Below are 1,153,433 nucleotides of genomic sequence, written 5' to 3' on the forward strand. Positions count from 1 at the left end.
GTCGCGTAGTGGTTAGCATAATGCTTTACAGCGCGAGTGACCCGGGTTCAATTCCTCCTGCTCTCTGTAAGGAGTTTGTACATTCACCCCGTGACCATGTGAGTTTCCTCCGGGCGCTCCAGTTTCCTCCCACATTCCAAAGACGAACCAATTAGTAAGAGGTGGGCATGCTATATTGGCGCCAGAAGCAGGGCGCCACTTGCCGGCTGCCCTCAGGACATATTCGGACTGTGTTGGTCATTGATGCCAGCAACATATTTCACTGTGTGTTTTGATGGACGTGTGACAAATAAAGCTAATCTTTGAATCATGAGTACTGTACTTCTGATTATTATTACCCATTTCTTGAGAACTAATCTTCATGCTTCAACCTAGATCATCTTATTAAACCCAGAATGTATGCTGGCACAGGGTAGTGGTTAGTAGGTGGATGATACTGTCAGTGCAAAAGTATTAAATATTAGTAATTCAAATATCAGTAAATAATTTAAGTTACTTTCATCCCTGCTTGAGAACTAAGCAAAGCAGAAGCCATTGACTAATCAATATTTATTTTATTTTCATCATATCCATGTAGGATGTGATTCATTATTGATTATTAACTGAAAAGTGGCAACATGGACCCAACAGTCTTGCTTCCCTTACTTCAGAAGATGTTCATTCTCAGTTGGTAAGCCAGTTTGATCAAACTTATTTACTTCCAGTGGCACAGCTTTAGGGAAAGACTTGTTTCCATGGTTTCTTAGCTCCTGGCATTCGCCTCATCCAAAGCGTGATATTGATTGGTGGAAAAGAGATTGGAGGGTGGTGCTGACCTACGGAAGAATGTTGTCTTCAGGCCTTTTCTACGTGGGTTTCCACTGGGACCAACACTGCGGGGAGGGTAGTTTGATTCGCCAGTGTAGATCTTGCTCTTTGTAAAGGTTTTGATGTTGGCAACATCTCTTTTGTTTCTCCCTTTAAGATCACGATCTTTTTGTTGCACACCCTGTGATTTATTGCTCTTTGCCAAATTGGGACGCTTGTTACGTAGGTGGTTATGGAATTTCACAGAATATTTCTGCCGCTGCTTTGGCTCATTCAGATTGTTCTCCTCCTGGTCTTTCCCATTGAAACTGGTCTCACATGTAATATCTTTGCATGGTGACATGTGCGGTCTGACATTATCTCTTGCACAACTGTTGCAGATAGGCATCTGACGGGGAGCAATGGTTCTCTCTTTCAACTTGTCCACAATCTTCATTTCTTCATCACAGCTGTGAGAAACAAGTTGGCAAATACTCAGTACAAGCATAGAACTTGTTTCCAAGTCCTCCATTATTGGCTATGCATCAATGAGCAAGTAAAAGAGGAGACAATGCATATTCATCTATACTGATGTCGATAGGTTTGGTAACACATATGAGAGCAGGAAGCTGGAAAGAGATGGCGATAAAGAAAATAGGAATGAAGTGTGGGGTCATCTACCTTGTGGGTAAAAGGGATGGAAGAACACTTTCTGAAAAGGGTCCATGGACAGACACAAAATATCTTCACTATCTCCCTGTATCTCCCCTCAAAGAGCCCCTCAGCCTTCCCAAGTGATCTGGAGTTCATCCAGTTCCCTAACGCGCTCTGTTTAAAAAAGCTGCAGCTGGATACAATTCTTGCATGTGTAGTTGAAGGGAGACTGGAGATCTCCCTGCATTCCCACATCTCATAAGAGGGGTGTTCTACTGTCCTGCCTGGCATTTCCACAGCTTTAAGTGTGAAATAAGAAAGAAAGAAACTTACCCTAGCTAAAATAGTTCTAGCCTGCCCAACCTCTCCCTGTAGTAAATCAGGCCCTCAAGTCCGGGCAACATTCTTGTGAATGTATCGTAAATCTTCTTTGCAATCTTTCCATTTCAATGATGTCTTTCCTATAACAGAGTAACCAAAGCTAGACACAATACCCTAGGTGCAGCCTTGTACAACTGCAACTCTGATTGTCATTGCCCCGATGATAAGGTCATCTTCACCATCCTATCTACCTGTGATGCTACTTTCAAGAAACTAAAAACTTGTGCTCCCAGGTAGCTCTGTACTACAATGTTCCCCAGGGTCCTACTACTCATTGTGAAAGTCCTGAAAAGATACTAAGGTTTTCTCAAATATGATGAAGACAGAATTCTGTGAGATACATTATTTGCTACTTCAAGTGACAATAATGGCAGCATGGTAGCGTAGCGATCAGCATAACATTTTACAGCGCCAGCGACCTTGGTTTAATTTCCGCTGCTGTCTGTCAGTAAGGAGCTTCTACGTTGGTCATAAACTCTCTCTGGTGTGGCAGTCAGTGGCAAAAGGAACCAAAGGGGAATTGGTCGGCATACAGCGAAAGAGAGAAAGGAAAGGGGTCAGATGGGACTGTTCAGCTAGGAGCTAACTCAGACTCAAAAGGGGATGAGTGTTTTTTCTGTGCCAAAGCAAGGTTGCTTTAAGGTCAAAATGAGAACAATTTTACATTTCTAACACTCACTCATCTCCAGTTTCGCTTTTTGGCAACTGGCAGATCTTCAAGATAAAGTAGAGTACCCTCATGAACAGGTTGTTCTTCTTCAACTGTCTCTCCTTCTGAGCCATTTTGATGAAATATTTAAATGGATATGACTTGCAGATCACTTCCAGCGGCAATAACTTCCTCCTCGTGTTTCACCCTCCCCAAAATGACCAAGCCTGTTCCCAGGGTAATGTGCTTCTATTGCATCATGTTGCCATAGAAACATAAGATTTAGATTGTTGGGGGATTTTAAATAAAAGATGGTAACTGTTACCTTTCTAGATTGAATAAAAGCACACAAATATACTTATGTATTAGTGGCTTTGACAAAATTAAATAGCTTTACTGTCATTTATTGTCATTTTGACCATAAACTGCTGGTACAGTACACAGTAAAAATGAAACGACGTTTCTTCAGGACCCTGGTGCTACATGAAACAATACAAAACTACACCAGACAGCACAAAGCTACACTAGACTACTTTAAACCATAAGAAAACTGCACTAGACTACAGACCTGCACAGGGCTACATAAAATGCACAAAACAGTGCAGGGCAGTACAATAGTTATATAAACAAGACAACAGACACAGTAGAGGATAAATTACAATATAATAATAAATGGTGTAGATGTCAGTCTGGTCTCTGAGTATTGAGGAGTCTGATGGCTTGGGGGAAGAAACTGTTGCACAGTTTGGTCGTGAGAGCCCGAATGCTTCGGTGCCTTTTGCCAGATGGCAGGAGAGAGAAGAGTTTGTGTGAGGGGTGCATGGGGTCCTTCACAATGCTGTTAGCTTTGCAGGTGCAGCATGTGGTGTAAATGTCTGTAATAGTGGGAAGAGAGACCCCGATGATCTTCCCAGCTGACCTCATTATCCGCTGCAGGGTCTTGCGATCTGAGACGGTGCTATTTCCGAACCAGGCAGTGATGCAGCTGCTCAGGATGCTCTCGATACAACCCCTGTAGAATGTGGTGAGGATGGGGGGTGGGAGATGGACTTTTCTCAGCCTTTGCAGAAAGTAGAGACGCTGCTGGGTTTTCTTGGCAAAGGATCTGGTATTGAGGGACCAGGTGAGATTGTCCGCCAGGTGAACACCAAGACATTTGGTACTCTTAACGATCTCAACGGACGAGCCGTCAATGTTCAGCGGAGAATGGTCGCTCCATGCTCACCTAAAATCAACAACCATCTCTTTTGTTTTGCTCACATTCAGACTTGGGCTTCCTGTCCTGACTTGGAAAGCTATTCCTTCATTGTTTAGGTTCCAATTCCTGGAATCCGGAGTGGTGCAGATAATTGAGCCATTGCTTCAGAGATCTAGGGACCGTCTTCAATCCGAAACCAAGGTGTTTCCTATGTGGAGTTTGCACATGCTCCTTGTGACTGTGTGGGGTTCCTCTGTGTGCTCTGGGTTCCTCCCACATCCCAAAGTTGTGCAGATTGGTGGGTTAATTGGCCACTGTATAACTTGCCCCTGTAGAACCTGGAGGAAGCTGATGGGAGTATAGGGAAAGTACAAATGGGTTTAGAGTAAGATTGCTTGATGTCTGAATGGGCCAGAGGCCCTGCTTCTGTGCTGTGTGACACCATGGCCTACCTGATAACACTATGGAACTACCAAGTTTATTGTCGTTCAATCATGTTCATGTATACCACCAAATGAAACAATGTTCCTCTGGGCCAAAATGCACAACACAGTACATATAACTCAAACACATACCACATAAAGTTACATTACCACAAATAAATTAAGAAATAATCAGGTGCATTGATGACACCAGTTAAAAGGTATACAGTATAACACTACTGGTGCTTCATCCATGATGAGACCCGTGTGGTGGCAGCGAGTTCAGTAGTCTCCCAGCCTGGGGGAAGAAGCTATTTCCTACCCTTGTCCTAATGCCTCCTGCCTGATGGTAGGGGTTCAAAGTGAGTATTAGACAGATGGGACAGTAGTAAGAGCCCAGCATACACAGCACTCCTGCTGTGGATGGGTGTGACCCTGATGCTCCTCCTAGCAGTCCTCACAATCCTTTCGAGGGTCCTGTAAGAACCATCAGAATGGTGGTAGATGGTTCAAGAAAGCAGCTTATCATAGCGATTGGGAATTGCTAATAAATGAACTTAAAGAAAACTCACATATATCTCTATCCCACTCTTGAAAAGTCCGATTTTCAATTGCCTTTTACTGATGGGCAAGAGGCTGTTCACACACCCAAGTGAACATTTTCCACAGATAATGAAGGGTTTTCACCGGAAAATTGGCAGGAAGGAAAGTAATTCTCCCCCCATCCTGTGCTCACGCAGAAAACCTGGAAATGCAGTTTCCAGCAGGAATGAAGAATAAAGGGATGAGAGGATCCCAGATACAGTATTTCATCTTCCCCCTTACGTACTGCCAACATCAACCAATAGCAATGGATAGAGTAATTGCTCATGTAGCAAAACACACATCCAAAATGTTACAGGAAACCAGCAGCTCAGGCAGCATCTATGGAAAGGAATAAACAGTTGATGTTTTGGGCTGAGACCCTTCATCAGGACTGGGAAGAAGTGACAATAAGAAGGTGGGGGGAAGCTAAGGAGTCCAAGCTAGAAGGCGATTGGTGGATTGGGGGAGGTCTTGCTCATGTCTTGCTGCTACTCGTGAGCACTGCTATACAAAGATTAGCTGCCACTTTTCACACAATACAGTAATGAATTATTTGACTGTTGTGCTGAGGAACATCATAATTGACCATGGTAACTTTGAATTAAGAAAGGGGAAAGACTTAGCCAGAATTCCTTCCAGCACAACTATGCATAAATGCTGTCATGAAGTGCAGAAATGATTGAGCTAAACTGTTTTATAGTGTGATACCAGCTCTACGCTCTTGCAGCACAAAGAGTCATACGGCACAGAAACAGGCCCTTCAGACCACCAGGTCTGTACTGACCACCATACCCATTCATCATAACCCTGTTTACCAACATTTGTTATGTAGCCTTCTATATCCCAGCTTTTCAAGTGCTTATCTGGATACATTTTAAAATGTCTCTGCTTCCACCATGTTCTCAGGAAGTTTGTTCCAATTTTCAGTTCTTCTTTCAATGAAAAGATCCCCCTCATATCCTTTTCGACCCCTTATCCCCCAACCTAAATATTGCCTCTACTTTTGGAGTCCTGCCATGTGCAGAAGTTCGCTGATGACACGGCCATAGTGGGGTGTGTCAGGAATGGACAGGAGGAGGAGTATAGGAAACTGATACAGGAGTTTGTGATATGGTGCAACTCAAACTACCTGCGTCTCAATATCACCAAGACCAAGGAGATGGTGGTGGACTTTAGGAGATCTAGGCCTCATATGGAGCCAGTGATCATTAATGGAGAATGTGTGGAGCAGGTTAAGACCTACAAGTATCTGGGAGTACAGTTAGACGAGAAGCTAGACTGGACTGCCAACACAGATGCCTTGTGCAGGAAGGCACAGAGTCGACTGTACTTCCTAAGAAGGTTGGCGTCATTCAATGTCTGTAGTGAGATGCTGAAGATGTTCTATAGGTCAGTTGTGGAGAGCGCCCTCTTCTTTGTGGTGGCGTGTTGGGGAGGAAGTATTAAGAAGAGGGACGCCTCACGTCTTAATAAGCTGGTAAGGAAGGCGGGCTCTGTCGTGGGCAAAGTACTGGAGAGTTTAACATCGGTAGCTGAGCGAAGGGCGCTGAGTAGGCTACGGTCTAGAGCCTAGTTCTGGAGTCTGAGACCGAGTCAAGACCCAGGTTCTGGGTCCTTGTCCAGACTCTGGCTCGGAGTCCAAACCCAGGCCCCTAGTTCCCAGTTCCTTGTCCTGGTCCCGCTTTCCTAGTCCAAGTCTGTGTCCAGTCCTGGCCCTAACTCTAGTCTAATCCAGTTCCCAGTTCTTCAGTGTCTTGCATGTGGGTACGTTCCCAATGCCCCCCATATGACAGAGGTAGTGTTCAAGGGTTCAATGCCCATTCAGAAATCGGATGGCAGAGGAGAAGCAACTACTCCTGAATCATTGAGTGTGTGCCTTTAGGCTCCTGTACTTTCTCCCTGATGGTAACCATGAAAAGAGTGCATGTCCTGGCTGATGGGGTTTCTTAACGATGGATGCTGCTTGTTTTGAGGCATTGCTCCTTGAAAATGTCCTGGATGCTAGAGGCTGACTGAGTTTTCAACTTTCTGCAGCTTGTTTTGATCCTTATCTGATGGTGATGCAGCCAGTTAGAATGCTCTCCACGGTACATCTGTGGAAATTTGTGAGTGTCTTCGGTGACATGCCAAATCTCTTCAAACTCCTAATGAAATATAGCCACTGTCGTGCCTTCTTTGTAACTGCATCGATATGGAGGGCCCAGGACGGAGCACAGGTACTTGAATTTGCTCACCCTTTTCACTTCCGATCCCTCTACGAGGACTGGTGTGTGTTCCCTTGTCTTACCCTTTCTGAAGTCCACAATCAATTGTTTGGTCTTACTGATGTTGAATGCAAAGTTTTTCTTGCGACACCTCAACTAGCTGATCTATCTCTTATGAAGTTGTACCCTACCTCCTTTGCTATTGGAGCTCACCTTTGATAAAAGGTGCCCTAAATAAATGCTAAGGACATGTGAGCAGGTGGTGTCTTAAATCTAATGTCTTCAAATAAGGAATTGGCCATTCAGGACTGAAGAATGTTTTTCACCCCAAAAATCACAGATCTTTGGTATATTCTAATCAAGCCAGCCAAGGGGCTCAGTCACTGCCTGTGTTCAAGACAGATATTGATTGATATTTGGATATTAAAAGAAGTAAGGTCTACATGATGGTACGGGATAAAAGAGCAGTCATGGTGTAGTCAGTTATAAAACCATAAAGTAATAGAGCATGCAAACAAGCCCTTCATCTCTACTTGTCCATGCCTGCCATGCTAGTCCCATTTGCCCCTTTATACTTTTCCTACCCATGTACTTTCTGTGCCTATAAAATGTATTCACCCACCACCCACCCCTGGAAGTTTTCATGTTTTATTGTTTTACAACATTGAATCACAGTGGATTTAATTTGCCTTTTTTTGACACTGATCAGCAGAAAAAGACTCTCATGTCAAAGTGAAAACAGATCACCACAATGTGATCTAAATTAATTACAAATATAAAGCAGAAAATAATTGATTGCATAGTATTCACCTCCTTCAAGTCAGAATTTAATAGATGCACCTTTGGGAGTAATTACAGCCTTGAGTCTGTGTGGATAGGTCTCTGTCAGCTTTGTAGATCTGGACACTGCAATTTTTCCCCATTCTTCTTTACAAAACTGCTCAAGCTCTGTCAGATTCCACGTGGATCGTGAGTGAACAGCCATTTTCAAGTTCAGCCTCAAATTTTCTATTCCACTGAGGTCTCGACTCTGACTTGGCCACTCCTAGACATTAACTTTGTGGTGTTTAAGCCATCCCTGTGTAGCTTTAACTTTGCGCTTGGGGGCATTGTCTTGCTGGAAAAAAAAGTCTTCTCCCAAGTTGCAGTTCTCTTGCAGACTATGAGTATTTTTCTCCAGGAGTTCCTTGTATTTTGCTGCATTCATTTTACCCTCTACCTTCACAAGCTGTTGTGAAGCATCCCCACAGAATGATGCAGTCACCACCATGCTTCACGGTATGAATGGTGTGATTTTGATGATGTGCAGTTTTTGGCTTACGCCAATCATGTTTAGTTTGATGGCCAAAAAGCTCAATTTTGGTTTCATCAAACCATAGAACCTTTTTCCAGCTGACTTCAGAATCCCCCACATGCCTTCTGGAAAACTCTATCTGTGATTTCATGAGTTTTTTCAACAGTGGCTTTCTCTTTGCCACTCTCCCAGGAAGCTGTGACTGGTGAAGCACCCAGGCAACAGTTGTTGTATGCGTGGTCTCTCCCATCTCAGCCACTGTAGCTTGTAACTCCTCCAGAGTTGTCATAGGTCTCTTGGTGGCCTCCCTCACTAGACCCCTTCTTGCACAGTCTCTCAGTTTTTGATGATAGCCTGCTCTGGGCAGATTTACAGCTGTGCCATATCCTTTCTGTTTCTTGATTATTGAATTAACTGTACTCCAAGGGATATTCAGTGACTTAGAAATGTTCTAGTACCTATTTCCTGACTTGTGCTCTTCAATAACCTTTTCGCAGAGTTGCTTGGAGTGTTCTTTGTCTTAATGGTGTAGTTTATGCCAGGATACCAACTCTCCCACAGTTTGACCTTCCAGTACAGGTGTATTTTAACTACAATCAATTGAAACACCTCGACTGCACACAGGTCTTCAAAACCAGATCTCCATTAACTAATTATGTGACTTCTGAAACCAATTAGCTGCACCAGTGATGATTTGGGGTGTCATATTAAAGGGGACAAATACTTATGCAATCAATTATTTTGTGCTTTATATTTGTAATAATTTTGGATCACTTTCACTTCACTTTGGATCTGTTTTCACTTTGACATGAAAGAGTCTTTGTGTTGATCAGTGTCAAAAAAGCCAAATTAAATCCATTGTGATTCAATGTTGTAAAACAATAAAACATGAAAACTTCCGGCGGGGGAGGTGAATACTTTTTATAGGCACTGTGTCTAAATATCTTTTAATGTTAATGAATGATCATCTCCTTCTTCTGTTTCTTATATTTTTATTTCCTGAAGTTCTAATGAGCATGAATTCAGCATCACCAGACACATCCATTGTGATCCATATGATTTTCTGATCTACTTCAGTAATACTATGCAGCCCTAGGCATGCCAGCTCACCTTTGTCATACTCTGTGTTGTGTGATTCTGTTTCACATTCAGTCACTTTATCCATTTGTTTAGTTTTGTATTTGTAACTTCTCATTGTGTGGTTTTTTCTTTGGTTGTGCTTTTTTTTGTCTCACTTGCCCACTTGCTCTTGTTGTGACCTTATTTGTGACACTTCCTGCAAACTTTTTCTTTGAACCAACACTCATTTGTATCATGGGAGGATGTGCCACATTGATAACTTTTTTTGGCTTTTTGCACCATTCAGGGGTTCAGAGGTCCAATTTAATGACAGGGAAATGTATACAATATACATCCTGAAGTGCTGCAGTGAGCAACAATCCCCCCTCCTCCCATCAGCAAAAAAAAGCAAGCAACGGTACCTCCACCGAGTACTCAGCTTGAGCAAAGCAATAGCAAAGACACAGTCTTGCAGTTACCCCAAAGACTTTGCATTTCATCCGGCATATGACATATCGCACATTCTCTCTCTCTCTCTAATAAGGGAGAAAAAGGTATTTCCGTCTTTCATTAGCGAGCTGGGAGACATAACAACCCACTTGCTGGTTTATGATGTTAAAGGTTTGTTACGTCACTATTTCTGAACTCTGTGCCCAGAGATCGCAAAGATCTCAGGTCTCTGGGCCCACAGCAGATATCCCAACACCCCCGATAATACACGGGTACCCTGCTGTGATACCAACCCTTGATTCACCTGTCTGCAAAGCCCCGAGATCTTAGGCTTTCGAATTCAAGCCAGACTCTCCGCCTGAACCCTTGGCGTGCCGATCAACAGCCAGTCCTGAATCCCCGAGAAAGGGTCCCATTCCCACAAAGAACAGAAGTTAATGTGTAACTCCAGGTCAGGGTCTTCAAAAGAACCATGAAAGGGGAAAATAAAGATATTAAAGATGGAAATAGAGCTGTTTCCAAAGATGCAAGCAAAGGAGTCGCCATTTAGCACCATCTTAACTTCACTCCACCTCTCATTCTAAACACCTTTTCTGTAGTTCTGCTGCATCCTTTGCTGCAGTCTCTAACGATATTGCAATGGTCAATGCCCGTTCTAAGGTAAGGTCTCTTTTGGACAGTAGCCTCTTTTGAGTGCTTTGACTATGCATGCCACATACAAGCGTGTCCCTCAGTGCATCAGAAAGTCCATCTCTAAAGTCACAGTACTGCGAAACTTTGTGCAGTTCTGCAGTGTATTCAGAAATACTTCCATCCTTTGGTTCTTTTTTGCTAAATCTAAATCTTTCAGTTATTACCAGCAGTTCAGGGCTCAAGTGGCTTTGTGAAATTACAACAATTTTGTTGACCGTCTTCCTTACTGACTTTTCAGGAGCTAGCAAGTTGCATAAAAGCCTGTGCGCTTTAGCATCCATTAAACTAAGAAGCCTGAATAGAATCTTTTCTCATCTGCGTTGTTTACATTACAGTACAGTTCAATCCTCTCGATATAGAATTCCCAGTCCTCATTGGCGCTATCAAATTCATCAACATTCCCAACTAAGGTCATCGTCACGTTATTTTCACTTTAACTTTGTTAATTGTGCATCTTTCAATGTGCAATATGCAGTTACTCATGCATCCCTTCGTTAGGATCCATGACTGCCTTCTCTGTAATGTTTATCTCATTCCTCTCGCTGTGTCTTCCTGCAAATCCTGTCCTCTGTAACTGTCAGTGCCATTGCTGATATCTGCTGACTTTCAGGTTAGTATTCGTCAGCAATTTGTTGTGTCTGTGCAACTACATATCTATTTAAATAAAAGCACACACATGGGAGGTGGCTTCAACTGGTGTATTCACATTGCAGTGAGAGAGAGAGAGAGAGAGAGAGAGAGAGAGAGAGAGAGAGAGAGAGAGAGAGAGAGAGAGAGAGCACAGATCAACGTGCATGCATAGACACAGATCAATGTGCATCGGTTAGTTATCAGTCCATACGTAGTGCTTAGGGGAAGCGTTGCTCTAATAGAAAGAGATCCATACATTACAGGGACAGATGCTGTTAAGACCTCAGACAGTAAAAGTCTGATCATGGTGGGACTAATATTCTGAGTTGCATATATTTCAATGCAGGAAGTATTGTAGGAAAGACAGATGAGCTCAGAGAACGGACCAACACGTGGAATTATGACATTGTAGCCATTAATGAGACTTGGTTGCAGGAGGGACAGGAATGGTGCCTCAATATTCCAGGGTTCCATTGTTTTGGACACAACAGAGCAGGAGGGATTAAGGTGCCATTACTAGCCAGGGAAAATGTCACAGCAGTGCTCAGTCAGGACAGACTGGAGAACTCATCGAGTGAGGCGTTATGGGTGGAACTGAGGACATAGGAATGGATGACCATGTTAATGGGGCTATATTATAGTCCGCGGGATTTAGAGGAATAAAGTTGTAGAGAGATTGCAGACTGTTGCAAGAAATGCAAGGTTGTGTTAGTAAGTGATTTTAACTTACCACATATTAATTTGGACTCCCATACTGTAAAAGAACCAGATGGGGTAAAGCTTGTCTAATGTGTTTAGGAAAGTTTCCTGAATCAGTATATAGAATTCCCAAAAGGAGAGTGTACAATACTTGATCTGCTATTTGAGAATGAGACAGGGCAGGTGACAGAAGTTTTGTTGGGGAGCACTTTGCATCCAGTGATCATAATACCATTAGTTTCAAAGTAATTGTGGAAATGGACAGGTCTGGTCCTTAGGTTGAGATTTTGGCAAGTGTGGATTGGGACAGGCTGTTTCCTGGTAAAGGGTACTTGGTGAATGGGAGGCCTTCTAAAGTGAAATTGAGAGTACTAAGCTTGTATGTGCCTGTCAGGATGAAAGACATGGAGGACAGGTTTAAGGAACCTTAGTTTTCGAGAGATATTGAGGCCCTGGTTAAGAGAAAAAAGGAGGTGCATAGTAGGCATAGGCAGGTAGGAACAAATGAGGTGTTTATGGAGTATATGGAAAGCAAGAGCACACATAAGGAAGAAATCAGGAGGGCTAAAAGAAGGCATGAGTTTGTCCTTGCAGACAAGGGACTCTATAGATATGTTAAGAGCAAAATGATTGCAAAGGACAAAATTGGCCCTCTGGAAGGTCAGAGTGGTACTATAGTCTGTGTGTGGAGCAAAACAGGTGGGGAAGATCTTAAATGGATTTTTGCATCTGCATTTACAGGGGAGACAGACACAGAGTATACAGAAGTCAGGCAAAACTGCAGTAAGATCATGAGCCCCATACAGATTACAGAGGAGGAGGTCTTTGCTGCATTGGGCAAATCAGGGTGGACAAATCCCCGGGCCTGAGAAGATGTTCTCTTGGACCCTTGGGTGGCAAGTTCAGCAATGCAGAGGCCCAAGCAGAGATATTTCAGTCATCATTCAAGACAGATGAGGTACCAGAGTATTTGAGTATAGCTTATGTTGTTCCATTGTTTAAGAGAGGCTCAAATAACAAACCAAGAAATTGTAGGCCGGTAGTGGGAAAGGTATTGTTAGAAGTTGGATATATGAGTATTTGGATCGGCAAGGATTGATTAGGGATAGTTAGCACGGCTTTGTGCGTTGTGTTTAACCAATCTTATAGAGTTTTTTGAGGATGTTACCAGGATAGTTGATGAAGGGAAGGCAGTGGGTGTTGAGAACTTTACCAAGGCATTTGACAAGGTCCTGCAGGGGAGGTTGGTGAAGAAGCGATCAGTCACTTGACATTCAGGGTGAAGTAGTAAATTGGATTGGTCATTGGCTTCGTGGGAGAAGCCAGAGAGTGGTAGTAGAGGGTTGCCTCTCTGACTGGAGGCCTGTGACTAGTGGAGTGCTGCAGGGATCGGTGTTGGGTCCATTGTTGTTTGTCATCTATATCAACAATCTGGATGATAATGTGGTTAACTGGATCAGCAAATTTGCAGGTGACACCAAGACTGGGGGTGTAGTGGACAGTGAGGAAGGCTATCAGAGCGCACAGCCGGATCTGGACCAGCTGGTAAAATAAGCTGAAAAATGGCAGATGGAATTTAATGCAAACAAATGCAAAATGTTGCACTTCTGTGGGACCGACCGTGGTCAGTCTTATACGCTGTGAGGTAGGGCCCTGAGGAGTGTGGTAGAACATCTGGAAATACAAGTCCATAAGTAATTGACATTGATGTCACAGGTAGATAGAGTTGTTTAAAAAAAAAGCCCATTGGCCTTTATAGATCAAAGTTTTGAGAATATCAGTTGGGATGTTATGTTGAAGTTGTGTAAGACGTTGGTGAGGCCTAATTTGGAATATTGTGTGCAGTTTTGGTAACCTACCTCGATGAAAGATGTAATTAAGACTGAAAGAGCACTGAGAAAATTTACAAAGATGTTGCTGGGGCTGGAAGACCTGAGTTACAAGGAAAAATTGAACAGTTCAGAACTTTATTCCCTAGAATGTAGAGGATTGAGAGCAGATTTGATAGAGGTATTCAAAATTTAGAGGGCTATAGATAGCTTATATATTGAGGTTTATCACTGAGGTTCTGTGGAACTACAATTATAGGTAATAGGTTAAGGGTGAAAGATGAGAAGTTTCAGGGGATCTTCTTCACTCGGAGGGTGGTGAGAGTGTGGAATGAGCTGCCAGGGCAAGTGATGGATGCGATTTCGATTTCAACTTAAGGAGAAGTTTTGATAGGTACATGGATGTGAAGGGTATGGAGCTCTATGGTCACGATGCAGGTCGATGGGACTAAACAGATTCAATGATTCTGCATGGACTAGATGGGCTGAAGGGCCTGTTTCTGTGCTGTAGTTGTCTATGACTCACCTTAAATGGATGCCCTCTGGTATTAGCTATTGTCACACTGAGGATAAGGGTATTGGCTGTCCACTGTATTTATACTTCTCATAACCTTAAACACATTTATCAAGTTGCCTCTCATAATTCTTTGTTCAAAAGAGAAAAGCCCTAGTTCGCTCAAACTTTCCTCATAAAACATGCTCTCTAATCCAGGCAGCACCCTGATAAATCTCTTCTGCATCCTCTCTAAAGCTTCCAGATCTTTTCTATAATGAGGCGACCAGAACCCAACATAATAATCCAAGAGTCGTCTGACTAGACTTTTATAAAACTGCAATGTTACCTCATGGTCTTCAACTCATGAAGGCCAGCACGCCATATGCCCTCTTAATTCCCCCATCAATTCTCTGTCTAAAATTCTGCAAAGAATACGCCTTGCTTAGTAACAAATAGGTTCCAATTTCACAGACATTCCTATGTCGATTTTGTCCCTAATTTGGAACATACACAAAAATCATCAGTTTGGTAACTGTACCTCCACAGCAATGCAACGAAAGGCACCAAAAGCACATGAGAACAATAAAGAAAGCTAGACAGAGGGAGGAAAATAGTTCTGCTATTTGTAGGAACAAATAGTATCTGTATGTTGGACTTCTGAATTTAAAATGGTAACTTATTCATATCTAGGAATGTTCATAAGCTGGGCATTCAGAACCTGGTGATAGCCTGTAGTTAGTAAATTTAAACCGAGGAGGTGTAGCAAATTCGGCATTAAACAATGTTGCAGCTGCAGAGAGGGCAGCTCACGAGACACAGTGGAGAGGATTGAAAAAGGCTGCCAATGGTTGTAGACTCAGCCAGCTCGATCATGGTCATAACCCTCCCCACCATCAACAACATCTTTAAAAGGTAGTGCTTCAAAAGGCGGCATCCATCATACTTCTGTTCCTATGTCTTATGGTCTGATGTCCATATTCCTATCTCCATTAAGGACCCTCATCATCTGAGAAATGCCCTCTTCTCATTGCTGCCATCAGAGAGGAGGTGCAAGAGCCTGAAGACCACCAGTCAACAATCCAGAAAAAGCTTCTTCCCCTCCACCACCAGATGTCTGAATGGTTCATGAACCCATGAACACTGCTTCTTAAGCTGGACTGTCCAGGTAGGCCTATTGTCTCTGCCTGCTCCTGCCCCACTGAAATACCTCAATTCTATATTATACCCCTTGATTCAGTACCTTCCATCTACATCAGCGACACTTCTCATGCTCCCAATCTCTTCAGTAACTTTCAATCCCCTGGCCCTGACCACCTCATTTTCACCATGGTTGTTCAGTCCTTATACACCTCTATCACCCATCAAGAAGGCCCCAAAGCTCTGTGCTTCTTTCTTGACGAAAGAACTAACCAATTCCCCTCCACCATGACCCTCCTCCGTCTGGCAGAATTGGTCCTCACACTCAACAATAGCCTCACCTCAGCTCCTCCCTCTTACTAGAAACTTGAGGGGTAGCCGTAGGTACCCCAATGGACCCGAGCTATGCCTGCCTCTTTGTTGGTTGTGTAGAATAGTCCATGTTCCAAGTTTTCTCCGGTAATGTTCCACTCCTCTTCCTGTGCTACATTGATGACTGCCTTAGGGCTACCCATTCTGAGCTCGTTAATTTCATCAACTTTGCCTCTAACTTCCACCCTGCCTTTGAATTCACTTGTTCCATCTGACACCTCCCTCCCCTTTCTTGATCTCCCTGTCTCCATTTCTAGAGACAAACTGTTAATTGACATCTTTTATAAACCTACCGATTCCCATGGTTATCTTGACTATATCTCTTCCCACCGTCTTCTGTGAAAATACTATTTCCTTTTCTCAGTTCCTTCGCCTCTGTTCCAGGATAACAGAGCTGAGCTCCTTCTTTAAAGAATGTGGTTTCCCTTCCTCCACCATTGATGCTGCCTTCACCCACATCTCCTCCATTTCCCATTCATCTGCACTCACTCCATCTTCTCGCTGCCTTATCAGTGATAGTTACTCTTGTCTTTACCTACCACCATGAGCCTCCATATCCAACGCATCATCCTTGCAACTTCCGCCATCTCCAAAGGGACCCTACCGTTAAAGATATCTTTACCTTCCCCCACCCCACTGTGCTTTCCACAGGGATCACTCCCTCCGTAATTCCCATGTCCATTCGTCCCTCCCTACCAATCTCCCTCCCGGCAGTTATCCATGCAAGTTGTCAAAGTGCTACACCTGACCATTCACCTGCTCCCTCACCTCCATTCAGACCCCAAATAATCGTCCCAGGTGAGGCAACCTGAATCTGTTTGGGTTATCTATTGTGTCTGGTGCTCCAGGTGCAGCCTCCTCTACACTGGTGAGACCCGTCACTGGGGGAACCGCTGTGTCGAGCTGCTCCGCAGTATCCACCACAAGCCGGACTTCCGGGTGGCCAAACATTTGTATTCCCATCCCCATTCCCACTGTGACATGTCAGTCCATGTCCTCCTCTTGTGCCACGATAAGGACAACCTCAGGGTGAAGGAGCAATACCTTATATTCTGTCTAGGTAGCCTCCAAACTGACGGCATGAACATTGATTTCTGCTTCTGGTAATTTTTTTCCCTCTTCCTTACCTCTTCCTTTATTCAACACTCTGGCCTTTTACCTCTCCTCACCTGCCTATCACTTCTCCCTGGGTCTCCTACTTCCCTTTCTCCCATTCTCTCCACTCTATTAGATTCCTTCCTCTCCAGCCCTTGACCTATCCTACCAACCTGGCTTCACCTGTCATCTTCTAGCTATCCTTCCTCCCCTGCCCCCCCTTTTTATTCTGGCATCTTCCCCCATTCCTTTCCAGTCCTGAAGAGGGGTCTCAGCCGAAAATGTCAACTGTTTATTCATTTCCCTGGGTGCTACCTGACCTGCTGAGTTCCTCGAGGTTTGTTTTGTGTGTTGTTTTGGATTTCCCGTGTCTGTAGAATCTCTCGTCTTTATGACTTGCTACCTGACTATTTCTATTTTGCACTATTTATTTGTTATATTGAACCTTATAGTAATTTTTAATGTATTGCAGTGTACTCCTGCCACAACACATTTTGCAAAATATATCAGTGATAATAAACCTGATTCTGATTCTGACACAGTTCTTAAGGTGTTCTAATTCCAAAGATAACGCAAGGATGGAATTTTAAATTTGAACTTTTGAAGGGCATGGAGCCCAAATAATTTGTGCACAGGAGTGATGGGATTTTGCTATACAGAAAACAATAATATAACTTAATAACCTAAAATTAATTTAATTGGCTGTAAAGTGATGAGGGTCAATATATTTGCTCATGACATCACTGGCAAACGTTAGGAGTTTGGTAATGGGATACCGGATGATCTCATTTTGTCTACATTGGGATGTTGCTCAAGTGAGCCCTGGAGTAGATGCATCTGAAAGCAAGATATGACTGCGATTCAGACTTGCTCATCATCGTATACACCAGGGCGCAATGAAATTTATTGCTCCCGTGAAGGTCGCGTCAGAGTAATGTGGATACATCTGGAGGTTTCAACAATAGATATGGAGGTTTCAAGACAAATGGTGAATGGGAACGTCACAGTGATTCAGGATTGTACACGTGCACAAAGTACAACTAAACAAATCGACATTATGACTGTGTTCTTACTGGTAGCCCCAGCATTTCATTACTTTGCCCTTAGAACGGGTTATTTAAACAATTGAATTATGGAGGACAGCATGTGTATAAATGTCTCTCTCCAGCAGACATCATCATGACTCCAGTATTTCTACTATTCTTTAATAGTTTTTAATTGTACAGATGATTTTTTTTTGTGTTCTATCACTGAGCAGCAGTGAACCATCTGATTGGCCTATCAGAGCTCTCTTTGGGAATTCATTGAGTTGATCAGCATTTCTGATCTGGCTATTGTTCACGATTGCACTTAATCAAAAAACAATGGCAGTATTTCTGTCCAATAATATGGGCTTCATGCGCTATCTAGTGATGAATTTTAGTATTACAGGTGAATAATATTTTTAAAGCTGGAAGGGATATTGATATAAATCCTTCTGCTTTCTCAGTGTTTTTTAAAGCGCTTCTTTTAGAATTGAGAAGAAATTTGACCTAATCTCACTGTTAAATTTAATTTCTCTATGTAAGATAGTTAATTTTTTTGCAAATTGCTTCCAAAATCTATTTTGAGAATCTTGGAATGGGCATGTGTGCAGATAAATTGTGTTATGAACTCTCAGCTGGTGACGTTTTCTACTGCTAGTGTTCTGTACGATAAGGTAATTCCCAACTTCAGAACTTTAGTCAAATTCTATAAACTAACTGATCAAGTGCAATTTGTTACTTTGATATTTGTCTAGGAGTTCCTCAAGTTAGTCCCAACTACATCTTTTACAATTTATCCCTTGACGCAATGTACAATATGGTCGCGTAGTGGTTAGCATAATGCTTTACAGCGCGAGTGACCCGGGTTCAATTCCTCCTGCTCTCTGTAAGGAGTTTGTACATTCACCCCGTGACCATGTGAGTTTCCTCCGGGCGCTCCAGTTTCCTCCCACATTCCAAAGACGAACCAATTAGTAAGAGGTGGGCATGCTATATTGGCGCCAGAAGCAGGGCGCCACTTGCCGGCTGCCCTCAGGACATATTCGGACTGTGTTGGTCATTGATGCCAGCAACATATTTCACTGTGTGTTTTGATGGACGTGTGACAAATAAAGCTAATCTTTGAATCATGAGTACTGTACTTCTGATTATTATTACCCATTTCTTGAGAACTAATCTTCATGCTTCAACCTAGATCATCTTATTAAACCCAGAATGTATGCTGGCACAGGGTAGTGGTTAGTAGGTGGATGATACTGTCAGTGCAAAAGTATTAAATATTAGTAATTCAAATATCAGTAAATAATTTAAGTTACTTTCATCCCTGCTTGAGAACTAAGCAAAGCAGAAGCCATTGACTAATCAATATTTATTTTATTTTCATCATATCCATGTAGGATGTGATTCATTATTGATTATTAACTGAAAAGAGGCAACATGGACCCAACAGTCTTGCTTCCCTTACTTCAGAAGATGTTCATTCTCAGTTGGTAAGCCAGTTTGATCAAACGTATTTACTTCCGGTGGCACAACTTTAGGGAAAGACTTGTTTCCATGGTTTCTTAGCTCCTGGCATTCGCCTCATCCAAAGCGTGATATTGATTGGTGGAAAAGAGATTGGAGGGTGGTGCTGACCTACGGAAGAATGTTGTCTTCAGGCCTTTTCTACGTGGGTTTCCACTGGGACCAACACTGCGGGGAGGGTAGCTTGATTCGCCAGTGTAGATCTTGCTCTTTGTAAAGGTTTTGATGTTGGCAACATCTCTTTTGTTTCTCCCTTTAAGATCACGATCTTTTTGTTGCACACCCTGTGATTTATTGCTCTTTGCCAAATTGGGATGCTTGTTACGTAGGTGGTTATGGAATTTCACAGAATATTTCTGCCGCTGCTTTGGCTGATTCAGATTGTTCTCCTCCTGGTCTTTCCCGTTGAAACTGGTCTCACATGTAATATGTTTGCATGGTGACATGTGCGGTCTGACATTACCTCTTGCACAACTGTTGCAGATAGGCATCTGACTGGGAGCAAAGGTTCTCTCTTTCAACTTGTCCACAATCTTCATTTCTTCATCACAGCTGTGAGAAACAAGTTGGCAAATACTCAGTACAAGCATAGAACTTGTTTCCAAGTCCTCCATTATTGGCTATGCATCAATGAGCAAGTAAAAGAGGAGACAATGCATATTCATCTATACTGATGTCGATAGGTTTGGTAACACATATGAGAGCAGGAAGCTGGAAAGAGATGGCGATAAAGAAAATAGGAATGAAGTGTGGGGTCATCTACCTTGTGGGTAAAAGGGATGGAAGAACACTTTCTGAAAAGGGTCCATGGACAGACACAAAAATCCTCACTATCTCCCTGTATCTCCCCTCAAAGAGCCCCTCAGCCTTCCCAAGTGATCTGGAGTTCATCCAGTTCCCTAACGCGGTCTGTTTAAAAAAGCTGCAGCTGGATACAATTCTTGCATGTGTAGTTGAAGGGAGACTGGAGATCTCCCTGCATTCCCACATCTCATAAGAGGGGTGTTCTACTGTCCTGCCTGGCATTTCCACAGCTTTAAGTGTGAAATAAGAAAGAAAGAAACTTACCCTAGCTAAAATAGTTCTAGCCTGCCCAACCTCTCCCTGTAGTAAATCAGGCCCTCAAGTCCGGGCAACATTCTTGTGAATGTATCGTAAATCTTCTTTGCAATCTTTCCATTTCAATTATGTCTTTCCTATAACAGAGTAACCAAAGCTAGACACAATACCCTAGGTGCAGCCTTGTACAACTGCAACTCTGATTGTCATTGCCCTGATGATAAGGTCATCTTCACCATCCTATCTACCTGTGATGCTACTTTCAAGAAACTAAAAACTTGTGCTCCCAGGTAGCTCTGTACTACAATGTTCCCCAGGGTCCTACTACTCATTGTGAAAGTCCTGAAAAGATACTAAGGTTTTCTCAAATATGATGAAGACAGAATTCTGTGAGATACATTATTTGCTACTTCAAGTGACAATAATGGCAGCATGGTAGCGTAGCGATCAGCATAACATTTTACAGCGCCAGCGACCTTGGTTTAATTTCCGCTGCTGTCCGTCAGTAAGGAGCTTCTACGTTGGTCATAAACTCTCTCTGGTGTGGCAGTCAGTGGCAAAAGGAACCAAAGGGGAATTGGTCGGCATACAGCGAAAGAGAGAAAGGAAAGGGGTCAGATGGGACTGTTCAGCTAGGAGCTAACTCAGACTCAAAAGGGGATGAGTGGTTTTTCTGTGCCAAAGCAAGGTTGCTTTAAGGTCAAAATGAGAACAATTTTACATTTCTAACACTCACTCATCTCCAGTTTCGCTTTTTGGCAACTGGCAGATCTTCAAGATAAAGAAGAGTACCCTCATGAACAGGTTGTTCTTCTTCAACTGACTCTCCTTCTGAGCCATTTTGATGAAATATTTAAATGGATATGACTTGCAGATCACTTCCAGCGGCAATAACTTCCTCCTCGTGTTTCACCCTCCCTAAAATGACCAAGCCTGTTCCCAGGGTAATGTGCTTCTATTGCATCATGTTGCCATAGAAACATAAGATTTGGATTGTTGGGGGATTTTAAATAAAAGATGGTAACTGTTACCTTTCTAGATTGAATAAAAGCACACAAATATACTTATGTATTAGTGGCTTTGACAAAAGTAAATAGCTTTACTGTCATTTATTGTCATTTTGACCATAAACTGCTGGTACAGTACACAGTAAAAATGAAACGACGTTTCTTCAGGACCCTGGTGCTACATGAAACAATACAAAACTACACCAGACAGCACAAAGCTACACTAGACTACTTTAAACCATAAGAAAACTGCACTAGACTACAGACCTGCACAGGGCTACATAAAATGCACAAAACAGTGCAGGGCAGTACAATAGTTATATAAACAAGACAACAGACACAGTAGAGGATAAATTACAATATAATAATAAATGGTGTAGATGTCAGTCTGGTCTCTGAGTATTGAGGAGTCTGATGGCTTGGGGGAAGAAGCTATTTCCTACCCTTGTCCTAATGCCTCCTGCCTGATGGTAGGGGTTCAAAGTGAGTATTAGACAGATGGGACAGTAGTAAGAGCCCAGCATACACAGCACTCCTGCTGTGGATGGGTGTGACCCTGATGCTCCTCCTAGCAGTCCTCACAATCCTTTCGAGGGTCCTGTAAGAACCATTAGAATGGTGGTAGATGGTTCAAGAAAGCAGCTTATCATAGCGATTGGGAATTGCTAATAAATGAACTTAAAGAAAACTCACATATATCTCTATCCCACTCTTGAAAAGTCCGATTTTCAATTGCCTTTTACTGATGGGCAAGAGGCTGTTCACACACCCAAGTGAACATTTTCCACAGATAATGAAGGGTTTTCACCGGAAAATTGGCAGGAAGGAAAGTAATTCTCCCCCCATCCTGTGCTCACGCAGAAAACCTGGAAATGCAGTTTCCAGCAGGAATGAAGAATAAAGGGATGAGAGGATCCCAGATACAGTATTTCATCTTCCCCCTTACGTACTGCCAACATCAACCAATAGCAATGGATAGAGTAATTGCTCATGTAGCAAAACACACATCCAAAATGTTACAGGAATCCAGCAGCTCAGGCAGCATCTATGGAAACAAATAAACAGTTGATGTTTTTGGCGGAGACCCTTCATCAGAACTGTGAAGAAGTGACAATAAGAAGGTGGGGGGAAGCTAAGGAGTCCAAGCTAGAAGGCGATTGGTGGATTGGGGGAGGTCTTGCTCATGTCTTGCTGCTACTCGTGAACACTGCTATACAAAGATTAGCTGCCACTTTTCACACAATACAGTAATGAATTATTTGACTGTTGTGCTGAGGAACATCATAATTGACCATGGTAACTTTGAATTAAGAAAGGGGAAAGACTTAGCCAGAATTCCTTCCAGTACAACTATGCATAAATGCTGTCATGAAGTGCAGAAATGATTGAGCTAAACTATTTTATAGTGTGATACCGGCTCTACGCTCTTGCAGCACAAAGAGTCATACGGCACAGAAACAGGCCCTTCAGACCACCAGGTCTGTACTGACCACCATACCCATTCATCATAACCCTGTTTACCAACATTTGTTATGTAGCCTTCTATATCCCAGCTTTTCAAGTGCTTGTCTGGATACATTTTAAAATGTCTCTGCTTCCACCATGTTCTCAGGCAGTTTGTTCCAATTTTCAGTTCTTCTTTCAATGAAAAGATCCCCCTCATATCCTTTTCAAACCCCTTATCCCCCAACCTAAACAATTCCTCTACTTTTGGACACCTCTGTTGTCGGGGGTGGGGGATGCTTCCAATTTTCCACCTTATCCATGCTTCTTGTTGCACCGCTATCTGGTTTCCCCTCAGCTCCCTCTGTTCCAAGGAAAACAAACCCAATCTCTTCTTCTAACGGAAAAGTTCCACCAGTGGCAACATCCCGACGAATCTCCTTTGTATCCTCTCCAGAGCAATTACATCCTTCCCACCTTCTGGTAATCCAAATTGCACAACAAACTTCAGCTGTGTTTTATCAGAATCAATTTAAAAACAATGTTATGGTAAGTGTGTGTGTGTGTGTGTTAAATTAAACGTAGTGCAAAAAGAGAAAAAAAGTAGTGAGGTTGTTATGGTCCGGTCCGTGAGAGCCGTATTCCGGTTCACGGTCCGGTTCATGGTCCGGTCCGTGATCTCCAGACTCCGGGTCTTCTGGCTGTCCATTGTTTCAGTTGGCTTTAATCACAGACACCTGATGCTCGTCTTTGTGCTGGGAAATAAGTGGCCCTGGGGTCATGTGTGGGTGCTGGTTTGTCTTGTCAATATCCCCTTGGAGCAACCTGCTGGTGGAAGACGAGAGCAGCATTTTGTGATCTCCAGGCCTGGTTGGAGGACCACTGCTTCATGGAGCCCTGTTGCCTCTAGTTGGAGCCGTCATCGGAGTATGGATTTGGCTGTTTCCATAGCCAGCCAAGGATACTGGCCGCCCCGAGATAGATATGGATTCGGCTGTTTCCATAGCCAGCCAAGGATACTGGCCGCCCCGAGATAGATATGGATTTGGCTGTTTCCATAGCCAGCCAAGGATGCTGGACGCCCCGCGACTCGGAGCCACCCCAGATTGAGCTCCCTTCCTGGCCTTGCCTCCGTGGGGTAAGTCAGGCCATCTTTGCCGTTACCCTGAGGCTGGTCTGTTCCCTTCCCCTCTCCCTGACAGTTTCCTCAGTGGTTTATCTCAGCAGTCATCCTGCTCCCGCATCCTAGTAAGCATCCCGGCCCTGTGTCCTAGAAATGGTCCCGGCCCTGCTCTCCACGAAGGAGTACCTCATCCTGCCCAGGAAAGCCTCAAAGAATCCAAGCCTAATCCAGTCCTGTAGCCACGACATGCCTTTGCCTAGTTCTGGAGTCTGAGACCGAGTCAAGACCCAGGTTCTGGGTCCTTGTCCAGACTCTGGCTCGGAGTCCAAACCCAGGCCCCTAGTTCCCAGTTCCTTGTCCTGGTCCCGCTTTCCTAGTCCAAGTCTGTGTCCAGTCCTGGCCCTAACTCTAGTCCAATCCAGTTCCCAGTTCTTCAGTGTCTTGCATGTGGGTACATTCCCAATGCCCCCCATATGACAGAGGTAGTGTTCAAGGGTTCAATGCCCATTCAGAAATCGGATGGCAGAGGAGAAGCAACTACTCCTGAATCATTGAGTGTGTGCCTTTAGGCTCCTGTACCTTCTCCCTGATGGTAACCATGAAAAGAGGGCATGTCCTGGCTGATGGGGTTTCTTAACGATGGATGCTGCTTGGTTTGAGGCATTGCTCCTTGAAAATGTCCTGGATGCTAGAGGCTGACTGAGTTTTCAACTTTCTGCAGCTTGTTTTGATCCTTACCTGATGGTGATGCAGCCAGTTAGAATGCTCTCCACGGTACATCTGTGGAAATTTGTGAGTGTCTTCGGTGACATGCCAAATCTCTTCAAACTCCTAATGAAGTATAGCCACTGTTGTGCCTTCTTTGTAACTGCATCGATATGGAGGGCCCAGGACGGAGCACAGGTACTTGAATTTGCTCACCCTTTTCACTTCCGATCCCTCTACGAGGACTGGTGTGTGTTCCCTTGTCTTACCCTTTCTGAAGTCCACAATCAATTCTTTGGTCTTACTGATGTTGAATGCAAAGTTTTTCTTGCGACACCTCAACTAGCTGATCTATCTCTTATGAAGTTGTACCCTACCTCCTTTGCTATTGGAGCTCACCTTTGATAAAAGGTGCACTAAATAAATGCTAAGGACATGTGAGCAGGTGGTGTCTTAAATCTAATGTCTTCAAATAAGGAATTGGCCATTCAGGACTGAAGAATGTTTTTCACCCCAAAAATCACAGATCTTTGGTATATTCTAATCAAGCCAGCCAAGGGGCTCAGTCACTGCCTGCGTTCAAGACAGATATTGATTGATATTTGGATATTAAGAGAAGTAAGGGCTACATGATGTTACGGGATAAAAGAGCAGTCATGGTGTAGTCAGTTATAAAACCATAAAGTAATAGAGCATGCAAACAAGCCCTTCATCTCTACTTGTCCATGCCTGCCATGCTAGTCCCATTTGCCCCTTTATACTTTTCCTACCCATGTACTTTCTGTGCCTATAAAATGTATTCACCCACCACCCACCCCTGGAAGTTTTCATGTTTTATTGTTTTACAACATTGAATCACAGTGGATTTAATTTGCCTTTTTTTGACACTGATCAGCAGAAAAAGACTCTCATGTCAAAGTGAAAACAGATCACCACAATGTGATCTAAATTAATTACAAATATAAAGCAGAAAATAATTGATTGCATAGTATTCACCTCCTTCAAGTCAGAATTTAATAGATGCACCTTTGTGAGTAATTACAGCCTTGAGTCTGTGTGGATAGGTCTCTATCAGCTTTGTAGATCTGGACACTGCAATTTTTCCCCTTCTTTACAAAACTGCTCAAGCTTTGTCAGATTCCACGTGGATCGTGAGTGAACAGCCGTTTTCAAGTTCAGCCTCAAATTTTCTATTCCACTGAGGTCTCGACTCTGACTTGGCCACTCCTAGACATTAACTTTGTGGTGTTTAAGCCATCCCTGTGTAGCTTTAACTTTGCGCTTGGGGGCATTGTCTTGCTGGAAAAAAAAAGGTCTTCTCCCAAGTTGCAGTTCTCTTGCAGACTATGAGTATTTTTCTCCAGGAGTTCCTTGTATTTTGCTGCATTCATTTTACCCTCTACCTTCACAAGCTGTTGTGAAGCATCCCCACAGAATGATGCAGTCACCCCCATGCTTCACGGTATGAATGGTGTGATTTTGATGATGTGCAGTTTTTGGCTTACGCCAATCATGTTTAGTTTGATGGCCAAAAAGCTCAATTTTGGTTTCATCAAACCATAGAACCTTTTTCCAGCTGACTTCAGAATCCCCCACATGCCTTCTGGAAAACTCTATCTGTGATTTCATGAGTTTTTTCAACAGTGGCTTTCTCTTTGCCGCTCTCCCAGGAAGCTGTGACTGGTGAAGCACCCAGGCAACAGTTGTTGTATGCGTGGTCTCTCCCATCTCAGCCACTGTAGCTTGTAACTCCTCCAGAATTGTCATAGGTCTCTTGGTGGCCTCCCTCACTAGACCCCTCCTTGCACAGTCTCTCAGTTTTTGATGATAGCCTGCTCTGGGCAGATTTACAGCTGTGCCATATCCTTTCTGTTTCTTGATTATTGAATTAACTGTACTCCAAGGGATATTCAGTGACTTAGAAATGTTCTAGTACCTATTTCCTGACTTGTGCTCTTCAATAACCTTTTCGCAGAGTTGCTTGGAGTGTTCTTTGTCTTAATGGTGTAGTTTTTGCCAGGATACCAACTCTCCCACAGTTTGACCTTCCAGTACAGGTGTATTTTAACTACAATCAATTGAAACACCTCGACTGCACACAGGTCTTCAAAACCAGATCTCCATTAACTAATTATGTGACTTCTGAAACCAATTAGCTGCACCAGTGATGATTTGGGGTGTCATATTAAAGGGGACAAATACTTATGCAATCAGTTATTTTGTGCTTTATATTTGTAATAATTTTGGATCACTTTCACTTCACTTTGGATCTGTTTTCACTTTGCATGAAAGAGTCTTTGTGTTGATCAGTGTCAAAAAAGCCAATGATCCATATGATTTTCTGATCTACTTCAGTAATATTATGCAGCCCTAGGCATGCCAGCTCACCTTTGTCATACACTGTGTTGTGTGATTCTGTTTCACATTCAGTCATTTTATCCATTTGTTTAGTTTTGTATTTGTAACTTCTCATTGTGTGGTTTTTTCTTTGGTTGTGCTTTTTCTTGTCCCACTTGCCCACTTGCTCTTGTTGTGACCTTATTTGTGACACTTCCTGCAAACTTTTTCTTTGAACCAACACTCATTTGTATCATGGGAGGATGTGCCACATTGATAACTTTTTTTGGCTTTTTGCACCATTCAGGGGTTCAGAGGTCCAATTTAATGTCAGGGAAATGTATACAATATACATCCTGAAGTGCTGCAGTGAGCAACAATCCCCCCTCCTCCCATCAGCAAAAAAAAGCAAGCATCGGTACCTCCACCGAGCACTCAGCTTGAGCAAAGCAATAGCAAAGACACAGTCTTGCAGTTACTCCAAAGACTTTGCGTTTCATCCGGCATATCACATATCGCACATTCTCTCTCTCTCTCTAATAAGGGAGAAAAAGGTATTTCTGTCTTTCATTAGCGAGCTGGGAGACATAACAACCCACTTGCTGGTTTATGATGTTAAAGGTTTGTTACGTCACTATTTCTGAACTCTGTGCCCAGAGATCGCAAAGATCTCAGGTCTCTGGGCCCACAGCAGATATCCCAACACCCCCGATAATACACGGGTACCCTGCTGTGATACCAACCCTTGATTCACCTGTCTGCAAAGCCCCGAGATCTTAGGCTTTCGAATTCAAGCCAGACTCTCCGCCTGAACCCTTGGCGTGCTGATCAACAGCCAGTCCTGAATCCCCGAGAAAGGGTCCCATTCCCACAAAGAACAGAAGTTAATGTGTAACTCCAGGTCAGGGTCTTCAAAAGAACCATGAAAGGGGAAAATAAAGATATTAAAGATGGAAATAGAGCTGTTTCCGAAGATGCAAGCAAAGGAGTCGCCATTTAGCACCATCTTAACTTCACTCCACCTCCCATTCTAAACACCTTTTCTGTAGTTCTGCTGCATCCTTTGCTGCAGTCTCTAACGATATTGCAATGGTCAATGCCCGTTCTAAGGTAAGGTCTCTTTTGGACAGTAGCCTCTTTTGAGTGCTTTGACTATGCATGCCACATACAAGCGTGTCCCTCAGTGCATCAGAAAGTCCATCTCTAAAGTCACAGTACTGCGAAACTTTGTGCAGTTCTGCAGTGTATTCAGAAATACCTTCATCCTTTGGTTCTTTTTTGCTAAATCTAAATCTTTCAGTTATTACCAGCAGTTCAGGGCTCAAGTGGTTGTGTAAAATTACAACAATTTTGTTGACCGTCTTCCTTACTGACTTTTCAGGAGCTAGCAAGTTGCATAAAAGCCTGTGCGCTTTAGCACCCATTAAACTAAGAAGCCTGAATAGAATCTTTTCTCATCTGCGTTGTTTACATTACAGTACAGTTCAATCCTCTCGATATAGAATTCCCAGTCCTCATTGGCGCTATCAAATTCATCAACATTCCCAACTAAGGTCATCGTCACATTATTTTCACTTTAACTTTGTTAATTGTGCATCTTTCAATGTGCAATATGCAGTTACTCATGCATCCCTTCGTTAGGATCCATGACTGCCTTCTCTGTAATGTTTATCTCATTCCTCTCGCTGTGTCTTCCTCCAAATTCTGTCCTCTGTAACTGTCAGTGCCATTGCTGATATCTGCTGACTTTCAGGTTAGTATTCGTCAGCAATTTGTTGTGTCTGTGCAACTACATATCTATTTAAATAAAAGCGCACACATGGGAGGTGGCTTCAACTGGTGTATTCACGTTGCAGTGAGAGAGAGAGAGAGAGAGAGAGAGAGCACAGATCATTGTGCATCGGTTAGTTATCAGTCCATACGTAGTGCTTAGGGGAAGCGTTGCTCTAATAGAAAGAGATCCATGCATTACAGGGACAGATGCTGTTAAGACCTCAGACAGTAAAAGTCTGATCATGGTGGGACTAATATTCTGAGTTGCATATATTTCAATGCAGGAAGTATTGTAGGAAAGACAGATGAGCTCAGAGAACGGACCAACACGTGGAATTATGACATTGTAGCCATTAATGAGACTTGGTTGCAGGAGGGACAGGAATGGTGCCTCAATATTCCAGGGTTCCATTGTTTTGGACACAACAGAGCAGGAGGGATTAAGGTGCCATTACTAGCCAGGGAAAATGTCACAGCAGCGCTCAGTCAGGACAGACTGGAGAACTCATCGAGTGAGGCGTTATGGGTGGAACTGAGGACATAGGAATGGATGACCATGTTAATGGGGCTATATTATAGTCCGCGGGATTTAGAGGAATAAAGTTGTAGAGAGATTGCAGACTGTTGCAAGAAATGCAAGGTTGTGTTAGTAGGTGATTTTAACTTACCACATATTAATTTGGACTCCCATACTGCAAAAGAACCAGATGGGATAAAGCTTGTCTAATGTGTTTAGGAAAGTTTCCTGAATCAGTATATAGAATTCCCAAAAGGAGAGTGTACAATACTTGATCTGCTATTTGAGAATGAGACAGGGCAGGTGACAGAAGTTTTGTAGGGGAGCACTTTGCATCCAGGGATCATAATACCATTAGTTTCAAAGTAATTGTGGAAATGGACAGGTCTGGTCCTTAGGTTGAGATTTTGGCAAGTGTGGATTGGGACAGGCTGTTTCCTGGTAAAGGGTACTTGGTGAATGGGAGGCCTTCTAAAGTGAAATTGAGAGTACTAAGCTTGTATGTGCCTGTCAGGATAAAAGACATGGAGGACAGGTTTAAGGAACCTTGGTTTTCGAGAGATATTGAGGCCCTGGTTAAGAGAAAAAAGGAGGTGCATAGCAGGCATAGGCAGGTAGGAACAAATGAGGTGTTTATGGAGTATATGGAAAGCAAGAGCACACATAAGGAAGAAATCAGGAGGGCTAAAAGAAGGCATGAGTTTGACCTTGCAGACAAGGGACTCTATAGATATGTTAAGAGCAAAATGATTGCAAAGGACAAAATTGGCCCTCTGGAAGGTCAGAGTGGTACTATAATCTGTGTGTGGAGCAAAACAGGTGGGGAAGATCTTAAATGGATTTTTGCATCTGCATTTACAGGGGAGACAGACACAGAGTATACAGAAGTGAGGCAAAACTGCAGTAAGATCATGAGCCCCATACAGATTACAGAGGAGGAGGTCTTTGCTGCATTGGGACAAATCAGAGTGGACAAATCCCCAGGCCTGAGAAGATGTTCTCTTGGACCCTTTGGGAGGCAAGTTCAGAAATGCAGGGGCCCAAGCAGAGATACTTCAGTCATCATTCAAGACAGATGAGGTACCAGAGTATTTGAGTATAGCTTATGTTGTTCCATTGTTTAAGAGAGGCTCAAATAACAAACCAAGAAATTGTAGGCCGGTAGTGGGAAAGGTATTGTTAGAAGTTGGATATATGAGTATTTGGATCGGCAAGGATTGATTAGGGATAGTTAGCACGGCTTTGTGTGTTGTGTTTAACCAATCTTATAGAGTTTTTTGAGGATGTTACCAGGATAGTTGATGAAGGGAAGGCAGTGGGTGTTGAGAACTTTACCAAGGCATTTGACAAGGTCCTGCAGGGGAGGTTGGTGAAGAAGCGATCAGTCACTTGACATTCAGGGTGAAGTAGTAAATTGGATTGGTCATTGGCTTTGTGGGAGAAGCCAGAGAGTGGTAGTAGAGGGTTGACTCTCTGACTGGAGGCCTGTGACTAGTGGAGTGCTGCAGGGATCGGTGTTGGGTCCATTGTTGTTTGTCATCTATATCAACAATCTGGATGATAATGTGGTTAACTGGATCTGCAAATTTGCAGGTGACACCAAGACTGGGGGTGTAGTGGACAGTGAGGAAGGCTATCAGAGCGCACAGCCGGATCTGGACCGGCTGGTAAAATAAGCTGAAAAATGGCAGATGGAATTTAATGCAAACAAATGCAAAGTGTTGCACTTCTGTGGAACTGACCGTGGTCGGTCTTATATGCTGTGAGGTAGGGCCCTGAGGAGTGTGGTAGAACATCTGGAAATACAGGTCCATAATTAATTGAAATTGATGTCACAGGTAGATAGAGTTGTTTAAAAAAAAGCCCATTGGCCTTTATAGATCAAAGTTTTGAGAATATCAGTTGGGATGTTATGTTGAAGTTGTGTAAGACGTTGGTGAGGCCTAATTTGGAATATTGTGTGCAGTTTTGGTAACCTACCCCGATGAAAGATGTAATTAAGACTGAAAGAGCACTGAGAAAATTTACAAAGATGTTGCTGGGGCTGGAAGACCTGAGTTACAAGGAAAAATTGAACAGTTCAGAACTTTATTCCCTAGAATGTAGAGGATTGAGAGCAGATTTGATAGAGGTATTCAAAAATTAGAGGGCTATAGATAGCTTATATATTGAGGTTTATCACTGAGGTTCTGTGGAACTACAATTATAGGTAATAGGTTAAGGGTGAAAGATGAGAAGTTTCAGGGGATCTTCTTCACTCAGAGGGTGGTGAGAGTGTGGAATGAGCTGCCAGGGCAAGTGATGGATGCGATTTCGATTTCAACTTAAGGAGAAGTTTTGATAGGTACATGGATGTGAAGGGTATGGAGCTCTATGGTCACGATGCAGGTCGATGGGACTAAGCAGATTCAATGATTCTGCATGGACTAGATGGGCTGAAGGGCCTGTTTCTGTGCTGTAGTTGTCTATGACTCACCTTAAATGGATGCCCTCTGGTATTAGCCATTGTCACACTGAGGATAAGGGTATTGGCTGTCCACTGTATTTATACTTCTCATAACCTTAAACACATTTATCAAGTTGCCTCTCATAATTCTTTGCTCAAAAGAGAAAAGCCCTAGTTCGCTCAAACTTTCCTCATAAAACATGCTCTCTAATCCAGGCAGCACCCTGATAAATCTCTTCTGCATCCTCTCTAAAGCTTCCAGATATTTTCTATAATGAGGCGACCAGAACCTAACATAATAATCCAAGGGTCGTCTGACTAGTCTTTTATAAAACTGCAATGTTACCTCGTGGTCTTCAACTCATGAAGGCCAGCACGCCATATGCCCTCTTAATTCCCCCATCAATTCTCTGTCTAAAATTCTGCAAAGAATACGCCTTGCTTAGTAACAAATAGGTTCCAATTTCACAGACATTCCTATGTCGATTTTGTCCCTAATTTGGAACATACACAAAAATCATCAGTTTGGTAACTGCACCTCCACAGCAATGCAATGAAAGGCACCAAAAGCACATGAGAACAATAAAGAAAGCTAGACAGAGGGAGGAAAATAGTTCTGCTATTTGTAGGAACAAATAGTATCTGTATGTTGGACTTTTGAATTTATTAATGGTAACTTGTTCATATCTAGGAATGTTCATAAGCTGGGCATTCAGAACCTGGCGATAGCCTGTAGTTAGTAAATTTAAACCGAGGAGGTGTAGCAAATTCGGCATTAAACAATGTTGCAGCTGCAGAGAGGGCAGCTCACGAGACACAGTGGAGAGGATTGAAAAAGGCTGCCAATGGTTGTAGACTCAGCCAGCTCGATCATGGTCATAACCCTCCCCACCATCAACAACATCTTTAAAAGGTAGTGCTTCAAAAGGCGGCATCCATCATACTTCTGTTCCTATGTCTTATGGTCTGATGTCCATATTCCCATCTCCATTAAGGACCCTCATCATCTGAGGCATGCCCTCTTCTCATTGCTGCCATCAGAGAGGAGGTGCAAGAGCCTGAAGACCACCAGTCAACAATCCAGAAACAGCTTCTTCCCCTCCACCACCAGATGTCTGAATGGTTCATGAACCCATGAACACTACTTCTTAAGCTGGACTGTCCAGGTAGGCCTATTGTCTCTGCCTGCTCCTGCCCCACTGAAATACCTCAATTCTATTTTATACCCCTTGTTTCAGTACCTTCCATCTACATCAGCGACACTTCTCATGCTCCCAATCTCTTCAGTAACTTTCAATCCCCTGGCCCTGACCACCTCATTTTCACCATGGTTGTTCAGTCCTTATACACCTCTATCACCCATCAAGAAGGCCCCAAAGCTCTGTGCTTCTTTCTTGATGAAAGAACTAACCAATTCCCCTCCACCATGACCCTCCTCCGTCTGGCAGAATTGGTCCTCACACTCAACAATAGCCTCACCTCAGCTCCTCCCTCTTACTAGAAACTTGAGGGGTAGCCGTAGGTACCCCAATGGACCCTAGCTATGCCTGCCTCTTTGTTGGTTGTGTAGAATAGTCCATGTTCCAATTTTTCTCCGGTAATGTTCCACTCCTCTTCCTGTGCTACATTGATGACTGCCTTAGGGCTACCCATTCTGAGCTCGTTAATTTCATCAACTTTGCCTCTAACTTCCACCCTGCCTTTGAATTCACTTGTTCCATCTGACACCTCCCTCCCCTTTCTTGATCTTCCTGTCTCCATTTCTAGAGACAAACTGTTAATTGGCATCTTTTATAAACCTAGCGATTCCCATGGTTATCTTGACTATATCTCTTCCCACCGTCTTCTGTGAAAATACTATTTCCTTTTCTCAGTTCCTTTGCCTCTGTTCCAGGGTAACAGAGCTGAGCTCCTTCTTTAAAGAATGTGATTTCCCTTCCTCCACCATTGATGCTGCCTTCACCCACATCTCCTTCATTTCCCATTCATCTGCACTCACTCCATCTTCTCGCTGCCTTATCAGTGATAGTAACTCTTGTCTTTACCTACCACCATGAGCCTCCATATCCAACGCATCATCCTTGCAACTTCCGCCATCTCCAAAGGGACCCTACCGTTAAAGATATCTTTACCTTCCCCCACCCCACTGTGCTTTCCACAGGGATCACTCCCTCCATAATTCCCATGTCCATTCATCCCTCCCTACCAATCTCCCTCCCGGCAGTTATCCATGCAAGTTGTCAAAGTGCTACACTTGACCATTCACCTGCTCCCTCACCTCCATTCAGACCCCAAATAATCGTCCCAGGTGAGGCAACCTGAATCTGTTTGGGTTATCTATTGTGTCTGGTGCTCCAGGTGCAGCCTCCTCTACACTGGTGAGACCCGTCACTGGGGGAACCGCTGTGTCGAGCTGCTCCGCAGTATCCACCACAAGCCGGACTTCCGGGTGGCCAAACATTTGTATTCCCATTCCCACTGTGACATGTCAGTCCATGTCCTCCTCTTGTGCCACGATAAGGACAACCTCAGGGTGAAGGAGCAATACCTTATATTCTGTCTAGGTAGCCTCCAAACTGACGGCATGAACATTGATTTCTGCTTCTGGTAATTTTTTTCCCTCTTCCTTTCCTCTTCCTTTATTCCACACTCTGGCCTTTTACCTCTCCTCACCTGCCTATCACTTCTCCCTGGGTCTCCTACTTCCCTTTCTCCTATTCTCTCCACTCTCCTATTAGATTCCTTCCTCTCCAGCCCTTGACCTATCCTACCCACCTGGATTCACCTGTCATCTTCCAGCTATCCTTCCTCCCCTGCCCCCCCTTTTTATTCTGGCATCTTCCCCCATTCCTTTCCAGTCCTGAAGAGGGGTCTCAGCCAAAAATGTCAACTGTTTATTCATTTCTCTGGGTGCTGCCTGACCTGCTGAGTTCCTCGAGCTTTGTTTTGTGTGTTGTTTTGGATTTCCCGTGTCTGTAGAATCTCTCGTCTTTATGACTTGCTACCTGACTATTTCTATTTTGCACTATTTATTTGTTATATTGAACCTTATAGTAATTTTTAATGTATTGCAGTGTACTCCTGCCACAACACATTTTGCAAAATATATCAGTGATAATAAACCTGATTCTGATTCTGACACAATTCTTAAGGTGTTCTAATTCCAAAGATAACGCAAGGATGGAATTTTAAATTTGAACTTTTGAAGGGCATGAAGCCCAAATAATTTGTGCACAGGAGTGATGGGATTTTGCTATACAGAAAACAATAATATAACTTAATAACCTAAAATTAATTTAATTGGTTGTAAAGTGACGAGGGTCAATATATTTGCTCATGATGTCACTGGCAAATGTTAAGAGTTTGGTAATGGGATACCGGATGATCTCATTTTGTCTACATTGGGATTTTGCTCAAGTGAGCCCTGGAGTAGATGCATCTGAAAGCAAGATATGACTGCGATTCAGACTTGCTCATCATCGTATACACCAGGGCGCAATGAAATTTATTGCTCCCGTGAAGGTCGCGTCAGAGTAATGTGGATACATCTGGAGGTTTCAACAATAGATATGGAGGTTTCAAGACAAATGGTGAATGGGAACGTCACAGTGATTCAGGATTGTACACGTGCACAAAGTACAACTAAACAAATCGACATTATGTCTGTGTTCTTACTGGTAGCCCCAGTATTTCATTACTTTGCCCTTAGAACGGGTTATTTAAACAATTGAATTATGGAGGACAGCATGTGTATAAATGTCTCTCTCCAGCAGACATCATCATGACTCCAGTATTTCTACTATTCTTTGATAGTTTTTAATTGTACAGATGATTTTTTTTTGTGTTCTATCGCTGAGCAGCAGTGAACCATCTGATTGGCCTATCAGAGCTCTCTTTGGGAACTCGTTGACTTGATCAGCATTTCTGATCTGGCTATTGTTCACGATTGCACTTAATGAAAAAACAATGGCGGTATTCCTGTCCAATAACATGGGCTTCATGCGCTATCTAGTGATGAATTTTAGTATTACAGATGAATAATATTTTTAAAGCTGGAAGGGATATTGATATAAATCCTTCTGCTTTCTCAGTGTTTTTTAAAGCGCTTCTTTTAGAATTGAGAAGAAATTTGACCTAATCTCACTGTTAAATTTAATTTGTCTATGTAAGATAGTTAATTTGTTTGCAAATTGCTTCCAAAACGTATTTTGAGAATCTGGGAATGGGCATGTGTGCAGATAAATTGCTGTTATGAACTCTCAGCTGGTGACGTTTTCTACTGCTAGTGTTCTGTACAATAAGGTAATTCCCAACTTCAGAACTTTAGTCAAATTCTATAAACTAACTTATCAATTGCAATTTGTTACTTTGATATTTGTCTAGGAGTTCCTCAAGTCAATCCCAACTACATCTTTTACAATTTATCCCTTGATGCAATGTACAATATGGTTGCGTAGTTGTTAGCATAATGCTTTACAGTGCGAGTGACCTGCGTTCAATTCCTCCTGCTCTCTGTAAGGAGTTTGTACATTCACCCCGTGACCATGTGGGTTTCCTCCGGGCGCTCCAGTTTCCTCCCACATTCCAAAGACGAACCAATTAGTAAGAGGTGGGCATGCTATATTGGCGCCAGAAGCAGGGCGCCACTTGCCGGCTGCCCACAGGACATATTCGGACTGTGTTGGTCATTGATGCCAGCAACATATTTCACTGTGTGTTTTGATGGACGTGTGACAAATAAAGCTAATCTTTGAATCATGAGTACTGTACTTCTGATTATTATTACCCATTCCTTGAGAACTAATCTTCATGCTTCAACCTAGTTCATCTTATTAAACCCAGAATGTATGCTGGCATAGGGTAGCGGTTAGTAGGTGGATGATACTGTCAGTGCAAAAGTATTAAATATTAGTAATTCAAATATCAGTAAATAATTTAAGTTACTTTCATCCCTGCTTGAGAACTAAGCAAAGCAGAAGCCATTGACTAATCAATATTTATTTTATTAACATTACATCCATGTAGGATGTGATTCATTATTGATTATTAACTGAAAAGAGGCAACATGGACCCAACAGTCTTGCTTCCCTTACTTCAGAAGATGTTCATTCTCAGTTGGTAAGCTAGTTTGATCAAACTTATTTACTTCCGGTGGCACAGCTTTAGGGAAAGACTTGTTTCCATGGTTTCTTAGCTCCTGGCATTCGCCTCATCCAAAGCGTGATATTGATTGGTGGAAAAGAGATTGGAGGGTGGTGCTGACCTACGGAAGAATGTTGTCTTCAGGCCTTTTCTATGTGGGTTTCCACTGGGACCAACACTGCGGAGAGGGTAGTTTGATTCGCCAGTGTAGATCTTGCCCTTTGTAAAGGTTTTGATGTTGGCAACATCTCTTTTGTATCTCCCTTTAAAATCACGGTCTTTTTGTTGCACACCCTGTGATTTATTGCTCTTTGCCAAATTGGGACGCTTGTTACGTAGGTGGTTATGGAATTTCACAGAATATTTCTGCCGCTGCTTTGGCTGATTCAGATTGTTCTCCTCCTGGTCTTTCCCGTTGAAACTGGTCTCACATGTAATATGTTTGCATGGTGACATGTGTGGTCTGACATGACCTCTTGCACAACTGTTGCAGATAGGCATCTGACTGGGAGCAAAGGTTCTCTCTTTCAACTTGTCCACAATCTTCATTTCTTCATCACAGCTGTGAGAAACAAGTTGGCAAATACTCAGTACAAGCATAGAACTTCTGATTCTAAGTTTTCCATTATTGGCTATGCATCAATGATCAAATAAAAGAGGAGGCAATGCATATTCATCTATACTGATGTCGCTAGGTTAGGTAACACACATGGGAGCAGCAAGCTGGAAAGAGATGGCGATAAAGAAAATAGGAATGAAGTGTGGGGTCATCTATCTTGTGGGTAAAAGGGATGGAAGAACACTTTCTGAAAAGGGTCCATGGACAGACACAAAATATCCTCACTATCTCCCTGTATCTCCCCTCAAAGAGCCCCTCAGCCTTCCCAAGTGATCTGGAGTTCATCCAGTTCCCTAACGCGGTCTGTTTAAAAAAGCTGCAGCTGGATACAATTCTTGCATGTGTAGTTGAAGGGAGACTGGAGATCTCCCTGCATTCCCACATCTCATAAGAGGGGTGTTCTACTGTCCTGCCTGGCATTTCCACAGCTTTAAGTGTGAAATAAGAAAGAAAGAAACTTACCCTAGCTAAAATAGTTCTAACCTGCCCAACCTCTCCCTGTAGTAAATCAGGCCCTCAAGTCCGGGCAACATTCTTGTGAATGTATCGTAAATCTTCTTTGCAATCTTTCCATTTCAATTATGTCTTTCCTATAACAGAGTAACCAAAGCTAGACACAATACCCTAGGTGCAGCCTTGTACAACTGCAACTCTGATTGTCATTGCCCCGATGATAAGGTCATCTTCACCATCCTATCTACCTGTGATGCTACTTTCAAGAAACTAAAAACTTGTGCTCCCAGGTAGCTCTGTACTACAATGTTCCCCAGGGTCCTACTACTCATTGTGAAAGTCCTGAAAAGATACTAAGGTTTTCTCAAATATGATGAAGACAGAATTCTGTGAGATACATTATTTGCTACTTCAAGTGACAATAATGGCAGCATGGTAGCGTAGCGATCAGCATAACATTTTACAGCGCCAGCGACCTTGGTTTAATTTCCGCTGCTGTCTGTCAGTAAGGAGCTTCTACGTTGGTCATAAACTCTCTCTGGTGTGGCAGTCAGTGGCAAAAGGAACCAAAGGGGAATTGGTCGGCATACAGCGAAAGAGAGAAAGGAAAGGGGTCAGATGGGACTGTTCAGCTAGGAGCTAACTCAGACTCAAAAGGGGATGAGTGGTTTTTCTGTGCCAAAGCAAGGTTGCTTTAGGGTCAAAATGAGAACAATTTTACATTTCTAACACTCACTCATCTCCAGTTTCGCTTTTTGGCAACTGGCAGATCTTCAAGATAAAGAAGAGTACCCTCATGAACAGGTTGTTCTTCTTCAACTGTCTCTCCTTCTGAGCCATTTTGATGAAATATTTAAATGGATATGACTTGCAGATCACTTCCAGCGGCAATAACTTCCTCCTCGTGTTTCACCCTCCCCAAAATGACCAAGCCTGTTCCCAGGGTAATGTCCTTCTATTGCATCATGTTGCCATAGAAACATAAGATTTAGATTGTTGGGGGATTTTAAATAAAAGATGGTAACTGTTACCTTTCTAGATTGAATAAAAGCACACAAATATACTTATGTATTAGTGGCTTTGACAAAAGTAAATAGCTTTACTGTCATTTATTGTCATTTTGACCATAAACTGCTGGTACAGTACACAGTAAAAATGAAACGACGTTTCTTCAGGACCCTGGTGCTACATGAAACAACACAAAACTACACCAGACAGCACAAAGCTACACTAGACTACTTTAAACCATAAGAAAACTGCAGTAGACTACAGACCTGCACAGGGCTACATAAAATGCACAAAACAGTGCAGGGCAGTACAATAGTTATATAAACAAGACAACAGACACAGTAGAGGATAAATTACAATATAATAATAAATGGTGTAGATGTCAGTCTGGTCTCTGAGTATTGAAGAGTCTGATGGCTTGGGGGAAGAAACTATTGCACAGTTTGGTCGTGAGAGCCCGAATGCTTCGGTGCCTTTTGCCAGATGGCAGGAGAGAGAAGAATTTGTGTGAGGGGTGCATGGGGTCCTTCACAATGCTGTTAGCTTTGCAGGTGCAGCATGTGGTGTAAATGTCTGTAATAGCGGGAAGAGAGACCTCGATGATCTTCTCAGCTGACCTCACTATCCGCTGCAGGGTCTTGCGATCTGAGACGGTGCTATTTCCGAACCAGGCAGTGATGCAGCTGCTCAGGATGCTCTTGATACAACCCCTGTAGAATGTGGTGAGGATGGGGGGTGGGAGATGGACTTTTCTCAGCCTTTGCAGAAAGTAGAGACGCTGCTGGGTTTTCTTGGCAAAGGATCTGGTATTGAGGGACCAGGTGAGATTCTCCGCCAGGTGAACACCAAGAAATTTGGTGCTCTTAACGATCTCAATGGACGAGCCGTCAATGTTCAGCGGAGAATGGTCGCTCCATGCTCACCTAAAATCAACAACCATCTCTTTTGTTTTGCTCACATTCAGACTTGGGCTTCCTGTCCTGACTTGGAAAGCTATTCCTTCATTGTTTAGGTTCCAATTCCTGGAATCCGGAGTGGTGCAGATAATTGAGCCATTGCTTCAGAGATCTAGGGACCGTCTTCAATCTGAAACCAAGGTGTTTCCTATGTGGAGTTTGCACATGCTCCTTGTGACTGTGTGGCGTTCCTCTGTGTGCTCTGGGTTCCTCCCACACCCCAAAGTTGTGCAGATTGGTGGGTTAATTTGCCACTGTATAACTTGCCCCTGTAGAACCTGGAGGAAGCTGATGGGAGTATAGGGAAAGTACAAATGGGTTTAGAGTAAGATTGCTTGATGTCTGAATGGGCCAGAGGTCCTGCTTCTGTGCTGTGTGACACCATGGCCTACCCGATAACACTATGGAACTACCAAGTTTATTGTCGTTCAATCATGTTCATGTATACCACCAAATGAAACAATGTTCCTCTGGGCCAAAATGCACAACACAGGACATATAACTCAAACACATACCACATAAAGATACATTACCACAAATAAATTAAGAAATAATCAGGTGCATTGATGACACCAGTTAAAAGGTATACAGTATAACACTACTGGTGCTTCATCCATGATGAGACCCGTGTGGTGGCAGCGAGTTCAGTAGTCTCCCAGCCTGGGGGAAGAAGCTATTTCCTACCCTTGTCCTAATGCCTCCTGCCTGATGGTAGGGGTTCAAAGTGAGTATTAGACAGATGGGACAGTAGTAAGAGCCCAGCATACACAGCACTCCTGCTGTGGATGGGTGTGACCCTGATGCTCCTCCTAGCAGTCCTCACAATCCTTTCGAGGGTCCTGTAAGAACCATCAGAATGGTGGTAGATGGTTCAAGAAAGCAGCTTATCTTAGCGATTGGGAATTGCTAATAAATGAACTTAAAGAAAACTCACATATATCTCTATCCCACTCTTGAAAAGTCCGATTTTCAATTGCCTTTTACTGATGGGCAAGAGGCTGTTCACACACCCAAGTGAACATTTTCCGCAGATAATGAAGGGTTTTCACTGGAAAATTGGCAGGAAGGAAAGTAATTCTCCCCCCATCCTGTGCTCACGCAGAAAACCTGGAAATGCAGTTTCCAGCAGGAATGAAGAATAAAGGGATGAGAGGATCCCAGATACAGTATTTCATCTTCCCCCTTACGTACTGCCAACATCAACCAATAGCAATGGATAGAGTAATTGCTCATGTAGCAAAACACACATCCAAAATGTTACAGGAATCCAGCAGCTCAGGCAGCATCTATGGAAAGGAATAAACAGTTGATGTTTTGGGCCGAGACCCTTCATCAGGACTGGGAAGAAGTGACAATAAGAAGGTGGGGGGAATCTAAGGAGTCCAAGCTAGAAGGCGATTGGGGGAGGTCTTGCTCATGTCTCGCTGCTACTCGTGAGCACTGCTATACAAAGATTAGCTGCCACTTTTCACACAATACAGTAATGAATTATTTGACTGTTGTGCTGAGGAACATCATAATTGACCATGGTGACTTTGAATTAAGAAAGGGGAAAGACTTAGCCAGAATTCCTTCCAGCACAACTATGCATTAATGCTGTCATGAAGTGCAGAAATGATTGAGCTAAACTGTTTTATAGTGTGATACCAGCTCTACGCTCTTGCAGCACAAAGAGTCATACGGCACAGAAACAGGCCCTTCAGACCACCAGGTCTGTACTGACCACCATACCCATTCATCATAACCCTGCTTACCAGCATTTGTTATGTAGCCTTCTATATCCCAGCTTTTCAAGTGCTTGTCTGGATACATTTTAAAATGTCTCTGCTTCCACCATGTTCTCAGGCAGTTTGATCCAATTTTCAGTTCTTCTTTCAATGAAAAAATCCCCCTCATATCCTTTTCAAACCCCTTATCCCCCAACCTAAACAATTCCTCTACATTTGGACACCTCTGTTGTCGGGGGTGGGGGATGCTTCCAATTTTCCACCTTATCCATGCTTCTTGTTGCACCGCTATCTGGTTTCCCCTCAGCTCCCTCTGTTCCAAGGAAAACAAACCCAATCTCTTCTTCTAACGGAAAAGTTCCACCAGTGGCAACATCCCGACGAATCTCCTTTGTATCCTCTCCAGAGCAATTACATCCTTCCCACCTTCTGGTAATCCAAATTGCACAACAAACTTCAGCTGTGTTTTATCAGAATCAATTTAAAAACGATGTTATGGTAAGTGTGTGTGTGTGTGTTAAATTAAACGTAGTGCAAAAAGAGAAAAAAAGTAGTGAGGTTGTTATGGTCCGGTCCGTGAGAGCCGCATTCCAGTTCATGGTCCGGTCCGTGGACTCCAGACTCCGGGTCTTCCGGCTGTCCATTGTTTCAGTTGGCTTTAATCACAGACACCTGATGCTCGTCTTTGTGCTGGGAAATAAGTGGCCCTGGGGTCATGTGTGGGTGCTGGTTTGTCTTGTCAATATCCCCTTGGAGCAACCTGCTGGTGGAAGACGAGAGCAGCATTTTGTGATCTCCAGGCCTGGTTGGAGGACCACTGCTTCATGGAGCCCTGTTGCCTCTAGTTGGAGCCGTCATCGGAGTATGGATTCGGCTGTTTCCATAGCCAGCCAAGGATACTGGCCGCCCCGAGATAGATATGGATTCGGCTGTTTCCATAGCCAGCCAAGGATACTGGCCGCCCCGAGATAGATATGGATTTGGCTGTTTCCATAGCCAGCCAAGGATACTGGCCGCCCCGAGATAGATATGGATTCGGCTGTTTCCATAGCCAGCCAAGGATACTGGCCGCCCCGAGATAGATATGGATTCGGCTGTTTCCATAGCCAGCCAAGGATACTGGCCGCCCCGCGATAGATATGGATTCGGCTGTTTCCATAGCCAGCCAAGGATACTGGCCGCTCCGAGATAGATATGGATTCGGCTGTTTCCATAGCCAGCCAAGGTTGCCTCATCCAGTCCTGTAGCCACGACATGCCTTTGCCTAGTTCTGGAATGCGAGCCAAGGTTGCCACTCCGAGCTAGATATGGAGACTTGTAGCCACCCTGGATTGAGCTCCCTTCCTGGCCTTGCCTCCGTGGGGTAAGTCAGGCCATCTTTGCCGTTACCCTGAGGCTGGTCTGTTCCCTTCCCCTCTCCCTGACAGTTTCCTCAGTGGTTTATCTCAGCAGTCATCCTGCTCCCGCATCCTAGTAAGCATCCCGGCCCTGTGTCCTAGAAATGGTCCCGGCCCTGCTTTCCACGAAGGAGTACCTCATCCTGCCCAGGAAAGCCTCAAAGAATCCAAGCCTAATCCAGTCCTGTAGCCACGACATGCCTTTGCCTAGTTCTGGAGTCTGAACCCGAGTCAAGACCCAGATTCTGGGTCCTTGTCCAGTCTCTGGCTGGGAGTCCAAACCCAGGCTCCTAGTTCCCAGTTCCTTGTCCTGGTCCCGCTTTCCTAGCCCAAGTCTGTGTTCCTGTCCCAGCTCCTAGTCTGTGTCCAGTCCCGGCCCTAACTCTAGTCCAGTCCATTTCCCAGTTCTTCAGTGTCTGTGTCTTGCATGTGGGTATGTTCCCAATGCCCCCCCCCCCCATATGACAGAGGTAGTGTTCAAGGGTTCAATCCCCTTTCAGAAATCGGATGAGAGAGGAGAAGCAACTATCCCTGAATCATTGAGTGTGTGCCTTTAGGCTACTGTACCTTCTCCCTGTTGGTAACCATGAAAAGAGAGCATGTCCTGGCTGATGGGGGGTTCTTAATGATGGATGCTGCCTTTTTGAGGCATCGCTCCTTGAATTGACAACTTTCTGCAGCTTGTTTTGATCCTTACCTGATGGTGATGCAGCCAGTTAGAATGCTCTCCACGGTACATCTGTGGAAATTTGTGAGTGTCTTTGGTGACATGCCAAATCTCTTCAAACTCCTAATGAAATATAGCCACTGTCGTGCCTTCTTTGTAACTGCATCGATATGGAGGGCCCAGGACGGAGCACAGGTACTTGAATTTGCTCACCCTTTTCACTTCTGATCCCTCTACGAGGACTGGTGTGTGTTCCCTTGTCTTACCCTTTCTGAAGTCCACAATCAATTCTTTGGTCTTACTGATGTTGAGTGCAAAGTTTTTCTTGTGACACCTCAACTAGCTGATCTATCTCTTCTGAAGTTGTACCCTTACCTCTCTTGCTATTGGAGCTCAACTTTGATAAAGCTCACCTAAATAAATAATAGTATTCACCTCCTTCAAGTCAGAATTTAATAGATGCACCTTTGGGAGTAATTACAGCCTTGAGTCTGTGTGGATAGGTCTCTATCAGCTTTGTACATCTGGACACTGCAATTTTTCCCCATTCTTCTTTACAAAACTGCTCAAGCTCTGTCAGATTCCACGTGGATCGTGAGTGAACAGCCATTTTCAAGTCCAGCCACAAATTTTCTATTCAATTCAGGTCTGGACTCTGACTTGGCCACTCCTAGACATTAACTTTGTGGTGTTTAAGCCATCCCTGTGTAGCTTTAACTTTGCGTTTGGGGGCATTGTCTTGCTGGAAAAAAAATCTTCTCCCAAGTTGCAGTTCTCTTTCAGACTGTATGAGTATTTTTCTCCAGGAGTTCCTTGTATTTTGCTGCATTCATTTACATGTTTAGGAGCCAGTCAACTGTTTTTGTTTCACCAAGATATCCATCATTTTGTTTCCTTGTTATCTCCCACTTCCTCCCTTTGCAGAGGAACTACTAGTTCCTGGAGCCCTCTTCATCCACCAAGCACATCTTTCCCTTCACCCCACTTCCTGCTTTCTGCAGGGATCGCTCCCGACATGACTGCCTTGTCCACTCATCCCTCCCCACTGATCTCCCTCCTGGTACTTAACATTGCAAGTGGAACAAGTGCCTCTCCTGCCCCTACACCTCCTCCCTCACTACCATTCAGGGCCCCAAACAGTCCTTCCAGGTGAGGTGACACTTCACCTGTGAGTATGTTGGGGTCATCTGTTGTATCCAGTGCTCCTGGTGTGGCCTCCTGTATATCGGTGAGACCTGATGTAGATTGGGAGACTGCTTCACCAACGCCAGAAAAAGCGGGATCTCCCCGTGGCCACTCATTTCAATTCCACTTCCCATTCCCATTCTGACACATCGGGCCATGGCCTCCTCTACTGTCAAGATGAAGCCACACTCAGGTTGGAGGCACAACACCTTGTATTCTGTCTGGGTAGCGTCCAACCTGATGGCATGAACATTGATTTCTCGAAATTCTAGTAATTGCCCCTCCCCCCACCTCCTTACTCTGACTTCTCATCTTTTATCTCCAGTCCTGATGAAAGGTCTCAGCCTGAAACGTCGACTGTTTACTTTCTTTTACAGAAGCAGTCTGGCCTGCAGAGTTCTTTCATCATTTTCCATGTGTTGAGCCCATCGTCTCCCTCCTCAGACCCTGCTTCACCTTTCCTTCTCACCTCTTCCTATTGGCCATCTCTCCTCCGCCCTCTCAGTCTCAACCCTGAGCCTCGACCATTCCTTTGCTTCCACAGATGTTGTACAACCCAGCGAGATCCTCAAGCGGTTGATTTGTTGTTCCAGATTCCAACATCTGCCATCACTTGTGTCTGGCACTGATCAATTCCTTGCTTTTCCCTTAGGTTCTGAAGCACTTCCTTGACTAGTCAATTGAAGTTGGTCAAAGTCCATCATTGGTTGTTTGCCAGTCTTTGTTTGTGTAAAGTTTTTCATCAATTCCATAAAGGGATGCATCTCATGCCAGTCTGATGAGCAGGGATGGATCGCAATGGGTGAGCAGTTCACCTGATGTTATTAGGCTTTTGTTTCCTTGAATGCTCTTTCACATCTTTCTGACCATTTCCACTTTGCTCCTGTCTGCAACAGTGTGTTTAATGGGTGGAGCACTGTCCATGAATGGCCCAGCAAAGTCAATATGCGCTCTTTGCCATGATGAAGACAGCCACACCCCTGGGAGTAACAGTGCCTCTGGGGGTGCATTTTGAGCTTTGTGGCCTCCTGAACAGCTTTTGGGCAATCTGTCTATCTATACCCGGCCACCACATGAAGTTCCAGGCGAGACTCTTCATCTTGACTGTCCCAAGTGTCCATCATGCAGACTTTCTAACACTCTTGTGCACGGTTCAGAGGGAATCACGACACAAGATCCACACATTCAGCATTCTTTGGTATACAGACAGTTGGTCTCGTCTCACTGGGAACTCTGGAAACATAGGATTATTCCTTGTTTCTCTTTGCTTTGTTGTTTGGTATCCTTGAACTCTGTCGTTAGAGTGGGTTCCTAAGAAAAGTGCTCAACATTGTAACCGGGTGCCCAACATTGTGACCAACAGCCCCTTGTGTCTGGGTAGCAGTCATCACTGGGATATCTTTCCTGGGATTGAAAATGAACACAAGGGGCTGTTGATCTGTCACTAGAGTAAACTTTTTTCCATAGAAGTAGTGGTGGAACTTCTTTATTCCCCATAATGGATTAAGGGCCTCTTGGTCGAACTGTGCGTAGTTACATTCTGCATTCGTCAGTGATCTTGAAGCAAATGCAATCGGGCGTTCAGATCCATCTTTCATAATGTGTGTCAAAACGATACCAATTCCATAAAGGGATGCATCTCATGCCAGTCTGATGAGCAGGGATGGATCGCAATGGGTGAGCAGTTCACCTGATGTTATTAGTCTCTTTGTTTCCTTGAATGCTCTTTCACATCTTTCTGACCATTTCCACTTTGCTCCTGTCTGCAACAGTGCATTCAATGGGTGGAGCACTGCAGCAAGATTTGGGAGAAACTGGTGGTAGTAGTTTACCAGGCCCAAGTATGACCTGCGTTGTGACATGTTTTTCAGTTTGGGTACCTGCAGCATTACTTCAATCTTCTCTGGGGACTTATGTAAGCCCTGCTTGTCAATGGCATTCCTGCAATATGAGATTTCATTCTTGAAAAACTCTCGTTTCCCTCTCTTTGCCTGCAGACCTTACTCAGTCAGCCCAGTGAGCAGCTTACCAAGGTTCTGGAGGTGCACTTCATCATTCTTGTCAGTAACATCAAGGTAACATTGTGTTCCTGGGATATCTTGGATCATTTGGTCTGTTGCTCTTTGCCAAATTGCTGGAGCTGATACAACACCAAAGACAAGACGATTGTACTAGAACAGTCCCTTGTGAGTATTGGTTGTGAGGAACTTCTTGCTTAACTCCTCAATCTCCATTTGCAGATAGGCTTGCAACAAGTCAATTTTTGAAAACCTCTCCCCATTTACCAAAGATGTCTTCTATTTGTGGCAAGGGATAGTGCATAGTACGCAGCACACGGTTGGTGCTGACTTTGAAGTTCCCACATACGCAAACAGTTCCAGCCTTCCCTATCTTGATCACCGGGACAATGGGCATGACCCAATCACTCCAGTCAACCGTGGGAAAAAATGCCAGAAGCCTCTGAGCTCTGCAGTTCAGCATCCATTTTAGGATGTAGTGCGTAAGGCACTGGATACACTTTATGGGATCTTGGTGTTGCTGTTTCATGAGGTTTAATTCTGGTCTTCATGCCTTTGAGTTTACCAATCCCCTTCTCAGACACCTTCTCATTAGCATTAGGCAGCTATGCCCGTCTCTAGTTAATACTACCGTTTGGGCTACAGTTGCCTGTTGATGATACATTGAGACCTTTGATTATGTGCCAGTTCAGTTGAATTTTTCTCAATCATTCACATCCAAAGAGAGAAGGCCCTCCACTTTTCAATGCATAAAACTCTTACCTGCTGTGTTTTGCCTGCATACCTCACATTTACTCTCAGTCTGTGTTTGGAGACTCTTTTCACCTATGTACATCTTTAGCACCACTGAGGACTTTTCTAATGGTAGCTCAGCAAAAAATCTGTTGTAGTCAACCTCTGAAATTGTAGACAAAGCTGATCCTGTATCCAGCTCCATTTTCAGTTTTACACCAGACACAACTATTGTGATCCATATGATTTTCTGATCTACTTCAGTAATACTATGCAGCCCTAGGCATGCCAGCTCAACTTTGTCATACTCTGTGTTGTGTGATTCTGTTTCACATTCAGTCACTTTATCCATTTGTTTAGTTTTGTATTTGTAACTTCTCATTGTGTGGTTTTTTTCTTTGGTTGTGCTTTTTTTGTCTCACTTGCCCACTTGCTCTTGTTGTGACCTTATTTGTGACACTTCCTGCAAACTTTTTCTTTGAACCAACAGTCATTTGTATCATGGGAGGATGTGCCAAATTGATAACACTTTTTGGCTTTTTGCACCATTCAGGGAGTTCAAAGGTCCAATTTAATGTCAGGGAAATGTATACAATATACATCCTGAAGTGCTGCAGTGAGCAACAATCCCCCCTCCTCCCATCAGCAAAAAAAAGCAAGCATCGGTACCTCCACCGAGTACTCAGCTTGAGCAAAGCAATAGCAAAGACACAGTCTTGCAGTTACTCCAAAGACTTTGCATTTCATCCGGCAGATGACATATCGCACATTCTCTCTCTCTCTCTAATAAGGGAGAAAAAGGTATTTCCGTCGGCGAGCGGGGAGATATAACAACCCACTTGCTGGTTTATGATGTTAAAGGTTCATTACGTCACTATTTCTGAACTCTGTGCCCAGAGATCGCAAAGATCTCAGGTCTCTGGGCCCACAGCAGATATCCCAACTCCCCCGATAATACACGGGTACCCTGCTGTGATACCGACCCTTGATTCACCCTGAAAGGGGAAAATAAAGATATTAAAGATGGAAATAGAACTATTTCCGAAGATGCAAGCAAAGGAGTCATCTTAACTTTACTCCACCTCCCATTCTAAACACCTTTTCTATAGTTCTGCTGCATCCTTTGCTGCAGTCTCTAACGATATTGCAATGGTCAATGCCCGTTCTAAGGTAAGGTCTCTTTTGGACAGTAGCCTCTTTTGATTGCTTTGACTATGCATGCCACATACAAACGTGTCCCTCAATGCATCAGAAAGTCCATCGCTAAAGTCACAGTACTGCAAAACTTTGTGCAGTTCTGCAGTGTATTCAGAAATACTTTCATCCTTTGGTTCTTTTTTGCTAAATCTAAATCTTTCAGTTATTACCAGCAGTTCAGGGCTCAAGTGGTTGTGTAAAATTACAACAATTTTGTTGACCGTCTTCCTTACTGACTTTTCAGGAGCTAGCAAGTTGCATAAAAGCCTGTGCGCTTTAGCATCCATTAAACTAAGAAGCCTGAATAGAAACTTTTCTCATCTGCGTTGTTTACATTACAGTACAGTTCAATCCTCTCGATATAGAATTCCCAGTCCTCATTGGCGCTATCAAATTCATCAACATTCCCAACTAAGGTCATCGTCACATTATTTTCACTTTAACTTTGTTAATTGTGCATCTTTCAATGTGCAATATGCAGTTACTCATGCATGCCTTCGTTAGGATCCATGACTGCCTTCTCTGTAATGTTTAACTCGTTCCTCTCGCTGTGCCTTCCTCCAAATTCTGTCCTCTGTAACTGTCAGTGCCATTGCTGATATCTGCTGACTTTCAGGTTAGTATTCGTCAGCAATTTGTTGTGTCTGTGCAACTACATATCTATTTAAATAAAAGCACACACATGGGAGGTGGCTTCAACTGGTGTATTCACATTGCAGTGAGAGAGAGAGAGAGAGAGAGAGAGAGAGAGAGAGAGAGAGAGAGAGAGAGAGAGAGAGAGCACAGATCAACGTGCATGCATAGACACAGATCAATGTGCATCGGTTAGTTATCAGTCCATACGTAGTGCTTAGGGGAAGCGTTGCTCTAATAGAAAGAGATCCATACATTACAGGGACAGATGCTGTTAAGACCTCAGACAGTAAAAGTCTGATCATGGTGGAACTAATATTCTGAGTTGCATATATTTCAATGCAGGAAGTATTGTAGGAAAGACAGATGAGCTCAGAGAACGGACCAACACGTGGAATTATGACATTGTAGCCATTAATGAGACTTGGTTGCAGGAGGGACAGGAATGGTGCCTCAATATTCCAGGGTTCCATTGTTTTGGACACAACAGAGCAGGAGGGATTAAGGTGCCATTACTAGCCAGGGAAAATGTCACAGCAGTGCTCAGCCAGGACAGACTGGAGAACTCATCGAGTGAGGCGTTATGGGTGGAACTGAGGACATAGGAATGGATGACCATGTTAATGGGGCTATATTATAGTCCGCGGGATTTAGAGGAATAAAGTTGTAGAGAGATTGCAGACTGTTGCAAGAAATGCAAGGTTGTGTTAGTAGGTGATTTTAACTTACCACATATTAATTTGGACTCCCATACTGCAAAAGAACCAGATGGGATAAAGCTTGTCTAATGTGTTTAGGAAAGTTTCCTGAATCAGTATATAGAATTCCCAAAAGGAGAGTGTACAATACTTGATCTGCTATTTGAGAATGAGACAGGGCAGGTGACAGAAGTTTTGTAGGGGAGCACTTTGCATCCAGTGATCATAATACCATTAGTTTCAAAGTAATTGTGGAAATGGACAGGTCTGGTCCTTAGGTTGAGATTTTGGCAAGTGTGGATTGGGACAGGCTGTTTCCTGGTAAAGGGTACTTGGTGAATGGGAGGCCTTCTAAAGTGAAATTGAGAGTACTAAGCTTGTATGTGCCTGTCAGGATAAAAGACATGGAGGACAGGTTTAAGGAACCTTGGTTTTCGAGAGATATTGAGGCCCTGGTTAAGAGAAAAAAGGAGGTGCATAGCAGGCATAGGCAGGTAGGAACAAATGAGGTGTTTATGGAGTATAAGGAAAGCAAGAGCACACATAAGGAAGAAATCAGGAGGGCTAAAAGAAGGCATGAGTTTGACCTTGCAGACAAGGGACTCTATAGATATGTTAAGAGCAAAATGATTGCAAAGGACAAAATTGGCCCTCTGGAAGGTCAGAGTGGTACTATAATCTGTGTGTGGAGCAAAACAGGTGGGGAAGATCTTAAATGGATTTTTGCATCTGCATTTACAGGGGAGACAGACACAGAGTATACAGAAGTGAGGCAAAACTGCAGTAAGATCATGAGCCCCATACAGATTACAGAGGAGGAGGTCTTTGCTGCATTGGGACAAATCAGAGTGGACAAATCCCCAGGCCTGAGAAGATGTTCTCTTGGACCCTTTGGGAGGCAAGTTCAGAAATGCAGGGGCCCAAGCAGAGATACTTCAGTCATCATTCAAGACAGATGAGGTACCAGAGTATTTGAGGATGTTACAAGGATAGTTGATGAAGGGAAGGCAGTGGGTGTTGAGAACTTTACCAAGGCATTTGACAAGGTCCTGCAGGGGAGGTTGGTGAAGAAGCGATCAGTCACTTGACATTCAGGGTGAAGTAGTAAATTGGATTGGACATTGGCTTCGTGGGAGAAGCCAGAGAGTGGTAGTAGAGGGTTGCCTCTCTGACTGGAGGCCTGTGACTAGTGGAGTGCAGCAGGGATCGGTGCTGTGTCCATTGTTGTTTGTCATCTATATCAACAATCTGGATGATAATGTGGTTAACTGGATCAGCAAATTTGCAGGTGACACCAAGACTGGGGGTGTAGTGGACAGTGAGGAAGGCTATCAGAGCGCACAGCCGGATCTGGACCAGCTGGTAAAATAAGCTGAAAAATGGCAGATGGAATTTAATGCAAACAAATGCAAAGTGTTGCACTTCTGTGGAACTGACCGTGGTCAGTCTTATACGCTGTGAGGTAGGGCCCTGAGGAGTGTGGTAGAACATCTGGAAATACAGGTCCATAATTAATTGAAATTGATGTCGCAGGTAGATAGAGTTGTTTAAAAAAAAAGCCCATTGGCCTTTATAGATCAAAGTTTTGAGAATATCAGTTGGGATGTTATGTTGAAGTTGTGTAAGACGTTGGTGAGGCCTGATTTGGAATATTGTGTGCAGTTTTGGTAACCTACCTCGATGAAAGATGTAATTAAGACTGAAAGAGCACTGAGACAATTTACAAAGATGTTGCTGGGGCTGGAAGACCTGAGTTACAAGGAAAAATTGAACAGTTCAGAACTTTATTCCCTAGAATGTAGAGGATTGCGAGCAGATTTGATAGAGGTATTCAAAATTTAGAGGGCTATAGATAGCTTATATATTGAGGTTTATCACTGAGGTTCTGTGGAACTACAATTATAGGTAATAGGTTAAGGGTGAAAGATGAGAAGTTTCAGGGGATCTTCTTCACTCAGAGGGTGGTGAGAGTGTGGAATGAGCTGCCAGGGCAAGTGATGGATGCGATTTCGATTTCAACTTAAGGAGAAGTTTTGATAGGTACATGGATGTGAAGGGTACGGAGCTCTATGGTCACGATGCAGGTCGATGGGACTAAGCAGATTCAATGATTCTGCATGGACTAGATGGGCTGAAGGGCCTGTTTCTGTGCTGTAGTTGTCTATGACTCACCTTAAATGGATGCCCTCTGGTATTAGCCATTGTCACACTGAGGATAAGGGTATTGGCTGTCCACTGTATTTATACTTCTCATAACCTTAAACACATTTATCAAGTTGCCTCTCATAATTCTTTGTTCAAAAGAGAAAAGCCCTAGTTCGCTCAAACTTTCCTCATAAAACATGCTCTCTAATCCAGGCAGCACCCTGATAAATCTCTTCTGCATCCTCTCTAAAGCTTCCAGATATTTTCTATAATGAGGCGACCAGAACCTAACATAATAATCCAAGAGTCGTCTGACTAGACTTTTATAAAACTGCAATGTTACCTCATGGTCTTCAACTCATGAAGGCCAGCACGCCATATGCCCTCTTAATTCCCCCGTCAATTCTCTGTCTAAAATTCTGCAAAGAATACGCCTTGCTTAGTAACAAATAGGTTCCAATTTCACAGACATTCCTATGTCGATTTTGTCCCTAATTTGGAACATACACAAAAATCATCAGTTTGGTAACTGCACCTCCACAGCAATGCAATGAAAGGCACCAAAAGCACATGAGAACAATAAAGAAAGCTAGACAGAGGGAGGAAAATAGTTCTGCTATTTGTAGGAACAAATAGTATCTGTATGTTGGACTTTTGAATTTATTAATGGTAACTTGTTCATATCTAGGAATGTTCATAAGCTGGGCATTCAGAACCTGGCGATAGCCTGTAGTTAGTAAATTTAAACCGAGGAGGTGTAGCAAATTCGGCATTAAACAATGTTGCAGCTGCAGAGAGGGCAGCTCAAGAGACACAGTGGACAGGATTGAAAAAGGCTGCCAATGGTTGTAGACTCAGCCAGCTCGATCATGGTCATAACCCTCCCCACCATCAACAACATCTTTAAAAAGTAGTGCTTCAAAAGGCGGCATCCATCATAATTCTGTTCCTATGTCTTATGGTCTGATGTCCATATTCCCATCTCCATTAAGGACCCTCATCATCTGAGGCATGCCCTCTTCTCATTGCTGCCATCAGAGAGGAGGTGCAAGAGCCTGAAGACCACCAGTCAACAATCCAGAAACAGCTTCTTCCCCTCCACCACCAGATGTCTGAATGGTTCATGAACCCATGAACACTACTTCTTAAGCTGGACTGTCCAGGTAGGCCTATTGTCTCTGCCTGCTCCTGCCCCACTGAAATACCTCAATTCTATTTTATACCCCTTGTTTCAGTACCTTCCATCTACATCAGCGACACTTCTCATGCTCCCAATCTCTTCAGTAACTTTCAATCCCCTGGCCCTGACCACCTCATTTTCACCATGGTTGTTCAGTCCTTATACACCTCTATCACCCATCAAGAAGGCCCCAAAGCTCTGTGCTTCTTTCTTGATGAAAGAACTAACCAATTCCCCTCCACCATGACCCTCCTCCGTCTGGCAGAATTGGTCCTCACACTCAACAATAGCCTCACCTCAGCTCCTCCCTCTTACTAGAAACTTGAGGGGTAGCCGTAGGTACCCCAATGGACCCTAGCTATGCCTGCCTCTTTGTTGGTTGTGTAGAATAGTCCATGTTCCAATTTTTCTCCGGTAATGTTCCACTCCTCTTCCTGTGCTACATTGATGACTGCCTTAGGGCTACCCATTCTGAGCTCGTTAATTTCATCAACTTTGCCTCTAACTTCCACCCTGCCTTTGAATTCACTTGTTCCATCTGACACCTCCCTCCCCTTTCTTGATCTTCCTGTCTCCATTTCTAGAGACAAACTGTTAATTGGCATCTTTTATAAACCTAGCGATTCCCATGGTTATCTTGACTATATCTCTTCCCACCGTCTTCTGTGAAAATACTATTTCCTTTTCTCAGTTCCTTTGCCTCTGTTCCAGGGTAACAGAGCTGAGCTCCTTCTTTAAAGAATGTGATTTCCCTTCCTCCACCATTGATGCTGCCTTCACCCACATCTCCTTCATTTCCCATTCATCTGCACTCACTCCATCTTCTCGCTGCCTTATCAGTGATAGTAACTCTTGTCTTTACCTACCACCATGAGCCTCCATATCCAACGCATCATCCTTGCAACTTCCGCCATCTCCAAAGGGACCCTACCGTTAAAGATATCTTTACCTTCCCCCACCCCACTGTGCTTTCCACAGGGATCACTCCCTCCATAATTCCCATGTCCATTCATCCCTCCCTACCAATCTCCCTCCCGGCAGTTATCCATGCAAGTTGTCAAAGTGCTACACTTGACCATTCACCTGCTCCCTCACCTCCATTCAGACCCCAAATAATCGTCCCAGGTGAGGCAACCTGAATCTGTTTGGGTTATCTATTGTGTCTGGTGCTCCAGGTGCAGCCTCCTCTACACTGGTGAGACCCGTCACTGGGGGAACCGCTGTGTCGAGCTGCTCCGCAGTATCCACCACAAGCCGGACTTCCGGGTGGCCAAACATTTGTATTCCCATTCCCACTGTGACATGTCAGTCCATGTCCTCCTCTTGTGCCACGATAAGGACAACCTCAGGGTGAAGGAGCAATACCTTATATTCTGTCTAGGTAGCCTCCAAACTGACGGCATGAACATTGATTTCTGCTTCTGGTAATTTTTTTCCCTCTTCCTTTCCTCTTCCTTTATTCCACACTCTGGCCTTTTACCTCTCCTCACCTGCCTATCACTTCTCCCTGGGTCTCCTACTTCCCTTTCTCCCATTCTCTCCACTCTCCTATTAGATTCCTTCCTCTCCAGCCCTTGACCTATCCTACCAACCTGGCTTCACCTGTCATCTTCTAGCTATCCTTCCTCCCCTGCCCCCTCCTTTTTATTCTGGCATTTTCCCCCATTCCTTTCCAGTCCTGAAGAGGGGTCTCAGCCGAAAATGTCAACTGTTTATTCATTTCCCTGGGTGCTACCTGACCTGCTGAGTTCCTCAAGCTTTGTTTTGTGTGTTGTTTTGGATTTCCCGTGTCTGTAGAATCTCTCGTCTTTATGACTTGCTACCTGACTATTTCTATTTTGCACTATTTATTTGTTATATTGAACCTTATAGTAATTTTTAATGTATTGCAGTGTACTCCTGCCACAACACATTTTGCAAAATATATCAGTGATAATAAACCTGATTCTGATTCTGACACAATTCTTAAGGTGTTCTAATTCCAAAGATAACGCAAGGATGGAATTTTAAATTTCAACTTTTGAAGGGCATGAAGCCCAAATAATTTGTGCACAGGAGTGATGGGATTTTGCTATACAGAAAACAATAATATAACTTAATAACCTAAAATTAATTTAATTGGTTGTAAAGTGACGAGGGTCAATATATTTGCTCATGATGTCACTGGCAAATGTTAAGAGTTTGGTAATGGGATACCGGATGATCTCATTTTGTCTACATTGGGATTTTGCTCAAGTGAGCCCTGGAGTAGATGCATCTGAAAGCAAGATATGACTGCGATTCAGACTTGCTCATCATCGTATACACCAGGGCGCAATGAAATTTATTGCTCCCGTGAAGGTCGCGTCAGAGTAATGTGGATACATCTGGAGGTTTCAACAATAGATATGGAGGTTTCAAGACAAATGGTGAATGGGAACGTCACAGTGATTCAGGATTGTACACGTGCACAAAGTACAACTAAACAAATCGACATTATGTCTGTGTTCTTACTGGTAGCCCCAGTATTTCATTACTTTGCCCTTAGAACGGATTATTTAAACAATTGAATTATGGAGGACAGCATGTGTATAAATGTCTCTCTCCAGCAGACATCATCATGACTCCAGTATTTCTACTATTCTTTGATAGTTTTTAATTGTACAGATGATTTTTTTTTGTGTTCTATCGCTGAGCAGCAGTGAACCATCTGATTGGCCTATCAGAGCTCTCTTTGGGAACTCGTTGACTTGATCAGCATTTCTGATCTGGCTATTGTTCACGATTGCACTTAATGAAAAAACAATGGCGGTATTCCTGTCCAATAACATGGGCTTCATGCGCTATCTAGTGATGAATTTTAGTATTACAGATGAATAATATTTTTAAAGCTGGAAGGGATATTGATATAAATCCTTCTGCTTTCTCAGTGTTTTTTAAAGCGCTTCTTTTAGAATTGAGAAGAAATTTGACCTAATCTCACTGTTAAATTTAATTTGTCTATGTAAGATAGTTAATTTGTTTGCAAATTGCTTCCAAAACGTATTTTGAGAATCTGGGAATGGGCATGTGTGCAGATAAATTGCTGTTATGAACTCTCAGCTGGTGACGTTTTCTACTGCTAGTGTTCTGTACAATAAGGTAATTCCCAACTTCAGAACTTTAGTCAAATTCTATAAACTAACTTATCAATTGCAATTTGTTACTTTGATATTTGTCTAGGAGTTCCTCAAGTCAATCCCAACTACATCTTTTACAATTTATCCCTTGATGCAATGTACAATATGGTTGCGTAGTTGTTAGCATAATGCTTTACAGTGCGAGTGACCTGCGTTCAATTCCTCCTGCTCTCTGTAAGGAGTTTGTACATTCACCCCGTGACCATGTGAGTTTCCTCCGGGCGCTCCAGTTTCCTCCCACATTCCAAAGACGAACCAATTAGTAAGAGGTGGGCATGCTATGTTGGCGCCAGAAGCAGGGCGCCACTTGCCGGCTGCCCACAGGACATATTCGGACTGTGTTGGTCATTGATGCCAGCAACATATTTCACTGTGTGTTTTGATGGACGTGTGACAAATAAAGCTAATCTTTGAATCATGAGTACTGTACTTCTGATTATTATTACCCATTCCTTGAGAACTAATCTTCATGCTTCAACCTAGTTCATCTTATTAAACCCAGAATGTATGCTGGCATAGGGTAGCAGTTAGTAGGTGGATGATACTGTCAGTGCAAAAGTATTAAATATTAGTAATTCAAATATCAGTAAATAATTTAAGTTACTTTCATCCCTGCTTGAGAACTAAGCAAAGCAGAAGCCATTGACTAATCAATATTTATTTTATTTTCATCATATCCATGTAGGATGTGATTCATTATTGATTATTAACTGAAAAGAGGCAACATGGACCCAACAGTCTTGCTTCCCTTACTTCAGAAGATGTTCATTCTCAGTTGGTAAGCTAGTTTGATCAAACTTATTTACTTCCGGTGGCACAGCTTTAGGGAAAGACTTGTTTCCATGGTTTCTTAGCTCCTGGCACTCGCCTCATCCAAAGCGTGATATTGATTGGTGGAAAAGAGATTGGAGGGTGGTGCTGACCTACGGAAGAATGTTGTCTTCAGGCCTTTTCTATGTGGGTTTCCACTGGGACCAACACTGCGGAGAGGGTAGTTTGATTCGCCAGTGTAGATCTTGCCCTTTGTAAAGGTTTTGATGTTGGCAACATCTCTTTTGTATCTCCCTTTAAAATCACGGTCTTTTTGTTGCACACCCTGTGATTTATTGCTCTTTGCCAAATTGGAACGCTTGTTACGTAGGTGGTTATGGAATTTCACAGAATATTTCTGCCGCTGCTTTGGCTGATTCAGATTGTTCTCCTCCTGGTCTTTCCCGTTGAAACTGGTCTCACATGTAATATGTTTGCATGGTGACATGTGTGGTCTGACATGACCTCTTGCACAACTGTTGCAGATAGGCATCTGACTGGGAGCAAAGGTTCTCTCTTTCAACTTGTCCACAATCTTCATTTCTTCATCACAGCTGTGAGAAACAAGTTGGCAAATACTCAGTACAAGCATAGAACTTCTGATTCCAAGTTTTCCATTATTGGCTATGCATCAATGATCAAATAAAAGAGGAGGCAATGCATATTCATCTATACTGATGTCGCTAGGTTAGGTAACACACATGGGAGCAGCAAGCTGGAAAGAGATGGCGATAAAGAAAATAGGAATGAAGTGTGGGGTCATCTATCTTGTGGGTAAAAGGGATGGAAGAACACTTTCTGAAAAGGGTCCGTGGACAGACACAAAATATCCTCACTATCTCCCTGTATCTCCCCTCAAAGAGCCCCTCAGCCTTCCCAAGTGATCTGGAGTTCATCCAGTTCCCTAACGCGGTCTGTTTAAAAAAGCTGCAGCTGGATACAATTCTTGCATGTGTAGTTGAAGGGAGACTGGAGATCTCCCTGCATTCCCACATCTCATAAGAGGGGTGTTCTACTGTCCTGCCTGGCATTTCCACAGCTTTAAGTGTGAAATAAGAAAGAAAGAAACTTACCCTAGCTAAAATAGTTCTAACCTGCCCAACCTCTCCCTGTAGTAAATCAGGCCCTCAAGTCCGGGCAACATTCTTGTGAATGTATCGTAAATCTTCTTTGCAATCTTTCCATTTCAATGATGTCTTTCCTATAACAGAGTAACCAAAGCTAGACACAATACCCTAGGTGCAGCCTTGTACAACTGCAACTCTGATTGTCATTGCCCCGATGATAAGGTCATCTTCACCATCCTATCTACCTGTGATGCTACTTTCAAGAAACTAAAAACTTGTGCTCCCAGGTAGCTCTGTACTACAATGTTCCCCAGGGTCCTACTACTCATTGTGAAAGTCCTGAAAAGATACTAAGGTTTTCTCAAATATGATGAAGACAGAATTCTGTGAGATACATTACCGTAGATTCCAGATTTTAAGCCGCTACTTTTTTCCCACATTTTGAACAGCTTTGAACTTTGCGGCCAATAATCCGAAGCGGCTAATGCATGATTTTTTTCATGCCGCCTCGTAAACATTTTGCCTCATAACAGTAGACCAATAAAATTGATGAGTAGTTCACAGAGGTCCAATGAAATTGTACGATAAATCAAGCGCACTTTCACAATTAAATTATTGTAAATCAGTCATTTGTACTCACCCTCATCAACATGGAAAATACTCGAAGCATTGTGCTGCCTACTTAGTTTAAACTATATTTGTTTTCTGTACTACATCGCGGGATGCTATGACGTCACACCCGGTTTCACGGTGTCTTGTGGGAAAATGCCGGTTTGCGATGAAACGGGACGGAGGGAGGGAGCGCATTACGCGAGCGGCTTTGGATCTGAGCGAAAACGCTGCTTTTAAGTTAAAGGTGATCAATAACTTTTCCTGGTAGGCTGCAATATATATATATTTTTACCAGTCGTTAGGAGATATTGGAATGTTGTTCAGTAAAGAAGTATATGCAACGTATATTTAAAAGTAGCCGCGTACGGGCACGGTTCGAAAAAAAGCATTTGCAATATGTATTTGTTTTTGTTACCATATGGATTTAATTAAAAGTTAAAAAAATCCTCACGTGTAATATCTTTCTGTGTAAATATCTCATATTACAACGTGGGACACCTGCGGCCGAAAATCCGGTGCGGCCTAAAATCCGGTGCGGCCTAAAATCCGATGCGGCCTTTACAATTAAAAAATTGATTTTATTTCTAAAATTAGAGCCAGCAGCTTTTAATCAGGTGCGCTCTGTAGTCCGGAATCTACGGTATTTGCTACTTCAAGTGACAATAATGGCAGCATGGTAGCGTAGCGATCAGCATAACATTTTACAGCGCCAGCGACCTTGGTTTAATTTCCGCTGCTGTCTGTCAGTAAGGAGCTTCTACGTTGGTCATAAACTCTCTCTGGTGTGGCAGTCAGTGGCAAAAGGAACCAAAGGGGAATTGGTCGGCATACAACGAAAGAGAGAAAGGAAAGGGGTCAGATGGGACCGTTCAGCTAGGATCTAACTTAGACTCAAAGGGGATGAGTGGTTTTTCTGTGCCAAAGCAAGGTTGCTTTAAGGTCAAAATGAGAACAATTTTACATTTCTAACACTCACTCATCTCCAGTTTCGCTTTTTGGCAACTGGCAGATCTTCAAGATAAAGAAGAGTACCCTCATGAACAGGTTGTTCTTCTTCAACTGTCTCTCCTTCTGAGCCATTTTGATGAAATATTTAAATGGATATGACTTGCAGATCACTTCCAGCGGCAATAACTTCCTCCTCGTGTTTCACCCTCCCCAAAATGACCAAGCCTGTTCCCAGGGTAATGTCCTTCTATTGCATCATGTTGCCATAGAAACATAAGATTTAGATTGTTGGGGGATTTTAAATAAAAGATGGTAACTGTTACCTTTCTAGATTGAATAAAAGCACACAAATATACTTATGTATTAGTGGCTTTGACAAAATTAAATAGCTTTACTGTCATTTATTGTCATTTTGACCATAAACTGCTGGTACAGTACACAGTAAAAATGAAATGACGTTTCTTCAGGACCCTGGTGCTACATGAAACAATACAAAACTACACCAGACAGCACAAAGCTACACTAGACTACTTTAAACCATAAGAAAACTGCACTAGACTACAGACCTGCACAGGGCTACATAAAATGCACAAAACAGTGCAGGGCAGTACAATAGTTATATAAACAAGACAACAGACACAGTAGAGGATAAATTACAATATAATAATAAATGGTGTAGATGTCAGTCTGGTCTCTGAGTATTGAAGAGTCTGATGGCTTGGGGGAAGAAACTATTGCACAGTTTGGTCGTGAGAGCCCGAATGCTTCGGTGCCTTTTGCCAGATGGCAGGAGAGAGAAGAATTTGTGTGAGGGGTGCATGGGGTCCTTCACAATGCTGTTAGCTTTGCAGGTGCAGCATGTGGTGTAAATGTCTGTAATAGCGGGAAGTGAGACCCCAATGATCTTCTCAGCTGACCTCACTATCCGCTGCAGGGTCTTGCGATCTGAGACGGTGCAATTCCCGAACCAGGCAGTGATGCAGCTGCTCAGGATGCTCTCGATACAGCCCCTGTAGAATGTGGTGAGGATGGGGGGGTGGGAGATGGACTTTCTCAGCCTTTGCAGAAAGTAGAGACACTGCTGGGATTTCTTGGAGAAGGATCTGGTATTGAGGGACCAGGTGAGATTCTCCGCCAGGTGAACACCAAGAAATTTGGTGCTCTTAACGATCTCAACGGACGAGCCGTCAATGTTCAGCGGAGAATGGTCGCTCCATGCTCACCTAAAATCAACAACCATCTCTTTTGTTTTGCTCACATTCAGAGACAGATTGTTGGCTCTGCACCAGTCCGTTAGCCGCTGCATCTCCTCTCTGTAAGCTGACTCGTCGTTCTTGCTGATGAGACCCACCACGGTCGTGTCATCAGCGAACGTGATTATGTGATTTGAGCTGTGTATTGCTGCACAGTCGTGGGTCAGCAGAGTGAACAGCAGTGGACTGAGCACACAGCCCTGGGGAGCCCCCGTGCTCAGTGTGATGGTGTTGGAGATGCTGCTCCCGATCCGGACTGACTGAGGTCTCCCAGTCAGGAAGTCTAGGATCCAGTTGCAGAGGAAGGTGTTCAGTCCCAGTAGGTTCAGCTTTCCAATCAGTTTCTGAGGGATGATTGTGTTGAATGCTGAACTGAAGTCTATGAACAACATCCGAACGTATGTGTCTTTTTTGTCCAGCTGGGTTAGGGCCAGGTGGAGGGTGATGTTAATGGCGTCATTTGTCGAGTGGTTGGAATAGTACGCAAACTGCAGGGGTCCAGTGAGGGGAGCAGCAGGGTCTTGATGTGCCTCATGATGAGCCTCTCAAAACACTTCATGATGATGGATGGGAGTGCAACGGGACGGTAGCCATTGAGACAGGACACTGAAGACTTCTTCGGCACGGGGATGATAGTGGCGGCCTTGAAGCACGTTGGAACGGTGGTGATGTCAATGAGAACATCTGCCAGCTGGTCTACACATCCTCTGAGCACTCTACCAGGGATATTGTCTGGACCAGCAGCCTTCCGTGGGTTGACCCTGCACAGAGTTCTTCTCACATCGGCCACGGTGACACAGCACCTGGTCATTGGGAGGAGGAGTGGTCTTCCTCGCCACCACATCTCTTACCTCTTCTCCTCACCTGCCATTCACCTCTCCCTGGTGCCCCTCCTCCTTCCCTTTCTCCCACCCCTATCAGATTCCTTCTTCTCCAGCCCTTTACCTTTTCCACCTGAAACCTCCCAGTTTTTTTCTGCTTATCCCCTCCCCAACCCCCACCCTTTGGTTTCACCCATCAGTTTCTAGCTTCTCTTTCTTCCCCTCCCCCCGCTGTTTTATTCTGGCATCTTCCCCCTTCCTTTCCAGTCCCGATAAAGGGGCTCAGCCCAAAACATCCATAGATGCTGCCTGACCTACTGAATTCTTCCAGCATGTGTTGCTTTGGAATATTGTGTTCATTTTTGATCACCCTGCTATAGGAAAGATGCCATTAAGTTCGAAAGAGCACAGAGGAGATTTTTAAGAATGTTTCTGGAACTTCAAGGCCTGAGTTGTGGAGAGAGGTTGAGCAGGTTTGGACTTTTTCATAGGAAGATAGGAGAATGAGGGATGATTGTATAGAGGCATATAAAATTTTGAATTGAGGGGCTTAGATAGGGTGAATGCATGCAGTCTTACCCGGGGGTTATGAAATCAAGAATTAGAGGGAATAGGGTTAAGGCGAGAGGGCAGAGATTTAATAGGAAGATAAGGGACAACTTTTTTGCAGTGAATGGTCAGTGGACCAGAAAAAGTGGTTGAGCTGGGCAACAACATTTACATAAAAGAGAATTGGACAGGTACGTGGATAGGAAAGGTTTAGAGGGATGCTGGACAAATGGGACAACTTACAGTAGAAGACAATCTTGGTCAGCATGGCCCAGCTGGGCCTGTTTTAATTCTGTATCACTTTATGACACCGTGACTATTTGGAACCTTGAGTCTGTGCATCAGGAACATGCAGAATCCTGGCAGAAAAGACAGAGGAAACGGACCTCCTCGCAAACACAGGCTTTTAAATCTCAAGGAATAGAAGCTAAACTTGTCCCAAGTTAAACCTAATGTCATTCTTGTGAACTTGCACTTCATCCATCCCAAACCAATAAATCCTTCCTGAGGAACTGCCCCTATGCCTGGATTACAAGATACTGAAAGCCAGGTTGTATGAGGGGTCAATGGAGCTGCAGAATGTACTCCCCAGTAAGTGGTACTCTTAACGATCTCAACGGACGAGCCGTCAATGTTCAGCAGAGAATGGTCGCTCCATGCTCACCTAAAATCAAAAACCATCTCTTTTGTTTTGCTCACATTCAGACTTGGGCTTCCTGTCCTGACTTGGAAAGCTATTCCTTCATTGTTTAGGCTCCAATTCCTGGAATCCGGAGTGAGCTATTGCTTCAGAGATCTGGGGACCGTCTTCAATCCGAAACCAAGGTGTTTCCTATGTGGAGTTTGTGCATGCTCCTTGTGACTGTGTGGGGTTCCTCTGTGTGCTCTGGGTTCCTCCCACATCCCAAAGTTGTGCAGATTGGTGGGTTAATTTGCCACTGTATAACTTGCCCCTGTAGAACCTGGAGGAAGCTGATGGGAGTATAGGGAAAGTACAAATGGGTTTAGAGTAAGATTGTTTGATGTCTGAATGGGCCAGAGGCCCTGCTTCTGTGCTGTGTGACACCATGGCCTACCCGATAACACTATGGAACTACCAAGTTTATTGTCGTTCAATCATGTTCATGTATACCACCAAATGAAACAATGTTCCTCTGGGCCAAAATGCACAACACAGTACATATAACTCAAACACATACCACATAAAGTTACATTACCACAAATAAATTAAGAAATAATCAGGTGCATTGATGACACCAGTTAAAAGGTAAACAGTATAACACTACTGGTGCTTCATCCATGATGAGACCCGTGTGGTGACAGGGAGTTCAGTAGTCTCCCAGCCTGGGGGAAGAAGCTATTTCCTACCCTTGTCCTAATGCCTCCTGCCTGATGGTAGGGGTTCAAAGTGAGTATTAGACAGATGGGACAGTAGTAAGAGCCCAGCATACACAGCACTCCTGCTGTGGATGGGTGTGACCCTGATGCTCCTCCTAGCAGTCCTCACATTCCTTTCGAGGGTCCTGTAGGAACCATCAGAATGGTGGTAGAGGGTTCAAGAAAGCAGCCTATCATAGCGATTGGGAATTGCTAATAAATGAACTTAAAGAAAACTCACATATATCTCTATCCCACTCTTGAAAAGTCCGATTTTCAATTGCCTTTTACTGATGGGTAAGAGGCTGTTCACACATCCAAGTGAACATTTTCCACAGATAATGATGGGTGCTCGCTGGAAAATTGGCAGGAAGGAAAGTAGTTCTCCCCCCATCCTGTGCTCACGCAGAAAACCTGGAAATGCAGTTTCCAGCAGGAATGAAGAATAAAGGGATGAGAGGATCCCAGATGCAGTATTTCATCTTCCCCTTACGTACTGCCAACATCAACCAATAGTAATGGATAGAGTAATTGCTCATGTAGCAAAACACACATCCAGAAATGATTGAGCTAAACTATTTTATAGTGTGATACCGGCTCTACGCTCTTGCAGCACAAAGAGTCGTACGGCACAGAAACAGGCCCTTCAGACCACCAGGTCTGTACTGACCACCATACCCATTCATCATAACCCTGTTTACCAACATTTGTTATGTAGCCTTCTATATCCCAGCTTTTCAAGTGCTTGTCTGGATACATTTTAAAATGTCTCTGCTTCCACCATGTTCTCAGGCAGTTTGTTCCAATTTTCAATTACTCTTCAAATGAAAAAATCCCGCTCATATCCTTTTCAAACCCCTTATCCCCCAACCTAAACAATGCCTCTACTTTTGGACACCTCTGTTGTCGGGGGTGGGGGATGCTTCCAATTTTCCACCTTATCCATGCTTCTTGTTGCACCGCTATCTGGTTTCCCCTCAGCTCCCTCTGTTCCAAGGAAAACAAACCCAATCTCTTCTTCTAACGGAAAAGTTCCACCAGTGGCAACTTCCCGACGAATCTCCTTTGTATCCTCTCCAGAGCAATTACATCCTTCCCACCGTCTGGTAATCCAAATTGCACAACAAACTTCAGCTGTGTTTATAACGATGTTATGGTAAGTGTGTGTGTGTGTGTTAAATTAAACGTAGTGCAAAAAGAGAAAAAAAGTAGTGAGGTTGTTATGGTCCGGTCCGTGAGAGCCGCATTCCAGTTCATGGTCCGGTCCGTGGACTCCAGACTCCGGGTCTTCCGGCTGTCCATTGTTTCAGTTGGCTTTAATCACAGACACCTGATGCTCGTCTTTGTGCTGGGAAATAAGTGGCCCTGGGGTCATGTGTGGGTGCTGGTTTGTCTTGTCAATATCCCCTTGGAGCAACCTGCTGGTGGAAGACGAGAGCAGCATTTTGTGATCTCTAGGCCTGGTTGGAGGACCACTGCTTCATGGGGCCCTGTTGCCTCTAGTCGGAGCCGTCATCGGAGTATGGATTCGGCTGTTTCCATAGCCAGCCAAGGATGCTGGACGCCCCGAGACTCGGAGCCACCCCAGATTGAGCTCCTTTCCTGACCTTGCCTCCGTGGGGTAAGTCAGGCCGTCTTTGCCGTTACCCTGAGGCTGGTCTGTTCCCTTCCCCTCTCCCTGACAGTTTCCTCAGTGGTTTATCTCAGCAGTCATCCTGCTCCCGCATCCTAGTAAGCATCCCGGCCCTGTGTCCTAGAAATGGTCCCGGCCCTGCTTTCCACGAAGGAGTACCTCATCCTGCCCAGGAAAGCCTCAAAGAATCCAAGCCTAATCCAGTCCTGTAGCCACGACATGCCTTTGCCTAGTTCTGGAGTCTGAACCCGAGTCAAGACCCAGATTCTGGGTCCTTGTCCAGTCTCTGGCTGGGAGTCCAAACCCAGGCTCCTAGTTCCCAGTTCCTTGTCCTGGTCCCGCTTTCCTAGCCCAAGTCTGTGTTCCTGTCCCAGCTCCTAGTCTGTGTCCAGTCCCGGCCCTAACTCTAGTCCAGTCCATTTCCCAGTTCCACATTGTCTGTGTCTTGCATGTGGGTATGTTCCCAATGCCCCCCCCCCCATATGACAGAGGTGGTGTTCAAGGGTTCAATGCCCATTCAGAAATCTGATGGCAGAGGGGAAGCAACTACTCCTGAATCATTGAGTGTGTGCCTTTCGGCTCCTGTACCTTCTCTCTGATGGTAACCATGAAAAGAGAGCATGTCCTGGCTGATGGGGTTTCTTAACGATGGATGCTGCCTGTTTTGAGGCATTGCTCCTTGAAAATGTCCTGGATGCTAGAGGCTGACTGAGTTTTCAACTTTCTGCAGCTTGTTTTGATCCTTACCTGATGGTGATGCAGCCAGTTAGAATGCTCTCCACGGTACATCTGTGGAAATTTGTGAGTGTCTTTGGTGACATGCCAAATCTCTTCAAACTCCTAATGAAATATAGCCACTGTCGTGCCTTCTTTGTAACTGCATCGATATGGAGGGCCCAGGACCGAGCACAGGTACTTGAATTTGCTCACCCTTTTCACTTCCGATCCCTCTACGAGGACTGGTGTGTGTTCCCTTGTCTTACCCTTTCTGAAGTCCACAATCAATTCTTTGGTCTTACTGATGTTGAGTGCAAAGTTTTTCTTGCGACACCTCAACTAGCTGATCTATCTCTTATGAAGTTGTACCCTACCTCCTTTGCTATTGGAGCTCAACTTTGATAAAGCTCACCTAAATAAATACTAAGGACATGTGAGTAGGTGGTGTCTTAAATCTAACGTCTTCAAATAAGGAATTGGCCATTCAGGACTGAAGAATGTTTTTCACCCCAAAAATCACAGATCTTTGGTATATTCTAATCAAGCCAGCCAAGGGGCTCAGTCACTGCCTGCGTTCAAGACAGATATTGATTGATATTTGGATATTAAAAGAAGTAAGGGCTACATGATGGTACGGGATAAAAGAGCAGTCATGGTGTAGTCAGTTATAAAACCATAAAGTAATAGAGCATGCAAACAAGCCCTTCATCTCTACTTGTCCATGCCTGCCATGCTAGTCCCATTTGCCCCTTTATACTTTTCCTACCCATGTACTTTCAGTGCCTGTAAAAAGTATTCACCAACCTCCCAATTGAAACACCTTGAGTGCACACAGGTCTCCAAAACCAGATCTCCATTAACTAATTATGTGACTTCTGAAACCAAATTGCTGCACCAGTGATGATTTGTTGTGTCATATTAAAGGGGACAAATACTTATGCAATCAGTTATTTTGTGCTTTATATTTGTAATTAATTTGGATCACTTTATAGAGGTCTGTTTTCACTTTGACATGAAAGAGTCTTTTTGTGTTGATCAGTGTCAAAAAAGCCAAATTAAGTCCATTGTGATTCAATGTTGTAAAACAATAAAACATGAAAACTTTCAGGCGGGGGGGGGGGTCTGAATACTTTTTATATGCACTGTATCTAAATATCTTTTAATGTTATGAATGATCATCTCCTTCTTCTGTTTCTTATATTCTTATTTCCTGAAGTTCTAATGAGCATGAATTCAGCATTGACCTACAGCATTTACATGTCTAGGAGCCAGTCTACTGTTTTCGTTTCACCAGCATATCTATCATTTTGTTTCCTTGTTATCTCCCACTTCCTCCCTTTGCAGAGGAACTACTAGTTCCTGGAGCCTTCTTCATCCACCAAGCACATCTTTCCCTTCACCCCACTTCCTGCTTTCTGCAGGGATCGCTCCCGACATGACTGCCTTGTCCACTCATCCCTCCCCACTGATCTCCCTCCTGGTACTTAACATTGCAAGTGGAACAAGTGCCTCTCCTGCCCCTACATCTCCTCCCTCACTACCATTCAGGGCCCCAAACAGTCCTTCCAGGTGAGGTGACACTTCACCTGTGAGTATGTTGGGGTCATCTGTTGTATCCAGTGCTCCTGGTGTGGCCTCCTGTATATCGGTGAGACCTGATGTAGATTGGGAGACTGCTTCACCAACGCCAGAAAAAGCGGGATCTCCCCGTGGCCACTCATTTCAATTCCACTTCCCATTCCCATTCTGACATGTCAGTCCATGGCCTCCTCTACTGTCAAGATGAAGCCACACTCAGGTTGGAGGCACAACACCTTGTATTCCGTCTGGGTAGCGTCCAACCTGATGGCATGAACATTGATTTCTCAAAATTCTAGTACCGGTAATTGCCCCTCCCCCCACCTCCTTACTCTGACTTCTCATCTTTTATCTCCAGTCCTGATGAAAGGTCTCAGCCTGAAACGTCGACTGTTTACTTTCTTTTACAGAAGCAGTCTGGCCTGCAGAGTTCTTTCATCATTTTCCATGTGTTGAGCCCATCGTCTCCCTCCTCAGACCCTGCTTCACCTTTCCTTCTCACCTCTTCCTATTGGCCATCTCTCCTCCGCCCTCTCAGTCTCAACCCTGAGCCTCGACCATTCCTTTGCTTCCACAGATGTTGTACAACCCAGCGAGATCCTCAAGCGGTTGATTTGTTGTTCCAGATTCCAACATCTGCCATCACTTGTGTCTGGCACTGATCAATTCCTTGCTTTTCCCTTAGGTTCTGAAGCACTTCCTTGACTAGTCAATTGAAGTTGGTCAAAGTCCATCATTGGTTGTTTGCCAGTCTTTGTTTGTGTAAAGTTTTTCATCAATTCCATAAAGGGATGCATCTCATGCCAGTCTGATGAGCAGGGATGGATCGCAATGGGTGAGCAGTTCACCTGATGTTATTAGTCTCTTTGTTTCCTTGAATGCTCTTTCACATCTTTCTGACCATTTCCACTTTGCTCCTGTCTGCAACAGTGCGTTCAATGGGTGGAGCACTGCAGCAAGATTTGGGAGAAACTGGTGGTAGTAGTTTACCAGGCCCAAGTATGACCTGCGTCGTGACATGTTCTTCAGTTTGGGTACCTGCAGCACTACTTCAATCTTCTCTGGGGACTTATGTAAGCCCTGCTTGTCAATGGCATTCCTGCAATATGAGATTTCATTCTTGAAAAACTCGCGTTTCCCTCTCTTTGCCTGCAGACCTTACTCAGTCAGCCCAGTGAGCAGCTTACCAAGGTTCTGGAGGTGCACTTCATCATTCTTGATAGTAACATCAAGGTGACATTGTGTTCCTGGGATATCTTGGATCATTTGGTCCATTGCTCTTTGCCAAATTGCTGGAGCTGATGCCACCCTGGATAGAGCTCCTTTCCTGTCCTTGCCTCTGTGGGGTAAGTCAGGCCGCCCTTGCCATTACCCTGTGGTTGGATCTGTCCATTCCTGTCCTTGCCTCCATGGGGTTAATCAGGCCGTTTTAAACCTCAGAGAACCCTGGCCTCGTCATGTCCTCGCCTAGTTGTGGGGTCCGAGCCCGAGTCAAGACCCAGGTTTGGGGTCCAAGCCCAGGCTCCTAGTTCCCAGTTCCTTGTCCTGGTCCCAGTTTCCTAGCCCAAGTCTGTGTTCCTGTCCCATCTCCTAGTCTGTGTCCAGTCCCGGCTCTAACTCTAGTCCAATCCAGTTCCCAGTTCCACAGTGTCTGTGTCTTGCATTTGAGTCTGCCTTCAATGCCCCCCATATGACACAGAAGCCTCTGAGCTCTGCAGTTCAGCATCCATTTTAGGACGTAGTGCGTAAGGCACTGGATACACTTCATGGAATTTTGGTGTTGCTGCTTCATGAGGTTTAATTCTGGTCTTCATGCCTTTGAGTTTACCAATCCCCTTCTCAGACACCTTCTCATTAGCATTAGGCAGCTATGCCCGTCTCTAGTTAATACTACCGTTTGGGCTACAGTTGCCTGTTGATGATACATTGAGACCTTTGATTATGTGCCAGTTCAGTAGAATTTTTCTCAATCATTCACGTCCAAAGAGAGAAGGCCCTCCACTTTTCAATGCATAAAACTCTCACCTGCTGTGTTTTGCCTGCATACATCACATTTACTTTCAGTCTGCATTTGGAGACTCTTTTTCACCTATGTACATCTTTAGCACCACCGAGGACTTTTCTAATGGTAGCTCAGCAAACAACCTGTTGTAGTCAACCTCTGAAATTGTAGACAAAGCTGAACCTGTGTCCAGCTCCATTTTCAGTTTTACACCAGACACATCCATTGTGATCCATATGATTTTCTGATCTACTTCAATAATACTATGCAGCCCTAGGCATGCCAGCTCACCTTTGTCATACTCTGTGTTGTGCGATTCTGTTTCACATTCAGTCATTTTATCCATTTGTTTAGTTTTGTATTTGTAACTTCTCATTGTGTGGTTTTTTCTTTGGTTGTGCTTTTTTTTGTCCTACTTGCCCACTTGCTCTTGTTGTGACCTTATTTGTGACACTTCCTGCAAACTTTTTCTTTGAACCAACAGTCATTTGTATCATGGGAGGATGTGCCACATTGATAACTTTTTTTGGCTTTTTGCACCATTCAGGGGTTCAGAGGTCCAATTTAATGTCAGAGAAATGTATACAATATACATCCTGAAGTGCTGCAGTGAGCAACAATCCCCCCTCCTCCCATCAGCAAAAAAAAGCAAGCATCGGTACCTCCACCGAGCACTCAGCTTGAGCAAAGCAATAGCAAAGACACAGTCTTGCAGTTACTCCAAAGACTTTGCATTTCATCCGGCATATGACATATTGCACATTCTCTCTCTCTCTCTAATAAGGGAGAAAAAGATATTTCCGTCTTTCATTAGCGAGCTGGGAGACATAACAACCCACTTGCTGGTTTATGATGTTAAAGGTTTGTTACGTCACTATTTCTGAACTCTGTGCCCGGAGATCGCAAAGATCTTAGGTCTCTGGGTCCACAGCAGATATCCCAACTCCCCCGATAATACACGGGTACCCTGCTGTGATACCCACCCTTGATTCACCTGTCTGCAAAGCCCCGAGATTTTAGGCTTTCGAATTCAAGCCAAACTCTCCGCCTGAACCCTTGGAGTGCCGATCAACAGCCAGTCCTGAATCCCCGAGAAAGGGTCCCATTCCCACAAAGAACAGAAGTTAATGTGTAACTCCAGGTCAGGGTCTTCAAAAGAACCATGAAAGGGGAAAATAAAGATATTAAAGATGGAAATAGAGCTGTTTCCGAAGATGCAAGCAAAGGAGTCGCCATTTAGCACCATCTTAACTTCACTCCACCTCCCATTCTAAACACCTTTTCTGTAGTTCTGCTGCATCCTTTGCTGCAGTCTCTAACGATATTGCAATGGTCAATGCCCGTTCTAAGGTAAGGTCTCTTTTGGACAGTAGCCTCTTTTGAGTGCTTTGACTATGCATGCCACATACAAGCGTGTCCCTCAGTGCATCAGAAAGTCCATCGCTAAAGTCACAGTACTGCGAAACTTTGTGCAGTTCTGCAGTGTATTCAGAAATACTTCCATCCTTTGGTTCTTTTTTGCTAAATCTAAATCTTTCAGTTATTACCAGCAGTTCAGGGCTCAAGTGGTTGTGTAAAATTACAACAATTTTGTTGACCGTCTTCCTTACTGACTTTTCAGGAGCTAGCAAGTTGCATAAAAGCCTGTGCGCTTTAGCATCCATTAAACTAAGAAGCCTGAATAGAAACTTTTCTCATCCGTGTTGTTTACATTACAGTACAGTTCAATCCTCTCGATATAGAATTCCCAGTCCTCATTGGCGCTATCAAATTCATCAACATTCCCAACTAAGGTCATCGTCACATTATTTTCACTTTAACTTTGTTAATTGTGCATCTTTCAATGTGCAATATGTAGTTACTCATGCATCCCTTCGTTAGGATCCATGACTGCCTTCTCTGTAATGTTTATCTCATTCCTCTCGCTGTGTCTTCCTGCAAATCCTGCCCTCTGTAACTGTCAGTGCCATTGCTGATATCTGCTGACTTTCAGGTTAGTATTCGTCAGCAATTTGTTGTGTCTGTACAACTACATATCTATTTAAATAAAAGCACACACATGGGAGGTGGCTTCAAATGGTGTATTCACATTGCAGTGAGAGAGAGAGAGAGAGAGCACAGATCAATGTGCATCGGTTAGTTATCAGTCCATACGTAGCGCTTAGGGGAAACGTTGCTCTAATAGAAAGAGATCCATACATTACAGGGACAGATGCTGTTAAGACCTCAGACAGTAAAAGTCTGATCATGGTGGGACTAATATTCTGAGTTGCATATATTTCAATGCAGGAAGTATTGTAGGAAAGACAGATGAGCTCAGAGAATGGACCAACACGTGGAATTATGACATTGTAGCCATTAATGAGACTTGGTTGCAGGAGGGACAGGAATGGTGCCTCAATATTCCAGGGTTCCATTGTTTTGGACACAACAGAGCAGGAGGGATTAAGGTGCCATTACTAGCCAGGGAAAATGTCACAGCAGCGCTCAGTCAGGACAGACTGGAGAACTCATCGAGTGAGGCGTTATGGGTGGAACTGAGGACATAGGAATGGATGACCATGTTAATGGGGCTATATTATAGTCCGCGGGATTTAGAGGAATAAAGTTGTAGAGAGATTGCAGACTGTTGCAAGAAACGCAAGGTTGTGTTAGTAAGTGATTTTAACTTACCACATATTAATTTGGACTCCCATACTGTAAAAGGACCAGATGGGATAAAGCTTGTCTAATGTGTTTAGGAAAATTTCCTGAATCAGTATATAGAATTCCCAAAAGGAGAGTGTACAATACTTGATCTGCTATTTGAGAATGAGACAGGGCAGGTGACAGAAGTTTTGTTGGGGAGCACTTTGCATCCAGTGATCATAATACCATTAGTTTCAAAGTAATTGTGGAAATGGACAGGTCTGGTCCTTAGGTTGAGATTTTGGCAAGTGTGGATTGGGACAGGCTGTTTCCTGGTAAAGGGTACTTGGTGAATGGGAGGCCTTCTAAAGTGAAATTGAGAGTACTAAGCTTGTATGTGCCTGTCAGGATAAAAGACAAGGAGGACAGGTTTAAGGAACCTTGGGTTTCGAGAGATATTGAGGCCCTGGTTAAGAGAAAAAAGGAGGTGCATAGTAGGCATAGGCAGGTAGGAACAAATGAGGTGTTTATGGAGTATATGGAAAGCAAGAGCACACATAAGGAAGAAATCAGGAGGGCTAAAAGAAGGCATGAGTTTGACCTTGCAGACAAGGGACTCTATAGATATGTTAAGAGCAAAATGATTGCAAAGGACAAAATTGGTCCTCTGGAAGGTCAGAGTGGTACTATAGTCTGTGTGTGGAGCAAAACAGGTGGGGAAGATCTTAAATGGATTTTTGCATCTGCATTTACTGGGGAGACAGACACAGAGTATACAGAAGTGAGGCAAAACTGCAGTAAGATCATGAGCCCCATACAGATTACAGAGGAGGAGGTCTTTGCTGCATTGGGACAAATCAGGGTGGACAAATCCCCGGGCCTGAGAAGATGTTCTCTTGGACCCTTTGGGGTTGCACTTCTGTAGGCCCGACCGTGGTCAGTCTTATACACTGTGCGGTAGGGCCCTGAAGAGTCGTCCCAGGTGAGGCAACCTGAATCTGTTTGGGTTATCTATTGTGTCTGGTGCTCCAGGTGCAGCCTCCTCTACACTGGTGAGACCCGTCACTGGGGGAACCGCTGTGTCGAGCACCTCCGCAGTATCCACCACAAGCCGGACTTCCGGGTGGCCAAACATTTGCATTCCCATTCCCATTCCCACTGTGACATGTCAGTCCATGTCCTCCTCTTGTGCCACGATAAGGACAACCTCAGGGTGAAGGAGCAATACTTTATATTCTGTCTAGGTAGCCTCCAAACTGACGGCATGAACATTGATTTCATGTTAATTTTTTTCCCTCTTCCTTTCCTCTTCCTTTATTCCACACTCTGGCCTTTTACCTCTCCTCACCTGCCTATCACTTCTCCCTAGGTCTCCTACTTCCCTTTCTCCCATTCTCTCCACTCTCCTATTAGATTCCTTCCTCTCCTGCCCTTGACCTATCCTACCAACCTGGCTTCACCTGTCATCTTCTAGCTATCCTTCCTCCCCTGCCCCCTCCTTTTTATTCTGGCATCTTCCCCCATTCCTTTCCAGTCCTGAAGAGGGGTCTCAGCCGAAAATGTCAACTGTTTATTCATTTCCCTGGGTGCTGCCTGACCTGCTGAGTTCCTCGAGCTTTGTTTTGTGTGTTGTTTTGGATTTCTCGTGTCTGTAGAATCTCTCGTCTTTATGACTTGCTACCTGACTATTTCTATTTTGCACTATTTATTTGTTATATTGAACCTTATAGTAATTTTTAATATATTGCAGTGTACGCCTGCCACAACACATTTTGCAAAATATATCAGTGATAATAAACCTGATTCTGATTCTGACACAGTTCTTAATGTGTTCTAATTCCAAAGGTAACGCAAGGATGGAATTTTAAATTTGAGATTTTGAAGGGCATGGAGCCCAAATAATTTGTGCACAGGAGAGATGGGATTTTGACCTGGGTTCAATTCCTACTGCTTTCTGTAAGGAGTTTGTACATTCACCCCGTGACCATGTGAGTTTCCTCCGGGCGCTCCAGTTTCCTCCCACATTCCAAAGACGAACCAATTAGTAAGAGGTGGGCATGCTATGTTGGCGCCAGAAGCAGGGCGACACTTGCCGGCTGCCCTCAGGACATATTCGGACTGTGTTGGTCATTGATGCCAGCAACATATTTCACTGTGTGTTTTGATGGACGTGTGACAAATAAAGCTAATCTTTGAATCATGAGTACTGTACTTCTGATTATTATTACCCATTCCTTGAGAACTAATCTTCATCCTTCAACCTAGATCATCTTATTAAACCCAGAATGTATGTTGGCACAGGGTAGTGGTTAGTAGGTGGATGATACTGTCAGTGCAAAAGTATTAAATATTAGTAATTCAAATATCAGTAAATAATTTAAGTTACTTTCATCCCTGCTTGAGAACTAAGCAAAGCAGAAGCCATTGACTAATCAATATTTATTTTATTAACGTTACATCCATGTAGGATGTGATTCATTATTGATTATTAACTGAAAAGTGGCAACATGGACCCAACAGTCTTGCTTCCGTTACTTCAGAAGATGTGCATTCTCAGTTGGTAAGCCAGTTTGATCAAACTTATTTACTTCCAGTGGCACAGCTTTAGGGAAAGACTTGTTTCCATGGTTTCACAGCCCCTGGCATTCCAGAGAACCTGTCACCTCATCCAAAATATGATATTGATTGGTGGAAAAGAGATTGAAGGGGTATCTCTTCCAGTGCTTCCTGGAGGGTGGTGCTGACCTATGGAAGAACGTTGTCTTCAGGCCTCTTCTACGTGGGTTTCCACTGGGACCAACACTGCGGGGAGGGTAGTTTGATTCGCCAGTGTAGATCTTGCCCTTTGTAGAGGTTTTGATGTTGTCAAGATCTCTTTTGTTTCTCCCCTTAAAATCACGGTCTTTTTGTTGCAAGCCCTGTGATTTATTGCTCTTTGCCAAATTGGGACACTTGTTACGTAGGTGGTTATGCAATTTCAGAAAATATTTCTGCCGCTGCTTTGGCTCATTCAGATTGTTCTCCTCCTGGTCTTTCCCATTGAAACTGGTCTCACATGTAATATGTTTGCATGGTGACATGTGCGGTCTGACATGACCTCTTGCACAACTGTTGCAGATAGGCATCTGACGGGGAGCAAAGGTTCTCTCTTTCAACTCATCCACAATGTTCATTTCTTCATCAGAGCTGTGAGAAACAAATTGGCAAATACTCAGTACAAGCATAGAACTTGTTTCCAAGTCCTCCATTATTGGCTATGCATCAATGAGCAAGTAAAAGAGGAGACAATGCATATTCATCTATACTGATGTCGATAGGTTTGGTAACACATATGAGAGCAGGAAGCTGGAAAGAGATGGCGATAAAGAAAATAGGAATGAAGTGTGGGGTCATCTACCTTGTGGGTAAAAGGGATGGAAGAACACTTTCTGAAAAGGGTCCATGGACAGACACAAAATATCCTCACTATCTCCCTGTATCTCCCCTCAAAGAGCCCCTCAGCCTTCCCAAGTGATCTGGAGTTCATCCAGTTCCCTAACGCGGTCTGTTTAAAAAAACCTCCAGCTGGATACAATTCTTGCATGTGTAGTTGAAGGGAGACTGGAGATCTCCCTGCATTCCCACATCTCATAAGAGGGGTGTTCTACTGTCCTGCCTGGCATTTCCACAGCTTTAAGTGTGAAATAAGAAAGAAAGAAACTTGCCCTAGCTAAAATAGTTCTAACCTGCCCAACCTCTCCCTGTAGTAAATCAGGCCCTCAAGTCCGGGCAACATTCTTGTGAATGTATCGTAAATCTTCTTTGCAATCTTTCCATTTCAATTATGTCTTTCCTATAACAGAGTAACCAAAGCTAGACACAATACCCTAGGTGCAGCCTTGTACAACTGCAACTCTGATTGTCATTGCCCCGATGATAAGGTCATCTTCACCATCCTATCTACCTGTGATGCTACTTTCAAGAAACTAAAAACTTGTGCTCCCAGGTAGCTCTGTACTACAATGTTCCCCAGGGTCCTACTACTCATTGTGAAAGTCCTGAAAAGATACTAAGGTTTTCTCAAATATGATGAAGACAGAATTCTGTGAGATACATTATTTGCTACTTCAAGTGACAATAATGGCAGCATGGTAGCGTAGCGATCAGCATAACTCTTTACAGCGCCAGCGACCTTGGTTTAATTTCCGCTGCTGTCTGTCAGTAAGGAGCTTCTACGTTGGTCATAAACTCTCTCTGGTGTGGCAGTCAGTGGCAAAAGGAACCAAAGGGGAATTGGTCGGCATACAGCGAAAGAGAAAGGAAAGGGGTCAGATGGGACTGTTCAGCTAGGAGCTAACTCAGACTCAAAAGGGGATGAGTGGTTTTTCTGTGCCAAAGCAAGGTTGCTTTAAGGTCAAAATGAGAACAATTTTACATTTCTAACACTCACTCATCTCCAGTTTCGCTTTTTGGCAACTGGCAGATCTTCAAGATAAAGAAGAGTACCCTCATGAACAGGTTGTTCTTCTTCAACTGTCTCTCCTTCTGAGCCATTTTGATGAAATATTTAAATGGATATGACTTGCAGATCACTTCCAGCGGCAATAACTTCCTCCTCGTGTTTCACCCTCCCCAAAATGACCAAGCCTGTTCCCAGGGTAATGTGCTGCTACTGCATCATGTTGCCATAGAAACATAAGATTTAGATTGTTGGGGGATTTTAAATAAAAGATGGTAACTGTTACCTTTCTAGATTGAATAAAAGCACAGTGGCTTTGACAAAATCAAGTAGCTTTACTTTATTTGATTTTTAAAAAAAATTTTTTAATTAGTTTTTCAAAACATTTTACAAAATTAAAAACCCCAAATCCCAATGAGGAGCATTAATACAGTGCAAGATTAAGCATACAATAACAATATGCTACACAGGAAGAGAATTTAACAAAAAAGCACCTAAATTAAAGACAAGTGAACTTAGTGTCCTCCCCAAGCCCCACAACACAAGAAAAAAAAACAATTCCAGACCAACCACCACACAGTATAAAGAGTATAAGTCCGGACAGTCAAACTCCCAGACTGTGAATACACTTAGCAACAGAGGATAATAATGCCTACTACCAGAAAAAAAAGGGAGCTGAAAGCAAGCTGAAAGAAGAGAAAAAAAAAGAAAAAAAAACCCTAGTCAAGAGGAAGGTTATGAAAGTACTCGATAAAAGGTCCCCAGACCTTATGGAACTTTAGATCCGAATTAAGAACTGAATAATGAATTTTTTCGAGGTCCAAGCAGGCCATAATGTCGTTAAGCCATTGCGCATGAGTGGGCGGGGCAACATCTCTCCATCTAAGGAGGATCAAGCGTCTCGCCAGGAGAGAGGCAAAGGATAGTATTCGGCATTTGGTCGGACCCAGACATAAATCTGTCTCGCCCCAAAAACCGAACAGAGCAATTAAGGGGTTAGGTTCTAGGTGCTGATTCAGTATACCCGATAATGTAGTGAAGACATCTTTCCAGAATTTCTCCAAGCTAGGACAGAGCCAGTACATATGGATGAGAGAGGCCACGCCCCTCTTGCATTTATCACAGAGCGGACTAATGCCAGGGTAGAATCGAGATAGTTTAGATTTAGACATATGGGCTCTATGAACAATCTTAAACTGTAAGAGGCAATGGCGAGCACAAAGGGAGGTTGAGTTAACCGATTTGAGAACTGAGTCCCAGCTCTCCTCGGATAAGGAGATATTTAAATCCTGCTCCCAGGCCATTTTAATTTTATCCACAGGGACCCGTCGTAAGGCTGCTAGTTTATCTCGGATAATTGAAATTAAACCATTAATACCTAGTGGATTAATGGAAAGAAATAGATCCATAGCATTTTTCGCAGGCATTTCAGGAAAGTTAGGAATTAAAGGAGCAGTAAAGTGTCGGATTTGGAGATATCTGAAAAAGTAAGCGTTAGGCAGGTTGAACTTAACAGAGAGCTGTTGAAAAGAAGCGAAGCGGTTATCAATGAAGAGATCTTCAAAATGTCTAATGCCCTTCCTGTACCAAACATGGAATGCTGAATCGTACATAGTAGGTAAAAAAAGGTGATTATGTGCGACAGGGCTAGAAACGGGTTGGCGTCATTCAATGTCTGTAGTGAGATGCTGAAGATGTTCTATAGGTCAGTTGTGGAGAGCGCCCTCTTCTTTGTGGTGGCGTGTTGGGGAGGAAGCATTAAGAAGAGGGACGCCTCACGTCTTAATAAGCTGGTAAGGAAGGCGGGCTCTGTCGTGGGCAAAGTACTGGAGAGTTTAACATCGGTAGCTGAGCGAAGGGCGCTGAGTAGGCTACGGTCAATTATGGAAAACTCTGAACATCCTCTACATAGCACCATCCAGAGACAGAGAAGCAGTTTCAGCGACAGGTTACTATCGATGCAATGCTCCTCAGACAGGATGAAGAGGTCAATACTCCCCAATGCCATTAGGCTTTACAATTCAACCGCCAGGACTTAAGAACTTTTTAAAAGCTATTATTAATGCTTTTTGAGATAGTGATTTAGATGCATATCATATTTTTTACTGTTAAGTATTGTATGTAATTAGTTTTGCTCCAACAAGTGTATGGGACATTGGAAAAAAAGTTGAATTTCCCCATGGGGATGAATAAAGTATCTATCTATCTATCTACCATAGCATTTCCTGAACTGAGCCCATATACGCAAAGTGTGTCTAACCAGAGGATTAGCTATTGATCTGGGCAGACTGCTAGGGAGTGCAGAGCCAAGAAGTGCAGATATAGATAATTCTTTAGTGGAGCTCAACTCCATTGCCACCCAGTTAGGGCACTCGGGTTGACCGTGGAAGAAAGACCAGAAGGCAGCACAACGTATATTAGCTGCCCAGTAATATAAGCGAAAGTTAGGTAAAGCCATGCCATCCTCTTTTTTAGATTTTTGGAGGTGGATTTTATTATTTCTAGAGCGCTTATTCTGCCACAGATATGACAAAATAATAGAGTCTAAGGAATCAAAAAAAGATTTAGGAATAAAAATTGGGATAGATTGAAATAAGTATAAAAATTACTTTATTTGATTTTAATGGACACTTCATTGTTGAGAACTGAGAAGCCAATCTAGTCCCGAACATCCTCAGTTAGTATTCAGTTCTGAGCTCATCACTCCTTTAAAAAGGCCTGGAAGGTGTTAATAAACACTCCATCTTCAAATGTATTAACAGTAATGAAAACAAAGATTTTTTCTTTGATATTGGAAAGAATATTTAATCTTTAATCTTTATTTACATGTACTATTGTAGAAGTTTGTGGCAGTTCCTCAACACTCAGGATGTTCGTTAAGTTTCCTAGGAGATAAGTGGGAGGTCACAGGATATCACAATGTCACAGCTGACCAATCAGCTAATGTAATGAGATCTGAGTTATCATCAGAACTGAGATAGGTACAGGAAAAGCGCCTGCACTTTAAAAGTTAATTTGGCTCCTGATGTTACATGGGAAAATTTGTGTTTGAAATTAGGGAATAAATTTAATTTAACCACTCAAAGTGAAGCAGATGAGATAAATTATTCACCTGCTCTGCTCTTCACAAACATGAGACCTGCTTCACTGGCTGTCAAATTTTTCTCCATATTAAGGCTGTTCGCCTGACAGTCGCCAGTTCATCACCCATTTAAAACCCTTTGTTTAGTGTTCACATTATTCAACCTTATACTGTAAATTGTAATAGTTGACAAAGATTTTGTAAAAGTGCAGGAAGTCTTCTGCCAGCCACTATTTAAGCTTTTCACACCATTCCCAACCACCCCTCACCCCACCTTTCCTTCCCCTCTCACCTGGATTCACCTATGCCATCAAGTGTTCCTGCCCCTTTCCCCCACCCTTTTATTCTGGATTCTGCCCTCGTTCTTTCCAGTCCTGATGAAGGGTCTCAGCTTGAAATGTCGACAGCTCATTCCTCACCGTGCATGTTGCATTCCTCCAGCATTTTGTATGTGTGTTGTTAACAGGCTCACCCCTATTGACATCAATGGATCTGGGGTTGAGACAGTAAACAGCTTTAAGTTCCTTGGCATCCACATCACTGAGGATCTCATGTGGTCTGTACACACCAGCTGTGTGGTGAAAAAGGCACAACAGCGCCTCTTTCGCCTCAGACAGTTGAGGAAGTTTGGCATGGGCCCCCAAATCCTAAGAACTTTCTACAGGGGCACAATTGAGAGCATCCTGACTGGCTGCATCACTGTACCTCCCTTAATCGCAGGACTCTGCAAAGAGTGGTGCGGACAGCCCAGCGCATCTGTAGTTGTGATCTTCCCATGATTCAGGACATTTAGAAGGGCAGGTGTATAAAATGGGCCCGATGGATCATTGGGGACCCGAGTCACCCCAACCACAATCTATTCCAGGTGCCACCATCCGGGAAATGGTACCGCAGCATAAAAGCCAGGACCAACAGGTTCCAGGACAGCTCCTTCCACCAGGCCATCAGACTGATGAACTCACGCTGATTTGAGTGTATTTCTATGTTAAATTGATTGTTCTATTAATTATAAATTACTACGATTGCACATTGCACATTTAGACGGAGACGTAAAGATTTTTACTCTTTGTGTATGTGAACGATGTAAGAAATAAAGTCAATTCAATTCATTTCCTGCATCTGTAGAATCTCTTGCCTCTCCATTAGTCTTGGTGGACTGTTCCCAGGGTTATCGATGAAGTTACAATAATTAGTGCTGTATTTGTCACTCTCCATAATCAGAGATTAGGTTTGTCATCATCATTAATTATAATAGTTGCTCCTGCCTTTGTCCACACACCACTTTATAAAAGGCTTACACTTTGGTTGGTTGCCATATTGTCCACGCATGTCCTTTCATGATCTTTATTTTTCTGTAGCTGGGTTTCATTTGGCAGCTTGTGGTGTCAACATGTTAAATCACACAAATGTGAGAACTGGAGGTGGTCGTTCATCCACTGAAGCCTGCTCTGTCATTCATGAAAGTTATGAATGATCTGTATATTAACTCAGATGATCTTCTCCTTAGTGAAGCAAATCCCCATTCACATGCTCTATTTTGTGATGAAATGTTTCCCAATTCTATGGGCTCTAATTTGCCCATGTTCCTTGTTATGAATTTTGCCTCTCTCCTTTGATGCTCCCTATTGGATTCTTCAGACACTCAAACACTCCAATGAGCTCATCCAACTTGCCCCCATTAGGGATTTCCCAGTCTCCTCTCCAGATCTGAACCCATTGGCACCCCCTGACCCCTCACCATTGACATATCAGGTAGCAATATCAGTCAAGTGGCAGCTTGACCAGAAAGAAGTCAAGGTGTAAGAAAAGGATCCCTGTGTATATGATGAATGAACTCCAGCTGGATACGGGTATGTATTATAACTAACGTTTCGAGGAGAAACTCTGCCAGCGTCTTCAGGGATGATGCCTGGGCATGTCTAGTCTGGTGATATTTATATCCCTATAGTCTATCTCAAAAGCCATTGAAATAAAGCTAGAGGAAAAGAATTTTAACAAAGACAAATGTCTTGCTCTAAGTAAGAACTGGAATTTGAATATGTAAACAGGGCGGGACAGCGGAAATCTGACTGGATGAGGACTAACCAATCAGAAGGGATGGACTACGGGGATATTAATACCACCAGACTAGACATACCCAGGCATCATCCCTGAAAAAAATGGCAGATTTTGTCATAAAAGCATCGGTTATTATTGATACTTGTACCTGTCTGGAAGCCCGAGAAGAGCTTATTCAGTCAAGATGTAGTTAGCTTCCTTTGTTGTCTCCGCATTTACCTTATTGCTGCCAGGGACAAAAGAAGGGTGAGATCTCAACATCTGCATTCTACACATCTTCCAGAGGTACACAGGAGCACAGGGCAGAACAGCACATCTCCAGACCAAAGTCTTCATTGTGATGGACAGATATGAACTGAGTCTTTGTGGGTTTGTAATATTCCTTCTAGATAAGCAGGGCAACACAGAGTGTAGCTAGGTTACAAATGCCAGATATATGAGTTCCCATATTATTAATTACATATGTCCAACATACTGTATATACATACATTTGTTTCTATGAGTGCATAACTAGTATTTTCTCCCCCCCCCCTCCCACTTTTATTAATTGTCCTCCCATTTTAGGGTTGTAAAGAAAGCTTTTTGACACATTGGTCTTCATAAATCAAAGCATTTGAGTACAGGAGATAGGATGTTATATTGAAATTATTAATAATACTTTATTGATCCTGAGTGGGAAGTTCTTTCATTTCGCAGCAACAATTAAAAACACAACTTAGTGTACAGACTTAACTAATGATAAAGTACAGAATAATATAAGCAATAATAATGAACCAATGTGCAATAATGTACTAAATAATAAAGCAGATAATATTGTACTCTGATGTGTGTTCCCCTGTTGCACAGAGATGAACTGTTGGTATATGCTTATTGCATTTGGTACAAAAGATTTCCTGTAACAATCCTCGTAACTGTGGAGCTGAATGAGTCTGTTTGAAAGGTGCTCCACTGCTTATTCAGTAGGTCATGGAGAGGATGTGCTAGATTGTCCATAATGGATAACAGTTTGTATAGTTCTGGGTTGTAGCCAAGGACAGATCCAGCCTTTCTGATAAGTTTATTTAGTCTTTTTGCATCACCAGCACTGATGCTGTTCCCCCAACATAAAGCAACAAAGACTGCACTCACTACAACAGACTGCTAAAAGATCTCCAATGTCTTGCTGCACACATTGAAGGATCTCAGCTTCCTTAGAAAATAGTCTGCTCATCCCCTTCTTGTAAACAGCCATGGTGTTGCTTTAACAGACAAATCTGTTGTCGAGGTGAGCACCCAAGTATTTGTACTCCTCCACCACCGCAACCTCCTCTCCCATAGGACTGAGGACTCATGACAGTCCTCTTCCTCTCAAGCTCAATCACCATCTCCCTGGTTTTGGCCACATTCGGTAGCAGGTGATTCTTTCCGCACCATTCCACAAACTTGTCCACCAGTCCTCTGTACTCCAACTCCTGCCCATCTCTGATACACCCAACCACTGCAGAGCCATCAGAGAACTTTGCAAAGTGACAAGGCTGAAAATCTGAGGTGTACAGTGTGATCAGAAAAGGAGACAGGACAGTCCCTTAAGGGGCTTTATTATAATTAAACAAGGATTCAGGAAATGACCTACATGCAAATTCATCATCATCATCATCATTATGTGCCATGTTGAATGATGTAAGTGATCACGGTCTTTGACCATGATTGTTCTTGGCAAATATTTCTACAGAAATGCTTTGCCATTGCCTTCTTCAGGGCAGTGTCTTGACAAGATGGGTGACCCCAGCCATTATCAATACTTTTCAGAGTTTGTCTGCTTGGCGTCAGTGGTCACATACAAATTAGTGCCAGAAGATGACCATTCAGTTTAACAAAGTACATTATAGATGTGAACAGTATTAAGACAGAACATAGAGACTAGTAATAAACAACTCATTCTTGCATTTGCTGCTGAGAGTTTTTATAAAGCATATTAATGACCTGGACTTCAGAATCAGAATCAGGTTTATTATTACTGACATGTGTCGTGAAATTTGTTAACTTAGCAGCAGCAGTTCAATGCAATACATAATAGAGAAGAAAAATAAGCAAATCAATTACAGTATACGTATATTGAATAGATTAAAAATCGTGCAAAAACAAATAATATATATTTAAAAAAGTGAGGTAATGTTCACAGGTTTAATTTCCACTTAGAAATCAGATAGCAATGCCATTTGCACAGACTAGGTAGATGAGTTTGCACATCCTCGGTGTTTCCACGTCTCAAAACATGTTGATTGGTAGGTTAAATATTTATGGTCATTTGCTCTGGGTGATATAAGAACCATGAGAGGGAATGTTGCTAGTGAAACAGGTACCCTCTGTTATTATTTCCACCCTTCCCTCCTTCATCTGTCAATCACCTTTTCTCACCTGGATCCACCTATCACCCGCCAACTTGTGTGCCACCCCTTCTCCTCACCTCTTTGAACGGGTTTTCTCCCCTCCATCCTTCAGTTCAGATGAAGAGTCTCAACACATACGATGACTGCCTGTTTCCTTCCACAGGTGCTGCCTAACCAACTGAGTTCCTCCAGCAGTTTGGTTTTTGAATTAGCACATGGCTCAGCTTCACTTTGTGTGTTAAGGTATTAATAGGTGAAGCAACGGCGAAAAGTACTGCTTTTTTTGCTCTAATTGTATCTTTCTTATATATATTTTTAAAAATTATGCTCAATGTATATTTTCCTTGTGGATGCTGTTTATATGATGTTATCTGCCTGTGATGCTGCTCCAAGTTTTGAATTGCCCCTGTGCAATATGCAATATTGCAATAAACTTAACTTTGACTTTGACGGAAGAAAACGAGAAATGCAAAAGTTTTCAGTTGTCTGTTTCAGCGGAAGGCACATAATGGCTTCATGGTGCAATTTGATTTAATTACATTATTATAGAAATCTAACCATTCTTGAAGTTAACATTCTAATTGAATTTCCTGACGACTATATTCATTATTCCTATTTATTCATTTTGTAATTTATAGTAACTTTATGTCTTTTCACTGCACTGCTGCTGCAAAGCAATACTTTTCACATCATATAAATAAACTTGATTCTGATTTCCAATTGGATTTATTTCTTTGAATCCTTGTTTTCGATTTCATGCAGAAATATTGGGGGTGGGCAGTTAGTATTTTGTCAGTAGCACAACACTGGTGCAAATATGTGCCCTAACCCAACACCCATTCTATTGTTTTTCTATTCATCTCTCAACATCAATTTATACCAAGGTTCAATAGAATCATGCAGTCGCATGATCTGCCTATATTTCTCATTCAACCACTTTCCAGTAGGTGGCGGTCTAAGCACATAGATTGCTCTCAAACTGTGATACAAGAGATCCTGCAGGGTAATGCACATAAAACGTTGGCGGAATGCCGACTGTCTATTCATTTCCATAGACGCTGCCTGACCTGCTGAGTTCCTGCACCATTTTGTGTCTGTTTATTATAGAGCCTTGTGAATAGGAATTGTTGGAATAGCTGACTATTCTTTGCTTCATATATTAATAATATTGTATTTTTTGTTGAAGTGCATGTTCTTTTTTTTATTTCTCACAGCTTTTTTTCATGCTGTTGACAGCATATTTTCTTTCATGATGATTCCATTTATATTGAATTAACAAACACTAGTTTGATTCCATATACTGTATACCTCATCAGGCCAATTTCCCTCATTGGGCTTCTCTGTTCATAAGAAGCTACCAAGCTAGTTGGATAAAATTTGTTGGCTTTGTCATGCTTATCCAAGTATCTCCCTGATTATTGTTTCTGGAATGTCCCTATCACTAGTTTGTATTTACTGGATTGACCTTGTACTCCTTTTTTGATTCCAGCTTACCCAGACCATATCTGTTTGCATCCCATTGAAAATGTCTCCTCTTCTATTATAATCACTTTGGAGTGTTTTACATCCCTTTCTAAATCTTAAGATATTATGATTAGTGTCTCATAGCTGTTCCACTTGGGCTTATGTCACCTTCTATGTAGGGTCAGAAATATACTAATTCAGAAAGTTCTTCAAAACACACTTTACAATGTTCTCATTGCTGCCTATATTATTGCTACCTCAGTCTATTTTTTGAATAGTTGAAATCCCCCATTATTAGTAAACTGCATTTTTTGACATCTCTGGAAATTTCAGAGGTTTCAAAGGTACATTTAATGTCAGGGAAATGTATACAATACACATCCTGAAATGTTTTTTCTTCACAACCATCCACGAAAACAGAGGAGTGCCCCCAAAGAATGAACTACAGTTAAATGTTAGAACCCCAAAGTCTCCCTCCACCTCCCCTCCCTCCTGCATGTAAGCGGCAGCAAGCAATGATTCCCCCCCTCCCCCCACTGGCAAAAAAAAATCGGCACCCGCCTCCGAGCACTCAAGCGTGCAGTAAAGCAACAGCAAAGACACAGACTTGCAGTACCCCAAAGACTTCACATTTCACCCGGCATTCGACATACCACAGGCTCTCTCTCTCTTTCTCCCTAATAAAGGAGAAAGAGGTGTCTCCGTTTCACAGCAAGAGGGGAGACATAACAAACAACTCGCTGGTTTACGATGCTAAAAGTCCGTTGCGTCACTTTTTCTGAGTTCTGTGCCCAAAGATCTCAGGTCTCTGCGCACACAGCCAAAGATATTTTGACTCCCACAACACACCAATCTCCTGCGAGACACCGACCTCCGATCCACCTGTCTCCAGAGGCAGGAGATCGTGGGCCTCTAAAGGTGAGCTGAGCTCTTAGGCTGCATCCTTGGCATGTCGAACAACGGCCAGTCGTGAAACCCTGAGGTTCCTGAAAAATAGAGATATTAAAGGTGGAGATAGAACTGTTTCCGAAAATTCCCAGAGAATTCTCTCATCATCCTTCTGCCCAGTTATTGGTTGATGGAATTGGTTCAAGTTCAATGTATTCTCATTCAACTATATACCTGTATACCTCCAGACCAAGGTGTACAACACAGTATATATAACTCACACACACCACACATAGAGTAATATTAACCACAAATAAATTAACCCCAGAATAGTCCCAGTAGTGATATCACACCCCTGTTTTACCTTAACTCTTGACACATCCCATCCATGATCATTCCAGGCCATTCTCTCTCTCCGACCCTGCCATCGTCTCAGAGTGGTCTCTCTTCCTCCTTTCTTCTTTGTCTCATGAAACATATATTTTGATATGTTGAAAGTTTCTGCTGTAGGCAGTCAGATTTAGTATGAGTCTCCTCTGGTACTCCAGCGCACTTTGTAATGAAATGCTTGCCACTTTACTTCTCACTCTTCTCCTCTAGAGATTAGTGCTCAGTGGTTGAAAAAGAAAAAGATTAATGAAGTCAAATGTGAGCTCATGGAATTTGCTAAAAGGAATCAAAAAGCAGATTATAATCTAAATGTGGATCAAATGTGTGAAGTCCAGAGGGATCAAGGTGCCCTAGTGTATAAATCACAAAAAAACTTTGGAATAAGTCCAACACATAGTTTAGAAGGCCCATGGCAGTTTAGCCCATTTTGCAGTGGGGTTGGACTTCAAGAGTAAGGTAGTTTTACGACAGTTGTACAGTCTCGGTGGGACCATATCGGGAATGCTGTGCACAGTTTTGGTCTGGTTACCTATTAAGGATATAGTAGCGTTAGAGGCAATTGAAAGGAGGTTCACTAGGCGAATTCCTGGGATGAGAAGGTTGTCCTATCAAAAGTGTCTGGACAGGTTAGGTGCGTAGTTCTTAAATTTTATAAAATCCTAAGGGGGCTTCATGAGGGAATATGGTTACAAGATAAGGCAGTGGTCATTTAGATAGTGCATAAAATGTCCACTCTCGGAGGGTAGTGAACTTCTGGAATTCTCTGCCTTGAGGGTGGTAGAGAATAGACCAGTATCAACCAATAGACCAATATTTTAGGTAAATTGGAAATGCAAAGTTCAGGGAACTAGGGGTATGGGAAACTAGCACAGAAGGCAAGCTGAGGCTAGCATTGATGAACCATGATCATAATGAGTGGTGGAGCAGGCTTGAGAGGCCTGGTGGCCTACTTCTGCTCCCTATAGTCTTGTGATATATGACGATTAAATAGTTCCCTAGAGGGATAAGCTTGACTGGACCTCACAATCTAAAACATTGACAAATTTCTATTGCTGTGTAGTGAAAAGTTTATTGACTAATTACATTACGGCCTGGTATGGAAGCACCAAAGCCTTTGATCAGAAAATCCTACAAAAGGTAGTGAATTCGGTCCAGTACATCACAGGTAAAGCCCTCCCCACCTTTCAGCACGTCTACATGAAACACCGTTGTCAGAAAATAGTATCCATCATCAATGATCTCCATCACCCAGGCCATGCTCCTTTCTCACTGCTGCCATCAGATAGAAGGTACAGGAGCCTCAGGACTCGCACCACCAGGTTCAAGGACAGATACTACCCCTCAACCATCAGGGTCTCGAACACAAGGGAATAACTACACTCACTTGTCCATCCATTGAAATGTTCCCCCAACAAATGATCTCACTTTAAGAACTCTTTACCTTGCTTTCTCATGTTCTCATTATTTATTGCTATTTATTTATATTTGCATTTGCACAGTTTGTTGTTTTCTGCACTCTGGTTGATCCTGTTATAGTTACTATTCTATAGATTTGCTGAGTATGCCCACAGGACAATGAATCTCAGGGCTGTGGAGACTATATGTACTTTGATAATAAAAAATTACTTTGAACTTTACTTTGATCAATCTACTTCGTTATGTCCTACACCTCATGGTTTACCAGCATTGAACTTTCTGTAGCTGTTATATTGTATTATTGTTACTAACTTACCTTTTTCAACTTCAATAAGCAGTATTGTGGAAATAATAAATTTCTTTCAATTCCAGTTCCAGCGCTCAGTGAGGGGTCAATGCTGAATGTGGAGGGTGAGTACTCTTTGAGAGAGGGTGACTGGTCACCGGGCCAAAGATTTGTGGTGTGCTGTAACCCACATATCAGTTAGTTAATAAATATATTGCTATTTGATGAAAAATTTACAATTTGATCAATATTTTGCGCAAGATTTCTCCTGCCAACTGGTCTCCATTTCACTGGTGTGTACTTTGGCAACAAATTATTCTACATCTAAGAGTTGTTGAAAACAATCCCACTTCAATCCTTTCAGTCACTTCTGCAGTCCGACCATTCCGTGGATATTTTTAACGATCTTCATGCCACACCCATACTGCAAGAAGCTGGACTTAGCTCTCTATCTATTGTCCTATCCACAACCCTTTGCTAAATCCAGAGCAATCCAGAGCAATCCAGAGCCCGATTCTCATTCTGTCCACTCAGAAAAGTCATCCATTTCTATGATATTTATATCTGCATGTGTCCTCAGAGTCCACCTGCAGTTTTGTTGTTCTTACCCTGCCCGGGGTGATCTTTTGATAACTCTGTCCTCTTGATGAATAGAACCATATTTTGCCCGTGTGTCTTTTGGATTTTGGACCAGCTCCCTCTATAACAAACTATTCTGAATGCCTAAGGCTCCACATAATGTATTATATGCCCCAGGCACCTTTATTCTTGTCAGATTCACCAATCTCAAACTCAGGAAACTTCTTCCTAATGTTGAGGTTAAGCACTTTCCTTATTGTTTTCTGTTATCATGTTCTGTCATTTTGTGTTCGCCTGGGATTAATTTGTCCTGTGTGTTCTTTTCTTTTAGCTTAAGTGAATCTTACTGTTTTCTCTAGGGTTGTTTCCTATTTTGCCTTACGGCACATACTGACAGTAGAATGCACACCTTGGAACATGACAATGTAGAAATAAAGTGAATTAAATTGAATGAAAATAATTTGCATATTATAATGATGGGCAACGGACAAGAAGCACAGTGAATTTTAAATTTATTTGCTAGTTTTCCAGGCTTCAGGCACATTGGTTTGCAATCTAGGAAGGCTCTTTCTGAGTACTGACTGATATTGTCTACTGCAGCCAACTGAAATCAATCTGCTTTATGACCTTGGCATAAATGCTACAACATAAGATCCTTAAACATGAACACTTGTGTTTAAATGTTTTTGTAATCTGTCTTATTTTTGGTGGCTCTGCATTTCACATCCAACAGGTTAGTGACTTGGAACCTCTGAAGAGAAGAGACTCACTGCCATACCGATTGTACTCTGACTGACTGTAGGCCCCACCCTATGACACCTCATCACTACGCTGCTTATTGCTGCTCCCTCTCGGGTGGCGTACTCTGATTCCTATCGATTTATATTCATTTTTGAGTCATTATCATGAGTGGAGGCAGAGGGTACTAAACCCTTACTTCCGCTATGTCGATATTCAGTTTGTTCATTATGTGCTGAGTCGTATGATAGAGGCGATCATGGTCTTTCCATGACCATGATTGTTCTTGGCAAATGTTTCTACAGATGTGGTTTGCCATTGCCTTCTTCAGGGCTGCGTCTTTGCAAGCCGGGTGACCCCCCCCTCCCAGCCATTATCAATACTCTTCAGAGACTGTTTGCTTGGCGTCAGTGGTCGCATAACCAGGACTTGTGATATGCACCAGCTGCTCGTACGACTGTCCACCACCTGTTCCCATGGCTTCACGTGATCCTGATTGGTGGAGGGGGGGACTAAGTTGGTACTACACCTTGCCCAAGGGTGACCAGCAGGCTAGCGGAGGGAAGGAGCACCTTACACCTCCTTTGGTAGAGACGTATCTCTGCCCAACTACATTCAGTACCTCCAAAGAAAACGACTCACCTGAGCTAGACTTAGGGGGGAAAAAAATCAAAGCTAGTTAATTACGGATGAGTTACCAATTGGAATTTCCCGAAGTACTTCATTGATACTGGAATGCGGAGGCTTTGGAGAGGATGCAAAAGTAGTTTAACAGGATTAGAGGGCATGTGTTTCAAGAACAGGCTGAATGAACTTGAATTGGAGGGTATGTGCTGCAAGGAGATGTTGGATAAACTTAAGTTGTTTTTCCTGGAGCAAAGGAGGCTGAGGGGAGATTTGATAGAAGTTTATCAGACTGCGGAGACATAGAAAGGGTAGACAGTTGGTATCTTTCTCCCGGGGTTGAAATATCTAATATTAGAGGAGACTCATTTAAATGAGAGAGGGTATGTTCAAAGGAGATGTGTGGGGTAGGTTTTTCCACACAGAGAGTTGTGGGTGCTCTATTGGGCTGCCAGGGGTGGTAGTGGAGGGAAATACAAAAGAATTGATTAAGAGACTCTTAGACATGTACACAAATGTACAAGGAATGAAGGGATATGACCTTTGTGGAGGGATTAGTTTAGTTAGGAGTTTAATTAGTTCAGCACATTATCATGCGCTGAAGGGCCATTTCCTGTGCTGTATTGGTCTACATTCTGTGGCACTCTCCCATCACTTTGCCTGGGCAGTGTTGTAAAAAATCTGGAGCCTCCTCCTGATAACAAATAAATTGGCCAGGGATATCCTATTGCTCTATCACAGTGTCAATGATTCGTGCAACAGAGAAACAAACGAGTCAGTTCATGTCATCTTTGCTAACACATTACAAGTCTTAGAGTAATTTCCATTCCTCTGTCTTACTCACATAATTTCTTAAGACCAGAAGATATAGGAATGGAATTAGGCCATTTGGCCCCTCGAGTCTGCTCTGCCATTTGAAAATGGCTGAAGCATTTGCCTCTCAACCCCATTCTCCTGTCTTCTCCCTGTAACTTTTCACGCCCTGACTTATCAAGAATCTATCAACCTTCGCTTAAACACACCCAATGACATGGCCTCCACACAGGCTTCTGGCAACAAATTCCACAGATTCACCACCCTCTGGTTTAAGAAATTCCTCCTCATCTCCGTTCTAAATGGACGTCCCTCTATTCTGAAGTTGTTCCCTCTGGTCCAAGGCTTCCCCACTTTAGGAAACATCCTCTCCACATCCATTCTATCTAGGCCTTTCAACATTCAATAGGTTTCAATGAGATCCCCCCTCATTCATCTAAATTCCAGTGAGTACAGGCCCAGAGTCATCAAATACTCCCATTATGATAAGCCTTTCATTCCTGGAATCATTCTTGTGAACCTCCTTTGAATCCTCTTCAACGTCAGCACATTCTTTCTTAGATCAAGTTGTTTACAAATACTCCAAGAGAGGCCTCACCAGTGCCTTACAAAGCCTCAGCATTACATCCTTGCTTTTATATTCTGGTCCTCTCGAAATGAATGCTAACATTGCATTTGCCTTCCTCACCGCCAACTCAACTTGCCAATTAATCTTTAGGGAATCCTGCATGAGGACTCCCAATCCCTTTGCACCTCGGATTTTGGAATTTTCTCCCCATTTAGAAAATAGCCCATTTTTTATTATTTCTACCAAAGTGCATGACCATATACTTCCTGACACTGTATTCCATCTGTCATTTCTTTGCCTATTTTCCTAACCTAAGTCCTTCTGCAGTTTCCCTGCTTCCTCAACACTATCTGCCCTCTACGTATCTTTGTATTGTCTGTAAGCTTGGCCACAAGCCACCAAATCTGTAATCCAAATTATTGATGTACAGTGCCTATAAAAAGTATTCACCCCCCCCCAAGAGTTATCATGTTTTATTGTTTTACAGCATTGAATCACAGTGGATTTAATTTGTTTTATTTTGACACTGATCAACAGAAAAAGACTCTTGTGTCAAAGTGAAAATGGATCTCAACACAGTGATCTAAATTAATTACAATTATTAAACACTAAATAATTCATTGCATAATTATTCACCCCCTTTAATATGACACACCAAATCATCACTGGTGTGGCCAATTGGTTTCAGAAGTCACATAATTAGTTAAATGGAGATCTGTTTTTGGAGACCTGTGTGCAGTCAAGGTGTTTAATCCGATTGTAGTAAAAATCTGCTCACCAGACCTGGAATATCTAGCAGTAAAGTGCCGTTCTTTTTACCTGCCATGGGAGTTCTCTGGGGTCAATTTGGTAGTAGTATACACTCCACCTGAGGTCAATGTCAAGCAGGCTTTAGATGATCTGAGTAATGGGATCAACATGCACGAAACAGCGCACCCTAACGCCTTCACCATTGTTTTGGGAGATTTTAACCAGGCCACTCTGAAAAAATCACTAAGCAACTATCATCAACAGATCATTTGCAATACCAGAGGAAATAACACACTGGGCCATTGCTACACCACCATCAAGAATGCCTACCGTGCTATTCCACGCCCTCACTTCGGGAAGTCTGATCACCTAGTTGTACTTCTACTCCCTGAGTATAGGCAGAAACTGAAGACTGCAGCACCAGTAGTGAGGACCAAGAAGGTATGGACAAGGGAAGCACAGGAGCACTTACAGGAGTGCTTTGAATTGGTGGACTGGACTGTATTCAGGGAGTCATCCTCAAACCTGGATGAGTATGCTGCAGTTGTTACCGACTTCATTAAAACCTGTGTGGATGAGTGTGTGCCTACAAAGACTTGCTGTACATTCCCAAACCAAAATCTGTGGATGAACCAGGAGGTACGTCATCTGCTGAAAGCTAGATCTGTGGCATTCAAGTCTGGTAACCCAGGTCTGTACCAGTAAGCCAGGTATGATTTGCGGAGGGCTATTTCAAGGGAGAAGAGACAATTTTGCACAAGGTTGGAGGCGACATTAGATGCACGGCAACTCTGGCAGGGTCTGCAAGACATTACTTCCTACAAAGTGAAACCCAATAGCATGAATGGCAGCAATGCTTCACTGCAAGGTGAACTCAACGGCTTCTATGCACACATTGAAAGGGAGAACACAACTACAGCTGTGAAGATCCCTGCTACCACACCTGATGACCCTGTGATCTCTGTCTCAGAGGCCGATGTTAGACTGCCTTTAAAGAGAGTGAACCCTCGCAAGGCGGAAGGTCCAGATGGAGTACCTGGTAAGGCTCTGAAAACCTGTGCCAGCCAACTAGTGGGAGTATTCATGGATATTTTCAACTTCTCACTGCTACGGGCAGAAGTTCCCACTTGCTTCAAAAAGGCAACAATTATACCAGTGCCTAAGAAGAATAATGTGGGCTGCCTTAACGACTATCGCCTGGGAGCACTCACATCGACAGTGATGAAATGCTTTGAGAGGTTGGTCATGACTAGACTGAACTCCTGCCTCAGCAAGGACCTGGACCCATTGCAATTTGCCCATCACCACAATAGGTCAAAGGTAAATGCAATCTCAATGGCTCTTCACACAGCTTTCGACCACCTGGACAACACAAACACCTACGTCAGGATGCTGTTCATCGACTATAGCTCAGCATTTAATACCATCATTCCCACAATCCTGATTGAGAAGTTGCAGAACCTGGGCCTCTGTAGCTCCGTCTGGAATTAGATCCTCGACTTCCTAACCAGAAGACCACAATGTGTGTGGATTGGTGATAACACATCCTCCTCACTGGCACACCTCAGGGTGTGTGCTTAGCCCACTGCTCTACTCTCTATATACACATGACTGTGTGGCTAGGCATAGCTCAAATACCATCTATAAATTTGCTGATGATACAACCATTGTTGGTAGAATCTCAGGTGGTGACGAGAGGGCGTACAGGAGTGAGATATGCCAACTAGTGGAATGGTGCCGCAGCAACAACCTGGCACTCAACGTCAGTAAGACGAAAGAGCTGATTGTGGACTTCAGGAAGGGTGAGACAAAGGAACACATACCAATCCTCATAGAGGGATCAGAAGTGGAGAGAGTGAGCAGCTTCAAGTTCCTGGGTGTCAAAATCTCTGAGGATCTAACCTGGTCCCAACATATCGATGTAGTTATAAAGAAGGCAAGACAGCGGCTATGCTTCATTAGGAGTTTGAAGCGATTTGGTATGTCAACAACTACACTCAAAAACTTCCATAGTTGTACCATGGAGAGCATTCTGACAGGCTGCATCACTGTCTGGTATGGAGGGGCTACTGCATAGGACCGAAAGAAGCTGCAGAAGGTTGTAAATCTAGTCAGCTCCATCTTGGGCACTAGCCTACAGCGTACCCAGGATGAATGGGGAAAACGTGCAGTGTCCAGATGTGCAAAGCTGATAGAGACCTATCCACACAGATTTAAGACTGTAATTGCTGCCAAAGGTGCATCTACTAAATACTTACTTGAAGGGGGGGGGGGGGGGTGAATAATTATGCAATCAATTATTTTCTATTTTATATTTGTAATTAATTTAGGTCACTTTTAGAGATCTGTTTTCACTTTGACATGAAAGAGTCTTTTTCTGTTGATCAGTGTCAAAAAAGCCAAATTAAATCCACTGTGATTCAATGTTGTAAAACAATAAAACGTGAAAACTTCCAAGGGAGTGAATACTTTTTATAGGCACCTAATGTGAAAATAAGCAGTCCCAAAACTGACCCCCTGCAGAACACCACTACGGTAGTTACCGACACCAGTCAGAAAAGGCTCCCTTTATTCCCAATCAGCTGAAGCTCTATCCATGCTAAAATCTTTCCTGTAATGCCATCGAGTCTTACCTTGTTTAGCAGCCTCATGTGCGGCACCTTGTCGAATGCCTTCTGAAAACCTAAGGACACAACATCAACCGATTCTCTTTTGTTGATCTACTTGTAATTTCCTTAAAGAATTCCAATAAATTTGTCAGACAAGATTTTCCATTAAAGATACCAAACTGACTTTGTACTATTTTATCAAGTGCCTCCAAGTACCCTGAAGCCTCATCTTTAATAATCAATTCCAACATCTTCCCAATTACTGGGTTCAGGACAACTGGCCTATAGTTTTCTTTCTTCTGCTGCTTACTTTCTTGAAGAGTGAGGTGACATTTGCAAGTTTCCATTCCATGTCAGCATCTAGTGATTATTGAAAGATCATCGCTGATGCATCCACAATCTCTTCAGCTGCATCTTTCTGAACCCTGGTGTGCCGTCTATCTGGTCCAGGTGACTTATCTATCTTTTGACCTTGCAGCTTCCCAAGCATCTTCTCCTTAGTAATAGCAATTACACTTACTTCTGCCCCCTGACACTCTCGAATTTCTGGCACACTGCTAGTCTCTTCCACGGTGAAGACTGACGCAAAATACTTATTCAGTTCATCTGTCATTTCCCTGTCCCCCATTACTACCTCTCCAGCATCATTTTCCAGTGCTCTAATATCCACTCTCATCTCTCTTTTACTCTTTATATATCTGAAAAATCTTTTTGATATTATTGGCTAGCTTACCTTCATCTTTTCCATCTTTATGGCTTTTTTGGTTGCCTCTGTTGGTTTTTAAATTCTTTTTTTTGTATGTTCTCTTGGATCTATTTCCTATGACCCCGTTTCCTTCTATTAAGTTCCACATTACACAGCATTAAAATCGGATGGCAGAGTGGTGCAGCTGGAAGGACCATTACCTCTTTGCATCAACGACCCTGGTTCAATCCTGAGCTCTGGCGCTTGTCTGTGTGGAATCTGTACTTTCTCCTTGTGACTGTGTAGCCTTCTGCCAGGTGCTGCAGTTTCCTCCCATATCCCAGACATCAATTTGGTAGGATATTTGGCTCAAGTTCAAGTTTATTGTCATTGAACACATGTATACCATCAAACAAAACAACATTTCTCTGGACCAAGGTACACAACACTACATATAACTCTTGCATACAATGCATAAAGTAATTTTGCCGCAATTAAATTAACAAATAATAAGGTGCATTTATGACACAAGTTAAACATAAACCGTATAATGCTACTGGTGCTTCATACATGATGAGACCTGAGACCTGAGTGGCAGCAGGGAGTTCAGTAGTCTCGTGGTTTGGCAGAAGAAGCAGTTTCCCATCATAACAGTCCTTGTCCCAGTGGTGTGGTACCCCCTGCCTGATCGTAGGGGGCTCAGAGAGATTGTTGGACGGATGGGAGGGAACGTTCACATTGCTATGGGCCAGTGTATGCAGGCTCTGGATAAATATCTCCAATGGGTGGAAGAGAGACCCTGATGATCCTCTCAGCAGTCCTCACAATCCTTTGCAGGGTCTTGCAATCAGATGCCTTGCAATTCGGGTACCAGACAGTAATGTAGCTGGTCAGGACACTCTTGATGATGCTTCTGTAAAAATTGATTAGAATGAGATTAGAATCGATTTGAGTGTGTAGTGATAGGGGGAGGTAGATGAGAGAATAACGTGGTATTGTGCAGGATTAGTGTAAATGGTTGGTGCAGCCTTGGTGGGTGAATGGTCTATTTCCATTGTCATATTTCTCTGGGAACACTCATTCTTTTCACCACTGCCACTGACTTCTTCCCCGACACTCCCAATGACACTCGCTTCCTTTACCAACTACATTTAGCGGCCATTTTATTAGGCACCTCCTGGCCACTGTGTGCATGCTTGTGGCCTTCTGCTACTGTAGCCCATCCACTTCAAGGTTCAGAGATGCTCATCTGCCCATCACTGTTGTAACGTGTGCTTATTTGAGTTACTGTTGCCTTTCTGTCAGCTTGAACCAGTCTGGCCATTCTCCTCTGACCTCGTCATTAACAAGGTGTTTTTGCTCACAGAACTGTTATGCTGATAAGTGTGAGGTGCTACACCTTGGTAGGAATAATCCAAATAGGACATACACGGTAAATGGTAGGGCATTGAGGAATGCAGTAGAACAGAGTGATCTAGGAATAATGGTGCATAATTCCCTGAAGGTGGAATCTCATGTGGATAGGGTGGTGAAGAAAGCTTTTGGTATGCTAGCCTTTATAAATCAGAGTATTGAGGATAGGAGTTGGCATGTACTGTTAAAATTGTACAAGGCATTGGTGATGCCAAACTTGGAGTATTGTGTACAGTTCTGGTCACTGAACTGTAGGAAAGATGTCAACAAAATAGAGAGAGTACAGAGGAGATTTACTAGAATGTTACCTGGGTTTCAGCACCTAAGTTACAGAGAAAGGTTGAACAAATTAGGTCTTTATTTTTTGGAGCGTAGAAGGTTGAGGGGCGATTTGATAGAGGTATTTAAAATTATGAGGGGGATAGATAGAGTTGACGTGGATAGGCTTTTTCCATTGAGAGTAGGGGAGATTCAAACAAGAGGACATGAGTTGAGAGTTAAGGGGCAAAAGTTTAGGGGTAACATGAGAGGGAACTTCTTTACTCAGAGAGTGGTAGCTGTGTGGAACGAGCTTCCAGGAGAAGTGGTAAAGGCAGGTTCGGTTTTGTCATTTAAAAAAAATTGGATAGGTATATGGACAGGAAAGGAGTGGAGGGTTATGGGCTGAGTGCAGGTCGGTGGGACTAGGCGAGTGTAAGCGTTCGGCATGGACTAGAAGGGCCGAGATGGCCTGTTTCCGTGCTGTTATTGTTATAACTGCCACTCACTGGATGTTTCTTGTTTGCTTTGTGCACCATTCGCTGTAACCTCTAGAGACTGAAAATCACAGGAGATCCCCATAGTCAAACCACCCTGTCTGGTACCAGCAATCATTCCACAGTCAAAGTCACTTAGATCACATTTCTTCCCCAGTTCTGATGTTTGGTCTGAACAACAACTGAACCTCTTGACCATGCCTGCATGCTTTTATGCATCAAGTTGCTGCCATGTGATTGGCTGATTATTAAAGAGCAGGTGTACAGGTGTAACTAATAAAGTGGCCACTGAGTATATTTCACTTGTGGTTAATTTACTTTTATTTTATTTTTATTAATTTATTTTACTGGTTAGTAATTTGAGTGTGGATGAACACATTTTATCTTCATTTTATCAAAACACTCTCAGAATTATGACCAACATGCAATGTGCTGAAGGAATGCAATGGGTCATGTAGCATCTGTGGGAGGAAAGAAATTGTCAATGGTTTGGGTCAAAACCCTTCATTGTTGGAACTCTCTGACATGCTGATAGTTTCTTTCCTTGCAAAGATGCTCTCTGCCACATTGAGTTCCTTGTTTGTTGCTCCATTCCCAGCATCTGCAGTCTCTTGTGCCTCCGGAATTTTGACCATTTCAATTTAATTTTCTCTACTCTATGACCAACAGTCCCATTTTAGTCTCTCATCCCATCTAGTAATCCTCTGCTGTGCTATTTGCTTGCTACTCTTTCTAAAGAGCTGCATAAGAATCGAACACAATCCCTTTAATGGTATTTGCAATGATTTGGAAACACATAGCACAACTTCTATGTGAGTATTTTTGTGACAGGTTCTTCATCTTGTCCGACCAGTGTATGTATAACCTGTGAATTTCCAGGCCCCACCCTCCCACCAGCAACATGGTGCCTTTTACCCCTTTGTAGATTGTGAAGCTGACACTGACATTGTGCTGCTTAAATGCTGTCATTGATGAAGGCAATGGGCAACCAGACCAGACAACGGAATTCACAGCGCTGAACTTGAAAATGCATAGGCTGCAGCAGAGTCAGAGCGTAGAACTCAGTTCTGCACATACTACCATAGAGGGGATCTTTCAGAAAATTCACTAAATGTACCAGGAAATAGGAAGTTAAAATTGCCATGAAGGAGTTGAAGAATTTTATTTATTTATTAAGATACAGAGTGGAATTGGCCCTGCTGGCCCTTTGAGCCATGTCATCCAGAAATCCTTGGATTTAATCCTAGTCTAATCACGGGACAATTTATAGTGACCAATTATTCTACCAACCGTAATATTTTTGGACTGTGGGAGGAAATGAGCACCTGCAGGAAACCCACATGGTCGTGAGGAGAATGTATAAACTCCTTACAGGCAGTGATGAGAAGGTCCTTCATTAGGGTGGAGAGGATTAAGAGAGAATCCGATAGAGACTTGTAGGATTCTAAAATGTTCCTAAAATTCAAAAGTGACAGAGTATGCCTGCCGCTTGCTGAATTGTTATGAACGGGGCATGGAAGACAGACTGACACAGGGAACTCAGAGCCTTGTGAGAATAATGCTGGAGCAGATTCAGCTGTAATAATGCAGGATTCTAGAACTTACACCCAGATGGAAGAGCACTGAAGAAACCCAAGAGGACCACATACTCCATAGTTACTTTGTTAGTCTTTTATGCATATTCATGGACCACTCCTGTGGACCATGCTGGTGTTCTGTGCTCGGTGTCAGATGTGGAAAGTCCTGGAGACTCCCAGCCTCCCGGATGGCCACATCTGCACCAGGTGCGTCGAGCTGCAGCTCCTTCGGGACCGCGTTAAGGAACTGGAGATGCAGCTCGATGACCTTCGTCTGGTCAGGGAGAGTGAGGAGCTGATAGAGAGGAGCTATAGGCAGGTAGTCACACCGGGGCCTGGGGAGACAGATAAGTGGGTAACAGTCAGGAGAGGGAAGGGCAGGATTCAGAGGCTAGAGAGCACTCCTGCGGCTGTACCCCTTGACAATCAGTACTCCTGCTTATCAATTGGAATGTCCATAGCGCGAGGGGTTTAGATAGGGTGGAGTTCATTAGGTGTGTTCAAGAAGGTTTTTTGATACAATATATAGATAAGCCAACAAGAGGAGAGACTGTACTTGATCTGGTATTAGGAAATGAACCTGGTCAGGTGTCAGATCTCTCAATGGGTGAGCATTTTGGAGATAATGATCTCAATTCTATCTCCTTTACCATAGCATTGGAGAGGGATAGGAACAGGCAAGTTTGGAAAGTGTTTAATTGGAGTAAGGGGAAATATGAGGCTTTCAGGCAGGAACTTGGAAGCAAAAATTGGAAACAGATGTTCTCAGGGAAATGTGCGGAAGAAATGTGGCAAATGTTCAGGGGATATTTGCGTGGAGTTCTGCACAGGTACGTTCCAATGAGACAGGGAAAGGATGGTAGGGTACAGGAACCGTGGTGTACAAAGGCTGTTGTAAATCCAGTCAAGAAGAGTTTACGAAAGGTTCAAAAAACTACGTAATGATAGAGATCTAGAAGATTATAAGGTTAGCTGGAAGGAGCTTAAGAAATAAATCAGGAGAGCCAGAAGGGGTCATGAGAAGGCCTTGGTGGACAGGATTAAGGAAAACCCCCAAGGCATTCCACAAGTACGTGAAGAGCAAGAGGATAAGATGTGAGTGAATAGGACCAATCAAGTGCGACAGTGGAAAAGTGTTTATGGAGCTGGAGGAAAGAGCAGAGGTACTTAATGAGTACTTTGCTTCAGTATTCACTACAGAAAAGGATCTTGGCGATTGTAGGGATGACTTGCAGTGGACTGACAAGCTTGAGCATGTAGATATTAAGAAAGAGGATGTACTGGAGCTTTTGGAGAGCATCAAGTTGGATAAGTCACCAGGAGCGGACGAGATATACCCCAGGCTACTGTGGGAGGTGAGGGAGGAGATTTCTGAGCCTTTGGCGATGATCTTTGCATCATCAGTGGGGACGGGAGAGGTTCCGGAGGATTGGACGGTTGCGGATGTTGTTCCCTTATTCAAGACAGGGAGTAGGGATAGCCCAGGAAATTATAGACCAGTGAGTCTTACTTCAGTGGTTGGTAAGTTGATGGAGAAGATCCTGAGAGGCAGGATTTATGAAGATTTGGAGAGGCATAATATGATTACGAATATTCAGCATGGCTTTGTCAAAAAAAGGTCGTGCATTACGAGCCTGACTGAATTTCTTGAGGATGTGACTAAACACATTGATGAAGGTAGAGCAGTAGATGTAGTGTATATGGATTTCAGCCAGGCATCCCATGCAAGGCTTATTGAGAAAGTAAGGAAGCATGGGATCCAAGGGGATATTGCAATGTGGATCCAGAATTGTCTTGCCCACAGAAGGCAAAGAGTGGTTATAGATGGTTCATATTCTGCATGGAGGTCAGTGATCAGTGGTGTGCCTCAGGGATCTATTCTGGGCCCCCTACTCCGTGATTTTTATAAATGACCTGGATGAGGAAGTGGAGGGATGTGTTAGTAAATTTGCTGATGACACAAAGGTTGGGTGTGTTGTAGATAGTGTGGAGGGCTGCCAGAGGTTACAGCGGGACATTGATAGGATGCAAAACTGGGCTGAGAAGTGGCAGATGGAGTTCAACCCAGATAAGAGTGAAGTGGTTCATTTGGTAGGTCAAATATGATGGCAGAATATAGTATTAATGGTAGATTCTTGGCAGTGTGGAGGATCAGAGGGATCTTGGGGTCCGTGTCCAAAGGACACTCAAAGCTGCTGCGCAGGTTGACTCTCTGGTTAAGAAAGCATATGGTGCATTGGTCTTCATCAACCATGGGATTGAGTTTAACTGCTGAGAGGTAATGTTGCAGCTACATAGGACCCTGGTCAGACCCCACTTGGAGTACTGTGCTCATTTCTGGTCGCCTCACTATAGGAAGGATGTGGAAACCATAGAAAGGGTGCAGAGGAGATTTACAAGGATGTTGCCTGGATTTGGGAGTATGCCTTATGAGTATAGGTTAAGTGAACTCAGCCTTTTTTCCTTGGAGCGACGGAGGATGAGAGATGACCTGATAGAGGTGTACAAGATGAAGAGAGGCATTGATTGTGTGGATAGTCAGAGGCTTTTTCCCAGGGCTGAAATGGCTAGCACGAGAGGACACAGGTTTAAGGTGCTTGGAAGTAGGTACAGAGGAGATGTCAGCGGTAAGTTTTTTTTACGCAGAGAGTGGTGAGTGCATGGAATGGGCTGCCGGCAACGGTGGTGGTGGCGGATACGATAGGGTCTTTAATAGACTCCTGGACAGGTACATGGAGCTCAGAAAAATAAAGGGCTATGGGTAACCCTAGGTAGTTCTAAGGTAGGGACATGTTCAGCACAGCTTTGTGGGCCGAAGGGCCTGTATTGTGCTGTAGGTTTTCTATGTTTGTATTCCTGTCTCCATTTCCTTTCTCTGTTTCTCATTTCAGAAAGATCAGATTTTAAAATTAGTTCCAGACAGTTGCAATTAATGGGAGGGAACTCCATTTGGTTGGATTTTCAGTGGAATATTTACCTCTGGTGGATTTTGTGTTTCCTTGTTATCATGGGGAGTGCCCCCCCATAATGCTTTTCTTCCGTACAGGACTTATTGCCCCCATTGCTTGGTGTAGGCCAGTCATGGAAGTTCTATTGATGTCAAGATTTGTCAGACTGTTAACCAGCTCATGAATACACATTGAATTCACATTGTCATTGTTAGGCATAAATATGCAAAATGAAAACAGCATCATTGCTATAACCTCAGACTGTTAATCACCCTGGGAGCATTCCTGCTACTTCGGGAGGCTGAGGATACATCTATCACCACTGAAGAGAACAGGCTTATTTCAATGGAGAATAAGATTGAAGTACTCTGGTTTTAGCAATGCAAGTTGGCACAAAACTCGGGAATTTTGCAAGGGTTAGGCCTGAATCAATGAGCAGGATCAAGATGGAAAGTATGACTCCTGGACGGAAAGGCTGCAGGATCTGAACGAAAAATTCTGTATCATTTGTGCAAATATGTCTCACAGCCCCCACAGCCCAGTTGCCCTGCACCCATTCCTTCCTGAGAGGTTTCTGCAGAAACATTAGCTCATAGCGTTCCTTAATCCGTGATAAATGTTGGGAAAAGTCCCTGTACGTGTGGTGAAAGGACAACCAGTTTGGGTAAAAAGGACTTAATGAGTCAGAGCCAATCCCATTAGTTCCGGGCTGTGTGCCTGCATAGGAACGTAACCAGGTTTTAAAAGAGCAATTTGAATGACAGGCCTTGGAAGCAGGCAGGGAGCTGGGCTCTCACAGCTGGACCATGTAACTCCACCATTTTTACTTGTTTCCTCCTGCAAAATTTGAAGAAAGAAAGATCCCCTTGAATCTGCCCTCCCCATCTCGCCTCCTCCTCATCTCCTCACTGCACTTTTCTGCGGGAGGGTTCTCTCTATTCTACTCCCCCTTTCTTTGCAGACTGAAATTTCTGCTGTTTTACCTCAGAGGCTACTTATGATCTTATTACCACAACTGTGGATAGCTGGCTGAAAATCATGACCCAGGATTGAATTAAATTCCAATTTAGAAGTCCAGCTGAGGATGACACTGGGATTGGATTTTCAAAACCTTGCACAGAGGCAAGGTCACCAAGGCAGGGGAAACAGTCCGATGAGGTGACTGCCCGTGAACCTGTGGCGCGGGTCTGGAGGGGCTACTTGGTGTTACCGCCGCTGATTAAGGAAAGTAGAAGGAGCCTCACCAGGAATGCATTCTGACGGGCTAATTCAGGCATGCCAAGTTGGGCAAGGTATCTTATGTCTTCCTTTCACCTGACCTGCTGAGTATTCTCCGCGATTTCTGAGCTTATTCCAGATTTCAACCATTTGCAGCTATTCTTTAACTGATTTTCACAACCTTGTGTTCTTTCCTCTACTCTCAGTATACATCAGATGAGTCCTAGTAAAGGTATGTTGAGTGATGCTGCGGGAATGAGAGTGGACCACGGGGCTACATTAAATTCCTCACCTTCTAGTCCCTCTACTCAAATGTTTCTTGGAATTCTATACCAATGATTACCTGATTTTAAATAGCCTACAGGCCCTAACATGAGGCCTGCATGTTTCACATACAACTGCTGAAAAGGGTGAATATCGGTGTAGTGTTGCTTATGGTCGGAATACTCATGCTTCTAGTGGAGGTATGGAGGGGAAAAGGCCCACAGCTTCTCAGTAGCACCACTGAAAGCCCTGCCGAAAGAGGAATATTCCCTATCGAGTGTGAAAGGAAGTTACAGGAAGAGCTTGGGTGCTGGATATGGGAAGAGATCAACGAGGAGGTCACTGAGTATGGAACTACCCATTTGGTTGTCATATTCTTGGCTGTTAATTCTCCATTCCATATATGCAGTTCCATTAAGGAGGTCCTGTCCATTACTAATATGGCATCTGCTAAAAGACCTTAACCTGGTGGGATCTCCTTTTCCCCCACTGAGCTTTGAGGATATTGCATGCTAACCATTGACTGATTGCACCATGGTGAAACATGTTCTACAAGACATGGATGATGCAGTTTCCTCCAGGTATAAGGAAGGCTCTGCTACAAGGTGACCAATCCGTCCACTGTACCACCAGAGGCAGCTGGGACCTCAGTGTGGCACTTGTCGGTGATGTATCACACATCCAAGCCATAGGCAGAGGAAACCAGCTGGAAATGTGTACATGTCTCTGGGAACACAAACCAATTTCAAAATGGCTCAGATGGTGTGACCCTCCCTTCACTCTAGTGTTACACTGACTGTCATAGCTGATATCCTCCTCAGCTTTGTGATAGATACAGCACAAAAATAGGCCCTTCAGCACAACTAGTCTGTGCCAAGTATGATTCTCATCTAATTTAGTTCCATTTGTCCGAGTTTGGCCCATGTTCTTCTGAACTCTTCTCATTCACTTACCTGTCTAAGTACCTTGTAAATGCAATGAATCCACCGCAACCATTTCCTCTGGCAGGTCATCCCATCTGGGTGAAAAAAAATCCCTCATTCCTATTAAATCTCTCAACTCTCACTCTAAACCTACGTCCTAGTTCTTTCTTCCCCAACCCTGGCAAAAGGACTGTGCACATTCACCCTATCTCTGCCCCTCATGATGTTATACATCTCTATTCTCTCCACTCATTCTCCTACAGTCCAATGAATAAACCTCCTCAAGCTATCTCCATGATTCAGTCCCTCAGGTCCGAGCAATGCCCTCATAAATCTCGGCACTCTTTCCAGCTTTATGGTGCTTTCCAAGAGCAGGGTGATCAAACTGAACATGATACTCCAAGACTGGCCTCACCATCATATTTGGAATATATTGTTACACTGTTGGGAATGTAATTGGTGGAAACACAATTGAGTTGGTTTAAGAGGCTGGTCAGACATGATGATGTATTACACGAAGTTCTGTTACCGTGCTTTTTGTGTTCAGTGTTTGGAGTACAATAAATGAGTTGTTATGGTTTTTCTTATACATAAAATGCCTCATGCCATTTTATTTGTGAAAACCTACATTGGTGACCCCGATGCTCTCGGATAATTCCAGAGTTATTGAACTTGTCGGCCAACGCAGTCGCTTCGAAACTGCCGGTGTTTAGGGAGCAAAATGACGTTGCTTGGTTTGTACAAGCCAAGGCCCAGTTTGCTCTGTGAGAAATCTCTGCTGCCAACACCAAATATTTCTATGTGGTAGTGTCGCTCAGCAACTCCACAGCTGTGAGAGTGGTGAGTCTACTAGAACAATCAACTGAACATGATAAATACCGATTGCTGAAAACTCACCTTTTACAGACTTTTGGACTATCAGAGTCAGAGCACGCCAAACAGTTGCTCTCCTTGCCTGGCCTCGGCGATGTTAGGCCTTTGTAGCTAACGGACCACATGCTGTCTCTGCTGCGAAATCACTATCCTTGTTTTATTTTTAAAGAACTCTTCATGCAGAAAATGCCTGATCAAGTTCGCAAAGCCCTCACTAATGCACCTGAGAAGGACTATAGGGAGCTTGCTAAGATGGCTGACAGTCTACACTCAGCCAGGCAGTTCCAAAAGAGGACCTGCTGTCATCCATGGCAGAATTGGTATACGGGCAGCTGTTACGAGTGCCAGGTGATTTTATTCCCCGACCACTTGCTCCGCCTCTTATCAGTGTTCCACCCTCCTCAGTAAATTCAATTCCTTTTCGCCTATTCCTACCTCCCAACATGGCGTACAGGACTCTTGGGTTCCTGTTGACATTCATTCTGCCTCGTTTGTTTTTCATCTGCCATGATGCACACCGACATCCCCTTAGGCTCATTTACAATGGTTTGGAATGGAGAGAAAAGACTCACATCATAGATATGGGGGGTAAACCTGAATGTGTTTTGGTTGATCGCCTGAAACTGGCCCACCAAGCTTTGGAGGTTTCTGCTACCATGCCCCTGCCGTCACGACATGACATTGAGTGTGTCAACGCACCTCTGGATGAGCCAGAGGCACCTGCTGTTCCTCCACCCATGGAGCACAGGTCCCGAGCTGGGCGGCTCGTCTGAGCTCCACAAAGGCTCCCAATGCTGGCTTTAGTGAATTCAGGTGGGGGGGAGGCAGCGCGCTGTGTGGGGTAACGTAATTGGCAGCAACCTACATAATTCACAATCCAACATTGAATTGGGGTTCACTTTAAGAGGCTCGTTGGGGCGTGATGACGTAATTACATGAAATTCCGTTACCGCACTTTTTGAGGTCAGTGTTTGGAGTACTATAAATGAGTTGTTTCAGTTTTTCTTAAGCAGGAAAAATGCCTCACACTGTTTTATTTGTGAAAACCTACAACGCAATATATGAGAGCCAACAGGACCATCACAGAGGCTGCTGAGCGAGCCTCCAGATGGATGAAGAGATGTGACCCATGGACCAATTCTGCTGGGACACAAGCCAGGGCCTAATCCACCCTGGCTGGGTTGCCTGGGTGAGAGACCTGATATTGAAAGACCTGAACATCCAATGATCCCGGGTTGCATTACTCATGATGTCTCTCAGCACATCCTAGGATGCAGCTCAGCATCATGCAATGACCCTCCCCTCAGTCAGATATACTGTGACCCTCTTCAGTGACCTTAACCTACAGCCATATATTATGTGACCCTGCTCACTCACCACAACCCCTCCCACAGTTAGTGACCCTCCCCACTGTTGTTTCCTCGAGTATCCCATCCGCCCTCCACTCCAGTCATCCAGGTCAATTATGCTGATATTCTTTTACAGTTTCCCACATCAAACTAAATCTCATGTCGTTCTTCTTTTGTCCGGATTGTTGCTGAAACAAACCATGATGAGTTCTTGCCAGTTGTGTTTGCAGCAGAGAGGGGAGCTGATGGAATGGGGCTCCTGCTCCACAGCCTTGTCTTCCTGAGACACACAGTCACAGCCTTAAGGTGGTTACAGACGCCCTTCGCTCGCTGTGATAGATGTGTAGGGTACTTGGGAACATAAATCTGTTAAAACTTTCACAAAAGATCCGAAGGTAATCAGTTCTACACTAAATAAAGGGAGAAACTCACCATAACAAAATGTTAGCATGACATAGCATCACAGCTAAAGCTCCCGTCCATAAAAAAGAGCTTTCAGAAGAGGACAATGGTGCTAACCATCAACTCAATTTCATTTTGCACGGGTCTTAATTATCTTGACGAGCTAAAGCGTCAATGTCTCATTAATCGGAGCAGATCGAGTTTACAGAATGAAAAGCCTGTTCACGTTACAGAAGTTTTGAACTGACACCCTGGGGTTCAACAGAAGATTTCGGTTCTTGAGGCAGCAAAATGCTATCAACGTGGACAAGAGTGCTCAGCAGGAGAATCCTAGTGAGCCTCACTGGGAGGTAGGGAGCTCAGAGCCCACTCTGCCATAAGCTTGCTTAAAAGGTTTCACCGAGTAACACATTAAATGGATATGTGCAAAATTTCAAAGGAAAAATAATCAATTGAGCATCATTAGTGGCCTGTTGCCATGGCAACACTGTGCTTATAATCTCAATGTTTTCCCTAATATCTACACCTCTCTGTGGAGTTCATTCCCTGGGGTTTAGAAAGAAGCTTCAGGTTAGAAAGTAGAAAATATTGGCCACTGAATCCCAGCATCCCTCCAGTATCTCTCTACTTAAGCTAAGTTAGTCAATCAGATCATAGGTTCGATTTCTTAAATGTTCTTATGATCTTGTTGAAGAAAGGAGTACATGAACACAGAGGCAGAAGAAAATAGGAGTAGTAGCAGGCCATGGAGTCCCTCAAGTCAGCCTTGCCATCCAAAATGACTAAGACTGGCCTAATCTAGGCCTCAACTCCTTCTCTGTGCCAGATCCCTATAGCCTTCAATTCCCCAATCTTTCAGTGGGCACGATGGGCTGAATGGAGGACTTGCTGTGCCTATTCTTATGTTCTTATGTTTGTATGGGAGGTAGTCTTATGGTGCCCTAAATCCCCAGTTGCTTCCTCCTCCCCTGGCCCAATCTAGGAGAGAACTTTCTGCTTGGTTTTAGATGCTGGATGGGAATGCGAAAGGGAACTGGGAATGTGATCCGCTGTGATGGCTTCTGTTTGCAAATGTCTTGTTGACACCAACAGGATTGGAAATTGAGGTCAAGATAAGGCTAGCTGGAAAACTCAACCCACTATTCAAACTCTTCTGGCATGCCTCGGAGGCTACATGAGGCTAAGGTGAGATGAATGAAGAACAGCTCCTAGAGTCTGAAGGTTAAGAGCCCAGACAGTCAATTCAGGAAGTGTTGTACTGCTTGATATGTTTTGTAACTCCAAAACATAAAACTAATTGAAAGGAAACACGGAGCCAGGAATACATGTCTTAGTTTTGTGTTTGCTTTAAGTGAGGCGAGCATGTAAGATGTATGCCATTCATGTACTTTTACACATAACCTATAATGTATTACTTAAATAAACAATCAAATGAAATATTTACAATATTACTGAAATAGTAAATACACAATACTCCTTGCTGCTTAGCTATAAACTCCAACCCCTTGGGCAAAGGCGTAATTTCTACTATTCGTGTTAAATTTATGACTCTCAGACGAGCTCCTTGTGATAAAATTAAAACTGCTTGGGAGCATGACTTAGGTTTTTCTTTGTCTGACAAGGTTTGGGATTCAATTCTTAAATCTGTCAGTTCAATCTCTTTATGTGCTCGTCATTGTCTCCTGCAGTTTAAAGTCGTCCACAGGGCTCATATGTCCAAAACCAAATTGGTGAAGTTCTATCCTGATATTAGTCCCTGGTGTGACAAATGCAAAGGAGGTGAGGCCTCCCTTTTCCATTTGTATTGGGCCTGTCCTACTCTGGAAAAATTTTGGAAAGTTTTTTTTAACTTTATCTTCTATATTAAATTGTCATTTGGAACCTGATCCTTTGTTCGCTCTTTTTGGTATTCTTTGAGACCCTGACAAGCATTTGACCCCGGCTAAACAACGAACATTGTCTTTTGCTGCTCTTCTAGCCAGACGAGCAGTACTCCTTAAATGGAGAGATGTAGTTCCCCCTACCCATGCTCAGTGGCTTAGGGGTATTATGTCTTGTTTAGATCTCGAAAAGATTCACTACTCACTTTCTAAGTCGGACATAAAATTCCATAGGGTGTGGGGATCTTTTCTCGAATATTTTCATAACTCTCACCTAGATTGACAGGTGTTTGGTCTTTTGTCCCTTGATAATCAGACCCTACATTTCCAGCTTTTTTTTAACTTTTGTTTTTTTCTGATCGGGTAGCAGGCTGCCCCCCCTTTTTTTTATTACAATATGTGGTTCTGGGGTAATAAAAGAGTTTCTCATATAATGGTTGGCTTGGAGTTGGATAGGTGATGGATTGGGTGCTTTTCTTTCTTTTTCTCTTTTTTTTCCTTTTTTACTATGGGTGACTTGCTCATTTGTTAAGACATGTATTATTGTTATTTTTGTTTATATGGCAATGATCCTTCTATATAATTGATTTTCTTTTCTTCGTTGTAGTTTGTAGAAAATTATAAATAAAATATATTTTTTAAAATAAACTCCAACTCAATATAGAATGCATCTCAACATATATATATATATATATATATATATTGAGATACATATTTAATTTCATGACATATGTAAGTTAATGATAAACCTGTTTCTGATATGGGTCTCTGTTGTGGACTGAGAGTGGGAAGGGGGCAAGGAGAGGGGAATCATGGTTGGGAAAAGGGGAAGGGAGTGGGAAACACCAGAGAGACATTCTGTAATGATCAATAAACCATTTGTTTGGACTTAACTGGCTTTGCCTGGTGTCTCACGAGTGTGTCTGCAACCAGTTTCATCTTTTAAATAAGCTGTCAACCCATGGCATTCACTGCCCTCATAGATGGATGTTAAAAGACCCATAAATAAAATAGGAAGAGAACGTTTTTCCTGATGCCCTGACTGGTATTAATCTTTAAACTGACACTGGCAGGTGGATTATCTGATCACATTATGTTGCTGTGGGACTTGCACAAGATGGCCACCGCTCTTCCGACATAGCACAACAGTGACTGCACCTCATAAAAATACACGTGAAAGCTGCTATAAAAAGGCCATTCCTTTTTAAATGCGTCAGCAATAGTCATTTGGGTGAGGTATTGAGTTTGCTAAGATTTAGGGAGCTGTATCTCTATATGAAAAGATAGGTCTTCAGAGAAAGAAGGAGGAAAATATTCTTAAATGTTCCCTATCCCCCCCCTTCCCCAATCTATGGGAACAAACTTATAATAATGATTAAAATACTGTTAACATTACATTCACAGCATTTCATTCTGCACAAAATGTTTTAAGTTGAACAGACAACTTGTGTCTTCGCTCCCGCACTCTATTTAGTAAAACTGATCGCAGTCTTGTGCCCCAGGAGTCATGGGGGCTAAGTGCGATGGTTGAAGAACAGGGTTCAAATAGGAGTGGAAAGATGAAGCAAGATGTGGGGGAGTGAGTCTCAGAGAATGGAGGAGACTGAAGGCTGTGGGGGTGGGGTGGAGTGTAACAGTGAAGGAGGGGGAGGTTGGTAGTGTAACAAAGGCAGCCATTGAAGCTGTTCATTGGGGCTGGAGAAGGGTGTTGGGACAGGAAGAGTTGAGGCTGTAGAGGGATTTACAATCCAGGCTGGGGATTTTGAATTTAATGCATTGTGGGAATAGGGAACCATTATTTATACCTTTCACATTTTAATGAATGGAACCATGTCTCTTTACAATCTTTTCTCTCCATTGAAAACAAAGTTGTTTCAAAGAGTTTTGATAATTTGGAGTTGTAAATCCTAGAATTTTCTTGTCATTTAGATGAACCCTTCTCTTGTGTGCTGACATTCCTTTCAGTGTATAATATCCCACATTATTGCAATGTGGAGCCATTAAACACATTCCTATTGCCTCACTGAACTCATACTACATGTACCTGAGCATTATGGACAGGGTTTGGTCCAGTGAGAGTGTGCATGTGTGTGTCTGTCTGAGTGAATTTGTGAGTGTGATTTTGTGCATGCACGTGTGTGTGTGTGTGTGTGTGTGTGTGTGTGTGTGTGTGTGTGAATGCACAGTAGAGTCTTGTTAGTATTACTGGACAAAAAATCCAGCGGACTAGATTAGAAATCCAGGGTGGACAAGCTCAAACTTCATTACAATCATTTCAGCATTTGAATTATAGGTAGTCACTAGAAGCCTCAAAATACTAATCCCCTTGAGCAGCCTACCATCCGTTTTGTGTCACAAACTGCGCCATGATACCAGTATGGAAGCTTTCAGTAACCAGTGAATAAATGTGAGCTAATTTCTCCTCGTTTCCCCAGGAGGGTTATGCAGGTTGTGTATGTTGAGGATCATTTACATGTAATATGAAGGTGTTTACATATTAACATATGTGAGGTAGAGCATGAGCTGATGTAAAAGGTCATCCATGGTCTGGTTGACAATGGGCCGAATGGTCTGTTCACATGCTCTCCTTCAGAGGACTCCCTTCGGGTTGGGACTGTCTGAGTTCCACTCCAAAATTCTAGAGAATTGAAGATGCTGCGTGGTGCCTTTTAAAACTGGCAGCTGCAAGGATTTCACAGCGAGGTCGCAGTTTGCTGGCAATGGCTTCCAAATGACTGGAAAATCTGCTGTGGCCACAGGGTACTCTTGAACACACACTCACTCTCATACACACGCGCACGGACACACACTCACACATACTGTATACACACATTCACACACACAGTTAGAGGTACTCACACACACAAAGATTGACAGGCACAAAAACACTTCCATGTGCACTCACACACACAGATAGAGTCTCAGATACTCAAAAGCACACGTTCACACACCTATACTGACATTTACACACACAAGCACACAAATACTGAGAAAGAGGATGAGATGAGCACAAGTGTCACACACACACACACACACACACACACACACACACACACACACACACACACACACACACACACACACACACACACACACACACACACACACACACACACACACACACACATTCTTTAACCATAAGCAGATGCACTCCAACAACAGGCAAAGCACTCACACTTGTGCCCATCTCATCCTTTTTCTCCGTTCCCTTCTCTCAACCCTCTGTCCTATTCCTACCGTCCAGTCTCACCTTTCGCTAATCTCCCATCCCTCAACTCCCTCCCATAACATGTCTGCCAACCTCCCTCAGTCCCACCGTCTTCTCAATCACATTTGCCCTTCAGACCTCCCTTTACCATTAATAGATATTTTGCAAGTTCAGTGTTAACCTTTGAGGAATTGTGGTCTGTCTTATCTTTTGGATGTTCTCTGAGGATGGTGTTGGGAACATCCCACTTTATCTGGCCTTTAATATACAAATGAGTGAAGAAATCCACCCTAGATCTATCATGTCTTAGTGTGGCATCCCGTCAGTCACTCCTGCACACCTTTGCTAAGTGCTGCATTTCCGTGACACACACACGACCAGTCATCAAATTTGACAAATATTCTGAGAGCAAATTCAACAAGAGACTTGTAGTTTTGAGAATTCTTGCACCTTACCATATGTCTCAAAAGGATCCAGTGCCTTTGCAAACATTGTGTTCAGTTGTTGATATATGGTTGATGTGTATTTTAACAAGACATTGTGTTTAGTTTCATGTCCTGCCTCTAACACAATAGAGTTCAATCTGGCTTTAAATGTGTAAATCAGTTTTGTGGAATCGAAGATTCTTCTTGTGGATATCACACAGAGTACTGTTTACAGTAAACACTATGAGGGATTTGTAAACAGGCGGTTGGTGATGACAATGCGCCTTCAGAGCGCTGTCACTTGCTGTGATAGGTCACTTGTTCTGCAATGTCATTGATACTCAGAGACTGAACACATTGGCACGCTATTTCGACAATGCCCGTGCCTCACACTACAGCAGACACTTTCTGAATTGGCAGCAAGACAAAGTCCAGCTTTGTAGTGGCCAATTATTAAATTAAATGAAACATTAAACAACTGGCAGCTAAGTAGCCAAGCTAGCCATTATTCATTTCAAGTAAGATTTATAAGATTTGGGTGAATTTCTTCACTTAAAAAAAAGGCTTTATTAAGCTATGTTACGAGGCCTCCAGTGGACAAGGTCGAGCATGGATGTTGCATCCTATCTCAGAACGCAAGCCAGGGCAGTACGATATGAAGAGCAGGCTGTTGCCCGTGTAGCAGGCTCCCCCTCTCCGTGCAGCTGAAAGTCTGGCTGAGCCACCCTCACTCAATGTCAAGACCAAGGAACTGATGATAGACTTCAGGAGAGGGAAACCAGAGGACCATGAGCCAGTTCTCGTTAGAGGATCAGAGACAGAGAGGGTTAGCAGCTTTAAATTCCTGAGTGTTACTATTTCAGAGGACCTGTCCTGGACCCAGCAAGTAAGTGCAATTGTGAAGAAAACAAGGTAGTGCCTCTACTTCCTCAGGAGTTTGCAGAGATTCGGCATGACATCTAAAACTTTGACGAACTTCTGTAAGTGTGTAGTGGAGAGTATAATGACTGGCTGCATCACAGTCTGGTATGGAAACTTTGATCGGAAAATCCTACAAAAAGTCATGGATTCGGCCCAGTTCATCCTGGGTAAAGCCCTCCCAACCATTGAGCAAATTTACATGAAATGCTGTCATAGGAAATCAGCATCTATAATCAGAGATCCCCATCACACAGGTCATACTCTCTTCTCACTGCTGCCATCAGGTAGAAGGTACAAGAGCTTCCGGACTCGCACCACCAACTTCAAGAACAGTTACTACCCCTCGACCATCAGGCTCTTGAATAAAAGGGGATAACTACACTCAACTTCACTTGCCCCATCATTGAAATGTTCCCACAACCATTGATCTCACTTTGAGGACTCTTTATCTAATGTTCTCATTACTTATTGCTATTTATTTATAATTACATTTGCACAGTTTGTTGTCTTCTGCACGCTGGTTAATCTTTCATTGACCCTGTTATAGTTGCTATTCCATAGATTTGCTGAGTATGCAGGGTTTTATATGGTGACATATATGTACTTTGATAATAAAATTTACTTTGAACTTTGAACTTTCCAACCTGCAAGAGACTGGCTGGAGTTTCTGGGAGCAATTCAGAAGGTGCAGGACAGAAGAAGAATTATTCTTAAAGGCAGGAAGATTCAATCGTGGCTGACAAGGGAAGTCATAAGCAACACAAAGCAGAAGAGAGGGCGTATAATAGAGCAAAAGTTAATTGGAAATTACAGGATTTGAAAGTTTTAAAAAATGAACAGAAGGCAAATAAAAAAAACCATAAGGATGGAAAATATGAAATATGAAGATAAGCCAGCCAATATTATTGAAGAGGATACTAAAGGTTTTTTTTGAGAATTATAAAGAGTAAAAGAGAGATGAGAGTAGATATTGGACAGCTGTAAAATGATGCTGGAAAGGTAGTAATGAGGACAAGGAAATGGCAGACAAACTAAATAAGTATTTTGCATCCACCTTCACTGTGGAAGACATTAGCAATATGCCAGAAGTTCAAGAGTGTCAGGGCAGAGGTGAGTGCAATTGCTATTACTAGGGAAAGGGTGCTTGGGAAGCTGAAAGGTCGAAAGATAGATAAGTCACCTAGAACAGATGGACTACACACCGTTGTTCTGAAAGACGTGGCCGGGGAGATTGTGGAGGCTTTAGTAATGATCTTCCAATAAATCACCAAATTCTGGCATAGTTCTGGAGGACTGGAAAATTGCAAATGTCACTCGAGAAGGGAGAGAGGCAGAAAAGGAAACTATAGGCCAGTTAGTCAGTAGCTGGGAAGATGTTGGAGCTGATTGTTAAGGATGTTAAGAAAAAAACCAGAGGACATGGGTTAAGGGTGAAGGGGGAAAAGTTTAAAGGGAACATTAGGGGGGACTTCTTCACACAGAGTGGTGGGAGTGTGGAATGAGCTGCCAGATAAAGTGGTAAATGTGGGCTCACTTTTATTACAAAGGGAATTGAGTACAAGAGCAAGGAAATCCTCTTGCATTTGTACAGAGCCCTGGTGAGACCACACCTGGAGTATTGTGTACAGTTTTGGTCTCCAGGGTTAAGGAAGGACATCCTGGCTGTAGAGGAAGTGCAGCGTAGATTCACGAGGTTAATTCCTGGGATGTCTGGACTGTCTTACGCAGAGAGGTTAGAGAGACTGGGCTTGTACACGCTGGAATTAAGGAGATTGAGAGGGGATCTGATTGAAACATATAAGATTATTAAGGGATTGGACAAGATAGAGGCAGGAAATATGTTCCAGATGCTGGGAGAGTCCAGTACCAGAGGGCATGGTTTGAGAATAAGGGGTAGGTCATTTAGGACAGAGTTAAGGAAAAACTTCTTCTCCCAGAGAGTTGTGGGGGTCTGGAATGCACTGCCTTGGAAGGTAGTGGAGGCCAATTCTCTGGATGCTTTCAAGAAGGAGCTAGATAGGTATCTTATGGATAGGGAAATCAAGGGATATGGGGACAAGGCAGGAACCGGGTATTGATAGGAATTGATCAGCCATGATCTCAAAATGGCGGTGCAGGCTCGAAGGGCCGAATGGTCTACTTCTGCACCTATTGTCTATTGTCTATTAAAAACTTGGACAGGTACATGGCTGAGAGGTGTATGGAGGGATATGGGCTGTGTGCAGGTCAGTGGGACTAGGCAGAAAAATGGTTTGGCACAGCCAAGAAGGGCCAAAAGGCCTGTTTCTGTGCTGTAATGTCCTATGGTTCTATGTGGTCTCAGGGTACTTGGAGGCACATGATAAAATAGGGCAAAGTCAGCATGGTTTCCTCAAGGGAAAATCTTGCCTGACAGCTCTGGTGGAATTCTCGGGAGAAATAACAAACAGGATAGCCAAAGGAGAATCAGTGGATATTATGTACTTGGATTTTCAGAAGGCCTTTGACAGGATGCCACACATGAAGCTGCTTGACAAGATAAAAACCCATGGTGTTACAGGAAAGATACCAGCATGAACAGAAGATTAGCTGATTGGCAGGAGGCAAAGAGTGGGAAAAGGGAGCATTTTCTGTTTGGTTGCTAGTGACTAGTGGTTTTCTGCAGGGATTGGCATTGGAAATGCTTCTTTTTACCTTATATGTCAATGAATTGGATGACAGAATTGATGGCTTTGTGGCCAAGTTTGTGGACAATACGAAGATAGGTGCAGTAGCTGGTAGTGCTGAGGAAGCAGGGAAGCTGCAGAATGGTTTAAATAGATGAGGAGAATGGACGAAGAAGAGGCTGATGGAATACAGTTGTCAGGAAGTGTATTGTCATGCACCTTGGTAGAAGGGACAAAAGCATAGACTATTTTCTGAACGGGCAGAAAATTCAAAAATATGAGGTGCAAAGGGACTTGGGAGTCCTCGTGCAGGATTCCCTAAAGGTTGTGTCGGTGGTGAGGAAGGCAAATGCAATGTTTGAGAGGACTAGAATATAAAAACAAGGATGTGATGTTGAAGCTTTATAAGGCACTGCTGAGGCCTCACTTGGAGTATTGTGAACAGTTTTGGGCCCCTTGTTGAAGAAAGGATGTGCTGACATTGGAGAATGTTCGAGGGAGATTCACGAGAATGACTCTGAGGAAAGTTTGATGGCTCTGGGCCTGTACTTGCTGGAATTTAGAAGAATTGAATTGACTTTATTTCTAATATCCTTCACATACATGAGGAGTAAAAATCTTTATGTTGCCTCTCTATCTGAATGTGCAATGTGCAAATTATGGTAATATGTAATAAATAGTATGTACAGTAAGGTATATAACACAACAGTCAATATAGCATAGAAATACAATTGTGTCAGCATGAACTGATCAGTCTGATGGCCTGGTGGAAGAAGCTGTCCCAGAGCCTGTTGGTCCTGACTTTAATGCTGCAGTTCTGTTTCCCAGATGGTAGCAGTTGGAACAGTTTGTGGATGGGGGTGACTCAGGTCCCCAGTGATCCTTCAGGCCCTTTTCACACAGCTGTCTTTGTAAATGTCCTGAATAGTGGGAAGTTCACATCTACAGATGCACTGGGCTCTCTGTGCCACTCTCTGCAGAGTCCTGCGATTGAGGGAAGTACAGTTCCCATATCAGGCAGTGATGCAGCCAGTCAGGATGCTCTCAGTTGTGCCCCTGTAGAAAGTCCTTGGGATTTGGGGACCCATACCAAACTTCTTCAACCGCCTGAGGTGAAAGAGGCGCTGTTGTGCTTTTTTCACCAGACCACGTGAGGTCCTTGGTGATGTGTACAGTATATCAAGGAACTTGAAGCTGTCAATAGGGGTGAACCTGTCTCCATTCCTGCTGTAGTCCACAACCAGCTCCTTTGTTTTTGCGACATTGAGGGAGAGGTTGTTTTCTTAACACCACTGTGTCAGGGTGACGACTTCTTCTCTGTAGGCTGCCTCGTTATTATTTGAGATAAGGCCAATCAGTGTAGTGTCATCTGCAAATTTAATTAGTAGATTGGAGCTGTGGGTGGCGACACAATCATGGGTATACAGGGAGTAAAGGAGGGGGCTTAGGACACAGCCCTGAGGGGCTCCTGTGTTGAGTGTCAGAGGGGCAGAGGCGAGGGAGCCCACTCTTACAACCTGCCGGTGATCTGACAGGAAGTCCAGTATCCAGCTGCACAAGGCAGAGTGAAGGCCGAGGTCTTTGAGCTTCTTGTCGAGCCTGGAGGGAATTATGGTATTGAATGCTGAACTGTAGTCCAAGAACAGCATTCTAACATATGCATCCCTCCTCTCCAGTGTGTAAGGACTGTGTGTAGACCTGTGGCTGTTGCATCATCTGTCAATCAGTTGTGTCGGTAGATGAATTGTAGGGGGTCCAGTGTGGGTGGTAGCATGCTGCAGATATAGTCCTTGACCAGCCTCTCAAAGCATTTGCTTATTATTGAGGTGAGTGTGACAGGATGCCAGTCATTCAGACATGTTACGTTGGTCTTTTTAGGTACAGGGACAATGGTGGATGTTTTGAAGCAAGAGGGAACTCTACACTGGGAGAGGGAGAGATTACAAATGCCTGCAAACACACCAGCCAGTTGTGCCGCACACACTCTGAGTATCTGCCCTGGGATGTTGTCCGGTCCTGCAGCCTTGCGTACATATGCGTATTTCAGCCTCAGTGATGATTAAGGTGCAGGTCTCTTCAGCGGCTCTCCTCGGGGGCTCAGTATTGGCAACATAGAACCAAGAGTAAAAAACATTTAGCTCATCTGGGAGAGAGGCAGCGATGTTGGCAGCACCACTGGGCTTAGCTTTGAAGTCTACGATGATGTGCAGACCTTGCCATAAACTGCGTGTGTTGTTGGTGGAGAGTTGTGTCTGGATCTTGCCCCTGTACGTCGTTTCGCTGTCCAGATGACTTTGCATAGATTGCAGCTGCATTTCTTGCGTTCCTGGTGGTTACCGGCGGTGAAAGCTCCGTCTTGCGTGGTGAAGGGGGGATCGCATTGAAACTTCTTGAATGTTGAAATACCTCAGTAGAGTGGATGTGGAGAGCATGTTTCCTATAGTGGTGAGTCTAGGACCAGAGGGTACAGCCTCAGAATAGAGGGACATACATTTAGAATGGAGATGAAGAGGAATTTCTTCAGCTAGAGGATGTTGAATCTGTGGAATTTGTTGCCACAGGCCACTATGGAGGCCAGGTTACTGGATGTATTTAAGGCAGATGTTAATAGTTTTTTTAATTAGTCAGGGCATGAAAGGCTATGGGGAGAAGGTAGGAGGATGGTGTTGTGAGGGAAAATGGATCCACCATGATCAACTGGTGGAGCAGAGTCAATGGACTGAATAGATTAAGTCTGATCCTATATTTGATGGTCTTACTCTGAGAAGACTTGGAATGGAGTTCTGAACTTAAACTCAGAGCATAGATTTAAAGTGAGAAGGGAGAAATTTAATAGTAACTTGAGGGCAACTTTATTTTACAGAGATGGGAGAGATACGGAATCAGCTGCCAGAGGAAGTGGTTGAGGCAGGTACAATAATGACAGTCAGATGCATACATGGATAGAAAAGTTTAGAAGATTATCAGCGAAATGCAGGCAAATCAGACAGGCTTGAGTGGGCATCTTGGTTGGCATGTACCAGTTGGGCAGAAGGGCATGTTTCTATTCTATACGATTCTATAATACAGAATTGTGCCATCATTGCACACCCTCTGGGTCAAAGATTTTGCCATATGCAACAGCTTGGAATTTTTATGCATTCCAACTGCCGACAGAGCAAATCGAGGAATAAGATTTACAGAGTGAGAAAGAAACAGAGCAACAATAAAGGGGAGAGCAGCGTATACTGGAGTGAGTCAGACATATAGAAAAATAATTTTAAAAGGGCAACAAATTTTCAGGAGAAATAAAAGAGACAGAGAGCAAAAGTAAGAAGAGAAATTTAAAACTTTTTTTTTTAAACTTTTTTTATTGTTTTCAAATAGTTACAGAATAAAAGTGTATAAGAAAAAAAATGTTACCCAGCCCCCCTCCCCTTAACCCCTCCCCCCTAACATCCCTAAAAAAAAGAGAAAGAGAAAAAAAAAGGGAATGCCTGGATATTGGAAGATCCCCACACGCTCCACGGAGTTCGTAATAACTTTAGTGTATGCATTTATTTCTTTCCCCAAGTAACCAATTATTTCATCTTCGGAGCACCTATATATTTAATCCTGTCTTTTGTAAATAAGGGCGCCAAATTTTCAAAAATGTTTCATATTTATCTCTTAAATTGGAGAAATTTAAAACTTATGCCTAGAAACGGGATCCCACCTGTTTCTGGAGTTTGGTGTGTGTGGCCTGAAAGCAAAATTGGGTACACTGCCAAACTGATCACAAAAAAAAGTTAAAAATGATGTGTAGCAGTGGTGGTTCCCACCACATAAGGTCATGGTGGGAGAAGCAACACAGTAATGAAATTGAGCACCAGTCCTTGAAAGTACAATCTCCTGGGGCTGTCAGGAAGTTGTAGATCAGTTTTCTGGGGACAGCGCCTTTGCACTTCTGCCTTTTTGTGCCCAATCCCAAATTTGGCTATCCACCTGGAGTTAGCTTCCACATCCTGCCTTGCACTTTATTACCCCAAATCAGCAGGGCACTGAAGAAGTCCATCCTGATTGGCAAATCTCAATCTACTCCATTCATGCACGCGAAATGTCTGAATCTTAGCCTCTTCTCATTTCTTTGATGGATTTGCATATTAATTGCTTGTTATGCTTTCTGCGGGAAGTTTGGTGATTAGTGGCGTAAGTACTGTTTTAATGACATGATAATTGTTAATATAATTGCAGTCGAGCTCTTCAGTCTGGAATTGGAATTGTTGTAGCTGTGAATTAAATTTCTTCATCTGAGGACTTATTCCCAGAGTTCTACAAAAAAAATCCTAATGCCTAGAAGCTGGATGCTCACGATTGATCCAAGTATTCTTTCTTCATAAGTTGTGTTGTCCAAAATGATCAGTTTAAGCATATAGAAAGATATAAAATTGTCAAACGTCTTGACAGACTAGACTCAGGAAGATGTTTCTTCTGGTTGATCGATCTAGGACCAGGGAGGCCAGCTTAAGAATGAGGGCTAAGCTATTTATGATTAAAATGAGGAGCAAATTCTCTACTCCAGAGGGCTGAAGAGGCTAACTTGTGAGTTCACCTAGAATAGAGAGTGATAGAGCTCTGAGTATTAAGGGAATTAAGTTACACAGGATAGTGCTAGGAATTGGCACTGAGGGTAAAAAAATCGGATGTGAGCTCCGGCTTCTGTTTCTTATGTTCTTTTGAACACTTTTGAATGTCTGTGCTGCCACTGTTCACTGAGTTTTTCAAAGACAGCAGAGATGTTGCTTTACATTTTAAGTAAGTACATTCGTTTGTTGAGTATGTGCTGTGTCATATGAGGTAAGTGATCATGGTCTTTCTAAGCCCATGATTGTTTCTTGGCAAATATTTCTACAGAAATGGTTTGCCATTGCCTTCTTTTGGGCAGTGTCTTTGCAAGCCGGGTGACCCCCAGCCGTTACCAATACTCTTCAGAGATTGTCAGCGGTCGCATAACCAGGACTTGTGATATGCACCAGCTACTCGTACGACCGTCCACCACCTGTTCCCATGGCCTTACGTGACCCTGATCAGGGAGCTAAGCAGGTGCTACCTCACCCTAGGGTGATCTGCAGGCTAGTGGAGCGAAGGAGCGCCTTACACCTCCTTTGGTCAAGACGTATCTCCACCCCACCACCCAACCAAGTACATAGTCAAGAGTATTCCAGGTTGTTCACTGAGTGGAGTGTGGCTGGAACTTACTAAATCCACAGCTGAAACCAGGAGATACACCTGACATCAGTCTTGCTGGCACAAATCATGGTCTGAGGTGCTTTGTCCTACTTTGCAGTTGGCACAATCTCATAGTCATAAGCATACATCACAAGAACGAGTCTTGTGGCCCACCAAGTCCTCCCTGACCATTTTTACTAATCCTATTTTAGCACTTGGCCTTCTGTGTCTAAAGGATTCAAGTGCTCATCTAAATTTTTAAATGCCGTAAGAGTGGTTGCATTCACCGCCCTTTCAACAGGGCGTTCAGGATTCCAATTACCATCGGTCTTAAAAATTTCTTCCGTAGATTCTCTCTAAATCCCCTACCCCTTACTGTAAATTTATGCCGATTGGTCTTATGCACCTCTGCTGTGGCTAAAACATTCTTAGAGTGGGACAAGCAGTCCATGAGCAATGTGTATGGGATACTTCTCGATGTTTCCAGCACCTTTCTGTATACGTATCCTTGATGACAGGTAGGCTGGCGCTGGTGATGCATTTGGCAATTTTAACCACCCGTTGTAGAGCCTTCCCGTCGGCCACAGCACAGCCTCCATACTGAGCAGTGATGCAGCTTGTCAGGATGCTCTCTAGATAGATAGATAGATACTTTATTCATCCCCATGGGGAAATTCAACTTTTTTCCAATGTCCCATACACTTGTTGTAGCAAAACTAATTACATACAATACTTAACTCAGTAAAAAATATGATATGCATCTAAATCACTATCTCAATAAGCATTAATAATAGCTTTTAAAAAGTTCTTAAGTCCTGGCGGTAGAATTGTAAAGCCTAATGGCATTGGGGAGTATTGACCTCTTCATCCTGTCTGAGGAGCATTGCATCGATAGTAACCTGTCGCTGAAACTGCTTCTCTGTCTCTGGGTGGTGCTATGTACTGCGCACCTATAGAATGACGTGAGTATAGTTGTGCAAAGTCCAGCTCTCTTCAGCCTCCTCAGAAAGCAGAGGTGTTGGTGAGTTTTCTTGACTGTGTGGGATGTGTTCTGAGACCATGAGAGGCTGTGTGTGATGTGCACTCCCAGGAGTTTGACACTGCTCACAGTTTCCACTGCTGTGCCACTGATGTAAAGGAGGGTGTGAGTGCTGTGAGCTCTCCAGAAGTTGATAACCATCTTCTTGTGTGTAACCATCACACACTGGTTTTTAAAAATCACCTATATTTTTTACTTCAATTCAGAATTCAAATCAATTAAAACATTGCCCACAATGTAAAGTGAAAGGTTTTCTATCTTGCCCGGAGGTGTCCAGGCATGCTTAGTCAGGGTGGATGCTGCATGGCAGGACAGGTTTTAGTAAGGCTATTAAAGCATCATGCATTGCGTTTACATGTATATCGGTTTGCAACCGTGTTGATACACATGCTCTTTGCACATAGCATATTGCATGTACTCATGATAATAAAGTAATTGTATTTTCAGGAGTGTTTGTGACAGCAAAATGTCTTAGCAATGTTGCAACAGCTGTGATACTTCCTGTTATATTTGTGGAGAGTATACACCTAAATCTCAATGACGGAGCATGACACCTCTTATTAAGAAGCCTATGAGCTCTACTTTGGGTGTAAAATTGGCGACCAAGACGAAGCCAGCACTCCTCACATTTGTTACGCAATATGCGCAGCCGATCTTAGAACTTGGCTCAGAGGTTCTCGTAAGTCAATGCCGTTTGCTGTCCAGATGATATGGTGAGAGCAGAAGGATCATGTGACAGACTGCTATTTCTATCTGACAGTGTGTCTGGTTTCTCTGCTAAAAACAGGAAATCCATGGAATACCCCAATCTCCCTTCAGCCATAAGACCTGTGTCACATGATGATGGTCTTCCAGTACTGAGCCACGCAGAGACATGGAGCCTAGAGGAGGCCAATGAAGATGCCATGATGCACGAGTCAGGAATGGAAAACAACACCGATACTGATACAGATTTTGAACTCTTTATGTTGAGTGAGCCTCATCTGATAACTCAATCTGAGTTAAATGACCTGGTCAGAGATTTGGGTTTGTCAAAGGCAAAAGCAGAATTACTGGGTTCAAGACTGCAAGGATGGAATCTGCTGTCATCAGGCTCAAAGATTTCTTTGAAGGATTTTGATATTTGAGACAGATGTTTCCCCAGAATGACTGACGCCAAAATCGCACGGAAGAGTTTAAGGATATTGCTGAAAATTTTCTTGGCAACTACAGAGCACCGAACTATGTGCAACATGTTGCTAAAAATTAATTTTCTGCATTCCTATTTAGACTTCTTTCCTGCAAATCTTGGCGCTGTCAGTGACAAGCATGGTGAAAGGTTTCACCAGGACATTGCGGTCATGGAGAAACGGTATCAGGGCAACTGGAATCCATCAGTGCTGGCTGATTATTGTTGGACACTTAAGCGAGAAGCCTCAGACACTGAGTACAAACAAAAATCAGCAACATAACATTTTTAACTTAGTTGAACTATTACAAAGTGTCAGCAAATAAACACATTATATTCAATAAAATTTAATTTCTTGTTTCTCCACAGTCCTATGTGATACAAGTAGTCTGATGTTATATTTGTGTTCAGCTTGAAATGGTCTATCATAACCACCAAAATTACTAGGGAAGCATCGCATTCAAAAAAAATTTGTTGTCCAGTGTTATTTGCTGACCATGCTTCAAGTTCTTCCAACTCCTCTCTGTAGGCCGTCTCATCATTGTTGGTGATGAGCCCCACCAACGGGTGTTTCCTTTTTCTCCACCACATCTATTCCCTCCTTATTCTAAGAAAGGGGTTTCCTCCACCATTGATGCTGTCCTAAACCGTATCTCCTCCATTTCCCGGATGTCCATGCTCACCCCATCTTCCTGCCACCTTAACGGGGATAGAGTTCCTCTTGTCCTCACTTACCACCCCATGAACCTACACGTCCAACATATCATTCTCTGCAATTTCCACAATCTTCAACGGGACCCTATCACCAAACACATATTTACCTCCCCACCACTCTCCACCTTTGTCTACATTGGTGAGACCCAACGCAGATTGGGGGACCGCTTTGTCAAGCACTTCAGTCCATCCACAAAAAGCGGAACGCAATTGGCTTCCGAACCCAATCCGGCACCTCCGGTGGCCCAATGGTTGAACTGGAATCCCTCAGACTGACAGCCCGGCCCAACTCACCTTCTTTGAACCGCCGGCTGGCTCTTATGACACCCTGGCCAGCTACTCACGTCAGTCCATGGCCTCCTCTTCTGCCACCATGAGGCCACTCTCAGGTTGGAGGAGCAAAAACTCATATTCCATCTGGGTAGCCTCCAACCTGATGGCATGAACATTGATTTCTTCAATTTCTGGTAATTATTCCCCTCCCACTTCACTCTTCTTCATTGACCCACTCTGGCCCCTTACCTCTTCTCCTCACCTGCTGTTACCTCCCCCTGGTGCCCTTCCTCCTCCCCTTTCTTCCATTATTCAATCTCTTCTCCTATCAGATTCCTTCTTCTCTAGCCCTTTGCCTTTTTCACCTATCACCTCTCAGTTTCTTCCTTCATCCCCCCCTTCCCCAACACACCTGGCTTCACCTATCACCTTCTAGCTTGTCCTCCTCCCTCTCCCCCCACCTTCTTATTCTGGCTTCTTCCCTCTTCCTTTTTAGTCCTGATGAAGGGTCTCCACCTGATTCATCGACTGTATATTCATTTTTATAGATGCTGCCTGATCTGCTGATTTCCTCCAGCATTTTTTGTGTGTTGCCCTGGTTTCCAGCATCTGCAGAATCTCTTCTGTTTACTATCCAGTGTCTCCTCAGAACTGAAATACTCCATCCCAGGCAACATCCTGCTGAATTTCTGTTGAACCTTCTCTGGTGAAGTCATATTTGTTTCACGCTCAAATGATTAACATTTGCTCTTGGTGAAAACAAGTTTGGATCACAAAAGAACTACACAATCCAATTTCTCTGCTGTGTTTTTTTCATAGATCTTAGGAAGCAGTCTTCAACTGAACATATTTAATTCCATAATTCTGGATTTTCAGCATCTGCAGAATGCCTTATGTTTAATTCCACAGTTACAACCATTTCAATTCCAAACTGAAGAGATTGACTGCAATTGTATTAACAATTATCATGTCATTAAAAAGGTACTTGCTCTGCTAATTACCAAATTTAACTTCCTGCAGGAAGTATAACAAGCGATTAATATGCAAATCCATCAGACTTCTTAGAAATAGAAAAAGAGGCTAAAGTTCAGATATTTTATGCGCAAAGTAAACGATGGAAGGGCATGAATGGAATAAATTCTGATTTGCCAATCAGTGTCTCCTTCTTCAATGTCTAACCCTGCTAAGTGATTTGCACATTAATAGCAGCAAGTGTTGTCAGCAAGCTGTTATTTTCCCAGCCAGATCTCCCCCAACAGCAGTAAAACCCCAAGACCAATTGTTAATTACACGTACACAGTCTTTCCGTGGGTAGCTGTTATGGAAATTACAGCATAGCACCCTCTACTGGGCATCTGTAATCTTTTTAACAACCTTAAACAGTCAGATTCAATGTCCTGTATTGAAATGTGTAGAGCACAAAATTGGGTTTAATGATGCTTGTTGGATGTTAAAAATGCAATTTGGTGTCCACAGTGGCACAGCTAGTAGATGGACTGCCTCACATCCCCTTTCACCGCCCAACTTCTCAACCTCATCCCAATACCCACCCACGAACCTCCCCCCTCACCTGGTCTCACCTATCACCTACCAGCTTGTCCACCTCCTCTTCCCTTACCTTCTTACTCTCGCTTCTGCCATCTCCAGTCCTGAGAAAGGGTCCCGGCCCAAAATATCAACTGTTTATTTCCCTCCTTGCATATTCAGACGGAGGCATCACGTAAAGATTTTTACTCCTCATGTATGTGAAGGATGTAAGAAATAAAGTCAAATCAACTCAATTCAATTTTGTGTGTGTTATTGAGACCTTACCTCTGGTGCTGTCTACGCGGAGTTTGCAAGTTCTCCTCTTGACTAATTGGGCTTCTGTCAGTACATTCTGTACATTTTCACATCCTGAAGACGTGCAGGTTGGGAGGTTAATCAGTCGCAGTATATTTCCCTGAGTTTGTAAATGAATGGTGGTGGTGGGGGGGCGCGGGACGCAACAGTGACTTGGCATGGACTTCATGGGCTCAAATAACCTCCTGTTAAATGTGTTGGATGCATCACAGAGAAGGCATCTACACCAATTCTGCCAGAAATTGCCACATAAATCCTGCATCTAATATCTGCCAGGAGCACACAGAGCAGATGGATCCTGGCATAACAACACCATTTTCGAGCTTCATTGTCTTAAAGTTGCAACTGAGCCATTTGCTAAACAGCAGCAAGGGAGCCCCAAGCGTTCTTTAAAGCAATCAACAACTTTGTGTAAGTTAGCTTCTGGCTGGCAATGAAAAAACTGGAAATACTGGAAATCTGAAATAAGAACAGAATATTCAAAAAATATTCAGCAGGTTAGGAAACATCTGTGAAAAGTAATAGAATTAACGTGTCTCATTAATGATGTCTTATTAAAACTGGGAAGCAGACTAAACAAGTTAATTTTAAGTTGTGGAGAAAGTGATGTGGTGGGGTGCATCGAACAAAGGAAGTATTTCTGAAAAGGTGAAGTCAAGGTTGCTGTAGAGGTAAGTTGTAGAGGTCATCTGATCAATGGGGCAGTTCAAGGGTGACAATATGAATAAAGGAGCACCAAGTCTTGAAAAGCAAGGATCTAAGACTCTCAAGTACACCAGCTTGTGCTAATGGAGAAAATAAACCTAAGCCAGTATCGATACATGACTTACAGTAGAAATAGCCAATTCTGACAGAGAAAGGGATGAAGTTGGAGAATTCAGTATTGGGTCTGAAAGGCTGCAATGTGCCCGGATGGAAAATCAACTTTGCTCTCAAGCTTATGTTAATCTTATTTATAACAATGAAGGAGGTCATGGACAGATAGGTCAACGTCGGAGCAGGTAGCTCAAGTTCACCCCAATGGACTGAACCATTTTGCTGCACCAAGCAATCTGGTTTGTCTGATGTACAGGAAACCACATTGTGAACACCAAATGAAGTGTACCAAATTGAATTTTGTACGACTAAACCACGCATGAGCCTCTGCTGAAATGAAAAGGTGAAAGGACAGCTTTGCATGGAAAAGAGGAAGAGTGGTTGGTGGGAATGGAAGAGAACACCAAGGAGTTACAAAGCAATCTCCGGTGTCGATTTAGCTAACCAAGCTGAACACCCAGGTGAAACTCTTGTGATCAGCAGGAGAACATGCAAACTCCATGCAGAGAGTATGGCAGGTCACGATTGGAAACTTGTTGCTGGAGATGTGAGGCAGCAGACTTACAAGTACCACCTTAGTGGGGCCAAACTTTCACACCTCCATGGAAGCTGTGTGATGGTCTACTTTTGGCCATCAGACCATAAGACCATAAAACATAAGAGCAGAATTAGGCCATTCAGCCCATTGAGTCTGCTCCACCGTTCCATCATGGTTGATATATTACCCCTCTCAACCACTTTCTCCTGATTTCAACCCATAACCTTTAATGCCCTATCTGATCAAAAACCTATCAACATCTATTTTAAATATCCCCAACGACTTGGCCTCCACACCCTCTGTGGCAATGAATACCACAGATTCATCACCCTCTGACTACTCTCTTTGTTCGATGCACTCCACCACATCACCTTCTCTACAACTTAAAATTAATTTTTTTAGTCTGGTTCCCAGTTTTAAAAAGACATCATTAATGAGATGTGTTAGTTCTATTAGCAACACACACAAAATGCTGGTGGAACACAGCAGGCCAGGCAGCGTCTACAGGGAGAAGCGTTGTCGACATTTCGGGCCTGACTCGGCCCGAAACGTCGACAACGCTTCTCCCTGTAGATGCTGCCTGGCCTGCTGTGTTCCACCAGCATTTTGTGTGTGTCGTTGTTTGAATTTCCAGCATCTGCAGATTTCCTCGTGTTTGTTAGTTCTATTAATCTTTTCATCTTTGTTCTAGAGGGACATACCTCTATTCTAAGGCCATGCCCTCAGGTCTTAGACTCCCCCACTATAAGAAACATCCTCTCCACATTCATTCTATCTAGGCCTTTCATTATCCAATGAAATCCCCACTCATTTTTCTAAACTCCAGCGAGCATAGAACTAAGGCATTCAATCCTGCATGAGAACTCCTAAGTCCCTATGCACCTCTGATTTTCGAATTTTCTCCCCATTTAGAAAATGGTCTACACCTTTGTTCCTTCTACCAAAGTATCTGATAAAACAATTCCTGACATTGTATTCCATCAGCCACTACTTTGCCCATTCTCCTAATCTGTCGAAGTCTTTCTGCAGCCTCTCTGCTTCGTCAACACTACCCACCCCTTCACCTATTTTCATATCATCCATAAACTTGGCAACAAGGCAATCAATTCCATCGTCCAAATCATTGACATATAACGTGGAAAGAAACAGTCCCAACACTGGCCCCCGCAGAACACCGGCAGCCAACCAGAAAAGGCCCCCTTTATTCCCACTCTTTGCCTTCAGCCAATCAGCCAATCTTCTAGCCATGTTAGTATCTTTTCTGTAATACTTCCAGGTGACCTGTTAGTAATCCCACCTGCTGCATGATGGAAAATCCATATTAGGCTGTGCAGTCTTTCTTGGCTACTTCAGCAAACTCCACCCTTCATAATTCTTTGGAACATCTCAGCCAGCTTCAATCTTGTTGTATGTCAACAGCACTTGACATGCTAGAATTGACAAGAGTGATGGCTCACATGTTGTTCAAAAATCATGCTGAAGTGCTGCTTGTTGCTCTTGCATCAACATCTTGGTCTTAACACATCTAAGAGGTGATCGTTTCCCAGAACTGACCATTCTGGTACATGGTGTTCCCCCAGCACCCTGCATCTGACCCTAACTCTGTCTCAGCAAATTTCAGCTCAGCCATTTTGATCTCCACTTCTTTGAACACTGTTTGTCGAAATGATTTTCCAATCCACATGATACGCACAGTTCTTGTCAAACGCAATGCACTTCATTTTCACCTGCTGATGTCTCCTTCCAAGGTGTTTGCATCATTTAGGCTACCTTGACTGTACTTTCCTTGTCCTGCGTTTTGACTTGTGCTTCACTGCTTGAGCTTGTTTCTGCCAGGTGTCTGATATCCTGGTTTCGAATGTCTGCATTCAGTTTTCCAGGACTAACTTTGTTTAACGGAGGAACCACTTCCGAGAGTGGTCGTAGATTTGACAGGCCATCGGACATCTGAAAAATATGTCCTTCAAATCTGCAAAACAGCAGTTATCTGTTCAAGGTCATAACTTGAGTAAATTGTTTTAATGTGAGTGAAGAGCTCGTAATGTTCAACTGTCTCAATTCTGTGTGCTTGTCATTCAGCGAATGCATTCGCCAGGGTTTCATTTGAACGCCTTATGCTCTTGTGGGTCTGCTTGCATTTTCTCTGGTTTACCTTGCACATTGTGTTCAACGAATAGTGTAACTTGTTTTTTTCACTGTCTTCGTTCTTCTCTGGATCTGGTGTCTTTATTTGGTGCAGTATCTCGCAGCTTGCTGTCTCTCGATGAATGTCCCATCAACTATCTTAATCAGCATGCGATCCACATAGAACATACACTCAGTGGCCATGTTATTAGGTTCACCAGCACACCTACTCATTAATGCAAATATCTAATCAGCCAATCATGTGGCAGCAACTCAATACATAAAAGCATGTAGACATGGTCAAGAGATTCAGTTGTTGTTCAGGCCAAACATCAGAATGGGGAGGAAATGTGATCTAAGTGACTTTGACTGTGGAATGATTGTTGGTGCCAGATGGGGTGGCTTGAGTATCTCAGAAGCTGCTGATCTCCTGGGATTTTCAAGCACAACTATCTCTAGAGTTTAAAAGCATCCAGAGAGTGACAGCTCTGTGGCTGAAAATGCCTTTAATGGGAGAGGTCAGAGGAGAATGGCCAGACTGGTTCAAGCTGACAGGAAGGCAACAGTAACTCGGATAACCATGCATTACAACAGTGGTGTGCAGAAGAGCATCTCTGAATGCACAACATGTCAAATCTTGAAGAGGATGGGCTACAGAAGCAGAAAACCACAAACATACACTCAGTGGCCACTTTATTAGTTACAAGAGGAACATAGAGCGGCACGGTATAGGAAAAGGAACTTCAGCCCAAGGAACTGCAGCAAACATGATACTGAATTAAACTTCAGCATGCATATTCATGCATCTAACAGCGTTTAAATGCCACTGCGGTTTAGAAACATAGAAAATAGGTGCAGGAGTAGGCCATTCGGCCCTTTGAGCCTGCACCGCCATTCAATATGATCATGGATGATCATCCAACTCAGAACCCTGTACCTGCTTTCTCTCCATACCCCCGATCCCTTTCGCAAGGTAACTTCCACCAACACTCCTGAGAGCTAGTTCCCAGCATCCACTACTCACTCTTACCCCACACAACTCCTTTAAAGTTTTCCCCTCTCACCTTAAGCGCATAGCATGTACTTGACATTCTGACTATCCACTTCTGTCTCAATACTGTATTATAAAATTCTCTCATAAGACTATAAGACATAGGAGTAGAATTAGGCTATTCAACCCAGCGAGTCTGCTCCGCCATTTCATCATGGCTGATCCCTGATGTCTCCTCTCATCTACTGCTGGTCCAGGGAAACATTTCATAATTTATTTAACAAGCACTTCTGACACCATTCTCTCAAAAATGCTGGATACTGAAATACCAGAGTACACAAATACAAAGTGCTTATGAAACCAAAGAGATTTTGTCTTCTCTCTGTGCTTACCCACAGGTGAGCAACTGAGGGCTTGAGCCACTTAAATGCTACCAGCTAGGTGTACAAAAACAATGGTACAGTTCCTAAAGGGGTATGAATCCTACAGCACGGAAACAACTAAGGGTACATTGGGAACCTGTAAGAAGAAGGAAGAAAGAGCAAGACAGAAAGAGACAGAGTAGACAGACACAGAGAGGGTGAGAGACAGCCAGACAGACAGTTAGACAGAGGGGGAGAGAGAGAGAGAGAGAGAGACACACACACACACACACACACACACACACACACACACACACACACACACATAGTGACAGAGAAAGAGAGAGAGAGACATGCACACACACACACACACACAGATACAGAGAGAGACAGAGGAGGAGACAGAGAAAGTCGCACACACACAGAGACAGAGAGAGAGAGACACACACAAACACACAGACAGACAGAGCGGTACAGAGAGACAGAAACCGAGAAAGACAGAAAGGAGTCAGAAAGACAGAGATGGAAAAAGAGGCAGGGAGACAGAGACAGCGACAGAGAGAAACACAGAGAGAGACAGACAGAGAGAGAGAGAGAGAGAGGTAAAGAGGGACAGGGACGGGGAGAGAGAGAGAAAGAGAGTGACAGAGAGACAAAAAGAGATAGAGAGAGACAGAAAAAGAGAGACAGAGAGACAGAGGGAGAGAGAGACAAAGAGAGATGCAGAGAAAGAGAGACAGAGTGAGACTTAGAGAGAGAGACAAAGAAAGAGAAAGATACAGAGAAAAAGAGACAGAAACAGATGGACAGAGATACAGTGAGAGACACAGAGACAGAGAGAGAGATGGAGAGACAGACAGGCAGACAGAGTGACACACACACAGACAGAGAGATACAGAGAGACAAAGACAGAGAGAGTGAGGCAAAGAGAGACAGAAGGAGAGGGAGATAGACAGAGGTAGAGGTAGAGATAGAGAGAAAAAGGGACACAGAAAAAGAGACAGAAGCTTAGAGAGAGACAGAGATATACAGTGAAAGAGAGACAGACAGAAAGAGAGAGACAGAGACAAAGAAAATGGGAGACAGAGAGACAGAGTAAGAAGTTGTAAGATAGTGTATAAAATGTGACAAAATGAAATGCAGAAAACAGCAGTAAACAAACTTGTTTTACAATGACTGTGTTTCTCTCTTATTTGGTTACATGCATTGAAGCTCTTGATAAGGTACCTTTAATTTTGAAATATTTCACATTTATGTTGCTAAACACTGAGCTAATTATGTTGTTTGATTGATCTATCAGCTCTTCCAATATGTAAAGGATGATGTGGCTTATTTGGATGACCTACTCTGAATTGTTAATTAGAACAAGGCCACTCAAGTTCAATTTCAACTTTATTGTCATTCAACTGAACACATATATACAGCTAAATGAAAGGAACGTTCCTCTGGGATCAAGGTTCAAAACACAGTACATATATTCAATGCAGAACATACAACAGCAGTAACACAATAATATTGACATATAACAGAAAAATATTTTGTAGATGTCCCCTTCTTCTTCTTGGCCTCCGTTGGTCAGTGTTGACCATGGATATTGTGTCCTAGCTGTCTAGATACACAAGCTAGGGCAGTACAATATGGAGAGCAAGCTGTTGCCCAAGTAGCAAGTTTCCCCTCTCCTCCTTCTGATGAACTCAAAGGAATGGCCTGCTGAAGGGTCTCGACCCAAAATGTCGACTGTACTCTTTTCCATAGATGCTGCCTGGCCTGTTGAGTTCTTCCAGTACTTTGTGTGTGTTGTTTGGCAGAGACCGATGCAGTTTGGTACGAGAAGCATCACAGGAGTTGCCAGTCAACATTGAACTCAACGTAAGACTGCCTTACAGACTCCAGCTCTGGATTTTTCCCTCAGGGTTTACTCCCAACGCCTTCCCCATGAGTGGGTATAGCCGTAAGGCAGCGGAGGTTTGAGATCAGAGTTTTCCTTCTCCTAGTTGAACCGCCAACCACGGCTGATGAGCCCCATCTGCCCGAAGCGACTAGTTTTAAGGCAGCAGTAATGGGCCTTTGTCTCTTCTCCTGTCAGTAGAAATGGTTCCATTGGGCTTAGTAGCTAAGACACACGGGAAGGCCAGGAGCTGGTCTTGGTTGTCAGAGGCTATTTGAAGCGCAAGCCATTGGAAGCACTTAATAGGTAGTGGGAGCTTATCCTCATTTCCATCCCCAGTTATAACAACCTTCAGGAACCTCTGTAGATGTACACGTTGACATAAAGTGTAATAATGCTATTGGCGCGGTCATCAACAATTCTACTGTGTGGTAGCAGGGTGCTTAGGTGTCTCAATGCCTGGGGAAGAAGCTGTTACCTAGCCTAAGAGCCCTGATCTTATACTGCGGTACCTTCTGCCTGACAGGTGACTCTACCACCCAATTAGAGTCATACAGCCCTACAAGTTCATAGTGCCCACAAAGCTCTCATTTGCTTTAAACAGATGCTCATCCCATTTTATTCTCCTGACATGTTGTCAACGTCACCTAGATTCTACCAATCACCAGGGCAACTTACTTGGCCAAATAATCCACTGATCCTCATGTTTTCAGAAGTGGAAGGAAAATGGAGCAGTCAAGGAAAGCCCTGAAGGTAAATATACAAACTCCACACTGACAGCGTCAAAGGTCAGGATCGAACGGTGAGACGTTGGCCCTACTAGCTGTGCCACGGTACATTCAGCCACGGCTCGTCTATTTCCGTTGGCCTGTGATGTTTCCGAACCTCTAATGTCCTCAGCCAAATGAAAATCTCCCCATCTCACTTTCAAAGTTTTCAGCTGAACCCTAGCCTCATGAGGTTTTTGTGAGAAGCTTTTAATTTCCTCTGACTCTTCTGTGGAAAATACCAGTCACTACTTACACAACCAAATCTATTCATGAAACTAACTGTGGTCATTATCATTACGCACAATTTATTATTTGCTGTTTACTATATTAGAAGTTATTTTAGTGGGCTGAAAATAAGATATTGCTTGTGATTTTTCTATTTGCTATTTACCATAATAAAAGTTATTTTAGTGGACTGAAAATAAGATTTTGCTTCTGATTTTACTATGAGAGATTGCAGTGTAATTGTGAATTATATTATATCACGAATCCAGGCTGCTAAATATTTTGAGCTGAATTTGTAGCTGAAGTCTCTTTAGAGAGTAGATTGGCAGGGGAGAAGGTTGTTTCATTTTGGTCGGGTTCAGTTGCAATAATATTTCATTAAGGATTTGTTTAAGTGGCATTGACTTGTGCTAATTTGGTGAAATCATTCCTGCGTTCAAGCATGAATGGGAGGCTGTCCATCAGCACAGACTGTCTGTGTTGAAACTATCGTAGCTGGCACATGCCCAGAATCCACAACACATAAACTATCCCCCAACCAACACCCCACCCCCTGACAATAACCACTTTTTTTCTTCACACATCACACGCTTCTGAGTGATCCTGGCTAATCAAGGCCTCTCTTCCCTCTGAGCAGCTACTTTCTCCCATAGTGGGAAAATAATTGAAACAAAGCCACATTTCAATGGCATGTCATTTCACATCGAGAGCCGCCTCTTTGTTGACAACCAGCTGGACCCGGTCTGGATGGAGAGAGCAGCCCTTGGCTGGGGCCACCTCCATTGAGCTCCAGTCAAGCAGAAGTCCATCATTGCCCTGCAGCTCTTTGTCCGAGCACAAAAAACACTTTCAGGCCCTCACATTTCCAATGTGCCTCCTTTTCTCTGCGGCCCGTCGGAGTAGGATGTACTTTGAAATTAACTAACTCGCAGAGACATCCAGGGACTCCATTTTCGATTCAGCTGCAAAAGCAGAGCAATCTGGGGGTAAGACACCGGCACCTTGGAATTCGGAGGGGAGGTCGTGTGTGGTCTGGAGCTCAGATTGCTCACCTGCCGAGAGGCAGCACAAAGGTTCGCTTCTGGGGCCTCTGCCTCACTCCATTTCACGCAGTGTCTGAGCGCAGCCTGTCAGGCTCTGTGTTGGATTGGTGGAGTCCCGTGGCTCGGGAAAATGGCATCCTATAAGCAGGGGGGATTGCAGAGTGCTGTTCCCCTACAGGGATGATTAGGGTCCAATTTAAAGGTCAAATTGGGAGAAAATGAGCCCCTGCAGCTTAGATCAGCTCCTGCACTACCTGACAGAAAGAACAGAGTGTGACAATACTTCCCCTGCAGCGTTTAAGCCTGCAGGTGAAGGATCACACCAACCTAGGGAGAGCCTCCATAGTTCAAAGTTTCAATGTTTAAAGTAAATTTATTATCAAACTACATGCTGTATATGTCACCATATACTACCAAGAGATTAATTTTCTTTCAGGGATTCACAGTAACTAGAAAGAAGCACAACGGAGTCGATGAAAGGCTGCACACAACAAAAATGGACAAACAACCAATGTGCAAAAGATAGCAAACTGTGCAAATACAAAAAAAGAAGAAAACAAAAACAATAATAAATAAATAAGCAAGAAATATTAAGAATGTGAGCTGCAGAGTCCTTGGAAGTGAATCCATAAATTGTGAAAACATTTCATTGTTGGGGTGAGCGAAGTTATCCCCTCTGGTTCAAGAGCCTGATGGTTGAGGGGTAATAACTGTCCCTGAACCTGGTCACGTAGGTCCTGAGGCTCTCATACCTTTTTTCCTGATGGCAGAAGTGAGAAGAGCGCATGGCCTGATTGGTGGGCATCCTTGATAATGGATGCTGCTTTCCTGCAACAGCGCTCCGTGTACAGTAGATGTGCTCAGTGGTGGGGAGGGCTTAACCCGTGATGGACCACTACTTTTTGTAGGCTTTTCCATTTAAGGGCATTGGAGTGCTTCCATACCAGGCTATGGCTTTAGGTGGCATTTCCATTGGGTCAACTGGATAGCTGAGTGATCTCCACTGGGACCCAGTGGAGACTAGCAGGCAGCGCAACAGCTAACCGGTCAGAACAATGAGTCGGACCAAAGTAAACACGAGCACTCGGCCGAAACAACGCTGATGACGTCACCTCGACCGGCGTTGAAACATTTGCAACCGCACCTCCAGGCTCGGCAAAGAACCCTACAAACAACTTTGTAGGTGTGTTAATAAGTTGTGGAACCATTTCAGTATTTCTTCTGTAAAAAACTTACCCCACATATCTCCTTGAAATTTCTCCCCCTAACCCCCCCCCCCCCCGCCCCCCATGCACACACCTCAAATCTATGCCCTCTGTTATTTGCCATTTCTACCCTGGAAAAAAGATGCTGCCTCTCATAAGTTTATGAACTTATGATCCTCTATCAGGTCTACAATCTGGCTTTACTGTGTAACCGTAAATCATTCACTATTGCTGAGATAACAGCTCTTCCAGAGGAGACTGAGGTCCTTTAACATCTGCCGGACGATGCTGAGGATGTTCTACGAGTCTGTGGTGGCCAGTGCTATCATGTTTGCTGTTGTGTGCTGGGGCAGCAGGCTGAGGGTAGCAGACACCAACAGAATCAACAAACTCATTCGTAAGGCCAGTGATGTTGTGGGGGTGGAACTGGACTCTCTGACGGTGGTATCTGAAAAGAGGATGCTGTCCAAGTTGCATGCCATCTTGGACAATGACTCCCATCCACTCCATAATGTACTGGTTAGGCACAGGAGTACATTCAGCCAGAGACTCATTCCACCGAGATGTAACACTGAGCATCATAGGAAGTAATTCCTGCCTGTGGCCATCAAACTTTACAACTCCTCCCTCGGAGTGTCAGACCCTGAGCCAATAGGCTGGTCCTGGACTTATTTCCACTTGGAACAATTTACTTATTATTATTTAATTATTTATGGTTTTATATTGCTATATTCTACACTATTCTTGGTTGGTGCAGCTGTAACGAAACCCAATTTCCCTCGGGATCAATAAAGTATGTCTGTCTGTCTGTTCCTGAAGAATTTACATCCACTTTATTTATTTGGGGAGATATATTTCATCATGGAGTAAGAGAGCACAGCGACAGACCCAGCTTTGGCCCATCATCTCCATGCCAACCATTAAGCACCCATTTATATTAACCCTCTTTACCAGCAGTTGGTCTCCATACATTGGCAATTGAAGTGCTTGTCCAGACACATAGTAAATATTGTGAGGGTCCCTGCTTTCACCACACCCCTGGCATTTGTGATCCAAATTCCATCTACTGTTGGGGTGAAAAGATGCATCCTCAGAACACCCACTGTTCTGAGGCATCCTGTTTCTTACCTTAAACTTTGGATTGAGACACTTCTGTGATGGGGAACGATTTCCTGTTATTTATCCTAATTCCCTGTCTGTAAGATGATACGCTCAGTTCTTTCTGACGTGTAAATCTATTGGATATATATCAAAGTACATACAGTACACTATATGTCACCATATACTACCTTGAGATTCATTATCTTGCAGCCATTTGCAGTAGAAGAAAGAAATACATTAGAAACAATGAAAAACTGCACATGAAGACTGACAACCAATGTGCAAATAAAATAATAAATAAATAAGTAAATAAACACTGAGATAGTACTGAGAACATGAATTGTAGAATCCTTGAAAGTGAGTCCTTAGGTTGTAGAATCAATTCAATATTGCGGTGAGTGAGAGATGCTTCTTTCTTGTGGCATGCTCAAAATAATTATATTTATATAAGGGTTCTGCATGGCCTCAGAGAGTGGCAAATTACTTTGCAACTAATGAAATGATTATTTGAAATTCAGTCAATGTTACGATGCAAAGACTGTGTTAGCCGCATAGCAAGAGCTCACAAATAGTAATGCCATCATGACCAGATTTTATGGTTAAGAGTTTAGCCAGGACAACGGGGGAGCCTCCCCCCGCTGCTCTTTGTGATGTTGCTGCAGCATTTTTCACATCCATTCTACCCAGCGAACAGAACCTCAGTTTAATATTTCATTTAATTCAGCACCTGCCGTGCTCCCCCTGTGTGGTCTGGATTGATGTAGATGACCTTGGAATTACAGGACATAAATCCTCCTATCTTCTGTGTGCAATCAAACGCAGAAGCAACGCCTGAATTTTCTCCTGGGTTACTGGACACAATTTTCCACAAGAGATAGGACCGGAGAGTTTGTTGCCTGTATGGTTCAGTATTAAGTAACATATTCACTGATGGTGGCTGTCCAATGAACAGACTCTGATACTTCTTTGCCCATTCTCCAAATCTGTCTGTTGAAGTACAGGTTCTTCTTGTATAGACAATTTAGGAGGAGGATTCTGGAGAAAATGCCATTACTGTTGGATTAATATTCAGCAGTGTCTGTGCTCCAAGCTCATATGGAGCTCTGTTAGATATAATCATAAATTACCATGAACTGCCAGCCTTAGAACCCATACCCCAGGGTTTGTACTTTAAAGGGACCAACCTTTTAAAAAATATATTCTGGAGGTGGGGAGTTGTGTGCTTTGTTGGCAAGGCCAGACTAATTCTTCTAGTCAAGATGGTGCTGAGCTGTGCTCTCCATTGAGGTTTTAGTTGTTTTTTTATGTTGGTAGAGATGGTCTGGGGACAGTGAGGGCAGTTAGAGGTCAGGTTAGGGTTCAGGGAGAGGGATGATGAGGAGCTAGAAGTCAGAATGGAGCCCAGGCCACTGCTCCATGCTCTGCTGCCGAAGACCAGCAACGTGGACGGTATGATAAAGGTCATTCGGAGCTTAGCCCTCAACTCCATGCTTGAAGGTCAGCAATAGGAACATGGAACAAAGGACATCCGGAGTCTAACCCCTATTCCGCACTCGGAAGCCAGTGACATAGACATGTGACAAAGGACGTCTGTGGATGTAGAGCTGCCAATCATTGTGGATGAGGATGGGCGAGGATGAGGGCTGGTGGTCAACCAAAAGTTGATCAGAAGTCCAGAAGTCGAAGCTGGAGCCTTGGGCCTATGAGTCAGAAGTCCACTGGGGAAGCAGGAGGCCCATTGTCCACAAGTCTACTGAAGGCTTGATGGCCTGTCCTAGGGTTGGAGGTCTGTGTGGATGGGTGGGTGGGTGGGGGGAGTATAGGACCTCAATTTGCTCTTGTTGGTTTGTTGCTTGTTGTGTTCTGTATTGTTCTGCTAAACATCTTGGGTGTGCAATGTTGGTGCCAAAATGAGTGGTGACTCTTTCAGGCTGCCCCCTGAACTTCCTTAGGTTGTGCTGGTTGTTAACACAAACAACACATTTCACTTTATATTTCAACGTACATCTAATAAATAAAGGAATCTGAATCTGAAAGTGAAATTTTTCCTTGTCTTTTGGAAGGTAATGATGAGTGTTGTCTTGGATTACTACAGTTGCTGTGGTGTAACTATTGTTCGATAGAGAGGGCCATGAATTGTCCCAGTTCCGTTGACACATGCGTAGGTGAACATGCCTTGTGTATCATAATCATAGAATCATAGACCAGTGCAGCACAGATACAGGCCCTATGGCCTAACGAGTCCATGCTAACCACATTTCTCACCCATGCAGTACAAATTCCTGTGTTCGGCCCATGTCACTCTAAGCCCTGCCCTTCCTGCCCAAGAGCTTCTGAAACGATACTATAGTGCTTGCCTCATCTACTTCTTCTAGCAGCTCGTTCCATATACTCATCATCCTCTGTGTAAAAGTTGGCACTCAGGTCCCTTTTAAATCTTTCCCTCTCATCCTACATCTCTGTCCCTTAGTTTTGATCTCCCTGATCCTGGGGAAACTGTACCCGAAGGAAGTGGCGTTCTTGAGCTTCTTCTGCCCTCCTTCAAAGATTGTGCATGAAATGGATGGCTGAGGTGGTGGGTAAACTGTCAATCAGGTGAATCCGTTTGCCTTGGGCAGTGTTGAGGACGAATGCCGCTGTTGTATTTCATCACACACCTTATTGTATCCTGTATGTGGGGCAGAGGCTCTCGTCAGTCAATTGGGAGGTGAGGCATCAGAAAAGCCACCTTCTCTAAAGCATTTTAGCAACTGGTCTGAGTTGAGTTGATGGTGATCTGTCACTATGGTAATACCAGGGTTATATGGATTCTCTTTTGCTGGAGAAAGTCATTGTTTGACATTTGCGTAATGTACCGGCTTGGCTATTTGCCAACTCGTGAAATCCACCATATGGAACTATAACACATTGAAAGAGACAGGCTTCTCATACATATCAGCATGACTGCTTCTCTGTACAGCCTGAAGTACCTTTTGAGATTACTGTTGATCTTGAAAACTGTTAAGGGAATAACTGTGGAACACTGAGAACAAAAGCTCCTTATCTCGTACTTACTACCCTTGTTCTACAAGCTTTAATATAAAACCATAAGACCATAAGAGATAGGAACAGAGTTATGCCATTCAGCTCATTCCTTCATGACTGATTCATTTTCCCTCTCAACCCCATTCTCCTGTCTTCTCCCTGTAACTTTTCACGCCCTGACTTATCAAGAACCTATTAACCTCTGCCTGAAACGCACCCAATGATTTGGCCTCCACAGCCACCTGTGGCAATGAATTCCACAGATTCACCACTCTCTGGCTGAAGAAATTCATCCTCATCTCCGTTCTAAATGGGCGTCCCTCTATTCTGAATTTGTGCCCTCTGGTCCCAGACTCCCCCACTATAGGAAGCATTCTATCCACATCCACTCTAACTAGGCTTTTCAACGTTTCCAGGAGAAAATCTGCAAATGCTGGAAATCCAAGCAACAAATACAAAATGCTGGAGGAACTCAGCAGGTCAGGCATCATCAATGGAAAAGAGTAAACAGCTGATGTTTCAGGCTGAGACCCTTACTCAGGACTGAAAAATAAAAGATAGGTTCTTGATTAGTCAGATAGGTTACAGGGAGAAGACAGGAGAATGGGGTTGAGAGGGAAATGGATCAGCCATGATGAAATGGGAGAGCAGGCTCGATGGGACAAATGGCCTAATTCCTTCTCTCCAGTCCTGATGAAGGGTCTCAGCCCGAAAGGTAGACTGTTTACTTTTTTCCATAGATGCTGCCTGGCCTGCTGAGTTCCTAGGGCCTTTGGTGTGTGCACTTTCAACATTTGATAGGTTTCAATGAGATGCCCACCTTCCCTCATCCTTCTGAATTCCAGCGAGTACAGGCCCGGGAGCCATTAAACACTCCTCATATAATAAGCCTTTCATTCTTGGAGTCACTCTTGTGAACATCCTCTGGACTATCTCCAACGTCAGCACATTCTTTCTTAGATAAGAGACCCAGATCTGCTCACAGTACCCCAAGTGAGGCCTCACTAGTGCCTTAAAAAGTCTCATCATTACATCCTTGCTTTTATATTCTAGTCCTCTTGAAATGAATGCTAACATTAGCATCCACTTGAAGTTTCGACATGTTGTGAGTTCAGAGATGCTCTTCTGCACACCACTGTTGCAACACGTGGTTACTTGAGTCACTGTTGCCTTCCTGTCAGCTTGAACCAGTATACGGCCATTCTCCTCTGATCTCTCTCATTAACAAGGCATTTTTGCCCACAAAACTTTTGCTCACTGGATGTTTTTTTTTTGAGTTTTGCACCATTCTCTGTAAATTCTGGAGGCTGTTGTGCATGAAAGTCCCAGGAGATCAGCAGTTTCTGAGATACTCAAACCACCCCATCTGGCACCAACAGTCATTCCACAGTCAAAATTACTTAGCTCACATTTCTTCCCCATTCTGAACAACAACTGAACCTCTTGACCATGTCTGCATTCTTTGATGCATTGAGTTGCTGCCACGTGATTGGCTGATTGGATATTTGCTTTAGCAAGCAGGTGTACAGCTATACCTAATAAAGTGGCCTCTGAGTGTTTTTTGAATAGCTTTTAAGTAACTGGAGATAAGTTTGTAACTGCTGATTGTTTGGAGCTAATTCAGAATGAAAGAAGGACGACTGCCAATCACTGAGCTGACAGTGCTTATGTGCTGACCAAAGCAAATATTGATAACTGGGGACTTTATTCTACAAGCATTGAGAGAGAGGAACTGTAGGCATGTGAGAAGTAATTGACAGCTTTATGCTAAACTGTAGGAAGGAAAGAGAGGCATCAATAAAGGAAGTGCAGGCACCAAGTTTTGAGACATTGATGGAATGAGCAGAACACTATTGAATACTTATCTCCAAAATAAAATCGTCAGATAGGGGAAAGGGACGTGAATAGAGGTATGGGTGGATAGAGAGACTGAATGTGCGGAAGACATTCAAGAACGGAAGATGGACAGAAGGCACAAAATGAAAGGCAGGGGAATGAGACAGAGTAGGGAAAGCAGGTTGGCAGAGAAACAAAGATAAGGAGGGGCGGCAGGTAAATCAGTACGGTGTGGGACAAGTTTTTTTACACAAGGAGTAGTAGGTGTCTGGAACAGGTGGCTAGGGGTAAAGATGGAGGCAGATATAGTAGTGATACTTAAGAGGCTTTTTAGATAAGCGGATGAATATGCAGGGGAGGGTGAGACATGGATCACGTGCAGGCAGGAGAGATTTAATTTAATTTGGCATTGTGTTTGGTGCAGGCAAAATGGGCCGACGGGTCTGTTTCCGTCTAGTACAGAACTGTGTTCCATGTTCTGTAGAATCCTAGAGCACTCCCCTGTCCTTGGAAACACTACAGGGTCAGTAGACTGGACCATGTTGAAGGACTCATCAGAGGACCTGAATGAAAACGCCATGGTTGTCACAGACTTTATAAAGATGCCCCTAGACAAGTGTGTTCCCACAAAATCATTCAGCATCTTCTCTTAACTAAGAGATCCATAATCTGCTGAGGACTAGATCAATGGCTTTTAGGGCTGGCAACGCAGGAAAATACAAGGGTTCCAGGTATGACCTTTGGAAAGCCATCTCATGCGCAAAGTTCCAATTCTGGATCCATCTTGAAACAGAAGAATGCTCGGCAGCTGAGGCAGATCTTGAATGTTATCACCTCCTGCAAAGCAAAGCCAAGCAACGTAAATGACAGCAAGGTTTCACTCCCAGATGAGCTCAATGCTTTCTATGCTCACTTTGACTGACAGAACATGGAGGCATCTTCATAAACTCCCACAGTCCCTGACGACCCTGTGATTTCAGTCTCTGAAGCTGACAAGAGAGCATCCTTCAGGAGGGTGAACCCACTGAAAGTATCTTGCCTAAATGGTGTACTAAAGACCTGTGCTACTCAGCTAGCTGGAGTGTTGCAGTCAGCTTCAACCTCTCAAGTCGGCACTCTCAGGTACCCACCTGCTTCAAGCAGGCTTCAATCATACTGGTGCCCAAGAAGAGTGTGGTGATCTGCTTCAATACTATCATTCAGTAGCAATTACATCCACAGTGATGAAGTGTTTTGAAAGGTTCATTATGAAGCATAACAAACCCCTGACTAAAGAGTGGCATGGGTCTGCTCCAATTTGACTACCATCACAGCAGGTCCACATCAGATGCCATCTCATCGGCTCTTCACTCAGCTCTGGAACATCTGGACAGTGAGGATGCTCTTCACTGACTGCAGCTCAGCATTCCATACCATCATCCCCTCAAATTTAATCAACAAGCCTGTTGATCAAGCCCCAAGACCTAGGCCTCACTTTCTTCACTTCTAGACCCCGGACAGTTCGAGACCTTGAGGTGAAGTGTACTTGAAAGTGAGTTCATAGCTTGTGAGAACAATTCAGTGATGGGAACAAGAGGCAACAACATCTCCTCCACAATCACCATCAGCACAGGTGAACCACAGGTGCTCTACTTGCTTTACACTTATGACCGTGTGGCTAAGTACAGCCCCAATGACATCTTTAAGTTTCCTGACAACACCACTGCCATAGGCTGAATGACAAATCAGCTTATAGGAGGGAGATTGAAAATCTGGCTGAGTGGTGCCACAACAACAACCTCTCACTCAATGTCAGCAAGACCAAGAAGCTGATTGTTGATTTTAGGAGAGGCAAAGTGGAGGTCCATGAGCCAGTCCTCATTGGAGGATCAGAGGTGGAGAGAGTCAGCAACTTTAAATTCCTCGGTGTAATTATTTCAGAAGACCTGCCCTGAGCCCAGCACATAAGCGCAATTTCAAAGAAAGCACGGCAGCACCTCTACATCCTTAGAAGTTTTGCGAAGGTTTGACATAACATCTATAACTTTAACAAACTTCTATAGATGTGTGGTGGAGAGTATATTGATTGGCTGCATCACAGCCTGGTATGGAAACACCAATGTTCTTGAATGGAAAATCCTATAAAAAGTAGTGCATATGGCCCAGTTCATCACGGGTAAAACCCACCTCACCACATCTACATGGAGCATTGTCTAAGGAAAGCAGCATCCATCATCAGGAACCCCCACCACCCAGGTCTGTTCTCGCTGTTGCCATCAGAAAGAAGATACAAAAGCCTCTGGACTCACACCGCCAGGTAGAGGAACAGTTACAGTTATTACCCCTCAACCATCAGGCTCTTGAACCAGAGGGGATAACTTCACTCAACTTCACTTGCCCCATCACTGAACTGTTCCCACAACCTATGAACTCACTTTCAAGGACTCTTCATCCCATATTCTTGATATCTATTGCTTATTGATTAATTATTTTTTTCTCACTCTTTTTGTATTTGCACAGTTTGTTGTCTTTTGTACACTGGTACCCTGTTGGTGTGGTCTTTCATTGATTCTATTATGATTATTGCACTCACTGAGTATACCTGAAAGAAAATGAATCTTAGGATTGTATATAGTGACATATATGCACTTTGATAATAAATGCAAGCAGGCTTTTTCCACTGAGGTTAGGGGAGAAAAAAAAACAGAGGACATGGGTTAAGGGTGAAGGGGGAAAAGTTTAAAGGGAACATTGGAGGGGACTTCTTCACACAGGGAGTGGTGGGAGTGTGGAATGAGCTAACAGATGAAGTGGTAAATGTGGGCTCACTTTTAACATTTAAGAAAAACTTGGACAGGTACATGGATGAGAGGTGTATGGAGGGATATGGGCCAGGTGCAGGTCAGTGGGACTAGGCAGAAAAATGGTTCGGCACAGCCAAAAAGGGCCGAAAAGCCTGTTTCTGTGCTGTAATGTTCTATGGTTCTAAATTTACTTTGCACTTTGAACTTTGGAATGACCTGGTATAGACACCAATGCCCAAGAATTGAAAAGCCTGCAAAAAAGTGGTGAATACAGCCCGGTCCATCACAGGCAAAGCCCTCCCTTCTTTGAACACATTTACAAAGAATGCTGCCACAAGAAAGCAGCATCCATCATCAAGGACCCCCACCATCCAGGCCATGCTCTCTTCTTGCCACTGCCATCGGAACGGAGCTACCCATACCACCAGGTTCAGGAACAGTTATTCCCCTATAACCATCTGGCACCTGAACTTCACCTCAATACTGACCTGATTCCAGAACCTATGGACTCACTTTCAAGGACTTTACAACTTATGGGCTCAGCATTATTTACTTATTGATTTTAATTTGCATAGCTTGTTTTCTTTTGCACATTGGTTACTTGTGAGTCTTTGTGTGTAGCTTTCATTTACTCTGTAGTATTTCTTTGTTTTCCTGTGAATGCCTGCAAGGAAATGAATCTCAAGGTAGTATATGGTGATGTACAGTAGACACAATTTGCTAACAAATTACTTTGAACTTTGATTATGCGAGGGGATAGTTTGCGGGAAATAAATGGGGTGATGGATTTGACGGTATTGCTCCAAGAGACGGCATTCAGTCAGGCACATGAGCATGCAGGGCATGGGCAGATATGGATCATGTGCAGACAAGTGAGAGTTAGCTTCATTTGACAATAGGAAGGGTCAGTTCCTGTGCTTTACTGTTCTCTGTTCTATTGATTTGTTGGACTGAATAACATTCTATGTCATATGCTGAAATGGGCTTGCTACTTAGTGTCCAGATGCTGTCAGCGGTGAGAAATTCAACCAGTAAATCCCACCATTCCTGAAAAAGTGGTGTTATATGAGGGAGAAAGACACCAACACCCCAGTTTTTTTTTCATCCAGAGCCATTTTGTGACATTGTAAGATCATTTAAAAGTGCATCAAGGATGTTTTAGAGTGATTTTAATGGCCCAGATAGGATATAGATAATTGTTGATGTCACCTTGGTATAACAATGGTCACTGGTGCAAGATTACCGGAGTTAACAGTGATTGGAAGTAAATGGGAGTGCTACAGAGAAACTTGCATTTAATAAAACTGCAAAAATAATTTGAATGCACAATATATTTTTACCAGCAAATCTGTAACCTTGTCTCATACTAGATTGCTAATTTAATAACTTTGCTCTCAGTAGCACCTGGATGCAGAGGTGAGCATCAGTTTGGTCAGAATACGCCAGCATCCCCTTTGGGGCAGGGTTTTGCTTAACGGTGAATGTGACAGGCACCATTCCTGCAGCACAGGTTTGTTAGGATTGGCTTTACATTGCAGCCACCGAAGCTAATAATCAGTAAAGGGCAAACCAATGTTCAGAATGCAGATTCCGATTCTGATTAGCTTATTGCCATATACTGTATATAAGGGATCAATGAAATTCTTTGCTGGTGTGGAGTAAACAGTTTAGATGACAATAATAAATGCGTGCAAAAACAGAATGGTGCAAAGTAGCGCCAACGTGTTGAAGTGACAATAATGGAAGAGGTAGATTAAAGGGTCCAAGGACTCGACAGCACTGCTGGAAGTCTGACAGAAATGGGGTAGAAGCTGTTCTCAAGTCTGGTCATTTGGGCTGCCAAGCTCCTGTATCTTCTCCCAGAGGTAGAAGACGGGAAAGGGAATGGCCAGGCAGTTTATTCCTTTCCATAGACGCCGCCTGGCTGCTGAGCTCCTCCAGCAATTCTGTGAGTGTTGCAGCGTTTACCGCTCCCGGCACTTCCATGCTGCACAGCAGAGCAGTTGCCACACCTGGCTGTCAGGATACTTTCTACAGCGTACCTGTTGAAGTTCAGGAGAACCGTTATGGACAAGCGGACTCCTAAGAACACGGATGTGATCGTAAACCATGCTAATGTACATATCTCAGCAGCACAAGTAAATGGAGAATACAACATTTACAATTGGAGATAGGATTCTTGTCACATTTTGACTCTCTCACGCCCCAGAATGGAAGAGCTCAGTTGTATGATGTAGCAGGGGCGTGAAATTCGTCCTAGGCGGCATCACAGGCTCGTTACATGCCCCAGTCTCTATCCCTTTCGTTGACCTCAGTGACGTCAACAGCATTGAATAGCAAGTGAAGCCACCGCTTCCTCACCGAAGGTCAACTGAAACTAGTCAGGACTAATTTGTATTCCATTTAAATCCGAATGCAAACTGGCTTACTCCCAGAGCTAAAACAAGGGAATGCTAAGCACATTTCGAACCATAATTGGGGGCAGCTTAATTGGGCACGGTTAGCGCTGTGCATCGGAACAAAGCTACAAATCTCATTGAAAAGCAAACATTGGTTCGGAGTTCTAAGTGATTTTTATGAATGGTGAAATACCTAATAATATATATTAGAAAAAATGTGTTTTATCTGAATTTGGAACTGCAATTTGTTTGGTTAGTTGAGGAACCATTGTCTATTGCTACTGTTTTAGAATCCCTTTGCAAACTGTTGCTCTTGCTTCCCAACACTCCGAACTGAACAGAAACCTCACAAAAGCAGCGCAGACAGGCGGTGAAATCTATCACAGGATAGTCAATACTGTTTGAAAACAGAATTTCTAAAGGGCTGACATCCTTTATGTGACAATCTTTCAAGGATGGCAAACGTATACCTCCCTGATCCTGAGAGGGAGAAACCAACTCATCTGGGCAGAAATCTGTATCTTTTTGCTGATATATTACAGAATTAATAAAAAAACAAGATGCAGAGCATGGCCTTGTGTTTGGGAAGTTTCTTTCTGACAGTGTAGTTTTGAGTTAGTTAAAAAGGGATCTTGTTTTCTCTTCTTCCCCCTCTCTGGATTCCACAGATGTTGCAGTCAGCCCCGATCCCCGGCTCAGCCCTCGTCTCAGCATGGTGCCATCAAGCTTTTGTTCAACAACTTAGAAAAAGAAGGGGAAAAACACAAAAGCAGTTGCAAACATGCATGATAACAAATTCCAATAATTTACGAAGGGGCTTGAATCAGACAGGCATCAGACTAAGTCGGTGCTGCTGATGTTGGCGGGGTTACTAGCCAGGGGAGCAACTCTCCCCAGCCCATTTCCCATATGATGCCTTCCTTTGCTTCGCTTCTGCTTTATCTTTCCCTTTTTGCGGGGGCAGAGAGCTCCAAATTGTGCCGGTGTCAATGTACCTGTCCGCCGGACAGGCCTCTGAGAGGAACAAGACATCTACACTCCTTCAAGCCCAGCTACAGATCTCGAAGTAAGTACCAAAACTTCTTCACACAGACCCTCTATAATTACGTTTCTTCGACAATCAAGATTGGTATAAGAAGACTCTCCAAGCATCTTTCTTTCTCTCTCATTCTGTCCTCAAATAAACACTTTTTGCTTCGATACAATAGGGCTGATTACAAATTTTAATGACCTTTTTGATATGCAATTCCGCCTTTTCTCTCTTGACTCGAGTTAACTGCGCCTCTTTTTCTCCTAAAGAAATATGTAAAACTAGTTAAGTGTCTCTTTGTTGAGTCACTGGAGCATCCTGTATAGAGATAACACTCGGGCGAGTCTCTTTATATCAATTTACCATTGAAATGTGGGCACGGGTCAAAACTCGGAAGGAAAACAAACAGAATTTTAATTAGCTTTATCTGAACGGCAGTAACTTTTTTATACAGTGGAAATTATTACTTGCAAATTTAACCGAAACAGAATAGGAAGTGAGGGAAAATATGATAATTTCTTTAAAAATGCTTTAGCTTAAAATTTGCGTTGTGCTTTTGATCAATAACAAACGTTTAAAACAAGACAACTTTCTTTTAAAAAAAACCCTGCAAATGTTCCCAGCAACATTGCCAATCACCGAAATATTCTGTCATTCATGCCTAACTGATTAAATTATAGTTCCCGTAGATTTTCGTAAAACTAGTTCAATTTCCCTCCAATAATATCACAGACCGTCAAACCATATAAAATAAACCAAAGATTTTAGATTTTAGCAACTACAAAGTGGCTGAACGACAAAAGCTCCTTTATTAAGAGCTTGGAGCTAAGAGAAATAAACTTATGAACATTAACAACAGCGGGAGCGAACAGGAATTTATTCATACCGAGTATAACATTGGGCAGTTTTATCAATCCAGCCTAAGGTCGCAGAGGGTTTATACTGCCTGTTTGTAGATACTTGATGCTTCCTTAAAAGTTAGTGTCTATATGATTATATTTAATTTTCCTCTAAAAATATATTTGAAGCATTAAAGGCTGAATGAATAAAGGCAATCTCAGGAATCAAATGTTATTTTCTTGTAGGCAATAATAGTCATAGGTGATTTCAGCATCAAATCGATTAGTTGGACAACAGAAATAAGTCCTGCCTTTAACCACGCACATAATTACCAAAATATATCAATGACCCACTGGGGGAAGCCTTCTTCCAGAAACTCTCTCCAAATAGGTGCTGATTGATGTTCCTCCCCTAATTATGTTTCACCTCAAGAAAAATATACAAATTTGCTTTCTCTTCAATGAATTTTAGCTCAATTACCAGGTCTTTAGTTCAAAGTCTATTTTTTAAAATAAGAACACTGAGTCAGACCACTGAATATAGTATCTGCAGGTTAGTAAATAGTTAATGAAGATCCAAATACTCAGTAAAGGAAACAGAATAAGTTCTCTGTAAAATCAATTGTTTTGAGGAGTTGGATAGCTGCATCAGCAGAACTTGCTTTTCAATGTTAATTTTGTCAATATCTGAAATAGTTTTGCCACGAATAATGACCTGTTCATGCAAATTTCTTTGGATTGTGACTATTTTGTATTAAATTCCCAGTTGAATTGACCATGTCCCTTTCATGGTATTCCCACTGGATAACAGGTCTTTCACATCAAATTTCACTGGATTGTTTTGTGTGAAAACTCCATTGCACACACCTTGAATTGGATTCTATCTATTCTATGATTGTTTCTCTGACAAAGCATTGCTTTCCTTGCGTTGCCTGGCCTATACATGACTTCATTCTCTAACTCACTCTGAACTGTCCTCCGAAGTGGTCTGGTCAGCAACACAATTACAGCAAACAGGGCTGGGACTACACAATAAATGCTGATTTTGCCAACAATACCCACCTCCTGAGATTATCCTTTTTAAAACTTGCTTTGTTAGTACATTGGTTTGTGCATCCTTTTACAGTTATAAGATATTTTACCACAGTTGCCGATACTGTTTAAAAATTGTGTTGAAATATTGTGTGAAGGAATCACTAAAAGCAAAGAACTTCAATTACTTTTTCAAACTTTTCCTGAGTAAAAGTCTAAATGCACCAATGCTGAAACCAGTAGATTTGATAATTTTATTTAATAATATATTGCAGTCTTGGTATTGTATGACTGTCTGGAAACAATGTAACTGATACTATTGGCTCATGAATCAATTCATTCTGCTTAATACAACTACTCATAGCACCCATAATTCAAAGTTGATTAATTTAACTTATTGCATTATTCATAAATTCTGCTGTGATTGAAAATAATTTTGAATTTCAGAAGTAAATTCTTTAGAAATTTGAACAAAAGCATCTATTGGAATTTATTTCTGCTGTTGCTCATTGATATAAGAAATGACAAAGAAAAAATTGACTTTAGATTTTTAAAAATCAAAATTGAAAATATACCTAATCCTCGAAAACCTCCATTAGAAAAAGTGTACTGCTTCATTACCAAGGTCTACTATTACACAGCCATTGCTGGATTCACAAAAGGAATGCACTCAGAGAAAACATTTGTGAAGCAAAGTTTCATGAAGGAGATTTTGGTAAAACCTGCTTGTGTGAATGGAGAATGGTGTTGCTTTGATTGCAGTAAAAGTGGATATTTAATTTGAAGACGTCTATCACAAAAAGCCAATAGCGACATTTTAAAAATCCATAAATCAAACATTCATAAATCAAAGAATACCTGCATTTACGTTAATGCAGTTCATCTAAGAAGACAAATCAGAGAACAAATAAATTCCCTGCAAAGATCCCGAGTGTTGATTTAGTACCTTCTTTGGACCTGTGAAATCAAACTCAAAATGAAGGGACTTCAGAGAACTTTGAAGATCAGAACCCTGTGCTCCCTACACGCTTATGACTTTGTGGCAGAACTATGACTTTCAACCTGTCTATTAAATTAGAATTGGAGTAACTACCACTGAATTTATGCCAGACAAACAAAACCCCCACTACCTGAAATTTAACAAAAATTTGAAATTGCAGATGTTGAAATTGTTGTGTAAGTCTGAATTTCTACAGTTGCTGAAAATAATTTTGAATTTAAGAAGTACCCTTAGATATATGAAAAAATATCAACTGATTTTTTTTTTGTTGTCAGTTGATATAAGTAGGATTTTGATTTTAGATGTTCTTTATCAAAAACAGAAACATGTGTCTAATCCTAGAAGTGGTTCACTCCCTCATTGCCACATTCACTTTTGTACAGCCATTGCCCGATTTACAGAGGGAATGCATTCATATTGAGAGGACTGGGTGAAATACACTATGGCAATTCTGACACAATGTGTTCTTGTGCATAAACAGTGTTGCAAAATAAAAAGACACTGAATTGCACTGAGAGTCAATAGTGACATATTAAGAAAAAATATAAAGAGGAAATGATGCAAACACTTAACAGCCTCTGTAGAAATAGGGGAAAAAAGAGTTAATGTTTCAGCTGGGAGCCCCTTCATCAGAACTGAGGTGGAAAAAAAGAATAACAAGTGAGAAATTGGTCATCTTGTATTAAAGTTAAAGTGTATATAACCTGTATGAGAGTGGATGTGCTCAAAATGAATTTAGATCCACATCTAGCAAATATTCATGCCTGGGGTGTGACGAGCTGAGCATAAACCATAGGGATGAAAGGTGAGATAATCAGTATGAGGGGCAGGTTTCTCTCCCACAATGATTATGATCCAGTGTTGGAAGGCTGGGGGCAAACTTATCCTTCCTGGCCACACAGAATAAGAAAAATGAATGAATGTAAAATGAAGCGAAGAATACCATTTGCCCATAATTCCTTAATATTTCCAAAAAAGATAAATGGTGACTTGGGCGTTGAAACGGATGCTTTAATTCCTTTGAATTACAACCAATAAGTTTCTCATTTCTCTTAATTGGCTAATTAGCCAGTCAATTAATTCAAAATTAATCAAATTCATTTTTCTGTAATGTAAAAAAATTGTTCTGCTTGACAAAACTTGCTTGGAATGGGTTGTTTGTGGCAGTGTGCAGTATTGAGACATAGAGAGGCACATGCTGAATGGTTTTAGCAGTGGCTCTGTATCAGCCCAGTTCTAATGTCAATGAATTTGAAACCCAGTATCAGGGACTTGAGAACATAATTCACCTGACATGCCAGTGCCATACTGAAGGAATGCAACACTGAAAAAGGTGCTGTCCTTCGCCAAGGCTCTGTTTGTCCTACTGGGTGAATCTAATGGTTGCTATGGAAATACTTCAAAGAAAATTGGCCCTGATCAATATTGAGCAGATTTTCTGCCCTACCACTAGTGCTATTGTTGGAACCTGTCCGTGCATCCCTGCAGAAATCCCACAGTATTGTAATGACATTGGTCTAATTTGGAAGGACTATTTTTCAGCTTGATGACTATGCTGCCGTTTGCCCCTGTGCTGCTCTGACTGACACTGCTGCGGTCCAGAACTTCCACATAGTTTCCAGTTGGCCAGCTGGGAATCTTGTCCCTGAACCTGCCTGCTTTAAAGTTAGGAAACCATGCCAGTTCCCGTTAAAATGACAGAGGAGACCCTGTGTCCCAGGAGAAAAGAAAGCATTTTAAATAATTAAATTAACTTCAATATTAACTTTAATGTACATTTAAATTAATTTTAATGATTATAATCATTTCTTTAGCTCTACTAGTGTGCTTTCTAAACGTAAAAAATGAATATTTTCTGAATGTTGGTGTATGTGGAAGTCAATGGCCCTGACAACACCGATAGGTACGGCTACCTGCGAGCCAGGGAATGGGGCCTTCCCAGCTGCCAAATATATTCTGTGAAGACAGCACACTGCCTGCAGTGAGATATCCCCTGTCCTGTTGAAGGGCAGGGAGCAAGACTTCCCCTGGGAGGTTGGAACAGGCAGTGTGGAACATAGGCACCAGTGTTTTCTGTGCAAGGGAAGATCTCCATTAATTTCTCAGCAACTACCACTAAATAGGTTACAGTTAAACTCTGATAAACTGGCATGCTGGACTGGCAGATATTCCAGACTACTACTCATATTATTAATAAATTCAACACACCTTTAGTTTTCTTTTAGTTGTAACACAGAGTTAGAATAAATTTTGCAGTGAACCAGGAAAGTTTATAAGGTACAAAAACAAACAGCTGAAGGAACTCAAAAGGTCAGGGATCAGTGGATCCAGATGAAAAATTCCCCAATGCTGCCTGACCCACTGCATTATTCCAGCTGTTACTTTTTTTGCTGCAGCTTCCAGTATCTGCTCTTCGTGGTGTTTCAAGTTGATAAGGAGTGTGGGCATGGGGCCTGAGTTTAGGAGTTCGGGAACGGGTGTTGGTCAATTTAAAAGGAATGTGAAAATGATGGCCCTGGTGAGATTAAAGAGATCAATAGAAAAGTGTGTATGGAACTGGAGGAGATAACAGAGGTACTTAATGAATACTTTGCCTCAGTGCTACAGAAAAAGGATCTTGGCGATTGTAGGGATGACTTACAGTGGACTGAAAAGCTTGAGCATGCAGATATTAAGAAAGAAGATGTACTGGAGCTTTTGGAAAGCATCAAGTTGGATAAGTCACTGGGACCGGACGAGATGTACCCCAGGATACTGTGCAAGGGAGGAGATTGCTGAGCCTCTGGCGATGATCTTTGCATCCTCAATGGGGACGGGAGAGGTTTCAGAGGATTGGAGGGTTGCGGATGTTGTTCCCTTATTCAAGAAAGGGAGTAGAGATAGCCCAGGAAATTATAGTCCAGTGAGTCTTACTTCAGTGGTTGGTAAGTTGATGGAGAAGATCCTGAGAGGCAGGATTTATGTACATTTGGAGAGGCATAATATGATTAGGAATAGTCAGCAGGACTTTGTCAAAGGCAGGTCGTGCCTTACGAGCCTGATTGAATTTTTTGTGAATGTGACTAAAAACATTGATGAAGGTAGAGCAGTAAATATAGTGTGTATGGATTTCAGCAAGGCATCTGACAAGGTACACTATGCAAGGCTTATTGATATAGTAAGGAGGCATGGGATCCAAGGGGACATTGCTTTGTGGATCCAGAACTGGCTTACCCACAGAAGGCAAAGAGTGGGTGCAGACGGGTCATTTTCTGCATGGAGGCCGGTGACCAGTGGTGTACCTCAGGGATCTGTTCTGGGACCCCTACTCTTTGTGATTTTTATAAATGACCTGGATGAGGAAGTGGAGGGATGGGTTAGTAAATTTGCCGATGACAACAGGTTGGGGGTGTTGCAGATAGTGTGGAGGGCTGTTGGAGGTTACAGCGGGACATTGATAGGTTGCAAAATTAGGCTGAGAAGCGGCAGATGGAGTTCAACCCAGATAAGTGTGAAGTGGTTCATTTTGGTAGGTCAAATATGATGGCAGAATTTAGTATTAATGGTAAGACTCTTGGCAGTGTGGAGGATCAGAGGGATCTTGGGGTCCGAGTCCATAGGACACTCAAAGCTGCTGCGCAGGTTGACTCTGTGGTTAAGAAAGCATACAGTGCATTGGCCTTTATCAATCATGGGATTGACTTTAGGAGTGCGTGGAATTGGCTGCCAGCAACAGTGGTGGAAGCCAAAATGATAGGGTCTTTTAAGAGACTCCTGGACAGGTACATGGTACTTAGAAAAATAGAGGGCTATGGGTAACCATAGGTAATTTCTAAGGTAAGGACAAGTTCAGCACAACTTCGTGGGCCGAAGAGCCTGTATTGTGCTGTAGGTTTTCTATGTTTCTATGTTGGGAATGCAGCCCTGGTGAGTTTAAAGAGAGTGTGTAAAGCTGAACCAGGTGAACCAGATGCCAAACCACTGGTATTTCTGAATGGATAGAGGATTATCAGTGTCTTCTGTGGCATTGTTTTACTGTCTGTGAAGATTTGTTGTCCTTATGTTGGCTCTCATGATTCTTCCATTTCAGTAATGCACCTTGAGATATCATAGGTCAGCACCCACAGATGCTTAAATATTACAAATCATGCTGTAAGCGGTAACAGTGTATTATATAGCCCAAATGAAGATGATTAGAGTATTCCCCTGAAATCCATTTCTCATCATTCCTAACTCTAACATCTAACAGCCCAATTTTAACAGTTAACAATCCGAACATCTTAAAATATTTTAAACGCACTATGGGAAGAAGATTTGGGTCATATTGTCATGTCCTAGTAGATTTTTAAAATTACCACAGACTGAAGTTATAAACAGCTTAATGCCTGTTACATACAGTCCAATCCCAAAGGTGTGTCCTTTTTACTTTCTCTTGCTTTTGAAGCTTCTTTGAGTTAATTCCACCAACGTTACTGTGGTAATTCTTCAGAGCATGATAGTCAGCCGATATTGAACTGCCTATCTGAATGGAAGCTGATCCCTGTCTCCACATGTGCACTTCCAGTTTGGGATCACTGGATGTCAGTCAGAATATTTGAAGTAACGCAGTCAACTGTTAGGTTTCATCTCTTCCCTGTTGCAGTTCATTAAAGCCTGCAACCTTTGTGTTTCCCATGATCCTTGCATCGTTTAGCCATTACATAATCGGCAAAGCCCCAAATCAACAAAGTTCCAACAGTACACATTAGTGTTAAATATTTACTGCCTGGGATTTGATGGGCTGAAGGGCCTGTGCCCATGCTGTGCATGTGACTATGATTCCATATGGAGAAGAGTTTTTCTTGGAGCAGATTCATGCACAGAGTGGGACAGTGAGGACTCAAACAGCAAAGACAAAGAGTCCTCAACAAACATCTGCCTCTACATACATTACAAAATCTCAATAGATTCCTAGGTCATGAATTTAGAAAGGTGGTGGTGGCATCAATCGGTCTCGAGAGACCATGGATCTGTGTCTGGAGTTTCCAGGGCGCAGGCCTGGGCGGGGTTGTATGGGAGACCGGCAGTTGCCCAAGCTGCAAGCCTTCCCCTCTCCACGCCACCGATGTTGTCCAAGGGAAGGGCACTAGGACCCATGCAGCTTGGCACCGGTGACGTCGCAGAGCAATGTGTTGTTAAGTGCCTTGCTCAAGGACACAAACACGCTGAGGCTCGAACCAGTGACCTTCAGGTTACTAGTCTGATGCCTTGCCCACTAGGCCACAGAAAGGTACATTGTGTAGTTCACTAGAGATATCTTATATAGGATATATCCTATATCCTCTTTGGAGAGAAGGAGGATGAGAGGAGACATGATAGAGGTGTACAAGATATTAAGCGGAATAGATAGAGTGGACAGCCAGCGACTCTTCCCCAGGGCATCTCTGCTCAATATGAGAGGTTATAGCTTTAAGGTAAGGGGTGGGAAGTTCAAGGGGGATATTAGAGGAAAGTTTTTTACTGAGAGAGTGGTTGGTGTGTGGAATGCACTGTCTGAGTCAGTGGTGGAGGCAGTTACACTAGTGAAGTTTAAGAGACTACTAGACAGGCATATGGAGGAATTTAAGGTGTGGGGCTATATAGGAGGCAGGGTTTAAGGGTTGACACAACACTTTGGGCCGAAGGGCCTGTACTGTGCTGTACTATTCTATGTTCAATATGTTCTATAACCCTGTCCTTCTAATATTGGGTTAACAATCCAGAGATATGAGTTTTATTTCTACCATGGCAGTTGTGGAATATGAATTCAGTTAGTAATATGGAATTTAAAATATGTTAATCATTTCAAATGTACTGGGTTTTTACAAGAACCCATTTGGTTCTATGATGTTCTTCAGGGGAATTAAACTACCACTCTTACCCAGTTTGGCTCATCCATGACTCCAGACTGCTGATTATCTCGTGAGTCATTCAGGAGCCTCATAACCAGTATGTTACAATGGAGAAAGAGTAAAACAGTGCAACTGCCTGGAGTTCTCCTAGTCATGAACTCAGACAGAAGGCTGAGGAAAGTCCATCTCCCACCCCACATCTCATCACATTCTACAGGGGTTGTATTGAGAGTGTCCTGAGCAGCTGCATCACTGCCTGGTTCAGAAATTGCACCGTCTCGGATCGCAAGACCCTGCAGCGGATAGTGAGGTCAGCTGAGAAGATCATCGGGGTCTCTCTTCCCGCCATCACGGACATTTACACTACACGCTGCATCCGCAAAGGAAACAGCATTATGAAGGATCCCATGCACCCGTCATACAATCTCTTCTCCCTCCTGCCGTCTGGGAAAAGGCTCCGAAGCATTCGGGCTCTCAGGACCAGACTATATAACAGTTTCTTCCCCCAAGCCATCAGACTCCTCAATACCCAGAGACTGGATTGACACCTTGCCCTACTGTCCTGTTTATTATTTATTGTAATGCCGGTACTGTTCTTGTGCACTTTATGCAGTCCAGTGTAGGTCTGCAGTCTAGTATAGCTTTCCCTGTGTTTTTTTTTATTATGTAGTTCAGTCAAGTTTTTGTACTGTGTCATGTAACACCATGGTCCTGAAAAACGTTGTCTCATTTTTACTATGCACTGTACCAGCAGTTATGGTCGAAATGACAATAAAAGTTGACTTGACTTGACTTGAGAGATGGCAAAGTTGCTCCTAGCCCAGTCAACCTTGTTTAAGTTCAAGTTTGAGTTTATTGTCATCGGCATACATACCCAGGGTATAAATTGCATGAAGACTAACTTTCAGCAGCAGCACAGTACTTTACAAACTTGACAAAGATAAACTTTAATTAACATAACTTATACAGTATATAACATACATGATAAACTGAATAAAATAAACATAACAACATAAGTGCAAGTTGAGAGTGAGAAAAAAGAAATATAGTTGTGCACAATTAGTCTGTTGTGATGAAGGCAGAATGGCACATAGATAGATCACTGACCTCTGGTTTTGACCAGCATTAAAGGATTTGTTGCATTGACTCAGTGCGGGACATGCAGCCTCAGATTGTTCAGAAATCTTAATTCAAATTGTTTAATGTCTTTCCCAGTGCGCAAGTGTAAAGGAGAGCGAAATAATTGTCACTCCCGATCCAATGCAGCACAAAAAGGCACAATCAATTAAGAAACACAATAAAAATGTAAAAAACACAATAAATATAAATACATAAGAGGCTGGGAAACAGAAAAAGAGTACTTAGCTTTGGATTAGCTCAGTAGTAGTAAGTGTTATTTGATAACTGGAAGACATAATATACAGTACTGTGCAAAAGTCATAGGCACCCTTGCTATATATATATGTGCCTAAGACTTTTACACCGTAATGTATAGTCTGAGGTAGTTTTAGGAAAACTTCCTCACAAACATCTAGGGTGTGTTCCATGAACAAGCATAGTCATTCTCTCAAAGCACTGGATTCCTTCATTACACTCCTACCTGTGGACACAGGAGACCACCAGAGTGAGTGCCTCAGTGGTCTACAGCCGGGAAACACTACTGGTGGTATATAGGTGGGAGTCCTCAACAATTACTCTACACCCCATGAACTTCTATGATAATAGATCGCCCAACCTCCATCCCTCCTCCCTCAGCTGATGAAGAAGTTTTCCTATGTGTTAAAAGGAATTTGGAAGCAGCATGGAGACTGGCAAGAGCCCAGATTGTTCTCTGGATGGTGGGGGGGGGGGGGGGGGTCTTCAAGAGTGACTTGACAGGATCACTGTTTGAGCTAGCCAAGTCCTGAAAGACAAAGTTGTCAGATTTGGTCTGCAGCAAGTTGTAAGTGAACCAACAGGTGTACCTGGTCCTGTCTCTACCATTTTGCTAATGGAAATGTCCTCTGTATTGTGCTTGAGAAGACATTTCAATTTAAGCAGCGGTTATGTGACAAAATGTTGGGCAAGACTCTCAAACAGCAACCTCTGATCTACCGCTGCCACCTGAAACTCTTGCAAAGGATTGCACTTATGAAATATTAAGATCCGATCAGCTTTATTTGTCACATGTACATCAAAACATTGTAATATACAGTGAAGTGCTTGGGTTTTGCATTATCGTTTGCAATGTGCTGGGGGATGTCTGTAAGTGTCGCCATGCTGCCAGCACCACCATAGCATGCCCACAACTCACTAACCCTAATCCATACATCTTTCTGGAATGTGGGAAAAAATGGAACACCCAGTGGAAACCCACCCAGTCACAGGAAGAATATACAAACTTTGTACAGACAGTGACGGGAATTGAACCCTGATCTTCCAGACGCTGGTGCTGTAAAGCGTTATACCAGCAGCTACACTACCATTCCTTCAATTCTCTTGAACAGGCCTTGAATTCATTATCATCTGAATAAGAGTCCCAGCTTCCACCAGTGAACTGAGGTGAGAACTACCCACTAGCAGAGCGTTGTGGAATGTAAAAGAGGGAAACCATATTGCATTTATAAAAACCTTCAATGATATAAAACATCCAAATGTATCACACAGGGCCTGGCAGGCAAATTGTACAACACAACCACAGGATGAGAAATCTAAAATTTATGACTAAGTATTCAGTGAAAGTTGTAAGCTTTATGGAGAACCATAAGAGAGCAAAGAGAGAGTTTCTAGGGGGAATTCCAAAACTTAGCTTCAACAAGAGGACCTGGCCCAGTAATTCCTTCACACAATTTAAAGCATACAATATCTGTGGAGGGTAAAGGACAGTCAATATTTCAGGTCAAGACCCTTCATCTCGTCCAGATGAAGCATCTCAACTTGGAACATCATCTCCCTTGGTACATACTGTATGTCAGGATATTCCCTTTGTTGATTTCAGTACTGCCTTCAAAACCATCACTGCTGAGCTTCTGCAAGCGAAACTCTCCAAACTTAATTTGCCAGTCTGCATCTGCAGGTGGATCACAAACTTGCCCTCTGACAGGATGCACAGTATGTAAGACAAGGCATGTCTCCACTTAGTGAGCACTTGTGCACCAAAAGGGTGACTTTTTTCCCCTCTCCTATTCACTCTGTACACCGATGACTGTGTCTCCAGTTACTCATCTGTTAAACTGATAAAGTTTGTGGATGATGGCACTGTCATTGGATTAATCAGCAGAGATGACAAATCCAGGTACGGCCAAGAAGCAAACAAGCCAGTGTCCTGGTGCAATCACTACAGCTTGGACCTGAATGCCCTCAAAATTGTGGAGATGCATATTGACTTCAGGAGAAATATGTCTCCTCATCATTAACAACTCTACAGTTAGCACTGGTTCAACACTTCTTGCAACAGTTAGTAAAATTCCATCTTCCCCAAAACATACTGGTGCAATTCTACCATCATAGAGAGCATCTTCATATCAACCACTCCTGTCTGGTTTGCTGTAGAATCCATACAACCATAAGGCAGGAGCAGGATTAGGCCATTCAGCCCATCAAATCTACTCTGTCATTTCATCATTGCTGATCCCTCTCAACCTCATTCTCCTGCCTTCTCTGCATAACCTTTGACAGCCTTACGATTTAGTAACCTATCAACCTCCACTTTAAATATACTCAATGATTTGGCCTCTACGGCCATCTGTGGCAATGAACTTGCAGATTCACCACTCTCTGGCTAAAGAAATTTTTCCTCATCTCTGTTCTAAAGGGACATCCTTCTATTCTGAAGCTTTGCCCTCGGGTCCTAGACACCCCCACCATAGGAAGCATCCTCTCCACGTCCACTTTATCTAGGCCTTTCTATATTCAATAGATTTCATTGAGATCCCCCCCCCCCCCTCCCCATTCTTCTAAACTGTAGGGAATACCAGAGTCATCAAAGCTTCCTCATGTATTATCCTTGTAAGTCTTTGGAACATTCTTGTGAACTTCCTCTGGACCCTCTCCAATGCCAGCACCTCTTTTCTTAGATGAGGGGTCCAAAACTGCTCATAATATTCCAAATGTAGTCTGAACAATACCTTATAAAGCCTCAGCATTACTGAAAATCCTTGCTCTTGTAGTCTAGTCCTCTCAAAATGAATGCAAATATTGCATTTTCCTTCCTTAACACTAACTCAACCTACAAGTTAGCATTTAGGGAATCATGGTCAAGGATTCCCAAATCCCTTTGCACCTCTGTTTTATGACTTTTCTCCACATTTATAAAATAGTCTGTCTTTATTCTTGCTACTAAAGTGCATGACCATACACTTCCCGACACTGTATCTATTCCATCTGCCACTTCTTTGCTCTTTCTCCTAAGCTGATAAATCCTTCTGCAAGCTCCTTGCTCCCTCAACACTACCTGCCCCTCCACCTATCTTTGCATCATCTGCAAACCTGGCCACAAAACCATCAATTCTGCCATCCTCTCATAATATACAAAAACTATAGTGAACTGTCAGGTCAGCAGAAAAGGTCATTGGCTACCATCATTGCAGGACTTGTACATGTCCAGGCAGGAAAAATCATTGTGGTCGGTACCAACCCCGCAAACTGCTTTTTCTGAAACCTCCTTTTAGGGCTACTACAACAAAAAAAAACTTCATACCATGTTAAAATTTTGCTTCCCCAGGCAGTTAATCTGATCAACCATTCTAGTGTGCCGATGCCCCCTCTATCTATTACTCCCATCACTTCACCGCGTTGTAAATACTTTAAGCCACTTTTAAAATGCTGTTGACATTGTAAATACATACTAGTATTTATGTATTTATGCATTTTCTGTACTTTAACCTCCAACTTTATTTTTATATAAATCTTGATTATTCTATATAATTGTTGGATGTTGTTTTTTTATTGCATGTCACACCAACACATCACAGCAAATTCCTTATACACATAAATGCATATGATGAATAAAGTTGGTCCTTGGTTTATTTTCCTCCACAGATGCTGACTGTGTTAATCTAGCAGTTTATTTTGCCTCCAGACTCCAGTATCCGCAGTCTCCTGTGTCCCTAATATACAGAGCTGTGCAGTTGAAAAAAGGCCTTGCACTGATTTCCCTGTGCCCTAGTATCCATTGGCAAAGTTTTGGTAAGATTTTCATTTGCCCTATTATCTTTTTTCTGGCATGATACTCTTGCAAACGATACCAGCAGATACGAGGCCTAAAATTCATCTCCAGCTTTTGCTCTCTTTCAGCATGAATTAGTCTCCAATGGTCTAAATAATGACAGTGCGGATTTACCTCAAGGACAGTCACATTTTGTTAAACCCTTTTCCCACTTAAACCATGCTATTTAAACTTCAGTCTTTATCCCTGCTACAGCCTAATATCCTTGGCTATGCAGGTCAGATCCATGGTCTTTCCAGCTTTTCCTAATCTCATGATTATTCCGCTTGCTGCCTCTGATCTCTGCCATATTCTCATTTTGCTGTCATTCATGCACTAGGAAAGTCTCCCAAGCTCCATATTCATTTACTTTCCGTTCAGTGTGCAGGAGCAGGCACTGAGGACATGGCCATTTGTCTGTGCAACAGCCTTCCCCTAGGTCCAAGGGTGAACCGTTGGAGTATTACACCTTACAGAAACATCTCAGGGTCCTCCTGCCTGGTTCACACAGCTGTGGCCCTGCAAGATCTCCATGCCTCACAAACACAGAGGAGATTGCTCGTGTGGACACCATGCTTCATTGCAAATCTTTGACCAGCAGGGAGCAGTCTCCCAACCCTTCCCATCAATGCAGCATCCATTTATTCACTCGTAACTGTACTCTCCATCTCTTGGATTCTGGAGTGTAAGAGTTGACTGCCATGAACACTACTGCAAGACTAACTGACAGCAGCTGTGAGAATTCACTATAAACCAAAAATTACTGTGTACTTACATTGACAATGGTAGTGTTATACAAGGATACTTGTGTATGTTGTGAGCTTTCGAGCTGATGACCTTAACCTGCATGGGACTTTCACAGTGTAAGGCTGACCCACAATGTTGTTTAATAGCACTAAAAGTCTATTGCAGCTATGTAGGACCCTGGCCAGACTCCACTTGAGTACTGTGCTCAATTCTGGTCAATTCACTACAGGAAGGACATGGAAACCATAGAAAGGGTGCGAAGGAGATTTACAAGGACGTTGCCTGGATTGGGGAGCATGCTTTATGAGAACAGGTTGAGTGAACTCGGCCTTTTCTCCTTAGAGAGACGGAGGATGAGAGGTGACCTGATAGAGGTGTATAAGATGATGAGAGGCACTCATTGTGTGGATAGTCAGAGGCTTTTTCCCCAGGGCTGAAATGGCTAGCACAAGAGGACATATTTTTAAGGTGCTTGGAAGTAGGTACAGAGGAGATGTCAGGGGTAAGTTTTTACAGAGAGAGTTGTGATTGTATGGAATGGGCTGGTGGTGGTGGAGGTGGAAATGATAGGGTCTTTTAAGAGACTCCTGGATGGATACACGGAGCTTAGAAAAATAGAGGGTTATGAGTAAGCCTAGGTAGTTCTAAGGTAAGGACATATTCGGCACAGCTTTGTGGGCCGAGGGCCTGTATTGTGCTTCAGGTTTTCTATGTTTCTATGTTTCTAAAAGTTATTAAAGCAGTTTCTAGGTCTCCAGCAATGAATGACTAATATTAGAGATGCTCAAGAGGCCAAAGTTGGAGCCATTACCTCAATGTGCTTGAGGAAATTACAGTGATAGAATAGGATGAGGTGATGGGGTGATTTAAAAACATGTATGAACATTTCAGAGCAGGGGTTCACAACCTTTGTCATGCTAAGGACCCATACCATTAAGCAGAGGTCCACGGTCCCCAGGTTGGGAACCCCTGTTCTAGAGTTAAAGTTGTACATGAGCAAGTGGTGATTGGGACTCTACAGGTTTGCCTTGGATACCAAGTTTTGGATGCCTTTAAGTTAACAGTGGTTGGAACTTGAGAGGTTGGTATAAATGTATTGGAATAATTATGTTACCGAGGAAAGGATCAGGGTTTCAGCAGCAGGTGAGGTGAAGAAGGGGAGGGGTCAGATGAGTTACAGAGAAGGGAGTTGGTGAGACTCATCTTGTGTCAATCATAACACCAAGATGCAAAACAAAGGCTTGATCTCCTTGAAGCTTAGATGGAGAAAACTCTCCTCAGGAAGCATGACAAATCATACAGTCAGAGGAAGGTGGTCATGAGAGTGTCCTATATATCTTCAGCTAGCAGATGGAACCCAATATTCTGGCTCAGAAGGATTGATCGTGGGCTTCTTCATTGGTAACAATGTGAGCGGAAAGATAAGACATTATGGATGTTTTCCCAACTGTAAGTGGACAGATTTTAACGGAAGGCTGGATTATAGCTGCCTTAATGTAGTGAATTCAAATGAAGGTGCTCCAGATTGAAGGTGCAAATCCAATATCTACCTGATAGAATCATCACTCTCTGAACTTACAACATTGTTTGTTTCAATATATCAGCCCTTCCATATTCACAGTGCCATTGACTGAGCACTGCCTTTGGTGTTCACATTGAAGTGCTTTAACATGCTGAAGCTGGCATGCCTATTTCCTTGGGACTAAATATTGCAACCAATATTAGTGAACCATGTTTTTAGTTCTTGCAGCATACTTCTTGGGAATGTGAGTGTCCCCTTTAAGAACTTTCATGAGCATAGCTCCTCTTAGTTGTCTCACAGTGCCTCAAAGCTAATAAATTATCTTGAAAGAACTTTGCAGGCAAGCATAGCAGCTGATTTGCAATAGCAAGATCCAATGCACAGATGATTATTAGCTAATCTATTTTTGTGATGTATGGTATGTTGAGAGAAATGTTGAGCAATGCACAGAACCTACAGTGTTTTTGGAAGACCATAAGGTTCTTTTACCTTAAGCCCTCTAATTGATTCCAGTTCATTGCAGAACACCCAAACCAGTATAGCTAATCTCCTCGTGGACTTAACCACGAGATCTCAAAAGCCATCTTGTCAGCATTCTGGAAATTCTCCTTCTTGGGATCCAGCACCAACCTGATTTTCTCAATCCACCCGCGTATTGAAATCCCCCATAACTATCATAACGTTGTCCTTTTGACATGCATTTCCTGTCTCCCATTGCAATTTGTAGACCACTTCTTTACCACGGTTTGGGCATCTGTATATAACAACTATCAGGGTCTTTTTACCCTTGCGGTTTCTTAGCTCTACTCATAACAATTCAACATCTTCCGATCCTATGTCACCTCCTTCTAATGATTCGGTTTCATTTTCACCAGTAGCGCCACTCCACCACCTCTGCCTATCTGCCTGTCCTTTCGATACAACGTGTATCCTTGGATGTTAAGCTCCCAGCTATAATCTTCTTTCAGCCACAATTCAGTGATGCCCACAATATCATACTTGCCAATCTGTAACTGTGCTGCAAGTTCATCTACTTTATTCTGTATACTGTGCGTATTCAAGTATAACACCTTCAGTCCTATATTCACCCTTTTCGATTATGTCCACCTTTTACATTGCAACTCATCCTGTTGACTGCATTTTTGCCCTATCATCATCCTCTCCTTGTTAGGAGTCTCACTACACATTGCCTCTGTTTGTAAACCAACTACCTCATCTTCAGCACTATTTCTCTGGCTCTCATTCCCCTGCCAAATTAGTTTAAACCCTCACGAACAGCAAGAGCAAACCTGTCTACAAGGATATTGGTCCCTCTTGGGTTCAGGTCTAAACTGTCGTACTTTCCCCAGAAGATATCCTAACGACCCATAAATCTGAACCCCTGCCCCCTGCACCAGTTCCTCAGCCATGCATTCATCTGTCAAATCATCCTATTCTTACCCTCACTGCACGTGGCAAGGGCAACAATCCAGAGATTACTACTCTGGAGGTCCTGTTTCTCAGCTTTCTACATAGTTCCCTAAAATCTCTCTTCAGGACCTCCTCACCTTTCCTACCTGTGTCATTGTTGCCAATATGTACCAAGACTTCTGGCTGCTCACCCTCTCCCAAGGTGCCCATGGTTCTTAAGGCTCACCCACACCTGCCAGTACAGTCTCCTTTCAAACCCTCATTTATACTCCAAACTCCTAACAATATAGCACTCCTGTTGTAATCCACTTCACACTGGCCTTGATTATTTGCCCAGTTCTGGAGTCTGCTATTTTTCATTGAAGAGCTTAATCAATGTTCTCTTTAGCCTGAATGGAAGAAGATGTATTAATTTTGAGTATCCCACCTCATTATAAAGTTATACCACACAGAAACAGGCCTTTAGACCCAAGTCATCCATGCCAGCCAAGGTATCTTCTTGAGCTGGTCCCAATTTGCCTGCATTTGGCTCATCTCCTTCTAAACCTTTCCTATCCATGTGCATGTAAGTTCCATTCATTCTCCACCCCGCTCCCACTCTGACATACTGTATCTATCAGAGGTCTCCTGCACATTATTATAATAAAGTCTGGAGCAAGCTTTAGGAACTTCACCTCACATTCTATTTCTGAGCATTGCCAGTTTTTCCACCCTGTGGTAACTCGCTTTCACTGTCTGTTTCAGAGCTGGCCTTGTCTGCTGTGAGCAACCCATCTATAACATTGACCCAGTTTTCCTCTCTTTATTAGCACAGCCTGACCTTCTAGGCACATCCCACAGATAGTTATTAGTAATACATTGATCTTTCTTGTCTTCTCTATAATTGCCCCTATTAATCTGTTTCAACTGGAGGATACTTACATCTCACCCTTACACAGATCTTCCTTTCACTCCTACCTTCTATGCAACTTATGATTGCATTTTTAAAATTCTCTTCTCAGTTCTGTTGAAGGATTTATTTATTTTAAAATTTATTTAAAGATACAGCATGGAACAGACCCTTCTGGCCCAGTGAGCCTCACTGCCCAGCAACCCACTAGTCCAATCACAGGACAATTTATAATGACCAATTAATCTACTAACTGGTCTGTCATTGGACTGTGGGAGGAAACCAGAGTACCTGGAGGAAACCCACGTGTTTACAGGGCAACGTACAAACTCATTACAGATGGCACAAAATTGAACTCTGAGCTCCGGAACACCCCGAGCTGTAATAACAATGCACCAATCACTATGCCATGGTGGCACCCATCTTGAACCTTAAGTGTTAATCCTTGTTTTTCTTTCCACAGATGCCACCTTTCCTGCTGGGCATTGCCAGCACTTTCCATTTTTATTTTAGATTTGAGCATCTGCATTTTATTGACAGAGTTTGATTATTTCACATCCTTTTTGGTTCTCACAAATTGTTATACTATCTCTAAAATACCTGCAATACTTCTGCCTGTCATCCTCTGCACTGAGTGATTCCTCAGCTTCCACCTCATTTTGACATGCTCTCACTCTTCTGCGATTATTATTCCCAATTCCCTTCATTCCTTCTCCATTTAAATCCCCAACATTATCACTGCTACTCATTTTTTTTTCCCCCTTTTGGCTCTCACAAGTTGTGAGAAATCCAGCAGCAGATGTTGGTCACATTGCTGACTCACAACTGCATTGTCAGATCCAGCTCAACCTACGTCATCAGGTTCATTGAAGATACAACAGTGGTTGTCCTCATCAGCAACGATGATGAGTTGCCATACAGAGAGGAGGTAGAGAGTTTGGCAAACAGTGTGAGAACAACCTGAGTCTCAATGTGAACACAATAAAAGAGATGACTGTAGACTTCAGGAAGGCACAGATTGACCATTCTTCATTGCACATCAAAGGCTCTGCCGTGGAGAGAGTGAAGAGTACAAGGTTTCTTGGTGTGCACGTAACAGATGATCTAACCTGAACCCACAACACCTCCTCATTAGTCAGGAAGGCCCAGCGGGATCTCCACTTCCTGAGCAGATTGAGGCATGCAGGTCTGCCTGCCCCCAATCTAAAAAATTTCTACAGGAGCACCATTGAGAGTGTTCTGTCTGGCTGCATCATTGTGCTTCAAGGCATTGGACCGCAAGATCCTACAGAGGATAATGAATCACTGGGGTCTCCCTCCTCACTATTTGTGACATTTACTGAGAGTGCTGTATACGAAGGGCCTGAAGATTTGCTGATGATCCCTACTACCCATCCCACAATCTCTTTGACCCACAACCATCAGGAAGGAGACACAGGAGCATCAGGACGAGGACTGCCAGACTGTGTCACAGCTTCTTCCCTCAGGCTGTGAGACTAATGAATACCCTGCCACCAGTGAGGTCTCATCACCAGGACAGCGAGCTGTTTATTGTTATACTGCATTGTTTATTATTTACCTTGCTGCACACTACATTCATTTTGAATGATATATTTTAACCTTTTTGTGGTAATATTTAGTTTTATGTTCTGGGTATGATATACATTTTGTGGGTCTGCAGAAATGCTGATATATATTGAGGCAATCAGAAATGAACACAATATTCAACGTTTGGTCTAATCGGGGTTTTATGGTTGTATATACGTACAGTCAGATGGCAATAAACTTGAACTTGATGTGGATAATGTTATGGTGGTGAAAAGAGGCATGTCGTCCTATGGTGTCATTCCACAAATCATCTCAGTCACATGAAGGAGCAGATTTCAGGAGGCTTGTATCACTCATCTCCTCCATGTTATTTAGTTCTTTTTCTGCTCCTAGAGATTGCTCTCTGACAATCTGCTACAATCTTATCCACCCATTCATTTATTCTCCAAGACATTTCTGTATCCATCTCTTCAATATACCTTTGTCCGTTATTCTTACCATAATCCCCACTGAGACATTTGCTCACACACAGTGGTCACTTCTGCTGATAGAACCTTTTTGCTCTGCTGAATCCAAATGATACAGATTGGCAGAGATGAAAATTAAGAATACACAAGAGGCTGAAACTTTATTTTCTAACTATTGGTCCCATCCATCTGCCAAATAATTGTCTAAAGCTACTTGACATTTGCAAATAGGGTGTCCTATTTGACGCCAAGATGTGTCCTTGATCATTTACCCAGGCCCTGGTTGAAACTGCCTTTTTTTCCCACCATCATAACATTATCTACCTTCAGCTGTGGTTCAGATCTGTTTCTGGAATTCTCATAAGAAGATAAGAAGTAGAAACAGGCCACAACTGGTGTTTTACTAGAGTATTGCATACAGTCTGGTCGGCCCACTATCTGAAGGATGCTGAAGCTTTGGAGAGAGTGCAGAAGAGGTTTACCAGTATACTGCCTGGTTTAGAGGGTATGTGCTATCACGAGCGGCAGGACAAACTTGGGTTGTTTCCTTGGGGGTGCCAGAGGCTGTTGGGAGATCTGTTAGAGGTTTCTAAGATTATGAGAAGCATTGATTGAGTAGACAGACAGTATCTGTTTCTCAGGGTAGAAATGTCCAATACCAGAGGGTCTAATACATCCATTGAAGATGAGAGGGAGTAGGTTCAAAGGGGCATGTGAGGGGTAAGTTTTTACTCAGAGAGTGGTGGATGCCTGGAATTCGTTGCCTGGTATGGTGGTAGAGGCAAATACATTGGAGGCTTTTAAGAGACATTTGGATAGGCACGTGGATGTGAGGAAGATGGAGGGGATATGGAAATTGTGTAGGTAGGAGAGATTAGTTTTTGGGGATTTTTGATTTACTTTTTAGCTGGTTCGGCATAACATTGTGGGCCAAAAGCCCTGTTCCTGTGCTGTACTGTTTGATGTTCTATGCTAACACTTTGCTGCACTAACCCTATATGCTTTTAAAAATGAGTAAGTGGGAGGGTGGGTTAATAAGTTTTGCAGATGACCGATGAAGGCTGGTGACGTTGTGGATAGTGTAGAAGGCTGTCGTAGATTGCAACAGGACATTGATAGGACGCAGAGCTAGGCTGAGAAATGACAGATGGAATTTAACCTGGAAAAGTGAGAAGGTTGAACTTGAAGGCGAAGTACAGGGTTAATGTCGGGATTTTTAGCAGTGTGGAGGAACAGAGGGATCTTGGGGGCCACGTCTATAGATCTCTCAAAGTTGCCACACAAGTTGATAGGGTAGTTAAGAAAGTGTGTTGGCCTTCACCATTTGGGGGATTGAGTTTAAGAGCCATGAGGTAGTGTTGCAGCTCTATAAAACCCTGATTAGACCAAGCATTGAATATTGTGTTCATTTCTGATCACCTCATTATAGGAAGGATGTGAGAGCTTCAGAAGAAATTTACCAGGATAATGCTTGGATTAGAAAGCATGTCTTCTGAGGATAGACTGAGTGAAGTAGGGGTTTTCACTTTGGAATGAAGGAGGATGAGAAGTGACTTGATGGAAGTGTACAAGGTGATAGGAGTCATAGATAGAGTAGACAGTCAGAGATTCCCCCCACCCTCCCAGGATGGCTAATACAAGGGGATTAACTTTTTCGTATTTAGGGCAAAGTATGAGGGGGATGTTAGAGGTAGGATTTTTACAGAGAGGGTTCTGGGTGAGTGGAATGCCCTGTCAGGGGTGGTGGTAGAGGCTGATCCATCAGGCACATTTAAGAGACTCCTATCTAGGCACACGGATGAAAGAAAAGTGGAGGACTATGTGTGAGGGAAGGGTTATATTGATCTTGAAGGGTTGGCACAACTTTATGGGCTGAAGGGCTTGTACTTGGCTGTACTGTTCAGTGTTATATGTTCTTGAATATACTCAGCAAGCAAGTTTAGTCACCTCTCCTGGGTAGAGAATTCTAAAGATTTTCTATCCTCTGGATGAAGGGATTTCTCCTCATTTCATTTCAGAATTTCTGACTACTTAATTGGAGACTGGGACTGGTTGTATGACTGTCGAGGGGAAAACCATCACTGCAGATACCCTTTCAAGTCCCATATCAATACTGTCTCCTTGAATGAGATCACCTCTCACTCTTCTAGCTCTTGAGTATGGGCTCATCTGTTTAATCTCTCCTCAGAGTACAAACCAGCATGCCAGGGATCATAAACACGAGAAGGTCTGCAGATGCTGGAAATCCAAAGCAACACACACAAAATGGTGGGGGAACTCAGTAAGCCAGGCAGAATTTATGGAAATTAATAGCTAGTCGACGTTTTGGGCCAAGACACTTCTTTAGGATGGAGAAGGAAGGAAGAAGACACCAGAATAAAAAAGGTGGGGGGAGGGGAAGGAGGCTAGCTGGAAGGTGATAGGTGAAGCCAGCTGGGTGGGGAAGTTCAAGGGCTGGAGAAAAAGGAATCTATTAGGAGAGGAGAGAGGACCATGAGAGAAAGGAAAGAAGGAGGGACACAAGGGGAAGGTGATGGGCAGGAGAGAAGAGATAAAAGCTCAGATGGGGAACCTCTTTGCACTCAAACATATTCTCTGTTCTTATTTATCAAAATAAGATCTGAATTTCTTCTACATACCCTTGTCGGTTAATTTTACAACTGCAGAATGAACCCACCTGATCCTTTTCCTTATATAAATGCTACCCCCTCAGGTGGCGGGGTGGAGATTCATCTTTACCAAAGGAGGTGTAAGGCGATCCTTCCCTCCGCTTGCCTGCAGGTCACTCTTGGGCAGGGGTGTAACACCTGCTTCAGGGTCACGTGAAGCCACGGGAGCGGGTGCTGGATGCTAGAATGAGAAGCTGATGCATATCACGTCCTGGTTATGTGGCCACTGACACCAGGCAGACAATCTCTGAAGCGTATTGCTAATGGCTGGGGTCACCCATCTAGTAAAGGCACCGCCCAGAAGAAGGCACTGGCAAACCACTTCTGTAGAAAAATTTGCCAACAATCATGGTCAAAGGCCGTGATCACCCACATCATATGAAACGGTACATAGTGGTGATCCCCTCAGAGATACTGTTTGGAAATATAACATCAGGGTCAGTATTTGCCAATGTTGTTCACATCTCTCTGAGTGTCACATCCCTGGATTACTTCCCTGCTCTGACACCAATATTGTCTGGACAATGGGTAAGGCAGAATCCATTGTCTTGGATCCTGCCACAATCTGAGCTCCTGGGGCACCATTCCCTACCCAGGACATTCTCTGTGCCAGGCTGAGCCTGAGTTGAGCAGCTTGTTCCTGTGCTGCTACAGAGCTGAACCATATACCGGCTTCATCACTAGGACTACATTCCCCTTGGTGACATTGCTGGCTGCAGGCCGTGAGCCTCCACCACTCCTGAAGCACTTATTAGTCTTCAACTCAATGTTCACTCACCCAAAATTCTACAGTCCATACTTACATTGCTCTAACTCATTACTGACTAACCTACACTGATTTTCCATCAGTTTAGAAACTTTCAGACTTTTCCTTCTTAACCCTGACTCTAACCTAACCCACTCTGTCCTATATCTACAATCTTTTCCAAGCCAGCAAATCTAAATCTTCACATTCCTCCAGTGTCATGCCCCTGTGCCCTGTTGGCTTTAGTCATGGACTACTGTGAGCTGCCTTGACCCCAAGTCACACACAAAATGTCTGAGCAAATGGGACAGGATCTGTGGAGGGAGACACACTGTTGATGTTTCAGGTTCAGCGATCTTTCAAGCAAACTAGATTTTTATGAAGCATCAACTGTGTTTCTCTCTTCGTGGAGGCTGCTTGACACCACGAGTATTTTGGACATTTTTCTGGTTTTATTCCCAGAGGCTATAAGCTCTTGTTTCCTCAACCATAGCCTTTAAGGAGTTAAATTACAGGGCGGGGCTTGGTGCCGGGAGAGCAGTGTGCTGGAAGATTGTGGATGTGGTTTCCAACATTTACATCCACGCCGTAAGGAAATATATCTAACTGTCGGGAAGAACAAGGGAGATGTAGGTAGATCTGTGGTGTAAGAGACATCAAATAAACCACAGCAAAGCAGTGGAGGGAATAAGCAGACTTGCCGAAGAAGAAAAGATTAGCAGAGGCGTGAGAGCAGAGCAGCACTGGGGGTTTAACATTTAAAACAGTTGCGAAAGTTTTCCGGGAGTTTTTAAACTGGAGGAAGCGGGGTTGCGGTCTCCGATGCTCAGCGCAGATGAAAGCCGAGGCAAAGCTACTGCTCCGGCTCCTGCTACTTTGGGAGTTCTCCACTTCTTTGCAAGGTGAGTGGAAAGGTGATTTTAACACGGGCACTGCAAGTGGTTCCCAATCCTTTTTATGTCATGGGCCAGTTCCATTAAGCAAGGGGTCGGTGGAACTCAGGTTGGGAACACTTGAATTATAGAAATCCCTATATTGTAATTTTGTTGCGCAGGAGAATTTAGATCAGGTTGTACAACATTTTGAGGCCTCACTTTCAAGTTCGGCAAAGAGTCGGACTAAATGGAGCTAATGACCTAAAAACAAAACGATAAAAAGGTCATCGAGCTGAGTCGCACAGATTCTGTCTGACCAGCATTTTCTGCATTTCCCATTACTGTACTGTTGATAATTTAGGACCAAACATCTCGCTGACCGTCAGATAACTTTCCCCTTCCTTCACCATCAACCGAAAATTCCCAGCCATGCGGTGAACGGGAAAATGATTACTGAAGGATCTGCCCTTGAAATAATCTGCTGGAGCCGCACTGTTAATTTGCATGTATTTTAAAAAAAATAATTCGTTCCGGTGACGAGTTCAGAACAATGGAAGTTAACTGTAAACTAACCTCGGGTACCAGAAATATTGCATTGAAGCTGCGAAAATAAATATATGCTTTTGGAATGGAGAGTAGAATAATTTATTACAGGTACACTGTGCGGCTTTGACTAAATACATTAGCGTCTTGTTACATAATTTCAATGAGCGACAGGCGAGATTAACAGATGCATTTGAAAACGACCCTTTTAAGGTGCACATCTAGACACAACGATGTTCATCTCCACAGAATTGCAGGCATTAACAGGTCTGTGAGCAAAACAGTAATTAAATGAATTTACATTTTAAAAAAAGCATCAATTTAATTTGATTTCCTTTGTACTTTTGTAAACGCTACATATTTAGTTAGAATTTAATTACAATGCCTCCTGCTCCACATAAGGGTGATTCCTTGCCGAGAATGTATACCGACACATTGTACAGGGACTGGGTCTGCTTTATTGTTTCGTGTTCCTTTGATTTAGCTTCTCCTAATACTGTAAACACACAAAAAGGACTTGGTTTCCCTGGACAGCTTGTACTGATATCAATCAGTCTTGATGGGCAGTGGACCACTATCACTGATCTCTACATGGCTGAAAGAAGAGAAATCACCCTTGTTTGCCCAGTCCTGTTGTTAAATCTCTCAGTGAGTAACAGCTTGTGTTTATATAAAAACCTCCTGAAATGCTCCCATTAGGTTTAATAAAACCAAATGATATCAAGCCACACAAGAAGATAATGGAACAAGCAGGCAAAACCATGATCAAAGAGAATGTATGAAAGAAGTGAAGAGGTGGGGTGCAGTTAGGAAGGAATTCCTAACTTCGGACTGTACAGTGAATAGGATGGTCCAAGAAAGTTGTGCGTTCCCAAATTGGCAATAATCTTCTAACATGGCAATTTTGAGCAGAGATTATCACTGATTAATGAATTAGTATTAAAAAAATATGGAATCCTGTGAAAACTTTACTGCTCTCGTGTTGTGCAAAATAATTTGCTGCTTCACTTGGAAGTGAAGCTAATCATTATGCATCTTTTTAAAGAACGGAGGGGTTTTTGAAGGTTGAAAGGACGGCATAACATGCTGCATGCCAGCAGAACTTTTGCACGTGCCATATTGGGCACACGTTCCATAGATTCATCATCCCCTGGCCAAAGAGATCAGAACTGGAGGAGCACAAAGCTCTCCAGGAATTAGACCTGCCACTTATTTCAATGGGGAAATGGCTCATTGCCTACAAGCAATCGTGACAGGACTACATCATTAGAAATATTTCCATGATATCTGTCCTTACATTACTCAATTTATTTCTAGAGATTTATTTTGTATGGGCAAGTAATGATCTGCAATATACAGCCCATAATGGTGGTTAAAATCAGACTAAATAGAAACATCAGTAGGGAATTGGAAAAAAGAGGTGGCGATGGAGACATTGGGTAACCTTTCAAAGAGCCATTCTGGTCTCTGTCTGTTCTGGATGGCCTCCATGGCTCCACAGTAAAGAGTCAAAATGGCTTTTCTTGTCCAAAAGCCCTCCCCACCATTGAGCACATCCACAAGGAGCGCTGCCACAAGAAAGCGGCATCCAACATCAGGGAACCCCACCATCCAGGCCGTGCCTTCTCACTGCTGCTGTCGGGGAGGAGGTATAGGAGCCTTGGGTCCTATAACACCAAGTTCAGGAATAGTTATTCTTTACCACCAGGCTCCTGACCAGCATGGTCACTCACTCACCTCAACACTGAACACAACCGATAGACTCACTTTCAAGGGCTCCACAACTCATGAGCTCAGTATTTTATTTACTTATTTATTATTATTATTATTATTATTATTATTATTATTATTTGTACTTGCACAGTTTGTTTCCTTTTGCACATTGGTTGCTTGTTAGTCTTTGCTGTTTTTCATTAATTCTATTGTGTTTCGTTGTTCTATTGTGAATGCTTGCAAGTAAGTGAATCTCAGGGTAGTATATGGTGACATACAGTATACGTGCTTTGATAATGAATTTACTTTGAGCTTTGAAATCGATGTAATCCAAGTCATCATGTTCTTTATCCTTATTAATACTTGCTTTAAAAGTAAATGGAAAAGCTACTTTTTGTGAAGAAGATGATATGAAAGCGCACAGTCTGCTGGGTGAGCAAATAATTTTGGAAGAACTTGATACTTCTCCTTACTCTGCAGCATGGTAACTTTAACACCCATTGGTAAGAAGGATTTTAGTTAAATATTCTGAGTGTCATAGAGTCGTACAGCCAAAATGGGCCTTTCAGCCCATTGTGTCCATTGCCATCTTTTTGTCTAACCACACTGATCTCATTTGCCCGCTCCAGCACGGAATCCATCTGTGTCTTGTTTCTATCTAGATGCCTCTTAAATGGAGCAGCTGTATTCAATTCAACCACATCCTGTGGCCAGAGACCAACCAGTCTGTGTAAAAGTTTGGCACCCCAGATATTGTCCCTTAAGAATGAAAAATTCTGAATTATGATCAGCAGGTTTAGGATAATTCAAGTGATTGGTTTATGCTGCTACTGAGGAGGCAATGTCGTCTGAAGCTTGTTGATCTTGTTCGCCATGAATAATTCGTATGATACTATGTGCTGGCAAGGGCCATGTGGGTAACACCATTCTGTCACAAGTTAAAAATGACAAAATCATTCAGGGCCAGCCATGACTTGTCTCATTTCAAGCATTTTGTTTTTAAAAGTCTAACCTGCATAATTCCACAACACAAACTCGACAAATATGCTGCATTAAATATTATGTTTAAAGGCACAGCAAGGATTAGCGTGGTGCCAGAGAGAGATGGCAATGATAGAGGCTGCAAGGTTCTTGAGGGTTGAAAATAAATACAGCCATCAGAAGGTGGGTGGTATACGGGAAGAGCGGTATCAGATGTTGTCTCGGCAGCAATGCTGCAGGACTCTCCCATATTTGCTCTGTGGACATCCCTGGCTAATAACAAGGTTCCATTTTTTTTACACAGAAGTTGCTTTTTTCCATAAGTTGGAAAATTCATAAAAATCACTTGATGTGGTCACCACTGCTCCACAGTATTGTAACGAATGTCATAAAAAGTACGCAAGGCTGTATTGAATGAACCACAAAAGTAGAGACAGGAAATTATTCTGTCTCTTGTCAGGATGAACCTACGTGCATATATTGGATATTTGAATTTAATAATATCGTGGGAGTTTGATCCAGGGGGGTCCATAAATTGGCAGTTTGTAACCTGTAATGCCCGGCACTCTGATGCCCTTCAGAAAGGACAGGAAGGTGTCACAACTAAGTGCGTTCTCAGCTGCAGAGAGGAGTGTTTGTGCACATGGAAAATATGGAAGGGAGATGGTGGACACCACGTGGGGTAGCGAAGGGCAGGAGCTTGAGGAGGTTGTAGTCTCAGTTCAGTTCTGACGTCCTCTGTAAGCCCACCATCCTCCATACTGACCTTGCAATAATGAAAAGGTTGTGTCATTTTAATTAAGAAAGCTGCCGAACAGTGATGCTAACACAGCTCGGCGTTTTGGAATTCAATTCTGGTGTCCTCTGTGAGGAGTTCATATATCCTCCCACAGTCCAAAGACGTACCAGTTAATAGGTTAATTGGACATTATTAATTGCCTTGTGATTGGTTTAGGGTTAAATATATGGGTTGCTGGGCAGTGTGGCTCATTCGGCCAGAAGGGCCTGCTGCGTGTTGTATATCTCAATGATACATAAACAAATAATCCAAACACATAGCAAGCCAGTTGGGCATGGCACTCAGATCAAACCAGTATACCCAAAACAACAATTTTTTTGTTTGTATGTTAAAGGGATCTAACATCTGTTTCAAGCACTTCTTTACAGCCGCAGACTGATATGGCATCCGATGTTTTGTATATGTAATTGTCACCTTCTTAATTAAACTCTTTATAACTATTCTTCCCCTTTGAGGTAAAATTTTAACCTTGAGTTCTAGAATTACAAGCACTTATTGTAATTATGTCTTCCTTAGTTCTTTAGTAATTTCTATTTTAATACTGTCTTGTCATTTTCTTCCGCTTTGGAGTACAGTAATCATGCACACACCTGGTGAAGAACCTGTCTCCTGTTCTGGTAAACAGCTATTACACTGGTAGCCAGGGGAATGACCAAATGGAGGTTAAAATGCAATCCTTGAAAGTTAGGTATGTAATTAATGCATCACATGTACTGTGATACAGGTAAGGACAATCCCAGTTTCAGTCCCTGGGCTGTGTTGAATAGTTTCAGCATTAGTAGCAGGGTGCCCGTACCTGATTATATTTGGGTGATGTTGTTATGACTATTTACCCAGTCACACACCCTCGCTGGCAATCGTTGCCTGAGCTTGGCTATTGCAAATGAATTGAAAGGTGCTAGGAGGAGTATTCTGACTCTTAAGAATAGTGGGATTAACTATGCTCACTTGAGAGGACAGACTGAGGCTCCCTCAGTACTGCATTAAACTTTTGCTTATAAGGCTTTCCTCAAGATTCCAGATGGAGGCTCAGACACAGCTTTCTGAATCTTGCTACTGAGCCACAGATGCACTAGTGGAGGCGAATTATTATAATGTGGAACTGTTCTGAAAATTGTGATTTCTGTTCAGTGTCATTTTCTGGTATATTTTGTTTTGGAAAGCCACATATTAAACACGAGTGAACACTTTCCCACGCAAGGAGCCAGACTGGATATGGGTGGGATTAAGATTTGGTCCTTGTATTAAAACCCAATCTCTGACCAGTCTCTCTTTCCCAGTGAGGCTGGACTTTAATGTATGCTATTGATGTTGCTACTGGATTTTGTTAAAACATCGTCAGTTGCTTCAGGGATTTCACATTTCAGGGCATTTCAGCTGTCTGTTAGGAAGAATAGACTGTCTTCCTTGTTCTGGATGCAGTGCGCAGACTACTTGTATAGAAATCATTTGTTTTCTTAATCCTCTGGGCTGAAATAAGGCCAACTTCACATGGAATGCGAAATTAGTACAGTTTACTGATTTTACTTTCTAATGAATAGGGAGGATGACCTTGCAGTGGCAGCTGCCTTGACATCATAGAATTTGGGATCATTCTGTGCAAGCAGCTTTAAGCATTACTCAGCTGTAATACAGTAACTATGGTCTGAAGACATTTTGTACCATTTTCCAGTAGGGAATGCAGATTGGGGAATTATCTGTGATTTAGGAGATAAATTGAGTGTAGTTATCCTCACATCTTTGGGATGATATTCCTGAAATAGTCACCAAAAGTTAACGTTAAAGAGTTGGAGCAGGTGGTCTCAGGAAAGGGATGAAGTACTTGGAAGCCTATCTTGGGATCAACCAGGATACGGAGCACTTTGGCAAGCTTTCAGAAGGCATTCACTGAAATGGATAGCCTGGATTAACAGTGCTTGTAAAGTTGACATGCAATTTATATAAAAAAAAGTGTCACACTGATTTCTTCTCTCCACCCTATTGGTTTCTTCTTGATTGGGTCAAACTTTTCTTTAGGCCTTCTATGAGCTTGCATCTTCAAACATAAATATAGTACCTCCAGAGCTCCATCTCATTTCTGCTGAGGTCCAGAAGATTATTGATATAAGGCAGGTGAAGCCCTGTTCAGTTCAAAGGCAATCTTGCCTTGAATGACCTGCTTTGGCCATGGGGGCCACTATATGTAAATAAAATTTTTTAAAAAAGCAATGCCAAGTGTAATTTCTGTTTGAAAACACACTGAACAGTGATTGTTCATGACTTCACTTGAAAAAAGCAATTCCATTATTCATATTATGAAACTAAAGCTGAAAAGAGCTGTTTGACTTTAGCCAGGATAGTTGTAGTCATGAATTTCTGCTCCTGATTGTTTCCTGATCATCCAAGTTCCTGATCGATATCTGATGAGACAATTAATTCACTTCTGCTAATGCAAATCCAGTGTTTGCACTGGTAAGCCAATTGAATGGCCGTGTGGTATTGGCCAGTTGAGAGCACAGGAGTTCTAATCCCATGGTATTGGGTTGCGTAATTAAATTCAGCGGTAATTTTTGGAGAGAGTGGGAAAGGCAATAACAATTATGTGGAAGCCCAATTGGTCTTCAAGACAGAGAATCTATCACCCCTGCCTGTCCTGACTTGCTTATGGTTTATAATGCTTGTCTCGAGTTTTAGAACTGGATTGAAACTATTGTTGGAGTAGAAAGAGGGTGCTATGTATTCCTGAAGGCCTGATTAGGTGCTACCAAAAAAATATGTTTCTTCAGTTCTGCTGAAGGGTCTCGGCCCAAAATGTCGACTGTACTCTTTTTTTCATAGATGCTACCTGGCCTGCTGAGTTCCTCCAAGATTTTGTGTGTGTTGCAAGCAATGTTTGGATCACTTTAAGAGCTAGCTGTTGTAATTTTTTCCTATTTACGAACAATACAACTTGGGGTGCCACAGTAGCATAGCGGTTAGCGCAACACGATTACAGCTCAGAGCATCAGAGTTCGGAGTTCAATCTGATGTCATCTGTAAGGAGTCTGTACGTCCTCCCCGTGGAATGCATGGGTTTCCTCCGGGTGCTCTGTTTTCCTCCCACAGTCCAAGACATTCTGGTTGGCAGGTTAATCGATTATTTTAAATTGTCCATGGAAAATTGGGAGTTGCTGGGCGATGCAGCTCGAAGGGCCGGAGTGGCCTATTCTGAGCTGTATCTCAATAATAATAATAATAATAATAACAATAATAAACTGCATTTGTCAACCTCATCAGTCTCGTTATCCACCTATCACCTCCCAGCTTTTACTTGATTTCCCCTCCCCCACCCACCTGACTTCACCTATCACCTTCCAGCTTGTACTCCTTCCCCTCCTCCCACCTTCTTATTCTGGCTTCTTCCCCCTTCCTTTCCAGTCCTGATGAAGGGTCTCGGCCCTAAACGTTGACTGTTTATTCCCATCCATAGATGCTGCCTCAGCTGCTGAGTTCCTCCAGCATTTTGTGTGTGTTACTTTGTGTTTATCATTTGTCTGCTGCTGACTCTGAAGTCGATCAACGCAGTTTAAAAAGAACAGTCTGTGGCTCTTTGTGTGCCTGAGGTGGGGAAGTGAGGGAAGACGTGGAAATTGGGAGAAGAGTTAAGCAGCACAGTGATGTCTGAATGAAGCACCTCTTCTCCCACATTTCACCCCCACCCCCCACACTCCATTTTGTTCCGGTCCTAGTAGGGTTTGCTAGGCTAATGAATGGCAGTAACTTGCCCAATGCAGTGAAACATCTATGTACCTCTCCCGGTGCTGCTGTGCAGAAGGACTGCTGGTGGAAATCAATGTGGGACACTGCCTAATGATAAAATCAATATCCCATTGTGTTCTCAAATTGCTGTATGATTTACCAGCTTTCCAGCTGTGAGTGAAAAGCCAATAATAAGATCACAGGTGCAAAATTCCACGGGTTAGTGATATCTGAGCTCAGGTGAATAATGACAGAAAATGCTTGGTTTAGTCTCCCAAATGGGAGGATTTGTGCTGGAAATGGCCGAAACACTTCAAAACATGCCTGGAATGCTTGGCATACACACTTAATCAAAATAGGGATAAATATTTTTTCTAATACAACTTCTAGTTTTAGTTCCTTTGCAGGAATTAGTGAAGGACAATATACCTTCCCAATTGATGTTGTTGCTGATGATTGAATATCTTTTTGTCCAGTGCTGCTGGTGAGCGTGGCACCCACACAGTCTGCTTTAAGAAGCTCAGCAGGGCTGACCAGGCAGCATCTATGGAAGGGAGTAAAGAGTTGGCATTGTGAAACGAGATCTTTCATCAGGACTTGAAAATCGGTCTCAGTTCCAAATGTTGGCTCTTTATTCCTTACCATAGTTCATCCAGTTTTCTCTGGATTTCCAGCATCTGCAGAAATCTCTTGTATTTAAAGCAGACTAAATGGCTCTTGTGGCTCTTGTAGCCTCACATACAAAGGCACCAACAACAACTCTTTATCACAAACACAACTGTTCAGAAGAAAAGGCGGACATCCTGACGTCAAGGCTCGGTTGCTGATGTTCGTAATGCTTGTTTCTAAAGTCAGGCACTGACTCCTTGCTTGTATGTTTCAGCTTCCTGTCTGTAGTAGAAATAGCCCAGTTTTGACAATGACCTGCTTCCTTTGCTTTTCATAGCAGTTACTGAAGATTGAAAAAGCTTTCATGTCAGAGACCTTGATAAGAAGGGAAGTGGTTCCTGGGATCTGTGCAGGATATGAGGCTGCGTTAGTTGTAGGAAATTCCAATGAGTTGACACCTGATAAATGGAGGGAATGGAAACTTTTTTTACCTGTATGCTAATTAACTGGATTCTGCAGAATCTTTAACTTTTATGGGAGAAACGTATGGGAGATCATTCTTACTGCTCAGGATAACTTAGCCTAGAAATCTGGCAACATCTTGCTTTGTATGTTCTATGTTTAATGGGTTTCCAAAACTTACATCATATAGGGCAGGAAGCACTTGCTGTCATTACAGGTGGGTAAGTTATAAAGTATTAAAGCATGGAAACAGGCTATTGAGTCAATGTGACCATCACACACACACTCACTTACACTTAACCCTATTTTATTTTATTTACCCCACATTAGACCAACTCCTCCACATTCTATTGCTCGGATATACACTATGGCAAATTCACAGTGACCAATTAATCTATTTAAAGCAAAATGGGGGGCTTCATTTTCCTTCAGATGTGGAAAGAAACTGCAGTGTCCATTGGATATTTATGGGGTGATTGTGCAAAATCCACAAAGACAGCATCAAACGTCAGGCTTGAATTGGTGAATTGGTTTATTATCAGATGTGACAAGGTTCAGTGGAAAAACTTGTTTTGCAAACCATTCGTACAGATTAACTCACTGTGAAAGTACTCTGAGATCGTACAAGGTAAAACAATGACAGAATGTAGAATAAAGTGTTATAGTACAGAAAGGGGGTGCAGGTAGACAGCAAGGTGCAAGGTCATCGTGAGGTAGATTATGAGGTCAAGAGTCTATCTTATTGTTCTAGGTAACCATTCAATAGTGTTAAAACGGTGGGGTAGAAGCTGTCCTTGGGTCTGGTGATAAGTGCTCTCGTGCTTTTGTATCTTCTATTCAACGGGAGAGGGAAGAAGAGAGAATGTTTATGGTGAGTGGGATTTTTGATTTTGCTCTCTGCTTTAACGAGGCAGTGAGAAGTGTAGACAGAGTCCACGGAGGGGAGGTGGGCTTTCATGATGTGCTAAACTGAGCCTGTAACTCTTTGCAGTTTCTTGCAGTCATGGGCACATCTGTTGCTGTACCAAGCTGTGATGTATCTAGACTGGATGCTTTCTATGGTGACAAAAATTATTGAGAGTCAAAGGGGGCATACCCAATCTCTTTAACCTCCTGAGGAAGTAAAGGTGCTGATGAGCTTTCTTGGCTGCGGTGTCAATCTAGTTAGGCCAGGACAGATTACTTCAGGAACTTGAAGTTCTCAGCCCTCTTGACCATTGCCATTGACGTAAACAAGAGTGTGACACCATGCAACACTCCCCCTCCTTGTCAGTGACCTGCTCTTTTTGCTATGACACCACTGCACTAGGCTATCTCCCTCCTGTACTCTGATTTATCAGTATATGAGATAAGGCCCATGATGGTGGTATTACCTGCAAACTTGTAAATGAAGCTGGAGCAGGATCTAGTTATGACTGCGTAGCGAACAGCATAGGGGACTGGGGACGCAGTCTTGTGGGGCATCAGTATTGAGACTGATCATAGTGCAGGTGTCCTAACTAATTGTGGTCCATTGGTGAGGAACTCAAGGATTAAACTGTAAAGGGAGGTGGTTGAGTCCCAGGTCTAGGAGTTTGGAGATGAGCTTGTTTAGAATTATGGCATTGAATGCAGAGTTGTAGTCAATAAACAATAGTCTGACATAGCTGTCTTTACTGTAGACCTCTTTCAGGGGTAGGTCAATTGCAGTGGGCTCACGTTGTTTGGGAGGCTGGAGTTAATACGGGCCATGACCAGCCTCTTTAAACGCTTCATGATGGTGGATCCTAAAGGCACTGGGCTGCAATCATTAATGCATGTTACTTAGTTTTTCTAGAGTTCCAGGATGATAGTGGTCTTAAGGCAGTTTGGAACCTCAGCTTGAGGCAGGGAGAGATAGAAGATGTTTGAAAATACACCCAACAGCTGATCTGTGCAGCATAGGCACATGGCTAGGGACACCATCCGTGTCAGATGCTTTTAAAGGTTCACCCTCCAGAAGACTGATCTTGCGGCCACAGTGGTGATTGTCGGTTCAGGTGCATGGAGGTTGTAGGGGTGGGTGGTGACGTTCCAAACCCCTTCTGTCCAAAACGTGCAGAGAATGTACACTTCAGTGGCCACTTTCTTAGGCACCTCCTGTATAATGAAGTGTGTATGTTTGTGGTCTTCTGCTGTTGTAACCCCATCCACTTCAAGGTTCAACGTGTTGTGCATTCAGAGATGCTCTTCTGCACACCACTGTTGTAACGCGTGGTTATTTGAGTTACAGTCGCCCTTCTGTCAGCTTGAACCAGTATACGGCCATTCTCCTCTGATCTCTCTCATTAACAAGCCATTTTCACTCACAGAACTGCCGCTTACTGGATGCTTTTGTTTTGCACACCATTCTCTGTGAACTCTAGAGACTGTCGTGCGTGAAAAGCCCAGGAGATCAGCAGTTTCTGAGATACTCAAACCACTCCATCTGGCACCAACAGTCATTCCACAGTCAAGGTCACTTAGATCACATTTCTTCCCCATTCTGATATTTGGTCTGAACTACAACTGAACCTCTTGACCATGTCTGCATGCTTTTATGCATTGGGTTGCTGCCATATGATTTGGTTGATTAAATATTTGCATTAATAAGCAGGTGTACAGGTGTACTTAATAAAGTGGCCACTGAGTGAATTAAGCTCACCTGGAAGGGATGTGTTGGTCAGTGATACTGCCTGAGCAGGAGCTTTTGGAAGGGTATTTCTGATCTCAAGGCCATGCATTGGGAGCACGGAAACCCTGTATAAGTGGTGGAGGTGCACACCACTCACATCAACCTGTCAGCCACAACCTGCCCCATTGACAGGAGAAGTCTGTAGTTCCCACGTTAACATTATTAGCCACCTCAGAATGTAGAAAGCTGAAGTGAAACTAGGACATCCTCATTCCTGAGGTTATAATAATGGGAGAATATAGACATCAAGAATGATGTTTAGCATGTAAAGGGGTGAAAACTTGTGTAAAGTTAAGGTGAATGCTGTTGGGTGACAGATTGGCTGCATTGAGTAAAGTCAGAACTTCAGACTCCCTAACTAACAGCCATGTTAAAACCAAATGTGAATGAATTTAGCTCTGTGTCCTATCTGCTTTCACAACTACTACTTTGATGAAACAGAAATTACCCCCCCATCTATCAGGAAGACCAAAATCCATATCTTTAGAATCCCACCGCTGGTTTTGTTCCCTAGTTTAACTTCAGCGACTTGAAAACATGACCCAAGGCACTGAGAACGTCTGTTTGGTCAGAAGAAACAAGAAATGGAGTTCCTGTCTCCTCTCTTGGTTGGATGGTAATGATTTCACAACATTATCTTGAATAAGCATAACATCTTGACTTTATTTCCCAGGATTATCCTATTACCTTTCTTGAACAGCAGAATAACATTTGCCATCCTCCAGTCCTCTGGTACTATTCCTGTGGCCAGAAAGGATGCATTAATGCTCCAGCAATCTTTCTGCTCGCTTTTCGTAGTAACTTGGGGTATATCCTGTCTGGCCCTGGCAAATTATGTAACTTAATATTTCTCAGAAGTTCCAACACCCTCTTTCATAGCTTTGACATGCTCCAGAATTGATGGTAAAGTGTGAGTTATTTGCAGTGTCTCTAAGTTAACACAGTTATTACACACACATTTCATTGATCTAAAATTTTCTCTGAGGTAAACGATGAATTTCAAATTAACTTTCTTGAATTTTGCTTTTTATCTCACGAGAATGTTTCTCTCTTACCTAGCCTTATGTGGGAATTAGAATCATAAATTCGTAGAGAGAGATAGCATGGAAAAGGTCTCTTCAACCCACTAAGTCCAAGCTGACCATCAGCCTCTCGTTTATACGAATCCCACATTACTCTCAATTTTTATTCTTTCCACTTTCTCATCAACTCCACTTATTCTACCATTCGCCCACACAGTGGATATGATCTACCAGGGCCAACTTGGGCATCTCTGGAATACGGGAGGAGACCAGAACATCCTGAGGAAACCCACGCAGTCAAGGAGAATGTGCAAACTCCACACGTACCTATGGTTAGGTGCTGTGAGGCAGTGGCACTGCTATGCTTCCCTAAATTGTAGATCTCCAAAATATGACAACACTTCCTGCAAATGGATGATCTAAAATGTGCTATGACCATTTTACTGAGCTGCAGGTTAAAGGGATTCACAGCCTACTTGCTGACAATATACTGCAGGTCACCTCTTTGGGAGTCGGCATACAAGTTGAAAATTCTTTCTCGTTAGTTATTTAGTGAGTAATGTCTAATACACTTATCAAATGACAAATTTTCAGTCAAATAGTGCATTTAGATACTTCTAAATTCTAATTTTTCCTGCTTGCTGCTGTGGAAGAATTCTGTTGATTCAAGAAGTCTGATAGATCCCATGGCTGCATACATTCCAATGAGTCATGCAGGAACTCGGACGGTTCAACGTGATGGCTCAGGTCAGAGGCTATTGGAACAATAAGACCTCCGTGTGTGCTGGCTATTATTTAAAAAAGTTTCCTGTTTTGATAGCTGAGTTGGAGGAAGTACTGTGGGTATTTCTGTTGTTTGTATTTAAGCAAAGACTTGTACAGGAAAATTATTGTGTGGCAAAATAAGCTCTGCGCTCTCATGTGTACTCGGCACATTGTAAAAGAACAACCTCATAATTGGCCAGGCTGTATAGAGGCAAATGGGAAATCTGGAGAATGAGTGAAATTTGGTGAGACAGTTGAATTTATTTTGACAGATAAGTAAGGTAAATGACATGGGTACAATTTTTCCTGGATGCTTTACTAATCCTAATGTAACTTTGGGCCAAGGGGTTTCTGAGGGAATTTAGTGTCCATCTGAGCTAGGGATGTTGTTCTGTTAAGTGTCATACTTTCTGCTTCTAACAGCTAGTCTCTTTCAGTAGTGCTCCCATATTTTAAAAAAAGTCCGTTTTTTCACCAAGTACCCAGAATGACCGAGATGCAAAACTGCAGTTTAAACCACTGTTGGATTGGATTAGTAGCAGCTGCAATAGAATTTTGGTTCATTGCCTCAGAATGGAGAAGGGCATATTGATTAGGATTACCTGTTGGAAGGTAATCTGTATGTGAACAGAATCCTTGACTACTGTTGTGGCCTCCAACAGAGTCAACAGTCCTTGCTGTGGAGGGCAAGAAATAAAGAACAACTACTTTATGTGAAAGTCTGCAGGGATGGTGTCTCCAAAGCCATAAGCCAATGCAAGTCAGCATCTATTTAATGAGTGGGAATTTGAGTGTTGCTAGCAAGTCTGATATTTGACACCCATCTCTGAACTGGTTGGAGGAAGGCTGTTGTGGTTCAACATATTAGTGTAAGACCAGAGATTTATGGTGGCTAACTGTCATTTCAATAAATATCTATTTGCAATAACTTGAAAATCAAAACGTATGCAGATGCTGAAAATCTAGAGTAGAAACTGACAATGCCTTTAGGAGAGTAAACTAGAGTCATAGAAAACTACAGCATGGAAACAGGCCTTTCATTCCTACTCCAATGAACCTGCACCTGGACCATAGCCCTCCATATTCCTTCCATCCATGTTTCTCTCCAAATTTCTCTTAAGCATTGAAATCAAAATCACATCCATCACTTGCACTGGCAGCTTGTTCCACACACTTGTGACCCTCTGAGTGAAGGTGTTTCCCCTTAAGTTCCCCTTAAAAATTTCATTTTTCACCCTTAACCCATGAACTCTAGTTGTAGTCTCACCCAATCTCAGTAGAAGAAGCCTGCTTGCATTTACCCTATTTATACCCCTCATTATTTTACATACCTTTATTAAATCTCCCCTCAATCTTCTATATTCTACGGAATAAAGTTCTAACCTATTCAATCGTTCCTTATAACTCAGGTCTGCTAGTCCCTGATTTTCTCTGCACTCTTTCAATCTTACTTGCATCTTACCTGCAGGTAAGGAATAAAGAACAACTACTTTATGTGCTTTATGTACTTTATGTGCGGTTGGGAGACTGTAGGTCTGACACGGTGGTCAGCAGCACAGGAGCGCCGCAGGGAACCGTACTCTCTCCGGTCCTGTTCACCCTGTACACATCAGACTTCCAATATAACTCGGAGTCCTGCCATGTGCAGAAGTTCGCTGATGACACGGCCATAGTGGGGTGTGTCAGGAATGGACAGGAGGAGGAGTATAGGAAACTGATACAGGACTTTGTGATATGGTGCAACTCAAACTACCTGCGTCTCAATATCACCAAGACCAAGGAGATGGTGGTGGACTTTAGGAGATCTAGGCCTCATATGGAGCCAGTGATCATTAATGGAGAATGTGTGGAGCAGGTTAAGACCTACAAGTATCTGGGAGTACAGTTAGACGAGAAGCTAGACTGGACTGCCAACACAGATGCCTTGTGCAGGAAGGCACAGAGTCGACTGTACTTCCTAAGAAGGTTGGCGTCATTCAATGTCTGTAGTGAGATGCTGAAGATGTTCTATAGGTCAGTTGTGGAGAGCGCCCTCTTCTTTGTGGTGGCGTATTGGGGAGGAAGCATTAAGAAGAGGGACGCCTCACGTCTTAATAAGCTGGTAAGGAAGGCGGGCTCTGTCGTGGGCAAAGTACTGGAGAGTTTAACATCGGTAGCTGAGCGAAGGGCGCTGAGTAGGCTACGGTCAATTATGGATAACTCTGAACATCCTCTACATAGCACCATCCAGAGACAGAGAAGCAGTTTCAGCGACAGGTTGCTATCGATGCAATGCTCCTCAGACAGGATGAAGAGGTCAATACTCCCCAATGCCATTAGGCTTTACAAATCTACCGCCAGGACTTAAGAACTTTTTAAAAGCTATTATTAATGCTTTTTGAGATAGTGATTTAGATGCATATCATATTTTTTACTGAGTTAAGTATTGTATGTAATTAGTTTTGCTACAACAAGTGTATGGGACATTGGAAAAAAGTTGAATTTCCCCATGGGGATGAATAAAGTATCTATCTATCTATCTATCTATCTATCTATCTAATGACTGAAACCGCACACAATACTCCAAAATAGGCTTCCTCAATGTCAATAGACAATAGGTGCAGAAGTAGACCATTCGGCCCTTCGAGCCTGCACCGCCATTTTGAGATCATGGCTGATCAATTACTATCAATACCCGGTTCCTGCCTTGTCCCCATATCCCTTGATTCCCCTATCCATAAGATACCTATCTAGCTCCTTCTTGAAAGCATCCAGAGAATTGGCCTCCACTACCTTCCAAGGCAGTGCATTCCAGACCCCCACAACTCTCTGGGAGAAGTTTTTCCTTAACTCTGTCCTAAATGACTTACCCCTTATTCTCAAACCATGCCCTCTGGTACTGGACTCTCCCAGCATCTGGAACATATTTCCTGCCTCTATCTTGTCCAATCCCTTAATAATCTTATATGTTTCAATCAGATCCCCTCTCAATCTCCTTAATTCCAGCGTGTACAAGCCCAGTCTCTCTAACCTCTCTGCATAAGACAGTCCAGACATCCCAGGAATTAACCTCGTGAATCTACGCTGCACTTCCTCTACAGCCAGGATGTCCTTCCTTAACCCTGGAGACCAAAACTGTACACAGTACTCCAGGTGTGGTCTCACCAGGGCCCTGTACGAATGCAAGAGGATGTCCTTCCGAATGTCAATCTGTTTCATTTCCTCTGTTACCCTATGTCCTTGGCCCATCCATACATCTGGGAGATTGCTTGTGTCTTCCTTAGTGAAAACAGATCTAAAGTACTCATTAAATTCTTCTGCCATTTCTCTGTTTCCCATAACAATTTCGCCCAATTCATTCTTCAAGGGCCCAACATTGTTCTTAACTATCTTCTTTCTCTTCACATACCTAAAAAAGCTTTTGCTATCTTCCTTTATATTCCCGGCTAGCTTGCGTTCGTACCTCATTTTTTCTCCCCGTATTGTCTTTTTAGTTAAGTTCTGTTGTTCCTTAAAAACTTCCCAATCATCTGTCCTCCCACTCACCTTAGCTCTGTCATACTTCCTTTTTTTTAATGCTATGCAATCTCTGACTTCCTTTGTCAACCACTGTGGCCCCTTTCCCCCCTTTGAATCCTTCCTTCTCTGGGGGATGAACTGATTTTGCACCTTGTGCATTATTCCCAAGAATACCTGCCATTGCTGTTCCACTGTCTTTTCTGCTAGGCTATCCGTCCAGTCAACTTTGGCCAGCTCCTCCCTCATGGCTCCATAGTTTCCCCTGTTCATCTGCAACACTGACACCTCCAAGCTGCCCTTATCCTTCTCAAATTGCAGATAAAAGCTTATCATATTATGATCACTACCTCCTATTGGCTCCTTTACTGCAAGATCGCTTATCAAATCCTGTTCATTACATAACACTAAATCCAGAATAGTCTTGTCCCTGGTCGGCTCTCGTACAAGCTGTTCCAAGAATGCATCCCGTAGGCACTCTCCAAACTCCCTATCCTGTGGTCCAGCACCAACCTGATTCTCCCAGTTCACCTGCATGTTGAAATCCCCCATAACTACTGCGACATTACCTTTGCCACATGCCAATGTTAACTCCCTATTCAACTTGCACCCAATATCCATGCTACTGTTTGGTGGCCTGTAGACAACACCCATTTGGGTCCTTTTGCCCTTACAGTTCCTCAGTTCTATCCACACAGACTCTACTTCTCCTGACCCTATGTCCCCCCTTGCAAAGGACTGAATCTCATTTCTCACCAACAGGGCCACCCCACCCCCTCTGCCCATATTTCTGTCCCTACGATAGCATGTATACCCTTGTACATTCATTTCCCAGGTCTTATCTCCCTGCAGCCATGTCTCCGTTATCCCAACAACATCATAGTTACTCATTTGCAACTGAGCCTCAAGCTCATCCGCCTTATTTCTGACACTTCGTGCATTCAGATATAGAATTTTTAGCCCATTTCTCCTCTCGCTGTTTGAATCGCTGCCTATTGTGCTTAACCCAGCTCCTCGAACTCCCATCGGGCTATACGCCCCTAGAATTTTGTTGTCCTTCCTAAATTTACTTATTCTTTCAACACATTTAACTCCATGTTCCGTCAGACCATCCCTCTGTACATGTGTCCTCCTTATCACTTGTTCCGCCTCACCTTTCTGTACTACACACTTAATATTCCAGAACCGTGTAGTCCCCACCTGTCCTTTATTCTTCCTCTCGCTATCCTGTCTCACATTCTGGATCCCTGCCCCCTGCAAATTTAGTTTAAACCCCCACCCAAGAAGCACTAGCAAACTTCCCTGCAAGAATGTTAGTACCGCTCCAGTTCAGGTGTAAACCGTCCCTTCGGAACAGATCCCACCTTCCCTGGAACAAAGCCCAATTATCTACAAACCAGAAGCCCTCCCTCCTGCACCATCCTCTCAGCCATGTATTAATCTTTATAATCCTTCTGTTCCTTGCCTCACTTCCTTGTCTTGTACAACTTCAACATAACATCCCAGCTCTTGTACTCATTACTTTGATCTATGAAAGCCAATGTGCCAAAGGCTTTCTTTGTGACTCTATCCACTTGTGACATGTTTCAGATCCAAGATTCTTCATCAGACCTGATGATGGCTTCTAGACCTGAACCGTTAACTCTGTTTCTCTTTCCACAGAAAGCATTTTACACAAACTGATTTGGTTTAGGACTCTGTTTAACAGTCATTCTCATTCCTGTCAGCTGTTTCAAAAAAAACTGAAAGAATTATTGCATATCGATATACCAGATTTGAACATTTCATTTCTGGATGACTTACTGCAACCACTGAACTATATTTATTGAGGCTGAGTTTCTTCGAGGTGTTGTGTTGCTGATAAGTGATTTTCTTTTGTATTTCAGATTCCAGATTACGTCTGGATGAATCTCCCCCTGAGATAGTTGAACATCCGACTGACCTTGCCGTGTTCCGGGGTGAGCCGGCTACCCTGAATTGCCGGGCAGAGGGCAGGCCCCAGCCAGTCATCGAGTGGTACAGGAATGGCGAGCGAGTGGAGACCAGTAAGGACGACCCTCAATCCCAACGGACTCTCCTGCCTCACGGCTCCCTCTTCTTCTATCATCTGAACCAGGGGCGTAAAGGAAAGTCCGATGAGGGCATATATACTTGCGTGGCAAGAAACCATCTGGGATATGCCTTGAGTAAGAATGCATCACTCTACGTGGCATGTGAGTAATCAGCTCAATTGTTTAACATTTTGCACCTGACTCATTTGGGTGTTCTCAGCAAGACTTTTTTAAAAAATCTTTTATTCATGCCCTCCGAATGCCACAAAGTAGGAGATTCACAGCTCCAGAGATCCAGGTTCACTTTTGAGTTCTAAAAGCTCTATCATCTGACTTCAGTGCAAAATTAAAGAGGCACGAGAGGCTGCAGACACTGGAATATGGTGCAACCCAAAAAATGTGGGTCAGGCAGCATCTGTGGAGGGAAGTGGATGGGTAATTCTTTGGATCAAGACCCTTTACCTGGACTTAGTTTTTAATGTTGGTTTCAAAGTTCCATCTTGCTGTGGAAGGCTATCCTTAATCAATGTTCTGGTGGGAATAGAAAGAAAATGGTGGCTCAAACACGAAGATGCTCCTTGTGGAGCAAACCAGTTGGTACCTAATCCTGATGTAACATCTTTGACTAAAAATATTAAGTCTGCTTCTCCTTCCACCTATGTTGCCTGATCTGCTGCGTGTTTCTAGCCTTTTCCATTTTTGGTTCATTTCTCCTAATTTTTCCTCATTGCCAGGAAAATAACTTTTCCCCTCAAGCACCCATCCAGTTATGTTTTGGAGCTATGATTGACTGCTTCCACCATCCTTGCAGATAGTGACTCAAGGAACATGAATATGATGATGATGATGTCAACTCAGGCCTGAGAGGCCAGCATTGGGCATTTACATGTGGAACGAAAGACCATGTGGTGCACAGTCACACAGACATGAATAATATGAACATAAAATCATCTGCTCACAGAATGCTATGATATCATCATATGAATATAGGTTAAAGGACTCTGTATATTGGTGTGTCTTATAATTGGACTGGAATAGAGTAACTCCAGTAATACAATATTGAGGAGAAAAACTGAGGTTTGTAAGTTGTCTCATCCAGTTTGGAGCTGTTTTTCACGGGAAGCAATATTTCTTCCAAAGGAGCAAAAGAAGCAATTTGCTCAAAGAAATTTATTTTCATGTGTATTTATCAATCACTAAATTAGTAATTCCACAGAAAGCTAAAGACATGCAGTTTGTAGAAGTTGTTCAGAAGTTACATTGACAGATAAAAGGCTTGTTTCATGGAGATCGCAGCCACAAGTGCCGGATTGTTCTGTTCTTTGCCAGTCATGAATATAATGGCAGATCACAGTCAAAGGACAAACCCTTAAAGGTTTGATCAAAACAGGATCAAGTGACTGGAAGACTGTTCTAGCAATCAGTCCTGTTGTGGTAGGACCCTGGGGAGTGTTGTCAAACAGAAGGACCAATAAGTACAAGTATTTGGTTCCCTGAAAGTGGTGTTGCAGATAAGTAGAGTGGTGAAGAAACTTTTGGCATTCTGGTCTTCATCATTCAGTGCACTGAGTGCAGAAGCTGGGATGTTATGTTGCAGTTGTATAAGACATTGGTGAGTGTGCGTTTGGAATATTCAGCTCAGTTTTTGTCACCTTGCTATAGGAAAGGTGGCATTAAGCTGGAAAGAGTGCAGTGGATGTTTACAATGATGTTGCCAGGACTTGAGGGACTGAGTTATGGAGAGAGGTTGAGGAGGTTGGGACTTTTTATTGGAGCATTGGAGAATGAGTGATGATTTTGTCGAGGTGTATAAAAATATAAGGGGCATAGATAGGGTGAATGTGCACAGTCCTTTTTTGCAGTATGTGGAAAGAACTATAGGGCATAGGTTTAACGTGAGAGGGGAAGATTTAATAGGAACCTGAGGGGCAACTTTTTCACTCAGAGAAAGGTCAATATATTGAATGGGCTGCCAGAAAAAGTGGCAATAACAACATTTAAAAGGTACTCGGACAGGTACATGAATACAAAATGTTTAGAGGGCTGAGTCAAACACAGGCAAATGGGACTAGCCCAGAGAGGAATCTTGGCCATCATGGACCATTTGGGCTGAAGGGTTTGTATCCGTGTTGTATGACTCTATAATTCTAATTGTAATTAGTACCACTCATACAGGAAACAAGAGCACATTACAGCAGTTTATAAATTGCAACTCAAGGAAATGGGTAAGAAAAAAAACAAAACACAAAAAAAAACAAAAGAAAAAAAAACAAAATTTAAAAAATAGACAAAATTGAAAAACATCTCTCCAGAATTTCTGCAAGCTAGGACAAGCCCAATACATATGAATAAGAGAGGCCTTTATCTCACATACTTAATTGCTATTTGGAACCTAGCCCTCTGATTGCTCTTTTCGGTACTTCGGGAGAAGCTGATATGCATTTAACTCCGACTAAGCATTGTACATTGTCTTTCGCCTCTCTTTTGGCCAGGTGTGCAGTCCTTCTTAGGTGGAGAGATGCTGCCCCACCCACTCATGCTCAATGGCTTAGAGATATCATGTCCTGCTTAGACCTTGAAAAGATTCATTATTCACTTCTTAATTCAGATATAAAGTTCCAAAAGGTGTGGGGACTTTTTCTTGAATATTTTCATAATTCCCATTTAGATTAAGGGTGCATCCCTCCTTTTTTCTTTTGCACTTAAATCCCTTACTTATAGATTAGGTAGAAGGCAATATACCTTTTTATAAATACAGCTCTGTGGTGATATAGTTCTGATTAACTTTTTTACATATTGTTAGGTTGGCTTGGAGTTGGGCAGTGGAAGGGTGGGGTCGTAACTAATTTTATTTGATTCCACTATGGGTGCTTTGCTTAATATGAATTGTACTTTGATATGTTTGTTTTACAGGTGTAAACCTCTTTTTAAATTTTTTTTTGTTTTGTTGCATTGTAAAATCTCATAAAAACTTAATAAAAAAAAACTGTTTCTAATGCAACACCAGCATCAAAGGCATCACAAAGCTGAAGGTACACAATATTATACTAGCTGCAAATACACAGAATTCACTTTGTTCCGCATTTATACTTTACTCAAGTGTAATGCGAAGCAAGAAAACTTTAAGATCCTATTCCTGATTGGTAACATCATTAGTGATGCATATTGACATCGGTGCAGATAGTTCCATTATTAGGGAGGATATCTATGATAAGCAGTTCATAGACTTAGAAAGGAATACGACCATTCTCAAGCTTTATTAAAGGTTGATTGGTTAACTAAATTACCCTAGTGTACAGGTGAATGTAGAGCCTGGAAGGAGTTGAGGAGAATAAAGTGTTATGCCAGTTGAACTAGTTGACTTGATCAGCATTTCTGATCTGGCTTTTGTTCACAATTGCACTTAATAAAAAAATGCTTGTAGGATGGGGACAGATGGCTGCTGAATGGTCAATGTGGACTTGCTGAACTGAGTTATGTGTCTCCATGCCGTATGACTCGTGAGAAATTTTGAAGATTTTAAATGTATGACATTTCACATCAGACTATATGTCAGGATGTGGTGGACTCAATGAATATTAAAATGTGAGAAAATATTCATTTGCGAAGTTGAAACTCAATTGGAAGGTCATTTAGATTTTGCTCAGATCCATCAACGTTATATCTGGGGTTGCTTTGATCTAAATATGATAACATCTTCAATGATTCCTATGCAGGAATCATAAAATATGGAACATATTCACAAGTTAAACCTAGTGTCCAACCAGTCTACTGCAAACCAATGCCAGTTCTTAATTTCTTGAAGGGGCAAGTGGAAGAACTATCACGTATTTGCTGCACAAATCACTCTCTCACCTAGATGGGGTCAGTTGTGCTGTGAGGATTACATTCCTTGACTTCTCTAGTGCCTTTAACACCATCCAGCCCAAGATCTTAAAGCACAAACTAACGGAGATGGGAGTAGACTCTCACATGGTGGATTGGATAGTGGACTACTTGACAGATAGACCTCAGTATGTGCGGTTGGGAGACTGTAGGTCTGACACAGTGGTCAGCAGCACAGGAGCGCCACAGGGAACCGTACTCTCTCCGGTCCTGTTCACCCTGTACACATCTGACTTCCAATATAACTCGGAGTCCTGCCATGTGCAGAAGTTCGCTGATGACACGGCCATAGTGGGGTGTGTCAGGAATGGACAGGAGGAGGAGTATAGGAAACTGATACAGGACTTTGTGATATGGTGCAACTCAAACTACCTGCGTCTCAATGTCACCAAGACCAAGGAGATGGTGGTGGACTTTAGGAGATCTAGGCCTCATATGGAGCCAGTGATCATTAATGGAGAATGTGTGGAGCAGGTTAAGACCTACAAGTATCTGGGAGTACAGTTGGACGAGAAGCTAGACTGGACTGCCAACACAGATGCCTTGTGCAGGAAGGCACAGAGTCGACTGTACTTCCTTAGAAGGTTGGCGTCATTCAATGTCTGCAGTGAGATGCTGATGATGTTCTATAGGTCAGTTGTTGAAAGCGCCCTCTTCTTTGTGGTGGCGTGTTGGGGAGGAAGCATTAAGAAGAAGGACGCCTCGCGTCTTAATAAGCTGATAAGGAAGGCGGGCTCTGTCGTGGGCAAAGTACTGGAGAGTTTAACATCGGTAGCTGAGCGAAGGGCGCTGAGTAGGCTACGGTCAATTATGGAAAACCCTGAACATCCTCTACATAGCACTATCCAGAGACAGAGAAGCAGTTTCAGCGACAGGTTACTGTCGATGCAATGCTCCTCAGACAGGATGAAGAGGTCAATACTCCCCAATGCCATTAGGCTTTACAATTCAACTGCCAGGACTTAAGAACTTTTTTTTTTAAAGCTATTATTAATGCTTTTTGAGTTAGTGATTTAGATGCATATCATATTATTACTGAGTTAAGTATTGTATGTAATGAGTTTTTGCTACAACAAGTGTATGGGACATTGGAAAAAATGTTGAATTTCCCCATGGGGATGAATAAAGTATCTATCTATCTATCTATCTATCTATCTATCAAAGACTCTTCCAGTGATGGAATGATTCCTATAACAGCTGTATCTAATGCATAAGTAGTAATGTCATTTTGCAGTGACTAGAAGATAATATTAGGTTAGATAGTCAATCATGAACAGCATCTTTTAGCAACTTCTCAGGTCCCATGTGTGGAGTTGGTGGGATCCCAGCTTTCCTTTCACAAAATGTGATTTGCTGCAATTTGTGGAAGATTGGATGTGACGAGCACCATCACAAGCCATACATAAACAATTGTACTCTTAAACTATGTTGTCATATGAAGTCAGATCCTTCACTGCTAAAGTTTTGCAGGGCTATGGTAATTGTCTCTTCAGTTAAAATGGTTTAGTGAAGAAGATCATTTGGATATTTGAGAGGAAATATTGAGGGACTTCATTGTAACAACATGCTACTGCAATAGTCCAAGTATATCTTTGTATAACTAGAGGTATTGTAAACTTGTGGACTGAAGCCTGTTAAGGTTGATTTTAATATGAATGGCAATCATACCTAGAAGTAGTTGATCTTCATTCCAGGAACGATTCGATGTTAAAGTATTCCAGAATATTGCTTGATTTTTTGGTGATGCTAACACTATTGTACCATGTCTTTATGAAAATAAGAAATGGAATTGGACTGATGTGAATCAGGAAGATTTTCTCAATGTAAGTGCAGATTTGAGAAGCAAATCTCTACTGGTTCACCATGATTGGGCAGAAGCCCCAATGCATTAATGCATTTAATGCTGCATTTACAGTACAGCCGTTGTCTTTAGCCTTGTTGGGGATGATGGGCAGGAACAGACAGTATTCGTATTGCATTCTCTCAACAAAGGCAAACATAACCATGTGTAAAGTGAGAAGGAAGTGTTATCTTTGCTCTGAACAAATTCCACCTAGTCCCACTGGAAAAAGTTTTTGCTGCTGTTACAGATCACAAATGGTTTTTGGCAACTTTGTGTGTAAAAGTAGCAATTCCTGCCATAAACACAAGAGATTCTGCAGGGGACAGTTTTGCTTTAACAGTGTAATTGGCCAAAGCAGTGTAATAATCAGTGTCCTTTTCAAAACATTGCATGAATCAGCTGTTATTGATAGAGACAGTTCAATTTTTCACTCTTGAACTTGTTGGACAAGGATTTTCCATTTACAAACAATGAGATGGTCTTGTGAACTTGGCAAGATGTATGACCAAAACAAATCTATGAATGCAGACTGAGAGGTCGGAGCATCTTGGACAAGAGCTCAGTGAAATTAACTCCTATTCTATCATATTTATCATTGAAAGACCAACAAATGAGTGGACATTCCAAGCCTTCTCAGAAATCACACCAAGTTTGTATTTGTTGGCACTTGTAAGAGAGCAGAGTGTACCGCTGAAGGCAGGTCTTTGCTGATAATGATGCGGCTGAGTCCACAACCCTCCGAAGCCTCTTATGATCCTGTGCATTGGCTCCTCCATACCAGAGCGATGCAGCCGGTCAAAATGCTCTCTACCGTACTTCTGTAGTGAGTTAAGAGTGCAAATACTTCAGTTCAAGGAAATGGTCAAATGTTAGAGACAGAAACGCAGTTACTGGATTGAATTGCCTAAGGAAACTAGTCAATAGACAAAATCAGTGATGAATGTGTGGAGATGTAGATGTCAAGGTTGTATAATTTATACATTCGTTGATAATAGATGCACTTTGAATCTTTGATCAAGCTGCACTGCTTAGCAACCCCCCTATTTAACACTAGTCTAGTCACAGGACAATTTTCAATGACCAATTAACCTATTAGCTGGTATGTCTTTGGACTGTGGAAGGAATATGGAACATCCAGAAGAAACTCATGTGTTCACGTGGAGAATGAACAAACTCCTTAAAGACAGTTGCACTCTGGAAAACCCTGCGCTGTAATAATGTCGCACTAACCACTACACTACCGTAGTGTTAACACTGACACAGAGACCCTAACCCTCCTTCCTGAAAAACAGTTGTTTTTATGACCTCTGCTTTCCATTCCTCAATCTTTTTCCTCATGGAGTAGAGGATAAGTGATGATTGGATCAAGTAATCGGTAACCGTTTGGTCCTTAGCAAGCATTGCCACTCTAGGGGGTCCAGAGCCATGTTTCCCCAGCAGCTGGTTTTAGATGTCATCTCTGTGTTGTGACCTGTTGATCGGCAGCTTTCATAGTTGATACTAGACCAGGTGTGGGTGGACCAGACCCAACCAAAGCGCTTCCAGCAGCTCTTGGGCATTGGAGCACTCCTCAAGTATTAATGTGGCCGGCAAGACTGCCATTTATTATTTCTGCCAGATTGTCATTGGATAGAAAAACAGAAGTTCAGATTAATATTTAAATGGTGAAAGGTGTAGAGGGACTTGAGAGTGCTTGTGCATGAATTGCAAAAGGTTGGTTTGCAAGGTGCTATGAAAAAGGTAAATGCAGTATTGGCCTTCATTGGTAGAGGGCCTGAACTTGAGAGCAGGCAGGTTATGCTGCAACTATACAGGGTACAAGTGAGGCCACACTTGGAGTACTGTGTGTAGTTCTTGCTCCTTACTTGAGGAAGGAGGTGCATGTATGGCTTCAGAGGTGATGCAGAGGAGATTCACCAGGTTGGTGCTGGAGATGAGGGGATTAGGCTATGAAGAAAGATGGAGTCATTAGGGACTATACTCACAGAAGTTCAGAGGAATGAAGGGATGTTATAGAAACATATGAAATTATGAAAGGATAGATATGTTTGAGGCAAGGAAATCATCTCCATTGGTAGGTGAGACTAGAACAAAGGAACATACCTCAAGATTCAGGGGAATAAACTTAGGATGGAGATGAAGAGGAATGGCTTTTCCAAAGAGTATTGAAGACACAGTTATATTTTTGCATAGTTGGGAAATTGAGGGTTGTGGGGGAAAAGGCAGGTAGATGGAATTGAGTCCACAGCCAGATCAGCCATGATTTTATTGAATGGTGGAGCAGGCTCAACAGGACAGTTGACTTACTCCTACCCTTATTTCCTTACAGTAGATTCTGGTTAATTTGGACACATTGGTATTAGCACATTTTGGTCCAATTAAGTAGCAGCCCCAATTAGGCAAAGTTACATGGAAATAGTTAAAAAGGTGTAAAGAAGACGAACTACCATTTAACCGAGTAACAACTTATGCATTTAAATGAAAAATAGAACAAATTAGAACACCTTCAGTACTACTAAAATGCTATAAAACTCTATTAGTTCCTAATAGTTATCAGTGGAGGAATTAATCCAGTGTATGCTGCCGTGTTCTTTTGATTGTCTGTAAATGAACAAAACCAGTACTGACACCTACTGCCTTCACACAGTGCCTTCCATGATTGCATCCTCCAAGTTTTCATTTTTATTGTAACATTCAAGATGATTGTCGATACCTTCAAATTCTTTGTAGCTCCTAACTTGTTGAAGTAGTGAAATTGTTTCATTTTCACTCCCGGCCATTTCTGGCATTTCCAAGCCTGAATACTTGTAACCACAGTGACAAAACAGTTCTGAATTGTCTTCCTGCTTATTTTTTGCCAAGTGTCTGTGAGAAAAATCATTGCTTTTTGAATGCAAATACATACAAATGATGCTATTTAAAAGCTGTTTGCTCTAAGCACGGTGCAGCGTCTAATGGCGAGACAAATGTACATCTCTGATGTTAGTTAGAAATTATTTGGCAACAGTCATCTGTCCTAATTAAGCAGCATAGTGTCCCAAATAAACAAAGGGAATTTTGGCTATTTTCTCAATTAGTTTTTGTTCCTTAAGAGTTGTTCTAAATAATTTGCTGCCCTGATTGACCAATGGCCCAAATAACTGGAATTCACTATATTCTTCTGTTCTTAGTTCAAAGTTATGAAACTACTTCTTTAAAAACTACAGGACATGAGATAAGGGTAGGATAGGCATAGTGTATTGGGTTTTGTTGTATTGTGATATTACACAAGGCACTTACACTAAGAAGGTAGAGAATGTTTGTTTGATGTGACAGACCTTAACCAAAGCTGTAAACACAACACAATAATATGGAATGATCAATTATGTGACATCGTACTTAGGGTGGTAGTGACCCAATGACCTTAAAGTAACAAGTGCAGTTAATATCACAATCCAATACACCTCAGTTGAGAGTGCCAGGACTTTGACCCAGTGATAATGAAGGAAAGATAACTGTGAGGAGAGCTTGAAGCTATTAGAACATAGCACATGGATCAGTACACCACAGGAACACACATTTCAATCCATCATGTTTGTATCAACCACAATGCTAAATTAAATCTGCAATTGGGATTGAAATTGGTTTATTGTTGTTACATGTACTGAGATACAATAAAAATTTGTCTTGTATACTGTTCATACAGAATATTGGTATAGTACAAGATAAAAAAATAACATATAGAATTAAGTGTAACACCTATAGAGAAAGTATAGTGCAGGTAAACAGTGATGTACAAGATCATAACGAGGTAGACTGTGAGGTCAAGAATCTAATTTATTGTACTGGGGAACTATTTAAGAGCCATAACAAAAGGATAGAAGCTGTCCTTGAGTCTGATGGTACGTGCTTTCAGACTTTTGTAACTTCTGTTTGATGGAAGAGGGGAGAAGAGAGAATGCGCGGTGTGGGTGGGTTCTTTGATTATGCTGGCTGCTTTTCTGATGTAGTGAGAAGTATGGACAGTGTCCATGGAGGGGAGGCTGGTTTCTGTGATGTGCTGAACTGTGTCCACTACTCTCTGCAGTTTCTTGTGGTCATATGCAGAGCACTTGCCATAACATGCCATTACGGATCCAGATTGGATGCTTTCTATGGTACAGAGTGAAAAATTGGTAAAGGTAGACAGGGTCATGTTAATTTTTTTTTAGCCTCCTGAGGAATTAGAGGTGTCGGTGAGCTATCTTGACCATGACATCTACTCGGCAGGACCAGATATTGGAGATGTTCTCTCCAAGGAACTTAAAGCTCTCAAATCTTTCAATCTCAGCACCGTTGAATTAGACGTCTTTCCCCACCCTGCATGTTAACGTCAAAAGCCTCTTAAAGACCACTCAAGTACTTGTTTGTACTACCCCTGGATGCCAGGTCCAGGCACCTACCACTCTATGTGTAAAACAGAAACTTGTCCCACACATCTCCTTTACACTTTCCTCCTCTCACTGTAGATAAATGTCCTCTAGTATTTGACCTTTCTACCCTGGCATAAGGTTCTGGCTCTCTGCCCTTTCTATGCCCCTCATAATTTTATATACCTCTATCAGCTCTCCCCTTAGCCTCTGATGCTCCAAGGAAAAACAACTCAAGTTTATCCAAACTCCTTATAGCTCATATCCTCAAATCCAGGAACTTGGTAAACAGCTTCTGCACTCTTTTCCAAAGCCTCCACAACCCACTTGTAATGGGAACTGCATACATTACTTCAAATGTGAAGTAACTGAAGTTTTATATAGCTGCAGCATAATCTCTTTACTCTTGTACTCGGTGCCCTGACCAATGAAAGCAAGCATGCAATGCACCTTTACCACCATATTTACTGTTGCGGCCATTTTCATAGAGCTATGGACTTGGAGCTCAAGATTCCTCTGCATTTGGATGCTGTTGAGCGTCCTGCCATTAACTGTATCCTTTCCCTTGACCTCCCAAAGTGTAGCACCTCACACTTGTATTAAGTTCCATCTGAAGCTTCTCCACCCACATTTGTAACTGATGTGTATCCCTGCTCCATCCTTTCATAATCCTCAACATTGTCCACAGCTCCACCAATCTTTGTGTCATCTGCAAACTTACTAACCCACTCACCTACACTTTCATTCAAGTCATTGATATACGTCACAAACAACAGAGTAACCCAGCACTGGTCCTTGCAAGAGCCACAGGTCAGGGATCTCCAGCCATAATAACATCCTTCCACCACTACCCCCTGGCTTCTGTGGGCAAGCCAATTCTGAATCCAGGCTACCAAGTAATTGTGGATCCCACACATCTTAATTTTTTGGATAATAATGTACAATAGTGTTGGCGCGTGGCCTAGTGGATAAGGCATTGGTCTGGTGATCTGAAAGTCACTGGTTTGAGCCTCAGCTGAGGCAGCGCGTTGTGTCCTTGAGCAAGGCACTTAACAACACATTGCTCTGTGATGACACAGGTGCCAAGCTGCTTGGGTCCTAGTGCCCTTCCCCTGGACAAACATCGGTGGTGTGGAGAGGGGAAGGCTTGCAGCTTGGGCAACTGCTGGTCTCCCATACAACCCTGCCCTGGCCTGCACCCTGGAAACCTTCCAAGGCGCAAATCCATGGTCTCACGAGACTAACAGATGCCTATAAAAATGTACAATACCAATATATCTGCTGGACTTGTTCTTGCTGGCTTTTCGTGACTTGCTACCTTGAACTGTATAGATGTTCAAACCAATGGACGGGGTGCAAAGCCAATAGGTCGCTTTCTGCCTGGTAACATTGAGCGTCATGAGTGTTGTTACCTATCAAGAGAACTTGAGATGTTTTCAAAATAAAGAGCTAACCACATGATGCCAAAAACCCTTCCACTGACTTGCTCTGGCAGTTTCGCATTTCATTGGTGGGTCCAGCTTGAGTTTTCGGTCAATGGTGGTCCTTCTGGGCGTCAATGGTGGGGCTAGAAATGGCAATGCCTTAGCATGTTAAGAAAGTCCTCTCAATTCTGAATAATAGTCTGTCAATGTGATGTTGCAACTTAATTGCAGTTTTAAAACTTCCAGCCCTTTGAACTCAAAATCAAAATTGAATCCATTCAAGGGGTTGGTCATGCTCAAGGCAAGATCTGTCATTTTAATGAAGCAAATAAATAGTGAAAGCACCTGGCACGTGAAGCAAGATTTTAGCATTTTTCATTTCAAAACACTGTCATAAGGTAACTGCTTTGAGATCACTTTCAAGCAAATACTCTGATTGAAAGTTGGAAGCAGCAGTGCATGTACTAACTGCCAGAAGGCAGCTGTTTTATCAGCTGGTATATTGTGTTGGGGCCCATCTGTGGTGCTAAAGGAGATATTCTGTAGAATCAGCAGGCAAGTTGAACTAAGGTGAGCTCTGCAAGGGAGGAATTAGTTGAGGAGACCTTTAATCAGTAAAGATTCTGGCTTGGATAAAGCAGTGGCTGATTGACAGGAGACAAAGTGGGAATAAAGAGAGCCTTTTCTGTCTGTCTGCTGGTGACTAGTGGCGTTCCACAGGGGTCTGTGTTGGGACCGATTCTTTTTACGTTATATGTCAATGATTTGGATGATGGGATTGATGGCTTTGTTGCAAAGTTTGCAGATGATACAAAGATGGGTGGAGGGACAAGTAGTTTTGAGGAAGTAGAGAGGCTACAGAAGGAGTTGGACAGATTAGGAGAATGGGCAAAGAAGTGGCAGATGGAATACAGTGTTGGGAAGTGTGTGGTCATGCACTTTGGTAGAAGAAATGAAAGGGTTGACTATTTTCTAAATAGAGAGAAAATACAAAAATCAGAGGTACAATGGGACATGGGAGTCCTTGTGCAGGATTCCCTAAAGGTTAATTTGCAGGTTGAGTCTGTGGTGAGGAAGGCAAATGCGATATTAACATTAATTTCAAGAGGGCTAGAATATAAAAACGAGGATGTGATGTTGAGACATTATGAAGCACTGGTGAGGTCTCACTTGGAGTATTATGAGCAGTTTTGGACCCCTTATCTACAAAAGAATATGCTGAAACTGCAGAGGGTTCAACGGAAGTTCATGAAGATGATTCCAGGATTAAACAGCTTGCCATATGAAGAGTGTTTGATGGCTCTGGGTCTGTATTCACTAGAATTCAGAAGTATGAGTGGTAACCTCATTGAAACCTATTGAATGGTGAAAGGCCTTGATAGAGTGGATGTGGAGAGGATGTTTCCTAAGAAGGAAGAGTCAAAGACCAGAAGACACAGCCTCAGAATAGAGGGGTGTCCTTTTAGAATGTAGATGAGGAAGAATTTCTTTAGCCAGAGCGTGGTGAATCTGTAGAATTCATCACCACAGGCAGCCTTGGTGTACATATATTTAAGGCAGAGATTGATAGATTCTTGAAAGGTCAGGGCATGAAGGGATATGGGGGGTAGGCAGGAGATTGGGGGCTGAGAGGAAAACTGGATCAGCCATGATGAAATGGCTGAGCAGGTTTGATGAGCCTAATTCTGCTCCTGTATCTTATGGCCTTAATGTGAATTGAAAGTTTAGTGTGAACCTCCCTTATCAGTCTCTTCTGTATTGGATGCCCAATGGTATTGGCAAGGGAGGACTTTGAGATGTGCACATTATAACCAAATGCCTTAATGCTCTTCCCAACAGGTGAGACCAGGTGATTCTTCTCTCAAGCCAATTGGCAGACTGCCATTAGGAATCAGTAACTTCCGAGAAGCTCGAGTCCCGGTCCAAGCCTGGTTTGATCTCTTGGGTTTTGAGCTGGTTAGGGAACACTATAGTACACTATGGATTATTGCACCCCACCACAAATTTGTGGACCTTTCATTGTGCAGTTAGCTAAAGCAGAGGCCTTATACACCCAAATCTTCAACCCTCTACCGAGATAAATAAAATGTATAAAATACAGTAGATTGGAATTATTCTGACTTGGTCAAGGTTGAGTTTATTGTCATATGCACAAATACATACACATTTCTGTACTTGTAAACTGAGGATCTGGTAAATGATCTCATCTGCCTTTAACTCACCAATTCAAGAATTAGTAGTTCAGGCAGGAATTTGGACTAACATGAGTACAAAACTAATGATATATCTTGTTCTTTGAAAGAAAATCAAAATACGAGGTACGGTTCAAATCCATGTAAAGAATAATAGAGGCTGTCAGGAAATCTGATCAGCAGCAGCTTGAAGCAGTTAATAGCCTGCTTGATCTGTCTTGGTTTTTGCAATGGCTGGCTATCAGAGCAACTCATGCTAAACTTCATTAATCACATCAGAAGACTTCTTTTCCTGTCAGCTTTGATTCTAATCTTTTTCATGTCCCATTGTCTTGCACTGCTCCATAAAGTAAGCCCTTGTCCTCTAAATGAGTACCCAGGTGCTGCTCGTAAATCCCTGTCACACAACCGCTGGTGTGTGGAGGTCGTGCAGACTGATTGAATCCCACAATCCTTTGCACTTGGCAACCATACTAACATGCTCTCGAATGAACTTTACCCTTTCTTGACCTTCATCTGCGGCCCTTTTGTCTTTTTTTCAGCTGCTCAATACAATATGGGCATACAGTATATGTTAAGATGATGCATCAAGAGGGCAATTTTGTTGCTGACTGCACTGCATCCCTGTCCAAGAACTGCAGAGGACTGGTCATTGTTAGGCTTGGGGCCTATGTTAACTGTGATCCTTCAGATTTTCCCTCATTTTAGTCAGGCAGGCAATGTTACGTCTAAATAAACACTGCTGTTGGCTGTTTTTATAAATCTCCAGATCTTCTGTCAAATGATAAAACAAACTTGAGAGGTTTTGGATGAGGAGGCTATCAAGTATCATAAATCAGCAACAAGTGTTACATATCTCAATGTTTTGGAGTTGTCAGGAAAGCAAATGTACATAACTGGGCTACATTTTTAGCATTTGTTTGCAAGTAGAGAAAATTAAATTTCAAGTCTTTACTTAGGCAGTGATAACTGGTATTATGGGACCATAAACTGAATCCACTATATGTCTGTATTATCTCTCCTAAAATGGGATTTTAGCTTTAAACTAATCTACTGAACAATCCACATTAATAGAATTCCAATATAAAGGAAATATACTCGCACATTGCTTACCCTGTGATTGTAGAAGCAGATTGATAGCTGCCGATGTTCAGGGTCTTCGTTGAGTGCAGAATAAATTATTTTTGTAGTTTGTACCAATGTTTGCCAATTAAATCACTGTAGAAAATTGTCAAGTTAAGATTACTGGTGGGTTTAGGAGTCAGGCCTACTACTCTGTACCCCATCAGTCATCCTTGCTAATTTGGTCACATAAACAACATTATTATAATGTCTAATGAAACTGCTTGAATTAGAAGGTCAATAACAGGAGGTAAATTCAGTTTTCATTATGGGGCGGGGTGAATTTCTGAATTGGGATGTGCAGGAGGAACCCTACAGAAATTCGCCTCTGTATACTGAAACAGCGCAAGAGATCATCTGGAACAGAGTGGTGCCCATGAGCCCATTTCCACATCATTCAGAAAAGATCAGATCACCTTCCCAATGGACTGGCTTTGGCCACACCTCTTTGACATTTTGTGGGATGGACCAGGTACTGCACCTCGCTTGTGACCAGGATTCTCTTTCTCTTCGCATGATGGTTTGGGGAGGGTGTCATTCAGAAGAATTTTTTTTCCCCTCTGATCAGTGGATGGATCATTAACAACAACCGCTGTTGGCACAGGAGGAAAAGTATTGGGGGAAAGATGTGAACTGTTAATTCTTGGTGGCTGTCTTGCATCGGTCCTTACACCGAGAGAGGTCAGTAGATGAAATGAGCTGCCAGAGGAAGTGGTTGATGCAGGCACAATAACAACATTTAAAAGTCACTTGGTCAGTAAATGGTAAGAAGGGTTTACTACAGGGGTTCCCAACCTGGGGTTCATGAACCCCTTGCTTAGTGGTATTGGTCCTTGGCATAGAAAAGGTTGGAAACCCCTGGTTTAGAGGGATATAGACCAAATATGGGAAAATAGGACTAGCTTAGATGAGCATCTTGGGCAGCATGAACTGGTTTAAAAGATTAGCTTTATTTGTCATACAGTTGGCCCTCCTTCTCCGCGGGGGATCGGTTCCGGGACCCCCCGCGGGTACCAAAAAATGCAGATGCTGAAGTCCCTTATTTAACATGTCTCGGTGCCATGGTCTTTAGGACCCAGCGGAACCCCGGACCTTATTTAACCTGTTTCAGTGTGGTGGTCATTAGGACCAGAATTTATGTTCATGAAAATAATGATGATCATGATTGAAAATAAAGTGGAAGTAGTAAAGCGATTAGAAAGAGGTGAAATTATCGGTCATTGGAAAAACGTTAGGCTACAGTCAGTCAACGATCGGAAAAATTTTAATGGAGCATGTGGAAGGGCCTGCCCCGATGAAAACTACAATTATTACTAAGCAACACAGTGGTTTAATTATTGAAATACATGTTTCTTAAGTGTTTTATATACATAGAAAGGTAAAATGTATACTATATACTAAGACAAACGTTTGACTAACTCATGCTAAATAATACCGGATGTACCTATTCCAATTTCAAATCCGACTTAAAGATGGACTCAGGAACGGTACTCGTTCATAACCCGGGGACTGCTTGTACTTTAAAGTCATCTCTAGATTACTTATAATACGTAATACAATGTAAATGCTATGTAAATAGTTGTTATACTGTATTGTTCAGGGAATAATGACAAGAAAAAATAGTCTGTACATGCTCAAACAACAGGTGCTGGAGAGAGAACTTCCGGGTTTTCCCGGTCCACAGTTGGTTGAATCCGTGCATGCGGAATCCGCGGATAAGGAGGGCTGACTGTATATACATCGAAATATACAGTGAAATGGGTCGTCTTGGTCAGGGAGGTGCTGGAGACAGCCCGCAAGTGTTGCTGTACCACCGTCACCAAAAATGCACGGCCACAACTCACTAACTCTAACTCGTACGGTACACCTTTGAAACGTGTGAGAAAACTGGAGCACCCAGGAACCCACATAATCACGGGGAGGACGTGTGAACTTCTTACGGACAGCGTCGGGAATTAAATCCCGCTCTTACAGCTAGTGCTACAAAGCGCGATGCTAACTGCTACACGACCGTGCTGCCCGCTGAAGTTGGGCTAGAGGGTCTGTTTTGTGCTGTACTATGCAACTCAGTCTCTCCTGCAAGGTTAAAACATTAATACTATAATTGTAAGTGAGTTTGAAGGCATGTTCCTCTTAATAACTTGTGAGCTAGTAATGAGTGATGAATTACCAAGAGCTGCAGTCCGTAAAAGGGAGAGACTTGCTTAGCAGCTCTAATTTAGCTTAACGCTCAAAGTTTACTGCTCAAGCACTATTGTCCTTTCACCCTCTACAGAACACTCTGCGCTTGCATTTTCTTTTCCCTGAGGTACACGGTGAGAGAGTGCCTGTGCCAACAGAGCTCATTTAGAAAAATAATTCACACTTAATTTGTGCCGCAATTAAACAGCATCCGACATACATGAGTAGACCTTCTAATGAACAATATGTTAGTGATCGAGGATCTGACGAGGCTACAAGGCCCTCATTAACATTATAGCCTCCCAAAGGACTTGTTAGGCATTTACTGTGTCAGCCACATTATCCAGATGAATTGTGGGACAAGGAGAGACCTTGTCTGTAAACTGAGGCAGCAAACTGTAACATGGTGACATTTGCCAGAGCAGTACAGGAGGATTGGAAGGGGCAATCATCAACCAGGACTTTAATTGAATAAAGAAACAGCTGCCATTCCACTGAAAGGAGCAGTGGGTGAGAATCACAATTGTCCCATTGAGCATTGTGGCAGATTATAGACCATCCTTACTCAATGGTGCTGCATTGTTTTTGGAGAAGCAGTGGAGTGTTTACCTGTAATCTTCACAATTACTGGAAAAATTGAACAGGCTAAATGTCTTTTCAGAATTATAAAGGATAGCTGTAGAGAACATACTTCTACAGATGCTGGAATCTAAAATTTGGTGCCTTAAAATTGAGGTAATCAGTAATAAATACAAAAAGGACTTCAGAAGAAAATTCATCTTTTGAAGAACCCAGCATCAGAAAGATTCTTGGGGGAAAACAAAGAGAAACTACATATGTTCATGGAATAAAAGGGAATATTATTGAGTGCAATGATGTAAATAGATGAGTTGTGTATGGAGTGTGTCCACTGAGTGGCCAGTCTGTCTACTAAAATTTCCATGTAGGTGTGTGGAAATTCTTCCAGCAGATACAGAAGGAGTAGGATAAATAGCCAGCAGAGATGGGTTCTGATGTGCAGAAAGCTTTGATTTCAATTACATTCGTGTTTCTGTGATTCTTATAGACTGTCCGGTCACTCATTTGGTTCCATGAGATTCTCTGGATTCCAGTGAGTGGAGGTTGGATTGAATGAAGTGCACACCCATAAGGTTGTAAAAGTACTTCAGAGTATTGGTTTATTATTATTGTTACCTGTACTGAGGTACAGTGAAAAGCTTTCCTTGCATACTGTCCATACAGATCAAATCATGATGCAGTGTGCTGAGGTTGTACAAGCTCAAACCATAACAGATGCAGAATAAAGTGCACTAACTGCAGAGAGCATGTAGTGCAGGTAACCAATAAGGTGCAAGATTATAATGAGATAGACTGTGATAGGTAACCTGCCATGCTAACTGTTCGTGTGTTAACAAATTATCTCCAACTCTTTGACTTACAGTCGGCCCTCCTTATCCGCGAGTTCTGCTTGCGCGAATTCAACCAACTGCGAATCGAGAAAACCCGGAAGTGCTCTTCCAGCACATGTTGTTTGAGCATGTACAGACTTTTTTTCTTGTCATTATTCCCTAAACAATGCAGTATAACAACTATTTTACATAGCATTTACATTGTATTAGGTATTATAAGTAATCTAGAGATGATTTAAAGTATACGGGAAGATGTGCGTAGGTTACTGTGGATTGGGATCGAAAAAAAATCAGAAGTTCTCTTACTATGTAAGTCAAAACAGGTACATCCGGTATTATTTAGCGTCAGTTAGTCAAACGTTTGTCTTAGTATACAGTATATATTTTACCTTTCTATGCATATAAAACACTTAAGAATGTATGTTTCAGCGCCGGGCTCGGGAAGTTCCTGAGTTCAATCCAGTGACAGACCACTTCCGAGCGCGCTCTCCTTCCATGCCTGGTTGATGTGAAGGATCAAAAACCCCAAACGCCAAAACTCAATAATTAAACCACTGCATTGCTTAGTAATAATTGTAGCTTTCATCGGGGCAGGGCCTTTCTCACTTTATCCTTTAAAATTGTTACAATCGTTGACCGACCGGCTTTTCCAATGACCGATGGTGATTCACCTCTTTCCGATCACTTTATTATTTCCACTTTATTTTCAATCATGATCGTGATTATTTTCGTGAACAGAAACACTGCGGATTCAGAGCTCGACCGCCGGGTCCTAATGTCCACCGGACTGAGACAGGCTTAATAAGAGACTTGAGCATCTGCATTTTTTGGTATCCGCAAGGGGTCCCGGAACCAATCCCTCACGGATAAGGAGGGCCAACTGTATTTGTTTCCAGTCACACTGCCTTTCCATGGTCTATAGATTCACCTTTACTTTTTCTCTCCTATTCATTTTTCTTACTTTCTTTATCTCTCACACTTTTGCTTCTTTCTCTCTTTCTTCCACCCTTTCAGGAATATCTTCAATTCAATTCAAGCATATATGAATATCTAGGAATACAGCCAAACGAAACAGTGTTACTTTGCGGCCAAGGTGCAAACTACAGTGCCGACAGTCATGCACAGCAAAGAGCACACATAGCACACACAAGATAGTAAGCACATAAAGATGACAGTAGGATCCAGCCATACAAAAAAAAAGTTGTCCGCACCCGAGCCATGAATGCCGCAGAAATCTTCAGCCCACCACTGTCTTCTGGCGAGCAAACACTGGGGAGCAGCACCGACTCCAGCCTGGATGCTGCGCCACACTGCCCCCAGTGGAGCACATGGGCTTTGACGTCTCTCTCCTGGCAGGCAACATCACTTACACTTCCTTGTAAATGGTTTGTAAAACACGGCGGGACACAAATTGCATTTTCCTGACACAGTTGTGTTGGGTCGTGAGTTCCAGGATTTAGACCTAGTGATGGTGAAGGGCCGATGATGTATTTCCAAGTCATGATGGTGTGAGTTGTGGAAGGGGACCCGTAGGTGCTAGTGTTCCCTTTTTCTCATGTAGCGGATTTAGTTATCAAGTCATATTGCATAGAAATGGACCCTTCTGCCCACTATGTCCTTACTAAACTTTATTACCATCTATAAGACTATAATTCTATAAGCAGAATTAGGACATTTGGTCTATTTAGACTGTTCCACCATTCAATCATGACTGATTTATTTTCCATCTCAACCCCATTCTTCTGCCTTTTCATTGTTAACATTTGATGCTCTTACTAAATCAAGAACCTATCAACCTCAGCTTGAAATACACCCAATGGCCTGGCCCTTCATAGCCATCTGTGGCAATGAATCCCACATCAATCTTATTTGCCAGCTACAGGACTGTATCCTTCCATACCTTGTCTATTCAAATACTTGTGAATTGTCTCTGAACTGCAATAATTGTACCTGGTTCCACCACTTTCTCTGGCAGCGTGTTCCAGATAGCAACTGCCATTTGCTTTGAAAAAAAAGTACCCATCGGGACTCCTTCCTCTATCCTTAAACCGATGCCCTCTTGATTTTTGACACCCTTGTTCTAACTGGCTGTGTTTTCTGAAGTTGCTATTTCCCGTGGCAGCTGGTTGCTGCAGGACACCTTGGGGCTGAGGTGGGCTAAACCTGATAAGTGAAACCTGATGTGGGTCTGCTCCAGGATACACACCTCCCATGTGTGTTTGGTTACAGACTGACTTGGATTTTTTTTTTAATTATTTCGTTAGAGCTACAATGTGGAATAGGCCCTTCCGACCCTTCAAGCTGCACCACCCAACAACCCCTGACAACCCCGATTTAACCCTAACCTCATTACAAATCAATTTGCAATATCTAATTAACCTACCTGGTACATGCATAATAATCTCTCCTCGGGCTTAAAGCCGGGTAGAGGTATCTGAAGGGATACCTGAGGGATGATGCCCTGAAGAAAATGGCAGAGGTTGTCATCGAAACGTCGGTTATAATTGATACCTGGACCTGACTTGAAGCCCGAGAAAAGTTTACTTGGCATATGCGCTGGGAAAGCACCAGATCCTTTTTCTACACAGTACATGTTTGGACTGTGGGAGTAAACCGGAGGACTCAGAGAAAACCTACACATTCCACGGGGAGGACGTACAGAGAATGCCAAGATTGAACTCTGAACTCTGCTGCCCCGAGCTGTAATAGCATTGTGCTAACTGCTATGCTACCATCGTGCTCTATGTTGTCCTGGGAGCTGGGACAATGTCCATTCCAGCATAACCCAGTTACTGCTTCACTGTGGAGACTGATTAGCATGGTGGAAGTCATAATATCTCTCATAATTTCAGTGAAACTAATGACCCCCTTTAACTAATCACCTAAGCAGTTGAAGGAGTGGTAGGACTTGAAGGTGTAACATCTCCAGGTGCGAGGTGTGGTGATACCTCTGAGTAATGGGTGTACATAAAAATGTCCAAAAATCAATCGTGCAAAAAAGAGATTTCCCAACTAAACACTTGCTGAATGCTGGAAGGTCATTGAACCCTCAATGTGCATCTAGATGCAGGAATATTGGCAACTACTTCTTGTCATTTCCTGTGATCGATATGGGAGTGAGACGTTATCCAGATGAAAAGAACCTGACCTCACCTCTCCTTTAGACAATCAGGGGAACTGGTGGTGAGACATTCTCCATAACACAAATTATTAATGGTGGACTTGCAGGCTTTTGGATGTCTTAAAGCACTGTTGAGTGCAGATGAGACATTAAAGCAGGTCCCTACCAAAAACTGCCATGGTAGCAGTTTGAAGAGTGCAAGAATTCTCTGGTGCCTTGCCAACCCTTCCTCCCTTCGACAACCAACACAGTCAGAAGTTACTTCTGCCATGTATTTCATGGATGAATGGAGGATGATACTGGTGCTGGATGGCATAATTGCACCCAGTACACATCAAATAATAATTATTTTATGGAGACACAAGAGACTGCAGATGGTGGAAAACTGGAGCAACATCAGATCTGGAACCAGTCCACATGAAGAGTCTTGAGCCAAAAACATGGACTATTCATTTCTCTCCGTAGATACTGCCTGACCCACTGAGTTCTTCTAGCTTTTTATAAGTTACCGTACATTAATTTTATGGAGAACTTTTACAATGTTTAGGTCCAATGTGGCCAAATTTTACCATAAATATCAAGTGATGCAGGTGACAAAGTCAATTCAGGCTTCTAACATGGTTTCACTGCACGTAATCTGACCAGTTTTTTTTTGTGTTACAAAGGCAAACCATATTGAGTACACCAGCCAATGAGGTTGGTAGGAGAACAACCGTTATTGGAATGCAATAATTCAATTATAGTGTCACTTAATGTGAATTTGAAATTATACCCCACCCCACATTATTAAATGAGTTTACATATACAAAATGCTGGAGAAACTCAGCAGGTCAAGCAACATCTATGGAGGGGAATGAATAGTTGATGTTTCAGGCTGAGACCCTACATTAGGACTAGAAAGGAAGAGGGAAGAATCCAGAATAAGAAGGTGGGGTGGAGGGGTGGAAAGGAAGTACAAGCTAGAAGGTGATAGGTGAAGACAGGTGAGGGGGGAAGTGGGATGAAGAGAGAAGCTGGAAGGTGATAAAAAGATAAAGGGCTGAAGAGGAAGGAAACTGATAGGAGAGGAGAGTGGACCATGGGTGAAAGAGAAGGAGGAGGGGCAGCAGAGGGAAGGTGATGCTTCCTTCCTTCCTTTATTGGTGTTGGCATTGGTTTAGTATAGTCAAATGTTCCAAGATACAGTGAAAAATATTTGACTGCATACCATCCAGGCAGATCATGCCATGCATAATTATACTGAGATAGCTGAAAGTAAAATAGAATGAATGCAGCATATAGTGTTTATAAAACAAGGAGAAACAAGTAATTTGCTTTGATTCCGTGTTTCTTGGTATTCCCCAGTGAAAGGACTTGCCCCATCTCTATTTCTTCCAGCATAATAAAATGTTGTAGGCAAGCTAGCCAAAACAACATCTGCTGTTGCACTAGAGCAGCTATTTGCACCTTGTTTCCAATCTCCAAATCTGCCCTTCGGTATAAACATTGGAAACAAGATCACATTGGAGAATTACTTACAGCTTGAAATGATGAATGGGATACAAATTCCAGTCTGTTGGTATTTAATGAGCTGCTGGGGGTATTCTTGAGAAGGGATTGATTGACATTCTGGTTCTTTGAGCCTCAGGAACTGTGTCTCTTATTCTTTGTACTGAGAATCCCTCTGCTGGCTTCCAGAGATCACTACACTACTGAAACAAAAATGGAAGTGGATTTTTGGGTCACGCACAATATTCTCTGAGATGGAAAATGTATTCTGCTGTATTTACATATAACAGTAACAGTTGCCGATTCCTTGGTGTCTGGATTGAGTTTCATAGTAACTAGTGGTTAGATTTTGTAATGGCAAAAGTTCTTGTTTTTCCAAATTTGTCTGTGAATCTGTCAGCAACTTTACAGATTTCTGATGGGTGAAGCGTTTTTCTTGGAATCTTGACGTTGTTCTCAGTCATCTCCACCACAGGCTGTCCTGTTTTGCAGCCTTTAGTTGAACCAAATGACATTAATGATCAGGTGAGAAGTGTCAGGATTCTGATTTTCTCCAAGACACCAAGAAAAGTAAGTTTGGTCCATCAAGTATTTGCAGGCTCACGGACCCATCCTATTCTGGACTGACTTCACCTGAAGTCTCATCTCCCTACATTGCTATCAGCCACTATTGTGAGTGGGAATAACAAAAAGATTAATGTCGAATTAATGCCCTTGAATGAAAAAAAGTAGTGGATACAGTCCAAATCATCACGGGTAAAGCCCTCCCCTCCACTGAGCACATCTACATGGAATGTTGTTGCAGGAAAGCAGCATCCATGATCCGAGACCCCCCACTCTTCTCACTGCTGCCATCAGAAAGAAGGTACAGGAGGCTCAGGACTCACAGTGCAAAGTTCAGGACCAGTTATTATCCCTCAACCATCAGGATCTTGAACCAGTGGTGATAATTTCATTCAACTTCACTTGTCCCATCACTGAACTGTTCCCCCAAACCTATGGACTCACTTTTAAGGACCATTCATCTCATGTTCTCGCTATTTATTGCTTATTTATTTGTCGTCATCATCATTATTATTATTTTTCCTTTTGTATTTGCAGAGTTGGTTGTTCGTCTGTCCTGTTGTGTGCAGTCTTTCATTGATTGTATTACGGTCTTGGGTTTACTGAGTATGCCCGCAAGAAAATGAATCTCTGGGTTGTGTATGGTGCATGTATGCACTTTGACAATAAATTTACTTTGAATTTTGAATTAATGAAAATTGGTGACGCTTGGCATGGGAATTGTGCCTGAAAGGCCCGATTCTGCTGTGTATCTTTCTTGAACTATGACCCCCCCCCCACACACTAGGAACAATGTACAATGGCAAGGTAATCTACAAACCTATCGTTGTGGGGTGCAAGGAATCCAGAGCACCCAGGAGAACTGAAGCGATCAGCAAGAGAATGTATGAACTCCACCGAGACAGGAACGGAGGTTATTGAATCCTGGAACTGCAAGATGGCAACTCTACAAGCTGCATTATTATCCTGATTATTTACAAGCCATTTTCTTTTAAAATATCTTAAACATCTACTTTTGCATAATATATGAGTAAGTTTAATGATGCCATGGGACTTAATAACAAATCCCTGGTGCTCAGCAATGTATGTAGATTGTAATTCCTACAGACGTTATAAAATATGATTGATTTATTGAAATCCTTGTTTCAGTTTCTACTTTTATCCTATGTATATTCAAATTTTCAAGCTTTGAAACGATTAAAATTTTAATTGAAGTTATATTTTGTTCATTGAATATGAATGGCTGCTTATCTAATTTGACAATATCACTGCAGAACAATAAGCACTCAGTGGCCACTTGATTAGTTGCTCCTGTACCTGCTCATTAATGCAAATATCTAATCAGCCAATCATGTGGCAGCAACTCAATGCATGAAAGCATGCAGACATGGTCAAGAGATTCAGTTGTTGTTCAGACCAAACATCAGAATGGGGAAGAAATGTGATCTAAGTGACTTTGTGGAATGATTATTGGTGTCAGATGCGGTGGTGGCTCATATGGCAAGATGCTGTTCATTGACGTCAGGTTGGCGTTTAATGCAATCATTCCTCAGAAGCTGGTGGATAAACTATCTCTTCCATTTCATGCATGTCTCGTTTAGTGGTTTACATGTGTATGGTTGAACGATGATAAACCTGAACTTGAGAACCTCAGGATCTGCTGATTCCCTGGGATTTTCACACACAACAGTCTCTATGGTTTACAGAGAATGGAGCGAAAAATTTAAAAAAAAGATCCAGTGAGCAGCAGATCTGTGGGTGAAAACACCTTGTTAATGAGAGAGGTCAGAGGAGAATGATCAGATTGCTTCAGGCTGACAGGAAGGTGACAGTAACTCAAATTACCATGAGTTACAACAGTGGTGTGCAGCAGAGCATCTCTGAACACACAACACGTCGGAACTCGAAGTGGATGGGCTACAGCGGAAGACCAGCATTCAGTGACCCCTTTTATTAGGTGCCTCTGATACCTAATAGATCACCACTGAATGTAGATCCATTTGAGTTTATGTGCAATAGTAGCTGATGTTGAGGTAAAAAGGGGAAGTTCATACCCAGAGGTGGCTGTAATCTTTTGGGTTAGCCTCAAGTTATGACTGCAGGCTCCTTATTAGTGTTAGGTCATTACAAAGTAATGAATATGGAATCAATTTTATTGATAATATGGGCTTCATCATCAGGAAGTCTGAAATTATTTCACAAGCAGTTAATTTCTTTTTGAAGTGTAGTCAATCTCTATATGAAACAAGCGGAGACTTGATGGGCCGAATGACCTAATTCTGCTCCTGTGCTTTTTCGTCTTAAGATTCTATGGTGAATCTTAAGACCATAAAACATATTATATGAATTATATGACTTAATCTCTTTGCCGATGACCAAGTGCGAGTTTGGCCAGGACCCTCAGTTTCATTTGACAGATAACTTCAATTTATTTGACAACATGCTGTGTAAAAGCATCCAGTAATATTTATCACAATAAGGTAATTTTTGAAAGTAATTATACAGCCAAACACTGTTCTCCAGAAAGAATTCTCAAATGGGAATGAGGTCGGTGACTAGTTTAGCCATCTTAGTGGTGTGGGCTAAAATAATGAGAAACTTTTATTTCCACGGCATTTTTCATAACCTTAACTTCACAGGATATTTGTACTGTAGAAACATAAGTAGTTTTCTTACATCAGTGGCACAATTATGTTTATTGCAAGCTTTAGGGTAGGGTCTGGTGTCAGCTTTTGCTTTGGCTGTCCCCATTTAAAATGACCTTTGCTTTATAATTATGTAATTAGTTGACATTTCATATTCAACTAGGGTGTAAGAAATGGAAGCAAGAGGAGGCAATTTGCTACCTCCTGTCTGCTCCACCATTTAATAAAATCGTGGCTAACCATTTACCTCAGCACTACTTTCATGTACTGTACCCATCATACCCTTAATAATAGTCAGCAAATGAAATTCCAAGCAACACACACAAACTGCTGGAGGAACTCAGCAGGCCAGACAGCATCTATGGAAAATAGTAAACAGTTGACGTTTCGGGCCGAGATCCCTCGTCAGGATTGAAATTCCATGACAATTTCAGGGAGAGAATTCCAAAGATTCAATGCCTACTGTGTAAAGAAATTTCTTTACATCTCTCCTGAATTTTGAGACTGTGACCCCCGAATTCTAGATGCCCGAGCCAGGGGAAGTCACCTCACTGCATTTATTTGATCAAATCTCATAAGAAATCTCCTCTGCCTTCTTTGAATTAGAGAAACAACAAGCCTAAAGTCTGCTCAATGTCTTCTAATGGGACAAAACCTTCACTCTGAAAAGTTGGAATCTTTAGGATCAGTTTTGGATTTGTGCTGCCATTTTGGATTGCTGACCTAATCGGGCAAGTTGGGGTTGAGAAACCATTAACTGGTTAGGAAGGCAGCGAGCATCCATTGTGTCATCCTGAACTCTTTGTAGAAATCCTCTCGTGGAAGATTTTCAGCTTGAGTGAGGATTTCTAAGTGATAGGTAAGTACCTGATAGAATTGAAGCATCTGTAATTATAATTTAATATTTGTTGTCATGACTGAGGAACACATTCCTAAGTTAGAGACGCAAGAGTCTGCCAATGCTGAAATCTGAAGTAACACACAATCTGCTTGAGGAACTCAGTCGAGCAACATCTGTGGGAGGAAAGGAATTCTTTTCCTTCTATAGATGCTGCTCGACCTGCAAGTTCCTGCGGCAGATTGTTTGTTACATTCAATAGTTAGTCTAGGTTTCCTGTCATTGTCTGCAGTGTAGTTACTGAAGGTCATTGTTCAATGCTAGGTATTTTCTTAAACCTTTTTCATTGTTTCTTTCTCCCAAATATGAGGTGATTGTTCAGCTGAGCTGCTGATGTTGTTCCATTACAGCCCTACGGGATGAGTTCCGCCTACAGCCCAGAAATGTAGTGGTGGCGTTAGGTGAGCAGGCCGATATGGAATGTCTCCCACCCCGAGGTCACCCAGAGCCAATTGTCACATGGAAGAAAGATGGGGTACCTCTCAATGAAACAGACGGCCATTACAGAGTGAGTCCATTTCTTGTTTTCCTCCTCTGCTCAAACTTCAGGGGTCCTGGAATTACCTGGGATGTGGAAAACCATTTCTAAACTTGGGATTCTCCAATGAAACTACAGAGGAATTCAGAAGGGAATTTGCTTTAGCTGATTATCAGAAGACTTTCCTATAAAAAGCATTTTATTTCCCTAAAACAGACAAATTTATGTAGTTTGTCAATGTGGTGAACTACATATACCTGTCTGGACACCCCCCCCCCCCCCCCCCCCCCGCTGACTGCTCCTGTGGCTCCTCCCACAGACCCCGGTATAAAGGCGATTAGGGCCTGAGCCCTGCCCTCAGTCTCCAGGATGTAGCATGGTGGTCAATTGCTGCTTGTTCTTTCTTCCAGTCAATAAAAGCCTATATCTCGCCTCACGTCTCAGAGAGTTATTGATGGTGCATCAGTCAATAACCAAAGCTCAGGTATATCATGGTCGTGTGGTCATTGCTATTGGTAAACTTCCCATTGTTTGTCTGTTTAAGGGTGGCTATGCTTTAGGGCAGTGGGTTACAGAATTATGGAATCATGGGAAAAGTCTCACTAGTGACAGGCTTCCCATTCCAGCTTCCATCATTGGTCAACAATGAGGACATCACCACAAGATCCCTGGCCTGCCTTGTCTCAGATTCCACGTGTCATCCAAAGCTTCAATTACTGATCACCCAGTGAAAATGATTCCACCTGCATCCATCCCCTCCCCTCTCCCCTCCATCTCTTCCCCCTTTCTTTGAAATTTGTTGGATGCATTTTCTCTATTCATGATTGAAATATGAGTGAGTCACACTGCAACTGAGATTTGGGAGATATTGTCCTGATTTGTTCCTTGTTTTAGAAATCCACCGCCAGGATACTTGTACTATATGAATTTCAGTCACTCTAACAGTGTGAAAACCTTTTTCTTTTAAAGAAAAAAAATGTGATTTTTTTTTTTGTCTTTTCTTCAAAGATATGTGAAAACAATGAGGAAGTTTATAATTTAAAATGCGGGTTAAATATCTCTTCTGTTGTTCTCCACTTAGCAAGAGAGTGAAGCAGAAAAGGCCTTTGCTATATGTGGGATTTTGTTTCAGTTTCATGGTTTGTCTTTTCCTGCAGGTCAGTGTTGGCAAACTCACCATTTTGTACACACTCAAGAGTGATTCGGGAGTGTACGTGTGTGTAGCAACAAACAAAGTGGGGCAGCGGGAGAGCAGGCCAGCCCGAATGTCTGTTTTAGGTGAGTAACACTTGGCAATTCTCATCAGAGATCAGTTTGACTAGAAGTTGATTTATGAGCTGGTTATAAAAATGGTTACTGCGTGAAAGACTCAGTTACCCCTGGTTTTGATGGTGTTGATGGCCAGAAAACTGGGAGAACTTCCTCTCAATTTTTGGAATAATAAACATTGACCAGCTAGTTTTTTTTGTTTTTAAGATAACAATATTATTTGCAAAACTGGAGAAAAAATTGCTTCTTTCACATGATCAGAACTAATTATTTTCAAAATACCAAGAAAAAAGTTAGTTCCACTGCATTAGATAACAGTCCAATTTGATGAAATTGCTCACAAAGTTCAGAGTTCATAGATACCCTCCTGCCAATCCTCCCCTATTTTGTCACTGGATCCATCTGCCATTCACCTCTCCCCTATTGGTTCCCATCCTCACCTCCTCTACTTACCAGAGTCCAGCACTGGTAACCCTTTGTATTTCTGCTTATCGTCCTCCAGTAGCTGTCCCTAGTGTTCACATTATCCTCCACCTCCCTGCCCCCCATCTTGCTCCATCTGCCTCTCCATATATTTTTTCTCCTCTGATACTCTGTCTTTTCCATGTATTACCCACCTGCCACTGTCTCCCATCTCCATCACCACTCCCTTCCCCTACCTGGCACAACTTTTTCTTTAAAACCAGTCATCTTGCACTGGGTGGAGATACGTCTTTACCAAAGGAGGGGTAAGGTGCTCCTTCTGTCTGCTAGTCAGCAGGTTGTCCTTGGGGTAAAGTGCAGCACTTGCTTAGTTCCCCCCCCTCCCAGTCAGCCACTTGTTAAGTAGGTGGTGGATAGTTGTATGAGCAGCCGGTGAATATCACAGTTCCTGGTTATGTGACCTCCAGGCAGACAATCTCTGAGGAGTATTGATAATGGCTGGAGTCACCCGGCTTGCAAAGTCGCTGCCCTGAAGAAGGCAATGGTAAACCACTTCTGCAGAAATATTCGCCAAGAATAATCGTGGTCATGGAAAGACCGTGGTCACCTCTGTCATATGACATGCATATAATGAACGAACAAACAACTTACACCCCTTCTCTGCCCACCAATCACCTCAGACTCCTATCTCATCACTCCCCTTCTTCTCTTTACACTGGCCATCTGACCCCTCTACTCTCACTCATGATATACACATTTCACCTGAAACATCCCACTAAATACTCTGACCCCTGAGTTCCTCCAGCAGATTGTTTGTTGCTCCGGATTCCAGTATCTGCAGTCTCGTGTGCCTTCTTTGAAGGAATTCCTGTCTTTGGTGACTTCTCTGCAGCAATGTTGGTGCAAGTTCAGTTAATGATGGTTCCTGTAGACTCTGCGTGAGTGGAAGCCTTGACCTTGCTTCTTTGAGGGAGACCTGTACAGTCACTGGTGATCCATTTCGAAGGGCACCAAATACTTGGTTGCAGAATTCTTGTTGAAAACAAGACAAAGGCTGGAGGAGAGTTTGTATCCATCATCCTCTAGGTCCTGGGCCAGCTCATTTCTATTGCACCATTAGCATTAATAACAACATTTGGATAAAAACATAGAATAGAGGTGTTTAGAGTGTCCATGCTATATTACCCAATCACTCTATGACACTCGTACAGTGTTCCTTCATGATTTTGGAGTGCTAGACTGAATTACAAGGGGACATACATGGGGTCTACTTTTGGAACTGTACATTATCTCACTCCTCTGATGGATGGCTTTGCTATCACCACATCTACCCAGATTTTTGGATCTTAAATTATTCTCTGTCAGCAACTTTTATTCATTCTTGGCTTCCAGTGAGCACTCGCATTTCATGTGATAATAACTTTCTCATCCCCTTTTTTTCCAGAAAAGCCAACCTTCATTGAAAGGCCAAGTGATGAAACAGTGACAGCTGGAAATAGCGTCCAGTTTACGTGCAAAGCTCGAGGTGATCCGATGCCTCAAGTGCGTTGGAAGAAGGAAAATGGAGAGCTTCCCGTTGGGAGGTCAGTGAAGTGACTTTAAAGGTTAGCTGACTAGTCTGCACAGTAAATTTGGCACCCAAACAGTGTTCCTGGAATTGATATACAGTACTGTGCAAAAGTGTGAGGCACATATGTATAGCCAGGATGCATAAGACCTTTGCATTTGTCAATGTGGAATGGAGAGCAAGCTTGTAAATCTGGCAGGAACAAAGAATGTTGGTTATGATGAGGGTGGAGTGCCATGGTGAGGGTGTGGGACAGGTGGCAGAGAAGGAGTGCCAGGGGCAGGGGGTGGCACAGGTGCAGACACACCCAGCCCTGAGACACCAGGCAAGGTCATTTGATTCCAAACAATTGGTTTAGTGATCATTACAGAATGTCTCTCTGGTGCTTCCCACTCCCTTCTCTATCCCTTCCCCTTTTCCCAACCATGATTTTCCCCCCTCTCTCTGCTCCCTTCCCACTCTTAGTCCACAATGGAGACCCATATCAGGATCAGATTTAGCATCACTCACATATATAATGAAACTTGTTATTTTCTGGCAGCAGAACAGTGCAACACATAAAATTACTACAGTTCTGTGCAAAAGTCTTAGATATCATAGCAATATGTATATATGCCTAAGATTTTTGCATAGTACTGTATGGATTTAGAGTTGTTTCGTCTAGTTGTTTGGGTGAAAAATAATTTACATTCAGCTTCCTTTACAGTCTTAGAACATGAACAGCACAGTTCCAGTGATCCGGGCTCAACCCCGACCTTCGGTGCTGTCTGTGTGGAGTTTGCACGTTCTCTCTGTGAGAACTTGGGTTTCATCCAAATGTTCCCAATTTCTCCCTCATCTCAGGATGTTCTGGTTTGGCAGATGAATAGTCTGCTTTAAGTTTCCCCTTGTGTGGAAGGGAGTGGCAGAACCTGGGGGTGAGGGGGATTTGGGACGAGGTGTTGTTGGAGATGTGGGGAAAGATTGGAGTAGGATTAATGTAAAAAATGTGTGTTTGATGGTCAGCATCAACGCAGTTAGCTGAAGGGACAGATTATGACCTGTAATTCTCTTTGACTCTGTGTTACAGGGCTTAGCAATCAATGAAACATTAGTCATTGCTGCAATGCAGGAAGTATAGCTGTCAGCTTACCAAGGGATAAGTATTAGTTGGGACTCCTATGCTTTTATTCCAAATCAATGGTTTAATTGGTTTATTTCCATTGTCATACAGTATGTATAACATACATACATACATACATATGTCATACATAGTGAAAAGCCCTTCAGACAGATTCCATACCCAAGTACGTTCAGGTAGTACAAAAGGAAAAAACTATAGCATAATTGCAGTGCAGGTAGACAAAAAATGGTGTAAGGGCCATAACAAGGTAGACTGGGAAATCAAGAGTTCATCTTTATTGCACAAGAGAACTGTTCAAGAGTCTTGTAGCAGCAGGATAGAAGCTCCCCTTGAAGCTATTCCACGCAAGGTTTGATATACTCTTGAGTGCATTTTATTAAAGCCTTAATCTGACAGAGCAGCCTAGCCTCCCCCCCCCCCCCCACCCCGTAAAGCAGTGAGGTAAGGTGTCCTGCTCTGTATTCTCATCTCAGCTTTATTACGCTAGCTGGTGGTGAACAGATCCGAGGTGTGACTTCACAGCAAGGTCACAGTCGGGAGAGAGATGAAAGCTTGATTCCCCTTGTGATCAAATTACTGCTTTGACTCGACAGGTACGAGGTGAACTCTGATAACACAATAAGGATTCATTACACTGCTTTTAGCGATGCTGGCCTCTACACCTGCCTGGCTGAGAATTCAGTGGGTTCATCTGCTGCCTCTGTCTCCCTTGTTGTACAAGGTATGTGTGAGCTTGCAACGTTTGACTGAAGACAGTGAGTGAGTTTCTGGGAAAGCGTAATGGTGGAGTGAACTGAATCCGCGCACAGAAAGTGTAGACAAAAGAAATCTTTTTGCATGAAGTACTGTGTAATAGTCCAAATTATGTGGTTAAAAGTGAGTGTTTTATGATAGAATGTTAAATTGGTGAAAAGACAGTGTTGTATTGGCAGCAGTAGGTTGTTCATTTACCTGTATGCCAATTTAAACCCAAATCTTTTAAACTGGAATTAGCTGACTGATGTGAAAGGGGCCTTTGGCCCAGGATAACGTTGAGTTTTAATAAGGACAATATAGTGTACCTACTTGTTTTTCTAGACAGTCTGGACATGCTATCCAAGCAATAGCTTAGGCCAATATTATGAATTTAATTTTTGAAAAGGATCGTGTATTATTAAAGGGATTGAAATGAAATTTAATTTATTAAGAAGGGTCATTTATTAAGGGAATTGCAATAAAGGAAAGCTAAACAAAACTAACCAAAATAACCCCAAGGGGATCTTTAAAGCTGGTATGGCAGAATAGATGATGTCTTATTTTAACAATCAGAAATCATCCCTTCCCACAGAGTCAGGCACTCTCAGTGTTGGACTCGGTATTGTCCTTGTCCTTGAAATAAGACGACGACCTGCAACCATCCATCTTAGAAGTGCAGCTGCTACAATTGAATCAGGGTTCTAAATCAATTTTGAGGATCTCAACAGCGAGTGCCTTATTTGAACTTGTTGCATGGAGTTTAGAAAAGTTGGTGATGTCACCATCATCGTTTCATTTATGAGGGGGTTGAGAGGCACCTGAATGCCGGTAGCCTGATTGTCATTGAGTTAGAAAATCCTTTAATGTGATGCCATAGATTAATTATTCAAAATTCAAGACTGCAGACAAATGTTAGGTTGGATAAAGAATTAATTACATTATCATAGCCAAAGTTTGTAGATGAATCAAAGTTTTGGGACTTCAGAGAGGAAAAATGTAGATAATAACTAGATTTTAATGTTAAAAAGGTAAAGACTCACGTCTGATATTAGCATCATGGTTATTGCAGAGCCAACAGTCACCACATGTACATTATGCACACTGAAAACTGAAAATACTGTGTGGGAGAAAGAGCCAAGTGTTTTAGCAACATTTCCGTTCATAACTAGCACAGACATTATTATAATTGAACTAGATACTGTGGTCCTTTACCAGTTTGATTAAGACTGTAAGGCCGTAAGACAAGAAGCCGTGGGAGCAGCAAGTACGTATCACAAGTCCTGTTTATGCGACCACTGATGCCAGGCAGTCAGTCTCTGAAGAGTATTGACAGCGGGTGGGGTTGCCCATCTGTTCTGAAGAAGGCACCTGTAGAATGGGCCAGGGACAATCACGGTCATGAGACCATGATCACCCATGTCATATGAAATGGCACATACTGGTGTTGATGATGTATATTGAAACATTAAAATAAAGCAGTATTATACAGGAACAGATCCTTCGACCTATAATGTTGTGCCAAAGTAATTGATGTTATAATGCCTTCCTCATGTCCATAAGACCATAAGATATAGCAGCAGTATTAGGCCATTTGGCCCATGGAGTCTGTTCTGTCATTCAATCATGGCAGGTCCTTTTTTCCCCTCCTCAGCCCCACTCCCTGGCCTTCTCCCCATAACCTTTGATGCAGTGTCCAATCAAGAACCTATCAAACTCTCCCTTAAATACACCCAATGACCTGGCCTCCCCAGCTGCCTATGGTAATAAATACCACAAATTCAAATGGCAAAAAAAAATTCTTCTCTGCATTTCTGTTTCCAATGGATGCCCCTCTATCCTGAAGCTGTGCCCTCTTGTCCTAGACTCCCCTACCATGGGAAACATCCTTTCCACATCTACTCAATCTAGGCCTTTCAGTTTCAATGATATCCCCCCTCATCCTTCTAAATTCCAGCAATTACAGACCCAGAGCTATCAAACATTCCTCGTATGATAACCCTTTCATTCCTGGAATCATCCTTGAGAACCTCCTCTGAACCCTCTCCAATGGCAGCACATCTTTTCTTAGATGAGGAGCCCAAAAATGTTCACAGTACTCAAGGTGAGATCTCATCAGTGCCTTATAAATCCTCAGCATCACATCCCTGCTCTTGTACTCTAGACCTCTTGAAATGAATGCTAACATTGCATTTGCCTTCCTCACCACCGACTCTACCTGCAAGTTAATCTGTAGGATGTTGTGCACTAGGATTCCCAAGTCCCTTTGCATCTCAGGTTTTTGGATTTTCTCTGGTTAGAAAATCATTTGCACATTTGTTTCTACTGCCAAAGTGCATGACCATGCATTTTCCAACATTGTATTTCATTTGTCGCTTTCTCGCCCATTCTCCTAATCTGTCTAAGTCCTTCTGCATCCTACCTGTTTCCACACATTCCCTGCCTCTCCACCAACATTCATATCACCTGAAAACTTGGCAACAAAGCCATCTATTATATAATCTAAATTGTTGATATACAGCATAAAAAGAAGCAGTCCCAACACCAACCCCTGCAGAACATCACTAGTCACGGACAGCCAACCAGAAAAGGATCTTTTTATTCCCACTCACTAACTCCTATCAATCAGCCATTGCTGTAACCATGCCAGTAACTTTCCTGTAATGCCATGGGCTCTTAACTTGATAAGCAGCCTCATGTGTGGCACCTTGTCAAAGGCCTTCCAAAAGTCCAACATCCCTTTATCTATCCTATGTGTAATCTCCTCAAAGAACTGAAAAAAGTTTGTCAGGCAAGATTTTCCCTTAAGGAAACCATGCTGACATCATCCTATCCTGTCCTGTGTCACCAAATACTCATTAACCTCATCCTTGACTCCAACATCTTCCCAACCACTGAGGTCAGGCTAACTGGTCTATAATTTCCTTTCTGCTGCCTTCCCCCTTTCTTAAAGAGTGGAGTGACATTTGTGGTTTTCCAGCCTTCTGGCACCATGCCAGAGTCCAGTGATTTTTTTTGAAAGATCATTACTAATGCCACCACAGTCTCTACCACTACCTCTTTCAGAACCCTAGGATGGAGTTCATCTGGCCCAGGTGACTTATGTACCCTTAGATCTTTCAGCTTTTCGAACACCTTCTCCCTTGTGATAGTAACTACACTCACTTCTCTTCCCTCACACCCTTCAACATCTGGCACACTGCTAGTGTCTTCCATAGTGAAGACTGATGCAAAATACTCATTTAGTTCATCTGCCATCTCCTTGTCCCCCATTATTATTTCTCCAGCCTCATTTTCTAGTGGTCCAATATCCATTCTCATCTCTTTTTTTGCAGACTTGAAAAAGCTTTTACTACCCACCTTTAGTTGCTCTCTGTAGGGTTTTAAAAACTGCCCAATCCTCTGTCTTCCCACTAATTTTTGCCTTGTTCTATGCCTTCCCTTTTGCTTTTACATTAGCTTTGACTTCTTATTAAATATGGCAATGTTTTTGAAACTCATGAAACTTTACATAGTTCTCATTCAGTATTACTGTGATTTACTTGAGGCCTTTTTGAATTGGAGTAAAGGTTAGGCTTGTTCCATGTTCAGACTGTTTGCATGCGTGCATCAATAGATCAGGAATGACTGAGGAATGTACGAAATACTGAAGCTTTGACCTTGGTTAGATGTCAGGTTTCTCAATGGACCTGTTAACTTTGAAACCAAGTTACTAGCTTGTACACAAAGATCCACTTTACTATAAGCTTTGAATAGAGAGCGGGAGGGTTCCCTGACTGTGATAATTTATCCATTGACAGAGTTTGGGTGGAATAATAGAGTAGGTCACCCTGAGTCCCAGTGATGGTGACTGTGATCTCCTGGGGTGTATTTAATAGCTATCAGGTTTTAATGAAAAAGGCCTTCTATTCTTGCCATAAATTATAGATTTCCAAACATTTTGGGGTATTTCTTTTTCTTTTAATCTCCCCCAGGAGTTGGCCTGGTTGATTAGTGGTGGTAAATTTAAAGTGTAGAAAATTGATGGTGAGGCTCAATCCCACCTTTGGCTCTGCTGCACCATCAACATGATCATTGTTGATCATCTACTTAGATGCCCTATTCCTGCTTTCTCCCGTATCCCTTGATCTTTCAGCATTAAGAAATATATACTCAGTGGCCACTTCATTAGGTACCTCCTATACTTAATAAAGTGGCCACTGAATCTACGTTCATGGTCTTTTGCTGTTGTAGTCCAGCCAATTCAAGGTTCCACATGTTCAGAGATGCTGTTCTGCACACCACTGTTGTAATGCACTGTTATCTGAGTTACTGTTGTCTTCCTGTCAGCTTGAACCAGCCTGGCCATTCTCCTCTGATCTCGCTCATTAACAAGGCGTTTTTGCCCACAGAACTGCTGCTCTCTGGATGTTGTTGTTTTTTATTTATTTATTTATTTATTTATTTTTACACCATTCTCTGTAAACTCTGGAGACTGTTGTGCGTGAACGCTCCAGGTGGTCAGCGGTTTCTGAGATACTCAAACCACCACATCTGGCACCAGCAATCATTGCATGGCCAAAGTCACTTAGATCACATTTCTTCCCCATTCTGATGTTTGTTCTGAGCAAAATCTGAACCTCTTGACCATGTCTGCATATTCTTATACATATTAATCAGCCATCACATAATTGGCTGTTTAGATACTTGCATTAACGCGCGTATGTACAGGCATACCTAATAAAGTAGCTATTGAGTACACCTACCTCCTTCTTGAATATATTCATTGATTTACCCTTCACTGCATTCTGTAGGAGTGAAATTCATAGGCTCACAACTCTGAGTGAAGAACTACCTCCCAATCTTGGCTCTAAAATAGCACCGTGAAGCTATGACCAGCCATCTGCACTTCCCAACCATCAGGAACATCATCCATGCATCCAGTCAATCTAGTCCTTACTGAGCAACAAGGATGAACTTTTTATCTGTCCCCTATTCTTGTAGGCTCAAATATTCTGGTCCTACATTCTGAAGAATAAATAAGGTAGAAATGATCAATGATGACTGGAGCGATTAGAGAGCATTAAAAACGAAAGATCAATAATTGTGTGTGTACTAGATATGACCGCTGTTACTGGCTCATGTTTTTATCACCTTCAGATGCTCCTGATGCTGCTCAGAGGGAGAGAAGGAAGGTTATCCATCAAGAGTTGCTGGAGGTCCATGTATACCTACACAACATTACCATTCTTCCATCATCTTCGCATGTCCGTCTCCACTGGAAGGTGGGCCTCTGATCTTCCCTAGCGTTCAAGTGGTTACCACTTTATTTTAGATAATATTGTCATGAGCCTCCACGTAGGCATAGAACGATGCTCAACAGATATTCTTGTGCTGCCTCCATTTATTGGAAAGTTTTGGAAGGTGTTCTAAGTTCTATTTGCTTTTAACCAAGGATACAGTAGCGGTGTCACTGAATTACCAGAGTAGAGACTTAGACCAGTGATCCAGAGACATAAATTCCATACAAGAAGCTTGGGAATTTAATATCACTTAACAATTAAATTGCTAATAAAAAGCTAGTCTTGACAGTATTGGCACAATTGGATTATTGTAAAAATGTTTTTGATTATTTGATGACCTTTAGAAAAAGAGTCAGCATTCCTATCTGATCTACCTAATCTACTTGATGTTGCAGAATCAGGTTTATTATCACTGATATATATTGTGACATTTGTAAAATTTGTGATAGCAGTACTGTGCAATACATGAGATATACAATACTACAAGTTACATCTATAAGTAGTGAGGTAGTGTTCATAGGTTCATTGTTCCATACAGAACTCTGATGATGGAGAGGAAGCTCTTATATTTCCTCTCTGGTGGCTGTAATGAGAAGAGGGCATGTCCTGGGTAGTGGGAGTCCTTAATAATGGATGATGCCTTTTTGAGGCATTGGATTTTGAAGATTTCCTTGATGGCGGGGAGGCTAGTGTCCATGATGGCATTGGCTAAATTTACAACCCTTTCCATCTGTTTCCTATCCTGTACAGTGGCCCCTCCACACTAGACGGTGATGTAGCCAGTTAGAATGCTCTCCATGTACATCTGTGAAAATTTGTGAGTGTCTTTGGTGACACACCAATTCTTAATAATGTACATCTTCCCAAGCACTGAAGTTAGGCAAAGCTCTATTATTTCCTGTCTTTTGCCTCCCTTGCTTCTTTGCAACTTTTCTAGTCCTCCAGAACCATTCCAGAATTCTTGAAAAATCATGACTAAATCCTCCACAGTCTCTTCAGTTATCACTTTCAGAACCATGGGACATATTCAATTTGGTCCAGGTGACTAACCCTTCAGACCTTTCAGGTTCTCAAACACCATTTCTTTAGTAATAGTGACTGTATTCACTTCTGCTCCCTGACACTCTTGAATTTCTGGCATATTGCTGGCATCTTCTACAGTGAAGACTGATGCAAAATACTTACTGAGTTTGTCCGCCATTTGCCCCATTATTACCTCTTCAGTGTCATTTCCAGTGGATCTGGTATCCACTCTGGACTCGTTTATTCTTTATATATCTGAAAAAAACTTTTGGTATCCTCTTTTATATTATTGGCTGGCTTATCTTCATATTTTATCTTTTCTCTCATTGCTTTTTTTTAAGTTGCCTTCTGTTGGTTTTTAAAAGTTTCCCACTAATTTTTGCAAGATTGCATGCCTCTTTTTGGTGTTTATACTGTCTTTGCCTTCCCTTGTCAGCCATGTTTGTCTCATCCACCCTTTAGAATGCTGCTTCTTCTTTGGGATGAACAGATCTGCGCCTTTTGAATTACTCCTAGAAACTACAGCTATTGGTGCTCTGCCATCATCCCTGCTAGTGCCCCCTTCCAATAAACTTCGGCCAGCTCCTCCTTCATGCCTCCGTAGTTTCTTTTACTTTACTGTAATACTGATACATTTGGTTTCAGCTTCTCCCTCTCAAACTGCACTGTTTCCTTGGGGTTCCTTTACCTTAAGTTCTTCAATCAAAACCGGTTCATTATACAACACTCAGTCCAGAATTGCCTTTCCCCTAGTGGGCTCAAACACAAACTGTTCTAAAAAAGTCATCTCATAGGCATTCTACAAATTTATTCTCTTGAGATCCAGAACCAACCTGATTTTCCCAATCTTCCTACAGATTGAAATCCCCCATGATGATCATAACATTGCCTTTTTCACATGCTTTTGTCATCTGCCATTGTAATTTATATCCCACATCCTGGCTACTGTTCAGAGGCCTTGATATAACTCCCATCAGGGTCTTTATACCTTTGCATTTTATTAGCTCTACCCACAAGGATTCTAAACCTTCTGATCCTATGTCACTTCTTTCTAATGATTTGATTTCATTTTTTTAATGAATAGAGCCACCTCAACCCCTCTGTGCACCTGCCTGTCCTTTCGATACCATTTTTATCCTTGAATGTTAAGCTCCCAATTGTGCACTTCTTCCAGCCAAGATTAAGTTTGTTTATTGTCATTGGACTGTACATGTATGCAACCAAGCAAAACAACATTCCTCTAGACCACGGTGCACCCACAAAAAAAATCTCACACAGCACATAAAACAAAATATTACCATAAATAAGTGCTTTGGGCTCTTCGTCTACAGTGCTCCCAGTAAATCTCATAAACAGGGAAGGGAGACCCCGGTGATCCTCTAGGTGGTTTTTACTATCCTGCAGCCAGATGCTTTGCAGCTTCCGTACCACACAATGATGCAGCCAGACAGCACACTCGATGGTAGAAAGTTGTGACAATGGAGTGGGGAGCGTCGCACACCTCAATCCCCTCAGAAAGTGTAGGCACTGCTGTGCCTTCTTGACTGGTGAGGAGGTGTTGGGGGTCCAGGTTAGATTGTCCATTATGTGCACACTAAGGAACTTCGTGCTCTCCTAAGTCCAAGACTCGGTGACATCCACGGCATCATACCTGCTTAAGTTTAAGCAGTGAACAGGACTCGGTGGTGATAGAAGTTCAAAAATCTTTCTGTGCGTTTAGAGAAAACAAGAATCCTTCTGGCTGGTTTTCTGATGGAAGTATAGCTTGAGCCCATCCCTTTCCGATCTCTGAGTTCCCACTTGAATGTAAATATGTGGAAATGCTTTGGTGGTGATGGAACTTCTTGCAAGTACTGGTTTGAATGATTAATGACATATGAAATGAAAGGGCCTCCCTTCCTTAGATTCTTACACTTCTTACAAGGAAGGGAGGCTCCTAAGTGACCACGTTAATGACTTGTGTTACAGTTCAATAGGATCTTATCCCAGTATTTATATCATGTTGTAGATACGTTGGGATTGCATAAAATGGACGCAAATCCATACGAATCTCATGTTCAGCATAGACAGTAATACATCTACCCCTGATAGGCTATCTCATGTTAGGTGCTGGAAATAGAGGAGGTATGTATTCGCAAGAGCACAGTCTGTGGTAGGATACCTCCAACGCCAGCAGTGAAATACTGTTCTATTTTCCAACAGTTGTGGCTACCACCATGGTAATACTGGAAATAAAAGGCCTTAATTTCACCCACGTTTTTTTATGGCTGTCATACTTCCAGGTACTTTAGCCCCGAATCTAAAACCCTTGTTTAAGCTGGTCATTGTGGGACATCCAATTCCACTTCACTGATTGGATTTTAAAACTAGCATTAGATAGTGTCTGCTCAAGAATGGTTTCAAGTTGGAATTACAGGGCAGGGATCAGAAATGGGGAGTTGAGAGATACTGGTGACAGTGTTATTACCTATGCTGCTGCCCTGAGCAAAAATGACTCAGTCTGACTAATCCCCGTAATTCCACTTGATTTTCCCTTTTGATGCCTCGTATTAAAGCTAATGCCCACAGGGGGCTAGATGTGAGTTTGATTATCCGCTTACAGGTCACCTGGTTTCTGTTTCTGCAGGTTATTTCACCGTCTCAGTACATTGAGGGATTTAATGTTTTGTTTCGTTCTCTGATGCCCCCGAGCTCGGACTGGATGCTGCAACAGGTTGCCAACCCAGCGGAAGAGAATGCAGTGCTGACCACTCTCAAGAGGGGCTACAAGTATGAGTTCAAGGTTCAAGCATACAACAGAAAGTTTTGCAGTCCAGACAGTAACACAAGGCACGGAAGCATTCCAGAGGAAGGTGAGACACGGGCACAATAGATTGGTATCTGCTGGCAGTCTACGATCTCTTGTTAGAACAGCAAAGGGCAGGAGATTGTTCTATAGGACATTGGTGAGGCTGAATTTAGAATGTGTGTGGTTCTGGTCACCTACTTTCAGGAAAGATACCAAGGAAGAATGCAGAGAAAATTTACAAGGATGTTACCAGGACTCGGTAACTTGGTCCCTGTTTTATAGGGTAAGGCTTTATTCCCTAGAGTGCAAAAAGAATGAGGGGGGATTTGATAGAGGTACACAAAATTGAGGGGTGTAGATAGGGTGAATGCATGCAGACTTTTTCTCCTCAGGTTTATTGAGATTAGAATCAGAGGTGTTGTGTTCAGAATGAAAGCTGAAACATTTACCAGGAAACTTCTTCACAGCATGTGGAATAAGCTGCCTGTGGAAATGGTAGAAGCAGATTCAATTATAACATTTAAGAGAGAAGTTTGGACAAGTACATGGATGGGATTAGTTTGGAGGGCTATAAGCTGGGTGCAAATAGATGTGACTAGGCAGAAGAGTAGATGGGCTGAGGGGCATGTTTCTATGCTGTGACTCCATAGTGCTATGAGTTCATGGAATTAAGTAAGGAGACCATTCAGCCCATCGTATCTGTGCCAGTCACAGAACAGCTGCTGAGGCCAATCCCACATTCCAGTACTGAATCTGTTTCTTTGCAGGTCTCAGCATCCAGGTACAGTTTAATTTTGATTGGGCAGATTCTTAACCAATTTTTGAGACTCTTAACCAACCTCAGGTTGATCCAATTGATTCCATTTTGGCCCTTCATACTCTTATACACCACAAAGCAGTCTCCCTTCAGTCTCCTCTACTCTGAAGAAAATACTCCTAGTTGAGCCAATTTTTCCTCTGGAGTTAAAAGCAGCAAAATAATCTTGAGTTCATTTCTAGTCACCACATCATAGTAAATAAAGCAATTAGAGAACATTCAGAGAAGATTTGAGAATGGATGCTGAGATTTGTGTGTTCCCTTTGAGTGCTGTGGTTTTCTCCTACGTCCCAAACATATACAGATTAAGAAGTTGATTGGCCTCATGAATTGTCCCTAGAATATGTTACTGTGCAAATGCTTTGGGCCATAAAGTTAGGATGCCTTAGACTTTTGCATAGCACTGTGTTTGTAAACGTGGAGTGGAGGGTGAATTTGTAAATCTAATGGGATGTTGTGAGGGTGGATCACCATTGAAGGGGTGTGGGACAGGCAGCTGAGAAGGAGTGCCAGGAGCGGGTGGGTGGTGAGGGTGCAGACACTCTCAGCCCTGAGACACCCCAGGCAAGGTCATTTGATTCCAAACAATTGATTTATTGATCATTACAGAATGTCGCTCCGGTGCCTTGTGCTCCCTCCCCTCTCTCTTCCCCTTTTCCCAACCATGATTCCCCTCTCCCTGCCCCCTTCCCACTCTCAGTCCACAACAGAGACCCATATCAGAATCAGGTTTAACATCACTCACGTATGTCATGAAATCTGTTTTTCTCTTGCAGTAGCAATTCAGTGCAATACATAAAATTACTGCAGTACTGTGCAAAAGTCTCAGGCACCCTCGCTAAATATAAATGTGGCTGCAGATGTTTGCACAGTACTATAGATGGAGTGGTAGAATTGGTGGGAGAGGGGGCTCGTGAGTGAATTGATGGAATTATGGAACGAATGAAATGGAATTAGCGTAAGTGCATGCTGGGTGTTCAGTGTGGGCACAGAGAGCCAATGGACCCATTTCCTTGTTGTCTGACTCTATAACTCTAAGAAGCATTACAGTTACAATGTTAGATTAGAGAACCTAGGACTGTTTTCTTTGGAACACAGAATGGTACTACTCTGGAATAGGCCCTGCAGTTCATGATATTGTGCTGAGTTTGTTAAATTAGCAATTAAATGCCTAACTAAAGTAGTTCCTTCCTCCTACACAATTATCCACCATTCTCTACGATATTATTGTATTTGCCTTCACTAGCACCTGTGCCACTGCATTCTAGGCACCCATCACTGTCAGAATGGAAAACAAAACTTGCCCTGCACATCTCTGAAGAAGGGAATGTTAAATTAATGATCAATTTCAAGATTCAGTCTTGAATGATTGGTATCGGGGACAGAGTGGAGAGTGGGAGACGGTTGCCTTTGACGTAATGGCCTGGAGGTGACAAGTACAAAAGAAAAGGAAGGAGAATTAAGAGGGAAATGAGGAAAGATGTGCTTACGCAAGGTGTGTTTGGAATCTGCAGTGCATTGCCTCTGGAGGAGGTGAAGGCAGGTTTCGTAGTGACCTTTGATATGAATCTGAATAAGTAGGTGGTGGAGGAAAAAAATTTGCAAGGCTACGGAGGAGGATTGCTCTGGTAGAGATCTGGATGGACGTGATAGATTTAACAACTTTCTTCTGAATTGTAACCATTCTATAATTTTCATTTTCTTGCACTCTGTTAAGGAAGTTGGGTATCACAGAATCCAGTTAGTGCCAACTAACTCTGTAAAATCAATTACTTTTACAGAAATATTCCTGCACAAAAGCTCTCTCACATCTTGCAGTGTTCCTTTAAACTATCCCAATATTTTATGGCTGAAGTGGTTGGTGGAATCACTAAAGGCGCAGCTTCGATGGGGGTGCTTGACATTTAATCTGCCATCTCTTGTGTTTTGCGTGCAGTACCTGATGCTCCACCTCACAGTGTTATCATCGCGACTACAGAGAGCAGGAATGACAGCATTGTGGTCAGCTGGAAACCGCCTCCCCCCGAGTCCCACAACGGCATCATCAAAGGTTACAAGGTACAAATGTATATGGGTAACCGTGGAAGGCGTGAAGTTTATTATCCCGGAAGCCTGTAAATAGAAGAGAAGTTGTGAAGAAAACGTCTTGTGGTTGGTTGAATACATTGAAATTCCCGTGAAAATTCAACTTTAAGGTCTAAAATTGAATGCAATCTATTTGGGCCCATTAAGCAGGGGAAGAGTGCATGGTGAACCAGTGGAAAATTTACTGTGGGGTTTTCTGCAGTAAGGTACAAGATGGTGGGCACACCAGAGGAGCCGATGTCTTTCATATGGAACACACAAAGGAAATAATGCTTCAGAGTGAGAGAGACCTGGGCAATTGGGCAAGGAACAAGCTTCTAAGGTCAGTCCTGATGAAGGGGCTTGTTCTGAAATGTCGACTGTTCATTTTCCCCCACAGATGCTGCCTGACTCACTGAGCTCTACCAGCACTTTGTGGGTGTGTGTTGCTATAGGTGTAAACAGTGCTTCAAAACATTCTTGGAGAGGGTGGTAAATATGTGGAGCTCTCCATCCCGGAATGTCATATAGAGAGATACAACATGGAAACAGGCCCTTTATCCCTTTGAATCTTCACTGAACATCAAGCACCAACTTTTGCATCATTCATACCCGAACCCATTTTATTCTACTCACATTCCCATCAACACCCCACTCCCTAATTCTACTTCTCCTTTACACCTGAGGAGGAATTTACAGCGGCCTGTTAAACCAGCAAGTTGTATAATATTGGGATGTGGGAGGAACTTGGAACATCTGAAGGAAACCCTTTGCAGTCACAGGGAAAACATGCAAACTCCACACAGATAAGACTGGAGGTCAGGGTTGAACCTGGAGGCTAGTACTGTGAGGCAGTAGCTCTACTTTTGCTGCATCACCACAGAAGGAGTCTAGATCAGGGAGTGTTGATTAGTTTTTGAAAGATTTGCATATTGAAGCTAATGAGGAACTGGCACAGAAGAGGTTGGGGCCTGATCATATTGAATGGAAGGGCGTGCATGATGAGCCAGGTGGCCGACTCCTGCTTCCTCCTTGTGTAATTGGTGTAATATGTTTGTTTTTTTCCTCTCTGCTGGGTGCTAGGTTTGGTGTTTGGGGAATGACTCACAGCATCACAGAAATTGGACAGTGAACAGCAGTACACACCAGCTGGAGATCCCCACAATGAATTCTGGGATTGAGTACCGTGTGCAGATCGCAGCGATCAACAGCGCTGGAGTGGGAGTTCACACCGAACCACAATACGTCTACCTAGGTCAGTACACGGGAAAGGCCACAGATACAGTACTGCCAGCTTTGCTTCCCATTCCCTCTGGTAATACACAAGAGCCTCTAGTATTGTAACTTGTTTAAATGAATTTGAGGTACATCTTTATCTGTAAGGGTGTTGTAGACCCACAGAACCCCATAGCCCACTGTATTTCTACTGTTAATTTACTCAACATTGTGAGGATCATTAACCCCACTCCCCATCTCATGGCATTACTGACTGTATCTTTGCTGATGTTAAATGATCCACCCTGCTCTGTGAGGCACAGAATTCCTGCTAGCCTGCTTGTTCAAAGATTCAAAGTATGTGTACAGAACTCTTGAGATTTCTCCTCCTGCAGGCAGCCACAAAACAAAGAAACACCATGGAGCAGGTTCAAGAAAACATCAAACACTCAGCACGCGATAAAAGAGAACAAGTCGCGCAAATGGCAAAAAAAGGAACCAAATTGCGCAAACGGCAAAAAGAGAAGAAATTGCGCAAATGGCAAAAAGCAAGCGAGCAACGCATAGGACTAGCGGTATTTAGTTTAGTTCAGTTCAGCGCCACGCCGCTAGCCATTGCAGGCCATGGGACCGTTCTTCGTAAAAGCACCCCAGTCCGCATCGATCACCCCGATCAAAGCACTCAAAAAAAACAAGCAAATGAAAGAGTAACCAGAATCCAGGAACATGAACCTCAAAGTCCCCCAAAGTGAGTCCACAGCCTCGCCAATCAATCCTTACAACGTGGATCCCACGGCTCCTGCACGTTCCACCGACAGCAGCTAGCGGGAGGAGTAACGGTCAATTCAGGCAGACGTTGCCGAGCGCCCGCCCGACCTCCGTTCTCATCCTCGTTGACTTCAACCTGCTTGGCACCTCAGTCAGAGAGAAGCAATGGAATCGATTATGGGCTCGTGCTCCATACTCTGAGGCAAACCTCATCGGACTCCCTCGGAGACAGCAAAGCATTCGATCGCTCAATTAGCCCCAAAAGCACACCACCAAAATGTAAATCACAGTTCCAGTCGCACACAGTTTAGCAGTAGAATCACATTTGAAAGAAGAAGTAGTAAAATAAGTCGTTTGTGAACTGTCAGCAGTTGATGTCATTGTTTGCTGGTTCCATCTTGTACAGAATAGGCTGTCCTCCAATCACTTTAAAACTATGCCCTCTTGTATTAGTCATTTACACCCTGGGGAGAAAGGCTGTGGCTGTCCACTTTTTCTCTGCCTCTTTATAATCGTACACACCTCTACCTAGTCGCCTATCACCCTCCTTCACTCCATAGAGAAAAGCTCGAGTCACTCAGACTTTGCTCTTAAGACATGCTCCCTAATAGATAAAGGGGAACCAGTGGATGTGTTGTGTTCGGATATTCAACAGGCCTTTAAGTTTCCCTACAAGAGATTATTAAGCAAAGTTAAAGTGAGTAGGATTGAGATGATACACTGGTCTTGATGGAAGCTCAGAGAGAAGAGAGAGGAAGAATGAGAATTGGAGGCTGAGGTGAGATCTGATAGAGATGCGTATATCAAATTATGGTGGCTATGCATAGTCAGTCTTTTCTCCAGAGTAGAGCTGTTAAGTGCGAGAGGGTAAGTATTTTACAGAGAGTGCTTGGAGTGATGTGGAAGCAGGCATGATAGTAGCCACATGATCATGCAGGGATATCATGGTCAGCATAAATATTATGGGCCAAAGGGCCCTTCATGCCTTCACTGTTGTGTTCTAGATGGGCCATTCTCAGGTTGCAGGGCTGAGTTGTTGGGTGCTGTTGGTGCTGCAGCAGTTGACAGACTAACATGATGTAGATAAAGGGACTAGGTGGAATATTCCCAGGTTTGCTGACAATACAGTAGGTGTCGGTATGAGTAGTGAGGAGGCTGCGCGGAGCCCTCAGGAGGATATAGACAAGGTAAATGAATGAATAAAGATATAGTCAGTGGCATGTAATGAAGAGGAGATGTAAAGTAATCTGGTGGAGAAAAAGAAAGATGGAGTATCTTTCTGAATGGGTGGGCTTGAATGGTGTTGGTGTTAGAGACACAAAGCACTAAAAAGTCAATGTGTGGGTGCACTATTAATATCAGCTGCGCCACAGTTGAGGTGCACGGGAGGGATTTTGCTGAATGAGCGAAAGAGGAGCAAGCATCTGCCAACTCTCTATAGCCCTAGAGTTCAACCCTACTGAGTAGGAGACTGCTTCCTCAACCAGGAGCCCTTTCCTCTGATCAGCAACGTTCCTCCCCTTCTTCATCCTCCCCCTGTAGTAACTCCACCCATCCACTCAGCAAGCCATCTTAAAGTCGTTCCTTCTCCCTCCACGCACCCATCTCTTTTGGCAAGCAACAGCAAACGCTCATTCGTGACTCTCGTGATGTTCCCGTACAAAGATTAAAAACCACCATCTTTTGTGTGACCGGGTGACCATGTGGTAACAGTTAATTGTTTGGGAAGTACCTCAATGTTGTTGTGTGATGTTCTGTGCACAAATACGAGACTTTTGTCTGATATTTTCGGCTCCTTCAGCTGGATATTAAATGCTGCTTGCATGATATACGTGTTTGAAGCTTCCTGGGCAATTCTAATCTCACAGGGGATAGATTAGAGCCTGCACAAGTCATGAAAAGGTTGTATTATGTGATTATTAAATGCAGCAATCTCATCTTTTTTTAAATAATGAAAAATCTATTCATTTATTCATTGTTGATTCTCTCCGTGCTGTTCTGTGGCTTTATAATGAGCTGAGCAGAAAACAACCATTTATCATTCATTTTACAGTGTAGGATTGAGACAAGAGTTATTTCACATCATGTTGGATACTCGATTGAAAATAGGGAAACAGGAATTGTATGCATTACATGGTCAGCTCCCTCATTTATCTCCATCAGTCTCCCAGGATATGAAGTCAGTAGTCCCAAACCCATTTTACATGAGCAGCCCTGTTAAAACTACGATACAATAAAACTAACAAACGCAAGCACTGAATGATATCAGAGGGGAGAATTTTCCGAATCAGAATCAGGTTTATTATCACTGACGTGTGCTGGGAAATCTGTTTTTTTTTTTGCAGCAGTAGAGTAAATTACATAAAAATACTGTAAGTTACAACAAGAGAAAAAAATAGTGAGCAAGAGAGCCAAGTAGTGAGGTAGCGTTCTTGGGTTCATGGCCCATTCAGAAATCTGACAGTGGAGGGGAAGAAACTACTCCTAAAATGTTGAGTGCACATCTTCAGACTCCTATATCTCCACCCTCCTGGTAGTAATGAGAAGAGTGTATGTCCTGGATGCGGAGGGTCCTTCAAGATAGATGCCAAATAGCAAACAATATGACAGATCTAAAACAGTAAAATCATTATATCTTGTCAAGAAAAATAGAAGGAGAATTGGAAATACTGCTTCAGGTTGAAGCCCCTTCATCAGAACAAATTAACTTTAAATTGTGGGTGTTGAGTTATAGTTAGGACCAACAAAATATGTTTGATAGGGTCAGAGATCTCCCCATTGTTCTTTCTTGCCTCCTTCTTCCTTAAGACTTGTTTTCATCACTTTCTTGACTTTGGTAAAATATTGACTTTGATGGAGACGTAAAGTTTTTTTTTACTCCTTATATATGTGAAGGATGTAAGAAATAAAGTCAATTCAAATTACCTCTTTTTTTTCCATGGATGTTGAATAACATGCTGAGTGTTTCCAACATTTTCACTTTTTATCTCTGATTTCTGGCATCTGCATTTCTGTTTTGATTTTCATTCACTAACCAGGGAAAAAAAATGTTTGCCAGCTCAGGAAGACTATATTTAGCACCTTTCATGACCCAACGATGTTCTACAGCATTTTAATTACTATCTAGGAAATGCAACAGCCAATTTGTTCATCGCAGAATCTGATGTTTTCCCATTTGCTGTTGGGCTAGGCACCAGGAACCACTTCAGTATACTTTTTTGAATAATGTAATGAGAGATTCTACATGCATTTTTGAGAGTAGATGGGATCTAAATTTGATAATCAGAAACAAGAGGAAATCTGCAGATGCTGGAAATCAAAGTAATGCACACAAAATGCTGCAGGAACTCAGCGGACCAGGCAGCATCGATGGAAAAGAGTAAGCAGTAGACGCTTTAGGCCAAGACCCTTTATCAGGGCTGGAACAAAGAGATGAGAAGTCAGAATAAGAGGGTGGAGGGAGGGGAGGAAGAAGTACAAGGTAGTAGGTGATAGGTGAAACAGAGAGAGGGGAGGGTTGAAGTAAAGAGCTGGGAGGTTGATTGGTAAACGAGATAAAAGGCTGGAGAAGGGGGGAATCTAATAGGAGAGGACAGAAGACCATGGAAGAAAGAGAAGGGGGAGGAGCATAGAGGGAGGTGATGGGCAGGTAAGGAGATAAGGTGAGAGATGAGAATAGGGGAATGGTGAGGGGGGGGGCAATTTTGATATCTCACTTGAAAGTACAGTCTACCCTCTGCCCCGATGTAGCCATTGCACCATTCTAGACATTTGTATTCAGATCTTTGGAATGGAACTTGCACATAGAAACCTTGGTCTCTGCACCATGGCTGAAACCGCGGTGGAAGAGTTTGTGCCTGCAGTGATCATTGTGATCATGAACAACCCACTCACCCTCTGATCAAAGGTTTGGCATTAGGTTTTCTCTTCCACTTCTGAGTTATCGTAGGATTTGAGATGACAGGGACACAAGAAGAGATGGAGAACCCTTTAGCACAGAGTTTGAAGAAGTCCAAACCGAGGTCTTGAAACCCCACTGAACCTCTGTCAATTGAACATTTTGATACTGTGCCTTCATTTTTAAGATTAGAGGAACGACTTAGTAATTTCTCTTTTGTGCATAGGTCTATTCCACTAGCATTTCTAGTTACTTATCAGGTTGGGATACCTGGTTAAATATTAGCTCTTATTGTTATCACTGTTACTTTGTCCCACAAAAGAATCACAGCCTCTTAAATTTCCTTTTGTCTTTTACACCCACCCTATCTCTCCTGACACTTCTCGCTACAATCCAGCACCATCACTACATCACTCGACCACAAGCACGTTCCCAATAACAGCCCAATTTTGCCTGAAAATCCATAGAAGCTCTTTGAATTCAGTATACCCATGGTCCAGTTATTTCTGATTGTTCAAGAAACGACAACACCAGGAAACTTGCCCCACTGAGGCCAGCTGAAACTTCTGTGGTTTAACATTTAACGCTTGCCTGGTTACTGGCTCTAGAGAGTGGTATTTGTATTTGTAATTCATGAATCTCTGTGGTGGTTGTATGGTTTTGTTGGATATGGTGGGAAGAGCTTATTTTGTTATGCACAATTATGAGTGAGCTGAGAATGTTCTCAAGATTCAAGTTTATTTATGACGTGTACATCAACAAATACAGTGAGGTGTATTAACAACTAACCCACTGGAAGGTGTTCTCTGGGCAAGCTGTTAAGTGCCACCACACATTCCAGCAGGAACAAATTATGTCCACAGTGCTCAGCAGAATAAAACACAACAAGCAACAAAACAACAGCAAAAACCAGCCCCACCTCCCACCCATGCACATGCACAGTCCTCTAACCCTAATCCAGGCTGTCGTCTTTGGCCTCCAACCTCGAGAGTATTCGGATTTAGACTTGGACATGCAGACATTGGGCCTTCGGCTACTCCAGCGGACTCACAGAGATTCATAGACGTGGGGCTCCGTCCAACAGGCCCTGACTTGCAGAGTTCCATTTTATCCCTTGGGCCTTGATCCTCGGCATCAACCCTAGGACCCGCTGATCACCGAACACCAGGCCTCGAACTCCGTCCTCATCAATGACAGGACCCCGAATGCTAGGCCTCGAAGTTAGTTTTGCTAAGCTTTATTTTTGGACGTTCAAATGATGTGCCTGTAAAACACACTGAATATCCCCTCTAGATGTAAGAAGTCTCAGTTTAACAACAGCCATTTGCTGTGAATCTTTAACTCATTATCTTTAAATCTTAGACCCCTCAGGTCAGGAGACATCATCGGAGTCTTCGATCTTTAGTCAGGTGCTGGAGTTCGTGAGGCGGCCGGTTTTCATTGCAAGTGCTGGGAGTGTGATCTGGGTCATCCTGATGGTGCTCAGTGTGTACTTGTACTGTCGCCGTACCAGACGGGGTCACATCCAGGAGAAACACAAGCTGAGCAAAAGTAAGAGAGACTTGATGCCGTATATCATCAGCATCACTGTACACTTTAAAGCTAGAGACTTGGGGAAGGATAAACGTTGAGATGAGAACAATCAGGTTGATGTAACCCAACTATACTGAGGGTTAGACTCTTGTATATTTTGAGATCGGTCATCTTTTAAGTTCAATTGACTATTTTTGCCTGGTGAAGATAATTTTGAAGCAAATGCAAGACATATTATTCCCTTTATCTCTTTTTTCTTTACTCTTCAGTTTATTTTCTGTCTCTCTGCACCCCCATGTTCCACCTTTAAATACCATCCATCTCTTTTTTCTTTACTCTTCACTTTATTTTCTGTCTCTGCACCCCCATGTTCCACCTTTAAATACCATCCATCTTTTCCTTTCCGTGAGCATTAATTTCTCTAACTTCCAGTGTTCACTCTCCTTTGTCCCTTCTCCTTATCTTTTCTTCTTCCACTGGCCCCATCACCTCTTCTCTTTCCCTTTCACTGCCCTCTCATCACCCACACATTCTTCTCTCTGGTAACCCTGCTTACCTCCTTCCCTTTTTTCCAGAATCGTCTGACCTGTCGTATCTGATACCACCTTTCACCTCGCAGCTTCTGACATCATTCCTATTCCCCCTCCCCCTCCTGGATTTACCCCCTCCCTCCTACCCTATTATCCTGGCTATCTCCCCTCTTTCCAATTAGGGTCTCAACCCAAAATGTAAAATGTCCATTTCTTTCAATAGATGCTGCCTGACCCACTGTGTTCTGCCAGCTTTCAGGGTCGTTTTCCTTTCCTCTTACCTTCCATCTCTAAACATTGTACTCTCTCTTTCCCTCATAACCTCTGATTTCTCCATCACGTTTCCCACTCGTGCACATCAATATCTCTCTATGCTCTCAACCATTTCTCAGACTACACTATGAAGCAAACGCTCCATAACTAACCACTAGGTGGAGCACAAGCAACAGACTGCAGCCCGGGCAGTTTGAGAACCAGCCACTGCTCTTTATATCTCTGCTGATAATGTGTCTCAGACACAACATCCCTTTCAAGTTCGAGTTTAGTTGTCATTCAATCATGCATGAATACAGCCAAACGAAGCAGCGCTACTCCGGGGCCGAGGTGCAAAACACAGTACCAACAGTCACACACAGCACAAGGCACATATAAGATAGCAAGCGCATATAAGATATTAGTAAAATACAGTCACACAAAAAGTATATAGTCCAAGACTCCGAGTCCATGAATGTTGCAGCAGTTTGCAGTTGAACTAATACAGCTTGTCTTCTGTTGAGTGAACACTGGGGGGCAGCACCGACTCCTGCTTGGATGCTACACCACACCGCCTTCCTTTTAAAATAAAGACTCAGTGCAGATACCAAACATTGAGACATGAGTGCTTATTCTCTAAGCTGAAAGTGACAGAAGAAAAGATGAAGGCGGCTGTAAAATGGAACCATAACAGGTTCTAAACTAAGGCCTTGAAGGTATTGAGGTGTGTGTTATATTTCAAACTGGACCTATGTCACTTGTCCAAACCAGGCATGTGTCTAATTGCTTGTAACAGAGTTAATTATCACAGTATTAATTGCAAGATATAGAATAATACACTTCTAATGCAGAGAAATGGGATTGATGTAAAGGGGCAATAAAGGTCTGCCTGGACATAATGGGCTGTAGTGCCCATTTCTGTGTTGTATGACTCTATAACTTGGTTAGAAGACTGTTTAACACATCAGTTATTGATTTGATTTGACGATCTGTGGATGTAGTAGCCAAATTCACTCATGGATGAAGTGATGCTTTTCAGTTTCATGTGCATTTTAGATAGGAAATTTAATAATTGCTTAACAACAACAAAATGGTAACAAAACAAAATATCAGTCTTCCTGCTTCTGCTACTGAACCTAGAGTGCGTCACTGTTGCATTTTATCCACATTCTAGTTGGAATCTGTTGACCGGACATTGCAGTGTAACAAGAGCCAGGGCAGTGCGAACTATTGGATTGTTCTTGCAAAACTCAGCACTGAGCAGTGCTATCTTGATTTTATAAGTACAAACTGAGGAAAGTGCACCCGGCACAAAACGTGGCCAGACTATCCTAGAAGACCCGCGTGGAGAAGGGCCATTTCTGTCTAACTAATTCATGTTTATTTGTGCACTGCAGGCATGTTCCGGCTGGCTAATGAAGACATTATCATCAAACACAGGTAAGCCAGACCAGGATGGGGTGAGTGTGTAGATCATAAGGCACAAGAGCAGAATTAGGCCATTCTGCCCATCGAGTCTGCTCCGCCATTGTAGACACAGCTCAGCACCATGGAAACCAGTTTTCCCTCTACGAACCCTGTCTATACTTCTCACCGCCTCAATAAAACACTCAGCATAATCCAAGACCTCTCCCACACTGGACATTCTCTCTTCTTCCCTGTCCCATCCTGCAGAAGATACAAAAGCCTGAACGAGGAGCAAGGGCAGCTCTGTCCTGCTTTTATCAGACTCTTGAGTGGACCTCTTGGATGATGAGATGGACTCTTGACCTCACAAACTATCTCATTCCGATCTTCCACTTTATTGCCTACCTGTCTTGCACTTCTCCCTGTAGCTGTTTATTCTTCAATGTTATCGTTTTACCTCGTTCTGCCTCGGTACTCTGATCTGTGTGAACAGAATGTAGGACGTGCTTGCTACAAGTGGCAATAAAAATAAACCAGCCCGGCAGCCACAAAGCAACTGACCTGACAACCTTTTTGCTTTAATCCAGGATGAACCTCATTGATTCGCCTTGGCTGTCAAACTCTTGGAAATCAAACAGCTGCTCCAAGAACCTCAGCGCCAGCAGTACCCGTCCTCTCTGGCTGCACAGCTGGGAGAATCAGACGTACCGAGAAATGAGTAAGAGTGATCTGCAAAGCGTATTACAGCAAAGCCACATTTGTTCTTCAAGCCTGCTGAGCCCAAAAATACACCAGCTTTCTCTCACTCTCTTACTGCTGAGATTGCTAAGTGGAGGTTGAAGAGAACATCCAAAGTTATGATGGACCTTTCTCGCTCGTGATTGTGTATTAATAACTTGGATGTGGGAGGCCTGGTTAGTTTGCACATGGCACAAAAACTGATGGTGGCGCAGATAGCACGAGAGGTTGTCTATGGCTACAGTAGGATATAGATGAAATAGAAGGTTGGGGAGAAAGTTGGCTGATGGAATTTAATGCTCAACAGTATGAGGTGACATATTTTTGGGAATTTAAATAGGGGCAAGGCATGTAAGTGGTACGGCACTAATGAATGTTAAATGGACCTTGGGGTTCAAGTACGTAGCTCCCTGAAAGTAGTACCAACGGTAGATACAGTGGTGAAGAAGTCATTGGGATGCTTGCCTACATAAGTCAGGGCATATAATATAAACCTTGGGAGGTTATATAGCAATTATATAAACCAATAATTAGACTGCTCTTGGAAAATTGTGTGCAGTCCTTGCTGCCACACTATCAGAAAGATGTGGCTATGCTGGAGAGAACGTTGAGATGGTTCACCAGAATATCACCTGGATTGGAGGACTTCAGTTATGGATGGAGATTGGATAGGCTGGGCTAGCTTTTCCTGGTGTAAGTGAGACTGAAGGATGACCTGATAAATATATTTAAAATTACAAGAGACACAAACATCATTTTATCCCATGAGAGGGGAGGAGGATTTTTTTTTCCCCACACAGTGTGCTTAAGGTCTGAAATACGCTGCTGGAGGAGTGGTGGAATAAGATACAGTCACTGAGTTTCAGGCACAGAGAGGCAAGGCAGAGAAGGATACAGACCTGACCCAGGCAAATGGGGCTAGCGTAGCTGGGCACAAAATCAGCACAGACTTCTTACTGTGTTGAACAACTCTATGACTCTTAGTGATTGGGGAAATGTTAGCCAGTGCTGACAGGTTTAAGATGAATGGCAAAAGGGGATTAAAGAGGATTTTTTTTCTTTCTCGCAGTGAAGTGTTTTGATGCGGAATACAGCATGAAATGGTTTTATATGCAGATTCAGTGGTGTAAACTGTGCACGCTTAGTGGGTGGATGGGATTTGGAGCTCAGACACAATGCGTATAGCTTATTCAAAGGCTCTTTATAGGCTGTTTCTGGAACATTCTACATGCATTGTTGCTGCCCAGAGAGCAGATAGTCAAAACATTCGATCCTTAAAGGGATGACAGCCTTAAGACAAGTATTTTTCACCAATAATCATGCATATACTCATAAGTGGCAACTTTCAAATGGGAACTGGATATTACTGGAAAGGGAGAATAATAGGAGGAAGGAGCTGGCGAATGAGACTTTTAAATAGAGCAGTACAGAATGTAAGGGTCTCTTCAGTCTATCGACTTGCATTCACCAAAAGGGGTTGTTTCAAGCACCATAGTCTGAATAGCCATTTTGTGATGTGTGAGTGTACGAATCTCTAGAAACCATGTGCTCATGGTGTCCAGTGCAGTAATAGCATGAAGAGGTTTAGACCATAAGACATAGGAGCAGGATTAGGCCATTCGACCCATTGAGCCTGCTCCACCATTCCATCATGGCTGATTTATTTTCCACCTCAACCCTATTCTTCTGCCTGCTCCCCTTAACCTTTGACACCTTTACTAATCAGGAACCTATCAACCTCTGCTTTAAATATACCCAGTGACCTGGCCTCCACAGCCGTCTGTGACAATGAATTTCACAAATTCACCAGCCTCTGGTGAAAGAAACTCCTCATCTCTGTTCTAAAGGGACATTCTTCTATTCTGAGGCTCTACTATTGGAAACAACTTCTGCACACCCAATCGATCCACTGTAGGTCTTTCAATATTCAGTAGGCTTCAATGAGATCCTCTTGCACATTTTTAAACTCCAGCAATTACAGGCCCAGAGCCATTAAATGCTCCTCGTAAGTTAACTCTTTCATTCCCAGGATCATTCTCATAAACTGTCTCTGGACCCCCCCTCCAACAGCATCACATCCTTTCTTAGATATGGGTCTCTAAGAGCTGATTTGGCTTTAGTCACACACTGGTCTCTCCCATTCTCTCAGTGCAAAATCGGTTTTTAACTCTACTTGCTATCAGTTGTGCTTGTGAATTGAATAGCTTAACCCAGTGGATGTGAGGTTGACTATTGCAGGAAATGGGAATAAGTGTTCCAGCCCAGCATCTTGAGCTTGGGTGCTTACACAAACTTGAGGCTTTGCTGTGGGTTTCACTTGTCATGAATTTGGAGTAGTTAGATAGAATCAAGGTGTTTCAAGTTGTCCATCCTCCAGCATTAACGCTTTGGTGGACACAAATATTTGCTATACCTGTGTTTGGAACTAAATCACTAACACATGATGCTTCTTAATGGATGCTCAGCTGGGGATGTTTGATGAGACTGACAATTTGTTATAGAGGATAGAACAATAAGGGACACAGTAGTGCATTTGGTACAGCTGCTCCTCACGGCTCCAGAAGCACAAGTTCAGTCCTAACCTCTGATGTTGTATGTTGAGTTTGCATTTTCTCTCTGTGACTGCATGTGTTTCCTTTGGGTCCTCTCACATCCCAAAGCTATTCAGGTTGGTCGGTTAATTCAGACACTGTAAATTGCCAGTAAGTGTATGGTAGTATCTGCAGGGAACTTATTAGAACGTGGGAAGGATAAAATGAGAGAGATAAGTGGCTGCAGATGCTGGAGGAATTCAGAGGTCAGGCAGCATCTATGGAGGCAAATGAACAGCTGATGTTTCAGGCCGAGACCCATCGTCTGCACTTGATGTGCCCAGATGAAGAGTCTTGATCCGACACGTGACTGTTTCCCTCCATAGATACTGCCCGACCTGCTGAGTATAAAATGAGGTTAGAGTGGAATTAGTGTAAATGGGTGCTTGATTGTCTGCATGGATTTGGTGGGCCAAAGGGCCTAGTTTCCATAACTCCCTATGACCTAATTGATGTTGTACCTTTGCATTATCTCTGTTTGGCATAGTTCCTCCTTGGTTAGTGGTAAACATTATTGAAGTGGCTATAGGTCAGGTTCTCGCTCAAGAAGTTTCCTACTTTTTCTCCCAAAAGTAACACTCAACCATTGTCATTGGATGTTTTGGTAGAAACCAAATAGGACAGTGGCCTCCAAAAGTTAGTGGCAGAATATTGGCTCAAACTGGTCATTACACTGCTCTGCTGTGGGAATTGGTAGTGGATTGAGAAGCTTTGGGCTGTTCATTGATGAACCTGCCTCTTTCCCTTGTAGGTTCTTCATTTGAGAAGACTCCAGTTTTGAGGGTCCAAGGCCCCACTCTGTTGTCTGACAACAGCCTGAATGGGACATTCAGCACCGATACTAAAGGGAAAGATTTGAAAACATTCAGCACGCTGCAGCACTCCAACTGCAGTGTCCAGATGACTCCAGACCAGAGCCCTTTGCCATTGCTGAAGAACAACATAAACAGAAACAACATCAACAGCTTTGGTCAGGATGTTACAAAGTTACCGCAGAAAATGCTACCCTACCTGCATCCATATGAAGAGTTCTGGGATAAAAACTGTAATAAAGGTGAGCACTTGAATCCTGTGGCTTGGGAAATGTCTGGTGCAAAAGGAATTTTCTTGGTGCTTCTTCCTTCTCTGCGCAGTGTCAAGGTGTTGGGAGCCCCACTGGATATGATTCCTTGCCGGCTTTCATTGTCTGATGTTTGACTTTATTAGGTACACTTATACACCTGCTCATTAATGCAAATACCTAATCAGCCAATCATGTGGCAGCAATATAATGCATAAAAGCATGCAGACATGGTTAAAAGGTTCAGTTCAAACATCAGAATGGGGAAGAAAAGGTGATCTTTGACTGCAGATTGATTGTTGGTGCCAGGCGGGGTGCTTTGAGTATCTCAGAAGCTGCAGAGACTGGTGCGATAAATAAAAGACTAACATCTAGTGAGTGGCAGTTCTGTGGGCAAAACTGCCTTAATCAATGAGAGAGGAGAATGGCCAGATTGGTTCAAGCTGACAGGAAGGCGACAGTAACTCAAATAACCACGCGTTACAGTAGTACGCAGAACAGCATGTTGAACTTAGGAGTAGGTGGCCCACAGCAGTAAAAGACCATGAACATTGTTCATAGTTCAGAGTTCAAGTTGAATTATCATTCAACCATACATGAATACCCATGAATACAGCCAAATGAAACAGTGTAATTCTGGGGCCAAGGTGCAAAACACAGTACCAACAGTCATACATAGGACAAGACACCTATAGCCAATATAATATAGCAAGCACATATGTAAAATACAGTCACTCAAAAATATAGTCCATTACCATTAAATACAGGAGGTGCCTAATAAAGTGGCCATTGAATGTAGTATTTCCAGCACTGTAAAACTCTGATAGTTTGCTATCTGACCATTTGGAAATGCTGAATGATTGGCATCTGGCTCACCAAGTTATGTTGGCTACACTCTCATTGTCTTGCCAGGGCTCCTGTTCCCGTCTTCCTTCCACTCACCAGTGCCTCGACTCCTGCATGCAATCCAGCTCGCAGGAGCTCCAGTTCTTGTGGTCCTTTCCAGCTCGCTTGGCCTCGGTTCCTGTGCCTTCTTCCACAGTGCTTTCTGCAGTCCCTTTAAGCTTATCTGAGAAATACATACTGTATATTATGATACTGTGTAACATTTTATAAAGAGAAATAAAACTGTGTATAAATATGATTAAATTCCAATAATAGAACATAGAATGTAGAAATCTACCTCACCTTACAGGCCCTTTGGCCCACAATGTTGTACCGACCATGTAACCTACTCTAGAAACTGCCTAGAATTTCCCTAGTGCATAGCCCTCTATTTTTCTAAGCTCCATGTACCTATCTAAAAGGCTCTTAAAAGACCCTATTGTATCCACTTCTACCACCGCCACCAGTAGTGCATTCCATGCCCCCACCACTCTCTGTGTGAGAAACTTAACCCTGGCATCCCCTCTGTTCCTATTTCCAAGCACCTTAAAACTATGCCCCCTCATGTTAGCCATTTCAGCCCTGGGAAAAAGCCTCTGGCTATCCACACAATCAATGCCTCTCATCATCTTATACATCTCTATCAGGTCATCTCTCATCCTCTGTCACTCCAAGGAGAAAAGGCTAAGTACACTCAACCTATTCTCATAAGGTACACCCTCAAATCCAGACAACATCCGTGTAAATCTCCTCTGCACCCTTTCTATGGTTTCCACATCCTTCCTGTAGTGAGGCGACCAGAACTGAGCACAGTACTCCAAGTGGGGTCTGACCAAGGTCTTTTTTAGCTCACGGCTCTTGAACTCAATCCCATTGTTGATGAATGCCAACACACCATACACCTTTTTAATAACATTGTCAACCTGCACAGCAGCTTTGAGTGTCCTATGGACACGGACCCCAAGATCCCTCAGATCCTCTGCACTTCCATTAATATTATACTCTGTCTTCAAATTTGACCTACCAAAATGAACCACTTCACACTTATCTCGGTTGAAGTCCATCTGTCACTTCTCAGCCCAGTTCTGCATCCTATCGATATCCCACTGTAACCTCTGACAACCCTCCACACTATCCACAACACCCTCAACCTTTGTGTCATCAGCAAACTAAACACAGAACACTACAGCACAGTACGGGCTCTTTGGCCTGTGATGTTGTACTGACCTTTTAACCAACTCCAAGATCAATCTAACGCTTCCCTCTCATTTTTCTTTCATCCGTGTACCTATCTAAGAGTCTCTTAAATGATCCAGATGTATCTGCCTCTACCACCTTGCCTGGCAGTGCATATCACTCTCTATGTAAATAAAAAGGAATATATACAGTTGAGTGGATAGCCAGATACTTTTCCTGAGGGAAAAGGTCTCTGGCTGTCCACTCTATCTATACCTCTTTATCATCTTGTACACCTCTATCAAGTTGCTTTTCATTCTCCATCGCTCCAAAGAGGATCTGAATCATCTGATTATCTGCATACCCAAAGGCAGGTTATCGTAGGATTGCAGTTCTTCTCTTAGTCCGGTGATTGCAAGCAGCCCGTTCTACTAAGGGAGTCAACTCCAACTTGCCTGATCATTTGCTCCCAGTGTTTACAAATAGCCCCACCCATGAGTGTTCATGGGCTATTCAGAAATTTGATGGCAGAGGAGAAGAATCTGTTCCTTCAGAAGAGTGCGTCAACTGAAGGTAGCTGGTATCATTCTAGGAAGAGGATGCTGGAAGATAAGGAAATAATGCAAGTGGGGGGAAAAAAACTATCTTGCAGTTATGATATGTGTTGCCTGCCATTTACAGACCATTTGAAAAGAAAGAACATAAGGAAATAGGACAATGTTAGGCCACTCAGCTCGTCAAGCCTGCCTTGCAATTCCACGATTATGACTGACCTGCTGAAGGCCTCATTTTCTGCAGTTCCGGATTTTGCTCAAGATTCAGCATGAACACATTGGTGTTGGTGATAGGCTGGAGCCAAATGGATAAAACTAGATTTTCTTCCCTATAAGACTTGATTTTTGCAGTTTTTATTTAAACAACAATCTATAGCTTTGCAAAAGGTGCTTTTCCCCCTGCGCCAATGTTTAATTTCTTGATTTTAATAAACAAATTCCAACCCTCACATTGCCAGGTTGAAATTAGAACCCATGCCCACAGGCGCAGGGCTCACTATTAGCAGTCCTGAGGCGTCACCATTCTGCTATAATACCACGGTGCAGAGCTAGAAATTAGGTCGCAGTTTAAAATCAGAATGCATGCTTACTGTTTTCAAAGGCTGATCCTTGGCAAGTTCTGAGCAGCTGGCAGAAGCATACAGTGGCTCCAAAGTAGTTCATTAGACATGGTGCCTAGCAACTGACTTGCTTTTCCTACAGAATCTGCCACTTGGAATTGTGCAGGCAGTTTCCTTGTTGTTATCCCATACACATGACTTCACAGGATAATCCAAAGCTTGGCTTCAGTGTGCTTCCCAGCTGAAACTGCAAGAAAACAAGGGAGATAACTGCCACACGCAGAGTTACTGAGCTCTGCAGACAAGGGAAGCTCAAAGTTTGATAATTGGTCTGTCCCAAGGTGGCTCCATTGTTCCCACTGGGGCTTTAAGTAGACTCTCACTATCCCAGTGAAGTACATAATGATTTGGCTTGTCTTTGTGTTTCTGATCATCAATGAAGCAATTCTTGCTCAGCTGCACATGTGCTGATCATGGGTGAGGGCATGACTGTGATGGTTGAGAAGTCTATCCAGGCTTACCATCGCATGCAACATTTATCTCTCTCACTTCCCCCTCTCTCTTCCCCCTCTCCCTCTCTTCCCCCTCTCCCTCTCTTCCCCCTCTCCCTCTCTTCCCCCTCTCCCTCTCTTCCCCTCTCCCTCTCTTCCCCCTCCCTCTCTTCCCCCTCCCTCTCTTCCCCCTCCCTCTCTTCCCCCTCCCTCTCTCTTCCCCCTCCCTCTCTCTTCCCCCTCCCTCTCTTCCCCCTCCCTCTCTCTTCCCCCTCTCCCTCTCTCTTCCCCCTCTCGCTCTCTCTTCCCCCTCTCGCTCTCTCTTCCCCCCCCTCCCCCCCATACATCTTCCCTATACTTTCCTCTGGCTGTTAATCCTGAGTGTTTATGTACCTAGTTCACCCTTCTGTGAAACAGGAATAGGCCACTCAAACCCAACCATATTATTTAAGAAGATCATGGTTTTGATCTGAAAAATCTAGTACCCACACTCTAGGTGTACATAGACGATTGAAATTGGGAGATCAAGTTCAATGTAAATTTGTTATCAAAGTACATATACTGTAGGTCACCGTATACAACCCTGAGATTGTTTTCATGTAGTATGCACAGTAAATCCAAGAAACACAATAGAATCAACAAAAAACCACACCCAACAAGACAGACAAACAACAAACTGTGCAAATAAAAAGAAAAATACAGGCAGTCCCCGAGTTACGAACGTCCGACTTACGGACAACTCGTACTTATGAACCGAGGAAGGAGAATGCCGTCCGCCATTTTAAGTCGTTGCCATTGTCACTGTGTTGAGTGTTTAACTTTGTATTTGGCTTAAATTTTTCTTAGTAAGATTCACCCTGACCCCGCCCCCCTGTTCCGGTCGGCTGGTGGCGCAGTCAGATCAGCACCGGGCTAGAGAACGGAGGTTCCCGAGTCTGATTTAGTGACAGACCGCTCCCGTGCTGGGTTGATGTCGATCCTGTGACTCCCGTACCATTCGTGCCGGGTTGATGTCGAGCTCGCAACTCGACCTCGTAAAAAAAAATTTGCCACCTCCAGTTTAAATTCCCACATGGAATATTGTGGAGGATCAAATACCCAAACCCAGCACAGCCCCCACTTGTCCCATTTAACCTGTCTCAGTGCAGTACAGTTTAGCACCCGGGGTATCAGTGCTGTGGTTCTTAGGACCCAGCGGACCTCAGGAGCCAGCGCAGGTCGGGACCCGTCGCCCGCAGTGTTTCTGTTCCATTGACGGGAAGTGATCGTGATTGAAAATAAAAGTGGAAATAATAAAGCGTTTGGAAAGAGGTGAAACGCCACTGGTCATTGGAAAAGCATTAGGCTACAGTCAGTCAACGATCGGAACAATTTTAAAGGATAATGGATAAAGTGAGAATAAAAATGGAGCATGTGAAACGCCCTGCCCCGATGAAAGCTACAATTATTACTAAGCAATGCAGTGGTTTAATTATTGGAATACATACATTTCTTAAGTGTTTTATATGCATAGAAAGGTAAAATATATACTAAGACAAACGTTTCACTAACTGACGCTAAATAATACTGGATGTACTTGTTCTGACTTGCGTACAAATCCGACTTAAAGACGGACTCAGGAACGGAACTCGGACGTAACCCGGGGACTGCCTGTATAAGCAATAAACATTGAGAGCATGAGATGAAGAGTCCTTGAATGCGAGTCTATAGGTTGTGGGAACAGTTCAGTGATGGGGTGAGTGAAGTTGAGTGAAGTTATCTCCTCTGGTTCAAGAGCCTGATGGCTGAGAGGTTGTAGCTGTTCCTGAATCTGGTGGTGTGAGTCCTGAGACTCCTGTGCCACCTTTCTGATGGCAGCAGCAAGAAGAGAGCATGGCCTTTATAATGGAAGATGATGCTGCTTTCCTGCAACAGCATTCCATGTAGATGTGCTCAGTGGTGGACAGGATTTTACCCATGATGGACTGGGCCATACCCACTACTTTTTATAGGACTTTCTGTTAAAGGGCATCTGTGTTTTCATACCAGGCTGCGATGCAGCAAGTCAATATACTCTCCACCACACACCTATAGAAGCTTGTCAAAGTTTCAGATGTCATGTCAAATCTTCACAAAACTCTGAGGGAACAGCGGTGTTGCTGAGCTTTCTTCGTGCTGGATCCAGGACTGATCCACTGAAGTGACAACACCGAGGAATTTAAAGTTTCTATTCTCTCCACCTCCGATGAGGACTGGCTCACGGACCTTTGGTTTCCTGCTCCTGAAGTTAATAATCAGCTCCTTGGTCTTGCTGACGTTGAGTGAGAGGTTGTTGTTGTGGCACCACTCAGCCAGATTTTCAATCTCCCTCCTATGTGTTGATTCATCTCCACCTTTGATTCGGCCTACGACAGTGGTGGCATCAGCAAACTTAAGTATGGCAATGGAGCCGTGGTTAGCGTCACAGTCGTAAGTGTAAAGTGAGCAGAGCAGGGAGCCAAGCACACAGCTTTGTGGTGCATCTGTGCTGATGGAGATTGTGGAGGAGATGGTGTTGCTAATCTGAACTGACTGGGGTGTGCAGGTGAGGAAATCAAGGATCCAATTGCACAAGGAGGTATTGAGGCCAAGGTCTTGAAACTTATTGATTAGTTTTGAGGAGATGATAGTATTGAATGCCGAACTGTAGTATATGAAGAGCATTGTGATGTATACACCTTTGTTGTCCAGATACTCCAAGGTTGAGTGAAGAGCCAATGAAATGGCATCTGCTGTGGACCTGTTGTGAATAGCAGGCAAATTGGAGCTGATTGAAGTCACTCCTCAGGCAGGAGTTAATATATCTCATCACCAATCTCTCAAAGCACTTCATTACCGTGGATGTAAATGCTACTGGACAAGTCATTGAGACAGGTTATCGCTTTCTTCTTTGGCACGTGTATAATTGAAGCCTGCTTAAAGCAGGTGTGTACCTCAGATTGCTGAAATGGGAGGTTAAAGATATTGGTGGACACACCAGCCGGTTGATCAGCACAGGTCGTTAGTACTCGGCCAGGTACCCCATCTGGGCTGGATGCTTCAGTGGTTCAAGTTTGGTCTGGAATTGCATCTTTGCACATGAGATGGCTTTCCAGAGATCGTACTTGGACCTCTTGTTCCTTATTTGGTTGCTAGACCTGAATGCCACTGATCTGGTCCTCAGCAGATTTTGGATCTCATGGTTCATCCAGGGCTTCTGGTTGGGGAAGACGCTGAATGATTTTGTGGGAATGCGCTCATCCACGACTATTTTTATGAAGTCCATGACAACCGTGGTGTATTCAATCAGATTCTCTGTGTCCTGAACATGTCCCAGTCTACTGACTGGAAGCAATCCCATTGCTGCTCCCTTGCCTCCCGCAATCACCTCTTTGTTGTCCTTATCCCTGGGGCCTTGCTCTTTAGCCTCTACCTGTATGGAGGTAGGAGAAGGACAGCCAAATGATCAGATTTGCCAAAATGCGGGCTAGGCATGGAACAGTAACCATTCCTAATTGGAGTGCAGCAGTGGTCAAACATGTTGGGACCCCTTGTGTTGAAGGTTATACGTTGATGATAATTGGGCAGAAATTTCTTCAAACAAGTCTGATTGAAGTCCCTGACAATGATTTGAAAGGTGTCGGGGTAGGTTGTTTCTTGTTTGCTGATGGCAGTATTGACTATCACAAGTGCCTAATTAACATTGGCTTTTGGCAGTATGTAAGCTGTGGGCAGGATCACAGAAGAGAATTCTCTTAGCAAGTAGAACAGTCGGCACTTAACTGTTAAATGTTCCAGGTCGGGGGAACAAGAACGTGACAAGACTGCTGCGTCCGAGCACCACAAAAAGTTTATCATGAAACACAGCCCCCCACCTTTCACCTTCTCTGAATCAGCAGTCTGGTCCATCTGTTTATCGAGAAGCCCTCAGGTCTTACTGATATATCTGGCATGTCTAGAGTGAGCCATGTCTCCATGAAACACAGAACCCAGCAATTCCTCATTTCCCTCCGTTACGACAATCTTCCTCTTGGGCCCTCAACCTTGTTTTCCAGCGACTATACATTTGCTAACAAGATGTTGGATAGAAGAAATTTCTTTTTCTGTTGTTTTAGTCTGGCTTGGGGTCCTCCCCTGCTCCCTCTCTTTCAGCTGTGGCGATGTACCTTTGTCTGCTTGCTTGAGAATTAGTTTACCAAGTTCTTTGGAAGATTGTGAAATCGCTAGTTTGTTTAGATGGTTCAAAAGTACATTACTTAAGGGGAAACAAGAGAAGATCTGCAGAGATGGAAATCCGAGCAACACACACAAAATGCTGGAGGAACCTAGCAGGCCAGGCAGCATCTGTGGAAAACGGGCCGAAACGTCAACTGTACTTTTTTTTTCCATAGACGCTGCCTGGTCTGCTGGGTTCCTCCAGCATTTTGTGTGTGTTACTTAAAGGGAAATTACAGGCTGCAGGTTGCAGTGGGAGTAGTTCAGTAGCAATATATTTAGAAGTTTTGTAAGCTGCCCGTAAAATGTTGCTGCGGGTCACCGTTGCCATCTCAGCTACTGATCAAAGTGGCATTGAGCAGTGAGGTTGATGACCTCAGGGGCTGAAAAGAACCAAAGGGGTGAATGCTCCACTGCCAGCAAACTGACACCATAACACTAATCTGTGCCAGAACAGTGACAATTGATCTGTCCGGCCCAGTTTGATGACGCCTTGAGGAAAAAAATCTGCCTGTGCTATTAATCTGAAATAAGAGCAGAACATGCTGAGGATAGTCAGCAGGTCAGGCAGTATCTAGAGAGAGTAACAGATGATGCTTCAGGTCCATTAACCCTCTTCACCAAGGATTGAAAACTTTAATGTAATTTCTTGCACTTTTTAATTTGGCCATTGGGTAGGCTATTCAGAATCAGGTTTATTATCACCAACATATGTCACGGAATGTTTTGTGGCTGTGGCACAGTGCAATGCATAAAAATTACTCTGTTACAATAAGAATATATAACAAAAAGAGAGCAAAATAATAAGGTAGGCTTCATGGACTGTTCAGAAGTCTGATGGCAGGGAGGTAAGAAGTGGTTCCTAAAACATTGAGTGTGCGTGTTATAGCTCCTCTCTAATGAGATGAGGGCATGTCCCGGATGATGAGGGTCCTTCATGCTGGATGCCACCTTCCTGAGGTACCACAGTTTGAAGATGGCCACAAAGGTGGGGAGGGTTGTAACCATGATAGAGCAGCCGGAGTCCACAACCTTCTAAAGCCTCTTTCGATCCCGTGCCTTGGAGCCTCCATGCCAGGCAGTGAAGCAACCAGTGAGAGTGCTCTCCACAGTACATCTGTAGGAATTTGCTAGTCTTTGGTAACACGCCAAATCTCCTCAAACTCCGAATGAAGTAGAACTGCTGTTGTGCCTTCTTTGTAATTGCATCAATATGTTGGGCCCAGGATGGATCTTCAGAGATGTTGACACCCAGGAGCTTGAAACTGCTCACCCTTTCCACTGCTGATCCCTCGATAAGGACTGGTGTGTGTTCCTCCCCCCCCACCACCTTCCTGAAGTCCATAATCAATTTCTTGGTCTCACTGACAAGGCTGTTGTTGCGACTCTACTCAACTAACTGATCTATCTCACTCCTGTATAGGCCTCCTTGTCACCATCTGAGATTCTCCAAACAATAGTTGTGCCTTCGGCAAACTTATAGAGGGCATTTGAGCTGTGACTGGCCCCACAATCTTGACAGAGTAGTGCATGGGTGAAGCAGTGCATGGGTTGATTGTCAGGTGGAGGTGTTATTTTCGATCCACCCAGACTGTTGTCTCCCAGTGAGGAAGTCAAGGATCCAGTTGCAGAGGGAGGTACAGAGGCCCAGCTTTTGAAGCTTGGTGATTAGTACTGAGGGATGGTATTGAACCCCGAACTCTAATCAATCAACTGCAGGCTGACATAGGCTGCTATTGTCCGGTGAACCAAGGCCGAGTGAAATTGCATCCGCTGTCGACCTATTGTGGCGATAGGCAAATTGCAGCGGGTCCAGGTCCTTGCTGGGGCAGGAGTTAACACTAGCCTTGACCAACCTCTCAAAGCACTTCATCACAGTAGATGTGAGTGCTGTTGTCAATAGTCATCGAAGTAGCTCACTCTACTCTTCTTGGGCACTGGTACGATTGTCGCCCCTTTGAAGTGGGTGGGAATCTCCGACTACAGCAGTGAGGGTTTGCAGATGTCCGTCAATGCACCCGCCAGTTGGTTGGCACAGGTTTTCAGTGCCCTGCTAGATACATCACTAGGGCCTGAAGCCTTGTGAGGGCTCACCTTCTTGAAAGATATTCTGCCTTTGAGACAGATGTCACAGGGTCATCGGATGCTGTAGGGATTCTCACAGGTATAGTTTTATTTCAGATACATTATTTTATAAGGTATTTAATTCATTCTCTCTGGTGGTGTGTTTCTTTTTTAAAAAAAGGGTATGTTTTTTTAAAAAAACAGCATTGAGAGGAGATTGTTGGAATAAGATATGGACAAATTGAGAGAGATGGGGAATAACGAAGTTACTCTTTATGCGCTCTTTTGTTTTGTCCCACAGCATAGGCGCAAGGGGACGGGGACCACCGATCTGTGCCTCCTCAAACCTCTGGAGGCTAGAGGTCACAGTTGATCAAGTTGCTGCCTCCATTTTAAATATCTCTCCCTCCCAAAAGCCCATAATTTGTTTCCCTGTGTTTCCATAGTAACTACTGCTAATTATGCTGAACTACGAAGGCATGATTATTCATAGAGACAGCTGGGTTCATGCTGTAATGTCAGATGTATTTAAAGTGTTTACCTGCAAGTTAACATATATTAATCAATTGTTAAAGCTGTTTATTATAACTATTTTAAGCCATCCATTTTACACATTCATCTCAGCTGAACTTTCTTGTTTATTTTAACTTCAATTAAATTATTTTGACCTCTTTATTTGAAACGGTTTATTTTGTTTACCTTAACCTATATAGTTTATCTGCTTGGTTTCATCTGTCCTTTTCAACTGCTCTCATCTGCTTTTAGGTTATTTTAAATGCATCCAAAAGACTTAATGAACATGGAAAAACAGCTGAAAGCCTTCAAGCTTTGTAAAGCCTTCACAATACTTTATAAATGTGACATCTCAGTGTTGGTTGGCTGTGGGAATGAATGCTGTTGATGCAGAGTTTGTATGTCTGATATATTATTCTATAAATTACAGGCATATGAATTAAGACAGCTTGGCCACTCAAACCTATTATTCAATAAGACCATGGATAATCTGATTGTAAACTCATCTCTACTTCCCTTGCTAACTTTTCAGCCCTTGCTTACACCTATCCTCTCTGCCTTTAAAATATTCAAAAACTCTACTTCCCACTGCCCTTTGAAGATCATTTCAAAGGCTCACAACTCCATGAGAGAAAACAAAAAATCATGTCATCTGCCTTAAATTGATGATGCCTTATTTATAAACTGGCCCATAGCTCCAGATTTTTGCACAACAGGAAGCAATGTCTCCACATTTAAGGACCACACTTGAACTTATTTTTGCTGAGGTAAATTCTTTAATGGATTTATTTGAACTGATGCTCGTTTATGATTTAAAGCCTCACAATGAATTTTCTTCAACACTTTCCAGGAAATATTGGGCCTGTAATAGCTATTTGCCGCAATCCAGCCACAAAGAATATGCCAGGTGCCATCTCCAGCCCAGAAAACACTCGTAAAGGTAAAACCACCTGCATTTTCTATGTAATGACTGAATTTGATTTTATTTTTGGGACACTGACTCAAAAGGACAGGAATACAGTTAGGAAAAGTATAAATTAATACCTTAAACTAGAGGTGGCAACATCTGGATAATAATTCAGGTACCTTTGAATAGCTTGGGAGATGGGTTCAATTTTAATTGGAATTGGGCTAGCTATTATTGAAGATAGAGGGCTGGCAATGGGAAGACGAGCTGCTTGGGATGTCCAAGTCACTGGTCAGAATGACACCAACAAAGAATGTATGTTTTAATGAATGGGTTAGCCACAGAATTGGGAATTTGTTCGTTTGTTATACGATGTGTCATATGACATGGGCAAACGTAGTCTTTCCATCACCATGATTGTTCTGGGCAAATTTTTCTACAGAAGTGGTTTGCCATTGCCTTGTTCTGGGCAGTGTCTTCACAAGACGAGAGACCCCAGCCGTTATCGATACTCTTCAGAGATTGTCTGCCTGGCGTCAGTGGTCACATAATCAGGACTGGTGATGTTCACCAGCTGCTCAAATGACCATCCATCACCTGCTGCTATGGCTTCACGTGACCCTGATCAGGGGGACTAAGCAGGTGCTCTACTTTGCCCAAGGCTGGCCTGCAGGCTAGCGGAAGGAGCGCCTTACACCTCCTTTGGTAGAGATGTACCTCCACCCCACCACACAATTGGGAGTATAAATATTAAAAATGTTAAAACTAACAGCAGTTAATTCAAATCACATCCATTCCTGCCAAAGGGTCTGGGCCAGAAACGTCGACTGTACCTTTTTCAATAGATGTTGCCTGCTGAGTTCCTCCTGCATTGTGTGTGTTGCGAGTAGTTGAGTCAAAAAGATGACCACAAACGGACTGCAGTGTTTACCACATGTAGCTCATATAGCCAGTGAATTGAATATGAACATTGGGATACTAATGTGGAATGAACTAAGTCTAAACTAGCATTTTTTTGAGTATTGAGTAGACATTATGGATAGAAGTTTATTCTGTAACCTACCTGTACTTTAACAAATGTGTGAGTGCTCAAAAAATTGCTGCACTATGCTCTTCACTTGGGGAAGAACCAAGAAATACTTACCATCTTCTGTCATTGGAACTCTTGCCTAACCTGCCAAAGATGAACTTTGAAAGCTCCATCATTCTATTCTTCTCAGAGTAACATGGCACCAGCATCCCACGTGTTTTGTCACTTCCAAGTTGTCTCCTGTTTTTCCTTTTCCTAAAGGTATGGATGCGGTCAGCATAGTTAGTCTTCAAGGGTGAGTCTGAGATTCACCCAGTCATGTTCCCGCCTCACCTCTGCCTTCATTGGAGAGCCGAACGTTTCTTCAGTCAGCCTGACTTTTCCTTGACTTGCCCCAGATCATCTTTCTGGAGGGATTGGGCAGATCCAAGCACTGTGTTAAATGAACAGTCACTAACCAGAAATAAACGGTTGGCCAAGGTGGGCTAAATCATTCTTGTGGTTCGGAGGGACCAGTGCTGTCTCACAAATTACAGTGACTCTGCTGTGGTTTGACTTTGTGCATCAACAAAGGCTTTTTCTCCAGGTGCAGTAAATGCATTTTTGCCTCCTGGTGTTGCACCTGCAGTTCAGCCTCAGTCTCATTGTTCAGAACCTGTGACTCTCACGATGCAGCAACTAAATCAAAGTTGGTGGGCTCAAAGTCCCATGAGCCTCATTCCTAATGGTTGTCTGGTGACGGTCTCTACTCATGTTGTCCAGCGCTGATCCTGCCAGGGCTGTCAGCCTCTCATTTTTGTGTTTTTTTATCAAGTTTATTTCTTATTTAGAGATACGGAATGATAACAGGCCCTTCTGGCCCAATTACGCCCATGTGATCAATTAACCTGCTAACCCGCTGTGGGAAGAAACAGAACACCTGGAGGAAACCCATGTGGTCACAGGGGGGAACGTACAAACTCCTTACAGACAGCAGCAGTATTGAGTCCAGGTCGCTAGGGCTGTAATAGCATTATGCTAAACACCACACCACCATGTGGCCTGGCTGCCTTTAACATAATCAATCACTCAGAGTGAGAGGGAGGAAGGGAATGCTGAATCTGGAGGTGATATGATCCAGAAGCTTCTTCAAAAGTCAAGACAGAGGTGTAAATCTTGTTACAGCTGTTCTACTAGGGTGTTCCTCACAAAGAACTAGCACTAACCTAAGAAAGAGAGAAAGCTATGGAAGAGAACAAAGGGAAATGAGAAAGGCAAAGAAGTTTCTGTCATATTATACTAAAAACTAGCTTAAACTAGACATGGAAGATAAATTCCATTGATAAGAGGCAGCCTATGAAACAGTCAGGTTCAATGGTTTTGCACATGCTGAAGAACTACAGAAAAAATACAGAACTAGGTATACTGCAATTACTGAAAATTCACTGAACAATTACAAACAGGTAACTTATATAAGCATATATGCAAGCATAAGGATGGTAAAATACAAGAAAAAACTAGCAATTTAGACTCTAATCTAACAGGAGCAATGCCAGGTTAATATGTCCCTAACACCATCGGTAGATTTCGCATGTGGAGCTGGGGCCTTCCACTCACTTGAGGGGAGGGCAGCATAGCACCGTAATAGAGCTGCTGCAGAGACCCGGCTTCGATCCCGACCTCTGGTGCTGACCGTGTGGAGCTTATACAGTACAGTACACTCTTTCTGTGACCATGTGGGCCTCTGGGTGCTCTGGTTTCTTCTGACATCCGAAAGACATGCGGGTTCATAGATTAATTACATGGATTAATTAATCGGTCATGCGCTTTGGTAGAAGAAATAAACGGGCAGACTATTATTTAAATGGGGAGAGAATTCAAAGTTCTGAGATGCAACGGGACTTGGGAGTCCTCGTGCAGGATACCCTTAAGGTTAACCTCCAGGTTGAGTCGGTGGTGAAGAAGGCGAATGTAATGTTGGCATTCAATTCTAGAGGAATAGAGTATAGCAGCAGGGATGTGATGTTGAGGCTCTATAAGGCACTGGTAAGACCTCACTTGGAATACTGTGTGCAGTTTTGTGCTCCTTATTTAAGAAAGGATGTGCTGACATTGGAGAGGGTTCAGAGAAGATTCACTAGAATGATTCCAGGAATGAGAGGGTTAACATATGAGGAACGTTTGACCGCTCTTGGACTGTACTCCTTGGAGTTTAGAAGAATGGGGGGGACCTCATAGAAGCATTTCGGATGTTGAAAGGCATGGACAGAGTGGATGTGGCAAAGTTGTTTCTCATGGTGGGGGAGTCTGGTACGAGAGGACATGACTTGAGGATTGCAGGGCGCCCATTCAGAACAGAGATGCAAAAAATTTTTTTTAGCCAGAGAGTGGTGAATCTATGGAATTTGTTGCCATGGGCGGCAGTGGAGGCTAAGTCATTGGGTGTATTTAAGGCAGAGATAGATAGGTATCTGAGTAGTCAGGGCATCAAAGGTTATGGTGAGAAGGCGGGGGAATGGGACTAAAGGGGAGATTGGATCAGCTCATGATGAAATGGCGGAGCAGACTCGATGGGCCGAATGGCCGACTTCTGCTCCTTTGTCTTATGGTTTTATGGTCTAACTAGCCTCTCTAACTTGTCCCTAGTATGTAGGTGAGTGGTACAGTTTAGGAGAAATTGACAGGAATGTGGGGAAAGTAAAATGGGAATAATGTAGGATGAGGATAAGTGAATAGTAGATGGTTATGTAGTCTTAGTGTCTTTCAATGCAGAAACAATGGGCTGTTCCTCTATGACACTCGGCAGACCAGCGAGTTGACATCAGACCCAAGCCCTCACCAGAAAGCAAGTGCAGAATGGCACATTGATATTGCCACTGACGCGTCTGCAATACTCGCCATGCTTTCTTTCTAAAATGGCTCTTCGTTCTTCTGAATCATCACGGGTGATGGGTTCAAAGCCTGTTCCAGGAGGTAAGAGTGGAATGCAGGCCACCCATTGAACTTTGAATGAGGCATGAAACTAAGCCATTCAACGCGCAAGGATCTATCATCTGTTAACAACACCCAGAAACATATTGTGGTTTTATAGAGTATTTCTGATATACAGTATGAATGTGCCAGTTTTTCTGAATTCTGTCATTGCTGTTTATTGCCTCTAGAGAGCAGCACTAACTCACAGATGCTCTGATATCCTAGTTCTTTACGTCCCTTTTCTGTTCTGCTGCCAGTGTAACAGGACTATAGTTTCACGTGTTCTAGCAACTCTCCAGGATAGCATACAGTTAGACAGAGTGTTATAGCATGCTATTTGACCGGGGGGGGGGGGGGGGGCAGGGGGGTGGTCAGATCCTAATTTCAACCAGCTTTGTGTCTGTACCACTGATAAATGAGCAGGAGTTTAATCCTGAGGCAAAAAAAATGTGCAACCTGCTGGGGGGACTGCAGAGTGTCAACCTGAAGTGACAACAATTCCTCCCTCTGTGAACGTGCTGCTCTGCTCACTAGGCTCTGCCAGCACTTTGCATTTTGCTCGGATTCTGTCATCTACACAATCTCTTGCCTCTCCATTTCATCCTGGGCTCTTCCCTCTTCTCAGCTCAGTTCTACCACCGATCATTCATTCTTGTTACAGTGTTTAATATATTTTGTTCATTATGCTTATCCTAGAAGTAACCTTTAGTTATATAGGCAACAATTAAAAGAAGTTGAAAAATTTTCAGGAAGTATAAATATATTCCATGGCGTAGCAAATATAGCACAAATTCAGTGGGCAAAGGGTTCACTCCTGTGCCCTGTCCCTCTACTGCTCCAACAGGTAGCGCAAACTACCTGTACTTCAGGGAGCGCGAAGTGCAGAATCAAATATCGCTGTGATGATTGTACGCTCTAGTATCAATTGTTTGGTGACAATAAAGTAAAGGTATGTTTTCCAGCTGCCTGATATTACACTAATATTTCCCAAAGAGATGCAGGTTCTGTAGTGCATAGGTTTAAGGTGAGAGGGGAGAGACTTAGAAGGAACCTGATGGTGACTTTTTCACCAGAGGATGGTCAGGATATGGAATGAGCTGCCAATAGTTCAGAGGAAGTGCTCGAGGCTCATGTGAAAAGTAATTGAACAGGTACATGGATAGAAAAGGTTTAGTGCAATGTGGGCCAAACATAGGCAAATGGGACGACTTGCATGGATCAATTGGGCCAAAGGACCTACTGCCATGCTGTGTGTGTTTATATCAGATAGCATTTAGTAGTTTAGTGTGCTGTACAGAAAAGTCTGCATAGTCCTATAGAAGTGTAGTTGCATAATTATATATAAGGCACAGTAATATAGTATATCTAATACTTGACATGTTATTATTGGTGCAATATATACAACAGTAGGTAGAATATGTAACATGGGTTCAAGCATTAAACTGTAATTAAATCGAACAAGAAGTATGGAACAAGTGATTTAGTCTGTATACAAATGAGAGTAACGTGTCCCAGGTAGCTGGCTGAACTATTAACTCATCTGGTACTATTCCCATTCTAAAGCTGTCTGTGCACCATTCCATTCTGGTCAGTTGTGTGGCTCTCTCTGGTGATGTTCAAGTTCTTGAACTAACCATAACCCTACCTCAATAATGGAACACTATGACCCACAATTTGCATTTCCATGGAATTGTTTGTGATTTTATTTTTCCACAAATGTTTTGCAGTCTTTTGTTCTCTTTCATCATTGTCTTGTATAATTTAATATCACTTGTGTTCCGTGCTTTATTTTGTCTAAATCCACATGTTTGTGATTCTGCCACAGGCAAGTTGTAATTGTCCCTGTACATCACAGTGCTTGTGCCCATGACAACGTACCCAAATTGACGATGTACTCAACGTACTCAAACTCTTGAGGTTTTCTCCCCATAGACAACTCTGTGCCATTTAAAAACGGTCATTGGAGCTGCAGAGAGGTAGCACACAAAAACAGACCATTTGGCCCATTGAATTTGTGCTGACCATTAAGCACTAATTTTTACACAAGTGCTGCACTGATCCTGATTTTATTCTCCCTACCTTCCCATGAATTTTCCTCAGCTTCCACCTCTCACCTACACTGAGGAAAATTCACAGTGGTGTCTTTATGATGTAGGAGGCAGCACCGGAGATCAGGATTGAACCCAGGATTGAAGCTGGGGCTGTGAAGCATAGATTTGATGGTTGAATGGCCTTCTATCTTGTAAGATAATACAAGTGGTCCCTGGATAATGAACACAGATGTCCATAAGTTGGAAAGTACTTGATATGGTAACCGTGCCTCCAAAGAATTGTAATTATTGGTATTAAAAGCAAATATGATTTGTAAGAAAGAATTCACTGTTTGGTTAAGGTGGTGCAAGGTTTAAAAAGAGCTGAGGGCCTTCTGGTACTTTTCAACAGGTGCTACGTCTGTTCGTATGTTGGATTTTTGAATTTAATAATATGTGAGCCATAATATTATGGGGGTATGTAGGCTATCCACAAGTCAGGCAACATGGAGAGGGCCTTTAATGTAAATAACATTTCATTTCATAATCATCTTTAATTGGTTCTACTCGACAATACAGTTAAAATGTACTTAGAGAAGAAGGGAGACTAAGTCCTTTGTCATCACTCCTCGTACAAAGATCTGCGAAGATTCATCCTTAGCCCAGTGTCAGCATGTGCGGCCAAGGCCGTAGACAAATCTCAAACAAGCAATTGGCCACAATGCTTAGTCTGACCCCCCCCCCCCCCCCCAAAGTCAAAAACCAAAGCCCCGTCTTCCTCCTTGTGTGGGCAAAAGATCATCTTAAAAAATAGCAATGGGATTCTCCTTGTTCCTTGACCCTTAACTATCCCTTAACTAACATTAGCAAAACTAATCCCCCTGGTCTTTTACCATCTTACTGGTTCTGCGAATTGTTTTCCATTTTATCTCTGTGCAATTAGAAATAACTTTACTGCTCAAGCCTAGGATTTGCCAGATGATCATAGAGTCTCGTTAGTTGGTTGCTGTGATAATTGGTTCAACTTGAGAAATTCAATTGGGCACAAGGCTTCACCAAGTCAGCTTTGTATCATGCCAGTGGAAGCTATACGAATGTTGTGGGGTGGGTAGTGGAAAGAGGAAGAGGATAATGCGTGCAGGGAGGGTGAGGAGAAGTTCAGAGATCTGTTGGTGGAAGTGGTTCAAAGCTTAAAGTAAGCTTATTATCAAATGTCACCATATACAACCCTGAGATTAATTTTCTTGTGGGCATTCACAGTGACTACAAAGAAACAACATAGAATCAATGAAAAACTGCACACAGCAAGCCAAACAACCAATGAGCAAAAGACCAGAAACAGTGCAAATATTAAATAAATTAACAAATAAATAAGGAATAAGTATCAAGCACCTGAGAGGATGAGTCCTTAAAAGTGAGTGTATAGGTTGTGGGAACAGTTCAGAGTTGGGGCGAGTGAAGTTAACCCCTCTGGGTCAGGAGTCTGATGGGGGGGTAGTAACTGTTCTTGAACCTGGTGGTGTGAGTCCTGATTGATGACTGCAGTGAGAAGAGAACATGGCCTTGGATGGTGGGGGTCCTTGATGATGGATGCTGCTTTCCTGCATCCGTGTAGATTTCCTTAATGGTGGGGAGGGCATACCCGTGATGGAATAGGCTACATCCAGTAATTTTTGTAGGCTTTTCTGTTCAAGAGCATTGGTGTTTCCATACCAGGTCATGATGCAACCAGTCAGTATACCCCCCACTGCATATCTGTAGATGTTTGTCGAAGTTATCGATGATGGATCATTGCAAACTTCTAAGGAAGTAGAGGTGCTGCCGTGCTTTCTTTGTAATAGCACTTGCGTGCTGGGCCCAGGACAGATCCTCTGAAATGATAACGCCGAGGTATTTAAAGTTGCTGACCCTTTCACCTCTGATTCACCAATGAAGACTGGCTCATGGATCTCTGATTTCCTCCTCCTGAAGTCAATAATCAGCTTCTTGGTCTTGCTGACATTGAGTGAGAGGTTGTTGTTGTGGCACCACTCAGCCAGATTCTCAATCTCCCTCCGACATGCTGACTAGTTATCACCTTTGATTTGGCCAACAGTAGTGATGTCATCAGCAAACTTAAATATGGCATTGGAGCTGTACTTAGCCTCACAGTCATAAATATAAAGTGAGTAGATTAGGGGGCTAAGCACACAGCCTTGTGGTGCACCTGTGCTGATGGCGATTGTGGAGGAGATGTTGTTGACAATTCAAACTGATTGGAGTCTGCAAGTGAAGAAATCGAGGATCCAGTTGCACAAGGTGGTTTTGAGGCCTAGGTCTTGGAGCTTATTGATTAGTTTTGAGGGGGTGATAGTGTTGAATGCAGAGCTGTAGTCAATGAAGAGCATCCTGATGTATGCATCTTCACTGTCTAGATGTTCCAGGGTTGACCGAAGAGCCAATGAGATGGTATCTGCTGTTGACCTGTTGAGACAGTAGGCAAATTGGAGCAGATCCAAGTTGCTCCTCAGGCAGGAGTTGATATGCAGTCAGGAGTTTAAGTGGGTGGTCTGGGAGTGTAGGGGTTGTTGCTTTATATTGGCAAACAGCGCTGTAGACAAGCACTAGAGGATAGGGTTTCACTCACATATATGGTGGAAAATGGGGGCAGTGATCAGGGCAGCAAGAGGTAAGTGCCCACATCCAGCTTGGGAACTTTTGTCCAGAGCTCTCTTTTGTACACTCACCATTGCAAAGTACGTGGAGTAAAGTCCTTCACCAAGCAAGGTCAACTCGGGTGAATATAGGGTCATAGTCTTGCAGCACAAAAACCGAACCTTCAGCTCACCGTGTCCACGACAGCTCTCGGTCACCCATCTCCTTGACTTCAAGTGCACTGGCGCTCTAGGGGTGAGAACACGGTGAAGAAGTTTAGCATGGTTGTGTGTCAATTAAACCTCAACAAGACACCAAACAATTGATAGGATGTAGCTTATAAAGCCATCTCATTTTGAAACGGCTCAAAGAAGTGCGAGCCAGTTTGAGTAAGTGCACTGCATTGTGGAGAATGCAAGAGCTAAATTGTGTAATCTCCTAGAAACAGCAACAGAATAAATGCCCAAGTTATTGGCTTTTCCGATACTACCTGAGGAATAACTACGGGTCAATGGACAGGAAGAATGCCATTGCTCTCTTCCAGACTGGCTTCACCTGTGCTATGGAAACCTGCTTTTGTGCAGGTTGGAAATCATGCTGGTGTTATTGAGCTGCATGTAGCAGTCCATTCAGCCCCACTGTGCTAGCCCAGGCTGATTTGGATACACAATGGATGTAGAAGAAAAATGGCAGCATTTGTAATTCATATGCTGATTCCTCAGTCATCAATATAAAGAAGTGAGGGTGTGGTGTAGTCTCATTTCTTGGTGTTTGTCATTAATATTGACATTCACATTCTGCACAATAAGTGACAACATTGCCAGGGAAGTGATGTCACGTCATCCGAGTCTGTACATTACGATAAGACCATGGAGTTATGGCTGAATTGAGTTTCCAAGTGCTGGCCTGTGCCCCTAACCTTGATGTCTCTTTGGCAGGTGATGGGAAGCCAGTGTTGAAGACTTTCTGTTCCCCAAAGGCCCAGCATCATGGTTTCGGCCTACAACTTGTCGATGCACTTCCTCCTCCTCCCCCTCGCCCTGTAGAGGAATCTGGAGAGGTCCAGGGCACAGAGGAAAGGTAAGGGTCATTTTATATTTCTGAGCATAGTGGAGAGGAGAAAGGCGGAGAATTTATCCGTAACTTTGAAAGAAAGTGGGAGAACCACACTACTGACAGCCCTATTCTGGTATTGCACATGAGGTGGGAAGTTGTAAATGGTGCTATAAATTGCTCCATTATCCTTGAGATAAGGAGACAAAGTTGATGTTTCTCCAAACTGAGATGTTAGATGAGAGTAGGAATGGACCTGGTTGCAGTAGTACTCACCCCCCCCCCCCCCCCACTACTCAGTTTGGTGATCAGAATCAGGCGTGTTACCCATCTTCTGGAACAAGGATTTATCATGAAGTTCGGCCTGTGCCACTGAGGGGTGAAATCAGGGAGCACTTCTACACCCATAGGTGGTGGAAATTTATTATATGTCCTTCATAAGGCTATGGAAATGATCACTTCAATTTAGAAGAGGGGAAAGGAGCAGAGTTAAGAAAAAAAATGGTTATTTTTAAAAAAGGGATATAGAACAGAGGCAGAGGTTGAGTTACCGAGCAGTTATGATCTGGATGCATGATAGGAAAATAGTGCTGTAACAGGACCAGCAATGCAGAATCCTAGACTTGTGGCTTCAAAACTCCATGTAGCGAAGGAGCTCAAGTTCACGAGTAAATACATCTGGAATATAAACTGCAAGCTTTGACAATGACTGTGTAGCAATTGAATTGTTTAAGCAAAACAATGTATCTTAGCAAATAAGCTATTCTTACAATGTCCAGCTATCTCACTCCAGAGCCACTGACTCTTGTAGACTCTGCAGTTTAAGGGTTAATTTAAACATAAAACTGAATGAAGCAAAGGATTCTGGGCCTGAACACCAACAAACAGTTTACATCTCAAGCTACTAACATTGAAAAATAACCTACAGAATATCACAGGGCTGTAAACAAATAAATTTTTAATCCAAACAATACAAGAGGCTTAAAGGCACATGGTAAAATGTTGTGTTTTAAGAATTGCTTCACGTGGGAGAGGTGCACAAAGTTGTGGGTTGACTTGTGCTTCTTCTAATCTTCTTTAGTACCCATTCCTCAACACAAGGACATCCAGTAAGGGAAACTTCAAGGAAAAGGCTCACTGGTACTGGTCTTTGTTTCAGGCAAAGCAAATCTGCAAAGATTTCTGAATCAAAAAGGGTCTCACCAAGAAGAACGAGGAAGGAATGCTGCTCTTCTTCAGGAGACAAGTTGTCAACTCACACCACGTGTTACAGCCATCAATCCACTGCCACCCTCCCCCTGTCTACGAACAACACTGAAAAGCATCTCCGTCCAGAGCAAGTAGCTCATTATCTGGAGCTGACAGGCGAGAGCAACCAAAGGTTTGAGGAGGGACCTTCAGCTTTTCTAAATTTCCTGCCACTGCACTTGAGAATTTCTGGATGAGATAAATTCTTAGCGATGCAGTTAGTAGATCTGCTGCCTCACAGTGCCAGAAACCTGGGTTCAATCCTGACTTTGGGTGCTGACCTTGTGGAGCTTGCGTGTTCTCCCTATAACCATGTGGATTTTCTGCATGCATTCTGGTTTCCTCCAACATTCCAAAAACATTGGTTAATAGATTAAGAGGTTACTGTAAATGTAGGTGAGTTCCAGAATCTGGTGGGGGGGGGGGGGCATGTTGATGAGAACTAATAGTAGTAATAGGCATCCGTTAGTCTCGTGAGACCATGGATTTGCGCCTTGGAAGGTTTCCAGGGCGCAGGCCTGGGCAGGGTTGTATGGGAGACTGGCAGTTGCCCAAGCTGCAGGCCTTCCCCTCTCCACGCCATCGATGTTGTCCAAGGGAAGGGCACTGGGACCCATGCAGCTTGGCACCGGTGATGTCGCAGAGCAAGGTGTTGTTAAGTGTCTTGCTCAAGGACACAAACACGCTGCCTCAGCTGAGGCTCGAACCAGTGACCTTCAGATCACTAGACCGATGCCTTATCCGCTAGGCCATGCGCCAACACTGATGAGATGTTGAGAACTGTAGGGAGAATAAAAAAGGATTAATAAAGGATTAATATTAGTATAAATGGGTATTTGATGGCCAGTGTAGACTGGATGGGCCCAAGGGTGTGTTTCTGTTCTGTGTGTCTCTATTATTTTGAGAAGTTTGAAGTGTGACTCAACAGAGGCCCTTTAAATAGACTCCCTCAACAGTAGGATCTAATATGTTAGCACTTGATAGCGTACATGGAGAAAACATGTTCCTCAGGCTAGGATTGTGAACGTAACATTTTCATGTAGCACTTCCAGAGTGAATTGAGAAGAAATCTGCTTACCCATAGACTGGTAACAATATAAAGTATGCCCTCAAAAAGGATAGTTGAGATGAAGAGCAGAGAACATAGATAATGGGATAAAAGGAGGGGAGGAGGGTCTCTGCTGTGTGGGTATAAGCACAAACACAGCACATGGTCTAGTTTTCGTGGGCCATTCTATATCATGTCACCGATGATGTGATGATAACCATTATCTAGGGTCTTGGTTTGAAACGTCGACTGCTGAGTTCCTCCAGCATTTTGTGTGTGTTGCTTTGGATTTTCTGTCATCTGAAGAACTTCTTGTGTTTGATTTGCCCCTCTAGTGTGTTGCTATTTACAGTCAAACTAAAAAAAGAATCAAGCTGAGGCAATATGTTTGTGGCGTTCCTTTCATGATCTTCTTGCAGGGTTACCTAGCACACATTCTGAAATGAGGATTTACAGCAATTAGCTTGTATGTTGGAAGCTTCTAAACAGAGTAATGTTCTCATGACTAGTTTATCCAGGTTAGTAAAGTCAACGGAGGGGCTAAGTATTGTCCATAACATGGGGCGTAACTTTTAAAACCCATTATTTTTTTTTTGAATTTGGTAGCAAGGAAATTGGGTCAGCCAATGGCTATCTTTCCCAGCATGCTTTTGCCACCACTTTGCAAATCTCATACTTTAATCTCATTCTCATTTTGAGAGTTGTTTTGGTGATTTTTTTTAGTGAATGAATTCTGCTTGAACAGGTTTGAGAGGCACAGTAGCCTACTCTCGCTCCTACTATGTGCATTTGATTGTTCCATCCTCCTTAGCAGCCTCTGTCTAATATTGTGGGTAACCTCTGTGGTTTGTTTGACCCTTGAGTAACTGTGATCAACCCTTCTGGTCATATAGAAACCCTTGGTTTTTTCCATCCTGTTGGTCTTGAGTTGCCAATATCTTTAGCTGTAGAATTCCCTCCAAAAGTTAGTTCTGTGATTTCCCACTTTTTCTTTGTTGCAGATGCTCCTTAAAGTTTAGCGCTGCTGTCGAGTATTTTAAAATGTTTTAATGCTTTTGAACAGTTATAGAGACACTTGCAAGTTAAGCTGCTGGTGATGGGAATTGATGAAACTTTTTTTCTCTTACTTACAGGCACTTTACAGACAATGTGTCCACTTTTGAAAGACCTTTCTCACCTCCCCACACATACGGGTACATCTGCGGGCCACAGCTCTCTGACCTGGAAACAGACACTGCGGACTACGACGACGAAGATGATGACCTGGACATGGAGGTTGCCCGTGTGAACTTGCGTCGATATTTTCACAGGTCCTGCCATAGCCCGACTTCCAGCCTCAGCGAGTGCGAGAGTTCCCTGGCGGGGTCTTTGGCCAACGGCTGGGGCTCAGTGTCTGAGGACAATTTCACCAGTGCCCGTTGCAGTATGGTCAGTTCATCCGATGGCTCCTTTCTCATGGATGCCAACTTTGCTCAGGCACTGGCCGTGGCAGTAGACAGCTTCTGCTTTGGGCTGGCACAGCCGGAGAAGGAAACTCCTTACGCAGGTACGTCCCACTGTGGCACTTCAACAGAGCTAGCGTTTATGCTGAGTATCACATTGGGATCACTAAGTCGATCCAGGACAGGCCATACACTATATCTCAGCTGGTCCAGATGCCTGATGGTGGCACCCTGGCCTTTGTGTCAGGAGCCTGTAGTTTCAATTCCCATTCCAGTACAGAATTATAAGGTGTGAGGAGGCTCTTTGGCCCTTTGTCCTTCAGCTAGCTCTTTTGACGAGCCATTGTCCTTGGTTTTTTTTAAAGCTGGAAATTTTCTCCATTTTCTTTTCAAAAATTGAATCTGTGTCATCTTTTTCCCCAAGTAGTGAGTCCCAGATTATAGTCAGCTGTGTTTCAAAAAAGGCCTTATTTACCTGCCTGATTCTTTTGGACCCAGTTTCCTTTGACTGGATGCCTGTAGAAACAGAATTAGTGTGCTGGATATAGGTAGAAGTTCAGTGGTTAAAGATGTGATATCAGAACCCGTTCACTGTGGTTACCAGTTCAACATTATGGTTCTTGCTTCCAGCCCTCCAGTCACTTCACCCATTCCCGGGATTTAGTTTGAATCCTACAGCGCTGAGTTTAGTGAACATTTTCTTCTCTGGTGACAGGTGAAAGGTCTTGAGCCAAACTATCGACTGCCCATTTTCTTCTACCGTTGATGCTGCCTGACCTGCTGAGTTCCTTTGGCAGATAGTTTTTCCATTTTCTCACGTGGAACTTTGAAAAAGGCCTTTTTGGAAGTAAGCTGCATCTTTTCGTTAAAGGTCCTATAGTCAGTCCCCTTCCATCCCACTTCGCCAAAGGAGTGGCACAGTTGCTCAGCTAGTAGAGTTGCTGCCTCACAGTATCAGAGACTCGAGTTCAATCCTGACCTACGTTCTTGACTGTGTGGAATTTGCACATACTCCTGGTGACCGCGTGAGTTTTCTCTGGGTTCTCTGCTGTAGACATGGGGTTTGTTGGTTAAGTGACCACTCCAAACTACCCCCAGTGTGTGGGGTGAGTGGTGGAACGTGGGGAAGAGTTGCTGAGAATGTGTGGAGAATAAACACAATGGGATTAATGAAGGATTGGTGTAAATGGGTCATTGCACATTCAGTGGGCTGAAGGGTCTTTTTCCATCGCTCATATCTCTGTCTCTAAGAGTTAATAATGATACAACATGATTCCATAACTTCCCAATGCAGATTTATGCAGTGTAGACACTTCACTCCAGTGTGTGTATGCCTGCCTACTACTGAGTGAGGAGCCATTTAATTCCCGATGCTTATTCCCGAAAGTTTTCTTTGAGAATCTGTCTCATTTCCCTTTGAAGGCTGCTGTCGCCTTATGTTGACCCGTGGGAGATGCTAGTCTGCATATTTTTTGGTTTGCTGCATTGCCCATCTTCCTCACTTGTCAGTTTAATGTGTTTCATGGCCAGGGAGTAATTGGAATTGGTTTATTATTGTCAGATGTACCGAGATGCAGAGAAGTGCTTGTCTTGCATACTGTTCCTACAGATCAGATCATTACTTAGTACGATGAGGTAGAACAAGGTAAAGCAATAACAATGTGTAACAAGCTACAGCGAGTAGCAATCATTGACAGGCAGAACCTTGGAAATAAAACTTGTGGGAACAGACAACTCACACAGCTGGATAAGGCTCTTATTTTCTCAGCCACTTCCCTGGCCGTATAATGTTCTCAGCACAGAGGCATTACATTGGCTGTCTGGCCAACTGCTGGGTTCTGGGACTGCATCACAACCTAGGGCAGATTTCCATCTCCCCCAACTGGTATTTGTCACACGCACTGAGGAACAGGGGAAGAAGTTTGTTTTGCAAGCCATCTAAATGGCTCATTTCGTTGAGGTCGTACAAGGCATAGCAACAAGAGAATGCAGGAACAAAGGTGTTGAGCAACAGAGAGGTGCAGTGCAGGCAGACAGCAAGGTGCAAGGCTATGATAAGGTAAGATTTATCCCGAAGGAAATTATTGTTGCAAGGTTGCTCAGTCAGAAATACATACTTGAAAATACAAAATGTAAGCATTGAGGTAGGAAAAAGAATACAAAATGTCCATTTAAAAAGTAATAGTGCAAAATACAAATGTGCAATGAAGCCATATACTTATGCACTTAAGGAAGAAGAGTTGCAGAGTCTGTAGAGTTGTAGGTTATGAGGTCAAGGGTCTATCTAATTGTTCTATGGGACTGTTCAATAGTCTTGTAACAGCAGGATAGATGTTTTTGCGCCATAAGACTATATGACCACAAAACATAGGAGCAGAAATAGGCCACTCAGCCCATTGAGTCTGCTCTGCCATTCCATCATGGCAGAATTAGTATTCCTTGCAACCACATTCTCCTGCCTTCTCCCGGTAACCTTTGATAGCCTTATCAACCTCCACTTTAAATATACTCAATGATTTGCCTCCACAGCCATCCAAGGCAATGAATTCCACAGATTCACCACCCTCTGGCTGCAGAAATCCTGCCTCATCTGTTCTCAAGGGACATTCTTGTATTCTGAGGCTGTGCCTTCTGGTCGAAAACTCCCCCGCTATAGAAAACATCTATTCTGTCTAGGCCTTTCAATATCAGATAGGTTTCAATGAGATCCTTCCCCCCCCCCCCCCCCCACCACACTCTTCTAAATTCCAGCAAGTACTGGCCCAGAGCCACCACACGCTCCTCATACGTAAACCCTTTAATTCCCGGGATCATTCTCATGAACCTCCTGGACTCTCTCCAATGCCAGCGCATCCTTTCTTAGATAAGGGGCCCAAAATTGCTCATGATACACCAAGTGCGATCTGACCAAGGCCTTATAAAGGCTCTGCATTGCATCTTTGCTTTTTTTATTCAAGTCCTAGCATTGCATTTGCCTTCCTCATCATCAACTCAACCTTTAGAGAAGCTGGCGCGAGGACTCCCAAATACCTTTGCCCCTCTGATTTTTGAATTTGCTCCTTGTTTAGAAAGTAGTCTACACTTTGCATGACCATGTTCTTCTCTACATTGTTTGACCCCGTCTTTGCCCATTCTCCTAATCTGTCTGACCCCTTCCCTGTTCCACAACACCACCTGCCCCTCCACCTATCTTTGTATCATCCGCAAACTTGGCCACAAAGCCATCAATTCTGACGTCAAAGCACATATTACCTAGTGGTTCATGCTTTTGAATATTCTGCTCGATGGGAGAGAACGTCCGCATTGACATTCTCTCCGAGCTGACTCATCCTTCTACCATTTACTATGGATTGGCCCCGCACCACCACCAACTCCTCTTTGAGTTATTGCACAGTCAGCAGACGGATGCTCCACACAAGGTAATTACCCAGGCATATTTCAGTATGATTTATGACTGGATGGATTTTTGCATTAAGTGCAGTGTTCTGGCCAACACGTCCTGTACAGTCAGACCACTGAACCAGGAAGCTGAGATTATAACAGCAAAACATGCAATCAGCATTATTTCAGAGGAAGTGTGTTTGAAGTCAACTACACTGTGCGATAAGTCTATTTATGGTAAGGCTGTAAATAGGATGTCAAAGCATTTTGCCGAGGTTGCTATTCTTATTTTCCCACATTGTAACCTCGGCTAGCAAATGTTTGAATAATCTAAGCATTTCAGTTGCTATAAATATCCTAAAGAAGCTTCCAATCAGCATACAATCTCCGGTCTGTTTTAATATCCTACATTGGCGCCGTTTGATAAACCAGTACCTGACCAAGCATTAAAAGCCAAATCCTTGTAAATGCAATTATGTGTGGGGGGAGAAAGAGACAAGTTACATCAAACATTCGATTGCACACCTCTGACCTTGTTGCAACATCTTTAGAATCTTCTGTACTTGATGTTCCAAAGGATGCAGAGAAGTGTAAAATAACTTGCATTTGCATAGCACCTTTCAGTAATATCCAGATATGTGGTAAGGTGCCTTACACCCAATTAATCTTCTCTTCTTGCAGCTGCTACTTGATGTGCTGAGTATTTTCAGCATTTTCTGCTTTTATTGTAGATTTTCAGTACCGGTGTTTTATAAAAAGTTATTACGTTACTGTTATACACTAAGAAATGTATCGGTCACATCTGCATAAGACAGACTTCGCAAACACGTTAGGCAGATGACCAGGTAGGTAATTTGTGGATTTGATTCAGGAATAAACATTGACCAGGGTTCCAGGAGAACTCTGTGCTATTCTTCAAACAAAACAACAAGTTATTTTCTCCTGAAGAAAGCTTTCAGTCCAAAGCACCGACTGTTCACTCTTTTCTATAAATGCTGCCTGACCCGCAGAGTTCCTCCAGGATTTTGTGTGCGTTGCAAGCTATTCTGTATCCCTTTCTAATGTTTTACCTTCCTTAGTATTGCTTAGTTGTGCCAGCCCACATTATATCCTTGGATGTTTGGAGTGAGATTTGAACTCAGAACCTAGAGGGTCTTTTGAAACGTGGACAACTAGAACTGTTTCTAGTCTGTGAATTTAATTGGTTGTCCAATGGATGTGTGGGCAGAAACCTAGTGGAATTTCAGGGTGAATTATTGATGGGAAGAATCCTCCATAGAGCAGCACGGTCTTTACTCTGGCACACTGGTTCTCCTCCCCCCACCCCGCAAACCCCCACACCATTTTTATTGAACCATTCAAAGCTGCTTTGAAGGTCTTTGCAAATGGACTGCATGGTGCACATGTCACGATGATAAACACCTATTCTTCTGACCTTTGCATCCGGCCTGCTTTCCTGCTGCTGCACTACAAGGATTAAATGAAACGTAAAAGTCCTATTTTATTGGATTGCTTGTCTTCCCATTTACTAGGGAATTGTAAAATGCATTTAAATTGAGGTCAGGGTTTATTGGTCTTTTTGTGTCTCTCAGGCTGTGATATTTACGGCAGCATTAAGTTTTGATCTGAGGACGGTGCAATGGAAATGCTGATTGAAGCACTGTCTGTTGCTCAATTAATTAATTTGTTCTCTGTGTCCTAAATCTGCCCTGGCCTCATTCAGCTTTATAGTTGAGCGAAGTGATGATACAATCCTCACAGGATTTGTGTGTGTTTCAAGCTGCCTTGCCTAGTTTACAGGCATTGTTTTACGATTAGCATGGCATTGATTGATTGAAGAGAGCGTTCCTCAGTCCCTCAATGGCTTACTGGGAAATGGTTCTTTCCGAAGGGATACTCGCCCATTGTGTCAGCAGTTTAGATATGGTGATTGGTGATCAATTTAGGTGCTAAATTTCTAATCCTGATAAATACCAAAAATCCCTATTCACCTTAAAATGTCCAACAAAGTTCCAGTTATCATTGTTAAGTGGAACCAGCTTGATCACTGTTGGAACACTACCCTCATAAAAATGCTTTGGTGAACCTTTGAAGAATAATTCAAGTTTACTTGCTATGTTTCCATTGAAACATACAGTAAAATACGTCATTTGCATTAACAACCAACACACCCAAGGCTGTGCTGGGGGCAGCCTGCAAGTGTTGCTACACATTCAAATGCCAAAACAGCATGCCCAGAACATGCAAGTTTGAGCTTATTGTCAGTCAACCATATTCATGTATACCACCAATCAAAACAATGCTCCTGTGGGCTAAGGTGTACAGCACAGTACGTATAACTCATACACACAACACATAAAGTAATATGACCAGAAATAAATTAACAAATAGTAAGGTGTATTTGCAATAAAAGTTAAAAGGTAATCCGTATATAGCTGCTGACACTTCATATGTGGTGAGACGTGGGTGGTGACAAGGGGTTCAGTAGTCTCTCTACCTGCGGGAAGAAGCTGTTTCCCCATTCTAACAGGCCATGTCCTAATACTGTGGTACCTCCTGCCTGATGGTAGGGCGTCAAAGAGATTGTTGGAAGGATTATTGATAATGCTAAGGGCACTGCATATTCAGTGCTCCTGATAAATATCTTGGATGGATGGAAGAGAGACCCTGATGGTCCTCTCAGCACTCCTCACAATCCTTTGCAGGGTCTTGCAGTCAGATGCCTTGCAACTCCCGTACCAGACAGTGATGTAGCTGGTCCGGATGTTCGCGATAGTGCTCCTGTAAAAATTGGTTAGAATGGAGGGAGAGCCTCACTCACCTCAATCTCCTTAGGAAATGGAGACACTGCTGGGCTTTCTTGACTAAAGAGGTGGTGTTGAGGGACTAGGTGCACTCCATGAAACTTGGTGCTCCTAACTCTCTCCACGGAGGAGCTGTTTATGTGCAGTGAGGAGTGGTCAGCCTGCACCTTCCTAAAGTCCATAATTATCTCTCTAGTCTTGTCCACTTTGAGAATCAACAGCAAAAACAAGCTCTATTTTTCCCTCTCATCCATGCACATACACAGTCCTTTGACTGCAGGACAGGCCTCCAGCAGACATGGGCTCAGGCCTTCAGACACCAGACTTCAACCTCCCCAGCAGGCGCACAAAGATACACAGACTTGGCTCCGGCTAACAAGCCTCAACTATTGGACTTCTGATTCGACTCTTAGGCCTAGATCCCAGGATATGCCGATCACTAAACATCAGGCCTTGAAATACAGAATTGCCAGTGGTGGGAATCCAAGCACTAGGTGTCAAAATCCAGATTCACCGATTTGTGAACACCGGGTCATCAAAACTCATTCCTCCTTCCTGCACAGAACTCCACGACTTTGGAATCTGCTGTCATCTCGCTGACTTTAGGGTGGGGGCAGGGGTGCTGTCCCCATCCACTTTCTGCTGGTCCGACATCTGACATCCAACCATGGATGTCCCACATCCACGTCGTTGGTCTTTGATCGCAGAGTGGAGACTTAGCCGGCAGCCTGACCTCTAATTTCCTCCTCATCCTAAAGAAATGATTCTGGAGATCTAAGCAAAAGGACAATTGACCCTGATGTACAAAGAAGAGGAGTCAGAGGGAGAATAATTGGGAAGGAAAACAAAAGTGGGATGCTTGTGTTTATCATTATGAAATGCAGTGAGATTACTGGATTGAATCATTAAATAGATACAGTAGTGAGGCAAATTGTACTAAAGAGGTCTTCAAATATATGCTCTCTGGCTCAGTACCTACATGTGAAGTCCCTCCATGTGTCTGCCCGTAATAATCCACATCTACAACGTCCTCTGTGTTACCTCCATATCAGCAATTCGACCTACTCATTCACATACACACTTCTTTCTTTCTCCACCAACCTATTAATTTGTTCCATTCCCTTCTGTGTTTACCATCAGTTTCTCCTGCGTTCCATCCTTCCTGACAATCCTTTCTACTACATTCCTCTCTGCATGCTCTTCCATTTCTGTCTTCCTTCCCTTGCCACATTTCTTCTCCTTATGTTCCTATCCACCCTCACGTTTATTAACTTGTATCGTTCCTCATGTTCATTCAGTACATATTCATCTCCCTTCTGTATTTTATGCCTATGCCGTCCACCTGCCCGACCCATGTTCCTGTTCCCTGTGTTCCACGAAGTTTCTCAACTATCCTGCATTCCTTCCTCTGAGTTTCTTCTCTTTTCACCATTGTTGCCCATGTTCTGTCCCCCATTTTTATCTCCATGTTCCTCTCCATGCCCTGAGTTCATCACCCTCCATTTCTTCCTCACTATGTCCCTGCTTCCAGCTTTGTTCCTACTTCCAACATTACTGCCCCCATGTTCCTTCTTAACTTCCTTTGCACTGTGTTCCTCCCCATATTCCTGTCACCCAATCTTATTCTCTTCCCACCAATGTATTCTTTCTTGATATTCCTTTCCCCGTATTTCCTCTCCCCGTTTTGTTCCTTCACCCACCTGGTTCTTTTCCATATAATTCTTTTCCAGCATTTTCATCCCTCCAATTTATTTCCCTTCTCAATTTATTCCTCCTTCATATTTGTTCTAGAATCCCATGTTCATCCGCCCCACTATTGTGAGTAAAATTCAAAGTGAAGTACGTATGTTTCACCTGTAGGCCTCCGTTAGGATCGATAGACCATGGATTTGCACCTTGGAAAGTTTCCAGGGCGCAAGCCTGGGGAAAGTTTTTTTTTATGGAAGACCGGCAGTTGCCCAAGCTGCAAGTCTCCCCTCTCCATGCCACCAATGTTGTCCAAGGGAAGGGCATTAGGACCCATACAGCTTGGCACCGGTGTCATCGCAGAGCAATGTGTGGTTAAGTGTTCAAGGACACACACACAAACCTCAGCCAAGGCTCGAACTAGTGACCTTCAGATAACTAGACGAACACATTAACCACTTGGCCACGCACCACGTGTCACCATATACTACCCAGAAATTCATTTACTTGCAAGTTTTCATAGTAGAACAAAGAAATGCAATAGAATCAATTAAAAACACACAAAGATTGACAAAAAACCAATGTGCAAAAGAAGACAAACAGTGCAAATAAATATATAAATAATGCCGATAACATGAGTTGCAGAGTCCTTAAAACTGAGGCCATAGATTGTGGAATCAGTTCAGAATTGAGGTGAGTGAAGTTATACGTTGCTTCAGGAGCCTGATGATTGAAGGGTAATAACAGTTTCTGAACCTGGTGGTGTAGAACCTAAGGGTCCAGTACCTCCTGTCCGATGGTAGTAGTGAGAAAAGAGCGTGGCCTTGATGGTGGGGGTCCTTGATGGATGCTGCTTTCTTGTGGAATCTCCTTGTAGATGTGTTCAATGATGGGGAGGGCTTTTCCTGTGATGGTCGACTGGACCACTTTTTGGCAGCTTTTCCATTCTTGGGAACTGGTGTTTCCATATCAGGCTGTGATGCAACCAGTTGGGATACTTTCCACTATGCATCTATAGAAGTTTGTCAGAATTATAGATGACGTGCCCAGACAGTTGCTCTGATATGATAATGGAAAGGAATTTAAAGTTACGGCCCCCTCCAACTCAAATCCCCTGATGAGGACTGTCTCGTGGACCTCTGGCTTCTTTCTCCTGTAGTCAGTCATCAGCTCTTTGGTCTAGCTGACATTGAGTGAGATGCTGTTGTGGCAACATTCAACCAGAATAAGGACACATGCTTAGCCCACTGACCTGCTGTCTCTACGCTCATGACTGCGCGGCTAGGCACAGCTCAAACACCATCTAAACATTCACCGATGCCACAACTGCTGTTGCTAGAATCTCAGATGGTAAAGAGGTGGTGTGCGGGAGAGAGATAGATCTGCTCGTTGAGTGGTGTCAAAACAACCTTGCACTAAGTGTCAGTAAGACTTAGAAATTGATTGTGGACTTCGGAAGTGGAAGTCGAGGGAACATGCATCAGTCCTCATTAAAGGATCGGCACTGGAAAGGGTGAGCAATTTCAAGTTCCTTGGCGTCAAAATCTCAGAGAATCTATCCTGGGCCCAACATATTGATGCAATCATGGAACATTCGTTAGGAGTTTGAGGAGATTGGGTATGTCACCAAAGGCCAGTAGATTTCTACAGATTTAATGTGGAGAACATTCTGACTGGTTGTCTCACCATTTGCTATTGAGAGGCTATTGCACAGAATCAGAAAAAGTTGCACTGGATTGGAACCTCAGCCCGCACCATCATGGGTGCTAGCCTCCGCAGCATCGAGGACGTCTTCAAAAGCTGATGTCTCAAGAAGGCAGTATTAAGGAACCTCACCATTCAATACACGCCATCTTCTCATTAGGGAGGAGGTACAGGAGACTGAGGACCCAGAGCAGCTTTTTTTTCCTCTCTGCTATCGGATTTCTGAACAGTCCATGGAACATGAACATTGTCTCACTATTTTGGTCTCTCTTCGCACTATTTATTTTTATATGTTATTATAACACAGTATTTTAACCACAAAACAACTAATTTCATGACATGTCAGTATAATAAACCTGCTTCTGATTCCTACCATTCCTCACCTACCATCTCCCGTTTCTCTCTGTCTGCCTCAGCTTTTTGCCCATCTCTCACTCTGTCTCTCCCTCTTTCTCCTTATTTCCATCCTCACGGTCTGTAAGTTGTTTAAATGAACCTACACACAAGTTCTGGGAGCATGTGTTTCATAGGTTCCAGAGAGCAGCCAGAATCCTTGATAAATTCTTGTCCCCTGGGTAACATCTCTAATGTCATTTATACGGTCAGTCTTTGGCCTTTGTGCTTTCATCCTCACCTAGCTCTTGAATTTTAATATGTTCCTGTTATTTGAATTCTTTGATCTGCCTCTTGGTCTGTATTAGTTTAGTTCATTGCATCTTATGTTTTAGTTTCCTCAGTATAAGATGATTCTGTTTCATTTGAATCCATTTGTTTCTTTAATTCTAGCACTCTCTTCATCCTCCTTCCTGCCGACTACTTTCCCTGATGCTGTCTCCCACAATCCAACAGAAGGATCAGAGGTCATGAGTGTGTGCCCGGAATCTGACCCTGCTCACGTTTGGGACTGGAATCTGTCTTGGGCAGATGAACTAGAAGGCAAAATCTCACAGAAGGGTGAAATTAAAAGGAGGAACCAGATGGCTCTCGGAAAAGACCTCAACAAACCCTTCAGGAATCTCTCAGACGAACAGCAGCAGGACAAGTACATCACTGGTACAAAGACAGAGCTACATTAAGTCCTGATTTATTCACTGAGTGCAGCCATTGACTGAGCCCAACTTGTAGAGCTCTCATCTGGGGGTGGGTCAGGGCCTACATAGCTTATAGAAACAGCCACAAGTCTGAAAGAGGAACAGAGGGAGCAATTTAGGAGAATTACAATCCCTAAGGGTGGTGGTACTGAGCAAGTTCTGGGTGTAAAATTCTGTGTGTTTTGATTGGACCATCCGAGGGTCTTAAAATAAGTGTCTAATGAGATGTGTTCGTTTTGAATTTTACAATCTCACCTGGCTTTGGGGTAGGTCCCATTATATTGAAAATGTCACAAGTGTACATTCTTTATTCAAAAAGAGAGGAAGTCAAAAAATGGGGAAACAACAGGTCTCTTGGCTGAATATATGTGATATAAAATATAAATCATTATTGAGGATGCAATAGTGGGGCACTTTGGGGGAAACAAATCTAAGTAATTAGGCAGTCAAAATGGCTTTGTGAAAGGGAAATCAAGTTTAACTATTTCATTGATGTTCTTTTGATGAAGTGATATGTGCTGTGGATAAAGAGGATCCGGCTCATGTACTTAGACTTCCAGAAGGCACTTGATAAGGTGCCACATCAAAGCTTATTGTAGAAAATTAATGTTCATGGTTTAGGAGGTTACATTTGTTGGGTCTGTTTTAGGAATACTTAAAATCCAGATAATCTCTGAAGATAGAGAAAGTTTCAACCCATTCAAGGGAAAATCAGTTACTTGGTTGTCAGCCCATGAATATGGTCTCCTTGACATAGAACTACTAATAAACTCAGCATAGGATCAGTGTTGGAGAAGCCTTTTCTTCATTGCACCATACTCCATCAAAAGTCACTTTCTGTCAGCAGGGAGGCAAGTTGAGACCAAAGACAGACCCACCCCCTCGTTATTAGCAACTAGTGTTATGGTTATGTCAGGTGTTATAGGGGTTGTTAATGTGGTGCAGTAGAAACCTTCCACCTTCATTTCAGTCTTTATCCTCACTTTACCCTGCTATTAATACACTACCCAGCTGTTGTAAGTTTGATGCATCTTGGAAAAGATCTGATATGACAAGTTAGACATTGTTACACATTTAAGCTAGCTGAACTGGCTGTTGAGGCAGATAACTGCGTAGAATGCTTACTCAATTTCTACAATGGTATAATGTTTTTTTTTAAACGAGCCAAAATCACAAGTTGATGAAATCATAATATAGACAGGCTACTGTGCTTGGAACTTTGTTTCACCCCAGTTATGAAGGGTTCATTACCCCTTGCCGTTTTTGTAGCAGAGCTTGATTCAGGTAACTCATCCTAAGTAGTGTTTATTGATTTCTGATTTGAAAAGAGGACATTTCACGAGCTCTAAATGGGCTATGAGGAGAGTAAAAGATTATAGCAAATGTGATATTGATTTTTGCTTTAGAGATCCAGTATATGCACCTGGAGTGAGTTATACGGGCCTTTATTAGGAGTGTAATAATCAACGAGCAAGAAATAAATTGCATTTAAATCGCAACTTTCATGACTACAAGATATTCCAAAATCCATCACAACCAGCATAATACTTTTGAGTGCAGTCAACTGAATCATCTAACTTGAGGCTATGCTATAATGTCTCATTTAGAAGACAATGTAAAGAACACTTAGCTTGTTTGCACACAATTTTGAGAATTACACTGGGATAAGGTAATGGGGAAATTATGACAATCTATGAGCTTCAAATCCAACAAAAGTTAGAACTTTCAGACAAAGAAGGGAGAAATGGAAGTGCATAAGGGTCTTCCAGTGCTGTGACTTTCTCTTGGAGAATCCATTTTAGTTGTGGTTGAAAGAGTTATTCACCATTGAAATTAACGTCAGCTTAATTTTTGATTTGTAGATGTGTACAGCTCTGGATTGGAGATGCAGGTGAACCCTACCCTCAGTGCGGTACACGTATCCTTTGCAACGGTTGGAGCCCCGGTACACAAGAGTTTTGCAGTTAGGAGGAAGGTGGACAAAGTTGGACTGATGAACATTCCAGTGGATGCCAATGGTATCAGCATGGTGAAAGCCTAAGGAGATGCACAACTGAATATCCTATGGATGTGGCCCATCCCTGTACATACAGAAATCTAAGGAGCCAGATCCATGAGGAAGTGAAGGATGTTTATGGGGTGCAGACACTACACTGGTGATTGGTGTCCTGCATGCTCTACCAAGTCATCTGCATTCAGTTTGGTCAAAGCTACACATGTCCAATGTGTAGTGCATGTAGCTTTGATAGGAAGCTCATTAGTTTGGATTCATGAAGTGTTGGGAAGGTTTGTCTAAGTTTCCCATTTCCTTGACATCTAGAGCAGAAAAACAAACCAGACAACATGCTTACAGCCTGATGTTAGCAATCAGTGACTGAAAAATGGGTGGATATTGGCTTGTAGATTGTATAGATAAGCACCTGGGGCTGAATGGGGGAAAATGGGGTTTAACTCTAAAGCCAGGCTGTTGGTCCTGGGGCATTGGAGTATGTGTACATTGAAACCCACAAGTATACACCAGCTTTTAATTTATCTCTTTACTAATTAATCTAACAGATGTATTTAAATAAAATTGATTCTGAAAGCTGATATCGAGTGGCGATCAAAACAACGTACATCATGGAGGCCTGAAACATTGGTGACCAAGTTAAGACAACTCGCCCATGTCTGTTGCCCATTACTGGAGCGACATAGAAAGAGATCAAAACATATGTATTGATTGTCCTGAGAATTTTCACTTGGTTTATTTAAAGGGCCATTCTCTCGAAAATCCTAGTATTGACAATATGTTACTTCATTCTGATATAACTCTAACTGTACTTATCACTTTCAATATGAACAAAACAGCATTAAAAGAAGTAAAAAGAAACTGTGTGTGGAAAATTGCATACTATGTAGGATGCTTATTGCATCAATGGTTGATTTCAATTTGAATTTACAGGGACTGCAAGTAAACTAGACAAACACAAGAATGTAAAGAATAACTCAGCACAAACATTATATCTTTCACTTTTTTGTTACAGCTCACAGTAGTAACATTAAAGATCTATTAAAATGAGATATGGTGTAAAGGTGAGGCAATCTTCGCTGCTTGTATTGGGGCTGTGGCATTTACACAGTTTGCCTATCCGATACAGTTGATGGCAAAAAACGTCAAATCATTGTGTAAAACTTTGGCTCTGATACTTATTAAGAGGGAGAGAGAGAGAGAGAGAGAGAGAGAAGTATATAGTATAATTTTTTTCAAAGCACTATTCAATCTAATTTTGATCTCAGATTAAATTGAGCTGGCAATCATTTCTTTATGCTGCAATACCAATTGCAAAATTGTACTAGGTACTTGGCCTGATAATTTTCTAGCATCTGATGGGCACTTCACTTGTTGTGTAAGTTTCAACCTTTACCAATACTGTATAGACTCCACACAATAACATCATGGAATTTAGCTAGGTAGAACAAGGAGCACAGCCTGCCATTTTCTTATTTCACTTATTATTAAAAGGATTATTTTGCTGACACCAGAAGCCCAGAGTGGTTTGTGTCACTTCTGCTTGCAAGTACCTTCCAAGTCCTAGTGCTCAGTCTAGGAGTGCTTGTGATGGCATCCAGCTGCATGGTCACTTCACATTCATCATTTTGCTGGAGAAATTTGAAGGAGCTATTGCAGGCCACAGGGAGGGTCAGGGACTTTAAGGCAAAGCCATGGTCTTCAAGAATCAAATTTATTTGCCATATACATTTACATGTATTAGGAATTTGCTGTGGTGTGTTGGGCAGTGTGTGATATACCAGAAAAACCCAGCAACATTCAACAATCATATAAAAATAGAGCTTAAAGTACATATATGGAATAGACAAAGAAGAAAGCCCTTAACTCCGAGTGGAGTTATCGGGACGCCGTTGTTGTGACGTTTTTTTAGTAGGCCAAGTTACTAGCTCGACGCTCAACCCAGCACGGATGGAAAGCATGCAAGGGAGCTGGCTGGATTCGAACTCAAGAGCCTTCGCTCCGAAGTCCAGCGCTGATGCCACTATGCCACCAGCCGCCTATATATATGGAATAAAATGTACATAAATACCAGCATATATTTACAAGAGCTGTGAGGAGCCCCAGGTGCAGAATGTCTTCAAAGATGCCACGTTGTACCTGGACTGATTCAATGCAAATACCATTGTTTGGTTAGGTATTCAAAGCCTGTAATCACCGAGACGTGTAACATTCTTCCACCGTGCTCTTTTACTGTGGAGGCTAGAGTCACAATGACTCTCAGCTTCTGGTTCACTGAGTCATTCCAGGTGACTGAAACATCTTATCTCTCAATCTACAGACATAGAGTTCATCAGGCCTTTGATCACGAAGGAATGGTTATTATTTTGATTTCTTTAAAGAGAAAAGTCCCACCTCAGGCACAGAGATTTCCAGTGTGTTGGCTTCCCACAACTGCAGGCAGCAGTTGACTGCCCTCATGCCCCCATTAGAGCTCCCATTTTATCATCTTCAAGGGTTTGCACACCCCAAATGCTTGCCTGGCTGTGGATCATGAGAAAACTTATCTGATGGTGAATGCCACACTATCACACTATCTGGTAACCTTCGTTATTGCTCATCTGCCTAGCTGGCAATCGTCAGGCATCGCAAATTCCCAAATTCAGCTTCAGGATCTGTGCTGGAATTTAAAAGTCTCCGCCTTCAGAGGGGCATGGACACGTACAAGTTGTATGCTTTTAATGTGCTAATCTGCCGTCTGGAACAGTGTAGGAGAAATTGGATGTGCTTCATTTTCCTGGGTTCCCTCCCTGCCCATACACGTTCTTGCATTCAGTTTAACAAATTTGCAGAAGCGATATTGATTAATCCTCTTAATGGACCTGAAAGTGCAGTCATAGCATCGGCAGCACTGAAGCAAGTGGTGTTTATTTAGCAGCTTAGCTCATCATTGGAATGCATCAGAATACTTCATTACCCGTGATAAGTTTGTTAATGTTCTGTAATGACAACCCCACCAATAGCAATTGGGACCATTTGTTAGTCTGCTCTTAGTAGCTGCTGCTGACTGAGGGAAGGACACTGAACACCACTGATGCATGGTGAGAGCAGTGTGTACCATCTACAGGATGCCCTGCACCAACTCACCAAGACTCCAGACAGCACCTTCCAAACCCATGCCTTCAACCAGCTCGAAGGACAAGGGCAGTAAAAACCATTACCCATAAGTTATCCTCTGAGCCACACAGCATCCTGACTTGGAAATATGTCACTGGCACTGGGTCAAGGTCTGGACCTCCCTCCCCAACAATATCGTTGTTATACGCACACCTCAAGGACTGCAGAAAGCAGCTCACTACCATCTTCTCAAGGACAATTGGGAATGGGCAATCAAGTCTTGGCTCAGCCTGTGAAATCCACACCCCTTGAATAAACTAATAATCGTTGTAGGAGAACAGCAGATTCTCCATCAGCTGAAGAGCCTTGGTGTAATTTCTTTTGTAGGGCTTCACACCGATATTGCGGCACCAGTTATATTGCCATCTCTGTCAGGTTATTCCTGAAGACCATAAGACATAGAAACAGAATCTGGCTATTTGGCCCATTGAGACTGCCCCACCATTTGATTATGACTCATTTATTTTTCCTCCCAAACTCATTCTCCTGCCTTCTTCCTATAACTTTTGATGTCCTTATTAATCAAGAACCTATCAACCTCCACTTTAAATATACCCATTAACTTGGCCTCCACAGCCATCTATGGCAATGAACTCCACAGATTCTCCACTCTCTGGATAAAGAAATCCCTGGGATATTTCATTCCTTGGATCGTTCTTATAAACCTGCTCTGGACCCTCTCCAATATCAGCATTTCCTTTTATTTATGAAGCCGATAAATATTCACAATACTCCAAATGTTGTCTGAGCAATGCCTTATAAAGTCTCAGTGTTACATCCTTAAGCTTAAAATATAATCTGCATTTCTTCAATCATGTATCAGAAGGCAACAAGCTTATAGTTTTTTAAATGTATTTCAATGTACTGCTGCAGCAAAACAACAAATTTCATGACATATACCATAAGAGCAAAATTAGGCCACTTGGCCCATCGAGTCTGCTCCATCATTCCATCATGGCTGAATTATTATCCCTCTCAACCCCATTCTCCTACTGGTTTTACTCTTTATATCCGAAAAACATTTTGGTATCCTCTTTGATATTATTGGCTAGCTTACCTTCATGTTTCATCTTTGCTCCCCTTAAGGTTTTTTTTAGTTGCTGTCTGTTGGTTTTTAAAGGCTCCCACTAATATCTAATATCCCACTAATTTTTGTTATACTATTTGCCCTCTTTTTTGCTTTTATGCAGGCTTGGTCTTGGCAGTGTTCAGGGCTTCCTTCATCGTGCCAGTAGCTTCCCCTCAGTTTTCCCTACTGTTAGCAATGCAAGTCCTGGATGAAGATTCTCAAATACTGTCGAACACAGATGTAGAAAAGACTCTTCAGTGTTGTTTCCGTAACTGTTCTGTTTGACCAGTCAGGGATGTTAGCCCTGAGCTGAACCCCTGAACCTGAAGGATCAATAGACCACTATTAGTCTGGTAACTACCCTTTGACCTGTTTGGCATAGGTGACCCTACCAATAGCCAAAGCATAAGGCCCTGACTCAAGCCAGCATAGATCTCCAGGTTATTGAAGCACGCAAGTTTCCAAACCATGACAAGGTTGTGGTCCTCTGGGAGGTGCTATATTATATGACCTCTCTTTTCCTTTTTAAGCTGTCTTTGACTTCCCTTGTCAGCCATGGTTGTCTCATCATCCCTTTAGAATGCTTCATCTTTCATATGTATCTATCCTGCACATTCTGAGTTGCCCCCAGAAACTCCAGCCATTGCTGTTCTGCCATCATCCCTGCTAGTGTCCCTTTCCAATCAACTATGGCCAGCTTCTCTCTCATGCCTCTGTGATTCCCTTTTCTCCACTGTAATATGAATACAGTTGACTTCATCTTCTCCCTTTGAAACTGCAGGGTGAATTATATCATATTGTGATCACTGTCTCCTCTGGGTTCCTTTACCTAAAGTTCGCTAATCAAAGCTAGTTCATTATACAATACCCAGTTCAGAATTGCCTTTCCCATAGAGGGACATGTCAGTGATATTAAACCCTATTCTGATTCTGATTCTGCTTCTGTTAGAGAGAACTCATCTCACTGCTAGCCATATAAGGTATTGGTTTTTGTTTGCAGGTTTTGGCAATCAAGTATTCTGGCTTCGCGAAACTTTCCGACAGGATGATGGAAGACATGTAGGATGGCCTATGCTGACCACAGCATAAAGAACTTTTCTAGGAAGGACAGATAATGTGACAAATTAATGGAACAGACCATGGCAACAAAACTATCACAAAACAGAGAAGCTCAGCACGTCATGGCACTTTGTATATTTGCAAATCATCATAAGATACACCGTAGGAGCAGAATACTGAAGACAGTCAAGTCTGCAGAATCTAGAAATCCAATGCAACACTCATAAAATGCTACAGGAACTCAGCAGGTCAGGCAGAATCTATGGAAATAAATAAACAGTAAATGTTTTGGGCCGAGGCCTTTCTTCAGGACTGGAAAGGAAAGGGGAAGATGTCAAACCAAAAAGGTGGGGCGAGGGGAAGCAGCATAGCTGGAAGGTGATAGGAGAAGACAGGTAAATGGGAAAGGTAAAGGGCTGGAGAAGCAGGAATGTGATAGGACAGGAGAGTGGGCCATAGCAGAAAGGGAAGGAGGGGCAACAGGGGAGGTGATTAGCAGGTGACAGGAGGTAAAAAGCCCAGAGTGAGGAATAAAAGATGACGGGGAAAGGAATTTTTTTTACCAGAAGGAGAAATAAATATTCATAACATCAGGTTGAAGGCTACCCAGACGGAATATAAGGTGTTGCTCCTCCATCCTGAGGGTGGCCTCATCATGGCACAAGTGGACAGACATGTCAGAATGAGAATGGGAATCGGAATTAAAAGGTTGAGCCACCATGAAGTTCTGCTTTTGGCGGATGGAGTGGAGGTGCTCAGCAAAGCAGTTCCCCATTTTACAACAGGTCTCACCAATGCAGAGGAGGCTGGAAGAACTGTTTGGGGCCCTGAATGGAGGTGAGGGAGGAGGTGAATGGGCAGGTTTAGCACTTTGGCTACTTGCAGGGATAAGTGCCAGGAGAGAGATTAGTGGGGAGGGATGAATGGACAAGGGAATCATAGAGGGAGTGATCTCTGCAGAAAGCAGAGAATGGGGGAGGCATAAAGATGTGTTTGGTGGTAGGATCCCTTTGGAGATGGTGGAAGTTGTGGAGAATTACGTGGTGGATGCAGAGGCTCATGGGGTGGTAGGTAAGGACAAGCGGAATTCTATCACTGTCAAGGCAGAGGGAAGATTGGGTGAGTATGATGTCTGGAGAATGGATGCATGTGAGGGCACCATCAATGGTGGATGAAGGGAAACCCCATTTTTTGCAGAAGAAGGACATCTCTGATCTCCTGAAAAAGAAAGCCTCATTATCAGAACAGATACAGCAGAGATGAAGGAACTGTGAAAAGGGAATAGGATTTTTACAGGAGAGGGGTGAGGAAGAGGTATCATTAAGATAGCCATGCGAATTGGTAGGTTTAAAAAGATGTCAGTTGACAGTTTATGTTTCGAGCCTTTCTTAAATAGTGAAACAACATTGGCTAATCTTCAGTCCTCTGGTACTTCACTTCTCACTGAGCATGAATTAAGTATCTCTGTTAGGGTCCTTGCAATGTCTGCATTTGCCTCCCACGGAGTCTGAGGGAACACTTTGTCAAGCCCTGGGGATTTATCCACCCTGATTTGCCTCAGGGTGGCAAACACCTCCTCCTCTGTAATCTGTACAGAGTCCATGAAGTTGATGCTGTTTTACCTCACTTCTATAGACTCTGTGTCCATTTCCCGAGTAAATACAGATGCAAAGAATTCATTTAAGATCTTCCCCACATGTTTTGATTCCACACATGGATTACCATTCTGGTCTTCCAAAGGATCAATTTCGTCCCTAACAATCCTTTTGTTATTAACATATCTGTAACGTCCCTTAGGATTCTCCTTCACCTTGTCTGCTGTTGCAACTTCAGGCCTTCTTTTACCCTTCCTGATTTATTTCTTAAGTGTTCGCTTGCATTTCTTATACTCCACAAGTATCTCATTTGTTGCTACCTGCCTATACCTGCTACGCACCTCCTTTTTTCTCTTAACCAGGTCCTCAATATTTCTTGAAAGCCAGGTTTCCCTACACTTATTATCAAAATTTGTACTCTCAAAATTTCCATTTCTGAAGGCCTCCCACTGACCAAGTACACCTTTGCCAGAAAGCAACCTGCCCAATCCACACATGCCAGATCATTTCTGATGCCATCAAAATTGGCCTTTCTCCAGTTTAGAATCTCAACTCATGGACCAGACCATGGACTCTTTCTGTATATTTACTTTGAAACTACTGGCACTGTGGTCACTGGATGCAAAGTGTTCCCCTACACAAACCTCTGTCACATTCCCATATAGCAGATTCAGTATCGCATGATCTCTCCTTGGGACTTACAGTATAGGTACTGATGAAGGGTTCCAAGGTTGTCAAGCTGAGGAGTGGTAGTGGGGACAAGCTCCCACTAATGAAAAGTGCTCCTCACAGCATGCGCCTCAAATAGCCTCTGACAACCAAGTCCAACTCCTGGCCTTCTCATGTGGCTTAGTCTCTAAGCCTGTTGGAACTGTTTCTACTGACAGGAGAAGGGGCGAAGGCGGGTCCTGGTGCCTTAAAACCAGTGTTTCAGGTAGATGGAACTTGTCAGCCTGGGAAGGCAGTCCATCTAAGAGAGGGAAAACTCTGATTTCAAACCTCTGCTGCCTTGCGGCCATACCCACGCATGGGAAAGGCTTTGGGAATAAACCCCGAGGACAAATCCGGAGCTGGAGTCCCTAAGGCAGTCCGACGTTGCCTTCAACCTTGCTCTGGCAACTCCTGCGAAGTGCCAAGCTGTATCGGCCCTTGCCCTTCCTTTGAACAACATCGGTGGCGTGGAGAGGGGAGACTAGCTGCTTGGGCAACTGTTGGTCTCCCATACAACCTTGCCCAGGCCTACGTCCTGGAGAGGGCACAGATCCATGGTCTCACGAGACTAACGGATGCCACACACTGATGAAGGTAACTTTCCTGAACACATTTGACAAACTCTGCCCCATCTAGTCCTTTGACAGAATGGGATTCCCACTCTATATGTGGAAAATTAAAATCACCTAGTATGACAACCTTTTGTTTCTTACAACAGTGTGATTTCTTAATAAATTTGTTGCTTAGGACTGTTGGCTGGTCTGTAATAGAGCCTATTTTAATATGGTCATACCTTTCTTATTTCTCAGTTCCACCCATAACACCTCAATTGTTGAGTTCTCCAGTCTTTCCTGATGTAGCACTACCATAACATTTTCCTTGATTAGCAATGCCACCCTTCCTCTTTTAATCCCTCCCACTCTGTCACATATAAAACAACGGAACCCCAGAATATTGAACTGCCAGTCCTGCCCATCCTGCAACCAAGTCTCACTAATAGCTCCAACATCATAATTCTAGCTGCTGATCCAGGCCCTGAACTCATCCACCTTTCCTATGATACTTCTTGCACTGAGATATCGGCAGCTCAGGACACCAGTCACACCATGCTCAACCTTTTGATTCCTGACTTTGTCTGAGGTCTTACCAACATCTACCTCCACAGCCTCGCCACTAACTGTTCTGGCGCTCTGGTTCCCATCGCACTGCAACTCTAGTTTAAGCCCCACCATGCAGCATTAACAAACTTTCCTACTAGGATATTAGTCCCCTCCATTTCAGGTGCAAACCGTCCCATCTGTACAGGCCTCACCTTCTCTGGAAAAGAGCCCAATGATTCAAAAACCTTATGCCCTCCCTCCTACATCAACTCCTTAGCCATATATTAGACTGTATAATCTTTCTGGTTCTGGCCTCATTGACACATGGCATGGGTAGCAATCCTGAGATCACAACCCTGGAGATCCTGCCATTTAATTTAGCACCTAACTCCCTAAACTCCCTATGGAGAACCTTGTCACTCATCTTACCCATGTCATTGGTACCTACATGGTTCACGACCCCTGGCTGTTCACCCTCCCACTTAAGAATGCTGAGAACTTGATCCGAGATATCCCAGACCCTGGCACCCGGGAGGCAACATACCATCCGGGAATCTCCTTGTCGTCCCCAGAACCTCCTGTCTGTTCCCCTAACTAATGGATCCCCTCTCACCACAGCATGCCTCTTCTCCCCCTGTCCCTTCTGAGTCCCAGAGACAGACTCAGTGCCAGAGGCCTGACCACTGTGACTTTCCTCTGTTAGGTCAACTCCCCTGACAGTATACAAAGCGATATACCTGTTGTTGAGGGGGGTTGGCCACAGCGGTACTCTGCACTGGCTGTTTAAGCCCTTTCCCCTTCCTAACTGTCACCTGGTTTCTTGTGTCCTGTACCTTGGGTGTAAGTCTCCCTGTATATTCGATCTGTCACCCCCTTAGCCTTCAGAATGATGTGGAGTTCATCCAGTTCCAGCTTCAACTCCATAATGCAAATTTTTGGAAGCTGCATCTGGATGCACTTCTCACAGTTGTAGTCGTCAGGGACACTCAAGGTCTCCCTGCCTTCCCACATCCCGCACCAGGAGCATTCAACTATCCTGCCCGGCACCTCTACTGTCCTAACTGAGCAGATGTAAAAAAAAACTTTACCTAGAGCTTTTCTTTTTTGCCTTCTCTGACCGAAGCCTCTCTTCGCGATAGTTCAAAGGGATCTGGGACTACAGGTCCATAATTAATTGAAAGCGGCATCACAGATAGATATGGTTGTAAAGAAAGCTTTTGGCATATTGGCCTTTACAGATCAATGTATTGAGTACGAGAGTTGGAATGTTATGTTAAAATCGTATAAGATATTGGTGAGGCCTAATTTGGAGTACTGTGTACACTTTAGGTCACCTACCTACAGGAAAGCTGTAAATAAGACTGAAATAGTACAGAGAAAATTTACAAGGAGGACCTGAGGTATAAGGGAAGATTGAATAGGTTAGAATTTTATTCTGCAATTTATCCTTGGGCAAGGTGTAACACCTGCTTAGCCCCCCAGTCAGGGTCACGTGAAGCCACAGGAGCAGGTGGTGGATGGTTGTATGAGCAGCTGGTGCATGTCACAAGTCTTGGTTATGCGACCACTGACGCCCGGCAGAAATCTCTGAAGAGTGTTGATAGTGGCTGGGGTCACCCATCTTGGAAAGAGACTGCCCAGAAGAAGGCAACGGCAAACCACTTCTGTAGAAACATTTGCCAAAAACAAACATGGTTATAAACCACGTCATACGATATGGCACATAATGCTGATGATGATAGATAGGGTAAATGCAAGAAAGCTTTTTACACTGTGGATGGGTGAGACTAGAACTGGAGGTCATGGGTTAAGAGTGAAAGGTGAAATGTTTATGGGGAGCATGAGGGGAAACTTCTTCACTCAGTGAGTGGTGACAGTGTGGTGGATGCAATTTTGATTTCAATGTTTAAGTGAAGTTTAGATAGGTATATGAATAGGAGGGGTTGGAGAGCCATGGTCAGCATGCAATTTGATGGGACTATGCAGTTTAAATGGTTTGGCATGGAGTAGATGGGCTGTAGGGATTGTTTTTGTGCTATGGGCTTCTATGACTATAACTGCTACCCTCTTCCCCTGCTTATCTCTGTGTTCAAACTTCTCCAGAGAGCAACCATATTTTCCAATATCTGCAAAGCAGATCACCTTGTTCGTATCTGAGAAGGGGACGAGTGGAAGACAGCTCTCAATGCTTCCTGCCAGCAAGAATACCAACGCCGATGTTCTCTCCTGGCAGTTCAATATGTCCAAGGACAACACCAATCCAGAGTCCATTGTTCCTCCAGAACAGAGGGCCACCCAACAGTCGGATCCAGGCTTGGTTGAGGGACCTCCCAAACGGCTGTGTGCGCCTTAGAGTGTTGGAATGGGGTCACTCCTCCCATCTGGCTGGCCACCCAGCAATTCAAAGGACCGAGGAGTTTATCCAGAGATGACTTAAGTGGCCATCTATGTCCCAGGATGCCTGCGACCATCTCTGATTGTCCCACCTGTGCCCAGAAGAAGACATCATGCTAGTGCTCTGCGTGCCTAGTATGTCCGCTGCCTATGCCTCATCACCCTTAGTCCCACCTCTCAGTGGAATTCATCATGGGTCCACCCCGTCTGATGGAAACATTGCCATTCTAGTAGTTGTGGATCAATTTTCCAAGACTGTCCACTTAATTACTCCTGTCGGCTCATGAGACTGCTACCTTCATGGTTCAGGATGTTTGCAGGCTGCGTGGCTTCTCTCAGGACATAGTATATGACCGATCACACCCTGTATTTGGAAGGTCTTCTGTTCTCTTGGGGAAGCCACAATCAGCCTCTCATCTAGTTTCCAGCCTTAATCTAACAGTCAGAGTGAGAGAGTGAATCAGCAGCTGGAGACAACCCTGCACTGCCTTGCCTCTTCCAAACCCAAGTCCTGGAGCTCCCAAATGGTTTGGGCAGAGATTGCCCACAATAACTTCCACTGGGATGGCCCCTTTGAATGCCAGATGGACATCCAGCCATTGCTTTCTCTGACCAGGAGACTGACACGGGAGTTCCTGCTGCCGAACATTGGCCCAGTGCTGTAAGTGCACGTAGAGACGGGCCAGGGCTTCTCTGCTGCATGCTCAAAAATAACATGCCCAGCAAGCTGATCGGCTCTGTCGACAGCTGAAGCCACTGACGACACAGGAGAAAGTCTGGCTGGCATCTAGGGGCCTTGCCCTGAAAGTCGAGAGGCGCAAGTTGTCCCCGCGCTATGTGGAGAAAGCTATCAGCAAGGTCTCATCCAGATTGCGCCAACCATCATCAATGAAGATCCACACGGTGTTCCATGTTTCCCAGCTCAAGCCAGTGACCTCCCCCCAGCTCCAGTCAGCCCCCTTTTCCCCTCCTCCCTGCTTGATGGATAGTTCCCTGGTCTATTCTGTGCAGTGCCTCCTGGCATCTCATGGGGTATGGGGCAGGGTCCAGTATCTCGAGGATAGGGAAGGGTATGACCCTGAGGAACATCCTTGGGATTCTGGCCCATGACATTATGGACAAGTCTCTCATCTGGGAATTCCAGTGAGCACAGGTCTCTGGCTCCTCAGGAGCTGCACTTCAAGAGGGGGGTCCTGTCACAACCACGAACTCCGTTGCAGGGTCTGCACGCCCTTGCAGGCAAGCTCCGGAACGGGCTTGGCGATCACACTCGTGAATATGCACGTTCCAGCCAATTAGTGTTTCATTGTGGTGGTATTTAACTCCTTCCCTCTCGTTCTAGTCTTGTCAAGCAACATCTATGCTCCCTGTATATCATTGTCCTGGTTCCAGGAAAGAAGGTTAACATTTAGATTGACACTGTTAAGGAGCGATATTTATTTAGTATTTAGTTACTGCTTCCTAGCTGTAGTTTTGGTGTTAGCTTTTAGTTTGATAGTTCTAGTTAATGACCCGGTTGGCCTAAAGTTTATTGTTTTTTTCTTATTTTCTGCACAGAAACCATTAAAGTCAGTGAGACTTCAGTCTCTTACTCTCCACATTTAGGCCATAACTGCACATCCTGTCCTTTAATGCAATTGTTGGCTTCTGTAACACCATGGCATTTATATAAATTGCTTCCAAATAAGGAAGTGACAAATTACAGAGAACAAATTGTTTGTGCAATTGTACGTCACATGTGAATAAGAATGAGATAAAATATGTTTGTTCAGTTGACAGCACACAATAGCAGCAGGAAGTGCAGCCTTCTTTCAGGAAGCAACCTGACAGGGCAGCGCAGCAACCATTGAGCAATGTGCTTTTCATTGCTGCATTCTTTCCAATTTTAGCTGAAGTTGTTTGTCACCAATTTGCCCAGTTGGATTAAAAAGCGGTGCCAGAAAACATCCTGTTCTAATCAAAGGGCCAAACACAATAGGACTGACCCATTTTATGTATTGTTCATCTCTGTCTTGCCTCCTAGGCTTGGCTAAGCTTGCTCTCGAACTTCAGCACCACATTCTTTCTGAAGATGACCTGCCTCTGTGGGAAAGCTTGTAGATTTCAGAGCTTTCTGTGAAAGCTCCTGTTCTTGTGAAATGATCCTGCTCTTGTCTCCATCCCTTATCACTTCCTCCCACATCAACAGTTTTGCTAATGCTGTAACATTTGTCCAGGGTCCAGTCACGAGAAGACATTCCAGAGGCTCTGCTTGGTTAGGAATTTGAGGAAATTTGGGATGTCACCAGAGACTGTTGCAAATTTATATCGAAGTATGGGGAAGAGCATTGTGGCTGGTTGCTTCACAGCCTGGTATAGAGGCTCCAATGCAAAGGATTGCAAGAGGCTGCAGAGGCACAACCCTCCCCACCTTTGAGGACATTTTCAGGAGGCACCATCCATCACTAAGGACCCTCACAATACTCTCTTCTCATTACTACAATCAGAGAGGAAGTACAGGAGCCTGAAGACTCACATTCTTCCCCTTCATCATCAGATTTCTGAGCGATCCATGAAACCATGAACACTACCTCATTTTTCCTTTTTTTTTGCACTATTTATTTATTTTGAAATTTATTGTAATTTTATGTCTTTGCGCAGTACTGCTGCCACAAAACAGCAAATTTCATGTCATATAGGACAGTGAAGATAAACCTGATTCTGATTCTTCGGTGACTATGCTTTCCCTTTCATCTGTCCATCATCTTCACATCCGTTTCTTTGCTTTTATCATTTTGCGTTCCGATTTCTGTCTGCTGATTTCCACAACCACCCACAGACCTCGACAGTTGCTTTCGATAATGTTTGGCCCAATCCCATTCCACAAATAACATTTATTGCAGACATTAGACAATGCAGATGCTGGAATCAGGAGCAAAAATCAAGCTGCCGAAAGAACTCAGTGGTTCAGGCATCATCTGGAGAGCGAAATGGATAATCAGGTTTTAAGTTGATCTGAGACATTGACAGTTCATTTCCCTCCACAGATATTGCCTGACTCAGTGAGTTCCTTCATCAGCTCATTTTTTCTACTCATTTGTACATGTTCTTTAAATCAATCTTATCAACCTTGATCCAGGAACTAAAAATCTAAAATGCTGTGTTTTCTCAGCTAAGGATTATCCATTTCAGTGACTGAAGGAGGTCTTGATTATGGTAATACTTTTTCGTTCACAGCCTTCCCTTATTTCATAATGTTTGAACTTATGATTGTCTGCTCCACTTACCTCATTGAAAAATCTTTTCTATCATTTTTACGATCTACAGCCTCTTTTTATTCTCTGCACTCCCCTTTCTTCAATCAATAGGTGTTAATTTTCCTCTTTGTCAATATGCACAATTCAGGAATATCCATATACTGCTTCAGTCAAATTTGCTCTTTTCCTTGGCAATGGGAAAATCAAACAGGGATTGGAAAGCAAAAAAAAACTGCAGATGCAGTGTGTTAAAAATGAAAGAAAAATCAAATATTCAACAGGCCAAGCAGTATCTGTGGAGAGAGAAATAGTACTAATGTTTCAGTTTAATGATGCTTCATCATCAGAATGACAATAAATTGATTATGCAGAGAAAAGTGTGCCGTGGAAAGAGCAAAGGGGAACGACTGTGATAGGGAGAGAGTGAGCAATATTTTCTGGTGGAGGAGTGTGGTGAAGGGTTGTCAATTGCAGCTGATTAGTCTAGAAGAGAGTCCCCAACCTGGAGTCCACTGACCCCTTGGTTAATGGTAGGCGTCCATGGCATAAAAAAGGCTGGTAACCCCTGGTCTAGAGGAAGTATACATGGAAGGAGATGAATGAAGACAGAGGAGAGGGGAGAGAAAACAAAACAGTGATTATCTTGTGTCTGGACTTTGAAGAAAGGAAATGTAGGGAGTATGACAGTCTGCATAAATGAACACAAGTATTGTGATGCATAATTAACCTAAAATGGTAAGTTGCATTGCAAGCAACATGTTGATTTTGGTGATCTCAGCACCAAGCAGTAACTAGTTAAATGCATTAAATTACCGTGCCAGCAGTACAAGCGGACAACTCCGGTTTAAAGTTATTTTTCTCTTCTTCAAAGGGTAGTGTGTATAGTTGTACTCGACATCTCATTTCCATCATTTCCGCATCTATCCCACATAAACATGTCCAATCTCTAGCTCAACTCTCTGAAAGTGGAGGAACTTGGCTCCAACATTCGTATTTTCTGAGGACCACACATTCATGTAAGTTTATTTATCACTTGATGTGCTGCCATGGAATGTACTGTCCTGCTTTGGAATGGTAATCCTTTTTCTTAATCTAGTCATTATTTGAGGTCTGGGTAAAATGAACATTTATTCACCACTCCTAAGTGCCCTTAAGAAGATAGATGTGAGCGACCTTCTTGAACCACTGCAGTCCTTCTGGTGAAGATGCTTCCACAGGGCTGGTTCAAAGGTTCCAGGATTTGACCAGTCAACAATGTAGAAATAAGGATATAGTTCCACATAGGGATATTGGAGGGTGAAAAGCAGGCAGAGATGTTCCCATGTACCTAACCTCCTTGTTCCTTCGTAGTAGAGGTTATGGGGCTGGGAGGAGCTATCAAGGTATCTGAGAGCCATAATTGTAGCACATTTTGTAAATGTTAACACTGTAGGGAAGGCAATGGCATATCACTTCTATAGAAAAATTTGCCAAGAACAATCACGGTCATAGAAAGGCTAAAATCGCCCATGTCATATGACATGGCACATAATGAACGACCATTATGGTAATGAGAACAAATGATTAGGGTATTATATAGGATTCCATTCAAATGGAACTTTGATTTGCATTGTTCTAGCTATCTGAGTGCTGGAGTGACACTCATCCAAGCACATGGAGAGTACTCCATTTTATTCCTGACTTGTGCCTTGTAGATGGAGGGAAGATTTTCAGATGTCTGAATGTGAACTTTGAACATTGAACATTCATGAATCTTTCCCTGTAATTATAGGATTAATTGAATTTCTGCCCAGCCTCCTCCCCTGCCTCAGGATGCGAATGGTGAGGGGCTCAGTGATATTAATGCTGTTGAATATCACAGATTGTGGTTGAACTCTCTTTTGTTGGAAATAGTTATTTCTGGCACAAACACAGAAATGCTGCAGATGCTGGAAATCTTGAGCAACATGCACAAAGTGCTGGAAGGGCTCAGCAAGTCAGGCAGCATTGATGGAAGAAACAGTCGATGTATTAGACTGAGGCCTATCATTGGGACTAAAAGGGAAGTGGGAAGAAGCCAGAATAAGAAAGTAGGGGAGGAGAAGGAATACAAGCTAGCAAATGGTAGGTGAGACCAGGTGAGAGGGAAGGTAGGTGGGTGGGAGGGGTTGTGGATGAAGTAAGAAGCTGGGACGTGATAGGTGGAAGAGGTAAAGGGCTGAAGAAGGAATCTGATAGGAAAGGTCAGTGGACCATGGGAGAAAGGGAAGAAGGAGGGGCACCAGAGGGAGGTGATGTGCTGATGAGGAGAAGAGAAAAGGCAAGAGGTGATCTAGAATGAAAAATGGAAAAATTGAGGAAGGACAGCTGGAGAAATTGCTGGAAGTTAGAGAAACTGGTGATCATGCTGTCATTTTGGAAGCTACCCAGACTGAGTATGAGGTGCTGTTCCTCTAACCCAAGTGAAAAAAGGAAAGCCATTGACAAAGTAAACTATATTTGGGTCCAGGGCACAAACACGGGACACTGATGATATGAAGATAGGTGGCGGGACTAGTAGTGTTGAGGAAGCAAGATGTCTGCAGAAGGACTTGGACAGATTAGAGAATGGGCAAAGAAGTGGCAGATAGAATACAATGCAGGGAAGTGTAGGGTCCTTGGGTTGGGGTGATTGCAACCATCTTTCTTTGGGCACAGCATGATTCTTAACCTTGCGTATTTTCCCCTTGACTTTATGAGGAATCTGCACTGGTGATGAGCTGTCTTGTTGGACCTCTGCAGCCCATGTTCTGGATGGAATTTATTAAGATATTTCAGGATTTTGCTCTGTGACAATGGGTATAAATGACCCAAGCCAAGATGGAGTGTGAATTGGTGATTGTCCTGGAAGTGATAATGTTCCCATTTACCAACCAGCATGTTTTAGTAGCATCTACAGGAACTGTTGCTTCAAGGATCCCCATCATCAGGGCCATAAGCTTTTCTCACTGCTACCACTGGGGTGAAGATGCAGAAGCCTGAGGTTACCACAGCTCCAGGTTCAGTGACGGCAACTTTCCTACAGTCATCAGGTTCCTGAATCGTTCTGCACAATCCTAATCCTACCTCAGCAATGAGCACTATGGACCTTTTGTACCAACATGAAGTTGTCTCTGATTGTGCCTTCCTTTTGCTGTAAGGTCTTCTATATGTCTCACTCTTCACTGTCTTTTATAACTTCAGTCTAATTTATGTTTGATTTATGGTTTCTGAGTTTGAATCTACATGCCCGTGATGCTGCTCCAAGCAAGATTTTCATTGTATCCACACCTCACCTTACCTGAACACTTTACAATAAACTCGACTTGACTTGCCCTGATGGTAATTGTAGAACTAGGTGTTACTGCAGAAGAAGTCTTCAGGCATTGTAACCTGACAGCAATAGACATTGCAAACACTGAAGAAAAGAATTCTAATATGCCAAAATAGCCACTGATAGTAACCCTAATCGAACACATTGTGAAAAATCACTAGAGTCACAGCAATAGTGTAAAGAAACTTAGTCATTTAGGATGGCTCCTTCTTCAAGCTGTGGCTATATTTCATAGATATTCCTAGGGCTACTCCTGGCAACTGTTCCATCAGTTTGGTGTATAACTAATAGCCTGTATGTGCCTGGATTTGTTCTGACATCTTTCATGAAAATGGACACCACATTCATCTGTTTATAAATGCTTGATCTAGGACATAATCAGTTTGCAAATCTCATTTCTCTTCTCTCTTAGTACTTGGGGATAAATATCATGTATCTCTGGAGATTTGCTTGTTTCCAACCATTTTAATCTGTTTGATTTCCATTTCTTTGATGATTTCTTTGCTATTCATTTGACTGGGATTATCATGATTTATGGAGAACATTTCATTCATCTTTAGTGAATGGTTGAAGTATTATTTAGTATATTAACAGATTATGCTCTTTCATTCCTCTTAGCCTGATGAATACCTTTTTAAGCTGTTTCTACGTGTTCTTCAGTTCAGCAAACCTCTTCAGCATTCTGCCTTAGATTTATTTCTTACTTCTTATTCAATTTCTGATTAATTTGTTAATCCTTTTGGGTTGCACATTAGGACTTTGATCCACAGCACTTTATCAAACTCATTCTCAAAATATTTATGACACATACCTGCAATTTTAAACCCTTCTCATATTTCCTAGAAATTAGCCTTTATAAAATGGTATATCTGATTTTTGATTTGCATTTTTGTGATTTTCATATTGTGACATTACTTGACCATTCAGTAATCTTTCTTACCCTAAGTGCCCACAGCTCACGCTTCCTGTACATTATCAACGCTACTTAAAATGATCGAATTAAGCAGTGCAGTACCTCCTGTTTTGAAAACATGGCCACTTGCTAACAGCCTTTAAAAATTACAGTTCCAAATGTATTAAATTTTACCCTGTAAACTAAACTAGCAACACACACAAAATGCTGGTTGAACACAGCAGGCCAGGCAGCATCTATAGGGAGAAGCACTGTTGACGTTTCGGGCCGAGACTCTTCGTCAGGAACTAAATTAGCAGTTCCTTTCGCACTTGTTTTATAACAGATTTTAAAGATTAAAGATTAACTTTATTTGTCACATTTACATCGAAATATACAGTGCAAGGTGTTGTTTGCATCAAATCAAATCAGCAGTGATTGTGCCGGGGACCCTGCGACCGTCGCCATGCCAACATAGCGTGCTCACAACTTACCCTGACCTGTAAGTCTTTGGAACGTGGGAGGGTACCAGATCACATGGAGGAAACCGATGTGGTCATGAGGAGAGCTTACAACTATCCATATACGCCGGGAAAGCATTAGATCCATATTGTTAATGTACAGTGTCCTTACAGGCAGGTTTTTATCTATAAGTTTCTTTTTAATCTTACAGGCAGCTTTTGAAAAATTAAATATTGCATCTTCAGCTTTCAGTTTCCTTAGTCACAAAAAATAATGCACGTACTTTGGAGCGTAGAAGGTTAAGGGGGAAGTTGATAGAGGTATTTAAAATTATGAGGAGGATAGATAGAGTTGATGTGATTAGGCTTTTTCCATTGAGAGTAGGGGAGATTCAAACAAGAGGACATGAGTTGAGAGCTAGGGGGCAAATGTTTAGGGGGAACACGAGGGGGAACTCCTTTACTCAGAGAGTGGTAGCTGTGTGGAACGAGCTTCCAGTAGAAGTGGTAGAGGCAGGTTCGATATTGTCATTTAAAGTAAAATTGGATAGGTATATGGACAGGAAAGGAATGGAGGGTTATGGGCTGAGTGCAGGTCGGTGGGACTAGGTGAGAGTAAGCGTTTGGCATGGACTAGAAGGGCCGACATGGCCTGTTTCCGTGCTGTAATTGTTCTATGGTTATATGGTACTGCATTGAAGGTTAGGAGACTTTTGCCCTGGTGTCTTTGTAGCCCTCCCCTGACCTGGATGTTCAAGATGACAAACAATTGCAGGCGAATCTTGATTAGCAATGAGTGTTATGACTGCATCTCAGTCTCTAAGCACTCAAGGGTAAGCTGTTATCACACCAGTCATGCACATGAATCCCCCGTCAAGACTAAAACTAATGGGAATGGGCAGCTTTTCTCATTCGGTTCCATTAATATAGACCCGTTATTGAATGATCTCAGTCACAGAGTCACACAGCATCATTGTTGCACTGACCTCATTTTATTCTCCCCAGGTTCGACCGCTCACCTACACAGCTGGGGCGTGGGCTGCTACAGCTGCACAGTGGTTAGCGGGACGCCATTACAGCTCAGGGCATTCTGGAGTTCAGAGTTCAATTCCGGCGCCGCTCTGTAAGGAGTCTCCGTACGTCCTCCTGGTGGAATGTGTGGGTTTCCTTCCGCAGTCCAAAGACGTACCAGGTAGGTTAATTGGTCATTGTAAGTTGTCCCATGATTAGGTTAGGGTTAATTGGGGTTATGGGGGTGCCGGGGCAGCTTGAAGGGATGGAAGGGCCTATTTCATGCTCTATCGCTAAATAAGAATAAATATATAAAACAGTTAATTTGGGGTAATTTACTTTGGCCAATTATCTTTGGGATGATGGAGGGAACTGGGGAAAATGTTGTAGTGTGTGAAGGAAGAGAAGTGGGTGCAGTTACTGTTACAAGAGAGAAGGTCCTCAAAAAGCTAAAAGACCTAAATGTACATCAGTCACCCGGATTAGAAAGGATCCCGCATTAGAAAAGATCCTTCGAAAATCATTGGACTCTGGCATGGTGCCAGAGGGCTGGAAAATTGAAAATGCTACTCCACTATTTAAGAAAGGAGGAAGGCAGCAGAAAGGAATTTATAGACCAGTTAGCCTGACCTCAGTGGCTGGGAAGATGTTAGAGTCAATCGTTAAGGATGAGGTGATGGAGTACTTGGTGACACAGGACAAGATAGTACAAAGTCAGCATGGTTTCCTTCAGGGAAAATCCTGCCTGACAAACCTGTTGGAATTCTTTGAGGAGATTACAAGTAGGATAGATAAAGGGGTGTAGTGGATGTTGCATGTTTGGACTTTCAGAAGGCCTTTGACAAGGTGCCACACATGAGGCTGCTTACCAGGTTAAGATCCCATGGTATTACAGGAAAGTTACTAACGTAGTTAGAGCATTGGCTGATTGGTAGGAGGCAGCGAGTGGGAATAAAAGGATCCCTTTCTGGTTGGCTGCCAGTGCCTAGTGGTGTTCTGTAGGGGTCAGTGTTGGGTCCATTTCTTTTTATGCTGTATATTAATGGTTTAGATGATTTGTTGATGGTTTAGATGGATTTGTTGCCAAGTTTGCAGATGTTACGAAGATTGGTGGAGTGGCAGGTAGTGTTGAGGGAACAGGTAGGATGCAGAAGGACTTAGACAGAGTAGGAGAATGGGCAAGAAAGTGGCAAATGAAATACAATGTTGGAAAATGCACTTTGGTAGTAGAAATAAATGTGTAACCTATTTTTCTAAACGGGGAGAAAATACAGGAATCTGAGATGCAGAGGGACGTGGGAGTCCTTGTGCAGAACACCCTGAAGGTTAACTTGCAAGTTGAGTCCGTGGTGAGGAAGGCAAATGCCATGTTAGCATTCATTTCAAAACATCTAGAATACAAGAGCAGGGATGTGATGCTGAGGGTTTATAAGGCACTGGTGAGGCCTCACCTTGAGTATTGTGAACAGTTTTGGGCCCCTCATCTTAGAAAAGATGTGCTGGCATTGGAGAGGGTCCAGGGGAGATTCACAAAGATGATTTCAGGAATGAAAGGGTTGTCATACGAGGACCATTTGATGGCTCTGGGTCTGTACTCGCTGGAATTCAGAAGGATTTGGGGGAATCTCAGTGAAACCTTTTGAATGTTGAAAGGCCTAGACAGAGTAGATGTGGAAAGGATGTTTCCTATGGTGGGAGAGTTGAGGATAAGTGGGCACAGCCTCAGGATAGAGGGGCGTCCTTTCAAAACAGAGATGCAGAGAAATTTCTTTAGCTAAAGCGTGGTTAATTTGTGGAATTTGTTGCCCTGTGCAGCTGTGGAGACCAGGTCATTGGGGGTATTTAAGGCAGTGATTGATAGGTTCTTGATTGGACGTGCCATCAAAGGTTACGGGGAGAAGACTGGGAACTGGGGTTGAGGAGGAGATTTTTTTTAAAAAAAGGATCAGCCATGACTGAATGGTGGAGCAGACTCGATGGGCCAGATGGCCTAATTCTGCTCCTATGTCTTATGGTCTTGTGGAAATCCATGCAGTCGCAGAGAGAGCACGTGAGACAACTTGAACCTGAGCTGCTGTGCTGGGAGGAAGTGGCTCTGCAATGGGAGAGTGGAAACCCCATGAATTTCCAGACAATATGGCAGTTGGGGGTGAGCTTATGTTGACTTTGACATAGGCAGAAACAACAATAAAAATTGCATTTATTTAGCCTCTTAACAGCATAATAATAGAGTGAAGACAGAAATGCTGGAAGAACTCAGCAGGTCAGGCAGCATCAGCAGAGAAAGTAGTAAAGTTTTGATGAAAGGTCTTCCAGTTGAAACATAACTCCAAGTTTCAAATTGCATTTCATCAGAACACAGCTCCTCTCTCCACAGATGCTGCCTGACATGCTCAGTGTTTCCAGCACCTTCTATTCTTATTTCAGATTTCAGCATGTGCACTTTTTTGATTTTCAAAACAAAGGTCTACATCACAGAAGCACTAGCAACAACATTTGGCTGAAATTAAAAATGACCCATTTAAAATTTCAAGCTATCGCTTCCAATTTTTAAAATCTTCTGCAAGTGAGCTTGAATTAAAATAAAATTAAGTAGTTCAGTGTTTATAAAAGATAACCTTGAGCATCAAGCCTAAGAATTAGGTTCCTAACTGCTTGCAACAGGTTTGAAATGTCATCTCTAAATTCATGCAATGACACTTGGACACAGACACTCACGAAGCTGTCCTTGCAGCCACTATTTTGTGAATTGTTTGAATTAATTCTTGCTCCAGTATAAATTAATCAGGACAGTTAAACAGGGACACAAGGACTTTCTGCTAATGATCTGCCCGAGACCATTCTCAGATTAGAAGCTGTTTCTTATGTGAAATGGCAGGTCTGCAGAAGGAACAGCCTGAGATCTGGTTGTCCGGGCCCAGTGTTTGAGTGACCTGGTTAGACTGGTTTGAATCAGTCTGAGTTGGGAAAAACAAAGGAAATCACTTCAGGCATGAGGCTAGAGGAAAGGCCATAAAGCAATACTGCTTGTAGCCCTGAGCCACATGCAATGGGAACTGACACAGTTCAGTCAGATAATCTCGAGCAGACAAAATTGAAACAACATAGATTGATCTGATAAGGAAAAGAATAAGAATGGAGCATTTTGGGAGCACAAGCAGCAACAAAACTCCAGAGAACAATCTTTGTGGATATGGAGGACCCCACGTCGGACATGTGGAGATTACTTCAGGACCATGAGGAAAGCCTGGTCAGTATAGACTCTAATTCCCGGGTATTCCCTTTTCCTTTTCTTTGACTGTTTGGAGGGTGCACAAAGGTATCCAGTTTTGTAAATTCACGTGATTGTGATTTGAACCAATCAAGATATTTGTCAGTAAATCCAGGTTCTCTCTGAGCCTAAGTGGTCATTATTATTAAGGGGTATTACTTGTAACATGAACATTACATTTTTTGTGTGGGTAAAGAGAATAAGATAAATGGAGGACTAAAATGGATGATCATTCAAAGCACGAACTGGGGTTACTCAAGGAAGGAAGTTCTTGCTGCAGGCTCATTGCATGGCTTCGGTGAGGAGCCAATAGAAATTGTGCTGTTGATTATCCTAGTCTTTCACTGAGAAGGGCAGCAGGGTGGAGATACTGTACGTCTCTACCAAAGGAAGTGTAAGACACTCCTTCCCTCTGCTAGCCTGTAGGTCACCCTTGGGCAAGGCTTAGCTCCCTGATTAGGATCACGCGTAACCATGGGAGCGGGTGGTGGATAGTCATATGAGCAGCTGGTGCATATCACAAGTCCTGGTTACGCGACAACTGACACCAGGTAGACAATCTCTGCAGAGTATTGATAATGGCTGGGGTCACCTGTCTTGTAAAGGCACTGCCCAGAAGAAGGAAATGGTAAACCAGTAATATAGATATATTTACTGAGAACAATCAAGGTCTTAGGGACCATGATCGCTCATGTCATACGACACGGCGCATAATGATGAAGACGATCATTGACCGGCTTAATGTTGTGAGCAGTTAGCAACATGTTATGGTTTCATCTATATTTTAACCCTGGCGGGTTGCTGTTAAGCTCCCCAGTGTGCTACGTACTGAATGTAATGTGAGAGGGTGTTCTGGGCAGATGAGTTGTAAGCAAAATAAACAGCTGCATGTTTGTTCCTCACCTCTCCGTCTCTCGAGGGTGTGTTAATCACGGCCACTCGGCTTCCCACAACCACAAACATCATAACTGGTGACGAGGTGACAAGTCCCCACGTGGTATTTATTGTTTTGTTCCCTACGCCAAGAAAAGCCCATGTGCAACGCTGACATTGTACCACCTGTGTGATGTGGGCGAGGGAAAAGATGCCGCAGCATGCCAGGGGAAAATGGCCACAGGAAGAGTCGTCAGTGAGGAATCCAAGGGAAGAGAAAGAGAACATGACAGTAAATAAAATAAATATGAGAGGGAGAGGGAGATGGATAAGGCCAGTTAACTTCTTTGGAACGTGATTGTGTTTGAGAATGATGACAATGTTTGGAAGTATGGGGCCAAACGTATAATGAAATGACAGAGCAACGGAGTTAATATACTGTAAGATTTGAATATTTTGCACTGGAAAATCAAATTTCGGATGATATTTGTGTTCCAACTTTTCAGACTGTGATGGGTGCAAACACATTGAATTTATTACACAGTCTACTGCAACTCACTAAACCTGGTGATAAGCCTTATGAGGACATAGTTAAAGTCTTAAAGGGCCACAATTCATCTAAACCGATTATTGCTGAAAGGCTTAGATTTCATAAAAGGAATCAAGAGGAAGGTGAGTCTTTTTCACAGTTTGCAGTGGTGCTGAAGCAATTGTCTGAACACTGTGATCTTGTACAGTCACTGAATGATATGTTACGTGATAGACTCGGATGTGGTCTGCATAGTGAGGCAATTTGGAAATGTTTGCTTACTGAAGATAGATTAGCCTTACAAAAGGCAATTTAGTACATCTCTGGAGATAGCAACTAAAGAAGCAGAGCTATTATACATATCCTCCCAAGTTCATAAAGTGTCTACTGACTTTAAGAATAAGACACCTATTGGCAATCAATGTCACCATTGTGGAAAAAATGGGCAATCAGTAAAAGAATGGTGGTATAAGGATTTGGATTGCTACGCTGTGGCAGAAGGGACATATTGAATATGCCTGTAAAAGTGAAAAGACACTGTCAACCAGCATCACTGTAATAAAGGAAAATAACTTCTGGAAAAACAAAAAAGAACAAGATGGAGCATACTGAGGATGGACTGAGAGACTCGCACTGCGTTTGAAGAAACTTTGCATGTTTTGTCTGTTTCAGGACACAAAGGCGGTTGGATGCAGGTGGGCATGAGTGCTGTAGTATCACTGGAGTCAGAGAGTTTACGAGGAGAAAGTGCAACATCTCACCCCAGAAGGGACAAGGTTGTCTTTAAAGACGTACTCTGGTGAGGTTGTTCCAGTGAGGGGAGTAGTACATATTACAGTGGAGATTAGCGAGCAGAGAGAGAAACTTCCACTGTACATTGTTACCAAAACAGCTTTGTCACAATTTGAAGCACTCACACATTTCAACATGTCATTGCCCATACAATTGGCTTGCAAAGCATTACCCTATGATGTGGGGGCAGTTATCTCACATGTCATTGCGTCAGGTGAAGAGCGTCCAATCGCTTTCTCATCAAGGACAATGAGCAAGGCAGAAAGCCACAAAGCCCAGGTTGAGCAGGAAACACTCTCAATTGTCTTTGGAGTTAAGAAATTCCATCTATTCCTCTTTGGTTGACAATTTACACTACTGACAGATCATTGACCCTTTATGTCAATTTTTGGTCCACATGCGGGCATTCTTTCTCTGGCTGCTAGTCGAATGCAATGTTGGGCTCTGTTACCATCTGCACATCAGTATGATATAAAGTACAGGAAGTCCAAGCACCATTCGAATCCTGATGGACTATCCAGACGTCCCTTAGCTGTTTCAAATCCAGAGCCATTCCTGAAGTACCTACAGCTCCAATAACAGCAGTGCAAGTCTGGAAGCACACATGTACTGACCCTAAATTGGTGGACATGGTAACTCAGGAATGGAAAGGAGAGCCAACCATAAAACTGAAACCTTACCAGGCTCAATGGAAGGAGCTGACAATCCAAGCAGGATGTTTACTATGGGTCTACTATGTTATCATTCCTCCACCATTCAGAAAGCAAGTGTTTGATGAGCTACATGCAGGACAGTGTGGTATAGTGCCTATGAAAGGAATCACGGGCAGCTACTTCTGGTGACCAGGCCTGTATTTAACCATTGTAGAGAAGGCCAAAGCATGCCCATATTATCAGCGAGCGAGAAATACTCCTCAGCTTGCTCCTTTGCATCCATGGGAACAGCATGAAGAACCATGATAGAGGGTTCACATAGATTTTGCAGGACCTGGAGAAGGCCACGTGTTCTTGGCCGCTGTGGATGCACACAGCAAATGGCCTGAGGTTGTCATCATGAAGGGTACTACATCTGAAAAATGCTTTGAGGAGCTATATTCCATGTTTAGCTGTTGTAGGCTTCCTCAACGGCTTCTAAGTGACAATGACTCACAACTCCTGTCTGAGGAGTTCAAGGCATTTATGGAAGCAAATGGTATTCAGCACATCAAGTCAGTATCATATCACCCAGCCACTAATGGCCTTGCTGAACGCTTCACACAAACAATGAAACAAGCCCCCAAGACCCCAATGGGAAGAGGAGCCCTTAACCAGCATCTTTGCACTTTGTTGCGGATACACCTTATGTCACCACAAAAATGGCTCCAGCCACTGCACTGATGAAAAGATAGCTTCACACCTGGCTTGACTTGCTTAGACTCCCAAACAGATTACAGATTGTGCTAAATGAACAGAAAACCCAAGCGGAGAGACATGCCAAAGCGAAATACAGAAGTTTCACGGTAGGAGAAAGAGTACTTGCCCAGAACTACATCTCTGGAACAAAGTGGATATCTCCAATAGTGGTGGAACGAACTATCCTGTGTCATACACAGTGCCACCTACTGGCAATGCAATACCCAAGCCAAGATCTATACATGCACTACCAAGAGATAAAATGACATCATCTCCAGGTTGTTGGTAACCTCAGAGGAAAAGGCAGCCTCCAGACAGACTGAATCTCTAGTTTAGTGACTAACCCTCAGCACTTGGGGCAGATAGACCCCAGGTATATGTCTGGGAATAGGGGCAATCTACCCTCCTTCCCTAGTTCAGAAAAAAATGTTTTTTTGTTGTTGATTGAATTTGTGATTACTCCACTGAGTGTCAATTTCAGCTGCTGTGTGTACAGGAAGGGGGAGAAACCTTTAAAGTAAGGGATGAGGGATATATTATGTATTCACCTTGACCCTTAGAGTTTGCTGATAAGCTTCCCTGGGTGTTACATACAAAATGTAATGTAAGAGGCTGTTCTGGGCAGATGAGTTTTTAAGCAAAATAAACAGCTGCACATTTGTTCCTCACCTCTCCATCTTTCGAGTGTGTTAATCACAACCATCCGCCTTCACGCTACCACAAACATAACACACCAACTGAAGCCTGCAACTCTCAAAAGAGAAGAGCATTGAAGTCACAACAGGTGATTGATGTCATCGTGGAGACCTTTGGCGAAGGAGGAAAATATGGGAGGGTGCAAAACTCATAAATTTCAAGAGTAACATCGGCTGACTCAGGTCATGACTGGGTAGCAATGGTGTCCTCATTCCATTAATTCTCCAGGACAAAAAAAATAACAGGTGGAGGAACTTAGTGAACTAGGCAGCACCAGTGGAGGGAAATTAGTAGTCATTGTTTTGGGTTGTGACCAAAAGCCAAACAGTGTAAGTTTAATGTGATGGGGGAATGATTTAAAAGGGAGCAACTTTCCACATGTGCCTATGGAATGAGCTGCCAGAGGCAGGTATAATAATGACTTTTAAAAGACATTGGTATGATATATGGATAGGAAAGGTTTGGAGGAATAAGAGCAAGTGTTACTGGCTTAGCTGGGCACCTTTGTTGGCATGGATGGGTTGTGCTGAAGGGTCTGATTCTGTGCTGTATTACTCTAAGAGCTGGCAAGTGACAGGTGGACCCTAGCGAGGTGTGGTTGACAGAAGGAGTGGAATGGAGAAGGGAAGTGTGGAAACAGAAACAGAGATTGAGAGGAGATGGGCAAAGGCAACAAAGGAGTCTGCAGATGATGGAATCTGATTGGCATAGAAACAAATAGGGAAGATTGGGCCCATCAGGGGGAGGGGACCTAGTGGGAGGAACGTGTGTGTGATGAGCAGATGGAGTAGTGTAGGAGGAACTGAGTAGACCAGGAGAGAGAAAGGGACAGAAGACGAGCAAGTTACCTGCAATAGGAGAATTTAATTTGGTTGGAGACTTCACCTACTCCATCTGCCCATCACACACACATTCCTCCCACTAGGTCTCCTCTTCCTATTTAAGGTACCAATGGTCTGCAACTCAAATAGCCTCTGACAACTAAGTCCAGCTTTTGGCCAAAGAGGTCCTTCTGCAGTTGTACAGGGCCCTGGTGAGACCACACCTGGAGTATTGTGCTCAGTTTTGGTCTCCAAATTTGAGGAAGGACATTATTGCTATTGAGGGAGTGCAGCGTAGGTTCACGAGGTTAATTCCCAGGATGGTGGGACTGTCATATGTTGAAAGATTGGAGCAACTGGGCTTGTATACACTGGAATTTAGAAGGATGAGAGGGGATCTGATTGAAACATATAAGATTATTAAGGGATTGGACACATTAGAGGCAGGAAACATGTTCCCGATGTTGGGGGAGTCCAGAACCAGAGGCCACAGTTTAAGAATAAGGGTAGGCCGGAGTTGAGGAAAAACTTTTTCACCCAGAGAGTTGTGGATCTATGGAATGCTCTGCCTCAGAAGGCAGTGGAGGCCAATTCTCTGGATGTTTTCAAGAAAGAGTTAGATAGAGCTCTTAAAGATAGTGGGGTCAAGGGATATGGGGAGAAGGCAGGAACGGGGTACTGATTGTGGATGATCAGCCATGATCACATTGAATGGTGGTGCTGGCTCGAAGGGCCAAATGGCCTGCTCCTGCACCTATTGTCTATTGTCTATTAACATGTGACTTAGCTACTAAGCTCAGCAGAACAGGAGGAGAAGGGGCAAAAGTAGGCCATTGGCACCTTAAAACCAGTCTTTTCGGGCAGATGGGGCTCATCAGCCGTGGCTGGCAGCTCATCTAGGAGAAGGAAAACTCTGATCTCAAACCTCCGTTGCCTTGTTGCTATACCCACTCATGGGGAAGGCTTTGGGAGTAAACTCCAAGGGAAAATTCCAGAGCTGGAGTCTCTAAGGCAGTCCTACGTTGAGTTCAACACTGACTGGCAACTCCTGCGATGCTGCTGGTGCCAAACTGTATCGGTCTCTGCCGTTCCTTTGGCTCCATCAGTTATGTGGAGAAGGAGTGCTTGTGCTTGCTACATGGACAATAGCTTGCTCCCCAAATTGTACTGTCTAGGCTTGCGTATGTAGATAGCTAGGACGCAACACACATGGTCGACCCTGACCAAAGGAGGCCTCATATCGACTACCCAGAACTATTTAGTAAATGCAAAGAGCTGTCACAAAACCTTCAATGACTCTATCAGTTAGTTAAGTCCATCCTTTCTGTGCTCCTTCAGCCTCTATTCTGCTCAATGCACCTCTTCCTTTCAGTTCCCCACTACAATCACAATCGGTCAGAAGCACAGTGTCCCACATTTCCCTTAATATCCTCACTACCTTGTGCCACAGAACCGTGTTCTGCAGCTTGCACGGCCTGCCAGTAAGTCAGCCATAATCAAAACTTCCAGCTGAACATATTCTGTGTCACTCACTGACACATTTTCCTCTCTCTGATGGTGGGATGGCACACAAATGATGCCATTTGGAAACAGATATGGATACTTGCCTTATCCCAGGGGTAGACAGGAAACAGGGAATAGACTGGAGTGACCCTCACAGATCTAGTTGGAAAAAGACTATTGAAACAGTATATTAGTCATAATAATTACTTTCTTCACCGACCGTTATAATTTATGTTCAGTGTTGTGTCTTTACCTACCCGCCTGCAATGCTGCTGCAAGCATGTTTTTCAATAGGTTTCAACAGGTACATTTAGTGTCAGAGAAATGTATACAATATACATCCTGAAATTCTTTTTCTTCACAAACATCCATGAAAACAGGAGTTCCCCAAAGAACAAATGACAGTTAAATGTTAGAACCCCAAAGCCACCCCAACTCCCCCCTCCCACGCACAAGCAGCAGCAAGGCCAAAAATCCCCCCCACCAGCAAAAAAGCATCAGCACCCTCCACCCAGCACTCAATCATGCAGCAAAGCATCAATAAAGACACAGACTTGCAGTACCCCAAAGACTACTTGTTCACCCGGTAATTCGACATACCACAGGCTCTCTGTCTCCCCCTAATAAGGGAAAAAAGAGGTGTCCCTGTTTCACAGTGAGAGGGGAGACATAACAAAATAACTCGCTGATTTATGGTGTTAAAGCTCTGTTGCGTCGCTTTCTCCGAGCTCTGTGCCCAAAGAAGTCAGGTCCTTGGGCTCACAGTCAGCAGCCAGCTCGCTGCTTTCGATCTTCCGTGTACTTCCACGATGCATCAGGTGGCGGCACCAGCCTTGAATCAGCCCATCTCCAGAGCCACGAAAATCCAGCACCCTAAAGGCATGCCAGTCTTCCAGGCCGCGTCCTTGGGGTATCAAAAAGCGGCCGGTCGTGAGGCCCTGAGAGCGGGTCCTGTTTCCGCAAAGAACCAAAGTCAGCATGTAACTCCAGGTCAGGGTCTTCAAAAGAGATATCAAAGCTAGAAATAAAGCGTGGGAGGGGGGAGCTGTGGGGGTGGTCTTTGGGGGTCTAACATTTAACTGTCATTCATTCTTTGGGGCGCTCCTCTGTTTTTGTGGATGTTTGCAAAGAAAAAGAATTTCAGGATGTATATTGTCTACATTTCTCTGACATTAACTGTACCTACGGAAACAGCCAAATAACTGGTGGTCTGCAGCCTAGTCACACAGCCTGAATAAGTGACATTCAGGCCAGTAATGGTATAACTGAATAGGAAAACAGGCTTGATGAACAGAACATCCTACACTAGTCTCTGTACCCATCAAACCATATTCTTGGCTGGTGCCAAAAGCTTCTGAACAGAGCTCGCACTGTCAAGAGTTTGAACAGAGAACTGGGGCAAATACACTCAGTGGCCACTTTATTAGATACACCGGTACACATGCTCACTAATGCAAACATCTAATTGGTCAATCACGTGGCACCAACTCAATGCATAAAAGCATGCAGATATGGTCAAGAGCTGTTGCTCAGACCAACACCAAAATAGAGAAGAAATGTAATCTAAGTGACTTTGAGTGTGGAATGATTGTTGGCGCCAGATGGAGTGGCTTGAGTATCTCAGAAACTGCTGATCTCCTGGGGTTTTCACGCTCGGCAGTCTCTTGAGTTTACAGAGAATGGTGTAAAAAACAAAAATAAACATTCAGTGAGTCGCAGTTCTGTGGACTAAAGCATCTTGGTAATGAGAAAGGTCAGACGAGAATGGCCAAACTGGTTCAAGCTCACAGCAAGGTGACAATAACTCAAATAACCACGTGTTACAACAGTGATGTGCAGAAGGGCATCTCTGAATGCACAACACATCAAACCTTGAAGTGGAGGGGCTACAGCAGCAGAAGATCGCATCAGGTTTCACTCCTGGACCTTATAAATTGGCCACTGGGTACCTAAAAGCATACAGGCATGGTCATTTATAGGCTAGCCACTGTATTTCTTGTTTTCAGAAGTATATTATATTTATGAGTCATTAGTGGAAGGATATCCACTACAAAATATTCTCAGTACATGTCCCTCGATGCACTACTGTGATACGTGAATATGTTGAAGCACTGATTTTGCAGTTTTCAGAAGGCAAGCTACTAATCTCACTGCGGTTGTCGGACTAAGTATAACATCACAGTGAATTATGAAACCAACTCAGCAATAACATTGGTGGAGGGTATGGTATACATTTCTGATGGATCCCTCCAGGTTTATAGATTATGGTGCCTTTCAACAGTCTGTGTGACTGTCAATTACCGGGTATATAATCCTGAATACTATTCTCCTCTAGGGCAATTTAGGAATTTTTCCCATCCCCACTCCATTCTGAATTGCTCACACTCCTTTATATGCCTGGGGGTGAGCTTGTATAATTTCCACATTTGTACAAATCAGGTTGATATGCAGTACATCATATATAGACAGATTAATATGTTTTTATTAGAAAGGCCATCATTATATTGAGTCAATATAATGATGGTCTTTTTAATAAGAACATATTAGTGATCACTATAATCAAGTGATCCTGGGTGTTAAGATCTCTGAGGATCTAACCTGGTCCCAACATATCGATGTAGTCATAAAGAAGGCAAGACAGTGACTATACTTCATTAGGAGTTTGAAGAGATTTGGTATGTCAACTTTTATAGATGTACAGTGGAGAGCATTCTGACAGGCTGCATCACTGTCTGGTATGGAGGGGTGGTGGCTACTGCAGAGGGTTGTAAATCTAGTCAGCTCCATCTTGGGTACTAGCCTACAAAGTACCCAGGACATCTTTAGGGAGCGGTGTCTCAGAAAGGCAGTGTCCATTATTAAGGACCTCCAGCACCCAGCCCTTTTCTCACTGTTACCATCAGGTAGGAGGTACAGAAGCCAAAGACACACACTCAGCGATTCAGGAACAGCTTCTTCCCCTCTGCCATCCGATTCCTAAATGGACATTGAACCCTTGGACACTACCTCATTCTTTTTAATACACAGTATTTCTGTTTTTTGCACATATAAAAAAAATCTATTTGATATATGTATACTGTAATTGATTTACTTATTTATTTATTTTTATTTTTTTTCCTCTTCTATATTATATATTGCATTCAACTGCTGCTGCTAAGTTAACAAATTTCACATCACATGCCAGTGATAATAAATCTGATTCTGATTTTCAAAATGATGTACTTCAAAAATAAACTATTTCCTGTCAAGATCCTTGAGGCATCTTGAAGATGCCAAATACACAAAATAAATTGTTATTGGGGAAACAGAGTAGATTTTTCTACTTTTTACATGCTGAACTGATTGAAGGCTTGCGATTGCCAAGCATTAGGCTGCAGTTCGGACTGCCACTGTAGGTGAGGGAGATATCTGAGCTCCTCATAAGAATCCAGCGTGTCAGTGTGGATTTGCCCAAGTTTTCCAGCAGCATTGCAGATGAAATCAATGAGAGGACAGCTGCCTGGAGCGCAGAACATAGACATTTCTATCTGGAGCATCAAGCAGTCTGCTGGAGGAGCTCAGTGGGCTGAACCACATCTGTGTGTGGGGGAGGTGTTATGGTAAGGGATTGTTAATGTTTTTACCCATGAAGGGGTTTGACCTGAAACATTGGCTGCTCCTTCCCCACCCCCCACCCAAATCCCCCTTCCTCCTCAGAAGTTGCTCTGGTTTGAGTTCCTCCAGTAGTTTGTTAGCCCAGATTCCAACATTTTGTGTTAACATTTCTATCTGATTCAAGTCAGGTAATTTAAATGCATTTACGTAATTGGCTGTAAGTGGGTATGCATGTTTTCAATATAGCACTCATTCCAAAATACCTAATAATTTTAATTTGTGAAATATTGTTGTAACCTTCAAAGCTCCTGAGTGTTTATCAATGCAATTGACACTTGCGAACGCTTCGGCAGTCAGTAAGCCTGATTGTACAGGTTGTCAGAGACACCCTGACTGCAGAGGTGCCTATTTGCATTTGGAAACATCTGATTCTAATTAGGTTTCTGCCCATCATCTGGGATCCAGCCTGCACTGTCCGAGAATGTAAAGCTGCTTGCATCACTTGCTGGTTGGGCCAGTGTTCTATTGCTTTCAAAGTCAAAGTCAAGTTTATTGTCATATGCACAAGTACATGTATGCATAAGTGCAATGAAGAACTTACTTGCAGTAGCATCACGGGCATATAGCCATCAGATGTGTAACATTCACAGAAAACATAAATTAAAAATATAAACAATTTTTAAAAGAAAGAACACAATTATAAGAAAAAGAGTCCATTGTAGTGCAAAGTGATCATAGTTTTGTGATACTGAGGTAGTGATTAGGGTTTAAGAAACGAATGGTTGAAGGGAAGTAGCTGTTCTTGAACCTGGAGGTGACGTGGAACTTCAGGCTTCTGTACTCTGCCTGATGGTGGCTATAAGAAAATAGTATGGCCAAGATATTATTTGTATTATTTTGTGACCGCATCACCATGCAATGCCATTTGCATTAATGACATTGTGGTTAGCACGGCTGCTTCACAGCTCCGGTGTCCTGGGTTCGATTCTGATCTCTGGAGATTGCATGTCCTTGCTGTGACCATTTGGGTTTCTTGGACATATTCCAGTTTCTACATGTGTGAACTGGTAGGTTAAATGATTGTGGTAATTTTACCTCTTGTCCAATGGTAGATGCGAGAAGATGGCATGGCCTGAATAGTGGGGATCTTTTGCCTTCCTGAGGCAGCACCTTACATTGATTCTATCGATAGTGAGGAGGGTCCACCACTCTTTACAGCTTTTTACATTCCTTCATTTGAATTCCAGCACCAGACCATGATGCAACCAGTCAGGACACTTACAACAATATATTTGCAAAAGTTAATTAGCCATGCTAAACCTCTTTAAAGACTTCAGTATCATTCCATTGTTTTTATGCTCATCACTAGACAGTATTTATCGTTTTGTTTATTAATACCATATTCAATTTCAAGTTCAAGTTTAATTGTGATTCAATCATACAGGAATACCTATGCATACAGCCAAATGAAACAGTGTCACTCCAGGGCTAAGGTGCAAAACACAGTACTAGCAGTCATACACTATGAGCTTCACATAAGCAAGGAATTTCACCACACCCTGGCACATATGACAATAAACTAATCTGAATCTGAATTTGCTCTGAATCTGAATTGATTTAATCTGAGAGGCTCTTATTAATTTCCATTTATTTCCAAACGGAATAGACAGGAAGAGTTGTCATTTAGATAGATTCCATTAAAGGATGCTTCAAGATTAAGTATCTGTAGTTGATGATTGGAACGATCCATTATCTCATTAATAATTATACCTAAAAGGGTAAACTATGTAAATTGGAACTAATAATTGCACTTATGTCTAATGGTTTGGTAGCTCAGATAACCCATGCTAATTCCCAGCTTCATTATTATTAGAGCCAATTTTGTAACCTTGGGAGCAGCACAGCTTCAGTTCTCTAATCCAAAGTGCAGAAACATTAAACATAAAAGCACTTAAAATGCAAAAGTGGTTTTAGTACCTCCTGTAGACTGTGGCACTCTCACCTCTGTGTAACAGCTTGTGGGATGAAAGCAAGGTCCAGAACATAATGCAATAATCCAGTGCAGTGAAGCTCTCCAACTGCTCTGTCAAAGGAACTACATTCCAGATGAATTGTCAGCCCAAAGGTCCTTTTGTGATTCCTTCTGAAAGTGCAAACCTTCTGAGAACCCAGTGACAACATATAAAATGACACCCAAGGCGAGCTCCTGGCCTTCATGTGTGGCTTAGTTACTAAATCCGGCAGAACTACTTCTACTGATAGGAGAAGAGGCAAAGACAGATTACTGGTGACTTGAAGCCAATCACTTCGGGCAGATGGGGCTCATCAGCTGTAGTTGGCAGCTCATCTAGGAGAAGGAAAACTCTGATCTCAAACCTCCACTGCCTTACGGCTACACCCACTCATGGATAAGGCTTCAGGAGTAAGCCCTCAGGAAGAATCTGGAGCTGGAGTACCTAAGGCAGTCCTGCGTTGAGCTCAGCACTGAATGGCAACTCCGATGATGCCATTGGTGCCAAAGTGTATCAGTTGCTGTATCCCTAAGGACTCCTCAGCTGTGTGGAGATGGGGAGCCTGTTGCATGGGCAACAGCCTGCTCTCCATAGCATCATGCCCTGGTGTGTGTACTGGCTTGCATGTAGATATAGACAGCTGTGAAACAACATCCATGGCTGACGTTGAAAAACTGAGGGCCTCCAAATGAATATGGTTTCTACTCTTGTATTCTGTACTCCTGTTTGTAAACACTTTGACCACTTCCTTTGCCTTTGACCACTTCCTGGATTTGTCTACGTGAACTCACATTTTCAGAGAATCAGATGCAGTGTATCTACTTCCACATAACACTCTCTGCTTGAATGTGCATTTCATTCATTTTCCATCCTCTCAAAATACATTACCTGACACTGAGGTACATTGCATCTGACACTTCCCTCTTCATTCCAATGAACTCAATTTTGGTTTGGAATGCTGTTGTTGTTTGCTTCAATTGTTTGCTTGATTTTTATTTATTTTTCTTTCTCTTGTGCCTCTTATTTTTATTCTTCTTTTTCTTTAATTGGGTTATTTCGGGTGTCTTATTTGTGGCTACCTGTGAGCAAGCAAGTCTCAAGGTTGTAAAATTTATACAATAACAAATGAATCTTGAATCTTGAACTATACCTTTTCAAACAAAAGATTTTCACTGCATCCTTTTATGCAACCTGGTCACATATATTTTACGTTTGCATTAGCATTGGTTTTTTATTGTTGCATGGACTGAGATCCAGTGAAAAGCTTTTGTTTGTGTGCCATCCAGACAGGCTATACTATACATAACTACACTCAGTGGCAACTTTATTAGGTACCTCCTGTACGTAATCAAGTGGCCGCTGAGTGTATGTTCGCGGTCTTTTGCTGCTGTAGCCCATCCACTTCAAGGTTCGATACGTTGTGTGTTCAGAGATGCTCTTCTGCACACCACTGTTGTAACGTGTGATTATTTGATGTACTGTCACCTTCCTGACAGCTTGAACCAGTCAGACAAATTGAACTGAATTGACTTTATTTCTTATATCCTTCACATACATGAGTAAAAATATTTACATTACATCTCCATCTAAATGTGCAATGTGCAATTTAGAGTAATTTGTGACAAATAGTATGTACAACAGGACACTCAATACAGCTTAGAAATACAATTGTATCAGCGTGAATTAATCAGTCTGATGGCCTGGTGGAAGAAGCTGTCCGGGAGCCTGTTGGTCCTGCAGTACCGTTTCCCAGATAGTAGCAGCTGGAACAGTTTGTGGTTGGAGTGACTCAGATCCCCAATGACCCTTCATGCCCTTTTTACGCACGTCTCTGTAAGTGTCCTGAATAGTGGGAAGTTCACATCTACAGATGCAGAATCCTGCGATTGAGGGAAGTACAGTTACCATACCAGGCAGTGAAGCAGCCAGTCAGAATGCTCTCAATTGTGTCCCTGTAGAAAGTCCTTAGGGTTTGGGGACTTACACCAAACTTCTTCAACCGTCTGAGGTGAAAGAGACGCTGTTGTGCTTTTTCACCACACAGCCAATATGTACAGACCACTGAGATCCTCGGTGATGTGTATACCGAGGAAATTAAAGCTGTTCACCCTCGCAACCCCAGATCCATTGATGTCAATAGGGGTTGGTCTGTCTCCATTCCTCCTGTAGTCCACAATCAGCTCCTCTGACCTCACTCAATAACAAGGCATTTTTGTCGACAGAACTGATGCTCATTGGATGTTTTTTGTTTTTTGCACCATTCTTTGTGAACTCTAGAGACTGTCGTGTGTGAAAATTGCAGGAGGTTAGCAGTTACTGAAATACTCAAACCACCCCATCTGGCACCAACAATCATTCCACAGTCAAAGTCACTTAGATCACATTTCTTCCCCTTTTTGATGTTTGCTCAGAACAACAGCTGAACTTCTTGATGATGTCCGCATGCTTTTATGCATTGAGTTACTGCCACATGATGGGCTGATGAGATATTTGCATTAAAGAGGTGTACAGGTGTGCCTAATAAAGTGACCATTGAGTGCATATCAATGTAGTAAAAAGGAAAATAGAATATGTTGTAATTCCAGTGGAAGTGTGGAGTAGGTTGAAAATTAAAGTGCAAAGGCCATCACTAGATAGTTTAGGAGATCAAAAGTTCATCATTTAGTGCATGAGAGGTCTGTTCAAGTGGCTTATAACAGCGGGATTGAAGCTGTTCTTGAGTCTAGTGGTTTTATAATTTCATCTGATTAGATCATGCAAACTTCTACACAAGAGCTTCTACAGTTCTTTCCACTCACTATAGGGATCGGTTGCTCTTTTGTTGCAGTTTCTGTCATCCTTTGCCCCCTTCCCTACTGAAATGGACCCTCCTGGTTCTTATTCCATTCTCTCCCCCTCCACTCTACTTCCAACAGACCCAAAATATCTGACTCTTTCCCCTCCTCTCTAAACTCAGTATTCAAAAGACAAACTTTAGTCTGTTGGGTGCTAGTTCCCCCTTCTGCCACCCCCACTTCCATTGGCATTTTCCTGTGCAAGAGCAATGCCCCTCATTAATGTCCAAGTGCATCATCAGAATCAGAATCAGATTTAATATCAGTGGCATACGTCATGAAATTTATTGGTTTGCAGCAGCAGTACAGTGCCATACATAAAAATAAAGAACTATAAATTATAATAAGACCACCCTCTCTCTCTCTCTCCCTCTCTCTCTTTCCAAGCAGAGAACAACAAAAAAAAGAAAAGAAAATACTGAGATAATGTTTATGGGTTCAACGTCCAATCAGAAATCTGATGGCGGAGGGGAAGAAGCTTTTGCTAAAGCATTCAGTACGTGTTTTCAGGCTCCTGAACTTCCTCTGTGATGGTAGCCAATGAGAAGAGGGCATATCCTAGGCGATGGGGTTCTTTAAAGATGGAGGCCACCTTTAACCATGATTCCTTAACCAGGGTTCTAGGCATTCCTTCTGAGTGAGGCAACAGTTTGCACGCATTGGCCAATTCCTCACCTATCAGTGGAAAACTTACAATAGGGAAAGAAACAAATTATAGAAGAAGCTGCAACTAAAAAATAAAGTGGCAGGTTCTTTTGGTAAGCATAAAAAACTACTATAGCTCTAACGATAAGGTGATCTAATCAAATCAGGTGAAGTTTAAAAAACAAGGTATCTTTGACTAGTTGCATGGGAAAGATACAGTTCAGAGGACTGAGGAGAAAGATAGCAGATGCATTAAATGTGCCTTACTGTGAGGTAGTGTATTTTGAGAGGAAGAAAATGGTTCCCACTTTGATCCTTAGTCACCTTAGAACCCTTAACACCAGTGTGGAAACATGTCAGCCTCACTCCTCAGAGACTGCCTAAGGAGACGAGGGTGTTCATGTCAAACAGCTGCTTCAAATGTAATCTTGTATATTTCTTAAGGGAGCATTGCTGTTTTTACAGTAAGTGTTAATGTCCTGACATGCAAGTGAGACTTTTATAGACTTATTCTCTGCTAATAAATCAATAGCAAACTGGTAACATTGCAATGAACAGGCCATTCGTCCAAGAATTGCTATAATGTGTATCAAATGCAAAATATTGTCAAGACTGAAAACTTCAAATAAAAGAAGAAATTGCTAAAAATAATCAGCAGGTCAGGGAGGATCTGTGGTGAGAGTAACAGAGCAAATATTTCAGTTTGGGTGACCTTAGTCCAGTTCTGAAATTAAGATTGTTTACTTGAGACATTAATTCTGATTCTCTCTCTGTAGATCTTCAGTCTGAGAGACACCATATGGAAGTTGGCCCATTGACTTTGCAACAACCATTGATTGTCTGGACGTATCCTAGCCCATTATTGTCTGCACATTCCCATCAAACCATTTCACCAGATTTGACCAATCTGTGTTTTTTGGGGACATAGGAAGAAAGAGGAAAATGTAGAGGAAGCCCCTGTGATCGCAGGGAGAACGTGCAAACTCCACATGCACAGCACTGCAGATCGGGATTGATTCCGGGTCACTGGACTATGAGGCAGCTGCTCCATTATCTGCACCCCGTGCTTGACTAATTTCCAGTGTTTTCTGTTTTCTTGGTTGCAATCTACTTGATTTCCTTCAAAAAAATATGTTGTTGAATTGTCTTTTCATTTGCTGGTCGTGCTGAGAGCATCATCCACCAGAATCTCTGTTAGTTACACAGCACAGCTGGAGTACAAAGTTTCTTTTGCAAGAGCTGAGAAAGGATGACCAGATACATTAGAGCAAGGTGAACATTCCTCCTCTGTTACTCCTCACAGGTAGGGTCCAAATCAAACTAGACATTGCACAAGATTCCTCTTAGCTATGGTTCTGCAAAAGTTAGATGCTATTATTTCCTTCCATGTTACTCAAAACAAGCTCCTTTTAATCCAACACCCCAGGGTCTGAGGATAAACAAGGCCATCTCTCATTCCTACTGCATTCCTGCGGTGACTTTTAAACAGATTATCAATTCAGAATAAAGTGCAATTCTGATAATCCAGCATCTTGAGGCTATAGTGGTGCCTGACTGGGAGGTCAGACACACAATGTGCGTATAATACTGAGGCATGTTTCAGAGTGCATTGCAGAACATTTAAAAAATCTATTTAGAGATACAGTGTGGGACAGGCCCTTCCGCCCAACCAGCTGCACCACCCAGCGACCTCAGATTTAACCCTAGCCTAATCACAGGACAATTTACAATGACCAGTTAACGACTAACGGGTACGCCTTTGGACTGTGCGAGGAAACCCATGCACTCACTGGAAGAATGTACAGCCTTTCTTACAGAGGGTGCTGGAATTGAAGTCTGAACTCTGACGCCCCTAAGCTGTAATAGCATCACGCTAACTGCCACACTACTGTGGCGCCCTATTTTCCTCTGCATTTCTGACTTGAATTCTAGCCATGGTTTTGCTCTTTCCAGACTGTGACATTTTCACTTTCACCATTCATAACCTAAGTCATTGAGCCTGAACTTGTATCAGCCAATGTTTCCACTACCCCAGGTTCACTGAAATACCTGCCTCCTCCCCATCCATGTTTCAATGCTTTAAGCCTCTCATCCTTGCCCATGACCCCACTCCTCGCCATCAAAGTGGCCCCCAACTCGAGTTCCATCAGCTTAAATCTCCTGCCCTGCCCCCACTTCCTTTGCTACATTGGTGATCATGTCTTCTGCTATACAAGGCTGGAGTTTTGAAATTCAAGTTTAAGTTTACTGATATAGGCATAAACACATAGGATACAAGTGCCATGAAAATCAGCTTTTTTTTGCAGCAGCACAGTACATTACAAACATGCCAAACATAAGCTAACATGAACTTAACTTATTATAAGTTATACATAACTTACACAACAAAATAAACTTGATGACATTAGCACAAGTTGAGAGAGAGAAAAATAAATATACTTGAGGCAGCGTTAGGGTCTTTTTAGGTCGGTTCAACAGCATGATGCTCGTGGAGAAGAAGCTGCTGTTGAAACTTGAGCGTGAGAGATCAAGCTCCCGATGGCAGCATTAAGACAGATGATTCAGGTCAGATGTCACCTTCCGAAGACATTGACTGTAGTTGACGTCCTCGGCGGTGGGGAAAGTTGTACCTTTGATGGAGCCTCTCGTGCTCTTTACACTGGGGTTTTCAGACCAGGCTGTAAAGCAACCACTCAGAATGTTTTCCAGAGTCTTCGATGCCATGCTGAATCTCCTTAAACTTCTAAGAAAAAGGAGATGCTGGTGTGCCTTTATCATAGTTGCAACTATTTGCTGGACCTACAAAAGTCCTCTGTGATTCATGACCCTAAACTCAGTTCCCTATCTACAAGGGTCCTTCTTGAAATCCATCCCCTGTAGTACAATATCTTTACTTGGCTTAACATTAAATACTGTTTGATAATACACCTGCGAAGCATGTAAAGTCATTTCAGTACATTAAGTGTGCTATATTGTTCATCCATTCACCTGTTTGCCCCATAAATCAAACTGCTACCACATCTTCCTCAGCTAATAAACCATTTCTTACTCATAAGTCTACTTGCTCTGATGGTTCCTCCAGTAAAAGTGTTAGTCACCTATTGGGTTCCTGAGTAAGATGCCAGGAAAATAATAGCAAGTCTGGGGACATAAGAGACTGCAGATGCTGGAATCCGGACTGATGAACAAGATGCTGGAGGAACTCAGTGGTTTAAGCAGCATCTGTGGAGGGAAACAGTCGATGTTTCATAACAAGAGCCTTCATTTGGGAGTGAAAGATAAAGGGGAGATCACCAATATAGAAGGATAAAGGGAAGGGCTGAGCAAGAACTAGCAAGCAATAGGTAAATCCTGGTGAGGAGGGCTGTTAGTGTTATGTTTAAACTTAAAACTAATTGAAAGAAAAACTAGGGAGACAGTGAGATGCATGTAAACTGCGTTTTTACTTTAAGTGAGGCACGCATATATGACATGGTGGCATAATGACATATGCCATTCACACACTTTATATATAATCTGTAATGAATGATTTAAATGAACAAAGAACGCTTAATCCAACAATACACAGTATATATATATATATACAACTCAAATATTATTGAAATATTGAAATATTGAATACATAACAATATTCAATGGTAAGCTCTGAATTCCAATTCAATATAGAAAGCATCTCAGCTATATACAATACACAGTACAGTATACTATATAATACAACTAGTACATACAGACATCCACAGCATAGCAAATTTAGATTTAATCACTGTGGAGCATTTCTTACTCTTGTGGGGCAACATCTTTCCTGACAAGGGGGTGTTCACTCGGCTTGGCAGGTGAGACTTGTGACTGTGAAACAATCTCAGGTTCTTGGGCCTCCTCCATGGTGGTTGTAGGAGTTGACTCTGATACTGCAAGAAGTGGTCCTGACAGCTCTTTCAGACCTCTGACAGACCTTTCTTCTCTAGCAATTGCCTCTGCTCTCCTCAACTGATTGATGTGTCATCTCCAGATGATATCAGATGCAATCTCCACTGTGTAAGAGAGAGGTCCAGTTTTGTCCTTCATCTTTCCAAGTACCCATTTTTGAACACCTCTCTAGCTCCTGGCCAGGACTGCTTGTCCAGGAGTGAAACATTGAACCTCCTTGTTTGAGGAGCCTTCAATTTGTCTCAGCTCTTTGTCCTGCATACTCCTTCTGTGAGTGGATTTGAGGAGATCCAAGGGGGAACACAAGGAGGACCCAAGCACAGCATAGCTGATGAGTTGTGGAGGGTGGAGTGTGCTGCATTGCGATAAGCAGGGAGAAAATTGGTGAGTGTCTGTGTACCGTGTTGTGCTGACATTCCTTGCAGTGTGTTCTTTAGACTCTGGACAAACCGTTCTGCCAAGCCATTTATAGCTGGGTGGTATGGTGCAGATGTAATATGTCTTATTCCATTCATTTTCAGGAATGACTGAAACTTTTCCGCAACAAACTGTCGTCCATTGTCACTGACTAAGTGTTCTGGAACAACAGCCCTTGAGAAGAGGCTTCTCAACACATCAACTGTGTGTGAGGCTATTGGGAACACTTCTGGCCACTTAGTAAGCTGCATCCATTGCTATCAAGAACTTTGTGCCCATGAAAGGTCTGGAAAAATCCACACGAATCTTCTGCCAGGGCAACGTAGGCCATTCTCAAGGATGGAGAGGCGCTGTTCTTGGCATCTTCTGGATGTGTTGGCATCTCTAACAGTGCATGGCAAGCTGCTTGATCTGCTGATCTATCCCAGACCACTGGACAAAGCTCTGAGCCAACTCTTTCATCCTCACCACCCCTAGATGACAAGTATGTAGATCCTCCAACCCTTAGCTCTCAGCTTGGATGGTACATCAACTCTCATCCCAACGTAAGGCAACCACCATCAAGGGCAAGTTCATCCTGGCTCTGGTAAAAATGAGAGAAGTGGGATTCCTGTTGCACATTCCAGCCATTTGTGTGGCTGTGTAGATCTCAGACAATTTACGGTCTTTTCTGGTTTCCGTTTTGATCACCTCTGTCGTAATAGGGAGACTTTCAATTTGCATTAGAGAGAACACATCATGAGGAGTGGCTTTTCCAGTAATTTTTTCCCATAATTCCTTTTCCAAAGGTAAATAGGACAATCCATCAGCATTTCCATGATTGGATGACCACTAGAATTCAATCTTGTAATTGTGTCCTCTAAGAAACAGGCTGCTGCTGTTAGTGGAACACCCTTCTGTGGATTGAAAATGGACAGTAGTGGTTTACGATCAGTAACGAGGGTAAACTCTCTCCTATACAAGTAATGGCTGAAATGTTTTACACCCCAAACCAGACTCAAGGCCTCTCTATCAATCTGTGCAGAATATTCCTCTGCAGCAGTAAGGGAATGTGATACAAAGGCTTTTCACTTCCATCACTCATAACATGTGACATGGCTGCACCCATACCATAAGACGAGGTATCACAGGCAAGCTTCACTGGATGATGTGGATCGTAATGTGTTAGTACGGTGTCTGACATCACCATTTCCTTTATCTTATTGAAAGCCATCTCACACTGCTTTGTCCATTGCCATTTCATATCAATCTGTAGTAATGAGTTCAAGGGTAGAGTATAGTGTTATGAATGTACCACAGCTCTGAGGGGCCGAGGGGTGCGGGACCAGCCCCCTCCTTCCGGAGAATCGCAAGATCGCTATTAATTTGGGTCTTGGACCCAGGAAATGAGAGACAATGCAACGGATTTGACCATTGTTCTTAGAGACACCTGTGTGAATTGCAACTCTATAGTACGTGCCAGCTATCAGGGACATGGACACCCTCGGGCAATGTGGGGTGGGGATTGTATCACCCTACCTTGATTGACATTTACAAATCTGCCAGTCATGATAAAAAGGAGACTGCAGGAGGCAGTACCCCAGCGACGCACCAGAAGGAGAGACCATCGCTCATCGCTCCCGTGAGGATGGGAAGCTGTTCGGGAGCCATGTGTGATTCGGTTCCCCTAGCTTGGGGAAAGAGTGGCTGATAACCCCGAAAAAGACTTCGAAATGACAACGGGGAACCCACGTTCCCGATTCAACGAGTTGAGTCCAAAAGGCTGGCAAGTTTATTTTCTCTCTCCAACACGTGAGACCCCAGCGGTCCCTGAAAGGCTAAAAGCCTGTATGAACTTCCAAGACTTTGATATTTCCATCGGACAATAGTTTTACCCCTAGACAAACGATAGAGCTACTTCTTATTGTTGATTATTACTATACCCGCGCTTTAGATTGAGTATTGACGACGTATATTATCTGAATGTTTGTATTAACCTTACTTTTGTGCCCCTTTATAAATAAAAACGTTTAAAAATAGTACCATCAGATTTCAGTGGACCTCTCTATCTTTGCTGGTAAGTGACCCAGTTACGGGGTTCGTAACAATAGTAACCAGGTTTGGCAGGAACCTGTTATAGTAATTGACAAATCTTGAAAAGGACCACAACTGTGACACATCCTTTGGCCTTGGGGTATCCACCACTGCTCGAATTTTCTCAGCATTCTTGTGTAATTCTTGTGCATCAATAGTGTGTCCACAGTAGGTGATGCTTGGTTTGAAGAATTCACACTTCTTGCATCATGCTCTGAGCCCATAATCTTCTAATCTTTTTAACACTGTCCTGACACTTTGGAGATGTTCCTTGTCACAAGTAACACTGAGTGCCTGGGCAGCCTTGCAGCACCTGGTCCACAGCTTTCCGCCAGAGAGCAGGTGCTGATGCCACTCTAAAAATAAACCCTTTGTAGTGATAAAGCCCTTTGTGAGTGTTTATGGTGAGAAATACTTTGGACTCTTTATCTATCTCAATTTGAAGGTAGGCCTCAGCTAAGTGCACTTTGCTGAAGTGTCTTCCTCTAGAAAGGTTTGCAAAGATATCTTCTATCCTGGGCAGAGGGTATTGATCTACTTATTGTACTAAGTTGATGGTGACCTTAAAATCACCACAGATCCTGACAGACCCAGTCTTCTTGGCTACTAGGACCACTGACATTGCCCATAGGCTCTACTCAACTTTGGAAAGAATTTCTTCAGCCTCCACGCGATCTAGCTCACTGGCCACTTTATCACCGGATGGTATAAGGAACCAAACGAGCTTTGTAAAACTTGGGTGCAGCATTTCATTTAACACTATTTTACCCTTGATACGTTTGAGTTTTCCAGTGCCATCCTTGAACACTGCTGTGGCATCATCCAGTACCTTTCTTAATTCGCTTTCAGTTGACTCTATTGCAGGGGATGGATCTCCAATCAAGTTGTAGTTGTCTCAGCCATTCACGGCCCTGCAACGCTGGTCCTTCTGTTTTTACCACATACAAGCCCAATGTGACTTGCTGGTTGTTGTATTTCAGAGTCACAAATTTCATTCCCACAGGAGTTATCTTTCCTCTAGTATGAGTTCTTAGTTGGATCGCTGAAAGCTTCGGTTTAGTATCCTTGAAATGCTGTTCAAACTTACCTTGTGGAGTGACTGAAACAGCCGAATTATTGTTTAATTCCTTCTTAATTAATTTGACATTCACTTCTGGTGTAAATCAGATTGCTTGTCTCTTGTTAGTTTTCACATTGTAAATCCCAGGGCTACCTAGTCCTGTATCACTGTCATCATTATCTGATTTTTCATCAACAGCATGCAGATTAGTTCTCTTTTTGAAACTGCAACTTGACTTCGTATCTTTTTCTCTTCTCTCTGCAGTCCATTTATTTTTGACTGCCCAACATGCTCTTTGTATGCGTCCTACTTTGTTGCATTTTCTGCAAGTGTCACCCTTAAATCTGCATTGTATGTGAGCCCCTGCCACAATGGTAACACGATTTGTTCAGCTGGGTATGTTTCTGTTTAGACATTGCAATTTTATTCACCCTCACTTTCGTTCCTGATTGCAACTCAATTGCATCTGGCTGTGGTTTTCATTGATACCACAATTTCAACAGCTCTTTTAAATGTGAATTGCGCTTCAGGAACCGTTTTTGAATGCTTTCTTGCAAGATCCCACAAACTGAACTATCTCTCAGTGCATCATTAAGCCCATCACGGCTCTGATAATGCTCAGACAATCTCTTTAGTTCAGCCACATATGCCAAAATGGACTCCCCTTCCTTTTGGTTCCACTTATGAAACCTAAAGCATTCTGCAATCAACAATAGCTTTGGCTCTAAATGTTCCTGCATTACTTTCACGATATCATCAAAACTGATTTTGGTTGGTTTGGTTGGAGCAGCCAAACTTCTAAGCAAGCTGTATGCTCTTCCCCCTAGTACACTTCGCAAAACTGGCACTCACTTCTTATTGGCTATTCCATTTTCTTTAAACTATTGATCAATTTGCTCAGTATGCAATATCCAGTTAGCTCCTGTGCTATTGGATGCATCTGTCTTTCCAATGTAGCCAGCCATTTCTGCTATTTTTAATTTTATGATTTTTATCAGCTGGCACTCACTGCTTATGAACACATGAATTCGCCTGTTTACTGCCTGTTTTTGAACTCGGCTGTCTCTGTCCCTTCCCGATGAAGCACGAACTGTGCTGTTTTTTAACTCAACTGTTCCTCGCTTGAATGTTTCTCTGTGCTTTTTTAAACTCAAACATCTCACTGTGCTTCAACAGGTAGATAGTTGTCTTGGGTTTGTTTAAAACTCCCTCATTGCCACTGTTATGTTTTGTAACTCCAAAACATAAAACTAACTGAACGAAAAGTGAGGGAGTTGAGAGATGTGTGTAAACTTCATTTTTACTTTAAGTGAGGTGCGTACATATGATGTGGTAGTGTAATGACGTATGCCATTCATGTAGTTTTAAATATACCCATAATGAATTATTTAAAAAAATGAAGAATGCTTTATCATACAATATATACAAATGTCACTGAATTATTGAATACACAACAGTAAGCACATGGAAGGGTGGGGTAGTGGAAATTGGTACTGAAAAGGGAGGTGATCAGTGGAGACAAGAAAAGGATGCAGATGATGGAATCTGACTGGAGAGGAAGGTGAAGAATGGAGCCAAGTAAAGGAGGTGAAGAACTAAGTATAGGAACAGTGGTGGGGAGGGGACCCAGTGGAAGGTGATGGGAAGATGGAGGGCAAAGAAACAGGATGACAGGGGCTGTGGTGGGCATAGCAGGAACTAGATAGATCAGGAGGAGAAAGAAAAGGGGCAAATGGGTACTTGAAAGTGGGAGAAAACACAAATCTCATCACTTCCAATAGAAGAAGCAACATAGGAAAGTATAGTGCTCTGCAAAAATTCCAACCATAGCAGCTTCAGGGAAAAGACAATTACAATTGACAACATAATAATCTGCTCCAATAAGGCCTGGATCCTGGAATGATACCCTAAGACAAATGCTTGATGTATATAAAGTTCTTCTATATTTATTCATTTATTTCTATACTTTAACTCAGACACTAATCAGGATAAAGTAAATGGACAAGAACATTCAGTTTATGCAGCTGAGAAGAATGGGGCAGAGAAATAAATAATGTGAAGGTTATTGATACTTCCCTGGAACTGATCTGATTTTTGTTTAGGCTTCTTGACTGTGTGTTGCACTGCGAAAAGTTATACTACATTGACTAGCTGCCACTGAGAGAATATAACATTACCAGCATAGGAAATAAACTATATCCTTCCTGGCCAGTCCCTCAGGGTTGTAGATAACTTGCTTCCACTTCTGTGGGTTCTGTGGTGACAGATGAGGCCAATGCAGGAACCGCAGACTCTGTCATGGTCACTTAACTGGAGCAGGCAGGAGTTAGTGTGTGTAAATTGGTGCTTTCTCACTGGGATTCTGTGTGCTCCCATTGGAGAACCTCAACATTCTCAGGGCCACTTTAAATGCTGCCCCCCCTCCATTTTGATTGGTCGTGGGCCAGTGACTGTGACACACTGGTGAGGATCTTACATATTTTCAAGAAGACTTTGGGAATAGCCCTTGTAGTGATTCCCCTGTCCTTCTAATCATCTCTTGCTGTGGCATAACTCAGAGTGGAGTACCTCCTTTATACAAGTCTGGAATCAGGCCTGGGAATGACAAGTCCTGCCCAGCTAAGCTGGATGAATTTAATTAGAGTCCCATTTCTGGAAGAGGAGACTGGTGTTGGATTGTTATACAATCCAGTGAATTTGGAGAATTTCTAACAGGTGCTGTTGGCAGTAGCTCATCAGTACCTGCTGTATGAAGTCCATCTCACTGAAGCTAACAGGAGAACAGGAACTTCCTGCTCCTACGTAGACTGAAAGTATTGTTCAGAACTGAGGTCTTGATTTTTGAACTTTTTTTTCTTCAGACGACCAAACAGTGTGCCGGAGACAGTGAGGTCTTTTCTAAACTAGGGAAAGATGGCAATAGAGGCATTCAAAAAGTTTCCCAGGATGTGGTTGTCTGGGTGGTGTTTTGTGGGTTCAGATGTATACATTTGTTTTACAAGTGTCTAGCGTAAGTCCCAAGTTCCCAGACACTCTGATGACCTGGAACTTGGCTTCCGAATGCTGACATTATCTGCATACTGTGACTGGACATCTGATGCTGGAGTCTCCTTCATTCTGGAGTGAAAGAGACAGAGGTTGAACAGTTTCCCAGTCATCCTACAGATGACTCTTCTCTAGCAGTAAACTATTTGGATCCAAGGTGCCATAGTGTGGTGAGAAAGACACAAATAAAAATTTAAATGACCTCACTTGACCCCAGTCTGTGGTAAACCCACTGTGGAGGAGTTTTTTTTTTCTCAATATGAGCAAAGATCAGTATGGATTGATTACTTCAAGTTTGCAATTGATTGATGAACTGTTAACAGCACTTTGGAAACAATGGGAGGCAGTCTCACTCACATTGCCAAGGGCCCCAATAGAAAGCCTTTGGGGCCAGATTGAGAGAGATTTGCTTTGGATTTAACCCTCATGCATGGAAAAATTCTGTTTTGGTAGCAGGGTAGGTTAAGAAGTTTATTAACAAGGGATATTGTATTTGAGAATTGATAAATGAAGTCTTGGGGTACAAAAATAGGAAATTTAAGTGCATAGCTGGACTGTTGTGTGTAGTACTAGGCACAACACTTCTCGAAAGATGTCAAGCCTTGAAGGTGGCGCAGAAGACATTTGCAAGAATGGTGCCAGGACGCAGTACTTCTGGTACTTAGAGATTGAAGAAGCTACAATTACTCTCCAGGGAACAGAGAGATTTCAAGGTTTAGATGAAAAAGGAGAATCCATCCTTGTCTGTAATTAAACATATTTAAATAACTCCCAAAAGGACCATTAGTGACATGCCAAAGAGGAAATTAGGACACAAAATTCTGATCTTGGAGCATATTGCATGGAAGAATGGAGACGCTGATTAATTAGTAACTCTTGTACCGAAATTTGATGAATAATTTTACATGAAAATTTTCAGGGCTGAGAGAAAGTTCTGGGAAGTGGCATTAAATAAATATCCCCTAAAGAGACAGTATGCTCATGGCTGGAAGATTCAATGGTTCAATAACTTCCCAGTGCATGCTTTCCTGACCTTCACATGTAATGGACGCTATGTGATGAAGTCATGAGATTTGGAGATGATGCAGTTAATCAGTTTGTAATAGCCCTGCCTGGGATGTTGAATATCAGCATTTTGAGGTTTCAGGAGGTGAGTCATTTATTGCAGAATACCTGGACTCTAAGTCTTTTACATACTTGGTCCAGTTGGATTTCTGACCAAAGTGGACCACCTCATTGTTAATAATGCCTATGAAATAACAAGAGGCAGTAATTAGACTCTCTTAGAACCTTCGAATGGAACTGAATAGCAAGCAACATCTGGCTATATCTTTTCTTCTGAATTTACTTTGAAAGGAAAATTGCAAGTGATTTGGCCTCTAATACCGCTCCAGGTTTTGATAAAGGTGACCAACCTGTTTAGATAATAAATTACTAAGCTATGACCTTTGGTGCGTCTGCCCTGCTGGTACGACAATAACAGTAAGAGAGGAACCGAGAGGAAGATAATGTGGTGCTTTAAAGATGGCAAAGTCTGTGGTACTCCGGGCCACAAGTATTAGTGAGGATAACAGGTCTAACCAGATTAGACCACACGTGCTTTTATCATGCCCAGTGCCAGCTTGATACTGAGTGGTTAATTTGTTTTTATCGTTATTGCATTAAGGCATAAAGATTTACTCTTGAATGACAAGTTCAGTGGTAGGATGTGTGTGTCAACCTCTTTAGATTTGCTTTTGAATTAAACGTACAGAGACAGTAGGCAGTTAATGGCAGGACCCATAACAAGTTGATAGGGTGGTAAAGAAGGCATATGACATGCTTGCCTTTATTAGTTGTGCACAGAAGTTCAAGGGTCCAGAAGTTACGTTGTTGCTTTAAAAACTCTGGATATGCTGCATTGGGAATATTGGATTTAATTCTGGTCACCCCAAATATAGGAGAAATGTGAAGTTTTGGAGAGGATGCAGAAAAGGATTATTAGGATGCTGCCTGGAATAGAAGCTATGAGCTATGCAGAGAGGTTGGGCAACGTTGGGTTTCTCTGGAGTGCTGGAAGCTGATGAGAAATCAGATATACATTTTTTAAGATTATGATGGGCATAGACAGGCAGCCAGTTTCTTTTTCCTAGGGTTGAGGAAAAGATACTGGAAGGCATGTATTCCAGGTGGAAGAGGGTAACTTCAAAGAAAATGTGTGGGGCATGATTTTTTACAGCGAGTGCTAAGTGTTTTGAATTTTCTGGCAGGGGAGTCAGTGGAAGCAAATATGATCGAGGCTTTTAAGCAACTCGTAGATGGGCACTTGAATGTGCAGAGAATGGAGAGATATGGACATTGTGTAGGTAGAAGTGAGTAGTTTACCAGGCTTTTAATTATTAGTTTAATTACAGTACTGTGCAAAAGTTTTAGGCACACAGAGATATATATATATATACAGAACTATAGTAATTTTATGTATCGCACAGTACTGCTGCCACAAAAAAAACAACTTCATGACATATGTGAGTAATGATAAACCTGACTCTGATATGAAATGAATTGACTTTATTTCTTACATCCTTCACATACATGAGGAGTAAAAGTCTTTACATTACGTCTCCATCTAAATGTGCAATGTGCAATCAGGGTAATTTATAATAAATAGTACAGTCAATGTAGCATAGAAATACACTAAAATCAGCGTGAGTTCATCAGTCTGATGGCCTGGTGGAAGCAGCTGTCCCAGAGCCTGTTGGCCCTGGCTTTTATACTACGGTACCATTTCCCGGATGGTGGCACCTGGAATAGATTGTGGTTGGGGTGACTCGGGTCCCCAATGATCCTTCGGGCCCTTTTTACACACCTGTCCCTATAAATGTCCTGAATCCTGGGAAGTTCAAAACTACAGATGTGCTGGGCTGTCCGCACCACTCTCTGCAGAGTCCTGCGATTAAGAGAGGTACGGTTCCTGTACCAGGCAGTGATGCAGCCAGTCAGGATGCTCTCAATTGTGCCCCTGTAGAAAGTTCTTAGGATTTGGGGGCCCATACCAAACTTCCTCAACCGTCTGAGGTGAAAGAGGCGCTGTTGTGCTTTTTTTCACCACACAGCTGGTATGTATGGACCACGTGAGGTCCTCGGTGATGTGTATGCTGAGGAACTCGAAGCTGTTTACCCTCTCAACCCCAGATCCATTGATGTCAGTAGGGACTGGCCTGTCTCCATTCCTCCTGTAATCCACAACCAGCTCCTTTGTCTTTGTGACATTGACGGAGAGGTTGATTTTTTGGGACAATGGTGGATAATTTGAAGGAGGAGGGCACTCTACACACTGGGAGGGGGGAGATTAAAAATGTCTGTAAACACACCTGCCAATTGTGCTGCGCACATCCTGAGTACTCGCCCTGGGATGCCGTCCGGTCCCACAGCCTTGCGACTGTCCACCCATTGGAACCATCTGCGTGCCTCAGAGATGACCAGGTTGCAGGCTGTAGCCTCAGAATTAGCGACATCAAACTGAGCGTAAAAGCGATTGAGCTCGTCTGGGAGAGAGGCCGCGATGTTGGCAGCACTAGTACGTTTGGCTTTGAAGTCTGCGATGGTATGCAGTCCTTGCCACAAGTCACGTGTGCTATTCGTTGTGAATCTTGACTCAATCTTGTCCCTGTATTGTTGTTTCGCAGCCTTGATAGCTTTGCGCAGATCATAGCTGCATTTCTTGAGCTCTAGCTGATTGCCGGCTCTACGTCGCGCTGTAAGTGCTGCTCACGTGGAACTATTCCGTTCGAAAAGACACTGGCCGACTTCTGGAGGACAACAACATCGATGCACTTCTAGAAGAAGCACGTGACTCCATCAGTGACCTTGGAGACATCCTCATCATGGAAGACATTCCAGTTGATGTCATTGAAGTAGTCCTGCAGCATGGAAGCCGATTGGTTGGACCAAAAGTGGACAGGTTTAACTATGGCCACCTCTTGTTTCATCTTCTGCCTGTATGTTGGGAGAAGCATGATTGAAGAGTGGTCAGATTTGCCAAAAGCTGGGCGAAGGAGAGCTTTGTAAGCGTTGCGGAAGGGAGTGTAACAGTGGTCATGTGTCTTTTCTTCCCAAGCGCTCACCTGGATGTGCTGACAAAACCGGAGAGACTTTTGTCAGCGATGCTCGATTGAAGGTACTGGCGACGATGAAGGCAGCCTCTGGGTGTGCAGTCTCCAGCGTGTTGATGGTCTTGTACAGTTCCTTGAGAGCCAGGTTGGTATCAGCCTGCGGGGGAACGTACACCGCTGTGATGATAACAGCCGTGAACTCCCTGGGCAGCCAATAAGGTCTGCACAGCAGCACCAGGTATTCTGGGTCTGGGGATCAAAAGGATTTGAGTGCATGCGCATTCTGGGGGTCGCCCCAAGCATTGTTGACCATGAAGCGTAGCCCTCCTCTTTTACCCTTCCCAGAGAGGTTTCTCGACCTGTCCGCCTGGAACAGGGAGAACACAGAGGGTTCGATAGCGTGATCCGCCGTCAGCCAGGTCTCTCCTTTGTTTCCCGCTGATAGGAGATTCTGGCTCTCAGTTCACAAAGCTGGTATGCCCGGGAGTGGCAGCCTATTTCCATGCCATCTCAGCCTCACCAGCCCTTCTTCCTCGCCTCTGCCGCTTCTTCCAAGGTAGTAGCGGTGTAAGAGATGAGTCTCCCATAGATTGCACAAGCAGGGTTTCCCAGTGTAGGAAAGGCGGCACATAGTGGGTAAATGCCATCTTTCGGATGTTCAGAAGGGTCAGTCTATTGTATCTGATGTGACTATCAGCTACTTGAACAGGAAATACTTAAGAAAATTGTTGAAATTACTAGTATACTGTAGATTTGGAACAGAGCTCACAACATGGCTCCCATACACGGCGCCATCTTGATATGGGTCTCTATTGTGGACGGACAGTAGAAAGGGGGCAGGGAGAGGGGAATCATGGTTGGGAAAAGGGGAAGGGAGAGGGGAGGAAGCAGGAAGCATCAGAGAGACATTCTGTAATGGTCAATAAACCAATTGTTTGGAATCAAATGACCTTGCCTGGGTGTGTCTGTGCACCCCCTCCCCCCCCGGCACTCCTTCTCTGCCACCTGTCCCATACCCCTCCACCCTCACCATTCCCACCAGATTTAGAAACTGGCTACTGCTCCATGTTGACAAATACAGTACTGTGCAAAAGTCTTACGCACCCTTGCTAAATATACATGCCTAAGACTTTTGCACAGTACTGCAGGCAGGCACAATATCCCGTTCCTGTACTCTTCTATGTTCTATATTCTATGGATCCTTGTCAGAAAAGTGGGGCAACCTTGTAGTAATATGACGTGAAACAAATAAAATCCCTGCTGAAGTGATCGGAAGTTAGGTCAAAAATTAGAACTGATTTTTATAAGGCTGTTTTCAAAACTTCCAAACCTGCTTTCAAAAATAATTAACAAGAAAGCCTGTTTCAATTCCCCAACAGATCCTGATTATGTCAGAATCTGGCCACTAGAGGGGGTGACCACTGGTGGTATGACCATGAGTCACATGCACCAGTAAAGATCTTATCTGGCTGAGGGCGAAGGGTTAATGACCTGTTGAATAAGCCAGTCAATCAAGTGGCCCGAATAGCACCTGCAGAAACAGGTTCAGATTCAGTACCACAGCAATACACATCAGTGTGAAAAATTGACCCTTGTTCTCTGCTTACATCCCCTGGAGGTCACAAGAAGCTGAATGAAATAATGAAAACTAGGACCTGTTAGAATGTTTGTCACAGGTGTAGTGGAGGCTTAAGAAAGCCCTTTTAAACTCTGGATTTTCATTAATTTTTCTTTCCCTTTTTGACCCTCTGCTACTATAACTAGCTTGTAGCTTAAGACTTCATTAGCTGGTTGGGACATGACCCTGATGCTCACTGCTGGTACTTCGGCACAAACATTGCTAGTAATTGTATGCCTACCTTCCACCCGAATCTCTTTAAAATGTGCATGCAGCATGACTGACTGTGAAAGATTAAAAATTCCTGTCGTTTTCCTTCAGCATTTCCTTCTCATCTCCAATATTTTATTTATCAGTTTCTTTATGCTCATCATGGTGGAGGGTATCAGTGCCAGCATCAAAATCTCCCAGAGTAGGTCTAGCTTGATGCAAATGAGCTGCAGGCTTCTGTGCACTGCCTCAATGTGACAACTTTTCCCAACTTTACCATATCATCCACTGTTACAATATTTCTATTTTGTATTTTGCCTTTCCAAACCTTGTCTCTGTAAACGTGTAAAGGTGTTAAATTTTATCCCTTGAAATTGCAGCTGTTCTTGATGAAAAAGAATGGAATGTTAAGTAATTTAAATTTGTATGCAGCCATTCTAATGAAGGATAGAATATTCAAAGCAGCCAGAATTCATCCAACCCACATACTAGCAGAAATCTTTCTCAAACCTAGGTACAGCAGCAAGTCACTGAAATTGTACTTTGGGATTTTGAAGGGACTTGACAGGTTCGCTCCCGTTTGTCTTTATTCCAATTTGTTAGTTTGACTCATTTAGTCTCATTCCCAGCTTTGAGGCAGAAGTTTCCAAATAATGGTGTTCCTTATGTTTTGAGCGCTCAATGATGAAAGGTTCTTGAACCTTTAACTCTTTTTCTCCTTCCACAGACGTGGCTGGATCAGCTAAGCGTTTCCATTATTTTCTGTTTTGTTTGCAGCAGGGCATTTAACCAACCTCCAGGAAACCCTGCAATGCCAAAGTCACCATTAGAGGAAAAACAAAGGATGACAATATTCATCCCTTTAATAACACCCACATTTATCCTGTTTGCTTGTTATGGACCACTGGCTGAAAACTTGTGATTTTCTCTATACATAACAATGACTAATTCGAATGAACTTCTTAGATTGAGTTTTGTCATGGAACATCTTGAGAATAGGAGTAATATAAAATACGCGGTAATAAATCTGATTTGTTGAACCTTTTGATAAATGTTATAAATGAAGTACATCATCCAAACCATCACCACTGGGACAAATCCCTCAAAGTGTGCTTCATCTTATACTGTGCTTTGGCTTTATCCACATTCCATTTAACATTTCTTCTTTTTAAATATTAATTTACCTTCGACTTTAAAAGACATTATGAATTCAGCCTCATACTCTTCTCAAGGAATATTCTACCACAATCTCCTTCAATAATCTCACTTGATTTTAACAAAAAGAACTGTTCTCTAGTTTTGTAATAATGGGCATCATTCATATCTTAAAGAATCATTTCTCTACTTTCCCCATGGTCTTCCAGTATAGGATTCCCATAACTCTATGCAATACTCAAACTTCAGTCTAATCAATATTTAGTAAAAAAAAAGCAACCCTTTGACTTTGAAAGGCAGACTACTATTTCCAAACCTAGGATTCCAAATGATGGTTTATAGATTTTATCAATTTTTAAAAATCTCTATTTTTAAGAAGTTTATTTTCCCCTTTCAAAATTGTGGACAAATGAATTTCATACATCTGCATTCTGCTTTTGCACTTTAATATTTCATGTCATATATCAAAGCATTGTGTCAAGAGTGAATGATAATAGACGTTAAAACTGTGAAACACCATCTTATCTTTCCTGCTAGACCACAAGTCATCAAATGAATATTCACCATTTTACCTTCAAGCTATAACCTGTCCTTCCTCATATAGTCTGAAAAATAGACGTCTGAGAGACAAAAACAACACCCTTTGAAGATAAATTGTAAATGCAAATGGATTCAACATCTGCCATTTTGCCTTTGAAATTTTAACTACTCAAAGGACGCCACTCCTGCCATGACCAACTGTTCCCATAGTGCACACGCACATTCATAGACATGCACACACACACACACTTGAGTACTCACACTTGCACACACATATAGAAATACACATAAACATGATACAAACAAATATGCATATGCATGTAAACACAGACACAGAAAAACAAACACATAAAACACACATAAACACACAAACACACACGCGCGCGCGCACACACACACACACACACACACACACACACACACACACACACGATAACAATAATTAATGGAATTTAGAAGTCGACTGTGGTAAAATGTCAGAGGTACTGACAGTTCATAATGATTGTATTGTTAAATCATCAGGTGTTTGTGTGACTGACTGCCAATGATGACCTGAAGGCTGGCTGTAATTACTTTATCCAAATTCTGTTTAATCTCCAGGGATTCTTGACCAAGGAGAGCTCAGGGCTTTTTGCCCGTGTGAGCTACTTCACTCCTGGATTGAAGCACAGTTTGGTCAGCTCATTTACATAGAAGGCACTGCCAAAATCACGGAGAATTTCATACACATTATTCCTGCCCTCATGTGCACCTCTTAGTCATAGACTGCAAAAAGCAGCCAATCCAACATACTGCAGGACTATCTCCAATTCTTAAATTAATTGTTATGATAAATGAAGGAACTTTAGTGTCCTCTCCCAGGCCACCATCCCCAGAACTGAGGCATTAAACACATTTTAACCTAACTTTAACTAAATTAACTTAAACCCTCAGCTGGTTCTGATGGGCAGGTCAGGTCATTTGCATATTCCTAACCAGATTCCCTAAACAGGAATCTTATTCTGAGCTCCATCATGAGGGATTAGAGCTGGACAAAAGATACTGTCAAAAATATTTAACATCCCCCAAGATTTTTGGGGAATCCTTCACCAAAGACTACTCAAAAAAGGAGAAGGAGCATTCAGGAACCTTGAGTTCATTCTTCATGGACACATAGAAGTTCAGTGTGAATGGGAAACAACCTAGCTCATCAAGTATCTCCCACGCCACCAACTTCAGAGTCAAGCAGCCCATGAATCCATAGAAACAAGGATGTCTTAGGAAAGAAAAGATAGTCCTAATGGCACTTTGACTGTGGTAGCAGTTTTTATATCTAATGAACCAAATGAGTTCTCTTGACACAGTATAAATCACAGTTCTGACCCATTGTAATACAAATGGGATATTCCAAACCTACTGCCACATTTCATTCCTAAAAATATAATTCTATTCTTATTAGATTCCACAACTTTTCTGTAATATTCTAATCCAAACGTCATATTTCAATTTTAGTTGCAAATTCCAACTGTAATGCCACTTTCCACAATGTCATATTCCATTCAAATGGAGCATCCTACTGAAGTCTGTGTACTCAAAGACATACTGTGATATTCTAATCCTGATGGAAATTCCCAATTCTGGCTGCTTATTTCTCTCCAGATAACACATTCCAATGCAAGTGAAATTTACCCTTACAAATTTCAGTTTGATCCAAAGACATTGTTCAAATTAAATTACGTATTCCATCTGACTTGTATATTCAAATTGAAAGCACAGGATCTTATCATAATGTTGTATACCAATCCTAATGGAAACTGCCAATACAAAAATGCACACCCAGTCTTAATGAACGTCTAATTCAAATGACATCTTCGAATCTCACTGGTACAATCCAATCCAGTCTTAGTAGTCATCAAGATCTCTGACACATTTTAATCCTAATAGTATATTCCAGATACGATAGTTCCTCTATTTCTCTAAGTACATGTGATATAATGGAAAGCACCAACACATTTATGCATTCTAATAACTTTGGCTCATTTCAATTTTAATAAATTTGTATTGGACTTTGTCAATGGCAACACAAAAATAAAAAGGATTTTAAAGATTATGCAAAATGCATCACATTTGGTATGTAAACACCAATGCCTTTGAATGAAAAACCCTACAAAAAGTAGTAGAAATGGCCCAGTGCATCATGGGTAAAGCATTCCCCACCATTGAGCACAAATACACGGAGCACTGGTGCAGGAATGCAGCATCCACCATGAGGGATTCATCTTCATCTTCAGGCTTAAAATGGCACTCATGAAGCACAGTGACTCCTTGCCTGTAGCAAACAAAACAAAGAAAACTACTAAGTTATTTATTAATCACACTTTCCCTCAGAAACAATCACTGCAATCAATAGCCTGGAACTTCCTTTTCAGAGTTGAGCTTTTCAATAGCCTGAATGACCTGGCTTTTGCAGTGTGAAGTCTCGAAGGTGCGGGAGGGGTTTTGCAGTGTGCCATATACAAGCTGAATGGAGGTGGCGGGACCTGGGCATGAGATTGGGGAATGAGCCAATGTTTGCCTGCTGGAGCAAGCTTGGAGGAGATTCGAAGTGGCAGAACCGAGGTGAGGTAGAGTCGAGGTGGTGGGGCCTGGGGCCTTTGAGGAAAGTCCTGAGGTCTGATTGATTTAAGCACTGGGCCGAAATGGAAAAGTTGGATATGGGCCGAATCGAGGTGGCTGGGCTCGGGCCAGAGTGTGTAATGAAGCAGTGGGGCTCGGATCTGAGAGCGAAGAATCACCCGAGATTTGGCCGATTTAAGTACTGGGCCAGATTGAAAAGGTCACGGTGTAGGGACCAGAAGCAAGTGATTGGCTGATGTTCACAAAGTTTACTTGTCTCTACGCTGAACTGAGGCTGTGGCCTTCACCTAAACGGTCTCCTGAATCGGCTGCAGTGATGACTGGCTTTATGGCTGTGGACTCACTTTTGTGAACTTCACTTATTTGCTTACTTTTATTGTTTACATGATTTGCTTTTTTCTGCGCATTGGCTGTTTGGTGGTCTTCCTTTTTTTAAGGGTTCTATTGGGTTTCTTTGTTTTGTGGCTGCCTGTAAGGAGATGCATCTCAGAGATGTAGAATGTATAGATACTTAGATAATAAATGTACATTGACTTTGACCACCCAGGCCATGCTGTCTTCTCTCTGTTGCCATCAGGAAGGAAGTGCCGGAGCCTTAGGACCCAAACCACCAGGTTCAGGAACAACTAAAACCCCTCAGCCATCAGGCTCCTGAACCAGAGGGGATAACTTCACTTTCCCCATCACTAAACTGTTCCACAACCTGTGGACTCACTTTCAAGGACTCTTCATCTCATGTTCTCAATATTTATTGCTTATTTATTTATAATTATTATTATTTTTCTGTTGCATTTGCACAGTTTGTTGTCTTTTGCACACTGGTTGATCGTCCTGTTTGGTGCAGTCTTTCATTAATTCTATTATGTTTCTTGGATTCACTGTATATGCCTGCAAGAAAATGAGTAGCAGGCTTGCATATGGTATAAGGCAGCATGTGGCGACATGTATGTACTTTGATAATAAATTTACTTTGAAGGTTATGCCCAATGGGAGAGGGTAATCAAACTGGGTCCTCTTTCATAAGAGGAATAGTAACCTAATAAAAAATCTTTGATAGTGTCACCAAGAAATAAAGCAGAGACTTCTGAAAAAGGCCTCAACAAAGAAACTGCAAGTCATTTGGATGAATAACGTTGACGTATTTAGGGGGATAAGGGAGAACGTCATGCTGATTAATTTAAATGTGGATCTTTGGGAGAAAGCTAGAGCAGGGAATAAGTGCTGCTCATAGGTTGTGTGAGATACTGTTCCCGCATTGCATGTTCAACACATTTCTATATAACGCAAATTAAACTTGTACAGACCACTCAAAATGACACTGTGTAATTTTAAAGATTCATCTGAAATCGCAATTTGGATGCACTTTTACTGATCTTAACATCTATTTGATACTTTGGTCATAGAGTCATGAAATTATATAGCATGAAAACTGGTTTAACATGTTCATGCCAACCAAGATGATTTCCCTAAGTTAGTTCCATTTGCTTGCATTTGGCCGATTTCCCTCTCTAAACCTTTCTTATCGATGTCCCTATCTAAACACCTTTTGAAAGCTGCAGTTGTAGCCACCTCTACCACTTCCTCTATCAGCTCATATGCATGTAAAACTAATTTTACAAAGAATTGCCATCAAATGGCAAATAAGTAATGGAATAAAATTAGATAAAAGCAAAGATGTGATGCTGAGACTTTCCATACAATTGGTCAGACCACAGTTGCAGTATTGTGAGCGGTTTTGGGCTCCATATCTAAGAAAGGATGGGCTGGCATTGGAGAGGGTCCAGAGGAAGCTTATGAGAATCATCCCAAGAATGAAAGGGTTAATGCATGAGTAGCATATGGTGGCTCTTGTCCTGAAGTTGGTGGAATTTTGAAGAATAAGGTGGAGGGGATCTCATTGAAACCTATCAAATACTGAAAGTCCAAGATAGAGTGGAGATGGAGAGGATGTTTCCTGTAGTGAGAGAGCCTAGGACTAAAGGGCACAGTCTCAGAATAGAAGGAGGTCCCTTTGGAGCAGAGATGAGGAAAAATTTCTTTAGTCAGAGGGTAGTGAATTTCTGGAATTCATTGTCACAGACGATTATGGACGCCAAGTCACTGGGTATATTTAAAGTGGAAATTGATAGGTTCTTGACTAGTAAGAGTGACAAAGGTTAGGGGAAGAAGGCAGGAAAATGGGATTGAGAGGGAAAGTAAATCAGCCATGATCAAATGGTGGAGCAGGCTCAATGGACTGAATGGCCCAATTCTGCTTCTAAGCCTTCTGATTTTATGCTCTAAATGTGTTGAGATCACATCCCTTCGTGATCACCTGTAGGTGATAGATTTTGTGATCAAGGTGTGAGAGTGCTCAACAAATAAGAAAGCAAGTTGAAGGGTGAAGAGCTACAGAACAGGACACCAACAATATTGCAAACAATCAGAAAGGGATACGATAGGGTGTCTTCTACCTAGAACATACTAGTGAACCTCAACTTCCCTCTGTAAATGATAGGAATAGAAATTTAGGAAGAACATGGACTTGAACTGGATGAGGACCTGTTAGAAGGCAGGTGATCATGAAAATAATATCCAACAAGCACACTAGGTCATCTCAATGTTTAGGTGACATTCAATATATTAATGGAACTCTGCTGAAGCAACTTGTATAACCATTTACAAAGAGGTCTATTCCCATCCTTTCAAAGAAATTATGTTAAGATTCATATGGCAATGTCATAAAAACAGTTCTGTTCATATTTCTACATTTACTTTGAAATTTATTGGCTTAAATTTCTCTGTGTACCAACTTTACTTCTCTGTTAACATATCTTCCATTTCTTCTGTCAATGCTGTTTAATCCTTTTCTAAATGCATTCTTCTACTTTTGCAAGCATTATAACCAGTGTGTTAAAAACATCACTGAGTAGGGCTTGTAAATGTACCTTTATGGAATGCTGGTTTATGGCTTTATTCAGGAACTCAAATTCTGAAATCAAATACTTAAGGAATGTACTTCATCTAGTTTAGTGCAAACATCCTGCTCTGGAAAGATAGAGCCCACCCAGAACAAACACCGGATTGAAATCAAGGGACCAGGTCCATCCAGGAGTAACACGCACGACACGCTGGAGGAACTCAGCAGGTCGGGCAGCATCCGTGGAAACGAACAGTCAACATCTTGGGCCGAGACCCTTCGTCAGGTCTGTTCCTTGAACTAAAAGAATACCAAGGAGTATGGGACTAGTTCTTACAGGTTAATGGAGACACAAGAGTCAGCAGTTTCTAGAATCTGGAATAACAATAAAATAGGCTGGAGGAAGCAGATGGGGTCTGTCTATTTGAGCTACAGTAATTAGCGATAAGGCCTGTTACAAGAGAAGTGCTGATAACGTAGATGTAGTAAGCCCCTTTGGTAATGAAGAACTGATAGCACACAGATGTTGTATGCAAAGAGGAAACCTGAGCCCTCAAGGCTACATGACTAATGACTTGATTCCTTATAATCAATGGGGAGGAACCATTGACCTTCAAGACGATGTGATTAATGGCTTAGTTTCTTCTAATTAATGGGGAACTGATAGTGTATATGGGGACCCTATGTCTAATTTTGTGTAAGATATGGAAGCATCCTGAACCTGGTCACTAAGGTGCAAGCAGGAATTCTTGACCCCTGAGAACTGCTGAACTGCATGTACTTTAAGGTGCTCGCTTTAGCAGAGTCTCTGAGAGGGCTCTCCGCGATCACGTAATAAAGTAATTAAGCCAAGTAACCGGGGTCTGTGTCTTGGTTTAAGTCTAATTGGCAATAGTAATTTTCTCTGACAATTGACTACAGCTCAGCATTCAATACTATCATCCCCTCAAAACTAATCATTAAGCTCCAAAACCTCGGCCTCAATACCTCCTTGTGCAACTGGATCCTCAATTTTCTCACTTGCAAACACAAATCAGTACAGATTGGCAAAAAAGTCTCCTCCACAATCACCATTAGCACAAGTACACCTCAAGGCTGTATGTTTAACCCTCTGCTCTACTCACTTTATAATTATGACTGTGTGAATAGGCATAGCTCCAATGCCATATATAAATTTGCTGATGACACCACTGTTGTAGGTCAAATCAATGGTGGTGATATATCAGCATATAGGAGAGAGATTGAAAATGTGGTTGAGTAGTGCTACAAAAACAACCTCTTCCTCAACATCAGCAAAGCCAGAGAGCTGGTTATTGACGACAGGAGGAAGAAAATGGGGTCCATGAGCCAATGTTCATTAGAGGATCAAGGGTAGAGAGGGTCAGTAGCTTTAAATTCCTTGGTATTTTCATATGAAAGGGTCTGTCCTGGGACCAGCACACACATGCCATTTCAAGGAAAGAGCAGCAGTGCGTCCACTTTCTTCGAAGTTTGTGCAGATTCTGCATGTCAGCTAAATCTTTGTCAAACTTCTATAAATGCACAGTGGAGAGCGTCCTGACTGGTTGCATCACAGCCTGTTATGGAAGCATCAGTACCCAAGAATGGAAAAGCTTCCAAAAGGTGGATACAGCCGAGTTCATCGCGGGAAAAAGCTGCTGAGCAAATCTATAAAGAGTGCTGCCACAAGAAATCAATATCTATCACACACAAAATGCTGGAGGAACTCAGCAGGCCAGGCAGCATCTATGGAAAAGAGTACAGTCGACATTTTGGGCCGAGACCCTTCAGCAGTTCAGAGTTAAAAGGTGGGGGAGGGGAGGGAGAAACACCAGGTGATAGATGAAACTGGGGGGAGGAGGGGTAAAGTGAAGAACTGGGAAGTTGATTGGTGAAAGAGATACAGGGCTGGAGCAGGGGGAGTCTGATAGGAGAGGATAGAAGGCTATGGAAGAAAGGAAAGGGGGAGCAGCACCAGAGGGAGGCGATAGGCAGGCAAGGAGATAAGGTAAGAGAAGGGCACTCCTCTCTCCAATTCCAACCTCACTCATCCTGAACGCTCTGCTCTCCACTCCCTCCGTAACAATCCTAACCTCACCATCAAACCCACAGATAAGGGGGGTGATGTAGTAGCCTGGCGGTTTGACCTGTACCTTGCTAAGGCCCAGCAACAACTCTCAGACACCTCCTCTTACTTACTCCTTTGAACAGGACCCTACTAAGGAGCATCAGGCCATTTTCTTCCACACCACCACCAACCTTGTTAACTCTGGGGATCTCCCATCCACTGCCACCAGCCTCATAGTTCCCGCACCCTGCACCTCCCGTTTCTACCTCTTACCCCAGATCCACAAACTCGCTTGTCCAGGTAGAGCCATTGTTTCAGCTTGTTCCTGCCCCACTGAACTCATATCTGCATACCTTGACTTTGTTTTATCCACCCCCCCCCCCACCAAGTTCATTCCCTTCCTACCTACATCCCCAAACAATCCTTCCAGTTGAGGTAACACTTCACCTGTGAGTCTGTTGAGGTCAAACACTGTGTCTAGTGCTCCCAGTATAGCCTCCTGTATATAGGTGAAACCCAACGTAGATCGGGAGACTGCTTCGCTGAGCACCTACATGGCCAGAAAATGTGGGATCTCCCAGTGGCCAGCCATTTTAATGCCATTTCCCTCTCTCATTCTGATATGTCTATCCATGGCCTCCTCCACTGTCATGATGAGGCCACACTCAGGTTGGAGGAATAACACCTTGTATTCCGTCTGGGTAGCCTCCAACCTGATGGCATGAACATCCATTTCTCAAACTTCTGGTAATACCGCCCCCCACCCCCCTTGCCATTCCCCATTCCCCTTTTCCCTTGCTCACCTTGCCTGCCCTTGCCCCCCTCTGGTGCTCCTTCCCCCTTTCATTCTCCCATGGCCTTCTGTCCTCTCCTATTAGATTCCCCCTTCTCCAGCCCTGTATCTCTTTCACCAATCAACTTCCCAGCTCTTTACTTCACCCCTCCCCATCCTGGTTTCGCCTTTCATCTTGTGTTTCTCCCTCCCCTCCCCCCACCTGTTAACTCAACTTCTCATATTTTTTTTCCAGTCCTGCTGAAGGGTCTCGGCCTGAAACTTCGACTGTACTATTTTCCATAGATACTGCCTGAGATCCCCTAGCATTTTGTGTGTATTGCTTGGATTTCCAGCATCTGCAGATTTTCTATTGTTTGAAATCACCATCCATGCAGTGGATTTGCTGACTGTGAAGTTCTAAACTCAAATGAAGACCTTAAGCCATATCGGATGTAAACGGCTATGCGTACTGTCACTAAAGGGAGATTCTACTGTAACTATCCAATCTTCAAAGACTAGTTTACTGTCCTGTTTATTCTACATGGCAAGTTTAGCTGCCATACCCACTATTCGGATGGTGGGTCCCCTCTCCCTATTAAGGAAAAGATACTTACAGCTGACAAAGTAGTTTAAAACAATGTTCGTTTATTTTTGGTGATACACGCTTAAATCCAAACAACATTCTTAAAACACATTTAATACTCAAAGAGGATTTTTATCTTAAACATTTCCAAATTACAAACCATTTCTAAAACACAAAGCGTTCAGGGTTTCCAAAACACACGTACAAATCCTAGAAATGTAAAAGACGTATCATCAAGTTGCAAACGAACAAGTCATCTGTCACAGAAATTGAAACCAGAGAAATGGATTCTATTTCACTCCGTATTTCTTTCAGGTTTCTTGATGTTCCTTATGCCATGCCTAATAATCTTGAACTGTTCTCTACATTTATGCAGTTTCTCTCCCACTGAGTGACTTCACATGCATGTGGTATTTCCTCAGATATCCTTTAACACAAAAGGTCTAAAGCATCTTGGAGACATTGATTTCAGCAAGCTACATTTAATGTTGTAAAGCTAACTCCTCTGAGTACATGAAACTCCCAACATTAATAGATCAGCTATTTGATATTATGAATGATATTATTCATCTGTTCTGTAAGCTTTCTTGAACTAAGCAACTTACAGTCTGCTTGTCTGTTTTGAAACAACCCATTGTCTTTGAGCAGCAATAAAGCAGGAGTAATAAGCTTCTACAGACAGAGGATCTGTGGTATAAACACAAGCTTGTTAGCAAAGCTGTATTTTGAACTTCAGGCTCATTTCTGCATGCTATTTACATTTTAGGAACTGAAGACTGACTCTTATTTTATGACCAGAGGTTAAACAATACATACATTTGGAAGTTTACTTAACAATTGTTTGTGATCTTGCAAGTGGCAGCTGCTGAGTTTAGAAAGCCAAGATTAGTAAACATGAGACATGAATATCCATCCCGCAATGATCAAGGACTTCCATCGTCCAGGTCATGCTCTCTTTTCACTGTTCCCATCAGGCAGGAGGTACAGGAGCCTCAGGTCTCAGAACACCAGGTTCAAGAACAGTTTTTACTCTTCAGCCACCAGGCTCTTAAACCAGCATGGACATCTTCACTCACCACAACACTGAAATGATCATCAAACACAACCTATGGACTTACTTTCAAGGACTCTACAACTCATGTTCTCAGTATTATTCTTTCTTTCTTTCTTTCTTTCTGTTTTGTGTTTCACAGTTTGTCATCTTTTGCACACTGGTTGCTTGTCAGTCTTTTGTGTGTAGTTTTTCATTGATTCTACTGCACTTCTTTGTTGTACTGTGAATGCCTGCAAGAAAATAAATCGTAGGGTAGTATTTGGTGACATATATGTACTTTATTAATAAATTTACTTTGAACTTTGGAATCTTCTGTAATTCCTGCCCAATGGTGGTAGTGAGAAGAGGGCATGGGCTGAAAGGTAATGGTCTTTGATGATAGATGTTTCTTTTTGTGGTAGCGCTCCAGTTAAGTGTGCTCGGTGATGGTTTCAGGTTGAAATCCTGAATCACAACCTTGGTTCCAACATAGTAGATTATTGTATTCTATAGCTACTGAAGTCATTTTGAAAATGTAGTATCTATTGGATTATATGAATTTGCAGAGACCAGTTTGCAGCAGGTGATTATACTGAAGTCTTGTTGATAATTGAAGATACTTATTAGTAAAGGATGACTCTTTATCAAAGTAAGAAAGGCAGAAGCTTTTACTTCAGCAAGAGAAGGAGAATGATAGTTCCTCTTATAACAATACAGCCCCAGTTATGCATTGACCCGTCAAGCTAGATTTCAAGTCTCCAGAGTAAGATTTGAGCCCACAAGCAGCTGAGCCAGAAATAAGAGCACTACCAACTGCTCATCTTCCTAGCAGGGTACACCAAACATGTTGCCTTAACACTCTGTCTCATGCTAATCGTAACAAACCACAGTCACAGTGTGCTTCCTGCTTAGAACATATTGTTTAAAATAACAACCGTTCACACATTTGGCCCAAGGGATCTATGCTGCCCTATAGTCTGCACAGAAATCTCTTTCTATCCCTCTTATTCCTTTTTGGTTTGCATTCTCTTTGGCTTTGTAGCTTCTGCTGAACTGCATCTACCCATTGCCCTGTTTTCCACATCTATGCGGTCCTTTATTCAAAGAATTTAGTCCAAATTTTTCAATTAGTGTTATTGGTAGTTTGTCGTATATTAATTGCCTCTTTAACATTGGGCGTATCACTATATCTCCCCTATCAAACTTGTACATCATTTTAAGAGTTGTCTTTTAGGTCACCTCACATGATAGCACTCCTTCTACAACTATTGCTCTACCAAAATACTACATTAAATAAGAATTTGACAGCTAAATAATAATGGTAAAAATGAATTTTGGAATTAAGGTTGTTACAGTAACAATGGAGTTTAAAGATGTTCAATAACATTGGGGTTCAGTCTGTCATGGGGAGCAACCGTTTAGATGTAGACAATCTGTTTAAAATCAGTGCAAGTATTTATGCAAAACTACTAATTCCAAATCCCCCTCATCCAAAAGAAGAGGATAGGAACAGAATGAGGTGGCGGATGAATGCGTGGCTGAAGAACTGAAGCAGGGGACAGCAATTCAGATTTCTAGATCATTGGGACCTCTTCTGGGGCAGGTGTGACCTGTACAAAAAGGATCGGTTGCAATTGAATCCAAGAGGGTCCAATATCCTGGCGGGCAGGTTTACTAGAGCTGTTGGGAGTGGTTTAAACTAATATGGCAAGGGGATGGGAACCAGTATGATAGAGCTGAGGATGAGCCAGCAGGTTAACAAGTAGATGATGGGTGTAATGTGAATGTAAGGAAGGACAAGCCAATGATTGGGCACAAATGCAGACAGAGCAAAGAGTTAAATTGTACCACAGAGGCAAAATTCAACAGGGTGAAGAATGCAGGACTGAAGGTGCTGTATTTAAATGCGTGAAGCATTCGGAATAAGGTGGACAAACTTGTGGCACAGTTACAGATTGACATTGTGGGCATCACTGAGTTACTGGATTTTCAGAAGGCATTTGATAAGGTGCCACACATGAGGCTGCTTAACAAGGTGAAATCCTATGGCGTTACAGGAAATATACTGGCATGGATAGAGGAATGGCTGACACACTGGAGGTAGTGAGTGGGAATAAAAGGGGCCTTTTCTGGTTGGCTGCCAGTAACTAGTGGTGTTCCTCAGGGGTCAGTATTGGGACCGCTACTTTTCACATTGGTTGTCAGTGATTTGGATGATGGAATTGATGGCTTTGAAGCAAAGTTTGTGAATGATACAAAGATAGGTGGAGGGGCAGGTAATACTGAGAAAGAAATGTGATTGCAGCAGGACTTAGACAAACTGGAAGAATGGACAAAAAAGTGGCAAATGGAATACAGTGTTGGGAAATGTATGATAATGCATTTTGGTAAAAGGAACAATAGTGCGGACTAGTATCTCAATGGGGAGAAGGTTCAAACATCAGAGGTGCAGAGGGACTTAGGAGTCCTCGTGCAAGACACTTAGAAGGTTAATTTACAGGTTGAGTCTGTGGTAAAGAAGGCAAATACAATATTTGCATTCATTTCAAAGGGAATAGAATATAAAAACAAGGAGATAATGCTGAAGTTTTATAAGACACTACTCAGGCCGCACTTGGAGTGTTGTCAACAGATTTGGGCCCCATTTCTCAGAAAGGATGCGTTGTCATTGGAGAGAGTCCAGAGGAGGTTCATGAGGATGATTCTGGGAATGAAGGGGTTAACATATGAGGAGCATTTTGCAGCTTTGGGCCTGCACTCACTGGAATTTAGAATGTGGAAAGAACTAGATAAGGTGGATGTGGAGAGGATGTTTCCTATGGTGGGGGCTGTCCAGAATGAGAGGAGAGAGCCCATAAATTGAGGGGCATCCTTTTAGAACAGAGGTAAGGAGGAACTTTTTTAGCCAGAGAGTAGTGAATCTGTTCAATGCTCTGCCACAGACAGCTGTGGAGGCTAAGACCGTGGGTGTACTTAAAGTTAAAATTGATAGCGTCCTGATCGGTCAGGGCATCAAAGGATGTGGTGAGAAGGCAGGTGTATGGGGTTGAGTGGGATCCGGGATCAGCCATCAGACTTGACAGGCTGAATGGCCTAATTCTGCTCCTACGTCTTCTGGTCTTATGGTCTAAGACAAACCGGGGTGCTTCAAGGGCTTGTAAAGCAGCCTTATATTATCTACTATAAACTTAGTTCCATCTTTATATTATCCCTAATGATCTCCTGATCCCATTCCAGTGCAGATAGGTAGACAGTGATTTCAAGTGTCATATTTAGCAATAGACACTAGTGAAACTATGGTTTAACTGATCATGACATTGCCTATTACTCCAATATTGCATCGAAATTAGAGTTCATTGTAAAATGACAATAGGGACCATGGCTAATCTTTCCCTTCCCACCTATCCCAAACACATGGTGGTTAGTTGATAGCTGACCGATTCGAAGTCAGTGTATCGCCTTGCTCCCAGTGTGCTCATCAAATCATCAGTAGACTAAACTCACAGATTTACCTGCCCTGAGGATTTGCATTTTTGTTGTTAGCAGCCTCATCTGGAACTACTGCATTGCACTTAATGTTATGAAGCTTGACATTGACTGGAGTCAGTCCTAGCGTTAAATCACCAAATGCCAAATTGACTAGAGAATTATATAATAGGAATCAGAGATAAATGAACGTTAATGGAGTTAAAGTAACCTTGCCAAAGTCTGCAACATATCCAATCATGAAACTTAGTCTGAACCAAATCCAAAATGAAATACTAAAAATATACAGAGCTCTCAAAAACTTACACGGAGCTTTGGGCTAAGACATTTATTTCCTCTTGTGAGCCCAGTACTGACTCAGTCATGAAAATAAATTGTTCAATTGATTGTCATGAGCTCATAAGCGAAGTATAACACCTTCACACATGGGTTTTGGCCCAAAATATCAAAAATTCCTTTCCTCCCACAAATCCTGCTAGACTCGCTGAGTTCTTCCAGAAAATTGTTTGTTGCTCCATATCCCAGCAGCTGCAGTCTCCTGTCTCTTCTTTACTGAAGAAATACCTCACTGTTATATATATCTGCGAAGTATTGTGAGATATCTGCAGTTAAGAGGAGATACACAGAATAAAAGCAAGTCTCAATGTATTTGCGTGATTTCATTTACTTCAATATAGCTTATCAAAAGTTTGTGATTTAACTCATTAGAAATGGTTATGTATTCACTCAATCCATCACTATTTCAAAGGAATAGCTAGCCCAGTGATTAATCTCACCATTATAAACAATTTTCCAAGTTCAATTTCATATGCTAATAACATAAAATTATTTCCAAGTTCATATTTCTCACATTCTACTTTACAATGTAAAAGTTTCATTTCCCGTGTGTACAGTTTTCAACACATCTGTTAACACATTTCCATTATAGTTCATTTGGTCCCACTTTAAACCACTTCTTAAACCAATCTGTTTAAGCAAACACCTTAACACTTAGAACGCAACCTTTGAAGTGCTAATTCATGAAATATTAGCTTTGGTAATTTTATTGATGAAATGAAACCCTGAAAGATAACTCCTGAGGAGTATTTTTCCTCATTTAGTGTAATGTAAAACAATTAAATTGAAAACCATATGATTTAGTTCTCATGGGACAATAGATTTTATCAATGGTGTCAGAGGCTCTATTTTGATAGAAACCATGTGAATTTCTATGATGACTAGTTATTTCTCAGTATGGTGTAACATTTTTTTTCTGCTGTAGAAGTGCTTTTAGTAATCTCACCCAGAAAAGAAAAAATCAACCATGGTTGATCTATGGATATTAATATTCAATATTTCATTGGTGTTTGCACTCAACTAAATGCAGGCTTGCTTCAGTTTTTGTGTGTGATCTTGGGGCTGTTATTGATCAAGTTTCAGCTACAGCCATTTATAGTTTTGTTGGAGAACTAGCTAAGCACTGAGTTTCAATATTGAGTGGCAAGCACAGGATATTTCACAGCAGGGAGAGGGCTTATGGAAGCTCATGCTGGTTATGTTATACATTTGATGACTTATTATTAAATGACCATGGAATGTAGTACTGTGACTGCACACAGCTGCACATGAGCAAAACTCCTATCATCAGAACTAATTAACACCATTACTATAAAATCCTCAAATGTTTTTTTCCCTTCTGAAGATGGTGATACATGCTTGAAGGGTATTTCATGGAGCCTCTTTACCCACCAGACATTTCGGTGCTTGTGTGAAAAAAGGGTTCATTAATAATCTTGTGGATAAAGGGCCTTGGGAAAGAGTAATCATGATGTGATAGAAGTTTATATTATGACAAAAAGTTATTTATATCAAACCAAAGCTCAGTATGATGGTAAGCAAACAATGGCTAACGAGGTGTTTGAAAAGCCACATCCACAAATGGGGATTGGGAGTTACAGTAAATATGGTTGAGGATCAAGTCAAGGGTAGAAAACAGAAAATACGAAATAAGGGGAATTTTATAGGTTGGGAAGTTGTGACAAGCGTGTTGCTACAGGGATTGACAGCTGGACCCATGGATAGGTGGCCAAGTATAACATATTTCAGTTAACAAATGAAACAAGGTTAGGTGAGTGGGAGTTGTGAGGTGGACGCTGAAAGGCTTCAATGGGACTAATGCAGGGCCAGTGAATGGGCCATCAGAACTTAAGTGCAGATGTGAAATTACCCAGTTTGATTAAGAAAATAGAAATAAAGCCTATTTTAAAATGGTGTTTAGACAGACATGGCTATTCATGTTTAAGAATTATTATGTTACTTGCGGGCACAGCAAGCAAATAGTTTATACTGGAAGTGTATAAGAGTAAGGACATTTTACAGAAATTAATTTGGGTCCTGATGTGACTGTACCTAAAATATGATGCTGAAAGTTGGTCATTCTATTTATGGAAGAAGATATTTGTAATGGAGGAGTCAATGAAGTTTCACCAGATTCACATTTACTGCATACAGAGGAGAGATTGTCAGAATGGGCCTATGATCTTGAGAGTTTAGAAGGATTAGAGATGATCAAATTGAAACATACAAAATTCTTAAAGGATTTATCGGGGTAGATGCAGGGGCAATGTTTCCTCTAGTTGGGGGTGTCTAAAACCAGAAGTCATGCTCTCAGGGGTTTAGGCTTTAACTAGCATCTGTCATTATTTGGTTTCTTTCATTGTCATTCAGGTGTAACCTTTCTGTTGTGAAATTTCTGAAAGAGTAAGGATAGAAGGAGGGAATTGGAGCAGCTGAATATGGAAGGGAATTGTGTACAACCTCAATGAAGCGCAATGAGGTTTGAGAAAAATAGCATGGGTGAATACTAGATTAGATTAGATTAGATTCAACTTTATTGTCGTTGTGCCGAGTACAGATACAAAGCCAATGAAACGCAATTAGCATCAAACCAGAAGTGCAAAAGTATAGTGTTGATTACAAAATAACTGCGAATGAAAAGTAAGTGCTACAGCATGCAATTATAAAAGTACTGAGACAGTACAATATGGGTGCAATACTGCTTAGCGCTGTGAAGTGAGGTTCAGCAGGGTCACATCGGTTAGAGAAACCAAAACAAAGAAAGGAAAATGAAACTTGGATTAAAAAAGAGACAAAAATGAGAAAGAAAAAGTTTGAATGTTAATTTAATACTCTATCTTATTAAAAACTCTGTCAGTTAAAACTTGGAGGAAGTTTCATTGTGTCAAATACGGATGTTCTATTCATAGGTTTAATGTCCACAGGGATCCCCTTTGAACCTTTGTGCAAATTGCAATAAATACGACAAAAGTAGCACTGTTTTACATTACCTCACAGGTTACCAATACTGTTGGGTGCTGATTGAGAAGCACACAGGAGTTTTAACACTTTTGGATGAATCATGAAGAAGATGAATAGATCTGAAAGAGCTCCCCTTGAGGTCTGACTGTGTATGGAGGTGAAGAAAACCTCCTGGGTGTTGGGTGCACCTCAGTGCTTTGTGTGCTTGTACACACCTTCATGCAACAGTCCATCCTAATCAAGACTTATCCCACAAGTGGCCCCACACTGTCCTGAGTTGTCAGCTGATCGAGGGGCAGTAATGGCAGCATGAAGTTCAGATGTGCTTTGTACCAAGACTGAATAGATGAACACACCCTTACATCAACATACTTCCTCTATAAGTGGAACTACTATGAACAAACGCACTGGGTGGCCATGGGTTGCCCTTGTCGCTGGCTATTACTGATTTCTACATTTTGAGGACTTTGAGAAGAGGGCACTGAGCTCATCTCCCTTACACCCCAAATGCTTCTTCAGACACCTTTGTAGTGTGGCCTCCTGGACTCCAACAGTTCCACGGCCATCTGGACAGCATACATCCAAATATTCAATTTACGATGGAGCTGGAATGGTTGCCTTCCATTCCTGGACATTCTAATAGAATGGAAATGGGACGGGACGATAGCCTTGGACATGGTGTCTATTGGAGACCCACTCATAACAGCCACCATCACAGCTCCCTATGTAGAGTGGTTCTTTCTACTTAGATTAACTGTGCGAAAACTATTTCGGACCCAGAGAGTCTCCACGAGGAGATAAGATGATTATGCACCACATGGCCACAGAATGGCTACAAGGTGAAGGAAATTAACTGGGCCCTTAAAAGGGCCACATGGAAAACCCAGAAACCTAACAACTGGAAGGAACCTGTCATTACTTCCTGCCTTCCCTATATTTCCAGTTGCTGGAAGGATTGCCAGGATCCTGAAGAAATACCAGATTAATACAATCCACAAACATGCAAGGAAGCTCAAATCCCAGCTTATGTGGGACAAAGATGACCTGGGACTCAGTTCGGCTGGTGTTTACAGGATTCCCTGTGATTGTGGAGAAGCGTATGTCAACCAGATGGGACGCACAGTGGAAACCCACATCAAGGAGCACAGGAGGTGTACCCATTTGGTTTACCCAAAGAAATCGGTGGTAGCAGAACTTTGCATTCTCAATGACCACAGGATTGAATTTTTCTGCACAAAACTACTACACCACGTCAAAGAAACCATTAAAACAAGAGTAGAGAATGAGAATTTCAACAAAGTCAAAGATCTCGCTCTGAGTAAGAACTGGAAAACGATTTTAAACAAGGTGGAACAGTAGAAACCTGATAGGTTGAGGACTAGCCAATTAAGAGGGACAGACAACAAGAGCTGAGTACAAATACCACCAGACTAGACATGCCTAGGCATCATCCCTGACGAAGATGGTGGAGTTCATCATCGAAATGTTGGTTAGAATTGACACCTGGAGTCGAGTGGAAGCCTGAGAAGAGTTATGCATCATATATGCCATGAAAGCACTAGATCCTTTTTCAGCTACATAATATGCTCCTAGTTTTCCAGTGAGTGTCATAGGTCGCACTCAAGTGCTTATATTGGTGAGGCGGAACATGTGTTGCGGGCAACTTGTTATGTCATTAGTAAAGACACTTGGAAATGCCCAACCACTGACAGAAGTGCACAAATCAATTTCCAATGAGTTCGATTATACTTGTGGGCAAAATTTAACCCATGCAGCATCACTTTCATACACTATTTATGGATGGGAATGGTACACAAGAGGATTTAAATTCAAAGTACAGAATCAAAAAAGGCTGCAGAAGTGTGTAGCTCAGCCAGCTCCATCAGGGAACCAAGCTTCCTTACCATCGAGGACATCTTCAAAAGGTGGTGCCTCAAGAAGGTGGCATTCATCATTAAGGACCCTCACCACTCGAGGCATACCCTCTTCTCATCACTATCACCAGATTGAGATACAAGAGCCTGAAGACACACATCAGTGCTGAGGTTGAAAGGGTTAAGAGTTTCAGTTTCCTTGGTGGAATGACTCCCACCATCATTATGTGCCGTGTCGATGACATAGACAATCATCGTCTCATGGCCATGACTGTTCTTGGCAAATTTTTCTACATTGCCTTCTTCTGGGCAGTGTTTTTACAAAACAGGGAACCACAGCCATTATGAATACTCTTCAGAGATTGCCTGCCTGGAGTCAGTGGTCACATAACCAGGATTTGTGATGTACAAGAGCTGCTCATGCAACTATCCACCACCTCCACCATGGCTTCACGTGACCCTGATCGGGGGGGGGGAAACTAAGCAGGTGCTACACCTTACCCAAGGGTGATCTGCAGGCTAGCGGAGGAAAGGAGCACCTTACACCTCCCTTGGTAGAGACGTATCACTCTCAATTATATCCACATGACCAATTAACCTAATAACGAGTATGATTTTGGAATATGGGAGGAAACCCATGTGATTACAGGGAGAACGTACAAACTCCTTACAGACAGCAGCCGGAATTGAACTCGGGTCGTTGGTGCTGTAAGAGCATTACACTAATGGCTATGTTACTGTACCACCCCATTCAAAACACCCTGTTTCTGTCCCACTGTTAACAGACTCTTGAATGGACCTCTTGTATGACAAGATGGACTCTTAGCCTCACAATCTACCTCATTATGATCTTGCACTTGATTGCTGAGCTGGATTGCACTTCTTCTGCAGTTGCTCCACCTTATTCTACGTTGTTATTGTTTTACCTTATTTTAGCTTAGTGCACTGTGCAATGATTTGATCTCTATAGACAGCATGCAAGACAAGCTTTTGATTATAGCTCGGTACATGTGACAATAATAAGTCAATACCAACACGCCTTACTGCAGTGAACATGATCAGAACGTTAATGGTGGAAAGACTGATCCGGGTGAGGACACTGTATTGTTTTGCCTATCCTGCCAATGGATAGGGAGGATAGGTGACCGCGGCTGACAAGGGAAGTCAAAGACAGCATAAAAGCCAAGAGAGGGCATATAATATAGTAATAATTAGTAGGCAGGTAGACGGTTGGGAAGTCTTTAAAAACCCAACAGAAGGCAAGTAAACAGTGCATAAAGAGAGAAAAGATGAAACACGAAGGTAAGCTAGCTAATAATATAAAAGAAGGTACAAAAAGCTTTTTCAAATATATGTACATAGAGTAAAAGAGAGATGAGAGTGGATATCGGACCACTGGAAAATGAAACTGGAGAGATGGTAATGGGGGACAAAGGAATGGCAGACAAACTTAATAAGTACTTTGCTTCGGTCTTCACTCTGGAAGATACTAGTAGAATGACTGAAATGCGAGTCTCAGGGGGCAGACTTGAGTGTATTGCTATCACGAAGGAGAAGGTGTGTGGGAAGTTGAGAAGTCTGAAGGTAGATAAGTCAACTGGAACAGATGGACTACACTCCTGGGTTCTGAAGGAGGTGCCTGAAGAGATAGTGGAAGCACTAGTGGGCCAAATGGCCTAATTCTGCTCCTATGTATTATAGTCTTATGGTGTTCATAGGTCCATGGATCATTCAGAAATTTGATGGCAAAGGGAAAGAAGCTGTTCCTAATATGATGAGTGTGGATTTTCAGGCTCCTAAGAAGAAGGCATGTCTTAGATGGTGAGAGCCCTTAATGATGGGTGCCTTCTTCTTCCAGGCCAAGTCAAGTCACTTTTATTGTCATTTCGGCCATAACTGCTGGTACAGTGCATAGTGAAAATGAGACAACGTTTTTTCAGGACCATGGTGTTACATGACACAGTACAAAAACTAGACTGAACTACTTAAAAAACAACACAGGAAAAAACTACACTAGACTACAGACCTACCCAGGACTGCATAAAGTGCACAAAACAGTGCAGGCATTACAATAAATAATAAACAGGACAATAGGGCAGTAAGGTGTCAGTCCAGGCTCTGGGTATTGAGGAGTCTGATAGCTTGGGGGAAGAAACTGTTACATAGTCTAGTCGTGAGAGCCTGGATGCTTTGGTACCTTTTCCTAGACAGCAGGAGGGAGAAGAGTTTGTATGAGGGGTGCGTGGGGTCCTTCATAATGCTGTTTACTTTGCAGATGTAGCGTGTAGTGTAAATGTCCGTGATGGCGGGAAGAGAGACCCCGATGATCTACTCAGCTGACCTCACTATCCGCTGCAGGGTCTTGCAATCTGAGATGGTGTAATTTCCGAACCAGGCAGTGATGCAGCTGCTCAGGCAGTGGCTCCTCTCTCTGCTTCCATCAAAAGCGGTTAGCGCAATACAATTACAGCTCGGGGCATCGCCGTTTAGAGTGCAATTCCGATACCATTTTCCCGTGAGCACGTGGGTCTCCTCTGCGTGCCCCATTTTCCTCCCACATTCCAAAGATGTACTGGTTAGTAGGTTGATTGTTCAATGGCGAGGGTTAAATCGGTGGTTTGCTGAGCCGTGCAGCTTGTCGGCCTGGAAGGTCCTGTTCTGTGCTGTATCTCAAAACATACAAACAAACAAACAAACAAATAAATAGAAAGATGTTTAAATGTATGTGGATGCAGCATCCAGTACTTTAAACCTTGCCTACTGATCTATAAAATGCTATTCATAGGTGACTGAACCACATTGTCATTGGTTGTATACTTCTCTCTAGGTGTTAAGCTTATGAGTAGCGGAGACCTGTGGACACAGCCAGGTCCATCATCAGGTCCACTGACATCATCTACAAGAGGCACTGCCTCATTTATGCAGCACATGGCAACACTACTCTCCACCATTCGGGTCATGGGCTCCTCCCACTGCTACGGTCAGGCAGAAGGTACAGAAATCTGAATTCCACAGCACCAGGTTCGAGAACAGCTACTTCCCTTCACCCATCAGGGTTCCTGAACTGACCAGCACAATCTAATCCTACAGTCCTGTGCAAAAGTCTTAGGCACATATAAATAGCGAGGGTGCCTGAGACTTCTGAACAGTACTGTATATTGTGTCTTTCCAGTAGTAACCAAATAGCACTTCATATTACTGAGCTAATACAAAGCTAAGTACTCTTATTTCTATTTCTCAACCACTTTCCTATCTTAATCAATATACAGTGCTGTGCAAAAGTCTTCGGCACCTTAGCTGTGTGTACCTCAGCAATGGAACACAATAGACCACCTCTTGCACTGCCATGGACTTGTTCCTAACTGTATTTTATTTTGCCTAGTCTCTTATTTTCTCCTCTCTTATGTAATTTGTGTGTTTTCTGAGCCTGTGTGCCTGGGGTACCATTGCTTGCTTCTCACTGTACTTGTGCCCATAGCAATAAACTTAACCCTGACTTGGAGAGACGTGAGGACATGATCACACCTCGCCGTGGTGAAGAGGGAGCGCTGAACTGTCAGCGATGTCATCATTTCGATGAAAGATAAAGCTAGTCACATCCACCATATCTGGACGTCATTAGAGTTCCCAGAGCAACTTACAGGGCAGGTTGTTAGTTTTTTCTGCAGCTGATGAAACCATTTTGCAACATGCAGACCAAGTTTAAAAATATTTTTTTGTAATCTTAGTCTGTGAGATCTTGCTCCAGGGGCCATATACAAGTGTTCATTGATGAGGACCCATCCTGAATGCCCTCTAGGTGTGATAGATGTTACACGTGTAGGTTCTTTCCCACAGTTTAGCGGCATGAAAGCTTTTCTTGAGCTCATTCTCAGCTGTGTATCTGTGGCGGGACTTCCACTGTGAAGATTAGTCACAGCCCAGAGAACAAAGAAGCAGCAGAGAGAAATGGGAGGGAGCCTTTGCTGTTTTTATTGCCCAGAGGGAAGACCCTGTCAGTCCAGAAGCACTTCTTGTGAAATCATTCTCTGACCTCACTAACAGAAACGACTTCCTTGCAATCAGCCATGTCCAAATGAGAGGAAGCTGAGCAAATTCCTGCTCGGTCTCTGGATCTCTTCCTGTGCGGACAGGAAATGACATGTAGTCATAACTTTCCCCCAGTAGCCACTCCCCGCCTGCATCCTGCAACTTCCTTTAATTATGGAATCTGACACCCTTGCTATTTACAGGGAGGATGTTTAATCTCAATCAGCTGTGGCCACACTCATTTCGAATGGCACAGCAAAAGCAACAGGTAGTTCTGCTGCTTTGCAGTCCAAGTTCTATCCTGACGTCAGGTCTGAGTGTGAATTACCCCAAGTGTATGTGGGTGAGAGGAGAACCGGGGGAGATAATGGTCATGTGTGAGAGAATAAGTGGGGAATGGAATTGTTTTGAGAGCTGGCATAGATTCAATGGGCTGAATGGCTGAATACAGCAAGATTTCACTGACAATTTGAAAATGGCCAGAAAGTTGGTGTGATTCCTTGTTGCCTGTTGGATTCACATTTCACCATGGTCATAGGGAGCATCTCAGATCCTCCTTGAATTGCACTAATTATCGATGGTCAAATTTGTCCTGAATCATTTTAGCATCCCTGACACAGAAAGAGTCTGGATGTTTCAACGGGGACATTCAAAAAATGGACAGTTGACATTTTCAGTCCAGATGACGGGTCTCAACATAAAGCATTGGCTGTCCATTTCACTCCACAGATGCTGCCCAATCCACTGACTTCCTCTAGCATTTCCATTTTGGTTTCAGATTCCAGCATCTGCAGTTTTATTTGTTTTCTGTGCACTCAACTTTCTCTGGCTAAACCAAGGCTCTTTACAACATTTCTCAGTTACTTTTCATTTTTTAAAAATTCAGTATTGGGAAGTGATTTTAAAAAAAATTTTGGATGGATCCTTATTTCCCTTCCTGGGATCATTGTGTGAACTTCCTCTGGGATGGTCATATCACAGCCATGGCTTCAGTCACGTCCATGTACGTGCCCGATAATCACTTCAAACTTCCTTTTAGGTACTCATGGTTGGGCTTAGATTGGATAGTTGGCTCAGCCACCACCTTGCACCTGCTCCTGGCTAGACTAATCTGTGGTAGTACTTCTGGTGAGCTTTATACACTGAAACCTCAAGTGGTGTTACCCCGTACAGCATTGACTCCTTTAGCTCTTATGGTCTTGAGTACGCAAAGCAACATACCCCCCATCAGAGAATCTATCCTAGGCCCAACATATTGATGCAATTATGAGGAGGGCATGCCAGAGCATATACTTCATTAGGGGCCTGAGGACATTCGGTATGTAACCGATGATTCTAGCAAATTTACAGGTGGAGAACATTCGGATTGGTTTCATCACTGCCTGGCATGGAGGCTCCAATGCACAGGACTGAAAGAGGCTGCAGAGGGTTGTAGACTCAGCCAGCTCCATTATGGGCATCTTCAAAAGGCCGTGCCTCAAGGACGTCATTAAGGACCCTTACCACTTGGACATGCCCTCTTCTCGTTCCTAATATTAGGGAGGAGCCTGAAACACTCAATGTTTTAGGAACAGCTTTTTCCCCTCTACCATCAGATTTCCAAACCCGTGAATGCTACCTCACTATTTCTCCTTTACATGATTTATTTTATTTTTTATTGTAGCTTATAGTAATTTTATGTATTTAATTTACAAAATTTCAATTTTTAAATCAATTTAACGATTCAGCACAGTAACAGGCCCTTCCAGCCCAATGAGCCTGTGCTGCCCAATTACACCCATGTGACCAATTAACCTATTGCCTCGTACTTCTTTGGACTGTGGAAGGAAACCAGAGCACCTGGAGTAAACCCACGTGGGCACAAGGAGAATGTACAAACTGCTTACAGACAGCAGCGGGAATTGAAGGCGGGTCACTGGCCCTCTGAAGCGATGTCCTAACTACTACACCACCCAATTGCTGCCACAGAAACAACAGATTTCATGGCATATGTCAGCGATAATAAAACTGATTCTGATTCTGATTACTCTGGACTTTACAAACGGTGACAGCTCTTACTGCATGCTGCTCTGCTGGGACTTGATGGCAACAAAATGGCCATTTCCTCACCACATGGGTCAGTGTGGAGGGAAATGCAAAGGCAACGTGCAGAGGCTGCTTCTGAGGCCTGGTGAGTCAGGCTGAGTGGTGAGATGTGGTGTTCAGGCCTGTTCCTGGCCTCTGTGGTGATTTCTAGGCACTGATTGCTCCTGGTTGGTGTGTTGACATATTGCTCAGATCCTGCAGTCTCCCTTACGCTGAATGAGAAGTAAGTTGCTGCCTCCCCAGCCAGCTGTACCAACTCAAAGGACAATGACAGCAGCAGAGCTTGGCACCATCCGGGCTAGCCCAGCCAATCGGAGAAGACGAAGCAGCAGCTCCCGTCACATCCAATGGGTGATGATGAGAGAGGCCATAAAACATGGAGCAGGCTGCCTGTCACCAGAAGCTTCCCATGCCCACTGTGCTGGTGAGGGCACGGTGCTGCCCTCTACATTTCAGTGCTGAGTGGCTACATTGCTCAGGCCAGGCTGGCCACCACCATCCTCACAGGCAGTTATTGTACATCACCTCAGTGACTCACTCGGCAACAGGTCACATGGTGATGAGATCAGTTTCATAGTTTGGGAAATACAGTGGACACTCAGCCAGATCTTTTCGGCACAGCAGCAATGTCAGCAACACATTCTCCAGATATATTGACAGAATGACTCATCTTAGCACACACTTCACTAGTGTTTTGATCCTAAGCACTGTGAACCTGTATCCCCCAGATCTCTTTACTGATCTTTATACGCAGTCTTGTTTTCCAAGCCCCAAGTGGCCTCTTACTTTTCTGGCCATCATATATCACCTCACACTTATCCACACTGAAATTCATTTGTTAATTATGTCCGCGCACTACCGGCTTGTTGAATTCCTCTAACTTTGAGACTCTGCTTCTGATCCTGAGTTGCAGAGTACCACTTCCCAGAAACCATTGCTGATGCTTGAGAGAGCAGAAACCAACAATCACAGGGGCTAAACCCCGCACCGGCCCCTGGCTTGTCAGTTGGACAGCATCCAGTCTCATCCTGTGCTGGGAACGGGAATTGAAAATGGCAACTTGTCAAACTACTGTGAAGCCACCTGAAGGGAATTCTGCTCCATGCCAAACCCTCTGGTCCCTCCTCCTGGGAAGCACTGGTAACCCCGAGCAACAGAATGGTGCCCCGTGAGTAGATGTTTCTAAGGACACAAGTCAGAGAATAGTCCCTGCTGTATTGATGCTGTGGGCGTGAAGACTTGCTTCTGCATGCTCTCAGATTCCTGTTTCTCATAGTCAGGAGCTATCAAGCTTCATCAGTTTTTCTGCTCATTTAAACAGCCAGATGTGAAACAGCTCTATAGCTCTGAAGCAGTTCTATAGCTTCCAGGCTTACGGGTGTCTGGAGCTTTCACAAAGATGCAGGAAATCTGTTCCCACTCAGACCTGGACAAATTTATTTTTGTGTGAAAAAGAAACATATCCTGCAACCAAAAGCTGTGAATTTACCACAATAGCATGACAGCTTCGCTCAGCCTGTCATGTCAGGTATGTTCTCCAGGTGTAGATGGAGCACCTTTACAGAAGGTGCATTTCAGAATTAATGATACTGCTGGGGTTTAAACCATCTGTATTATGGTGCCTGTATCAAAAGGATTAGATAGATAGAGAAATGCAGCATGGAGACAGGTCATTGATCATTTACCCATTTGCACTAATTCCACAGTAATCCCATTGTAAACACGAGAGATTCTGCAGCATCGATGGAAATTAATAACTTTCCATATGTAACGCACTGTAAGGTTTCACTGCTAATGTAATGGCCTCTCTGTGATGTTTCACTGCTAAGGTAATGGTTTCTCTGTAGCAGCAATGTTTGGGTTATGACTAGAGATAACGGGGGCTTTGGAATGTATGCTAGCCAATGAGAGGCATGTTGCTCTTTCTTGTGGGTCTGGCAGCAGGGATTTCACGGTCTTTTGTCGGCGAGAGATGAAGCGAGAAGACGCGAATGGAAAGAGTTGGTAGACCGGTGGACGGAGTGGACTCAGAGCGAGGGTCCGACGGTCAGCGACGCTCGGAGGTGGTCAATGGGGGACGAATGGACAAATCCGTGAGCTCCAACGTGCACATTAGACCGTTTCATTAAAATGGGCCCTTTTACTTTTTATTTTCTTTACTAACCCTATAGTCAGATTCAGACTTGTAAAGTTCAATCGTTAAGTTGCATATGGTGTCCTGTCTGATATCTTGTGGTTTGGATTTGTCTCTGGGCAACACATCACGCAGCATCCACACAAACGAGATTTCTCAGTTTGGCTGGGCCAGAGGCTGCCTTCCCCTAGACAAACTCATGCTGGCCAAACCCGAGGATTACACATAAAGGAATTATTCCTTTTCCTAAATGTCGCCTGAGCTGCTGAGTTCCTCCAGCATTGTGTGTGGCTTATTCCCTTTGTCCTTACATTTTAGTAATTCCCACAGATCCTACCACTCAGCTGACCACTTGGGGTGGTTTATAGTGATCAATTAACCAACAACTATACATCTTTGGGAAGTGGGGGGAAGCTAGAGTACCCAGAGGAAAACGGCACAGTCACAGAGAGAACGCACAAACAGTGATCAAGGTCAGGAATGAACCGACAGTAAGTCTCTGGCAGTGGCTTTACTACCTGTGCTACTGAGCCACAACAATACCCACAGCTGAAACTGAAGCTGGAGCAGCAGAATGGGTTTCTGTGTCTGTATGATAAGTATAAACATGCCAACCTTAAAGCCAATTTGTTATTTGGCCACTTCTGCATCAGCGTGCGGAACTGCATGTTAAATGAACTTTTTGCCTCTTCTTTTTGTCAAAGTGTGGTTGAATCCTGCTTTAAAGTCATCAGTTTGGACATCCTGATGGTTAGGAGATTTTTTTTAAGCGGGTGGGTAATTACAACACTGCAAGTAATTAGCTGAGCTCATTTTTATCTAGAACTAAATATACGTCAAAAAAAGCAATATTCCTTGTGCATGGATATTTCGTAAGGTGAACTAACAGTACATGTCTTCTGTGCTGGATGGGTGATTGTGTGTTGTTAGTTAACATATCTGAGAAAAGTGAATAACTTGGTCAATTAAAGCATAGTAACTTAGAAACTGGATGATGTGATTATATGCTACATGATCTAAACTCAGTTTTACCCATAACAATCATTTAAGTGAACTGAAGCCTATTGTGTAACTTGACTAGTGCCTCTGACCTTTTCTGGCATTAGGTGTCTACTTATTAATGTCACTAGTCTTGTAGAGCTTGACTCTGCCCATATCAACATAAACTATCACTCCAAGCTTCAGGCAACAACACTCAAGAAACCATCAAAAGAGCCCAACCCTCACTTTTGCTTGTCCTGATGGTTAAAGGACTCTTCTGACATCAGGTCAATTTCAGTTCTAACTGTCGGCTGTTCAGATACCTTCCACAGTTTATAGAGGATGCTACAACTAACAAAGAGTGTTCATTGTCCACCAGTGAGACAGTGAGCTGCATTATCAATGACCTGCTCAGTGGCGAGACCTCTGACAACACCTCCATTACTGAAGGACTCAAGATAGGTGTGACCGGCAATTGGGGAGGACTCGAGCCAAGAGGCAAGACGTGCCCATCTGCAAATAACCAGTTCCTACAGAGTTTTCAGGAACACCATATTCTACCTGGATCTGTTAGAAAAATATTTATATTCACAGACACAGGTAATAATATGGATATATAAAACTGCAGAATGATATTTCACCACATCCATTTTCCTGATGTGTTCATCCATTGAGATTCTAGCCATTCTAAACTTTTGGGCAACTGGACCAGAGAACAGCAGTAGCAGATTGCCCAATTTATCACTCACTGTAGCATCAAAGACTTAACTGAAGCACAATTCACATGAGGGAAGGATTCCATTGTTTTTTGAGAGATGCACTTCAGGACTGGGATTTACCTGTATTGCTGTTAACCTCTGTGAGGGTGCATCCATGGGCTGCACTCATGTCTACAGAAGAACTCTGAATAATAACCCAGATCTTCATCAACAGAAGAGTTTCCACTCCCCAAAAGTACAATGTGAAGAATTTCTTGATGGTGAATATTATTTATTCCAGCTGCTGCTGTGACCTGCTCTTCCTGGAGATGATCACTGACAGAAATGTGTCCTATGAGACAAGAGCTACCCTTTAGAGTCATAGAATACTACAGCACAGAAACAGGCCCTTCAGCCCATCTTGTCTGTGTTGAACTATTAATCTGCCCAGTCCTATCAACTTACACCAAGACCATAGCCCTCCGTAACCCTACCATCCATGTACATATCCAAAATTCTCTTAAGTGTTGAAATCAAACCTGAATCCATTGCTTCCGCTGGCAGCTCTTTCCACAGTCTCACCACCATCTGAATGAAGAGGTTCCCCCCTCGTGTTCTCCTTAAATATTTCACCTTTCACCCTCAACCTGTGACTTCCAGTTCTAGTCTCACCAAATCTCAGTGGAAAAAGCCTGCTTACATTTACCCTATCTTACCCCTCATAATTTTGTATTCCTCTATCAAATCTCCCCTCATTCTCTTGTGCTCCAGGGAAGAAAGCCCTAACCTATTCAACCATTGGGCACATCTCCATGAAATGCTGTTGTCAGAAAGCATCATCAATCATCAGAGATCCCCAGAACCCAGGCCATGTTCTTTTCTCTCTGCCGTCATCAGGTAGAAGTTACAAGAGCCTCAAAACTCATACCACCAGGTTCAAGAACAGTCACTACCCCTCAACTATCAAGCTCTTGAACAAAAGGGGATAACTACACTCGCCCCAACGATAATAAATCAGCCATAATGAAATGGTGGAGTAGACTTGATGGGCCAAATAACCTAATTCTACTCCGATGTCTTATGCTCTTCTTGTCAAACAATTTCCAGAAGGACAAGAGAAATGTTTAGCAGCTTGAAGCTTCCTTGAAATTCATTTTCTGGGAATCTGCATCTCGAGGCTACTCAGACTGAAGGACGAGAAAATGGAAAAGCAGAGAGTACTTTGTCTCCTGTGTTGGATACAAGTGAAGACCAAGTAAAGAATGCTCATAACCCAGTCAACCCATCCAACAGCATGCTGCATATAACATATCAATCAACTCATGAGGTCCACAGAACTGTAGTCAGGATGTGATGTCCTGGAGTGATGAACAGTATCTGATGAGTAGCTTCTGTCCAGGAAATGTTAGAGGCAGTGATCTTGCCAATCCAGGTAATGGGAATATTTGCAGGTTGGAACGGCAATGATATTACACGTCACTAACTTGTTCAGTGGATATGAGATAACTTGATCACTAGAGTGTTTGGAAAGAATCTACTGGCACAAAGAGCTGTAGGGAGGACATTTGCTGCAGAGTGTAAGACTGCAAATTCTGGCAAAGAGTGCTTGGTTTTTTGTTTCCTTTGTCCTCAATAAGATGTTGACCAGAACTTGGTTCTACAGTCAGGTCATTAATTAACCAGGTTGCTCCCTTAACATGGTCTCTCCTGGGAAACCCTGACCTCATCCAATCCATTTGCTCTATTCATCCTTCCCTTAGTCTTTCTGCAATCCAAAACTAACTTGTTAATTCACTTCCACACTTCTCTTGTAGGCTCTTCAGTCTGACCAATTAACTCTGTTTCAACTTCCACAGATGCTGCCTGACCTGCTAAGCATTTCCAGCATTTTGTGTTTTTGTTGCTGGAGTGAACTAATATCCACTGTGTTCATGGTTACCGACTGTTCTGAATGAGCTGAGATGGATGACTTGAGAGGAAGACTTGTTGCAATGTGGAGGCAATTGGCCCATGAGTAATGTTACAGATACCCCCTGAATACATGACAGCTGAAGTGCACCAAAAGGGCCAGAAAACGGTTTGGCTGAGACATGAGCATTGGAGACAATCAAAGAGGTTCTAATGTTCTGACCTTGAAAGAGACAGCAGGAAGAGAAAGCCTTCAATGTCCATGAGAAGCTGATGTGAGAGACATATTGTAAGACACAGTGTGTGCAGGATAGGAGTCACAAGAAGGATTCAAATTATTACTGAGGTTATGGGGCTCAGAATCAGAATCAGGTTTGTCATCACTGCGTTATATGACGTGAAATTTGTTGTTTTGTGGCAGACATGCAGTGCAAAGACATAAAATAGTAAAAATTACAAATGGCATAAATAATGCAAAGGAAAAGAAACCATGTGGTGGTATTCATGGGTCCATAGAAAGTTCAGAAACTTGATGATGGAGAGGATGAGATTGTTCCTGATTCATTGAGTCTTTGAGGCCTTGAGGTCATTGAGGCCTTCAAGGTCCTGTACCTTCTCCCAGATGATAGTAACAAGAAGAGGGCATGTCCCATATGGTGAGGGTCCCTATTGATGGATGCCACCTTCTTGAGGCACCACTTCTTTAAGACGTCTTTGATAGCAGGGAGTGTTGTGCCTGTGATAGAGCTGGCTGAGTTGACAATCTTCTGCAGCTTGTGATCCTGAGCAATGGAGACTCCATGCCAGGCTGTGATGCCACTCGTCAGAATATTCTCCACTATGCATCTGTAGAAATGTGCACGAGTCTTTGGTGAAAGTCTTAATGAAGTAGAGCCATTGGCATGACTTCTTTGTGATTGCATCAAAGTGTTATCCCAGGACAGACCTGCCAAGATATTTAAGCTGTGCTTAGTCATACAGTCATGCATATCGAGAGAGCTGAGCAGTCGGCTAAGCATGCATCCTTGAGGTGTCTGTGTTGATTGTCAATGAGGAGGAAATCACCAAACTGTACTTACTGTGGTCTCCTGATGAGGAAGTTGAGGAGCCAGTCACAAAGGGAGGTACATGGGGCCAGGTTTAAAAGCTTGGGGATTAATACTGATGGATAATGGTATTAAACACTGAGTTGGGTAATTCACAGTCGGGGTGCATAAAAAGAGCTACTTTTTAATCAGGTTGGAAATTGGAGATTTTGAAGGCAGAGTTTTGCGCCAGTTTTTCTGACTTGAGGAGCAGCCAATTAGCAAGAGGCAATGCGTTAAAAGAGCTGTATTTCAGTCAGCTCTGTGTTCAAGTTTTAATAAGCAGAGCTTCGAGACAGTTTTCTCTGAGTTGGACAATCCACTCCAGGGGCGCAAATAAAAAGAGCTACTTTGTAATCAGGGCGACGATTGAGGTTTTGAAGGCAGAGCATCGCAGCAGTTTTTTTAAAGTTCAGGAGCAACAAATCAGGAAGAGGGATTAATTAGAAAGGGCCAATAAGGAGAATTCAAATGGAAGCAGAGCAGCTGTTCATTGAGTGGCCATTGTTTTGGAGGGTGCCAGTCTTTAGAGTGGATTTGGCTCATCAGGCTTAGGCAAGGTCAGGCTTGTGTGAGGTAGGTTGTCTTGCAAGATACTCTCTTTTCTTATTTGTTCATTCCTCATCTATCAGTGCATAGAATAGTATATAGCTCCACGGGCAGTATTTCGTACTCTGTGTGGGATGTGGGAAGTCTGGGAGGCCTCCAGTCTCCCAGATAAACACATCAGCTCCAGGTGTACTGAGCTACAGCTCCTGAGAGAGTGTATTAAGGAACTGGAGCTGCAGCTCGATGACCTTCAGCTCAAATGGGAGAATGAGGGGGTGATAGACAGGAGCTACGGGGAGGTAGTTACCCCCTAGCTTGCAGGAGATAGGTAACTGGGTGACTGGCAGGAAAAAGAGGGGAAATGCACAGCCAGTGTAGAGTACATCTGTGGCCATCCCCCTCAATAATAAGTATATAAATTTAGATACTATTGAGGGGATGCCCAACCAGGAGGGAGCCACAGTGACCGGGTCTCTGGCACTGAGTCTGGTGCTGTGGCTCAGAAGAGCAGAGAGGTGAAGATGACTGCAGTGTTGATAGGAGATTCCCTAGTCAGAGGAACAGAGATGAAGTTCTGTGGGTGTGATAGAGATGCCCAGATGGTATGCTGTCTCCCTGGTGCTAGGATCAGGGATGTCTTGGATCATGTCTATGAGGGCGAGAAGCCAGAAGTCTTGGTATGTATTGGCATCAATGACGTAGGTAGACAAGGCAAGGAGGTCCTGAAGAGAGATTTTAGGGAGCTAGGTAGAAAGCTGAGAAACAGAACCTCCAGCGTAGTAATCTCTGGATTGCTGCCTGTGCCACGTGCCAGCGAGAAGAAGAACAGGATAATTTGGCCGGTGAATGAGTGGCTGAGGAACTGGGGCAGGGGTCAGATTTATTGGTCACTGAGATCTCTTCTGGGAAGGCATCACCTGTACAAAAGGGATGTGTTACACCTGAACCCGAGGGGGTCCAATATCCTTACAAGCTTACAAGCAGGTTGGCTAGAGTTGTTCAGGTGGGTTTAAACTAATTTGGCAGGGGGATGGGAACCAGAGTGATAGTGTTAAGGATGAGGTAGTTGGTTTACAAACAGAGGTAGTGTGTAGTGAGACTCCTAACAAGGAGAGGCTGACAACAGGGCAAAATTGGAGTCAACAGGATGAGCTGCAACATAAAAGGCAGACAAAATCAAAAAGTGTGAATATAGGACTGAAAGTACTATTTTCGCAGTATACGGAATAAGGGTAATAAATTTGCAGCACAGTTACTTATTGGCAAGTATAATATTGTGGGCATCACTGAATTATGGTTGAAAGATGATTATAACTGGGAGCTTAATGTTCAAGGATACGCATTGTATTGAAAGGATAGGCAGGAAGGTGTGGCGTGGCTCTGCTGGTTTAAACAAAATGAAATTAAATCATTAGAAAGAGGTTACATTGCGTTGGAAGGTGCTGAATCATTGAAGATAGAACTAAAGAACTGCAAGAGTAAGAAGACCCTGATGGGAGTTATATGCAGACCAGTAGATTGTGAAAATCAGGTTGGTGTGGGATTCCAAGAAGGGGAATCCTATGAGATGGCTTTTTAGAAGAGCTCATAGTTGAACTGACTGGGGGATCAGCTATTCTGGATTGGGTGTTGTACAATTAACCAGAATTAATTAGACAGCTTAAGGTAAAAAAAACTGTTAGGGGAAAGTGATCATAATATTGAATTCACCCTGAAATTTGTGAAAGAGAAGCTAAAGTCAGGTGTATCAGTATTACAGTAGAGTAAAGGGAATTACAGAGGTGTGAGAGAGGAGCTGGTCAGAAATAATTGGAAAAGAACACTGGCAGGGATGATGGCAGAGCAGCAGTGGCTGGAATTTCTGGAAACAATTTGGAAGGCATGTGATATATACATCTGAAAGAGGAGGAAATATTCTAATGGCAAGATGATGCAACCATGGCTAACAAGGGAAATCAAAGCTAACATAAAAGCCAAAGAGGGGGCATATAATAGAACAAGAATTAGTGCGAATATAGAGGATTGGGAAGCTTTTAAATACCAAAAGAAGGCAACTGAAAAGTCATTAAGAAATTAAAGATGGAATACAAAAGTATGCTAGCCAATAATATTAAAGAGAATAACAAAAGTTTCTTCAGATACATAAAGTGTAAAAGAGCGGCATGAGTGGATATTGGGCCACTAGAAAATTATGCCAGAGAGGTAGTAATGGGGGCAATGAAATGGTGGACAAACTGAATAAGAATTTTGCATTAGTCTTCACTGTAGAATATACTGGCAGTATGGTGTAAGTTCCAGGCACCAGAGGTCATGATGTGTGTGAAGCTGCCATTACTAGAGGAGAAGGTGCTTGGGAAACTGAAAGGTCCTAAAGTCACCTGGACCAGATGGTGTTCTGAATGTGGTGGCTGAAGAGATTGTGGCTGTATTAATAGTGATCTTTCAAGAATCACTGGATTCTGGAATGGTTCCAGAAGAATGGAAAATTGCAAATGTCACTCCAGTCTTCAAGAAGGGAGAGAGACAGAAGACAGGAAATTATTGGCCAGTAGATCTGACCTCAATGGTTGGGAAGATTTTGGAGTCGATTGTTAAGGATGTGGTTTCGGAGTACTTGGAGGCACATGATAAAATAGGCTGTGGTCAGCATGGTTTCCTCAAGGGAAAATCTTGTCTGACAAATCTATTAGAGTCCTTTGAAGAAATAACAAGCAGGGTAGACAAAGGAGAATTGGTTAATGTTGTGTACTTGGATTTTCAGAAGGCCTTTGACAAAGTGCCGCACATGAGGCCGCTTAACAAGATACAAGTCCATGGTATTACATGAAAGATTCTAGCATGGGTAAAGCAGTGGCTGATTGGTAGGAGGCAAAGAGGGGAAATAAATGGAGCCTTTCCTGGTTGGCTGCCAGTGACTAGTGGTGTTCCACAGGGGGCTGTGTTGGAATGGATTCTTATTATGTTATATGTCAATGATTTGGATGATGGAATTGATGGCTTTGTTGCAAATTTTGCAGATGATATGAAGATAGGTGGAAGGACAGGTAGTTTTGAGGAAATAGAGAGGCTACAGAATGACAGACAGATTAGGAGAAAGGGCAAAGAATTGGCAGATGCAATACAATGTTGGGAAGTGTATGCTCCTGCACTTCGGTAGAAGAAATGAAAGGGTTGACTATTTTTTAAATGGAGAGAAAAACAAAAATCTGAAGTGCAAAGGGATTTGGGAATCCTTGTGCAGGATTCCCTGAAGGTTAATTTGCAGGTTGAGTCCTGTGGTGAGGAAGGCAAATGTGATGTTAGTATGTTAGTATTCACTTCAAGAGGACTAGTATATAAAAGCAAGGATGTAATTTTGAGACTTTATAAAGCACTGGTGAGGCCTCATTTGGAGTTTTGTGAGCAGTTTTGGGTCCTTATTTTAGAAAGGTCTGCGGAGAGGTGGAGTGAAGTCAAGATGGCGCTAAATGGCGACTCCTTTGCTTGCATCTTTAGAAACAGCTCTATTTCTATCTTTGATATCTCTTTGTTAAAGTTCTTTTGAAGACCCTGATCTGGAGTTTCACTTCTTTACGGGGATGGGACCCGCTCTCAGGGCCTCACGACCGGCCGCTTTTTGATACCCCAAGGACGCGGCCTGGAAGGCGAGCGCGCCTTCGGGGTTCCGGATTTTCGTGGTTCCGGAGACGGGCTGATTCCAGGCCGGTGCCCCCGACTGAAGCGTCGCGGGAGAATACGGAACATCGGGAGCAGTGGGTTAGCTGCCGGGGGTTGTGTGTCCAGAGGGCTGGGCCTTTATGGTGCCGACTCTCTGGGCGCAGAGCTCGGAAAAAACAATGCAACAGACTTTTAACGTTGTAAATCAGTGAGTTGTTTGTTATGTCTCCCCTCTCACTGTGAAACGGGGACACCTCTTTTTCCCTTATTAGGGGGAGAGAGAGAGCCTGGGGTATGTCTTTACCGGGTGAACGAGTAGTCTTTGGGGTACTGCAAGTCTGTGTCTTTATTGATGCTTTGCTGCAAGCTCGAGTGCTCGGCGGGGGGGGGGGGGGGAGCACCAATAATGTTTTGCTGGTGGGGTGGGGGGTGTTGTTGCCTTTGCTGCTGCTTGTGCGTGGGAGGGGGGAGCTGGCGGGGGCTTTGGGGTTCTAATGTTTCAACTGTCATTCGTTCTTTGGGGCACTTCTCTGTTTTTGTGGATGTTTGCGAAGAAAAAGAATTTCAGGATGTATATTATATACACTTCTCCGACATTAAATGAACCTATTGAAACCTGGAGAGGTTTTAAGAGGTTCACAATAATGATTCCAGGATTAAATGGATTGTCGTATGAAGAATGTTTGATGGCTCTCGGCCTCTATTCACTAGAATTCAGAAGAATGAGTGGTGAAACCTGGAGAATGGTGAAAGGCCTTGATGGGGTGGATGTGGAGAGAATGTTTCCTATGGTGGGAGAATCTAAGACCAGAGGACACAGCCTCAATATAGAGGGGCATCCTTTTAGAATGGAGATGAAGAGGAATTTCTTTGGCAGAAAGTGGTGAGTCTGTGGAATTCCTTGCCACGGGCAGCTGTGGAGGCCAAGTCTTTATGTGTATTTATGTTGATAGATTCTCAATTGGGTAGGGCATGAAGGGAATCGGGGTGTGGGGGGGAGGCAGGAGATTGGGCTGAGAGGAAAAATGGATCAGCCATGATGAAATGGCAGAGCAGATTCGATGCGCCAAATGGCCTAATTCTGCTCCTGTATCTCATGGTCTTATGGTCCTCTGGTAATCGATAAACAGCAGTCTGAAGTATGTTTTGATGTTTTACTTGACAGCTTGCTGGGAATAATGTACAATTTTAATTATTGCAGGTTGTTGGGGGTGTTGGTCATTATTAGGGTTAAGATAAGAATTGATATGGTTCATATTCTGCATGGAGGTCGGTGATCAGTAGTATTCCGCAGGGATCGGTCCTGGGGCCTCTCCTCTTTGTGATTTTTATAAATGACCTGGATGAAGAAGTAGAAGGGTGGGTTAGTAAGTTTTCTGATGACACAGAGTTTGCTGGTGTTGTGGATAGTCTGGAGGGTTGTTAGAGGTGACAGCGGGACATCTATAGGATGCAAAACTGTGCTGAGAAGTGGCAGATAGAGTTCAACCCAGATAAGGTGAAGTAGTTCATTTTGGTAGGTCAAATTTGAGGACAGAATATAATATAAATGGCAAGACTCTAGGCAGTGTAGAGGATCTGAGAGATCTTTGGGTCCATGTCGATAGGACACTCAAAGCTGCTGCGCAGGTTGACAGTGTTGCTAAGAAGGCGTATGGTGTGTTGGCATTCATCAGCCATGGGATTGAGTTCAAGAGCCATGAGGTAATGTTACAGCTACTGTATATAAGACCTTGGTCAGTCCCCACTTGGAATACTGTGTTTAGATCTGGTCACCTCACTACAGGAGGGATGTGGATACTATAGAGAGAGTGCAGAGGAGATTTACAAGGATGTTGCCTGGATTAGAGGATACCTCATGAGAATAGGTTGAGTGAACTTGGCCTTTTCTCCTTGGAGCGACGGAGGATGAGAGGTGACCTGTAGAGGTGTATAAGATGATGAGGGGCATTGATCGTGTGGATAGCTAGAAGCTTTTTCCCAGGGCTGAAATGGCTAAAATGAGGGGGCATAATTTTAAGGTGCTTGGAAATAGGTACTGAGGGGATGTCAGGTGTAAGTAGTGGGTGTGTGAAATGCACTGCCGGTGGCGATGGTAGAAGCGGATACAATAGGGTCTTTTGAGAGCCTCTTAGATAGGTACATGGAGCTTAGAAAAATAGAGGGCTATCCGGTAGGGAAATTCTAGGCACAACATTGTGGGCTGAAGGGCCTGTAATGTGCTGTAAATTTCATATTCTGTTCTATGGTATTTAGAAATATACATAACTTAATGTACTTTAATGACATGTAGTCAACAGCTTTAGTATGGAATGGGCAGTTATATGTGAAGCCTTTTGATGAGGTAATCTATTGTGATTATCAGTATTGAGAGGAAACACTTTGGAGATAGTTTATTGTGTTCAGCTTATAATTGGAAGGATTGATATTTAGTTAAATCTAAGAATCACATTATATGCATTTACATCACTTTATAAATAATTAGTTACTTGTGTGTTTCCAAGTTTGTAACTGGTTAATTGAATAATTAAATATAACATAACGTCATCACTACCTCCTCCCATAGATGCTGTCTGGCCTGCTGAGTTCTGCCAGCGTTTTGTGTTTTTTAAATATAACTAGATAGTTGTTTTTATGATTTTAATTTTTTTAAATGCCTTTAATGCAGTCATCATTATCTGAAAGATTTGCTGAGTACGTCCACGAGGAAATGGATCTCGGGGTTGTGTATAGTGAAATATACTGCATGTACCTTGATAATAAAATTTGCTTATGTGCTGTATCGTATGACGTAGGTGATCAGAGTCCACTGACCGTTAATGTTCTTGGCAAATTTTTCTACATAAATGGTTTGCCATTGCCTTTTTCTGGGTAATGTATTTTCAAGGTGGGTGACCCCAGCTTGTGAAATACACCAGCTGCTCAAATGACCACCCACCACATCTCTATCACCACCATGGCTTCATGTGACCCTGATCTGGGGGCTAATCAGGTACTACACCTTGCCCAAGGGTGACCTGCAGGCTAGCGGAGGGAAGGAGCACTTTAGTATATGTAGAGACATATCTCCATCCCATCACCCTTTTTTTTTTAAACAGCATAGGAAAAAAAGGCATTTGGCCCACCTGATCTATGGTGACCCCCGACCATTATGCCTGTCTATACTAATCACACTTGGCTGCATTAATTCCCTATTGCTTTATACCTTGCTCAATTCAGGTTAACTGTCAAGGTGCCTCTTAAATGTTGTTAATTTTCCTGTCCTCGCCATCTCATTTCAGATACCAGCTACGCTTTGTGTGGAAAAATTTACCTCACAGATCCCCTTTAAACCTCTTTTATCTCACCTTAAATCTAAGTCCTTTAGTTTTAGACATGCTTACCCCTGTGTCACATTGTTGCTTCAGTCACTGCTGTTTGAGGGATAACTGCCTTCACAAACATTATCCCTTCAGTAAATCAAACCTTGAAACTTCTCCCATCAAAATAATAAGAGCCAACTAAGACATTACATGTTGTTAATATCTGGCTGCATCGGGATTGCACTTTTAAGATCAGTCCTTCTTTTCTTCAAGCCAAATAGCAGCAACCACACTGAATTAAATGAGATCCAATTGAGAACTGCTCAGGCTCCGTATCAACACTTCTTTCTCAGTGTAAAACACACTGCCACTGTTGAGAACTTGTTTTTTGACCCACTTTTTGATATTTTAAAGGGGATTGATTTCTGCTGGCACCAGTCACAAAGATCTTTCAACGTGGCAAAATTAGGTGCAATCCAACTTTTAGACTAGTATAATTAATGCATTAACTGTAATTGCCAGTGAGCATAAGGGAATCAGAGCAGAGTAATTCAGTGTCAGTCATAGTAAATCCAATACAAGTAACTTGTTAGCAGTATTTAAGTTTTAATAACAGAATAAACAAAATAAGTCACCAATAACTATGTCAATAATATACAAAATTCATCTAAGTGTTAGTAACTTTTGCACAATAAATTCAACATAAACATGACTAATACAGAAATTTAAATAATGCAATGTGAATTCTACTGCCCTCACAGCAATGCACTGAGCTAAAACTTTCTCAAAAATGATCCAAGATGGAAGCTTTTTCAGGGTTTTTAAATGAGATCTCTTTTTGTTTTAAACTCCAGAGAGTGAAGTAAAATACTTATGGAATTCAATAAAGAATCATTGTGTATATGAATATACTAATACTGTTTATTATTCTCATGACAGGTGTTAATCACGGTCGTACACCTATGTAACACTCCATAACTATACAGTGTAAACAAGAGTCAGGAAAGATAAACGTAATACTTTCTTCAAAATACATTGACTAAATGTTTATCAATATTACCAAACTTATAGATATTCAAAGGCAAATAAAGAGTGGATGGAGATGAATGTCTTTTCACCATATGCTTCAAATCAGAATTTAAAAATCGTAAAGAAAGTGGTATTAAAAAAAGTGACGTTCATACAAAATGAACTGCGCCTCTAGAGGCCCGAACACTCCCCGCATGGCATCCATGTGAAATCAAACTTAATAACTGATACTACAAGTCAAGTGATTACTTCACTAAGTACTTGGTAAGAGAAGGATAATCTCAGAGGCTAGTCTTGGAAACATTCTTACTACATCATCTTTAACCATTCTCACTTCAAAAACGTCAGCCTTGACATTCTTGCGCAAGGGACTGTCTAATGATATGGTGCTTACCCAGAATGATGATTAGGTGAGATACATTTGAAGTGAATTGTGCCTTCTTTATATGTCCTCCTACTCACAGTAGCCCCTTAAGAGTCAAGAAAGGGACAGAGTTTACTAAGGGTACTTTGTTTTGGGAGAGGCTCCTGCTTTGTGATTCACTGCACTTCCTCTGCATAAACCTGTCTTTGAACAGCAAGGAGGATTCCAAACTTTGCCCCATTCAATTATTCTGCACTGAGAAGTAGGTTACAAATGTGCCAACCACCACAAAGCCGGTCTTTGGCTCCTCCAAAGGAACGAGCAATATATGAGGGCCAGGTAATGGATCTGGTAAGTGACTTCCAGCTTGAAAACTGCTCACGGTGTGCACTGCCATGTCAGAGTAGTGATAAGTGAATGATGTTGGTCAACACTAATGAATACACCATAGTTGTCATGGGATTTATAAAAACAGTTGTCGACAAATGTGTCCCCACAAAAATCATTCTGTCTTCTCCAACCAGAAGCCCTGGAAGAACCGAGAGATTTGCAAGCTGCTGAGGGACAGATCAGAGACATTCAAGTCTGGTGACCAAAAATATTACAAAAGGTCCAGGTACAATCCCCAGAAAGCCATTTCACAGACAAAGTGGCAATTCCGGACTGAACTTGAATCAAGGAAGGATGCCCCACAGTTGTGTCAGGACTTGAATACGATCAGCTCTTATAGAGTAAAATCAAGTGGCATTGGTGACTTCACTTTAGATGAGCTCAATGCCTTCTAATGCTTGCTTTGAACATCAAAACATGGAGAAACCATCACAAACTCCCACAGCTCCTGATAATCCTGTGATTTTAGTCTCTGATGCTGACGTGAATCTTTAAATCTTCAGTCGCGTTCTGCGACCGAGATGAGTTCTGCTCAACTGCATGGGTTCCACTGCACCCAGCGAGTAGGTCGGAGAAAGACCTGTAGGTGGAAGTGGTAAGTGTAGTGGAGGGTGGGGGCAGGTAGGGCAGAAGCTGGGAAGCTGCTGACGGCGCTCTGACAGACGGATGTCCATATCGATTAGCCCATTAAGATCTGGTACAGGATCGCGAGCTGCCATTTCATCTTTAAGATTGTTGTTGAGCCCTTTGCAGTACATGGCCACCAGAGCTTCGCCGTTCCATCCACTCTCGAGAGCCACAGGTCTGAATTCGATTGAATAGTTCGGCACCTCCTCGATCCGTCTTATGCTAGAATTCTCTCAGCCGCCTGCTGCCCACGGATGGGGTGTTTAAACACTCTTTGGAGTGCCGATAAATGGACCAACAAAGGAGCATTCGGGTCCTCTCTCTCTCTCTCTCCCACTTCGCACTTACTCATTCCAGAGTTTTACCGGAGAGGAGGGAAATATTATAAGCTACTTTGCTCTGTTCGGGAGAAAACTCGTGCGGCATTAGTGCGAACACCAGAGTTATAAACTCGGGACTCCCGTCGAAGCGCTCCAGAGTCGGCAGAGTTAGGGAGCAATTGACTCTCTCTCCCCAAGATCATGGATTTAAGAGTTTCCTGGGCTTCAGAGTTTTCTCGATGGCAGAGAGAGCCGTGACCATTTCCTGTAGCTGCTGCTCGTCCCTACTGACCGCGGCACTCTGCTTTGCCAGGTCAGATCGCTGATTGAATCCTGCTGAGTTCATTTTTCTGCTTGGGTCGTTCTGTGAGGATCATTAGCGCACTCAAGTGCAGGACTCACAGAAACTTCGGCAATTAAAATAAAACTAAAAATTTATTACAGAAATTAACAAGAGAAAACGAGCAAGGTCTGTACAGAATCTTGACGAACTGAAATCACTCATGATGCCCAGAACTCGGTCCGAGTTTGGAACCACAATGACCCCCTGGAGCTCGCAGGAATCCCGAACGTTGAGATTACCATGCTAATTAAATTATCCCAACTTGAATAAAAGTGATAGATACAAAGAGTTTAACAAACCCCATGATCCCAAATGAGACACACCTGCAAAACAAAATGAAAAACCAGAGCCAGCGCAAAGACAAGCAATTAGACATAAAAGGCAAACAATCCAAGGATACCCACAATGTGACACCCAGTAAAAGGGAAAATACAGTCCACATACTAACTGACATAAAAAAATTATTTTTAAAAACGACCCCTGGATGTGACACCGTACTTCAGTCCCGAATTCCGCCTCTCCCTCAATAGCTGTCCTCTTAAGGCCATAGCTTGACACAGCTGGTGAGGGATAGTTAACTAATACATGAACTCTCATGCGGTACTCCAGAATCTCGCTGAAACCACAAGAATCTGAGGTTATCTCGATGATTCTCTCTCACTAGGAAGCCGTGGAACATCTGTTCGATGTCTGCAGTAACTGCGATAGACTGTTCTGAAGAGTACGAGGATCCCGAGCAGACTGCTTGCTATGGAAGCCTGGACCCCACAAGAGCACGTTGTTCAATGACATGCCTTTGAACTGTGGAGTTCAATCAAAGACAGTTTATGTTTGTACAGGTTTCCGGATGTGGAAGACTCAAAAGTTGGGCAAATGCCAGTTTTCTTTGTTGGGATCTGATTGTGGCGCTAGCTTAGCGTGATTGTTCCTGAAGAGTCTCTCCAAGACCTCGAGTAATAATATTTTTTCTGGTTTCCTTCTCAATGTGCAACTGAGGGACATGAGTCGACTGAAAGCCTACTCTTTGTTGTTTGGTAGGAGTCATGAAGGGGAGTTAAACAACTGTTTGACTTGACTTTGCTAAACTCTTTGGTCATGATTCAAAGGAAGAACTCATCTTTGATGGAAGGTGCCGGACTAAAATCATCTTCCGAGTGACAGAAGATCAGCTTGCCTAAATCTGGTTGAGCAGAGGTAAGGGTAAGCATCTCGGGGTGCTTGGTTTACTTATTTACAATCCTCCTTTTGAAACAGATTCTTCTCTCACAGGTTGTAAAATGACAGGGGTACCTGTCCTCCAGTCCATTAGCCTTAAATGTGCTGATAGTGGGCTAATGTGCACCATCACGGCAGATTTCAACCACCAAGACCCAACCAAGATCCAGTCATTGTGCTGACCATTGCTCTGTTCATGTACCTTTTGTGCACAGATGGTGTCTCTGCCAAGCTACAGGAGAATCTCAGCAGAAGAGTCATGTTGGGGGGATCTTGTCATCTATGGCCTTAAGATGTGAATGTCCATGTGCAGCTTCAGAATTTAGGATTTCATTCCTGTTGTTGGGAACATGGTCAGTTGGCCAGAAAGAACTATAGTCTACAGATTAGTGAATTTGAATGGAACCAGTTGTCTTTGTTCTTGCCGTGTGCTTGAAGGAATGGAGGCTGCCATTTTGCGAAGCTGCTCTGTAATGTCCATCTTGTGAACTGTTTGAGAACTGATTCTTGCTCTGGAATTATCTAATTGGAGTAAGTGAATGTGGATCCAAGGAGTTTCTGCTATTGACCTGCTAAACCTGAGATAATTCTCAGAAAAGCTGTGTATTGTGTACAATGGCTGGTTTGCAGATGTAATCTCATTATCTTCACCCATTTTCTGAGTGACCTGGTTTGACTGCTTTGAACCAGAGTTGAAGGGAACAAAAGAAGTCACCTAAGGCATGAAGTTGTGTAGCCCTTGGACTAAATCCAATGGGAATCTGTTATACACCAGTCAGATGACCCATAGCCAATGACACTGAAATGCAACATTTGAAATGGTAGGGAAAGAATATAAAAGCAGAGGCTTTGAATGCAAAGCATCAACAACTTCGGAAAATAATAATTGCAATTACAAGCATGAGTGACCCTATGTGGAACATGTTGAGCATGGATTGGGACTTCAAGGAACGTCTAGCCAGTGTAAATTCCTTTGCCTGGGTATTACCTTTTCTATTTTTGACGATTCAGGAGAGTCAGAGAAACCTAGCGGGTGTGCCCACGGGTACATTGTGTATGAACTCACATGCTTGTTAGTTTAGAGAATAAAGGTACTTGTCAGCATCTGCAGATTTTCTCTTACTTGTCAGCAAATACAGATTCTCTCTGTGCCTCTCTGATCATTATTACTAAGGAGTAATCCTTGCAACAGATCACACTCAATGAGGGTTGCCTCTCCTATTAACTCCACGACAAATCCACTGTCTCTTCTGACAATATCTGATATCCCAGAACATGTCTTTAGAGCCTCTAAACATAACTTCAAATATTGAATATATCAGGTTTCTCTGATCATCTAATGTCACATGCGCCTTAATTTCTTTGCTCAGGATTTCATTTCAGGTAGATGATGGCTAGACATATTTTAGAGCAGGATTTACCTTGGAAGCTTTTCCTGCATAGCTCTGTGCATGAGGAAGTAGCTACATCTGATGGATGCTTAGCGCTGTGTTCTGCTGCAGCAGTGCAAGAACCAGTAGTAGCCCAAGTTGTTGGCACTGAATGAAGTGCTGATGTGTGCTAATTACTGCATACTGAACTTATCAGTGTATGATAGCTTCAGTCCTTGATGTGCTGTTGAACACTTGCAACATATTGAACGCTCTTTTAGAAAGAGTCTTTGGTCTGCGAGTGGTTTTTCTCTGAATCCTCTGCTTTTCCTTAAGGTGTTAGGTTTATTAAGGTCTGGGCATTTTCTGTTGGGGTCCATTTTAGAATTTTCTACTTCTAAAATGGACTGTGATAGGAATTTTGTTCTTCCATGCTTATGCTGGAGACCTAATTTTGAATGACGTGTTATCGGAAGTTGAGAGCAGACAGCTAGGGTTATTTTGCATTTCTTCATGGTGGCAGATGAATTCCACAAGCAAAAAGTGGTGGATAGGGGGCATGATGTTTTCTTTTGTTCCTGAATTCTCCAGTTATCCACAGTTCTTGGATATTACTCAGTAGTTTCCCCACTATAAGATTTATTCCTCTTGCTGTGTCCAAGGAACTCAGTCTAGTAGGCAACCCTTGTTTTTGTAGCTTGCAGTTCTGACAACAGATCAGCAAGCTCTTGTAACTCCTGTGGTTCTTTGTGTGAGAGTTTTGGAAAATTATCAAGTCTACTGAAGAGGGATTCTTCGATTGCCTCTGGAGAGCCATGGCATTTGTCCAGCCTCTGCCACAGCATTTGTAACCCTGCAGTTAGATTATTGATGTGCATGTTGCAGTGACTTCCCACCAAGTCACTTACAGAGAAGGTCTAGGTTCAAGACATAGTCCTTCCACAGCATTATGAAAGTTTGGCTTTCAATACAGGTAGTTGGCAGACTGGTTGTTGAACACTTTTAGTCTTGTTAGGACTAGATCTTGGTGAGCCACATACCAAGCCAAGTCTAATGCACCTGCAACTCCTGAATGAGACTGGTTTTCCAAATGTGTGTCCTGGGATGGATGGAAGTTCAATCTGTCCATCTCTGTGCAGTTGGGAGTAGAATCATAGTAGATCTTGACTAAGGTCTTTGCTGTGGTGGAACGGAGTGTTGTGGGTCTTTACTGTAGTAGACCTTGACTGTTGGTACCTAGCCTATGTGAATAATGTTGACTGAGTGGTGTGTTGAGCTTCTCCTTGTAGAGCTGAACCACTGTCCTTTTTATAGCCCAAATGTGTTTGGACATATTCTTTATTAAGATGCATTGGCTGTTATGACAAGTCATGACTGGTTCAGGTTATAAACTCACAACTATCTAAGTCAGCTGCTGCTTCATATACTTTTGCCTCTGCGGAGGCAGCCTCAGCTTCACACTCTTCCTCGAGTGCACTTAATATATACACGATTTCTCCATGACTATATGTGCTTCCTCCACTTGCATCTCAGTTTCACGCCTAGCATACGCTGCTCTCATCCTTGCCACTTTAGCTTTGGTGTGAGCTCGTGCTGCAACTAAGCGAGTCATGGGTTCGTTTTGGGCATCGAGAATACGTGTTAGGTGAGCTGCATTCTGACCTGACCTCCAGGTCTTGGCAACCGACGCTGCTCGGGTCGGAAGCTGACATTATCATCGACAGCGGCAGGCGCGTCTCCAGTCTGGGGCGATGCCTTTGAAGATGAGTTATCTTTTAACTCTACTGCTCTCACTGTGCGTGTGGACACAGCTATGCAGTAAGCTAAACAACTTCTCAAAAATCACCCAAGATGGAAGCTTTCTTTCAGGTTTTTAATGCTATTTCTTTTCTTTGAAAATATATTGTTTCAAGCACAAATATAGAGTGGATGGAGATGAATGTCTTTCCATCATGTGCTTCAAATCAGAATTTTAAAAATGTGAAGGAAGTGGTATAAAAAAAAAAGCAACTTGTGTATAGGAAGTGATGTTCATACAAAATGAACTATGCTTCTATAGGCCAGAACAAACTGCTATTGGCTCAGTAACACTACCTCACGCAATTTAACCTAGTTCCCTCTGTGAGTGGCCAACATTATCCCTTCAGCAACGTCACTAAAAGTGGAAGGAAATGAACTGCTCTACAGTAGAATTTAAATTGATAGTAATGACTCAGCAGCTTTTTACATATCATCTGATTATTTCTTCAATTTAAAAAAATATCAGCTTAGTGGAGAAGCCAATTTATTTACTATTGCCCAGGTTGCTCTGTTGCTGGCCCTGTTCCTTATTGCTATTTGCAGGTGTCTTGTTCCCTGCATTGGAACAACAGCTACTGTTCTAAAGTGCCTCTTTGTACAAGGAGCATTTTGGGAGCTTGTGAGATTGTGCAAATTTAATATAAGTGAAGGAGGATAAGTGTTACTGCATCAATTATTAAATAAATATAAGTCACTATAAGCACATCAAAGGCAGGGAAATTCAGTGTGAATTGTTGACATGGAGATGACTCAATAGCAGCATGTAGTATTTAATTTTTAAAGCCTGTATATCTAGTGTTTAAAGATCATGTTGGTGCTTAATACTCTGCATAAACAATGTGACAGTGGTTGCCCAGTAAATTTGGAACTGATCGCAAGTTAATTTTAGTTACATTTACAAATTTTCCCAGCATATTGGTGTACAATTCCACGTGAACTTACATGCATATACTTCTCTCATACTGACACCCTTACAGACATTAGCACTAACAACATACACACACTCACAGTAAACCAATGTGCACTATCTTGCTAGCATATAAAAACGGTGCTTTAGTACTTAAGTAAGGCCCTCATGATAGGTTGATTCTGAAGATAAAGATGTATGGGATCCAAGGTGAATTGCATATTTGAATTCAAAAATGACTTGCCTATAGAAGACAGAGAGTAGGGGTGGAAGAGTTGTTCTGCCTGGAGATCTGTGATCAGAGGAGTTTCAGAAGGATCAGTGCTGGGGTCTCTGTTGTTTGTGATATATACAGTATCAATGATTTGGATGAAAATATAAATGGGCAGATTAGTAAGATTGTCGAAGGCAAGATGGGTGGAGTTATGGACAGTATAATGGTGGACTATCAAAGAATGCAGCAGGACATAGATCGGTTCCAGATACGGGCAGAGAAGTGAAGATGGAGTTTAATCCAAAAAAGTGTGAGGTGTTACACTTCCGGAGATCAAATGAAAGGAGAAAGTATATAATTAATGGTAGAGCTATTAATAGTATTGACGTACAGAGAAATCTTGGGGTCCAGGTTCATAGTTCATTGAAACTGGCGGTGCAAGTGGTAAAGAAGGCATATAGCATGCTTGGCTTCATTAGTAGGGGCATTAAGTATAAGATTAAGGAAGTCATATTACAATTGTATAACATTTATGGTAAGTCAGACCATGCTTGGAATATAGCAAGCAGCTCTGGTTACCCCATTTGTAGAAAGGATGTGGAAACTGTGGGGTGGGTGCAGAAGACATTTACCAGGATGCTGCCTAGATTAGAGGGTATGAACTATAAGGAAAGTTTGGACACACTTGGGTTATTCTCATAAGAGCATCTAAGGCTGATGTCAAAGCATGGATGTAACACTGAGGCTTTATAAGGAACTGTTCAGGCCACACTTGGAGTACTGTAAGCAGTTTTGGGCCCCTCATCTTGGAAAGCATATGCTGTTATTGGAGAGGTGGTTCACAAGAACGATCCTGTGAATGAAAGGGTTAACATATGAGGAGGAGCATTTGATTACTCTGGGCCTGTAATTGCTGGAGTTTAGAAGAATGAGGGGGATCTCACTGAAAAATATCAAATAGCAAAAGGCCGAGATAAAAAGGATGTGGAGAAGGTCTTTTCTGTAGTGGTGGAGTCCAGGACCAGAGGGCATGATCTCCGTATAGAAGGGCATCCCTTTAGAACAGAGATGAGGAGGAATTTCTTTTGCCAAAGTGTGGTGAATCTATGGAATTTATTGCCATAGATAGCTGTGAAGGCCAGGTCATTGGATATATTTTAAGATGAGATTGATAGGTTCTTGATTAGTCAGGTTGTTAAAGCATATAGGAAGTGAGCATCAGCCATGATGGAACAGCGGAGCAGACTTAGTGGGCTGAATGGCCTAATTCTGCTCCCATCTCTTATGGTCTTAAGAGAGGCTTTTAAGATTCTGAGAGGCATATTGCTACTTCAGGTGACATCTTCCAGATAGTCCATGAAACTGTTTCTTTCACTACTTTTCCATCTTCATTTTCTTTTAAACGTGGTTCTGGTACTGTTGGAGCCTGGTATCTACAGTTTTATGTTGTGTTTTCAGGCTGATTGAGCGATCTGGTGCTTTACTGTGTCCAAAAATGTTCCAGAAGGCGAGTGACTTCGAGGCCAAGAAGCTTGGAGATGGGGTGCCATTTCTTGCCGGTCAAAGCGTCGAGGAAGATTGAAACATCGAGGTGAGTGTTCAGCATCATCTACCAGCTTCTTGCTCACTGTTGCCGTTGGAAAGTGTCTGTGTGACAGTCTCTCTCTCTCTCCCTCTTGCTTGCTGCTTGCAAGGGAAGGCCCCTGCGTTAAAATGGTCTCACTTGCCCTCAGTGCTGTCGGAGGATGGAACCGAAGTTCAGGGTCTGCGTTTTATGGATTGGACTCTTTCAGCTTTGTGTTTGCTCTCATTCTTTCTTGTTGCTATTTGCATGATTTTTTTTTCTGCGCATGAGGAGGTTGATGTTCTTGTTGCTGTTTGTGAGATTTGTTTTTATTGCGCATGAGGAGGTTGATGTTCTTGTTGCAGTTTGCGCAATTTGTTTTTTTATGCATGGGGGCTTGATGTTTTTTGTCATTTGTGTGATTTTTTGCGTGGGGGTGTTGATGTTCTTGTTGCTGTTTGCATGATTTGGTTTTTTTTGCGCATGGGGGTGTTTGTTCTTTTAATGGCTTCCATAGTTTTCTTTGTTTCATGGCTGTCTGGAGAAGACAAATCTCAGAGTTGTATACTGCATACATATTTTGATAATAAATGTACTTTGAACTTTGAATAGTGTAGACAGCTAGAATTATTTCCCCAAGGGAGATACATCAAACACCCAGAAGACATACTTTTAAGTTTGGTGGGGGGGGATTTAAATGCAACATGAGGGGCAAGTTCTTTATGGGCAAGAATAGTTGGTGGCTGGAGTAGGTTATCAAGGTTAGTTTGAATTTGGGCAGTTTGGCGGAGTTTAAGAGGTTACAAGACAGGTGAATATGAAGGGAGTAGAGAGATATTGATGATATGCAGGAGGTGGACATTTAGTATACATTGGCATCAATCAGCACAGCATCATGGGCCGAATGGCCTGCCTAATGATGTATTGTTCTATGTTCTAAATATGAAGATATATTAATTTGAACCAATACACAGACATATCACACACTCTATTAATATGCACTGAATGTCAAAGCAGATTTTATAAGTTCCCAGCCACAGCAACATAATCACGCTCATGCATTGATTCTCATTGGCACAAACATTTCCACATTGAAGCACAAACCGAACTGATACATACTGATGGTCATGCAGCGTCAGAGGAGTTGGTGTGTGAAGGAGATGTGCATTCTAACAGTGAATGATCGTCTGAGTCACTTTTCATGTATATCACAAGACCCCGTTGTACGTTACTAACGTGGAATGGCGCAAGCCCGTTCACTGGCAGATAACCGGTGCGGAGAGCAGGGGGCAGCTGCGTAGCCTTGGTCCTAGCGAGGATAAGGCCTCACGTCGCGGTGTCGCCTGTTTACAGGCGTCGGAGTCGGCATGCTCCAACAGAACGCTGGTGTGGCACGGCGTCCAAACTGGAATCGGTGCTGCCCCCTAAGTGTTCACTTGGCAGCTGACACGCCATCTTGTGTTCAACTGCACATTGCTGCAACATTCATGGGTTCAGGTCTCGGACATATTTTATTTTTTTTGTGTGACTATTTTACTGATACCTTGTATGTGCCTTGTGCGATCAGTGTGTGACTGTTGGTACTGTGTTTCACACCTTGGCCCCCATTTCGTTCGGCTGTGTTTGTGCATGATTGAATAACAATTGAACTTGAACTTAACACATTCATACTAATGAGACAAAATCCAGAACCCTCACACTGACATACAGTTCTGTACATACTCACTCTGACAACTGGCATAAGCACATGTCTATACTGATGTGTGCAAATAGTAACAGGAATAGAGACAAATGATACAGCCCAATAAGGACATTTAAGGATCAGTACAAAGTCTCTCATGGTAACATTCAGACTCAACCACATACTTGGAGACATACACATAGGATGAACCCTTCATACTGATTCACATATAGACACACCCATAGCTTGAGACATATCAGAAACACCAAAAAGAAAAATAAAGGCATTCTGTTTGGCTTCCTTAAAATGTTTAATTCTTTAAAAAAATTATAGTCTTCGGGTTAGAGAAAACCAGAATATTTTTGGTCAGGTCTAACAATAACAGTATTTTTGGTACAATTTGACTTTACACTGTGAATGAGAAACAGAATAAAAACGAGAACACTTTCAGTTATTTCAGAGGAACATCTGCTGTTGACTCTACATTTGCTTAACTAATTAATGAGTGTGGTCCAATCTTATCATTGGATTTATGGGTCTTCTTGTTGATGGCACATAATGTACAGGATGTCTTGTCAGGGCCTATTTGTTTGTTTAACCTCTATAAAACAGCTGGCGTGCAGCCTACTGACCATTAGGAACATTTAACCAGCATTCAAGCCATCCACACAATGTGTTTGCTCAGACTTTTGAGCTCTATTCCATCTGCCTTAAACATGACTGGAATATTGCCATGGTAGGCTAACAGTGCAACCCTGTCCCTGCAGAAATCTCAGCCTCTTTATATTATACATAGCAACAGCCGCGCTTTGGAGCCCTTGAAGTGTATGCAGGCATAGCGATAATCCTGCAGTACACAGGGTCACATACACACTGGAATTCTCACTACCTTCCCTCATGAATACAAGCAAGAAATACAACTATCAAAGGTCCACCCAAAAATTCTTGACAGGGCTGAAGGCGTTCTACTTATATTCTTGCTCACTGTATCAGGGGACTTTCCGTGGGATTATATGGAAGGCTGAATGATTTGGAAATCCTGCAGTTCCATTAGCAGTATTATCCAGAGAATGGACTGCAACATTGTGGACCCTCATGGAGAACTGGGATGGCCGAGGGTATCTTTGCAATCTCTTTGTCTATGACTGAAGATACAGGTGACTTTGTAATATTTTGCAGCTGTCACTAGATTCAGGAGTCCATCTTGGAATGTCCCTGTCCATCAAACTTTCTTCCTTGCCTTAAGTTTTGGGTAGTCTTCCAACACAACCAGAGGGGAGGGGAGATTACAATGGTAAGCCAAATCCAACTCAACCCATTGCAATCTTGCCTTCACCTGACACTTAAGTAAACCACCAGCAAGTGGAATGGCAGACTTAAATCCAATTTAACATCACAGTGTTAGGGTCAACTGTCAAAGCCTCACTGGCTGCATGTAACCTATTCTGGAAATACTACTAATCAGTTGAGACATGAGTAAAAGTTTGGTTATGTTTGCATTTACCTAGAGTTATAATCATCCTCCTCAAATGTACTCTCACATTAATTCATACAGTGCTAGCCATTTTTACCAAATAGTCAATCAGAGAACCAGAACTAGACCTGACAGAGGCCAGGTACCAATCCAGAGGCGTGAAAAATCTTAGTTGATTTGTCAGATGCAGGGAGGCAAAATTACTCAAAACCAACTCATTTTACAAAAAAAACAACCCATTTTACACTCAACATAGAAACCCAAACACCAAAAGAACTGATTAGAATATCAGGCATGACAGCTACAGCACCCAGCCAGGTATTTGTATAGTAATGTGCTGAAGATTGGGTTGGCCTCTAAATGGTGGCCTGTCCTTTGATGTTTGAATTAATGATCCCAAAGTGAGGCTCACTAGTGGGAGTACTAAACTGTCAACTCTACCTCTATGACTTAGCTTTGCCAGATATATGCAAAACAAGAGAAAATCTCATTTAGAAAGGAGAAACCTCCAGCTGAGATGCATGCCCTATTTTTATTATCAGTCACTGGTCAATTTCTTTCTTTGAGCATCAGACATTGTGTTTCTATATACCTCTAGATAAATAACCACTCTTAGTTTATCTACTGAACATTTTTACGAAATGTTTTTTAATACAACAAAATATCAGGCTACATTCAATCTTATTAAAACTTTATACCAGCAGCCAATACCCTCCCACCTCCAACAGACTCATCTTCAAATCGAATGGTTCTCACCCAGCAAGCATAAGCTAACGGCTTTTTCCAACGCATATTCACTTCAGTATCGTGGTCCGCTAAAAAGCATCATCTTGGAACACAGATGGGGATATCCACAGCCAGTGTCTAATCCATCCAATCTTATGTTTCCCAAATAGGCTGTTCTATGGCCAACAGGATCGTTTGGGGGATCCAGAATGCGTTGTGTGTGTGTGTGTGTGTGTGTGTGTATGTTACAGAGTGCAAATATATTTTTTTCATTTAGTCTGTTAGACACATACTTGCTATTGAAAAAGATTGGCACATTCAGACAAATACCTTATAATATCCAACATTATCTTTTTTTTTCATTTATAAATACGTTCACCAGAAGGCCAGGAAATGCTTAATAACAAACAAACAAAAAAATCCCAGCTATTTACATTTACAAAGTTAACATGAATTTTCCTGATGTCATAAATTAAACATAAAAGTGTTTTTTTCTTGAAATTTCAAACTTTGATTTTTTTTTTCATACAAGGCAAATTATTTTTTTTTCCAGGGTTGGGAATAAGAGCATGGGAGGTGCCTTTGTTGGAGACCTCACCTACAGCCTGGTTCTTTTGCCCATTCCTGTCTTCTGTTCATCTTTTGTCCTGTAAATAACCAAAATCAAAATATGAGTAACATTGGTCAATGCAAAATAATACTGGGGTTGAAATATGAAAGTGTGTTGCATAGACAAGGTCTTAGCTCCTTGCGTATAGAAGAGTAAACCTATATTGAGCTGTTCAAGATGATTAAACAGTCCAATAGAGTAGATGGACAGAATGAAGTCCATTGTAAAAATGAAGTCCAGAACAAGGGTCAGTATAGGTAAGGTGGGCTGAAGGGTTTGCTTCTGTGCTGTACCTCTATGCAGGAAATACAAGCTAATAAAACAACATTCAGATGTGATCAAGAAACACTTCCTACTGATGGAAGTGGAGTTCTCCCACAAAAGAAGTTTTTGAGGCGGGAGTTAATTGAACATATCAAATCTAATATTATTACATCTTTGTTAAAGATGAGAGGAATATTGAACCAAGGTGGATAAATTGAGATACTGGAACCAAATGACAGCACAGGTTCAGGGTCTGGAGCAATAAACATTCTGTTGGAAGAGTGCAGCGGGCTGAGTAACAGAGAGGAAAGGAACTGTGTCAGGAGTCAGTGTAGGGTTGTGTCCTGATGTAGTGCTTCGACCTGAGATGTTGACAGTTCCTTTCCTCCCACAGTTGTTACTCGACCTGCTGAGTTCCTCTAGCAAACTGTTGCTCCAGATTCCAGCATCTGCAGTCTCTCTTGTGTCTTTAAGCTTAGAGTCTGAATGGCCACCCTACAACCGATGCAGGAGAGATTACATGTTAATAGTTCAAAGTAAACTTATTATCAAAGTATGTACAGTGTATGTCACCATATACTACCTTCAGAATTATTTTATTGCAGGCATTCACAGTAGATCAAAATACAATCCATACAATGAAAAACTGCACACAAAGACTGACAAATAACTAATGTGCAAAAGAAGACAAACTGTGCAAATAAAAAAGTAAGTACACCCTATCCTTGTTATATGCGTATTCAGACAATGTGGATTCACAGTTATGCGTCAAACCTAATTCTACCAACTTCTCCTTATATGCGTCCAAAACTCAGTTATGCGAGGCTGCTGGGACGAGAAACATCGCTTTCCCGCCAATACAAGTCACATGCACACGCCTCACAGTCTCACATTGGTAGTGGCAGCGTGTGGATATGCCATCTTGCGCTCTTAAACTTTTGTTGTTATTACCTACAGTGCGCTAATTTTGTGCTTGAAATATTTAACTATGCCTCCTAAGCATCCTATGTCAAGTCCTGGGCCATCAGCCAAGCGGCAGAGAACCACTTTAACACTTGAAAAAAAGTTATAAATAGGGCCGCGTCAGGTGAAGGTAACACAGCCTTGGGATGCTACTTTGGCCTGGGTGAGTCCACGATCAGAAACATAAAGAAAAATGCTGAGAAAATTAAGAAGTGCAGTGATTGATTCATCACAAGTGTCTTCAAAGATTGTTACCAAAGTGTGTAACCTGATTATGACAAAAATGGAGAAGATGTTGAGTTTGTACATTGAGCATGAAACAAAGAAAAAAACCAACACTCAGTTCCGATCATCTTCGTGTGAAAGCTTTGGAAATTTATGGTCACCTTTGTTCAGAGGCTAGTGAGGAAGTGGCAAGGATTATTGTTAGCTTTAATTCAAATAGGGGATGGTTTTCTAAGTTTGTTAATCGTCACAAGCTTCACAACTTAGCTGTGTGTGGTGAGCAAGCTAGTGCTGACCACGAAGCTGCTGAACGCCACCCTGTGCAGTTGCGGGCCATGATAGCTGAGTTAGGCCAACAAAATGTTGCCAAGCTGCCGGTTCTTCAAACCGGTGTCATCTCGTGCTGCCGGGAGTTCTGAGAGTTCTGCGCGTCTTCCTTCACCCCTTGCTGTCCTTGATGATCCTGACGACCCACAACCATCCACCTCATCCACGTAAAGCTGCCCGACACTACTGCACAACCACTCATCTCCCGGAGCCAACACACCAGTCACTGTTGGTGAGTACTGTACACCCTAGTATGTTAACTTTCTATGACTTATTACGTTGAATATTACCTTAAATTGATTAAATAGAATATGGATGTTGCCTTGTGGTACGCTTTTGTGTCATATTGGTATGAAAATGTGAATAAATTACAGATAAAACATATTTAGGAAGACCTCCAGAACGCATCTCTATTTTCTCTATTTAAATAATTATTCACATTATGCATTTTCCATACTATGCGACGACTGCAAGGAACGTATCCCCGGCATATAACGAGGATAGGGTGCAAATAAATCATACTGAGAACATGAGCTGTAGAGTCTTTGGAAGTTTATCCATAGATTTTAGAATCAGTTCAGAATTGAGATGAGTGAAGTTTCCCATAACTGGTTCACTTGTTGTATGTAGATTGGTCACTATATCAAGCATCAGTGATTTCATAAACACAATTTCTACTGCTCAACTATGTCCCCTGCCCCTCTTCCTTGATCTAGTGTATTTGCTGTTCTCAAGCCATGACCTTCCACTGTTTCTAACTCAAATTTGTGGAAAACAATTTTCTCATATTTCGCTTGTACAATTGCAGACTGCGATGGCCCCTGAGTTAACACAGTGGAGTGGCGAGATGGGTGTACACAAGAAGCCTGTTGTACGTGGAACTTGGGAAGAGCAAGACTGGGTGGGTCAAAGATAACTGACCAATTTAGGGAGAAAGAGTTGAGGAGAGGCAGCAACAATGAGAGAAGCTATACAGTAGGTGGCAATTTTTATCAACGTGTCATTGTTTATTCAATTTAAAATGTTCCCCCAGCCTTCCCCTCCGTGCTCAGCGGGAGAGGCTTTGTTGTACTGATCTACGAGGTAGAGATGAAGGGTTTGATATTAGAGAACTTTCTTATTTGAAGTGTAGCAGTTGGTTGAACATTTGTCTGGCTGTGGAAAAAAATGAACTTCAACTTCTGAACTTCTGAGTCAATCAATTTTGTGGCTGTCAGTCCCCGACTGAACGTTTATTAGTCTGAGTAAAAGAGAACACCAATTCGTCAAGGATATTTTCAGTCGCGTTCGCTTAAACTTGTAATGCAGTTCCCTTCTCTGTGGCCCCTTCAGTACCCCACCCCTCAAACATACAAGAAATGACAGGCAGACTCTGGGAGGTGACTCTCCATGGCACCTGCTTGCAGACCAAGAAAGTTACTTCTCACTGGGAGGGTTGTGGGGGTGGTAAGGGGAAGCGTGGGGGAAATGTGATTACAGGCTTAAATAAATCCTTTAAAGATGTCTGTTATGCATTGCAGAAGTAAGAATTTGTTAAAGCAGCATTTTCCCATGAGAGACCCAAAAAAAAAACAGGAACAGGTTTCTCTCGGCTCATTAGGTGATCAAGTTGCACTATCTCTGATACTTGATTCCATTTCACATTTTTCTAATATTCTGACCGTAGGCAGCAAAGAAAAAAATACTGCCACATCACACACTTTGAAGTCTATCCTTATGTATGTAATTCATATATTAAAAGCATGTTCACTTCATTAGACTTCAAGATTGCTCAATACTCTTCCCCTTTAGGGTACAATCTGTCTTTAAAGAAATGGGAGACATTTATCAAACATACACGCTTTAGGGCACAGACTGAACTGAACAGGCTAGACATTGGTACAGAAATTGAATAATTTAATATAAAATAATTCCTCAAATAATTATGATTGAATGTTCGGTTTGGCAAGTTTTTAACTGTATTTTGACAGATTAAGTTCTGCCATTTATAACTAAAATCTGGAAGGCCACAGCCCTGATGGTGATGAAAATCACTGACATTAGAGCAGATGTGAAATAAACTGAGTTTCCTACTGAACAATGTGCATTAAATTTACCTGAATGTACAGGTCCCTATCTGCACATGCCCTCGCATTAGTTCTGATACTGCAAGGCCACCCTATCTGATATAATCCATTATAAAAACACTAACAGAATTGGCCTGCTTTCTGCAGGATTTTAGATTCCTGGAAAATCTATTTTCTGTTGGCATCAAATTTCCTGCACAAAGAAGCCCCTAATGATGTGATGTCTTTAGAAAGCTTGTGAGAACATTCTAATAGATGGACAAACAGCAGGATTAGGGTTAGTTACTTTGCCCAGGGGAAAAATGGACTGAACTTGTTGCTTTTGATCTGGTTAACAATCCTCGTACTTTCTGCAAGATACAAGGTAGACGGTCTGCAGTGAGAGAGGATGTGAGCGATCCTGGGACAAGTGCATTTTTATTGCACTGCAGTGTGGTGTTGGGTGTAGTACTGATTTGCTGCAGTTGGCACGGTTACCTTATCGCTCCTTGGACCAGGGTTCAATTCTTACCTTAAGAATTGACTGTGCGTGTTCTCTCTACAACTGTGTGAGTTTCCCTCAGGTTTTCTGGTTTCCTCCCACATCCCAAAAAATCACTAGTAGATTAACTGACTGCTGTAACTTAGCCTTTAGCATAGGCCAGTGATGAAAAAAAACAATGAGGGGAATTGATGGGCATGTGAGGGAGGCGATGTTGTAGGTCAATAGCGAAATAAGAAGGAAGTAGCTGGAAAATGGGACTGAGGTAGCTCTGCTAGGAGCTGGCATGGACCTGATGGGCCAAATAGCCTCGGTCTGCGCAAAGAAACATACAATGAAACAGCACAGGAGCAGGCCCTCCAATCCGTGATGTCTGTGCCAATCATGATACCAATGTACATCATCTGCAAACCTCTATTCTATACCTGTTCATGTGCCTTACTAGGTTGGTATCATATCTGTTTCCATCATTTCCCTATGCAGTGCATTCCAGTTGATTCTAACCTAAACTTTATATTGCTGCAGCATGACTTCCTGACTTCTCTACTCGAAGCCCTGACCAATAAAGGCAAGAGTACCAAACACTTCTGGTGGCACTCTTAGAGAACTATGGATTTGCACTTTCTGTACATTAATGATCCTCTTACATATAAATGACTTGCCATTTACTGCATACTTTAATCTTGCATTTGACCTCTCAAAATGCAACACCTCACGCTTGGCTGGCCTTAACTTCATCTGCCATTGCTCTGTGCAAGTTTCCAAATAACTTACATCTTGTTGCATCCTTTGGCACCCTTCCTCACCAGTTTTCATGTCATTAGTGAGTAGGTGAGCAAGACCTTGTTCTTAAGGAGAACAAAATGAAGGATTTCAGGGTACTAAGGAGAAAGCAATTGGGACTGGTGCATTTACTCTGCTGGGAAATAGTATGGATCTCTTCTGTGCCAGGAATGCATCCAACATGGTGAATATGGGAGTGAAGGTTTGTAGTGTAGAGACTACAAGAAGGAGATGTTGTCATACAAGGTGAGCTGCTTCAGTATACCATGAACAGTTGAGACTCCTTCATCCAGGAGGTGTGAAGATGAAGTGAATCTGTTGAATTCATTGCCACAGGCAGCTGTGGAGGCCAAGTCTTTGTGTATATTTAAGACAGAGGTTGATAGATTTTTGATTGGTCAGGGCATGAAGGGATACGGGGAGAAGGCAGAAGATTGGGAGTGGGAGGAAAATGGATCAGCCGTGATGAAATGGCAGAGCAGATTCGATGGGCCAAGTGGCCTAATTCTGCTCCTATGTCTAATGGTCTCCAAGCAGCTCAAGTTCAGAGTGTTAGGCCAGGGGTTTAAGCATTTAATAACCCTACAGATGCATTAACATCTGGAAATCCCATTGTATTTGAAAACAGGTACTCAGGCTGCAAACTGCAAAGACCACTCCAGGTGATGTGATTCCAAGCAGCACCTTGGCTTGGTGAATGGCCCACAATACAGTGTGAGGAGGGCAGCTTTTCACTAGCTCCACTCATTTATGTACAGGAACCGTATCAATGGGCTGTTCTGGTTGCATGAGATCCAGACAAAGAAACCATGTTCTCAGAAAATTTAGTGGAGGCCCCAACTCTGGAAAAGACTGAGAGGTGTGAGATCCTGCAGAACTAAACCCTTCCAGAGAGAAAGAGGGTTGCTTGGCAGGACAGATCCAAACCTGGCCTTGAATGTTGTCTGTGGCTGTAGATGCTCCAGTTTCCTTTGCTAAACGGGTGCTGGTGGTTAAGTTAATTGATGTTGTAAATTGCCTCTAGAATGGGCAGATGGGAGTGCTGGGGAGCTGAGGGAATGTGAGAGAGAACAGATCACCCAGTAATGTAGGGCCATGGATATGATGGGATTGCTCTGACAGCCAGCATGGACTTGATGGGTTGAACAGCCTCCTATGATGTGCAGAATGATAATGAAGGAAACTTAGTACTGACAGGAAAAGTCTAAGAGAAGGTCAATACCAGGAGAAGATGGCTGTAATGTGACAAAAAAATTATGACTAGAGCAGAGTTGTCTATTCTTCTCAGTCCCCTGCCATCTTCAATCTGGTTTCTCAAACACTACCCTGTCCTGCATTTAGCAGATTCAGATTTCAGTGCCCCTCCCCCTCCACCCTCGCATTCCTTAAGCAGAGCTGACCTATTGAACAATGACAGACAGATTCTCCAAACACCTCTTTATACTGTCACTCCTTTCTTGGAGAAGGTTGTATACATGAGACAGAACGGGTGACTGGAGGAGGCCAAGGCTGAACTGGCTAACCTAATCCCATATAAGAGGATGTGCTGGGCATTACAGGCAGTGGGGACAGTGAGGCCTCTTGTGTGGCAACTATTGCTTCACAAATAAATCTTTTCCTTTTCTACCACGAGCTCACCATGCACCCTTGCAAACCACAGGATGAGGCAGCTGCTCTGCCCACTGACCTGGGATTGATGAGCACAGGCCATCCAAGGATGCAGGGAGAGGGGAATTGATTTAACACCTGGAAGGTAACTCTGATAATGCAGCTCTACTTTGGTGCTGACCAGGATTATGGGCTCAGGTCCTAGGGTTCACCATTATGTGACACAGTGGCACTGGCTGAGCTGAGCTGACAAACTCGGTCCAGTGTGACGGACTGCACCTTGAATCAATAGGAAACATGCAATAGATAGCACCAATACGTGGTGACTCTCTATGTGCAGCTCCAATGGGAATCGTCAAATATCCCCATTTAGGACTACGACAGTTGAAATTCAGTCACAGACATGGGTATCCAGTAAGCAACGATGCTTTACGGTGTTTAAAAAATCTTTCGATCCTCAAAATCAATGGACCCTGGATGACAGACTCAGGTCATGAGTGCAATACCCCTATAAGAAAATGGAAGCAGGGAAGGCATGTTGGGCTACAGGTACAATTGAAATAGAGAGACCTTAGGCACTCACTCCCGACTATCCCACTGGCAAATGTACAGCGTCTGGAAAATAGAACTGAACACATCTAAACAAGATTGCAGTTCCAGAGGGACATCAGGGACTGCAGTGTACTTCACGGAAACATGAAGTGGAGAGAGAGAGACTGAAGCAGGTCAATAGTTCACAGGCTTTAATGCGAACAGTGTTAAAGGGAAAAGAAAACAATAAACGCTCGGCCAAATAGGGCCGTTAACGAAAACTCCCAAATGGAAAACGAAGCCTACACTGCGTTGAAAGAGAACAACTGAGAATAAAATGAATACCGCTAATCTTCAGAGTTAGTTGACTCAACAGTCCAATTTCTCGGGCAAGGTGGAATGCAAGCAGGCAACAAAGCATTGCTGTGTCCGAATCTCGACAAATACTACGACGGAATGAGTGGAGTTAAATACTATCACAATGAAATAATAATTAACTGACGCGTGCATATTCACGAGCGCAATTGCCATATCTGCTGTGCTGCCGAATCTGTGGGTGTGACAGCTGCAGCCTGGTGGCTCACCATTCCCTGCAAAGGCAGGTCAGTTGAGTCAGTTAAAGGTAGAGGAAGGGGAGTATGCTTCATGGTTAACTCATTGTGGTGCACAGACATGGTGGTTCTGTCTCAGTTCTGCTCAGCCGACCTGGACTATCCATTGGTGAGATGTTGTCCATTTTATCTGATGAGGGAGTTTTCCATCGTCATCCTGGTAGTGGTGTACATTCCACCCCGGCCAACATCAGGCAGGCATTGGAGGAACCGAGCACCATGATCGGCAGGCACGGAACGGCACACCTATCATTGCGGGAGATTTCAACCAGGCCAGCTTGAAGAAGTTTCCAAAAAATTACCACCAACATGCTACCTGTGGAACCAGAGGACAACTTGACCACGGTTATACCACCATCAACAACAATTACTGTGCCGACCCATACCCACACTTTGGAAAGTACAGTCACGAACGTGCAGATCGGAAATAACATCTCCTCCTCACTGACAATCAACACTGGCACAGCTCAAGGATGTGCGCTTCACCCATGCTTTGTTCTTTCTACACCCATGACTGTGTAGCTAGGCACAGCTCAAACACCTTTGATAAATTCACCGATGATACAACTATTGTTGACAGAATTGCAGATGGTAACGAGGAAGGGTACAAGTGTGAGATAAATCAGCTGGTTGAGTGGTGTCACAACAACAGCATTGCACTCAATGTCAATAAAACCAAGGGTTGTGGACTTCAGGAAGGTGAGGTCCTCATTGAGGAATCATCAGTGGAAAGGGTAGCAGGTTAACGTCCATGGGTGTCAACATCTGTGAAGATCTATCCTGGGCCCAACATAGTGATGCAATTACAAAGAAGGCATGACTGTGACTATATTTCATTAGGAGCTCAAGGAGGCTTGGCATATCACCAACGCCACTCTTAAACTTCTACAGATGTACCACGGAGAGCATTCTAACTGGTTGCACTGCAGAGGAACAGAAAAATCTGCAGAATGTTGCAAACTCAGCCAGCTCTATCATGGGCACTAGCCTCCTGAGCATCAAGGTCATGCCCTCCTCTCACTGTTACTATCAAGGAGGAGGTACAAGAGCCTGAAAACCCACACTCAACATTTTAGGAACAGCTTCTTCCCTCTGTCATCAGATTTCTGAATGGACAATGAACCCATGAACACTGCCTCTCTATTATTTTTTTTGTGCACTCTATTTGCACTACTTATTCAATTTAATTATTATATATATTTCTTATTGTAATTTATAGTTAAAAAAATTATTGCACTGTACTGCTGCTGCAAAACAACATGCAGTATGCCAGCGCTATTAAACCTGATCCTGATCATAGGCAACAAGCCTCCTTCCTCCGATGGTAAGCAAAATCATTTCGAACCTCAGAGATTTACAAAAAACTTCATTACTTCTCTTCCAATATGCATGGGTTTTTATTTGGTCAAGCTGAGAGGACACAGCTTCACCTGAGACTAAAAATTGCAGCAGTGTCTCAGTACTGCATTGAAATGTCAGCCAAGGTGACATGGACCAGTTTATGGTGTCAAGTGTGGAAACGCAACCAGCTAATTCGGAAGTGACCGTTGATCCAAGAATGATGTTTTAGCAGCTTCTTGTTTGTCATGCCCTAAATTGTTTAACAAGTCATTTGTAACTCACTGGGTGGCACAGATGCGCAGCTGTTAGAGCCACTAGCTCAGAGACTAAGGTTCAATCCTGATCTCTGGTGCTCTCTACGTGGAGTTTGCAATGTGATGGCGTGGCTTTTGCTGGGTGCTCTAGTTTCCTCCCACATTCCAAATATTTGCAGGTTTCCAGGTTAACTGGGCACTGTGAATTGCTTTTAATGTGTAATTAAGTGGTAGAATCTGGGGGAAATTAACATTGGATTAGTGTAAAATGGGTAGTTGATATTCAGTGGGCTTAAGGATGTATTTATGTGCTTTACCTCTATGACAGTGAAATTGGTGGAAAAAGGCATGCAGTGTACAAAAAGTTTCTGAAAGGGAGAGAGGTTGATTTAAAAATGGGATTAATGTAGGATTAACACACACAAAATTGCTGGAGGAACTCAGCAGGCCAGGCAGCTTCTATGGAAAAGAGTACAGTCGACGTTTCGGGCTGAGACCCTTCATCGGGACTGGCAAAAACAAGATGAGGAGTCAGAGTTAGAAGGTGGGGGTGGGGGGGGGGTTGCATTTCCAGAAGTTCAAGAGATCGATGTTCATGCCGTTCTGCTCAGACGGAATATAAGGTGTTGCTCCTCCAACCTGAGTGTGGCCTCATTGCAGCAGTAGATGGACTGGCATGTCAGAATGGGAATGGGAACTGGCCACTGGGAGATCCTGCTTTTGCTGGCGGATGGAGCGTAGGTGCTCGGCGAAGCGGTCTCCCAATGTAGGATTGGTACAAATGGGTGGTTGGATTCTGTGGACAAGGAGCTTGTTTCCATGCTGTGTCTTTCTATGACTGTGACTGATTATGTCCTGGCTACAAAATACAATTTAACAATGAGGTATGGGTCCGTTTGATGACCTTGCAAACGGTATAATGTCTCTGAGCAGGTTCTAATGATGAATGGCATCATTCAACAAGCAATAGCTCAGATCTGATCGAGGCAGGGCCAAGAAAGTCTTTTTCCTTTATTTTCATCAAACCAGCTTGTGGAAGCAGTTTGGAGGGTTCCGATTTGAACGAAGTGCAGCTCCACCACATCTCAACCGTCAGCATTCCTGTGACAGATCTACCAATGGAATCTGCAGCCAGGATGAAAGAGCCTTTGTAGAGAAGCAAAAAGACACAACAAAAGAAAAAAAAAGACTGAAAGGAATTGAGGCTGAAGGTGGCCCTTTGCTCTAGGTAAGGCCTGACAGGTCTGCGCAGGCCTCAGAGCAAAGAGTCATCTCACAAGCTGTTCTTTTCATTCCAGTAGCAGTTACATTAAGGGAGTATCAGGTATATAAGGTGCAGGGGGTTCAATGGATGTTAATACAGCGATTAGCTTTGTAATCTAAACCGCATAATAGAGCTCTAAAGGACTCCTGACATAGTTATCTATAAATCCTTGCCCTCAAGCGGGGAGCACACCGATCTCTCTAGAGAGAATTTTCATCGCCTCTGCAACAAATGATAATTTAACTCTTAAAAGTACAATGGCTTGTAAAGCAAAGTTTCATCACCTCCTTCAGAGTTACCCTATTCCATTAGAATGGTAGATTTGTGAACCTAATGGCCAAGTTTCCATCTTGCAATATTCTTCTGCAACCTAATATAGAATTTCAAACAATTAATGTTACTAATATCAATGACTCTTCTCCTGACTGAACATATCAATTTCAGTAGCTGTGGTACTGACTAAAATTTGGACAAATACAGTTAGTGCTCTATCAATCCAGTGTACATATACACAATAGTAACTGTACTGACCCAGACTTGTAATTGGTATCAACTCCACAGCAACAATCATTGCACTGATTCAGATTACAATCTGACTGTTGTAGTGACTGAAACATGCAGAATGCAAAGGTGAATTAGGTGTTATACCAAGCTATTTCTCTACAAATGCAGATACTTATCCCAATCATCTACAACTTACCTGCAAGCAGCTATTTGTAGCATTATTAGCCCGAATCTTTGGATAGCATTCCTCTACATTTAACTGGAGAAACGCCAATTGCCACTTCACTGTGGTAGCTAAAATTCATCTGCTGGTTTTACAAGCTATATCATTGTAAAAGACGTGTGCTGATAGTTGAAATACATAAGCTTTCAAAATCATAGGGCAATTAAATCATAAATATAAAAACTGTTACCTATAAATATAGAAGAAATTCAGATGAAAGCTCAGAGTGTGGTTAGGATTATGAATACGGGTTGAAGTGAATAGATACTTTTAAGGGTTAATCAAACAATCAGTACCACAGGAAAGAGGGCTCTGCTGATAGAATCGGTACAGTGCATTATGTAACTGGACTAGCAAACCAGATGGCTGGGCTAATGAACCTGCAACATGAGTTCAAATCCCACGTCAGCCGGGGGATTTGAACCCTGTTAATCAAATCAATCTGAAATAAAATCCAGCGTCAGTAATGATGATCATCAAACTCTTGTCATGAAAACAGTTACTCGATGGACACTAGTTTGCTGTCCTTACCTAGTTTGCACAGTATTTGACTCAGGACACACTCCAGTGTCGACAGCTCTTAACTGTGTTCTGAAATGGCTGAAAAATCATTGGATTCCAGGAAAATTAGGCCTGAGAAACATATGCTGGCCTTGCCCTCAATGAATAAAATGAGTTAGGTGGATAGATGCAGGGTGAATGGCCCTGTACAGTGTAAACTAGGTGGGTTGGATGATACAAATTCCTTAAGTGTGGCAATACTCATTTCTCAGTCATTTGCAGCAATTACAGGGAACCATAAGATCCCCATGGAGTTTCAGAACCAAGCCTTTACAGAAATAATAAAATTAGGAAGAATTCTGCAGCACAGACTTTGTGTTTATATAAATCAGAAATAAAATGTACGGGGATGCAATGCAAATTGCTAACAAAGAATATCGAACAGTACAGCACACGAACAGACCCTTTGATCCACAATATTGTGCCAAACCAATTAAATTAGTAATCAAAAACCAACTAAACTAATCCCTTATGCCTACACTTCCATATCCTTCCATATAGGCACATGAATGTGAGGAATCTAAAAGTCTCTTAAAAGCCCCTAATGTTTCTGCCTCTACCACCACCCCAGGCAGCGTGTTCCAAACAAACACCACTCTGTGTGTTTTAAAAAAAAAACTTGCCCCTCACATCTCCTTTGAAGTTACCCCCCTCACCTCAAATGCATGCCCTCTGGTATCAAACATGTCAACACTGTGGAAAAATATATTGTCTGTCTGTTCTGTCTATGCTTCTCATAATCCTATAAACCTCTATCAGATCTTCTCTCAGCCTTCAGAAACTCAGAAAATCAGGCAGCATCTGTGGAAATGAACTAACAGTCAATGTTTTGGGCCGAGACCCTTCATCAGGACTGTAAAGGAAGGGGATAAAGCCAGAATAAGTCACCTGCAAACTTACTAATCCACCCATCTGCATTTTCATCCAGGTTATTTATATACATCGCAACAGCAGAGGTCCCAGTACAGATCCTTGCGGAACACCATTAATCACAGACCTACAGCCAGAACAAGTCTATTCAAACACTACCCTTGTCTACTATGGCCCAGCCAGTTCTGAATCCAAAACAGAAAATCACCATGGATCCCATGTATCTTAATCTACTGGATGGGCCTCCCATGAGCGACCTTGTCAAATGCCTTATAAAAATTCATGAAGACAACATCCACAGCTCTACCTTCATCAATCACCCTCATCACCTCATCAAAAAAACTCAACTAGTAAGACACAACTAACCCTGTATAGAGCAAAGCTGGCTCTCCCTAATTAGGCCATGGTTTTCCAAATGCTTATAAATCCCATCCCTGAGAAATTCTGTCCTTAAAAAAAATCCCATCCCTAAGCTGATTCTGAAAACATTATAAGGCTATCTTCCACATGTCATGGGGTCTTTGTTAGAGTTACTGGAAACCCCTGTACATTGCATGTTAGATGGAACAAGAGTAAGTGGGTTATCTGCCTAGATTGACATATGGTGAATGGTGATAGCATTCGCAAGACAAAAATACATTAATGCTGGGAATTGTGTGGATGGACAATCATCTGTAACTACATTCCTTTTGGACAGGAGATCAATAAGGTACCAGATCTCCAGGATGTTGTACTATGGAAGTTGGCTCCGTAGCCTCCTACCTCACTGCGGTCTACTCCAGCTCCTTTGCTTCGCCCTGCTACGTGACCCCGTGACCCGGTTGAACCTCTGGATGATGAACTTCCTGTTGTGGAGCAATTGCTTGACATCTGACCCCGTTGCAGGAAGTTGGGTTTACTGTACGGTATTAAGTCATCTTCTGCAAGAGCAATTCAAAGAAAATGAAAAGTTATTCTAGCAGCCTAAAACCATTAACAGAATCACTCTGATTTGTTCTGTATCTCTCACACCTCTAAAGAGTGTAAAACCTATGAAAATCTGCAATATTTAGTAATTATGGTACTGGATTATCAGTTCCAAGATTATGTGTTCAAATCCCACTATAGCAGCATATTGAAAGTGGCGTCATAGGTAGGCAGGGTCATTGAAAGTGGTGTCGTAGATCAATAGGTTTGTAAAGAGAACTTTTGGCACACTGACCTTCATAAATCAAAGTGTTGAGTACTAGAGTTGGAATGTTATGTTGAAGTTGTATAAGACATTGGTGAGGCCTAATTTAAAGTGCTGTGCTTTGTATAGTCTTCTACCTACAGGAAATATATCAATAAGCTTGAAAGAGTGCAGATAAAATTTACAAGCATGTTGCCAACACGAGGACCTGACTTATAGCAAAAGGTTGAATAGGTTAGGATTTTATTTCCTAGGGCATAGGAGAATGAGAGAAGATTTGATAGAGGTGTACAAAATTATGAGGGGTATAGGTAGTGTAAATGCAAGCAGCTTTTTTTCCCACTGAGATTGAGTGAAATTAGAATGAGAGGTCATGGTTTAAGGGTGAAAGGTGAAATGCTTAAGGGAAACATGAGGGGAGTTTCTTCAACCAGAGGGTGGGAAGAGTATGGAATGAGCTGCTAGTGGAATTGGTGGATGCAAGTTTGATTTCACCATTTAAGAGATATTCAGATAGGTAAATGGATGAGAGGGGTATGGAGGGCTATGGTTCAGGTGCTGGTTGATGGGACCTAGCAGATTAATAGTTTGGCATGAACTAGATAGGCCGAAGGGTCTGTTCTGTGCTGCAGTACTCTATAGTAAGTCTTGAAATGGATTATTATTTAAATGGAGAAAGACTGCTAGGAGCTTGGAGACTTTTGTACATGGAGCACAAAAAGATGCCACACAAGCACAGCAGGTAATTGGGCCAGTGGGATGTTGGTTTTCACTTCAGAAGTTTGGAGAATAAAAATAGGGAATTCTCACTACAACCGTACAAGTTGTGAGTGAATATAAGTCCAGAAAACTATCAACAGTTCTGGTCCCCTTACATATGGAAATATTATAGTCCACTTATATATTGTCATTGGAGGTAGATAAGAGAAGGTTCGCCAGATAAGGAGAGGTTGTCATGGGGAATCAGATTCAGCTTTATTATTACTGACATACGTCATGAAATCTGTTGTTTTGTGGCAGCAGTACAGTGCAAGATATAAAATTACTGTAAGTTACAAATAAATAAAACAAATAGTGCATAAGAAGAACAGTGAGGTAATAGTGCAAAAAGTTAAACTGCTTGAGTCTGTACTCATTAGAGTTTGGAAGAATGAGAGGCAATCTTATTGAAATACAACAGATTCTAAGAGATCTTGATAGGATAAATGCCAGGAGGATGTTTCATTGCTGGGAGACTCTTGGACCTGAGGGCATAGTCTCAGGATAAAGCAAAACCCACTGCAGACTTGATGATGAAGATTTTTTTTTCACTTGAACTGTATGAATTTGTTGCTCCAAAAAGGTACAGAGGCAGAATGCTTGAATATATTCAAGGCTGAAGTGGTTTAATATTTAATCAGTCAGGGAAATGATGCTACTGGGGAGAGGGTGGGACTAGAGGAAGTTGGATCGGCTATATCTTATTGAATAGCAAAGCAGACACAAGGGGCTCATGTCTTACTTCCATTCCCATTTCTTATGGAATTATTGTCTCAAGGAATTTTAAAACATCTGCTTATGGATTATTAACTCTAGAAGATATGGCCATGGAGGCTGCTGATCTGTTGTAAAAGTCAAAACAAGTTGATTAATGGCCTTCAGAGAGAGAAAATAGACAGGCATATACATGGATCTGACTCCAAATTATGAAATTGACTTCTGAATACCTCAGGGTGCTTAGGGGGAGCATTTATTTGAAGTTACGTGAATATCAAAATCAAATACTTTAATGTGCACTCATTTCATGTAGCATTCATGCTGTTCAAGTCAAGAGATCACAATTACCAAATGGATTACCAATCTCATTTGTTCTTGGCTGTGATAGCTGAAGGAAGAATTTATGATCTTCAGATGATATCATGGGATATCATAGGAAGCAGTCAATCTCTGGCTTTAATGCAACATCTTTAGTAGTGGAGCACTTCCCTGGTAAAAAGCTAAAGTTCAGGCCAGGTTCAATGGGTGGTTTTTGGAGTTGTCCTTCAACACACAATCTTTTGACTCAAAGAAAAAGTTCAATCAGCTGATGCAAGTTCAAGTTTCAAAGACTCTACTAAGTTATCTTCAACTCTGACCCACCTTGAAATCAGGTAAATTCCAGAATGAGTTTAGTGTTGTAAATCCCTTATAGTGAAGTAGTTTCCAAGATTCAGTTCTTGCGCATAAGGATGGACTATTTGGATATAACATTAGTTGCCCAAACAGAAGCTTAACCATCTTGCATCCAACATACAGACAAATCACCTTGTCCTCCTATTGGGAAGTAGCTGATATTGTAGAAGTACGTGAACAAGAAGTCGGGGAATGAGACAGCAGACTAATAGCTGGAGTTGAGCAAATTGCAGCACTTAAGGTTGATCAATACTGGCATTAAAATACTGCAGGCTCAGTTTCTAATTTAGACTTCAAGAATTCAGAGGTTGTTATTTGATTTTCACTACCAATGTTAATCCATTTCTTCCCTCTGTGCACCTTATTAAGTTTTCCCAGCTAGCATCATGTGTCACTGTACACTGTACCTCTATTGATGCAATCCAGCTTCCTTGCACTGTAGGGCTTGCACCTGTAACTCAGTCCAGACAGCTGTCTATCTCACTAACAATGCTGATCTTAGTAATTCTCCCTAGTAAGCACTAAGGAAGTCGACAATATCACCACTGATTTTAATGACAACCTCCCACACAGCAAGCTTTAGGAAAAGTACTGACAACATAGTTGACAATGCTAACTACTAAACCCCCTGAGTTAAAAGAAATGGCACATTGTACTGGAAAGGCCAGTGAAATAGTAGATATCCAATCGGCAACACAGAACCATTAGATGTGGAGTGGGTTTTAGGCTGCACTTACTTATCTCAAATCCATCAACAAGGCAGCCATTACAATTTCAGATTTGTATCTCCCTAATATTCCACTGCCTTGGTCTGTAAATGTTTGTAATAACCTACAGAGTTTTCATTTAAATAAAACACTTCCATACCCTTCATCACAGGGAATGGAGTTAATGGAATCAATTAGTTCTAACTCCAAAGTAATATGACACTATGGTAACTACCCTTCCTACCTTGCAGCTAATTTAAGGCTTCCTTTGAAATTTAGTGCTGACCCAGTCCATTTGCTGTAAATATCTCAGACCCGCTCTGCCAAGTATTGGGAAATTATTGCAAAGCATCTCATTGAGCCACAACCTTGTTAAAAGAATTTTGTTTGAGTGAGATTTACATTTTCATCAAGGACAAAAGATTATGAATTTTTCAACATTATAACAAAAGCCACCATAAATAATTTTAATGGGTTTAGCCTCCCCTTGATAGTACGATTGAAATCAGCAACTCCAAAGACGCCAGTGGAGGAAGAGAGGCCCAATTAGTTGGGATAAGCCTCAATTATCTGGCAATAAATGAAACTCTGGGCTTATCACAAGGGCCATAATCAGCAAAATTTCATACAACAGAATAAGATATCCTTTGGGGGGAAGGGAAACTAATGTATGGAATATGGGAATGCAGAAACAGGAGTAGGTTTGCTCCAATGTTCAGCAATATAGTTGGTTGGAAGTAGCAGTTCTGAAACCCATTTTAAGATTTATCAGTTCTGGACTGTAAAGTTCTGACTGATCCAACATCACAGCTTTATATGAGAGAGGACTTCAGATTTCTTCCTGCCTCTGAGTGAAAAGAAATGCTTCTTATTTTCTTCCAAAGTGGTTCAATTTGAATTTTGAGATTATCTGATAATCCAGTACAATTGGAACTGGACTGGATAATTTTCTGGACTTCTAGAAGTTAGTTGCATTCAATCCATTTCTTTTAACTGTTATCTGTCATGCATTTTCCAGTAAGCCAGGTAACTTTTTATGGACCACGGGAATTGGGGCCTTGGTGAGTTGAAAAGGTGCATGGGAACACTGGAAGGGGAGCACCAGGAAACAATGCCCAGTGAGTAAGAAACGAGTGCACACTCAACAAAATTATTGTCAATGTTCCAGCATCATTTGAAGATCAAGACATTCCATCTAACGTGATGGTGTTCAGACATTGAGGTTGAAGGTGTTAGAGTGCAGTTGGCCAGCACTGAACAGTGGAGGAAGTGAATAATATGTTGTTCATCAGATGGACAATGCATGTTAAATGACAAAGACAGCAAGTAATGGACAGAATCTTGCTTTCTCCTAGGCAACAGATCAGATTGAACCTCTAGTTAAGCAACCCACACAAAATGCTGGAAGAACTCAGCAAGTCAGGCAGTATCTAGGGAAGGAAATAAACGGTCAACATTTTGGGCTGAGTCCTGATGAAAGGTCTTGACCCGAATCACCAACCATTTATTCTCCTGCATGGAATCTGCCTGACATCCCGAGTTCCTCCAGCATTTTAGGCAATAAGACATAGGAGCAGAATTAGGACATCTGGCCTGGCGAGTCTGCTCTGCCATTTCATCATGACTGATTTATTATCCCTCTCAACCCCAGTATCCTCCCTTCTCCCTGTAACCTTTAACAACCTGACTGACCAAGAACTTCTCAACATCTACTTTAAATATACTCAATAACTTGGCTTCCACAGCCACTCATGGCAATGAATTCCACAGAATCACCCCACTCTGGCTGAAGAAATTCCTTCTCATCTCTGTTCTAAATGGATGTCCCTCTATTCTAAGGCTGTGCCCTCTGGTCCTAGACTCACTCACTATGGGAAGCATCCTCTCCATATCCACTCTTATCCAGGCCTCTCAACATTCAATAGGATTCAATGAGATCCACTCTCATTCTTCTAAACTCCAGCAAGTACAGGCCCAGGCACATTAAACACTCCTCATACATTAACCCTTTCGCTCCTGTGGACACTCCAAGGCCAGTACATATTTTCTTAGATAAGGGGCCCTAACTGCTCCCAATACTCCAAGTGCAGTTTGACCAATGCCTTATAAAACCTCAGCATCACATCCTTGCTCTTATATTCTAGTCCTTGTGAAATGAATGCTAACATTGCATTTACCTACCTTACCACCAACTCAACCTGCAAGTTAACCTTCAGGGGAACCTAAACAAGGACTCCTAAGTTCCTTTGCACCTCTGAATTTTAGATTTTCTCCATGTTTAGAAAACAGTCTATGCCTGTATTCCTTCTACCAAAGTACATGACTGTACCCTTTCCTACATTATATTCCACCTGTGGACTGTGCCTATCCTCCTAGTCTGTCCAAGTCCTTCTGCAAACTTCCTGCTTTCTCAACACTACCTGCCCCTCCACATATCTTTGTATCATCTGCAAACTTGGCCACAAAACCTTCAATTCCATCATCCAAATTGTTCATATATAATGAGAATAGAAGCAGTCCTAATACTGAAAACTGTAGAACACCACATCTCATTGGCAGCTAACCTGAATAGGCCCCCTTTATTCCCAGTCTTTGCCTCCTGCCAGTCCAATCCATGTTAGGATCTTTCCTGTAATATCTTGTTAAGCTGCTTTATGTGTGGCACCTTGACAAAGGCCTTCTAAAAATCCAACTAACCACACCCACTGATTCTCCTTTGTCTATACTGCTTGTCGTTTCTTCAAAGAATTGTAACAGATTTGTCAGGCAAGATTTCCCCTTAAGGAAACCATGCTGACTTTGGCCTACTTTATCAGGCACCTCCAAGTACCCTAAAGCCTCATCCTTAATAATGAATTCCAATATCTTTCCAACCAGTGAAGTCAGGCTAACTGGCCTGTAATTTCTTTTCTTCTGCTTTTCTCCCTTCTCGAAGAGTGGGGTGGTATTTGCAATTTTCCAGTCCTCAACGACCATTCCAGAATCTAGTGATTCTTGAAAGGTCATTGCTAATGCCTCCACAATCTCTCAGCTACCACTTTCAGAACCCTAGGATGTAGTTCATCTGGTCCAGGTGATGTATCTACCTTCAGACCTTTTAGCTTCCCAAGAACTTTCTTCTCAGTTATAGCAACTACACTCAGTTCTGCCCCTGACACTCTCAAATTTCTGGCATATTGCTAGTGTCTTCCACAGTAATGCAAAATACTTATTAAGTTCATCTGCCATTTCTTTGTCCCATTACTACCTCTCCAGGGTCATTTTCCAGTGGTCTGATATTCCCTCTCGCCACTCTTTTATTCTTTATAAACTGTATCTGAAAAAACTTCTGGTATCAACTTTGGTATTCTTGGCTAGCTTACCTTCATATTTCACTCTTTCTCTCCTCTGGCTTTTTTTTTTAAGATGCCTTCTTTTGGTTTTTGAAACCTCCCAGGAACTTCAATTAAATCTGGTTATTAACACAACATCCAATCCAGAATAGCCTTTTCCCTAGTGGGCTCAATCACAAGCTGCTCTAAAAAGCCATCTCATAGGCACTCTACAAATTTCCTCTCTTAGGATCCAGCAACAACCCGATTTTCCAAATCCACATGCATTTTGAAATCCCTCATGACTATCGTACCACTGCTCTTTCGACATGCATTTTCAATTTCCCATTGTAATTTGTAGACCACATCTTTACTACTGCTCTGTGGCCTGTATATTACTTGCACGAGGATATATTTACCCTTGCAGTTTCTTAGCTCTATCCACAACAATTCTACATCTTCTGATGCTATAACACCTCTTTCCAATGATTTGATTTCATTTTTTATTTACCAACAGAGCCACCCCACCCCTCTGCCTCCCTGCCTGTCTTTTCAACACAATTTGTTTCCTGGATTTTGAGCTCCCAACTATGATCTTCTTTCAGCCATGACTCAGTGATGCCCATAACATCATAACTGCCAATCTCTAACTGTGCTACAAGATCACCTATCTTATTCATTGTACAGTGTGCATTCAAATACAACACCTTCAGTCCTGTATTCATCATCCTTTTCAATTTTGCCCCCATGTTACACTTCAACTGATCCAACAAACTGCAATTTTGGCTTATCATCTGCCTGTCCTTCCTCACAGTCTCACTATACACTGTAGTGTGTACATACTTGTATACCAACTGCCCCATCCTCAGCCTTATCACTAGGGCTCCCACACCCCCCCCCCCGCCAAATTAGTTTAAACCCTCCCCAACAGCTCTACCAAACCTCTGGCTGCTCAACCTCCTTCTTGAGAATCTTCTGCAGCCACTCTGAGACATCCTGGACTTTAGCAGCTGGGAGGCAAAACACTAGACTTTTTTTTGGTCCATGTTGCTCAGGGTTTCCAGCATCTGCAGAATTGCTAGTGTCTATAAGCTCTAGTTGAGGATGGTGATGGAAACTTAAAAAGTTAACAGGAGAAGAAGTTACTAAATCTTCCTCCTCCTCGGGGGGGGGGGGCAGGGGCCAATAGATGGGTACCAATGCAAAGGCAGAAAGGAAGAAATATTTGCTAACACTTTCAGGGAGAAGTGCTGAATGGATGCTCCACCTTGGCCTCCTGCTGGGATCCCAACATCACAGAAGCCAGTCTACACCCTATCTGATTCACTCCACATGCTTTCAAAAGGCAATTGGTCAGCAATGACCTGTTCACAACACAGATGAACAAATCCAATTTGGTTAATTACTACTCTCAATCATTGGCAACATGATGGAACAAGCTGCCACCAATAACTGGTTTTAGATACTGATGCCCGGTTTCAGTTGCACAAGGACTACCAGATCTCATCACAGATCTGGTCCAAGGGAACTAAATTGTATAGAGAGATAAAATAGCTGTTACTGAAATTATGGTAGCATCAGGATGCCCTGGTAAATCTGAAATCAGTGGGAATCACAGATGATACAATGACTTTACAAATGGACGATGGTTGTTGTTGTTGGACATCAACCATCACAACCCAAGGACCTTACTGTGGATGTTTCTTCTAGCATTGTCCTAAGTCTAGTCATCATCAGTTGCTTCATTATCAATTCTGCAATGTTTAGTCACATTCATGTACCACAGCAAACAGAGCAGACTATACCCATATGCAGCAAAACCCAAACAATATTCAGGCATGATCTGATAAATGGCAAGAAATATTTGTGCCAGGCAGTACCCATTCCAAAAAGAGATTGTTGAACCACCTACCCTCAATGTTCAATGGCAGTACCATGATTGAGTTTCCCACCATCAGTACCATGGAGAACACCGTGGACCAGAAACTCAATTGAACCAGCCAAGCCAGTAGCATGGCTGCAAGAACAAATTAGAATCTGGGTATTCTATGGTGAGTGACTCACTCAGTAATGCCCCACCATCCACAAGGTGAGATCAGGAATGTGACAGATTTCTCTTCACTTGAATGCAGGAGTGCACTAAGATCTCCCAACAAGCTCAAAAACATCCAAGTAAAAGCAAACCAGTTAATTGGCATCTCATCAAACACCCTAAAAATTCATTCAAAACAAGCTCACAGTGACCACGGTGCACACCATCAACAAAGTGCACGGTACTTACTCATCCAGACCAAGAGTACCTACCAAACCAGCAACCACAACCACCGAGAGGGTCAAGAACAGCAAAGAACATGAGAACACCACTATCCTGACTTGAAAATATGTTGCTGGTCCTTCATCATAACTGCTTTGAAATCCTTGGAATTCCCTGCTGAGTGGAACCATAGAAATTCCTTCACTGGCAGTTCAAGGTGACAGTTCATCATCACCTTCACAAGGGAAATTAGTGCTGGGAAATAAATGCTAGCCTTGCCAGCAACAATCTGATACTGAAAATAAATATAAATGAACTTAGCCCGTGGGCTCAGCAGATCGTTAATGGAACAATCTTTCTCCAGAAACGTTATTGGTAAGGTAGAGTACACGAGAGGTCAGGTAAAGCAGATTCTGTGGAGGGAATAGTTCTGAACATATTTACGCTTTGTTCCATGTACAATCATTCCATTGGGATATACTCCTAGTGGATTCTCTATCCATGTCTGCTCCAGTACAGTTTATGTCTCCAAGGAACTAATCTTGGATTCCTCGTATATCTCATCTACAGGCTAGTCCTTGCAATGTAATTTAAAACGTATCATCAGTTACCACATCTATGCTGCTGACACTTACCCTGACTTGCTATTGCCACTCCAAGTCTCTAAGTTGTAAGGTATTTTGTTGGATAAGAATTAACTTCCCCTGTTCAGTCCATGCCACAAGATCCTCAACCATTGACTTCATCCCTTTGTTTGGCAACTTGGTGTCATATTTGACCCTGTGCTGAGTTTCTGACTTTGTATCTCAGATCACCTATTTCCATCTTTGTAAGGCTGGTTAATTCAGCTCATCTGCTGACCTGATCCATGTCTTTCATATGAAACATGGAAACTAAGAAAATAGGAGCTGGAATTGGCCATTTGACCTTTCAAACTTGTTCTGCCCTCCAATACAATCTATCTCAATAACATATTTCATCTCTCTCTCTCTAGATGTTTTTTGTGTTGAGAATTTATCTAACGGTTTTAAAAAATATATTCAGTTGTGGTTGCAAATTCCAGAGATTTGCTTTTCTTTAAGTGAAATAATATCTCATCATTTCAGTCATAAATCTCTTGCCTTGTAACCTGAAGCTGAGAACTTGTCTGGTTTCTCCCCAGTCTGTCTAGTCCAGTCAGAATATTGTAGTTAGTCTTCTTATTCTTCAAAAGCCCTAGTGTGTACAAAACTAGTTGACTTAAGTTCTCATCATACATGTGTCCTGCTATCCCAATAATCAGTCTGGTGAATGTTCTCTTTCTTAAGAATGTTCTTTTTTGAGGTCAGATAACTCTAACTACACACAATGCTGTTTCAGGCATGGCATCACCAAGGCTCTATATAACTGAGGCAAGGCATCGTTGCTCCCGTACTTAAACTGCTTTGTTCTGAAAGCCAACATACCATTTGCCTTGTCACCTGATGTTCATCCATCCATCCACCCACCCCCCACCTTTTTTATTCTGGCGTCTTCCCCCTTCCTTTCCAGTCCTGAAGAAAGGTCTTGGCCCAAAACGTTGACTGCTTGTTCATTTCCATGGATGCTGCCTGACCTGCTGAGTTCCTCCAGCATTTTGTGTGTGTGTGTGTGTGTGTTGCTTTAGATTTCCAGCATCTGCAGAATTTTTTTGTGTTTATCTCTGTTATTGCTAGGATTGGCCACCCTTTAAGTGGGTATCCCTGTGAATGTGTGCACTAGATGGCAAATAAGAGGATACAATTGAGCCTGATCCTATCTCAAAGATGCACCTCTTCTAGCCAAGATCATTGGATAGTCATTGACATCTGGAAGTGCTTGCTTTCTGAGCCCAAAGGTACTGCAACTAGTTTGAGAACTTGGTGCTCCAGTTCAGAACTACAAACTCCAAGCAGATTAAGGTTCAAGGCAAACTGATCAAAATGTTTGACAGCTGAAGCCTACAGGAGATTATTTTTTAAAGAGCAATCTTCATTGGAATGACGAGCTGGAGAGAGATCCCACAGGTTAGTACGATTAGTTGCTCAGCAGAGTTGGTACCATAAGACAGTGACTAATCAAATGGCTCCTAAAGCTGAGGGTTAAACCAGTTTCTTGCTATGTGGAGGCAGCAACTAAAACAGTTCATGGTCTTTGTGGTCTTCTGGACCAGGCTGGATCACTTAAAGGAACTAAGATTTTTTTCTGCCTTAATTGGTTTGGGTATTTAGAATCTGTATCTCATCTCAAGAAAAAACTTGAGATCCAAGAAATTGGGGAACAACACAACTTGATGGGAGAGGTTAAGTAAATACTGCTTTTTTTTTCAGTTCAACACTTCTGAGGCAAAGCAAACTTCAGCTCCAGAGAGAATCCTAAATTAGTAAAGCTTTGTTACATATAAGGTCAAATCACTGCTGTCCACTGCCGAGGTCTGTCTTCTGCTCACCATTTTTGTGTCGTGAAGATGCAGCTCTGTTGTGAGGGTGTGCACTGTCTGTTCGTTGATCAGCTGATGGTCTCCTCTCGGTGGATGAAGCATTTCCATCATGGTCAAGCGAGGTCCCCCCGGTCTCCATTCTATTGGGCTGTAAGTAAGGAGTCTCCACAACTCCATCAGCTGGGGGAGGCTCAGGCGGTGGTGGAAGATCTGTCCAAGGCAGAGATAGAGTGAGTCAACAAAAGCTGGCCAAGTCAGCGTTCCAGCTTAACGAATGTTCTGTTCCTGATTGTGAGTCTTGTTGGAACATTGCGCATAGGGGAACATCAAAGTAAGAGTCAAGGTGAGAGACCTCATTTGGCCAATCAACGTCCAAGTCATTAGCATGGTATCTAAGCTGAGTGTGGACCCTGATCACATCTGACACCATTTTATCAGTGAACAGCTTGCTAAGTCATTGTTCAGGGCCACAAGTGACAAATATCGGAGCTTGAGCCTAAGAATTCTTCAGGCCTGTTTTGGGATCTGAAGTAGGTGTCATTCCCCAGCTGGGAGCACTGACACCTGCCAAAAAGTGAGTGGCCTCTACAAGTCTCATAGCTCCTCATATGTGGAAAACTAGCTATTGAGTCAATTGCCTCAGAGATAAAATTGGGGGTCAGCACATGATTGTTGGGGTAGTCACAAGGAAGAGATTAGCATTGCTATGGAAATGCATCCACTTTTTTTGACGTAACATATTAATCTAGTTTTTGGGAAAAATGCCTTTTTGGAGGTTACTGCTTAAGCCACACAGTCATGCCCATTAACCTCCTCACATCCCCTCTAAACTTCCTAAGCCTTACCTATCACCTTCTAGTTTGAGATACCTCTCTATCAATCTATGCACCTCATAATTTTGTATACCTTTTTCAGTTCACGAATCCCTCAACCTCCTCTACTCCAAGGAAAACAAACCCAGACTCTCCAATTACTAAAGGTCTCCATCCCAGACAACATCTGGTGAATTTTATCTGTATCGTCTCCAATGCAATCACAAATGTGATGACCAGAATTGCACATGATTTTGTATTGTGGTTGAATCAATGATTTATGAAACTATACCATGACTGTCCTGCTCTTATATTCTCCACCTAGGAAAATGAAGACAGGCATCCCATGTCCACCTTCACCCTCTTATCTACCCAAAATCCCATTGTTCTTCAACAATTCCCCAGGCCCTGCCATTCATTATGCATGCCTTAACCTGTGAATAGTGCAAGCTTTCTTTGTAAACAAGTTTTATGGTAGTTACACACTTCCTCCAATGCAGCCTTGTATTTCTCAGCCCATCAGAGAATGACGTAGGGATGTATAGCATGGAAACAAGCCATTCACCCTGTGCTGACTATCAACATCCCACTTACACCATTCCAACATTAATTCCACCCATATCTGTACAAACTCCTCCTCCTCACAACACTCTATTAATCACCTACACATTAGAGGCACTCACGTTGGCCAAATAACCTTCCAACAAACAAGTCTTTGGGATGTGGACGGAAACTGGAGCACCCAGAGGAAACCTTCATGGTCACGGGGAGGAAGTATGAATTTCATATGGACAGCACCCGAGGTCGGGATTGAACCAGGGTCTCTGGTTGTGTGGGACATTGGATCCTCCAGCTTTGCCACTGTGTAGGAAGGAAAGTAAAATGTTTCCAACACAGTTGTCCTCCCAAAAGCAAAGATGCTAAGCAGCCCTAGCAAAGTTCAAAATAAACTTATCATCAAAGTATGTATATGTCACCATATACAACTCTAAGATTCATTTCTTGCGGGCATTCTGTTTGGAGTTCAATCCTGATGTTCTCTGTAAGGAATCTGTACGTTCTTCCTGTAGAATGCATGGGTCTCCCCTGGGTGCTCCAGTTTCCTCCCACAGTTCAAAGATTTACCGCTTAGTAGGGTTAATTGGTCATTGTAAATTGTCCTGTGATTAGGCTAGGGTTAAATCGGTGGAAGCTGGGCGGTGCAGCTTGAAGGGCTGGAATAACCTGTTCTGCGCTGTAGCTCAATAAATAAATAAATAGAAGAAACACAATAGAATCAATAAAAGACCACCCCAACCAATGTGGAAAAGGAAACAAACTGTGCAAATATAAAAAGAAAGAAAAAGGAAAAATAATATTCATAAAAGAATAATTAATAAGTATTGAGGACATGAGATAAAGAGTACTTGAAAGTGAATCCATAGGTTGTGGGAGCAGTTTAATGATGGGGCGAGTGAAGTTGCCCCCTTTTGTTCAAGAGCTGGATGGTTGAAGGATAATAACTATTCCTAAACCTGGTGGATTAGGTCCTGAGACTCCTGTACCTCCTTCCTGATGGCAGTAGCGAGAAGAGAGCATAGCCCGGATAGTGTGCATTCCTGACGATGGATGCTGCTTTCCTGCGACAACGCTCTGTGTAGATGTGCTCAGCGGTAAAGAGGGCATAAAGCATAGAACTAAGAAGATCTTTCTAACACAAGCATGTGGACAGGATGAAAGATACATCCACCCTGAAGGGTATAACATTTGAGGAGGTGGTCTGAGTTACTAGATGAGTAGGAAGTCCAAAGCTTCATATTAAGTTTGGTAGTAAAAGAAAGACAACAGCTTTCAAGAATTATAAGTGAGAACATGTAACTGATGATGGAAGCAAACATTGACATTAGCAGTTGAGGTAATGATCTGTAGTTTGGGTAACTCCTTTGTTAGCATGGTATCACCACAGATCACCCAACATCAAGGGCCAATAACTCTTTCAGTTATCGTATTTGTGCCCGCTTTCCAGAATGAGCTTGTGTAGTTACCAGAGAAAAATGAAGGGTGTGAAGCAGGCTCACTAAATTTTGAAAGCTGCATAACAAGCATCTTACAGATGGAAAGACGCCAACTGTTCTGGACTGCAGAGACACTCCTACATTCCAATATTTACACTCTTTCTCTTCCCAGATTCATTCTTTAAGCAATATCAGGGTCAAAGCACCAGTAAGGAAGGAGCAGCGAGAGAATAGTGGTTAATGGAAACTGATTAGGCCAGGCAACCAGTGAAAAGTCCTGTTCCTCAAGAATCAATGCTAGGACCTAGTGCTATTCACTATTTAAACAACAGAGGTGCCAAATTTGGAGTTATAATCAATAACGACTTGAATACTACACAACATTAAACTGCAGAATGTAAATAGTGAGGTTTCCCTGCTGTATGATTCTATGACTCCGTAATAAGTTACACGAGCTGTAACAATTTGCTAGGACGAATAAGGAGGCCATATGGCGCCTGGAAAACAACTCTATATGGACCAGAATAGTTAGAGATTCCAGATACTTAATTGACAAAAAGCAGTATCACAGGTTGGTAAGCCCATAAAAGACAATAAAAAATCACTTTTGCTCATTTTAGGAGTTTAGAAGAGGAAAGCATAGAACCTTTGTTAGACCCCACTGGGAAAACTGTACTCAGTTTTGGGATCCCATATCATTTCAAGGCAAAGTGAGGATTAAAAATGATTTGCTAGAATAATGCCAAAATTGGAGGCAGTTTCATACTAAGCAATGTATGAACAGACTTATGCTCTTCTCTCTAAAGAACTGAAAACCAAAGAGTGGCCTTTAAAATTATAGAGGTGTTGGCAAAGAGAAAGCATTATTACACCATGGCAGTCAGAGACTTAGGTCCAGAAGTACAACACCAACACATATAGATCAAAAAGTGAATTCATGAGATGTGCGTTAACTGGAAAATACTTAGAATGTGTAAATGCTCTCTGATGAAGTGTCTTGGACCTGAAATATTAACTATTTTTCTTTCCACAGATGCTGCCTTAACTATTGAGAGCTTCTAGCAATTTCATTTTTAATTCAGCAGCAGATTTTTTTAAATCATTTTCATGTTCAACTTCTTCAAAGGATTGTTGATGCAGCACACGTTTCTTTTTAATAGACAGAAATAAGCAGATTGGAATAGAAGATCACAGATTTGTTCAAAAAGGAAGGAAACTTACAAAGTGAAACCGTAATAAGTGAATGCCCTCAAGACTTTGGTGGTGCCAGAAATAACAGACTTTCCAGACTACTAGATATTATCCATATTAAAAATTCAGCACATTTCCAACTCACTTGATTTTTTTAGATGTTATACCGGATAATAAACAATTTCTCAGTTACCCAGCTAAATTTAAAAGGAGCGCACTGTGGTCAGTTGAAAGGGAGTGGGGGAGCTGGAGAATTAGAGGAAGCATGAAAATCTGGGTTCTGGTGAGTCAGAACATACTGTGGCAAACATAACCTTGAGACCCAGATGACAAGCCATTGAAATTTCCAGATGTCCAGAGAGCAGATTATTGGTGTTTTACTAAGACTGAGCTTTAAAACCAACGTAAACCAGTTGGGCCAATTAACCTGTTTCCATATTGTAAATTTCCTGCAAAAAAATATACGGACAGAATATACAGGGAAAGCATTCAGTTCTTTTAAGTATAATTTGACTGATGACAGCTCAGTTTTCCACAATAAACCCCCTCCAAAAAGTAGTAGTTTGTCAAGGTGCATAGATAGTTGGCTCCCTGCACCGTTACTCAATATATTCTCCGATAAAATAGTTTTATTTAAATGTGGAATCTTCATTACATCTTAAATCTTTGTTCAATTGACTGCCAACCACTCTTCGTCGGAATACCAACTAGCTTTCGACTTCCTTGTGTAACATGATGGGAGACCAAATGTATTTCAAAATGTTAAGTTGACTTATTTTGTGAGTAACAAATTTAGTTTCCAGTGAATTTCCAAATTCCTCATTAGCAAAAGTGATGTGTGGAGGATAATATTTTTTTGGACTGTGGAAGGAAAATAATTCATAGCCTGGACAGAATATGAAGTTCTCATTAGTCAAAACTTGGCTGGAACTCACCCCCTTGGGAGAGGTCACGACGATACTGATTCTGCTTAGCTTTCTTCTTTGCTCGGGCTTTCTGGCTGGGTGGGGTGTTTACGTTACCACTCCCCATCACTGGTGTGTACCTTGTCTTCCCTGGAAATACAATAAACAGAATAATTAAGGACAGAAATGTCGGAGAGGAAATTGAATGGAGAGTAAGATTTTACAAGTTAAATTCCACAACTGATTAACTTCCCAAAATGAATGCCTCATTGTACAATCACAAATGTCCCCACTGTTAGATGACACTTTCCCCTCCCAATGACTGACTCTTGCTGGATTATTTTCTAATGTGCCTCAGTTCAGTGGTGGCTCAATCAGTCAGTCTCCACAAGACCAACACATGCTTCTGAAGTAAGAACCCTGTCAGATGTATTCCTTACACAGTGGAAGAATTTTAAATTTTATAGCATTCCATTTTATAGTGTGACTATTCGCCATCTCACAAATAGCAACATATCTTTTATCAATGTGACAGGTATTGTATGTAGCATTCCAGTTACAGTAGCGTAGCAGTTAGTGCAACACTGTTACAGCTTGGGGCGTTGGAGTTTGGAATTCAGTCCCTGTGTTCTCTGCAAGTAGTTTGTATGTCCTCCCTGTGGAAAGCGTGGGTTTCCTCTGGGTGCTCCAGTTTCCTTCCACAGTCCAAAGACATGCTGGTGAGAATGTCCTTGTAAATTGTCCCACAGTTAGGCTCGGGTTAAATTGGTGGGTTGCTGGCTTCACAGCTTGAAGGGCCAGAAGGTCTGGAAGGCTGTATCTCAATAAATAAATAAAGCATTCACATGGAGTATGTGAAGTGCCTGCACTGGCATAGCACTGAAATAATTTACTTATTGATAAAATAATGAAGAGTGTATCAATGAGTCATGGAGCAGTTTCCAATTAATAATCATGCTGCTTTTCATATATTCAGAGTTAATTTTTTTTGAAGGGGGGTGTGTGATAGCAAAATATTTTAAATGTCCAGAAAGAAGTGCACATGGCAATCTGATTGCAATGCTGGATGACAAGCATAGCGGATCAAGTAGTGGTTTGCTACCTGCAAATTGTTACAATACAAGATGTACCGTACATTGATCTTAATGACTGTTTTACCATCCAGATCTACTTCAAAAAAGAGTGGGCGCTAATTCTGTAAACAATTTTCAAAGGTTGTTGGACCAAAAGCTGAGGATGGGAGGCTCCCAACCTCTGTACAAAGTGTGGATATGGTGGATAAAAGTGACAAAGGGCCAAAGAGCCTCCTTTGGTGCCACTTCTATGACTCAATGAACCGGATTCCCAGAATCCAGTCATGTACCACAGAGGTAATGCAAGTTCAACACAATCCCACTACAAGTGCTTAAGGCTTCAGTTTGCCTTTAAATCACTTTGATTCAGTTTTTATAGAAACCTCATGAATACACAGACAAATAGAGCAGAGCAGTAACATCATTCTTATGTGCTTCAGTTAGATTCAGTCAGTCCTGTTGTAAAGAGTTGGAAAAATATCAAACAATATGTTAACCTTTGTGTAGAAGCGTGGACATCATGTAAGGAAAGGATCTGACTCAACTCTGATGGATTTATTACAGACTAGGTTGCCAGCTTTCAATCTCCAGGTACACACATGAAGAACCACTAGAGACAAGTTATGGAGTTATGCTTTGACAATGAGCTCCATCCTCTGGGATGAGGCACATTAGCATCAGGAGAAGATGGGAAGAGAAACCGAAACTAGGAAGAAGATATACTTTAACTTTGTCCATAAAGTCTAAACCTTACCAAGTTGAAACTGACAAAACACAAGAGCACAGTAAATGAGCATGTAGGCGATTCAGTCCTCAAGACTGCCCTGCCTGATCTGACTCAGGCCTCAACTTCTCTTCTGTCCGAGACCCTCATAGTCCTGAATTGCTCAACTTGCCAAAAATTCAGCCACATTTTCTTTAAATACACTCTCTTTGATCTAGCCTTGATAAGCTCTGGGATACAGAGTTCCAGAGATTTATTACCCTCTATGAAAAGAAACTCCTCCACACTTCAGTTTTAAATGACTGCATAAGTCAAGACATCCCCTGTCAGAAGGAGATCCTCACTCTTGTCAACGTTATGCAGCTTTATTGATCTGTGGTTACATTGGAACACCACTGCTAAAGTTTGAATCTAAAATTGGTTTAATTTGTTTCCCAAGAGTACCTCCCCATCCGAGCAGCACCACTTAATACAAATCACAATCAGTTTTAAACATGTTAAAAGGGCATGTGCTGCAAAACTGTCAACCGTCTTCTGAGGTAAGATTAGCGTAGACTTGTAGAGTCATACAGCATGGCTGAGCCTGCACCAAACATCAACTACTCATTGACACCACGTCTTCACTAATCACATTAAAAAAATGTCCCCATCTTCAAGGAGCTATACTTCAAAAAGACAGCATCCATCATTAAGGATCCCCATTATCCAGGCCATGCCTTGTTGTCATTGCTACTCTAAGGAGTTGCAGAAGCCTGAAGGGATACAGGTTCAACAATTCAGGAACAGCTTCTTTCCCTTTGCCTTCCAATTTCTAAATGGACACTGAACCCATAAACACTGTGTGGCGCATGGCCAAGTGGTTAAGGCATTTGACTAGCGATCTGAAGGTTGTGAGTTTGAGCCCCAGCCGAGGCAGCGTGTTGTGTCCTTGAGCGAGGCACTGAACCACACATTGCTCCAGTCCACCCAGCTGAAATTGGGTACCAGCAAAATGCTGGGGGTTAACCTCGCGATAGATTGGTGCCCTATCCGGGGGGGGGGGGGGGGATCTATACTCTCAGTCGCTTCACGCCACGGAAACCGGCATAAGCACCAGCCTGTTGAGCCTATAAGGCTCAGGACAGACTTTAACTAACTAACCATAAACACTACCTCACTGTTCTTAATTTTTTATTTTTGCATGACATACTTAATTTAACTATTGTATATATGCAATTACTGTAATTTATATATTTTTATCTTTTACTATGTATTGCATTGTACTGCTGCCACAAAGACCACAAATTTGATAATAAATCTGATTCTCCTCAAATAACTCCAAGATTCTACTAATCACTGGCTTACAAGGGGTGACTTACAGTGGCCAAATAACCTACCGACCTTCATGTCTTTGGGAGGAAACAAGAGCACCTGGAGAAAACCTACACAGTCACTGGGAGAATGTGGATACTCAACATAAACAGGACCTTGTCTCTTGTCTCTGGTGCCGTGAGCTGGTGGCCTTACCAGCAATGCCACTGTGCTGCCCCAACTGTGGCTTATGCCCACCTGTGTTTTCTCTTGCTGGGATAAAGACCTTCCCTTTCCTCATCCATGAATGGGCATCATATCTTACCTGCTCCAGGTATGCTGACATTCTCACTGCTATTGGCCATGGTCTGGCTCAGGTTGCGTTTGTGGCCATGCCGGTGTGGGCCTGCGGATTCTGTGACAGCATCCTCATTCTCATTCACGTTGGAGTGGCTCTGCGATGGTGGAGGTGTTGGAGGTCTGGGCAGAGGGACTGGTCCCACTGGGAGTCTCCTGAAAAAGGAGTAGAGAGTACCAATATACGGCAGACACGAGAGATGTCAGATATTGAGTGAACTCGGCCTTTTCTCCTTGGAGCGACAGAAGATGAGAGGTGACCTGATAGAGGTGTATAAGGTGATGAGAGGCATTGATTGTGTGGATAGTCAGAGGCTTCTTCCCAGGGCTGAAATGGCTAGCATGAGAGCGCATATTTTTAAGGTGCTTGGAAGTAGGTACAGAGGAGATGTCAGGGGTAATTTTTTACTCAGAAAGTGGTGAGTGCGTGGAATGCACTGCTGGCAGCAATGGTGGTGGAGGTGGATACGACAGGGTCTTTTAAGAGACTCCTGGATAGGTACATGGAGCTTAGAAAAATAGAGGACTATGGGTAACCCTAGGTAGTTCTAAGGTAAGGACATGTTTGGCACAGCTTTGTGGGCTGAAGGGCCTGTATTGTGCTGTAGGTTTTATATGTATGAAATGTGGAATAATGGCTGGAGGAACTTGGCAGGTTGAGTAATTTTCGTGGAGGAAAGAGATAGATGATGTTTTGGGTCAGGAGCCCCATCATGTCCACCATACCTCTGCCTCCGCTGATGCTCCTTGACCTGCTGCTTGCATTTTTTACACTAATGCATGGCAATCCACCAAACCCTGCAGTTCAAGGCAGAGTGGCTAAATAGATAAAAGCACTACTCACGTAAACAGGTCCTGTCAGCTTGTGATAGATTTCCAGAGGAACAATGGAAAGAGACACCTTACAGCTACCCATCCACTGACCACCCTCCCCCATTCCAATGTATACCTCCCCTGCCGAAAACTACTGGCTGAGCTTTCACCTGTAATAATCACTATAGAGCTATAAACATCATGAGACACTGAAAGAATTCATTCCCCCATCATGGCTACATCATCTTTGACAATGCTACCCAATTAGCTCCCATCACTCTGTACTTTCCCCAGAAACACTTCCCCTTTAAATATTTGCCCCACTTCCTTTTGAATTTATTGTATTGGATACTGCCTCCAGCAACCTTTCAGGCAGTATGTTCTTATCACAACTTTAAACAAAATTGATCCTAATTCCCCTGTCTAGTTCTGTGGCCAATTATATCTTAAACCTGCCATCGTAGATTACTCACTTTTCCACCTGTAAAAATAGTTTCCCATCTTTTGCTCTATCAATGTCCTCATTAGTTTCAACATCCTCATTATGTATGTCCTCTGTTCCAGTTGCGCAGAATTTGTTCAAATAAAATCATTTTATTGATTCAGGATTCTGCGCAGTATTCCAAGGAGACTGCAACTTCTGAAGTAGGAAATGTTGGAAAGACCTGCATCTTTTCTTAAGAGTACCGGTCATTCATTTAGTTTTAGTCATAGTGCACTGCCGCACAGAAACAGGCCCTTCTGCCCATCCAGTCCATGTTGACATGGTTTTCTACCTAGTTCGATCTGCCTGCACCCGGACCACATCCACCCATACCCTTCTCATCCAAACTTCCCTTAAAAGTTGCAACTGAACTCACATCCACTGGCAGCTCATTCCTCACTCTCTGAGTGAATGTCCCTCCTCAGAATAGACAACAGACAATAGGTGCAGAAGTAGACCATTCGGCCCTTCGAGCCTGCACCGCCATTTTGAGATCATGGCTGATCATCTACTATCAATACCCGGTTCCTGCCTTGTCCCCATATCCTTTGATTCCTCTATCCTTAAGATACCTATCTAGCTCCTTCTTGAAAGCATCCAGAGAATTGGCCTCCACTACCTTCCGAGGCAGTGCATTCCACATCCCCACAACTCTCTGGGAGAAGAAGTTTTTCCTTAACTCTGTCCTAAATGACCTACCCCTTATTCTCAAACCATGCCCTCTGGTACTGGACTCTCCCAGCATCTGGAACATATTTCCTGCCTCTATCTTGTCCAATCCCTTAATAATCTTATATGTTTCAATCAGATCCCCTCTCAATCTCCTTAATTCCAGCGTATACAAGCCCAGTCTCTCTAACCTGTCTGCGTAGACAGTCCAGACATCCCAGGAATTAACCTCGTGAATCTACGCTGCACTTCCTCTACAGCCAGGATGTCCTTCCTTAACCCTGGAGACCAAAACTATACACAATACTCCAGGTGTGGTCTCACCAGGGCTCTGTACAAATGCAAGAGGATTTCCTTGCTCTTGTACTCAATTCCCTTTATAATAAAGGCCAACATTCCATTAGCCTTCTTCACTGCCTGCTGCACTTGCTCATTCACCTTCAGTGACTGATGAACAAGGACTCCTAGATCTCTTTGTATTTCTCCCTTACCTAACTCTACACCGTTCAGATAATAATCTGCCTTCCTGTTCTTACTCCCAAAGTGGATAACCTCACACTTATTCACATTAAATGTCATCTGCCAAGTATCTGCCCACTCACCCAGCCTATCCAAGTCACCCTGAATTCTCCTAACATCCTCATCACATGTCACACTGCCACCCAGCTTAGTATCATCAGCAAATTTGCTGATGTTATTCTCAATGCCTTCATTGAGTAAGTTCCCCCTCAGATACCCCTTTATTCCCTCCCTCCCACTCCCTTTCTGCAATTTTCCATCCTTCCCCTAATATTTTCATTGCTCTGACATTGCAGTTTGTAAATATAATGACCAGTGTGTAAGCTTGCTCACCGGTGTAAATGTGGAATCTCAAACTGATGAAGCCTTGGAATATCTTCCGTTGCTCCATGTCCTGTCGACCGCGCTTCTTCTCGAGGTGATGGTGTCAGCGTGGCTGTCGATTGTTGCCCATATGAAGTGGCAGGGGATGATGCGTCGCCTCGTGGTGGTGGAGGGGGTCCTTCATCCTCGCTAGCACCTTCCGCCAAGTAGGTTCTTTCAGGGAGTGGGGGGCACCAGTCATCAGCACCAGGGCTTCAAAGAGCAAATGGAGATACAACTTACTGCCAAGGTAAAGGGGCTGTTTGTTACATTCTTCCAATATTTTTTCACAACTTGAGCCCTTTTGAGCAGTAGCTATAGAATTAAGATTTCCAGAGAGTTATACAGACCACCAAGGACATGGCTTTACCTTTGAAACTTCAGATAAAAATAAATCAGCCATGGGCTGATCAACAGGCAGAAGCAGTGCCACTGTGATGCCTGTCAGAGCTGGGGAACCTAGTCCACGGAAACTTAGCCTTCAAAGAATGAGCGGAGGGTTTCATTGAAACTTGTCAGATACTGAAAGGTGTGGATAGAGTAGACCTAGAGAGGAGATTCCCATTACTAGGACAGTCTAGGACCTGAGGGTACAGCCTCAGAATAAGGAAATGTCCTTAAAGCCGAGATGAGGAAGTATTTCTTTTGCTAGAGGGCGGTAGATCTGTGGAATTTGTTACCACGGGGACTGTGGAGGCCAAGTCATTGGGTGTTTTTAAGGCAGAGGTTGATGGGTTGTTGATTGATAAAGGAGATTAATGGTTACAGGAACAAGGCAAAGAATGCAGTTGAAAAAAAAATGGCCTTTATCGAATGGCGGAGGGAACTCGATGGGCTAAATGGCCTAATTCTGCACTTATAGGGAAGAAGATACACATACCATCAGACTCAAGGACAGTTTCTACAATAAGATGGACACTTAACCTCACAATCTTTCTTGCTGATCTTATATCTTATTGTTTACCTGCGCTACACTTCCTCTGTAGCTGTTACCCTTATTCCGCATTGTTATTGTTTTACTTTGCTTTATCTCAATGCACAGTGTAATGATCTGATCTGTATGAACAGTTTGCAAGGCAAGCTTTTTACTGTATCTTGGTGCAAATGACAATAATAAACCAATTTCAATTCCAATTCGATGTCTTATGATCTGTGTTTCTTTTCTGCTTCTGCTTTTAGCACTCTACATGGCTTCCGTCAAAATGTCATTCCAATGTCACAAAAATTTGCATCGAGTCACAAAGACATAAACAATGGAAACAAGTCCTTTGCCCACTGAGTCTACATTCACCATCAAATATCTATTCACACGAAGCCTGAACTAATCCCGTTTTATTCTCCCCAGAGCCTTCAACTTGCCTGCATACTACAGTAGGTGGAAATTACAGTGACCAGGTAGCCTAGCAACCCGTGGAAAGGAAGCTGGACAAATGCATACAGTCACAGGAAGGACACATGACCTCCACACAGACCAGGACTGAACCTAGGTCTGTGTAGTTGTGAGGCAGCAGCTCGACTAGCTGCACCAGTGTGCTGCCTAATTGGATGGTGCTTTAGATCCATATCGGTGGGAAGGGTGGATGAGCTGCCACCAGAATCTCATGGGATTCTCAGACTCAGTGGTAAGGGGACCCAACATTGTTAGGTTCATGTCTGTCGCTTCAGTAGGTTTACAATGGCTGCTCATATATGGTGTCACGTACCCATACTCCAACTCCTCTTCGTCATCATAGGAATCAACATCTACGCTGGGTGGCGGTGGTGGCAGTAGATCTGTCCAGTTCAGAGGGGCAGCCTTCACTGACTTGGCATTCAGTTTCTGCTTCCCGGTTTTCCCACCTGTGGGAATATGAATGGAGATTGGCATATCCAGGCTGTATCTTCCAGTATTCAGTGCCCAATATTGTCAGATTTGTCAGATTACCAAGTGTCACCAGACTGGACATTCACACCCATTAGGTGAGACAATAAAATATCAAAGGACACGCGTTCAGGATTTTAAAGAATCTTGATTCCAGTGCTGTGAGGGTGAGTGTATCCTTCTGAATAACCAGCATTCTTCAGCCAAATCTAATGATTAACCAGTCATCTCATTACTGTTTGTGGGAACTTATTGGTCAAGAATGATCGCTCTGTTTCCTAGATAACTCATTCACTGCAATAAATCAGCACGTTGATCCTTGCAAGGGTCAATCTAAATGGAAGTAAGATTATTCAGTAAAACTCATAATCTTATACATCTTAGGTGTCAGTTAATTTTCTCCACTCCCCCCCATTGATGCGGACATGTATTGATGGATTGATCACCTTACCCAAGTGGTAACAGATCATTTAACTACTGAGGGGCTAATTCATCAGTGTGTTTGGATATTGGTTCTCATCAGTGTCTGTACTAATACACATGTAATACACACTCTACACAATCACAATACAGTAACAGTTGCCTTATTAAATTAATAAGTACAAAATAAAGACCTGGTTATCACTCCCCTCCCCACACACACCAACAAATAAGCAAATGTACATAGATAAATTGGATGTTTGGTGTTTTATTTTGGTGCTATGCACCTGAAGAATGTGTCTTTACAGATTGCAGCACGATTGCAACCACTTCAGGATCAAATTGCAGCAATCATAAATTCAAGTAGGCACTTTTGGTTGTGAATTACCCTTGAACATCAGATGAGAGTTCTGTATCTGTCACACACAGGACGATACTCTTGTGCAATGCACCCAGGAAGTCGAGTTCCATTAGTCTGAGAAGCATCTAACATTGAACGCTTATGGGACATTCAGATCTTCAGAGTAGTGGCCTCTGAGAACCCAGCCTTGGTTAACTCTACCTCTTCATCTTTGTGACTCCCACTGCCTCTTATCCACAAACCCAAACCTAGCAGATCCCAACCATAATAAACTCTTCACAACCCTTGGTCTTGAGTGTCTGCTCCTTGTCTCCGCTGATTTCTCAGATCTGGTTCTACCACGTCCTTATTTACTCAACCCCACATAAATGACTAAAAATAGACTGGATTAGTACACACATAATAAAATATAACTAAAAATTTAATATTGTCTCCCACAAATCCCACACCACTCCAAGGAAAACATCGAGTTTTACTTTAATCACTATTTAATTGCCACAATTTTCTAACATTTATTTTGAATAACTTTGGAAACTAGCAGAAAGAAAAATGGAATAAAAGTTTTGAATTTGAGATCCTGTGGTTTTCCAGATTGCCAACAGAATGAAATATGGGGAAATGGTAAGCCACAAAGTTAATGGCAGAATAATGAGTTGAATGGCTCGGTCTGCTTTCCTGCTGCTACACCTGACCATGAAGCTGCCTTGGCCGTGGGCAGCAGTAGGATCTTCTTATGCATTTGGGTTGGGAAGGGCCAAAGGAGGAAGAAAAATGGGTTGAGGGAAACCAAACGGTAAAACCTACTAACTAGGATTCTCATTTCATCCTTGCTGGGCCCTGCCCTCCACCAAAATCAGCAAAATCATGACTGAGCCGAGGTTGACAAGGAAATCACCGAATCTCAAACTCAAAACATTTATCCCTTTTAACACATACAAAATGCCGGAAGAACTTGGGTCAGGCAGCATCTATGGAGAAGAATAAAGGGCTGATGTGCCAGACTGAGGCTCATTCAGCTGGTTTCCAACATATGTGAAAATAAACCTGACAAAATTATACAAATTTTCAAACATCTCACCGGCGTCCTGTCTTCCACGCTCTGGCTGGGTATACTGGGTGCTGGAAGGTCCGGGCTGGGCACCCCAGTGCCCATTGACAGGGTCCGTAGTGTACTGGTTCTGGGCTCCAAGGGGCACCACAGGAGTGCTTGCATACAGTGTGGTCTGCTGATTTGGGAAAGCCCCATTGAACGTACGCATCTCATCACTGGCAGAGTCGATGGTGCTATAAATAGGCCCATCAGAAATCATTGTTCCAAACTTTTCCGTCTGAGCAATGTAGTTGGAAATGCCGGCTTCTGGATTGGAGCACAGAAGGGAAAAAAACAAATAATGTTCTTTGTCATTGCAGCCTGTAAGAAGTGCAATTAACAAAGCAGAAATAATCAATCTATTCACTTGGGTATTTTTCACATAAATAACCTAACACTCTGAAGCTGGGACCCTCTAGACCAGTGAGCTCGGTATGCCATGTTAGTTAAAAGGGGGTTCAAGCAGTGGTAATTTCTTGGGACCAGGCCTGACAAGATACTTTTTGGACAACTGTTGGCCTCATAGTGGACCTAAAGCTGGGAACTTAAGAATGAGCTGGGGTAAGTGGGAATATCAAAGGCGAACATTGTGCCGTGGTGACATGTTAATAACTTGCTAATGGCCCTAACACTGAAGTCACATCCCACTGGCCACCATTCCCTGATCACTGTGATAGGCAACGAAAGATCACTGAGGGATTAATTAGTTCCCCTTCTAAACAGGTGTTGGATGAGAACATGGAAATTTTATTGTAATGAGGCTCGATGCAATGGTTTAACATCAAGCCTGCTCTTCACATCCCTAAACTAAGACTTGCGTCTCTAGCGTTCTGTTGGCACTGAACACTGAAAGGAGCTCTGAGCCCACGCGGAGGATATTGTGGGTGAAGAAACTGTTAAAGGAATTCAGGGTGAATGTTCAGCTTGAGTGGTGCAGGAAAGCCAGAACAAGGCCAGAACAACGGGCAAGTGAAAAGTTCAAGAACACACCCAACCTATAGAAAATGCACAAGAATCCAATATACCTGACTCCCACTGCTGCAAAAAAAAACTTCAGCAAAAAAGGTACCAATAAATTTCAACCTGTGCTGCTGGCATCTCGTTGTGCAAGTGCATCATCTATGTATCCATGGAACCATACTGTTGATCTCAGTAAGGTTGAGGTTAGATAGAGACAACAGGTCACACTTCTGCTTATGAGTCCTAGCTGAAATATGCCCATGCATTTTGAAATTGGAGTTGAATGAGTCTCCTGACCATCTCTTCCACGTGATCTGTCAGACATGATGACTAACTGGAGGACGATATCAACAGGAACGTTTAGAAATGGGTCTGTATATTCAAAATTGAGCAGATGAGCAGCAGTGACATAGCATTTCCTTGTGGCCCCTCAACAATTTACAGGGAAACTTTATTTGATAAAATGGAGGAAGAGGTTTGAAGTTTGCTATATAGGAAGGAGTGCATGAAAGGACAAGATGCAGGAAGGGCAGAAGCTGTGCTCAATGAGGGAATTGGAAGAAAATAGCTTTAAGGAACTGATTACATACTACTGGTTGTAGTGTTAATGTATCAAGAGTCAAGCACCCTTAATCTTTCTCAATCTCGCAACTGGTGGATGTTGATAGACAAGACGGTCACCTTATCTCATTCATCAGTATTATGTCCTCAGTCCATTGTATAGACAAGTTGATACAGAAATCTATATGGAATGTGCAGCACAAGATTAATTGGTCTTTCCTGGTAATTAAAACAGAAATGAACAATTTCCTGCCAGCATACCTATAGTATATTTTTCCTGCATGTGATTTTCTAATTTACCTCCACATTTATTTATCTGTGGGAATGAGCAAAACTACTCCATATGGTAGTAAATTCCACATTCCACCCACTCTCAGCAATATGTTATCTAATATGATGATACATCCAAGACTTTTTATAGGAACTTTAACAAACAAACTTTGATATAAGCTACATATTAGGACAGATGGTTAAGGGGGAGGATTTAAGAGATTATTTTAGAGATTAATCAACCAGATTAGAGAGGTTTCAGGAGTGAATTCCAGTGTTTAGGGCCTAAGCAGCTGAAAACAATGGTCATCACACTAGAGGAAGGATGTAGTAGCAGAAGAGTTTATATGAGATTCACCAGGATGTTGCCTGGAATGGAGGGTTGTAGTTATAAGGAGAGATTTTCTCTAGAAGTGGGTTTATTCTCACTAGAAGGTAGGAGGTTGAGGGGTGCCCTGAATATATAAACCTGTATTAAATAATGAAGGGTATAGATAGGGCAGATAGATTATTTTCCTGAGGCAGGGGAGTCACAAAACTCGAGGCAACAGGTTTCAGACGAGCATGGACAACTTTAAAAGAGATCTGAGGAGTAAGCTTTGCACCAAGAGGGTAGTAAATATGTGGAAAGATCTGCCAGAGGAGGTGGCAGAGTTAGATATAGTTACGATATTTAAAGAGGTGTTTGGACTGAGGTAGAAAAGAAGCAGATGGAAATGGGCCTAATGCAGGCAAACGGAATTAGCACAGATAGGAATCGTGGATGGCATGGACAAGATGGGTCAAATGTGCCTATTTCTGTCCTGTTTGATTCCAAGATTGTATAATATTGGACATGCATAACTGAATGGAAAAGTGCAGAGATTGCGAGGATTCTGGGGGTTACTGAGATAAGAAGGCATAGAAGGACTTCAACAGGATGAAAAATAAAAGTGGATGTACTGTTGGTCAGAAAGCCAATGAATGCAATGGGGGAAGGGGATGAGTGTGCAGGGCATTGTGAGGGGGGCGGATGTGTTGCTCTGTGTGAGGGATGATGTGAGGGATGGTATGAGGGTGATGAGTGTGTGAGATGGTGAACAGACGATGGGTGCATGGGGCAGTGTGACAGTGATGAATATGTGGGACAGTGTGAGGGTGATAGATATGTGGGACAATGTGAGCGTGGTGGATGCATGAGAGTGTAAAGATGTGTGGGGCAGTGTGAAATACGATATGGGCTAGAGAGTATTAACGCATTTAACTTAGTGCACATGAATAGAATAACTGGGCAGTTGGCTAGGAGACTTAAGGTTTGTCTGAAAAGTAAGAAGAGTTTGAATGAGGGCAGTTGGACAGAGGGTCAGAGTACAATAGCATTATGTATCCAGAGAGGCCAGTCTTAATGATGGAGTCATTTTGTAGTAGTCATCTCTCAACATTACATTGGAAGCCAAAGTTGTAATCTGATTTTAGCCTCAGACAGTTGTGCAGGTGGAGGAAAGAGTTTGGAACCAAAATATAGAATTTGAAGATAACGGTCATTCTGATATTTAGTTGGTGAAAATTTTTCTCCTTTTGCAATGGATGTCATAAAGCAGGTGACAAATCTTACAGGGTACTGAGGCAGCATTCCAATGAGAAACACGAGGATTGCAGTATTCTGCAGATGAGGGTGTGAGCATGGGATAGAATGATTCTCTGTCTGTGAGAGATTAAGAATGGACTGGGTGAGGACAGTACCACTGAAGCAGAGGAGTATTCAAAGACAGAAAATATCACACAAAATAAGAAGGAACAGCCGCCATGATTATAAATCCAGCTTGTTGACTGCAAGAGTGACAAAGGACATTTTTGTGCTCTGATGTAGATAGAAACTTGAGTAAAGTAGCTTCTCCTCAATATGCCACAGAATCTATGGTTTCCTGTCTTATGTTAATAGAAGCCAGATTTTCATTTTCCTCTATTGGAAAGTATTTCTCTATGTCTGGTGCCTTAAGCATAATATTAGATAATTCTTACAGATAATCTTCATTTCTCTGGAGAAAAGAGTTCCATCCAGTCATATATTCCTGGTGTTCTAATCTTAGTTCTGACATCAGCCCTTGCAAGTCCATACAACTTCTCCAATGAACTTCTTCTCCATTTTGCGCGCCACAGTTTCCACAATTTGCGCACCACACTTCCCGAGGAGACATTGGATTGCGCATAATTAGGTACTTGGCAAGGTCCAATAAAAAGTAGGCAGGTTTAAGCAGAACAGCCATTGTGTGAGTGAGCCAGATAGTGAGGAGTTGAGGCTTTGGCTCATCAAGGCTTCAACGAGGAGAGGCGTAGGATGTAGGTAGAATTTTTCTTTTCTTTATTCATTCTTTCTTATTGCACATTTAGAGCAGTGGTGTTTGGCAGGGACAATAGTTGAACGCTCCTCTTGTGGGATGTGGGAAGGCAGGGAGTCGTCCAGTGTCCCCGATGACTACACCTGCAAGAAGTGCATCCAGCTGCAGCTTCGAACAGATGGTGTTAAGGAGTTGAAGCTGGAACTAGATGAGCTCTGGATCATTCAGGAGGCTGAGAGGTTGATGGACAGGACACACAGGAGATAGTTACACCCAAGGTGCAGGACACATGTAACTGGCTGACTGTCAGGAGGGGGAACGGGGATAGGCAGCCAGTGCAGAGTACCCCTGTGGCCATTCCCTCAACAACAAATATACTGCTTTGGATACTGTGGTCTCGTGGTGTGGGGGGGGAGGGGGAGGTGGGAATGACTTAGCAGAGGAAAACTACAGCAATCATGTCTCTGGGACTGAGTCTGGCTCTGTGGCTCTAGAGAGAAGGGGGGGGGAGAGGCAAGCTGTAGAGATAGGGGATTCATTGGTCAGGGGAACAGAGAGTGAGCAGCTCGAGGTTGTGAACCCAGTTGGCACCAATAACATGGTTCGAGGGATGATGAGGTCCAGCAAAGTGAGTTCTGGGAGTTAGGTGCTAAGTTGAAGGACAAGACCTCCAGAGTTGTGATCTCAGGATTGCTAGCTGTGCTACGTGCTAGTGAGACCAGAAATAGGAAGATCATACAGTTTAACACGTCAACAGGCAGGGCACTGTTGAATCAATCTGGTTAGCGGCACTGTTGAATCAATCTGGTTAGCAGCACTGTTGATCATATCCCGCCCTTCCCCATAACTTTGCTACTGACTGATGGAGAAGGAATTAGACTTGTATTTTTCTTTGGACATGACAAAACCGTGAAGTTTCTTGCTGTTATCATTGCCACTGTACTGAGTGGACTGGAATTGCTTTTCTGGAAGGACATCTAGTTCAGGAGCACAAGTCTAAAGCACAGCTGCAGACATGTCCAGCACCCATCAAATTCACCTAGTCCAGCTCACAGTCACTCCTTGATGTCAGGTAATGGAATATTTTGGTCTTTCTATCACACTCTGGACTCTGCCATGCTCAGAATGATGATGTTCATGCATCTGACAGCTCTTTCATTATACAGCCTCACTGATGACGCCGGGCAGCAGGGTTTTGTTCCAGTCCTGTAGCTGTCGGATCACCAAGCTCTGACCCAGACACAGTGTTTCTACACATCCTCACCAGGCTGGCAGTTTTTATTTTTAGGAATTCTCTGTGTTGCTCCTGAAGTTCTCTTCTACACTTCCCTTTGAATAATGTTGGTCTTGGGCTTGAGAGTAAAGGCAAAGTGAGAAGTAGGTAGTTCATTAAATGCAAAGTAAAGACATTCCTTTCTCATGGCTGCCCAGTTTAGAATTATCGACTTAGCACAGTGGTGGTGCCACAACGCAATAGAGAGTGTCCTCATTTTTAAGGCAGAACTTTATGCCCACAGTGACTGCACAGTTGTCAGTCATATCATTTATTATCAGGGATAGATTGACCTGTGATTGGCAGATTACTAAGAATGGCACCACATAGGTTTTCCTCTCTCATACGGCCACTGGTCCAGTCATAGTTATGTCCTTTGGATCTTGGTCGGGATGTCAGTACTGGACTACTGAGTAGATGAAGTCTCCCACCCAGATCAAAACGGAGAAAGACGGACTGATCATTCATGAGTGGGCAGGTGATGGTTATCTCATGGTTATTCTGATGCCATGGTGTTGACAACTGATTACACAAATGACTTGAATAAGTACCTTAAAGCCACCTTTCCAAGCAGCTGCACTCCTATTGGGAACCATGGCCATAAATCAAAAAGCTGTGACCACTGGAACAGCCGATAGTCTCTATGAATATTGCTCTTTCTACTCTCCATCTGAGATCGCTCACACCTCCCCACAAGATGCTGAACACTGCATACGGGACATCATATTTAAAACCTACACACATCTATTGACAGTTGCCTTGGCTGCTGCTACGGACACCCTGTGCAAACCCATCACCTCACTCACCATTGTAGAACCGCTCAGTAGTTTCATGTTTTGCTATGCAAGAGCCAGCAGAACTTTCCTTTCCATTGCTGTTCCGCATCAGGTTGGAGGCTGGCCAGGAGTCCGCCAGCCAGGGGTAGTTGGTGACATTTGCGCTCAGGATTCCTGGTCTGGGAGGATATTTCAGTAGGTGAATACCACAGTTTGGTGCCACTACTTAAAAGCTACGGCTAGGACATCTTTTTAAAATGAGTTGATTGTAATTTACCTGCTACTGGTGATGCCTGAACCCTCAGCGTGTGGAAAAGCTACTGCATGAAAGCAAATATCAGTTAAATCTTTACAGCAAGCTTATAGGATAGTGAACACAAAAACATAAGAGTGAATTAGACCTGCAAGTATACAAAGGTCGACCTACTCCAGTGCAGAATGCAACCTCATACTGATGTCACTGTCCCCGAGGGCAGCTTCTGGGTGAGGCAAAGCAAGAGAGATGATATAAATCTACTCCAATTTAGGAAAATCTCTAGGAATCTTCTAAGTGACGTCTTATCCCTATCAAGAAAAATTGGGGACATTTTCTTTCCTCGTGTGGCTTTGTGATAATAATAAGTGCTGAATTCTTATAACAGGACTGATAGTTCATCTTTTAACAGTGAGGCTCTGCACTCAAAGTGTAAACTGGTATTTCAGTGCAATACTGCAGGAGTAGGCACTGTTGGATGAGATGTTGAAGAAAGCCCTTTTGCCCTCCCAAAGGTTCTATGAAAAATTATTTTGCTCTAGTTAAATGAGCAGAGATTTCCTCCTAATACCTTAGGCATTCCCTATACCTTAGCTAACATTAATTTTTTTGGTTTTCATTTATTCTCTCAGAAATATGAAATATGATCTTGGAGGGCAGTGAATCTCTGCCTCCCATGATCTGAACACCTTATCATTAAATATAAATAAGTTAAGATAAATATTTGTAAGATCAAAGAATTGAGGGTTATAGGAAACTGGTGCAGAAGAGACCAGCGTAGATCAACATGATCGTACAGAATGATGGGCAGACTTGAGGGGCCAAAAGTCCTTCTCTTGCTCCAATTCTCTTGTGTTCTAAGACTGATTGTCACAGTGCGGTCATTTACCACTTGACTGTAAAATGCATTGGGAAGCCCTGAGGTTGTAAAAGCACTTTCAAAGTGCAGCTCTAAATGTTCTGTAAAACATTTCTGTGGTAAGGAGGTTACTTATTGCCCGTTCTGTCAAATCATATCCTGTATTTCTCCATCTCAGGCACTATCACCAGTGGGTTGTGGGTTACAACAGGTTTGCTGTTTTGGAAAGTGAAGTCGAAAAGACCACAAACTCCAACGTTCTACTGCTAGAAGGCTGTGATGCACATGCTAGGGTGTTAGTCATTTGAGATCAGCCAATGTGCTGACAGAGAAACAATTCAGTTAGCAACCTGAGTCTTGTGTGCATCCAATTTTCTGGTGCACGTAGCTGCTGGGTGTGGCAGCTAATCGGAGCAAAAGGTTGAATGTTCTGACCTCAGGAAACAGTTCTCCTTTTGCCTGCGCTCATTACCAACAGTAAGTGGCACACTAGCCTTTGCAACAGCAAAGGAATATGTACTGAAAACCTTCTCTGAGAATACATGAAGGGCACAGACATGATGTTGCACTCCACAAACCTGGCATTTGAGAGGCTTATTGCCCAACACATGAATAATTTCTACCACAGGACAAGACAACATCAAATAAATATTGTCAAAAAGTTTGCTGTGGAGGTTGAATTGCTGGAGCTTAGTAACTGGAACTGGTCCATAATGTTAAATCATCTGTCTTTTTGAAAGATTATTTTATGCAATAAAAATCACTACATTTTTATTTTTTTGATGTTCAGATCCAGCCTGATTGATCTATGTTAATTCATTTCTCCGCTTTTTTTTTGCTTGCAGCAGTTCTTTGAAAGGAAAATCCATTTTATTGACCTGTTTTCTGCTCAGTGCTGACAGACGACCATTTTGTCATCAGGTTTCCAAATAGCTCAACTCTCCCAGCATGCACTTAACGCAACATCACAAGGGTTCACAATACACTGAATAAAATTGATTGAAGAGCTACCTTGCAGAGAAATCATTTAATTTAAAATGACAGCCAAGAATTAGATTGCAGCTCTTTTATAGGAATGCATTGAACTTCTATGGTTGAGGTAATGTCTTTGTGTTTGTTGAAAAAAAGCACATGTTGTTGTGTCAAAGGTGGAATGCAATTATTACTCTTGGGGAATGCTATGACATTTGGAGCTTTGTTGATTGGCTTCAAAATTGCAAACTTTGTACCAAAGACTGCAAGGAAACAGTTCAAGCTATGAGTGAACATAAAATGACTGCATAACATACCTGCTGGTGTGTACGCAAAAGAAGCTGTAAAGAGAAGAAGAGAGAAAGAGGATGGTCAGTGGAAGCAGTCGACACTGCTGTAGTCTCTGTGTTACTAAGCTCACGCTGTTAATTGGCTATATTCACAAAGGGATATTGGTCCATCTTCAAATATACCCTCTGTAGTAACAAGAAAATGCCCTAATGTTATAGACTGAAAGAAAACAATGGAATTCCAATGATTTTTATAGAAATTGATTTTATCTTGTCTGATCAAAGTGGGACTCGGTAATCACAAAAGCATAATCACTAACACCCAATATTGTTTTGGCTAAGCTTTAAGTTCAACATGGAATCACAGCTCCAGCTGTCCCCTACACAGTGTGGCAGATGACCTGTGCATGGCTGAGCCTTGCATGCAAGTTCAGCTGTACTCTGAGAGGGATCCTGCAGAGGAAAGGCGCTTCCATTCCAGGAAGGTCCAGTTAGCAGGTACCTTCTGTCAGGACCAATGTCTGGCCGTCTCTAGGTTGGTGAATGGAGGCTGAGGAGTAACAACTACTTTAAAAAAACTTACGGCTGTAGGTTAATTAGCAGGGATAGTGAGTGCACAGAAGTGTCATGGCCAGTGTTACTTCGTGACCTGGAGGAAATCACTGCAGTGCTTTGGTATGTTGGAGCAATAATCAGCTGAACAGTCTACAGACAGTGCCTTAAGGACAGGTTCTCTTACCTGGAAAGTGATGAGTTTGGTTAGTGCTGTAATAAACAGTAAGAACAGATACTGTGCAAGCATTATTATTGTTGGGCAAGAACATCTGGGGAGGTTGGAAGGGGTCCCAGGTGGTATCAAACTCCTAATATCAACTACAGAACTAGAGTGGCAGTACCTCAAATGCAGAATAAATTCAGTGGGATGGGCGTGGGTCACCACCAGCCTCACTTATAAATGTCACAGCGGGTACATGCGCCACACTGCCGATTAAATTATAGGACCAAAGCAAACAGATTTTCAGCTCCAACTCACTGAAGGCCCAGATCTTGGTCACTGTCCAGCTCCAGTTACAAAAATTCTAGGACAGGCTTCAGCAGCAGCCTATTCAACTTCACATGACACTGAGCCACACTCATCAGGAAGATCTCAGGAGTGATCCTTGGTCCTTGCTTCTATAATAGGAGGGCCTGTCAGTGAGTTCAGCCCAACAAGGCCCTCTTAGGCCCAACTCTACTCCTGCTCAGCTGCCATACACTTGCTGCTGCTTCTTGGCCTGGCATGGTGGCAGGTTGACCACTTTGTTGCTGCAGATAGGGCTGAAGGGGGTATCACACCCAGTATCAACGGTCAGGAGAAAGAGAAACAAGAATCTGCCAGCAGTGAGGGGGGCAACAAACCACATTTCTAACAGGGGCCAACAGAGGGCTTCACCTGTTTTCAGTGGCAGAAGAGGGTTAGTGGCTAAACCTACTCTCCAAAGCATGTTGAAGAGACCACTGTGGTATGGGCAAGCTTTGACCTTTGACCTACTCCGGCTCCCAGGCTATCAATACCCCAGCTTTACATCAATGTTCACAGATCCTCTTTGGCGTCATTTCAATTTACCTGCGACCACCTTCAGTACTTCAAAACTGAGGATCTTCCACTCAACTATTTCCAGTTAGGAGACCTGATGTTAACCTGTCCACTATGCTAACTGTGTCTTCAGCCACAGAAATGTAATTCTTTCCTGATATCTCTCTGTCCCTCAGATATCTGTCCCAATAACTCATATGGTTCAACATCAAGTACTCCAATGAAGAACTGAGGGTGCTACACAAATGCAAGCTGTTGGAGTATCATCTCTCCTCACCAGTGTAGTGACTGAGTTCCTTCCTTTTCTTCCTCCGGCAGTACAGCCACACACTGAAACCCATCAGTATCACCCAACAGGCGCCACCAATGCCAGCGATGAATGCCGGTTGCTTCACCACATCAGTTATCTGCTCTGCCAGGCTGACATTTTCATTGTCCTCCACGAGAACCGACTCCTGGTCCGAGGATGGATCTGGGGGCAGAAGAAAAGGTTAGAAGAGCTTCCAAAGTGCCCAAATTTTAAAACATTGGAAGTAAACAAAATGTGGGGCAGAAATTTGACTTGGGTGAACAATTTCAAGTTGCTGGGCGTCAACATCTCAGAAGATCTACCCTGGGCCCAACATATTGATACAATTACAAAGAAGTCATGACACTGGCTATATTTCATGAGGAGTTTGAGAAGATTTGATACGTCACGAAAGACTCTAGCAAACTTCTACAGATGTACTGTAGAGAGTATTCAACTGGTTGCTTCACAATCTGGTATGGAGAGGCCACTCCACTTGGATTGGAAAACGCTGCAGAGGCTTGTAAACTCAGCCGGCTCAAAAGGCGATGTCTCAAAAAGGTGGCATCCATCATTAATGACCGCCATCACCCAGGACATGCCCTCTTCTCATTACTACCATCAGAGAGGAAGTACAGGAACCTGAAGACACACACTCAATGTTTTATGAAAAGCTTCTTCTCCTCCGCCATCAGATTTCTGAATGGACAATGAACCCATGAACATTACCTCAGTACTTTTTGCTCTCTTTGTGCATGACTTAGTTATCTTTTTATTATATAGCATATATCTTTTATAATTTATAGTATATTTTATAGATTGCACTGTACTGTGGCCACAAAAATAAATTTCACAACATATGTCAGTAATATAAAGTTGACTCCAATTCTATATATTCCAGCACAGGATGGTTTGTACCTTGTGACTCCCAGCTCCTCAGTGACACATTCAAAAGCTGTTTAAGTGTGGCAAGGGTTTATACCTCTACCATCCTTTCAGTTAGTGAGCTTCTGACCCACAACCTCCCCTCCCCTCAGGTTCTTCTATAATCCTGCTACCAATCACATCTCAACTTGGCATGACAACTGCTCTGCCCATGACCATAAGACTCTGTCTACAATACTCACTGCCTCAGTAAAGCAGCCAGCATCATCAAAAACTCCTCCCACCCTGGACGTTCTCTCTTCTCTCCTCTCCCACTGGGCAGAAGATACAGAAGCCTGAAGGCAAACACCACCAGGCTCAAGGATAACTTCTATTCCACTGCTGTAAGACTACGGAACAGACCTCTTGTATGATAAGATGGACTCTTGACCTCACAATCTACCTTGGCATGCCCTTGCACCGTATTGTCTGTGTGCACTGCATCTTCTCTGTAACTTTGTTCTGTATTCTCTTGTTGCTTTTCCTTTGGATAACTTCAATGCATTGATGTGATGAAATGTCCATAATGATGGCATGCAAAATAATGTTTTTCACTGTACTTTGGTACATGTGAAAATAATTAAACAATTTATCAATTACACATCCAAATACTAAGTGTGGTAATAATTTTTACCACAACTATCCTTTCATTTTGTGAACTCCTGACCAACAGCCTCACCTCCCCTCATTTATTTCTCTAATCCTTCCACCAATCACTTTAAGTTTGCGCCCATTTGGTTTTGAGGTGCACTCTAATAGAACTAGATTTGTTTTCCACTCATCTATTGAGGAGTTTCTTAATTTTATACACCTCAACTGAATCTTCCCACAGCCTCCTGTGTTCCAAGGGAAAGAACTGGAGTTTGAGAGGAGATGGCACAATGGAGCAGCAAATGAACCTGCTGCCTCACAGTTCCAGAGGTCCTGCTTTAGTCCATATCTAGAATGCTGTCTTTGTGGAGTTTGCATGTTCTCCCGGTGATCACATAGGTTTCCCCTGGGTGCTCCATACCCTCTCACATCACAAAGGCAGGCAGATTAGATGGTTAATGGAACATTGTAAATTGCCCCTATTGTGTTGGTGAGTGGTAGAATGAGGCAGAGTTGGAATGTGAGAGAATAAATAGAGGATAATTTGTGTAAATTAGGCGCTTGAAGGTTGGTGCAGGTTTGGTGGGTTGACGGGCTGGCTTCTGGACTATATATCAGGCCACGGGGCTGACAGGTCAGCACGCAGAAGAACCCCTTTCCTCTACAAGACAGATTAGTGCATTTCCATGAATTTTCATTCAGTGTGAATGGAATCCATCCTTTTGTCCAATAATATGGAAGGTTTTGTCCTTTGTGTGATCCCACCATATCTTAAAGGATTGGTGTAATACCCCTGAACCCTGTGGAATTCACAGTCACCCATTACTCGGATCTTACAGGTGGCAGTGGGCAGGTGTAGAAGCACGAGTATGAGAAGCCAAAATCCTCATAGGAAGGGGAAGAACATCTAAAACAGATATGCTTGCAGAGCTAAACATTTGTTATGTAATTCCACCTCCCACTCCCAATCCCTCCAGCCTTCAGCATCTGCAGCAGCACAGTCTTTAAATGATTAAAGTATGAGGAACGTTCGCTTAAACTTGGGTTGGACTTGCTTCAGTGAGGTGTGGTATAGTTAAGGTTCTTGAGTTGAGATGTGGTGTAATTAAGGTTCTAGAGTTGAGATATGGTTAATTAAGGTTCGACTGAGATGCAGTATAATTAAGGTTCTAGAGTTGAGGTGTGGTGGAAGTGAGGTTCGAGGGTTGAGATGTGGTGTAATTAAGGTTCTTGAGTTGAGATATGGTGTAATTAAGGTTCTAGAGTTGAAGTGTGATATAAGTGAGGTTCAAGGGTTGAGATGTGGTGTCATGAATGTTCTTGAGTTGAGATGTGGTGTAACTAAGGTGTTAAGGAATGTGTAATTAGTGTTCTTGAAGATGGTGGAAAGGAGTAAATGGATAAAATCCAGAGATGTGTTTTCTCCAGTGGTGAAGGCCAGATGAAAGTGGAACAATGTTCCATTAAATTGAGATATTTATCATAGGTATATCAAAACATACAGTGAAATGCATAATTTGCATTAACAACCAACAGAAACAGTAGTCTGCAAGTGAACCCACACATTCCAGCACTAGCACTGCATGCCCACAATGTTCAGCAGAATAACAGCAACAAAACAACAACAGCAAAACAAGCCCCTTTCCTCCCTGAAACACACCCGCACACCTATTCACGTACACACAGTCTCCCAATCCTGGGCCAGGGCCACCTGCAGGCTTCTGAGTTCCCCAGTAGACTTGCAGACCCAGGGCTTCTGCCAGTGGGCCTCGACTTCTGATCAACCTTCAGGTTAGGTCTTCAATGTCAACTACAGGTCTCTCTGATGACAGGACCCTGAACTCCAAGCCTCAAACTCTGGAATTGCTGACGTGCGTACCTAGGGTGTCACTGGCCCTCGTGCCTTCATCCCACACAGATCTCTGATCCTGTTGATTCTGGGGGGGGGGGGGTGGTTTGGGGCACTTGTCTTCGTCCACAGTGCTTGATGGCCTGACATCTGTCCACTAATGTCTCTTGTCCACATCATCATTGGCCTTCAGAATGTGGGCCTATAACTCCCCAAATCCCCTGTCGCTAAACCTTAATCTGACCCCTAACTCGCTGTCGGTCCCCAAAATAATCCCTATGAACCCACAAAATAAATAAGTCTGAGCAGAGATTTCTGGGGACCCCAGCCTGGCACCATCTTGGCTGGAAGATCAGAACTGGGCCCCTCACCACATTACACCCAAACAAATTCACTTCAACAAAATACTGTAATAACTTGATCATGTATTTTAATGACTGATTTAGATTTTTAGTTTATTAAAGGCCATAGGGGTTACAGAGTAAAATCAGTATAATGGGTTTGAGAATCTACCCAAATGAGGGAAGAGAACAATGCTCATTTTGAATGGTCTACCTCTGCTGCTGCCTATAATGTGTTTGAGTTATCCATGTCTCATTACACCAGGCATGGCGGTGTCTGAGATATGACCCCAGAGTGTGATTTACTAGAGTGACTATCCAACATGTTTCCATTTGAGCAGAAATCTTGCCCGGGTCTCTTTCTGCTGCATGCAGACATTCCAGTTCCCAAGTTTCAAGTGAACAGAAGCAAGTTCCTTCAGTAAAGACTTGAAGTTCCTCTGAGTGCAGGCAATCATTGATAATTGAAGATGAAAAAAATAAACATGTTCTCTTCCATTAAGATAATTAAAACCTACTGTACCCCTTTCAAAACCTGTCTTAATAGCTCATATACTTACAAGTTAAGTGTTACTGAATGCAAGTGTAACGATGACCTCGGGCTAGTGAATCTCGGCAATGGAGTAACTGAAGGCTCAAGTATAAATGTGAACTTATTCGCAGAAGAATCAACAAAGGTAGGTCACTGAACGAATGTCGCTATGGGAGGCTAGTTCAAGGTTGAACGATGAGTGCTCAGCGCACGTAACTTAAGAAGTACAAGGCCGCACGAGAAACCCGCAGTTACCAATAAACAGCACACAAAAACTTCAGGGAGCAATTAGCAGGTAAAACAAGCCACAGTTTGGTAAATTAACAATATTTAGGTGAAGTAGAGTGCCGAAATCTGGAACCCTCGGGGGCCTTCCGCTGATCCAAAGGGTTCATGACAGCAAGTTGTTGCAGTCGTTTTGCTCCTCACTAGTGTGGTGACGGAATTCCTTTCTTTTCTTTTTTTTTGGCAATACAGCTGCAGCAGAAACCCTCCAGGATTACCCCCCCAGCCCATTCTTCAAAGGCCGACTACTGTTCATAAATAAACATGTCCCACAAGGGGCCATTAGATTTCCTATTTTCGGCTCGGTAAGAAGCCATTTTTTTAAAACTGTGTTTTTGCACTTGCCTAACCTTTCCCATCACACACAATTTCCGCTTCCAAACATAACCAAAACCAATTTCTCTGCTGCTCTGATCCACCTTGAGCAGCTGTGTAATGAAACCCTTGTGAAGGTCCTGCTGCTTTGTCAAAGCCATGGATATGGTCAAAGAACTAAGTTAGACCGAGCAGAGCTACCTCCTCTGCCGGGGGAGCTTGCAAAAGAGAAGCCTAACTTTATCATGGAGGAAACTGGATTAAAAATCCTCCATTTACGTGGAGAGTAATGGAATTGTGGAACATAAATCTGGAACATTTCAAAACTGAGACTGATGGATTCTTTTTCAGTGCAGAGATTATGGGAAGTAATGTGGGAAGATGGAGATGAGTTACAGATTTAAAGGAATGGCGACAGCAGAGGCTTCAGGGCTGGATTGTCAGCTCTTCCCAGCCCAGTGAAGAAACATTGGATCACTACTCACTGTTTCCTGTAGGGATTCTGCTCTATACCAGGATGATGCAGTGAAATGCAAACATGTGGCCAATGCTTAATGCACTGCAGCACGGCTAAATGATAGGAAATTATTGTTTAATTTATCTTCAAAGAATAATTATTTGTAAAGGGATGCATCAAGCTGGGCTGTACACAGCCTCCAGCTGAACACTGACTCACTTTGCATCATATTTTTAAAATAATTTACTAATCATTAAAAATACAGTACATTTCATTATTTAATGGTGTTTGATGTTACTACAGCTTCAATAATCTCTAAGTACCCTTGGGCTTCAACAGAGCTCATAATTTCTGGATCAATTAAAATCGAACCAATTGTTTGAATCATGGGAACTCATAGTCTTTAAAGACTGACAAACAAAACAACCTTTTTTTTCAATTATGGAAGCTTAAAACACGGAGGGCTATCAGCTATTGTGTCTGAACCAGCTCCTTGTGAGAGCTGGTCACACTGCCTTGCTCTTTCCTTAGACCTCTGTGAAATATTTAGGTGGCTCTTCTGAAAGTTATTACTGACACTGTTTCCAACATCCTTTCAATCAGCAAATTACAGAGTAAGAGAAGAGGCCACACCAGTAGGTTCAAGAACTGCTACTTCCCTTCAACCATTCTAGTTCTTGAACCAACCTGCACAACTCCAATCACTACATCAGTACAGCAACACCATGACAACTTTCCACTACAATGGACCTTTTCATGGAATAATTTAATATAATTTATGTAGCTAGTTTGTTTTTCTTGTGAACGTTGTGTGCCTATGTTGCTGCTGCAAGTATGCTTTTCATTACACCTGTGCATACATGTACTTGTGCATATGACAATAAACTTGATTTTGAGGCTGCTTAAGAAATTCTCATTGCTTCCTACTGATTATTTTGTTAACTATTTTCAATGTGTCTCTACCTATCTCTACGGGTGATGTTTAAAATGGTGCTGGGGAAGCACAAGTGACAACTTGCTGGTAGCTAACAAAACTATAAACTACTGTATTAATCACACTTTATCTTGGATATGATCACTGCAATCAATAGCCATTTCGGAGTTGAACCTTTGAACCTCCTGTTTGACCTGGCATTTTTGTGCAGTGAACTGAAGTCTCACAGGTACAGGATAGTTGTGGCATGGTGAGTACAGGCTGAATCAAGGTGGTGTGGCCCAGGCCCGAGAATGAGCCAATGTTTGACCATTGCTGGAGCAGACTTGGAGGCGATTCACTGCAACAGAATGGAAGCAAGGCGATCGGAGGTGAGACACAGTCGAGGCGGCGGGGCCCGGGTTGAGAGTGAGGAACTACCTGAGGTTTGGTCAGTTGAAAAGGTCAGGATATCGGGGCTGGAGGCGAGTGAAGGGCCAGTGTTCAGCTCGCTGCTCCGCGAGGTTTACTCGTCTCAGCACTGAAGTGAAGCTCTGGCCTGCCACTAATGGGCTCCTAAAGAGGCTGCAGTGATGAATGCCTTCGTGGCTGTGAACTTCAGCTCTCAATGTTATTTGCTTCCTTTTATTGCTTTGCACACTTTGTTTTTTTCTGCACATTGGGTGCTTGATGGATTTCTTCTTTTTAATGGCTTTTAATGGTTTCTTTTTATTGGCTTTCTTTGTTTTCTGGCTGCCCATAAGGAGACAAATCTCAAGATTTTAAATAATATAAGTAATTTGATAATAAATGTACTTTGAACATTGGTTATAGACCATCCTGCTAGTGGAAGCAAGATTGCTCTTTCCACTTTCACAAGACCCTTCATAATTTTAACCATGCTATCGGAATCTCCCAAAAACCCAGTATCATATGCTCTGAACTTTACAGTTTCCTTCAAGAATAACATGGCGGTTGACTCCGGCATTAGATTACTCAATGACCCATAACCTTTTACATGCTAAACTGGCAGATGAATGTGTCCAAATTGAATTGTTCAGGCAGAAATTATTCAATCTTCCTTTCCAACAGGGAGAAGTGAATTAGAGCCAGGAAATATAGGCAATTGGCCTGAGTAGGAACTTAAATAGGAGCTTGGGAGATGGAACAGCTAAATCCTCTGATATAAATGTTTTCCAGTAGCTTGATCCATGCCAACAGACCTCTCAGATGTTGCTCACCATTTGTCAGATGGGATGTTATTCTAAATGTACAGCAGCAACTTTTTTCTCATTCATCCACTTATTTGGGATAATGATGCCATAAGCAAGGCCAGGGGTTTTTGCTTAGAGAAAGTGATGGTAGGGCATGTTCTTGAACTGCTGCATCCGTTGGTCAAAATCATCCTTACAGTGCTCTTGGTTGGGTGGTTCCTGGATCTAGACCTATAGGCAATGAAGGACCACCAGTAGACAGTATTTCCATGCAAGGATGGTGCATGACTAAGAGGGGAACCTGCAGGTGGTAGTGTTCCCACAAACTACTTATTATATCATAAAATGCAGAGGGATTAGTTTAGTTGACCACTTGAGTACTTATGTAATTAGTTCAGCACAACGTTATAGGCAAGAGGTCCTGTTCCTGTGCTGTATTGTTCTTTACTTCCCCACCACTCTCCGCTTACCGTGGGGATCACTCCCTTCGTGATTTCCTTGTCCATTTGTCCCTTCCCACTAATCTCCCTCCTGGCACATATCCCTGCAAAGAACAGAAATGCTACACCTGCCTATTCACCTTCTACCTCATCTCCAATCAGGGCCCCAAGCAGTCCTTCCAGGTGAGGCAGGCTGAATCTGCTTGGGTTATCTATTGTGTCTGGTGCTCCGATGCAGCCTCCTCTACATTGGTGAGACCCGGTATAAACTGCGGAACCGCCTTATCGAGCGCCTCCGCTCTATCCCCCAAAAATTGAATCTTCCAGTGGCCAACCATTTTGATTCCTATCCTCATTCCCATTCCGTCTAGGTACCCTCCAACCTGATGACATGAACATTGATTTCTCTTTCCTTCAAATTTTTTCCCTCCCCCTTCCCTCTTCTTCTATTCGCCATTCTGGCTTCTTACCTCTTCTCCTCACCTGTCTATCACCTCCCCTGGCACCCCTCCTTCTTCCCTTGCTCCCACGGTCCACCCTTCTCTCCTGTCAGATTCCTTCTTACAAGCTTGAGCATACAACTTCTGTTGATGCTTCAGAATTTCATTGAGGAAGAGTTGCATTATCGAAGGTGCCATGACTTTGATGAGACGTCAAAGCAAGCACCCATCAGCTACTCCCTGAGGTTGTAAAAGATTCCATTGGACTACTTGAAGAACAGCAGGGAAATTTTACCCACAGTGTCTTAGACAACATTTCTCCCTCAAACAGCAAACCTGATTATTTTGTTATCTTTGCTGCTTGTGGGACCTCTCCATGCACAAACTAACTGCTGCATTACTTGTACTGACTACATTCCAAAAAATCTATTTCATTGCCCATAAAATAACATGGAATATCTTTGTTTATGACAGATGTGCACTAAATCCAGGCCGTTCTTCAGGTGTATTCAATTGCAGTAAGGAGCACATATTAGAGCAGGGGCTCGCAACTTTTGTTATGCCATGAACCCCTACCATTAATCAAGGGGTCTGTGGACCCTAGCTTGGGAACCCCTGTCTTACAGTTATCTAGAGAACTATCATTATTCCACTTCGCTATCTGCAATGTGTGAAAATGTGCAGTCTTCCACAGCAACAGAAATGTAAAGAATGAAGTGTTATAGAAATATGTTATAGGAAATAAATGTCTTATTTGATGCAGAGTCTTTAAATATTATAGGTATGCTTCTAGGTTCTTTCTCACTTACTTATGAGGATAGTTGCAGGCTGGCTCCGGACCCCAACTCCAGCGCTGGTAGCTGCTGCCACTTCCACACGGTACAGCATGCCAGCTATCAGTCCGCGGACAACCGTTGAATGGACAGTTCCATCAATTGACTTGTTAACATGGAAACGGGAATCATTTCCCAAGCACCAGATCTACAAGAAGAAACGCCCGTGAATTCAAATCAATTTCACTTGCATGCACAGATGAGTATTACATTACGCTCTGCGAGTCTGGGGCCACGGCCTGTCCTGGGGTTGAAGCCCATCTGTATGGGAAAGGGGCTTGTTTTACTGTTGTTACCTGTTGTATGTTGGCCACGCGCTGTTCTGCGGAGCATTGTGGGAATGCTATGTTGGCACCAGAATGCGTGGCGACTCTTGTGGGCCGCCCCCCCCAGCACATATTCAGATTGTGTTGATTATTAACAGAAATGACATATTTCAATGTCCATGTATTCTTATCCTTACTCTGAAAGCTTCTTGCAAACAAGGAATTTCTTTCTACCCTGGATATAAAACAACAAATTTAAATCTAAATTATCTCTCAGTTCATACAACAGTGAAGTACAGCAACAGGCCTTTCAGCCCATCATGTCTGCGCTGACCATGACACCAATTTAAGCTGATTCCTTCTGCTTGTGCACGTTCTATATTTCTCTACTCACTGCCTATTCGTGTACCTGTCCAAATGCCCCCTTAGTCCTACTTCGTCTGCCTCCCCACGCAGTGTATTAGTCGTCTACCACTTTCTAAAATATCTTGCCTTGCAAAACTTCTTTAAACATCAGCCCCTCATGCATTAAACCTATGCCCCCTAGTATTTGACATTTTCACCCTGGGGAAAAGACTCGATCTAACCCATCTGTGCCTCTGATAATTTTATGTACTTTGATCAGGTTGCCTCTCAGTCTCCAGATAACACTATGGCCAAACCAAATCTTTTTATAGATACAGCGTGACTTGCCAGCTGCCATACTCATTGGCCTGTCCAATAAGCCACTTGCCATACGCCTTCTCTCACAGCCTTTTTACTTGTGTTGTTACTTTCAGTAATCTATAGATTTGAGCCCCAAAATCTTTCCGTGCATCTTTGTTCCTGAGGGTCCTGCCATTTACTGTACACTGATTTCCAAAGTGCAACACCTGACTGTTAATAAAACCAGTTCAGCAACATATGCCTCTGTTTTTGATTCTAATACCGTCAATGGGATAAAGTTTGGGCTGGTAATAACAGATAACTGAAGAACAGCGACGACTTTTCATTCAGCCTCCAACCACATAGGCAGCTACGTGGCTGAGGGCAGTGATCTGAGACAAGGCTTTGTGTGATAATGCCTATTTTTAAGTCTTAGGAATAACAATTTAATTATAAAGGTATTAATGTGGGATTAGGTGATTAGACAGTGAATGACTATCTGTGCTAACCGAGAGATCGCTAGAGCTTTGAGTGCAATGTAATCAATATGTTATTCATTTGTATTGAACATGAAAACATCGTGATATGAAAGATATTTGTGCAAGTCAATTTAAACAGCATACACAACTATATCAATACTTATAATTACAGTGATTTAAGGAAACTGAAATAACATTTTGCCGGTTACTTTTCCCTTGCTGGCTAAATACCTGAAGATTAGGATGTATTAGGGAGCCCTGACCTAAATCATCTTAAACTTACGGATGATTTTGATTTTGATTACGATTTGGCTAGACGGATGAGTATTCAATATTCCATCATGATGCTTTTAAGGACATAAGGACAATTAAAAGAAGAAAACATTTTCACGTTGGAATTTGCCCTTCTAATACTCAAATTCAAGTAGCCAATGTTCCTCTCTAAGCCCCTCCAGGAGTTTTTGACAACACTCTTCACTCTCTGTGCCAACATTAGGGGAGCACTCTTAACTGTGCATTCAATCAATCCTGGGTAGCTTTTAGCTTTCCCTCAATTTAATGATTTGTGGGGAGAATGCGATTGCAATTATTGATGTCAAACTTCTGGCCTTCTAATATGAATTTTGGGCATTTTAGATTTATTGGTATTGATTTAGTATTATCATGTGTCACTTGGTCTTGTGTATCATTCATAAAGATCAATTAATTACAGCAGTGCTTTGACGTAATACAAGCTAAAACAATAACTGAGTGCAGAATAAAGTGTTACAGTTGCAGAGAAAGTGCAGTTCAGGTAAACAATAAAGTGTCAGATCAAAACAAGTGCAGGATCATAATGAGATTGGCATTTTATTACATCTTCCCCACTTGTCTCCTTGAAGAACTTAACCAATGATCCACAAGCCACCATGCACATTGAGGTTAGCTGTTTGCCAGTCAGAGGTCTGAGCATCACACATCCTCTGGCCTGACATGAGGCGCTATGCCTCTGAACTGCACCCGATCATGGGCATTTATTGATGATACGTATCTCCTGTTCATTTGATTTCCCAGTGACTGCAAATATATGCAACTAAGATGGCACCAAATAGCTGCTTCCTCAAGCTCATCTGTGGAAACAGTTTAAATTCCTCTCTTTAATGTCTCTTTTTTTCACTTTTCAAGGTGGCTGGGGTTCTGTCTAAGTCCGTGATCTGCGGATGCACTCATACTGAGTTTTTTCCTGGCAGATGAGTTCCCTTCTTCCTGTTTTTTGACATATCCAGGAGTGGCTTGAATGCTGCGTGCCTCCAGGGTGCGGCCCTGTGAATGACTGATTCCATGCCAGTGTCGCTGACTGAGGAACGTTAGAATTTCACAGTGGTGGATGCAGCTGACAGAGGTCTCTGTACTCAAAGGATTGCTCCCTCTCTCTCCTTCCCTCGATGCCGATTCTCGACTCGGAGAATCTTGGAATAAAAAGTGACGCGGCAGACTGTAACACCGCAACAGTGACTTTCTTAGTCTCCCCTTTCGCCGAGAAATTGGTGACGCCCCTCTGTCCCTTGTTAGTGAGAGAGAGAGAGCGAGCCTGTGGCATGTCAAAGTGTTGGGTAAGGTTTATGTTGACTGCAGATCATGGTCTCTCTTTGGGGGCTTTGCTTGGTGGGTGGTGGGTGCTGATGCTTTCTGCTGAATGCGGGGGGATTGGGAGGTTGATGTTTTGTTGCTGCTTGTGTGTGGGAAGAGGGAGAGGGCGCTCTAGGGTTCTAACATCTTTCTGTTGTAAATTCTTTGGGGTTCTCTTTTGATTTTGTGGATGTCTGTGAAACGTAAGAATTTCAGGTTGTATACTGTATACATTCTCTGATATTAAATGGAACCATTTGAAATATACCAAAGTTACTTGTCTTCAATGCTTGACCATTACAAGTACTGTGGACAGACTCCATCCTGGCTTGGCCGTAAATGCTGAAGAAGCAATTGCCAAGGAGTATTTGTCTGCAGTAATCCTACCTTGATTCATTCGGGAAGCTGTGAATTAGTGTCATTGCAGGGTACACCAAATGGTAGATTGATATGACCGTTGTTACTGACCAAATTTAAAATCAACCCAGTGTATTTTGCTTTTGGGGTTTAGTGGCCTCACCAGGATAATTCTGAACAAAGACAAAGGCATCACTTGAAATACTGAATATCTTTGCAGACACAAGAATGTAACAGAGAAATTGGGTGATGTGTAATGTAAGACCCAATGACAAAGGAGAATTCAAGGGAAGTGGGTTAACCATATTAGTCACAAGAGAGAGGGCAGATGCTGGATGTCTGGATCAACACACCCTACTCAGCAGGTCAGGCAGCATCTATGGAGGAAAGTGAACAGTCCACGTTTCAGGTCAAGGAAGGTTTAGTGAATGATGGTGTTTGGGAGCTGGATTAATACCAGTTCTGATAGTCAGGAACAAGAAGATACATCTATGTTTGCACTAGTTTTGTGGTAATCTGGCAGGGCTTGGGGAGAAAGAAGGGCACAACTGCCTGATTATTGTTTTTTAAGATCTATGAAATGAAAACCTGACAGTTACCGTTAGTCTGTTTCTAGCAGTCATTCGTGATGAATATTCACCCAGTGGTTGTGTGCAAATACATTTTACTGGCTCCGACTGTGAGGGTTTGAACTGAAATTAGCAGATGCAAATGGCTGCTCGACCAGTCAAGGTGCTTAGACTGAATGATAAATCTCCATTCTCTTCGCGAGCCGAGCAGTTGCCAGCGGAACCAAGCGGCTGTTTTTGTTGTGCAGAATACCGTTAGAGATTGCTTCGCTCTGCTAGTTCTCTCTTTGCAAAGTTGAGCGCAGGTTTTGTTCCTTACTATACGTGCTGCAGATGGCTGAGCAAAGGCTCAGCACTCAGAGTTACAAGCTGGCTGCCCAGTGAGTGCAACCTGCATTATCATAAACGTGCTCTGGTCACTTTCCTACCATGCATCCTAATGAAAATGCAGGCTGAAAGCGACAAACTCGATGCCAGCCTACCACTTGTGAGTACTCAGCTCTAGAGAGAAAAAAGTACTTCAACAAAATGCTTCAGCCATAAAGTGCAAAACACAGCCCTTAATCCTCAACTGTTTTAGCTTTTACGTTGAGCATGCATGACCAGTCCTCCCTTAAAACAGGCCAGCTGCATGGGGAATAAAGATCAATTAAAGTAATGAACATATGGTAAACAGTAACCTTATCACCATTAAAGGCTCATTGTAAAAATGCCAAGCCTCCATGGATTTACGAGGCTTCTTTTGTTTTCATTCTTCACCTCAGAACAATTATGATTAAATTCTTTAATTAACATGTCCCAACTGTTGAGAAATTAGGCTAATATATTTTCAAACCTCAGTCATTAGCTTCCCCTGTCCCACTGTTCATTTGATTTATCCCTCCGGTGTCCCGGCTTACCCTGTACTCCTGGATGATTCCATTCTGCTCCTCAATGGGAGGTGGCTCCCAGGACACGCTGATACTGGTGCTGTTGCTCAAGCCAATTGTTGCCACGGTAACAGCTTGTGGCGCAGCAGCAGGAGCTGTTTTTGTTTAGTGGAAAAGAAGAAAAGAATGTTTAAGTGAAGAGAAAGCAGGCTGCGGGACTCTGAGGCAGCTCCTGCTGTGGTCTGTGCCTCAACATATTTGAGATAAAGTGAGTTCAAGGACGTGCGATGGTCCTGCTGAGCCAGGTTAAGCTGGGTTAGAGATGGCAAAGGGAGAGTGACTCTGGCAGCAGATTTCAACAATGTACCATCTTCTTGAGTTTTAAAAACAACACATTTTTTAAAAATAGGTTAAATTACTTATTAATTGAAGGCACTGTGGAACTTTCAAGCCCATTTTAGATCAGGCCATTAACTGATTTGTCCATTTGAAAGGTTTCTGTATTGAGAGATATTCCCACAGGGGATGACCAAGTTGTACGATCAGAGCATATTCTCCAAAATAACACTAGCAATGAAAAGTGTTTATGATAATCCCCTGGGTGAAATATTACACATTTCCTATCTGTTCTTGTCAGAGCCAAGCTATTGCTTGGCACTGCCCAACACACATGGGCAGTTGGTAAACTCAGTGAGATGTCAAGCAAATTTCTTCCTCCAACGTTTGTTTCCACTAATCCCTCAAGGAAAGACTCGGCCCCCACATATTACTGATAAATGATCAGTCTATCAATCTATAACCTTTGGTCAACCTTTGCTACAAGTACTAAATGATGACAATCTGCCAACTGTTTAACAGCCCTCTACAGTGCAGCCTAAAGGCAAGCCACACTTTTCTGAGGCAGAAGCTGGGAGACACAGCTGGGAGGCAGGAAGGCAGTTTTCCACCAAACCCTCTACAAACACTGATCTGTAAACAGATGTGAGGAGATCTGAAGAGGGAGATGTGGAGGAATGAAAAATAATGGGAGATTGATTGGTAGATTATTACCAGTTGTGCTGTGATCATTGTGTTATGAGCTTCAGCTGCTGTGGAGAATCATCTCCTCCCACTATCCTGATCTTGGGTCATTGAAGTGAAAAAATGTGACTATAAAAGGAAATTTTCAAAGAAAATAGATCTTACTTTAAGAAATCTGCTTTCACTCCACTATTTGATCAACCTTTCACTCCTGCAGGAAGATTAGAAGACAATCTAATGCACCATAGCCTAAAGATTGTTGTGGAAGAACATTGCTGCAGGCTTACTGTAGACAGCAGCAAACAAGACTTTGACCTGAATCCTACTCAGCAGGGTCCATGCCCCAAATACACCTGGTGTCATTCCCGTCAGACTGTGTGTTCTCCAATGGCCCCCATGCCTCATTGCTTTGACCATTCAGTGCAGCAAAGTGGTCCATGAGCAGGGACTAGGCCTCAGTAAAAGTTTACAAACCCTTTGTCACAGATGGATGATTAAATACATTTAAAAGATGAGCTCAACTGATTAAAAAGACAAAATATTCAAAAATAAATAAATTGAAATAGTCACAGCTTCATACTGCAGAGAATTGGCCCTTTGTCCCACGAGTCTATGCTGACTATCAAGTACCCCTTTACACTAAATCCCAATTTATCCCATTTTACTCTCTCCACATTGTCGTAAACTTGCCTAGATTCTACCACTGTGGTGAACTACATATACCTGCCTGGACACGCCCCCCCCCCCCCCCCGCTGACTGCTCCTGTGGCTCCTCCCACAGACCGTGGCTCCTCCCATGGACCCCGGTATAAAGGCGATTGGAGACACAGCCCTGGCCTCAGTCTCCAGGATGTAGTGTGGCGGTCATTTGCTGCTTGTTCTTTCTTCCAGCCAACAAAAGCTGATATCTCGCCTCACGTCTCCGAGAGTTATTGATGGTGCATCAACCACGTACCAACATATCAGGGGCAATCTAAAGTAGCCACGTTATCTACCAACCTGCATAGCTTTGGGATGTATGAGGAAATGGAAGCATCTAGGGGGAAACCAATTCTGCTTAAAATGATAAACAAAGACAGTCATTTGTTCAATCAGGCTCATGCATGCTCTCAGAGGAAGAACCTACTAGTCCCATTATCCTTTTCCCTGTTTTACCTGCATTACTGCAACATATTTTCATATATACCCACCAATTCCACTTTCTAATTTGCACCATTAATAACCAAGCATTCATTTACCACAGCCAATTTAATCCAGCAGGATGTTTTTGTGATATGAGAGAAAACCGGAGAAAAAGCGGGAAATGCACTTGCACACGGAGAAAACATACAAACTCCACATAGATGATACCTGAGATCAGCATCGAACCTGTGATCCTGGAGAACTAACTGTTGCACCACTACGCTAACTGTTTAAGTTAGAGGGGTGAAGCTGGTTTGTGCTAGTAATGCAAAAGAAACTCTCTGCAAATTGACAGCCCACAGAAAATCAAGCACAGTTTGAAATGGTCTGGCAATTCACAGTAGCCTCACATTGGTGCAGATCACGCAAGCCCCAAAGCATCTGTAAGGTCAAACTTGTGCTGTTAGGTTGCATCAGAACCTTACCTTCCTCTGGCGTCCGCACAGTGACAGATTCACTGTCCATTCCTTGGAACTCATCAAAATACGGGCGGATCTTAATCTCGTACTCTGTTCCCTTCTTCAAGTCCACAAGAATGGTAGTGCGCTCAGCTGGGGATTTCACATCTTGAACCAGCCAGGTACTTGTTTTGGTTCGGTACATCACCCGGTAACCCTGAATGAATTGGGCTTGCCGATCAACCTGCAACAAACACACCAGGGCAGAAAGACACGTGGTAATTAATGGCTTAGATCACACAATGGAGTATTATATGCCCATTTTTTTTTGCCAATGACAGTGATTATTGGCACGGAAAATAGAATGGATAAAATCATAAAATTACAAAGCGATAACAACTGACATTAGTGACTGTGCAGTAAAATACTAGTCAGCTTGAGACCATTCAAAGAAAGCAGAGTTTTGTATGTTTTTAAATGGTGAAGAGTTTGGTCTCAGAACACTTGGGGTTTAAAGAGATTTAGAGATCCTTGGGTGGCGTGGTGGAGGTACGTCTCTACCAAAGGAGGTGTAAGGCACTCCTTCCCTCTGTTAGCCTGCAGGTCACTCTTGGGCAAGGTGCAACACCTGTTGCGCCCCCTGATCAGGTGGTGCATATCCAGGTGGTAGACGGTCGTACGAGCAGCTGGCGCATATCGCAAGTCCTGGTTATGTGGCCACGGACATCAGGCAAACAAGCTCTGAAGAGCATTGATAATGGCTGGGGTCACCCGTTTTGGAAAGACAATGCCCAGAAGAAGGCAATGGCAAAGTACTTCTGTAGAAAAATTTGCCAAGAACAATCATAGTCAAAGATCATAATCATCCACATCATATGACACGGCACATAACAGAAAGAGATCCTTGTATAGAGCTCACTAAAATCCAGTGGTCAGGAATCCAAATAATCAGAAAAAGAGTTTATGCATTTCTTGGCAATGTAGGTGGTCATTTTAGTCACGGAGTTCTTGTTGGTCAAGAACAGTCTCGTTCCCCCACTAATTTTCCTCAAAACCTATTCTTGCCACATTTCCCTGAACTCATTCCAGGTTTCACCTCTCACTTGTACACTTGGGGCACCTTACAGTGGTTAATTAACTTTCCAGCCCATCTTTGGGATTAGGAAGCTAACCAGGGCACCTGAACAAGGGTTAAGTTGGGGGGAGGGGTGATTGCTGTACGGCATGGCTCAAAGGGCCAGAAGGGCCTATTATACACTATATCTCAATAAGATAAACAAACTACTCATGTAGTCACAGTGAGAACTTGCACAAAGTCTACATAGATAGAATCAGAATTTAGGATTGAACCTGTTAAGTGGAGCTGTGAGACAGCAGCTCTACCAGCTGCACCATGTGGAATGTTAGCTTTTATATCTCAACGACGACAATATAAAGGGGAGAATGTTTTGCTACAGTTACAGAAATCTGAGGAGAGATTACATCTAGACTTCTTTGTCTAGTTCTAAATATTGCATTGTTGGAAATATGGACAGTGCAGAATCACCAGAGTATTATCTGGTATGGTTTAAGGCAAGATAACAAACTAGGCAATACTTACTGAAATATATAAATAAATGGTTTTTTTAAAGTTTTGTAAAGTACTGGAAGAACAGAGAAACTTTTTCCAGTTGTTGGAGAAATTCAGGACAAGGGGATATAATTTTAAAATCGGTGTGAAGGCACTCAAGTAAAAGTTTGTAAATACTTCTTCACAGAGAGAAAACCACATGGAACTTTTCGCCAGAAGATGTTAACTCCCATTTTAAATTTAGCACTGAAGGATACAAGAGTCAAGGCAAATGGATGAGCAGTACACAGATCAGTTGTGATCTCACTGAGTAGGTAGTGGCTGAGCAGTGGCCTCTTATTTCTGTGTCACTCCATTTCTGGAAATATTCCCGAAGAATGCCAGCCAATGCTATTCTAGCACCATAGATGCAGAGACTGAGGGACCATTTCATCTGATGGCATGAAGATATATCATTGCGTACTGTGCCTAAGGATAGAGCCTATCACTGCACTAGCCTTAGCGGACTACACCTACAATGGACTGCATTCTTTCATGTTCTTGGCACTCACTGCCTGTGACACCAGCATGCCTGAAAGCATCACATTCCGCACCCTTCTTCTCCTTTTATTTCAGCTTAATTAGGTAGAAGACGCTGCTTCCTCTAGCATGCTCACACAGCCTTTCCATGTTCTCAGCAGGTCTCCCTGCCATTGGAATTGTGCTTTCTAATTAGGGTAAAGAATAAATAAATATTTACTGCCTAATCCATTCTCCGCTCCTGCCTCCAAGTTCTGAGCCAGGATGACGAGTGCTGCTGTTTAGTGTAGGTAGTGTTCGATGGTTTCTGAAGAACAAGTGCCATCAATCAATGCTAATCCCCATTCCCCTTCTCTTTATGCTCACATTTGCACACTTCACAGTAACCCAAACTTCAATAGGTTTGTGTTCAGATCCCCTCTCGACTGCTAAGCAGTCTTGTTAGGAAGTCTAATTTATAGCTGTATTGATTTGATGCCAGTTCCCAGCAGGGTTATCCTAACACCACAGGTACAGAAGAGTGTGGGACAATTCCATGCAAAGGGATAAAGACATTGCATTATTAAAGGTCAAGCCTGTCCTTGCATCAGCCCGAAACTTACATGAAGAAATAACACGTAAGAAGAACAGTATCAAGCTGGCAGTGCAAAATACCTGAGGACCTGGATTATAGGGAAAGGTTGATAGGTTAGGACTTTACTCCCTGGAGAGTAGGAGAATGAGACCAGATCTTATAGAAATATATACATTTCTGAGAGGTAAATATATGCAGGTTATTCCCACTGAGGTTGGGGGAGACGGTCAGAATTCGAATCAGGTTTCATATCACTGGCATGCGGCGTGAAATACTAGAACTAGAGGGCATAAGATTAGGGTTAAAGGCAGAACTTCTTCACTCAGAGGATGGTGCAAGGGAGGAATGACCTGCCAGCAGAAGTGGTGGATGTGGGTTCAATTTCAACATCAGGTGAAGTTTTTAAATAGGTGCTTGGATGGGAGGGGTATGGAGGGCTATGGTCCGGGTGCAGATAAATGGGACTAGGCGGCAAATCAGATCAGTAGACTAGATGGGCCGAAGGGCCTGTTTCTGTGTTGATGATTCTCTAAGTATGAGTTGATAGTTTAAATATAAAAGAAATAGACAGTGATGATGAAAGAAGTCATCTATCCATACGAAATACCTGTGGTAGTGCATCCAATGATGGCAGAGAAGCTTTTCACCTGTCTTTCTTCCCCTTACCATGCTCTTCCTCAGCTTTATATGGCAGGAGTGCTGGGGGGTCGGTGGTGTGGGGAAGAGTGGGCAACTGCAGAGGGTCTGAGGGGCAGCCGCTGCTGCATTCATTACTTACTGTCCAGGTGACCTGGATGGTTGTAGATGTCAAGGTGACAGGAGGCTGTAGCTGGACCACCATCTCCCCGAGCTCACGTTGTACTTGCCGATGGTCCACACCTTGCCCGGTGGGGCTCACATCTGTATGTGATAAGAGAAATTCCTGCAATAAACTTGTGCAAACATCCTGGGATCTGCTAACAGTTATGTTAATTGTTTTACAGCCCATTATAGAGATAATTAATCAATAGGAACAGAGATAGCAATAGAAACCCTGTCTAGAAATTCGATTAATGGCACATGCATTAGTCAAATGTTGCACAACAACACAAATAGCTGTAAAAATCCATCAACATTTTCAACATCACTTATTTTTACAATATGCAAAAGAAACATTACAAATGAACTAATGGCATTAACTGGTCCAATGTGGAAAAAAACACCAGGGACAATCTTGAGCTGGTTTCCCTGGTGCTCCAAGTTAACCATATCCCAGATTTTACTGATCTGAATCGAGGTTTACTGACTATTTCTTGCCAGTTTGCTGCACTGAAAAGGATTTCTGTGCTGGCAGTCTTCGTGCAGACCATTAGAGTGAAAGTTTGGTGTTTTAGGAGATGGAAAATCTCAGAGAAATTAAGCACAATGTCAGGCCATTAATCTGAAACTGAAAATTTTGATTCCAATCACAGAGAATAACTGGAATAGAGCTCAGCTCCATAGTTTGTACTGAAACAGGGATGTTATCATTTACCCAAAAGGGCTCTCTCTCTCACTGTCATTAACTGTGTTTGAGTCACTGTAAGTGACTCTTACATTCCCTCTTTAAATAGCAAATCTATGAATGGAATAGCCAAAAATGAATTGGTAAGCAAACCCCAAGGGGTTGGGAGGAACTTTGTCACAATATCAGGATTGATGGAAAGAAAGAGTTCAGAGAATGAATAGAACAGGTTTAGAGGGAAAAGGGCCAAACTCGGGCAAATTGGTCTACCTCAGAGAGACATCTTGATTGGCATGAAAGAGTTGGGTCCAAGAGCCTATTTCTATACAGTAACACTCTATGGCTATGACTGAAATAAGCCTACCTTGTGTACGGACGGGTTCAGAGATGGGGCTGGGATCTCCCAGGCCGTACTTGTTGACAGCACGAACGATAAACAGATAGATGGTGTTAAAGTTCAGACCAGTCACTGTATGCTTTTCCACTTTTACATACTCAGCCACTGTTTGCCACGTGCTTCCTGCAGATTGGCTGAAGAGGAAAAAGGTGGATGGTGACCAAGTGTGGGCAACACGATGGAATTCTACACCATGTCTTCTTTTCCAAGTGGGAGCTGGTGTATATCAATCAATTAAATAAGGCAAACTGTTGTACAGCTTATTTACCAAGAGATTTTCACACATTAAACTCATATCACTGGAAGCCATTCACCTCAACAGTCTCACTGCTCCCTCCTATTTCGCTGAACCGCTGCAACTTATTCGCTCACACACATACTCATTAATTCCCCTTTGATGTTTTTTTTCCCATTAACCTATGCTAGGGGTAATTTACAGTGACCAACAGCACTTTAGGGTGTGGGCAAAAACCAGCGAACCCAGCAGAAACCCACGCTATTACAGAAAGAACATACACACTCCACATGGGCCACAGCAGAGGTCAAGATTAAGCACAGGTCCCTGGAGTTATGAGTTTTATACCATCAACACGTGGGAAATTTGTAGACTGATCTATGAAAGTAAATTAGAACAAAATATAAAAACAGATAGCAAAAGTTTTTATAAACATATAAACGGAAGTGGGTGGCTAAAGTCAACGTAGGTTCCTTGGAAGATGAGAAGGGAAAATTGATATTGGGTGATAAGGAAATGACTGAGGCATTGAATGACAATTTTGTGTCAGTCTTCACGGTGGAGGACACGTCTAATATGCCAAAGAATGATGTTATGGATAAAATGGGAGGTGAGGACCTCGATAAAATCACTGTCACTAAAGAGATGTTGATGAGCAAATTAGAGGTCCTGAAGGTAGATAAGTCCCCTGGTCCTGATGGGATGCATCCCAGGGTGCTGAGAGAATTGGCGGAGGTTATAGTAGACACATTGGTAATCATTTACCAAAATTCTCTAGACTCTGGGCAGGTCCTGGCGGATTGGAAGACAGCAAATGTCATGCCACTTTTTTAAAAAAGATGTGGGCAAAAGACGGGCAACTATAGGCCAGTTAGCTTAACATCTGTAGTCAGGAAGATGCTTGAAGCTGTCATTAAGGAAGAAATAGGGAAACATTTCCAAAGGAGTGGTTCCATTCGACAGACGCAGCATGGATTCAGAAAGAGCAGGTGTTGTTTGACAAACTTACTGGAGTTATTTGAGGACATAATGAGTGCAGTGGATAGAGGGGAACAGGTGGATGTCGTGTATTTGGATTTCCAGAAGGCGTTCGATAAGGTGCCACACAAGAGACTTAGAAATAAGATACGGATGCATGGAGTTGGAGGAAGTGTATTGGCATGGATAGTGGATTGGGTAACCAATAGAAGGCAGAGAGATGGTATAAGTGGGTGTTTCTCCGGTTGGCAGTCGGTGGTGAGTGGGGTGCCGCAGGGATCGGTGCTGGGCCTGCAGCTGTTTACCATTTACATTGATGATTTGGATGCGGGGACTGAGTGTAGTGTAGCAAAATTTGCTGATGATACTAAACTGAGTGGAAAAACAAATTGTACAGAGGATGTGGAGAGTCTGCGGAGGGATATAAATAGGTTAAGTGAGTGGGCTAAGGTCTGGCAGATGGAATGCAATGTTGGTAAATGCGAGATCATCCACTTTGGAAGGAGTAATAGAAGAGCAGATTATTATTTAAATGGTGAAAGATTGCAGCATGCTGTTGTGCAGAGGGACTTGGGAGTGCTTGTTCATGAATTGCTAAAAGTTGGCTTGCAGGTAGAACAGGTTATTAAGAAGGCAAATGGAATGTTGGCCTTCATTGCTAGAGGGATTGAATTCAGGAGCAGGGAGGTCATGCTGCAACTATACAGGGTACTGGTGAGGCTGCACCTGGAGTACTGTGTGCAGTTCTGGTCTCCATTCTTGAGGAAGGATATACTGGCTTTGGAGGCAGTGCAAAGGTGGTTCACCTGGTTGATTCCAGAGATGAAGGGGTTAAATGATGAGGAGAGATTGAGTCACCTGGGACTATACTCTTTGGAATTTAGAAGAATGAGAAGGGATCTTATAGAAACATACAGAATTTTGAAAGGGATAGATAAGATAGAAGTAGGAAAGTTGTTTCCATTGGTAGGTGAGACTAGAACTAGGAGACATTGTCTCAAGATTCAGGGGAGATTTAGGATGGTGAATCTGTGGAATCTGTGGAATTTAGGCTTCCTTACTAAATATATTTAAGATACAGTTAAATAGATTTTTACATAGTAAGGGAATTAAGGGTTATAGGGAAAAGGCAGGCAGATGGAGCTGAGTTTACTGACAGATCAGCCATGATCTTATTGAATGGCAGGGCAGGCTCGATGGGCCGGATGGCCTACTCCTGCTCCTATTCTCTCACACACACACCCCACCTCACCCCCGAAGGAAGTCAGCAGTCCAGGCGCATCTATGGAAGGAGATAAACAATCAATATTTTGAGCCTAGATCCTTCACCAGTACTGGAAAGGAAGAGAGTAGAGGTGTGGTGAGGGGAAGGAGTACAAGCTAGCAGGTGACAGGTGAGACCAGGTAACTGCTTACTTCCCTCCGTAGGTGATCCGTGACCTGCTGAGTTTCTGTGTATAATTTGTGACCTTTCAAGTTACGTGGCATTAAAAGTGTCCATCTAAATAACTGCAATGTATAATTCTGCCTTCGTCGCCTTGGTGGGTAGTAAGTTTCATACTTCCATCATCCTCTGGATGAAAAATACATCCTCAAACTCCTTTGTCAAGAATCTGAAATCCATAACAATTGTCACTGCCCTGCCTGTTATGGGAAACTGTCTCTCCTTCCATTCAATCAAGACTTCTCATAATTTTACATATATATAATTCAATGAATTTGTTACACATTTAAAACCATTATTTTTCAAACAACTGTTAAAATACCTCTTATGCCTAATAAAGTGGCCACTGTGTGTATGTTCGTGGTCTTCTGCTGCTGTAGCCCATCCATTTCAAGGTTCAAGGTTCAATGTGTGTCTGTTCAGAGATGCTCTTCTGCACATCACTGTTGTAACACGTGGTGATTTGAATTACCATCTTCTTCCCATCAGCTTCAACCAGTCTGGCCATTCTTCTCTGACGCAGTCAAAGTTACTTAGATCACATTTCTTCCCCTAATGCTTGTTCAGGTCAACAACTGAACCTCTTGACCATGTCTGCATACTTTGATGCATTGAGTTGCTGCCACGTGATTGGCTGATTAGGTACTTGCATTAACAATGAAGTGTATAGGAGTACTTGATAAAGTGGCCTCTGAGTGTATAACAGCATGGTCTGAAGAGACTTTTTTGCTGAATATCATCACCTCTGGCAGCCAGTTATGTAGCCAAATAAAAGCTTTGTTGTTATGATGTGAACATCGGATGCATTTTAAAGTGTCATGCCAGAAGGACTGTCCAAATTTTTGAATTATTTGGAATGCAAAATTGTATTTTAATTGGAAATAAGTGAATGGTATCTCCATCCAGTAGTCTTCTAGCTAGTCAGAACATAAGCCACATAATCTATCACACGGTCTCTTCAGCAGTTGAAAGTGACGGATGTTCCTCAGTCACTTGATCATCCCATGATCAAGACGCAGGTGCTCTGATGTGTTTGTACAGAAAATGAGAGTCTCCTGTGCGTCAAGACTCTGCATTTACTTTGGGGCTGTAATGTTGTGCAAAGTCGCTTCTTTGTAATTCCAAACTCAGTTGATAATGAGGCTGAGTTAGGCTACATCCGCACCAGACCGGATAATTTTGAAAACGCCGGTTTCACATAAAAGCGATTGGCGTCCACACTATGTGTTTTTGAAAATATCTCTATCCACACTGAAACAGAGATTTCGGCGAATCTCCTCCTCCTGCGCATGCGCAGGGCACATCTACCGAAAACAAGCGACATGTTTGGTGTCGAATCTCGCTGTAAAAGTGCACGTTTGTGTAGTTACAGACTAGAAAAACTTAAAACGACGGACAGCTGTTGGCTTTCGCGCAGGAGAACTTAAAACAAAAAAAAACAAATACTGGAGCGTATGGAGGCAACCGACAGGGAGTTCACGGACAGATTGAACTGGCTGACGACGAATACTGAAAAACTGACTAACTCTGTTGCATTAATAAAGCCCATTGTTAAATGTATAAAACATGTCTGCATTAGTGTTATCTTGCATTTCCATGCAATGTTACATTAGGCTGTTACACATCTATTGTCAGAGAAGTACTTGCATAAACAGGTAAACCACCTTCATACGATCAAGGACAGAAAACGGCAAAGTGAGTACAGTATACTTATTTATTCAGTAAGTTATTGGTCAAATTATTTGGAGAGTACATTTCTAACTCTTCTGGCTTCAGTCTCGTTGCCGCCTGTTCTGAAATTGTTAGATTGTGTTCAAGAAACCAATGAAATGGCGCGCTGCTGTCTGACAGCGTTTTCAGATTTCTCCGGTTACCCCGTCCACACTGATCTGCCCGAGCAGTGTTTTCAAAAATATCCAGCCTGGAAAGCGTTTCTGAAAAGCTCCGGTTTCGGGGGATGAAAATGCCATTTTAGTGTGGACGGAGGGTAAAAACAAAGAGAAAAAGCTTCGGTTACGGATTTATCCGGCGTAGTGTGGATGTAGCCTTAGACTCACTATAGACTTTAAACTTGGGTGGGAATTGAAACGTATTTGAAAAGACAACTAATCAGATACTGAGAAACTGGATTTGTTTTTCCGCTCATTATCCACAGATGGACAGCTGAGGAGCCTTTTCAATGTCCCAATGAAAGTTCAACTTCTATTTGCCTGACTCCCATAATGCCTTTGTGTCATTGGGGTTTTTGTTCACTTCACACAAATACAAGTAACACAATATCTGAAGTTGAGAGAGCAAACCTCTGGCCATTTAACAGGCCACTTTAAAAGGACAGAACAGCCTAGTTGAGGAATCCGCAGATTTTCAATCTGTTCTCATCAAGGCAATATTACTCACTTCCTATGACACTGAAGGCCATTGTTCCAGTCTCCCCTCCTTATTTTGGTGTAGACCTGCAACTAACTCTCTCTCACATCCTCATAAATTCCCATTTGACTCTATTTTCACTGATCTGCACTTAAGTATCACTGCGGCCAGTTAACATATCTTTGAGGAAACCATACAGCTGGCAAAAACACACAAGTTTATCAGGAGAAACTCCACACGTATGCACACCTGGGTCCCTGGAACTGTGAGGCAGCATCATGTTCAGGAGTTTTAGAGTCCCTATTTCTTGTGCTCTCTTGGACCCAAAAGCAAAAATTCTATTCTGCCCTTCCCTAGTTCATGCTGGGACTGTACCATCTATAATTACATTCCAATGCTCCACCATTCATTGACATGTATAAGTGGAACATGGCAAAATAGAAATAAAGGATTTCCTGATAAGCTCAAGGGAACATGAGCAAAATAAAATATTTACCACATGCAACTTGTTGGTACAGTAGAAAAAGCCTACTTCTCCTCTAAACTCATCTCCTCTGCTTAACTTTCCTATTTCTCAAACATAGAACATGACCATGGTTGACCTACCTCACCTATTCGATCATCAATTATAATTCAAATAAAGCACATCTGTCCTCTGGATTAAGACTACAGAGGGATTAGGTTCAAGCAGTTCATTCTTTGTTATAACCCTTGCTCTCATGGATTTGGCTCTCCATTTAATCTACCTCATTTCTCTTATCTATTGTCTACGTGGTTGAACTCAAACATATTTTCGAAGAGTGCAAGCCTGGATTTCACCTCTCTATGGTTTACTGCTGTTTATTTTTTGTCCTCTGCCTATAAGATATTGATAAGTCAATGATGCAGAAAATTTGAGCTGATATCCCTCTGCAATCAGTGGTACATCACCAATTTCCAGTGTCAAAAGGGTTGTTTACCTGACTTCAGTAAACACATTCACTCCAACTGATGGAGACCATGTGATTCGTTTCCAGTCCAGGCGTGCCCGGAATGTATATTCCTTGTCATTGACACTTCTAGCCTTTAATGGACAGACTCCCATTTCACATCCTACAGAAACAAACTGCCATTTTCCACACATTTCTCTGGAATTCATTGACTATAACCTTGGCTCAAGGCCCGCTTACATCTTAATGTTGAAATTCCAATATGTGCTCAGGTTTGTTCAGAGCAAACCATTCCATATCTCTGAAGTTTCCTCTGCTCCATAACTAAAACTTTATTTCTCTAACAGTATACCTATTCTCTTTATAGTACTATTACTATTGGTGCTTTGATGAGAATGCACTCTCTTCAGCTCCCTCTACCACTTATCTTCATATTCTTGCTTCTTCCCCCTTTCTTTCCATTTCTGATGAAGAGTGTTGGCCAAAAACATCGACTGTTTATTCCTTTCCATAGATGCTGCCTGACCTGCTGAGTTCCTCCAGCATTTTGTGTGTCTTGCTCTGGATTTCCAGCATCTGCAGAATATCTTGTGTTTATCACTTAGGCATGATTTCTAGTGAGGGTTACTAGATCCTCTCTCACTTTCAGACACTGACTGCCTTCTTTTTCATTTCCTCCCATTTCATAGTCATTGAAAGATAAAGCATGTAGATAAATCTTTTGTCCACATTGACCATCAACCATCCATTTACACTCATCCTAACCCCATTTTTCATTCTCCCCATATTTTCATCATCTCCCCTCAGACTCAACCACTTAGTGACACAATACAGGTAATTTGCAGTGGCCAATTAAGTTACCGATATCTTTGGGATTTGGGAGGAAACTCACATGATTGCAAGGAAAGCATGCAAGTTCCACAAAGACAGCACCAGCAGCATCTCTACTTTCTGCAAAGACTGAGGAAAGTCCATCCCCCACCCCCCATCCTCATCACATTCCACAGGGGTTGTATTGAGAGTATCCTGAGCAGCTGCATCACTGCCTGGTTTGGAAATTACACCATCTCGGATCGCAAGACCCTGCAGCGGATAGTGAGGTCAGCTGAGAAAATCATCAGGGTCTCTCTTCCCGGCATTATGGACATTTACACTACACGCTGCATCCGCAAAGCAAACAGCATTATGAAGGACCCCACGCACCCCTCATACAAACTCTTCTCCCTCCTGCCGTCTGGGAAAAGGCACCAAAGCATTCGGGCTCTCACGATCAGCCTACTTAACAGTTTCTTCCCCCAAGCTATCAGACTCCTCAATACCCAGAGCCTGGACTGGCTCCTTACTGCCCTATTGTCTTGTTTATTATTTATTGTAATCCCTGCACTGTTTTGTGCACTTTATGCAGTCTTGGGTAGGTCTGTAGTCTAGTGTAGTTTTTTCTGTGTTATTTTTTACGTAGTTCAGTCTAGTTTTTGTACTGTGTCATGTAACACCATGCTCCTGAAAAAACGTAGTCTCGTTTTTACTATGTACTGTACCAGCAGTTATGGTCGAAATAATAATAAAAGTGACTTGACTTGACCAGAACTCAGGATTAAACCTGGGTTTCTGGCACTGTGAAGCATTATTGGCTCTGTTGGGCTCTTCCTAGGACACTGAAGGAGCAGAAGTTCTGCTGCTTGGCAGAATTCAAGATGCTCTCAATTGAGGGGAAAAACAAGGCTTTAATCTCCCTCATAGAGAGAAAAAAAAAACAGACATGTTGCAAATCTGAAAATAATGAAGAAACCAAATCTGCTGGTGATACTCAATAGGTCAGGTAGCATCTGTGGAGAGATTAATACTAAATAATAGCTCTTTTTCTCTTCATAGATGCTGCATGACTTGCAGTTTCCACCACTGTTTTTATTTTATATTTTTTTCAACTATGATTTTTTTTTCTGATGGGAAGGATAATCTATTGCCTGTACTCAATCTAAAGTAGGGGGGAAAAAATCACATCAACTCCCATTGATCAATATCTATTGATCGCTCAACATTCACTGAGCACATCACTGCTGAACTGTGATAATCCCCACTGTCTGGTACTCTACTACAATTCATTGCTCCAGCTTCTACACCGACGATCACTGTTTTGGTGAGATATTGGAACCCAGAATGTTCAAGGCCAATACTCCCATAGGAGTACACACCTGTGGGATGGATGAAAAGGCTAATATATAAAAACTGAACAAGAGCAGAGGTTCTTAGCATTTCTGGGGCTCCTGTGAAATTAATACCTCAAGCCATAAAGCAGAGGCTGGCTGTTTTATTCCGCAATGTTGATGATGGATTTCAAGGGTCTTTTAATGCAGTCATCAATTGTTTCCCAGGGAAGCAATGTTGGTTCTGCCTCATAGCCTTTCCCTGTTAGTGCAGCACATGTCTGACAGTAATTCAAGGCTATTCCTGTCATGTCTGTGACAGGCAAATCTCTCTCTGTGAACAAACACATTCCCCACCTGAGTGAGCCTCATAAATCTGTGCGCGATTGGCACTGAGAGCTGTCGCTTGCTAAATAACACCCTGGCGCTGTCCAAGGGACATGAAGCCTCCGTGCAATATTAATTCCTGCTCTTCCCAGCTGCTTTCTTTCTTCTCCTTACCTAAATGCCTCGATGATGTATGATGTGACTGCCGAGCCTCCGATGTGCTGGCTTGGCTGCCATGTCAAGGTGACACTATTACGAGTGACGTCGGTGATCAGTGGCTTCGAGGGAGGGCCCGGCAGGAGGTCAGGTTCAGCGGAGAGGATACGAGTTGGGCTCCCATTTTCTGAAGAAAATCAAGACACATTTTCACTTGTCATTGTTTTTATTTTAAAATCACAGACAGGTATCACAACCCAGAATATGTCAGCAGGGATGATACACCGGAAGCAAAAGCACGGAGAATGCAAAACCTCAGATCAAAGGGTAGGAGCTGACCATTGATTGCAACATGGGAAGCTTACTAATGAATGGGACTTCAACGAGCCCACCAATTGATTGGAATGTGAGAAGTCCACTCATAAGTAGAACATCAGGAGTCCACCATTCAATGGAACGAAAAAAACTCACCATAGAATGAAGCATAAAGCAGTAAGAAGCCAGAAATCACTGGACTTATGTGATTTGGAGGGATAGAAAACATAGGAACAAGAATAAGCCATTAGCCTGTTGATTATGTTGAAACATTCAGTAACATGGACCATTGATTAATCAAGATGCTGTGGAGAGTGACTTCAGGAATCATTCCTATTCATGGACCCAGTCAGCCTAAGCTTTAGTCTGTAACAAGGTAACTTTACTGAAATGCATCCTGTGATCAATCAGCCATGCATTTTGAACCTTGTCTTTGAGGGTGACGATGATGAGCTAACTGAGGGCAACCTACCCATCTGTTCTGTGCCCTGTATATGTTCATATTTTCATAGAAACAAAAGGAAAAGAGGGAAGTTAATACACCAATGAGAAAGTCAAGATAGTCTCAGAGATCTCGGAGTCCTCCAGTTCTGGACTCATAGTCATCAGTGAGAGTGGAGAACCTGCTATATGCCTGGAGAGTGTTGCCCAGGCTTTCTATGTTTTGGATGTGGACTTGGACTGTAGACTTTTTTTTCCAGAATTTATTGGTTTTTATATTCTGTGTTTTTCACACGATCTTCCTTGCTTTTTTTGTGCAGGAGGAGGGATTTGGGGGTTTATGTGCCTGTTCTGTTTTTGCCTGCTTTTTTGTGTGGGGAGAGGGGATTTGGGGTTTGATGATCGTGCTGCTTTTCATTTCTTTCTTAGTTTTGTGGCTGTCTGGAGAAGAAGAATTTCAGAGTTGTATACTCTGATAATAAATGAACCTTTGAACCTCAATGGTTGCCTTCCTTCAGCTGACCACATCCCGTGCTGTGGAAACCCTCCTAAGCCCCTCACGCTGATGAACCCTTTTCATTCAAATTCCAAAATTCACTTCTTTGACTACACATTCATTTATTCATCCATTCACCCATTTATTTATTTATCTTTCTATCTATTTGTTTATTGGTTGATTGGTTCATTACAGCGAGGCATCAGCCCCATCTGGCCCAACTGCTCTAATATCTCCTCTGTAGCCTTGTAAAAATCTGAGTCAAATAATAAAAGGTCTATTAAACATTGATCATCCTGAATGGTGCCACATAAATGCAAAGAATCCTGCTCTCTTGTATTTGTAAACCTGAAGCATAGGCATGTCCATCAGCTGTATTCTGTGAGATCCCCTGTATCTCTCCTTATACAACCACAGAAAGTCTGGATGTCACAATCAAATATAGTCACTGTCCCTTGGATCCAATTGTATTTTGTTTACACTGCCACTCAAGGTCAAATGGTGCAGAAATGGCCATTTTAGATAACAGCAACAAGAGCTACAGGCTAATAAAGAAACACAAATACAAATAGGAACAGAAATCTGTGAGGGAATTCAGCAAACTCTGCCCTCCCTGCAGCTGACAGCCTAAAGCTAAAGGTTGATCTGCTGCCCTGTGCATCCACTAAGCGTTGAATTTGTACTCTGAAGTCCTTCCGCAGATGATTCGGCTTGAATGTTTATTTCTTCGAGACTGCTGCGTTACCTTGGGACTGCTGGGACGCATGTTCAAACTGCACCCATGAACAGAGGCTCAAAGGCAGTAGCTGCCGTCTGCAAGCATCACTGTCTTTGCTAACAAGCTCCACTCTGCAGCAAGTGTAGTCAGCTACCCGTTAAATCTCCACATGCACAATCCCCTTCACTTATTACTTACAGTCCATTATTTTCTCCAATGCAATCAAAGATGTTTGTTTAAACACTGCACTTCCCTCATTCTAGGTCAAGCTGTGACACAGAGAATCGAGCAGACAGTAATCTATCGGAATGCGAGTTCATTTGCAAGCAATTATAAGGAAAGCCTAGATATTTATCGAGAATTTTATTAATAGTTTAGCTGAAGGTGATTCTGAGTTGGCATTGTCAAACTGGGCTCTCCTCCTTTGTATCGGCCGATAATCATCCTTTCCCCCAATCCTCTGCCATCCTCCACATCCGAACTCCTCCTCTCCACTGCTTAAGATCCACCTTCCCTTTTAGTCAGGGATTTTTAGCTCAACCCTTAAGACCATGGGACATTTTTAAATATGCTTAGGATGTGGGAATCAATGTCAAGGATGCCATTAATCAGCAGTACTTTTGAGCTTCCTCATAATTTGACAGAATCCAAGCAGCATGTTGAACGGATAGAGGGTGTTTTAAACTGAGTCCCGATGAAGGGTCTCGGTCCAAAATGTCAACTCTTTATTCCTCTCCATAGATGACCTGCTGAGGACCTCCAGCAATTTTGTGTGTGTTACTCTGGACTTCCAGCATCTGCAGGAACTTGTGCTTTAAACTCAGCCATGTTGCTGTGGGGCTGAAGTCACATATGGGCCAGACCAAGTTCCCCACCTCCATGAATATCTAGGGAATCATTTGGACTTCTAAAGTCTTACAGGTGCAAGATCATTTGCACCGATAATGGCTTCCAAATTTTCTAAATGAATTCAGATTTCCATTCTATCGCATTAGGATGTGAACTCTCATTCTGAGATTATTAATTCAGGTTTGTAACTGTATATTATTAGACCTTAGTTTAAAATTGCTCATGTGGAATCTCAATATCCCACTGCTGAAGGAACCTGGGGAAATGAACCTGTATTAATGCTTTTATTTGAATTGCAAATTTTCTTCATTGTTGTCGGTCTCATTCAGCAACCATCATCAAGAATATAAGATAAATAAACTTGTATTTCCATGTTACCTTTTAATTCTAATTAATTAACAAAGACCAGTGACTTGCCCTTGCTTTTGTTTGCTTCCTAGTTGATGTGATGTGACTTAATGGCATCTTACCTTGCACCTCAAGGTAGCCACTCCAGGTAGTCTCCCCACTTGATCCTGTGGCAACACAGATGTACATACCAGTGTCGCTAACCTGGCAACAGAAGCAGAGTCAATTTGGAAAGCATTTTAGTTTTCCTCTTCTGAATATAGATTATACAGTGGCTACCATCAACGTGTGCTATAAACTGGTAATATTTTGTTGAGAAGATTTTACCTCTTCTACATATGCAAATCAAAACTTCAACCAGTGAGGTGTAACAACAATATATACATCCAGCAATTTAGGCAGCATTAGTGGAGAGGGGTACAGCCCAAGATGAGTCAAGGGAGCCAGGATCAATTTGAACAGTAGAACTTGCTCAGTGGATGTACTCATGGATTATGCTTTTACATTAATGACTTCTTGATAGAATTGGAAAATGCTTGGATCTAAGGAACTTTTAGTGTTTCATGCCAGTGAACCAAGGTAGGAATTGGAAGGAAGGATTATAGCCAGATTAGCAAGGTTGAACGGGAAAGATGGGGGCAAGAAATAATGAGACAAGGATAGCAGGTTGAAAGAATATCCACTTGAAATGTCAGCTCTTTTTACAGACGCTGCTTGATCTGCCTACAAAAGAAGCTGGATGAGAGATGGTGTAAATAGCTACAGTGGAACAGAAGCATGGGAAATCTCTCACTTAAAACTTTATGGACAAGATATGGAAAGATCACACATTGCTGTCCTAAGAGAGAATGAGACGCCTAATGTCATTAATCTCACTGTTAAATCTGGCAGTAGCAGTGTGCTCCAGAAAATTAGGAAATGCTGTGCCTTAAAGCTGTGTTGGTACACCAATGAAACTATTGACATATATGTGAATCTTGGGTGGATATAAGTTATCTTCCAAGCACTGTTCAGTGTCCATAACACAAACCGAGTTTAATTTTCAAAATATCACAAAATTGGGAACATTGTTCACTTCTTTCCCCTTCAGTCCTCTGTTATAGTCCTCTGCCTTCTCCTCTCCCTTTGATTGGTTGACTGCAGCTTAATTGTTCATAGTGGAGAGTGGGATTTGCACTGAGTCTCAGGAAGCTATAGGGGAATTCACAGCCAAGCCCGTTCCTGCCCTCGACACACCTTCTTTCAGTAGATGAATCGAACTCTCGATGTGAGGTGTGGGGACAGGGAGATTAGGAGTTCAGTTTCGTCTGTCATCCAGCCTGAGACTGAACGTGGGGCCACCTGGTCTGAGAGGTTCAGCTACTCATGAACTAAACAGTTTCTAGGGAGTAACAGTAGTATGGCACAGAAGGAAATCATTTGGCTCCAGCTGTTTAAAAAATAGATGACACCAGACTGGTGCCAAGAGAGGCAACATTTTGCTGGCAGCTAACAGGAATATAATTATGTACTCAGGATCTAATCCAGTTAATCTCACTCACTGTTTTTTCTCAATTTTCCTACCTACTTAGTCAGAGAGAGACACAACATGGAGACAAGCCCTTCAGCCCACAGTAACTGCACTGACCACCATCAACTCATTTATACGAATCCCACATCGGTTTCATTCTCAGCAACTTCACTCAGACTCTGCCACCACCTACGCACTGGGAACAATTTACAGTGGGGCAATGAATGTACCAACCTGCTCATCCTTGGGACGTGGGTGGAAAGTGGCGCCCAGCGGTTGTGTCCAAAATAATACAGAACACGTTCAGTTCCACACAGATAGAAGTGAACCCTGATCTTTGTCTCTGAGAGCCAACGGCACTATTACTGCTCCACTGCATCACAGTTTTATTAAATTCTGTTTCTTGGCTAATGGACTGCTGGTGCGCTTTATAAACATTACAAGCTAGTATGATGATTTAGCTGTGTGCTGAATTTTGAATCAATTGAACACTGAAATTCAGAAACAGTATATGATAGACAGGTTCTATGATACTGGATCCTTGGAGCTACTGGTCCAAGGATGAATTTTTGTCATCCTTAGGTCATGAAATATAAGTCATTTAAAGTTTTATAAATAATTGGATATGGAGAGTAATTAAATGGCTCTTTCAAAATGTCAGCACAAGCATATGGGGCTGAAAAACCTCCATCTGGGCATCATAAGTATATTAAAAAATCCCGTTAATTTAACAATTGGTGGTCTGAATTACATACTTTCTCAATTTTACTTACAATGAGGAAGATAAAACATGCTGACGTTTCATTATCACCATCTCACTGTGAGATTGTAGTCAAAAATACTCTTGCGATCCTTACCAACACTGTGCCACACCATCAACCCTAAAACCGCAATATTAATTGAAATGGTGAATAATGCTCAAGTCAATGGTAATTTGCTGAACTAATTAGAGAGCTGGGAAGGATCGAGCACTGATCTAGCAGAGCATGCACCATAAAGGAAAATAGAAATATATCAGGGACCATGGTAAATTCATTGAAACATCATCAAAAGGACATACTGGGGTGACCACTGTTGATTAGTGTAAGCAAGGTCCATTCTGCAAACAACAAAATGGTACCAACGCTCATAGGACACGTGGCGATCAGTTTATGTTTCTTGTGCCATACAGTCAGAGTCAGACAGCACAGAAACAGGCCATTTCACCCAATTTATCCATGTTGAAGAAGAACTATATCTGAGCTTTGAAAGTTTTCCTTTTTCAAACTAAATCAGTATCCTTCAGTTTTCAACTCTCCAACCCCAGGGAAAACCACCATATCTACTCACCTCATGATTTTCAAAAACCTTTATAATGTCACCCCTCAACCCCTGAAAAATGTCCCAGCCTATCTTGCCTCTCCTTATAACTTAAAATGCTCCAGTTCCATTCGCATCGCTGTGAATCTTTTTTGCGCCATTTCCAGCTGAATTGTATCCTTCTGATAACTGGGTGACAAGAACTGTGCATAATACTAGCATGGATATAGCAGTGGCTGGTTGGCAGGAAGCACAGAGTGTGAATAAAGGGGGCCTTTCTTGGTTGGCTGCTGGTGACTAGCGGAGTTCCGCAGGGGTCTGTGTTCGGACCGCTTCTTTTTATGTTATATGTCAATGACTTCGATGATGGAATTGATGGCTTTGTGGCAAAGTTTACAGACAATACCAAGATAGCCAGGCAGTTTTGAGGAAGCAGAAAGGTTACAGAAGGACTTAGACAGATTAGGGGAATAGGCAAAGAAGTGGCAGATGGAATACAGTGTTCAGACGTGTATAGTCATACACTTTGTTTTTTTTTTCCTCTCTCTGCTAGTTTATGTATTCCATTGAACAACTGCTGCTGCTGCTAAGTGAACCAATTTCATGTCACATGCCGGTGACAATAAACCTGATTCTGATTCTGAAATAAAAGGATAGACTATTTTCTAATGGGGAGAAAATTCAAAAATTTGAAGTGCAAAGGGACTTGGGAGTCCTTGTGCAGGGTTCCCTAAAGGTTAATTTGAAGATTAAGTCAGTGGTGAGGAAGGTTCAAAGGTTCTATTTAATGTCAGAGAAATGTATACAATATGCATCCTATTTCTTATGTTTTTATGTTCTAACTTGGAGTATTGTGAGCAGTTTTGGGCTCCATATCTATGAAAGGATGTACTGACCTTGAAGGGGGTTCAAAAGTGGTTCACAAAAATGATTCCAGGATTGAAAGGCTTATCACATGAGGAACATTTGATGGTTCTGGGCTTGTACTCAGAAGAATGAGGGGTGACCTAATTGAAACCTATCGCATGTTGAAAGGATGTGGAGAGGATGTTTCCTATGGTGGGGGAGTCTAAGAACTGAAGACACAGCCTCAGAATAGAGGGGCATTCTTTTAGAATGGAGATGAGGAGGAATTTCTTTAGCCGGAGAGTGGTGAATCTGTGGAATTTGTTGCCACAGGTGGCTGCGCAGGCCAGGTCAATGGGTATATTTAAGGCAGAGGTTCATGAATTCTTGATTAATCAGGGCATGAAGGAATATGGGGAAAAGGCATTAGATTGGGGCTGAGGGGGAAAATGGATCAGCCATGATGAAATGATGGAGCTGACTCAATGGGACACATGGTCTAATTCTGCTCCCATATCTTATGGCCTTATGATATTCCATGTGTGGTCTCACCAATGACTTGTGCAGTTGCAACATAATGTTTCAATGCCTGTACATAATGCCCTGGCTGATGAAGGAAAGCATGCCAAACATTTTCTTCACCACCCTGCCTATGCCCCGAGGCCTTTCTGTTTTACTACACTCTCCAGGATCATATTAACTATGCAAATCGGGAGCTGGTTTAACTGCCAAAAATGCAGCTCACAAAACACGCAAAAGCTGGAGGAACTCTGCAGGTCAGGCAGCATCCATGGAGGGAAATAACTAGTCGACATAACAGGCCGAGGCCCTTTCTGAGTCCAGATGAAGGTTCTTGATCCAAAACATTGACTGTTTTTTAGCTTCCAGAGATGTTGCATGACCTGCTGAGTTCCTTCAGCTTTTGTGTGTATTGGTCAAGGTTTTCAGCATCTGAAGAATCCCTTGTGTCCATAAAATATAACTTGCACTTGTCCAAGTTAAAATCCACCTGCTCTTTATTGGCTCACTTCCCCAGTCCATCTAGATCCCGTTTTAAGAGGACACAGGTTTAAGGTGCTGGGGAGTAGGTACAGAGGAGATGTCAGGGGTAAGGTTTTTACTCAGAGAGTGGTGAATGTGTGGAATGGGCTGCCGGCAAAGGTGGTGGAGGCAGATATGATAGGGTCTTTTAAGAGGCTTTTAGATAGGTACATGGAGCTTAGTAAAATAGAGGGCTATAGGTAAGCCTAGTAATTACTAATGTAGGGACATGTTTGGCACAACTTTGTGGGCTGAAGGGCCTGTATTGTGCTGTAGGTTTTCTATGTTTCTATGTAATCTTAGATAGCCTTCCTCTCTGTTCATTACACTATAATTTTGGTGTATCCACAAACCTACTAACCATGTTAACAACATTTTCATTCCAACTCAGAAGGCACTGCATTGATCGTTGTGGTATGCTGCTGGTCACAGGCCTCCAATTTGAAAAAAAGCTTTCCATTACCACCACCTGTCTCCATCCACCAAGCCAGCTTTATATCCAGTTGGTTAGCTCACCTTAGAACCTATGTGTTTTAACCTTTCAGACTAGTGTACCATGTGAGACCTAATGAAAAACTTTTAAATCCATGTAGACAACATTTTAAAACATGGCCTTATCAATTACCTTCATTACCTCTTCAAAAAACTCAATCAATTTTTGAGGCATAAACTTCCACACAAAAGTGATGCTGACTTTCCCTTATCACTCCTTGTCTACCCAAATGCTGGCAAATCTGTGGAATTTGTTGTCACAGGCAGCTGTGGAGGCCAAGTCTTTATGTATATTTAAGGCAGAGATTCTTGATTGATCAGGGCATGAGGAGATACAGGGAGAAGGCAGGAGATTGGGGCTGAGAGGAAAATTGGATCAGCCATGATGAAATGGTGAGCCAAATGGCTTAATTCCGCTCCTATAACTTATGGTCTTATTTCCTTCGTCTCCTGTGGCTTCACATGTAGATTACCACAATGATCCTCAAAATAACCTATTCTTTCCCTAGTTACTGTCTTGCTCTTCATATACTTGTAGAATCTCTTGGGATTCTCATCATTCTATCAAAGCTATCTCATGTATTCTTCTTGTCCTCCCAATTTCCCTCTTGTACACTCCTACATCTCTTTTCAAAAGGGAAAGAGATGTAGGAGTGTACTTAAAAGGGAGGAAATCTTAAGTATTTAGATTTTCCTCTTAAGGGAGATCTTAAGAGGCAAACTAAATTTGAATGTGAAGGAATTTGTTTGATCCCATCTATGTATATGTGGCATATGCTTCCTTTTTTCCTTGGCCAAGACTCAATATGAATTGAATTGACTTGACTTTATTACTTACATTCTTCATATTCACGAGGAGTAAAAATCTTTACGTCTCCGTCTAAATGTGCAATGTGCAATTTATAGTAATTTATAATAAATAGTATGTACAACAGGACAGTCAATATAGCATAGAAATACAGTTGTGTCAGCATGAATTAATCAGTCTGACGGCCTGGTGGAAGAAGCTGTCCCAGAGCCTATTGGTCCTGGCTTTTATGCTGTGGTACCATTTCCCAGATGGAAGCACTGGAACAGTATGTGGTTGGGGTGCCTCGGGTCCCCAATGATCCTTTGGGCCCTTTTTGCACACCTGTCTTTGTAAATGTCCTGAATAGTGGGAAGTTCACATCTACAGATGTGCTGGGCTGTCTGCACCACTCTCTGCAGAGTCCTGCGATTGAGGGAAGTACAGTTCCCATATCAGGCAGTGATGCAGCCAGTCAGGATGCTCTCAATTGTGCCCCTGTCGAAAGTTCTTTGGATTTGGGGGCCCATACCAAACTTGTTCAACCATTTGAGGTGAAAGTGGTGCTGTAGTGCCTTTTTCACCACAGAGCCAGTATGTACAGACCACGTGAGATTCTCGGTGATGTTTATGCCAAGGAACTTAAAGCTGTTCACCCTCTCAACCCCAGACCCATATGCCTCATTAACCAAGATCCCCAATCATGCCAGCTTTACACTACATTCAAGAGGGGATATTTCCCCACCTCACTTTTGAAAGCCTCCCACTTTCCGGACATCCCTTTGCCTGTAAACAGCCTGTCTGTCTGTCTAAGGAAGGGATCTCCAACTTTTTTTTAATGCCATGGAACCTTACCTTAACTAAGGGGGCCGTGGACCCCAGGTTGGAAACCTCTAGTCTAACGTTTTCAAAATTTGCCTTGCTCCAATTCAGGAATTCAATTTGTGATCCAGTCCTATCTTTTCCCAGCACTACTTAAAATCTAACAGAATTATGGTCACTGATTCCATAAGTGCTCTCCCAGTGACACTTCAGTCACTTGCCCAGCCTCATTCCCCAACTGGAGGTCAAGTGTTGACCCCTCTCTAGCAAGGCAATCTACATACTGTTTAAGAAAACCTTCCTGGGCATGTTTAACAAATTCTGCCCCATCCAAGCCTTTTGCACCATGGCAGACCCAGTCAATATTAGGGAAGTAGAATCACCTTCTGTTACAATGCAATTATTCTTATAATTATATTTCCCTACATTGGTTCCTCTGATTCCCCTCCTAAGTACTGCCATGATGTTCTCCCTAATCCAATGCACAACCCCCTCCACCCCTATCAAGCACGTGGCACCTATTCCCTGGAACATTGAGCTACTAGTCCTTCCCTTCCCTTAACCATGTTTCTGTTATGGCTCTAATACCCCAGTCCCAAGTACAAGTCCATGCCCCAAGGTCATCTGCCTCACCTGACAGGTTTAAAATTAATGCAGTTTGCTCTTGTGGTGTAGGTCAAGAGATGATATAGGACACACAACCAGAATGAGTCAGCGCACTTCTTCTATTAACACCAGGATATCTTTATAGTCAACCTCAGCTAAGAAACAACCAAAGAGCAGCAGCTCATCCTACACCTACAAAGGGCAATATCTTTGACAATGAGGCATTTGCTCACAAGTGTATTAAAATGTAGCCCCAGGTCAGTGCAAAAGGCCTGTAGTTTAAATGCACATCCTCCAGAATCACAGGCAAGACTATAGCTGCCAAATGAGGCAAGCAGACATGTTCTGGTTCAATCAGTAAATCAAGTGGTATTCCTCCAGTTGCACACTTCATTACATATCCCATTACACACCCCATTACACACTTTGCCCATAATATTCTATACCAGTCATTACACCCCACCTGGGTTTCATTTCCATCACAGGCTTTGGGAAAAAAAACATTGCAAAAAAGGGTTTCATCTCATTATTGTAATCTGTACTTACATCTTGTTAACACATTACACCTTTGTTTCCTTTCCCTAATTCTTACTGTACTGTGCTTAGTGTCTCCTATGTAAAAAAAAACTGGTTCAGGGAGGAACAACTAATCCAAACGTAATAAACATGAAATCATATCTCACATAAATTGAATGCAAGTTCCTTAGCAATAACTGGTTGTCAATGACTTTAGCAAGCTGGTATTCAGAAGTGCATTATTAATTCTTGAGGATTTGGCCCGTATGCCCTGATAGGGTACTTTGTTCCGTCAGGACATCATCTAAGTTCAAGATTGGCAAAAGTCACAGAAACTCTTGGAGAGGTTAATGGATGATGGAAAAAAAAATTGGAGGGCTATGTAGGAGGGAAGAGTAAGATTTATCTTAGAGTAGATTAAAAGATTGGCACAACATTGTGCACGGAAGGGCCTGTACTGTGCTATGCTATGTTCTATATTCTATGTTATCTAGTTGACAATATGCAATAGGTGGTATACGCAAAAAAAATGGTGTTGCGGCCTCAGCTATTTATAACTTATGTTACGAACACATCAGTGATACATTTACTAAATTTACTAATGACACAATGAGGGAAAGCAATTTATGAAGAGGATATAGAAAGGCTACAAAGGGACATGGAGAGGTGTGGGCAAAGATCTAGAAAGTGGAGCGTATTGTGGGAAAATGTGCATTTTGGCAGGAAAAGTGGACAAGAAGTGGTGACTGAATGCAGATCTGAGATGGTGTAGAACCTGGGTATCCTAGTGCATTGTTTACAAAAGGCTAGTATACTAATTATGCGCCAGAAATAGGAGCATGGCCCTCACAGATAACAAAAAGTTGCAAATACTTCTATGGCTGCTGTCAATGACCACTAGCTATTATGTCCAACAGTGGTCAAGTCATAAGACTTCCATGATGGTTACATCTTGTTAAAAGACTCCATTTTTCAGCTTCACCCACTGATCTATCCACATTCCAGACTCCAACTGTTTCTGATTCTCCCTGTGGCTCGGGGCTTCCTGGTCACACATATTCCATACCCCAGTCAAGCCACACCCTTCCAGTCCCAGCATTCCCGACCCTAACACCAGCTGCACACTGCTGAAATCTCAACGGTTGCCAGCACAAGATGCGATCCATTTCGTGGCGAACAAGATTCAGCAGACAATGTAAGAGAGGGCTCTGGAGAAATGCAACGTATTTACCAATTCTCCCAGTAATACACAGCCGACCTCATGAGTATGTTAATCTATGGATGGTAACGCAGTGGATAATGAAGATAGAGTACATGCATGTGCAGCTAATAACTGAGAAAGCTAACATTATGTTATTGTTTATTGGCAGGGGGAATGGAATCTAAAAGTAGGAAGGTTTTGTTTCAGTTATGTAGGGGATTTATAAGACCACATCTGGAATACTGTATACATTTCAGGAAGGATGTTAAATACATTGGAACCTGTTCAGAAAAGTTGTACCAGACTGATGCCCTGAAAGCTCGAGTTATCTTATGAGGAAAGATTGCACAGACTACACGTACACCCACTGGTATTGAAAACAGAGGGAGAGGGTGATTTAAACATATAAGATTCCTGGGGGTTCTTCATGAGTATTAGATGAGGAGGAGATGTTTCCTTTTGTGTGAATGTCCAGAATTAGTAGCTCTTTAATTGCAGAGAGTCATATGTCTTTGGAGCTTAGCTGTATAAACAGTGTCCTTTCAAGGCAGAAATACTTTGGATAAATTTTTGATTAGGTAGGTGGGAATACAGAGCTGAGACTATGGTCAAATCAGCCAGGATCTTATTAAACAGTTCACGGACTCGAGTGACCCACTTCTGCTACTAATCTGTACATTTTTATGTGCATTTATATATAAGAGTGATTATACATCAGAAAGAAATCACCGCAAAGTGCTTTTGTATTTCTGCATTTGAGAAAGGCAGCATATAAATGGCAGTTTTCTTTCTAATAATTTGATTAGATTTGGTATACTTTAATGAATTATATCACAGAAACGTATAAACAAAATATATATTAAATTATGCATCAAGACTGAGACAGGCCAGGAATTGTTCATATTTCTGCACCAGAATCCTGGACTGTCACTCCTTTGTTATTTAGTCTGAGGGGTCAACAAATAGGCTCTCTTCTGGCCCCCATTACAAATTAACATCTGTCATAAGAAAATGTCATTCGCTACACTGTCTGATTAAAAGTCGAAGATGGTGGCATCGTTCTGCCATCTCATAATGCTGGAAAAGGTCAAAGTTTGTGCAAACATTCTCTCTAAGGAGAGTAAATTGAATCATTTTATTAAGACTAACTATGTTAAGTCCAAACAGTGATTGATTCAAAATGTGGAGTTTTCGTATTCTGCACCACAATTTACTCACACACACAATTGCACCCACAGAACAACCCTTTCATCTCTTTGAATAGACTTCAAATCATATGCGCATTCTCTAATTATTTGGATAATTCTTATTTGGATAGCTGTAAATAGAGATTCAGATGATCTCATGGTACAAATATAGCAAGAAAAAACTAAAAAATGGATTAAGATTAAGCGAACATCATGAATTTAAAGAAATCCTCCACTATCTAGCCAACAGGAGTTAAAGCTTCATAAGCCAGAAATGAAGGACAAATTAAGGGCACAATTATTTGCTATGTCTAATGTGTTTTTTCACTCTTCCTTTGTGTTTCTCCACTACCATTTCATAACCAGTTGCCGGAGTGGAGTATTACACACAGCCTGCTTGATTTATCCTTCCCTTAATGTGGCGCCTACCATTTTGTCATGTGAGTTCAGCAATTTCTACATTTCTGATCCATTATGTCACTTTATCATGGGAATAATCTGAGGAGGTCTCAACCCGGAAGTGTTGATGGGTCACTATAGAGTGATTTTAATGTTTATTCAACTTGCGCTCAAATTCATTGCAAATCAAAACTATTGTTAACACTGGAAATTTGAAAACAAAACAGATATTGTTAAAAAAAACCTCATCATTCAGGGGGAAGGAGAAATATTTCAGGTCGAACACTGGAAAAGAGCAAAAACTATTTAGCTACTCAGAGGGTGGAGTGGCGGTTGGATGAGGGTGAAGCAATCTACTGTATAGATTAATGAGTTCAATTTAAAAGAAAAAATGAGGGAGAATGAGAGATAATTGACAAAGCAACACGTGAAAGCTGAGAAACACAAGTCAAAGCTGCTGCTGACCAAACAGAGAATAAAAACTGAAAATATTGTAAACACTCGTGTGTTTACAATATTATGGCTAACGTGAAAGGGCACAGTTTTAAGGTGCTTGAAAGTAGGTACAGAGGAGATATTAGGGGCGAGTTTTTTACATAGAGGGTGGTGAGGGCGTGGAATGGGCTGCTGGCAATGGTGGTGAAGAGTCTTTTAAGAGACTCCTGGATAGGTACATGGAGCTTAGAAAAATAGAGGACTATGGGTAATCCTAGGTAATTTCTAAAATAAGTGCATGTTCGGCACAGCATCGTGGGCCAAAGGGCCTGTATTGTGATGTAGGTTTTCTATGTTTCTACCCTCAGTCGGTCAGGCAGCATCCATGGAAAGCAAAGCAGCACAAATGCCTCAACTCAAAGACCTTCCATCTGAATTGGGGGAAAAGAAGACCTCATGATTCTGACTTAGTGCAGAGAAACACATACACCTCTTCTTCTGAGGCAATCCTTTCGGATCAAGAATGATGTGCTTCCACTCTGATATTGTAGGCTGTAAGCTGAGCAGAGGCCAGTGCTGGTGGATAGGTGGACAGTTTATGAGATAGTGCACTCCTTCCACTGTTGTTTTCAGAAGGTCTATGCTCATCTGGCAAATGACCTTGAGGTTCTAAGTGCCAACCTGAATGCTCATTCTCCACTCAGACTGGTCCTATGCCGGAGGTCCCTACAGCACAGTTGGGGATATTGAATATTTTATCAGGAAAAAAAGGGAAACGCAGCAGGTACAGTTTAAGCAACTGGGATTGAGGTGGTTACTTGAGGAACATAGAGGGTGTAGGAAAGAACCTAAGAACAAAAAAACTAGGAAGGCAAAAAGGGGTTGTGAAATATCCTTGGCAAATAGGGCTAACAAAGATCTCAAGACATTCTATGAGTGTATTGGAAGCAAGAGAGTAGCTAGGGAAAGAATGGGTCCATTCAGGGAACAAAGGCGTAATCCAAGTGTGGAGTCTAGGGATGTGGAGGAAGTCCTAAATTAGTACTTTTCATCTGTATTCACCAAAAAGGATATGGAAGCTAAACGATTTCAGGAAGAGAGGGGTAGATGGAATCTGGAATAGGCTGAGATGTGAGATGTTATGGGGTGCAGAAGGGTTGATAAATCCAGAAGCAGATGGCTACTGGTTGCTAATGGAAGCAAGGGAGAGGATAGCTGATGCCCAGACGGAGATATCTTCGTTAGCCACAATAGAAGACTGAAGGATCGTTAATGTTGTTCCTCAGTAGTAACATTACTTCCTACTGCCTCTACTTCCTCAGGAGCTTGCGGAGATTCAGCATGTCATCTAAAACTTTGACGAACTTCTACAGGTGTGTAGTGGAGAGTATATTGACTGGCTGCATCACAGCCTGCTGTGGAAACACCAATGCCTTTGAATGGAATATTCTACAAAAAGTAGTGGATTTGGCCCAGTACATCACTGGTAAAGCCCTTCCAACCATTGAGCACATCTACGTGAAATGCTGTCACAGGAAAGCAGCATCTATCATCAGAGATCCCCATCACCCAGGTCAGGCTCTCTTCTCACTGCTGCCATCAGGTAGGAGGTACAAGAGCCCCAGGACTCACACCACCAGCTTCAAGAACAATTACTACCCCTCAACCATCAGACTCTTGAACACAAGGGGATAATTACACTCAACTTCACTTGCCCCGTCATTGAAATATTCCCACAACCAACTAACTCACTTTGAGAACTCTTTATCTCATTATCTCATGTTATCGTTATTTTTTGCTATTTATTTCTAATAACATTTGCGCAGTTTGTTGTCTTCTGCGCTCTAATTACTATTCTATAGATTTGCTGAGTATGCCCACAAGAAGATGAATCTCAGGGTTTTATACAGTGAAATATATGTACTTTGATAATAAAATTTACTTTGAGCTTTGAACTTCACTGAAGAAGAGGAGTAGGGAGATAAAAGGTAACTACAGGCCAGTGAGCTTTCCATCAATGGTAGGGAAATTAGGTTGTAGATAGAGAGAAAGATGGTCAAAGTCTACAGCACGATAAAGTTGGGTAGAACTTACTTGGACAAAACTTAATCCCAACCAGTATTGGGTAATACAAGAAAGGACATTTACAGTTAAAGGTAGGGCACTAATGAATCCACAGTTCTCTCAAGGCGGCAAAACATGTTGATAAGGTGTTGACGAGGGGATAATGCACCATTGGTTGGAGCAGAGCTGGGATATGCTGTTTAGACCATACTTGGGGAGTATTGCACATTGGATGGATGTTGTTGCACTGAAGAGAATGCAGAGGAGATTCTCTAGGATGTTGCCTGGATAAGAGACAGAGAAGATAGCCAGAATTAATTTCCGATGGCTGATTAGCCAAAACAAGAGGGCATGGGTTAAGGTGAAAGGAGGAATTTTAAAGGAGACTTGAGCGTATGTTCTTTTTTAATATGGAGAGTGGTTGATACCAGGAACTTATTGGGTGGTATGTCTCTACCAAAGGAGGTGCAAGGCATTTCTTCCCTGTAGGTCACCCTTGGGCAAGATGTGGTACCTGCTTAGCTGCCTGATCAGGGTCACGTGAAGCCAAGGGAGCAGGTCGCATGAGCAGCTGGTGCATATCACAAGTTCTGGTATTGCAACCACCGACACCAGGCTGACAATCTCTGAAGAGTATTGATCACCTGTCTTGTAAAGACACTGCCCAGAAGGAGGCAATGGGAAACCACTTCTGTAGAAAAGTTTGCCAAGAACAATCATGATCACGGAAAGACCGTGATCGCCTACATCACATAACAATCAAATTGCTAGAGAAGTGGTGGAATTAGAATCAATCACAGTTTTTAACAACCATTTAAACAGGTAAATTAGAGGAGAATAGTGTGGGTAAATGGGATTGGTGTGTGTAAGCAAGATAGTCAGCATCAATATGTGGGTCGAAGGGCCCATTTTTGTGCTGTACAACTCTGGGCTGCTTTGATAGCAATTTGAACAGCTAAATGATAGCTGGCAGCTCCCAAGGAGCCAAATACCAGCATCTATTTCCAAACTTAGTAAAGGAATTGGAGAAATCTGAAAGGTAGAGGATGAAGGATGGATGTTTAAAGCTTTTCACTAATTACTATAACACAGGCAACTGTAGCACACGGAAAGTTCCCGCAAACAGCAATGAAATAAATAGCCAGATAGTGTGCGTATGATTTGTCTTTGGCTGGTAATTGTCAGATCAGATATCGGCAGAGTTCCATGGTCTTCTCTAAAATCTCTACCCAATACCTTTGATAATGCAGCCATGGCTCAGCACCTAGCTAAAGGAGAAGGAAAGCTCTCCTTGGATTTCATTAATGCAAATTCTATGACAGCAGTGAGTTTCTATGAATATACTGTATGCCATTTCTATATAAGAGGATATTGATTGTTTCAGTGTGAATATATGGTGCCTCTATATCAGTCTGACACTGATATTAGTTGCTTGGTGCAAATTTATATCATCTCTATATCAATGGAGCGTGCCAATGTCAATCAGTATGAATATAAGCCAGCACCTCCTGGTGAGAAAACCTCCACAATTTCTACATTTGGTAACGTAAATCTACAATAAATGTGAAAATAAAATTCCTTTAGGCCTAAACCCTTGCTGTTTAAGTACTTGCTTGTTTTCCTGTTTCAATCAATTTGTTAATAATGTTTGGTTTCTTGAAATAAAATAGGAAGTATTAAGAAAATAATGTCAGATATGGGTTGGTCTACGTAATGAAACAGATCAAGAGTCTCTGGACATCACCTTTATTGAGAGTGATATTAATGAACATACATAATTACACAGGCACTTTTTATAGATGCTGAGGCAAAATGAGCTCCAGCTACTCTGTGACTCTGTATTTCTAATTTCAAATGCGCTTCAGTGGCAGATTGTCTCTTTCTCCGAACTCAGTCACATGACCTCCACTAGAACCCCCTGAATCACTCTGACCTGATGAGGCTGTCTCCCAGAGGACCATTAATTCATAGTCATCTCAGAAACTGCCTGACAGCTCTAATTTTTTCTGGGCAAACAGCCACAGCAGCAATAAAATGATGCTATTACCCGCACAGGGACAAGGAGGATGCATTAACCCCATGACTCCAGGACAATGAAAGCAGAAAAACATTAAATATTTCACTCCCAACAGATTTCAGCATCAATTTTTAAATAAATGTTCAGTATGACCACAAGCTTTTATAACTAATGTATGCTTGGCCTCTGGTTTACCTCTGCAGCGAATGCAACTCTATTGCATGAATGTTGGCTTGGCTTTGCAGCTGATGTACTGAAGGACAGCCATTTTGTACACCAGTGTAGTGAAAGATTCAACACAAGACAGTGTCTTATTTTAGCTCTATGAAACACTGATAAAAGGATTTCACCATATGCTGAATATCAAATCCCCTGTTTACCAAACAACATCCCTCTTGAGGCTCTCTATGGCTTTTTGTAGAAAAATATAAAATAACTGTCCTGTGTTAATGCAACCTTGTGATCTTGATGATCAGTCCTTGCGGCTTAACTCAATTTAAACTAATCTGAAGCTGAATTGAATTCAATAAAGGGGAGGGGTTTGCAGAAGACATGAGAGCAATGTCAAGAGAATTTCATTCTCAGAAATCTTAGCTCAGAGCTAAAGGTGATCCCATTAGCGTATATAATAGAAAAAATAAGACTTTACTTCATTTTCACTAAAAAAAACTATGCCTGAAGTGACTTTTGTTCTACTTTTCAACATTGAAACTATTCAGTAAAAATGTAAATGAAATTGTTAGGTAAGGTTTCAGGCTCAAAATGAGGATTTACAAATCTTGTAGATTTATTTGGAATATAACCATAAGGACTGAAATAAGAAATAGTAGCAGGAGTTGGCCATTTGGCCCCTCATGTGTGTCCTGCCACTCATTAAGATTGTGGCTGAGCTCTTACCTTAGTGTCACTTCCCTGCACTAATTCCATATCCTTTCATTTCCTTACTACCAAAATATCTACCAATCTCTTGAATATACTGACTGTCTGAGCCTTAACAGCTCCCTAGGGTAGAGAATAATAAATATTCAACACCCTTTCATTCCTATCCTGAATGGCTGATTTCTAATTTGAGTTTGTGATCTCCGGGGGAAACACAAACTCTGCGTCTATTCTGTAAAACTCCGAAGAATTATATATGTTTTTTTTTTCTGAGATTACCTGCCATCCTGCTATAGATTTAAGAGGATTTATGAGCCCCAGAATTTCTCATCATAAAACCAACCCAACAACACAAGAGCCAATCTGGTGATCTCTGCTGTGCTCCTTCCATCTTCTTGCAGTAGGGAGACCAAATCTGGGAGGTTAATTGGCCACTGTAAATTTCCCCCACTGTGACAGTGGTAGAATTTCGTGGGAATTAACAGGAACATGGGTGGAATAAAAGAAAAGAATTAGTATAGAATATACTAATAGGATTAGTATAGATGGGTACTTAATGGTTGGTGTAGGCTCAATCGGCTGAAGGCCTCATTCTATACTGTATGACCCCATGGCCCTCTGATATTCCAGATGCACTTGATCTGGGGCAGCCATTCATAGAGCGAGGCAACTCTGCTCTTGGACTCAAACTCCCTTACAACAGTGCTCAAACTTTTAGTGACATTTTTTCACATTATATTCCATCTATCAGTGCCTTGCTCATTCCGTTAGCCTGTCAATATCTTCCTGAAGATGCACTGCATTCTCTTCACAGTCAACACCGTTACTGGCAGCAGACTTGGACATGTTACATATAATCCCCTCACATCAAACTCTGATAAACTTCTGTAAATTGGTTTATTATTGAGGAAAATGTTACAATGTACCAGGGTACAGTGATAAACTTGTTTTGCACACTGTCCATGACAACAGTGCATGAGTTAGTACAAGTTAAAACAATAACAGAGTTCAGAGTGAAGTGTTATAAGTGCAGTGCCAGTGGTCAGTAACCTGCAAAATCACAAGAGTCCATCTTATCATGCAAGGTTTTATAGCTGCCCTATGAACAATTGAGGTCCATCAATAATCCTTGGGGACTCCATTAGTCATAGCTTCTGAATCCAAAAATGACCCATAGATTCCTCTTCTGTTTTACAACTTTTAACTAATCCTCACCAATATATTACCTCTAATACCATATGCACTTATTTTGTTAATAATATCTTGTATGGCACCTTCTTGAATTAATATGCTAAGTCTACATAGACAGTACGAGAGGCTGGGATTGAACCCAGATCGCTAAATCTGTGAGGCAACAACTTTACTAGTGACATCACTGTGCCACCCTTCAGCCCAATGTGTCTAATCTGACTATCATGCACCCATTTATACTAATTCTACAGAGATTCCTGTCCATCCGATGATGGATTTTAGCAAATTGCTTAACAAGGTTCCAAGTGGTAGACTGACCCAAAATGCTAAATCCTGTGTGACCCAGGGGAAAGTAGGATCTAAATTTGTCTTAGTCACTGGGGATTTCAATGGGGTTCCACAGGATTCAGTGCTGGCTCCTTGTTAGTCATGATTTATTTTAGTAGCTTGACATTAAACATTGGAGCCACACTTTATCTAGGATTATTTTATTCAGGTTTCATGAATAAAATAAAATTTATGAGGGGATTATGTGTAACGTAGCCAAGTCTGATGGTGCGGAGAATGCAGATCAGCTCATACAAAATAGCTGTGTGGTTGAGATTAAACTGGAAAACTTCAGATTACAGGGAGATATCAATAGATTAATCAGGTGTTAAAAAGTGACAGATAAAATTCAATTTAGAGATGAGTAGGGCAATGTACTCAGAGGGGGAAACAAGGCTAGGGAACATCGTAAATTGGAAGTGTAAAGGAACAGAGAAATCTTGGAGTATATCCCCCAAACTTTTAGAGATGGTAGGGCAGGTAGATAACATGTTTCAAAAGGCAATGTGATATTGTCTTTCTCCATGATAAAGCTTATAAGACCAGGAGGGATCAAGCTAGAATTGTATACAATATCTTCATTAGTCAACAGCCAGCCACCATATTAGAGGGAAGATATGACTTCTCTAGAGAGGAAGCAAAAAAGATTGAGTTGGATGTCATGCTTTCATGTGATGGAGTGGCCAAGTTGAGGCTATTCAGAAGCAGAGGCCACTTAGCAAATTTTTATTTGTATAAAATTAGGGGAAACCTGAAAAGACTGAATAGGAAGAACTTATTTATTTATAACTTAAGGGCTGTAGATTTAGTTTATGTTTTATAAGGCTTACAGAGGTGTTGATGAGGAAAAAATCCACCCAGATGATAATGCAGATCTGGAGTTGAATGATTGAAAGGGAGTCCGAGGCAGAAAGAAACTTCTACTTTTCAGCAGATATTAACACATTTGACTGAAAGGTCTCTTTCCATGTGGTACCTGTTTTCTGATTCAGAGCAGAAATCTGCCCTCCGCCATTTCAATTAAATCATGACCAATCAATATTTTAATTCTTGGTCCCACACTCGATATATAACCGTTCAATACCCCTACCGATTAAAAATTTATTAATTTCAATTGTAGAAAGTTCAAGTGACTAAGATATGGAGTATTTGTATATATAAGTAAGTCATGTGGTAATTAGAGAATATTATAATCCAAAGTGAAATAAATGATGTAAATAGAAATATATGATGTAAGCACCATGTATAGCAAATTCTTTTTTTGGATTGGAATAATGTAAATGCCCTTGCACATATTTCATGTGTGCATCAAAAACTATTGCTGTAATTAAAATACACTGGACCTCCAGCAGTATTCAGGGTCCATCCCAATTGACATTATAATAGGTAAAGTTAAAACAAAAACAAAACAGGAGAAATAAAATTGGGAAAATAAATCAATGTGGTGCCTTAAGAGCAAATAGATACATATGATATGGACCCTGGGGAAACTTCACGGCTGCAAGGAACAGGCAAAAATAAAATAGAAATAAAACAAGCCTGTAGGTTCAATGTTCCTGCCTCGGGCCAAGTCCATTTTTGCATGGGTCCCATGAGCTCAGATCAAAGGCGAGCTCCAGGTAGTTACTTTTGACTGTGAAGAAATGGCAGTGGTGGTTGGAGCCTATTTCTTGAAGCAAAGTATGATGTAAGAAAGACAAATAAGGTAAATAGTGGAACAAGCTGAGAGTGTAAATGAACTCACACAGGACTGAGTGCTACAGTGCTGCTGCTGTGGGAAAACAGACAAAATGGTGGTTCAGGCACATGTTCACATGTTAGTTTCATTGTCTGCCTTGGAAGGAGTGTCAATAGTTAACATCCCAAGATGGAGAGATTTATTTATTTATTTATTGAGCGCGGAGTAGGCCATTCCAGCCCTTCGCGCCGCGCCGCCCAGCCATCTCCCGATTTAATCCGAGTCTAAATGGGACAATTTACAATGATCAAATAATCCACCGACTGGTACGTCTGGTTTTAAGGCCGATGACATTGTTAAACAAGAAGGAAGGTGCTGAAATGTGTGGTGAAGGAAAGGGAGAAGGTGTTAATGGCAATCGAGTCTGAAGTGGATACATATCACTAGAATATGTATTCATGTATATGTAATATCCACAGTGGACTCTGGGCCATTGGTTAATTGGGGCAGCTGCTTATTTGGGACAACTTTTAAAGAACAAAAACTAATCGAGAAAATAGCTGGGATTCCCTTTGTTTATTTGGGACTATGCCACTTAATTGTGACAGGAGACTATGGCTGGATAGTTTCTAACTTACATCAAGCATGTGAACTTGTGTGGCCGTTAGAAACTACATTGTGCTTAGAGCGAACAGTTTTTAAATAGCATCAGTTGCATGTTTGTGTTCAAAGGGCAGCATTATTGTCACTGATAGTTGGCGAAAATTAAGCCGTAAGACAATTTTGAATTGTTTTGTTCACTGCGGTTTCGAGCATTCAAGCTTAGAGATGCCAGAAATGGCCGGGAGTGAAAATGAAACAACTTCACTACTTCAACAAGTTATCAACTACAAAGAATTTGAAGGCAGCGACAATCAACTTGAATGTGACAATGAAAATGAAGATCTGGAAGATGTAATCAATGAAAGTACTGTATAAAGGCAGTGCATTATCTGCACTAGGTGTCTGCATTAATTTTGTTCATTTAGAGTCAACCAAAATAACATGGCAGCATGGTGGTTATCCGTTGTATCAGACGATGACGGCGAAACCTGAGCAGGAGAGTTTTTAAAGTGGAAAAGCCATTGCACTGGGACAGTCCCACTCTCTCATCCTCAGAGGTCTGGATGCAGAGGTACATGTAGTCATCACAAGCTGGAATCTCCCCTTGTTTCACTGGATGTGACCATGACTTCTTCTGTGCCTTATGAAACTCTTTGCTCTCCATGAAGCACTGCAGAACCACCTCCTTAGCCGTTGGATCTCACTGTTGATCACTTCCGCCCAGTCCGCCGGAGCACACATCACAGGCACGTCCCCACATGTCAAAGCAGTGTACCGGGGTGCGGCCGCTGTCACATGCAAACAGCTACTAGGAGCCACAGGTGAGAGCTGAGTGTCTCGTGGGGGTCAAAGGTGAGTGAGCCGCCCCAAAATGGACATGACAAGCCCCTTCATCGCCCCACACACCCTCCATCGATAACTATTAGGAACTAATAAACAGTTTTATAGTGTTGTAGTAGCATTGGTAGTGTTCTAATTTGTTCTGTATTTAATTTAAATAAAAAGTCATTTGTTACTCATTTAAATGGTAGTTTGTCTTTTTTACAACTTTTTAACTATTTGCATGAAACTTCAGCTAATTGGGGCAGCTGCGTAATTGGGCCAAAATGCACTGGTCCCAATGTGTCCCAATTATCCAGAGTCCACTGTACCCACTTTTGGAGTGGATATGTATGGCTCCAGATTTCACCATCTGCAGTTCCTGATGGCCAGATGAAGGGTCTTGACCTGGAATGTCTATCGTCCATTTCCCTTCATATATGCTCCCTGACCCGCTAAGTTCCTCCAGTGCTTTTTGTGTTGTCACAGATTCTAGTGAGTATGCATCCACACGTATCAACTTCAAACTCTATTCCTCCTATTCCCTCATTGCAACTTTCAATACCTGCATGAACAGGTGCACTTGAGTGGTGTCACAGCAACAACCTTGCACTCAATGTCAGTAAGTCCAAAGAGCTGATTGTGGACTTCAGAAAGGGTAAGACAAGGGAAAACAAACCAATCTTCATAGAGAGATCAGAAGCTTAGAGAGTGAGCAACTTCAAGTTCCTGGGTGTCAAGATCTCTGAGGATATAACGTGGTCCCAAAATATCGATGCAGCTATAAAGAAGGCAAGACAGCTATATTTCATTAGGAGTTTGAAGAGATTTGATTGGTCAACACTCAGAAACGTCTACAGATGTACCGTGGAGAGCATTCTGACAGGCTGCATCACTGTCTGGTACGGGGGGTGGGAGTGGCTACTGCAAAGGGCCGAAAGAAGCTAGAGAAAGTATTAAAATTAGTCAGCTCCATCTTGGGTACTAGCTCCTGTGGTACTCAAAACGTTTTCAAGGAGTAGTGCCTCAGAAAGGTGACGTCCATTACTAAGGACCCCATCACCCAGGACATGCCCTCTTCTCAATGTTACCATCAGGAAGCAGGTACAGAAGCCTAAAGGCTCAATGATTCAGGAGCAGCTCCTTCCCCTCTGCCATATGATTCCTAAATGGACATTGAAGCCATGAACACTACCCCACTTTCATTTTAATATTATTTCTGTTTTGCACGATTCTTAATCTATTCAACATATATATATATATATATATATATATATATATATATATACACTGTAATTAATTGATTAATTGAACTGATCTTCTTTCTAAATTACCATGTATTGCATTGAACTGCTACTGCTAAGTTAACAAATTTCACGGCACATGTTGGTGATAATAAACCTGATTCTGATTCAGCACCTTCCTCCTAGTTGAACCATGTTATTGGCATTAAAAATTATCTCCATTTTCTCTGTCTCGGGATGTCAACAATTAACATTCCGTTATATGCCTTTAAGACAGACCACGGCACCTGTTTGTGTTTCAATCACATATTCACTACTGGTAGCTACAGAGTAACCATATGTCCCACTTTTATTGGGGCAATTGCATACTTAAGGTACGTGCATCATAGGTAGTGTGCCGGGGTGGAGATACGTCTCTACCAAAGGAGGTATAAGGCGCTCCTTTCCTCCATAGACTGCAGGCCACTCTTGGACAAGGTGTAACAACTGCTTAGCCCCTTGATCAGGGTCACTTGAAGCCATGAGAGCAGCTGGTGCATGTCACAAGTCCTTGGTTACGCAACCACTGACGTCAGGCAGACAATCTCTGAAGAGTATTGATAATGGCTGGGGTCACGCGTCTTGTAAAGACGCTGCCCAGAAGGAGGCAATGGCAAACCACTTTTGTAGAAAAATTTACCAAGAGCAATTATGGTCGTAGAAAGATCATGATCGTCCACGTCAAACAACATGGCACATAACGAAAGAACAATATCATAGATGCCCCAATTTTTCTTCAGATGAAGCAAATGTTTTTGTAATAGACCATATTTCCAAAAGTTTGTAAGACAAAGCCTATGGTATAAGAGGGTGAGTAGGAAGACCTCAATGCAATTGCAACAGCAGCAGTCAGTTTTATAACCAGTGAGAGGACTCAGCAAATCACTTTGTGCTTGAACACAGTTCAAGATTGCTTCAGCAAACAAGTCCTGTACTTCTGTTTCTGTCACAGCCATCTGCCCTCACTGAGCGGTTGGGAGCTTAAACTTTTGGTAATAAGAACTTGGCAGGAGTGAGGCCACTTATCCAGATGGGACAGGACCCAGGATAGGAATGGGTGTGCAGAGAAAACATGGCCAGGAAAACAGCATCAACTACATCATAGGAAAAGGCCTCTCCCACCATTGAGCACATCTACAAGGAGCGCTGCCGCAAGAAAGCAGCATCCATTGTCAAAGACGCCCACCATCCAGGCCACGCTCTCTTCTTGCCATCAGGAAGGGGGGTACAGGAGCATTCGGTCCCACACCACCAGGTTAACCAACAGTTACGACCCTTCAACCAGCAGGCTGCTGAACCAATGTGGATAACTTCACTCACCTCAACACTGAAGTGAATCCACAAACTATGGCCTCACTTTCAAGAACTCTACAACTCGTGTTCTCAGTATCTTATTTACTTCTCATTGTCTTACTTATTATTATTTGTATTTGAACACTTGCTTTTCCTTTTTACATCAGTTGTTTGTCAGTCTTTGTTCTTCATTGATTCTATTGTATTCCTTTGTTCTACTATGAAAGCCCTCCAGAAAATGAATCTCAGGGTGGTAAATGGTGACATACACCCAGAGGCCACTTTATTTGGTACATCTGTACACCTGCTCGTTAATGCAAATTTCTGATCAGCCAATCACGTGGCGGCAACTCAATGCATAAAAGCATGCAGACGTGGTCAAGTTGTTGTTCAGACCAAACATCAGAATGGAGGGGAAGTGTGATCTTAGTGACTTTGACTGTGGAATGATTGTTGGTGCCAGGCGGGGAGGTTTGAGTATCTCAAGAGCAGCTAATCTCCTGGGATTTTCACGCACATCAGTCTCCAGAGTTTACAGGGAATGGTGTGAAAAACAACATCCAGTGAGTGGCAGTTCTGTGGGCAAAAATGCCTTTTTAATGAGAGCCAACACAGGAGAACGGCCAGACTGGTTCAAACTGACAGGAAGGTGACAGTAACTCAAATAACCACATACAACAACACTGGTTTGTAAAAGAGCATCTCTGAATGTACAACATGGCAAAACCTTGAAGTGGATGCTTCAGGTGCAGCAGAAGCCCACACCTGGCTCCACACTTGTACGTAATGAAGTGACCAATGAGTGTACGTGTACTTTGATAATAAATTTACTTTGAACTTTGTGTTTGATATAGTGATAGAAGCGTGGACAGAGCACACTGGGAAGGGCTAACGATGAAACAGAGCCAGGAGGATTAAACGTCTACTGTTGTTTACCTGTTGATGCAGGTAAGTGGCTAGTGAATTAGAAAGAGTCAATGTGCTTGTGAGAGGAAACAAGTTGTAGGGAATTACAAAGGAGGGGAGTGGATCTAATGATATTACTCATTATTTTGGGTATCTGTTGACCCATTCTGCTTCAAACCTTGTGTCTCCATTTTGATGACATTGCTCTTTTGGGAAACAGCAGGGTGCTGATGGGGTGCAGGGGAATGATTAGAAAATGGTGTGTGTGTGTGTGTGTGTGTGTGTGTGTGTGTGTGTGTGTGTGTGTGTGTGTGTGTGTGTGTGTGTGTGTGTGTGTGTGTGTGTGTGTGTGTGTGTGTGTGTGTGTGTGTGTGTGTGTGTGTGTGTGAGAGTGAGTGCGTGAGTGCGTGAGTGCGAGAGAGAGAGACGCTGGGGAAGGCCAGAGAGTGATAAACTGCTACTATGCTGCACTGTTACACATGACTCTGTATGATGATCAGCACTCACACAGAAGAACCTGGATCTTCCCGCTATTGGATGAGGACTTTGCTCTGTCATGTTCGTGTGGTATCCAATGGTCACGATATGTTAAAAGAAGCCACACACAGGGAGCATCCACTCTGTTATACTGAGCACAGGGTTTGCAGCCTTTGTTAACAATGCACAATGACACAAAAGTGTATCTGTTCTTTTAACAAGGACATTTAGGACAAAATGTTGAAAGAATACAGACATGTTATTGCTGACACCATCACTGTAATTTATCAAATGTGTGGAGGAAACAAGCAGAGGAATGCAATGTGAGCAGAGGGAGAATGTGGAAACTAGACAGTTGTAAAGGTCAGGATTGATCCAGGGTGGCGGTACCTCTCCTCATCACATCACTGTGCTCACAAATGTTCACAACTGCTCACAAACACCAGCTTATTGCTTTCCAATTGAGAGCTCACTGTGAAAAGCATCGCAGTTTATCTGTCTTTGTTATTTATAGCTTTTAGAGTCGTACAGTCATTGAAAGTACAGCACAGGAACAGGCACTTCGGGCCACGCCGAACCATTTAAACAGCCTGGTCCCATCAACCTGCACTCAAACCATAGCTCTCATGCCCCTGCCGTCCATACCTATCCGGGGTTCTCTTAAACATTGAAATTGATGAGCTCACATGCACCACTTGTGCTGGCAGCTCATTCCACACTCCCACAGCCCTCTGAGTGAGGACGTTTCCCCCCATATTTCCTTTAAACTGTTCACCTTTCACCCTTAAACCATGACCACTAGTTGTAATCCCACCCAACCTCAGGAGAAAGAGCCTGCTTGCATTTACCCTATCTATACCCCTCATAATGTTGCATACCTCTACAAATCTTCTCTCAATCTTCTATATTCTATGTAATAAAGTCCTGACCTATTCAATAAATTCCACTGCATTTCTTTATTTTCCTCTAAATGCCTGCAAGAAAACAAATCTCAAGGTAGTATAGGGTGACATGTATGTATGTACTCTGATAATGAATTTATGTTGAACTTTGAACTTTGGATAGAAATGTTTATACTTGTGGATTTGTGTAGAATAATTAAAAGATTTCTGCTGATTTGCGAGCCTCAAAAATTCTAAATTGCTAAAACACAGCAGCACATGATTCATGTCTCTTGGACAAGCAAAAGACTGAAGTTTGTTTATGTTTGAGGGACTGAAGCCATATTTGCTATTGCAAGAGAAGTGCACGACATTACTGAATGACCCTTAGACCAAACTGTGGTCTGCTTCTGCTTGTAAACAAACAACCATCCTTCAGAAGTCACTGAAGGCAATTGAGAAAAATAAATCACTGGAGACTGAAGTTTCACTGCAAGTCTGCTCTTCTGTGTGCAATGACAGAGGAGCGCAGTGGATCATTCCTCACATCAAACACATAAACATTCCTGCAATGTTTGGTTCAGGGTGGGCATTCTACAAAGCTGGCGAGATTGTGTGGCATACTGCCTTTTGGTGCCTGAGGCCTGGGTTCAATCCTGACCTTCAGTGTTCCCTGTGTGGAGTTTGCCTGTTCTCTCTGTGGCCTCGTGTGTTTCCACTGAGAACTCCAGTTTTTTCCCTATCTCAAAGGCAAGTTGGTTAATTGCCTTAGTGTGTGAGTGAGTGGTAGAATCTATGGGGAATTGATGAGAAAGTGCGGAGAACAAAGAAAATGGGATTGCTACGGAAGTTGTGTAAACAGTGGCTCTGGTTGGTGTGGTCCCAGTGGGCCGAAGGACTATTTCTGTGCTATATGACTCTTAACTATTCTCTATAACTGTGAGTTTATGAAAGGCAGCCTTTGAGTACACAGAACAGCTCAAACGAGTCTTGCAGAAGAATGCGCCATTAACAGAGTGATGTACAAAACAACTTTACCTCTTGCCATACATGACCTGCCACCTTAAGGTCAATAGGGGATACTTCCAGCATCTGCAGAATCTCTTGTGTCTCTGAATAGAGATGCATCGCCTTTTTCATGACAAAAGGCGCCCTGGCTCCAATGCTCTCTTGAAACGCACTGGAGCTCCACTAGGCCTGCGTCCTTGAAACTTAATGGGTTCACTGAAAAGTGCTTCGTCCTTCTCAAAAAATGTGGACTAAAAGCGTGTCCAGGTGTTACTGGGAATAATATCCAATAGTCAGGAATGTCCGCCAGCTCGGCACAGCAAAAGTCCTGAGTGTGCTGGATTAACAGAGTTTATTTCTGTAGTGTAATGGGACTATTCCTGGGAATTAGCATGAACCTGATGGCTGAGTAAACATTTCTGTGTCTTTATACCGTATACACTCTCTTCACTGGAAAAGTCACTGCTCAGTTTATCTACAGTGAAGGTTATTTTGTTCTGTGTGGATAAGTTTTGACTTTGATTGCAGTCTTCTATGATAAACTGCTGAAAGACAAACAGACCTCACAAAAGAGGGCTTCAAAAGAAAGCACTGCCCCACAGACAGATCAGTAAGAGGACAGGCCTCTCAAAAGATCAATAGCTTCTTTATTGTAAATACTGCCCGATTTTATTTTGTTAGTAATATTATAATAATTAGCAGAGTCTTTTCTTTTTCAAGGTGGATGGAAGGTTTGTGCTTCACTCTCGTACATGTTTTTTAGCCGCTTCACAATGCCATCACTGGGTGGGTGTGTGTTTGGTTATTCAGACCTTCTCTGTTTTAAAAGTCAGTGCCCCATATAAAGTCAATAGAAAAGTGATCACTTGGCAAAAATATCTCATTTGCAGAGGTAGTTCGGAGGTTGGAAGAACACTTTAACTCACAGCTGTTTGACATAGCCGACAGCTATAAACAGGGCAGAAGCAACAGTAAATAGTTTTACTCTGTCTACGTGCAGAGGCACCTGGAGAAATGCTACACAATCCACAACTCTGCCTTTCAGGTGAAAAGATGAGCTGGCTTGATCTATTCCTGAGGTAAATGAATCGATACATCTATTGAAAGCAAACCTTGAGGACATGACAGTTTTCTCTCTAAAGAATGCTACAACACTTCACCTGGTTGTCTGACACACGGCATCTTGTGGAATCTTGCTATGCTTAAACCGCAGATGTAATAAGAACAAAAGAACGTAAGAGTATGAGTAGGCCACTTGGCCCCTCATGCATGTCCCATGATTCAACACAACCATGACTGATTTGTCCCAGGCCTCATTGCCTTGCCTCACCAATTCCTTATAACCCTTATTTCCCAGATCTTTCAAAAACAAATCCATCCTTTCTTTAAATACCCCCAATGATTTAACCTCTACAGCTCTCCAGTGTGGAAAAATCCAGGGATTCACTACCTTCTTTAAGACGATGTTCTTATATACCTGTTTTAAATAACTGCTCCATAATCATGTAACTACAATGCTCCCAAGTTCAAGATTCTCGCAGTAATGAAAACATCTTGACATATACCCTGACATGCTCCCCAGAGACCTTATGTGTTTTAGATCATTCTTTATTTGTCTAAATTCGAGTCAATCTTTGTTGGTCTGCCTCTAGTGCTGGTAAAATAAAGGAATCAGAATTGTGCTTGGTATTCCAACTTCAACCTTTCAACAGCAACTGAACTTTATAAATATTTTATTAGCTCTGATGCACAGGAAAGGTACTAAATGAATGAAGTTCCCTCTTTTAAACTCTAACTATTGCTGATAAATAAAGTGGTTCAGAAAGCGATTCTGTTTGATTTGTAAACATTCAAGATGTGATAATGGATCATAGATTTGATTGTTAATATTCACAGACATCCGAATCCAATGGTTCCATGTATCATTTTGATGGGCGGTACATGAGTAGGAATCTGAATTGTGGTTTTTTTTTCCCTGGGATCCCAATGAGTCACTTTTCAGATTATAGCCAACAGAGAATTTTTTTGTTTCTTAAGACTTCCGAACACTTGCGTGTTTGGTCTCTCGAGGCCTAGTCCCAGGCAAATAAACTCTTCCTCAGTGTCAACAAGACAAAGGAGATGGTTATTGACTTCAGAAGAACCCGTACCACTCACATCCCTCTTTAAATTGGCAGCACAGGAGTGGAAACTGTGAGCAGTTTCAAACCCCTGGGAGTGTACATCACACACAACCTCTCATGGGCCCAGAGCACATCCTACAGAGTCAAGAAAGCTCACCAATGGCTCTTCTTTCTGAGGAGGCTGAAGAGAGCTAGACTATGCACACCCATACTCAGGACCTTTTACAGCTATGCAGTGGAAAGCATCCTAACATATTGCATCACTGTACAGTACAGAAACTGTACCCTGGTGGACAGGAGTGGACAGTTCTACAATGGGCATTCTAAACTGCCCAATGCATCACTGGCACCAGCCTATCCACCATCAAGGACATAGATACAAAAAGGTGCTAGGAATAGGCCAGCAATATCATGAAGGATCCCACCCATCCTGCTCATGGACTGTTTGACCCACTCCTATCAGGGAGGAGGCTATGCAGTATCCATGTGTGGACCACTAGACTCAAAACAGTTCCTTCTCCCAAGCCATCAGGGTGTTCAACACTTCCACCCATTAATCCACCCCACCACCACATACAATAGACAATAGGTGCAGAAGTAGACCATTCGGCCCTTCAAGCCTGCACTGCCATTCTGAGATCATGGCTGATCATTTCTTGTCACTTTATGTATATACAATCAGTCTATGCATATAACAGTTACTTGTACATCGTGTTTTATGGGACTGCTTTCATATTTGTTATGTGTTTTGTGTGATATTTATGCTTATTGTGTTTTCCTACACTATATCAGATCTGGAATAACATTAATTTCATTCTCCTTTACACTTGTGCACTGAAGAATGACAATAAACTATCTCAAATCATAAATTTTGAGTTACACTCAAGAAGCTGAATATAGAAATGGAACACGGATCAGCATAGCACAGCAGCAGGCCCTTTGGCCCATGATAGTCTGCCAAACTAATTGATTTAGTATCTAAATGTAACCAGGTGATCGCTGAATATAATTTTTTATTGTTAAAGTGCACTTAAGTATTCACCTTGGTAATGCTAAAATACCAAGCTTGTCGTTTAATTGCATTTGTGTCATTAATAGCCAGAAGATCCATTTTACTTAAATGGAAAGATTCCAATCCCCCTACCACACCTCAATGGTTTTCCCAAACGAAAGCATGTTTAAATTTGGAAAAAATTAGGAGTGGTACTATGGACCCTTCGGTAAAATTTGAAGAAACTTGGAGGCCATTTATTCAATATTTTCATATGATGTAAGTTGACCCTTTCTGAATCCTTTTTTTAGTAATTTTTTTATTCATGTATAGAGGAGCGAAGTTAACGACAAATTATAATTTTAACCGATGAAACATGGCAGCCCAGTCTTTCTTTGTTTTTTTTTAGTTTAGTTTTTCTTAGTTCAGGGTTTTTTTTCCTCTTTTATAAATATCTTTTTCATGATTAATTACTAAGAGATTGGGAGGCTAAACTCTATTTGTTACTTGAAATATGTGTTTTTATATGTTGACCGTTATTAATGTAATTCCGATCTCTGTGTACCATTATCAATACTGATATGTTTATTAATTTGAAATTGGAAAAGAAAGGTAATGCTAAAATAGCTGCCCGTGCCTTTACGAGAAAACGGTGATGTCATTTTGTATAGGTGGAGTAGAATAAAGTTGCCATCTTCCAGAAAGGACGACGTTCGAATGCTTTTCCCAGGTTTGGTGAGGAAAGGAGAATAATATTTGATATTATCCATGTAAATTTGTTAATACTTGTTTGTAAATCTAGAATATCATTTGTTTGACGTGTTTTACATGTGGATGCTTTAGATTCTTGCGAGTAAATTGATCAGCGCTGGATAGCCTGATTGTGAAATTCCTTAAATGGCCTACTAGGTTAGTCTTTTTTAGTAATTCAACTACAAGCAATATATTGTAGAAGTTTATTTGTCTTTCTCTATTGTTTCATGACCGAATGTGAATGTAACAGAGTAATGTGAATGTGTTAATCTCTGTTCACATAGCGTGAGTGAGGAGAACTCGTTTCAAGGTCTAGCCTAGGTGTTTGGAAGTTAAGCCCATGTGTGCCAAATGTGAGTACATCTCTCAGTTAAGATGAGATGTATTTATTCCTATTTTCAATCTTCTGTATAAAGTACTGTGTTGGTGGCATTCTAAAGCTGTCTATATTGCTTTTTCAGAATTGCCACTACCGTATTGGTTTTGTATATTTTGCTTTAGTTATTTTCATACTGCATATGTAACAAGGGTGTAGTCCGAAGTTAAACTGAGATTGTGATAGCGGGAACTGTTTTTTTAAACTTATTTTGTCGTTTTTATTTTGATACCCTCTTTCTGCAATAAAACATCTAAAACAGATAAAGGAATTTAAGATCTGAGAAAGTATTTGTTGTCCTGCGTGTGTATTTTTCCCCAGGCTGCATAAAAGTGCAAATTAAGACCTTCTTCCCACACAGTGTCCATATCCCTCCATTCTCTGCACATTCATGTACCTAACTAAGTGGCTCCTAAGCTCCTCTATTGTTTTTGCCTCCACTGGTCAACACATTCCTCTGAGTAAAAAACACTTGCCCTCCATAGCTCCTTTCAACTTTCCCTCTTTTCACCTTAAATTAATGTCCTCTGGTATTAGAAACTTCAACCCCGGGAAAAAAAGATACTAGCTGTCTACTCTTTCTATGTTTCTCATATTCATATAAACTTCTATCTTCAAATAACTTGCAGGATCAGTGCCTCCTCCTATGACTAGGTAACCAGCAGCCTGTTAGGCTGCCATTTAGGGGGGCCCCCCATGGTACCCTATTTTACTATTTCTCATTTGCCTTGGACACTCATCCTTTTTGTCATTCAATCTCCCATGAAGTCATTCAAAAGACCTGGTAGAACAGGCCAACATTTGAGACACATTTCCTGGAATAATGAAAAGTCCACCATGCTGTGCTCCCTACATTCCAAAAACAACTACATTAAAAAGGAATAGCTTTTATTCAATCGTAAAACACTTATTCAGATACAAGCTTTGGCCAACGGTGGCAAAACAAGCAATTATTGGACATCTCTGGGAAAGAGAAAGGTGCTACTTAAATGCAAGTTTTTCTGTTTTAGATCATTCACCTGCACTGGTTAAATGCTCTCTTCCCAGATGGACCATCAACAATGCATTCTGGGTAAGGGAAATAGTGTCAAAACATTTTAAATGATTGGCACCTCCTTGACAACGACATACAAATGTTATGAATGTGTGTTTAATGGAATAAGAGCAGTTTGTTAAATTACAGAAAAATTTGCCTATAATTTTCCATCTCCTACTTTTAGTACGAGGAACTAAATACGCTATTGACAAAGCCAATGACCTGAAACGTTCACAGTTTTTCTCTCCACACAGATGCTGCCCAACCTGCTGGATATTTCCATCATGTTCTATTTTATGCAGTTCTTTGTTTCATTGGAGCATTCAAGTATGCAAAGTACAAAACAGCGAAAACGTTACACAGAAAAGTTTTCCAGCAAGCAGAATTAATGACAGAACAGTAACCTGTCCCTTCAAGGGCTGAGGCAATGCTGTGTTCTGGCAATGACCTGGTCCTACCTGTACATTGGTAATCTGCAACGTCCCGTTATCCAGCATGCTGATGCGAGGGTCATTACCCAGGATCCTCTGTCCATCCTTGAGCCAGTGCACACTGGGAAGGGGGTTCCCGATCACATGACATGGGAGCTGTGCTGTAGATTCAACGCCAAGTGTTTGGTTGGCGGGGCCCTGGCGGATGATGGGTGGAATTCGATCTGAGGAGACTGAAACAGAAATGGACAGTGAAGATGTGCTGGGGCTTCGTAAAGATGGTGCTATTGAGCAACGGTGAATTATTCCAACTGAGCAATATTTTACAAAGAGGGCTAAACTGCTGTCCACTGTATTACACAGAGGGCTAAAGTTATACAGGAGCTGTATGGACTGCAAATGTATCACACTGCAAAATAAAATTGAAAGAACAATGCATGAGATACAAGAGCTGATTTACAACAAGAAGCCAAATATATGAAGCACCTTCCATAGTTTAAAACTTCCCTGGATGCGTTACAAGAGCATTATAATCTAGAACCATGCAGTCATACAACATAGGAACAGGCCTTTCAGCTCACCACGTCAACCAGCAACTAGCATCTACACTGATCCCATTTTGCAGCAGCACTCTAGTGAACCGGTTAGTGTAATGGTGTTACAGAGTCAGCGACCTGGGTTCAATTCCTGCCACTGCCAGTAAGGAGTTTGCACGTTCTCCGTGTGACCGCGTGGGTTTCCTCCAGGTGCTCCCACAGTCCAAAGACATCCAATGTAGGCTCGTAGCTTATTTGGTCACATGGGTGTAGCTGGGCGGTGCAAGTTTGTTGAGCCGGAAGGGCCTGTTACCATGCTGTACCTCAAAATCAAAAAAATATACAGCAGATGCTTAGTCACTGATGTGTTTTAAAGAATATTTTCAAGTAAGAATGAGAGCAGTACAGATAGACTAGTGGGACTGCAAGACCTCAGGCTCTTGACAACTGAATGCACAGCAGCCAAACGTGGAGGGAAGAGATTTGGGTATGATCAGGACTTGGAGAAAAGCAGAATCTTTGGAAAGTTTACAGCTGAAGACTGCAGGAATAGGGAAGACTGAGGCCACAGAAGGAATTGGAAAGCAGGATGTGAATTTGAAAATGAAAGGGGATAGGTGCCAGATGATTTAGAGGATTAGAGGGGATTTGATGTGCAGTCTGGAAGGTACTGACTGAGAAAGTGGAGGAGGCAGAGACTCTGGCACAGTGAAGACTCATCTGGATGAGTATTTGAATTGCCAAGGCTCAGCAGGCTGCAGACCAAGTGCTGGAAAATGGGATTAATAGAGATGGGAGCGAGGCTGGCTCTGTAACTCTATGACATGTTGATGAACGTGGACAAGGGAGGGAATAGGGTGTTGCAAGCTACGATGTAGGCAGTGGAACCACAGGATACTGAAAGGAGAGTGGACAGGCAAAGGAACAGGAATACTGGGAGGCAACTAATGTGTGGATGAGGCTTCTAGCAGTCGTTAAACTGAGGCAAGAGTGGCTTGTGCTGAGGTCATTGCTGAAACAGGCAGCCTTCATGATGTCACCTCAGGGTCAAGGTCCACATCGTTCAGACAGTTTGCCGGGAAAAGAGGTGAACTCAGTGTGTAAGGAATGGAGTTAGAGGCAGGGACTGAATAAAAATGGTTTCACTTCCCTGAACACTGACATAGAGAGAGTTCTGCGGCAGTACTGGATGTGGGATCAGCAGTGCGAGAATTCAGAGAAAGCTACGAGGCAGAGAGAGGAGGCAGTGAGCTAGGGCTCAGTGTCAACGAGGTGTTAACTGATGCTATATATGGATGGCAGACAGAGGAAGGAATAAAGGAGACTCGGGGAGGAACCTTGGGGGTTACAGTGCAGCCATGGGGGAGAGAAGCTGATTCTCTGGTTTAGTCTGGACAGAGGGAAGGTCATTAACAAGCCCAGTGCTTGCAAGAAGTTAGTAAGGATGAGGAAGTCAAACAATAAGGTGCAAAATCATAACAAGGTAGATTATGAGGTCAAGAATCTAATTTATTATACTAGAGAACTATTTAATCAACTTATAATATAACAGCAGGGTAGAAGCTGTCCTTGAGCCTGCTGGTAGGTGCTTTCAGGTTTGCATTGTGGGAGGGAGGATGATAATTCAGCAGGTTTGTTAAATTCAGATTGGAGAGGGAGGGGTGGCTGCAGATTTATCTCATTGCCAAGATAAATGGAGTGTAACCAGGCAGCCGTTCTAGTGTTCTGCATTATGTAGACAAGCAGCACTGAGAGAGTGCTGGGTCTCAGAGCAGCCACAGAACTAAATGAACCATGCATCACACAACAAAGAGAAGATTGTGCAACAAACTGACTCTGTGGCCGGCAGATTCAACTTGTCAGCCCAAGGCAACTGTTCAGCAGTGGGACTGAGGGGAACCGGACTGACTGCCCCCTCTTTAGATCACCATTTCACCATCAGGTTAAGGAACAGAGAAATAGATTGGTTTATTCACATGGTGAAGATACTGAAGCTTGATCCCTTCCACACAACAAGATACTCTGACCCTCGTACAATAACTAAACAGTAGATTAGCAGTGAACATTAATTGACTGACCTGATAATATGTGAACTTGTTTCCACAGGGAGCCAGGCAGTCTTCAGGACTCAAACATGTGTTTCAATTCAAGCACACCTCCCAACACTCTCACTAAACACTGCCACATTTTTCAGTTATTGCAGGATCACAGCTTTGTGCCAAATGAATCAAGGTCTTTCTTCCAGTTTTAATTAAAATGCGACCATTCAAGGCTTCAGAACAAGCAATTTTATTTGAGATTTAATTGGATTCTCCATTTGTTGCTCATTATATTAGATTATTTTAACTGAGATCCTTGATGGCTTTCAGTACAATAAGGTTTGGTGATGCTGAACAATTATTCTGATTCACCGGATGGATTTGGGAATGGTGTAGAACAATTTTGGGACTGCGGAGGTTGAAACATCAGCTGCATGCTTGTGAGCCTGAATACATATTGAGGACAGTGTCAGATTCAGCTGTGATTCTGCAATAGCTGAAAACCGTGGTGGTGTTTAGTGACAGGGCTCATTTGGAATCATAGAGTCGTACAGAATTGAATCAGGCTTTTTGGTCCACAAAGTCTATGCTAACCATCAAGCATATCGATCCAATAACAATCCCATTTATTGTCCCATCAACTTTCCCAAACACTACCACTCACTTACACCCAGGGGCTGATTTACACTGGACAACTAATCCACCAACTCACACGTCCTTGGCTGCGGAAGGAAACTGAAGCAGTCAGGGGAAAACTCGCAGATTTACAAAGAGAGTGTGTAAACTCTACACAGACGGCACTGAAGGTTAGGATTGCACCCGAATCACTGAAGCTGTGAGGCGGCCATTCTGCAACTGAGCCAGTGAACTTTGAACTCTTGCACTATTACCATTTTACTCCACTGAAGTGGGAGAGATAGCAAAACACATTTGAGTAATGGAGCAAGGTTGAGCAAGTTGGGACTCTATTCACTGGAGTGTAAGAGATTAAGGGGTCATCTTATTTATAAAATCATGGGGGGATAGAGAAGATCAACGTGCATAATGTTTCCCAGGTTTGGGGAAGCAAGAACTAGAGGGAATACATTGAAAATGAGAGGGGAGAGATTTAATAGGAACCGGAGGGGCAATTTTTTTCACTCAGAGTGTGGTCAGTGTATGAAATGTGCTGCCAGTGGGAATAGTTGAGGCAGATGTATTAACAACAATTAAAAGGTACTTGGGCAGGTATGTGGATAGGAAGGGTTTGGAGGGATATAGGCCAAATGTAGGCAAATGGGACAAGCACAGGTGGGGATCTTGGGTGCCATGGACCAGTTGAACCAGAGAGACTGCTCCCATCCTGCATGACTCTCTAAAACAGAACATTCTTTGCCTGGAAATAGGACTGAGACATTTTCAGAGCATTAGATGGGTGCTGAGTTCAACACTAAGGCCAAATCAGAAATCAGAAAAATTCAGGGCAACAGATTGAGGGAATCTGTAAACTAGATACCCAAAGCCATGGTTTTCACAGTGGATACCAGCACCAATTTATCCTATAAAAATCTGATGGAAGTATTCTCCAAACATAAAGTGACATTGCAGAGGAGACACTTTGAAACCATGTATCCTTGGTTTTGGTGTGTGCTTTAATATTCATTAATTATGAAAGTATTAGTTTGCAGCATTAGTATCCAATTCCTGTCATTGGCTGATCTGCAACATGTGCTGCAGTGATGTCATTGTATGGGAAATATGACATGGAAATAAAGCCCCTGTTAAGGTGAAATGCTTTAAGAGTGCCTGTTCCAATTTCCCAAGAAATGGGATCACCAATCACAATGTATACAAAATAAGTGAATCAGTTTTTGTTCATTTTACCTTCAAAAACAAGTGCAAATGGGTTCATACCCCAATACAGAAGCAGAAGCATGGTCCCATTGGGCATGAGGGATGGGTGAATATGTGTGTGGTTGTCACAGTTTCTTTGGAGAGTGGTGATCAGCATAAAAATGAAATATGTGAAGTTTGGATTACAGCTCCATCCTTTTACCTGGCATTGCCTGCTTTGCAGCCCAACTTAAGATGCTGAGGACATTACATGTGAGGGCAATACTTTTGTTGCAGGCTTGTCTCCAACTGGGCAAAGACCAGGGTTTGACACTTTGACTTTAACTAGACTAAACTTACCAACACATTCTGGGGGTATAACTGTTGTAGTGTTCCTGAAGTGCTGGGGCAGGAAGCAGTAACAGTGCAATGGCTTCCATAACTTATTAACCTTTTTTTCCTTTTCATAAATCTACAGAAGCTCATACAGTCATTTCTCATTTTTCTTACCAATCTACTTACCTTCATATTCCACTTTCTCTTTCCTTAATAGTGCCTTGGTCCTCCTATGCTAAATTCTAGATATTTTCCAGTCTTCAGCTTTATTTTTTGGCTGGGGGGGGGGGCAGGGGGAAGGTTCAAAGCCTTTTTTATATTTTTATTTTATTTACAGACCTTCCAGCCCATCGAGTCTGCGCCGCCCAATTGTAATCAATTAACTTACCAACCCATACACCTTTGGGATGTGGGAGGAAATCGGAGCACTTAAAGGAAGCCCACATGATCACAGGGAGAACGTACAAACTATTTAGAAACGGTGGCGGAATTGAACCCGGGTCCCTGGTGCTGTAGTAGTGTTATGCTAATTGCTACACCCCAATTATTTTCATTTGATCTAATAATATCCTTATTTTTTCCTGTGTAGCTGTGACTGGACCGCAGCTTTTGTTTTGGTGGCTTTTCCTTAAAGGGCTACTTTTTTTTTGTAAACTGTATTAATGTCCTAAAGAAAGCCATTATTTGTTTACTCTCATACATCCCAATGCAATTTCCTGATCTACCACTGCTAAATCACATTTCATATCTTAGTAGTCTGCATTATTATGACTGAAGTAAATCACTTTCAATTTTTATATAAGATTTATTTATATTATGAATACTACTCCCTGAAGACCCTTTAACTACCAGATCATCAATTAAACCTTTCTCATTACACAACACCAGGTCTAACACAGCCTGTTCCCTTGACACTGATCTGAGAAACTACTCCATAAATTGACCCTTTTCACTATTACTACTAATTTAGTTTTCTCAGTTTATATGAAGATTAAAGCACCCCCACCCCAGATTACAGTACTGCATTTCCCTTATTACACAGAACTCTAATATTCCAATTTATACTCAGTCCCACATTATCATAACTACTTAAGTTTATAATCAATATATATATGCATATATTATCTTGAGATTCATTTTCTTGCATTTACAGGAAAAGTACAATAGAATTTTTCCAAAAATCTATACATAAACAAAGACTGACAAACAACCAAAGACAATCTGCACAAATAAAAATAATACTGATTCCATGAGTTGAAAAGTCCTCTGCAGTGAGACTGTAGGTCATAGAATCAATTCAGAGTAGTGGTTATTGAAGTTATCCATGCTGGTTTAGGAGCCTTGTGGTTGTAAGGTATTAACTGTTCCTGAACCTAGTGGTATAGGACTTTATGCTCCAGTACCTCCTTCCCGATGGCAGCAGCAAGAAGGGAGCATGGCCTGGATGGTGTGGGTCCATGATGATGGATGCTGCTTTCCTGTGGCAGCACTTCACATACTCAGTGGTGTGGAGGGCTTTTCCTGTGATGGTCTGGGATGTATCCACCACTTCTTGTAGCTTTTTTTTCCGTTCCTGGGCATTGGCGTTTCCATACCAGGCCATGATGCAACCGATCAGGAAACTCTCCACTGTGCAAAGTTTTAGATGATATGTCGGATCTGCACAAACTTCTAAGAAAGTGGAGGCAATGCCATGTCTACTTTGTGATAGTACTTGTGTGCTGGTCCCAGGACAGAACCTCTGAAATTTGATGGCATGGTATTTAAAGTTTCTGACTCTCTCCACCCCCATTGCTCCAGTGAGGACTGGCTCAAGGACTTCCAGTTTCCTCCTTCTGGAGACAATAATCAGCTCTTCGGCTTTGCTGATGTTGAGTGAGAGGTTGTTGTTGTGGCACCATTCAACTCGATTTTCAGTCTCCCTCCTATATTCCAATTTGTCTCCACCTTTGATTCTGCTAACAACAGTGATGCCGTCAAAAGACAAATCTTTTCTCCTCCCCATCCTCAGAGCTGTAGTCATTGAAGAGCATCCTGATGAACGCATCTTCATTGCCCAGGTGTTTCAGAGCTGAGTGAAGAGCCAATGAAATAGCATCTGCTGCTGACATGTTGTGACGGGGTTCACTCCTCAGGCAGGAGTTGATATGCTTCATGACCCATCACTCAAAGCACTTCAGCATGGTTGACATACGTGCTACTGGACAATAGTCATTTTGGCAAGTTACAACATTCTTCTTGGGCACTGGTATGATTGATGCTTCCTTGAAGCTTGCCTGTATTATTTACAGCTCCCCTCAATATTTTCTCACCTTGCTGTCTCACAGCTCCACCCAACCTAACTCGATCTGATTTTGTGAGCTAAAATTCTTGCTCTCTGTTGCCTTTATCCCACTCTTGAATATCAGCCTCCTTTCACATTTTGGATACCTCTTTTAAAAGGCAAGTTTCCAGGAATATCTGATACCCTGTAACCACAGCTCTGTAGTGGCCATTTAGTTTCACCTACTTATTTAGACTTGTGCTATAAACTCAGTGCACATCGTGACTGCTGTTTGTATTCAAACAAGAAAAAAAAATCAAAATTGTCTTTTAAGCACTTTTCCCAGTCCTGACACTAATCAGGAGTACTTTGTGTGCACTATTCCTTCCTGATAGACCGTGGTCATCCCTCACTCACCGTATTACCCTGCGCAAGTACTTTAACCTGCAGCCCTCGTAACCTGCCTAACTCTGTGCTCCATGCCAGTGCACTAGCCTGCTGAATGTCTTATGCTGCAACGACGGCCGGGGTTCAAAGGTACCTTGAAAAACCCGGGGTCCGATGAAATAGTGCTGCAGCGTGTTGAGCCAAGTCCTCACAGTGCCAGAGATCAGCGTTCAATCCTATCTTCGGGTGCTGCCTCGGTGGAGTTTGCACTGGGCAGAGATTAACGTAGATATAATGTGAATGGGTATCTTGATGATTGGAGTAAACTCTATTGCAAAAGGGCCTGTTTCTGTGCTATACAACTCTATGGCTATACCTCAGGTTCTACAAATATAAACTGTAAGTTGCATTTTATACTGTTTTATGCTTCTTCAGAAAGCTGACATTGTTCACATTTGTCACAATGTAAGTCTTGGCCTTTCGGTGACCAAGCGTCCAATTTATCATCTTTTGAGGCATTGGGGGACACCTGCAGTCAGGTACTGATCTTACTTCTCCCTTTTTACAGGGATCGTTTCATTTGAAGATGCCCATTACCTTACAAGTGCACATCTCAAGGATCTACATTACTCAGAAGTCCCTGGACAAAGACACAACGTCAATGAGAATTGAAACTGTGTGCGCTATTTGATGGGGATTACCTGGGAAAAAAATTCAAGCGCCAGTTTTGTTTGAAAACCGAAAGAGCCCAATGTCCGGAAAGACCCTATATTGGGATGCTTCTGGAAGAGATTTTGTTGCAATCAATGGGAATTGATTATTCAGTAATACTGTGAGAAATGAGATGGAGTAATTGTTAAATAGATTTCAGTCTAGTGAAACTGCAAATGACCAGGCATTAAACTGCAGGGTAGTCAAGAAATAACAAGATTACCTCGACCCTTAATAGTCCCTTGCAACAGCTCCATTTCATGCCACTATACTTGGTAAATAGGCGTTTTGAAAGATGTATTATTACTAAACAATGATATGTTTAATTATTGCTTTGTGTGAGTGGGTTGTGCACAGTAGGGGGAAACATTAGTGTCATAATGATACAGCATGGAAACAGGCCCTTTGACCCAATTCATCCATTCCAACTGTTTTGCCCCGCAAACTGGTCCTGCCTGCCCATGTTGGGTCCATAGCCCTCTAAACCTCTTCTATCCACGTACTTATCTTGATGCCTCTTAAATGCTGCTAATGGCTTACCTCAACCATTGTTTCTGGCAGCTCATTCCAAATGCTCACCGCGCTTTGAGTGAAGAAGCTGCCCCTGATGTCCTTCTCAAATCCTTCACCTCTGATCTGAAACCTATGATCTCGAGGTTTTTAGCACCCCCTGCCCTGGGAACAAAGGACTATGTGCTTTCACATTTCTTATGCCTCTCGCGATCTTACATACTGTATGTCTATCAGCTCACCCTGCAATCTCCTTTATTCCATCTTTCCTATAACAGGCTGACCAAGGTTGCACACAATACTTCAAGTGCAGCCTTATCAATGTCTTATATAACTGCAACATAACCTCCCACCTCCTGTACTCAATGACAAAGTAAACCCCCATGTCTCCGAACAATAAATATTCACTGATGTGCACTCAATGACCTCAAGGACACCCTGAGTAGGACAAGTGATATTTTGAGCATTACACTTGGAGAGTAGATTTAGGAACAAATATACTGGACTGAGGGAACTGCCAATGTCTTCCAGCATGTGAATTTTATTCCATGTCCTCTAATGTCACAGGAAGTGCAACTCCTTCCATAAACATACTAGATTTGTTATTTTAGCATGTTATTTTAAGCTTCTGAAAGTTAGTTGAGAATCTGACTACCTAGAATTTTTGAGTGGGAGAAGAGTTGTACTCTGAATGTTGGAGGACAAGGGCCTAAAGAAGGGAACACACTGGCAGGCCTGAAATCCTTAGAAAATAAGAATAAGAGACAGGAAATGTATTGCTAATATCAACAAAGTAAAGATACACGATTACACGATACAAGATAAACTGCCTGTCATAACCCACAAGAACTTGTTCAACAGTACCTCCCAAATCCAAAGTTATTCACCCTCAAGTTGGACAAAGGTGAGTTGATTTATAAAGAGGAATTGAGAAGAATGGAACAATCTCATTGGAGATTAGAAGAGTGAGAAGTGATCTTCCAGAAATATGAATAATTCTGAGGAAAAATGGCAGGATAGATGCTGAGTGGACATTCCTCCTCCTGAGAACAGCTAGACATGATTTCTAGAAAAGGGAGGTAAGGAAGAATTTCTTGTCTCAGAGAGTTGTGAATCTTTGGAATTCTCTTCCATGGAGAGCTGTGGAGATTGAACAGAACAGTTCAATTTTGGATGGCAGGGGAATCAGGAAGGTAGGATTAGTTAGGAAAATGGAGGTGAGATCAAATTCAGTTCAGCCCTGAATGGTGAAGTGGGCTGAAGTGACCATATTGTCTTCTCTGGGTAATAAATTCTGTCCTTATGAGGAATGCCCACACGCTAGAATGAGCTATAAATTCAACTTAAATGTTGATGCATTTATGACCATGACAAAAGGATGAACACAAGACAGGCAGCGTCCTATGGCAAATGGCACTCACCAGTCCAGCTGCCATGACAGGGAGAAATCTAGTTCCTTGAATTTGAGATGTGACCATTCTTTCACCAGCATCTCCTCAACTATGTTGCTATTGTGGTTTGTTTTGCTGTTGAAATAAAGCCATGCACAGTTTGACAGAGAGAGTTTACACACAGGTAGTTCAAGCTCATCGGAGGATTCTCAGACTCAGCTACCCTTAAATGCTCAAGTTGTCATGGCAACCTAAGCTTGCATACAGATGATATGATCTATTGATTTTATTTTATAAAGGTCAGAGTAAAAGTAAGGTTAATTCTGTAAAATACAGTACCTCATCCACTTCACTCCTTCCTAACGAGGATGACTCCTCATAAATGAAAATAATACTAAAATGCAGATGCTAAAAATCTGAAATAAAAACTGAAAATGCTAGAGACAAGCAGCAAGTCAGACACTATATATCAAAAAGGATGCAAAACTAATACGTCCACCAAAATGTTATCACAGACATTGCCCAACCCGCCTGGTTAACTGCTTTATCCATGTGGAAAGTTACTCAGCTAAGTAGTAGCAAAAAAAATATCGCTTTATCACCGAAGAATTTTTTTAATGAAATGCTTCAAGGTATACTATCACCTAGTAAAGTGGCCACTGAATTTATGTCTGTGGTCTTCAGCTGTTGTAGCCTATCCACTTCAAGGTTCAGCATGTTGTTCTTTCAGAGATGCTCTTCTGCACATCATTGTTTTAACACGTGGTTATTTGAGTTACTGTCACCATCCTGTCAGCTTGAACCAGTCTGGCCATTCTCCTCTGACCTCTCTCGTTAACAAGGCACTTTTATCCACAGAACTGCTGCTCACTGGATGTTTCTTTTTTGTTTATCACATCATTCTCTATAAACTCTAGAGACTGCTGTGCATGAAAATCACAGGAAATCAGCAGTTACTGAGATACTCAAACCACCCCGTCTGGCACCAACAATCATTCCACGGTCAAAGTCACTCAGATCACATTTCTTCCCCGTGGTGATGTTTGCTCTGAACAACTGAACCTCTTAACCAAGTCTGCACATTTTTATGCATTGAGTTGGTGCACATGATTGGCCGATTAGACATTTGCATTATTGAGCAAGTGTAAAGGTGTACCTAATAAAGTGGCCACTCCAAAGATTGCCCATATGATTGTCTATGCAATCAAGATGAAGGCAGCAATGTAAAAGAAATAAAAGAATTGTTCTCCAACTGTAGAAAGTCAAATGGAATCAGGTACATGTCTAGATGAAGATATACGATATCTGATATGATAAAAAGCTGATGGGACGAGATTGTCACATTAGGTGTGTTGAGACGGTGGTTTCTGGAAGAGATTCATACTGATAATAAAGCCATTTGAAACCTGAAGACAATAGCCGTAAGTGCTATTTATTAAATAAACAGCTGAAATGTTACTAGATATGTCTACCGCCAACATTAGAAAGCCAAGCACCAAAGGCACTTTCATAGGAAACACTCAGCAGGTCAGGCAGCATCAGTGGAAAGAGAAACAGAGATAATGTTCTGCAAAGGGTGTCAGACCTGAAGCATTTCCCTTTGCATGGGTGATGTCTGACCTGCTGAGCATTTTTTTTTTTAGCAGTTTCTGTTTTTATTTCAGATTTCTAGCATTTGCAGTTCTACTTTTTTTTCCATATTCCTGTTGGAAATGGTGGTGATGCCTTTTCTTGCCTATGGTAAGAAGGTAATCGACAAGTCTGTGCTAGTGGGCAGTCACATAGAATGCATCGAGGTGAACCAAGTGGAATTCTATGCTACAGGAGAGCATCTTAGTGAACTTTTGAGGTCCCTTTTCTCCCATCGTTGCTTACCAGAAGAGTTAGTCTAAGAAAATGGTCCTGCATTTTGCTTATTTCTATTTTGGCAATTTATAAAGCAAAACGATGTAAGCACATATTTATTTTCCCATGTCAATCAAAGATGTAGCAAATAGATCAGCAAGAATTGTCAAAGTAGTATGGAAATGATATCATAGGGTAACTCAGATTTAACAAGCATACGTCAATTAGCAAATTTCAGTTTGATGACACATTTCATTATGGGTTATAGATCTGTTAAGTACACCAAAGGACTGCAGTATGATTTAGCTAACTACAATCAATTTTAGATGAAAGAGAAGCAATTAAGATGCAGAGAAACTTATATCACAATTTAAGCAAAGCAATATAGTTTGCCTGCTAACACCAGCCAGTAAAAATAACGTTCAAACATGGCATGTCAAAGTAGAATGCAGAATTTGGAGAATTGTGCACGGAAGTGGATAACACCCACAAGGGTCAGACAAGAAAATACTAGAGTCATGTGACCATGAGGTGATTTCTAAAAGTTGATCCAGTGAAAAGAACATCACAAGTTTCCACTGGATTGAGTTACACATGAGCTTCTTTGAGAAGATCAAAGAGATTCATAAAACCTGTAATTAGATCAAATCTGTGAATTTGAATCAATTATTTACTTCAAAAAGAAGTAGCTTTGTGCTTATAGATCTGTAATGCGTGTTCAATGCACAGTGTGGTTAAAAAGAATTGAATAAAGGATGTCTGCAAGTTTTAGCATATCTCTGTGTCTATTACAAATTTAGTATATTACAAACACTAGATGCAGAAAGATTAAGAATCCACATGTACATCATACTGTTCATTCCTAGATGCCTCCTGAAGGGCTGATACATGTTCCACTTGGACCAGCTCAAACAGGATATCTAGGGATTGGTGTAAAGAGTTCAACTTAGGCTAATTATAAAGGAATGACTGTATTTATACAGAACATAATCGGAATGTCCCGAAACTACTATTATGTAGGCAATAATATAGGCATGTGTCAGCAATCCTGCTTCTAAGATCATGCAAACCAGATGAGGCTAAATTAAAGAAAGAGAACACAGTACAGAGGCAATCTCCCTGCATTTCATTTCCTGTATTCATTTATGGCACTAATTATTCCCCATCGATTTGGAAGCAGTGACAGGCCAGATGAAAGCTCACACTCAATTGGAATTCCCAGCAATAGTCTGCAGCCCGGGAGGGTGGGGGGTGCTGGGGAAATCAATCAATGTAAGCGGCTGGCTCCGGACAGAGGTAATCCAGGGGAGACCTGTCATCCTGTCAGCGATCACAGGCTGTGCTCATCATTCAGAATGCCAGAGGGGCTCCCGTATCCTATCAGATCCAGGAGGACTAGCCCCAGATCACTTGGGCTGACACACAACTGACATGCTTTTAGAAGAGGGTTGCAGGAACCCAGGTGATTCCTCTGAGCAGTCCTTCCAGTTTGCTACTCCGTTACATTTCTTGAGTGGTGCTGTAATGTCTTTTGACAACATCAATTAGAGCTTCTGATGCTGACATTGCCAGCGCTGTGGTCCAGCCTACCTGAGCAGCAGAGCTGTCAGGAAACACATTGCAATTCCTGATTATGAAGAAACCAGTGGCTATTCAGACAGAGAAAATCAATATCACCATTTCTTTCTGGTACCTGGGAAGGAGTGATGAAACCTGCTGAGTTTTTCCAGCATTTTGCTTGTTGCTCCTTTCCAGAGGCTTTCTGCAAAGTTATTCCTATCCTGCAAGGAATCTAATTGCCATGAGTTGCTCTAAAGCCTTCCATGTTCCAACCCAATTGACTTGACGCTGCCCACAAATGACAGTCTTGGACCTTCTGCTACAGGACATGGATGGCCGAGTACAGCAAGGAAGCCCATCAAACACAGGAGGGTGTATCACCAAATGAGCCACTGGAGTGGCAATGGCACTACATACAAAATAAAGGTGTTAACACGACTGAATATATTGATCAAATGGCATTAATAATGTAAAGAGTTTCCCCCTTCCTTTCCACTCCTGATAAAAGGGTCTTGGTCTGAAACGTCAGCTGTTTACTCACTTCCACAGATAATGCCTAACCTTCTGAGTTCCTCCAGCATTTTGCATGTGTTGCACTTTTTATTCTATTGTATTTTTTTATTATGGCTATTTTTATTTTTGATTATTTTTATTTTAGAAATAATAAAAAGAAATTGGATTGGCTCTACCCATGAATACGGCCTGGACTATTTGAGCAACCAATCAGGTAATAAGATTAAAGAGGGCATCTTGGAGAGTTAAGGAATTACCTGTCATTTACTGAAACCTTAGTTTGAAACCAGATTAACAACCTGTTGAACACAAAATTCTTTGACATCTGTTAATAGTTTAAACAATCAGGTAATGATACACTACTTCTGTCAGACTAAGGTCAGGGATGGCATGACTGCGGAGAGACAGTTTAAGAGAAGCGAGCGGGGGCAATCAGCACACTTTGTACGCCGCAGTCCTGAGGAGGCATTGGATTGAGTAGCAGAAGAGAGAGTTTAAAAGCAGCAAGCAGAGGCAGTCGGCACATTTTGGACACCACAGTTCCCAAGGAGATGTTGGACTTTGCAGAGGGACAGTGACTTTAAAGGAAGCAAGCGGGGGAGACAGCACATTTTGCGCACCACTGTTCATGAGGGGACATTGGACTGCGCAGAGGAGACTTTATAAGAAGCGAGCAGGGTCAGTCAGCACATCTTGCGTGCAGCAGTTCCTGAGTAGGCAATGGATTGTGTAGTGAGAGAGTTTAAAAGAAGCGAGCGGGGGGCAGTTGGAACATTTTGCACGCCACAGTTCCCAAGGAGACATTGGATTGCGTAGGAGAGCATTTAGCAGAAGCAAGCAGGGGTAGTTGGCACTTTTTTTGCACCACAGTTCATGAGGCGACAGTAGATTGCATAGTGTGTCAGCAGTTGGCACATTTTGTGCACCGTGGTTCTGGAGGAGACGTTGCATTGCGTAGAGGGAGAGAGTGTTTAAAAAAAGCTGGTGGGAGCAGTTGGCACATTTTGATCACCAAGTTTCCAAGTAAAAATTGTGTTGTGTAGAGAGAGAGACACAGAGTTAAATAGAAGCAAGTAGAGCCATCAGCATATTTTGCGTGCCAAAGTTCACAAGCAGACATTGGATTGCATCGAGGGAAGGTTTAAAAGAAGCGAGTGGGGGTACTTAGCTCATTTTGTGTGCAACTGTTCCTACGTAGACCTTGGATTGCGTAAAGAGAGAGGGAGTTTAAAAGAAGTGAGCGAGGGCAGTTGGCGCATTATGCGTGCCACAGTTCCCGAGGAGACATCGGACTGCACAAATGGAGAGATAGTTTAAAAAAGAGCAAGCAGGTGCAGTTGGCACATTTTGCGCCACACAGTTCCCGAGGAAACACTGGATTGTAGAACAGCACAGAGAGCTTAAAAGAAACGAACAGGGCAGTTGGTACATTTTGGGCGCCACAGTTCTGGAGGAGACATTAGAATGCGCAGAGCAAGCGAGTGTTTAAAAAGAAACGAGCGGGGGCAGTCAACTAATTTTGTGCGCTACAATTCCGGGGTACACGTTGGAATGCACAGAGGGAAAGAGAGTTTAAAGTAAACATGCACAGTCAGCACATATTGCACGCCACAGTTCCCAAGGGGAATACTGGACTGCAGAGAGGGAGGGAGAGTTTAAAGGCAGTGACACATTTTGCACACCACAGTTCCTGAAGAGGCATTGGATTGCGTAGAGGGAGCGACAGTAAAAGTGTGTTTAAAAGCGAGCGGCTGCAGTTGCCACATTTTGCACGCCACAGTCTCAAGGAAACATTGGCTTCCGTAAATGGAAAGAAATTTTTTAAAAAAGCAAGCGGATGTAGCAGGTAGATTTTGCGCGCCACAGTTCCCAAGCAGACACTGGATTGCATAGAGGGAGAGTTTAAAATTAACTTATGTTGACTTCAGTACATTTTGCACGCCACAGTTCCCGAAGAGACAATGGATTGCATAGTGGGACAGAGAGCTTAGAAGAAGCGACTGGGGGCTGTCAGCATATTTTGCAGAGGGAACATTGCACTGCATAGAGGGAGAGTGAGCTTAAAAGCGAGCAGGGGCAGTCAGCACAGTTTGCATGGCACAGATCCTGAGCAGAAATTGGATTGCATTGGGGGAGAGAGGGTTTTAAATTAACATATGGAGGGCAATCAGCACATTTTGCCTGCCACAGTCCCAAGAAGACAATGGATTGCACAGAGGGAGATTTTATAAGAAGTGACATGGGGTAATTGGCACATCTTGCATGCAACAGTTCATGAATAGACATTGGATTGCATTGTGGGAGAGAGAGCTTAAAGGAAGAGACTGGCGGCATTGGCACATTTTGCGCAACAAATTTCCTGAGGAGACATTGGATTGCGTAGCGGGAAATTTTAAAAGAAGCCAGTGGGGGCAGTTGGCACATTTTGCGCACCACAATTCAGGAGTAGACAACTGATTGCACAGAAGGAGAGAGAGAGTTTAAACGTTGTGAGCAGGGGCAACTGGCACAGTTTGTGCGCCACTGTTCCCGAGGAATAATTGGATTCTGGAGAGGGATGGAGAGATTAAAGGAAATGAGTTGGGGTATTGGCACATTTTGCGCGTCATCGTTTTTGAGGAGACAGTGTAGCGAGAGAGACAGTTCAAATGAAGTCAGCAATTTTTGACCGCCACAATTCCCAAGGAGACATTGGATTGCATAGAGGGAGGTAGAGTTTAAAGTTAGTGAATGAGGACAGTCGGTACATTTTGCACGCCGCAGTTCCCGAGGAGACAATAGGTTGCATAAAGGAAGGGGAAGTTTAAAGAAAGCAAGTGGGGGCAGTTGGCATATTTTGCATGCCACAGTTCCTGAGGAGACATTGGCTTGCATAGAGGGAGAGAGAGTTAAAATTAGCGTATGGGGACAGTCGGTACATTTTGCCCACCACAGTTCCCGAGGAGGCATTGCTCATGTGTAGAGGGAGAGTGAATTTAAAATTTGCGTACAGAGCAGACGGCACACTCTGCGCGCTCCACAGTTCCTGAGGCGACATTGGATTGCATAGATGGAGAGAGAGTTTAAAATTATCGGGGGGGGGGGGATGTCAGTCAGCACATTTTGTGCGCCACAGTTCTCAAGGAGACATTATATTGCATAGAGGGAGAGAGAGCTTAAAAGAAGAGAGCTGGTGCAGTCGGGCACATTTTGTGAGCCACCGTTTGAACAGACATTGGCTTGCATAGAGGAAAAGTTTTTAAATGAACAGAACAGCTTAAGTTGCGTGCCACAATGCCCGAGCAGACGTTCGATTGTGTAGAGAGAGAGAGACTTTTTAAATGAAGTGAGCAGGGGCGGTCGGCAAATTTTGCGCGCCACAGTTCCCGAGGAGAGATTGTGTAGAGCAGAGACAGTTGGCACATTTGCGCACCACATTGGATTGTGTAGAGGGAGGGAGAGCTTAAAAGAGGTGAATGCAGCAGTCGACACATTTTACGCGCCACATTTCATGAGGACACATTGGATTACAAAGCAGGAGAGCGAATTTAAAAGAAGAGAGCAGGGGTACTCAGCAAACTTTTAGCGCCACAGTTCCCGGGGACACATTTTGGCTTGCGTAAACGGAGAGAAAGCTTAAAAAAAAAGCAGGCGGGTGCAGTCGGCTCATTTTGCGCACCACCGCTGGTCAGGAGGCACTGGATTGTGTAGAGGGAGAGTGAGTTTATAAGAAGTCAGCGGGGTCAGTCAGTCAGAATGCACGCTGCATTTCATGAGTAGACGTTGGATTGTGTAGAGGGAGACAGAGTTTAAAGGAAACGAGCAGGGACAGTCGGTACTTTTTGCGTGCAACTGTTCCCAAGGAGAGCTTTGCTTTCATAGAGAGAAGGAGCATTTAATGCAAACGACTGAGGGTAATCATTTTGCGTGACTCAGTTCCTAAGCAGACACTAGCTTGTGTAGAGGGAGAGAGATTTCAAAAGAGCGAGGGTAGCCGGCTCATTTTGCGTGCCACAATTCCCGACTTGATACTGGATTGCATAGAGGAATAGTGGGTTTAAAAGAAGTAAGCACTGGCAGACAGTACACTTTGAGCGCCACAGATCTCACACAGACATTGGATTGTGAGGCAGGAGAGTTTAAAAGCGAGTGGAGGTAGTTGGCACCTTTTGCACGCTACAGTTCCCAAGTAGACATCAGATTGCGTAAAAGGAGAGGGACTTTAAAAGAGGCGAGCAGTGGCAGTTGGCACGTTTTGCACGCCACATTTCCAAAGGAGATATTGCATTGTATAGTGAGACTGAGTTAAAAGAAGCAAATGGGGGCAGTCGGCATATTTTGTGCACCATAATTCCCAAGGAGACATTGGATTGTGTAGAGGGAGAGTGAGTTTATAAGAAGTGAGCGGGGTCAGTCAGCACATTTTGCGCGCCACGGCTTCTGAGGGGAAATTGGACTGCGTAGAGGGAAGGAGCATTTAAAGTAAACATGAGAGAGGAATCGGCACATTTTGTGTGTCGCAGTTCCTGAGGAGACACTGGCTTGTGTAGAGGGAGAGATTTTAAAAGAAGCAAGCGGGTGCATTTGGCACATATTGCATGCAATATTTCTCGATTGACATTGGATTGAGCGGCAGGAGCGGGAGCTTAAAAGTAGAGAGTGGGAGGAGTTGGCACATTTTGCTCGCCACGATTCCCGAGACGTCTTTGGATTGCATAGCAGGAGAGTGAGTTCAAAAGTAGCAAGTGGGGGCAGTCGGCAAATTTTGCGCGGCACAGTTCCAAGGAGACTTGCATTACGCAGAGAGAGTTTAAAACAAGCGAGCAGGTCAGTCAGCACATTATGCACACCACAGTTCCCCAGGAGACACTGGCTTGCGTAAACGAGAGAAACTTTAATCAGCTCGAGTGGGGTCGGCACATTTCCTGAGTAGACATTCGATTGCATAGCAGGAGAGTTTAAAAGAAGAGAGTGCGGCAGTCGGCACATTTTGTGCAGCACAGTTCCTGAGGACACATTGGATTGCGTAAAGGAAGAGGGAGTCTAAAAGAAGCGAGCGGGGGTAGTCAGCACATTATGGGCACATTTCCCGAGGAGACATTGGATTGCATAGCAGGCGAGGTTAAAAGCGAGCAGGGGCAGTCAGCACATTTTGCGTGCTAGAGTTCTAAACGACACACTAGATTATGTAGCGGAGAGAGTGAGCGGGAGCATGTGGCATATTTTGCACACCACAGTTCCCAAGCAGACATTGGATTGCGCGGGAGAGAGTTTAGAATAAGCAAGCGGTGGCAGTTGGCAAATTTTGTGCGCCACAGTTCCCAAAGAGATACTGGATTGCGTTGAGGGAGGGAGAGCTTAAAGAATCGAGCAGGGGCATCAACATATTTTGCGAGCCGCAGTTCCTGAAGATAAATTGGATTGCATAGATAGACAGTTTAAAAGAAGCGAGCAGGCACAGTCGGCATATTTTGCGCGCAACATTTCCCAAGTAGACACTGAGAGCGAGTTTAAAAGAAGCGAGCAGGGTCAGTCAGCACATTTTGTACCCACAGTTCCCGAGGAGACACTGGATTGTGTAGAGGGAGAGTGAGTTCAAAAGAAGCCATCGGGGGTAATCGGCACATTATGCATGCCACAGCTCCTGCGTAGACATTTGATTGCGCATCATTAGGCACTTGGCAAAGTCCAATAAAAAAATGTTAGGTTTAAGTGGAGTGGTCATTGAGTGATTGTGTCAGTTTTAGAGTGGGGAGTTGAGCCTTTGTCTCAACAAGGTTTTGGCAAAGGAGAGGCAGAGGCAGTAGGTCGATCTTTTTTGTTATTTATTCTTTCTTCTTTCTTATTGCGCACTTAGAACAGCAGAGATGCCAGGCAGGATAGTGGAATACTCCTCTTGTGCGGTGTGAGAAGCTAGGGTGACCTCCAGTGTCACTGACGACTACACTGCAGAAGTGCATACAGCTGCAGCTTCTAACGGACCGTGTTAAAGAGTTGGAGCTGGAACTAGATGAACTCCGGATCATTTGGGAGGCTGAGGGATTGACAGACAGGACATACAGGGAGGTAGTTACACCTAATATGCAGGACTCAGGTAACGGTGTGACCATCAGGGGAGAGAAAGGGGAAAGGCAGGCCATGCAAAGTACCCCTGTGGCCGTTACCTTCAACCACTTTGGATACCATTCGATGGGATAACTTAGCAGAGGAAAGCCACAGCAGTTAGGTCTCTGGCACTGTCTGGCTCAGAAGGTATGTAAGGAGAAGAGACAAGCTGTGGTAATAGGGGGTTCATTGGTTAGGGAAACAGAAAGGAGATCCTGTGGATGATATGTTGCGTCTCGGTGCTAGGGTCAAGTATATCTCAGAATGAGTCCACAGAATTCTTAAGTGGAAGGGTGAGCAGCCAGAGGTCCTGGTCACTTTGGTGCCAATGTCATGGGTAGATAGGGTGACGAGGTCTTGCAAAATGAGTTCAGGGAGTTAGGTGCTAAGTTAAAGGATGGGATCTCCAGGGATGTGACCTCAGGATTATTACCTATGCCGTGTGCTAGTGAGGTCAGAAGAAGGAAGATCACACAGTTTGGCACATGGCTAAGGAGATGGTGCAGGAGAGAGGGCTTCAGACTTCTGGATCGTTGGGCTCTCATCCAGGGAAGGTGGGACCTGTACCGAAGGGACGGTTTGCACTTGAACTGCAGGGGGATGAATATCCTGTGAGGTTTGCTAATGCTTACACGGAGTGGTGGTGTTCAAACTAGTGTTGCAGGGGGATGGGAACCAGAGCATCAGAACAGATATTGGAGTGGATATGGAGAAAGATGTTGTTAAGCCTACATACAAAGTCAGGAATCAAAAGGTTGAGCATTGTGGCACTCATGTTCTGAGCTGTGTACATCTCAATGCAAAGGCAGATGAGCTTAGGGCATGGATCAGCATGTGGAATTCCGACATTATAGCCATGAGTGGGCATGGATCAGCATGTGGAATTCCGACATTATAGCCATGAGTGAGCATGGATCAGCATGTGGAATTCTGACATTATAGCCATGAGTGAGACAGTTGCAGGAGGGGTGTCTCAATGTTCTAGGATTCCATTGTTTTAGCTGTGATTGAGTGGGAGGTATAAAAAGGGGAGTGATGACATTACTAGTCAAGGAAAATGTCATGGCAGTACTCAGACAAGACAGACTGGATGGCTCATTTCGTGAGACTTTATGGGTGGAACTGAGGAATAAGAAAGGTATAACCACTTTAATTGGAATATACTACAGGCTACCCAACAGTCCATGGGATTTAGAGGAGCAAATTTGTAGAAAGATTGCAGACCGTTACAAGAAGCACAAGGTTGTGATAGTAGTTGATTTTAACTTTCCACATATTGACTGGATGGGAAAGAGTTTGTCGAATGTGTTCAGGAAAGCTTCTTTAGTCAGAACATAGAAGTCCCAACTAGAGAGAGTGCAATATGAGATCTCTTACTAGGGAATGAGACAGGGCAGGTGACAGAAGTTTGTGCAGGGGAACATTTTGCATCTAATGACCATAATGCCATTAATTTCAAGGTAACTATAGAGAAGGATAGGTCTGGTCCTTAGGTTGAGATTCTAAAATGGAGAAAGGCCAATCCTGATAGTAACAGAAAGGATCTAGCAAGTGTGGACTGGGACAGGTTGTTCTCTGGCAAAAGTGTACTTTATAAGGGGGAGGTCTTTAAAAGTGACATTTTGAGAATACAGAGTTTGTATGTTCCTGTCAGAATAAAAGGCAAGGATAACAGGTGGTTTTTCGAGAGATATTTTGGTCCTGGTTATGAAAAAGAAGGAACTGCACAGCAGATATAGGCAGGCAGGAACAACTGAGGTACTTGAGGAGTATAAGAAATGCAAAGAACACTTTTGAAGGAAATCAGGAAGGCTAAAAGAAGGCATGATGCTGCTCTAACAGACAAGGTGAAGGAGAATCTTACAGGTTTCTACAGATACATTAAGAGAAAAAGGATAACAAGGGAGAAAATTGGTCCTCTGGAAGATCAGAGTGGTAATCTATGCATGCAACTGAAAGAGATGGGAGAAATCTTAAATGGATTGTTTGCGTCTGTGTTTACTCAGGAGACTGACCTGAGTGTTTCTGGAAGTGAGGCAATGCAGCAGTGAGGTCACCGATAAATCCCCAAGGCCTGACAAGTTGCTCCCTCAGACCCCGTGGGAGGCAAGTGCAGAAACTGCAGGGGCACTAACAGAAATATTTAAATAACTTTAGTGACAGGTGAGGTGCCAGAGGATTGGAGGGTAGCCAATTTTGTTCCATTGTTTAAAAATGGCTCCAGAAATAAGCCAGGAAATTATAGGCCAGTGAGCCTGACGTGAGTCATGGGAAAGTAACTGGAAGGTATTCTAAGCGACTGGATATACTATGCAAATATCTTAGGCACAAATATATAGGGTGCTTAAGACTTTTGCACAGTATTGTATTTGTCAATGTGGAGTGGAGAGCGAGTTTGTAAATCTGGCAGGAGTAAAGGATGCTGGGAATGGTGAGAGTGGAGCACTGCGGGAGGAGTGTTGGGCAGGTGGCAGAGGAGTGCCAGGGGCGGTGGGTGGTGAGGGTGCAGACACACTCAGCCCTGAGACACCAGGCAAGGTCATTTAATTCCAAACAATTGGTTTATTGATCATTACAGAACGTCTCTCTGGAGCTTCCCACTCCCTCCCCTCTCCCTTCCCCTTTTCCCAACCATGATTCCCCTCTCCATGCCCCCTTCCCTCTCTCAGTCCTCAATAGAGACCCATATCAGAATCAGGTTTTCACATATGTCATGAAATTTGTTTTCTTTTGCAGCAGCAGTACAGTACATAAAATTACTACAGTACTGTGCAAAAGTCTTAGACATCCTAGCTATATATATGTTTGGATTGACAAGGTCTGATTAGGAATGGTCATGGATTTGTGCCTGGTAGGATGTGTCTAACCAATCTTATAGATTTTTCATGGACTTTTGGCCTTTGACAAGGTACCACATGGGAGATTGGTCAAGAAGGTTCACTTCCTTGGCATTGAAGATGAGGTAGTAAATTGGATTAGACATTGGCTTTGTGGGAGAAGCCAGAGAGTGGTAGTAGATGGTTGTCTGTCTGACTGGAGGACTGTGCTGCAGGGATTGGTGCTGGATCTGTTGTTGTTTGTTATCTATATCAATGATCTGGATGATAATGGGGTAAACCGGATTGGCAAATAAGTGAATGACACCAAGTTTGGGGGTGTAGTGGACAGCAAGGAAGACTATCAAGGTTTGCAGTGGGATCTAGACCAGCTGGGAAAATGGCAGCTGGAATTTAATGCAGATAAGTGCTAGATGTTGCACTTTGGAGGACCAACCAAGGTAGATCTTACATGGTGAATGGTAAGGCACTGAGGAGTGTGGTAGAACAAAGGGATCTGGGAATACAGATTCACAATTACTTGAAAGCAGCATCACAGGTAAATCTAGCCATAAAGAACTTCTGGCACACTGCCTTCATAAGTCAAATTACTGAGTACTGGAATTGGAATGTTATGTTGAAATTGATTAAGATACTGGTGAGGCCTAATGTGGAGCACTTTGTGCAATTTTGGTCACCTACTTACAGGAAAGATGTAAATAAGGTTGAAAGAATACAGAAAAAAAATACAAGGATATTGGCAGGACATAGAAGATTGAAGGGAGATTTGATAAAGGTATGCAAAATTATGAGGAGTATAGATAGGGTAAATGCAAGCAGGGTTTTTCCACTGAGGTTGGGTGAGACTCTAGCTAGGGGTCATAGGTTAAGTGTGAAAAGGGGAACATAAGAGGGAATTTCTTCACTCAGAGAGTGCTGACTGTGGAATGAGCTGCAGCACGTGGTGGATGCGAGTTTGATTTCAACATTTAAGCGAAATATGGATAGGTACATGTATTGGAGAGGTATGAATGGGTGCAGGTCAATGGAATTAGGCAGATTCATAGTTCAGCACAGACTAGATTGGCAGAAGGGCCTGTTTCTGTGCTGTAGTGGTCTATTACTCTAAAGCTCTAAGGAGCTGGAGCTAAGGTACAGCAACACTTGTGGGCTGCCCCCAACATATCCCTGGGTGATATCTGAATCTGGATAACCTGTGCTGTCCTAAATCAGGAGGAGGGGGTCCTGCTGTAAGTCCGTTCCACCTAGGGATGAGATAGAGGACGCAGGGTCTGTGTGGCTCCAAGGAAGTCGGCACACTATATACATATGTTCGTTTCCCAATATCTTAAACAAAATTTGAATGCCTTTCACAACTTTTGTATCACTTTCTGCAGGCCACTTCCAACTCATTAGCTCAAATTCACCAATTAGAGAGATGGCCTACATGAAGATGTCGAAGAGGTGGGAAGTCTCATTTTTGAAATCAACTGTTTTCAACTTAAGTTTAAAGGCTAATCTAAACTCTTACCCTACTACAAAGATGCGGGGTTTAATCTCTCCTAGCTCAGATGACCCAATGGCCAGGAGGCACTGCAGGAGATTTGATCTTGAGTTATTGCTGAGACTGAACGCCTCAGTGCTCAAACACTTTGCAAATTTCAAGCAAAGTGGAATTGTGGAATAGAAAAAGCACAAACTTGTCTCAATTTTATCTTCATATTCACAGGACATTCTCCTCAAAAACCTGCAATACTTTCCATTATTTCACTAGTTTATCAATGTTCTACCACAAACCTTGTCCAAAGATCAATTCTTTTATTCCAGCACTCACAATCAGCAGGGTAGCTGACATCAAACTCACAGTGTTCTTGGACTTACCATCTTCCACCTCCAGGAGTGCTTTAGACAGGATGCTGCCAGCCACACTGATTGCCTGACACATGTAATATCCAGAATCGCCTGACTGGACATCAGTAATTGTCAGTTCACCTTTTGGAGAGACAGAAAAACGCCCCAATGGCTGAGGCTGGCTGGGAAAAAGCAGGATCTGTAGCAAAGAAACAGATAACATTTTATTGCAATGAAATCCACACTGGAACTGTAATGTCTTATTCAATAGACCTACACACTCTTTCACTTCAGAAACAAGAAATTTTGATGCACAATTTTACCATTTACTTTTCATACCAGTATCAAGAAACAATCACTTGGTCCCTATCTCCAGACAAACTCAACACACAGGGAATAACTTAATGAAATGCATTGCTCAATCTTCTAACTTACAACAAAGTACAACTATAAGAAACAGTTATTCAAAAGCGTTTCATGAGAACTTGTCATTCTTTGTAAATTAAAAGAAAATTAGCAATACCGTAATATAATTTATTCCCTGTGTGTTGAGTTTGTCTGGAGATAGAGACCAAGAGATTGTTTCTTGATGCCAGTATGCAAAATAAATGCATCTATTAGGGACAAAGCTGTTACATATCTAGCACTGAGGCTGTCGCCTGACCATTTATCAAATTAAAATAGGGTCTTTCTTGTCTCATGTCGGTTGGTCAATAGATTTTAAAGTTGTTGTGGTAAAGATGTAGGCTCTAGGATTCTTCTGCAAGCTTCCTACAATGACTTCAGATGCAAGTCATAAATGAGGTAGCTCTGAAGTTTATTTATGTTTCTGGTGCAAGGGGTAATGAGTAACTGAGTTCTGAGGGTGAGCTTGAATCAGACAATGTTGCAGCAGACGTTTATGGACAATCCTTGAGATTCTGCATCAGGTTACCTCGACCTCAATCCAACTCCACCCACCAAATAACTCCGCCTATAGGTCATATGTAGGTGATGTGTCGGTGTTTTAAAGATATTCTCTCAGTTTATTCTGATCGGTTAAGTATTTCAAATCAGGGCATATTAATGTGAGCAAGTTCTTCTGCAAGTTTAAAGAGCTTAGCTCTAATATAAGGTAATTAAACTAACAAACACAACTAATTCATTTGAACAGGTGGCTGGGTCAGCAATATATTGCAGCTGCAACGCGTGGGAAGTGTTGGACCCCATTGTGACAGTGATCATAAATGAAGCAAGGGTAGGCTGCTCAGGGTTGATGAGTTCCAAACACTGAGACACCTCAGGTAGGGGGAGAATTACCTGGACACAGTATTTCAGGAGGCAGTCAAAGCCAGGTAGAAGGATGCAAAGGATAATTCCAGAGGAGCCTCAGTCCTCATCCAATAGTTATGAGATTCTTGCTCTCTGGTCTTTACTGCAAGGAGGATGTGCAAACTGTCCAATAATTGGAGGGACAGACACTTAAGTACTGCAAAGACAAGAGTTCCCAAAAGCTGTGCTGACTACTTGGTCCTAAGGTTTAGAACATCTGGCCCGGACAAAGGTGCAAAGGGAAAGATCCAACTGCAGGGATTTACATAGACTCTAACACGGGTTTTAAAACATTGCAAAAGGAAAGATGCTGGCAGTCTTAATGTGCCTAAAAGTGGATAAATCCCCTGGGCCTTAAAATCAAGTGTATCTTAGGACATAGTGAGAAGCCAGGGAAGAAATCACTGGGGTCCTGGCAAAGATGTTTGTATCATCATGAAGTACCAAAAGACTGGAGGGTGGCTGATGTTGTATCTTAATTTAAGAAGGGCTGCGAGGACAAGCCAAGAAACTACAAGCCAGCGAGTGTAACATCAATGGTAGTAGAGTTACTGGAGGGAATTTGAGGCTGTACCTTCCTGTACTTGGAAAGGCAGGCACAGATTCAGGATAGTCAACATGCTTTGTGCATGGAAAATTGTCTCTCCCAAATTTGACTGAGTCTTTTGAAGGGATCAAGAGGACTTATTAGGGCAGGGATCAGACATTATCCACATGGAAATTAACAAGGCCTTTAGCAAGGTCCTGCATGGTAGGATGGTTTGGAAGGTAAAATCAGATGGCATCCAAGGTGAGCTAGCCAATTGCAGAGTTGTTTCTCAGACTGGAGGCCCCTGACCAGTGGATTGGTTGTGGGTTCACTTTCTTTATCACAAAGTAGACCCGGTATCATCTGGATGATTTTGTATTGGAATGTAGGTGGCTTGGCGGGCAAGTTTATGGATGACATCAAAATATGCAATGAGGAAGGTTATTTAAGATTACAACAGGATCTAGATGAGCTGGGGAAGTGAGATGAGCTGCTGGAAGAAGTGGTACAAGCAGGTACATTTGATACCAAAGGATCAGAAAGACAGAGGCCAAAGGCAGGTGAATGGGACTAATTCAGATAGGCAACTTTGTTGGCACAGATAAGTTAGGCCAAGGGCCTATTTCTGCACTGTACAACTCAATGAATGTCATGGGAGGATTAAAGTCTCAGAGGGGATGAGTAATATAGAGAGATGAACCCATGGAAACAAAAATGAATGAACAAAAGAATGAGAATTTTAAATCAAGGAATTAGCTGGGAGCCAACATGCATCATGAAACACAAAACATTGGATGAATGTACATGGAAGGACAGGGGCAGCAAAGTTTTGGATGACTTTGTTTAAGCAGAGTAGGTCAAGAGAAGCTAGCTAAAGCCCATATTCTAGATGCAGGTCTGACTAACACTGAAAGTAGAAAGAAATCTCAAGTTTTACAACAGTACAGTACCTATTTTCCTAAGTGATTACTCATTGGTATGACTGTCAGCCATGCATCAGAGGTGGGGTGAGCTGCATATCACATAGCAAAGAGTTTATTGTACAGCAGAATGTCAACTTTCTCAATAAACAGTCTATTTCAAAGCTCACAAGAAAAAATATTACTATGCATTTTCTCTAGAAATGGTAACTTCTTCAGCAAAATGCTATGACTTAAGAATAGCTAAGGCATAAAGTATGTGCATAAAATAAACCTCAATCACTTGCAGCAGTAGTCTCACATAGGCTTACTGACAAGGGAATTAGCAAATTATTTCTCACCTGGCTAGATAAAGCGCTGTCAGCAAATTATTTTCTAAACTGCAGCTTAACACTTTTTCTACACAAAGGGTGGTGTGTATGTGAAGTGTGCTGCCAGAGGAAATTCTAATTACATTGTTTAAAAGGCATTTGACAGATAAATAGATAGAAAACGTTTGGAGGGATATGCTCCACATGCAGGCAAATGGGACCCGCTCTGATAGACATCTTAGTTGGCATAGAGAAACTGGGTTGAAAGGGCCTGTATCTACACTGTACAACATTACTGTATGGCTCTATAACTTAGACTGACCCTCCATTGCGGCTTTGTTTGAGGTTCTGTTTCTTTCCAGATGAACCTTCAACCTCAATCCCTCTCTATTTGCCCATCCAAAAACATAATTTTCCCCTCAGATTTCCCTTAAATATATCTCCTTTCACCTATGACCTCTAGCTCTTGTCTCACCCAAACTCAGTGGCAGAAGCCTGCTTGTATTTACCCTATCTATACCACTCATAATTTTACATACCTCTATCAAATCTCCCCTCATTCTCCTATGTTCCAAGGAATAAAAGCCTAACTTATTCAATTTTTCACTATAACTCAGGGCCTGAACTCCCAGCCCCATCCTTGCAAATTTTCTCTGTACTCTTTCAATCTGATATATTTCCTGCAGGTAGGTGACCAAAACTGCACACAATACTCCAAATTAGGCCTCACCAAGGTCTTATGCAACTTCAACATCCTAATTCCTGTACTCAGTACTTTGATTTGTGAAGGCCAATGTGCCAAAAGCTTTCTTTATGGACTGGTTTTCCCAGGCCCCTTTGTTCTATCACACACCTCAGCGCCCTACCATTCACTGTGTAGGTCTTAACCTGGTTTGCCTTGCCAAAGTGCAACACCTCACACTTGTCTGTATTAAAATCCATCTGTTATTTTTTCCAGTTGGTCCAGATCACTTTGCAAGTTTCAATGGCCTTTTTTGCTGTCATAGCACCACAGTCCTCAAGGATTTATATAAATCTCCTCCTCCATCTCTTCATGGATCTTTTCCCCACCAGATTTGCACTAGATCTCCTAGATTCTGACTGTAGGAGTGCACACTGCTATTGATTCCATCTGTACTTCAAACAAAGTTGTGATCCAGAACAGATATATTGTCATAGCTTTATGGTGGCATTGGTATCTCGTGTAGGAGGATTAGAAGCCACCATAGACCTGTCTTGTAAGTTACAAGCAGGGTAAATTTTCTTAATTACTAAACAGTGAATAAGCAGCACCGTTGCCCACGGCTCCTGGGAGAAAGTGAGTGAAAGACCTTGAATTTTATTCTTTAAAGAATACTTTGTTCAACCTTTGGGAATGATCCTATTAACAGCAACAGGATACTTCTAACAGCTGTGCTGGCTTTACATCGTAATATCTTCATTGCCTGGATGTAACAGTTAGCCCCAGAGACCAACTCTCAGGAGCCTAGGCCCGTGCAGTTACAGGAGCCACTTGGTGAAACAGTATTTGCGGAGGCACTCTCTGTGCTTGAGTTCTTAACAGGATCACTCATGTGGAAGTCCAGCAACTCCTGAAAGGCACTTGAAAGCTTAAGAAAGCTGTCTCTGCATGCTAAAGCTTAGCATCTTGTGAAAGGTCTCTACAGCCTGCCAGCTGAAAGAAAATCTCTCAGGATGAGTTGCCCTGTTTGTAAGTATGTCATTTGTCTTTTTCCTTTGTGCTCGTCAAAACAAAGGATCTATGTGCTGGGAACGGACGCTCTCAGCTCAGACAGACGTGATCGGCATCAATTACATCCATGTGAGGTGGAGGATGGTGAAAGCAACTGCCCCACCGCCAGCTCTCTGCCTCCACCAGCATCCTTTCCACCCCACCAACACCTACCTGACCAGATGCCTGGAAAGTACAGCCGCTCCAGCAACTGTCAGATACTTTCTATTTCCCAGACCAATAAACCAGTCCAAGTGAGTCTGAGGGAAAGAGTAAACAGGAACTTGAGGGGCAATCTTTTTACTCAGTGGATGGTATGTGGAATGACCCGTCAGATGAAGTGGTTGAGGCAGGTATAATAACCAGGTAGAGACAAGCATATAAGGATCAGTAATGCGGCCTTTTGATCTTATCCACCAAAACTCTGGAATACGCTACTGATGGAGAAAAAGCAGGCTAGTACTGCAGAATATATCAAAACACTTAGAAAAATCTACCCTTTTAAAAAAAAAATTGGCCTATCTATAAGATTGATTAACGCCTGTTGATTACTTTTATATAAATTGGTAAATTCAATTACATTTTATTCTATATATTTGTCTTAACTTATTGTTTTTAATTTTATCTTGTATTTTATGACTATATTGACTTATTTTTAATCTATGTAAAGTATTTTGAGCTGGCATCTTAATGTATGAAAGGTGCTATACAAATAAAGTTACTATTATTGTAACAACATTTAAAAGACAGTTGGTTATGGGCCAAATGCAGGCAACTGGAAGTAACTTGGATTGGTATCTTGGTTAGCAGGGACCAGTTGGGCTGAAAGGCCTCTTTCCCTGCTGTATCACTCTATGAATGCATCAACTGAGTGATGAGCCATCAACCGGATTCCCATTCTAGCCAGAGCCCAGTAAGAAATGGATTGAAGCAATCGTGGTTTAAACTACACCGGTTGGAGCTCAGGGCAAGCCAAAGATCTAGATCATAATGAATATTCTCCTGTTCAGTCTCCACCTGTGTGGACTAGCCCAATCGCTGAAGGAGGCAGTGGGAGGCAAAGGGGAGACATCTTGGGGACTCAGTTTAAAGAGGCGATAGACTGACGGCTATGGAGAACTGGCACAGAAAAGGAAACAAGGCCTGGGGCAGATCAGCCCTGGTTGTATTGAGTTGTGGGACAGACATGAGGGGACTAGGGGCCTATGCAGAACCTAGAACATTGACCAATACAGCACTAACAGGCCCTTCAGCCCACGGCATTGTGCCAAAATAAATAAGATAATGTCACCTGATCCTTTCTGCCTGAATATGGCTTATACCCTTCCATTCCCTGTTGTTCATTTAGAAGCTTATTTAAGAGCCTCTTAAATGCCTCTATCTTATTTGCCTCCAAAAGCACCTCTGGCAGTCTGTTCCAGGTATCTACCACTCTGTGTAAAAAAAAACATAGCCCGCATATTGAAACTTTCCACCTCTCACCTGAAATGCTTGTCCTGTAGTATTGAGTATCCCTCCTCCCACAAGCATTTCAGATTCTTTGTACTGGTAAGGAACATCATATTACTTGGTTCATATGGCTCCCCTTACTCGACTGGTACAGTTCCTACCTGGCTTCCCTCCTTTTGCCAAAAGACAGCTGGTGGAGGGTTTCCCTTGGTCTCACAGAGGAAGGTAACGGAGCGGCCCTGGGCCACAATCTGGTCGCGAGGCCGCACAATGATCTGCGGAGGCACTGCAGTGAGCACAGAAGGAAAGAGCATCACTTTACAAATACATAACTCCAGTAACAAAGTACAGACTTCAGCTGATCACTCCCAGGATACTGTAAAGCTCCACTTTTTTTTGGTTTTTTCATGGATTAAAAATGCAGAAAAGAAGTTTAATTTACCACAGAATCTCCCCTGACCTTGAAACTTTTCCACTCAACAAATGCTGCTAAACGTTGACATTTGCTTACCTGGGCATCAATGCCCCAGTGCTTCTTCAGCAGACTTGCACCAAAGACTGATTTAAATGAACACCTGTCTTTGAGATACAATTATACTCAAACATTTCATGATAAAAATGTGACACGAGCCTACAACGCTGATTTTTCTATGTGGGAGCTAAATGTGGATCCTCTCTTGGTGATTTCAGCGTGGCTTTACCAATGTGATGCAGGCACAACCAGTCAGTCAGTCCACTTGGGCTGCAGCCTGCTTATGATGGGCAAATGACCTGATAGTGTAGGGGCAAATCACTGATCACAAAATGGCTCAATGAATTTACAATGAATATGCAGGAGAGACCCCCTCCAGAATATAGATAATATAGATATATATATATATATAGATCTATATATATAGTGTGTATGTGTGTACACATTTGTGCTCATGACTGTATGTGTGTGGTGTCCATTTGTATGTGGGTGTGTATATATTTACATGACTAGCCTTTGGCCTGATAGTGTGTGCAAGAGTGTAATAGACAGCGTGTGTGTGAGAGAGAGGGATAGGGAGGGTGGAGAAGGGAGGAAGGGGGAAGGAGGAGAAGGAGAGGAGAGAATGAGAGAAACGGAGAGAAGAGAGAGAGAGAGAGAGAGGGAGGAAGAAGGGGGGAAGGAGGAGAAGGAGAGGAAGAGAGTGAGAGAGAGTGTGTGTGTGTATATAAGGGAGAGAGGGGGGGAAGAACGGGGGGGGGGAAGGAGTCTACAATGAGTAGCCATTTATTTTGATGTCATTTTGTCATTTCTGGTGCAGTATACCAAATTCAATCCCAATATTACCACAAAAGTATTAAACTGCCAAAATTTAGAGTGTGTATTAAAAACACATCAAGGTAAGTGTAGACCCATCGCAGAGGTGTGGATAGAAAGGCATCAAGCATAAAGACAGAGACGAGTGCATGTCTGCCCAGATACTGCCAGAGATTCAACCCAATTAAATCAATGTACAGAAAATTGTGTGGCCTTTATTAATGACATGTTCCCTCCATGCCATCTGCCCAGATGAAAACACTCAGTCATCTTATCAGAGAATTTGGCCCATGTGTTCATAAATCAGAAACACATGTAACAAAATAAAATGATTACTTGGTGTAGCAACTACAGCAAGGTGGTCGTGATTAAATTGCTGAATGATATAAAGCTCACTTCAGTCTGTATTTTTCTTGTTATTAGATTATCCACGAATGCATCACTTTGCAATTCAGAATATGCAATGAGCATATTAACTCAATAGGGACCAATAAATTAGCCAGAGTTTTTGCTGAGTTACTAATTGCCTCTGTATTTCCCTTTCTGTCTCCTGGTTTGGCCCTGAGAACCCACCAGATTGATTGTATCCCGCCACCACACTTCATTGTAAGAACCTGTTTTTTTTCCCTATTCTCAAATTCTGACTTGCCTGTTGAGTATTGCAGAATTTATGTTTCAGATTTGCAGCACTGGAAGATCTACAACACTGGGAATAAACACACAATTTCTAAAGGAAAACCTTTTGCTTTCTAAAGGAGTGGTGCCAGGAGATGGAGAGTGTAGACGTGGAAAGTGTCTGTACATTGGCACGTGTGTTTTGCACTTAGCCTGTCTGCTTGTGTGCACGTGTTTGTGAGATCAAAACACGAGTGTACGTAGCTGTGCTTTGTGAATGTCCGATGGGGAAAGGCTGAGGACCTGATCGAATTCACTATCCAGCCTCCGCGCAGAGGAAAGGTCGTTTGGGTGATGACCAATCAGCAAGGGCACACCATTTCCCAGGAAACAGAATGAGAAGAGAGAAGGGGATAAATGAAGAAGATGAGGGAGGTCCCTTTATGAACCTGTCACAGTAAATACAGCAGAAGAACAATATGCAGCTTTGAGTGTGCTGTGCTACCATGAGTAAAAGTTGCTGAAAGATATTGACATCTGGCATACCTTGAGCATATAACTTTGGAGCTGGTTATAAATGTCTGGTGAAAGCAAACAGCAGGACAGGCAGCCAGTGGTCAGGAGCCTGCTCCTGAGAGACGTCCTTGAAGGAAGAAGGCTCAATCCATCAACTCAACAGCAGAAGTTTACTGAGAAAGGGTCTTTAAAGCTACATCACATTAAGGTGCTTACGCCAAGTTAATTATCTTAAAATGAAGGCCAGAGGCTCAGAAGCAGGTTCTGACCACAATTTGGCTCATGCCCTGTCAGTGATCTTGCAATCTTCACCTTGTGAAAGGGAAAGCAGATAACGAACAAACATTCTCTGTTATAGGATTTATCACAATCTCAGAACAGCCCAACTTTATGATCAACAAAGTTATTTTGAAACATAGTTTCTTTAGTTATTTAGGAAACAGAAAAGCATATTTATGTACAGAAAGCTCCCACAATCAGCCTCGTGTAAACGAGCAGCTAACTTGTTTTATGCTGGTGATTAAGAGAGAAACATGAGTCAAGGCATCCTGACCTTTTTCAAATACTCTTCTGGGACCTTTTATGTCCACCTGAGAGAGCAAGTGATGCCTTTTTATTCAAAAGACTTCCGGCAGTGTCACCCCCTCACTATTTCACAGGGGAATTGGCCCAGGATTTGTGCTGCAGAATCTAAAGCGGCATTTGAATCCAGTACCTCAGATACGGAGGTGAATGTGCTTCATCATAGCAGTGGGTCATGGGATGACCAGGCTTAGAATAGTGGATACACAACTGCCCCCTTCTCAGTTGCAGATATGGACTCTTCACTATTGGTGTGCTTTACTTTTCTGCTTTTGAAAGGGTTGCCTCCAGAGTGCATTAAATGTGAATCGATTTACTAACAGAAACTAGCAGCTGATGGTGACAATTTGAGCCTGTTTATGGAGTTCCTCTTTAGGACTTTGAGCTGCACCAGACATAAACACATGTGCACACACAGAGATAGACACAGAGTGACAGACACATACAGAGAGGCATTCATCAACACGGAACGGAACATACAGTACTAAGTCAGAGAAAGATGGACTAAGAGACAGATATAAAAATTGGCACATCGACATGTGCATGGACAGATGTGCAGGCAGACATTCTCAGACATTGAACAGTTAATTGTAACAAGGCCTGCCCTGTGGAAACCAGATGGGTAATAAAAGTGAGCCTCTCGGCTACCCGCTTGCTGTGACCTTCACTTACTGGGTTCTATGTGAGACTGAAACGCATACTTAATGTAGCTGAGGGATTAATCAATCACATCAGTCAGGTTCTGATTATATTTTAATGTGGGGGGAAGTGGGGAATTCATGGCAGCTTTCACAGCCTGATGAAAAGCAATTTGCCAGCTATCAGGAAGGCCAGAAGGTCAAAGACAATGTCTATTGGGTCATGTGGAGCTTCCTGCTTGGGACACCTCAACTGAGGTCTCTTCCCTTCTTCACCAAGTATTCAAATGTGGGCGCACAGTTGACTTTTAGCAATCAACAGCCTGAGTCTGACCTCTTCTCTGCCCACTACTCAAATAACTCTGTCTCTGTTTGACAGAGTGGGTTATCATTCCTCTTTGAATGTTGCTAGTCAGATGACACGGCACATCACATTTCTTTAAATATTACTCAGTGAATTATGAAGGGCAGCTTAACACACTGTATGGGTTTCCTCCCGGTGCTCCAGTTTCCTCCCACAGTCCAAAGACGTACCGGTTAGTAGGTTAATTGGTCACATGGGTTTGTATGAGATAATTGAGCCAAAGGCCTGTTATACCATGTTGTATCTCTGAACAATAAACCAGGGGTTCCCAATTTGGAGTCCATGGAGCCCTCGGTTAATGGTAGGGGTCCACGAGTTAAAATGGTTAGGAACCCCTGCAATAAATAGATAAATGATAGATAAACAAAAGATAGATAGACAGATAAATAAATAAATAGATTAAGTGACCTAATTGCTCACTCCTATCTGCATTTGTGGCTAATGGCTTTGGAAAAACACTATCAACAGTCTTCATAAAATCCTCCAAGAGTACGGGAAAGATATAAAAACCACTCTAGGCTAACAGCTCTGGCATTGGGCTCTTAGTTACAATCAGCGAGTTCCATTGGGCAGGACATATAATTCGCCTGCCTGACATCAGTCACAAAACTAACACTACTCTGAGAGCTGGCAAGGGAGGAGATCACCAGGAGGCCATGGGAAAAGATGGAAGAATGCACTCAAAGCCTCTGGAAAAAAAACAACATTCTCATGAACTGCTGAGAATCTCTGGCCCTTAACCATTCAAAGTGGAAAAGAAACAGTGAGGATGATGCTTAGAACATCTAGACCATCATCAGGAGCACTCACCGTCCTGAATAAGTGGTGCAGACAGCAATGACCTACAGACTACTTCCTGCCCCATGTGTGAAAGAGTACGTAGTTCCCACATTGTCACCTCAGTATCCAGAAAACTGGAGTGGAAGCAAGTCATGATCAGTCCTGAGAAACTGCCCACGAAGAGGCAACCGCAAACTCACTTGAGTAACCACAAGGAAAAGTGGGTGCGGTAATTGGGAAAAATCGCACTACCACAATGACTGCAGCAACACATTTATTCCTTTGAACAGCAGCATTTATACTCCAAGAGAAATTCTGTAGAGTGTGTAGACATGATAGATCCCGCATTTCTCAAGTTATTTCTTGTTTGAGTTTAGAAAAAATTAGAAGTGTTGTCTTTGACCCTTCAGTTAAATTTGAAGAAACTTGGAGACCATTTATTCAACATTTTCATATGAGCTAAACTGACTTTTCCTAAACCGTACTTTTATTATCCTTAATTATTTGGATGGAGGTACGGAGTTATTGATGCTACTGTGTATATTTGACATAATGCAATGGCCCATGTTGGTTAGGTTTTTTTCTTTTTTGGGGGGGGATTTTCTCTTTACTCCATTTTTCATAATTACTATGAGTTTGGGAAGTTATTATATATGGATTATCATCTATTTGTATTTATACTTTAACCTAGTGATATGTACTCTCAAACTCTCTGTATTCATGTTTCATTTATGTTTGTTTAAAATTAATAAAAAGATTTTTTTTTAAATTCCGCAGATGCTGGCAATCTTGAACACATACAAAATTCTGGAGGAACCCAGCAAATCAGGCAGCATCTAAAAAGGGAAATAAACAGTCAACGTTTTGGATCGAGACCCTTCATCAGGACTTCTAATGAAAGGTCTTGGCCCAAAATGTTGACTGTTTACTTCCCTCCATAGATGCTGCCTGATCTGCTGAGTTCCTCCAGAATTTTGTGTATATTGCTCTACGGTAAATAAACTTTGAAATCCGTCTTCATTCAATAATTCCACACTTCATTTGCCTTCCTGTTTAAACCAAAGATATTCATGTCAACAAAAAGAAAGAGCTTCCATCTATTTTGGAAATTCAAAGTGGATGACTTTGAGATCCTGTCAACCTTTCCTCAGCTGATGTCTGTTCCACAAGAACGTCCACAATCTCTTTGCCTCTTTGATTGTTTATCCAAAAATATTGCTGGTTGATACAGAAAGGGAGCAGATTGTTAGATCTGTTTAAGGAGCAAGGCTAATAATAAGCATCTCTGTCTAAGAGTTGAGAGGGAATGAGAGTAGGGAAGATGTATAGCGGTGTCAGGTGTTAGATTGTGAAGCTGATCAGCCGAGGCCTTGGGTTAATGAAGCTATAGATTTGAAGATAGTCCCTCCTTGAGTCAGAATCCTCTGGGCATTCAAAAATGTTGCTCCCACAATACAAAACAAATCCCTCTCTGTGAAAGATGGTATCGAATTGCTGTGTGTGGTTACAAAGTACAATTAACATCCCTGCCTTACTTGGTGCCTGAAGCCTAAATTAGTACCTGAGGACATTGCTGATAGTTTTCTAGGCAGATTAATTATATCAAAGATGGCGGCAAGCAGTTGGGAGTCCAATATGATTACATCAGTTAACTAGAAAAATGGCTTGCGACCCCTCCAGATGACTGCGAGGAGATTTAGTGCACGATATGCCATGACTCTCAGTGACAAGGCCTCACATTCAATTCTGTACTGAGACAAGCAGGGAAACATCAGCCTCATAAACACCTGGCCTTGGACATGAATATCAATATTGACCAAGATATTTTTATTTGTTACCAGCCTATTGCAGACATTCCCTTTGTTCTCTGCAACCTAAACATGTTTGATATCTTGACTTGTTCTGCTTCTGATCAGAAGTGTTGACTTTTTTTTCCTCCACTGATTTTACTGACCCACTTAATATTTCTACTTTTATTTCGTATTTCCAGCACCTGCATTTTGCTTTTCCATTCTGATTGTATCAATTTCAAAAATGCCTTAAAGTTATATCCCCTACTGAGGTAGTTGAGAAATGATGGCATTCTGCATCCTGACTGATTGAAATCTATATGAGGCTGTTTTTAAATTGCAACCATCTCATATTGCTTAATATGTAGCTCAACTGGGGTTAGTCTTTGGAATGGTAGCCTGCTGCATTGATTCTTAGCGCTCATATTTTACAGTGCAGTGTGTAACTGCATATTAAACTTCCTTCGTATAAAATATATTTTGTTGGCCTCACTCTCTCTAAGCATTTATACCAGAACAGAAAGGGAGACGAGCTTGGACCTTTCCTTGAGTGACTTGAATGAATGATATTGCAGGCACATCTTGGTCTTCTTTCATCCTCAATTTCACATGCTCAAACGCTCAAGAAAAAAAATTGCACACACTTGTATGCAAGATTGCAAAGGTAAAAGGTATGGAACTATCAAAGATGTTACACCAAACACCTTCAACCAAATTAAAATAGCTTCCAGATGAAGTTAGAGATGATATCAGATGCACATCAGCTCTGGCAGGGTTTGCAGGCCATTACTTCCTACAAGGGGAAACCTAACATCATAAATGGCTGTGAAGCTTCACTCCCAGATGAGCTCAACACTTTTTATGCACACTTTGAAAGGGAGAATAAAAGTGCACCCTGTGTGAATCCATGCAGCATCTGGAGCCCTTGTGATCTCTGTCTCAGAGGCTGGCATCAGAACATCTTTCAAGAGGGTAAACCCTCTCAAGGCAACATGCCCTAATGTTGGACCTAGCAGAGCACTGAAAACCTGTGGCAACCAACTAGCGGGAGTGTTCGAGGACATCTTCAATCTCTCACTGCTGCAGTCGGAGATTCCCACCTATTTCAAGGACATCAATCGTACTAGTGCCCAAGAAGAGCAGGATGTGTGCTTTCGATCACTATCGCCCAGTTACACTGACATCTACTGTGATAAAGTGCTTTGAGGGGTTGGTCATGGCCAGAATTAACTTCTGCCCAATGAAGGACCTGGACCCCCTGCAATTTGCGTATCGCCACAACAGGTGTACGGCGGATGCAAACTCACTGGCTCTCCACTCAGCTTTGCACACCTGGACAACAGCAATACCTACATCAGGCTGCTGTTTATTGATTACAGCTCAGCATTCAATGCCATCATCCCCTCAGTACTAATCAACAAGCTTCAAGGTCAGGCAGCATCTACAGAAGTGAATCAGCAGTCAAGGTTTCAGGCCAAGACCCTTCAGGTGAGGCAACATTTCACCTGTGAATCTCTCGGGGTTGCCTATTGCATCTGGTGCTCCTGAAGCAACCTTCTCGACATTGCTGAGACCCGGCGTAAATTGTGGGACCATTTTTTTGAGCACCTCCACTCCACCAGCCAAAAGAGAAATTCCTGGTGGCCAACCATTCTAATCCTATTCTCATTCCTGTTCTGACATGTTGGTCCATGGCCTTCTCTTTTGCCACGATGAGGCCACTTTCAGATTGGCAGAGCAACACCTCAAATTTTGTCCAGGTAGCCTCCAACCTGATGACATGAACATCAATTTCTCCTTCTGGTAATATTTTTCACTCCCCCTTCCTTCGTCTTCTATTCCCCACTCTCCTCATCTGCCAATCACCATCTGGTGCCCCTCCTTCTTCTCTTTCTCCTATGATATGTTAGGAACACCTCCCATTCTGGCAAGGTGCTAATGAGAAGCCAATTTTGGAGATTAGAATCTTTGATAATCAATGGTCATATCTGTCATGCAGCCATCTCCACTTCAAAGGAGTGAAAAAAGAGCTAGAATGACAAAAAGAAACTCTAATTTCTGGTCAAAGATGGAAACAGTATGATAAGGAAGATTAGAATATGGGCTACAGGAAATTAAGGTGATACATGGAGGAATGCCCTTTGAATTCAGACAGGGCTGTCAAAGCAGATTGAATCTTTTAGGATAAACACTCCAGCAGACTGAGCTTTGAAAGGTCAGGATTTCGCTGCTTATAAGTACTGCAGTTTAGTCGCATTATTCACTGCAGCCCCCACTCCCACTTTCATTTTTTTTCCCTCCTGTCCCTATTACAATTATGCACTCCACTTCAGCTGGAGGAAAGACCCTTGGGACCAGCTTCCAAGCACCTACTAAATTCTTGAAGCACTCCCTCACTCTGCCTGGTGTCCGAAGTCACACTTGTTTTGTCCTAGCTCATGTCTGAGTATGCTGACTCTGCCCTGTGTGAAAACAAGAATTTTGGCATGATTGAAAGAAGTGGGCCTCAATGTTTGCCAAATGACACCCTCTTACTATCTTTCCTTTCGGTTAGTCCTGACGAAGAGTCTCGACCCGAAACGTCGACAGCGCTTCTCCCTGTAGATGCTGCCTGGCCTGCTGTGTTCCACCAGCATTTTGTGTGTGTTGTTCCCTACTTAAGGGCCAGCTAGTCTCTATTTCTCCAGCTCAACTCTGTTTTTCAACACAGAGATAAGCTGGAGATCATAAACAGAAGAGATTTTGCAGATGCTGGAAATCTTGAGCAACACTCACAAAATGCTGGAGGAACTCAGCAGGTCAGGCAGCATCTATAGAGGGGAATAGCCAGCCAATGCTTTGGTCTGAGATCCTTCATCAGGACTGGAAAGGAAAAGGGCGGAAGCCTGAATAACTAGGGTGGGGGAAGTGGGAGTGCAAGCTGGCAGGTGATGGGTGGTACAAGGTGAGGGGGAAGGTGGATGGGTGAGCGAGGCAGGGATCAAGTAAGAAATTGGGAGGCGATAGGTGGAAGAGATAAAGGTGTGAAGAAGATGGAGTCTGATAGGAGAGGATATTGAACCATAGGAGAAAGTGAAGGAGGAGGGGAACCAGAGGGAAGTGATGGGCAGGGATGGAGAAGAAAAGGGGTGAGAGGGTAACCAGAATGAGGAATGAAAAAAAGAGAGAAGTAGTGGGGGATGGGGGGGGGAGAAAATTACTGGACATTGGAGAAATATGCCAGAGATCATGACCTTCTTTCTGCCCTGCTGGGCTCAGTGTTTTACGTGCAGTCCATCATGTTTACATTGCAATGGCCAATGCTTGCAGCACAAACTTCTCACAATGTCACCAATCCTCAATGCAAGTCAATGGTTTATCTTCTCTTTGGTTTCTCTTTCTTTTTAGTTAATTTCTAGTACACTGATATAGGAGCAGGAGCAGGTCAGCTTTGCATCAAGGTTTTCAATCGCAACACAATTTTCCTGCATGGCACCCAGAATCTTAATTCCCTTTATATTCAGAAATCTTGGTTTTTCATGAATGCCACCTGAGACTCCACAGCCTTCCAGTACTGAGAATTTCACTTTTTGAAAAGAAATCTCTCCGCATCTCAGTCCTAAAGAGTTTACCCTTTATTCTGATTGTGCGATTCCTGATTCTTCTCCCCTCAGTAAGGAAAAACATACTGCATACCTTCATGAGAAATTTAGAGTGCTTCCTGAACATCACTTGGTTCCAGGCCAACTCTTTAGTGTTAATTATTTGTGCCCTCTGAAGGGGGAAAGTATGCTGTTTTGTCTACAGGACATGAATATCAGGAGGTTCTTCCACCACTACTTTGAGTGACTATGTCACAGAGGAAGGCCATTTGGCCCATAGGGTCAAGGCCAACACTCAACAATCAGTTCCATTCACTGTTTTCTAAGCCCCACTCCAAGACCCTGCAACTTATTCTCTCTCTTCCTACAGTAAGGCATAATTTTACAATATCCAATTAACCGACCAGCACCTGCCTGAGATATGAGAGAAAACAGCAGCGCTTGGAATCAGAATCAGAGTCTGGTTTATTATCACTGATACAAAATGAAATTTGTTGTTTTGCGGTAGCAGTAAAGTGCATCCATACTTCCAGAGAGAGAAAGTGCAAACTACTCTAGGATTGAACCCTGGTCATTGAAGCCATGAGGCAGGAGTACTAACCACTGTGCCATTCAACTTTAGGGCATCTCCCTTGGCTCAGTGGTAATGATATTTAGTTCTGAGTCCTCATGAATTAGGCCCAAGCCTCATTTTAGATGTGACTTAACACTACACCTTGCTGGAATACTGCCCTCTCAGGGATTTAATCTTTCACATAAGATAGTACATATAATTCTTCCACCCCTCTCAGGTATACAAGATCTCATGAAAACAAGGAAAGAATATTAGCCAGCAGTTATCATTTGGTGGCCATCTTTGCCTATTGGGCAGATCTTGCTGAGCACATATTGTTCTTGAACCAGAGGCACACATTTCCAATGCTTATTAAAGACAGAGAAGCATTTTGGGACATCCTGAGATGACATGAGGTGCAACATAAACATGCCTGCCCTTTCTCTCATTAATGAGGGAATGGACCAGGCTATGGCCTGGTGAACATTGATTATAGCCACAGAATAAATGGAACTCTTGAGATAATGAAGGCAGAAAGAAAGGCAACCAAGATCAAAGTTCTGAAGTGAAAATGTTCACAGAAACAGAAATGTGGGAATGAAAATTCCTCTTGGAGATTAGTACGAGCAAGATTCCAGTAGGAAGGACACTCTATTCTTCTATCAGACTTTGAATTAGCTTTTCCTGTGTACTCTTTTGAACTGATTCACACACAAAAGGCCTTGCTGAGAATTCTTCCACAAGGCTGCCAGCTGCTTCCTGGAAAGATAATCCAGATGTTAATCTCCAAATGTTAACAATAAACCTGAGTGAGTGCATATGTGGGACTGAGACGGATATTTTTTGCTGGCCTACTAATTATCCCTCTCCCATTGCAGCTAACGGCATCTTGAGATGTGTGGGGTTTAACAGGGAAACACTAGGAAAACAGAGGCAGCAGAACAATGAGCCACAAATAGCACTGGGGGTTACTGAATGCAAGATTGAGGCAGAACGAGCTTAGGAATTCATTCAGTTAGCATGTTTCCGTTTCAGGGTTACTTAGGACTCATTTTCATGTGGAATCACACTACTCCTAAAATTTGACCAGATACTTGCAGCCAAAGGCACCCCAATGCATCTGACCCAATTTCTGCGTCAGCCGGGCAAAGGCATGAGAAGATTTTGCCAAGTATTCATCATTTACTTGTCATGAATGTTCAAGTACAAATGAAACACTGAAGCACTGCCGAATTAAAGCATAATGAATGCGGAAGGCACTTATCTGCATAAGGCTGTGTATGAGATGGACACAGGGAGAATTAAATCTTATCATTGAGGTAACTCCCTACATCGATCTTGAAGTATCTCAGTGCAATGTGCAAGCGATACCTGCTACAACGGGAAAATCCGTAAACCTGGCAACATGTGCTTGGTCCCTCTGCTGCTCTCTGTCAAGATCTCTGCTCTCTTAGAATAGAGGGCATGTGTGGCCTTCCGTCTAGAACAGCGGAGGCAAAGTTCTGATTTCTCTAGCTTCAGCTTGGAAGGAGCCCAGTGCCTCAAACTGACTGCCATTTGCTCCTTTGGAGCCAGTGATGAAAGATCCTTGCTCTACCACGCAGTCAGAGTAGTTGGTGGAGCAGGTGGTGTGTTTTCCTGAGGACATCCTCACTAAAGCCCAAGATCTTCACGTACTGTTCTTCATGGGTCAATTGGGATTGCTCAAGACGGAGATGTTTGCTGAGGATCCTTCTCCTCATCTTCTCTTCAGTCAGTAGATCCTCTCCTGCTCCTCCTGTCATATCAGGGAGACAGCTGCAAAAACACTCATGGTTTTGAGCAACCTGTCATGACAGAAGCCTTTTGTTCAAGATAAACTCCTTCAACACCTGGCACCTCCGACTGTAATACTTTGTGCAATATACTATGCCAGCTATAACACTGATCTCAAATCTGAGTGATTGACGTCATAATTCACCTTCTCCATTCACTCCTAATAGGTGCTACAACCCCTAAAAATGACTCCCGATATGATAGTCAGTGAGAATCCCACTGTAATTACATGTTAAACCAGACACCAGTTTGGAAACAAATCAGCTTTCGTAGCTCCCACACAAGAGCAGTAAACAGATACATTCTGTAGCCCACAGTTCTTGTTCCAAGAAATCATTGCTTCTTATAGCTTAGTTGGAGGCCATTTGCCCCCTTTGCTTGTGCAGCTCTTTGAAAATTTGGCTCACTCCACTGCTTTATTCTGCTTAAGTTCCTTTTCCAACTGGACTCTGCTTCTATTTTGAAAGTCCCTGCTTGTTTTGCATCCATAGTCTTTGGACGCTGAAATTATATTGAAGGAGCTCTGTCAGGCTCAGCATATTGAAGCTCGCTGTTGATAGAGACTGAACAGGAAATGCTGCTTTTAATAATGAATACATTCTACTTTATAACAACTCGCTGCCCAAAATTATCCTCATCACTCCAGGTGCTTTAAATCTGCAGCCACTGAAATCATCACCAGGCCCTGCCAGTGTAGGCTTTACACTTAACTCACATTTCAAAATTGTGAATGGAACAATTAAACCTTAACCTTCTCAATTTCAAAAAGACCAACCTCAGTCCCTCTCTCATTTCACGCAACTGGAAGTCCACATACCCTAGTTACCGTTCTGGTAAACTTTCCCTCAACCATTTCCAAGTCTTTTACTTCCTTCCTGCTGTATAGGCAGATGGACCTAAATACTTAGAGATAAAGCTCAGCCAGCATTCTAGATGAATCTGGCATCATCTGCAGCTGAAGGATTTTGGAGGTTCCTAATGCTGCAATCGCACATCTAGTCCATCTATCTTAAAACATTACTTTTGCATCATAATATGTAGTTGTTACATAAGCTAAGCGTATGACACAGCATCGCTCCTGGACACTACTTGTAAGGATGGTTTCGTATCGGCTGTTGCAATCTGTATTGAAGGCGTTTTGCACATGGAGGTGGTCAGATCATGAGGCTGGCAAAGTGGGTGTGGGGCAGAGTAGACGAGACTGCCTCCTGACCAGTTCTTGCCTGCTTGTGGCTAGTAGACCCAATGCTGGGAGATCATTCTGATATTTTACGCTGTGTGCAAGTACAGGGGTGAAATGTTCAGCCGCTGTACCATTGGATAAGAGGCTGAGGTCGACTTTGGTGCAAGGATGGTGTTGGCTGGAGTTCTTCAGCCACAATACAGCTGTAAATATCCAAAAGAAGAACATTTAAGTCCTGTGCGCAGCCTTGTTGCTGGGATGCGATTTGTTGCTAGGTGGGGGACTTGCTCTGTAGGGTGGAGGGTGGGGTTGCCAGTGCAAGAAGTTTGAAAACCACTGTTCCATGCCCTGATAATTTGACTGTAATGGTGCAATTTTCCACATGAACCTACCATGCTTGCCAAGCAAGACCTGCATCTGGAGTTCATCCGCCACCTTTAATGTGCCAACAATATGAAAATCTGTGGTAATGTTTCACACTCACAGAAATGTATAGATGTGCTTTGAAGCTCATTAATCAGGATAAAAGAACTTCAAGATGATTTGGATATTCCTATTCAGCACTGCTAATTAGAACTAAGTCAGACTGAAATATAACTGAATGACTTTAAATCAATTCATAGTTGACTCTTTTCTTCTGTAGTATTGTTGCTTGATAGTAAATTTTAAAGTGAGCACAAGGGCCAATGAAAAGGTTCATTCTAATTCCAAGTCTCTCCTTCCTTCACCCTCCACTCTGGCCCTTTTGTTTGGAAGAATGAAGCAGGCTGTGGGGTGGGGGGGGGAGTAGAGAGGAATAATTCTCCAAAGAAAACATTACCATGGTTCTCCAGCCATTCCATCAGAAAACCCACTTCCACAATTCAGTGGACAATCCTTCATCTAGTCAAGAGGTTTCCCTTTTTCCCAGAGAAGCTCACCCCATCCCATACACCCCACCTCAAACCTTAAAGTCAGAGGTATTAATTAGACACATTATGAAGTTCTCTAACAGGTCTAAATTTGCCATTGGTCATGATCAAATTTACAATGCTGATTATCGGAGGCAGATATATCCTTTTACAAAAACAGTAGAGGATATGAAACAAAAGATGCTGCAAAACACAGCAGCAGGTCTGTGAAGAGGAATAACAGCTTTGAGAAAGAATTATACCCAAAACATTAAAGCTGTCTTATTTTTATACACATTGACAATTCTGCTGAACATTTATTGCTTATTCTCATTTTATTTCAGACCATGAGCACTTGCAAACGTTTATCTGTTCTACTGCCTTGATCTATTCACTATCAGATTTCCTTTTATGAAGCAGACCGCTTGTTAGTGCAAGCGTGCTTTGTTAACAGAAATGCCTGATGTGATTTTTCTAATGGCATGGCCCCTTTAAGTATTTAATCCAGCTTCCCCCAGTTGAGTACATTTCCGGCCTGATTTTAGATGCTAGACTGATAACACACCAGTTTATTTTTGGATCCATCCCAGCCTGTTTCCAACAGAGACTCACTCATTAATGTTTTGAGCATGCCATTTTGACACAGTTCAGTTAGACAGCATATCCTGTCTAGTATCAATAAAAGTTTTCACTAATCACCATGTTCTCCAGTTTTATTTTATATCCTTTCTTTGCTCTCCTTCTCTTCTCAATTATGTCTCCACTGTTGACAGTGACTGTTGCTCCCAGCTGCTGACCATGCCTGAGCTGATAACGCTTTTGACAGATGTTGTTTGACAATAAAGAGTGGTTGGTGATGGGATGATGCCATCATAACACATCCAGTCCTGCTTGACCAGAACTGCACGCTGGTGATGCTAAAGCCTGCAACGCACAACGTGGCAAAGGAGGCCAATCAATTCCAACCAAGACCCATTTACAGAGCTGATGATTATGCTTGCTCTTTAAATATATTTCCTAAAAGGAAAAGAACATTTGAATGTCATCTATTTTCACACAGCAAAACTAGACGCATTATCTCTTGATGTTAACTTGTTACCTGAATTGATACAAAATCGTTGTTCATATTGTCAATCTCGTATTTGTAGGTGTTGTCACACGGCATACAAACTGTCACAGGTGCTAATACCACCACTCCTGCTAAGTGATGTACATGGAACTTCTGCAGCTGTATGTGTCTGATAATATATATTTTTTTCCCCAATTGCTTGTGATACAAGACTGTTTTACAAGCTGGTAATGACATTTTGTCTATTGAAAAGGTACCAGTTTTGGTGATTTTGGTGACCCATGTACTTCACCACATAGCAACAAGCACTGTGACATCATCAACAAGCGACCCAAATACTTAAAGCCTCTCCAGATGAGTTCATGGCTGGTCTCATGTAAATGTGGATGAATTTATGGTAAAATGAGACTTCTTTCACAAGGAATTGAATCTTGACTATTCTGTGCATTCAAAACCCTTCGCATGGAGCTTTCTTTCAGTGGAAAGCTAAGGGCACGTTTCAAATGAAAATCAATCCTTCACAATCTCCACCTAACCCAGCATGCAACAGTAAGTAAATGAGATGAAATGAATACTTACTGAATGGACCAACTGAAACAAAGAAAAAATGAAAAAAATTCATGAGATGTTAAGGAAAATTCATGAATGAACTCATACACAATGGCAGCATAAATGTCAGTTTAAAAGTGAGAAACAGCAGGAAATGTTAACTTCAGCTATTGATAAGGGGCAAATGATTTGCTGCAGTAATTAGCAGTTAGATTGACTCTGACCACCAAACCAATCAAATCTCTCTGTCTGAGAAATTCCATGCATCTCATGATAATTTGGCAGTAGTTTAAGTGCGATAAGTGCCAAATGCTGCATCAAATCATTGGACCCTGTTAGAGCATGGAGAGAAATGCAAAGTCATCATTACAATTTAATTGCTATCTCTTTGCAGTGACTCACAACCACATTCCTCTTGTATAAAGACATGTCATCATTTTCTTTTACAAATATATAAAGGATATGTCAGGGGGTTGCACATAGAATATAATGAGTATCTTCTCACATCAAACTGAGTTTAATTCCCTCATGCCTTCTGTGCTCATAAGTAACTGACTTTCCCCATTATTTTGTGGATATTTATTATATCTTTACTGCTGGCTATGACACAATATATTCATAGCACTGCATAAAATAATAATCTAACAAATACATGATTTTATAATCTTAACATGTCGAACAACAGTCACCATTTTCAGACCTGTAGGCGTGGTGTGTAACATGTAGCTGATACCACTCAACTCTTCACTTGTCCGCTAACCCGATCACTAAACCGCAGCCTGTCATCCTCCAATATTTCTTCAGCTATTGTTATTTGAGGACACTGACTTTTGTATGGCTATGGTTCCACTGGTGCCTGGTCAAACACTGGCTTTCAGCTGTGTGCTTGGACAGAGAATGCAGAGGTCTATTCAACCTTGGAAGGCTTAATATTTAATTATATATGACCAAATGAAACATGGGGGCACAGAGTTGAGATTGGTGGGAGTGTACTATACCAACTACTAACATTATCCAAAACTTTCTTCAGGCTAGAGTTGAATACAGCATTAGTTACTCTGAAATTGCTGTAGTCTTCCCTCCACTCCGGTGAGGAGAAGCTGAGTTTAGGCTGCCAGAGTTTGAAAAAAAACCAGAAGATGCTGGAAATATTCAGCAGGCCAGTCATCATCTGTTAAAAATTAAACAGTTAATGCTTCAAGTCCAGGACCTTTTGTCAGAACAGGAAGGTCGGCTGTTTCACAGACACTGCCTGACCTGTTGACTATTTCCAGCATTTCTTGTTACAAAACCTTTTTGTACTGAAGATGACCATGGATCACCTCACGTGCAGAGCTTGCAAGGTTAGTGAATGTTTCAAACCAATTTTCAAACTAGTATTGAGCAATATTTTGCATACCTACGGATCATAATGAGGTGTGCAACTGTTAGTTCCTTCTATGAATTGATCTTGGTAGTTATTTACTTCACAGCTTTCCTATTTGGACAAATATGCTGTATGTAAGGGGCATTTTGTTGATTTAGCTACTATTTTAAAGTCTAATACTTTTAATTTTGGACTGGAGTTCATAGTTCGATGATATGGGGCCACAATAACTTGCACTGACCCTGTCTCTAACCCAAAGGCCATTGAAGGGTCCCTTCACCAATTGTTTATGCCTGAACTGCTAAACACCTGGGCTTTTTGCTAACAAGCTTTCCACAGGAGATAAGGCACCTATTACAAGCTTCTTTAAGACATCTGACTTCTGATAAATATTTCTAAGGCACTATGAGCAATGAGGAATGTAAGGTCAAACAGTTCAGGCCTTTAGGTCCAGAAATTAAGAGCTTCAATCTCACAAATGATAAGAATTGAAACCAAATTCAATAGAAGTAATAAATAATCCTGAGAGCCGACAATTTTCTTAAGACCCCAGTTATGTTTTAAAACTAAATATTTCACGATCCTCCTCAAACCTGTCAACATGTCTGACATTTCCTGTGGTAAACTTTTGACTCTTAATACCCTATGAAATGGTCCAGCAAACCATTCAATCGCACACACACTTGCCTTATAGGCCTAGAGTTGGTGAATAAAGGGGCACTTGCAAGATTCATCAATGTCGCTGAATTTTAACAAAAGCAAAGATAATGAAAGCCAATCGACCTCCGGCATCAAAACTCTGCCCTTTGGTCACCAGCCCTAATGACCCCTTTTTCGACTCTGTCAATTTTTGTCTAGTAATGCTCCTCTTTAGAGTATTGAGGTGTTAAAGACATTACATAAAGAAAATTTATTGTTACCCCCACATCACAAAAATTGGAGCCAAATCACTATTAAATAGCACTGCATTTTGCTCCACACATGTGATGTACAATATATTTTCAATTATTATCTTCACGTTTAATCACTGGTTCGTGGGCTGTGCTACTGTGATTTATGACTTGGCCGTTTTTAGCTGCAGTTGATAGCAACCCAGGCCCAATGGAATATTTCCTGCCAGATTGTTTCTGCATTTATCAAGATTCAATGATAGTGACATCACAGTGCAGGTTTAACACTGATAATAATATGTCTATTTTCAATGGTTTGGCTTGCTACATTTTCTCTCTTTTTATTTAGACCCTGTGATACAACCTCATTCCACACTCTTGCACTACAAGGGGAACACCCAAATAGCAGTAGTCAGATACTGAAATCCTGATTGCTTTAAATTGTTTTGGCCTAGATGATATCACACCAATTGCAACACCCTACTGGGCTCAGGAAAGATCATGGATTGAACCGGCTCTGTATGATCCAATTATACACTGAACAATATGCCCATCACTACAATAGACAGGCTCCTCTGTGTTTGGTTGCTAGTTGGTGAACCTTGTCAGGCTATTAGGAGACCCAGAGTCAACGTGAATTTTCAAACCAGTGGGTTTCAGTCTTAAATGATTTTGCAATCATTTATTTCCTATATAAAATTGCAAATTTACTCAATTCCATTTAACATTTATTGTGGCCATGTGACCATAAGGCATAGAAGCAGAAATACGTCATTCCATCACGGCTGATTTATTAACACACCAGGATTTGAACTCAAGATCTCTGAGTTGGTTTTCTAATTATCTACTCACTACCACACCCTCAGTAACAACAATCAATTTGGCAGCAGTGAACATAGCTCTTGGTTAAACAGAAATCAACCTCTACCTTCACCGTTACTCAAACAGTAAACAGAATTTCCAAAACCTATTCCTCTACAAGGCAAACTGGTTAAAGGATATATTATCACTTCCGAGCCCCACTAAATTGGAAATGGGCATTGTTCCTTCCTAGTTATTGGGTCAAAATCCTGGAAATTTTCCCTAGTAATTTGGACTACGGCAAAAGTGCGCAATGGGTCAGCACCATCTTAAAGCAGCTGGAAATCGACAATAAATGCTAGCCTTGCCAGTGACGCCCAAATCTCCCAAATTAATTAAATAAATAATCCATTTCAAATTGTGAACTATACTAAATAATAAGTTTGAACATCTAGCTTCATTACTTAGAATATCTATTTTTAGTCTTTACTTTTCTTTCCAGCAACACTAAAGTAGTTGGTTCTCAGCAAGAGAGTGCTAATCATCCAGATATGAGAAATCACTGAAGCGTCCCTTTATCTGAAATGGTTGCTCATTTTAGCAGCAAAAGTTTCACTGGTAATTTTGAGTTCTTATTTGAGTGGGTATTGCATTTTACTCTCCATTGAAGATAAAATGAAAGAGATAAACTTTCAGGCATTGTCCATGGCACAAGTGGGACATTTCAGATGGAATGGATCCAATAAATAATTGTAACGGATTCATTTAGGCACCCAACCTCCTGCCAGGCACCAGTAAAACTTTTCCATTTACAGTTACAATCATCCTTGTGTTACTCACCAGAAAGTAATTTCCACATCCCTTCTAGAACAGTGAAAAAATTCAACATTATGGGACACAGTGAATGGTATGTAATCATGATAATTATTGGTAAATGTTCACCATTTAAATTACAAACAAACAAAAGAATTAGAAAAGAGTGATTGTTTTAAAGCTAATTTCAATGAAAATCAAAACGAAGCAAGTTGGAAAATTGTGTTACTGGCTTACTCCTCACCACTATATAGTCATAATCAAACTTTCCGTCTCCCCTGAAGGGTGACTCCATCAGTCGTCCTTGGTATCTTGCCCAATTCATGGTTATAGAGTTTTATAGTACAGAAATGGGCCATCTGGCCTTCTGAGTCTGTGCTGGCCATCAACTGCTCATACACATGAAACCTACATTAATCCCATTTTTCTTTATTCTCTCCATATTCAGTCCCCCTTCCCCCCAGATTCTCCCACTCACCTACACACAAGGAACAATTTACCATGGCCAATTAAACTTGACATAAGTTGGAGTACCCATTGGAAACCCACTTGATCCATATAAAGAGCACCAGAGGTCAGGACTGAACCTGGATCACTGGAGCTGGGAGGCGGAAGGCCTATATGCTGTACCACTGTGCTGCCCACTTGGGAGTTTTCTTCTTTGCTTGGAACTTACTGAATCTGCAGGGAAATCTGTTTCACACCAGAGCCACCCCACCTTATAGCTTCTACAATTCTCTACTCTCCATATGGATGAGAGGGGTTTGGAGGGATACGGCCCAGGTGCAGGTCAGAGGGACTAGGCAGAAAAATGGTTCAGCACAGCCAAGAAGGGCCAAAAGGCCTGTTTCTGTGCTATAATGTTCTATGGTTCTACAGTTTCAATTCTGGCATACAAAGAAGAGCAAGTTCCCTCCATAACGCATGCTGCCTCATGACCCTGGAATGCAGCCCGATTGCTCTGACAATGAGTGTTTGTTGGAGCAGTCAGTCCTAATCCCAACCCTAATTTTGCAAGGTCTCACAAATCAATAGTCAAAAATCCATCAGTCATTAATCAATACATTCAAGTCTAATCTACGCATTTCCTTGCCTTGCATCAGTGATAAGAAGCTATCACAAAGGTTGAATGATGGAATCACCCCTCCATGCAAGAGAAGTATTGCGCTAAATATATACATTATTTTCAGTTCAGAAAAGTCATCCAGAGATCCTTACCATGCACAGTCAGAGTGCCCGAGAATTCAACGTTACCCACAGTGTTTTCTGCAATACAGGTGTATGTCCCCTCATCCTCGCTGCTAACCCGTACCAGCCGCAAGCTGTTGTCAGGCTGAATCTCAAATCTGAAAGAGACAGAAAAACTTTTTCTGTTCATTGTATACCCTGGTGCAAAGTAAGAGTTTACTCTCACTGTTCACTGAATTGCAGTGCTCACTTCAAGTGACCTTGCCTTGTGTGATATTGTAAAGAGGCCATTCGTGAATCAGCAACCAATATTACTTCTCTCCTACATTTTATTTCTATTGAGCTAATGCAGATATAAAATAGACTACTAGTCTACTGTTATTCATTTTGCATCATTACACAAAGCCCAAGTGACTCATACACTTATTTCCTTGTCTTCTCCCTCTTGTGCTTTGAATGTGCTCATTCATAGAGTCACAGATGTAAACAGCACACAGACCCTTCAGCTCAATCCATCCATGCTGACCAATTGCCTACCAGAGCTAGTCTCACCTGCCTGCATATATCCCAAATCCCTCTAAACCAAGGATAGAAACATAGAAAACCTACAGCACAATACAGGCCCTTCGGCCCACGAAGCTGTGCTGAACATGTCCTTACCTGAGAAATTACCTAGGGTTACCCATAGCCCTCTATTTTTCTGAGCTCTATATACCTGTCCAGGAGTCTCTTAAAAGACCCTACCTTATCTGCCTCCACCAGCATCACCGGCAGCCCATTCCACGCACTCACCACTCTCTGAGTAAAAAACTTACCCCTGATATCTCCTCTGTACCTATTTCCAAGCACCTTAAAACTGTGCCCTCTTGTGCTAGCCATTTCAGCCCTGGGAAAAAGCCTCTGACTATCCACACAATCAATGCCTCTCATCATCTTAATATGCTATGGACCCTATCATTAACCGAGGGGTCCATGAACCCCAGGTTGGGAGCCCCTGTTCTAATCCTTTCCTATCCATGTACCTGTCCAAATGTGTTTTAACTGTTGTAATTACGCCCACTTCAAATGTTCCCTCAGTTAGAGTAAAGATTCTCAGTCTCACCCATCAGGTCCAGGTATCCATCTCATACATTGGATATCAACTGTTATGCCTGAAAGAAGGAACATGTAAAAGGAGATCCTGAACCAAATGTCCCATTGGGTGGCTGGAATAAGATAATTGGTCCTCCTTTTACTTCCATCTCTCTGGGGTGCTGAGGAACTAATGCCACTTCATTTACTGAGGAAGATCAACCCTAATGGGAGGGGACCACCCTACGGATATATATACCAAGATCATGAGACAATGTTTTTTTGGTTCACTTCCCAAGAGCAGTATACCTTAAAGCCTCTTCTGATGAGTGCATTAAATTCTGAAATAGTTCTCACCGCATTTCATTCCAATGAAGAACATGGCACTAAACTGCAATGGGGCAAGCTGGTTAGTTGGATCTTCACTGGCATCTTCGTAGCTGAACAGCAAAATACACTGAAGACTCTAATACTTTAAACTACGTACCTTTCCCGTGGCAGCTCGCCCTCCTCCTTGCGCCAGCGGGTGGTCGGCACGGGGTCGCCATGCACCTCGCAATGAAAGTCCACAGTGTCGTCTGCCAGGACCACCTGGTTTACAGGACGCTTGATGAAGGTTGGCCGTTCTGCGGGATTATGACAGGGCAAGGTGAAGAGACCCCAGTGGAAAACAACAACCAGATAAGTCCCTTCCCAGGCAATTTGGAGGAAGTTTGCTCGTTCTTTTTTGGCAACTCTTTTGTGAGGCTTTTGCAGGGTAGGGTAAGCTGGTAGATGCTCCCTCACACTGCCAATTTCTGACTATCAATGCTCTTTACATTCATAGAATCACAGAATTATAAAAATCCATGGCACAGAAAAAGGGGCCATTCAGCCTCCTGTTTCAGAGCAGCTGTCTAACCTGATCCTACTTCACAGCCCTTGGCGACAACTCTTGCAACTTACAGTGCATCAAGTTCTAAACTGGACATGTATTGAATGTGCTGAGCTTTTCTGGCACTATTATCCTTTCTGACTGAGTAAACCAGACCCCATAAAACCACTCCATGCTTCGTCCTAATAAATGAAATCTCTATCCTCTGTGCACATTGGCTCTGGGCTCTGAAAGTAGCTCATCTCTACCCAGGGAAAGCTGGTGCTGGAGGAACAGGGTTCATGTCCACTAGCGACAGGTGATTCCTGGTGACACCCCAGGAACACTGAAACAATGAGCACCAACAAGGTCAGCATCAAACTGACATTCACGTCGGTGCACCGGCACTGCTTGTGGGTGGAGACTGAAGGATAAAGGGTGGTAACTCTGGCCATTTTCCAATGTTTGGCAATTGCTGGAGCAAACTTGGAGGCAACTTGAAATAGCAGAAACGAGGCAAGGTGAGCCCACGAGCGAGGAATGATCCACTGTTTGGCTGATTTAAGGGCTGGGTCAGATTGGAAACGTCGGGTACAGGTTAAATCAAGGCACCAGGGTCCGAGTCTGAGAGCAAAGAGCGAGCCGAGGTTTAAAAACACAAACACGAGGAAATCTGCAGATGCTGGAAATTCAAGCAACACACACAAAATGCTGCTGGAACGCAGCAGGCCAGGCAGCGTCTATAAGGAGAAGCACTGTCAACGTTTCGGGCCGAGACCCTTCGTCAGGACTCGACGAAGGGTCTCGGCCCGAAACGTCGTCAGTGCTTCTTCCTATAGATGCTGCCTGGCCTGCCGCGTTCCACCAGCATTTTGTGTGAGCCGAGGTTTGGCTGATTTAAGTGCCGGGTCAGGCTGAAAAGGTCAGGGTGTCGGGGCTGGAGGAAAGGGATGGGTCAGTGTTCAGCTGGCTGTTCCGCAAGGTCTCTGTGCTGAACTGAAGCTGGCTCAGCTATAAGCAAGCAACTAATAGGCTCCTGAGTCGGCTGCAGTGATGATTGGACTCACTTTTGTGAACTTCAGTTCAAATTGTTATTTGCTTACTTTTATTGTTTGCACAATTTGTTTTTTTTTCTGCTTGATTTTTTAAAAATGTGTTCTATTGTGTTTCTTTGTTTTGTGGCTGCCTGTAAGGAGATGATAATAAATGTACTTTGAACTTTGTATGATTCTGTGTCACATAATTATGAAAATGGGGGAGAAAACCTCCATCTTTTACAAGAAGTTACTGAGCCCAACTCCAGCAGCCCTGATAATAGTATCTTGACCCAAAACATCGACTTACACCTTTTGCCTCGTCAGATGCTTCTTGAGTTCTTCCACTGTTTTGTTTCAGTTCTAGATTCCTGCACTGCATCCTCTTTTGTCTATCTCCAGTGGCCCACCACTATCTCAGCTGAGATGCTTAACACATGGTCTCAGTTCAGCTAGTCTTATTACCACACGAGGTAAGGAATTTTCCATCCTGACACACTGGGAACCCATGAGCTTTTCCTTATAACTGGACATTTTTTTTACTCCACAGCATTGTTTCCTCCACAGCTCATCTCCTCCCATATTGAAAATGTTCAACCTTTGATGTCCTGTAGTTCCATATGCTAATAATACTCAGCACTAGAATCCTATATTTATGTTGCTATGCAGATGATGAGCACCAGGATACTATTAACTGCATGAACTAACACACCCTCTCCCAATCTTCCCAAGTGAAATATTATCATTGTTTGATAGGAAGAGAAAAGGGGAGCCATCACTTTGAATGTGAAACCCTTCTATCCAATATCTGACAGGTCTAGCCAGTTACAGGATGTACAGTTTATCAAGTTAGAGATGGAAATTGGAATGCTTCACTTGACTTCAGAGTCCTGGGGGATGGGAATGGTCCTCTTCGCCATGCCATGCCCACATGAGGAAGTGCACCATCCTAGCACAGCACCCAGCTGGTGAAACACAGATCTACATTAGGGTCCCTGGGGCTTTAAGTCCTACCCAGGGAACAGTGAGGGCAAATAACCTTCCTTTGCAGATGGGCAAAGGACAGTGGATAACATAGGGAGAAGGGGTACTGGGTAAAATAGAAAATTATTATATCCTCCTTCTGCATAGCCAGATAAACTCAGAGCAGTTATTGGAAAGGGGGTAAGGTCTTGAACAATGTCCACTTTTTAGTCATGAATCACAACATTTACCCAAGAAAGAAAAAACAGAAGACAATAACTATAGAGAAACACAAATTTAAAGTAAAATTTAATTGTTTTGATAAACCTGGTCAGTGAGCAGAGCAAGTCATTAACTTTGTTTACATCGGGCTTCCTCTCAAATGCACTGTGTTAGTGAGGCCTTGAGACTTACAAATAAACTTGCTCAGCAATTGGCTTCAAATGCCAAATGTCTGGATTATGGAGAGCAAGAGTTCCTGCTCACAGCAGCTGTTCTCCACTGATGACCACCACCGAAGGCTTAAAACAACTCATTTTGGCAGTCTTTATCCTTGGGACTCTACATTCAGCTGGTGTAGTGGGAGACAAAGCAACAGTGACCGAGTTTGGGGAGTAATCCCTTATTATCTCTCTATCATGTGTTGAGAAGGTAAAGCAACACAGTTCACAAAAACGTCACTTACCAAAAACGACCAGGTCTGCTGGCTCACTGTCCCGTTCACCCACCATGTTGGTGGCCACACAGACGTACATGCCAGCATCAGACTTCCTCGTGTTTGAAATCATCAGCTTTCCCCCTCGGATCTAGAAGAGAAGGCAGTGTCAATATATTCCAATGCTGATTACTCCCATAAGAAACACAAAATACCCCAAGAATATGTGAGCAAAGAAGATGTGTTGGTTATTCGATGATAAATCCAGTGCTGTCATATGGTCGCAGGGTTGGATATATAAGGAAATGGTACATTGAGAAGGTAAAGTATATTGCAATCTATGCTCAGATGTGAAGAATATGCTGCAGAATGGTTTAGTAAGACTACATAAGGGTTACTGCAACATGTCCCTCACCAAGGGATCCAAAGTATTGTCTTTGTTAATCTGCAGTATAGGAATGGAACAAAGAGAACGGGATGGGATCAGGTGAAAGACAAATCCTTTCATGGCATCTTCGAAATATACTGACCAAGTTTAATCACAGGAGAACAACAGTTCATATGCCTGAAGTTTAAAAGTGCAATTCACTACGCCCAAATCTGGCACCACCTGTCCGTTCCCTCCTATCCCAAATGTTCTGCGATGTCACTACTCACTGTGATCCGCTCCTCCTTGTCGTTGATGCGCACATTGTTTTTCTTCCAGGAGATGGTTGGCTCTGGATGCCCTCTTGGTGGGAGGCACTCCATCACAGCGGGTTCCCCTGCCGCCACCACAACATCACTGGGCGCTTGGCGGAAATCGTCACGCAGGACTAGGGAGAGACAAGGGAGAAAACTGCCTTCAGCCAAAGGACCCAACAGTTTCAGTGGAGAAATGGAGACAAGGAGAAATTTCTTCCCTTCTCAGAGGATTGGGGAGTTTTGAAATTTTCTGACTCAGACGGATGTGGGTGTTGTCATTGAGAACCTTCAATAAGATAGATTTCTTTACTGTGTGGAAATCAAGGATTATAGAAATGGGCCATGTTGAGGGCAAAGATCAGGCCAATGTCATCCTATTGAATCGTGGAATAAACTCAGGACCACATGTACTATTCTACTCTTGCTCCCCCTTCTTGTGCTTCTGTGATCTTGAAAAGAAACACAAGAGATCACACCACATGGTCTGCCCAAGAACTGCTGACTGCTGCCACTTGGATACACATATATGGTAGCCTACACTATGCTCATGAATACTCTGGCAAATAAGTAATTATGACAGCTTCCCATCAGCACAAGCACAATTTAATATAAGGACATTCAGACAGAATCAGAGTGATAAAGTTGTGGTAATATGCTGAGGATTATAAATAAACCAGAAGTGAACTCAAGAGGGGTATCAGGAGAGCCAGGAAAAGTAGGCAAGTAGGACAGAAGAGAATCCAAAGGCTTTCTCCATACATGAAGAGCAAGAGGATAAGTAGGGAGAGTAGGACCACTCAAGGATAAAGGGGGGAACATTTGCTTGGAGGCAGATACTGTGGATGAGGTCCTAACTGAGTACTTGGTATTTAACAAGGTGGACGGGGAGATCAGTGCTGATATGCTCAGGCAATTCCAGATTTTAAAAAAAAGTAATGTTAGGACTCTTAAAGAACATTAAGTCCACAGGGCCTGATGGGATATACGCCAGGTTATTGAGAGAGGCAAGAGATGAGATTGCTTGGGCCTTGATCAATATCTTTGTGCCCTCTATAGTCACAGGCAAGATAATGGAAAATTGGTGAGAGTAGCAAATGTTCCATTATTCAAGAAGGGATAATCCTGGAAACTACAAACTGGTGAGTCTCACGCCAGCAGTATGAAAGTTACTGGAGAGGATTCCCAGGGAAAGGATTTATGAACATTTGGAAAACCATGGATTAGGGAGTCAGGAATTATGGATTTATATGAATATAGCAGATATTGATTCAAATGAAAAGCAGTCTTTAGTTCTTAATGTAAATTGCAAGCAGTAATCAGTTTGAAGCTAAAAGGACAGCTTTGCAAACAAAGAGTACTGACTACAGACCAGACATATATTGTCACTTATCAAACATGGTCAAGGCATATTGTTCCCAGGTTGGGATAGTTGTGTGCTCAGAGAGTCGTTAATTTTGAGTGCCTGGGGTCTTTGTCCCCAGAAACATTTAGACCGTCCTTGTGAATTACTTTGTCACAGCAAAGATGTATTTTGAACATTCAGAGGCATCTCCCATTGTAGACATATAGTTCAAAGGAAGCACTGTCAAGACTCAAAATATTTAAGTAAGTGATGTCATTGTAACTATTGAAAATTGCATTGCTTTTATGTTTGATCTTAAAGTTAAGAAAATGTGATGTACTTTGATTTTGGGACATTCAACCAGCTTCAGTGTCACTCTAGCGACTTAGATCAGAGTGGCACTGCACTACTTGCTTTACACTTATAGTCATAAGAGGCTAAGTACAGCTCCAATGCCATACTTAAGTTTGCTGATGACATCACTGTCATTGGCCAACTCAAAAGTGGTGACAAATCAGCATATAGAAGAGAGACTGAAAACCTGGCTGAGTGGTGCCACAACAGCCTCTCACTTAGTCAACAGGACCAAGAAGCTGATGATTGGCCTCAGGAGGAGGAAACCGGAAGTCCATGAGCTAGTTCTCATTGGGGGATCAGTGGTGGAGTGGTTCAGCAACTTTAAATTCCTCAGTGTTATCATTTCAGAGGATCTGTCCTGGGCCCAGCATTTAAGTGTAATTACAAAGAAAGCATGGCAGGCAGCGCTTCTACTTCCTTGGGAGTTTGCGAAGGTTCGGCATGATACCTAAGACTCTGACAAAGGTCTATAGATGTGTGGTGGAGAGTATATTGACTGGTTGTATCATGACCTGATATAGAAACATCAATGCCCTTGAATGTAAAAAGTAGTGGATAAAGCTCAGTCCATTACAGGTAAAGACTTCCCCACCCTTGAGCATATCTACACGAGGTGCTGTCACAGGAAAGCGGCATCCATCAAAAACTCCCACCATCCAGGCCACGCTCTCCTTTTGCTGCTGCCATCAGAAAAAAGGAACAGGAGCCTCAGGACCTACATCACCAGGTTCAGGAACAGTTATCACCCCTTAACCATCAAGCTCTAGAACCAGTGGGGATAACTTCACTCAAATCACCGAACTGCTCCCTCAACCTATGGCCTCACTTTCAAGGACTCTTCATCCCATGCTCTCAATACTTATTGCTTATTTATTATTACCATTTCTTTTTCTTTAACATTTGCACATTGGTTGTTTGTCCACTCTGTTGGTGCAGTCTTTCATTGATTCTATTGTGTTTCTTGGATTAATTGTATATACCTACAAGAAAACCAATCTCACGGTTGTATATGGTGACATATATGTACTTTGATAATAAATTTACTTTGAACATTGGTGGAGGCAAATACAATAAATGTGTTCAAGAGACCCTTAGATAGGCACATGAGTGTACAGGAAATAGAAGGATATGGACAATATGTAGGCAGAAGGGATTAGTTTAGTTGAGCATGTGATTACTAATTTTGTTAATCTGGCACAACATCGGGAAAGAGGAAGGCAGGGAAAGATGGTTGAATGTTCAAATCAGAATTGATGCCCTCCAGAAGCTAGAATGGACCAGAGAGAATGAAGGCATATGTTAATTATGCATGTGATGCATCCATAAGTATACCCAATATCCTTGAATGATTTTTTTTGTAAAATTCTTGCCTTTCATGTGTCACACAAAACCAATGGAATACACAAACCAAACCACAATCATGTCCCCTGAACTTCACCACAATTGTCTTTCTAGAGGCACTTTCTGTACAATAACCTGCACAATTCTATAGAACTGCCACAGCCATAATATATAAAAAGTAATGATTACATTCTATCAACATGATCTGACTAAAAAGAGCCTAATCAGCATCTACTAAGTAAATCCTGTATTTATTCAGTCCCAAGCAGTTCCATTAATGCTTGTAATGGCCCACATCACCCTTGATCTATGTATGCATTAGTTCCTGTCTGAAACTATACCAAATTATACCAGCTCATTTTTCCCTCCTTTAGTAATTCAATTTGGTTTCCACTGATCTGAATTAATGAATATTCGCAGGCAGATAGATCGGAGACATGCCCATTACCCAAAGTAACATCTAACCCTGCAGTCAGTCAAAAAAACATTCAGAAAGCTAAAGTGGACTCATGGCTCCCAACCAGCATATATTACAGCAGCCTCGAAATATAGTAATTAATTAGATTCACAAGACGTATTCTCAGTAGCTCCCTTGGGAGCTCTGGAAATGCTTTGGGGACAGCAGGATTATCAATTATTTTGTGGCCTTGTAGGATGAAGGGTACATAGCCAACGTTGCAATTGCTGCATCATCCAGAAAACTCTCCACTTTGCTGATGTTTTACACCAGAAAGTAGTCGCCACCAACAGTTTGTAAACTGCTTTCTTCTGAGTAGCAAAACCAGAGGCAGGTGGAGGTGAAGAAGCATGCCGCCAAATGCATACCCGCTCCACACATACACACAATATACGAACACACACACACACACACACACACGTGTGTCAGAATCAGAATGAATATCACTGGCATATGTTGTGAAATTTGTTGTTTTGTGGCAGCAGTACATTGCAATATATAATAATAAAAATTGTGAATTACAGTAAGTATATCTGTATATATTATATATATATCATATATATATATACATACACACACACACACACACACACACACACACATACATATAAAGTAAAATTAAATAAGTAACGCAATAGAAGTAGTGAGGTAGTGTTCATGGTTCAATGTCCACTCACAAGTACAAATGCACACACACAAATGCATATACACACATGTATATACCTTTATATCACACACACATATGGGTACAAATACACACATGCACATGGGCACAGGTACACACATGCACTTGGAAACACATGGATACACGCACCCATATGTAGTTGGCCAACACACTAAGACAGAGACTGGAAGTGTCATTGTGGGTGTGGGGCATCCCTCACCAAGAATATCGGACGCAAGATTGGAATTATGACAGTTCAATTTAGAATCATACAGCAGAGAAGCAGGGCCATTGACCACTGTGTCCATGATAGTCATTAAATGCAGGCAGTCCCCGGATTGTATGAGGGTTCCTGAGATTTGCCTGGAAGCCGATTTCTCTGGGAGTAATGCCACTTCTACAGCTACTCATTTTCTATTGCTCTACATTCACTTGCTATAATTAATTTTTCATTTCATTGAATGAACTCATAATTAAATAAATGGAATAAATAATGCACCATTCAGTAATTAATGTCATGAAACATTTTTTTATTATTATTATTATCTTAGAATCACTTTAAAAATGTATGGGAAAATTTGTGTAGTCAAATTTTTATAAGTCAGGCCATCCATATTGTGGAGAGCCCTTGTAATTGCCTATATAATTTCATTTTGAGCACTCAGGCCATAGTCTTTTATGCCATGGTGTTTCAAGTGTTCTCATAAATAGTACCCATCAGCATTACCACACAAGCAGTACAGTCCAGATTTTTGGGTGAAAAAAAAATTCTTCCTCAGATCTCTCTAAGTCTCCAAGCCCTTCACTTAAATCTATGCCCTATGATTATAGACACTTCTGCAAGGGGTGTTTTAGATTCTCTGCCCTATCTGTGCAACTCGTGATTATGTATAATTCAATCAGGCCTTCCCTCAGCCTTCTCTGCTCCTAAGAAAATAAGCACAACCTATCCAGTTTCCCACAACTGAAACCCACCATTTCAGACAACAACCTGGTGAGTCTCTTCTGCACCATTCCCAGTGCAGTCACCTTCTTCCTGTAGTCTGTTAACCAGAAATGCGCACAATACTCCAGCTGTAGCATAACCAATGCTTTGTAAAGTTGTACCATAGCCTTATATTCAACACCCCAGCTAAGGAAGTTCCATATACCTTCTTAATCACCTAACCTGTTGCCTCCAGGGATTATTGGATATGTACAACAATCCTTCCCTCAACAATAACTCAGGTCTTACCGTAATTTTGTACATCCTACACAAAAACTGAAAATGCTGAATAGATTCATGGAAAGCAAAACAAGGCTAATCTTTCTGGTTGAAGATTTTCAGTTTTTACTTCAGATTTCCAGCATCTACAGATTTTGATTGTCACTTTACACATATAAAACACAGAAGAGTACAGCACAGGAAGAGGCTTCAGCCCATGATGTTGTGCCAAACTGATTGAACCCTACCAAATATTGAAAAGAGTGGACATGGAGAGGATATTTCCAATAGTGAGAGAGTTCAGGACCAAAGGGCACACCCTCAGAATAGAGGAATGGCCATTTAGAACTGAGATGAGAAGGAATTTCTTTATCCCAGAGGGTGGTGAATCTGCAGAACTTATTGTCTCAAATGGCTGTGGAGGCCAAGTCACTGGGTATATTTAAGGTGAAAGTTGATAGGCTGTTGACTAATAATAGTTTTGAAGGTTTCAAGGAGAAGGCAGGAGAATGGATTGAAATGGAAAATAAATCAGCTGTATCTAAAGTCAGGGCAGATTTGATGGGCCACATGGCCTAATTCTGCTCCTATATCTCATGGTCTTATGAACTAATTAAATTAGCAATTAAAAGCAGAACTAACCCTTCTGTCCAAACAATATCCAGTGCCCTCCATCCTCTGTATATTCATGTGCCTAGCAAAGAACTGCTTAAACATCTCCATCATACTGGCCTCCACTACTACCCCTGGCATCGATATTCCAGGCACCCACCAGTCTCTTTGTAGAACATCTGTCCTGCACATATCATTTGAACATAACCCCTCTCACCTTAAATGCATGGCCTCTGGTATGAAGCATTTCAACCCAAGGAGAAAAGATACAGACTGTCTATCTATGCCCCTCTTAATCTTATAAACTTCAATCTCTCTTTATATCACATGCCCTCTAATCTAGGCAGTATCCTGGTAAATCTCTTATGCATCCTCTGAAAAGCCTTCACAGGGGGCAACCAGAATTGAGTGCAATACGCCAGATGTGGCCTAACCAGAATTTTATAAAATGGCAAAACCTATACTGTTTATATCCTAGTCTTATCTGACACCCAGAATTCATCGCCTCACATTCTTCAGGAATAAATTCCATATACCATTTCTCTGAACACCCTACCAGCTCATCAATATTCTCACTGTCAACAATCCCACCAATTTAGGTGACATCTGTGAACTTACCGATCATAGGATGTATACTTACATGTAGATCTTTCATGTATATAAAATAAAAAGCAAGGGTCTTAGCACTGATCAGTTCACAGTTTATAGTTCACAAGTTTCTAATCTCAAAAGCAACCCTTGACCAATACCCTCTGCTTTCTATCATCAAGGCAGACTTGGAACCAAATTACCAATGGGCTCTTGGCATTTGGGACACCGTCAGACTTTAATGAAGTCTCTGTGGATTACATCAATTGCATGATCCTCTTCCCCTCTATCTCAACATTTACAAACATCTTTTCAACTACATTTCAAGGATGCTTAGAAGCTTGACAACCTTCATCCTCAGCATCTATATCTCACAGCTATAAATCACCACACTTCATGCCAAACTCATCCCCAGTCAGTTATCCACTTATGCAGTCAATAACCAATTCTGTCTATTAAATGCAACATTTCCCATTAGACAACAGTGCACTGTAGATTGTTTTACCGCAAGTTATTTCTTAATGAATATGTACTGCATAAATTCTATTGGAATTTTTGGTCTCTCAATGTGCTGTATTGTGAGCTGCCAGCAAACTTTCATTGACATTTGAGAACTATTTAAGGAAGCTCTTATCAAACAGAGTACACAATATAATTATCAAATGGGAGTCAATGTCCTGAGTTAATTTCAGGTCTCTAATGTTGTTCTGGGGTTCTGATGACAGTAATAAATGACCACTGAACCCCTGAATTAGATTATTGATCTACAATCTCTCCCTTGAGTCTATTATTGTATCTGAATACACATTATACTGGGTTATGTGTGAACAAGTGTGGCAGAGAAGAAAAAGGACAATAGCTATAGTTGCTGGCGGTTAATTAACACCAAAGATGTCATAATTAGTAGGTGTTCAAGTCCCAGTGTTTTTAGATACTTCATTCATTAAGTCCCTTCCATCATCAGGCCAGATGTGGGAGTTATTTATTTTTAATTATACAGAGGTCAATCTCACGCAACCTCTGACTTAACATCTGCCACTACTTTGATTAAATTAGTATTATTGGTGACATCGCACCAGTGATTACATAATAGACACAACCTTAGACCACCACTTTCTTATGGAAATCTTTTAGCCTAGTGCATTGACATGTTACCTGCATTAGGGTTAGGATTAGCATCATGTCAATCTCCTGATCATTATATCTCATTTTGAAATGCATAGCCTCCCTATCTATCCACCTGCTGGGCACTTATCATGTGAGATGTACAATGTGCAAGACAGAGGTATCACATTCAAGCTTAATTCTATCTCCACACCTTGCCTGTATGTGGCTATTGACAGGGAAGTGTGGTCACCAATCATATGGGAGAAGTTTGGTCAAATTCTCTTTGCTTTGGAGATAATGCCAACTATTCTGCCCTTTCTAGCAATGCCTAAGGTAACCGGTCCATTAATTTACCATGAATTTTGGATTAAAGTCTCAACTCTCCAGAACTGTGGAAACACATAGTTGGGCAACTGATTGATAACGCTTCTGCTTGATGCTTGTAAGACAGAGGCTGACCTGAAGTAAAACAAACAGCTTGAAAATTCTAAGGTTCATGCAAAATTAGAATACATAAATAGTATGAGTTATATATGCTCAGGATTAGCAAGAGGATGTTGAAAGGGATCTATGGAACTTAACTGGGTGGTTGCAGAAAGACTAGTAATGTAACTGTTGTATCATTTGGTAATTATACTAATATCATCTCTCGTATCAACCCCAGCATCAGTCAATGATTGATCCCAGCATCATTCTTTAGTTAACTTCTCAATCACTTATTACTTAATTCCAGCATCACTTGTTACTGAATTACGTGCTAACTAACATTGATAGCAATTCCATTGTATCTTGCTATCATCATTCACTAATGATCCCTAGTTTCCCACTTTGGTGAACACCAACATCACTTGTTAGCAGATAACTTTGTCTCACACACTCCAGTATCACACGCTAACATTTCTTCAGCATTATTTGCTAATTAGCTCCACCTTCCCTTGCTGATTTACACTGTTAACATCACTATCACTTGTTAAGTAATTCCAGCATCAACTCTAGCATCACTTGCTAATTAACACTAATATCAACTCCAGTATTAACCACTAATTAACTCCATCATCACTCACTAATCAGCACCAGCATCGCTCATTAATTAACACCAATAATAACCCCATCATCACTCACTAATTAACACCAACCTCACTAACTAGTTAACTATATCAGTTGCTAATTAACTTTGGAACATCCATGGGTAAAACCCTCCCAACCATTGAGCACATCTACATGAAATGTTATCGTAGAAAAGCAGCATCCATCATTAAAGATCCTCACCACCCAGGCCATGCTCTTTTCTTACTGCTGCCATCAGGTAGAAGGTCCAGGTGCCTCCGGACTCGCACCACCAGGTTCAAAAACAGTTACTACCCCTCAACCATCAGGGTCTCGAACAAAAGGGAATAACCAAACTCATTTAATGACTCTATTATATTGTTATTTCTTGCTATTTATTTATCTGCATATGCACAGTTTGTTTATAGTTCTGTTTGTTTACAGTTCCTAATGTTTACCATTTACAGATCTGGTTTACATTTACTGTTCCATAGACTTGTTAAGTATGTTCACAGAAAAAGAATCTCAGTGTTGTATGTGGTGATATGTCTGTACTCTGATAATAAATTTTACTTTGAACTTTTAATTAATTCCATCTCACTAAGTTTAACATCAATTTCAGCTTCACTTTCACTTAAATATGGCATCACTCAGTAATTCACTCTAGTATCACCCCATCATCACTGAGTAATTAAGTTTCCCAATAACTTCCGCATTACTTATAAATTAATTTAGCATCTCTCACTAATTAAGTGTTACATCAATGCTTATTTAATTCCAGAATCAACTCCTTTATCATTCACTAACTGGAACCATTCATGAACATTCACCATTTAACTATAGAAGCATTTACTAACTAATTTTCAACAAGCTCTTTCTTTTACATTTCCACCAGAATTGGAATTTCTGACTGGATCCCGGATGCTTCTTCCTTATGGAAACTTGCTGATTGTTACTCAAATTTGACCTGCTATCACATCCCTTCTGAGCTACAGGCAAACATCCAGGTGAGTTATTGTAGGCTAAAGTCAACAAACTCCTGCATTAAGGATGCAGCCAACTTTTAATAGCCACAACACTTCCTTAAGCAGATTCTGCAGTTTAGAAGCTTGCATGGCAGATTAACAGGTGATCGTTTAATTTCAAAAAACTGGGTTTGAAGGGAACTGCTGATGGAATGAAATACTTTGCCATTTTCTTTGTGTCTGTGTGCAGATAACACTCAGTACAATTACATTTCAGCCTGGGCTGAGAACACAATATGCTTTGGTTAAAACAACATGACTCAGAAATAGCTCTATGATTCTTTTAGACCGCAAGACATGGGCGCGGAATTAGGCCATCGAGTCTACTCTGCCATTCCATCATGGCTGATTTATTTTCCCTCCCAACCCCATTCTTGTGCTTCTCCTTGTAACCTTTGAACACTTACTAATCAACAACCTAACCACCTCAACTTTGAGTACACCCAATGACATGGCCTCCACAGCCATATGTGGCAATCAACTCCACAGATACACCACCCTCTGGCTAAAATAAATTTCTTCATGTCTCTGTTCTAAAGGGACATCCTTGTGTTCTGAAGCTCTGCCCTCTGGTCGTAGACTCTCACTATTGGAAACATCCTCTCCATGGCCACTCTATCTAGGCCTTTCAGTACTTGGTGTGTTTCAATGAGGTCCCCCCACACTCTTCTATACTTCAATCTAAACATCATTATGCACTAACCCTTTCATATCTGGGTTAATTCTTGTAAACATTCTCTGGGCCCTTTCCAATGCCAGCACGTCCTTCCTTAGATATGGGGCCCATGTTAGTGTAGCTTATCACATAACACAATAACAGCGCCAGTGACCTGAGTTTAATTCTGCCACTGTCTTTAAGGAATTTGTACGTGCTCTCTGAAACTATGTCTTTGGGTGCTCTAAATACATCAAATATTCCAAAGGCATACAATTTAGTAGGGTAATTAGTCACATGGGCAGAGCTAGCGCATTGCTCCAGAAGGTCCTTTTACCCAGTTATTACTCCAAATAAATAAACCTGCCCACAATATTTTGAACGTGCCTTAAGCATGAAAATTTAGCCAATTACCTTATTTGTAGAAGATGCCTACAGTTGCAAGGTTGGAGAATGGATTTTGCTGCATATTGCCACACTGACACTAACGTGGCCAATTTCCACACTGTTTTCAACTGATGTGTTCTTGAATGAAGCCCCACAGGTGCAATCTTTGCAGCCAATTCTTCAAAGCCTCCTGTCTATTTGACAGTCTTCTGTCCCAGAGGTCAAGTCCAATTGTAACATTCTGTATGCAAGGGCTGGTAAATAGCATTGGTATAGAAGACCACTTGATGGTTGGCATGGAGCAGATGGGCTGAAGGGCTTGTTTCTGTGTTATGTGGCTGAGTATATACATCTACTGCACAGTATGCTTTGCTTCGGGGAACCTACCCTGGCCAAGCAGTGTCTCGCACACTGAAAAGGCAGCTTCCAGTGGTCACACCTTGAAAGCATCCACCACATGCAAGCAGCACATTTTCTGCCAGTGAGGAGTACTGCTACTCAAAAGATATCTGCTGGAGTAATGTGAAGGTTATGAGAGGGTACTCCCAATCAATCAGTGCTACCCAGGCGGACTGGGAACTATTCATGAGGGGTGTTCCATTTGTTCAAGGGAATCATGGAAACTTTCCAGAGCTTCAGACAGGTGCTGCTGGGAGGAGGTTCTAGGGAGGTCTCAGTAGGACACGAATCAATCTGTGACTACCTACACTTTGGGGAAGCCTTGTGTTGGATATTATGTAGTTTTTGTATTGCTCATGTAGCAGCATGGTCCTGAAAAACATTGTCTCGTCTTTACTGTGTACCGCACCAGCAGTTATGGTCGAAACGACAACAAAAAGTAATTTGACTTGACTTGTGGGGCTCACACAGCAGCTGACGCTTCCAAGGGTCAAAGATTAGTTTTTGAGTAAGTTAAACTTCCAACCTGTATTCCTTGTTCAGCCTCTTCTCACAAACAATAAGGTCCTTGTTGGCCCATTACTTAATCAAGAGAAAACCATGCTTCAGCTTAATTAAGCAACACATCCACATGGCCTGAATGTAAATGCAAAATATCACGTGTGTGAAGTCACCAAGTAGCATAACAAGTAGAGAATAGTCAGACTTGTTAGGAACGGTCAAAAATATAAAGAAGAATGACACAAAGATGGGGTTTAACTGAATCCATTCCTCTGCCTTTGACTTCCGCAATGGACAGCTTGTTGGTCTGCAGCTCGTTGGTACTGTATATCTTTTTAGCTTGTAGGAATTGTGCCTGTGCTTTGGAAATCATTTGTGTTTTAAAAATCTTTTATAATTTGGAAATATTTTATAAGATAATAATCCTGAGTTTTTAATGTGTTTTAATAATGTATTCTAAATTTCAATGTGTATCACTAAAAACAAATGAACTTTGTTTGAAGCTATCTTGTGTTTCTGATTTTTAAAATGCAGGACCATAATAAAGATGGCACCATTATTATGTACTGGGGAGATTCTTATTATTATGGGGAACCTCCCCAAGAGAAATCTTGCATTCAGCCATATAAGGAATATTAAAAGATAAAAGTCGATTTTAAGAAGTGACTTGAGGGAAACAGACATGTAGAGACAGAGGAGTTTAGAGAGGAAGTTCTTCTTAACTGAGGATTAAAAAGGGATACTTAAAAAAATAGTATAATTGCAGAGCTACATATCTGAGTTATGTAGGAAATCTGCAGGTGCTGGAAATCCAAGCCACACGCACATAATGCTGGAGGAACTCAGCAGGCCAGGCAGCATCTATGGAAAAGAGTACAGTCAATGTTTTGGGCTGAGGCCCTTCAGCAGGGCTGCTGAAATAATACTTAAACATGGTCACCAGATGATTTATATACACGGATCAAAGAAAACTAAATCTTTGTAGCAAGATTATAATATATTATTCATGCACGAGAGAGACTATTCAGTACTGCTAAACCTACTCATCTGCTGGGATCTTTAGTTTCCTCACATAGCAGCATCCTACTAATTTTAATTCTTCATCCTTTCACCTGGAAATGCTCTTCCATTTGCTGATCATGCTCTAGGTGAGAACATCTTGCCATCTTTCTGGTTTTGCACTTCCTTGGTGTGAAACCGATTTGCAATTTCATCTCCTCTTAACTTTTCAATTCTATACTCCCTTACACTTCTGTAATGGTACATCTCAGACATCTAAAAGTTCTTGTCAAACGACTGAATGTTATGAGTGCAAATCACTTCAGTAAACTACAGAACAGGGTCACAGAAATCACCTTAAAGGGAAAAGAAGCACATGTTTTCTTGATTACCACATGCTATTTGCAGGGGATGTGAAAGACAATTACATCACCTTTCTTCCTTCAAGGGAAATTACTCTAAAGGAATGGATCCTCTGAGATGTTGGTTAGGGAGTGCACACTCTCTCCAACTCCCCCAGTGATGCCTATTTGTGCACCAGGTCTAGCTGAATGAAACTAGGTGCCGTTAGGTGGAAGAAAAGCACAATTCACTTGGGACATGTTGTTTGTGAACCTATTAACCCCTTTTACAGAGAGGAGGCAGCCAATTAAAAACAATGGCATATAAATCAACAGTGCTATATAGTGCCCAGCTGCATCATGTGGGGGAAGGGAGCCTTTTTCTTCCTTCAAAAGCCAATTCGTTTTTTATCAATTTGTTTGACATTTATGGAGTTGCTGAAGGATTGACATAAATGAGCTTTTCGGCCCACAGTGACTGACCTCCCTATTTGACAGAGGTAACCAATTATGCTTAGAATCCAGTTCTTTCTCCATAGCAGGGCATCAAGTATAGAATCAGTGCAGCCTTTCAGCCCATGATGTTGTGCTGTCCTTTTAGCCTACTCTAAGATCAATCTAACCCTTCCCTCCCACATAGCCCTCCATTTTTCTATCATCCATGTACTAATCTAAGAGTTTCTTAAATGTCCCTAATGTCCTATCATCACTGGCAGCACACTTCATAAACTCACTGCTCTCTGTTTTAAAAAAAAACTTGCCTCTGGCATCCCCTTATACATTTCTCAAATCACCTTAAAATTATGCCACCTTGTGTTAGCCATTTCTGCCCTGTGAAAAAGTCTTTGGCTGTACAGATGATCTATGCCTCTTATTACCTTGTACACCTCTAACAAGTCACCTCTTATCCTCCTTCACCCCAAAGACGAAGGCCCCAGCTTGCTCAACCTATCCACTTTAGACATGTTCTCTAATTCAGGAATCATCTCGGTAAATCTCCTCTGCACCCTCTCTGAAGATTCCATATCCACATATCCAGAACTGAACACAATCCTCTGATTATGGTCTGACCAGAGTTTTATAAAGCTGCAACATTACCTTGTAGCTCTTGAACACAATCCTCTAACTAATGAAAGTTAACAGATTGTATGCCTTCTTAACCTCCCTATCAAATTGTGTGGTAACTTTGAAAGATCAATGGACATAGACCCCAAAATACCTCTGTTCCTCTAGACTGCTAAGAATCCTGCCATCAGCCCTGTATTCAGCCTTCAAATTCGATCCCCAATGTGTATCACTTCACACTCTTCTGGGTTGAACTCCATCTGCCACTTCTCAGCCCACCTCTGCATCCTATCAATGTCCTTTTATAATCTATGACAAACTTCTACACCATCCACAACATCATCAACCTTTATGTCATTTGCAAACTTGTTAATCTATCCTTCCACTTCCTCATCCAAGTCATTTATAAAATTCACAAAGGGAAGGGGTCCCAGAACAGATTGCCATGGAAAGCCAATGGTTTACATATTCCAGACAGAATATGCTCCATCTACTGCCTTCTGTTGGCAAGTCAATCCTGAATCCACACAGCCAACAGAATTCCTTGCCTTGTGACTTTCTGAATGAGCCCAGCATGGGTAACCTTGACAAAAGTCTTCCTAAAATCCATATTCACCACGTCCATCACTCTATCTTCATTAATGTTTTTTTCACTTCCTCAAAGAATTCAATCAGGCTTGTGAGGCACGACATGCCCCTCATAAAGCTATGCTGACTATCACTAATCAGACTATGCTTCTCCAAATGCTTGTAAATCACCGGGAGATCTACTAGACTGGGATGACTGAGTTGTCCTGATGGAGTAAAGGGATAGGTAAATAGGGGTATAGATTAGAAGGAATTAAGTCAAGTCAAGTCACTTTTATTGTCATTTCGACCATAACTGCTGGTACAGTACATAGTAAAAATGAGACAACGTTTTTCAGGTCCTGACGAAGGGTCTTGGGCCAAAACATCAACTGTACTTCTTCCTATAGATGCTGCCTGGCCTGCTGCGTTCCACCAGCATTTTGTGTGTGTTGATAGGAATGTGTTTTAAGTTTTCTTCAAAGTGAATCATCATGTCCTTAGTCCTCAAGTGGCTGAATGTAACTTTTATTGAAACAGTATGACTTAGTGGAGATTATATCTTTAACACTGCTTCCATAGTGTAGCTGTTACAGCTCTGCATGACTGCACATCCCACCCTGTCCCTGTTTCAGATCCTTAACAGTATTGCTCTTTAAATGTCATTTGGAAATTCCACAAAATTAGAGGCACAGATCCAGCTGTATCCAAGGAGACTAGGGATGGCATTTGGATGCCTGGTGGAGGTTGGAGAGTCACCGAGAGTTGATACTAAAGTCAGGCAACAGAAGTTAAGGTCGGAATTTGCAGCAACTGTAACATCTGTTGCTGCTCTGACTGAGAGGGGGAATCTGGACGTACTTCAATGCAGAGAGTAAACAAGAAGCTGATTGCAGTAAACATGTAGGGTTTGCAAACTATAAACAAACTCCATCTGTTAATGGTCACCACCCAGTCTGTATCCCTTGGTTCTGGCCAGAAACATGACCATTGACTAGGCAAACTGGTCATAAGGGGACTTCAGGAAATATTACTGGTTCAAAAGTGAGTTCTTTTCATAGTAAATGATGTTTATGGGTCTCACAGAGTCACCGAGAGATACAGCAAGGAAATAGGCCCTTTGATCAACTGAGTATGCACCAGTTATTAAGTACACATTTTTACCCTATGCTACCCTAAACCATTTTCTTTTCCTCACATCTCCTTTAATCCCAAAGTTCTCCCATTGGATTCTGCCATTAAGTTAGAGGCCATTAACATACAAGTCTACACATTTTTTGGGAGGTGGGAGGCAACCAGAGAAATCCCGTGCATTTGTAGGGAGAATGTGCAAACTCCACACAAACGGTACTGGAGGGGTAAATTGAACCTGAATCACTGGATCAGAGACAACGTCTCCGCTAGCTGTGGCAGTGTGTCACCCAACTGCAGTTCTATTTCATGATCAATGGCACCATGCATGTTACTTGACTTAAACTGAGTCTGTCAGCAGTGGTACTGGCGATTACCAAAGAGTAGGTAGGCATCAGTGGTATCACTGGAGGAAAGAGCTCTCCTGCTATTAATTTGATGAAATCATTAATAATTTTGCATTTATACAAAGCAGCGTTCTGTTGCTTTATACTCATCACTGTATTTACTGTGTGTCTATTATCACGTGTATACTGTTGACTCTGTGAGCTTTGTGTGAGCAATGAACTTCATTGCATCCTCACCCTGGTGTCTGTAACAATAAACTAATCAGAATATGAGACGTGCTATCAGATATTTTAAGTTCAATGCCGGTTGAAAAATAATTGCTAGCCAGGACAGCACTCCATTTAAAAATAATTTAGATTGTTTTACCTCCTTTTGACAGAAGTTGCTTTAGTTTAATGCTCTATCCCAAAAACAGCAATGCAGCATTTATTCAGGAGTGTAAGGCTATAGTCCCAAATCTTCAACAACATCTGAAGCCTAATCTTAAATTTCCAGAAAGGAACGTGAACTCAATAGAATTTTGCTCCTTTATTGAAAATTGGTGTTGCTTTTATTCCTGATGAGAATTGTAAACTGCTGAAATTTAACTTTTAAAGAAATATTAACTCTTTTAAAGAGTAGTTGTATAAGATGTTGGTGAGGCCTAATTTGGAGTTTTGTGAACAGCAGTTCTGGTCACCTACCTACAGGAAAAGATATCAACAAGATTGAAAAAGTTCAGAGAAAATTTATAATGATTTTGCTAGGACTTGAGGACCTGAGTTATTGGGAAAGGTTGAATAGATTAGGACTTTATTCCCTGGAGTGTAGGAGAATGAGGGGAGATTTGACCAAGGTATATAAAATTGTGAGTGATATAGACAGGGTAAATGCAAGCAGACTTTTTCTACTAGAGGTCATGTGTTAAAGGTAAAAGGTGAAATATTTAGGGGGAACTTGAATATAAATCTGGCTGCTCTGGGGATTTGGGTCTATGGACTCATTTTGGTTCGGAATGCTGGTGCTTACTTCTATAGTTTGCATGATTTGTGTCTTTTCTCTATTCTGTGCATTGGGTGTTGGTCTTTTTTTTATTGGTTATTTCATGTTTTTTGCTTTGTAGCTGCATGTAGTAAGCAAACAAATCTCAAGGTTGCATCATTTATACATTCTTTGATAGTAAATGTACTTTGAATCCTTTCACTCAGAGGGTGGTGCGAGTGTGAAATGAGCCACCAGTGGAAGTGGCGGATTCAGCTTCGATTTCAACATTTAAAAGAAATCTGGATAGGTACATGGATATGAGAGGTATGAAGGGCTATGGCCTGGGTGCAGGTCGATGGGACTAGGCAGATTAATATTTCAGCATGGAACAGATGGGCCAAAGGGCCTATTTCTGTACTGTAGTGCTTAATGATTCTCTGACTCTATTAGGGTGGCCTGATTCTCTTTCATCAGAATACTGTCTGTGTGCAGCAACATGTACAGATTGTAGCAAGCTTGTCATTCCTGCAGCTGAGTGAATAGTTAAGGCACACTCTCCAATAGTACCATAGTGACGAGGCATTAGACTGCCAGGGAGATGAAGGGTGGGGAAAAAACAAGCATCTACAGTATTCGCGGCAAGAACCCTGCCACTCCCCCCACCTCCAGATGTGCCACATTTTGAGCAGTGTCAGACACATTGGATTATGGGCTGAAGCACCAATCTCTAAATCTAACAGCCAACTCGGACAGCTTGGATCCACACAGAGCTAATCAGCCATTGAAGAAGATCATTCTTCATCTGCAATGCATAGTGGGAGCACGCTGCAGTCATATCACAATGGAGACACCTTAATTCACATACTGATTGGTGGCTTGGTCTGTGATTGTCTCAGTATTAGACAGTATGTGCAAAACATAAGCTGTTACAGAGTCTTTCACCAATTTCTGCTATTAATGTGGTAAGAAGCATCCTCTTTTTTTATGCTATGGACCAATATCATTAAGCAAGGGGTCAGTGGACCACAGGTTGGGAACCCCTGCTCTATGTAAATGAAATGGGCTAAAGTGAATCCCTTCCAGAGATGTGTAGCCAAATTTCAGAAAGGCAGGTCTTCAATCAGAAATGGGCATAATCACAATAAAATGTGTTTTTTAAAAAAATAATAAAAAAAAGACTTATGTGCATTTTATGCATAAAATTGTTCTCAAATGGACCTATTGTCTTGGCTCGCTGTTCTAATTCAGCGATGGGAACTTTGCCATTGAGCCAAGACTGACACAGCAGGAAGATCTCAGCTTTTTGCTGTGTTTCAATTTCATCTGGCTGCTAGCATTACTAGAATCGCTAAGAGTGACCCCAGGCCAGAAGAAAGGGAGAAAAATCTGTTCCGATTGCAGTCTCATAGCCCCTGCTGAACCATGCCCACGTGCCCAGGTTAGGTGAAGGGGTGTTGGGCTCAGCTGGGGCTTCGTCCACTGTTGCCAGCTGTCGGGGCTGGGGACAGAAAGCTGAGGGGCCTGGGAAAAAGACGGCAGGCAAATCACATTTAGCCATGATTCAGTAAACAAGGTGGCCACACTCTTAGTGTGAGGCTCAGCAAACAAAAACTAGGCACAATTCTGTCCTAGATAGGCGCATCGATGAAAGACAAATGAGGGCTATTTAGGAGAGAAGTGTTTAGATTGATCATGGAGTAGGTTAAAAGATTGGTACAACATCATGGGCCGAAAGGCCTGTTCTGTGCTGTACTATGTTCTATGTACAATGTTCTAAGTCAGTCAGAGAAGAACTAATACTCATTTAGGTGATCAGGATCAGGAGATTTGGTTTGTCACCTAAAACACTCACATACTTCTGCTGATGTACATGGAGAGCATTCTGACAGGCTGCATCACCATCTGGTATGGGGGGGAGGGGGCTACTGCACAGGACCAAAGTAAGCTGCAGAGAGTTGTAAACTTGAGCCATCTCCATCATGGGCGCGAGCCTCCATAGTATCCAGAACATCTTCAAGGAACGGTGCCTCAGAAAGGCGGTGTCCATTACTAAGGACCCCCATCACTGAGGACATGTCCTCTTCTCATTGCTACCATCAGGAAGGAGGTACAGAAGCCTGAAGGCACACACTCAGCAATCCAGGAACAGCTTCTTCCCCTCTGCCGTCTGATTTCTAAATGGATATTGAACCCATAAACACTACCTCACTACCTTTTTTTAATTTCTATTTTTGCACTACTTACTTAACTATTTAATATCTGTGTACTTACTGTAATTCAGTTTTTTCTCTCAATTATTATGTACTGTATTCTACTACAGCTGCAAACAAATTTCATAATGTATGCCGATGATATTAAACCTGATTCTGAGGTAGCTGCAACAGTACAGGGTGGGAGGGAGGAACTTGGTTGGTTTTGACCCGAGAAGCATTTAGCCTTGGCTGGAGTCTGAAAGAACGAGATAAAGATGCTGGAAGTATTTTGATAGTTCTGCTTCTGCAGTGGAACAATACACATTAAATATCTTTGCACAGACTGGTGATCCTATTGTGAACAGTCACGCTGTGTGTAACGAAAACGGGAGCTGTCAACAGTTAAATAACTGCAAGCAGCAATTAATTGTTCATTACAAAGAATTACAGATAGTAGCCTGAGTGTGGTGTCGAGGAAAAAATCACTCCTGTCTGATTGATCTGAACGAGAGAGGCATCTGACAGGGTTTACCCAACTTGACAGGCAAATATGATTTTAATTTTTAATGGCCTAATGTCACTGTAATGTTGTTTCCTGTCAGTGTTATACAATGAATGAATAATTAGCAAAAGTTTCTTTCCTGAAGAGGCAGACAGCATAAACGTGGAGCCGCAGGTGATTAACGATGCAGCCGTTCCGTTTTGTTTGCTGTTTCCTGGGATGGTTGATTCGGATGAAACCCAAATTGGATTAATGATGTCTGATCCTGATGTGATCTCATCAAATTAATAAGGCTTCCCAGATGGAACATAACCCATAGGTGATGATCAGTCTGAGACGAACACATATAGCCTGCAGGCAAATACTACTAAAAAAAGACTCCTGACTATTACAGTTTATATGGGAGTAATACTTAGAGCTGTCAGCACTGGCTAATCCAAGGTGTGAGAATTACTACCATGGATGGACTGCAGACCAGAAGTATGAAAATGGTTGAAAAATGACAAGTGGGCCCCACAAAATGGGCTCCCTGCCTTTTCCCCCGAATGCAATGTTGGCATTCATTTCAAGGGCACTCAAATATAAATGTAAGGATGTAACGTTGAGGCTTTATAGGTTGTTGGTCAGACCGCACTTGAAGTATTGTGAGCAGTTTTGAACCCCTTATCTAAGAAAGGATGTGCAGGCATTGGAGAGGTTCCAGAGGAGGTTCATGAGAATGATCCCAGGAAAGAAAGGGTTAACTTATGAGGAGCCTTGGATGGCTCTGGACTTGTATTCACTAGAGTTCAGAAGAATGAGGAGGGATCTCATTGAAACCTACTGAATAATGAAAGGCTGAGATAGAATGGATGTGCAGAGGATATTTCCAGTACTGAGAGAGTCTGGGGCAAGAGGGCACAGCCTCAGAATAGAAAGACATCCCTTTGGAACAGAGATGAGGAGGGAATTCTTTCACCAAAGGATGCTGAATCTGTGGAGTTCAATGCCACAAGTGGCTGCAGAGGCCAAGCCATTGGTATATTTAAAGTGAAGATTGATCGGTTCTTAATTAGTTAGGGTGTCAAAGGTTATGGGGAGAAGGCAGGAGAATGGGGTTGCAAGGGAAATCAAATCAGCCATGATCGAATGGCAGAGCAGACTCAATGGGCTGAATGGCCTATTTCTGCTCCTGTGGTCTTAAGTACACTTTGAAAACAGAAGTCTCATCATTGTTTCACTGCAGTACATGTAACATCTAAGCCCTCAACAAAGCAAAGTGACAGAACAGCACTCCCTCATTACTGCACTGGAGCCTTAGTCCAGATTTTCTAATGTGGAAGCTGAGCCAACAGAATGCTGCCTAAGGCCATGGCTGATACTGTCCCATTAAAGATGATTCACAGCTGCTGGGACACGCAAAGGGCCGAAAGGAAAACACCTTATGCTTGTGCTGTTTCTCAATTTATGAGAGGGTTGTGTTTCTAGGGGAAAAAAACTCTTGTTAAATCAAAAGGCTGGATGAATTCTTTTTGGTATTACGGTGCTGCATTTTCCTAAAGGTGGAGGATTGCATGAAATTCATTATGGTGAAAAATGGATTTGCAAATCAGAAAAAAATGTATTCCAAATACTGAATAGCATGATAGCAAAAATTTGTAAGTCAAATAACTATAAACCAAGAAATATCTATATCTCACTTGTGTGCATTATTGAACAGGGAACTGAACTCAGAGACTTTAAGCAAAGAAGCACAAGCAGAGGCTCTTTACCCCACCAAGTCCATAATAACTATCAACCTCCCATATAGTTTTATTGAGATACAGTGTAGAGTCGGGCCCTTCGAGCTATGCTGCACAGTTGCCTCCCAATTTAATCCGAGCCTAATCATGCAACAATTTACAATGACCAATTAGCCTACCAAGCAGTCTGTCTTCGGACTGTGGGAGGAAACCGGCGCACGCGGTCACGGGGACAGCACACAAACTCCTTACCTTACATTCCCACCAAATCCCCGAGGTGATTCTGCCCCTCACCTGGACACCTGCGGCAACTTAACATTCCAGCTTGCACACCTATGGGATGAGGGAAGGCAGCAGGGCACCTGGAGGAAACACGCACCACCTCCACATGTGCAGTGCCCTTGAACCTGGGACTCTGGAGCTTCAAGTCAACAGCGCAGCTAACTGCAGCTTACTAATCATTATGACAACGGAGATGCGCTACTTGAACCTCTGTGAAAATAGAGTCCATAGCAGTAAACTTGACAAGCGCAAAATTAAATAAACACTTAAATTGGGTAGGGAAGAGTGATCCAGGAGTGTCCATACTTGTTTCTACACATTTAACGCTAATAGCTGCTCGTGGTATTGAGAGTGGATAATCCTCTGTTTTCATAATGGTAATGGCTAACAGGTGGTAGGTTAAAAAATAAACCACCATCTGCAAGAAAGGAAGTGTGCCGTCTCACACAGCTGGATCAGAGTATGTCGATTCCATGGCTTCGCTGACAAATAAGCATCTCATTACAATCCAGATTATTGCCGGTACTTTCATGGTTATACTTCTGTGACTCAGAGTCAGGAGTGATGGTGATGCACTCAAAAAAGTGCTCTTTTGGTGATTCCCACAACACATTGGTTGAACCCAAAACAAAATCTTGTAATCTTCCATTGTCTCTTCTGCCTCCAATATCCAGATAGCAGATGGAATTTATTTCCTTTTAATTTGCTAGGACCTGCCCAGGGGTCACATGGAGAGATGTGATCTTGATGGGCCCTGCTTGATACTTCAGTATTTCATAATGCTCACTAGGCTTAATAGGATGCCATGGTATGACAACTGAAACGAAAGCTGATGTCATCTTGGCTCTCCATTTCCAGGCTTATTCAATCATTAAATTGAATTCTAACCTCCTGGTGGGGCATTTTGGCCTCCAGTGAACATTTTTACTCAATAGTTTGATGTAATTTGAACTCCATTCATGCCTCCATTCGAACAGTTCTCATTATGTACTCAACGAGAATGAGAAGGTCTTGGTTGACATTGTTCCATCCATAACAAATCATTTTGATTATAGTAAATTCTTAACTCTAATGCCAACATCCAATGGTACTTCTAGCTCAGTAGTAAAGTCCAACAACATTTTTAAGGTGCTGGCCATTCTGTCAACAACTCGTCGGTAGTTAATGTCTTTAACCTTTTGAAATGACTCAAATAGCTACTAAAAAGCAAAACTGAGCCATACAGTAACCAAATGTCTAAAAAGTGATTAAAAAGGCAGATAGGTTTAGGGAGACCTTAGGGCCTGGTAGGTTAAGACATGGTCATCAGTGGTAGGATAAGGAAATCATACTCACAAAAAGCTGAAGTGGAGGTTTGTAGAGATGTCAGAATACTGCAGTAAGGAGGAAATTATAGAAATAACAAGCGACATAGCATGAGAGGAACTCGAAGACAAATTAGAGGCACAATGGCAAGCTGGTAGAGCTGCCACCTTGGAGCTCCCAGGGCTGGGCTCAAACCTAATCCCAGACCCTGCTGTATGCATTCTGCCTGTTCTCACAAGGACAACATGCGTTTTTCCAGGATGAACCAGTTTCTTCTCACATCTCACAGGCCTCTAGGTTTGTTCGCAAGTTAAATTGGGCACTCTGAATTGCTTAGGTGAGTTGTAGAACATGGTGTGGGGTGGGGGGGGGGAACTTCTTTATAATGTGGGGAGAGTAAAAATAGCATCAGTACAGGATTTGTGTAAATGGTGGCCATCATAGATCTGACAGACCAAAGACCCTGTTCCCATGCTTCATGATTCAAGGATGAGAATTTTAAACTGCTGGATGGGAAGCCAATGCAGGTTAATGGGTCCACAAAAGATGGACGAACAGATCATACATAAACCATGTCTCAGTTCAAGTCCTAGTCAACGTCACAGCACATCACATTGACAGCTCCATAATTGAGAACAAACTCAACAAATCCCTTATCCTTCATTAATAATCAGAACTGGGTACGTATCACCACCACCAACAAGAAGAGGTGAGGTAAGCAAAGAGCCTTATCTTCCCTATAACTACACAGTCTCAGACAATGCTTCATTGCCATCTGATGCTCTTTTCAATAAGAACACAGTAAGGAAAGTAACACAGCAACCTGAGTGGACTATGGACATCACAAGCTCATAAATAAGAAATAATGGATATATAAAGACATCTAAAAATGATTAACTTCAAGTCAGCATAAAATCAGTGCCATTTGGTTCATTTTACTTTTATGTTCAGTGCTAAAATGCTTTCGCCTGACTGTGCAAGGGACTTAAATCAGGACTGTGGCCCTCACTATTAAGGAGAACACTTGGAACCATTTCTGTTTGCTCTGAAATAAAGCTGATGGGCCTCCTCCTCCTGAGGTGAAGGAGTTCCAGGAAACTGATTAGTATCACTGAAGAAATGAGGATTTATTCATTCAGTTTCATTAGGATCTGAGCCTCACTGGTAAGGCCAATGTTTATTGTCCATTCCTAAATGCCCCTTAGTAGTAAGTGATGAGCTCGCTTCTTGAACTGCTGCAGTCTTTCTGGTGAAGGTGGTTAAACAGGACAGGGATACACGGTCTCTGACTATTGCAGCTATGGTACTTAGGTGGCTATCCAGTTGAATTCTAGTCAACGGTAATCCCAGGATATTGATGGTGGGCGCTTATGGCATGGTAATAACTTTGAATGTCAGGGGTAAGTAGTTCGACTTACTCTTGCAATGAATGATCACTGCTTGTTTACTCGCAGTTGATCCCTCTGCAACTGGATCCTTGACTTCCTCAAAGGGAGACCACAGACAGTGCAGACTCACGACTGCGTGGCAAGGCACAAGTCAAATGCTATAAATTTGTCGATGACACAACAGTTGGCAGAACCTCAGATGGAGATGAGCAGGCATGCAGGAGTAAGATATGTTGGCAGGTTGAATGGTGTCCCAACAATCAACTTGCACTCAATGTCCGTTGATTGTGAACTTCAGGAAGGGGAAATTGGGAGAACGCTTAGCAGTTCCCATCGAGGGATCAGCAGTGGAAAGGGTGAGCAGCTTCAAGTTCCTGATTGACAACACCTCTGAGAATCTATCTTGGGCCCAACATATTGATACAATTATGAAGAAGGCATGTCAGCGGCTACATTTCATTAGGTGTTTGAGGAGATTTGGTATGTCATCAAAGATTCTAGCAAATTTCTATAGATATACCATGGAGAACATTCTAATTGACTGCATCACTGTCTGGTATGGAGGGAACACTGCACAGGACCGAAAGAAGCTGCAGAAGGTTGTAAACTCAGACATCTAAACTAGCCTCCACATCACTGAGGACATCCTGAAAAAGCAGAATTCATCATTAAGGACACTGGCCATACAGGTCATGCCTTCTTCTCATTACTACCATCAGGGAGGAGGTACAGGAGCCTGAAGACACACACTCGATGTTTTAGGAAAAGCTTCTTCCCTCTGCCATCAGATTTCTGAATGATCCATGAATCCATGAACACCATCTCATTATTTTGCTCTCTTTATACATTGGTTATTTATTTGATATATATTCTTATTGTAATTTATAGTAATTATTATGTGTTACACTGTACTGCTGCCGCAAAACAGCAGATTGTACGACATATGTCAGTGATAATAAACCTGATTCTGATTCTAATTCTGCTACTCCTGTGGCAAGTCTTATTTGCCACTTAACTGCCTGTGTCTGGTGGTGTGTGTGTCTTGCTGCATGCTGACATCATCTTGAAAAGCCACTGCTCGAGTCATCCATTCATTTCAGCACCAGTACACCATTCAGCGAAGCTACTTTGCCCATGCTTCTGATGCTTACCACTAAGACAGATGAGAGTAGCATGGAGGTGGGAGCAGTACACCTCCAAGTTGTGCAATACCGCGCAAGTCTTAGCACCCTAGCCATATGTAAGTGCCCAAGACTTTTGCACAGCACTGTGTTTGTCAAAATGGAGCGGAAAGCGAGTTTGTAAACCTGTCGAGAGCAAAGGATGTTGGGAATGGGGAGGGTGGAGCACCGCAGGAAGTGTGTGGAACACGTGGCAGAGAAAGAATGGCAGGGGCAGAGGGCAGCATGAGGGCAAACACCAGGCAAGGTCATTTGATTCCAAACAATTGGTTTATTGATCATTACAGAATGTCGCTCTGGTGCTTCCTACTCATTCCCCTCTCACTGCCTCCTTCCCACTCTCAGTCCATAATGGAGACCCATATCAGAATCAGGTTTATCATTTTATATATATACACACACACCTAAGAATACCTACCATTACCAAAAGGACAGCAACAATTCAAAAGGTAGCTTCACAAGGGCAAATAGGGACAGGCAATAAATGTTGGCCATGATAGAGATGCCCTTAAATAAAACAAATACACGATTCTGTGACTAGACTCTTGGCACTGAATCAGTGGGACGTGGGCTTAATTCCCACTGCTGACCAGCCATGATTCAGACTGAGTGAAGTCTCGTGGGTCAACCCCACTGAACGCCACTTTTTAAATGCGAACTAACTTTTTCTGCTGCACCATTCTGAGCTTCGTGGGTGTTTCTGGGGCCTCGCTCACCTGAGCAGATGTACGGGCTGTGAACGGTGCAGAGACTATAAGCCTCAGGGAGATGATCCATGACCCATTCCACTGTTAACGTGGTTAGTACAATTTGCCTTGTAAAGAATTAAAAACATCTGCAGATGCTGGAAATCTAAAGCAAAAGCAGAAAAAGCTGGAAACATTTCGCAGGTCAGTTCTTAACGTTTCAAGTCAGACTCTTCCCTTTTCAGCATGTCACAGGGTCCGTTCTCTTCATGACTCCCTGGTCCACTTTTTCATCCCTCCCGGCCATGCCCTTTCTTAAGGCACTTTCCCTTGTTACTACAAGCAAAGCAACACTTGCCTTTACATGTTGCTCCTTCCTACCACCCTGAGACCCAAACTAACTTTCTAGGTGAAGCAGTGATTCATTTCCACCTCTTCCAATTCAGTGTTCACAATGTGGTCCCCTCCACACTGGAGAAATCTGATGCAGATTGGGTGAGAGCCTTCTCAGCTATGTAGAGTCCAGCAATGGCATAGACTGGCAGATGTCTAGAAGCTGAAAGGAACCACTCACATGAGCCAGTGAGATTCAGCTGGTAATTTTTCTACTGATTCACTGCACAGCGATGTTCAATAATTCTGCGAATCAGCTACCCTGACAATGTCATTCAATAATTACCAGCTATAAACTATAATGAGAAAACAAAGAGGGCAATAAATTACCAGGCTGAAATGTCTTTATAAAAAAGATCAATTTTTCACATCTATAAATTGCTTGGGGAAGTGACCTCCTTAACAACCTGCCAGTGTTAAACTTTGGCATGAGGATAACTGGGCTGCTGGATAGGGGTGAAGAGATGATGAAGCCAAGGATTTGTAGCTGCCTTTTGTTTGTCACAAACCCATTGACTCTGCTTTTGGTACATTGTTGGGGCTGGGATGCTTGATGCCATCAATCCTGCTTTGAGCGCTTCCAATAAAAATTATCTTAATCAAATCTTACAGTCAGAGCACTAGGTTGAAGGTCATGTCTTCTATGCTTGTCACGTACAATATGTCGACCATATGGTCTCCAGATTTTCCATTGAGAGATCACTAATCAAAAATATATTAGGCTAACTCCCGATTAGGTACATACAATTACCCACAATACCCTCTGGTTATTGGCAGATTATGATTGTGACCCCTGACCCCTGAAGACTCCCCTGCGTCCTGTTCTTGCTGACAACTACAAAGTCCTAGCAACCGCTTTGGTCCCCTAACCAAATTATCCAATCAGCACAATTTTAAATCGTTTAGGGCTCAGCAGAGCTGGAGGATTCAAGGATTGACTATTGTAGAGGCGATGTATTGTTGGTTTGATGTATTAGCACATCTGGAGGTTCCGACTGCAGGCACTGGGACTGCTGTAGTTTAAAAGCAAATCAAGGAGCCAAGATAGAGTAGCACTGATACTACATTGAGACCCCAAGGCAGGCTGGCGTGAGGTAGTTTGAAAGAAAGGTCATGTGTGAATATTATGTTCAGAACAATATGTGCCTTTGTCCCAGCAACAGGACTTCATTAGAAGGGACATCGTGGCAGATGGCCCCTATGCCTCCTGGGAGTTGGCATGCTTCACAGTATGTGATAGAAGATAAACTCTTAACTATCACCACCTCTAAACTATCCCCTCCCCCTGTCCTACTATAACACCCCACACCTCCCCCATTCCCAGGGAAAAGAACCTTTAATTAACTGGACCCACATCAATAAAGGCTCAAACATACAGTAGCATTCCAACAGAAGACAATAAACAGAGTTTGAGGCAATGCACAATGCTTCCAAACAAAAGGCACATGCTTCATGTGGGGCCCCGCATCTGTCCATTCCTTTCCACCCAACACTGCAGACTCCCTCACTCCTTGTACTCCCTGGTCACTGAACATCAAAGGCATTATCAATAACGAGAATCGAGCCTGTGAGACCAGGGCTAACTGGACAGAACACCTCAGACTGCCGGAGGGTTTTTCACCGAGACACAGACCATAGATCCTGAGCCACATATTCTGCTTCTGGTGTCTTCATTCTCTTTTGCTCAATAAATAACCCGGCAACCATGTCTTACATAGCAAAGCCATCAAGGGAAATTATCTGCTGCACTATTTCCTGTACACTTTTTAATTCTAAAAGAGGGGTCACTGATAGTTTAGGAGATAATTGAAATAGCAGGGAATGGTTAAATTGAATTGAACTCAAGGTAAAATAAGGAATACAAAGCTCCTTTTGTTTGCAGTCAAATAAATGAATTAATGATATGCTTACAATTTCACTACAAATTCAGGAAACTTCCTTCAGAGACAATTGAGACAATGGAGAGATATAACTACAATGAAATATGTTTTGAATTTTTCCATCTTCTACCAAAAACATAATTGATTTAATTTCTCTGAAAAAAAATTAGCCATATATTGCAGTCATTGCATGAAGGGACACTCTCGGTATCATACAGATTCTACTGCAAAGCAACTAACTTTCTATCAAAGAGGAACTATGACCTACATACAAGATATTTAGACCTGGCATATTCCAGAATAGCTAAAGGCTTATTTTAATTGTTTCAATTGCTCTCACAGCTAGGAGCAGGCACCAGAGAGCTGAGAGAGTGCTGGAGAGAAGCAGGTGCCATTGAGAGTTTGGAAGGCAAAAGTTGTCTTCAGGGCTACTAAGCCGTGGCAGCAATGTAGGAAGTGTAAATCAGAAAATTAAGGCTTATGTAACACGGGCATTACAATCACAATGCTTTCATCGAGATTGGACAAACCGTAAATGATAGATTTATGGAGTGTATAAGCAATCGTTTTCTAGCAACAGGCTATTTTACATCTCATATTGTCTAATGAGAAAGAGTTAATTGGGATCTATTAGCAAAGGGGCCTTTAGGGAACAATGATCATAATATGATAGGATTTTATATAAAATTGAAAGTCGATTCAGTAAATAAATGTAATTGTGTATTAAGCTTAATATGAAGGCACAAGGTATGAATTGGCAATAGTACATTTTGAAATTAAATTTAAATGTATGGCAATAAAAAACAGCTAAAAATTAAATAATTTATGCATAATTTACAAGTAAATTATATGCCTTTAAGGCAAAAAATACTCAACAGAAAAAAATGGACCTGTTTACGTCAGAGAGGGAAATTAAAGCTAATCAAGATGCAAAATGGAAATTACAGGTGCAGGTACTGTAAAATAAAACTAGTAGATGTTGGAGATACTCAACAGGTCCTGCAGTGTCTGTGGAGAGAGAAGCAGAATTAATGTTTCAGATGGATGACTTTTGAAAGATCATTGACCTGAAATGTTAATTATGTTTCTCTTTTGACGAATGCTGCCAGATCTGCTGAGTGTCTGTAGAATTTTCTGCTTTTATTTAAGTTAAACTTAGCATTAAATCAAAGGAAAATGCTTCTAACCGAGCCAGAAAGCAATAAGCCTGATGAATGGAAAAATTTCAGAACTCAGCAAACGACCAAGGTGCTGATAAGCAAAAGAAAAGTAGATTCTTGGAGTAAGCTGGTGATAAGCATTAAAACAGGCTGTAAGAGTTTAAATACATTATATAAAAGGAAAAGATTAACAAAGTATGAGCTTCTTATAGGTTGAGAGGGAAAAAATATCTTTTTCAATAAGGTAATGGCAGGTTACTTAAATAAACATTTTATATTAGACTTCACAAAAGGAGATACTAGAAACTCCATGAAAACAATGGAAGACTGCAATAAATGGGGTTGTTATTCTTCAGTGAGTGTAACAGGGCCATCTGAGCACTTACTGAAATCCCATGTCTGTGGAATTCTCTGCCCAGGGAAGCAGTGTAATAAGGTTCCTCAATAAATATATTTAAGAATAGTGTGATAGATTTTTACACTGCAGGAGAATTAAGGGTTATAGGGAGAAAGCAGGTAGGTGGAGCTGAATCCACGCCAGTTCAGCCATGATCTTACTGAATGGCAGACTCCTGCTCTTGTTTGCTTATGTTCTAATGAAAGACAATAAGTCCCCAGGTTGATGGCCTGCATCCTGTGACTCTGATGGAGATGACATTCGAGATAATGAATGTGTTGGCTGCCACCTTCCAAAATTCCAAACATGATAGAATGGTTTCCACAGATTGGAAAGTGTCAAATGTCACTCCCACTATTTAAGAAAGGAGTGAGAAATTAGGAGGCTGCATACCGGTTAGACAGGCATTGTAGAGAGTTAAATGTTGGAATCCTTAAATTAAATGCTGGTTACAGGACATTTTCTGAAATTTAATAATCGACTGGGCAGAGTCATTATGGATTTATGAAAGGGAAATTATGTTTGACAAATCCATTGAAGTTTTTTGAGATTGTAGCTATTAAAAGAAAAATAAATTGATACATGAGAGATTATTCAACAAAGTTACACCAAATATTGCTGGGGAGTGAAACATTGTAGAGGATTCAGAATTGGCAACTGACTAGATGTAAGTGGGTTACTTTCAGGTTGGGAGGCTGGAGTTCAAGGTGATGCTGAACTGCGCTCTCTGTAGAGGCCATGGCTCAGATTTAGTTAGTTTTTAGGGCTTTTTTAGGTTTATACGGATGGCTTGGGCGATAAAAAGCAGAGTTTATGGGTCAGAGTAGAGTTTAGTGACAGGAATGAGGGAGAATTGGAGGTCTAAGGCTAAGTTAGCCTTCACTCTGCATTCTTACGCCAGAGCTCTGCTTCGTCGGGGTCCCCTCATTGGCGAGTCTGGCGTTCGAGGCCTGGAATTCAGGTCCTCATCAAAGGTCCTCATTTGTCATCTGTGATTCCTGGGTCAATTCCAACAACCAAAGCCCAAAGCCCAGTCTGAGGTCCAGATTGAAGCCCAAAGGCCAGTCGGAGGTCCAGGTCAAAGCCTGAAAGTTGATCGGAGGTCCAGTCGAGGCCCAATGGCCAGACCCCAAGCCTGTGAATCCCTGTGAGTCCACTGAGGAAGTCAGGGCTCACAGTCATCAGTCCACAGGAGGCTGAAAACTCAAGGCAGTCTGTCCAGGGGTTAGAGGACTGATTATGTGTGTGAGTAGGTGAGTGATAGGGATGCAGAACAGGGCTTATTTTCTTTTTGTTGCTTAGCTGCTTGTTGTGTCCTGCTTTGTCTGTTCTGTGTCATTATGCTCAGCATATGGTCAGTATGCAATGTTGACGCCTTAATGGGTGGCAATACCCCCAGCACATCCTTCAGTGTGTTGGTTGTAAATGCAAGTAACACATTTCACTGTATGTTTTGATGTACATATATTAAATAAATTTGACTCTGAATCTGAATCTAACTAGTGGGTCTACACGATTCAGTGTAGGGATCCCAGCTGTTTACAATCCAAGTCACTGATTTGAATGTGGGAATAATGTGTAATATATCCAAGTTTGCTAGTGATTAAAAACAAGGTGACAATATGGGCTTGAGGAGAATGCAGAAAGGTTTCAGGATGGTACAGAGAGGCAAGGAAGGGGTAAGGATGTGGCAGTCAGGACAGAATGTGGATAAACGTGAGAAGATCCACTTTATCATGAAAATATAGAGTTTTTATTGAGAAGATTTTTATTAAGATGAGAGATTGAAAGCTGTTAAATTCAGAGGGGCCAGAGTATCCTTGAACACAAAATATTGAAAGGTAATGTGCAGGGGCAGTGAGCAAAGATTGCCTTTATTGCTAAAGGATTTAAATAAAAGAGTAGACATGCCTCACTTCAGTTGTAACAGGGCCCTGGTGAGACTGCATCTGGAATATTGCATACAGGTCTGACTTTCTGATTTAAGGAAAGATGTGCTTGCAATAAAGGGTGTGCAGCAAACGTTCTCCAGATTTATTCCTGGGACAGACGTTTTGTCATATGATGAGAGATTAAATAGATTAGGTGTCTACTGTTGAGTTCATAAGAATGACAGGAGATCTCACCTCATTAAAATGTACAAGATTCTTGTGGTGCCTGGCACAGAAGATACATCGAAGATGTTGGCGATGGCTGGAGTCACAATCTCAAAATAAAGACAGTGATAGGAAGAAATGATTTCACCCAGAAGTTAATGAATTGAGTGAGTTCACTACCTAAGAGGGCTATGAAGGCCCCGTTGATGAGTAAATCCAAGGCGACAATCAGAAGGGAAATAGAGATTCAAGGTTCGTGCAGGAAAGTGGTGCTGATGTAAAAAGATCAGCCATGATCTTACTAAATGGCAGAACAGGTGTAAGGGGCTGAACTGGCTACGCTTGCTGCTGTTTGTTAAGTGGTAAGGCCAGAACAGGAGTCCATTTTTGTCACGTTAGGTTATTCTTGGCAAGTCATGTACAGCTGTGCTTGAAATCCTTGAAGAGCACAGCATTACCTCAATCCTGGACCCATTAGATTAATCCTGGGTTAGAGTAGTGCCAAAAATTTCATGGATGTGATTCTTCTACCTCCCAAAGTATGAGTATGTGTTGCTTTAGTGGAGAACTCGTCTATTTGCTTTGTGTTGCAGGCACATTCCTCACCTCCGCGCCCCCCCCCCCCCCAGCTATTGTCTTCAGTACATAGAAAGATAAGATGAGAACCACTTAGCTTAAAATCTTAAAGAGTGATAGATACTTGAAGCCAAAACTATAAGTGTATACATTATACATTGTTATCAACCACCTGCTTAGCTGCCCTTCATTTATAAGAACAAGTCCTTGTCTTCAATCAGATGCATCAGCCACAGGAACTAGGAATTTCAAGTGCAGCAAAAAGTAGACCTATCCAAGTAAAGATATCAATTCCTGTGATTCCCCACACCAGTTTGTTCAAGTTTACATTCCTAATTCTTATTTCCACTGATGTCCCTACAAACCAGATGTAAAGAAGACATCTGTCTTGATGAAGGGTCTCGGCCCGAAACGTCGACCGTACTCTTTCCCATCGATGCTGCTGATTTCCTCCAGCATTTTGCGTGTGCTGCTCAGACTTCCAGCATCTGCAGATTTTCTCTTGTTTCTGCCGAGTTCCTCCATTGTTTCATGTGTTATGATTTGATATTGCCTATTTAATACCATTACTTAAAGTTACGAATAATCCCCAAATACAACAAGGCAAGCTAAAATAACAAAAAAATTAGTGGCCTCCAAATTTAATGTTTCTGTTTCTTATCCAAGGCGTATGGAAAATGCTTGGCTAAAAGATAATCTGGGGGCAATAGGCCTCAAAAGTAATTGAGAACAGTAATTTATCATAGGTCACTTGCAGTAAACACATAATACTGTATGTAATGAATACTGAAGTTAATGAAAACAAGCTTCAGAAGAGAATATGCAGCTGCTATTGTATTGCATGCTTAGCACAAGAAATCAAGGATGAATATACACCAATAAATTGAGAACAAGACTGCAGTTGTAGTCAATGGCAGAATACGCCTGGTTTTCTGCCTCCCTCAGCACATACTACCCACTCTCTTCGATATCTATTTTCTAATGAGAATGCTGAATTCATTCAGGCATCTCTACTGTGGCATTACTCTCCTTCAAAGCCCAGGTATGAAGTAGAGCTGGTCATGTGGGATCCAGTTGGGGGGTAGAATACAACTGTTAGGGCCTGTGCTTGAGGAAAGACGTGAGTTTGCGTTTATCTGAATATTGGTTTCCAGTTGTTTCCCTCCCCTCCCCCTAAATTCATCAGTATGTCAGGTTTGAGACAGCCCTTCATTACCTCACCTGAATGGCCACTTCAATGGACGACAAATGACCATTCATTCATAGTTTAATCCTGCTCCTGCCTGACCGCCACATAGAGTTATTTTTATAGGAATTATTGTAGAAACCCACATGCAGAGAAGATACAGCACAGCAACAAGCCACTTCAAGCCTCCCTCTGTGTAATCCCTCCTGTTCTTCATGTTCTCATTTTTCATGCACTTCACACAGAATTGGAGGCTAATGGTGTTTTGCAATCCAACAAGTTCCTGACCCCCAAGTCTGCACATAACAGTGCAGACATACGGCATGTGCAAGTGGCCTGATGCCAGTACTCCCACTCCAATGTCTTCTGTGTTTCATTTAAATATATAACTTGTTACTCAGTTAAATAGTAGTTTGTCTTTTTTTTTTAAATACCATTTTAGGAGCCGAGAGGTAATGTTACAGCTATCTTGGACCCTGGTCAGACCCCGCTTGGAGTACTGTGCTCAGTTCTGGTCGCCTCACCACAGGAAGGATGTGGAAACCATAGAAAGGGTGCAGAGGAGATTTACAAGGAGGTTGACTGGATTGGGGAGCACGCCTTATGAAAACAGGTTGTGTGAACTCAGCCTTTTTTCCTTGGAGAGAAGGAGGATGAGAGGTGACCTGATAGAGGTGTATAAGATGATGAGAGGCATTGATCGTGTGGATAGTCAGAGGCTTTTTCCCAGGGCTGAAATGGCTGCCACAAGAGGGCACAGGTTTAAGGTGCTGGGGAGTAGGTACAGAGGAGATGTCAGGGGTAAGTTTTTTTTACACAGAGAGTGGTGAGTGCGTGGAATGGGCTGCCGGCAACAGTGGTGGAGGCAGATACGATAGGGTCTTTTAAGAGACTTTTGGATAGGTACATGGAGCTTAGAAAAATAGAGGGCTATGGGTAAGCCTGGTAATTTCTCAGGCAGGGACACGTTTGGCACAACTTTGTGCTGTATTGTGTTGTGCTGTAGGTTTTCTATGTTTCTATGTTTTTTAACTATACCATGAAACTTTGGTTAATTGGGGCAGCCGCTTAGTTGGGCCAAACTGTACTGGTCCCGATGTGTCCCAATTAATCGGAATCCACTGTATTTGATTTCCAAATTAATTAGTTAATAGAGGTATGGGAATAGATCAGTTGACTATTTTCAGATGGGACAGCTATTACTACATCTTGGAGATATGCCAATTATCCACTCAAAAGCAAGGAGACTTGCAAGACTGATTACCACTTAGGAGAGACATTCAAACATAATTGAATAATTTGGAATAGATGAAATCCTGCAGGTTTCATCAGTGTGGATCAGAATTCAAAACATGCTTTAACTGAAGGGAGAGGCACCAGCTTGTAGTTTTCAATTGCTTTTTCAGGGACAGCTTCAAATCTTTTTCAGCTCACATCTAATGTCAGAACGCATCCCAAACTTTCAGCCCTATCTCTCTACAGTGCCCTTTGCCCTGATTTTTTTTGTTCCATCTCCTTGTGGTTCACTATAAATAGGTTTGTTGAGAGCTTGTTTTCTGTTGTGATATACAGCTTGTTTTCCTTACAGGCAGCAGTTCCTCTGTAATTACACAGTCAATCCATCCGCAGCAATCACAAGTGATATTTTTCAGAGCTCTCCTCATTTCTATTTCTCTTCCTAAATCTTTTTTTCCCTCTCGCCGTTCTCCCTCAATTTGAATTCCTCGTTTTCTCCACCCATCTCTCTCTCATCCTGCTCATTCCGCACACATCTCTTTATATTTCCTGCAGTCCCTCAGTCCTCTTATCCCCCTCCCTATATCTTTCTCTTTTATCCTGTCACCTCCCCATCCAGTGTCTTTACTCTGCCCAGGCATTCAAAGACTATGGTTGACTATGCATCCAACAACATGGTTCTTCCAGCTTTTTGGTATTACACTGTGTCACTCCTGAGTGCTGAAGGAAATGTAGATGAAGTCCATCCTCCATGAGTATGGAGTCGGGGGGAACATTCCAATGCATCAAACTGTGGCAGAGATCATCAGCAGCAGCAGCCTGGAATGAACCCAAGGCCATGACCTCAATCCCTCTGGGCAAAACTATCAAAGCAGACACTCCACTTGTGGTCGTAGATCTCAGTATCAGCAATGGTCACTTTAAGTACCACATTTTAAGGGAAATCTATATTCCAGGAGTCAACACAAACTAGTACTATTCAAAACAGTGAGTTTAAAGAGTTCACTGCAAACAAAGTCTACAAGCTGCACAACAGTTGGAGCTAGCTTGGGGAATAAAATAACACTGAAGACGTGCTGGCGACAGCACGACACGCTTAAAAGGCTTCCTGAAGAGTGGTGAAGCACTGAAAAATTGGACTGCTACCGGTCAGTCCAATCTTCAGTTTCAAAGCATGATTTGCCTTAGACTTGTGTGAATTAATTTGTTACCACGTCCAAATTTACACTGTGGTCTGCAGATGAGTTTATTTTTCATTTTAAGTCAACAAATGTCACCAAGCTACCACCAGTACCCAGGGGCTTAAAATCTTATAAAGTCAAAGGGCTCACCAGCTTGATGGCTGTGAAGTCAATGTTGATAGCTTTCAGCCAGCTTTTCAGTCCGTCTATCACAGCACAATACAACCTAGCAACATCAGATCAGAACAAATCAATTCATCTGGACCGCAACCGTCCCCTAATATACATCAGTGATAAACACAGCCTTATCCCATGATTCAAAATTACATGATTCAAGATGCTTTAGAAAACAGTGTAATGATTTTATGTGTTGCATTTTTCCCTACTTAGTCCAGATGTACTGAGCATGACAGGTGTACGTTGAATCGGTCTGCTAGGGGAAGCCACCAGTCATTTATTCCATTCCGCTCATGGAAGGAGGAATAGGGCTCCTTGAATGTTGTCATAGGAAAGCAGCATCTATTAGAGATCCCCATCACCTAGACCATGCTCTTTTCTCACTGCCATTATACCATTCTTTCTTATACCATCAGGTAGAAGGTATAAGAGCCCACCAGGTTCAAGAACAGTTACTACCCCACAATCATCAGGCTCTTGAACAAAAGGGGATAACTACACTCATCTGTTGAGATGTTCCCACAACCAATGATCTCACTTCAAGGACTCTTTATCTTGTTATTTCATGTCCTTATTATTTATTGCTATTTATTTATATTTGCATTTGCAGTTTGCTGTCCTCTGCACTCTGGTTGATCTTTCATTGATCCTGTTATAGTTGCTATTCTATAGATTTGCTGAGTATGCCCACAGGAAAATGAATCTCAGGGTTGTACTGTATATGGTGACAAAAATGTACTTTGATAATGAAATTTACTTCGAACTTTCTTGCATCACTGCCCACAACCAACTCAATTAGATTATTGCTTATCTTGACTCTTACTCCATTTGCTGGCCTTAGTTTATATCTTTTTTAAAAAAGCAACAAAAGACAACATTTGACTCAGAATCCACAGGCTTCTGAGTGGGAGAGTTACAAATTTCCACTGCTCTTATGGAAAAGTACTTTCCAATTTCTCTAACCTTGTTGTAAACTGAAGATCATTTGTCCTTAATTACTCTACACCTGAGAAAATAGTTTCTTTGTTCCACTTCAATCAAGTCCAGTTATTGAGAAGAGCTCAGCCAATCACTTACTTCGAAAGCTTCCATATTTAAAGTTTATGCAACTTGTCCTAATAATTTAACCCTTTATGACAAAGATCATAAGCCAATGTCAATTTATTTGTCCTACAATCATACCAATTAATCTCCTGAGTTATTAGTGAAAGCAGCCAGCCAATCATGACAGCCCCAGAACCCCAGCCAGCATACTCTTTCTTCAGCCAGCTTAAAACTTTTCTGCTCAATCAGAGCAAAGAAAGCCTCGCATTATATATTGCCTTTCAGAACCTCGGGGCAACAGAGAAGTTCTCTGAAGTGAAGCCATGTTCTAATGTAAGAAATGTGAGCTAATTTGTGAACAAAGTTGTCCCACAAAAAAAAGTGATGAAATAAATATCCAGTGTGTCGATTTTGCATGCTAGATGAAAGATAAATGATTACTCCAAGACTGAATGAAGACCGAACTGTGGCATGGGATCTTTCATATCTAATCTGAAAACACAGATGAAGTTTAGTTTTACAGGGAGTGAATATCTTACACTATAGCACTCCTACAGCAGTCTAACAGAATGTCAATCTGGATTAACAATCTACCACTCCAATCTTCCAAAACAATACTTCATCTTCTCAAATTTGCTTTGCTATATCATCTTTCAACATCCAACACTCTGAAATTCTAAAACTTCCTAAAGGCACAAATCCTCTGTTATATCGGTGATTTCAGAGTTCTCAGTGGAACATGTTCTGCCACTTAGACCATTTCTTCTTCTTTACAGGTGTTTTGGCCCATTTAATCTCAAATGGGAACAATACAAAATGCCATAGATGCTGAAAACTGATATAAAAACATAAAATGCTTGAGATACTCACTGGGTCAGGCAGCATCTGTGGTGAAAAACAAGAGTTAATTCAATAGGTTAATGACCTTCAGTCAGAACTGAAAGAAGTGACAAAACATGTGGGAATGGAGTGGAGAAACTGAAAGGAAATTTGTGATAGGATCAAGACCAGAAAATCCCCCGTTACCAGAAACACCATTGGTGGAGTCTAACTGAGGGAATGGATGCTCGTCACCCACTGTTGAACAATCCGGATGAGCATACATAGAACAACACTGCAAACGATCATCAGGGCAGGCAGAATAGGTGGGAAGAGAGACATAAAGAGGTAATATTTCATGTTGAAGACACTTTGTCAGAGCTGAGGAAAATGAAGGCGTAAAACAAATTAAGTTGCAGAATGGAATGGATGGACAAAGGGAATGAAACTGGGTTTGCTGTGGAGATGGGCATTTGAAGAAGTTATCCGGCTAATGGGTTCATAAGAGATGTAAATGGAGAGACCCAGGTGGTGTTGTCTACGACATGGCACATGATGATGATGAGATGAAGAGAGCACAAAATAACGAGCGGAGCTGCAAGGACTCAATACTAAATTTAACAGTTTCAGGAGTTTGTGTCACTCCTGGTAAGTTGCAATATAAGGATATCAACCTATAACACAGACTCAGGTTTTATCTCTCCACAGATGCTCTCTACTGATTAGTGTTCTCTTTCATTTCAAATTTCCAAGAACTGCCATGTTCAGTATCTCCCATCCTAGTATTGCTTTTCTTTCTCTCTCCAACCCTCACTCATCTCCCTGTGTTTACGCCCCTCCTGACAGATCGGCAGTGATTAATAATCTTGGATGGCACTGTCAGTATTTCTGTTATCTGAATTATCATTTGCTCTTCCCTTCCTTCTCTTCTTTATGCTTCAAAAAAGGCTTGTTTTCACACTTTTCCAGTTCTGATATAAAATTTTGCTTTCTTCTCCACAGATGCTGCCTTACCTGTTGAGTATTACCAGTATTTTGTACTCATATCTCTATTCTTCAAATAGATGTCCAATACATAACACAGAACATGGAACACTGCAGGCCAAAAATATTGTGCCAACCATTTACCTACTCTAAGATCAATCTAACCCTTCCCTCCTCCATAGCCTGTGGTTTTTCTATCATTCCTGTGCCTAGATAAGAGTCTCTTAAATATCCCTAATGTATCCGCCTAAACCACAACCCCTGGTAGGGCACACACCCACCACTCTCTGTGTGAAAAGAAACTTACATCTGACACCCTAATATAACAGAAACTGAAAACTCAGAGTTAGGTAGCATCCATGCGGAGGGAAACACAGTTGATGCTTCATTCAGGATTTTTCACGAGAATGAAGAAAAAGTAGAAATTATATCTTGATGCAGAGAAGGGAGCAAGCTACACAGAACAAAAGAAAAGTTAGATATTCCCTTTATTCTCTCCACCCTGCCCCCTTCTCCACAACTTAAAACAGATTTAGTGCTAACTTTTCCTAGCTCTGATGAAAAGTCATCAAACTGAAGATGCGAACTCTGATTTCTTTTGTCATGGAAGCCACCTGACCAGCAGTTTACAACTATTTATTTTTCATGTCAGATTTCCAGCATTAGCAGCTTTGTTTTTCGTTTTTTTAAAAATGTCCAGTAAAGCCTGCTTCAGGATCAAGGATCAAATTTATTCATCATGTACATTTATATGTATTAGGAAAGTGCACTGAAAATTGAATGTTCCATTAATTTCAAATAAGCAGTATAAATAACAAGCAATAAAAACTGAAGTCAGTTCATTTCAATTATCTTTGAAATGGGAGGTGAATGCTGAGTTCTCTCTAAAATCATTCAACAACTACTTCTGACTTTTCCATGGATTCTTCTTTAATGTCTTGGCTGGACAATAATCCTATCAACTTCACTTCTCCCAAGCCGCAAAACATCACTTCTTCATTCAAGTGTGAAACAGGAACCAATTCCAATCCTATCAGTTTCACACTGAGTTGGTACTGAGTGAAAGTTACCTCCAGTGAGTCACTCAGAACTGTAAGGTTACATATGGAGCAACCATTTTGCACCAGTAACATCCAAGTCAAATCAAATGGCTGAATGACCAATTAAATCTATTGTGTCAGTACTGGATGAAGGGAGAATGGCAGTCAATGACATAGGTGGATCACTAGCCTCCATTTTTGACTAGTATTAAAGGATTTGTTGCATTGACTGTAAAAGCTGGGGCTTATATCAATGCAGCATCAGATTGTTCAGAAATCTTAATTCAGATTGTTTAACGTCATTTCCAGTACACAAGTGTAAAGGGGAACAAAATAATTATTACTCCAGATTCGATACAGTGCAAAAAAAACAATCAAATAAGAAACACAATAATGCTACTGGAACCAAGCTCTATGGTGCTTGTATATTTCAGCTCATTCTTGACAAGATAAATGTAGACAGTACAGTGTGGAGTATCAGAAATACGAACTTATACCAGCACCAAGTAACCAACAACAGCCAATGTGTCTGTTATATGAAAAACTTTTTCAAGTGAGGCAATGAAACCATCCAGGCTCCTTGCACATTTGAAGAGCATACACTCTGATAAAGCAAAAAAAAACTTGGCTTATTTTCACACAAATAATCTGCAGATGCTGGAAATTCAAGCAACACACATAAAATGCTGGTGGAACACAGCTGGCCAGGCAGCATCTATAGGAAGAAGTACAGTTGACGTTTCAGGCCGAGACCCTTCATCAGGACTAACTGAAGGAAGAGATAGTCAGTTAGTCCTGACGAAGGGTGTCGGCCCAAAACGTTGACTGTACTTCTTCCTATAGATGCTGCCTGGCCTGCTGCATTCCACCAGCATTTTGTGTGTGTGGCTTATTTTCAGTCACTTTGTGAAAACCTTCAGAAACAGAAAACAGTGATGGTTTGCATGCTTCATACAACATTTAGCTCATTGCTAAATCTGGGTAGCCCCATAAACTGGAGAAGAACTGATTCTGCCAGCAGTAAGGGAGGTTCTGAGCATGGTTGTGCATAATTCACCAGACCAAATAATTAATGACAACTCTGTTTAAAGACAAATAGATAAAATGTCTGAGAATGTGGAAGACATATCATGCAACATACATAGACAACTATTCACTGTGTAATTCACAGACAACATCTTCTCACAAAAAACCTACGTGATCGGCTTATCGTTAAATACTGTTATCACAGCAGTAAATAAAATCAAGTCCCATGCTCTCAGTTCTTGACTATTTTGAGAGTTTTGTATTGTGAATGAACAGTTTAAATGCTGGCTGTTGCACGCAGAAGTCAGATGGTTCACAAAAGGAAACCGAGACACTTTTATGTGCTTTTGGAAACTATGATAAAATTCTTTGAAGACTAGAATGCTTCATTCAGCAATCAACTCAAAAATATTAGGCATGACATTGTTTATTTGTCAGAATGAATCACAAATTGAAATCAGTCTTCAATTGCAAGGAAGTGATGTGAATCAAAGTGAAATGAGTCATCTCTTCATTTTTGCCCAAGTTAACCCTATTTAAGTGCAACACTGACCATCATGACCTTTTCCAATTTACGAGCCTCTCTTGAGTTGGAAGAGAAAGAAAGAATACCAGCTGATGATCTTCAAGTATACTGTGCCCATGTGGGTGAGCTGCATAAAGATATACCAGAGGGATTTCAGGATCTTCTATCGATCCAAATTCCAGATCGAGTAGTAAATCCAGAAAGGATGGAGGAAGAACTGATCTCGCTACAAATTGACTGAGTCGAAGCTGAGGTTCAAAAAATTATAGCAAGACTTTTGGTTGCAGGAAAAAATCTCTGAATGCTATATGCCATGCAGTGGAAAAAGGTCGAGATGTTGTTTATTAGTTGGAGGGGTGTGGTTTCAGTGCAGTCACCCAATTTCTTTCAAAGCAATGAAACAGATTGCAAATTACTGAGCGTGGGGATCTGAGATTCCTTCTGAGTGACATTCACCCTAATGCTGAGAAGCTGATATCACTGTAGCAAGCCCATGCATCTCATTGAAAAGTGAACGTACAATGAAGTAGTGAATAGTTGGACTACAAATGTATGCTCTAAAGTTGTTGATGAACATAGTTTTATTGAAATTATAGAAATAATTTTATTTGTAGCTTAAATAAATTTGAATCACTTTTGCAAATACTTGTCAATGCTTTTAATTTGCAGTTCCTATTTTCTTTTGATCTGCATCATAAATCAAAATTCTTTATCATTTTTATATAATGGCCAAAAGGGAGGTGGGGGGGGGGCACTGGGGATGTGGTCTGGGAGCTAATGGGGTAGTAACTCAAAAATGTATGGGAACCACTGTTCTAAAGTGTTTACATCAACAAAACCAGTTCTGACTTCATCTGATGTCTTTGGCAAAGCTGATCAGGTGGGATCAGAGGAGAGTAATCAGGAGTCCATTCTCTCTGTCCCTTAACCAGAAGTATTGAAGCTAGTTATCGCACTGTGCTCCTACCCACTTTACAAACTGAAATTAACCAACTCAGCACAAAGTGGAGGAGAAAGTTTATCCCCTCAAGCGTTTTCTAATACCTGCCAGGTACGAATGATGTCTATCTTAACTTCACTTGCTCACCATTGCTTCACATTCCTTAATATCCTTAACTAACATGGATCTATTGCACCTTATCTTGAACATTTCAAGTGAGTCAGCATCCGCAGGGTATTGGAAGGTTCAGATTTCCACAATCCTTTTGTTTGATGCATGAAATTGCAAAACTGACTTTAAACAGACTGTTGGAAGAGGTCTAGAAACTGGTTGATCAGATATTTCACCTAATATTGGATAGTCCCCTCGAGAATCTGAATTAATCAGGAATACCTACGTTAATTACTGCATTACTAATTACGAGAGAGGAATATTAAGGCCGGTGCATCTTGCTCAGATGGAGAGCAATTTGAAGTGGCACAACTCCTAGTTTATTTCAGATTAAGGAATAAATTCCTCTCCATAATCCTGACCAGCAGCTCTGCATCAGCATCTCAGCTGCGAGTACAGCACAGCGCCGTGCTGCATCTCATCACTGTGTGCAGAGTGTAAGCAGCATTAAGCCTATTATTGCCGCTTTCGGAAGTTTGTGCGTGCTCCTCACCAGTATCAGCATTAACTGTGTAATTGCTTGGGAATAAGAGGATTAAGCTAATCTTCCTACAGGGCTTTTTATTGGGGAGGAGGGTAAGGGGCTAATAGAAGCTGCTGAGCTCAGGTAAACAGAAATGACCTGAAAGACATCTGTCACTCCACAAAGTGAAGAGCACATCAGTGGTCTTTCAATAAGTTTCTCGCTCCTCTTATTTTCGTTTTCTTTTGAAGGTGTCAGTAACAGAAAATATAACATTTCCTTCATATTTTGCGTTACTGGTGAAAGATTGCTACTCAGCTGTCCTTGTATACACTTTACACTGGTCACTGAATAATAATTCAGTCAGTCTCTTTGAATGGCATTGCTATTATCAGTGACTTGTAGCAAATGGATGTGAGATATTCCAAAAGTGTATTTTATGGAAAAATACATGACAGGTCAAGGGTACAGATTATTTCATTTATCACTTAGTAAAGTTCAGACCAGAAAAAAACAGTAAAATGAAAGGAACTAAAAGCATACTATCAAACATGCTGGCTAGGATGCTGGCTGTGTAAGGATTATGGACACACACAAGGATTTGATCTTTATGGATTTGGATCGTTTCGCCTGGGACATGGTGAAAAACCCACCACAACACACTGTCAGGACCACTGGGCACTCAAGCTCTTTCCCAGCATGTCAGCGCTCCTGGGAGAGAGGGACATGAAAGGAAAACAAGTATAATTAATCAAAAATAAAGAAGTTTGCACTTTTTGTGGCAGCTTGAATTTATCAAGCAAAATTAATAAATCATGCAAAGTCAGGTTAAATCAAAGCAAATTTCATGTTTCAGCCTGGAACACTTTGATAGTAATGGATGAACGCTGTACATACATGATTGTCCTTCCACCCAATGGCCATCTAACTTACCAGGGTGTAAGATCCTTGGTAAATTTGTGCAATTGGGCTGCTGCAATTCTGATACATTATTGATTACTTTCACAAGAGGTTATGAGTTGATTACTCCTAGATATCCCAGCTTCGCTTTAACCTTTCTTCACTGCATTGACTTGGAATGTGGACTCTGGAATTCATGGAATGGCCGTTGTAATTCTCACAAAACAAATATAATGTCAGAAAGGAAAAGGATTACCTTAGAACATACATTGTGGTGCTCCAGCTGATCGTGTTGAAGGGCAAAGTGTACTCAACATATCCTCTATGCAATTCACCCAGATACTATCAAAAATGGGAGGTTAGTGTGGTTCATTAATAATTGTAAGGTCTCTGACTATGGACTGAGGTGTAACCCACTAGATCAAGCTAACTGCAAACTGTTACTCTAATAGGGAGCACAAGACTGGCTGGACAAGTATGTCAGCTTATCCAGGCTCTTTGCTAAATGACTGAGCAGATTATACCTGTAAGCTCCAGCAGCAACCCTGCACTTCATGCGATCACGTAAAACCCTCAATTCTTTCCAACACGCTCTGAATTTCAGTGATCATGCTTGCATAACTAAGAGATGCAGGGATAAAATTTACATTTATATCCACCAGACAGAGAGCATCAGAAACTTCAGGACTTGGAGACACTGTCAGAGAAAGAAATGTCTGCAAATGGTCAGTGATCACAAGTTTTAAGGATCAGACTAAGATGATTAAATAAATCTCTGTAATTGGTCATGGTCTACAGAACTTTTGGCCGACTTGTCCTTAAGATATTAACTCACTTGGTCAGATTAGTCAATTTTGTCAGATACATAGTGGATCTCATGCTGGTTTTCATCTCATCTGAAATTACTTCCCACTGAAATAGGATATAGGGTGTAAAACTGACACTACCTGGTCCAGTGGCCAGTTAGTTAAAATTACTTCCAGGCCTTCTGTTTCCAGCAGGAACTCCATGCTAACCCCATTTAACCTTATGGATGGCCCCTGTAGTCAGATATCACTCTGGAACATCTTGTAAAAACTCTTCTACAATGAAATGGAAAAGGCTATACAAGGTTAAACACCCACTCTGAGCATTTCAGTAATCAAAAGAGAAATCTAACCAGGGAGAAGTGTGTCGGAGAAACTATGCTAACAATGGGTTACAATACAAAGACATTGGTGAGCAAAGTCCAACACAAGGTTAGAAGGGATCTGTGCAGATGTGGCCACAGCTCAGCATATCGCACAACCAGCCTCTCCTCTATAGACTCTGTCTGTACTTCTCGCTGCCTCAGTAAAGCAGTTAGCCTGACCAAGGCCCCATGCACTCCAGGCATTCTCTCTCCTCCCCTCTCCCATCGGGCTGAAGATACAAAAGCCTGGAAACATGTGGCACCATGCTCAAGAACAGCTTCTACAGTGGTGTTAGAAAGTTTGTGAACCATGTAGAATCTTCTCTATTTCTGCATAAATCTGACCTAAAATGTGATCAGATCTTCATGCAAGTCCTAAAACTAGATAAAGAGAACCCAATTAAATAAATAACACAAAAATATTATACTTATTCAGTTATTTATTGAGAAAAATGATCCAATATTACAGGTATTTGTTGGAAAAAGTATGTGAACCTTTGCTTTCAGTAACTGGTGTGAACCCCCCCTTGTACAACAATAACTTCAACTAAACATTTCCAGTAACCATTGATCAGGTCTGTTGATCAGGCTTGGAGGAATTTTAGGCCATTCCTCCTTACAAAACTGCTTCAATTCTGGGATGTTTGTAGGCTTCCTTGTATGAACTGCTTGCTTCAGGTCCTTCCACAGTATTTCTATAGGATTAAAGTCAGGACTTTGACTCGGCCATTCTAAAACATGAATTTTCTTCTTTTTAAATCATTCTGTTGTTGATTTATTCTTGTCTTTCAGATCATTGTCTTGTTGCATCATCCAACTTCTATTGAGTTTCAGGTGATGGACTGCTACCCTGAAATTCTCCTGTAAAATGTCTTGATACAATTTTCTATTCATTGTTCCCTCAGATAACAACAAACCAATTCCAATACCCGAGGTTTACTGAAGTCTGTAGCACACTCTCTGAGGAGGTGGTTGAGGGATGGACTATCACAAAATTCAAGGAGCACCTGGATAGGTACTTGAATCTCCCAGGCATGGCAAGTTATGATCCAGTATTGTAAATGGGATTAGTAAACATATATACTTGGGCTGAAGGGTCTGGCTTATGACTCCATCATAATCTTTTTTTAAAAATCAAATGTATTGAATACACCATTTCCTCAGTTTAAGCCTGTTTAACACCCAAAGAAGCTTGCCATTCTGTGGAAAGAGGATGACGGTTCTGTAGGGATTAAGTCAAACAGCAAGAGGGTGTAGCTTAAAGGTGGGGTGGGGGTGAAGTCTAAAGGGGATGGAGGGTGTGGGGCAAGTTTTGTTTTACTCAGGGAGTGGTAGGTGTCTGGAATGCCATGCCAAGGACATTAGCGGAAGTAGGTACCATATTGATGTTCAAGAGGCTTTTAGGTAGGCACACAAATATGCAGGAAATAGAGCCAACTGGTTCTTGTGAAGGCAGAAAGAACTTCTTAAATGTGGGCCAAAAGGCTTGCTCCTGTGCTGTACTGTTCGTTGTTCTATATAAACTTATGCATGGTGCAATTCTGAGTCCTGACTTGGTAACTAAGCCTACCTATGGGATACATTAAATGTGATCGTAAGCACAAAATGCTGGTATTTTGACATGTTTGCAACGTTCAGTCTGTAGCAGCAATTCCCCCATCCCACAGGTCAGGTAGGGCAGCACAGACTCGCTGCACCAACCATCAATCTGTTCGCTGAGAAGAGGATCTGCTATTTTTAAACCTTTCAGGCCTGATGGATCCTGATGTGCAGGCAACTCTGGTCAAATCATTCAAAATGGCAAGACTCCCATCTGCAAGCTCCCTGCATAGCATGGCTCCTGGCACAGAGGAGTGCAACGATGAGCTCCTGATAAGGAATAGTGTCTGCTCATATCAAGCTGATAAGGCAAACTACATCAAGAGTTGCAAATAAATGTGAACGATTTACAGACAATTTAGTGCAACTATAACCAGCGATTTAATCACCATTAATGTCTGATCATACCAATCCAATATGAATTTAGCATCTTCAATGCAAACAGTCAATACAATATTAAATGCATGACCATATACTTTTATCAAAAACTCTGCAGCTTGTCATGAAACTAAGTGAATAAAGACACCAACTCCAGAGACCAACCATTTAGTCTTCAACTTCCCAAGTTCAGCTCCCATTTTACATTGTTAGCTGAATTTATTATGGGCAGAAATTGGGGAGTATCATTTACGTCAGAGCTGAGGAAAGGAGAAGGAATTTCTGTATGTGTAATCAGGTGCTGCAGGTAGTGGGTCAAGAAGCAAAAAATGAGTTTAGCTGTGATGCCATTTGTATTCGGAAAATTACTCCCAATTCTTCTTGTCGAGCTGCCTTACATGAATCCTGGTCACTTGGGCAAGGTGCCAAAGGATTGCTATCCTCAGTAGAACTGTAACCAGGCAACTGCCAGTTGCTTTAGAAAAATAACGAGAGAAATATTTGGTGGGTGGGTGGTAGAGAGCTTGCAGGTTGTCAACAAAACATCCATAATGAATTATGTTTACAAACTGCCTCTCCGACATTTCCAATACAGATTTTGTCAGAAGAAAAATCCTTTTTAAACATCTGGACATCTGTCCTTTTGCAAGGGCGCTCATCATCATCGTTAGTAACAAATAAGAAGGAGCTGTTCAAACAGCTTCTTTCACTCAAACAATAACAAGCACTGGTCAATTAAACTGACGATAGACAGATGTCTGAGTCAAGTTGTAACTGCTGCTGCTACAAATCTGTGCTCAGCGAACTCGTTTGTTCCCTAAGCCTTTGTCGATTGACAACTTTCTGGTAACCAAATGTAATTGTCTGCATTAAAGCAATAATACAAATATTATGGGGAGCCGGACCATCTGACAGGTGCACCTCCCAATACTGAAAATCTGCATGGTGAGGCATTGGCATTAAATCTACAGAATCTAGATCGATCACATCAAAGTAAGAACTAATATCTTTACTATGTCTTTTTGCAGGATCAGGATGTCATAAAATGCTTCATGCCCAACTATTTTGGAGATGTTTCCAACTGCTGTGATGCAGGGGAAAATTGCAGCAGCTAATTTGTGTGCATCATGCTTCCACCAGTATCAATGTGATAATGATGGTATAATCCATTTTAATGATGTGTTTGAGCAATAAATAAACATTGGCCTGGACGCTGTCGAGAACTCCCTTGCTCTTAAGAGGCCAGATGGTGCTCTAGTTTAATGTATCATCAAAAGACAGCAACTCCAACTTTGTAGCATCCGCAATAGTGCCTGAAGTCAGTTTAGATATTTGTGCTCAGGTGTGGGGCCTGAAGACAGAATTCTGCGTCACATGAGAATGCAGTCAAAGGAACCACAGCTGACAGTCATATCCAAAGAAAAAGATTATTCCAACAAAGCATATAATAAAAGAATCATAAAACTGACAACTATAGATCGGGTATGTAGATGAAGCCAGCATAAAACCTCTTGATTTCCTTTTCCATTGATGTTAATGGCACCTCACCTCAAAAGGATCTTAAAAACTTCATGGCATTAATTGAATCTCTCTAGTCTAAATTAATCTGTCTACTTTTCCAGACTCTAGATGTCTCTCAATCAACATCACAAAATATAATTATTTATTTTATTTAGAGACACAGCACATGAATAGGCCCTTCTGGCCCAATGAGCCCAAGCCACACTATTACACCCATGTGACCAATTAACCTACTAACCTGTATGTCATTTAAGTATATCAAATTTCTGGGGAGCTTGCACTGTGCAAATTGACTTCAGTTAATGGTGTGTACACTTCAAAAGCACTCCAACGACCATTAGATGCTTTGAGATGTTCTGGAGGGGATGTGAATGGTACTTTATAAATGTAGGTCTTTACTTCATTTTACCAATGGTAAATTGCTTCCTATTGAAGAGAAGGGAGATCAGAACTCAGTGACTATTAAAGGAACCAACTAAGTGACCAACTCCAGAGGCTGGAGATTAGGGTCAATGGCGCCTAACAGCGACTCCTTTGCTTGCATCTTCGGAAACAGCTCTATTTCTATCTTTAATATCTCCTTTTTTTCCTTTTCATGGTTCATTTGAGCTTTGGAGTCTCATGACCGGCTGCTTTTCGATATACCAAGGACACGGCCTGGAAGACTAGCACGCCCTCAGAGTGCCAGATTTTTGTGACTCTGGAGGCCGGTGCCGCCACCTGGTGCGTCGCGGGAGACGTTAGATCGCAGGCAGCGAGCTGGCTGTGTGCCCAGAGACCCGAGCTCTTTGGGCACAGAGCTCGGGAAAAGCAACGCAACGGACTTTTAACACCATAAATCGGCAAGTTGTTTTGTTATGTCTCCCCTCTCGCTGTGAAACAGGGACACCTCTTTTTCCCTTATTAGGGAGAGGGGGAGAGAGAGAGAGAGAGAGAGAGAGAGAGAGAGAGAGAGAGCCTGTGGTGTGTTGAATTACCGGGTGAATGAGTAGTCTTTGGGGTACCGCAAGTCTGATGCTTTGCTGCATGCTTGAGTGCCCGGTGGGGGTGCCGATGCTTTTTTGCTGGTGGGGGTGGTGGGGGTCGTTGCTTTGCTGCTGCTTACATGTGGGAGGGGGGAGCTGGGGGGTGTCTTTGGGGTTCCAACATTTAACTGTCATTCATTCTTTGGGGCACTCCTGTTTTTGTGGATGTTTGTGAAGAAAAAGAATTTCAGGATGCATATTGTATACATTTCTCTGACATTAAATATACCTGTTGAAACCTATTAGCTTGGTTTGTTGCTTTAGCTTTTTCCTGCTTTTCAACAAAATTAAGTTTAATAGAGAAGGTGCAAAGATCATTTGGTTTACACTGCCGAGTGACATCAGCTGTATGGTGACCCTTCTACCAATGACATGCCACCCATTGCAAATTCTAGATAATTCCAGTTGCATGGAACCCCTTCCTCCTCACAAACATCATTTCCATCTGCTCCAGGGGTCTCGTCATCAATCTTTACCCTGTACAAATCCTTCCATTCACACGAAAGCACCGTGCTCTGACACACCTGTTCAGAATGCGTTAAGCGCTCACTTGCTGAAAAACACATTTAATTCATCAATTTACTGCTGCTAAATTAGAGCCACTTGCATCCCAATTTCTCTCAGAGGATGGCCGTCTTGATAGTCGGGTTGAGGCCTTTAAGGCTACAGATGTCCAAAGCTGAAATGCGCCATATAAATTAAATAATGTTTGCTACCACATGTAAGGAATTGCAGCCCCTTTGATCTCTCCCCTGCTATTCCATTGCTGCAGGAGACTTGTGGAAATACATTTCCACTCTCACCATTCGGTCCTGCACCGCTGATGCGCTGTGATTTCAGTGTGCACCACCTAATACATGATACAACTCATCAAAGCTTCCTTGACAACCAAATGCACAACCTCTATCCACTGGAGGGAGAAAGAACAGCAGGTTCTTGAGGATACAAACTTCCCAGTCAAGTCAAACAGCTGTCATGGACAGATTATGCCACTGTGTCTGTATGAAGACATAATGGTGTTTTCTGAGCTGCATGTTGCTATTACTGAGGAAAGGAGGCGATGTCAATATTACTTGTGCACCTACAAGATTTAGCAAGTTTAGTATACGGCACAAACTTCTGAAAAAAATCATTATTCCATTGCTATTGGTGAGCTTTTTTTTGTGTAGCATATATTGGCACTGAATATTGGTTCATCCTGAGCTACGAAAAGATGTCATATTGAAAGTTGTTTCCTTCTAAAATGTCCATTGCAGGTATTGCTAGATTTCCTCATATACTGTATCTGGCATGGTTGACCCCAACAGAATATAAATGTGCTCTTCTATTCTACATCCCCAATAAGAAATACCAAGTGCCAAGTCCATATATCAGCATAAAAAAATTAACACCCCTCCCCGAGTTACCTTGTTTACTGTATGCAGCCCTCTCACCAGGCTCGTATACAAACTTGGCTCGTTAGCTAACTCTGCTAACAGCCACATGGCTCAGCAGTGAGAAGGACACATTTCATAAGCAAGATAAGTCTAGGGTCTGTATGATTTGGGGTTCACACAAACCAGAAAGTTGGGATGTTCCAATTAAAGAATACTGATTTTCGCAAATTCTGTGTAAATACTGCCCATACACAATTATTGACCACCAAGAAATGACAGATCATACACCAGCATAAAATTACAAAAAAAAGTATATTTACCAATTTCCAACTTTATCAAACAATTAATAGGAATAGAAGAAGAAAAATAAACAGGCTATTAAACCAGTCCAATATGCACATAAACATTGGAGCTTGTTTCTGTTGTAGCTGGGTGTATCACTTTACTCACGGTGCTGAGTTCCCATCACCAACACAGGTAGAACTCCCCTTCTTGAAATCCTTTGTCTCACAAAACACTTCTTGCAATAGGATCGCTCCTTCAAATGGCAATCTGCGGCATCTTCCCTTGTGCCCCGCTCAGTAGCTCCTACTCAAAGACCCCAAACCAGACTACTGTCTTTCAGAAATCTCATCCCGCCCAGCTCTCGAGAATGTTCTCTTGCATCACAACATGTACCCAGACAATCCTGATTGGCTGACACAACCTTCCTAAGTCAGGCAACATGGCCCCTTATTTTCAGCCGAAGCCAAAACACTCTTACTAGCAGGGCACACTGCTTTTACAGAAAACTGCTAAAATAAAAATACCTCACAACATAGCAGTAGACATCTTACCCAGGGCATTACATGTGCAATATCATTCCAGGGTGGAGCAATATTCCAATATGGAACATCATATTCCATCATCCTGTTGGTACAGACACTATTGTCAACTCTTGCCAAGTTCAAAGCTAAACAGTAAACAGCATAAGGGACAGGCCAAAGGCTGGGATCACAGCTTGAATTCTAATGGCAGGTTTAATACTATTGATAAATCAGTTGAAAGCCTCTTAATCACTGATGTCGCCTACATCATATACTAAAGACTTCTGAACCTGTTCATAACTGTGGGCAACTGTTTTACACTTTCTGTGACTTTCATCTGTCCATTGTTTTAGTGAAGGCATTGATCTTTTTAAAATAAATGACTTGATGCCTGTGCAGTATACAGGGATGTCCTTGGATTACTGGAACAGAATGACAACATGGAAAAGATCCAGTTTTCTCAAATAGACCGCACGACAACAGCAATGTATAACATTATAAAAATCCCACCATAGCCTGCACAAGAAACCTAAGCTCAATTAGGACCAAGTCTGCTTTTAGTCTGACCTTTCTGTATCGGCGAAGGATTTGCTTTCTTTGGGGTTTTGTCTTCTGGGGTTAATCTTTCACATTTGAACTCTAATCTGGTCCCTCACAGCTGCAAAATTAATCTCTGGACCCTACAAATGGTCCGTCATCTGCTCCCCGCGGGGAGCCCCAGTGCAGGAGAGCGATCGTTCATCTTCCATCCAACAGCCGGGAGCCCTCTACATGTCAGCACCTGTCTACGAGCAGCGTTCGCAATCGCCAGCTGTCCTGGGCAAACCACAAGGAGTCACCTGTTTCGCTACATTCCCATTTGGATTTGAGAGAATCCAAGGTAACCTCTTGACCTCTGTCCTCTGCCAGCAGAGCCTGAAGGCTTTTCGAAGCAAATTAATGATCACATTCAGAATTGTGCCCAGTGCCTACAAATAATTTCATTTAAATAAGAGCTCTGGGAAAACATTTCCCAAATGCTAAAGACAGCATTTCTCCTGCCTCTTTGCATCACTTTCTTGTCTATTTTGCTGTCTTGATCTCATTTTGACAATTCAGTGGAGACAGGCCATGGAACTCTGAATATTGGGAATTTTGGCAATAAATGGACAGAGATGGTGGGAAGCTAGCAGTTGAATTTTCCTGCAGACCTTCTCATCAAATAAAACCCCATGGTGGAAGTGCAAGTAATTCTTCCAAGTAATTTACTTGATAAGCTTATTAATGGTGCAGGGCTTCTTTCCAAATGTACAGCTAAACATTAGGGGCAGTACGGTAGCGTAATGGTTAGCACAACGCTTTACAGTACCGGCAACCTGGGTTCAACTCCCCCCACTGCCTGTAGTTCTTCCAGTGAAATGTGTGGGTTTCCTCTGGTGCTCTGGTTTCCTACCAGTTGGCAGGTTAATTAGTCATTGTAAATTGTCTGGTGATTAGGCTAGGATTAAATCAGGGCAGCACAGCTCATAGGGCTGAAGGGCCTACTTCATGCTGTGCCTCAATTAATTAATTAATTAATTAATTAATTAACATGAGTCAAAAACTCATTCGGTTCTAACACTTAAGTAACAATATTTCCACATCACTTCCACAAGTAATTATGAATCGACATCATTAATATGAACTAACATCCACAAGAAAGATGTTGGAAATTTTAAATGATTGTATTATGAAGCAGTCAATAATTCTTCCTTATTTGATGTAATGAAAAGAATCCTCCTTATGTGTTCTTTTAATTTCTTTTTTTAAGAAAATTCACATTGGCAAAACACCTGTATGGGATCCATCCAGGATTCCTGATGTTATTACTATGAATTCAGCCTCAGGCAGAGCACCCCTCTCAAACTACAAAGCACCACCCCCACATCGCAACTCCCTCACCTTCCTTTACGCTGATGATCATTAAGTACCTTCCACAAAATAACCACCAGGGATTGGAGGGGGGGCAGAAAAATAAATATGTAATAAGGCACTGACAGGTCTTCATAAAGAGTAACTCTGCCGACAGTGTTATTAATGGACACACTTCAAGCCATTAGTAGTTTGATGTAAAGGTTATTTTGTTTGCTGAAATAGATGGTGAAATGGGATGTGCGCTGTTCTCACTGAAACCCTGTAATTTCTACATTTTAAAAAAAATCAGTCAGCTTTACAGCATTGTAAACCAGTTGTTAATATGCAAATCAGCAATGCCATTTACCACAGAATCACAGGACAATTAATCAAGCAAACCATCAATATTAATGTCATGGAAACACCACTGGCTTCTCTTATGTACAATTACAAAATCAGTGATTTAATCTCTTTTTGCAAAACTATACTGAATCTCCTTTCAACATGTCTTAACTGAAAATGAACATAGAGGTGACCAACAAGTCATTAATTAATTCTCCTCAACATCTTAAATATGCCGTGCATATTTCATTTTACACATTGAGCTGGTAAATTGGTTATTGACAGCTGTGGTCCACACAGTGATAGGCCTCAGGTACATTACTGATGTACTGTCCTCTCATTGTAACACTGGGATGCAATATTGGTTAACATGGGTCTGTCACTTCAAAGTACTGGCGTATGATATACTTGGGTGCAGGTCAGTCACTTGTACCACACTGAGGCATAACACTGGTGCATCCAGGTTGGGTGAAGTAGAAAGAACTGACAAATGGAAAACCATTGTTGGGAGAGTAGGCAGTTTAAATGGTTTGGCATGGACCAGATGGGCCGAATGGCCTGTTTCTGCACTGTACTTCTCTATCTCTATGATTCTATGAACCATAGAGAAGGCAGTGAGTGGAGCAGCAGGGAGATGCTAAGAAACAGCAAAACTATAGTGTAATCCCAACATCTGCGAGTAAAACAAACCAGTTTTTTTTTTGGTTAGTAACCCTCAAAAGTGGTTTGCAAGAAACTTGTATACAATCTGAAATAGAAAGAACTTTACTGGCAAAAAATTTCCTGGAAAGAAGCGTGTGCATTGTTTTTCCAGAGGAAATATGTCTTTTCACCTGCTTTACAACAAAACATGACCATCACTTAATTGCCTCAATTTTGAGTTAATCCCATGTTTGTCATGTGTCAGTGCTCACATAACACATGAACAAACCCCCTGTGCCTACTTATCTCCCCTCCCCCACCTCCTGGGCATCAGCCATCCTCCAGCAAAAACTATCCTGCATTTGTATCCACTATTTGATTGATCTGGGTTCTTCTACCAGAGAGAAAAAATGTCGAGTTTTAACAACTTGAGGATGGAAGGAAGAGCTCTATTGTTTAAAAGTCTTGGAAAAGAATGGATTAAAAAACAAGACAATGTAATGAGTTAGAGTGTCAACACAGTGTTTCCACTTGGCCTGCAACTCATCTATCAGTACCTCAGATAAGGAAATGAAATCTTATCTGTTGGATAATTTTCCTCTTAACCTCTTTCACCTTTCTATATCCTTCCTTGTCTCTCTGTTTCATCATTATCAGGATGAAAATTGATCCTCTGATAAAACCTCCCTCTCCTCCTCCCAAGAGTAAAAAAACAGCACCCAAGACAGCCTTCCTTCTTGTGTTAACATTACAAGTCTACATATGATTAAAATCATTGCTTGACATTCTCTGAATTTACTAGCTTTCTCAAGATCTATGCTAATCCTGGCAATATCTGACACTCTGATAAGACATGCAATTTAGAAACACACTCTTTGGCCCACCAAACCTGTGATAATTATCAATACCTACTTTGTAAATGAAGAGCCCAAAGCATTGTTGAGGATCCCTACAAACTCTTTGACTGACTGCTGTCTGGAAGGAGTTGCAGGAGCATTGGGACTAGGACTGCTAGACTGGGTAACTGTGAGACTAATGCCACCACCGAGGTCTTGTCACTAGGACAGTGAAATGTTTACTGTACTGCCTATTGTTCACTGTTTCCCTGTGCTGCGCACTATATGAATCTCGAATTATATTTTATTAACTTATTTGTGATAATATTTTGTTTTATGTGTTGTGTATGATATATGTTTTGTGGGTGCACTGACGTTCAGAGAACGTCATTTGGTTGTATATACAGTATACGCAGTCAGATGACCATAAACTTGAACTTATCCCTCCTCTAACCTATTTTATTCTCATCATATTCCCATGAACTCTCCCTCCTCCCCAAACTCTACAACTCATTTGCAGATTTGGGGCTATTTATAGTGGTCAATTAACCAATCAATCTGCAAACTTTTTTGGGATCTGAGAGGAAACCCACATGTCCACAAAGACAACATTCAGGGTCAGAATTGAACCCAGATTATTGGAGCTGTAGTGTTGGCGCGTGGATAAGGCATTGGTCTAGTGATCTGAAGATCTGAAGGCGGTGTATTGTGTCCTTGAGCAAGGCACTTAACCACACATTGCTCTGCGACAACACCTACTGCCCTTCCCTTGGACAACATTGGTGGCGTGGAGAGGGGAAGGCTTGCATCTTGGGCAATTGCCGGTCTCCCATACAACCCTGCCCAGGCCCGCACCCTGGAAACCTTCCAAGGCGCAAATCCATGGTCTCACGAGACTAACGGATGCCTATATTGGAGCTGTAAGGCAGCAGGTCTACGAGATACACCGATCTGTGACACTGCTCTTGTCTCTTTGAATCCTCCAAACTAAAATATTCTACATAGGTATATCATATTTTTAGTTATTAACAAAGCAGAAAATGCTAAAAACAATCAGCAGGTCAGGCAGCGACTGTGTAAAGAGAAACAGCTAACACTTCAGGCCTGCCTCCCTCTGTCAGGTCCGGGACCCATTGGCTGATTCACAATGCACTCAAAAACTTCTATAGTTGTACCATGGAGAGCATTCTGACAGGCTGCATCACTGTCTGGTATGGAGGGGCAACTGCATAGGACTGAAAGAAGCTGCAGAGGGTTGTGAATCTAGTCAGCTCCATCTTGGGCACTAGCCTACAAAGTGCCCAGGATGTCTTTAGGGAGTGGTGTCTCAGAAAGGCAGTGTCCATTATTAAGGACCACCAGCACCCAGGGCATGCCCTTTTCTCACTGTTACCATCAGGTAAGAGATACAGAAGCCTGAAGGCACACACTCAGCGATTCAGGAACAGCTTCTTCCCCTCTGCCATCCGATTCCTAAATGGACACTGAATCTTTGGACACTACCTCACTTTAAAAAAAATATACAGTATTTCTGTTTTTGCACATTTTTTAATCTATTCAATATACGTAAATGATTTACTTGTTTATTGATTATTATTATTATTTTGTTTGTTATTTTTTTCTCTCTGCTAGATTATGTACTGCATTGAACTGCTACTGCAAAGTTAACAAATTTCACGTCACATGCCGGTGATAATCTAGTCTTATTCTTACTTCACATATGCTCCCTAACCAGCATTTTCTGATTTCCACATCTGCAGCCTTTTGCCTTACATATGTTCAGCTCTTTTATTTCAGATTTTTGCTGGCATGGAGACTTGCCCTGATTACAAAAGCAGGCTTCAGGTCTGGATCTTGTGGGAACTTCCCCTCACTTTGCCTGGTGTGTTGGGGGGCTAGGGAGAGACCTTCAGCTGAAGTCTCTGCAGGAACAGTATCTCTGGTGCCAATCTGCTCATTATCAGCAAACAAAACTTTGCAAAGTAAACCTTGACCAATGGCTGTTTACATTTCAGTGATGCTTGAACAATCCAATCCAGTTTCAATATATGTATAATCCCGTTCTGTTAACAGGGAATATTGAATTTCCAGTGTAACCCAGAGTGCCAGATGATATTGAAGCTGATGTGTAATTGATAGCACCTCTGTGTGTCTGAAACATTGAAGTTCATGTCTCTGGATTGAAAGTTGTAGATGTAAGTATGCTTCAACGCTTTGTCATGAGGGAAGGGTACAGAGGAAATTACCATCATCTGCTGCAACCAAGGAAGGCCCTGTTTGTGATGACTACTCATACCACTGGACCTGAACTTCTGAGGCTGAGAGAGTGGAATGGCCCCAGGTTCCTCCTACACAGGTTTCATTGTCATCATCAGGTACGGCGGACAACTAACAATAGGACTGAGAGCGCGCAGCACTGTGAAATGTGGTTTCTTCCCTACAAGACATTAAACCTCCGGTAGGCTTTAAGTTTTTAGAGACTTATTTCAGAGAAATGTAAGGGATTTCTCCTCAGCTATCTACCAAAAATTATCCTTCATTTAGCACCTTGGCTAATCTGATCTTGCATTTCCTCGATTGTGCATCAAGAATCTTTTGTAATTTCCACATTACACTAACTATGCTTCCAAAAATATTTAAATGATTAAAATATACTGGGATTTCTTCAAGTCATGAAAAAATGCTGTTGAAATGCAAGCCTTTTGTTTGTTTAATTAAATTCATCAAATGTGCAGATAAAGCTAAGATTATTCCATTTTTTAAGAAAGGGAACTCTTTCTCTTGGAAAAAAATTGTAATCTGACTATGGATGATCTCCCAGACTACTGTTATGTAACAGAGCTATCCAGAGAATAACTGTTACAGATAAGACTTCTATTATAATGAATTAAGAACCCAGTTTCTGTGAAAATCCATTAAAAACTGTTCAAATGAATGTCAATTGACTTATACTAAGTCAACTCCCTGATCACTTCTTGCAGAGTATCTGCAGGACTGATAATTATAAAGAGATAACAGAGAACCACTGTTCTGGGCACATTACCACTAATTCTGCCCCTGCTGTGCAACAAATTATTTTTCTTGTGTCTTCACTCTGAGTTAGTTCCACTTTGTCTGTAGTGCAAAGACAAAACCTCTATTTCGCATCCACCCAGTGATCTCAAAGCAGCTTATTAAGATATGTACTTCCTCCTAGATTTTTCTCTGCTTAAATTTCTTATCTTGAGAGTTGGCTTATACCAACCTGTTTCAATCATGAGGTAAAATAAGTGGGAAAAGACTTCACTGTTGTTTCAATCATGAGGTAAAAATAAATGGGGTAAACTTCACTCTAAACTAGAATCTTGCCATTAATGGAGGCGATTAGGACCATGCATGTTTCTATGAATGAGCTCTCCAGGTCCAAATAAATTGGCATCACACTCCATATTTGGAGATGACCTTCCTGCCATTTTGCTTTCATTCCTGAAATTAGTCTGGACACTTGACAAGCAAGTGAACCACTCAAATCAATTGCTTCTGATGAAACAAAAGTGACAATGTCAAATTCTTCATCAATACACATGTCCAATCTGTTGGGAGGCTTCTGGCTACTCCTCGACTAATTTAAATACCACATTTTGAATCAGTGAGTAATTCATGAATATACATGACTCCTAAATTTGAAGGCAGCAAACTCAGTTTGTGTCTAGATAAACTAAACCAAATAACTGGTTGAACTGCAAATCACTATGACACATTGACGAACAGAATCAGCCATCTCTGATGGCAGCTTGTTAATTGTGCGCATTGCCTAGTGTGGTTCTGAGTCATTCATAGCAATGGGACCCAGGTTATTCTCTGCTCTTTGTGAAGAAAGAGATGCTCCAGCAGGGAGTCAATAATTAAATCTCAGTTTAGATCTTCAGTAAAGTATAGGAATTAGAAGGGTTCCTGCAGGAGCAGGGTGCAGGACAGGACTTTGTTGAGGTGTACCACCATATGGTCAACTTGCTTGCTACAGCTCCCATCTGGGATTGGGGCTACTTTATCTGAGGTAATAGAGGATTGATAAGAGTCTGTGCAAGAATTAATAATTTCAGGAGAAGGAAGGGTATCACAGAGAAAAACAATGTAGCTACTCTTTGTTGATTATTAAAATATTTCAGTGACTAATAGTCTAGTGCACAAGGTGTTACAATTTCCAAATCCATCAAAAACAGATTAACAGTAACCAGGTCAATGAGACTAAACACTGCTATAGTTTATCAGATCTTGTTTATTCTCTCAGTTTAAACTAAGGATGTAAATTGGATGAGATGACAATTAAATTGATGTGATAGACTGGTGTGAATGTGCTTGTTGGAACATTTGCTGTGTTATTTTGTACACTATCTTGTGGGAAATCTGTAAACCAATGCCATGAATAACTGCAATAAACAAATACAGGAAGTGATTAATCTGAGCCGACTTTTGCCTGACCTCTATTCATGCAGAATGAATGCTGAACTACAAACCTATCGAATTCCTCCTGCTTGCAGCAGCCCGGCGTTCCATACTCTGTGTACAAATCCCTGCCTTGCACTGAGGATAATGTTGGCAATAGTGTAGAGTCTGTGGATTTTCTGTGGATCTGCTACCATTCCAACCTGTAACCTGTCACATAGCAACTGATAGTCAAGCTCTTTCTGACAGTGATCCTCTCTAAATCAGCCAATTGCTTAACTACAGAGAATGGGGTGGGAATGCAACCAGAATCACAGAAGAGTGAAGAAAGTACCACCCTTACGAACACATTGTAAAGGCTATGCGTGGAATAGTAGGTAGTGATTTATGGGTTCTGAGCTATAAAGATACAATGTCTTCACATAAGATCCTGAAATTTGATTTGACAAATTCCCTGAGTGCCTTCTCGCAATCCTCTCAGGGAAAGAAAATGGAGGACACGTATGAATTGCTTCCATTCCTGGTGATTCGTCTTTGACGCTGAATAATCGGATTTTATAGGCCCTTGGTGTAATGCTTTGGGTTGTACTGTTTTGGTTTGCTTTTCCACATCAACTTTACACCACAGATAGGTGCAGAATGTTGCATATAAATGCTCTTGTGTGTGATTAGTGTGGCTATGGTGAGTCACAGCAATGGGATAATGCTGTAAACAGCAGGTGGCTCAAAAAAATCAGAATCAGGTTTAATATCACCGCATATGTTGTGTAATTTGTTAACTTTACAGCAGCAGTACATTGCAATAGATGATAGATAAATATAGAGAAAAATGGGTTACATTAAGTATATGCAGTATATGGCTATTAAACAGTTAAAACTAGTAGTGCAAAAAAGGAAAGAAAAAACTAGTGAGGTCGTGTTCATGGGTTCAATGTCCATTTAGAAATCGGATGGCAGAGAGGAAGAAGCTGTTCCTGAATTAATGAGTGTGTGCCTTCAGGCTTCTGTACCTCTTTCCCGATGGTAACAATGAGAAGGGGTTATGCCCTGGATGGTGGGGATCCTTAATAACGTACGCTGCCTTCCTATATCACCGCTCCTTGAAGGCTAGTACCCATGATGGAGCTGACTAATTTTACAAGTTTTGCAATTTACTTTGACCTTCTGCAGTAGCCCCACCCCCATACCAGACGGTGATGTGGCCAGTCAGAATACCCTTCATGGTACATTTGTAGAAGTTTTCGAGTGTTTTAGTTGACAAAGCAAATCTCCTCAAACTCCTAATGTGGGATCATCATGGTTCAAGTGAAGGATATGCATTTCACCAATTGGGAATACCACTGTTTCTGATGAGGAACATGATTATTCCTTTCTATTTCACATTTTTTCATTCTCGACAACCTGCTTAAGTATTACTGTGCTGGGTATGAGCAACTGGGAAACAGACGGGAAGGACTTGTGAGACACTTCAGCCTGATTTACTGCCATTCATATCCAGATATTCCATTCGTGTATATTTAATTCAAAGAGAGGATAAATCAAAGGCACTGTAACGACAGAAGCACAATATGGAATAGGTGGTTAATAGAATGGAGATACAAGAGACTGTTGGCGCTGAATCTGAGGTAACAAACAATCTGCTGGAAGAATTCAACTGGTCAAGCAGCATTTACGGGAGGAAAGGAAGAGTTGACATTTGGGTCAAACCCTGTATCAAGACTGATAATATGCAGGGTTTTGAGCATATAGGAGGGAGAATGAAACTCTTGTTGAAAGGTGCCACAACAACAACCTCCCGCTTAATGTCAGCAAAACGAAAAAGCTGATATCAACTACCGGAGAAAGAAGCCGGAGGTCTTCATTCGTGGGATCAGAGGTGGAGAGGGTAAGTAATCTGTCCTGGGATGAGCACATAAGTGCCATCACAAAGAAGGCATAGCAGCGCCCTTACTTTCTTAGAGGTTTGAGCAAATTCAGCACATCATCTAAAACATTGACAAGCTTCTATAGGTGCACAGTGTCCTGACTGATTGTATCATGGCCTGGTATGGAAACATCAATGCCCAAGGATGGAAAAGCCTACAAAAAGTGGACTTTTTGACAGCCTAGTCCATCACAGGCAAAGCTCTTGCCACTATTGAGTACATCTGCAAGATGCGCTGCCACAAAAAAGCAGCATCCGTCATCAAGAACACCTCACCGTCCAGGCCATTGCAACTATCCAGAAGGAGGTGCCCACTGCACCAGGTTCAGGAACAGTTATTATTCCACAACTCTCCTGAACCAGTGTGAAGTTATCCACTTCACTCATTTCAACTTAAACTGATTCCACAATCTATAGACTCACTTTCAAGGACTCCGAACCTCATGTTCTCAATATTATTTATTCACTAACTTATTATTATTATTATTGTTGCATTTTTATTTTTTTCTCAGCTCAAGCTGGTAAATCCTAAGGTACAGGCATAGCACACTCATTTCTCAATTTTTAGGAACTTTCAGACTATTCTAGCGGTGTTTTGTGCTCCGGCTTTCTGGGGATTTACATAACTATTGCTGTGTAGGTCTAATTGTTTAATGCTATTGTCTAGGGACTTTGGGATGATGCCATTTGTAGATATTACTATTGGGACAAAGTATACCCTGTTCATGTTCCATAGACTTTTACTTTCATCTTTTAACTTAGCATATTTCTGGTGTTTTTCAATTATTGATTTCTGTATATTGTGTGTGTTTGGAATGGCTATATCTATTAATTAAGTAGTTCTTGATGTTTATCCTGTAATATTATATCCAGACGGTTATTATGGATTGTTCTATCTGTAATAATGGATCGGTCATAATATAATTTGTAGGACTCCAACTCTAAAAATGGATCAGGTTTGTATTTATAGTAAGGTATGGTGTCTCTTATGAGTTTGTATTTTAAAACAAGATTTTGGTGAATGATGTTTGCCACGTGATTGTGCCTGTGTAAGGAATCAGATTAAGTTAAACAGGAACGGTTCTGTCATTAGTTCTGCCAGGATTTCAAGAGGGTGAGACATGAGACGACAATCACAAGGTGCTTCCGAAGAAACCAACAGTCCCAAACTGTGACCCATTTCACATCCAGATAGTCAAGCTGAGATACTGACAGTCAAACACCTAAACTCAGCCAAAAGCAACATAAAATGTTTCAATGTAAGCAGTTATGCCTTGTTAGCCATGCCTAGGTAACAAACAGGTTCTATTGTTAATTTTGTCACAAGTTGGAAAATACACAAAAATCACTCACTATGGTAACCACCCTTCCACAGCATTGTAAAGAATGGCATCAAAATCACATGAAGCTGATGAGAAAGAACAATTAGTAGAAGTGGAGAAAGGAAAATATTCCTGTGGTTGGTTCATAGGAACAAAGATATATACTTCCATCATTCTTTTGAAATTAATAACATGGGAATTTGCTCATATATAGAGGGTGTCCATAAGTCAGGTGTTCATAAACCAGGGATAGCTTTGTGTGATCCAAAATATGAACAGACAGAGAACAAGTCTTAGAACCCAGACTAAGCCTAAATCTACTCAACCAAATGACCTGCTCAGCTTTTCAACATCAGCAAATTCCCTTTAGAAAAGGAAATTTAATTCACTTTCCTTCACTTTCCATTCAATAAATTTCCCTCACAGAGTATTCATCTCAATCTGTTCAAAATTTCATGGAACAATCTATTCCTAATATATCTCAAAGGATTATTAAATTTTTGACAGAAACCCAGAGGGCAAATCTGATTAGCACAATTCAACCTGTGATTTTATTAGAGCTGAATCACTACCAGTAGGAATCACAAGTTTGCTGCAGCTTGCCACAATATCATTCATCATTTGTGCACATGAGGTGGGAGTCTTGAGGGCAACAAACCCTCAACAGTTCTATTATTGGAATAAAATCTTTTGACCTATGACATGCCAGTTTATTTTTCAAAAAGAAAACACAGAAAGTCAGGTCCAAAATGATCTGTGATTCAATCATCAAGTGTTAAATGCTCTCAAATGATTTGGTTAATAAATGCAGAGGTCTACATGGTATTGTATATAGAGATCCCAGATCCCTGGCTGTGTTGTGGCAGACAATCTCTGCTAGTACTGTATTGTCTCCCTGAGACTGGTCTACAGATCTCTGTACTGGGAACAGGGGGGAAAAATCCATTGTTGATTTCTATAAAATCCTTGTGATCCCATACAGGAACTCGGCAGGTTTGACTGATACAGTATATCTTGGATGAAAGAATGCCATGGTGACAATCATTCTCTGAGTCCATCCAAGAAGGACTGATGCTTGTAATACCAGAGCATATCCAGCTGCTACAGTGCAAAACCAAAACATGAGGTAAACTTTTTACATTACAGTAAAACTCTGATAGGCCACCATCCAACTATTTGGAAATACCGGCAGCATTGCATCTAGAAGGATTGGGGTCAAATGTGCTGAGGTGGGCATCTTGGTCAGCATAATTGAGATTGGCCTAAAGGCCTGTTTCCATTGCTGAATGATTTAATGACTCTACCTCACTCACCAGATAATGCATGCCACATTTTCTTTTTACTCACTGGGTCACTGTTTCCCATGCATCATCAAAGAGACCAGTACCCCAGACAGTCTCTTCTCCCCTCTTCCACTGGGCAGAAGATGCAAAAGCCTCAAAGCACATACCACCAACCTCAAGGACCACTTCTACCCCACTGCTAAAAGATTTTTAAATATCTCCCCTAGTATGATAAGTTGGACTCTTGACCTCACAATCTACCTTGTTATGACCTTGCACCTTATTGTTTACCTACAGTGCACTTTCTCTGTAGCTGTTACACTTCATTCTGCATTGTTATTGCTTTACCCTGTTCTGCCTCAATGCACTGTGTACTGATCTGATCTGTATGAGCAGTATGCAAGACAAGCTTTTCACTGAATCTAAGTCCAATTCCATTTCCATCTTCTCAACTTATCTGGTTAACTGGAAGGTTTCTTTTCATACTGTGCTCCAATTTTTTAAAAAGTGAATTGAAAGAGCGTTGAGATATAACATCAAATAATCTGGATGTTCTATCATTAAGGGACCATCAAATTCTGAGTGTACAAGATTAGTAGAGTTTTACTGGATTTTAATTCTTGATGTGGATATATTTGGAGCTTGTGGGGTATGATAGGGGTGCTATGGCCATAACTCGATATTTTTCTATGTTATCTCACATTTATGCTAGGCAAGGAGTGAGTGGGTCAAGAACCTTTCTGTCACATGTTGACCAATGTAAGAAACTAGATGCTAACAGGTGACATCTTGCTTTTTAGTAATCAAGCTCACCATCAATAGTGAGAACAAAATAACAGAAAATAATCAAATATTGTTGAAATGTTTCAGACCCCACTTTGTTCTTAAAGGGCAGTGATGTTTCCCGGGCCTGACAGTTACTAATTGCAGTGGTAGTAATCAATAGCAAATCCAATCCCTCATATCAGAGACAATCTTCCACGTCAGTCAGGACAGTGCAATTATTTTCTGCGATGTCTTACAGTGCCAACTGCTATCAAGGCAGATGTTCTTTTTAACATTTATCCCTCACAATCAATGTCAGGCCTCTTCTTGCCTGAATTCACTCTGATTTCCCCAGGTGAAGGGAAGGCAATGAATGTTTGGAAAGAAGCCATCTCCAATGCTCAATGACTGATGTGTGGTCAAATTGTGATTCCCAGCAAATTCCCCCACGATAAACCATGTCCATTCTGATGCCCTCATTGCTGCTGAAAGAGGAGTTAGTAGCTAACATGGAGAACACAAGTACATAGATGTGATGACTGAAAGTTTTAAATTGATGTAGAAATTGACTAGACGTTTGGTTAGCTGTTTTATATGAATTGAACTCGAGAACTACAATGAAGAATGAATGCTATTACATCCATGAGCAATGATTGGATTAGATGGCAAGAAAATTCTCCCATGGGCCTAGAAATTCATTAGTGTGGTGCTGCACATATAATACTGAGCTGAAGTGAGTGTCCGTGTGTGCATCATCGTGAATGATGCATTCGCAGCAGAAGAATGTCACCTGTCATATTGGCAAAGTGTGATTCACAGGATATCCAAAACCACTCCTGAAATAGGCACTGAAACCTTTGAAGATGCTAAGAGGAGCCTAATGCCTTATTTAGGATGCATTAACAAAAGTGTTTTTTTATATGGTTAGGTGAGCTGTCATGAGGCTAGCTTTACCATACACCGTAACTGCAAATGAAAGCATGCTCTTCCAATAATGAACTGCTTGAATAGTTTTTGTGATGGTAAAGACACACGTCACCGATGTGCATTCTGAATGAAGGGCAGCACAAGCCTTTAGTGAGTAAACATTCTCAGCAATCAGTCTCATGCAATGGTTGCTGTTCAACTTCTCGTCAACAAGTCCAAGTGAAACCACGGTACTCAGTATCATTGCAGCAAAATTAAGAACACCAAAACATAAGAAACCGGAGAGCAAATAGGCCAATTGGCCTTTTGAGCCCTCACAGCTATTTAGTAGGATCATGTCTGATCTAATCTTGGTCTCTCTATCACTTTTCTATTCCCTTCCCAATCCCTTGACACTCTTGCAACTCAGATCATAGTCTCCACAGTACCGTCCAAAATACACACACAGAGCACAGAGCACAGAGGCTTAAGCAAGGGTGCCTAAGACTTTCACACAGTACTACAGTAATTTTATGTATTGCACCGTACTGCTGCTGCTGCTAAACAAAAACAAATTCCATGATATACATGAGTGATGATAAACCTGATTCTGATATGGGTCTCTATTGTGGACTGAGAGTGGGAAGGGGATAGGGAGAGGGAAATCATGGTTGGGAAAAGGGGAAGGGAGAGGGGAGGGAGTGGGAAGCACCAATGAGACATTCTGTAATGATCAATAAACCCGTTGTTTGGAATCAAATGACCTTGGTGGTGTCTCAGGGCTGGGTATGCCTGCACTCATGCCACACCTCGACCTTGGCACTCCCTCTCTGCCAACTGTCCCACACACTTTCTACAGTGCTGCAGCCTCACCATTCCCAACATCCTTTGCCCGTCAGATTTACAAACTTGCTCTCCGCTCCATGTTGACAAATACAGTACTGTACAGAAATCTTAGCTACCATAACTATATACGTATGCCTAAGACTTTTGCACAATACTGTATAAACTGACTCCATCACAACGGGAGATAGAAAATGCATGTCAAGAGGGCAATATTACAATAATCATGGTGGAATTCAATATGCTGGTAGATTGGGAAAATCAGGTTGGTGCTGATTTTGGATGCCAAGAGAGAGATTTGTAGAATGCCTACAAGATTTTTTTTTAAAAGAGCAGCTTATGGCTGAGCCCACCTGGGGATCTGCTGTTCTGGATTGACTGTTGTGTAACAAACTGGATTTGGTTAGGGAGCTTAAGGTAAAGGAAGCCTTAAGAAACACTGATCATAATATGATAGAATTCACCCTGCAATTTGAGATTAAGAAGCTAAAGTCAGAGGTATCAGTATTACAGTGGAGTACAGGACATGACAGAGGCATGAGAGAGGAGCGGGCCAAGGTTGATTGCAAGGGGACACTAGCAGGGATGATGGCAGAGCAGCAATGGTTGGAGTTTCCGGGAGCAAGTCAGAAGGCACAGGATAGATACATTCTAAAGAAGAAGTTGTTTTATAAAGGAAAGATGACACAACCATGGCTGACAAGGGAAGTCAAAGCCAACATAAAAACAAAAGAGAAGGCATATAATAGAGCAAAAATTAGTGGGAAGTTAGAGGATTGGGTAGTTTATAAAAACCATCAGAAGGCTACAAAAAAAGCCATAGGGAGCGAAAAGATTAAACATGAAGGTAAGTTAGCCAATAATGCCAAAGAGGATACCAAATGGTAATTTTCTGATAAATAAAGAGTACAAGAGAGGCAAGAGTAGATATCAGACCATTGGAAAATGACCCTGGAGAGGTAGTAATGTGGGACAAGAAAGTGGCGGATGAAGCAAATAAGTATTTTGCATCAGTCTTCACTGTGAAAGACACTGACTATATGCCGGATGTTTGATAGTGTAAGGGGGCAGAAGTGAGTGCAGTTGCTATTACTAGGGAGAAGGTGTTTGGGAAGCTGAAAGGTCTGAAGGTAGTTAAGTCATATGGACTGGATGGACGACACCAGAGGGTTCTGAAAGGGGTGCCTGAAGAGATTGTTGAGGCATTAGTAATAATCTTTCAAGAATCACTAGATTCTGGCATGGTTCCGGAGGCCTGGAAAATTGCAAATGTCACTCCACTCTTCAAGAAGGGAAGGAGGCAGAAGGAATGAAATTATAGGCCAGTTAGTCTGACCTCTGTGGTTGGTAAGTTATTGGAGTCAATGGATGTGATTTCGGGGTACTTGGGGGCACATGATGAAACAGGCCAAAGTCAGCATGATTTCCTTAAGGGAAAATCTTGCCTAGCAAATCTGTTGGAATTCTTTGAAGAAATAACAAGGTAAAAGAGAATTGGTTGATGCTGTGTACTTGGATTTTCAGAAGCCCTTTGACAAGGTTCCACACATGAAGATGCTTAGCAAGATAAGAGCTAATGGTATTACAGCAAAGATAATTGGCTGATCGGTAAGAAGCAGAGTGTGGGAATAAAGGGAGTCTTTTCTGATTGGCCGCCAGTGACAAGTGGTGTTCAGCAGGGGGTCGGTTTTGGGACCATTTCTTTTTATGTTTTGGATGATGGAATTGATGCCTTTGTGGCCAAGTTTGCAGACGATATGAAGATAGGTGGAGGGGCAGGTAGTGTTGAGGAAGCAGGGAGGCTGCATAAAGACTTAGGCAGATTAGGAGAATGGGCAAAGAAGTGGCATATGGAATACAGAGTCAGTAAGTGTATGGCCAGGCATTTTGGTAGGAGGAATAAAAGCGTAGACTATTTTCTAAATGTGGAAAAATTCAAAACTATAAGGTGCAAAGGGACTTGGGAGTTCTTGTGCAGAACACCCTGAAGGTTAACTTGCAGGTTAAGTTGGAGGTGAGGAAGGCAAATGCAATGTTAGCATTCATTTCAAGAGGTCTAGAATATAAAGGCAAGGATGTAATGTTAAGGCTTTATAAGGCACTGGTGAGGCCTTACTTGGAGTATTGTGAGCAGTTTTGGGCCCCTTGTATAAGAAAAGATGTGCTGACATTGGAGTTGGTTCAAAGGCGTTTCACAAAAGTGATTCCGAGACTGAAAGGCCTATTATATGACAACACACACAAAATGCTGGTGGAACACAGCAGGCCAGACAGCATCTATAAGGAGAAGCACTGTCGACGTTTCAGGCCGAGACCCTTCGTCGGGACAGGTCAGTGCTTCTCCTTATAGATGTTGCCTGGCCTGCTGTGTTCCACCAGCATTTTGTGTGTGTTGTTTGAATTTCCAGCATCTGCAGATTTCCTCGTGTTTCCGATCATATGAGATGGCTTTGGGTCTGTACTCAATGGAATTTAGAAGAACGAGTGGAGATTTCATTGAAACCTATTGAATGTTGAAAGGACAAGATGGAGTAGATGTGGAGAGGATGTTTCTTCTAATGAGGGAGTCTAGGACCAGAGAGTACAACCTTAGAATAGAGGGAAGTCCATTTAGAATGGAGATGAAGAGGAATTTCTTTAGCCAGAGGGTGATGAATCTGTGGAATCTGTTGCCACAGGCAGCTGTGAAGGCCAGGTCACTGAGTGTATTTAAAGTGGAGGTTAATAGATTTTTTGATAAGCCAGGGCGTGCAAGGTTACAGAGAGAAGGCAGGCAAATGGGGTTGAGAGGGAAATGGGTCAGCCATGATCAAATGACAGAGCACACTCGATGGGCTGAATGGCCTAATTCTGCTCCAATGTCTTATGATCTTATGGTCTTATTTCCATAAGATGCTGGGAAAGGGAATTCCAAAGGTTCGTGACTTAGAGGAATTTCTCCTTACTTCCATCTAAAATAGATGTCCACCCCTCATTTCTACATACCTTAACTAGCCAAAACATCCTTTCAAAGTCCACTTTGTCAAACCTCCTCAGAAATTTACATGTTTCAATAACATTGCACCTCATCCTAAATTCCAATGAGGAAAGGCATAACCTGATCAATGCTTCTTCATAAAGCAACACCTTTATAGCAATGATCAATCCAGCAAATCTTCTCTGCCCTGCCACCAGTACAAGCATAACCTTCGTTAAATATGAAGACCAAAACTCTACACAGTACTTCAGGTGCAGTCGTACCACTATTCTATAAAGCGTTATCAAAACTTTTCTCATTTTATGCTCTTGCAATAAAGACCAACATTTGATTAGCCATCATAATTACATGCTGTACCTTCATGTTAATTTTCTGTGTTTCACATACTAGGACCTTGGGAACACTCTAAATAGAGAAATGTCTTAATTTTCATAATGGGCAGCCAATCTTCAACTCTGGTTTAACACCTAGGTGACAAGTTATGCCCAAAAATTATGCCTGTGTATTTTAATAGTGCCCTTGTCATGCTGTCAGTTTGTCACAAAGACTGTAATAACTCCCTATATGTGTGAGTTCAGAATAGATTCCATTCAATTCAAGAAGTTGGGGTTCAAATGAAAACTGCAGCCTTGCACGGTGGCTGAAATTTGGATGTGAGGGAAATTAATGTAAGAGCTGAGACAGAGTTTGAGACAGGGTTCCCATACATTGAGATGTAGTCCTCAGGAATCTATTGAGAAAAGGTAAGTAATGGATTCTTGAACTTACAGTCTACATTGTCATGATCCTGCACCTTATTATCTGCCTGCTCTGAACTTCTCTAACTGTAACACTTGATTCTGCATTCCATTAGACTTTTCCCGTGTACTACTCCAACATACTGAGGTAATAAAATGATCTCTATGGATGGCATGCAAACCCATGTTTTGTATTGTACCTCAGTTCATGTAACAATAATAAACTAGTTTACCAAGCATTTGCTATCCTACTGCACAAGAATCTGACCTTTTATCAAGATAGGAGAGGAAAATCATACTCAGGGAAAGGCATTGCTGCAATCCAATTACCTTGAATCCTGAACCAAAATACTCTTCCTACAGTACAATACAGAACTAAAATAATCCAAAAAAAAATAGCTCTTTGGCCTTGATGAAACTTATTTCCATCAGTAACATACAATTCAGTCTTATGTAACCTCTTTCAAACCAGTTATTGTCCTGAGTAAACACCACAGAAGAGTTTTAAAAGCTATCAAGTTCACTCCATTCTCGTATCTGACACATTCATCCCTGACCTATATGTTCCAGGGCAATATTTGAGCAGCAATTGTCTCTTATATTTTGTTAATTTACAGTATCTCACTTTATATCTCCATTAGGAATACAAGTTTTAATTTTCCATCACAGTCTTTCTCAAAAATTAACCTTTCTTCAACCTTGTTGAACACTGCTGGCATTGAATATCGAATGATAACTCTCCAGTACTGTTTTTCAAGGGGATTTCAACAAATCCTCACACATTTGGCACTGATCTGATGTCTCGTCTGAAGGATGATAAGACTCACTCCAGTGTTATCTGGACACAACATTCTTTGTGCCACATTCCTGAGCTGGTTTTGTACACTGTATACAAAGGCACTGGGAAAAAATGCTGGAAGTAAAATGCCTCTTGTTTATTGTGGCTTCAATTCATTCAGAGGTCATCACAATCAGAACGGGTTAAGGCAAATATTTGTCCTAGAATGATAAAAAGAGATTAAAGAGAAACATGACACACCTGTTCATGCTCAATCACTTGAGTAATGACAAAAAGACTTGCAGTCTCACCAAGCCACCAGTGTCAGATCTGAAACTCTTTTTAAGCTGAGAATCAATAGCTATAGATTCAGAGCTTTCCTTATTCATCAGGCAGAAGACAGGAGACAGCTCTCTGGAGTCTGGAGAGTACGGAGAGCTGATGACACATATTAAAAGTACATTCGCTCTGAAGTGTGCTTCCAATCAATGATCATTATCAAACCAAAGATCAACAGATGAGAAAAACAATGGCAATTTAAACACTTTCTTATTGAACAGCTAAAGCAATGAAATTGGAATATAGAATTACAAGCCCACAACCTCTGTCATGTTCCCATTCCAATCAGCACACTACCTAGTATTTTAATTACTCTCCCTTCCCCTTGATGTCAAATTTGTAATATCTCCTAGTCTACTCAGTTATCTCCAAGTTTTCTTCCCATCTCCTGGACCCAGGGAAAGTCCTCAGCTGCCCAGGAATGACGGGCTGTTCTGAAGCTGGAAGTTGGATGGAAGATTGCCATCAATGGATTTGAGTTTCCATTTCCTCCCTGCTTACTACTTCCCTTAAAATTGTTCACCATAAAAGGAAAATCCTTCCTGCAGGGAATTCCTTCCAACCCCCCAACCACCAGCCGATGTGAGGGGCCTTCATAGTACCCTATTCCTGAGCTATGCCTTTTAATCTGTTGCATAAATGTTAGCAAGACATCTGAAATGAAAGAGTTGAAAATGAAAAAAATCAGAGAACTTCAGATACTAGGAAAGCAAAGTAAAAGCAGAAAATGCTGGAAGACTTCATAGGCCAGGCAGCATCGAAGGGAAGGAAAACAGGGTCAATGTTTCAGATTGTCACAACAGGGGAAAAACAGGGGGAAAAACAAGTTGGTTTAAGGTACAGAGAAGCTGCGGGAGGGATGGCTAGGACAAAGGAAATATCTCTGATAGGGTAAGGCCAAACTTGCTATGGGGATAAGTTGTAGAGATCATATAGTCATCCAATTAATGAAGTCATTTGTTCTGTTGTATCCTCACTCTCTAATTGCTCTCATTTCCTAACTTCTGTTCATTTTCTCTTTCCAGCTGGCCCACATTTCTGACAAAGGATCTTTGACCTGAAATATTAACACCGTTTAACTCTGTTTCTCTCTGCCTGACCTGCTCAATGATCCAACATTTGTTTGCATTTTTTTGTAGTTTTCCAGCATCTGATTGTCTTTTGATTTTCGAGCTGTTAGTGATTTTGACTGAGAAACATATTAAACTTCCCATTTCTTGCTCAAAGCGCGCCCATTTGAGAAGGCAGATGGAGTCTCTCCACAAACCCTAATTGGAAAGGCATTCCTACCAAAATGTAAATTATCCTCAAAACCACTATGTACTATCAAGCATAGTTAAGTACTCAAGGCTCTGGTGTGAGGTACACAACGCTCTGACTCGAGAGATACTGGTCTACTGCTGGTCACTCCAGATGGTGCTGGGGCCTGTGTTGAGAGCACCATGTTGTTACATCCAAGCAACAAGCATTGAGAATGGGAACCGTCTATATGAGGTATTTAGTTATTCATTGAGATACAGTGAGAAATAGGCCCTTCCGGCCCTTCGAGCCGTGCTAGCCAGCAGTCCCCTGATTTAACCCTAGCCTAATCACAGGACAATTTACAATGACCAATTAACCTACCAACTGGTATGTCTTTGGACTGTGGGAGGAAACCGGAGCCCCTGGAGAACCTACAAACTCCTTACAGGCAGCGGCAGGAATCGAACCCGGGTCTCTGGTACTGTAAAGCGTCGTAGCCCCATGGAATAAGATGCAAGTATTTATGATTCAACAGCACAGTTCATCACAGTATCAGAATGGCACCTCACTGTTTAAAACAAATGTTCTGCACAACTATTTACAAATTTTACAGATCTATAGAAAATGCTGACAACTATCACATTACCACTATCATTCCTGTGTGATTTCGCTAAAACAAAATGCACTCAAGCATTTTAAACTGTTTAAGGAGATCAATAATAAGGATATACAGTTTCTCTCTGATTGCTCATGAAGCACTTGTCAGTCAGTGGTTACTGACTGCACAGAGTAATTACTCAGGAGTGACACCGATAGCACGTTATCCACAGCTCACAGCCTCTCAGTGACTCTGTGCACATAATTTCTCCTGAAGTGCACTCGACACCCTGACCCCTTTATTAATCCCCTTATCACACAGTATCTATTATCCAACTCACAGGTCTGTCCATTTCACTTTTGAAAATTCATCCCCGAGAGGAGGACATTTTGAATAAGACGGACATGCTTCCCAGTTCAAGAGGCTGGAGGGGTTGAAATCTGGAGTAACAAACAAAATGATAGAGCATCTTCTTTGTTGTTTCCCAGTTTCCTCGAGAAGCTGTCGTTAAGTTATTTCCATGAACTGCTGAGGTAACTGTTGATCCACAATAAGATAAAGTGCTGAGTCCCAGGATTTTGACTTAGTGGCTGTGAAGGCATAGCAATATCAAAATCAGAATCAGGTTTATTATCACTATCTAATATGACATGAAATTTGTTGTTTTGCAGCAGGAGTACAATGTAAAGACATAAAATTACTATACGTTGCAAAATAAATAAATAGCGCAATATAAAAAGAGAAATTGAGCTGGAGCACATAGGTTCATCATCAAACATCCAAAAATCTGATGGCAGAGGTGAAGAAGTTGTTTCTGAATCATTGAGTGTGGGTCTTCAGACTCCTGTACCACCTCTCTGATTGTAGTAACGAGAAGAGGGTATGTCCCAGATGGTGAGGGTCCTTACTGATAGATGCACTGAAAGGTCATTCCAAAGGCCTAGTCATTGTGGCTGCACTTTGCGGTGGATCAGTGCTCACATCCAGATCAGGTTGGTGGGTATCTGGCTATCAAAGGTGGCCAGCTTAGGCAATGGGTCATTTTAGTATGTCCTGTCCCACAGTATTTTCAGCACAGAATCAGATCATTCTGCCAAAGGTCCATGTTTGTGTTAACACTCCTCCCACCTTACTTAACTCACCATGCTTTACTTGCACATTTTCAGTTCCTTTCTTCCTCGTATTGTTATCTAACTTCCTCTTGCATTCATGCTGATTAAGTTCAACGCGCCATGTAGTAGACACTTCAAAAATATAAGCAACATGTTTGCTCCTAAATTGCTTCTCATTTATATTACATAGAACCATATAACACAAAGGTAGTGTCAAACCTTTAACCTACTCTGAGATCAATCTAAGGCTACATCCACACTAGACGGATAATTTTGAAAACGCCGGTTTCACGTAAAAACAATAGGCGTCCACACTATGCATTTTTGAAAATATCTCCGTCCACACTGAAATGGAGATTTCGGTGAATCTCCTCCTACTGGACATGCGCAGGACACATCTACCGAAAACAAGTGACATGCTTGGTATCGAATCTCGCTGTGAAAGTGCGCGTTTGTGTAGTTACAGACTAGAAAAACTTAAAACGACAGACAGCTGCTGGCTCTCGCGCAGGAGAACTTAAAGTACAAAAAAAACAAATACTGGAGCGTACAGAGACAACCGACAGGGAGTTCACGGACAGTATGACCTGGCTGATGACGAACATTGAAAAACTGACTAACTCTGTTGCATTAATAAGCACCTTGTTAAATGTATAAAACATATCTGCATCAGTATTATCTTGTATTTCCATACAATATTACATTAGGCTGTTACACATCTATTGTCAGAGAAGTACTTGCATAAATAGGTAAACCACCTTCATACGAGCAAGGACAGAAAACAAGGCAAAGTGAGTACACTTATTTTTTCAGTAAGTTATGGGTCAAAGTATTTGGTGAGTTCATTTCTAACTCTTCTGGCTTCAGTCTCCTTGCCGTCTGTTCTGAAATTGTTAGGTTGTGTTCAAGAAAACAATGAAATAGCACACTGCCGTCTGACAGCATTTTCAGATTTCTCCGGTTACCCCGTCTGACAGCGTTTTCAGATTTCTCCGGTTACCCCGTCCACAGTGATCTGCCCGAGCAGTGTTTTCAAAAATACCCACCCTGGGAAGCGTTTCTGAAAAGCTCCGTTTTTGGGGGACGAAAACACCATTTTAGTGTGGACAGAGGGTAAAAACAAAGAGAAAAAGCTTCAGTTACGGATTTATCTGGCGTAGTCTGGATGTAGCCTAAACTTTCCTCCCACAGAGTTCTTCATTTTTCTTTCATCCGTGTGCCAATTTAAGAGTCTCTTAAATGCCCTTAACATATCTACTTCTACCTCCAGTTCTGGCTGCATGCTCCATGCATCTACTACTCTCCATGTTAAAAAAAATTCTACCGCTGACCCTATACTTCACTCCAATCACCTTAAAGTTATGTTCCCTTAGTGACTGCCTTATGTTTGCAGTCTATAGCTTTGAACCCATTTTCTCTCTACCAAGATTAACTATCAGGTCACCTTCAAGTCTCTTTCGAGAAAATGACCCTCATAACTTCCCCTGTACAAAGAAACGACTGCACCGTCTGCACTCCTCAGCTCAGACCTGTCAGCTCGACCACCAAGGTAGGTCACAGGTGTGCAGTAATTTACCTTAAACAGTGATAAGGTCCAAGTTTTCCTGTATTTGCTAAGGCTGTGCCTCCATAAAACCATTAGCAGAAACAAAGGCTTAACAGCTTTATTCAAATCTGTATGGGCAATCAAGGCTCAGGCTGGACAGATAAGAAGCAGCTGAGTAACCTTGAGAATAACAGCACATCAACCATGCAAGGAGTGGTTTAAAAGGGCGGCCACAATAGTAGGTACTTATCAGCCATCCTGCAGTACAGCCCAAACCTACATGAAGCATTTAAACCCTCCACGTTGCTAAGTTATTGCAATGAATCCCAATTAATTTATTTTCTTCTCAACTGTAAAGAATGTCAGGATAAATTTTTATGATTTACAGCTTCCAGTTAAGAGTTTTACGAAGTAGAAAGCTTTGCTGGAATTCAGCCTGGCCAGTTCATGTCCAGCATAATAAATGGAGTCTGAAATTTAGCACAGCTGCATCCCAACCACTGCAATGTTCCACACTCATCCATATCCAGGCACCCTGATAAGCCAAGATGCTCATTCCCCTGTAAAGGCTGGCTGTGCTCAGATACCTTGCAGAATTGATGATCAGATTGACATTCAAAAACATGAGGACAGGGGGATCTTCCTTCCACACCCTCACACTCCATGCATTCCAGCAACTGGCTGCTGGGATGTGATCAGACACGCTAATCTGAGCTGCGATTTTAAGCTCCCCATAGTTAGCGCCGCTGCGGCTAACTGTGGTGAAGCTAACCCTTGCCCTGTAGAACCCAGCTGACCAAGCAGGCAATGAGATCTCAAACTGGAATCTTGGTCCGTGGGGATTTGTTCTAATTCTGGTAGGATGAAAAGCTTTAAACAGGAAGAATCATGACACCACAATGCCACTTGATGTACTAATCCTGGGAAGTATTCCACTTATGTTCCTTTTGCATGGAATTCTTTATCTCTGTATTTGCTTGAGTGGCTTGGAGCTAAACTCCAATGCCTGTCTCTTTAAACATGCCCCAAGTGCTTTTGCAATATGACATTTAGATCATGTCCAACATTGGACCCAGCCATTCTGAAGCATGAGCATGCGCCAGGTGAGAAGTGACACTTCATCTGTCAAACAGCAATCTTGATTTAAACAACTTATGAACTGTGGCCATTTGACTTCCCACCATGACCCCTGAAGTATTTCCATTGGACATCTCAACTGAGGGGGAAAAAACTACTGCAACCTATTCAACCAAGTGAAGCCTCCCTTATTCCTAACTTGAACTGTAACCCTCCCCATGACTACCCCGTTACTTGTGACTCTATCTATATCTACCTTCCTTGACCGGTCACTCTCCTGTGTATTGTTCATACTCCCCCGCCTCTTGTTTTGTATCAGTGAGCATTTTTTTTCCTCTCCTTTTCACATGAAACTACCATTGAGAGCTGTCAGAGACAAGGTCAAAAGATAATTGTTGCTTCCCAACTCCCTGCAGGAAAGATAAGTGTTACACAGAATTGTACCAACTTGTCACATATACAGGTCTTCATCACTGGAATAAATTGTACTGTGTTCCGTGAATTCCAACAGGGGACCCTGATTTCTAAAATATATTAGAAAAACAGATAGAGTTAAATATGATTCAGTTAAAAATGTGTATCATGGGGTCAAAATATAAGATATGACAGCTCAAAACTGGTTAAGTATGAGACACAACGTCAAATGCTACCAGGAATACATTTGAATTCCACCATGCTTTATTATCTCACGAGCTGGCGTACCATTGAATCCGTACCTCAAGAAATGACCCACAATATTCTACATGAGGTATATTAATTTAGTGAAGCTCCAACACAGTCTACTTGTGCATTCAACTACAAGATCAGCACACAATGACAGTTCTGAGCTACTCCATAAACAATGGATCAGATCAAATCCCTGCAGTCCTGCCCATATTTAGGTAGTGAACAATGAATTCTAACTGCAGGAAGAAACTCCAAGAACATCACTATCCTCAATGATGCAAGACCCAGTACCCAAGTGTGGAAATTGAGTCCAAAGCATTCACAACCAAGCACTAAATGCATGTTCTTTCGCTGTTTCCTTCTAAGATACCATCACAGAAGCTAGCCTGGTCAATTCAATTCACTCGAAGTACTATCAAGTAATAGCTGAGAATACATATGATACAGAATCACTACTGGATTAGGCAACATCCCAGACGTAGTACTGAAGATTTGCCTTTCTGTGATAAATGCACAATGCTCAATTCTATTTGAAGGTCCATAGTAAATGAAATGGTTCGTGCAGCAAGTCCAAAATGGCATTCAGGCTCGCATTGAAAGTCGGCTAGTAAGTATGGGAAAGTGTTATCCAAATAAGGGAAATATGGTACAATGCAATTTTGGTATCGGAACCACGTGGAATAATACATTCTAAAGAAAGTGAGTCATAGGCTAGTATTATTCAGGAAAAGGGAATATGGTACAATATTTTCCAAGTAATAAGAAACAGATTGGATGGGGCTATCCAGAGAAGGTAAGTCATGGGATACATAATTCATTCTGGGGCAGTACAATGCAGATACAATAAATCACAGGGCAATACTCTGCAGCTAAATGACATTATATGAGGAAGTACTCTGTAGATAAACTGATTGTGAGATGTTACTATCAAAATTGGGGCGCCTTCACTGTGTGCTGCGTCTGTGAGGCTGAGTCCGGCGGCACCTTGGAAGTCCATAGCGGGGGTATTCCCTTCTGCCGCCTGCGTGGGATGACGAGTCAATCGGGACCCTGAGGACTTGTGGAAACTGTGTGCTGGTTTCTTTTGAACTTATAGTCTTTTAACATCTTTGGACTATTTTTACTGTGCCCATGATCTGTTTTTTTTTTATCAATTATGGTATTGTCTGCACTGTTGTAACTATATGTTAACTATAACTATATGTAACTATGTGGTTTTGTGTAGGTCTTGTAGCTTTAGTTTTTGGTTTGTTGGGTGGTAGAGTTGGTCTCCTGACTTGGTGTGTCTGGGTAGTCTTGTTTTGTCTGGTGGATTTGGAGCTCCTTTCCGGGGAACGCACTAAGATGGTAGCGCGATATTAATACACAGCAGCCTCTCCAGACTCTGGATTGGGGATTGCCAAACGTTATGTGGATTTTCTGGTGTCGTCTGTTTTGTCATGCGCTTTTGTGATATCATTCTGGAGGAACATTGTCTCATTTTTTAACTGCATTGCATTTGTGGTTTCTAAATGACAATAAACCAAAATTCAATTCAATTCAATTAAAATAAGAGTCACTAGGGACAGTGCTATGCAGATAAAGTACATTGTACTTGGGTGTTATCCCATGTGGAACAGTAGCATCCAGGTAAAGGGAAAAATGGGATAGTACTCTCCAAACTGTGGGAAATCCATTAATAGAGCATCATAGTGATAAATTGAGTCATGGGACTGTACTGATTGAGTAAGTTGAATCATGGGGCTTTCCATTCATCCTAATGGAATTTCCTTCAACGTGACTGTCCAGGTAGAGCAAATTGTAGGATAGCCTTGCCCAAAAAAGTAACTCATGACTAAGTTCTGTCCTGGGTGGCACAGTGACACTGCCAATAGAAGTATTATTTCACATTTCTGTGGCCCAGGTTCAAATGTTAGCTGTGTGCTCTTCATATTTTCAGTGCAGAGGAGGTTCACCAGGTTAATTCCAGAGATGAGGGGGTTGGACTATGAGCAGAGATTGAGTCGCCTGGGACTGTACTCACTGGAATTCAGAAGAATGAGGGCAGATCTTATAAAAACAGAAAAAAATGAAGGGATAGATAAGGTAGAGGCAGGAAAGCTGTTTCCACTGGTAGTTGAGACCAGAACTAGGGGACATAGCCTCAAGATTCAGGGGAGTAGATTTAGGATGAAGATGAGGAGGAACTGCTTTTCCCAGAGAGTGGTCAATCTGTGGAGTTTTCTGCCCAAAGAAGCAGTGGAGGCTACCTAGTAAAGGTTGGATAGATTTTTACATAGAAGGAGAATTAAGGGTTATAGGGAAAAGGCAGATAGGTGGAGATGAGTCTGTGGCCAGATTACCATGATCTTAATGAATGGTGGAGCAGGCTCGACGAACCAGATAGCCTACTCCTCTTCCTTTTTCTTATGTTCTCCCTGTGCACATGCTTCCACTGGGTACTGCGGCTTCTGCCCACGTCTCCAACACATGAGCGTTGGCCACTGTCAACTCTCCTTGAGTTGGTGGATGGTAGAATTAATGGGAATGTAGGGAGAACAGGTTATAGGGAAATTTGGTGAAGACGTGGTGTTTCTTTTCCAATCCCACGAAGATCTGGAATACCGGTAGCTCATGAGCATTCCTACTGGTGACTGAATATCAGGTCTGGGGACTTGCTCACTCTGACATTAACATTGCCAGCCTGAAGGAGATACCAAGCACCAGGCAGGAAACAGCCAGCTGAAGGTATTCAGCGATGAGTGCACCTTCTTCTGAAAGGATCATCTAAAGGAGGAATATAAGACATGGAATGGGAATCACAGGACATACTGCCCTGATGAAGTTAATCATATAACTGCATCCAGTTAAGGGAACCCCCTGAGATAGTACTAGACAAGGAAAATGGATGGTTGGGCTGCACTGTCTAGCTTAATAGAAACATGTGGAATTGAGTTACTGAGGCAAAATGAATCCAGGGACTGCATAATCCAAGAAAAGAGAGTTAAATGAAATTGTTAAATGAGAATTCCAGCAAAATGGGCCAAGAGAAAATGCTGCCCAGTAAAAGGAACTGTGGGACAATTGTTTCCTGATGAAGCGAATCATGCAAAAGCAACCTCAAGAGACACCACTATCCGAGGGAATAAATTGAAGGAACAATATTGTGCGAGTGAACAATCATAGGACATCCCAGGTAAAAGGAATAACATAGGACTGTGCTACCCAGATGAAGGGATTTGCAGCAGTAAATATGATTGGAAGGGTGAAGTTTTGTCCGTCAATCCTGCACATTTCACTGTCAGCATGACACCAGTTGTTTCATGGAGTTTAGCCATTTAATCCCCCGAGAGATCTTTCTGTATAAATGCTCCCTGATTCACAAAAGCAATCTACCCCACACCTCCAGTACTGAGCTCTGGACAGTGGAATTTACTCACACTATAGTCCCATCAGTCCAACTGTTTGGGGACCACCAAACATGAGGCAACTTCTGTCTACACTGGTGCCAGGAACTTTCAGTCCCATGATCCAGGCATCTACATGCCCACCACTGTTTTGTTTGCAGAATTAATTAACTGGAGCTCCCCTAAACACTGCGGAAAAGGAAGTAATGCTTCATTATTAAGACTACCATTTTCATCCTTGTATCTGCCACACATGCAAATTAGTCGCAGCAGTGCTGGCATTACACTCCACTAGACCTGTTGTGAAAACATGTAATTCTGCACACTGAACAGCTTGGAAACAACTCCAACATCCTGTAATTCTTCTGGCCAGTTAATATTAACAAGTAAATGAGTACACTTATTGGAAGTTATTTTCTACTATATGGATCATTTTATTCATCCATGTGTTTGCTTGTGGAAGAGGGATACTGGCATTTCAATTACTTTGGCAAGCCATGGCAAATGAGGCCAGTGCAGAAACTGCAAGCTCCCAGAGCATTTACAGAGCAACACACCAGCACAGTGCTTCAGGAGAGCACAATTTCCTCGGGACATTGAGGCCCTCAGAAGGATCTTCAAGATACCAGGGTTAAATGGCCTTGTTGTATTTCTATGTCCCTATATCATGGCGGTGATATAGAGAAGGTGCTTCAGCTAATATATATCCTTCAACCAAGATTGCTAACAACAGATGATCCTGGATTACCTTACTGGTGCTTATGCGATCTTATTGTGTATGAATCACATACCGTGTTTTTTGCGTTACAAACAATGACTAGATTTCCAAAGCATTTTTAAATTAAATAATTTTGGAATGCACTGAAATCTCTTTGGATCAATTAAAATTTTTGATATCAACAGATAGTTTATTTGTTTGTTTGTTTATTGATTGATTGCAATACAGCGCGGTATAGGCCTTTCCGGTCGTTCGAGCTACGTCACCCAGCTATTCCCCCCCCCCCCCCGATTTAATTCAAGCCTAATCATGGGACAATTTATAATGCCCAATTAACCTACCAACCAGTACATCTTTGGACTATGGGAGGAAACCCACGCGGTCACGGGGAGAAGGAACAAACTCCTTACAGACAGCAGCAGGAATTGAACCCAGGTTACCTGTACGATGAAGCGTTGTACAAGACCACAAGTGAATTTAACACCCGGGGATAAACAAGATTTTCATCAATATCACAGAGCCACAATTTCAGGAAAAAAATGTTCTTCCCAAATTAAAATTAAAAATATTTATCAATGAAAAAAAAAAAAGTAGCACATGTTGACTTGTCAGAACTTTGTGAGTAACAGATACAGACACAGGAGAGAGTTCTGTATTTGTAGCATGGTTTAAATATGTACAATCAGCAGTTTCAAACATTACATTGCAACCTGCTTATCTGCTGCTGCAAACAGCTCCGTACAGAAGTAATCACTTCCTCACATCCATTCTTCTCTGTACCCATGAAATTATACAGAGTATACAATACAGAAACAGGATATTTGGCCCAACTGGTCTATACTAACATTTATATTGCACACCAACTTCACCCCTCACCCTGCACCTAACCCTTGCATCTCGGCAGTTAATTTATTTTTCTTTGACATGTTAAATGGGTCAACTCAACTAACTACTCCTTGAGCTAACGCTCTGCACTAAGCTCATTTTGGGTGAAGAGGTTTCTTTGGAATTCCCCAAAGGATATATTAGTGACTATATGAATAAAAACACAAAATAATTGATTGACTAAGTATTCACCCCCTCTAATATGATACACCAAATCATCACTGGACAATGACCCCAAGCATAAACCCAAAGCTACACAGGAATGGCTTAAAAACAACAAAATTAATGTCCTGGAGTGGCCAAGTCAGAATCCAGACCTCAATCCAATTGAGAATTTGTGGATGGACTTGAAAATGGCTGTTCACTCACGATCCCCATGCAATCTGACAGAGTTTGAGCAGTTTTGTAAAGAAGAATTGGGAAAAATAGCAGTGCCTAGATGTGCAAAGCTGATAGAGACCTATCCACACAAACTCGAGGCTGTAATTGCTGCTAAAGTTGCAGCTACTAAATACTGACTTGAAGGGGGTGAATACTTATGCAATCAATTATTTTGTGTTTTATGTTTGTAATTAATTTAGATCACTTTGTAGAGATCTGTTTTCACTTTGACATGAAAGAGTCTTTTCCTGCTGATCAGTGTCAAAAAAGTCAAATTAAATCCATTGTGATTCAATGTCGTAAAACAATAAAACATGAAAACTTCTAAGGAGGAGTGAATAGCTTTTATAGACACTGTATATATAAAATTCCTGGTGTTGGACACCCCATCCAACCCCTTTCCCCATGTGGAAATATTTTCTTTTAAAAACTCCTTCATAATTTGAACAACTGCTATGAGCTCAGATATCAACCTGCTCCTTTCTGGAGACCTAAGCCCAGCCTTTCTCAACAGACATATCTTTCTGTTTCCAGCCTCCTGTCTCCAATGCATTTTACAAATACTTCTCCGATCCTTCAAGAGCTTTTTGGGCTCCTTATCTAAAAAGGATTTTCTGGCACTGGAGAGGGTCTAGAGGAGGTTCACAAGAATGATTCCAGGATTGAAAGAGTTAACGTATGAGGAGCGTTTGATGGGTCTGGGCCTGTATTCGCTGGAGTTTAGAAGAATGAAGGGGGATCTCATTGAAACCTATCAAATGTTGAAAGGCCTAGAAAGAGCGGACATGGAGAGGATGTTTCCTATAGTGGGGTGTCAAGGACCAGAAGGCACAGTCTCAGAATAACAAGGAAGTCCATTTAGAACAAAGATGAGGACAAATATCTTTAGCCAGAGGGTGGTGAGTCTGTGGAATTCATTGCCATGAATGGCTGGGGAGAACTAATCATTGGGTATATTTTAAAGTGGAGGTTGAACGTTTTTTATTAGTAAGAGCGCCAAAGGTTATGGGGAGAAGGCAGGAAATTGGGAGTTGACAGGGATATTAAAAAATAGCCATTTTGGACTGGCAGAGTAGACTCGATGGGCCAAATGGCTTAAGTCTGCTCCTATGTCTTATGATCTTCCGGTCTTATTATATAAAAGCCAATGCCTGTATAGGATGTAGATTATTTTAATTCTGACAAATATTTCACTTTCTACAAGAACTCAAGAATTATCAGGACTAGTCCATTTGGCTTTTTGTCCCTGCCCCTCCATTCACCAAGGTCATTGCTGATCTTCTGCCTCAGCTTTATTTTTTCTGCATTATCCCCGTAACCTTTCCTTGGTATCCAGGAATTTGACATTCCTTGTTTTAAAGAAAATGAATGACTGAGATGCCACACCCCTCTGGGATAGAGAGTTCCAAAAGTTGGAATTGAAATTGGTCTATTACTGCCAGATGTAACGAGGTACAGCAAAAAAGTTGTCTTTTCGCTGCAAAATGACAGAAAGTTTACAATTCAATGAAGATATTTCTTCTCATCTTAATTTTAAATGGCAGACTCCTTATTCTGACACTGTGACCCCTGGTTCTGCATCCTTCAACAAGTGGAAATATCCTCCCTGCATCCAGCCTGTTGAACGATATAGGATCTAATGGGATAGAAGATAGAACATAGGATAGTACGGCATAGGAACAGGCCCTTCTGCCTATGATACCTGCACATAATCTGTATCCTTCCATTCACTTCATGTTCCTGTGTATGAATAGCTCTTAAACACCACTTTTGTACCAGATACCACTACCACCACCACCACGCTTTCACCTTAAAGAAATGCCCTGCAATATTTGGCATTTCTACCCTTGGAAAAACTTTGCTATTCACACTATCTATGCCTCTTATAAACAGGGTAGATTGATCTCCTCTCATTCTTTGAAACCAGAGAGAATGCAGGCCTCGTGCTCAAATCTTGTTTCATTTCAAGCCCACTTCGTAGGAAGCACAATGATGCCTCTAGCCCAAATATATTCTTGAAAGGTAAGGAGGCTAAAACTGTGTGTAATACTCCTGGTGCAGTCTCACCAAGGCCTTATGTAATTCCAGTAAGACTAACCTACTTCTCTACTCAAATCCTTTCATAACAATTTTCCATTTTCCATTTGCTATACAGGGATACCTGTGTGTCTTCAAAGGTCAACTATTCCAATATCTCACCATTTTTTAAAATAAAAAGCAGCTTTTCTGTTTCATGCACCAAAGTGGATGGCCTATCATTTTTCAATCTGCCAACACAATCCTGGACAAAAAGCATTGAAATGACACCACCTTACATGGATTCAGTGCAGAACAAATAACCATTCTCTTTGCTGTAAGATTCAATGATTGTAAACTAAGGTTCCCATGAAATACCAAATGGGAATTATAGCTATGTGTGAAATTGATTTCATGCCCAAAATAAGGATGGCTGCTTTGGAAATAAGTGGGAAAGGGGAGAAAGTCTATCGTCAAATGTCCATTCTGACTGGTTTCCCTGCTCTGCGCCTGGTGCAACCACTAACATAAGCCACCTGCTTGTCGAATACATCAACGGGTACGCTGGAACTAGGCTTCCAATCCACTTCTCTTTGGCACATATTGATTATCAACACATGATGGCATGGAAGTATTGGGGTAGCAGTGTTAGTATCCCTCAAAGGCAACACTAGTGAATCTGCAGATGCTGGAAATAAATAAAAACACAAAATGCTGGCAGAACTCAGCAGGCCAGACAGCATCTATGGGAGGAGGTAATAACGACATTTTGGGCCAAAACCCTCCCATAGATGCTGTCTGGCCTGCTGAGTTCTGCCAGCATTTTGTGTTTTTATTAGTATCCCTCAAGTTCAGCAATGAAAGAATAGTCCCCAGGAAAACCATCTCCTTACTCCAAACTGGTTCACATTTACTTGGCTCCTGGAATCTCTTCCGCCAGTTTTAGGCTTCTGAGTATACTGCATCGCCACCACAGTGTTTTCGAGTACAGTGACAGAATCCATCTCAACAGGCTGGTTAATGAAGGACCCCCAACCCAAGAAAGCAACTCAGTTGGGAGCTGAAGTGGGAGGCAATGCATTGTCAAAGACTCAAAGATTCCATCACCAAACATCACAGCCCCAAGGAGAATTCAACTGCAGGCAGCTTATTTGCCAAGTATAAATGTGACTAACTCTTGTCATTGTGAAGTAAAATAACTGCAGTCCTCAAGGGGTTAATATTTTGACACGAGCTGTCAGCACAATGGGAGATTGCAGCTTGAGGTTGTCCTCGTGGCATTGGGCCTGTCAGTCGCAGGCTGCGTATCTGAACCTCCTCACAAATGCTGACATCGCAGCTCGGGTGTTAATGCACTGTGAGCACTCCCTTTGCCTTCTGCTAGCTGGAAGCAGCAATGCTCAACCGTGCGGTATTGATGGCCTGGTCAATGGCTTAACTCAGCCAGATGACATTTGATAAACACTCGGTGTGAAGAGGATTTTGAGGGTGCTCAGGACAAGAGGATAGCTCCAAATTGTATCGCTCTCAGCTGCCAGCTGCAATGGATTGGAAATTGAGCAATACTTTATTTTCCAAGAGAGGTATTCCTTGTGTAAGTGGAAGAGAGTGAAGTGCACATCCCACACACTATAGCAGTCTCTGAGATATTAACAAAGTCATCCAATTTGCAGAAACACAGGATCTTTCAGCATGGTAAAAGGCCATTCAGCCCAATAAATATCTGCTAGTCTTTGTAGATCAGTTCAGGTTGACCCATTTCCCTACAATTCCCAACTGTCCTGCAAAAGTCTGAGCTGCTCTATTTTGACAGTTCCTCTTTAATCTGTTAAGACTTTCAGGCAGTGAATCCTAAATCAGGGGTCACCAACCTTTTTTGCACTGCGGACCAGTTTAATATTGACAATATTCTTGCGGACCGGCCAACTGGGGGTGGAGTGGGGGTGGGATGTTAATCACGACCGGAATATAGGTGATAAATCAACTATAAGTCACTGATAAGTGGCTAATACACTCAATTTTGTTTCTAAAAGGGTTTTTATCTAACAAATTTAATATTAAACACACAGCGGATATTTTCCTCGCATGAATATAGTGATGTCAATTATAACTCACTTATAAGACAATAGCATCATAACATTTTAAGTAATGTTTGGATATTAAACACACAGCACACATCTTCCTCATATGAACATATAAAATCATTGCAACACACCAGTGAGAGGACAAGGTAAGGGCCGGAGGTCCCCGTACCGGGGCCGCAGCGGTTGCCGTCCGGAGAGAGCGACCAACCGAGCGAGGAGTGCGACAGGGCGCGTGCCCGCCCCCCCCTTGTAGGATCTATCAGCCGACAAAAGTTTGGCTCAAGGGATGACTTTCAGTAGATCACAGCGAGGTAGCTGCTCTGCTACTTATGAAACCCTGAGCCTGAATTAGGTCGTCTGTGAATATTTTAGCACCGTGTTCCCCACGAACATTCGGTGTGCTAAACAGGTTCAGAGGCGGTGCCCATCTGTCCGCTCCAGGCCAGTATCAACGGCACTTCTCACCAGCTGCACGAGTTCACCGGTTACCCGAGGCCAAACAGTGATCCCTGGCGAGAGGGTATCATTGCGTTTAGGCGACAGATGACCTCGTGTGCATTCAACAGTGGGCGTGACAGGGAATGAGGAAAGGAGCAGCTGACTCATATCGTTTCATATCGCCAAATCATATTGTTTCCTCGCGGCCCAGTAGCACATGCTTTGCGGCCCGGTGGTTGAGGACCACTGTCCTAAATCAGAAAAGATCATAGAATTGATTTGTCCTGATTTAGGATTCACTGAATCAAATCAAATAGAAATAAGAATTCTCCTCATCTGCCATCTGATTACTTGGGCAATTCTCTTATACCTGTGGCATTCCTTTGCCACTGTGGGAACAGTTTCCCTGGATTTTCTTGAACAAACCACTCCTTATTGTGAATATCTTGTGACCTTCACCGTTTCACTCACTATTCCAACTCTGCTCATCTATCTCATGATGAAAGACAGTGCTGCTCAAATTCACGAACGGCAGCTCATTGCTGCTTGGGCCGGAGGTGGTGTGATGAATGGGGAGGGTACATTTCATCCAGTCACTTACTCGCTACTTCCAGGGATGCATTTCTGCTGACCGCCTCCCCGAGATAATTCCTCGCGAGGCACACGTAGACGCCTTCGTCCGGCTTGCTCCTCCGGCCGTGTACGATACGCAGGAAGAAGAGCGACCCGCTGGGGAGCAGCATGCGATGGGAGCGAGAATCATCCTTGTCAGTCTCCACTCGCTCTCCATCCTTGTACCATTCAATGATAGGTGTGGGCCGTCCCTCAGCTTTGCAGTTCAACGTGGCTGGCTCCCCCTTGGAAACGATCAGATCTGAGGGATGCTCAATGACTCGGGGTGGAAAATCTTCCAGACGTAGCCTAGAACCTGAAAAGAACATAACATATAATGTTATATTCTATATGTTAAACATAATTAATATATGATTTAAAAACTTCCATTGTAATTGCTCAATCTAATAAATCCTCTTGATGCTGACACTAGAATCCTGTTGATAAACCCCCTCCCCTCAGCACAATCGCCAATGTATAATGGTGCTGGAATTCTTCAACAAATGTTGGTGTGACAAATCCACCTCTGCAAGAACTGCAGCCATTTCAACGAGTTAACCCAACTTCATTGTCCAGACTATTGAGGACTAGGCTGGAGATGAAGCTTTGAAGGTATTATTCACACCTCAACTACAAATAACATCAAAGAAACATCAACAGAGGGACCTCAGGCTTCTTACGACTGGATGCTACTTCATATCCAAACCTACGCTCAGCAAATGATCAGTGGATAGCAATAAGGAGTAGTGATCACAGTGGTCGACCCCGGCTCTTGGGTCCATGGAGTGAAGAAATCCCTGCTGAAGAGCATTATTGTCAAGTATAAGATACGCAGCTAGAAATCACCAAAATGTTTGCCATTTAGTGGGTCATTATCAAGCTTTTTTTATCTTTAGGGACAATGGAAGGAACTCAGAGAGGTAGAGCTTAGGGCGTACTTTCTAGAAGATTGGAGCAGGTAAAGACAGTTAGAAAAGAAATTACAGGCCTTAAGGCCTAGGCTGCTAGCCAGCCAGTGGATTCAGCACCGGACTTTGAGGTGAATGATCCAGAGTTTGAATCCAGCGGGCTCCTTGCACGCTTTCCAACCGTGCTGGGTTGAGCATTGAGCTAGCAACTCAGCCTTGTAAAAAACAGTCACATGCTACAGAGACGGCAAAAAATTGCTGCCTGATGCACCACAAGGCGTGAAAAGGAACAACAACAAGGCCTAGGCCACTGAAGGCAGGACTACTACTGAATCAATGAAAATCCTAAAGTTGTAGAAAATACATGGCACGTTTATGTACCAGGTTGCTGCCTGGATTAGAGGCCATTATCACAATGTGCCATAAGGAAAGATTGGAGAAAGTAGGGTTACTTTCAATGGAGTGCTGGAGGCTGAGGGGAGGTCAAGCAGTTTATCAAATTATGAGACGCATAGATAGAGCTGGTATCTTTTTCCCAGGGTCAAAATATCTAATATCAGAGGGCTTGCATTTGAAAGATCATCGTTAATGCCTCCACAATCTCTCCAGCTACTTCCTTCAGAACCTGAGGATGCTTTCCATCAGGTCCAGGAGATTTATCCACCCTCAGACCATCAAGCTTCCTGAGCACTGTCTCAGTCGTAATTTTCACTGCACATACTTCACATCCCTGACACCCTTGAATGTCCAGTATACTGCAGACGTCTTCCACTGTGAAGACTGATGCAAAATAAGCATTCCGTTCCTCTGCCATCTCTGCATCTCTCATTACAATAGTAAGAGGGTGGTAAATCTGTGGAATTTGCTGCCATGAGAGGCTGTGGAGGCCAAGTCATTAGGTGTATTTAAGGCAGAGATAGATGGGTTCTTGATTAGCCCGGGCATCAAAGGGTATGTGGTAAAGGCAAGGGAGTGGGAATGACTGGAAGAATTGGATCAGCCCATGATTGAATGGTGGAGCAGACTCGATGGGCCGAATGGCCTACTTCTGCTCCTATATCTTATGGTCTCATGTATTTAAGGTGAGGAGGGGTAAGTTCAAAGGAGATTTGCAGCACAGGCTTTCCACACAGAAAGCCTGGAATGCATCCAGAGGTAGTGGTGGAGGAAAATCAGATGCAGCTATTTAAGAGGCTCTTAGATAGCCAGTGAATGTGCAGAAAATGTAGGGATATGAGCCATATTCAGGCAGAAGGGATTAGGTGTCATTAATTTACAGTAATTAGCTTGGCACAACATTGTGGGATGAAGGACCTGTTCCTGTGTTGCATTGTTCGATGTTCTATGTTCTGTGGACAAGTTTAAGGAAGGAGAAAGATAGGAGACCAGCCAGGATTTATGTGACAATTTCTATTAATATCTCTGAGCTTCACTTGGCTTTCTGATCATATGGAGGACAGTGGTGGTCTCCTTAGTTCAAGATGACACCAGCAGAGCATTTAGCATAGAAGACAGCAGAACTACAAAACAATTTTGCTGATCATCACTGCAACCCAATTAACACCTTTATAGCAAATCATTTTCATAGAACGTTTGTGTTAAAACTTGGGGAAAAAATGCCTAAGGCAGCTCACAGTGATCTGCCATAGAATCAGGATTTCTACATCTCCAATAAAAGGTTACCAAGCATCTTAGCTCAAGACTGTTAATTGTGCCACACTGCTCCTAGCTGCATTTACTGCTATTTTTCCCTGTTATAACTGGGACTGACTGCCATGTGTTTATCTCAGTTTTGACTCTAGCTAACAATTTCAATGTATATGCCATTTAATGTGAATCCCGCTGTTATGACAAAGAGATTAATCACCTCACAATCAGCTGCATTTATCAATTCCAGCACTAGAGGATTTTACAGGTTTATCAATGGGAAATGAAGATTCTGTCCTTAAGAATAATTCCCCTTATCTCCCAGAGCCTGGTTCTTTCACATAAATACATTTTTATGCTAATATCGTCAATTTAATCATATCGTAACACAGCATATTCACTCATAATGTGCCCTTTTCAAGAAGCAAATAAAGTCAATTACTGAAAGAGTGAAGACTTTGACAGCTCATCAGACCCTTATTATAATTTGGCCTCTGCTATCATGTCGGCAGTTTTTGAAGCCCACTGGTTTGCAGCCCTCCAGAACCTCCAAGAATTAAAGACTAATCTCTGGGATACTACGACAAGCAACTTCAGGAGAGAAATCATAGTAATATTGAGAAATAGTGGCATTTCTTCTGTCTCTTTATTATAGAAATATTGGTGATGGCATGCAATGCCATTTGACTGACAGTCAAACGTCACACCTAATCAGCTAATTAAAAGTCTGTTGTTATGGGGAGGCAATGTCTGTCTGGATAGCAGGGGCAACTAATAGTGGAGGGGTGTTTGGAGGTAGAAGAACGTGTGATAAAAGCTCCAGGAACACGTCCAACTAGAATTGGTAGTGCTGCTCTGTACGGATTTGTTGTGCAGAGTCCAAAACCACAAGCAGTAATTTTATCAGCAAACTGGGTCAGAGTGTGGTTTAAACTGAGTTGTAGAATCCTGAAGGAGCACACCCCAGAACGAGACGTTTGTGGCAATGCCAACTCTCTGACAGGCCTGAAGAATTAAGTTTTACTCATTCCTCATAACCTCACACTGGAAATAATTATTCTGTTTTTCTTGGAAGTGTAATTTCTCCACTGGAAGCAGGCACATTGGGAGAGGGATGCTGAGGGGGAATCATGGCTGTATTTCGCAACCCCGAAGAGCTCCCCACCTGCACTCATTATATCAATTCTATGATGACAGCATTCAGTCCAACAAGTACACTTCGGACCCCAGGGGAACAATCCACCACCATGGGTCTCTGTACCCATGAAAATTATTCTCACTTGCACATGCCCTCAACTCCTTGTTTGATTCTTTTTATCATTAACCTACACAGGTTCACCAATGAATCCAGTATCTGGGGTGCAGACTTGCTCCCCAACAGGCATCCTCCAACTTGCTGCCTGGAACGTACATTAAGACTGAAAATAACGTGAAGATATCTGTGAATAATCTTGAGACACCAAATTGGAAGCTGCAAACTAACCAGAATTGTTATTTTGCCATGGCAGATAAAGATGTTTACCTCAACTGGATCAGATTAACAGGCGCATTACCCATCTGGGCCAGTGCATAAAAAAATGCACTACAGATCGTACCAGTGAGTACCTGTCTACACAACAGCCACTGAGTGCAGTTCCTCCCGAGGTTATGGCAGAGTTCCATTCTGGAGAAAGCAGCTGCCCAGCAATATATTTAAATTAAAACATAGGCGAACCACCTCCAAGAGGACCACAATCTTGTTGTTGGGTTTGGAAGCTTGTGTGTCTCAATGACGAGGAGAGCTACGTTGGCTGGAGTCAGGGCTTTATGCTTTGGCTCTTGGTACGGTCATTCATGCCAAAAAGGTCAAAGGGTAGAACCCCGACTGGTAGAGTGGTCTACTGGTCCTCCAGGTTTGGGGGTTCAGCTCAGGGCTAACAGCCCTGACTGGTAAAACAATACTGTTACAGAAACAGCAATGAAGAACTCTTCTATATCTGAGTGTGACAGTACTCCTGAGTCTCCACCCGGGACTAGCATGTCTGACAGTAGCGAAAAATCGACAGGAGGCTACTGACATGATGAAGGAAGCCCTGAACACTGCCAGAGATGGAGGACCCTCATTGCTGCCTTAAACACCAGTGGCGTAACAGGCAATAAGTATGAGCCAACCAGGGGCAATGTGTAGTTAAACTAGAGCATTTTACTCAACCATCCAAATCTTGCCACAAACTGAGTTCCCACACGGCATGAGATGTCTGTATCCCTGCATGAGCCAGAAAATCAACCCCACTAGTCTCCCGCATATATGGGCTGTACATATGTCAACTATTTGTGACCTGGGGGAGGGAAGGTACATGCCTACCTACACAACAGTCATTTTAGGCATGTGTTCTACATCCAGGATTGCTGAGGATTCTGAACATGGCATTATATTGTGCTTTGAGCTTTAGACTAACAATTATGCTCTATAACACACCATTGGTAACTATCCCTTTTACAATTACACACTCCACCCTCATAGGCAGTCTCCTGGTTATAACACTCACTCCATTGCACAATCCACCCCCATTCTCAGACTCTTGGTAATGAGACTGTACTCAGTTACACACCCACTCTCATTATCAGCTTAGTGGTCACGGTGCAGATTGTGCTTTCGATCTGTAATCTGTGCATACCCCATCATTTAAACTAATTGGATAGAAAGCTGGCAAGGGTACAACATTCACATTCCTGACATGTTCCGTCAGGGTACACCACTTTTACTTAGACCACTGAAGACAAGCAATTACTCTCTGCCTTCTCCCTGGTACACAAGATCCTAGGAAAAGAATATTTCAAACTGAACATTTTTCCACCATTTACTCTGCCTCGTTTTAAGAGGAGTAACGAGAAGCTCAAATTCTCAGAAATACGAACTCAAGAACCCCTATTTAACAAGTGGCTCAAAAAACAACAGCATTGGTGAGGATAACTCTGCCCCCACAAGCTGTGTCCAGGGACACGGAGTCAATGCTGGTGCAATATCCCTAGAGAGTCAAGACTCGCCGAGACAAGTCAGAAAACAAAATGTGCCCCATCTTCCACTGGGTAAGTGGATCTGGATCAGCTGTGGATGATTTGCTGCTCATATTATCAGCCTCTTCTCAAACACCACTATGCAATTAACTTTGCTGTGCTGTCTTTCACCTGCAAAGGATAGCATCTCACATACTGTGATTGAAATGTGTAATTAACTCCCAAACTGCAACTACACCTACAAAAGGAACAACTCTCTCAACAGCTTAAGTGTGTTCTGATCAAGTACGTGAATGACTGTGCCTCAGATTTGAGGGCTATCTCTTAATGTTCCAGCTGACTGCTCAGAACATTTTCAGCACCTTAGACAGAGTGACGAAGCCCTCTTAACCCACTGCACACATTGAGCATCTGCAGTTCGCATGAGATTAAGATAATAGAGTTGGCCACTCAGTCACACATTACAGCTGAGTTGTGTGTCAATTTACTTATTAGTTTCAAATCCTCTGATCCAGTAACGTAGCGGTTAGTGCAACACTCTTACAGCTCAGGGCATTCTGGGGTTCAGATTTCAACTCTGGCGCCTCTCTGTAAGGAGTTTCTGTAGTCCTCCCCGTGGAATACCTGAATTTTCTCCCAGTCCTCCGGTTTCTTCCCACCGTCCAAAGACATACCAGGTAGGCAAATTGGTCATTGTAAATTCTCCTATGATTAGGTTAGGGTAAATCAGGTTTGTTGGGTGTTGCTGGGGCAGCATGGTTCGAAGGGCTGGAAGGGCCTACTCCATCCTGTATCATTCAATAAATAGATATCCATACTACAAGACTCAATTGATGTCAACATTTAAGTGGATTATTTCAGTGTTCTGTGGAAGCTTTTCAGATACCTTCTGCCCGTCTCTTTCTCTCCCCAGCACAGATCACCTCAGTATGTAGATTCTGCTTGATGTAAAAATTGTGGTGCATCAACCAAGCAGCATTCACAAGTTAGATCAATGTTTCACTCATCTCTCTGCACATTTTTAACTCTTTTTTTTCTACTCACTAATTCAACTGAACTGATTTGCTTGTCTTGAAAAATGCTGCCCTATAAAATGTATCTGCTTTTCATGTTTCATTTTGATTCAGATGGTACCCCCTGGTTGCCAAGAAATCAGTATCGTGGGACTTCCGACACTTACCATTGTGGGACCTCCAACACTTCACCATCGTGGGGGCTGACAGAGTATCTGCTGGCATTTGTACACCCTTGGGACATCAACAGTTCTTCCTGTATACATTCATTCTGAATAACAAGGAGCCCCAGCTCATATCAATTCCCTTGAATTAAGATGCTATTTCGAACTGATTATTCCTAAACTCTACCTTGATATTTCAACATCAAAGACTGAACCCTTTCCCTGTAAGATTCAGCACCAAGCAGTGCTTTTGATCAGATGGGAGGGAGAGAGACCGCAGTTCATTTGGGGGAGTGGAAGGAAAACACTTTGTTTTACCCATTCTTAGCCACAATCCAAAAGGTTTTTTTTCCCCATTTCAGATTTTGAGTATCTGCAGTTGTTTTCTTTTAAATTTGCATTTACTGTAACAATCTGACTAATTACATCTTCCAGTCACTCACAACCTCATTGATAGGTGCCACATCTCCCCTTCAGATAAAGATCACAGGAAAAGGCTGACTGAGTGGCAGGAGAACATCGTTTATTCATTATAACTATTAATTATAACAACTATTCTGTGCGCGTGCCTGTATGCATGCGCATATGTGAATCTGTGGCTGCACAGTTATGTGTGTGCGTGTACAGACCCTCCCCAGGCTAAGGCTCCTGGGAACTGTTCGTAGCCTGAACAGTTTATAAGTCTGAAATGGGGCTGCAAACTGATTTCCCACACAGCTAAAGCTGCCTGTTGAGATGGGCTGATCCATAAATAGTCTGGAGGAGCATTTCAAGTTCATTTTGACAATTTTAATAATAAAGCTGATATTAACAAATGATATTCTTTTGAAAGATTTTACTGCAGATGAGCTTTTAAATCCTATTGATGGTTTTCTATGTATTAACTAAAAGGTAGTCTTATTGGGTTCAATGTGGCAAAATTCCAGCTGGTGGCGGGACCCTGCAGCAGCCGGCAAACCCTGCTGATCTCCCTAATACGTACACAAGTCAGGCATTCTTAAACCTGGAGGACAGGTATGTATATATGCAGATCATTATTCATTGTCTCAAAACTGGATGCAATCAGTTGGCACCACAATCTAATCCATTTCCTGTCTGATACACAGACACCTCCCTAAACTTCCAGACAAATTCTTACCAGCTAATTGATTCAAAATTTGATGAAGTTGACCTCAAATTGAGAGATTCTTTTATCATTAATACCACATCTGTGTGGAGCAGATTGAGAATTCAGTCCTGCTTTCTGAATATGGTTGGGGACTTTCTCTCTGAGATTCTCTGTTGGTTTCTCATGAACACATTCCTGATGGTTTTCGAGTGAGTGCAGTGTAAACTTCTGTGACACACATCTACGATACCCACAGGAAGACAGGCCACCTCAAACCTGAACATGGGCCCTTTTAATGTCTTGCACTTCAGCGGAAATGAAAAATGGTCTCTTTTATTTTGTTTATTCTGTCAGCACACAGTGGTTGGGGTAACGCTTTACAACACCAGCGATCAGGGTTCAAGTCCCACTGCTAGCCGTAAAAAGTTTGCATGTTCTCCCATGACTGTGTGGGTTTCCTCTGGGTGCTCCGGTTTGCTCCCACAGTCCGAAGATACATGGGTGAGTAAGTTTTGGCGTGCTGTGACGGTGCAGGAGGCATACATAATCACAGTTAAGGACTGCCTCCATGTTGGTTGTTGACACAAACAATGCATTTCACTGTATGTGTCCATGTTTCAATGTACCTGTGATAAATAAAGCTAATCTTTTACTTGTTTAAAAAATCTTTCATCAACTCAGTATTTTCCAGGAGTGACGAATCCAATTAATCAGTAAGTGATGGGTTGAAGCCCCATTACATGATCAACAGCAACATTGGGAGAGTGCTACGTTTGACCATAGTGCTGTTCTTTAACAGGTTTTGTGTCTGCTTTGTCAGATGAGGACACCGGGAATTAGTTAACATCAAAGGTATAAAATCAAAGCAAATGGCCTTAAGCCAATGTGGCCATTTCCTACAGGAAACATTGCGGTCAGTATGCCCGTACTCAGTCCCCTCAGTCAGCAGCATAATAAAGAGCAATTAATATGATTTTAGCATCAGTTATTGAAGGATAAATATTGGTCAGGACACTAATAAGAGCTTCTCTGCCACATCTAGAAATAACACTGATATATTCTCAATAACTACGAATTCAACCATGAGCAACAACCTGGCTCTCAACGTCAGTAAGACGAAAGAGCTGATTGTGGACTTCAGGAAGGGCAAGATGAAGGAACACGTACCAATCCTCATCAAAGGATCAGAAGTGGAGAGAGTGAGCAGCTTCAAGTTCCTGGGTGTCAAAATCTCTGAGGATCTAACCTGGTCCCAGCATATTGATGTAGTCATAAAGAAGACAAGACAGTGACTATACTTCATTAGGAGTTTGAAGCGATTTGGCATGTCAACAAATATGCTCAAAAACTTCTGAAGTTGTACCGCGGAGAGCATTCTGACAAGCTGCATCACTGTCTGGTATGGAGGCACTATTGCACAGGACTGAAAGAAGCTGCAGAAGGTTGTAAATCTAGTCAGCTCCATCTAGAGCACTAGCCTACAAAGTATCCAAGACATCTTTAGGGAGCGGTGTCTCAGAAAGGCAACGTCCATTAATAAAGACCTCCAGTACCCCGGGCATGCCTTTTTCTCACTGTTACCATCAGGTAGGAGATACAGAGGCTTGAAGGCACACACTCAGCGATTCAGGAACAGCTTCTTCCCCTCTGTCATCTGATTCCTAAATGGACTTTGAAGCTTTAGACACTACCTCACTTGTTTTAATATACAGTATTTCTGTTTTTACACATTTCTTAATAATCTATTCAATATACGTAATTGTATTACTTGTTTATTTATGTTTTATTTATTATTTTCTTTCTCTCTCTCTGCTAGATTATGTATTGCATTGAACTGCTGCTGCTAAGTTAACAAATTTCACGTCACATGCCGGTGATGATAAACCTGATTTTGATTCTGATTCTAATTTCACAAGTAATTATCTCATGTCAAGAGCTTTAGTATTTCTGTCTGTGTATAAAAAAACTTGATAAAGTGCAGTAGAAATACACAGCCACATACTTGACAAAGTATCTTAATGAAATATTGTACCACCAATGGTGTTTCCTTTTCTATAGCACTGCACTGGAGAGTCACTCAAGCCTCTGGAGTAATACTTGAACGAACCACCCCCTGATTCTATGTCAAGAGGCACTGGCATCCCATTACTTATTAAAGGACAGCAGGAGTTGGGCCTTGTAATGTGACCAAAATTTCATCTCGAGATCTTCCGTTCGTGCAGAACAAAGCTTTAACCAGATATCAAAACCACTGCAATTCCAAATAATATTAAGCACTCCAGTGTGGCCTCCAAGAGGACCACAACCCTGTCATGGTTTGGTGGCTTGTGTGTGTTTGTCAATGACCCGGAGAGCTATATTGACTGGAGTCAGGGCTCTGTGCTTTGGCTCTTGGGAGAGTCACCAATGCCAAGCAGGTCAAAGGTAGAGGCCAGACTAAGAGTGGTCCACCAGTCCTCTAGGTTTGGGGGTTGAGCTCAGGGTTAACAACCCTGACTGGCCAAAGCAAAATAGTTACAGAAACAGCAATGAAGAATCCTTCTACCTCTGAGTGCGATGGTATTCCTGAGTCTCCACCCGGGGCTTGCATGACTGACAGTCCGAGAGGAATCTACTGACATTAGATATCAGACTCCTCAATACCCGAAGCCTGGACTGACACCTTGCCCTACTGTCCTGTTTATTATTTATTGTAATGCCTGCACTGTTTTTGTGCACCTTATGCAGTCCAGTGTAGGTCTGTAGTCTAGTGTAGCTTTCTCTGTGTTGTTTTATTTTATTACGTAGTTCAGTCTAGTTTTTTGTATTGTGTCATGCAACACCATAGTCCTGAAAAACATCGTCTCATTTTTACTATGCACTGTACCAGCAGTTATGGTCAAAATGACAATAAAAGTTGACTTGACTTGACTTATGAAGGAAGCCTTGAATACCAACAGAGATGGAGGACCTTCATGGCAGCCCTAGATGCCAGTGGTGTAACGAGATGTATTTAACACACCTCAGAGTGGGTGCAAATCTCCTAACCAAGTGCTTCAGAAGGTTGTCTTCCTGAATTCAGCTAGAGCAGGAAAAAACTGAATTAGAACTGAAAAGGCTGAATTTCCCTTGGCCAATAAAGAATTAAGGTCCAAACAGTAACCAGTAGCTGCTGTGGGAATATGCCTTTCTTCAGTGGTATTAATTGTTAGTATAGGTAGGAGAAGAGGGGAGTTAACCAATGAAGCTTGATGCTGTCTTTACCTAACCTTCACTTTCCAGCTACGATTCAACAGCAGGAAATCAGTGACTGGTTCACCCTCTCGGTCACCTAAAGTCGCTGAAAACAACTGCAACATTCCCACCTCCAACACAACTGGGATGACCCAGCATATACGGACTCAATGCCAAGAACTTTCTAGTCTGAAAAACTTAGTGGTGATGCATTTACCTGGTATCTCAGCTGGGAAATGGTTCTACCCGTAGAGCAAGGATGTATAGTATTTTATTGAAAGAGAACATTAAACCAATTCCTGCAACAGCATTCTTTCCACTTGGAGAACTGCAAGCATGACGAAACACTGGCAAATTGAAACAACTATTGGGGAGGCTTGTTTTACAGATACATTCCACCGCTAACTCAACAGCTGTAAGAATGACAACCCAAACACTTAAACTTGACCCTTCTCACCCCTAAACTAAGCCTTTTGACTTGCAGTGGCAACTGATACAGATAAAATTGTTCAGAAATTTATTAGTTCATACAAAATGAAAAAAAGATTTTAAAAATACTATTGTTTTCAGACCAGAACTTCATTATTTTATAAAAACAGAAAATGGCAGAAACATTCAGCAGGTCAAACAGTATCTGAGGAAGGAGACTAAGGGCTGCAGATCCAAAGTAATAACTCTGTTCCTCTTTCTCTAGATGCTGCCTGACATGCTGAGTGTTTCTAGTATTGTGTAGTATAGTGTTTCTAGTATAAATTTAATTCCAATTTTAAGCATCCGCAGACTTTCAGTTTTCATTATTTCATTCCGTTATTAATAAAAAGGCATTTAAGAGAGAATGCAAACTTGTAGTATGCGGGTTAGGTATCAAAGATGTGAGGACTGGTAGGTTTACCTGAGCACTCCAAGCATGTTGGTGAGCGAAAGAGGGAAAGTGACAATAAAGTGAGATTCATGTAAGTCGGTCATTGATTATCAGCACGAATTCAAAGGGACAAAGGTTCTGTATCCATGCTCTGTGGCTTTGTGGGAAAAGATTAGGCCTGTAGTTGAAAATTGACCAAAAGGTCAGCCTTAGCTATTGATCAGCTGTATCCCCCACAGCCAATTTCCCAATCTGTCCTCATAGCATGAAACCATTATAGCTTCCCTGGTAAAACTCAGCTACAGGGCAGTGTTCCGACCTGCTGCGTATTGATATTTGCCATCATCTGCAAACGGGTCAATTTACTCAGCAAGTGATGTAAAGAAACTGGGTTGCCTTGTGGTCTCCTCTGCTCTCTTAATGTTCTAGTGCTCTCTTAAAGGATTCATCTTCGAATCTGAAGGAATACGCCACAGTTGTCACTGAATTCACCAAGACCTGTGTGGATGAGTGTGTGCCTTCAAGAACATACTGGACATACCCAAACCAAAAACCGTGCATAAACCAGCAGATTTGTAGTTTGCTGAGGGCTAGATCTGTGGTGTTCAAGTCTAGTGATCTAGAACTATAGAAAAAGTCCAGGAACAAACTTTGGAAGGCTATCTTAAGGGCAAAATAACAATTCTGATTGAAGTTAGAGATGGAATTGGATGCACATTAGCTCTGGCAGGGTTTGCAGGCCATTGCTTTCTACAAGGTAAAACCTAACATCATGAATTGCCGTGATGCTTCACTCCCAGATGAGCTCAACAGCTTTTTTGTCCACGTTGAAAGGGACAATAAAACTACACCTGTGCAAACCCCTGTAACATCTGATGACCCTGTGATCTCTGTCTCGGAGGCCAACATCAGAACATCTTTCAAGAGGGTGAATCCTCTTGATGTACCTGGTAGGGCACTGAAAACCTGTGCCAAACAACTGGCGGGAGTGTTCAAGGACATCGTAAATCTCTCATTGCTGCAGTCAGAGCTGCCTCAATGACTATCACTCAGTGGCACTCTACTGTGATGAAGTGTTTTGAGAGCCACGGCTAGAATCAACTCCTGCCTAAGCAAGGACCTGGACATGCTGCAATTTAAGCAACACACACAAAATGCTGAAGGAACTCAGCAGGCCAGGCTGCACCTATGGAAAAAGTACAGTCGGCATTTCGGGCCGAGACTCTTCGGCAGGACTGGAGATAAAAAGATGAGGAGTGGATTTAAAAGGTGGGGGAAAGAGGAGAGAGAAAAACACAAGGTGATAGATGAAACCGAGAGGGGGAGGGATGAAGTAAATTGCTGGGAAGTTGATCGGTGAAAGAGATACAAGGCTGGGGAAAGAGGAGTCAGATAGGCGGGGTCTGCCTATTGCCACAACAGGTCTACAGGATGCAATCTCACTGGCTCTCCACTTAGCCTTTGATCACCTGAACAATAGTAATACCTACATCAGGCTGCTGTTTATTGATTACAGCTCAGCGTTCAACACAATCATACCCTCAGTACGAATCAACAAGCTCCAAATCCTGGGCCTCTGTACCTCCCTCTGCAACTGGATCCTTGACTTCCTCACTAGGAGACAACAGTCTGTGTGGATTGGAAATAACATCTCCTCCTCGCTGACATCAACACTGGCGTACCTCCAGGATACATGCTTAGCCAACTGCTCTACTCACTCTACCCTGATGATTGTGTGGCTAGGCACAGCTCAAACTCCATCTATAAATTTGCCAATGGCACACTCTTCAGATGGTGATGAGCAGACGTACAGGAGTGAGATAGATCAGCTGGTTGAGCGGTGTCGCAATAACAACCTTGCACTGAACGTCAGTGAGACCAAGGAATTGATTGTGGACTTCAGGAAGAGGAAGTTGAGGGAACGCACACAAGTCCTCATCGAGGGATCAGAAGTGGAAAGGGTGAGCAGTTTCAAGTTCCTGGGTGTCGACATCTCTGATGATCTATCCTGGGCCCAACATATTGATGCAATTACAAAGAAGGCACGACAGTGGCTATATTACATTAGGAGTTTAAGGAGACTTAGTATGTCAACAAAGGAATTCACAAATTTCTACAGATGTACCATGGGGCGCATTCTAACTGGTTGCAACACTGTCTGGAATGGGATCAGAAAAATCTGCAGGAAGTTGCAAACTCTGCCAGCTTTATCATGGGCACTAGCCTCCCCAGCATCGAGGACATCCTCAAAAGGTGATGCCTCAAAAAGACAGCATCCATCATTAAGAACCCCCAACACCCATGGCCTCTACTCATTGCTACCATCAAGAAGGTAGTACAGAAGCCTGAAGACACACACTCAATGCTTCAGAAACAGCTTCTTCCCCTCTGCCATCAGATTTCTGAATGGACATTGAACCCATGAACACCGTGTCACTTTTTTCCTCTCCGTTCTTGCACTACTTATTTAATTTAACTTTTTACATTATATATACTTATTGTAATTTATAGTTTTGTTATTACTATGTATGTATTGCCATGTACTGCTGCTGCAAAACCACAAATTTCACAACATATGCTAATGATATTAAACCTGATTCTGATTCTGCAGTGAGGACCGGACTAACAAAGGTCAATTTCCTCAAAGAACTCGGAACGTTTTCTTCAACTCCATAACGAAATTGAGATGAAACGGTAAGTCATCAATCCATACCAGCAATTCTGCCCTGCTGCATATTACCGCCTTCAGATTACGATGCACTTATCTGTCAAGCCCTTGCTGTAGGAAGGGTTTGCTCTAGTATAATTGGAACTGAACCCAGCCACAGCAAATCCAAACTTGACCCAAGCCCAAAGATAAACACAGGAGATTCTGCAGATGCTGTAAATCCAGAGCAACACAAACACACAATGCTGGAGGAACTCAGCAGTCAGGCAGCATCTATGGAAATGAATAAACAGTCAACGTTTACAGCTGAGATGCTTCAAGCCCAATGACTTTTTTTTAAAGGTATCCCAACACAGTATCCAGTTCAGTCAGGTCCAGGTTTCACACACTTCTCTACTAACATTGATCCAACTCCCTAACATAATTGGGCTCAGTAACCTGCCTCACACACCACACTGCGTTTCTGCCTAAAGTGTGTATTGTATGAATATGTGCCCCTATAAGCACCAGCAGCCTTCATTACTGGAAAAACACAGTGAAAGCTGGATCAATCTGAAATATAAAGGCTGCAATCAATATGTTTTTGTTAGGTAAGAGCATCAGGGGATATGGAGTGGAGGCAGGTAAGTAAAATTAATGTACAGGTCAACCACGATTTAACGGATTAGTCAGTCTGAATAACCAGCTCTTGGCTCTTTCTGCGGACTGCTTTGCCTATTAGGAGCTCAGATATGTCAGATATACTGCTGTGTCTCTATTGATGCAAATTCAACTCAAAATCAGTCACTGCTCCTCACCTTTAGCCAGTAATATCTGTCGTTCTACTAATCCAGCCCTCGCACAATGCCAGTCTGTGAGACTCCTCTGAACCAGCCCACTCAATTTTGCCAGCATTAAACTTATTAAGAAACTTAAAGAAGCAGAACTAAACTAAAAGGATGAGAATGTTAATAATTTTTAGCAACTCTCTGACTTTTTTTATGAGGGGTCTTGATAGTGACATTTGCTCTTTAAAGCCTGAAGCAACCTGTGTTTTTTTTAAATTGCGGCTGCCATCCTTTCAGTGCATTACCATAAATCAGGTGTCCTGATTAAACACTCACCAGTGTGCACTGAGCTATCTCTGGTCAACCAACCACTCACTGTGAAGCACAATGCAATTAAATATTGACTAGGCAACGCTGTTTCCTTGAACAAACTACTCTGCTGTTTGGGAAATTAACAAGACTGATTTGAGCACAAGAGAATGCTACGCTTGAGCACAGTTACAGTTATGCTTGCATACGGTGTCTTGATGCATTGTTTGAGATGCTTCACTTGCAGACACAGTCTAGCTCCATTGAGGCTGGTAAGTACACAGAGACCTATCAGATGCCAGCCACCAGCTGTCATTTCCTTCTCTGTATCCCTGTTCCATCTGGTATTGCACAGCTCCTTCTGGGCCCTCCAACTAGTCCCTTGTCAGTACAAATAGTAACTTAACCATCTTCCTCTGTTTGGAGGATTGACTCAGTTTTATGGCACTCAGTAGCCTTCTTCCTTCTCTCCTTCAACAATGAATCTTGACCAGATTTTCAAAGGTGAGAGGCATTAAAAACAAGGTCAAGTAAAGCACACTGGAATATTTTAGCACAACAATGGCACTAAATTCAAGCGACTGTTGTGTCCAAATACACTCATTCTACGAGTTGTGCACTTGTCGGGAATAAGAAACAGAGCTCAGTATCTTTATTAACCTTTTTTCACCAGCATATGGAAACTGGTCATTTGCAGCTGTTTGCAAATAACTAACTAATTGAACTATTAAACTTATACTGTTAGTTCTATTAGTGAAAGGATTCATCGATGCAGCAAAGGAAAATATGTTAATTTTTTGCTTTTTTTCTCTGCTTAATTAGCTGTTGGTTAATGAAAAACCAGTACAGGGAAGTTCCAAGTTCCATCTCCTCATTCCTGATATAGATTTAAACAGTTTCCATCTCCAAATAAAATTGGGCACTTTAGTCCAAGGTGGTTTTAATCAGACTGGGAAGAGCTAAACATAAATCAAGACATTATTTTTATTTACAAGCAATTTTGACCTCTCTCTGTATGGTCAATCTTTGGTGACCTTTGCCTAACAATTTTTTCTTAAGCACCATTTCATTTTTGTTAGGCTCCTGTGAAGTACCTTCAAATTCATTAAAGATGTTATTGTTGATGACTCATTCATTTCAATTAGGTGGTCCTACCTGAAGCAAACTCCTTTGATAAGATCTAAAGCCTTCACAGTCTTCTCTCCCTTTCTAACTGGATTTTCTGACCTTATTTACTGTATGTTTATGTCTCCCACCGCAAGGTGCAATATCATCCTGGGGGACTGTTGGATGCTGGTGTGATGGTACCCAGAATTCCCAAGGGATGCTCTGCAAGCCATCTGATCTCTCCAGTATTCCCTGGCCTGTTAGAAAAGGATTACTGCACCATTTCACTGTACTATCAAATATGGCGTGTAATTTTTACTCTCTCTCAGTAGAGAAATCATGTGACATTGGGTAAGATATTGCTACCAATCTACCTGTCAGTCATACTAATAAAGCACATGATGCCTACTGCTACCCTTCTGAAATGGACAAGCTCTCAACAAACCTCTCACTACCCAACCCTTTCTGTTTGACTTGTGTTTTACACTTAATATTAACAGTCAAATTTTAATCTCTGTTTGTAACAGCAAGCTTTGTAAAACATGTTAGCACACAGGACTGGCGTTTCAAAGAGAATTTGATCAAAGAATGAAACATCAATCATCTTCATGTGCTTTGTTAAAACCTACATTCAGATATTACAACTACAGTCACCATGTAGTTAAAAAGTCCCTCACGCTCAGTTCAGAGATTTGGAGCTTGGATTGGGGTGGGAAATTGCAGGGGCAGTGGAAGATGGTGTATTTGTGCCTTTTTTTCTGTCTCTTATCAGCAGAGCAGAACAGGAAGAGTTACTAATTAGCCACAAAGCGCAAGTGTGAAAATTTAACGGAATTCTTGATAGGGAAAACTAGCAGCGAACCAGAGTAAGGCACTACCTGCCTAACTGTAGAATTCTCCGCAGCAAAACACATTAATCACCACTTTATTTAATCTCTAATAAAATGTTATTCATTCCTGCAGCTTATAAAGCTGCAATAACTGCTTCAATTTCAGAACTGTTCATTGAAAGGTTACATCATGTTTCGGTTTTGTTTAGATGAATAGATATTGTGGCCATCTCTCAGGAGGGAAGTGATTACTTCTCTGATGTTTCCACTCCTAGTCTTTCTAATCTCTAAATAATTATCTTCCTAGCTCTTCATCTTGTGGGTAACTTTGCAGCACTGAATTACTGACTTAATGTATTATCTCTGCGCTAACAAACTCTTTCCCAGGACCTCTAAATTGGATACCTCCTTAGGTCTTCCCTTTCTTTTATATTTTCAGTGTGAATTACACGGAAAAGGCTAACTTGAGCCCTTCATCCAATTTATGCAGGTTTCTCAGTTTTCACTAGGCGGCGCGGCACACGGCAGCAGCAGCCTTTTGGATCTGGTGCTACTTTAATTTAGTTTTTTTAATTTAATTTTAAGGCACAATTAGGGTTTGGGGCAATGGATAACAGAGCGACTATCTACCATCGCCAGATACTGCTACAATACAGAGATTGCCCAAAAAAAACTTCCATGAAAATCTGCTGGTTAGATTGCTTGACTTCGGCTTGCTGGAGGGAATCGGGCCTGCAGTCCTCGGAGTCGCCTGATGCCGGTGGCCGGAGGTGGGGACGTCGTAAGCGGTGTGCAAGGAAGCGGAAGCGAGGCGAGCGGGCAGGAGTCCATGGCAGGAAAAAAGCAAGCCCTAGCCAGCCGACTCTCCTGTCCATTCTGTTCTCTAATGGACATTAAATTGGACTATGTCTGTGGCAACGAAATACTCTGCAGTAGTACAGAAACGGACGGAATCCCAGATGCTGCCATTCAGCTGTTTATTTATGTAACAGATTTTCCCCCAAGCCATCGGACTACCAACCTACTGCCCTCTGCTGTGCCTATTGTCTTGTTTATTATTTATTGTAATGCCTGCACTGTTCTGTGCACTTTATGCAGTCCTGGGTAGCTCTGTAGTCTAGTGTAGTTTTTGAGCTGGTTTACGCAGTTCAGTGTAGTTTTTGTATTGTTGATGTAGCACCGTGGTCCTGAAAAACGTTGTCTCGTTTTTACTATGCACTGTACCAGCAGTTATGGTCGAAATGACAATAAAAAGTGACTTGACTTGACTTAAAGGGGTGCAGCATACCAAAGGTTCAAAGGTTCATTCATTATCAAAGTATATATGCAGAATACAATTCTGAGATTTGTCTTCTCCAGATAGCCATGAAATAAGTTATTGACCTTACTCATACCTTAGCTCAGCAACATCTTGGGGAATGGAAAGTGAAGATGGAGATGTTAACCACATACATGTGAACTTCACGCCACTGAGGCAGAAACAAAAGATATACATGTATATAACTCCTTTCATCAACTGACTAAATGCTTTAGAGTCACTACTATAATGAACTTTAGCAGCCAAGTTACAGATCCTAAATAATAAACAAATAATTTATATTCTGTGTGTTGTCTGCACCCATACGCTTGTGATGCTGCTGCAAACAAGTTTTTCATTGTACCCATACTTCAATGGACTTGTGCACATGACAATAAACTCATCTTCAGTTCAACATCTCATCTGAAAGATGGACTCTTCAACAAAGCAAGCCACCTTAAAAACTGTAATTTAGTGGTTTTGTGCTCAAGTCTCCGGAGTGGGACTTGAACCTTCGGTTCAGTTTGGTGTAGTGACCAACTGGTCAATGACTTCTCTGGGTGCAATCAGCTTTTTTCAAGAGGAGTGCCCCTTCAGACTGGATGCAAATACTTGCACCAGTTTGCTGGGTCAATAAAATTGCAGACTCTCTGGAAATGAGGGAAGGCAAGGAAATGGGCCCACAGCACAGTGGAGAGTGAAATACTTGTCAAGAGAGCCATTAGGGATTGGCTCACACATGAACAAATTAGCAGGAATAATTAATCAGCAGCTGCAAGAGCCGACAATCCAACTTCCAAAGATTACCAGCAGCCTCTAATCACACACTCCGAACTAAACAAGGAGAATGAGCTCAATGAAAGCTGTGGCATTCAGCAGTACAAACATTTCATCTGTTTTCTCCCAATTACTGCTGTGACATTCAAGACAACAGGAAAATGAAAGCAAGTGAACATAAAAAAGCGTAGATGTTGATCACTGAAATGGAATGTTTCGCCGGATTCCATTTTATTCAGGATAATGAGTAGTTTACCTCAGTGAGAAAAACGACCCTTGGATATGGGTGAATCGGCCACCTTTACAGCAGGGTTTTCGCCAGCTGAATGAGCTCATGGTTGGCAACGAATATGTAAGTAGTCACAATCACACAAGGGCCTACAGAGTCCATGCCAACCATCAATCACCCATTTACACTAATCCTACAATAATCATAATTTTTATTCTCCCTATGTTCTCATCAACCTCTTCCAGATGAGGTGCAAATTACAGTGGCCAATTCACCTACAAACCCATGCATCTTTGAGTCAAGTTGAGTTGAGTTTATTGCCATATGCACAAGTATGTGAGGCATATCTACAATGAAAAGTTTGCTTGCAGATTCGTCAGAAGCACGTAGATTCAGACAACACACAGAACATAAATTATACAAGACAGAGAAGGTCTGTGCAAAGCAGGGCATTGGTACAAGAAATTCAACACGGATGCATGGTAGTGCAAGGTGTGGTCTACAGTGTGCCCTGCTGAGGTAGCTTGTGAGAGGAAACTGGAGCGCCTGAACAAAACCCACGCAGGTCTCAGGGAGGTGTGCAAACTGTGGCCGCGGTCAGGACTGAACCTGTATCTCTGGTGTTGCAAAGCAGCAATTCTACTGACTGGGTCACTGTGTCATCTCAAAACAATGGACCACTTGGTGTGAGGGATACAATAATAACCTTACGTTCAGTGTGAAATGTGTTTACTACCCTTTTAGATATTTATTCTCTGTGAAGTCACTTTTTGGACACTATCACATTGTCAGCATTACTCAAGAAGCCAAAGACCCAAGTGTGCTCAGGGTGACCTCAATTAAAACTAACTTTTATGTTAAAAATCCACCCCCCCTCCAATTGTCCTCACTGTCCCTTATAACTCATTCCTACCCCTCACCATAACTGCAAGTTCCCCTGACATGACTAACTCATATGGCGTGTTAACCCCTTCATTGCCAGTACTTACTATCACCCCAGATCCACTCCTCATACCACTGGTGCCACACTGGTTAAGATGCTGGAGTAGCAGCCAGAGTTCTGGACTATCAGTCTGGAAACATGAGTTCAAATCTCATCATGACAGCTGGGAGATTTAAATTCAAGCAAATTAAGTAAAAGCCTGAACTGCAACATAAGCTATTCTCAGTAGTGGCGGCCATGAAACCACAAAGTTGTCATAAAAACCCATCAGAAAAGGAATGTCAGAAAAGGAATTCTGCTGTCCTCACCCAGTCTGGCCAAATGTAACTCCACACTCTTAACTGCTCTCTTCGGAGGAATCAGGGTCGCACAGTAAATGCTGACATGGCCAGTTATACCCACATCCTATCAACAAATAATAGAAATGCATATAATGTGGAGTTTAATGAAAATAGACCTTACCTTTTTGTATTAAGGGGGAAGGATTTCATTGCACAGTATGTGTTAGGATCTGGAAAGCACCACCAGGGGTGGTAGTGGGGCTAAATTCCAATTGCAATGCCAAAAAGGACGTATCTGAAGGGAAATCATTTGCAGGGTTACTGGGTAGTGGAGTGTGACTGGTTGTATTGATTGTAGAGAGAGAGAGAGAGAGAGAGAGAGACATTCCAGGCTTGATGAACAGAATATTTACATAATACTATATAACAATGTGATTAGAAATGGTTGGCGGGCACATTCGCTGTTTGTCGGTCTTTGCGTGTAGGCTTTCATTGATTCCATTGTATTTCTACTGTAAATGCCTGCAAGAAAATGAATCTCAGGGTAGTATATGGTGACACACCGTATTTGTACTTTGATAAGTTTACTTTGAACTTTGAACCAGCTTTATGATCAAACCAGGGAAGCAAGGCTGGTTAAATGAGGAGGACTGAAAGACACGCACTAAGAGCGAAGGGGTACCTCAAAAACGAGAAGCAAGTCTGGTGAAGCCACGTTCAGGGTAACACGCACGCAAAAAGCAAGCACAGCACGCAACAGACAGAGCTAAGTGATTCCTGACCTGTATCCAATTAATGTTCTGCATTCCTGCCACCTCTAATCATAAATAGTGATGGATAGTTAAATGCAAGAGTATATTCCATCCTCATCAAGGGCAAGCGTCCAATAAGTAAGTGTCAAAGACAACCATGTTCATTCTGACAAGCTGAGTAGGTGATCCACTCTGGTTTCCTCTTTATATCCCCACCATCACAGAAGCCAATCTTCACCAATTCAGTTTATTCCACGTGATATCAAGAAATGCTTGCAAGAATTGGATACATTAATGGTTATAGGGCTAGAAATCGTCCCTGCTGCAGTACAAAAATCTCATGCTCCAGGTATAACACTGACTTTCATCCATCCATGTGGAAAATTGCCCAGCCTTGCTCTCCCCACATAAAGCTGGATAACTCCAATCCAGTTAATTTCTACTGAATCAATCGTTTCTCAATCTTCTGCAAAATGATGAAAGATGATGTTGACAATACTGACAAACGGCAATTAATCAACTATATCCTGGTCACACATGCCCAGTTTGAATTTGGCCAGGACACATGATTCTAGACCTTGTCACAGCCATGTTCCTATAGCACTGAGTTCTTGAGGTGATCTGATAGTGACTGTTCTTGACATCAAACAGCAGTTAACCATAGGTGGTATCAGAGTGAAGGCAATATGCATCAATGGGAAAACACTCCAATGGCTGGAGTTGTACCTTGCACAAAAGTAGATGGTTGTGGATGTTGGATGTCAATCAACCCAGCCCCTGGACATCAGTGTGGGAGATCCTCTGTCATGGAATGGAGGGACGTAGTCCAATGCTACAAATAGGATTAGTTTATCTTGGCATCATGGTCAGCATGGACATAGTGGGCCAAAGGGCCTGTTTCTGCAGTGTACTGTTGTATGCTCTATGCTCAGTGTCCTTGTCCCAACCATCTTCAACTGTTTTAACTACGACCTTCTTCCATCATTACGGTCAGAAGTGGGGATGATTACTGATGATTGCACACCACTCAATTCTACTCACAACTCCACAGCAAGAGAAACTGCCCATGATGGCATTTTCAGCATGGGTTGATAAGTGGCAAGTAATATTCATGCCACACAAACGCCAGTCGATTAGCATTACCAATAACTCTAACCACCTACATGACATTCAAAGCATTGCCAAGACTAAATCTCCAGCCATCACATTGAGCAGAAACCCAACGAGACCAGCCACATAAACACAGTTGCACCAAGAGCAGGTCATAGGCAAAGTATCGTACTGTGAGTGACTTACATCTGAACCAACAATGCCTTTTTATCATTTCTGAGGAACAAGTCAATGGTGTCAAGGAACACCCTCTGCTTGACTACTCGTGTGCAGAACCGTGAGGGCCGAAGAAATGTGATACCATGCACAAGAAAGCATCCTGCTTTAACTGGCACCTCACTAACCACCTTAAACATCATTGTCTCGGCCACCAGTTGCACCTGGAGTACAAAATGTCCTGCAACTACCCATCTAGACAAATCCAACAGTGCTTCACCTGAAAACTCTGCTACCTGCATGTTTTCCCCCCCCCCCCCCCCCCCCCCCCACACCCTAACTTAGAAGAATTGGGTCTAATTTGGGTCTGAAACTTGGAATTCCCTCCTCAGCTGCCAGGACTGCCGTGGTTCTAGAAGACGGTTCACCGCTACCTTCTCAAGGACAACTAGGATCGGGCAATAAATGCTGTAATTGTCGGTTGTGCCTCCAAGCCTCAAAATGAAAAGTTGTATGATATTCTGAGACAGATCATTAGCTGCTTTGCTCATAATGATCTCTCTGTAGGAGAGGAACATTCAGGGACAGACCTCAAATGCAGAAAACATTATGTTGACCCATTCACTCCCTAACCTGGCTATGCTAGATAGTGATACTGAATATCTTAGTAGGAGAGTAATTCCCAGATAAACATGTTCCTCATATTAATGAACACAAAAACCTTGTTAAAAAGAAACAAAAGAGGAAGTAATGGAACAAATCAAAATAATGGTGAGAGCACCATTGCCCAACACATGCTAATGAGCTGGTTACACCTATTCGTGGCTTCTGCCTAATAACCCCTTTATTTCTTTAATCTACAGAGATTTCATCAGTAAAAGCATCTCAGCCTGCTCAGTCTCCCTATGGGCCAAGCCTTGCTTTGTTCATGATTACAGTGTTCCAAATCAATTCAGCTTCTGGCATTGAAAAACCACTTAATTCCGAGGAAGGGAAATTTAACAAAGAAGAAAACAGTGAGTCCCAAAATCCCTGTAAAGGAACTGCCATTCAACTGCTGCCTGTCAACTACATTGGAAAGATTGGGATTAGAATCATGTAACCATTTGCACTCAGCGTAGAAAAACAGTCCAGATTCAGAGGAAATGTTAAACAAAAAGCAAGGAAGACTTTCAATGGTTGATTCTGTATTTTTCAGAAATATAGCCACAGGAGTGGGAGAGGAGGTCAAGACAGCAAAGCCTGACAGATATTGGAGAACATGAGACTGGGTGTAGAGTGACTGAAGCTTAGTGGTTGAAAGGTAGACAAAGTAACTCTGGGTCAAGGAGTCAAGGGTTTGGGGCAGTTGGAGGGTTCATTGGGGCTTCTGATGAAGTTCAGAGGGTTTGAAGATTTCAAAGGAGATGAGGAATGGAAACTGCCTCCGATGTGCACAGTTGATTCAAGGCCAGTGTTCAGTAAGGGTTTATTTGATCTGGGAATGGCCACAAACACATTCAGCTCCTCTGTTTTATTCTGTGTATTCCTTTACATCCACCTGAGATAACACAGACCAATTCAGCTTTATCTCATCCCAAAAAAATCTCCTCCTACAGTGGTGTTGAACACACAAGACTCAAACTCAGGCAGAAGTGTGACCAACCAAGGGCAGGTCTTTGCCCGTCTGCAGCCAAGTATTTCACCCAGGTCTTCCCATCTCCAGATTTAACAACTCCAAGTCTCTTCCATTTTCCTTCCTTTGTAAAGTCAACTCATCTAGAATTCTCCCACCACCTGTGCCCTATCCTGCATGCTCTCATTCATTAACACCCACTGCAGCAAGGCCTCAAACCTAAATCCCTGTGCCTGGCCTTTCATCATGCTGCGGCCTTGCCCCTCCCTATTTCTCTAACCTCCTCCAGCAGCATGACCCTCCAAGAACTCAGAAGTTCATCTGAAGTTCAGGCCTCTCACACTCCCTCAGCTTCCTTCCCTCAATGTTTCTTTCCTCCATTAAAGATGGTTTTTAAATCTACTTTACAAGCCAATGTTTGTTCATCGGCATTAATAGCCTGAAAGTTATCCAAAGGCAAGGAAGATGTGGCATACAGAGAGTGCTGCCGACAGTGTTGCTGCTTCAGTTCAGTCCTGAGCACTAGCGCTCTCTCTGTAGAGCAGGGGCTCCCAAACTGGGGTTCAGAGACCCCAGGGGTCCATGGCATATAAAAGGTTGGGAACCCTCGCTTTAGAGTCTGCAAGTTCTTCCTGTGACCACATGGATTTTTGCCAGGAGTTCTAGTTTCATTACACATCCCACCTATTTCTGGTAGGTTAATTGACCACTTCAAATTATCACTTGTGTTATCAAGTAGTCAAAGAATCAAGGGTATATACAGGCATGTGGGAAAGAGTTGTTTGCAAGGAAATAGGTGTGATGGATTTGAGGGCAGGTATTTACTTGACAGGCTGAGTGGCCTTCACTGTCAAAACAAAATATGAAATATGTAATTTTTTGCAATTAATATTTTAATTTAAATATAAAACATATACTTTGCTTTAAATATAAAGCAGGTGGCTTGGTAGCAATTTTAGTCCGTATAAAAGGCACCATATAAACACAAGGTATTATTATCAATCAAACTCAATGCTTTAAAGAAAACCAAATAAGGAGTTAACTCCTTTCCGCAGAAAGAATCCATACACAAATTCCAGATTCAGCGGATCTTCCAAGTCTAAATTAAATTTTGTAACATAGCAGTCTCTTCATTATATCAATGGAAATTTTCGGCTTCCTGCTGACCTTAACACTGCAAACACTCCCCAAGGAACACTGGCTGTGTTGTACAATACATCTGCATGAAATAACACTCCCAAAGAAAACCGCACACCACACAAGGAGCTGTACTTGGAAAACTCAGCCCCAGAAAATTTATGGAGTCCTTGAATTGTGAAGTGGCTGGTTAACAATTATTTCACAAAACCATCCTGTTTTGGGGTTTTCACTTACAGGCAAATAGTAAGTAGCTTAGTGGATAGTCATACAGAATTCAGTACAATAACTGACGTCTCAGCATTTTCAGCTACAAGGGTTGTCGATCCGAATGTAAAATGCTTCCAATTATTGACACCATTACCACTTGCCACAATACCTACAGTCAGTCTTCCTACTATAAAGAATCATACTTTGCTTAGTACTTTGATTATTGTGTTGGAACCTGCTGCATGTCTGTTGGCTTGTTCTTTATTCTAGGTGAACAGCTCGCTAAAAAAGCCTCCACTATCTCATTAAATTCATTGATCAATACACCACTAGTCTGGCATCGGCATTAGTAGAGAATGGTCTGGACAGGCTTGTCCTTTTAAGTTATTATTGTCTTCTCAATTTGCATTCTATTTATTTCTTAAATGAGAGGTGTCAGCCAACAAGGGTGTGACACTGTCACTTAACCAGGCTCACTTTGACAGGGAAATAACACATCTTGAAACACATCTGTTTCCCACAGCCATCAGGTTTTTGAAATGATCTGTTCATTCTAACCTTACCTCTGCAATGGAACACCATGGACCACCCCCTGCACTACCACTCCGTGCCTTGCGGAGCAACGGGCGGCCACCTTGCCATTTCTTTAGCGTTTGTCTGTTTTTCGTGAGGCCGAGTTGCTAGCTTGACACACAACCCAGCACGGATGGCAGGCGTGCAAGGAGTTGGCCAGATTCGAACTAGGGACCACTCCCCTCGAAGTCCGTGCAGATGCCACTACACCACCCACCAGCTTTGCACTACCATGGACTTGGCTCTAATTGTGCCTTTATTCTTGCACTATCTTGCTTTTACAGAGTCCCTTTTTCTCCGTCTTGTCATTGTCTTGTATAATTTATGTACAATTTATACTCCGAGTGTGGCCTGCATCTGCGTGCTTGCGATGCTGCTGCAAGCTGGTTTTTCAACACCTGTATCTGACTGGACTGGTGCAGATGACAATAAACTCAAAATGAGTTGGTTTCCCAAGCAACTTTGGAGAAAGAGGAAGCCAATTCATCTTTGAAGGATTGGTGCAATCTCACACTGCCAATGGGCATTTTGCCACAGAGCGCATTTTATAAATTTGGGCTCAAGATAACCATAATTATCCAAATAATTACAGAAGCACTGTCAACTTGCATTATGTAGCAGCTTCAGCAACATAGCCATTCCAATAATCAGCCAAAACGGTTGTCACTGAATCAGCAAGAAAAGGTTTTGTTAAAAATTGAGCTTAATTTGGATGATTAGCTTAAAGGGAGAAGAGGGCAAGATTACTAGGCAGGGAATGATAAATTTTAGTTTATTGAATAGAGTGTGCTACTCTCTCACTCATTCCCACTCCACCACTAAGCACATCTACAGAGAACTCTACCACAAGAAAGAAGCATCCATCATCAAGGACCCCCACCATCCAGGCCATGCTCTCTTCTTGCTGTTGCTATCAGGAAGAAGGTACAGAAGCCTCAGATCCCACACCACCAGGTTCAGAAACATTTATTACCCTACACCCTTAAGGCTCCTGAAACAGCATGGATAATTTCACTCTTCTCCACATTGAACTGATTCTACAACCTATGAACTCACTTTCAAGGACTCTACAACTCACGTTCACAGTATTATATATTCTCTAATATACTATTATTTTGTATTTACACCGTTTGTCTTCTTTTGGACATTGGCTGTTAATCTGGTGCGCCGCAAGTTCAATTTGCTGACTTATTGGATGCGAGCAGGGGCGGATGGAGGGGGCCGAGGCCTCAGTCGTGGCAAGGACTGGGCCTGAAGCCACGGTGTTGCCTGTTTGCCGCCGCCCAGAGTGAGGAGACGAGGCCGTTGCGCTTCACCGGCGGCAGTGTGGCATGGTGTCCAGAACAAAGTCGAAGCTGCTCTCCACATTTTGCTCGGCAGAAGACAAGCTCTGTTGTGGCCACATGCAGATTTTTTAGTGATGCTCAATGGACTCGGGCCTGAAGCTGCAAGGCTGCTTGCTTTTCAACTGCCGGAGGTGAGGCATCCTGCTCTACCAGAGACGGCTTAGCGCAGTTGTGTATAAATATATATATATATATACACATAGATTCATATGTATTCTGTGTATTCTGTATATCTTCATGTCTCACAAACAGCTGCCCTTGAAGTGAATGTATGGATGTCCTGTAGCACACAACCCAATGGTCAGTCCTGTTGACAGATCAGGAAGGTGGCCATCATGCATCTCATGCAAGTGAATGGACCATTGCAAATGTAGTGGTCAATGTTTGGTGACAGATAGAACACTGTTACTGTGTTATGCAACAGAGGTAACCAGCACGATAGCAGGTCTCATATCTGAAGGATTTACTGACTTCACTGTTTTCCATCGCTGGACACACTGGGCAGGAGCTGGCTTAGGGCAAATGATCAAAGAGTCCATTGAGAGCCAAGAAGCATCATACTGCAGAGCTGCTGGTAGTCCGCCAAGAAAAATGGATGCACCATTTCCAGTCAGAAGGGGTAACACATATAAAATGCTGGAGGAACTCAGCAGCTTAAGCAGATCTATGGAAAGGAATAAATAGTCAACATTTTATTCATTTCAAAGATGCTGCCTGACCTGCTGAGTTCCTCCAGCATTTTATATGTGTTGCTCTGGGTATCCAGCATCTGCGGAATCTCCTATGTCTAGGCAGAAGGAACTTACTATGAAGGATCAAGCCAACAGATAGACCTCTGAAGGAGCCCCGAGCAGGCAGGGAGCCCTCCAGAAGTTCAAGTTCAAAAATTGGCTCTGTAAGATGTACTTGATACTCTCACCTGAGGGCAGGTACTCAGTGAAACTACTTCTACCATACATTTGAAAGGGGGCTCCAAAGAGCTTTGCAGCTAATGGCATACTCTAGACCAGAGGTTCTCAACCTTTTTTTTTAATGCCGTGGACCCCTACCATTAACCAAGGGGTCTGTGGACCCCAGGTTGGGAAACACTGAGTAATCACAGATGTACAAGCCAAAATGAAATCTCTGACCTTATGATGTATTTTTAAATAAGAGTTAAGGGGAAAGATGTTTGCTAAAATGTCAGAGTACTCGGCTGTGCTTTGTTAAATGACACCTTGAGATATTATGCATCGTTTTGAATGGCAGGCTGGGCCTCGACATAATGTTTCATCCAAAATCCATCTCTTACAGCACTGCACTGAAGGGCCCTCTAGGCTCTAGAATGGAACCTTAAATACGTGACCTTTTGATTTAAAGATGAGTTGCAGCTGACACCTTGCTGCTCCATCCTAATCTGATTTGCGCTGTTCTTTCTCTTCTTGTTTGTGAATCATCAACAGTTAGAGGGTGGCAGGGTAGGGGGGAGGGAATGCAATTTGTACCATAGATTTGTATCAACACGAGCTAGCCTGAGTCTGCATAAATAAAGTATTTAAATGCAAAACATAACATCTTTCACCCCATCTGTCTGGTTTAAGTTGAACCCAAGCCTCGGGGATGAAGGCACATGTTCTCTCCCACTGCACACTCTAAATAAATGGCTAATTTGCACAGTGTGTTATTGATTGTCCTGCATCAAGCAAAACATTGCTTGATAATGTCAACCTTAGAGAGGCTCATGAAAAACGGCACCCAGTAACTGGCACTTTGTGCTTGCTGGTTCCTGCTTCAAGCTGCAGTTTTATCTTATGCTAAAAGTCTGCCACAAACTAAAATTTGCAATGTAAAAGATGGTTAAAACTACTCATGTATATAGTGCATCTGTGGTATTAATCAGAAGAATCTTCCACATAATTGGAGCATGATATCAATTGGAAATGGTAAAGTGAAAATAGAAGGGATGGGAGGGTGTGTTTAAAGGTATTCAAATCTCTTTCAAAACATTGTCACAGTCTATCACAGGCCTCAGTTGACTGAAGCTTTGATCTCAATAGTGAAGCAGTTGGAAACCACTAGTGCAGTTCTGAAATCTGCACAGAATTAGTGAACAACTGGTTGTGAGCAAACTGCTGTCTCCACTCAAATAGTGTAAGGAAAGCTGAGTAATCGGATTGCCTTAACTGACAAGGTCATTTCTCGTAGAGATAATTAAATCATTCAGGCCAGTAGAATTCTAGTTTCCAGTTGTTTTTTCTCAGTACAGGCGCAATGAGGAAGAGAAAAATAATGACCATTGCTTCCATTGTGAAATGTTATACTGTGAACTTTATCATGTTGGAACATATATTCACTTACTAGTAATAATCAACTAATGATATATTGGATGAGATGCTAGAGTTTTGAAAAATATCCTATTGAAAATCTTAGCCTATGCCTCAGTCATATCACTTTTCCCCCAGTACAGAAGGCTTCCTGTTAACTTCCAATGGCAGAAACTGGAGTACAAGGTCTAGGCTGATACTTCTGTACAGTACTGCAGGAGTGCTGAAGAGCTGAAGGTGAGACCTGCTGGTCCTCTTACCATATAACAACCATATAACCATATAACAATCACAGCACAGAAACAGGCCATTCCGGCCCTCCTAGTCCATGCCGAACTCTTAATCTCATCTAGTCCCACCTACCCGCACTCAGCCCATAACCCTCCACTCCTTTCATGTCCATATACCTATCCAATTTTACCTTAAATGACACAACTGAACTGGCGTCTACTACTTCTACAGGAAGCTCATTCCACACAGCTATCACTCTCTGAGTAAAGAAATACCCCCTCGTGTTTCCCTTAAACTTTTGCCCCCAACTCTCAAATCATGTCCTCTCGTTTGAATCTCCCCTACTCTCAATGGAAACAGCCTATTCACGTCAACTCTATCTATCCCTCTCAAAATTTTAAATACCTCGATCAAATCCCCCCTCAACCTTCTACGCTCCAATGAATAGAGACCTAACTTGTTCAACCTTTCTCTGTAACTTAAGTGCTGAAACCCAGGTAACATCCTAGTAAATCGTCTCTGCACTCTCTCTAATTTATTGATATCTTTCCTATAATTCGGTGACCAGAACTGTACACAATATTCCAAATTTGGCCTTACCAATGCCTTGTACAATTTTAACATTACATCCCAACTTCTGTACTCAATGCTCTGATTTATAAAGGCCAGCGTTCCAAAAGCCTTCTTCACCACCCTATCTACATGAGACTCCACCTTCAGGGAACTATGCACTGTTATTCCTAGATCTCTCTGTTCTACTGCATTCCTCAATGCCCTACCATTTACCCTGTATGTTCTATTTGGATTATTCCTGCCAAAATGTAGAACCTCACACTTCTCAGCATTAAACTCCATCTGCCAACGTTCAGCCCATTCTTCTAACCGGCATAAATCTCCCTGCAAGCTTTGAAAACCCACCTCATTATCCACAACACCTTCTACCTTAGTATCATCGGCATACTTACTAATCCAATTTACCACCCCATCATCCAGATCATTTATGTATATTACAAACAACATTGGGCCCAAAACAGATCCCTGAGGCACCCCGCTAGTCACCGGCCTCCATCCCGATAAACAATTATCCACCACTACTTTCTGGCATCTCCCATCTAGCTACTGTTGAATCCATTTTATTACTCCAGCATTAATACCTAACGACTGAACCTTCTTAACTAACCTTCCATGTGGAACTTTGTCAAAGGCCTTGCTGAAGTCCATATAGACTACATCCACTGCCTTACCCTCGTCAACATTCCTCGTAACTTCTTCAAAAAATTCAATAAGGTTTGTCAAACATGACCTTCCACGCACAAATCCATGCTGGCTACTCCTAATCAGATCCTGTCTATCCAGATAATTATAAATACTATCTCTAAGAGTACTTTCCATTAATTTACCCACCTCTGATGTCAAACTGACAGGTCTATAATTGCCAGGCTTACTTCTAGAACCCTTTTTAAACAATGGAACCACATGAGCAATACGCCAATCCTCCGGCACAATCCCCGTTTCTAATGACATCTGAAAGATCTCCGTCAGAGCTCCTGCTATCTCTACACAAACTTCCCTCAAGGTCCTGGGGAATATCCTGTCAGGACCCGGAGATTTATCCACTTTTAAATTTCTTAAAAGCGCCAGTACTTCCACCTCTTTAATTGTCATAGGTTCCATAACTTCCTTACTTGTTTCCCACACCTTACCCAATTCAATATCCTTCTCCTTAGTGAATACTGAAGAGAAGAAATCGTTCAAAATCTCTCCCATCTCCCTCGGCTCCACACATAGCTGACCACCCTGATTCTCTAAGGGACCAATTTTATCCCTCACTATCCTCTTGCTTTTAATATAACTGTAGAAACCTTTCGGATTTACTTCCACCTTATTTGCCAAACCAAACTCGTATCTTCTTTTAGCTTTTCTAATCTCTTTCTTAAGATTCCTTTTACATTCTTTATATTCCTCGAGCAATTCCTTTACTCCATGCTGCCTATATCTATTGTAGACATCCCTCTTTTTCCGAACCAAGTTTCTAATATCCCTTGAAAACCATGGCGCTTTCAAACCTTTAACCTTTCCTTTCAACCTAACAGGAACATAAAGATTCTGTACCCTCATAATTTCACCCTTAAATGACCTCCATTTCTCTATTACATCCTTCCCATAAAACAACTTGACCCAATCCACTCTCTCTAAATCCCTGCGCATCTCCTCAAAGTTAGCCTTTCTCCAATCAAAAATCTCAACTCTAGGTCCAGTCCTGTCCTTCTCCAGAATTATATTGAAGCTAATGCTATTGTAATCACTGGACCCGAATTTACATGGATATAAAATATCCCATGACACAAATACAAACACTCAGAAATTGCTTGGCCACAAATCTCGTTGCTTATCACTAAAGCAGATAATCTGATTATTTACATTGCTTTTCATAGGACCTTGTCTCGAAATTGACTATCGCATTTCCTACATTGCGATAATGACTGCTTCCATGTACTTCATTCTTTGAAATCTTCTGAAATCTTGACAGATGCTATATACTGTATGTAAATTATTTTTGGAAAGGAAAAAATTAAAACAATTACAGTTGGTTTAAAAGCATTATCCTTATTCAAGATTGTTTAATGCAATTTCCAGTACACAAGTTTAAAGGAGAACTAATTGTTACTCCGGATCTGATGCAACACAAAAAAAGCACAATAAGATAAAGAACACAATAATATAAAAATACAGTTAATATAAATACATAATATTTGATCCGGCTGGGGGCGTAGTGGCATCAGCACTGGACTTCGGGGCGAGAGGTCCCGAGTTCGAATCCGGCCGGCTCCCTTGCATGCTCTCCATCCGTGCCTGGGTTGAGTGTCGAGCTAGCAACTCGACCTCGTAAAAAAAACCTGGAGAGGGATGGGCTCCGCCAGGTTTCAGATGCCCAAGACACGCCGTACGATGGGCAACCACCCAAAAAAAAAGATGGGTGCAAAAAGCTTGTCATGACAGCGCCCCGACGACTCCGCCAGGAGTTAAGGGCGCGCGCACACACACAATATAGCTTATACACATAGATTGATTGTATGGCCATAAAGTAACACTAGGTACAAGAGTGTCTGTACATAAGGTGACCACAGGAACTGATAAAGAATGATGGTGGTGGTTGTGATGGAGTGTGCTAGTGGTGGAGATGTTGATCAGTCTTACTGATTGGGGAAAGAAACTGTTTGTGAATCTGGTGGTCCTGGTATGGATGCTACATAGCCTCCTCCCTGATGAGAGTGGGACAACCGGACCATGAGTAGGGTGGGTTGGATCCTTCATGATGTTACTGGCTCTTTTCTGGCACAGGCATAGGCCTTGGTTTTACTGGTGTAGTATCCTATCACTTTGTATTTGGTTCTGTACAATGCTGTTAAAGCAAGAAAATATGGTGTTCAGAAAAGGGTGTCTCCCAGTTGTGTAGAAGAATAAAATGCAAAGGGTATTTTAACTGTATTTTTTTAAATCTTTTTATTAAATAACAAGCAGTTTAAAGTAGGTTTTCACTCAAGCACACTGATGCATTTCTCTGGGAGAACACAGAAAATTACACATTTTGAAACAGTATCTGTGTGAATTGAGTCCTGTCACAGGTTTTACGGTGATTCAGATTGCACTGGCCCTATACAAAGAACAGCTGAGAGCAGTTGTACCTGATGGCTTGACAGGGCAATGATGATAAAGTAGATGTGGAAGAGGTTGTTTGAAGGAAGGACAATAGGTGAGAACAGACAGTAAAAAGTTAGGTTACACCCATAATGAAATGGAAATACAACAGGGACAGCTGGGAATGTTAATAGAATGTGCAATTAGAAGCTCCAATACATTTATTCCACACCTGTTCTCCCCTTCCCCTAAACCTAAATCAATGCCAACTAAATGTAAGGTGACCAGCCAAAGACAAAATATGTGGGGAGGTAAAAGGGAGAGTGAATAAGGTTCAAATGAAGCCAAGTCTCTTTATCTAACTGCCTTCTAAGCTAAGGGCACTCCAGGCTTTTGAACGTTTGTGAGTTCAAGGACCACTCTAAGATTTGAGGATGAGGTAATGATCTACATTGCCAGAAGTATTGCTTTCACATAAAATAATACATTTGTTGCCTAGGCCTTATGGGAACCGAGAACGTCCCATTGTCCTGGTCCCTTAGACATCAGGAAAAGCTGATGAAATCATCATTTCAATTGATGTTACAGGAAACAAATCAGTTCCAATAAATTCCTACATAACAAAATGGACTGAATTTATAAATTAATTCATCAATTGTGGAGAATCTTGAGAGTTCAGGTAACATAATATGGTCATACATAAATGCATTCTTTTTTTCTCTTAGTTAAGGCTCCAGCCAGTGCAATATAGGGTTATACAATTTTTGCAGATTCTATCCCAGTACTGGTTGGTTACTATCTGCATACCAAATTGGCTCCAAATAGCTTGGAAATAGGAAAGAGGTAAAATTTGATCTAGAGCTTACACAATTTGTGTGGAAAACAGAGTGATGTGCAGTGATAGTTGAATGCTTCATAAAACTGGTTTTCTAGGTTCACGTGCCAAGCAAGGAATTTGAATGTGTTTACAGGAAGCTGAATATTATCAGCACTTGAAATGTGCTGGGAATGTGCAGGGCCTGGGAAATGAATATTCAAGAACATACATCTTATCGAAAGGACAGACTGACTGGCAGAGGGGGTGGGGTGGCTCTGTTGGTGAGGAATGATATTCAGTCCCTTCCTTGCGAGGGGGGACATAGAATCAGGGGATGTAGAGTCAGTATGGATAGAACTGAGAAATTCTAAGGGTAGAAAGACCCTAACGGGAGTTATCTACAGGCCCCCAAACAGCAGTCTGGATGTAGGGTGTAAGTTGAATGAAGAGTTAAAATTGGCATGTCGCAAAGGTAATGATACAGTTGTTATGGGGGATTTCAAATGCAGGTAGACTGGGAGAATCAGAATGGTACTGGACCCCAAGAAAGGGAGTTTGTGGAGTGCCTCCGAGATGGATTCTTAGAACAGCTGGTACTGGAGCCTACCAGGGAGAAGGCAATTCTAGATTTAGTGTTGTGCAATGAACCGGATTTGATCAGGGACCTCGAGGTAAAGGAACCATTAGGAGGTAGTGACCATAATATGATATGTTTTAACCTACAATTTGAGAAGGAGAAGGGAAAATTGGATGTGTCAGTATTACAGTTGAACAAAGGGAACTATGGAGCTATGAGGGAGGAGCTGGCCAAAGTTCAATGGAACAATACCCTAGCAGGGAAGACAGTGGAACAACAATGGCAGGTATTTCTGGGAATAATGCAGAAGGTGCAGGATCGGTTCATTCCAAAGAGGAAAAAAGATCCTAAGGGGAGTAAGGGGCGGCCGTGGCTGACAAGGGAAGTGAAGGGCAGTATAAAAATAAAAGAGAAGAAATATAACATAGCAAAGATGAGCGGGAAACCAGAGGACTGGGAAGCTTTTAAAGAGCAACAGAAGGTAACAAAAAAGGCAATACGCCAAGAAAAAATGAGGTACGAAGGTAAACTAGCCAAGAATATAAAGGAGGATAGTAAAAGCTTCTTTAGGTATGTGAATAGCAAAAAAATAGTTAAGACTAAAATTGGGCCATTGAAGACAGAAATGGGTGAATTTATTATGGGGAACAAGGAAATGGCAGACAAGTTGAACAGGTACTTTGGATCAGTCTTCACTAGGGAAGATACAAACAATTTCCCAGATGTAATAGTGGCCAAAGGAACTAGGGTAAAGGATGAACTGAAAGAAATGTATATTAGGCAAGAAACGGTGTTGGATAGACTGTTGAGTCTGAAGGCTGATAAGTCCCCGGGACCTGATGGTCTGCATCCCAGGGTACTTAAAGAGGTGGCTCTGGAAATCATGGATGGATTGGTAATCATTTTCCAATGTTCTATAGATTCAGGAACAGTTCCTGCTGATTGGAGGGTGGCTAATGTTGTCCCACTTTTCAAGAAAGGAGGGAGAGAAAAAACAGGGAATTATAGACCGGTTAGCCTAACGTCAGTGGTGGGAAAGATGCTGGAGTCAATTATAAAAGAGGAAATTACAACACATTTGGATAGCAGTAGAAGGATCAGTCCAAGTCAGCATGGATTTATGAAGGGAAAATCATGCTTGACTAATCTTCTGGAGTTTTTTGAGGATCTAACTATGAAAATGGACAAGGGAGAGCCAGTGGGTGTAGTGTACCTGGACTTCCAGAAAGCTTTTGTTAAAGTCCCACATAGGAGATTAGTGGGCAAAATTAGGGCACATGGTATTGGGGGCAGAGTACTGACATGGATTGAAAATTGGCTGGCTGACAGGAAACAAAGAGTAGCAATTAACGGGTCCCTTTCGGAATGGCAGGCTGTGACCAGTGGGGTACCGCAAGGTTCGGTGCTGGGACCGCAGCTATTTACAATATACATTAATGATTTAGATGAAGGGATTAAAAGTAACATTAGCAAATTTGCTGATGACACAAAGCTGGGTGGCATTGTGAAATGTCAGGAGGATGTTATGAGAATGCAGGGTGACTTGGACAGGTTGGGTGAGTGGGCAAATGTATGGCAGATGCAGTTTAATGTGGATAAATGTGAGGTTATCCACTTTGCTGGCAAGAACAGGAAGGCAGATTACTATCTAAATGGAGTCAAGTTAGGAAAAGGGGAAGTACAACGAGATCTAGGTGTTCTTGTTCATCAGTCAATGAAAGCAAGCATGCAGGTACAACAGGCAGTGAAGAAAGCTAATGGCATGCTGGCCTTTATAACAAGAGGAATTGAGTATAGGAGTAAAGAGGTCCTTCTGCAGCTGTACAAGGCCCTGGTGAGACCACACCTGGAGTATTGTGTGCAGTTTTGGTCTCCAAATTTGAGGAAGGACATTCTTGCTATTGAGGGAGTGCAGCGTAGGTTCACAAGGTTAATTCCCGGAATGGCGGGACTGTCATATGTTGAAAGATTGGAGCGACTGGGCTTGTATACACTGGAATTTAGAAAGATGAGAGGGGATCTGATTGAAACATATAAGATTATTAAGGGATTGGACACGCTGGAGGCAGGAAGCATGTTCCCGCTGATGGGTGAGTCCAGAACTAGAGGCCACAGTTTAAGAATAAGGGGTAGGCCATTTAGAACAGAGATGCGGAAAAACTTTTTCACCCAGAGAGTGGTGGATATGTGGAATGCTCTGCCCCAGAAGGCAGTGGAGGCCAAGTCTCTGGATGCCTTCAAGAGAGAGTTAGATAGAGCTCTTATGGATAGCAGGATCAGGGGATACGGGGAGAGGGCAGGAATGGGGTACTGATTGTGTATGATCAGCCATGATCACAGTGAATGGCGGTGCTGGCTAGAAGGGCCAAATGGCCTACTCCTGCACCTACTGTCTATTGTCTATTGAGAAACTGTAGTCCAGAATGAATCAGCAGCTGCCGAAGGACGCAGAATTAAAGAACAGTTACAACTCAGAAACAGGCCTCCCTTCCCAGCAGGTTTATGTTCCACATTAGTGAGTCCAACATGCCTCCTCACCTAAGCTTTCAGCATTTCCATTACGTTCCATTAAATACGTCTCTGCCATTTACCCAAACTACTCCTTATGGAAGGGAATTCTGCATTCGGGATAAAAAATATTTCTTTATGATTACCTGCTGATGCTTGGGCACAAACTTTGGACTCCCCCATTATGATCGCTTTTTCAAGGGTTTTTTGGGTTGGGGGGGCAGAGAAGCTGGTAACCTCAGGTAAAGACTGCAGACATATTGCCAAACACTTATCCTCATGTTGAAGAAACTGACAAAGGTGTAGGGTCCAAAATACAGAAATAATGCAAGAAAAAAACCCAGAAATAATGCAAGTAATTCACATAAAAGAAAATCTCCTGAAAGCCTTTTCTGAATAATCAGTCAGCAAATTCCAAGTCTATTTCACAAAACTGAAATGTAACCAAGCAATGTGTGTACGCTCATTTGAATGCAGTCAATAAATAAGCTACTGTAATAATAAGGAAATCACTGCCATCAACTGTCTAGTCAATGCATTCTTGCAGACAGGATTGTAATATCTGGCCCAATGTATGTGAGTTCATCTGTACAGAAGCAAGTGGTGAAATTTTAACCATACTGTCTAGAACCCAACCCCTCCCATTACCACATCTAACCAACCCCTAAAAATCATCCCGAATGGTTCAACACAAATGAGTTGCCAAAATCAACTGGGCCATCTCTAGCTGTTTCTCATCATTTAAGAAAGGTTTAGAGTCTGTGAGGAGTTCTCTAAATGCATATTATTTATGTAACAGCTTTCCGAGTAAAAGAAAAATAAAGCTAGTTTTAACGCCTGTAGTGGTGGGATTTGGATGTGATTCCACTTGAAAAGAAAGGGATCTGGAAATGTCCCAATATGAAATGAAGCCTTTTTCTCAAAAGTCCTTCTTAACTAAACCTAAAATTATTATAAGCCCAGGAAGGAGAGAGGAAGTGATCTATGCTGTAGGGCATCAGCCAGGCTCAGATAATTCAAACATGTAGCATTATTATGTTCATTTTGACTTGGCAAAGTGCCTCTCCCTAACTAATTAGATAAAGTGCTGTGAAATATACAGGGCAAAATGGATTTCCAGCATCTGCAGAATCTTTTGTGTTCAGGGCAAAATAATGTCCTGTTTAGTAAAGGCATAGAAAAATGTCAGGTGTTCTGGACTGACCTTCTTCAAGGATCTGCAGGATCCTTTCTACATCATCTCTGCAGGATCCCCCCCCCCCCCCAACTTGTGAACAATGGTAAATAACAGTGTCCATGTACTAGTAAACAGTAAGGAAACAAGTTAATACAACCCCAGTACAAATAAAAAGAGAAAATTCCAAGTGGACTAATAAGTGCACTAAGGCAGAATCTCAAACGGTGACGAGAGGGCGTACAGGAGTGAGGTATACCAGCTAGCTAAGTGGTGTTGTTGCAACAACCTTGCATTCAATGCCAGTAAGACCAAAGAGCTGATAGTGGACTTCAGAAAGGGCAAGACAAGGGAATACACACAAGTCCTTATACATGGATCAGAAGTGGAGAGAGTGAACAATTTCAAGTTTCTGGCTGTTAACATCTCTGAGGACCTAACCTGGTCCCAACATATCAACGCAGCTATAAAGAAGGCAAGACAGCAGCTATATTTCGTAAGGAATTTGAGTAGATTTGGAACGTCACTTAAAACACTCGAAAACTTCTACAGATGTACCATGGAGAGCATTCTGACTGGCTGTATCACCGTCTGGTATGGGAGGTGGGGGGAGGGGCTACTGCATAGGATCAAAGTAAGCTCCAGAGAGTTGTAAAATTAGTCAGCTCCATCATGGGAACTAGCCTCTGCAACATCCAAGACATCTTCAAGGAGCGGTGCCTCAGAAAGGCGACGTCCATCATTGAGGACCCTCACCACCCAGGACATACCCTCTTCTCACTGTTACCATCAGGAAGGAGGTACAGGAGCCTGAAGGCACACACTTAGCAATTCAGGAACAGCTTCTTCCCCTCTGCCATTCGAATTTTTGAATGGACATTGAAACCATGAACACAACCTAACTCCTTTTTTATTTCTGTTTTTGCACTACTTATTTAATTAAACTACTTGGTGTGTGTGTATATATATATATATTTACTGTAATTCACAGTCTTTTCTATATTATCATGTATTGCATTGAACTGCTGCTGCTAAGTGAACAAATTTCACGCCATTTGCCGGTGATAATAAACCTGATTCTGATGCTATCTTCAAGTGAGCATTTGCAATTGAAGCCAGAAAACATCACTTTGCCAAGCAGCACACCACTGCTGGAAAGCTTATTCATGCTAAGCAGGGATCGACATACTCCAGTGTGCGTTTGTATTTGACCAGTTTTTTTTATAGGCTGCGGAATGCTGTGGAAGTACCCTTCTTGTATTAGTGCTCAAGACAGAACATTTTCCCAATGCATGCTCTCAGCCCTAAGGGAACATGCTGGGAAAACTGTGGGTAAACAGGCTCTCGTCTTCCAAGAAAATATTGCCACAAGCCCTAACAAGCAAGACTTTGCAACTGGTGAGTTTCCCTTTAAAGTCCAACTGCATCAACAAATAAATCCTACTGAGAAAAAAGAAGAGCGATCACGACATTTTGTAGTTATGCGGTTTTAAAAGGGGTTATCTGTAAATCACGGTTGCCACCCTTGGAAAATTAGTCTGCATCTCGAACACAAACACTCAAAGTAAATTATTCAATTTCAAAAATCAGCGGGCCACTCTTTATTTTACAGCAGACTTCAGACCAGTCCCAAACAAATGTCCCATTAAGTTGTAAGTAGAGTACAAATCAGAATAAAAGAAGAATTATGGGGCACTGTTTTGAAAAGGACTGCAATAAAACACAACAGCCTTCAACAATAAGGCCGGTTTACTTATTACTCGACCCAGGCACAGTCCCATGTAAATTTCAATTTGTTTGGCACAGTAATCTTCACCCTGTCCATGGACCTTTCACATTCTGCTTCTGCCCATGCCTGTTGCTATAGTTCTTCAGTCAAAGAACACCTAAGACGCTAATCAGTCTTGATCCCAATTCCTTTTCTCATGGAAGAACATTGAATAATACCCCTTTGGTTTTTATGGTCATTCTTTCTCCCTTCCCCCTCACCTACCCATTACAGAAAGACATGGGAATTCAATTGCAAATATCCCTCTCCGGAGGTTGCAGTGTTCAGCTTTACAACAGAGGCAGCGAGTGGGAATCCCTGACCTCCACACATAAAAACAAAGAGAGAGGCAGTGTCCATGAGGAGTTTATCCATTGCTGAGAAAGCACAGGCCCCTCTTCATTGTCTCCTTCCTCGGGACTGGCCAATTGTCACCAGGATGACTTGTTTGCCTCAGCTTTTTTTTTATTGTGGCTGAGCTGAAACAGATTCGATTCCACTGGTGGCATACTAGCCTGGTAGGGGGCCAGGCCAGCAACATGAAAGGAACGTTGGAAGTCTTCATTTCAAATGGGATTTGACAATTATGAATTAAGCCCGAGTTCAGGGATTTCTCTGTACAGACAAGGGAGGCAGAATGTCAAAAAGAATCAGTAGTCTACCAGACCCCAACTCCACCAAGCAGAGAACACACAAGATCAGTGTTATTTTTAGTTTTAAATCCAGCCCAAAAGTTATTCTCCAGTCATTTTGGACAGTAAAATCAGTTATGTTTACCAGAGTTCATAAATCATAAAAGCAAAAAATTCACCCATATAGCCCTTCCTTTCTGCTCCAGCATTCCAAATCATGCCTCAGCTCCTCCGTGGGCTCAACTCTATCAGCTTCCTGTGTTTATGTCTTCATGGAAAACAGGAATGGGGACTGGAATGATTATGCTTCCATGGCCTTCCAAAGTCAAATCAACAGGTGACACTAAAATTGGTGCTACCATAAACAATAAGGAAGTTAATCCAGAATTACAGAGGAATCTTGATCAATTGGGCAAGTGCACTAAGGAATGGCAAATGCAGTTTAATTCAGTATTTGCATTTTGGGAAGTCAAACTAGGATAAGCCTCTTGCATGAACAGAAGGGCGCTAGGAGTGATGTCGAACATGGGGATACAGAATTACTAGTGTGTAGTTCTCTTAAAGTGGTGTTATAGGTAGACAGTGTGATAAAGAAGGCTTTTGGCATGCTGGCCTTCATCAGCCAGGGCATTGTGTGTAGAGTCAGGATGTTATGTTGCAGTTGTATAAGATGTTGGCAAGGCTGCACTTGGAGTATTGTGTTTGGTTTTGGTCACCCTGCCACAGGAGAGGTGCCATTAAGCCTGAAAGAGTGCAGAAAGTATTCACAAGGATGTTGCCAGGACTGAAAGGATAGAGTTATAGGGAGAGGATGGGCAGGATGGTACTTTACTCCTTGGAGTGTAGGGAAATGAGGTGTGATTTTACAGAGGTATATAAAATCATGAGGGATCTAGATGGGGTGAATGTGTAGTTTTCTCCCCCGAAGTTGGGGAATAAAGAATTTGAGGGAATAGATTGCAAGGGGAGAGGGGAAAGATTTAATAGGAACCTGAGGGGAAACTTGTTGACACAGTGCATGTTGCGCATATAGAACTAGCTGCCAAAGCAGGTACAAAACAACACTTAAATGAGATTTGGACAGGAACATGGATTGGAAAGATGCAGAAGGTTATGTGCTGAACGTGAGCAAATGGGATTAGCATAGATAGCCATTTTGGTCCGCATAGACAAGTTGGTGGATGTGCTCCATGACTCTATAACAAGGTGGTGTTAAAGGTAAGCCAACGTTTTCTCAGTTACCATATACGTCTTGTGGGATTAGCCGAACAGTTATAAGATGAAGGATTTACGGATAAGCTTGTGCCTTCCTAGGCCAGAAGTGCTGGGGGAAATGTAGCACCTCCGTTGGTTTAAAAGGAGCACAGGTCAGAGTCAACCAGGAAACTTCGATACATTGTTGGCCCTGACTAGCCATTACACTTAGCAACTAATCCAATAGTTAATGCTTCACAAATTTTCTTCCCTTCTGTACATTACAGAACAGCTTCTCTTTTGCAAGACTGCAGAACAATTTTAATCCAAATAATTACGTTTTTTAATAAATCACCTTATGACATTGAGTGGTCATGCAAAAAATGTACTGTTTCATTGTATGCTGTTTAATTACACTCAATTAAGTTTATGACGGGTTTTAATGAAGAAAGATCTTCTGTCCTTCTGAATAGAAATTTATCTTTAACTGTATCCACTCTGCCTAGAGCCGAACCACGCGATTGGTGGGGGAGGGGAAGGAGATGATGGGGCGGAGTAGGTGGCACACAGTGACGCAGGCACAATCCTGCTTCACAACTCCATCAATCCAGGTTCAATCCTGACGTCCCCTGCTGTCCATCTGGAGTTTGTATGTTCTCCCTGTAACCAAGAATATATCCTCTGGACTCTCAGCTATGGCCCCACATCCCAGAGACCTGAAGAATAGTAAGTTAATCGGCCACTATAAATTGCTCCTAGCTTGTATGTGAATAGTAGAATCTGTGAGGGAGTTGAGCAGAAAATAGAGAGAATAAAATGGGGTCTACATAGGATTGCCGCCAAATGCCATGCCAAAGGGTCCATTTCTGTGCTATGTGACTCTATGACTAAGAACTTGCTCCAGTTGTGTGTAAACACACTTTCAATACCAGTCTTAATCTTGCTTTGCACTAAACTGAGCTCATGACATGTCCACAAATTCAATATCTTGAGAGGCAGAGGCGTCTGAGTTTGCTTAATTACTCATGAAGCCAAGGTTGACCCCAATGATAATAAAGATAAACATAAGAAATTCTACAGGCGCTGGAAATTCCAAGCAACACCCACTAAGTGTTGGAAGCACTCAGCAGGTCAGTCAGCCACAGTCACTAGCAAATCCATCCCACTGGTCTCCTAAATGCTTCTTTGCATGTACAAGCTGTACATATGTCCAGGTTCATAAGCTCGGGAAGACTTGCATTCTTGCTCACTTCCATGTCAGAATCAGATCTATTATCTATGTCATGAATTTGTTGTTTCGCAGCAGCAGTACATTGCGAAGCATAAAAAAATTACTCTAAGCTACAATATGAAATAAAATAATAGTGCAAAAAGAGAGCAAAACTGGGAGGTGGTGTTAATAGGTTCGTGGACCATTCAAAAATCTGACAACTTTAGAATGGAGTGTGTGTCTTCAGGCTACTTCCTGACGGTTGCAATGAGAAGAGGTCATGACCTGGATGGTGGGGGTCATTAATGATGAATGTCCTACCTGTCCACTCGTCCACCCTGGTTCACCCACCATCCTACTACAGCAGGGACAATTTACAACAGCCACCCCACACACTGTCCTCTTCACCTGGTCTCACCTATTACCTGTACACCTCTCCCTTTCCCCACCTTCTTATTCTGGCTTCTTCCCTCTTCCTTTCCAGACCTGATGAATGGTCTCGGCCCAACGCTGACTGTTTATTCCCCTCCACAGATGCTGCTTAACCTGCTGAGTAACTCCAGCATCGTGTGTGTGTGTGTGTGTGTGTGTGTGTGTGTGTGTGTGTGTGTGTGTGTGTGTGTGTGTGTGTGTGTGTGTGTGTGTGTGTGTGTGTGTGTGTTACAAGAGCATCATAGGCTTAAGATACGGGGGAAGGGGTTTAAAGATTACCTGAGGTAGAAGTTTTACTCCCAGAGGGTAGTTTGAATCTGCAAGACACTGCTCAGGTGAGTGGTGGAGGAGTATTTAATGTTTTCAGACAAGCACTTGAATTGCCATGGCATAGAAGGCTATGGACCAAATGCTGGTTAACAAATGTCTGAAGGGACACACCACCAGGCTCAAGGACAGCCTCTGTTGTAAGACTTTTGAACAGTTCCCTCATACAATTAAGTGGACTATTGACTTCATTATCTACTTCATTATACAGTTGTCTTTCATCTTATTGTTTCCCTGCACTCTTGTACCACGTCAATGTACTGTGTAATGAATTGAATTTATGAACAATATGCAAGATATTTTTTCATTGTACTGTGCTACATTAGACAACAACAAACCAATTTATCTGTATGGTATCTCCATTTCCCACTCCAAATGCTCTGAGCTAAACTAAAAAGCAGTACCAAGTTATATTAAATATGAAGCCAGAACTGAGTTGAGTCAGCACACATTAAAATCCTTACAGATGACTTTTTCATCTCATCAGTTTGACCTGAATGTACAGAGACTGTGTTAATCTTTATTCTCTTTGTACTTAACTTGCAAGTGAGAACCTTGTTGATGCCATCACACCCGGCCTGAAAGAACATTTATACCATACTGTAAAGCTATTCGCAACCACTCTGGGCCATTTCTGCTTCCCTGCTACACCTTTCCAACACTCCATATCAGCCCAGGGAGCAGGAAGTTGAGTTAATCCCTCCCCTTCTTAGACAGTTTTTCAGGATGGGGAGTGACTTGCTTCCACTCCATTCTATGGGTTCTGAGGTGACTGATAGCAGACTCCTGGGGCAGAGAGTGCCCGGTGAGACAGGATGGGTGGGTACTTTGTCAGGTGCTGAGTGAATCCAGCCTAATTGAATATGAAATCCACTCTGATTCTCCGCTGACTTGCTTTCCTCAAGACCTCTGAGGTGCTTCGCAGTTGGACTGGGAAAACAAGCCAGGCCAATCAAGAGTCATGTCAAACCACCTAAGGCAAGGGGGGTTGTATGAAGCTTTGAAATTAAATCTGACTGGAAAAAAAGAGCAAATTCAGGCTGTACCAACCTTGACAAGGCACAGAACAGCTGCCAAGACTCAGTGCCAAGAATCAGTCTGCTTAATTTATGGAGAGAATTAAAATTCTTTGAGCACCCTCCCATTACCTCTGAGCTCTGCCTCTTCACCCTCTCATAGCTCCTCACCTCCTAACCCCCACCCCTCTCACTGTACCAGCTCCCCCACTCTCAGCTTTCCACCCAAACCTTCTCAATTATTGACACTATTCAATGACAACCACTTTGACATAAAGTATCACAGAGTTTGCTGGGTCACTGTTTTTTTCAGCTAAGGTGTCAGAAGATATCAGCTGCTCCCTAACAACGACTGATGTTTTTTGACATTTCCTATATTGATTGTCAATATTTTCCAAACAGGCATACAGCTTAATAAAACATAAGGACAAACGAGGCAGTCAACAAGGGCACGCAACACATACAAAATGCCGGAGGAACTCAGCAGGCCAGGCAGCATCTATGGAAAAGAGTTCAGTCGACATTTATGGGCCGAGACCCTTCAGCAGAACTGAAGGGAAGAAAGATGAGGAGTAGATTTAAAAGGTGGGGGGAGGTGAGAGGAAAACACAAGGTGATAAGTGAAACTGGGAGGGGGAGGGTAGAAGTAGAGAGCTGGGAAGTTGATTGGTGAAAGAGATACAAGGCTGGAGAAGGGGGAATCTAATAGGAGAGGACAGAGGGCCATGGAAGAAAGAAAAAGGGAGAGGAGCAACAGAGGGAGACGATGGGCAGGCAAGGATAAGGTCAGAGAGGGAAAAGGGGATGGGGAATGGTGGGGGGGGGGGGGGGGGAAGAGCATTTCCGGAAGTTCAAGAAATCGATGGCCTGATTGGAGATCAGATTGGAGGCTACCCAGACAGAATATAAAGTGCTGCTCCTCCAACCTGAGTGTGGCCTCACCGTGACAGTAGAGGAGGCCATGGATAGACATGTCAGAATGGGAATGGGAAGTGAAATTAAAATGGATATATATCAAAATCAGATTTATTACTACCAGCATGTGATGTGAAATTTGTTAACTCAGCAGCAGTTCAATGCAATACGTAATCTAGCAGAGAGAAAAAAATAATAAAATAAAAATAGTAATAATAAACAAGTAAATCAATTACATTTTGAATAAATTTTTTAAATATGTAAAAACAGAAACACTGTATATTAAAAATAGTGAGGTAGTGTCCAAAGATTCAATGTCCATTTAGGAATCGGACGGCAGAGGGGAAGAAGCTGTTCCTGAATCGCTGAGTGTGTGTCTTCAGGCTTCTGAACCTCCTACCTGATGGTAACAGTGAAAAAAAGACATGCCCTGGGTGCTGGAGGTCCTTAATAATGGACACTGCCTTTCTGAGACACCGCTCCCTAAAGATGTCCTGGGTACTTTGTAGGTTAGTACCCAAGATGGAGCTGACTAGATTCACAACCCTCTGCAGCTTCTTTCAGTCCTGTGCAGTTACCCCTCCATACCAGACAGTGATGCAGCCTGTCAGAATGCTCTCCACGGTACAACTATAGAAATTTTTGAGTCTGGGAGACAAGGGCATATGAAGCCTGAAATGTGGAATTAAAGGTCAGCTTATGGATCTCGTCTGGAACAATGGACTGGGGATAAAAGGGGAAATAGGGGAATCAATAGGCTGATCTATACTGCCTCTTAGCAACAAGACTAAGCTGTTTAATTTCCAGTAATTTGAAGGGCATATGCGCAGTTCATATGGCATAGGCAAGTGTTTGATTCATACCACAGTTAACCTGAAGCAGGCCATCTCTGGGATACTGTCTATAATGGAAGGTAAGCCTGCTCTTAAGCATTGTAAAATATAATGTATAGTGCAAATCAAAAGGATGGGAACAACAAATAAAATACAGGAACAACTCAGCAGGTTAGGCAGTATCTGTGGATGAGATGGACAGTCAATGGCTTAGGTCGGGACCTAGAAGAAGGATTTCAACCCAAAGTATTGACTATCCATTTCCCTCCATAGATGCTGCTTGACTCACTGAGTTCCTCTAACATCTTGTGTGCTGCTCCATACTCCAATAATGGCAGCCTGTTGTGTGTTCAAGGACCAGTGGCGCTATGTCAGGCTGGGAATATCACAATGTTGGTGTGCACAGAGGAGTGAGGGAGCTGCCATTTGCAGTGAAAGTGCATAGAAGTTTCTTCTCCCAGAAGGTGGTGAATCTCTGAAATTGTCTACCCCACAGGATTGGGGAGAATGGATCATTTGAAGTATCTAAGGTGGGGGGGGGGGGGTAGATAAATTTTCGAAAGTGCAGGGAAATGAGAATAGTTAGGAAATCAATTTCATTTTGAGAGGACTAAAATATACAAGCAAGAAAGCTTTATAAGGCATTGGTCAGGTCATATTTGGAGTATTGTGAGCAGTTTTGGACCCCATATCTAAGAAAGGCATTGGAGATGGATCAGGGAGTTTTACAAAAATGATCCTGGGAATGAAAGGGTTAATATGTGAGGAACATTTGATGACTCAGCCTGTACTCTTGGAGTTTACAAGAGTGGCCCGGGATCTCATTGAAACCTGCTGAATATTGAAAGGCCCAGACAGGGTGAGCATGCAGAGAATGTTTCCAATAATGGGAGTATCTAGGACCAGAGAACACAGCCTCAGAATAGAAGGATGTCCCTTTCAAACAGAGAGGAGGAGGAATTTCTTTGGCCAGAACGTGGTGAATCTATGGAATTCATTGCCACAGTCCGCTGTGGAGGCCAAGCCATTGGGTATAGTTAAGGCAGAGGTTGATAGATAATTAAGTCGTAAGGATGTCAAAGGTTATGGAAAAATTGAAGAGAATGGGATTGAGAGGGCACATAAATCAGCCATGATCAAATGTAGTAAAGTCTTGATAGGCTAAATGGCTTAATTCTGCTCCAATGTCTTATGGAGGGTTATGGGGACAGTACAAAAGAAGAGATGAGGCCAGTGTAGATCAGCTATGATCAAAATGAATGGTGGGGTCAGCTTAAGGAGCCTGGTAGCCTACTCCTGGCTCCTGGTTTCTTGGGTTTTTGTGAGCATTGCATCTTAAATATAGTGCTGGGTATTCAGCCGGCAAACTTTGCAAAATTGCAGTCTGTTTCATACCATCCATACATTATAAATGACAGAACAGGAAGTTGGGTATGTGACAGAAAGCTCATTAAAATTCTGATATACTTCAAAAATTCTTTTTTTTTTACACACACACACACACACCAAACATGACAGAATTTTGTTGCAAGATCATCTTTTGTGGACACATTAAGGACTAACCCAGATTTCCAGCATCTGTAGGGCTTTGTTTCATTTTGAGTATCGTCCCGTGCAGAACTGTGCCCTTGCGCAAATTCTTCTTGCCCCGATTGAAATCGCTTCACCAGCCGACACTTCGCCGCAAGTCGCGCCTCTCATTGTGGGATGGTGCTGTGCGCAATTTGGCGATTCCCTGTCATTTGGCCAGTGCTGAGACCGAGAAGTGGGCCCGCAAACGCAAACAGGTAAGAGGGACCGTCTGCATCTGGTTGGATACCGTCACCCAAGGTCAGGCCAGCACGGCGAATGAGAGAGAGGTCCCACGATCACTTATTGCACTGAACCCCAAGCTTGCTGCACAGGCCTACACTTGTGAAATAACCGGGGCGAGGCTCATTTAAAAAAAACAATTATCTCTGCTACCAAGGATTCCATCTCTTTCCACTCCCAAATTCGGCAACAGCTCTTTGTGCCGAGGATTTAGCGCGGGGGGGGGGGGGGAGGAATTTAGCGCCCCGCTGGATATAATTGGGTTTGGCCAGTGGTGTGAACACCACAGTGACGCACTTTTATAACAGGGCCCTACAATGAGGGTCCAGTGTTCTAACAGAGAGGCTGGTAATGGCGATGGGTGTTACATGACTGTTAATACCAAGAGCCTGTTAATGAGAATAGGACGTGCAAGCGATGCAATATTGTAACAGAGCACCTTATAATGATGTGGGGTGGAACAGTGAATGTTCCACCAAGGGGCCGCTAATGAAGGTGAGGTGTGTAAGACAGAGTGTTATAACTGAGAGCTTGATAATGAGAGTGAGGAATAGTTTAGCCAAAACATCAATATGCTGGTGGAGTGTGTAAGAGTGCTGCAACAGAGTTTGACAACGCGAGCGATGCTCAATTTTCGTTCCACGTTTGTAATCCTACTTTGGGTGAAATAATTAGTTTGCTAAAACCTTAATGCTCGTTCCTGTTTTTAATACAGCACTAATCACTATGCTTAATTCACAAGAGTTAATGGCCGATACCATTAACGTTCCCCTGCAGATCCACTCACTAAGCTGTCGGACAAATAAACAACAACACTTTAATGTAAATAAGGAAACAAATAATGGCCAAACTGAGGAGGATGCATTAATCAGGAGTTTAAAACAAAGCCTTCCTATACACTGCGCCGAAAAATTGAGGCGGTGCAAATTCATCGTGGGACCACAAAGTCCTGGATTTCACATTAAGTGCACGATTTGTATCCGTTATTGCAAACTCGAACTGAAGTTCCGCTATCGGCTGAGATCGTGCAGTGTGTGTCAGGGCTCTGGAGCCACAGGCAAGCCGCCCAGCTCCAATTCTGGGTGGGGATAAGACTAAAATCCGCATGTCTGCGGGAGCCTGATGCAAAATCCTTCGAGTTTGTTCACATACAAACCCGAAGCAGTCAAACACAGAGATAAACCTCTAAATGAGTACCGCGTCCTCTACAGAAACACCCCGCATCTGCGTGGCTTAGTATTGCCGAACAGGCAGAGAAATAGCGGGACTACCTACATCACAGCGGGGAGAGACGGGCTATACTGCAGTTTCTCCCCTGTTGTCACAGAGAAAGTCAACAATGAGGAATAATCCACACAGGTGTGACTACCGAAACGCTGGACTCACGAGAAACTAACTTAAATAAACTGCGCCAGCAAGAAACGACAACAGCGCTCCGGGGTTAGTGTTTTAACCACAGTGTGTGAACTACGGATTTGGGCGTTGCTGCCTCTCATCAACTCTTGCTAGTCAAATGATCTCAAGTTGATTACCCGGTGGCACCCTTTGTGATTGCTGTTTGGAGAGGAGTCTCTGTTACCCACGCCGACACACACTTCTCGCTTTAATTTCAAATGTTTGTCCACTTTCACCACGTGCTTCTGCACTGGGTCTGCCTCATTCACAGTCCTCCGTTATCCTCAAGCTAAACACACTCTGTCGGGGTCCGACACTCCGCTATAACTATTGGGCAACGCCACGGTACCTAGCAAATGAATGGGCAGAACGAACACACTGCCATCAGAAATGTTTCTGCGACCTGTTCTGTGGCAGTGCGTTTAACTTACTTATCGCTTCACCGTACAAACTATCGGGATTTCTAAATTACACGAAAGGCGATTTTTACCCACCCACCCAAGATTTAACTCCCATTTTCCTTGTGCTGCCTGTCACCTCCCAGTGCACGCGGACGAGGCGAGGGGACATGGAAGATTTAAAGCGTGTCTTGCTGCGCTGATTTTTACTGAAGCCAGATTCTATTTGAACGTTGCGCATGTGAGAGCAAACGAGGGTCAGTTAAATTAACCAAAACCGTCCCCACCCTTCCAATACACACACACACACACACCGCCGTTGTTGCAGCAAAGTTTATCCTACAACCAGGCAGTTGGTTTGAAAGCAGCTCACAAAACCGCACACATCTGTATTACACATTGACCAACTTTTTGATGTCTGCCACGAATCCAATACCCCTTACCCACTCGCATCATGCAACTGGGAACGTCAGAACGGCAACAAAATAAAACATTTTCCCTTAATAGGCCCTTTATCATTACTATTTGTCTACTTCGCCTCTGCTGGAATTCAGGTACAGGACGAGGAGTGCACACATAAACTGGTTGCATTGTTGCATAGATCACTGGCTCTAAATATATAAGAGAGACCGGGATTGAATGGAGATTGGAAAATGACAAATCCACAGAAAGGTTGTTTTAACTGATTTTTCCATCCCACTTGTAATCCGCAGTCTCTACAAAAGTCCATAATGCACGTTTACATTCTCCTTACCCGAAGCTGAGCAGATGATGAATGCCAAGAGAAAGTGCAGTGTCCCGGGAAAGCTCGGCATCGCGGATTCCTCAAACGGCCTGTCCCAAATCCTACAATGCGACCCAAATAAAAACTGCAGTACAGGTTTCCTTCAAACAGCCCCTCTCTGGATTCGATCCTACAGCGAGAGCAAAGAAGGGGTGAGGCGACCACAGAAACTCCGGCTGAAGCTGACAACGAGCGTTCGGCAGCCCTGGCGGTGTCGCTCGCATAGATCTCGGCGGGACACAGGGAGATACGGCGGCGTCCCCGATCCTCCTGCTTCTCTCCTCAGTGTGTCCAGAACCTTTTCATTCATTCATTCATTCCCTTTCAGCTCTCCCGTCCACGCTGAGTTGACTCCTGTTAACTTATTCCAACTTCAGTTGATTCCGTCACTCACTCCAGCCCGCCTCTCTCCACCGCCCAGCACTCGGCACCTTCTGCCCACTCCTCTTTCCACCCCACCCCCTCTGCAAGCCGGCACCAGGATACCCAATTAATCTGCAAACGATCCTTCCACATTAAGCAGCACACTCGCCCCGGAATCTCTGCTCGGCAGCGGTGCTCGTGTTCCCAACGTGTGATCGTCCCAGTGTGTAAAAAAAACTTATTCCACAAGTGTCAGTGGAAAAGCACTGGGAAAACACGGCAGGGCTGGCACAGTCTCTGAGCGGACCAGGAGGTCCATGGGTTCCTCAGCCCGGGCGGCGGGAGCTGATGTGAGACATTCTGGGAATGAACGGAGAATCAGTCAACAGCGCTGCTCACGGCCACCGCCCGGCGACCCCTACTGGTTTCCCGCGAGGTTAGATTGGGCTCTTCCTTGCCAGTATGTCAGTAACATGCCGCACAAACCAAACACTGTAAATCTGAATAAAAGCAGCATCCCTGGAGAGGAAGATGTTTCGTATCAAATGGATTAGGAACCAGGGACAAACCACACCCCTACCCTCGAGCCTGCTCCACAATTTAATAAGATAGTGGTTGAATTGTTCTTCACACTCCCATCTCCTCCGTAACCTTTAACCCCCCTTTCATATCAATAATCAATTTACCTATTGAAAGATCCCGCTTCCTTCGAGGAAGAGAAATCCAAAGTCACAGGAACCTGAGTGAAATAAAGGTCTCATTTGTCTTAAATGGGGCACCCTTCTACTTTTAGATTCTCCCACAAGAGGAACTTTGAGCAGAATTAATTTAATCTGATGAAAGGTCGTTGACCCGAAACATTAACTCTGTTTCTCTCTTCACAGATGCTGTCTGCCTGTGAAATATGTACAGCATTTTAATTTTATATCTATATACAAGAAACCAACCTGAAACATTAATGTTATTTCTTTCTCTCCACAGATGCTGTTTGGCCGGTTGAATGTTTCAGGCTAATGTTTTCACTTGAGTGACATGCTGTCACTCACAGCCTAGATTGACAACTGAGCACTCAACTAGGCAGTGACTGTAGAGAACTGCCACTCAGCAGCAGTGAGCGACTTCTGCTGAGAGCTAAAACACACCCCTAAAGAACTTAATACCAGTCAACTTACATCCAATTTCAGATGCAGTTAGACATTCAAATGTGCTCAATAATTGTACCCTACTATGGCCTAATATATTATTATTGAAATTTGAGATAGGGAATACATTTTGTACAGTTCTGGTCACCACACTACAAGAAGGATGTGGTAGCCATAGAGACAGTGCATAAGAGATTCACCAGAATATGCCTAGAATGGAGGGCTGTAGTTATTAGGAGAGACTGCATAGGGTGGGTTTATTCTCTGTCAAATGTCAGAGGCTGAGGTTGACTCTTTATAAAGGTTTATATAAGTAGCATAATTAGGATACATAGTCGGATGTCAGGACACTGGAGCAGGGACCCAATCACAGACCAATTACTGTGCGCACTGTGATACTTGCTGAGTAGCAAATCCAGAGGGGTATCAAACTTCAGGCAGAGATCAAAAATTCCAGAGAAATAAAAAAAAAACAAGGATCGGGGAAACAGGCAGAGTCGATATTCAGATGGACAGAGTTCAGATATGAATGCTAGAAAGGCTCAGGAAAATTCACTGGCACAATCTTGGCAACAAACAGGTGAAAACACAGGACTGAAATACACTGAGCAATAAACAGAGAGGCAGATGATAGGTGGAGCACAATGAGACAGAAATGGCAGCAAAACAGGTAATAATGAGAAACAGGTGAGAGACGGAGTACTCAGTGATACAGGGGCCGGAGTAGAGCAGGAGCGGGGACAGGAGCATGAAAACAAACAGCACATGGCAATACAAAACCACAGACTGACAGCTAGAAAGCAAATACACAAAAAGACGAAGTTCAACTGGAGGTACTGACAGTCAGAATCTTTTTCCTATGGGTATCCAGAACAAGAGGGCACAGGCTTATTGAGAGAAGGAAGAAATTCCAAGGAAATCAAAAGGGTAAGTTTTTTTCCCAGGGCATGGTAGGCATGAACAAGGTAGGCAGAAAATGGCCATTTCTATGCTGTACAATTTTCTAACTATGAAATTTATGGAATGTGATACATCATCAAAGGAGGTGAAATAGCATGTGAAAATGGACCTAATGATGTCAATTGTTAATCATAAATATAATTAATAGATTTGACACTCAAATGTATTAAGGGATACGTGTATGGAGCAGGGAAATGGAGTTAGAACACAAAAGGACAACAATCTCAATAAAGGCAAATTAAGTTACATGGGCTAAATGCCTGTACACACCTAAAATAATGTCCCTGAATGAGATGGAGTTCTCAGTGATATAACAAGATCAGAGAATGTGGTTTTCTCCTTCTTCAACAGTCACTCAGGGTCAAGAATGACTTGTTCCACCAAATTTCAAAAGGTTCAGAAGTGGCACAGTGTGACCTGTAGACTCTATTACATGGGGTATGAGGTGCTTAAAGGGCTAAAGTTGGGAGAATGGAAGGTAGATGCATTTCTTCTGCCATTTACTTTGGGCTTCTGTGTGGTCCTAATGACTGGACCTTTTTGCCACTTGACATGTCCCTTATCGTGTGATGCCCACAGGAGGAAATTGCTTTAAGTTTGTGAGGATGTTATGCTTTTTCAAGAACACTTTAGAACATACTTGAATTATTTTCTCCATCCACAGTGTAATTACTTGTCATGGTGGAGCTCAGAGTGGAGTATTTATGAAGCCTTGCTTTGGGCATGCACCATTTGTAGCCTGTCCATCGGAGCCAACTGTGTGTAATTGGCACCTCAGTGCTTGGGATATTGGCCTAGAATAGGACACCAGCTTTGAGAAGGATGCTCAGCAGTCTTTCTTGACTAATGGAGTTACGTGATCCAAAAGAAAAGCCATGTATAGTGAAAATTGTCAAATGATGAGCATCATGCCCGTAGTATGTTTAGATATAGAGTCCACACTGTAGTTGAGGGAGTAGCACTTTTGGCACTGAATAGAGGTGTTGAAGAGAACCCAGGTGATGACTTTACAAATGGCAGACACTGCCACAACCTTCTATATGGCCAGAATTGGATCTGTGTTCTTCCTTGAGAATAGAAGTCACTGCTGTGATAAAGCAAACCAACTGAATGTGATGCAGGGCTGTGATATAACAACTTCACAGAATGTGACAGAGTTCTATTACGAGTGTCACAGAATGCAATAAATTAATGTCACTGAATGTGATAATAACAATCTCAGGGAATGTGATAGAGTGCCATTACCAGTCACAGAAAGTGATATTATTCTGATCTACCAATATCACAAAATGTGATTAATTTCTGTTGTATATAAAAATATTATTGAATATAAATACAACACATGAAACAGAAATGCGATAAACCCTTCAGAGAAGGTAATACTATTGTTGGTGATGTAACACAGAATTTGACGTAGGTGTCAGTGAAATAATGTATTATCAGAATTTGTAAAGTGTACAAGGTCATATAATGTAAAGCAGTATTATAAACTGCATAAATAACATCAGTGATACTGCATTCTGATGTGATAATGTCACAGAGCAATGAAACAATATCATCAATATGAAATATTGAAATAAGGCCACAGAATGTAATACAACACTATCATATAATTATATCAGAGAAAATGATACAATGTTAAGTAATATAATAAAATCACAAAATGTGACACAGTGCTGTATTACATTCCATGACTTTGTCATATCTCTGGGCTTTGTATTACATTCTGTGACCTTATTTCACAGCAATATATCACATATAGTAACAGTGTTATATCACACCACTCCATCGTGTCACATTCAGGGTATATTCTGGAAGTGCTGTATGCAGTTCCAATCACCTTAATCATAGTGAGATACATTTATATTAGAGGCAGTACAAAGAAAATCCACTTGGTTTATTCTTGGGGTGTAAGGACTGGCTTATTGAAGTTTAGAAAAATAAGAGATGATCTGATTTGAACATATGATTATATTAGATTAGTATACAGGATAGATACTAAGAGGGTAAACTGGCTAGGGGGCATAACTTCAGAATAACTTGCCCATTTAAGATGGAGATAAGGATGTTTTTTTTTTCTTTCTGAGGGTCTTTGGAGTTACCTAGCCCCAGAGAAGTTACAGAAGATATGATAGATGACAGATGGCACATTAGGGAGTTATAGATTATGGGGAACAGCCAGCAAAGAGGAGCTGAGGCCAAGTTCAAATCAGCCTTGATCTTATTGAACAATTCAGCAGGTTTGAGGTGCAGAGTGGAATAATTCTGTTGCTATTCTACGAGGGTGATTGATAAGTTCGTGGCCTAAGGTAGACGTCAATTTTAGAAAACCTAGCACATTTATTTTTCCTACATTTACACACTTAGTCCAGTGGTCGTGGAGCATACGGATCCCTTCTTTGTAGAAGTCAGCGTCTCGGACCTCCAGAAATGGTCCACAGCATGGGGTGATTGATAAGTTTGTGGCCTAAGATAGAAGGAGATGAATTATTAACTTCAAACTTTCTGCATTTTCACTCAAAGAGTTGAACTGCATGTGCATGTAATGAGAGCTGTATAAATCATCTCCTTCTACCTTAGGCCACGAGCTTATCAATCAGCTCTGCCATGGACCACCTGGAGGTCCAAGACACTCTCATTACATGCTCGTGCAGTTCAACTCTTAGAGTGATAATGCAGAAAGTTTGAAGTTAATAACTCATCTCCTTCTACCTTATGCCACGAACTTATCAATCAGCCCAGCTGTGGACCACTTCTACAAAGAAGGGATCTGTATGCTCCTTGACCACTGGACTAAGTGTGTACATGTAGGAGGGAACTTTGTTGAAAAATAAATGTGCTAGGTTTTCTAAAATTGACTCCTTCTACCTTAGGCATGAACTTATCAATCACCCCTCAAATAAGCTCTTATGTCATAGAATGAGACAGAAGGTTCAGTGATGAAAGATGGATGTAGAAAAAAATATCATATGGAATTGTTATGCATCAATGTCATAGAATATGATATATTCTTATGTTAACATTGGGGAAACAATGCAACTACTGTATGTAATCATGATAGGGACATAAAAATGTCACTGAATGTGAGATAATGGTCAGCGATGTTCAATATCCAAGAATGAAGTATGTACAGTGATGTAATGTAACAATGTTGCAGAGTTTGTCATGGCATGCTTGGAGCCTGAAACCTGCCTTAAAGGCAAAACAGTGCCACAGACATGATCAGTGATGTAGCAGCTCCAGAAATTGATAACATTCTGTTTTATAACAGTGCTCGGGTATGAATCAGTGATATAACAATGTCACAAAATATGATACAGTACTGTGACTTAAAATAACACTATCTAATGTAATACGGCATGAGGATACAATAATCTCAAGGGATATGATATGGTGTTGTGACATAATAATGTTACAGAATATGATTTGCACAATGCTACAAGAATGTAATGCAGTGCTGTAATGCAATCCTATCCCAATATTTGATACAGCATTTGGTAATGTGGCAATGTCACAGACATCATTTCATTTGAAAAGAAAAAAAAATCTCGTCAGGCGTTCTATTAAAAGAAATGCACCCCTTTGTACTGCATGCACCTATTTCTGGCCAAGTTATAAACAAAAAATTACAGATTTAAGCTATTTGAAAATTTATTGGGAAAAATAAAGATTTTTTTTTACATGGCTGCTTTCCTTTGGACTTCATGTCCCGAAAGAATAAGAAAACTAGATGCACTATATTTGTGAAAGTGGGTAGGAAAAACATGGGATTAGGAGAGTGGGAGGAGAGGCAACTCGTAGCATTTAGTTTCTCTTATAGTTTTCAATGCCCTTCTTGTCCTAAATGACGGAGGGATTCGGCTACATTAAACTACAGTGCTGATCCCACAGAGGATAGTGTGGATGGGTGTGTAGTAATTTCAGCCATGGTGAGGATGTTACAACATCAACTTCTGTTGATGCTGCAACTATAATGTACAAAATCTTTCAAATAGACTTCACAAATATCTACAGTATCACAATGGTCAAGAAAGAGACAAGGGCCAAACTCTTGTTGTGAAGATGGGTTTTTATAAAAAGAATAAGACGTTAAGGTATAGGAGCAGAATTAGGCAATTTGTGAGCAGTTTTGGGCCCCTTAACTTAGAAAGGATCTGCTGAAAATGGAGAGGGTTCAAAGAAGGTTCACAAAAATGATTCCAGGATTGATTGGCTTGTCATATGAAGAGCGTTTGATGGCTCTGGGCCCGTATTCACTAGAGTTCAGAAGAGTGAGGGGTGACCTCATTGAAAACTATTGAATGGTGAAAGGCCTTGATAGAGTGGATGTGGAGAGGATGTTTCATCATGGCTGATCCAATTTTCCTCTCAGCCCCTATCTCCTGCTTTCTCCCCTTCTCCCTTCATGCTCTGACCAATCAAGAATCTATCAAACTCTATGCCATAAATATACATAAAGACTTGGCAAAGAATTCTACAGATTCACCACTCTCTGGTTAAAGAAATGCCTCCTCATCTCTGTTCTAAAAGGATGCCCCTCTATTCTAAGGCTGTGGCCTCTGGTCTCAGACACTCCCACCATCCTCTCCACATCCACTCTATCAAGGCCTTTCACCATTCAATAGGTTTCAATGAGATCACTCCTCATTCTTCTGAATTCTAGTGAATACAGGTCCAGAGCCATCAAATGCTCTTCATAAGACATGCTATTCAATCCTGGAATCATTTTTGTGAACCTCCTTTGAACCCTTTCCAGTTTCAGCACATCCTTTCTCAGATAAGGGGCCCAAAACTGCTCACAATCTCCAAGTGAGGCCTCACCAGTGCTTTATAAAGTCTCAACATTACATCCTTGCTTTTATATTCTAGTCATCCTGAAATGAATGATAACATTGCATTTGCTTTCTGCACCACAGACTCAACCTGAAGATTAACCTTTAGGGAATTCTGCACAAGGACTCCCAAGTCCCTTTGTTCCTCAGTTTTTTGTATTTTCTCTCTACTTAGAAAATAGTCAACCCTTTCATTTGTCTACCAAAGAGCATAAGCATACACTTCCCAACACTGTATTCCATCTGCCACTTTTTTGCCCATTCTCCTAATCTGTCTAAGTCCCTTTGTAGCCTCTCTTCTTCCTCAAAACTACCTGTCCCTCCACCTATCTATATATCATCTGCAAACTTTTCAACAAAGCCATCAATTCCGTCATCCAAATCATTGACATATAATATAAAAAGTATTGGTCCCAAAACAGACATCTGCAGAACACCACTAGTCACCGGCAGCCAAACAGAAAAGGTTTCCTTCATTCCCACTCTTCGACTCCTGACAACCAGTCACTGCTTTATCCATGCTACAATCTTTATTGTAATACCACAGGCTCATAGCTTGTTTAGCAGTCTCATGTGTGGCACCTTGTCAAAGGCCTTCTGAAAATCCAAGTACACAACATCCACCAGTTCTCCTTTGTCTATACTGTTTGTGATTTCTTCAAAGAATTTTCAACAGATTTGTCAGGCACGAGTTTCCCTTGAGGAAACCATGCTGGCTATGGCCTATTTTATCATGTGAGGTCCAAATACCCTGAAACTTCATTTTTAATCATCTATTCCAACATCTTCCCAACCACTGAGGTCAGACTAACTAGCCTATAATTTCCTTTCTTCTGTCTCTCTCCCTTCTTGAAAAGTGGAGTGGCATTTGTAATTTTCCAGTCTTTCAGAACCATTCCAGAGTCTAGTGATTCTTGGAAGATCATTATTAATGCCTCCACAATCTTGTCAGTCACTTCTTTCAGAACTCTGGGGTGTACACCATCTGGTCCAGGTGACTTATCTACCTTCAGACCTTTCAGTTTCCCAAGAACCTTCTCTCTCTAGTTATGATAATGTCACACACTTCATGACACCTGACACCTGGAACTTCCACCTTGCTGCTAACGTCTTGCACAGTGAAGACTGATCCAAAATACTTACTCGGTTCATCCACCATTTCGTTGCCCCCATTACTACCTCTCCAGCATCGTTTTCAGTGTTCTGATATCCACATTTGCCTCTCTTTTACTCTTTATATATCAGAAGAAATGTTTCATATCCTCTTTAATATTATTGGCTAGCTTATTTTCATATCCCATCTTTACCTTCTTCATGATTTTTTAGTTGTCTTCTGTTGGTGTTTAAAAGCTTCCCAATCCTCTAACTTCCCACTATTTTTGCTCTATTATATGCCCACACTTTGGCTTTTATGTTGGCTTTCACTTCATGTGGAAAAGAATTCTGTGGAATAAATCTCAACACTACCTCACAACAGAATGAGATGGATCCAAGAGTGCCTGGGCATCATGTAGCATTTTATTACCACCTTCACTGATATCAGGGCAGCATCACCATTCAGCAGGTAGTGCTGCTGTCTCACAGCTTCAGTGTCCTGGCTCAATCCTAACCTCTGGTGCAGATTGTATAGAGTTTTCATGTTCTCTCTCTGAATGCATGGTCCCCCCCCCTCCATCCCCCACATTCCACGGACATACAGGTAGTGTGGTGGTTCAGTCCTAAGTCAGTGGTCCGGTCCGCGGACTCCAGAATCCGGGGTTTTCCGGCAGTCCCTCGCTGCGGTTGGACTTAACTAGAGTCGAGTCGAGTCGAGGCACAGATGGCTGTTGGAAGGCTAGAATGGACTCTTGTCATCCTTGGGGATGCGTTGGAGAACCATGGCTTCTGGGAGCCTTGCTGGTAGTAGTCGGAGCAGTCATTGCGGTATGGATTCAGCTGTTTCCCGGGCCAACTGGGTGGCTGTCAGCCACTCTGAGTTAGGTAGGGATCCGGTTGCTTCCGTAGCCAGCCAAGGCTGTCGGCTGTAATGGCTACTCGGAGCTACCCCGATGCAGAGGTGAAACTGTATGTCGTTCCTTGGCATTTGTCTCTTCCTGTCCTTGCCCCCGTGGGGTAAGTCTGGCTGTTCTGCTGTTGCCCTGTGGGGGGATCTGTCTTTCCTTGTCCTCGCCTCTGTCGGGTAGGTCAGGCCATTCTGCCGTTACCCGATGGATGGTCCAGCCCCACCTTGGTGTGGAGTTAAAGATGAGTCCCGGCTTGTCGGTGAATAAGCCCCAGCTCTATGTTTGTGTACTGTCCTGTTTCATGTCAGTGTCCTGTTAAAGATGAGTCCCGGCTTGTTGGAGGATTAGTCCCAGCTCTATGTCTGTGTACTGTCCCGTCTCCTGTCAGTGTCCTGTTAAAGATGAGTCCCAGCTTGTCAGAGGATAAGTCCTGGCTCCATGTTGATGTACAGTTCCTAGTCTGCCCCGAGCTCCAGCCTTGACCCCAGCCTGTGGCCTCCAGCCTCAACCCAAGCCTCAAGACCCCAAGTCCCTAGCCAAGCCTCATCACATCCTCGCCTGGGTTTGGGGGTCCGAGCCCGAGGCAAGACCCAGGTTCTGGGTCCTTGTCCAGTCTCGGGCTCGGAGTCCACCCCAGGCTCCTTGTTGCCAGTCCCTCGTCCTGGTCCTGCTTCCCCTGCCTGGACTGCATCCCGTCCCGTCCTTGGGTTCCGTCTCATCCTGTTTCCAGGACTCCAGTGTCTGTGTCCTGCAGTTGGGTCCTGATTCAACACCCGACTTATGACAGGTAGACAAATTCCTGACTGTAATTTATCCCTAATACAGTAGATTCCCATTAATTGTGACACTGGTACATTTTGGCTTCTATTAGCAGCTGCCCTAATTTGCCAAAGTTTCATGGAAATAGTTAAAAAGATATTAAAAAAAGACAAACTGAGTAACAAATTATGTACTTAAATGAAATACAGAACAATTGAGAACACTACCAATACTACTACAGTACTATAAAACTGTGTATTAGTTATCGACAGAGGAATTCTTCCATGTTACATTCTTTTGACCGTAATTGAACAAAATCCGTGCAGACATGTAGTGCAGATAATGGACTGCCTTCATCCAATGCTTTTGATGATTGCATCCTCCAATCTTTATTTTCATTGTAACATTCAAGATGATTGTCGATACCTTCAAAATTTTTGTAGTTTCTGACTTGCTGAAGTAGTGAAATCATTTCATTTTCACTCCCAGCTGTTTCTGGCATCTCCAAGCCTGAATGCTTGAAACCACAGTGAGCAAAACAGTTCTGAATTGTCTTACTCCTTATTTCTCACCAACTATCAGTGACAAAAATTGTTGTTTTTTTGAACACAAACACACACTACTGATGCTATTTAAAAACTGTTTGCTTGAAGCACGGTGTAGTGTCTAATGGTCACATGACTGAAGCTAGTTAGCTACTGTTCGGCAACAGCTTCCTGCCCCAATTAAGTGGCATAATGTCTACAGTAAACAAAGGGAATCCCAGCTATTCTCTCAATTAGTTTTTGTATGGCCTGATGCAACACCACTGCCCCCATCTTCCACCCTTTTGAAGACATAAGAGACTGCAGAAGCTGGAATCTGAAGACAACATTTCTTTTGATCCATTCTCCACAAGCCTCTGGATTAGAGAATTCCAGAGACTCACCACCATCTAGAAGATGAAATTTCCATGCTCCTTCATTATAAATGGCAGCTCCCTCACCCCTCTATGCACACCAACATTGTAATGTCTTAGCTAAAGGAACCTATCTACAGTACATATATCATTATGATGAAATTTTAATAACTGCTATCAGCTGCCACTCTGTTGAAGTTGCATCCATTATCTTAATTTATGAATGCAATGCATTTCAACATCTCTTAAAATAAACAAAACCATAAAATTTATATCGTTATGTCAACTATAGCTCTGCAGTAGGATTCTTTCTTCAGGTTGTGGGTCCAACTGACACAAATGTGTAATCCAGGCTGACAGTTCAGTGTGGATGTGAGGGCATGCTGCCTTGCACATGAGATGTTGAACCTTTGTTTCTGGAGGATATAAACATCCTGTCATGTCTCAACAGCAGGGATGTCCAGGCCAAAAGGTGTCCCACAGTAAATCTCACCAAACCTGATTGGTGATCATTATGATTGCGAGATCACTGGATACCATGTTTTCCACCTTTCCACTTTCTACTTCATTAGTTGTAATTAGCTGTAAAGTGCCGTGAGATGTCCAGAGGCCAAAAGGGATGCTGTAAAATCCCAAGTTCGTTCTTTATATGGGTTGCCAATCCATGTTTGGATTATGTTTGAGTCCTAACAGTTTCTTGTGCTCTGGGGGTGTAACTACTTGTATCTGGCCCACTCATTCATGAGTGAGATAGACTATAGTTGCATAATGTAAGTTTGTTGTCATTTTTACACTTGAATATTCTCTCCAGTCTGAAGAATCCAGTAAAAACCAAAATAGTAGTGCTCTCACTATCTTCCCAAGCCCTCTGTTGATGGAAGAGCAACTGTTGAACTAGAGGCCGAATAATGACCCCAGCTAATTAAGCTCAGAGTTTACATAGTGGGAGGCCCAAAAATCAAATCCCACACAGATACTTGTAATCCACTATATGTCAAACACAGTTGTTGCTGTGATGACCTGACCTCTGTTAATCTGTCCCTGTTATACCCACCATCATTTTATCAGAAACAAATGTGTCTGGCAGTTTCTTCTTCTCTTGAAAGAGTGACAAATATAATTTACTGTGTGAAGCACTTTCAGGCATTTCAATGTGATAAGACAAAACTATGGAGCATGTATGTTATTATCTGATGTCGATTGTTTGATCAAATACCCCCAATGCGAATCTTTTCTTATTAATTATGATTTCTGCCAGTGGTAATCCTATCTACATTCAACAATAAATCAAGGTGTATATTTCTGTGACAGTCACTCTGAACGTCAGAATTTACAGGCAACAAGGTGACAATTGGAAAGTCTTAATTCCATGTTTTGCTAATACAGCAATTCTGTTTATCTGTGACATACCAACTTAACAAATAATATATAGCTGCAACCCTCAGCCATGGCAATATTATTTGTAAGTATTCAAACAGCAAAACTCTGTGGATTCTGAAAATTCCAATAAAAACAGAGAATATTGTGAATATTCAATAGGTCAGGAAGCATCAGTGGAGAGTGAAATAGAGTTGACTTTTTCAGTTTGACTTGGCTTTTAATTAGTTAAAAATGACCAATTAGTGCTTCTTTTCGAGTATCAAATGATACATTAAAAGAAATATTATTTCCATTCAGATAAACATATTCACAACTTCAAGACACTTTACAGTTAAAGATGGATATTCTGCTGTATTCTTGAAAGTGTGGTGGCCAATTTTCACATAACAGATTCCACCCAGAGGTTGTGTTATAACAACCTGATTAGCTGCTTAAGTGTGTTGGTTGGGAGAGGGGTATGTTCTGGAACCCAGGGAGGACCTTCTTACTTGTGTTCAAATTATTGCTACATGACCCTCTGCACTCATTTGACAGAGCTGCTCTGAAGGAAGCACCTCCAACAGTACGGTACTCTGGCCTGGATTAGAAGTTGTCATCCTTGGAATAATTCCATACCTCTCCATTTCAGAGGCAATTGGAGCCAGACCAATGATTTCCACTGTCTACTTATCTACTGTCAGAGGCTTGCTTGCATTTGCCTATCACCCGATCAAAGATCAATCCCAAGCATCGTCATATAAACTCTTTGCATTGTCAACATGCATTGTTCTACAAAGCATTGAGGCAGATGATGAAAGTGCTGCCTTCATAAACAAGAGGGGGGATATGTCTCAGTTAGTTAATGTCTCAAGCCCTTCCTTAATAAAGCACCAAGCTGCAAAAACATCAAACTCATCTGTTCAAAAACAGTTACTACCCCTCAACCATCAGGCTCTTGAATAAAAGGGGATAACTGCACTCACACCCCATCATTGAGATGTTCCCACAACCAATGATCTCACTTTAAGGCCTCTTTGTTTTATTATTTCATGTTCTTGTTATTTATTGCTGTTTATTTATATTTACATTTGCACAGTTTGTTGTCTTCTGCACTCTGGTTGATCTTTCATTGATCCTGTTATAGTTACTACTCAATAGATTTGCTGAGTACGCCCACAGGAAAATGAATCTCAGGATTGTATATTGTGACATATATGTACTTTGATAATAAATTTAATTTGAATTTGGAATAAGTTCCCTCCTGTGGCACCGGCATCTTTTATGTTTAGTTATTTATTTATTGAGATGCGGTGTGGCCCTTCAATCCCCGCCACCCAGCAATCCCCAATTAAACCATATCCTAATCATGTGACAATTTACAATGACCATCTAACGTCCCAACCAGCGTGCCTTTGGACTGTGGGAGGAAACCAGTGCACCTAGATGAAACCCAAGTGGTCACGTGGAGAACGTACAAACACTTTACAGACAGAGGCAGTTAACGTAAGCGTTCTGCTAACCACTCCGCCCTTGCTGAGATGCATTGTATAATGCATCTTCCTAAAAGGTTATAAACTTGATAAACCAGCAGGCTTGACTTTCAAATGTAATATCTTTAGCCTTTAGCATGTTAAGAAATATTTCATTCACTCTGCCAGCTAGCCCAAGGAAGCACAGACTCCAAACATCAGTTCCAATGCGATCAACACAGTGACAGACGTTCTGATCACAAGTGACTTGTTTACAGGGAGCCCATGATGAGTGCTTTCTTTCCTTAATGCACCAGAGCCCGCTTCAGCTAAAACAATGCAGCCACAATGCCTTCAGCTATATGAAGAAATGTTTCAATCGGTGTTTTATCTTACTGCTGCTGCAAAATACTAACAAAATCAGGACTGCCACATGTTAAGCTTTCCCTTCATTGCAGGTGGAATCACAGAGACATAGAGCACGAAAGCAGTCCCTTTGGCCCTCTGAGTCAATGCTGGCCATCAAATACTCATTCATGCTAATCCTATTTTATTCTCAATTTCCTCCTCAATTACCATCCTAACACACCAGTGGCAATTTACAGAGGCCGATTAACTCAGTAAAATTTATATCTTTGGGGAGGAAGGCAACTGGAGCACCCAGAGAGATCCCATGCGGTCACAGGGAGAATGTGCAAACTCCATGCAGAAAGCAGTTGAGAACAGGACTGATTCCGGGACACTGAAGCCGTGAGACAGCTGCTCCAAAAGAAGAATGGTACATGTGTATTGATATTGGCCTCTGGGCTGACACATCTCACACCCATTGTGTTAGATGGCAACTATACTTTCATTTTCTCTGAGGAAGGTCAGTGCCTCAGCTGGTGTGAGCCTTGCTCACTTAGTCGCATTCTTAGCCTCATATTGAGACCTGAAAAATGCCAGTTAAACAAAGCAAGCTAGCAAAAACTAGCTGTATAAAGGTTAGATAATCTGTCCAGTGACATTAGGTAATGCATAAATATAGAAACATAGAAAACCTACAGCACAATACAGGCCCTTCGGCCTACAAAGTTGTGCCGAACATGTCCCTACCTTAGAAATTACTATGCTTACCCATAGCCCTCTATTTTTCTAAGCTCCATATACCTATCCAAAAGTCTCTTAAAAGACCCTGTCGTATCTGCCTCCACCACTGTTGCCGGCAGCCCATTCCACGCACTCACCACTCTCTGTGTAAAAAAACTTACCCCTGACATCTCCTCTGTACCTACTCCCCAGCACCTTAAACCTGTGTCCTCTTGTGACAACCATTTCAGCCTTGGGAAAAAGCCTCTAACTATCCGCACGATCAATACCTCTCACCATCTTATACACCTCAATCAGGTCGTCTCTCATCCTCCGTCGCTCTAAGGAGAAAAGGCCGAGTTCACTCGACCTGTTTTCATAATGCATGCTCCCCAATCCAGGCAACATCCTTGTAAATCTCCTCTGCACCCTTTCACCACATCCTTCCTGTAGTGAGGCAACCAGAACTGAGCACAGTACTCCAAGTGGTGTCTGACCAGGATCCTATATAGCTGCAATATTACCTCTCGGCTCCTAAATTGAATTCCACGATTGATGAAGGCCAATGCACCGTACGCCTTCTTAACCACAGAGTCAAACTGCACAGCTGCTTTGAGCGTCCTATGGACTCGGACCCCAAGATCCCTCTGATCCTCCATACTGCCAAGAGTCTTACCATTATTTGCCAGGTTATCCTCCTGAACCACTATATTCCTTCTGGTGAAGGTACTTCAATAATACTATTGGGCTGGACAGCCTAGGATTTAGACAGCAATTAAAATAAAGGAACAGAAATAAGTTTTAAGGTCAGGATCATGTGCAACTTGGAGGCGAGGCTGCAGATGATGAACCTCATGTCCTCTCTTGCCTTGTTCTTCTTGTGGTCAGTGCAAGATGGACTACACACTGCAGCCAAACTGTGATCGTGGTGCAGCAGAAGAATGCCCAGGATGATGGATGGGGTGCCAGTAACGGGGGCCGCTTTGTCCTGAATGGTATTGACCTTCCTGAGTGTTGCTGGAATGCTGATAAATGATCTTTCCCCACATTAACAGTGCACAGGGAATCAACTCTGTGGTAACTAATGTCCCTGCAAAAATTCCTCAAACTCCTAGCAACAACATTCCAATGTGTGTTGACACCATGTAAACAGGACAAATCCTTAAACAGCTAGGCTGTCAGTACCTGTCAAAAATCATCCTCACCTTGTTGAATGAATGATAAAGCACTTTCTCTACTGTTCTGTTCTGTTCAATTCAAATTCAATCTAGTTTAAAACTAAAAGACACAGGTTTAAGGTGAGAGGGAAGGAAATTAGGGGCATCTTTCTCACACAGAAGATGCTTGTATTTTGGAATGAGCTGCCAAAGGAGATAGTAGGGGCAGAAACAATAACAATGGACAGGTACTTAGATAGGAAGAGACTAGAGCAGTGGTTCTCAACCTTTTTTATGCCATGGACCCTTACCATTAACTGAGGGGTCTGTGGACCCCATGTTGGAAACCCCTGGATTCCCGGAGGACATGGGCCAAATGCTGACAAGTGGGATTATCAAGCGGAGGTTGACTTGCCAGGGCATCAAAGGCTACAGGGAGAAGGCAGGAGAATGGGGTTGAGAGGGATAATAAATCAGCCATGATAGAATGGTGGTGCAGACTTGCTTGGACAAATGGCCTAATTCTGCTCCTTTATCTTATGGTCTTATTATTATAGATAGTAGATATCATGGTCAGCATGAGTGAGTTGGGCTGAAAGGCCTGTTCCTGAGCTGTACGCTCTATGACTGAATAAATAAATAAATAAATAAATAATAAATAATTAGGCTCGAGGTTACTGCAATAGGATCACTGTCAGTTCCCCACACCCACTCCTAGTTGCAGAGAGACATGTGCATATAGGAACGAATACAGACGGATGCAAACACACACAGACACCTAACCACATATGCGCAGGCACACTTGCTCGTCAATCACTTACACCCAAGGCTGGAGAAAGTATGTTGGTGCAGGTGCAGCAGAACCCCTGTTACAAAGTGATTGTCACTCTTCAATGGAGCTGGCATTATGATAGATGGCTTTCAGCACCCCTACAATAAACCTGTTTGCAATGCTCCTGCCTACACCTGCTTTGCATCCAATGGCATTGATGGCGAGTTAAAGTTAGCTCCACAGCGCCCTCTCCCAGCTAACTATAGAACACTCAACAACACCATCCTGTTTCTGGAACAGAAATGAACAGTGTAACAATGGGTCGTTTGGTCCTTTGTGTTACTTCCCTGTTATGCTCTCCCCATTTCATAAATGTTTACTCACAAAACAGTTCAATATAGTGAAAGGATTCAGACTGATTAACAATCTGACCTGCCGTGCTATAATCATTTGTTCAAAGGCCATATCTATTTTAGTACCAGAGAAGAGGGTGAAGAATCGTCTGAAAATTAAAAACAAGAGTAGGTCAATTGACTCTAGAAGCTAATTCTGACATTCTTAGTGATCAGATAGTAACCACAACTCCATCATCTGGACTTCCTCTGATAACCTTACACCACCTGCAGTGCAATACTACACACTTTTAGATCATCAACATGGTGCAGAAATTAGGGCTGCTGTCCCACAGTTCCAGCAGCTCAGGTTCAATCCTGACCATGCTGCTGTCAGGGTTAAGTTTGCGCGTTCCACCTGTGGGATTTCTACAGCCGCTCCAGTTTCCTGCAATGTTCTAGTGGTGTTGAGTTAACTCTCTGGAGAAAGCTACCCTGGTGTAGCTGTATGGTAGGAAATTTAGGGAGGATTTCAGTAAGGGAGAGATTATCTGTTTATAAGCGGATAAATTGAACTGGTGTGAGGGCCAGCATATGGGCTGAATGGCCTCATATTGTGTTGTAATACAGTATGAAAAATATTCAACAAAAGCAATCTGGTCTTTCAGATGAATGTAGAAGTTCCAATGGTATTACTTTGAAGAAAAGCAGGGAAGCTAAGTTTTCCAGCAAATACTTATTTTTCTCTCAATACTTATTTTTTCCTGTGGAATCCAACCATGCACAAAATGGCTGCCAGGCTTCATACATTACCACACAGAGTCTGCTTCAAAAGAAGCTTCACCCGTGTTGAAGTGATTTGTGATGTGGCCCAACGTTTTAATGCAGACCTGAGGAAGGTACACCAGTGGCTATACTTCATTTGGAGTCTGAGATGACTCATTAAGAGCACATCTGTCACCGATGACTCTCACAAATTTCTGCAGGCGTATCGGACAAGCTGCGTCACCACCTGATATGGAGGCACCAATGCACAGGATCGAAGGAGACTGGAGAGGGTTGTAGACCCAGCCAGCTTCACCATGGGCACAACCCTTGCTGATACTGAGGACATCTTCAACGGGTGGTGCCTCAAGGAAATGGCATCCATCATGAAGGACTTTCACCATTTGGAACATGCCCTCTTTTCACTACTACCATTAGGGAGGAGGTACGGGAGCCTGAAGATACACACTCAATTTTTAAGAACTGCTTCTTCCCCTCGACGATCATATTTCTTAACAGTCCATGAACTCACGAACATTGCCTTCCTATTCCTCTTTTGCACAATTTACTTATTTTACTTTTATTGTAACTTACAGTTGTTCATGTATTGCACTGTACTGCTGCCATAAAACAGCAAATTTCATGACAAGCGTCAATGATAATAAACCTGGCTCTAACCCTGAGGTGCTATATACTTTAATAGTGTAGAGAATTTCTATGAGGCTATACGATTGATAGGATGAGTGAGACTGAGGCTGGGAAGGACGGAGTACGTGGGAGCAAAGGGAGAACTGAGAGACACCACATCCATCATATATACAACTTAGAATTCAGGGCCAAAATCCAGCTTCTGCTCACTGAACTCACTGGTGCTTTGAACTGTAGCCTCGAGACAAGAATGACACCACTTTGCCATAAAGGCTGCTCTTTCTCAGAAAAAATCCAGACCATAGAACGGGTTAAAGCCTCACCTGGTTGTCTGGAGGGATGTTAAATAAATGGAGAAAATGGGTAACTTTCCCATCTACCCAATGACAAGGCAAAATGTAGATCGTATGCCATCCCTCCAACTAAGACCAGGCTTGGTACCATTTTGATCTCAGCACCAGTTCTGGCATTGCACATTTTGCTCAACCAGAAGGTGCCATTAACCTTGATTGCTTCCTTTTACTCTCTTCCAGAATCCATAACACACCAGAAACTGGCTTTATAGCAGGATTATAGTATCGCTAAGAAATAAATTCATATTAATTTATAGTAAGGTCAATGTTGTTGTTGCTTACACCACCGGCTGGCCCGCTAAGGTCAATAGGCTAATATAACACTAAAGGAGTCAAATTGACATATTTATTTGGATAAGGAGGTTTGCCAGCAGGTCACTATTACAAATCAGTTATATAAAGTTCTTATCACTTCCTGCAAGGTCTTCCTCCTTGGAATTTCCAACATAGTTTAATTCATGAGCATGATGGCTTTTCTCAAGGATCAACTCTAAGATGGCTGACAGAACCAGTCTACATCAGATGTTGACATCAACAGGGATGCACACAGTAACTAGGTATTGACTGAGAAGCAAGGGTTTCTGATATCATTACTGAAATATATTAACTTTCAAAGGAATGCAATCAATAACGCCAAGTACTAGTTAGAAAGAGCTGTTGATCCTAATGGTATAGCAGAATGAATTTGCATATGTAGATACATATATAAATCCCATGTAATGTTAAAGTAGGAACAGTGAAGTATTCAAAAACATATAACATTTGAGACAGCATCAATTGGTGTAGCTAAGTTGAAAGCATCTTAGAGATTTCTAACATTGAACATAAAACTAAAGCACCCTACAGAGATTCAAAAGGGTGTAGCAGAGAAATGGAGAACTGTCCATTTATTTCTATTTTATATTCTGATAATTGGATGTATGTAATATATAATTATGTAATGCAAATATTATGTATAAGTATCCATCAAGAGTTCTATATGAATTTATAAACTCCTGATTTTATTTCTTAGTATAAGTTGGCCATATGGTACCTTAAGCTTGATTTTATAAGATTTTATAAGATCATGTCTGATTTAATAGATGGCCTCAACTCCCTTTCCCTGCCCTAATTCCCTGATCTTTGATTCCCCTATCGACCAAAGATTTATCTGCTTCAGCCTTTGTACTACTGAATGATTGCTTCTTAGGTAGAACGCTCACAAGCCCTCTGTGAGTGAAATTCTTCTTTATGTCAGTTTTACCCCACCTTTGCTGGTACACTCACTAATTCTGAATTCTCTTACCAGGAGAAACGTATTTACAGTCTCTAAGCTGCCACACAATCTCAGAATTGTGTATGTTTCAATGACATCATCTCTCACACTTGTAAATTCTAGAGAGTGTGGGCAGTCTCGTAATTCCATAAAGGGCTAACCAGATTGCAAGAACACTAGATTAAAGGAAAATCTACTATGCGTTGTCTCAAAGCCAAATACAGTGGATTCCAGTTAATCGGGCCTTAAGTTAATCGGGGCAGCTGCTTATTTGGCACAACTCTTACCAAACAAAAACTAATCAAGAAAATAGCCAGGATTCCCTTTGTTTATTGGGACAGACGCTATGCTGCTTAATTGGGACAGGAGACTGTTCTAAATAACGTCAGTCAGGAGCACTTGTGTGTCCGATAGGCACAACACTGTACTTAGAGTGAACAGTATTTAAATAGCATCAGTTGTGTGTTCTTGTGTTCAAAAAGCAGTGATTTTTGTCACTGATAGTTGGCGAGAAATAAGCAGGAAGACAATTCAGAACTGTTTTGCTCACCACGGTTTCAAGCATTCGGGCTTGGAGTTATGGCCGGGAGTGAAAATGAAACGATTTCACTATTTCAAAAAGTTAGAAACTACGAAGAATTTGAATCATCTTGAATGTTACAATGAAAATGAAGATTTGGAGGATACAATTATCAATAATGTTGTATGAAGGCAATCCACTATCTACACTAGGTGTCTGCGCTGCTTTTGTTCATTTACAGTCAATCTAAAGAATATGGCAGTGTACACTGAATGAATTCCTCCATTGCTAACTATTTGTAACTAATACACAGTTTTATGAGGCTGTAGTAATATTAGTAGTGTTCTGATTTGCTCTGTACTTCATTGAAATACACAATGTGTTACTCAGTTAAACAGTTGTTGGTCTTTTTTATACCTTTTAAAGCCATGACACTTCAGTTAATTGGGGACAGATGCTCAACTAGACCAAACTGTGCTAGTCCTGATGTGTCCCAATTAACCGGAATCCACTGTATATCCTTCCTTAATTAAGGAGATGAAAACAGCGGTCAGGATGTGATCCCACCAGAGTTCTGTACAGTTGTTCCAAGACATCTTTTATCCACCAGACATTTTGCAATCAAAGCCATCATTCTATTCACCTTCCTACTTAATTATGAACTTTCCATTGTTTCTTTACTGACAGATCTCCTGAAACACTAACATCAAACAGCTTCACATCACTTAAATAATATACTCTTTTTTTCCTATTCCCCTTCAGTATACTCTGGCTCCCGTTTTTCCCTCATTTGTGTAACCTATCTTCATTTCTTTGCAGATCTCGTGTGCACCCCACAACTTACTGTCACATCAACTGACGTATTTCAACACAATTGGAAATCCTACCCTCAAGCTGTTCATCAAAGTTGTGATTAAAGACTGCATAAGCTAAGGTCCCAGCACCAAGGTGATCCAGAAGTTATAGTTTGTTAGCTTGAAAGCGTGACCTGTTTATCCCTACTGTTCTTAATAATCATTGCTAATAAGTCATTGTCAATTCAAGGAGTCTTTTTCTTGTATAAAATGGTATACCTGACTGAAGCTCTTCTGGTAAATCAAATACATCACATCCATTGGCTTCCAGTAATCTATGTTGTTAATTGCATTCTCATAGAATTTTGACAAATGTGTTAGCACATTTTCTATAGATGTGTCGTGGAGAGTATGCTGACAGGCTGCATCACAGCCTGGCAGGGAAACAACAATGCCCTTGAATGGAAAATCCTACAAAAGTTGTGGATATGGCCCAGTCCATCACGGGTAAAGCCCTTCCCACCGTTGAGCACATCTACGTGGAGCTTTGTCGCAGGAAAGCAGCATCCACCATCAGGAGCCCCCACCACCCAGGACGGGCTCTCTTCTCACTGTGGCCATCAAGAAGGTGGAACAGGAGCCTCAGGACTAATACCACCAGGTTCAGGAACAGCTACTACCCCTCAACGATCAGCCTCTTGAACCAAAGGGATAACTTCATTCAAATTCACTTGCCCCATCAATCAAATGTTCACAGAAGTATGGAGTCACTTCCAAGGACTCTTCATCTCATGTTCTCGAAATTTATTGTTTATTTATTATTTCTTTCTTTTTGTACTTGTATAGTTTGTTGTCTTTTGCATACAGGTTGAACATCCAGGTTGGTGCGGTCTTTCATTGATTTTATTATGGTTATAATTCTATTATGGACTTATTGAGTATTTCCACAAGAAAATGAATCTTAGGGTTATAAATGATGACATGTACATACTTTGAACTTTGAGTTTCCTTTTTATAAGCATTTCAACTCTATCCAAGAGCATTCCATCTTCCCAAGTACTTGAGGTTCATGTCCTTAATGGATTCCAGCACTCTCTGCACAACTGATGTTAGGCTGACTGGGCTGCAGTTCCTGCACCCTCTTGTTTCCTTGAGTAGCATGTTTTCAAGTCCTTGAGCACCTTTCCAGAATCTGGAGAACTTTAGATGATCACAGTCCATGTCAATACAGTCAGCTTTTTAAAGAGAACTCCATAGGTCCAGAGGTTTGTCAGTGGTTGGTCCAGTAAGTTTGGCTAATACTTTCTCCCCAGTAATATTAATGCTCACTCTTAAGACAGCAAGTGTTTGGCTCATTTTTACTGACTTCTGTTTAAGAGAAGACAGGTACAAAATTCTTATTCAAAGTCTCTGACACTTCCTTTTCTCTATAATTAAATCCATTTTCTCAGCTATTAATAGAACAATGTTTACATTTGCTGCTATCCTTTCTGTGCAGAAGCTCTCCAAATCTATTTTTATATTTCTTTCTGGTTTGCATTCATTCTATTTTCTGCCTCTTTATTAAACATTTCATTATGTATTGCCAGTGTCTAAAGTTTGCCTGATTTTCAGGCTTATCACTATTTTTTCTAATTTTTTTTCTTTCAATCTAATGCCATACTTTAGTGGTTCTGTGAAATCTTTTTTTCCCCAATTTATTTATGGATCCTCAGGATCTATTAAAATAAACAAAGAACTGAAATAAATTATGAAATTCAAGCCAATATCTTCAAGGAAATAAATTTTATGTCAAACTAAGGGAAGAAACTGAAGCTGTTTCAAAAAAATACTCCAGATAATTCACAAATATATTTGTGTTTGGGTTCATTACCAATGAGGTGGTTTGATTGGCATTCAAGAATACCCTCCCTAGGCAAGTACCATCTTCAACATCTGTCAGGAGGAAGATTGGGGAAATGTGACATGATATTACTAAAATGCAGATTAATACAGTGAGTCCCTGTCCCCTGTGCACATTAGGAAAAAAATCTTGCATTTATATAGTTCTTTTCCCTGAGCCCCAATGCATTTTACGTTGAATCAAAAACATTTATTAAAGTGTTGTCATTGTTGATGTGTGCAGCTGATCTGCTTGCGGAGAGATATCACAATTTCTAACTCAATAATGGCTGGGATATTGATTGGACAAGAAGTATTGATTAGGACACTGGGGATAACTCTGCTGCTCTCCTTCCAATTAGTTGGATGGGTGCCTTCTACTGCATCTGAGAGACCAGACTGCACTTCCCTTCGCCAGCATCCCAAAGACAGCTACCCTCTTGATCTTGTGTAGAGCTTCAGCCTGGATTCCTGTGCTGAAATCTCTAGAGTGGGACCTGACCACTTCCGTCCGACACAGAGGCAAGTGCGATTTACTGCACTTCGGCTGACAATACAATTAATGTGCTTCACGCTGCAAAATCATATCAACACACTGTAATTGTACTATGCATGTTATAGAAATTATAGGCAATTCAATTCTTCAATCTTGCCACACTATTCAATTAAATTGTGACTAATCTATGTCTCAACTTCATTTCCCTGTCTTCATCTCATATCCTTTAATAGCATTAACCAATAAAAATCTATCAATTCTAATCTTGAAAATACTGGATTGGCATTCACTTCGCTTCGCTCTTACCTAATTTGGCTCCAAAATAGCTTATCTAATTAAAATACGGTGTGCTCACGTTTTGGATTCTCTGCCAGAAGAATTATTGTTTTAAACCTTTCTATATTCCTGAATGATTTCAGATACTTCTGTTAGACCATTCTCAATGACACCACAACTAGCTTATGGAACTTTTACTTATAATTGATCTCTTTGGGCCAGATATAATTCTGTGAATCTGTGCTATAGTCCCTGCCTAGCTCACTTGAAGTTCCTTGACATTCAGTGGTTAAAATTGAATGCATTTCTGTACACCATATGAAATCTAAACTTGGATTTAGGCAAGGATCACTTCTTAAGCGGACCCCCAACCTCCTTAAAATCAAGGCTGGGTCTCTACAAGAAAGCAGAACAAGTGGAACCACCCAGCAAGTTAGGTAGTATCTGTGGAAAAGAGTTTGGTTTGAAGCATCAGTTCTTTTTATCTTCCTACGACCTGACCTGTTCCCAAGTGTTTCCAGCATTAACTGTTTTATTTTTATTTCAGATTTGCAGCATGTAGTTTTCTTCATTTTATTATTCTATGAGCATTTTTAAAAAAAATACATTTTGTACCCGTGCAGTTGCTTTTAGCTAATTGTATGATAGGGCGGTACAGTAGCCTAATGGTTAGCACAAAGCTTTACAGTACCAACGACCCGGGTTCAATGCCAGCTGCTGCCTGTGAGGAGTTCGTATGTTCTCCCTATGACTATATGAGTTTCCTCACACATTCCAGAGACATACTGGTCGGTAGGTTAATTGGTCATTGTAAATTGCCCCGTGATTAGGCTAGGGTTAAATTTGGGGTTACTAAGCGGCACGGCTCAAAGGCGCTGTATCTCAATAAAAATATAAAATAAAAGAAGTAAATTCATTGACAGTTCCTCACACCTCACCATTCCAATTTGTCTTTCCAAGATACAAAGTGGATGACTTCACTTCCCGCATTCTACACAGTCTGCCACAGATTTGCTCACCCATTTGAACTGTTTGTAGTCTCTTTGTTACTTCCTTTTCCCCCATTATAGAGATTACTAACTTAGAGCAAAAAATATTTGGATGCACAACTTCCTGTTCATTTATCAGATATGGTGAAAAGCTGCTGTTGCAGTAGAAAGTCAATTGTGGTGAAGGAATCAACATCTTCCATCAGAGACAAGTGACAGAACACTTATACAAGCAACAGCTGATCAAAGAAATTCAGCTCTGATGAATGTTTAATCACATCCTAATCTCAAATAAAGTTTTGAGGTCATTTGCTGGGGATTACTGGAGTGTCTGTGAATGTTTCCAATGCAGACATAGTGAAAGCAGATTAAGAGGTTCCATTAGAATACGTTGAATTGGAGGCCACCTTGAGATAGAGTTGGTATTAGTTGGGTAGAAAGGGGTTAGAAAGCAAGAACAATAGGTGTATGTGAGGGATATGGCAAGTACAGCTCCAAACAGACAATATCATTGAACACTACACTTAATGAAATGAGGAAATATTGTAAGATTGGGCGCTTGTTATGCTCTGTTGCTACTCAGTCAAAAAAAAGAGATGACTATTCCATGTCTGAGGGAACAAATTTGTTGGAGGGAAATAGGGTCAAGGCAATAGAAGTGCCCTTGGCAGAGTTGCCTGGCGACAAATCTGAATGAAACAGGTGGTATAGATCCGCAATTACCTCTCACTGTTGGTGAACAATCAGCAAAGGGTATTCCCCTCGCTCATTATCAGTGAGTCTGGCAGATCAGGAAGATTTGTTGTGGCACAACAGCTGGTGTGAGGGCACCCTGACTCTGGTGCCAAAAGAGTTTCCAAGCATTGCCTTTGTCTTCAAAAAGGACAAACAGTCCTGGGGCATTTAGAAAATGAACCCAATCATTACTCTGTTTCAGTAAATGACAATGAGCATTTAAGAAGTCGTTCAGCAAAAGACAATGAAATGACTGACTCCAATGTCTACTTTCAATGGGCAGATGAAGTTGGGTGGGAATACCACTCACAGCAAAGAAATTTAAGGTTGCAACTCAACTTCCTCAGTGGAAGACAGAGGTGATTCACCAGGATGTTGCCTGGATTAGATGGCATCAGGTAGAAGTACAGGTTGGACAAACGTGAATTATCACCTCTGAAGCATTGGTTGCTGAGGAGCAACCTGATAAAAGTTTCTAAAATTATGTGAAGTATATATAGGGCAAATAGTCAGTCTTTTCCCCAGGGTCATTACGGTATATTTCTTCAATAACTAATGGAGATCTGGAACTCACATCTCCAATGCTGAGGCAATTAAACACTTTGAAGGTCCTGGCTGATAGATTATTGTTAGATGAGAATATTAACAAATATGGACCCATGACAGGAACATTGGGCTAAGATGCAGATTCGTTCATCGTTTGGCTGAATGGTGGAACTGACTCTAGGGCAGAAGAGTTTCATTGATTTGTTTTCTGCACTGAGTCATTCTGGCTCTGCTTCATTCACCAGTGAATGGAATTGTAATCTTTCCTCTGTGTTCCCTTTTGACCTTCCTGCTCTTGTTCTGATGAACTGAAACACTGAGTGGTGGGCAGTAGTAGCCACTTGTTATTTGTATGACCTCAGGCTTCATTATACAAACAAACCTTGGAGATTCAGTCTTCCCCTCTTTATTTTTCTTTTTACAGTATTTTTTTGGTCTCGGACTTCTTCAGGATCCTAGACAGTCCTTCCAGGTGACGCAACACTTCACCTGCAAGTCTGTCAGGGTTATCTACTGTATCCCATGTGGCCTCCACTAGCAGGATTGCCTAGTGGCTAATCATTTTAATTCTACTTCCCCTTCCCATTCCAACATGTCAGTCCATGGTCTCCTCTACTCCCACGATGAGGCTATTTTCAGGTTGGAGGAGCAATGTCTCATATTCCATCTGGGTAGACTCTGACCTGATGGCATGAACATTGATATCTCCAACTTCCAGTAGTTATCCCCCCTCTCTTTTGCTTTTTTTTCTTTTCTCCATTCTGGCTTGCCGTTCACCCCTTCCATTTTCCTCATCTTCCCATCACCACACTCTAGTGCTCCTTCTTTCCTTTATCCCATGGTCCACTCTCCTCTCCTATCAGATTCCTTCTTCCTCAGTCCTTTGCCTTTTCCACCTATCACCACCTGGCATCTCACTTCAACTCCCCTCCCCCATCCACCCACTTCCCTCTCATCTGATTTCACCTATCACCTGCCATCTTGTTCTCCTTACCCTCCTCCAACTTACTCTGGCTTCTGTTCCCTTCCTTTCCAGTCCTGATGAAGGGTCTTGGCCTGAAACGTTGACTGTTTATTCCCCTCCATGGATGCTGAGTTCTGCCAGCATTTTGTATGTGTTGCCCTGGATTTCCAGCATCTGCAGAATTCCTTATGTTCTTGACTTCCCCTTGTTGGTTTATTCTCCCTTCCTCCACTAAAGGTACAGAGAGGCAGCTCTACAGATGGTAGAAATGTTTCATAGCTCACATTCCAAAAGAGGCCATTTCCTACACTTCATCCCAACAATGGTCCTTGTCAGTTTATTTTTGAAGACATTGGAGATGTGCTCTTTTCAATATTACCTTTTGCAACCTTTCCAACAAGAAAACAAAAACAAAAACAAGGCTTGATTTTCATCTTCTTGCAAGCCCAGTTCAAAGACATTAGGATCTAGTAGCATTAGCTATTAGCTATAAACAGTCAGCATGTGTACCGAAGCATAAGAAAAGGAGTATTTCATTCAGCCCTCAAGTCTGCTTCGCTATTCCATGAGTTCATGGGTAATGTGTGACCATCTTTTGCCTTTACTCACTCTGCCATTTCAACATCACTTAATGCCTTTGATTAACTATCAATCTCAGTACAATTTCTCGTAGAAAGCCTGGCTTCAGGGTTTCTGGTCTTAGTTTCTCCTCCTTGGTAACTGCTGTCTCTCTATCTACTTATCAGGTTCCCATAATATCTTGAAAAATTCAAGCATTGACTTAAGTTTCAGAATAAATAACTCTCACCTTCGTTGCCCCTAATTTAAGCCTTGTCGTACAAGAGCCATTTCAGTAAATTTATACTGCAGCTATTCCTAGATGAGTAAGGTGTAATATAGCATAAGATGCTTTGAACACCCAGCAGATCAAGCAGCATGTGTCCAAAAAGAAACACCGTTTTTCAGGTCAAAGACCCTTTGTCAGACCTGATGGAGGGTTTTGACCCAAAGCATCAACAGTTCCTTTCCTCCCACAGATTCTGTTCGACCTGTTGAGTTCATCCACAGATCGTCAGACTGTGTATCAACTGCATTTTCTGTTTGTATTTCAGGTTTCCAGAGTCCGTAGCTTCTGGATTTTCAATGAGTGAAACGTCCAGGGCTACTCAAAGGATTTCAGGTGACTCTGCCAATTGTTTGTACAGCTGTGCCACAACTTATATCATCTTGTACTCTATTCCTCCAGATGTTATTCTGAATATTGTCTGTATGCGTGGGGCAAGGACGGCAATGGAGTAGTATGATTGAATGTTTTTATTGAGTCATGTCAGTAATGGTACTTACAGTGCGCAAATGATGAACTGGACCCACTGAAATGAAAAACATGCTGCGCACTCGAAAGTTTGTGCGAAAAGAGAGAGCCCTCCACACGCAGGAGGCCCAGTTGATTCACTGTGCGATCAATCCGCTGCACGCCCACTCAATTGATCTCGCAATCGATTTGATATAGTTCATTGTGCACTCACCTTTATTAGGTATATCTGTACATCTGATCATTAATTCAAATGTATAATCAGCCAATCATGTGGCAGCAACTCAATGCACTAAAGACATGCAGACATGGTCAAGAGGTTCAGTTGTTGTTCAGACCAAACATCAGAATGGGGAAGAAATGTAATCTAAGTGATTTTAACCATGGAATGATTGTTGGTGCCAGACGGGTGGTTTGAGTATCTCAGAAACTGCTCATCTCCTAGAATTTTCATTCACAACAGTCTCTAGAGTTTACGAGATTGTGTGAAAAACAAAAAACATCAGTGAGTGGTAGTTCTGTGGTTGAAAATGCCTTGTTAATGAGAGAGGTCAGAGGATAATCGCCAGACAGGTTCAAGCTGACATTAAGGGGACAATAACTCAAATAACTATGCATCAGAACAGTGGTGTGCAGAAGAGCATCTCTGGACACACAACACATTGAACCTTGAAGTGGATGAGATACAGCAGCAGAAAATCATGAACATACACTTAATGGCCACTTTATTAAGTTCAGAAAGTACCTAATAAAGTGGCCACAAAGTGTATAAATCCATAGGATTTTAATGATCAGCCTTTGTCCAAAATTGTACCAAAGAACTTGATTTCAGGAGTAAGGTGATTGACTATCATTGATAGCAATGCAGGATTGAATTCAGTATAGCATCAAAGAACTCTGGTAAAGTAATGAGAATGAAGGAGAAAAATCTTCACTGGTGAGAGCCAGACATCACATAAAGGAAGATGGTTTCAGTTGTTGGAGAAAAATCATTGTGACAGAGGACTTGGCCCAGTCACTTTCAACTTCAGGTACTTTGTCAATGACCTTCCTTTGATCGAAAGCCCGATCTGTGAATGTTTGTGGACGATTGCATAATGTTCAATTTCAGTCGCAACTCCTCAGCAAATGAAGCTACTCCCATCAATCTGCAGCAGGACCTGGTCAACATTCAGGCATGGGGGATGATGCAGCAACATTTATGCCTCTTACGTGCCAGGGAAGTACTGTCGAGCAGAAGCACACTGTACATGATTCACCAGAAAATTAGCCATCAACATTGTACTAAGCTTAACTAGATCGATCACATGACTCTGTAGTGACTAGAGCAGATCAGCTACTGTGTATCCTCTAAGTATTCTGTCAAGGTAACCTCCAACCTGATAGCATGAACATGGATTTCTCCAACTTGCGGAAATTTCTTTCCCCCCGCCCTTCTCTCTTCTTTATTTCCCCACTCTGGCCTCTTACTTCTTCTCCTTGCCTGCCTATCACCTCTCCCTGGTGCCTCTCTTCTTTCCCTTTCTCCCATGATCCACTCTCCTATCAGATTGCTTCTTCTCCAGCCCTTTGCCTTTTCCACTTATCATCTCCCAGCTTCTTTTTTCATCCCCTCTCCCCCACCCACATGGCTTCACCTATCACCTTCTAGCTTGTCCTCCTACCCTTCCCCCCATCTTCTTATTCTGGCTTCTCTCCCCTCCCTTTCCAGTCCTGATGAAGGGTCTTGGCCTGAAATATTGACTGTTTATTCATTTCCGTAGATGCTGCCTGACCTGCTGAGTTCCTCCAGCAATTTCTGTGTGTTGCTCTGGATTTCCAGCATCTGAAGGATCTCTTGTGTTTATGTACAAGATTCACTTCCGTACTGTGCAAGTATTTCCACTGAAGTACAAGTCAGGAGCATGATGGGATATTCTCCCTCTGAATGAATGGGCATAGCACCTCTAACGTCACTGAAACCTGACCACGTCCAGGACAAGGCAGCCCTCTTTACTGGCACCTCATCAATCACTTGAAACATTCATTCCCTTCACACAGTGGCTACAGTGTGCACAATCTATAAAATGTGCCGCAGTTACTCACCGAGGCCACACTGGTAGTACCTTCCAAATCCACAACCTTGAGAGATGAGAGTAGCTAACAGATGGGAAAACCCATTTCCCACAAGTCCCCACCAATTCATACACTGTCATCCTGCTGGGTTTAACTCCTGGAATCCCTACGCATTAACACTGTGGGAATCTCTTAACCAGGAGGATTACCTCACTTCAAACAATGTGGCTTACCATCCTGTTCTCAAGGGCATTTAAGAATGGGAGTAAGTCCTTGCACTGATTTTCTCATTCCATACTTAATAAAAGTACACTTAAATTCATTGTATCTCTGTGAACTTCCACAACTTCAGGCTTTTAATCATTTATAAAGTATTTGTTTATGTCCTTATTAGGGCCAAACTGGATGATCCCTCATAAGTCTACTCTGTCTGTTTATCACATTAAAGTATATTTATCCATATTTGATCATCTGTGAAATTTAATGTTTGTAACACTGCCTATCTTTCTGTAAGCAGCAAAATTGGATTTGTGGTTTTGATCCTATCAGTTATCACACAAAGGAAGATTCTTGAGGGACTCTACAAGTCATATGTTGCTAATGAGTATCAGCTGATTACCCTTACTCCCTGCTCCTTCCGAATCAAACAATTTTCCAGTCCACATGACCACATGACATAGGAACAGAATTAAGCCATTCAGCTTAATTCTGCTCTCATTCCATCATGGTGATTTATTATCCTTCTCAATCCCATTCTCCAGCCTTCTTGCCATAACCTTTGATACCCTTACTAATCAAAAACCTATCAGCCTCTGCTTTAAATATACCAAATGACTTGGTCTCCACAGCCATCTGTGGCAATGAATTCCACCCTCTTGTTAAAGAAATTCTTCCTCATCTCTGTTCGAAGAAAGGCAAACTTCTATTATGAAGGTGTGCTTTTAATGGCACTGTTGCCATATCAAAGGTGATGACAAATTAATATATAGGAGGGAGATTGAAAATCAGGTTGAATGGTGACACAGCAACAAACTCTCATTAAAAGTCAGCAAAGCCAGAGAGTTGATTATTGACAACAGGAGGAAGGAAATTGGAGGTCCAGAGGTGGAGAGGGTGATTGGCGCTATCATATCAAAGGGTCTGTCCTGGGACAAGTGTGTAAGTGCCATTACAAAGAAGGATCTGCAATGCCTTGACTTCCTTAGAAGTTTGCACAGATTTGACATGTCATAGAGCTCTTAAAGATAGTGGAGTCAAGGGAAATGGTGAGAAGGCAGGAACGGGATACTGATTGTGGATGATCAGCCATGATCACATTGAATGGTGGTGCTGGCTCGAAGGGCTGAATGGCCTACTCTTGGACCTATTGTCTATTGTCATCACATTTTTGACAAACTTCTATAGATACCCAATGAAGAGTATTCTGACCAGTTGCATCATAGCCTGGTATTGAAACACCAATCCCCAAGAACAGAAAAATCTACAAAGGTAGTGGATAGTGGATCACTAGGCCCCAGTCCATCCTAAGCAAACCCTCTTGATTATTGAGTGCTCTACATGAAGTGCTGCCACAAGAAAGCAGCATCCATCATCAAGGACGCCTACCATCCAGGCTATACTCTCTTCTCATTGCTGTCATCGGGAAGGAGTTACAGGAGCCTTAGGTCCCACTCCATGAGGTTCAGGAACAATTCAGACTCCTGAACCAATGTGAATGACTTCACTCACCTCAGCAATGAACTGACTCCACAACCTATGGACTTAATTTCAAGGACTCTATAACTCATGTTCTCAGTATTATTTATCTATCTTTTCTTTTATTTGAACAGTTTGTCTTCTTTTACACATTGGCTGTTTGTCGGTCTTTGTAGTCTTCCATTGATTCCATTGTATTTATTTGTTCTACTGTGAATGCCTGCAAGAAAATGGGATGCTATTACAGCTCGGAGCATCAGAATTCAGAGTCCAGTTCTGATGCTGTTTGCAAGAAGTTTGTATGTCCTTCTGCTGAGCTCCATGTGTTCTGGTTTCCTCCCACATTCCCAAGATATACCGGTTAGTAGGTTAATTGGTCATTGTAAATTGTCCCGTGGGTTAAATAGGTTGGTTGCTGAGTGGTGCAGTTTGTTGGGCTTGAAGGGCCTGTTCCGTGCTTTATCTCTAAAAAAGAGGTGATCTGATAGAGGTGTATAAGATGATGAGAGGCATTGATCATGTGGATAGTCAGAGGCTTTTTTCCAAGGCTGGAATGGCTAGCATGAGACGGCACAGTTTTAAGTTGCTGGGGAGTAGGTACAGAGATGTCAGGGGTAAGTGTTTTACACAGAGAGTGGTGAGTGCATGGAATGGTCAGCCGGCGACAGTGGTGGAGGCGGATACGACAGGGTCTTTTCAGAGACTCCTGGATAGGTACATGGAACTTAGAAAAATAGAGGGCTATGGGTAACCCTAGGTAATTTCTAAAGTAATTACATGTTTGGCACAACTCTGTGGGCCGAAGGGCCTGTATTGTGCTGTAGGTTTTCTGTGTTTCTATGTAAAAAATCAATCTCAGGGTAGAATATGGTGACATATTCATACTTTAAACTTTGAACTGTGTCCTCTGGTCCTAGACTTTCTATGTCTAGATCAATAAATTTCTTCAATCCTATGTGCTGCAGAGTCTGGGTGCCCTCACAGTCAGGTAGCTGAATGGGGTTGGTAACCACGCTCAGGATTAGGCAAATTCCAGCCAATTAGGCTTTCATTGTGGTTCTGTTTAATTCCCTTCCTTTGTTTCAGTCTTTTTGAGTCTTCACCAAAGTATAGTGATGGCAGTGCTCCCTGCTTACCTTTGTCCTTGCTCCAGGAAAGAAGACTGTAGTTTAGACTAACACTGTAAAGGAGTGATATTTATTTAGTATTTAGTTACTGCTTCCAAGACGCAGTGCCAGTATTAGCTTTTCAGCTTGAGATTTTAGTTAATGGCCCTGTTAGCCTAGCATTTGTTATTTTCCTTTTGTTCTGCGCAGTTCTTACTAAAATTCAGTGAACTGTTCGTTCTGCCTCAGTGTCTCTCCCTCTGCACTTGGGCTATCACCATACACCATATCAGCAAAACTTGACCATCAAAGTGGACCCAGTAGAGATAGAACAGCTGACTACGGTCCTGATATTTGTTGGTCAGGTAGGGGAGAAGTTAAAGTCAGTAGAGGTTGAGTTGGCAGAGGTCGCTCATGCAGTGCGACAGCTACTCGGAGAATGACAAGCCCAGCCCAAACCGAGGTTCATGGAGGAGAAGTTAAAGTCAGTAGAGACTGGGTTGGCAGAAGTATCTCATGCAGTGCAACAACTACTTTCAGAGCGACAAGCCGTGTCCAAGCAAGAAGAACTGTGTCAGCACTTGCAGCAACAACTCACCACAGACAGCCAGAATCAGGTAGCAGCCATTACCACTCTCAATGCCACAATTCAGCAGCCTTCAGCCAGGACAAACCCACTCCCAGCATCTGCCACATCAGTCTCAGCCACTAATGCCCCGGTTCATTTGGCAGTTTCTGGATCAAAACTGAGTATTTCTCTACCAGGCAGACAGTTACAGGAACTTTATTACCCAGCGTGTGCTGAATTTCCAAGCCTAGCCTGGTCAGTTCAGTGATGATGCACGTAAACTGGCTTACATGGTGAATCTCTTAGATGGATCCCCCGATTACTCTGTTGAACATTTTATGAGAACAAGGTACCCCTGCAACCCAGTCTTTCCAACAATTCGTGGTTGAGCTCAAGAGTGTTTGATCTTCCAGTGTGGGGTTAGGAGGCAGCCCACTGAATCCTGGACCTGCACCAAGGGAAAAGGACCGTGAGGGACTATGCAGTAAATTTCCACACACTTGTGGTTGAGATGGGGTGGAATGAGAGATCTCTCACCACTGCTTTGTAGCATGAGCTGAACACAGGGGTTTGGTATGATATCGCTGTGCATGACAAACAGGACAGCCTGGATGACCTGATAAATCTGGCCTTTCAAATTGACAACCGGACAACTGTGTGATGAAGAGAGAGAATGCCCCAAGCCTCCTACTCTTCAGGTCATCACTTGTCTTCACCCGCTCTCTCTTCTCCTAGTATGGTGTCCGTGGAGGAGCCTATGCAGGTGAGGGGGGGGGGGGGGGAAGCATGCACCTACCTCAGAAGCAACGGGATTGGCGCCGGAGAACAGGTTCCTCCTTCTATTGTGGCGATCCAGGACACTTCTGGGCATCATGTCCCAAGCATCCAGTAAAAGAGGATACCCGTCATCAGGAAGGGGAATTCTGACAGATTGATCCTCCCTGCAAACATCTTCCCCTAAATGTATAATGCTCCCAGCTTCCTTGTTGTGGGGGTCTCAGACCCACGAGCTTTAGGCATGTATTGACTCTAGGGCAGCTGGAAACCTTGGTATATCTGTTTGGCTCAGAGATGGAGAATTCTGACTCAGCAATTGACAGAGAATATCGATGTCCAGGCTCTGTATGGTAGGTCTCTGGGCACTGGTGAGATACATCCTTCCACAGTAGCCCTTCAACCATAGGGAACAACTTTCCTTCTATCTTGTTGATTTGCCTGAACTGCAGTTGGTGCTTGGCCTTCCCAGGCTATCACGACACAACCCATGGGTTGAATGGTCGCTAATGGTGCTCCAAGAGTGGGGGGTGGCATGTCTGTCTACCTGTCTGGGTCCAGCTCAAGCCCCTGTCAGATCATCCCCTACTGTGCCATTGGATAGCATGGACCTGTCTGGTGTTCCTGCTGAAATTGTTGACCTTCTTGAGGTCTTCAGCAAGAAAAAGACCACCTCCCAGCCTCCAAACCGGCCACACAACTGCACCATTGATCTCTTATCCTGCACGAGTCCTCCCCAGAACTGGCTCTTGTCCCTCTCTCATCCTGAAATGGTGGCCATGGAAGAATACATCAAGGAAGCATTGCCTTTAGGACTCATTTGCCATCAACCTCGCCAGCCGGGGCAAGCTGCATCCTTGCACTAGTTATTGACCCCTAAACAACATCACAGTGAAGAAATGCTGCTCTCTTCCCTTGCTTGCCTCTGCATTTGAACGTCTTCAAGGAGCAATGATATTCTCTAAGGTAGATCTATGCAATGCTTACAACCTGTTTCGTATCTGATAAGGAGACGAGTGGAAGACTGCATTCAGCACCTCCACTGGCCACGATGAGTATCTTGTGATGCCATTTAGTCTGACTACCGTCCCTGCTGTTTTTCAGGGCCTGGCCAATGTTATGTTCCGGAACATGTTGAATCAGTTTGTTTTTGTATATTTGGATAATATTCTTATCCATTCACACTCTCACCAGGAACACATCCATCATGTCCCAAGGGTTGTCAGATGGTTCCTCAAGAACAATCTTTATGCCAAATCAGAGAAATGTGAGCTCCACAAAGAGTAGGTATCATTCTTGGGCTATATCCTCATCCCTCCCAGTGTTCAAATAGACCTGTGTAAAGTTCAGGCAGTCACAGAGTGGCCCAAACCACCTACAGTCAAACAGATGAGGTCCGTTATGGGGTTTGCAAGCTTTTACCGCCACTTTGTCAGAAACTTCAGTTCCATCATGACCCCCATAAATGCACTTGCCGAGAAGATGTCTGCAGGATTCCTTGGATGAGTGAAGCAGACCAATTATTCTTAGAACTAAAGTGATGCTTCACAACATCCAGGTCCGTCCCAGCCATTTATTGTCGAGGTGGATGCATCAGATGTCGGTATTGGAGCTGTACTCTCCCAGATCTCTTCTGTGGATAATCGGCTGCACCCCTGTGCTTTTCTTTCCTGTTGCTTGACTCCTGCAGAGCGCAACTATGATGTTAGGAACCAAGAATGTCTGGCTATCAAGAAGGCCCTGGAGGCAATGTGACACTGACTGGAGGGGGCAGAGCACCCATTTCTGGTATGGACAGATCACAAGAGCCGTTCCTACATCTGTGACAGCAAGAGACTCAACACCAGGAAAGCCTAGTGGGCTCTTCTTCACACAGTTTAATTCACCCTCACCTACCATCCTGGCTGCAAGAATACCAAGGCTGATGCTCTCTCCTGCCAGTTTGACATCTCTGGGGGACCTCCCAATCGGTGTTTGTCCCGGCCACTGTGCACCCCAGAGTGCTGGAGTGGCATCGTATTCCCCATCTGGTTTGTTATCCAGGAATTCAACGGACCCAGGAATTTATAGAGAGATGATTTTGGCGGCCACCTATGTCCCATAATGTCCACGACTTCATCTTTACCTGTCCCACTGGTGTCCAGAACAAGCCATCACATCAATGCCCTGCTGGTCTGCTCTGCCCACTGCCTGTGCCTCACTTCCCCTGGACCCAAGTCTTGGTGAATTTTATCACTGGTCTGCCCTATTCAGGTGGAACCACTACCATCCCGGTAGTTGTGGACCATTCCTCCAAAGCTGCCCACTTCATTGCTCTCCCCAAACTCCCGTCGGCTCATTGAACTGCCACCCTCATGGTTCAGCACGTGTTCAGGCTGCACGGCTCCCTCAGGACATATGGTCTCATCAAGGACCACAGTTCACATCCCATTTTTGGAAGGCTATCTGTTCTCCTTTGAGAGCCATGCCCTGCCTCTCATAAGGTTGAGAGTGAATCAGGAGCTGGAGACAAACATGTGCTGGCTTGCCTCTTTGAATCACCCAACTAGTTTGGGCAGGGATCGCCCACAATAAACTCCAGTTGTCCCCCACTGGCATGCCCCCTTTGAATGCCAAAAGGGATTCCAGCCACCACTCTTCCCTGACCAAGAGTCTGATGTGGGAGTTCCTGCTGCTGAACAGTTGGTTCAATGCTACGAGCGCATGTGGAGACAGGCCAGGGCTTCTCTGCTGCGCACACAGAAATAATTTACCTGGCAGGCTGATTGGCTCTGCTGACAGGTGAGAACTGTCTAGCCAGGGGAGAAAGTCTAACTGGCATCTGGAGATCGTCCCTTGAAGGTTGAGAGTCACAGGTTAGCTCCATGCTGCATGGGACCATTCATAGTGCAGAAGGCTATCAATAGAGCTTCCTGTAGACTTTGCTCACCATCATCGATGAAGAATCACCTAGTGTTCCATGTTTCCCAGCTCAAGCCAGTGACTTCCTCCCCCCTTGCTCCAGACACCTCTCTTCCAACTCCTTCCCACTTCATGGATGGGTGTTTGGTCGATTTTGTGCAGCGCCTCCTGGCATCTCGCCTGCCCGGTGTGGGGCAGGATTTAGCATCTCGTGGATTGGGTTGGCCTTGAGGAATGTTCTTGAGTCCAACTGATGATATCCTGGCTGAATCTCTCATCCGGGACTTCCAGTGGGTGCAGGTCTCTGCTCAGGAGCTGCACCTACGGAATGGGGCCCTGTCACAATCCAAGACTCTGCTGCAGAGTCTGGGCGCCCTCACAACATCAGCAATCACACTCATGAGTGTGCACATTCCAGCCAACTGGTGCTTCATTGTGGTTGTATTTAACTCCCTTCCTGTCTTTTCAGTCTTGTCAGGTCTTGACCAAAGTACAGCATGGCAATGCTTACTGCTTACCTCGTTCCAGGAAAGAAGACTAGCATTTAGATTGACACTGTAAAGGAGTGGTATTTATTTAGTATTTAGTTACTGCTTCTGAGACGCAGTGTCAGTGTTAGCTTTCAGTTTGAGAATTTTAGCTAACAGCCCTCGGCCTAGCATTTAGAATTTTCCTTTTACTCAGCACAGTTCCTATTAAAATTCAGTGAACTATTCATCCGTTTCAGTGTCTCTCCCTCTGCACTTAGGCTATAACCACACATCCTAGTCACCCATCTGCTTTAACTGCAGATAAAACACTTTTGTGAAGGACTTTATCAGATACTTACTGCAGTCAGTCTGTGATATTTCCCTGCCCACTCTTAGTTAATTCTTCAAAGAATTCACTCAGGTTTATTGAGCATAATTACCCTTCACAAAGCAACATTGGCTCTTCTTAATCAACTGCAAATTGTTACGTTCCTCAGTCACTCTGTCATTAATTATACTCAGCTATAGTTTGCTGCAATAAATGTGGGTTCATTTGTTTACATTTCTCTCATTTTCTTCTCTCACCTTTCCCAAATAGCAGAATGGCATGCATAACTTTGATGCAGTGCGTAAACATAGAAACATAGAAAATAGGTGCAGGAGTAGGCCATTCGGCCCTTCGAGCCTGCACCACCATTCAGTATGATCATGGCTGATCATCCAACTCAGAACCCTGTACCTGCTTTCTCTCCATACCCCCTGATCCCTTTAGCCACAAGGGCCATATCTAACTTCCTCTTAAATATAGCCAATGAAACGGCCTCAACTCTTTCCTGTGGCAGAGAATTCCACAGATTCACCACTCTCTGTGTGAAGAAGTTTTTCCTCATCCCGGTCCTGAAAGGCTTCCCCTTTATCCTTAAACTGTAACCCCTCGTTCTGGACTTCCCCAACATCGGAAACAATTTTCCTGCATCTAGCCTGTCCAATCCCTTTAGAATTTTATACATTTCAATAAGATCCCCCCTCAATCTTCTAAATTCCAGTGAGTATAAGCCTAGTCGATCCAGTCTTTCTTCATATGAAAGTCCTGCCATCCCAGGAATCAATCTGGTGAACCTTCTCTGTACTCCCTCTATGGCAAGAATGTCTTTCCTCAGATTAGGGGACCAAAACTGCACACAATTCTCTAGGTGCGGTCTCACCAAGGCCTTGTACAACTGCAGTAGAACCTCTCTGCTCCTGTACTCAAATCCTTTTGCTATGAATGCCAACATACCATTTGCCTTTTTCACCACCTGCTGTACCTGCATGCCCACCTTCAATGACTGGTGTACAATGACACCCAGGTCTCGTTGCACCTCCCCTTCTCCTAATCGGCCACCATTCAGATAATAATCTGTTTTCCTGTTCTGGCAACCAAAGTGGATAACCTCACATTTATCCACATTAAATTGCATCTGCCATGAATTTGCCCAGTCACCTAACCTAACCAAGTCACCCTGCATCCTCTTAGCATCCTCCTCACAGCTAACACCGCCGCCCAGCTTGGTGTCATCCGCAAACTTGGAGATGCTGCATTTAATTCCCTCGTCTAAATCATTAATATATATTGTAAACAACTGGGGTCCCAGCACTGAGCCTTGCGGTACCCCACTAGTCATTGCCTGCCATTCTGAAAAGGTCCCATTTACTCCCACTCTTTGCTTCCTGTCTGCCAACCAATTCTCTATCCACATCAATACCATACCCCCAATACCGTGTGCTTTAAGTTTGCACACTAATCTCCTGTGTGGGACCTTGTCAAAAGCCTTTTGAAAATCTAAATATACCACATCCACTGGCTCTCCCCTATCCACTCTACTAGTTACAGCTTCACAAAGTTCTATAAGATTTGTCAGACATGATTTTCCTTTCACAAATCCATGCTGACTTTGTCCGATGATTTCACCTCTTTCCAAATGTGCTGTTATCACATCTTTGATAACTGACTCAAGCATTTTCCCCACCACCGATGTCAGACTAACCGGTCTATAATTCCCCGGTTTTTCTCTCCCTCCTTTTTTAAAAAGTGGGGTTACATTAGCCTCCCTCCAATCCTCAGGAACTAATCCAGAATCTAAGGAGTTTTGAAAAAATTATCGCTAATGCATCCTCTATTTCTTGGGCTACTTCCTTAAGCACTCTGGGATACAGACCATCTGGCCCTGGGGATTTATCTGCCTTTAATCCCTTCAATTTACCTAACACCACTTCCCTACTAACATGTATTTCCCTCAGTTCCTCCATCTCACTAGACCCTCGGTCCCTTACTATTTCCTGAAGATTATTTATGTCCTCCTTAGTGAAGACAGAACCAAAGTAGTTATTCAATTGGTCTGCCATGTCTTTGTTCCCTATGATCAATTCACCTGTTTCTGACTGTAAGGGACCTACATTTGTCTTGACCAATCTTTTTCTTTTCACGTATCTATAAAAGCTTTTACAGTCAGTTTTTATGTTCCCTGCCAGCTTTCTCTCATAATCTTTTTTCCCTTTCCTAATTAAGCCCTTTGTCCTCCTCTGCTGGTCTCTGAATTTCTCCCAGTCCTCAGGTGTGCCGCTTTTTTTTGCTAATTTATATGTTTCTTCTTTGGACTTGATACTATCCCTAATTTCCCTTGTCAGCCACGGGCGCACTACCTTCCCTGGTTTATTCTTTTGCCAAACTGGGATGAACAATTGTTGTAGTTCATCCATGCGATCTTTAAATGCTTGCCATTGCATATCCACCGTCAACCCTTTAAGTATCATTTGCCAGTCTGTCTTAGCTAATTCACCTTTCATACCTTCAAAGTTACCCTTCTTTAAGTTCAGAACCTTTGTTTCTGAATTAACTATGTCACTCTCCATCTTAATGAAGAATTCCACCATATTATGGTCACTCTTACCCAAGGGGCCTCGCACGACAAGATTGCTAACTAACCCTTCCTCATTGCTCAATACCCAGTCTAGAATGGCCTGCTCTCTAGTTGGTTCCTCGACATATTGGTTCAGAAAACCATCCTGTATACATTCCAAGAAATCCTCTTCCTCAGCACCCTTACCAATTTGGTTCACCCAATCTATATGTAGATTGAAGTCACTCATTATAACTACTGTTCCTTTATTGCACGCATTTCTAATTTCCCATTTAATGTCATCCCCAACCTCACTACTACTGTTAGGTGGCCTGTACACAACTCCCACCAGCGTTTTCTCCCCCTTAGTGTTATGCAGCTCTACCCATATCGATTCCACATCCTCCAGGCTAATGTCCTTCCTTTCTATTGCGTCAATCTCCTCTCTAACCAGTAATGCTACCCCACCTCCTTTTCTTTCCTGTCTATCCCTCCTGAATATTGAATATCCCTGGATGTTGAGCTCCCATCCTTGGTCACCCTGGAGCCATGTCTCTGTGATCCCAACTATATCATATTCATTAATAACTATCTGCACATTTAATTCATCCACCTTGTTACGAATGCTCCTCGCATTGACACACAAAGCCTTCAGGCTTGTTTTACAACACTCTTAGCCCTTATACAATTATGTTGAAAAGTGTCTCTTTTTGGTTTTTGCCCTGAATTTGCCTGCCTGCCATTTTTACTTTTCACCTTACTACGTTTTGCTTCTACCCTCATTTTACACCCCTCTGTCTCTCTGCACTTGTTCCCATCCCCCTGCCACATTAGTAGTAAGAGTAGTGTGAGCTGCTTTAATGACTATTGCCCGGTAGCACTCACATCTACAGTGATGAAACACTTTGAGAGGTTGGTCATGACTAGACTGAACTGCTGCCTCAGGTCTACGGCAGATGCAATCTCAATGGCTCTTCACAAGACAGTAGACCACCTGGACAATACAAACGCCTATGTCAGGATGCTGTTCATTGACTGTAGCTCAGCATTTAATACCACCATTCCACAATCCTGATTGAGAAGTTACAGAACCTGGGCCTCTGTACCTCCCTCTGCAATTGGATCCTCGACTTCCTAACCAGAAGACCACAATCTGTGCAGATTGGTGATAACATCTCCTCCTCGCTGACTATCAACACTGGTGCACCTCAGGGGTGTGTGCTTAGCCCACTGCTCTACTCTCTATATACACATGACTGTGTGGCTAGGCATAGCTCAAATACCATCTGTAAATTTGCTGACGATACAATGGCAGAATCTCAGATGGAGATGAGAGGGCATACAGGAGCGAGATATACCAACTAGTGGAGCGGTATTGCAGCACAACCGTACCCTCAATGTCAGTAAGACCTAAGAGCTGATTGTGGACTTCATAAGACGAGGAAACATGAACCAATCCTCATAGAATCCTCAGAAGTGGGGAGAGTGAGCAATTTAAAGTTCCTGAGTGCCAAAATCTCTGAGGCTCTAACCTGATCCCAACATATCGATGCAGTTATAAAGAAGGCAAGACAGTGGCTGTATTTCATTAGGAGTTTGAAGAGATTGGATTTGTCAACTAGAACACTCAGAAACTTCTATAGATGTACCATGGAGAGCATGGTATGGGGGTGGGGGAGCTACTGCACTGGACTGAAAGAAGCTACAGAAAGTTGTGAAATTAGTTGGCTCCATCTTGGGTACTAGCCTACCAAGTACCCAGGACACCTTCAAGGAGCGGTGTCTCAGAAAGGTGACGTCCATTATTAAAGACCCCCCATCACCCAGGACATGCCCTCTTCTCATTTACTGTCAGGAAGGAAGTACAGAATCCTGAAGGCACACACACGGCGAATCAGGAACAGCTTCTTCCCCTTTGCCGTCTGTTTTGTAAATGGACACTGTACCCATGAACGCTACCTCACTTTTTCTTAATATATATTATTTATGTTTTTGCACTATTTTTTTATCTATTCAATATACGTATACATACTTATTGTAATTGTTTTACTTTGTTTTCTTCTTTCTATATCATGTATTGCATTGTACTGCCACTGCTAAGTAAACAAATTTCACGACACATGCCGGTAATAAAAAACCTGATTCTGACTCTTAAGGATTGAGAAATTATAGTCAGAGACAATATGGTCACCTACAGTCTTTAAAGCCCTGGGAGGGAAATCCAGGATTCTGGCACTTTGTCACTCTTCAGTGCTATTATTTTCCTCACTGCTCATATTTTCTTCAGTTAATGTTGATATGCCCTTCTGATTTAATTATGTTCTTGTGATCCTGGGAGTTTGTCCTTTTCCTTGACTGTATAAACTGAAACAAAGGCATTTCTAATGTTTCTTAAATTGGTTTGCATCGTAATTATCAGTTCAGAATGCTCTTGATCATTTCTCCTAATCACCCCTTTTTGTTTTGTTACTCTTTTTATTCCTCTTTATTTTGTAGCTATCAATATTTGTTTTAACCACTTTTTGTTGGTTTTGAATTTCGTCCAATCATCAGGAGCTATGGTATACCTAGAGTATGCTGGTGTCCTTTGCACCCTGAGTTTACGTCTTTCACTAATAAAACAAGCACAAAATCTCAACTGACTATCACATGCAGTGTGGTGGGAGTGCCGCGCTGTGATGCCTGGCACTCAGCACTTTGTTGGTCCTCTCAGATGTATGGACTTCATCACTCTTGTGAAGAAATGTATGTTAGTGCTTGGGACATGTGTGGAGGGTTCACTTTGCTCTGATTAATATTAACTTTCTACTTTTCTGGACATTATCATATTGTTGCCATGGGACTGGTATATATAAATTATTTACCATAAGTGGCTATTTATCTGGTTGGCAAGATGTGACAAATAATGTGTCACAGGGATGAGAATCAGAATCAGTTTTAATATCATTGTTATAAGTTGTGAAATTTGTTAACTTTGTGGCAGCAGTACAATACAATAAATGATAAATATAGAAAAAAACTGAATTACAGTAATAATATGTATATTAAATCATTAAGTAGTGCAAAAACAGAAATAAAATAAAAGTATTGAGGTAGTGTTCATGGGTTCAATGTCCATTTAGAAATTGGATGGCAGAGGGAAAGAAGTTATTCCTGAATCACTGAGTGTGTGCCTTCAGGCTTCTGTACCTCCTACCTGATGGTAGCAATGAGGAGAGGGCATGTCCTAGGTGGTGGGGTCCTTAATGATGGATGCCACTTTCCTGAGGCACCGCTCTTTGAAGGTGTCTTGGATACTATGGAGGCTAGTACCCATGATGGAACTGACTAATTTTACAACTTCCTGCAGCTTATTTCGATCCTGTACGATAGCACCACCCCTCCCCCCCCCCCCCCCCCCCCACCGATACCAGACATTTATGCAGCCGGTCAGAATGCTCTCCATAATACATCCGTAGAAATTTTCAAGTTCTCAAGTGTTTTAGGTGACATATCACATCTCCTCAAACTCCAAATACACGATTTTCAATTTTTCACAACTTATATGGATGAATTTGAAGGTATGGTTACTAAATCTGCTGTTGACATTGAGTAGGAAAGTCAGATGTGAAGAGAACATTAGGTAGCTGAAGGCATACAGATAGGTTATGTGAGGGGGCAAAGATTTGGCAAATGGTGCATATTGGAGGAAAATGTGGAGTTGTCCATTTTGGCAAGAAAAATGAAAAAAGAAATTCATTCAATTGGTGAAGGATTGTCAGTCTCCGAGATACAAGGAAATCTGGCTGTCCCTTTGCAGAATTTGAAAATGGCTACTATGCAGGTACCCTAACAAAAGGTAACTATTTTAGAAGTTTGCACAAATTCACATGTCATCTCAAATGTTGTTACACATGTACAGTGGAGAATATCCTGACTGGTTACATCATGCAAAATGCTGGAGGAACTCAGTAGGTCAGATAGCATCTTTGGAGAGGAATAAAGAGTCAACATTTTAGGCTGAGATCCTTCATTAGCAGGCTCGTCGGCCCAGCACATCCATGTTATTGTGAAGCGAAATGAGGATAAAGTAAGGAGGGTATCCTCATGTCCGCAACTGGAGTACTCTGAACACCTAAGTACTGTTATCTAAGAAGGATTGGAAGCAGTTTGGAAAAAGTTTACTGGACTGATGTGGAATCAGTGGGTTGTTTTTGAGGAAAGGTTAAACCTGACAGATGTCAGAAAAGTATAGAGAGATTACTGCAGTGTGGAAGTATAGAGGGCATTTTTTCTTGTGGGATAATTTGAATTAAGAGTTCTTTTTAAAAATAATCTGTTAAGCCAGAGGTGAGTTTTTTTTTCTCTCTCTCAGGGAGTTGTGAGTCTTCTTCGTTGGCAAAGGTTGGTGAAAGTTGTACAGATGAATATTTTGAAGGCTGAATTTTACCAGGCAGCATCATGGAGTTTGGGTTTCAAACAGATCAGTCTTGATTTTACTGAATGGAATGCAGATTCATGTAGCCAAGATGACTTCTCATACATCCAAATGCAATGTTTGTAAATTTCTCTATTTAGAACTTTAGTACAGTGACCACACTTCTAATATTCTTTGTTGCCTGTTTCCCAACTTGACTGTTCTGTGGTAATTGAGGCAAATCTCTCCTTTATCAACAGCAGACAAGGCTGAGATAAACTGACTAGCCCGAATGCAAGCACTGGACTTGGACACTTGCAGTCCCATACAATTCAGTTCCACACTTAGAACTAAATTTGTTTAGTGAGCCATTAGTATTAGATTTCCAAGGCAGATAATGTAGGGATTTGTTATATTACTAGTTCAACCACATCGCCTGGAGGAAAACAGCAGAGCGGATGCTATCATTAAAGACAGACATTTTAAATATGTTCAGCTGTTTACATTGACCTGTTCCTGAATCCTGTAACAATCTCACTGCGACTGCCAGTTCTTGCATCTGGTCCTAAGACATCACTGTCAAGACATGGACCCACAGCATACCCCGGTTATCAGAACCTTTGCCAATTTTTTTTTCTGCTGTACAAGTTCTTATACTTTGAAGCACACTGTTTGAAGTCATGCGAGTGTGCAATTTTCCTATTTTCTTCCAGAAGTATCTTTGAAAAGAAGCTAAAAATAAATAGCAAGTACTTTTATTTCAAATATAAGTTATTCTCTCATTATTTCTTGTTATTCTTTCTCTTTGTCTGTCTCAGGCTGGTGATCAGCTCTATGGATGTCCTCAATTTTAAGGCACTTTACCCAACCAGATGCTCTTAAATTGTTTTTGGGAGCTATTTGCTTGTAAGAGGCATCAGTCCAAACATATCCTCGTGTGATATTCAGAGCCAAGTACGTTCTAGCACCAGTTCATTGGCTGGTAATTCAGGAGTGGGAGTTAAATTTGCCAGACTTCTCAGGTTATGCAGAGTGCCCAGAAATTATGGATCATTTTTTTTCCTGTCATGTAACAAATCTGTGAATGGAAGTTTTTATGGCGTTAAAAAGATTCTTCAAAAGCCAATTGTTCAAAAAAACAAGCTTCAAAGAATCTTCTTGCTTTCTTGTGGGGGTGGAAGGCAGATAGCTGCACCTGGAGGCAGGGGTGGTTGAGGGAATCAGAAGTCACTGAGTAAAACCTCTTCATCTGCAGACATCCAGAGCTGGTCATTGGCACAAGATCCCTGGTTGCATTCTTCCTTCCTACTGTCCATGGAGACACAGCCTCCAACAACACTGCTCTCATGCTACTCCATGTTGGATTAGCTGTGTTAGCAGAGTGAGGGTAAGGTTTAAATTGTTTATTTACTTGGCCTCCCTCATGATTTCACACTGCTTCTGTGATTTCTGAGGTGACTGCTGAGGTCAACGTGAGACCTGCAGACTTTGCCTTAGATGGGGCAAGAGGTATTGGATGAGGTGGGCTCGTGGATTATTTGTGAGATGATTCATCCCTTCTGCCATTTATGCTGGGAGTCTGTGTGGTCCCAAACCATTTATTCACAGTTACCAGTCCAGCATGAACACTCCTCCTGCCTGAGCAGTCATGGACTAAGGATTTCCAGATTTGTAAAAGAGGTTTTGAGAACATTCCTGAATCCTTCCTTCTTCTGATTTAGTGAACTCTTCCCATGATGGAATAGAGTCTCTGTTTGTGAGAGTCTGATTGCAGGTAGACAAAGACACAGCCTGCCAAATGGAAGCTCCTGAGTGCAGTTCGAATCTCAGTGCTGGGAAAGTTGGCTTGGTAGAGGACGTTGACAGTAGTTCACTTATCCTGTCAGTCAAGGAGGACTTTGTGGAGACAGTGTTATTAATACCTTTCAAGAGCCATTAGATGTTCGCTGTAGGTAGTTCAGGCTTCAAAGGATAGAGGAGGTCAAAGATCACTGCTGTCAGGTAGACCATAAATTTTGTGCCAGCTCTACGGTCTCAATCTTCAAACATCCTTTTCTTCAGCTATCCAAATGCAGTGCTGGAGGTGCCTCCCGAGAGATAGGAAATGGTCCATGGTTTCCAGGCTCTTGCTTTAAACCATTGTGTGTGGATCAGCAGATATATATTGGTGGAGGATGTGATGTGTCTTGCAGATATCATGTTGAGCTCCATCCTCTTATTTTGTTCATTGAAAGAGCTAGCAATGATGTGGCACTTAATCTCCAAATGCAATTCCAATAGGCATCTGTCTACTGCAGTTGGACTGCTGAAATGTTCCTTGTCTTCATAACATTACATAATCTGAAAAACACCATGGATATTCTCTAACCTGTAATTCCTACCCATATTGATGCTGAATATTGGGTTACACCCCCCACTTTTCCACTTTTGTTTAAGGGATCTTGCCACATGGAAATTTTACTGCTTTGTCTACTTGACAACCATGGCTGTACTTAATAAGTATGTAACTACCTGTGAATCTGTGATAGACCTCCTGAGGATGTAGAGTGTTGGAAACACCACCAAATGTAATAAAGTTCATTGTGATCTCTTTCAGTGTGTTGTTAGTACTAAAGATTAGCTCCACTCCCACAGGATATTTGGTGGAGGTGAGATGTAGCACTGTGGCAAGAAAAGTTGGGAAAAGTTTTGAAACAATGACACAGCCTTTTGAAACTATTTGTCATTGAGAGCAGTTATGTTGTAGACCCATTAGTTAATATTACAGGTTGCATGTGCAAAAGGGAGTCAAATTTCTGGAGGCAACTACGTAAGTTTGAGGAGGATGTTCCACGGTCGGTCCTTCCAAACTGATGGAGTCAAAACATTGATGAGATTGTGAAAGGCTATGAATTGTATCTAGTACTGTTTCTTGCATTTTCCCTTGATGGACTTTTTCTGCTCTTCAGGTTTCAATTTTATTTTTTAATCTCTTCTGCAGTTTTTGGTATCTATTAATGAGTACCTCTATTTTGGGGAAATGGCACTTCACTGCTGTTAATGCTGTGCAGTAAGTTATTGTGTGCAGTTCTTCAAATGTTTAAAGTTTTCCTAAATATTGTGGTAATATAATATTGTTGAAAACATTAACAATTTTTGCATATTTTGATTACATGTTCTGGTATGTGGGGTCTTTTTGATGTGTCAGTGCCCATGTGCTCTCTTAAGATGGTGTTAAATGTTTGGATAATTTTGTCCATAAGCTCAGCTTTATCATCAGCATTCTGCGGAGGGTCTAAATCTGTGTTGTTGCTATTACCGTCAGGTTGTGGAGCAGTTGTCGAAGTAATTCTATTCTCATTAGCGCTTCAGGGGGTGGCATCTTCATGATTCTCTTGGATAACATTATTGTGGTATTTACGTTGGTTTCTTTCCAGCTCTTGTGCAACTTCATGGTTTATTTGGTTTAAAATGTCTATAGGGATTAAGTTATTTTTTTATTGTCACTCTACGTTGATCTGCTATTTGTTGTGCATTTACTTGCATGAAGGACTATTGCGCTACAAACTGTTGATGAAGTTTGTCCCTGAACGCTGTCAAATCAGTCTCAAGTTCCGTTACTTGATAAAATACACACATTATGAATGTGCTTACTTCTAATGACCATTTCATTTCATGCATGCCCTTCTTCTCTTAACTGCTTCAGTGGTCTCAGCTTTAAGCGGACTGCTGCCCCGAGAAACACCTGCAGCAAACACACCCTGTGCTGTTCGTTGGTGGGCTACTTTGAATGCAAGCTGATTCTTTTTTGGGTTTCCTGGTGCTTGCATGCCTACTCAACAGTGCACCACTAGCATCTTGGTAAACCTCTTTTGCCTCGACGTCCTTCCTATAATGGGTGACCTGAATTGAATGTAATTCTCAAGTTGCCGTCTAACCAGATAGCTGCAACAGAACTTCCTGGCTCTTGAACTCAGTGCCATAACTACTAAAGGCAAGTATGCCATATGCCACCTTTACCACCCTATCAATATACATGCCCACTTAAAAAGAGTTATGGACTTGGATTCCAAGGTTACTCTATCCATCAACACTATTGAGGATCCTACCGTTAACTGTGTACAGATACTTTCGCTTTAAATCTGATTTCCCAAAGTGCAACACCTCACACTGCCTCAGGCAGGCATTTCTCCACCAGAGAAAAGATTGTTACCTCCCAACACAACAATCCACCAATCTGGTGGCCAGCATTCAATGTTCCATTTTATACAAATCGCCACCCATCACACCCTAATTTAAAGCACCTTACTCACTGGCCATTTTGATTCTAGTTTAGATAATGCCTCAGACCTATGTTTTTAAAGTTTGTGTTCAAATGGCTCACCCCCTCCCTCTCTCTATCCACAAAATCCTCTAGGAATTTGTGTCCTTCCAATTCTGGCCTCTTGCAATTCCCCCACCACCTTCTTTCTGACCGCTGCTAGCTGCACATTTGGCTAGCAAGCCCTAAAATCTGTAATTTCTTCTGCAAGCTTGTGATCTGGGTTCTTTCTCTTCCATTGCAACCTATTTCTTTGACGCAAATTGCTGATCACCAACATTTTATTGTCTCTTTCATTGGCCCATTGTCATAGCTTGTTGGAAGTTACCTTTGTGAATGTGTGGTAAATGCAGGTTGTTGTTGTGCTGTAGCCATTGCAGGACTCATACTGAATACAATTAGACAAATACCGTTCCAGCTACTTTATCTTTACCTGGTCACTGGTTACAAGAGACAGTGAAGAAAGGACACAGTACAGTACAATATAAACCGCAAAACCAAACCAAATTCCCTCAGCTACTGGGGCTTCTCCTAGTGATGAATTTCCTTGCTCACAATTCCATAATGATGAGGTTCCTCAAATTGAAAACCCTTCACTCATGGCCTATTACACCAGCAGGTTCTCAGTAGCTCACAGATATTATTATGAGTGTTATATGAAATAAATGACTTGGTTTGTTGTAATAAATTTGTTTTCTTCACAAAATGTCACAGTGGTCTGACCTTGATGTCTGTGTGACTGCACATCCCTATTTGGAATACAAAATTAAACTTTACAATGGATACCTTGACAAACAAGCGGTCTGTGGAACAAAGGCTGAAATTTATCTGCTGACAGTGACGGAAGACTGTATTATCTCCAGTAATGATTCTATTTCAGCCTGACTGCAGTGCTAATAATGGTCAATTACTAGGCTTCTCTATTTGAGCTTGTGAGACCTCAAGGGAATTGCTACTGGGCCACAGGGTTAGAAAATAACAGGACAAAGAGTGGCTTGGGGGTAGGGGAAGAGGTGGGATCTCAGCTCTTCTGAGTTGCCACATGATGGGAATTCAATGAAAACAATGATGTGCTTATAGGACTAGTTGATCACCCTGCAATCAACACAATGGAAGGACAGCCAGGGACCTTGGCTTCTCCCTTCTACACAGACCACAGATCCCTGGGCATTCCTGAATAGACTAATCTAACTCACCACCCTGCCCAGAGTTATCTACAAAAGCAGAAAGGCATTCTTCTGTTTTGCTTCAAACAGCACACACTCTTTCCTTCTTGTAAATCTGTGGCTGTGTACAACCAATGTTCACCTTTTAAAAAAGAAATAGGCCTGACTGTATCAGAACTGCTGGGCTATAAGTGTGGCTATACTGAGACATGAAATGTGAGAGAGAATAGGTTACAGGGAAATAGGTGGGGGGGATGGGATTGATAATACTGGCCTGAAAGCAGGCAGAGAACTGATGGGCCCAATAGCCTCCTTCAAAATTGAATTGAATTGAATTTATTTAAAACTTACATTCATCCCACAATGTGAGGGAGTAAAAATCTTTGCGTTATGACTCCGTCACAATGTACAGACATGTCAATTTATGAGTCTAATGGCTTGTAGAAAGAAGCTGTCCTGTAGCCTGTTGATCCTGGCTTTAATGCTGTGGTACTGTTTGCCAGGCGGAAGCAGCTGGAACAGTTTATATTTGGGGTGACTGGTGTCCCCGATGATCTTCCAGGCCTTCTTTATGCAGCTGAAAATGTCCTCAATGGAGGTAAGTTCACATCCACAGATGCGCTGGGCTGTCCATACCACTCTCTGCAGTGCCCAGCGATCAAGGGTGGTGCAGTTCCCGTATTTGATCAGCAAATCATTGGCAAAATGTGAGAACATAAATGAATGAAGTCTACATAGTGATACAGCAGGTAATGCTGCTGATTTACAGATCAAACGACCTGAATCTGATTCATGCCATGGTTGTAGAGGTGCAAAGTTTGAAGTAAAATTTATTATCAGAGTGCATACATGTCACCACATACAACCCTGAGATTCTTATTTCTGATAAGAAATAAAGACTCAAAGAACCAGCACTGATCTCTGGAGGCAATAACTTTATACCCTAAAAATGGACCATTTACCCAGTAACCCATCACAAGCAAGAGAAAATCGGCAGATGCTGGAAATCCAAGCAACACACACAAAATGCTGGAGGAAGAATGGAGTTTAGAAGAATGGTGGGTGGGGGGGGGGGGTGGAGATCTCATTGACACCTATCAAATAGTGAAAGGCCTAGGTAGAGTGGATGTGGAGAGGATGTTTCCTGCAGTGGATAAATCTAAGACCAGAGGGCACAGCCTCAGAATAGAAGAAAATCCATTTAGAACAGCAATGAGGAGGAATTTGTTTAGCCAGAGTGTGGTGAATCTGAGGAATTCATTACCACAGGCTGTTGTGGAGGCCAAGTCATTGGATATATTCAAAGTAGAGATTGATCAGTTCTTGATTATTCAGGGCATCAAAGGTTCCAGAAAGAAGGCAGGAGAATGGGGTTGAGAGGGATAATAAGAAAGCCATGATAGAACGGTAGAGCAGACTCGACAGGCCAAATGGCCTAATTCTACTCCTATGACTTAAGGTCTTATAGTTGTATGGTCTATAAAACCTCCGAGCAGGTTTTACTCAGCTTTTCTGTGTTGAGTACACACTAAGAATTTTCCCCCCGTTTAGAATATAGTCTAAACCTTTATTCCTTCTAAAGTGCAAGACCATACACCAGCAGCTTCAAAATGTGGAGAGGGAAAAGTGAATCACAAATACTTTATTATTTAACCTCAACAGAAACGCTCCTCATCGCTCATCTGAGGAAACTTTGTATGTTTCTCAGCAAAGTGAGCTTGCATCTCACTGTGAAATTTGATTACAATGTTCCTTTCCATTTGGAGAATCATTAAACCAGACATGAGCCACCAAACTGGAATGGGATATTTTGAAAGGAATATCACAGTTTCTGGGTACTTTATTGGATTAACTCCGAACACACAGGACTCATAGTTGTCACACAGGACTGTCACGTCATGGTTGGGAAAGGTTGTTCCTATGAGGAGGCAGGTGTCCTGAAACTGTCCTCGAGTACATCCCCATTGGTTGCTTTACCTGCCCTGTTGCAATCCCTGAGGTGTGCACCGGATGTTCGTTTCTATTATAACACCTGCCGTTGACACTAAGGTTCAAGACTGTCAACAGTCTCTTCCACCTTAACAAGGTCAATTCCCAGTTTACACTGAAGTAGCTGACTGCAACGAGGATCCAACTTGAGATGGACTAATTGGTCTCTGTATGCTTGGTCTAGGGATTTGAAGTGCAAGCAAAGCTGTTAATTTCTGCTGTAATACAAAGGCAGAGTGAGAATTGGAGGTTTAAAAAAAGCCAATGGGCTAGGGAAATGGACAAACAGTTCATGGGGTGTCACCCTTGAAAACAAGTGAAGTCCTAGTCAGCGCTCAGTAAATTAACCAACATATCAAAAGTTATAAAGGACTGGAATATTGTCAGTTGCTATGGACGTGGTTAGCCACAAGAATCAATATGCTTATGATAAGTTTAGATCCATAATGAGAAAATACTTAGGTAAAATTACTTCTACAAATTATTCAAGCCTATCAATTTATTAAGGTTCCAATAATCTTTTGCCATCTTAAGTGATTGTCCATGAAAGTATTGGATGAAATCCCAGTAAATTATCTATTTATCTTCCAGCCATTTAAGACACGTTGCCCAGCAACCCCTGATTTAATTCTCGCCTAATCACAGCACAATTTACAATAACTAATTAACCTACTAACCTGTACATCTTTGGACTGTGAGAGGAAACCGGAGCACCCAGGGAAAGCCCACACATTCCACAGGGAAGATATACAGACTCCTTACAGATGATGTTGGAATTGAATTCTGAACTCTGACCCCCCCAAGCTGTAATAGTGTCATGCTAACCATTCTGCTACCATGGCACCCCAATGAAAGTAATCTTTCAAATATTTATGGGAAAAATGTCATCATTTAATTTTGATCTCCAGCTGTAGTTTGTACTCTAAGAAGCAATGATGCAAACACATCGGAAATAATCTCACCCTCGTGGTTGAATGATATTAGTATAGTTGTTTCCAAGCAACACAAACAAATTGCATGAGGAACTCAGCAGGTCAGGCAGCATCCATGGAGGGAAATAAACAGTTTGAGCCAAGACTTTGTCGGGATTGTTGAAGGTTGCTTTCAAATTGTTTCGAATGTAACTTCTCAGTCTTACTCAGAACAGTGTGAAATAATGGAGTAAATCTGACAGACCAATGATGTGCTTACTTGCTCTATAACCATAACTACCACATCCCAGCAAACAGGGTGGGTAGTCCTATAGGGCAGGAGACTTTTATGAGTTTCCTTGAGGTTAGGCTGGGGCATTTCCACTCACTAGATGAAAGTATTCAACAGTTTGCCCACACATAACCCCTTCATCTGGACCCATTGGGATGACAGGGATGGGGTTCTAACACTGTATATTCCAAAGAATCTGGATGTTTCCAGTAAACCTTAAGAGTTTCCTGCCTATCAGTTTAAACACAACCTTTCACAGAAGAATTAAATCCACAGAAACTCACAAGGTTTAGCAGCTTTTTAATATACGTATGTTGTCCATCAACTCAACGGAAAGTTAATGACATCATTTAATTTGAAAATATAATTTTATCCAGAGTATCACAGGTTTGATTCTCAGTCTTTTCCTGAGTTGCTGATGACAGAGCAAAGGTTCAGCACTCTTACATTTTGGATGGGAGGGAGAAATCCCAAGATGCTACAGTGTGGGGGTGAGGGAAGGACTTTACTGGTGATGGAATAGGAAGCATAAGGTGGAAAAACGTTCAGCTTGTTCAAATGTCGCAGCTTCCTCATCAGGGTCATTTGGGAGCTGAATGTGACACTTCCTTTGTCTGTGTGGAGGGGGAGGAGGAGTATGTTTCCTCCTTTTAATGTAGATTTGTGACCCAGGAAAAGACAGAGGAAGGGAACTGAGTCAGTTTAAAACTTCAAAATGCTCAGTAAGGTAATGCAACAAGTGAGAACCAGAGCCTAAAATTTATAAGACACCATCACTCCATCTGCTATATCAGCTAAGATCTCCCACTGGTCAGCCTTGTTAATTCCACTTTCCATTCTCACACTGACATACATGTCTGTCCATGGCCTCCTCTATCACCAAGCTGAGGCCAGGTGCAGATTAGAAGAACAGTGCCTCATGTTCTATCTTGGTAGTCTCCAACATATTGTCATGATCATCGATTTCTCCAACATTTGGTAACCACTCCCTCTGTCCCACCTTTGTTTTCTTTATCCCACCAACCAAAATACCCCTTCCCTTTTTCCTCCCATGCCCTCTCCATCTGCCCAGATCAATACCTTCTTCGCTCCTGGTCCCCTCCTCACTTCTTTATCTTTATTCCATGGTGCACTGTCCTCTCCTATCAGATTCCCTCTTCTTTAGCCCTTGTCACTTCCACCTATCACCTGCCATCCTCATACATTATTCCCATTCTCCCTACCCCACCTGCCTATCTGGGTTTACCTATCACATGTCAGATCTTGTTTAAACTTCTGTACCCACCTTTTGTACTGGTTACCTCCTCTTTTTCATTCCAGTGCTGTAGAAGGATCTCAACCCGAAATGCCAACTGTCCACTTCCCTCCATAAATGCAGCCTGACCTACTGAATTCCTCCAGCATCCTTTGTGTGTCGCTAACCTCTGCCTTCCTCTCAATTCCTCCACTCGCGGACCTGCTACTCTGGTTCCCACCATCTCCGGGCGCAATGGTAGCATAGTGGTTAGCTGATGCTATTACAGCTTGGGGTATCAAAGTTCGGAGTCCGATCCCAGCGTCCTCTGTAAGAACATTTATACGTTCTTCCTGTGTGTATGTAGGTTTCCTGCAGGTGCTCTGGTTTCTTCCCACAGTTCAAAGATGTACTGGTTAGTAGATCCTGTGATGAGGCTAGGGTTAAATCGGTGGATTGCTAGGAGGCACTGCTTTTTGGACAAGAAGGGCCTATTCTGCGTTTTTATGTAAATACATCTCACCACCCTCCTGCTTCCCTCCCATCACTGTTGCTGACAGATTGAGAAAAGATACTGGCTAAAAAATATTCAGACACACACAAATACACAAACACATACAGATATACATGTAAAACAGCCTATTTCATGACATTTATCAGTAATAATAAACTTGATTCTGATTTTGATAAGAAACTTGCACACTTAACGCCCTTCTATAAATTGTGTGCTTGGAGCTTGGTATTTCAATATATTTTTGCTCTTTAACTGCAGAGGTGAAATACTTTCTGACATACTGTATTTAATAGACTGAATCCTAGTAATTGCTAAAGTAGCTAATACAGCACAATTGAACTCAGGAGCAGTTAACAGCTAAAGGAGAAGGCTGGAGACCTGAGTAGATGTGGATTGCATTAATCACAGCGAGGAAACTATTTGTATTTTTACAACATTCACAACGTCGCTTCAAAATCATGATTTAACCCCTTCTCAAAAAACATGGTATCAGCTTGAGTAATTTATTGATTTTGGTCTCACACCATCTGCTGCATAGATTGCATATTGATCTGCATTAAACAGCTAAATTAAATCACTAAGCATGTCCAGAAACAAATTCTTAATTTTGCTTTCAGTTAGGGTGTACTGAAGGTGTGGTTATGTGGAACAAATGGTGACACTTAGAGTCATAGATGTCGTACGGCATGGAGTCAGCCCATTTGGCCCAACCTGTCCATGCTGGCCAGTGGGTACCTTTCCATATTGATCCCATCTCCCTGCACTTGGTAAATAGCCTCTGTGCTTAAGTGATGCAAGTGTTCAACTAGACCCAGCTGTACGTGACCCAGCTTCAACCCTTCTCTCGGGCAATGCTCTCTGGGTAAAGAAGGTCCGCTCAGATCCCCTCTGAATCTCTTGCTCACTATCATAAATCCATATCTTCTGGTTTTATCTACCTCTGATTAGGAAAGGTTTCCTGAACACTGCCCTATCCATAATTTTATACACCTCATTCATCTTCCTTCTTAACTTCCTCCACAGGAGGGAGAACAGGTCCAGTTTTCCAAGATTCAAGATTCATGATTGTTTAATATAATCTCCTGTGCACAAGTGTAAGGAGAATGAAATAATTGTTTCTCCAGATCCAAGATAAGATACATAGATATACACATAGATTTATTGTATGCTTATAAAGTGGTGCTAGGCTGTACATAAGGTGACTGACAGGAAATAATAAAGTAGTGGTGGAGTTAGTGGGTGGAGGTGTTGATCAGTCTTACTGCTTGGGGAAAGTAATTGATTTTGAATCTGGTGGTGCTCCCTGATGGGATTGCACAAACAGTGCATGAACAAGTTGTGTGGGATCCTTCATGGTGATGCACTGGCCAGTTTTGCCGACCCGTTGTAGAGCGTTCCAGTCCACTGCTGTAGTGTAGTTTCCATACTGAGCAGTGATGCAGCCTGTTAGGATGCTCTCCACTGCGCATCTGTAGAATGATGTGAGTATAGATGTGCAAAGTCCAGCTATCTTCAACCTCCTCAGAAAGTAGAGCTTCCACTCTCTCATCATAACTGCTAAGGAAGGTAGTTTTAAATGGCAGTAGCTACTATCCCATACTTTTTAATGTAATAAAGGTTCCTTAAGGTTGTCATAGCTGGGGAAGGTAATGGGGATAAACTCTGACTACCTATTAAAAGCTCCCAATGACGTGCCTCTCAAATAGCCTCTGACAACCAAGAACAGCTCCTGACCTTTACGTATGGCTTAGCCTGGTGGAGCTGTTTCTATTGACAGGAGAAGGGGCAAAGGTGGGTTACTGGCGCCTTAACACTAGTCGCTTGGTGCAGATGGGGCTTGCCAGCTGTGATTGGCAGCCCATCTAGGAGAAGGAGCACTCTGATCTCAAACCTCCGCTGCCTTGCAGCTATACCCACTCATAGAAAAGGCTTCAGGAGTAAAGCCCGAGGAAAAATCCAGAGCTGGAGTCCCTAAGGTAGTTCAATGTTGAATTCAATGCTAAGTGGCAACTCCTGCGATGCTGCTGGTACCAAACCATAACGGTCTCTGCCGTTCCTTTGGATTCATCAGCTGTGTGGAGAGGGAGGGCCTACTACATGGGCAACAGCTTGCTCTTCATATCGTACTGCTTTGGCTTGCATATCATGAGACATCCAGGGTCGACCCTGACCAACAGAGGGCCTCACAATGTGGTAAAATGCACTATAAGATGTTTTATATGAACACAAAACAAACAAAAAATCTAGCATCAACCCCTGAAGCAAAGTATTGGTCCAAGAGATCTAAATCTGCTCAAAGAGGTAAGGTTTTAGGGATGATGTGAAAAGAAGAAAGAGAATTGGAGAGGCAGAAAGATTTGAGGCAAATATCAATTCAATGTCCTGGCCGCTATGAGCATGATGAATGATGGAGGAACATTAAAATTTCCATTTGCAGAATGCAGAAGTATGGATACCTTGGTGACTTATAGAGCTTGAGGAAATTACAGAGTTAGGAAGGGGCCAGATCCAGTTTGTTGCTGAACATGCAAAGTAATTTTATTTAGTTGTTAATGCAAATCGATATAGAATCTATGCTGCAGCTCTGTCATACACTGGCTCCAGGTAAACACAACCATGGCTCTGGTTGCTGTGAACACCATCTGCAGCGTAGATTCTATATCGATTTGCATTAACAACTAAATAAATGATGCTGTAGGTCTGTAGACAAGCCAGGACGAATAAACGATGAACTTCGTCACAATCACAACAGACGTTATACGTGGCCTAGATCAGAGCTGTTTTTGAACTGCAGTTGGGATGCAAATGTGGCTGGAGAGATTCAAACAAGTAATTTCTGAGAACTTGGGCCAGAATTTGAGGGGCTTGAATATGATCAAGAGCCTTGGAGTTTGAGAAGTGTGTGAAGATGGGGTGTTGGCTTATAAGAAGATGAGGTTGTGGTTTGCAAGGACAGATGGGTCAAGGGTTGTGTTTTCAGGGATAATGATGGGAGATTTGAAATGGAGCAGGACCCAGCTGAGAAGAAAGAAACATTAACAATACCAGGCAATGTTGAGGCTAGGAAAAGAAATTAGGTAGTTTACTAGAAATTGAGTCACAGGGGTAGGAAGTGGGTCTCCGTTGTTCGCAACAGTATGTCCATAAAACAACAGCAGCAACATCAATGTTGTACAAAAGTCCATGATGAAGCTTACAAGGCCCCTGTAAAGAACAATCTTCCCTACAATGCATGACAAACAATCAGACAACTCAAAGATTCCAGCATCATCTGGTCCCTCATTATCAGCAGGTTTGAAGAGAACTTAATTTTCTCTACCAAAAAATATCAGAACTGTTTTGATAGAGAAAAAAAATGAACAGGAAATCCAGGTGCCAATTAACCATAGACTCATAGCCTTCTGAACTAAAAGATTTATCATACATTATGGGAAAAATAACATCTCCGTACTCCCCCCTGAAGACTGGAGTCGATGAAAAACTTGTGATCTAAGGAACAGACAATAGAAGGAGCAAAGGAGCTCCAGTAGAGGGAAATGCTTCAGAGATATTCTTAAATTCTCCTTAAGGATAAAACATTCTCACTGACTTGAGGGAGTTATTGTCCTCTGACTAAAATGGGTGAGTATCTAGGAAAGCACAGACACCTAGACTGTTTGTTGTCGCAAACATAGAAGCCTATTGAGTACAGCTGAAGAGTAAGTATCTCTCATTCTTCACGTCCACGTGTCCCACCAAGTACCTTCTGTCCTACTTGGGGCAGGGTCTGTAGGTCTGATAATGACTTCAGACTCAAAGTGGAAGCAAGTCATCCCTGCCTGTTTTAAAGAAGAAATATAGCCCTGACGGTAAGAGTTGGGTCTCATAGACAATGTGTGTCTCTGGAAGGCATCTTGGAACTTAAGAGAGAAGGTAGAGAAAGGTGCATAGTTAGGAAAAAGTCTGTGAAGAACCTTGGAAGTTTGAAAATAATCTTAAAAAAACTAGATTTAGAAAAAAAAATCAGCATACCAGGCAGCATTCACAGAAAGAGAAACAGTTAATAACAGAATTTGTGAACTGAAATATCATCTGTTTCTTTTTCCACAGATGCTGCCTGACCTGCGGAGTGTTTCCTCATTTTCTGTTTTTATATTGAAAGTTTGGCCTGGTGGATGGAGGAGTGACAGAGGGAGGGAAGGAGTTTGTCCCAACGTCAGGGACAGAGCTTCCATTGACTCCTTGTGGAGAGTTAAGTTGTCAGTTTACAATTCAGAATAGAAGCTGGAGGTTAATTTTGTAGGTCAGGATGGCTCTGGATTTATGAGTAGTTTGCAAAGCTTGTACTAGCCTTTGCTTTCACTCTTCCATCACATTCTTTCTGGACATACCTAGCACATGAGACTTTTTTTCTTACTTCCAGTCAGATTCTGGGGTTTCTGAGTTAGCTGATGTGGTCACTCTGGAACCCTTAGACTCATATAAGGAAGGAGGTGCTTAATAGTACACAAGGGTGTTCCTTGTGCCCAACGTTTTGTAGTCCAGTCTGACGTGACAGCAATTAGTGAAGCTATTTATCCAGCTACTGTACCTGTTGAAACGTTGACATCTTGGACTTACTGAGAGTCATTATGAAGCAAAAACTTATAGTTTTAATGCTGATGAGAGTGGCAAAAGTGGAGGCCAGAACTTGCTAAGCAGATAAGGAGATGGAGAAGACTAGTGGTCAATATTGGGTCAAATATTTTGTATGCTTTATAGTTTGTACATTTCAATACTTTGAAAGTGTATATGCAGTACACTGCAAATGAATTGGAGTGTTTTTACCAAGGGAGGGCTAAAAAGTACTTTGTTTGGAGGGGTGAGGGAGGTGGAGAAGAGTTATGGAGAGTGGAATTGTTGAAGGGTCTGATACAAAAAGGTGACCAGAACCAGTTCTACCTGTGCACGAAACATCAATGCACTCAAGATTTTCATCCCTGAAGGCCAGAAGTGAATCAAATGGATTTTAATAACAATCTGACATTTTCATATTACCTTTATTCATATTGTCATCTCCTGATTCTCACAACTAAATTTAAATCCAAGACTGCTGTGAGGTGATTTGAATATGCAATTGCTAGCTAGCCAGTCAGCAACATAACATTGATAGCATTGTCCAACATAAAACTGAGAGAAACGAACTACCGTAGATTCTGGATTTTAAGCCGCTACTTTTTTCCCACATTTTGATCAGCTTTGAACACTGCGGCCTTTACTACGGTGCGGCTAATGCATGATTTTTTTTCATGCCGCCAAAAACATTTTGCCTCGTTACAGTAGACCAATAAAATTGATGAGTAGTTCACAGAGGTCCAATGAAATTGTACGATAAATCAAGCGCACTTTCACAATTAAATTATTGTAAATCAGTCATTTGTACTCACCCTCATCAACATGGAAAACACTCGAAGAAAAGCATTGTGCTGCCTTTATGGCAGTTATTTAGTTTATAATATTTTCGCTTAGTAATTCATTTGTTAGTATGTTTTCTGTACTACAGCCCGGAATGCTAGACGTTACATCCGGTTTCGCCGCATCTTGTGGGAAATACCGGTTTGCGATAAACGGGAAGGTGGGGGGGAGCAGCGGAGCGGCGGAGCCAAAACGCCGCTTTTAAGTTAAAGGCGATCAATAACTTTTCCTGGTAGGCTGCAGTATATATATTTTTACCAGTCGCTAGGAGATATTGGAATGTATATGCAACGTAATTTGTGTGTTACCGATACGTATGTATATTTAAAAGTAGCCGTATTACAGGCACGGTTCGAAAAAAAGCATTTGCAATATGTATTTGTTTATGTTACCATATGGATTTAATTAAAAGTTAAAAAATCCTCACGTGTAATATCTTTCTGTGTAAATATCTCATATTACAACGTGGGACACCTGCGGCCTAAAATCCGGTGCGGCCTAAAATCCGGTGCGGCCTGTACAAGTACAAAATTGATTTTCTTTCTAAAATTAGAGCCAGCGACTTTTAATCAGGTGCGCTCTGTAGTGCGAAATCTACGGTAAATAGCGAGGTTCAAAGCAAACACAAATCAAGGGATTACTGCCCAGAGCACTGAGAACTCAGATACATAGTGATCTACCTTGTGTCCATCGAGAATAATACTCATGGAGTCCCCACACACCCGTATCTAACTTTGTTAATAAATTGGTATGATCAGTTTAATCAGCTCTATGTTGTGTTCTCCAGGATTAATGATACTATTTGATGAGAAATTAACAAAAGTTCAAGAACATGAAAGGTACTTCCTTTTTAATATTGCATCGACATCACGGCAACATCACTTGTTGTATTGACAGAGTGCCATTAGCAACCCAATTTAAATAACAAGCAATTTAAACGAATTCTCTAGAGGCCCTATTCCAGGCGGAGTCACTTATGCTGAGACCTGACCCTGCAATATTGGTTTATTAGATGTTTTTTTTTGTTTCCACTTTGTTTTAACCGTATGTGCCTCAGGAACAAAGTAGTTTGCTCTGTGCCAAGTATGAGTGCAGATGCACTGAGAAAGGACAGCCCATTCAGCCTCTCTAGCTTGTTGCACCATTCATATGGGTCCCCTTGGTACAACTGAGCAACAAGAAAGCTGCTGGAGGAATTCAGTAGTTCATCAGATAAATTTCTCCAGCACATTGATTTTTGCTCCTAATCCCAGCAATTGCAACGTCATGTCTCCTTGGTACCATTGACTAGCTATAGTTCCATTACCCTTAATGCCTTTAACTATAATTAGTAGACCATCTCTTTGAAGAGGGAATTATCTCTAGAGTGTGATTATGAGTTGAATTTGATCCTGAGTAGGCATTATCAAAACTTTATTGTAAACGAGTGTATCTTTGTTCAATTTTTCCATTAAATTTAACTCCCAGTTTTTTTTTTGCATCGAGTTATAAGGAGATACAGCACAGAAACAGGTCCACCAGCCCATCAAGTCCACACTATGAACCACCCAGTTATACTAAGTCTGCATTAATCACACGTTTTTATTCTCCCCAGATTCTCATTGACCTGCTTATCAAGACCACAATCCATGTGGATTGGACATAACATTTCCTCTTTGCTGACAATCAGGGATCCTCAGGGATGGGTGCTTAGACTGCTGCTCTACTCCTTCGACACGCATGACAGTGTGGCTGAGCACAACTCAAACGGCATTTGTAAATTTGCTGATGCCTCCACTGTTGTTGGTAGAACCTCAGATGGCAACAAGGAGGTTTTCAGATGCGAGGCAGATTGTCTGACTGAGTAATGTCATAACAATAACCTCACACTCAACATCAGCAAGACCAAAATATTGACCGTGGATGGCGAGGAAAGGAAGCTGGGAGAAAATGCAACAGTTCTCGTTGAAGGGTCAGCGGTGGAAAGGGTGAGCAGCTTCAAGCTCTTGGACGTCAACATCTCGGAGGATCTATCCTGGGCCAAATGCATTAATGCAATCACGAAGAATGTACACCAGTGGCTATACTTCATTTCGAGCTTGAGGAGAGTTGCTTTGTCGCCACAGATTCTATAGATGTACAATGGAGAGTATTCTAACTGATTTCATCACAGCTTGGTATGAAGGTTCCAGAGCACAGGATCGAAAGAGGCTGCAGAGCTCCATTCTGGACACAAACTTTGCCCACTATCAAGGATATCTTCAAGCGGTGGTGCCCTGCAAGGCAGCATTCATCATTAAGGACTATCGCCATTCAGGACATGTTCTCTTCTCATTACTATCATTGGGGAGGAGCTGGTAGACCTCCATAGAACATAGAACATCAAAATCTACAGCACATTACAGGCCCTTTGGCCCACAATGTTGTGCTGGCCATGTAACCTACTCTAGAAACTGCCTAGAATTTCCCTACCGCATAGCCCTCTATTTTTCTAAGCTCCATGTACCAATCTGAGAGTCTCTTAAGAGACCCTATTTTATCTGCCTCTACCACCTTCACTGGCAGTGCTTTCCACGCACCCACCATTCTCTGTGTGAAAAGCTTACCTCTGACACCCCCTTGTACCTACTTCCAAGCCCCTTAAAACTATGCCCCATGTGTTAGCCATTTCAGCCCTGGGAAAAAGCCTCTGGCTATCCACCAAATCAATGTGCGTCATCATCTTATACACCTCTATCAGGTCATCTTTCATCCTCTGTCGCTCCAAGAAGAAAAGGCCAAGTTCACTCAACCTATTCTCATAAGGCATGCTCCCCATCCAGGCAACATCCTTGTAAATCCCCTCTGCACTCCCTCTATAGTATCCACATCCTTCCTGTAGTGAGGTGACCAGAACTGAGCACAATCCTCCAAGTGGGGTCCAACTAAGGTCTTATATAGCTGTATTATTACCTCACAGCTTTGAACTCCATCCAACAGTTGATGAAGGCCATCACACCATATGCCTTCTTAGCAACACTGTCAACCTGCACAGCAGCTTTGAGTGTCCTGTGGACAGGACCCCAAGATCTCGCTGATCCTCCACACTGCCAAGAGTCTTACCATTAATATTATATTCTGTTTTCAAATTTGACCTACTGAAATGAACCACTTCACACTCATCTGGGTTGAACTCCATCTGCCATTTCTCAGCCCAGTTCTGCATCCTATCGATGTCCCGCTGTAACCTCTGACAACCCTCCACACTATCCACAACATCCCCAAACTTTGTGTCATCAGCAAACTTACTAACCCAGCCTTCTACTTCCTCATCCAGGTCATTTATAAAAATCACAAAGAGGAGGGGCCCCAGAACAGATCTCTACAGAACATTCAATGATGCAGTCACAGCCTGTTCCCACCCAACATCAGATTTCTGAAAGGCGCACAAACCAATAAGCACTAAATTGTTGCTTCTGTTTCGTTAAGTTATTTTTGTAATATATAATAATTATATATCTTTGCAATGTGGCGCTGCTGCAAAAATATTGTGGCTCATAAGTCAGTGATGATAAATCCAATTCTGATTCGACTCCCCTAGATTCTAACACTCATCAAGGGCCAACAAATTTGCCAACATGCATCGTCTTTTAAGGTGAGAGGAAACAGGAGCACAGGGAGTATGTTCAGACTCCACAGAGAGCAGCATTTAATTCAGATTTCCAGTGTTGTGGGGCAGCCACTCTGCTAGCTGCACTACTATGTGAGCCTGCGATGTAAACTGATATTTTTAGGCATTTTAATTGTTTTTTTGTCATAAATGAGTTGCGCCTATGCCTCACTCACTTCTATATTTTCTTTTCTATTGGCATACTAAGCTCTATCACTGATTCTGATTGAGTATTCTACCAGCTTCATGTATTCCAGGTCCACTTGCATGTAGGGTTGGTGTGGGTATTGGTAGCGGAGGTGGTAGTGTTAGGTGAGGACCGTGAGGCGTCAGGGACAGGAATGAAATGGTGAGAGCTTTATGGATGAACATCCCTTCTCCTGGAAATGAGAAAGGGGGAAAATAAATGAATGTTTCTTTGTATTACAAAAATCTCATCTGATGCAGAAATAAAGGATTAGTAATGCAATGAAAGTGTGGAAGAGATAAAATGTTTACAGATGCTGCATGAGGGAAAAAATCAACCCTGCCAGTTCCAAATTAGGTCAGTGCTGATTGATTACTCAAGGGTATTTGAGTTCATGGTTCCATTAATATCAAAATGCAACCCCATGTATCTCTCCCACATACACAAACAGACAGAACTAATTCACCCATGCTGCTATTGTTACCTCATGTAGAAAATAACTCTTTCATTAACACTGTTATTCAGTAGGATTCACATCACACCACAAGGGTGATAATGTCTCTGATTGTCTCCTGTCGATGAGACATAAAAACAAATGTTCTTTGATATTATAGTCTGTTCCTTGCAAACCTAACATTCCAGACGGGAATTCCAGTTTTTTTTCAGAATCCAGGCTATCTGGAGTATAAAAGTTTCATGTTGGGCTAATTTTCTGGAACAGACCAAGAGCAGAGACAAAAGACTGTCGATGTGGGACATTTAAAATTACAAAACTATATATCTTGTTTCCAATCACAGTAGGGAATAATAGAGCCAAAGCCTTTCTCCTGGCTACATTGGACCCTTTCTAGTTCACTTAGCACTCAAATCGATCCACTGACAATGCCTCTGCCCTCCACTCTGTCCAGTCCCACCTGGAAAATGGGTCTCATATGCTAGACCACTGTTTATAGACTTCAGTTCGGCGTCAACACTATCGTACCCCAGAACATGGTGGGGGAACTGTCCTTGCTGGGTCTCAACACCTCCCTCTGCAATTGGATACTGTACTTCTTAACAGCAAGGCTACAGTCAGCCCATGTGGGCAGCAACGACTCTAGTCCCATTAAGCTGAGAACTGATGCTCCTCAAGGCTGTCTACTCAGCCCACTGTTGTTCACACTGATGACGCATGACTGTGTCGCGGGATCCAGCTCAAACCGTGTCATCAAGTTTGCGGATGACACAGCAGTGGTTGCCCTTATCAAGAACGATGACGAGACAGAATATAGAGAGGAAGTGGAGCGGTCATTATGGTGGTGTCATCTGCAAAGTTACAGATGGAGTTCGAGCAGAACCTGGCCACACAGTCATGAGTGTACAAGGAGTAGAGTAGGGGACTGTGGACACAACCTTGTCGAGCACTAGTGTTTAGAACAATCGTGATGGAGTTGTTGCTGCCTGTCCTTACTGATTGCAGTCAGGAAGTTGGGGATCTGGTTGCAGAGGGAGGAGTTGACCCCCGAGATCTAGAGTTTGGCGATGAGCTTGCTTGGAATTATAGTATTGAAGGTGGAGCTACAATAGTCCAAGGTAGGTGCCTTTACTGTCCAGGTGATCCAGGGATAAGTGTAAGGGCAGGGAGATGGTGTCTGCTGTTGGCCTGCATTAGAGGCAGGTGGATTGCAGTGGGTTGAAGTAGTATGGAAGGCCGGACTTAATACATGCCATAACCACCCACTTGAAGCAATTCATGATGGTGGATGTCAAAGCCATTGGGAAATAGTCATCAATACACGTTATTTTGTTTCTCTGAGCTACCGGGATGATAGTGATCTTCTTAAAATGGGTAGGAACCATGGAGTGAAGCACTGATAGAAGTTTATAAAGTAATGTGGACCATAGATAAAGTGGATGTGGAGAAGATGTTTTCTATCGGACCAGAGTGCACAGCTTCAGAATAGAGGGATGTCCTTTTAGAATAGAGATGAGGAGCAATTTTTTTTTAGCAAGAGGGTGGTGAATCTGTGTAATTCATTGGCTCAGGCAGCTGTAGAGACCAAGTCATTGGGCATATTTAAAGTGGAGGTTTATAATTCTGGGTTAGTAAGGGCATCAAAGTTGATGTGGAGAAGGGCAGGAGAATGGGGTTGAGAAAGAAAATAGATCAGTCACGATGGAAAGGCAGAGCAGATTTGATGGGCTGAATGGCCTAATTCTGCTGCTCTGTCAAATGGTCTTATGGTAGCTCATCAAAATCTTTTTCCCCAGGGTAAAAATGTTAAATACTAGAGGAGCAGTATTTAAGGTGGTGGGGGGTGGGGGGGGGGGGGTGTAGATCAAAGGAGATGTGCAAGATGACTTTTTCATATAGAGGTTGGTAAATGCCTGGAATGGGCTACCAGTGGCAGTGGTGGAAGCAGATCTAATAGCATTTAAGAGGCTATTAGATGTTCAAATGAATATGCAGGGAATCGAAGGATATGGATCTGCGGCTGTGATCTGAAGCCATTGACACAATGCTGTAGCCACAGTCATCAGCTCCTGAACTGGCTTTACTGATCTCGAAGACTCGTGGCTGTGGACTCACTTTTGGGGACTCCATGATTTAATGTTTAATGTTTTGTGTGTTAGTTGTTTGCCTGTTGTTGTTTGCGCAATTTGTTCTTTTTTTGCACGTCTAATGGTCTTGTTCTGTGGGGTTTTTCTTTTAATAGGTTCCATGGAGTTTCTTTGTTTTGTGGCTGACTGCAAGAAGGCGAATCTCAAGGTTGTCTACTTTGAACTTTGAACTATGAACTTAGGCTATGGATTACATGCATCTAGATAGATTTGGTTTAATTTGGCATTGTATTTGGCACAGACATAATGGGCCAAAGGGCCTGTTCCTTGACTCTATTGACTATGTTCTATATTTTACAGACAACTACTCAATGCTGACATTTAATGCAGAGAAGACGATACCTCCACTGGGATTTTTTTTTGTAGTGTACAGTTTACGTGCCAATTTTTTGTAAGTTGGAAAGGCTGAAAGCAATAGCATTAAAATCTTGCTACGTATTATCTGAATTACCCACAGTAATACCAAATGCCAAAAGAGAGAAGCCCAAATGACTTACACCATTAATCAGACTTCCAGGTTCTTAAAAGCTGTTTCCATTTGACAGGTAATACAGCGATACAAGAGGCTGGAACATACCTTGCAACTACCTACTAAATGGCATTTAATAAAAAACAACAGCGGTTCCATTTAAAAAGCACCCTTAAAATACTAAAATACTTAAGTTCTCTCAATAAGTGCTATCGGTAAGTACTATCAAAAGCAATCTGATTTTTTTTTCCAAACAGAGTGATATTGGGGCAGAGAAGCAAAGGTTTAGGTACTGTGTGTAGGAATGTTTTTGATATATCAGTTAGTTGAGTGGTGTCACAGGAACAACCTTGCACTCAACATCAGTAAAACTAAAGAACTGATTTTGGACTTCAGAAAGGGTAAGACAAGGGAACACACACCAGTCCTCGTAGAGGGATCGGAAGTGGAAAGAGTGAGCAGTTTCAAGTTCTGGGTGTCAATATCTCCGAGGCTCTATCCTAGGCCTAACATATCGATACAGCTACAAAGAAGGCACAACATCCGCTATATTTCAGTAGGGGTTTGAGGAGATTTGCTATGTCACCAAAGACACACACAAATTTCTACAGATGTACTGTGGAGAGCGTTCTAAGTGTGTGTGTGTGTGTGTGTGTGTGTGTGTGTGTGTGTGTGTGTGTGTGTGTGTGTGTGTGTGTGTGTGTGTGTGTGTGTGTGTGTGTGTGTGTGTGTGTGTGTGTGTGTGTGTGTGGTGCTATTGCACAGGATGAAAATAAGCTGCAGAGAGTTGTAAACTTAGCTCCATCATGGGCATGAGCATCTGTAGTATCCAGGATATCTTCAAGGAGCAATGTCTCAAAAAGTTGCCATCCATCATTAAGGACCCCCATCACCCAGGACATGCCTTGTTCTCATTGCTACCATCAGGAAGGAGGGACAGAAGCCTAAAGGCACACACTCAATGATTCAGGAACAGCTTCTTCCCCTCTCCATCCAATTTCTGAATGCACACTGAACCCATGAACACTACCTCACTACTTTTTTATTTCTAATGTCGTTTTACTTATTTACCTTAACTGTTTAGAATATATACTGTAATTACTGTAGTTCATGCTTTTTGCTATTATTTTGTATTTCGTTGTACTGCCGTTGCAAGACAACAAACTTCACAACATATGCCAGTGACATTAAACTGAATTCTGATTCTGACAGTACCTTAGCAGAAGAGAGGGCTGTTTAGAAAGAGGATTCCAGAGCTTGGCAGCTGATGGGCAAATCACAGACAGCAAAAAGACTTTTCAAAGATAGAGGTGGGCATAGTAATAGGAAGAGAAAATAAAGAGTAAACAGCAGGATCTAAAGGAAACCTGCCATGAAGTGATTCTACATCAAGCTTTGATCCATTGAAGAAAACCCCTTGACAACAGAGTTTATGTAACTGCAGTGGCTTTGACATTCAACAGGACCATTCCCACTTTAATCAGCTTGGGGGTAAGAGCTAGAGGTGAAAAGCTTATGTGTTCAATGCTGATCAAAACACTGGACTCTCCTGGAAAAAAAGGGAGTTCAAAAACCCAGCAAAATATGCAGAATAATGGCAAAGGCCATTAGTAATGAACCCACACAGCTCAGCACAGGAATCGAAAGGAGGCACCAGTAGCATGTGTGGTAGAAATCAGCTCAGGGGAGATTGATGAAGGCACAGTTTGGACAGAAGTGAAAGAATAAAACTGGAGTGGGAAGAGGAAAATGACTCAAGAGTATAGATAGCACAGAGGCATATGCCTTCCTTCAGGAGCTATCACACACACAGTGAGTTCATTGGAACAGGGTCAAAAAGAGTGAAGGGAAATACAGGCAGAAGTCTCTTGAGAATGACCCTACTCAACAGAACATTGCGGGGTAACCTACCATCAGCAATGCACTACCAGTATTTTCACAGTCAATGGCTCCTGACAGCGATACAACCAAATGATGCCACAGGTACGATCCTTAGATGCTCCACTCATACTACTGCTCTGGGCATCAGTAGAAAAGTGGGCCTGTTTGAAATCCCCTTGTTATAATCTCCTTCTATTTAGGTCCAAGAGGATTATGTTTGATTTCTGCAATTCCACAGGAGAGGATTGTAGTTAGTCTCCATATTTTGCTTTGTTAAAAACCCTGGGATGCATAATATCCAGGCCTGGCACTTTGTATGCGATCAAATATGCCAAATCCCTTAAAAATGCCTCTTTAATTATTTATCCTCTCCAATCTTTTGCACTGATTTCCCTTAACCATCATGACTGGCATCAGGTGCAAAGTAATCATTAAAAATCACCACACCTTTTGCCAACACTGATAGGTTATGCTTTGGAGTTCTGCTCCTCTACCCTTCACACAGATAAAACATTTATGGAAATTCCTTAATTTTACTTTCCAGTATCTTTTCCTGCTCTCTCCTTGCTTTCCAAATGTCTCCTTGAATTTCATTTCAGCACTTCAAGGCAGGATTAAACTCACAGTGTCTCACTGAAGCTTAGCATTTTAGTCTTACTTTTATCCTCTCTGCACCTTGTGCAGAGCTCTATATCTGGCAGATCCACCTTCTTTTTCTTTGTGGGAACATTTATCTGAACCCCTGAATCTCCTTTCTAAATGCCTAAAATTACTTTAAAACTGATTTACCCTAAATAGCTCTTTATAGTACACTTTGTTAAAACAATTTTTCTAGTCTAACAAATTTAACATTATACTACTTTAGAACCTTTTGCTATTTTATCTTTATTTTTATAACTATGCTAAATCGGACAGAATTTTTATCATTAACAGGAAAATGGTGCTCTGTTATAACTCATTTCACCTGTCTGGCTTCATTGCTTGAAGCTTATCCATCATTTCCCTCTCATTGGGTTTGTTAGGTACTGGCTAAATAAAAATCTTATGAATGCAGTTTATGGATTCCATGTTCTTTATACCTTTCACATTGACTGCATCAAGTTAACACGAGGTTAATTGAAATCACCCACTATTACTTTCCTGATGCTTTTGCATATGTCAGAAACTTAGCTACAGTTTTATTCTTTCATTTCTGATCAGACAATGCCAGAAAATTGGAGACCTATACTACAAGGGGCATTGTGGTCGTAGAATTAAAATATATCCTTCACAGCACTAAACTCAACCTGCATGGTCTCCCTCACCAGTGCTCAGGGTCTCATCTGTGCTTGATTAGTCATATCAGTGGGATCCTCCCTTGCAGTCAAATTACAATAAAACAGCAGATGCAGGTTTGGTGCTGAGGTGTGCATTGTTCTAGTCACTGGATTCTATTATTCCAGTGAGACTAATTTTGCATCAATGGAACATAATCAGCATTTTCTAACACTGCAATAACCAAAATACATTTTTTTTTGCAATTTCTTAATGTTTAGATGCCTCACAGTTGATTAAATAACTTACAAAATGAACCACTGAAGGGTGAAATTTATAATGTGGAGCTAATTCACCAATGCCCATTTGATAATGGACTGACATTAAAACAACCCCAGTAAAGGATATCGGAAAGCCGCACTGAGGTAAGCAGTGACATTGAAGACTGACTTAGACTGGGAATGAGCAAATGTTCAGTCTGATGCCAAGAAGTACTGTACTTCATGCAAAAAGAAATTAAAATTCCAATTGAGTTCCAGTTAAAATGGTGGTGACCACGACCCAGGGCTCATCTAAGATACAGACAGAGATTGAGAAAGGCTGATGAGTTTTTGTCTGGATGGCTGAGCTGGGGCAAGCTGACTGACCTTATCAATATCTAAATTGTAGCCTTGTCATATACAGGTAATTTGAAACCCTCTGAGTCAGAGATCCGATTATCGCAAAAATGATACTTGGCTTCCAATTGGAATGAAAGGTTTTCCTCAAGCAGATGTAATGTTCACAGTTTGGAACTCAGTCCCAAATCCTTGTCCCATCTAATCTATGCCACGGTGCTTAAACGTATGGATTAGCTCTGAATGACTAGTTTTAATAGCAATATGGAAAACCAGATTGATTTGGAAAATACTGACAGTCTTTGTTACAAAAGGAAGAGGCAAAGATTATTTCATTTGGACCAATTGATTTCACAAATTTCATCACAGAACTAAGCTGTTGATGTTGGGAAGATGCTGGAAAAATAGGGTAGCATAGTGAGCCAGCCCATAGAGACTCTGCCCACAGTGCCTGAGTCCCTGCGTCAGTCCTCACCTCAGGCGCAGTTAGTGTGGCGTTTGCATATTTCCCGTGACCACGTGTCTAGGCGCACTGGTCTTCTCATAGATCCATAAAGTTAGATAGAAGGAAATTGACCCTTCATCTCAACTCATTCAATGGTAATCTGAATTAATCTCATTTGCCTGCGTTTGACCAATGTTCCTCTAACCCATTCCTATCCACGTACCTGTCCAAACATCTTTTAAACATTGCAATTTTATCTGCCTCTACCATCTTCTTTGGTGGCTTGTTTCAGACACCGTTCACCCTCTGTGTGAAAATCTTTCACCTCAGATCCCTTTTACTTCATTCGCTTCTCTGCATAAACCCAGGACTATAATTATCTACCCTATGTATGCCTCTCATAATTGTAAAAGCCTCTATAAGGTGACCCCTCCACCTCCTTTGCTCCAGGAAAATTAGTCCCAGCTTATCTAGTCTCTCCTTATAACTCAGTTCAACATTCCTGTGACTCTTCTTCTGCACCATCTCTACCTTAATCACATTCTTCCTATGGTTTGTTCATAATATGCCAAGCATGGCCTTCCACTGTTTCAGGATGTCCCAATCCTCTACCCAGTGCTGCAGCTGATGAAGGTCTCCCTTGTGCTTGTGTATCAATGTGGACACGGTCAGGGACTAACTACTTCTACCCCAGTGTTTTCCTGTTCAGTAATGCATCCCAGGCCCTGTCATTCACTCACTATGTCCTGGCCTAGTCTAATGTCCCAAAATGTATCAAATTGTATTTGTCTGAGTTAAGTCCCATCAGAAAATGTCATTCCACTCTTTAAGGTGTGTGTCAGTGGTGGGGGAAAGTAAAAGACAGGAAATTATAGGCTGGTTACCCTGACTTCAGTGGTTGGTAAGATTTTAAAATCTACTATTAAGGATGAGGTTCAGGGGTATTTGGAAATACATAATAAAATAGGCCAAAGTCAGCATGGTTTCCTTAAGGGAGAATCTTGCCTGACAAGTCTATTGGAATTTCTTGAGGAAGTAACAGGCAAGAAAGACAAAGGTAAGTCAGTGGATGCTGTTTATTTTGATCTCCAGAAGAACTTTGACAAGGTGCCACACCTGAAGCTGCTAAACAAGATAGAAGACTGGAGTTGGCTGCCACTGACTAGTGGTGTTCCACAGGGGGCAGTGTTGGGTTCTCTACTTTTCACGTTATATGTCAATGATCTTATAATTGAATTGATGGCTTTGTGGCCAACTTTGCAGATAATACTAAGATTCATAGGTGGGAAAGCAGGTTGTCTATAAAAGGACTTGGATAGGTTGAAAGAATGGGCAAAGAAATGGTAGATGGAATTCAGTGCAGGGAAGTGTATGGTCATGCACATTGCTAGAAGGAATAAACACATAGACCATGATGGGGAGAGAATTCAGAAATCAAAGATGCGAAGGGACTTGGGAGCCCTAGTGCAGGATTCCCTAAATGCTAACTTGCAGTTTGTTTGAGTTGGTAGTAAGGGAAGTAAACCTACTGAATATTGAAATGCATGGATACAGTTTTCATGGAGAGGATGTTTCCTATAGTGTTAGGCTACGTCCACACTAGACCGGATAATTTTGAAAACGCCGGTTTCGTGTAAAAACAATAGGCATCCACACTAGGCATTTTTAAAAATATCTCTGTCTACATTAAAACGGATATTTTGTCAAATCTCCTCCTACTGCACATGCGCAGGACACATCTACCGACAACAAGTGACATGTTTGGTGTCGAATCTCACCGTGAAAGACTTGGTGTGCATTTGTTCAGTTACAGACTAGAAAAACTTAAATGACAGACAGCTGTTGGCTCTCGCGCAGGAGAACTTAAAAGTAAAAAAAAAACAAATACTGGAGCATATGGAGGCAACCAACGGGGAATTCACGGACAGTATGACCCGGCTGACGATGAACATTGAAAAACTGATGAACTCTGTTGCATTAATAAAGCACCTTGTTAAATGTATAAAACATGTCTGCATCAGTATTATCTTGTATTTCCATATAATGTTACATTAGGCTGTTACACACCTATTGTCATAGAAGTACTGGCATAAATAGGTAAACCACCTTCATACGAGCAAGGGCAGAAAACAAGGCAAAGTAAGTATACTTATTTATTCAGTAAGTTATGGGTCAAAGTATTTGGTGAGTACATTTCTAACTCTTCTGGCTTCAGTCTCATTGCCGTCTGTTCTGAAATTGTTAGGTTGCGTTCAAGAAAACAACGAAATGGCGCGCTGCCGTCACCATCTGTTCCGGCATGTCATGACAGCGTTTTCAGACTTCTCCAGTTACCCCGTCCACACTGCTCTGGCCAATCCGGTGTTTTCAAAATTACACACCCTGGAGAGCGTTTTTGAAAATCTCCTGTTTCAGGGGACAAAAACGCCGTTTTAGTGTGGACGGAGGGTAAAAACGAAGAGAAAAAGCTTCAGTTACAGATTTATCCGGTGTAGTGTGATGAACATTAAAGGGTCCGGCACAGATCCCTGTGGCACACCATTGGTTACAGGTCTACAATCTGGAAACCTGCCACAGCCATCCTCCCATATTCCAAACAGTTTGGTCGATTAATTGTCCCTCATGTGCAGGTGAGTGGTAGAGTTTGGGGTTAGTTGATGAGAATACAGGGGAGAACAAAAGCACAATTAATATAGGAGATATAAGAAACTTGGCAGATGCCAGAAATATTGAGCAATGCACACAAAATGCTGGATGAGCTCAGCAGGTCAGTCGGCGTCCATGGAGAGAAATAAACATTGTTATTTCTGGCTAAGACCTTCAGCAGGACTGTAAAGGAAGAGGGCAGAAGCCAGAATAAAAGGTGGGGGGGGGGGGCAAACTGGCAGGTGATAAGTGAGACTAGGTGACGGGGAAGGTTATAATGTGAGCAGCTGGGAGGTGATGGGTGGAAGAGACAAAGGGCTGAAAAAGGAATCTGATAGGAGAGGACAGTGGAATAAAACTTCCTCTCCTCCCACTTTCTAATTCTGGCTTCTTCCCCCGTCCTTTCCAGTCCTGATGAAGGGTCTCAGCCCGAATCATCGACTGTTTATTTCACTCCATAGATGCTGCCTGGCCTGCTGAGTTCCTTCAGCATTGTGTGTGTGTGTGTTGCTCATAATTAATATAGGATTAGTGTAGTCAGTGTGAATTCAGTGGCCTGAAGAATTCTGTGCTGCATCTCTGTAACTCTATAACCAATTTACAAATGAGTCCAAAACATGGCAGCCATAGCTCTGATTAGCCAAGAACTCAGTCGTTAAGCAACTATTAGGATGGTGGCAGGTGAATTAAATGGGCCTAGATTTTCCCTTGTCTATGTTCCTATTTTAAGAAAAGCACCTCTGTGCACAGGGGTGTGTGGAGCAAAATGGCACCTGAGACTCTCCACTAACCTTCATCACTTCTTCTATTGGTACAGAGGACTTGATTGCTTTTAATTCAGTCAGTTGTGCTGGTTTTCATCCCCCCACGACATGGTAGAATCCTCAGGGAAATTAGTAAAGTCACAAAGGCAACACTGCTTGTAATTCTATAGCCATTTGCAGACAGAGGGATTAGTGTGACGCTTCAGACGCAGCCAGCTTTGCAGCATAATTGCGCAATTAGGTTTTGTTAGCAGAATGCAAATACTTCTTGGCAAATATTTACCAATGGTCTCAGAGAGTCCGTTACTGAAAGAGAAACCTGATATGAGAGATACGAGCCAAATTCATGTCTACATAACAATGGTCACAGCACTTCAAAGTAAATCATTGCATCAGTTTACAAAGGACTGCAAGATGGGAAAAGAAGCAACCTGAATGAAAGTCTTTCTCTTGAATAGATATAGATTACACACCCTGGACAACTTTATCCACAGATAATGTCACTAAATCGGATTTGCCTTTTATTTATCTCAGTGCTGTAGTACACATATCTGTTATGGCATTTTCTAAATCAATGCCTACCTATCAAAGGTACTTCAGTTGTTATAAGCAAATTTGGACATTCTGAGGTCACCTCAAGGATGTGTGCCATCAGATTTCGATTCATGGACCTATCAGGTTTCTGAACACCACCTCACTATTCCTCTTTTACTTTCTATCATTTTTCACGTGTTGCACTGTACTGCTGCTACAAAGCAACAAATTTCACAACACTTGTCAGTGATAATAATTCTGATTCTGAGTCAAGAGAGACTTACAGGCTCTGAGTTAACAAAATAAGGTCCAAGATGTTCCTCGGTTATGCCATTGACTAATACATGTATTTCTGTGAGATTTCTTTTATTTATCTCCAAGAGCCCAATTGCTTTCCAGTCCATTTAAACAGAATGTTGTTCAGGTTATGTTGAAACAATTTAAATGAGAAAGCCCAGTGCGTGGAATTAGTCTTGATGCCCCTATGAAGACACATGTGTACACGTGTGTGATTACTTCTCTGAATTAGGACACACTTGAAATGCATCCCAGAGAGAATTGGCCAGAGAGCGACTCTACTAATTCTCTGTTAGAAAATCTATTCCGGCATGAGGATGGCCGTTTTCTGTATTTTACCAGGTGTGGGAAGCATTATTTTGCTATTGATGAAAAAAAAGGTTTTCTCATCTGTGCCATGTTTGTGGTGTCCAGCACTTGGTGCTCGAGAAAATGATTTACATATCTTTTTATGGAGTGGAATTGATTCCACATAAGACCAACATTTTAAATAAGCAAGATTGAATCCCTTTTTTAATTGTGCCACAGCACTGTCTCTCTGCTGCTAATAATGTCTAAAGAGCTTTACCATCAGGAAAGAGTGATAACCACCAATGAGCACTAACAATGAGATAAAGTGACTATAAAATTGATAAAGCAATGACTGGCAATCCATTTGTTGATTGTCAAGTGCAAAACCAAATCTACTGAACCGCAACGGCCATTAACAGTCAAGTACAGTAATGATGCTGGATGGGCTTTCAAAGAAAAGCTCTAAATACTGTCAATCACAAGAGCTAGAAATATATGGCAATGAGTATGGCAAAGCAATGTTCAAGGACTTCATAGCAGAAAGAGACAGGGGACGGAACAGGCATTTTCAAGATGGGGGCGGCATGATAGTGTAGCGGTTAGCATAATGCTTTACTGTGCCAGTGGGTTCAGTTCCCGTTGCTGTCTGTCAGGAGATTGTCCATTTTCCCCATGACCATGCGGGTTTCCTCCAAGTTTTCTGGCTGCCTCCCATATTCCAAAGGCATACTGTATGGGTTAGGGTCAGTACGTCGTGGGCATGCTCTGTCAGCACCAGAAGCATGGCAACAATTGTGGGCTGGCCCCAGCACATCATGTTGGTTGTTGATGTTCTACATGTTTGGTGTTATAGTGTGCATGTAACAAATAAAGCTTATCTTGAATGCTTCCTTTGAGGAGGTGGGCACTCATTCAGGGAAAGGGACAGGATCTGGGAAAAGTGAACCAACATCCCTGAGGGCCGGGAAGGGAAGTCGGATTCTGAGGCAGCCTGATGGGTCAAGAGAACTGGAGTGGGATGCCCGGACAACTTAAGTTCAGGGAGGACGCGAGTGGAGCTAAGAGGGAAAATGATATTTGCAGACATTTCCAACCTCTCCCTACATAAATCTGAGGTGGCCACCTGTTGTAAGAAGGCTATAATCACCACAGGTACCTAAGAAAAAAAGGGTAACATGCTTTAATGATTACTGCCTGATGGCTCAGACATCCACCATCATGAAGGGTTCTGAGAGGCTGGTCATGGCACATATCAGCCTCCCAGACAACCTCAACTCACTGCAATTCACCTACCACCAAAACAGCCCCACCATCTCCTTGGCCTTGCACTCATCTCTGGAGCATCGAGACAATTAGCTACAGAGGTTGGTAGTGTGGTAAAGAAGGCATAAGGCAAGCTTGCCTTTATTAGTCGAGGAACTGAGTTCAAGAGCCAGGATCTTACCTTGCAGCTTTAAGAAACTATACTTAGTGCATCTGGAATGTGTTGACTTCCTGTCAGCTTGAACCAGTCTGGCCATTCTCCTCTGACCTCTCTCATTAACAAGGCATTTTAACCCACAGAACTGTCGCGCACTGGATTTTTTTTTCTAGAGATGGTTGTGGCTGAAAATCCCCAGGAGATCAGCAGTTTCTGGGATACTCAAACTACCCCGACAGGCACCAACAATCATTCCACAGCCAAAGTCACTTAGATCACATTTCTTCCCTATTCTGATGTTTGGTCTGACCAATAACTGAACCTCTTGACCATGCCTGCATGCTTTTATGCATTGAGTTGCTACTACATGATTGGATAATTATTTATTTGCATTAACAAGCAGGTGTACAGGTGTGGATAATGAAGTGGCATCTGAGCGTATACAGGTTGCGTACCCCTTATCCAAAATGCTTGGGGCCAGAAGTATTTTGGATTTGGGCTTTTTTAATGTATAATGACTTAGCTTGGGATTGCCATCATTTCCGACTCTGAATTTATGTGCTACCGGTAAGCAGTCTTTGTCTTACACTTGTTCATCACACATTTGTACTTAACAGTAAAAATTATTACATACCATTAATATAATGAAACTGTAATGTGTACAGGGTAACAGAAGCAGAACAGCAGCATCCCAGGTGGAATAATGTTGACCTAGTTCAACTTTAATGTTGCAGCCCTGTGGTTTTACCTTATTAATCTAGATATCCTAACAATTGACCTTATTCACTGATGATAGGATTATGTACAGAGTAAGAACATAATTGTAAACTTAAGAAGGGTCCTGTTGAAGGGTCTCGGCCTAAAATGTCAACTATTTATTTCCATAGATGTTGCCAGACCTGCTGAATTCCTTCAGCATTTTGTGTGTGTTACTCTGGATTTCCACCATCTGCAGAATCTTTTGTGGTTATTGGCAGCTTATTTGAGGCTTGAGGCAACAATCATGAACAACATACACAAATGTTTCTGGTCCAGGGTGCTTCTTCTTTATTCTTGGCTAGGGAACAAAGCTTTGATGACACGAGGCTTGTCTTGGCTGTAGTGGATTAGGAAACTATATGTAAAACTACAAAAGTAGACAAGCAAAGGCTACCAGCAGTAGAATTAAGCAAGGTTTGTGACAAATATATGTCCCTTTAAGCTACAAAAACCTAACAGGAGTATAATTAAAAGAGAAGGTAATATCAGCAAACTCTTAAAATGCTCAAGAAGCCTAATAGTGGAAAAAGAAATCAGCAAAGAAGAAATAAGCTAACAAGAAGGAAAGGAAAAGGAAAAGAAGAGAGTAAGCTGACAAGAATCTTTAAAACTTCAAAATAGTTAGTAGAAGTTAATGTATGGACTGGGAAAGGAGATATTATATTTGTGAGCAAGGAAATGGCAGGGAAATTAAACAATTGTTTTGTTCCTATCTCCATAGATGAGGAGGATTCCTTCAGAAATAATGGAGAACCACAGGGGTAGAGTGAATGAGAAACTGAAAGAAATTAGCATTTGGAATGAAAACTGTCATCAGAGAAATTGGTCAGAGAGAAAGCCAATACATTTCCAGGGGCAGATGATCTATAACCAAAGGTCTTTCTAATAGAAACAATGGGCCCACTGATCAACTTCCAGAATTCCATAGGTTCTAGAATGGAATGTGACATGTCTAATGGAGTAGATCAAGCAGACTGGGCCCGTACTCTCTAGAATTTAGAAAGGTGAGAAGTAATCTCAATGAAGCGTACAAAATTCTCGCAGCATTTGACAGCGATGGCACTTAATGCTATCCCTGGCTGGGGCTCCTACAATAAGAGGTCACAGTCTCAATAAAAGGGTTCAGCCTTTCATGACTGAGAGGGAAAATCACCTTTCTCAGAAAGTACTGTCTACCCAGGAGAGTTGTGGAGGGTCTCACACAGAATATAGCCAAGTCAGTGATTAGTGTCTTGGATATTAGAGGAATATCCAAGCATTTCTGAGGTGAGGCATGCTTTATAAACTGGCGGAACAGGCACAAGGGGTTGTGGATGATTCTTGCTTCTGTTTCTATTCTTTCAAACATCACTGGCTTCACATAGGTCTGAAGGAATTTGCTATGTAAACATTTGGAATGTGCTTGCAACATTCTTTGGCTCATTTAGAACGCATGACCCAATGAAAGGATTAAGGATTTATGTAACATTTGCTTAATTTGTAGGTCAGCTGCTTGTAGTTAGGAACATAGCCAACTATTGGAAAAGTTATCAGCAGTTAGTGTTCTCCTGAACAGATTTTAGAGTTAATTCCCTTGGTTCTCATTCTTGGAGGAAGTAGCACTAAACTGATGAGGGTTTAGCAACACGTATATAATTGATATATAGTGCATATCTAGTGCATTCCGATCAGACTCATTGCTCTACATTTGCTTCTGTTCTCAACAAGGACCTTTGCCTTACTTAATCAAATGCAGAGATAAAATGAATGACTTGTATTCTACACCCAGCAATGGAAACATCTCACTTGGTTACATTGACGAGGTCCCAGTCCATTCCACTGGTAGAAATATGCAGATCTTTCTGTTCAGGAATGATCAATATTACTTCTCCCATTCCTGATCTTTCTATTCAGGAATGATAAATATTACTTCTCCCACTCCTGATCTCAATGGAAGCCATTTCAACTATGCTAAATGAGGAAATATGAACTGATTAAGAAATGTCATTATTCCCTTGACACCAATTGGAAGTTGATCTACTCAAACTTCCATCCTAATAATTTTGCTTGGAGGACAATGATTGGCTGAGCATGTTGGCACTGAGATGTAATGACCTTAATCTCATTCCTTGTTCAAAGCTTGTTTGTATTTTTCTGTATCTGCCTTTCTGTTGCTAAACAGAAACACAATGTTCTACGTCTCATTTGAAACTGAAAGCTGCAAAAAAGAGGCCATGTAGGAAAATAAACACCAAGATCTTCAGTCCCCTGTGGCAACAGAGAGTGGCAGCTTTGACTGCGGGCATAGGACAGTGGCATGATCTACCTACTTCAGTGAGTCTTAAAAGATTTTATAGTCCTGGGCAAAGAGTAAGGAGTTTGCCTGGAGCACTAGTCGTCTAAGGATGTATTTCTAACTAGCTGTTTGTGAAACCTAGTTGCACATTTTCTCTTCATAAAAAGGATATTCTACAATGCAAAATTAATTTATTAACTATAGAGCATTTGGGTGCTCTCTAGTTGCACAGGGTGCTCTAAATGTTGACTTTACTTTATTTCCATTGTTGTGTTTGCAATGCACATGGATTCAGTTCAGATGAAGACACAAGAGAGTCTAAGATGCTGGAAATCTGGAGCAACACACAATATGCTGGAGAACTCAATGATCCTCCAGCTTTCGGTTTGATAAATGGTCTTACCGGTTTCTCTTTCCACAAATACTGTTTGACCTGATGAGTATTTCCGGAATGTTCTGTTTTTATTTATGGCTTCTGTTTTGCCCCTTTGGTAAAAGGAGCTGCCCAAAATTATTCATTTCTTCTGAGTTATAGAACAACATCTTCCAAGGGCTGTGACTTAGGGCTATATAAATTCAGCGGTTGTGTCTTTATGGAAATTATGAAAAAAAGATCTTCTTTAAAATCATGAAACTATTCCCTTAGGATTGATTTCTTCCTTATCACCGAGCTTTTCTGTATTATTTTGATCTACGTATATAAAACAAAAAAAAGTACCCTTTGAGTTTAATGAGCATGTCTGTGGAGCTGGCTGTGGCTTTATTTAGTGTAAAAACCCACAGGAATTAGCCATCCTCTCACAGAATACCAGATCAGTCAGTACAGAAGGCAGCACTGACATTGACAGATGCATCTTTTTATAAGCAGAACAAAAAAAAAATCAGAAATAAATGGGAACTATTTATTCGATAAAATGGGCAGATATTCCTGGCTTGTGGCCAGATGGGTATCATTTGCTCATTCTTCAGTCTAAAGGCATTACCTTTTATAGAATGATGTACTGTAATGTACACAAGAGCCACTGAGATCTCTGTGATGTGAGGAACACTTAATCAAATGGAAGGTTTGTAACATGTGTAGGCACAATTAAATTCATTACACATGCAGTGACCATCACTTGTACATTCAATTTGCAATTATTCCGTGTGTACATTAAGCAAAGTGTATGATTATAATTCAGGCTCGTTCATCCATCACCTCTTGGCTCACAGGTCTATGCTGGTATCCAATGCAACAAAACTCAGTTCTCAGTTTCTTATCGTTATTTTTGAATCTCTCTATTAATTCACCACTTCCATCTCTGCAACGTGCTTGAGCCCTACTACACTCAGCAACGTACAGTACTGTGCAAAAGTCTTAGGCGCATATATATAGTGAGGGTGCTTAAGACTTTTGCACAGTACTCTATTTGTCAGCGTGGAGTGAGTGGAGAACGAGTTTGTAAATCTGGCGGGAGCAATGGATGTTGGAAATGATGAGGGTGGAGCACCACGGTAGGGGTGCGGGACAGATAGCAGGAGAAGGTGTGCCGGCGGGGGCGGGGGGGGGGGTGTTGGTGAGGATGCAGACACACCCAGCCCTGGGACACCAGGCAAGGTCATTTGAATCCAAACAATTGGTTTAGTGATCATTACAGAATGTCTCTCTAGTGCTTCCCACTCCCTTCCTTCTCCCTTACACTTTTCCCAACCATGATACCCCTCTCCCTGCCCTGTTCCTACTCTCAGTCCACAATAGAGACCCATATCAGAATCAGGTTTATCATCACTCACATGTGTCATGAAATTTGTTTGTGTTTTGTGTGGCAGCAGCACAGTGCAATGCATAAAAATTACCCCATTACCGTGCAAAAGTCTTAGGCACCCTAGCTATATATATGCGCCTAAGACTTTTGCACAGAAATTTCTGTACGTCAGATCTGCCCTCCTGATGATGCCTGAATTTAATCACTCCACTACTGGCAGCCATGCCTGACACAAACCCCAAATCTCATAGAGCTTCTACCCCTCCTCTCTTTTGAAAGCCTTTAAAACCTATTCCTGAACAGTTTTGGTCACCTGTTATATTACGCAGCATGCTAATTTGATGGATATTTTTTATACATATTTCTGATGCCCTGCAAGTTCAGATTGCGTGTATGATATGATCTAAATTTATTTTTGCATTGGGTCAGATTGACTGCCCCTTTCATTAGCTCCAGGCAGGTGGGTTTAACATAGTATTGACTCTTATTTCTCAGTCAGAAAAAAACTGAGCACACATTTGACTTCTGAAAACAAGTGAGAAGGTAACCCACCTCCTTATAAATACATGGATGAGAAGGGTATGGTGGGCTATGGTCCATGTGCCTGGGACGGGACTAGGCAGAATAACAGTTCAGCATAGATAGTTGGACCAAAGGGCCTGCTTCTGTGCTGTAGTACTCTACGACACTATGACTCCTATGTAGCGGTGGGATGGGATGAAGGTGGCAATGGGTTGGGAAAGGAAGGTGGTTACAATGTTAGTTTCTCCTCATGACAGGTTCACTGTATTGAAAGCAAACCAGGTTTGTTCCTACTTGAGCAACAAAGGTTGTGGATTCAAATCCCACTCCAGAGGCCTAATTTGTACCATCCACATCGCTGGGAGAGGGTGTTACACTTTTGAAGGTGTTTTCTTTCAGATGGATATTAAGCTGTGGCCTCATTTGTTCTCTGATGGAAGTAAATGATCCCTTGGCACCATTTTGAAAAAGAATTGATGGTAGAGTAGAAAAAAAAATTAGCTCGAGGGCAAAAAGTGATCAGTTATTGTCTTTCAGAGTGAAAGGCAGTCTATAATAATGTTACCCAGGGGTCAACACAGGCACCAAGAATTTTACAAAACTAAAATTAATTAATGATTCAGATTTGGGTGTGGAATTTATAATTTAGAACTTTATTGTATGGCACAAAACCATGAACAAAGATCAACATTGTGGTAATAGAATGTAAAAGAACAGAGTTGGGCAAAATGGGTAAGGTGGAATTGTGCACAGGGTGCTGGATCTGATTCATGGTGGAAGAAAGATAGGGAGAGAAGAAACTGGAAAAATCATTGCTAAAAAGGGTGTGGAGGAACATCACAGGGAAAGGTCAGAAGGCAGACAGAAGAAAAGATTCAAAATCTCCTAGAAGAAATGGACTCCCAGGAATCTTTGGCTCATGACCACTACGGTGGAGGTAGTGTACTGGGACGCTCAAGCCACGCATCAGGAGCACAAAAACACTTTAGGTAAGCAGCAGAGGGACTCCACCCACCACCCCCACCCATGGCCACTTGATCAATCTGCGGAAGAATCTGTAATTCCGAGATTGGGCTCATCAGCCAACTCAAAATGCGCCAAACCAGAGTGGAAGTAAGTCCGGAGAGATGGACTAAAAAAAAAGGTGAACGGTGTGACCTGGGTATAGAGGTGCATAATTCTTTGAAAGGGGTAGGACATTTTTAAAGAGTGATTAGTAAAATTTGTGGGACACTAGGCTTCTTAAACAGGCTAAAGAGTAAAGAAGATGCAAGGCTACAAATAAGCCTACTAAAAATATGTTATAACTGGATACACCTATTCTGGTTACCACAACTTCAAAATGATGTGAAGATCCTAAGAGTGGGTGTAGGAGAGCTCTTCTATACTCCAGGTTTAAGGAGGATATTAAAGCTTCCTTTGTTGCAACTGATCCTTTATACAACCTATGTGGCTCCTTTTCCTACCGCTATTATGCCCTGGTGCTACTGTGGTTACTAAACTGCTACATCTTGGTTGGTGCATATTCTGCTTTGCATTCTGTTGTTCAATCTGCTGAACGTTACCATTTTCATGCTTGCAGCTATTATATTTCTTGCTGATGGTCCCTACTGTAGGACCACCGCAGCAGGTACCTGAAAACACTGGAACAATACCACCAAAGCTTTTGAGGATCAGCTGGAAGGACAGACACACTAACACCAGCGTACTGGAGGAGGCCAACGTGAGCAGCATCTCCACCACGATAAAGCCACACCAACACCAATGGCGAGGTCGTGTTATCTGGAAGCCTAACTCACGTCTCCCTAACAGATCCTTTACTCCCAGTTGAAGGAAGGTCAGCGAGTCCCTGGTGGGCAAAGGAAATGCTTCAAAGATGCCATCACAATCAGCGTGAAGAAGTTCTAAAAACTGCACTCTGTGAATACACCTGAAGGCAATCTGTTCAAGGGAGAGCTGTGATACGTGAGAATGAACTCCGCTGTGCCGTGGAGAACAGGCTGCTGTTGTTACTTGTATACCTCCTGATTGGTTTACAAACAGAGGCAATGCATAGTGAGACTCCGAGCAAGGAGAGGGCGATGTTAGGGCAAAATTGCAGTCAACGGGATGAGTTGCAACATAAGAGGTGGCCAGAAAAAGGTGTCAAGCAACACACACAAAATGCTGGTGGAACGCAGCAGGCCAGGCAGCATCTATAAGAAGAAGCACTGTCGACGTTTCGGGCCGAGACCCTTCGTCATGACTAACTGAAAGGAAAGATAGTAAGAGATTTGAAAGTAGGAGGGGGAGAGGGAAATGCGAAATGATAGGAGAAGACCAGAGGGGGTGGGGTGAAGCTGAGAGCTGGAAAGGTGATTGTTAAAAGGGATATAGAGCTGGAGAAGGGAAAGGATCATGGGATGGGAGGCCTCAGGAGAAAGAAAGGGGGAGGGGAGGACCAGAGGGAGATGGAGAACAGGCAGAGTGAAGGGCAGAGAGAGAACAAAAAGGGGGAGGGGGGAAAAACTAACAAAATCAAGGATGGGGTAAGAAGGGGAGGAGGGGCATTAACGAAAGTTAGAGAAGTCAATGTTCATGCCATCAGGTTGGAGGCTACCCAGACGGAATATCAGGTGTTGTTCCTCCAACTTGAGTGTGGCTTCATCTTGACAGTAGAGGAGGCCATGGATAGACATATCAGAATGGGAATGGGACGTGGAATTAAAATGTGTGGCCACTGGGAGATCCTGCTTTCTCTGGTGGACAGAGCGAAGGCGTTCAGCGAAATGATCTCCCAGTCTGCGTCAGGTCTCACCAATATATAAAAGACCGCACCGGGAGCACCGGATTTGAATTTGCGCCATATGTGGAATAAGGTCGATGAACTTGTACAGATTGGTAAGTTACAGATGGTACGCCAGTTCCATGATGGCCAGAGTGCTGGACGGCAGAGAATCCTCTGAGGCGTTCCCAGTCACCAATGGCTTCAAACAGGGCTGTGTGCTCGCACCCACACTGTTCAGCATGATGTTTTCTGCCGTGCTGAATGATGTCTTCCAGGACAGTGATGCTGGAATCAGCCTCGAGTACAGAGTGGATGAGAAGCTCTTCAACCTGACGAGACTTCAAGCTATTACCGAAGTGAAGGAGACTGTTCTGAGAGACTCCCTCTTTGCCGATGACTGCGCCCTGTACGCTGGTTCAGAGCCAGAGATGCAAGTCAATATGGACAAATTCTCCACGGCTTGTGACAACTTTGGACTCACCATCAACATCAAAACGACCGAAGTCATGCACCAGCCAGCTCCTCGTGCACCGTACACAGAACCCAAAATCACAATCAAAGGACAGAAACTCCAGGCAGTGGGCCAGTTTACTTCCCTTGGCAGCACCCTCTCCCAAGCAGTGACTACTGATACAGAAGTTAACTGCAGAATACCAGAGACAAGTTCTGCTTTCAGTAGACTGCACTCTGCTGTATGGGAACGTTGAGGAATCAGCCCAGCAACAAAACTGAAGGTCTACAGAGCCGTGGTACTCACTACCCTCCTGTATGCCTGTGAAACGTGGACTGCGTATCGAAGGCATGCAAGACAGCTCAACCATTTCCACATGACTTGTCTTCGCAGAATATTAGACATCAGATGGCAAGACAAAGTACCAGACACTGAGGTTCTCTCTAGAGCAAGTCTCCCATCAGGCCACACACTGCTGATGAGAGCACAGTCCCGGTGGGCAGATCATGTCATCCGCATGCCTGACGAGCACATACCCAAGCAGCTCCTTTTTGGGGAACTCTCTGCTGGAAGACACTCGCATGGAGGGCAGAAGAAAGACGCACTAAAGGCCTCCCTGTAGTCACTTGACATAGATACGACCTCCTGGGAAACGCTGGCACAAAACCGCCCTACCTGGCGCGGCCTCATCCACAAGGGATGTCAAGCTTAGGAAGCAAGGCGCACGGCCGAAGCACAACATAAGCGCGAGCTGCGCAAGTCCGCAGCCACCAGCGCAACAACTGCAGTGCCTACACACGTCTGCCCAACATGTGCCAGGACATTCCGTGCCTGAATTGGCCTGACCAGTCATCACTGGACACACCGCATCCAGTCTCAAAGTGACTAATGGTGTCGAGGTCTTCATCGATGATGATGGATGAACTACCAGGTAAGTATGACGTTGTAGGCATCACTGAATCATGGCTGAAAGATGATAGTATCTGGGAGTTTAATGTCCAAGGATACACACTGTATTGAAAGGATAGGCATGAAGGCAGATGGGGTGGCATGGCTCTGTTGGTAAAAAATGAAATTAAATCATTAGAAAGAGGTGACATAGGGTTGGAAGCTGTTGAATTGTTGTGGATAAAGCTAAGGAACTGCAAGGGTAAAAAGACCCCGATGGGAAAGTGATCATAATATGATTGAATTCACCCTGAAATTTCTGAAGGAGAAGCTAATGTCAGATGTATCAGTAATACAGTGGAGTAAAGGGAATTACAGAGGCATGAGAAAGGAGTTGGCCAAAAATGATTGGAAAAGATATATGCATCCCAAAGAGGAAGAAGTATTCTAAAGGTAAAATGACACAACCATGGCTAACAAGAGAAGTCAAAGCCAACATAAAAGCCAAAGTGAAGGTATATAATAGAGCAAAAATTAGTGGAAAGTTAGAGGATTGGAAAGCTTTTAAACACCAACAGAAGGCAACTAAAAAAAGTCATTAAGAAGGAAAAGATGGAACACGAAAGTAAGCTAGCCAATAATATTAAAGAGGATACCAAGAGTTTCTTCAGATACATAAGGTGTAAAAGTGAGGCAAGGGAGGATATCGGACTGCTGGAAAACGATGCTGGAGAGGTAGTAATGGGGGACAAGGAAATGCAGATGAACTGAATCAGTCTTCACTGTGGAAGACACTAGCAGTCTGGTGGAAGTTCCAGGTGTCAGAGGGCATGAAGTGTGAGAAGTTACCATTACTAGACAGAAGGTACTTGTGAAGCTGAAAGGTCTGAAGGTAGATAAGTTACCTGGACCAGATGGTCTACACCTTAGGGTTCTGAAAGAGGTGGCTGAAGAGATTGTGGAGGCATTAGTAATAAGCTTTCAAGAATCACTAGATTTTGGAATGGTTCCAGAAGACTGGAAAATTGCAAATGTCTCACCACTTTTCAAGAAGGGAGAGAAGCAGAAGAAAAGAAATTATTGGCCAGTTAGTCTGACCTCAGTGGTTGGGAAGATGTTAGAATCGATGGTTAAGATGTAGTTCCAGAGTACTTGGAGGCACATAATTAAATAGGCTGCAGTCAGCACAGTTTCCTCAAGGGAAAACCTTTCCTGACAAATCTGTTGGAATTCTTTGAAAAAATAACAAGCTGGATAGACAAAGGTTGATGTTGTGTATTTGGATTTTCAGAAGGCCTTTGACAAGGTGCCACACATGAGGCTGCTTACCAAGTTATGAGCCCATGGTATTCCAGGAAAAATTCTAGTGTGGATAAAGCAGTGGCTGATTGGCAGGAGGCAAAGAGTGGGAATAAAGGGAACCTTTTCTGGTTGGCTGCCGGTGACTAGTGGTGTTCCACAGGGGTCTGTGTTGGGACCGATTCTTTTTATGTTATATGTCAATGATTTGGATGATGGGATTGATGGCTTTGTTGCAAAAGTTTGCAGATGATATGAAGATAGGTAGAGGGGCAGGTAGTTTTGTGGAAGTAGAGAGGCTACAGAAGGACTTAGACAGATTAGAAGAATGGGCAAAGAAGTGGCAGATGGAATACAGTGTCAGGAAGTGTTTGGTAGAAGAAATGAAAGGGCTGATTATTTTTTGAATGGAGAGAAAATACAAAAATCTGAGGAAAAAGAGATTTGAGAGTCTTTGTGCAGGATTCCCTGAAGGTTAATTTGCAGACTGAGTCTGTGGTGAGGAAGGCAAATGCGATGTCAGCATTCATTTCAAGACGACTCGAATATAACAGCAAAGGTGTATTGCTGAGACTCTATAAAGCACTGGTGAGGCCTCACTTGGAGTATTGTGAGCAGTTTTGGGCCCCTTATTGTAAAAAGGATGTGCTGACACTGGAGAAGGTTCAGAGAAGGTTCACAAAAATGATTCCAGAATTAAACAGCTTGTCATATGAAGAACGTTTGATGGCTCTGAGCCTGTATTCACTGGAACTCAGAAGAATGAGGGGTGACCTCATTGAAACCTATCAAATAATGAAAGGCCTTGATAGAGTGGATGTGGAGAGGATGTTTCCTGTGGTGGGAGAATCTAAGACCAGAGGACACAACCTCAGAATAGAGGGCGTCCTTTTAGAACAGAGATGAGGAGGAATTTCTTTAGCCAGAGAGTGATGAATTTGTGTAATTCCTTTCCACAGTCAGCTGTGGAGGCCAGATTTGTATGTATATTTAATGCAGAGTTTGAAGAAGGTACAGGAGCCTCAGGAATAGCACCATCAGGATCAGGAACAGTTATTACCCCTCTACCATCAGGCTCTTGAACCAGAGTGGATAGCTTCACTCAATTTCACTTGCCCCATCATTGAAATGCTTCCTCAACCTACGGACTCACTTTCAAGGACTCTTCGTTTCATGTTCTCAATACTTATTGTTTATTTATTTATCTATTTATTTATTTATTATTATTCTTTCTTTTTTTATTTGTACAGCTTGTTGTCTTTTGCACATTGGTTGAACGCCCAAGTTGGTGTGGTCTTTCATTGATTCTGTTATAGTAATTATTCTCTGGATTTATTGCAGAAAATGAATTGCAGGATTGTATACAGTGACATATGTACTTTGATAATAAATTTATTTTGAACTCTGATCTTTGTACTATGTCTTTGTGCTTCTACCTACTTGTGTGTGTGTGTGTCCCAGTATACTTTCTACCTTTACTGCTGTTATATCTTCCTCTGTGTTTCCATGGTTACACCTGTTGTTGCTGTGGTTAATATTATTATCCTTTCCCATTGTTGCACAGTTGCTGATGTTACACCTTTGTTTCAACTGAGAATATACAATGGAGATTATTACTCAGTCCTGAAGCTCCTGGTGTGATTCATTAGTGATGTACCAGATAATGCACTGTATTGTTGAGGACCTGGAGGATCCCACAGACGTGATGTGGTAAGCATTCCCCAGAATAGTCCCATTAAGTTAATGAGAGTATCGTTGTATTGGGACATGCTGTAAGTCAGTGGGAATGTGACAGACTTGTCACATACTCTTAAGCTATTATTCAGCACTGAGGGTTTTGTTTTACAATGTGGCTTTCATGACATCATTATGGCATACCATGCCAAACGCGGTAATCTTGAATGGATCAAATTACAGTCAAGCTGAATCTTGATAAATGTTCCATTACATTGTCAAGAAGTATTTTTCCTGCCTCTTGTTATAGTTGGATTTAAATTTCTGCAAGATTGGAGAAACAAATCAGCCATCTGCAACATCTGTAACTCCAGCATATTGAATCATTTACCCTGCAACCAAATCTCAATTGTATCAAAGCAAACCACTCCACTGGGGCATGATTTGGGAGTCAAAGTACTTGCAGTCTCCAAAACCTGTCTCATCTCTCATTCTGAAGATTTTTCCCCCCGCTATATTGGGCGATGCTATGATCTGTGCTTATTGAAGGAATGATTTGCATTGGAATTCCATAAAACTCCCATGTGTTTACCTCATGTTGCCTGTGAGGTAAAATATTTATGAAATTCAAGAGGAAAGTAAGTGAAGTCTGTTTAAAGTGTAGGAATACTTCCTATTGTTTAGAGCAAAAGTGCCAGTCTGCATGCAATGGTACAAGCCTACAGAAGCAAGCACACACACACACACACGCTTACACGCATATGTATTCAGAGACAGATACACAGTCAGACAAATGCATGAGTGCACACAGACACACACTGCATAGATACACATTGACACAGTCAGACAAATGCACACACACATTGCAAAGACACACAGATACACACATACGCATATACACAGTCAGAGAGAAGTACACACAGACACATAGACATAGTCAGCCAGATGCACACCAGTACACAGACACACTGCATAGACACGCAGACAGACAGACACACCCAGAGCAACGAAAACCACCCTCTATTTGGGAACGCTAACTGAGCACAATTAAGAAGCACCTCCTTTTCTCCTGCACTGTGGTGTTGACAGATCTCAGCCACTGAATACACAGTACACTGCCGTACACCAGTTCATGTAATATTCATTACCATATTGATTCTTCTCTTATTTTTGCTGGGAGTCAACAGAAGAGAAAAAGTCAATGTTGTGACAACAATACCAAAGCAAAGGTATGATTTCACCTTTGAATTTTACGACTGCCTGCAGGCGACGATGAAAATGAAAATAAAAAGGTCAGAAAACAAAGAAAAATCATCCAATACTGAACATGAGGTAATGCGCACAGGATTTAAGTTAACACAGTTCTCAGCAGTATTGTGAACTCACTGCTTCAGCCTCAACTTCAGCCCCTGTGACCTTGAAAGGGGTTTTGAAGGGTGCTGAATTAATATTTTATTCAGAACGCTTCATGGGGGAGAGTTACCAGCCTGTGAATGCTCTCTAGATCAGATCGATTCAACAGAGAGGCTTTCTTTGGTCATAATTAGCAAAAAAAAGACTTTGCCTGTTATGAGAAGGATAAAAGCAGCAGTGAGTGTCTTTAATGATGTCTGCGAGGTAATGTCATAGGTCATTTTTTTGGCTCATGTGGCTGACATCAGGTTTTAGTTAGTCTGAACTGAAACAAAAGAAACTGGAGGCCTGGTAGAAAAGGCTTCAGAGCCACCTCTGTGGCACAAAGTTCTGACCACAGTTGATAAAGCAGCTTTCCTCACCAGTGTTATGTGCACATATGATGGGAAGGAAAGGTTTCATCATATTAATTTCTCTGTAGGTATCTCACCCTTCAACTGCACTGAAGGTAAACAATTCTGTTTACTCCTAAAACAAAGTAAGAATGGGCAGATCATCTTGGCTGGCACTCTAATGCTGTCATGGTGGAAGTGGCATGATTTTGATGCTCAGTCTATTCTGACAATTAGATCTACGAGGTCCCACAACTCTGTTCAGAAGAAAAACACGGGAAGACCACCTTAGTGCCCCATGCAAGATTGATCGCTAACAAAAATCACTAGCCATAAACTTACCTGATCTCTAACTCATTTCCTACCTACATTTCTATGAAAATTATTGGCAGTCAAGTACTTTGGTTTGTCCAGAGACTCTGAAAAACAGAAGGTTTTCTCTTAAGGGAAGCTATGAAAAATGATTATAATCTGAATTGGGCTTTGTAAGGCAAATGGCCTGTTATTTGCAGTGATGATTGTGTATGTTCTCCTCTCTTTTCCCCAGACTATGGATTAGGGATTGTGAGGGCTTGGTGGAGCACGTGAATGTTAGGTATTGATCCTGATTAGTTCAGTAAGTGGTGAGTGTAGATTGTTTTGAGCAGTGGTGTCTGAAGATTTGGCATTTGAAGATGAATTCACTGACCTTAGTTATTCACACCCGGTCATACCTAACTACTGAAATCGGGTTTTGTACGATATGATGCATGAAAGGTATGATTCTTGGTAATAATCTCCATGGCTATCTGCCTGTGCCCTCACACCACTCCGGCCCCTGCTGTCCGACTCAGTGCCTGGCCCTCCATGGATGTAGCTCATCACATTTCTCAAGTTCTTCCAGTGCAGTGACTTGAAGCCCACTTTCTCCCATATTGAGCCGCCCTTCACAGATCGTACTCGGCTCTTGCCAACTCCCAGTGATATCCCCAGCCACAGTGCATCTCCCTGTTAAGGGGCAGAGGCCAGTCTTAGCCACAGCCATCCTGCCAGGATATTGAGCCCACCTTCTATTGCTCCCTGCTAGTTAGCAGCACTGTGCTGGCTTGCTGGCTCAGAGCTGAACTCAATAAAATAGGTCTTAGACAGTCTGCATTATTTACCACGGGCTAATTGTGATCACTGCATCTGATTTCAGTGATTATCCAGTGCAGTCTACTTCATGTTTAGTGACCGAGTCTTCTGTTGTTTGTGAGCTCTTGGTAATTCTATTACATACGATCACAAAATATAATTCCTTGGATTGGCAGAACTTGGCTCAGACTGTGAGTGATGGGAATACAGATTGGCCAGCATTCACTTCGTCTCCCCAGGTGCACCATAGCCATTACTGCTTTCAGCTTAATACAGCCATATTGTCAACCCTTGCTTGGAGGAAGCTTTTAAGGAACATATAAGATCTAATTAAAAATTAAAGAAGTGGACAGTTTTAGTGTCTCGTTATAGCTCTCAGGGTAGATGACCAACAAAAGGTGAGAAATATACTTGGGTAGATTTACATCTTTTAAAATCTTCTTCCTCCTTCTTCAAATTGATCAGCTGTTTCATTTCAGAGTTACTTTTCATGCTGATGCATACTGAATTACTGCATAATTTAACCTGATAGTGTTACTGTATAATATGTACACAAGTATACAGAGAAAGAATATTACTACATTATTATACAAATGAGCTAGTTAATAGTTAAGGAACAGTTAAGCAAATTATGAGGGGTATAGATAGGGTAAATACAAGCATAGGGTTGGATGAGACTACAGAGGTCAAGGGTTAAGGGTGAAAGGTGAAATGTTTAAGGGGAACATGAGGGGAGACTCCTTCACTCAAAGGGTCGTGAGAGTGTGGAATGAGCTGCCAGCACAGATGGTGCATGTGAGCTCGATCTCAATGTTTAAGAGAAGTCTGGATAGGTACACGGATGGTAGGGGTACAGAAGGCTCTGGTCCCAATGCAGGTTGATTGGAGTAGGTAGCTTAAATAGTTTGGCAAGGACTAGATGGGCCAAATGGCCTATTTCTATGCTGTTCCTTTCTATGATTCTATGACCAATAATGATATTATGCCATCTATATCTTGAAACATTTTGTTACTCAATATACAGATATTCCTAGATAATATAGAAAGCATATATAGAGGAGTACCATTATATTGTGTATTAAATATATTATTTGATTATACAATGACTATTTATCTGTAATACAGTATATACAGTGTCAAAGCCACAACAATATTGAAGGAAGGTTTTAGCCCATTTTCTCTTGTCCTTTAGGTTGATTTAATTAATAACACAGTGGATTCTGGTTAATTGGGACGAGTACACTTCAGTATATATTAAGTGGCTGCCCCAATGAGCTGAAGTTTCATGGAAATCGTTAAAAAGGTATGAAAAGACAAACTACCATTTAACTGAATAACAAATTATTTATTTAAATGAAAATACAGAACATATTAGAACATTACCAATACTATAAAACTGTGTGTATTAGTTCCTAATAGTTAAATTGACAGAGGAATTAATCCAGTGTTCACTGCCATATTCTTTTGATTGACTGTAAGTGAACAAAATCAGTGCGGACGCCTAGTGCCGATAATGGACTACCTTCAAACAATGCCTTCAATGATTGCATCTTCCAAATCTTCATTTTCGTTGTAACATTTAAGATGATTCTCAATACCTTCAAATTCTTCATAGTTTCTATCATACTAAAGGAGTGAGATTGTTTTATTTTCACTCCTGGCTGTTTCTGGCATCTCCAAGCCTGAATGCTTGAAACCGCAGTGAGCAAAACAGTTCCGAGTTGTCTTAACTGCTCACTTCTGTCCAACTGTCAGTGACAAAAACCACTATTTTTTGAACACAAACACACGCAACTGATGCTACTTAAAAACTATTCGCTCTAACCATGATGTCACGTCTAACGACCACACAAGTACACGCAACTGACGCTAGTTAGAAACTGTTCAGCACCAATCTCCTGTCCCAATTAAGCTGCATAGTGTCCCAAATAAATGAAGATTAAACAGTAACATCATCTTTCTGGTTGCCGTATGCACAGGAAAGTGAAATTCCCTGATGTGGTTGCTAGATGTGTGAATGAACAGTAAGTCCATTGCTGGCCACTTGCTCTCTGGCAATATTTAAAAACTGAACAGAGAGGTACTGACTGTGAATTATACCAAAGGACGTAACCAACAGCAGAAGATTTTGTACATGACCTGTGATGAATGACCTCAATGTTTTCATAACTGAAAGGTTATCTGTTGCTGCTAGAAATGAACAACATCTGGATGAGCTCCTAACTTAAATCCTTTGCCCAGTGTGCTCCCAGGGTAACTGCTCTGGTATCTTATTGCCTTGGAGTACATGAAGAGGATGCACAATTGGCGGTAACATGATATGGAACATAAGCCATGCAACATTTAGACAACGTGATCTCTAGCCACTCTATTCGCCAGCAGCTGGCAGTTTATGAACTTTGGGATGTTTGTAATCTTAAACTCAGTGTGAATATAATTAATTTTCTATTCTACATTTGGTTCAACTAAAAAATACACAAACCACATTTTACATAAACAAGGCGTAAAGGGAGGAACACTGAAACAGGTTTACATTAAAAAAACAAGCCCGACATCCCATAGGACAGCAACATTGCAGCCAAGTCTATAAGAACGTTACAGAATGAAACACAGCATAATTGTGGCAGAACACTTGCAGCCCAGAGGATAGCAAAACCATATTAAGTCAAAGTTAACTACCCTGAGATGCATTTTCCTGCAGGAATTCACAGTAAATACAAAGAAATGTAGTAAATACAAAGCAAATACAGAGAAAATGTGTGGAGAGCCCAGCACATCTGTAGATGTGAACTTCTCACTATTCAGGACATTTACAGAGACAGATGTGTAAAAAGGGCCCAAAGGATCACTGGGGACCCGAGTCACCCCAACCACAAACTGTTCCAGCTGCTCCCATTCGGAAAATGGTACCGCAGCATAAAAGCCAGGACCAGCAGGCTCCGGGACAGCTTCTTGCACCAGGCCATCAGACTGACTAATTCGCGCTGATACAACAGTATTTCTAAGCTATATTGACTGTTGTGTTGTACATACTTATTATTACAAATTACTGTAATTTGAACTTTGCATATTCAGATGGAGATATAACGAAGATTTTTTACTCATGTACGTGAAGGATGTAGGTAATAAAGTCAACTCAATTCAAAAAACAATAGAATCAATGGAAAACTACACTCAAAGACAAACAACCAATGTGCAAAAGACAACAAATTGTACAAATAGAAAAAGAAAAGCAAAGTCATAATTATCAATACATAAGTAATAAAAATATTGAGAACATGAGATGTAGAGTCCTTGAGAGTGAGACCACAGGTTGTGGAATCAGTTCAGTGCTGGAGTGAATGAATATCCACTCTGGTTCAGGAGCCTGATGGTTGAGGTGTCATAACTTTTCCTGAACCTAGTGCTGTGGGATCTAAGGTTCCTTTATCTCCTTCTTGATGGCAGCTTCGAGAAGAGAGCATGGCCTGGTAGTGGAGGATTCTGGGTGATGGATGCTGCTTTCCTGCGGCAGTGCCTCTTGTACGTGGCTGTGTCAATATGGTGAGGAGGACTTTACCTGTGGTGGACTGGGGTGTATCAACCACCGAGAATGTGACTGTGTTAGTGACAGAATCACTGCAAACCAGTGTATGGCAGGGCTGTTGTAAGCAGTATATTATAGAACCATTGCAGTACAACAGAAGTATTACAGAGAATATAATATGACACAGTTATTGTAACAAGCATATTACAGAACCTCTACAAGTCAGGCTATGTGGAACCATTAGCATTAAAGGTACAAGACAATTACTGCCCAGAGGACATTAGCATAATTAAAGCCTAGAACTGCAATGGGCCAAGGAAATAGTCCACAACCACCTTTTCTGGCTGTGGGCTAAATGACACTTCTCATTGAAACTAATTTTAACAATATGGAACAAAACAACAGATACAATCCAATATGCACTATATAGACTAGACCACACATAGCCTGGAAAGGTACATTGAAGTGATGTGGTGCCTGCTTCATTTTGTGCAGTCCTCGTTGGCAAGGGGATTCTATCAGAATGCACACCATCATCACGCACATAGAGGCCTTTCATATATCGTTAATGGCTCTGCAAAGCTGGCAGAAATCAGTTGAGTTTGGGAGGGAGGCACCAGGACTGCTGGAGACATGGGAGGGAAATTAATTGGGGATAGTGACACACTAAGAGTGGAGAAAGGAGGGAAAGAGAGAATTAGAGAGATTATGATTGAGACTGAAGGCCATTCTGAGACAGGATCAACCTAATGTCAGAAATGGATGGAGAAATGATGGGGTTGATTAACGAAATGACTGGGGATTCAGTGGGAGGCAATTGAGGCCATCAGGATATTGGCAGCAAACTGGCTGGCTGTTGTGAGAAAGCACTTTTGAAGGAACACTTGCCTGGAAGAAGATGAATATCTCCAGCTCCCTGACTGCACCAGTTAAGATCAGTCTTCATTTTGCTAACACCAAAGCCAGCACAAGTCTTTGGTGTAAGATGGCCACCTCAAGAAAGTCCACATTATTCGCAGGCTTTGTATGAGAACAATTTTGCACAGGTGACATTGTCTTGCACAAGCGACATTTGTTGTCACTGGAGGAGGCATGTCTAATATTTCCCATGAGGATGCACAGAAGATCCTTCTGTTTTAAGAACGTGTGTAACTACTGCACCAAGATCCAGTCAACCTTAATGGCTGGGCTTTTGATAAAGTCCCATCATGGGCTGCAGAAGAACATTTGGCCACAGGATAAAATATCTAGGCGAGTATTTGTTATTCAGTGGATGCTGTTGTTAACAAACGAGAAACAGGAAAACTGATCTGCATGGATAGGATTGCAGAAAATCTACAGTAGAGGTAAACTATTCCACCATTCCACTTAAACAGGCCATGCTGACATTTTTGATCCACTTGTGCCTTTCCTGTCTTCCATTATCGAATTCCATCAGCACGTGCCTCCATCCCTACTCCTTCGTAAGCTTGTCATCTGAAATATATCTAACTGCTTTGGTGAGAAGTCATACATTCTCAGCACTTCTTCTGAATTAACTAATGAATTCCTCGGTGATTATGTTTTCATGATGGTTTCTAATTACACTCCCTCCACATGGAAATACTCTCTCCATATCTATCAAGACATTTATGTTTTTAAATACTTCTATTGGATCACCTCTCAGCTTTCAGTTTAAGAGGAAGTAAGTCCCAATTCTATACATCCTTGCTTCACATTTAGATATTTCTAGTATTGTCTTTGGAAATATTCTCTGCACTCTTTCCATTGCCTTTAATAACAGGACAACCAGAAGTGTTCACAATTTTCCAAAGATTCTTTGACCTGAAATATTAACTCTGCTTCTTTTTCCACAGATAGTGCCTGACCTACTGAGTGTTTCAGCATTTTCTTTATGTCAAATTTCCACATTTGGAATTTTCCTGATCTCTAATTCCCATTTCCCCATACTTCTGCATTTTTTTCTTATTGTGGATGACGTTGCTGACTGTGTACTTAACATATACGGTAGTTTTTTCCCCTTCCCCTGAATTATTTCCCCACGGAGAGTAACGGGTGTTTAGTTTGCTTTTTATGTTTAGTAGAATATATCATTCCTGCCTTTTGCTGAACACCGTTTTAAATGTTTCCTATTGTTCCAAAAGGGTCTCAGAGCTCTTCGGCCCAAATTGTCTCATCTGCAATACTATTACTATCTTCTACTTTCAACTTTTATTTTCAGCCCCGGAATCAACTTTTTCCTCAGTTTAAAAAAAAATGATTTCTGTCATATTTGAGTCATTTTCTTTCAAATTTTATACATCTATTGTGGTCATTAATACCTTTTAAACTTTTCTTTTTTGGGTGCTCTGCACATCATTGGTAAGATACATAATGCATAGGAAAGCTATATTTTGTATCGCTCTTACTTGTTAATGTAATTAATAACAACAGTTACAAGGCATTTGGACAGGGAATGGATAGGAAAGGCTTTGAGGGCCATAGTACAAACATAGACAATTGGGAATAGCTCAGATGGACATATTGGTCAGCATGGATGGTTTGGGCCAAAGGCCTTTTTCTGTGCTGCATTACTCTATGACTCCATATTGAAGTTGAAATTCTTCGTGATTATTATCATCTGTTTTCAACACACATCCCTAATTTGCCTGTATATTTTTCCAGCTCTCTTCACTATTAGTTAGGTCATTCTATTGGGAAAACAATTATTGTATATTTATTTCTATATACAATGTCAATTACAAAGAAAAAAAATCATTAAACCTGTGCTTTTGAAGATATTGCATAGAAATACTAGGAGAAACTCTTAGCATAACATTCTGTGCACATAAATAGCATAAAAAGCATGATTAGAATTGATCTTTTTCACTGAGGAAGGCTTGTGGGATACTGGCCTTCATTGGTCAGGACATTGAATATAGAAGTAAGGAGGTTATGCTCCAACCTTCTAAAACTTTGGTCAGACTTTAGCTGGCTTACTGTGTGCAGTTGTGGTTACCAAGGCGCAGGATGGATGTGATAACACTGGAGAGGGTGCAGAAGAGATTCATCAAGATGTTACCTGGGGTGGAGCAGTTCAGCCATGAGGACAGACTGGATAAGTTAGGTCTCTTCTCCGTGGAGCAGAGGAGGCTAAGAGGGTCATGATTGAACAATATAAATTACGGCGGCTACAGATAGGGAAGACAGCTGAAAACATTTCACCCATATCCAAGGTAGGCAAAGCTGTAGGACATATGTTTAGGGTAAGGGGGAAAAGTTTTAGAGGGGGTATTAGGGGTCCTTCTTCATACAGAGAGTGTATTTGGAATACACTCCCGGAGCAAGTGATTGAAGTGGGTTATTGAAAACATTTAATTGTCTAATTAGAATTTGAATCACTTAGGTATAAAATGCTATGATCCAAGTGGGTTAATATGGAAGGGTACACACTGCTTGGCCTGGACATCGGGTCAAATGGCCTGTTTCAATGTTAGATAATCTCATTGCTTTATGACTGCCATGAGGGAAATGCTGCATGTTTCACCAATGTGAGGGTGTAGATCCTTACAAAAAAAGGCTATATCTAAGTCTAATGCCTTTTAATAAAAAGTGATGGAGAAAGATTTCGTCCTCAGACAGTGGGGGAATACGTTTAACAATTGCCAGTATCTCACTGTTGACCTTATTTAGTGAATGTTCTAATTTGACATGAGGGCTGCAGAATCTGAACTAATTTCCAGGAGAGATCCATAATATCCTGCCGTGTGCCAACCTGATACTCTATGTAAAACCATACCTTCCCGTCACTACATGATCGCAGAGTCCAACTGCTTTACAGATCAAGCCCTTTGAAACATGACCATATTTCAGGTTTTTTTTAAAATTCACCAGCATTGAGCTGAACCAGGCTTTCATGAAATGTTGAACTTTTTTATGACACTTATTCCTGATAGGGAAGAGGCAACTCTAACTTGCCATCACCTTCTGCATATCATTTACACTGTCCCAATTAATCAGACCCCTGATTTCAAAATGTTCACATATTATTTTTTTCAAACCTGCCATATTTCTGTGCTTATACCTATTACTGTGACCAAACTTTCTAGTTGTCAGAACTAAAGTTACCTGATGTGTTCAATATTATTTGATAATCTTCAAAGGACACCTTGGGACAGTTTATAATATCATTAGGTTTGGGCATTAAAGTTCTATACAAGGACAAGTTGTTCACAATTTTTCCCATTGCATTATGAATTTTCAATCCAGGGTTTGTTTAATTTTTGAAATGTCTGTACACCAAACACATTAACAAGGATGGGGCTGGAGGTCGTTGATATCTTCTCAATCTAGTGAAATTATTTATAACATTTTCCATATAGATTCAAAGTTTGCATCAACAATAGTACTGCACTGACGATATATCAATCTCATTAAAACTGTAAGGATAAGCACTCGATTGATTGCTGTATTTCCCTTGCATCGCTGGTCAATTGATCGTGAATACAGCCCTGCAGTCAGTCAATCAAATCACACCAGCATTCTCTTCAGGCTTGGCGTAATCAAGCTCAAATTTCATTTCAGAGTTGGCTGAGTTTTGGTGTATAACGTGGCTACAGTCTCTAATAGATTTCACTGGTGAGTGCCTGAGCATATAGCTCCCACTAAGGAGATATTTTAATAGTGATGACTGCGCCAACCTCACTGTGCCAGGTTGGGTTTAGTCGCATGGGACCTGCAGAGTGGCATCTCCCCAAGTGAATTCTCACATCTGATAAATGTAAAATTTCAAAGGCTTGATGATTTGTAGAGCAGCTGTCACCAGGACCTGGCATTCTCTCATTAAGAGCTCAAGGATTTTCTACAAACATACATAATTATATAATAATTGTCTCACTCAGCAAACTCACTCTGGGACTCTCCCAACTGGTTAAAATTTCTTAAGACTGAGAAAGAAGAAAGACCATCAAGTGCAGAGTCTCAGTGTGTCCCAATGTCCTTTACAAACCACAAGTTACTCATATCGTCTACTTGTAGTTGCAAACAGTGGTAAACACCTTTCAGTAAGCCCTACAAACAGCAAATGTAGTTGCCTGTGTGAGTGACTTTCTGCTTGTGTGTTTGTGTCTGTATATACAGTATGCTTACATACGCTTGTGTGCATGAGTGTGCATGCTCGTGTGTGTGTACTACATCTCTGCAGCAGGCACAGGTCTCCAATTATCTTGGAAATCTTTGCTACTGGACTGAGGTCTCACTCTGTCAAACCTGTGTGTTAACTGCTGTTGCAACAGTGTTAAAAGAATTCATGCACTGTCATTTTCCACACCTCAAAAATGGACTAAGAACAATTCAGCATTAATTCTATGGTGAGGAAGAAGATGAAGAGGAAGATTGTTGATAATTACAGCAAGTGAACTCTCCAGTTTTCTCATCATGCCACGAATTTTTGATCGTACAACTAAGCAGACAGATAGTCATTCTTGGACGAGTGCAAAATACTAAAGCCTTGTGGTCTACTTTGTTTCTCTCCATCAATACAACATTCTCTTGTTCAATGGCTTCTATCAACGGTAAACAAAACAAACTATGAAGATATAAGGCATGAACTGGCAATGATACATTGGGAAACTACTTTTGTTTTGACAGTAAACAAGCCACAGCTTACGTTTAAAGAAAGAATATGTTCTTTATAACAAATAAAGCACAGAAGTCAAAGTATATGGTGTTGTTCAACTGTGGCTAACAAGGGAAGTTAATGATAGCAGTAGATCAAAGGAGAAGTTTAAAGTGCTGCCAAAAAGAGTGGTGAGCCTCTGGCTTGAAGAACATTTTGGAACTCAGCAAAAGAGGACCTTGGACTGGGAAGAAAAGAAAAGTAGAATATGAGAGCAACCTAGCTATAAACAAAAAATATAAATATAATTCTACCCTCACTCATTTTAACCTCCTCACATTCAGATCAACCACCAGATTCTTCCACACACCTGCACACTAACAGCAACTTACAGTCATCAATTCACCTACTAACTTGGTATATGAGAGGAAACCAGAGCATTCAGAGGAATGATCAAACTCGACATGCTCAGCATCAAAGTTCAGGACTGAACAGGAGAAAAATCTTTGGTGCTTTCATTCAAATTATTTGTATAAGTTGTAAGAAGTTGAGAACAAGGCATTGATCCCAAGGGCATACTGCTTATTATGTCTTAAAACTATTCAAAGATCCGTTCATGCACGACTCTCTAATTCTTGTTAGTCAACCCATCTTCCATCCACAGCAGTATGTTAGCTCTTACACCATCAGTTTTTATTTTTTTTAACAGTAAACTTTGATGTGGCTTCTTATTAAGTGCTTTCTGAAATCTAAGTACACCAGTTCCCCTTTGCCCACAGCACATATTAGTTCTGCAATAAACTAGTCAAACCTGATTTCCCTCACCAAAAACATGTTGAATTTGTCTGATTACCTGGAATTTTGTAACTGCCCTGTTATAACGGCTTTAATAAAAACTTCTAATACTTTCCCTATCACAGGTGTTAAACAAAAAGACATGTAATTTCCTGCTTTAAGTCACCCTCGCTTGTTCAAACAGTAACATTCATTGTTTTCCAATCTGTTGGAACCTCATCCAAATCTAGGGAAAATTGGAAAATTAAAACTAACACATCTCATCAGCCACCGCTTTAAAGGCCCTGAGATGAAGCCCATCAGGACCTGAAGCCTTGTCAGGCGACAACTCCAACAATGTTTTCAGTATTCTCCCTGATTTCCTTCTTCTTCATAACTCTCAATTTACAGATACCTCTGAAATGTTACTTATAGTCTCTGTAGTGAAAACTGAATCTGGTTAATGCATTTGCCATCTCTATATTTCTAATTATTAATTTCCCAGACTCTAATTCCATGGGAAAACACTCACATTATTAACTTTCTTTTAAATTGCTATAGGAACTCTTACCACCTGTTTTTACATTTCTGGCTGGCTTCTCTCATACTTCTTAATAATCATTTAGTTACTTGCTTTTCAATTCCATGTACAGCTTTTTGACCTGCCACCCAGCAGTTAAATGCTGTAATTTAAGTTTGATCCAATCTTTAACCCCCTCCTGGAGTTCCTCTTTTTTTTCAGGATTCTGTGCATCCTGAAAGATCCTCTTAAATACCTACAACTGTGCCTAAATTGACTGATCCCTTAACCAAATGTGCCAGCTTATTTTAGCTAATTCTGCTTTCATAATTGCCCTTATTTTATTTAATATACTAATCGTGATTCCATTCTTCCTTCTATCAGTTAAATGTAAAAATCAACCAACCACATTACAATCACTGCAACTTGGTGCATGAGCAACAAGATCATTAATGAATCCTGTTTCATATCACAATATGAGGTTCGAAATAGCTTATTTTCTGTTCTGAGAAATCAATGAACTCCCTGTCTAGACTTCCTTTTAACAATATACTATTACTATTTCTTAATTCCACCTAAATGTTTTCTTTATCCTGCTTTTCTGAGCATAGTTTTGCACTGAGACTATCATTAGGTTATCCATCTATATAGCGTTAAGACTACTTTTTACCTTGCTCCCTAATCATATTAAACATCACGTACCCTTCGATATTCAGGGCCTAATCTATGCTGATCTGCAGTGGTGACTCTGTAGAGTCTATTAGATCATCTATTTATTTCTGTTTGCACAGTGCGCCTGTTTTGTTTTGAACAGAATGTGCATTCAGAGGCAGAGGCTTTCATTCAGTCACCTTATTATTTTTGTAACCTCCAGCCTTATCAACTGATTTTCTCAGAGATTTGTTCTCTCTATCTCTCGTGTTATGTTCTGGTTATCATTCCCCATATTAATACCTTTCTCCCAATTCTTGTCTTTATTACTTTATGTCCCACATCTTCCCAATGTTAAACCCTTTCCCTCAATACTTTAAAATCTTTTCTACTTTCCAATTTATGTAACTCACAAAGACTTTAGCGCCAGCAAAAAGCAACTGCAGATGATGCCACCTTCCCCAGTATTACTGAAGCTCCATTTTGCTGCACGTGCTCATTTCCATAATCTTGTCTGTTCTTTACCATTTTATACCTGGATCAGGTACTGATCTGAAAATGATTATACTTGAGCTTCTCCTTCTTAATTTAGTGCCCATCCCCTGGTAGCGAGTGTGCCAAACCTTTTCTTCCCCTCTGACTTGAATTCCTCTCCTGGGTCGATGGCCTGAACCTTGCACCAGACAAACCAGATAATCTCCGGATCCTTATCCTGTACTACAGAGAACAAGTGTCTGTCCTGCTCATTATACAATGCCCCACTACCACCTCATTCTTTTGTTACCCTCCCGACTCTCATTTGAACAAGTTTAAAAGACCTCCAACCCACTGCACAATTGCAAAGCTGAGGCCTCTGCATTCCCGTCCTCTCCTTTCCTTTATCCACTTCACTTGCAGTAACACTCTCCTTCCTTTGATCAGCAGGCCCTATGTTTAGATGTGGAACTCCCTTCCACAAAGCATCTTCCCTCCACCCTCTATGGTCAGGTCGAGTTCCTCTAGCATTTTGTGTATGTTGCTCACATAAATGCATGCTTTATCCTTCTATCAAGGATTGATTGATACCATATTGAAAGCTTTTATCAGCATCTTAGGCCATTTGTTGTTGCACAAGCCAAATACTATAGGGGTAAATATTCTAGGTTGTGCTTTCAGCCAGTAGTTTAATTTCTACTGGTACGCGTGCTGAAAATCTGAAGCCTGCGGAGAAGTATCAAACTGGAGAATGTTACAATAAGTCTTTAGACAAATTTTGGGCATGGGGTAATACGTGTCAAGTAATACTGGCACCACAGAAGTGTCAAGTAATGGCAGCCTCCAACAACAGAGAATCTAACCCATGAGGTGTAATGGCTTTACCATCAAATTTGAGAGACTCAGCATTGACATGAAGAATCTCCAAACAGAAATCAGCACTTACTTCTTGCCTGCCACACTTAGGATTTAATCATCCCACTGTCTCACGAGTTTTCATCACTTGGATAATACTTGAAGCAATGACAAAATCTAACCCCATATTCCAGCCCCATTCTCCATACCTTTAAAAAGTTGTATTACGCGAGCAACTAAAAGTCTTGAGGATCAGTTCATGAAATTTGTCAATAATGCCTCCAGGAGACTAATAGATTTCTCAGCTTTCTTTTCTATTCCTCAATATTCTTCATAATTTTGAAAACATAGATTACAGTGTCTTTTTACACAACTAGAATATTTCCATCATAGTGAAGAATTGAAAATACTCCAAAGGCTCCCAATGAGTGATATAAGAGGACAAGATTAAATCCAAGATCATTTCGAATTTTTACTAACTCTAGGTTATCAAGTTGACCTGTCCAAAATGATAACATGATTTAAATAATCTTCTCAAGGGGAAAATATTTTTAAAAAACTGCAGATGCTCAAGATCTGAAACAGAAAGATAAAATCCTGGAAACACTCAGCCGTTCAGGCAGCATCTGTGAAAGAGAAACGGTTAGTATTTCTGGTCTGAGGCCTTTTGTCAAAAGTAGCAAAGAGAGAAACTAATTCATTTTCAATTGCAGAGAAGGTGGGGCTGGATCGCGAGAACAAAGGAAATATATAAATGATGGGATGAGACCAAATTTGTCAAGACAGTAGTTAGTAGTAGATTTTGCTGCTTAGTTTGTTTTAAATGTTGCTTACAGCAGGTGTGTGAGACACACTCATCAGGACTTTTCTGATACAATGAGACCAATACAAGCTTGAGAAACAATATTTCATCTTCACCCTGGGCAACTTACATCCTCCTGGACTCAAATTCTCCAATTTTAGGTAACTTTCAAAGTTTCAAAGTGCATTTACTATCAAAGAATGCATAAATTATACAACCTTGAGATTTGTTTGATTACAGACAGTCACAAAGAAAGGAACCTGAAGGAACCCAATTAAAAATAAAGTAAAACCAACATTCCCCCCCCCCCCCACCTGGTGCCCACAGGGAAAGAGAAAAAAAACCAAAATAAATCATACAAACAATAGAAGTGAGCGATAACAACAGTATTCCGAACCAAATTGAGTCCTTAGATCCAAATCCCCAGAGCAGCTCGCAGTAGGCCCAAAGCCTCAGTATTCAGTTCATCATATTACTGGCGCAAATCACCGCAAAATTTGCAGACGTGAAGCACAGCAACCTGGGGCAGTCTCACAGCCTTCGCGTCGTGGAGACTGGGCTGGCATTTAAATTGTCTGAACCTTGCACTAGGACCCGGGCCCCTCTGCCGGTGAATTGCTCCGGGCCTAAATTTCTTTGCCAAAGGAACCATTCTCAAACTCTCCAATTCGGCTCGGCATATAGAGCAATCCACCCTTGTACCCGGGTTAGTTGGATGGGCATTGAAACTCCTCTGTCCTGTCTTCTCCCCTCTGAATTGTCCACTCTGACTGGCATGGTTCCAACTCCAAGTGTCGATATTGCAGCACACTAGCTGGGCATATCTCTCGAATTTGCTTTGCCTTCACTCGCTTCTCCATAGCTTGTGGTGATAACTTACCACAATTTACTTAAAAAAAAAGTGTTATTCATAATGGTTTTAATCGCGTTCCTTTGCTTTCAAATTACCAGTGAGCTGTCTTTGGTAGCACCTTGCTACCGAAGTCCTTGCTTTTTTTTCTGTCTGAATAAGAATTGACCATATTCTGTTTCAAACTGCCCCATTATAACCCATTTGGTCTCACTCAATTATCCATCCCTTCTCTGCTAATGAAAACTAACTTGTTTTTGCTCTTTCCAGTTCTGATGGAGGGTCTGAGACCCAATATATTAACCCCATTCCCAATTCCACAGTTGCTGCCTAACCTGTTGAGTGTTTCCACCATTTTGAGCCCCTCTCAAGGGGAAGAATGTATGACATCACTCCTCAACCACAGCGTGGGCCATGGTTTAACAATAATCCTAGCAACAGAACACACTCAAGGGCAAACCTCATCTGATGGCAGTAGGCCAAAGAGCATTTATGCATATTAGAGGAGTAGAATTTGCAAATCCAGTGTCTGCAAGGACTATTGTAAAGATACTGAACTTTGAAAGATGGCTTTTTAAAAGGAAAATTATTAATATTGTTCCCCACAGGTGAAGCCTGCTTTAACATCTGTACCAATCCTATTACATGCAGGAAATACATCTAATTTACAGTCTGAGCAGTGAGTCTTTGAGCCAAGCAGATGGTAAAATTTGAAATGGAAAATGACTGCACATCAAAGATGTGTTTGCTGCTGTTGATTCCAAACAATGCAGAAATTGAAATTTATTAAATTAATAGTATTGGCCTTAATCTATTCAATGTTTTGCATTTGAAAAGACACCAAAGATAAAGAAAAATCTGTAAGAGCATTTAATGAATGATAAACTCAGCACTCTGTGATCCACAGTGGATGATGGTGTATTCCAAGTTAATTATGGCTTCCGTCAGTTGAGATAATATTTCAGAGCTCTCTGTGGAGTAGTTTGGCAGTGTGATTGCAATATTGAAGAGGTTATGTGGTGCCCTTGACTGTGGAGCGAATATGCAATGGTGTCAATGTGGTACTTAGGTGACCTTGTGACCGTCATCTCAGACAAGAGACTTTCAGGGCCACAACTTGGGAATTGTTGCTTCCTTACTTTTCCAGCTAGCACCGAGCCCACGTCAAGTGCCACTCCAGAGATTTTAATAGGAAATCCAAACTGACACTTTGCTTTAGTGATGAGGGAATGCACTATCAGTGGTGCCATCTTTTGGATCAGTTGTTGTATCGTGGCCACTTCAATTCTCTGAGATCCCATACACATCTTTGATGACAAGCTAGGGATTTCTCCTCAGTGCTCACCTGGCTGCAAACATGACCTGCAGCTCTGGCCGCTTACTGTTTTGTTTCTCCATCCCATTCCCAGTGCAACCCCTGTTCCTTGGCTTTTCACAATATTCTAAAGAACCTCAACAAAAGCACAAACAACAGTACCTCATCCTCACTTAAGCACTTCACAACTGAGTTCAGTGATTTCACATCATAGCTGCTGCTCCCAAATTTTCAGGGAGCAGCTACCGAAAATGATTCTACAATTGGAAGTTACATTTCCTTCATTAGAGCTATCTTTTTATTCTTTAGGCATACCATTACAGCCACCTACTGCATTTCTTGCATCCCTTCGTCCTTATAGTCAATTGGTCAGTCTTGCCTTTTGTCTTATTATAGAATTTACCATTCCATGTACAAATCGCCTTCTTTTTCAATTTTCCCAGTTCAGGTGAAAGTCAATAACCTGAAATGTTCTCTCTTTTTCTTTTATGCTTGCTGGACTGCTGAATATTTTTGTATTTATTACTAATTATCAGATTATTTTGGCATTACCATTGGTGGAATCAAACCTTGCATTGTTGGATATTGTGTTTATAGTGTCAGAGTGATTACACTTAAAAAAACATTTATTTGACTTCAAAAGTACAACGTTTGTACTTTGAGACATCCTGAGGTCAATATTGGTGCTTTATAAATACGGGATTCTCTAGCTTTTCTGTACAGTTCAATATTTGAATCACTTGCTAAATGAAATATTGTCTCTTTATACATCCCTTTGAAAGTGTCATCATCTTGTACAATTCTGTCAAACTTCTACTCAATATTCTAAGCTCCCAAGAAAATAACCTAATTTCTCCAATCTAATTGTACAGCAGAAATCTAGCATAACTGGAACCAATTCCAGTAAATCTCTTCTGCATCCACTCAGAGACGTTTATACCCCATCTAATATGTTGTGGCTAGAACAAGATGCAACATTCATCTATGGTCTAACTTGTGTTTTATGACAGTTGAGCATAATCTCAATACACTGTCTCCACTCCATCTTTGTCCCTTTTCCCCAATTTTCCTTTTTCTTTCCTCCCAATCCAACAGCCCCCCCACCATATTGTTCCCCTTCCTCATTCTCTCACCCTCCATCTGCCCATCACCCACACATTCCTCCCTCTGGTTCCTCTCCCTCCTTCCCTCCCTTTATTTCATGTCCTCTCCTATCAGATTCCATCATCTTCAACCCTTTGCCATGTCCACCTATCCCATCCAAGCTTCTGACATCATTCCCATCCTCACCTGCCTATCACCTTCCCCCTTCACTTCATCCATCTGTTGCCTACCATTTTTTGGTCCACTTCTTCCTTCCACCTTTTCATACTGATTATTTTCCCTCTTTCTTTCCAGTCCAGATGAAGAATCTCAACCCAAAATGTCGACTGACCATTTCTCTCCATAGATGCTGCCTGACACATTGATTTTCTTCAGCACTTTATTGGTTGTGCAATCCCCCCACTATTGTACACTGGTAGTGACTTCAATATCACTCACTTTCTCTCACAGAACATGCATTTCCATTTTCAAAGATTTACTCACATCTCCACTTGGGTTTCCCTGTTGCTACATCTTCATTAGATATGCAGGAAGTAGTCTATATTATCTCTCAACATGTTCTTCACTTGGATATGTCCTTCACCCTTTTCTGTATTAAATATCTTCTGCAGCATGTCTGGTACACGTGACTTGATACGGTCAAAAACCAGCCCCTCACTGCACTAATTGTCAATGCACAGCTCTAAGTTTGGAGTCATATGTAAGTTTTGAAAATGTACTCCACACAACAATATTTCTCAATATATTTCTAAAAAAAAGTTTTTCGAGAAATGATTCTTAAGAAATATAACTGCGAAGTACCAGTATGAAAAACAATCATTTATTACGATAACACACACAAAATGCTGGAGGAACTCAGCAGGTCGGGCAGCAGCTGTGGAAATGAATAAACAGTCGATGTTTCAGGCTGAAATTTTCAGGACTGGAAAGGAAGGAGAAAGAAGCCAAAAGAAGAAGGGGGAAGGGGAAGGAGCACGTGATCAAAGAGTGAGAGAGCAGCAGAGCTCACAGAGGGGGAGCGGTGAGAGAGGGTCTCACTGAACTACTGTCGAAGAGAAGATTTAAGCTTCATCGGGGTAATCAGGCATTTATTATGACTCCGCTTTCTGAGCTTGAGCTGGATTTTTATTCATTCTGCTACTGACTGCTTTATTTTGGGCAGCAAATGTCTGACTTTGTTAAATGCCTGATGAAAATCTTTAGAGTTGACATCTTCGTGACCAGTGATCCCCATGGTCAAGGGCCATGGACAAAGGGTTGGTGATTCCAGGAGTTGAAGGTCCATGTGAATAGGAGGCATGAGGGTTGGAGTTCAATGTCTTGTGATTGGCAAGTACTGGGGTCGATACTGGAAGTTAAAGCTGGAAGGTCGAAGACGACAGTCAGTGAGTCCAGAGGTTGAGGCCTGATATCTGCGACTGTGAGTACAGGCCAAGGACTGGAGACTGGAGGCCCAATGTCTGTGAGTTTGACAGTCCAGGGGCAAGGACTGTGCTGGGGTTGGAGGCCTGGGTGGTAGGATGGGAAAGGGGCTTGTTCTACTGTTAATGCTTTGCATTGTGGCTGTTATTGTTCCTTGTGTTGTTCTGTTCTGCTGAACATTGTGGGCATGCCATGTTGGTGCTGGAATGCATGGTGACAATTGTGGGCTGCTCCCAGCACATCCTTAGGTTGTAATAGTGTTTAATGCAAATGACACATTTCACTGTCTGTTTCAGTGTACATGTAATAAGTAAATTAAACCGGATCTGAGTCTTTTTCGCTCCCTGGTTTTGGAGAAACATCACACCAATAGTGACAGAAATTCCTCATTGCCCCCTACATTTCAATTTCCTTTCACAATAGAATTTGTGGAACACACACAAAACGCTGGGAGAGCTCAGCAGGCCAGGCAGCATCCATGGAAAAAAGCACAGTCGGCACCTTGGGCCGAGACCCTTCACCAGTGTCTAGGCCCGAGGCGTTGACTGCGCTTTTTTCCATAGATGCTGCCTGGCCTGCAGCATTTTGTGTGTGTTGCTTAGATTTCCAGCATCTGCAGATATTCTCTCGTTTAGCATTGTTGTTTCTGCTGGTGCAGTACTTGATCTTGTGTTCTGAAGAGCACCACCACCAGTCTCCAGTAATGTGTATCACCTCCAGAAGATTTGTCCACTTCCATTGACTCCCTGCCCTTCTGCATGGCCACTCACTTGCCACTCCAGCTGTGGAGAGAGCGCCTATACACACACAGCACCCAGATCATGTGAAGTGTCCTGAATTTCCCACGTCGCAGGGAAGCAGTCTCGGTCCTGGCTTATGTTCTGAGAAATTATTTCTATTACCTCTTTAAATGTCCATTAATAATTTATTACCTTAACTGAATTATCTATATTCTTTTATTATCATTTTACCTTCCCAATTTATTTTTTTAATTCAATCTGCGATACAGTTATTAGCCTCATTAGTATAATCTCTTTTAAGTTATTAATGTTAATTAAATTTTGTAAACAGTAACTTAACCTTTAAGCTTTATTGGTGCAGTTAAATAATTGCTGTCCTAATGAACCATTCTTATTTGCAATAGTGAGCAGCATTTTTTATCCATTTCATCAAATTACTTACCAGCTTCCCACCCTGGGCACCGTAGAAGCAGGACTCCACGGACTGTACCATGTGTCCGGGCTACGGAACAGCAAGTTAGTCCTCAGCAAATGGTTTCTCAATCAAGAACCTTTCCATCTCAGGGTGGTTGAGCTGCCGTGGTAACGTAAGGACATGAGTGTGGGGGTTAATGGTAAATCAGGACTGTTTATTCTCGACTTCAGCTCATCTTATTGCAGAGTGATTGGATAACTGATCATGTACAGGGAATCATAATGAGGTTGAATTACAGAAACCCACAGTACTGTGCAAGAGTCTTAGGCAGATACATATAGCTAGGGTCCCTACAACCTTTGCACAGTACTGCATTTGTCAACGTGGAGTGGTGAGCAAGTTCGTAAATCTGGCGGGAGCAAAGGATTTTGGGAAGAGTGAGGGTGGAGTGCCACAAGACAGGTGTGGCAGAGGTGTGCCAGGAGCAGGGGGTGGCATGGGTGCAGACACACCCGGCCCTGACAAGCCAGGCAAGGTCATTTGATTCCAAACATTTGGTTCTTTGATCGTTACTGAAGTCTCTCTGGTGCTTCCTGCTTCCTTCCCCTTTTCCCAACCATGATTCCCCTCCCCCTGCCCCCTTCCCACTCTCAGTCCACAATAGAGGCCCACGTCAGAATCAGGCACATGGCATGAATTTTTTTGTGTTAGCAGTACAGTGCAATACATAAATTACTATACAGAAGCCTTTGGCACCCTCGCTCTATGTACGTGCCTGTGTTCTGTGCATCCCGAGCAGCATATAGCCAAAGCAGATGGAGCTGCTGCTTCAGAGCTCCAGTGACCCAGCTTCAGTCCAGATGTCCAATACTGTCTGTGTGGAGTTTGCACGCTCCCTCTGTGGCTGCATGACTTTCCTCCAGATGCTTCAATTTCCTCCCACACCCCAAAGAAGTGCAAGTCAGTAGGCTCCTTGGCCGTTGTGCCTTGCTCTGAATGGTAGAATGTGGGGAGCGTGGGAAAAATAAAATGGAATCAGTGTAGTATTAGTGGAAAGTGGGTGCTTGAAGATCAGTGCTGATTCAGTGGGCTGCAGGGCTTCTTTCCAGGTATTATGACTCTGTGAATCTTGACCAGAGGAGACCTTTCAGCCCGTTATTCCATGCTGCTTCTTTGATCCCTCTGTATACGTTCTTTCCTGAATTCAAATGATCCTATTCAGTCTATTGGAATTTGTAGAAGAAGTTGTAAGTGGTAAAAAGCATGCCAAATTAAAGGAAGTAAACTCTAAGCCAGAGCATAGATCCGTTTTAAAAGATGTTTTTACATTTTCTACTTCACCAGCACCGAATTCAGTATAGAAACTGGCTTGAGATGGAATGTTAGCGAAACATCCAAGATAAGGACATTGAAGCAAAGATCTTGGACAACACCTTTCATAGGTATAGGACATCCCAAATCCCTCCATCTCTGCTCCTCCTACTCAGCTGAAGACAGCTGATTTTCTAACTTTCCTAGTTCTGATGGAATATCAATCTGTTTTTCTCTCCACATTGTCCAAATTTGACTGTTGTTTTGCTTTTTGATCCTAAATCGCTTTTCAGCCAGTGAAGTATTTTCTGAACCTGTCACCAACTTGAAAACTCATTTTCCAGTCAAAGCCAACCAGACGGCAAAGTTGCATGTGTGATGGACAGTTTAGCCTGTGGGACAAGGGTGCGGCTGACAGGTAACAAAGCGGAGGAGCGGGGTCTCTGCACATGCACATTTTGGCCCTAGTGTAAGATAATCAAGGAAGATGAGAGTGGATGCATTAGTGAGTGCAGGTGAGAAAGGTTGACTGGACCGAGAGGGACATGACCAATGTTATCAGCAAAGACTCTGTACCTGTGTATGAGGTAGAGGGGCTGCAGAAATCTGCATTTTACAGGGAATGAAATGCAGTGGATTCCAGTTAATTGTGACACATCAGGACCAGTACATTTTGACCCAATTAAGCGGCTAGCCCAATTAGCCCAAGTTTCATGGAAACAGGCAAACTACCATTTAACTGAGCAGCAGAACAAATTACAACACAACCAAAACTCATACAGTACTATAACATTGTGTTTTAGTTCTTAATAGTTGTCCACAGAGGAATTAATCTAACGTACACTGCCGTGTTCTTTTGATTGACTGTAAGTTAACAAAATCAGCACAGACACCTAGTGTAGAAAATGGACTGCCCTCAAACAATGCTTTCGACAAATGCATCCTCCAAATCTTCATTTTCATTGTAACATTCAAGATGATAGATAGATAGATAGATACTTTATTCATCCCCATGGGGAAATTCAACTTTTTTTCCAATGTCCCATACACTTGTTGTAGCAAAACTAATTACATACAATACTTAACTCAGTAAAAAAAAATATGATATGCATCTAAATCACTATCTCAAAAAGCATTAATAATAGCTTTTAAAAAGTTCTTAAGTCCTGGCGGTTGAATTGTAAAGCCTAATGGCATTGGGGAGTATTGACCTCTTCATCCTGTCTGAGGAGCATTGCATCGATAGTAACCTGTCGCTGAAACTGCTTCTCTGTCTCTGGATGGTGCTATGTAGAGGATGTTCAGAGTTTTCCATAATTGACCGTAGCCTACTCAGCGCCCTTCGCTCAGCTACCGATGTTAAACTCTCCAGTACTTTGCCCGCGACAGAGCCCGCCTTCCTTACCAGCTTATTAAGACGTGAGGCGTCCCTCTTCTTAATGCTTCCTCCCCAACACTAAGGAAGTACAGTCGACTCTGTGCCTTCCTGCACAAGGCATCTGTGTTGGCAGTCCAGTCTAGCTTCTCGTCTAACTGTACTCCCAGATACTTGTAGGTCTTAACCTGCTCCACACATTCTCCATTAATGATCACTGGCTCCATATGAGGCCTAGATCTCCTAAAGTCCACCACCATCTCCTTGGTCTTGGTGATATTGAGACGCAGGTAGTTTGAGTTGCACCATATCACAAAGTCCTGTATCAGTTTCCTATACTCCTCCTCCTGTCCATTCCTGACACACCCCACTATGGCCGTGTCATCAGCGAACTTCTGCACATGGCAGGACTCCGAGTTATATTGGAAGTCTGATGTGTACAGGGTGAACAGGACCGGAGAGAGTACGGTTCCCTGCGGCGCTCCTGTGCTGCTGACCACCGTGTCAGACCTACAGTCTCCCAACCGCACATACTGAGGTCTATCTGTCAAGTAGTCCACTATCCAATCCACCATGTGAGAGTCTACTCCCATCTCTGTTAGTTTGTGCCTTAAGATCTTGGGCTGGATGATGTTAAAGGCACTAGAGAAGTCAAGGAATGTAATCCTTACAGCACAACTGACCCCATCTAGGTGAGAGAGTGATTGTCGGTACCTTCAAATTCTTTGTAGTTTCTAACTTGTTGAAGTAGTGAAATTGTTTCATTTTCACTCTTGGCCATTTCTGGCATCTCTAAACCTAAATGCTTGAAACCACAGTGAGCAAAACAGTTCTGAATTCTCTTACTGTTTAGTACTTGCCAACTATCATTGACAAAAGTCACTGCTTTTTGAACACAATCACATACAAGTGATACTATTTAAAAACTGTTCACTCTAAGCATGGTGTAGCGTCAAACAGCCACATGACATGCACACGATTGACGCTAGGTAGAAAATGTTCAGCAACAGTCTCCTGTCCCAATTGAGCAGAATAATGTCCCAAAGTAAACGAAGAGAATCCTGGCTATTTTCTCAATTTGTTTTTGCTCTTTAAGAGTTGTCCCAAATAAGCAGCTGCCCTGATTAATTGATGGCCCAGTTAACCGGAATCCACTGTCCTTGTTGCACTGGAATGCAAGAAATAAATGTGGCAATCAATTTGTGCAAAGAAATCCCCCACAAAGAGCAAAAACCAGTATTATACTTCCGCAGTGTTGAGAGATAGATAAATATTGCCAGGACCCTACACGTAATTCTCCTCTTCTTCTTTAACATAGTGCCAGGGATCATTTAAAACCACCTAATAGAGCACTCGGGCCCCAAATGATTGGTAAAGCAAAATATGGTATCTCTGGCCTCACAGCTATTCCTGTAGGTTCTTGACGTGCACTGGATCACCTCAGTAGGTTTTTGAACTCAAGGCCTGAGTGTGTGAAACCAGAGCACTACCAAGTGACCATAAATGACATGAAAAAAGTTGAAGCAGTCAATTTCTCGGCAGACTGGATTTGGGTTTGAAATATTTATAACTTTCCTTTCCAATGTCACAAACCCACCCAGTTTGTGGGTTTAATATTTCACCTGTTTCTTCTAAGTTCAAAAAATCTCCGCGGTTAATCTTATAGGTTAATGCTGCATCAAACCAGGGAACAGATTCAGGCTCATAGACACACACGTGTTCAGACAGATGCAAAAACCATCATAGACAGATAGACAGTCACACAAACACATACACGCGCGCACAGACGCATAAATATATTTTACATAGTCAAAGAAACAGAAGCATACAGATACTCATAGCCATGTACAGGACACAGAGTACTAGACAATCAGCAATACACACATATAAACACTCACAGATGTGCATACTCGTACAGATACACGTGTACAAACATGCACGCATACATTCAGAGACACCCTCTCAAATACACAGCCGCTGCTTCACACACCCGTCCGTGGATAAGTGCAGCACAGTGACAGAGCTATTCAGCCTGCTGCCCTGCAGCTCAATAACTCAGGCACAATCCTGACCTCCAGTGTCTTTTGTTGGAGTTCGCACATTCCCCTTACGACGGCGTGAGCTTCCTCTGGGTGCTCTGGTCTCCGCACAAATCCGGCGAGGTGCTGCTTGTTACAATGGCCACTGTACATTGCACCTCTGTGTGTAGGTGAGTGAAAATACCTGGGGCGAGTTGAGAAGATTGTAGGGAGTGTAAAATAGGATTGGCGTAACGTGCGCTTGATGGTGGGTGCAGGTGATAGGCTGAAGGGTCTGCTGTGTGATACAAGTACATAAGCACACAATCAATCAGAAACAGGAACACGTATAAAAAGGCACAAACACCACTATATAACTACACTACAGCATTACAAATCACTAACTGCATCCAGCCAGGATTATTGCAAGCTTGTTTAAAGAAGAACTGTCTAGAAAGGCCATTGTCAGTGATAAGTGCTCTGTGTTGGTAATTTAAAATCCTGCTAATGTCTGAATCCCTGGCCTGAATGGAATGAGATGAATTAGTGTGATTACTGTTTAATAAATTTGCATGGAGGAATTACACAGATGCAACTGAGTATGTGGGTGCTTCTACTAAATTACAATTGGAACAAATTATGGAAATGTTTGCTGCTACCAAGCATGAAATCTAAATATTCATTTGTAAAATTGTGTGCAATAAAGGACAATTATATTTAATGTATGCAGAATTGTCAACAATATCCAAAGTAAATGAAGATGGAATCACATTGATGTCCAATTAATTTGTGACTCACGCTCTCATCCCTAATTTTCTCTCTCAACTCCTGCTGGGTTTTAGACCAATTTCATCCAGCTGGGACATCATTGAAAAGACTAATCCTCATACATGAACCCAAGCAGTAAATATTGCAAAATATTTGATTGTTTGACAGCATCAGGCACTTTACACGAATATAAAACAAGAGAATCACTTCACTTCAACACAAGAAAAGACCGTTAAAGGTTTGGGAGAAGCAAGCTGCTTTAAGCTGTGGGATTTCTATTTCATTAATGATGACCATGTAATGAGGAAGATGCTCCTATAATAATGAGGTCTGCTTTCCATAGGGATTGCTCTCTCTATGACTCCTTTGTCCATTTTTCCAGAGAAATAGGAAGCTTTTAGATTGCATTTTTTGCTGATGTACGTAAAGAAAGCAACTAGTGTTTTTAAGACTCATACTTTGGATATAGGAGTGACCGCCAAGACTGGCATGTTACGTTAAGGTAACCTTAAGTTGGGTTAACCAATAGCAGTTACCTTAAGGTCTGATGTAACCCAGGGCTTGATGGGCCACTCCAGAAGCTATGAAAAATCAAGATCAAACTGCAGACCCTGTAAATCTGAAATTAAAACAACATCTGATCAGGCAGTATCTATGGAAAAAAGTACTGTCCACATTTCACATCCAGAGTTTCTGCTGTCTGATCTGCTGAGTTTTTACACAGCAGCACAGCAGTGGAAACTGTGAGCAGTTTCAGGCTCCTAGGAGAGCACATCTTGCTCAACCTCTCATGGTCCCAGAGCACATCCTGCATAATCGGGAAAGCCCACCAATGCCTCTACTTTTTGAGGAGGCTGAAGAGACTTGGACTATGCACATCAATATCATTTCCTTCTACAGAGGTGCAGTAGAGAGCATCCTGATATGCTGTATCACTGCTTGGTGCAGAAATTGCACTATGACAGACAGGAAGGCTCTACATGGGAAGTCAAAAATATCCAACTTAACACTGGCACTAGCTTACCAGTCATCAAGGACATATATACAGAAGGGTGCCAATAAAAGACCAGCAATATCATGAAGGATCCTACCCACCCTGCTCATGGACTATTTGTCCCACTTCCATTACGGAGGAGGTTACGTAGTGTCCACATCAGAACTACTTTCCCCAAACATTAAGGCTGATCAACAGCTCCACTCCTAATCTTATCCACCACACCCCCCCCCAACACTACTTTATCATTTCTTGTCAGAATTACCTTATGTACAGACATTTCTGTGCCTAGCCTCACTTTATGTACAGTGCTGTGCAAAAGTTTTAGCTCATATGCCCAAGACTTTAGCACAGTATTGTATTTGTCAATGTGGAGCGGAGAGCAAGTTTGTAAATCTGGAGGGAGCAAAAGATATTGGGAATGGTGAGGGTGGATCACCACGGGATGGGCGGGGGACAGATGGCGGAGAAGGAGTGCCAGGGACGGGAGGTGGCGTGGGTGCAGGTACCCCCCCCCCCCCGCCATGAGACAGGCAGGCTCACTTGATTCCACGCAAGTCGTTCACTGATCGTTACAGAATGTCTCTCGGGTGTTCCTGCTCCCTCCCCTCTCCCTGCCCCCTTCCCACTCTCAGTCCACAATAAAGACCCATATCTGAATCAGGTTTATCTTCACTCACATGTCATGAAATTTGTGTTTTTTTGTAGCATCAGTACAGTGCAATACATAAAATTACTACAGTACTGTGCAAAAGTCTTAGGCACCCTAGTTGTATACTGTATATGTGCTTAAGACTTTTGCATAGTACTGTACATGCAAATAATCTTATTTATTTACATTTATTGTGTTGTTTTTTATTATTAAGTTCTTTATCTGATTTTGTTTTTTTTTGTGATGCCTTGGATCCAGAGCAACAATTATTTCATTCTCCTTTACCCTTATGTACTAGAAATTACATTGAACAGTCTTGAGTCTTTTCAAGCATTCTCTGTTTTCACCTGAAAGGGCAGATGAGCCAGTCTCACTAACGTGGGACTGCTGTCATATTGATAAGTTGGAATATGTAGGAAGGATAAGTTGCTTCCCTGGAGCTGGGATTGAAATGCTCATTTCCCAAGACAATAACTACATGACCAAAGCTTCCTATGGCAGGAAATGTGTAGAAGCCTGTGTTATTTTCCGCGTGCTACCTGGGTACATTGAATAACAGACAAAACAATGAAGAGAATATTAAGCAACACACACAAAATGCTGGTGGAATGCAGCAGGCCAGGCAGCATCTATAGGGAGAAGCACTGTCGTCGTTTCAGGCCAAGACCCTTCATCAGAGTCCTGACAAAGAGTCTCGGCCCGAAACGTCAACAGTGCTTCTCCCTATAGATGCTGCCTGGCCTGCTGCGTTCCACCAGCATTTTGTGCGTGTTGCTTGAATTTCCAGCATCTGCAGATTTCCTCAGGTTTGTAAGAGAATATTAACCTTGCTGGACAAGTGAAATTCTATGTGGAATGGCGGGTTGGCTGTTAAATAGGGAAAAAAATATTCCCAGTCCATTTGAAAAGGGGTAAAAAAGCAGCCTACCCACTTTCCAAAGCAGAATTGCAGCTTGACAAATGCGACTCAAAAGTTTTGAAGTAACCCCTTTTGCAAATTCATTATGGAAAGCCTGGACTTTGAAAAACACAATGATTGAGGTTGAGGACTGTTCTGGGGGGGGGGGGGGGGATTGGTAACATTGCTCGTGGGACTAGTATGAAAAAGAGTACTTCCCCATCACCCTCCAAGCTTTCTCACTTTCCAACTCCACACTCCATAAAAAAGATGTTTTCCCCTGTTGGAATCTGACACCCATCCAGCGTCTAAAGGATGGGACCTGCACTGTTCTGCAGACTGCCTGGGAGTGCTTTCTGTCAATGTGACTTGCATTCAGCTATGTAGTGTGGAGTTAAAGATCCACCAACATGCAGAGAAATCCAGATTGCAGGGTTTCTTCCACTTCCCTGCCAGTAATCCCAACTGCCCGCCCGTGTTACTGCCTCAGTAAGTATTCAGCCTCAGTGCTGGCGCGTGGCCTAGTGGACAAGGCATCAGACTAGTAACCTGAAGGACACTAGTTCGAGCCTCAGCTGAGGCAGCGTGTTTGTGTCCTTGAGCAAGGCACTTAACAACACATTGCTCTGCGACGTCACCGGTGCCAAGCTGCTTGGGTCCTAGTGCCCTTCCCTTGGACAACATCGGTGGCATGGAGAGGGGAAGGCCTGCAGCTTGGGCAACTGCCGGTCTCCCATACAACCCTGCCCAGGCCTGCACCCTGGAAACTCCAGGCGCAGATCCATGGTCTCTCAAGACCGACAGATGCCACCACCAAGTATTCAGATCAGATATGTCACCAGTAGGGTAAAATGGCTATGGTTCATAAGAAGGGGATTCTCTGGGGTAACACTGGTCAGAAAGTCATGGATCTGAGTGCAAGGTTTGCTGCCTTTGAAAAAGCTGAAAATTCCCAACCTCTCTCTCTCAACTTTCCTCATTAACCCATCAAACAAATTGTCTCCCCCACATCTTATCACCATGGCAACCCTGTCCAATCCATCCTTCTTCCAGTTTATCTGCAACTTACAATTGTTATGCCGTTGGCCCCCTCCTTTGTGAAAATCGCAAGAACTCTAGTTAAGGGGGGGTCAACTGACCCAAGAGAGAGAGACGTGTGGAAGACCACGTTCTCCCAAGAAGCAGAATAAAGGTGACTTTGACTATTGTCTCATGGAGACCACGTGAAAAGCCCTCGGGCAAAGTGGGCTGGTTGAGAGAAAGATCGCATTACCTGCAACTTGATTGACACCTGCGATCCCGTGAAGAAGTATAAAGGCGGGTCTGAGGGGAGGACCCTCAGACGCACCCAGGAGACACGAGATCGATTCCCGTGGGAGCGGGACGCCATTTTGAAGGAAGCCACGTGCGTTAGATTCCGAATTTGAATCTGTGGCTAAAACCAACGAAAGACTGCTTTTAAATAACAACGGGGAAGTCTGCTCCCCTGATTCCAAGGATTTGTTCTACCAAGACGACGGGCAAGTGTATATCTTTTCTAAATCATCTCTTTCTCTCTACAACGTAAAACAAACCCCAGCAGGTTCCCAGAAGGAAAAGCCTGCAAACTTCTGAGTGACTCTTTATACTTCCGTTGGACTCAGTATTACCCCCTAGACAATTGTAGAGCTTATTTCTGATTGATTATGGTTACACCGGTGTTTTAGATTGAGTTTTGACGACGTGTATGATCTGAATGTTTTGTATTAACCATACGTTTGTGCCCTTGTTGAATAAAACGTTTGAAAATAGTAGCATCCGACTCAGCTGACCCATCTATCTTTGCTGGTAAGTTACCTGGTTACGGGGTTTTCGTAACACAATCAACCCTTTCTTGGTTATGTCATCTCTATTTCTCTTTCCACAGATGCTGCTCGATAGGTAAGTATTTCCAGAAATATCTGGTTTGAGTTTAGGTTGCGTGCATATGTGACAATCGGGCTCATTTACATTGTCTGTAGGTTCTAATAATGAAGCATTCTGCAGAGCAATACGTAAGATAATTCCCAAATAATTCTCCATTCACATCACAGAACTCCCATTTCTCTTGACCCAGTGACAATCCAAGGACAACAACTGTAGTAGGAAGAATAACAAGTTACAGGGCTCAAAGCTCAAAGTAAATTTTATTATTAGAGTACACCTATGTCATTATATACAACCCTGAGATTAATTTTCCTGCAGGGATACTCAGCAAATCTATAGAATAGGATCAATGAAAGATCAACCAGAGTGCAGAAGAAAACAATCTGTGCAAATGCAAATATAAATAAATAACGAGAACATGAGATAACAAGATAAAGAGAACTTAAAGTGAGATCATTGGTTGTGGGAACATCTCAATGGATGGGCAAGTGAGTGTAGTTATCCTCTTTTGTCCAAGAGCCTGATGGTTGAGGGAGGGACAGTTATAGAGATTCTGTGTTGACCATCAGTCACCTATTTATATGAATCATACTCCAATCTATTTTATTCCCCTTACATTCCATCAACGCTGTCTATCATCTACCTATACACCAGGTTTATCTTGCAGAGGCCAATTAATCTCTCAACCCTTGTACCTTTGAGCAGCAGAAGGAATCTGGAGCACTCAGAGGAAACCCATGGAAAACGTACAGAGAGAGCCGGAGGGCCGGTTGGAACCGGGGTCACTGAGCTCTGCCACTAGGCCACCCTTGGGAGATCATGGGGAAAGTGGGGCGTGGCTAATCTCGTGGAGGGATCACGTTTGCAAAGCCCCTCGTGCCAACCTGTCTGGAAAACCATTGACAATGACCAAGTCTGGTCAATGACACAAATCCAGGGTAATTAAAATATCGGAGTGCCTAACATATCCCTGGAAGCCCAGGAAGAATATTCTCCATGAAAAAGGTAAATCTCAACATGTTGTCGATTGAGAAACCTCTGAATATTTGAACAGTATTCTCCTAATCGTTTTCTTGCTTAAACTTGCTGAAGATTTTCTTTGCCCACTCTTTTGAGATTGCATGATTATTGGAGAATCGGGGGGTGGGGGGGGGGGGGAGAAATGCCACAAGATGTAGACTGAACTGGAAGATGAAACTCACTGAATGTACAAGAGATAAGAAAAATATTAAGGAACACCAGGTCTGAATTCCCAATATCTTAAAATGTTGGAAGAAGAGCAATAATGTGTTTAACCTTTCTACCATTCCTTCTCAGGCCTGCAGTTATGTTGACAGCTACAAGTCCCCATACCACATCACTGTTGATCCTATACATATGGAGTTTTGAAACACAGAATGAATGCCTGTGACAATCCACCACATGACTTATCAGATTACTTGGATATGTTTTCGTACCGGGCCTATTTCTGCGGCTGACACAAGTCTAGCTTGTGATGGTAATAAGGCATTTATCAGTGTTACAAATTCTTGCTATCTCACATTGCTCCTTCAGCTAATTGCCAAGGCAGAAGAGGGCCTATTCATAGGAAGCTCCCACGGTTCATGTGCAACTGGACACTGGAGCACTTCCCTCATCCATCCATCCTACATCTCTCCTGCTACCCACCTCACAGCCGTTCATGGCTGATATTTGGAGCTTAGATTCAAGCTGACACAAGAAAGCTCCAACAGTTGTATCCAATAACATTGCTGAGTCTGTACTTGGGCTAAAGTCGTGTTCATATGAACACCCACCATATCATGGAGAGTGGCCTTGCAAATGGCTGCACTTGGAAACTCAGAATATACCCCCCCCCCCCACCCCCACAACGATCAGACAGTTGATTGGTGACTTCCAGATACTAGATATATGAGGAAATACATGACTTCAATTTTTCCAGGAGCAGAACTGATGGAAATTGATGGAGAGGCTGCTGACTCAATGGCTGCACTGCCAGATCCAGCTTAAACCGTATCAAGTTTGCTGATGACACAACAGCGGCTGGCTACATCAGCAACAATGATGAGTTGGCGTACAGAGAGGCGAAAACAACAATGTGGACAAGACAAAAGAGATTATTGTGGACTTCAGGAGGTGCAGTCGACCACTCTCAATTGCATATCAATGGCTCGGCGGTGGAGAGAGAAGAGAACAAAGTTCTCTTGGTGTGCACATAAGAGATGATCTAACCTGACCCCACCATACCTCCTCACTAGTCAAGAAAGCTCAGTAGTGTCTACACTTTCTGAGGAGATTGAGGCATGCAAGGCTCCCATTCTAACAACTTTCTACAGGAGCACCATCAAGTGTTCTGTCTGGCTGAGTCATTGTGTGGTACGAAGGTTGCAAGACATCAGACCACAAGACTTTACAGAGGATACTAAAAATCAACTGAGAGGCACTACCAGGGTTTCCCTCCCTCCCGTTTGTGACATTTACCAGGAGCATTGTAGACACCATCCCACAACCTTTTTGATCCACTACCATCGGAAAGGAGGTACAGGAGCATCAGCACTAGGACTCCCAGACAGCTTCTTCCCTCAGATTGTGAGACTAATGAATACCCTACCACTACTGAGATCTACTGTTTACCCGAGCTGCGCGCAACATACACTTTGAATTACATTTTAACTTATTTGTGGTAATATTTTATTTTATGTGCTTTGTATGATATATGTTTTGTGGGTGCACTGTGGTCCGGAGGAATGTTGTTTTGTTTGGTTGTATATTATGTACAGTCAAATGACAATAAACTTGAACTTGAATTTGAAATTCTTGAGGGTAGAGAAGGCATTGATGGAACAGAGCTTCAGTCTATTGTTAGATGCTGGTGTCTTTTCAAATACCTGTCCAATTCTTCCCCTGGAGAGCTCAAACTGATTTCACCAGTGGGTAAATAAAAGAACGTTTCTTTTCTGAAGGTGAATTTTTCAATAGCTGCTGGAGATTCCTAATTCTTTAGCAAAACCCATAAACCTTTAAGCAACAACTTGTTTAACAACTGGTGCTTTCCACATACATTGCAATCAAAGTACTGCTGATTATGATGAGATGTCATTTTTGCACAGAAGATCAGAAATGATCACAGTCAAGTAGCTTTGCAACTGTTTTCACAAAATATATCCCAGTGAGAGCAAGATGGTTAGTAATGATGACTTTTACAATTTTGATGGATAACCAGGTCATCCGCTTCTCCAGTCTATGATAAACATGATAATGTTGCTTCTTCCCCTCTGTCCCTGTGTCAACTTGGCTCAGTGATAATAATCTCTTCCATTTGACACAAAGTTAAGTTTCAAGCCAAATACATTTTCATCTAATGCTGAGGCAGTGCTGCTCTGTCAGAGACTCTCCTTTGAATGATATATTTTAAAAAAACTGACTTATTCTTCGGAGTGGCAGGGTGGACATACGTCTCTACCAAAGGAGGTGTAAGGTGCTCCTTCCCTCTGCTAGCCTGCAGGTCACCCTTAGGCAAGGTGTAGCCATGAGAGCAGCTGGTACATATCACAAGTCCTGGTTATGTGACCACTGACACCAGGCAGACAACCTCTGAAGAGTTTTGATAGTGGTTGGGGTCACCCAGTCTTGTAAAGACACTCCCCAGAAGAAGGCAATGGCTAACCACTTCTGTAGAAAAATTTGCCAAGAGCAGTTATGGGTCATGGAAAGATCATCATCACCCACGTCATATCAAATGGCACATAATGGCCACTCTCCGCTGAACATTGACGGCTCCTCAGTAGAGATCGTTAAGAGCACCAAATTTCTTGGTATTCACCTGGCGGAGAATCTCACCTGGTCCCTCAATACCAGATCCATTGCCAAGAAAGCCCAGCAGTGTCTCTACTTTCTGCAAAGGCCGAGAAAAGTCCATCTCCCACCCCCCATCCTCACCACATTCTACAGAGGATGTATTGAGAGCATCCTGAGCAGCTGCATCACTGCCTGGTTCGGGAATTGCAGAGTCTCGGATCACAAGACCCTGCAGCAGATAGAGAGGTCAGCTGAGAAGATCATCAGGGTCTCTCTTCCCGCCATGACAGACATTTACACCACCCGCTGCACCTGCAAAGCTAACAGCATTGTGAAGGACCCCATGCACCCCTCACACAAACTCTTCTCCCTCCTGCCATCTGGGAAAAGGCACCGAAGCATTTGGGCTCTCACGACCAGACTGTGTAACACTTTCTTCCCCCAAGCCATCAGACTTATTGACATTTGTCCTCTACTGTGCCTATTGTCATGTTTATTATGTATTAATTAATTAATTATTGTACTGCCCTGAACTGTTTTGTGCACTTTCTGTAGTCCTGTGTAGGTCTGTAGTCTAGTGTTGTTTCTGTGTTGTTTTATGTAGCCTAGTGTAGCCTTGAGTTGTCTCACGTAGTCTAGTGTAGTTTTGTGTTGTTTCATGTGGCACCATGGCCCTGGAGGAACGTTGTCACGCTTTTACTGTGCACGGTACCAGCAGTTTATGGTCAAAATGACAATAAAAAGAGACTTGACTTGACTTGAACAAACAACTTATTCTTTCAGGTGGCCAATAACACTGTTAGGAATGGAAAGGGATTTGGCCCTGGCCTTTGAGCTATCTGCTATCCCTGATCTTGAAAGAGAGCAGAACAGGGCAATAAGATGGTTAAAAAAGCACATGAAATATTCATTAGATGGGGCTTAGAAAGTAAGAGAAGGGAGGCTTTGCTATAACTTGATACAGCTCAGAACAGATGTGGCAGCTCAAAACCAGCCACCCATGAGATGCCATGGTCTGTTGGCAGCAGGAGGATGTACAGTCTGTAACCTCATGGTCTAATCTGTCCCTTCCTCTCCATTACAATCAAGCTGTGGATCAACACCTGCTTACTGAGCAGCGCAAGAGGATCTTGTTAGGAACAGACCCGGGCACATCAAAGAACGGTGGGCCCACATTCCGTCAGACCAATCCACAATCTCTATTATCAAAGAGGTGAAGCAAGAGCAGCAGTGCCACCAGCTACCAGTTCCCTTCTAAGATGGACACCACCCTGACAGAAATTTATCACCAGTCCTTTATTGTCATTGCGTCTGAACCGTGAACTCGCTTCCCAATAGCTCCTTGGGAGTCACTTCACCGGAAGGAATGCAACATTTCACAGGCATCCTGCAATCAGTTCGAATGACCACCTACAGAATGTCACTGCTCTGGAAAGGGTGGAGAGCAAGCTGAAGATAAGATTGGAAGAACTTAACTATTAAGAAAGAATAAAGAAACTTAGGTTGTTTTCTTACCAGCAGAGGAAATTGAATGGATACTCAATTGATGTGGATAAAAACGAGGGGCTTAAATAGTGTAAATAGGAAAAAATCTATTCCCCTTAACAAAAAGGTGAATAAAACTAGGGAACATAAGTTGGTGAAAACCGTTAAAGGGGAGATCCTAATTAATTTTTCACGCAAAAGATGGTCAGGGTCTGAATCTCACTGCCTGAACAGTAGTATAATTAGAACAGCTCATCGATTTAAACAGTACCTAGCTGTCTCATTGCACAAGATTGCTTCACTTCTCCTTGTCCAATACCTGCATGAAAAGCTGAATGGCCTCCTATGGTCTATTAAAATTTCTATGATGTTACAATTTGAGTACACATTCAGGAAAACTGGACCTTGAATGTGGTATGTAATCTGTCATCTAAAGCAGTACCAAACTGATCCGTAGGTCAGCTAACCAAAGACATTAGAGTGAAATGTTCCAAGTACTTTTGTCCAGTAGGTATTGTGTTTTTTTGCCTCGTAGATGAGTTTTTGTTGATTTATCACGTGCATATTGAAATATCGAAACAGAGAGTAAAGTGAGACATGTGTCAAAGACCAACACAGTCCGAGGATGTGCTGGGAGCCTCCTGCGAGTGTCGCCACGCTTCCAGCATCAACATTGCATTCCCACAACTTACAAACCCTAACTGGTACGTGTTTGGAATGTGGGAGGAAACCGGAGTAGCCAGAGGAAACCCACGTGGTCATGGGGAGAACATACAAACCTCTTACCGACAACATTGGGAATTGAACCCTGATCACTAGCCTGCTGTACCTATAAAGTTGCTACTGACTGTATGTTCGTGGTCTCCTGCTGCTGCAGTCCATCCACTTCAAGGTTCGATGTGTTGTGCGTTCAGAGATGCCCTTCTGCACACCAGTGTTGTAACGTGTGGTAAATTTGAGTTACTGTCACCTTTCTGTCAGCTTGAACTAGTCTGGCCATTCTCCCCTGCTCATTAACTTGGCACTTTCGCCCACAGAACTGCCGCTCTTTGGATTTTTTTTTGTTTTTTATAACATTCTCCGTAAACGCTAGAGGCTGTTGTTTGCAAAAATCCCAGATCAGCAGTTTCTGAGATACTCAAACCACCCCATCTGGCACCAACAATCATTCCAGAGTCAAAGTCACTTAAGATCACATTTCTTCCCCATTCTGATGTTTGCTGTGAACAAGAATGAACCTCTTGACCATCCCTGCATGCTTTTATATATTGAGATGCTGCAACGTGTTTGGCTGAACCTCTTGACCTTGTCTATGAGTTGCTGCCACATAATCAGCTGATTAGATTTTACATTTATGAGCAGATGTACAGGTTCAATAATCAAGATTCAGGATCATTTAATATCATCTCCAGTACACAAGTGTAAAGCACAATGAAATAATTGTTACTCCGGATCTGATGCAGCACAAAAAAAATCACATTAGGACAAAGAACACAATAATTAAAATATACACTGAATATAAATACATAAGATAGCTTATATACACAATTGTCCATAAAGTGACACTAGGCACAGGAGCGTCTGTACATAAGGTGACTGACAGAGAATGATAAAGTAGTGGTGTGAGGGGTGGGTTAGTAGGTGGAGGTGTTGATCAGCCTCACTGCTTGGGGAAAGTAACTGTTTTGAGTTTGGTGGTCTTGGCATGGATGTCATGTAGCCTCCTCCCCGATGGGAGTGGAACAAACAGTTTCATGAGCAGGGTGGTTGGGATCCTTCATGGTGTTACTGGCCCTTTTCTGGCACATTTCTGTATGTACAGTTTGTCCTTGATGACAGTGCTGATGCCAATGACGTGTTGGGCAGTTTTGACTACCCATTGTAGAGACTTCCTGTTCCAGTTTCCGTACCACACAGTAATGCAGCATTTTAGGGTGCTCTCTACTATGCATCTGTAGAAGGACTACTGAATGTATATTTTTTTGCTTCTTACCTGTCTTCTTACAATTCAATCTTTCATGATTTGTGGGCATTGTTCACTGGTTCAGCTTTTATTGTCCTTCACAAAATGTCTTCTGAACTTTTCAGTGGGTTGCTCACATTGATGTGCCTGGAATCACACTGTATGCCTGACTGGACAGGAACATGAGTCTCTCCCTATAGAAAATCAGTGAAGCAGGTAAGGTTTTACGACAAATGAGGAGCTTCCTGGTCATCACCCAGGCATTATATTGCCTTTGCCCTTTGGGTCTGCTCTGAGCAGTGAAATGGGACACTGATTTTAAGGTCTGGCTGTAACAGCCACCCATACAGAAGTTAACAAGATGACCCTTGAAGTATCAACAAGGAAGTAACTGTCACTGTTCCTCTGACATTAGCTAGTCCATTTAACTGTTTTATTTTTCCTTGACACCTTTGAAGAAGGGAGTGAAAACACTTTTTCTTCAGCTGGCATGTGAGCTTCATCTATGGTCAGTGAAGGGAGCACAGATCTGGGTGGCAGGTTGGAGAGATGCCAGGATAGGTGAATGGGATAGGTTGTGGGGAAGGGAGTGGTGGATCTGCGAGGATGGGAATTGGTTGGGGGTGTATAGGAGGGAGAGTTTAACAGCAAGCAGGAAATTCCTGGAGAAACTGAAGGGCCAAAAGAAAAAGCAAAGAGAACAATATAATCTCTCATTCCCATACAACCTCAAAGTAGTCTGGTAAAAGGTTATCAGCTCTGAATGGCAGTGGATGTTATCAACAAACATTTAATGAAAGAAACCCCTACATATTTTCTGTGTCTCTTCACAAGGTCAGGATTGCAGACACCTAAGAAATGTTCAGTCTAGATAATTGAACTACAGAAATGAAACAACCAATTGGTGCACAACAACACACACAAAATGCTGGAGGAACTCAGCAGATCAGGCAAAACCAATGGAGAGGAATAAAGAGCCGACATATCAGGTCTGGATTTCCAGCATCTGCAGAAGCTCTAGTGTTTACGATTTGTGCATAAACAGGAATCTGATCACTGCTACTTTAAGAGTAAGTGCTGAACCAGACTGTGCTGATGATCACCAATACTAATCTAATAGTAGAAGACATGCACGTAAGGTGGGTGGAGTAAGTTCAAAGGGGATGTGTGGGGCAAGTTTTTTTACCCACAGAGTGGGGGCGGGGGTGCCAAAAATGCCAGGGTGGTAGTGGAGGCAAATATGATAAGGATGTTTAGATCCACAAGAGATTCTGCAGATGCTGGAAATCTTGAGGAAAACACGCAAAATGCTAGAGGACCTCAGCAGATCGGGTAGCATCCATGGAGGGAAATAAACAGTCGACGTTTCCGGCTGAAACCCTTCATCATGATATTGTGATACTTAGATAGGCGCATAAAAATGTGGAGAGTAGAGGGATATGGACTGTGTAAACAGAAGGGATTAGTTTAGTTAGTCATTTGATTACCAGTTTAGTTAGAACAGCACAACATCATGGGCCGAAGGATCAGAAAGGTCGGTTACAGGCCGAGTCGAGGCAGCGGTGTCCAGGCCCCAGAGCGAATTGAGGCGATTGACCTCTATGCTTGTACAGAGACTTAAGTGCCATATCAAATCAGAAAGGTCGGTTACAGGCCGAATCGAAGCGGCGGTGTCCAGGCCCCAGAGCGAATTGAGGCGATTGACCTCTATGCTTGTACAGAGACTTAAGTGCCATATCAAATCAGAAAGGTCGGTTACAGGCCGAATCGAAGCGGCGGTGTCCAGGCCCCAGAGCGTGTTGAACAGAGTGAACTCGATGTTTGGACAGAGAGTCAGGCACTGGGCTACATTGAAAAGGTCAGGGTGTCGGGGCCCGATGTGAGGGACAGGACAGTTCATATCATTGCTCCACGACTCGGCTCTGTACTCGACTATGTTGAACTGTGGGGCTCTCCAGATTTGAGTTCAGAACGTTATTTGCTTGCAGTTATTGTTCCCATGATTTCTTTTTCTTCTCTGCACATTGGGTGTTTGGCAGTCTTCTTTTCTCATCTGGGTTCTTTTGGGTTTCTTTGTTTCGTGGCTGCCTGTTAGGAGACGAATCTCAAGGTTGCATAATGTATACGTACTGTACTTTGATAATAAATGTGCTTTGAGCTCGGAACTTTTTTGATTAACTGTTCGGTACATTGTTGATGCGGTGTGTGCATTGAGCACACACACAGAGCAGATTTACAGTATACGCTGGACACCCCATTGTGTGCTGTGAGTCACGAGGTGGTGGGATTGGCCATTAGCTATTGCAGGTCCATCTCGTGGAGGCCCGTTCATTTGAATAGGGTTGGCAAACTTAAAAAGAGGTAAGTACAGTTGTTTCCTGTGTAACTTCCTTTACTTTCTTGTAAATTCATGCTTTAATTAATTATCAGTAGTTCAGTGTGTTTTTTGGAAGTTGTCGACTGACTTGGTCCCTACTCAGCTGCTGGACGATCACAGAACAGAAGTGTCGTGACAGGCATGATGGGAAGTTTGGATCACATATAATCCAGCCCATTGTCTAACCTGTGCCTGTCACCAGTGGGGAAAAACCAGCTGGAGATCCTTTCCCTAACTAACGTGAAGTCTCCTTCGAGCAGGTATTTGTGGATGGGAATTACTAGGGTCGGCACGGTATCTGGTCAGCTCTTGAAACCTGGGTTCCATCCTAACCTCCAGTGCACTCTGTGTGGCATATGCACGTTCTCCCTGTGACCTCTTGTGCTTCTCCCAGGCACCATGGTTTCCTCCCACATCCCCGAGGGCAAGAGGCCCACTGGAAGGTTAATTGGCTGCCGGGTGGCAGGAGAGAGAACATGTTGTGGGGCAATGGGATTGCTCTGAAAACTGGCAAAGACTTGATGGGCCAAATAGCTTCATTCTATCGAACAAGGAAAAAACAGATGAGAGACAGATATAAATGGCTGGTGAAGCAGATAAGAAGCTTGAACATCTAAGAAGATTGAGTTCTGATAGAAGCTGAGATCTAATCAATGGCCGGCCCTGCAGAATTACTTCTTCTGACATCAGTATCTGAGCTTCTCGTGGCTCAAAGTAGATTAGATTTCTCAAACAGTTGGAGGCTGCTGTAGATACTGAGTAAACACACTGTTGTTTTTTGAACTCAGCACTGTGAGTGACAGGGCAGGAGGTGGTGGTCACTGGTCACTGCAATACCGCAGTGGTGCACATAGTAACTCATCGACAGATTCCAGTCCCCTCCTGTGCCGCAGTCCCATCTCCCTAGTCTTTTCCTGTCCTGCTTACCAAAGCTTGTAGGCTTCCTGCTCTCAGACAATGTGCCCAGTGTCGCTTCCACATCTGGTTGCTTCTTGATTTGCTTCTTAAACCTTCCCTTCCCTCCCCCCAACTAAATACAAAGCCTTCTCTGCACTGAACACAGTAATACAGGATAAAAGCCACTGGTATAAAGGGTAAAGGTGCTATGCTCCCTCATGTCAGAACCTACAACTCATGCTCTGCTTTCTCCCTTCGCTGGCTTCTTCTGTCCCTGCAGCTTTGATCCTCCCAGCACTCCTCTTCCTCTCTCTCTCTCTCTTTCTCTCTCTCTCGAGAGAAGAGAGTGAATGTGAGAGAGTCAGAGTGTGAGAGAGAGAGAGAGAGAGAGAGAGAGAGAGAGAGAGAGAGCGTGCAAGAGATAGATAGGTAGATAGATATCGGTCAGTCCCATATTGGGATGTTAAACTGAAGCTTCATCTCTCTGTTCCACACATATTGAAAAATTAATGTAATTGATATGAGAAGTTTGGGATTTCACGATCAGCAATAATTTGGAACTCTGACCATGGATACTGGTTCAATCAATAAAGATTTCAGAGAAAATATACCAAATGGATATCTTGAATAGGCCAGTTACCTAACAAGGAAATATTGGGGAACATGAGCTTATATCACTGAAGTTTAAAGTATATATATTACAACTTTATTGTAACATATAAGATCTTAAGAGGCCCTGACAGGGTGGATGTTGAGGAATGCTTCCTCATGTGAAGAACCTACTGTTAAAGACTAAGATGAGATATTTTTACTCTTAGATGTCTCTTGCCCCCTCAAAGGACAATAGAAGCAGACTGCAAATTTTTAAGGCAAAGGTAGATAGAAATCTGATAAGCAGAGGTGAAGGGTTACCATGAATAGACAAGAATGAAAATTTGAAGTTATAATCAGATCAGTCACAATATTATTCAATGTCAGAGCGGGCATAAAGCATTGAATGTCTATTCCTGCTCTGAATTCTTTTGTTCACATCTTCATAACTAGGTAGACTTTTGCAATGCCAGAGTTATGGATCATAGAATAAGTGAGGGTACAGTGCAGATAAGATGTGGCTTAACTGGAAATGAGAAAGAGACTGAATGGTTTCCTAATACATTCCTCTTTCAACCAAAGACCTGGAAACAGTTTAATTGATCTCCATGCTCTTTGTGGGACATGGGCTAGTGGACAGAGACTAATGTGTTTGCCTATAAAATAATGGCTCCGTATCCAAGCACTGATGCCTTGTATAAAATGCATTGAGCTGTTTCACTGATGTGATAAGGCACATATAAATGTAACCATCAAGGACTCAGCTAATAATGGAAACCCCTGCTCAACCTGTTTCCCAACATGATTGCAGAGGTTAATCGAATGGCATTGTTTCCCAGTGTTGCAACCTCCCTCCTAAAACAGTCACTTCTCTTTTTATGCAACTACTTGTACTGCTGGGTTACCAATCCCACTACATACAGGTACCACCGTTCCAAAACATTAATCAAATGAAGGAACATAAATGTAACAGATGATAATTGTGAAAGAATTCCCTGAGAATTTAGTCACATTTCTCAGAGACTGTCCTTGAAATAAGATTACTTCTTTGACAAAGAACTGTATGTAGATCACAGCACTTACTGTAAACGATCATCGATATTCAGGTGAGTAGCAAGTACTATCACTATTCTTTTTTAAAGTGAAAGCATCATTTCAAGAAAAAGTGAAATGTTTTATTGCCCAAAGGATTCTTAGTAAAAAATCACTTTGGGTACCACAGGAGTGTAGCAGTTAGCGCGACACTAACTGCTAGGGCGTCAGAGTTCAGAGTTCAATTCTGGCGCTGTTTGTAAGGAGTCTTTCTATGTCCTCCCCATAGAATGTGTGGGTTTCCCCTGGGCATTACAGTTTACTCCCAGAGAAAAAGACGTACCAGGTAGGTTAATTGATCATTGTAAATTGATTAGGTTAGGGTTAATCGGAGTTGTTGGGGGTTGCTGGGGCGGCGTAAATTAAATATATAATCCCTGTGGTAGATATAATCATGTTGGACACTGCATAGTGCCCAATGTTGTCTCAAAATCTGATAATGGTCTTTGTGCTTAACAAGGTCAAGGATCTAGGATCAACTTCATTTGCCATATACTATACATTTACAAGTATTAGGAATTTGCTGTGGTGTATTGGCACCACATGAAACAAAAACAACAACTTTCAACAATTATGAAGAACAAAAAAAATATAAAAAGTTAGAGGTTAAAGTACAGATATGGAATAAACTGTGCATAAATACATAAATTCCAGCATGTATTCATGATGTAAACAGCATCATAAAAAGTAGCTTAAAGTGTCTACATTCACAGTGTAGTGCAGTGAATGAGGTAACAGATAGAGGTGATGTTGGGAGGGTGGGGGAGAACTAGAATGGTTGATCAAATTAACTGTCTGGGGGAAGAAACTTTTAAGGTGGCATAAAGCTTACAATGCCTCTATGATTTTAGAACATTTAGAACATTTTTAGCTCTCAATGAGATCTTATTGTCCAACACTATTCTCAACTCAACACAATCTTAGAGCTCAACACAGACTCACTTCCCAACAAGGTATTGTTATCTAATACAGTCTTAGTATTCCACTTGATCTTACCATGTTCAACAAAGTTTTATGACCAACACAGTCATAACTGTTCCAACACAGTCCCTACCTTACTTGCTACAGTCCCCATCTTAATGCCCAGTACAGTTTTAGGGCTCAACATGATGTCAATGTCCAATGAGATCTTAGAAGCAGCATCCATCCAATCACCCAGACATGCTCTCTTTTCATTACTACTAACAAAGAGGAGATAGTAGAGTCTGAAGACTCACACTCAATACTTCCTGAATGGACACTTAATCCATGTACTGTACATTATCTCCCTTTTTTTGCTCCCTTTTTGCACTACTTATTTAATCTAATATATATATAGGGATTAGTATATATTAATATATATATATCTTATTCCAATGTATAGTTTTTTTATTAATACAGTATGAATTGCAATGTACTGCTGCCTCAAAACAACAAATTTTATGACATATGCCAGTGATATTAAACCTGATTCTGATTCTGAGCCCAATAGGATCAGTGTACAAGATGATCTTAGAATCTAATACAGTTTTAGTACCTAAAGAATTCTTGTAGCCTAAGGCAGACTTGTTGCCCATCACAAACCTATTGTTCAACACTGTTTTCCTGCCCAATGTGGTCATAGTGCTCTACACATTTCTGGTGTCTAACTGTTTATAGGAAGCATGTGGAAGCTTTATAGAGGGTGCAAAGGACATTTACCAGGATGCTGTTTGGACTAAAGAACATGTCTTATGAGGAAAGATTGCACGAGCTGGAGTATGAGAGGCAACTTGATAAAGGTCAATAAGATTATGAGTGGCATTGGTAGAGGGAACATCTAAAGCCAGAGGAGATCCATTGAAGGTGAGTGGAGGAAAGTTAAGGGGAGATATCAGAGGTAGGTTTTATCACACGGAGAGTGGTGGGTGCTTGGAATGCACAGCCCGGGAATGTGGTAGAGGCTGATAGAATAGGGATATTTAAAATACTTTTAAGCACATGGATGTAAGAAAATGGAGGGTTTTGGCTGTGTAGGATGGAAAGCTTAGGTTGCTTGATCATGGAAGAGGTTTATATAGGTTGGAACAATATCATGGCTGAAGGGCCCTTACTGGTCTAAGATCTTTGTCTAAAATCTTCATATGCAGCACAGCCTTAGTGCTCAACGTGTCTTAGTATCCAACACAATATTCGTGTGCTCGTCATGGTCTTATTGCCAAAGAGGATCTTAATGTCCAATATGGTATTAGTGCTCGGCGTAGTCCTAATGTCAAATAAAGTCCTGTTACACAACACATTCTTAGCATGCAACAAGGTCAAAGTGATCAACTGGGCCAAAGTGCCCATCATAATATTACTGCTAAACAACATAGCCTTAGCCCACAACCAATTCTTGGTATTTAATATTATCAATGTATACAGCATCCCTATTGACCTTAATGTTCTACCAATTCTAGCCGCCAAAAGCTTTAATTCTTACTCTCTCCTGGAACATATCTAATTGCATCTTGATATCTCTCCCATCGTTCACTTCAATGCGTTTTCCTGTTGTAACTTTACACTAATCTATCAACCTTGACTAAAATAGTTCTACTTGGCTAACATCCTGAACAAGCAACATTCCTCCTTTGAACGTAACACTTTCTCCCTTCGTCCACGGTAACCCTCATTGAGTAATAACCTCTAGACTAATGAATCAAAAATCCCTTCATCTGTCTATCCATATAATTAAAAACCTTGCTCTTCCTATCCTATTTCCTGCTGTCACAATATGTTTTGCGTATTTGTTAGTGTTTAACACAATAAAGCTGTCAATGTAATTTTCTAATGTAGAATTCTTTAATTAAACATTTGCCTCTCACAGCACAACCCAAGGCGGCTCTGGTCAGCACTTGCCTCTGGGTTCTGAAGGTTCCCTTCAATATTATTTAAAGTTCATAGGGAAAATGAATGGAAAAGCAGGAAATAATCCTCAAACCAGCTGCAAAATTCCACAACCTCTTGTAAAAAGTGTGACTTTATTAAATCGCTGTGATTACTTCTTGAACTCTTCCCACAATTTCCTGCTGTACATTTCTTAATAATCCAGTCTCCTGCAGATAGTCCAAGCAATATTGATCTTAATCTCAATGAATGAGAACAGCACATAGTGATGGGGTGGGGGGGAGGGGTGTTTCTTTACATCATTTTTGTTTGAAGTAACCTGTAATCATTTCTTTCCCGGAGAAGGAGGAAAGAAGGGAATGGGTGCCATTTGTAAATTGATGTGTAATGTTTCAAAGTGGATTTACACACTGGTCTTTAATTCTCTTCACTGCTCATGGGCTATGATTGAGGGGATTAGTAGGCTTCCTTGCTGGCTGCTTCCCCCACTGCTATGCACCTATTAATACAGGTTGAATCCTTACAGGCATTCATCTTATGATTATCATTCCCTGACAGAAAAATCTCAAAGAGCAAAGGTCAGCTAACTAAAAATGATTGTAAATGGCTGCTTAAATTAAAATTACTGAGAAATATTTTGCACGGCTTTGTTTTATGAAAGGATAGAGGTGGGGGCAGGGGAAGAGGGAGGTCACTAGTTATGCTTACAAATAAGCTATCTGCCTGTGTGTGTGTGCAAACAAGTAAGTTTATATTTAGGTATTGTAACAAATTATATTTGAACTCAAAAGTGCAAGCAGAAGGCATCGGGCACTGAATACACTGTGTTGTGAACAAGAAAATACACTTCGAATATAATTCTGTGGGGGTGGCATCCGTCGGTCTCGAGAGACCATGGATCTGTGCCTGGAGTTTCCAGGGCGCAGGCCTGGGTGGGGTTGTATGGGAGACCGGCAGTTGCCCAAGCTGCAAGCCTTCCCCTCTCCACGCCACCGATGTTGTCCAAGGGAAGGGCACTAGGACCCATGCAGCTTGGCACCGGTGACGTCGCAGAGCAATGTGTTGTTAAGTGCCTTGCTCAAGGACACAAACACGCTGAGGCTCGAACCAGTGACCTTCAGGTTACTAGTCTGATGCCTTGCCCACTAGGCCACGCGCCAACACCATAATTCTGTACCATTTTTGTAAAAATGGCATTATCAAAACACCCTCTTCCTCAACCACTGACTTCTGTTAAATGGAGGCTTGTCATATCTTCCTCGTTCTTCTGTATTGTGCCTTCTCCCTGCTCTGGAGTGATGTTACATCGACAAAACTGTCAATGTTTCTGCTCCAGCTCCACTACCAACCACAGTTAAATAGACATTCACCCACATGTCCACCTTGCAGTGGTTACTTGTGGAGGAAGTGCTTGTTAAGGTCTAACTGCATTCTGCCCACATTCCAAAGATGTGCAAGTAGTTTAATTTATTGTTGTGAATTACACCTGTTGCTGAGTGCAAGGAAAATCGGGATTGATGAGAAAGAAAAAGTTACAAGAAATTCAGTGGATGAATAGGCTGATGGGATTGCTCTGTGAGCTAGTATAGGCCCAGCAGGCTGAATGGCCTTTGATGCTGAAAGAAATTATGAGACACTGGCAAACTGTTCACTGTGATGATAGACTTAAACTACAGATGATTAAATATACAGTTCCAATGTCGATAATGAGGCCAGCCAGACAAAACCTTTTCACCCAAGGGATAAACAGGTTTTGAACAATGTTTTTGAAGCAAAATGGTTGCTTCATTTGTTTGAGAAGGAAAGGATTGCAAAACATAAGGAGGAGATGCGTAGGTGGGACTGATCAATGCAAAAGAGGCCATATTGCTCAACTCTAAAGGCCTGTTAATATTATCAAAATATTTCACGGTATTAAATTTGAAATCTACAAGGCCAGCCAGTGAGTAACTACAACATTTTACCACATTTAAAACTCAAATTTATTAGTGAGAAAAACAGATCAAGCATAGGGGTATGATTACCACGATTGCTAGAAAATAATTAGAATAACTTTTTCTTTACAAGTCCAGGGATGTCTTATTATGCAAGTCTTTGTTATTTTCTCCTCTTTCAGTAGCTGGTGATTTTGAGAGTTTCCACCAATCAGCTACACTTAGTGTTGAGTAAGCCAGGCCAGTCTCTTAGACACTGCACCAATACCCTGAACATAAGTTGACCTTGGATGCTTCAAAATAAGGCTAATTGAGTTTCATTCATATTTGAGGTGATTCTTCAGGCATTGTAACCTATTGGCACCCATTGCCTCTCCAAGAGGCAAACTCACCCATCCTTGGACATTCCTGCTATGTGTCTATGCACAGAGGCTAGCTTGGATAGAAGCACAAGCTAAGTGGCAGGCAGGCTAATGAGCAATGGGATGCACTGGTTTACAGTATGTCCAAGAGTAAGTCATTAGAAGTCTGACCCGACAATAATTTCATATAACACATTTCCAAAATATTTTCTTGCACCCATTTCATGAAAGTGAATAAATGAGATGGGTCTCATCCAACTTTTAATCTCACTCCACCCATTACTTGATGCCTTGATGCAGCCTCTCCAACTTAGTAAGCAGCTGAATTGACAATAGAAGCCCACTGTTAGCAATTTTCTTCAACATAAAGGTGAAGAATCTTTGTCTTATTCCAGGACTCAATAGGTAAACCTTGTAAGCTCCGTAAGGCTATAGTGTAGCCTTTGAATGTTCTCTTCCCATCCATTGCCCTTCTCTGATTGACAGAAATCAAAAGGAGATACATACATTACACGTTCTATCAAGGAGGAAGGAGGAGAACACAATCTGTACATGAGATTCCAAACAAGTAGGGCAAGTTCGGCTGTGTGAAATTAGGACTGAATCTATTTGATTTGAGCAATCAACATTTCAATGGATGCTGCCCGACCTGCTGAGTTCATCCAGCTTGTTTGTACACGTTGATTTGACCACAGCATCTGCAGTGTACCTTGTGTGTTATCTATTTGGTTTATTTGTTGGTGGAGATGTAGATGATTACACAAAACATCCTGCATAAGAAGACCATAAGACTATCAGATATTGGAGCAGAATTTGGCCATTCAGCCCATTGAGTCTGCTGTGCTATTCTATCATGGCTGATTTATTATCCCCCTCAACCCCATTATCTTGCCTTCTCCCTGTAACCTTTGGCACCTTACAAATCAAGAACCTATCAACCTCCGCTTTAAATACTGAATACTCAATGACTTGGCAGCTCAGGTGAATAAGTGGCTCGAGCCAGTACTTGTTCTGCACAACCCTAAGTAATTAAAATCATTAATATTTCTCACCTTGCTTCAGATCCCTGTACATTCTCAGGTAGGATAGTTTGCTCTAAAACATCTTATATTGTATCATAAGCAAAAAAGCAAACCACCAGAGGAACTCAGCGGTCAGGCAGCATCTGTGGGGGGGAGGGAATGGACAATGGACATCTTGTGTTGAGACCCTTCTCCCGACCTGGTCATCCCACCAGCAGCAGCATGTGAACAGACTAACGTACCTCAGCATCCCTATTTCCACTCCCTCGCTGTCTCTGTACCATTCAGCTGGTGCCCCGACCCAATAATGTATTACCCCACCGACGGACGCAGCAGCCATAGTAGCGTCACCATCATTGACGCACAAACCAGGTGCTTTCCCAGCTAATTAGAGCCTGCTCAGCAGGAGACAGTGTTTCAAGCAAAGTTACAGCTTGCTGCTGCTAGGAGACTCCACAAGGAAGCAGAACTTGCTCTTGAAAGGGTTAATCAGAGCCCAGCCACATATCATTTTAAGAGCTCAGTAATTATAAAGAGCAGATCCAGTGGCTGCCGCTGACAAGTAGCTTGGGTTTCAGCATTTTATGGAGCTAATGTAAAATGCACATGTATTAGAGAGCCCAAATAACTATATTTATTTGCTCAAGGTAATTATAAAGCCTGCTGCTGTATCCTGTTCTCTGCCCTCCCTCTCCTCACTGTTCTGTGAAATCCACAGGAAGAGTCTCTGTCCCTGAGGCCTCACCCATCAGCACTGAAACCTTGACTGTCAGGCAAGGATCTGCTGAAATGGTACCTTTCGATTTCTTGATATAGAGTGCCCCAAAAGGGGGAGGTGATTCATATTTTACATGCCGATCTCATCTCAGGATCAGCGTCTCCAGGGGCTTGTTATATTTAGCCATTCTGGCTTATTGTTAAACACCAGAACTCCTAATAGCTGCAATTACATGGGGGGGGGGGGGGTGTTGTTGACAATGCCTGTTCACTCACAGAGAACTCTTCCAGCAACCCAGATACACTATATGGTTCTCTGTGGATTGTAAATCTGGGTTTTAAATCCATACACTGGCTCCGTTACTTGTAACTGCATTTATGGTCAGGGGAACTTGGAGATGTAAAGACAGTGCTGATACAGCTCAACAATGATAGAATGATACAGTAACGGGATGAACAGTGACTGAGGTCAGATGTTCCCCTAAATGGAGGGAGAAGAGCAGGAAGTGTGAAGTACTCTGTCCTGATTTGTTACGAGTGTAGGAACAGTGCTACCCTTTGTGGTCGCCACCCACATTGACAGTCTCCAAAGCACATGAATTCACAGCCCCTGATGCAGACGTGGGTTAATCTTCTGGAGAGTGAATCTACGAAAGCAACTGGCCCGGGTGGTTTCCCTGGATTCTGTTCAGAGAAGCAAGCGTGGGTATTTGCAGCCACTAATAACCTCTATCTGTTTCAATCTGTGGTTCTCACCGGCTTTAAGATCACCACCATTATTCTAGTACCAAAGAAAATCAAGATACCGTGCCTTAATGAGAACCACCTGTGGTGAACTACATATACCTGTCTGGACACGCCCCCTGATGACTGCTCCTGTGGCTCCTCCCACAGACCCCGGTATAAAGGTGATGGAGGTCTGAGCCCAGGCGGTCAGTCTCCAGGATGTAGTATGGTGGTCACTCACTGCTTGTTCCTTCTTCCAGTCAATAAAAGCCGATACCTCACTTTTACGTCTCAGAGTGATTTATTGATGGTGCATCACCACCTAGTGACTTTGACATCATGAAGGGTTTAAAGAGTCTGGTCATGACACACAGTAACTCCAACCTCCCAGACAACCTCAATCCACTGCAATTTTCCTACCACTGAAACAGGACTACTGCAGATACCATCTCACTCATTTCTGGAGCATCTGGACAGTAAAGTCGCCGATGTTAGACGATTGTTTATTGATTACAGCTCTGCCTTCAGTACTATAATTCAAAACAAACTCATCTCCAAATTCCCAGACCTTTACAGCTTGATCCTTGACTTTCTGACCAACAGAATGGAATCAGTGAGGAGAATCCGCAACACATCTGCCACAATTTTCCTCAAGACTGGCACCCCACAGGGCTGCATCCTCAGCTCCCTAATTTTTTCCCTGTACACTCATGACCATGTGGTCAGACTCTGTTCCAACTGCTTCTACAAATATGTAGATGATATCACCATAGTGGGCCAGATCTAAAGTGACGATGAGTCAGTGTACAGGAAGGAGATCAAGAGCCAAGTGACATCATCTCATGATAACAACCTTTCCCTTAATGTCAACAAATCAAAAGAGCTGGTCTTTTGCTTCAGGAAGGGGCTCAGTGCACGTGCTCCTGTCTGCATCAACAGTGCTGAAGTTAGGAAGGGCAATGGTACCTGTGCTCCCTATCTATATCATCAGTGTTGATATTGAGAGGGTTAAGAGATTCAAGTTCCTAGGAGTGGACATCACCAATCACCTGGTCCAACCACATTGATGCCATACCCAAGAAAGCTCACCAGCACCTCTACTTCCCCCCAAAAAATTGCAAATCCCCTTCGATGCTCACCAATTTTTAAATCGGTACACCATAGAAAACATCCAATCTAGATACAATATGGCCTGGCATGACAACTGCTCTGCCCACACCACAAGAAACTGCAGGGAATTGCGGACACAGCTCAAGTCACAGAAATCTCGGCCTTCCATCTATGGACTCTGTCTACGCTTCTCAGATCCTCATCATAATCAAAGACCCTCCCACCACATTCTCTCTTCTCCCCCCTCCCACTGGGCAAAATACACAAAAGCCTGAAAGCACGTACCGCCAGGCTCAAAGACTTCTTCTATCCTGCTGTTGTAAGACCATTGAATGATAAGATGGAGTCTTGACCTCGATCTACCGCACGTTGACCTTATTAACTACCTGCAGTGCACTTTCCCTCTAACTGTAACAATTTATTCTACACTCTATTATTGTTTTACCTCTTACTGCCTCAATGACCATTGTAATTATCTCATCTGCCGGAGCCACTAAGTTCCTCCATCCTTTTGGTATGTTGCTCGTGTAGATTTGCTGTTTTGTGGATAGAAGAATTCTTTTCACACAGAAGGTGAACTCAAAGTGGAATGAACTGCTTAAGAAGGTGATGGGAGGGGGCAGGCAATGTAAAAGTGAGTGGACAAGCAGTTGAATCGCTAAGCATAGTCGGCTAAAGAGGAAATGCTGGTAAATGGATAGGTATTGATGGTCAGCATGGAAATGATGGGCTGAAGGGGCTCTGTAGCATGTATAATTAAACCCAATGGATATTGGTGGCCTGATCAACTTTCATTTGTCATTCTATATATCCTTATACAGAAATATATGTATATATTTATACTATCCAGCAAGTGGAATGTCTCAAGCAAGGCTGACAATGTAGGGAACTGAAGCCTTAACATTCTACCCTTCGTGAGTCCAGGCGTTTACATTGGGCCTTACATATAACAACTACTTGCAAAGGCAAGGAGAGTTATGGGGATAGGATTTAAAAATTAAAGATAAAGATTAGAAATAATTTGGAAAGTGTGTAGCTTGGTTGGTTGACGGCCGGGTTGAGTTGTTCTCCGATTTTAGCAATTTACTCAGATTGTAAATTGCCAAGATCGGAGAACTCAACCCTACCAGATCAAGATTAGCTTTATTTATCACATGTGCATTGAGACATTGAAACACGCAGTGAAGTGTGTCATTTGTGTCAAGGACCAACATAGTCCAAATAAGCGCTGGGGGCAGCCGGTGAGTGTCGCTATGCTTCTGACGCCAACATAGCCTGCCCACAGCTTACTAACCCGTGCAAATATGGGAGGAAACTGGAGCACACAGAGGAAACCACACAGTCAGAGGAAGAACGTACAATCTCCTTACAGGCAGCGGCAGTACTGAACCCAGGTTGCTGGTGCTCTCCAAGAATGGTCGGCATAACATTGTGGGCTGAAGGGCCTGTACTGTGCTATAATGTTCTATGTTCTGTGTTGGTGTGCAACTCTTCCGCAACTCCCCCCCCCCCCCCCACCTCACTAGCACAGGCCAGTGTCAGATGTTGGTCATGAAAGCCCAGCCCTGCCCCACGTGCAATGCGCCCAGATCTGACTCCTCCCCCACATAAACCAGCCTCAGAATTTGAGCAATTCCCATTTTGCTGTGAAAAGACTTCGAGACTATTGCATACATTAAAATTTCCCAGGGCAAAAACTCATGGCCTTAGAGAAAGAGAGCGGATTAGAGTGGTCATTATGCTCATGTTCATATTCCACAGCTTTAGCAGGAGCTGGAATATAAATGGGAATTGTCAGCCTTGCTTGAGACATTCCACTTGCTGGATAGTATAAATATATACATATATTTCTGTATAAGGATATATAGAATGACAAAATAGGCAGTCATTAGATTTTACCACATGATCCCACAAATTCTTTCCATTGCAACAGCAACTAGCTTTAAGTAAATTTTAAAGCTGTGGTTTGAGAAAGGCACCATGTTGTACTCGAATCATAAACTTAACAGCACAGGAGGTCAGTGTAACCAACAACCATAATGTGCAGACTTATCTCTCTTCTTAGACCTCAGCTTGTAGCCCTGAATGTTATGGCAGAAGTGCTAATTCTGGTACAAGCAACTCCCACAATATAATCAGAGGGGGAAATTGGGGGGGCGGTGGTGGAGAAGTGGTAGTGGTTGAATTCCTAGAAAACTGTCTGCATTGTTATTTTTGGCAATGCAAAGCCCCATCACCTGCAAATGCATCAAGAAATGCAAAATGAAAAAAAAACCAATGTTTATTTATTTATGTATTTATCTTCTTCAGATAAATTTTGTAAGAGCAATTTTTTATTCATGACCTCAGATTTTTTGGTAGTGAATTGTAAATTTCTTCAGGATGTGTTTCTGCTTCCTGAACACTTGCATTTTTCACCTTTATTTCTCCTTCAGATGTCGTTCTGTTTGTAAAGAGGAGGGATAAATGCATTCTGATCTCAATACGATATCAGCATCCACTCCTGTCACCACAGTAGCAAATCTTCCGCCCACCAACCCAAATATGAGCTTTCCAAAAAAACCCCAACAGAAGCTACAAGCTCCACTGGATGTTGGTTTAACTTTGACCCACCCCTTGCTGGTCTCAGTCAACGGAGCAATGAATTTAAAGAAGGAGGCCTCTGCCAGAAATACTATACCAGTCCCTTCTGGTGACTCCTGGTAATATAATGACACCCCAGTTCCTTTCTACACAGAAGCTGGCTATTTTAGGAAGAGGTTTCTCTGACCCATCATATCTATGCTGTGTCATGGAGTAGAACACTCTCACTGCCCTGATTTTTACTGCAACCTTTTCCTGCAAACTCCCCCCAGATTTTGTCACACAGCCAAACTAATCTGCATGTTTATGGGACCTGGGAGAAGCTGGAGCACTTGGAGGGAACCCCTCACAGGCACAGGGGGATCGTGCAAACTCCACCCAGACAGAGCTGGAGGTCGGGATTGAACCCAGGTTGCTGGAGCTGTGAGGGATCACTCCACTGCTCAGTGGTGACATCCCTCATGAAGGAATGGCCTGATAACCTCACCTGGACAGCTATTCATGCTCAGGGTATGGGTTGCACGGTAAAGCCAGTCAACACTTGAAGGTTAATGACAGTCAAGCTGCTATACAATGCCACGATGGCCTGCCATCAGATTTGAGGCCAGGTGCACCTCTGGGTTTCCATGTGTTAACCTGGGCTACTGATGTGATACATACAAGAGATTCTGCAGATGCTGGAAATCCAGAGGAGCATTCACAAAATGCCAGAGGAAATCAGAAGGCCAGGCAGCATCTGTGGAGGGGAATAAAGATTCGACGTTTGTGGCCAAGACCCTTCATCAGGACTGGAATGGAAAGGGGAAGAAAGCAGAATAAGTAAGTGGCTGGGGAGAGGAGGAGGAGTACAAGCTGGAAGGTGATAGGTAAGGGGGGAAGGTAGGTGGTGATGACGTGAGAAGCTGGGAGGTGATAGGTGGAAAAGGTAAAAAAAAAAAGGAACCTGATAGGAGAGAGAGTGGACCATGGGAGAAAGGGAAGGTGGAGATGCACCAGAGGGAGGTGATCAGTGGGTGAGATGAGAAGGGTAAGAGGGGAGCCAGAATGGGGAATGGAAAAGAAAGGGGGGGGAGAGAAATTACAGGAGGTTCGAGAAATCAATGTTCATCTTAGCTTCTTCACCCTTCCTTTCCAGTCTCGATGAAGAGTCTTGGCCAAAAACTTCAACTGCTTATTCCCTACCATAGACGCTGCCTGACTGTGTGTGTGTGTGCGTGTGCGTGTGCGTTACTGATGTGATAGCCTCTTCTTTTCCCAATGCTTGGGGCAGCAGCGGAGAGTTACAGCATATGCGGATATTAACTCAGAGAAAAGGTATTTTTCCAGAGGACAGTTTAACGACTTAACAGGAACAGATTGTATAACATATGGAAACAGAAGTATGTGGATACTGAGTCATTGGTACTCCACTTTAGTGCTCAGAAATCCCCAGCATTAAGGAAACAGTGTAACTGAAGGAACATGCAGTTAAAAACACTTTGTCACCTGAAACCTGCACTTACATGGGAGCTGGAGGAGGGTGCTCGATAAATAAGATGATCTGCTGTGAAGGAATGTCTTTGTTAACAAGGGAGGAAGAAGTGACAACATAATGCACAGACTTATTCCAGAGGCTGGCCCTGAATTTGCCCACACAGAGAGAACCAAAGGCTTCTTCACTTGGTTCAAAGTTTTGATCCTCGGACCTGCCTGGGTCTGTATCACTCCTATCACTCAGTAGACACTTGGGGAAGGCATAACACACTAGTTCAGACAGTGCTAATGTAATACACAGTATGTCACTTCAATAGTCATGGAACTGTTCCCAGGCAGGAATGGGTCTCCATAATAATAGTGACCCACTGCTTAGAATCCAGAGATTGCCTGTATGGCTGGGACTGGTGTATGGAGTATTAGTCCAGGGGGGTAATGTGGCTCTGAGGCTCCTTTTCTTTAGCATTTGCCTCCACGTGCTCAGTACATCTGCAGCATCTACCGGAGCATTGGTGTAAAATGCTCCTTGTGGCTGATATTATAGCCTCCACCCCTGATGCACCATCAATAACTCTCGGAGATGGGACGCAAACGATAGGCTTTTATTAGCTGCAAACGTGACCACAACATCTTGGAGACTGAGGGAGAAGCAGTGCTTCCAATCACCTTTATACAGGGGTCTGTGGGAGGAGCCACAGGAGCAGTCAGCGGGGGGGGGGGGGGCGTGTCCAGACAGGTATACACATAGTATACCACTACCCCCTCTGCAGTAAGCAGCCCCTTTCCCTGAAACCATCGCACCCACAGCCTGAAGGCCGTGGCTTGCACACCGTACCCGCTCCTTAGCCTCATTCACCTGCTGCAGCCTCTCAACGCCGAAACCTTTGCTTGGTCCTCCAGATTTGGCTATGGTCTGACTGGGCAGAATTCCATTCAAGAATAATTGCATTTTCCTCAGGCAGTCCTGACCCTGCCTACTCGACTGTTCTTTCTCCGACTGTGTGGCTTGTTCCCATGTCACCTGTACTGTAATACACCTTGCCTTACAGGTCTAAGGAGCTATAAATGGGCAGGCGGTGTGGCAAAGCATGGGCAGCAAACACATCAATCTTGCAAATTAGCAAGTAGGTCCCAGAAGTAACCACATGAAATTCAACAACTGTGGCCAATCCCAGCTCTCACTGAATGCTTGTGCTCAGACTGCCCCCTGGTGGCTGATGGTAGAAGAAACATCAGTTGTCTGAAAGTATTGATGCTTGGGCAGTGGGCATCCTTGCTTTACGTTAGGACATTGTTTCCACCTTGACCATTTAACTCAAACAGACAAAGAAGTTATCCATACGAGGGCAACATCTGAATTCTTGGAATTCACCAGGGAATGAGGCTTTCAGTCCAGGAAGAGAATAATATTGATTCACATTCAATGTTATAGAAACAGCATCTTCCCCTCTGCCATAAGATTTCTGAACGGTCCATGAACCCATGAATGCTACCTTACAATTCCTTGTTTGATCAATCGTCAATCTATCCATCTATCTATTTATTTATTGCAACTTAGAGCACTCTTCATGTCTTGCATTGTACTGCTGACACAAAACAACACGCTTCATGACATATACAGTATCAGTGATATTTAATCTGATTCTGATTTTGATTCACATTGACTCATCTGTGTTGTACTGACCCGAAACGCCAATGCAAGAGTGACGGGCTCAGCCATTTCCATCATGGGTACTGCTCTCCTCACCATCAAGGAGCTTTACCAGAGGCAATATCTCAGGATGGTAATATCTATCATTTACAACCTCCAGCAACTGGGCCATGTCCTCTTCTCAATGCTCCCAGCAGGCAGGAAATACAGGAGCCTGTAGACCCATGCCTCAAGGTTTAACAGCTTTTTCACCACTACTATCATGATCCTGAACCAACCTAAAAAACCCTAATAGTCCCTCAAACAATACTTCTTTTTCTCTTCCATATCTTGCACTAATGTCATCGTGTTTATTTTGTTATGTACGTTATGTATAAGGTATGTTAATTAAAGTTTATGTTAACTTCTGTTTGGTATATTTGTAATTACTGTGCAAAAAGCTAATTTTCATTGCATTCATACCCGTGTGTGTATGGCTAAAGCGATAAACTTGAATTTGACATGAAAATCTTCACCATTATCCCCCTTCTACCATCACCTTACTTTTAGCCATTTCCCCTACTAAATCGTCTGGCAGCACTAATATGAAGTGTCCAGACACGTTGGGGTATTGAGGCAGCTTTACCACACTAAACGTGCTATACGAGTACAGTTGTTGCTGCAGTTTGCCACAACACCTTGTTGGCACATTAAACAGCTTGGTTTCAGCATGACCTCAGGAGAGTTGAACTCTCCTTCCTCCGCGTAGTCCACGCGGTAATCTCTTTTTTTGCTGCCATTACATTCTCAAGTGCTTTTGATACAAATGATCTCTTGCTTCTGTGTTTCACATGCTGTACATCTGATCCCCCCACTCTCCCTGCCTTTGAAAGTGTTCTAGCTTGCCCTAATAGCCAAATAAATTTGATAGTGGTCCCAGGATAACAGAGTGCCTTTCCTCAGATTACATCCAGAATTTGCTCCATTGAATTAACCCTTGATCTTCCTTCACTTGCATCAGCAGCAAGCTGACTATATATTTATTGACAATATTTACAGTAAGGCTTACCAGTCAATTATTTTATTAAACAATAAACATGCAGGCAATTAAAGACAGAACAGCTTGCACTTGTATCTGGTGAAGGGTCTTTGACCTGAACTGTTAACTCTGTTTTTCTTTCCATGGATGCTGACTGACCTGCTGGGTGTTTTCAGCAGTTTCTGACGAATTCTTTTTAAATTTCCATTCCATCCAAGCTTCAAATGTGTGGCACCTAAAGCAGCATTTTCCTGGAAGGAGGTAGTGGAAGGCTGAGCTATGTTCCTATGCTGCACCCAGAGTATGCTAACCTGAAACTCACTTGGTAAACATGTGGTTATTGTGTAACTCTGGGCATGTGACCGTTGTCCTCACTGTGTACCACCTCTCTGCACACACTGAACAGCACTGATGAATGGTTTCAATCAGTGTGGCTTCGCACTGAAGGGACAGGCCTGGATCAGACCGTGCCAGCTGGCACCGCATCACCAAACAGGCTCATTTGGACACAGATATTTATCCGCACTGTGGCTCCGGCGATCCGGATTCAATTCCGACCTCTGACGCTGCTTTGTGGAGTCGGCAAGTTCTCTCTGTGATCATGTGAGCTTCTCTCGGGTGCTCCAGTTTATTCTCACATCCCAAAGGCTGAATGCAGGTTGGTAGATCGATTGGCCGCTGTAAACGGCCTCATGTCGGTAGGTGGGTATCCAGCGGACGTTGGGGGGGGGGGAATGTGGGGAAAATAGAAAGGGATCGTTAGCATGACACTTTGAGCTGAGGGGATTGTCACCATGCTGAGATAACTATATCAGAAATTCTGCTGCACTTGCTCGACCTTGTTGCAATTATGTTCCTCTTCTCTTCCTGAGGGATCTTGACTATACACGACTATCATGTTCTCCAGCTCTGATGTCCTCAGAGCATGCACAACCCCGATCGTATGAGGGAAAATCTGCTCTAAGTGTCCCCGCTAGCTTTGCCTGTAGCTCTAATAACATACTGACAGACTGCATAAGGAAAACAGTTCTCGACCTGAGACACAACTTGTTCTTGGTAACTCATTAAGGACAAGATTTGCTGATTCAAACCTGCAGGAAGCATTGCACATTGCGTGTGTGAGAACATCTCTTGCCCCTGAGCTTTCTCCTGCAAATCTGTGTCAACGCATCTCCTCGTGTACTGAAGCACTTCAAAGCAGCGCAAGAGATTGGCTTTATTTGTCACATGTACATTGAAACATACAGTGAAACGTGTTGTTTGTGTCAAATCAAATCAGTGTCACCATGCTTCTGGCACCAACATACCCACAACTCACTAACCCTTGCCAGTACGCCTTTGGATTGCGGGAGGAAACCGGATCACCCGGAGGAAACCCACACAGTCATAGGGAGAACGTAGAAACTCCTTACAGACAACAGTGGGAACCCTATATTCAACCACACCTGTTAATGGTCACTAACAATAAAGTGGAGAAGGGAATATGCCAACAATTCATGTAAAATTCATGTAATTCAAGTAAATGGCAGGATACTTGGTAGTGTGGAGGAGCAGGGGGATCTGGGGGTACCTAAAAGTTGCCTCACAGGTAGATAGGGTAGTTAAGAAAGCTTATGGGGTGTTAGCTTTCATAAGTCGAGGGATAGAGTTTAAGAGACGCGATATAATGATGCAGCTCTATAAAACTCTGGTTAGGCCACACTTGGAGTACTGTGTCCAGTTCTGGTTGCCTCACTATAGGAAGGATGTGGAAGCATTGGAAAGGGTACAGAGGAGATTTACCAGGATGCTGCCTGGTTTAGAGAGTATGGATTATGATCAGAGATTAAGGGAGCTAGGGCTTTACTCTTTGGAGAGAAGTAGGATGAGAGGAGACATGATAGAGGTGTACAAGATATTAAGAGGAATAGACAGAGTGGACAGCCAGTGCCTCTTCCCCAGGGCACCACCGCTCAGTACAAGAGGACATGGTTTTAAGTTAAGGGGAGGGAAGTTCAAGGGGGATATTAGAGGAAGGTTTTTCACTCAGAGAGTGGTTGGTGTGTGGAATGCACTGCCTGAGTCTGTGGTGGAGGCAGATACACTAGTGAAGTTTAAGAGACTACTAGACAGGTATATGGAGGAATTTAAGGTCAGGGTTTATATGGGAGGTAGGGTTTGAGGGTCGGCACAACATTGTGGGCCAAAGGGCCTGTAACGTGCTGTACTGTTCTATGTTCTATTTTCTAATTCCCATAACTTTAGCAGCTTGAAGCTACTCACAGTACTTCACAGCAACAACACCAAGCAAAACATGACACCGAGGAGCTATTAGGACAGATGACCGAATAAGATTTGTCAATGGGCTGCAAGGAGGAGGAGAGGTTTAGGGCAGAATTCCTGGAATGTGTGTGCAAAGCTCTGAAGGCACAAGCTCCAACGGTGGACTCACTTACATCAGGAAAGTGCTGAAGGAACGCAGCTATCTCAGAGGACTGGAGGATAGAAAGAGATGAAACTGAAGATGAGATTTGAAATTTTGTTTGAAATTTTTAAATTATTCCCGTACTGACATCCCCACCCAGTGTTCACAGCCAACCAAGTAATGTCCCATTCCCTGCTCTCTACACCAGCTTGTCGCTCCAATCATATTGCCACGAAAAAGAATGGGAAGAACTCAGCAAAGTTGAGACCCTTTGGCTGTCAATTTCCCGCCAGAGATGCTACCTGATCCACTGAGTTCCTCACCTCCATTGTGTGTTGCTACAAATTGCAAGTATCTGCAGACTCTTGTGTCTGCAAATGGACACAGATCAGGGTCTAAAGCCTATAGCACGTCACACAGAATGCTCAGCATTGGAGTAAAACACTGGGCAAGAAATTTCTATCAAACAACTTCCATGGAACGTTAATCATTCAAGCTGCTGAACAGGCTGACTGTGCTGTGAGACAAGTTTCTGATGGCTGAAAATCTAAACTAAAAACAGAAAGTTTTGGAAATACACAGCAGGTCAGGCTGCAGCTGAGGGGAGAGAAACAGAATTGAATGTTTCAGGTCAAAGAAACTTGTTAAAGTGAAGGGAAGGTGGGAAGGAGGGTGTGCCTGGTGGGTTAAGTCCCACAAGACTCTGTGGATGTTGGAATGTGAAGCAAGAAGCAATTACTGGAGGAACTCAGCAGGTTGAGCAGCTCTGTGGCATTTGGGGTAGGAATTATTAACGATTTTGGTCAAAACCCTGCAAAAAGGACCAGGATGGCCATGGGGATAAGATGTAAACAAGGTCAACTGGTTAATGGGCGAGTTGGAACAGTGAAAGGGTGAGAAAATAAATAATGTAGAAGTTGCAAAATGCAGAGCAGGAAGACAGGCCCAGCAGGTCAGGCTGGGTTCAGCCTCCACTCCCTGAGGAAAAGAAGGGGGAGAAAAATAACAAACAAGCTGGACTGACAACTGCTGAATGAGCTCTGTCAAAGCCAACATGCCCGAGCCAAAATGCAGAAGGCAAACCAGATAGATAGTGACTTCAGTCATCACTGCACCGGGAGAGATTCTGAGCACAGTGCAGTGAAAACTCTCCACCCTACACCAGGAAATGGCAGCACAGGGGTCAATGAAGGCGAAAAGGCAAATAAAACACCACCCCCAGCATCTGTGGAGGGAAATGAAAAGTCAACATTTCAGGCCAAGACTTTTCATTAGTCAACTATTTACTCCACTCCTTAGCCTGACCGGCTGAGTTCCTCCAGCATTGTGTGTGTGTGTGTTGTTCAAGATTTCCAACATCTGCAGAATCTCTTGTGTTTGTCACCCACGAAACCTGCAAGGGATTTGTCAACATCACTCCCTGATGCAAGTGGGGCTGATTCAATGGCATTAACACTGGGACCATAGTCCTGTTCGACCAGAGTAGGCAAACTTTGCAAACCAGTCAGAGGCAGAGCTAAATCTATCCAGGGAACCAACAACTGTGGAGGACAAATCAAAAGAGGTCCAAGTATTCATCAGCAAGTGCGGTAGATGGAGATTTTCCTGGGACAGAAACCCCCACAATGACATCGCATCACACTGCTGGAGACCTGAGCAATAATTAGTCAGAATTTGCACCAGAGGGTGAATTGTAGAATGGTGGGGTGGGGTGGGGGAAGAGTTCATGGGAATATGGGGAGAATTAAAACAAAAGTCATTAAACTGGAAAGGGTGCAAAATAAGTACTTACAGGAGTTTTACCAGGTTTGGAAAGCTTGGATTATAAGGAGAGGCTGGACTAGCTAGGTCTGTTTTTCCCTGGAGCATAGGAGAGTGTGAGGTGATGAATAGAGGATTCTAAAATCATGAGGGGCGTAGATAAGGTGGATGGTCACATTTTTTTCCAGGGTAGGAAAGTCCAGATCTAGAGGGCATAGAGTTAAAGGGAGAGAGGTAGAATTGAAAAGGGGCCTGAGGGGCAACTTTTTCACATGGAGGTCAGTGGGTATATGGAAGGAGCTGCCCAAAGGAAGTGTTAGATGCAGGTACAACTACACGTAATTTGGTAAAGCGTTTGGACAGTTACAGTGATAGGAAAGGTTTGGAGGGATATGGCCAGACATTGTGTTGGATTGGGGTGTTACTTTCTTGTATTCTTTTGTAGTTTAACTTTCCTATCCTTGCTTATTTTATATATATATATATATATATATATATATATATATATATATATATATAGATAAACAACTATATGTGTGTAATTGTTCAGTTAATTTTCTGGGAATTGTAGTATTTAGTAGCTGATTCTGTATTTTCTAAAAGCTTTTTTTTGCAACAGGAATCTCACCACTTGAATGGGGCTATTTCCTGGGTTACATCTTAGAGTAATAGAGGTACAGCACAGAAGCAGGCCATTCAGCCCATCTAATCCATGCTGAACCATCTTAACTGCCTACTCTTAAGGACTAGCACTGGGGCCTCCGCCCTCCATACCTCTACTATCCATGTACCTATCCAAACTTCTCGTAAACGTTAAAATCGAGCTTGCATGGACCACGTGTGCTGGCAGCTCATCCACCCTCTCACAACCTTCTGAGTGAACAGGTTTCCCCTCATGTTCCTTTAAACTTCTCACCTTTCACCCTTAAGCCATGACCTCTGGTTGTAGTCCCACCCATCCTCAGTGAAAAAAACCTGATAATTTTGTGTACCTCTATCAAATCTCCTGTCAGTCTAATATGTTCTAACGAATAAAGTCCAAACCTATTGAATCTTTCCTTATAACTCAGGTCCTTTGGACACAGCAACATCCTTGTAAATTTTCTCTGTATTCGTTCAACCTTGTTTACATCTTTCCTGTAGGTAGATGACAATAACTGCATACAGTACTCCAAATTAGGCCTCATCAACATCTTATACAACTTGAACATCCCACCTTCTGTACTCAATACATTATTTCATGAAGGCCAATGTGACAAAAGCTTTCTTTACAACCCTATCTACCTGTGATGCCACTTTCAATGAATTATGTACCTGTATTCCCAGATCCCTTTGTTCTACCACACTCCTCAGTGCCCTACCATTTACTGTGTAAGACCTACCTTGGTTGGTCCTACTGAAGTGCAAAACCTCACACTTGTCTGCATCAAATTCCATCTGCCCTTTTTTAGCCCATTTCTCCAGCTGATGCAAGTCCCTCTGCAAGCCATGATAGCCTTCCTCACGGTCCACTACACCCCTAATCTTGGTGTCATCCGCAAATTTGCTGATCCAGTTAACCACATTATCATCCAGATCATCAATATAGATGACAAACAAAGGACCCAGCACCGATCCCTGCAGCACACCACTAGTCCCAGGCCTCCAGTCAGAGAGTCAACCCTCTACTACCACTCTCTGGCTTCTCCTACAATGAATGTGCTTCATCTCTCATGTGCTCATGACATGACTTTGTTTTCTTTGTCTTTCTTTGTGTCTTCTCTGTTCTTGTACACATAATAAAACATCTATAACCATCAAGTTTTATGCCTTATTCTTGACTTCTGAAGAACTTCCAAATCAAAATCAACTGATCCAACAATAGACAAATCGGATGAGTTCAGATAGACATGTTGGTCGGCATAGACATGTTGGTCGGCACAGACATTTTGGGCCAAAGGACCTGTTTCCATGCTGTATAACTCAATGACTATCTGGAATACATATCAGACTAGTGAAAATGGATTCAGATGATCAGCACAGTCTTGGGCCAACGAGCTGGTAACTGTACTCAAGACTCTGGAATGGACTGTGATTGATACCATTCAATCAACTCTGTCCCTCAGTAACTGCACTGTGAAGCTCTCATCACCCGTCACCATGTGTGGTCCAAATAAGAATTAAACAAATGAAGAGTTGTAAAGCATTTTGCCACTGTTGTCACTCCAGCCAAATACTGGAAGTTCTGTTTACTGCTCCTCAGAGTCTGACATCATCACTGCTTTTATCAGCCCTCATCTTGCTGCTAGGGAAATGCTTGCTGGGACCTGACTGACATCATCAGAGTCTCGGGACAGCAGGAGATACCACTCACGTTCCACAACAGGGTGGGTCTCGGCAGAGTGCTGAGTGTGACACTGGCACTCTGTGTGGACTTCATCTGACCAAACGCTTCAGCTCTGGCAATTGTGAAGCTGCGTAGACAAGCGGATCAAAGGTGAGCTCCCTAAAGAGAGTTACCGTTGTGGGAAACCTCCACAGTGCTCAGGCGATCTAGTGGGACCACTTCTGATTCAGTCAGTGTTGTGTGCTGGCACAGGTTTCTCCTCCATTGTCCACATAGCATCAAAACCATTCATCTAAAATCATCACACAAGATATTAAACATCTGACATCTGATGCACAAAGGCTTCTTCAACCTCTACCACTTCATTAATAGACGTAACAATCGTCACACTCCAACAGGGAGGAATGGTGCTGTAATGGCATGTTCTAGGAGGATAGACACTCAGTTGGTAACTACCCTGAAGCAACAAGAGCCTTGGGCTAAGGTTTAACAATTGTGCTGGATGCTTTTGGCCATTCACCTTTTCTGGTTTAATAGGGCTGCGATCACAGTGTTGCCATTGAATCAGTTCCAATGCTGGTGGGTAGCAAGGCAAATGGAACTCTTGCAAACCTCATGGGTGGCATGCTTTTGAGATTTGCAAACTTCTTCGACACTTGTGAACACACACATGGATCTGAAAGGTGTGGAACACATGGCCTACTGTGGGAGTCATCTCTCCCAGATGGAAAACATAGATTTCGAGAATCTATTCTGTCACATTGCCTTCAGCAAACTGTCTTACCAAATGTTCAATAATCACAACATCAGAACAACATACCAGAATTTCACAGAAACAGCCTGATGAAGCTGGAACCTACAGTTTCTTCAGAGAGTTTCTCAACGCAGAATCAGAATTGGCTTTTTTAATCAATGACAATAATCTGCTCTGAAATTTGTTTTTTTTGTGGCAGTGATGCATTGCAAGACATAAAAATTACTATTACATACAGTATGTACATACATAAATAAATCATGCAAAATTGGAAGAGCGAGTCTTGTGTATGGGTTTGTGCATCATTCAGACAGTCATGCAACCAGTTAGAATTCTCTCCACCATACATCTGTGGAAATTTGCGAGTCTTTGGGGATATACCAAATCTCCTCAAACTCATAATGAAGAATAGCCCCACAGATTCCTCGCCACGTCCGGTATCTTCACTGCTGATGTCACCTCCCTGGACGTACGCAGCTCGCCCACAGCAATCCACCTTTAAGGACACCCTTGAGACCATCATGCTCTATGAGCCAGGAGTCCAGTACAAGTCTGCCTGGAGAAGCGTTGCTAGGGAAGGAGCCAGCACCTTTCAGGAATATCTTCTCACCAAGGTTGCTGATCGCTCATCAGAAAAAGTACAAACAGCTCCATCACAGCCATAGCCTATACCTGCCTTGGAACATCACCCTGTGACCTTACGGTCAGGCACTTAAGTTAATACATAGAATCATAGAGTCATGGAGCAGTCCAGCACAGAACCAGGCCCTTTGGCCCATCTAGTTCATGCTGACCTAATTTTTGCATAGCGCTATTCACCTGCACCTGGTTCATAGACCTCCAAGCCCCTCCTATCAGTGTGCCTATCTAAGCTTATTTTAAATATTGTATCTACAACTTCTGTTGGCAGCTCGTTCCACACTCACTACTCCCCTCTGAGTTTCCTCTCAGATTTCCCTTAAATAGCTCACCTTTCCTTTGGTCTCACCCAGTCTGAGGGGGAAAGCCGGCAAGCATTTATCCTATCCATACCCTGCATAATTTTGTATAACTCCATAAGAATACCCCACATTTTCCGGCATTCCAGGGAATAAAGTCCTAACCTATTCAACCTTTCCCTATAACTCATGTCCTCAAGTCGCGGTAACGTGCTTGTAAATTTTCTGCGTGCTCTTTCAAGTTTATTAAAATCTTTCCTGTAGGAAGATGACCAATATAATTTTTTTAAACTAGTAAAGGGGGCACTCTCTACCCGGAAGGGCCAACAGTTGAATTGATTGCCTTGGCAGTCAAAGGGGGACAGGCTAGGGCCCTGGAGAGGTGGAAGCTGGGGAAGGGGGGGGGGGGTCATGGATCAGAAGGGGTATTGATGCTAATAGTGATACTCCAGTGTTTCAGGGTCTCTGACGGATGGTCAGGAGCATAACTAGATGGATTAAGGGATCAGTTTGCTCAATCAGTTAAACAATTAAGATTGGAAGCTAAGGGAAGACCTATTCAAGAATCAAGATTGTTTGTCACTCTTCAGTACATGAGTGTAAAGGAGAACGGAATGCTTGTTACTCTGGGAGAAAGTTCAAAGGAGATGTGTATGGCAAACTTTTTATGCAGAATCATGGGCCAGGGGTAATGGAGGAGGCAAATACAACAGAGGTTGTTAAGAGGCTCTTAATGAGGCCAGTAGATGCGCAGAGAATGAAGGGATATGGGCAGAAGGGTTCAGTCCAGTTGTGTATTTCAGCTTCTGGTTTAAGGTGGCACTGGTGAATCTCAGCGACTTCTAGCTGGTGGCCGATGAAACAAAGAAAAGTTCACTCACCTCAACACTGAACTAATTCCCCAACCTATGGACTCACTTTTTCTGGTAAATGATCATCGCAAACAATAGCCCGTAACTTCCCTTTGGACTTGGAGGCAATTCAATGTGGCAGAACTGAGGCGAGGCGAGAAAAATGAAGACCCAGTGTTCGAGTGATTTAAGCATCAGGCTAAATTGGAAAGGGTGGTTACAGCCCGAATTGGGGCGGCAGGGTCCTGGCCCCAAAGCATATCAAAGTGACTGAACCTGATGCTTGGACGACAATTTAGGTGCCAGGCCATATTGAAAAGGTCAGGGTGGTGAGGGACAGGCCGGTTCAGCTTGCTGCTCCACTCTACGCTGAACTAAGGGTCTGTGGACGAGCTCTCTTTACGGACTTCAGAACGCTATTGGTTTGCGTGAGGTGTTTTTTCTCCTCTTCTTTTTTGCAATGGGTTCTTTTGGGTTTCTTTGTTCTGTGACTGCCATTAGGAGACGAATACTTTGATAATAAATGTACTTTGAGCTTTGAACGTTGCACTTTGAATTGTTTCAGCACAATATTGTGGGCTGAAGGGCCTGTTCCTGTGCTGTATATTTTTAATGTTCTATGATCCAGGTTAAAGGGCAACAGCCTGAGTTGTTTTTCCAGAGCAAGGGTGGAACTTGTTCACAAAAGCCCCCTTTAATTGTGAACACAAACACAGTAATATTGTTAATCTGAAATACCGTGAGTAATGTTCCACTGGAAGATAACAAAGAGCAGGTTTGGTTCTGAGTGTACATGAGATGGACTGGGCTGAGCTCCTGTCCAGTGCCTTGACGCCACCTACTGGAATATTGTTGAATAATTACAAGCCACAGTTGTGACAAATTCCTCCGCACTTGGCAACCCTCTCATCTTAAAGAGCCACACCTCCTGGCAATAAATTAACAACTTCACTTAAATTGGAGCACTCCCAATGAAAACATCTTTTGGGGTAAAAAGGGGAATGACATCGGGTGACCAATTAATCAAAGTCAAGTTTCTGCTCAAGATATATATGTATGCAAAACGGAGATGCAATGAAAATCTTACTTGCGGCAGTATCACAGGCCCAATGTTTAAATGGTGTAAGTGTGAGTTGTGGCAGGGACAGGTAGTGGAAATTCCAGAGAGGCACAGTTCAGTCCAGAATCTATCATAATCACAGTTTTCATGAATGTTGTGCTGGAATTAAAAGCCATTGCAATCAAAGTTTGAAGCTAGATAGTTTAATGTATGGCGTGTGGAAACAATGTACATTTGATCCACTTCTGTAAATTCTTATTTAATCATCCATTCTAATTTCCCTTGGGAAAAAAAATTTTCATTCCATGGTCCCCAAAGAAGTTGGGGTGAGTGGAATGAATTCTTGGGCCAAATTTCAATTTGCAAGACCAACTTTCAAAATTGAAGAATTCTGTTTATATGGAATAGTGGAAGGAAAAATTCCCTGTGCACAAACTTCTGGAAAATTGCAAAGTTGTTGGGAAACAATTGTTTTGGTATTGACTGTCGACGGATAAACATCCTGCATTGATTGGAGTAAGATGGTGTACAGTGCCACCTGCTGGAGTTTTGCTGAATAACCACAGGGCAGATTTCTCCCCAATTCCCCAGTGCACTGCAAACACTTCACTGTTTTAAAGACACTTAAATCTTCCCGATAAATTAACTTCATGAATAAGGTCTCACTGCTGGAATTTAACACAAATATGTTAAGCAGAGAGAGAAAGAGTAAGAGTGGCCTGAAAGGTGGCAGGAACTGGGACAGCACTAGGTTACCACTACAGCATCAATCCTGTTCTCCTGCTTGGCAGGGGTTTCTACCACTCTACACTCTAGTGTGCAGTTTCTTGCTTTTTAAACCAGGAACGCAGAGCAGAGGAACAGACAAGTGTTCCCAATGGACTTTCCTGCATGAATATTTGGCTTTCACTTTTACTCTAGTTTATCTCCTGTGAGGCCACATTTCTGTCATTCTATTCGATCTTGGCTGATCTAAGGTACAATTTCCAGCCTTGAAATTAGAACAATAAGAGATGGTCTCACTGAAATGTACTTAGTATTAAGGGACTTGATAGGGGGGGATACAGAGCTGATGTTGCCCCTGTCAGTGGTGTGTCAACAAGAGTAGTTAAACCTTGGAATTCTCTGAGTAAAAAGCTGTGGAAGTTCACTGAGTACTGATATTCAGGGGAATCAAGGGACGTGGGGTTAGTGCAGCCACTCCTCAGACAAGCAGTAAGGAGATAGGAAAGGCATTGAAGACGCCACACATCCTCCACACGTTGTCCCTCTAAGGCCCAGTACAATTGTAAAAGACTTCTGTATTCAAATTCTTTTGTAACGAAGTCAAACATATTGATCACTTAATCCCTTGTTGCAACCTGTACATTGCCCATTATTGATGGGTGTACAATTACACTTAAGACCCCTTGACAGAAACACTACCCAATCTTTCACCTTTCTGCAAATACCTTGTATCTCTGTTCCTGCTTTCCCTACCAGAGGAAATGATTTCCATCCCTTGAAGTATCTCAAAACTCAAAGGAACCTTCTGTTTGGTGCCTTTCACTAGCTTCCAGGCAATATATCAAGTTCCTCCTTCTGGTCCTGAGGTCAGAGATTGTCTTTAAGCATTCAACCACAAATTATGGCAACCAGATAAAGAGAATGTTTATCAGCCACAGCTAACAGAGCTCCTGCCTCAGAGTACCAGTGAGCCGAATTCTACCTTAACCCTTGGGTGCCACTCGTGTGGAATTTGCATGTTCTCTCTGACCATGTATCTTTAGTTGTAGGTAGTCTTCTTTTTCTGTTTTCGTATAGTTTTTCATAAAGTCGAATGTATTTCCTTTTATCCTGTAAATGCCTGCAAGAAAATGAACCTCAGGGTCGTTTATAGTAACAGATAGCTACTTGGATCATAAGTTTATCTTGAACTTTCAACAAGATGATAATTGAATGTTGTTACCCTTCTATTTCCATCACCTCTCTGGCAGCTTATGCCAAATGCCACCTACTCTTTGGGTGAAAAGCTTTACCCTTTATATCTCCTCTAAACCTCCTCCCTCCCTCTTACTGGCAGCTCCACTACAGGAAACAGCCATCGGCTATCTACCAACCCAACCTCCCATAATTTTATATTTTTAGTACATGCAGAAGTTGTGACTGTACAAGAACAGCTTGGCTGGAGATGTAGCCGTTCAGAAATAGAAGTCTTCAGTGCTGCTGTCTTGTCACAAAGCTGAGGGAAGCACTCTGAGCTTCCTCATAATATCACATGGAGTGCAGTGAATTAATTGGTTTATCTGACATACGTCACAGAGATGGGTGCAGTGAAGATTCTCCGTGCTTGTTTCTGGGTGAGTGGTCCTGTCACACGAAGAGAGGTTGGACAGGCTCTGCCTTTACTCTAGAGTTTGGAGAAAAAAAAATAAACCACCCCTTAGAATCATACAAAATGCCAAAAGGGCTCAACAGAATAGAAGAGTGGAAGAATGACTCTGCTCAATTAAGTGTCTAGAACAGGGGGTAGGCCTTTCAGAATTACAACAAGAAGTTTCTTCACTCTGAGCATGGCTTCTCTTTGAGTTCCTCCTACTTTAATGGCTGCAGAGACTTAGTCAATGAGTTCAATCAAAATAGAGATTGAATTTTTCTAGATATTTAAGGACTCAGGAAAATGGAAATAATGGAAGAAATTGTATTGAAGGAAAGGACTAGGTACAAAATACAGATAGAGACAAACACTCAGGGACCTCCATAGATAGAGATTCACCCTCAGGGACATCCATAGAAAACGAATCATCCCCAAAAGCTTCCGTGGATCCAGACAGAACCTCGTGGACCCCCATAGATATAGATTCACCATCAGGGACCCCGATGGATACAGCTTCACCCTCAGGGACGCTAATCGATACAGATTGACCACTGGAGACCCCATAGGTACAGATTCACCATTAGGGGGCCCACAGATTATAGATTCACCCTCAGGGAACCTCATAGACACAGATTCACCCTCGAGGACCCCATAGACAGAGATTTGGCCTCAGGGACTCCTGTAGATACAGATTCCTCCTCAGGGAAGCTGATAGATAGAGATTCACCCTCAAGGACCCCAACCAATACAGATTCACTCTTGGGAAACCTCATTCACCATCGGGGACCCCCGTAGATACAGATTTATCCTCAGGCACTCACAGAGATAGAATTTCACCCTCATGGAAGTCCACAGATACAAATTCAACCTGACAGACCCTCACAGATACAGGTTCAGCCTCAGGGACCGCCGTAGATGCAGGTTCATACTCAGGGATCCTCAGAAGATTCAGATTCACCGACTGGGAGCCTCATAGATACTAATTCGCCATCAGCGATCTCATAGTTACAGATTCACCCTCAAAGACCCTCATAGTTACAGATTCATCCACAGGGAACCTCATAAATACAAATTCATCTTCAAAGGCGCCAATAGACACAGAGCCACCCTCAGAGACGGCATAGATGTAGATTCACTCTTGGGGAACCCCTACAGATACAGATTCACCTTCAGGGACCCCATTGATACCAAACCACCATAAGTGGTGATTGGTACACATTCACCCTCTGGGGCCCCCATAGATATAGTTTCACCTTGGGAGCCCCATAGATACAGATTCACCATCAGGGAGCATCATTAGTACAGGTTCAGCCTCAGGGAACCCTACAGTTACAGAGTCACATCAATGACCACCATAAGTACAGATTCACCCTCAGGGAACCTCAAAGATACAGATTTATCCTCAGGGACCCTCAGAGATACAGATTTATCCTCAAGGACACACACATATACAGATTGACCATCAGGGTCTTGAGTAGATAACAGATTCACTCTCAAGCAAACCATAGGTACAAATTCACTCACAGAGACCCCAAAGATACAGATTCACCCTCAGGGACCCCCTGAAATACAGATGGGCCTGCAGGGACTCCCATAGATAGAGTTTCATAAAGATGTCTATAGATACAGATTCACCCACAAAGATGCTCACAGATTCAGTTTCACTCTCAGGGAACTCCCATAGATGCTACAGCCACATACTGTAGATACAGATTGACCATTACAGACACCCCCCCCCCCCATAGATACAGATTCATTTTCAGGTACCCCCAGAGATGCAATTCCTCATCAGGGACCTCCATAGGTACAGGCCCATCCTCAGGGACCCCTGCAGCTACAGGGACATGTCAAGGACCCCCATAGATACAGGTTCCCTCAAGGAACCTCAGATACAGATTCACCTCCAGAGACCCCAACAGATATGAAGCTACCCTCAGGGATGCCATAGTTACAGGTTAACCCCCTCGGGAGACCCACAGATACAGTTTCACCGTTAAGGACCACATAATTACAAATTCAGCTTCAGGGACCTCTATAAATGCAGACTGAACATCGGTGATCCCCATAGATACTGATTCACCCTCAGGGAACCTCATAGATAGATACCCCATCAAGGAACCCCATGAATACACATCCACCCTCAGACCCACAGGAACCCCCAAAGATACAGATTCACCTTCAGGGAGGTCCATAGATACCGATTCATCTTCAGGGACTTTCATAGATACAGGCACACCCTCAGGGACCCCATAGACACAGATTGACCCTCAGGGATCACCCACCGATACAGGTTCACCCTCAGGAAACTCTCCAGGCAAAGAGAGACAAAGATGGAAACATCCCCACAGACGCAGACACTCTTCAGTGTCCTGTATCAATATAGACATACTTGTAGAAGCCTCCACCAAATGTGGACACATACTCAGAAGCTCAGCTAATTTTGGCACAAACTTAAAGACTTCCTGCAGATCCTAAATATAGATGGACTGGCAGGGACATAGCAGCAGATATAGACACTCTTTCAGAGGCTCCCTATAATGACCGACACATTCAAAGAGCCCTGAAAATACTGACGCACAGACACCACTTGTAAATGCTCTTTTTCAGGAATTCCCAGCAAATACTGATGCACTCTCAATGGCCCTGTACCTGTGCTGACATTCCTCAAAAAGGAACCCTTTCCAAATGTGAGGTACCCAACGCAGTTATTGAGCCAGACCTCAGCTACAAATATTGAAATACTCTGGAAGCATTACAAACCTGATGAAATGCCAGCAGACTGCCGACAAAATACTCGCTCACCATCGGGGACTTCCAGCCAATAAATTATATAGAAAATTATGAGGAGAATAGATGGGGTGAATGCATCCAAGTTTTTTTCCCTCAGGTTGGGTGAGATTACAGCGTGGGATCATATGTTTAGAGTGAAAGGAGAGATACTTAAGGGGAATTTGAGGGGGAGCTTCTGCACTCAGAGGGTAGTGCGAGTGTGGAACAAGTTGTCAGTGGAAATGGTAGATGCAGGATTAATTCTAATATTGAAGGCTAATTGGAATAGGTACATGGGTGAGAGGGGTTCAGTGGGTGATGGTACATCTCCAATGCATGTAGATAGGATGCAGCAGACAGGAGCTAGATGGGCTGAAGAGCCTGTTTCTGTGCTCAAGCATATATGAACAAAGCTGGAAAGATCTGCACAATCCCACTAGCCAGTGCTGACTCCCTGGACTGACAAATGCCCAGGTACGAATCCTGACAAACATTCCCTCAGGTTTGCTTGCTGGCTGGGTGTTTGTTGAGAACATGTCCAGATTTAGAGAGCTTTTCTGGGGTTAGTGGTCATTACAGAGTCATGGTCAGGTACAAATCCTGACAAGCACCGTCACAATGCAAGGTTTTCTGCAATCCTAATGAAATCGTCAAATGTAGACACCTTCCCAAAATAACGTCTGGAGTCTTCTGCAAAAATTAAACCTGTCCTGGGTATCTTTGCAAAAAGAATAAGGACACTACCAGGAAATCCAAGCTCCAAGGAAACTACTCAAAGGGAAGCCTGCCCTCTCCGGGAGCCCAGTGCATAGACTGATTTGCTCTCAAACACCAGCTAAAATATTGGAATGCTCTGGGAAAATGATAAATCTGCTGCTCTCCCTGCAAATAATGGCACATAGTCCCTCTAAATGATATTGTTGTCTTCATAATGTGACTGCTGGCACAATCCTGAATTCTTCGAGTATAGCCGCACTTGGACAATCACCGGAATATAAACACACAAAGCCAAGGGTCACTACAAACATTGGCATATTTCCCCAGCAACCATTGACACACAACCATGGTAAACCCTACAAATATTTGCATGATTACACCAGCCATTTGCAAATAATGACCCACTCCCAGAGCTCAACAAATATCATCACAGCCTGAGGAACTCATGCAACGTTGATGTAGTCTCAGCAAACTCTGCAAATTTGATACAACCCCAGGGGAATCTACAAACATCGACACACTCCTGCGGAACACTGCCAGTACTGACAGATTCAGACTCTTGCTTACAAATATGCCTAAAATTCAATTCTGTTGTATTTCTTTATTTTCCTTTAAATGACTGGAAGAAAATGAATCTCGAGGTAGTATATGGTGATATATTTGTACTTCGATAATACATTTACTTTGACTTTGTTTGAATAAGTCCCAATGTGTCCCAGACTCATAGTTACACTTATACGGCATTTTGCAAGTACTGACAAATTCCTTGAAAACACTAATAATGTTGACAAACTCCCAGGGAATCTGAACAAATATTGTTAAATACAGAAAAAATGCAAATATGGAGAGAGGGGGGAGGGGAGAGGGGGGAGGGGAGAGGGGGGAGGGGAGAGGGGGGGAGGGGAGAGGGGGAGGGGAGAGATGGACAGGAGAGAGGGAGAGGGGTGAAGAGGTGGAGGGAGAGGTAAAGGGAAAGAAGAAGAGGGAGTGTGTGCTCGTGTGTGCGCGCGTGCGCCGGAGGGGAATGCGGTTAAACTTAATGGTTGGTTGATAAACATTATTTAGCCTCTTTTACTGCTTTGTTAATCATTTTCCTTTCTTTCTGTTTTTTACTCTAATAAAGTGATTTCTTATGACCTTTATCAGATGCACAATGCCTCCTTTGTTTGCGGATACCTCTTGCTGCTGAATCAGAAAAAAGCAAGGAATGGATCTTAAAATATTTTCATTACAATACTTGAAAGCTGCAAATGTCAAAGCATCCAGATTTATCCACACTCAGCATGAATGCTTCAGTTACGCACTGCCAGGGAACCCTGCAAATACTGAAATAGTCCTGGACAACCCTACAAAGATTTCGACACTGATACGGAGCACAGCAAGTCGTGAGAGACTCCAAGGGCCAGTCAAGTATTGACATGTGGAATGATGAAAATAAGAATGCATTTCTAGGGAATCTTGCAAATACTGGTGATCTCCTATATTTTTACGTTATATTTTTACCAATACTCACACACTCCCAGAGACCAATGTAATTTAAAAGCAACCAAGGAACATTGTAGATATTGGCACAGTCACACGAAACCTACCAATCATTTTCAGTCTCAAAGGCAACACCGTAGATAATGATGCACTCTCAGGGAACCCAGAAAATACTGGCACAGTCCCAGAAACGATGCAAATGTTGCCGCACACCCAGGGAAATCTGCAAATGTTGACACATTTCTGGGAATTGTGCAAATATTTACATAAACATTGGGAAACCCTGTGAATATTGACACATTCCCAGGAACAGTGCAAATATTGAAGCTCTTCAGAGAACCCTGTAAATGTTGATCCACTCCCACAGAATCTTGTAACTTATGATATACTCGGAAGAAATACTACATTGCTGACGTTTGGGGTGACCGAGTTTCAGGCGCAACCTTATAGAGGTGTAACATATACAAAATGCTGGAGGAGCGCAGCAGGTCAGGCAGCAGCTAAGGAAAGGAATAAAAGGTCAACATTTTGGGCCGAGACCCTTAGAGACTGCAGAGAGTGGTGTGGACAGCCCAGTGCATCTGTGGATGTGAACTTTCCTCTATTCAGGACACTTACAGCAGCAGGTGCGTAAAAAGGGCCTGGAGGATCATCAGGGACTCTATCCACCCTAACCACAAACTGTTTCAGCTGCTTCCATCTGGCAAAAGGTACTGCAGCATTAAGGCCTGGAACAACAGGCTCCGGGACAGCTTCTTTCACCAGGCCATCAAATTGATCAATACATTTTGATCTGATTGTATATCTGACTGTACATTGTATCTGACTGTTCGTACACATATACAAAATAATTATGTGTACAATCTCAGTGCTTCGACAATATCCTCCCACACTTCCCTCCCTTATTGCTTGTACATTGCGACGGGGATGCAACATAAAGAGTTCTACTCCCTCATGTTGTGAGATGGATGCAAGAAATAAAATTCTAATTCTTAATTCAGGATGATAGAGGTGTATAAGGTTAAAAGAAGCATAAATAATGTGAACAGCCAGCATCTTTCTCCAACAGTGGTAATAGCGAATACCAGAGGACATCCTTTCAAGGTGAATGGAGGAAGATTTCGAGGAAATATCTAAGGTGGGTCAGAGAGTGGCGAGTATCTGCCAGAGATGGTAGTTGAGACTGCTGCAGTAGTGGCATATAAACGACTCTTAGATAGACGCATTGTTGAAAAATGTGGAAGGTTACGGACTATGTAGAAGGGAAGAATTAGATTGATCATGGAACTAGGTTAAAAGGTCGACACAACATTATGGGCCGAAAGGCTGTAATTATGCTTTATGTTCTATGACGTATTCCTAGGGAACCCGACAATCACTACCACACTGCTAGGGAATCGCGCAAAGATTGTCACAGTTCATGGAAACCCCAGGTAATGGGCTGCACATTGGCACATACCCACTGCACTGACCTGCACACCAACAATCATTCAACATAAGAATTGACAGGCACTCAGGGAGTCTGAGATGAAGGAACTGAGGGGGGTGGCACGATAGTGTAGCACTTGTCACAATTGCTTTACAAAACCAGCGATCACTAATTGGGCTTTGATTCCTGCCACTGACTGTAAAGAGCGTACGTTCTATTAATGGGTCTCCTCTGGGGGCCCTGGTTTCCTCCCTCATCCCAAAGCCGTACAGTTAGTGAGAGCTGTGGGCATGCAACGTTGCTCCGGAAGACTGGCAGCACTTGAGGGCTGCCCCTAGCACAATCCTCCGGCTGTGTGCTCGCTGACACAAGACAATGTATCTCACTGGACATTTCAAACTACATGTGACAGATAAAGCTAATTCTTAATCTCCTCATGAATCAGATGATCAATAGCGTAGGTTCGAATGGGTGATCGACAGTGTCAGATGGTCTGGGGTCTTGGGAGGGCCACACACACGTAATTATTTGAGGACAGGCAGGTCAGATGTAACTAGGTCGGGATTTGGAGCCAGTTGGATGGGACTGGTACATAAAAACAGCAGTGGGGGTAACCATTGAAGGGGACCTACCTGCCAATGTACAGAGGCCTCAGGCTTGTTGACAGCAGGCTAGGTAAGCAAATGAATGCTGACACAGGACTTTTCAAAGGCATGTCAAGCCTGATGAAAGGCTAGGGTTGCCCATCTCTTCTGTTCTGACTCCTTCCTGACCTTGATGTGCTTGCACACACTACACAAGGATGTCCCAGAACATTTAGAATTTATAACCAAGGAATCTGATTGTCCTTCCCAGTTTAGACTTAAACTTTGCAAGCAGTACAACAAACATAGCGCTGCGAAGGAGAATTTCTACTTCAGCGAACGTGAATGGCGAATGACAGCAGGCTAGTGTTAGAAGGAGACAAAATGGCAGCATCTGTGAAGAGGCAAAGGGGATTGGGTTTAGCTTTGATCTCAGCTGATGGCTTATAACATCGGTCGTAAAGCATCAATGGACAGTTTGCCTTTTCTGATTTTTGTTTCAGATTTGTAGTTTTAGACATTGTTTCTGGTTCAGAGTGAAATTCACAGTAGAGGGTTAGGAGGTAATTGAAACTAATTAGCTGGGCAGGGAGCTTACAGGATGGGCTGGACGATTTGGTGTTTCAGTCAAGCACTTCTTTATTATCACCAGTATATTGGCAATCACCAGGATTGTCCCTTCCAGAGCAACATGACAATAATAACACCAAGATTCCTTTTAAGTGTGTCAGTATTTGTTGTGTTTCTTGTGAGCATTTTATAAAGTGCATATCTCCCTTGGAGTTTGTCAGTATTGGCAGGGCTGACTGGAAATGTGTCAGTATTTGTGGAACTGTGTGGGTGCATATCAGCAGTGTCGATTTATCAACCACTTCAAGGGCAAAGCAAGCCTTGTGTTCACATGTGATAAGAACGGGAACAATTTTAGGAGTTATTTGACAAAGTTAAATATAAAACCAACAAGAATGTTAGAAGTTAAATATAAATGATCTGTTGGTAAAGTTATATAGTAGCTGGGATTCTAAATGGGAGTGCACTACAAGTAAGAAGGACGGTTTGACAGCCTAAATTACTGTGCAAAAGTCTTAGGCACCTATATATATATATAGCTGGGATGCTGAAGATCTTTGCACAGTACTGTGTCTGTCAACATGGAGCGGAGAGTGAGTTTGTAAATCTGGTGGGAGCAAGGGATATTGGGAGTGTCAAAAAATGGAGTGCTGTGGGAGGGGTGTGGGACAGGTGGCAGAGAAGGAGTGTCAGGAGCGGGGGGGGGGGGGGGGGGGGGGTAGTGTGGGTACAGACATACCCAGCCCTGAGACACCGGACAAGGTCACTTGATTCCAAATTAGTTTATTGATCATTGCAGAATGTCTCTCTAGTACTTCCCATTCCCTCCCCTCTCCCTTCCCCTTTTCCACTTTATGGAAATACAATCAATCTGTGCATGTAAGCTCTCTTATGTATTTCTATTTATTGTGCTTTTTAAAATTATTATTGTGTCTTTATCTTATTGTGCTATTTTGGGGCTGCATTGAATCCAGAGTAACAATTATTTTGTTCTTCTTTACACTCATGTACTGGAAATGATATTAAACAACCTTTATCATATAATCATTATTATATTTTAAACCATAATTATTATTTAGAAATCTTTTCTATAAGTGGAATTACAACCCACATATGAAAAAGATTACTAAATAATAATCATGGTTTAGTATGCAATAACATGCCATGTAATAAAGCATAAGAGTTCCAGAGTGTGTTACAGCAGGACAACTAAGTAACTACCTGAAAATTTTAATTATTCATTGCTTACATTGAATTCTGTTGGAGGTTACAACGAAGTGTAGTCGACACAGTAAATCATAAACACAAGAGATTCTGCAGATGCTGGAAATCAGAGTAACACACACAAAATGCCAGAGGAAATCAGCAGGTCGACTGTTTATTCCTCTACATAGATACTGCCTGACCCGCTGAGTTCCTCCAGCATTTTGTGTTTGTAGTTGGCACAGCACAGGATCACTGAAAGGCACTTCATGTTAAACAGTACACGTACAGAATTCCTGAAGTTTCTGCCACTTTCATGGCACAAGGACAGCAAACACTCCTGGATTTCTCTGCTTACCAAACCAAGACTTTGCTCTGCAAGTCAAAATTTCTTTTATATTTAAACAGGTGCTGATACAGGCCATTTCTGAAGGCCACCTATTGTCTTAACTTCCTGTTTCCTTACAAGCTATTTCTGAATTCTGGAACTATCCTTTTTCCCCTGCTTCTTTGCTGCCCTGCAAGCTTTATTTTTAATATATCTAGTCCACATAATTACCTCTGTGCCTCTATTTCCCCATACCTACTGAACTTTTGTTTAGTTGCTCATCTTTCAGGATCTAGGTGTCATAGGGAAGCTCACTATTTCATACCCAAGCCTTGATCTGACATGTTGGATGATATACACCACGGTCACAGTGTGCTGATGGTGGGCACAATGAATATTAAAGGTAATGGATGAAGTTCCAACATAGAACATAAGAAATAGGAGCAGGAGCAGGCCATCTGTCCTGTCGAGCCTGCTCTGCCATTCAATAAGATCTTGGCTGATTTGGCCATGGGCTCATCTCCACCTGCCTGCCTTTTCCCCATAACCCTTAATTTGCCTACTACGCAAACATCTGTGTCTTAACTATATTTAATGATGTAGCTTCTACTGCTTCAATGGGCAGAGAATTCCACAGATTCACGACTCTCTGGGAAAAGTCATTTCTCCTCATCTCCATCCACAATCTATTTCCCTGAATCTTAAGGCTATGTCCCCTAGTTCTCACCCCACCTACTGCTGGAACCAACTTTCATGCCTATATCTTATCTACCTATCCCTTCCATACTTTTATATGTTTCTGTAAGATCCCCTCTCAGTCTTCTGAATTCCAGTGAGTATAATCCCAAATGACTCGATCTCTCCTCATAGGCTAACACCCTCATCTCCAAATTCAACCTGGTGAATCTTCACTGCGCCACCTCCAAACTAGTGTATGTTTCCTCAAGTAAGACGACCAGTACTGCAAGCAGTACTCCAGGTGTGGCCTCACCAGTACCCCATGCAGTTGCAGCATAACCTCCCTGTTCTTAAATTCTACCAATTAAGGCTAACATTCCAGGGAAATAGGACTAGCTCATGTAGATTACAGAGCTGGCATGAATGATTTGGGTAGAAAGGCCTGTTTCTGAGCTGTATATCTCCAGGATTCACTGGCTCTAACTGACCTGGAAATTCCATACAGTACATATCGCAAAGGCGAGGAAACAGCTTGGTTTTTGTTAACAACACACACAAAATACTGGAAGAACTCAGCAGGCCATGCCGCGTCTCTGGAAAAGAAGAAACTGCCAACGTTTTGGGCTGAGACCCTTCATCAGGAGGGCTTTTGTTAAAGTGGTTCACAAACTTTGAACTGTGCAACATTAGAAGTTATAGTTATACTTCTCTACTCTTCATGGATTCTAGAATGAAAGTCTCAATTCCTCGCACCAGAATATTCATGCAACAAGAGAGGTCACCTGGTCTAAAATCTGAGCCAGCTCTTTGAAGAAATGATCCTGATTAATTACCCCTTACCCAATAACCTTGCAAAAATGTCTTTCTCAGATTTACTTGTCATACTGTTACCCTAAACCACAGGTTCCCAACCCTTGTTATGCCATAGACCAATACCATTAAGCAAGGAGCCCATGGACTCCATGTTGGGAACCCCTGCCCTAAGCTGGTTATGACCCAACTCTCACTGCTAACAGTTCCTTTCTAACCATGCTGCCTTAGCTCTTTATGAACAACATGCAGAGAGTCAGATACACTGTAGTGAAATGCCTCTTTTTGGTTTGTTGTATTTGTTGGCTCCAGCTATCCAGAACCTAGAAGGTGGCCAGTCAGCCCGTCAAGACTGTGCCCTCACAGGAGTCCCATCAGTCCCATTGCCCCAGTTATTTCTCTGTGACGTATACCCTTTCACGAGTCCATTAGCTCCCACCACCTACCTATGCTAGAGGCAATTTACAGTGGCCAACTAATCTAGCAACCAAGAAATCTCTGGGATGTGGGAGAAAACAAGAACACTCAGGAGAATCCCACACAATGACAGGAAGAACATATAGACTACACACAAAAAGTACCAAAGGTCAGGATTAAGCTCGGGCTATTGGAACTGGAAGGCAGCAGCACTACTTGACGTGAGATCAGAAAATTGGGGAGTGGGGAGACAACTGATTTATTTTGAGTATCACACCCCATGCATGTCATTATGAAGCCCAGGGTTATTTCTTGTGAGTTCTTCTCCTGACTCAGCTCACTGCTGTATTCATAATCAAAGTCACAAGGGCCACACAGACAATCGGGCCTGCTGAACTCAGCACTCCATTCTCTGGCTCAAGGCCCCATTGCTGGGCCTCATCGGAATCAGAACATTGCAACATTCACTCAGCTTCCAAACTATAACACATAGTGAGGTCCAATTCATCCCTGTACTTGAACTTCCTCAAGGTTAAATGCTGCACGAATTCTGCAAATAAGGAGTAATCTTTATTTGTACCAGAGCATTACCTTAATTAGTCTTGTACTGGCAGTTTCTATTGTCTCTAAGCTGTGGGTTTAAGCACATCTGCCATTGCACTAATTTAACCTGTTTGTGTAAAAAGTCCAGCATGTGCTGTTTTATTACGTTAGTTTCAAGATTATAATAACACCCAGAGGGATATTACATGAATGGGTTAATTAGTGCACCATCAGGGGAATTATACTGCTCAGGACTTGCCTGGTCATTTGACCTGAACAGCAGAACTCATTTCATCAGCATCATTGCGGAAACATTGAGATACCACCAGGGGGAGCAGCTCTCACGCACCAGATTTTATTCTGCTCACAAAGGAAACTATCCATAAATGAACACCACTTGGTTGCAATGTGCAAGGTAACAGATCTGTCCTTTAGATGCATAATGCCCATTTTACAAAATTCAATGGGGCCTCCTTTTCAATGTTCATTTTCAAATGAGCGCGATAAATCTAATGGGCCTCTATTGAAGTGCAGAATTTGGATAATCTGATCAACAAGCTTATTCCCAGCTCACCCACACATCCCCTCCCCCAGTTCACACACGGTCTCTCTAATCCCTTAACCTTCTATTCTTTCTAGCTTCCTTTTGGGACCAGTTCAACAGATGGCCTCAGCCTCTTCACCATTTCGCCCTGCATACCTAATTTAGACAGAGAGGGGAACGTTTTAACTATTGTCGATTGTGCAAAATGGGTGATGTTGTCAGGGGACTCGCCACCTGCCTCAGTAATTTCTCCATTCTCATTTTGACCTCAGTCAATGGAAGCAAAAAAATGTGGAGAGGTCCATTACCAACATCCATGTTTTACACAAGTAAAAGGAGAATCACTGAAAGGTCTGAAATATCAACCGTTTGTCACCTTATGGATGCTGACTGGCTTGCTGAATACTACAGCCATTGTCTAGGGCAGGGGTTCCCAACCTGGTGTCCACGGGCCCCTTGCTTAATGATATAATAAAGGTTGGGAACCTCTGATGTAGAAATGTAAGTGACTGCAAATGCTGCAACAAACACTCTGCCAGAAGAACTCAATGGGCCGAGCAGCATCCATAGGAGTAAAAGAATTGTCATTGTTTCAGGCCAAAACCCAAAATGTTGACAATTCCTTTCCTCTAGCAAATGCTGCTCAACTCATTATTCTCTACTTTAGTTTGGATTTCCAGTGTCTGGAGTGTCTCGTTTCAGGTTCTACACTATTACTTGTTCAACATTCAGCTCTCAGCCTACATTTTTGTGTGCAGCTCGGGCTGACCCATTAAAGAGAAGCGCAGAGTAGGTTGACCGTAATGCTGCTTGGAGTTGAGGGTATGAACTATAGGGAGAGGTTGGACAAGCTCACACTGCTTTCTCTGGAGTGTTGGAGGCTGAGAGGAGAACTGAGAAGTTACGAGAGCCATAGATATGATAAGCAGCCAGAATCCTTTCACCCAGCTTAGAAACGTCAAATACTAGAGGACTTGTATTTAAGGTGATGGGGGAAAATTGAAAGGAGATGTACAGGGCAGGATTTTTTTTATACAGCATGTGGTGCCCGGTACAGGCTGCCAGGGGTAGTGGTGGTTGCAAATACAACAGTGGTGTTTACGACACAGTTAGACAGACACAGGAATACGCAGGGAATGGAGCAATCATGCAGGCAAAAGAAATTTTGTTTCATTTGACACTGTGTTCAGCACAGATATTGTGGGCCGAAGGGCCTATTTTCTCTGTGGGGATTTCTCAGAACATAAACAGGAGTAGGCAATACTTCACTGTTCAATAACACTTCTTACCTCAGTGTCACCTTCCTGCACCAACTTCATCTCTCGTCATTGCTTTAAAATCAAAACAGCTTTCTGTATTTGTTTTGGATGGATCCAATGACTGAGCCTTCACAACTCTCCTGAGTAGATAATTCTAAAGATTCACTGTCATCCAGGCGAAGAAATGCCAAATTTTAATTTTGAGACTCTGGCCCAAGCTTTTGGACCAATCTGGAGAAACATCTACCCTATTAAACCCTGTAAAAATACAGTACTTCAATTAGATCATCTCTCACTCTTCTCAACGCAAACAGACCCAGTCTGAAGAATGTCTGCTCAAATGACAAATTCACCAATCCAGAAACCAGTGTGATGAAACCGGAAAGCACTCCCTTTGTCATACGTACAGTATATCTACCTTTAGGTAGGGGGACCAGTTATGTGCCCAATATTCCAGATGTCAGTTCACTGAAGGACCATCCCAAAAAGACTGTGACTGCTCGCTGTCATTGTTAAAGGTACCTCATCTGTTAGGGGAGAATCCAGTTATTTAGGTTCATGTTGACACTAATAACATACATAGAAACAGACAAAAAATATTGTTGAGGGATTATAGAACAATACATCACAGGAGTAGCCCTTTGGCCCACAATGTAGGTACCAACCATGATGCAAAATTAAATCAATCCTATTTGCCTGCCCATGGTCTATTCATAACTTCATGAGAGCTAGCTAATCCTATCTGTGCTTATATAGTACCTCAAATGCTGTGAATAATCCTTACTATGGCACCAAATCTACGATCTTTTGAAAATCCAAATAGATTACATCTACTAGTTCCCCACCATCTACTCTGGTTGATACTTATTCAAAGAATAATAACTTTGTCAGACATGACTTCCCTTTCATGAACCATGCTGCCTCTGCTTAATCAGGTTATTACTTTCCAAATGCTCTTCCATAATCTCTTCAATAATTGATGCAAACAATTTCCAATAATAGACATTAGGCTACTCTTCATAAATTCATACAATATCTTGAATAAGAGCTCAAGAAAATAGGAGCAGGTGTAGGCCACCAGGCTCCTCGAGCTTGCCCCACCGTTTGATGATCTGTGCTGGCCTCAACTCCTATACCAGTTCCCCATGTCTGTTGATTTGCCAAAAAATAATCTACTTTCATGTTAAATACTTCAAACGATTTGGTCACCACAGCCAGAGAATTCTAAAGATTCTCTACTATCTGCGCAAAGAAATTTCTATGTTTTAAATATCTAGAAACTATGTATATTGCTCAAAACACTACCACTAGTGAGAACTCCTTGACATCTATTCTGTCATATCCTCCTTAGGATCTTAAATGTTTCAGTCAGATTTCCCCTTCTTCTAAACTCCAAAGAATACAGAACCAACCTGTTTAATCTGTCATCTCAGCAAATTAGTCTGATGATCAAGACGTACAAAAAGGCTGGATGAACTCAACAGGTCGGGCAGCATCCGTTGAAAGGAGCAGTCAAAGTTTTGGGCCAAGACCCTTTGTCAGGACGTCCTGACGAAGGGTCTCGGCCCGAAACGTTGACTGCTCCTTTCAACGGATGCTGCCCGACCTGTTGAGTTCATCCAGCCTTTTTGTACGTCTTGATTTGACCACAGCATTGGCAGTGTACTTTGTGTTTACTAGTCTGATGAATCTTGTTTGGACTGCCTTCAATCCTGTGATATCCTTTCATAGATAAAGAGATTAAAACTGTACACAATGTTCCAGGTGTGGACTTAGAAACCTGGATGAACCATGAGATCCATAATCTGCTGAGAACTAGATCAGTGGTATTCAGGTTTGGCGACCAAGTTAAATACAAGAGGTCCAGGTTTTGTTCCCAGATTAGCACAATCCCTTTTATGCTCACTTTGACCATAAAAACATAGAGGCACCTTGACGAACTCCCACAGCCCCTGATTAACCTGTGATTTCAGTCTCTGAGTCGTCCTTCAGGAGGGAGAACCCAGGAAAGCATACAGGCCAGACAGGGTGCCTGGACAAGTGCTAAAGACCTGTGCTGATCAACTGGCTGGAGTGTTCACTGAGATCTTTAACCCTTTGCTTTGGCAGTCAGGGATACCCATCTGCTTCAAGCAGAATTCACTCATACCAGTGCCTAAGAAGAACGTGGTAAACTGCCTCAATGACTATCGTCCAGTAGCACTTACATCTACTGCGATGAAGTGCTTTGAGAGGCTGTTGATGAAACATATCAACTTCTGTTTGAGAAGCAACTTGGATCTGCTCCAATTTGCCTACTGTCACAGCAGGTCAACAGCAGATGCCATTTCATTGGCACTTAACCCTCAAACATCTGGACAGCGAAGATGCATACATCAGGATGCTCTTCATTGATTACAGCTTAGCATTCAATACTATCAACCCCTCACAACTAATCAATAAGTTTCAAGTTAAAGGCCTCAAAACCACCTTGTGTCCTCGATTTCCTCACTTGCAGACCCCAGTCAGTTTGAATTGGCAACATCTCCTCCACAATCTCCCTCAACACGGGTGAACCACAAGGCTTTGTGTTTGACCCTCTGCTCTACTGCTTTATACGTATGCTTTGCACAGCTCCAATACCAGATTCAAGCTTGCTGACAACACCACTGCCTTTGACCAAATCAAAGGTGGTGACGAATCAGCATATGGGAGGCAGATTGAAAATCTAGCTGAGTGGTGCCATAACAACAACCTCTCACTCAATGTCAGCAAGACCAAGGAGCTGATTTTTGACTTCAGGAGCAGGAAACCAAAGGTGCATGGGCTAGTCCTCATCAGAGGATCGGAGGTGGAGAGTCAGCAACTTCAAATTCCTTGGTGTTATCATTACAGAGGATCTGTCCCAGATCCAGCACACAAGTGCCATTATTAAGAAAGCATGACAGCTTAGAAGTTTGCAGAGATTCAGCGTGTCATCTAAAACTTTCTTAGGAGTTTCAATGATTCAGCATGACATCTAAAACTTTGACAAACCTCTATAGGTGGGTAATGGAGAGTATATTGACTGGTTGCTTCACGGCCAGGTATGGAACACCAATGCTGTTGAACAGAAAAACCTACAAGATATACTGGATACAGCCCAGTCCATCACGAGTAAAACCTTCCCCCTCATTGAGCACATCTTCACAAACTGTTGTTGCAGGAAAGCAGCATCCATCATCGGGGACCCCCACAGTCCAGGCCATGGTCTCCTCTCATTGCTGCCATCAGGAAAAGGGTAAAGGAGCCTCAGGACTCACACCAACAGGTTCAGGAACAGTTATTACCCCTCAACCATCAGGCTCTTGAATCTGAGGGGATAACTTCACTCGCGCCATCACTGAACTGGACTCACTTTCAAGGACTCTTCATCTCATGGTCTCAATATTTATTGATTACTTATTTATTATTATTATTTCCTACTTTTTGTATTTGCAGTTTGTTGGGATGGATTTGTAAATTGGGTGTTTGTCCTGTTGTGTGAAGGCTTTCATTGGTTCTATTGTGTTTCATGTACTTACTGTGAATTTCTTTGAACTGCAATTTGAAGAAAGATCCTGTAGAATTGTGACAATATTTCCCTATTTCTAAACTCCAACACCTTTGCCTGATTACTGCCTATTTAATTACCCAGTCTATAGGTAGATTAAAGCTCCTATGATAATGACATTGCTCTGGCAAGGTGCACATTCCTGATTTATCCATTGCCTTACAGCAAAACAATTCTCTCTAATGGTTTCTTCCCCTTACTGTTTCTTAGATGCATCCAAACTGATTCCATGATTCTTTCCTCTCTTTCAAGCAACCGATCAAAATCAAGCAGCTTCATTCCTTATCCATTTTGGATAACTTTTCCAAAAGTTAAGCATTCTGGAATATATCATTCCCATCCTAGTTACTTTGCAACCTGTAGTGAATTAGGCCTTACTGTTTAATTTCCATTTGTGGCATTAATTCACTGCCTGGTTGCATTCAAGTTCTGCTTTTTACCTTTGTACTATGTTCTCTGAGCTGACTCGTTTTACTGCACTGCTCTTAAACACAAGAGATTCTGCAAACGCTGGAAATCCAGACAACACACACAAAATGCTGGAGGGGCACAGCAGGTCAGGCAACATCCATGGAAATTAATATGCAGTCAATGTTTCGGGCAGAGACCTTTTACGAGGACTGGGAAGGAAAGAGGAAGAAGCCAGAATAAGAAGGTGGGAGGGGGAATGAAGTAAGAAGCTGGGAGATGACAGGTGGAAAACGTAAAGGGCTGGAGATAAAGGAATCTGAGAGAAGAGGAAAGTGGACCATGGGAAAAAGGGAAGGAGGAGGGGCACTAGGGGGGAGGTGATAGTAGGTGAGTAGAAGAGAAGAGGTAAGGGGGGGCCAGACTGGGGAATGGAATAAGAGGGAAGTGGGGAGGAGGAAAATTTACCGGAAGTTAGTGAAATTGAACTTCATGGCATCCGGTTGAAAGTTGCTGAGACAGAATATGAGATGAGCATGTTGGAATAGGAATGGGAAAGTGGATGGCCACTGGGAAATCCTGCATTTTGCAAAGGTGCTCAACAAAGCGGTCTCCCAATCTACATCGGGCATCACCAACACAGAGGAGGCTGCATCAGGAGCATCGGATGCAGTAGACAACCCCAAAAGAATTGGAGGTGAAGTGTTGCCACTCCTGGAAGGACTGTTTGGGGCTGTGAATGGAGGTGAGGGGGAACGAACAAGTGCAGCACTTCTTCCGCTTGCAGGGTTGAGTGCCAGGAGGGAGATTAGTGGGGAGGGACAAATGGACAAGGAAATCACTGAGGGAGCGATCTCTGTGGGAAGCAGAGAGCGGGGAGGGAAGATAAAGATGTGTTTGGTGGGAGGGTCCCATTGAAGATGGTGGAAGTTATGGAGGATGATGTGCTGGATGAAGAGGCTCATGGGGTGGTAGGTGAGAACAAGAAGAACTCTATCTGTATCTCTGCCATTTCCCAGCCGTCTGCCCTCACCCCACCTTTCCACCTCCTTAACAGGAATAGAGTTCTTCATAGATAGTTCCCCATAGATGAATAGGGCACGCCTTTACCTCCCGCCCACTCTCTGGTTTCCACAGGATCACTCTCTCCATGATTCTCTTGTACATTCATCCCACCCCATTAATCTCCCTTGTGACACTTCTCCCTGCAAGTGGCCAAAGTGCTGCACCTGCCCATTCACCTCCTCCCTCACCTCCATTCAGGGCCCCAAACAGTCACTCCAGGTGAGGCAACACTTCACCTGTGAATCTGTTGGGGTTATCTACTGCGTCCAGTGCTTCCAATGTGACCTTCCCTACACTGGTGAGATCTAATGTAGATTGGGGGACCACTTTGTCGAGCAGCTTCTCTCCATCCACAAAAAGCAAGACATCCCAGTGGCAAATCATTTTAATTCCAACCCCCAATCCCATTCTGACATGTTGGCCCATGGCCTCCTCTACTGCCACGATGAGGTCACTCTCAGGGTGGAGGAGCAACATCTCATATTCTGTCTGGCTAGCCTCCAATCTGATGGCATGAACACTGATTTCTCTAACTTTTGCTAATTTTTCCTTTTCCCCTTCCTTCTTCTTGCATTCCCCACTCCGGCGCCCCACTAACCTCTTCTCTTCACCTCATCTGCCCATCACCTCCCCCTAGTGCCCCTCCTTCTTTCCTTTCTCTCATGGTCCACTTCCCTCCCATATCAGATTCCTTCTTCTCTGGCTCTTTACTTTTTCTATCACCACCCAGCTTCTTACTTCATCCCCCTCCCCCACCCACCTGTCTTTAGCCATCACCTTTGACCTTCGAGCTTGTACTCTTTCCCTCTTTAATGCTGCCTGACCTATTGATTTCCTCCAGCATTTTGTACGTGTTTCTACGCTGTCCCATTGTTTTCTACTTTAACTTTTAACATTCCCTTCAATAGAGTAGAAGTCCCAGTACTCCAATATTTAGATTGAAACCTTACTTACACATAGATGCAATGTTAACTTATTTAACAGTGGCTGTGCCAAATGAAAGTTGCCAATGAAATGGTGTGTGGAGGATAAGACAACATAGTTATTTTGCACTCATCTCAGGTTTACAGTGTTCTGTATTGTTCTCCAAGGCTCCTCAATGTCCTCTGATTCCCATTCCAGTCCCATATACAACTGATATCTTACTGCTTCCAGTGGGATCTTGATCTGCGCAATTTAACTGCTTTATTGCAACAGGAGCCAAGCTTTCAAAGAAGCTGAATGCATTTTCCAGTGAGATGTATTGGTGAAAGGCTGCATACAAATGTGAATCTTTAGCAATTTATAATGAAATAATTAGAATGAATCTAAGTGTAAGAGACCCAAATAAAGAAATCTGCATGCTGCTTCTTACTATGTTTTTTTTTAAATATTTGCGAATAACCTACTTGGATCTCCAAGGGAATAAATTCCACACAAATAATTTTCTTTGGCAATTGTTATAATTTTTGTTGGATATAATCTCTCCCCTTGAGGAAAATGCAATTAGTCTAAACTGACTTTCCATCAGCCAACCATAATTATGCTGTGAAAGGCTAATCTGCTTAGGAAAGAACCATAACCCTGCTGAGTTTGCAGTTACTCAGTCTCCCACACTCTTCAGTCCCTTCCCACCCATCCTGCAGAAGACCAGCTCCAACCCAGGATGCCTATAGGAAGGACTGGTCGAATGGATACTTAGAAGAGCTGGTGGGACTTACACTCTCAGTGCGTTTCCTCGGAATCTCCTTTGACTAAAAAGGTTTGCAATCTCCCCCATGTCCTGCTTTGCATAACCTCAGATACCCCAGAGCAACATGTGAAAGAGAGAAAATGCGGATGGCTAAGATGGAAAAACCAGCATGGGACTCCTTGTTGAGAATAGGTTGATATATTGGGAGGAGCATTATGCGAAGCAGTGGGCTGAATCCCAGTGAAGCCAGAGTGACTGTCTTTCAATTGGAGTGTGACATCATAGAGGAACAGGGAGTGAGTAGACATTGAAGGGGAATCAATATTTCACAATAAAGGACATGGTTACGGTCATCGGATGTCAATCAGCTCAGCCCACACCACACAGCCAGAGTTCTTCAGACCATTATATTTTAGTCCAGCTATCTTCTGCTGTTTCATCAATGTCCATCTGTCCATCATATGTCAGATGTGAAGATGTCTGAAGGTGGTTGAGAAATAAACATAGAAACAGAAACATAGAAAACCTACAGCACAATACAGGCCCTTCAGCCCACAATGCTGTGCCAAACATGTACTTACTTTAGAAATTACCGAGGGTTATGCATAGCCCTCTATTTTTCTAAGCTCTATGTACCTGTTCAGGAGTTACTAAAAGACCCAATTGAATTTGCCTCCACCACAATTGTCAGCAGCCCATTCCATGCATGACCCCGACACCTCCTGTGTACCTTCTTCCAAGCACCTTAAAACTGTGCCCTCTCATGCTAGCCATTTCAGCCTTGGGAAAAAGCCTCTGACTATCCACACGATCAATGCCTCTCATCACCTTATACACCTCTATTAGGTCACCTCTCATCCTCCGCCACTCCAAGGAGAAAAGGCCAAGTTCGCTCAACCTATTATCATAAGGCATGCTCCCCAATCCAGGTAACATCCTTGTAAATCTCCACTACACCCTTTCTATGGCTTCCGCATCCTTCCTGTAGTGAGGTGACCAGAACTGAGCACAGTACTCCAAGTGGGGTCTGACCAGGGTCCTATATAGCTGCAGCATTACCTCTTGGCTCTTAAACTCAATCCCACAGTTGATGAAAGCCTTCTTAACCACAGAGTCAACCTGCACATCAGCTTTGGGTGTCCTATGGACTCGGACCCCAAGATCCCTCTGATCCGTCACACTGCTAAGAGTCTTACCATTAATAATATATTCTGCCATCATATTTGACCTACCAAAATGAACCACCTCACATTTATCTGGGTTGAACTCCATCTGCCACTTCTCAGCCCAGTTTTGTGTCTTATCAATGTCCCGCTGTAACCTCTGACAGCCCTCCACACTATCCACAACACCCCCAACCTTTGTGTTATCAGCAAATTTACTAACCTATCCCTCCATTTCCTTATCCAGGTCATTTATAAAAATCATGAAGAGTAGGGGTCCTGGAATAGATCCCTGAGGCACACCACTGGTCATCGACCTCCATGCAGAATATGACCTGTCTACAACCACTCTTTGCCTTCTGTGGGCAAGCCAATTCTGGATCCACAAAACAAGGTCCCCTTGGATCCCATACCTCCTTACTTTCTCAATAAGCCTTGCATGGGGTACCTTATCAAATGCCTTGCGAAATCCATATACACTACATCTACAGCTCTACCTTCATCAATGTGTTTAGTCACATCCTCAAAAAATTCAATCAGGCTCATAAGGCACGACCTGCCTTTGACAAAACCATGCTGACTATCCCTAATCATATTATGCCTCTCCGAATATTCATAAATCCTGCCTCTCAGGATCTTCTCCATCAACTTACCAACCACTGAAGTAAGACTCACTGGTTTATAATTTCCTGGGCTATGTCTACTCCCTTTCTTGAATAAGGCCACAGCATCTGCAGCCCTTCAATCCTTCGGAACCTCTCCCATCCCCTACAAGTCCATGCCTGCAAGCAGCAAGAGCTAGACAACATGCAGGCATAGACTGATCACTGGCCGGTAACATTCACACTATGAAAATGTCAGGCAATAACCTTTTCCTATGAAAGGAAACCTGACCATCTATCCTTTGACATTCAATATCATTGTCATTACTAAGTCTGATGATCATCACCATCTTTGGTTCATACTTGACCAGAAGTTCAACCAGACCAGCCCCATGAATACACTTGAAAGAGAGCAGGTCAGAGGCTGGGTATCTTGTGGTGACTGACAATCCTCCTGAGGCCTGTCCACCATGTATAAGGAACAAATTTGGGAGTCTGATAGGATTCCCTCCACTTAAGTAGTTAAATGCAACTACAACAACATTCAAGAAGCCTGAGACCATCCTACTTGGTACATATCCCATCAGCTCCCATCCTAAATGGTTATTCCTCTCCTTCAATGGCTGCAGTATTCACCACCTACAAAATGCACTTATCTGAAGGAGTCCTCCACTTCTGTTACCAAGGCACATAGGTGGAATAGGCAAATTCCCAGATTTTGATCCAACTATGTGGATGTGAAGAAGAGGTTTGCTATAGTGGGGGAATCTAGGGCCAAAAGACACAGCTTCAGGATACAAGGATGTCCTTTCAGAACAGAGATGAGGAGGAATTTCTTTCAGCCAGAGGGCGGAAAATCTGTGGAATTCATTGCCACTGACAGCTATGGAGGCCAAGTGTTTGGGTAAATATAAAGCAGGGTTGATAGGTTTGTGATTACTAAGGGTGTCAAAGGTTATGGGGAGAAGGCAGGTGAATGGGATTGAGGGAAAATAAACCAGCTATGATCAGATGGTGGAACAGACTTGATGGGCTGAATGGCCTATGTCTGCTGTTACATCTTATGGTCTTATACGAAAGGAACAGTATTACTTCCAAATCAAAAAGGATTGTGACCAGTAGATGATAATATGCCCATGAATAGAGATCACATGATGTCTCCATGATTAGAAGTCTCAGATTTGGGAGGTATTAGTGGAAAAGCCTTGGTGTACTTTCCAGGTGATACTTCTTGTTTAGTCCCTCAGAAAAGATGATCACTTCCATTCTTGTGGATAATGAAACCAATGTGGGAAGCACAAATGATTCCACAGGTTGGAAAAGAGGTAGCAAGTAGCAAGAAAGCCGAGTAGTTAGTTTGTGAGATGGGTTGCTCCCTCCACTGCTAATGAAGAGCCTCTGTGTGCTTCTGGCCCATGGAGTCAAAGTTCTCAATACCATCTTGAATGCTCTTTTTCCACTTTAAGTGGTCACAGACCAGAAATTTAAAAGGTTACATTGCATAAGTGGTGGTGGGAACCAATACATGAGGCCATGGTTGTAGGACTGATCACTGTGCAATTCTTGGTCAATATCTCCACCTGACCTAATGCACGAGGGAGGAGCAGCTGAAGATAAGCCTGGTGTTGCAAAGCACTCTCGTTCCAAAATATCAGGGGAAACAAAAATTCACACTTCATTGGGAGCTGGTGTTTTTCTATTCTGACTGGAAATATATTAGTGGCCAAATTAGAAATTATGGATTGCTTCCTTTTTGAAATATTATCTACATTTTCTCTCTTTCACATGTTAGTTTCCACATACCACTGACCAGAGGCCTCACAAAAAAAAGATTAGGAGACTTTGCAGCACCCAACTCACTGCGAAATCCACACTGCAAATTGAAACCAGCTCACAGCATAAGTGGCACCTGGTGATTTTCATGGTTTGATACACCAGATCAGACAGCAATCAACACAGAACTGTTTTGATCAAGTAGCTAATCAGATTTACTGACAAATAATTAATCACAATCATTAAGCAAATTACTGTCAGTGAATGATTCTTCAACCAGTGAGTGTATTAATTACATTACAAATAAATTTTCACATTTAATAAAAAGGTGATTCTCCTAACCCGTGGTTCTATTAACTACAAATCAAATATTCTATGAACCAGTGGCTAAGACATCAATAATTTTGCTAAGAGTTGTTCAAACAAACCAGATGATTCACCAGCTAGACGTGCTACCAAATGAACCTAGCTGAGAGCCTTAATTTGGTGGGATCTACCCAGTGATGTTCTCCATAATTTTAGATTCAAAGGCATTCGCTCCTTGTCCAATGATGCCACAGTCTTAAAATGACTAGATAACTCTCCTTGTGCTCAAATTCCTTTCATCATTGTAGTCTCCCCTAACCCAACAACTCTCTCAGACCTCTTGTTTTGCTCCATTTCTCATTTGCACGTTACTTCACTTGGCTGGTAAATCTCTAGTTATGTTTTATTAGCTCTAGATTCCTTCCAAAATTTCTGTGACTTTCAATCTCTTCCTTTAAGAGACTCCTAAAGGCACTCTATACCTATTGACAAGTTGACGCTTCCAGTTGCAACAGACAAATTCCAATCCAGAAATCTGAAATGTCAGGCAATCCTTTGATGCAAGTCTTTCAGGAGTGAACTTTTACCCTGACATTTCCTTTTATGCGCCTGGGTGCAGCCACCGACTTTCAAATGCAAAATACACACAGGCCTCTTTGAACCGAAAGGCCTGGTGATATTGTTTATTTTTGCTCTACACTGTAGCAGAACTAATTAGGAGGAAAGGCACGTTCTAGCTCAGTTGAAGACCTAGCTTGGAATGTTTTATGGAAGTCAGAGACTGGGGTGATAATTTCCAGCTGTATTTTTGACAAAAACAAACATTTTCTTCTCTTGCATTATGCCTTTAATAGATGGGCTAAACAGGCTCTTCAATTTCACTATTGATTTCTGATACTGCCTTTCAGCTTGAGCCTCATCTGATACTCATCTCCCTTTTACCTCTCCGGTTTTAATGTGAATTGGAAATGGCACTGGCTGGACTCGTACGTGCACCTGCCTGTGTGTGCCCATTCATCTATTGTCATATTTATATCATGGCATCATTGCCCTGGTAGCTCTGCATTCACTGTAATGTAAACGAGGGACTCACTGGGAGTCTTAGCAAACAGTCAGTGCTCTACACTGCAGAGTGGCAATTCTTCTGGCTGGTTAAATCTGTTCATTCTTTACAATAATCAGCAAATTTAAAACAGAATCCTTCGCATCCCTGAAACTGGATTTTACTGTAACCATTGTTGTAACATTATCTATTTATCTATCCATTTTAAAATGCCTAACTGTAAATTCTGAATATGTCAGCATGTGTGCATCTATTAGGTTTCTGTGTGTGTTTATCTCAGTGTCTTTAAATCTGTGAGTAAGTGTGTGTATGTGTGTATATACATCTTCATGAATACTTTAAATTATGAGAGAGAGACAGACAGACAGACTGGGTGTATGTATAGCTCTGTGAAAGTGTGTGAGTGTGTGTATACACTCTCTGTGGTGTCGTCCTAGATATCCATATTCTGCATTCTATAATATTAATAAATTCTAGAAACAAATCAGTGGTGGGATGCCTTGATAAGCAGGGTATGGACAAGGGAAACCTAAACAGCTACAGAGTGCAACCCAGCAAGGACTGAAAATAAAGGTAACTTACTACTCACTCGGGATTTTGATTTCACCCACTCAAGGCATGATGCATGTTTCACCAAGGGCATGCTTGACTCAACAAAAAAAATGCTCAATTGGTGAAAAACATACTTAGAAGCATTTAAAGGAGATTGCTGCCAGATTCCTGTGTAACAGCAGGAATTGCCTGGTTGACAGCCTGCAGAGGTCATGCTTGTCATGACAACTGGTGAAAAGGGGCAATGCTGGCAAGTGTAAAGTAGCCTATAGCCACTGACAATTGAGTTCTCACTGAGGACAATGGTATAGTTGTATCTAACCCTTCTCATATCTCACTTCTCTTCATCCCACAATCCCTTCTGGCTTATAACAGCTACTGTACATGGCAGAAACATCTTCCTTCCCGTCTGTCTCTCCACCCATAAACATCTGTCCCAGACAGCTGCTTCTCAGGGCGAGACATCATTCTGAATGAGTTCAACCACAAGCTGACTACAGACACAGACTCAGGAAGGCAGTAGATGAAGCTGCAGCAAAACAGATACTAAGGAAATGTTCAGTGATAAGCATTGGTTGATCTTGGAATTGATTGCTGTACAAATGTGTGTGATACGTTAAACTGTTTTGCTTTGCTTTCATGATTTGTGCAAAGGTGATGAGTTTGACTCACCTGCACCGGGCACCTTTCATTTCTCTTCCATCCATTGACACCACGTCAATGTGGCACAGGAAAGATAGCTTGGGGCTTCTGGGTTCCACAGTGATTTAGGGCATTTCATAGTTGCTGGCATAAAACATTCTCCGGTGCTTTAACAGCTTTAAAACACTTGAGCTTTGCAGATGGTAGAACAGCTTCAGCCAGCCAACAGCATGCTGTTGCAAATCTAATCGTTACATACTTAATTAAATTAATTTCTGCTCTATGCTGATTTCTATTGTAGAATGGACAATAGTAATAATGGAGCAGCTCGGTAGCGTAGAAGCTAGCACAACACGTTACAGTACCAGGGGGTTCAATTCCTGCTGCTGTCTGTAAAGAGTTTGTACATTTTCCCCGTGACTACGTGGGTTTCCACCGGGTGTTCCGGTTTCTTCCCACAGTCCAAAGACCTACTGGTTGATAGGTTAATTGGCCATTGTGAATTGTCCCATGATTAGGCTAGTGTTAAATCGAGGGTTGCTGGATGGCACAGATTGAAGGGCTGGAAGGGTCTATTCCACTCTGTATCTCAAAAAATAGATAAATAAATAAAAATATTGGAGGAAATTATGAGACTTCATCAAGGATGGAAATGGGCATAGCTGGTTATGCGTGAGCATGAGCATATCTTGCCATTTAAAATCCTAAGACATATTCAGCCTCATCAAGTTCTCTTCAGAGTAGGGAACATCACAGGTGAGTCCATGTGAGATATCATGCACATACAGAAGGAAGAGGTCTTGTTTCACTCCTCTTTGGTGATCTCATCACCTTCCTCTTGCATCTCTTCTTCTGCTTCCTCCTAATGTGGCCACCCTCGATATTGTGCTGCTGTGCAAGTGGCAAGAACTAAGCTCCACTCAGGACCAGATTACACAGAGACTGAAATACAGCACTGAAAAGCACTGCAGGGCTCGCTCAGGAGATCCAAACAAACAAGATGCTGGAGGAACTCAGTGGGCCAGGCAGCATTTGTGGAGGACAATGGACAGTTAATACTCCGGCTCAAGACCCTTCATCGGGACTGAAAAACAGAATCCAATCTTCATCAGGATGGCAAAATAGATGAGGAGCCAGAGGAACAAAGTCTAATGAAGGGTCTCGGCCCAAAATGTCACCTGTGCTCTTTTCTCTAGATGCTGCCTGGCTTGCTGAGATCCTCCAACATTTTGTGTGTTGTTTGCAGATTGTGTGTGCTTAGTCCACAGGGGACACCTCCTTTTCCATCTGGGCACTCTTCAATGTTCTGTACTTACTATACAATTCTACAGTTACATCAGAACATAAGAAATAGGAGCAGGAGTCGGCCATCTGGCCTGTCGAGCCTGCTCTGCCATTCAATAAGATCATGGCTGATCTGGCCATGGACTCATCTCCACCTATCTACCTTTTCCCCATAACCCTTAATTCCCCTACTATGCAAAAATCTCTCCAACCTTGTCTTAAATATATTTACTGAGGTAGCCTCCACTACTGCATTGGGCAAAGAATTTCACAGATTCACCACTCTCTGGGAAAAGCAATTATTCCTCATCTCCATACTAAATCTACTTCCCCAAATCTTGAGGCTACGTCCCCTAGTTCTCGTTTCACTTACCAGTGTAAACAGCTTTCCTGCCTCTAAGCTTATATTTCCCTTTCATAATTTTATATGTTTCTATAAGGTCTCCTCTCATTCTTCTGAATTCCAGTGAGTACAGTCCGAGGCGACTCAAACTCTCCTCATAGTCTAACCCCCTCATCTCTGGAACCAACCTGGTAAACCTCCTCTGCACCGCCTCCAAATCCAGTATATCCTCCCTCAAGTGAGGAGACCACTCCAGGTGTGGCCTCTCTGGTACCCTGTACAGTGGCAGCATAACCTCCCTGTTCTCAAATTCAATCCCTCTATCAATGAAGGCCAACATTCCAGTTCCCTTCTCGATAGCCTGCTGCACCTGCAAACCAAACTTTTGTGATTCATACACAAGCACTCCCAAGTCCCTCTGCACAGCAGCATGCTGCAAAATTTTACCGTTTAATTAATCTGCTCTTTTATGTTTCCTTCCAAAGTGGATGACCTCACATTTACCAACTCTATACTTTGATTTGTGTTGGCGCGTGGCCAAGTGGGCAAGGCATCAGACTAGTAACCTGAAGGTCACTGGTTCGAGCCTCAGCGTGTTTGTGTCCTTGAGCAAGGCACTTAACAACACATTGCTCTGCGATGTCACCGGTGCCAAGCTGCTTGGGTCCCAGTGCCCTTCCCTTGGACAACATCGGTGGCATGGAGAGGGGAAGGCTTGCAGCTTGGGCAACTGCCGGTCTCCCATACAACCCTGCCCAGGCCTGCGCCCTGGAAACTCCAGGCGCAGATCCATGGTCTCTCGAGACCGACGGATGCCACCACCACTTTGATTTCTGTCTGTATCCATCATCCATCTGTGACATTGGCACAAGAGATTGTGCAAACACTGGAAATCTTGGGGGGCGGGGGCAGGAGAGTGCTGAAGGAACTCACCAGGTCAGCAGCATTTATAGAGGGAAATAAATCGTCAATGTTGACTGTACATTTCCCTCTACAGAAGCTGCCTGACCTGCTGAGTTCCTCCAACAATTTGTGTGTGATATTGGCACAGCTAGTTCATTCTTTTCTTTCTTCTCTCAGAGTCTGAGACTCTGATTCTCAGACTGACCTACCAGACACATATATTCTGTTTTGCATTTCACAAATCCTGTGTTCTTTTGCCCATGTTCTCAGCCTCTAATTGCTTCCATTCACTCATTAATCAGATCCTCTTATTTAGTGCTTATCCTCATGGACACCCTGATTTTACCCTGTTGGAGATGTTCCACTTCCCCGCATCGTTGCAGTTTAATGAGCTTCTTTGATTTCCCTGCAAGTTTCACCATAGGAAACATCCTATCCAGATGCATTGCGGCTTGGTGTATGGCAACCGCTCTGCCCACAACTGCAAGAAACTGCAGAGAATTATGGACACAGCTCAGCTCCTCTCGGAACCCATCTTCTCTCCATGGACTCTGTCTATACTCACTGCCTCATAAAGCATGCAGCATAATCAAAGACCACAACTACTCCAGACATCTTCCATCAGGAAGAAGTTACAAAAGCCTGAAAGTACGTATCTCTAGGCTCAACGACAGCTTCTACCCCACAATTATAAGACTATTGAATGATTCCCTAGTATGATAAGATGGACTTTTGACCTCACAATCTACCTTATTATGATCTTATACCTTATCATTTACCTGCACTTTCTCTGTGGCTGTTACACTTTATTCTGCTCTCTGCTATTGTTTTAACGTACTATCTCAATGCACTATGTAATGACTTGATCTCACTGTATGTCTGTAGCAATAATAAACTAATTCCATTTCTAATTCTGATGACAAACAAAAAAATCTGCAGATGCTGGAAATCCAAGCAACACAAACTGCAGAAACTCAGCAAGCCAGGCAGCATCTATGGAAAAGAGTACAGTCGACGTTTCGGGCCGAGATTCTTCAGGCCTCAGCTCAAAATGTTGACTGTATTCTTTTCCATAGATGCTGCCTGGCCTGCTCAGTTCCTTCAGCATTTTGTATGCGTTGCTCCAATTTCGATGAAGAGTCTTTGACCTGAAACATTACCTGCTTCTCTTTCCAGAGATGTGGCCTGACCTGCTGAGTATTTCCAGCATTTCTCATTTTTATTTTCATATTCACCCAAACTCTGCCCACAGCTTGTCTTGGCAATCTCCTTAAATGAGTTGAGTACTTGACAAGAATTGATCATCAGTGCAGGCACTACATGTTTCTTGTTTATGAGAACAATATAGAAGACAGTTGAAGTTACTCTGCAAGCACCATTATTTCATCGTCGTGTTTTGTGAATGATTTTATGTGCAAAATCAATCATGCTATGGAATTGAATTTCTAAGCCATTACATTTGATGGAATGGCTTTGGTTAATCTGGCTGAGAGTAAGAGAGGGCTTTTGTATGTTAGAAAGGATGTTGAATGATTTAATTCTGAAATATTTTCAGCATAGAAAAGGCAGTCACTTGTGGGGAACATAGTGATAGGGATGTGTATCTTGATCGCTGTATTGCCGTATTTTAGTTATAGTGCTATAGAGCATTGGACCAGGCCCTTTGGCCCACTTCATCCATGCTGACCATGGTGCCAGTCTAGTCCTATTTGCCTGTGTAGGATTAAAATACTAGTTATTAAAGAAACTGTGTATTGTGACAGGGTCAAATAGTAAGAGATTAACTTCTGTTTCTTGAGTCTCTGAAGTCATTGCCTTATTACTTCCAGAACCTGTCCATTCCTTCTCTATAGCTGCCCAACAACAATTTCTGTCACTGTCACCCTATTGTAATCGTGTTTCTCAGATCTCTCTTATTTGCTTCAGGGTAACAGAGAACATCCGATTTCAATAGTTGGTTTTCAATCTGTCACATCCTGCCCAAATCTCCAAGTTTTAAAATTTATTGCAATCTTTTCAAGTGAGTGTAAAAAATTCTTCTCACCCCACTATGACTCATTCACTGGGATTAAATCTTGCCCACAGATTAAAATGTTGAAGCAGATCCATTCTGAATTTTTTCCCAAGTAATACTGCAGGAACAATTAGCAGTTTTGAGGGAAAGTTTTCTCAGGAATCTGAGCACTGCCACTGAGGAATTGGATACACATGGATGATAATCAGAAAATTGCAGAACCCATGTTCACGATGACAATGACCGACAGAGAAGGAAAGATCCTTCAATCTGTTTCTCCTGGCCAACCCAACTCAATTGGCTTGTTTACCACAAATTGTAAGCCCCATATCTCAAACCTCATGTTATCTCACAAAGAAATAAAAAGGAACTCACACAAAATGCTGGAGGAACTCAGCAGGTCAGGCAATATCTATGGAAAAGAGTAAACAGTCAACGTTTCGGGCCGAGACCCTTCTTTAGGACTGAAATGGAAGAGGGAGGATGCCAGAATAAAAAGGTGGGGGGAGGGGAAAGAGCTAGCTGGAATCTGATAGGTGAAGCCAGGTGGGTGGGAAAGGTCAAGGGCTGGGGAAGAAAGAATCTGATTGGAGGGGTGTGTGAACCACAGGAAAAAGGGAAGGAGGAGAAGACCCAGGGGGAAATAATAGGGAGGTGAGAAGTAGTAAACGGTCAGAGTAGGGAATGGGAGGGGGGTGGAATTTGTTCACTGGAGGGAAAAATCATTATTCATGCCATCAGGTTGGAAGCTACCCAGACCGAATATAAGGTATTGCTCCTCCACCCTGAAGGTGGCCTCATCTTGGCAGAAGAGGTGGCCCTGGACCAACATGTCGGAATGGAAATGGGAAATGGAATTAAAATATTTTGCCACCAGGAAGTCTCACTTGTGGCGGATAGATAGATAGATAGATACTTTATTCATCCCCATGGGGAAATTCAACATTTTTTCCAATGTCCCATACACTTGTTGTAGCAAAAACTCATTACATACAATACTTAACTCAGTAATAATATGATATGCATCTAAATCACTAACTCAAAAAGCATTAATAATAGCTTTAAAAAAAAAGTTCTTAAGTCCTGGCAGTTGAATTGTAAAGCCTAATGGCATTGGGGAGTATTGACCTCTTCATCCTGTCTGAGGAGCATTGCATCGACAGTAACCTGTCGCTGAAACTGCTTCTCTGTCTCTGGATGGTGCTATGTAGAGGATGTTCAGGGTTTTCCATAATTGACCGTAGCCTACTCAGCGCCCTTCGCTCAGCTACCGATGTTAAACTCTCCAGTACTTTGCCCACGACAGAGCCCGCCTTCCTTATCAGCTTATTAAGACGTGAGGCGTCCCTCTTCTTAATGCTTCCTCCCCAACACGCCACCACAAAGAAGAGGGCGCTCTCAACAACTGACCTATAGAACATCTTCAGCATCTCACTGCAGACGTGCTTGACAAAGTGGTGCCCCATTTTACGACAGGTCTCACCAATGTAGGGGAGGCTGCATCGAGAGCACCGGACACAATAGACAACCTCTGCAGATTCACGGGTGAAATGTTGCCTCACCTGGAAGGACTTAGCTGACAAAGAGGCAGGCATAGCTGGGGCTCATGCGAATGCCCATGGCTACCCCTCAAGTTTGGAGAAAGTGGGGGGAGCCAAAGGAAAAATTGTTCAGGGTGAGGACAGATTCTGCCAGATAGAGGTGGTGGTAGATGGGGATTGGTTGGTTCTTCTGTCAAGAAAGATGTGGCGAGCTTTGAGGCCTTGCTGATGGGGGAATAGAAGTGTATTGAGACTAAACATCGATTGTGAAGCTGAGGCGGTCAGGGACAGGGAATCGAAAGTTATTGAGGAGATTGAGGGCATGAGAAGTGTCGCAGATCTAGCCAAGGATAAAAAGGTTTGCTTTCACATTGTGCATGAGTAGTTCTGAAAATATTTTGCAGTAAATGACACAAGTTTGAAGTTACAAACTAGGAAAGAAATCAATAAATTAATATTCAGTGCTTAAACTACCAGTCTTTGCCATAGACCCAGTATTTTGATTTCTGTAACTTCTGATAATTGCTCCTCTGCTTTTTCCCCTCTCCCTGTTCTCATTTTCCATTCACCATTTTGCTTACACTTCCAACTTTTCTCTTCTCATGTGCTTTCACAACCTCCCCATCACCTCATTCCCTTTATTCCATAGTCCAATCTGATGTCCTCTTCTGTTAGATATCTTCTTCTTTAGCCCTTTATCTCTTCCACCTATCCTTTCCCAGCTTCCTACTTCATCACCCCTCTCTCATCCACCCACCTTCCCCCTCACCTGGTCTCACCTATCATTCTTGTAGCTCCTTCCCTTCCCCCTACATTCTTAATCTGGCTTCTGCCATCTTCCCCTCCAGTCCTGAGAAAGGGTCTTGGCCCAAAGTACCGCCTTGTTTTCCCCTCCATAGATGCTGCCTGACCTCCTGAGTTCCTCCAGCATTTTGTGTGTGTTCCTCAAGATTTTCCGCAGCAGCAGAAACCCTTGTGTCTCTAACTTCCAGGTGGTAACATTTTCACATATTTGCTTCCATTGATATCGAGATAAGGTTTCACTGGACTATGAGAGCCTGTTGAAAGAGCCTTAGTATTTCCTGCAGAGTATATTGTAAAAGGTACAATATAATTGCAATTATAGTCTACAGGTGGTGGATCCTTAGGTTTCATTTGAGTGAATACAGATGATTTCCAGAGTTTTGTCGAAGATTCAGTCACCTGGACAAGTGGAGAAATCTCAATGTCTGGTCTAAGACAACTTGGAATAAACTCCCCTACTAGCATAATCTATCTCAGAATCAGATTTATTATCACTGGGTTTTCTATGACAAGAAAGTTGTTGGCCTGTGGCAGCTTTGTGGAGTAAAGACATAAAATTGCTATAAATTACAAAATAAATAAATACTGCAAAAAAGGGTAATGAGGTATTGTTCATTGCCTCATGGACCATTCAGAAATTTCATGATTGAGGGAATGAAGCTGTTACTGAATCACTGTGTGGGTCTTCAGGCTCCTGTATCTCCTTCCTGATGGCAGTAATAGGAAGAGGGCACGTCATGATTGGTGAGGTCCTTTGTGATGGATGGTACCTTCTGGAGGCACTGCCTCTTGAAGATGTCCGTGATTGTGGGATGGGTTGTGCCCATAACAGGGCTAACTGAGCCGACAACCCTGTACAAAATCGTGATCAAGTCACCCTAATATCCTCACTCTATTCGTTCAGTCTACCTCAGTAAATGTTGTATTAATCTTGCACACTTTGTAAAGACTTAATAGTATGTAGAATTCAATGCATTTGGCTTATTATCTTCCAAGTATGCTCCCCAATTTGAAAAATCAACTGCAGGACCATCTCCTCATTACAGTACCAATATCACAGTGGGTATGATCGTTTTCCTGCTGTGTTTAGGAACTCACTGGCCCATGCTATGGTATATCTCTGAGCGTGCTTTGTATAGTGACTCACACAATTGTGTCATTGAGCGATGGAGTTTCACTGTGACTGAAGACGTGTCAGTCACCGATGCAGCAATATCTGTACACCAGTCTCAGGAGAATGAAGAGCAGCTAGAGGAGCCTATGAGAGTCAGCAGAGACAAGCCCATGCTGTGATTGTTATTTAGCACCAATAACAAGTGTTAATAATTTAACTATCTGTCAATTACTATCAAAGCCTATGTCATCCGCTTTCATTTGGGATTGTTACGTCTGTTACTGAATTAACAATATTTGAAATGATTATTAATCTAGGAAGGAATCACTTGGGTATTGTTCTAAATTACAGAGTAACAACCCTTAATTTTTAACAAGTTTCTGCAAGCGATAACTTTTGGAGAATGAACACAAAAACAACATACTAAGTTATTACAAGTTACGACAACCATCATAAGCTCAGTGGCCACTTTATTAGGTACACCTTCTCATGAATGCAAATATATGATTAGCCAATCATGTCACAGCATCTCAATGTATAAAAGCATGCAGGTACGGTCAAGAGGTTCATTATTGTTCAGAGCAAACATCAGAATGGGGAAGAAATATGATCTAAGTGACTTTGGCCATGGAATGTTTGTTGGTGCCAGATGGGGTGGTTTGAGTATCTCAGAAATTGCTGATCTCTTGGGATTTTCATGCACAATTGTCTCCAGATTTTACATAGACTACGTGTGAAAAACAAAAAAAAAACATCCAGTGGGTGGCAGTTCTGTGAACAAAAATGTCTAGTTAATGAGAGACGACAGAGGAAAGTAGCCAGACTGGTTCAAGCTGATAGGAAAGTGACTGTAACGACACATTACAATAGTAGTGTGCAGAGTGGATGGGCTACACACCACATACATACGTTCAGTGGCCTACAGTTTGAAAGGTATGTACCTCCTGTTCCTAATAAAGCAGCCACTGATTATGATTTATCTGCACTGAGTAAGGATTTAATATCATAGACACAAGAGATTCTGCAGATGCTGTGAATCCAGATTAACAAACACAAAATGCTGGAGGAACTTAGCAGGACAGGCAGCATCTATGGAGAGGAATAAAGAGTCAACATTTCAGACCAGAACCCTTCATCAGGGCTGGAAAGGAAAGGGAAGAAGCCAAAAAAAGGTGGGGTTGAGGGAAAGGGGTACAAGCTGGAAGGTGATTGGTGAAGCCAGGTGAGGGGGAATGTTGATGGGTAGGAGAGGGGGAGTGAAGTGAGAGGTAATAAATGGAAGGAGGAGGAGGAGGAGGAGGAGGAGGAGGAGGAGGAGGAGGAGGAGGAGGAGGAGGAGGAGGAGGAGGAGGAGGAGGAGGAGGAGGAGGAGGAGGAGGAGGAGGAGGAGGAGGAGGAGGAGGAGGAGGAGGAGAAGGAGAAGGAGAAGGAGAAGGAGAAGGAGAAGAAGAAGAAGAAGAAGAAGAAGAAGAAGAAGAAGAAGAAGAAGAAGAAGAAGAAGAAGAAGAAGAAGAAGAAGAAGAAGAAGAAGAAGAAGAAGAAGAAGAAGAAGAAGAAGAAGAAGAAGAAGAAGAAGAAGAAGAAGAAGAAGAAGAAGAAGAAGAAGAAGAAGAAGAAGAAGAAGAAGAAGAAGAAGAAGAGATCTAATAGGAGAGGAGAGTGGACCATAGGACAAAGAAAAGGAGGAGAGGCATTGGAGGAAGGTGGCAGGCAGATGTGGAGAAGAGAAGGGATAGGAGGGAAGCCAGAATGGGGAATGGAAAAGGAAAGATGGGGGGGGGGGTAGAAGAAGTTTCCAAAGTTGGAGAAATCAATGTTCATGCCATCAGGTTGGAAGCTATCCTAATGGAATATGAGGTGCTGTTTCTCCAACTTGAGAGCGACCTCATCATGACAGTCGAGGAGGCCATGCACCAACATGTCAGAAAGGAAATGTGGAATGGAACTAAAACGGTTGGCTACCGGGAAATTTTGCCTGTTGTAGTGGGCAGAGCAAAGGTGTTCGAAAAAATGGTCCCCCAATCTATGTCAGGACTCACCAACATAGAGGAGGCCACACCAGGAAAACTAGATATTGTAGATGACGTTGACAGACTTGCAGGTAAGGGACTGTGTGGGACCCTGAATGGTAGTGAGGGAATCTGTGAACGGGCAGGTATCACAATTATACCACTTGCAGGGATAAGTGCCAGGAGTGAGATTTACTTATTTATTTATTGCGATGCGGCATGAAACAGGCCCTTACGGCCCTTCAAGCCGAGTCACCCAGTAATCCCCTAATTTAAGCCTAGCCTAAGTCACTGGACAATTTACAATGCCCTGCCAACCAGTATGTCTGTGGACCGTCGGAGGAAACTGGAGCACTCGGATGAAACCCACACAGTCATGGGGAGAACATGCAAACTCCTCACAGGCAGTGGCAGGAACTGAACCCAGGTCGCTGGTACTGTTAATCATTGTGCAGTGGGGAGGGACGAATGAACAATGAAATCACGGAGCAGGTGATCCCTGCGTAAAGCGGGGTGGGGGGAGGTAAAGATGTGATTTGTGGTTCTGCCCCATTGAAGATGGCAGAAGTTGCAGAGAGTAATATGCTGGATGTGGAGGCTCGTGGAGTGGTAGGTAAGGGCAAGAGAACTCTTTATTCCTCTCCATAAGTGCTGCTTGACCTGTTGAGTTCTTCCAGCATTTTGTGTGTGTAGAATAACTAGTCAACATGGCTATGTTCATGAGAAATCTCATCTCACTAGTTTATAGACTTTTTTGAAGCCATAACTAAGCATATTGATGAGGACAGTGATGTTGATAATGTAGACTTTGGTAAGGCCTTTGACATGGACCCACATGGTATACTGGTCCAGTGTAAGTTGGCAAAGCAGAATTAGATTACTAATAAAAATCTCAGAACAAGAGGGTGCTAATGGAGTGTCGCTTTTCTGGTTGGGTGTCTGTGACCAGTGGTGTACCACAAGGGTTGGTGCTGGAAGCTGTGGTTTTTGTGATATACATTAATGACTTGGATGTAAATGTAGGAGGTTAATTATTAAGTTTGAGGGTGAAACAAAATTGGTGCTGTCATAGACAGTGAGAAGTTTTGACTTTGACTACAGATGATCCAGGTCTGATGGAAAATTGGGGCAGAGCAGTAGCAGATGGAACTTGTGATGGGTGATGTGTTTTGGTAGGGAAACAAGTGTAAGACATTCATAGTAAATGGTAGGGCTGCAAGTGATGTGTATGAACAAAGGGGCTTTGCGGACAAGTCCTTAGATAGCTGAAAGAGGTACAGTGAGTAGTGAAGAATGCAGTATGGAATTCTTGCCTACATCAAGCATGGATTGGAATGTAAGAGCTAGAAAGTCATATTACAATTGACTTATAATTTATAAAACATTGGTTACACCACATGGTATGAGATTCTGAAAGCCATGTACTAGGAAGGATATTATTGCATTGGTGATTCACCAGGATGGTGCCTGGACTGGAATATTTTAGTTATAAGGATAGATTGGGTTGGTTCTCCCCAGAGTGGAGGGATCTGAGAGGTGACTTGATTGAGGTATACAAAATGATGAGGGGGAATCGATAAGGTAGATATTAAAAATCTTTTATCTCAAGGCAGGGTTGTCTGAGGTAACATGGCATATATTTAAAGTGAGATGTGAAAGGTTTAGAGAGGATCAAATGGGAATTTTACCGAGTGGAGTCTGGAGCATGCTGCCTGAGGAGGAGGTAATGAAAGCAGGTACTCTCACAATATTTAAAAAGTACCTGACTGAATTGCCAAAATTTAGAAAGCTATGTACCTACTACAAGCAAGTGAGATTAATATAGTTCAGCACAACAGTCACATCGACATGATGGGCTGAAGGGCCTATTTCTCTGCTCTACAACAAAGATGGGACAGTTTCAGGGAATGGTTGATAGATGGAGGAAGTAGATCGACTCCTGTAATTGGTAGCCCAATTGGGGGGGAGAAGGAACCACATTGCCTGATTGGAAACAGCTGGTGGGTGATTTAGGAGGGGAGGAGCAGGAGTGAAATTCTGACAACTGTGGGGACGCTCAGCTTAACTCGGAGAATGCGCCTCGACTCTGGGAGTGCGTTGATTGAAGTGAAAAGTTGCTCAGTTGGTTGGGGGGAGCCTCGCCTTCAGCTTCATAACCCACAGCGACAAAAAGAGATTCTGCCCCACATACTTCACTGGCACTAAGATGAAACATTGTCAATGGACACCTATATTAGGCAAGAGAACAGGTATGTACTTACACAGCACTTCTCACAGCCCTGGAACATCTTAAACCACTTTATAGTGACTGAGGGTTAGTCACGTTTATTCTGTTTACAGTGTGTCAGACTATTTATGCACCAGAAGCTCCTCCTGAACAGCAGTGTGATAATGATTCTCATGACATTAGTTGAGGGGTATATATTGAGAACCTTTTGCTGTCCCTGTTCTTCCTCAAATTAGTGTCCTAGGATCCTAAATATTCACCGGGAGAACAAAATGGACTGCAGTTTAATGGCACATCAACAATGTTAACAAAAGAGTTTCACCATTGTCAGTCCAGATTTTTATCCTCAGGTTTCAGGAGGATAACCTACTGACTCAGAGGCAAAACTGTTACCAATAAGCTATGGTCATACCTGGGAGTTCTTGATTTAGTCTGGAGTCTGTGTTAATTTACGAAACTGATCCTTGTTCTAGGTGAACTCTGGGTCTAGGGCCCGTCTTCTCTTCACTGATTTCTCCTTTGTTGGTGTCCCGGAGCGGTGGGTTGAGCGCTGCCTTATAAACAGCACTGTGAACACATGGGGAGGAGATCCCAGCCATATACCAGCTTATATGTTATTATTTAATCGCTAGTTCATATTTCTTTTTATGCTTCAATTATACTGAAATATGTACAGTTACACATCCATAATTATATTTAAAATATGATAACTATTTATACTTACTGCAAGTCTGGTCATATTTGTAAAGAAAATACTTAAGGCATTAACTACAGTAGCACTGACTTCACAGAGGTGAGTTCAATCCTCTTGCATGGCCTTTGCATGTCTGCCCAAAAATGAATCATTATTATTTACTTTATTGTCACCAAACAATTGATACTAGAGCGTACAATCATCACAGTGATAATTGTTTTTGCATTTTGCGCTCTTTTTTTTTACAAATATTGCCTCTTTTACGAGAGATGATTGATAAGTTCGTAGTCTAAGGTAGAAGGAGTCAATTTTAGAAAACCTAGCATATTTATCTTTTTCAACATAGTCCCCTCCTACATTTACACACTTAGTCCAGCGGTCGTGGAGCATACGGATCTTGGATCTCCAGAAAGTGCCCACAGCAGGGGTGATTGATAAGTTTGTGGCCTAAGGTAGAAGGAGATGAGTTATTAACTTCAAACTTTCTGCATTATCACTCAAAGAGTTGAACTGCATGTGCACGTAATGAGAGCTGTATAACTCATCTCCTTCTACCTTAGGCCACGAGCGTATCAATCATCCCTGCTGTGGACACTTTCTGGAAGTCCAAAATTCGTATGCTTCACGACCACTGGACTAAGTGTGTAAATGTAGGAGGGGACTATGTTGAAAAATAAATGTGCTAGGTTTTCTAAAATTGACTCCTTCTACCTTAACCACAAACTTCTCAATCACCCCTCGTATCTCTTGTCTGAAAACATTCTATCACAAAGCAGAATGAAATGAAATGATCATGGGTGAAGCATAGAACTGGTAATAAATACACTTGCCTGTATTAGCATTCTAAATCAAAGACTAATTTCTCTTCCTCTAAGTCTTTCTAATAACTTATCCCATATTTCCCCCACAGTTCCTTATGACATAGAAGCAGACTATTCAGCCCATCAGTTCTATGACAACCTAGCGAGTAATTTTGTTCTCCCATAACTTTACCTGAAACCCATTTTCCTTGCATTCTCATTAACTGCTTCCTGCACACATTTGTGGCAAACTAGGATGACTAAATAATTCTCCAAACTTTGAGATGTGAAAGGAAACTGTGCAACCCCAGACAAAACCCACATAGTCACAGGAAGAATGCACAAACTCTACAGTATATAGCACTAGAGGTCAGGACTGAACCCACTTCGCTGGCATTGTGGGTGACTGTACCATTGTGCTGCCCTGACTCAATCTGGACTCAAGAGACTGGCCTAATGATGATTTTTTCAGTACTGTATTTATTCTCTCTTCCTCTCTATTTCTCTCTGCCTCAGTGTCTCTTTGTCTCTCTACTTCTCTCTATCTGTCTGTATCTCTCTCCCCTCCACCTCTGTCTCTTCTCTGTCTATCGGTCTCTGGCTTGCCTTGCTCAAAGTGTGTGTAGTCTGAATGAAACACTGTCCACTTGCTCTTAACCTTTTTTCCACTGTGTCAGCTCTGCGAGTTGAGTATTCAATTGGCTTTGTTTATTGCTCTGCATTCATGTCTGCTCTAACAGACATAACTCATTTATTTTAAAGATTCTGTGAAAATCCAGCACATATTGTTATGAGAACGTGCTAAGAATTCCTGTACAAATATGATGTTATGATTCCATGAATACCACTGACAATAATATGCAGGCAACTGCACCTAAGGCTAACTGCTAAGGTAATGCAAACAGGAAGAAAAATATTGAATATAAATCTAAAGATCAGTAGCTAAAGCCCAGTACGGATTATAACAAAATGAAATTCATTGTTGTAGCTGCTCTTGGATCACGCTCAGTTCCATCAGCTTGAATTGAGGACACTACGGGGTTGAGTTTCCATTCACCCCATCTATCCATGTCCTGTTTCCATGACGATGTATTGCCAGGGCAGAAACCTGGCGGTGATTGTGGTCAATTTGTGGTGAGAATGAGGGTCAGCACCACCAGACAGGTTGAGGGCACATGTCCCAGCAGTGATTTTTTTTTAAGTTTGTAACTCAAAAGTAATTTTGCAGTTGACACAGCTGCTTCCTGCTTGGAGACCCACTGCAGGGATTTATGGTAGGCCAGAGAGCCTGCTAGGTTTAAGAGCAATGCACTCTTACAGATCCTGATAACACTTGTGTCCTAATTTTGAATGATAGTGTGTGGTGCAAGTCAATGTAAAGAGAAACAGCTTTCTTAAGTGGCTATTCTTGTAAAGTGCTTCATATTCCAAAAGAAATAGGTTAGGATCTGAAGAGCTATTGACTCCATTAGGACAGATGCAGCGGCAGGCCGCAGCGTGGTAATGTGCACCGCAGCGCACCGTGAGTGAGTGGCACCTCCTTGCATCTCTATCTGCTGGAGATTAAGCCACTAATTAATAAGCTCTTGGGCTTCTCACAGCCAGAATCGAGTATTAATTCAGCTCATTCGACAGCCGGAGCCAGAATAGGCAGACGTGATGGGCCTGTGCGCAGGCAGCCAGGGGTTAGTAATCCACTTAATGCCAGAACCATGGAAACCAAAACTCCGAGCAAGGGATACCACGGGAGGCAGCTACCACCAATTTGTTTCTTTTATGTCAAATAGTATCTACCTGTTTATGTTTCAACTCCTTCAGCTATAATCTTTCTATTTCATAGTAATTCGCTGCAAAACTTAAACCAACTACTTCTTGCATATTAGATCTTAATTAATTGTAATTACTTATTAGAAGTAAGTATGCAAAAAGCAAAATAAAATTTGTTTTTTGCATCTTTATTAGCTGTTGCTTGAGGACAATTTGATGTAGCTATTAAAAATCCACCTCTTCACTTTCTCCCTTTATCTAATTCCATTTCATCTCTTACCATTTCCTGTGTTCATTTCTCCCTTAATTTACCAGCTTTTAGCAATTCCTACATTTTCTCAGTTTATATTCTCCCCCACCTCCATTTTCCCTCTGAAACTTATCTTTTTCTTCTATTCCCCCAATTTCATCCTTCACCAAGGATGCTGGCTCTGATTTTGACATGGTTTTGGGGACAGCAATAGGGCTCGGACACCTAATACACCATGTGAGGTTAACCTTTATCTCCTCCAACACTACTGGACTGGATTCTGTGGACCCTTTACAAACGTGCAACTTGAGGTCCAAAGCACTGTTGCCTGTACGTCATTCCGGTCCATACCTATTTTTCAATATCTGTGATTAAACTGATGACCATGTGGAAAGTCACTTCTTTTATATTAACAACTACTTTAATCCAGATGATCTCACTGAAGTTTCCCTCAGGTAAATTAATGGGGGTATGGGTGGTGAGTAACTACCTGATGAGATTGCACTATATGTGTTGGGTTCTGATCCAGTCTGGCATGAATACAATCATGCCTTTGGACTTGGATTGGGTTTGAATTGACCAATTTCAGGTCAGGTTTTAATGCTATACCAGAGTTGGCCTCTATTTTTATCAGCAGAGGTGCCTAAAAATGGCCGACCCCAAAATGGATCACAGCATTTGTAACCTATGAAATGGTACAAGATGCAATGTTCATCCCTTTTATATTTCTCACAGTCTTGTGGAGTAGGTCTGAGATGCTGAAAGTTTCTTACTCCTCTTTCTTTTGTTACTGCTTTGAAGCCAGTCCATGGCAACACTGTGAAAAGGTAACAACTCCTGTCCCTTTAAAAAAAAAATCATCATTGTCTGTTGTGTGCAGGGTCAGAGCTTAATATGCATTTGTAATTACTAATTAATGAATGGTTGTAATGAGATATTAAATATACATTTTCGTAACTTCAGTGTATTATCTTAGTTGATGATAAGGTTGTTGGTGTACTGCAGATCCTGCAGCACTAACCCTGCTGATAACAGCATGGCTCAAAGAGACTGGTTCATTTCAATTAGTCCCAGTGTCTCTGAGTTGCAGCAGAGAAAATTTAACTCTTGGTTGCTATCCAGTGACACAAAGTAGGGTTGCCAAAATAAGGATCCCATTCCTGGATTTTCATCCTGGCAAACCGACACTGCTCAGAGAGCCGTTGCCTCGTGACACTTGAGATCAATCCTGACTTCGGTGCTGTGTATGTGGAGTCTGCACATTCGCCCTCTGATGATGTGGACTGCCACCGGGTGCTTCAGTTTCTCTCCACATCCCAAAGACGCACAAGTTGATAGGTTATTTGTCCTCTCTAATTTACCCGCCAGTGTGCGGAAAATAAGTGTGAGTGGATGAGAATGTGGGGTGAATAAAATGTGTTAGTGTGAAACTAGGTGTTTGATGGTTGGCACAGACCTGATGGGCCAAAGGGTCAGATTCTGTGCTGTATCTCTCTTCGACTCTATACCCTCTATCTTGCCAGATGCCCCACACTCACTTTCTCCTCAATGGTCACTGAACAAAAGGCATATGCCTACCTTCCAGCTCTCTGCTTGTGCTTGATTATTGATCAAAGAGATAATTTAATCCATCCCTGTTATTTTTAAAACTAATAAAGAGAAAAAATGAAATATTCAATTATTGTTATGTTCCTATTATTTCTCTCTCTCTCTCTCTCTCTCTCTCTATTGTTCATTATGAATGGGTCAGGAATTCCCTTCCCAATCCTATTTTCTATATAAAGGCTGCTTCTTAAAACTCAGCTGTTGGACAAACAGAGACTCCACAGCTTTCTCCAGCCTGTAACTGACAGTTCCAGAATTTTAAAAACATTCTTAATTTATTTCTCTCTCCTCAATTTCTGTTGTCTCTTTTTATGTACATCTTGCAGGAAGATGATCTGAGAATGACAACCCTTTCCTGCTCTGCGTCATCCACCACCTCTTGTGTTATTGCCTTTATCCTTACAAAGGTAGCCGGCCGATGGTGTAGCGGCATCCACACTGGACTTCGGGGCGAGTGGTGCAGGGTTCAAATCCGGCCGGCTCCTTGCACACTTTCCATCCATGCTGGGTTGAGTGTCGAGCTAGCGAAAGACAAATGTTAAAGAAATGGCAAGGTTGCCACCTAATGCACCACAAGGCATGGAGAGGAACAACCTTACAAAGGCAGGCACTCGCACAGCATTTAGAAAGTATTTGGATGATCACTTGAATCACCAAGCCTTAGAGGCTATGAACCAAGTGCTGGGTTAATGGGATTAGTTTATATGGGTGAAGGTTGGCATCAACAAGCTGGGCTTCTCTCCACCTCTCTGCAACACGTTTGATTTCTTGAATTTTCTCATGAAAGGGAAATGCTAAGTCTGCTTTCCTCTCCATGGAAACTGCTTGACCTGCTGAGTTTTTCCAGCGCATTCCACTTTTAATTCACATGTCCAGCATCTGCAGTTTTTAAGCTCCTGGGCTAATCCTATTCCCTCTGTCATTGGAGTTTCAAAGCTTCAGAGATCAACTCTTGCAGGCAGGTCAGGGATACCACATAGTGCACAGGCTCACTGAAATACATGAGCTAATGTGACCACAAGAAAGAGAAAGATATCCAAGGATTTGTACTCAGCCCTGTTCAGAAAAGAATATTAGGATTAAGAGACTGAGACAGGTAGATGGATCTGAGATAAAGTTCAGCCGTGATCTAACTGAATAACAGAACATTCACTGAGGTGAATGGGCTACTGCTGTGCAGAATGACAATGACCTCATGTGGACTGAAATTGTGCAATTGCTGCCTTTGTCTTTACCAAATATAACCCAGTTGACATTACAGATTTGTCACTTCCTGTGCTTTCCACGTACGTAAATTAATTTTTAGCAGGCAAAGCTTGCATTTTTACCTTGCTCACTCACAATTATAATTTTGACAAGCTCACACATTCCAGAAAAGTGCTTCGACACTAATTATGATGTAGCTGGATGAAAATAATTACTTTTTAAATGGGGTTTGCATACTGATCATAAACGAAGTGCCTCGAAACCAGGGTTTTCAACTTTGACTGGGTCACCCAAGTAAGCGCTGAGGAGAGGAAGTAGGAAAAAAATCAACCAGAAAATCTCAGTGATTAAGATTATGGACTTGATATGAAATTCCTGTGGACTGGTTCATAGGATTACTTCTGGAAGTGCTGGCATTTTTTTTGTAATGAACCATGGCTTAAGCAATCACTCTGTTGCATTTATCCTTATTATTAATAAGGGGGCTTGGTGAATGAGAAGGGCAATCATCCTTACGAATATTTCTGCAGAATAGGAAGGTCCAAGACTGATCCAGTGAAGGTTAGTGAAGGGTTAACGAGTTAACCATCAGCACATGCCGACCCTCTCAGTATGAGCCTTTCCAACCAATGTAGGGGAACAGAATGTGGCTGTCTGCAGCTAATGTGTTAGATAGTGATGAAGTTTACAAACTAATTTGGATGCTGGTGGGATTGCAGGAATGGGTGGGAAACTAACAGAAATAGCATGGATTTATCCTGTGCATTTCTGTCAGACGATTGCTTTGATGCAATTCTCAAGGGAACAGTCGCTGACAGGGAAAGGTAATGTGTCCCTGGAAGCTCCCCCCACTATGTCCCCCACCACCACTCCGGTATCCAAGCATTTTCTAGTCCCTGTGCCATATTTATGTCTGGCTAATGCAATGTTGCCATGGAGATATGAATGCCAAATTGGTTGGTTATTAGTGAACTCCACACCTTTGGAAATTAATTTTCCTTTAATAGGGATATTTAACTGGGCAGACTCAGCTAACATCAAACGAGGAGCTAAATGGCAAATGTATTATACAAGCAGAATTATTTCAAATAAACATATTTCAATCCTATTTTAATTAGCTGCTGACTGGCTCTGAGGGGTACACAGAGTACAAGCATCCTGCTCCCGGAAACCAATGATCTCCGCTGCCGAGCAATCTTGTGGAGATCCAACTGCGATTAAACGCCACCCATGGGATGTACGTACTGTCTAACCTTTCCATTAGCACTTTTCCCCCCACTGTACATCTCATTTTGGAGCTGGCACTACTCAATGTAATCCTCCCCTTTAATAGCTTATAACAAGACCTGTTTAGCCTTGTCAGTCCAAACCTGCTGCTATTTAGAATGATTAACATGCTGGTCTTCTTTAACTCCTCTTCTCACTGATTCTCTCCACCCACCTCCCCATCAACACTTACCTTTAGGTGACATGCACCATTCACCAGCTTACTGACGACCGGAAAGGCTATAATGAAACTAAAACCAGGAATAACTCTCCGCTACGTACTGTGATGGTACTGCCCTCAGAAAGAAAACTCACTATGATCAGGTGGACAGGCCTGTGTCTTATTCCAAAGCATAGTGTTCTGCCGTCTATGGCAGGTACCAGTAACAAACCCACTACTGAGCTACAATCCTAATAACTGGCCCCAGTCTGATAGGAAGAGCAATTGTGAAAGTCCACCATTCAGGGACAGGATGGTATATTGGTAACAATTCACCCAACTCGTCATGTTAGCAGCAATGCCCATACCAACACCAAAAGTCTTACTTTCAGCCCTTGGACTAAGCTATTCAGCACCTTATGTCTGTCCAAGAATTAGTTAGACAATGTATGTTATTTTCACTTATATTCGCATGCCTCAATAACCTCACTAAAAATATTGATCACTTTTCGTTTTGACATTTTCAGTAAGTTAGCCTTATTTGTCTCTGAGTCTATCTTCATTCTATTAGGCTCTGATCCTTTCTGAATGTTTTCATATCTGTCTGCATCTGCTCTTCTCTTTATTCACTTTCTTCTCTCTTTAACTGTTCATATGTTTGCCTTTATATCTGTCTCTCATGATCTCCCTATAGGGTAAATAGACCCAGCTGTTCCCAGTGGACAACCCAAAGGCAGCTCAGGTCAACGAGTCATCACTGCAGTATTGTGGCCTTATCTCTGGCCTGCACTCTATTGAAATGTGCCTGTCTGCCGGGAGCACAGAATTCTGTGAATTTACTCTCATATCTCCCATTTCTTCTGTTTCAGTCCCTCTCTGTCGATCTCCTATTCTCTGTTCATGTCTGTATCTCACTACCTCTGCATTTCCTAGATTCCCCCTTCTACCCTTTTGTATTCTCCATGGAGATGACTGTCAGTTCCAATTGCTCTAATAATTACAAACAGAGAACAAAATGGCCTCTTTCCAACAGAGAGCGGTTCATAGACCCAGTGCTATCTGCCATTAAATTAATACTCAAATCTGCACAGACAAAGGTTCTGCCATGCAAATAAAATTATGGTTTAATCACTGTCTTTCATCCTGATTGTATTTTTTAAGGTCCCTCTGTCTCAAACCACCTGATTGACCCTTGTCTGTGGAAATATGAAACATGGCAAACCCTCCTTATCAGACTGAGTGTTGTGAGGGACAGTGGGGGCAGAGGGGGGTGGGTAAAAGCAGCAGAAGGAAGGGAATAGTGCTGTGACCTCACAGCAGGGCTTACTGCTATTGGCTGGTTCCTGTAGACCGTCCGCCAGTAGGAAGCTAATTGTTTCCACGGCGACAGAAGTGACCCCGAATGCTTGCAGGTGGGATAACACAGAATAAATAATATCCACTCTTTACACCGTGTAATTAGCTCCTTAACAATGCTGGCAGTTAATGCTCTTTCTTGGAAGGTTCAAGCCAGCACAGTCATTGTCAACACTGACTGGAGCTCATGTGGGCTGCATATAGACAACGGCAGGGAATATTCCTCCCTGGACAAGTGTTAATGGTGCTGTCAGATCTCATTAAGAAAATGATACATTTCCTCTGAAACATTACCCAATTACCAGGAATATTTACTTAATGCATTCAGGTGTGAATGTTTTTCAGGCCAACATTTAGTCAGATTTCCCCTCTCTTTTCCTTGTTATTCTATTGCAATCCTAACACTGCTACAAGCAGACCTGTGGTAAAAAGCTGCAACCAATTCCACTTCCTCTACCCACTGTCGGAGTTATAATCCTTTCTCTAATGGAAGCCGGTCCCTTCTACAAGAGAGTTTCCTAGGTTGAATCATTGGTGTCAAAATAAAGAGTCGAACGAATGTACAGAAGCAACTGATAGAATTTTGCAGCACTGAAGGAGGCCACTCTGCCCAATATGGCTGTACTAACTCTGAGCTATTCAATTAACTCCTCTGCCTTGCTCTTTCCCAGCAAATAATGGGCTTGCAGCATTCTCTTTATCAAGTAAGAATTCCATTCTCTTGTGCAAATATATGGCTTAGACCATAAGATGGTGGAGCAGAATTAGGCCATTTGACCCATCAAGTCAACTCAGCCATTTCATCATGGCTGATCCAATTTTCCTCTCAGCCCTGATCTCCTGCCTTCTCCCCATATCCCCTCATACCTGACCAATCAAGAATCTATCAAACTCTGCCTTAAATACACACAAAGACTTAGCCTCCATGGCTGCCTATAGCAAAGAATTCCAAAGATTTATCACTCTGGCTGAAGAAATTCCTCCTCCATTCTAAAAGGATGCTCTTCTATTCTGAGGCTGTGTCCTCTGGTCCCACCACAGGAAACATCCTCTCAACATCCACTCCATCAAGGCCTTTCACCCTTCAATAGGTTTCAATGAGGTCACCACTCATTCTTCTGAATTCTAGTGAATACAGGCCCAGAGCCATCAAGCACTCTTCATATGACAAGCCATGCAACTCTGGAATCATTTTCGTGAACCTCCTTTGAACCCTCTCCAGTTTCAGCACATACTTTCCAAGATAAGGCATCCAAAACTGCTCACAATACTCCAAGTGAGGCCTCACCAGTGCTTTGCAAAGTCTCAATATTACATCCTGTCTTTTATATTCGAATCCTCTTGAAATGAATGCTAACATCGCATTTGCCTTCCTCACCACAGACTCAACCGGCAAATTACCCTTCAGGGAATCCTGCACAAGGACTCCCAAGATCTGTATTTTCTCTCCATTTAGAAAGTAGTCAACCCTTTCATTTCTTCTGCCAAAAGTGCATGACCATACACTTCCCAACACTGTATTCCATCTGCTATTTTTTGCCTATTCTCCTAATCTATCTGTCCCTCTGTAGCCTCTCTACTTCCTCAAAACTACCTGCCCCCGCCACCTATCTTCATATTTTCTGCAATCTTTATTACAAAGCCATCAATCCCATCATCCAAATCATTGACATGTAACGTAAAAAGAATCGGTCCCAACACAGACCCCTGTGGAACACCACTAGTCACTGGCAGCCAACCAGAAAAGGTTCCCTTTATTCCCACTCTTTGCCTCCTGCCAATCAGTCACTGCTTTATCCATGCTAGAATCTTAACTGTTATACCATGGGCTCATAGCTTGTTAAGTAGTCTCATGTGTGACACCTTGTCAAAGGCCTTCTGAAAATCCAAGTACACATCCACCGACTTTCCTTTGTCTATCCACTTGCTATTTCTTCAAATAATTCTAACAGATTTGTCAGGGAAGATTTTCCCTTGAGGAAACCATGCTGACTACCACCTATTTTATTATGTGCCTTCAAATACCCTGAAACCACATCCTTAATGATCGACTCCAACATCTCCCAACCACTCCAGTCAGACTAACTGCCCTATAGTTCCCTTTCTTCTGCCTCTCTCCCTTCTTGAAAAGTGGAGTGACATTTGCAATTTTCCAGTCTTTCAGAACCATTCCAGAATCTAATGATTCTTGAAAGATCATTATTAATGCCTCCACAATCTCTTCAGCCACCTCTTTCAGAACTCGGGTGTACCCCATCTGGTCCAGGTGACTTATCTGCCTTCAGACCTTTCAGTTTCCCAAGAAGCTTCTCTCTCTAGTTATGGTAATGTCACACACTTCATGACACCTGACACCTGGAACTTACACGACACTGCTAGAGTCTTCCACAGTGAAGACTGATACAAAATACTTACTTAGTTGCCCCCATTACCACCTCTCCAGCATCGTTTTCCAGCGTTCCACTCCATTCCCACCTCTTTACACTTTATGTATCTGAAGAAACTTTTGGTATCCTCTTTAATATTACTGGCTAGCTTACTCTCGTATTCCATCTTTACCTTCTTAAAGAATTTTTTGATTACCTTCTGGTGGTTTTTAACAGCTTCCCAATCCTCCAACTTCCCACTAATTTTTGCTCAATTATATGCCCTCCTTTTGGCTTTGATGTTGGCTTTGACTTCTCTTGGTAGCCACAGTTGTGTCATCTTGGTTGAGAAAGCTTGTTTAGCTTTCTCGTTCCATCACTGATAGAAACCAAAAGAGTAAAATTGTTCACTGTAAATGCATTTGAACTTATGGGTGTGAAAACACGTCAAAAGCTGCTGTACTGTGGAAGTGATGAAGTATGGCTGATTAGCAAAGGAATGTATGGAAAAACCTTTGGTCCCAGAATAAAGCAGAGGTTACCTGTTCTTATATATATTGATGAAGTCATTTGATAACTTTTTTTAAAAATTATTTGTTCATAGAAACCTTGGCCATGCAATGATTTTCCATGAAGTGGTCTCACTTTTGAAGACAATTTCCTCCACATTTATGGACAACTAATTCTGAAATCATTAACACGAAAAAGTCTGCGGATGCTGGAAATCTGGAGCAACACACACAAAATGCTGAAGGAATTCAAAGGGTCAGGTAGCATCTATAGAAATGAATAAACATTTGCCATTTCAGGCGGAGCGCCTTCTTCAGGATTGAAGAACTCCAAATCTTAATATGTTTTGCTATTGTTGCTTTAAAGACTCTTTTGGGTTAATATTAGGTGATCAAAATTTCACAAGAGTTAGGTCTGATCAAAGCACCATATAGTCTCATTGCAATTTCTGTGTCCCAATTGTCCATCTGAATTTACTTTCTCACACAGACTCTACAGTCTAGGTTTGAGTTCCTCTAATGTCACCCTGCAATAATTCTGCTTTATCTGTTTTACACTTCATTGGTCATCTCTTTTCCAGGGTTAAGGATGTGACCACCCAAGACCGCAACAGTTCTAAATACCCTTGTAAAGATCTCAGCTATTTTCTCCCCAACTCTTGTAACCAGCAATACTTAAAATCCTAATGAGCTACTTAGCCAAATTAATGACTTGGATGCAGAAACAATCAATACCCTAAGCATTGGTACACCTCCCATAGTGCTTCCCCTGCTGGGAAAATATGGTAGACTTTCAGCACAGAAGTTAGTGATCCCTGCAGGATTCCCATGATTAATGACAGGCAAGGATTGTGCAGGTACACTGGTTTCTGATCCGTGTCCTTGAAATGTGATCCCGATGGGCAGAGCTCCACAGTGGGAGCCCAAATGTATAAAATTTAGCCTAGTGAATTCAAGCACTCAATCGTTGGGAATGCACATCTCTAATTTACATTGGCAGCCATGTTTTCAGCTCCGACATTCCCTCCCTAACTATCCCTGCTCTCCTCCATTAAGGTGCTCCTTAAAACTTGCTCTTTTGAACAAATAAGCCACTGCAATGTATACTTAGTTTAATTTTGAGTGTTAGATCTCTCCTGGAATGGTCTGTGATATTAATGATACATATCAATGTAGACTCCAGTTCTCCCAGACATCAGGCTGACAGGTCATAAACAGCAGGGACTTACAACAACCATTAAAGTAAATGCCCGCATGATCTCAGCTATAAAAGTTGGCCGCTGCTCTCCAACAAACTCTTTACATTATTCCAAAAGGGCAGACATATTCAAAGCAGCCTGAACAACGTGCTTGACCATATGGACTTCAGCTTGACATCACAATCAAAGGCTGAAAGCCATGCCCTTTTTGACATTCTGCTGCTAAAACTCACTGTCATTGATATATGGCCTGGCTCCTCCATCAACTCCCTCACCTGCCTTTCTTCCAATTCCAGCCCAAATCCTATTGCCTTCCCACATAACCTATACTCTCACACACATCCATTAATACCTCTTCTCATTCTCATATCAGCCACCTAAACCAGGAGCAAGTTACATAACCAATTCATATTACAACCAGCCTGTCTTTGGGCTGTGCGAGGAAGCCAGAGCACCACAACATGGGCGACCAAGAAAGCTCCACACAAACCCATCAGAGTCCAACTGGACTTGCTGGAATTGTGAGACAGCTGCACAACCTGCAGAACAACTGTGTTGACCAGGATGATACCTCCTTCACCAATTCCAGTAAACCACTCCTCTCCCAACGCCAACCTAACCCTTGCCCCTCTGATCTAACCACATCCCTATATGCTCTCCATCCCAGACTATCAACCCTCTTCCAATCCCCATCAATCACCCACAACACCCCTCCCCCATTCTTTCCATCTCAGCCTTATTCAGATTATCTTCTGCTTCAAGGTGAACTGCTTTTGTTAATCTGGTCAAACACTGCATTTCCCATGCAGACTGATGATCCTTTCCAAGCCCACTCCTACCATCACAGTCTTGCCCACTAACTGTCCTTCTGGTTTTTACATCACCACCCTTGGCTCTTCATTTCCCCCCTCAAATGAAGTGTCAATGATGGAAGCTTGATTATATTTATCACTGGACACCAAGGATATATTTCCACTCCTTTGCTGTTTTTTTCTATTTGTCTCCTATTCTCCTTCACTAATGACTTCAGCACTACTGTTCCTGGGGCATCAGCCATATCTCAAAACTTGTTCAGCTGCCTATTATTTTTCCAATTTCTTTTTGGACAGTGCCTCAAGGTTGAGGATAACTTGCTTTCCACTCCAGATCCACAGGATCTGAGCTGACTGATGAGGTCACCACACAACAGGTGGGCTAGGAGATGCATGACAAGGTGGACAGATGGGTAGGGTCATGCTCTCCTTCCACTTCTTGACTGAGGCTTCTGTTCACTCTTGACAAATAGACTCAAGATTCTCAGAACCATATCAAAAGTTCCTTCTACATTTGTGCAGTGTTAGACCTTTACACTTTTTCAAAGATTCTTTGAGAACATCCTTCCTCTGTCCCCTTCTTAATGTCTCGCTGTGATAGGTCTTGGAATAGAACATCCACTTCAGGGCTCTGGTGATGGGCATGCAAACAGCACAGTTATGAACCAACAAGTGATAATCACATTGGACACCACAACTCAAATGAGACCACACATCTGACCAATTGATCATTCAATGCACTGTGTGACTCCAAGAAACAGAAGCAGTGGCATCAATTTTAGGCTGCTTGCTTATGGAGATCATCCCACATCAGCTAAATATTGCCCCTACCCAACATCCACATTTGCACCTTCCAATATAGATATTATTTAAAGGCAGAAATTGTGGCATGCCACCTTGAGCTTCCTGTTGTAACCATGATCAACAGCTGGAACCTAACTGTGATACCAACGGCAGCTGAGATAAGCTGCACAAAGCAAGGCTGAATGCAGCACCTCCTGCTCTGCACGATTACAATGTGGCGCCTCATCCGCTGATCCCATGACACACAAAAACATTTACCAGTTCCTTCACATCAATGCATTACAGAAGAACAATTCACCTCTGCAATGGGTCAGCTAATCATTCGCTACTCTGAGAGGAGCTGACTTCTAGTAGTCACACCTCTCAAGTTTATCTTCAATAAGCCAGGCAAGGTTTTTAAGATTCAAGCCTCACAATCTATATCCCACAGATGAACTTTGGAAAAGGGGAGAGGAGCAGAAACTAAAGAGGAAGCTATTTCTATGCTGGCATTCTGAAAATATTTCCAAGGGTTGCTTCTTCTTTTACAACATGACACACAGACCCAAGAGAACTGAACAAAAATGTGAACAATAAGACTGCTTAAATGTGGCCCATAGTCTAAAGGACAAACCAACAGGGTCAGCAATATGTGAATGAAGAGTCCATGGCATTGAATGAATTTGCCTAAAGCAAGACTCACAAGAAGTCTACAGTGCTCCCAAATGCATTGCCTTTTCCATTTTGCCTCTGATGACAATGCAGTAATGTATTAATCTTCAGCTGACTGACAGAACTACACAGCTCAGTGGCAGGAGGCACTTTGTAGAAACATATGCATATAATTTTAATATTTATCTTTAGATTGTTTGGTGCATAATCACCCAGAAACACTTTATGTTAATGCTTCTGTCAGACCACAAGCATCTTGTCAATCTTAATGTACTCATTATAAAACCTTCAGTAGGGCACAGAATGCATTCACAAAGGGTTGTGCACTATAAAATATTGATCTGACAATTATTTATTCCAGCTTCTCTGTGATTCCACTTCTTCATTTTATCCATTTATTCTCTTCAAACATTGAATGACTCCGTATTCCCCCACCCCCCTCCTTTACTGTCCCCATCCTCAATTTTCCTCCTCAATTTTCCTGTCCAAAGTCCCACATTAGATTGGGTGCACTTTCTCTGGTGAATCAGACCTACGAGTATAAACATAGGCATTAACTTAGCACTCAATTGTAGCTTTAAGTGTTAAAATTCTAATGATGCAAAGAATAGCTTGTTGGCAAGTGAGAAATTTGTCGAGCAATAAGTGCACTGTGTTCAGTAATGACAAGGGAAATTTCACATTGCAACCATTCAATGAAGGTCGATGGGTTTTACTGAGATTTTTGTTAGTTTGGACTTTTTTTAAAAAAAACTAATTGCTCCTCACACTCGCCTTGTGAGATTGCTGGTGAGTGAGAGACCTGTTAAGGCCTCTCAAATAACTGGCCACAACTATAAGTTACCTCAGAGCAGAGCGAGGTCCCTTGCTCTTCAGTGGTCCTTTTAATCCAGTAGGGAAGCATCTGGTTTCCAGCTGATGCTAGCTGCCTTCTCCCTTACTCCCAAGTAGCAGCTTTGTACACAGGAAGTTTACCATAATTACATGTTATTGACTTTACCACTCCTCACACAGAATGTCATGAGTCAGAAGCACATATTCAGAAATAAGGCAAGCACCCAGTTCAGGCAGTGTGATTTTTCCACCCATTAAAGTGAACAATGTGAAATTGTGGACTCACAAATTGGACAGGTGCTCACAATTTATGACCACATGGATAGAAGCTGCTCATTTGACCAATCAAGTCTAGGTCAATACAAGCCTCCTCCCACCCTACTTATTTAATCTTATCAGCATATCATAGTCCTATCTATTTCCCGCATCTTCCCTTGAAATGCGTCTGTACTTTTTACATCAAGATTCACATTCTAACCACTTTTAGCCAAAGAGATTGCTGTTAAATTCCTTTTTGAATTTATTAGTGCCTTTCTAACAACCCATAGCTTTTGAGTCCCTTTGCAAGTAGAAACATCTTTTCACATGTCACTGCTATAAAATACCTTCATAATTTTCAAGACTTTTATTAGGTCAGTTCGAGAGAAAAACTGTTCAGGTTCTCCTAATGTTTATTACCTCAGAGAATTGGTTTCATACATTTGTAAATGTTTTACTGAACCTCCTCCAGTGCCTATATAAGTACTTTTAAATTTTTTTAAAAAGTCAGAATTTTCACCATGCAGAAGTATACACACTCATTGTAGATTCCAGGTACAAAAAATACTGCATCTTTAGATAAAATTTTACCTCATCATGGACTGTGGATAGATTTATACTGAAGTGTGCATAGGCCTTTCTCATTAACAACTTTGATGTCATGAATTGTAGATTTGAATGCAGAGTCTTTCCCAGTAAGTTATAGCAATGGTTGGTTTTAAAGAAAGCAACACTAAAATGTTATCTGATTATATTCATGTCAGACACACAGTCCTTCACTTTTGATGTTTCTTCAGAAGAAAAGTGAGTGATTTTCAGTGCCATTACTGAACAAGACCATAAAATAGTCATTCAGTAATCTCAAGAACCAATGGGATGATGCATCCACAGGGACTTGGCTCAGAAATCAGACATGAACACCATTCATCAACTGATATTAATTTTCCTGAAATAGAATTTTCCTTGATTCTTCAAATGATATGCATTACTGGAAATATCTTACTTGCAATCAAGGTACATTAAACACTTAAGGATCTTTAAAGGAAAACTTAGTAAGCGCATTAGCTTAACACAGGGTGTGGATCAAAGGTAGGTAATGGGACTGATTTAGGTTTTAGATATGGTTAGTTTTCACTTAGTGCTGGACAGAAAGGTACTGGGTTCAAGTCTTATACTAGAGACTTCAATATGGAGTACTTAGGGAGTACTACACTGTCAGAGATGCTGTTTTTCAGGTGAACTGTTACACTGAAACCTCAATTGCTCTCTCAGATCCTAAGGCACTGTTTTAACGGGCAGAAGAAATATGGCTTATACTCCAGCCAATACTTAACCCCAACTAAAAATCAGACCATACGGTAGTTATCCCCTGGATGTTACAGTAGACACATTTCCTACTAAATTTCCTACATGACTCAGAGACTACATATCTTTAAAGCTGTAAAGCTCTTCAAGGAAAGGAATATGAAAAGGGTTACATTTTTCTTTAAGTTCTGCCCAGAACCAGCACAATGAGGCCATTCTGTGTTTCATTCCATGACACAGGATGCAGATAAGCTCACCTCGTCAACTGGGCCCAGAGAGGAACAGTGGATGGATTATTTGCAGTTCCTCATCCATCAAAATCAATGAAGAATCAATTTCCTCATTCCCAATACAAATGACAGATCTTTTTCATTGTGTTTGAACAGCAAAAAAAACCTGCAATTATTGGAAGTCCGAAATAAAAGCACAAACTAATGACGGCACTCAGCAGGTCAGACAGCATCTATGATGATAGAAAAGAGTTAATGATTCAGGTAAATGACCTTGCCTCAGAAATGACACAAACTTTGCTTCCCTTCCCACAGTGCTTCCTGACCTGCTAAGTATGGCTAGCTTTCAAGTTGCATTTTACAAATTTATGTGCTATGAGAATGAGAAATATTCCATTGATGTAAAATAATGTTTTTCTAAAACTGGAACAAAGGAACAAATAGTAGCTTCAATAATTTCAATTTATATAGCACCTTTTACAAAATAAAGCATCCTAAGGTGTTTCATTGGGGGAAAAAATCAGATAAAGCTTGCAATGAGACAAAGAACAGGATATTAGGAAGGGTGACTAACCAAATGGTCCAAGAGGCTGGTTTTACATAGAGTCTGTCAGGACAGTAGAGCCCAAGAGGGGTACTGGAAGGGAAAGAGAAATGGAGTACGTTCAGGTCAATGTGAAGAGGTCTAGAGATCTAGAGGTAAGTGTCTCAGCATGCTTGTCCGATTAGAGCTCAGACTGAATGTCAGACAGGCTGGGTTGCAGACCCCACTCATGAATATTAGTTGGACTGCTTCTGTTATAAAGTGTGTAACGCTCACCACCTAATACTCCTTCATGTGTTCTCCCAGGTGAAATCCACATCCGAGCAGACTCCCTAAAATACAAGGATCTGTTTTTATTACAGATAATTAACAAGAGAGATTCCCTGGTAATCAGGGAAATTTCACTTTAGCAGATTTTAAATGTTAATGACTATGCAACAAACTAAAATCCCTTCTTTTCCCTATCCCCCAGTGTATTAATTTATGGTAAGCTCTACTGAATTTTGTATTTATTAATATTTAAAACGGCAGAAACTAAGCTTCACATAAGGCATCTGTGCAGGGATTAGAGCTATTAATTTAAAAGAAACAGTTCCTCTGTAAAAACCTATTCAGCAAACCCCTTTTCCTATTCCCAGATAAACACAAAGCAGTGGTGAAGATAATATTACCCCCAGGTGAGAAAACATTGACAAAAAGGACACATTTTGTGTCTTACACTTCTGGACAAAAAGAAAACCACATTCTCTGATGCTATTTTTCCAAAGGTGGTGCCTTTAAATGCAACCAGCGTAGTTTGTGGCAGTAGTCTGCAATTTAATAACATCAAATTCACAGCAATTAAGGAATGTACATCAGGAAAATAAACTGATCCCACACACACATTCTGTTATTTATATACAGTTACGTGTGTTCATATTCCTCCCATGACTGCAACACAGCCAGAAGCCTATTAATTAGCATTGTCTGCTCTGCGCAGTAATTAAATGCACTATGAATGATTAATTGAAACAAACTGTTGGGGGTGGTAGGGCAGCAATTTAACCCATTAAGTGAAAATGGATTGTTGTGAACAGCTGCAGATTTATTCAGAGCTATTAACACATACTACGCAGAGCTTGTTTACCGATTTACATCAGTGCTGAGGATAATCTGAGGAAAACTGAACCAACACACACCGTTCCTACAGGCTTACCTATGTCCTGTTAGGAGCTAAAGGAGGGTGTTTGTAGTAAAAGGCAAAGCAATATGAAAGAATTCTGATTTGTATATCAACTTTCAGGACTCAGGAAGTCACACAGGGTATTATAGCTAAAGATAACTTTGATTGCAATGAAGGAAACATGATAATAATGCATGCACAGTGGTTTCCTGCAAACTACAGAAGTAAATGACTGGATAAATTGAGATTTTCTTTGGTGTTGTTGGTCAGGACATGTGGAAGAACACCTCATTTTCAAAGTAGGGTCTACAATAGTCGGTTAAAGACAAGCAGATTATTTTATATTGGAGCTCAGAGCCTGATTGCCAATGGATGGATTGTTTAGGTAACCTCCAACCTGATGAGATAAATATTGATTTCTCCTTCTGGAAAAAATAATTTCCCTCCCCCACCCCTGTTCTTCTATCCCCCACTCTGGCCTCTATCTCTTCTCACCTGCCTGTCACCCCCCTTGGGCGCCCTCCTCCCTTCCTTTCTATGGCCCACCCTCCTCTCCTATCAGATTCCTTCCTCTCCAGCCCTTTACCTTTCCTACACATGTGGTTTCACCTATCCCATTCTAGCTATTCTTCTTCCCCTCTCCCACCTTTTTTGATGTCTTCCCACTTCCTTTCCAGTCCTGAAGAAGGGTCTCGGCCTGAAATGTCAACTGTACTTTTGTTCCATAGATGCTGCCTGACCTGCTGAGTTGCTCCAGCATTTTGTGTGTAAGCCCACAACCTTCTGATCAGAGGCAAACTTGATATGTTCACATCCTCTGATAATATTTACTGCAACATTGAACATAGATGCACTCGATCATAGCAACATAGATGCCCTAGAAATTAGCACTGGGGTATAGTCCAAAGCTCACCTTGAATGCAAATTATTTAGGGCATAAATTAGTCTTGGTTATTGTACCAAAAGAATGATGGCAGACTAGTTGCCCCTTTTAAAACCCCTCAGACGATCCTTTTTAATTGGACTTCATTAATTTCATGGCCTTAGGCAATTTCAGCTGCTTTTGTTTTACTCGTACTGCATAATAAATCAGAATACTTTTAATATTCTGCACAACATGTCATGAACAAATTGCTGATGTTTGTTTGTTGGCAGATCTACTGCCTCTCAGCTCCAGTGTCCAGGGATCAATCCTGACATCCAGTGCTGTCTGTGTGGAGATGGCACGTTTTTCCTGTGACTGCGTGGCGTTCCCAGGCTCCCCTGATTGTTGGTCAGTTTATTGCCCAGTGTAGATGACCCATGGTGAGTAAATGAGTGGTAGAATCTGGGGAGAGTTGCCGAAAATGTGATTAGAATTCCAGCAACTCTCATTGGTGTTGGAGTAATGTAAATGGACGCTTGGTGATAGTATGGGCTTGATGGGCCGAAAGGCTTGTTTTTATCCTGTATTGTTCAATGTTGTTCTATTTAATATAATTAAAATAAATATTGGAGACTATTTTTCATCTAGTCTCGCCAGCCATTATTCTTTCTCTATCATACTGCAACCTATATATTATTCCTTTGTCTCTCGTATCCTTAGCCAGTTCCTCAGGTGAGGATGATGCTTCCATGCCTGTTCACTGGGTTCTGAGGTGGTTGATGAGGCGAGTGAGGGGACCACAGACTCTGCAGTGCGGGGTGGGGGTGGGCTGGAGGTGCACAGGGGTAGAATGGGCGATGGAACACTCTTGTCACTTTTTTTTGCTGAACCTCTCTGTGTCTTGATGGGAAGGATAGCGCCTCCCCAGTGTCTTAAAGTGCTCACTTCCAATTCAAGTGCTTATGGGCTAGGCATAAAGATGTTCCAAAGTCCTTTTAGAGCTTCCTTAAGGCATTTCTACTGCTCCCTAGTAATCTCTTGCTGTAATGGAGCTTGAGGTGGAGGGTCTATTTCAGGATTCTGCCACCAGGCATGCAGACTATGTGTCCCTCTCATGAGAGCCAGGTGAGTGTAGTTATAACCACAGTGCTAAGGACCCGGTTTAGTACACTGGTGTTGGGTCACTTTTCCTTTCATTGGATGTGATCAGTTTTGTGCAGTCAATATTAGATTCTCTTTATATCACTCTACAGAGAGTACTTGCAATTACACTGATAACAACACAGGAGGAAGTTCTTTGGCCCACCAGGTCCACGTCAGCTCTCAGGGCAACAAGAAGACTGCAGACACTAGAACCTGGAGCAAGAAACAATCTGCTGCAGGAAGTCAGCGGGTTGATCCTGGTATCTGACACTGTCTGTGTGGAGCTTGCACGCTCTCTCTATGTGTCGTGTTCACTAGGCTTTTCTAGTTTCTTCCCACATCCCAATGTAATTTACCACTGGTGTATAACTGAGTGGTAGAATCTGGGGAGAGTTGCTGCTCAAACCACTGAGCGTGGTTGTCACTGAGCGTGATGGGTTTGTTATCCTGGGACAGATTGTCTGCTGTCCCAGGATAACAAACCCATCAGTCCCACAAATGCCCATTAACTTTACTTGATTCATCCTTCCATTTACTACGTCTTGGTGGCAGGATGGAGATACCTCTCTATCAAAGGAGGTACAAGGCACTCCTTCACTCCACTAGCCTGCAGGTCACTCTTGGTCAAGGTGTAGCACCTGCTGAGAACCCCCACCCTCAATTAGGGAAGCCATGGGAGTAGGTGGTGGATGGTCGTATGAGCAGCCGGTGCATATCACAATTCCTGGTGATGCGATCACTGACGCCAGACAGACAATCTCTGAAGAGTATTGATAGTGGCTGGAGTCACCTGTCTTATAAAGACACTGGCTCAGAGAAAGGCAATGGCAAACCACTTCTGTAGAAACATTTGCCGAGAACAATCATGGTCATGGAAAGACAATGATTGCCCACGTCATACAATGCAGCACATAACAAACAGATGATTAACTACTTTCCAAAGATAATTTTACAGTAACTAATAAACTTAGCAGCACAGCTTTCGGATATGGGATGAAACCAAGCTCAAAGGGAAATTCAGTTTCCATGTTCACAACTGAACCCAGGTCTTGACACAGCAAACTGCAACCATTCCACAACTCCATATATTTCCATTTCTAGCTTAGCAGTGGGCGAATTGGTGTTGATGTATTACACCAGCATCTATAGAACATACTGTAGACTATAGAGATGTATGTTTCATTCAGTATTGCATATATTTCACATACTAGTTGAAACAATACCTCAACTTTAGAACTGATACGTGATCCGAAAGGGGAGGAATGACCAAGACAGAGGGACAAGTTATTGATTGCATTTGACTCAATTGATTTGTGTGTGTTGTTTGGGGAGGGGTAGGTGCCAGGAAAATGGACAAATGGACAAACTGACCATGGTTTTGTGGAAGCCATTCAAGTTAGTGGAGTAAAAATGTGGTTGTAAGATGGGACGGTATTATTTGGGGGACGGGCAATGTATTTTGCAACTAGGGCCTTGAGTTCCAAAGGCTACGTTGCTTATCCAATGCTAGATGAAAAGCTGGAGAGGAGCTCAGAGTGGGAGGGAGCAGAATCCTGTGGCTATGGTCCATAGAATGTAAAAGGACTAGGAAAAGGACATACAGGGTTTGAGCGTCTAAGGACTAAATTAAAGCAGAACTACAAAAGTAATAATCTCTGGATTATTACCTGAGCCATAAGCAAATTGTCACAGGTTTAAAAAGGATCAGGGAGATGAATGTCTGGCTTAAAGATTGGTATGGGAAAAGTGGCTTTTGATTTATAAGCAACTGAGGAAAGGGATGTGTTCCATTGGGACTGACTGCACCTGACCCATGCTGGCATCAGAGTTTGGATAATTGAATAACTGGGAGATAAACTGGGCTTTAAACTAAATGTAATCTAGAATGCTGAAGAGTAAATAATAGGAAGCAGTACAGGAAAGGGAACTGTAAGTGTATCAGAAAGAGGCTACATGCAGATGAGAGTGCACTAATTAATAGGAAAATATTTTTAAAATTGTAGATACTTGAAACCTGAAATAAAACCCAAAAATGCTAGGACCAACCATTCAGGCAACATTTGCGAAAAATGTAATAAAAGTTGAGGTCAAAGTCCTGCTTCAGAGCTGGAAATGAGAAAGAAAAGCTAGTTCTAAGATGCAGAGGATGGTGACAAGAAAGGATATGACAAAGGGAATATCTGTCATAGGTAAGATCATGTCAAATGGGTTCATAGGGTAGTTAGAAGAGAAGTATGTTTGTTCCTCTATGTTACGTGTTGCTAATATCAAGACTGTGGGGCATTTCCAGCAGGTCAAGCTGTAACTTTGGGGAGAAATGGATGGCGTACAGCAGTAATGGCCAGTTCTAATACAGATAGAAGAAGCAATTTGCCTCTAGTTGGACAATATTGACAGTACAGGGTCTCAGCCCAAAATATTAACTGTTTATTTCCCTTCATAGGTGCTTCCTGACTTGCTGCATTCCTCCAGAATATTGCCTGTGGTGCTCAAGATGTCCAGCAATTGCACACCCTCTTGGGTTTATGCATTGTGATTGTGAGTTGTGAGCAAGATGCAGAGAGGCTTCAAGCCAATTGAAGAAAGTTAGGCAAGTGGGCAAATACCTGTAGTATAATGTAGATAAATGTGAAGTTGTCCACTTTGGCCAGCCAAATAGAAAGGTGGAATAATATTAAAGATTATGAAAAAAATAATGTGAACATACAAATCATCAAGCAATTAGGTCCATAAATGATGCATTGCCCATTCATTGCAAGAGGTTTGTAATACAAGAGCATTGATATATTGGGTATATTTATATGCAATCTTGTTGAAATCACACTTGCTACACTATGTAGTTTCACAATCACTTCACATTCTCCAACTTTAGGTCACTTGCATTTTCTGTCTCTATCAGAACTGGCCATATCCTTACCCAAGAAGACATACGTGCCAGAAAGTGGTTGCCATGTTTGTTCACCGGACTGATTCCTAGCTTGTCAGGGTTCTAGTGATTCAGTCAATTAGACCTGCATTCACCAAAGGATATAAGAATGAGATAAGAACACAAAATGCTGGAGGAACTCAGCAGGTCAGGCAACATCTATGGAAATGAATGAACACTTAATGCTTCGAGCCAAGACCTTTCTTCAGAACTGGAAAGGAAGGGGAAAGATACCAGAATAAGGTGGGTGGAGGGAGAATGAAATAATCTTGTTGAAATATATAACATTATATTAGGAATGGACGGACTGAATGCAAAAAAGATGTTTCACATAGTTTCAGATCAAGAACAACAGTCTAAGATGAGGACAAATCTTCATTCTGCGATGGTGAATCTGTGGGAAAGGACAAATCACTGAATATATTTAATAAGGAAACTAGTGGATTTCTAGACACGAGGCATCATTTTAGAGCACAGAGAATATTAGATTGGGAAAATCAGCCATGATTGTATTAAGACAGAGTTGGAAGCAAGTCCTTCACACTAGCATGTCCGTGCCAGACATCAAGTACCCATTGACATTCATCCCACATTTATCCCATTTATTCTCCCTAGACTCTGCCATTCACCCACACACAATAGACAATTTACACTGGGCAAACAACGAAACAATCCAAATGTCTTTGGGATGTAAGAAAAAACTGCAGCACCCAGGGTACGTCCATGTGGTCTCAGGGAGAATGTGCAAACTCTATACAGGCAGCAGCAGACCTCTAAACCCAGCATGGATTGAGCCAGGATGGCTTGGGTTGTGAGGGAACATGTCTACCTGCATCACTGCTCTGCTGGAATAATTACACCAAGGGCCAAATGGCCCACTTCTACTCCTAATTACTGCGATTGGAATTGGAATTAGCTTATTGCTGTCACATGCAGCAAGACGCAGAGAAAAACTTCACTTTGCATACCGTTCATACAGATCATATCGTTGCAAAGTGCATTACAATAACAACACAAAATAAAGTGTAACAGCTACAGAGAAAGCGCAGTGCAGGTAAACATTAAAGCACAAGATCATAATAGACAATAGGTGCAGAAGTAGACCATTCGGCCCTTCGAGCCTGCACCGCCATTTTGAGATCATGGCTGATCATCTACTATCAATACCCGGTTCCTGCCTTGTCCCCATATCCCTTGATTCCCCTATCCATAAGATACCTATCTAGCTCCTCCTTGAAAGCATCCAGAGAATTGGCCTCCACTACCTTCCGAGGCAGTGCATTCCGGACCCCCACAACTCTCTGGGAGAAGAAGTTTTTCCTTAACTCTGTCCTAAATGACCTACCCCTTATTCTCAAACCATGCCCTCTGGTACTGGACTCTCCCAGCATCTGGAACATATTTCCTGCCTCTATCTTGTCCAATCCCTTAATAATCTTATATGTTTCAATCAGATCCCCTCTCAATCTCCTTAATTCCAGCGTGTACAAGCCCAGTCTCTCTAACCTTTCTGCGTAAGACAGTCCAGATTGTCCAGACTGTGGTAGATTGTGAGGTCAAGAGTCCAATGAGGGAACTATTTAATGTTCCTGTAACCATTTGATAGGAACACCCTTGTCCTAATGGTACACTATGGCTCTTCCAGGACTAGATACTAAAATGCTCTTTGACACCTCAAAACTTCAGTACTAAATCTGGTGAGAGTGAAGTGGAGCTGAATACGTATCTTTAACAAATGCATAGAATCAGAGTTTGCATGTATGATGGTATCTGCAAGGAATGACGTGCAACATGGAACGAGTCAACGATAAGACCTTGCGTACTGGGCAGTGCTGAGGGGAGAACTCATTACTGGAGCTGTGCTTGTTCTGTTGCAACAAGTTGACCTGGAGACAGATTCCCATAAAAACAGAAATAGGGAGAAGGAAATAATCAGCTGCATCAAATCAAGGAAAGAATGGAATCATTATGGATTTTGATTATAGTCACAGGACATGCCATTAAAATCTTTGACTCAAATGCTGCTGACGTTGTTGACATAATCCAAACTATAGATTAATGAATGGAAACACGTGACTGGTGAACACAGACTGGCATCAGGAATAAGGTACAGGAGTCTTAGGCCCCACACTACCAGGTTCAGGAACAGTTATTACCATTAAATCACCAGGTTCCTGAACTAGTGTGGATAATTTCACTCTGAACTGATTCCACAACCTATGGACTCACTTTCATGGACTTTACTGTCCAACATGTTCTCAGTATTATTTATTTACTTATTTATTTTGTATATGCACAGTTTGTCTTTTGCACATTGGTCATTTGGCAGTCTTTATATGTAGTTTATCACTGATTCTATTGTAGCTCTTTGTTCTGCTGTGAACACCTACAAGAAAATGAATCTCAAGGTGACATATGCCGTATATACTTTGATAATAAATTCACTTAGAATTTTTAATTTTTGAATTGAGACCAAAGATCTGTAACTACAACAAGAGCCAGACCAAGTAATGCCTTTCAGTTTGCTCTGTCCTTGTAAGCACTGGATGGAACAATTTGAGTGTTTACATGATTCAGGATATGTGACTTTGGTGAATCAATGGAAGAGAAGAAAGGAGCTGAAAGAGAAAGGAGGAACAACAATTGGAAAGGGAAATGAATCAATGATGCTGTTTGTGTGTTGGAGAAGTGTAAGGAAATGACTCATATGCAGTGGGGTAAGAAGAGATGGCTGAGTGGGAGATATATGGAATAATAAGCAATGCATGCCACAGAAATGAGCTTAGTCGAAGGCTGTAGGGGGATAGTAAAGAAAAGACAGCCAAAGCAACCACAGGGATAATATTGGAAAGTTGTCTTTTTATCCCCTGGTATTGGCATTGAAAGCAAGGAGAGTGCGTTCTTAGACAAAGAATCAGAAGAAGCAGTTGGTTATTATGGATGGTTCCCTTTGCCTTTACCCTCATTAATCATTCGGAAGCAATAGGAAGGCTTACCTCTGCAGAGAAGCTCTAGTATACTTTGCCTCCCAAAACATTCGAATCTCCCTCAGACACTGAGTTGTTCATTAATAACCTCTTGGAACCAAGCTAATGATCTCAGTGATATTTTATCTAATTCTCTGCCTATCATTTTCTGTCAAATAATCTAGAATTGCAGTTTACTGTAGCAGAGATGCCTTTTAAAAGGAAGCTTGTTCATATCTATTTGAGATTTCCAAACTGGATTTGGAAGAGTACTTCAAGGTGTGTATGGGTCAAGTCAAGAAGCATCATGGTTCTGGACTTATGATGGGAACAGTATTGAAAATGAAGTGGGGTTGGGGAACTGTGACCTGAAGCACTGGGATTGTTGATGGTGGAATCAAAGGAAGCATTGCGAAAGCCACTGATGTTTAGGGCAGCAATGAAGGTCCTCTATCCCTGTCTGTCCTTGGCCATCGTCTCTATTTTGCCCCTGGTGTGGTTCATGGTCCTCATTTCTGCCTCTACAGTACGGTGCCAAGTTGTCTTTGGTCTCCCATATTTCCTCCACTATCCAGGGGTCCAGTGAGGTGCTGTCTCGATGATGGAATTGGCCTTTTTTCTCATGATGTGCTCAATCCATCTTCAATGTTTCCTCATGGTAATTGTGGCCATGTCCTTTTGATGACACTGAAGGAGTAGGGCATGGTTAGAGATCTTTCTTGGCAAGAAATATGGAGGATTTTCCAGAGGCTGATGGTGTGGAATGATGACAGCTTAGGAAGGTCGCTCTCTGTCATGCACCAGCATTCTGACCCGTACAAGAGTGTGGACAGAACATAGCTCTGGTACAGCTTCACCTTGGTGTGGAGGCTGTATTTAGTTGATCACTATATGTTGCTCAATGATTTGAAGACATTTCTAGCTTTGCAGTCACAGCTCAGGTACAATTGTGGTAATGGTCCATGAACAAATGCACCGAGTGAAAGGTAAGTTGTTTTAAAATATTATTACAGCCTCAACTTGAGTTTGTGCTTGATTCTTGTCTCCAAGTTATGTGTGTAGGCCTCTGTTAGTCTCGATAGACCATGGATTTGCACCTTGGAAAATTTTCAGGGTGCAAGACTGGGCAAGGTTTTTTTTTAATGGAAGACTGGCAGTTGCCCAAGCTGCAAGTCTCCCCTCTCCATGCAGCTGATGTTGTTCAAGGGAAGGGCATACAGCTTGGCACTGGTGTCATCACAGAGCAATGTGTGGTTAAGTGCCTTGCTCAAGGACACACACGCAGACTCAGCCAAGGCTCGAACTAGCGACCTTCAGATCACTAGACAAATGCCTTAACCACTTGGCCACGCGCCAACACCTCCATGTTATAGGAAGGTTGTAAAAGCTTTAGAAAGGGACCAAAAAAGGTCTACAAGAATCCCTCCTGGTGTGAGGGACTGCAGTTATAAAGGTTAGAGAGGCTGAGGCTGTATTATTTGAAGAGATCTGATAAGATGATGAGGGATTGGGTGTATCTGCTTTGTTTACTGGAGGTCACAGTTATAAGATAAAGGAGAAGAGAATTGAAATAAACTTCCTTATGTAGTTGGGAATATGGAATCTGCTACCTGTGGTAGAAGGTTCCACTGTGGCTTTAGAGATTAAAGTGGATAAATAAATGGAGGAGAAAAATTTACTAGGCTACAGAGAAAGAGCTGGGGTTTGCAGTTGTTCTGATACACAGTTTATTTATTCCAAGTTCAAAGTAAATTTATTATCAAAGTACATATATATCACCATATACAACCCTGAGATTCATTTTCCAGTGGACATAGTTCAAGAAACATAATTGAACCAATGAAAGACGACACCCAACAGGGTAGAAAACAATCAATGTACAAACAACAAACTGTGCAAGTACAAAAGAGAAACATAATAAATAAATAAATAAATAAATAAATAAACAAACAAACAAACAAACAAGCAATAAATATCAGGAAAATTAGATGAAAATTCCTTGAAAGTGAGTCCATAGGTTGTGGGATCAGTTCAGTGATGGGGCAAGTGAAGTTGAGTGAAATTATTTCCACTGACTAAAGAGTGATGGTTGAGGGGTAGTAACTGTTCCTGAACCGGGTAGCTTGAGTCCTGGAACTCCTGTACCTTCTTCCTGATGGCAGCAGCAAGAAGACAGTATGGCCTGGGTGCTGGGTATTTATTTATGACTGAGGTATTTATTCAGTGATGCACCACAGAGTTGGCCCTTTAAGCCATGGCACCCCAGCAACCCCCAACAACCCTGACATCGTTGGTGGCATCCGTCGGTCTTGAGAGACCATGGATCTGCACCTGGAGTTTCCAGGGCGCAGGCCTGGGCAGGGTTGTATGGGAGACTGGCAGTTGCCCAAGCTGCAGGCCTTCCCCTCTCCACGCCACCGATGTTGTCCAAGGGAAGGGCACTAGGACCCATGCAGCTTGGCACCGGTGACGTCGCAGAGCAATGTGTTGTTAAGTGCCTTGCTCAAGGACACAAACACGCTGCCTCAGCTGAGGCTCGAACCAGTAACCTTCAGGTTACTAGTCTGATGCATTGCCCACTAGGCCACGCACCAACACAACCCTGACATAACCCTAACCTAATCACGGGATAATTTACAATGACCAATTAACCTACCTGATACATTTTTGGACCATGTGAGGAAACCAAGGCACCCGGGTAAAACCCATGCATTTCACGGGGAAGATGTACAGAGACTCCTTGCAGACAGCACCAGAATTTAACTCTGAAGTCCATTGCCCCAAACTGTAATAGCGTAGCACTAACCACTACGCTACTCTGGCACCTGTATTGGAGTACCACAAACACAAGGAAATCTGCCAACGCTGGAAATCTAAAGCAACACACACAAAATGCTGGAGGAACTGTCCTGTTGAAGGGTCTGGGCCCGAAAAGTCAGCCGTTTACTCTTTTGCACAGATGCTGCCTGACCTGCTGAGCTTCTCCAGCATTTTCTGTGTGTTGCCTGTATTGGAGTGGTCAGTGAGTGAAGCTATTTCCAGGGTAGGATTGTGGATTAAGAGAAATCTGATATTAACAGCCAGATTAACCACAGGGCAAATAACCAACCAAAATGTTTTATTGGATCAGTGTCCTTGTGAACTGATGTACAATTACAGTATAAATCTCCCCTCTACAAACTTCATTAACTTTGCATGTCAATAGTGATTAAAATCAGGTAATTAAAACAAAAATATTCAGGTTTGTAGGCCCATAAATACGGAACAATGCACATCCTTTAAATGTCTTTGTTGAGCCTATAAAAAGTTCCCCTTGGCAGCAGTAAGCCAGGTTGTAATTGCTCTGAGGTGTCTAAGTAACTGTGGAAGCTCATTACTGAAAGCACGTTCAATTCTTCTCAATGCAGCTGCTATAGTGCCAGATTTTGGACAATGCTCATTGCTGGGCTGCAGTCACAGAGGGACTGTGACCGCAAGTCTTGAACTACTGCAGAGAAGGTTGAGAAAGAGCCAAAGTGCATGGTGCAAAGATTCATAAAGGTCAGAAAACTAAGAGTACGTTAATAGTTAAATTGGAGCAATCAAATGGTGCCAAGTCAGGCTCTTAGTAATCCATGGAATGCAGAAAGAAAGGATGAGTGAAAGAAGGAGACCTGCCGTTCTGAAAAGCTTGTTTTTTTTACATATATCCTCAAGAGTACTCCAGCACTCTCATATACTCATGAGGTGCAATCACCAGAATTGTACTTTCAAATCCAGCTCAGATCTTTCACATTTTGGATTCATTCATAAGACAAAAACTCTGGAAGTACAACACAGCTGAGAAATTGAACAAATCAGTAAGGGTGTCATCAAACCCAACTGACTTAATAACATCCTGTAAAGAAGGCAAGTCATCATTCATGCTTGGACTAACATACATGAGTCAATTCCCACTCCAATATGGCTAAAAGACATGGCCTAGAGGCCAGTCCATTGTAGCAGCAGTTCAAGATGGTGGTCACCACAAGGCAACGGGCTTGGATAATGAATATTGTCCTCTCCAGGGATGCCACTTACGTTTAAAATAAGTATTGGTCAACCTTGAATTCAATGGAGAAATCAGCAGAGCACAACACAATACCTCCTCTTCTTGAGGGAAATATTCAATAGAGGAAAGATGAGGACACTTAGTTTGTTCTTGTTAGGCATAGCAAAAACAACAACAGCTTTCAAGCCATGTGATATGGAGTGAACCAGAGTAGGAGGGGCTCATGACATCACGGTGGTCGTGAGGATATTATTGATGGCCTGACATTTCCTATGTTGGGCAGCAACACATCGTAATCGTGAATGAGTAATTTCTGGAAATGCAATTGTTAATCAAAAGCTGGAGTGTGGTGTCATGTTTTGGTTGAGACATCAACCTGAGGCTGCACTTGGTGCACGTAAAAGAGCACGACATTTTTTTTTAAACTGCAGAATGCTCTCCTTACGAACTTGTTAGTATTGATCCCTCAAATTATGTCACTAAATGTATTATCTGGCTCTGCAATTCATTACCAGATAATAATTTATGCACTGAAGGGTTTTGCTATCTACGTTATCACAGTGAAAGCACTTTATTGGTGTAAAGCACTGCGGTGCTGAACTGGTGCTATATAAATTCAGTTCTTTCCCTTCAGATACTAAGAGGCTCATTGCGGCTCACTATTGGTACCTATAGATCCAACCCCCAACAGAAGTCATAACCTTCAAAAAGAGAAACAGAAAGGCATTCAGCAGGGCAGCTTTAGTACTGCTGAATGCCTTGTACAGGCAGAGGATGTTACAAAAGATTTTACAAGCAATAAAAAAAAATCCTCTTGTAATATGGGAAATTGGGGAAGTGAATATAGACCTTACGCAGGGGGTTTGAAGATCAGAGCAAAGTACTGGAGTTAGAGCTTCGAATCTTTTAACTGTTTTTGTGAAGCTTGCTGAGCTTCTGCGAGTTCACATTCTGAGCAAGAAGTGATTGGTCAATTTCAGGAACCTTGCCAGAATGGTCAATTTTTACTGTCAATAATCCATTCACTTTGACATTATTTTAGCATGGACAAGGTCTCATTATTAAAACAGCTCATTACTCAGCCATCAATGCATGTGCAACTTTCCTTGTCTAACAAATTGCCCATTTTATCCAATTCCCCGGGGAATCTCATTGTTGTATACAATTGAGTAGTGACAGCCTCCATCACTTAGCTTGCCTTTAAATGAATGGCTGTACATTAAAAACTTACCACATTTTATGGAACTAATGGTGAATCAAGTTCAGAGGATTTATGACAGCTAAAGCAGGTTGTGAGGGCAAAGGATCACAGCCAACGCACAGAAGGTTAAGGCAATATTAATCTGCAAGTGCTGCACAAAATAATATATAAGTAACCTTGCCTGTATTTAACCTTTGTCTACAGAGCAATACAGTAAGAATGAAACTCAATTTTGTTGTCTTTTTGCTATATTGACAGGCTTTGTGTGAGTAGGTGATTTGTGAGAGACGGGAGGCGCAGAAGGATGTGGCTTCCCGTAATCTCTGTCCCATCCACCGCAAAAAGCATTTGCCTTGAGGCTACACAACCAGCATCTGTTTCACTAAAAAAATATCTGACTTCAAAAGCCCCTTTGGACTCCTGACTCGCCACCCAGGGCATGCATCCCTAATCCTAATGGAATCTGCTGGCCATTAGAGGAAGAAAATGTGTCTATTGAATGATTTTTTATGACCTCGAGATATCCCCTGGTGTTTCGCAGTCATGAGGTACTTTGGAGTTGTAGTCCCTGTTATGTAGGAACCAATATGATTACAGAAACAATGTGGAAATAAGCATATAATTTTCTACATTCATGGTGAAGGAAGGGAGGCATATTGACCAAGACATTGGACAGAATTGCCTTGATTGTTCGTGCCTGTGACTCATTCTACATAAATTGTGTTAGACACTGATACATAAATGTGAGTGTCATGAAGTCCCTGATATGTCTGTCAGGCCCAATGGCTTGGTCCAATTTTAGACAGCTCAATAAAGGAGAAGTCAAAACCGTTTTCTGTTTCCAGATCAGTATTAAAAGAAAATAAATAAAATGTCGTGTCATTTTCTTCACTCCATTTCCCCCAGTGGGATGCAAGCTTTCCTCCTCAGTTCAGCTGAACCACTTATATCTTGCAGTTTATTCTTGTGTTTCTTCTTCCATGCTGCTTGAATGTCACTCTCTCAACAGGAGGGAGGGTCAGCATGGTTGCTATGAATGCTTTTGTGACGTTTCATTATGGAACCAGTTGGTGCCCTGCTGCTGTTGATTCATCCTCTCTGCCTGCCATTCACACCCCGTTTCCAAGTGAAAAACCTTCCTTGCCTGTGAAATTACACTCAGAGGCCACTTCATTAGGTACACCAGCTTGTTAATACAAATATCTAATCAGCTAATCATGTGGCAGCAACTCACAACATAAAAGCATGCAGACATGGTCGGGGGGGGGGGGGGGGTGTCAGTTTTTGTTCAGCCCAAACATCAGCATGGGGGAGAAATGTGATCTAAGTGGCTTTGATTGTGGAATGATTGCTGGTGCCAGACAGGGTGGTTTGAGTATCTCAAAAACTGCTCATCTCCTTTCATGCACAACGGTCTCTAGAGTTTACAGAGAATGGTATGAAAAACAAGAAAAACATTCAGTGAGCAGCAATTCTGTGGGCAAAAATGCCTTATTAGTGAGAGCTGTCAGAGGAGAAAGGCCAGACCGGCTCAAGCTGACAGGAAGGTGACAGTAACTCAAGAGCAACTCATACAAAATGAAGATGGGGGAAATCGATGTTCATGCTATCAGGTTGGAAGCTACATAGATGGAACATACGGTGCTGCTCCTCCACCCTGAGTGCGGCCTCATCATGACAGAAGAGGAGGCCATCTACCAACATGTCAGAACAGGAATGGGGATAGGAATTAAAATGGTTAGTCTTCAGGAAATTTCGCTTTTTTTGCAGGTGGAGGTGCTCAACAAAGCGTTCCCCCAATTTACGTCAGGTCTCACTAACGTAGAGAAGGCCACATCAGGAGCACCGGCCAGATGACTCCAACAGATGGAAGGACTGTTTGGGGCCCTAAATGGAGATGAGGGAGGAGGTGAATGGGTAGGTGTGGCATTAGTGTCACCTGCAGAGTTATGTGCCAGGAGGGAGGTTCATGGGGAGGGGCGAATGGAAAAGGGAATTACGGAGGGAGAGATCCCTGCGGGAAGCTGAGAGTGGGGGGTAGGGGGAGGTAAAGATGTGTTTGGTGGTATGAACTCATTAAAGATGGCGGAAGTTGCAGAGCTTGATGTGCTGGATGGGGAGGCTCATGGGATGGTAGGTGAGGACAAGAAAAGTTCTATCCCTGTTAAGGCGACGGGAGGATGGGGTGAGTGTGGATGTCCAGGAAACAGAGGAGATGCAGGTGAGGGCAGCATCAATATTGGAGGAAGGGAAACCATGTTCTTGGATGTCCTGGAAAGGAAAGCTTCGTCCTGGGAACAGTACAGTGGAGATGAAGAAACTGAGAAAAGGGAATAGCATTTTTACAGGAGATGGAGTGGGAAGAGGTATAATCAAGATGGTCAAGGGAATTGGTAGGTTTATAAAAATGCCAGTAGACAGAGATGGAGACGGAGAGATTGAGAAAGGGGAGAGGGGTGACAGTAACTCAAATAACCACACGTTACGAAATTGCTGTACAGAAGGGCATCTCTGAATGCACAACACCTCAGACTTTGGCAAGTGGATGGGCAACAGCAGCAGAGACCATGAAAATACACTCAGTGACCACTTTGTTAGGTTCAGGAGGTACCTAGTAACGTGGCCACTGAGTATCTGTAAAGGGGAATTCTGCCATTATTTGTGGAAAGCTTTTCTAATAGGATACAAGAGTTTGAGAATAGTTAACCCCTTTAACTGAGTAGCAACTTCCCCCCTACCAGTGCTATCTACTAAGATTGTCCATGGGTTGGAAATGCAGAATGAGCCCACCAACCTTTGGGTTTAACCCAAGCACATCCACTATTAAGACCACAATGGGGCAGTCAGGCTTGTAATTTAATCGTGTTAACTGAACATTATGAGCAGTGCTAATTATGGTTTGAGGATTTTACCCAGAAAGTACAGATTGTCTTTTGGACAGAAACTGAGGAGAAGATAATGTGCTGCTAGTATAAATACTGTCACTTCATGATGTTTCACACAAAGGTCCTGTTGATTTGGAGGGAGTTTTCAAAGGATTATGCTGAATTTGCAGACTATATAAAATTCTGGATCAGTTCTCGTGGTTACTGCAGTTATAAAACTGCATTCAGTGGAGTGTTGCTTATTCAACAAATACCCACAAGACCCAGATGGAGTCAACTGTGAAATCACAGAGACCTCGGGTTAGCATCAACCTGTAAACAGAGAGGGCACAGATGCAGGGCCTGCACTAAATTGATACAGCCTCCTCCCTGTGTTGGAACAGCACTGACTCTATTAGTGTCCTGGGAGGTTCAGACTTTTACGCAGATGGTATCATATCCGAACAAGAGCACATTCGTGGAGATTCGGAATGGAAAAAGGCGCTTTGGCCATAGAGCCCATGCCAACTACCGATACCTGTTTCTAATCTTGCTCAAACACATTTTGTTCTCCCCTCAGTCCCATCAACCACCCTCTGGCTTCTACAACTCACCACTCAAACCAGGGCAACATACAACAGGCATCCCAACCTGCCTATTTCGGGGATGTGGGAGGAATCGAGAGCTCTGGGAGGAAATCCACATGGTCACAGAGAGGCTGTGCAACCTCCTCCCCCGCATTCCACCACGGTCGGGATTGAATCTGGATCTGTGAGCTGCATTACCGTGCTCTGGCTGTCAGAGTGACCACTGTCCTCAGGCTGCCTAGCTTCAGGATCACTCCACCAGGAGACTTCACCAGTACTTGCCCTTTGGCTATGCATCCATATGTACTGGAGGTACCTCCAGAACATCTGCAGGGACTGCCACATATGTCGCCATAGATAACGCAGCTAACAGGGAAAGCACCACTGGCGATGCCACTCACGTTGGACTCCCACAGGGATAAGGCTGTCCAATCAGATGCACCAGATACTCAAAGCACCACCACACCAGCCTGAAGCCTTCTTTCAGTGTTAGGGACTGCACCATTCCTGTGTAGATAGCTCACAAACATGGGAAATGTGTGAAAGGCACCCGGACCATCGCCTTGGTTCCCTCAACCTGCATCTCTCCATTCTCACCAATCTATTCACTGCCCAAGCAGACTAAAGGTGGCAGAGCAGAGGTGCAGCTGTTAGTCCCACAGGGACTCAGGTTTTATCCTGACCACAGGTGACACCTGTATGAAGTTTGCATGTTCTCCCTGTGACTACATTGCGCAACACAGCAGTGGTTAGTGCTATTGCTTTCTAGCATCAGTGAATACCTTTTGACGTTTGATTCCTGCCACTGTCTGTAAGGAGGTGTTTCCGCATTCCTCAGGTGCCGGGTAGAGTTGGGACTAGTGGATTGTTGGCATGTTATGTTGGCACTGGAAGCAGGCTGCCCCCGTACAAAAATTCCTGATTTGCTTTGCCCCAAATATGACACTTGATAATGTATATTTCAATGTACATATGATGAATAAAGCTCATCTTTCCCCAGCTTTCACGGTTTTCACCCTATCCAAAATTCTGCTTGAGTGTTAGCTAGCTGCTGGAAATTAATCCCAATATAAGTGATTGGCAGAAGAATTAGCAGAGAGTTGATGAGCAGGAGAAAGAGAATGGGTTACTGGAAAGTAAGGGGGGGAAATCGGGCTGATTTTATTGTTTCATGAGCTAACATAGACAAGATGGGCTGAAGGACCTCCTATATCGTAAGGAAATATGAGAGTTGGGCTCACCCCTCTGATATAAACGCAGATCCCAGAATGGATGCCAATCAACAAACAACATCTCTGCCTCAAACAGCACCATCTCCCAACACAAGATGTCAGGATGTCAAAGATGTATTTAAGGTTACTTGACTGCTCTGGGCAGATGCTTCAATAGGCACCTGACAACGTTCCAGGAATGGGTGGTTGTCTGCCCTAGTCATCGCAATGATAGCACAGCTGTGAGTAATGGGCACTGATGAGTGGAAAGCCAACCTTCCAGTATTTGGGGGAAGATGAGAAAGATGCATCAAGTGTTGGAAGAGTGGGACATGTGGCTGCATAGCACCGTGAGGTTCATACTGACTGCAGACACCTCTCTGTCTCATTCCTTCCTCCAACACAAAGCAGTTCTGTAACCAGCCTGAAATGGCTTGGTCAACCATCAGTGTACTGCCCACCATCATTCCACCATCCCTCTGTTCCAGGTGTTGAAAGTCACTTGCTATTCGATAAACTGAATTGTTACAGGCCAGAAGTGGCCCTGAACAATTAATTTCACACACACGCCCACAGAGCGGAAAGTTACCATTCCATACTGTGTGAAACAACTGAGCCTCAGCTACAGTCCCTGCTTTTCCCCCTTCTTAGACCCCTTCACTTAACCCCCCCCCCCCCCCCCCCCCCCGTGGTCTCAGTACCTGTAGAGGCAACCTGTCTGGAAAGCTGAAGATGCCTGTGGGAGCTTCTCCATAGCCTACATCACCTGCAAGCAGGGAGAAGGGCTTCAACAAAAAGGCTTACATCAACATGTTTCTCTTGCTTGAGGTAGACTTGCCTTACTTTCTCTGCAAGAGCACACAGTCTACCTGAAGTCCCTGCCAGCATGTATTCGTCCTTACTACCTCAGAGGATGGCTGTTAGTCTGGAGGGACAACCCAGATGAACATGGTTTGAAGGATCCTGTATTCGACACCATCTACTTTGCAATATTGCCACTGCTTCCACCCCTCGTGCTGTATGAGGCACCAGTGAAAACCCGTCTGTCCATCGTACCAGTCCCACCAAGAAGTGAAGCTCTGTTCTGACACACCCTCTTCCGAGGTCTTCCTGCTGTTCGGTGCCTGAGGTTAAGCAGACCCTACGAAAGACTGCCCATGAATTTGAACATTCAAGATGAGAATTTGTGTGGCTTTATCGATGCACGTGATCAGTTGACCTGGCACTTAATCCAGACAACTGGATGCACAGTTTGAGGTGAGGTATAATTCTATCTGTTGATCAGAGATCCCCAGCTCTCTGCCACTAAATATCACACGTTCTGACATCCAGGTTCTCTCCAGAGCCACTTCCTCAACAATCTGTTCTCGAAACCATCTGAGCTCGGAAGGACCACCATTGACTGTCTGCTGTAGTCAGGAAATCTGCACTCAGTCCTGCAGGGAAAGAGAGAAAAGATTAATGAGCATAATGGCTTATTCGCATGGATGGATGAAAGTAGAACATTTATTGATTGTGGCAATGAAAGAGAGAGGTGTGACAGTGCATAAAGATGAAGGTGAATGTCAGTCGAGCCGCAGAGATGAGAATGCGAGTAACAGCATAAATAGGGAGGTGTGCACCTGTATGATAAGGTGATGTGAAGATTGATGGGTTGGCAGTGAGAGTGGGGGGGGGGGGGGGAGGTTAGAGAAATACACACACTTTGTCATTGTACTCACCTTTTCTGATGTGATAAGGTAATTAAACTGCTTGTGACACTGATTCCGGGAAGAAGAGCCCACACTCACGCTGCTGACACCAGCAACCAGCCACACATCCCTGAGCCGGCTGTCAGCTTCTTTCTTTCATCAGCAGGGAAGATGGTCTCCCTGCATGTCCTTGAACTCCCCAGAACAGCGTCCAGTGAGGCATCAGTGTATCGGGGGGCAGTCTTGCCATATTCACTGTTTGTTTTCCACTCTCTGTTTCCAAGAGGTCGGATGGGAGCGAGGAGCAATTCCAAACTTGGGAAGAAAGGCAGATTACCCTCCCTGGATGGTGTAAATGAACCAGACGGGGCTTTACAACAACCTGGAGGTCTGAGGTTGGTCAGCAGGTCCTGAGGTCGGAGGCCCGTGATCAGCTAATTCTGCGGTCGAAGCCCAGAGGTTGGCGAGTTCAGAGGTGAAAGCCCGAAGGTCAATGTTGGCGAGTCCGGTGGTCAGAAGCCAATGTCTGTGAGTCTGAGGCCCAGAGGCAGCCTGTCCTACAGTTGGGGGCCTATTTGTGTGTGTGGATGGGAGGGGTAGGAAAAGGGCTTGTTTTGCTGTTGTTGCTTGTTGTATGTTAGCTGTGTTTTGTTCTGCTGAACCCGGAGCACATACTATGCTGGTGCAGGAATGTGTGACGACACTTGTGGGCTGCCTCCAGCGCACCCTCAGATTGTGTTGGTTGTTAATGCAAACAATATATTTCACTGTATGGTTCGATGTACATGTGATTAATAAATAAACCTAAGCGAATCTCATTTCAAGGTCATTGCTGCTTATACTTGTTTTTGCATCCTAGATTTATTGAATAACTTGAAGTGTCCTTTGCTGCCATGTGGGATTAGACTCAGACTCCAACAAGCTTCAGCCACAGTAACCTCACCACAGCAGTACGTCAATTCAATCAATCCCAATGTGCTGACAAAAATACTGTATTGGTTGACAAGTCCCTTATGCTCTAAACGTACCATAGAAGATTCTTCCAGTGTTTGACTTGGGTAGATACAGAGTTGATATTTCCCCTGGCTGGGGTGTCTACATTTAGGGTTCACCATCTCAAAATAAAGGATCAGTCATACAGGATAGAGTTCAGGAGAAATGTCTTCACCCACGAATTCTGAAGCTTTGGAATTTTCTACCCAAGAGGGCAATTTTACTGCATTGTTGGGAAAATGCCAGTGTTGTAACTGTACTGGAACAACCTGGCTTGATGTATGGCTGGGTCTGGAGCACAAGTCTTGTACTATTGAACTAGACCCATGCCTTTTGCGGTATTCAGTGCAATCAACAATCATTTTGAATGTCGCCTCATTTGGAGAGTGGTGAGGATCTCAGGAAGAAGATGAGATGAATCATCTCCTGGCATATCTAAATCAATACAGTTGTGAAGGCTTCAGTATTGCCTTCAGTTTTCACATGCTGGGATTGCCATTGTTAAAGATGAGGATGCTCTTTGAGCCTCCTCTTCCTGTTACCTATTTACTTGTCCAGTCTGGCCACCCCATTTCCTTCACTGTTTGATCAGCTTGATAAATGGTAGTGTTACAACCATCCTGGTTATGGACATCAAGGTCTTCCATCCAGAATGCATACTGTGCCTTTTGCTACCAGGTTGTTTAACATGGAGAAGCAATGGTTCCTCCAGTGAGAGAGGACAGTACACAGTAAATAGATTTCCTTACCCATGTTGGACTCGATCTCATGAGTCAACATTGTGGACTCCCAAAGCTAGTCCTCATCTGGTTTACCACTGCCAGTGGAACAGGATACACATAGGGGTTGTAATGGTGGGGTCTGGCACATTGCTAGTAAAGGGTGATTTTCTGAGAACAATTATGTTAGGTTGTAGTTAAATCACCTGTAGAACAGCTTCCCAACTTGGACACAAGGTTTGCATGAGAGAACTTAGCAAGGTAGACCTCATTGTCCAGATTTGTGGCCCTAGTTAATGCTAGATGATCCATTTGGTTTATCTGGACAGCTTGCCATGCTATAACCAATGACACATTGCTATGTCTGGATTCCATTAAAGACCAGATTGAAGAAGAATCACAGATTTCTTCCTTGTTGGTGAATCGGATGGGTGTTTTCAATTCAGTACATTCCTGATCATCATTACTAGGATTGGTTGATCTTTTTTTTAAAATCCAGAATTTAAATTCCACAGTTGCCATGGTGGACACTGAATGTGTCTCTGGCCATGTGTGTATTACCAGTGTATAATCTTATGACCATCTTGAGCAAGTCTACATGACTGTTCAGCAGCCAGAACTACACTGAGCGATAGATCATGGGGCCCAAGGACTACCTCCTACCTCTATGGCTGTTCACACCAGTTTGGGGTCCAACCACACCAGCAGTGCAGAGATACTACAAGAGCTGAAGAACCAGGATAGTAGTGGAGGAGATAACTGCTGCCCTGAAGATGAGACTTCTGTTGCCTGTATTAGTGTGGGAGGGATGGCACATACCAAGCTAGATGTGGAAACATACTTGCATTGCAGGATAACCTTGCACTCTCAATGTGAAGGACTAGCAGCAAAGAGATCCTGAGCCTAAAAGATGAGGCAGAGTCTGGGTAGCCAGGACTACATAGCAATTACTGGGCAGTGTCCCTGCTCAGCACCCATAGTCTTATCTCCAAGCTAAGCAAAGAAGACAGATTGTCGACATAGGATACAGAGACTCTCTGATAGAGCTGTCTCTCACTCTTTCTCTCTCTTTTTCCCTTTCCTCCACTCTCTGCTTCCTCCTAAAGAGTGTGAAAAATCATAGTTCCCAAGGTAAAGCAAGTAACTCTCTCTACTTTTTAATCATTTTAATCGAATGCAGCAACAAACAGGTACCAAACCCTAGACAACACTCAATAATCTCTCACATTCTGTCTTGCAGGTTGACATGCGTCGGTTATAGCACAGAAATGAGTAAGTCCCTGATGCCATAACTTTTTCACTATTTCCCACCACAGGAACAACTCAGTCCTCTGTGCAAATTCCACTGATCTCAAAGGATCTGCACTGGGCAAGTGTCAGTGACTGAGAGCTTTTATGCTTTGGGTAGCAGTTCAATATCAATGTCTAGTATTGACCATTGTAACCAATTCATCGGAGAATCATGTACATCACAATCTATCAATCAGATTGATGTGCAATGGATAAGGTGATGTACTGCTAGGGCGGGTGGGTGGGGGGAGGTAGGGTGTGATGTGGAGCCAGCAGTTGAAGGCACAAATGTTTAGTAACAAGAAATTCCTCATGGAACTGAAAGTGGAATTCACTTTAAACAAGTGATCATTTCATTATGGGCCATGGGAAGAAAACATGGTTTCATCAATACAAACTCCCATTTCACTTTTTTAACAAATTTCATGTTGTAATATCATGCACAAGGGCATAGTAATACTTTTGATAAATTCTTACTCATTTCTGCCACTTTCCATCCCAATCTTATAAGTATCCTGACTTGCTGAATCACGGCAATTTGAATCCAGAAGGATGTAAGAAGTTGCAGATGGTAGTATATCCCTCCTCACCATCAAAAGTATCTACATCAGGGTTTCCCAACCCTTTTTTATACCACGGAGCCTTACCATTAACTGAGGGGTCCATGGACCCTAATCCAACACTTAGGAAGGTCTCCTAGGACAGGCTAATGCCACCAATGTAAGGCTATAGGAGCAGACTGAACAAAGACTTCAGGTAGGAATCAACATCACATTATAAGTCACAATCAATTATTATTATTGTCACAACAGGTGTATTGAACTTATCCCACAATCACTAGCCTCTTTATCTGGAAAACAACACTCCTTGATCAGTAGCATCAATTTAATCTCAAGTTAATCATCTAGAAATGCATGCTGTTAGTACTATACTCAGTGAGTCATCCTTGGTGAATAGCAATGCCAGCAGCTGGCACACCAACTGAGACCTCCCTTGCTGCATTGAAATACATGACGCCTCAATATCTGGCAGCTTGGCATCTATGCAGGTGAAGTCAGAGCTGAGGTGAGGCAGAGTACAGAAGGATGGAGTAACAGCAGTCTGTGCACGTGCAGATGTTTGTGAGAGGGCAGTAGTTTCATTAATCTAATGCTCACCTCCATATACAGTAACTCATGCGGTCATTGCTCCATTGTGCATGTTCTCACTTCTGGAGGAGGCCAATGGAGCCTCTGCCTGCCAGACCTTTCCCGTAGTAACCCTAGTGGGACTCTTGCCCACAGCCCTCACCACCTCCATACAACGAGCATCTCTCATTGACCAGGACCTCCATCTTTTGTGGAGTGAAGCACACTCTCTCTCCTGCGAACTTCAAGGAAGCCGGAGCATCAAATTTTGCTATTTGATGGACATGGTTTCCAGCCTAGTAATATTTTTAAATGTAATTACTCTGACAATGTAGAGGACAATTTTCACACGGCAAGGTTCCACAATCAGTTGAATAATGTCATCGAGAGATGCTGATTAAGAGATAAATACTAGCAGGAAGAAATATTCTTCATTGCTGCTATTGGGACTTTTACATTCACCTAAGGGTACAGAGAACTCTGCCAATGACGATCCCAAGCCTGGCTGCAAAAGGAGGAGTGGGCATGGGATGAGCAACTCCATCCTGTAAAAACCCAGTAGTACAGAAACACCAGCAAAATTTCAAAAGACCTTATTCCTGAGAGAGGAAGGATCTTCGCCTAGAACATGTATGAATTTGAGTGGTGAAAGCAGAAGCCATAGGGCCCATCAACTTTTGGCCCAGGACAGAGGACCTTGAAAAGCTGCTATTGACGGCCTACACCCCAGTAAAGGGGTGATGGGATTAAGATGAAGGAGAAGAAGAAGAGTACAGGGGACCATGGGATTCATGTCTTTTATAAAAGGAGAAAGCTGTTAAAATGCTGCTGTTCTTCATTGCTAAAGTATTAAGAATATCACACCCCATGCAAGACTCCCTTCTGCCTTTAACAGTAAATTGTCATGTGTCATTTAGTTAGGAAATACACATAGGACCTACCTTAAGTCCACTGCCTACAGTAAGATAGCAGATGTCGAATGGATTGAGTGTGATGTTCTGAAATCTCGTTTGGTCCAGCATTGTAGTCAATGGATATATGAGATGGTTAGGGCTGGTCCGAGATCTGATGTCAATTTCCTCCTACACATTATCACAGTCTCCCCACATAAACCACCTCAAAGGAGGAGAGAACCTGGAGGCTTGATGTAATGTACGGGGTGTAGAGAGGGATGAGATGTCAAGATGGGTGAGATGTAGGGGTGGTGTAGGAAAGGCTAGTCAGTGCCTGGCACTTAGGAGTTATATCACAGCAGGGTGGAGGATCATAGCAAAACCAAACTGTGACAGGCCATTCACATGGATTCATAGAATGTTATACCATTGGAGGCTATTCAGCCCATTTTGTCTGTCCTGGTTCTTTTGATGAAATAGGAATCCCATCATACATGGCCTCCTTGATATTTTTTCTTCAATTGTTTATCCCATTCTCTTTAGAAGTCATTTTGAGCTAGCTTCAACTGCCTGTTCAAGCATTGCTGATTGCAAAAAGCCACTGTGCAAAAGAAATTAGATTTCTTTCCCAGCCATAAAGTGCTTTATGCATTTCTTGTGGATGACTGCTCACCTCTCACTGAAGACAAATCTACAGATCATTACCACCCTGTACTGGAGCCACGCAATCACACAGCACAGAAATCGGCCATTTGGACCACTCCGTCAACCCTGATCATCAGAGTCTGTACCCTTCCCATTCATCAGCACTTGGTCTGGAGCCTTCTATGCCCTCACACTTCAAGTGTTCTTAAATGTTGTGTGTGCTTCTATCACCACCACTCTCCATATTGCAACCATCTTCTGGGTGGAAAACAGTTTCTTCAGATCCCATTCAAATCTTTTAACCCTTACCCTGACCCTATGCCCTCTAGTTTTAGATACCTCTGCTATGGGGATTCCTTTTCTTTGTTACGTACCCTATCTGTGCCCCTCATAATTTTTCACTTTCAGGATGTCCCTTACCTTCACTGCATTGAGCAAAACAGACCTAGCCCATTCGGTCTCTCCTCATGACTGAAATGTTCCACCGTGGTGAACCTCTCCAGTTCTTTGCTACCTTTTCCGTTCCCACTTCCCTCTTTCTAAAGCTTCAGCAAAAGATCTATCGAAGATGGATTTCCTCTCCTCTCTTATTAGATTCCTTCCTCTCCAACCCATTACCTTTCCTACCCACCTGGTTTCACCTATCACCTTCTAGCTATCCTCCTTCCCCTCCCCTCACCTTGTTATTCTGGGATCTCCCGTCTTCCTTTCCAGTCCTGATGGTGGGTCTCGGCCTGAAACGTTGACTACTGGTTCATTTCCATAGATGCTGCCTGACCTGCTGAGTTCCTCCAGTATTTTGTATGCATTACAGAGAAGATGTTTTTGGAAGATGACACCAGTTTTACCTTTAAGAATCACATTGCCTACCTACCTCATCTCTTGTTCAGACCTTGGCCTCAGTGAGCCACATTAAAGCAACAATGGCACCAAGGCACCAGCTGCATTATTGCACCTTCCCTTGAGCGAGAGGAATGTTGGCACCTCACCACATGTGATGGAGATCCGACAGCATCATTCTCAAAACAGTTCTGTTTGGTTTAGCCCTGGCCAGATATTACTGTTGAGCCCAACTCAAAGTGACTTCCCATCGCGTAGCATACCTGGATAAACAAACTGATGCAATCATCAAATTTTGTGTTGTGCGGGGAGGGATGGATGTCTAAGCCAGTGACTAGCAAGTCAAAACATAGTTTAAGACTTAAGGCTGTGGAGTGAGATCAGAGCTTGAGTGCAGATGGATTTTAGCCACTGATAAAAATTCATTTGGAATCATAGCAGCCAGCAAAGTGTCATTGGCAGCTTAGTCCATGGGGAAAGTGAGTGTTAAAAGAGTTTGGGAAGTTACTTGTGCTTTGGAATTTTTCAGACCACCCATCTTTGTCCAATGGTCTACTCAGGGTGTAAGCAAGATTCAAATCACAACACTTCATTTGACACTTCAGTAACCACCGGAAGTCAGAAGTCACTGACATATGTCATGAAATTTGTTGTGTTGTGGCAGTAGTACAGTACAATACATATAGGCATCCGTTAGTCTCGAGAGACCATGGATTTGCGCCTTGGAAAGTTTCCAGGGCGCAGGCCTGGGCAGGGTTGTTACATAAAAGGTTACACAAGTGACAAAAATAAATAGCAAAAAAGAGGAATAATAAGGTAGCGTTCATGGTTTCTTGGACCATTCAGAAAAATGATTGCATACGGGAGGAGGCTGTCCTAAAACATTGCATGTGGGTTGTCATACCCTTCAACCATCAGGCTTCTGAACCAGAGTGGATAACTTCACTCACCTCAATTCTGAACAGATTCCACAATCTATGGACTCATTTTCAAGGACTCTACAACTCATGTTCCTCAGCATTATTTATTTGTCTGTGTTTCATTTGTAGATTTGTATTTGCAGTGTGTCTTCTTTTGCACACTGGTCGTTTGTTAGATTTTTTTGTGCATAGTTTTTGACTGATTCTACTGTAGTTGTACTACTGTGGACGCCTGCAAGAAAATGAATCTCTAAGTAGTAAGTGATGACATATACCTTCTTTGATAATAAATTTACTTTGATCTTTGAATATTGGCTGACAACCAGCGTTCCAAAGACAACTGCTGGTCATCACTTCTTTGTGCTTCGGCATACCCGGTGTTACATGTCGGCAAAGTCAGACAGGAAGGTCTGAACCAGCCCCAATAAGTGGATCTGCAAGGAAGCTTACTTAGCTTGACATCCAGAGGACAGACATCTGGTCACCAAACCCATTCACTTGAGGTGTTCATCAGCACCTCCGAGAAAGGTGAGTGCAGTTATGGATTTTACTTAAAGTTAAATTTTACTGAAGTTAATATTTTAATTACTTATCTATGTATTTGTTCAGTGTCAGGCTTTAAACAAAAAAGGTTAAATATTTTTCTCTCTCCAGCCAGCACACTGCTGAAGGCTACCACGGCTTTCGGGGGGGGGACACACACGAGACCCCCTGATTGCCCTGCCTGACTGACAGAGCCTGCCCCGCTCACCCCAGACCTGTCTGCCTCAAGATGTCCGTTCACCTGGCCCTCTGCATTCCGAGAAAATACGGATCAGCAGGACCCTGGGTGCAAATCGAGGCCGTGGATGAGTTGAGTCAAAGGTTCATTTTTACGTAGAGCAATATTTTGTAGGCTTTGTTTAATATTAGGAATGAATAAAGCTAAAGTAATTTGAAAATCATCTCAGCTTTTTTAAAAAAGTCTTTACTCCGGGAAGAGGCTCTGTTCGGAGCATTTATCACCCTCGCACCGGTGATAAATGCTCCAGTGTGGGTCGACACTGGTACTCCACCAGCCTGGACTTCAAACCGGGTGTCTCCATAGTGACAGACAGTCGGATTACAATGTGCACTCGTCTTGGAAAACCATCAGCCTTTGACTTCTAACCTTCGGAATAGTAACAGGCTTTCAGATTGCAATCAGCCAATTTGCATGACACAGGGACACATCGATGTGCGCGCCCCTGGTGCGCCTGTCAAATACAGCCCATCCATTAACGGATTATAAAATATCGACGACCCATGCAAATAGGAAGCAAGGACAGATAAACCAAGGCTGGAGCTGACGTGCCCGTTTAAAGGAACGGATTGTCTTGCTGGTTTCGGCAGCTTTGAAACGTGTCTGGACAGTGAGGTGGCCACCTGCAAAATACAGGAGGAGCCCGTGACAGAACAACAGCGGAGGGTGCTGAGCGACAGATTTAGGGGCAGAGAGTCAGCAGCAACTTCCAAAGCATCAACACGTTCGGAGGGAAACAGATATAACAAGTCCGGACAAGCTGAGATTCTTTCCGTTAACGTGGAGTTGACAGAAGTGATCTTTGGCATTGCGGTAAAGTACAACAGAGCGGAAGTAGAGATAGCCCCACTCACGCCTTCAGTAGAAATAGAAGTAGGCAATTCAGCAGAAACATCTTCACCCAAGGAGTAGTTAAAATGGGGAACGTGCTCACATACTGGTTGTAGCAAATAAAAATATGTAGTTTATGAAAGGAAAGAGTGCACAATAGATATATTGTATGAAATGAATTGGGAGGCATTTCTTGTAAAGCACAATCACTCAGCATATAATAGTTGGGTCAAATGGCCTGATTCCATGTTTAAATTATGTAACACATTACTGTTTCAAACAACTACAGTACACATTATGATTTATTTACTGGGTCAAGTGGAATCATAGTGTCTTTGTTTCGGATCCAACTTATATCTTCCACTTCAATACCAAAAATAACAACGTTGCTTAATTTAAATTCCATCAAGTTTGAAATAGTTGTTCTCTCCTTCTGTCCTGCCTCCCTGAGCGGGCACCAGTCTGACCCACTTCACCTGCTGTGGCCAATGGGAGCTGCTGAGATATTTGGCCATCAGGGGCTGTGGCAGCCAATACCGTGCTGCCTTCACTGGGTGCATTTTCTCTCTCTCTCTCTCTCTCTCTCTCTCTCTCCCCCCCCCCCCCACCAAACAGGACATGATAGCAGCTCCTCTAGAACACTTTCTCACTGTTACCTGAGAAGACTAAAGCCTATTGGAAGATCACCACAGCTGAAGTCAACTGATAAGCATCACCTGCTTACTTTGGAAAGAAATGATTCACTTTTAAAATGGATCACTTTACCTTATTTACATCCAGTGTTCAATGAAACTTAGGCCAACGTGAATGTAGTTTTCATCATTAATTAACCTGCATTCTGGTGACCTTGCACATATGGAGAATAGTGGCCAGTATCTGCTGGGTTGATTCCCACACATCTCCAAAATAGTGATGCAAAACCTTTTACAATTGCCTAAAGCAATGGCTTAATTAAATTGGTGCCAGTGGTGGTCTGATCCAGAGGACGGAGAGAACAGCAGTCGCTCAGTAGTGCAATGTAACTCCAGCCAATGTCATGACCACACTCTTAGTTTTGACCTAGAGTGACAAGCATCACCAACAGAGCCAACTTGCGATCTCAGACTGTAATATCCACCCCCCCCCCGTGCAGTTATTTAACCAGTGTACACATCTCTACCTCAGCACAGTGTCAATAAACTGTAAACTCTACTGAAATTAGAGGGTTTATTGAAAGACTGATAATCTCCACTGTATTGAAGGTTAAATGTTTCAGGAATAAAATTAACCTCTCCATCTAGGGACTGAAAAGGCACCTTTGACATGAACAAAGATCTTTTAAGTTATTAATGAGAGATATAGTACCCCAACAAAGTTAGGCAAAACCTTTCAAAAACACAAGTTAAGTCACAGGTGGAGTTTTGTGGCCAGTTCATGCAGATCACTTTAAGAATGGTGTTAGGATATTAAATGCAATGTAGAAGGTGTTTCCAGAATGGCATATTACTGTGGAACTTCAGGAAAGATTTAGAATGGAAGATACTAAGGGCAAAAGTGTCCAAAACTTGAAGAGGTCTGAGAGAGCAAATACAGAAAAAATACTTTAAATAGAAGTTTTTTGTAATTTGTAGATGCAGAATTATTCATTAACAAAAGAACCAGAGGTGATCAGAGGGAAATAAAATTATGGAGCAAGTTGTTATTATATAGCATTCACTGTCTGAGAGGATGATGCCAGAAAACTCAATATAACTTACAAGGGAAAATTGGGTAAATATTTGAAGAGCTTTTCTGTACCAGGGAAAGAACACAGAAGAGGGATGAATTGTAGAGATATTTTAAATGCCAACACAGGCACAATGGGCCAAATGGTCTTATTGTGTGCTCTATTATTTGACAATTTTATTCTATGACACTAAATGAGTTTTTCTCCTGGTAATGAAATTGTATACGTGTTCTGAATAAGTCGGCTCACAATATCTCATCAGGCAATGCAGAGTGTTTTCTCAAAGCAATCCCAATTTAGAAATTCTAAGCACATAATTCAGTTCCACCAAAGAAATATCCTTATTCTTTAATTCTGCTCTTTTGTTAAAGTCATACTTCTGCTTTGTAGAAATTACTTTTATGCCCTCAATATGTCCATCACCTTCAGCAGCCGTACCTCGAACTTTGTCCAGTCACACAAGCGCTGCCCTCTCACTCAGGATCCTTTGTATTGACATGATCCTGTTGCAGGAGATAAGACAAAGGGCAGATGTGTACAACTACTGCTCTATAACTGGGTATGGCTGGTGATGCTGGAAGATGAAATCAGAGTCAGGACAGGAATCATCTCAGGGTAATTGCCCTGACTTGTTTCATTCCTAATCTTTTTTCTTCTCAAGTTACCCAAAGTAAGAGAATAAAAAATTCCTCTTAATTCTCCATGTAAGAGCTTGGAATGAAAAAACAGCTTGCAAATTATGCTTTTAAACTGTGGATAAGTCAAGCGCAATGCTAGTGATCATAGACTACTCAGTGAAAGTCACTCAGGAGGAAACCTTGTAAAATAATCCAGGGGTTGTCTGGTTAATTGTAACACTACTACCTCTCTCCTTGATTCAGATCAGCCAATTTAACACAGAATAGGGATTAACTATAGGATCTTTCGGTCTGTGAGTCCCAGTGCCATGCTAGATAATCCATTAAACTACCAATTGGCAGATTAATCTTATTTTCTTTTTAAAATTGCTAATACTCTTAGAGAAGGCCATACATAAAACAAAAATGTAGAGCATTTTGCAAACATTCCACAAAAGTGTGACCTGAGAAATGGACAACTCATCAATGCACCAAAAACAGAATTGTTAAATATTGAATATCACATACAACAATTTGTTTGATGAAATTTTAACGCCACACACACAACAATAGAAAAGAACCTGGTGGCTTCACCTAAAGATCATTCAGTGAAATAAAATGAGTACTAACCCTTTGAGAGCAGCACCAGCAGTTCTTCATCATAATCATTATCACAAGATTAGACGCTCAATTTATTCAAAGAATACAATTAACAAAGATTTGCTCTTTGCATTTCTAATGCTTGGGGAATTATGTTTCCTGGTTTGCTTTTATACAGACGGAGGGTTCGACATTTTGTTTATTGAAGGTACCTGGGGAAGAATTTTTCTGGAAAGAAGGGTGTCATTAGATCCCATTCATGGAAGTCCCCTTGTCTGACACTGTGAAGACTACATTTATATTCTGTACATAGAATCAAAAGAAGTGAGAAAGCCATTCTGCCTATCATGCTCTCAGCATTTAAAGAGCAGTGATTGTTCCTAACTCCAATTACCATTGGTCTAGGTCCATAAATACATTGGTTGTAGTTCCTATCTGTGTATTTTTTTTTGAACTGCTGTTCTGACACCCTTTTAAAGAGCCAGTTCTAGATTCACAACAGCCCTTGTTGGAAATACATGCTACCAGCTCCCTTCTGATCCATTCATCGATTACCTGAAATCTATGTCCAATAATTCTTGACCTCCTGGCTAGGTAAATAGGTCCATCAAATTCATGATATCCAAACCCCTCACTATATAGACCTCAATTAAATTGTCTTCAACCTCCTCAGTTGTAAAGAACCCCATTCCAGCCTAGTCAATGCTCACTCACAGTTAAGATTCTTCATTCCTCACAAACCTCATTTGTACACAGACTTCACATACAGAGCTGGTGTGAGCCAATGGTTTTGTGTTCCACAAAAAACCTCTTTCTATTTTTCTTCATTTAACCTCTTCTATATAACACGTTATTGTGTTCTGCTCTCAACTAGGGGCTGAATTACTTTCTCTTCAATCACCCCATTTGAGTTTCAAGACATTTCTTGGAATGCCTTAAATTCTCCTCTTCAGGCCAATGCCAAGGCTGAGCCCCACATGAATTGCTTCACGTCTACAAGCAAACCAACCATTTAAACCTGATGTTTTGTTGATCACAGATGAGGGAAGAGTTTTGACTGCAACCTTCTCTCCTTTGAAGGTGGAGAGAGAGCAAGGGTGAGGGAGGCAGGGGAAATAGTTGTTCATCCCAGATTCGGCTGATACACCATGACAATATTCAGCTCTCACCATCTTTGCTCACAGCTGGATTTATTTTGCAAATCTTCATTTGAGCTTTCACCATTCTTTTAAAATAAACAATGTCATAGAATTTAGGAGTGTTGGATCAGATGTTTGCAGGGTGGGGTTGGTGTGCACAGTCAGATTTTTTTGAAGAATTCCATAAAATATTTACTATGTGCCAGGCTGGTGTGGCAGGAGACATCACAAACATTTAGTCCTTTACCTACTTGTCTTCTCAGTTACATCTCCCCGATTACCTTTTATGGCAAAAGTGTGAAAATAGACATTTAAAGCATTGATTGTGGTACATTTCACTCTTCCTTCCAAAGGGGAGAGCAAATCTACTTTCACTAGAAAAATCTGTTTTATTGATCCAATAAAGAAGCCAGCAGTCCCTCAGTTCTCAACCTTGATATTAGGGTATATGGTTTTGAAATGAGATATCAGCTAACACAATCCTACAGTCAGTGGGGCTTCCAATCAAGATAGTAATATGAGGAAAGAGTGCTTTAAAGAGGTCACAATCATTTCAATTGCAGGTCTCACACCATATACCCTGTACAGTAGTTGTTAACCACTGAAATTACTGTGAACTCTGAATTAAACAGATTCTTTATGTAATATATATAGTCTAATATCGTTAGATATCACATCTTTCAAAAATATTATTTTAAGAATTATTCATGAGTGGCTAGAAATTGATTTGTAATTATATCTTTATTACCAAGTTTAATGCTGAGATAATTCTTATTCTGAAAAAATAATCTGTGCAATAAAATATTAATAAGAATTTCATAGCAATAAAAAGGTTTTATGACAGCAGCTGTTGTAATAGCTGGATGCCCGGAATCAAACGGAAGAGCAGTATAATTTAAAACATAAATTTGTTTTTGATCAAATTTAAATTATACTCGAAGACAATTACGATACGGATTAACGGACTAAACTTTCTCTGCCCTACAGTTTGCAGTGTTCAGATCTTGCCTTGCTAAGCTCATCGTTTAAAGTTTGTTAAATCACGAGCTCCTTACCCCAACTTCGGAGTACTTAACGGTAAAATATCACTAAGCACCCTTCTTCAAACTGGCGCTTTCTACAAGAATGTTTTAATCACAATTTACAGGGGCGACTCACCGTTGACATAAGTCAGATTTCCACTGTCGGTGACGTTTTCTCCGAAGCTTGACAGGCTGGCGTTGTAAACGAAGAGCGGGTCGGTTGAATTAGCGGAATCGGCGGAGATTGAATCCGCAAAAAGGTTCATTTGAAGTAGTGTTTTCAGCAGATATCTCAACATCATGATTACACATTAGGTTATTTTTAAGAGAAATTTATGTTAAAAAGAAAGGGGAAAATTGTGCGGGTACAGCTCAAGCGAGGCAATAGTGGAGGTCTGGAATGTCTTCACTGGACTGTTCAAATAACTTCAGTCTGTGCTGCCTAGCCGTTCAGCTCACTGAGGCTAGCAGTCTGGTGGGTTTTTCACTCTTCTCTCTCGCTGCTCTCTCTCTCTCTTTCTCTCTCTCTCTCTCCGTGTCTCTCTTCCTGTGAGTGTATGATCAGGGTCCCTCGGGGGGAAAGTAGAAACCAGGTGCTTGCACCAATAAATGTTTAATTATGAGATTAATAAGGCTCTCTGGAGAGCAGAGAGGAGAGCCGTGAGTCACGCACAGTACTCTGAAACCCAGCGTGCTGAGCTGTGATGGTGGGAAGGATAAAAGGAAACTCCATCCACTCCACCTCGGCGCAATTCCACTTTAATGAGAGGATGGGGCAGACCGAAGAGATTTCCTTTTGTTACTGCTGCAAACTTTAATTCGTCTTCACGCCACTACGATGCAGAAGACCCCACTCCCAAGGCAGAGGCGGTGCTCGCTTTTTTGCGGTTATTTCCCCCAAATCAGCACTCTGTTTTATTCTAAAGAACACTTGCCCTTTTATAAAACAAAAGAGAAGACAGGCGGAGAGTAAATCGTGTCCCCTCTCACAATCAGTAGTTGAGATTTTTTTAATTCACTGCTATTTGCATATTTTTCAATGCACCGTTCACATATCCCTTAATTGCATTTCATACCCACAGCTCCACGTACGGCACTGCACCTTAACCCTTTCTAGGGTAAATATTAAAGTCGAAATTTAAAAATAAAACGCGATTACAAGATCAATATTTATGTGATGCTTTGATTTAGTATCAACTCCCTGCTTCGCTCACGTAGCATGTTGAGTTGCCCAGATGTTTTGCTTCCTGTTTTATACTGATGGCCCCGTCCCATTCCTGCCTCTGAGTGATTTAACCTGGGATTTGTTGGAAGGCGAGCGCCACTATTTGTGGTCCTTTGACCGAAATAGGTAACTGAGAGGAGCGAAAAAATGATGGACACTAGCTGTTTTTTTCTGCGAGTGTTCGTGGTATTCAACGCTTTGTTCCTGATTATCTCCCCCTTGAACTTGCTCTATTTAATTTTTGCCTGCACGTCTCCTCACCATTCGCCCATGCCCGCTCTCTCCTGGACATCTGCCCTCCCAAGTGTTGGCCTTGCAGTTTTATGCTCGACCACCAGAGGTCACAATTTAGACATTAGGCATGTCCAGATGAGGGTGTTACAATTGGCTGCCTGGAATTAACCCTTTCGCAGAATCTGAATTATTCTGCATTCTATTCGGCATCTTGGATTCTCCTGAAACAAAATGCAACGTTTGTTTGTTTTTCCAAGTATGTTGAAATATTCATTGTATTAAAACAGACACGTGACAACTGGGTTTGGTCATCTCTATGTTGTTATACTGTCAACTGCTGTTTGGTTTAATTCTGCTTCCTCCTTTCCCTTCTCCCTATTGGACGTTGACCTTTGCTGCAGTGGACATGCACAAAGCTCTGATGCTACTTGTTACGCATGGCCACTCCCACCAGCCTGAACAGCAGAAGGTAGAGAGGTTATTCCACCATAGGGAGCATCTCATCTCATAGAGAGCATTCTAACTGGTTGCATCACCGTCTGGTATGGAGGGGCGACTGCACAGGATTGGAAAGAGCTGCAGAAAGTTGTAAACTCAGCCAGCTCCATCATGGGCACTCGCCTCCGCAGCATGGAGGACATCTTCAAAAGGTGACGCCTCAAAAAGGCAGCATCGGTCATTAAGGACCTCCATCACCCAGAAAAGCCCTCTTCTCATTGCTACCATCAAGGAGGAGATGCAGGAGCCTGAAGACACACACTCAACATTTAGGAACAACTTCTTCCCCTCTGCCATCAGATTTCTGAATGGAAAATCAATCCATGAACATCCCACCTCACTATTTTTCCCCTCTTTTTGCACTAACTTAATTTAAAATGTTTATATATACACACACACATTGCAATTTATTTTTATTATCACGTCTTGCAATGTACTGCTGCTGCAAAACAACAAATTTCATGACATATCCCTGTGATATCAAACCTGATTCTGATTCATATGAGACCTAACTTCAATCCTGACCTCCGGTGCTGTCTATGTGGAGTTTGCTCGTCCTTGCTATGACAGGGTGGGCTTCTTCCTGGTATAATAGTTTCCTCCCACAACTGCACCTACTGAATAATGAAAGACCTGGACAGAATGGATGCAGAGTGAATGTCTCCGTTAATGGGAAGATCTATGATCTGAGGGCACAGCCTCAGAATAGAATGGTGTCCCTCTAGACTGAGATGATGAGGAATTTCTTCAGCCAGACAGTGGTGAATCTGTGGAATTTGATATTGCAGAGGGCTGTCATTTGGTATATTTCAGGCAGAGACTGATGGATTCTTGATTGGTAAGAGGTTTAAGGATTATAGGGGAAGGCCAATGAATGGAATTGAGTGTGTAGGTGAGTTGTGCAATCTGAGTGGAGTTAATGGAAATGTGGGGTAAATAAAATGGTTTTAATGTAGGATTGGTGTAAATGGGCATTTCATGTTCGGTGCTAACTGTTCGGAGACAAACTGCCTGTTTCCATGCTGTGTGACTTTATCTGCATATGAGGATGAGTGGGTGAGACCCAAAATTTCCCAGTGGCTAATTTGGCTCTATGTCCTTAGACACCACAGTAGCTCACAACACTACCCTAGACTAATGGGAAATCCCAATTTCAGATTAAGCTAAATAAACTGATTGGCTAGAAAAACATAATGCATGGCATAGAGATTATGATGGATAGGGAAGGTTTTGGCTCTGCCAAAGGTCTGTCCTGAATTCACATCACTGCAAAAGGAAGTTTCTTGATCCATTTTGTTTCTTCATCCAAAGACATCTATTGTAACCCCTGCTTGTTTTATTTAATTACAGGTGGTTGCTCACCATGCCAGTAGATGTATTTACTCTGATCAAGATACTCTTAGTACCATTGGGCAGGCCATTGATTGATATTGATATTGATTGATATTAAACTAATGAAACAGACACCATTCTCTCACAGGAAGAGGCTGCCAAATGGACAGAGGCAAAGATATCAAGTATGTGCTCAAAGTTTCCTTGAAGACTTGCAACAATCCCTTCCTGGGAATGGATGACTGCTCAGCGTAGAGAAGGAGCTGTCAGGCTGGTATTGAGAACCCTGAGACCATGCATTGGGTGCACACAGAAACCTTGTGTAGGTAATGGAATGTAGGTAATCACCTCACACACTTCCCACTCACCAATTGGCTTGTGTGGAGAAGAGTCTGTGACTCCAACATTGGCCTCATCTAGTCACCTCAAAACCAGACTGGAAGAAATAATGCTTGGCCCCTAGGGACTGCCTAAGAAAATGATTAATTACTCTAATGCCATATCATCAATCTGAAACATTAACTTTTAGTCTCCTTGCCCTGGAAGCTGCTGAGTATTTCCAGGATTTTCTTTTTTCCCCCCGATTTCTACAGTTTGCAGCTTTTTACCTTTGTGTTAATTATTCTCTGTGGGAAGTATTTCCGGACGTCAGTCCTAAATTTGCCTTTTACTATTTTGATTCTTATCTCTTTGGAATAATTGCCCACATTCTGCTTTAATGCAGCTCCATGCAGGCTTTCTTCGGCTTTGAGGCAGCTATGCTTCTTTCCCCCAGCCCTCCGTGAACTCCTCAAGCCCTGAGGTTTGGCTGAGTCGGTCCCGCTTCTGACATTTAGTCTTTTCCAGGATCTGGAACATCAGGGCCATCTGGCCAAAAAGAGAAAAACAATTAGACATTGACCCCAGGGATTTATCATCTGATCATAGGGTGTAATATGGATTTGCAAGTAGGGCTTTTGATCAGAAGGTAAGAACCAGAAGTAGGAATAGATCATGAAATCACTTTTATCCATGCTGCCATTCATGACTGTTCTTTTAACTCAGTACCACATCACGATACTAACCCCATATCACTTGATTTCCTTAAGAGGAAAAGGGTAAGCAGGTTAGAGGGGATCTAAGGGAAAACTTTTTTCCCCCAGAGACCATTTGGGATCTGGAACACACTGCTTGAGAAGGAGATAGGGGCAGGTGCTCTCACAACCCTTAGGAAGTATCTAGACAAGCACATGAACTGCTAAAGTTTAAAAGGCTACAAGCCAAAACTAGATTTACACACATCTATTATGATGCTGTCTATGCCCCTCATAATTGTGTACATCCCTGTCAGGTTCCCCTTCAGCCTCCTCTACTGGAGGGTAAGTGAACTCAGCCTATCCATAACTGATTCTTAAACCAGGAAACGCTGGCCAACACGGGGAAAAGAAAAATCCTGACCAATGACATATTATTGTTTGAGTGCACACATTTCTTTAAAGCAATTGGAAAATGAGAGAATTAGACAGCGTGTTGATGTGTTACATGGCTCCAACCCACACTCGAGGCATTCTGGCAAACAAATTTATTTTGATATGGAAGGAGTATCAAGCATAACTTTCAGAGAGGAGTCACTGAAACATGTGAAAAGACATTGCTGACAGGGATGGATAAAGAGCTTCATTCACAGACTCATTTCTCTAACCACTCCAGCTCGCCCTCCTCGTTACTTCAGCTCTAAGCTCAGATCTCTTCTGATTTTAATTACTACATCTCTGACAAATATCCTTTCATCTATCATGGCATTGAACTCTGAAATTCCTTTGCCACTCCAGTCTTCCTTAAAACAATCTCTCTGGCCATATCTGGTCTGTTTCTCTCTTTGGCTATGGATTTATGTCAAATTTTACCATTCCTTTCTGTTTGTTCATACTCATTTCTGGGAAATTTGCAAATGCTAAAGGCACTACTTAATTGCAAAGTGTTGTGTTAGAGAAGAGGGAGAGTGACAATTTGATCTGCTCTTTTAAACAGGATTTAGGATCTGAATGGCCGATTCTTGTGTCATGTGCGAGGAACGGCTTACAGCTGAGCTGATGATCCTACTGAATGAATTTTCAATTAAATGGTACCCGCTGAATGTCATGTACTGTATCTGCAATCAGGTCTGAGACTCATTATTCTCTGCCCAGTGCAGCACCTGGAGAAAGGTGGCGGGTTCTGGTTTTGGAGAACAGTGATTAGGTCTCACTCCACGTGCTGTGTATACGTGCCTGGAATGAGTTGTGAACTTTCATCACCGCTTGCCTTTCCTTTTATTACCTGGCTCGAAGGATTCAGTAGCATTGCAGATGCACGTTGGCTCAATTCATTGAGAATTTTAATGAGGCTATAGCTAAATATTGAGTGAAATTGATTCAAGCGGCATAAGTAATAACCAGCTTTGCATGTTGTACCTTAGAGTACAGTGCATTACTGACCCACAATGACACAGAATGTTGGCTTTGATGAGGAATAAGTACTGCTTCAAAACTGAGGGAGGAAAGAGAGTGGGGTGACACAATGTTACAGCAGTTAGATTTAGTCATTATCTCCAGTACTGCTTATGTGGAGTTCTCACAGAGCTTCGCTGTAACTGCACGAATATCCTTCAGGTCATAGTCATAGAGAACTACAGCACAGCAAAAGGCCCTTCAGCCCATCTAGTTTATGCCAAAGTGTTATTCCAATGGCCCACACCTGGAACATACTCCTCCCATCCAAGTGTTTATCCAAATTTCTCTTAAATGTTGAAATTGAATCCACATCCACCACTTCTGCTGATAGCTTGTTCCTCACTCTCACCACCCTCTGAGTGAAGAAGATCCCTGTCAGGTTCCCCTTAAACACGTCATCTTTCATCCTTACTTCTAGTCTCACCCAACCTCAGTGAGAAAACAAGAGAAAATCTGTAGACGATAGAAATCCAAGCAACACACACAAAATGCTGGAGGAACTTAAGAGGCCAGGCAGCATATATGAAAAAAGTGCAATCCACATTTCAGGCCGAGACCCTTCTCCAGTCCTGCCGATGGAGAAGTGAGAAAAGCCTGCTTGTATTTACCCTATTTATACCCTGTATAATCATCCCTCAGTCTCCTACACTCCGGGGAATAAAATCCAAATCTATTCAAGCTCTCCCTATAACTTAGATTCTCAAGTCCACAGCAATGATATTGGAGAGGAGCATGCTTGTGGAATATCTGCCCTTAAATCACACAGCCTAATTGGACTGGAATTTGCTGTGTGATATCATTCATGAACATCTTTAAACAATATAATTTTTAAGCAGGCTTTTCAAAATATGTCGGGTTAAGCAGGGTTTTCAAAATATGTAATTGTAATGGGTGCATGTGGCCAGGTGCTTGTTACTAAAAGCAGAAGCAGAAAATAGTGATTAACCTGAAGCATTAACTCAGTTTCACCCACTACAATGATTCTCTGATCTGATGAATATTTCTAACAATTTTTCTACGTTTTGGGTTTTCCATCATTATTATATTTGTTTCTGATTATATACTTGTGATTGATTCTACCATGTGCACTTTCAGACTCAGTTTCACAAACAATGAGCTGGTCTAATCCTTTATGTTGAAGGACAAAGCTCTTCAGACGTCGAGGTTAATTCAGTGTTGGAGTCATACATAGAAGGATACAGCATGGAAACAGGCCCTTTGGCTCAGTGACCCCCATGCTGACCACCAACCATCCATTTACATTAATCTTACATTAATCCTATTTTATTCTCCTCACATTCAAATCAGCTCTCTCCAGATTCTACCACTCAGTGTAATTTATAATGGCCAATTAACCTGCCAATCTGCACATTTCTGAGATGTGGAAAGTAACCGGAGCACCCAGAGGAAGCCAGCACAGTCACAGCGAGAATGTGCAAACTGCACACAGAGGTCAGAGGTGAACCAGGGTCCCTTGCACTGTGAGATAGCGCCTCTTTGAGCTGAGCTGCCCATATAGGTACAAGTTAATTTATGTTATTTTATTAAGAACTGTCATATCACCAGTCTTACAGCAGGGTGCAAAGGTGATTTACAGGTTTCAAGGCTGTGATTAATCTGGACTGCAACTCTAAGACTGTCGCAGTGAAGTATAATTTACAAAATTCAGTACCACCCAGCGATGGTATACTCTCTACCCACTGGGTGCTAAGTTTTGTAGATGCACAATTAATTTTTGGAAAACAGGCATTGATATTTTCTCCAATGTCTCAGGAAAAGATGCTGGTATTTTTATAAAGTATCCAAGATGAATCAGGGATCACAAAACCACTGCTCAAGTTGCTGATTAGTGGTGGATTGGCTTGTGATTGACAAGTCCTGAAGAACCATCAAATTTAAAATCAAACGCTAGAAGTACCAAGCAGATCAGGCAATGATTATAGAGAAGGAAATGATTAAAGTTTCAGGTCAATGGCTTTCAACAGAACTAGGAAAAGTTCCTGATAAGTGGTTCTGATGAAATGTCTTTGGCTTGAAACCTTAACCCTTGTTTTCCCTCCGCAGATTTTGTCTGCTGTATACTTCCAGCATTTAATGCTTTTATTCCAGTTATCTTCCCAAATTCATATCCATCTACAGGGGAGACCTGACCAGCTCTCTGACTGCTGCCAGCCATCTTCAGAACCTAGTGGTAGAATTAAACACCCAGTTTTAAACATATTTCAGGTAAGTGGGTCTCAGTGAGGACAAAGGGAACAGGTAGCTTCCATAGTCCAGAGCTACACAATCATGTCAGCCAATAACACATCTGAGGAAATAGTTCACGCACCGGGCTATGCAAACATTTTCACAGCAACCAACAGCATGCTTGGTTCAGGAGTGCAAAGTCACACCCCACAGATCCAGAAGGAAGGCTACTGCACAAAGATAGACGGCTGCAAGAGTTGGGCCGAAGTCTTGTGGTCTCATGGTCTTAAATCAGGAGTCAGAGACCAAATAACCTTGGAGACACAAGAGACTGCAGATACTGAAATCTGGAGCAAACAAACTTCTGGAGGAACCCAGCAACATCTGCAATGGAAAATGGGCTGTCCAGATGAAGGGTCCTGACACAAAACATCACTTTCCCTCTACCGCTGCTGAATTCTTCCACAGTTTGTTTTCTTTGGAACAAAATGTTCTTTGTAGCCTGCTTCCCTAAACATATCAGATGCTTCTGATCTGGATCTCTATGGAGTTCAAATGAATCTTATTGAAACATATAAGATCCGGAAGGTGGTAAGATGCTTCCAATCGTGCAAGAGTCTTGAAGGAATAGACAACATTACAAGTTAAAGGGACAGACATTTAAACCTGAAGTGTATTGGAATTTTTCTTGCAGAAGACAATGAATCTCTGGAATTCTTCACCCCAGGTGATTATGGAGGTCAGATCTTAGGGGATATTGAAAGAGGAGGTAAATAACTTCTTGAAAAAAATGTGAATCAAGGGTATGCGGAACAAGCATAGAAAAGGAGTTGGGGCCTGGGACAGCTCAGCCATGATCATATTGAATGGCACAGTTTTTCTCCTGCTTTTGTGTGTTTCTGACAGAGAAAGTTCTGAGACAGAAAATACTGAAAGCAAAACAACATTGCCTTTCAAATCCTTTGACCTAGATTTATATAAACAATTCTAATGAGATTGCAAAGGGTCTCAGAAAGGAATTGGAGTTGAAAACATAGCAAGCAATGGGTCTTTAATTATTCCTACATCGTCTGGGTCTCTAATTCAAGATCCACATGAGTTATGATGATATACATACTATAAGCATGAGCAATTTAATCTTGATCCTTATTATCATATACATCTCTTGTCCAGCAAGGGCTGTAGTAATGGCAAGATAAACTTAACACATACAGAAATGTAATATGATTGAAGTCAACAGTTTGCCTTTCAAATTTTAATGAAGTGGAATTAGTAATTGTGAAGTGTGAGCTTATCTGGTTAAATGGCCAAAAACTCAAGGGATGAAGGAGATTAAATACTGAGCACAAGCAATAGAATTCACAACCTCTATTTGAACACAAAGCTGAGCAAATCAGCCAATATCAAACACATACACAGCTCCCTAAATCCTGAGCAAATAGGCACTAACTGGAGAATAAACAAACAATTAGCATTTCTGTGAAGGACATTAACTCAATAAACAAACCGATGCATCTCTCTTTTACAATCCTGTTTACCTGATTATGTCTGATGGTGCTGGGTGTTGGGTTTGGGTCACATATAACAGTGGTCTATAAAAAGCTCCTTTGAGCTCAAGCAAACCTTCTAACCTACAATTGCGAGAGAACAAGGAGGATGGAGAAATGATAAAAGGCAGTTAAAAGTCAAGATGGAGTCACACAAGTTCATCTGCACAAGGTTCGCCTCCCCAGGACTGCAACCATTTCAAATGCTGGTCTCAAATTATGCTGCAACTTATTCCACCCGTAACTCAACGCAAGAAAGCAGTGAAAAATAAAAGACGATACAGAATCTTGAAAGCCTGAGCAACCTTAATAACAGCTTCTTCTCCACTGCTATCACACTTCTGAAGCAATCACATCTTTTACATTCCCTTCCCGGTGGTGCTGCCACGTTCTCAGACTCTTAATTCGACTCTCTTGGTTATACTGTCATTGCCTCTTCAGCATTTCTTTTTGAACTACCTGAGAGTGCACTACCATCTTCGCCCTATTCTGTTCAGCTTGTCGCGGTATTCATTGTAGTTATTATTACTACATTCCACTTTACTCCGTGAACTTTACACGAGCAAGGGATTTCATTGTACCCTAGTGCATATGACAGTAAACTAATCTGAATACTAATGTTTAAAAACAAACCTTTCTTGTGATCCGGGTGTCCCATATCGTGATGCTCAGTGAAGTACTTTTGAAATGTAGTCACACTTGTCTGGGTAGGAAACACGGCAACCAATTTGCGAGCAGCGTGATTCAACAACGAATGCAATGACTCGGTCATTTGTTTTAGATGCCGGTCAAAGGGAAAGATAAATGTTGGAATGAGAGATCAAAAGGGAAAGGGTACTGAGACTACTGGGTTAGAACATTGCATCAGAATCGGATTTAATATCACCAGCATATGTCGTGAAATTTGTAACTTTATCTCAGTATTACAATAAAATACATGATAAATATATGAGGAAAAACTGAATTACAGCACACATATATATGTCTACCAATTAGTTAAGTTAAAGTAAGTAGTGAAAAAACAAATTAAAAGTAGTGAGGTTCTACTGGGTTCAATGTCCGTTTCGAAATCGGATGGCAGAGGGGAAGAAGCTGTTCCTGTTCCTTCCCGATGGTAACAATGAGGAGAGGGCATATGTCCTGGGTGATAGGGGTCCTTAATAATGGATGCCGTCTTCCTAAGGCACCACTCCTTGAAGATGTCTTGGATACCATGGCGCTTCACTTCTGGCCACCATACTCGGACGACCCGAAGCGGCAGCACTCATTGAAACAGAGAACAGGACAGCACAAGAGCAGGCCCTTTAGTCCAGAATATTATGCCAGACCGATTAACTTAGTAATCAAATGGCTGACTAAACTAATTGCTTCTGCCTACAGTGTTCATACCCTTCCATTTCCCTCACGTTCATGTGCCTATCTAAACGACTCTTAAAAATCCCGAAGTATCTCCCTCTCCCACCATTACCAAGGCACCGCATTCCAGGCACTCACCACCCTGCGTAAAAATCTTGCCCCTCACATCTCCTTTGAACTTGCCCCGCTTTCACCTTAAATGCATACCGACTGGGAATGCATTTAATCCTGAGAAAAAGATAGTCTGTCTACTCTATCTATGCCTCTCATAATCTTATAAACCTCCATCAGATCTCCCCTCAGCCTCAGCCCCACCAGAGAAAACAACTCTAATTTGTTCAACCTCTTGTTATAGCACATGCTCTCTAAACTAGGCAGCATCCTGGTCATCTCTTCTGCACCCTCTCCAAAGCCTCAACATCCTTCCTATAGTGGGGCGACCAGAACTGTATGCAATACCTATACCCCAAAAGTGGCTTAACTAGAGTTTTATAAAGCTGCACCATAACTTCCTGACTTTTGAACTCAATGCCTTGACTAATAAAAGGCAAGCATGCCATATGCCTTCTTAATCGCCCTGTGAACCTGTGAGCCGCTTTCAGAGGGCTATGAACTTGGACCCCAGCATCCCTCTGCTCATCGACACTGTTTAGAGTCCTGAGCTTAACAGTGTGCTGTCTCCTTACATTTGATCTATCAAGATACAAGACTTCACATTTGGCTGGGTTAATCTCCATTTGCTATTTCTCTGCCTATACTCACCACTGATCTATATCCCATAGTATTCTTTGGCAATCTTCTATGCTATCCATAACACCACCAATCTTTGTATCATCTGCAAACTTACTAGCCCATTTACATCCAGGCCACTTATATACATCACAAACAGCAGAGGTTCCAGTACAGATCCCTGCAGAACACCACTTATCATTGACTTCCAGCTAGAAAAAGTCCCTTTGACCACTACCTTCTGTCTTCTATGAGCAAGCCAGTTTTGAATCCAAACTGTCAATTCACCATGGATACCATGCATCTTAATCTTCTGGATGAGCCTCTCATGAGGGATTTTGTCAAACACCTTACTAAAATCCATGTAGACAACATCCACAGCTCTACCTTCATCAATCACCCTCATCATCTTGTCAAAAAACACTGTCAAGTCAGTAAGACACGACTTACTCTACACAAAGCCATGCTGGCTCTCTCTAATTACAGACAGACAGACAGGCATACTTTATTGATCCCAACGGAAATTGGATTTCGTTACAGCCGCACCAACCAAGAATAGTGTAGAAATATAGCAATATAAAACCATAAATAATTAAATAATAATAAGTTAATCATGCCAAGTGGAAATAAGTCCATGGAAATAAGTCCAGGACCAGCCTATTGGCTCAGGGTATGGATTTCCAAATACTCATAAATCCTATCCCAAAGAATCCTCTCCAGTAACTTTCCTACCACTGATGTGAGCCTCATCAGTCTATTCAGTAGTTTGAGGATTGTCCCTAGTTTCCTTCTTAAACAACATTAGCTACTCACCAGTCCTCTGAGATTTTGCCTATGGATTGAGAAGACACAAAGATGTTGGTCAAGACCCCAGCAAACTCATCTCTTGCCTCTCTCAATATCCTGGGGTATATCCTATCAGGCCCTGGGGATTTATCCATCTTAATGCTCTTTAAAAGGCACAGAATTACCTCCTCCTTTACCTTGAAATGCCCTAGTATATTAATATGAACAGCACTGATTTTCCTATCCTACAAATCCTTCTCTTACTTAGGGTCTCACCCATATCCTCTGTATTCAAGCAAATGATCTCCCCCTTTATCCTTGAGTGGTCCTACCCTCTCCCTAGTTACCCTCTTGCTCTTGATGTATGCATAGAATTTCATGGGATTCTCTTTAATCCTACTTGCCAAGGACTTTTCATGGTCCCTCCTGGCTTTCCTAATTTCCTTCTTGAGTTCTCTTCTGGCTTCTTTATCATTCTCAAGGGCTCTATTTGATTCTAGCTTCCTAAGCATTACGTTCTTTTCATTTTTCTCCATCACCTCCCTCAACATTCTACGTTCTCTTACCTTGCCAACTTTGTCCTTCCATGTCCTGACCGGAACATACCTGTCTTGTACTCTCTGCAGTTGGGCTTTAAACATCCTCCACATGTCGGATGTGGACTTGCCCAAAAACAGCTGTTCACAATTATCTCTCCCTAGTTCCTGCCGAATACTCTCGTAATTTGCTCTGCTCAATTTAATACTCTCCTGCAAGGCCCATACAGTGCCTATAAGAAGTAATCACCCCCTTGAAAGATTTCATGTTTTATTGTTTTACAACATTGAATCACAGTGGACTTAATTTGGCTTCTTTTGCCACAAATCAATGGAAAGGACTCTTTTGTGTCAAAATGATCTAAATTAATTGCAAATATGAAACACAAAATAACTGATTGCATAAGTATTCATCCCCTTCAAGTCAATATTTTGTAGATGCACCTTTGGCAGCAATTATAGCCTTGAGTCTGTGTGGGTCGGTCTCTACGAGCTTTGCACATCTAAACACTGCAATTTTTCCCCATTCTTCTTTACAAAACTGCTCAAACTCTGTCAGATTGCATGGGGATCATGAGTGTTCAGCCATTTTCAAGGCCAGCAACAAATTCTCAATTGGATTGAGGTCTGGACTCTGACTTGGCCACTCCAGGACATTAACTTTGTTGCTTTTAAGCCATTCCTGTGTAGCTTTGGCTTTATGCTTGGGGTCATTGTCTTGCTGGAAAATAAATCTTCTCCTAAGTCGCAGTTTTCTTACAGATTGCATCAGGTTTTCTTCCAGGATTTCCCTCTGTTTTGCTGCATTCATTTTACCCTCTACCTTCATAAGCCTTCTAGGGCCTACTACAGTGAAGCATCCCCACAGCATGATGCCGCCACCATCATGCTTCACGGTAGGGGATGGTGTGCTTTTGATGATGTGCGATGTTTGGCTTCTGCCAAACATAGTGTTTAGTTTGATGGCCAAAAAGCTCAATTTTGGTTTCATCAGACCATAGAACCTTCTTCCAGCTGACTTTAGAGACTCCCACATGCCTTCTGGCAAAGTAGCTGAGATTTCATGAGAATATTTTTCAACAGTAGCTTTCTCTTTGCCACTCTTCCATAAGCTTTGACAAGCGAAGCACCCAGGCAACAGTTGTTGTATGCGCGGTCTCTCCCATCTCAGTCATTGAAGCTTGTAACTCCTCCAGAGTTGTCATGGGTCTCTTGGTGGCCTCCCTCACTAGTCCCCTTCTTGCACGGTCACTCAGTTTGTGAGGACGGCCTGCTCTAGGCAAATTTACAGCTGTGCCATATTCTTTCTATTTCTTGATGATTGATTTAACTGTACTCCAAGTGACTTTGAAATTTTCTTGTATGCATCTCCTTACTTGTGCTTTTCAATAACCTTTTCGCGGAGTTGCTTGGAGTGTTCCTTCGTCTTCATGGTGTAGTTTTTCCAGGACACTGTCTCACTAGCAATTGGACCTTCCAGATACAGGTGTATTTTTACTACGATCAATTGAAACACCTTGACTGCACACAGGTCTCCAAAACCAGATCTCCATTTAAACTAATTTGGTGTGTTATATTAGAGGGGGTGTAAACTTATGCAATCAATTATTTTGTATTTTATATTTGTGATTAATATATATCACTTTGTAGAGATCTGTTTTCACTTTGACACAGTCTTTTTCTGTAGATCAGTGTCAAAAAAGCCAAATTAAATCCACTGTGATTCAATGTTGTAAAACAATAAAAAATGAAAACTTCCAAGGGGGGTGAATACTTTTTTTATAGGCACTGTAGTTATTCATATATATACTTATCTTAAATCTTAAGGAGCTGTGGTCGTTGTTTCCTGACTATTCACCCGTAGAAAAGACAGGCACCTGGCCAGGCTCGTTACCCATCACCAGGTCTAATACAGCCCCTCTTCTTGTTGGACTATCTACATATCGATTTAAGAAAGCCTTCTGGATGCACTAACAAGTTCTGCCCCATCTAACCTCTTGCACTAAGAAGGTCCCAGTTTATATTAGGGAAGTTGAAGGCCCCTGTGACAACAACCCTATTGTTTTTACACCTTTCCTTAATCTGCCTGCACATCTATACCTCAATGTCCCAGTGGCAATTGGGGGTTTGTAGTATAACCCCATCAGAGTGATTGCACCCTTCCTATTTTTTGAGTTCTGCCCATATAGACTCAGTGGAGAAGCCCTCCATTATCTCCTGTCTGAGTGCAGCTGTGGTATTGTCCCTGAATAGTAGTCCAACTCCCCCAACCCCTCTTTTACATCCCTCTCTAATTTTTCTAAAACATTAAAACCCTGGGATATTAATCATCCATTCCTGTCCATCTTAAATGAGTCACTGCAAAGGCCACAACATCGTTGTTCCATGTACTGATCCATGCTTTAAGTCCATCACCTTTACCCACAATATTCCTAGCAATAAAATATACACACTTCAACTATCTGTCCCATCATATCTATTACTTTGCTCCTGTCTGTTTTTACAGGTGCTGACATCTACCTTCCTCTCCATTCCTCCATTTTCTAACCTGGTAATCTGGTTCCCATCCTCCTGGCAACCTAGTTTAAACCTTCCAGAGTTGCACTAGTGAACCTCCTGACCATGATACTGATTAGTACCTTGGAGGTCCTGCTCTTCAGTCTTTTCCCAACTCCCAACACTCACTGTGCTAAACCTTTTCCCCCTTTTTACCCATGCCATTGGTACCAATGTGCACCACAACCTCTGGGTGCTCACTCTCCCCCTTGAGCAGCCACTCCGAGGCATCCTGGACCCTAGCACCTGGGAGGCAACACACCACCCTGGAACCTCATTCACAGCCACAGAATCTCTTGTCCGTTCTCCTAACTATTGAGTCTCCTGTCACTTTGCCTCAGCAATACTGGCCTGGCTGCTGCTGCCGTGCTCTGATAGGTCATTTCCACCCCCCCAACGGTATCCAAAAGGGGTATACTTGTTTCTGAGGGGAATGGCCAGAATGAATGAATGACTGCTTACTCCCTTTACTTCTCCTGGTGGCCACCCATCTACTATCTGAAACTTTCACTCTGGGTGTGATCACCTCACTTGCTTTTCAGAAGGGCTGGAGATCTGGTGGGACTCCTTTTGTCAGTACTACACCAATATATGATGCATTAGCTGGGATGACAGGGTAAATAACTGACAGGCATTTAACCTCCACCTGGAAGATCAGTTCACCTAATGTAAAAGATAAAACCTAGAAATCAGCGTAGGAAAAAAAGTGACACAACAGAGTGCAGATGTTGGAATCTGGAGCAAAAAACTGCTGGAAAACTGCAGGTAAAGCAGCATCTATGGAGGCAAAGGGAAAGATTAGAAGTTGTCAAAATGGGGGAGGGGGGTATGAGAGGTGTCCTGGATGTAGGTGGGAAGGGATTGAATAAGGGAGACAGATGGAGTCAAGGAATGAAGAGAGAAGTTTGATGGGGCAAGAGTAGGCAGAAACAATGGGTCTACCAGAGCAGTCCTATTTGTGGATCTTTGGTAAGAGGTAAAAGTGGGCAGTGTGGGGCTGGGGCATCATCAGACCCAAAACCCTGATCATCTCTTTGGCTCCACCTATGCTCCTCGACCTTCGGAGTTCTTTGGCAGCTTGTTTTTACACAGGAAAAGAAAGTTCAACATTTTAGACTGAGTCCTTTCATTGACCTTTCTCTCTCGCAGAGTACAATACACACAAACAGGCCCTTCAGCCCATCATGTCCAGCCGTACTAGATTCATCCAAAAAAGCAAGCAGCATTTCCACACATCGCATGTCAACTGAGAGAAGTGTTGTCACATTGACTCTGTCATTCTCTTTGGCATAAAGTTCTGGTAGGAAAGAATCAAAGAGTCACACATGGAGGAAAGAGAGCAGCAAGCCAAGGCAGGTTGCACATTTGGTTGTGTATCTTTTTCTGAATCATCCTACAGGGCTTCCTGGCCTTCCGCCCCTTTTAGAGGATGAAACCTCGGGCCGGGGAAAAGATTTATTACATTATACAGTATTTCATATCCTTGTACACGATTTCTATGATACAAGTCCCCTTAAAACAAGATTAATTTCCACCAACTCACCCTGAACATTTGTTCCCTCCACCATGCACAGTGGATACAGTAGGTTTATTGACATTGTGCACAGCAGTCAGGTCAAGTCACTTTTGTTGTCATTTCAACCATAACTGCTAGTACAGTACAAAGTAAAAATGAGACAACGTTTTTTCAGGACCATAGTGTTACATGACACAGTACAAAAACTAGACTGAACTACGTAAAAAACAACACAGAGTGGAAAAAAAACACACAACAACTACACTAGACTACAGACCTACCCAGGACTGCATAAAGTGCACAAAACAGTGCAGGCATTACAATAACTAATAAACAGGACAATAGGGCAGTAAAGTGTCAGTCCAGGCTCTGGGTATTGAGGAATCTGATAGCCTGGGGGAAGAAACTGTTACATAGTCTGGTCATGAGAGCCCGAATGCTTCAGTGCCTTTTCCCAGACGGCAGGAGGGAGAAGAGATTGTATGAGGGGTGCGTGGAGTCCTTCATAATGCTGTTTGCTTTGCGGATGCAGCGTGTAGTGTAAATGTCCATGATGGCGGGAAGAGAGACCCCAATGATCTTCTCAGCTGACCTCACTATTCGCTGCAGGGTCTTGTGATCCGAGATGGTGCAATTTCCAAACCAGGCAGTGATGCAACTGATGAGCAGTCACTCACCTGGGCAGCTCCAGCAGAATCTCCCAAATCCAGAGCATCCACCAACAAGAAGGACAATGGCAGCAAGGGTCTGAAAGTTCACTTGATATAAGATAATCAGCAGCCTCTATTCATAACCACATGTGTATATTGTTCCACTGGAAGATGTAATGAAGTGTTGCATTTGGTCAGGCAGACATTCGGCATCTGAAAGGGTAAGATCTTGGACGCACCCTTTGATCAAAGTTTTACTCCTCTCAGGTTTAATCCCTAATTTCCAGAGTTCTCCTCTTTTTACCGAAGTAGTGTAATGTTTGAGATGAGATGCTCTGCGATTTTGGAGAAAAGGAAGTGAATGGTGGGGGTGCAGATAAAGACAGGGGAATCACGCAAAACCAGACAATATAGAGGCTAAGTCTTCTGACAGGAGATATGAGCTCCTTTTCCCTAAAAGCTTCAAGCAGTTCATCCAGGTATTAATAGCTTGGGATCTCAAGACATTCACTTCATGATCAAATCTTTCTCCTTTATCTGGTTGCTTCTTCTGTCTGTGTGATTTTGATTGATCTGAACCAAATTTGATATCTGATTTCTCATGATAAAATGCAAAATCCCATTTTTCCTGGATTACCAAAATAATTTTTTTTTTGCCAATATTGCTGTTCTAACTTCTGTGCACTGTTATCTTCATTCCAACCCTAAATAGATAGTAACCAGGAAAATAAACTGCAGACCTGCACTCCCCGAGAGAAAATAAGAGAATCGGTCTGGTTGAAAATGAATAAAATTGCTTCTGAAATTCTCTGGGATTGTTTATGAATCTTTACCGCCATTTTCTGATCTTTCAGCTGAGCCAATTTCAGCATGTTGTCAGTAATTATTTAGAAAATCAGAGAGTGGAAAGAACAGCACAAAGCTTGGTAGTGTGTGTTGAAGTCCACCACTCATTTGTAGGGACAGAATTGTCATCAAATATGGGAGCACTGAAACTAATACAACCAATAATGATGGCTGCTTCTGTGATCCCTATTTACTCTCTTTCTATAATAAACCAGCAGTGAAGCAAAGCACATCCCTGAGTATCTCATTTACTAACTCTGACAATCCCTCCTCTCTCTAAGAAAGCAGTCCAGCAGCGAAGCAGGTTTCTACAAATTATATTTACCTTTTCCTCACACATGAATAGTGGAAGTTCCAGTACATTGTCAGGGATTTCCATTTTGGGCTGTTTTCAATCTAATTTTCTTTTGTGAGGTTGAAAATATCATTAAGGCATAGATTCCCCTCTGCTATCAGATTTCTGAAAGATCCTCATTATTCCTTTTTTTGCACTATTTATTTATTTTGTAATTTATAGTAACTTTACGTCTTTGCACAGTACAGCTGTTGTAAAACAACCAATTTCACATTATTCCAGTGAGTGATAATATATGTATATGATTCTGAAGCTGTCAATAATTACAAACTAATTTCATCAAAACATATTTACTACATGTTACGATACATCATCTTCTGGGGTTTAGACACTGTGACTCTCCAGAGTATGGATAGCTGGCATAGCCCATTTAAAGATTCAGAATCAGAATCAGAATCAGGTTTATTATCACCGGCATGTGTCGTGAAATTTGTTAACTTAGCAGCAGCAGTTCAATGCAATACATGATAATGTAGAAAGAAAAATAATTGAGTAAGTCAGTTACAATAAGCATATATGTATATTGAACAGATTAAAATGGTGCAAAAACAGAAATAGTAAATTTTTTTTAAAAAGTGAGGTTGTGTTCATGGGTTCAATGTCCATTTAGGAATCGGATGGCAGAGGGGAAGAAGCTGTTCCTGAATCACTGAGTGTGTGCCTTCAGGCTTCTGTACCTCCTTCCTGATGGTAACAATGAGAAGAGGGCATGTCCTGGGTGATGGAAGTCCTTAATAATCAACATCGCCTTTCTGAGGCACTATTCCTTGAAGATCTCTTAGATTTAGGCCCACCCCACTAATTGGTGGCCATGTTTTGGCACCAGGGTTCTAGTATGTAAAGAGCTCCAGAACTGAGGTTCAGTGTTCGATCATCAACTCTACTTTGGATTTTCGTCTTGCATCTAGTTTAGAACCCGGTTCTTGTCTGGTGGTGGACCTGAGGAGGGCTAAGGCACCGGTGACCCCTGTTTTCATCCAAGGGGTCAGTGTGGACATGGTGGAGGATTACAAATACCTGGGGATACGAATTAACAATAAACTGGACTGGTCAAAGAACACTGAGGCTGTCTACAAGAAGGGTCAGAGCCGTCTCTATTTCCTGAGGAGACTGAGGTCCTTTAACATCTGCCGGACGATGCTGAGGATCGTCCGGCATGCCATCTTGGACAATGACTCCCATCCACTCTATAATGTACTGGTTAGGCACAGGAGTACATTCAGTCAGAGACTCATTCCACCGAGATGCAACACTGAGCGTCATAGGAAGTCATTCCTACCTGTGGCCATCAAGCTTTACAACTCCTCCCTCGGAGTGTCAGACACCCTGAGCCAATAGGCTGGTCCTGGACTTATTTCCACTTGGCATGATGAACATTATTATTTAATTATTTATGGTTTTATATTGCTATATTTCTTCACTATTCTTGGTTGGTGCAGCTGTAATGAAACCCAATTTCCCTCGGGATCAATAAAGTATGTCTGTCTGTCTGTGTCTTGATTCGAGTTTCAAATACTCCAGCACTTGCCTTACCATCCTTGCCTGGGACTCTTGTCTTAATAGAAGGACGGAGACAACTCATAGTTTGCCTACACATTGATAGATTGCATTTCAAAGTAGTCCACTGCATGAAACATTTGGAGAGTCACTGCCGTACTGTTTTCTTCAGTTATTAAGACTATTACATTAAAAGTTCACGTTCAAGTTTAAATTCAAGTTTATTTTCATTCAACCATACACATGTATGATGGTGGTGGTGGACATCCGTCTGTCTTGAACGACAATGGGTGATGATGGTCATCATCACAAGCCTGGGCAGAGAAATGGAGATTCTGAGACGCCCAGTCATCAAGATCCCCCTCTCAGCCTCATCGGTGTAGTCCAAAGGAAAGCTTATGAAGCAATAAGTTTGGCACCAGCTTGGCTGCAGGAGCTGCCGGAAGGATGTTCAATGACGTCCAGCCGCCTTAGAGGCTCCACTCCGGATCTGCTGTCTGGGTTTATTTGGGTAGCCTTCACCTCTCCTGAGGCTGCCCACAAGGCAGTGGAGTTATTTACCTATAGCTGGGGATCTGGTTCACGAGCACCAGGGCATGTCCACACTTCAGTGGGCCTGCGTGCTACATGGGCAGGGAAAAGACCTCCTCCCTGTCCTCAGTAGTTCAGCACAGCTTGAGTCTGAAGGAGTTCAGTTCCTACGTGTCGCCAGCAAGGAGGCATTACTTGAAGCTTGCTGTTGGCGAGGCAGGGAAGACTTACACAGTCAGCTCTCCTTTTCACAAGACTGTTAGCCAGCGGTGGAAGCTGGAAGTGAGAGCGACAAGCACTACCCACTGCACTACCACACTAGATACGTCAGAACAACCATTCTGACACATTTATACAGCTGAATGAAACATCAGCCCTCTGAGGCTAAGGTGCAAAGCACGGTACATAGTCACACACAGCACATATACCTGTAGTTATGATCCGGCACGTAGAGTCACAAAATAACATTAGCACCAGTCCCTGAGAGGCATGGTCTGCAAATTGACAGGTTGACATGAAGTGTGAGGAGCATGATTATGTAAGACAATATAATAAAACAAGCAGTCATAGTAATAAAACAATAACACTTTGATTTGATATGACACCCAAGTCATATATAAACGTCCCAAATCAGACAAAGCAAAATAATGAGCTAAAGGCAATATTAGCTTGGACGACTAAAGGCTACTCAAAGGGGGAGAAGTTTATGGGAGGTGCTTAAAAAACAATAGGGAGAGGAAAAGGGAGAATATTTAATACAAATTGTAGCACACATGACTAAAAAAGTTAGACTGATATTTTTTGAAATTTAGAAGAAAGAAGGGTGATTTTATTGGAATGAAAGCAATCAGTAAGGGGTACATGCACTCAAGGTGTCATGACTTGATGCTGGAAAGAACACAGGCCGGAGCTGTTGGATAAAATAAAATATATGTAGAGCAGAGGAAGAGATCTGAGTTTGTGGGATCTGGAGGTGCCTAAAGTAGAGATTAAGGCTGAAATTTGGGATGGAGAGGATAGGTGGATAGAGGTTCTAAGGTCAATCAAAAAACCATAACACTATAAGACATAGGAGTAAAATTAGGTCATTCGGCCATTTTATCTTGGCTGACTTACTTTCCCTCTCAACCACATTTCCCCGTAACCTTTGACACCCTGACTAAGTAAGAACCTAACAAACTTTGCTTTAAGTACAGCAATGACTTGGCCACCACAGCAGCCTATGGCAATAAATTCCACTGACTCACCACCCTATGGCTGTAGACCTAAATTTTCATCCCTATATTATAAGGCTGTGCCCTCTGATTCTAGACTCCCCGATAGGAAGCATCCTCTCCACATCCACTCTATCTAGACCTTTCAATATTTGATAGGTTTCAGTGAGATTTCCACTCATTCATCTAGACTTCATTGAGTACAGGCACAGAACTATCAAACGCTCCTCATATGCTAACCCTTTCATTCCCAAAACCATTCTCGTGAGCCTCATCTGGACTGTCACCAATGCCAGCACATCTTTTCTGTCCTTTTGATACGATGTGCATCCTTGGATGTTAAGCTCTTGGCTGTGGTCTTCTTTCAACCATGAATCTACTATTCCCACAATGTCAGACCTGCCAATTTCTAACTGCGCACGAGATCATCTACATTATTTTGTATACTGCATGCATTCAAATGTTACACCTTCAGTCCTGCATTCACCATCCCTTCTTTTCGATTTTGACTCCATGTTGCCTGAATTTAAATTCTTATCCCTTTCTAAACTTTTAGTCTTATTCTTTATTCCAGAGACTTCAGTAACCTTTCTTCCACTCTCCTTCCTTTTTACTTTATCCATACTTTTCCATGCCGTTGACCCCAGCCCCACTACCCGGGTTTAATGCCCTATCCACAACCCAAGTATTGTCATAGGTGTGATGAATTAGTATGGTTAAGTATGAATCAAGTAGTGAGTTATATCAGTGATATTAGTTAGAGATTAAGAGGGAATTTGCAGAGGGGAAAGAACTTACAGGTCCAAGAGCCAGTAAAATTTTTTAACCACATCCTTTTTATTTAGAGTGAAATTAAAATGGAAAGGATATACCCATTTGTGTGGTGGATTGTTTTGTAATAATGACAAAATTGTGGATTTCTACAAACAATAACTCATTCAGCAAGTACCTGTTGATCTCTTTAGTGAGAAGGGACGGTTTAAATTGTGGAAGGAGGCATTGAGGCGAGAAGCAGAAGGAAAATGAGATCTTGTGCCCCTCCCAGTGGCTGCCTCAAGAACCGTATACAGGATCAAGGGTGGGGAATAATTTAAAAAAAGAATTAATTTAAAAATGAAACTCCAGATTGCAAGCCAAGGCCATTTCAGAAATACAGAGTGATGAGCAAATCTGCTGGCAGATTTATTATTTGACAATCTTTTTCAAAGATCTAAATCAATCCTTTTAAATTTCTGGGAACATTGTTGCTATGGACTTGTGGCCACAGTCATTTTTGATAAATTTGACTGTCAATCTCTCTTCCCATTCCCTCCTCCCCCTCCCCCACCTCCATTTATATGCAGCAATATCGGGTTACCTCACAAGTTCTCTGCATGATAATACCCTTTTGAACACATATGATGGAGTTTCTCTCTCTCTCTGGTTTAATATCGCAGGCCTGAGTTTGATTGCATTAGTCAGGACAGGTTCATTTATTTCTGCAGAGTCTCCTGAGATCAGTGGCCTTTGTGAGCTGGTCAGGTGACTGACACATTGGTTATAGGCATGGCCAGTTCTAAAGAGAACTATTCAGGAGAGGTTTCATTTCAATCAGCTGGGAAATGTTGATTAATTTTAGAAAAAGTGAATTGGAGAGATCTTCCAAGATAGTTAGGGGAGATGGAGCAAATGTGTTCCTCTCCTCCCCTGAAGGTACGGAACCTTTCTGGGAGGGGATATTGAACCAAAAGCTCCACCTGCACCTCTCAGGTGAATGCAAATGATCCCAGGACACTGTCTTAAAGGGAAATATGCTTATGCGCCAGTCTTAGGTTTATCCTTAAATCGCAATCTTCGAAGCAGATTATCTGATCCAGTCAGATAGGACATTGTTATAAATTGACTTCTGTGCTTTCTAGTAAGTGCTATGGTTCAAAAGCATTTCATCAACTGTAAAGTAGTTTGGGATATCCTGAGGTTGTGAAAGGAGCTACGTAAATGCAAGTTTAATAGCACCAGGATCCTTCCACTACCTCATACCTGCTCCTGGCTTGTCCAAATAATGGTAATTGTAAAATATCACAGCTCTCTCCTCGCATCCATTCCTTAGCACTTTCCAGCTGGAGTCATTGCACTGTGACGAGAGAAGGACTTTCGTCCATCCTTGGAGCATAAGGAATGCAAGTACCCAAAAATGAACTTCATTTGGGACCTTGTCCGAATTATGTGGCTCAGTATTCCAGTTTCCAGAGTTCAAGCTCCACTTGAGTCTACCTCCCCTCATCTTATCTGCATCTCCATCCGCTCTTTTGTCCCGCAGATTCACATCGACATATCATTCAGTTTGATTAAGCCACTCTTTGTGGTAGTGAGTCCCACGTTCAAAATACCATGTGTGTGAAATTTGTCCTCAATTCCTTATGAATTTACTAATCACTATGCCATATCACTGACCCTTCCTTTTGGGTTCCTATTAAATTCATTAAAAACTTGCTTTAGAGTCATCCTTGAAATTGGATACTCTATTACAACATAGCACAGTACGTGCAGCCTACAAAGTTATGCCAAACTTTTAAACTACTCTAAGAGCAATCTCACCCTACCCTCCAACGTAACCCTTCATTTTTCAATCATCCATTTGCGTAAGAGTCTATTAAATGTCTCTAATGAATCTGCCTCCACCACCACAGCAGTCTGTTGCATGCACCTACCAATATCTATATAAACAATATACCTCTGACATCCTCTGTATAATTTCTTCCATTCACCTTAAAATTATCCTCCTTCATTTCCTCCCAGGGAAAAGTCTCTAGCTCTCCACTCAATATATGCCTCTTATCATCTTGTACACCTCTGCCTAATTACCTTGCATCGCCCTTTGCTCCAAAGAGAAAAGCTTTAGCTCGCTTAGCCTATCCTCATAAGATGCACTCTGGTAAATCTCCTGGTCCACCCAGCTCACCTTTGTGATGTGTATGACTTTGATGCAATGGTTTTCTCAGGTGATGTCATATCTTAGTTTGGAGAAAATCAGAAGTCGAACTTTTGATCCTCGATTTGATTTTGAGAAGAGGTGGGGTTTATTTGCCCACTACTATCATCTGATTTGAGTTAATTAATATGGTTTCCTTCCGATTTGAGTTGGCAGATTGATGTTTTTCTTTTATGGAAGCTTGTATGATGTATAGCTCCGGGGTTGTGCTCCCAATGGGGTTTTTTTCCTTGTTTTTTTTCAGTTAGTAGGGTTTTTTTCTTAGTTAGCAGAGGTTCTTTTTTTCCTTTTTTACTTTCAAAAAAATATTCTTAACGCTTTTTTTATTATTATTGATATATTGCTTAGCTTTGTTAATCAGTTATTTGCTAATTTAATTCTTCATTGTACATAATGACATATTGACTTATGTATTTTTTGTTGATCTTCAATAACAATTAATACAAAGATTTTAAAATGTAAGTGATGTGTATGACTGGGTGTCATATTGGACAATGGATTGGATAAACACAGGCACCATGTTCACCACAGTGGATGTTCCATTCCTGTAATTACTTTTAAACCAAATACTTCATTAACAGCGCGGTATTGCACCGTCAGCCATGATGTCTTTTGGATAAGATGCTACTCAGTTGGCTCAGCCAGTCTCTTAATGTATTTAAAAGATCTTAAGAAGGAGTAGGGGACTAGGCCAAGAAATTACTTATCCCTCACCTAGAGTCACTACAACAGATGATTTGGTCAGCATCTCTTTGATGTTGTGAGACTTGCTGCGTGAAGATAGACTTTAGTCACCTGTTTCACAATTTTAAAATGCTTAATTGGATTAAAGGCACTTTGGGATGGCCTGAAATCATAATCACAATATAAATGCAAGTTCTTCTTCTTTTATTGGTGTGGCTCAGACAAGAATTGATTAACTTTGGGACGAAACCCCTAATTCATGTTACTGAAAGTAAGTTGTTAGCCAGCCATACCCTCCCAGTGTGCGATTCAGGAAACCGAGCATGTAGGGAAATATTTTCTACGCATTTCTTGGAAACTTTGGGGCTTGTGCACTCAGGGTTTCCTGAATAGTGAGTGTTTCCATTGATTCTTACCTACTGCCCATTACACCACTGGCGTTTAGGGCAGCAATGAAGGTCCTCCATCTCTGGCGGTGTTCAGGGTTTTCTTCATTATGTCAGTAGCTTCCTCTCGGTTTTCACTACTGTCAATTATGCAAGCCCCAGGTGGAGACTCAGGAATACCATCCTTTGTAAGGTAGAATACCATCCTAAGGTAGAAGGATTTTTCATTGCCGTTTCTGTAACAATTTTGTTTTACCAGTCAGGGTTGTTAACCCTGAGCTGAACCACTGAATCTGGAGGATCGGTGGACCACTCTTAATCTGTCCTCTACCATTTGACCTGTTTGGCTTGGGTGACCCTACCAAGAGCCAAAGCATAAAGCCCTGACTCCAGCCAACATACGAGGGGTGATTGATAAGTTTGTGGCCTAAGGTAGAAGGGGTTAATTTTAGAAAACCTAGTACATTTATTTTTCAACTTAGTCCCCTCCTACACTTACACACTTAGTCCAGCGGTCGTGGAGCATATGGATCTTGGAAGCGTCCACATCAGGGGTGATTGATAAGTTTGTGGCCTAAGGTAGAAGGAGATGAGTTATTAACTTCAAACTTTCTGCATAATCACTCAAAGAGTTGAACTACATGTGCATGTAACGAGAGCTGTATAACTCATCTCCTTCTACCTTAGGCCACAAACTTATCAATCACCCCTCGAAGTTCTCTGGGTTATTCAGGCACACAAGCATCCAAACCAACAACAAGGTTGTGGTCCTCTTGGAGATTCCATTAATTCAGGTTTTGCAAAAAAAAACATAGTGCACGAACGATCCTGGAATATGTGTGGCTTGTTTAACCGCTACTCAAGCAGCCAATCTATTTATGTACCCCAGTATGATTCATCCCACGTTACCAACTGCGTATATATACAGTATGTAGTTAGCTTCCAACCACTGAGTGGGCTAGAGCTGGTTTGCCTATCTGGATATTGGTATATAGCAAAAGAAATGTTCTCTCTGCCTCTTTTTCTCTCTCTCTCTTTCTACAAGTTACTTGGGTTGAATAAAGCACTTTGTGAGTTAACCCATTATCCTCCAGTATCTCAGAAGAGTGATGCTGATTCATTGTTGACAGAATTACCTTATTTATAGTGCCTAATTTAAATATTGCAAAATGGCAGGAGGTATCTAACTAAAATAATGCACAGATATGCTGTGAGAAATAGAGAACTAAGTGAGTAACAGTGACATGCACCAGATAAAATCCCCCAAGCTGCTGGATTCTTGGACAAGTAGCCTGCCTAAAGAATGGAGACAATGGAGGAACAGAGGCAGCAGATAAATCTGAACAGAAAAACATTCAGATTTGCTTGGTCACAAGGTGGGGTTGAGGAGGGGGTGGGGGGGATTGCACCAGACCATAAAGCCTTTAAGTGAGATCCAAGAAAATGCATCGAGTGCAGCACGCCTGGAGATGAAAAAGTTGACTATGACCAGTTCTGAACATGCAAACAGGAGTCAGGGGAATGCGTTGATAACTTTTTCCCAGAGCTAAGGCTGTTAGCTAGTTTACAGTTTTGTATATTTTTAAGGGCTTGCCTATCAAATTATATTTGTGGAATCTGGAACCTAACTTGAAGGAGCAGTTATTACTTGAGAAAGAGTTAATTCCAGAAAACGGTATTCAGACCTGCAAAACTGTGGATTTATAAAACCAGATTGGCAATGTTGGATGGCCAACAACAGGGAGAGGGATGAATCAGCAGACAAAAAGTAGAGCAGGGTAAGCACAATGTGGAAAAGGCATATGGTTTGGAAAGTCATTCCCACAAACAGTGGACAATGGAGAGGACACCACATGTCCATGGAGTGGATCAGGTGAGTTGTGCAAGGATAGAATTTTCAGAGATTCAGTGAGGCTTGGAAGCAGTGTATAATGTCCACCCAAAGCGAGCTATCAATCCGAAGGTATTATAGTTAAAACCAGTCAGTCTTGTGGTTTCAGAGTCATAGAGAGATACAGCACAGAAAAAGGCCCTTCACCCCACCATCTACACCATCAATCAAGTACCCATTTATACACTAACTCTACCTCAATCTCTTTTATCCTCTCCACATTCCATCAACTCTCCCATAGATTCCACTACTAACCTACGCTCTCGGGACAATTTACATTGACCAATGAACCTGTCGACCTGTACAGCTTTTGGATGTGAGAAGAAACTGAAGCTTCTGGAGGACAGCCACACGATGACAGGGAGTCCGTGCAAACTCCACTCAGACAGCACCAAAGGTCAGACTTGAGCCTGGGACAATGGAGCAGTAAGGCAGTAACACGCCTGGTTGAATCACTGTGCTCTCCAGTGATATATTTCAAGATTGAAGCCAGCCAAGAGATACTCTCAGAAGATGATGAACATAAAGACACAAACGAGGGTTACAATGTGGAGTTGACTGTCGCAGACCAGAAAGCTATCACACCCTAACATAGACATTCTGTAGTTCAGCAGGTAGGATTGCTGAAGGTACACCAGAGGAGGGGTCTAATAGAAGGCAGGTCCTGATAACCAGAGAAGTGCCAAAGTCTGACACCCCAGAGAGCCTGAGACATACTGTGGATGAAGCCCACATTAGACCAACACCTGATGTAGCAGAAGGCAGCAGTGACTGGACACACTCCACACCCTGAGGCCATGACAATGGACAGCGTCCCAGGTCAGAGGGAAAAGTGCAAGGACGGGTCTGGAAGACTTTCTCCTTTCTTTTCTCTCTTTGTCTCTCTTCTCTCCTCTCTTTCTCCTCTCCTTTCTGTTCCCACTCTCCTTCCCTCTCTCGCCTCTCTCTTTTTCTCTTTTCCTCTTTCTCATCTCTCTCTCTCTCCCCTCACCATCTTTATCAAATTAAATAAGGTTACACAAATTCTAAACTCCAGATTCTGTTTCACATGGTGAAGGGCCAGAGGACCCTGCTGCCAGAGCCCCAAGCCCTCAGCTTCAGTAGAGCATGTAGAAATTCCACCAGCCTCCTAATTCTGCTTCTGCCTAGATTTCATTCCATACCACTGGCTGACAGGCTCTCAGCTGCCGAGCCAATTAAGTTCTTCACTTCTCACCTCTCCCTCCACTTTTATTATTCCTTGCAACCTACATTTCTGCCGGGCACATGATAATCTCTTCCAATATTTTGTGTTTAGTATCTAATTTTACCTGGTAAAACTTTCACCAAACACCTTGGCTAATTTACTGTGATAAGGGATGTTATATGCAAGTTATTGTGACCATACTAATTAAGTTTCAGTCTGGAATTAGCTAACCAAAAACATTAATGATAAAACTGGAATCAGGTTTAATATCACTGGCATATGTCGTGAAATTTGTTAACTTTGCGGCAACAGTACAATGCAATACATGATACTAGAGAGAAAAAAAAGCTATGAATTACTTTAAATATATATATGTATCTATATTAAATAGTTAGATTAAATAAGTAGTGCAAATATAGGAAATAAAAAAAGCAGTGAGTTAGTGTTCATGGGTTCAGTAACCATTCAGAAATCAGATAGCAGAGGGGAAGAAGCAGTTTCTGAGTTGTTGAATGTGTACCTTCAGGCTTCTGTCCCTCCTCCCTGATGGTGGCAATGAGAACAAAGCATTATCTGGGTGGTGGGGGTCCTTAATGATGGACGCCACCTTTTTTGGAGGCATCACTCTTTGAATATGTCCTGGATACTATGGAAGCAGTAGCCCCACCCCCATACCAGATGTTGATGCAGCCAGTCAGAATGCCCTCCACAGTACAATAGACAATAGACAATAGACAGTAGGTGCAGGAGTAGGCCATTTGGCCTTCTAGCCGCACCGCCATTCACTGTGATCATGGCTGATCATACACAATCAATACCCCGTTCCTGCCCTCTCCCCATATCCCTTGACCCCGCTATCTATAAGAGCTCTATCTAACTCTCTCTTGAATGCATCCAGAGACTTGGCCTCCACTGCCTTCTGGGGCAGAGCATTCCACATATCCACCACTCTCTGGGTGAAAAAGTTTTTCCGCATCTCTGTTCTAAATGGCCTACCCCTTATTCTTAAACTGTGGCCTCTAGTTCTGGACTCACCCATCAGCGGGAACATGCTTCCTGCCTCCAGCGTGTCCAATCCCTTAATAATCTTATATGTTTCAATCAGATCCCCTCTCATCTTTCTAAATTCCAGTGTATACAAGCCCAGTCGCTCCAATCTTTCAACATATGACTGTCCCGCCATTCCGGGAATTAACCTTGTGAACCTACGCTGCACTCCCTCAATAGCAAGAATGTCCTTCCTCAAATTTGGAGACCAAAACTGCACACAATACTCCAGGTGTGGTCTCACCAGGGCCCTGTACAGCTGCAGAAAGACCTCTTTACTCCTATACTCAATCCCTCTTGTTATAAAAGCCAGCATGCTTTTATAACAAGAGGTACATCAGTAGAAATTTGAGAGTGTTCTCGGTGACATACCAAATCTCCTCAAACTTTCCCAAGCTCTCACCTGCAGTGAGATGTTCCGTTTAAGAGAATTGGAACAACAAAATTGCATCAGCCTTCCGATCTCTGCCCAGAGTAAGCCGAATTTCAAGAGCAGTACCCTCAAAACTCCTCAACATAAAAAAAGCTCACTTTTCTTCACTTACCTTCCATCTCATGGATTAGTAAGATTTTCAATTAATTTTAATCATCACCATGCAATAATCACTTCATGATCTTTTGTTTGCCGCATTAGTCAAGTATCAGTCTGGACTCAGCTAACCAAAAGCATTGATGATAAAAGCAAATAACAAAGGTTCATCATCTTCTACAACTATACCCTGGCTTGCTTCAGTCTTGATTTACATCACTGGACCTCTTCTGCTATTTGTTAAGGCTTATCTCAGAATCTGAAGCTGCAGACTAACCTAAGTTTAAAGGCATTTATCTATTCCTGGGGCACTTTTCTTGTAGTGGAGTTATGCAGGGTACACAAACTACTCTGTACTTTGGCAGCCATGCCTTAAGCAAGCTGTTTGCAGACAGGACTCAGCTGGAAGCCCCTAAAGACCTCTTATCCTCTGTGTCCGTTTCTTCCGCTCCTTTTGTGAATGTATCATCCTGTGAACAATGGCAAGAGACAGACGTGGTAATTTGGCGTGTGATCAGTGACACTCCCACTGATTGTCTCCCTTTACCTCCAATATCATGGACCCAGATGGCTTAATACATAATGTAAGAGAAGGCTGGGGGTTTATAATTGGTTTTCATTGTATCACAGCCGGTCACGGACACCCCATCTCTCTGATCCCCTATTAGCTCCGGCACAAACACTCTTTCTACTTAATTAAGCTCAGCTTTGATGGTCTCCGTCTCAATGAGGTTCCGTCCCCAAACCTGCCACATGCACATGGGCTTCTACCTGTTACCCGTTCTCCCTTCGCTCCTCATTCACCTCCCACTGGGGGCCCAGCTGCCGGTGAGCGACGACCCTGGAGGGAGAAAGTGATATATGCTGTTTGGAAACCGTCTTTTAAAGATGTGCAATGGGATCTTAATACACCCCAACTGCTAATCTGTTTTTGTGTGTGTGTTTTCTCCATTGTTTAAGCCATTTTTATGTTTTTCCTTTCACTTTTGACCAAGCCATAATTTGCAATCACTCCATTTGTGTAAGCAGACAGCTGTATCAGAACATATGTTTGAGTTATTGTAACCTCTGCTGACCTGCCAGTTATAATTAGAGGCTCCTGCTTCTCCCCATTGTTAGGGAGCACTTTGAATATTGTTTTTATTTGTTCTCTTGCTATTTGGCTGACAATTATTTGAACATCTTGGCTCGATTAAATAATAAAAAAGAGAGTTGGATTTGATGTGCCTCTTTAACAATCATTTCAACGACTGACATCTTTTAATAGCAACTTTCACCTTGAGAATTCTCTTCATTGCTAAATCTTGTCACGGGAACTTCTTGATACTGATTCATCATTTGAACTCCTTTAACACTGATACACCATTGAAATTCCTTTTGATAATGAATCAGCCCAAGAACACCTTTTTATATTGAAGCTCCTCATTTGGGCCATTTTTAGTGTTGAATCATCTTTTACGTAATGAGTCCCTTATTTGGGAATTACCAAGAAGCTTATTTTCTCTTAACCTATGGATCTTTTCTCCAAGGCTCGCATTATTCAGGTCGGATTTGATTGCAGCAATTTTGGGTCACTAATGCTGGAAGGATGAACATTAAGTACTTGAATAGTTTTTCAAGAGCTGAGGCTATGAAAAAAGGTGCAATACTTCTGCGAAGGGCAGGAATAGATCAAGAGAGGGGCATCGAGATGAGGAAGACCATTACCGCTGATGAAACTCATTGTTGAAAGAGAATATGAAGGTTTTAGCCATTAGGAGAGGATGCTCAACTGCCAAATGCAAACCATAAAGCCCTAAAACTTTCTATAAAGTGTAGGAATAATTTATTGACCTTACAATTGAGTCCAAGGTAAGACAAGATAGCACTGCCGATCTTGAATCATTACTAGTGCTGGAATATTTTTTTGTGCGAACTCTCGAGTTGAGTATGATGTTCTCCAAAAGGGTTATTCCTTTAATGGAGAATACCTGTGTGTGACTTTGTTTAACATGGGGAGGGTGAGGCGCGGATACCCTTGACAGATCAGGCTCTGGCTGCAGTGGCATGGCGTGCTAGTTGACTGGGGTCTCTCCACCTCTACAACCTTCCCCCACTTTAACTGCCATTGTGACGTGTCATTATTTTCAGCCAGCTGTTGAGGTCTTGGTTGGATCACTCTTGGTCTGGAACCTCCCTCCTAACCTTGCCAACATGGGTGTCCCTACTAGGAACTAAGCTCCAGACAGCATCGCTCTTGGGACCTCAGGAATTCACAAGCCTCACCACCATGACAAAGTGACGATCCTCGAGGAAGAGTGCTGAAATATCACCTATATCTGAAAATCTCTCTGTTGCCATCCAAGTATCAGGCAAGCTCTTACATGATGGAAGATGCTTGCAAACACCCATGCCTCATATGAGCTCAAAACTTCTATCGGAAGTCAAAGCCTGCATATTCAACAAACAAGTGTATATGCCACTCACATGCTTGAATAACTTTTTGCAGAGTAATAGCTGTGAAATAAGAAGCACAACTGGGGAAAATGAACAGCAATACTGCAAACAGAATATAAAATTAAGGGGAGCTTTCACAGGGAACAAGTGAAGTTGTAGGTGACATGGTATGAGGTGGTCATTTTGTTTCATTGTTTGTACTGCCGGGATTTTGTGCTTTCTCAAAGCACGGGATCATCCTTACACTCAGGCATTCTTTCTTCTAAGGCAAATTTCTCTGCGCGCACAGGTAAACCAGCTCTCCTGTACTTCACAGAGGTCACCGTGGAGAAAAAGACCGTCCACTCCAAGGGCTAAACCAAATGGAAAATGCTGGAAACACTTGGCAGAATTAGTCTCAGAAACAGGTTTAATATCACTGGGATATGTCATGAAATTTGTTGTCTTTACGGCAGCAGTACAATGCAATACATGATAAAATAGAGAAAAAAGCTGTGAATTACGGTAAGTATATATTTATATAATATTAAATTTATTAAGTAGTGCAAAAAATTAAAAATAAAAAGTAGTGAAGTAGTGTTCATGGTCAATGTCCATTCAGGTATTGGATGACAGAGGCGTAGAAGCTGTTCCTGAATCGTTGAGTGTGTGTCTTCAGGCTTCTGTTCCTCCTCCCTTATGGTAGCAATGAGAAGAGGCTGACAAGGGAAATTAGGGATAGTATCAAGTCCAAAGAAGAAACATATAAATTAGCAAAAAAAAGCGGCACACCTGAGGACTGGGAGAAATTCAGAGACCAGCAGAGGAGGACAAAGGGCTTAATTAGGAAAGGGAAAAAAGATTATGAGAGAAAGCTGGCAGGGAACATAAAAACTAACTGTAAAAGCTTTTATAGATACGTGAAAAGAAAAAGATTGGTCAAGACAAATGTAGGTCCGTTACAGTCAGAAACAGGTGAATTGATCATAGGGAACAAAGACATGGCAGACCAATTGAATAACTACTTTGGTTCTGTCTTCACTAAGGAGGACATAAATAATCTTCCAGAAATAGTAAGGGACTAAGGGTCTAGTGAGATGGAGGAACTGAGGGAAATACATGTTAGTAGGGAAGTGGTGTTAGGTAAATTGAAGGGATTAAAGGCAGATAAATCCCCAGGGCCAGATGGTCTGTATCCCAGAGTGCTTAAGGAAGTAGCCCAAGAAATAGTGGATGCATTAGTGATAATTTTTCAAAACTCCTTAGATTCTGGATTAGTTCCTGAGGATTGGAGGGTGGCTAATGTAACCCCACTTTTTAAAAAAGGAGGGAGAGAGAAACCGGGGAATTATAGACCGGTTAGTCTGACATCGGTGGTGGGGAAAATGCTAGAGTCGGTTATCAAAGATGTGATAACAGCACATTTGGAAAGAGGTGAAATCATCGGACAAAGTCAGCATGGATTTGTGAAAGGAAAATCATGTCTGACGAATCTTATAGAATTTTTTGAAGATGTAACTAGTAGAGTGGATAGGGGAGAGCCAGTGGATGTGGTATATTTAGATTTTCAAAAGGCTTTTGACAAGGTCCCACACAGGAGATTAGTGTACAAACTTAAAGCACACGGTATTGGGGGTATGGTATTGATGTGGATGGAGAACTGGTTGGCAGACAGGAAGCAAAGAGTGGGAGTAAACGGGACCTTTTCAGAATGGCAGGTAGTGACTAGTGGGGTACCGCAAGGCTCAGTGCTGGGACCCCAGTTGTTTACAATATATATTAATGATTTAGACAAGGGAATTAAATGCAGCATCTCCAAGTTTGCGGATGACACCAAACTGGGCGGTGGTGTTAGCTGTGAGGAGGATGCTAAGAGGATGCAGGGTGACTTGGTTAGGTTAGGTGACTGGGCAAATTCATGGCAGATGCAATTTAATGTGGATAAATGTGAGGTTATCCGCTTTGGTTGCAAGAACAGGAAAACAGATTATTATCTGAATGGTGGCCAATTAGGAAAAGGGGAGGTGCAGCGAGACCTGGGTGTCATTGTACACCAGTCATTGAAGGTGGGCATGCAGGTACAGCAGGCGGTGAAAAAGGCAAATGGTATGTTGACATTCATAGCAAAAGGATTTGAGTACAGGAGCAGGGAGGTTCTACTGCAGTTGTACAAGGCCTTGGTGAGACCGCATCTAGAGTATTGTGTGCAGTTTTGGTCCCCTAATCTGAGGAAAGACATTCTTGCCATAGAGGGAGTACAAAGAAGGTTCACCAGATTGATTCCTGGGATGGCAGGACTTACATATGAAGAAAGACTGGATCGACTAGGCTTATACTCATTGGAATTTAGAAGATTGATGGGGTATCTTATTGAAACGTATAAAATTCTAAAGGGATTGGACAGGCTAGATGCAGGAAGATTGTTTTTGATGTTGGGGAAGTCCAGAACGAGGGGTCACAGTTTAAGGATAAAGGGGAAGCCTTTTAGGACTGAGATGAGGAAAAACTTCTTCACACAGAGAGTGGTGAATCTGTGGAATTCTCTGCCACAGGAAACTGTTGAGGCCGGTTCATTGGCTATAGGCCCTTGTGGCTAAAGGGATCAGGGGGTATGGAGAGAAAGCAGGTACAGGGTTCTGAGTTGGATGATCAGCCATGATCATACTGAATGGCGGTGCAGGCTCGAGGGGCCGAATGGCTTACTCCTGCACCTATTTTCTATGTTTCTATGTTTCTAAGAGGGCATGTTCTGGGTGATGGGGGTCCTTAATGATGGATGCCGCCTTTATGAGGCACCGCTCCTTGAAGACATCCTGGATGCTAAAGAGGCTAGTACCCATGATGGAGCTGACTAATTTTACACCTCTCTGCAGGTCACTTCGATCCTGTGCAATTGCCTGGTGGTGGTGGTGGGGGTGGGGGGGGGTGTGGATCTTCAAACTTAAACATTGACTCTGTCTCTCTCTTTCTACATACACAGTTTGACCTGCAGAGTATTTTCAACATTTTCTGATTTTGTTTTAAATAACCTATTTATTTTTGTCCACTGCTCTGTCTTTAATTCACGCTGGAAATAAATAAGAAATAATTAAGGAATTTTAAGCAGCAGGCATAATTTTGGTCAGCATATCTGGAGTTATAGAGCAATATTTTGGGCATTCTGTGGGCTCTCTTGATATACTGAAAAAAATCATTGTTAATCCTTTATAAAATCCCAAGTAAGGCCACAGGGTTTGGTTCCCATGCATACTTAAATATACATATATGCATATTCACTATGCATATTTAAACTTCTGTGTGGTCTAGTTTATAAGAAAAGGAATGGTGAAAAATCTTTCAAAATATGCTGCTGCGATCGTGTTAGGATAACAAGTAAATGGACTGGAAATCAAAGAAAACTTCAGCTGCTGGATATCTGGAATGAAAACAGAATATTCTGCAAACACTCAGCAGGTTAGGCAGAAATTATGGATCAAAGACTCTTCATTAGAAGGTGAGAAATGTATTAGTATCAATCTTCAAGGAAGGTGGGAGAGGGGTAGATAGCACAATGGAATGTCTTTAAGAGGGTGAAGACAGGGGCACCCTGGGATAAGATATAAATTAGGTTGTCGGCTTGATGGGTTAATGCGGGCATTTAGGGAGAGGGTACATGGTCTTTTTGTTCATGAAATGAGAATGAGAACAGAGAGAGAGGAACATAAGAGTTGTAAAGTGCAGGGGTGCAGCTCATGCCCAGTAGGGCTGGCCGTGCTAATGAGAGAGGGGAAAAAAGTGAGCCAATACCACAGAGCAAAAGGACTGTTCACCAAGACTGCTGCCAATTTAAGAGCTGCATGATGCTGACTAGTTGAAATTCAGTTTCCTGGAATCAACAGAGACACAAGAGACTGCAGATGCTGGAATCTGAAGCAACGAACAACCCGCTGGATGAGCTCAGCTGGTCAAGCAGCATCATGCCCTGGGACGTCAACAGTCCCTTTCTTCCCACAGGTTCAGCTTGACCTGCTGAGTTCCTCCAGCAGATTGTTTGTTGTTCCAGGAATCAATGCTCATTATCCTTCTTACCACAAAATTGTCTATTGTATAATGACCAGCTATTCAATGCAATAAGGATGAAACTTAAGATATGTCGGTCTGTGTTTGTTATGTGCTTCTCTCCCTTTTGTGATAAGAGGACAAGCAGCTGAATAACACTAGCAGACTGAAGGTGTAAATATACTTTATACCTGGACTATACCTTATTAATTTCTTCCCATGGAGAAGACCATAAGATCCATATAATGTTACCTGATGTGGCCTTTTCATTTGGGAACTCACAGGATATCTTAACAACCAGCATCTATCCTATGTCTGTTTGTTGTAGGTTAATTGCAACTACTTCAGGTAAAACAATGCATATACCTTTTGCTGTGAATGTAAAACTTAAAGCCAGAAAATAATTAGAAACACTCATTTTTCCAAGACATTTCCAGCATCTCCCAAACACTAGATTAGTACAACATTCTTTACGCTGGTAATTCATCATTGTAAAGCTTAGATCTACTGGGTAAACACTTTTATATGTAATGTTGGATCACTAACGTGGAAAAATAATGTTTGCTACATGTGGTCCTTTACAAAGTTATTTGCACTTGCTAAAATTCTGACCAATATTGATTCTTCAATCAAGCTCAATAAAATAGTAACTATTTGGTTATTATTGCATCAGTTTCCACAATTTTGTTTTTTGCCAACTGAGTATCATATTACAACAGTGATTATACCAGCATTTTGTGTGTGTTGCTTGAATTTCCAGCATCTGCAGATTTCCTCGTGAGTGATTATACCACACAAGTTTCTTATTGGCTGTAAAAGGATATCCAGAGATACCAAAGGGAATAATTGAATGCATTCATATCTAAATTTACATCACCAGTGGCAAACTTTGCAAGTTCAGCTGGGTAATTCTTGGCAGATTCCTCTGGTAACATCTTTCAAGCTCCCAAGGTCATACAATTGTTTCCATATTGACAAATTGAGTTACAGACATATTTTTACTGCACAAAATTCAGAATAATCTAAGAATATCAGGCCTACTTTGACTTCTGATTTTAATTTTTCTTTGACTTGGACTTCCAAATGGATCTTAATATTCATAAATTAATTGTCACAAAGTTTGAATTCAAGATTAATTCAACTCCGTACTTAAAATAGAAATTCCAGAGCATGTTATCAGAAAGTTCTCTTTCCAATATTTTTATTAGTTTCTACGTAGAAGAATACAGAGTACAAGAAAGTGTATATAAAAGGTCAGAAAAGATAAAAAAAAAACTACCAGTTACATTATATCAGTTCATAATAACAATTACATTACCCCATATTCATATAAGTTAATCAATAGTTATATTGAACTATACTAATTTATTACAAACCAAAAATGAATCTAACCCCTACCAAGACCAAAGCTATTCATTAAGGAGAAAAGAAGGTAATTAATAGTAGCCAACATCTGAATTTAAACAATGAGTTGAAGGTTTTGAAAATAATTCAGAAAAGGTCCCCACAATGTTTGAAAGTCTTGACAAGATTCAGAAATTGAACAATGAATCTTCTCTAAATCTAAACATGACACAATGTCACATAACCATTGAGCATGTGTAGGAGGAAAAACATCTTTCCATTTAAACAAAAGTGTCCTCCTAGCTATAAGAGAGCTAAAAGCCAAAATATGTAAATCAGATGCCTTCAACTTAATATCTTTTCCTGCAACAATACCGAATAGGGCCATCAGAGGGTTAGGCTTAAAATTGACTTTAAAAAGTAAGGATAAAGTTTGAAAAACTTCCTTCCAATATTTTTCAAGATTCGGGCAAGTAAAGAAAGTTAAGAAGCAGTAATAGTAGATGGGTCTCTAAGCCTGCTCCCCTATTTAATAAGATCAAGGCTAATCTGTTTTAGCTTCATTCCTGTTCCTCATATCCCTTTGCTTTCCAACAGACCCATGACCTGTCTATCTTATCCCTGAATATATTCAATGATTTATCCTCTACTGCCCTTGGGAATCAAAAACTCCCCAAAGTTCATCTATTGAAGGCCTTCCTATCTGTTCTGATATTTCTTACCTATTTACTTAGATAATGACATTTCTCCCTTTTATCTTTTAGTTAGCCTTTATTGCTTTCCACTATCACTTGGCCTACCACTGATTTTTACAATGTAATAGGCCTTTTCTTTCAATTTGCATCTATCACTTAATTGCTTTTATTAACAGAACAAGCATCATCCTTCAGTAGACTTTATTTCTCAATGGAGTGCACCTTCATTGATAATTATGAAACTTTTCTTCAAATGTCTGCCAATGAATATCTATCGCATCTTTAATCTACTTTCCCAATCCACTTTTGCCACTCTACCTTCAAGTTCAAGTTCAAGTTTAATTATCATTCAACCATACATGCATATAACCAAACGAAACAGTGTTCCTTCGGGACCAAGGTGCAGAACATGTTACCAACTGTATACAGCACACTGCACATTGCACATAGCACAAATACAACAGATGGTTATGGTTTTAGAAGAAAAACATACAGTCACAAAGAGAAAAAAATATATAGCCAAAGTCCTAACAACACACACAAAATGCTGGTGGAACGCAACAGGCCAGGCAGCATCTATAAGGAGAAGCGCTGTTGATGTTTTGGGCCGAGACCCTTCGTCAGGACACAAAGTCAAAGTCCTTAATACATTTTATTGAAAACACACATTTTATATCTATTTCTTGCTCTTAAGCAGAATATGAATATGTTCTGACCAGTATTGCCAAAAGAACCCTTTGCTATGAGATTAATTAACCCAGCCTGAATACAATTGACTGGTTTCCAGCCTTGTTTCACAACATATTATTCTGAGAAACTAACTCAAGTACGGTACTTTCAATGGATCCACCCTGAAGGCACCTTCGACAATTTTATTATTTATATCATGTATATGAGGATTAAAGTTACCCACAGTTATTGCATTACCTTTCCTGTAAGTCCCCTCTATTTTTTGATTTACACTCTGAACCACACTGCTAAATCCACTGGGGTATATACAGCTTCAACCAGTGACATCTTTCCTCGCTGTTTGTTATCGCCACCTATTTTGGTCCTACATCTTGATTGTAGGAGCTAAGATAATCTCATATTACTATTCTGATGTCATGCTTCAACAGCGCTACATCTTTCCTTTTTGTCTATCTTTCCAAACTTCATTATTTATTTAGAGATACTGCCCCATACAGGCACTTCTACTACAATTCCCCTACCGACATAACAGATCGACAGATGACGTAATAGGCCCTGCACACTATCCTTACACACTCAGAGAGGAGGGATGCTTATGTGAGAATGCTGTTTTTGGACTACAGTTCAGCATTCAACACCATAATTCTAACCAGGCTTGACAAAAAGCTCAGAGACCTCAGCTGTACCCTGCCTTGTTTAGCTGGATCCTGGACTTCCTGTTGGATTGCCGGCAAGTGGTAAGAGTAGGCTCCCTCACCTCTGCCCCTCTTACCCTCAACACAGGTGCCCCCTCAGGGCTGTGTCCTAAGTCCCCTCCTTTACACTCTGTATACCCATGACTGTGTCGCCACCCACAGCTCCAATCTGCTAATTAAATTTGCAGATGACACTACACTGATTGGCCTTATCTCAAATAATAATGAAGCAGCCTACAGAGAAGTCATCACCCTGACACAGTGGTGTCAAGAAAACAACCTCTCCCTCAATGTTGCTAAAACAAAGGAGCTGGTTGTGGACTACAGGAGGAATGGAGACAGGCTAACCCCTATTGACATCAATGGATCTGGGGTTGAGAGGGTGAACAGCTTTAAGTTTCTCGGCATCCACATCACTGAGGACCTCATGCGGTCTGTATATTCTGGCTGTGTGGTGAAAAAGGCACAGACGGTTGAAGAAGTTTGGTATGGGCCCCCAAATCCTAAGAACTTTCTACAGGGGCACAATTGAGAGCATCCTGACTGGCTGCATCACTGCCTGGTATGGGAACTGTACTTCCCTCAATCGCAGGACCCTGCAGAGAATGGTGCGGACAGCCCAGCACATCTGTAGATGTGAACTTCCCACTATTCAGGACATTTACAAAGACAGGTGTGTTAAGAGGGCCCGAAGGATCATTGGGGACCTGAGTCGCCCCAACTGTTCCAGATGCTACCATCTGGAAAATGGTACCACAGCATAAAAGCCAGGACCACCAGGCTCTAGGACAGCTTCTTCCACCAGGCCATCAGACTGATTAGTTCACGCTGACACATCTGTACTTCTATGTGATATTGACTATTCTGTTGTACATACTGTTTATTGTAAATTACTATAAATTGCACATTGCACATTTAGACGGAGACGTAACGTAAAGATTTTTACTCCTCATGTATATGAAGGATGTAAGTGATAAAGTCAATTCAATTCAATTCAATTCTGGCCCAGCAAGCCAGCAACCCAAATATATTTAACCTGAGCCAAATTACAGGACAATTTATAATGAACAATTAACCGATTAACTCGTACGTCTTTGGACTATGGGAAGAAACCGAAGCACCCGGAGCAAACCCACACGGTCATGAGGAGAACATAGAAACTCCTTACAGACAGCGCCGGAATTGAACTGTGTACTCCGACGTCCAGAACTATAATAGTGTCGCACCAACTGCTATGCATGTCAAAACATGTCAAATACTTCCGAACACTCAGTTCTGAGTTTAGGCCATCATGCTAACTCACCTCTGTAATAGCTATGAGATTATAATCATTCAAAAAAAAATTAATTCTTTCCATTTGTTCCCCAGCTCTGCCTATTTGGAAGCAAATTTTTTCTGTTTGTAAGCTGTCTCCTAGCGTATAATTCCCTGGTCAATAGTACTTTTCATACTGTACATCACTACCGTACAACGAATCCCTGTCCTTCCTTTCTAACTTTCTTAACTGTTCAATGCAAAGAAGAAAATTAATACTTCTTACCTTAAGTTGTAAATAATATATTACACAAAGTGCTTTGCCAATCTGAATGCCTGTGATACATTCTATAAAATTTAAAGTCACTGACCCCGACTTTGTTGCAGGAGGTGATAGGTTCACTTGAAGGTTTAAAAAAGCAGTAGAGACTGAATGAGAGCTAACCAGACTGGACATTAAAAGGTGCAGAATCTTTATGCTCAGATGCCATTTTTCATGTTCTCAGGTCACCTTATTGCCTTTCAAAGATGTTGTCAGTTTCTCACCCTTGAGAATGAAATTCTCTCATGTTATAATCACTCATACCCAGACAACCCTAGGTGTGGTGTTGTCAAAGAGCACCAGTAATACTGCCTTGATCTCCACTTTAGATACAGCATCTGTGGAGTTTGCACGTTCCTTCGTGACCACGTGTGCTTTAACACCATCCAGCCCAAGATATTAAAGCACAAACTAACGGAGATGGGAGTAGACTCTTACATGGTGGATTGGATAGTGGACTACTTGACAGATAGACCTCAGTATGTGCGGTTGGGAGACTGTAGGTCTGACACAGTGGTCAGCAGCACAGGAGCGCCACAGGGAACCGTACTCTCTCTGGTCCTGTTCACCCTGTACACATCTGACTTCCAATATAACTCGGAGTCCTGCCATGTGCAGAAGTTCGCTGATGACACGGCCATAGTGGGGTGTGTCAGGAATGGACAGGAGGAGGAGTATAGGAAACTGATACAGGACTTTGTGATATGGTGCAACTCAAACTACCTGCGTCTCAATGTCACCAAGACCAAGGAGATGGTGGTGGACTTTAGGAGATCTAGGACTCACATGGAGCCAGTGATCATTAATGGAGAGTGTGTGGAGCAGGTTAAGACCTACAAGTATCTGGGAGTACAGTTGGACGAGAAGCTAGACTGGACTGCCAACACAGATGCCTTGTGCAGGAAGGCACAGAGTCGACTGTACTTCCTTAGAAGGTTGGCGTCATTCAATGTCTGCAGTGAGATGCTGAAGATGTTCTATAGGTCAGTTGTTGAGAGCGCCCTCTTCTTTGTGGTGGCGTGTTGGGGAGGAAGCATTAAGAAGAAGGACGCCTCACGTCTTAATAAGCTGATAAGGAAGGCGGGCTCTGTCGTGGGCAAAGTACTGGAGAGTTTAACATCGGTAGCTGAGCGAAGGGCGCTGAGTAGGCTACGGTCAATTATGGAAAACCCTGAACATCCTCTACATAGCACCATCCAGAGACAGAGAAGCAGTTTCAGCGACAGGTTACTGTCGATGCAATGCTCCTCAGACAGGATGAAGAGGTCAATACTCCCCAATGCCATTAGGCTTTACAATTCAACTGCCAGGACTTAAGAACTTTTTAAAGCTATTATTAATGCTTTTTGAGCTAGTGATTTAGATGCATATCATATTATTACTGAGTTAAGTATTGTATTGTATGTAATGAGTTTTTGCTACAACAAGTGTATGGGACATTGGAAAAAAATGCTGAATTTCCCCATGGGGATGAATAAAGTATCTATCTATCTATCTATCTATCTCCTTCCAGATATCCCAATCCTCTTCCATATCCCCAAACTGAGCTGGTAGTTTAATTGTTTACTGTAAGTTTCCTCCAGTGTAGGTGAATTCAGGGGGCTGCTGATGGACAAGTGAGTAAGAATAAGTAAGAGGGAAACATAGGACAATGGCACTGATGGGGTTGCTCTAAGTGCCAGCATAAACACAATGGTCCAAATGGCCTCTTCTATCATAAGAAATTATAAGAAATGTGCAATGTAGGAAGTTAACATAGACTTTCAAGACCATCCCAGTCCCAGGAAAATACGAGCATGTGCACGGCTTTTTCGTATGTTCCCTTCTTTTAAAAGACTGCTAATAATGTGCAGACAATGAGAGGTGCAGCAAATATGATACGTATGACCATTGCAGTAGAAGCCCAGTTTGTGTGTGTTTCATGGCCATAGATATGAGAAACTCGTAATAATAAAGTTACGTACAATAACATATTCTCCTCACATGAAATTTGAAAGTTAACCCAAGCTCAGAATGCTAATGAATGGAGTTCTTAGTGCACAGGGCTGCTATTTGTTGGTGGACAAATGATCAGATGTGTATTATAGGGACTCAATGAGCTATTGCCGTGCAGTCACCCTGTGCCTGTTTGCTGGTGTATTTTGTCTCTTCAGTGGTCTTGAATGTGACATTACACTCATGTACATATCTCTCAGGGATACCTACTGAGCTTGACTGCCTTGTAAATAGCATTAAGCAGTGCTAAAGGTTAGGGCTGGGGTTGGGATTAGTATCACACATAGTCTATTTGCTATGTCAGCATTAAAGTCAAGTTCAGGGTCATTGTATCTGCTTCTGACTTCTCAAGGAAGCTGTGTAAAACTGAGGTAAACTTATTAAAAATCTTTTGCAACAAATTCCATATGCCCTTTTATTTGGTATTATAACAAGGATGTAAGAAGAGAGGTGTAGTTTTGTAATCTCTGAAATGTTTGTTATCAACAACACTTGGGACGTAGGTCACTCCTCTTGCTGATGGTACAACACACCATAAATCATCTTATCAGTATCACCACAGTAAATTCCAGATGAAAGCAACCAGATGATTCACCTTAGGTCATCCATTCAAAGGAATCCTACAGTTCTGCGATTACAGTATTCACTTTTTTTTTTGATAATTCTGGTGTTTTTATTTCAGTGACTCCATCTCTAAGACAACCCTATGTCTCTGTATAAAGCAAGACTCCGAAATCCTGCAACGTGAATTAGTTACTAAATTCAGCGAATGATAGAGCAAGTCTGCATCTGCTGTGATCCCTGGGGGGCCCCGTTGGTCACTAATTGCTATTGACTGGAGCATCTAAGCACTTTCTAGCAAACAGGGAACAGTGTGAGAATCACATGGCAGCCAAAACTGAAATTCATTCACCAGGAGCTTTTTTTCAAGGTTTCGCAAGATGCAGAAAATGCTATGTACTCGCGTTAAAAAGCGGCAGCTTTCTAAAAGACTCCCATAATAAAAGCAGATTGGTGGCTATTTGCAAGATAGTCAAACCCAGCAAAGAATCCTGAAAATTGTTCATGCAAAATTAATACAACTTTCAAGAGAGACAAAGCACATGAGCAGTGACCATGGTTAGTATATGCAAGTGATTGAGTGATGTTCCCCATTTTGTTTTTAGCATTAGAAGTCAATATTCCGTTAGGTGTAAAAGGCGGGGGGATATTTTCTTAAACCATACCATGGTCAAATAGAAACAGAGGAAGCTTATCCAAGGTGGGTAAACTCATTCTGATGTGCTGCTAGAGAGATGGAAATGTTGGGTAAGGACAGCAGGGTAGTGCTAAATTATGGAGATGAGTAGATGGATTATTCAACATTTTAGCTTACTTGTGGACGGGAAGTCAGAAAAATTGCTTTCAGGATATTAAACCAACAGCCTCACTTCTCTGCACTCGAGCGGTAAGTTGAATCTTGATTCCACAGCATGGTGAAACAACTTTGGCCCTGTTTTTTGAAGTCAGGAAATGTTTGCACCTACCATAACCAAAAAAGATCCACCCAATGTTCCATGTTTCCCAGCTCAATCTGGTTACTACCTCTCCCCTGGATCCAGTCACCCCACCTACTCCTCCTCCCGGCTTGGTGGATGGTTCCCTGGTTGATACTGTTTGGTGCCTCCTAGCATCTTGCCACCATTCATGCTAATTACTGTTTTGTTATGGTGGCATTTAACTCCTTTTTGTTTCAGTCTTGTCGAGACTTGAGCAAAGCACAGCAATGTTACACTCCCTGCTTACTTTTGTCTTTGTCTGAGAAAGAGGACTACCATTTCGATTGACATTGTAAAGGAGCGGTATTCATTTAGTAACTTTCAATTCCCTGGTCCTGACATCCATTTTCACCATGGATGTTCAGTCCCTATACACTTCTAACTCCCATCAAGAAGGCCTCGAAGCCCTCCGCATCTTTCTTGAGAAAGGGACCAATCAATCCTCCTCCACTACCACCTTCCTCTATCTGGCAGAACCGGTCCTCGCCCTCAACAAATTTTCCTTTGTCTCCTCCCACTTTCTCCAAACTTGAGGGGTAGCCATGGGCACCTGCAAAAGCCACAAATACATCTGCCTCTTTGTTGACTGTGTAGAACAGTCCATGTTCAAAGCCTTCCCTAGTAATACTCCCCAACTCTTCCTCTGCTACATTGATGACTGCATTGGTGCTGTTTCATGCACCCATGCTGAGCTCGTCAATTTTATCACCTTTGCCTCCAACTTCCACCCTGCCTTTAAATTCACTTGGTCCGTCTTTGACACCTCCCTCCCCTTTCTCGATCTCCCTGTCTCTATCTCTGCTTTTGTGATATCATTCTGGAGAATGTTATCTCATTTTTTAACTGCATTGCATTTGTGGTTTCTAAGTGACAATAAACTGAATCTGAATCTGAATCTGAAATTGTCTACCCATTCCCTACCGATATAAACCTACCGATTCCCATGGTTATCTTGACTATACCTCTTCCCACCCGATCTCCTGTAAAAATACTATTTCCTTTTCTCAGTTTCTTTGCCTCCACTGCATCTACTCTCAGGACATGGCTTTCCATTCCAGGGCATCAGAGATGTCCTCCTTCTTTAAAGAATGGGGTTTCCCTCCCTCTACTATTGATAATGCCCTCACCCGACCTTCCCACTGCCATAATAGTGATAGAGTCCCTCTTGTCCTTACCTAACACCCCATCAGCCTCCACAGTCAACACATTATCCTCCGCAACTTCCACCATCTCCAAAGGGATTCTACCACTAAACACATCCTTACCTCCTCCCGAGCTCCACCTTCTGCAGGGATTGCTCCCTCCATGATCCCTTGGTCCATTTGTCCCTCCCCACTAATCACTTCCTCGCTCACTTCCATTTAGGGGCCCAAACAGTCCTTCCAGGTGAGGCAACACTTCGCCTGTGAATCTGCTGGGGTTATCTATTGTGTCTAGTGCTCTTGATGCTGCTCCTCTACATTGGTGGGACCTGTCATAAATTGAGAAATGTTTCTTCGAGAGCCTCTGCTCCATCTGCCATAAGTGGGACTTCCCAGTGGCCAGACATAATTCCAATTCCTATTCTTGTTCTAAGATGTCGATCCACTGCCTCCTCTTGTGCCATGATGAGACCACCCTCATATTCCATCTGGGTAACCTCCAACCTGATGGCATAAATATTGATTTCTCCTTCTGGTGGACAAATTCAATCCCCCCCCCCAACTATTCCCCACTCTCACCTTTTACTTCTTCTCGCCTGCCTGTCAACTCCACCTGGGTCCCCTCCTCCTTCCCTTTCTCCTATTGTCCTATTCTCTCCTTCTATCAGATTTCTTCTTCTCCAGTCCTTGACCTTTCCCAGCCACCTGGCTTCACCTTTCTCCTTCCAGCTGGCCTCTTTCCCCTCCCCTCACCTTTTTATTCTGGCATCTTCCCCTTTCCTTTTCTACGGATGTAGATTTGGACTCTGATTTGGTCAAGTCTCTGGAGTTGGATAAGGACCGATTTGGACTCCATTTCAACAAAGGACTCCAGTAAACCTACAGAGGAGACTCTGAGGTCTGCGAATTACCCACACTACCTAAGGAGCCTCAGAATTTGTCCTCAGAGTGATGTTCATGGTAGTTGCAACACCTGAGCCAGTTGAAGCTCTCTCCGCCTACAAGGATTTGGAAGAGGTCTTCTGCAAGGGAAAGGACTCAACTCAGCACCACACTGACCCTATGACTGTGCAATAGATCCACTACCTGGTACTTGTCCTCCATGGGATCAATTGTATGTGCTTTCTGGTCCAGAGAGACACGCTGTGGAGAAGTACATTATGGAGGGTCTTGCCATGGGATTCATTTGGCCCTCCACTTCACCAGCTGGTGCAGGCTTCTTCTTTGTACAGAAAAAAAATGGAAACTTGTGGCCATGTATTGATTATAGAGGGCTGAATTGCACAATGGCTAAGAATTGCTATCCCCTTCCACTTACGAGCATGGCCTTTGAGATATGCCAAGAAGCAAGAGTATTCTCGAAACTAGACTTACGCAGTGCATACAGTCCAGTTCGCATAAAGAAGGGTGACTTGTGGAAGACTGCATTCAAAGCACTGACAGGCACTATGAGTGCCTGGTCATGCCCTTCAGCCTTGCTAATGCGTTGGCAGTTTTTTAGGCCTTCATGAATGATGCGCTCCGCGATGCTCTCCGTAAGTACGCCTTCACCTACTTGGACGACATCCTAATTTCCTCGAAGTCCATGGAGGAGCATGTTAGTCACATCAGAGATATCTTAATGAAGCTTCTAGATCATGGACTTCGTGTCAAGTTTGAAAAATCCGAATTTCATGTAACCACAGTTTCACTTTTGGGGTTTATCACCTCTAACGGCAATCTCAAGATGGACCCTACTAAGACACAGGCAGTCAGAGACTGGCCACAAACATCCACTGTGAAGCAAGTCGAACGTTTTCTGGGATTTCACAATTTTACAGAAAGTTCATCAGAAACTTCAGCTCAGTGGTGGCTCTGCTGATAGTACTAAATAAGAGCTCCACAGGCCCTTTGGTTTGGACTACCGAAGCGGAGGCTGCTTTTGCAGAACTCGAACAGCAGTTCACAACAGCTCCCATTTTGGTCTTGCCTAACCTGGACCTTCCCTTCGTCATGGAGATGGATGTCTCAGACGTTGGAGTGGGTGCAGTGTTGTCTCAACAGACACCCTTGAGCAATAAGATGCACCCATGTGTATTCTTCTCCAGAGGTTTACCCCCCAGCAGAGGTGAACCATGATATCAGAAGTAGGGGGCTGCTTGCGGTCAAGCTGGCAATGATGGAATGGTGTCACTGGCTTCAGCATGCCAAGAACCCCTTTATCGTGTGGACAGACCTCAAAAACCTGGCTTATATTCAGGAGGCCAAAAGACTGAATTCCCGGCAAGCCAGGTGGTCTCTTTTCTTTAACCATTTCAATTTTGTCCTGACCAATCAACCAGGGTCAAAGAATCAAAAACTGGATGCCTTGTCTCATGAGATTGATGAACCCGAAAAAGTGGAGCAGCCTACCATCATTTTGCCCCAAATTAGGGTGATAGCACCCATCGTTGGGGAATCGATGCACTGATGTACAAGGCCCAGTTGCAAGGGGAGATTCCCAAGGATGGTCCTCCATTCTTGCTCTGTTCATTCCAAGTTCTGTTAGGTTTAAGGTTCTTCAATGGGGACACACATCTGAAATGACTACTCACTCAGTGGTTGCCAGAACCCTCAAGTTCATTAAGTGGAGATATTGGATGGCCTGGAATGGCAAAAGAAGTCTGACAATATGTGCAAGCATGCCAGGTGTGTGCCCAGACCAAGGAGCCCTGCACCCAACCCCAGGGCCTCCTTCACCCTCTACCCGTACCGGACAGAACCTAGGCACGCACCTCCATGGACTTTGCCATGGGTCTTCCAGCTTCCTAGGTGTACAGCATTCTTCCCTTTATCAGTTGTGGCACTAAGTACAAAAGTTGGGAAGTCAGGGTGTATAAAACTCTGGCTAGCATTTGGAGTATTGTGTGTGGTTCTTCTCACTGCTTTACATGAAAGACATGGAGGCTTTGGAGATGGTGCAGAAGAGGTTCAGCAGGATACTGCCTGGATTGGAGTGTATCAGCTATAAAGTGAGTTTAGACAAACTAGGAGTAACAAACAATGTGCTGGATGAATTCAGCAAGTCATACAAAATTTATGGGAAGAAAATATTGTCCACATTTCAGGTTAAAACCCTGCCTCACTCCTGATGCAGGGGTTTGATTAGAAATGTCGACAACTTCTTTTCTCCCACAGATGCTGCATGTTGTTTCAGACTCCAGCAACTTTAATGTCTCCACCAGACAAACACAAATTGTTTTGTCTGGAACATCATTGTCTAAGGGGTGACCTGATAGAGATATCTAAAATTATATGAGATATAGATAGAGTAGATAATTGTAGTCCTTTCCCCAGTGGAAATATCTCACACTATAAAGGAATAATTTATGATTTACAGAATGCACGTGAGGAAGTAACATACAATATAATGATTTGGTGCAGGTTGAACAGACATGCATGTAGCTGACATGTTTAACTGAGCTTCACTCTCCATGGAGTAATGTGAAGATGGCTATTGACCTGCTGGAAAAGGATGGGAAGTAACCTAGGACCAGAGGCACATCTTTTTATCACAGAGATAAGGAGGAATTTCTTTAGCCAAAGGGTGGTGAATCTGTGGAATTCATTGCCACAGACAGCTATGGAGACCAAGCCATTGGGTATATTTAAAGTGGGGGTTAATAGGTTCTTGATTAGTAAGGGCATCAAGGGTTATGGGGAGAAAGCAGGAGAGTGGGGCTGAGAGGGAAAATAAGTTAGCCATGATTGAATGGTGTAGCAGACTTGATGGTCCAAATGACCTAATTCTGTTCCTATGTCTTTGGGTCTTATTTTCTAAGTAAAAAGCCAAAGGTGAAAAAACTGTTAAAGGATCACAGAACACAGCCAAAAGGCGACAGCTACAGACCAACATCCACTTGAGATTGTTGCTCTTAACTACATTCATGGAGCACCAAAGAGTAGATGTGGTACAAATGAAGCCCATGTCAAACTGACATCATAAATGGCAGTGGTGGCTCACCACGCTCCAGTTTCTAGATCACAAGAAATCATGATGGAGGAGTGTCCCATATCAGACTTCATAAAGTCCAACGATGGGCCTTGTTTGACTGCGGTTGGAGAAATTAAGGATATGGCACAAACCCCAAGGGTGAGGGCATCACAACTGGGCGATGGGCCTCAGCCAGTTAAAATGAGATCTGTCAATCTAAGTATTTTGAGGACTATTTTGCCAAAACAGTCTTCTTTTTTTCTCTTTCATTATTAAAGGAAGTGTTACATGTCTGTCAAAGGTTGTATCAGTTAATGGGCAATAAATATTCCCTTATTGCAATCACCTCTTTTAGAATCTTTGCATATGACTATTGTTGCTACAGAGCTTGGTGAAGAAAGTGCTAAAACGAGATTCTTTTAAAAGGAAACAGCAATAAGGATATCAGCAAGCTGCTTCATGTATGGTGCCTTTATTGATAGATTAGTTTGTGGTAAGTGAGAAATTAAGCTACTGAGGCTGAAACTATATGTGAATACATCAGTAGGTCCACAAGCCAAAATCCCAGGACACTATTGTTAAATGTTGGAACTATGATTGCTCTAGTCTGATTTGCATCATAATTTTTTTAGCTATTGATCTGCAAATCACCTTACTGACAATGAAAGTCAAAATAGAGGGCTGATGTGAGTGTTGGGGTAATGTTAGTATTATGACTCTTCATGACTTGGAGTTAAAGTCACACTCACACAGCATGGAAGTGGCTCCTTTAGTCCATCAAGTCTGTTCTGACCACTGGCACTCATTTACACCAACCCAACACTGCATCCATTTTATTCTCCTGACATTCCCATTAACCTTCCAAGAATCCGGCATTCTCTCCACACTAGGGTCGATTGACAACAGCCGACTAACCTCCCAACTTGCACGTCTTTGGGATGAGGGAGGAAACCAGATCACATGCAGGAATCCCATGCAGTTTGCAAGGTGACAGTGATAACTTCACACCTACAGCAGCAGAGGTCAGGGATGAATTATGCTGCTGGAGCTGAGGGGCAGCAGCTCTCAGAGCTGTGCAAGTTATTGCAAAGGAGTTGATGCAGGATTATCAGGATGGTTTAGAAGGACGGTGAAAGAAAATCTGTTAGTGAGAAAGACACAATTGAGAAGTCAACAGCAGTAAGGAACAGAAATGTTCAACAAACATTGAAAAAGTAGAAATGACTAATATAGTGACTGTGAGACTTGAAATTCCACACATCTATTTTTCAAAGTAACTGTATTTTCAAAAAAAATATCACCACATACTATCCTGAGATTCACTTTCTTGCAGACATTCAAAGTTCAATGTTCAAAATCCAAAGTAAATTTTATTATCAATGTACATATATGTCACCATATACAACCCTGAGATTCACTTTCCTATGGGCATACTCAGCAAATTAGTTGGCCAGTGGTGTTGTGGCATCTGCACTGGACTTCGAGGCGAGTGGTCCCGCGTTTTGAATTCAGCCAGCTCTTTACACCATCCATGCTCGGCTGAGTGTTGAGCTAGCAACTTGGCCTCGTAAAAACAGACAAATGCTAAAGGAACGGCAATTGCCGCCCAATGCGCCACAAGGCATGGAGAGGAACAACAATAATTCTCAGCAAATCAGTAGAATAGTAACTATAACAGGATCAATGAAAGATCAACCAGAGTGCAGAAGACAACAAACTGTGCAAATGTAAATACAAATAAATAGCAATAAATAAAGAGAACATGAGACAGCAAGATAAAGAGTCCTTAAAGTGAGTTCATTGGCTGTGGGAACATCTCAATAGATGGGCAAGTGAGTGTAGTTATCCCCTTTTGTTCAAAAGCCTGATGGTTGAGGGGTAGTGACTGTTCTTGAACCTGTAGAACAACAGAAAAAAATGCAAGAAATACAACAGAAAAAAATGAAAAATTACACATGAAGACTGACAAACAACCAATGTGCAAAAGACAAATGGCAATACAATAAAAAAAAAGGTAATAATAAAACAAATAAGTAAATAAATAATTCGGAGAACATGAGTTGTAGAATCCTTGAAAGTGAGCCCGTAAGTTGTGGAATCAGTTCAGTGTTGAGGTGAGTGAAGGTATCCACGTTCGTTCAGGAGTGTAATAATTGTTCCTGAATCTGCTGGTGTGGGACCTGAGGCTCCTGTACTTCCTTCCCGGTGGCAGCAGTAATAAGACTGCATGGTCTGGATGGCGTGGGTCCTTGAGGATGGATGCTGCTTTCCTTGCAGATGTGCTCAATGGTGAGGAAGGGCTTCTCCTGTGACAGAGTGAGCTGTATCCACCAAGATGAAGTGTTGTGTTCAGGGCTCTTCAACACTTGTGCCCTAAGGCAAGTGGTCATTAGAGACTGCACTTGACTTGTGACCTATAAAAACCTGGCGGAGTTTAATGCTGATGCAGAGTAAAATGAGTCAACTACTTTCCCCCAGTTACAGTTTTAAACATTCACACATGGGACAGTTCATATCTTTTAGGTGTGGTTCAAATAAACTGAACATTGCTTGCCAAATCTTTGATATGTTAATCACGAATACATAATCTGACTTTTATTCTCTCTTGAGCAGTATTGATAGAACTAAATCATCTACTCACTATTCTGTTTGAACAATTGGCATTAACATGTTATGCACCAACTTTTCAAATATTGAAGATTACTCTGCTATTCTCTTTTGTGCACATATCAAAGTTCAGGATGATAGTGCCTTATATTAAAAGAATTAGAAGCCCTCAGGATCTGTCAGACTCTTTGAGCTTGTTGTTATTCACTAACACACAGACTGAATGTGGTCTGAGATTCACTCATATAGAATCAGCATCTAATGAAGAAGAATATAAATATTTTCAAAGGTTTTAAATTACATTTTTTCTTTAATTTACTTTGATACTCCTCCCCCAGCCGTTTGCCTAGTTTGCTGTTATTTGCACACAAGTCTGAATGGCTGATATTTATTATTTTAAGGTTAGGGGTCTCTGGGTTTGAGTTGGAACAAATTCTGCACTTACACAATTATACAGTACCATATGGTCCAGCATTAACTTTACCCAGAGTAAAGTACACTAGCAATCATTTCTGAGTTAAATCACAGTAGTCATAAAATTGAACCGCATGAGTGTGCCTGATACCAGGGTAAACATGGACCTGAAAGTCCAATTATCACAGAAGGGGCTGAAAATATGGTGACCTTAAAAAAGACTTCCTGCTTGGTTCCTATACCCAAGAAGGTGACTACATCTGAAATTAATGACTACAGACCGATTGCCCTCACATCTCATGTGATGAAGTTTCTGGAGAGGCTGGTCCTGACTTACCTTGGACTGCAGGTGAGATCTTCATTGGACCCTCTACAGTTTGCCTACCAACCTCATGTGGGAATGGATGATGCCATCATCTACCTGTTGCAGAGAGCTCACGCCCACCTGGATGAGAATCACATTTTTTGCTTTCTCAAGTGCCTTCAATATAGTTCAGCCACTTCTAAGCGAGAAGCTGCAAAGGATGGGTGTAGACAAATCCACCATCTCCTGGATTACTGACTAACTGACAGATAGACCCCCAGTTTGTACGGCTGGGCAGTGCTCTGTCTGAGCTGGTGGTGAGTGGCACTGGAGTGCCACAAGGGACTGTCCTGGCTCTGGACTCTTTTGAGTTAGTGGTGGAAAGGAGGTCACTAAACAATCTATCATCCATTATGGACAATCTGGCACATCCTCTCCATGAGCTACTGAATGAGCAGCAGAGCACCCTTTCGAACAGGCTCATTCAGCTCCGCTGACACAAGGATCGTTACAGAAAATCTTTCCTACCAAATGCAATAAGCATGTACAACAGTTCATCTCTGTGCAACAGGAGAACACACATCATAGTACAATAGTCTCTGTTTTATTATTTCGTAAATTATCGCTCAGTATTGCACGTTATTTTACATTGGCAAATTATTATTATGTATATTATTATTCTGTATTCTATTATTAGTTAATATTGCTAAGTGTGTTTTTAAATCTTGCTGCTGTAACGAATTAACTTCCCACTTGGGCTCAGTAAAATACTTATTATTATTATGTATTTTGAAATATAGTGAAACGTGTGTCTCTCGCGTCAAGTCAAATCAGAGAGGATTATTCCAGGAAGCATGCAAATGTCATCAGGCTTCTGGTACTGACATAGCATGCCCGCATCTCAGTAACCCTAACTGTGTTTCTTGGGAATGCAAGAGGAAACCAGAGCACATGGAGGAAACCGATGTGATCGTGGGGAGAACTCCTAACAGACACCAGCAGGAATTGAACCCCAAATCTTACAGCTGGCTGCAGTAAAGCGTTATGCTGACTGCTACGTTACCAATGGTGCTGTGATCTTCCTTATCTGCTTAAGGACACTCTACTGACATTGTGAATATCTCACCAAGCAAATCCAGAACTGACAAACGGCTGCACAAACACCGAATCAAGCCAAAAGTGGTTGCTGCAGCTTTTAGCCGTCGTGTTATTCGGTCAGTGGTAGCATCCATGATCATGTTCCATGAGTGAAGGACTTGGGATAGGTATTGAAGGCAACTCAGGGAGGTCAGGAAATGGGGACGTAGATGTAGAAAGAGCCATAGGCATAAAATGTCCCTGGGGACATCAGACCACACTTGCACTTTCCCAGTGCACTGAGTCTTTAGGCTTGACTTCCGTAATACCATAATAGCTAACAACAGTAATGATTTGTGGGATGACCTGGACTGGTCTCTCTCTAGTTAAGACTCTCAGGTTAAGACCTACAAGTATCTGGGAGTACAGTTGGACGAGAAGCTAGACTGGACTGCCAACACAGATGCCTTGTGCAGGAAGGCACAGAGTCGACTGTACTTCCTTAGAAGGTTGGCGTCATTCAATGTCTGCAGTGAGATGCTGAAGATGTTCTATAGGTCAGTTGTTGAGAGCGCCCTCTTCTTTGTGGTGGCGTGTTGGGGAGGAAGCATTAAGAAGAAGGACGCCTCACGTCTTAATAAGCTGATAAGGAAGGCGGGCTCTGTCGTGGGCAAAGTACTGGAGAGTTTAACATCGGTAGCTGAGCGAAGGGCGCTGAGTAGGCTACGGTCAATTATGGAAAACCCTGAACATCCTCTACATAGCACCATCCAGAGACAGAGAAGCAGTTTCAGCGACAGGTTACTGTCGATGCAATGCTCCTCAGACAGGATGAAGAGGTCAATACTCCCCAATGCCATTAGGCTTTACAATTCAACTGCCAGGACCTAAGAACTTTTTTTTTAAAGCTATTATTAATGCTTTTTGAGTTAGTGATTTAGATGCATATCATATTATTACTGAGTTAAGTATTGTATGTAATGAGTTTTTGCTACAACAAATGTATGGGACATTGGAAAAAATGTTGAATTTCCCCATGGGGATGAATAAAGTATCTATCTATCTATCTATCTAGTTATTAGTCACAAAAGCTCACAAGCTGGCCTTTGGATTATCCTGGATGTTTGCCACTGGTGCTACGGTGTCTCTCACTCTTTTGCCCTTTGCTCTGGACCCAGTGAGAAAAAGTAGGTGGCAGTTTGGAAACTGGGACTTGCTTCCCCAGAGTGCCCTCATATACCCATAAGAGCTCTCTTGAATAACCCGGATTTGTTCATTAACCAAGCTGAGTGCATACATCTACTGATGCTTCTGGACACATCATCAGTGATGTTCCTGGAATTGTCGGGTGATCGGGTCTTTCAACATCATACACCCTTCTCCAGGTGACCCAGCCAGGGCTGATCAGACCCCAGCTTGTGTCCAGATGGCTAGCTACACATGACTCCATGGCTCCCCTCTCTTGAGCCACAGCTACCTTGAGGCCCTCTCTGCCACATCGGTGGTACTGCGGATGGCTTTCCTCTTCCTCTGTCCCTCGATGCCCAAATTGCTGTAGGCTCTGGCTAAGGAACGGGCTGCGAATCCCCTACAACCAAGTTCCACTGGGAGACACCTCGCTCTCCATCCAGCCTGCTGGCAGTTGCTGACCAGTCCTGCATACTTGGAGAGCTTCCTTTCAAAGGCCTCTTCCAAGCGATCTTCCCATGGGACTGTCAGCTCCAGCATCACCACCTGCTTCGTAGACTCAGACACAAGGACAATGTCTGGTCGCAGGGTGGTGGCTGCGATATGGTCGGGGAACCTCAGCTGCCGTTCGAGGTCCACCAACAGCTGCCAGTCTCTTGCAGAGGTCAGGATACGTGCCGATGTTCTTTTGGTGGGTATTGGCTGCTCCCCAGCTCTTACAACAAAGGCAATGGTCTGCTTGGCGGGTCGGGACCGCTTCGCCCACTCCACTCCTGCACTGATGGCTTCAGCGATGGTCTTCAGGACCTGATCATGCCTCCATCGGTACCGTCCCTCACCAAGTGCCCCTTGTGCAGCCGCTGAGGACGCTACCCTCTACTTCCATGACATTTGACATACGTTCACGGCTGCTACACCAATGGTCACATGATTGCAAGTATACAGGTGAAGAATGGTGTTAGTCTCCAGATAACGAGATCCCCCTGCCCTCATTAGTCCAGGAGTGCGCTGTGATTTTATGGTAGGGTATTGCACACAGCATACCCCAATGAACAGAAAATGTATGTGTATGCGTCTCCTGATGTTTTACATAAACTTCTTCTGTTCCCCCTGTCCTGTGCTCTGTGCAACATGTCATCCAGGGGATTCTAAATTTGGAGTCTAAATACTTCATTGTGGAAATATATTCACCCTGAATCTATGAAGCTCACTCTCTGATGCGTTCTATCATTCAGATATTAATTTAACTGATTTAAAAACTGTTTCCACTCCACTTTTTCTCAATCACTTCAGGATCTGATGAAATTGGCCTTACCCCCCTCATTTGGAACTTTTACACCCAATTTGTCTTTGCCTTGTTATATAACTATGTTAAATCCAACTGAATTACGAACACAATCACAAAAATGGACCCTCACATATACTTCCACCATCCCGGTTCCATTCTTTAAAAGTAAATCAAGAATGGTTTAATCTGCAACACACACAAAATGCTGGAGGAACTCAGCAGGCCAGGCAGCGTCTATGGAAAAAAAATACAGTCAATGTTTTGGATCGAGACCCTTCGGCAGATTTGCTCTTGTTTATGGTTTAATCTGCTGTCTTCTTCCAGTCACACCCAAGCCTCATGTTGGGATTGCTATGTTTTGACCAAAAGAGTTCTCCTCAAAATACCATTTAGAATTTCTGTGCCTTTTTCACAGATTACACTGACAGTATCCCTGTCAATATTATGATTTTGCAATTCTTTTCTTACTGCCCAAATGCGTATGCACTTAAAGTTACTTACTGCCTATTAAGCTGCTGGCTTTTAGGGCAGCAATGAAGGTCCTCCATCTCTGGCAGTGTTCAGGGCTTCCTTCATCGGGTCAGTAGCCTCCTGTCGATTTTCACTCCTGTCAGTCATGCAAGCCCCAGGTGGAGACTCAGGAATACCGTCACACTCAGATGTAGGAGGATTCTTCATTGCTGCTTCTATAACAGTTTTGTTTTGCCAGTCAGGGCTGTTAGCCCTGAGCTGATCCCCCGAACTTGGAGGACCGATGGACCACTTAAACCTATAGTGCCGAAAAGTCCTATTACACAGAAACGTGCCCTTCAGCCCACAATGCCAAGCTTTTGGCCCATCTGCATGACTCCGTTTTGTTCACATTTGGTTCCTATTCTTCTTGACTTTTCATATACCTGTACAAAGGCTTTCTAAATGCAGTGAATGTATCTGACTTCACCACTTCATCTGGCATTTGCTTCAGATATCAACAATTCTGTGTGTAAAATACTTTCTCCTCAAATCCCCCATTAACCTATGCTTTTCTGTTTTTAATACCCCTATGATGGGAAAAATGATTTGGACTATCTCCCTATCCATGTCTCCCATAATTTTATACACCATGCTCAGCTTCCTTTTCCCCAAGGTAAACAAGCCCAACCTATCCAATCCCTCCCTATAACTAAAGCCCTCCAGCCCATGCACCATCTTTGTGCCTAATGTCAGCACAACCACATCCTTCCTGGTGTGTGGTGATCAGCAATACTCCAACGTCTCAAACGTTATATTCTGTGTCCTGATTTAAGAAGGCAGGTGAGTCAAATGCCTTCTTCAGCACCCTATCTACCTGCACTGAGAATTTCAGGGAACAATGGACTTGAAACTTATGATTAAATATTCTTTAGTGTCTTACTATTTACTGTACATATTTTATCCAAATTTCACTTTCCAATATGCATCACCTTACAGTTTTTGAGATTAAATTCCATCCGCCATTGCTCTGCCCAGCTTTCCATCTGATCTATATCCTGCTGTTGAGTGCTACATTTGGTCTAATATCGCTTTTGTGAATTGGCTTTGGGACATTTTGCAACATGCTATATTAATTAAAGTCATTGTCTGCTGTATAGATACAAATTTTGCTGGCACATCCATCGCTCTGCCCATTGCCAAACCTCACATGGACTTGGGTGGTGTATTACACAGAGGAATCCACCTCTTAGACCAACCAGAGTCAAAATCAGAATCCCCACTTATCTGAATCTGAGAATGTTATTGGCAATTAGGAAAACCAAAGCAAGTTCAGTTATTCACTTTTTATTTATTTTTGTCATGTTAATGATTTTAATTTTGTCTTTTAATATATTATTAATACATCTTTACAGTTTTAAAATTGAATTTTGTTTTTATTTTATAATATTTAATGAAATCCAAGGGCCAAGACCTCAGTGCTTTGTCAGCAGAGGCTTGATTACCATCGAGGCCTTATGATGTCTCACCTGATTTGCAGGGGGCGGGGATCCAGAATGTGAGAGAGGATAGCGAGAGGAAGAATAAAGAACAGGTGGGGACTACACGGTTCCGGAATATTAAGTATGTAGTAGAGGAAGGTGGGGCGGAACAAGTGATAAGGAGGACTCATGTACAGAGGGATGGTCTGACGGAACATGGAGTTAAATGTGTTGAAAGAATAAGTAAATTTAGGAAGGACAACAAAATTCTAGGGGCGTATAGCCCGATGGGAGTTCGGGGAGCTGGGTTAAGCACAATAGGCAGCGATTCAAACAGAGAGAGGAGAAATGGGCTAAAAATTCTATATCTGAATGCACGAAGTGTCAGAAATAAGGCAGATGAGCTTCAAGCCCAGGTGCGAATGGGTAACTATGATGTTGTTGGGATAACAGAAACATGGCTGCAGGGAGATCAGACCTGGGAAATGAATGTACAAGGGTATACGTGCTATCGTAGGGACAGAAATGTGGGCAGAGGGGGTGGGGTGGTCCTGTTGGTGAGGAATGAGATTCAGTCCTTTGCAAGGGGGGACATAGGGTCAGGAGAAGTAGAGTCTGTGTGGATAGAACTGAGGAACAGTAAGGGCAAAAGGACCCAAATGGGTGTTGTCTGCAGGCCACCAAACAGTAGCATGGATATTGGGTGCAAGTTGAATAGGGAGTTAACACTGGCATGTGGCAAAGGTAATGTCGCAGTAGTTATGGGGGATTTCAACATGCAGGTGAACTGGGAGAATCAGGTTGGTGCTGGACCACAGGATAGGGAGTTTGTAGAGTGCCTACGGGATGCATTCTTGGAACAGCTTGTACGAGAGCCGACCAGGGACAAGACTATTCTGGATTTAGTGTTATGTAATGAACAGGATTTGATAAGCGATCTTGCAGTAAAGGAGCCATTAGGAGGAAGTGATCACAATATGATAAGCTTTTATCTGCAATTTGAGAAGGATAAGGGCAGCTCAGAGGTGTCAGTGTTGCAGGTGAACAGGGGAAACTATGGAGCCATGAGGGAGGAGCTGGCCAAAGTTGACTGGACGGATAGCCTAGCAGAAAAGACAGTGGAACAGCAATGGCAGGTATTCTTGGGAATAATGCGCAAGGTGCCAAATCAGTTCATCCCCCAGAGAAGGAAGAATTCAAAGGGGGGATAGGGGCCACAGTGGTTGACAAAGGAAGTCAGAGATTGCATAGCATTAAAAAAAAGGAAATATGACAGAGTTAAGGTGAGTGGGAGGACAGATGATTGGGAAGTTTTTAAGGAACAACAGAACTTAACTAAAAAGACAATACGGGGAGAAAAAATTAGGTATGAACGCAAGCTAGCCAGGAATATAAAGGAAGATAGCAAAAGCTTTTTTAGGTATGTGAAGAGAAAGAAGATAGTTAAGAACAATGTTGGGCCCTTGAAGAATGAATTGGGTGAAATTGTTATGGGAAACAGAGAAATGGCAGAAGAATTTAATGAGTACTTTAGATCTGTTTTCACTAAGGAAGACACAAGCAATCTCCCAGATGTATGGATGGGCCAAGGACATAGGGTAACAGAGGAAATGAAACAGATTGAAATTAGGAAGGAAACGGTGATGAGAAGACTGATGGGACTGAAGGCTGACAAATCCCCAGGTCCAGATGGTCTGCATCCTAGGGTTCTAAAGGAGGTGGCCCTGGAAATTGCGGATGCATTGGTAATCATTTTCCAATGTTCCTTAGATTCAGGATCAGTTCCTGAGGATTGGAGAATGGCTAATGTTATCCCACTTTTTAAGAAAGGAGGGAGGGAGAAAACAGAGAACTATCGACCTGTCAGCCTGACATCGGTGGTGGGAAAGATGCTAGAGTCCATTATTAAGGATGAAATAGTGGCATATCTAGATAGCAGTGATAGGATTGGGCCGAGCCAGCATGGATTTACCAAGGGTAAATCATGCTTGACTAATCTGTTGTTTTTCGAGGATGTAACCAGGAAGTTAGACGGGGGAGATCCAGTGGATGTAGTGTACCTCGATTTTCAGAAGGCATTTGATAAGGTCCCACATAGAAGATTGGTGGGTAAAATCAAAGCTCAGGGCATCGGGGGGAAGGCATTGACATGGATTGAAAACTGGTTGGCAAATAGAAAGCAAAGGGTAGCAGTGAATGGGTGTTTCTCGGAATGGCAGGTGGTGACTAGTGGGGTGCCACAGGGCTCGGTATTGGGACCACAGCTGTTTACCATTTACGTTAACGATTTGGATGAAGGCATAGAAAATAACATCAGCAAATTTGCTGATGATACTAAGCTGGGTGGCAGTGTGACATGTGATGAGGATGTTAGGAGAATTCAGGGTGACTTGGATAGGCTGGGTGAGTGGGCAGATACTTGGCAGATGGCATTTAATGTGAATAAGTGTGAGGTTATCCACTTTGGGAGTAAGAACAGGAAGGCAGATTATTATCTGAACGGTGTAGAGTTGGGTAAGGGAGAAATACAAAGAGATCTCGGAGTCCTTGTTCATCAGTCACTGAAGGTGAATGAGCAAGTGCAGCAGGCAGTGAAGAAGGCTAATGGAATGTTGGCCTTTATTACAAAGGGAATTGAGTACAAGAGCAAGGAAATCCTCTTGCATTTGTACAGAGCCCTGGTGAGACCACACCTGGAGTATTGTGTACAGTTTTGGTCTCCAGGGTTAAGGAAGGACATCCTGGCTGTAGAGGAAGTGCAGCGTAGATTCACGAGGTTAATTCCTGGGATGTCTGGACTGTCTTACGCAGAGAGGTTAGAGAGACTGGGCTTGTACACGCTGGAATTAAGGAGATTGAGAGGGGATCTAATTGAAACATATAAGATTGTTAAGGGATTGGACAAGATAGAGGCAGGAAATATGTTCCAGATGCTGGGAGAGTCCAGTACCAGAGGGCATGGTTTGAGAATAAGGGGTAGGTCATTTAGGACAGAGTTAAGGAAAAACTTCTTCTCCCAGAGAGTTGTGGGGGTCTGGAATGCACTGCCTTGGAAGGTAGTGGAGGCCAATTCTCTGGATGCTTTCAAGAAGGAGCTAGATAGGTATCTTATGGATAGGGGAATCAAGGGATATGGGGACAAGGCAGGAACCGGGTATTGATAGTAATTGATCAGCCATGATCTCAAAATGGCGGTGCAGGCTCGAAGGGCCGAATGGTCTACTTCTGCACCTATCGTCTATTGTCTGATTCTGAGACTGGGAGTTCGGGATTATTGGACCAGCTCATCTATACAAAATATGAATGACCAAATCAAGTATCATCCTGCATCACTTACTGCCACATTATGAAAAAGATTTGGAATATCTCCCTTACCTGACTTACCTGACAATGTATGGTGTTCCACCTGTCCTATAGATGAATACCTCATTGCATAAATGGACTGATTGGTTTACTTTAGGAAAAAAACACACTCCAGAGGGTTACAAGCCAGTGATGACCATTATTCAGGGACTTCTGGTTAAAAATAAACATGTGAGAATTTATTCTTTTCAAAAACATCAGGATCATCATAATGTTTCACACAATCAACATTCTTACATTCTTTGTAGGAAAAAAATACTCTGATAAAATTTGGGAAGGATTCCCACAGAAACATTCATATAGCTGAAGAGAAAAATAGATTAAAAAAAGATCAAGTAAGCTTGATATTTACTTCCAACTAGTTGCCAAGACATTGAGTATTACTGAGGTAAGTAATAGGTCATTAGACATTAAGGAAATAATTTTGCTTTTATTTATCAGCATTTATGCTGAATATTTTTTCCCAAAATGCTGTGTTTGGCTATGCTGAAGCTCACTTTTAGTTGTCAGCAAAATGTTATGATATTTTCCTGCAGATAGTTAGTATGGCCATATACTGCTCTACAGCTATAGGAGGTGTCTTTTTAAATTTAATGCCAGTAAGTTATTAGTTGTGACTTTTTATTTCATGGTTTATACCATTATACAGTACTGTGCACAAGTCGTAGGCACCCTAGATTTTTTATGGTTTCAGATGGTATGGCATCCACAGAGCCCTGATCTCAACATCATCGAAGCTGTCTGGGATTACCTAGAGCGACAAAAGCAAGCGAGGCAGCCAAAATCTGAAGAAGAACTGTGGCAAGTTCTCCAAGATGCTTGGAACATCCAATCAGCCAATTTTCTTATAAAACTGCATAATGGTGTACCTAAGAGAATTGATGCAGTTTTAAAGGTGGTCACACCAAATATTGATTTGATTTAGTTTTTTACTGTTTTACTGTTCTTTTCAGTAAGCTTTTTTGATATTGAGAAACTTTTCATTTCCATATTTTTGAAGGCATCTTTGCTTTATAGAATGTTTTTACATGTATTGAAGACTTTTGCACAGTTCTGCTCTGTAAGTGCAATTTGTTTGTAAATAATATGTCTTAATCTGTTGCTGATCATGTGCACACTGAACCACTTTTACCAGAAATGGGATAACCCGCACAAACTCACACCGTGAAGCCAGCTACATTCTGATTGGTGAGATCCCAAGTAGTCGAGGAACTGTAAATGACAACCTTCATCTGCAGGATTGCTTTGATAAACCACATCCCCTGGGTTATCAGATGTCAAAGAGACGGAAAGCTTCAGAATGACTCTGCCATTCACATTCAAAAGAATTATAAAATAAAAATGGTAATTAAAAAGAAGTTGTTAGCAAAAGATTAAATAAGCTTCATGTAAACCAGTTAAATTAGAAGAATGTAAATGTAAATTGTATGTTATTTATTCCTTCTCCATTTAGATAAATGAGCTGACTGGACATATGCCAGATCTGTGTTGGTACAGATTGTGCGTGTATTTTTCCCAGTGTACATGCTAGTTATTTCATGTTCCCTCACTGAACTGACCAAAAGCAAGTGCAATTGACCTGTCAATGGCAATTGAGTGGAAGCTAGTGTCCGAGGCCTGTGTGTGGTCACCTGAAACTTTTGCACACAATGCAGGTAATAGTGCAAAAATGTCAGATATTTCAGTGGCAATCACCTGAGTTTTAAACTTAATCTTTCGTTTTTACAGAATTTGCTTCTCTAGAACAAAGTGGGACTGAAACCACCACAAGTTTAGAGCTGAGAATGGTGCAGTGATCCTGCCTTCACAACTGACAAATGGGCCAGGCCATTTCCAGTGCTGATGTTTTAAATTGGTTGTTGTGAAAATTGGGCAGGAGGGAATCAGTAAGGCTGGTAGTTGCCCTCTGGGGGGGGGGCCTAATCTACCCAGAGTTGGCTTCCAAGCTACGCGGAGCCCTGCCGGTGGCAATGAAAGTGTGGAAGCCCACTGGCATGGCAGAGTGGGATCGGTGATCTGCAGCCAAAGAATGCAGAAAGGGGAAAAGGGCTCAGTCATAAACTGGATTGCAATTGTCCCAGAATTACAATGTGAAATAGCAGATGGTGTTCTGGTCCACAGAACGATAATGTTTGCAGAGAGAACTGTGAATCCTAATAATCTTGCAGTCTATTAATTCCCTGTCAGCTCCTGCAGACCTATCTCGAATTCCCAACACATAGCTCACTGACAGCTTCAATTGCCATACTGATTTAGAAAAGAAGAGATTTTTCCATTTACATAGTACTTGGGGGACTCATCATGTATTGAAATTACTTTCCTATTCTCTTTTTTGTCTGTTCATCAAGGTGAGAGGGCGACAGTGCTGGGGACCAGAAATCTTTGTGTCAGGGCTAGTCAGAAAGAATTTTTTTCTGATGTCCTCTTGATTTCTTTGCACAGGTCTGAACAATGGCATTCTAACTGAAATAGATTTCTTTTTAGCATTTTACTCCATAACTGTATTTCTGTAAAGGTAGTCAATTTGAGGTGGTGAAAACTAAGAATAATGTCAAGTCGCCCTTTTATGCTTTTTCATTCAGTGGTTGGCAATGGATCTGACCGTGTTAAGATGCAAGAAAAAAAAAGCACAAGAAAAAAATCTTTAACCCTTCATCTGTGCATGAGGTAGAAATGGTGAAATATTAAGCAAAAACTGCTACTTACATTAGTTTAAAATGTCTTTTCTTTAGCATTTGGTTCACAAGGTACCCTCCACAAACCTAGTTGATACTGTCTGTTGTTTTGCTTAGTTTCTTCCTTCTTCCCTCTCTATGCCACTTCTATCTGTTCTACTTCACTTATATACACTCAGAGGCCACTTGATTAGTTGCTCCTGTACACCTGCTCGTTAATGCAAATATCTAATCAGCCAATCATGTAGCAGCAACTCAATACAGAAAAGCATGCAGACATAGTCAAGAGGTTCAGTTGTTGTTCAGACTAAACATCAGAATGGGGAAGGAATGTGATCCAATTGACTTTGACTGTGGAATGATTGTTGGTGCTAGACAGGGTGGTTTGAGTATTTCAAAAACGGCTGATCTCCTGGAAGCTTCATGCACAGCTTTCTCTAGAGCAGGGGTTCCCAAACATTTTTATGCCATGGACCCCAACCATGAGCCAAAGGGCCCACAGACCTGATGTTGGGAACCCCTGCTCGAGAATTTACAGAGAATGGTGTGAAAAATGAAAACATCAAGTGAGCAACCGTTCTGTGGGTGAAAACGTCTTGTTAATGAGAGAGGTCAGAGGAGAATGGCCAGACTGGTTCAAGGTGACTGTAACTCAAATAACCACGTGTTACAACAGTGGTGTGCAGAAGAGCATCTCTGAATGCACAACACGTTGAACCATGAAGTGGATGGGCTGCAGCAGCAGAAGACCACACTGGGTTCCACTCCTGTACCTAATATAGTGGCCACAGAGTGTATAGAGTCTGTAACATAGAAACAGGTCATGCAGTCCACTATGTCTGCACTGATCATCGTTTCCAGTGATCCCAGATTTTTTTCGCTCCACTTTCCCTAAGTTGCCCCTAGTTTCTACCATTCAACGATATAGGTGTAATTTAAAGAGGGCAATTAACCTACCAACCCACACATATTCGGGAGGTGGAAGGACACCAGAGCACACAAAGGAAGCCCATGTTTGCATGTTCACAGGAGGAACATGCAAACTCCACATAGACAACATCCCCCTCCCCCACCTTCTTATTCTGGCTTTACCCCTCCCCCCCAAACTTTCCTTTCAAGTCCTAATGAAGGGTTTTGACTGGAAACGTTGACTGTTTATTCCTCTCCATAGATGCTGCCCGGCCTGCTGCGTTCCTCCAGCGTTTTGTGTGTGCTGCTCTGGATTTCCAGTGTCTGCAGAATCCCTTGCGTTTCTGACTCACTACCCTTCCTTAGCGGCCACCGATCAGATGGCGATGAGCCACCTCCATGGATCACTGCAGCCCTTCTGATGAAGGTGCTTGGACAGGAAGCTCCAGGGCTTGGAGTGACTTGATAGTGGAAAGATGGTTAATGTGCATGTGATTGGGGGGGGTGAATCTTTTGATGATGTTCCATGTGCCCTCCTACCCTTGTCATAAAATCATAAATACAGTACAGCAACATGCCCTTTAGCCTACTGAGACTATGCCAATCATCAACCACCAATTTACACTAGTTCTATATTAATTCCAATTTTTAACTCACCCCAATTTCTCTCACTCACCTACACACCAGGAGCAATTTACAGTGGCCAACTAATCTACTAGCCCACGCATCGCTGGGGTGCGGGAAGACACCCGAGAGCCCGGACGAAACCCATGCATTCACAAGGAGAACATTCAAATTCCACACAGGCAGCACCCGAGGTTAGATCTGAACTCGGATTCCTGCCTCCGAGAAGCAGCAGCTCTGCTTGCTGTGCCAGAGTACCATCAGGCCGCAGGCTGAGGAAATGCTGTTGAAAAAGCTGTCAGGGCCTGGTGTACAGCACCTTGTAGATGGCATGAACTGTTACCATGTTCTACCAGTGGTGGGCATTATTATTTATTATCACTCAGTGTTATTTATATATTTATTTATTGTATTTACAGTTTGTCTTCTTTTGTGCAATGATTGTGTGATGGAGAACACACACACACACCCCACCCCTCCTTGTCATTTTGCTGGCGTTACACTGACTGTACCTATTTCAATGTCTTCCCCGGAATTTTCTCATAATAAGTCCTAAACCGAGCTCGGGTTGGCTTTATGGTGCCTTACCCACCATAAACGGCAGAATATTCCAGTTCTTTCGTAATGGCGATATATAAATGTGTATATTTTGTTTGCATACTGTATTTAAGGTAGATATTTCTATTTATTTTGTAATATGATTGTAGCTACGTTGTGGGGTGCATCACATTCTAATTCATGTGTGTCTGAAGTTAACTTTGTGGGTAGTTAAAGATGGCATGTTGTGGTGCCTAATAAAATGGGGCTCTTCACCCTCAGTAGGGGAGAGAGATAGGGGCTGTCAGAAGTTCACACTGGACAAAAGTAGTAAGGAGGTATCATTGTGTGTTCTGGTAGATACCTTTTTGTAAATAATGGCTGTTTTCTTTTCTCTACCACAAATTTTTGTAAGCTTGATTTTTGACACACCTAATAAACACCTTTGCACTAAAGTGCTAAGCGACTCCAGTTATTTTTTCCTTTGGTCATAACCCACATATCCAACAGATTGTTCCTCAGTCTTTGTGTGCAGTTTTTCATTGATTCTATTATTCTCCTTTTTCAATTTTTCTTTGTTGTACTGTGAATGCCCACATGAAAATGAATCTCAGGGTTGTATATGGTGACATACAATGTACAAACACGCTTTGATAGCAAATTCACTTTGAACCTTGAGGGACTGAGTGCTTGAAGTGGTGGGTAAGTGGGTAAGTGCCAACAGACAGGAGCAGAGACAGAGTCATAAGCAAGAGAAAATCTGTAGATGCTGGAAATCCTAAGCAACACACACAAAGTGCTGGACAAACTCAGCAGGCCAGGCAGCATCTATGGAAAAGAGTAAACAGTCGACATTTCAGGCTGAGACCCTTCATCAGGAGTCTTGATGAAGAGACAGAGTCATACAGAATCAATCTGATTGACATTCCAAGTTGTGCTTGGTAAAGCTATTACCAAAGAACTGACTTTGAACATCAGAATTAAAATCAGGTTTATTATCAGTGAATTTAATGTCCTGAAATTTGTTGTTCTGCAGCAGCAGTACATTGCAAAGACACAACATTAGTATAAATTACAAAATAAATCAATAAATAGTGGAAAGAAAATGAATGATGAGGTGGTGTTCATGGATTCATGAGCCATTCAGAAATTAGATGGTGGAAGGGATTAAGCTATTCATGAATCACTGAGTGTGGGTCTTCTGGCCCCATACATCCATCATGATGGTAATAATGAGAAAAGGCCTTGTTCTGGATGGAGAGGGCCCTTAATGATGGATGCTGCCTTTTTGAGGATGTCCTCAATGCCTCTTGAGGATGCCTTCAATGGCGGGGAAGGTTGGGCTCATGATGAACCCGACTACATTCCTATGACTGTCTCTTTGCCCAGCCTCACCGTCTGGGCAATATCCTAACAAACCTTCAACATACCACTCCTTACAAATATGTCTCAACACTGATATTCATATATCCTTTTCTGCTAAGCAATAATAACTATTCTTCCCAAGGAACTTGCTACTAATTTTGTTTACCTTTCCATGTGTGGATATTTACTTTACTTTCAAAGTCAGTTCTTTGGTAATAGTTCTACCAACTACAACTTGGAATGTTAATCTGACTGATTCTGTATCACATCTTCAAAAGGCGATGCCTCAAAAAGGTGGCATCCATCACTAAGGACCCCCCATCACCCAAAACATGCTCTCTTCTAATCACTACCATCAGAGAGAAGGTACAGGAGCCTGAATATAACATAAGAACATAAATAGGAGCAGGAGTGGGCCATCTGGCCCATTGAGCCTGCTCCACCATTCAATAAGATCATGGCTGATCTCGCCATGGACTCATCTCCACCTACCTGCCTTTTCCCCATAACCCTTAATTCCCCAACTATGCAAAAATCTATCCAACCTTGTCTGAAATATATTTACTGAAGTAGCCTCCTCTGCTTCATTGGGCAGATAATTCCACAGGTTCTCCACTCTCTGGGAAAAATAGTTCCTCAAAGCAAACACAAGCTCAATGTTTAGGAGCAACTTCTTCCCCTCCACCATCAGATCTCTGAACAGACAATGAACCAACCCATGAACACTACTTCACTATTTTTACTCTCTTTTTGCATATTTTTCTAATTTATATTTCTTAATGTAATTTATAGTATTTTTGCACTGTACTGTTGCTGCAAAACAACAAATTTCATGGCATATGTCAGTGATATTAAACTAGTTCTGATTCGGATTTGATTTTCTATTAGTGCAGAATGTGAAGTTCCTGCTCCTGATCTCTTATACCCACTGTTACCACAGTGGAAGAAGTGAATGTAGTGACTTATAGATCCTATTGGGATCACCAGATCTCAGTCAAAGTTTAATTTGTGCTGGGGCCTTGAGGGCTGAATTGGTTGGCCGTTTATTTTTCTTTCTTGACTCTTCAGTGGCCCACCGCTTCTCCATCACTGCATGCAGACAGCTCTGAATATTCTCAAAGGACTGCATTAAAGCATAAAGAAAGTGGAAAATTGCCATTCATATACTACTGTTCACAATCTCAAGATGTCCCAAAGCACTTTACAATCCAATTAAGTGCTTCTAACGTGTAGTCATAGTTTTAATGGAGGAGATACACAGCTAATGAGCACGCAGCTTCTTTGCACAAACGATACATTAATGCACAGATAATCGGGTTTATTAGTGATGGTTTGTAGTGGGGTAAGTATAGATCACAACCTTAATATGTAATCACTGTGATTCCCTGAGGAGTTGGTTATGTGACTCTAGACTTGACATCCTTTATACAAAGCTCACCTGCCATCATCTTGCCTTGCTTTTCATTCCTCATTGTTTACTGTGGTTGTTCAAGAACATTCTCATCTGGCTCAAGAAGTGATATATGTTAGCTCAAGTATGTGTAGTCAGTGGTTGTACGGAGAGTTGGGTTGGCATGAGAATGAGGATCAGCAGACAGTCAGTACTTATTCACTAATTCCAGGAAGATGGCGGCGTGCAGCCTCTATGGGGCCAACCAAAGATGTTATTGTACTTTTGAAATGTACTTTTTATGATTGCAAGACCCTGCTGGACATTAAGAGCTTGAAGTACTGCATCTCCCCTCCTCACCTGGATCTACCCATCCCTTCCCTTCACCTCTTCATACTGACTACGCCTCCTTCATCTTTCAGTCCAGAGAAAGTGTCGTGACTTAAAACATCGGCTGTCCATTTCAGTCCTCAAATGCTTCTCAACCCATTGAGTTCCTCCAGCATTCTGTTTGTTGCTCCACATTCCAGAATTTTCCAGACTTATATCTCACCCCCTGACTATTATCATACAAAGCCCAGGCATTTGGAGTCTACTTATCACTGTATTTTTAATATTATAGATTGGTGGATAGTCAAAAAAACTTGGAGAGGTCAGAGAAGAAGAGGCATGGTTTAGCTTGGTAAACGCTCACCCTTACTTCTTGTCACAATTTGTACAATGTCCGGTGCTTATTTCTCTTTACACTCTGTTGTCATAGTCAGTTTCTGGTTGGTTGTTGTGTGTGTGGGTCACAAACTGCCAGTTAATGCTGGTAGAATTTAATCATCCTACCTTGGATATGACTCTGCTAGGGACTGGTCCTGACAGCTCACTCCTGCTTGAGGTACTGATTTGCTTCTTTAACTCCCAGCATTGCAGCAGACTTGGGGAGGCTCCTGCACAAGATCGAAGTAAGTTGCAGAAACTTGTTAAAAATTAGTCAGCTCTATCACTGGCACCAGCCTCCATAGTATCCAAGACATCTTCAAGGAGCGGTGCCTTAGAAAGGTGCCATTTCCACCACCCAGGACATGCCTTCTTCTCATTGTTATCACTGGGAAGGAGGTACAGAAGCCTGAAGGCACACAGCGATTCAGGGACAGCTTCTTCCCTTCTGCCATCTGATTTCTGAATGGACATTGAACCCATGAACACCACCTCACTACTTGTTCACTTCTGTTTTTCGCACTACTTATTTTAACTTAACTACTTAATAGACATATGCATACTTAATGTAACTCAGTTTTTTTCTCTATATTTATTTATCATGTATTTCATTGTACTGCTGCTATAAAGTTAACAAACTTCACGACATATGCCGGTGATATGAAACCTGATTCTGATTAGACTAGGGTTAAGTCAGGGGATTGCTGGGTGGCACAGCTCAAAGAGCCAGATGGGTTCTGTGCTATATCACAATAAATAAATATAATAAATATCGCTCAAGATACAGAACAGCAAAACTCCACAAGTGTTATCTGGCCTGCTATACCTGTCCCATAGTCTTAACACAGACAAAGATGTATAATCTTCCTCTCACACTGCTTTTTACTTGCTTAAGCAGATGCTGCTGATGTCTATTAAAGTTTATTCAAAGACCTTAAGAAAAATGAAATCCATATAAAACTGCAAGCTCTCATTCCAAGTCTGGAGCAGCACGTTACGTTCATTCTGTACCAAGGGAATGAATCGTAGAAAGTTAATTCTAGAAGGAGTAGAATTAGTGACCCAGGAAAATCAAGGGGACAAAGGAAAGACTCTCATATTAAAACTCATTTGAAAATGATGGTCGCTGATGCAATTCTTCAAACAGAATGTGTAAGACGGAATATTCAAGTGGAGTATATGTGCAGAGAATTCAGATTCAGTTTAGCACGGCAAATCGTGGCCTTTTAAGATGTCAAAAGTAGGTCAGATAGAATAATGAATTTTACTAAACAGGACAGACAAGTTCAAAATGCAGGAGTGTGGCCAGCCCTGACAAGTTTATTATAGAGTGCTTGTCATGTAACCAATCGATCACTGCCCGGCACCTGGGACTCTACAACAGGGGTGGTTGGGGCAGACAGAGGAGGCATCAGCTGCCGTCACCCACTGGGAACATAACTACTCAAAACTAGCCCTACCCATAACGTATTAAGAACTAACAAACACCAGGGCTAGCAACTGACAGGAAACTGCCAGTCTTTCCCTTGTAAACTGAGCATGACTGAACACCCAAACTGGGTTCAGACTGCAAGGCTAAGTATACAGTTATCATCTGCGTTTGTAGTTGTCGTTACAAGCTCACCACTTTTCATCAGAGAGAGAGATTGAAGAACTAAGTAACAGTCAATGGGAATCAGAGCACAGAGGCTGTGACAATGTGATCCTGTCATTCCAGAGAGGCACAATGCTTTTGATTAAAAAAAAGTTTTCAAACACTTTGCAGCTATGTTCGTATAGCACTTTCCATGACCTCAGAATTGCTCAGAACATGAGAATGTCAATTAAATGCTTTTGAATATAAAGTCACCATTGAAATGTATAAAATGAAGCAGAATAATTTGTCTTTGCAGGCTCCCCCATGTGATAATGACAAGGCGACCAGTTTCTGTGATGATTGATGGATAGATAATGGGAAAAAAACAAAGGGAAGACCTATTGCTCATCAACATCGTGCCACATGATCCTTTATCCACATGAGATGTTTACCATTTCATCTAAAAGATGGCATCTCCAACAAGGGAGCACTCTCTCAGTATGGGACTGTACAGCCAATTAATCATCATACCACATGGGCCCCATCTATGCTTGCCTTTTCGTCGGCTTCTAAGCCTACACTGGTAATGCTTTTCAACTCTTTCTACACTACACAGATGATGGCTTTGCTGCTGCTTGGCTTGACTCTAACTCTGATGACAGACTACTTACTGACACCTTTTATAAACCCTCTAACTCTCACAGCTATTTTGGCTATACCTCTTCCCACTCTGTCCCTTGTAAAACTTCCATTCCCTTTTCTCAGTTCCTCCATTTCCACCACATCTATTCTCAGGATGAGGCTTTTCAAATCTGAGATGTCCTCCTTCAAAGAACGTGGTTTTCCTCCACCACCATTGATACAATCCTCACCCGCATCTCCTCCATTTCCCATATATCAAATCAAATCAAGTTTAATTATCATTCAAACCATACATAGATACAGCTGAATGAGGCAGTGTTCCTGTGGGGCCAAGGCGCAAGCATTCAAAATAGCAGGCAAACTGCAAAATAGCGAGTAACATAATTCCAAATAGCAAGCAAAGAAGCATATTCATTCAAGAAAAAAAACATATATGTAGTCCAAGACCCTGAGCAACAATGTCCAGCAATCGATGGTACAGTTTCCCAGCAGTGTACAGACACATGCAATCCAGCCTGTCGTTCCATCGCTTGATCAGGGAAGGGCAGTACCAATGGGCGAGGCCAAGCCCCAGCCAAGCTCAACCATGCTGTAGCACTTCTGTGTCTCTCACCTGGTCTGCAGTAGCAGGCAAGACCAAGGCTTGAGGCCTAGTCTTTGCTCCAACCGAGCTACACAGCTCCCATGTCGCTTGTCCCTTCACCAAACGGGGGTAACGTGCCTGCAGCAACTTACATTATCACTGTCTAACAGAGTTTTGCGACTACATGTGAAATGCCCGAGACAATCTCCCACAGTTATACTGCACCAACTTCGATGCTTCCGTTAGTGGGGAACACACCGTCTGCAGCCAGGTCTGCTCCTCCATACCCAACCAGGCTCCTCCAGCATCCTGGCAGGCTCCTCCGATATCCTGACCGTCTCCTTTCCCGACATCCCGACCGGCCCCTTCGATGCCTTGGCTGTCTCCTTCTCCGACATCACGGTCCGCCCTTCCGCAGCTGACGCAAGCCTAGCTACTCCAATCAATGAGCAGCTCACTGATGGAGTAGCCCTGAAATACCCAATGTTCTTGGAGTAGAATTGTCTCTGGATCATAAAAATCACATTTTACAAAGGAAAAAGCACCTTTGGTAGGACACCGAGAGGTTGCTGCATTTGGACACACCGCCGTCTTACCAGAAGTCATTGCCTCTCCCTCCGCCACCATAACAAGGGTTCTTCTTGTCCTTACCTACCATCCAATGAGGCTCCGCATTGAGCGCATCTTTCTCCGCAGCATCTGCCATCTTCAACAGTATCCTACCACTATTACATCTTCCTCTCCCCCTCCCTTGTCTCTTTCCGTAGGGATTGCTCTCTACGTGACTCCCTTCTCCACTCATCCCTTCCCACTGATCTCTCTCCTGGCAGCAGATAGTGCTGCTATCTCGTCTCGCCAGTGATTGGCTTTGAATCTCACCTCCAATGCTATCTGTGTTGAGTGTTGTATATCCTTTGACTATTTGGATTTCCCCTGAGAGTTCTAGTTTGTTCCCACATCCCAAACATGAGCTGGTTTGTAGGGTAATTGCTGTAACTTACCTCTAGTCGAGGTAACGTGAGAGAAACTAAGTTACCGGGAAGCATGGGAGAACAGGATTGATTGGATTGCCCTGTGAGCTGGCATTAATTGCACTAGTAAACATAATCACAAAATTCTGATCTAGTTTAGATTAAATATTTTGCTTTCAGTTTGATAACACATTAGATTATTTCAAGAGAGGGTCTCTTTTGTGCCACATTTGATACAGGATTAGTACAACACAACCTTGGCTGTGGTTCTGTCAGAGCAGGCAAATGGGAAGGAGTACGGAGGATTTCTGGTATTATGTTTTCCATCTGTATGTATTGAGTGAGTTGAAATTTTATCTTTTCTGCAAATTAAATGCAATTCATCATTCTTCAATATGTCCTTTCATGATTCCTTAAACAGGAAAGTATGCACCAATAAACTGGCACAGTATAGGAAGAGCTATCTGAAGTTTAAAGTGCTCTATGCAACACTGGTTAACACAAATGTGTTCCTTGCTTTGGTTCCACTATATTTTATTGTGTGCAAAGAATGCAGGGCAACCTTTGAAGAGACTTAATAAAATGGGCTGCTAATTTAATATTCAATCTTTTGGTTTCAATTCATGGAGTGCATTCAATGGGAAGCATTAAAGCAATCAAAAAAGCAATTTAATTTCTATCATAAAATATTCTTCAATATTACAATGCATGGGTGTTTGAAGTTTTACGCAGGAAGATGAAGAATCAACTGCTCATGAATCATAATAGAAAAACAAAATATCAGGCTTGTGGGAAATCTGAAATAGTCACAAAAAAAAATTCTGGAAATGCTGACAGGTCAGGCACCAACAGTGGAGAAATGAACCAAAAGTTAATGTTTCATGTTATTAGCTGTTCCTCAGAAGAAGAACAAAGCCATTTGTCATTATTTTAACAACATAGTCTTATTATTTCCTTGAGATTTTTCAAGTATATATTTCTAGGGCTGGCCCATTTGCCTGTGACCTTGCATTCTGACTATTATTAATTCTTACTCTTTAAGAACAATATACAGTACAGTTAAAACATCAATTTCTCGAACTTCTGGTAATTGCCCCACCCCCCTTCACCATTCCCCATTCCTGTTTCCCTCTCTCAACTTATCTCCTTACCTGCCCATCACCTCCCTCTGGTGCTCCTCCCCCTTCCCTTTCTTCTATGGTCTTCTACTCTGTCCAATCAGATTCCCCCTCCTCCAGCCCCCACCCCCTCTCCTGATTTCACCCATCACCTATCAACTTGTACTTCTTCCCTTCCACCACCTTCTTATTCTGACTTCTCATCTTTTTTTCCAGTCCTGATGAAGGGTTTTGGCTCAAAATGTCAACAGTTTCCTCTGTTCCATAGATGCTGCCTGGCCTGCTGGGTTCTTACAGCAGTTTGTGTGTGTTGCTTGGATTTCCAGCATCTGCAGATTTTCTCTTGTTTGTACAGTACAGTTCTGATTGCCACATTACAGGAAGGATGTAGTGGCTTTGAATAGAGTGCAGAAGAGGTTCATCAGGATGTTATCTGGTTTAAAAAGATTTAGCCATAACAAAAAGATGGACAAACTTGGGATATTTTCTCTGGATGAGAGCTGATGGGTGACTTGGTGGAAGTATGTAAAATTATGGCATAGATGGGGTAGATAAGGTCTTTTTTTCAGAGTGGAACTGTCAAATACTGGAGGTCTTAGCTATAAGGTGAGAGTAGAAAAGTTTAAAGGAGATTTACAGGGCAAATTTTTTACACAGAGAGTGGCAGGTGCCTACAGCACACTGCGAGAAGAGGTGGTATAAGCAAGTGTGATAAAAGTTTATGAACAAAGTTATTATTTTCATGTCACAAACATTCAGTCCAAATGACCTATAACACTGTTGGTGCTCCACACCATCACTAGAACACTTCCCAGTGTTCCACATTGAAGCTTGACTAAATAATCTCCTTGGTCATTTGGGATCATCACATGGTCTGGTAGTGTCTGACTGTTGTACACGGAAGTTCCAAAGATCAATGAAGTCCTACTTTTGGAACAATGTGCAATGCATCAATACAACTATGTTATGTGTTTAATACATGACCAATGAAAAATTGTCCCCCCACAAAATGAGGAGTAATGTTTATTCAAATCAGGAGGTGTAGTTTTTGATTTAGAAGCACATGTTTCAATAACAGAAATCTAGACCCTCCTTTTTCTAAAGTGCTGAGACACAGGATCACCAGAACAGAGCAAGGGCACAGCGGGTATCGCTGCTGCTTGGGTTTGAACCTCACGCCCAGTGCTGTTGTACGGCGTGTGTATATTCTGTGACCATCTGGGTTTCCCCTGAGAGTTCATATTTGCTCCCACGTCCCAAACATGCGCTGATTTTTTAGGGTAGTTCCAGGTTCAAGTTCAAGTTCAGTTTATTGCCATTCAGCTGTATGCACGTACACCACTAAATAAAACATTTCTCCTGACCAACGTGCACAACACAGTACGTATAACCCACACCCACAACACAATAAATAATATCACTACAAATAAATTTACAAATAATAGGGTGCATTTATGACACAAACTAAAAAGTAAATAGTGTAACGCATCTGGCGCTTCATACGTGCTGAGACGGTATGATGACATTCGTGTGTGGTGGCAGGGAGCTCAGTCGTCTTACGGCCTGGGAAAAGAGGCTGTTTTCCATCCTAACAGTTCTTGTCCTAATGCCACAATACCTACCCCGAGCCCAGGTAGTGTGAGAGAAAATATTTACTGGGAAATATGTCAGAGAATGGGATGGACTGGATTGCACTTTGAACCTGCAGTGGCTTGATGGGCCAAATGTCCTTCTGCCTCATAAGAACATCCTCTACATAGCACCATCCAGAGACAGAGAAGCAGTTTCAGCGACAGGTTGCTATCGATGCAATGCTCCTCAGACAGGATGAAGAGATCAATACTCCCCAATGCCATTCGGCTTTACAATTCAACCACCAGGAGTAAGATATGTTAAATGCCGGGGTTAGGACTCAATGTATTTAAGTAAACTACTTAAGAACTTTTTAAAAGCTATTATTAATGCTTTTTGAGAGGGTGATTTTAGATGCATATCATATTTTTACTGAGTTAAGTATTGTATGTACCGGTAATTAGTTTTGCTACAATAAGTGTATGGGACATTGGAAAAAATGTTGAATTTCCCCATGGGGATGAATAAAGTATCTATCTATCTATCTATCTATCTATCTATCTATCTATCTATCTATCTATCTATCTATCTATCTATCTATCTATCTATCTATCTATCTATCTAAGAAACTATGAAAATGAAAAATCTCAGGACTAAGGTTAATTGATTTTTGTTTGGTATGTGTTTCAAGGAAGATATAGAAAAACAAAACTTAAATACTGATCTGATAGTAATCTAAATAATGGATGGAACAGGACAGATCTTTACCACAGTAGGTTCAAGGGTTACTGAAGCAATATATGTTGCAAGGTGGCATAAGGGGTTAATAGCATTTCTATCTCCATAAAGTGGCATGGAATCCAACCCTCACTGAATAAATTGAGGTGTCATTTCTCCATTGGATGTTATGGCTCGACATGAATTGAATTGAGACTTCCTGAGCCAAGTTACTAGCAGGCATAGTACAGGCTTTTGCCAATGCTTACTGTGAACGGTGCACCAGTGTCTGAGACAACTCATTTACCACTGTCTCTCGTCACTGTATGAAAGCAGCTCACCTCTGTTTAGTACCTTCCCACAATGGCCTGAATGGGATTTGGGGCTCTCCACACGGACAGCCAGACAATCACAGTCCCGAGCTGAGCTCTGGTCCCCAGCGATCCATTGAAAAACCAAACCCTCTGCCACCCATCAAACCATCTCTCAAAACAGGCATTTATCTTGTGAACAGAGAACAAAAAGTACTCTGGCCGAGTCAGAGCCCCTCTGTTGTTTCCTCTCTTGCAGGCAAGCCTTCACCTCTGCATGAACCCTATTCAGTCCTATTCAGTTTTCCCAAATGCTACAAACAAGCTGTTCCGTAGTTAGCCTGCAGCATATTCAGTAAACAGCTGCTAACTATAACAGGATAGGGCAAGGGTGGTCGTTGCTCTAGGTTGTCTGTTAGGTTGCTGTTGGTTAAACTGGGAAAACTTTGGGTAAAAGTGAAGTGAGTGGTTATTGTTATTTAGGTGCTGATGGGGCAGCAAACTCAGTCAAGGGGCAGTTGCGTAGTTAACTGTTGAAGCCTTACTAAAGTTGCACTTTCCACTTCCAGCTTCACAGGGGCGATGGCTTCCCTCTGCTGCACTGCTGACTTGCACTGACTGTGTTTGCTGAATCTGTGCGGTAGACAAGATCAAAGACTGCCACAGTTAATTATTTCTTATTATTTCAATAATGAGTAGAACCCTTTTAATAATCTGAGATTTGTTCATCCCTGCCAATCAACCAGTCATACTAAAAAAATCACCAATGTGGAGATTTGATTCTTCAACTATTCATTGTTTTTTATGTATTTGAAAATTATCAAAATAGATTCTTTAAATTCTATTCCCCCTCTTAATCCAGCCTTTCTTTTCATCTGTCTCTTTCTATATCTGACTGACACAGAATTCATCCACTCTAAATAATACTTCCCCTCCATTCTTCTAGTTCATTTCTCAATCTTTTCATACGAAGTCATTAATCAAGGACTACACACTGTAATGCTCTGTTCTCTCCAGTTCCTAATGTATGCTGGATATTTATTTGGATAAGGATGCTATTTTATCAGAATTCAATGCCAAATTTCCCAATACACAAAATTCACATAAACCTGTCCACAGACCTCACTGGATGCTCATTATTACAAAATCCAGGCCATTATCTTACTTTCGAGTAGTCACCCATAAATCGAAAGTGCAAAATTTAAGAGTGATCCCTTCTTCGTAGACTTTCAGCTCCTCACATCTGTGCCCTGTTTTTGGAAGAGCTAGCCACATCAGGCCAACTCTTTCTTCATAGTCCCAACCTTTTTTTTCCAAATGTTAACCCTAATTCCCTTCAGAAAGCAGAAATGGAATCTGATTCTTTTAGCCTTTCAGAGAATCTACTCTAATTGTTAACTTAAACAGTCTGTTGGCAGTACCCTGCAAGTTGAGCAGCATCAGATGGGGAAAAGGAGCTGTGAATGTTTCAAGCCAAAACATGCTTCAGGATTTGTGCCTTTACTCAATGTTGCAAAAACAAAGGAGTTGGTTGTGGATTACAGGAGGAATAGAGACAGGCTAATCCCTATTGACATCAATGGATCTGGGGTTGGGAGGGTAAATAGCTTTAAGTCCCTCGGCATCCACATCACTGAGGACCTCACGTGGTCTGTACACACCAGCTGTGTGGTGAAAAAGGCACAACAGCGCCTCTTTCACCTCAGACGGTTGAGGAAGTTTGGTATGGGCCCCCAAATCCTAAGAACTTTCTACAGGGGCACAATTGAGAGCATCCTGACTGGCTGCATCACTGTACCTCCCTCAATCGTAGGAGTCTGCAGAGAGTGGTGCGGACAGCCCAGCACATCTGTAGTTGTGAACTTCCCATGATTCAGGACATTACAAGGGCAGGTGTGTAAAAAGGGCCCATAGGATCATTGGGGACTCCAGCCATCCCAACCACAATCTATTCCAGCTGCCACCATCCGGGAAGTGGTACCCCAGCATAAAAGCCAGGACCAACAGGCTCTGGGACAGCTTCTTCCATCAGGCCATCAGACTGATGAACTCACGTTGATTTGAGTGGGCTCTGTGTTACATTGACTGTTCTATTTATTATATATTATTATAAATTACTATGATTGTACATTGCACATTTAGATGGAGACATAACGTAAGATTTTTACTCCTCATGTACGTGAAGGATGTGAGAAATAAATTCAATTCATTCAATTCATTCTTTCAATTACCTGCATGTGCTAGAATGAAAATCTCCCCAACTCCTCTCAGGTATCTTGTGCAAATTACTTTAAATTGTACCCTCCTCTTAATGCGAATATATACTTACAGCACTTAGCCTTTAAAAAGTCTGTACCATTTTGAAATATCATTGCTCTTCAAAATGATCAACTAATAATTAATAAGTTTTCAACTTCAGATATGCATGCAATGCCACACATTTGTAAACGTGCCAGAATATATGCAGACACATAAAGAACAGGCAGAACATTTTGAGGAAACTTCAAAGGAAAATGCATCCTGCTGTTTGAGGTATCCATTGGTGTTTATGTTACTGGGCCACCAAGAATGGCTCTTATGCTTTCATATAAAGTAGTGTTATGAAGTCCATTATAGAGACAGTTGAAGTCTTTGATGCCTCTTTCAAAAGCCAGCACTCCCTCGACAGTGGGATGCCAGCTTAGTGACTTAAGATGCAGAGTTATTATTACTCTCTTTTCTGAGTTTAGAAGGTTGTCAATTTCTGCTTCAGGACATGACAGCAGGCATCCTCACTAAGGGAAGGGAGCGATGTTGAAGGCAACATCGTTCAGCTGAGATGTTAAATTGAAACATGTTCCGCCAGCCAAGGTGAGGTGAAAAGATATCACAGAATGAATGAATGAATGAATGAAGAATTGGGTGCTCACCTGGTGTTCTTGTCCTTACTCAAAATATAAAATGAATTTTCTGGTTACTTATCTAAAGGTTGCTTGTGGCAGCCTGTCTGTACTAGATTGATGGTGTATCTCTAACAGTCGGAGTATTTAAAGAGAAAGTAGTTACACTTTTGAAAGAACAGTGAATTCTAGGTTATGGGAACAGGCACAGGAAAAAAGGAAGGTTGGAGCAGATCAGCTATGATCATATTGAATGGTGGGGCAGGCTTGAGGGACCAAGTGGCTTACTCCTACTATTCTCTTCCGAACCTTCATGTCTTCATTTATAAGAAGAGCTTCAGTAGTTGGTGAATGCTTTGGGCAGGTCTGTAAATCATTTAGACGAATGAAAGTTCTTTTGCTTCTCAGGCACTGGTTGTGATGAATAAACACTAACACATCACTATATATATTGAAGGAGATGGTAGGTTTTCTCTATTTTCACACTACCAAGTATAAAGAGATAGATGAAGTCAGCCATCTGTAGGTTTTCCAGAAGCAAATATCTAGTGCCTAAACAGTATTTTCTGTGGTTCAGTTTGGTCAGTACTCTTGACTCTCAATCAGCAGGCCAGGTTTCAAGACTATTTAAAGGACTTGATCTTAAGTCACTAAGCTGGCATCCCACTGTCGAGGGAGTGCTGGCTTTTGAAAGAGGCATCAAAGACTTCAACTGTCTCTATAATGGACTTCATAACACTACTTTATATGAAAGCATAAGAGCCATTCTTGGTGGCCCAGTAACATAAACACCAATCAAAATCTCAATGGATTATTTTTTCATTTCCACATTGATATTTATGAGAGTTTAGCGTATACAAAATAGCTGCAATATTTCCTTTATCATAACTGGGTGTTCATTTTGTCTCCTGAGCCATGGGAGCCAAGGTCTCCAGGTCTGGATTTTTCCTTGGGGTTTTCCCCATGAGTGGGTACAGTCACAGGACAGCAAAGGTTTAATATCAGAGTTTTCCTTCTCCTAGATGAGCTGCCAACTACAACTGACGAGTCCCATCTGCCCAAAGTGACTGGTTTTAAGGCACCAGTAACCTGTCTTTCCCCTTCTCCTGTCAGTAGAAACAGCTCTGCCGGACTTGTAGCTAAACCACACATGAAGGTCGGGAGCTGGACTTGGTTGTCAGAGGCTATTTGTGTCACATGCTATTGGGAGCATTTAATAGGTAGTGGGAGTTTATCCACACTACTCCCCCCACCCCCACCCATCTATGACAACTTTAAGGAACCAGGACAAAGGACAGAACAAAGTTTAAAAAAAAAGGCCTAAACTGACACCATTTACTTGCAGCCAGTATCTGCAGTGGGCACAAAAACGAAAGATAAACTACAGCTGAATGCCTTTTTGTGATACACATGCTAAGTCTGGCTATTGACACAACTCACTAAAGATGAAGGTTAAATTCCTGCTGTGTGGAACAGACCCATTGTGTAGCTCTTTCCCTGGAGGCTGTATAACTATCACAGTACTGCCTTACAGAGTGGGAGCACTTAACTTGCTTAAAGTTTAATTTCTAATAACTCCTTGGTAATTTAGAGAAAATTAAGTAGGTATTCATTACTCTAATTAAATATTAATGACACTAACTAGTAAGTGTCCAAATTGATGAAGTGATTGTTAGTAATTCAATATCCATTATATACGGTCTTCATTAGAGATCCATTGTGTGCACAAATGTGATTAGCTGTAGATTACAGCAAACAGTGCTGTGCTGGTTAGTCAAACTCTGAATCAGGCACACGCGAAAAAAAGGCTCCAGTCAGACATGAGCAGTTAAAGGAAGGACCTCTGAAAGTCTACCCTGGACTCTTCTTTCCCAAGTTTCAGAGATTATTATGAGATATGACTAATGTGTATAGAGGCACTGCAGATCTCTCTGACATTTCTGATTGTTTCTCCCTCTGCTATCCCTTTTAAAGAATGTTATTGTGTGATCCCTCTGTTCAATGAGGGAAGCTAGACTCTATAGAGCTGCAAACCCAGTGATGCTTAAAGAGCAGCTGTGGCAGTAACAATGGCATGCAACAGTGGCATAGCTTCAACACTGTGAAAGTTTTTACTCGGAGATACAGCACAGAACAGGCTCTTCCAGCTCAACAACCTCACCATCCATCTACCCAGCTATTTAACCCTAGCCTACTCTCAGGACAATTTACAATGACCAATTAACCTACTAACTGGTACGTCCTTGGACTGTGGGAGGGGACTGAAGCACCAGGAGGAAGCCCATGTGGTCACAGGGAGAATGTACAAACGTCTTACAGACAGAGTCAGAACTGAACTCCGACACCCCAAGCAGTAATAGTGTCGTGCTAACCGCTATGTTGTCATGCTTAATAGGACCGCTGTTGTATACCTTCAACACAGAAGTAGAGAAGGGAGTATTGGACTAAAGATTGGTTGTAAAGAAAGTATTGAATGAAGTAGAGTCAGTGAGGTTTAGGAAAAAAAATAGGAGCTTAGCGATTAGGCACTGTGATGAGGTTCCCTGTTTGTGAAATGGAATGTTGCCAATTTTCAGATGTTTCAAGGAAGTTCACTTCTGGGATCTAAGCCCACTTCTTGGTCACTCTACCACTTCAGGAATGTGAATCAATATGAACTCAGTGGCCACTTAGGTACACCTGTACACTTGCTCATTAATGCAAATACCTAATCAGCTAATCATGTGGCAGCAACTCAATGTATAAAAGCATGCAGACATGGCCAAGAGGTTCAGTTGTTGTTCAAAATAGGGAAGAAATGTGATCTAAGTGACTTTGACCGTGGAATAATTGCTGGTGCCAGATGGGGTGGTTTGAATATCTCAGAAACTGCTGATCTCCTGGGATTTTCATGCACAACAGTCTCTAGAGTTTACAGAGAACTTTGCAAACAAAAGCATCCAAGGAGTTTTATGGGTTGCTAATGAGAGAGGTCAGAGGAGAATGGCCAGACTGGTTCAAGCTGACAGGAAGGTGACAGTTGCTCAAATAACCATGCATTATGAAGGACTCCATGCACCCCTCATACAATCTCTTCTCCCTCCTGCCATCTGGGAAAAGGCACTGAAGCATTCGGGCTCTCACGACCAGACTATATAACAGTTTCTTCCCCCAAGTTATCAGACTCCTCAATACCCGAAGCCTGGACTGACACCTTGCCCTATTGTCCTGTTTATTACTTATTGTAATGCCTGCACTGTTTTTGTGCACTTTATGCAGTCCAGTGTAGGTCTGTAGTCTAGTATAGCTTTCTCTGTGTTTTTTTTTATTATGTAGTTCAATCTAGTTTTCTGTACAGTGTCATGTAAACCATGGTCCTGAAAAATGTTGTCTCATTTTTACTATGCACTGTACCAGCAGTTATGGTTGAAATGACAATAAAAGTTGATGACTTGACTTGACTTGACTTGATTACAACAGAGGTGAACGGTGACCTGTTAGAGGGTATAAGATGATGAGAGGCATTGATCGTGTGGCTAGGCAAAGGCTTTTTCCCAGGGCTGAAGTGACTAAGATGAGAGGGTATAGTTTTAAGGTGCTTGGAAGTAGGTACAGAGGAGATGTCAGCGGTAAGTTTTTCACACAGAGAGTGGTGGGTGCATGGGATGCACTGCCAGCGATGGTGGTAGAGGCGGATACAATAGGGTCTTTTAAGAGTCTCTTAGATAGGTACATGGAGCTTAGAAAAATAGAGGGCTCTGCAGTAGGGAAATTCTAGGCAGTTTCTAGAGTAGGTTACATGGTTGGCACAACATTGTGGGCCGAAGGGCCTGTAGTGTGCTGTAAATTTCTATGTTCTATGTCCTATGTAACAGTGGTCTGCAGAAGAGCATCTCTGAACATACAACACGTCAAACCTTGGCGTGGATGGACTACAGCAGAAGAAGACCATGAACATATACTTAGTGGCGATTTTATTAGATACAGGAGGTACCTAACAGAATGGCCACAGTGTAACTCTCCACTTCCATAGAATCGTGCTCCACTTACAGCCCACCTCATGCATGCATGTCAAAACACCTATCTACACTAATCCCATTTGCCTGCATGAGAGAAAGAGAAAGTGTGTGTGTGTGTAATAAAGAAAGAGAGAGGGAGAGAGATGGAGGGAGAGAGAGGGAGAGTGAGAGAGAGAGAGAGAAAGAGAATTCATACACCGTGGAAGCAAATCCATCGGTCCAACTGATCCAAGCTGACTAAGATGCCTATCAACGCTAGTTCCATTTGCCTGCATTTGGCCCATATCCCATTGAAGATTACCTATCTATATCCCTGTCCAAATGTCTTTTAATTGTATCTGCCTCCACCACCTCCTCTGGCAGCTTGTTTCAGATATTTGCCCACTTTCATGTGAAAAACGTACCCCTCAGATCTCTTTTAAATTTCTTCCATTTCATCTTAAACCTGTGCCCTCTAGCTCTCCATGGGAACAAGATTCTAACTGCCTATCCCAGAGGTTCCCAACTACGGACCTCTCAGTTACTGGGAGGGGTGCATGGCATAAAAAAGAATGGGAACCCGTGGTCTATTCTATCAATGACCTCATAATCTTACACATCTCTGTAAGATTACCGCTCAACCAATAAATATAAACATAGCCTTTCCAAACTCTCCTTATAGCTACAGCCCTTCATCTCAGCAACATCCTGATGAATTTCTTCTGCTTTTTCTCTGTTGCTACCACATAGAGTGACGACCAAACTGTACACAATGCTCTAAGAGGGTCTAACCAATATTTTGTACAGCTGCAACATGAGGTCCCAACTCTTGTCATCTATGCCTGGTCATATATGAAGGCAATGCTTTTTTGCACTACTCTATCCACCTGTGTTGCCACTTTCAGGTAACCATGGGCTTTGTACACCAAAGTTTCTCAGTGCATCTTCATTGCAGAGAATGGTATGGATTGAGAGGTATGAACACAATGAATAAGTGTGCGCCCTCCAGTCTCCTCACTCTGAGAGCTTTGGACTACTAGCAACCTATATAGATCAGGGGGAACCATTGAAAGCAGTGTCTTGATATTTACTGTGTATTGGAATTGGTTAAGACAAAATACAGAAAGTTGTCCCACAAATTAAGTGTTCATTTTTCAAATGTCTGGGAATGGCTTTCACACCGAAGCTGCCTTTACCATATCTTTTCTTTCACATCAGAGTTCATTGGCGCTGATTTAGCCTTCCATGAACAAACTGTGATAAGAAATGTGGCAACCAGTCTATTAGCGTGGTCTTTCTCATTTCACATTTTAAGGCAGACTTTGAGCCTGATGACCTTGACTAGTACAGCCCATGACTAATGTTTCCACCTCTTCACCACCCTGTAGTCGGGAGTCAATCACTGGCAGTGCACTTCAAAGGATTCTCTGCATCCCACAGACAAAACGTAGGACAGTTTCATGGCAGGTTCTTTTTTTTCAGATTTCTCAATACTTTCATACCACTGATTACTTGAAAGTATTTCTGATGGAAAGTCAAATCAGTTAGCAGGCACAGCCGCAAGAACTACCCTTGGAATTTGGCTGCAGTGTGGTGACCTGACCAGTGCTGTCAAGGCAAGACATTACGTGAAAGTTTGGTAAAAGTGTGCTTCTGTCAAATCCACTCTAATGGAATGCAGACCAACAGCATGAAGAGGAAAAAGCAACCAGAGGGGCATCTGCTGGAATTGCAAATAGCAGCATGAGTTAAAACCAATCACCACAGCCTTCCTCCACAAGGTGGCTAGTTGTCTGGAAACTTAATATGAGCATGGTGAACTGAAGAGGCTGAAGTGTCAGACATGCAAGCGAGCGTTGAGGGAGTGGCAACACAATGACCACAATGTACAGCAATGGACTTTCTACAAATTTGTTTTTAAACATAAGCAAAACAAAAAATATATAAGAAAGAACAGAGAACAATAAAAGAGTCTATTGTTGTACATAGTGGCCGTAGTCTTTCTGCATTGAAGTAGTGATTATGGTTGTGCAGGCTGGTTCCAGAACCAGATAGTTGAAGGGAATTAGCTGTTCAGAATCAGAGTCAGGATCAGGTTTAATATCACTGGATTATGTTGTGAAATTTGGTGTTTTGCAGGAGCAATACATTGCAATATGTAATAATAAAAACTATGACTTACAAAAATTATATAAAGCAATTAAATAAAATATGTAGTGCAAAAACAGAAGGAAAAAATAAAGAGTAAGTGTACCTGGGTTTATCGTCCATTCAGAAATCTGATGGGAGAGGGGAACAAGCTGTTCCTGAAACATTGAATGGATGTCTTCAGGCTCTTGTACCACCTCCTTGATGTAGCAATGAGAAGAGGGCATATCCTGGGTGATGGGGGTCCTTAATGATGGATTTTTTGAGGCACCACCTTTTGAAGGTGCCCCTGATGCTGGGGAGGCTAGTACCAATGATGGAGCAGGCTGAGCTTACAATTTTCTGCAGCTTTTTCTGATCCTGTTCAGTGGCCCCTCCATACCAGATAGTGATGCAATCAGTTAGGATGCTCTCCACGGTACATCTGTAGAAATTTGCGAGTGTCTTTGGTGACACACCAATTCTCCTCAAAATCTTAATGAAATGTAGCCTTTGTCATGCTTTCTTTGTAATTGCATCATTATGTTGGACCCAGGTTAGATCTTCAGAGATGTTGACACCCAGGAACTTGAAACTGCCCACCCTTTCCACAGCTGATCCCTCGATAAGGACTGTTGTGAGTTCCCTCAACTTCCCCTTCCTGAAGTCCATGATCTTACTGACATTGTTGTTACAACTCCACTCAACCAGCTGCCCTATCTCACTCCTGTACACCTCTTCATCACCATCTGAAATTCTGCCAGCAATATGTGGGTTGTCGGCAAATTTATAGCCATGCCTAGACACACAGTCGTGGGTGTTGAGAGAGTAGAGCAATGGGCTAAGCACATATCACTGAGGTACGCCAGTGTGGATTGTCAGCGAGGAGATGTTATCTCTGATCCACACAAACTGTGGTCTCCTGGTGGGGAAGTCAAGGATCTAGCTGCAGAGGGAGGTACAGAGGACCTGGCTGATTAGAACTGAGGGTATGACTGTATTGAATGCTGAGTTGCAATCAATAAAAAGCAGTTTGACGTAGGTATTTCCAAGACCGAGTGGAGAGCCAGTGAGATTGCACCCACTGTAGACCCATTGTAGACATTGTAGTCCTTGCTAAGACAAGAGTTGATTCTAGCCATGGCCAACCTTTCAAAGCACTTAATCACAGTAAATGTGAGTGCCATTGGGTGATAGTCATTGAGGCAGCTCACCCTGCTCTTCCTGGGCACTGGTATGATCGTTGCCCATTTGAAGCAGATGGGAAACTCCGACTGCAGTAGTGAGAGATTGAAGATGTCTCTGAACACTCTCACCAGTTGATTGGCACAGGTTTTTAGAGCCCTACCAGGTACACCATCGGGCCTGACACCTTGCGAGGATTCACCCTCTTAAAAGATGTTCTGACACCAGCCTCTGAGACAGAGATCACAGTGTCACCAGAAACTCCAGGGATTTTCACAGGTGTAGTTTTATTCTCCTTTTCAAAGTGGGTATAAAAGTCATTGAGCTCATCTGTGAGTGTAACATCACAGCTGTTCGTGATGATAGGTTTTGCTTTGTAGGCAGTAATGGCCTGCAAACCCTGCCAGAGCTGAGATGCATCTGATTATGTCTCTAACCTCAATTGAAATTGTTTTTTTGCTCTTAAAATAGCCTTCCATAGGTCATACCTGGACTTCTTGTATAGTTCTGGATCACCGGTCTTGAATGCCACAGACCTAGCCCTCAGCAAACTATGAATCTGCTGGTTCATCCATGGCTTTTGGATTGGGTATGACCTACAGTGTTGCATCCAAAATGGTGGGTGTGAGCCATGTTTCCATGAAGCAAAGTACACAGCAATCCCTGATATCCCTCTGCTACAGCAATCTTGCTCTGCGGTCTTCAATTTTATTTTCCAGAGACTGCACATTCACCAGGATAATCAAGAATGGGAGTCTTAGGCCTCTGTATTTCCATTGTACCTGTAGACCCGTGCACTGAGTGTACTACCGTTTTCTTAAAGAGGAACTGCACTCATGACCCGAGTCTGCCATCCGAGGTTTGTCAATTTTGAGTATCAATAAATTTCTTAAATGGCATAAAATGATGCTGCTTACTGAAGTACCCTTGGCTGTGATCTTGGGATTCAACTGTAGTATTCCTATGCTTCCAATGATTCCCATCGGAGCTACACACAAAGAGTTGCCAATTATCAGTTCCTTCTTACTGGTCTTCAACATTTTCCTTGTAATTGCATGTATATGCTGAGCCCAGGACAGGTCACTTTGGCAAGTGGGTTCAGAGGTGCCCAGGTAGCTTGCACACCAGGACTAACATCTATGGTTTTAATAAGGTGACCAGGGTGAATGAGAAATCAGTAGATACTGTTTTATTACCAGGGTGAGCTAAAGTCTAGAGAGGAAAAACATTGAGGATACCAGTGAAACTCTCCAGGAAGTAACTGGTGTCTACACATCAGTAGAGGAGAGCTTGGCTTCAGCTATTGGGTTGGTGAGATGAACTTCCAGACAGAAGGAAATTCAATAAGTTCAAAAGTAAATTTATTATCAAATTAACATAAAGTTATTACATGTATGTCACCCCATACAACCCTGAGATTTATTTTCTTGCTGGCATTCACAGTACATACAATGAAACACAATAGAATCAATGAAAACCCGCACACAACATAGACAGACAACCAATGTGCAAAAGACAACAAACGGTGCAAATACAAGAACAATAATAAAAAATATATAAATAATCAATATCAAGCACGTGAGTTGTAGAGTCCTTTGAAATAGGTACTGGAATCAATTTGGTGTTGGGGTGGGTGAACTTATCCACTCTGGTTCAAGAGCCTGATGGCTGAGAGGTAATAGCTGTTCCTGAACCTAGTGGTGTGGGACTTCAGGCTCATGTACCACCTTCCTGATGGCAGCAGTGAGAAGAGAGCATGACCTGAATGGTGGGGGTCCCCAGTGATCAAATGCTGCTCTCCTGCGACAGCGCTCCTCGCAAATGTGCAATGATAGGGAGAGCTTTACCTATGATAGACTGAGCTGTATCCACTACTTTTTTGTAGGCTTCTTCATTCAAGGGCATTGGTTGTTTCCATACCAGAATGCGATGCAACAAGTCAGTATACTCTCCACCGAGCATCTATAGAAGTTTGTCAAAGTTTTACATGATATGCCAAATCTGTGCAAATCTCTAAGAAAGTAGAGGTGCTGCTTTGCCTTCTTTGTAATGCCATATACATGCCGGGCCCAGGACAGATTCTCGGAAATGATAACATTGAGGAATTTAAAGTTGCTGACCCTCTCTACCTCTGATCCTCTGATGAGGATGGGCTCATGGACCTCTGGTTTCCTCCTCCTGAAGACAACAATCAGCTTCTTGGTCTTGCTGACATTGAGTGAGAGGTTGTTGTTGTGGCACCACTCAGCCAGATTCTCAATCTCCCTCCGACATGCTGACTAGTTATCACCTTTGATTTGGCCAACAGTAATGGTGTCATCAGCAAACTTAAATATGGCATTGGAGCTGTACTTAGCCTCACAGTCATAAATATAAAGTGAGTAGATTAGGGGGCTAAGCACACAGCCTTGTGGTGCACCTGTGCTGATGGCGATTGTGGAGGAGATGTTGTTGACAATTCGAACTGATTGGAGTCTGCAAGTGAAGAAATCGAAGATCCAGTTGCACAAGGTGGTTTTGAGGCCAAGGTCTTGGAGCTTATTGAGGGAACGATAGTGTTGAATGCAGAGCTGCAGTCAATGAAGAGCATCCTGATGTATACACCTTCACTGTCTAGATGTTCCATGGTTGAGTGAAGAGTCAATGAGATGGCATCTGCTGTTGACCTGTTGAGACAGTAGGAAAATTGGAGCAGATCCAAGTTGCTCCTCAGGCAGGAGTTGATATGCTTTATCACCAACCTCTCAAAACACTTGTCACTGTGGATGTAAATGCTACAGGACAGTAGTCATTGAGGCAGGTTACCATGTTCTTATTGGGCACCAGTATAATTGAAGCTTACTTAAAGCAGGTGGGTACCTCAGACTGCTGATCAGCACAGGTCTTCAGTACTCAGCTAGACACCCCATCTTGGCCAGATGCTTTCCATGGGTTCACCTTCCTGAAGGGTGCTCTCATGTCAATGTCAGAGACTGAAATCACAGGGTTGTCAGAAGCTTTGGAGTGTCACGAAGGTGCCTACATGTTTTGTTGGTAAAAATGAGCATAAAAGGCAGTGAGCTCATCTGGGAACAAATCCTTGTTGTCACCTATGTCGCTTGGTTTCTCTTTGTGGGGGGTAATAGTATCCAAGCCCTGCCACAGCTGCTGAGCACTCTTTTGTGATTCAAGTTTGGTCCAGAGTTACTACTTCGCATCTGAGATGACTTTCTGGAGGTCGTTCCTGGACCTCTTGTATTTTACTTGGTTGTCAGTCCGGACACCATTGAATTGTCCTTTAACAGATTGTGGATCTCTTGGTACATCCAGGGCTTCTGGTTGGGGAGGGCTCTGAATGATTTTGTGAGGACACACTCATCCGTAACTGTGTCATAGGACCGTGGCGTATTCATTCAGATCCTCTGATGAGTCCTTGAACAAGGCCCAGTCCACTGACTCGAAGCAACCCCATAGCTACTCCTCTGCCTCCTGCGGCCACCTCTTTGTTATCCTTACCTCTGAAGCTTGCTCTTTAGCCTCTTCCTGTATGCAGGTAGGAGCAGAGCAGCCAGATGATCAGATTTCCCAAAACATGGTTTAAGGATCAAACTATAGACATTCCTAATCATGGTATAACAGTGATGGAGTGTGTTAGGACCCCTGATGCTGCAGGTGAGATGTTGATGATAATTGGGCAGAGATTTCTTCAAACAAGCCTAACTGAAATCCCCGACAAGAATTTGAATGGTGTCGGAGTAGGGTGTTTCTTACTTGCTAATTGTGACATTCAATACCCTGAGTGCTTGCTTGACATCTGCCTTTTGGTGGTATGTAAACTACAGTCAGGATCATAGCGGAGAACCGTAGAATGAACAGCACAATCAATCAATGTTCCAGGGCAGGAGGGCAAAAGTGCGGCAAGACCGCTACGTCTGAGCACCACAAAGAGTTTATCATGAAACATAGATCCCACCTTTTGTCTTCAGACATTCAATAGATGTATAGGTTGTGAGCATAAAAGACTAGCAAACCAAGAAGGCAATGAGCACTAATGGGATTATGTGAGGACTCCTATAGTTATGAGGCAAGTGTCAACTATTCAGAAACAGGATGCTCACCACAGATTTAAATATTTTCAAAAATCAGAGATTTCCAGTGTTGACTGTTCAAGTGCCCATTAGCAAGAGATGTACATGTTTTCTTCACCATGAATGGCAAGTAAAGCAGATACTGGTGTACAATTACAGTGAGATTGTCGGGTGGAAGGTGACCATCGTGGAAACTTCTACAGAGATTACCAAAAATTGTTATTGAGATTACCAGAGATTAAGAAAGTGCTACGGAGCACAGCACCAAGCAAGTCAGAAATGTAGATCAGGGTGAGATGTACTGGAGTGATGAGCAGTTTTATCAGTAGATTGAACCAAGAGCAGAATAAGGAATCTGGATCTCTCTGTGCATTTGAATCATTTAAAATTTTCATCACCCCATATGGAAGTGAACTGTGCAATTTATTTAGATCACACAAGAATGTTAGGACAAAACTGGTACTTTGCTGAAATCATTGGGTTGATGGCACGTGAGAAGGTTGATTTTAGTGCCTTTGACAAGGTCATTTGTATCAGTGGGTGGTGCTCCCATGATGGAAGGAACTACAAGTCTCAGGAAAGGGCATATTGTCCACAAGACTTCTACTGTTCATGAAGTGTCTGAATGGCCTGAGCCAGACTCATTTTGATGAGGACTGTGATGTTATGTGGCAGTAATATAGAAAGACTTTTAAAATCCTATGTATGGTGTTACCCCAGGCCTGGAAGTAATAATGTAAACCCAGTAAGAGAGAGAGCAGGAGAGACTGAGAACTGTGATTGATGAGTTGTGTGCTCTTAAACCTACCTAAGGAGGGAAAATCAGAGTGAATCGAAGGAAAATTCCATTGCACATAGGCAAGCAAAAATAAGAGTTGCAATTTGGAGCAAAGGAGAAATGATATTGATATTTAAGAAAAAAATTGTTGGAATTTTTATTGGGTTTGTGATATTTGAGAATATTTTGGAAACCAAATTCATATTTCTGTAGTAGACTATGTTAAGTTTTAGCAGCCACTATTGATATTAAGAAATACATTTGATATCCAGTGCTCATATTTATGCTAAATTAAATTAAATTAAATTAGTTAATTTGTTTTATTATGTAACATGTACCAATGGATCAATTCATTACAACAGTGCATTGAGATAGTACAAAGTAAAACAATAACAATGCAGAATAAAGTGTAACAGCTACAGAGAAAGGGCAGACAGTAAGGTACAGGGCTATATGAGGTAGACAATGAAGTCAAGAGTTAATTTTATTGCGCTAGTGAACCATTCAATAGTCCTGTAACAGCAGGGTAGAAGCTGCCCTCGAGCCTGGTGATATGGGTTTTCAGGTTTTTGTATCTTCTGTGCGATGGGAAGGGGAGAAGATGGGAATGCCTGGAGTTGGTGGGATCTTTTGATTATGCTGGCTGCTTTACCATGGCAGGGGGAAATGTAGATGAAATCCATGGTTTTCATGATATGCTGAGTTGCATCCACAACTCTCTGCAGTTTCTTGTGGTCATAGGTAGAGCAGCCACCATACCAAGCCACAATGAATCTGGGTAGAATGGTTTCAAAGCTTCATCGAAGTGGGTGAGGTCAAAGGAGACATGCCAATTTTCTTTAGCCTCCTGAGGTAAAGATGCAGGTGTGACGATAAACAAATAAAACAGCAGATGAAACTAAAACAGAATATGCTGGGAGAACTCAGCCAGTCAAGCAAGATCTAGTGGAAAGAGAAACCAGTTAACAATATAAAACTCTGATTAGGTGCATCTAGAGAATTGCATTCTGATCGCCCCATTACAGGAAGGGTGTGGAGGCTTTGGAGAAGGTGCAGAAGGAGTTTACCAGGATGCTGTGGGATTATAGAAGACTTATGCTATAAGAAGAAGTTGGACAAATATGTGTTGTTTTCTCTGAAGCAGTGGAAGTTGAGGGGAGATCTGATATTCTTTATAAGATCATGAGAGGAAAGGTAGAGTAGATAGCCTGCATCTTTTATCCCAGGTCCAATAGGTCTTACACAACGGGACATGCATTTAAGATGAGAGAGGGTATGTTCGAAGGAGATGTAAGGAGCAAGTGTTTTACACAGAGTGGTGGGTGACTGGAATGCCATGCCAGGGGTCGTACTAGAGGCAAGTATGAGAGAGGTGTTTAAGCTGCTCTTAGATAGTCTCATGAATGCGGAAGGAATTGTTGGATATGGATATTGTGTAGGCAAAAGGGATTGGTTTGTGGGCTGAAGGGCCTGTTCCTGTGCTGTACTGTTCTATGCTTTATGTTCTATGTTCTGTTAACCAATTCAGAGTCAATGATTCTTGACTGGAAGTGTTAATTGGTTTCTCTTTCAATAAATGCTATTTGATTTACTCAGTTCTCCCAGCATGCTCTTCTTATTTATTGGTAAAGATGAGCTGTGTGTTATCTGTGAAATGTGCAGTTGTACAGGTAGCCATCCATTGGCTTTATTGGCATCAGGGGTCATACAGCTGAATTGTTTTGTCTCGGTTGTACTTTAGTGTTATAGTTGAGAAGATCATAAGTAGATTATAATTAGCTAAATTTATTGTGAATGGATGTCTTATGAACATTACTTGTATAATTTATATTTCTTGTTGGTGTTTAAGAGAATGATTTAACATATAAATAGTTATTATTAATGTGGCTTCATTACTTTTTTAGGGAAAGCATTGTAGTATAGATCATGTGTGTACATTATTTAAGAAAATGGCTTCTGATACATTATTTCTATCAAGCACTGCAGTTACCTCAGTGTTAGTTTCCATCAATAATGAATGTTTGGCTAGAAATTCTGTCCTGTCCATTTGCCTTACTAAAACAGCAACATTGAGAAGAATTTACTGAATCTCCATGGTATGTCTCTTCCTTGAAGTGTAAGGACTGTGCACTCTATAAAAGTATCTGATTTATTATTATCCACAACAATCAACTCCTTTGTGTCAACATAACCACGGCCATTTCACTTCAAATACATTGTACCACATTGGCCTTGAAGTGTACTGGGACTTGCTGAAAACATGAAAGATGCTTTATAGATTTTGGCTCTTTCGTTTTCTGTTTGAGTATGTTGCACAGTAACTGTGGGAATTGAAACGTGGCTTCATTTGCACAGTATGTGTATATAAAGCATACACGTACTCGGCCTTCAACGGCACATTTTTATCTGCTGTAAGGATGGAACAGTACTGAGGGGATATTGTACGGGCCCCCTGTTGCCAAGAATTCCCTGCAATACTGATATCCTGCACCAATTTAGAACATTAGTGGTGAATTCTCAATAAATTTACTGTAAAACTGAACAGAATAGTGACTTAAGTTACAGATTAGAATGGCATAGACAATAGCCAATAATTAATCCACCTTTAGCAGTAACAACTTAAATCTGTCTTCAGAGGGCCATACCTGTCTTTTATTTTAAGTATGATCTTTGCAGTTTCTTTTGAAGGATAATTTTATATTCAGTTATTGGAGTAGTGATTCCAACCATTACATATATTCAGTGAGTACAAGAATGATCACAAGTGATGAGAATAAACAGTGAGATGGCCTTAAATGCTCAGAAATCTCCATTCTGTTCTCCAGCTTGCTATTTACTAGGTATATCTTTAACTTCTCTGATAGATATTGGTGTATGGCTACCAATGTGTGCCAAAGTAGGCTCAACAACAACACAGTGCATTTACATAGAATATTTAATTTAGTCAGATGTGGTGAAACATCTCAATAGAGTTTATTTGTACAAAACTAGCAGAGCCAATGAGACTGGGCTGCCAAGTGTTCAGTAGAAGTTTTTGAGGACTTTCTTTAAGGAGAGAAGGATAGAATGGTGGAGGGATTTATGAAGGAGGTTCCAGGGTTCAGACCTCAGGCAGTTTGTCAGATACAGAATAAATGCACTAAAACCTAGAGTTACCTTACAAGAAGGATTGCATTAATATTTATTTCAAATCTTATTTTATGTCCATAATTATAATGTAAAATACTCCACCAACACCCTCTGCCAGTGCAAGAAACGTAACACTGAAAATCTGTCAATGGAATCATTAATAATTGCAAATAATATCAAATAACAGTATGGGTACAGTTGTTTATTTTCCTTTAAGATGTAGAGTTGGAAGTACTAAATTCTGATATACATAGCTCGAGAGAAAACCAAGCAAAACTTAAATAAATTTGGAATTACCAATGGCTTGAATTGTGGGCAGAGCTATGTTAATGAATATTTAGATTCAATTGAGGGTTACATACATGATGATATTCAGAAAAGTGTGAAGTGATACGCTTTGGAAGATTGAACTTAAGATGAAATACATGGTGAATGTCAGGATTCTTATCAGTGTGGAGGAACAGAAGGATCTTTGAGTACAAATCCCTCAAAGTTGCTGCACAAGTTGATATAGTGATTAAGAAGACGTATATTGGTCTTCATTAGTCAGAAGATAATACCGAAGCTTGCATTTTTCAGTGCCTTTAACCTAAGATAGAGACCACAAGACACCTGAGCAAAACTTCATCAAAGCAGCAGGTTTTGAAGTGCAGAAGGAAAGGATGCATAGAAGAAATATCCAAGAATGAATCCTCTAGAGCATAAAGTCTCCAAATGAAGAGTATTGTGTACATCTTTCCTTCAGGCCCTACTTTGGGCAGATTGAAGGGATAGGGTGGTTCTAGGTTGGAGAAGTGACACATTGCTGTTAGTAAAGAGGAGACAGAAAACAGACAAGTGTAATAAGCTTGAGTTTGTTAGTATTAACACCATGCTTGTGTGAATAGACAGACGAGAGACTTGGATTGCATAGTTAAAGATTAGAACAGTCAGTTACTCAGCAATGGAGCAAAGTAAGGATCTCTCGGGCTGAGAGTCCTTTGGTTTGTATATTAATATGCTTAAGTAATATTCTTTTATGTGAGGATTTAATTTATCAAATTAAATATTAATAGCTATCAGTCAGCTTGCATAGAATTGGTACTGTATTACAGATTAAGTGAAAGGGAAAACATGCTTATTTTTGATGGCTTCAGAAAAGGGGTCGCAGACAAAACTTTAATCTTCCCGAGACAAGGACTACATCTGCTGTGCTTGTTCTTACTTTTTGATTTCAAGTTTGCAGAATTTTTATTTCCCACTTTTATTTAGCTTTACGACTGTCAATTTAGTGGCAGTGCAATTTATGCAAGTGACAAAGAATCAGCATTAATTACACAGCAGGCATGAAGAGAGAGATATCGAAGCTCATCAAAGGATAATTATGCATCCTCATCTCAGCTGCAGTGATAGCTTCAAAAGTTAGTTGCTGGACTCAGTGGCTTTGCAAAATACATAGGGCCTGTGTCTTGAATTGCCATCAAATGTAACCGAGTCAGAGTTGGAAGTTAATGTCCAACAGATCGATTTAACATTGAGAGCTTAGAAAGAGGGAGAGGTCTCTTCATTTTCAGATTTGAAAAAGTGATTAGTCTATCAAAACACAAGAGCATGTCAACAAGATTAATGAGATTGTGTCCGGTGACATCTGCTATACTTAGCCAAGCACACAGCACAGATATTCCCGCTCGAAGGAATGGAGATACAACATGCAAATTCTAATCTATATGCAGATTGGAGTAAGCGAGGTTAAACAGTGTGATACATCATGAGGTTTAATACAGGAATCTGAGACCACAGAGAATGGCACTCTCACATTCTGGAATTTGTATTTAAAAAGCATAGTATGTTTACATTTCTCTTTCTCGACTCTGTGGAAAAACTTTGCATTAGATGTAAAGTGACATGGTGGGTCATAAACCTGGCATTTCTGCAACTTGAAGATACCTCAAATCATTTTAAAGCAATGAAATGACTTTGAAATGTTGTAACGTGGGAAATACTGAAGCCAATTTCCACACAGCAGTAACATTGAAACACAAGTGAAATAAATAACCAGGTCATATTGGTAATGAGTAGACAGAAGAATGTTGGTTTGAATGTTTGGGAACTCTCCCCTACAACCTCCGAAATGCACTGGGGGAAGTTTTGTATGTTGAAGAGTAAATGACACATTGATCTTTATCTCATATCTTTTCCAAAAGATGGTACCTCCTGCAGGAGTGACACAAAACCTGAACTAATCTGCCAGTGGCCTCCCGCTTCAGAGTAAATGAGACTGCAGACGATTTATAAGTGATTAGGTATGGATAAAACTTGATTTACATGGGCTCGAGAGGCTGAATGGCCTCTTATTCACATATAATGGTACAGAAACTCAAAATGAAGAGTCACATTTTACTGCAAAAGTGACCCAGCAATAGATAAGCTCAGTGCTTGTACAGAGACGCAGTTAGGTCCTTTGATTTAAAATGGAACTGGGCTGATCAAACAGACCTGAGGTGCATGTTTTCAGCTTCAAAACTATACTAGTTAGAATGGTTCTGCATCATCTTCTCTTGTGTGGCTACTAGGGCCCATAAAATGCAGGCACAGTGGCTTCTGGATAATAGAGCTGCTTTCTATAGGGGTATCAGTGAGTCCGTGTGGCATTGTCACTAGTATCATTAAAAGAAGGAGTGGGCCGTCCTGTGACAGGCCTCATCTGTGCTTTCATCAAGGGGAGGTACCTCGAGCATATGGCACTGCACAGAAACTCACCCTGCAACTGATCAAACTCTGGAGATACTGTATCAGTTCAATATTAGGATACGAGAATCAGAAAGCTAACTAGCATGGAGAAAATTATTGAAAAAGAGTTTATTAAGCAGCTCTCACTTTTCTGATAGCAGGCGCAGTGGCAAAGCTAACAGAGCCAAGACCTCACTGCTTCATGACCCAAGTTCAATCCTAATCTCTGGTACTGTCCATGTGGAGTTTGCACGCTTTCTCTGTGACCATGCTAATTTTCTCCATGTGCTTCAATTTCCTCCAACATCTGAAAATCATGTGAGTTGGTAGGGTAATTAGGTCCTGTAAATTGCTCCTAGTGTGCAGATGGGGAGTGGCAGCTGGAGGGAGCTGATGGGAATATAGCAAAAATAAAATGGGTTTGGGCAGGATTACTATAGAGTGGGTGCTTGATAGTCACTGTCAACAGTGTGCCAAAGAGCCTATTACTGTGCTGTATCTCTCTATGACTCTAGGAAGTGAGCAATAAGATGAAATGCAGACAAGAGGAGATATGATAGATTAACAAATTGAAGAGCTCGTGCTCGTCTTTTATCTGTTATTATTTTCATTCCTGACCTCTTTCCCAGTGTATAAAACTGCTTTTCCTGTCTGCGTAAAGGTCATTGAATCACCTATTGCTCTTCTCAGTTTTAATTTCTTGGGGCCAAATTGAAATGACTCATCGATTTTTGCCAGGGTGCAAGAGTCCTAGGTATTAATGAAGCACAATTCCTATCTTGACCTGGTGCCTGTGCGCACTTTGGTGAGGAACTGCAGCTTTACGTTCAAGTGAAGGAGCCCTTGTTAATTTTTGTCTTTCTGACCCATTGATACCAGGGCCATTGCAACAGCCCACACGCTATCCCAGGTGATGGCATAAATATCGATTTCTCCTTCAAGTAAACAAATTTCCCTTCCCCCGTCCTTGATTCTCCACCTTGACTATTTACCTCTTCTCACCTGCCTATTACTTCCCCCTGGGTCCCCTCCTTCTTCCCTTTCTCCTGTGGTCCTCTCTCCTCTCCTATTAGATTCCTTCTTCTCCAGCCCTCGACCTTTCCCACCCATCTGGCTTCCTGCTAGCCTCCTTCCCCTCCTCTCATATTTTTATTCTGGTGTCTTCCCTCTTCCTTTCCAATCCTGAAGAAGGGCTTCGGCCCGAAACATCGACGATCTATCGATTTCCATAGATGCTGCCTGACCTTCTGAGTTCCTCCAGCATTTTGTGCGTGTTACCAGGTGAAACTTGCCATCCTTATCCAGATGAGAGAGTTTGATGTCCTGGCCAATGTGTGCAATGTAGCTTTACTCTCCAAGCTGTAAACAGCTCAGTTGAGTTTCACTTCATTTATTAAAATTTAGTCAATGTCCAGTAAAAGTATTGTGTAGAGCTGGTTTCGTAGGCATGGAATGATCAATGTAGTGAGAGGTCAGTGCAGAGGCTAGATTTACAAATGGGAAGTCAATGGGTAAGAATCCCTTTCAGTTATCGTATCAATCCCTAGATGCATGTGTACACTGTAGTCATTGTTAGTCGTACATATAATGGGGCACAGGGTGGGGGCAGGAGGGACGGCTTGATGGGGGTGGGGGAACCGCCATGAGTTGTGGTTGTGGCAACTGTCTGAGAATATGCATAAAGCTTGTTTGCAGTTTGATTAATTGGATCAGAATTCCAGTCCAGTCCAGAATTATTCCATTACCATCACTTAAAATTATGCAGGACATCTGCCAATGGGTATTTTGTCATTAATGAAGCTCATCCCTTAAGTAAGTCCAGCTGTTCGTGATGTCTTTTGCTTAGTTAACGTTTAATCCTTTCCCAACACTCTGTCTGGAGATGAAAGCATGGCTCTATTTGAGTGATTTTTGTCCTTTTTTAATATCATTAGTCACATGCAAATGTGGACTCAATAGGGGTCACTTTTGGCTTTGTGTTAAACAGCCTACAGCAATTCAACACCCCATGTTACATCTCTGCCCATTTTTATTTTCTTAGACATGATGGAGGAGAAGTAAGGCAGTATGCTGAAACACTGACCTGTGTAGTACAGTCAGTATTCAGCATGCACCCACCCTCTGCTAGTTTGCAATGTACTTTGACAAATCTTTTCAACTGAAGCTGTACTGTTTTCAATTATCCTACTGAATGCTACTCAGCAGTAATAATTTACCATTTTTGCTATTGTTACTAACGCTCCCTCTGGAAGTACCCACTTCTCCTGGATTACAAGCTATTCCACCAGCTGCAGCATCACAAATTTAAGTTCAATCCCTGTGCAAACTCACCTGCAGGACTCCAAATATAAATACAGGATCCTTTTTTCTCTTTCTGAATCAAGGGCACTTTTAGTCAATGCTGCTGCTCAGCCAAAACCGAGGAAAATGTTGACCTATCATACCAAAATCTCATTAGCCTGTTAAATTGAACCAAAGAAAGCAGGAGCTCAGAACATACAGCCTGTGCATGGGCCAAATCAAACAGCATGATGGAGATCTGGAATCCTTTTCCCAGCTGGAAATATTACTGCACAACTACGCAGAGCAGTTCATAACTCTGTCTGGAGTGTTATGTACCATTCTGGTCATCATGCTACAGGAAGGAGATGATTGCACTGGAGAGGGTGCAGAGTAGATACACCAGGCTGTTGCCTGTATTGAAGGAATTCAGTTATAAGGGGTGACTGGAGTTACTAGATTTGTTTTCCTCAGAGCAGAGGAGGCTGAGGGGTGACCTGACAGAGGCATATAAAATTACAAAAAGGACAGAAAAGTAGCAAAAGTTGCTTTCCCACAGCTGTAGTGCCTGAGATAGAAGGGCACAGGTTCAAGGTGAGAGGCATGAGAAAAGGTCCAAGGTTTTCAAATCCTCAGGACATTGAAGAAGCATTGAGGCAAGTACTTGAATTGCAAAGGGATTGAAGGCAATGGACGATGATGCGGATAACTGAGATCAGTGTAGAAAGGTACAATGGACAGCATTCATACACTGGGCCAACAGGCATGATTCTAAGAAACTCTGCCATGGACAGTTCCAAGCCTAGCTGTGAAAGGAGGAGGGTTGGGCATGGAGGCTAGCAAACCCCATCCCGTAAAAACCCAGAGCTACAGAAACACCAATAGAAGCTCCAAAGACCTCATCTTTGGGCGAGGAAGGATCTTCAAAGATGGTCTACACCTGGGGACAACTTGAAAGACTGGTCCAGGCCAGAGGGACTCTGGTGGGCTGCTGTTAGTGCCCTATGACCCGGTAGGGGTGGCAAACTTAAGTAAGGAAGTAAGTACAATTCTAAGACCCCATGACTCCATGACAACCAAATTAAGTCAACAGAGTTAAAGTACGGATCAACCATGGTCCAGTGGAATGTGGAAATCAAACTGAGGAGCTGTGTGTTCTGTTATCAATATTCGACTGAAGAGTGAAAATTCTCAAATGACCTGAGACAAAATCATGGGCAAACATATGTTATGTTTTGTAACTCCATAAACTAACTGAAAGAAAAACATGGAAAACCGGCAGATGTGGGTAGACAAAATGCTGGTGGAATGCAGCAGGCCAGGCAGCATCTATAGGAAGAAGTACAGTCGATGTTTCGGGCTGAGACGCTTCATCAGGACTAATGGAAAAAAGAGGAGGGCATCCGAAATGATAGGAGAAGACAGGAAGGAGAGGGATGAAGCTAAGAGCTGGAAAGGTGATTGGCAAAAGGGATACAGAGCTGGAGAAGGGAGAGGATCATGGGATGGGAGGCCTACGGAGAAAGAAAGGGGGAGGGGAGCACCAGAGGAAGATGGAGAGTAGGCAAGGAGTGATTTGAGAGGGACAGAGAGAGAAAAAAGGGGAAAAAAATAAATAAATAAACAAATAAGGGATGGGGTAAGAAGTGCAGGAGGGGCATTAATGGAAGTTAGAGAAATCAATGTTCATGCCATCAGGTTGGAGGCTACCCAAACAGAATATAAGGTGTTGCTCCTCCAACCTGAGTGTGGCTTCATCTTGACAGTAGAGGAGGCCATGGAGTGACATATCAGAATGGGAATGGGATGTGGAATTAAAATGTGTGGCCACTGGGAGATCCTGCTCGTGGAATTAAAATGTGCGATATTCCTGACGAAGGGTCTCGGCCCAAAACATTGACTGTACTTCCTATAGATGCTGCCTGGCCTACTGCGTTCTACCAGCATTTTCTGTATGTTGTTTGAATTTCTAGCATCTGCAGATTTCCTCGTTTGCGAGATGTGTGTCGACTTTGTTTTTACTTTAGTAGGGCCCACCCATATGACATGGTGGTGAAATGACATAGGCCATTCATGCACTTCTACATATAACTCATAATGAATTATGTAAACAACAGAGTGCCGAATCAAATAGTATTTTTACAATATTACTCATATATTACTGAAATATTAAATACACAAGATTTCTCCCTGCTTAGCTATAAGCTTCAATTCAATATGAATGCGTACAAACTGTACACACACACACACACACACACACACACCATTATATGATATAACTACTATATACAGATACCCACAGCATAGTAAATTTTAAGTTGTCCCATTCAGGCCTACAGATTTAATCACCGAGGAGGATTTCTTACTCTCGTGGGATAATATCTTTGCTGAGAAGGTGGGGAGGAGGCCACTTTGCTTGGCTGAGACTTGTGGCTGTGAAACAATCTTAGGTTCTGGGGCCTCCTCGGCAGTGGTTGTAGAAGTTGACTCTGGGACTGTGAGAAGTGGTTCTGAAGCGCTGAACTTCATTCTTCTCGAACAATTGACTCTGCTCTCCTCAACTGATTATGTTTCATCTCCAGATGATATCAGATGCAATCTCCACTGTGAGGAGAGTGGTCCAGTTCTGTCCATAATGTTTCCAAGTACCCACTTTTGATCACCTCAGTAGCACCTCTGCTAGTCCAGGAGTGAAACAGCGAGCCTCCTTGTAGGAGGAGCCCTCAATTAGCCTCAGCTGTTTGTCCTTCTGAGATTGGGTTTGAGCAGATCCAAGCATGAGCACAAAGGACAACCCAGGAACAGCATAATTGGGGAGTTGTTGGTTGTGAGTGTGTGCTGCATTGTGATATGCAAGAAGGAAATTGGTGAGCTTCTGATTGAGTGTTAGTATAGTGTGTTCTGCTGACATTGCTCACAAGGCATTCTTTAGACTCCGGACAAAACTTTCCACCAAGCCATTTGTAGCTGGGTGGTATGATGCAGATGTAATATGTCTTATACCATTCATTTTCAGGAATGACTGAAACTGTTCTCCCACAAACTGTGGTCCATTGTCACTGACTCAGTGTTCTGGAACACCATTCTTTGAGAACAGGCTTATCAACAGTATGTGAGGCTGTAGTAGAGGCTGTTGGTAACACTTCTGGCCACATTGTAGCTGCATCCTCTACTACCAAGAAACATTTGCCCATGAATGGTCTGGCAAAATCCACATGAATCCTCTGCCAGGGCAATGCAGGCCATTCCCATGGATGGAGAGGCGTTGCTCTTGGCAACTTCTGGACGTGTTGGCAGCCCAAACAGTGCATGGCAATCTGCTTGATCTGCTGATCTATCCCAGGCCACCAGACAAAGCTTCGAGCCGATGGTTTAATTTTGACAATGCCTAGATGACTGGCATGTAGCTCCTCCAACACTTTAGCTCTCAGCTTGGATGGTACAACAACTCTCAATCCCTATGTAAGGCAACCACCATCAAGGGCAATTTCATCCCAGTGCTGGTAAAATGAGAGAAGTGGGATTCCTGTTGCACATTCCAGCCATTTTGGGTGGCCGTGTAGACCTGAAACAGTGTGGGGCATTTTCTGGTTTCCCTTTGGATCATCTCTGCCATAATAGGGAGACTTTCAATTTGCATTAGAGAGAACATGTCAAGAGATGTGTCCTCTTTGGTAAAACTTTCAGGTATTTTCTTTTCCAAGGGTTAACAGGATAATCCATCAGCATTTCCATGATTAGTCATCCTTTTGAATTTCATCTGCTAATTGTGTCCTCCAAGAAACAGAGCCTATTTCTGCATTTGTGCAGCTGCTGCTAGTGGAACACCCTTCTGTGGATTGAAAATGGACACTAGTGGTTGATGATCAGTGGTGAGGGTAAACTCTCTCCCATACAGATACTGGTTGAAACGTTTTACACCCCCAAATCAGACTCAAGGCCGCTCTGTCAATCTGTGTATAATTTTTCTCTGCAGCAGTAAGGAAATGTGATACAAAGACTGTGGGGCATTCACTTCCATCACTCATAACTACACCTATACCATAAGGGCAGATGTCACAAGCAAGCTTTACAGAACAACATGGGTTATTATGTGCGAGTACAGTGTCTGACATCATCATTTTCTTTGTCTTTTTGAAAGCCACCTCACACTGCTTTGTCCATTGCCATTTCTTCCTAATTTCCAATCTGTAGTAATGAGTTGAAGGGGAGGAGAACAGTAGGCAGTTCTGTCAGGAACCTGTTATAAAAATTGACAAATCCCAAAGAGGACAGCAACTGTAGCACGGCTTTTGGCCTAGGTGCATCCAATACTGCTTGAATTTTCTTGGCACATTTGTGTTATCTTTGTGTGTCAATGGTGTGACCACAGTAAGTGATGCTTTGTTTAAGGAATTCACACTTGTTGTATCGTGCTCTGAGCCCATAGTCTTCTAATCTTTTTAACACTGTCCTGAGATTTTGGAGATGTTGCTTGTCATCCTTACCATTAACAATGATGTCATCCAGGTAGCACAGAGTACCTGGGAAACCTTGCAGCACCTGGTCCATAGTTTTCTGCCAGAGAGCTGGTACAGATTCTACTCCAAAAATGAGCCTATTATAGTGATAAGCCCTTTGTGAGTGTTTATGATGAGAAATAAATTGGACTGTTCTTCCATCTCCATCTATAGGTAGGCCTCAGTTAAGTTCACTTTGCTGAAGTGTTTTCCTCCAGAAAGGTTTGCAAAGGTATCCTCCATCCTGAGCAGAAGGTATTGATTTACTTTCAGTACTGGGTTGATGGTGACCTCAAAATCACCACAGGTCCTGACAGACCCATTCTTCTTGGCTACTGGGACCACTGGCATTGTCCATGGGCTCCACTCAACTTTGGAATGAATTCTCTCAGCCTCCAAGTGGTCTAGCTCACTGGCTACTTTTATCACGGATGGTATAAGGAACTGAAAGGACTTTGTAAAACATGGGTGTGGCATTTTCATTTAACACTATTTTATCCTTGATATGTTTGGGTTTTCTAGTGCTATCCTCAAACACTGCTGAGGCATCATCCAATACCTTTCTTAATTTGCTTTCAGTTGACTCTATTGCAGGGGATGTGGCATGCAAATGGTGGATAGATCTCTGATCAAGTTGTAGTTGTCTTAGTCACTAATGACCCCATAATGCTGGCCCTTTTGTTTTTACCACGTACAAGCCCAATGTGGCTTATTGCTTGTTGTATTTCAAATGTCATTCCCACAGGAGCTATCGTTTCTCCAGTGTAAGTTATTAGTTGGACATCTGCAGGCTTCAGTTCAGTTCAGTATCTTTGAGGTGCCATTCAAACTCATTTTGTGGAATGACTGAAACAGCCGAGCCAGTGTCCACTTCCATCTTAATTAATTTGCTGGTGTAAGCCATATTGCTAGTCTCTTTAGTTTTCACATTGTAAATCTCAAGACTATTCAGTCCTGTGTCACTCTCATCATTATCAGATTTTTCATCAACAGCATGCTGTCAAGAGGGGCCGGATGGACCCAAACGCAGGACGCAGGCACTGAAGTACTAGGGGGAGGACAGGATGGGGATGCCATGGCACTTAAGGGTAGCTGGGATTGAGGCAGATAGAGTCCAGGCAGGCAGAGTGGAGCGACTCCCGAAGTCCAGGCAGGCGGAGCGGAGCGTCTCCCGAAGTCCAGGTTCAGGTAGACAGGCTCCTGGGGTTCAGGCAGGCAGGCAGGCAGGTCCCCGGGTTCAGGCAGGCAGGTCCTCGACGTTCAGGCAGGCAGACAGACAGGACTAGGTGGTGATAGGCTAGCGGAGAGCCCTCCCTGGGCGGGCCGCATGTATCCCGGGTAGGGGCGCCTCCCAGGCGGAAACACAAGAGGCCTGGGCACGACGCGGACCCCTAGGCAGATGCGGGTACTATCCCAGAGTTCAGGCAGAGGAGAAGGAGGGTGCAGAACCCCCACCGGGCCACGGCCCATCGGCCGGAGCTGCCCGACGGAGGCAAGGGATAAGAACCGACTGAACCCCCGCCGGGCCACGGCCCATCGGCCGGAGCCGCCCAACAGAGGCAAGGGATAGGAACAGGCATAGGTCCAGGTGGGCCAACACAACAGACATGACAACGGGAAAATTCGGAAACAGCCGGCAGACAGCGCGACCGCGCGAAACACAAAACCGAGCGGAGAAGCGGGACCAGCGCATGGGAAGAAAGGTGGGAGAGCGGACCAACCTGGCAGTACTGGCACGGGGCAGAGAAGCATGATGAAGGTCTGAGCCCGGGCAGGATAACAGAATGCAGAGATGAGTTCGGAGCCGGCGGGGAAACAGAACAAAACGACCACCTGCCTGGTCCCAGTCCCAAGACCCCTTATAAACACCTGCAGCTCAATGAGTTACAGGTGTGTCTCCTTGAACCAGGAGGGTCCTAACTAGATCACGGGTGACGGGAGGGACAACTGTAGGACCCGGAGTCCGGAGCCCCCGGACCGGATCAAAACCCGGAATGTGGTTCCGGATCGGACCCTGACACATGCAGTTTAGTGCTCTTTTTGAAACTGAAACTTGACTGTTTCTCTTTTTCTCTTCCCTATGTAGTCCATTTATTTTTGTCTGCCTGACATGCTCTTTGTATGTGTCCTACTTTGTTACATTTTCTGCAAGTTTTACCCTCAAACCTTCATTGGTCTAGTATATGTGAGCTCCTGCCTCAAAGGTAACACAATTTGTTCAGCTAGGCAGATTTCTGTTTAGACACTGCAATTTTGTTCATGCTCACGTTCATTCCTGCCTGCAACACAATTGTGTCTCTGGATGCAGTTTCCAGTGATACAGTGATTTCAATTGCTCTTTTAAATGTGAGTTGTGCTTCAGTTAGGAGTTGTTTTTAATGATTTCTTGTAAGATTCCACACACCAACTGATCTCTCAGTGCATCATTAAGCCTATCTCTGAAGTGGCAAGGCTCGGACAATCTCTTTAATTCAGCCACATAAGCTAAAATGGACTCCCCTTCCTTTTGATTCCATTCATGAAACCTAAAGCATTCTGCAATCAACAATAGTTTTCATTCTAAATGTTCCTGCATTACTTCCACAACATGAGCAAAGCTGATTTTGGCTGGTTTGGTTGATGCAGTCATCTGCATCAACTTCTTAATAAACTGTATGCTCTTCCATCCATTACACGCAGCAACACTAGGAGTCATTTCTCATTGGCTATTTTAACTGGCTACTTAAATTTGCCGATGATACTACATTGGTTGGCCTAGTCTCAAATAATAACAAGGCAGCCTACAGAAAAGAAGTCATCACCCTGACACAGTGGTGTCAAGAAAACAACCTCTCCGTCAATGTCACAAAGACAAAGGACCTGGTTGTGGACTACAGGAGAAATGGAGATAGCCTAACCCCTGTTGACATCAGTGGATCTGGGGATGAGGTGGTGAACAGCTTTAAGTTCCTCGGCATACACATCACCGAGGATCTCACGTGGTCCGTACACACTGGCTTTGTGGTGAAAAAGCACAACAGCGCCTCTTTCACCTGAGACAGTTGAAGAAGTTTGGTATAGGTTCTCAAATCCTAAGAACTTTCTGCAGCGTTCAAAGGTTCAATTTAATGTCAGAGAAACGTATGCAATATACATCCTGAAATGCTTTTTCTTCACACAACATCCGCGAAAACAGAGAAGTGCCCCAAACAATGACAGTTAAACATGAGAACCCCAAAGACCCATCCCCCAGCTCCCCCCTCCCATGCGTAAGCGGCGGCGAGCAACAATCCCCCCTCCCCACCTGCAAAACAAAAAGCGCACCCGCTACCGAGCACAAGCATGAGCTAAGCGATAGATAGATAGATAGATAGATAGATACTTTATTCATCCCCATGGGGAAATTCAACTTTTTTCCAATGTCCCATACACTTGTTGTAGCAAAACTAATTACATACAATACTTAACTCAGTAAAAAAAATATGATATGCATCTAAATCACTATCTCAAAAAGCATTAATAATAGCTTTTAAAAAGTTCTTAAGTCCTGGCGGTAGAATTGTAAAGCCTAATGGCATTGGGGAGTATTGACCTCTTCATCCTGTCTGAGGAGCATTGCATCGATAGTAACCTGTCGCTGAAACTGCTTCTCTGTCTCTGGATGGTGCTATGTAGAGGATGTTCAGAGTTATCCATAATTGACCATAGCCTACTCAGCGCCCTTCGCTCAGCTACCAATGTTAAACTCTCCAGTACTTTGCCCACGACAGAGCCCGCCTTCCTTACCAGCTTATTAAGACGTGAGGCGTCCCTCTTCTTAATGCTTCCTCCCCAACACGCCACCACAAAGAAGAGGGCGCTCTCCACAACTGACCTATAGAACATCTTCAGCATCTCACTACAGACATTGAATGACGCCAACCTTCTTAGGAAGTACAGTCGACTCTGTGCCTTCCTGCACAAGGCATCTGTGTTGGCAGTCCAGTCTAGCTTCTCGTCTAACTGTACTCCCAGATACTTGTAGGTCTTAACCTGCTCCACACATTCTCCATTAATGATCACTGGCTCCATATGAGGCCTAGATCTCCTAAAGTCCACCACCATCTCCTTGGTCTTGGTGATATTGAGACACAGGTAGTTTGAGTTGCACCATATCACAAAGTCCTGTATCAGTTTCCTATACTCCTCCTCCTGCCCATTCCTGACACACCCCACTATGGCCGTGTCATCAGCGAACTTCTGCACATGGCAGGACTCCGAGTTATATTGGAAGTCTGATGTGTACAGGGTGAACAGGACCGGAGAGAGTACGGTTCCCTGCGGCGCCCCTGTGCTGCTGACCACCGTGTCAGACCTACAGTCTCCCAACCGCACATACTGAGGTCTATCTGTCAAGTAGTCCACTATCCAATCCACCATGTGAGAGTCTACTCCCATCTCCGTTAGTTTGTGCCTTAAGATCTTGGGCTGGATGGTGTTAAAGGCACTAGAGAAGTCAAGGAATGTAATCCTCACAGCACAACTGACCCCCTCTAGGTGAGAGAGTGATTTGTGCAGCAAATACATGATAGCATCCTCCACTCCCACCTTCTCCTTATACGCAAACTGAAGAGGATGCTGGGCGTGCCTTGTTTGTGGCCTCAGATTCTGTATTATCAGCCGCTCCATGGTCTTCATCACGTGCGACGTCAATCGCAGGACTCTGTGGAGAGTGATGTGGACACTCCAGCACATCTGTAGATGTGAACTTACCACTAATCAAGACACTTACAAACCCAGGTGTGTAAAAAGGGCCCAAAGGATCATTGGGGACCTGAGTCACCCCAACTACAAACTGTTCCAGCTGCTACCATCTGGGAAATGGTACCCCAGCATAAAAGTCAGGACCAACAGGCTCTGGGACAGCTTCTTCCACCAGGCCATCAGAGTGATTAATTCACACTGATACAATTATATTTCTATGTTATATTGACTGTCCTGTTTTACATACTATTTATTACAAATTACTATAAATTGCACATTGCACATTTAGACTGAGATGTAATATAAAGATTTTTACTCCTCATGTATGTGAAAGATGTAAGAAATAAAGTCAATTCAATTGTTTTTAAATACTGCTCAATTCACTCAATATACCTAAGACAGATATCTGCTGTGCAATTGAACTCAACTATTTTTCTAAAGTAGCCAGCCATTTCTGATTTTTTAGATTATTATCATCACCCAGTATTCACTCTTTATGTGTCTATGAATTTTGTCCATTGTCTGCCTTTTTTAACTCAGTTGTGCCTCTCCTCTTGTTAAAAAAAATGCCATGCTTTCTTTCACTTGACCTTTTCTTTCCGCAAAATGTCTCACTGCACTCCAGTGGGTAGGTATTTGGCTTGAGTTCATTTTAAAACTTATTTGTCACCATGGTTATGTTTTTTTATCTCCATAAATTAACCAAATAAAAACATGGGAAACCAGGATATGCGTGTAGACTTCATTTTTGCTTCAGCGAGGCTCTCAAATATAATGTGGTGGTATAATGGTATATGCCCTTCACGTACTTTTACATGTAACCTGTAATGAATTATGTAAACAAAGAATGCTTAATCATACAATATATTTACAATATTACTCAAGTATTACTGTAATATTAAATACACTACAACAACAAAGAACACAGAGCAATACAGCACGGGAACAGGCCCTTCAGCCCTTGATGTCTAAATGCCTATTAAATATTGGTAATATATCTGCTTCTGCCACCTCCTCTGGCACCTACTGATCTCTGTGTGGAAAAACCCACCTTGCAAAGATCCATTAAGCTTTCCCTCACAAAAAAGCAATGTCCTCTGGTTTCCACTTGTGAACAATACTCTTTTTGTGCTTTGGACACTTAAAGATGCCATTCAGTTCGACTATATTTCTCACTCAATGCCATTTATGTGATAAAGTAATTAATTAACAAATTAATTATTGTCTATGTTGATAGTTATTTTAGAATGTAGGTATGTCCTGTCTAAAGAAGGAGTCTTGGTAATGGAATGACTAAGTGAATTCAATGGGATACAAGCAGCAAAGATCAAGATGAGTATGAAGGACTTCATACTAACAATAGGCTGGGATCAGCTGTTTGTTCAACTGATACAATTGCTCCTCAGCGGCAGTTTATATACAAAGAATGCTGGCATCAGAAGAATTCCCAAAAAGCTATGAGCAGAATTATTTATCAATTCCATCCTGCGGCAAATTCAAGTGAACTTCAAAGATTTCTTCACAGCAGCCAGCAACAGGGCACTGAGGGATTTCCAGTAAATACTGTGGATTAGTGGCAATAATATGCCGCCAATCTGGGCTCTTCAACCAAAGGAATCATATTAAATTATTACATCCCATTACATTATTGAAGGTCCCAATTCCAGAATGAGTAAATCCGGTTAAAACTATTAAGACTGTACAATGTGCTAAGTAGCCTCTTCAAGTCAGAATACTACATTGCATTGAAACTAAATTATTCAATGCTGAAAACAAAGACAAAATTCTACTCTCAGGTTGATGAATGCTGTTCTAAAGTGGAGATATTCATAGTATGGTTTTATCCCCATGTTTAAGGCAGACACCAAAATATTCCAATAAGAACCAATACCAAGAATCCTGACCAACATCCTGCACCATATATAACAATTGACTGAACAGCTGCCACATTTGTCTATCTCATGTCTCTTTGGAATCTATAGTGGTATTATTTTATGGAGGGGCTTATAAAATTTCCAAGTAAAAATCTACATTTTCATGCAGAATACTTTAAAAAATATATTTAGCCTTTAAGCGCTATATCTCTGGTCTTTTATCTAATTTACTGAAACATACGAGTGAATAGGCCATACATGTAAAATCCACAAAGTCCTCCAACATCTTATACAACAATGCCCACTGACAATAAAGGTCCATGGAAAGACCATCAAAAATGTCGATCACTTCCTTTATCTCAGAAAGTACCATCAGTGCACCAGCGCAGCCTTTGTCCATCAAAAGAAAATAGGGTTTGATGATCAAGACAGTCAGCCCAGTGCAAAACTCTTGGTCTACTGAGCAGCAGAGATCCATGCCTCATGCATGTCTCTGAGTTATTGATTAGATGCAACAGCACTTTAAAAAACTAGATGGATACTAACAACATATACTTCCACTGGTAAGTTTAGTGAGCCAACACCAGTGTCTCTCTCAGGCCAACATCCCAGCATCGATGCCCTAATTACACTGGGCTATCGAAGGCCTGATTTCTGGGCTTTATGGTCATTGAATATTTGCCATCTAACTGCTATTTGCACGTGTCTTTGCCTGTCAGCTGATCCAATGCACAGTCTTTTCTCCCATTGATTCTGTGGACATCTCTTATCCTATTCTATAAACTCTCCATGTAGAACATGCATGATTCTTTCAATGGCCTCACCTTTAGGATTTGTCTGTTCATATTCATTACAGAATTTGCCTCTTTTACGAGGGGTGATTGATAAGTCTGTGGCCTAAGGTAGAAAGAGTAAATTTTAGAAAACCTAGCACATTTATTTTTCAACATAGTCCCCTCCTACATTTACACACTTAGTCCAGCGGTCGTGGAGCATACGGATCTTGGACCTCCAGAAAGTGTCCACAGCGGGGGGGTGATTGATAAGTTTGTGGCCTATGGTAGAAGGAGATGACTTATACACCTCTTGTTACATGCACATGCAGTTCCACTCTTTGAGTGATTATGCAGAAAGTTTGAAGTTAATAACTCATCAGGGCTGATTGATAAGTTTGTGGCCTAAGGTAGAAGGAGATGAGTTATTAACTTCAAACTTTCTACATAATCACTCAATGAGTTGACCTGCATGTGCATGTAACAAGAGTTGAATAATTCACCTCCTTCTACCTTAGGCCACAAACTTATCAATCACCCATCTGTAGACACTTTCTGGAGATCCAAGATCCGTATGCTCCACGACCGCTGGACTAAGTGTGTAAATGTAGGAGGGGATTATGTGGAAAAATAAATGAGCTATGTTTTCTAAAATTTACTCCTTCTACCTTAGCCCACAAACTTATCAATCACCCCTCGTACTTTATTAAGATTTAAATGTATTCTCCCGGGAGTTTTCCTGATGTTCTTTGCACCTGCTGAAGGTTCCTACAGGAGGCATTCTTCTAGATTCCTCAAGCATGCAAGGTGGATGTGACTGGAGTTCAAATAGTCCTCCAAGGATTGGACAAGGAAGGTTGTTTCTAACTTGTCAAAAGAATCAGGTAGGATTGCACTTTGGTGTATTCTCAAGGACTCATATTTACAGATCCAGGAAGCACATGACTTTGGTACATTAATAAAGAATAGTGCAAGATGTCTGCACTATATAAGAAAGAATGTCACAGAGTTATACATTTGGACTAAATAATTTATTCATAAAGATTACTATAGTTCAGTTCTACTTAGTTATTCCCCTTAGGTTACAAGACTTGCATCTGCCCGACAATGTGGAATATTTTGAAGTTATTTCTTGTGCATGAAAAGGAAAAATCCAGTCTGACTAATTACTGCCAAATCTGCCTAGTCTCAATCTTCAGCAACATGATGGGAGGTGACATCAACAGTGTTACCAGTAGATCATTAGACCACAAGATGTAAGAGCAGAGTTAGGCCCTTTGGCCTACCGTCCATGCTGAACCTCTTAAACTCCCATCAACCTGCACCGGGACCATAGCCCTCCCTATCCCTACCATCCATGCACCTATCCAAACTTCTCTTAAGCATTGACATCAAGCTTGCATACACCACTTATGCTGGCAGTTCGTTCCACACTCTCACGACCATCTGAGTGAAAAAGTTTCCTCTCATGTTCCCTTTAAACTTTTCACCTTTCACCTTAACACATGACATCTGGTTGTAATCCCACCCAACCTCAGTGGAAAATGCCTGCTTGCAATTACCATATCTATACCCCTCATAATTTTGTTTCTCACTATCAAATCTCCTCTCAATCTTCTATGTTCCAAGGAATGAAATTCTAACCTATTCAATCTTTCCTTATAACTTAGGCCCTCCATCCTGGCAACATTCTTGTAAATTTCCTCTGTACTCTTTCAACTTTATTTACATCTTTCCAAAACTGCACACAATACTCCAAATTAGGCCTCAGCAATGTCCTATACATAACATCCTATCTCCTGTACTCAATACTTTGATTTATGAAGACCAATGTGCCAAAAGCTTTCTTCAATCATGGGTAATTTTTTTATTTTCCTGCATCTCTTCATAACTCTTAACCCTCTTACCAATCAAGAACCCTTCAACTCCTGCCTTAAATGGCCCAATGACTTAGCCTCCACAGCCGGCTAAAGCAATGAATTCCACAGATGCACCATCCTCTGGCTAAAGAAATTCCTCCTTATCTCAAAGTCAAAGTAAAATTTGTTATCAGAGTACATATATGTCACCATGTACAACTCTGAGATTCTTTTTCTGCGGGCAAACTTAGCAAATCTATAGAACAGTAACTGTAAACATGACAACAAATGGCAAATGCAGTAAATGCAGTAAAATTTGTTATCAGAGTACATACATGTCACCACGTACAACTCTGAGATTCTTTTTCTGCGGGCAAACTTAGCAAATCTATAGAACAGTAACTGTAAACACGACAACAAACGGCAAATGCAGATATAAATAACGAGCGTGAAAGAGTCCTTTAATGAGTGTAGTTATACCCTTTGGTTCAAGAGCCTGATGGTTGAGGGGAAGTAACTATTCTTGAACCTGGTGGTGTGAGTCCTGAGGCACTTGTACCTTCTTCCTGATGGCAGCAGTGAGAAGAGAGCATGACCTGGGTGGTGGTCCCTGATGATGGATGCTGCTTTCCTGCGACAACATTTCATGTAGATGTGCCCAATGGTAGGGAGCGCTTTACTTGTGATGGACTAGGTCGTATCCACTACTTTTTGTAGGATTTTCCATTCAAGGGCATTGGTGTTTCCATACCAGGCTGTGATGCAGCCAGTCAGTACACTTTCCACTACACATCTAGCTCTCTGGGCGCAGAGCTCAGAAAAAGCGATGCAACAGACTTTTAACATCATAGATCAGCGAGTTGTTTGTTATGTCTCCCCACTCGCTATGAAATGGGGTCATCTCTTTTTCCCTTATTAGGGAGAGAGATAGAACCTGTGGTATGTTGAACTACCAGGTGAATGAGTAGTTTTTGAGGTACGGAAAGTTTGTGTCTTTATTGATGCAAGCTTGAGTGCTTGGTGGGGGGTGCCGATGCTTTTTTTGCTGGTGAGGGAGGTGGGGGAATCGTTGCCTTGCTGCTGATTGCGCGTGGGAGGGGGGAGCTGAGGGGGGCTTTGGGGTTCTAACATTTAACTGTCATTCATTCTTTGGGGCACTCCTCTGTTTTCGTGGATGGTTGTGAAGAAAAAGAATTTCAGGATGCATATTGTATACATTTCTCTGACATTAAATGTACCCATTGAAACCTTCTGACATGCTGAATCTCCACAGACTCCTGAGGAGGCAGAGGCGCTGTCAAGCTTTCTTTGCTTATATTTATATGATGGGTCCAGGACAGGTCATCTGAGATAGTGACACCTAGGATTTTAAAGTTACTGACCCTCTCCACCTCTGATCCTCCGATGATTACTAGCTCATGGTCCTCTGGTTTCCCTCTCCTGAAGTCTACAATCAGTTCCTTGGTCTTGCTGACATTGAGTGAGAGGTTGTTGTTATGATGCCACTCAGCCAAATTTTCAGTCTCCCTCCTGTGTGCTGATTCATCACCACCTTTGACACAGCCCACAGCAGTGATGTCATCAGCAAACTTGTATATGGTGCTGGAACTGTACTTAGCTACACAGTCATACGTGTAAAACGAGTAGAGCAGGGGGCTAAGCACATATCCCTGAGGTGCTCCTACGCTGATGGAGATTGTGGAGGAGATGTTTTTGTCAATCCGGACTGACAGGGGTCTACAAATAAGGAAATCCAGGATTCAATTGCACAGGGGGATACTGAAGCCCAGGTCTTGGAGTTTACTGATTAGCTTAGAGGGGATGATAGTGTTAAATGCTGAGCTGTAATCTAAAAAGAGCATCCTGATGTATGCATCTTTGCTGTCCAGATGTTCCAGGTCTGTGTGAAGAGCCAACAATATAGCATCTGCTGTAGACCTGTTGCTTCAGTAGGTGAATTGGAGTGGATCCAAGTTGCCACTCAGTCAGGAGCTGATATGCTTCAACACCAGCCTCTCAAAACACTTCATCACTGTGGATGTCAGTGTCACTGGGCGATAGTCATTTAAACTCATTTCTCAAGGTATGTTCCTTTATTCTGAGACTGTGCCCTGGGATCTGAGACTCTCATATTAATGGAAGCACCCTCTCCACAGGCAGTATGTCAATGATGATGGAACTGATGCATTTTGTGGCCTCTTCTCATCCATCCTATCAAGTCCTTTCAACGTTTGGTAGGTCTCAATGAGATCCCCCCCAACATTCTTCTAAACTCCAGTGATTACAGGCCCAAAGCTGCCAAATGCTCCTCATATGTTAACCCCTTCATTCCCGGAATCATCCTCGTGAGCTTCCTCTAGACTCTCTCCAATGACAACACATCCTTTGTGAGATATGGGGCCAAAAAGTGTTGACAATACTCCAAGTGTGGCTTGATTAGTGTCTTATAAAGCCTCAGCATTGCCTCCTTGCTTTTATATTCTATTCCCCTTGAAATAAACACCAACATTGCATTTGCCTTCTTTACCACAGACTCAGCCTGTAAGTTAACCTTCTGGGAGTCTTGCACGAGGATTCCTAAGTCCCTCTGCATCTTATGGACTTATGATATAAGATGAGAGGGGGTAACTTCAAAGAAGATGTGAAGGGTGGGTTTTTTACACAGAGAGTGGCAGATATCTAGAATGTGCTGCCTGGGGTGGTGGTAGAGACCTTTAAGAAATACTTAGATAGGCACATGAATGTGAGGAAAACAAATAGATATGGACATTGTGTAGGCAGAAGAAATTAGTTTAGTTAGCCATTTGAATACAAATTTAATTGGTTTAGCACAACATTGTGGGCTGAAGGGCCTGTTCCTGTGCTGTACTGTTCTATGTTTGATGTTCTCTGTTCTAACATTCAGCCATGGGCTAATAAGTGGCAGGCAACATCCAAGCTACAAAAGTGTTACAGAATGAAATATTTAGCAAGATGGAGTGGGACTAGATACACTTGGCATTCAATGGCATTTCCTTTACCAAGATCCTCATCATCAATGGACATCTGTGGTCCAATGCTGGACCAGCAGAGAGTGGACAAGGACTACTCTGTGTCAGTGGATTGTTGGCATGTTATGGAGTTGGAGTTCCAAGGGGGCAGAAGTAACAATTTCTGATGCCCTGATGCCCCCTTGGGTTTGGAAATTGATGAGACTGGTGGTGTTTGAGGCCTGATGTTCAGTAATTGGAAGATCGATTCCAAGGATCGAAGCCTGAGGATGAATCAAAAGTCCAGATGTTGAGGCCTGTTGGCTGGAGCCAAGTGAATGAATCTCTGCAAGTCCACTGTGGAGGTTCGAAGCCCAGTGTCTGCAGGCTGGAGCTGGACGCCTGTCTGTGGTTAAAGGACTGTGTTTATGTGTGGGTAGGAGGGACGAACGAGGCTTGTTTTTGTTGTTGCTGCTTGTTGCTTGTTGTGTTCTGTGTTCTTCTGCCAGGCATTGTGGGTATGCCATGTTGGTGCTGGAATGTGGGCTGCCTCTATTACACCCTCAGGTGTGTTGGTTGTAAATGCGAATGATTCATTTCACTCTATGTTTCAACTTGCATGTGACAAATAAACTTGCGTCTTGAATCTTAAAGCTTGAAAAATGTGAATCCTGATGTACTAATGATGAAAGGAATGAAAGCTTAGAGGATAGAGTAACAACTGAATTGTTGCTTCGTCCTGCTCAGTCTTGAGCAGTCACATGGTCAAATGGACAACATTTTATTGAGAGTCATGATTTATGCTTAGTAGATGTGTAGAAATCCCACGGGAAGTGTAGAGTTGTGTCACTCAGCAGAGTTTACCTTAGCTCTGACCTAATCTTAATGCACACCATTCATTTGGCCATTTCCACCTGTTGACGCTGTTCAGGTTGTCTCTTGAAGATTATATCCAGACCTTTGCATCCCACATAAGCACAGAAAATTGCTATAGATTTGGGAGTTTCTGGGAGCATTGACACAATTTTTTACAGCTTGCATTCTCCAACACTACTTTTTAAATCCAACCCTAAGTAAAAACCACATCCACATGTGACAGGATCAAATGTAGAGATCTCCTTTACACAAAGAAACTGATGACAAGATTTTGTGGTAAATGCTGAAAACCTCCGTTCCTTCATGAAATTTGCAACAATTTGCTAACGTAACCTCACTCTGAACCAGATGTGGGTTCCTGAACTAATTTCCAATTGCACTAGAGTTAAAAGGAAACTTTCCAAATTGGAATTGGTTATTATTGTCACATCTATTGAGGTAGAGTGAAAATCTTGTCTTGCATACTGTTCATACAGATCAGATACACAGAGGTAGAATAAGTTAAAACAATAACAATGCAGAATAAGGTGTAACAGTTACACAGGAAGTGCAGTGCAGGTAAACAATAACGTGCAAGGTCATATCAAGGTAGATTGAGGTCTACAGTTTTAACTTACTGCACTAGGGAACTACGGTACTGTGCACAGTACTGTATTTGTCAACGTGGAGGAGAGAGCAAGTTTGTAAAGCTGAAGGAATCAAAGGATATTGGGAATGGCGAGGGGGGAGTGTCGCGGGAGGGGTGTGGGACAAGTGGGAGAGAAGAAGTCCCGGGGTGGAGGGTGGCGAGAGTGCAAAGAACACCAGGCCCTGAGACATCAGGCAAGGTCATTTGATTTCAAACAATTGGTTTATTGATCATTATAAAATGTGTCCCTAATACTTCCCACCCCCCTCTTCCTTCCCCTTTTCCCAACCATGATTTCCCTCTCCCTGTCCCCTTCCCACTCTCAATATAGAGACCCATATCAGAAGCAGGCTAATCATCACTCACATTTGTCAATAAATTTGTTTTTTTTTGCAGCTGCAATACTTGCCAGATGCATGTAGTAGTTTGTGAAGATTTGACATGACATCGAAAACTTTGACAAACTTCTATAGGTGGGTGGTGGAGAGTATATTGACTGGCTGCATCACAGCCTGGTATGGAAACACCAATGCCTTTGAATGGAAAATCCTACAAAAAGTAGTGGATACGACCTAGTCCATCATGAGTAAAGCGCTCCCTACCATTGAGCACGTCTACATTAAATGTTGTCGCAGGAAAGCAGCTTCCATCATCAGGGGCCCCCACCACCCAGGACGTGCTCTCTTCTCACTGCTGCCATTAGGAAGAAGGTACAGGGGCAGTCTTTCATTGATTCTGTTATGGTTATTATTCTATGCATTTATTGAGTATGTCCTCAGGAAATTGAATCTTAGGGTTGTATATTGTGACATATATGTACTTTGATAATAAATTTACTTTGAACTTTAAAAATACTACAGTACTGTGCAAAATATCTTAGGCAACCCAGAGATACATAATGCCTAAGACATTTGCACAGTACTGTATGGAAGTCTTATAACAGCAGGGTAGAAGCTGTCCTTGACCCTGGTGGTATATCTTTCAGGCTTTTGTATCTTCTGCCCAATGGAAGAGAGGAGAAGAGAGAATGTCCAGGGCAGCTGGGACTTTGGTTAAATTTGGCTGCTTTATCAAGGCAGTGAAAAGTATAGACAGTCAATGGAGGGGTAGGCTGTTTCCTGTGATGTGCTGAACCGTGTCCACAGCTTTCTGTAGTCTCTTACAGTCATGTGCAGCGCAGTTGCTATACCAAGCTGCTACGTATCCAGAAGGATGCTTTCTATGGTACATCAATAAAAATGTCATTAACAATTCTGCATATCACGCAAATAAAAAAGGGAGCAATCAGATAACTAATTGGGCGATTTTAATTACAAGGATTACCATGATTATGTCATCACAAGTTGAGAGTGCTGCGGGCAACTGAATAATTAACCATGGTGCAGAGTTTGACAGAGTTCCTGGCACAGTTGGTGGTATGCCAAAGTTCTTTAGCCTCCCGAGGAAGTAGAGACAAGCATTCTTGGTGAGCTTTTTTTAGCCATTACATCTGTGTGAACAGGGTAAGCTGTTAGTGATGTTCAATCCTAGGAACTTGAAGCTCTCAACCTCAACACCATTGATATAGATAGAAGCATGTGAACTACTGCCTTCCTAAAGTCAATGACCAGCTCTTTTGCTCTGATGACTTTGAGGGGAATATTGTTGACATCATGTCCCTAAGCTCTCTATCTCTTTCCTGTACTCCGACTCATCATTATTTGAGCCCGCTCCTTGCACGCCTTCCATCCGTGCTAGGTTGAGTGTTGAGCTAGCAACTCAGCCCTGTAAAAATCAGACAAATGCTAAAGAGATGGCAAGGTTGCCGGCCAATGCACCACAAAGCATGGAGTGATATAACTAAATACTGAGTGGAGGTAAGCAAATATGAATTTCTCCTGCACCACATACTCCAAGTATGTTTGGGCATGTCTATATTGTGATAAAGAAGATATCACAACTGTTTGGGACCAGTGAATTTTTTTCTTGTCTGTCATTTTGCAAATATTTCATATTTTGATATAACTACGATTTAAACATAAAACACAAGAGATTCTGCAGATGCTGGAAATCCAGAGCAACACTCACAAAATGCTGGAGGAACTCAGCAGGTTGGGCAGCATCTATGTAAATAAGCAAACAGTTGATGCTTCCAGCCAAGAACTTCCTTCAGGACTAGAAAGGAAGAGGGAAGATGCCAGAATAAAAAAGTGTGGGGATAGGAAGGAGGACTATCTAAAAGGTGAGAGGCCAAGTTAGGTTGGCGGGAAAGGTAAAGGGCTGGAGGAGAAGGAATCTGATAAGAGAGGAGAGTGGACCATAGGAGAAAGGGAAGGAGGAGGGGCACCATGGGGTGATGATAGGGAGGTGAGGAGAAGAGGTAAGGAGCCAGAGTGGGAAATAGAACAAGACAGAAGGAGGAGGAAAAAATACTGGAAGGAAAAATTGCTGTTCATCCCATCATGTTGGGGGCTACGTAGACAGAATATGTGGTATTTCTCCTCCACGCTGAGAGTAATCTTATCGTGGCAAAAGAGTAGGCCATGAATCAACATGTTGGAATGGGAATATGGATAAGAACTAATATTATTGGCCACCGGGAAATTCCACTTTTAGCAGATGGAGCTGAAGTACTCGAGAACGTGGTCCTTCAGTTTAGGTTAGATCTCACCAATGTAGAGAAGGCCGCATCAGGAGCACTGTTTGGAGGACTGTTTGGGGCTCTGAATGGAGGTACGCGAGGAGGTAACTGGGCAACTGTAGCATTTCTGTTGCTTGCAGGGAGAAGTGCCAGGAGGGAGATAGTGGGAAGGGACAAGTGGACAAGGGAATCTTAGAGGAAGCAATCCCTGTGGAAAGTGGAGTGTGGAGGGGACGTAAAGACGTGTTCGGTGGTAGGATCATGAGGAGACATAAAGATGTGTTTGTAGATGGCGGAAGTTGCGGAGAATAATGTATTGGATGCGGAGGGTCGTGGGTGGTAGGTGAGAATAAGAGGAATTCTATCACTGTTAAGGTGGTGGGAAGATGGGGTGAGCATGGATGTCCTGGAAATGGAGGAGATGCGGGTGAGGGCTGCATCAATGGTGGAGGAAGGGAAACCCTGTTCTTTGAAGAAGGGGGACATCTCTGATGTCCTGGAAAGGAAAGCCTCATCCTGGGAACAGATAAGGCAGAAACGAAGGAACTGAGAAAAGGGAATCCAAAATAGTAATAAGTTTTAAAGATGCAGTCTGAAAAAAAATCATTGAACATGACAGATACTGCCTTTTGGTTCTGTTATCTGTTTATAAGAAGCAAAGTTATAAAACAGTGCCTTGATAATCATGCAAATCCTCTAATCTCATGCAGCACATTAGGATTAAAACATTTTAAAACAGTATCCTTGCTCAAACACCTACATAATGGTTCATTTAGTATTAATTGTTATTTGAATTGTTACTTTTAATTGGCTTTTCAGTGCTTTTTGAGAATTCTGGATTGGAACAAATGTAGAGAAGATGTTATTCTGAGCCAAAATAACTTTTTTTTCTCACTGTGCTCTGGTGTAAATGCTCAAAGTAGAAGCTTTATAGAGAGGTTGACCCCATAAAGAAACATGGTCATTTAACTGGAGATAAAAATGTTCCCACACAAAATCTGACTGAATTGAATTACAATATTTGATGGAAAAAGGAGATACACATTCAGCTAAAAAAATGAATAGACAAGTCATTTTACCTTACACACCAGAGAAAATCAGGGAAGATCATGAGACAGCACAGTGCTCACTATTGGTACCGTGAAAGTTTAATTACTTATAGCCTGAAGGGTGACGATATAAAATGAAATGCAGCTTTAGAGTGCAGAAGGCCAGATGTCATTAACAATTCTTCATATCACACGAATGAAAAAGGGAGCAATCAGATATCTAATTGTACAATTCTAATTACAAGGATTACCATGATTATGGCATTACAAATTGAGTGTGCTGCAGGCAACTGAATAGATTAGCCACGACGCAGAGTCTGACAGGGTTCCTGGCACAGTTGGTTACATTTATGTCACTTCTGTGAGACAGTGACGAAGGGGTGAGAGTCCGAGGAAATTTTTGTGTGCAAGTGAATTCTGATTGGAAAGAGGACATGAGAATTAGTCACAGTGCAGTTCAAGCATCTCTGATTTATTTTAAATCACAAGCAGTTTCACTATCAATGTCGTGCATCGATCTCTACAGAAGGGAGCATCTTTCTGTAACATTATAATATTTTAAAATATATTATTTCAAGAATCTTGAAGCAAGTAGAACAGACAAGGAGATTGATCTAATCATAATCACACTGACTTCATTGTACAAATGCAGCACTGAGATTTTACAAAACTCTTTTGCAAATCAATTTTGTGCATAACAGGGTAGTAGTGTTATGGAATGGAAGACTTTTCACTCCACACTTATTACATACATTATATGTCACTCAGCTGTGTTTTTCTCAGAGGTAAAGTCCACTAAATTGCCACCACTACCAACATCAGGACTTTGACAGCTTTACATTTTCCCATTTCCCACATAGTCTTTGAGAGTTCCAAATTCTTGGATGAATCTGTTCCCATTTAAGCCACTTTTGTGGATTTTAGATGCTTCTACCAAAATAAAGGGTTCAATTGTGCAATGGCATTGGAACAACATTCTTCCAAGACACATACATTTTCTTCTATTTAAGGCCAGTGAGTGAAATGTCAAAAGCAGCGATTTAAAAAAAGTGTGAGGTGCGTGTAGATCACTAGCTCTGTCCCTTTTTCTCACATAACTTTGCTCCTTCTTCTTGTTAGTCCCCTCTGTTCTGCCTTTCCTATCCCTTCCACTCTGCATATCTTTTACAGTAAAGAATGCCACAGGCCAGGACGTGAGGCTCATGCACTTTCTGAGCAGCAGCAAGAAGTAGCTGGAGACATAAAGGTCAGTTGGTTGAGAATGGCCTGTGGGAGGAGAGAAGGGTTGGAAGGATATGCATCCACGGGTTCTGAAGGAGGTGGCTTTGGAGATTGTGGAGACATTGGAAATAATCTTCCAGGAATCAGTAGACTCTGGCACAGTTCCGGAGGACTGGAAGGTCGCAAATGTAGTTCCGTTGTTTAAGAAAGGGGGGAGGCAGCAAAAAGAAAATTTCAGGCCTATTAGTCTGACATCGGTAGTTGGAAAGTTATTGGAGTTGATCTTCAAGGATGAGATTATGAATTACCTTGAGGTGCATGACAAAATAGGCCCAAGCCAGCATGGTTTCATGAAGGGAAGATCCAGCCTCACCAACCTATTGGAATTTTTTGAGGTAATTTCAAATAAGATTGGCAAGGGAGAGGCTGTGGATGTTGTGTATTTGGATTTTCAAAAGGCCTTTGATAAGGTGCCGCATAAAAGGCTGCTTAATAAGATCAGGGCCCATGGAATTACAGGAAGGATATTGGAATGGGTGGAGCATTGGCTGATAGGCAGAAAGCAAAGAGTGGGAATACAGGGATCCTATTCTGGTTGGTTGCCGGTTACTTGTGGTGTTCCGCAGGGGTCAGTGTTGGGGCCTTTTCTTCTTACACTGTATATCGATGATTTAGATTATGGATTAAATGGTTTTGTGGCTAAGTTTGCGGATGACACCAAGATAGGTGGAGGAGCAGGAAGTGTTGAAGAAACGGAAAGGTTGCAGAGAGACTTGGTCAGTTTAGGAGAGTGGGCAAAGAAATGGCAGATGAGATACAATGTTGAGAAATGTATGGTTGTATATTTTGGAAGAAGAAATAATTGGGCAGAGTATTATTTAGATGGGGAGAAAATTCAAAAATCAGAAGTGCAAAGGGACTTTGGGGTCCTTGTGCAGGATACTCTAAAGGTTAACCACCAGGTTGGATCGGCAGTAAGGAAAGCGAATGCTATGTTGGCTTTCATTTCAAGAGGAATAGTGTATAAGAGTAAGGAGGTGTTGATGAGGCTCTATGGGGCACTAGTGAGACCCCATTTGGAATACTGTGTGCAGTTTTGGGCCCCCTATCTTAGAAAGGATGTGCTGATGTTGGAGAGAGTTCAGAGAAGATTCACAAGGATGATTCCTGGAATGCAGGGACTAATATATAAGGAGCGTTTGTCGGCTCTTGGATTGTATTCATCAGAGTATAGAAGAATGAGAGGGGATTTCATAGAAACATTTCGAATGTTGAAAGGGTTGGACAGAGTAGATGTGGAAAGGCTGTTTCCCTTGGTGGGTGAGTCCAGGACAAGAGGTCACAGTCTTAGAATTAGAGGGTACCCATTTAAAACAGAGATGAGGAGAAATTTTTTTAGCCAGAGGGTCGTGGATTTATGGAATTCATTGCCACATACAGCTGTGGACGCCCAATCATTGAGGGGTTTTAAGGAGGAGATTGACAGGTATCTAATTAGTCAGGGTATCAAGGGATATGGGAAAAAAGCTGGATATTGGAACTAGACGGGAGAATAGTTTAGCTCATGGTGGAGTGGCGGAGCAGACTCGATAGGCCGAATGGCCTACTTCTGCTCCTTTGTCTTGTGATCTTGTGATGTCCAAAGCTTGAGCATGTCCAATGAATGAGCAGCAGCTAGATCTCATTTCAGAGGAGAGAGGTCAACCATTGACAGGACGGGAAAACGTGTGACTTTCTTAAGTAAAGGATTTTTAACAAAAGTTAAAACTACAATTAGTTGACCAACAGGTCTGAGGAAGCTACCTTACGTTCATGATGGACATGCACTAATCTACTCACACCAATCACTTTCTTCAACAATCACATAATCCCCTGGGTGTAAAAATATAAAGTGTAACATTCAAGAAGGAATAAGGGAACCAACAGTTGTGTGATCTATGCCGTTTGCTCACCTCAGATGATGAAACTACACCTGAATCCGGGTAAAATCAAGTAGCTTGTATACAGTGAGTCCCTGTTCTACTTAGAAAGCATTCCAGTTCAAAGCTAAAGTCACAAATAAAGTCTACAAGGACTTCTGGAGGTTAAGCAGATGAGCGATTATGAAAAAGTAGGCGAAGGAACAATGCTCACTTATTGCCATTAGTCTTTAAAACCTTGACTTTATGCAATTTAATCGATAGCTCCACATGTAGACTTGCCTCACCTGTCCTGGAGAAGGGGTTAGTGGGTCTGGGATATCGCCTTATTTTCAATATGACAAGAACACCCCTGATTTTGTTTGAAGCTTGAACATATGATCTTAGATTAGTTAAAACACAAAAGGAGTCTATACAGCCCATTATGTCCATGCCAGTTCCCTACCCAGTAATTAACTAGTTGCACCCATCTGTCCTTTCTTCATTGTTCTGAAAATATTTTGCTACAATATACTTAAACAATAGCTTTCCTCAAGACCACAATGGAACCTACCTCCACAGGCAGTGCATTCCAGATTCCAAACACATGATGCATAAATTAATTCCCCCTTCCTTTTATCTTATACCTGTCACATCCAGTCACTAACCACTTCTCCAAAGGCACCAGTCTCCCATTATCCACTCTGTCTAGACCCTGTATCACTTTCTATCACTTACCCCCTCAGCCTTCTCTTCTCCAAAGAAAACAGTTGCAGCTTCTGTAATCTATCCTTTTAACTATAGACCCTCATCCCAGGAACTGTGATCGTAAATCTTTTCTGGATCCTGTCAAATGAATCACATCCATCCTTTCATGTTTTAACTAGAAATGAACACAGTACTCCACTTGATGTTGCCCATGCCACCTACAGTATGTTAATAGGTGTCAAACCCAAGTATTATCAGAATGTAGAAACACAGATTTTGATAATATTATGGAAAGTTCTAGCCAGAGATAACAAAGTTGTCCCTGGTGATACTTTCAACTTAGGAGAAACAAGACACAAGTTTAAAACTGACAAGTGATGGATTATCCATAGCGTAATGTTGTTGTGCAGTCCAGTCCTTCAGGCTGTAGAAAAGCTATTGCACTATGAAACTGAAGTACTCAATTTCAGGCTGAAACAGATGACAGAAGATTAACTTGGTAAATCCAGTGACAATGATGTGCTTTTCTCGATTGTCTGGAAAATTGGCCTGATAGAGCTTGTCTTCAAACAATCAGAAGCCAATTTTGAGAGTATGGTTTCTGCCTCTGGAATTAACAGGCAATCCACAGTGGGACTAAAAAAGAGAATCAATTCAATTTCTAACCTAAAAGTGAGGAAAAATGTAAGGAACTCTATTTGAACATCAGGTTTGATTATTGAGCAAGACAAAGAAATAAAGATAATGAAAATGGAAGTGGAATATTTGCAATGTCTTCAATTATTTTAAATGGTTTTTAAGCACCTGTCTTATGAATAGATAATACTATATAAAATAGATGACTAACCACATCCTTTTGCACCCAACATGAGTTTGATCAACACCAGTCCATGAGAAAATACCAATCAGCTTAAAAATATGAAGTTTCTCCACATATAAGCTCTGGCCCAACCAAGAAATACAGCAACTCCCTTTTCAAGGCATAAGTAAGTCTTAAAAGCCTTTTTGGATATGAAACACTTGTGAAAGCATGACAGTGAATGTCATTAGCATGTGAAGACTGAGTATTTTATATCTACATCTAGCAATTTTAATGGAATGTTAAAGCTGAGCCAATTAAACAAATCAAAAATTCTTACAACAAATTTTGTCAGCAAACTTGCAGGAGGCCCACAAATAGATATGGATTACACTGAACAAAAAAGATTTTTTGCTTCCTGAATACTTTTGGGTGTATCTCATGTAATTTGGGCTGCTGATAATGAAGATCACAATAAAATTTCCCTATCATGTACATATTTTTTGAAGTTGCCTATATTTGTTATCTCAATTCATAATTCAAGTCAATTATAATGTTGCCCACAATGTAAGCTGAAAAGTTTTCTATCTTGTCCAGGCATGCCTGGGCATGCTTAGGCAGGACAGATGCTGCATGGCAGGACAGGCTTAAGGGCAGATATAAAAGCATCACACACACTGTTCTATGCATTGTGTTTACATGTATATCGGTTTGCAACCGTGTTGATACACATGCTCTTTGCACATAGCATATTGCGCGTACTCATTGTAATAAAGTAATTGTATTTTCAGGAGTAATTGTGACAGCAAAATGTCTCACCAATGTTGCAACAGCTGTGATATTTCCTGTTATATTTGTGGCCAGTATATGCTTAAATCTCAAAGATGGAGCATGACACCTCTTATTAAGAAAGCCTATGAGCTCTACTTTGGGTGTAAAATTGGCGACCAAGACCATAGAATCATAGAACCATATAACACTACAGCACAGTATAGGCCCTTCAGCCCTCCATGTTGTGCCAACCCCTATAATCCTTAAAAAAAAGTACTAAACCCACACTACCCCATAACTTTCCATTTCATGTACCTGTCCAAGAGGCTCTTAAATACCCCTAATGTTTTAGCCTCCACCACCATCCCTGGCAAGTCATTCCAGGCACTCACAACCCTCTGTGTAAAAAACTTACCCCTGATGTCTCCCCTAAACTTCCCTCCCTTAATTTTGTACATATGCCCTCTGGTGTTTGCTATTGGTGCCCTGGGAAACAGGTACTGACTATCCACCCTATCTATGCCTCTCATAATCTTGTAGACCTCTATCAAGTCCCCTCTCATTCTTCTATGCTCCAAAGAGAAAAGTCCCAGCTCTGCTAACCTTGCTTCATATGACTTGTTCTCCAATCCAGGCAACATCCTGGTAAATCTCCTCTGCACCCTCTCCATAGCTTCCACATCCTTCCTATAATGAGGTGACCAGAATTGAACACAATATTCTAAGTGCGGTCTCACCAGAGATTTGTAGAGTTGCAACATGACCTCTCTACTCTTGAACTCAATCCCCCTGTTAATGAAGCCTAGCATCCCATAGGCCTTCTTAACTACCCTAGTTACCCTAGACAAAGCCAGCGTTCCTCATATTTGTTGCACAACACATGCAGCCAATCTTAGAGCTTGGCTCGGGGTGCTCGTAAGTCAATGCCGTTCGCTGTCCCGATGATATGGTGAGAGCAGAAAGTTCATGAGACAGACTGCTATTTCTATCTGACAGTGTGTCTGGTTTCTCTGCTAAAAACAGGAAATCCATCGAATACCCCAATCTCCCTTCAGCCATAAGACCTGTGTCACATGATGATGGTCTTCCAGTACTGAGCCACGCAGAGACATGGAGCCTAGAGGAGGCCAATGAAGATGCCATGATGCACGAGTCAGGAATGGAAAACAACACTGATATTGATACAGATTTTGAACTCTTTATGTTGAGTGAGCCTCATCTGATAACTCAATCTGAGTTAAATGACCTGGTCAGAGACTTGGGTTTGTCAAAGGCAAAAGCAGAATTACTGGGTTCAAGACTGCAAGGATGGAATCTGCTGTCACCAGGCACAAAAATTTCCATGAAGGATTTCAATATTTGAGAAAGATGTTTCCCAGAATAACTGATGCCAAAATTAAGGAAGGCATTTTTGTTGGTCCACAAATCAAACAGATCATTGACAGGCAAGTTGAAGAACTTCTTGTGGGACCAGAGAAAATCACATGGAAGGCATTCAAGGATGTTGTTGAAAAATTGTTTTGGCAACTACAGAGCACCAATCTACATGCAGCTGGTTGGCAACATGCTTCAAACATACAAAACCATGAAGTGCAACATGTTACAAAAGATTCATTTCCTGCATTCCCATTTAGACTTCTTCCCTGCAAGTATTGCTGCTGTCAGTGACGAGCATGGTGAAAGATTTCACCAGGACATAGCAGTCATGGGGAAACAGTATCAGGGCAACTGGAATCCATCAATGCTGGCTGATTATTGTTGAACACTTAAGTGAGAAGCCTCAGAAACTGAGGACAAACAAAAATCAGTAACAAAACATTTTTTGCTTAGTTGAATAATTGCAAAGTGTTGGCACCGTTATGCAACTAAAGGCATAATATTCAATAAACGTTAATTTCTTGTTCCTATTGTTATGTTACTTCTGTTTAAACATTCCGTGGGTTAACGATAAAGAATCATATTCTGGAAGAATTCAAGAACTTTTATTTACAGAAATAAACAAACACGTCTTAACCCCGCCACATTCTGAAACATTCTGGCAAACCCCATGCATGGTCAGTGCTCTCCAATCAGGTACTGGCACGTCATTGCACGAGATATCATCACATCTTCCCTTTTTTAAAAAGAAAAAAAATTAACAACATTAATCAAAACAAATACATAATTCAACAAGTCTCTGTCAGTCTCTCTGTGGGTTTACGAACACGAGTAGACCTCCTAAGTGGTACACACAGATCTTGTGTTTCCTTGTTATTATTTACATATTTTGCCTTGTCTGCATCCTTTAACTGAATCTCTGAAGAATCACATCTTCTTTTTATTAACAAGAAAAACAAATAACAACATTAACCAATAAACAAATCTATATCAGCTAACTGAGTCTCTGAAGTTGACTCTTCGCTATCTGTGCCATGACTCTTCTTGTGTTTCTTCTTTTTCTTCTTCTTCTCTGCTTTAAGCTTTTCTTCATGTATCTCAACTAAACTTTTTGGTATACTCTCACATGTCTCCTGGTTGGAATCTGGGATTTCAGGTAAGCAGCTCACGCTATCCTCCTCAGTAATCTGCTTCCCTGCTTCTGTTTGGAGTGTATCTTTCCTAATTCCTTCCACTTCCATCTGTAATGAAATACGAATCTTCTTTTCTTCGTCTAATTTATTAATTAACTGTGTAATCTCTTTTTTATGCTGAGACTTCAACATTTCAATAAAACTTCTCAATTCCTTCACTTGTGCTTTCACTTCTTACTTATACTGTGCCCACTGTGAGCATTCTTGCTCTAGCTGGTGATGAGACTGAATCTCATATTCTCTCAGTGTCTCTTTCATTATCGTTTGCATTGAAGCAACCTCTTCCTGCCATTGCTTTTTCACATCATCAATTACCACTTGTTTGGTCATGTCAGACACTGCAGCAACTACTTTTATATTCTCCGTGTCAGCATTTTCATAAAGCGCATCTATATAAAATTCCTCACGCTCATCTTCAATCACTGCATTTACTTGTTTCATTTTATTCTCCTTCTTTATACTTCTACAACAGCATGAAAAAATGATTAATCTTACCACAGCTGCAGCAAAGTTTACCATATGCAAAACACTGATCTGGACGGTGTTCCCGCGCACAGCGATCACATGACTTTCTTTCCAAATGCCGTCTTGCTCTCTGTCGGTTTTGTCGACATATTATTATATTTCTTGATATATTTGCGCTTTTTTACAGCATTTACATTGTAATTTTCAACAAAAAGCTCTTCAGCCTACAACATTACGGTCTCAGAAGCTTTGCAGAGTGCGAAAGCTTTTTCAAAATCTAAATCTTGCTCACTCAAAAGCTTTTCTCTCAGAGCATTATCTCAAATGCCACAAACCAGTCTATCTTTAATAAGGGAGTCTGTGAGCAATCCAAACTCACACGTTCTACTATACTTTCTTAACTCCATAACATATTGATCAATTGTTTCAGCAGCTTTCTGCGCACATTCCGTGGATTAACAATAAAGAATCATATTCTGGAAGAATTAGAGAAATTTTATTTACAGAAATAAACAAACACATCTTAACCCCGCCACATGCTGAAACATTCTGGCAAACCCCGTGCATGCTCAGTGCTCTCCAATCAGGCACTGACATGTCAATGCACATGATATCACCACACCTATGTGATACAGGTAGTCTGAAATTATATTATATATAATATAATTAAATTATATTATATATTAGCTACAGGTGGACTATCAGAAACAAAAAGTTCTGAGGAAGCAACACTTTCAGAAAGATTGGTGTCCAGTGTAATCACCAATGACACTCCACTGTTCATCGAAGACAGGAGAAAGATTGTGTTATGTTCATATCCTTGCCTCTCTCTACATTCAGTTATTCTCACAGATTAGGCATTATTAAACGAATGCAGAAGTGATCCTACTTCTAATTTGCTCATTTTATTTAGTTCTTGCAATATTAACTGTTAGCAAAGGCATAATTGATAAAGTGTCAAGGGGATTCATTTTGAGGGTTTGGATATCCTTTTAAAATGCAATTTTAATGACTTACTGTGGTCATTCTGTTAATCAAAGAAAATTGCATTTATTTAGTACATTTCACAATCATGAACTGATCAAAAGTATCTATGGCAATGATATGCATGTGAAATGCTGTAATAGAAAAATATGGCAGCCAACTACATTCAGAAAGATCTCATAATAATTACCTCAAGTCTAATTAAAGGTTCAGGAATAAATGCTTGTTGGGACCAGAAGCAAACCTTTCGTCCTTTGGTTAGTGCTATGGAACTATTTATGGTCACCTGAGCGGTAAGGTGGAAGCTCATTTTTAAATATTGGATGGGTGGGTGTATAGGGTTATTGAGGTGTCTGGAGAAGGTAAATGTAGAAAGTCAGACAGAAAGGACAAGATGATAGCACAGAGTAGAAAAATTGAGTAATAAAACAATATTAGGAAGGGACAGAGTATTCAATCAGAGTAAGAATAAGGAAAAATAGTAAAAAAAATAAAATTGCAGTCTTCATCTGAAGGCATGAAACATTCATAATAAGACAGATGAACAGTGAGACAAATATAAATAAATGGGTATGAGCTAAAAGCCATTACAGAAGCACAGCTGCAATGTTACTAAGATTGAGAACTAAATATTTCAGGATGCTTAACCTTTAGAAAAGATAAGAAAAGTGGAAAAAAAGGAAAAGTGAACCACAAAACAATGGGTAAAGGTATTAGAAAAGAAAGGTCTTAGCTCAGGAAATCAAAGTTAACTGAAGCTAAAGAAAAAAAGGTAATGCAAACGTAGGTGGGATTTTTTTTAAAAAGGCCTCCAAACTATAGATGTTCTGTAGCACATTGTATAAGTCAAGAAAATCGAGGCATATATAATAATACAATAATCATAGACAACTTTAATCTACATAGTAAATTCAATTTGGTAGTGATAGTGTAAGGCAATTTTATGGAGTGTGTATGAAGTATTAAAATCAACTAGAGAAAAGATTATATAATGAGAATAATTAATCTAGTTGAGGAATGTAAAAAAGAGTAATCTTAATATGATAGAATGTTATATTAAAGATATAAGTAATTTACTTCAACCTGAAGCAGAACACTTAGATCTAAATGAAGCAAACTATGAAGGTATGAGACATGAATTAATAATAGTTGGTTGGGGAATGAATTAAAAGTTATGAGGTTAGATAAACAATTCCAAAAATGTTAAGAATTAATATATAGATTTCACAAATATATATCCCTTTTAAGGTGCAAAAATCTAACATGTGTGGTCCAACTATGGTTAATAAGAAAAGTTAATTACAACATTAGATCAAAGGGAAAGGATTTTAATATTGCCAAAGAGAAGCAAGCCAAAAGATTTGGAAAACTGTATAATTCAGCAGAAGTTTACCAAGACATTGGTAAGGAATGATAGAATATGAGATTAATCTGATTGAGTAACATAAAAACAGATAGTAAGAACCCTTTTAGAAGTATATAAAAAAGAAAAGCCAATGTTAATGTGAATCGCTTACATATTGAGACAAGAGAAAGTATATAAATAAATAAGGAAAGATCAGAGAAATTAAACAATTGTTTTGTACCTATTTTCCCATGAGATGATACAACAAAAATGGATATGGTTAAAAACAGCAGGTCTAAGGTGGATGAGTTGGAAGAAAGTAGCATTATGAAAAAATAATGTTTGAGAAATTAATGAGCCTCAAAGCCAATAATCTTTTGTCCTCCTCCCAAAGTGGTAAAATAGGTGGCTATAGAAACTGTGGATGCACTGGTTTTCACCTTTCAAAATTCCACATTTTGGAAGGTGGCAAATGTAACTTCACTGTTTATGAAATGAATGTTGTATTGGTCATTATCTCAAGAGGATATGAGAACAAAGGAGGATAAAGATGTTGTAATTACTGTATTAAGAACCTGGTAAGACAGAACTGGAATAATACATATACCATAGATTTAGCCTCACAATACAAAGAAGGGTATAATTTTAATAAAATGAGCCCCAGAAAAGTTCACCAGATTGAATCAAGGATGAGGGTGTTATCCTCTCAGAAAAGTGTAAGAGGACTGGGCCCAACACATACAGATACTGAATATCAATCGATCATCTACACTTTCCTTCTTGCATATCCATTAACTTCATCTCCCTATCTAACTCTCCTGCTGTCCAACAATCCTAGAGTTATTAACAATAGCCAATAAGCTGCCAACCTCTCTGAAATCTAAAAGATGTGATTACACTGAAACATAAAAACTCTCACATACATAGTTACAGAGGTGACATTTCCCTGATAGTGTTTGTGGAACTATGCACCAGGAGTTCAAATTAAAGGGGTCAGCCACTCAGAATTGAATAAGAAGAAATTTATTTACCCAGGGGGCTGTGAATCTTTGGAAATCTCCATCAGAGAGGACGATGAACGTTTAGAAACTGACTATATTCAAAGCACACGTGATAAAATTTTTGCTATTAAGGAAATCATGGAAATGAGAAGTTGGAAAGAATCAGAAACAGGCAGTTAGATGGAGACAGAGGGAGTGTTGAGAGACTATAAAAGAGGAGTAGCACTGTGGCACAGCCAGAGCTGCTGCCTCATAGTTCCAGTGACTTGGTTCAATCCCAGCCTCTGATATCAGTGTGTGGAGTTTGGATGTTCTCCCTGAAACTTCAAGGGCTTCCTCCTTGTGATCAAATTTCCTCTCGCATTTCAGAACATGCAGGTTGTTACATTAACTAGCTGTAAATTGGCCCCGATGTATAGATGGGCGGTAGAATCTGGGGAGAGTTGAGCTGAATACAAGGAAAATAAACTTGCTTGTGTAAATGGGTGTTATGATGCTCATTGTGGATTCAGTGAGCTGAATGGGAGTGGGTTGTATAAAGTATGCATACTTTGATAATAAATGTACTCTGAACTTTGAACTTTTAAGGGCCTGCTTGCATGCTGTCTGACTGTTATAACACAGAACTAGTGAAGGAAAAAAAATCACTGAAGTAAAAGATTAGCCACTATCATCCCAAATTTCAAAGCAGATGTGGGGTAGCAAATAGTCTACTCCTATTTCTATCCTTAAAAATATGGTATAAAATGGTTAACATCTTTAAACTGTGTATTACAGAGCCATTTAGAATGATTCACTCCCATAAGTGAGACATAGTTCCTGTGAAGAGCTTTGGCAATGCACATGAGGTAGCAATCCAGTGGCATTCATAAGGTTAAAGTCAACTGAAATGAAAACCTGAAATCAGGAAGGGGTGATCGCATACTTAGGGAGTGGACTGCTGTCCAGCTGATCCCACAATCCCCTGGAGTATGCCCATCGATCAAGGTTGCATCCCTTAGTTTAGTCTCAGTAGGCCATTGTGGTGTCTACCCTGCAAATACATCTGCGTCTCTGTATTACTCAGCATCATTAATCAAACCTCTGCAGCAAGCAGCCTCAGAGAAAGCACATTATCACCTCTGTTTTCCGTCTGTTTTAATTATACTCTCAGTGGGAAGCCAATGCAAACACACACACACTGCCACCTCATTGTCTTCAACTCATCATGGGACCTCAGTGGCTCGAGGCCACAACCTGGTCAAAGTGATAGAGATATCTTATGCCCTTTTTAAGAGTCAGGTTGACAACTCTATGTGGTTTTGTCATGATTATATATTACGGTCCTGGACTAGCTAGAATGCACCATTTTTAGTACAAAATTACCTTCTGCTTTTGAATTGAGGTTTATTGGGTATAAATTGCCCTTCAATCTCAATAAAAGCTTTAAAAATGAAGACAGATCTTTGGAATGTGTAAAACATCAAAATGAACAGGAAGTGAGAATACCAATTCCATTTTCTTATGGAAATTCGAACTAAAATAGAAATACATAAATAAGAAATATATCACTGTCAAAGTCTCTCAAAGCACTTCACACAATGAACTGTCTACACTGCTGTGTCTGTAAACATAGCACCTATATGTGCCAGCAATCCACTACAAACAGAGAAATCCAATGAACAACAGTCTGGCACACTCTAAGATTATTGGCACAGGGAATTTCCCATTTACAAAGGTAGCCCATCCAAATGGCTCCATAATGGACCATTTGCCATTATTATCTTGTTTACATTGAAACTCAGTGCTGAAATCTGGGCACTGTGTTCAAGTAGAAACACTTAAGAACAATTTATGAAGACAGAGGGTCATTTTAAGCCATCTGCCTAGTGGGAGTGTACTGAGAGGAAATGAAACTGGAGTTTGGAAGTTTTACCCTCAACTGACCTTAGAGGAGTGCAGGTCTTAAAATAGCATGCAAACTGATTCCGAGACCCTTCAACTGTCCTGATGAAGGGTCTTGGCCCAGAACGTCAACTGTTTACTCCTTTCCATAGATGCTGCCTGGTGTGCTGAGCTCCTCCAGCATTTTGTGTGTGTTGCTCTGGATTTCCAGCATCTGCAGATTTTCTCGTGTTTGCAAACAGATTCTATAAGCTTCAACCAGTGGATAACTGAAAATGCCACTCAATTGGTCAATGTGCAGTTGCAACTCTGCTGTATGATGTGTTACTGTTCACCCAGAGAATTGTGGATCTATGGAATGCACTGCCTCAGAAGGCAGTGGAGGCCAATTCTCCGGATGCTTTCAAGAAAGAGTTAGATAGAGCTCTTAAAGATAGTGGAATCAAGGGATATGGGGAGAAGGCAGGAACCGGGTACTGATTGTGGATGATCAGCCATGATCACATTGAATGGCGGTGCTAGTTCAAAGGGCCGAAGGGCCTACTCCTGCACCTATTGTCTATTGGTGGTGCTGGTTGAAAGCGGGATTTTGGCAACACACGAGGAATGTCGAGAGCAAGAACCTCATTCACATTATTGGGAGTAACTTAGAAATGATGTGATTTTATATCACTGTGCTCCTAAAACCAGTAGATTTGGAGACTTTTGGGATGTAACCAATGACATGTAGCAGGTTAGTACAAGTGACTGCCATCATTAATGAAATTGGAAGATGAATTCACAAAATATATTATGAACTTTTTATCAGTTTTCCTGCAGTAAAAATTGGAAAATTGGTTTATCATTGTTCTGAGGTACAGTGAAAAGCTTGTTTTGCATCCTGCTCATAAGGTGGCATCTGTCGGTCTCGAGAAACCATGCATCTGCGCCTGGAGTTTCCAGGGCGCAGGCCTGGGCAGGGTTGTATGGGAGACCGGCAGTTGCCCAAGCTGCAGGCCTTCCCCTCTCCACGCCACCGATGTTGTCCAAGGGAAGGGCACTAGGACCCATGCAGCTTGGCACCGGTGACGTCGCAGAGCAATGTGTTGTTAATACAGATCAATTTAATAAAATAGTGTATTAAGGTAGTAGAAGTATCAGAATCAAGTGTGATATCACTGACATATGTCATGAAGTTTGTTCTTTTATGGCAGCAGTACATTGCAATTCATAATAATAAAACATAAATTACAATAAGCGGTATATATAAAAAAATTCAAATAAATAGTGCAAAAGGAGAGAGAAAAAAAATAGAGAGGTAGTTTTCAAGGGTTTATTGTCCATTCTGAAATCTAATGGTGAAGCCATCGGGCTGCAGCGCTGCATCCGAAATGGCAGGGGATAGCCATGTTTCCGTGTAGCAAAGTACACAGCAGTCCCTGATGTCTCTCTGGTACAGCAATATCACTCTGAGGTCTTCAATTTTATTTTCCAGAGACTGTACGAGGTAAAACAATAACGTAATGCAGAATAATGTGTTACGTTTCAGAGAATGTGCAATCCACGTGGACAATAAGGTGCAAGGTCATAATAAGTTAGATAGCGACGACAAGAGTCCATTTTATTTTACAAGGGAATTGCTGAATAGTCTTATAACAACAGAATATAATCTGCCCTTGAGCCTGGTGATATGTGCCTTCAGGCTCGTGTCTCTTCTGCCTGTTTGGAAGGATTAGAAGAGAGAATGTTTGGGGTTTTTGATTATACCAGGTGGTTAACCAAAGTGTAGACAGAATCCATGGAAAGGAGGCTAGTTTCCATGATGTGCTGTGTCCACAACTCTCTGCAGTTTCTTGCGGTCACAGTCAGAGCAGTTGCCATACCAAGCCAATATGTATCCAGATAGGATGCTTTCTATAGTGCATTGATAAAATTGGTTAGGGTCAAAGGGGACATGCCAAATTTCTGACTCCCAGTCCAGCAAAAACTTTATCGTAAAATTGTCTTCTGGATCGTATGTAATACTTTCTGCGAACAACAGTTGTTATTTTTAAGATTACCACCCCATGCGAGACTACTTACTTTCTGTGCTGCAACACTAGTTATAGAGACAGTGTGTGAAAAGCCCTCATAAATCATGTATACTTCTACAATGGACTTCACTGGAAGTTCGCAGCCCACTGAGCACACATACTTTAAACTGGCAATGAGGATTCCAAAGAAATCACAGCTGGGTAATGAGGCAGTTCCATTGATAGGGTGAGTTTGGGAAGCTCATGATTAGTCTTGGCACACAGGTCATGTGATCCCAAGCAAAAGCGAAAGAAAAGGAAACATACAAAATTGATTGCATGCAATTTATCTTACCTAATAATTGACTAAGTGGTAGAGACTGCAAAATAGTAGGCCAAGATAATTGAGAGACATAGATTAAGCAGATAGCCAGAGACTTTTTCCCATGGTGGTAATAGCTAATATGTAGGGGTATAATGTTAAGGTGATAGGAAGAAAGTATAGGGGGGGGGGGGATGTCAGAGATATGGTTTTTACACAGTGAATGGTGGGTGTGTGGAACACTCCGCCAGGGTGGTGGTAGAGGCAGATACGAGGGGTGATTGATAAGTTTGTGGCCTACAGTAGAAGGAGATGAGTTATTAACTTCAAACTTTCTGCATAATCACTCAAAGAGTTGAACTGCATGTGCATGTAACGAGAGCTGTATAACTCATCTCCTTCTACCATAGGCCACGAACTTATCAATCACCCCCGCTGTGGACACTCTCTTGAGGTCCAAGATCCGTATGCTCCACGACCGCTGGACTAAGTATGTAAATGTAGGAGGGGACTATGTTGAAAAATAAATGTGCTAGGTTTTCTAAAATTGACTCCTTCTACCTTAGGCCACAAACTTATCAATCACCCCTCATACATTAGGGCAGTGGTTCCCAAATTTTTTATGCCATTGAGCTTCCGCATTAACCGAGGAATGTGTTGGGAACCGCTGGATTAGGAATATTTAAGAACCCCTAAGAAAGACACATGAAAAATAGAAAAATGGAGGACTATGCAGAAGGGAGGAATTAAATTGATCTTAGAGTTGGTTAAAATGGGGGCACAACATTGTGGTGTGGTGTTCTATGTTCTATACTGAACCACAGGCAGGTTATGTTGGAAACCAGGGTGATTATGATGAAACATGGGAGCACTTCAGTTCACATGTCCAATGGAAGGAAATTATGAAGAGGGAAGATACTTGGAGCAAGGCTATAAATGGATGTAAGAGGGCAACAGGTTAGTAGAAATAGAAATAGTCACTTACACAATAGTGGCAAATTTGCTTGCCCATGGAACAATTGTATCAGAGAAGTGATAAGTTCATTTCAACCCATGGTAGTGTAATGGCTAGCACGACGCTATTACAGCTCAAGGCGTTCTGGAGTTCAGAGTTTGATTCCAGCGTCCTCCTGTAAGGAGTCCGCACGTCCTGTCCGTGAAATGTGTGGGTTTTCTCTGGGTGCTCTGGTTTGCTCTCACAGTCCAAAGACAACCGTGTAGATTAATTGGTCATTGTAAATTGTCCTGTGATTAATTGGGTTTGTCGGGGATTGCTGAGGCCGCGTGGCTTGAAGGGCAGTTAGAGCTTAGTCCACGCTGCATTGCTAAATAAATAAAAAGAAACCCAATATTATCAGCGGCTTTGGAAAGTTGTAAGTCCAGAACCTATAGACAAGTGGCAGGAGAGAGAATTAGCAACCACATTGTTTCTCTGAAAGATCAACCAAGCCAGAGCAACTCTGGAGCATCTGCATTTTGCACGAGCTGGTTAGTATGTGACTAATGGATGAGCACTCAAAGTACCCACATTCAAAATAACATAATATAACTACAACTTCGTAGTTGTGAGGAAATTTCAGCTGGCAAATCAGTGTAAATGTTGTATACAGACCAACAGCAGCAACTAACAGGAATGGCATGAAAATCACGTCTGGCAGGAAATTACAATGTTATTGCAATGACAATTATTTTGCTGGAATACCATTTCAGAGCAGCAAGAAACACACACAAAATGCTGGAGGAACTCTGCAGGCCAGGCAGCATTTATGGAAAAGAGTACAGTCAATGTTTCGGGTCGAGACACTTTGGCAGGACTTGAGAAAAAAAGAGCAGCAAGATGTGTTACTTGTGGAAAAGAAGATCACGGCTCTGTATGCAGAACTAAACAGAGTACAGTAAGCCCAAGCACCAGTAGTCAAGAAGATATCCCAATTGAAGAAGAAAATTAGAAAAGGGAGGATTAAATAAGATCGAAGGATTCACTTTAAACAGTATGTATGCCACTGCATGCCTCAGCAATTGCAAAATTAAAGGATCAATAATCAAGACACTGATATGAATATTGATGCAGCAATTGCTGTTGCATTGTGGGAAGGGACACACAAAACCAGAAGCTCAGCAAGGTGCCATTAGCCTAAACTGAGAAAATACTTTGGGAAGGGCCTGTGAATACCCAGACAAATTGAATGCTAGGTCCACTATAAAAGCAAAAGCCAAGGCTAGTGATTATTATAAACACAAGAAAGTCTGCAATTGCTGGAAATCCAAAGCAACGCACAAAAAATGCTGAAGGAACTCAGCAGGTCAGGCAGCGTCTATGGAGGCGAATAAACAGTCGATATTTCAGGCAAAAACCCTTCATTAGGATTGCAAAGGAAGGTGGAAGACACCAGAATAAAAAGTTGGAGGGTGGAGATTGGAATGCAGGCCAGCTGGAAGCTGATAGGTGAAGCCAGGTGGGTCGAAAAGGTAAAGGGCTTGAGAAGAAGGAATCTGATAGAAGAATGGATCATGGGAGAAAGGGAGGGAGGAGTTGATCCAGAGGGAGGTGATAGGCAGATGAGGAGAGGCAAGAGGCCAGAGTGGGGAATAGAAGAAGAGGGGTTGGGGAGGGAATCTTTTTACCAGAAGGAGAAATCAACGTTCATGCCATCAAGTTGGAGGCTACCAAGACAGAATATAAGGTGTTGCTCCTCCACCCTGAGGGTGGTTTCATCTTGGCACAAGAGGCTATGGACTGACATATCAGAATGGAAATAGGAATTTGAACTAAAATGTTTGGCCACCAGGCATTTCCGCTTCTGGTGGATGGAGCAGTGGTGCTCGACAAAGTAGACCCTCAATTTATAATGGGTCTCACCAACGTAGAGGAGGTCACATCGAGAGTACTGGACACAATAGACAACCCCAACAGATTTGCAGGTGAAGTGTTGCCTCACCTGGAAGGACTGTTTGGGGCCCTGAATGGAGGTGAGGGAGGAGGTGAATGGGCAAGTGTAGCATTTTGGCTGCTTGCAGGGATGTGCCGGGAGGGAGATTAGTGGGGAGGGACGAATGGACAAGGGAATCACTGAGGGAGCGATCCCTGCAGAAAATGGAGAGGGGTTGAGGTAAAGGTATGTTTGATGATAGGATCCCTTTGGAGATGCCAGAAGTTGCAGAGGATGATGGAATGGTAGGCAAGGACGAGAGGAACTCTTTCCCTGTTAAGGTGGTGGGAAGATGGGATGAGTGTGGATGTTCATGAAATGGAGGAGATGCAGGTGAGGGCAGCATCAATGGTGGAGGAAGGGAATCCCCATTCTTTGAAGAAGGAGGACATCTCTGATGTCCTGGAAAGGAAAGCCTCATCATGGGAACCAATGTGGTGGAGATGAGGAACTGAGGAAAGGGAAGAGCATTTTTACAGGAGGCAAGGAGGAAAGAGGCATTGTCAAGATAATCATGGGAATCGGTAGGTTGACAGTTTGTCTCCAGAGATGGAGACAGAAAGATTGAGAAAGTGGAGGGAGGTGCCATAAATAGATCAAATAAATTTAAGGGCAGGGGGGAAGTTGATGAAATTGAGGCAAAGTTGACGAAATTGATGAAGTCAGCCCATGCGGGTGCCCATGGCTACTCGTCGAGTTTGGAGAAAGTAGGAGGAGCTGAAGGAAAATTTGTGGATGGTGAAGACCAGTTCTGCCAGACAAAGGAGGATGGTGGTGGAGGGAAATTAGTTGGTTCTTTTATTGAAAAAGAAGCAGACAGATTGAAGTCCTTCTTGATGGGGGATATAAGTGTATAGGGATTGGACATCCATGGTGAAAATGAGATGGTCAGCGCCAAGAAATCGGAAGTTACTGAGGAGATTGAGAGCATGAGAACTGTTACAGATTAGGTGGGAAGGGACCGAACCAAGGGGGATAGAATGGAATCGAGACATGAGGACACAAGTTCAGTGAGGCAAAGGCAGGCAGAGACAATAGGCCTAACTGGGCAGTCTGGTTTGTGGATCTTGGGCAGGAGGTAGAAGCGAGCAATGCGGGGTAAGGGAACTATGAGTTTGGTGGGAGTAGAGGGTTCTCCAGAGTTGATGAGGTCAGTGATGGTGTCAGAGACAGTTTTCTGATGGCTCAAATTGGGGGTCCTGTTCAAGGAGTAAATATGAGGAGCTAGCTGAAGAGTTGCTGCCTGGCTTCAGCAAGACTGAGGTCAGTCTACCACACTACAAACCCTTTGTCTGCGGGTTTTATGGTAAGGTTGGAATTGGTGTGGCGAGAGTGGTGGGCAGTGAGCTCAGAGGGGGTAAGGTTCAAGGAGGAGAGAGGAGTGCTTAAGTAAAGATGGTTGATGGCTTGTCGGCAATTCGAGATGAAAAGATCTCAAGCAGGCAAAGAACCAGAGTGGGGTGTCCAAGAAAAGGAGGAGGGTTGGTGGTAGGAAAAGGAGTCATCAGCGCAGGGTGTGAAATTCCTGCCAAAGAAGCAGGTTCAGGAATGGATGCAATGGAAGAAGTGCTCAAGATTGTGGCGGGCACGGAACTCACTAAGGTGCAGGCGAAGGGGAACAAAGATAAACCCCTTGCTAAGGACAGAATGTTCTGCCTCAGAGAGGGGAAGGTCAGAGGAATGGTGAGGATATGACAAGGATTACAGGTGGGATCAGATAGGGGGTGACGTCAGAGGAGAGAGGAGTGTTGGGGTGTTCAGGGAAGGTGGGGTGGGAGGAATATGGAGGCTCTGAGGACCCAAGAGACAGCGGGTTAGAGTGTGGTGATGGGGAAGGGGAGCCTGGAAAGTCTCGGCCTGGAGGTGCCTGAGGTTGATAAGACTGTCTGGCTCTGTGAGGATCATAAAGAAACATTTAATTAAACAAGTCAATGGCAACCAATACCACTGCCCACATAGAAAGCATAAGACATAGAACAATAGAGCACAGTACAAACCCTCCAGCCCATGATGTTGTGTCGACCTTTTACCTACTTGAGATTCAATCAAACCCTTCCCTTCTATATAACTCTCCATTTTTCTATCAACCATGTGCCTATCTAAGAGTTTCTTAAATGCCCCTACTCTATGTCCCGCTACCACCACCCCTGACAGGGCATTCCACGCAACCAAAACTCAAGGAAATCTCAAAATTTACCCCTTAGACCCCCATTAAACTTCAAGTCTCAAAGTTCAAAGTGAGTTCAAGATAAATTTATTATCAAAGAGCATATATGTCACCATATAGAACCCCAAGATTTGCTTGCTTGAGGACATACTCAGTAAATCCAAGAAACACAATAGAATCAATGAAAGACCACACCCAACAAGATGGAGAAACAAAAAAACTGCAAGTACAAAAAGAGAAAAAAATAATAAATAAATAAGCAGTAAATATTGAGAACATGAGATGACGAGTCCTTGAAAGTGAGCCCATAGGTTGTGTGAACAGTTCAATGATGGGGGCAAGTGAAGTAGAGTGAAATTATCCACACTGGTTCAGGAGCCTGATAGTTGAGGGGTAACAACTGTTTCTCAACATGGTGGTGTGTGTCCTGAGGCTCCTGTACCTCCTTCCTGATGGCATGGTCTGAGTGGTGGCAGTGGTGGGGGGAGGGTCCTTGATGATGGACACTGTTTTCCTGTGACAACGCTCCTTGAAGATGTTCTCAATGGTGAGGGGGGCTTTACCCATGATGGAGTGGGCTGTATCCATTACTTTTCGTAGGATTTTCCATCCAAGGGCAGTGGTATTTCCATATCAAGTTGTGATGCAACCAGTCAATATACTCACCATCACACATCTGTAGAAGTTTGTTAAAGTTTTACATGTCATGCTGAATCTTTGCAATCTTCTAAGGAAGTAGAGGCGCTGCTGTGCTCTCTTTGTATTTGTGCTTATGTGCTGGGCCGAGGACAGGCCCTCTAAAATGATAACTGAGGAATTTAAATTTACTAACCCTTTCCAGCTCTGATCCTCCGATGAAGACTGGCTCATGGACCTTTGGTTTCCTCCTCCTGAAGTCAATAATCAGCTCCTTGGTCTTGCTGACATTGAGTGAGAGGTTATCGTTCCAGCACCACTCAGCCAGATTTTTAATCTCCCTCCGACATGTTGACTTGTCACCACCCTTGATTTGCCCAACAACAGCGATGTCATCAGCAAACTTAAATATGGCATTGGAGCTGTGCCTAGCCTCACAGTCATAAATATTAACCGAGTAGAGCAGGGGGCTAAGCACACAGCCTTGTGGTGCACCTGTGCTGATGGAGATTGTGGAGGAGATGTTGTTGCTAATCTGAAATGACTGGGGTCTGCAAGTGCGGAAATCAAGGATCCAACTGCACAAAGAGATATTGAGGCCAAGAACTTGAAGCTTAGTGATTAGTTTTGACGGAACGATAGTATTGAAAGCTGAACTGTAGTCAATAAAGAACATCCTGATGTATGTACCTTTGTTGTCTGGATGTTCCAGGGTGAGAGATGAGGCAATGAAATGTCATTTGCTATGGGTTTGTTTGTGCCAGAAGGAAAATTGGTGTGGATCCAAGTTTCTTCTCAAGCAGAAGTTGATACGCATCATCACCAACCTCTCAAAATGCTTCATCACTGTGGATGTAAGTGCTACTGGACGATAGTCATTGAGGAAGGTTACCATGTTTTTCATGGGCATCAGTATGATTGAAACCTGCTCGAAGCAGGTGGGCACCTCAGACTGCCGAAGTGAGAGGTTAAAGATCTTGGTGAACACTCCAGTCAGTTGATCAGCACAGGTTTTTAGTATGTTATGAATGTACCACAGCTCTGAGGGGCCGAAGGGTGCGGGACCAGCCCCCTCCTTCTGGAGAATCGCAAGATCGCTATTAATTCGGGTCTTGGACCCAGGAAATGAGAGACAATGCAACTGATTTGACCATTGTTCTTAGAGGCACCTGTGTGAATTGCAACTCTATAGTACGTGCCAGCTATCAGGGACATGGACGCCCTCGGGCAATGTGGGGGTGGGGATTGTATTACCCTACCTTGATTGACATTTACAAATCTGCCAGCCATAATAAAACGGAGACTGCAGGATGCGGTACTCCAGCGACGCACCAGACGGAGACACCATCGCTCATCGTTCCCGTAAGAACGGGAAGCTGCTCGGGAGCCACGTGTGATTTGGATCCCCTAGCTAGGGAATCGAGTGGCTAATAACCCCGAAAAGGATTCAGAACTGACAACGGGGAACTCACGTTCCCAATTCCACGATTTGAGTCCAACAGGCTGGCAAGTTTATTTTCTCTCTCCAACCCGTGAACACCCAGCGGTCCCTCAAACGGCTAAAAGCCTTCATGAACTGGCAAGACTTTTTATATTTCCATCGGACAATAGTTTTACCCCTAGACAAACGATAGAGCTACTTCGAATTGTTGGTTATTACTATACCCGTGCTTTAGATTGAGAATTGACGACGTATATTATCTGAATGTTTGTATTAACCTTACTTTTGTGCCCCTTTATAAATAAAAACGTTTAAAAATGGTACCATCAGACTTCAGCGGACCTCTCTATCTTTGCTGGTAAGTGACCCAGTTATGGGGTTCAGAACAAGTACTTGACCAGGTACCACATCTGGGCTGAATCCTTTCCATGAGTTCACCCTCTTGAATAGCTGCTTACAATTTACATCAACAATTTGGATGAAGGCATTGAAAATAACATCAGCAAATTTGCTGATGATACTAAGCTGGGTGGCAGTGTGACATGTGATGAGGATGTTAGGAGAATTCAGGATGACTTGGATAGGCTGGGTGAGTGGGCAGATACTTGGCAGATGACGTTTAATGTGAATAAGTGTGAGGTTATCCACTTTGGGAGTAAGAACAGGAAGGCAGATTATTATCTGAACGGTGTAGTTAGGTAAGGGAGAAATACAAAGAGATCTAGGAGTCCTTGTTCATCAGTCACTGAAGGTGAATGAGCAAGTGCAGCAGGCAGTAAAGAAGGCTAATGGAATGTTGGCCTTTATTACAAAGGGAATTGAGTACAAGAGCAAGGAAATCCTCTTGCATTTGTACAGAGCCCTGGTGAGACCACACCTGGAGTATTGTGTACAGTTTTGGTCTCCAGGGTTAAGGAAGGACATCCTGGCTGTAGAGGAAGTGCAGCGTTGATTCACGAGGTTAATTCCTGGGATGTCTGGACTGTCTTACGCAGAGAGGTTAGAGAGACTGGGCTTGTACACGCTGGAATTAAGGAGATTGAGAGGGGATCTGATTGAAACATATAAGATTATTAAGGGATCGGACAAGATAGAGGCAGGAAATATGTTCCAGATGCTGGGAGAGTCCAGTACCAGAGGGCATGGTTTGAGAATAAGGGGTAGGTCATTTAGGACAGAGTTAAGGAAGAACTTCTTCTCCCAGAGAGTTGTGGGGGTCTGGAATGCACTGCCTCGGAAGGTAGTGGAGGCCAATTCTCTGGATGCTTTCAAGTAGGAGCTAGATAGGTATCTTATGGATAGGGGAATCAAGGGATATGGGGCCAAGGCAGGAACCGGGTATTGATAGTAGTTGATCAGCCATGATCTCAAAATGGCGGTGCAGGCTCAAGGGGCCGAATGGTCTACTTCTGCACCTATTGTCTATTGTCTATTGAAAGATGCTCTCATGTTGGCCTCAGAGACTGAATTTACAGGGTTATCAAAAGATGTGAGAGTTTGTGATGGTTCCTCCATGTTTTGATGGTTATAGCGAGCATAGAAGGCATTAGAAATACAGAAACATAGTAAACCTACAGCACAATACAAGCCCTTCAGCCCACAAAGCTGTGCCGAACATGTCCCTACCTTAGAACTACCTAGGCTTTACCAATAGCCCTCTATTTTTCTAAGCTCCATCTAGCCATCCAGGAGTCTCTTAAAAGACCCTATCGTTTCCACCTCCACCGTCACCGCCGGCAGCCCATTCCATGCACTCACCACTCTCTACGTAAAAAACTTACCCCTGACATCTCCTCTGTACCTACTTCCAAGCACCTTAAAACTATGCCCTCTCGTGCTAGCCATTTCAGCCCTGGGGAAAAGCCTCTGACTATCTACATGATCAATGCCTCTCATTATCTTGTACAGCTTTCAAGTCACCTCTCATCCCCGTCACTCCAAGGAGAAAAGACCAAGTTCACTCAGCCTATTCTCATAAGGCATGCTCCCCAATCCAGGCAACATCCTTGTAAATCTCCTCTGCACCCTTTCTATGGTTTCCACATCCTTCCTGTAGTGAGGCGACCAGAATTGAGCACAGTATTCCAGGTGGGGTCTGACCAGGGTCCTATATAGCTGCAACATTACCTCTCGGCTATTAAACTCAATCCCACGATTGATGAAGGCCAATGAACCATATGCCTTCTTAACCACAGAGTCAACCTGCTTAGTAGCTTTGAGTGTCCTATGGACTCGGACCCCAAGATCCCTCTGATCCTCCACACTGCCGAGAGTCTTGCCAATAATATTATATTCTGCCATCATATTTGACCTACCAAAATTAACCACCTCACACTTACCTGGGTTGAACTCCACCTGCCACTTTTCAGCTCAGTTTTGCATCCTATCAATGTCCCGCTGTAACCTCTGACAGCCCTCCACGCCATACACAACACCCCCAAACTTTGTGTCATCAGCAAATTTACTAACCCATCCCTCCATTTCCTCATCCAGGTCATTTATAACAATCACAAAGAGTAGGGGTCCTAGAACAGATCCCTGAGGCACACCACTGGTCACCAGCCTCCATGTAGAATATGACCCATCTACAACCACTCTTTGCCTTCTGTGGGCAAGCCAATTCTGGATCTACAAAGCAATGTCCCCTTGGATCTCATGCCTCCTTACTTTCTCAATAAGCCTTGCATGACCTCATCTGGGAGCGAAACCTTGTTGTCACCTATGTCGCTTGATTTCACTTTGTAAGAGGTGATAGCATTGAAGCCCCACTCCAGTTACTCATGTTTGGTCCATAATTGCCACTTCATATGTGAGATAGCTTTCCGTAGACTGTACCTGGGCCTCTTGTATCTTACTTGGTTGCCAGGCCTGGATGCCACTAATCTGGCCCTCAGCAGATTGGAGGTCTCATGGTTCATCCAGGGATTCTCTTTGGGGAAGACTCTGAATGATTTTGTGGAGACACAGTCATCCATGACCATTTTAACAAAGTCCATGACAATTGTGGTGTATCCATTCAGATCCTCTTCTGAGTCCTTGAACATGGCCCAGTCCACCGACTTGAAAAAGTCCCATAGCTGCTCTTCTTCATCCCGCACCCACCACTTTTTGTCCTTTTGTCTGGAGCCTTGCTCTTTAGCCTCTGCCTGTATGCAGGTAGGAGAAGGACAACCAAGTGATCAGATTTCCTGAAATACTGTTTAGGCATGGAACGGTAGGTATTCCTAATCGTAGTATAACAGTGGTCAAGTTTGTTGGAACCCCTGGTGCTGCAGGTTATATGTTGATGATAATTGGGCAGAGATTTCTTCAAACAAGCCTGACTGAAGTCCCTGACTATGATTTGAAATGCGTCAGGGTAGGCAGTTTCTTGTTTGGTGATAACAGCATTCAATATCTTGAGTGCCTGATGTTGGCTTTTTGCGATATGTAAGCTGTGGTCAGGATCACAAAGGAGGACTCTCTTAGAAAGTAGAACTGTCGTCGGTACTTAGTCGTTAGATGTTCCAGACTTTGGGAACAAGAGTGAGACAAGACCAAGGCCACTACATCCGAGCACCACAGAGACTGTATTTATCATGAAGCACAGATTGCCACCTTTTAACTTCTCAAAATCAGCAATTCAATCCATGTTATGTATTGAGAAGTCCTCAGGTCTGATCCACAAATCCAGAATGTTCGGAGTGAACCATGTCTCTGTGAAACATAGAATGCAGCAATTCATCATTTCTGTCCGATACAGCCATCTTGCCCTTAGGTCCTCAAGACTTCTGTACAATACTGTACCTCTGTTACTTCCCTCTCATCACCCCTTGTTCAGGAAAAATAGATCCAGCCTATCTAATCTCAAATCCTTTAATCCAGGTAACATCTTTACGAATATTTTCAGCACTTTTTTTACTGAATTGCATTTTTCATGCAGTAAACAATTAGAACTGCACACAATACTGTACGTGCAGCCTAACCAATGTTTAGTGCTTAATTTTTATGGGGATAAATTCCAGCAAAATGTCCATGGATCAAAATAACACCATTTAATTTCCCACTAACTCTGAGGAATTATTTTGTGGGTAGTGCTCGCAGGGCTGAATAAGCTTTCTGTTTGCAGGCAGACTTGCCTTGAATCCTCTCGATGTGGACACAGGTAGAGGCATCAACTCCGGGTGAGACGTATAATACTTTTCTAGAAGCAGAATACCAGGGTGCGGATGGTTGGCGCTTTGGCCACATTGCTAAAACCTTCATGCTTTAAAAATAAAGGAGAAATTTCATTGGGGATTGTCCAGAGGCTAAATATTGTTGTGTTGAACGATATCTTCATTAGCAAAGAACGAATAGTCTGGTTAAACCACTTTGGAGGCTACACAAACATTGAATGTGGGTGATCATAAACGAATACTGTACCAAGGAGGTTTCAGCTGCAAATTGCTGAAGCCACAAAAGATAAATGCAGAAAAACTAATGGTTTATAGCACCTGGGTAAAATTGCTGCTTAACATACCCAAATAACGAGAGACAAGTAAGGGATCTAATTATTTTCTATCAGAATGACCACTAATTGCAACAGATATCAAGGAAGAATGTCTTCAGGTACTTGAGGCCGTATTTAAAGGACTACATTAACATAATGTGAAGTAACGAAAAAACAAGTATGCTTTCCAGTAAAGGGAAACTATTTATTTTGGCTTGAGACCAGATGAAGATAAAGGCCAAATTTGTTATTGAGCTCCAGTCATTTTGAGGTATGATCCAATTTTACACTAGATTTCTGCCAGACCTTACAACAGTGTTGATTCTACTTCGACTGTTAAAGAAAGACAAATCATGGCAGTGCAGTAAGGATCAGAATGAACCATTTGATCGATGTGAAGAAAGCCTCAGCAGCAAGAGCAAAGGGTGATTAACAAGCCTTGTGCTGAACAAGACTTCACCACCCTCTCTCAGCCAACATCTGCATCACTCCTGTCATCCATCTCCCCTTGGTCTCACGCAGACAACAAACCTTCCTTTTGCCAATGAAGTACTGAGTGGCATAGATCACATTGGCCGATTCTCTCCCCTAATTCTAAGGAAACCGACTGTGATCAGACATCACTGTTGGTTCCATGTGTAGTTCAGCAGCACAGCATCTGCCAGTTAGCTCCCTCCGTACTTATAGTGAACCCTGGTAGGAATGAGGTATAGCTACTGTGCAAGGCAAGAACCACAGTCAAGCCAGTTCAGTTCTGCTTATCACCCTCTTGATTCTTTTCCCATATCACATCTCACCCTAACTTCATGCCTGCTTGATAGTGAAAGATTCTTTAAATGCACCTTCTGCTGTATTTGTTATACAACTCCCATCAGCATCAGGAGGAATGTTTACTATTTAATTCAGAAACAACATTACTCAGTTCCTCGATGCAGAGTGGCAACTGCACGGACACATCTTAACTGTTAGTGTCTTAATACACAGTTTTATTAAAGCAGATTTTTTTCTCTTGATCAACACCAGCCACGACGGCCTCTAGTGATCTATAATCTTCTGACCTCCCACACTGCTCTCTCAGCCTGGACTGGCCACATCAGCGTTCTCAACAATTGTTTCCAATAGACATCATGTAAATTCTGTATATGGTAAATGTCACTAGCTTCGTTAAGAATTAACAGTTGAGACATCACACTTGCACTCCTCCTCTGGAGTCTTTCACCAGACTGAAGCATTTAACTACTTCTCAATCTTGAATTATTTAATAATGTGATCATAGGGTTATCCTTTATTTCGATTTCTGTTTAATGCTCATGGGCCATACTTGGCTACATTGCACAAGTGACCATTCTCCACATGTGAGCTTGGCCAATGATCATCAATTTTTCATGAGATCTAGCCTATGGAGGTTAACCTTATCTATACCCGTGTAAATGTTACAGGAGTGCCTGCTGTTCTTCTGCATTTGTTCTTTAGTTGCAATTGACATTTTCATGGCTGTATTTATTGGTTGACTTCAGTGGCTTTGAGAAGGTGAATTTTTACATCCTTTGTGTAAAATGCTAATTGTACAAGATGATTAGTCAGGGTGTTTCAGGATTCTGAGCAAGCAGTCATGAAATTAGGGTATCTGTGATTTAGAAAGGGAATAATATCGGTAATGAGCTGAACTGAGCTGGCTGTGGCCATGGTTCTGAAAAGATCCAATTGTGTTCACCCTTTCACAGCAGGTACATACTGAATCCCACTGTAAGAATGGAAGGAACTGATTGGCAGATAGAGGCAACCCGAGTACATTGAGATTCCCCATCATTCAGATTATTTGATGCTATGCCAGGCACATCTGGCAGAGGAGCAAATCCCTCATTTATCCAGGGTAACTTCAAAAGGTGCTGCCTCAAAAATCTACATCTATTATTAAGGACCCTCACCATTCAGGACATGCCCTCATCTCATTACTACCATCATGAAGGAGGTAGAGAATACTGAAGACCCATACACAACATTTTAGGAACAGCTTCTTCCTCTCTGCCATCAGATTTCTGAACAGTCCATGAACCTATGGACACGACCTCAGTATTTTTCTCTTTTATGTACCATATGTATATATATTTCTTATTGTAACATGTTGTAATTTTTTGTATTGCACCGCACTGCTGCTGCAAACTAACAAATTTAATGACATTGTCATGCCTCAGTCTGTTCACCAGTAAAGCTCAAAGAAGGCACTGTCATCGAACAATCTTGGGGAGATGTTGTAACTCATTCTCCAATTTGTATGGTGCGGTTGGTGGAGGAAGTGAGAGCTGAGTCTAGTGAAGAGGCCAGAAATCAGGCAAACTTTCCTACAAGCTGCCAAGCTTCTTTGGATCTGCTGTGGCTGCTACTGCTTGAGTCTTGAGAAAGGCTGACAGTTTTCAAGGTCCCAGAGATTTATCACACACTGAGGATTACACCATCTCTCTCCAGATTTTGTAACCATGGTTAGAGCATGACCTGCTCAGATAAACCAATGGATTATAGCTGTGGCAAGGTCTGAAATGAAGTGATTCCGATTGAAACAAAAACAGATACTGCTGAGTGTCTGTCATAATGACACCACTGCAAATTGAATTGTGATATAACCTAGACCAAAGTTACAAAACTCACATTTATATCACATCATTCACAATCTCATGACATCAAGTCTTCTTGATTATGTATGTTTAAAATTTAATCACTATTGTAACGTAGTAATTGAAGCAACCGATATCACACACAGCAAAATCCTGTGAATAAAAATAAGCTGAATGTGCTTTCAATATTTTATGTGATTGGCGGAAAATATAGGGGGGGGGGGTGTCAGAAGTTGCTTTTTAACACAAGAGAGTGGTAAGTGCATTGAACGCATTGCCAGGGGTGACAATAGAGGCAAATACATTAGGGATTTGTAAGAGATTCTTTGCAAGAGATATGGATGAAAGAAAAATGGAGAGCTATGTCGGAGGGATGCATTAGATTGATCTTGGAGGAGGGTAAAAGATTGGCACAACTTTGCAGGTCATAGGACCTATACTGAACTCCACAGTTCTATGTTCTATAACTATCTTTGATGTTAGATTTTCACCAGGTAATACGGGCATTCTGCTGTCGTTTTGATTAATATCATGGAAATGATCAGTGGTTGAAGGAATCATTGCATAATAGTGGTTCTTGTGAGAGTGCAGCTCACCAAAAGTAGTACAGGAAGGTGACAATCTGTGGAGTGGGCCTGAATCAGGGAATAGCAGAGAAACACTACAATGAAGCACTAACACAAATTAGTCAGTTCACAACTTAATATTTCCAAATATCGCACACTGTAATTTCTTATGAAGAATGTTCGATCCTTTTACCTGACTGACACCTGCTATATCTGAGTGTTGTGAGGACACAAATTTTGATTCAAATCATGTTGTCAAAATTGCTTTGATTTTCCCTTGAGACTTATAACCCAAATCCTGAAGTATTTTGTTTCAAAGCCACCTGCAAATCTGGTTACCAAAGAGGTCATTACTGGCCTCACTAAGGTGCTGAGACCACTGTTTTATCAAGTGTTAATTGGCTACTGGGATGTAAATTGCAAACATTTCCTATATTCTATCAAAAATGATTTTATTTTCAATCGTAAAATTTATAATACTAGTGACTAATAATTGTTGTCGTCTGGGACCATTTGTTCACAGATGGCAGCATTTGTTCCTGCTGATTGAATCATGAGAAGCTATTGAGTTAACAACTTTTTACCGATTATTTCAATTGTTTAATGGACCATTTCGTAACTGGATTTTAAGTTTGGTTGGGAATCTGCCAAGAAAGGAAATATAAATACGAATTACTTGCTCTTCTTCCATTGATCTCTGAAGTTTTGATACACAGACAGAATTAGTGATTTGTAACATGAGGCTCATCTTTGTCCAAACAATACTAAAACTGTTGGAGGACAAAAATTCAATGGAGCACCACAATGAAAAGGCACAGTTTGGGTCCTTTGATTGAAGACATAAGAGAGCAAAGAACAATATCATTTAGCTGCCTGTTATTCATTTCCCCAATTTGAAGTCAATGAGAATAGAAATAAGTGCAAGGAAATGGTGACAGATCACTCCTTTTAACACAATTATAGCAGATAAGATTACCCCCATTACTACATAAATAGACTTTAAACAGCTAACTATGTATTATTTCTCACTGTGTTAATATTCTCTTTTTGCTTAGCTTAATTTCCACTAAATTATAAGTATTTCATAGATTTATACTCTATTTCTATAAATCAATTTTAAAATATGTTATTTTATTCATTAGATAAGAACAATCATGAATTTAGAATGCATAAAGTCAGAATAGTGTATTATTTTAGCAAGTTAAAAGGAACAGGATCAGTGGAAAATAACTCCCTTAGTTGGGATTATGATGAATACAATATGTAGTTCATAGCAGAACAGGTAACGGATTACACACTGACTCAGTACAGGTAACTACTTATTCAGTGGGTCAGAACAGGTAACTGTCTCTTCAGTGAGTCAGAACATGTAACTGTTTATTCAGAGGATCAGAGCAGGTAACTGCTTATTCAGTAGGTCAGAACAGTTAACTGTTTATACAGTGGGCCTGAACAGGTAACTGTTTATTCAGTGAGTCAGAACAGGTAACTGCTTATGCAGTGGGTCAAACCAGGTAACAGTTTATTCAGTGGATCAAACAAGTAACTGTTTGCTCACTGTGTCAGTTCATATTACAATAACGAATCATTGAAAAAAAATACTGGTTTTGTCCATGGGAAGCAAGGTCAACCAATCGTGTTGCCATGAAACTTCGCTCAGTGTCACTTTATTAGCTATACCCCTATACCTGCTCACTAATGCAAATATCTAATCAGCCAATCATGTGGCAGCAATTCCATGCAGTGTAGCATTGTCAAGAGGTTCCATTGTTGTTCAGACCAAACATCAGCATGAATAAGAAGTGTGTTCTCACCTATCACTTGGTGTTTCTCTCTCGTCTCCCCCAACCTTTTAAACCTACTCCTCTGCTTTTTTTCTCCAGTCCTACCAAAGGGTTTCAGCCCAAAACTTCAACTGTACTTTTTTACCTGGCCTGCTGAGTTCCTCCCGAATTTTGTGTGTTGTTCTCAGTGACTTTGTCTGTGAAATGATAGTTTGTGCCAGTTGAGGGGACCACAAATTTGTCATGGTTTGGTAGCTTGCATGCCTCACTGACCCGGCTGGAGTCTGGGCCTTTGGCTCTTGGTAAGGTCACCCATGCCAACAGGTCAAATGCTAGTGGCCTGACCAAAGGTGGTCCACCAGTCCTCTCGGTTCAGGGTTCAGCTCAGGGCCAACAACCCCGAATGATAAAAATTCATTGTTATGGAAACAGCAGTGAAGAACCCTTCTACATCCGTGTGTGACGGTATTCCTGAGTCTCCACCGGGACTTGCATGGCTGACAGCAGTGAAAACTGAGAGGAAGAGAAAGCTACTGACATGATGAAAGAAGCCCTGAACACTGCCAAGGCCAAGACCAAATTGTTATTTGGAATGTATAAACAATGTACAACACCGGCAAGCTGGTAGAAATAACTGCAGAAATGTGCCGTTACAACCTGGGAGTGAGTAAAAGGAGATAGACAGGGTCTGGCAGACTAAAGGCAGCAACTGGTGAAACAGTTTTCTACTCCGGAAGGGAAGGTAGTCAGCATCACGATGGTATAGCTGTCATTTTGAAGGAGGGCATTGGAAAGTGCTTGCTGGAATGGAAACCAATCAACAGTAGGCTGATGAGAGTCAGGCTGAAAGGGAAACAAGTGAACCAGAGCTATGCTCCAACTAATGATAGTGACATTGGAGAAAAGGACATCCTCTATGAACAGCTGCACTTGGGGTTAGAGTTAACCCCACGCCATGACATAGTCATCATCATGGGAGATCTAAATGCCAAAGTGGGAAATAACAACTCACACTTCACTCGGGTCATGGGTGTGGAATGGTGAATGAAGGACTGGTGGAATTCTGTGCCATGAACAACCTGGTCATAGGAGAGACCTTCTTTCCACACCATGAAATCCACAAACTGACATGGTGCTCACCCAATGGACTTGACAAGAACCAATTTGACTATTTAATGATCAATGGTACATGGAGATGATCGTTGTGGGATGTAAAGGTGAAGGGAGGAGCAGATACAGGAAGTGGTCACCACCTTGTTGTAGCAGTGATGAAACTCAACCTGAGAAGCACTGGGACCAGAACATTTTGATGTTTTGAAGACATTTTGATGTTGAGAAGCTCATGGGTGCCAGTGTGAGATCTGCTTTCACCATTTAGTTTCAGAACAGATTCCAGGCCTCACAAGACCTTGACGAGAATGTGTCAGTGGACATGATTGACACAATGTGGAAACAGATTGCCTCAGGAGAGCAGCGAGGAGTGCCTAGGATACAGAGCTGGAAAGAAGAACAAAGAATGGATACAGCAAGAAACATGGACAGCCCTAGAAGACAGAAAATTAAGAAGAAAGTGTCAGATGCAAGTTCAATAGGAATTAAGGTGAAACTTCAACTAGCATATACTGAAGCTAACAAGAAATTGAAGAGACTTGTAAGACAGGATAAGGGATTCTACATGGAAGACCTTGCACAGGAGGCTGAAGCAGCAGTCAGTCAAGGTGATCAGGAAATATACATGTAACCCTCAGGTTCTGTTGACTGTGTAAGTCTAGGGAAGACAATCTCTCGCCCCGCCAAATGTGTGAGATTGAGGTATAAGCTCACCCGAAACCCCCTGTTTGTGTGGATGCTGAGTGATTTGTTACCCTGTTATAAATCAGTATCACAAAATAACAGACAGTACACTGCACACAATTAAACGATTTGGCTTTTTAATTCTTAATTTGACTAAAGGGTTAGTAAAGAAAAAGCAAAAAGAAAAAAAGGGCCCATTTTAATGAAACAGTCTACTGCGCACAAGTTGGAGCTCACGGTTCCCCTTTCGCCAATCATCCATCGAATTCCCCGGGCTTCGTCAACTCCCAGCCCCACTCCAAATCCACTTCTATGACCTCTCCTCTCCGTGTCTTCCCTCTTCATCTCCCACTGAACAAAAGACCCAGATCACTCTGGTGTCAGGCACGCAGCACGAAAACACACTCCCTTCATTGGACGGCGCACATTCTAAAGCACCCGTTATCTTTAACCATAACCCAAACACTGCTTCTATAAGAAGACCATTACATTACCAGTGAAACCTTTCCCAGGGTACTACACTCTCCCCCAACCAAAATTAGTCAAGTCCTCATGACATTGAGATAATTTGCCAATCAGTCATACAAAACACAAAGTCCAACCCAGGTGTAAAAGGCAGTGACATAGCTCCCCGAGCTGATAGTTACCACATTCTGTTCCCCCAGTGCTACACAGGCCAGTCTATCTGGTGGTCTCCTGCTTCTTTGAGACCTCCTTACCCCCTCACCTACCTCTTCATGTTCTGACACTCCTTGGGATACCTCTGGTCTACATGGTGAGACCTCCCCCAGTCTATCACTCGTGCCCTCCAGCAACTTGAACCCCTCTGTCTCTTGGCTGAGCCCCACCTCATCCCTTTCAGGGTCCCGCTGAAACCCGGTCTGTCCACAGATAGCTGCCCCGATTTCACCTGACTCAGCATGAGAAGGGTTGGGAATCTCTTCCTCAATCAGTGGGCAGTTAGCAGAAGGCAACATATACCACACCCTCATTTCCTCAACCTCTGAATCAGTAACCCACTCAGGGGCAGGGGCTGGTCTAATCCCTCCTGTTCTTGGTCCTTCAGTCACTCCACATCATCGCAGAGTCCTTTTACTAGGTGTAGGCTCCAGGTTGGGCTCTGGGTCAACACACACCTCTTGTCCCAGAGGCAGAAGGTGATTCTGATGGAGAATCTTGACAGGCCCATTCCCATCCTCTGGTTTCACCCGGACAACTTTTATATTTAGCATCTAACTCTCCACTACATAGGGTGGTCAGCCAATTTATGCTTCCCAGGTAGCCCCAAATTCTTTATGAGGACTCAGTCCCACGGCATAACCTTTTGATCATACCTCCTCTTATTTCCTTGATTTTGCTTGGCAGCCGCAACCTCAACTAATTCATAAGCCTTCTTCAGCTCCCTTCTCATTTCAGACACATACTTCAGATAAGACTTCGGTGGCAGGTCTTCCTCGCCAGTCCCAGAACAAAGGCCAATGGGCAACCTTGCCTCGTGCCCAATCATCAGATAATATGGCGAGTACCCACTAGCTTCATTCTGTGTACAGTTGTAGTAGTGGACCAGATGTCGAATATGTTGATTCCACTTGTTCTTCTTGCTGATTTCCAAGGTTCCGAGCATGTTTAGCAAAGTCCGATTAAACCTCTCTGGCTGGGGATCACCCTGTGGGTGAGAAGGTGTAGTCCTCAACTTCTGAACTCCAAGCATGCTCAGTGACTCGTGTATGAGCCTACTCTCGAAATCCCGTCCCCGATCACTCTGCAAGTAGGACAACGGAGCGGCCCTCGTAGGCAGTGTCTGCCTCCGTATGCATTAAATGCACGTCTTGCAGTATTCTTCGACCTCTGGCTTCATTCGGGGCCAGTAAAACTGATCTCTGAGCAATCTATAGGTCTTTTCAACCCCCAAATGTCCAGAATCATCATGAAGTGACTTCAACACAATCCTCCAATACTTCTCAGGCAAAACCAGCTGGGAACGCCAAGGTTGGTCCGGAGGCGACGTGACCCGGTATAGGATCCAGTTCCTCAACTCCAATCTGGGCCATTCTCTCAGTAATGTAGGCACCACAGAGTGTTTCATCCTGTCCGCTTGGGCCATGTCCCCTTTGACAACCGCTGACCAAATGGTACCAATGCCCGGGCCATCCTGTTGAGCAGCTGCCACTTCCCCAGGACTCAATTCCCATAACTGGTTTGTCTTCAGAGCAGTCAGGTTACAGTAAACTTGTGGAATGGTGACATCAGGAGCTCTCAATTGACTTACCGCTCAATCCTGCCCTTGCCTTTCCTCTGCCTTCACCGTGATGGAAAACTAGCACACGGCTTTCACTCCAGGGTCAGGAAAGCGCTCCCACTCTTCGTCCCTGTCCAGCCCTTCATTAGGGATCTGCAAAAGCCAGCACAGGCACCTGCGTCAACAGCTCCGTCAGCGACTGAAAGGCCTCTTCACATTTTGCATCCCACCTAACTGCAAATGGCTCCGAAGGGCTAAGATACTCTTTACCCTCCTCTCCTTTTGTCCTGCTCCCTTTCTTCCCCAAGGGAGGGTAACTACACAGAAGCTGATTCAATGGGTGACTCACTTTCGCGTAGCTGTTTATGAATCTCTAGCGCTCACAGTCTGGGGCCTTGGCCATGTGGTCACTGCATCTATCATGGACGCATCTTGTAATATCCACTCCTCAAGTCCAGCACACTGAACCACTTTGCGCTACTCAGACAGGCCAGCACATCTTCGATCCTTGGGACCGTATACTGGTCAGGGACTGTATGCCTGTTCAGACTCCTATCGTCCACACACATCCATACCTTCCCATTCTTCTTCCTGGCCACTACTATTGGAGGCAAATAGGGGCTTCAGGACTCAGTGATGATCCCAGCTTCCTCCAGCTTACACAAATGCTGCTGAACATCTTCCACCTCTGCAGGGGCCAGTCACCGTGACCTCTCTCTGAACGGGGTGTCCTCGGTCACCTGGATAGTGTGACGAGTGCTCTTGGAACAACCCACATCAAACTGGTCAGTGGAAAAGACACCTTCCAGTTTCAACATCTTCCCTATCAACCTCCTCTTCCAACCTGCAGGTACTGGGGAGTCCAGAAAATTGAATAACTCAGCGGTCAACGTTCCCCCATTTTCCAATAGTTTCTCCCCGGCTTGTCTCACAGGGACACTAGACATCACTGTCACCAGGAAAAGATGCACTAGGGGTATCCCCCGCTTGAAGGCGACCTCCCTCTTCATAGTGTTCCTGACAATCACTGCCATCCTGCTCGCCTGTACAACCAAGGGCTTCTGCAGTTCGGGCCTCAGCAGTACCCCAGCAGGCACTCTCAACTCTTTTTCATGGTCTTCCGGGGCATCCACATAGAGGGCCTCGCCCTCGGGCATTCTGGGAAATGTGGGGTTTCCCAATATGCTTGCTACTTCCCTGGGGCGTAACATGATTGGTTTGAACTGGGTGAACCACATAGACCCTCGTCTAAACTTGTTATCCACCCCATGCAGCCACACACTTCCTCAAAAGCAGCTCGAAACACCGTGTGAACGGACAATGTTCTCAGGAAGCTCTCTGCAGCTTTCTCCCTGAAGGCCCCCATGAGCCTCCTCACAAGAAGGTTGTTGGTCCCCACCAGAATTGAAACACCGCCCTTCTCAATGGGGTTCAAAGGTTCAAAGGTCAAGTTTAATGTCAGAGAAATGTATACAATATACATTCTGAAATGCTTTTTCTTTGCAAAACATCCACGAAAACAGAGAAGTGCCCCAAAAAATGAACAACAGTTAAACGTGAGAACCCCAAAGTCCCCCCCAGCTCCTCTCTCCTGCGCGTAAGTGGCAGACAACAATCCCCCCTCCCTCCACCAGCAAAAATAAATGTGCATCGGTACCATCACCGAGCCCAAGCGTGTGCTAAGCAACAGCAAAGACACAGACCGAAGTTACCCCAAAAGCTGCACAGTTCATCTGAGTTCGACAACCCACAGGTTCTCTCTCTCCCTGGCAAGGGAGAGGGAGGTGTCCCCCATTTGTCTGGAGGTCCGGACAAACTAGCGATAATATATCAAGGGCCTCAGCCACTCTCACATCGGCCTCCGAAAACTCCAGCTTCACTGACAAATAACCACCATATGGATAATCACCAGCACAAGACCCCAGATCTCTAGTGCACTGTGTGGCGTCAATGGTAAATGTGTCAAATACTAGCTGTAAAATGAATGGTACAGCAAAGTGTCCTGCGACCCTGTGTCAAGTATGGTTCTGGCATAAATACCCACTATCTGTAGCGGTACACTGGAGCTTGGCCCCACTGAGCCTTCAGGAATACGGTTCTTTGCTTTAGAGTGTTCCTTGATACATTACTGGAAACGTGTTCCCCCCGATATGCCAGGTCGTCCCCTCACTGGGTCTCTTTTTAAGTTTTCCCAACAGCTCTCTCTGCTTAGATACCCAGGGGCTCACTCTCTGAGGGGTTTCTCTTCATTCACACTCCCACCCGAAGGGACCCTCTTCACCACAGTTATGACAGACAATACCAGCTGCTCCCTTTCTGGCATGCAGCCCTCCGCATAGTCCGTCCCCTCAGAGGATCCGCCTCCCTATCAGCTCCATCATCTGGGGGTGGGGGGGCACACCTGCCGATAACAACCGGGACATCTCAGTTCTCAACTCTGCCACAATCTCCTCTACCGCTCCCCGGGCAGGCTACCCGTGGTCACTTCACCACAGGGGACCACTACTGAGGACCGTACCCCGCTGACGGAGGCATCCCGCGCCTCCGACGCATTCTTCTCCTTACATTTGGTCAAAATGAATCCAAACTCAGGTTGGAGGAACAACACCTTATATACCGGCTGGGTAGCCTCCAACCTGATGGCATGAACATTGACTTCTCTAACTTCCGTTAATGCCCCTCCTCCCCCTCCTACCCCATCCCTGACATATTTAGTTGTTTGCCTGTTCTCCATCTCCCTCTGGTGCTTCCCCCCCCCCCCCCCAACTTTCTTTCTCCTGAGGCCTCCCGTCCCATGATCCTTTCCCTTCTCCAGCTCTGTATCACTTTCGCCAATCACCTTTCCAGCTCTTAGCTTCATCCCACCCCCTCCGGTCTTCTCCTATCATTTCGCATATCCCCCTCCCCCCACTACTTTCAAATCTCTTACTATCTTTCCTTTCGGTTAGTTCTGACGAAGGGTCTCGGCCCGAAACGTCGACAGCACTTCTCCCTATAGATGCTCCCTGGCCTGCTGTGTTCTACCAGCATTTTGTGTGGGTTGTTGTTAATTACAGTATATGTATATTGAATAGGTTAAAAATTGTGCAAAAAACGAATGATTATATATTAAAATGGTGAGGTAGTGTCCATGGGTTCAATATCCATTTTAGAATCAGATGGCAGAGGGGAAGAAGCTGTTCCTGAATAGCTGAGTGTGTGCCTTCAGGCTTCTGTATCTCCTACCTGATGGTAACAGTGAGAAACGGGCATGCTGGAGGTCCATAATAATGGACGTCACCTTTCTGAGACACTGCTCCTTGAAGATGTCCTGGGTACTTTGTACACTAGTACCCAAGATGGAGCCGACTAAATTTACAATCCTCTGCAGTAGCACACCCCTCCCCCCAAACAGTGACGCAGCCTGTCAGAATGCTCTCCACAGTATATCTATAGAAGTTTTTGAGTGTATTTGTTGACATACCAAATCTCTTCAAACTCCTAATGAAGTACCAGCCACTGTCTTGCCTTCTTTATAACTGCATCGATATGTTGGGACCAGGTTAGATCCTCAGAGATCTTGACACCCAGGAACTTAAAACTGCTCACTCTCTCCACTTCTGATCCCTCTGAGGATTGGTATGTGTTCCTTCATCTTACCCTTCTGGAAGTTCACAATCAGCTCTTTCGTCTTACTGACGTTGAGTGCCAGGTTGTTGCTGCAGCCCCACTACACTAGTTAGTATATCTCACTTCTGTATACCCTCTCGTCACCACCTGAGATTCTACCAACAATGGTTGTATCATCAGCAAATTTATCGATGGTATTTATGCTCTGCCTAGCGACACGGTCACGGGTATAGAGAGAGTAGAGCAGTGGGCTAAGCGCACACCTCTGAGGTGTGCCAGTGTTGATTGTCAGCGAGGAGGATATGTTATCACCAATCCACACAGATTCTGGTCTTCCGTTTAGGAAGCTGAGGATCCAATTGCAGTGGGAGGTACAGAGGCCCAGGTTCTGCAACTTCTCAATCTAGATTGTGGGAATAATGCTGAGCTATAGTCGATGAACAGCATCCTGACATAGGTGTTTGTGTTGAACAAGTGTTTTAAAGCCATGTGAAGAGCCATTGAGATTGCATCTGCCGTTGACCTATTGTGGCGATAGTCAAATTGCAATGGGTCCAGGTCCTTGCTGAGGCAGGAGTTCAGTCTAGTCATGACCAACCTCTCAAAGCATTTCATCACTGTATGTGTGAGTGCTACCGGGTGATAGTCATTAAGGCAGCTCACATTATTCTTCTTAGGCACTGGTATGATTGTTGCCATTTTGAAGCAAGTGGGAACTTCCACCCGTAGCAGTGAGAGATTGAAAATGTCTGTGAGTACTCCCGTCAGTTGTTTGGCACAGGTTTTCAGAGCCTTACCAGGTACTCCATCGGGACCTTCTGCCTTGCAAGGATTCACTCTCTTTAAAGACAGCCTCTGTTACTTTTCCCTTGTACTACCTCAATGCACTGATGTGATGTAATGATCTGTACGAATGGAGTGAAAACAAGTTTTTCATTGTACCTCGGAAAATGTGACAATAATAGACCAAGTTACCAATTCACAAATCCTATCAATAGCCGCAGGCGATACTGACAACTTGGCCCAATGCTGCTAAATTGCTACCAAATGCTCACTGTCAAAACTCAAATGTGACACAAAGGCAGATAAATGAAGTATAGGCAGGCACCTTCCGAAACATGGAATCCCAGTAAAGTATCAATGCCTTTAGGAAGAAACATAGCCATAAAAAAACCTTGCTTCATCTTCTGTTATTAGTGTAAGCTAAATGTTTGACAGCAAAGGGATAAAATTAAATCAAAATCCAATGCTTTCAGAAATTTTCTTTTCCCGTGAATGCCAAGCCCCAATTCCAGTTCTCACTTTTAAACTTTTTGTCTTATTTCTACTAAACTGTCTAACAAACTGACAAGATTGAAGCTGCAAAAAAAAAGTTCTTACCTTTAATCTCCCTGTCTATTTGTGCTAAGCTGTCCAGTAAACTGCCAAGATTGAAGTATGAATGGCCCAAGAGAGACCCACAGAGTCAGCTATGTGGGAACATTAAGAGAGGAGCACTTTGCATCTTGTACCTGTACTGATATTCAGTAAGCACACGTTTGATATCTGTTCCATTCACCTATCACAGCACCATATCCGTTGACACCCTTCACCAGAGAAAAATTCATCTCAGTCTTGGAAACCCCCAACCTCAAGAAGAAAATTTCAGATTTCCTCTACCTTTTGTGCTGAGAATGCTCTCCAATTTCCTGTCTAATTGGCTTTGTTCATATTTTAGAACATCCCAATTTTCTTGATTCTACCTCCATGAAAAACGTTTCACTGGCTCCATCCAATGAGACTTGTTTAACAGCTTAAGCACCTCAGTCTGTCCCGAAAACAATACTTCCCCTCTGTTCTGCCAACTTCCTCGATCAACTCCATAAGCCATTTCTGACAAGTATTGCACTCTCAGCAGACAGCTAATAGCAAGAGTAATCTGCTTCATTTTCTGACCCTAAGCAAGAAGGTCCCTCGGACTAACTGACTGTCTCTGCACCATTTGAAAATTGAGCTTAAGATGCTATGGGTCATTCAGTTTAGCAGCACTTGGTAAGTCTACGCAGTGAGTTGTTTGGACTGTTTCAGTGATTTATTCGTTGGCACAATGCAAACATTCCAACCCTGAGAATGTAGCCTCTTTAGATGGACCTCCAAGCTCACTACATACAGATCTCACACTGCTTTTAACACTAGGTCAATTCCAGTGCACAAAGCAGCATACACAGAGAATATTAGAATAAACAACTTTTTAATGCAGTGCCCAGAAGGCAGCCAATGGCTTCTCAAAGCTATAAATGACAGAAAAGCGTGCAAGTCATTCATCCAAATTAAGGTTTTTGTTAATAATCAGTAGTCATTATGCACAAGATTGATGCAGGACTAATCAAACTGCTTAGCGGTCACTAGGCTGACGCTGTTGAGGACTGAGTTTAATGAATTGACATGTCAATGGATATTTCATATCCTTTCCTGCTACTTTTAAATAAATTGTAGTAATTCCCAGTAGATTTGTCATGCCCTTATTCAGAAACCCAGTATGCAATGCTCCACTTGCCTTTGGTGACATCTTGTTCACATTTTCTTTGTGATTTTATTTCTTCTCCTTTCCCACCCTCCTCTCCGAGGATGTGACATGTATGGTTCCCGAGTGTCAACAACCAGCTAAGAATAAAAGATCAAAAGAAATCAAAATTAAATATTACTCTCTATGACCTCAGGTGTCAAAATACTTTTGAGTTAGTAATGCAATTTGAAAATGTAGCTGATGTATTTGTGAAGGGCAAGATATTGTCGTGAAAGGTGATATATGTTTCTCAAGACTCTACTCCTCACCATACTGAAAAGGAAGCCCTGCTGGACACTTAGTGTGGGATAATTGGCATTAACCACAATGCTTCTTAATGTTAATCAGGCTACTACCTCTATCCACACAGTGGCACAACTAGTAGAGCTGCTGCCTCACAGTGACTCAGGTGCAATCCTGACATTTGGTGCTGTCGGTGTGGAGCTTTCATGTTCTCTGTGTGATTGACTGGTTTCCTCTCACACCTCAAGCATAAATAGGTTGGTAGGTTATTTGACCACTGTGTACTGTTTCCAGTATGTAGATGAATGGTAGAATCTGGGGGGGAATTGGTTGAATTGGGTGGGGGAGGAGTGGTGAATGAAACAAGACTGGTGTAAATGGGTGCTCAAAGGTCAGAGCTGATTTGGTAAGCCAAGGAGTCTATTCCATTTCTGTATGACCCTATGACTCCATAGCATTACTCACATGCACTAGTTAAATTTGAACATTTGAATAATAGCTGCAATAGCTTGTCGCAGCGAGTTGTGAATTTTTCAGTGCCACATACAATTGGAATAGATTAGAAAATAGCATAACTGCATTCATGCTTAGCCTTTTATGTTTACTGAAAAAATGCCACAATGTTAAAAAGTAAGGTTTTAATAAGTTTTTTGTTGATTTTATAAATATCCTTAGATGATACCCTCACCACTTGAGTGAAGATTGAAATATTACTAAGATCTACTGTAGGGTTAAAGGTTGGTCAGACCTAGTGACATCTTTTTCTCACCCTTGAACTGACAGCCACTCTGTTTGTCGTTAGTAAAAGATCAGCTGTTTTGGTACTACACATTCTCTCATTAAGATGCATCCATTATACATCTCACTAATGAGTGACTGTGTAATATAAAGGCCGTTAAGCAGTCTATGTGTTCATGTGTGCAATATGAGGTGATAGAAAATTAACCCACCGTCTCCTGCCTTTTCAGCACCTGATCATTGTCGACTCTGGGGAAGCCAACTGAAGGTGCAGCGCTGTCTTCTGGGATGGGCCTCAGCTGGGCCTGAGCTTGGTAAGGAGGCCCACAGAGAGTGCCTGGCAGCAGATATCTCCTTGATAGATGGATCACTGTAAAAATCCAATCGCGATGGTCATTGCTCCAGTTTCCAGGATGGGAATTGTCTCCCTCTAGGGAGAAAATAAGGCACTGTTTACCCAATCGAAGTGCTTCTAACTGCTCCTGAGAGAATAATAGTTTTGGACTGAGACCAAAAAAGATGAAAGTGTGCGTAAATTCTCTCAGCTGTCACTGACAGGAGGAATTAGAGGCACTCCATGAATTTCTATAGACAAGGAAAAGCAAAGAACAAAGATTGTAGCTTGGATCTCACATTCCTTCTTTCAAGTTGATCAGTCCAGCAGTAAAGTTTTAATTATTTCCCAATCTCTTGTGTTTACTAAAAGACGCAGATAGTGTGAGCTGCTTCAGAGCTTTAAGTGAAGTTTGTTTTACTCATGGGACCATAGAAGTTCAGTATGACTACAATACCTAAAGTGTTTTGACATGACAAATGTCAATTAGTGCTCTGGCAGTTTAGGCTATCTGTCTCAGTTCAAGAAAAATAATGAAACACTTTCTGATGACAAAACTGTTCTCAAAAGATTCTGTTTTAAAAAATGCAAAATGACCACGGAACAACCAAAACTCACTCTTCGGGTAAAAAGGTGCAATCTCTTAAATGAGTTCCATTTTTAAGTTCTTCATACCAAGTTTTTATTTCAAACTGTGGGAAAAACCTCACTAATTGATAATGTTAGCACAGATAAAGCAGTGCTTGGCTTGAGAATTCAGGGCTTATTTTTCCCAGAGATGCAGCATGGTCACAGGATTTTTCGGCGCAATAAGCTCGCTCCACCCAATAACACCAATGTGACTAATCAACTTAAAAATCCGTACACCTTTGGAATGTGGGAGGAAACTGAAGTACCTGGAGGAAACCCATGGCAATCATAGGGAGATTGTACAAACTCCTCACAGACAGTGGCAGAATTGAACCCGGTTTGTTGGCGCTGTAATAACATTACACTAACCAGTATGCTACTGTGCTGCCCTACAGTATTGTATTTATATATCTTGGATTAATGCAAGCATATTGCTTTTTGGTTCAAAACAATTCCAACTGTCAATGATTTGTTTACAAGAGGGCATAAATTTGATTTTGTCTCCAAAAGAAATGGATGATTTTGCCCAGTGTGATCTAAACAGCTTCCAAGTGCACCAGATGAAAGACATCATTTATTGGGGTCTGAATACATTCAGTCTCCAACCTGTTGCAATCTCCACCATTCTCCTTGCTACATCAGCTTCAAGACCAACCATCAGCCATGAATTTTGCCCTTTTCAGCTCAGTTTCTGGATAAACACGGAGAGTATACGACATAACCATATATAACAATTACAGCACAGAAACAGGCCATCTCGGCCCTTCTAGTCCGTGCCGAACACTTACTCTCACCTAGTCCCACCAACCTGCACTCAGCCCATAACCCTCCATTCCTTTCCTGTCCATATACCTATCCAGTTTTTTTTAAATGACAAAATCGAACCTGCCTCTACCACTTCTACTGGAAGCTCATTCCACACAGCTACCACTCTCTGAGTAAAGAAGTTCCCCCTCGTGTTACCCCTAAACTTTTGCCCCTTAGAACATAGAACACATGCTACCAAAAGGCATTGAAAAAAAAACATAGATGCCTGAATATCTGAATAAAAGAATATGAATTGTTGGAAATGTAAACAAAACTGGTAACTATCTTTAAAAACAAAGAGAGGTACAGTACGCATCTGATACAACTTCTCCTGCAGAGTACCTGGAGCATTTTTTTGCTTTCATGTCCCAGCTTCTTATTAAAATATTTTGCTTCTGCATATAAGTGAACAGATTCTTTTTATTTTAACATGCAGGGCTGTGTCAGGACCGAGAACTCACAGTCAAAGGATATTTGTTAATCAAGTAAATGGCTATAGCTGACAAGTATGGGTGATTTTCAATTTGTTCTTTCTCATGATTTAAACCTGGAGGCAACAGATTTTTGTGTCAATTTTCCATGGCTTCTGACGGTAATGAAAAGCCCAGCTTCTTATCTCCTTTTTGGATCTGGACTCAAGTACTTCAGGTTATTGACATCTAGTTCAATAACACAGTGTTTAGTTCTTAATTTTTCTATATCTGGGTTTTGTAGTCCTTAACTTATAGCGATACAGCACAGAACAAGCCTTTCTGGGCTAACAAGCTGCGCTGTCCAGCAACCCACCTATTTAAAACTAGCCTAATGGTTTGGACCCATCAACTGCATCAACTGTAGACCTGTTGTGGCAGCAGGCAAACTGCAGCACGAACAGATCCTTGCTCAGGCAGAAGTTAATTCTGGCCATGACCAACCTTTTAAAGCATTTCATCATAGCGAGCACTTCACTGAGACAGCTCACCCTGCTGTACCTGGGTACCGGTATCAATGACGCCATTTTGAAATGGGAAACTATGACGGCAGCAGTGAGAGGTTGAACATGTCCTTTAAGTTAGTCAGCACAGGTTTTCAGTATCCAATCAGGTTCACCCTCTTGAAAGATGTTCTGACATCGGCCTTGGAGACCGAAATCACAGAATCGCCAGATGCTGTGGGGACTTGCACAGTCATAGCGTCAAACTTTCAAAGCCTGCATAAAAGGCATTGAATTTTTTGGGGAGTGAAGCATCAATGCCAGTTATGCTGTTAGGTTTTGCCTTCCAGAAATAATGGCATGCAAACTCTGCCATAGCTGTCTGATTGTGTCTCTAACTTCCCACAGAATTGCCTTTTCACTCTCACAAAGACCTGCTGTAGGTTGCACCTGAACTTCTTGTAGGATTCTGTACCGCCGGTCTTCAATACCACAGATCTCATCTTCAGCAAACTGTATCTCCTGATTCAGCCAGGGCTTTTGGTCTGGAAAGAAGAGACACTGGCACAGCTTTCCTTGTGACTGAATTTATGAGCTGGGTCATCTGATACATTAATGCCCAGCAATATAAAGCTCTGATCCTCGCTGTCACAGACTCACCATTGTAGACTGGCACTTGTTCATTTTCCTTCTCCTTCTTGAAGTCAACAATCAGCTGATGTTGAGTGAGAAGTTGATGTGGTGGGACCGCTCAACCAGGTGTCCTATCTCAGTCCTGATCAGAGACTCATCACCACCTGTGATTTGTCCAATAGTGGTGTTGTTGCCAAATTTGTACATGGCATTGGAGCTGTGCTTAACAATGCAGTCACGTATAGCAAGTAGAGCAGGGTCTAAGCAAACAGCCTTGAGCTGCACCTGTGTTGATAGCCAGTGAGGAGCAGATGTTATATGACTTTTAAGATTCACAGTCTGTGGTTATATACAAGCTTACTACTGAAGGAGTGGAGTCCTTTCTGTTTTATTGGAGGGGATGCCTGAAACTCAGTGGTGCCTGGTGAACCTCTTACAGTTGTAACTGGGCAGCAGAATTTTTTTCCTTTTTTGGGGGGAAATCAGCATCAATTGTAGACCTGATATTTACAGCCCACCCTATTTTACTCCTAAACTTGCTATCAGAGAAAATTTAAGAATCAAATATATTGAATGGTCCAGAGCAGGGGGTTCCAACAGAGGGTGTCTGGGACCTCTGTTCCCAGAAGCTTTTTGACCATCTGTGTGAATTACTTTGTCCCAGCAAAGGTATCTGAAAAACATTGCAAACAGAAAATGTCAACCAGTAGCAAAACAGTGTAAAGGTTAGAAAGCATTGGGGAATGTTAGGAATGACAGAAAGACAGCATACAGAAAGAAGAACTAGCATTCATTCCTCAACTTTCTACAATGGACAACTCGTTCATCTACAACTTGTTGGTATGTTCTCTCAGTTCACAAGAATTGTACCAGTGTTTGGAAATCTTCTGTAGTTCAGAATTTTTTTGGAATTTGAAGATCTTTTATAAATCAGAAATCCTCTGTGAGTCTTAAAAGATTGTTAAGAATTACACTACTATGCAAAAGTCTCAGGCATATATATATTATGGTAGCACGGGTGCAGACACACCCAGCCCTGAGACACCAGGCAAGTTAATTTGATCAAAACAATTGGTTTATTGATCATTACAGAATGACTCTTGAGTGCCTCCTGCCCCCTCCCTTCTCCTTCCCCTTTTCCCCAATGATTCCCCTTTCCATTACCCCTTCCCACTCTCAATCCAAAAAAGAGACCCATATTAGAATCAAATTTATGATCACTCACATATGTCATGAAATTTGTTTATTTTTGTGGCATCAGTACAGTGCAATACATAAAATTACTACAGTACTGTGCAAAAGTTTTAGGCACACTTGCTACATGTATGTAGCTAAGATTTTTGCACAGTACTGTATTTGTATAAATTTAAATGTGTATTATTACAAATAAAATAAACTGCATTTAAACTAAGCAACACACACAAAATGCTGGAGGAACTCAGTAGGCCAGACAGCATCTATGGAAAAGAGAGTACAGTCGACATTTTGGGCCGAGACCCTTCCTTGAGTCTTTCCCATAGATGCTGCCTGGCCTGCTGAGTCCCCCAGCATTTTAAGGGCGTTGCTTGGATTTCTAGCATTTGCAGATTTTCTCATATTTGCATTTAAATTACGTTATCTGGAAGTATTGCCTCCTTGGCAGGGAGGGGGTACCCGCCACTCAAATAGTGGGTATTGGCAGTTCAAGCACGCCACTGAAACTAGACAGGGAAGTAAGCTAGTCTTTGAAGAGTAGGTGGATTCAGTATAACCTCCTGTAGTGAGTGTATTTATATCAGATAGGGCATAAAATCTCCTTTTGAGTTTAGGGCTTGGCGGAAAGTGAATCCTATCACAGAAGAGCACACAGAGGAAGTCTCTTAGGTCCATGTTCAAGCACTGTCAGTTTCAGAAGGTTGAGGTAGAACAGGATAAGTAACTAGTGCACCTACAGTAGGTCATTTAAGGATTATGAGCACGTGCTCACAGCCCTGCATGCACAAGAGACAGTCACACACAAAGGCATGCATGCATAAGCAGTGGACAGAGAATCCTATTGATTCATTACTCTCTGGGAAAAGCAGTTTCACCTCATAAGTTAAACATGCAAGGGAGAGACTGGGGGTCTAGGGTTTGCAAGTTTAATTTCTTTTTTTTTTCACGTTGGAGGGGGTCCACAACGACTTCTGTTGTTTTTCTGTATTTTCTGGCTATCTGGAGAAGATGAATCTCAGAGTTGTATTCTGCATGCATACTTTGATAATAAAATGAACCTTTGTATCAACATATTCAAATCATGCACATAAGCCACATGCAAATGCGCACAAACAAAACATGCACATGCATATTAATTCCAAATGCACTTTGTAAGCACAGTCTGCTTTAATTTGCAGATAAACAGGGAAACCTGCGCCTCAGCTCTGTACTGTCAAATGTAGTCTTCCATCCATCTGAAACAAAAGGATGCAATGTCAAATGAGCTGAAAGGCTAGCTCTGTTTTTGAAGGCATCTGGCTCCAGTAAGCCAAGCTTATTAAGAAAGACATGCTCATATCATCCTAATTCAAGGTGCAATGTTTTTGTTCCAGAAGGCTGTTAGAGAGCGGTGAGTTTGTGGAATTCATCCCAGTTGTGGGTCCAGTGTTTGAGAGACAGCACTGAGACCCAAACTGGTAACCATCTGGTGGGGAAGCCTGCTCTTCTCTGCCTCTGACACCACACCGCTGGGCTACAGTCCTTTATATTTCTCTCCAAAGGGTTCTTGGCTCCCTGGGCAGGGCAGATGGGGCTGCGGATTTTTCCATAAAACTCTGCTGTCAATGTGACTCGCTGTGTGAGACTGGCAGTGGAACTTTTTACTGATGGCACCTAGTGGCTGGATTGAGAATTCAGCGAATGACAAACAGTGACAGACAGCTTTAGTTGCAGGCTGACAAGTATATAAATATTTGAAATTGACAACGATGCCTTTTGCCAAGACGTAAGCACGGGGTAGAGAATGCTGGAGACCATAATATCTAAGAAAGAGATAAGAAAGCTGTTACCATGAGCGAGTGAAACGAGAACAAGGGGACATAGCCACAAAATTTGGGGGAATAGGTTTATGATGGAGGTGATGTCAAACTGCTTTTCCCAGAGAGTAGTGAATCGAAGGAAATCTCTGTCCAGGGAAGCAATAGAGGCTCCCTCATTAAATATAGATAAGACAGAGTTAGATTTTTTTTTGCATAGCAGGGGATTTAAGGGTTATGGGGAAAAGACAGGTAGGTGGAGCTAAGTTCACAGTCATGATCTTATTGAATGGAGGAACAGGTTCGACGGGCCAGATGACCTACTCCTGCTCCACTGGAGATCAAAACAAGGAAAGCTCAATCTTAATGCCTTCATATTCAGTGGAGAAAATGAGGGTTATTGTTATTGTTAATACAGCACATTTTGGATATCAGATCTTCCACATGCAAAGAACAACAAGGACTGATTAGAGTTCACTCACCTCGCAGAACCAATGCCTTTGGGAGTAAATTGGCTTATGATTGTCCCATGTATTGAGGTATAATGGAAAAATTAACTTGCAATCCATTCCTACAGAGCATTACAATAGTGAATTGAGGTAGTACAAGGTAGAACTATATCAAGGTGCAGAATAAAGTGTTACAGTTACAGAGAAAGTGCACTGCAGGCAAGGGTCAGGCCAGTTCTTCTTGCTGCTCTGCTATGATTACTAAGCTTTCCGCTGCAGTGTGGCTGAGGTTGTAGCCTTGCGCTGGGCTTCGTGTCTGCTGGCTTTGTGACATTTTGCTCTGCTGTGTGATGAACTGGGGCTGAGGTTGTGGGCCTGCCCTGGCTGCTCCAGGTTTTGTGTCTATGGACTCACTTTTGTTCTGTTGCTGTTGCTTCCTTCTATTGTTTGCACAATTTGTGTTTTTTTCTCTCTCTGCACATTAGGTGTTTGTTGTTTTTTAATTAATGAGTTCTTTTAGGTTTCTTGTTTTGTGGCTGCCTGTAAGGAGACAAATCTCAAGGATGTATAGTGTATACATACTTTGATAATAAATGTACTTTTGATGGAGTAAAGGGCTAGGTAAATAGGGGTATAGATTAAAAGACAATGATTAACTAATGATCAATTACCTTATAGGTACCTTATGTTAGTTGCTGGACAGCCAAAAGGGAACTTTACCCAGCAACAAGTGACATACCAGACATAGTTCCCTAATAGTGTTAGACATAGGTTCAAATAAGGAATTATCTGGTCATACAAAACATTTTGAGGTATGACATAACTAAATATGGGAAGGATAGTGTAGGGGGTAGAACGTTTGAGAGTAGGGGGAGGTGTCAGCATGAGGAACTAATGTTGTATCCAGGCTAGCTTTGGCAGAAAGTAATTATAACTAACCAATGATGATCTTACATCTAATTGTATCTCAGCATGTGATCGAAACTATTCTAAAACTGTATTAACTCACATAATTACAATATTTCCTGTAATGATCAATGTTATAAATTGTGTGGAATTGTGTTCGGGGGTGGGCAGTGTCCGGACTGTCTCTTTAGGAGATCAGTCCGTAACTTCCCCCATAGCATGCTATGAATAAAAAGTGAAGTTTGATCGTATCACTTGTTTTATGGTCTCATTGCATCCGTGGTATATGCGCCTTTGCATCAGGTCGATCCCTCTTTGACACTTTGACCTTTGTAGGGAGACAATAAGAACATTATGAGGTAGATTGTGAAGTCAAGAGTCCATATTATTGCAATAGGGGCTGATAGCAGTGGAATAAAAGCTGTCCTTGAGCCTGATTGTATGTGCTTTTAGATTTTTGTATCATATGTCTAATGGAAGGGGGAGAAGTGTAGACCAAGTCTATGGAGGGGAGATTGGTTTCCTTGATGTTATTGTGTACTCAGTATTCAAAGGTTCATTTATTATCAAAGTATGCATGTAATAGGCAACTCTGAGTTTCTTCTTCTCTAGATAGCCACAAAACAAAGAAAAACCATGGAAATACAGTAAGTTCAAAGAGAAACAGCAAACCCAACCAACCCCTGCACAAAAAATGAATGGCAACATGAACATGAATCCCCAAATCCCCCTCCCCTGCACAAAACGCAGCATGAACATCAACCCCCCAACCCCCTCCCCTGCACAAAAGAAACTGACAAAAGCAGAACGAGAACTTTGACACCCAAGCCCCCCTCCCCCTGCACCAAAAAAAAGCAAGAAAGAACGGGTGAAAGCACAGAATATAAAAATCATGAGACTGAAAAAGTCCATAGTCCAAATCTTAAAACACAGAACCTTGGTAACATCCTCCAACATCATGGAAAGAGACAGACACAGCTCGAGTGCAGAGACCCACCCTCTGGGCACAGCAATCGGCTCCTACGGCAGCAGATGGATCTAGAGGCAGGGAGCTGATGATGAACATTCACTCACTCTCTGCATTTGCCTCAAACATTCAATCTCCCTCATCGCTTTAATCGGTGAAATGGAGTAGATCATAAGCTTGTTGATCGACAGACAGACAGACATACTTTATTGATCCCGAGGGAAACTGGGTTTCGTTACAGTCGCACCAACCAAGAATAGTGTAGAAATATAGCAATATAAAACCATAAATAATTAAATAATAATAAGTTAATCATGCCAAGTGGAAATAAGTCCAGGACCAGCCTATTGGCTCAGGGTGTCTGACACTCTGAGGGAGGAGTTGTAAAGTTTGATGGCCACAGGCAGGAATGGCTTCCTATGACGCTCAGTGTTACATCTCGGTGGAATGAGTCTCTGGCTGAATGTACTCCTGTGCCTAACCAGTACATTGTGGAGTGGATGGGAGACATTGTCCAAGATGGCATGCAACTTGGACAGCATCCTCTTTTCTGACACCACCGTTAGAGAGTCCAGTTCCACCCCCACAACATCACTGGCCTTACGAATGAGTTTGTTGATTCTGTTGGTGTCTGCTACCCTCAGCCTGCTGCCCCAGCACATAACAGCAAACATGATAGCACTGGCCACCACAGACTCATAGAACATCCTCAGCATCATCCGGCAGATGTTAAAGGACCTCAGTCTCCTCAGGAAGTAGAGACAGCTCTGACCCTTCTTGTAGACAGCCTCAGTGTTCTTTGACCAGTCCAGTTTATTGTCAATTCGTATCCCCAGGTATTTGTAATCCTCCACCATTGATGAGTGCTTTAGGTTTCATAAGCAGAATTGAAAGGAAGGGGAGTCCACTTCAGCTTGTGTGGCCAAATTGAAGAGATTGTCTGAGCATTGTCAGTTCAGTAATGGGCTTAATGATACAATAAGAGATCATTTAGTTTGTGGAACCTTACAAGAAAGCATTCAAAAATGGCTCCTAACCGCAGTACAGATTACATTTAAAAGAGCAGTGGAAATTGCTATTTCAATAGAAACTACAAACAGATGCAATTGAGTTGCAGACAGGAATTAAAATGAGCGTGAACAAAATTGTATCATTTAAACAGATACTGGCCTGGCCAATCAAATTGTGTAACTGTTGTGGCAGGGGCTGACATTCACCAAACAAACATAGACTTAAAAGTGAAACTTGCAGAAAATGCAACAAAATAAACCTTAATGTGGTTTGTTATTTTATTTCTAGTTACTAGATCTCACTGTTAATTGTAAGTTCACAGCTGTTGTTGATTGCTCATTATCGCATTGCTAAGCAATTAGCTTCCATCATCAGATCAGCCATTTTATATCTTTGTACATTTCATTCAGTTAGAAGTCAAAGGAATTTCAATCAATATTTGAATCTACCTTTTGTGAGAATGCTGAGAAGTACTCTTTTTACATTGGCTCCTTGCGTACTGTAACACTATGGTGATTAATAAAACTGCCTTCAAAATACAACTGCGTTGGGACTGGAGTTTATCGATCTGTCTAGCTTTAGAAAATAGGGGCAGACAACAATGAATGGACTGTTCATGGAAGAGAAAAAGCTAAAAAGTCAAGTTACAGTTTCAAAAAGAGCACTAATCTGCATGCTGACAAAAAAAATGATCATGATGAGAGTGACACAGGACTGAGTAGCCTTAAGATTTACAATGTGAAAACTAACAATAGACAAGCAATATGGCTTACACCAGAAGTGTAAGGCAAATTAATTCAAATTGTATTGGACACTGATTCAGCTGTTTCAGTCATTCCACAAAATGAGTTTGAGAGTTATTTCAAAGATACGAAACTGAAGCCTGCAGATATCCAACTAATAACATATTAGAAAAAAGATAACTCTTGTAGGAATGATATTTGCAACTGTGAAATACAACAACCAACAAACCACATTAAGTGTGTATGTGGTAAAAACAGGATGGCCAGGATTGTGGGGACATGATTGGAGATCCATCCACAATTTGCATGCCACATTCTCTGCAATGAAACCATATGAAATTGAATTAAGAAAGGTCCTGGATGATGCCACAGCAGTGTTCAAGGATGGCACTGGAAAACTCAAACATATCAAGAATAAAATAAAGTTAAATGAAAATGCCATACCCAAGTTTTGCAAAGTCCTTTCGGTTCCTTATACCATCCATGATAAAGTAGCCAGTGAGCTAGATCAAATGGAGGCCAAAGGAATTCTTTCCAAAGTTGAGTGGAGCCCATGAGCAATGCCAGTTGTCTCTGTGGCCAATGGGTCTGTTAGGATCTTTGGTGATTTTAAGGTTTCATCAACCCAGTATTGAAAGTAGATCAATACCCTCTGCCCAAGATAGAGGATATCTTTGCAAACCTTTCTGGAGTAAAACACTTCAGCAAAGTGGACTTAGCTGAGGCCTACCTACAGATGGAGATGGAAGAAACGTCCAAAGTGTTTCTCACCATAAACACACACAAAGGGTTTTATCGATATCATAAGCTTATTTTTGGAGTGGCATCTGCACCTGCACTCAGTTTGAAAGCTATGGACCAGGTGCTGCAAGGCTGCCCAGGTACTCAGTGTTATCTGGATGACATCATTGTTATCGGTAAGGATGGCAAGGACCATCTCCAAAACCTCAAAGACAGTGTTAAAAGGATTAGAAGATTATGGGCTCAGAGCTGATTGCGACAAGTGTGAATTATTTAAGCCAAGCACCACTTACTGCAGTCACACAATTGACACGCAAATGTGCTGAGAAAATTCAAGCAGTGGTGGATGCCCCAAGGCCAAAGGATGTGTCACAGTTGTGGTCCTTTTTAGGATTTGTCAATTACTATAACAGGATTCTGCCAAACCTGGCTACTGTGCTCCACCCCTTGAACTCATTACTGAAGATTGGGAAGAAATGGCAATGGACAAAGCAGTGTGAGATGGCTTTCAATAAGATAAAGGAAATGGTGATGTCAGACACCGTACTAACACATTACGATCCACATCATCCAGTGAAGCTTGCCTGTGATACCTCGTCTTATGGTATGGTTGCAGCCATGTCACATGTTATGAGTGATGGAAGTGAAAAGCCTTTGTATCACATTCCCTTACTGCTGCAGAGGAATATTCTGCACAGATTGATAGAGAGGCCTTGAGTCTGGTTTGGGGTGTAAAACATTTCAGCCATTACTTGTATAGGAGAGAGTTTACCCTCGTTACTGATCGTAAACCACTACTGTCCATTTTCAATCCACAGAAGGGTGTTTCACCAACAGCAGCAGCCTGTTTCTTAGAGGACACAATTACAAGATTGAATTCTAGTGGTCATCCAATCATGGAAATGCTGATGGATTGTCCTATTTACCTTTGGAAAAGGAATTATGGGAAAAGTTTACTGGAAAAGCCACTCCTCATGATGTGTTCTCCCTAATGCAAATTAAAAGTCTCCCTATTACGACAGAGGTGATCCAAACGGAAACCAGAAAAGACCATAAATTGTCTGAGATCTACACGGCCACACAAATGGTTGGAATGTGCAACAGGAATCCCACTTCTCTCATTTTTACCAGAGCCAGGATGAACTTGCCCTTGATGGTGGCTGCCTTACGTAGGGATGAGAGTTAATGTACCATCCAAGCTGTGTGCTAAGTGTTAAAGGAGCTACATACCTGTCATCTAGATGACAAATCAAAATGAAAGAGTTGGCTTGGAACTTTGTCTAGTGGCTTGGGATAATTCAGCAAATCAAGAAGCTTGCCATGCATTGTACAGGATGCCAATATGTCCAGAAGGTGCCAGGAGCAGCGCCCTTCCATCCCTAGGAATGGCCTGCATTGCCCTGGCAGAAGATTCATGTGGATTTTGCTGGACCATTCATGGGCAGAAGTAATCGTGGATACAGCTACAAAGTGGCCAGAAGTGTTTCCAATTGCCTCCATTACAGCCTTGCCCACAGTTGATGTGTTGAGAAGCCTCTTCTCAAGGACTGTTGTTCCAGAACACTTAGTCAGTGACAATGGACCACAGTTTGTTGCGGAAAAGTTTCAGTTGTTCCTGAAAATGAATGGAATAAGACATATTACATCTACATCGTACCACCAGCTGCAAAAGGCCTGGCGGAAAAGTTTGTCCAGAGTCAAAAGTACGCACTGCAAGCAATGTTAACAGAATGCACGACACTAACACTGAACAAGAAGTTTGCTAATTTCCTCCTTGCTTATCACAATGTGGCACACTTCACAACCAACAACTCATCAACTATGCTGTTCCTGGGTCATCCCTTGAGTTCACACTTGGATCACCTCAAATCCAGTCTCAGGAGGTGGATGCAGGCCAAACAGTTGAGACAAATTGAAGGCTCCTCAAACAAGGATGTTTGATGTTTCACTCCTGGACAAGCAATCCTGGTGAAGGACTACAGAGGTGATCAAAAGTGGGTACCCGGAAAGATTAAGGACAGAACTTGACCACGCTCCCATACAGTGGAGATTGAGTCTGATATCATCTGGAGATGACACATTGATCAGTTGAGGAGAGTAGAGTCAATTCATAGACACGAAAGTTGGCTGCTGCTATCAGAACCCTGTGATAAGTGCACACCTCTCTTAAAGTAAACTTGAAGATAGACCAGCATTCTTGGACTCACGTGTCTTCCTTTGAATTAGTTGAATGTTTTGAAGTTACAAAAGAGAACAAATGTGCTGAAATGTGCACAACTCTGGACACTTGAGATCTTTTTCCATCATTGAGGAATTGGCCCTTCTAGCTTTGTGACTCTCTTCCCCTTACTTTTTTTCTCATTCTTCTTCAATGTATACTACTCTTAGCTTGTTTACATTTCCCCTTTCAGCTCCCAAGATCTTAAGGCAGGTCTGTTCTCAGACCTTCTCTCACATTGGCACAGGGTTAGAGTAATTTTGATCCATCTCGTGGTCACAGTGCCACAGGGCCTAGGAACTCTTTCAACCAAATTTACAAGAGACAGCAATAGCCGGAAGAGACAGGAAATGCTTAATGCCTATTGTCAGAGACAGGATTTGATGCAAAATCTCATCAATTATGTATACAAACTTCATGAATTCATGCCTGCTTCCTCAATTTTTCTGTCAAAATGAACCAGCTACCTTTCCATTTGAACAAAACCACAGCATGATATGGATTGGAACACATAATGTGTGAGATCACAACCACATTAGAACAGGATCTTAAGGAGATACTGAGTTAAATATGACAACATGTACCTATGACTTAAAACTTTTGATTCTCACATTTTGAATAAGTAAACCATTGCCTATCAAGTGTGTGGAAAGTTTACAATTGGCAATTTTATTTTTGGAATTAATATAATCTGCTGCTAATGCTTTGTTTTCTTTTCAAAGACAATTTATGATCTGATTTCTGATCTTGTTATAAAATGTCTTATATTTTTAGTTGGATGCAGTAAATTTATTGACAGATAAATCTACTCCATTGACACATTCCTATCACCATGAATAAGGGTACTGAGAAACTGTAGATAAAAAAGTAAGCAAGACGAAAAGAAATTTGATATGGATCAGATTTTTTTTTCTTTGTAATAACAGTAGCTGAAGAACGTTTAGGAAATGTCTAAGAACAGTTATTCCCCTCAAACATCAGCCTCTTGAACCAAAGGGGTTAAATTCACTCAACTTCACTTGCCCCTTTGTACTTTGGTAATAATTTTACTTTGAACTTTGAAAAGGTACCTGGAATCTTTTCCATCCACATGAGTGGGCAAAGGGCTGCAGAATTCAGGCAAAAAAGAGTTACTGCAGGACACTCAGCAAGTCAGGGAACATCTGTAGTGGGAAATGTTTCCCTCTACTGATACTACCTGAGCCAACGAGTTCCTCCAGCAGTTTCTTTTTCTCCAGATTCCAGCATCTGCAGTCTCTTTTGTCCTCACAGAATTCTATCTCATTTGAAAGACTGCATCTCTGACTATGCGGCACACTTTCTGTACTGCTCGGGAATATCAACCTGAATTTTGTGTTCAAATCATGGAACACTGAACAAGCTCAGAAGTGAGAGGTAGTCATGGGTGAGTCCAGTCAAAATTATTGTCATGTGACAAGTATTGTGAAGTTCGGTTACAATGAAAATTATGTTTGCAGCAGCATCACAGGCACGCGAGTACAGGATCCTTACAGACAATTTATTCCTTATCATAACAATTCACTATTGATCTTCGACTTCCTCATTGAGAGACCACAATCAGTGCTGATCGTTAATGATTACAATCAACACAGGCACATCTCAAGGATGTGTTCTTAGCCCATTGCTCTGCTCTCTCTGCACTCATGACTGTGTGGCTATGCATAGCTCAAATGCAATTAATAAATTTGCAGATGATGCCACTGTTGTTGGTAAAATCTCAGATGGCAATGAGGAGGCATACAGGAGTGAGATAGATCAGCTGGTAACAGCAATAACTCAATGTCAGTAAGAGCACAGAATTGATTGTGGACTTCAGGAAGGGGAAGTCAATGGAACACATATCAGACCTCATTGAGGGATCAACAGTGGAAAGGGTGAGAAATTTCAGGTCCCTGGGTGTCAATATCTCAGAGGATCTAACCTGGGCCCAGCATACTGGCATACTAATTTTGTTTACACATTTATTTTTTATTTTATTTATTTTAAGAGGTACGGCACAGAATAGGTCCTTTCTACCCTTCGAGCCACACTGCCAAGCAAACCCCTGATTTAATCCTAGCCTAATCACAGGACAATTTACAATGACAAATTAACCTACCAACCAGTACATCCTTAGACTGTGAGAAATTGCAGGGGTCCTAGCAGAGATATTTAAATCATCCTTAGTGACAGGTGAGGTACCGGAGGATTGGAGAATAGCTAATGTTGTTCTGCTGTTTAAGAAAGGCTCTAAAAATAAGGCAGGAAATTATAAGCCGGTGAGTCTGACATCAGTAGTGGGAATGTTATTGAAAGGTATTCTAAGCAACTGGATATATGAGTATTTGGATAGACAGACTGATTCGGGATAGTCAGCATGGCTTTGTGTGTGATAGGTTATGTCTAACCAATCTTATAGAGTTTTTCAAGGACGTTACCCGGAAAGTGGATGAAGGTAAGGCAGAGGATGTAGTCTACATGGATTTTAGCAAGGCATTTGACATCATCCCCATGGGAGATTGGTCAAGAAGCTTCTGCTGCTTGGCATTCAAGATGAGTAGTAAATTGAATTAGACAGTGGCTTTGTGGGAGAAGCCAGAGAGAGTGGTAGTAGATGGTTGCCTCTCTGACTGGGGGGCTGTGACTAGTGGTGTGCAGCAGGGATCAGTGCTAGGTTTGTTCTTGGTTGTCATCTATATCAATGGTCTGGATGATAATGTGGTTAACTGGATCAGCAAATTTGTGGATAACACCAGGATTGGGGGTGTAGTGGACAATGAGGAAAGCTATCATGGCTTGCAGAAGGTATGAGCTGGAAAAATGGCAGATGGAATGTAATGCAGGCAAGTATGAGGTGTTGTACTTCGGTAGGACCAACCAGGGTAGGTCTTACACAGTGAACGGTAGGGTACTGAGCAGTGTGGCAGAACAATGGAATCTGGGAATACAGGTCCATAATTCAATCAAAGTTGTGTGCCAGGTAGATAGGGTCGTAAAGAAAGCTTTTCGCACATTCCCCTTCATATATCATCAAAGTATTGAGTACAGGAGATGGGGTGTTATGTTGAAGCTGTATAAGACATTGTTGAGGCCTAAGTTGAAGTATTGAGTGCAGTTTTGGTCACCTACCTCCAGGAAAGATATAAATAAGCTTGAATGAATGCAGAAAAAATTTACAAGGATGTTGCCTGGTCTGACGGACCTGAGTTATAAGGAAAGATTCAATAGGACTGTATTCTTTGGAATGTATTAGACTGAGAGGAGATTTAACAGGTATACAAAATTATGTGGGGTATAAATAGGGTAAATGCAAACAGGCTTTTTCCACTGAAGATGGGTGGGACTACAACCAGAGGTCATGGCTTAAGGGTGAAAGGTGAGAAGTTTAAGGGAACATGAGGGGAAACTTCTTCACTCAGAGGGTCATGAGAATGTGGAATGAGCTGCCAGTACAAGTGGTCCATGCAAGCTTGATTTCAACATTTAAGAGAAAATTGGATAGGTACATGGATAGTAGGGGTATGGAGGGCAATGGTCCCAGTGCTGGTCACTGGGAGTAGGCAGTTAAAATAATTCAGCATGGACTAGATGGGCTGAAGGGCCTGTTTCTGTGCTGTACTTCTCTATGACTCTAAGATATAACCCAGGAAATAGCCATATTCAAGCGGCGAGATTCCTGTTGCGGAAAAAAGCTTTTAGAAGATACAGAATCAGCTACTACGTATTACAATTACCAGAAAATTAACTGAACAATTACCCACATATAGGTGTTTATATAAAAAAATAAGCAAGGATAGGAAAGTTAAACACCAAAAAAAACAAGAAAATAACACCCCAATCCAACATCAACGATGTTGCTGGGTCTGGAGGACCCGAGTTATAAGGAAAGATTGAATAGATCAGGACCATAAAAGATTGAGGGATTGAGGGGAGATTTGATAGAGGTATACAAAATTATGAGGGGTATATTTAGGGTAAATGCATGCAAGCTTTTTCCATTGAGGTTGGCTGGAACTACAACCAGAGGTCTCAGGTTAATTGTGAAAGGTAGAAAGTTTAAGGGGAACACAAGGGGAAACCTCTTCACTCAGAGGTCCGTGAGAGTGTGGAATGAGCTGCAAGCACAAGTGGTGCATGTGAGCTCGATTTCAACATTTAAGCAAAATTTATATTGATACATGGATAGAAGGAGTATGGAAGGCTACGGTCCTGGTGAACGTCAGTGGGAGTAGGCAGTTTAAATAGTTT

At 42.4% G+C, this 1,153,433-nt stretch overlaps 2 protein-coding genes across 9 annotated transcripts; one reads left to right on the forward strand and one right to left on the reverse strand.

Moving 5' to 3' along the window:
• Nucleotides 1-149,249: 149,249 nt before the first annotated feature.
• robo4 (roundabout, axon guidance receptor, homolog 4 (Drosophila)) lies at nt 149,250-290,096 on the forward strand. Of its 3 annotated transcripts, none has more exons than XM_073029726.1 (20): nt 149,250-149,454; nt 192,880-193,206; nt 220,555-220,712; nt 221,840-221,960; nt 223,819-223,957; nt 225,658-225,785; nt 230,936-231,060; nt 234,728-234,953; nt 237,643-237,764; nt 238,854-239,025; nt 245,014-245,202; nt 247,364-247,406; nt 247,961-248,091; nt 251,454-251,756; nt 263,068-263,157; nt 272,709-272,850; nt 273,983-274,204; nt 276,253-276,665; nt 286,923-287,189; nt 289,090-290,096. In XM_073029726.1, the coding sequence occupies exons 1-20, from the start codon at nt 149,298-149,300 to the stop codon at nt 289,266-289,268; spliced, it is 3,654 nt and encodes a 1,217-aa protein (XP_072885827.1). In that variant the 5' UTR covers nt 149,250-149,297; the 3' UTR covers nt 289,269-290,096. The 3 variants fall into 3 exon arrangements, with proteins under 3 accessions (XP_072885827.1, XP_072885829.1, XP_072885828.1); XM_073029727.1 differs by lacking the exon at nt 149,250-149,454 and adding an exon at nt 173,847-174,222; XM_073029728.1 differs by lacking the exon at nt 245,014-245,202 and having other exon boundaries at nt 149,252-149,454.
• Nucleotides 290,097-399,939: 109,843 nt separating this feature from the next.
• On the reverse strand, nt 399,940-969,062 carry robo3 (roundabout, axon guidance receptor, homolog 3 (Drosophila)). Of its 6 annotated transcripts, none has more exons than XM_073029730.1 (28): nt 968,536-969,062; nt 661,971-662,297; nt 572,775-572,932; nt 572,148-572,268; nt 569,100-569,238; nt 567,572-567,699; nt 546,432-546,556; nt 540,049-540,217; nt 515,392-515,597; nt 483,210-483,291; nt 479,939-480,107; nt 471,308-471,474; nt 470,239-470,360; nt 466,825-467,041; nt 464,228-464,352; nt 459,381-459,552; nt 450,259-450,453; nt 448,433-448,456; nt 446,309-446,348; nt 446,062-446,210; nt 439,862-440,140; nt 437,845-437,980; nt 436,112-436,354; nt 433,262-433,449; nt 429,880-429,999; nt 424,957-425,157; nt 413,679-413,836; nt 399,940-400,077 (listed from the first exon to the last, which is right to left on the reverse strand). In XM_073029730.1, exons 1-28 carry the CDS (start codon nt 968,699-968,701, stop codon nt 400,066-400,068), a joined length of 4,338 nt encoding a protein of 1,445 aa, XP_072885831.1. In that variant the 5' UTR covers nt 968,702-969,062; the 3' UTR covers nt 399,940-400,065. The 6 variants fall into 6 exon arrangements, with proteins under 6 accessions (XP_072885831.1, XP_072885830.1, XP_072885832.1 ...); XM_073029729.1 differs by having other exon boundaries at nt 446,309-446,351; XM_073029731.1 differs by lacking the exon at nt 968,536-969,062 and adding an exon at nt 713,936-714,710 and having other exon boundaries at nt 446,309-446,351.
• Between the last annotated feature and the right edge of the window lie 184,371 nt (nt 969,063-1,153,433).

The sequence above is a fragment of the Hemitrygon akajei genome, chromosome 26 (assembly GCF_048418815.1).
Source record: "Hemitrygon akajei chromosome 26, sHemAka1.3, whole genome shotgun sequence".
NCBI lineage: Eukaryota > Metazoa > Chordata > Chondrichthyes > Myliobatiformes > Dasyatidae > Hemitrygon > Hemitrygon akajei.

Excerpts from the sequence above, each read along its gene's own strand:
- robo4 (XM_073029726.1), top strand. The coding sequence starts at position 149,298 with ATGATGCCTTCCTTTGCTTCGCTTCTGCTTTATCTTTCCCTTTTTGCG. Across the intron at positions 221,961-223,818 it reads AGCCCGAATGTCTGTTTTAG|AAAAGCCAACCTTCATTGAA; the intron begins GTGAGTAACACT and ends CTTTTTTTCCAG. Across the intron at positions 274,205-276,252 it reads ACAGGCGAGAGCAACCAAAG|GCACTTTACAGACAATGTGT; the intron begins GTTTGAGGAGGG and ends TCTTACTTACAG.
- robo3 (XM_073029729.1), bottom strand. The coding sequence starts at position 968,701 with ATGATGTTGAGATATCTGCTGAAAACACTACTTCAAATGAACCTTTTT. Across the intron at positions 471,475-479,938 it reads TACATCATCGAGGCATTTAG|CCAATCTGCAGGAAGCACGT; the intron begins GTAAGGAGAAGA and ends TTTCCTCTTCAG. Across the intron at positions 437,981-439,861 it reads GCGTGGAAGACAGGACGCCG|GTGGGAAAACCGGGAAGCAG; the intron begins GTGAGATGTTTG and ends ATATTCCCACAG.